This window comes from Pectinophora gossypiella, chromosome 18 (assembly GCF_024362695.1).
Source record: "Pectinophora gossypiella chromosome 18, ilPecGoss1.1, whole genome shotgun sequence".
Lineage (NCBI taxonomy): Eukaryota > Metazoa > Arthropoda > Insecta > Lepidoptera > Gelechiidae > Pectinophora > Pectinophora gossypiella.
Window position 1 is genome coordinate 3,920,150 of NC_065421.1, and position 837,691 is coordinate 4,757,840.

Sequence of the window (837,691 nt, forward strand, 5' to 3'; positions counted from 1 at the left end):
ATGTAGTGTATGCTTACGAGATTATTATTTGGTGTGTGGTTATTATTTTGTCTGTTCAACGCGTTATTGTAGAAAGTAGTGCGTAGCAAATACAACGCGACAAAATAAATGTCCAGAAACATGACTTCATCCGAGGCCTCGTATAATCGCAAGATAATTTCCGAAGATTTGTCGAATGTGGAATTCGACACAAGTGAAGATGTCGAAGTTATTCCAACGTTTGATTCCATGGGCCTTCGTGATGAGTTGCTTCGTGGTATTTATACTTACGGTAAGATCGGTTATATCATTTCATACTATATTTCTAATATTATACAGGTTACATTTGATTGCATGCTCACTCGTCCATGCTCATCGTGTATGTCACTTTCACATTTTCAGGGTTCGAGAAACCATCCGCTATTCAACAAAGAAGTATTATACCAATAGTGAAGGGCAGAGATGTTATAGCACAGGCTCAATCTGGTACTGGCAAAACAGCGACATTCTCCATATCTATACTTCAGTCCCTCGACACAACTCTCCGTGAGACTCAAGTGCTCGTACTGTCTCCCACTCGCGAGTTGGCCACACAGATCCAAAAAGTAATCCTTGCTTTGGGAGATTTCATGAATGTACAATGCCATGCATGTATTGGAGGCACAAACCTTGGGGAAGATATTAGAAAGCTAGACTACGGACAACATGTTGTATCTGGGACTCCTGGAAGAGTATTTGGTAAGTTCCCTAAAATCAGATTAGTGGTGATTTAATTTGGTTCTTGTCAAAATTGCTCATATTACTCTAATTTGCAGATATGATTAGACGGCGTGTACTGAGAACAAGATCTATAAAAATGTTGGTTCTTGATGAAGCTGATGAAATGCTGAACAAGGGATTCAAAGAGCAGATATATGATGTCTACCGTTATCTTCCTCCAGCCACACAAGTTGTTCTAATATCTGCCACACTCCCTCATGAGATCCTGGAAATGACATCCAAGTTCATGACAGACCCCATTAGGATCTTAGTGAAACGGTACATTAATTATATATTTTTTTAAATGTACATTTGTATAATTATTATCATTTTCTTATTAATTTAATTTAAAGCCTTGCTTCCGAAACATTGTCCAGTTAGTTACAGTTCACTTTATATTAAATCTCTTATTTCGGAGTGCCTCATGGCAAAAACCTCCTCCAATCCTTTCCAATGATGGCGATCACGCGCCGCTCTTGTCCAGGAAGGGCTCGCAGTCATCTTGATCTCATCATCCCATCTCCTTTTCGGTCTACCCCTAACTAACATTCATTATTATTTTCTTATTAATGAATGTTCTTAAATTTCAGTGTACTTAGTTAATGACCAATTACTAATATAATCTTTATTTTACAGTGATGAATTGACACTGGAAGGTATTAAGCAGTTCTTCGTAGCTGTAGAACGTGAGGAGTGGAAGTTTGACACCCTGTGTGATTTATATGACACCCTCACCATTACCCAGGCAGTTATCTTCTGCAACACTAAGAGGAAGGTGGACTGGCTCACCCAAAAGATGCAAGAAGCAAACTTCACAGTGAGCTCTATGCATGGAGACATGCCCCAAAAGGAGAGAGATAACATCATGAAAGAATTCCGATCAGGGCAAAGGTAATTATTATGTAGTCTACTTACATTTCTGTAAATTTTTTGAAGTTTCTGATAAACACAATCTAATATATTTATTTATTTTCAGCCGTGTCCTAATTACAACTGATGTGTGGGCCCGAGGTATTGATGTCCAACAAGTGTCACTAGTCATCAACTATGATCTGCCTAACAACAGAGAGTTGTACATCCACAGGATTGGCCGCTCCGGTCGTTTTGGCCGCAAAGGTGTTGCCATCAATTTCGTCAAGTCCGATGACATCAGGATTCTAAGAGATATCGAACAGTACTATTCTACACAGATTGATGAAATGCCAATGAATGTAGCAGATTTGATTTAAATTGTATGGATCTAAACAAGCTACTATGAAACCTTCAACATTATATGCACATTGGTGACAGTTATTTGCAATAAATCACAAGTTGATATTTGTAATGTTTAACTTAACAATAAGTTTTTCTAGATGTATGTTGACATAATGTCTTAATATAAAACTAAAATGATTATATGTTTTGTTTTATTTTTAATATATCGTTTAGGGCTATTTAGGGGTTTCAAGTGAAATACATGATCTATGTACATAATTTACAAATTTTTATTATGTTGAGTCAAAGAAAATCTATGCAACACAAATAAATTTCTTCAAAGCAGTTTATAAATTACAAGTAGTATACACACAGTATGTTTTAAGTAACTTAGCTCTACTTATTATCTAAACAAGTTATAATTCTCTATCTCAATCCCAAGAGATAATTATTAGTATCTAACACTGAGCCCTTGGAATGTTACCAGAATTTTTACATTTGATTTGTTTCCCCAACTTCACTATCTTGATTCTCAATGAGAATGTCTTTCCTAGACAACAAAAAGTGAAACCTTTCCTCTTTTACAAAATAATATTGTTCTAAAGAAATAAATAAATGTATATCTACAAAAACACACAATTCCACAGGTATGATGATGATGTTTGCCTCTTGGAGGATCACACAATGCCTTAGATTAATGTATACCATCTCCATCCTTAAGGCACAAATTTTCAAAATATTACTGCACATTTAAAATGATTGTGCTGTAAAAAAACTTATGAAGTGAGCATAATATTTATTGTTTTATTCCTATGTATTAAAAATAGAAAATAATACATTGATAAAATTTTATGAACAATGATTGAAACAAAGTATCCTTAGGCCTTATGATGTATGCAGTAAGGATCTTTGTGAATTAAAATTCAGCCTCTGCTGCTGGGTGGTATGCACTCCAGCGTCTATAAATAAATATACCAATGGCTCCTAATAGCAGAGCAACTAGAATCTCAGTTAGCTGGTCTAAGAAGCTGGTACTGGGTTCAGATGATTCCAGCACCTGTGGCTCTACTTCCTGTACTGGCTCTTCTGGTGCTGGTTTTGCTGCCTGTTCTTCTTCACCCTTAAATGCTATTTGACTTAATACGGACTGCTCTTCTTCAGTTATTGGTTTAGCTGCTGTAGATGACAGCAATGCTGAGATTTCACCACATTGGGGACACATCCAACTGGTGGACTTCTTTGCTAATATCTTCCGTTCAGCAGGAGTATAGTCAAGCGACCCAATTGTTCCTTCAGCAGGTGTTGGCATAAAAGCGATTAATGCCAGCAAAGCTGTCCTGATAGACCATGATGGCTGCCATGTCTCTGGGTGATGGCCAGAAATAGACAAACAAATCTTTTTATTCACTTCAAATCTCCCATTTGGCGTGAGAAGAATGATATGCGGTGGGTGCATAGGGTATTCTTTAGGCAGTAGTATTCTTCCATGGTAAATACCTCCCTCGAACTCCGTTCCTTTCGGACCCTGAACGGTGAAGTGCCACTCGAATAAGTTATCCTCTAGGGGTCGCGCGCAATACTCCTCTGTGGCTTCCGCAAGTTCCAGTGCCTCTCTCATAAGGCGTTTCACACCAGGACATTTTGTATTATATTTTTCACCCATTTCTGCCATTTTCTGGAAATCTAACGTACACGTAAGTGCTGTCAGAAGCAAAATATTATGATGACGCAATGCTATATTCGAATAATTGGTAATTACAGGAAAATTTGATAACAAAAATCCTTTTGTTGGGTGTTGTCAAATTGGATAGATGGATATGTCAAAAATTATAGTCTCCGAACCTCAGAACAATAACTAAAGCATAGAAGGAAGGCTAAAATAGCAACAGAACTCTATAATTCTGCTCTACTTTATCTTACGGAACCGGCGTAATGTTAGACAAAGACGCATATACAAAAATTGTTTCGTAATTTCGTAGGTTGTCACAAGTTTTTCATTGCCTAGTGTTGGGTTTCACTTTAGTAATATGTCGATAAAATTAAATTTACTTACAATTAATGTCGATAAATTTTTTTTACAAGATTTCTTTTTGTAGGATGCAATTATCTTCTTCTTGATGAAAGGAGACTCTGTCTCTGATAGGTAAGTATCTAACCATTTTTGGATTATATTGTCTGGTTTATATTAGTTTGGAGCTGCAGCTCACATTCAGGAAGGAAAGAAAATAGCCAACTGTTATCGTTTCATCGGTAAGTATTTTGTAATATTCGAATTTATTTATGATGTCATCCGCCGTGCACTGGTGTCGATCGACGTGCCGTGCAAATTGGAACCGCCGCCGCCGGGTCTAAGCCGCACAGACGGTAAGAGGCCCGATGGGGTCACGCCATAGACATAGAAAAGAGTATGGACTGGAAATACCTACAGAAAAAACGTGCCACTCTGTAAACATAAAATGGCGGTCTTTACTAGGGCTACAAGCTGTTTCAATACTAGGATTACCATACTCGTACCTACTAGATATAGCATTATACTTAAAAAAATACGGCATACAAGTATTCATAAGAGAACAGAAAGGGAAAGTAAAAGGTAGGTAGGTGGTGTACTGTATCTTTCGTGCAAAACTTGTAAGTATTGTATGTTGTGTGCAATAAAGTATATTTGTATTTGTAAAGGAAGGTTTAGTCAAGATTTATCTAAGTCGCTTACACAAATCTATAACATTCATTACATTCTTTATTGGGCGCAGTTCGTATCAACCTGGAGTGTTGGAGTAGGAGTAAATAAGAAAAGGAGGTAAAATGAAATATAAATTAGATCGTAAATCTGTTCATTAGCAAGTATTTATTTCACACGTTATTAATTATGTACATTATATTTACAATAAATACAAATTTATTAATTTCTAAACAGTGTCAATTTGCTTAGAAACTGTCTTTGTGACACCCTGTCACATTGTGTTTTTTTTTTCATTAAGTCGTTTGATCTTGAGGCGGGACTTGTTCAGCTTTTCTTTAAAATTTTTCATCTCGTCTTCTTGAACTGACTGAAATAAAGTTTAATAATAATGTTAAAATAGTATATGTACAAAATAATCTATAAAAATAAAAGTAAAATATATCTGATTTAAGTGCATTGTGCAGCTGGTTGAATTATACACTCTATATATGTATATCATGTTAAAAATATAAAAAAAGAAAATTTATCTAAATACCTGAATATATTCGTTTTTAAAAGAAAATTATTTGATATACCTTTTCATGTAAATCCAGTCGACACTTTTGGATTTAATATCTGAAATCAAAGATAATAATAATTTACTTATATAAAACGTGTACAACTCATAATTGTTTAGACATAAAACAACTACAGACTTAGTATATATACTAAGTTTATTAAGTACATAATAATATGTAGTTGAATGATAGATAGTATAAACGTGTTGTGATAACATGATACAAATATCTTATCTATCTATCCAGCAGTGAGATGATGCAGGCTAGGCTGAAATTTAAATTTAAACACCATTTCATCTGTCTGATCTATAATGTTCAATGTAGGAATAGCATCGTCTCGAAGACGCCTCCACTTTGAATTAGGAACACACATAAATGAATCCGCAGTAAAATGTTTCGAGCAAATACGGCTGTACTTATTTGGAATCCAATTTCGTCTATTAATGCGAATTATCCATTCTTTCTCTTTGTTATCGTCTACAGGAAATCTAAAAATTAAAAGTATCGATAATTTTAGTACATCACTATGGACAATCAACATAACCTCAAATCAATTCCGTATTCATCGATGAAACGTATAATATAATGGATATCTCAAATATTTTATGCTACAAATCTATTCAGCAAAACATATTACTTTCCTAAAATTGTTCAGCAGTTCACATTTCACTAGAAAATTACAAAAAACTTACCGATGAAACGACAGAAGTTGTTGGCTATTTTCTTTTCTTCCTGAATGTGAGCTGCAGCCCCATACCACACAAGACATAATGTCACACAGTCGAGACACTCAATTATTTGATATAAATAAAAGTTTCTTTCCATTTATTTGGAAAAATATTGTTAAATTATCACTTAAAACAATCTGAACACAAGACACTCGTAAACACAGTTGACGCGACCGTGTCAAATAGTTCGGTAAATATAAGTAAAATCTTCTTATGTATGTTACTATGTATTTGGCCGAGTTAAAATGAGTCCAATAGGTCCAAATGACATTTCATGTTGTGACAACCTCGGAAAAAATGAAGCAAAGAGCGAATCATTTGTCCTTTTCTCACTCATAGTTTGTGTCGTAAGCTAGAAGAGAGCCGGTTTATAGTTTCTGAATTCTTATTTTAGCCTTCCTTCTATGCTTTAGTTATTGTTCTGAGCTCCGAACTCTCAGAGGAGAGGAAACAGACGACTCACAGACTTGCAGTCACAAGTATTCTGTGGCAGTCACTCACTGAGCTAAAATGGGCATTTGTATATTGATATTACAAAAAATAAGTATTTTTAGCTGGTGTTATAAACAATTTGTGGTTGCCGATGCTTGCTGAATACTTGAATTAATAATAAAATTCGGTGGGATTCTGTGTAAACTGAAATGAACGCGTCCATAGTCTACATTGTCTACGTCTATTTCCTTTCCCTCTCTGACATACGCATTTCCATATATTTTTATCACATTTTCTCAATTCATAGACAATAACAAAATTTTGCGAAAGGAAACGTCAAACAAAATAATAACCTCAATACCAACACAACAATTCACTGCATTATTTTCTCTGTCTACTGTGGTTTTCCAGTACAATATATACTTTGTTTCGTTTGTGAATGGATTTGTGAATATACCTATGAAAATGGACGGCCCGCCTGGTACAGGACCGACAAATAATAATGGATCGATGCCACCGCCGGGTATGGGAAATTATCCCCCTATGCCGCCGCCGCCGCCGGGAGCTATGCCACCTCCACCGATGGCGCCAGTCGGTGTGATGCCTCCTGTAAGCTCCGCTAGTGGGCCTCCCAATATGCCTGGTGGACCACCAGGTCCTCCTAACATGCCGCCGCCTGGTATGCCCCCGCCGCCAGGTATGATGGGAATGGGCCCTCCACCTCCAGGAATGGGCCCTCCACCTCCAGGGATGGGCCCTCCACCACCAGGAATGGGCCCTCCACCGTCAGGGATGGGTCCTCCACCGTCAGGGATGGGTCCTCCACCTTCAGGGATGGGTCCTCCACCACCAGGGATGGGTCCTCCACCGCCAGGTATGGGCCCTCCACCACCAGGGATGGGCCCACCACCGCCAGGGATGGGCCCACCACCGCCAGGAATGGGCCCACCACCTCCAGGAATGGGTCCTCCACCTCCAGGAATGGGCCCTCCACCACCACCTGGGATGGGACCCCCTGGTATGGGAATGGGTCCTCCACCCATGGGTCCACCAGTAATGGGCCCACCACGAATGATGATGCGTGGTGGTAATATGAAAGGAAACTTTGGAAATCAAGCCATGGATATGGGCCCCCCTGGTATGGGGTCTTGGGAAGGCCAAGGCCCTCCTGTTTGGGGAAGGCCAGGACACAGCGATGCTCCACCGGGATGGGATGAAGAAGGAGAGGAAGTGGAGGAACCTGAGGAAGAGAGTGAAGACCAAGATCAAATGCAACCCCCACCGGCACTTCCTTCATTGTTGACAATGAAGATTGATACACCTGAGGAGTTTCGTAACAAGCCACCTGCGGTGGGTGGGGTTGTGTTACCAAAGGCATTGGAAGAGGCTCTTGCTTACAAGGATCAAAGACAGGCTGCACTGGGTGATGAAGATGGAGAAAAGGAGTCTGGTGAGAATTTATTTAATATAACAAAATTAGGCATATTAACATAAACATGACAGCATTAATAAGCAAAACAAATGCACAAAGCCATCATATCTTGGACATTTATAGAATTTTAATTAATTTCTCCTCTATGTTAGTGGGCTCTGTTTTCCGCATTTAGACTCTAAGATGGTCCATTATGCGTGTAAAATTTCTCCTCTAAAATGTGTGTGTAATATTTCAGAGGTAGAACCAGAACCAGAAGCTCCCCCGGCCCCAGTGATCAGCACTGAGTATGATGCTGAAGAAGACGAAGGAGACTCGGATGAGGACAATATTCCTGATGCCCCACAGCCACCTGTTATTTCGAAACAAGAGGTAATTTACGCCCTCATTATCGCATTTAATTATTGGATGCTTTAACTCAAAAATATCTATATTCAGTTGGTAACATAGTTACACTTTAATTAAATCATATATTTTTACATTAAATGTTGCAAAATGTCTCACCCAGCAGCCAGGAACATTAGCTGCAAGAAAAACCTCTGCACAGGGCCCTAGATGTCTAAAAAAAAATATTGACTACAATTTCAGTAATTTGGCTGCCTAATATTTTTAATTAGACTCTGTAATAGTTTAATTACCTCATAATGATCATCAATGTCATTTAGTCAAAGTGATCCATTAATTATTGAATTACCATGATAAAAATATGTTTGTTTTGGTTACATAATGGAATGAGTCAAGTTAATAGTCTGTTAATACTTCATAAAGCACCTAATGGGACTTCATTGTTTTGAACTTGAATGAGAGTGCTTCATTACTTAATAAATTACCATAGTAAAAAAGGGTGTTTCTTTTGGTTTCATAATGGAATGCAAAGTTAATACTCAGCTATTTTACTTAATACTGTGTACATTAACTAATGTGATGTTGTTTGTTTGTTAAATTTTTAGGGTGCAAACAAAACAAACAAGAATAAGCGTAAGAAAAAGAAGAAGAAGGTGGCGCGGCAGAAGAGGCGTGAGCAGCGAGATGAGATGACTAAGAAGAGGGATGAATCCTCCATTGATGATGGCAAGAAGACCAGTGATAAGGAGAATGAAAAAGAGGCTGACATAGAGTGAGTATTCATGGACACTATTGGATGTTAATGTAAATATTGCCTGGAAGAGATTTAGTATATACAGGGTGGCCCAGAAGTTCAGGTTCAAAATGAAAAATTATAAAGAGGGGCTCATTAGCTACCAGAAACACCCCCATGTATGTTCAGCAATTATTTACGGTTTAGGAGATATGACCCATTTTGTACCTTTTTCTAGATTTTCTACCTTACTTCAGAAATAATCATTTTGTCGCTATCCCTTTCTTAATAATTATTTTATTTAACATCATAACTATGCCTAAGGATATGTGCCGCTCAATCAAAGATAAATCAAAGTGAAATCAAAGACATACAGAAACATACATAGGGGTGTTTCTGGTAGCTAATGAGCCCCTCTTTCTAATTTTTCATTTTGAACCTGAACTTCTGGGCCACCCTGTATATATATAATACATAAACTCACGCCTATTTCTCACCGAGGTAAGCATAGACTATGGAATCCCATTTGCTTCGATCCTGACACACTTTTCTTGCTTCCTCCAATAATTGTTGCATACACGCACGCCGGAGTAAATCATACTAAACCTTTTCTAAGGACATCTCCAATATGATCAATATAATGTCCTTCTAGGTTTTCCTAAGGTAGGTAGATAAAACCACTAGGTATTGTAATATGTCTCTTGCCCCCTGACATATAATGTCGTGCGGCGCGTATTATATTGACGGCTTTGACCAATGATCACAGAAAATCAACGTGGATAAACGTCTTTCGGCCCTCGATATAATTTCGCCGCGCGTGGTGCGGAACCCGTGCCCGTGATCTTTCGCCATTCGTCGTATTTATTCTCCATAATTTTATAATTTGATATCATCTTACGGCACGATGGGTGGTGATGGAGACCCGACGTGCCGGCAGAGTAGTAGCAGGAGAGTAGGATGAGTAGTAATAGCGAAGGAAACAGTAAACACCAACAGGAATACACAGTATATTAATTAGCACTTCACAAACAAGAACTTAACGAAATAATAACAATGCTATGTATAAAATATGATGAAGATTTTATGATCACAATTAGAGTTAGTGGGCACGGCCAGAGCTAAGCTCTCTGGTAAGGAGATCAGTTTTTGCAGAGTTTGTACTCTGCTACAATCTTCCTTTATGGTATCTTGAATAAAGGCTATTTTTAGTAATAATTTATTAATTTTTAAATAATTTATATTGCAATATAAGTAAGTAGCTGTTGCTCGCGGTTTCGTACGCGGGAAACCCTACTATTAAAACTATAGATGTTTCATACAAACTTTGAAATCCCTTTTTGACCCCCATAGAGGTTGAATTTCGAAAAATCCCGTCTTATTAAGCAAAATCATGCAAAATTTGAGTTTCTGAGATTTCGTGATGAGTGAGTGAGTCACTCAAACTGTACAAAATTTCCTTCTCTCTTTTGATTCACTAACATGCTTAAAACTATCCTTTAGATATGTGCAAGAGACCATCCACTTCCACGAACTAGAGCCGATGTACCGGCAGTTCCACCGGGTGCTGGAGGCGTTCAAGATCACGGAGAAGAAGGAGGAAGTTAAAGAGGAGATGGACACGGACAGCAAGCCTGCTGCCAAAGTGCAGGAGAAGGTGCAAGACCAGTTCGCCGCCGATGAGGAGGCTGTCGAGGTGAGTCCATTTTCGACCGACGAATCTGCGTCAAAACAGTGCGCAATACCCTCTTTAACCATAAGGCCACACAGGGCACATATCGGCGCCGACCCTCAGGGGCCCCCAAAGAACCGAATAATTTTCCTAGACATTTATATTCAAAACAAAACTGTCGGGAACATTAGGCGGTTATCACACGTCGCCTTACTTTTCATCACAAAAGATAGATACAGCTCAGAATGAAATAAACGAAATAATTCTTAAGCTTACGTATTTATTGCTGTTGTAAAATGAACGAAAGCTGCATACTCATCATGAATGACATATATTTATATTTTATATTGGATTACCCATAATAAATAGTAATTATAGAAAAATGTTAGTAAATAAATTATTTAAAAAAAACACTCATGGGCCATTTATGTATACAAAATGGTGTTTGAAAGTGTAAACATGTTATCTAATGTTACATAAAATAGTAATTATAACTGGCAATATTCAGAGTATGAATTTCCCTATATTATTTCCCATTCGTAAAGGCCACGCCAAATCAATCATTCTCGGAACAAAGATACATAAATCTCTCTTGACGTAAGTAATTAGTCTGTTAAAAACACAATGAACTATTAATGTCTACGAACTTTATGAACTGCTTGGCAGGCACTGGTTAATTAAAAAACAACCAAAGAAGATAAATAATTAGTTCTAATGTAGATCCTTTAACTAACTACTATATTTCTTATATCATCATCAGCCCATTAATGTCCCCACTGCTGGGGCACGGGCCTTCCCTATGGATGGATAGGGTGATCGGGCCTTAAACCATCACGCCGGCCCAGTGCGAATTGATGGTTATTAACGACTGCTAATGCAGCCGGGACCAACGGCTTAACGTGCCTTCCGAAGCACGGAGGAGCTCGAGATGAAAACTTTTTTTTTGTGGTCACCCATCCTATGACCGGCCTTTGCGAAAGTTGCTTAACTTCAACAATCGCAGACCGAGCGCGTTTACCGCTGCGCCACCGAGCTCCTCTATTCTCCTCCTCTATATTATCCTCTATATTTCTTATATAAAAATATAAAAATGCCATAATAGGGGGCGAGCCTATTCGCCCACGATTACACGTGGCCTTTAAATCTACGAACCACTTCATTGATGACGTCTCACGACTGTATTTTCATACGAATTCCATAAAAAAAGTTTTGAACTTTCGAAAAAGTACGTTTGAAGCTAGTTAGTGCCTATCCATGCGTTTTGCATTGTACATCTTGGCGGGGACACTACTGTGCCCCCAGATCTCATTTGAGTAGGCTGTCAAATAGCCCATTACTTCTCTACTTTCATCATGCACTTTTGTACCGCAGGTTTTCCTATCACGAAGGTCAGGGATTCCTGCTCTAAGCAGATTTTAAACAAGCCACTATTATGTAATAATTTGTACCTTTCTTTTGTAAATTATTATAGTATACAGGGTGATAGTGACATGGTAACGAAAACTTTGAGGGATCATTCAAACCATGATTCGGATTGGATATCAAGTGGAGTTTTCCGTCGCAAAAGTATGAAACTAATAAATTAAAAAAAAACAAAATATTTCATGAATTTTTCCGACAGAAAAACTTGATATCAACTCAGAATCATGGTCTGAATCATCCCCGTCAGTATTTGTTACGGTGTCACTAACACCCATATGTACTTGAATGGCTACCTGTACTTACTTGTGAATCGTAACGAAAACTAAGGGGGACGATTCAGCATATTATTCTGAGTTAATATCACGGACGGCAGAAATGACCACGGGGATGATTCAGACAATGAATCATGGTCTGAATCATCCCCGTCAGTATTCGTTATGATTATTATGTCCGGAGTTTAAGTGACAACCACTATATGAGACGCCTCAAAAGGACGCACATATGGGATAACATACAGTAGCACCTTAATGAAGGCAGCCTTCTAATGAGGGGGCCTGTCTTGCATGTTAATAAAACCAAACCATCAAAACTGCTTATGGTCAGTCGACCGATCGCATGTTTGGGCACAAAAATGAAAAAAAAAAAAAAAAAAAATTCGTTATGATGTCACTAACACCCTGTATATTACTTTCGCTCAGAAAAACGCGGCCGATGAAAAGGAACGCCTCTCGAAGCGCAAGTTGAAGAAGCTCTCGCGTCTGTCTGTCGCTGAGCTGAAACAGCTGGTGTCGCGGCCGGACGTGGTGGAGATGTATGACGTCACAGCCCGCGACCCCAAGCTGCTGGTGCAGCTGAAGGCGCACAGGAACACGGTGCAGGTGCCGCGACATTGGTGCTACAAGAGGAAGGTAAACTGGCTTGCTGTATATTTTATTTATTTATTTGAAAGACGAACACAACGTTAACAATCATAATAGAGGATAACATTTAATAGTATATGTAATATGTAAGCTATTGCACCAGATTGTTAAACCAGATTGATAAAGTGTCGTACAACCTGATCGACCGTATAAACTGTGTAGGAAAAAGAAAAAATAATAATATAAAAACTAGACGAAAACAGTTACTTATCTACGTATTAATTAAGTACCTTTATAACACCATTCGTTCCTTAAGTCAATTTTAAAATATAACTCGAAAGGATTTAAACTAACTATTCGGAACATAATCTATTATCTATATACATAAGCGAAATACCACGCACTGATTGGTCACGATATCACTAGTCTAAAATTTTGCTTAAGGGTTCCTTTTAGAACGTAGCTGCTCCCTAAGACGGGATTTTGCGGAATTTAACCCTCAAGGGGATAAAAAGGCGGTCAAAGTTTGTATGAAACTTGTAGTTTTAATACTAGGGTTTCACGCGAACGAACAGCTGGTTTTATATAAAAACATTTTTCCCAGTATTTGCAAGGCAAGCGTGGTATAGAGAAACCGCCGTTCGACCTGCCGGACTTCATCAAGAAGACGGGCATCATGGAGATGCGCGCTTCGCTCCAGGACAAGGAGGAGACCAAGACCCTCAAGGCCAAGATGCGCGAGCGCTCGCGGCCCAAGCTCGGCAAGATCGATATCGACTACCAGAAGCTGCACGACGCATTCTTCAAGTAAGTTTAGATAGTTTTGTTATGTTATTATCGTAGATAACGACTGTGCACAGGAGATTATTTAATGCCATCCTCACCATAGGCTACTTGACAACCTACTCAAATGAGATACATATTTACGAAGAGTCAAAACAAGAGTTTTGAAGATACAAACTCCAAAGAAATACTGTCCTGTGACGTCATCAATAAAAGCGGTCAAATGTCGCACTCATTATAACTTAATTCATAAATACAATTCGAAAATAAGTCGAAAAGTAAAAGGAGATGATAAAAGAAGATTTTTGATCATCTTAGACTGCTGGCTTATATGTATTTGTAGATTAGCATTTTATAATTTGTCTTTGACCCAGCCAAATACCCCATACTACGGACTATCTCTCCTTTTATCGTAAACTAGACTACCGCCCGCTACTTAGTCCGCGTGTACTTCGGTTATCGCGCGCGGTATGTTTTTGGACCCCCTTTTTATCCCCTTGGGATTTCCGGGATAAAAACTATCCTATGTTCTTCAAAATCAAATCAAAAATTCTTTATTGCACACAAAAAAATATACAAACATTTATATTTTTACTTTTACATTTAAAATATTATAAATAAACAAAAATCACTGTGATCCCTAGTTTGGTTAAAACATGGTTAAAACATTGCAGGCTGATCACCTGATTGTCCAAAAGTAAGATGATCCGTGCTTCGGAAGGCACGTTAAGAAAGAAATCCTTGCATGGGAATTAATATAATTTTATACAGCGCACAAAACGCCGCCCGTGCCTCCGATGCCTGTTATAACCTTTTACACTATTATATTTTGCCTGCTAAGACAGAGATATGATCGAAACCAAGAGTTATAGCGACTCAAAAATTGACGATCTGTCTATGCCAGTGTGACAACTGGCCTTTGTTTCCCTTCCATAAGTAATATAGCTTGAGGCGCCGTGACGATCGAAGAACAGAGTTTTGGTAAGTTGTATGAGTAATACCGTGAAATCAAGTGGGTCTAATTCCGCTGAACTGTTTTTATTTTATTATAGTTCATATTCACTGTATCATTTTCGTAATATTCATCCCAAAAATATGACCTTATATAGTATAAATTAAATTAAAAATATAGGGGGGTTAAAAATGGAAATTTGACATTTGCGCATATAATAGTAAATGCGCAATGCAAACAAATGTCAAAAAGAAATTTTGCTTTTTTAGGTGAATTGCTTTGATGTGGCCTTTTCACCCTCCAGGTTTCGCACATGAATAAATGGTTCTAATTTATATTGAAATAGGAGCTGTATCTTTTTGCATAGCAAACGTCTCATCCGCCTAAATTTACTGCAGCTACTCACAACCTGTATAGCTGGGGAAAAGAAACTGCAAGAAAAACATCGGCACGAGGAGCTCGGTGGCGCAGCGGTAAACGCGCTCGGTCTGCGATTGTTGAAGTAAAGCAACTTTCGCAGGGGCCGGCCATAGGATGGGTGACTACAAAAAAAAAAAGTTTTCATCTCGAGCTCCTCCGTGCTTCGGAAGGCACGTTAAGCCGTTGGTCCCGGCTGCATTAGCAGTCGTTAATAACCACCAATCCGCACTGGGCCCGCGTGGTGGTTTAAGGCCCGATCTCCCTATCCATCCATAGGGAAGGCCCGTGCCCCAGCAGTGGGGACGTTAATGGGCTGATGATGATGATGGTCATACTTAAAAAAAAACATAAAATTTTAACAAATCAATCAACTAGAACTAGACATTCTTAAAAAAAAAAACAAAATATTAACAAACAAATGAAAGTGTATAATGCGATATGTGTGTGCAGATGGCAGACGAAGCCCCGCATGACGATCCACGGGGACCTGTACTACGAGGGCAAGGAGTTCGAGACCAGGCTGCGCGAGAAGAAGCCTGGAGACCTGTCGGAGGAGCTGCGCACAGCACTCGGCATGCCCGTGGGGCCAGGCTCGCACAAGGTACTGCGCGCTGTAATACCTCTAATCTCTCTCTTCATTTAAGAGCTGCGCTCTTATCGGTGGAGTAATCGCCATTACTCCATAGATAGGGCGTGTAGAACGGTGGTTGCCCCAATCGCCTTCCGTTCCGCAGTACACAGTTCAGTTCTGAAGTGTAAAATTTCCGTGCGCCAGGTGCCGCCGCCGTGGCTGATCGCCCAGCAGCGCTACGGGCCGCCGCCGTCGTACCCCAACCTGAAGATACCGGGGCTCAACGCGCCCATCCCCGAGGGCTGCGCGTTCGGCTACCACGCCGGCGGCTGGGGCAAACCACCCGTGGACGAGACCGGCAAGCCCTTGTATGGAGACGTGTTCGGACACCAGAGTCAGGGGCAGGATGTGAGTATTATGCATATCACTACATAGTATAAAACAAAGTCGCCTTTTCTGTCCCTATATCCCTATGTACGCTTAAATCTTTAAAACTATGCAACGGATTTTATTGCGGTTTTTTTTAAATAGATATAGTGATTCAAGAGGAAGGTTTATATGCATAATAACATCCATTAAATAGTGGAGAAATTCTGTTATTTTTGTAAATAATTACATTTTTTCCTCAGCAAAAAAAAAAGCGTCCTACCAAAAATGATGAATCTATATGGGCGATAGGCTGATCCCCTATCACCATACGGTTCATCATTATCCACCTTGGGACTATGTATCAAAAGTGGCTGCAAATAGTCTTCTATTTATTTGCGGCTCTGCCCATCCCTTCGGGGAACATGGGCGTGAGTTTATGTATGTATGTATGTTTCCTCAGCATTGCACCCGAGCGAAGCCGGGGCGGGTGTCGCTAGTGTAAAACAAAAGAATAAATAAATACAAAAAATACATTAAGTAAACTTTACGGCGGGTGAATTGTAATATAGCATTGATAAAGTATCATCAATGTTCTTGTGATAAATTTTATTGTTGAAATGATGTTCTCAGGACGCAGAGGACCAAGACATCGATAGGACGATGTGGGGAGAACTAGAATCCGAGTCTGAGGAGGAATCCGAGGAAGGTACGTAACTTCACACGGTTTATTATTAAGTTCCATTCAAAAAACTTAAAGTCTACACTAAACTTTATAATATATAACTTTTTTTTTTTTGACTATGGTGGTAATTCCTGCAGACGCCATCTAATTTTATTTTAAGTTATAGCTGTCATTTTCTTATCCGTTGAAAAAGAAAGAGATGGGTAATCGACAGGCACAAAACTTATGGAACGTACGTCAATTTTAAGCAGAAATCTAAAACAACCGTCTAAACATTTTACATCGGCCAATAACCCGACAGAATTAAGTTGACAGCACACGTCAAGCGGTTTGCATACCAGCGAGATACTTTTTGATTCGCCCGGGTTATTCATTCATTTACTCATTCTTCCTAAAATTTACGACTGTCAATCATCCGTCTCTTTCCTTTTCGGCGAATAAGATGACAGGTATAACTTAAAGTGAAATTAGGAGGTGTCTGCAGGAATCGGGGCCTATACTAAACTAAGGTTTAAGGTTAGGTTAGGGGTTAAGTTTTTTAGACTTTATAATAGACGGCGTTACGGCTTACCACCTATTACGTTGGCCTAACAGACAGCTCGGTGAGGTGTGGTTCATCATCATCATCATCAGCCCATTAACGTCCCCACTGCTGGGGCACGGGCCTTCCCTATGGATGGATAGGGACATCGGGCCTTAAACCATCACGCGGGCCCAGTGCGGATTGATGGTTATTAACGACTGCTAATGCAGCCGGGACCAACGGCTTAACGTGCCTTCCGAAGCACGGAGGAGCTCGAGATGAAAACTTTTTTTTGTGGTCACCCATCCTATGACCGGCCTTTGCGAAAGTTGCTTAACTTCAACAATCGCAGACCAAGCGCGTTAACCGCTGCGCCACCGAGCTCCTAGGTGTGGTTACTAAGTACTAAATGGGTACATCAGGAGATGGATGTACCTGTGACTACCCCAATTGGGAATGTAGTCGTTAGTCCACGACTCTTATTTACATTGTAATAATGTTATTTGTATAGTAATAATGTGCAATTTTTGACGATCTAATGATCGTCAAGTTTGTTAATACAAACCCCCTAAAATCTTATTTAGCCTATTCGATCCCACTGTCGGGCAAAGGCCTCCCCTTGATTTTTCCACTCCTCTCGACTTTGCGCGATCTCCGGCCAATCCCTCCGATAAGCATTGAGGTCGTCACACCATCTTTTACGCGGTCTTCCTCGACTTCTATGCCCGCCCTGAGGTATCCAGTGAGTACGACCCGTGCCCATTGCCATGGAAAATTCCACTTGATATTAACTCAAAATAATGAGCTCAATCATCCCTCTCAGTATTCGTTACGATGTCACTTACACCCTATACAAGTACATATTGGTAGCCATAAAAGTAGGTATGGGTGTTAGTAACACCGTAACGAATACTGAGGGGGATGATTCATACCATGATTCTGAGTGGAATTTCCTGTCGGAAAATTCATTAAAATGTTTGTGTTTTTTTTTTTTAATTATTTTACATTCCATACTTTTGCGACGGAAAATTCCACTTGATATCAACTCAGAATCATGGCCTGAATCATCCCTCAAACCACACATCACACCCTGTATGATTTACAAATATTGTTGTGTTTAACAGAGGAGTCAGGCGAGGAAGGTGAGAAGGTCGGCGAGGGCGACGTGGCGGCTGGCGTAGCCACCCCCGGGGAGGGGCTCGTGACCCCGCTAGGGATCAGCTCCGTGCCGCCCGGCCTCGAGACACCCGATACCATCGAGCTGCGGAAGAAGAAGGTTGATACCGACACCGAAGGGTGAGTGTGATATAACAATAAATTCCCCGTCCTTTGTAGCTTAAATAAATTAGTGTTTGTCTGTTGGCAAACCTAATAAATAACATACATCATTAGCGTTACTCCGTTTCTCACGGGGTCCGTTTACCTAACCGAAGGTTTGACAGGTCTGGTTTTAAAAATGAAATTGTGGGACGAGCCATGGTCGAAACGATTCTATTTCTAAAACGATTTTTTTTTTAATTTTAAATAAAAGACAACACTCCCTCTGGCAATCCGCCATCGATCTCCTATCTCGCTCACACCTATCACTCTCCCTTTCATACACCTTAACGTTCCATTTCATTCAGCCTACTATTAGTATACTTCCAATACCATACCTGCGGACTTAGCACCGTAAGCGCGCGACTCTTTCACGCCTCGACATACGTCACCCGTCACTCTCTCACAGTACTGCACAGAAAGAGACAGATGATCTCTGTCGCGACGAAAAAGAGTCGCGTGCTTACGGTGCTAAGCCCGCTGATACATTGTTGTATTTTAAGAAGTGTTTTCTGAAATGCATACAATATAAATTGGGGTGTAGTCTTTGGAAATGTATAATTATATTACTTTATTTATAAAATAATTTAATGAGTTTATGGCGTTGCGAACACGTAGAGATGTCACTTATGATAGAGGATTTTCATATTTTGATCACATTTTGTTTTGTAAAGTTTAACAGACATGGACATATGTATCACATTATCACATCACATTATTCTCGGTGAAGTGTGAGTACTTAGTTCATCTTGTGATGGATGTATTCATCTTTATCTTGATCATGCAATTTGTTTCAACTATTATTTGTCGATATAGTAATGTTAATGTACTCGTGTTGCAGCGGAGACACCCCCGCCCTGTACCAGGTGCTGCCGGAGCGCCGCGTGGGGCTGACGGCGGGCATGATGGCCTCCACGCACGTGTACGACATGAGCGCCGCCGCCAACCCAGGTACCCAACACATTCATTATTATTAACATTGCTATTTTTTATAACCACAGGGAATGACATTTGACGTCATAATTGGGTATTTGACTGGGTCTAAGATAAATTATAAAATACTAATTTAGAAATATAAGTCAGTCTATGATAATCAAAAATCAATCTCATTTTACTTTTCGACTTATTTTAGAATTTTATTCATGAATTAAGTAACAATGACGTTTGACCTCTTTGTTGATGACGTCACAGGACAGTATTTTCATACAAACTCCAAAGAGAATTTTCGTTTTGACTGTTCGTAAAAAGTATCTCATTTGACTAGCTGTCAAGTAGCCTATTGCGTTGTATCCTAGGTCGACGATAAATTATGAAATTCTAATCATTATCTTTTTTCTATTTAAGTTACTCGTGAATTTCAATCAAGAAAAAGTTTTTGTATGATGTCACAATTATTTTTTTCGTACAGTCCTAGTAATTTCTTGTTTTTACATTTAGTAAAAAGTAACTGATTTTATTAGTTAGAAACTAACCTATTTATTAGTATCAGGCATCATAATCGCAATCGTGGATCATTATAAATTTTGATAAAATTTAGTAATGACTTCACCATTTTACGCGATAGAAAATCTCTTTTGACATTTCGAAAAAAGTTTCTCATTCGACTAGGTTGTTTATGCAGCTTATTGCGCGTTCATGTAGCAAGTTGTTTATCCTCCGACCACGTCCGCAGGCAAGCGCGCAGTAGCCGCGCCGGCGGGGGCGGTGAGCGAGGGCGGCGCGGCGGGCGCGGGCGGCGTGGAGGTGGCGCTGGACCCGTCTGAGCTGGAGCTGGAGCCCGAGGCCGTGGCGGCGCGCTACGAGCGGCACCTGCGCGAGACGCGTCCGCGTGCGAAGGAGGACCTCTCCGACATGCTGGCTGACCACGTCGCACGACAGAAGGTACACCTATTTTTGTAATCATCGCCTCTATAAAGGGATATTTTCTAGATATTATGTTTATTGATTATAGTCAGCGGACCCTGTGAAAAACCATCGGTAGCAATGTATTGTAGGATTTACGGGCATACATACGTACATATAATGTACATACACCTACTTGGAAGGTACATTCTTCCTTTTTTGGAAAGGGGTCAGAAAGTTTGATTTGAGGGTGATTCACAGATTATTAATGCATTTTTTTTTTGTTACAGAATAAGAGAAAACGCCAGCAAAACACTGATTCCAAACAAGCGAAGAAATACAAAGAGTTCAAGTTCTAGAAAGAAAATATTTATAGTATTAGTTATAAGTATTTTAAGAGTTAATGTAACTTACGAGTTTCCAGCTGGTGTTAACTATAAATTAAGTAAATGAAATATAAAATTAAAACAAGTTGTTTCGTTTATAACCTGTGTACACAAAATGCGCTATCTTTCCAAATGAGTCAAATTGTCGAATAGTTTCCGACACGCATTTATACATAAAAAGCATTTTATCGATGTATTGGAAAAATATTTAATGAAATTAGGTTTAAAATATTAAAAATTGTATTAAAATATGATAACAAAGGGGATTATTATAATCTATGACTAGTTTTAGTTTATCAAAAAAGGTTTGTATCATTTTTATGGGGTATACTCGGCAACGCGGCTTCACTGCGGATAAGTGAAGGGTTTTTACGTATGCTCAATACTTTGTCAATAAGGTTATTGAGCGCCACCTAGCGTTGAATAGCAAGCAATTTTAGTTTACTAATCTACTCGTAAGGTGGCGCTGCACAGTAAATCTTCTATACATGTAAGACGAGAAAATATATTGGTAGTATTTTTATTTTGTCTGCTGGCCACTTTTTTTACTTGATGGACTTTGCTCTAATTTCATGTTAAGATTTGCAGTTGTTTTTTAACATTATTTTCGTAGAAAATTGTATATTAATTTATTGTAATTAGTTTTCTAAGCACATATAATGTCTCGTGTATTAGTTGGAGTGAAGAGGGTCATTGATTATGCGGTCAAAGTAAGTCAAATTAGAAGTGCAAAGGTTACATTTTGTTATTTTAAAATTTTAAGTTCAAATTCCTAGTAAAAATAGGATAAGTTCAGTAAAATCACCATCGTGGCATCGACTGCTATTATAAATAAAAGAAGAAAACATTTGTTACTAGCCGGACGGTAAAGTTAAATGTTTGATTTCTTTTTGATAGTGTTATCAGAGTGATTAACACTGCTATCCTGCCTATACCACGTCTTATTTTAATTAAATAAGTTAATTGTTGGATTAAGATTCAGATTGCAACACTTTCTATCAATGTATTTCCAGTACCAATATTACTTTTTATACATAAGGGTAGCCTGAATTACACCTTTTAGGTACACCAAGTAGACTTTAAATGCATTTCTTAAAATTTGCTTTTCAGGTCCGTGTCAAGCCAGACAAGACTGGCGTAGTAACAGATGGGGTGAAGCACTCAATGAATCCGTTTGATGAGATCGCAGTTGAGGAAGCAGTCCGGATGAAGGAGAAGAAATTGGCCAGTGAAGTCATCGCTGTTTCATGTGGCCCCGCACAAGCACAAGTATGTTTTATTGCAGGAATGAGCAAAGAGATCACTGTTGTTATGAGTTGTATTAAAAAATCAAGAATACAATTTTTGTATCAATGATAACTTAGCTGACATAGTCGCCAGGTGGCTAAAGCCTTTTCAATAAAGATTTAAAAAAATCAATTCAAATAAAAAAAAATAAAAAATAAAGAAAATAAATTCAACACTAGGTGCTTCATTTATATTCTAAATGCTTTAGTTTGCTCCTTTATTCCACTGCAAACTATCTTTCAAGAATTTTCAGATCTTTTCGAATTTCAATAAAACTACTTGTGTAGTTTTATACTTTAATTGGAGTGGCTTAAGGCAGAAGTGAGAACCCCTATATGAGATGCTTCAAAAGGACACACACATGGGATAATATCTAAAATATATAAATAATATAGTAACACCTTAATGAAGGTAGCCCTCTAATAAGGTGACCGGGCCTGCTATTAAAAATCAAGTCATAATAATAACTGCTTGTTGACCGATCACATGTTAGGGCACAAATGAGAAATAGAAAAGGTTTTATATCCAAAGAATTGTTGTTAATTTTTCTTATTAAATTTCAGGAAACTTTAAGAACAGCTCTCGCCATGGGTGCTGACAGAGCCATCCATGTGGAAGTGGCAGGAGCTGAATATGAAACCCTGCAGCCCCTACATGTTGCTAAGATTCTGGCTAAACTGTCCAAGGACGAGAAAGCAGATATAGTGATTGTAGGCAAACAGGTATGTGACTAAAATTATTCTCATACTTTTTGCCAAAGTATGGGAATCTGACAATTATATTGGCCAAACAGTTGGGCAAATGTCCAGAAATTATTTCCTAGTTTACAAGTCCATTCATACAGATACTAAACAGCATTTACTCAGCTATTTATGAGAGTAAAAAATCTATATTTTTATTTATAGGCTATTGATGACGACTCCAACCAAACTGCACAAATGACAGCTGCTCTGCTGGACTGGCCACAGGGTACATTTGCGTCAAAGGTAAAGTGTTTGAAATGTCTTAAAATTACACACTGTTGATGTTACATCACATTAGTATTCTGATAACACTATCAGTTAACTTGAGTTAACTAGTTACACATCTTTACAGAATAAAGTAATTATCAAGGTCAAGTGTAATATTTTAAAACTTTAGTTTTTGCCACAGAATGATAACAAAATCTGTAAAGTAATATGAAGAATTAATTTGAATAATTAGTAATAATGTACTCCGTGCTTCGGAGGGCACGTTAAGCCGTTGGTCCCGGCTATTAGCTGTAAAAACACCTCCACCAACCTGCAGTGGAGCAGCGTGGTGGAGTATGCTCCATACCCCCTCCGGTTGACTGAGGGGAGGCCTGTGCCCAGCAGTGGGACGTATATAGGCAGTTTATGTTATGTTTATGTAATAATGTGCGCAGGTGATTAAACTTTCGCTATATCTTCTTCTTATCGTTATTATTTAAATCTCTGGATACGGTTTGATTCGTAATAAACTGATATGGTATACACCTAGCTAATTTAAAAGTGTAGTGCCATGCGCTACGCGGTAGTACAAAAAAAAAACATTTTCATAATGTTATAACTGTATGACGTGTGTGTGATTTACCCAGGTAGAGAAGACAGACGCGGGTCTGACAGTGACGCGCGAGATCGACGGAGGTCTGGAGGTGATCAAGACCAAGCTCCCGGCCGTGCTCAGTGCGGACCTGCGCCTCAACGAGCCCCGATACGCCACGCTGCCCAACATTATGGTACAACTCACATACTATGGTCACTCACACTACCCACCATTATGGTACACACTCGTACTATGTTCAGTCACACTATTCAACAATTTGGTACAGACATATTAGTAGGAGAGCGGACCACAGCAAACCGGGTTGCCTCGTCCTACCCTGGAGCAGTTCACAGTTGGGCAAATATAATTTTGCTGCAAATATAATAATGCCGGCCAAAAAATAATTTTGCTATATTCCGTTAGATCTTATCCATCTGAGCATTTATTACTATGGCACCAAAACTGTAGGGTCAATATCTTCGGTTTTATTCGAATTTAAAAAACTGTATTTTTCATACATTTTTGGTCAAAATGTAAAGTGCCGGCCAAGTAACAATAATGGTATATATCCTTAGAACTTATCCGTCTGAGCATTTAATACTATGGCACCAAAGCTGTAGGGTCAATATTTTCGGTTTTATTCGAATAAAAAAAAACATGAATTTTCATACATTTTTGGTGAAAATGTGAAGTGCCGGCCAAGAAACAATATTGGTATACTCCGTTATAACTTATCCGTTTGACCATTTATTATTGGGCACCAAACGTGTATGACCATTATTTTGACTTTTGTTGGACTTTCCGTTTTGTTTAATATGTTAAAATGCCGGCCATCGAAAAAAATACGTCGAATCTGTCTAATAGTTGCTTCTCAATATTTTTTAATATGACACCAAAAATCTATGACCATTATTTTGACTTTTATTAGAATTTACGTTTTAGTTCAAATGTGAAAACTGCCAACCAGCAAAAATACAATGTAGAGAGTATCGAGTAGATGCCTATTAACATTTTTTTCTATAGCGCCAAACGTGTACGATCATTAGTTTGGCTTTTAGTTTAATTTAAAAATCATGATTTCTTATTTATTTTCTTTAAAAATAAAGTGCTTTGGGCAAAAATTGCAGTACGGCGGATTACAAAAGACCTTTAATACAACTATGAACATTTAATAATCTGGCGCAAAACATTTTACCATTATTTTGACTTTTATTCGTCTCTCTTTCCGTTTTGGTTCAAATGGAAAATGTAATACTGTGTTCAGTCACACTGCCCAATGTACACACTCATTCTGAAGTTTTGACGCAGTTCCGAAGTTTGAAACTCGAACGGTTGCGTTTGGATTATTACAGTTTTTGAGTGAGCAGTCTTGTTTAAAACTAGAGATGCTCATAAATTTCTCGCGGGCGCTCCGAACTGTGCTTTCTTGATTTTTTATATCTGTTTGTATAAATTTTCAGAAAGCCAAAAAGAAGCCATTGAAGAAGGTGACAGCGAAAGATTTGGGTGTGGACCTGGCGCCAAGGATCAAGGTGGTATCAGTGGAGGACCCGCCGGTGAGGCAGGCCGGCTCCATCGTGCCCGACATCGACACACTCGTCGGCAAACTTAAGGAGGGAGGACACGTTTAAAACAGAGACGTCTAATCCACAGATCGAACATTTATTAAAATCCTTTCTTAGTAAAATCAGTTTATACACGAGATTTTTAATAAGAATTTCAGTGATGTAGCCTCGAAGTTGTTGAATATACACATATTACCATGTTAAAAGCTCTAATTTTATTTAACACGATCATTTTCTTACAATAACTAACATAATATCACCGATACATACAATTTCACCAATACAATTTCAAGGTACACAGCATTATTCAGAGTCAAGCTTTATACACGCAATCATTTAATGTCGGAATTTACAAGGCAGTACACGTCGAATGGCGCTGCGGTAGACACTGCTCGGAATGAGAGACTCTTGTATGCACCTAGTATAGGGTCTCGCCGCTGTAGGGCTCGTACCAGACGATCTTGCCCTCCAGGCACCCCGTCACCAGCATGTGGTAGCGCGGACTGAACTTGGAACTCACTACCAGATCCTGTTCAAAGAAATACACTGAATGTTAATAACTACCATATCATGTGAGGGACTGATGTGAACATTTTAACTTACGAAATATTTTAATTTTGACGTCTTCAAAACTAACAAGAAATTGAGTACCGTTTACCCTACCCTGCAGTGGGACCTTCAGGTTAGACAGATAATCGAAATATATACCAGTGTTGCCAAATGAGGAAACACAATTTCTACCAAATAGTAATAGGGATTTAGTGAGTGTACCTGGTGTATCCCGAGGCTCTGCCCCACGTCGAGCATGGGCGCGGGGCGGGCGGGCCGCGCGTGGTCGGGCACGGCGGCGCTGAGCTCGGGGCAGCCCTCGCTGAGCGCCAGCAGCCGCATGCCGCGCCCGAACGGCGAGCACACCACGCGCCCGTCCGCCGAGTAGCTCAGCTCCTGTAACACCGCCATCACGTACTGATCTTTACTAACGGGATTGTGTAACAGTCGGCCAATGCAAACGTTGGAGATGGGTATTTAATACTGGCGAATTTTATTGTATCGAAACTATTTGAAAGACTATAGTCTAGAGCTGCATATAATCGTTTCTTCATGTGAGAATATAAAGGAAATAAAGCTTTTTTTAAAGAAATCAATATATAATTGTAGAAAACTGATCAGAACAATATATTTGTACCACCTTATGAAGGTGAGCTTATGGTAACGCAAACATATTTAAATAAAAAATAATCTTTTCGGGGGTGTATGTCTACTTAGAACTGGTTACTTCCCCAAATGGTTGTAAGTTGTGGCGCGAAACCGAATACTTTCAAATATTCGGTCCGGTGATAGACAAACCGATTAAATCACGATTCAGCGCATCTGTTATGTATTTTTTTTACATACATAAATGTGATGGAGTATTTTTTTTCCACGTTAATTTACAATGTCAATCACAAAACATCTTTTTATCCGACTGCGGCGAAGCAAAAAGGAGCGTTATGTGTTAAAATACAATATGTACAGTACCAGTGTGACAGTTCCGTAAATGTCTAAAAACTCGGTCTCACCTTGATGAAGCCCTTCCCCTCGTTGGTCTCCTCTTTGTAGAAGAGCAGCCGGTCGCGGTTCTGCCGGATGTAGTTCCGGTTCTCCTCGTCACCGCACGACGAGCACCCGTCACGGGAACTGGACGCCGACGATGTCGACGACGAGGAACTACTGAGGAGTAGTACAACACCAATATAAGCTCATGACTATAACAACACAGTTGCGGCCCTAGAGCGGTGCGAACGGTATGATCGTACCTGGCGCCGTTTTAGGAGGAGGAGGGGGGGTAATCAACCAAGACGAAACTACAGGGGAGTAACTGGATTTGGCACACCTGCCACAGGGCAGGCCGCTAAGAGCTCTAATCCACAGGAATTAAACCTCTTAGCGGCCACATAAAACTCATACATTTATTTAATAGGTGGCCGGCCGTAAACAACATTTTTCAAAGATTTCATTAGGTATATTTCGGTGGTCGTAATCTAATCTAGCCTACAAGATCCCACTGCTGGGCAAAGGCGTCCCCTTCCTCTTTCCATTTCGCGGTCCTGTGCGTACTCCGGCCAGTCCCTCCGGCAAGCGTCCAAGTCGTCGTCGTTTCGGTGCTCGTAAACTAATAGAAAAAAAAACCGCATTGTGCACCACCTAAATATTTTACTAATGCCGCCACTGTGTCAACAATTGGGATAGTCAAGAGGTACATCCATCGTAAGATGAGCTAAGTAGCCACGGCTCACCGTGCTTTCTGTTAGGCTAACGTGATAGGAGGTGAGCCGCATTGCCGTCTATCTATAAATTAATAACTCATTGGTGCAAGTCCGGTATCGCGGGGTAAGCTAGTAAACGACAGGACCACAGTGACTATTACTTTGAGGAGAATTAGGAATTATTTATTGAATAATGGACTTTCCAGGCTACATTCCCCAATAAAAATATAGATAGTGCTGTCCAACATCTTCGTTCAACCTTCTAATTTAATGGTCGATTAATTCAGCCAAATGCATCTTTACAATACGAAGAATAAGAATCACATAATTGTGATGAATTATTCAGTCTGGTTGCGTATTAAGAACGAAAAATATTTTGCAGCAACTATGCTGTTAAAAATATTCTTAGTTGGGAACTGGTTGGCTATTAAGACAAAACATTCTTCATTCACAACTAGTTGCCAACAAAGGAGTAAAATTCTTCCTTTGCAACTGGTTGCGATGGCGGCCGAAGGGGAATATACAAGGTCGTAATTATTTTATTCCCTAGTCTACCGTGTTCCACTGCTCAGCAAAGGCCTCTCCTCTCTTCTTCCACAGCTTCATCCCGATATTAAAAAACAAACAATTCTGACTTTTAAGAGTCACCTATCACGTTAGTCTAACAGAAAGCTGAGTGAGATGTGCGTACTTAGTTCATCTTACGATGGAAGTCCCTTTGACTGTCCAAATTACGATATAGCAGAGTGCTTATGTTAAGAGTCACACCACCTGTACTTCGCAATGCTCATTTTCAGCTGAATTCATTCTACTTTCATTATTCAGTTGTGATATCAAACCCTTACAATACAATATACAAAAAGAACATACAACAGAAGAATACAAATTATACAAACGTACAAAAGACGCCCTTATTGTTAAGGTAGCAATTTCTTCCAAGCAACCTGCCTTAGCATACTGCCTGTCGCAAAGACAATCTGACTTGAATATCTTGACAAACGACACGTAAACAAGTATAAAGTTACCTCAATGAGTTGTTAGTGCAGATATGCCGTGAGGAGAGTCGCTGCGAAGCGGGCGTCGCCTGCGCAGGCGGCGCGATGCCCGTATTGATGCCCATGATGCGCTGCATGTTGAAGTTGCGCCCCACCTGGCCCCTGCGTACATACCGCTGTTGTACACACTAGCTTTGCCGAACTATCGATAGTTCGGCAAATTGAAAATCTACGATACTATCGACAGCTCATTTAGATCAATACAATCATCACACAGTAATACTAACGATAGTATTGCTTCTGACTATGACGGACATTCCAATCCACGTTCCCCAAACATACGATAGATGGCGTTGTTACGTGATATTTGCCCATTTATTTATTGTTGGGGTACATAACTATTCAAAAATGTAATGTAATGGCAGAAGCATATATATAAATCTAATAATTGTTGCTTGATATTTGGATCACATTATGTATAGAATGATGTAGCTACCTATATATATCGCTTCTCTTTAGTTTGATCAGAATAATAATGGGTGGAAGTTGTAATTGTACATTGGTGTAATAAAAGGGTCATCATTTTTACTCAAAAACAAAGATAAAAGATGCATATGACTGTTATCCACGAAATTAGAAGCGTAAACGAAGAAAAAACTTAACAACGCCATCTGTCGTATTTTTTGGGGAACGCCGACGGGAAAGTCTCTCATTGCAAGAAATGTCGACACTATCGATAATCTTTGCAATCGTCAGAAGCAATACTATCGATAGTTTTTGCAATAGTCAAAAGTGACTAACTATCGAATCTACCGATAGTGTGCTAACACACACTGCTATACAATGCTCCAAGACACATATTAACCAATCAAGTGAAGATGAGGTCACGGGCACACACAAAACTAAATTCTGGGCAGAACCCGGATACTCCATCATCTCCCTATCCCGTTTTTCACGGGATCCGCTTACCTAACCTGATGATTTAACATGTCCGGTTTTTTACAGATTGTCCTTGACGGAATGAAATGTAATATAATGTAAGTGTATGTTATTTAATTTGGACGCGTTCTACGTTAGCGATTGTACATAAGTATCATAGCATAAACAGCCTATATACATCCCACTGTTGGGCACAGAGCTCAACCGAAGCGGGTATGGAGCATACTCGGGTCGGTGAACGTGTTTTTAAGGGTTATAGCCGGGCCCAATGGCTTAACGTTCACACAATCAGATGATTCAAGCCTGCAAAGTCTTACCAAACAAAGGACAATGACCCTATTTGGGATCGAACCCGGACCTCCAGATCGTGAGCCTGACGCTTTAACGACTAGACCACGGAGGTTGTTAGCTGTGTGAGCAATTGTACATATAGACACATTTGCAGCTGCGCTAAACTAGCTGCAGGCTATACTACGATGACAGACTTGACATTTGTCCTGTTCAACCAGTTATAGCTAGAACTTTATAACTACGTCATACGAGCACAAAGCTGTACTATATTATGTCAAAACGGCCGTGATAGCATGCCACTAGTTTAAGCCTCCTGTTAAGTTACATAGATAAAAAATCTCCTTACAAAAGTCGTCATCCGAGGATTATTACATTTATATTCAGGCCGAGCGGGTAGGCAGAGATGTACAGTTAATTGTCGAACAAATCAATATAACTTATTGTTCTTAGACGTTCTAATCTGATCATATCATCACTTTGTTATTTAAGTAAATTGTGGCCACTCTTTGTCTTCACTTATCACTATGTAACACATAAATGCTGTATTATTATAACTGTCTGTTATCCATAATATATATATATATTGTAGCCTATATTTACAGTACAAGTTAGTAGATGCAAACCCGTGGGGCCATTACGATAACTTCCTAAAACCGTTAATTATCAATTCACTACTTCCCGTGCATCTCTATGCGATTATGTAAGTAATTCGATTAATTATACCACATACCAAACCCTTTATACCAATTCACCAACAGCAGTTTGATTATGATAACATAGGAGGTAATAGTTTATGATGCTGACTCCAGTACACACCATTTAATTTTATTTTAAGTTATACCTGTCATTTTCTTACCCGCCGAAAAGGAAAGGGACGGACAATCGACTGGCAATCGTCTGGTGGAACACACGTCAATTTTAGAAAGAAATTTAAAAACCCCTCCCAAAATTTTACATTGCCTAATAACCCGACAGAATTAAGTTGACAGCACATATCAATCAGGTTGAATAGCAGCGGGATGCCAATTTTATTCGCCCGGGTCATCCGTCCCTTTTTTTTCGGCGGCTAAGAATATGACGGGTATAATTTAAAATAAAATTAGGAGGTGTCTGCAGGAATCGGGGCCACTATGTCACTAGCGTAACTACATGACCGAACAACCATAATATTTTTTAATGATAACATTTGAAGGATATATTTTGCATTATATATATCGCTATCAGACTAATTTTTACCGTGTGCGTCAAGCTAGCGGCCTCAAAAAAAAAATGGGCACGAAAAAATAATTTGACCATACCAAAAAATAGTACTCTTATTGAAAAAAATAGTACCTGTTGTAAAAAAATTAGTACCATCACGGTTCTGGATTTATAGCCATGTTTTATTGCACTTGCTAGCTTGACGGTGAGCGAAATTTGGCGAGAGTTAACGACAAGGTCTTTCGCTTTGATTTAAACGCCAAAAAATAGTATCGAAATAGTACTCACCCCCTGCAAAATACCGAAAGTAGTACTTCAACGGTTCCAAAGTTATAAAGGCAGTTCTTTGATCCCGCTAGCTTGACGTTTTGAAAATACCTATTATCTGGGGAACGCTTGCATACTTCAGTATGTAACTAATGTCAATAAACTCGTATGAAATAGTACTCCCTACCATCATAATTTTGATCCGATTCTCTTTGTAGAAATGTTAAAAAATCATCATAACCTATGCCATACATTTGTTGTTGATACAGTCACGTAGACAATTACATAACCTCACAATTTATTCGTAAGTATTGCCATTTTGGAGGTCTACCCTACCATTTCTTTGCACTTCAGTGCTGCTATTACAAAAAATTCCTATTGCATACACCCATATGCACTAATTTTAATAGAAAATGGCTGCATGGGTCTAGTTCTTATCGAAAACAATCTGTGATTTTAATACATCATAATACATTTTTAATCTGCTGTTTTATTTTATAATTTATACCTTCATGTTGAATTTGTTACGGATCGAAGTGTTTGTTAATAAACAATTTGCAGTATTTGTAGAATAACTCAAAGAGTTTCAACAATGATATTACTTTCATCTAACAACCCTGGCACTTCACCAATTTTTACCCAAAAATGGGGAAAAATACTGAAATCTGACAACATTCTTGACCATGTGTAATAATTTTGTTCGTGACTGTACTCGTCTTGATAAATGTATGACATAGGTTATAATGACTTTTTGACATATTTCTACAAAGAGAATCAGGTCCAAATTATGATGGTAGGGAGTACTATTTCATACGAGTTTATTGACATTAGTTACAAACTGAAGTATGCAAGCATTCCCCAGATAATAGGTATTTTCAAAACGTCAAGCTAGCGGGATCAAAGAACTACCTTTATAACTTTGGAACCGTTGAAGTACTACTTTCGGTATTTTGCAGGGGGTGAGTACTATTTCGATACTATTTTTTGGCGTTTAAATCAAAGCGAAAGACCTTGTCGTTAACTCTCGCCAAATTTCGCTCACCGTCAAGCTAGCAAGTGCAATAAAACATGGCTATAAATCCAGAACCGTGATGGTACTAATTTTTTTACAACAGGTACTATTTTTTTCAATAAGAGTACTATTTTTTGGTATGGTCAAATTATTTTTTCGTGCCCATTTTTTTTTTGAGGCCGCTAGCTTGACGCACACATTTTTACCGCCAAATTTTTAATATTACTATGACGTTTCAGAAGTATACAACCAGCAATAAGAATACTTATCGGAAGTCATTACTAAAAGCAACTTTAAGTTTTAAAGAACTGTTCCCGTAGTCTAGTATACTAAACTTAGTGTGTAAAGTTTATTACTAACCCTAATACGAGTCATTGTTAGTTGATATGAAATAAATAATAATAATTACTTCACACACCCTCTCATAATAGGCGACTTGACAACCTAGTCAAACAAGATACTTTTATGACACGTCAAAACGAAAGTTTTCTTTTGAGTTTGTATGGAAATACTATCCTGTGTGACGTCATCAATAAAAGCGGTCAAACGTCGTACTCATTGTTATTTAATACATAAATAAAATTCAAAAATAAGTTGAAAACTAAAATGAGATTGATTATTGATCATCTTAGATTAGCTTCTATTTCTAGATTAGCATTTTATAATTTATCTTTGACCCAGTCCAATACACTGTTCGATGCAGAAACAAAAGATATATAATCCCAAAGTATTCTTGAAGGGATAAAGATGTAGGCTTTAGAATAAAGATTTGGAACATTTTTGATGATTTTTGCATCGAATTAGGAAACAGAGGTACAAAAGACCAGACGTAAAAATAGCAAAATGGTGCATTTAAAGCATATCATGCTATAATATGGATATTTTTAATTGCCTTATGCAGCTTGAAATAGCGAGTCTATTTTTTTATGGATGTTACAGGATGTTTATAGGTGGTTGATATATTCGATTAGTTGAAATATTGACTGTAATACAGGCAGTGTATAGATATCAAACGTGCTTCGAGACTCATACCTGCTGTACATTTCTTGGAGCATTCTGTGCTGTTTGATCGTAATAGACGCCTCCCAGACGTCATTGGATAGGCCCTGATCAAACAAAGGAGGGTGTGAGTAGTTGGTAGCTAGAGCACCTGTATAACAGCAGCGTATGTATCGGCCTCACCACGCCATGGCGCGAGCTGCCCGGGGCGGGCTCCCTCGCCGCGGCGGGGGGCTCCGCCTCGGGCGAGCTGGAGCGCGAACGGCCGCGGGGGCGCTCCGGCTGGCTCTGGGATGACGACCTGTAACGAGCGGGGCTGTCAGGTACCGATACTTTATACTATACGTTCGTGGTTTAAATTGTAAATGCACGCTTTTTGAAAACTTCAGTTCTGTAAAGGCAAAATTAGGAAGATTTATACTGCAATTGACTATTGAGAAAACATGAAGAAATGTTTAAAGGCAATAGATAACATTTTGTTAGAATGCATTTATAAGGTCCGTTATTATAGTAGGAAGTGCACTGACCCGCTGCCACTGGCGCCGGGCGCGGGGGGCGCGGCGGCGGCGGGGATGGCGGGCGTGGCGGAGAGCGCGGGGGTGGGCGCGGGGCGCGCGGCGCGGTAGGGCCGCGGCCGCAGGCGCGCCAGGCGCCGCGGCGCGCGCCGCAGCCCCGCCGCCGGCGGCGCGCTGTCGCGGACAGACTTGTCCGACCACTCGTCCAGCGGCTGGATGTCGTGGATGCACGACCACTGCGGTACCACGCTTCTGTTAGTCACTCTATATACGTCCCACATAGGGCACAGGCCTCCCCTCGAGGTCCAGAGCATACTTCACCACTCTGCTCCACTGCATGAGTTGAGTGTTCAGTGACCTCCCAAATTCAATTACTACGTTCCCAGAATAAATAAGACTGGTCGATCCCTCTCTGCTACAAAGACCATTATACAGAAATAATAGTTCGAATGGGAACAAGGTCATAACACAATAAAAAGTAACCCAACTAAACATGTAGTGTAACTTTTTTAAGTGAAAAAATATAATAAGGTAATTTTGTACTGATTCTTACCTCGGATCTATCATCGTGACTGATATTTCTACTTAACGCACTCCAGCCTTGTGGATGAATCTACAAAAAGGAAAACGTTTACGTCCATTTTTATTTAGAACCAAATTCAGTATGCAATACTTATACGTCAAACATAATTATCATAGTTATCATTATAACTTTCTTTATTAAGGACTTTCCAAGCTACAAACGCCAAAGACAAAACAAAGATAAATGATGTTATCCATGAAATTAGAAGGTTAAACGGAGGAAAATCTTTACAGCGCCATCTATACCCTGTAGCCTGGAATGTCCCTTATTTTTAGATAAACTACCTCACCTGTAACGCCGACACCACCTCCGCATCGTTCCCGTCGGGAAAGTCCGACACAAACTCGACACGGTTTTCCTTACGCTTGCTGTCGAACAAATGGTCATACATGGCCGCGATCGGGATCAGCTGCTGACTCATCTGCATCAGTCTGTACAGGTTTGGCTGTGGAATAAATATATGTGTCTTTAACAGATAAAAGGTTTGCACAAATTTTGGCAACCTTTGTAACAACTTTTTGTTTAGCGATAAAGTTAGAGTTGGTTTTACATAAAGTCTTTATAATTGTCTTGTACAAATAGAAAAAAACATATAACTGTAAATCTCATTCAGAAAACAGGAGTGCATCTAAATGTAGCAAATAAACTTGAAGAGTGTAATACGATTCTGATGGAGACCTGATTTATAGCTATAAAGGCGGCTTATAAGCGACAGCAAGTATCTCAGGAACCCTATATCGACTCGCTGACGTGGTCTTCGTTTTTTCTCATTCAGCACTTGCACTCGAGGCGATTCTCTCAAACAAAACACTCTCAGACCACGCACATGAGACGAGTGTTATATGGACACATGAGTTTAGATATTGTTGTAGGTAGATTTCTCTTATTACAAATAATATTAGTTAAATAGTGGGTAGTTTTGGATTGATACATTGTTTTTGCTACCTAGCTCAATAAACATGTGATTACCAAATTTCGTGTTTTAATGTTAATTAAGGATTAACGAGGATCGGCGCCCACCAACTTTAACCCAGTTGTCTTAAATTTTATACCAGATGAGAGCCCTCAGCACTTCCGATTTATCCAGCTAAGAAGCTAAAGCCATCTATGGCAAATCTACTAAATAAACTAAGTGTCTTAAAAACTGTTTTAAGAAACAGATTAATTGTACTTGCTTCGGCAGTACATATACTACTAAACAGATTAATGTATTGTCAAAGGAAACAGTAACTGCATAAACATTTTAAAGTGCTACCAATTTGAGCTCAGTAAATCCAAGATTGTTGCTTTATTGACTGTGATAGCGGGCAATTTACAACAATAAAACAAATTGCAACCGTAATTGAGCTTGTTACAGTGCAAAATTGACAAGATGAAACCGATTTGTGAAATTGATATGTTACCTTAAACCCATGTAAGTCTTGCGCCAGTGTGGTCAAATTGAGGTCATGAATGATGACAAGTAGTCCTCCTGTAGTGCACATCACCATTTGCCGGGCATCCGGTGACAATCTGCATCTCATCAATCCAGATGCATGGAACACTCTTTGGTATACAAGGTTATATTCCGTATATGAATTGATATCCCACGTATATATGCTTCCATCTAGTCCTGAGGTGACTAGTAATTTGTCTTTGACTGAGAACTCTATATTTTTGACCCAGTTTGAATGGCCCAGCAAGGAGCGTATTTTTTTCTTTAGGTTCCGTACGTCCCACAGGGCTATTGTGGTGTCGTCAGAGCATGTGGCAAACATTCGTCCATCCAAAAACCTATAATAAAGTAAAATACATTGTAAACTAGCGGTCACCAGTGACTTTGCTCTTGTGGTTCTAAGGAATGATTATACTGTGGATCTGCCAGTTTAACCATTTTATCTATTATTGTAATTCTAGAGAAGTCTGACAACAATTGGTCAGAAATTTGGTGGTTCATTTTCTTAAACTTAAAAGTATTTCATAGAGTTGATTAAGTATTTTATTGTTCTGATAACAAATAAAATTATTGCTATTTTAAAAAGTCAAGCAAAGTGGTGAACTGTAAAATCAACTCTATGATATGTACTAGAAGATGCAGGAAAACCTCAGCACGGGGCCCCAGACATTCTTTTAGAAATAAACATAAAATATTGTTATACAATTTAGTAATTTGGCTGCCTAATATCAATTCCCTGACAGTTAATCCCATGCATTCATATCTTCATGACAGTCACTAACTTTTTTTAAAAAGTTTATGTTTCATTACTAGCTTAAAACTGTTCAAAGGTAAATTCCAAATGTCAATGGGAATCTTATTGTAAAAATGTATACAATGCTCCTTAAACCATTTAGTGATTTTATGCAGTGGACTGACATGTAAGACAATACATAATTTATTAATGTCCAACTTATACTGATAAGTTTATCAACTTGTTTGGGAAAAATATCAATCACAAAGTCAACACTTACTTAACACAGTTGACACAGTCTGAATGTGCTCCATTGACAGAATGTATTCGTTGGTGTGTGAGGGGGTCAAATATCTGAATAGACTTCTTCTCACAAGCTGCCACTAGAAGAGACCTGAAACACACTTATATTGAATGAAAATAATATTTGCTGATTAGGTGGTGATACTTATGTATTCTTTAAACTCAAGTTTCAAGTTTTACAGACTAGATACACATCTTTCAATGTGAAGTTGTATAACTTCCTTGATGTTTTATATTTATTTCTTCTTGATGTTCTAAAAATGCCACATTGAAGCCATTCATCTAAAAAATCAATAATGCAATTTGACCTTTGTGAATGTAAGTCAGTATGCACAGTATTTCTATAATGTTTTATAATAATATAAAATAAGTCCATTTCTTTCTAAATTTAATTAATGATCTTCGTTTTGGACACAACAACTATGTTACCTACTTTTCTTTCTCAAGCACAAACAATCAGTAGCCTCTTATTTTGCATTCTAATTAACGAATGCGCTAAGAGTCCTGACCATGAAGTAGCTATTTTAGCAAGACAAAGTCAAGGTCAGTATCAGAATATTGAGCTTACCCTTCCGGGGAGAATTCAAGGTTGAAAACCCCTCCAGTAGGAAGTGCGTTTGCCTGTTCGCAGTCCCACGATGCGATGGGCTTCATGCCGCAGTACAGGCTCTTAGCCATCGCGTCGCCCGCCCCGATGGGCGTCCCGAACCCTGTCTCCCGCCTGATCAGCCGGTATGGGCTGAACGCCGAGTACCTCGCCATAAATGTGGAATTATATGTGGTACCCATTGCGATATCAAAACTACAAACTATGACTCGGAAATAACACGGACAATAATAATTAAGTACACGTCATATCAGTCACAGTAAATGCAGTGGGAATCGTAAATAATTAATGGCTACATTTGTGTTTTGCGATGAAAATAGAGAAATCCGATAATCACAAACTGCTTGGTTTTGACAGAAACAGATGAAACTAGTGTTGCCATAAGAAAACTTAAATTTGGTATTATTTTTTTGTAACTAGAGATGAGTGAGTGAGTGATACTTACTTAAAATGCATATTATTATCGAGTATTACACTATTTTTTTATTCTCTGGTATCGATACTCAACAAAGTTATTTACTCGTAAAACTTTTACGTAAAATACGCGATCGAAGAGACGCTTTTGATTAATGCTTGTGTGTGTGAATGAGTAGCGGGACGTGGCTATCAGAACGAACAGACATTTTATTAGTTGCATCGCTTACGCTTTTACTCAGATGCAAATAATTAATGCAATTACTTCCCACTTTATTTAATGGACCCACCTCTGTTTTTGGACAAATATTTTAATTTATCGTATTTTACCCAGTACGTTACACCTCTATTTTAAACAAGGGTTACCAATGGTAGAAAATCCTATCAATCAATCAATAAATTCAAATGGGCGCTGAATTTAAAATAATAATGTAAAAAATGCTTTATTTCCACGAACGAATTAAAAACTGCTCACACATTGATTATTAAAATAAATAAGGGGCGTTATATATGCTCCTTCCTTCACATGTAAGATGTAACCCTTAACACTTTTAAAATGTATCTTAAGCATAGATCTTAAGCCACAAGTTTCTCGTCGATCGAACGAGATAATATAGAGCTTACCTAAGCCCACTATGGGAGGATTTAATAAATAAACGTTGTATGTTCTAAACATGAAGCAAAATCAATTTTATTAGTAGTAAGTACACTTTATCTACAATACAAATTTTCAAAAATTGTATCAATAAATATAATTGCAATTTATACATAAGATTACAACACTATTACTTAATCAAAAGGTCACTAAAAACTATTTACAGTTGCTTATACTTCTACCAAGTGTTTGGCTCCAGCAACCCACTAGGTGGAGAGATATGGCCCGTTTTCAGTACATTCTGAAGAAATACTTCCAGTCTAGTTTTCGGACCTCCTTCGTCAATATTTTGCAGAATTGCTAGGTAGTCTGTGCTTATTAATTTTATTATTTTCAAGAATTGCTTCCCATAACACTTCATAAATTCTGAACCACAGACATTGAAAAAATCATGTAATAAAGTAGCAGATATCTCTGGCTCAGGTTTCAAATTTATAAATGAAGCAAGCCATTGCCATCCATAGCGCAAGCTGTGAGGATTTGGTGTGTTTAGAAATCTTGGCGTTTTGGCAATCCATATAGCACATCGGAGTCTGAATATTCCAGACATCCGCTTCAAAAATTTGTCTTGTTTTTCTACTGCCCCTTCATCACTGTATATGTAGCCTCTAGATAAATAAAAGTCTTTGTCTGTCTGGCCCTCTTTCTGAGGAAGAAACATTGGTACTAAATATGGACACTGTCTATGAAAATATGCCTCCAACAGAGTACCAAGTTCTGGAAATTGGGACCATAGGGCAGTGGTTAAAGCAGCTAAAGGAAATGCTGCTTCTGGATTACTTGAGACCAGCAGATCTCCTTGTCTAACAATTTTCTTAGCTAACAGAGCAGTACAGTAGTATAAACCTTGAGGATGCTGTGTTGCCGTTACATAAATGTCTAGTACTTGCACTCTTTCACCTCTGAGTAATTTTGAAAGTTTGTCAAACTTATCCCTGATATGATTACCACTAACTGAAGAAAGTGCATTTATTGGAGTATTAACAGCCTTCTGACAATCAAAGCGAAACTTTTTCAAATTAACATTTTCTAGTAATTCTTTATATCTTCCTTCATATTCTTCTAAGAATTTCTTTAGTTTTTCATAATAAGTATAATTTTGAGGGGAATAAAATAGTGGCCCAGATCTTTTATTTTGTTCTATGTTTGGAGTCACTACTCTAGCTGTGTCTACTTGGTCCACTTGAACCATTTTAGCTTCTTGAGCTTTCTTTTCTTGTATTTCCTTCTCTTTAGCTAACTTTTCTTCATACTGCTTACTGATTGCTTCTTGCTCTTTAGCAATATTTAATTCATCAACTAATTTCTTTTTAATATTTTCTATATTTAAAGCCAACACTTCAGCTTGTTTCACATCCCTGTCTGATAAAGTACCTGACTTACATAAATTCATTATATTTTGGATGTTCCCAATTACTGTATTAATTGATCCTATGTATTTTTCTGACACAGTCTTGGCCAATGGTTCTGATTGTATTAAAACAGTTATTTCGTGGTATGCAATGCAGATTTTGGTGTGACTGTCAGTGACTGAATCAAATCTCATTGTAGCTTTATTTTGTTCATCTAAAATTCTATTCATGTTTTCTATGGTCTGTGTGTTGATGAGCTGACTGGTCTGCTGATCATGCCTAGCTTTTTCAAGTATGTTCATATTGTCATTTTCTTGTAAACTTTTCAATAGTTGAAGTTTCTTTGCCCGAATCTCTAATGCCTTGCGTTCACATTCTTCACTTTGTTTCTTCCAATACTTTTTCATTATTTCAGCACGATTTTTCATTAGGTTTTCAATGAGGTTTATGAACAACTCCTCGGAACTATCCTGCAGTTGCGATTCGTAGTCTTTGATTATTAGAGTATGTCGCATTTCTTCAGCGATCTTATCTTCCAGCAAATTCTCTTCATTTCTATTTTCCTTGTCTTGCTCAGTAGGAGGCGTTTCATCTCTGATAGTGTCTTTCTTTACAGGACTGTTGGGACCAATGGTTACTTCTTTCACAAGGTGACTTATTTCTGCAGCTTTCGTCAATGCAGAAATACGCAGTTTTTCAAAGTCTGCTAATGTTTCACTGATACTCACATTTCCTTTTCTACAGCTGCCTTTTAAAATTACATTTAAGTCTTCGACGCTATCCATTTTATAAAATGATAACTACATTAATCAATAGTCAGGTGTAATAATTAATTTCAGTCTTTATTTCCCGGTAGGTACGCACATAACATAACCTCTTTGTCAAGATGTCAATCTTTTTTTTTTTTTTTTTTTTCTTCTGGCTTCCGCGGCTAGCGATGCGCCAATGACAAATCTTGAGTGATAAATCGTGAGTTAGTCTTCAATAATAATTATCTTTTCATGTTGTTACTGTGCAGTCGTTAAAAACGAGGAAACTTTTCAATAATAAAATATACCGGATAGGAACGGAATTTGGAAAAGGTGAGGATCAGGAGAGGAATAATAATAAAATAATAATAAAAAGAGGAAGTTAAATTTTAATATCATTAGTATTAATAAACATACTTAATAAACGATAGACTGAAGGATTATTTGAAGATAAAAGGATCTGGATAGAAGTAGGAAAAGGAATGTGTAAATGTGTAAGTCCCTGAAAAAGTTGAGCATTATCATATTTAGGACAATTCAGGAAGATGTGATCCACATCCTCCACCTCACCACACTCACATAAAGCACTGTCCACTATATGAAATTTAGCTAGATGAGCAGACGTACAAACGTGACCTAATCTCATACGAGTCAGGATGCACGATGCCGTCTTGCCCAACAGCAACCGCGAGAACCAGGGTTTTGCAGGAATTTCACGTTGGATAGATGCGAAATATTTTCCTTTTGTTTGAGAACTGACAGACCACACTTCCCTCCACGAATCACGTAGATACACTCTGGGTAGAGCAAGAAGGTCATGAGGGTAGATTTTATAGTAAGCCATATCTCCACAATCAATGGCGTCATTAGCAAGCCTATCAGCCTGTTCGTTTCCACGGATACCCCTATGTCCCGGAATCCAGGCAAAAATAATCGAAAATCCCTTTGCAGCACACTGAACAATCATGTTTCTGGTTTCTATTATCAATGGACTAATAAGTTTTGTTTTAAATAAAAATTTAGATAGAGATTGTAGAGCGCTCATTGAGTCTGAAAAGATTATAGTTTTCCTAAGTTTTGCTAAAAGTACATACTCAACCGCTTTATACAGACCAAAAACTTCACCAGTAAAAACAGAACTCTCAGGAGGTAATTTAATCTTTTGAACTATATCGTATTGTGAGTGATATATGCCAACACCTACTTTATTATCTGTGGATCGTTTGGACGCATCACTAAAAACATGATGCCAACTGTCAGTGCTATTGTCAAATTCCGTGTCTAGAACGAAATTGAAAACATTGGATGCCTCAAAAGTTTGTTTAGTTATACCCAAGTTTAAACGAACATCAGGTTTATAAACAAGGGCTTCATAGTTTGAGGTGTAAAGAGGGAAACATATTGAGTTATGAATTGGCGTATCAATTGACAGTAATTTTTGATAACTATTAATTAAACAAGGAGTGCATTTATGAGTCCAGTAACTTGAGGAGTTGACTTCTTCAGAGAGGATTTTTAGCTTGGTTAAAAGTGGGTGGTCACCTAGTTGTAAACAACGGTATAAATAACTATCTGAAAGAAACTGCCGCCTCAGTTGTAAAGGGGGTTCAACACACTCGACTTGCATTGCATTAATAGGGCTAGTCTTCATTGCGCCCAGAACACTCCTTAAAGCTACCGATTGCATTTTATCTAGTTTATTTAAAGCAGCAGCACTACATGGTTCCAGCAAAAAAGATCCATAATCAATCACACTCCTGATTAGTGCATTATAAATGATTCTCAGAGAAGTAGGATGAGCGCCCCACCATACACCTCTGAGGCATTTAATAATATTAAGATTCCGTTCACATTTAGCCTCAATATAATTGCAATGTGGGATACCAGTAAGTTTGGAATCCAGTATAACTCCTAAAAATTTACATTGTAAACTTACAGGCATGGGGATATTATCATAAAAAACATTAATTTCAGGGGGAGATCTCATACGAGAAAAAAGCACTACATTGCTTTTGGAAACGGATAATTCTAAGCCATTATCATTCAGCCAACCCTTCAATATACCAAGAGATGTTGTAAGTGTGTTACATAAATTAGAAACAGATTTACCTGAACAATACAATAAAAGATCATCTGCATACTGTAAAATATTAACTGAGTTACTTAAGGAATCCTCTAAATCATAAGTATATACATTATATAGTAAAGGGCTCAGCACTGAGCCTTGAGGTAAGCCCTGCCAAACAACTCTAGATATCTGGGACCCATCTAGTGTAACACTTATAGATCTCTCTGACAGCATTCTAATAATAAATGAAGTGAGCATTTCCGGAACATTTAATGATTTTAATTTCTTATGAAGAATAGAAATAACAACATTATCATAGGCACCTTTAATGTCTAAAAAAGCAGAGAGGATGGATTCATTTTTTGAAAATGCCAGTCTAATGTCAGTCATAAACAGACTCAAACTATCAGAAGTACTTCTGCCCTTTCTGAAGCCGAACTGACTTTCAGAGAGCAATCTATTGCTTTCTAAATACCATTCTAGCCTATTTTTGACTAAATGTTCTGCCAATTTGGCCAGTACAGAAGATAAAACAACAGGTCGGTAAGAAGAAGCGTCAGAAGGAGGTTTCTTTGGTTTTAAGATAGGTATTACTAACTGGGACCTCCATGAGAGAGGAATGTTGCCAGACAACATAATAGAATTTATAATATTTAAGAAGTAATTTAAAGTTTTATCACTGCTGTTACAGAAAAAGGAATAGGGTATACCGTCTTGACCGGGTGACGTGTCAATTAAACTTGTTAAAATGCCTTTAATTTCAGACATGGAAAAAGGTGAATTTAATCCTGATAAATTATTAGAAATTGAAGTTGGCAAGCACTGAATTTGTAACTCGGGAACTGAAGAAGGAGCTAGATTATCTAGGAATTGTTCAGCTAGCTCTGAAGATAGAGAGCCTCTAGATGATGGATTAACACCCATCCTGAATCTCCTAACGCTTTGCCAAACAACAGAAACATTAACATCTGGACAAATATTATTACAGAATCTTCTCCATCCCTCAAACTTCTTCTTTTTCAAAAATTTACGAGTGTCCCGTGCCACTTGACAGTAAAGCTCATAGTTCACAGATGTCATTAAACAGGAATAAACCCTTTCTGCTTCCCTCCTTCTTTTTATAGCCTCTGTGCACTCGTTGTCCCACCAAGGTGGACAGGGGATTTTTCTGGAGCCGCCCACTTTAATTGGGAATAAAGCATCTGCAACCTCAATCATGACTTTGACAAGAGCCTCAGAGCAAGCCATCTCATTACCCATACAGACAGAAGGGAGGTTTGAAACTTTACTGTCAACTTGCTGACTAAATGCAGACCAATCACTAGGTAATCTATATTTCATACGGGGAGTAGGTTTCGGAGCTATCATTGGATGTAACGAAGGAAACTTAATAGTTATGGGATGATGGTCACTTCCACAAGTAGAAGGGTGAACTGACCACGAAAGAATAGAAGCAAGATTAGGCGTGCATATAGAGAGATCTGGAGCACTAGGGCCCTCGTCAGGGCCAGTACGCCGAGTAGGAGTACCATCATTTAAAATACAGAGATTGAGAGAATTTAAAATTCGCAACATTTCTTCTCCATAAAAAATATGTCTAGATGAACCTCCCCATGCCGGGTGCTGGCCATTAAAATCACCTAGTACTAAAAAAGGGCTTGGTATACATTTAAATATATTAGTGAGATCACTATACAAAGCTAAAGTAGGATGAGCAATATATACAGAAACTATACACACATTATTTACAGAGATAGCAATGGCTTCAACACCATTATTTACAGGAGGAAGAGATATTTGTTTGTAAGGAACAGAACTATTGATAAGGATGGCAACACCACCATGCGCATCACTAGCTCTGTCCTTCCTAAGAATATTAAAACCTGATATTCTAAAAGAATATTCAGGCAAAAGCCATGTCTCTGAGAGACAGACTATTGAAGGATTATATTTATTAATTAAAAATATTATTTCAGGTTTTTTATCAGCAGCACTTCTACAATTCCACTGTAGGAGTACCTGATCCATTATTGGGATTGATAGACACAGTGTTTTCAATTAGTTGGGCAACGTGGGACGGTATAGAATTGGTGGGAATTAAACTGGATTTAAACAAAAGCTCAATAAGAGACAAAATTAATTTCGCTATGGGTTGGTTTGATTTATCATTTTCTGAGTTATCATTTTTCAGAGCAGAACCATTTGGTGAAGATAGAGGTATATCATAATCTTTTATTAGAGATGCATGTGCAGCCCGGTCATACCCAGCCGAAGGCGTAGGAGGAGCACGAGGCTTAAGGAAAACTGTTTTTTTATATGAGCTGGAAGATGGGGACAATCGAGCTGCTGGGTTAGCAGCCTCATCTTGAGATTGTTTATGTTGCGAAGTTCTAAGAACGTCAGCAAAAGATTTGGAGACAACGGGGTGTAATTTGGAAGCCTCTAAATATGAGATGCAGTTTTGAGCCATTGACACTTTGATATTTTTTTGTCGGGAAAATTCAGGACAAGCCTTACTAGTGGCAAAATGATAACCAGAACAAAGACAGCATGATCCATCCTCTTGTTCTACTGAACAAGATTCGGCAGTGTGACCTTGCCCACATTTATAACAGCGAGGCTTGGAGCGGCATTGAGCCTTTGTATGACCAAAACGGCAGCAGCTGTAACATTGAATGGTTGGATAAATGTACAAGTCGACAGTCAATGGAGTATAGCACATAAACACACGTTTTGGTAGTACTTGTCCATCGAAAGTTAAAACAACTGTTTCAGTGTTAGTAAATTCTGGAGACCCATTTATAATTTTTTTACTTTTAATTCTCCTAGCTTTAAGAACTTTCCCACATCCAATGGGGACACTCACATTATCCAAAATCTCATCCTCAGGCCAGTCAGCAGGGACACCCCTGACAACACCCATCCGTGTGATAATAAAGGTTGGAATGAAAGCTCTCAAACTATGGCTGGCAAGGCAAGGATTTTCAATAAAAGCGTTAGCATCAGAATATGTGGAAAAGGCCATGGATAGTCTATTTCTGCCGATCCGTTTCAAGCTACCGTTCACTATGTTTTTAATCATATTTTTCTTTAGAACGCTGCCAAACTGAATGGGATGCAGTGAAACAGGATCGTCAGGAGTAGACTGCTCCTTTTGAATGTGCACCACATAGGGTGCTAGGTCGGAAGAAACATATTTCCTACCAACTTGCTGTTGCTGCTGGGTTTGCTGATTAGTTACTGTGACTGTTGGTGGTGGAGGTGGAGGATCAGGTATTGTTGATAAAAGAGAATTGTCTTCGTCAGAATTGCAATTGCACTTGTCTACACCCGAAACGTTTTTACTATTTTTACTTTTGCGCTTTTTGTTGCAATGTTTGCAAATCTTTCTCAAGGGTCTTACACGTTTTCTGACTTGAGAGGAGCACCCGTCCTCCGTATCCATTGACGAAGTATCGTCAACAATAACTTCCATCCCTACATGAGGGACACGATGACGATCCCGGCCGCCACCGGGGTCGTCGGGGGGATCAACCCCCATAGTAAAAAGAAAAACTCACTTACCACTACACAGCAGCAAGTATTTTAGAAGAATATATATAAATATGAATTAACAGATAAAATAATACAGAAATACTCCACTGAACCCACACGAAATCAATTAAATTAAATTTTCACTAAAAAACACGACCGCCAATTTCGGAAGTTTCCCGCGCTTTTCAAAAAGATGTCAATCTTGGCATTCTTGGCATCTTGCTTGTCAATATAATACAGTAAAATTAAATGTTCAGTAGAATGTATAAGATGTCACTTCAATCTCTGGAGAATTGAAAGAGATAGATAATATTTTTATATGCATTTTAGTTTTTTCCGTTTATGTTGTTGTTTAAATTTTAAATTCGCCAATAGGCATATTTCTGAGGGCCTTGACTCCGGTGTGGTGTTAGATTCTTTTTGTTTTTTCAAATCCACAATATTCTGACCAGCTTATAACCCTACAAATAACGACCACCAGTTAAATAATAATAAGGTCGATTTTTCTCAACTTTGCCGGCAAAATTTTTAGCGGTGCGTGTTTGAAAGATGTAATAAGTGAGTGAGTCAAGTCAGTGAGTATGTATGTGATATTCTGCAATACTGTATGAGTTGATGAATGTATCCGAGCATAAACCAAAGAAAGGGCGCGAAAAAGTGACATAAACAGCTGATTATGTAGCAAACGCAGACGTTTTTGTCTTAGGATTAAATATGTGAATTTATATCAGATTTTAATGAAAATGGTACTTCAAAACACTGGGAAATATAGAGCAGAACGGGAGGACCCTACCAAGAGAGATGCAGGCTCATCATCAGGTCCTAGGTACAAATTATTCTTATTTTGTATTTGCCACTATGTTTACCACGATTAATCAAAGTTATATTGTTTCTCTTGTGAAATAGAGAGGAATCTTCAGAGTCCCGTATCCGTGTGGCGTTGGAAAATGACAGAATTGATTCGAAGTACGGCTTTGATCGGGTTCGAGATGCTAAAGAGAGGACAGGTTACTTGATCAACATGCATACTGTAAGTACTCATAAGTATGCGCTATCACACTGTTTCTTGTAGGGTAAGCATCGAAAACAATGCCTACCTGCTACATACAGCAAATAAGCAAAGTTAACATGTTTAAGAATGTACTAATAATAATAATCCAGAATTGGGAATATTTCTGTGCACTTAATTAGGAATATTCATGCCAATTGATGGAAATGAGTGAAAGCTTTTTTATGTCAATAAAAAAATAAAACATTCTTCATGAGATCTATATTCAATATTCTTTATTTGCATACTATGATGGTGTACAAGTTTGTAAGTTACATATATGAGTTTCACATCATAGACCCTTTCGGGCACAACAAAATAGAAGTTTAAAAGAGAGGAGAAAGGTTTTCAAATAGTAACATCAGTATCATTAAGGTATTCACTAGTGCTGTAGTAACATTTATTAATGAGAAGTTCTTTTATTTTTTTAATAAAGATCTGTAAACCGTCACAATACATATACACAAAAATGCACACCATCACACATTTTATTCACTTTTACTTGTTACTTATTTATTATTGTAATAACTTTGCCTACTAAGAGTTCACTATTATTGTTATGTTACATTTATTTGGTTTAATAAGTTTGGGGAAATAGGTGTCATCTTATGTATGTATGTATGTATCTGGTTCAAGCAATAAATCATTATTATTTAGAATATATATATATCACTTGTGTTGATGATTGTTCATACATTGTTTATTTCAACAATGTTGTTAGTTGGCTGTGGAGGGGCACACATGCTGGCAGTTTAAATATTCTTAAGTTTTCTTAATTAAATAAATTAGTCTTGAAGAAGTCCAGAATATTCAGTTATTTCTTTAATCAACAGGCAGAGGTATTAGATGAAGACAAGCGTCTAGTGGCAGCCGTGGACTACTACTTCATAGAAATGGACGGCTCCCGGTTCAAGGTGTCACTGACCTTCCAGCCATACTTCCTCATCATGGCGCGCAAGGAGTGCGAGCAGGAAGTTATACAGTACCTGTCTAAGAAGTTTGCTGGCAGTGTCCATAAAATTGATGTCATAGAGAAAGAAGATTTAGATTTGGTAATTTTTCTTCCTATTTTTACTTGACAGTGATGATCACATGGTTGAATATTGCTGGATCATTCATCCTTTTCTATAAAATGTCTATCGAAGTTTTAAATTGTTATTACCTATTCATATATTTCGAGAGAATTCATGTTTAAGGAAATTAATTTACATTACATACTTTTTTATATTAAGAGACATTTGCAAAGGTTGTAATTTGTAGTGGATGTTAAGTGCTTTTTGTTATAAAATGTAAAAAATAAAATGTGTTACAGCTAAATCATCTATCAGGCTTAAAGCAGCGGTATATAAAACTATCCTTCATGTCACAAAATGACATGATGAAGGTTCGTAGAGAGATATTGACTGCAGTCAACAAAAATAAAGAACGAGAGAAAAAAGACGCCATCTACGCGGATCTATTGACTAATGCTCTCACTAGCGCCGCTGCTATAGAACACGCTAAGAAAACTACAGATCATATGGAGAATATTTTGGACATAAGGTAACATAGCATAGGTTCCAGTTTCCAATTACACCTCCATCACAAGATGAACTAAGTACCCACGCTTTGTCGAGCTTTCTGTTAAACTAACGTGATAGTTGGTGAGTCATATTCATAATGCCTATAATGGTCGAGACAACTGTGTTAGCTGTGTGTGTGGATATATTTATTTATTTAAATTGGGTTCATTTAAATGGTAGTCTGTGGTATATCAGTTATGGTAAGTTGTGATCTGAGCGGTGGGACTCGCCGATACTGGAGAGGTGGATGAGACTGCATGTCAGCTCATCACCTTTCTTGCAATGAAAATTTTAACATTGGTGACAGTTCAAGTTACTAACCATTTCATGTTAATTTATTTTATTTTTATGTATGTTTTATTTAATGTAATGTAATGCAATGTGTGGGCCTAGTTGCCTGAATAAAGAATTTGATTTGATTTTGATTTGATTAGCTGAAGTCTTTCAAAGAGTACATAAATGTCAAAATCTATACTGGCATTATCCCCTGCTACCAGCCAAGACAGACAGAGGATTATCTTAAAAAATAAGATAGATAACACTTTATTGTTAACAATGTTACAAGGCATACCTCTGCCCACCCCTTCCGGAATACAGGCGTGATGCTATGTTATGTGTTGTAAAAGTACATGGATAATCTTACAGAAAGTACAACACTAAAATCGGCACAGGCGGTTATCGCTAACAGCGGTCACTTCTAGCTGATTCCAATTCCACCATCATATTTTATTTTAAGTTATACATGTCTTTATCTTATCCGCCGAAAAGGAAAGGGACGGGATACGACTGGCCTAAAATTGGAGCACACGTCAATTTTATGCAGAATTTAAAAAAAAAACTGTTCCAAAATTATATATTGGCCCCGACAGAATTAAGTTGACAGCAAACGTTAAACGGGTTGCATATCAGCGAGATGCCTATTTTATTCGCCCGGGTTATTCATTCCTCCGTCCCTTTCCGTTTCGGCGGATAAGAAAATGACGGGTATAACGTAAAATTAGGATGTGTCTGAAGGAATCAAGGCCATTTCACTCCATTAATACTTTCAGAGAGCACGACGTTCCATACCACGTGCGTGTATCAATCGACGTGAAGATATTCTGCGGCACGTGGTACACCGTCAAGAGCCGAGGCACTGAACCGCCGGTCTTCACCAAGAGAGACGACATCATCGAACGACCAGACCCTATTGTCCTAGCGTTCGACATAGAAACCACTAAACTGCCTCTAAAGTTCCCCGACTCGCAGACTGATCAAATCATGATGATTTCATACATGATCGATGGGCAAGGATACTTGATTACTAACAGAGAGATCATATCTGTTGATGTTGAAGACTTTGAGTATACGCCCAAACCGGAATTTGAAGGGTAAGAGATTGAATACCATCCGATATGGGACTAACTTGTGAAGCATGTAAGCCAATGCCACATTCAGCTTGACTCACAGGTCTTTACAGAACCTACCAAGACCATCTTCTTTTTCTATCGTGTGGTTTATGAGGTGGATTATCAACCTCATCAAACCTGGTGTCAGGGTTATTATTGAGCTGCCAAAGGCACATGACTCATATAACGACTATGTACTTACATCAGTAAATAGTAACCGGGGTCAGCGGCTTAACGTGCCTTCCGAAGCACGGGTCATCTTACTTTTGGACAATCAGGTGATCAGCCTATAATGTCTATTCAAATTAGAGATCACAAAGTGATTTTTGTGATTTGTCCCCGGGAGGAACCATTGGACCACGGAACCCGTTATATTCCCAATGAAGACCTAATACCCTCCTATTCTTTATAATTTTTGAGTGTGACTTACGTACTGTATTCAAATATGATGAACTTATGTTCATTCCCTTTCGTAACTACAATCTGTGCTTCTTCTCTGCAGGCAATTCATCGTTTTTAATGAAGTAAATGAACTGGCCCTGATTCAGAAATTTTTCGATCACATTATGGATGTGAAGCCTCACATTTTCGTTACTTATAACGGTAAGTACTCTCACTTTTCTTTGACTCGTTAACAGAGAACATTCAATGTCATAATTCCGTCAAACAGCTCCTACGATGGGGAAGACAAGGTATATCCAAGGCTTGACGCTGTGGTCCGCGTGGCAGACGTTCGCTCCAGTCAGTCGAAACCAGGGTAAAAAAGGCCACATCGAAGCTAGCATAGTCATCTAAAAGGCAATTTTGCAATTTGACATTTGCGCTAAAGTGGGCAATGTCAACAAATGTCGAATAGCAATATTGCTTTTTAGATGCATTGCGTGTGGCCTTTTTTACCCCCCAGTTGTGATTGTTCCATGATATTTTAAGATCAAAGAAAAACAACATAACGTAACGCAATTTTTCATATCCGTCCGTCGTTTTTTAAGTTAAAATGTTATAGAATCTTCACCATCGGTGGTAGTCTAAGTTGAACCATTGAATCATTTTAATTGCAGGTGATTTCTTCGACTGGCCGTTCGTGGAGGCGCGTGCGGCGATACTGGGTCTGGACATGAAGCAGGAGATCGGGTTCAGCAAGATCGCGGCGCGAGACGGCACCTACGCTTGTCGACCCGCCATGCATATGGACTGCTTGTGGTACTATCACTTATTGATCATAACATCCATATCAGGTTGATTTAATGTTGTTTGACTAAGTTTTCAGATGACTCCGGGGCAAAATTTCAAATTAAATGACAGACTTGGTCACAGAGGATCTCTGTGTTCGTCTTTCGGTACCTTATCTATCTCAGTAAATTTAGGAAGCAATGCAGTCCAATACAAACGAGGACCAGTTTTCGCAATTAGATGTTTAACGCCTATTTCCCATCGATCTTGTGGATAGACAGGAGTATGCCATAAGCGATGTGTAACGCTACGAAGCCTTTATTATTAGGAGAGATGGAATTAATTAAGAAATAAGCAGCTTCTAGAAAATTTTACTTATTTTCAGCTGGGTAAAGAGAGACTCGTACCTGCCAGTAGGCTCACAAGGTTTGAAAGCCGTGGCCAAAGCGAAGCTCCGCTACGACCCCGTGGAATTGGACCCCGAAGACATGTGTCGGATGGCGGCGGAACAACCACAGGTATGGGATTTTATCTCTTATCATTTTCTTTTTTGTGTCCAATTAGACTTGTCATCGTGGTGAGAGATGTCATCTGTACAGGTTGTTATCGTGAACTGTCCGGGGTGTGCCGTACATAACGGATGACCGATATACAAAGGAGTTACTCTATTTGTAAACTATGATATCCAAATACCGCAGGGTTTCCAGGTGGGTGCTAAGGGATTCTTTAAAACCCGGAGGTCTGCACGAGTTTGACATGGCGCGCAGCACGAAGTATATCACGGACTGACCAATTGCTGTATACGTATCATTCGTTGCGTCTATTGGCCCAAACACGCAGAGGAAAAAATACCTTTTTAAACTTTTTGTTGGTTTTAGGTGCTGTCCAACTATTCAGTGTCAGATGCAGTGGCGACTTACTACTTGTATATGAAATACGTGCATCCGTTCATATTTGCGCTCTGTACCATCATCCCGTTGGAGCCAGATGAGGTATCTACAAAAAATACATTTAATCGCTAGCTACATAATACACATTTTTACAATTAATACCTTTTTTAAGATTCTAGAATATTTTTGCGATCATGGTAATGATATTGACCAAAGGTGTTCGAAGTTCCACTTATACATACGTCTCGTAGTTTAATTATCCAATATAGATGCGACACGAGTTTACTTACAGTACTATTCCTTCAACCTTTTCTGTTTTCCGCAAGCTGATCAAGATATTGTCCCTAAAAAAATATCCAGCACATTGCTGACAAGTTGACATGCCCAGAATGCTCTTGTGGCACTGATGAGTTACCTCCTCCCAGATATATGTTATTACTAGCTAGACTCGCGACTTCGCCCGCGTGAAGTGCGCGAAACTCTACTATTAACATACAAACTTTGCTACCCCTTATCACCCCCACAGGGGAAATTGTGAAATTTAAATTTCCCAAAATCCCGTCTTAGTGTAAGCACCTATGTACCCTATGCAAAATTTTTGACTCCTAGGTCTTGTAGTTCAGTTCAGTATTAATCTCAGGAGATTTCGTGATGAGTGAGTCAGTCAGTGAGATCTTTCGCTTTTATATATATATAGATGACACTATTTTTACATTACCAGGTACTCCGCAAAGGCTCCGGCACTCTGTGCGAGTCGCTCCTCATGGTGGAAGCGTTCCACGCAAACATCGTGTTCCCTAATAAACAGGTGGAGGAACTGAACAAATTGACGAACGACGGACACGTGCTGGAGACTGAGACTTACGTCGGCGGGCACGTCGAGGCGCTCGAGTCGGGTACGGACTTTATTTCTTGTGTTTTACAGTGACTGGACTGGACTGGGAGAAAGCCATAGATACCGCGTCCGAAGTCTACGCCGAAAGCAGTGTTAGTGACCGAGTTACTCAGACCCTTCCAGATTGAGTTCGTCACGAACCGTACTCGACCGCAAATCTTTTTTATTGTGACGTGACTTATTGTAGATTTGCCTCAGATGGCATTAACAACTTGGCCGGACAAATGGAGAGCGTTAAGGGCTCTCACCCGGTATAAACGCAAATCGCTAACCCATCTATGACATCAGTAATTAAAAAGTAGACTTCTCATCAAAAGAAATATTAAAGACGAGTATTAGAAATAAATATAAAACTCAAAAAGGTATGGAACATTAGTTCCATATTCTTATTTAATTAACTCCTGTTTTGTTGAACAAAAATTCGGATGTGTTAATTTTTTTTTGATGAGAAGTATAATTGTTTAATTAAGAACTCCCTTACACATTTTTTCTTCAGGCGTATTCAGAGCGGACATTAAGTGCAAGTTCCGTATCGTTCCCTCGGCGGTGGATAAACTGATTGAATCTATAGAGAAGACAATGAAACACGCCATAGAAGTGGAAGAAGGGATTCCCTTAGAGCTGGTGACGAACTTTGAAGAGGTGTGCGGAGAGATTCGTGCGAAGTTGCAGCATATGAAGGATCATCCGAGGAGAGATGAGAACCCTTTGATATACCATCTCGATGTCGGTGCTATGTACCCCAACATCATCCTGACTAACAGGTAAGTAAGGACCTGGTGGTTAAAAAGGCTATGTTGAAGCATTTTTAAATTCTGATTATTAAATAAAGACATATCTAAAGGTTATTTTTTTCACTAGTTAGAAACTGCCCTATTCACCTGAAAAACAATATTGCAATTAGACGAGTGAGTGCGCAATATCCACAAATGTCAAATAGCAATAGTCAATTTCTTCAATATGGCATTTTTAACCCTCAACTATTTAAATTACGAATCTCGGTTATGGACACTTCGTAGGCGCTTGGCGAAGTGAATTGGGTGTACACATCCCTATAAGTTTCTTAGCGTTGAACCACATCTGTCAGCACCTTATCGCATTTTACTATGCTTTATCCTTTTCTGTTACTTAGAACCGTCATTTGCTAGAGGGAGAGAGAGCGACCGCGCGCGGTAGAATCGATGAGGCGGTTGCTCTCTCTTATTCTAGCAAATGACGGTTTTGAGTAACAAAAATGCATAGAAGCATAGGAGAGTGCTGTGCATGTATATAGGAGTGTCATCATCATGTCGTCCAAACCGTATCCGGCGACGGCGACTCTAAATATCTATCCTGGGTCGTTGTTGTGGTGGGCTCTGATGTAGCCGGCGAAACCGAACTTGGACTTGAAGATTTGGTCACACGGCAAATAATAAAGCTTTCGGTCGAGTCTTCCGTATTTCACGCTTTGCGTCGAGATCTTGTAAACGGTTCTCTTCAGATAAATTGACGCTCCTGTGAATGATGTTGAGACGTGGTTCAACTCTAATATACCGTGTGCTAGGTTGCAGCCGTCGGCGATGGTGAACGCGAGTATCTGCGCAGTGTGCGACTACAACAGACCCGGAGCTACCTGCCAGAGACACATGGAGTGGATGTGGCGCGGAGAATACTGTAAGAATGAAAAATAATACTTAAGAATATTATGAGTATAAGTCGAAAATTCTGTGGCATATTTACGTAAATTCCCTAATATAGAGTTGATGTCCACCGCCTTAACTGACTTTTAAATTAGCTATAATTTTATTCACCATTATAGTTGGGTGAATATGCCATCGAATTTCGGACGATTTATAATTACAACAAGATAAATATTATTTTTAGCTTTTTGAGAAAGTTTCAATTTAAATATCTTTAATGCGTTGTCTCGCTTACCCACGCGGTTCAAACAATATATACCTACTGTTAATAATTTATTTATTTTAATTAAAAAAAATAATAACCGCGTTTAAAGCAAGGATATGAGACTCCCTATATTGTCATCCCGTGATCATGGCACTTGCAACAGTGTCGTCGGCGTAGCATTCTCCAATCTTGTCTATTGCCAATAAAAGGCCAATAAAAAATAATAAAGCTAATCAATGGTTTTTGTATCACATTCTTCATTAGCTAGTTGTAACTAGTACAACAATAAAATGGTATGTGGTAGTGCCGGCGAGTCGCAGCGAGTACCAGCGAATCCAGCATCAGCTGGAGACTGAGAAGTTCCCGCCGCTGCACCCGGGCGGGCCGCCGCGCGCCTTCCACGCCTTGCCCAAGGAAGACCAGGTAACACCGACAATAACCAGTTTCTAAATTCAAATAAACACTTCCGGACATAAGTATCGAGCCACCCTGTGTTGTAATGTTTAAAGGATTATTGGATTGTATTATATGTATATGTATGTACACACATAAACTGACAACTTGCAACCTCTGGTAACACGTAGTTCTAATTGTTATGTATGCCTTTTAACTTTTTTTAGGCTGCATACGAAAAGAAGCGTTTAGCGGACTACTGCCGAGTGGCGTACAAAAAGACCAAACTGACGAGAACAGAAGTGCGAACCACTACCATTTGTCAGAAGGAGAATTCTTTCTACGTTGACACTGTTCGAGCTTTCAGGTAAGGCAGACGAATGTAGTATATCGTACATTATTTAAAGAGAATACTACTATTACTGTGTACCTGGATTCTCTAGCGATTGGTGTACTTGAGAACTGTGTCAGCAAGAGCTGAACTAAGCCGATGAATCGCATTGATAAAGCAAAAAATAATAGTAACAGACTTTACATTTTCCTTTGTCAATATCGCATCTTTGGCCACTCAACAGAGACCGTCGCTACGAGTACAAAGCGTTGAACAAGCAGGCGAAGGCCAAAGTGTCAGAGGCCGTGGCCAGCGGCGACGCGGCCGAAATCAAGATCGCCAAGAGCCGTGAGGTGCTCTACGACTCCCTGCAACTCGCCCATAAGTGCATTCTGAACTCCTTCTACGGATACGTCATGAGGAGAGGGTGAGTTAAATACGATAAACAAAATCTGGTAGTTGGTTTCACTGATCCAGTGATACCAGTCATAAAATATATGTGATTAGTTTATGCTTGAGTCATATCATAATACTCATAATCTATGAAGCACCGGTGATAGCAGTTTGGATTGCGACAAAAAGTTTCGACACTGTTTATCGTTATGGAAGCCCTACTTTTTGATAAGGGTGAAGCGATTGAATCAGCCAGGACATCGTGCTATCTCTGTCATTTTTATCTGTTTATGATGTTTGATAAACAAAAAGGAAGCAACATTTATTATTCGTGACTACGTACTAAATTTACTTACTAACATGATTGCAAAGTTTACAGGCCTTTAGCTTGGAACATGATGATGATGTCCTTCCAGAGACGTATCCGTCGACGGCGACACCCTTAGCTAGTGTTAGCCTGGGTTCTTGCATGCAATGTCAGCAGGACAGAGATATAGTGCATCGCCTGGCGGGAAAGAGACGAGAGACATGTCACTAATAATGCCACGTTTTAAGGGGGCATGGTAGTACCTACTACCATCTATATTGCATATGTATTTTTAAGAACAATACGGTTTTTCCTATGTAGATGTATATTTATAAGTGTATCCCCAGAGCCCGATGGCACAGCATGGAAATGGCGGGTATAGTGTGCTACACAGGTGCCAACATCATCATGAAAGCACGGGAGATCATCGAGCAGGTCGGACGACCGCTCGAGCTCGATACTGACGGTGAGCTGACATAAATACTCATATATTTTGTAAGGTTTTCTCGTATTGGACTCCAGAAATAGTTGAAGGAAAGAAGATTTGCGAAAGCGGTGCCGACGAAAACGAAGGAGGAAGGAAGGAGGGGGAAGAGAACATTTCGATACACCAAATTTCGAAAGTCCTTAAAAATATTTATTACGGTCTACTCTGAACCGGCGCGCGTATATCTTGATGAATGTGGAGGAACCAAGAGAAGTCAGGTTTGAAGCAAACGGGAATCCATAGACTCCCTTTAGCCTTAGGAGATAGGCATGAGTTTTTGTATGTAAAAATAATTACTATGCAAATGTGCATTCAAGACTGATCTTCCTATCTAAGGATACACAATTCAATCTATTATAATGTAAACTTTTAAAAAATATATTTATTCAATATAAAGGTATTTGGTGCTTGCTTCCATCGTCGTTCCCCGAGACGGTGACAGTTCTCACGTCACACAACAAGAAGAAGAAGATCAACGTGTCCTACCCCAACGCTGTCCTCAACGCCATGGTCAAGGTAAACAAGGATTTTTTATTTCTCACAGTGTTATTGCACTTGTTCAAAAAAGTGCTTAAGAGCCGAAGTATTGCAAAGAAAGTTTGTTTGTTATATCCTAAATGTTAATATTTTTCTGTTCATGTATCCTAAATTCCACAAATTCAGGGCGTCTCCCTAACAAATTCCCTCGTTGATGAGCTCCTGAAGGCAATTGATCCGCAGTTACACATACGACTCGAACAGGTTGGGAACTGACAACCAATTTTATTTGTTAACAAACGTTTGAGACGTTTCGGCCAACACACACAATACTCTGTATCCAGTTGAATAAACAACACTTCAAAGAAAGAGTCTTTGTGTACGGTCGTACAATAGATGAAGAATAAAATAAATATATTGCCAGTAACAATATGGCGTTAATCCCCCAGGACCACTTCACAAACGACCAATACTTCGAGCTGGTGGACCCTGTGGAGAAGAAATACGAACAGCGTGCGGAAAACTCCATCTTCTTCGAAGTGGATGGTCCTTACCTCGCTATGGTATTGCCGGCTTCTAAAGAGGAAGGGAAAAGGTTGAAGAAACGATATGCTGTGTTTAATTTCGATGGATCTTTGGCTGAACTGAAAGGTATGTCTATATTAAGCATTGAGGCTGCCTTTTCTACCAAGAACTTGCAGTAATTAAAACTCTTTTCTACATAACACAGGTTTCGAAGTAAAGCGCCGTGGCGAACTGCAACTGATAAAGATCTTCCAATCGTCAGTATTCGAAGCGTTCCTCAAAGGCAATGACTTGAAGTCCTGCTATGCGGCCGTGGCTAAAGTAGCCGATTATTGGCTGGATGTACTTTATAGCAAGGGATCTAACATGCCCAATTCAGAACTGTTCGAGTTGATATCGGAAAACAGATCTATGTCAAAGAAGCTGGAAGACTATGGCGGACAGAAGTCGACATCTATTTCGACGGCCAAGAGATTGGCTGAGTTCCTGGGAGATCAGATGGTGAAGGATGCCGGATTGGCTTGCAGGTATGTTCCATATTCTACGTCAGTCGATCAATATTTAATTTATGTGTCAGAACGCCAGGAAAAAATGCTTGTTGTTTATTGGCCACTTATTCCGTTACATGGGGTACGTACGTGCTTGGTTAAACTATGACTTTCCTAGAATAATATAAACCCGAACCCAAAAGGGGGTTATAAAAACCGTCTGGTTTGTTTAAATGGTTTATATGGAAACCTGATCAGCAGTGGAGTTACCTTGAATTTTTTAATCGTCTTCTTTTCTACACGCATAACATTTTAAAGATTCCATCAAGATGTATGTCACCGTCTAGCCTTATCAAGAAGTACACTTATATAACCACAGGTTCATAATATCGCGCAAGCCCGAAGGCGCTCCGGTAACGGAGCGGGCGATACCACTAGCCATCTTCCAGTCCCCGCCAGCAGTCAAACGCCACCACTTGAGACGATGGTTGAGAGACAACAGCATATCTGAAGACATCGACATTAGAGATGTTTTGGACTGGGCGTATTACATCGAGCGGTTGAGTGGCGCCATACAAAAGATTATTACTATACCTGCCGCTATGCAAGGCGTGAGTACTTTTATAAATAGTTTATCATAAGAATACTTTATTTCTTCAGTTGGCTCTACCATTATAGACGGCGATATGGCTCACCATCCAATACGTTAGTCTATCAGATAGCTCGGTGAGGCGTGGGTACTTAGTTCATTTTGCGAACTACCTCAATAGGCTAGTTTCCAACTAGTCAAATCAGTTACTTTTTACTAAACATCAGAACACGAAATTACTATGGAATTTGTATGAAAAAAACACTCTAGTGACGTCATAGGCAAACGTGATAAAATGTCGGACTTATTATTACGTGTTTCTTGGCTAAAATTCATAAAGTTAGATTGAAAATGTTTTTCATTAGTTTTAGATCTGTCTTTATTCAGTAATCAGAATTTCATAATTTATCCTGAACATTCGGGAACACGACCCAATTGGGATATAATCGTAAGCTTATGTTAGATATCGCAATATGTTTCCTTGCGCGTTGGTGCGTCGGCACTAGCATGCTGAGAAATGTAAATAAATAATTAAAGAGTCAATCTAACTTTTAGCTAGACAACCCAGTCCCCCGCGTGCAGTATCCGGACTGGCTGCACAAGAAGATGTTGGCCAAGACAGACAAGTTCAAGACGAGGAAGATCACGGACATGTTCTCTGCGGCGCCCAAGCAGGTGAAAGAGAGGGAAGATGTAGAGGACGACGAAGGGGCTTCTAGTGAGAATGTCGACACTTCGGTGAGTTGGAGCTATCATGTCCATCTTAGCATTTATGGCGTCTAAACTGGCTGCAAGTTATCTTGTAACCCATACCTTTAGGGGTTACGCGCGTAAATATATACAATTGATGCCTTGGGTTTTCGCGTTTCCGCTAGAATTTTTTTTTTCGCTTTTTTATGCGTCCACCTATTTTCCTCATCCCACAAAAGCCAATGAAGGTCAACATTTTCTTAATTTTATGTGTCTGTTACGATTTAAATTAGGTATAATTAATCAAAAGATCATCGGTCATATCAATAGCACCTATAAAAATAAAAAGACCTTAAAATTTTCTTGTCCCCGAAGGTTGCCTGGAAGAAATTGCTGCATTAGCAATAAGGCCACCTGTTGTGCTGTTCTGTATCTGTTGTCCTTGTCTCTGTATCTAGTGCTCAATAAAGTATTTTATCTATCTATATCAACCATTTATTTGATGAGTATATTGAATATTCTAGAACACCGAAGTGGACATAGAAGACATAGGCAAGACGGCGTCAGAGAAGAGCCCTACAATAAGACCTGTGGTGCACACTGTGAAGAGGAAGCGAGAGGAGAGTCCTCCCAAACTGTACGCCACGTGGAGGGAGGCGCTGGGGCCGCCGCCGCCTTTTGGCGACACTAAGGTACAATCTACACATATTAGAAAGTATCCGTTCCATCGGGTTAAGGAGTGGGCGGACGAGAGTGCGTCTGTATGCGCGCGCGCTTGCGCAATTAAATATGTCTTGCGCAGATGACAGATTTTGGAAACGGATTCTGATTGATTGATGAGTCCACCAGTAGCTGTCGCTGTAGTCAAAATCGACTGTGGAGCTGTCATTAGAAAGTAATATCTTACACAAAAATGTTAGTGTGGTCCTGTAGTTCAACGGCTTGCTTCTCAAACGGGGAGCGTCGGATCGAACCCCGGTAACGGACTTGCACCACTAAGTTATTAATGTGCTCGACTATAACAGATCGCGATACGGCTCACCACCTGTCACGTTGGTCTAACATAAAGCTTGGCGAGGTGTGGGTGCTTAGTTCATCTTGCGATGGATGTAGCTCTGACTACTTCAATTGGGATATAGTCGTGAGTCTAGTTTATGTTTATGTTATGTTACCAAACACAATAGTACCGGCTAGGTATAGCCGATGTTTTCTAAATCGGTCCATGCGAAAAAGTGGATAGATTCTACAGGATTCAATCGTAAAAGAATCCGTGACTTCTGACTGTCACCCAACAAAGAACTGTGCGTTGATCTGACAGAAAGCTCCATGAGGTGAAAGTAGATAGATGTACCTTTGACTACTTCAATTGGGATATTATGAGATTGGCGAGAGTTCTCGACGCCCCCCATTTGTCCGGCCAAATAGTCGAGGCATCTGGGGCAAATCTACAATAAGTCAAGTAAAAAAATGTGATATAGTCGTGAACTTATGTTACAAACTTTTCATCTGTACAGGAAGAGCGATTAGCGTGGATATTGTTCCAAAAGAAAAAGTGGAAATGGCAGTTGGAGCAACGCGGGGTGCGGACTCGAACGGGAAAAAGAGGTATGTCAAAGCATTCATATAAAAAAAGCAATATTGCTACCTATTTCAGATTTCTTGACATTGCGCATTTCATCACTAATTTAAGAGCCACGCTCTTGGCTGTGTAGCATTCTCCATGTTACTTTATAGGGCAGTGATTTCCCTCTTGCCTTCCGCCCCGCAGTACTCACTCTATTTAGCAAATGCCAATCGTCGAAAATGTCAAATTGCAATATTGCTTTTTAGATGAATTGCTTATAAGTGGCTTTTTTAAACCCCCTGATCTTTTTGTTCAGCAGGTTCGGTTGCAATGTTGGTAATCTTGAGACATTCAGAAATTCGCAAACTTGAGTCAAAATTTATTTTTGTATGGTTCCTTTGCGTTTCTTAGTAATTCCAGTTTTATTAGAATCTGAACATTCTATTGGCTTCCACAGGCAAGATAGACCATGACGCGATGTCAATGCCCCCTCCGCGCATGGAGGCGACCAATACTCTGGGCGGGTTCATACGACGAGCGCAGCGCACCTTACTGAATACTCCTTGGCAGATTATACAGGTGTGTATTCGTATTGCACCCGATTTTACGGAAAAACCGTCGTAATTTTGGAAATTGGAAATTCCTGAAATTTCCTCGCTGTAGTCGGATAGTAGTTGAACTTACGCAGACACCCGATAACCAAAAAATGTACGTAAAGGCGGTTTTTCATTTAGCGATCGTCCAAGCGTGATCTTTCGGCAATGGTGGCAGTCATTGCTTTTGTTATTATTCTTGTTGCTGAAAATTTCATATCACGTCTACTAAATTAGCGGCACGCATAAAGTACAGCAATTCGCTCCGTCAATATAGTTATAAAACTCATAAACTAATTCGAAATTAGATGAACACAATAACGGACATCTATTCACTCCTTTAACGTAGTTATTAATTAATTAAACTTCTGACGCTACGCGGAACTTTCATCCCTTTGTCCGTCTGCGCCATCGTGGCTCCAGAACGGATGGTCGATTTGGTTTTTCACTAAACTTGATGAGCGGGACAAACGTCAAAACGACCTTGGAAGAGTGTCGCTAGTTCAATCCTTGTCCACACAGGTAGCAGAAACAGCAGAGCCAGGGCTTTTCAAGCTGTGGGTACTGGTAGGATCGGAGCTGCATCAGGTGAAGCTGTCGGTGCCGCGCGTGTTCTACGTGAACCAGCGCGTGTCCCGCGGCGCTGACAGCGGGCAGTACTGGCGCAAGTGCAGCCGCCTGCTGCCGCGCGCGCACCCCGCGCTGCACCTCTACCAGTACTCCGTGCCCGAGCAGCTATACCGCGACCACCAGGAGTAAGTCTCTTACAACGGAACTATTGTAACATTGAAGTTTTACCCCTCCTACTTCAGGCCACTTTTTTCCAAAGCAATCTTCTAGGACAATCTCTCGAACAAAGGTTCCGAAACACCTTCACACCTCTTTTTAGAGTTGATCCACGATTACGCTATCCACGGTGTCAAGCATGTCTTGGGACTCTGAAAACGCCTCATCTGTAAGTACCGAATGTCATCGGAACGATGAATTATATGGCGTAATATTAACCCTAATGTCTAAAACACTTTCCCTTCAAGAGTGAATAATGAGTATATGCAACAGCATCCGTGGTCTAGGGGTTGAGTGTTGTGGGCTCGCGATCCGTAGGTCTCAAGTTCGAATCATTACATACCTGATTGTCCGAAAGTAAGACTATCCGTGGTTTCATCTACTATTTACTTAAGTAAGTATGATTAGATTAGTAATAGTCGTTACATGAACCATGTCAGGGGCCGTTGGTGGCTTAATAATAACCCTGACACCAACCACCCCACAGGTTGGTCAACCACCCCACAACCCACACGATAGAAGAAGAATTTTCAACGTGTGTTAACCAAGTAATTTCGCCCCAGGGAGCTGATGGGCGAGCTGTCGGCGCCGGAGATAGAGGGCATCTACGAGACGCAGATGAGTCTGGAGTTCCGTGTGCTGATGCAGCTAGGGTGTATCTGCGCCGTCGACACGCAGGAGGCGCGCAAGTATGATGTTTACAGTCTATCTCCCTATCCCCTTTATTTCAGGGTCCGCTTACTGAACCTGAAGTTATTAAGACTTCAAGAAGTCTGATGCGATAGTTTACTTAGTTCACTTTTAGATCACAGGTTAGATCTCAGCACAGGCCTTAACCAATGGTTTTCGAATCTTATTGTTGGATTAAAATGATTATCACGTACTCAGCGGTGAAGGAAAACATGGCGAGGAAACCCACATTCCCGAGAAATGCGTTTCGAAGGTGTGTGACCTAACCGAGTGTTGGACTGGTTAAGCAACCTGTGACGTCATAAAAATTTCAAAGTAATTTCGTGTTTTGACGTTTACTAAAAAGTAACTGATTTGACTGGTTGGAAACTATTATTAAATTACTCACGTCAAAAACGTCAAGGGTTGCATATAAGTGAGATGCCTATTTGATTCGTCAGGGTTATTCATTCATTTTAAAATTAATAGCTATCAATCATCCGTCCCCTTTCCTTTTCGGTAGATAACAAAAGGACAGGTATAACTTGAAATAAAATTAGGAGGTATCAGCAGGAATGTGTCTTTATATGATTATAAAGATAAGCTTTAAATTTTTCAGACTTCAGTTTGGCTCGAGCAATATAGATTCGTTCAAGCTAAGCCAACTCCAGTTTAAGACGGTGGCTCACCAGCCGTATTTGAAGAAACAGGTGAGTCAATCTTTATAAAATGAATACTAAGTTCATAAGTTGTCCTGTCCTTATCTATTTTTAGTAATTGCAATTTTAATGTGAAACAACTTTCCAGGTCTAGCAAGGTTCAGGTATAATGAACATACAGATTTAAATAGAACTTTTTAAACCTAAAATTGCTTAATTCCTTATAGTGAGTTTAAAAAGGTCCCTTCGAAGCAATTCATCTAAAAAAGCAATATTGTAATTTGAAATTTGCGCATACGTAAATAAATCGCAATATTGTTTTCTTTTCTCTGATGAATTGCTTTGATGTGGCCTTTTTAACCTTCCAGAACTCATAGCTAACAAACGTGTAATATTATTTTATTACCCTCAAGTAACAGATATTTAAAAATTAATCCAAACGAAAAATGTGGTTGATTCTTGATCATGTTAGACTAGCTTTTTTTCTGACGTGACTTATTGTAGATTTGCCGCAGATGGCATTAACTACTCGGCCGGACAAATGGGGAGCGCTGAAGGCTCTCACCCGGTACAACGTTTAAGACAACAGGCCTGAAGGTGCCCAGTTGGGCGCGAACCTCGGCTCAGGGTGTCGTCTGAGAGGAAAAATATTTGAAAGAATTAATCGACCCTAGTGGGGCAAAAGATCGCGTGGTCGTTCAACGACTAGATGGACTGACCAAGTGAAAGACGCGTCGTCATCCAAGTTCTACACAATAGTAAGGGAAGCGCTGGATAGGAACCGGTGGAGGCAGATCATACGCTCCAGGTGCAACCCTGATGCTGACCACGATCCTCAGATATGAGGGACCGACCAAGAGTGAGTGAGTGAGTGGGTCGATAGCGATAATCGCTGATTGAGGGTAATCGTCGACCACGCCGGCGGGGTCGGTATCGGGGTCCTGAAGTGTTTGATGTCGCGAGCTGTTAGACTAGCTTCTATTTCTAGATTAGCATTTTATAATTTATCTTTGAGCAAGCTATTTATTCTTCCCAGGACGGCGTGTCCCCAGTGAAGCACATATTCCTGTACCAGCACTCTGCGCCCAACTCGCCGCGCAGCATGTGGGCGCTCATTCTGGGCCCGAGCAAGAGAGGATACATCTTCGTACTCGACACCGTCAAAAACAACCAAGTGCCCAACATGAATACTCTGTACGCTGCTGAGAGAACTGCCAAGTGAGTTTTCTAGTGTTTACTAATATCCAGAAAGTCTTCAAGGAGATCATAAAATGTTTCTAACACGTCGTACTCTGTCTGTTTATCCTTATTGGTATTGTTATTGTTTGCCAACGGACAAGAACACTTACATGTATCTTAACCTATATACTGGATTATTGCTCGTCCAATTACACGCAAACACAACATGCTAATTTATTTACGCTACAAAGGACGGCAACGTATGTAAAACTAAGTAGGTTACACCAAAAGCATCCTATGAGCTATCAATATGCTGCCCTGCATCTGACTACAGATATTAACGCCAGTGAAGTTTTTTCAAATATTCAAACGTCGGCATAAAACTGGTTTTGCGTTACACTCCGTGTTACAACAAAGATAAAAGTGAAAACAGCACTCGTTTCTTTCCAACGGTAGAATCAACAAGGGCGCGGAGGAGAGCGCCCTGCCCCCGGCGGAGATAACGTGGGAGGTGGTGGCGGAGAGCCAGCCGCGCGTCGTGTGGCGCCTGCTGCAGCGCGCGCTGCTGCGGTACCGGGACGAGCGCGCCGGGCCCACGCTGTGCGCGCTGCAGGCCGCGCACTCGCCCGCCGCGCTGGCGCAGCTCATGCCCGGTCAGGCGCCTGCTATACGCACACACACACACACACACACACACACACACACACAAACGCACCCTAACACATACGAACACACCCTCTAACCTACTTCTCACTTTTATTTCATTTACTTTCCTCCTCGTCTTTAAAACAAAACATTACAACACCCACATACACACCCTCGCGCACAACCACAAACACACCCTTACACAAATGATCGGTCGATAAAACACGCTCACGATCTTTATGGCAACCATCTGTAGCAGATTGTTGCTCCTTCCTTGTACAACATTGGTAGAGTAGTAGCGGTGTTTGTTTCAGAACACACTTACCCTCTCAGTTTTCAATTCTCGTTTCTTCATCAGCAGTTTTGAGTAGTCGACAGCTAACTAGCGACTAAATCTTCCTAATCATAAAATCTCTCCAGGTCTGACGGACTTCCCGCTGGTGCCTCTTCACGTGCGTGACGTGGAGAGTCTGTACAGCACGTTAGACTGGCAGAGGATCGGAGCCCGCGCTATTGTGCGCCACTACCTCAACTTGGAACCCGTCCTCGATCTCACTATAGAACAATGCAGGTAACCGAATGATTTTGTTTAATTTGAAAGTTCTTTATTGTGCGGCTTCTAGCTATAATAACCCTGACACTAGAGTTGCTGTGATCAATCACAACCCACCAACCAACCTTCTATCGTGTGTGTTATGAGGTGGATTACAAACCTAATCAACCCTGGTGTCAGGGCTATTATTGACCCGCCAAAGGTCCCTGACATGGCTCATGTGACGACTACTTACGACATCAGTAACCGGGTCCAATGGTTTACCGTGCCTTCGAAGCACGAATCATCTTACTTACGGAAAATCAGATGATCAGTTTGTAATGTCCTAATGTCGCCACCGAGAATCGAACCCGGGACCTCCGGATCCGAACTAAACCACGGAGGCCGTTCTACAAAGTTTAGTTAAATTACGAATGCTCTCTCTGGTAGATACTTCCACGTCCCCCTCGGCAACATGCCAGCGGATCCGACGCTGTTCGGCGCGGACCTGTTCTACGCGCGTCACCTCGTCAAGCACAACTTCGTGCTGTGGTGCTCCAACCTCGAGCGGCCCGACCTGGGCGGCCGCGAGACTGACGATAACAGGTAATTATTAGACAACTTCATCCTGCTGGGTATTCTTCTTCTAATAGTAACTGACCCCAGGGTTGATGAGGTCAGTTGTTGATTCAAAGAAGTAGATTAGTCTAAATTTTGATCCCACTGGTGGGTAATAGCGACCCTTGAAGCATTCCTCAAAACTTCGCAATAGACCAGCTAGTGGCCCCGATTCCTGCAAACGCCGCCTAATTTTATTTTAAGTTATATCCGTCATTTTCATATCCGTCGAAAAGGAAAGGGACGGATGATTCACAGCTCTTAATTTTAGGAAGAATGAGTAAATGAATGAATAACCCGGGCGAATCAAAAGGTACGTCGCTGGTATGCAATCCGTTTGACGTGCTGTCTACTTAACTGTGTCGGGTTATTGACGGATGTAAAATTTTTAGACGGTTGGTTTAGATTTGTGCTTAAAATTGACGTGTGTTCCATAAATTTTATGCTTGTCGATTACCCGTCCCTTTCCTTTTCGGCGGATAAGAAAATGACAGATATAACTTAAAATAAAATTAGATGGTATTTACAGGAATTAGCACCAGTATCAATCTAACCTGGATTGAAATTAATTAAAAGAAACGTAGGTTTTGTTGTAGATAATTACATCAGGGATCTAAAAAAGCCACATCAAAGCAATTCATCTGAACTCACCAGAATGTGTGGTGTTTACGTGGTTTTCATGATAAGGTGAAATATCGTCGGATGTTGCCTTGTGCAGGCTGGTGAGCGAGGCGGAGGACACGTCGGGCTGCGCGCACTCGGTGGCGGGCGCGTGGGGCAGCGTGTGCGTGGAGCTGGACACGGACGCGCTGGCCGTCAGCGCGCTGCTGCAGGCGCACCACATACACCACGTGGAGGGCACCAGCGCCGCCACGCCCTTCGCCACCACTGACATACAAGTCGCCATCAACACTACTGGTCAGTGAACACACCAACTTGTTTGTGGACAGGCCATCCTTGGTCTTTACATACATGATTTTGATGGACGATTTGCGAATGTTAAGATGAAATTAATGACAAGATTAGGAATTAATATACAGGGTGTTAGTGATATCGTAACGAAAACTTTGATTCAGACCATTATTCTGAGTAGTTATCAAGTGATATTTTCCTTCGCAAAAAAGTATAGAACTGAAAATAATTTTAAAAAAACTTGAATTTTGCGACGGACAATTCCACTTGATATTAACTCAGAATCATGGTTTGAATCATCCCCCTCAGTAGTCGGTACGATGTCACTAATACCCTGTATAAAGAGGAAGTCTGACAGTAGCGCCAGCCACTAAGAAAGCAGAGCAACACGTTAGTGTATATGATGAAGGGCATATTGCGAGGAAAGTGATGAGTAAAATTATATGCCGACGTGCGGGGAAGTTCAGTACCTACACAGAGGCCACACTAACCATGTTACGTCGTCATAAATCGTGTAAAGTATTGCGCACCATGATCGTCACGTGGCTGCATGACGTCACTCATATGAAGCGTGTTCGTTGCAGGAGCGAATGCGTCCGTTAACTACGATGAAACTGCGCAGTGCAGCGCGGCGTTCAAGGTCCTGCGCACCATGATCGCCACGTGGCTGCGTGACGTCACGCAGTTCAAAAACGTCTTCGCCGACTACCAGATATCACACTTTTATAGGTAAGTATGCTATTTGTTTTCTTGACGTGATTTGTTGTTGTCCACCAATCCCTGGAATAAGCTCGAATACCCCCTGCAGTTGATTCCATTCCTTCCAGATGACGCCAGTGCCCTGCAGTGGAACGTATATATAAACCGACGTTAGGCATATTGTATTTTCCTCGTATAGCGGTGCCTAATTTCCGAAATATAATATAGTTATAAATTTGCCTCGAAGGGCATTCAGTACTGAACTCTGGACAACGATAAATTTATTATATTCTCACCTATCTATTATCGTATACAACGCAACGATCCGCTCTACACCAGCGGCCGAGCTAGGTTTAAACCTCGGCCTAACTTTAGTCTTCAATCGTATGGCGTCAGACGTTGACGTAGACGCACAGATGCGCGTGTACGATAACGTCAATGTGTAGTTGCTGTGTAAAAGGAGTTTTGTATGAAGTGTCCGGGGTGTGCTTGCAGTGAGTCAGTTTTGCGTCCACTATCTATGGCTTTTTACTGACCTAGAAGGACGGGTGTGATATGCAAGTAAGAAAGTCGTTACCTTGGACCTTGCATCAACAGATGGCTAAAGACTCCAACATCGCTGCTATACGACCCTGCGCTGCGCCGCACATTATACAACCTGATGAAGAAGCTGTTCCTCATGTTGGTGGCTGAGTTCAAGAGGCTCGGCTCTACAATAGTGTTCGCTGACTTCACGCGCATCATACTCGCTACTAAGAAGACCTCAGTATTGGACGGCATCGGTGAGTATTTATAAAGTTGGCACTACCTGATGAGGCTTAGCACGATCTACTCTAAACCAAGAAGAGAAGTGGAAGAAGAGGAAGCAAGAGAAGTGTAACAGGATCCAGCAAATGGAATTCCATAGTCTCTGCTTACCTCGACGGGACATTGGCGTGAGTTTATGGTATGTATGTACACCCTGATGAAGAAGCTGTTCCCCATCTTCTTCTTTCGTGTCGGTTGTGAGATCGTTGACCGATCTCATCAACCCTGTCAGTGTCGGGGTTACTATTGAGCCACCAAAGGCCACTTATGGCTCATCTAACGACTACGTACTTAAGTAAATAGGAGGCTATAGGAGCCGGAACCGACTGCTGCTTCAAAAAGTCTTGGTTGCTGCTGCTTGAAGCAGATTCAGACTCAGATACCTCAAGAAGCATCAGTGGGTACCTATCTAAGTGTGCTGCGAAGTTAGTATTTGTGAGAAATTCACTTGAAAATTGACACACGACTCAAAGCCGTATCAATTGATATCAAGCGAAATGATTCTGAATTAATATCAAGTGGAATTCATGAAAATTTTAGTGTTTTTTTTTTAATTATTTTCCGTTCCATACTTTTGCGACAGAATATCCCTCAAATCTCTTCCGTCAAACATCCATCGAACCTGAAACATCCGTCAAAGTTTTCGTTACGATGTCACTAACACCCTGTACATATACCAATCTCTGAATCAGTATTCACCGCATTTTCTAAATCTTTGTATGACATCGTATGCAGCGTGCTCGCTGCACGATCCGCATTTTGCCACAAAATACGATGACTTCGGCGCGCGTTAGGTGCGCGTTCACCTTAAGCCATCTAATTATCGTATCGTCCAGGGTACGTGGAGTTCGTGGTGCAGAGCATCCGCAACAAGGAGCTGTTCCACGGCATCGACATCCGGTACAAGCGGTGCTGGGGGTACCTGCTGTGGCTCGACGAGGCCAACTACGCCGGGATTCAGGTACTATTACAACATATCCTTCAGACCACTTAACTGTTCCGGTACCTCGTTCTTTTTCTATCGTGTGGGTTTGGTACTCCCAACCTCATCAACCCTAGTGTCAAGGTTACTATTGAGCCGCCAAAGGCCCCTGACATGGCTCATGTAACGACTACTTACTTACATCAGTAAGTAGTAACCTCGTAATACCCACGTCCACTGATATATTACAAAAACATCAACAGAAATATAATCAATATAAGAACATGGCGAAAGCTTGTCGCTAACTACACATTCATACGCAACGATATATATTATGGACTAATTCACACTAAACGTTTTGCTTTTTCCTTTTCGATGCGAACAGCAAAGGAATGGAATTGGACTGGGACTTTTTCTAACTCGTTATAATCTGGAAGTCTTCACGGCTAGAGTGAATAGGCTTTTGCTAGGTAATCGTGATCTACCCTAGACCATAGTCACTTACCATCAGATGATAAAATGGACCCGAGACCAGGGAATAAAATCTATCTCAGAATTTTTTTCAACTGGAGCGGGAAGCTGATCAAGTTATAAGTGTATTTTTTTTTATAGGGAAAACTTCCTCAAGGCTTGGTAGAAGTAGGATCATCGCAGCTGCCGACTGAAAGTGAAGAAAATCCCGATGAAGAGGTATGGTGCTGTTCATATTATTTTTTAAATCTGTCACTCACTATACCTAATTCTTATTCGAGAACCACTTCTGGTACCTTGTTTGATAGACAACTTGCGCCACAACATTGGACCGTATACTCGCGGAAATTGTGTGCGCTACAAATGATGAATCCTGGTAGATTGTCACCATTGTATTTGATATCCTTACAGGTCCTACTTTTTACAAAGCGCGTCGTACAAGAATCCGATGACAACTTGACGTTGAGCTTACACAGTGTATAGATTCAATAAAATCGTTAAAAATTACGTAGGTCGTCTTGGCATCTATAACACGTATTGATTCGTAACGCGGTAGGGTTATACCAATCTACATGTTGCCAGTTCGTCGCCTAATCATGTATTACGGAATGTCAGAGCATGCATCACTATTTCTGCTCTAACTTTTCGTCCCACAATGCTGGCACCTAAAAAGCTATTTTTGTCCTCCTCCAGGCTGAGATCTCGATGCAGTGGAACCTGTGCTCGTTTCTGCCAGCGGGCGTGCGCGAGTACTTCACAGCGGCCGTGGCGGGCTTCCTCAGCGCAGCACACGCCGAGCCACACAATCTGCCCACATTACTAAGGGGAGAGATCTCACAGAAACTATTCCGGTGAGGCGTTTTTACGATGATTGTTTGACAACTTTCCGTCCGCACCGTCAACGGACCATAAATTTGTAAGATTGTTCAGTAACTTTTAAATTTAGAAATTGGGTCACACGCCGCTTTTAACCGAAAATTTTGGTTAAAAGCGGCAAATTTGGAAATTGCGCGTCCAACGTTAATGTAATACACGTAATATCTCACCCCTTCCCTCGTGATATTTCGTGTATTTTCTGACCCCATCCCCTCTTCGAGCCTCACTGAATTAATAGACGATGTCTTTGAGAACCCTTATACCCTTACCCTTTTTGATCCCTTATTAGATTTGTGAACACCCTTACCGAAGAAATTGACCAGAGTACACTCAGAATTCAGAAGAGAGGAAGGATCAAGGGGAAGCTCAGCAGTGGTAAAGTGACGGCGTTTTTTGGAGGCTCAATAAAATCTCTGCCATGATTGGTTAAGGTCGATCTTCTTCTATCGTGTGGGTTGTGAGGCGGATGAGCATTCTCAATCTTGACCTGGATACAAGCCACACGACGAGAAGCCTGTCTTTTTCTTCCCCATATAACTTACCGTCCATCACTCCAGTATGACGGAGCGTATAAACAGCCGCATGCCGTGCCTGCGCCCCGGCGACATCGAGCCGCAGCCCGGCCTCCGAGCTGACGCCTTCGACGTCTCCACCACGCCCGCCTTGTTGTACGTCAACGCGGTCTGCAAGGTGCTGTCGTTACACCAATCTTTGGATGAAGAGGTAGAGTATTCTTACAATATACGTTGATGTTGTCGTGTTAAGGAACACCCCCCCACACACACACTGTGGAAAATCGCGTTGTGGATAGTACTTTTTTGCAAAAAGCGTTGCGCTGGCGATTTGGTAATGCAACGCCAGCGTTAAGTCGACGATCAGCATCCGAATAGCGAAAACGAAGAGCCGGGGCTCTAGGTGTGTCATCGGAACAAAGTATCAGTAACGAGTGTGATCATCATCTTTTTCAAACTAAATCTTGTACGACAGGTCACTCTTCTCCGGCGTAACTTGCTCCGTCTGATCGGCGTAGGCGAGTTCAGCAGCCTGGCGGAGTGGCGCGACCCGTGCGACTCGTGCGAGCTCACAGAGGTCATCTGCAAGGTGTGCAACCACTGCCGCGACCTCGACCTCTGTCGGGACACGCACCGCTCCGTCAACAACGACGTGTGAGTATATGATATACAGAGTGTTAGGGACACCGTAACGAGTACAGAGGGAGATGATTCTGAGAATATCAAGTGGAATTTTCCGTCGGTGGGATTTTGCCAAGGGGTCAAAAAAGGGGTTGAAACTTTGTAATTTTAAAACATGTTCCACTTGTCCCGTAGTCCCGTGTGCCTGTGTCCGACGTGCGGCGCGGCGTACGACAACCAGGAGCTGGAGTGGCGGCTCATCGAGACCATGAACCGGCGCGCCATGACCTTCACGCTGCAGGACCTCGTATGCACACGCTGCCATCAGGTAACACTAACACCTCTATACTTCCCCAATAATATATTCTAGTCTTCTCCAAATGTTTAAGACGTCTCTAAGGTCTCTTGTGGTTTAAAATTTTATTACTTTAGAGGCACTGATAATTCAAAAAGATAACAGATTCTTTTCATCATGATCCCGTTTTTACAAGGTCTTAATTAACATTTTACTAATGGAAAACAAGTAATTTACAACAACTTGTTTCTAAGATACATAAGAAATTATATTTGCGCAGGTGAAACGCGAGAATCTCTCAGTGGTCTGCGAATGCGCCGGCGACTTCTCCCTGATGGTACCGGCGACAGAAGTGAGGTCACAACTAGCTACCTTCAAAACCATCGCACAGTATTACAAGATGCCTCTCTTATTAGAACTTATAGAGTTTAACATAAGTAATATGTGATAGTATTTAAGTGTTATTCTAAGTTTTGTAATTTGTAAGTTTGATAATGATAAAATGTAAATTAGGTACCTTGTAAGGCTTCTTTTATTTTACTAACCTATCTAAGTTTATTATTATTATTTAAGGTGAAAACAGACAAATGAAACATTGAACAAGTTTCTTATAGTAACATTATATTACAATTAGATAATTAAATACACAAAAAAATATAGATTATTACCAGTATTCCCCTCTAGCACTGTCCCCCGGGTGACAACTGGGTGACAAATTTTCATCCCACTTACTGTATCAAACCAGATTGTTCATCCCTTCCCATTTTTTTTTCCGTTCTTTTTATCTGCAATCAGTCGCAAGACTTATCAGATTTGATGCATTGTTATTGATTTGCTTGAAGAATAGCAACCAATGTCATTATCTTCCTTTTATTTTTTCTTCCCATAAAAAAGAATTTGTAGAGCATTATGTGATGCTCAAGTCAACAAACAGTTTTATGTAGTAGAAAAGAGAGAAGTTGTGCACTCTGACCAGTGGACAGCACTAGAGCAGACTATTGGACAAAATTATAAACAGAAGAATGCAGGCAGAACTATTACTAGAATATTACAGTGTACTTCTTTCATCGCTGGGTGTCTGTCCAAGACCTTTGGCTACTTCACTGATGCACAGCCATTGGCCATCAGTTCCTTCTCTCCAGAGACTGACTTTGTTGTCCCCTCCAGACACTGCCAGAATATTCCCAGTCAATGACCAGCTCACACTCCAGACTACATCATCAAAGGTGTTCAGAATAGTGGGGGTCCATGAAATGTTGTCATCACTTGTCCAGATAACAACCCGCTTGTCTTGAGAACAGCTGGCCATCATGGACCTTTGGAGACCTAAAGAAGGAGCCCATGCCACATCCCGCACCCAATCCATGTGCATCTCCAAGCGATTCTCCTCCACCCATTGGTCACCTTGCTCTCTCCAAATCTGCAAAATGAAAAATATTACTCAAGACTTGCAGACTTTAAATATAAGAATAATTATTTGAATGATGATGAACATACCTTTATTAAGTTATCACATCCACCAGATACTATTCTTTTTGGTGCTTCCTTGTTGCTGAGGGGATCTAGATTCAGATCAGCAGAAATAGCGGGGCACCAACTTATAGAGTTGACGCCAATAGCGTGAGCACCTGGAATCTTCTTCACATCCCAATTGCCACCATCTTGATATGTGATAATGGAGATGGAGCCGTCAGAGCTGCAGCACGCGAGGATCAGACCGTATTCCGCGGGCGCCCACGCAACCGAGTTCACCGAGCTTTCGTGACCGGTATACTCGTACAGCTTGGTCCATTCCCCAGATTCCTTCCATATGATGACCTTTCTGTCATAAGAACAAGATGCTAGCAAGTTGCCAAACTTAGGATGTGCCCAAGCTACTTGCCAAACAGGACCGAAATGTCCCTTTAGGTCGGCGGCGAGAGTTTGTGTGCCGCTCTTGATGTCGTAAATTTTCACTGAATTATCTGAAGAGCATGTAGCAAGCCTCAACCCATAATAATCTAATTCAGCGTCATGTATCATGTCTTCATGGCCAGTATCTATAGTATTTAGCACAGTAATCATATTGAAATCAGTTTTAGAATAATCAACAATCCACAAAAATCCAGCAAAATCTTCGACTCGTGCCAGCTGTCAAACAAATTGGTTGACGTGGAATCAATAATGTTACTACACTAAAATAAGTTAAATGGTGCGTTCACGAATAATAAAATTGAATTAGTTCGAAAAGAGTCAATTCACGTCACGTTATCAAGCATATGTCAAGCACACGCATACAACTCTATCAATCAGCCATACAAAATAAAAAAAAGTTAGTTGTCAAAAGTTTCCGAATTCGGAAAACGAATTCCCGAATCCGAAAATATAGATGACATAAAAGAAAACGAAAATTATGAAAGTTTGTTGTTCATCACCTTTTTAAAATGGATAGCAAAGAAGGAGGCATCTTCTACAACATAAAGTCGTTATTGCAGCAAGATTACCGCGGGGTAAATGTAAGTAGAGTGGGCCATAATAATCAGATTACAAAACTTAAATGTTTTTTTATCAGCCACTTGTTGTTTTCAGATAGCGGTCTACGCTCTTGCTACTGCGGGCCTAGCCGTATCCATACATAAGATCCGACCGGTAAATATTACGCTACTTACTTAATAATATTAGTATTTATTACATAACTTCTAACATAATATTTTTAATCAGGTTAGCAAGTTTTCAAAGGCGGGTAAAATCCCTGATCATTTCCTGAGGAACCATGAGCCGTTAAACGGTGTGTACGCTGGTGTGCAGCATTCTCCAGTACGCCTACTAGTCAACCACAAAGCCCCAATATATCTACCACTATGGCATTCCAGCAAACCGCCTTTACCAGTCAAGGTTAGTTTTCAATGTCATCAATTTATTACTGTTGTCTTAACATACATAGGACTGATGCCAAGTTTTTTCTTATTTTTTTAGTTATGGGGAGTTGAAATAGTGAGTGGGAATGCTGTCAGTTGGTTGGAGTGTGTAGCAAAAGGTCAGAAGTTGACTCTGAAGCCGATTGCTAGAGATAAAGATGATCTTGTCTCTACTGTGCTGCTCCACCTACCACAAGCAAAGGTAAACATTTAAATTTAACACAAAAATAACAAATGTTATGAAAGAAATTTAATTACCTAAACTGCAAGATCCAAGTAATAAATGTTTACTTGTCATAATAATTGAACATTACAGCCTAATGTTACTATTTAGTCTTATGAAAATTGGAAACTAAGAGTATGGTGCTTATTTTTCAGACAAAAACTGTTGAGACTCTTGATGTTGGACAGAAGCTTGTAGAACTTGGCTTTGCCAAAGCTACAGTGCCTGAGAAGGTGAAGAAGAACAGCATAGAGTCACAACTGGTACCCGTCCTGCTATCTGCTGAAGCCAAAGCCAAGAGCTACAGGAATGGCATCTGGTCTGACCAGCTGCCACCTCTCCCAGCCTATGTGGTCTTCTGGAGGAAAGGCTCACAACTTACAAAAGAAATGGTCATTTTGACAGTGAAGAAACTGCTGCAATTAATTACTTTTGTCTCCATAAGTGCCTTAGTAGGAGCCAAGAATGTTGCCCTAAGACCTTTCAGAAGCAATCCTAAGCAAGTCCAAACTACATGAAAGCATTTATTTATTAGTGGTTGATACTTAAAAATTCTAGTAAAGAGATACACCATTTTAATTATCTAAATCATAATTTACTTGGTTATTCTTTTATACTAGAAGGAGATTCTTCCAGTTTTCAAAGTTGCAAATTAACTCTTTTGTATATATTGTTGGCAAATAAATTCTTATTAGAAAATGTAACCTTATTTTTTTAATTAAACTAAATGTTATATAAAAAAGCACTGTTTATTCAAATTAAATAGTATATATTACATTAAAATATATATATCTTAATTAAAATAGCAAAAGAAAAATACAGCTAAATAATCTATTGAAATAATATCCATTTAACCATTATCCTTCAAATTATCCAACATAACACCAAGTAATTTCGCTCTAAAAATAAATTGTAACTTTTCAAAATTGGAAATTAATCCACAATTAATTTATGATAAAATACTGTTTCTTTTATTTTAAAGATGTGAAGTATAGTTGTGGATATAAAAATACAAAAGCAATGTCCCCCTGTGAGTTGTCGCACCAGTTTTTAAAAGTGTAGGTCGAAAAATATAGTTGAGGTGGGTATGTCGCGGGCGCGGGCAGGGCGAGGCCGGCGGCGGGCGGGGGCGCGGCGACGTCAGAGGATGGAGCAGCGGGACAGCCACGACGTGGGCTTGCGCTGCTGCTCGTTCGCTTTCAGCTGGTGCGCGCCCGTCCGCGCCTGCGGGTTACTCGCCTCCTGTCACCACACAAGCTTTGTTACATCACATACTTTAATTGCTGTATACATCACACAGTATATACCACAAACTATCTATGATAAGTAACCACAGTATAACACTAAATGCACTATAACGTAACTCAACACAAAGTATCTAAAGTAAAAGTTTAATAATTAAAACTATTTGGCCTTGCTCAGCTTTGGGATCCAGTAGGCTATGTTGTAGCGGGAGGTAAAAATAATAATAATAATAGAACGTATAGAACGGCTCGGTCGGGCCGCGCCGTCGTTCCCCCCGCGCGCCTGCGCGAGTAGCATGCGCGAGCGCGCTCGTTGACTCTCGCTCACTCGCACTCACTCAGTTTGCCGCCGAGCTTCATACGCGATACACCGTTTTCGCGCCGCCCGAGCGAACCGTCCGCGCACGCGCTGCGCCGCTGCGCCCCGTAGTTTACGTTACTCTCTGTTCTGTTGCAAAAGCTGTTACAGTGTTCACTAATATAAAATAAAAACTAGTGTGGCGAACTAAACCCGATTTTCAATTCCATCTGTGCTACCCCACGCTAGAAGATGGCGTCCCAACGTGAAGCTGGATATTGTGATGGACTTTGCGTACGTTCGGAGTGACTTTCATGTGCTTAAGCATCGTTTTATCTTCTAGAAGAAGTTGCGATCGTGTTACTGTGTGTGCCTTTTGAGTCTCGAAGACTCCCGCCCGAGTGACCAAATCTAAGTACATACCTACTACGTGTGAACTGTAAATTATTACCTAGATCTAGACTTTATTGAGTGTCGTAACTAGCTGACGAACATTAGGACTGTGTGTCTATCGTTTTGTGTTTCGTTTATTTTCTAGTTTTTCTCGAACATTCATGTTCTAGACTTTGTAATTGCGATCTTCACGTGTTCGAATACTTCTTATAAGTGTTTTTAGACTCAGATTGACTATATTTTACGGATAGTTGTGTTAAATATCTTTTGCGGACAGTTTTAAATAAGTATTTTATCATTGCGCGTTGTCCACAAGTGGGCGTGGTCGTTTGTGAAAATCGGGCGAGTCCATTTTGAAAATCGGGCGATTCCATTTTCTAAGTGCCACTTTTTACCGCAATTCGAACTGTCAATGTCAAATTGTCAATCGCGTTATCGAACTCTTCTTTCGTGAAAAACTTTTGTTTATTAACTGTTGTAAATCAGTTTTATAGTTATTATAGTGTGAAAACTTAGTATTGACTGGAAAATACTTCAGTTAGGTACTAACAGTGCATACGTAAAGTGAAATACGTTAGTGTATCTCGTTTTGTTTCGTATGAGACGAGTTGCTGTCGACCGTGGAGGGTCGATGTTCCAGTTGCTCGTATTTGCCATACGTACGAGTACACCGTGCGTGCCCTGCGCATGCCCTTGCGCTGGCACGATTGATGCAGAGCTGCTATACCGCTGCGCCAGCCGCGCATGCCCGCAACCTGCTTGGACTTAGGGAAGTACCCCTTACCTATTTTTCACACAGTGCTAATGAACATTTGAACTATAAGCGGAACTGTTATTTTATCTGTTATATTGACTGCTATATACTACAAACTAAAGTGAAAGTACTTAAAGTAAATTAAAACGAACTAAAGTGTTAAAATGGTTTTAACTAGAAGTGGTAACGATTTTGCGCCGCCCGTCGATCGCACGCCGCCCGTCGAACGCACGCTGCCCGTCGTTCGCACGCCGCCCGTCAGTCGTACGCCGCCAGCAGATGCCACGATGCCCGTCTATGCCACGTCTCCCATTGATGTCACGCTGCCTGCCGAGGGCGCGTCGCACGTCGATGTCACGCTGCTCGCTGATGACGAGTCGCCCGGCGTGAGCTTCATGGCGCCAGGCCCCTCTGCGCCTACTGTGCCGAGGCCAATCGCCCCTTCTCCTTATGGTGCACCTGCCGCTGCTTCTCCTCGTGGTGTGCTGGAACCCACGCATGCAAGCCAGGTCTTCCCATCACCATCTTCAGTACTGATGACAGATGAACAATTCAGCCGACTGCTGTCCATGTGCACGCAATCATCACCTGCACCTTCACCCTTGCCGCCTGGTCCGCAAACCTCTAATTTTGCGAACTGCACGTCACGTTTCAATGGTGCCGGCGACATAAACGCGTTCATAGACGCCGTGGAGATGTATAAGCAATGTTTGGGAGTTGATGATGCCGTTGCACTGAGAGGCTTGCCTATGTTGCTGACCGACTTTGCTGCTTCCTGGTGGCGGGGAGTCAAGCATTCTACAGAGTCCTGGGTTGATGCTGTTCAACTGCTACGAGTAACCTTCGGTCCGCGCATGCCTCCACATAAGATCTACCGACAGATCTTCAAGAAAGAGCAAGCAGAAGAATCAACAGATATATTTGTTTGCCGAGTGAGAGCTCTGATAGCTCAATTACCACCTGACACTCTACCAGAAAATCCAGTACAATTGGATATGACATATGGATTGTTACATCGTAGAATACGCGAGAGGGTGTCACGTAGCTCCTTTTCATCATTTGCAGAGCTACTGCAGCATGCCAGAAGCGTAGAAGATATGTTAGACGAGAGTCGACCAGTGATCGGACACAATCGGGTAACCGCTGTTACCCCCACTACTGCTACACCTGCCGTCACTACTGCACGTGCTATCCCGACACAGTCCCGTCCGAAATGCATATATTGCAAATGCTATGGACATACAAGAGAAGAATGTCAAAAGTTGAAGAATAAAGTAGAGATTAAGAAGGAAGTTGCTCCTGATCCTCGCCCAGTCAGTTGTTTTGGCTGCGGAGCACTCGGCGTGATAAGATCCAATTGCCCTAAATGCAAAGAGCAGAGCAAAGTAGTTCCTGCTGTGTCGTCTACATTCAACTCAGTGTCGGCTATAGGAGTGAGTGATCTTATGGTTCCACGGGACCGTCCCGTTGTGAACATTTCGGTTTGTGGTTTAGTGGGTAGTGCAATTGTGGACACTGGTGCAAAACAATCTATTGGTAGTAAGAGTCTGTATAACCATCTTGTAAATTGTGGTCAAACTTTTGATAAAGTTGTAACTGAACTTAGATACGCCGATGGGCGAAGTTGTATAGAAGAAGTTAATGTAGCACGTGTTAATGTTACTTGTAGTAATGTAGTGACTGAGGTTTGTTTCCTAATGTTACCACATGCTACTAACTCATTGCTAGGTATGGATTTCATTGAGGGTACGGGCATGATACTTGACTTTGATCGTAATGTTTGGTATTTGAGAAATTCTCAACCGGAACCAATGTGTTTTGAGGGCAAGACTGATTTAGTTCATCTATCGACTGTGGAACTTCGTGAGGACGAGGGCGCCCACCTTGATTTAGACGCTCGGAACAAGCTCACGACTCTCCTGCAAGACAATGAAGATATCTTCAAGCTAGGGGGAGCACCCACCAAGTTTGCCACTCATCGCATTGACACCGGTGACGCCGCACCAGTAGCGGGACCGCCGTATCGAGTCACGCCCTCTAAAAAGGAAATCATCCGCCTGGAATTGGACAAAATGTTGGACGAAGACGTCATCGAGGATGCAGAATCGGATTGGGCTTCTCCCGCTGTTTTAGTCCCTAAGAAGGATGGAGAAGTCCGCTTTTGTGTAGATTACCGGAAGCTAAACCGCGTGACGCGATCCGACCAGTACCCGCTCCCCTTGATCAACGATTTGATACAGTCAACGAAAGCCAACAGCATCATGTCCACCATTGATCTCAAAGCAGGTTATTGGCAGATAGAAGTGGCGCCAGAGGATCGCCATAAGACGGCTTTTACCACACCGTTCGGGACTTACCAATTTAAGCGAATGCCGTTTGGTCTTAAGAATTCCCCGGCGACATTTCAACGCTTAATTGATCGATTTCGTGCCGGCCTGAAGGATGTATGCGTAGTTGCATACTTAGATGATCTCCTTATAGTCTCGCCTGATATTGAAACTCACGTGCGTGACTTACAACAGGTCTTTGACAGACTTCGATTATTTGGTCTCCGAGCAAATCGAAAGAAGTGTGTTTTTGGAAGAGATAGAGTTGTATATCTTGGACATGTACTTACCTGTCGTGGTGTTGAGCCAGATCCCGCGAAGGTTGAAGCTGTACTAAATATGGAGCCGCCAAAGAATCTGAAACAAATGAGAACGTTTTTACAAACCTGTGCGTGGTTCAGGAAATTTATACCACAGTTTTCGGAAGTAGCGCGTCCACTCACCGATCTTACGAAAAAGAATCGAACCTGGCGATGGGCTGACGATCAGCAATTCGCGTTTGAAGAGCTGAAGCGTCGTCTTGCGACTAGCCCCATTCTGCAGCAGCCTGATTTTGAGAAGCCATTCATCCTGCGTACTGATGCCAGTGCATACGCCCTGGGTGCTGTTCTCCTTCAGGGAGATGATCCGAAGGAGGAACGGCCGATCGAATATGCGAGCAGACTTTTAACGCCAGCTGAACGTAATTACCATACCACCGAGCGTGAGGCTCTTGCAGTTGTATGGGCCCTTGAGAAGTTTAGGGGTTACCTTGAAGGCGCGCAAGTGCGCGTTGCGACTGACCACCAGCCACTGAAGTGGTTGTTATCGCTGAAGACCCCCAGTGGTCGATTAGCCCGTTGGGCCATGAAGATTCAGGCCTTTAACCTGGAAATAGAGTATACCCCAGGAAGGGCGAATGTCATTGCCGACACGATGAGTAGGCCCGTGTGCGGTGATGCCTTACCAGAAAAGGATGTTGTTGCCAGTTCCTCATGCGATGTTTGCCCTGTAAGTGTAGACTTACCACATCGTCGTCCCGAAGAGATCCGTAGTGCGCAGCTCGAAGATCCTGAAATAAAGAAAATTATTAATGACTTTGAAGGTCAGACGGCCGATGCATCGGACCGCTGGACTGATCGCGGATATTATATGACCTTAGGCGTACTTTACCGTATAGATCTGGACGGAGATTCTGAAGAACCGCAGCTGGTAGTTCCCGAGTCCATGCGTGAAGAGGTCATGAAGATGCTGCATGATGCACCTACCGCTGGACACCTTGGCCTGGAACGAACCCTGAAGAAGATGAAGGAGAGATACTATTTTAGAAACATACGACAATATGTTGCCAAGTATATCAAGTCATGTGACCTGTGTCAAACCTACAAACCCAGCAACATGAAGCCTGCGGGGTTGTTGCAGACGCCCGTAGCTCATCAGCGTATGGAAGTCCTTGCGATGGATCTTTTTGGACCTCTTCCCGAAGGAAGCAACGGAGAGAGATGGATCTTCCTCATCGTGGACACTGCAAGTAGATGGGTGGAAGTGTTCCCCTTAGTTGACGCTACAGCTGAAGCCTGCGCTAAAGTGTTGTTGGAGGAAGTATTCCTCAGATATGGGTTTCCTCGCCGTGTAATTTCTGATAACGGCTCACAGTTTGTCTCTGCTGTAATGCAGAAATTGATGTACGTATTCGACGTTAAGCAGAGCCTCATTCCTGCTTACCATCCGGAAGCTAACCTGTCCGAGCGCAAGAACCGCGACATGAAGCAAATGCTTGCTATGCTCGTGGGGCCTGAACATCGGAATTGGCCTGAAGCGTTGCCCGCCGTTCGGTTTGCCCTTAATAGCTCGTACAATGAAGGTACTGGGAGGACTGCTGCATTTTTAACGTTTGCCCGTGAATTGCGCTCACCAATGGATGTAGTTACTGACCTCAGAGGGGTTGTTGAACGCGAGAACTTCGTTCCTCAGATAACTCCATACCTGCTAAAATTCACCGAGACCCTCCAGGAAGTCAAATGGAGAACCGAAGAGCAACAGGATCGTAGAAAGGAAGTCGCCGATAAGAATCGCCGCCCGATTTCTTCCTACCAGGTGGGAGACCTCGTCCTCGTTGAGTCTCACCGGCTTAGTAATGCCGCTAAGGGTTTTAGTAGTAAGTTTGCCCCGCGTCGCGAGGGACCGTACGAGATATCTGAAATTGTCAGCCCAACCTCGTTTCTGCTTAAGGATAAGCAAGGTACCATCAGAGGGAAGTATCATGCTAGTGCCCTTACCCCTTATGTGGGGACTGCTACCCTCATAGAACACCCCCGTAAAAAGGGTCGTCCGGCCAAGTCACCATCGGGTCGATCCGGTGACTTGGAGGGGGAGGTTGTAGCGGGAGGTAAAAATAATAATAATAATAGAACGTATAGAACGGCTCGGTCGGGCCGCGCCGTCGTTCCCCCCGCGCGCCTGCGCGAGTAGCATGCGCGAGCGCGCTCGTTGACTCTCGCTCACTCGCACTCACTCAGTTTGCCGCCGAGCTTCATACGCGATACACCGTTTTCGCGCCGCCCGAGCGAACCGTCCGCGCACGCGCTGCGCCGCTGCGCCCCGTAGTTTACGTTACTCTCTGTTCTGTTGCAAAAGCTGTTACAGTGTTCACTAATATAAAATAAAAACTAGTGTGGCGAACTAAACCCGATTTTCAATTCCATCTGTGCTACCCCACGCTAGAATATACATATAATAAGTAAAACTATGATTTTGTATATGTAGTGTACAAATTATAACATGCAAATTTTAATAAAAATCAAAAAATCAATTAAATTTTATCTGTGATGATGCTACACCCAACAAAGCAACACCTTTACATGCATAACAGTACTATACAGAACACTAACAAGAACAACAAACAAAACACTTTCAAGGTCAAGGGTCAGGTGGCGTTGGAAATTGATCAAGGCCTTCTTAGGTAAGAAAAGTAGTATATTACCATGGACTAACTAATATATTATGTGTCTCTAAGAGCTTTTTGAGCAAAAATATAATAAAAACCTACACCTTCCACAATAGACAGCACAATAAAACAACACACACCAGCCTTATTTTATTACCTTCTATTTTTCGATAGCAGCCATGGAACAGAAGAGAATATTGTTTTAGAAAGAAAGATAGGTAGATTATAGATAAATATAAGATAAACTACTTTTGTGATTGTTAAGTTATCTATGTTCAGTAAGATAAAATTCTTAGCTTTACAAACTGATTTTAAGAATTGGGAAAATGTTAAAGAATATCTTTTTTTTTCCATTATGAACACAGAGTTCCTATACTTTGACATAGAACTTAGTAATATGCACATACCTGTTTTTTCTCCATCTTTGCTTTGATGTCTTTTGCAAGAGTATAAAACGCGTATTCAACATTTAGTGAGTCCTTAGCCGAAGTTTCTACAAATTTTATCTGATACTCTATAGCTAATTGTTCACCTCTCTCTTTTGATACCTGGAAATAAATATTTGGTTTATTTTTTCATGGTAGGTATCATTAGAAAGTGACTGGATTTAAATTTTGTACCAAAAGTGGCTGCAAATTTTCTTCAGAAATTTAATGCTTCTTAGCATGTTGGATTTACAAACCTTGGACTTGTTAAACCAACACCAGCCATCTCTAAGACAGGCAGAGTTATAATCAGGAATAATCTAATAATCAGGAAGTATAAGTGCTGCTCCTGTGCTAGTATCCTAATATCTTCTATTAATGTGACAGTGATAAGCTCACTTACTTGTCTTTTAGCTTCCAGATCACACTTGTTGCCAAGAATCATCTTTTCAACATCAGCACTGGCATTTTCCTCTATGTTTCGGATCCAGTTTTTTATGTTCTCGAAGCTCTTCTCATTTGTCACATCATACACTAGCATGATGCCCATAGAACCACGGTAATATGCAGTGGTTATGGTACGGAATCTCTCTTGGCCTGCGGTATCCCTTAAAGAGAATAAGTATTTTTATGATTACTTACAAAAAGGATTTTAAGATATTCTCGCTAAGATACACATTGAATAATTTGGCTTTCTGGTCCATTCAAATTATATTAACACTTTGAAAGTTTAAATTAAATGACTATTTACAGCTGAAACAAGCATCCTGTTGAGTCATTACATTAATAAAGGATCAGGATCATTGGACTATTTTAACATCAACTTTATAAAAAAATATGTGGGTATAATTAAAGATAATATATGATAAGCAAGTGTTTAGGAAGGTTATTAAATTGACACATGGGTTGTATCATCAGATTCTTACACATCCAGTTCCTGCATATCCACCAAAACCACAGCAAACAGTGAGAACTTGATGGATAACAATAAACAAGAATTTTCAACTTACCATATTTGTAGCTTCACTTTTTTCCCTTCAAGGTCTATCGTCCGAATTTTGAAGTCGATTCCTGCAACAGACAGTTGTTTAACTCGAGAGCCAACTAATTAAAATTAGTGAGTATGATGTCATGAACTTTACATTGGTATAATTCGATAAGGGTCCCATTATCATCGCGCCGCACCCTACTCCAGTACCAATATCCAATCCGGCACCGGGAAAAGCTCACACAATGAACCAGGAACAAAAAATCCAACTCAATGACAAATTATGTATAAAAAAAGACAACTTATCTCACAATAACCTTTGATTATAAAGACTTGAAACACTTACCAATAGTCGATATGAATGAGATATTGAAAGCATCTTCTGAAAATCTAAATAATATAGAAGTTTTACCCACTCCAGAATCACCTATCAAGAGTAATTTAAATAAATAATCGTAAGTTTTTGCCATTTTTTACAACAATCTGATTACACGAACAGCCATTCATTTTTTTTTTTTTTGGTTTGGTTTTCCCCGAAGGGTAAGGCAAAGGGAACTATGCCCATACAGCCATGTCTGACGTATTTTTTTTCTTGATGATTAATGAAATGATGAAAGGTGATGATGATGAAACCTAAGCCCCCACCCTCGGAGTAGACTCCTACTCCGAACCCCAAACGAATTAACTCAAAAGTCCGCATAAACTTTTGAGTTATGAAGCGGCTTCCTGACACGAAGCGAAAATAGGCAGATACACTTTGTTTATTAAATACTCCAATATAATAACACTCGCGAATGTCTTCCGACTAACTTAATGCGATCATTAACCACAAAACACCACTTCGTATTAATTATTTAGATTATTCAATGAAGAAAGCAACTGTCCCGTTCCCGCCTCCCGCCAAAAAGCCCGAACAGCCATTCATTTGGCATTTTTGAGTAATCGCTAGTGTTGTATGTTTCAACTTCACCGAGTCGATAATACTTTATTGGACTTCACTGCAATAACGACACGCGCATCTCAAATATTTCGGGTGATTGCCAAGTATCACATACATACAGTATTATTAGAATGTTTGAGCCTCTGCGTGTTCATATTCCCATTACGTATTTATATACGTACTCTGTGTAATATTAAACAGATGCTAGGTCTTTGTATTGTTATATAAATTGATGTATGTTTTATAAGAGTATATCGATATTCACAATATTTATGGACGTCACTTGATCAACTAATGTTTTCAAATTGTTCTTTCTTGTACTCTGATCTTATCTGTCTAAAGGTTAGGTAATAAAGCTGTTTTTACATAATTATTCGCCTTTTTACTGCCGGGATCATTCCCTAAAGTAGGAACATTCCTCGGATCGGAAGGGCACATCACTGTGCATGACGCACACTTGACATTCGATTTGACTTTGACGTTTCAAAATTTTTGAACGAAAACGAAAAGAAGCCGCGGTATAGTTTAGCGTTCGTTTATTTGTAAATATTTTTTTAATAATTAACAATTAACAAAGTTATGAAATATTGTTACCATTGAATATAAAAGGAGCTAAAATGTTTTACCATGTAAGTATTGAAACAAACATTCCTCTTTAATCAACACTAGAAAACGTGTTAAATCGTTGAATCTTCCAGATTTCCTTGGAACACGAAATATTATTGCATCCCAGATATTTTGGACCTCAATTGTTAGATACTGTAAAGCAGAAATTATATACAGAAGTCGAAGGGACATGTACCGGCAAGTAAGTAGTGTTTTAGAAGGAAACTATAGGTTATGTTTACTTGTTCAGTATCTTAATGTTTTTTTTCTATTTTTCAGATTCGGTTTCGTGATAGCAGTAACGACAATAGACAGCATCGGAGCTGGTCTTATTATGCCTGGTCAAGGGTTTGTTGTCTATCCTGTCAAGTATAAGGCTATAGTGTTCCGACCATTCAAAGGAGAAGTTCTTGATGCTATAGTCACGCAAGTTAATAAGGTACATTTTTATGACTTGATTCTTTTTTCATTTGCATAACTGTACAATGTTAGAATGTGTACATATCAGACTTTAAAGTGATAATATTTTCAAACCCTGAAGTAGGTATTATAAACTTTGTAGGTTTTGGTAATAGTATGTGACAATATTTTCCAGGTTGGGATGTTTGCACAAATTGGCCCGCTTAGTTGTTTTATATCACACCATGTAAGTTATAAATGCCAGTAATTTATTTTTAATTATCATTGAATTTGATCATATTGACAAAGCTATTGTTTTCCAGTCAATACCAGCGGATATGGAATTTTGTCCAAATGTGAATCCCCCATGTTATAAGAGTAAACAGGAAGACAATGTGATACAGGAAGAGGATGTAATCAGGTTAAAGATAGTGGGCACGAGAGTTGATGCAACTGGCATTGTGAGTTGTCAATTATTCAAACTTCTTTTGTTTAGTGCTTATTTTTTGTCATAAGGTTTCTACTGTCGTATGTAACTTCATTTTTTTTCCTTAGTTTTGAAAATTTATTTTCCAATCTGTTGCTTCGTATTTATTTGCTCACATTTATTTTTGTTACAGTTTGCAATTGGGACTCTAATGGATGACTACTTAGGATTAGTTACTCAATAAAATAATTTAAGACAAATAAATGAATTAAATAAGGAATACATAATATTTTAAATTACATTCTCTTGCCCGGCTGCTTGTCTCTAGACTATCTGTACTGCCTCTGAGGTTAGCAGTCTCTTCCAATATTGTCACTGATGTCACTTAGTGAGCATCAGAATGACTGCCCAATGCGACAGATCAGTTTTAAAATATTACTAACATCCAATACCTATTAGCTACTATTTAATACCTTTGTATAGATATTTTCTACCTAATTAATAAATAAGAAAATTTATTTAAAAAATGGCCAGTCATTCTGATGTCTGAATGACCACCCACATTTAGAATCTCCACAAAAAGGCTCCGAAATGTAATTTCGCCTATACACAAATTTAGTACCTATTCAGTACCTACCTAAACAAATATTTGTTTTAGATTTTTAAAACAACAAATAAAAAAATATGAGCAAAAAAGTTTTAACGAAAATGTTAACAAACAATTAACATTTTCGTTAAAACATTTTTTGCTCATAATTTTTTATTTCTTGTTTTAAAAATCTAAAAAAAAAATATTTGTTTGGGTATTGAATAGGTACTAAATTTGTGTGTAGGCGAAATTACATTTCGGAGCCTTTTTGTGGAGATTCTAAATGTGGGTGGTCATTAGTGCTGCAAAGGACTTTAGGCTTTTAGCCCTAAATTTCAGCCTACCGAGTCCTTTTTGGGACTAGACCAGTAAAATAGGGCTTTAAAAGCTTCGTCATTTTAAAAAACTTTAAGCCATTTTTAAAGTAGTAGGCTTTAAAAAAGCCTATAGCCTTTTTAATGTAGTAGGCTTTTAAAAAGCCTATAGCTTTTTTTAAAGTAGTAGGCTTTTTGGGACTGGAGTCTTTATTATCATTTTTTAGTAAAAGCCTTTTTACCGATTTCAAAAAAGGTACCTAATATACCTAATAGTCTATTACTATACTGTTACCACAGAGTACTATATAATACTGGCGTAAGTAATTTGTATGGGGCTGACGGGACGTGCTGTTACGTATTACTATAATTATTAGACTATTTCCATACTAATTGATAGTAAGAAGTTATTTTCAATATTCATAGTTAGTTAGCTAGTTGTGCATCTAACAATAAATCAATTTTTCACAGTGTTTGTGTAGGTATATATGTTTTTAAAGTTTGTTGTACCCACCCACACTTTTACTTTTTTTTACTTGAGAAAGGGACTGTATGTATAGCCTAAATAACCTTAAGGTCTAAGAGCTTCATAGGCTTTTTGAGCGTCTTATTTTATTAAATTAGTCTTAAACAAGGTTAGGCCTTTTTAAGGCCTTTAGGCTTATAACCAATAGGCTTGAATAGGCTTAACCCTAGCCTAGCCGCAAGTACTAAATGGCTTTATAGGTTTTTAGCCTACTAAGCTTTTTATTTAACAGTCTAGTCTTAAAATAAGGGCTAAAAGCCTAAAGTTCTTTGCAGCACTAGTGGTCATTCAGACATCAGAATGACTGGCCATTTTTTAAATAAATTTTCTTATTAATTAGGTAGAAAATATCTATACAAAGGTATTAAATAGTAGCTAAAAGGTATTGGATGCCAGTAATATTTTAAAGCTGATCTGTCATTTTGGGCAGTCATTCTGATGCTCACCACGAATTGACGTATCTGCAAATTTTGTAGAAACTGATTTGCACCTTTTACAACTGTCAGTAAGACAAAAAACACAAGACACTTTAGCAAAGAATTACAGATATGTCAGTTAGCAAAGTCAGCCATGATATGGCTATGTCAGCCATGGCTAGTCTTAAAATAACCCCCAATGCTCGGTACATGTACGACCAGCATTGCATTCAGTAGCATAATAGCGATGAATAAAATGCTTCAATATGTATTATCATTTATTTGGCATTCAAATAATAGGTTATAAATCCATACACAATGTAACAAAATCCAAAAAAGGACAAAATATTTGGACACTTTCAGTCTATTTGGGCAGTTGTGGTGGTTGCTATACCTCGATGTGGGGTTAACACATTGTTAAATTATTCTAACATTATCCCTTAAAATCTATCAATCCATTATTGGTATAAGTGTATATGTAGAATACATTGCAATTTTATTAATTTACTGCTGTACTTAAATAATATTTATTAAAGATTGACTCGACATTCTGAAGAATATATTTCGAAAACGATACAAATATTTTGCTTCAAATATAATATTGAACAAAAATTACCAATTAGGCTATACAAATTCATGCAGATTTACCTTCCTACTTCCTCCTATGAATTGCAGTGACATGTTTTGTGTCAGTCTGAGGCAATAATAATGTTGTGAATGCCAAACATTAGGTATTATATATTTATTATAATTTCAAGTCCTATATGATACGAGAATTTCACGTCAATGAGTATATACTATTTTAATCTAAAATTATGTACATTCTTCAAAAAATTAAATTAAGTCTAAATTAAAATCCAAAGGGACGATTTGAGTCTTTGGTTTGTCAAATATACAAAATGTCGTTACACAAAATAAATAAACCTAATCCAAGTATTGCTCACGCTTACAATCAAAATATGGCATCTATATAAATAATACTCAATATGAGATCAGAAACTCAAGCTAAGCAATTAATCGTCTAAGCACCAGTAGGCCTAACATAAAGAATATTTTACGGTTGTCACGTACGATATCTTTCATAATCAAGGGGCATTTGCCTTCAGTTTTAAATTCAGTTACTCGCGCATTACTAATGGTAAATGCTTATACATTTAGTTTAGCTACAATATCAAATATAATTATGTACTTTTACATAAAATATTGAGACATAACATTGTGCAATATAGTGTAATATGCATGATAGAAGATATATATTATCGCATTTGAAACAATTCATAAATTATTTCGCATTCACAATAAATTTGCACAACTTGCTCACAATAATTTGCTAAGAATAATTAATGACATCCTGATCAGTCTAAATAGGTAATTGAAACTTTGCTGTGAAATATTAAATACAAGAGTCAACATCATTTCAGCATTAAAGGCACAACACAACTTCAGGAATGTCCAAAAATATATTATAAATTCTGTATATTTTTTAGGAATCAAATATAAAAGAGATACCCATAAAATACTGTCACGCGAAAGTTGAGATTCGATCTAAGAGAAGAATAAATTTTAATACACATACGTACATAACATGACTCGAAAACTGTACATTACACAAATATTCTATATGTGGGAAGGGGTGATAAATAGTCTAGTCTATATGTAGAAACAATCATAACACTTATTTCTAAGAGGAAAAACAGGTCTGCTTTGAGCTAAGTAATTAGGCTTTTATGACTAATAAGCGAAATTTAATGTTTTAGAGTTACGTATGCGAATGATGTTAGTAACGAGTTTCATGATTACCTTGGCATGCCATGTTACATACACTTCAACAGATTTAATTTGTGCGGCAGATTTTCTAAGTAGACAAACAGAAGTTTTCTTTGAGCTTGACTTCTGTGAATGTACAGTTTTCTAGATTCGTGTAATAAATGGTCTTACGTCTAAAATATATTGTTATGAGCATAATAGGGTTTATAGTGGGCTGGCTTAGCGTTATAATCGTTTACAACGACAATATAGTTATTTAGGGCTGCGCTAGAACCATTGCCGTTGTAAACTAGACCTTATCGTTAACCATAGACTAACGGGGGTAAGGGTATAGATTATGTAATTATCTCCAGAAACATCTAAACATTCTTAACTTTCAATACTCTTAACGTAACATTCAGTAACACATAACAGCAATAATACTGATGTACAATTGTAAGTGATTGAAGATTGGAATATAACTCTATTTTAAATAGTGGATTAAAATTGTTGAGCTAACTGTAGTGTATATAGTATGTGCGATAGTTTTGCTTCCCCGTCTCCCTGGCAACTGAAATTGTCCATTCCTGCATTCGAACCAAACACCACTTGCACCTCACCCGAGACCTGATCACGTTAACAGTCGCTTCTGTCGCTTATTACATTTTTATTACATTTCAATGTGTTTTTAGATACGTCGACGTTTTATTTTTATCCATCGATGATAGTATGATTATACGTCGATGCCTCTTAATATTTCTTGAAAATATTTAAAACATTTTATCATTAAAAGCGACAGTGTTAAAGCGCTTTAGTTTCCGCAATCTGGCCATATTGAAGTAAATGTTGACTGATTCATGATATGCTTCGACTAATAAGTATTTACTTATAAATAATTCAAAATAAACTTTGCCAATTTATTACTATTCGGTGGTTGACCACCATAAACCACAATTCGGTTTAAAACAGACGTCGTCATCATATCGACATTTACTTCTGACATACAATCCGACACGACCTATCGAGACGCTCGATCTGAATACACAATCTACTCAGATGTATCACACGATTCACTCGTATAGACTACTTAAGGAAGACGCTTATGAGCTAAATGTAGGTCGCTACGAAGCATATTATAAGACTGAGTATACGAGGGTAACGTTCGAGTGAATCGCGTGTGCGAGCGCGGTCGACGCGTCAGTGCGCGGAGGCTGCTCACTGGCGGACGTGGAAGCACTGGCACTAGGCGTGCGGGGGTCACGACGCGGCCGCGGCGCGCGGCCCGGCGCCGCACGGGTCGGCCGGCGCCGCCACGGCCGGGGACACCGGCCCGCGGACCGCCTCGATGTAGTCCTTGATCAGCGTCGCGATCTGGTACGCCTGCGGGGAACGCGCACTTGCTCAATCATTTGTCAACATACCAAGGTTACGACTGTGAACGCATATCAAGTGAAGCATCTAATGAAAAATAATTTTACTTGAAGTTCTACCTGTCATTTTCTTATCCGCCGAAAAGGAAAGGGACGGGATAATAAAGGGTTTAAGGCTGTCACCTCTATGATAAGAGATGGCGGTAAACTCAGTTTTCGAATTGTATTTGTTTTCCTGGTCGTGCGACACAGCGACATAGCAATATAGCGTGTGTTACCTGGTCCGTGGAGAGCACGAGCTTGGCGTGCTTGCGGTCGGCCCGCGTGACCAGCAGAAGCGCGCGCGGCGCGGGCGACACGGCCAGCAGCTGGTCGTGGTCGTGCGACACCAGCGCCGCGCGCGAGCCGCGCCGCAGCAGCGTCAGGCCGCGGGCGTCCACCGCCAGCCACAGCGCGCGCGGCCAGTTCGACGTGAACGATTGCTGCCACACAAATGCACAGCTTTACTTATTCATGTCTTCGTCATAGAATAATAGTACGTGTAGATATAGAACGGTAACTCTCCGCCCCGCGTCAGTTCATATAGGTCGCCGACCTGGATCTTTCTTTGGTGATAAGGAGCCGTTAACCGCTAAAGAGTAAGGGGGAGAAAACGCAGACCGTGTCGCTCGCACTTATGCGTTAGGCGCTACGCGGCGAAACGACATTTTTGTATGGAGCGTCGTATCTGTTCTTAAAAGAGCCATTACCTAAATATTAAAGGTTATGTACGAAAAACAATCCGTGCGTAAGCAGCGCGCCGCGGTAGTCGGTGCACTCACCGTGACGTCGAACATGGTGGCGCGCGCCAGCGGCCACGAGCCGGCCAGCGTGAGCGCGCGCTGCATGGCGGCGTGCGGCGCCGTGCCGCGCAGCGCCAGGTGGTGCAGCCGCACGGCGGGCGCGGGCAGCGCGGGCGTGGCCAGCCGCGCCGGCAGCACGGCGCCCGCCGCGTGCGCGCACTCCTCGCCGCCGCCCAGGCAGTCCCCGTTCACCACTTGCGCGTGCAGCGCTGCCAGCATCACCTGTGGGTGGAAACAACGGCTCGGGATCGGAACGGGTTACAACATTTACGACGCACAGCAGACACCATCATTTCACTAGAGGGTTAACAAGCATCAAGACGCTTCTAACGACACTTCATTTGTTAAATTCTGATAAGTGGTTTAGAAATTATGTATGCGGGTAAAAAGAACACGCTGGTCAATATTGCGAAGTGAATTATGCAACATTTTAGCACAAATCTAATACTTACAGCTTCATCAGTCTCGATAGGAAGCCTGTCGTGGCGAACGGCATGCAGAATCTGATAGTAGAGCAGCTCCATTTCGGCAACGCACGCCGATTGTAAAGGCCTGTCGCCTAGGAATAGGCGCTTCTTGAATACCAGCCTGAAATAAAAACAAATTCTAAAAGATCTGAGCTAGGGCAATTTAGAAGAAAGTTAAGAAAAGTAAACGGAATCGACTAATCACCGAGGGAGAGAGCGACAGAGCGTCTTGCCTCTTGAATGCATGGCTCAAGAAAGGAGATCCTTTCCTAAGCGCTTTGGTGGAAACCACCAAAGGAAAAACCACCCGAAAGATCCGAGAACTACAAAAAAATACTAAAGCCGCGTAACTCCGGCGCTTTCATTTTGCATTAACCCTTATGCAGATCTACATGAGACAATAGATAATCAATGGTGTCTGGTATCTCGGCAAGGCGCCGGTGAAGCGTCAGTGAGAGCGGCGACAGGTAGTACGGCACCTGCAGGCGGCGGCGGTGGCGCCGGCCTTCTCCCAGCGCGCCAGCACGTCGCCCACGCGCTCGTGGCCGCCCAGCGCGCGCTCGCCCGCGCCCGCCGGCGTCGAGTTGGCGCACACCTCGTACAGCGCGTAACCTGCACAACACCACCGATTACTCTATCATCATTGTTTTTCACGGGGTCCGCTTACCTAACCTGAAGATTTGCCAGGTCCGGTTTTTTACAGAAGCGACTGCCTGCTATCTTCATGCCTATATCCAAATAATATCTCTTCTCCAAACGGACCAGTGTGCGAAATGTTGAGTAATGAATAATGAAAAACAGTACTGTCCTAAGTTTACTTTTATACAAAAACTTAAACGTGTACATTTTTGACCTCGCGTTTTAAGAAGCAATTGCGCAGTAAAACTGAACAAAAGATATTGCATTTGATCAGAAAAGAATATAATATGCTGTCTCACAACATTGTTGCGTTATTTATTAAACCCCTCCGGCGCCAGGGGTCTACTTCTCAAACTGTCTATTTCGCATCATTACCCACTTCTCTGTTTGACTACTTCGCTAACTGCCTACTTAGCAAACAGTCTGTTTCGCATTCCGCCTACTTTTCAATTGAACTACTTCGCAAACTGACTACTTTTTTCTTTAATGTCATCTTCGGACAGTTAATAACATAATCCGATTATGGAGTTCAAAATTTACTTTGAATCCCAGTGGCTGAGAAAAGTTTCTGCGGAGATCCTGAGTTGTGCACACCAATTGCATCGTACAACAAATGTTCTAGAAGGTTGGCATAGGCGTCTCAATGCCAGGATACCTAAAAAGCCAACTTTCTTCTCATTTGTTCATAAACTGCGCAAAGAGGGAAAACATTTCGATTTTCAAATTCAAAGATGTTTGTTCCACCCTTTGAAAAAAAAACCGCAAGAACTGTGATATACAATTTGATCAAAAATTAGAAAAACACGTGTGCCAATTAGAAGCTAACGAAATAACAATTATAGAATATTTACAAAAAACTGTTTATATGCGATTAAAATTTAATTAGTGTTTTTAAGTTTTTCTTTGTTATTACATTACAATTTAAGTTTAATTTCATTTTAAGTTTGTTTGGTTAATAAAAATAATATAATACAAAACGTAATGAATAATTTTCTATTTATCAGTACTTTGTTCGTTCTTTGACAAGTAGGTAGTTTGCGAAGTGGTCTCTTTGAGAGTAGGCGGAATGCGAAATAGACTGTTTGATAAGTAGGCGATTTGCGAAGTTGTCTCCACGAAAAGTAGTCAAAATGAGAAATAGACTGTTTGAGAAGTAGACCCCTGGCGCCGGAGGGTATTAAACATGTAAACCTATTTACCTATCTAAATACCTGTAATATTACATATTTAGTTGTATCTAAAATTGTATTTGTGCATGGTTACTCCTCACCGACTCCCGTTTGCCGATCAGATCGAGTATTCTAATAAAAGCAAATCGGCGAGGCGTAATCATGGTAACCATGATCTCGAGCGAGTTGGTGGGGAGGAACCATGGTAACCACCCGTGACCTTGACGCATCTAGGCTGACGGATATAGGTAGGTGTAATAAGCCTTTACAGCTGAAAGCCCATGGCTGCTCCTATTACCAGGTAACGTCAATCCTTTGTGAATTTGGAAATCATGCATTTTTCTAAAAGAATTAAAGCTCCTACCGGTAGCGCTCTCATTGAGCCCTATCTTCTCTCTCAGCATAGTGACGAGGTGGTCGGCAGTGGCCGCGGGTCCGAACACCAAGCCGTGCTGCTTGCCGTCCAACAGCAGCACTCGCACGTGCATGGGGCGCCGCGCCGCCGCACACAGCAGCTCCTCCTTCGAGGGGGCGGCGAGACGACGCGGCACTTGAGCTATGCTTAGCGCCACCTGTTGTTAGAATAAGGAATCATTGATATATAAGTACCGTAGATAGATAGGTAGGAGTAAGGGTAGCACGCTTTAAGATCGAGATTTTTGTATATTTTGTACAGTTATTGAAACCAACCTGTTCAGCTCTCCTAGCGAACTTGCCCTCTTCGCCGGTGTGCAAGGCAGTGCCTCTATACCGCAGGTGTGCTAGCAGCAGCCGCCGGATGGGCTTCACTGGGGGCAGCGCCGCGCCCACCGCCGCGCACAGCAGCGCCCAGTGCCGCGCCGACACCCGCGACGACGGCTCCGGGTGATCTGTTGTCTGAGGGAAACAGTGTTGTGTGAGGCAGCCCTTATTGGCAACCCTTATTACAAAGTATTTAGAACAACGATTGTATAAAGCAAGACTTCGTATTGAGTTTTTGTCGCATAAAACACCTGTTGATCGGTTGAATGAAGTATTCTGGTTGCTCATACTGTTGTTGGCACACGTTACACTTATCTACTTACTTCTTTTTAATTTATGGCCAAGCGTAACTCGAATTGTTTCAGACGCGGTAATATACGATGTCACTTACACCCTGTATTTTTGTAAGAGTCTCACTACTACAGGTATTTTTATATTTAAACTTCCACAACTACCAAGATTTTTTGTTACCCCCATACCTGTTTGATTAGCTGTATGTACAGCTCGCAGAGCAGCGTGTCCTTCTGCAAGCAGCGCTGCAGCAGGCTCTGCGCGAGCGCCACGCGGTCGTCACTGTCGCTCTCCTGGCTGCTCACACTGTTGTTGTTGGCTAGGTTCGTTGTGCTGCCCTGCTCGCTTCCCTGCGTGCTGAGGCCGGCGTGGCTCATTATGTCCTGGAACAACGCAATAGCGTGTAACTTACAATCTATCAATAAATTTGTATTTATTTGTTCGGTGAGGTATGGGTACTTAGTTCATCTTGCGACGTGTTGTGAGCTTCCTATCCTTATAAACATCTTGTGAACACTTAGCACTTGGCTTTATTCAGACTCATCTAATCCAACTTCAAAATACATAGATGCATTGTTTTGTCTCCACACTCACCCCAAACTTGCTGGAAATTCGACACACTGTGGTCTTTTTTCAAACTCAGGATTGGATAGTGGAAATCCGTGGTCTCTGCCTACCCAGAAATAGTCGCCATTTCAAGTATGCATGTGTGTACATAAGAATGACAAGCCAGCTAGGTAATGCAATCCAATCCAACCTTAAATATCTGCATGGCGGCGACCTCCTCGGCCTCGTTGAGCTTGGTTAGGCTGTGTGGCAGCGTACGCGCCCAGCACCAGTACGAGGGCGGGAAGTTCTTGTAGCTCTCGCCCTGCGTCTCCGCCGCCATGTCCAACCGGACCTTCTCCAGCCGATGCTTGCTTAGTCTGACAACACAAAATATTATCTTATTGAAAGTCATTTATCATTCGAGTCAAATTTACAAAATCCCTATACTATTTTACGCAGGTCAACATATTAGAGTTGCTTGAGATACAACACTTTGCTCTGCTTAATTTATATGAGACTTCGTTCGTGGAAAATTTAATGTAATCCAGACAATTTAAAATTATAAAAAGTGTATTACTCAATAATAAGAATGAAACTTCTTCGATGTAGGGGTGGCAAAGACACAGAACATAGCACAGTTTCAACATTAACCTGCGTAGAGTATTTCTCAAGAAATTCCCAGTCTGTTCTGTAGGCCGCCTCAGCAAGCCCGAGTCGACGAGCGCTCGCCTGGCGCCCTTCAGAGCGCCAGCGAGCCTCGACCGCTCGGAGGCGGGCGCGGCGCGGCGCGGAGGCTCATCTGCCAGCCCGTTGGCCAGCACGGGGCTATAGGCCGCCATCAGCCACGCCGCTTCGTTCTTCTGCGGGGACTCTAGAACGATGCACCTGGAAGACAATATTGACTAAGTACTGTTGCAGCGTGCAGGTGCAGTACGACAATGAAGTTGCGCGTCCACTTGAGTGGAATCGGAGTTGAGTTGTACTTGGATTGCACCAGCAATCTTTAAATTTTTACATATTTCCTCGCCTTATGTCTGGTCTGGAAGAAATCACTTTAATAGATAAAGCCGCTATTTGCTATGTACCTAAGTCTCTTGTGTAACTATTCTGCAAATGCAGCTGCTCTTTACGGTCCATCGGCTTAGATTCCGCTCTAGTAGAAGCAAAACTTAAATTATGTTGTTCAACTGGAGATGTTATTGGAGTCAAGACACGACACACCAAAAGTCTTGTCTCTGTTTGAAATATACTTTATGCTTCTTCATTCCATTTCTTCGCACTATTTACATACCTATGGCCATCATGTTGACCGTGATGCGTCAGACTGATGGTGAGTCCCGCGTCGACGGGGTCCATGAGCAACGCGGCGATGTTGGTGTACGGGTACTCTGCCAAGACCACCTTGTCCGACGGACGCACTAGCACCACGCCCTCTGAGCCCACGCCCAGTAGCACGTTCGGACCTGTTTACGAATAACTTGTGTTGTAATTCTGAAGGGAAACGACATCGTCACACGTAGAAATGTCTTCTTTACAATGTCTTTATGTTCTGAGTGAAGATTGCAACAGCAAAGCAATCGTTTTGGCCTTAGGTTCTTGATAGATTTAGCGGGATCAAACGTCGCGTCGCATGGTAAGTACATCGGTGGTTTCTAAATATCGATGTAAATAAAGAATAATACCTACAACGGTAGCTCTCCGCTACGCACTGATTCGGGCGCGCAGATAAGGTTTATCTCTCCGTTATTACAAAATGAATAGTGAAAGTACTGCAGAAGCTGCAGCAGTTTTGAATAGAATAGAAATAGTTTATTATAAAAGGACGCCACACACAAAAACAACAAGACAAATAACAATTTAACATTTTCACAAAACAATTACGAAAGAAAAAGCAAATCGGATGTTCGTCGAAATGATCATAAGGTGGTGGTGGACGTCCTGAGATAAGAGCCTCACTCAGCAGAAGTCGCGGCGGGATCCATGACCCTGGTATTATGTGGGCCCTGTTGGGTGAGGCACGAAGATCGTGTCATCGCATTATGTAATGACGATTCAATGTGTAACTATGTTATCTACTGAATAAAGATATATTTGAATTTGACTCACCATGAGCCCAATAGCCCTTGTAGGTGACAGGGTAGAGCGTGACTCCGTACAGTGGGTACTGCATGACGCACGACAGATATAGAGCTTTGGCGGTGAGCTCCGCCCGGCCCGCACCGTACTGGCGGTGCGCTTGCGCTAGAATTGTCGCCTGAAAATAACGTATGTTTTAACGGGTTGTGCTGATCAAAGTAATCCTAGTGTGGCAGCGAGTTCTTTTCTGGTTCAGTGAAATCTTCAGAGATTTTTAGAGCCTTGTTTGAATTCGTGTTCGAATCATAGATACTTGATATTATGTGGTTTCCGGAGTTTCACTAAACTCACCCACTGGTGCGCAGGCCTGGCCCTGGCAATGCGCTGCGGCAGGAACTGCTCGGGGTGCGCGTAGTAGGCGCGGGTGTGTGGCGGCGGCGGGCTCGGCGGCGGCTCGCCCAGCGACACTTGAGCCTGCAGCCCTGCTAGCTGCAGCGCCACCTTCTCTGATACGGGGAACTCGTCCATCTATGGAACAAACATATTACTGAACACCCAGGAATACATTTTGGGTCGCAAAAAGCGAGTTTCCCACTAGTCAACCCAGTTTCTTTTTACTAAACGTGAAAACACGAAATTACTATGGAATTTATATGAAAAAGCACACTGCGACGTCATAAAACACGTAAAATATAGGACATTTTACATGTGTCTTGAAAGTTAACTAGAAAAAAGAAAATGTTTGTCGCCACTTTTAAATGTCTTTCTTTAGTAATCAGAATTTCATAATTTATCTTTGCCCTAGGATATATTACCCAACTGTTACGAATGGACCATTTTAACTTTTCATCCAGCGACATATCACTCAGCGAATCACAAATCGAACCATGTCAGAGGGAAAAGGTAGCTCAATAAATACCCTAAGAACAGCGTTGGTGAGGCCAGTCAATGAAGCTTATAATAACTGACATGAAAATAATAAAGTCATATTTGAAAAACCGACACCGGCTTATGTAATTAATGGGTGCTCTAAAACTTCATAAAAAGATCATATTTTAGGTCACTATACTAATCAAACTAACAGAATATAATAATTTTTAAACATACCTTGACGACGCTATGCACAGCCTGTGCATACAACAGCGCCACCTCGACGGGGTCGTGTGGCAACTCTCGCCCGCCGCGGAACAAGCGGCGCTTGAACACGAACCGGTTGTCCGCCGACCCGCCGCCTGGACCTTGTTGCCTGTTACGACAAAATATTATCCGATAAAGAAGTTGTGGGATGGAAATAAAACATGTTCTGAGCTCTGACAGTTTATTCAATTTTTAAATCACACACACCGTACCAGCTTTTCCAAAAGTAACGACTATTCTAGAATACTGTCATAGACCAAACAAAATTAATTATGATATCTCGCAGTTTTGCTTTTTACCTATCGATTCTCGTGCGCATTCGTGTGACCATTTGACACCCAGAGCATAAAAACCGTGTATACAGCTCTACATAACGATAAATGCTTACATCTCCCAAGCGGCGATGACGTCATAGAGGTAGTGCGTGGCGCGCACGTGCTCCTCCCGGCCGGCGCGCTGCTGGTACACGGCCCAGCCGGCGCGGGAGTGCGGCGCCAGCCCCAGCTTGTCGGCCAGCCGCGCCGCCGCCGCCGCCGCCGTGTCCGCCGGGTGCACGTCGATGGCCTTCGTGCGCCCGTCCAGGAAGAAGAAGCGGCACACTATCGTGCCCAGCCGCCGCATTGCCTGACAAGTCCAAATAGATTAAAGCGAGGTGAACGCCAAGAGTTATCCACCATAGGAAGCTCCGGCTTTATGGACTCCACTACTGATAGAAGATCCCAGAAGAAAATATGACTCACAGCGATCTCGACGGTGCTGGGCGGCAGCAGGCGCGGCGCGGCGCCGCGGCAGTTGTCGAGGCACCACTGCGCGCAGTGCGCGGCGCGCTGCGCGGCCACGAGGCGCGCGCGCGCCCGCAGCCACGCGCAGTAGTACTTCTGCAGCCCGCGGCTCGGCTGCCACGCCACCGCGCACAGGCACAGGATCAGCCACACGCGCTCCGCCCACTCCTCCACTGGGCATTCCGTTATCTGCACGGTAAGCGACAGTGGGAAATAAGCAAGGGAATAGACAACCCTAATGCTCATTAAAATACATTTGAGGAAATTCGAAAACTGAGTTTTTAGGGTCAGCTTTAAAGTTGACCGTCTCCAAAATGTGTCTGTAGACATCTATTTACTTTATTTTAAGCAATATATGTATTTTAAGTAATATGCCTGTCATTTTCTTATCCACTGAAAAGGAAAGGGACGTCACACGAACACGCCAATAACAAATTTTACATTGGCCAATAACTGGATAGAATTAAATTGACAGCACACTTCATACGGGTTGTATACATTCACCCGGGTTATTCATTCATTCATACATTTAAAAATTAAGAGCTGTCAATCATCCGTCCCTTTCCTCTTCGGTGGGTTAGAAAAAGACGGGTGTAACTTAAAATAAAAATTGGGAGGTGTCTGCAGCAATCTACTTCGGAAATTTAAATATGTAAATGCAGTTTACCTGTCGAACACACTGCACCAGTATCTCATCTCGCAGTTCCTCTCGCTCTAAGCCTTTAGCAATGAGCGACTGTATCACTTGCGTCTCCTTGTCCACTGTTAATTCGCCGCGCATGTACCGGCAGAGGTCCTGCAATATGGAAACATTATTTTTAGATGCTATCTCCAGGGCAAGACATTACTTTTGGAAGAATAGGATGATTTGACTTTAGTCTTCAATCGTACAGGCGTCACACACCCAGATGCGCGTGTACATAAACTGCCTATATACGTCCCACTGCTGGGCACAGGCCTCCCCTCAATCAACCGGAGGGGGTATGGAGCATACTCCACCACGCTGCTCCACTGCGGGTTGGTGGAGGTGTTTTTACGGCTAATAGCCGGGACCAACGGCTTAACGTGCCTTCCGAAGCACGGGATGCGCGTGTACGTAAACGTTAATGTGTAGTGTCTGTGTAAACCGAAGTGTTTGACTATTTTACAAGTATACAACATGATCAAATTACGTAACCGCGTCAGAAGCAAATGCACTCTTTTACATAACATAACACAATAATAACCCTGACACTAGGGTTGATGAGGTCGGTAGATAACATTGGGATAGTCAGAGGTACATTCATCGCCACGCCTCTAAGCTTTCTGTTAGACCAACGTGATAGGTGATGAGCCGTATCGCCGTCTACAATGGTTGAGCCAATTGTGTTGGTGAAAACTGCATTTAAGATAAAAAACTCATTAGTGCAAGTCCGGTGCCGGGGTATTAGCGCTCCACTATTGCTAAGCAAGTCGGTGTACCACTGGAACACATGACTACTGATGTTACAACAAGTATTTTTTTCTGACAGAAGCAAATGCCTTTATATACAGGGTGTTAGTGACATCGTAACGAAAACTTTGAGGGATGATTCAGACCATGATTCTGAGTTGATATCAAGTGGAATTTTCCATCGCAAAAGTGTGGATAGGAAAATAATTAAAAAAAACAAAAAAAATTCATGAATTTTTTGACACGAAATTCCACTTGATATCAACTCAGAATCATGGTCTGAATCATCCCCCTCAATATTCGTTACGGTGTCACTAACACCCATACCTACTTGTATGGCTACCGTATGTACTTGTACGGGGTGTAAGTGACATCGTAACGAATACTGAGAGGGATGATTCAGCTGATTATTCTGAGTTAATATCAAGTGGATTTTTCCATCGCCAAAGTATAGAATTGAAAATAATTTAAAAAAACTGAAAAAAATACATGATTTTTGCGACGGAAAAATCCACTTGATATCGACTCAGAATCATGGTCTGAATCATCCCTCAAAGTTTTCGTTACGATGTCACTAACACCCTGTATATATTATTATCAATCAATTATTATTGCAGCACTCACCCTGAATATATTGACGGCGGCAGTGACACTGTCGGGGTCGTGCAGCTGTATGTGCGAGGTGGGGATGTTGTTCCCCTTGTGGTATGTGATCATTTCTTCCTTAGTTAACAACTCCATCGATTTGCTCTTCCTCGTCAGTGTAGCTATTATTGTGCCTGGAATAAAGTATAGCCATTAGTGCATTTCATTTAAAATATTAGGCCTGGGGGATTTGACTTTGAACTGTATTGTTAAAAATTGTGTAGATATAACTTTATTCGGTCTAATTAGAGTAGTCTTATTTACAGTTTTTACTTTGACATACGAATACTGTCCGAGTTTTAAGAGCTTTTCCAAAATGGATCTGGCATTCAATGGTGTTAAAGAACGGGTGGTCTAAAACAACCACATCGAAGCAATTCAACTCAAAAACAACATTGTAATTTGACATTTGCTCACAAAAGTGCGTATTGTCAACAAATGTGCGATAGAGTGAGAAACAGGGTGATAAGAGAGAGATGTGGTGTAAAAGACGATATAGTGACTAAGATTGAGAAGGGAATGTTCAGTTGGTTTGGACACTTAGAGCGGATGAAGGATAATAGGATTACGAAAGCAGTATATAAACCGAAGGTTGGTGGTAGGGCTGGCAGAGGAAGAGTCAAGGTTGAGTAAGACTTACTCTGAATTGGCGTGGGTGTATGAAACGATTGATGAATGTGGAGAAAGCAAGAGAAGTGTGCCAGGATCGAAGCAAACGGAATTCCGTAGTCTCTATTTACCCCGGTGGGAAATAGGAGTTTATGTAGGTATGTCAACAAAAGTCAAATAGCAACATTGTTTTTTTAGGTGAATTGTTTCAATAGAAATATTTCTTTTACCCCCTTGGTATAATATTGTTACATTAGCCTGATCGTCTTGTTGATTTATTGGTTACCTTCAGGCGAGCGCGGGTGCTCGTTGAAGTACAGCTTGGCGAACTCGGCGAGGTCGGTGGCGTCTGCGGGCGGCGAGGCGGGCGCCGCGGCGGCCGGCGCCGCCTCCAGCTGGTGCAGGCGCCGCTCTACGCGCTCCTTGCGGCGCGCGCTGCGCTCCGGGTTCTGGTACGCGATACACTTGTTACGCTACTGTACTGTGTGCGCCCTTACGACCACTTCCCAATAGGATAGCATTTTAACCATACAAGTCTCCTTCTTACCGTGTACCGCCTAATGCTAAATGCAAGCGAGACACAGTTGCTTACTCGCATAGAATAAGAAATAACACTACGTATAGAACAGCAACTCTCCGCTATGCTTTTACTTAGTCGCCCTGCAATGATGTTCTAGGTCTGTCAGAGGAAATCGAAACATGACAGTCGTCCCTTAGCAACGAAGAAATAGAAGCTTACTATCTTGCAATTAAATTGGGTACAGAGAATGTTGCTTAAGTAAAAAGATGATAAACTTACAGCAGAATCCCCATTGACCATAGGCGGTGGACTCAAGCATGTGTCCATCGGTACAGGCGGTGGGGGCGTGGGCGACTTCTGTGACGCAACGCTGTTGGGCAGAGACTTCTGTGACGTCATGCTGCTGGTCATCGACCGCTGTGACGTCACCGCGCTCGGCAGCGGCGGCAGCGGCGCTTCTGACAGTTCTTGCTCCGGTTCTTTAGGTGAGAATCTGAGGGAGACAAACCAATTTGGTAACCATAAAAATATCAACAGCTATATTTTGTTTACACCAAAACGGAGAAGAGAGAAGGCGAGCAGTGATATTGACAGAACATCTTCTTTCTCTTTCTCCCGCACGCCACGATTGGTCGATTCAATACAACTCCGCTCCTCTGCTCCATACATTGGTGGAAACTCAACCTTACTCTAAATTAAAACCGCTACTATGTAAATAGCTGAGATTGAAACATGAAAAAAACGAACCCATTCTCAGGTGGTAAGAGCGGAGGCGGCGGCGGGGACATCGGCGCAGGCGTTTCCTTCTCTTTAGCGGCCTCTTGCCCGGGCGGGCGAGGTATCACGGACTCGTATATAGGCTCCTTGCCGTTCACTATCGACAGCTTCCCGTTGGGGATCACGCCGTTTGTCAGCTCTGGCGGAGTCGTGTCTGAGGGGGAAATAAGGTTAAGTATTACTACTGTAATATTAAACAGAACGACCAGTTCAGTACAATTAGTGAATATATTTCAATAATATAATAATTATATTTCGTTTGGACGTTTCGTAATAAGTATCTCACGTTACAAAGTAGTAAAATTGCATTACCTTTAGCAGGGGGCGGTGGCGGCGGCGGCGGGCCGGCGGGTTCAGGCAGCACGGGGGGCGGCGGCGGGTCTGGTAACGCAGGTGAGGGCTCCTCCGGTAACTCCGGCGGCAGCGGCGGCGGCGGCAGTATCAGCGATGACGTCATCGAGTCTCCATTCGACATCGGCGAGATGCCCTTCACGCCGTTCATCGATGACGTCATGCTAGGCGGCATCATCGGAGGCAGAGGCAGTGAGGTCGGTGGTGCCGGCGGGATGGCTTCCGAAGGCGCGCCATCGGGCTTGCGCTGCGCTTCTGTTGTCGACTTGCTCAGCTCGTTCATTTCCGCAGCCAGCACGTGCTCCAACTGTTGTTAGTTATTAGGCGGTTAGGATATGTCATTAGAGTTGACAATGTTACGAATACGAACGAACAGATATATATTTATAAATGTAACCTCATAAAGCCCAGATTTCCAGAAAAGGACATTGGGCTTTACGACCATAAGACATGATGTGTTATACTGTGCGTACAAAATAGAAGCATTTGAAAAAAGGAATGGTATACGGTAGACAGATGAGCTAGAAAACTTTTATCGTATCGATGCTTTGTCCAAACACGTTTATTAGAGAGTCCAACAGGTATCCATATTCACGGAGACAATCCAATCAGAATAGTTACCTCATGATGCAAATCGTCAGCCAATCTGGCCATGGAGTCGCCAATCTCGGCTATAGACGGTTGATGATGGTCTGGTTGTCCATCGGGCGCGCCGCGTTGTCCGGGCACGTCTGCCAGGAAGTCGAACAGGTTGTCCAGGTTCACAGAGTCCGCTCGTGCCCCAGTTGCGGGCAGTCCTCGAAGCTGGTCCGCCATGTTTTCCAGCTCCACGCGCTCTTGGTTTGCTTTCTCTGCGAGGCTGATAGAAAAACAAAAAATATTTTATGCTCGTTAGCTTATGAGCATATATATGACATCCCGTGTCACCGAATCTAGCCGATGCATGCGATTCTTGTCAGGGAAAACAAATGCCATCCGAATCTTCTTCTATCGTGTGCCAACCTCATCAACCCTGGTGTCAGAGTTACTATTGAGCCGCCAAAGGCCCCTGACATGGCTCATGTAACGACTACTTACTTACATCATAAGTAACTGGGACCAACGGCTTAACGTGTAATGTCCTTACCAAACTATTGAACACAAAGTATTTTTTGTGACATGTCCCCACCGCGAATCGAACCGCGCTCAACCACTGGACAACGGAGATCCATCCGGATCAAATGAAACATAATAAAAAAGCAGTCATGTTATTCTTAACGAAAAAGTAAGATGATTCCGTGCTTCGGAGGGCACGTTAAGCCGCTGGTCCCGGCTATTAGCCGTAAAAACACCTTCACCAACCCGCAGTGGAGCAGCGTGGTGGAGTATGCTCCATACCCCCTCCGGTTGATTGAGGGGAGGCCTGTGCCCAGCAGTGGGACGTATATAGGCTGTTTATGTATGTATGTATGTTATTCATACCTGTTTCTCTCCTCTCGCAGCTTGATCTCCTGGTTGACCCTCTTCATCTCCCGTAGTGCCGCAGCCACCTCCCTGGCGAAGGCGCCGCGCAGGTGGCGCTGCAACGTCAGGGCCGCCCGCCGTAGCCGCAGGAACGCCGCGCGCTCCTTCCAGCCGCGCCACGCCGCTTGCAGCACTATCACCGCGTTACGCCATTGTAGATACTGGCGGCGTTTCACGCTGCCCTTGTACCACTGTAGAAAGGAGATTAATCAGGGATTTTTGTTGGATGAGATGAGCTAAGAAACATAAAAGCCCAAAAGAGATAAAAGATAATGACTACTTACTAAAAAGTACATTCTCTTATTACACTATTAGGGTGGATTTCCTCTAAAGCAGAGTCGGGAAGAGGCGAGCGGAAAATGCCAAATCGACCAATTACCACGAGGGAAAGATCGACAGAGCGCATTCTCTCTTGCACGCAGTTAACGATCGATTCCGCATGTCCCAACTCTTATCCACTCCTTTGCGCTTTGGTGGAAATCTTTACAAAAATTATAAATATTTACCTTCTGCAACCTAAGAGCCGAGGACTGTATAAGCGCAGTCCTCTTGGCTTCGAGCGGCGCGTGTACAGAGCTCCGCATGAAGATCTTCGTGTGTCCGATCTGCCAGTCGTCGCCCGGCGCACTTACTAGTCCAATAATACGCCTGAAGAGGGGAATTAATAATATTACTTAAGTTATTGAATAGTCCTGTTTAAATGTACACAGTTTGCTGTAGATGATTAAAAAATGTTCTTAAACTTCCAAGCACATTATCGTAAGTGATGGTAAGACCCAATTTGGTTGGCCCGTATCGATATGCTGCAGATCGTGGGAACTTTTCAAAAAAATGCACCACCCACATTATGATTTGTTCATATCAGAAAAATATTCAATACGAGTGTAAGAAGTATAAAAAGTAAATGAAATTTTACAGCGGGTATTATAAAGTTCTGAATTCTTAAATGTTCCAAATTCAAATTTAATTGAACTCGTGTCTTGTGTTTACGCAAGACTTTTGCTAAAGAAAATACGAAGGTATAGCGAAATACTCACGCTACATCAGGATTCGTTGGTCTCGGATGCGGCAACAGGCATCGGTAGCGCGCCTGGAACAGCGGCGTGGGCAGGTGCACGGGGAAGCCGTCGCGGCGGATGCGCACGATCTCGTTCATACCGAGGTACCGCAGCTGTTCCAGCACCAACTTGTCGTTATATAACCCCGCTTCTTTGTTCTCGTTCGGTTTTATGCAGCGGACGTACCTGAAATTATAGGCAAAATCAGCCAAGATCACCCTGGCTGGTATCCCCGGATCTACAGGGGAATAACTGGATTGGACACACCTGCCCTGTGACAGACCTCTTAGCGGGCACATAAAACTCATATATTTAATGGGTGGGTAAACGACATTTTTAAAAGATTTAATTAGGTATATTAACGGTGGCCGTAAACTAATCGAAAAAAATGTATTTTGACGGGCGCCACTGTGAGGTCTCGCACCACCTAAATATTTGATAGGGCCCCCACTGACGCTACGCAACGCATAACTAGGAAGACTATCTCAAGTAAACAAGAATGAGCCAGGAGGAATAGCGACAGAAAGAGAAGTAAATGGGAATGAGTTAAGAAGAACAGCTGTAGAGCCACAGTAGTCATTGATTGGCGAGATTATGAGCTTCGAAGAATACTCACCATACATCAGTGACTTGCAGCATGTCCACAAGAGATTGCAACTGTGCTCTGAATGTGTCCACTACAGTCGGCCGTCCTTTAGAGGTGCCTCGTTGAGTCGTGTTTGTAGAATTTGGGCTTGACAATGATATATCCTAAAACAAGCAATAGGATTAAACCCTTGAATTTATCTCTTGAGATCTGGGTAAACATACGAGATATGTCATAGGTAATTTTAAACATGTATTGCAACAGATTCGGAGGAATTTAAGTCATCATGACCAAATATTAAGAACGATCTATCTCTTACATAGAACGCTACGGGTCATCTAAACAATGCTTTAAATTGCCTTCATTATTTATTTTGAGGCGATACGGCTCACCACCGATACGTTGATACGTTGGTCTAGCAGAATGCTCGGTGAGATTTGGGTACTTAGTTCATCTTGCGATGGATGCACCTCTAACTACCCCAATTTGGTAGTTTCCTAGGTCAAAGATAAATTATGAAATTCTGATTACTTAATAAACTCAGATATAATGGTGAAGATAAAGCGTTTTTTTTTTCTATTTACGAATTTTAATAAGGAAAAATTTTGTCACGTTTTTCTATGACGTCACAGTGTGCTTTTTCATACAAATTCTACGTTTAGAAAAAAGTAACTGATTTGACTAGTTGGAAACTACCCTACTGGGACATAGCCATGAGTTTATTTATGTTACGAATTATTTCCAGACAAAAAGACTACTTACATGTCCAGGTGGCGCCAAATCAGCGACATAGTCTGCGAGTTCCCTCACGAAGGGATTCTGCGACCGGCTCAAGTGGTCGATGAACGCGTCTTGCTGCGTATCTCGGTTCTTGTCCACGAAGCCTTGCACGCTATACGTCACTGCCCCGGCGTAGTGCTGAACCCCGAACTCTTCCTCCCACTTCCTCCGCGAGCCCTTCACGAAGCTCTGGTGTTCCCCGAACTCGCCTTGGATGTTCGTTAGGTACGCACCATCTGAGCCCTGGAATCGAGGAGCATATTAGTTAGGTCAAATACGCAACCGTAACTTTTCCCGAAAATAGATTTTTCATAATTGTCGGCCCATTTTGGCGAACATTTTTTTTATAAGACCGTCCAATTGTACAGTAATCATATGTCTGCTTGTTAAAAGTAAATGTGTAAGTGTATTTGATTTGATTAATATTTATACCAAATTTTAGTACCAGTTTCATAGTTACCTTTGGCATATGGCATTGTTCGCTCAGCAGTTTGAGCAGACTCCTTGGAGGTTTCTCCAGTAGTTCCAGACACGCAGAGTTGTCTGTGAACTGGATCTGGTTGTACTTTATCCTTTCTTGTTTGTACTGAAACAATTATAGCCATGTCACACCAACTCATTCAAAAATATATTTTTTAAGGGAGACATTTGAAGAACAATGCATTAATTTGCAGTTAATAATAGTTTCAGGCGTCCCATAGTTGTTTTACGTAAATTTTCTGTTTGGTATGTAATAAATATAACAATGCTACACTTACAATCTCCTGTTCCAAAGCAAACACATAGTTGTTGAAGAACATGTGCAGCTTCTCATTGGCGTAGTTGATACAAAGTTGCTCTAATGAATTCGCGGCAAAGTTCTCGAAGCCGAAGATGTCGAGCACGCCGAGAGCGCGGGGCGCTTCGCGGCCCGGCGCCGAGCAGCTGTTCACGTGGCGAACCAGCCACGCAAAGGTTCGCGAGTATAGAGCGCGCGCCATCGCATGCCGGTTTTCACGGGCCTGAGGAAAGATAATCCTTATGAATGAAGTGTAACTAACGGTTTCTTTGAGAGGTTTTTGCTTAGTACGAGAAAAACGATTTAGCCAAAGATCAGTAAAGAGGTCTATTCCGATTTCTCTGGCCACAGTGGTCGCCAAAGTGTTTGACAGTCTGCTTGGTCAGCATCTAAATAAAAACGTGTCGTTAAACGACGCACAGTTTGGCTTTAGACCTGGTCTTTCTACCGAGAGTGCTATACTGTGCCTGAAGCAGACTGTGCAATACTACACGAGTAGAAGGACCCCAGTGTATGCATGCTACCTTGATTTGTCGAAAGCGTTCGACCTCGTGTCATACGATATTCTATGGAGTAAATTAAGGGATGAAACTGGATTACCTGGGGAGATTGTACAATTGTTTATGTATTGGTACAAAAATCAGAGAAACTCTGTAAGATGGGCAGGTTCTCTCTCGGAGGGGTACGTTTTGGAGTGTGGGGTGAGGCAGGGGGGGCTAACCTCTCCCACACTTTTCAGCCTGTATGTCAACCGACTGATCGATGAACTCAGTAGTACCGGCATAGGGTGTCATATAGACGGAGTATGCGTGAATAATATCAGCTACGCTGACGATATGGTGCTGCTGAGCCCATCGATTGGTGCCCTCCGAAGACTCCTGAAAATTTGCGAGTCCTACGCGGTGGCTCATGGGCTCAAATACAATGCAAAAAAGAGCGAGGTAATGATTTTCAGACCGGATAACAATCGTTACACTTTGAGTCCGAATTTCGTTTTATGTGGTACAGCTCTAAATCATGTTGAGCAATTTAAGTATTTGGGCCACTGGGTCACCCAGGATCTTAAGGATAGGGTGGATATAGAGAGAGAGCGCAGGGCGCTGTCTGTCCGATGCAACATGTTGGCCCGCAGGTTTGCGCGGTGTACGGGGACTGTCAAAACTGCGCTATTTAAAGCGTACTGTCAGTCCTTTTACACCTGTAGCCTGTGGGTTAACTATACGCAGCGGACATACAGCGACCTGCGCGTGCAGTATAATAACGCGTTCCGGGTGCTGATGGGACTGCCGCGCTACTGCAGTGCCTCCGCGATGTTCGCTGCGGCTAACACGGACGGATTTGCAGCCATCATGCGAAAGCGGTGCGCTTCCATCCTGCGCCGCACGCGCGACAGTCCCAACACCATCCTGCGCGCGCTAGTTGACCGGTGGGACTCTCCGATGCTGGCTCGCTGGATTCGGCTGCACGCAGTCGTATGATTGGCCGCCAGCGTCGGGGAGTCCATCCGGACTTGCCATTTTTAATATATTTGTATGTTACTAACACTAGTTTTGTAAGCTTGCAATTTTACTAACAAATATGGATGTAATCAATGTGGATGAGTCCGAAATAAATGATTATTATTATTATTATTATTATTCTTATACACAGTACTGAGAAGAATTGACTAAAGCCCGAAAATTTTATTGATAGCATCATACATAACTTAAGACCCGACATCAGGATGTTATTCATCCATAGTCATAGATCTCACAACCCACATGACAGAAGAAGAAAAACACTGGATTTGTTGCAGTTCTTGTATAATAGGCAAATAATAAAGATCATAGGTCTTTCTGTGACCACTTACAGTCAATTCTCCGTTGACTACACTGTAAATCAACCGAGTATATTCTCACCTCATGCAACCGCAGCGGTATATCGGTGACATTGCCCCGAACATTGATCTGTCTTTCAAGTAACACCCGTTTAGCAGTGGGTGGAGCAAGCCCTAGGAGGTTGGCGACCGCGTCCACTGCTTCCGTGTCTTCTGGCGCTAGAGTTGTGCGCTCTCCATCCACATCCTGCAAAAAAGAATACAAAAATCTGTTATATAAAAGCGAAAGATCACACACATACTGATTGACTCACGACTCACTGATCATGAAATCTCAGAAACTACAAGTGCTAGGAGTCCCAATTTTTTTTTTATTGCATGGGAGTCTCTTAGGACGTGCTTACTAAGACGGGGTTTTGCGAAATTCAATGCAAAAAAGGGTGGCAAAGTTTGCATGTGTCGTTTTTAAAGTTAGAAGCATGAAATTTCGCGGACGAATTCGCGGGCGGATAGCAAGGGTAGTATTATTTTATATTTCTAAAGTTATGATATGACCCCTATGCATTGTTAAACTGTAATAAACAGGCTAGTTTATCAACTATGTAGTGACAAGGAGATTATTGTTACGATGTTAGGAAAGTCGTATTGTTGATTTATGATCTCCCACCGAAGTGCATGGCGTAAGTATACAAATTGTTATTCTCACGCTGCGAGATTTACACAACTATTACATGAAAGCAAGTACTATGTCTATAACAAAAGTACTACTACCTAATAGGAATATCTATTATCTATTGCTGACATTGTAGTATTTGTATGCTCATAATAATTAATCTAAAAAGTATGATAAACTTTATATTGTAGCACCTCTCTTGTCTTAAGTTTGTGATACCTATTATTAGTCATTTTTTTGTTGTAAAACAATCCAACACAATGTTTGGAACAAGTTACCTTAGTAGCTAGAACTATCCTTTTTCATGTCGGAACCCAATTTTTCACGAAAAAATAATATGAAAGTTCGCCACCAAACTTGACATTTTGATATTCACCCAAATACGAACTACTATAAGATTATGAAAAAGAACGATGTTCCGAATGTTACCTGGAACTGCACGTTGCCGAGCCACAGCACGGCGGCGAGCACCTTGAAGAGCCCCTCGCACATGTGTGGCGGCACCTGCAGCACTGTCAGCGCTAGCTGCAGCGCCTCCAGCTTGCCCTGCTCGCCGCCACGGCTGCGCGCCTCCTCGTCCTCTGGCCGCAAATACTTGTACTGCACGTCTTCGCGGAGACGCAGGCTACTACGGAGTTCCGCGTTGTGCTGGAGTTAAGAAATAACTTGTTTAGACATTCATTAATACAAATAGAAGTCTCTGTTAAAACTATTTACGAGTCCAGTTCTAACATCTATAGACATGCATCCATTTTTTTTATTGGAGGCGCTTGGTTGTCAGTTTTATACGACCTATAAATACCTTAGCTCCTTCAACGAGCTGGTAGAAGACATGGTAGTTAGTCTCCCGTGGCGCCGGCCCAGTAATCCGCGCTCGCTCCAGCAGGAAGTCTCTTAGCACTGCCCCTCGGATCCCGCCCCGATTGTCCAATCGCACTTCCACGAATTTGCCGAAACGGGACGAGTTGTCGTTGCGAACGGTTTTTGCGTTTCCTGAAAACATTAAATTTCTATTAAATTTTGGAACTTTCGATTTTTCATATTTTTGTAAGGTTTAGAGATCTTAAACAAGACAAATGCAGGATAAGCCTGAATGGAGGACGTTATTACTTAACACACTGGTAATATTAAAGGTTTCCTCTTGACGTCTGTACGTAAACGTGCACTACATAAAATTGAATAGGTATGGCGAGGCGATTTTTACCCAAAAGCACTGTTACTCTAAAGAGAATCCCTCCAGAGTTGGCTGTAAAATATTGCTTACCAAAAGCCTCGAGCACAGTATTGGCTTCCAGAATCTGCTGCTCTGCCCACGAGGCCTGACCTCCGGCAGCACATAAATACTGCAGAATGAACTTCGTCGTTTCAGTTTTGCCCGCACCGCTCTCCCCGGATATCACTACCGATTGGTTCTTTTCGCCATTCTGTGGGGAGAGTTACTGTTAATAAAATAGTAGCCAGCAGGGCTAACACGCGCAACGTGATAAAACTATCGATCGATTCAATCAATTTTGTCGAAATCGATAAGTTTGTTTATTTCCCTCACATGTGCGTTATGTGATTTTGTTCATATTTTGACAGAACGACATGACTTATTTGGGTTCACTTAGCACCAATCGACAAAACGACATAAGTATCTCGGTATATCGGTAAAATGACCGTGACAATTTTTTATGACGTTGCGCATGTTATCACTGGTGTAGTTTGTACCGACTTCAAAAAAGGACGAGGTTCTCAATTCGACCGTATATATATTTTTTTTTCGTCTTAGCAGTCAACTGAATAAGCACTAGTAATTCGATTTAAAATGTACAACTCGTGATTGAAAAGCGAGTAATCTACGGAATATGGTGATTGGAAGAAGAGAAAGAGCCAGATTTTGGATCTGCGTATCTATATTGGTTTGAAATATCTATTAAGTGGAATAAACACTCAAAAGCTCGATACTCTGATCAGTCTTACTCCATTCATTACTGACCAATCCTTGCAAACTTGTAAAAAAGCTTACCTGTAGCGAACTGTAGGCCGACTCAGCGAGCGCGAACACGTGCGGCGGAAGACTTCCAAAGGCTTTGCCTCTGTAATTTTGCATATGTTCCTGTGAAAAACAACAACTTTAGAACACAATGTTTTATTTTTTGTTTTTAGAACACAATCAGCTAAATAGGTCATAAAATTGTGGACTTCAGTCCTTATCTCAAGATATTGACGAAGGATATTTTTGAATCTATGGTCATGAGTATGGTCTTATGAGCAGTGTCAAGTAATTAGTTATTAGTAGTACCTTACTAACACGTGACAATGCATCGGCATTGTTCATTTAGGAAGATATTGAAGTAGATACATGTATATAGCCAAGTAAAAGTCTTTCTACGTTTTGTACCCTTCACTGAACAATGGAAGATAAATTGTACAAATGAGACTCGCGCAAGGCGTCTCACTGAGGTATTATGTTCAAATCACTTAATTTCTTATAATTAGCAGCGAAATGACAGGCGGAAAAAAGCGAAATAATCCTATTGCTTTTTATCTAGAAGGGAAATAGAAAGTGACAGCTATTGTATGGTGATTATTCACTTAAAAAACGCAGGAAGGAACCTTTTAACGTCTCGTATCTTATTAGACGAGATAAGCGTGAATAAAATACGGAAACGTCCCGTATAAATCTCATTGTTAGTATGTTTTTTGGATTTAAGTTTTCCTTTCGGACAGATTAAAAAAGGTAGTTTCATTTTGAAAGGCAGTGCAGCGTGATTCCTGTGACGTCCATAAAACCATTCATGATAATAGCTGGACACGCGCCGTTTGCCATACGACTATAACCATGGCTATCCATCACAACGATATTTCTGTCATTATGTCGTTAACAATAAACGCAAGTATAAAGGTAGGTACTCACCGTTGTGTAGCATCCCAACTCCTTATATGGATTCACTGCGACTAGAATAGAGCCCGTGTATGTCTGTTTGGTTGTTAAGGAAAATTAATAAGTAGCTAATTATGAACAAATATAGTATTTGGTTTAACTATAGACCTAATGTAATAATAAATCATAAACTTTAATGATACGTATTTTATTTACCATCGAAATGTTTCCTTTTCCCGCAAATACAAAGAATGAATAAAAATATTTGTCAATAACTGTGAGTGATCATTACTAAAAAGAGAGAGAAAGAAAGAGATAGAGAGAAAAGGAAAAGAGGGAGAAGGAGAGACAGAAAGAAGAGAGAGAGAGAAAGGGCAAGAGAGAGAGAGAGAGCGATCTTCGTGCTGACTGAAAAACGGCGTCGCCGCGTCATAATAAACAGTCACATCTACCTACTAAGAATGCATCATGGCTAAAATCGGTGTATCATTTTGAAGCAACAAGCTCATCTCACCGATTAATTCTTTAACAAACTACTTATAGCAGAAACTTCATTTAAAGTCCTAGACCGCCTGTCCCTGCTAAGTAATTGATAGAAAGCTTCAAATACGTATAAATAAGTTATCCGTGCGATGAAAGACAACTCGGTTTCGAGCAAAATTAACTTAGTCGGGAAGCTGTATCGATCTGGCTGTGGTCCGGTGGGCATAGCGTTCACTTGCCGCGATAAAAAATGAAAACGTAAATCAGCGGACACCATACATTTATTAAACGGAATGGCTGTTGCCTTTCGGGGCCCGCATACGCATTTTTTGCAGCGCAGTGCGCTTGGGTTACCCCGTTTGTTTGAATGAGACGTTAAAATCGATTTAATTTAATGAAACGGTTCGTCGTATCGCTACGAAGGCTTGCAATAGGGTAGTTTCCAACCAGTCAAATCAGTTACTTTTTACTAAACGTGAAAACACGAAATTACTAAGGAATCTGTACGAAAAAGCAACTTGTTTCCTACTAATATGTGAACACGGATTGGTTTGCTGTTGATCTCTTTCATAAAAGGATACGTATACAAGGTCATGGTGGTACCGCCTCTTGAGGTTGTCGTTGATGGCTTCCTCTGTGATCTGCGGCATCAGCGTCATGTCGGGCACGCCCGGGCCCTCGCTCTCTCGCTCCTCCATCTTGCCTGCAATAAACAATTCTGGTTAGCTTCTTTCTAAGAAAGTATAATTACTATGGTGTTACTGTGGTGATAGAACTTCACGAGATTTAAACTTAAATCTCGTGAAGTTCTGTTTGGAGGCTTTTAGTAACGGGCCTTTGGTGTATTACACGTATTCTTAGTGAAGTAATACATTGAAGTGAAGTGCTTAATGAGGTAATTCACTCAGGTGAAGTCAGGTGATTGATTTACTTAACACACTAACCGCCTTACCAGTAACAAATAAACAAGCGGCGAACGTGTGTAAGTATTTGACATCCAAGCAAAATTCAACCGAATTATTTAATGATTGGATTTAATTTTGTTTGGTTGTCAAATACTTGTACACACGTTCACAGCTTGTTTATTTTCAATTGGTAAGGCGGTAAGACTACAGCCGGGTATTATAGCGTTAAAATATGGAACATTATAATTAACTCCACTTCTAACCATTGCGGAGTTTTCCCTGCTTCCATCTTTCTTTTCTATTTACTGTTTGATTGCTAATTCGCTTTTCAAACATCGCCTGGACCTTCAATACTAGTCCATTTAAATTCACACCGTCAACACAGCTCTTTTCCTTAATAGCCGATCTGTCAATCTTACGTAAAAACGCGCGACGCGAATAACTTTGTCCAAAATTAGGTTTAACGATGTCGGTAGCCATCTTTTACCAAAATATATAGAAAATCTCATAAAATGTGGCGAAAGTTATTAAAAAATATTAAAAACGGACATGGCAGTTGATTTTATTTGTCAACTGTGAAATGTTAGTAGGGTTGACAGCGGAACAAGGGAACATTCAATTCGAAATTCAAACATGATTAGTAAATAAAAACAAAGAATATTGTCAACACATGTCAACGGTAATAAAAAAGATGCTCAAAAGAGATCGAATAGCAATTATTGTTTTATAAGGGTGTGAAGCAATAAAAATATTTTCATACGATCGGATTATATTACACCTAGACGTCGAAAAAGGAGACGGCTCCCCTTCGAGGGCTACATACAATGTTGTCTTTAGGTCGAGGGTCGAGATCGAGGAGGTCGATTCTGTGCTGAACAAACGAATCTCGTGTAAACGAAACTATGAAATATTATATGTTTTTGTTTAGTCTAATACACGAACGCTCGTGCGTGTGTCGTGTGTAAACATATCAAAAACAATGTTGATAGCTGTTTAATTCTAAGCAAAGGTTTGAAATTCTCGAAGTATCTCGTTTCGTATAAAGTGATACTAACATTGTTTTTCTTTAGGATTGCAGAGGCTTAGTAGAAAATATTAAGAACACCAGTCAGCCAGTAAATAAGTGAAGAAGGTCTTGAGAATTGTTCCAAACTTTCAGAATAAGTCCTCGACTCAATTCACAATCTCTCGCCCTAGAGGAGTCCCGATGATATGATTTTATCTTGTTGATCGATCGCTAAACGGTTTTCGTGACTTTTGACACGCTATTGAGTTCAGTTAGGGGACGTTGGATGATTGCTTAACAGGTAAATCATTTACCGTCGTGTCTGGATCATATGGAAGTAGGGTGAGAATGGTAGGTATGATCTATGTCGTATAAAATCGTCTTTTATCGAAGTCTTTTTGATTGTCCTGTATAAGATTCAATCTGCCATACTTACGTACTAACACAACATCACTGCCTCTGTGGTCTAGTGGTTAGAGCGTTGCTCATGATCTGGAGGTCCGGGTTCAATTCCCGATGGGGACGGCGAAATCACTTTGTGAGACTGTCCTTTGTTCGGTAAGGACATTGTAAGTAAGTAAGAAGTAACATGATTCCGTGCTTCGGAAGGCACGCTGTTGGTCCCGGGCTACTAGCCCAAATCCACCAATCCGCAATGGAGCAGCGTGGTGGTATGCTCCATAACCCCCCGGTTGATTGAGAGGAGGCCTCCCCTCAGCAGTGGGACGTATATAGGCTATTTATGTTATGTATACATACTAAAGTATACGTACAAGAAGGGCAAGATGTTATTAATAACAATTCAATACATATAAGAAAGCATAGCAACAAGCAATCTTTAGAGGCAGCACACCCGGAGGCCGGGAGGGACTTATCGGACGGAAATGTCACTTGCGGATAACTACGTCACCGCGCGCCCTCGCACTTGCCATTATCAACATTACGAGTATTGATATTACCCATCTTCCGCTGCAATGACCATTGCGAATCAAATGCGCTTTGCGAATGGTTAGTGTCATTTCTCTTTTTATTCGCTGTAAAATTAGACGCCACAGAAATTTTACTGCCTGAATTCTGAGATGATGTCCAAAAAGTTAGTTCCAGTTGTCTTACGCGTATTTGTATTTGTGTTAGGTATGTAGGCGGGATGGACATATCTAAATATATAAAAGGAGAAACTGACTGACTGATATATCAACGCACAGCCTAAACGGCTAAACGTAGGCACTTGAAATTTGGATGGGACGTAGCTTAGGTACCGTAGAGGTGCACTAAGAAAGGACTTCCCGAAATTCCCACGGGAACGGGAATCAGCGGGAAAATCCTTTTGTATGAGAAATAGTTCTCTTTTATAACACGCCACGCGGACGGAGTCGCGGGCAAAAGCTAGTAGTATATATTTTTCGTCGTATAAAAATACTTGTGTTAGAATTCTTTAAAATCCAAACCCCAAAGCATCGTGTATCTTATTTTGCTCCCTACCTCCACTTAATACGTCCACAAAAGATTTAAAATGTTTTTTTTCTAAGTTCGTCTACAAAACTCCATTAACTCGGAGCAATGAGTTTGAAAAACCAACTTGAAATGTACATTTTTGAAGCTCCAGTAATGAAGTTGATGTTGTTCTTCTCACAATTAATCAAGGAAAACTCATTCACAAGTTATGACGACTTCTGGTCCAGGCGACGGCACGTGCGGGAAAAAAAACCAAGAAGATTTTACACCTTTATTCTAAGATGTTATCTCGAAATTTCCTTCTAAAAAAAGTATAAATCTCGAAATTACTCGAAATGACTCATACTCAGCTGAGTATTTTAAGTTGACTTCCTCGACGTGAGGACTTTACTTTTTTTATATGGCAATCGTCCAGAAATGACATTTTTGCCAGCGTCACGTCGATTATTATGTGACAAAATAACGGATTAGTTATACATTACGAAATTGTCAAGAATCACTATGGAGTTAGTGAACTATCAACCCAACACATTATAGGTGGTTAATTGGAACAAACAATCATTATAAAATATAAAGATATAATAAGTATTGAGAAAATATTATATACAACGAATTATACTTTAAGGACTTTACTCATTGGAGGTGAGCACATGTTACTGCCAACAAAAATAATGACGTCATGCGTCTTCACAACCTCACTGGAGTAATCTCGAGGTAAGGTTGAGGCAACGTCTAAGACTACCGATTTGGAGCTGAGTTCGAGGTCTTCATTATCGCCGCCTCAATTGAGGATGAAGACAAGGAAAGTAAGAGTAGGAAGAAGTAAAGTAAGGAAGAGAGGAAGGAAGGTAGGTAGGAGTGGGTAGGGGTAGTGGGAGGAGCAATTAGTTTGAAAAACTCAATTGTATAGGTAAGTTAGAGTTAACATTTTAGAATACGTGTGTTAGCGGAACATTGTATGTTATGGCAAAAACTATGCGCCAGTCATGGCGAAACTTCCGCTATTTATAAGATGAATACGGCAAATAGACTTTGCATAATGTATGTAAATCAATGTTTATAGCAACGTCGGGGATAGTTCAAGGGAAGATAAGTGCGAACAGATAGATCCATTTACCTGACAATTTATCGTTTCGTTATCGGATTACTGCTGGTTAGGATTAAAAGCCCCTTGAGGTTCGTTAGTGAGACATTTCGAGTAGATTGTTGACTGAGTAGGTTCTAGGCAAACCAAGAGGGAATAGGGATATTTGCATGCTATTGTTGATAGCTGATCAATTTATGTACATCCATCTATTAATGTACCCTTTTCAAAGGCAAATAAAGATTATTTTTATAAGTACAAGTTAGAAATTCCTCGTGGATTTCTATACAAAGACTTCCCAGCGATACGAATATATTTTGAAGATTGTGGAATAGTTCCTCTTCTCTATCTCGTAAGCACGGAACCTGTGATGTGGGTTTTCTTACGCCGCTGATACCTTATAAAATGTATTCAAAATTAAAATGTTTTTTTTGTTGCGTATATTAGGGTTACCTTTACCGGCTATAAACTTATCTATATTGAAATACACGACGTCACCAAAACCAAAAGTAAGTAGCAATTATCGTTTCGCGACTTCTTACTCTACCTATCTAATTTATGTAAGAATGTTTAGGTCATTCATTATCCCACATACCGTTCATAGCGTTATTAAAGATAATTGAGAACTAAGCAACAGGTACAAGTAACATATACCATATTTGTATAACCAGCACCTGTCATAACATAGCTGTATACGTATGTTTAGAACAGCGTCATTGTTCATCGGACAAAGCGCTGTCAATCAGAAGGCGACTCTCTTATTTACCAAACATGTCCAGCCAGACAAATAAAAGCTCTCCAACTTAATCGAGTTAACTCGACTTTCAAATCGATTCAATCGAATAGTGGCGCCGACTTGATTAAACAAACAGTAAAGTGTATGTAACATTTTAAACTGTTCATATGACTCACTCTGTTGGGACGCAGGTTTGGTATCGATCACTTACTCCGTGAATACGATCAGAATGTAAAAAAAATAGAACAATAAAAAAAAAGAAAAAATAATAGAATAGTTAGAGATGAGGGATATGGATTGCACCACTGCTGGTTAGAGATGCAGATGGAACATCCAATCTAGAAATACACATAACTTTTCCGAATGCAGGGACCATACCGGTGAACCGGGCAGGGATAATGCAGTTGTTAAAAAAAGATGACCTTAATTACGACGTGGTTTATAGACAGGAACGGAATTTTCAGACATCCTTATTTGGTCTTATAATTATTTATACAATAGAGACCATTCAAATAATAACAATAAAATAAAAGTAACACTTTCCTGTTTATTTCGCACGAACTAATCAATTACATAAATGAAAATGTTGTATGTACACCACAGACAAGGAACGTAACTAAATTCCGTGTTTCTACTTATTTGTCGAGGGGAAGAAATGTTCGGGGCGACCCTCTTTCTAATCAATTATCAGTAGAAAAGTTTAATGATTGCCGTGACTAGCCATTTTAGGCTTGGTGTAGGTATTATTTTCAGAGTCTGTGTTTGTAAAGCGATAGAGATGTAAATTCAAAAATTCCAACCCGTCACCTTTTGTTATATTTGGTACAAAGTCACTTTGTGGGTGACTCTGTCGGGATGACAAGTAATAATTCTTCTTCTATCGTGTGGGTTGTGAGGTGGATTACCAACCTCATCAACCCTGGTGCCAAAGTTACTATTGAGCCGCCAAAGACCCCTGACATGACTCATGTGACGAGTGACGACTACGGACATACATCAGTAAGTAGTAACCGGGACCAACGGCTTAACGTGCCCTCCGAAGCACGGATCGTCTTACTTTCGAACAATCAGGTGATCAGCCTGTAATGTTCTAACCAAACTGGGGATCAAAAGTGATTTTTGTGGTATGTCTCCACCGGGATTCGAACACAGGACATCAGGATCGTGAGCCCAATGCTCAACCACTGGACCACAGAGGCCGTTAATTTATTTAAAGCTTTTCTTTCTAAATAGCTCTTCATCTTGTGTGGGTTGGGAGATCAATGACCGACCTCATCAGCACTGGAGGAGAGTTATTATTGACCCGCCAATGGCACATGTAACGACTATAAAAAAAAACCAAATAAATAATATAGCTAATTATAAAATTAGTATTTCGTAAAGCAATTTGCATGAAAATTAATACGAATCAGTATTTCAACGAGCAGTAGTAAATTCATCCAACAGACAGAACGTGGCAATGTACAGACGTCGTTCAAAGCGGGTTCCCAGGGGACTTGGAGAGTGTGGTACAAACACAGGCGGCATTATAATTTATATTGACAATTATAAAAAAAAAATATAAAGTCTCTAAGATGATAATGACGATGTTTCTGATTGTTAACAAGTTCTGTGCAATAAAGTGTATTTTATTTTATTTAACGATCAAGTCTGTTTTAGATTCCGAATTCCAATGCATCAGCGGAAATAGATAGCATCAATGAATACCTCAAGATTTCATTTCCTAACTCTGAAAACTTAACAATATGTAGCGTTTAGATACAATAATTAGAGTCTCTTCTTCTATCGTGTGGATTGAGAGGTGAATTACCAACCTCATCAACCCTGGTGTCAGGGTAATTATTGAGCCAATTAGAGTAGTTAGGCACCTATTTTTTCCCTGTTAAGTTTGTAAGTAGTTGATATTGTATAAACTGCGCTGTATACGTATCTATGGAATTCCAAGCATGTAAAATCTTTCATCAATTAGACCAAACACGCGCCCGTAGGTGGCGCCGGGCGCCTTCGCCCACGAGTCACTCCTAGCAACTTTGTACCAGCGAACCCCTCCCCGGCGCACTCTTCTCCAGGCGACTTTAATAGCCCATTCAATTCTACGCAGTGGGAATTATCGATAACACCGTTCACAATTAGAATATTGAATTACCGAAGACGCGACTAGTCCAAATCTCTCTCTCATTTTGATTACCAATCCATTAATCTTAATTGATTTGCTTTGTAAGCTGTACGTGGTTTGGACGACGAAAATATTTACCCTTTGTCGGTCTTAAATCTCATAATAATCTTCCATTTCATACGAACAATATTATCCTATGATGGACGTTTCACAATGTTAAATAAAGCAGAGTGTGTGTAAACCCTTTGCTGACGATTTCAGGCCTCTTGTCGACTCAGCAGGGATCAAATCGATTTGTGATTTTACACAAAAGTAGAATCATAAGTAGGTAGAAACATTTTTATCTTTTAAGAGGAATCTTCTTTTATTTTATAGCTTCGTAACTATTGACAAGTTGGTCTGTCCTTTATAAATCGCGGGTCAAGGGAACACTCTTGCGAAATTAGGTCACAGGATTTGCGCAATGACCAGTAAGTAGAGGTTGCGGTTTCTGGGACCGCAAACTTTACGCTTCGTTATTTAGTTACCTAATTGAATAAACATTTACCCTTTTCTATTAGAAAGTTTAACGTAAAATAGACACATTTTCGAAAACGGTGTTTATAAGTCAGCTGTTCGATATTTATAAAGTTTTCCTTGGTCTTTCAAAGTTGAGAGTTGTTAAAAATACTAAGTTAGAAATTAACTGGAATCAACCGGAACCGATGAACGAAAAGAGAAGTCGACGGTTGAAAAGTGGAAGCGGGAAGGGAAACTTTTACATTGTGGGTTACAAATCCTTCCATGAAAGGCACAAACAAAAAGTTAAACTTTTAACGCCTTATTAAAAAACGAAGATTAAAGGTAATACCAGGTGCCATGAAAGAAGTCCACGGATTTTAATGGGACTAATTGACAAGTCATAAAAGTGTAAAATTCTATGCAGAATCTGCGACACTTAAGCGTGAGTACACGCTGCATACGGCCGCAAAATTTCTTTCGTGATATGTTAATGGTGTGAGATTTTAAACCTGGTATTATCGTAAGTATTCGTTTTGTAATAAGTCGGTTAAAGTTCTCAGGCTTGTCGTCGAAATCCACTAACGGATTGCGTCACATCTACTAATCTGTTATCATCATCATCAGCCCATTAACGCCCCCACTGCTGGGGACGGCCCTTCTCTATGGATGGATAAGGAGAACGTGCCTTAAACCGTCACGCGGGCCCAGTGCGGATTGAATGCAGCCGGGACCAACGGCTTAACGTGCCTTCCGAAGCACGGAGGAGGTCGAGATGAAAACTTTTTTTTTGTGGTCACCCATCCTATGACCGGCCTTTGCGAAAGTTGCTTAACTTCAACAATCGCAGACCGAGCGCGTTAACCGCTGCGCCACCGAGCTCCTAATCTAATCTGTTATAGATTTATTTAATTATAGGCTGATGAACCCTTCACTATACAGTTCACCATGTTTGTTGTCTTAGTTGAAGATTTATAGGCGTGAGTATGCAGACCAATGATACAAACTGGCAGTATGTAAAGAAGTGGGCGGACGAGACATTCAAGAGTTGTGAGAAAAGAAGTCCCGGGATCAATCCAGTTCACCGAGTGACCGATGTGGGTGTTAAATAAACACTACATTGTCCCCGACCAACACACATAATAGATCATTCACGGGATTATACAACTGGATTTGCTCCCATTGGTATGAGTGTAGGTATTATGAATAGTAGCGATTTATTGTTATTGCTGCTAATAAGGATGAAGAAGAACAGATTCTTTATTGGAGTTTGGCTTCGTAATCGTAAGCCAAATAATAAAATTTGGTTTCGTTCTCCAGCCAAAATCCGAGGCAAACCTAAAATAAGTCAGGTCAAAAAAGGGTTATCGCGTGTAATTCAGCTTCCTTATAGAAATGGTTGACGAATTTTGAGAAATTACAGTTACTGAAGTCGGGTTCCTTAACAATGTCTTACCGTTTCCCTAAATACGTGAAGCCCTTGCCAATTTATGCGTGTTTCACACTTCTTTATTCGGTCGAGCGGACAAATCCCACCAGCTAATGTGACACCGGCGGTCGTCTGTCTAGGACGTTGACCATTGAGTGGGAAGATACGAGTGCAACGACATATTACAGACTTCATTGTCATTTGTAAAAACTGCCTGAAGGTGTTACGTTTTATTCAGACAGTCATACATGCCGTTTAAGGGCAATTTTAAAAGATTTTTGTCCACTTTTATGGTTTTAATAGAATTGATCGCCAAATTCTAAACACTCTCCAAGAAACACGGCGTGATAGATGATGGAATTAAGAGCGATATCGAGCCGAACGCCGACATTGTTTTGAGAATTTAATTAATCAAAATGATAATTAATCACGAGCGAACCGCTCAGAGGCGTTGAGTAACAAACTATAGAACACGGTTGATGAAGTAACAAAGTCAATATAAAACTTATACGGCGTTAAAACAGCGTAAAATTTCCAAACCACTTACTTACGGGTGTTGAACGCAGCAACGCACTATAGGACTATTAGACAACTGAGCCAGTCATGTAAGGCGGTGTTCACACGGCCGCCACCGAGCGTGTCGAGCGGTCCCTTGAGAACCACGCAACGCATTTACATCATAACTTCGATCGCCAACTCAGATACTCAGGTAGGCTGGAAATTGCTGGAATCTAGACTAGAACAAAGGCTCTTCGATGCGTACACGTGATATTATAATGTTATAGTGCGTGCCAAGATTGTAGATTTCACAATTTTGTTAACATCAACGACAGAGACGAAGTAAATTGGCTGTAATCATGTAAATTAGATTTCACTTAGTCTGGAGCTAGATCACTGGGAGAGGTCGAAAGAACTCCTGTCAACGACCTATTAAAGCACCACATAATTCTCACTTGATAATATTTGTTCTGAGCTTAATTTCTGATGTTATATGTATGAGCAAACCGCACTGGCTTAGGGACGTGATGTTGCAAGATCAAGCGTAGTCAAGAGGGCTCTCTACAGGACCGGGGGTGGGGTGGGGGGGAGCATTCCTTTACCTAATGTGGAAGACAATGCGGCCTCAAGGACCATGTGAAAGTTATTTCGGGACCTCGTGGACAGCCCGCCGTAGAGGTAAAAAACCAGTCAGGAATTTAGCCAAGTTGACTTGCTTCTTTACCGCTTTTGCAAGGCTGTAGGTATAATTAATAATTATTTGTTTTATGCTAAAGTAGACAATTAGACATTCGGCGATGTCAGTGACCGTGAAAATAATTTCCTAAATAAATTACTTTTAAAAAAATATTTTTCGAAATTAATTGATATTACACAATTTGACCTTAACTATGCTTAACAATTACGTCCTTCAACTTTTTAAATTAGTTTGTTAATTAGTTAAACATTCCAATTTTACAAGGTTCATTGTTCATTTTCTAAAATACTTTCAGTTTTCGCGTTGGACACACAGTACTAAATAAACACTACGGTTTAGGATGGCATATAAATTTTGTTTTAAACGTGGGTATTCAACAAAACGAAAGACACTTTTGTTCTGCTTATTTTCAATTTTACTTGCTTTCCCTTCCCCGCCAAACTATTTTCCTAAGCTTCACTCATAATTAGCTTACCTTATGGCCTTTTTGTTTACAACATTGTCGTCTCCACGACCTGAAATAGCCGCCAGCGATGCCATCCCCACAAATTAGTATTATCCCCCCTGAGCGGGATTACTACTTTGTTTATGTCGGATTAGGTTCAGCTTAACTGGCCACGTTAATCACTCTTTATCGAAGCTGATTTGACTTTTGATGGGGGACTTTTGACTCTCATAACATAAACTCACGACTAGTCAGAGTCCGGGGTAGTCAGAGGTACATTCATCACAAAATTAACTAAGTGATAAGTCATATCACCTATAAATAATTCTACACTTTCTCATAAGCTTTAAAATTATTCTCTTTTTTTTCTTTTATTTTTCTTTTTTTTTAATAATGGCGTTTACTAGTAATCTACAGTAGAGTAAAGCGAAACAAAGGCAATAACATTATGATGTGTTTATTTAAGCTATAATAAAATTATGCACGGAAAATGGTCAGCCATTACGTTCAAGAAAGTGGGTGTTCCACCACATAACATACCACAACAGGCCGTGAACATGACTTAACCACAGTTCGTTGGGTTCATGAGTGGACGGCTAATTATCATAAACAGCCTTTATACTGCCCACTACTGGGCAAAGGGCTTTCTTCATTTCCGCTTTAGCTAGAGTATGCAACAACAATGCTAGATGTTTCTGATTTATTAGCATTAGTTATTAGTTTTCAAGCTGCTAGAACACTTGTGAACGTCTGTCAGAAGGTTTCTGACATTATATCTGAATTGCATATTTGTAGTATTGGGAAGGTCTGAACGCTGCTAAACTGCTATCTAGACAGATTACAAAGTACGTAATCTTTGACATTTTTGTATTGATCGTTACTAAACTAAAAGCGCAACTAGGCAACGAGATCCTCAACTCTTTAATTACACGATAAACTTACTAAGACGAGAATATTTCATCTCTTTTCCGTTATTTTAAAGTTCATTTTCAGTTGATATTCCGCTTGCAAGTTAGGCTAGGAGCTATAGGAGTGTCGTCACAATTCGAAACTTTTCAGAGCACGTACTTCCGATATTTTACGCTCAGCAGGGTGTAACTCGACGATGCAACTTTTTAATACTGCCGTTTCTCGTAATTACTGCAAAATATGTATAAGATTTCTGTTATAGGTTTACGGTGAAGTAAGTATCATGTGCCATACCTTGTATAGTCTGCCACTTACAGTAGGTATTTTTAACGTAGCCAAAGCTTACCGAAGTTCGTTGAAGTTGAATAATTTTACGTATAAACCTAATTTAATTGTATTCAGACTTTAGTTTTAGTCACAACTAGGCGAACACAAGCTAGGTAAGCATTCTTAGGTACCTACCTACTATATTATACCTATCCTGAAAGAGCGTCGTCAGAAAACCACGCTAGAAGCAAAGTGGCTTTTAAGTAATTCGATAAGAATAACCGTTTGTTTCACGAGGTTCTGGAGAAATGCTATAAAATAACAAACGGTGCGAGCCTAATCTGTAAAGAAATATGTGACACGCGACACCCCCGCGTTGTGTTCAAGCTTGACGTAAATATAATTTCCGCCTCTTGATTTATGAATTCCTTAAAGGAATCCCTTTAACGGCGCCTAAAATACATTTGTTACATTTTTTTCTTTTCAGAAGATCCTGAAATTCTTTATACGACGGGCAAAGGATAAGCCGCCTATGAAACCTTGAACAAGTATCTCAAAACATGTTTGGAATGAGCGTTCAGACAGCTTCCATTTAGGTCGTTCGAGATAAAACTCCAAAGTATTTAGACGTTGGAAACAAAATTCCCGTAACAAAGTTTGGGGTTTGAAACTGGGACTATGACGCTCATGTTTCTATTTGGCTGGTAATTGGACTGGAGCGTTTCATATCCGCAATACGGGTATGCAGCTGTGCTGGGAAGTGGCGGCAAATGAACATTACTTCCATGTCACATGTCGATGGCGGACGATGCTCCATTTCCCATTTCTTGCTGCCTCCAGCTTATTTATAACAGAAATGTGAGCGCAGGTGAAACTGGGTTGAGGACGCGCTAATTGGGAATGGCTTGCCATTTGCAGGTGTTAAAAGTGGATGGCCCATGTATAAATTGGAGTCTGTGTTTGGGCCTAATAATAAACGAACTATTTATTTTAAAAGGGTTCTGTGTTTGCGCTTTAATAAAGCAAACCAGACAAAGAAACGAGGATTAATTATAAGTTTAACTATAACCTTTCTAGCAGCTCATATTTTACGTTTTATTCCATTGAGAATAAATATAGATAATATTAATTTTCATACACGCGACTTCGTGGCGGTCGCTCGAAATAATTACTTATTTACCCATATGACGTGATAATCCAAATCAAAATGGCGGCAGGCGCTTTCGCCGGCAGGCATTCAATTTCTATACACAAATATTTAAAAACGGCTAAGGGTAAGTAGGTAGTTGTTAGATAAACCATGTCAGGGGCCTATGGGGCTCAATAATGACCTCGAAACCAGGGTTGCTGAGGTTGTTTATCCACATCACAATCCACACGATAGAAGAGAATGAAGTCGACTAACAGTCGTCTGCTCTTACCACGTCTTGCAACCAACAATTATGTGATCGACAGCAAATGGCTTCACAATAGGATCTAGGACCACAAATTATTCGCCTTATACTTACTTGCGGTAGAGTTAATTGCGTATGGTCTCGTGGGACAACGACTATTGCTTTTAAATCAATAATGATAGTTGTTTAACTAAATTGGTCCCTTCGTGATTAAAGAAGATACTCAGACATTAATACCAAGAAGACTGGCTATCTTTATTACAATCTACGTAGGTACTTAATAAAGTAACATAAAATCTTTACTGAGGTGAGTAGTCACAAATCTTATGTAAAAATAAATATAATGTACAGTATTGTACCTATTTACTACTGGTACTAATCGAAGATAGGTTAAGTAATTATTTTTATTAACCCTGCCCCTGTAGCACGCTGCACGCATATTGCGCGTGTCGCGATATATGTCAACTCTATTGGCTAGGCGATAAATAAAACAATGCTATTGGTTCAAATATCGCGTCGCATGTCAAATATCATCGCGTTATCCGGTTGTCAATGTACGGCTGCTGATGATATTTTTTTTGTCATTTGACATACTCGGTGATAACAAATTCAAATTCAAAAATATCTTTATTCAGTAGGTAACATAGTTACACTTTGAATCGTCAATTTTACATAACGAACGTCTCATCCGCCTAAAACTACTGCAGCTTCTCACAACCTGTATAGCCGGGGAAAAGAAGCTGCAAGAAAAACCTCGGCACAGGGCCCTAGACGTTCTTTAAAAAAATAAAAATAAACATAAAACATAAAATATTGGTATACAATTGAGTATTTTAATATCAGTTCTCAGACAGTTAATCCCATGCATTCATATCTTCTAAATAATCACTAACTTTATAATAACCTATAATAACAATATATGTTCTTTCTATCATCTACGTTGTTTTGTCCCAGATCATATCTAGAATGAAAGGAAACAAGTGCAGAGTTTACTATCCAAATTCAATCCATCCCTCATCATACTTTATGCACATTTTAAAAAGTCGCTTGAAATATACGGCTGCGTATAAAACCTCAAGGTATTCAATATCGCAGGCAACAGCTGCCAAAAATTGCATTGACCGTCGAATGTTATTTTCTCTAAGCATCGATTCATCCAAATAACAAAAGAAGTATGTATTTATCCGGTGTTATCTTCCCGCGCCCTAGTTCGCTCAACGCGCACGAGTCCTAGCATTCCATTCGAACAAACAACGGGAATTTCCAATAACTCCAATGCAGTTCATATAAATTGTATTGTATAAGCGGGAAAATAAACATTGAGGTTTAAATTATCAACTGCCGTGACTGTAAATCATATTGATGTTTAACTACCAGTAATCATAGGAAAACTATGTAGTAAACCTGTCTGTTATGTATTTGATTTTGTTTAAGTATGTATTGCATATTATTTTGCATGCCTTTTATACGTTATGACTGTTATGTTACAAGATTTTATAACCACATAATTTAAGTGTTTATAGATACCATCTACCTGTTAAAAGTGCAATATTCTAGACTCTAGACCATAACTCAATGTTGAAATAACATAAATTTCAAATAGTTTTATAAGTGTATCGCTAATCCTACCACAAAGCAGGAAAGACATCACCCTTATTTCATTATTTTATTTTATTTATAGGTTTGCAACAAGTTATTCTTTGGCTTTTTCCGGTATAACGCTACGAGCATCCGGATTTTTTTTATTTGTGTCTGACTCCTGGCGACACGGGAGTCGGAATCGCTGCGCGTGCGCCGCGTATAAATCTCCTGTTATCTAATTGCCGTAAAAGCGGCGCGTGGCCGACGGAAATAGATAAAGTGCGCATATACAAACAGTATGGCAACTAATGCAAACGTATAAACTGATACATTTTATTGCGGTAATAAGCTGATAGATTTTACACTTGCATAATATGTCTTTTGCTAGTTGTTAAACTAAGTCGATAAATACATATTTATATAAATATGACCATATAAATATGTATTTATCGACTTAGTTTAACAATAAGCCGCAAGAGCTTTCCAAAATCAATTGCATTATGAAATTAGTCTGGTGCATATCAATGAATAGTATCTTTAGATCAATCTACTGAAGTAGGTCTATAATTATTTAATTTCATCATCATCAACCGTACGACGCCCACTGCTGGGCATTATTTAATTTAATTGTTTGATATTAGGAACAAAATATAGAACATCTAATTATTCACATTTAATTATAATGTATTATATCCGTTGCAAATTTCCATACTGGGATAATTACACTCGAAATGTATTTATTACACGTTGTAATCTGCTACACCGTATCTGTATATACGTAGAGATGAACTGTAAACTCCGTATTTGACGATATTTTATTATGAGTATTTCGTTTTAATGAGATACATGGTATGATATGTTTCTTACATAAACTCATTAATAACTATTTATTGAAACTAAAAATTGGGTTTACCGTATTTTAATTAATAAAAAGATAACCTTAAAGATAATCTCTGTTTACAACAGATAATAGGACTTTTGGCATTCTTCTTCTTCTATCGTATGGGTTAAGAGGAGGACTCCCAACCTCAGGGTTATTATTGAGCCGCCAATGGCTCATGTAACGACTACGTACTTACATCAGTAAGTAGTAACCGGGAGCAACGGCTTAACGTGTCTTCCGAAGCACGGATCATCTTACTTTCGGACTATCAGGTGATCAGCCTGTAATGTCCTAGCCAAACTAGGGATCACAAGGTGATTTTTGTGATGTGTCCCCATCGGGATTCGTACCCGGGATCTCCGGATCGTGAGCCCAACGCTCAACCACTGGACCACATAGGCCGTTTTCCTTTTGGCGTTAATGTGAATATAGAAAGAATTTGATGACTTCACTGACATCGCCGTTATAAAAGAATTCCTTTCCTAGTGACATACTTCGAGTTAAATTAGTCTTGCAAGTTATTGGGGCGCGCTTCGAAACTATATGTATTAGAAGGGGCTGGTATTCATTGTTAACTTCGAAACAATATGTGTAGCATTGCCAAGTTCCGATGTCTTTGAAACTAATTATCAGTTACCTACTAATGTAACTACGTATATAAGGTAACCTAATTATTACTTTCATGATATTCGTCCTCCTAACATCAGTCGTTTGATTGTGTTACAAGTTACCTATTGTGTTCGAAATACATGTGTGTGGACATAAATACGAACATAGGTATACGGTATACCTAATGTTATAAATCGAATAGACATTAGGTAATTGACTTCTATCGTGTGGGTTGTGAGGTGGATTACCAACCTCATCAACCCTGGTGTCAGGGTTACTATTGAGCCGCCAAAGGCCCCGGGCATGACTCATGTAACGACTATGTACTTATATTAGTAAGTAGTAACCGGGACCAACGGCTTAACGTGACTTCCGAAGCAAGGATTGTCTTACTTTCGGACTATCAGGTGATCAGCCTGTAATGTCCTAACCAAACTAGGAATCACAAAGTGATTTTTTGTGATGTGTCCCTACCGGCATTCGAAGTTTCGAACCCGGAACCACCGAATCGTGAGCCCAACGCTCAACCACTGGACCACGGAGGCCGTTAGAAGAAGAAGAAGAAGAAGGTATTTGACATTGATGATTAGTTGATCCCAGAAGAGGTATATTATTATGTGTCACAATTTGTTGAATAAACATTTTCTATCTCTCTCTTATCTACTACCTACTTAAAGCAATGCGTAAGTCTACGAAAAAAGGGTTTTTACTCTGAATGGACCTTTATCACCGGTCTTGTGGGACGTAGTCAATTTTTCGTTCATGTCCGTCGCGGTCCTTTTAATTTGGTCCATGTTTTAGGTCGTTAATACATTTTTATGCTTACAAAACTGTTTTCTTTTTTACGTTTTATAATTATGTTGGCTGGATAGGTGTGATATCAACATCATGTACAGTCATGAGCAATATCATGTACCCACTTGTCGCACTATCATATTTGACATTTAATGAGACTTACGGTTTAATTTGTCAAAAAAGTTAATGTGACATGGTTTCAAAGTGTATACATATTAGTACTCGTGAATGTACAACCAAAGAAAATATTTGAAAGCATAATATTCCAGCAGAACCTAACAAATGAAGAAGAAAAGAAGAACGAACGAAGAATAAACGATTGGCCTATTTTCCCCACAGCGGTAAACGATTGTTCATTCATTGGAGTGTCATATTAAAATCCATAACGTGGCGTTTAATATCGTGACATTAATATGGGAATACTCATCACTAGAGCATCCTACGAACCTCGGCTTCATCTATCCTAATCTATGAAATTGTCGCTTGACCTAAAAAAATAATGAACCGCACAAATTCTACATTCAAATACCAATTTTGCATGTAGGTGTGTTACATCCTGTAATGCTTCTTGAAGAATCGTTTGTTACTTTCTTAGACCTTAATTTAGTGGGATAGGAGTTAAACTATGTTAACAGTTAATAAACGAATAGAAACTATTGCGTTGGCGGTTGCAGAATGAATAAGGCGTTAAATATGTGAGTGTCGTGTTGGGATAAGTCTCTCTAATATACATTATACAAACTGCATTTAGCCACGCCTCTTTACTAATAGAGGTTCATTATTTCTTCCGGTTTCTATACAACTTGTCCTAGCCAAGACAGGTGTAGAAAAAACGCGATGGTTTCTTTATAGTTACAAGCTCTATTGTCTTCAATAACTTGTACTTTCATAGCAGCTTAAGTGAATGTACGAGTATGAGGTACTTTAGTGAATGTGCACTTACTTAGTCTGTAGTTTCCGGGCTTTTTGTTAAATCGATACGAAAGTAAGTGCGGGTGATTCAGTTACCCCGTTCGCTTGATTTGAGAATTCATTGTTCTTATATTTTCCAGCCATATAGTGTAACAACACTTCCAAGCAAACATAAAGTCATGTACAATCAAAGAGCAGTTCAGTCACTGAGCCCAGCGAATTATTTGTAAACAGTGGTGAAATTCCTCGTTTTCATTACGTTGTAATCGACACAGGTAATCGATAAATTATGAACCATTAGTTGTCATAATTATAAAATATATGTTTTTGTAGGTGTTTTTGGTCTATTACAGAAACGACATGTAACCAGGTCTTAAGCCAACCAGTTAATTTATTACTTTGCAAGAAACTGATTGGACTTTTGCAGCTTATCGTACGTGGATTTTTCTAGAATAATTAGTTGACCCGTATAGATCGCGTGTCCCCATCCCACAGTGGATACATAGAAATAATTAATATCACCGAAAATAATCCATAATTTTTCATTTCACTTCTATAACGTTATATTTCCTGTGTGTGCAATAAAGTATTTATTATTTTATGTTATATGCGAAGGTCTTGTTGAAGGTCAATTGAACATTTTTGTATCTACGTCATTTCGCAAGGTGTTCTGGCTGAGGAGAAGAAATGTCAAGAAACTGCAACAGCAACACATCTTTCTCTCATTTGTTTGCTATCTTGTGTCTAAATGATGTATGTTGCAAATAATAAGTGATGGATAGATGATTTTGTTTTCAAATGAAATCATTATTCAATGTTTTTGTTTCTAATAGCACTCAAATACAGAAAGAGAAAAAAAACTGACTTGGACCGGTGGTGACGTGGTTAACCCGCTCGGGCCACTCGACAATACTTGCAGGTTGGAATCCTGTCCGAGTCAGAATTGTTCGATCTTTCATTTTGTTAATCATCATTATTTACGTTCTAATGACCAGAAGGTATCTGTGAATTAGTATGGTTCGAGGTTATACATCTACAATTCTATGCACACTTAGCATAATATACGACGTAATGACAGAGTACAGCCTAGGATGAATAAGAGAAAAAAGCATGCGGCGTGAATGGGCCCGCGATTGTAGTACAAAGGACGGTTCTACAGTGGAAATATAAGGACGGTTGCACGGTGGAAATATTACTGTAGTTTATGCAGTCGCAGACGAGACGGGAAAATGGAAGCCCGCCATTGTTACCAAAGCATGATTGCTTGGAAACGCGACTTATGGTCAAATTTTTAAAGATAATTTCGTTAAATTTTAGTGGTGGATTTTGGACCTTTAGTCGTTCGGAGTCTGACGATGTTATTCGTTGAAACGTCTTTGATTAAGTTTAAAAATAAAACTTTAATTAAGTTTATTGACGAGATTGAAATACTTAAATAAGACTTTAATTAAGTTTATTGATGTTTATAACAGATACCATGGAACAGAAATAGGTTATTTTGTTACCTATTCTTCTCTTCTATTGTGTGGGTTGACCAACCTAAGTAAACCACCTGGGGTTTATGACACCAGTTAGGGTTAGGGTTTGGGTTAGGTTAGGTTCATCATCATCATCAGTCGTATGGCGCCCACTTACCACTAAGTTGCGATTTGCACTAAATTACATTCTAATTAATTTTTCTTTGGTCGAAAGGAGATAAGAATTAATATAAACATTAATTCATTTTTTGCAATAAACGAATTTGAAATTTGAAATTTATAATTAAATTATAAACATTTTTGTTGTGATTTATTTACATTACGCCGTAATTCCCTAGAACCCCATTTCTATTTTGAGAGTAAAATAATTATTCCCGTTCCCAAATTACCATGGAAACGGGAACTTTTAGGAAAACATTATTATTTTGCATAGATATGTTGTCTTCCGTAATCTAATCCTTATTGGTACGGGCAGAGGTGTTATGGCACTTATAGCATGAATAATTATGTGTATCTTTAGATGGATTACAGACAATGTACACTTGACAAGTGACCAGTCATGAGCATACCCACTCTAGAACCCTGTCGCAATAACATATTTGACATTTAGTGAGATTTACGTCGACTTTAATTTGTCAATAAAGATAATGTGACATGGTACCAAAGTCTCCGAAGAATCTAATCATTTTAGTCGGCTTGTCAAGCTGATATACAGCTTTTTTGATATCAGAAAAGTGAAATATTAAAGTCTTCCAATAGTACTGGTCTATAAAAGGGGGGGTGGGAGGTATATTCGTAGCTGGGAGGTAGACTGGCTGCATTGTGTACTCGTCTGGTGGAGACAATGTAAGGTGGAATTACCAAGCACAGCCTTGCAAGAAAGTTTTAGCTAAAAACTTTTTCACGTACCGTCTGGCGTAAATGAGGAATAAGAGATCGTAAATGGACTTATAAAAACGGAAGTAGTAAGCAGAGGTGTACCTATTATACTACTACTATAAATGTACCTAGTATTAATAGGGAGCGATTATATTGCCATTCATTATCTTCGTAGCATTATCCCGTTTTTCACAGGGTCCGTTTACTTAACCTGAAGATTTGACAGGTCCGGGTTTTTACAGAAGCGACTGCCTGTCTCACCTTTCAACCCGCGAAGGAAAAACCTGCCCAATACAGGTTAAGTCACAGACCCCCGAAAATGCTTTTCTCGGGTATGTGGGTTTCCTTACGATGTTTTCCTACACCGCTGAGTACGTGATAATTATTTATGATCCAAACACTGGTTTAGACAATCATTGGTTTAGACTGGATTCGAACCTGCGAGCTCAGTAAGAGGCAAGCGTTCTACCAACTGGGCTACCACGGCAGCCTATTGCTAATCATGGGGACAAATCCTGGAAACCATGTGATATCAATTTATCTATAATCTAAACATGAGTTTAAATCATCTGATAAAGATGTAAAGGCCAATGATGATGATGATGAAACATGAGTTTAAATTCATGAAGGTGAATCCAGTGGTGTAGAGCCCGAGCCGGGATTCGAACCCGCGACACTACGATGTAAGTCACGCGTTCTCCGAACAGGGCTATCACAGATTTTAAATGGATCCGTGATTTTTTTAAACTCACGCTCAATGGTGCTAATTCCTGTAAATACCATCTAATTTTATTTTAAGTTATATCTGTCATTTTATTATCCGCCGAAAAGGAAAGGGACGGGTAATCGACAAGCATAAAATTTATGGAACACACGTCAATTTTAAGCACAAATCTAAACCAACCGTCTAAAAATTTTACGTCAGTCAATAACCCGACACATTAATTTACTCATTCTTCCTAAAATTAAGAGCTGTGAATCATCCGTCCCTTTCCTTTTCGACGGATACGAAAATGACGGATATAACCTAAAATAAAATTAGGCGGTGTCTGCAGGAATCGGGGCCAATATATTTTTAAGAATTTTTCATTGGAAGGCTAACATCTGGCATGTTAGTTCCCAACCATTAATCAGGAAACATTTCTGCATTGAAATACTTGTTCATTATTGTATTAATACACCGTTCGAGATTGATGAACTAATTGATCAAACAACCTCAAGCCACTGACTATATTAGATATAAGTAATTACACTATACGGAAGGAACTTGAGATAGGAAACTAATTAATAGCTCGGGGTACAAAATAAACAGAGCAAGGATGATGAAGATTCAGTGAAGTTTCAATGGATTTGTTAGTATGAAATGAATTGTTAGAATTATTACATAGTGACTGTGGTCCTGTGGCACATGAGTTTGCTTCTAGAACTCCAATACCGGCCTTGCACCAATGAGCTATTAATTTAGTTATATCTCAAGTGCAGTTTTCACTAACATAGTTGGCTCGACCATTACGGCGATACGGCTCACCACATAGCACAATGGTCTAACATAAAGCTCGGTGGTGTGTGGGACTTCATCTTGCGATGGATGTACCTCTAACTACCCCAATTGGGAAATAGTCGCGAGCAATAGAAGAGCAATAAGTTATAAAACCAAGTAGGCAATCTGTTTTTAAAAGCAAATAAGTAAGCTATAAACTTTCAACCTGATCTAACAGAGCGTCTGGTTAAAGATTTTTGATTAAATTTATGGCAGTAAGATTAAAGTGGAGCGTTTTATATGCGGTAAATCTATTAGGAGTACTATTAATGTTGTTTCGATCGCGTTTAATAGCACTTTAGTATTCGTTTTTGATTTATCATACTACTATCTGAATGATTCACCATAATTATTCACATGCCACTCTATTATATTACGTTCCAGGTATGGTGCTTGGCGCAGTAGAATGTTCTGTGCTGCTTATCATCCTGGGAACATTATATTATACGTCATCGGCGTATAGCACACCCCGGACACTTCATACAAACAACCTCGTCTTACATAGATAGTACACATTGACACTATTGTACACGCGCAACTGTGTGTGTGTGATGTCTGAGGGCTGCGGCATTACTTAGGTAGGTAGTACTACCTACGAAAGAAGCTTTTATAATCAGTTATTATTTACCACACAAATCACACACAAAAAATTTTTGAACAATAAAGGGTCACAATGTAAATAAGTAGGCTTTACACTTAAAAATTCAATGAACTAATTAATTGCATTGACATTGTTTTTACATTTAGCACCTAGCCAAAGTAAAAAAAAACCCTGGGCCAAGTAAAAGCAAAAAAAAGGCCTAGGCAAAGTATTTTATCTATCTATCTAGCCTAGGTTCAATTATATTGCAAATTATTAGCATGTTTTGATGAACAATCACCATAAATTTAAATATTTATAGGCTGTGGGATTAAATATTCGAATCAGACAAAAGAACGTCGGCGTCCAATTTCGAAATTAGAACGTTTAAACTAAACTGACAAAAAATAAAAACAACAGTTCGCTCGCACCCTTCGCGATTCAAGACTAATCTATGACCGAGGGGGTGAGGTATAACTAGCTCAGACGCTGGTGGGGAGCGGAGAGTTACCGTTCTATACAACAGTTCAGTTGTTGTACGTAGTATTATTCCTTATTCTGTGCTTATAGTTAAAATTCACATTCTATTGTGATTTCCTTCACCGGAACCTCGATTTCATTCAATTAATTTCATTGGAATTCGTAATAATTTAGGCTACAAAATGTATACCTTGTCTTGCTTGAAACTATGTCTAATACGTGGTTTTGTTAACTAAAATAACAATAAAAATATGTTGTTTTTTTTCAACAAGGCGCTTACTTGGTCACTATAAAGGGACGATATATGGATGATTTTCTATTGTGGTATCTGTTTAGGTATTTCTAAACAGAACAGCATACGTAATTTGAGTTGAAAACGCATACAAAGCACTCCCCTGGTACTATTGGTGAATTGGGTCAAAACTGAATACATATACAGCCCCGCCCTAGAAACCCGGTGACCTTATATCCTGCTGCAATATACATCAAATTCGCTTGTAACAACTACTCTATGTTTAACGCTCATCTCTTGTGGAAGTATAAGGAATAGATTAGATAACCGATTTCTAGATAAGGACACTAAGTATATTTGAATTAGCAGTTTCACACGAAGCTTGCCGGGGGGTATAATCCAAATTAATGCTACATAGTACATTGACCCATATCAGGCAATTAATTTGTAGGCACATAAATCAATTTACGGATATTATTTATAACTCACAATTTAGATAACACTAAAATGAGCTGTAATGACTCGTATCTGCAACTTTTTAAACAGTGACGTAAAGCAATTTCCAGGTATAATTGGGTCAAAATGACAGGCTCAGTTTGCTAATGTGTAAAATTATAATTAAACCGCACCTCAACCGCGCACGAAGCGCTGATAGCCGACTAAAAATGTAGGCCTCTCGTGTGAAGTGGTAAACAAACATTATGCTAACCCTGTCATTTATGTACATGCGAAAATAAATAACGTTGGCTGGTATTTTACGAAAATGCGGCATAACTGTATCACGAAACTATCCCACGCGACATTTCGCCCGTGTCAGTGACCACGCAGAATTTAAATGATTTCTCTGATTTGGACTTTGACAAACAACACTAGGGTCTAAAAATGCCACATCGAAGCAATTTATCTAAATAGCAATTTTCTTTCTTTCTTTCTTTAAATTTGCGCATAGAAAAGTCAGTGCGCAATGCCAACAAATGTCAAAAAGCAATATTGGTTTTCAATTGATAATTGATTCGGTCGTTCCTACATGTTCCGCGTTCAAACAGTGATGCGAAAGCAACGCTTTGAAGGTGCCTATGATGCCTGATGCTCTGGAAAATGTAATCGCACAAAGCTCCAGCTGGAATTGGGAACACAAAGCGAAATGTCAACAGTTACTTCGTTATTTACAGAGCGAAACTACGTAATGTCGAGAAAGCTCAGGCTCGTCGCGTTGCCAGCGACAAACTGACAGGTGATCATGAATTTAGCTCATTCTTGTACGTAGAAATGCCTTGGGATCCCTAGCTACAAATAAACTACTATTCTTGCGCGATCCTTGCTTTTTTCTGGGGAGTGCCAATACAGGGTGGTAGTGACACCGCAACGAAAACTTTGCGGAATGATTCAGACCATGATTCTGTGATATCAAATGAAATTTCCTGTCAGAAAATTATTTTCAGTCCCATATAGTCCTTTAAGCCGCATAGAACCCAAATAAAAAAAAATACTAAATATTAAAAACCATCAATATAATTCGAACAATATTGCGGCGCTGCAAAAACTCAAAATGTATTTCTTTCTCGCAACTATAAACTACCTTTTACAGTTTGCCTTCTTTACTCGTTAACACATTTAAATGTCTTAGAAATCTTAGGTGAAGTCTTCGCTACATCGCTACCAACAGGACGGACCCTACTAGCGAATTCTGTTCAGCATATTTCGCTCAAAGCGTTTCTGCGCGGTCCAGTTTCGCGGTCTATCAACATGTCGACGGATTCATCTGACGACTCGTTAACTTAGTTTCGTTAAGTTTGAGCGAATTCCAGCTTTGTTTGTTAGTTACTTTAGGCGAGTTTCTTAACGAAATTACATGTGTATCATCATACAACTTAGATCACCAGGCTTTTTCATCTTAGAACGACAGTGTCAGCGATTGTCATATAAGATGCAATATAAACGCGAACCTATTTCTAGTAAAAAACAAAAGATGTACGTACATAATTTTCCAAAGTACCTCGCGTGACTTTTCAAATCGTGTTTCTTTTGTTCGTGGTTCAACAACCACGGAGAAGTTAGATAATCTGGGAGATAAGAAATTTACTCCCAGGCGTGGTATAAATTAATACTTACAACTTTTCCCGACAACAATAATAATCGCAACACGTATCTGCAGTACAAATAGGAGATAAGTTCGATGAAGAAAAACTGTTACCGTTCTTATACTTCATATTCAACCAATAATTCGCAGTGGAAACGTGTATTGTAAACCAACATTTTGTAAGTTCAAACTGTGCGAAGATACGGCCTAGCTTGACTGTTTGGCGTGTGACTTACATTGTAGAGTCACGGGTTCAAATCCTGGCTCGGGCTCTATACCAGTGAATCAACTTTCTGAGTTTGAATTCATGTTTGAATCACTACATAGTATAAAACAAAGTCGCTTTTTCTGTCCCTATATCCCTATGTACGCTTAAATCTTTAAAACAACGCAACGGATTTTGATGCGGTTTTTTAATAGATAGAGTGATTCAAGAGGAAGGTTTATTATGTATTATAACATCCATTGAATAGTGGAGAAATACTGTTATTTTTGAGGTTTTTAATGTGATGTCGTAAATAATTTCATTTTTCCCTCAGCATTGCACCCGAGCGGAGCCGGGGCGGGTCGCTAGTCATAGATAATTGATATTACGTGGTTTCCAGGATTTGTGCCGTGTAGTGGCTCATAAAGGGGCGCCCTTATGAGACTAAAACATAGCTGCTGAGGAGTGGGTGTATATACCTACTAGGTATGTACAGATGTGTATCTCTGCCTACCCCTTCGGGGATACAGGCATGATGCTATGTTATGTTGTTTAAAGGTTATACTCCTATAAATAGCTTAACATAAGCTCACGAATATATTCCAATGGGGTAGTCAGAGGTACACACCTCATCGAGCTTTCTGTTATACCAACGTGATAGGTGGTGAGCCGTATCGCCGTCTACAATGGTCAAGTCGACCGTGTTAGTGAAAACTGCACTTAAGGTAATTTAATAACTCATTAGTGCAAGTCCGGTACCGGGGTCCTAATTTTATTCTAGAATTTCTTCCACTTTTTTTTTACGTCATAAAACAAAACTAATTCCATAGTCTCTGCTTACCCCTGTGAGATATATACGTGTGTGTATGTCTATTCGGCCAAGAATTATGCATACTTAGTGATTAAGTGTTCTGCGGTCCAAGTGAGTTGAACTAATCAAGCCTGGAAGTGCCGACTCAGCTGTGGAAGTAGGTCGTGTCGTGGACTCGAGAGCACCCTCGCTGGTACCGGCTGAATTGGAACAGCGATATTAACACGCGCTTAAAAAGGAACTCTTGAGCGGAAATTAAAACGCTTTACTGAAATAGTCGGGCTATTTATAAACTAGTAGGTGAATAGTAATGTTCTATTTATATGAGGACAATATTTCTGGTTTTTCCCGCTTTATGGATTCTAGCTATCCCTTTTTAGGGATTATAAAATCAATATAATTCATTGAGTAAAATTGAGGACAAGTTATATTTGTGCAGTCAGCGGATAAATTTATTTACGTACGTAATTGGGTTGTGTACTAGGTTCAAGATAAATTATGAAATTCTGATTACTATAATAATAAAGACAGATCTAAAACTAACAAGAAAAAGAATTCTATTTAACTTATTTATGAATTGTAATCAAGAAAAACGTCACAATAAGTCCGAAATTTTATCACGTTCTTCTCGGACGTCACAGTGTGCTTTTTCATACAAATTCCATACTAATTTCGTGTTTTGACTTTTAGTAAAAAGTAACTGGGGATTAAAATGGCCACATCCAAGCAATTCATCTAAACAAACAATAATGCTATTTGACATTTGTTTACATTGCGCATTTACTTTTATATGCGCAAATGTCAACTTGCAATATTGCTTTTTTAGATGAATTGCATCGATGTGGCCTTTTTAACCCCCCCCCCACCCTTTACTAGTTGGAAACTAGCCTATTATGTATGTAGCAGTGTAAACCCGTAAACCAGTGAAGTCAAAAAGCATTACAGTAAAGCATTATTCGGAGCAATACCAATACGTGCAGCAAATACTAAGCTTTGTGCTCCACCGCTTGCACGGAATAAAACAATCATTAATTACCTCCGAAGTCATTAGTTGTTGAAATAGCATTATTTACAAATGCAGCAGCCGTGCCTTTATCGGTTGCTACATTTCTTATGATTTATTTATGTTTTAAATAATCCATAAATACATCAGTTTTTTCTATGCATCGCCGAAGACGAACAGAAAAAGTTTATATTGTTCTATACTGCTTGTTATGTTGCCACGCTTGTCGTAGAAGTTGACTAAATCATTTCTTCTCTCGTGTCCGTTGGGAGACCAATGGTCGACCTCATCAATATTGCAATTTGACATTTGCGCATATAAAAGTAAGTGCGCAGTGCAAACAAATGTCAAATAGCAATTTTGCTTTTTTAGATGAATTGTTTTGATGGGACGTTTTTAACCACACTGAGCTGCAAAAGGCCCCTGTTATGGCTAACGACTATATACTTAAGTAAATAGTAGCCGGGACCGCTTAACCCTTTGAAGAACGCATCATCTTACTTTGGGACAATCGGGTGATCAGTCTGCAATGTCCTGACCAAACTAAATAAATAATCAGTCACATGACACTTTGGACCCTTAGACCTAATTATAATGTGCTATAAGTTTGTAAGCTATTATGCTATTAGATGCTATTATAAATGTTAAATGCTATTAGATATTATATTAGCCGTGGGCCGAAGAACAAAAATGGCTTCAGCCCACGACTTTTTATTTTTTGATAACAAAGAAAACAACTGAAGATTCGTTGTTGGTTGATTGGGAGGAAAAATATATGTCAGTATAAACTACTGGAATATAGAAAACAAGGCAGATTGTATGGTAAAGTGAAGCATTAAGCACGTAAGTGGAACAAAACAAAGAGCTTGTAGGGAAGGAAAGAAAAGTGGGACACACTCTAGTGCCCGAAGCCTGGGGAGGTGTTTTTGCCACAAGTCCACTACAAGCGTAGTGGAGGGGTTAATGAACTCTTGGGAACTCAATCCATACTAATATTATAAAAATATGAAGTGAACAACATTTTTACCAGTATTTTGAGAACGAGTGGTGGGTTAGCGTTTGCTGTAACCTCAAGAACTCTTAAATTATTTTTTGACTTTCGGGTTAGGTAAGGTTGGGAATTTTAAGTGCTTAATAATTATTATTTTTAAACAGAGATCGCCAGAAATTGCGAGTTACGTCAAAATCAGTTGGTGTTGCTGAGCTTCAATTTGTAATTCAGAAGGGTCAAAATTCACACCGGCGACCGTTAGATAAATTCCAATTCCAAGTCGCGGACAATCGCTAGTGTTGTAATATATAACACAATCAAGACACATTGTTCCGATGTAAACGAAACTTCACAGCCCTACGACACGGCATGTGTCGAAATGAAACGATGAACATTGACATCGTATATAAACGAATAGACTACCAATCTCTGTAAAAAAATGTCCGCGGCGGATCTTGTCACTAAGCGACGCGACGGCGCCTATGGATCGAAAAATGGCTTTCATAGACATAGGGATTTCAAATTTTAAGTGGTGGTTTTTTTGCTGGATATAGCTTCTATTACCTATTACTATATAGGAAAATGATACCCGAGTTGATTCTGTGCAAAAGCGAATGAATTATAATTTTTTTACGAAAAATTTGTATGGAGCTACTATGAAAAATCCGATTATCTCGAGAACGGCAAAAAAAACCGTAATATCCTGACAGATGGTTATCGTACTAATTATTTATGATTTTTTGACATAGCTCATATAACGGTTTGAGATGCCGTTTTTTTTTAAAAAATCGTCAAAATAAAAAATATTATTTTTTTGATTAGAAATGGTTTCTTTCAAGTAACACAGGTATTTAACAACATTATAAGACATAATGGCATCACGCCTGTATGCCTGATAGAGTAGGCAGAGCAGAGAAAGTATACCCAAGCTTCGACAGCTATGTTTGAGGTAGATATTTGTCAACACATAACAAGTCATCTGACGGCCACGGAAGCAAACTGTGAATATAGATGTAGCTTCTATTACCTATTACTATATAGGAAAATGATACCTGAGTTGATTCTGTGCAAAAGCGGATGAAGCTTGGGTGTACTTAAACCTCTGCCTACTCCATCAGGAATACAGGCGTGATGTCATTATGTCTTATAATGTTGTTAAATACCTGTGTTACTTGAAAAAAACCGTTTTTAATCAAAAAAAATAATATTTTTTATTTTGACGATTTAAAAAAAAAAATGGCATCTCAAACCGTTATATGAGTTATGTCAAAAAAATCATAAATAATTAGTACGATAACCATCTGTCAGGATATTACGGTTGCTTTTGCCGTTTTCGAGATAATCGGATTTTTCATAGTAGCTCCATACAAATTTTTCGTAAAAAAATTATAATTCATCCGCTTTTGCACAGAATCAACTCGGGTATCATTTTCCTATATAGTAATAGGTAATAGAAGCTACATCTATATTCACAGTTTGCTTCCGTGGCCGTCAGACGACTTGTTATGTGTTGACATATATCTACCTCAAACATAGCTGTTGAAGCTTGGGTATACTTTCTCTGCTCTGCCTACTCCATCAGGAATACAGGCGTGATGCCATTATGTCTTATAATGTTGTTAAATACCTGTGTTACTTGAAAGAAACCATTTCTAATCAAAAAAATAATATTTTTATTTTGACGATTTTTAAAAAAAAAACGGCATCTCAAACCGTTATATGAGCTATGTCAAAAAATCATAAATAATTAGTACGATAACCATCTGTCAGGATATTACGGTTTTTTTTTGCCGTTTTCGAGATAATCGGATTTTTCATAGTAGCTCCATACAATTTTTTCGTAAAAAAATTATAATTCATCCGCTTTTGCACAGATTCAACTCGGGTATCATTTTCCTGTATAGTAATAGGTAATAGAAGCTATATCCAGCAAAAAAACCGCCACTTAAAATTTGAAATCCCTATGTCTATGAAAGCCATTTTTCGATCCATAGTGCGGCGTGTCAAGATCGAATTTAAGCGCGATGGGCGTAATGACAACACTGTATAACTGATATTGTTGAAATGAAATGAAATTTATTGTAGTAAATGTGGTCATACATAGTGGAGGAAGTAAGTATTATGGTTCAGCACATTCAGTTATATTCTGACATACAATAGGTAATTATTGGCCCCGATTCCTGCAGACACCTCCCAACCCTACCCCAAGTTATACCCGTCATCCTCCCGTCCGCCGAAAAGGATGTTCTTTATTTTAACAACCATAACATCTTAATTTGAGAGAACGAACTCATACTATTTACCTAATATATACGTATTAACAAAACGGTTGGGGCGCTTTTATGGAAAAAATTTTTAGCGATTGTGAGTCTATTTGTTTTAGTATGTCAGTGTCGATGAATGAACGTTTACTGTTATGCTTGAGTACATGCCGAGGAAAATTGCACGTACACGACAATTGACGCACTAAGCCTCTATCTTGTTGTATTTGTAATGTGTTGACATGGAAACATTCTTGTTTATCTTAAACCTTGTACTGGGCGAGAACTCAGCGCTTCCCATTTGCCCGGCCAAGTAGTGCTATTCGAGAAAAGAAAAGACGTTAAAAAGTCGTTTGTTATCATTAGTGTTAACAGGTGGCGTTAAAATGGCCACATCGAAGCAAAACATCTAAGAAAACAATATTGCATTTGACATTTGTTTGCATTGCGCACTTACTTTTATATGCGCAAATGTCAAATTGCAATATTGCTTTTTTAGATGAATTGCTTCTGTTTTCGTCGGTTCTGTTTTTCCCACATTCAGCGCTTATCGCTATCGACCCACTAGGGTCGATTAATTCTTTCAAATATTCTTCCTCTCAGACGACGCCCTGAGCCGAGGTTCGCGCCCAACTGGGCACCCTCAGGCCTGTTGTCTTAAACGGTTTACCGGGTGAGAGCCTTCAGCGCTCCCCATTTGGCCGGCCAAGTAGTTAATGCCATCTGCAGCAAATCTACAATAAGTCACGTCAAAAAAAAAGACGGTTCTGTCTTGTGAATCTCTCGAGGTAAAACAATTGAAAATATCTATGCCAGTTATCGCGCTGACGTTGTAACTCTTGACTTAGGATATTGAGTTAAATACTGCTGATAATAATTCACTAGCCTTTTAAAGATTCATAGGAAATAAAACCCTATTGGAGCAGAGGAAGCAATTCCCACGTCACTCATTACTCCCTACCATGGCATCGGCAACTCTTTTAGCCCCGTTCGACACGTATACACTTCCTCAGGAGACACCCAGTGGAATGACAAACAGGCGAGTGCTATTGTCCATTGTGACAGCTTGCGCACGCGTCTATAGGCCATACGGGAGGGGCAGGTTGCTTGTTGATTGTATGGACTATAGATCCTGAATATGGCTGTGACTACGATTGTTAGGCACCTGATGCATTGATAGTGTAGTTTAAGAGGTGGGTTTTTGTTTTTATTGATAATTTATTAGTTATGGCTATGAATTGTTTAATGCACAGTCTAGGATAGACAAGGGGCCTGAGGATGCTCAGGCGGTCGTGTACCTAGGTTTAGGGTGTCGTCTGAGAGGATTTTTTTTTTTCAGAGAATCGGCTCCTAGACAGTGGAAAGAGCTAAAAGGGGTAAAACGTCGACCACGCCGTTGATATCAGTATCGAGGTTCTGAAGTGTTTCTTGTCGCAAGTTGGTTGGTCTAACCTATATAGGTATTATGTACAGTGACACTATCAGTTATTATGATGTGATCCAGCCGATTTCGGCCACGGCGATTGCTTCAACTCTGACGTTCATGAGCGCATGTGGCTTATATAGCCAATCTTCAGTGATTATATCGCATATGCAATTAGAATGTTTTCCCTCTAAACAAAGCCAAGGTAAAATATGCCAACCATTCCAGAAAAGTATATTACATGTCGTATTACGTGGTAAGAACGTCTGTTTAAAAGTAATTAGGGCGTACAATCGTACAATTCGTAATCTCATTTAAAAAGCACATCAACTTGAGGGATTGTGTAGGACTGAGAGCGTGTTCAACATAATAAATGAAGCTTGTGAGGCAGTAAACCGATGGAAGCCTTAGTCGGACCCTCATCAAAAAAGCATCGAACGCACCTGCTGATACGTCACCGAGATATTAGAACTTCTTACGGCCGCTTCATTCTTCCACAATCTGTAACAAAAAAAAAAAACATTTTATTAGAATTTGAAAAAGGAAAAAAGTACTTTCAACTCTTTTATTGCTCACGATATATTAGTGAAAATGAAAGCGAAGCGAGAGATTCTGTCTAGGCCCTAGGCCATGTTCTTTCTACTTACTACCTGAGTACGAAGCACTGCTAGCCTCTGGCTAAAAAAACTACAATACATTAAAAAAAAACAATTGCATTCAGGAAATCCCAGATGCATCTAACTTCAGAGTCCGACAAACACTGTCTAAACTTTAGTTTCCCTATTATCCGGAAAATTTCGGAGTTCGGAAGCTTCAGAATCAACTCCTCTATCCACAAGTTTCTAAATCTGACTGAAATACAGAACGAAAAATATTGAGGTCATATGACCGAATGCCCCAGGTAATATTCGTATTAAATATGGAATCCTCGCCGACACTCCCCCTATATTCCGGAACTCATGAAATTTCTCTTCATATTCGTCTGACGTCTCTATTACGTAATGGAGGAATTCCAAGATTCTACATATATACATCTATCTACAGCTGGTGTCGTATGTTCGTATAGCCAGTAATAGGTAACACAACATAGAATGCTTGTTATTGTGGTTGGAAGATTATTTTAGGTGTGTACGAACTACGGAGGCCATAATCATCAATATAATAATGTACAAAATATACAGTTGTGAGTCCAATTGGATTGTTCGGATAAGTATTACGGGCGCGGAGTTATATAATAAATATAATTATACTAGTAAATTGATTCATTTAAATAGCTTATATAAGTGTCACTGCAGAGCACAGTACTGGAGGGGGGTTTAATGGAGGGTTAGTAGAGGTTTTTAGGGTTAACAGGCCTTCAGAAGCACATAATCGTACTTTTACAGATGATCAGGAGATTCAAGCCTGCAAAGTCATCAATTATTTCAAAAAGAAATAATAATTTATTATTTTGAAGACATGCACCACAGGCACCAAAGGACAATTTTAGAAAGTGATTTCGACAATATTCCCATCGAGAATCGTACCAGAACCTCCAGATCGTGAGCCCGACGTTTTAACCACTAGATCACGGAGGCTGTTGCCAGAAAATAAAAAATAAAAGCCAGACAGATAATTCAACGACAAAGCAGGTTTTATTGGCCACTAAAATGTCGGCGAAACAGACGACAACTGAAAACTCCTTTTACAGTTACTTAATTCAATTTTATACGGAATCCTTAAATCTCTTGCATGCTGTGGTGCGGTGTTCTTATAAGTAGATATATATGTTGCAGCTAGTTTATTATGCAACGTTGTTCCTAAATATAAACTTTTAGCAATTTTATGGTCAGAAATCGACATAAGAAACGCGCATTAAAATGATTTGTATGCACCCAATTTAGGCATGCATTAAACAGTTATTAGGCAAAAATATTATAATGTATTCGACGATAATTCGTCATGGCCGGAACATAGCGGTCGATATACGAATTCATATCTGAATGTCAATGTATAAAATACGTCGTGTGCCCAAGAAAGGTTCCCGAGCTTCGATGTGTTTTGCATTCAAATTATACATATTTTAAGTATTGATGTTAATACAGTTGATTCAAGTTTCAATTATTTTAAGATGACTATTTTTATTTACGACATGTGCCTGAAGTAATTTTGCAGAATAACTTTTTGAAGTGTTTTTAAGTTTTAAAAACTTTTTTAAGTTTAAAACATCAATTCAAGACATTTATGACATCTCCTTTATTACAAAAGTACATTTATGTTATTATACACCGGCAATTAATATCACTTTTTACTGTTAAAAGTGTAAAAGCATTTAATTCCAGCAGACAGTTATTAGTAATTATATTTAGCGCTAAAATACCGGAAAAATAATGGGTTCTTGTATTTAATAAATGTCTGTTTATTTATGGTATATGTTCTTAATATATAAACACTTATCTTTATTTGAATCAGGACAATTTAATATAAACTATTATAAGCATATTGTTTTTGAATATAACATTTTATATATCGAATAAATTACAATGTCTGTATAAAATAATAATATAGCTCGAATATCGATTAATCTTAGATTCAATTCCATGGTTTTGTTGCTGATTGTACCTAATAGTAATTATCGTATGATTTACGACTATGATTGTGCAAAAGGGAGAATTCTTAATAGGAAAGTTTTTGTTCCACGGTGATTTTCATGGTTTCACTCGACTTATACCGGCCAATAAATTAGCTATAGAGCTGGTTCTCGCTTCAATGAACCGCTAAATTCGCTAAATAATCTCTGATCTACCTGGTCAAGCCATTAGACAAGAAATTGTAAGTTCTCTTACTATTTTCTCTTTATTAATGACCAGTCCGTGAAAACAAAAACGAGAAGTAGACAATTGATCGAGACAAAATAAAAAACTCAAATCGTGCTGTTTATTATCATTGGTATAATCAATTGTTGTAAGTTCGTATTGTATGATTTTTCTCTTTTGTATGTATCGTGTCGTGGCTTCTAACCTAACACGATACACTTTATCATATACCTACGAGTATAGTATATACTATATATAATATTATAAGCCTTAGTCAGTAAATGACAACGTGCAGTTGACGTCCTAACGTTGTCATTTACTGACATATAGCTCTGCCTACTCAATTAGGGAATAAGAGCGCGATTTTACGTACGTAACGTATATATGCGTTATGTGGAAAAAGGATAATGAATGAACTGTCAAATCCCCGCCGTGAGGTGGAGAAGTGAGATTTATTGGCCGCGCCTGCTGGAGGGGCGGTTCGGCGCGGGCAGCGGGTGCAGACATTATTGCCCATCGATACCGGAACTAATGGAAACATTATTGAAACAAAAAGGTATATGTTTAGAGTTTAGACTTGTTAAAAAGTCACCTTGAGAAACAAACTGTTCGACCCAGAACGCTTAGTAACAAACACGTATTTAGTCACATGAATCCATCAGTAGAATGTTTATAGACCGATATTACTCTAAACTTGCTTTCTCTTATTTTATTATCCAAGAAATCCGATAATATAATAAGAAAGCATGTTGAGAATAAAACTGCATTGCACCAAACCAAGTTACAATTTGTATCGCTACCAGGAGTAGAATACTAACAAACCGGTGCATCGGGAGATCTCTATTTCCAAAGTTTTTTTCTATCGCCCCACTTCTTGTTTTCCACTAATGGTTTCCACGAATAAATCTAGTTTTACGTACGTAATGCAATTCTATAATGATATTATCCGTTAGATTTCGATTTTAAACTTTCATAAGCTACAAAAACTCGACACACATGCGCCGACTCATTAAGCTTTCATTAGGGAAGTCGTCATTAAAAAGTGTGGAGCAATGAGCAATTTCCGTCGGATAAATCCATATAACTCACGCCGAAGTAGAGTGCCATTTGACAGACATTTGCTGCGGTTCCTATGCATTTTTTGGCATATGACATGCATGAGTTAAAAGCATAAGAGCTATGCGGTGTTAGCCAATTTTGAATCAGGTAACACAGGCCGGAGACTTCATACAAACACCTCGTTTTACAGACACGCACCACATATTGACGTTATCGTACATGCGCATCTGTTTGTATGACGTCTGCCGCCATACATACCGTAACATAAACTGCCTATATACGTCCCACTGCTGGGCACAGGCCTCCCCTCAATCAACCGGAGGGGGTATGGAGCATACTCCACCACGCTGCTCCACTGCGGGTTGGTGGAGGTGTTTTTACGGCTAATAGCCGGGACCAATGACTTAACGTGCCTTCCGAAGCACGGAATCATCTTATTTTTCGGACAATCAGGTGATTCAAGCTTGAAAAGTCCTTACCAAACAAAGGACAGTCTCACAAAGTGATTTCGGCCATGTCCCCATCGGGAATCGAACCCGGACCTCCAGATCTTGAGCCTAACGCTCTAACCACTAGACCACGGAGGCTGTTACTAGACCACGGAGGCTGTTGCTGCCGCCATACGACTAACACTAAACTATATCCGAGGTGAGGTAGACCTAGGTCAGACACTGTTGGGGAGCGGAGAGTTGCCGTTCTATACGTAGCATTACTCCTTATTCTATGACTGGAGTGATACTGGCGTGGAAAAGGCATAACATCGTCTTATAGTGAAAACATTGTAAGCACCTTAAAATTAACCTCGTAAGCCCTGGGGTCCTCTGAGAAGGACCAAATAATTGTAGTCATAAAGGCCGAAGGTTTTGAAATAGTTTGTTCTAATAATCAACGAAGGTACTTTTAAAAGTACCAAAACTTTGCCTGTCAATTTAATTCAAACCTTTGCGCCGATTGAGAAAAAAAGTATTTTGTCTATGAACTAGTTCATTTAATTTCGTGAATAGGTGGCTTTAATAAAAAAGAAATATGTATCACTTGTCGTAATTTGTCATTTTTTTGGTAAAGATGGCGCGCACACGGCGACGAGGTAAAAAAAAATCAAGTTAATAATCGAATTTCGTAGTTTTTCATACACATTATTTTCAGAAATCGCAGGTAAGATAATAATCAACAACATGACATAGTTATTTTATCAATTTTGTATCGATATCGTTAGCAATATGAAAGCAAACTTTTTTAGTCCTTTGCAAGGGACTTTAGGTGTCATGTCCGGATATTTTTCAAAAAGTTTTTTAAATTGTTATATGTGATTAAATCATACCGATATAGACTGACTTGCTTACGTGATCTTATGATTAAAAAAAACTACCGTCTTCATTATTTCCTTTTTCCTTCTAATGATGATCTAAACTGACACCATGAATTATTTTTTTTCCTAATAATATAAACCTAATGTACTTCCAGAGGGACTAATCACAAACTACATCATAAAAACTAAAACTCGTTACTTATTTTATATTTAAATATGTAAGTATATACACATATTTATGACGTACAAATAGGTATGTATGTTAATGAAAAAATACATAACCCTTTATAATAATAATATTTTTCAAATTTTACTAAAAGTAGTGACTCAAACCAGGAGTCCTTCTGGAAGAACTAAAAAAAAACGTATTTTTTTCAAAAATGTCTTCTATTCATCCTTACATAGGTCTCCACTTAATTTGAACCCGATCGGATAACTCTAACACTTTAAAATTTGTACTTGAAGTGCTCGGCCTTTACGACTACAAAAATTTGGTCCTTTTCAAGGTACCACTGTCGTTTATTACTTCGAAATCGTAATTATGCTTCGGCGTTACGAGGATAAGACCGTAATTGTTTACCCTAATTGAAACTTAGCGTGTCTATTGCGAGGTTTTGTCAACAATAATCGCAACCGAATGTGATTTTTCAAAAAGGCGCTTATGTGTTTACTTATTATACTTACTACATAGATCGATGAAACCGAACAGATGTATTCCTCTTCCATGCATTTCTGTCAGTCGTCATTTCAGTACTCACACCTTTCACACACATATCCTTCTTTACACAATCCATCTACACTTTCTTGGGTCGTCCCCTACCCCTATCCATGAACAAATCCATCCATCCATGAACAAATTTTCATAACTTCTCAAGACAGTAACCTTCCCGAAGAAAATACTATGTAAACTATGCAATTGTAGCTAACATTAAAGCGAAGCAACACGCCACAGTCCATCGGAACTTTCTTAGATGAATATCTATCAGAAAAAGTCGGTATGCAAATAGAAATAATAACTCAGAAGAGAACGCAAACAACCGACGAGGCAAGAAACTATGAAAGAAGGTTAATGTGCGGTCATTTAAAGAAACGGTAAAAAAGAAATATCAGTTTTTCGAAATCTAATACAAAATACAACTTATAAAGACGAGTAAACGTATAGACATCTACGTCGTATACCTATAGATATTTTGATCTTCTAACGTATGGGTTGTGTGATGGATTACCAACCTCATCAACCCCCCTCACAGGTAACGATTACTTACTTACATCAGTAAGTACCAACCGGGACCAACGGCTCATCTTACTATACAGGGTGTTAGTGACAACGTAACGAAAACTTTGAGAGATAATTCAGACCATGATTCTAAGTTGATGTCAAGTGGAATTTTCCATCGCAAAGGTATGGGACTGAAAAAAAAAAAACCACTAAGATTGTCATGAATTTTCCGACAGGAAATTCCACTTGATATCTACTCAGAATCTTGGTCTGAATCATCCCCCCTTAGTATTCGTTACGGTGTCACTATCACCATACAACGAGAAAAAAAAATAAAAAAAAAAAATAAATCATGAATTTTGCGACAGAAAATTCCACTCGATATTAACTCAGAATCACCGTCTGAATCACCCCCCTCAGTATTCGTTACGATGTCACTAACATATATTTTGATACAAGCTGTTTTGTTTGTTATTGACTATTGAACCATGTGATGGGAGAGTTGGGACATTCATCGTCTTTGTTTTCGTGATGGTCGATGGTACTGATAATTATCACTATGGCAAACTCGTTTTGAATATACAACTGTATAGAGCAAGAATCTGCTGTCACGCAGCATTATGGCTATAAGATTAGGGCGCAGAATTAGAATTTAAAGTAATGCTCTTAATTAATTAATTCAGGTGCGTGTATAGGCTGTTTGTGTGTGTGTGTGTGTGTGTTTTAACGTGCGATTACAGGGGTGAAGTAGCCTACGAAAGGAACTATAATCGCCCTACCGTTGTCTAGAATCTAAAGTCCTTTTTACCACTTGAAAACTATACGTAGAAACAAATATACTTCTGTCTGAAAGAGACGAATAATATAAACTATAATGTATCAAAGTAGGATAGATATATGTTTGTTAGTATATGCCTATTTCAACAATGGTGCGTTATTGTATATATCTATCTATCACAAGAGTCATAAAACTTGGGCCTACGTTTATTTTATTTTGTCGTTTATTGCAAACCTGACAGCTAACATAATTGTTATCGAATTTTTGTTAGCCAATTATAAAGTTTGACAAATCAATTTTTACATTTATTTTTAAGAGCGGATATACAATAGACCGTACTAATGAGGGACTTTCCAGGCTACGCTCTCCAAAAACAATATAGGTGGCGTTGTAAAGATTTTCCTCCGTTTAACCTGCGAATTTCATGGATACAGATATAATTATGCTTCTTTTATTTATCTTTGTATTTGGATATAAAAGATTACCCATTATTATTCTGATCAAAATAAATAAAAGCAATATACCTAAGTAGCAACGTAATTCTATACATAATGTTTTCCAAATATCAAGCAACAATATTATTTTTATATATGCTTCTGCCATTACATTGTATTTTTGAATACTTATATACCCGAGTAATGAGAAAATAGGTAACTATCACCATCTATATCATTTTTGAGGCCTGGGAAGTCTCCACCTTATAGCTAAATCAGCTGATAAAATTATAAGAAACACATATTGCTCAAAGTAATCGGTGTGTAAGATTGTGGGTGAGGGTAGGTAGGTATGTATTTATGATTTATATTATATGACATGATGTTTATATCTAGTCCGGTTGGTATTGTTTGGAACAAAACACCATACAATACCAAGGTTCAATATACTTTAAGCATACTTAAGTGCCGTATCGCCTAATTATTTCAATTTGAATATTTGGCTCGCATCCAAAAGTCGGCACTCAAAACACGTCTGGTAAAATTTAACTGAACAAAATATTTGTGCCATTTATGGCAAGAGCCACGTGTACCTACAATGTTCTAATTTTCGCCTAATTGCCATATTATATTAGACCTTAGTGACAAAGACGAATCTTCAAAGGTAGTAATTGGAAGTAACCTCGTTATAAGATCTTATACGACGATATTGTTAGATGATAATGCTCTAACATGTTTACAGCCAATTATTTCTGATACGCGTGTAAGGAACGTTAATTAGAGTAAAATATTTAGTACTATTCTTGTTACGTACAAAGAGCGACTGAAATCCTAATTGATTATCAATTTATAATAATTATTAACGACAGAAACAGAGTTAGAAAGAATGCAACTACTCGTATATTACTTTTTCCGAATGTGATATGTATGTCCTTTTACCTTATCTTTCAATAAGTAAGTACTTAACAATAAGGCCGCCTATTGTACTAATTCTATTTCTCTTTTGTTTTGTATTTAGATTTTTCCTATTTGTGCAATAAAGTATTTGTTATGTTATGTTAAGTGTCATAATAGTATATTACATAGATATTAGATACAGATTTGCCACCTGACCTCTGCAAGGCTAACATGCGCAATGTATGTTCGTATTTTGACAGAACGACACGACTTATTTGGGTTCACATATTAGCACCAATCGACATAACTATATCTTTAGAATCTATAAAATGACCGTGGCAAAATTTTATTACTTTGCGCATGTTAGCCCTACTGAACATAACATCGATAAAACTATATGGGCATGAACGCGACAGTGATAAAAATATATGGGATTGACATGTCGTATGTCCCTGTCGATTGTCATAATCGTTCGCAACGTCACTAATGCCCCTGGCATTTTTGCTGACGACGATCAAAACATAAACACAAATAATGTTCTTTCTATACATATTAGCAATAACCCTTCGCAGACAAACTTGCAACTTGCAATACTCTTATTTCTCAGGACAGTTTCTATTTCTGAAATATCGCTGTCGTGCTGTGGACACTTCAAATAGGCTCAAGTGGCTTACAAGTGTGCAAGGAAAACTGCTGAACGAGAATAAATGAGCTGTTTATGTGCATTAATATACGAAGCAGCTGCGAACGGCGAGTTATTTCGATAATGTTCGCGAGTGTACATCGACGAAAGGTGTACTTTGAAAGTTTGAAATAAGAACCAATGGGTTATTCGATACCTCCACGCATAAAATATTAGTATTGCTACAACACTAATTACTTTATGATTGTAACAGGTATTTTGAGTTTATATTTTTAAAACGTTTATGATGAGAAAGGGATTATTAAATTTAATTTTATGCAAATGTTTTTAAATGATTTGTAAATAACGTGGTAAATGCGTGGTAATATCACGGTATCAAAGAGTTTTAAGTCCAGTTTTTTTTTTGATATGATTTAGCATTACTAACTTTTGTTACTTTTTTTTTGTTTACTCTGTCGGAAACATAAGATTGTATGCTGGCTACTTTTTTGTGTATTTCTCCAGGAGAGAGGCATCATAGACTGAAATACAAGTATTTCTATACTTAGTCAGATATGGTACCTAATCAATATATTCATGTCAACTACCTATGCTTCATTTAAGGAAAACATTGTACCGTTATTTTTGTCAATATCAAAAATATCAAAATGGTCAAAGCGGTATTTTCACAGCAAAGTCCAGTCCATATCAGGTTTTCGAGGAAAACCACATTTACAACACGAAGTAAATCTGTTTGATATTTGTTGGCTATCGTGATTAGGGGTTAGGTCGTGGCGCCGCGATGGCACCGTGGCATACCTTCGTCACGCAAACGCAAACCCCCGCGTTCCTGGTTACGGAGTACTAACTTAACTGTCACATCATCGTCACACCCAGCTTGACTCACGTAACGTAACTATCATAGTCGTGAGGTTTGCGTTTAGAAGCAAGTCATAACGCAGGTAATTTGCGAGGAAATTAATTTGTAGTCGTCGTTAACATTTCCAAGGACTCTATTAAGCGGTCGCCAGAGACCATTTTATAACATTTTAAATGATTAATAGGCATTATCATTATTTTTGCTCATAATCGTATGAAATATCATTGTTTCTTGTCACTGAACTTAGTTTTGAAGGCCCGCGGTTTTCTCGTCCAGCTTCAAAACAAACAATCGACAAAACGACAGAGATGAATGAGTATTAGTCCAAATTGGCCGAACACAAAATAGCAACTCGAAAATATCACGCCACACTGTTAGAAGAACCGTTTTCCAACAGAGCACCGGTAATGACTCTAATGCCGGAGCAAAGATAACAGTTTGACGTAACAATTAGTAGATGCCCATTGTGAGACGTAGCCGTAGTAGCGTAGTGGAGTAGCGTGCCGCCTGCGATCATTACTAGACTTGGAGAACGCACGCAATACGGCCGATTCTTAAAACGAAGCACTGTTTTTTATAAGCTTCATATTTCCCAACGCTGAGTGACGTAAGTACATTTAACTACGGCGGAACTCGTCTTATAAGGATTTCAGTTTATTTTCTTTATCTCGACGTTTATGGAAAAGAATGGAGGAAGTTCGCGTAGGGCCGAGCCAACTTGATAAACGAAGAAACGGCTCAACTTTATGAAATTTCGCGCGGCACTACTCGATGTGTCATGAAAACTCGTGTTTCGACTTTATAACTTTGAATTCATAGTTCACAGGTTATTATGCCAGGGATTTGTGGTCGGTTAATGACGATAAGCTCGCCCCCTACATGGGACTTAAACATAGCTGGCGAGGAGTGGGTGTATATACAGGGTGTTAGTGACATCGTAACGAAAACTTTGAGGGATGATTCAGACCATGATTCTGAGTTAATATCAAGTGTAATTTTCCGTCGGGGTCCGGGGGTATATGACGTGTGTATACACGACACGATAGTTACGTTATATAAAAATAACAGAATGAGAAGTTCAGACAAGTAAAGGAAGTACTTTATTTTAGTCTTCATTTTGTCGAAAATATCTACGTTAATGGAATTACAGGACAAAGACGTTCATGTCAGTCAGATTCAAGTTTCAGAATCACACTCCGTCCATTAAGCTCGGAGAAGACGGTACGGTCACTTTACGTGAGTTATTATCACCAATCACCACGTCTGTAGTATTAATAGCACCACACCCTCTCTAATGATCGTAGACATCAGTATAAATATTTGATCGGGATTAATTATAAAACGATGATTAAGAGGCATTTTCATAATGAAGTTACGTGCGAAGTAACGGAATAAGATTAATTATGAAATTACTTATGAATAGCTTTACGATTGAAATTGTCAGTATTGAAGATGACAAAGGATGCTAAATTATTTATGGGTGAAGAAGATGATTATGGCGTTGACAGCGACTGCCCGAACGGCGATTCCCGCTACGGCGAGTCTCTTTACGGCGAGTGGCTTGTCGTCGCATGACTCTACGGCTTTATTTTCCCTCTACATCGAGCGATTTTTTTTTTGTATAGTACAGTCATGGTAAAAATTGTTTGGGTATCAGATTCTCATCAATCCGGAAATGTTTTTTTAGGCAATAAACCAGCAAGACTAAAATTAGGAAGTAAGATAACAACGAAGAATTTATGTAATACTGTTTTTAGTGGGTGCCTAACAGTGCAAATTCAAGTATATCTAAAACTTTTTGAATTTCCACACCACAACAACAAATTATAAAACGAACAGAATCAAGCTTGATTCTGTTCGTTATAAGGATTGTTGTGATTGAGCTCAATCACCAGTGAAATTGGCATCCATCATTCGCAGACCGAAATTGAATGTTCCCAGCTTAATTGAAACTGGGAATGGCGATGCTTTCAGACCAACATACAAAAGGTACGTCCCTCATACCCTCAGCTGTTTGAACAGGATTATAGTGCCACGAGGACCATCGTACCCATCCCATCGACGGAGTCAAGTGTGGAACATAAACGGCAGCGCAGTTAGGCGACGATTGAGAAGTGTTGACTTTCGAATCTTCCCTAATTTAAACCCTTTCAGAACTGAGATTAAAAAGCTTTTAGAACAAGTAGTTTTACTCGAATCTCAAACTTCCGAATTTAAAAGTTCGAAAATAGAACGAAGTCGTTATTTAAATAACATAAGCTCACAACTGGGGTAGTCAGAGGTACATCCTTCACAAGATGAATTAAGTATCTACAAACCACCTAGATTTCTGTTAGACCAACGTGATAGGAGGTACCTAAGCCGTATCGCCGTCTATAATGGTCGAGCCAAATGCGTTAATGAAAACTAAATTAATAAATCATTGGTGCAAGTTCGATACCAGGGTTCGAACCGACGCTTCCTTTTGAGAAACAAGCCGGTGTACCACAGGACTAAGTGATTATTCACTTACTTGTGCACTTGTTATTCTGACAAAGCTGTAAAGACTGAAAGAAAGCTGACTTTAGGAGTCAAGTGTAACAAGAATAACGATCAAAATCGTTACAATTGGTCCTTTACACGTGCCTCTTTGATGTCTGCGTGAATAAAAGGAAATTTTTATCCGTTCCATGAATTCAATTGATCAGTTGTTTGGTTTTTTCGAAGTTTCCGATCGAGGTAGATGTATATCGTTAATTTGTTGACCCAGTTTTTTGCTACCATTGAACTAACAGTTCAGAAACGTTGTTAGACTCTCCATTGGAATTTAATTACTTTTTTGTGCAAACATCGTTGAACAAACGCACGTGGCCGGCTGGGGGGTACTCGGCTCAGTTTCGGCCAATTGGGGTCAATACCCCCACCACGTGTTTATTTAATTCACCCATAATTCGGACTGCACCTAAACTCAACGTCGCCAGGATGTATATAAAGAAATTTACGCTTGATTCACGTGCAGATTAATGTTTACGGCAGTTATTTTTGTAGTAAACAATTTCGTCATGCGCCCACGAAGTATAGGCTCGGGTTTTTATTTTTATAGCCCTGATATTTCCAGCAAACATTTCCAAATTAGACATTGTTTTCGTTCGAAATGCCAACGGCAGCGTTTTAAAAGTCACCTGTGGTCGTCCGTTAGTCTCAATCAGTCCTTTGGGAACACCCAAGAATGCCAGTCCGTTTGTTTTGTAATTCGGAAAGCGAAACCGAATACGTCTTTATCGCTTTTAAAGCCCATAAAATGTAGTTTCGACGCTCATGTCTTTTCATTAGGGTGGCTGCGTTTTAAGCCAGGCCGTGGAACGCATATAGATGGCTGTACGGATACCTTGTATCCAGAAGCTTGTCAGGGGAAATGAACAGGCCTATTGAACGTGAAGTTTTATAATTTCACGTGTGTTTGTTAACGGCTCTGACGGCACGACAGGTGAAATCGATATATTCAAAACTGTGTAGGCGTTCCAATCAGATGGATGTGTCGTTTCCGGGAATATTCCCGTTGTAAAACTTTTAGACATTGGCTGCTTTTCTTTTTCAAATTGTTCTTTCTTGTACTCTGGTCTTATCTGCGTAAAGTTTAGGTAATAAAGTTCTTTTTACATAAGTTTTTTCACCGCCGGGAACGTTCCCATAGTGGGAAAATTCTAGGGAATAACCACTGGTTTCAACATGATCGACAAAATACAATGCAGTGGGTGTGATGGGTAATACCAAAGCAGCCAGCCCAGTACATTATTCCTTTCACTTGACAATTTATTGTGCTATTTGTATGTAATTCAGAGCACGATACTTATTTGTCTGCCTACGCTGAATGTGATAGTTATAGTCAAATAAACCATTGGAAGGCGGAAAGCTCTCTAAGGGCCATCTTACAAGGACACCATGGTAGCGTCACTACAGTTGCGCTAACAAAATGTTTCCAGTTGTTTAAAGTTTGGCTCAGTTCAAACTGAAAAAAAAAACAAATCAATGAACAACACTTTACCCTTTTGAATTAAGAATTTATACCCGTCCAAGCTGTGAGCGCCTCATGAATGGTAATACGATTGTCCCAACTAATTAGGAATCATGGCCGCATTTCTCACAGATGTCCGCTGTAAACAAACAAGCTTGGCCATACAAGGCGAAGCGTGAAGAATTTGACTGTTTGTTGAAGAAAGGCGTGTGAGTCGCCATAAATGTACACATGCGCTTGGGCGGCGGGCTTTCAACGGCGCATAGAGCTTGATGCCATTGAAAGCCCGATCACCTGCTGCATTCAATTATAGGTACATATTTAAACGGTGTGCTCACATGCTCGCAATGTGCGACGATCTATCCCAACAAGATTGGCTATTTAAGCCACATGCGAGCACATGAACGTCGGAGTTGAAGCAGTCGCCGTAGCTGGAACCGGCTGGGGCACATCAGTCAGTCGAAAACCGAAGGAGTGTTGTGACATGAGGATCTAGATTACGCACGTGGCCATGCTAGATTCGGATTCTATTCGTCTTTGATTTGGGACATTCTTCTTCTATCGTGTGGGTTGTGAGGTGGATTACCAACCTCATCAACCCTGGTGTCAAGGTTATTATTAAGCCGCCAAAGGCCCCTGACATGGCTCATGTAACGACCACGTACTTACGTCAGTCAGTAGTAACCGGGTCCAACTTGGGCTTGACTTGCTTTCCGAAGCACGGAGCAACTTACGATACATATATATTATTTATACATTACTGTATTTGGACATCTGCTACAAAGTATTGCCAGTTTTATCACAGTCAGTTCATATCAATCATCAGTTTTATAACAAGAAACCGTCGCATGCGCCAGTTACATCAAATAAACCGCAACAAATTCAACAGACTAATCGCTATATTTTGAGGTAATCGAAAACATTACACATTAAGCTGAACCGTTTGTTTGTATTGTGTTAGTCGAATTGTCTTTATATTCTGTGTACAAATAAACTGTTACATAAATTAATTATTTAATCATATTGAGACAACGGCCCCGATTCCTGCAGACACCGTCTAATTTTATTTTAAGTTATATCCGTCATTTTCATATCCGTCGAAAAGGAAAGGGACGGATGATTCACAGCTCTTAATTTTAGGAAGAATGAGTAAATGAATGAATAACCCGGGCGAATCAAAAGGTACGTCGCTGGTATGCAATCCGTTTGACGTGCTGTCTACTTAACTGTGTCGGGTTATTGACGGATGTAAAATTTTTAGACGGTTGGTTTAGATTTGTGCTTAAAATTGACGTGTTCCATAAATTTTATGCTTGTCGATTACCCGTCCCTTTCCTTTTCGGCGGATAAGAAAATGACAGATATAACTTAAAATAAAATTAGATGGTATTTACAGGAATTAGCACCAACGTAAGGCTAAAAGCTAAGGCGGAGAACAATGTGCACAAAGCCCATCAATAAGCTAAAGAAATAAAAGTGTTTCGTAGTTTTATAAACTTGTGGGCCTCTCGTGCCAAACACTTTCACGTTAGTAAGAGAAAAGAGGTGTCCTTGTGCCAAATGAAATAGAATCTATAAAAACAAGAGTACGTATATAGAGCAGCAACAACACGGACCTCCGGTATGTACCTATCATACACAGACAATCAATTTTGCCAATTTTCAGATAAATAGGAAACCCATTTATTTTTGACTCCTGTATTACATATTTATTTATGTAAATATGAGTAAATTAGCCTGTATGGCGTAGTGGTTAAAGCTTTGGGCTTAGAGGTCCGGGTTCGATTCCCGATGGAGACATTGTCGAAATCACTTTGCAGGCTGAATCAACCGATTGTCCGAAGAAGTAAGATGATTCCGTGCATCGGGAGACACGTTAAGTCGTCAGTCCCGGGCTCCTAGCCCAAACACCTCTACCAACCCGCATTGGAGCAGCGTGGTGGAGTATGCTTCATACATAGTTTCGTAAAAAGTATCTAATTTAACTAGGTTGTCAAGTAGCCTTATAGGATATAATCATGAGCTTGTTATGTAGGTACCTATAAGCGACGTAGCCTTGATTTAACAGTAAATTATCCTTGTTGCCCCGGCGATAAGGGCAGCTGGACACTGGTCACAGATAACAAGAGGCTCCTCGTGCCGGTTAATGACCGTCAGTCGCTAATGGGGACACATCCGTAGGGTTTTGTGAGAAAACAGCTTTGGTAACCAATAATACAATACAATATACAATAGGGTATTTGACTGGGTCAAAAATAAATTATAAAATGATAATCGAGAAAAAGAAGCCAGTCTAACATATTCAAAAATCAATTTAATTTCACTTATCGAATTATTTTCGAATTTCATTTATGAATTAAGTAACAATGAGTACGACGTTTGTCCGCTTTTATTGATGACGTCACGTTGTTGATCCGGAGGTCCCGGGTTCGAACAAATTGCAGGCTGATCACCTGATTGTCCAGAAGATGATTACTGATGTAAGCACGTAGCCGTTAGTTGAGTCACGTCAGGGGCTCAATAATAACCTGACACCGGGGTTGATGAGGTTGGTCATCCACCTCACAACTCAAACGATAGAAGAAGATGACGTCACAGGTATTTCCAAACAAACCTTAATGAAAACTTGCGTTGTGACGTTTTGTAAAAATAATCTCATTTGACTAGGTAGTCAAGTAGCCTATACAATAGTAATAATAAAGTTTATTTAGGTAAAAGTTTATTTAGGTATAAGCTCAACCTCCTATTACATGGGACTTCAATATAGCTGGCGAGGAGTGGGTGTACTATAAACCTCTGCTTTTCGGGGATAAAGATTATTTGATTTGATTTTTTGATTAGATTTGGTACAGTCGTGATGCTATGCTATGTTTATGTTATGTAACTATAATCAAACTGGCTATAAAATACTACCGTTTGAAAAATATAATCATTTTCGGCGCCAAAGGCGATTTTAATTACTTCCTTTATTTAGTTTACTAGTAGACAGTGTAAAAGGATTATCTTTACCAGGACAGACGTTACCAAAAAGCGCTCGTCGCGTCCGCTTCGTCGAAGTATCCTTTGATGTCGTAACGATGGCTCCCTGCCGACGGGTAACAGATGTTCCTTGCACCACTCAAATAAAATTCCATGGTTAGCTCACGGTTTGCAAATGTTTTCGTCCTTTATTTTAGGTTCGGATGTGAGCGAGCCAATGATATTATAATAAACGAAATTTTGTTCTTATTTGGCAGGTGGGTCCTTTCGTTTTTTACCGTCGATTGTTTTAGAAGTTGCCCAAGTAATAATAAAATCAATAATCGAGTTCAATTATCTATTGTTGCGTTTAGAAGACGTGGTAACAAAGAACAATGAAGACGTAAAATGAATGAAAACGGTTAGCAAGTGTAACTTGTAGATACAGAGGATTTCAAGACATCTTGTCGAGATACCGGCGACAAGTTTTTGTACTCACGACGAGCAGGTAGTAACATAAAGGTCGGACTTGCTTGCAAATTGCAAATCGATGTCTGGTGTATCGCGAATCGTGCAAAAAATACAAAATCTATCACAGCTGCCGATGAAACCGTGGGCGTGAACCAAGATTGATGCCGTCGATAAATTGTATCGATACCCATCATCAGGTTTTTGGTGCCTTTAAACCCTTATCTTGTCCGGGAAATTGGCGTAAAGTGATGTTTATGCCGCGTAATTTGCTGCGTTTCTTGTGCAGCGGACGATTTGATTTCAGCGAAATAATACAACATTTTCATTTTATTTTGGACATTTATATTTCTATTGATAACCAGTATTTCAACACCTATTTAACGACATGAACCCAAAAATTAACGCGTTTACTTTTAACAACTTTTTCACTATGAACAATGTAAACTATTCACAACTACGAAATGGAAAAAAATCTTAACAACGTATTATTATCACGCCCCCATGGTTGTTATGGAGTGAGCGAGACGAGTATATACCCATAACTGTGATGAAAAAGGTATACTTAAAAAGAACAAAAAATTAAGGCGCGTGCACACCTGTTGTTTATCTCGTACAGCTGTCTCCTGGTAGCGATACCAGTAAATTGTTCGCAGACGTCGAGGTAAATTTACTTAATAATAAGAACTTTCATCTCGTTAAAGAAATTTAAAATGATTATGACTGCGCCGCCTAAAGGTGTCAAAACGTCATTCGCGCGTTTTGTACTTATGCTTAGCAGCTGGTCACAGATAAAATACCTGTCTTCAAAGTTCAAGTTATGTTTCTTGGAGATTCCAACAACAATTACTGTAATAAATGTAACTTATTTTATTATTGTGATTAATTCTGTAAGTTAATTAAAAAACAGCGCAGTGCAAATCAATATACTTACTCGTATTAAGGTCAGTTACTGTTATGCAACGCGTTAATGACTTTGCAGAATAAAAAGAATTATTATCTTCATTAAAATGAATCTTCGATGCAGAAATAACTCGATAGCAGAACTGATGGAGCTCATTTACTCATCGTACCGTGTTCTCAAGTTTCTTTGAATATTTGCAAATATCTGTTTATGGGAATTGTGTTAAGTTTGCCAATTGGAAGAACTTGCGAATTGACACGAAAAATGATGGCAAGATATTAATGTTTCAATCCTAGAGGCAGAAGTAAATTGGCTAAATAAACGGAACGGTTCAAACGAGGCTTTTTAGGGAAAAACATGTGAAAACGTCGTTTATTGAAATGGCTTTATGTGATGGAAGTATCCGTGTGCTCAGATATAAAGGCTAATAAAATGTGACATAAAGCGACTTACCCGCGATAGTAAGGGCAGCCGGCGCGCCGGGTCAGAGTCGTGTCCACTGGCGCACGCTTGTTATGGCCACAGCGATTTTATCTACCCTGACATCCATTCTGTGGCCAACGTCTGCTCTTTATTAGGTCCTTAGCCGTCGCATTACAGAACACAAGCATTGAATAGTTCAGTGATGGCTCGAGGCGATGTCCGCGGCGCGCCCGAGTACCGTGAGCTGAGCCCTGAGCCCCATTGTTATTCAATAGCGGTTTTCGCTGACCTTTACGTCTTAGTATTACCCTTTATAATTGATTTTGCAGATAACTTTGAATTAGAATTATTATTAAGAAAGAGTCAGTCAAGAGTTTCTTTTAATTAACCATTTGCTTTTTTATTTTACGTAGGTATCAGACGTTATTTGATTTATAAAGTTTTACTATTCGATTAGGTTTGTGTTGGGTAACAAGATAAATACGGCGGCGTGTTTTGATCATGACACATTCCGGTTAGTAATAAGCTCCTGTCAGAGTAGGCAATTTCCTGAAAATGTCGTTGGAAAAGTGTCTGCATACCGCTAATGCCGGCTTGACAGTCTCGTAATGTAAAACTACACCGGTACCTGTTACTCAGAGTCAGTGTGTGGCAATACAAGGAATATTTCCTATGAATAAGCACGACGGATCCGCGAACGTCCGTGATATACCCTGACGCATTATCAGCGTTCCACATTTACACAACTACTTGTGATGTCACGTGTGGCTTGATGTCTTTAAGTTGCACGTCGGTTAAGAGGCAATAAAAGCGATACCTTTCGCTTCTTGTATTACACGCGTAATTCGTGTATTGTGTTACGTATTAGCAGAATTTTATTGTTTACTTTGGGATCATGTTTCGTCGTTGTTACATTCTTATTACATACATTGGAGCCGATACTGACTAGACAATTTTCTTTGAAAACTTTTACGATTAAAATATGTTTTTTTGCTAATCCGATAGTTGCCAGTGTACTGAACGGTGTAACAGCAACAAGGCCTTCAATTAGTCACGATTTCAAGCGTTCTTGACTAATCTAATGTGATTAGTGATAAGAGAGGGATTCCTTGAGGTCGTGTGTAATCACTATGAATCATCAAGACACAATAACGACAAAATGATCTCAAAACCCCCGTCTCTGGTCGGTTCGTTCCGGTTTGTGACTCATGCATTCTTTGCATTTTTCTTGTCTTTTCGTTGAATAATAAATCTTATCTAACGAGTGAAGGGTTGAATAGGTCGATTATGTTCGACACTCGGTCAGCTCCGTTTTGTGAGTCAGCCGATAGAAAGCTTTCTAGGGTAATTTGTCATATTCAAGGCTAAAGTAATTTGTAGGTTTTATTTAGGCGATAAATCATTACCTGATGGATATTGAGATACCATGTGGAAGTGGTGGTGTGATGGGAGGGAAAGAAACTATTGAAGAATAGGTACCTATAAACCTCAAGAGGATGGCCTCAAGAGGAGGATAACCCTCAGATCTTATTGTGTATAGGTTGGCGCAATAAGGTCGATTACTTAACTCTACAACGTAAAACGGAAAATCATAGTAATAGGCGAAATCGATAATTGGAAGAATGTAGACCGTCCTACCTATCCTATACAAGGAAAATAATGCGAATAGGTAGGTAACATACCTTCCTACCTAGGTACCTACTCAGAATCTGGATGAGGATTACAATAATGATGAGCATGGCGATAGTTATCAGATAATTCCTACTATCATCATAAATACCTATGTAGGCACCTATAAAATATACCTAGTCTTTCATTAGACAGCAGTTTAGTTAGAATAGGTACCTCCTTACCTAGGGAGTTAGGTAGGTAGGTACCTACGTATGTTGTTATAAATCTTGTTTTAAAACTAAACAGTAACTGGTGTTTGATCACTTCTTAATCTAATTGGGTTCTAATTATATCCATGAGCTTTTGTGAAACAATTAATTCCGTGCGCAGCGTAGATTCATCTTTGATGTTACGAGAAATTATCGAGTAGGTACCTACACACCTACTCCTTCAGGAGCGGTATGCAAATATTTTCAAAGTAGGTTCGAGGCCGGGATTTAATGATTATGAATCAAATTACAGGCACAGGTCCTTATATTAATATAATCACGAAAAATAGCACCCCCACGTAATAAAACGGTCGTGCATTTAGAGAGTGCCCGGGCCGAGCAACCCTCGCAATGTTTTCGCTATAGGGCGGGTGCGCGCGGCCCCGCTCCGCACTGGGAATATACAACCTGTAGTGTGCATGTCCCATCAAAAAATTCAACGTGAATTCTACATACACAACATATATAAATAAAATTTTCATTCAAACTTACCCTCAGTAATAAGAAAAAGACGACAACAAATTGTATCGATCACATGTGTACACAAATCATAAAATTCCAGTGTAATAATTTGAAATCACTTATGCGACTGCCCTTGTGCCAAAAAGGCAAGCACGAAAAATATTTCATACATAAAATAAATGTTTTGGTATAGTTTCTAACAATTCATAATCAAGTTGTAACAACACAAAACACCACCTCTTCAAGCGACCGAAAAATGCGGACTGACTGACTGAATGAATGACTGAATTGAACTAAGTTGAGCTAAGCTCCATCATCCCATCTGCTAATGAATGAACTATATTGAATGAATGTGTTTACTCCACCCTAGTAAAGCCTTGTTTGGTACATGAACCGCCATCTATTCGTTTGCTTTGTAACTAAATAAAACACTGACATCTATTATCAAATAGCGTTACTAATTTAATTTCATCTGATTCTGCCATCTATTGGTGAAACAGTTTACTATTATTAGTGCAGCTCTATTGTATCCGAACGTTCAGTACAGCTAACTTCAGACAAGTCTACATTCACAAATGTCAATATGTCATAGGGGCTTTTTGGCGGGAAACGGGAACGGGACAGTTGCTTTCTTCATTGAATAATCTAAATAATTAATACGAAGTGGTGTTTTGTGGTTAATGATCGCATTAAGTTAGTCGGAAGACATTCGCGAGTGTTATTATATAGAAGTATTCAATAAACAAAGTGTATCTGCCTATTTTCGCTTCGTGCCAGGAAGCCGCTTCATAACTCGAAAGTTTATGCGGACTTTTGAGTTAATTCGTTTGGGGTTCGGAGTAGGAGTCTACTCCGAGGGTGGGGGCTTAGGTTTCATCATCATCATCTTTCATCATTTCATCAATCATCAAGAAAAAAATACGTAAGACATGGCTGTATGGGCATAGTTCCCTTTGCCTTACCCTTCGGGGAAAACAAAAACAAAAAAAAAAAAAAAATCAATATGTCATAATTCTCATTTTCGTTTACGTCAAAAATGGAGGAAGATCGTCTCTTTGATGAGAGAGTTTCTATTCGAGAATCTGCTCGTCCTCTGAAAAAATACGGAAGCACATGCAACCATATGAAAAGGAACGAAGAATACATAAAACATGTGATATCAAAAGGTGATACGTTGCAAGGGCTCGCTCTTAAATATGGTGTAACTGTAAGTGTATGAACATCGCAATAAAAGTGTTATTATCTCGTTTAAGTTGTGTGTCTTGAATGAGTGATGGAATATATATGCTGCTTATTGGTTGCAGATGGAGAAGATAAGGCGGGCGAACCGTTTGTTCGCTTCGGACAGTTTGTTTTTGAGGGAGTATTTATTGATCCCTGTGACCAAAGATTCTCCTTTCTATGAGAATGGTGAGCGGGTGACGGAGCCTCCAGCTCCTAGCCATCGTGCCTCCATCTCAGGTATGCCTACGAGAGACTTTTCCCCCGGCAGTCCCGACGAGAAGAAAAGTTTTGATGAGTTCCTCAGTAGATTGGATTCTTCTCTTGCTGACATAAAGAAACATGTGGAAAAGACTAAGGAGAACAGCGAGTGAGTACCTTATTCTTGAAACTATTATATTTTAATGTATTTTACATTTTTCCCCTTTCACATCCTTGTTTGTTTTTCACTATGACAACTTTACTCAACACATGTAAATTTAATGGTAATTTATACAAAAAGAATATGTTATAATGCAGTATGGATATAAACATAGAGATAGATCTCCTTATGAGATTGTATATAAATTAATGTTTTAAAAACAGTTTATCAATCATGTTTACCTTCTGATAGGGAATGAGCTATTGTATGAGACAAACAATATTTTCATTTATTTTCAAGACAATGTAGTCATTACTCTCAATGGTACTAGACTTATTTTTAAATGTCATGTCATGCAGTGATATGACTCTTGAAATAGAATCAAAGCATATCATGAACTACATTCTGATTAAATTCCTATTAATAGCTTTCTATTTCATCATTTCTTGTAACCATATGAGACTGCCCACTTATGATTTAAGACTATATGACTTGAACTTAGGAATTAATATATAATGATTGTCATAACGTTACTTTATCTTTTTTATTACTTCCGCCAACAGTTACTATATCAATACTTAAATATTATAACAAGACTGGGTATTATGCTAAATGCTTAACTAATTATACGTAAATGCCCACATCATTATGTACGTTCGAAAACACCTGGTTATGGTCGCACAACCGATTGCAAGTGGCTCAAAATAGGCAGGAAAAAAAATATAGGTAAACACCGCTTACTCTGATTTCTGCTGTGTTGTGACAGGTTTTTTAAACACTTCCAAACAAACAATACTGGTTATTTCGTGGCAATAATTGTACAACCTAAAGATTCTTTATATAAAAAAAGAAAAAGATCGTAAAAATTTATTTTATTATTTGTTTTTTATTTTTATTCTTGGAATAGGTGAGTTATGTGTTTATATACAGGATGCTAGTGACATTGCAATGAATACTTTGAAGAATGATTCAGACCATGATTCTGAGTGAATACTATCAAGTAGAATTTTCCATCGCAAAAGTATATAATTGAAAATAATTTCAAAAATCATGAAAATAATCATGAATTTTGAAACGGAAAATTCCACTCGATATTAACTTAGAATCATGATCTAAATCCCCTTCAGTTTTCGTTACGATGTCACTAACACCCTGTATGTTTATCTTTCTCTACATAATTCTATATAATTTCTATATTTAACCATAGAATAAGAAATAATACTACCTATGTATAGAACAGTAACTCTCCACTCCCCACCAGCGTCTGAGCTAGGTTTACCTCAGCATATAGTATGGTGTCAGACGTCACACACACAGATGCGCGTGTACGATATTGTCAATGTGTAGTGTCTGTGTAAAAGGAGGTTGATTGTATGAAGTGTCTGGGGTGTGAATTAACCCAACAAAGTTATACTGATTACTACTATGTATGTGTGTATAGATAAAGTAGTGGGTAAAGCAAATACATAGAATCTGGTAGTGATAACAGTATTTATGCAGGATGATAGGGGAATATTTGATGTTGGGATAGTGTTTACTTGCACTGTGGCACTAGGGCCGAGAACATTCCAGCTATAAGAAGATAAAGATTAAAGTAAAATTATTATGAATAATGTTATTATTATAACTGAGTCATGATATTATTTTGTTATGGAAATGTTCACTTTATAAACTGTTAGTAGTTACAGATAATATCACACAATTTCATAGACGATTTTTTAAACTTTCGTCCATTCATTCAATTGGACTGTATCATTCCACTGCTTACTCAAATAATTAATTAGACGGGTGATTTAAAAATAACACTCATCATGAGTTTGCAGTGAATAAATGAATATGAATATTACCATAATAGAATAAAATTTTAACAATCAAAAAACTTTGTTACAATCAAAACTCTACAAAATCAATTACTGATATTAAATTAAGTAAATGTTAAGCCGTTGGTCCCGGTTATTACTTACTGATGTAAGTATTTAGTCATTACATGAGTCATGTCAGAGGTCTTTGGCGGCTCAATAATAACACTGAAACCAGGGTGGATGGGGTTGGTAATCCACCTGACAACCCACACGATAGAAGAAGAAGAAGAGTTATTTAGAAGAGTTTTCCATTTAGGATTATTTGACATTAGAGATAATGGGCGTGACTTTCTCTACGTACTAGAGCCTTGTTGAGATTCCAGACTCTCTCCACTTTGCAATGTACCAAAGAATAAAATAATCATTTTTATAACAGCATAAAAACAGCCCTTTCATGTCCCGCAGCTTAGGCCTTCCTTTATTCTTTGAAAGTATCTAATTACAATCAATAATTGGTTTGATCTTGACTTTAAACTTTTTATCGCGACATTCTCTGTTAAATGACTAATGAAGCATTGAACACAATGACAGTAAAGCAGGTTCCACACAGCCTATTTAGTATTTTATTATATTATAGTTAAATATTAAATAGCGCATTATTATTGTATATTACATTATTTAATTGTATTATATTATATTTTATGTATTAATTGTATAATAATTGGGTTAAGTAAATAACATGGGTTAAATAAAACAGTTGGTTACCTATTTAACATATAAACAAGCAAACAAGCTCAGCTCAGTCTGTCACTCTTGTCGATTTTATGAATGGTTTTTTTAGCTTCATCATCATCCTCTTGATTGATGCATGAGTAATAAGGCCACCTGTTGTATCTGTTGCCCTTATTTCTGTATCTTATGTCCAGCCATGAGCAATATCATGTACCCACTTTAGAACCCTGTCGCACTATCATATTTGACATGTAATGAGATTTACGGTTTAATTTGTCGAAAAAGTTAATGTACATATTAGTACTCGTGACCGTCCATTGTGCTCAATATTTTATCTATCTTCTGCCCTTATCCCACTCTAAGTGTGGTCGGCACTACATGTATTCCTCTTCTATTCATCTCTGTCAGTTGTCATCTCGGTACCTCACCATTCATACACATATCCTTTCTCACACAATCCATCCACACTTTCTTGCTTTTTTCCTTCTTTTTTCTTTCTTTATTTCCAGCCTGTCACCCAAGAGACTTTTTTTTATCTGTTTATCATGTTAGATAAGCAACATGGAATATTTTAAGTTTCGTATAAGGCACACTAAAAGTGCTAGCAGCACTGGCCCCCGCGCTAATTCTGACCTGAAAGTAGTGCCATAAAAACTAGTACCTAGCTCAAATGTAGGCGGCACTGTTGAGTGTCCTTAAATTTTGACAGTTCTCCATAATATTGTCCGTCCAGCTAACGGCCTCCGTAGTCCAGTGGTTGAGCGTTGGGCTCATGATCCGGTGGTCCCGGGTTCGAATCCCGGTGGGGACATATCACAAAAATCACTTTGTGATCCCTAGTTTGGTTAGGACATTACAGGCTGATCACCAGATTGTCCAAAAAGTAAGATGATCCGTGCTTCGGGAGGCACGTTAAGCCGTTGGTCCCGGTTACTACTTACTGATGTAAGTACGTAGTCGTTACATGACCCATGTCAGGGGCCTTTGGCGGCTCAATAATAACCCTGACACCAGGATTGATGAGGTTGGTAATTCACCTCACAACCCACACGATAGAAGAAGAAGAGTCCAGCTAAAATGTGTAGCAACGTGGAGTGCTCCTTATTTTGGTGTGTCGAAACTTTTAAGTAAGACACCGTTACCAATATTGACTGCAAGATATCTTGGGAATAGGGTTAGGGTTGTCATAGAGATAGCGACAGGGATTACGCGCGTATTTTTATGTATGAAAGTGTAAGTTATTGCATCAGAAACATACTGGTACTGGATCAATACTAAAATTGGCACAGAATACAGCCAACTTCCTGCCAAGTTAACTTTATACCAAAATTCGTGAATCGTGCGTAATTTACACAATTCTGAGACTTTATTATTATATGATATTACAATATTTATCAGTTTAAAGACAAAATGAAATCAAATATTCTTTATTTCACACAAAGCGGTCTTTCTAAAAACTGCATTTAAGATCATTAGCTCAGTTGGCAGTGCGACTGCCTTGTGCAAAAGGTTTCGGATTAGATTCTTGGCGCAACAAACATCGTTGGCATGTTTAAGTTTGTTACCGCTAATTGTTTTGTACACGGTGTACTCGTAGTATGTAGCATAGAATAAAGTACGAGTAGAACGGTAACTCCATCCCGCACCAATTTGTATCTGGCGTAACCTCACCCCTTCTGGGTCTTACTTTAGTCCTAATAGCCGTAAACCGCTAAGGGGTAAGGCGGAGAGCGCGCGAACGCGCGTTGGGCTCACGATCCGGAGGTCCCGGGTTCGAATCCCGGGACATATCACAAAAATCACTTTGTGATCCCTAGTTTGGTTAGGACATTACAGACTGATCAACTGATTGTCCGAAAGTAAGACAATCCGTGCTTCGGAAGGCACGTTAAGCCGTTGGTCCCGGTTACTACTTACTGATTTAAGTAGATAGTCGTTACATGAGTCACGTTAGGGGCATTTGGCGGCTCAATAATAACCCTGGTGTGATGAGGTTGGTACTCCACCTCACAACCCACACGATAGAAGAAGAATAAAGTAAAAGTTATCGGCATATTTTCCGAATAGACCACGAAGTAGCATTTGGTCTAGTTTGGAAAATTTTGATTGAAGTTTATGTGAGCAATCATTGATAAAGTAGCCTGATATGATAACATCGCAGACAGAGTGTAATATAAACTAGTATCAGAATACGATTTAGGCTGTAACTTATCTATTCATTGTAATACGTCCGTAATAGCCCTGTTCCTAAAACGCGTGACTTCCATCGTAGTGTTACGGGTTCGAATTCCGGCTCGGGCTCTCTAGCCACTGAATTCCACTTTATGAGTTTTTATTCATGTTTGGATCGTAGATATAGGTAGTGGGTATACGTATATACTATACACCTCTGCTTACCCACGGCAAATCTACAATAAGTCACGTCAAGAAAAATAAATCTTAGTGTTCTTCAAGTAGCAAGTAGAGTAAATCATCTACGGTAAATTGTGACGTCTTTCTCTCTATTTAAGAGCTGCGCTCTTGTCGATGGAGTAATCGCCATTCCTCTCTTCTTCCCGCGAAAACCTTCACCTCCCGATACGACACGACCTGCACCTTCTCTTTGAAATTGAAGGAAAGAGAGGAAGGGGTAGACCTAGGATAACATTTATGAAACAAATTGTGACGTATTCCGTGAGAAATAGGGAAGAATTTTAATATTATGTGGAGCAGTGGAGAACCACTACTCTTTACGTCTCTCCCATTGACTGTAGAGTTTACATTTTTACCATTGAAATTCTTCCTTATTTCTCACGCAATACGTCACGAATTATGAACATCTTGCTTATCATACGGAGAGAAGCAGACAACAAAATTATGTATATTTGTGCTCTTTATGTATGTTTTTTTGCGGGTTTGCGCATGCGGCTGTGAGTCAGCCAAGGCCGTTGCGCGCGCAACGCTAGCACTTTCTAAGCACCGCACCGGTCACATGACAGCCGCCTTTCTCGGCCTTCCAACTATGAAAAGTCACGTTTTTTTTACAATCCATTCTGTTTTTTTATTATGACGTTAGAATGTCGTTCTTCGAATATATACCTAACTAGCTGTTACCCGTTCGTTTAAAACTACATAATATAGAAGTTTCATACAAATTTTGTCACACCGTTTTACTCCCTTAGCGTTTCAATTTCGGAAAATCCTGTCTTAGTAAGCACTTAAACCTTAAAATAAACCCCCATGGAAAATTTGAGACTCCTAGCCCTTGTAGTTCTGAGATTTTGTGATAAGTGAGTCAGTCAGTGAGTGAGTGACTTTTTGCTTTTATATACCTATATAATTATTGCGTTCCACCTGGTAGAAGGTAACACAAGGCGAGTAACACATATGGACCCGGATTGGCCACAGCAATTTAAAAGAGATCTACAGTTTCATATTTTTTAGGCTGAAACATAATGCTTTATTTTAGACATAAAACTTAAAAGAAAACTACTTATGATTAAAAAAAAAAACTCCTGCAGAGTATAAAAACTTTTGTTAAGTAAGTACTGTTTTAAGCTTCTTTTAAAATTATTTAAATCAGAGATGTCGTGCAAGGCTTTCGGAATCTTATTTTATATTTTTATAGACATAGTCAATGATATAGATATCCGTCTGAAGCCTCTATTATACATTAAAATTATCTGTGTAGTTACACTTCTTTTAAATTAATTACGATTACTAACTCGATCAAACCGTCCCACGGATACGCCAGTCATAACACAATTTCTAAATATAATATTGTTTGTTTGTAATAGCGTGGCTGTTAAAGATTTTATACTCTTCTAATATTTCATCATGTGATACCTATTACCTATGATACCTATTTCATCTTGAGTTGTGTGTCGCTAGTGTTGCTACTTATGTGCACGGAGGATGCTCAAATTGGACGAAGCGAAATAAACTTTACCTACAATCGTCACCTAACCACGAGTCTCATAAACTGGGTAGATATGCTGATTCCTGTACACATCATCTAATTTTATTTTAAGTTATACCTGTCATTTTATTATCAGCTGAAAAAGAAAGCGACGGGTAATTGACAAATATAAATTTTATGGAACACCATACCAAAAGATGCTGTTTACTATGTAGTTTCTAAAATTCTTCGCTAAACTTTATTTTACATTCGTGATTTACATAGAGATAAGGCTAAGTAAGATTGTTTTCTCGGCGTATATGCTGTAGGTACAGTTATACCTATAGTTGGTCACATGATTAAGCTATGTACACAATGCGTCATCCTTGTAGAGATTCAAAATTGAAAGGTCATTGTCCGCTGTGTTTAAGTGGAAACTCACTTTAAAACCATTACGCTATATAAGACGTTTATGTGTTATCATGCGTTATATGTCGAACGTTTTATGACTATTGCTGAAGTTAGTATTATATTTACACTATTCCTTATCTATTATCATAATACCTCGTCATCTCCCTAGCGTTATCTCGTTTTTCACACTTACCAAACCTGATGATTTTACAGGTTCGGTTTTTTTTACAGAAGCGACCGCCTATCTGACCTTCCAACTCGCGAAGAAAATCAGGCTAGGTCACATACTTCCGAAACGCATTTCTTAGATATGTGGGTTTTCTCACGATGTTTTCCTTCACCTCTGAGCACGTGATAGTAATGTATGATACAAACATGAGTTCGAAAATCATTGGATTAGGTTGCTGTGATTAGAACCTGCGACCTCAAAGTCACGAGTCAAGCGTTCATCCATCATCATAATAGCTGCCTTGTCATTTTTCTAAGCGAGTAACTGGAGCTTGACGAATGAGTTCATGTTTTTGAACTCTTAAAGACTTATCTATTACCATACTTAATTTACACTTAATTATATTTAATAATATTTGAAATCATTAAAATACTTTTAAATATTAGGCCCATTTGCTAAGTGCAGGTAAATAAAAACTCCATATAAATACCATCGTTTCGTAACTTTTAACTTTAACCTAGTTAATATTCATGTTTGAGGATTTGAGTTCAGATTATTTGGATATATTTGGGTGTATTTGCCGAAATAACTACTTAAACTTGTGTCGAGTGTCATGTATGATTGACTTCTTTTAAAATATGCGTGATCTGATCATGACACTCGGCCATCCGACTCCGTGCACTATCCGGAGCACTTGGGCACTCCAAACACTAACAACAAAAAGTTTATTAATTAGCATAAACATAAAATTTTGTATAAGTAAATTCTACGTTATTCATAGTCTTTTTAAAGTGAAATAGTTTTTTTACAATGTTCTACACTGCGATTTAGGTAATAACAGTCTTAAAGACATATATACCATCAATCAAGAACTATCTATAAATAAGAATATCGTACGATCGACCTTTCAAACAATTCCTGTAATTTGTAATGGAATAGGCAATTTGCCGGTTCGTTTACTTTATCAAAAAACAAGTATTCAAGTAGTTTACTGGTCATTTGCTATAACGATTGTTTGTCGATAGATTATTTATTCTGTGGTTTTATCCTAGTAACAGGTTTCATATTCGCTCTTAGTCTGGGTAAACATTTTTTATGGATCCAAATATTCGTTTTAGGTCTAAGTTGTTTTGTGTTTGTCACGATGAATGTAATATACGATCCGACGATCCAGGCCAGTCAGCTCGCGACAACAAACACTTCAGGACTCTGATAGTCCTGATACCGAAAAAAATTTATATCAAAACCTGCCCAGACGCCCACACAAAGGCACACTCCGGACTCTCCATACAGAAACCGAATTCTTACTGTATGCCGTTTAACGCGTAAGTGCGAGTGAGATAGACAGTCCTCACTCTTCCGTTGCTTCTTAGCGGCTTCCGGCCATTTAAGACTAAAGGGCTTATTATGCGTCAAGGTCACGGGTGGTTACCATGGGTACTCCCCACCAACTCCCGTTTGCCAATCAGATCGTGTAGTCTAATAGCAAATCGGCGGGTGTAACCATGGTAACCACGATCTCGAGCGAGTTTGTGGGGAGTAACCACGGTAACCACCCGTGACCTTGAGGCATCTAGCCTGTCGGACAGGTTGGTGTAATAAGCCCTTAAAGTAAGACCAGAGGGGGTGAGTTCAGCACGGCACCCGATACGAATCGGTGCGGAGCGGTGAGTTACCGTTCTATACGTAGTATTATTCTTTATTCTATGACAAAGATCAAAACACAAAATTGTTAGCAATTGCGAAAATCTGGGGGACTAAAACGGCCACATCGAAGCAATTCATCTAAAAAAGCAATTTGACATTTGCGCATATAAAAGTAAGTGCGCAATGCAAACAAATGCCAAATAGCAATATTGCTTTCTTAGATGAATTGCTTCGATGTGGCCATTAACCTCCCTGATCGCATTTAAAAAAAAAACAAATCGTGTGAAGGTGGCGCCATCCCGCGGCTTTTTGCCGCGAAGGCGCATTAAGCAGTTGTCATTTAGCGAGGAAAGGCGCGATGGAGAAAAAATAGTTACAACAAGGGAGACGGAGATTATTGTGTTAACGAGAGTACTAAATGAATTAGATAAAGTATTTTATAACTGGTAAAGGGGCTTTTTTTTAAATTAAAATTTACATTATGTTTATTCTACTTTCTTTGCTACCGTTCCGGTACGTGCCATCGCACTGGCGACGAAATTACGAAGAAATCTAAATAACAGCAAGTGGTATTTTTAATTTATACGAATAGTTTGTTTCGTGTATTTAAGTGTGGATGGATTGTGTGAAGAAGTGTGTGAAAGATGTGAGTACCGAGATGACGACTGACAGATATGGATGTAAGAGGAATACGGTCACGAGCATTAATATGTATACACTTTGGTACCATGTCACATTAACTTTTTTGACAAATTGCACTGTAAGTCTCACTAAATGTCAAATATGTTAGTGCGACAGAGTCCTAAAGTGGGTACATTATATTGCTCATGACTGTACATGTTGTGCTCACCCCACTTTGAATGGGATAGTAGGAGGATGATGAGTAACATCATATTCCTCACGCTCCTATTCTTAATCGCGACAGGCAGAGCCACAAGTTACAAGGAGTTATCTCCTTGGTATAGAAGTCTTAAAACGGATATGATAAATCATATATGGGACACGGCGCACTTATACAGGGTGTTAGTGACGTCGTAACGAAAACTTTGAGGGATGATTGAGCCCATGATTCTGAGATGATATGAAGTAGAATTTTCCGTCGCAAAAGTATGGAACAGAAAATAATAAAAAGAAAAACAAAAATTTTCATGAATTTTCCGACGGAAAATTCCACTTGATATCAACTAAGAATCATGGTCTGAATCATCCCCCTCAGTATTTGTTACGGTGTCACTAACACCCATACCTACTTGTATGGGTACAGTATGTACTTGTGCGGGGTGTAAGTGACATCGTAACGAATACTGAGGGGGATGAAACAGCTGATTATTCTGAGTTAATATCAAGTGGAATTTTTCATCGCAAAAGTATAGAATTGAAAATAATTTAAAAAAACTAAAAAAAAACATGAATTTTGCGACAGAAAATTCCACTTGATATCAACTCAGAATCATGGTCTGAATCATCCCCCTCAGTATTCGTTACGATGTCACTTACACCCCGTATACATTAGTACTTCATGTGCCAGAAGATATAACACCTATTCGACTTTAGCTATGGTCTCCACATGAGAAACAGCTGAACGTATAATGCTTCTTTTACTCCCAGCACAGCCCGGAGAGCGGGGATGAGGTAAATCTAGCTCTGCACCGACACGAATTGGCGCGGAGTGGAGGTTTCTATACATTGTATTATTCTTTATTCTATGCTTCCATCAGACATGTCGTTTTACATTTATCCGTCATAGAATAAAAGTGATTACTAGGTACAGAACAGTTACTCACCCGCCCGCACCAATTCGTATCGGGCGCCGGCCTCACCCCTCGGTATTCTCTCTCTTTATTTAAGAGCTGCGCTCTTGTCGGTGCAGTAATCGCCATTACTTCATAGATAGGGCGTGTAGAACGGTGGTTGCCCCAATCGCCTTCCGTTCACAGTACACCGACCAATTTCTCAATCGGTGATGTTCTAGCTAGAGACCTACCAGAATCCATTTCCTCGGCCTCCAACCAGTACTGATACCGCTTCTGCCCGGCATCAGGGGTGCGCTTTTGAAGTAGCGGCGCCTACTCGCTACGTCACAAGATCGTCATAGAACCTAAGTAGCATTTTATAGGTTAGCTCGTCCCAATGAGCTACCCACTACGTTCTGCTAATCCTGTCCCTCGGTATTACTTTAGTCTTAAATGGCCACTAAAACCGATAAAGAGTTGCAGAGGCCGCATTAAGCAGCACACGGAAATAATGGCCCCGAATCATGTAGACACCTCCTAATTTTATTTTAAGTTATACCCGTCATTTTATTATCCGCCGAAAAGAAAAAGGACGGATGACTGAGGGGTGTTGATATTAAAATGAACGAATAACCCGGGCGAAACAAATAAGTATCTCGCTGGTATGAAAACTGTTTGACGTGTGCCGGCAACTTAATTCTGGCGGGTTATGGGTCAGTGCAAAATTTGTAGAGGGTTGTTTTAGATTTCTGCCTAAAATTGACGTGTGGTCTATAAATTTTATGCCTGTCGATTACTACCAATGAGAATATTGAATTGAGTGACCGGGGTCTGCTTCCGTTAAGACTGCTCCTTATCACATACCTATTACTTATCTATAGTTTATCTTTAAGTAGCATAGGAAAAAGGTAACGGTATATTATCGATAAATCACACAAGATTTTATTAATCACAGAGAATTTTCTCCCGAATTTAGTAATATTTTATTAGGCTACTGAATTGCCCAGCAGTGGGCGTCATACGGCTGATGATGATGAGGCTACTGAATTAAATCATAATTAAAACATAATACCGGGTTCTTACCGCGTTAATCAGGGATAGGTATGAGGCTCCCGATATTTCAATACTGTTGCAAGTGCCATGATCACGGGATGACTGATGAAATTGGAGTGGAGAGTGATCATGGCACTTGCAACAGTGTTGAACTATCGGGAGTCTCATATCCCTGATTAACGCGGTAAGAACCCGATATTATGTGTTTTAATTATGATGATAACCGCGTAAACCTCAATGTACGAATTCTTATCGCTATTTTCTGCGTGTAATACGAATATCTAGTAATGATAATATTGTGTTAGACTGTGCACTATTTGTTGTTTGCCTCTCTAGGGAAAATGTGAACTACAGAGGTCGTGAAATGTGAATTATAGTTATTACCTCTTATCATGCTAGATTGGCTGTATCTCTAGAGGGAAAATTCTAGTAGAGAACACGATGAGGCGTTAATATCAACGTGGCTTTCAACCGTATAATTTAATTTTCATTCATAAATAATGAAAGGCACTGTTGCGTCGATAACATTTCCTTTTGAAATTGATAATGAAACAAACGTAACAGACTGTTGAGACAATTGAGATGAAACATAACATAAGCTCACGGCTATATCCTAATTGGGGTAGTCAGAGGTACAATCAAAGAACAAAAGTGCAGTCACTGAGCCCAGCGAATTATTTCTAAACAGTGGAACTTATGAACCATTAGTTGACATCAATTATAAAAATTATGTTTTTGTAGGTGTTTTTGGTCTATTACAGAAACGATATGTACCAGGAGGTCTTAAGTGCAACCAGTTAATGTATTACTTTGCAAGAAACTGATTGGACTTTTGCACCTTATCCTACATCCATCACAAGATGAATTAAGTACCCATCCCTTACCAAGCTTTCAGTTAGAAAACGTGATAGGTGGTGAGCCGTATCGCCGTATATAGTGGTAGAGCCAACTGTGTTAGTGAAAATTGCACTTAAAATAACGGGGTCGAACCGGCGCTCCCCAATACAGAAGCAAGCCAGGTATACCACAGGGCCAGTGCCATTTAAAGGTGAAAAGTTTTCGGTAAAGAGGTTCATTTTCTACAAATTCTAACCTCCATTTTTTTCATCGCCTATAAAATATGAGGAAAGAGTGTCCGACTAAATGGAACCATTTACTGTAAATTTTATAATAATTACGTAGATACTTGTGTTATTAGTTTATTTATTTCTGAACAATTTCACATTGTGTAGAAAATTATAAAAAAATGTATAATACAATAAAATTATGCAATTCCCATTTCAGCTAATCTTAAACAATTCCCAATATAATAATATTATTTAAATAAAGGAAATAAAAAATATTATTAAATGTTTTGAAGTCGGTTTATATACTTTTTTTTTAATTTAAGTAATGTAGACAGACTAAAAATTACGAATCATCCTTTATTATTTCACTTACAGAGTCCACTCGTTTCTATTATGTTTAAAGTACAATTGCAAAGATATAGTACATGAATGGGTGCAGAAAAGATGTTATTAAAACAACGCCCGCATTTCGGGGTCTTCCGCTACTGTTTTATAAACATTCTTTCAATCAGTCAGTATGCAACTGTACCAATTTTGAACTTTCCTACACACTATATTTTGTTATCTAACTTAATTAATATATGGTTGTGGTCACGATCTGGGGGGTTAAAATGGCCACATCGAAGCAATTCGTCTAAAAAAGCAATATTGCTATTTGACATTTGTTTGCATTGCGCGCCTAATTTTATATGCGCAAATGTCAAATGGCAATATTGCTTTTTTAGATGTATTGCTTCGATGTGGCCATTTCAACCACCCAGGAGTCGATTCCCGATGGGGTCATTGTCAAAAATCACTTCGTGAGACTGTCCTTGGTTTGGTAAGAACATTGCAGGCTCGAATCACCTGATTGTGAAAAAATGTAAGATGATTCCGTTATTTGGAGGGCACGTTGAGCTGTTGGTCCCGGCTATTAGCCGTAAAAGACGGAGGTCCGCTTCGCTGTGAGTTGGTGGAGTGGTCTCCAGAGTGGTGGAGTATGCCCCGGTTGATGGAGGAGAGGCCTGTGCCGAAAAGTTACTGCCGGTTTTAAACGAATAAATAATTGTCTCTTTATTGTTCACGAGCACACATTAATAGGACATCATAAGTCTAACTTCAGGGCTTATTACAGAACCCAATCGATCGAGCCCGTTGCATCGGGTGTTGGTATAAAATAGGATAGAAAATAAATAAATAAATGAGAAATTTAATGTATGGCGAAATGCGTTCGTGCCCGCCGGCGTCGGGCTTGAAGGAGTGTAATAAATAAACTCTATCATCATCATCCTCCTGCCCTTATCCCACTCTAAGTAGAGGCACGTCATATATTCCTCTTTCATTCATCTCTGTCAGTCGTCTTCTCAGTACTCACACACATATCCTTCTTCAATAATAAATACATAAGCTCGTTAAAATATAGAATAAATAATAATGCTATGTCCTACGTAAAAGACAATAATGCGTGTGTTAATGTAGGTATGTAGTATATGTTGATATGTTGACGTTATAGCGATCAGCTGACTTAGTAACCGAGGTCGTGCATGGTCGATTTACGAATACTGGGTTTATTCCACCGTGTTCGCTAAATATACCCTGAGTGGCCAGTGACAGCCTGTGGCCGGTCGATTCTTGACTGTTCGTCTTGACTCCGACAATAAGGTCACTTCGCGAAAGCATTTTAGCATAAACATTGACTCCGATTCCTACAGACACATCCTAATTTTATTTTAAGTTATACCCGTCATTTTCTTATCCTCTGAAAAGGTAAGGGACGGGTGATTGACAACTCTTAATTTAAAATGAATGAATAACCCGGGCGAATAAAATAGGCATCTCGCTCATATGTTACCCGTTTGACGTGTGCTGTCAACTTAATTCTGTCGGGTGATTTGCCAATATGAAATTTTGGAAGGGTCTTTTAAATTTCTGCCTAAAATTGTCGTGTGTTCCATAAATGTTATGCCTGTCGATTATCCGTCCCTTCTTTTTCAGCGGATAAGAAAATGACAGGTATAACTTAAAATTAAATTAAATGGTGTTTACAGGAATCGGCACCAATGATGAAATTCTGCTTAAGACTGTATTTGTTTGTAACACAACACGACACGACATAAAATACAATAGAAAACTCTTTATTATAGACAAATTCAAGCTAATCAGAGGGTCGCCAGAGGAATATTATTCGCATGGTGAATGAACCCACGCGGGGTCTAATCTCCGTTACTATTTTCATTACGTACGTGGAATTTTCCCTAACACAGTTGGCTCGACCATTGTATACGGCTCACTACCTATCACGATGGTCTAAGAGAAAGCTCCGTGAGGTGTGAGTACTTATAGGTCTATTGATATCAGCCTAAATTCATATCCAATTTTGGACGTAGGCCTCTTCCATGTTTTTCCACTTCCGACGATCTTGGGCTATCGACATCCAGCCATATCCTGCGTGCCACACAATGTCGTCTTTCCATCTCATTGGTGGTCTTCCTCTCGGTCTTGTGAATGCTCGTGGGCGCCACTCTAACAATCTCTTGGTCCGTCTTTCTTCGCTCATTCGAGCAATGTGTCCCACCCATCTCCACTTGCGTTCGGCAATTACTTTTACCACATCCCTAACTTTGGTTTTAGATCCAACCCAAGTATTCCTCTTCCGGTCCGTAAGGAAATGCCGAGCATAGCTCTTTCCATTGCTCTCTGGGCAACACGGAGATTCTCTGCGGATTTCTCAGTTAGGGTCATGGTCTCGGCTCCGTATGCGAATACTGGCAGAACACATTGCTCAAAGACTCTTCGTTTTAAGTGCATGGACATCTTGCTACTTATAGGTACTAATTATTTTTGCCGATTTTTATTATTTATTTAATTGTTCCATATGCACCGAGTAACTACGTTTATGTATAATGATAAACACCGGATTGACATAAAACTACGATGATTCCTTGCTTCGAAAGGGACGTTAAGCTGTCGTTCCCGGGCTAGTAGTCCAAACACCTCCACCAACCGGCACTGGAGTAGCGTGGTGGAGTGGAGGCCTCCCCTCAATCAACCGGAGGTGGTATGGAACATACTCCACCACGCTGCGCCACTGCGGGTTGGTGGAGGTGTTTTTACGGCCAATAGCCGGGACCAATGGCTTAACGTGCCCTCCGAATACGGAATCATGTTACTTTTTCGGACGATCAGGTGATTCAAGCCTGCAATGATTACGACAATGTCCCCATCGGGAATCGAACCCGGACCTCCGGATCGTGAGCTTAACGCTCTAACCTCTAGATCACAGAGGCTCAATAGTGTGACGTATATAGGCTATATAATATATATGTTATGTATATGGAAAAAGTTAGAGTAAATCGAGGGCGTGGACGGGTCAGTTTTAATCCCGACGTCGATGTTATTTTTAGATATCATATCTTTACGAGCGCGTGTATGTGAAATATGAAATATTAAAGTGATAATCTCGTACAGCTGCGGTTCTCAGTTAATATTATGCTACACTTGTTAAACAACGTCGTGTCTAGTATGTTTATGATTGGCTAGGAATAGTGACTGGTCACGGAAATACCGAACATCGCTACAAAGATCGTTTACGAAGAAATATACGTAGTTGTACCCTATTTTCATAGTAATTATGATTGATTTATGCATTTTTTTATAGCAATTTGCCGCATAGTATAGGTCGGGGGCACGTCTTTTGACCAGATGGACCTCGTAATAAGGGAGCCCTAAAATTACATCACTTCGCGGCAATGTTGTACATACATACATAAGCTTACGCCCACCGGGGTAAGCAGAGACTATAGCATTCCATTTGCTTCGATCCTGACGCACTGCTCTTGCTTCTCTTCTCTTGCGGCAATGTTGTCATAAAAAGATTTCGGTTACCATTATATCTAATGGTAAACCATAGCAATACACTCCTTATAGTTCTTTAACTTTACCTTTACAGAAAAATAATAATCTTTAGTTCACAACATGTTGTGTAATACTAATTATAAGGAATAGTTCACGTAATTTAATTTATGTAAATAGGGTTCTAAGAAACCTATTTTTAAATAGCAATTTTCCTTACATGGAAATATAACCTTGATGGCATCGATGTCTCTAATCAATCTGATACTACACTACAGCGGGCCGGTGGAGAATGGAGAATTCCCATGACATTCTTCTTTGGGTGCCGTTTACTTCGGCAATCTTCACTTTGTCCACTACCATTTTTGTCATAATAAAGTACAGGAATTCGCTCCGTCAATAAATGAATACGAAACTTGATAAACACAATCAAGTACAGTTATTTGCTCCTTTAACGTAGTTATTAATTAATACGAAACTTAATGAGCGGGACAAAGGCAAAACGGCCATCAGAGCGTGCTAGTTTGACATTGGTGACATTGGTCCTCTGATCTAAGTTTATTACAAGTTATACCTCTCATTTTCTTATCCACCGAAAAGGAAAGGGACGGGTAATCGGCAGGCATAAAATTTATAGAAGACACGTTAATTATAAACAGAAATTTAAAAGACCTTCCCAAAATGTTATATTGGTCAATAACCTGACAGAATTAAGTTGACAGCACTGGCCAAACGGGTTGCATATTAGCAAGAGGTTATTTATTCATTCACTCATTTATTTTAACAGTTGTCAATCATCCGTCCCTTTTTTTCGGCGGATAAGAAAATGACGGGTATAACTTAAAATAAATTAGGAGGTGTCTGCAGGAATCGGGGCCATTATACTGGTGTCCTAGGTGCCTTTTTAACTTCTTTTATCTAGAACATTCATTAAGGCAGTCAGTGTGACTGTCGTTAAAAGAATTCGTTCCAAGGCCAAAGATGAAGTGGCACTGCAGTGGATTGCTCCGTCACCTGACTCTAAATGAGATTATCCGGTTACTAATCTAGTACTTTTATTGTCTTTGTGGATTCTTGTTATTTGTTTGTTGTACAGATACATACGTAGGTTTAGATAGATTAGTGACCCGCCCCTGCTTCGGATAGTGTGACGAGTAGTGTATTATGTGATATTAGAGTTGAAAGCTTTTTTTAAAATAAAAACAATTTCCATACAAATCTACATATCATATTTCACCCCATTGCAAGGGTTGTTTAAAAAAAGTATTAAATACATTTTAATTTCTTTAAATAATGAGTAGGTAATAAGCTCCCAAAGTACTTAAGGGATTAAACTAAAACTAATTTATTTATAAAAAATCTGAAAACAATGCTAATTAAAAAGAGCTATTATACTGTAGACTAATTTTTAAATGATAAGTTTTAATTTTAATACACACTTCCTCTTCCCTTCAACGTTGCTGTGCCCTACAGGGTCCATGTTTTAGTTCCTATGCCTATGTAACACCCCATTGTACTACATGGAATGCAATAAATAATTGAGAATTGAATTGAATTGAGGTATTTTCTAGTAATTTGGAAAACGACGTGTAGTTGGAGATGTCCTTAGAAAACGTTTAGTACGATCTACTCCGAACCGGCGTGCGTGTATGAAACGAATGGTGAATTTAGAGGAAGCAAGAGAAGTGTGTCAGGATCGAAGCAAATGGAACTGCATAGTCTCTGCATGTTTATATGTATATGTAATGTATGGAAAAAAACTATAAAAGTTTCATAAAAACTTTGCCACCCCTTTCTGCCCCCTTAGGGGTTGAATTTCCCAAAATCCCGTCTTAATGAGCACCTACGTCCTAAAAGGAAACCCCATGAAAAATTTGAGACTGCTAGCACTTGTAGTTTCTAATTCAAATTCAAAAATATCTTTATTATATAGGTAACACTTTGAATCGTCAATTTTTACATAACGAACGTCTTCTCCGTCTAAAACTACTAAGATTTTGTGATCAGTGAGTCAGTCAGTCAGTGTGTGATCTTTCACTTTTGTTATACAGGGTGTTAGAGTGACATCGTAACGAAAACTTTGAGGGATGATTCGGACCGTTATCGTAGTATAATTCTTTATTCTATGCCGTGATTCTAAGTTGATGTCACGGAATTTTCCGTTCCTAAGTATGGAACTGAAAATAATAAAAAAAAAACACTAAAATTGACACGAATTTTCAACAGGAAATTCTACTTGATATGAGCTGTATCATTCCCCTCAATATTCGTTACGATGTCACTAACACCCTGTATAGATAGGGCATTGTTCCCCTCAATATTCGTTACGATGTCACTAACACCCTGTATAGATAGGGCATTGGCCTTCACCAAGTTTATTCATGATAATTACGTTGAATAAATGATTCTGATTTCTGATTGGTACGTACGTAGGTATGTTAGGCGGACTTCTTTTCTTCGAAGTAGAACTACAGACACATTATCCCCTACATTAATGTCACGTTAATACATGCAAGGAATGTCTATTAATGGATCCGTCAGAGTCCCGGCAATATGCAGATTGTAAATGCCATGTAGGCACTGCTCTTTATTGGACGATAAAAATAGTTTATTAGAAATCTAGTCCTAGTTTTTAATTCATCTTATGTGCACCATGACGCAGTTGACTCGACCATTTTAGACGGCGATACGGGTCACTACCTATCATGTTGGTCTAACTGAAACAGATAGCCCGGTGAGGTGCGGGTACGTAGAACATCTTGCGATGAATTTACCCAAGTGCGGATCCAGCACCAGGTCGCTGACAGCCTATTGCAGTGCCCCATGACCCAACCTGCCGCCCAGGGTCATGACCCCCATGATCCCCCCTGAATCCGCCGATGTACTTCTGACTATCTGATTACTCCAATTAGGAATATCATGAGCTTATATGTTATGTAGTATTAATTGCAACATTTATTAACGATACTAACAAAGTATCTAACAAGAGGTATCCGGAAAATAGCACTCGGGTGTTAAGCGATGTTGTTTGCGCTTGCCTCGTCGTGACAATAGAAATTACTGGAAACAATAAATGAATAATGCGCCACAATAACATTCTACATTATAGTGAACTAACAAATGTATTTACCTGACACCACATAGTTGTCAATCATAAACATTTGTTACTTTCTTTCAAGGTTATTCAGATAACTTTTTTTATTTATACCACCTCTACAGACATCATGATCATTGCACTAATACACACCACCTACATATCACATTTTTATTTCTTAAATCATATATACATAATTTGCTCAAAAGTAATTTGCTCAATAAATTACACGACACTGTGATATCTACTGCACTCACAGTAGTTTAGAAAGCTCGGTGAGGTATGGGTACTTAGTTCAGCGATGGATGTACCTCTGACGACCCTAAATGGGGTATAGTCGTAAGCTTATGTATGTGATGCTATTAAATAAATATCTGTTTAAATAGCACCCCTTCATATTTACTGGGATCATATTGTCATTGAGGAGCTGAGACCCGTCGCCTGTCGATATACCTCGTCATCATCATCATATCTGTTACATTCTAAAGTTTTTTCATCTAAAATTTCAGGTTCGTAAAGGACCTAGAAGACGGGTTCGTGCGGCACCGGCCGACGGCGCGACTTCGGCAGTCCCAGTCGCTGGGCGCTTCCACTTCATACAACGAGGTGATTCCGCCGCCGCTGCCGCCGCCGCCGTCGACGTTGACTCAAGGGCGTCGGGTGGACTCCTCGCTGCGGCGGCTCGAGAGGGTGCACGATGATATCTTCCAGTTGTAGCGCCCGAGACAGCGCAGGTGAGTGACGTCACAAGAGTCCATTAGTACTGGTGACTCCCGACGATGTTGTGATAGGGGAGATGTGCGGATTCTTCATTGTGGTGGCTCGAGATATCTATATATAGATGATATCTGCCAGTTGTAGCGCGCCCGGGACAGCGTAGGTACGTTATCGGACCGTGTACAGGGTGTTAGTGACATCGTAACGAATACTGAGTATGGAACGGATAATAATTAAAAAAAAAAAAATACATGAATTTTGCGACGGTAAATTCCACTTGATATCAACTCAGAATCATGGTCTGTATAATGTTGAACCCCATCGACACGGCTCTAAGTATGATTCCAACAGTAACCGATTGCCACGGTCAGCGACTGCGGTGTTGACGTTCGTCAAAGATTTGTATGAAACATCAAATCAACATATAAAAACCATTGCTCTCGATGGTTGGTTACTCTGATTGTCGATTAGATTAGTTATTGGGCGTGGGAATGCTTAATTCAAGTAATTCCCCTTGATCATAAACGACCCAGCTACCAGACTTAAGCAAAAAGTGAAGCAAATACTCTCCCGTTGATACCGGAGCCTCACAGTCAACTCTATTTACTAGACAATGTTCTTTATCTAAGCACAGAGGTTAATAGGGTGATAAAATAACACAACGTAATATTATTGTGAACTTATCAGCAAAAATAGGTTGGTTCGTTATCTCCTATAAAATGTAAATGAACTCAATGAGATAATGATTCGACAAGTGGTCATTAGCATTAGCCCTGTTATAAGGCTTGGTAGGTTACAACACCTCCACATAACATACATAGCAACCACTATTAGGTTGAAAACATACACATAAACTACTTTTTCTATTGGTTCGAATTTTAAATAACGCACGATTTCATTGCTAATAAATTAACTTTATCTACCTAAACGTACTGGATATACAAAAAAAAGTGTTATTATGTTGTTGATAACGATTCGGTTTTGTATTAATTAATATTATTTTGTTGACAAATGTATTTTTCAAATTGCAGATATGCGCGTTTCCAATGAGCGCGAGCCCAGGCGGTTCACGCATCGGGTGCGATCCGATTAGGTCCTCTGTGATCCGATCCGATCCACCGAACTCCAATCGGATCCCCCGTGATCGGATCGGCCGATCCCGATCATGATCCAAGTACACGGGTGAGTCACCGCCCTAGATCAAGCGCAGTGGTTATTAGATAATGAACTATACCACGATCTGTTCAGTTAACGTGAAGTGAAGCATAAATTAATAAATAGATACAATTTTGAGGGCCGGTCTCCGCTTAAGCGAAGATGACATAAGCTCAGGACTGTGTTTCCAATTACGGTAATCAGAGGTACGTTTATCGCATGGTGAACTCAGTATTCACGCCTCAAATTTCTAATATTAGTAGTAATTTGAAAATAAATATATGTATGTAAGAAATATAATACTCCACTACGCAGAAAAAACCAGATATGTGTGCATTACACGCATATTAGGTAGATGAAGATGACGAAGAGATTAACCCAGAATCAAAGTAATAATAATCATTGGCCCCGATTCCTGCAAACACCTAATTTTATTTTAAGTTATACCCGTCATTTTCTTATCAGCTGAAAAGGAAAGGGACGGATGATTGACAACTGTTAATTTTAAAATGAGTGAATACTCAGGCGAATTTTATAGGCATCTTGCTGTTATGCAACCCGTTTCACGTTTTATTGGCGAATATATAATTTTGGGAGGGTTTTAAAATTCCTGCCTAAAATTGACGTTTGTTCCATAAATTTTATGCCTGTCGATTATACGTCCCTTTCCTTTTCGGCGGATAAGAAAATGACAGGTATAACTTAAAATTAGATGTTGTGTACAGGAATGAGTCTTATATCATAAAAGGCGGTAGAAAGTGGTTACGCAAGCTATGGGGTTAGTGGGTAAACTAGCCGAACCGTAAATATAGTGTATTTAGTACTGACTGAATAATCTACTATTCTCGCTTAAGTCAAGACTGACCCTCATATAACTATACGCATAGGAAAGAGATGGATTAATATATAACACAACTTTCCTTATTTATTATAAATTAAAGTGTTGCCACATCCATAGGTGGGTCAAGTCAAGACTGACGGACAATTATCGTCGTGGATCAATGCACTTACTTTCGTCGCCTATATAGAAAACCTAGTAAGCGTCTTTTTTTGAAAAAATTATATTCTGATCATTCTTATGTGATTTTCTTCAAGAAAAACTCGATTTCATTCTATTAATTTCATTTCAAGTAAAAATTGAGACTGCAAATGTTAATTTGGATTGAAACTAGCATGTCTATTGCCAAGGTTTTGTTAACAAATATCACATCCGAATGCGATTTATTTTTCAAAAAGATGTCCGGCCAAGTAGTTAATGCCATCTGCGGCAAATCTACAATAAATCACGTCAAAAAAAAAAAAAAAACAAAAATTGCTTACTTAGTTTAGAGTTATGTAAAGTTTGATAATCAAGTTTGAAACTCTTATTTTGGTTTAAGATATAATAACTTAAACGAAGTATTATAATACTTACATCATGATCTATAAAATTAAGATGCGTAGATATTTGTATCACGTGGTTTCCAGGATTTTCCCTCGTTAATGGCAATAGCCTCGCCTTAACAAATGCTGGCGAGTAGTGAGTGTATATTACTTATACACCCACCTCTGTCTACTCTGGGATACAGACGTGGTACTGTGTTGACAAGAACTGGGGGGCTAAAATGGCCACAACAACGCAATTCATCTAAGAAAGTGTAGCGGACCCAACTAGTTGGCCATCTAGTTCCGCTCACATGCAACAGATGGCGCCACATTCAATAATGCAGTCTTCAAGCGGTCGTGAAACGCGATATCGAAGTTTACACAGCAAGACGCATATATACAACTTCCAACACAACACTGTCGGATCGTCGATCCCTAGTCACACTACCAACTTGTGGCTAGCGGGGTACTATGCTCAGTTCGGTACCCCGAAAAACATCCTTTGGCGGCAGCACACCCACGCCGCCAAAAAAGCCATATTGCTATTTGTATTTTTTTTTGCATTGCGCACTTTTATATGCGCAAATGTCAAATTGCAATATTGCTTTTTTAGATGAATTGCTTCGATGTGGCCTTTTTAACCTGAATTATAAATTGTGGTTCATGATATCAATTCCACTTCACTCTTGTGGGTGTGGTAGCACTAGTTCTATATTATTGAATATTGATTAGTATAGTAATAATATTTATATCTGTATAATATATAAAATAAACTATGTTAGTATATGAGGCAGCTCCGTGCTTTATATTAACATTAGAAAATGTGGGGCCATTGGAATGTAAAAGTAAAGTAAAACGCAGTCAGCGACGCTTAAAATAAGGAACACAAAATTATCTACTGTGAATGAGGGAGTTTCCAGGCTTCGTTCTTCGTTCCCCAAAAATATATAGATGGCGCTGTACGGTCACGAGCATTAATATGTATACACTTTGGTACCATGTCACATTAATTTTTTGTCAAATTGAACTGTAACTCTCACTAAATGTCAAATACGTTAGTGCGACAGAGTCCTAAAGTGGGTACATTATATTGCTCATGACTGTACAAATTTGCCGTCGTTTAACCTTCTCTCTCCCTATCCATCCATAGGGAAGGCCCGTGCCCCAGCAGTGGGGACGTTAATGGGCTGATGATGATGAACCTTCTATTTTCTTCAACATACATAAGCAACTCTTTTATTTGTTTTAGGGTATAAATGATGACCCTTGTTGTAACACCCAGGCACAACACATCTACCTAATATTATTCTGATAAAAATAAAGTGAAGCAATATAGATAGCAATATAATTCGATAGGTATCTGATCCAAATATCAAGCAACAATTATTTTTATACTGGCCAACATAACATTATATTTTTGAACTTTTATGTACCCCGAGCAATGAGAAAATAGGTAATCATCACGTTAAATCTGAACAGCACGATGTCAGGGGCCTTTGGCGACTCAATAGTAACCCTGACACGAGGGTTGATGGGGTTGGTACTCCACCTCACAACCCACACGATAGAAGAACAAGAGCGCCATCTGTATTATTTTTAGGGAATGTACTCTGGAAAGTCCCTCATTGATTTAAGCATGTAACAACTTTGATTATACTCGTATATTGAAAAAATACCTACATAAAGTATATAGGAATAAATTAATTTTGTATCATACTGACAGCTATACTGCTTACTGGAGGTAGTAAAAAAATATGAGCCAATACGACGCTAGATAAGGGAGTCACTTTATCTACTTAACCTTTCCTCTATATATTTCTAGTCATTTGTGAATAACATTTATTTTATTTATCTATTTTATATTAACTTTGTATGTTTTCCGATTCACCGCCCAACCGATACCAGAACTCTGTGTTAAATTCAAAATTCAAATTTAAAAATATCTTAACTCTGTGTTAAATTCGAAATTCAAATTTAAAATATCTTTATACAGTAGGTAACATTTAACATTACGGCGGATAAGAAAGTGACGGGTATAACTTAAAATAAAATAAAATTATATTATATTATATATTTATTTGATATGCTTGACCATATAATTTATGTATAATAATGTTCCTTAGTCGATATTAATTACTTTTCACGTTTACTTACACTACAAAGTAAATACTAGATGCTAATATCTTGAATATTGCTTTATCTAGCGTCGTTACTATTCATAATAAATCCGTATTTATTTAATATTACATAATTATTTATAAGGGCCGATAATTAAGATGATATAATACCTACGAGAAGAGGCACTAATTATGTTGTAAAAGTTTAATATAGTCGTTGAGCTTATTAAATATTGTTAAAATAATAATAAAAGTTGATCTTGTAACTACTAGAGAATAAAAACAATATAATAGTTTAATCAATTGAATGTAATATGATTGATCTTTTTATTTTATTTAAGCATTATTTAAATATTTAGTCTTGACGTATCGGAAGATGCATACAAACAGGGTCTTAGTGACATCGTAACGAAAACTTTGAGGGATGATTCAGACCATGATGAGCTGATATCAAGTTAAATTTTCCGTCGCAAAAGTATGAAACTGAAAATAATTAAAAAAAAAAATCATGTACTCTATCATGGTCTGAATCATTCCCCTCAGTATTCGTTACGGTGTCCCTAACACCCTGTGTTATTTTTTCATTAGTAGGGATTTTTTATTAATTTATTTTTTACCTGAATAATGTTGGAACTGTCGCAAAATATCTATGTTGTATTGTAGTAATACATAAGCAATATAATACCAAATTGTATTGGGGTGTTTATTAAGGTTTTTATCACAAATTGTCCAAGTATGAATATAGGTTAGTCGTGCTGCGAGTGTTATGTGACTTGGTTTAAGATACAGTGCCTTGTGATAGCTGTTATGTGCATCTTAGCTGGTAGCCTAGGTGGATGGCTCCTGACTTCCTTGCTACATATTGCGTTCAAAACCCATTCGAAATGTCTAGTATACCGTGGTCTATTGTCTGTTATTTTGTTTCCAATTAGATTGGCGTTTTTAGAACAATTACATTTTTAACTTATTGAACCGTGGTAGTCCAGTTGGTAGAACGCTTGCCTCTCACTTTGAGGTCTATAAATGATTATCATGTGCTCAGCGGTGAAGGAAATCATCGTGAGGAAACCCACATTCCCGAGAAATGCATTTTCGGAGGTATGTGATCTAACCTGTACTGGTCTGGTTTTCCCTTCGCGGGTTTGAAGGTCAGACAGGCAGTCGCTTCTGTAAAAAAACCGGGCCTGTCAAATCGTCAGGTTAGGTAAGCGGACCCTGTGAAAAACGGGATCATGCTAGGGAGATGATGGTCATTTTTTATTGACAATAGATTTATTGGCGGCAACAACAATGCAGCATTTTATCACCTTACACAAAAAAGTCTTATCGTTGCTAGGAATTCGTGAGCCTTCTCAACTTTTATAATAACCGTTTAAAATAATCCGTCAAAATATGTAAGTATACAATTGGTGTTCGTAACTTAATAAATCTGTTATAATGATACTAACCGAAGAGATTCGTATTACCAGTATAATAGTAATAACATTAAAGTTCAAAATTCCATTATACATGTTTGTAAATGTTTCATAGCTTTTTGTGCCTAGTCGAGTGTGTTTACTACTTTACTAGCAGTTGAATGGGATACATGTCATATTTTATGTTGCGGTGCTATAGATAAACGTGATAATCCGCCGTTTTAAAATGTTTGTGTATATAAATTGAATGCCTAGCGATGTAGCCGCCTGCCGCGGTAAAAGCAGTTTTGATATCACAAAAAATATGTACGTTGGAGTATATATGAAGTAAAAGTTCAGACTATAAACTCATTTTGTCATGCGTCACAATGTAAGCTTAGGGATGAACTACATCTGGCTGTACCGCAGCGTACTTTCCTATTCTATCCTTTTCTGTCACTCAGGAATCGCATTTTCTAGAACGAGATAAAGAGATGCGACCGCACTCCGACCGCATCGTCGATTCCGCCGCGTGCATTATCTCGCTCTAGCAAATGACGGTTCTGAGTGCTAGAAAAGGATAGATACATAGAAATGTGCTATGAGGACACAGGAGTGACCAGAGTGCATCACTCATGCGTGAGTCAAATTAATCACACCTTATCACATTGAAATTATTTTATCAATGTTTTTTAGCTAACTGTTCCTTACCTCATTGGGTTGATGAGGTTGGTACTCCACCTCACAAGCCACACGATAGAAGACGTTATTAACCGTATATTTCATCCTTCTTTCTTCTTTGCTTCTTTGTTCATGCAGAATATATTTCATCCGCAGATGTAATTCTCATTAAGACAATCCTTACAGCGTAATATTTGTAAAATTGTCTTGAGATTTTTATATACGTATAATGCACATCGCGTCTGCTTGATTTAATAATTTTTTTTGTATCCTAAACGTGAAAAAATATTCTTACGCATAATTACCTTACAATATGCACAATTCCAAATGTGTTGTTTCTATGTAAACATAATAATTAAACATGTACAGTCGTGTATATAATGTTAGATGTACTTTGTATAACTGATTACCTAAGTCGTATGATATATCTAAATCTAATATACGGTGTAGCAATGCAGAGTTCATACAAACATATTTTTTGTAAGCTTGAATTATAAATTGCTATATTGGTGCTGATTCCAACATAAACCTAATTTTATTTTTAGTTATATCTGTCATTTTGTTTTCCGCCGAAAAATATACAAAAAATAATACTGATATTTTACCAAAAAGGATTCGTTTATGAACTCTGCATGAAGTACCTTCGATACTTTGTAATATATATAGTTCTCCTTCGCTCGAATATGTCTGACAAAGCCGAACTTTGTTTTGAACTCCCGCTCACATAGTCAAGCAAGGTCCTGCAGTTTTGTATGGACCATCTGTTTAGCCAAATTTTCGAGTGAAATTACTTGGATATGTAGTATTTCAGGCATTACAATAAACAAATAAAAGTTTATATCACTCACCTTGAACCATGTTGAGCTGCGGATGTTCGGATATCTCACTAATCACTAACCCAATTTTATCGCACTTTTCATACTCACAAAATAGTACAAAATTAAACAAATATTGTTTTAAAATATGCAAGAAAACAGCCGAAGTGGAATTTGGGTAAATTGTAACAATCGCGTGGACGAGCCAAATATGGCGCTGAAAGATACCCACTTTTTGCTCGCTTGTTAGTCTGTAAGTCGTGGATTATTCTAGTATACCCACTTTTTAATATTATAATGCCCGAACCAATAGAAATACTGGTTTAATCCTTCCTATTTTGTTTTGGCTATTGATTATTTCCAAGTTATCGAAGGTATGTTGCACTTTTAGATAGCGAACAATTTTACAGTTAATATATTTGGCAATTATGTACGCTTTGATTTGTGGATTTATCCCATTATATTTATTTATGCTAGTTGAGCTTTAATAAACGATATTTTATTACTCGTTGAATTTGCCTTTTAATGTTCCCTTTTTATCTAGTTTGTAGTATTTGAGGAGTCTGAAATGAAACTTCAAAATTCAATTGTAAAAAATTTACTGTAAATAAAAATATATTGTACCCGATTTAACATAAAATATAATTCGTTCAGAATTCACCTTATTTAAACATATGTACAGTTTCATATTTACAATTACATTTAACAATTGAAATTTACTAATGTTGAAGTTTAACTTAATTTAAGTGTGTGGAGAATACTTCGAAGGGTGGGATGTTTCTAAATTATATAAAAAAATAATGTTACTAATTTAACAAAATTGTAAATTAAAACTTAGGTACTAAAGTAACGTTTTGGTTAGCTTCAGGTAACTCAGAAGCATGGACGACGTCGTCCATGGCATAAACTTAATATCACAATTTCCTAAATATTTATTTTATAATTTAGAATATCTTTAAGTATTTGAGGTTATCACAATCTGTTAAAATTAACATTACGCATCTATTGTGCATACACACATATTCGACTACTTTGATTGTTTTAATGTAATACAACACAACAAGTACGATAGTGTTCGAAAAAGAAATTATAGATAAAAATATCAACAGAGCGAGTTTGATACAATTTATAAGTTATTATAAAACTTTTTATATTTACAAAATTTATTTATCTAACTGGCTTGTTGCACCCCTGTTTCCATGTTATTCATTCGCTTACAACTCTAACCTAACCACTTCTCTAAGTCGGGGCCTCCTCTATCTGGTCTAGTATATTTTTACTAGGATCCTGAGTCCTGTTTAAGAGAAAATCCAAATCGCTGGATATCTTGTTGAGCATCTTGTCCGTCTCCGCCGGGGAGTCGTACGCTTTCTTCCACTCCCGGTTCACTTGGTCTATGTCAGATTTGGACTTGGGTTCATCTTTGATGACCTCCATGGACGGTAGGGATGTGCTTGAGGTGAAGTCCGCTTTGGTTTTCTTTAGACAGCTCTTGATGGGCGGGGAGGGGATTTTGGATACGTCTGGGTTGGACTGGACGCATATGGAGCAGTTTTCTTTGGCGGTGTCGAAGCGTTTGTCGTAGGGCTCGAAGTCTACTGAGCAGGTGAGGAGGGGGGCGGGGGATGTTGCGGGCAGGGGGTGCCTGGTGGGAGGGGTGTTGAGGACTCCTAGCTCCAGACATACCCGAGCCATGTACTCGGGCTGCGGGTTAGTGTGCACATTATGAGGGATAAGGTCGCAAACCGCGTGAGTCGTGGTCACGTGCCGCGCCTCGTAGCGGTGCGGACTCAGGATGGAGTCCTTGTATTCCACGCAACGAACTATGTCTGCTCTGCTGTCTGGGGTTGATAGCCTTCTGTGGAAATAATTACACAGTCAACAATTTGTCCTAGTTGTAAATGGAATTGAATTAAAGCAGTCATTTTGTACTTTAATTTCTGATGTCTAATAAGTACGAGTAAGGAAGTTTCACAAAACTATTTGTACTAAATAATAAAATATGATGAAGTGGATAGAAAAGTCAAATAAAAAGCAATAAAATAAAATAAAAATGTCCATAATATACCATTGTATTTGTATGAGTTTCTTGCCTTTGTATTCTAGCGGGGCTCTCCAGCCCGGGCGCGCGCCAGTACGACGCTATGGGGGATACGTGGGAGGAGGACGACTCTAGCACGCCTCCTCTGCTCTCTACTTCACCCCCTTGCTTTATGTACACTGGAATCAAGTTTTTAATTAGTTTTAACAAGTTATGGATTCTGGTAGGGCTCTAGCTAGAACATCACCGATTGAGAAATGTTTGTAAATTATAATATTAATCAAATCATATATTTTACTGCACACAAAACATACAAATATTTAGCAACAGTACAAATGGGCGGACGTCACAATAATAATAGTTTACTTAACTAAACTTAACACACACATCAGCCAGCCAACAGCCTCCGTGGTCTAGTGGTTAGAGCGTTAGGCTCACGATCTGGAGGTCCGGGTTCGATTCACGATGGGGACATTGTGGAAATCACTTTGTGAGACTGTCCTTTGTTTGGTATGGACTTTTCAGGCTTGAATCACCTGATTGTCCGAAAAAGAACGTAATGCTGTTGGTCCCGGCTATTAGCCGTAAAAAAACACCTCCACCAACCCGCAGTGGAGCAGCGTGGTGGAGTATGCTCCGTACCCCCCTTCGGTTGATTGAGGGGAGGCCTGTGCCCAGCAGTGGGACGTATATAGGCTGTTTATGTTATGTTAAGTAAACTTGGAGGAACTTACAACTAAGAGAGGTATCCCCCGCGGGCGACTCGTGCCAGTCTTTGGAGGAGAGTGAGAGGACCCTCCTGGCCGACTGCAGGCACTCGTCGTCTCGGATCACGTAGCATATCAGCATTGCTAAACCCTAGAAATAAAGATAGCTTGATAAAGAAAAATAGCATATTCATTCAAATCAATTCACGGCTATTTTACTACTATTCAAATAGTTTTTAGTACTATTCAGAGGCGGAGGACAGGAGTCTTTGTTTTTGTGGCTTTGTAATAGACTACTCTGGGCGCCATCCCACTTGCGTCAGACAGTGCACTGCGGAGCGGAAGGCAAGAGGGTAACCACTGCCCTATTTTTCCCTAAAAAAGTAGCATGAAAAATGCTGCACCGACAAGAGCGTGGCTCTTAAATTGATGATGATGAATGGCTATTTTAAAATTTAGTTGTATTTTGTATGTATGGAAATATAAAGCTTTATTATTAGTATGTATGTCATTTCCATATCTCGGGCCTATGGAGTCCCGGACTTTTGGAAGGCTTATTATTATTAAAGAGGATTGAGAAGGGAGTGTTAGGTAAGTTGGTTTGGACACGTAGACCGGATGAAGGATAATAGGATTACGAAAGCGTTATATAAAGCGAAGGTTGATGGTATGGCAGAGGAAAACCTAGATGGACGTACATATTGACCAAATTGGAGATGTCCTTAGAAAAGATTTAGTACGATCTACTTTGAACCGGCGTGCGTGTATGAAACGATTGATGAGGCGGATGAAGCAAGAGCAGTATGTCAGGATCGAAGCAAATGGAATTCCATAGTCTCTGCTTACTCCGGTGGGAAATAGGTGTGAGTTTGTGTCATGTACGGTCACGAGCATTAATATGTATACACTTTGGTACCATGTCACATTCACTTTTTTGACAAATTGAACTGTAAGTTTCACTAAATGTCAAATATGTTAGTGCGACAGAGTCCTAAAGTGGGTACATTATATTGCTCATGACTGTATGTTAAAATTTTAAGTAAGTACCTAAAAGTAAGTAAAGTAGTACATAGTATTTGTAAGTTAGTATTTTACTCATGTGCTGGATGATTGGTCAAAGAAAAATGATAAAATGCTAATCTAGGAATAGAAGCTAGTCAATATATCAACCTCATTTTTTTGTTTGGATTTCGAGAATTTTACATAAGAAAGAAATCACACAACTACTTCGACTCAGTATAAATAGTGGCTGCAAGTTGATCTTTGATTTCTTGTTACTCTGCCCATCCCGTTAGGGATTACGGGCATGAATTTATGTATGTATGTAATTACGGGACACCGAGTACGACGTTTGACCACGCGATGACGTCACCGTCTTTTATTCTCATATACAACCGTCATATAAATTAACCGTTTTTACGTTAATAAGTATCTCAATTGACTAGGTCGTCATCTAGCCTATTGGTAGTTAAGAAAAACAGAGTGCGTTCTGCTAGAGTCTGTAGGACTTAAGCCAAAGTCGACACTTTTATGAGTACTTGAGGTGTCAAACTTAAGTGGTGCTTTAAATTAATGGTAATATGTACATAAAGGTATATTAAGGTAAGGACTCACATTGGCCAGCGCGGCGACAGCGAGCACGGCCACGTGCGCCAGCTGCCGCTCCCCCGGCTGCGCGTACGCCACGCCCGCCGCCTGCGCCGCCGACGTCGTCACCAGCAGCACCAGCGTGTGCCGGACTACGCGACACCTGCGGGGATTGCATTGTAATGCCAATTAATACATGGTTATATGGATTAATAAACACAAAGTTTTCTTGTCCTATCAATCTAATGCGCAAAGTATCAACATTCTCTGTTAAGTTGTACTTGATCAAACATAAAAGTTCACATTTCACGAGGATTTGAGTACGAATACTACTCTTCTACGCATCTACTTTTCTCTGAGACTAATTTAAATTGAACTCTTGCGAAACAGAGTTCGTTCCTCTTACCCACTTAAAACTAAAGTAACCTATAGGCGTGAGGTTGGCGCTTGAGACAAATTGGTGCGGGGTGGAGACTTATCGTTCTATACCGTGTTATAGTACAGGCATGAGCAATATAATGTACCCACTTTAGGACTCTGTCGCACTAACATATTTGACATTTAATGAGACATACAGTTCAATTTGTCAAAAAAGTGAATGTGACAAGGTACCAAAGTGTATACATATTAATGCTCGTGACCGTACCTATTATTCTTTATGATTTTATGTAACCTAGAGGGGTGAGGTTGGCGCCTGAGACAGATTGGTGCGCGTTACCGTTCTATGCCATGTTATAGAACCTATTATTGTTTATTGTATGATTTTGTGTAATGTGTTTTATGCGTTACCTGTCGTTGAGGTAGTTCCTCCTCTCGGCGGGCACCTTGTGCGTGATGGTCCTGAGGCGCGCGGCGGCGCAGGCGGCCAGCGCCAGGCACAGCGCCGCCAGCAGCGCGCAGCCCGCCGCGCACACGGCCTGCGCCGCCGCGCCCAGCTGCAGCGGCGCGCCGCCCCACAGCCGCGCCGACAGCCACGACAGCGTGCACACGCCTGCAACGCCCACATTGCACAATACTACAACAAAGCTTTTAAATATCAGACGTGTAGTGGACGCAACTAGTTGGCCACCTAGTTCAATAGTGCGCCACATTCAATAATGCAGTCTTCAAGCGAAGTTTACACAGCAAGACGCATATATACAACTTCCAACACAACACTGTTGGATCGTCGATCCCTAGTCGCACTACTAATTTGTGGCTAGAGGGTACTATCCTTTGGCGGCAGCACCTCCTCGCCGCCAAAGACGTTTCTGTGGTTTTGTCGCTTGCTTCTCAGACAGTTCAGTTCAACGGGCTTAGTACCGTAAGCGCGCGACTCTTTCTCGCCTCGACATATATCACAGTACTGCACAGAAAGAGGCAGACGATCTCTGTCGAGGCGAGAATCAGTCGCGTGCTTACGGTGCTAGGCCCGCTGTTCGAATTCCGGTACCGGACTTTCACCAATGAGTTATTTTAGTAATTTACCATAAGTGCAGTTTTCACTAACACATTTGGCTCGACCATTATAGACAGAGATACGACTCACCACCTATCACGTTGGTCTACCAAAAGTGTGGGTACTTAGTTCATCTTGTGATGGATGTATCTCTGACTATCCTAATTGAGATATAGTTGTGTGCTTATGTAAGGTTAAACTACATACAACTGGTAGAACGGCATTTGTTCCGTCTGTGAATCACGCTCCATTGTTCTTTTAACTTTCGCTTTATTAGTTTGCCTCGCGCGGCTTCTTTCCGCTTCCTTGCATTTACTATCGCATTTTTTCCGTATCGACGAGCGGTTCGTCAGTCCCGCCACGTCACACTTACCCTCAAAGCGAGAACGCTTTGGTAAATGACGATTCTGAGTGACAGAAAATGATAGGAGCATAGGAAAGTGCTCAGTGCGATCAGATGTAGTTCAACCCTTAAACTCCCAGATCTGTTACTACTGATAGTCAGCTTCTTTAGGACTCGCACACACATACATACCTGCGAGCAAGCCTACCGAGGGCGCCCGCTGCGCGCGGCCCGCTAGCTCAGCCTGCAGCAGTAGCGGCTGCGCACACAGCGCCGCGCACCCTGCGCACCAGCACGCTGCGCACACCCAGCCTAGTGCGCCGGGGCACGCCTCCTCCTGAGAAATACAACAACATTACCTCAGTTAGGTACATCATAAATAAGATACAGAAATAATTTGCAATCTACATAGACTTTGATAGCTAAGTAAGCATTATATGCAATGGAAAAACTGCAAACTTTAGAAAGTTTCTGGCATGGTTGACTATGCGCTTAAAATAAGATTCACATTTCATTATTGTAATTAAAAATGTAATTTCAAACATCATTTAAGGTAATACTACTTCTTGTTTGATTCCACTACCTCGGTGGTCCAGTGGTTGAGCGTTGGGCTCACGATCCGAAGGTCCTGAGTTCGATTCCCGGTGGGGACATATACACAAAAAATACTTTGTGGTCTCTACTTTGGTTAGGACACTACAGGCTGATCACCTAATTGTCCGAAAGTAACATGATCCGTGCTTGGGAAGGCACGTTAAGCCGTTGGCCCCGGTTGCTGCTTACTGATGTAAGTAAGTAGTCGTTACATGAGCCATGTCAGGAGCCTTTGGCGACTCATTAGTAACCCTGGTACTCCACCTCACAAGCCATACGATAGAAGAAGAAGAATCACTTATATTAAATCTTCAATTCCCATAACTTACCTGTCGCGTATCACACTCGAGTAGAGCCAACATGGCGGCGGAGTGCGTGCCCGCGGTGGCCACCTTCAACAGTACAGGCAACCTGGGCTTGCGGCCCGGCACCAGCGCTAGCAGCTGCAGCGCTGCCGCCGCCAGGCACATCGCGCCGCCCAGACCCACGGTGATCTTCACTATGCCACGCAGGTCTTTCTCTGCGTCCGTCTGGAATCGTATAATACGGCATTGATGCATTAGGTAGGTATCTCTTGAGAATCCAATTCACCTCAGTAATGTGCAACTCCCTTGACAACAGATGTTCAGTTGATTCGCACAGGTTATACAACCGTATACAGTTTTTAAAAGTTGTTAAAAGTCTAAACTGACATTTTAAATATAAATAATAATATTTATTTCACTTTACTTCGGCTATTTTAATTGAAATTGGCAATTTAATGTTAGCTGGGTTAGTGTAAAATGCATGTTAAAAAATCTTAATCAAGACAAGTCTTTTTCTCTTCAGGCATGTGTATGTACAGAAAATATATTTCGAAGAAAGCTCAGGCTTAACTACTCACGATGACAGACCTAGCGATGGTGAAGAGCGGATAAGGCCCTCTGCACCAGCGCCTATAGCACAAGTTCCGTGCCGCGCGTGTAGCGAATTATATCTTCAATTTCAATAAAAAAAAGGGCTTTGACCAATAGCCACAGTGAATGTTATCCATATGAATAAACGTCGTAAGGGATTTTTGTAGAAACTCTCGATATAATTCAGAACCCCTGCCGCGGGTGCTGGATATATGGGTCGGCTTCGGTACTCGCACTTCACATGCCTTCGTGTTCTAAGCTCTAGTAGAGAGACGATAGTGTAGACAGGGTGAAGTACTCACGAGGGTAGACCTAGCGACGGTGAAGAGGGCGTAGGTGCCCAGCCCCCGGCACCTGCACGCCACGTGTGTCGGCTCCGGCACTCGCACTTCACACGCCTTCGTGCTCCAAGCTCTAGGGTTCGAACGCGTGCGCAGCCCACACGCTAGCTTGGACGCTGTGAATAAAAATAAAGTACATCATCATCATCACCAGCCCATTAACGTCCCCACTGCTGGGGCACGGGCCTTCCCTATGGATGGATAGGGAGATCGGGCCTTAAACCATCACGCGGGCCCAGTGCGGATTGATGGTTATTAACGACTGCTAATGCAGCCGGGACCAACGGCTTCACGTGCCTTCCGAAGCACGGAGGAGCTCGAGATGAAAACTTTTTTGAGGTGACCCATCCTATGACCGGCCTTCGCGAAAGTTGCTTAACTTCAACAATGACAGACCGAGCGCGTTTACCGCTGCCCCACCGAGTTCCTTAAAAATAAAGTGCAATTTAGTAATAGTGAAAATATGGGTTGGTTGTCTAGGTAGCAATATGGCTATCGCATAGCAACTAGATATCAGTACACCTTCACCTAAATCTTAATTGTCCACATCGTTTAGGGTAACAAAGAATGAGAAGTTTTACGAATCGGGAGGCTTAGGAAATCAAAACGGAGAAGGATCAAGGAATTATACCTTTTACGTGACGATTAAACACTTGACTAACATTGCCTATACGGAACCTGAATTTTCTTCTACTTCTAACATCTGATAAGTAATGTTTTTTTTTTGGATGTAATCTAATTTGTACTTAAACCTAGACATATTGCGAGGCAATGATGTCGAATCGGACAACAACCAAATTAATTTTAAGTTAATTTCACAGGACTAAATAACCCCATCTCTTTCTTGCACGTATTGTAGGAAAAGGACGGCACTAGTGTAAGACGTGTCAAAGTAAAATTAGGTAAAGCTTGTGTGCGCCCGAATACGCGCTACTATGAGATTGGATTAACAATTAGACTACATAGCTAGACAGTTAGAAAGGCTTTCAAAAACCAGACTTTTCCATTTTGAATAAATACTATTTCTGTAGAAGGAATCTTCTTGAGTAAACAAAATAAACAACTTTACCCCCCCCCCCCCCAATCCTACCCCCCCAGCTCCAACCTCTATAACCCCAATGGGTCCCTACTCTAGGGTTTTTTCTGTAAATTCATTTTTTATACAAGTTAAAGTGTGAAACATACCAACAGCAGTATAATTCTTGACATGCGTGAATAGCAGCGTGACGGTATGTTGCACAGAGGTGTCCACACCACCACTAGCCCAGGTCTGCACCTGCCTGGACGCCAGCAGGTACTCCGTCTCGCGCCCGTTCCTGGAAGACGAGTCACTGCACACCCGCCACGCAGCACCAACGTAAATTATAACCCAAACGAACATAAAGCGACATAGGTTCGAAACAGAACAAACATAAACGGAAGACAGAGATTGATAAATAATGACAGCATTAGAGGCAGAAAATAAATTAATTGAAATTGTTTTTTTTAGAATGACGTTGAGAATAAAAAAAATATTTAAAATAAGGGGTACTTCTAATAAAAAAATATACAAGTCTAAATAATGAAGGTAGATAGTCCAAAAAGATAATTAAATATAATAAGAAGTTGTTGGATATGCGCGTATTTTTTTTAAATATCTAAACAGAACAGATTAACATGTCTAAATTAATATTATTTTCTAATATAATTTAATACATATAAGTATTAACCTACAATAGAGTAATAGAATAGATCAATTATAAATTATAAAATGCTAGTCTAGACATAGAAGCTAGTCTAAGATGAAAAATACATCCCATTTTTCGTGTTAGCAATATAGCTCGCAACCACAGACTAATTATAAGATACTACGAATGAGTATGACGTTTGACCACGCTTATTGATGACGTCATCGTTTTGTGGTCTCGTACCACCATAAAATTAACCGAAAAAGTATCGCATAGAATAAGGAATAATACTACGCATTGTAAGCTAGCCTATTGTTACTTAAAAACTAAAGAGACCAACTTACTTAAACTCAATAGACCTTCTCAGGGACGGCAGTCTAGTAGCTAAATTATGGTATTGTACAGCGACTACAGACGCATTGCCGGTTCTTCCAAGGAGTTCCACTCCGGCCGAAGCCAAGACCCACTCCTCAGGTCCTAGAGAGGTGGTTTGCAAGGAGAAGTGTGCGGCGTGGTCGTCTCTGGCCGGCTTTGTCTTGACTGAAAACTCGTGGAGGTGAATGTCTAAGTGATCCTTCATTCCCGCCGTGTCTGCTACCGCGTTTTGGAGCTCGTATACTTTCTGAAAAGGATAAAAATTGTCTTTAGAAAAATAATGTTTGGTTAGGTTAGTAGTAGTACTTACATACCTGGATACATACTGTAAAATTGCGGAAAGAGACTGCTTTCTTCTTAGTTTCTCTTCTACTTTTTACGACTAGCTTTCAACTAGTAAAAATATTTTTACTAAACGTCGAAACAGGAAATGGAATTTGTATGAAAAAACACACTGTGACGTCATTAATAAATGTGATAAAATGTCGGACTTATTATTACGTTTTTCTTGATTAAAAATCATAAATAACTAAAATAGAAAAAATAAAATATTGTCATTAGTTTTAGATCTGTTTTTATTTACTTAGTAATCAGAATTTCATAATTTATCTTGAAGTGTACGATCAAATTGATTCACAGTTTTTCAGAGAATATTGGCGGGTAATATGATTTTTAATTTCAAATTCAAATATGTTTCTTCTAAAATAGTTACGAGACCGCAATTGGAAATAAATAAATAATTGAATACTTTTTGGTTTTTATTCATGTGGCTGGCAGCTTTGAAAAAGAAATGTTTTATAGAGCCATTAAACATTATTAAAATGAAATTTAATTTATTTTTTTATAGGGTTTGTGGCTATATATTTTTTTTTAATCGGCCAGATCAATGTATGAATAAAACAACGAAAAAGATTGCATAAAGATGAAAATATATATTTTTTGTTTATTTTACTATCTCAAGAAACAAAAGTGGCTGCTTTCGGAAATTAAATACCTAATAGAAAAAAAATTTTTAACAAAAAAAAACCGACTTCAAACGCAAAACTAAAAAGCAATAAATAAATTTACTTCGCACAAAGTAATTAGTACGTATTTTCAATTAGTTAATTATTTTATAAATCTGAAGCCGGTGCCAAGGAAATGCTACAACGAAGTACCGATTCATATATTTTTCAATACTGATTGTTTTGTAATTTTTTGTTTAACCTTGTTTTGTAATTGCTTTGATATAGGTATTAAACAATATTGTGTGTACATAGTAATTTGATATTGTAGTAGGGTTGTTGTAGCATTTACTTGGCACCGACTTCAGAATTATAAAATAATTAACTAATTGAAAATACGTACTAATTACTTTGTGCGAAGTAAATTTATTTATTGCTTTTTAGTTTTGCGTTTGAAGTCGGTTTTTTTTTGTTAAAAATTTTATTTTATTTTATGATTTTAAGTGATAGTTAGACCGAGCAAGGATGCAGACAGACAGATTTTCTGATTTATATTCATATATAATAATATAATATATTATTAGTAGTGATCACAATTATTATTGATGAACATGTTTACACACACACACTCACACACGCGCTAACGCACACTCACACACGCGCACGTACACACGCACACACACAGACACACGCGCACACACACACACACACACACACACACACACACACACACACACACGCGCGCGCGCACACACACGCACACACACACACATGTGTATGTGTACATACACACATGTGGTTGTCAGTGGAAGCTGCTATCATACACACTCACGCATACATATAGATACAGTAGATTTCGCGTGGTTCGCTCGCTGCTAAAGCAGCTCGCGTGTCCTGTTTATTCAAAACTGTCCCTCTTCGTATGGCGGCCATCTTGTTTTTCCGCCACTTTGTTCTTTTTCACCGGCGACAGAATTTGACCAAGATTTAAATGGGTGTCGTGGAAACAAACAAAATCCAGGTGCAATACTTTTGCCAGGCCGTAGGATGTCTCCCTGATTGGGAGCAGTTTTCAAAGATGACGTTCCGATCACACGCCTATACATCATTTTTACCCCCAAGACATTTTCTGGAAAAACAAAATTTTGTATGGCGGCCATCTTGTTTTTTCGCCATTTTGTATTTTTTTCACCGGCCATTAAATTCGACCAAGATTTAAATAGGTTTCGTGAAAGAAAAATTGGTTCAGGTGTGATAGTTTCGCCAGGCCGTAGGGTGTCACCCTGATGCGGAGCAGTTTTCGAAAATCGGGAAGTATTTCCATACTTAACATGACGATCCGACCACAACCCCGATATATATTTTATATCCCGAGACATTTTCTGAAAAAACAAAATTGTGTATGGCGGCCATCTTGTTTTTCCGCCATTTTGTTTTTTTTTTACGCGCTATGGAATTTGACCAAGATTTAAATAAGTGCTCTCAAAGAAATATTGGTTCACGTGCGATAGTTTTGCCAGGCCGTAGAGTATCTCTCTGATGCGGAGCAGTTTTTGGTGATCAGAAAGTATTTCCGTACTCTACATGACGTTTTGAGTAAGCGCCCCATACATTATTTTTACCCAAACGGGCTTCTTCCAAAATCGACAAAATTTTGTATGGCGGCCATCTTTTTTTCCGCCATTTTGTTTTTTTGCACCGGCGATTGGATTTGATCAAGATTTAAATACGTTTCGTGAAAGAAAAATTGCTCCAGGTTGTATAGTTTTGCCAGGCCATAGGGTATCTCCCTGATGCTGACCAGTTTTCGAAGGCCGGGAAGTTTTCCCGAAGCCTAAAGATCGATCCGATCAATATGACTTTACAAACGCACTAGTCGCTCCTACGATTTTTGAAAATTCCCCTCGATTTCTCTGGTCTTCCATCATCAGATCCTGACTTCCTTGACATGGGACCCCCTTGGGTATATCTCCTTTCAAACAAAAAAAGAATTATCAAAATCGGTTCATATACGACGAAGATATGCCCGAACAAACATAAAAAAAAAAAAAAAAAAAAAAAAAAAAAAAAAAAAAAAAAAAATATACGGTCGAATTGAGAACCTCCTCCTTTTTTGAAGTCGGTAATAAAATATTTAAGTCTCCGTGGTATCAGATCTTTTTTGAAATAACTATTTCAAAAAACAAAAAGTAGGTACTGGAAACTTTCGAAAAAAAGTGTGTTTATTCCAATTAATAATATTTAAAAAAAAATATTTATTTTTAAATTTTTGTCTGGCTGTCAACATATTTTTTTCAACACAAAACGAAAGAGATTGCATATTGAATAAAATACATATATTTTTTTGCGCGCGAAGAGCAAATAGCGAAAGCTTGTGGAAAAACTAATGTTTTTATTTGTAATTTGACTACAAACTCTTTAAGTACGTAGGCAAATAATATTATCACACTATAAAATGAAACTTCAACCGTCCTTACCTCCTCATCCAAAAAAGCGTCGGGATGCTTGAGCAAGGTATCGTATATCTTCAACAGATGTTCGACGCTCTCCACCCTATCCCTGGGTTTCCCGGCAGCGGAGAGCAGGTAGGCGAGCATGTCCTGGGAGTGTCGGAGGGGGAGGGACCCCTCTCCGGGGTGCGCGGGGAGGGAGCGCAGAACAGCGCCATATTGGTGCGCCACGTGGGAGACATTGGCCCATGAGTAGCCGTAGGAGATTCTAGTGAACTGGAATTAGAGGAAGACAAAACATAGTAAGATTTTTATGTGAACAGATCTGGATGATCACTGTGGTGTCATCATCATCTCTCTAAAACTGTAATTGGTAGCGTTACAACACCGTTTTTATCGGGGTCCGCTTACCCAACCTGAAGCTTTGACACGTACGGTTTTTTACAGAAACGACTGCCTGTTTGACCTTCGAATGTTAGAAAACTTGACCGCCAAACCAAAGGTCCTGGATTTGATTTTTAGTCGCGTTAAGCAGGAAACAAACTTGTGAACTGATTAGATTATCATGGTATTTATTCAGTAATACGCCGCCGTGGAGTAGTGCGATAGAATAGGCCCGTACCCTTTCTGATTGATGGGGACGGACGTAAGCAAGTGCTGGTGATACTTACCTATAGGCTGGCTGCTTATGTTTACGATAGCCATCAGCAAGCAGTTCAAAAAACCAGTCAAAAATGGTTACCTGTTCATATATGTCCTTCAGAGAATCGGCAATGCATCCCGAGAAGTCAGGCGACATCCACTTGACACCATGCTGGCCCGTCTTTGGTTCACAGAATCTGAAACAGTGAAATGAGGCTTTATATTTAGAATCTTCGAGATCAAAATAAACCCCGGGAAATATAAATATAATCATGACTTCGTACCTGTGGCTTCCCTACTATTAAGATTATAGAAGTATCATACAAATTTTGTCAACACATTTTTCCTCCTTAGTTTATACCTACGCCTTAAAAGGTACTCCCATGCAAAATTTGAGACTTCTAGCACTTGTAGTTTCTGAGATTTCGTGATGAGTGTGTATGTCAGTCATTATAACACACTTGGTTCGACCGTTATAGACGGCGATGCGGCAAACCACCTATCGTCACGTTGGTCTAACAGAAAGCTCGGTCAGGCGTGGGGAGTTCATCTTACGATGGATGTATTGACTGACTACTTCAATTGGTTATGTGGTTATATGAGTCAATGACCTTCCGCTTTTATGTAATATAGTTGAATTACCTAGTAGACTCTCCACTATGTCCTGGCGGACACGTGGCAGAAGCGTGGGCCCCGGGAGCGGTCTTAGGCCACCGCAGGCCGTGTGAGGCCTCCGCTTGGCAGGCCTCGTCGTTAGGCCCCAAAGCCCACATTGTTACCCCCTTCGCGTTGGTACCCGCTACTGAAGACACTTGACACCGAAATTCACCAGATTTCTGGAAAATTATTTGTAAGAAATTTATAAATTAGGTTTTTGTTGTAATTTTACTGGCGAATTAGAATACTTTTAAAGTAAAAAGAAGTTAAAAAAATAACCGAATAAAGAAATGTATATTTTTAAGACTAAATAATATAATTAGGTACTTAAATATATTATTTTGTTTAATTTTCTTTAAATTAAAAATATAAATAAAAAAGGAAAATAAAATTTAAAAAAGAAAATAATAAACTGAGGAAAAGGAAAAACTGACCTGACTGAACTGAACTGGGGAGGTGGAAATTAAATTGAAAAATCGAAAAGAGTACAGGGGGTTAAAAAGGCTACATTGAAGCAATTTATCTTAAAAAGCAATATTGTCGACATTATGTACTTCGGAAAGCACGATAAGCCGTTGGTCCCGGGCTACTAGCCTGAACACCTCCACCAACTTGCAGTGTAGCAGCGTGGTGGACTCCATACCCTCTCCAGTTGATTGAGGGGAGGCCTGTGCCCAGCAGTGGGACGAATATAGGTTACTTATTTATGTCATGTTATGTTTGCGTACTTGTATAGAAAATGTCAAATTGTAATATTGCTTTTTTGGATGAACTATTTCAACGTAGCTTTCTTAACCTCGCAGTAAGGAGTTAAATGTTACCTGGACGTTATAAAGCTTGAGTACACTGCCGGCGGGGTACAGATCTTCCCAGACCTCCCTTCCAGGCGCCAGACGCAGCAAGGTCCTCTCCCTGGCCCAGCTGAACCCCAACACTCCATGGACTCGGCCAGCACCCGCCAGGCATGTGATGCTTACGTTGTCGCCCTGGGTTACAAACATACATACATAAACGCATATTTCCCGCCGGGGTAAGCAGAGAGTATGGAATTTTATTTGCTTTAATCCACACATATCTTACTTCCTCCCATTCATCAATCAAAAATTAAATAATTTTAAATGGATTTCAATGAAAATTCTAATTGAATGAAATTCTGGGTTATAAATATAATAACATAACATAAGCTCTATATTGGGTTAGTCAAAGTTAAGGTTTATCGCAAGATGAACTAAGTACCCACGCCTCACCGATCTTTCTGTTAGTGTTATAAAGATTCATCATCATCATCACCAGCCCATTAACGTCCCCACTGCAGGGGCACGGGCCTTCCCTATGGATGGATAGGGAGATCGGGCCTTAAACCACCACGCGGGCCCAGTGCGGATTGGTGGTTATTAACGACTGCTAATGCAACCGGGACCAACGGCTTAACGTGCCTTCCGAAGCACGGAGGAGCTCGAGATGAAAACTTTTTTTTTTTTGTGGTCACCCATCCTATGACCGGCCTTTGCGAAAGCGCATTTACCGCTGCGCCACCGAGCTCCTCGAGTTATAAAGATTATTTAGATCTAATTATCCGCTTAAGCTTATTAGTTTTTTTTTCGACGTATTGTAGATTTGCCGCAGATGGCATTAACAACTTGGCCGGACAAATGGGGAGCGCTGAAGGCTCTCACCCGGTACAAAGTTTAAGACAACAGGTCTGAAGGTGCCCAGTTGGGCGCGAACCTCGGCTCAGGGCGTCGTCTGAGGGGAAAAATATTTGAAAGAATTAATCGACCCGAGAGGGTCGATAGCGATAAGTGCTAATTGAGGGAAATCGTCGACCACGCCGGCGGGGTCGGTATCGGGGGCTTAAGCTTATTAGTAACACTTAGGCTCATTGATGGTGAAGTTAGAGACACGAAGGAGCCAGAAGGGCCAAGTAGGTAGGTACCCTAGAGAATAATAGTAATACGAGTAATATAATTTTTATTACATTTCCCAAGACTGGCTGGAAGAAATTGCAATTTTATTTAGTAATAAGGTTTTTTTCATCATCACTTATTTAAGAGCCATTCTACTTTTTAGGAAAAAATAGGGCAGTGGGTTCCCTCTTGTCATCCGCCCCGCAGTGCTCTCTCTGACAGTTAAGTTTGATTAACTGGAAACATATTTCATTTGAGTAGGCACTTATGTAAGTACCTGTCTATCATTTTAGATTCAATAAAAAATGCTACACACTACACAAATAAGGCAAGAGTGAATAGGCACTATTCGAGTTTCCGTGCTCCACGTTAGACCACATCGCTGCTTAAGACCAAGCGGGATCGTGGTCCAACACGCTTAAACTATTTAATAAAAAAAAATTAATAGAAGAATATTATTTATTAGAACAATGCATACCTGAAATGCTGTAATCAAATAAATTAAAAAAAGAACGGCTTTCAGACAAGAGCATTATCTACAAACACAGAGGGCGCATTAGAGAAACACGCAGAAACTAAAAACCAAAAAATAATTTTACATTTACGTTAAACTAATTCCAATATTTACAATAAGTAATCAATTATTTTTAGAGACGGTGCCAGCCCGTCCTTTTTGGAAGTCGGTTTAAAATACATAAAAAAGTATGTAAGTAAGTAAAAAAAAACATTTTTGCCACTTGGGCAAGAGGATCTTTGTAAGCATATTTCCAAACCAACTAGTTATTGATTTCCGAGTGATCTTTAATATTTATGTGTCGAACATTATTAAACTCTTTGTTGTACTTAACGACGTGTATTTCACAACAAAAAAAACAAAAGGTAGACTTATCTCTAAAAGAGATCTCTTCCAGCCAACTCCGCATTTAAGGAAGTATAAACGTACCTTATTGACAGTTAAGGCGGAGGGCACAAGTCGTATATCAGGCGGCCGGAGCACAGCCAATCGCAGCGCGCGACATCGCCTCCGCCCCGTGTCTTCGGCTGCGCAGGACCACTTGCCGCCGTCAGGTCTCTTAGCCTCTGACACTCCTAGCACTGACATACGCCTGCCTAGGGCATCCTCTGCTACTGTTCGCGTCCAAATATCCCTGGAAAAAGGAAATGTGTAGAATTAGCTGCTGTTACTTTGACTATGGCCCCGATTCCTGCAGACATCTCTTAATTTTACTTTAAGTTATACCTGTCATTTTCTTATCCGCCGAAAAGGAAAGGGACGGATGATTGACAGCTCTTAATTTTAGGAAGAATGAGTAAATAAATGAATAACCCGGGCGAATTTTTAGACGGTTGTTTTAGATTTGTGCTTAAAATTGACGTGTGTTCCATAAATTTTATGCTTGTCGATTACCCGTCCCTTTCCTTTTCGGCGGATAAGAAAATGACAGATATAACCTAAAATAAAATTAGATGGTATTTACAGGAATTAGCACCTATGTGTAATTTAGTTATCGCGTTAAGTAGTTATTGTTGGCAAGTCCAACTAAAATACTATTTTTTTAGTGAGTTAATTTCTCTAGCTCTGTGTAACAAGCATCATACCTACGCATAACCAATAAATCTATTCATCTCAAGTTGGGCGTTTAATTGCAAGACCAGACCTCAACAGTTATTCTTAGTTCGTTCTGTCCGTGGAAAGCCCTGTGGTGTTTTATGTTTATCTACGTGCCAATATTCTTTCGAAGAGGCAAACAAACTTCCGGTATAGTATTTTATAATATTTGCCAGCGTCTTTTTGTTCGGCACGAATTTTTTCGACGGCATCGATCAATAGCCGTACGACGTTTATCCACGTACTTAGAATTCGCTCCGTCTAAGTATTGGAGTGTTCAAAGATAAAGAAAAAAACTGATTTTGTTTGCTCTAGCATATAACAGTAAACTCTCAAAACGTAGGCATTTCAGTACGGTTGCAGGAAAAGTCAACAGAAGAATAAAATTTTAAAATTGGAATGTTAGTTGTGAATGCTAGAGAGTTTCATTTATTTTTTTTTGTTTTATGTGCTACGTGACTTGATTTTTTTGTCTTTGTTTTTAGGGATTCCATATTTAAAATGGAAATTATGTTTGTTCTTGGTTGAAACTTGCCTACTGCCGGATCGCGGTCACGATGTCAATTTTTAGGAGGGCTTTATGTGATCCTAAATTATTATTCTTCCAAAAAATGTAGCATCATCAAATAACATTTATTGAACATTTATATTTTAATTTTATCCTTATTGCCTTTCTATTACCAATTCGAAACGTTACGGCTCAGGAGAAGAAGTAGCGGAGTGAACTCCTCAACAACACGGTTTAATTTCTAATTGATGATACTGGTACCTACATGAGTATAACACAACATAAACTGCCTATATACGTCCCACTGCTGGGCACAGGCCTCCCCTCAATCAACCGGAGGGGGTATGGAGCATACTCCACCACGCTGCTCCAATGCGTGTTGGTGGAGGTGTTTTTACGGCTAACAGCCGGGACCAACGGCTTAATGTGCCCTCCGAATCACGGAAGCATCTTACTTTTTCGGACAATCAGTCCTTACCCAACAAAGGACAGTCTCACAAAGTGATTTCGACAATGTCCCCATCGAGAATCTAACCCGGACCTCCAGATCGTGAGCCTAACGCTCTAACCAACCACTAGACCACGGACGGGTACATGATTATATGATGATAAAATAGAATAGAAGTAGTCTGTGCACGCTTACCTAGTGGTGCCATTGAAGTTCACCTGCACTCCATCCTTGTACCAAGTGAACACGATGTCCGGCGAGCCGTACGCCATGCAGCTCAGGATGAATTCTGAGCCTTCCCACACCTCTGGGCGCTGGTTGACTATCAGAGCCTGCAACGACAAATATGGTTTGTTACAAACTGAGACATATCTAAAATCTACCATAGATATTTATGGTTACTCACAAATCAAGCGCGGGTAAACGAGCATCTCAAAGTCTGTATCTTGTAATTCAATCAATATAAAAGTTAATATAGTTCGTCAAAATATTTATAAAGTGCGTTTTAATTAAATAACCAGCGCTCCCTACACATACAAGTGTATTATTAGTATTGTTAAAGGCGTGGGTGCTCTAGGTTCTAAATACTTGCAAAATTTACACACTTTGGAAATCCAGAGCGCTTTCCATTTGACCGGCTTAGAAGTGTCGACCGAGGAAAATTCACAAGTCACGTCAAGTTACGCTTTTTTGGTAGTTGTCAAAAGCTTATGAAAATAAACTCTACCGCTTTACCGTGTGTGTAAGTTTCAAATGACAGCTAAGCAGAGTTCAATTGAATTATTTGATAATTGGATTCAATTTTGCTTGGCAGACAAATACTTAAAGACGTTGTTTATTTTTATTGGTAAGGCGGTAAGTTTACTTACGTACTAATCTACTCAGTAAATATTTAATTATTTTATCTTCGCATCAACCCATTTCGCTTGGCAACTTAACACAAGTGCTTTACACGGAGATAAGCAATTTATCTGAAAAACTGCGGCGGTAATTTTCAGGGAAGGTTCAGCGCGGGTCGTATTATTGTAACAAAGAAGGTGCTAAGTCAGGTTAACGAGAAATAGCAGGGCTGGCGCGTCGCCAGTCGCTGGCTAGCTGCAGCCAGAGAATGCACATTTCAAATAATTAAACTTTCCCCCTCGACCTGCCTTTTATTATTCCGCTAAATGAAGGTGGATATATAGTGTCCACTTATATTGCTGTAGATGTAGCGGGCTCGAGTGCTTTTTGTATTTACAGGGTAGATAATATTGTCAATGCTTAGATTAATACATTATGTAGTATTTTAGAGAGAAATAACACTAAATAATAATATTTTAACTTCTGCTGTTCTGGGAGCAAATAAAAAACATAGAACACGTTCAGCTGCTTGTCTTCCCGGGCATGTCGTAAAAACCGACAGAGGGATTGTGTCCTCTAACATGATGGACTAAGGTTATGGGCGATAGGCTGATCCCTTATCACCATACGGTTCATCATATCCAGCTTACGACATCGTATCAACAGTGGCTGCAAGTTGTCTTTGATTACTTGTGGCTCTGCCCACCCCATTAGGGATAACGGGCGTGAGTTTATGTATGTATGTTTAACTTATAAAAAATACTATCCGCTACTGAACGCATTGAGACGTATTGTCACTATTTAGTAATCTGTGGTATTGAGTGCGTCAATTCTGAAAGATTCCAACTAAAATTTTAAATTTATTTATTTTATTTTAAATATTATTTTGGTTGTCAATTTACTTAAATAGTAAGTTTGTGTCTACTAGAATCGGAAATCGGAATCACCAAAATCAAACTAAACTAAACTGAGGCATCGTAAATTATTTTGCTAATAAAGCTGTTGGCACGACCTCTATTTTAGATACTTACTATAATCTTCTTCACTGAATCTCCTTTGACCAAAAAAGTAAGATGATTTCGTGTTTCGGAAATCACATTAAGCCGTTGGTCCCGGGCTACTGGCCCAAACACCTCCACCAACCAGCAGTGGAGAGTGGTGGAGTATGCTCCATACCTCCCCCATTGAGGGGAAGCTGTTCTATCTACAACGACAATGGGACCCAATCTTCTTCTTCTATCGTGTGGGTTGTGAGGTGGAGTACTAACCTCATCAACCCTGGTGTCAGGGACCCAATTATAGGCTATTTATGTTATGTTATAATTCTCTTACATGTAAACTGAGCGCAGGATGCATATTGAAGTGTACGGGCGCGTTGAGCAGGCGCAGGCGGTCGGCTCGCACGCGCGTGGCGGCCAGCCGCGACAGCGCCGCGCGTAGAGCGCCCGCCTCCTTGCGCACGCCCCATATGCGCAGCGATGCTGTGCGCGCGTTGTTCGCTTCCGGGGTACTAGAGGAAAAATCGGATATTATGTGAAGAATTCGATCAAGTTTAAAGGTTAAGAAAGGATTTATTAGTTGATACGTTTAGTATAATTTGTGCTCGTACTTTTCAACGCTGACGAATTATCTTTTTACTTAAATACAATTTTAAAACTGATGAAGCAATAGCAACCAAAATGTAGCTATAAAATAATAGTTGAGCAGGTATGGTGCCCTTTTAAAATAACTATAATTTAATTACTATGTTAATATATCAGCCTTTGTGATACTTGGCGTTTCGAAACTAAGACCGTGGCCCTTAAACCTAGTTTCGGTCGGACACTAACTTGTATGTAACCTAAATTAGATAGAATTTAATTTAAGTAATTTAATTCGGAGCGGAAAAAAGGCCGTGAATTTTTTACCTTAAATTTAGCATTTCTATTTCATCTTCTAACGTAATGTTTGAGGTTTTTAAGTAGCTCGTTATCTGAAATCAATAAAAAAACATTTTAACAATATAACAATTATTAAGTAAACTTAATATTTATTAGTATTACAAGTTTTTATAGCTAATTTACACCACTATGCAAAACAGATCCAAGAGAGCGTGTTAACGCGCGTGGGCGTGTGTGTGTGGGCGTGTTAATATAAAATTTTATGTAAGTAATACGTAATTTTATCCACCTGTTTGACAATTTCTTGAGATATGTTCATATTTGGTTGGTCCACTATTTGCAGTCTTGTTTCAAAACGCGCCGATGCTGAAACATAAATAAAACTTTACGGAATATTCGAATTGAAATATGTCTTTGTCCAGTAGGAAACATAGTCACACTTTGAATCGACAATTTTTACATCCGCAATACTTATAGGCTCGCCCCCTATTGCATTGGACTAGAACATAGATGGCGAGGCGTTTGCCTACATATGCATCGTTTTCTACCCCTTTGGAGAATGAGGTACAATTCAAAGCTACGTTCCTCAAAAAATAAATAGAATGCGCTGTAAAAAAACTTCCTTCTTTAACCTTGTAATGGATAGCAGACATGCATCTTTTATCGTTGTTTTTGTACACAATAACTCTTTCACCCTTAATTATTCTGATAAAAATAAAGAGAAGTAATATAGGTAGCAACATAATATGCTAGTTTCAAACTAGTCAAATCAGTTACTTTTTAACGTCAAAACACGAAATGACTATGGAATTTGTATGAAAAAACTCGTCATAGAAAAACGTGATGAAATGTCGAAGTTATTTTTACGTTTTTCTTGACTAAAATTCATAAATAAGTTAATAGAAAGAAGAAAATGTTTTTCCTTAGTCTTAGACCTGTATTAATTAGTAATCAGAATTTTATAATCTTGAATCTAGTACACGACCCAATTCTATACACTCGGTCTCCACCTTGGAACGATTCTGATACCACCCAATTAAGAAAACCAGGTATGCTCAAAAGTGACAGCTAACATTTCAAGGTTAGCCCAGCTAACGTCATCCCAACCAGCGTTGCTATTTCGAAAAAAATAAATTACCCACGACTAATGTTTTTAATTTACTCTGGAAAGGAAATTTTGAACTTTTAGTAAAAGATTTACAGTTTTACAAATTTTCATGTATGTCACAACTTCACAAGTCGTAGTATTTAAACACATTAGTAAGTAATTCTCTTAATTTTCAATAATAAAATTTACGTTCTTGGTATGTGGGAGATATCACTTTAATGGTAACATCGACCGTCATCAAAGGGCTAGCAATGGCGGCTTGTCATAGGATTGAGCTTACCTGGTTTTATTATACCATGATATCACCTAGGTGTGTCGACAATTGTATATGTAGCTTAGCTTAATTGTTATAATACTCACAAGCGTCGCTGTCTTTCGGGTTGCATTCACAACTTCCATCTTTGCAACCTGAGCATTCTTCTATTCCACATTCTGAAAAATTTACCTTAGATTCATTATAAAACTACTTACTTATACTTATTAATTAATTAAGGATATAAACTGCCTATTACTCTCACCGGTGTCACTACTGTTGAATGTTCTTAAGTTTTGACAAGTCCCCACATTATTTGAGCAAATTGTATTTTTACACTATTTATATTTATTCCCTAAAGATCGGAAAGAAGAAAACTAAGAAAAACTTATGTTCAATCAAAACTGCCTTTTGCCAACTGGCCGCTTTTCTTTTTCGTAACTCATCCTTGAGACGGGACATCCCCCACGTTGCTCAACATTTTATAGCAATTTATCAAGAATTTTAGCTGGACAGTATGGAGAACTGTCAAGTTTTAGACACACTTAACAGTGCTACCGCTTACATTTTGAGCTTCTAGTTTTTGTCCTCGATCAAAGAAGGTTCAGTCTATGCTCTTGTCAATTGATAACTAGTGTTCGTCTAAATACACGGTGTTAGTGACACCATAACGAAAATACAATTTGAACGTGTAATTGACCGTACTATACATGACGGTACATATTTTTCTTATCGTGAGCTTTTGCTGCGCCGCAATGTAAATCGAACAACGCAAACATAGCGCACGACTTTTCGCCTAGTTCGATTTACATTGATGGTTTTTAATAATTTGTCATTGTCATATTTTTATTTTACGGTTATATGCAGCGAAGACCACAACAATATGGGAGTAAATAATTGAAAAACACAAAATTTTCATTAATTTTCCGAAAGGAAATTCCACTTTCTATCAACTCCGAATCATAGTCTGGATCATCCTCCAAACTATTCGTTTCAGTGTTACTAACACCCTGTATATCTATTCTCACTTTTCTGTTTTTTATTTCCTTTGAAACTAGTGATGTTGCTGTATGGAAAAGAATAAGATACGCGTAATAAGAATGGGAAATATATATCTATCCACCATCGTGAGCAGATCCACTCATTTTCCTGGAAATCGTGACCAAAGCGGGGCGGCTAATGAGGAAATGGCCAGGGAAATGACGGGACATTACTGCTTATTGCTCTATCTAACAGCTCCGGCTAAGTCTTCGTCCGTTTATTCGGAAAAGAAATTCCGGGGAAAATCTTGAGGCGTTACCGTATTTAGCCTAGACGCTATTTCTATTTTTACCCTGTGGGTCTAGACGGAGAGTCATGATTATATTGTGTGTTTAGATGAGTTCATTGTGTTTATATAAGTTCAATGTGTGTTTAGATGAGTTAATTGTGTGTTTAGATGAGTTAATTGTGTGTTTAGATGAGTTCATTGTGTGTATAGATGAGTTCATTGTGTGGGACGAAGGTAATGCTTAATTCTTCTCTCGTGCGGGTTGTGAGATCAATGATCGACCACATCATTCCTGGTGACAGCCGGGTTACTATTGAGCCGCTAAAGGTCCTTACGTAACGACTCATCATCATCATCTCAGGCCTTTATAAATAGTAGCCGGGTCCGACTGCTTATCGTGTTCTGCGCAGCATGGATCATCTAACTTTCGGATAATCGGTTAATCAGCCTACAATGTCTTAACTGAATTAGGGATAAAAAAGTATTTTTTGTGATATGTCCTCACCGGGATTCGAACCTGGGACCTCCGGATTGTGACTCTAACGCTCAACTACAGAATTCGTAAAATGCTTTATTACAATACTGGTTTACGGAGGTACAGTCGAGCAAGTAACAGGCTGCGGTACAGTAACTACTGGTCACTTATCTTTCATTCATAACACACACAAACGTGCGCACACACACACACACACACACACACGCGAGATTGGGAAACGGAATCTCGTTATCGTCAGAAGACGTTACGTCCTACGTCTGTTGCTCACTAAGTACTCATTTTTAGGTATCCGTACCAAAATTGTCTATTTCAAAGCCGTACTAGGACTCCTGTCCTCCGCCTCTGAATAGTATATACAGTTACTGTCAGGTTCCAGGTTACAGTCCCTATGACTTTGAGTACGACTATGAAATCTATGAAGACTCTGGGCGCCATCCCACTCAGGTCAGACAGAGTACTGCGTGACGGAAGGCAAGAGGGGAACTGCCCTATTTTTCACTAAAAAGTAGCATGAAGAATGCTACACCGACAAAAGCGTGGCTCTTTAGTGATGTGACCAAAATGGTAAAAAGGACCTTTATGGTGTAGTTGTAGGATTAAATGCGTCCGATCAAAACATCTTAATAAAACCTCCGCAAAAGTAAGTATCAAGAGGCCCAGCTCAACATCAATCATTTTCAATCAAAATAAACATAATATTGTGTAGTTTACTTAGCTACCTTTTGATGAATAAGGCTATTACTGCCAGACTAAACTAATTAAGTTTAGAGCAATTTAATTTTCCGGCAGGAAGAAGGTGAAAGGGTTGCCTGAAATAACCTACGCTCAGTTATGGCTATCACTAGCCTATACTAGACTAGTATGTTAAAGGTGAAGTGATTTTTTTTATTGTATTTGTTAATCCTTTACAAAGTTCTTATTTGACTATTTATTTCACAGATCTCGCTCTTCCGTATTCTATATGTTCGAGGATGGTTATTTGATTGAAACTGAAATTCAATACTTTGTTGCTTCATATGACCATAACGTATGGGTTAACACACATAACCCTCATTAATAAAGAATTATTAATTATTTTTGGGACAATATTTTCATTAATTTAAAAATAAACATGACACAAATATAAAACTAAACCCAAAGTCACCATCTCCCTAGCCTTATCTTGTTTTTCACTTACCTAACCTGAAGATTTGACAGATCCGATTTGTTATAGAAGCGACTATCTCTCTGACCTTCCAACTTTGGAAGGAAATATCCCAGTCATAGGTTAGGTCATATACGTATGAAAACATTTCGCGGGCTTCCTCACGATATTATGCAAACATCAATTCGAAAATAATTTTAAATTTAAACCTGCGACCTCACCACGACAGGCAAGCTTTCTTCCAACTATGCTACCACAGCTTCTTAAACAAAATCCAAACTATAAATACTAAACACCTCGTTTAATCCCGTGACAGAACTCAGTAGTGTTCAACATTTAAAATTAACTCACATTTACGAGGAAACCCAGACAGGGACAACTTAAGGTGCCCTCCGAAATACGTGGAACAATCCTGGAATACCTAGAACAACTCTGGGGTACCTACAAGTTCTCCTCCGGCTCAATTTGCTAGAAATTCGAGACAATTAGGAGCGCAATTAGCGCAGGAGAGTTCCGCTAAAACAATGTTTCTCCGTACACCTAAATGCTATTGTTGTTTCCGCGGTAACGTCACTTTTCTTGTCGCTTTGGGGTGGACAGGTGTTATCTTGGTATTTCTAAATAGACTTTATTTATAAATTAAGTTTGTTAGATTGTTTTTGTAGAATCTGTGACAGGCGCAGAATGCATCCCGGGCCGGGTTCTAAGCCACTGAATTCGACTTTATGAGTTTGAAACATGTGTTGATTGATCATAGGTAATTCATATCCAGTGGTTTACAGGTTTTGTGCCCGGCTAATGGGAAGAGGCTCTCCCTTATTACATTGGACATAAACATAGCTGGTGAGGTGTCAGTGTATATACTATACGCCTCTGCCTATCCATTTGGGGATACAGGCGTAATACTATATCATACCAGCTATTGCTCGCGGGTTCGTTCGCGTTAAATTCGGGGTAACACGGTTCCCCTTTCCTAATTTATCAATTTTTAGCTTTCTACCTAGAAAAATGCGACAAGTCCTATATAAAATTTCAGCCCCTCTTTAGAGGGGTTGCGGGCAGATTTAAAAAATAATGATGCACTATTTTTTTGTTCGTCACAAATAGTCTGCATACCAATTTTTAGCTCTATACCTACCTACAAACTTCCACCCCCATTTTAGGGAAGCATGGGTGTTAGAAAGAGACTAAAAGTAGCCTATGTCACTTTCCATCCCTTATACTATCTCCATTTAAAAAAAAAACACGTATTTTCGTCGCTCTGTTTTGCTGTGAAAGACGGACAAACAAACAGACACGGACACACTTTCCCATTTATAATAATAGCATGGATTTAATTCGGTACGGTATGGTAAGGTTGGTTACCCTAAAACGACTAAGAGTGTATTTTGAGACATTATAACAGGAAGGTAGGAGTAACGTAAATTAGTAGTAGGTAATTTGAATAACTTATCATTCTCAATTATATTTTAGTGACTTAGTACTTGGTGTGGAGTATAGTGCTGAGTTAAATATGCCTCAACTACAAACCAAACAACCCATATCTCCGGCACACGAACCAGAAATTAGAACAAGAGCTTAATTTGATAATGACTATGTTTGGAAACTAGGTAACCAACTTGCAAGACTTACGATCAAGTAAGTCGCACTAATGTTGCAAGTTGCCGGGCGAGTTACGGAAGTGTTCCGAGATCCAACTACCGTTATTGTGAACAACAGGTGTTCCCACCTTGGTTAACGTCTCGTAACTAAACTGTACACTTCAAAGATATAATTTGCTCGCTTTCGTTTTGGTTTGGACGTTTAATACTGCTGTGTCTTGTTTTCTTTTTAGTATTTTTATTTGTAAAGCTGAGGTTAGATCAACTACCGTCCAATTCTGTTACATGCTTGCATAAGTGTAGTGTGAGTGGAATAATCAATTAATTCATCAATTCTATTTTCGCGTATAAAATGTATCTATTAATTATATTAGGCAGATATTGGTTTTATTTTTCTGGTGTTGTATTATTCTTTGCTTAAGTTTAACCATAGAGCCACGTACCGCAGTTCAACACATTTTTTTTTTAAATGTATTCTTTATTGCAATACACTTTGCTACGGGTCGTTACGTTATCCGTAGCAGTACTACGATCTTGCGCTACAACCTAGCGTTAAAACTCTGCATGTATTGTATTATAAGATTTCATTACCCATTTTTTATACCAACCAAAAACCCAAATAAAGATTAGCAGGGTATTAATATTAATGAGGACATTATTAAATACATGACAAATAGAAAGATTATGATTATTAGATATAATAGAAAATGATTACATTTTCCCGTCCACTTACCGAAAAGCAGTATTTTTCTTTTCTATCTTTATGTATAACATAATAATATAGATAATGACTTACCAGGAGCAGCTACTTGCGCCTCGCAGAGATCTCCCGTGTACCCGGGAGCACAGATACAGCTTACTGCCGCCGGGCCCATCTGTCTGTCATACACAGAATAATTATTTTAATCATGTAAATATATTTTATTACTAATGGCGTTAGTAATAGGAGTGTTTTAGTCATAATTGTTGTGTAATTATCATCAATATAAGATCTTGTTTAGCCTAGGATATAATAGTCATTATACGAATCCTAGGTATAGGATTCCAAAAGTAGAATCTGTCAAAAGCAATATCTGTCAAGTGTAGAATCTGTCAAATGTAGACTATGATGTAAAATGTAGAATCTGTCAAATGTCGACTCAACGTTGGATTAGGATTCGTATGACTACAATAAGTTGTTGTGTAGTGTATCAAAGCAGTGTGATCAATTAGTAAAACAAAATATTTTAAACATTCTTCTAAGGTATTTTTAACATGTTTTTTTACTTATACAAAAAATAGGATGATAATAAAATGGAAGTAACACACGAAATCTCAATTTCATCTTCATATGAAAGGATCAACTTTGTTGGATTTTCTTAAACGTTGATACTTCGAGCACGTATCAAGTATTATGCTAAGCGGATTGTTGCTTACGGAAAATCTATTTTCACATTTGTTCGTACAAAAATCTAAGGAAAGCTTTTGACGCGGCAAAATGCATTACGCAAGACAAACATTCGACAAGCGATCCTATTCACTGGAATCCGCGCAGAGGTTTATCCACTTATCACTTCCTAAAACCTCTCAGCTCCACCGACAACTTCCACGCGAAAGGAAACTTTGTAAGAGTTTAAGAATTGCACACATGCAACATACCCAGGTTCCCACATCCAAGTCAAACATTAACATCCAAGTTTTACAACTACCGAAAACGCAAATGAGTAACTACTGCGCGCTGAGAAATGCAGCCATACTTATTTACAAAGACAGTTTCGAGGTTCTACACAAAATTTAAGTTAAATACGCCGGAACCGCTTCAGAATAATGTGCATTTAAGTTGTAACGAGCGAAAGTTTCTCTCAACAAATATCGAGGGGAGATGCGGCGTGGCCACGCGAAATTCGTTATTTCGAGGAAATTGCGCGACATTAAAGGAAACGGAGCGACCGCTCTCGCGTAAATAAATGCAGCGCGGAAATGGTAATGTATGGATTTAACACGTACTTGGCGGCGTCGGGTTACGGGCAGAGATGGGCTAGTACCCGGTAAAAAAGTAACTTTACCGTAATCAATAGGGCATTTATACTAGAAAGAATCTCTACAGGGTGTCTATATTTTTACTTGGCCATCTCTAGTGTAGTGAATACGCTTACCTGCAGGTGCCGCCGTTCTTGCACATGTTGGAGGTTCGCGGGCAGAGGGGGCCCACGCCGCAATCGCTGCCCGAGTAGCCCTCGAAACACGAGCAGAAAAACTCCCTGCGATGCGGAAAATATTGCGGACTCAGCGATAAATTTTACAAAATACTGACCGAATGCCGCAACACAATATGAGGGGCGTGTTTTTGCCGTGCACCGTCCAATTTGTATATGGTGAGGGATGGCGCTATTTTTTGCCAGCGACTGGATCACGCTTGTCATCGAGTCCATCGCCATTTTGTACTTTGCACTAAATTTTCGCGGTCTATTGACTTCGTTAATGGGATTTCAAGGGAGAATTTCGTTGGGAAAGCTCCATAAATACGTTTAATTCTGAAATATTTGGTGGATTTTAACAAAGTGATTTGGCAAATAGTAAAATGTGGCATTTATTCTTGCAATTTACAATGGAATGGAGAGACGAGTTTTGGTTTCCGTGCGGCTAAATTGCGACGTTGCCAGAGTCTGATTCAATTATTTAAATGTTCTAATTACAGCTCTAATTTCAAGTTGTATTAAGATATATCCTGATCCTTTAGGAATACTGGTATTTTTGTCGAGTGGATTATTGTTCTTAAATTTCGTCACTCTTCGACATTACATCTACATACATAAATAAACTACAAAGGTCAACAGAACCTCGATAATAACTATCAGCCACGCTTTTATGAAAGTTATATAATGTATTAGAGAATACTCGCTCATGACATGAGCCAACCCATTGTTATAACATAATTGACTACTTGACAGTTGTAAGAATAAATATGAAATATGTCGGATATGGTAGTTTATCACTTAACGATAATTATCCAATAGCTTTTTTTATTAAGACCGTTTTTAAATATTTTTGTTTTACAAAATAAGAATGTGTTTTTTATCTGTGTATTACAAGACTCAAAACACGGGCGGCCATGATTGAGCTTCGTGTGACGTCACATTTCACAAAATAAACAAAATCTATCCATCAGGTTTGAAGTTATACTGTTTGACAGTTTCTTTGCTTCTTGAAATGTCACGTCACTGGGCAAAATGTCACGTGACCAACCGTTTTGGCGCGAAATTTGAAATTAATGATGAAAAATATGTTTTTTTTCTATTATATATAGCTTTTTCGAGAAAATAAATTATTTTAAGAGATAAAAAATAAGCGGCTGTATTTTTAAAAACTTATTTTTTTATCCGAAATCTGTCAAGTAGCCAATTATAAGTAAAAATCCTTACTGATAATCCTGACGAGCGTAGCAGTGTCCCAGCAGCCGACACTCTATAGCGCTGCAGGAAGGGGGCCCCGGGGCCTCGTTGGGCCCCCGCACGGCGTACGTCACGTTGAAGCCAAACACTGACAGGAGCCCTAGAGCCCTGAGTTGTGTCCCCTCCAGTCTGTTTAGAGACAGCTCCACGACTAGGACTGGACTTTGGACCTGTACAGAAGAAATACATTTTGATTACGTTCCTATCTTATAACAGTTCGTAAGTAGCACACTTTTCGTTATGGACGCAGTGGCAGCCCTAGCAAAATATTTAGGTGGTGCGAGACCTCAAAGTGGCACCCCTCAGCCCCTTAAAATAAAAAATGTTGTTTACGGCTGTAGAGTACACCTTTTGTATACTGCCATGATTTGGCTCGCCAACACACCATGACTCTGTACAGGCAGACCGTCCTGAATTGACTGACTGTTTGTCTTGCTCTGTATTCAGATGACGTATACGCCCGAGACAAGGATAGCAATATCAATACACTACATCGGCCACCCGGTATGAGCAATCTAACCCGATGAAGCTAGCTTGCGGCCAGGGTGAACCAGTCTTGGTTGACATTTTCGCCCCCCCCCCCATTTCGGCGCCCGGTGCGGTGGCACATCTCGCACCGCCCTAGGGCCGCCACTGCATTGACGGGACACTGAAGAGCGTACTCGACGCTTCTAATGATTGATAGAGAGTAGAAAAGGAAATTGATAGACACTGTACAATATGGAATTTATAATAATAATTTCTGTGCAAGGGGATAATGTAATGTTGTAAATGTATATGTGTGTCGTAGATTTTACCTAAATAAACTTTATTAATATTATTATTAATAAAAATACACTGCGAATAAAATGACAATAAAATATAAATTGAGAATAAAATATACTTCTGCACACTTATTATAATTAGCTATAACATAAGTACAGCGAGTAAAGTTTCGCCATCTCGGTACGAAATGTACTTCTAAACAAGCCACATTGAGCATTTCATCTAAAAAGCGATATTACAATTTGTACATTTTTTGTATATTTAATTGGAATGTCAAATAGCAATATTTCTTTATTAGACAAAATGCTCATTGTGACCTTTTGAAATCCCGGACTCTTGTAGCGTTATATTTTTTTTCCAAACGCAGTCAGATAGCACCTGTGTAGGTAAACATTTTCATTTAATCTGCGCTAAGTCGCTTAAATCTTCTTTGTTATAGCGCTGAGCTGCGCTGAACTGCGCTGAGCTAGAGTTCTTCATTACGAGTGTGTTGTTAGCAACGTACCACACTCATTGTTGGTTTCATTTTTATCATGGAGTGAGAGAGTATCTACGTGTTAAATGTTTTCTTGTACATACATTCTATGTATATCTCAGACTATGGAATTCCATTTACTTCGATTCTGACACACTTCTCTTGCTTCCTCCATATTCGTCAATCGTTTCATACACGCACGCCGGTTCAGAGTAAAACGTACTGAAACTTTTCTGAGGACATCTCCAATTTGGTCGATGTTGGGTTTATTTTTATTTTCTTGGAAATAATCATTTATGTTGGTGTAGAAGCTTTACATCATAAAAAGCATCAAGAATGAGATTTATAGTGCTTTATGGAGTACTCACATACTTTTTGTTCTTTATCTTCATATAACCCATTGCAAAGTACCGTAAGTCACACAGTCACACGGCGACGGAATAAAACTGTCGAATTATTTATGAAGTAGCCGAAACAGTGTCTTGCGACGACTCTTCCAGGATTACCGACTAACAGGAAATGTGGACTGGCATTCATCCAAACTGAGGAATTATTGTTTTCCCCACAGAGTACTAAAGTAAATTTCGTTCGGGCGTTAGTAGCCGCTTTATGAGAATGTATCTTTAGATGCGGCGGGTGTAGGCTATTTTATGACGCGTCAAATAGGGAATTTTCATAATTAAGTACTCTATGCAGCATGGTCTTTTTTAAGGGTTTTTGATTTTTTTAGCATTCAACTGTGTTTGGACCCGGTGGTGTAATGATTAACACGCTCGTCCCGGCTTGACAAGAACCGCGGGCGTAAGTTCTGACTGAGTTAGATTTTTTCGATTTAATATTCTCTTTATGGATTTTCCTGTCCTGACTTATTGAGTCGGATGGCATTGGCACCTATTTGGCTGGAGTAAAGACGGAGCACTGACGGATCTCACAAAGTATCATCGTCATTCGCTTGTATCCCCGAACGATTAGGCAGAGGTGTATAGTATATACACCCACTCCATGTAATACCTATATATATACCTATAATAGGGCCTATTAAGCGAGTACAAATTGTGGGAACTAAATGATATCAATTATCTATGGTCCGTTTGCACATGCTCTCACCTGTTAAAACAATAAACACAACAAGGCATGTTTAAAGAGCCACTGTGCCGATGACGAAGTTGATCGGAGCGGCAATTATTACGATTTTCCTATCTAGTAGCAGTCGAGGGCCAGGTTCCGTGCTCTGTTGTTTTCTCTTGGCCGTACGGTCAGCCGCAGAAATATGCGGAACATTTTTCAACGTCTACTTAAAGATTTATAATTCTGCCTGCGGCTACTACGCTGAACAAAGTTGCGAACTACGCAAACGATGCTATGCAATACGGAATCAAAATAATTATTTTTTGAAAAATGAGATGTTTCTCTGATAAAAATCTGTTAGTGGACTTAAAAGTTTGTTCAATACCAGGGTGTATTAGAAGCCTATGATTAAATTTGGAGTGTAATGGGGTATTTATTTAGTGGTAGTTTCTGGAATTTCACCAGCCAGTTTACTGAGGGCAGAAATAAATGGCAGTCTACTCTGTGCCTATGCCTTGTATAAAAGCTGTCTTCTGTACTTTAGGGCTAATATTGAGAACCACTTAATGAATTTGGATGCATTTTTACTGTTTAACGAAGGAGACTACAGAGTAACTAAAATTGTGTCCAGTCGAAGAAGACTTCATTATAAGAATCGTTGTAATTTATTTATGTAAGTATTGATTTAATGGATCACTGACAGCTATGCACATTAAAACATTTATTTAAGACATAATTAAACTAAGTAAAACAGTACTAATCTGTAAGCCAACAAAAACAATATTTAGTCTGCTGATTTTAACTTCTCAGCAGCTAAAAGCATAATAATGCATGTCCTTGATGTGTACCTAATGCTTTTGAATATTGTATAATTTGACACATGGCAGGAAACCAGTCTTGTTTGGCGATGCTATGCGTCAAAACTGTATTCTCAAACTAGCATTAGGTAAATAAATTAAAAAAATACTAACGAAAGATGCTTGTACAAAATTAATTCGACGTACCTCGCTTGTCATTATACCTTTAAAATGCTTATAATCCATAACTCTATAAAGCGATACTATGCGTCAAAACTGTATTCTCAAACTTGCATTAGGTAAATAAAAAAAAAATACTAACGAAAGATGCTCCTATAAAATTAATTCGACGTACCTCACTTGTCATTATACCTTTAAAATGCTTAAAATTCATAACTCTATAAAGCATAGAGTTTCCATTCGGGAACCGTTCCGTTCTTTACATGTTTTGTGCTAACCATACACCAAGCCGTCTCGTTAGTCAAATTATACGCAGCGGTGTGTTCGCTATAATGGGACGTATTTCATCAGTCGCCGTTTTATTAACAACTTCTGGCTCATTAATTTCTACCATCACATCACATATTTTGACATTGTATTGAAACCGTGTTTCACGAACACGAACTATACACCGTGTTTCACGAACACGAACTGCACGAACTATATCGAGAGCTTCGACCAATAAACGCAGCGAATTCCATCTACGTACATAGACGTCCTACGGCTATCAGCCGAAATCCTCGATATAATTTGTGTCGCCTTCTACGCGGTTTCTGTGCTACGAGGCCTGGTGATTAATAGAAAACAGAACACGATCAGCTGGTTGTCTACCCGGGCATGTTGTATATGCGAATTATATCGAGAGTTTCGACCAATAAATGTAGCGCATTCTATCTACGACGTCCTACGGCTATGGGCCGAATCCTCGATATAATTCGTGCCGCCCGCGACGCGGTTTCCGTGCCGCGAGGGCTGGAAGCGAATAAAAAACAGAACAGGATCAGCTGCTTGTCTCCGCGGGCATGTTGTAAAATCATATTATGATGGATAATTGTTATCGACAAAATTCATGATTTTTTAATTTTTTAAATTATTTTCAATTCTATACTTTTGCGATGGAAAATTCCACTTGATATTAACCCAGAATAATAAACTGAATCAACCCTCTCAGTATTCGTTACGATGTCAGTTAGACCCCGTATAATTATGTGACGACACCGTTCCTGCTGCCATTTCTTCCTTTTTTTTCATTTTGTTTGAACGGATTTAGACTCTGTTTTCACATTTAGCTGTAAAATTTATGAACAACAAAATATTTTTAACTAGCTTTTGCCCGCGACTCCGTCCGCGTGGCGTGTTATAAAAGGAGAAAGGTTAAAAAATGCTTAATTTTATTATTTTTAAATGAGGTTACAGTATAAGTAGCTCAGTTAAATAATGAATTGTTATTAATTTCTAGATTATTAGTTTATGATTTGGTTTGATATTTTAGGAAAATACGATCAGTTTCGAAAATTTAAACAAAATTTAAAAATTACAACAGAAATACGCCGTGAAACGTCCGCCTGGAAAATTCAACAGAAAACTACCTACGAAAGATTTGAACCATCCAAGAATAGTGAAAAGTTCGCCCGCAAAATTCAATATTTGACACGACAATCAACGACGTCTGCCCTCACGCGTCTGCCGCGTTCCGGTTGCTCACTCGGGTATCTGCCCCCCCTCCGCGCCTCGCCACCGCTGTCGCCGCCCCACAAACGCCGCCGCGGCCGCGACGTTTCTTGGTTGCCACTACCGCGAGCTATAAATTTCAAGCCTCTAACTCGCTTCCCGTTCCCAGGGAAATTTTTAACTTTGCATTCACTAAGGTATATAATATATGCATGTCAAATTTCAAGCATCTAACTTATGCAGTTTAGATTTTTTCATACAATTTTTTTTACCCGCCAATTCCCATTTTTCAAAATACAGCCATAACTAAAATTTATATTTACTAAGGTATGCATGCATGCTTTTATTCGTAGCATGCATGCTAGATTGAAAACATCTATCTTACGCTGTTTAGATTTTATCATACAAATGTTTTTTCCCGCTAACTCCCGTTCCCGTGGGAATTTTGCAATATCCAGTTGCAACTAAGCTTTAAGTTAACTATGTAACACCCCATTGTACTACATGGAATGCAATAAATAATTTAATTGAATAGAATTGAAAACATCTATCTTACGCAGTTTCGATTTTTTCATACAAATGTATTTTTCCCACTAACTCCCGTTTCCGTGGGAATTTTGCAATATCCTGTTGCAACTAAGCTTTAAGTTAACTAAGGTACCTGCATGCCAAATTTCAAGCGTCTTACTTAAGCGGTTTAGATTTTTCATACAAAAGGATTTTCCCGCTAATTCCCGTTCCCGTGGGAATTTCGGGAATTCCTTTCTTAGTGCACCTCTACGGTATCTAAGGTACCTGCGAGCCAAATTTCAAACATCTAACTTGAATGGTTCAGATTTTTCATACAAAAGGATTTTCCCGTTAATTCCCGTTCCCGTGGGAATTTCGGGAATTCCTTTCTTAGTACACGTCTACGGTATCTAAGGTATCTGCATGCCAAATTTCAAACGTCTAACTTGAGTGGTTTAGATTTTTCATACAAAAGGATTTTCCCGCTAATTCCCGTTCCCGTAGGAATTTCGGGAATTCCTTTCTTAGTGCACCTCTACGGTATCTAAGGTACCTGCATGCCAAATTTCAAACGTCTAACTTGAGTGGTTTAGATTTTTCATACAAAAGAATTTCCCTTCACTACTCTGCTCCTTTTGATTGTAGCGTGATGAAAAGTATACTATAACCTGTCCAGGAGTGTGAAGAATAATTGTACCAAGTTTCATTAAAATCCGTCCAGTAGTTTTTGTTTCTATAAGGAACATACAGACAGACAGACAGACAGACAGACAGACAGAAAGACAGACAGACAGACAGACAGACAAAAATTTTACTGATTGCATTTTTGGCATCAGTATCGACCACTTATCACCCCCTGATAGTTATTTTGAAAAAATATTTAATGTACAGAATTGACCTCTCTACAGATTTATCTATACTTATAATAAATCTGTAGAGAGGTCAATTCTGTACATTAAATATTTTTTCAAAATAACTATCAGGGGGTGATAAGTGGTCGATACTGATGCCAAAAATGCAATCAGTAAAATTTTTGTCTGTCTGTCTGTCTGTCTGTCTGTCTGTCTGTCTGTCTGTCTGTCTGTCTGTCTGTCTGTATGTTCCTTATAGAAACAAAAACTACTGGACGGATTTTAATGAAACTTGGTACAATTATTCTTCACACTCCTGGACAGGTTATAGTATACTTTTCATCACGCTACAATCAATAGGAGCAGAGTAGTGAAGGGAAATCCTTTTGTATGAAAAATCTAAACCGCTCAAGTTAGACGTTTGAAATTTGGCATGCAGGTACCTTAGATACCGTAGAGGTGCACTAAGAAAGGAATTCCCGAAATTCCTACGGGAACGGGAATTAGCGGGAAAATCCTTTTGTATGAAAAATCTAAACCACTCAAGTTAGACGTTTGAAATTTGGCATGCAGGTACCTTAGATACCGTAGAGGTACACTAAGAAAGGAATTCCCGAAATTCCCACGGGAACGGGAATTAGCGGGAAAATCCTTTTGTATGAAAAATCTAAACCATTCAAGTTAGACGTTTGAAATTTGGCATGCAGATACCTTAGATACCGTAGAGGTGCACTAAGAAAGGAATTCCCGAAATTCCCACGAGAACGGGAATTAGCGGGAAAATCCTTTTGTATGAAAAATCTAAACCGCTTAAGTTAGACGCTTGAAATTTGGCATGCAGGTACCTTAGTTAACTTAAAGCTTAGTTGCAACAGGATATTGCAAAATTCCCACGGAAACGGGAGTAAGCGGGAAAAAAACATTTGTATGAAAAAATCGAAACCGCGTAAGATAGATGTTTTCAATTCAATTCAATTAAATTATTTATTGCATTCCATGTAGTACAATGGGGTGTTACATAGGCATAGGAACTAAAACATGGACCCTGTAGGGCACAGCAACGTTGAAGGGAAGAGAGGAAGTGTGTATTAAAATTAAAACTCAATGAACAATCAATTAAAAAAAAAATCAATTCAATCAATTGATTCAATCTAGCATGCATGCATACCTTAGTAAATATAAAGTTTATTTTTGGCTGTATTTTGAAAAATGGGAGTTATTGGGAAAAAAAAATGTACTTATGAAAAAATCTAAACTGCATAAGTATGCACTCCCACACACACAAAGATCTCTCTCTTATATAACACGCCACGCGGACGAAGTCGCGGGCAAAAGCTATTATAAGTATAGATGAAAAGCATTTTGTTTTGGAACCTTTTTAACTACTCTATTCCCGTGTATTGCGATAAATGAAAAATGTCGCTTAAAATGGTTTCTTTACAATCATCCTCGTTTACCAAATTTGAAGATTTGTCAGGTCCGGTATTTTACACAACGACTGCCGGGTCTGACCGTTGGAAGAGACCATTGTCGTATCTTTACACTAATTTTGATATCACTTAACGAGCACATATCTAGTCTTTATATATGACAATTCTCCTTAACTTATAATGGAGACATTACAGAGACGGGTGGAAATAAATTAAGCGTGTAAGTATGACGTCATCGCACATACTTCGCTTACAGCCTGAGGAACTCTAACTTACAAAAGTGACTAATTACGGAACTCAAATTTTGCCAAGTAGGTATACTTGTAAGGGTTGAGTAGACTTGAGATGTTTGTATATTTGAAGAGTAGTTCATTTATTTTTGTTTTAATAGTAATTACCCGTGCTTAGGGAAACTCACAAAGAGAAAATTTAAATTGAAAAAAAAAAAAATCGAAAATAAAATCAAAAACTGAAGAGAAGCCATGTTGTATAAAGTGGGAGGCTGTGACACTAGTTGTAGCTCCTGACACATCATCTATCCACTCAACGAAACTGCTTATAGTCTAGAGAACTGATTGTAGTTTAAACCAAGAAAAAAAAATGTATTAAAACTTTTCGGCGGATAAGGAAGTGACAGGTATAGCTTAATATAAAATAAGATGGTGTGTACTGGGATCAGCAACATTATCTTTCAATTAAACTTTTTCAAACTTGTTATGAAACTCATATCAAGTCCATTGTCCATCGTAATGGGGCGGCAAAAGTTAGCGAATGAGGCTAAGGCCTAAAGCTCTTTACAGTGAAATATTCCTGTTTTAAAGAGGTATAATCATGCGGCTTCCGCGCGAAACGGAGAATTATCACAAAATGGAGAATGTTCTCTACAATTAAACATAAATTAAGCGAATTAAATTCCGAGTCATATCCTGTACGGCGCGAGTTTTGAAATAAAATTTCCTGTTGATCTTTTCGACTTTTACGTGCTTCGTACTTTATTATACCGGGAAAATTATGATGTTTGTTCACACATTGTTGTCGTAAAATGGTTTATGTTTGGGTATTCTTTACTGGCGTTTTGAATATTAAGTGGAGTTGTGTTACGTTTTAGGCGTAAAATATTATTCAACACACTGTAATTTGAGTTGCATTCTCTTTTAAGTGTGCAGTTAAAGGATTACAATATAAAGGAGAAACTTCGTTTATTTTAATTAAAATTACGACTGAGCATCTTTTAAACGATAATTTTAATTATATTAATTATAAGTGCACAATTAATGTGTGGTTGGTGGAATATAATTATTACTAATAATGAAAAATAATTAAACGGATCCATAGCAAATCATTTTTTAAATTATAACATACTTAACATAAACAGCTACAAAGTAATATTATCGTATAATAATAATATGACATTATAAAAATACGGTGTGTTAGTGATGTAGTAACGAATACTGAGGGGGAGATTCAGACCATGATCCTGAGTTAATATCAAGTGGAATTTTCGTCGCAAAATTCATGAATATTTTAGTGTTTTTTTAAATTATTTTCTGTCCCATACTTGTGCGACGGAAAATTTCACTTGATGTCAACTCGGACTCATGGCCTGAATTATATACCTCAAAGTTTTTGTTACGATGTCGCTAACACCCTGTATACGTCCCACTGCTGGGAAAAAATACTTAGATACTTATGTGTACTCTAAATATTCGTGAGCGTTAGGACCGTGCGTATATAAAATATATGCAGAAAGATTGAACGCATTTTGAGGAAAAATTTTAAAAGCTTTGAGCGTTAAATGATATACTTATATCAGTAAGTAGTAACCGGGACTAACGGCTTAACGTGCCTTCCGAAGCACGGATCATCTTGCTTTTCGGACAGTCAGGTGATGTGATGTGATGTCCTAAACAAACTAGGGACCACAAAGTGATTTTTTGTGATATGTCCCCCGGGAATCGAATCCGGGGCCTCCGGATCGTGAACCCAACGCTCAACCACTGGACTACGGAGGCCGTTATACTAATTACTATAGTAGTGTGTAAGGGTGGTATAACACAGTGTTGGTAGGATCGTTAACCGTGGTGTGGCGATGGCGGCGGCATGAATATTACAAAGCAGGCACGCCCCAAAAACACAACCTCACTCGTCGAGATCATTCGGGAGAGTAGCCCACTGGTACTGCCGATCTACAGCCCATGGAAGAGAAACTGTTTTCCAATTAAACAAAAAAAAATGTTAATTAATTAAATTATTTTGTGTGTTAAATAATTTTTCATGACCTATTGACGATCAGTAACAAAATACATACATAAATAAAAAAATAATTATAAAGACATCATCAGCCGTACGACGCCCACTGCTGGGCATAGTAACTAAAATAAATTATATGTAAATTTCATATATATTTGAAAACAATAAAAAGTATACAAACAAACATAGCTATAGCCGTGCCGGATTGTTCTTGGCGCAAAGGTTGTCCATTGCTGTACAGCGAGGAAATGCGGCTAGTGTAATGGGCACCTTCGCGCCCGGATTAGTCAGGGGCGGGCTTTTTGACGAGTGCAGTAAATAGCATTATTTTTTGTTAATTATTTATGTAATTTCGTGCTTATCAATAATAAATATAAAATTGTTCTTATAAAAAAAAAAAATACAGAATTAAACTTGATGGCACGTGGTTTCAAGGATTCAAATTCAAATTCAAATTCAAAAATATCTTTATTCAGTAGGTAACATAGTTACACTTTGAATCGTCAATTTTACATAACGAACGTCTTATCCGCCTAAAACTACTGCAGCTTCTCACAACCTGTATAGCTTATATATAGATTTGTGCCGGGTTATGGCTTCCTCCCCCGCCTTCATGGGACTTGAACATATCAGGCGACTAGGTAAGGAGTAGGTATAAACTACACACCTCTACCTACCTCTTCGGGGACGACACAAGCGTGATTATCATGAATGGTTTAAAAAACAATTCACTATCCAGGTTTGTATCGTAACGTGGTAGCAAATCGCATAATTTCATACAATGCTCACGTTTCAAACCACAGTATATTATCAACTATATTCTGTTCTGTGTGGCTTCACACATTCGCACCTCCAAGATTTGTGCTTTAGGGTGCGTTCCCACTGCTCAGGAGAGCGGGGACAACCGGAGCTGAGAGATGCACAGACCAGTAACAGCGAGCGAGAATGCGACAGAGCATCTTCTCTCCTGCTTCTTCCCTCGTTGTGATTGATCACTTCCGAATGTCGCCGCGTTCTTCCGCACCGCTCCGTTTCAATGGGAACGCACCTTAGCACCTCATTGCTATGCACTCAGTGCAAACTGATTCTAAGCGCACTCTTACTGGTGATCTATTTGAAATGTTATTTCAACGGGCAGAATCTTGAAATGGTTAAGTGTTTTTAATCTTGAATTGGTTTCAAGATTCAAGTCGTTTTGGAAGTTATACGTTTCAAATGACTTCGAGGCGAGTTCATGTATACATAATTCAATATCACGTAGCTATAGATATCTATACAGATTGTAGGGAAGCTAGTTCTTGACATTTCTGAGTTCTAAATACATTCCGTGAAAAACCAGCGCATCAAAAATGCAGCGTCACAAACTTTCTTCGAGACATTATGAAGTCGACGTCAGCATTCGAAATTCAAATCTTATTACCATACTTCTTTGCTCAACAATATACGTTGATGGACTTCATATTTTGGAAGCATCTTCTCCTTTCGACTCAACCTCTATGGTAATGGATCAACCTCGACTAAAAGCCCCGGGTTTGCGTTCCAGTTGGGTCAAATTAGGAAATAAACTTTTAAATTGACTAATTACTGAATGTTTCTTCATCAATTTGCAATGACGAAGTAGAGCGGGGTATTACTCTGTAGTGCATCAGAAAAGTAGTGAATAGAAGTGGGAATTATATACCTGTTATCGGAAGGACTGGACGGAGGTCGCACTGTGACTTCTGCAAAGACCTGAGGGACGGCTTTACCCAGCAAGCATTGGGATCAAGTTTGCTAGTAATAATAGTATAATAATAGTAAGCTCGTTGAAAACAGACGCCATTTAAGCGGATTCATAATATACGCTTCCTAACCCTCGCGGTAGTGCCTCTGTGAGCGTTTCCAGCTGCTCTACATCTGCGTGTACACCTTCCATTCTATTTTTCATTCGCGATCTTTCATTTTCGGTGCTATAAATGCAAAGAGGCTCCGCAATTTTGCGTCAGACCGCTCATGGCTATTATCGCCTATTCATTTGGGTTCGAATTTCGAATGTTTCAGCTTTCGTGTTTACTTTTTTGTCTTGTGATGGTCAGACAGATAAACATTTTTAGCTGAAAGTAGATCAAAATTCTTCCGCACTGTACACCCTGTCAGAATTGTAAATTTTATATTGAATTATAATCATTATCATAGAACACTTAAGGTCGATTGTTGTTTTGTTAACTAGAAATTCGGATGGCTACCATCCGTTACGCGCTGGTCTCTTCTGATGACGGCATCAGAATTTTTCAAATTAACTAAACAAAAATGGACCTCATCCGACAGCGCGAATATTTTTGATCGGCTTTCAGCATTAGTGGAATTTTTGTTTTATTGATATGTATACGTATATTGACCCTGTTTAACCTAACAGGGCATGCATAAGTACACAATATAACCAAATATGAATATGTATGAGTGAATTCCATAAATTCTCTCTGTAAGTTGAAGAGTACAAGAGCAGTTACAATTATACTACTAAGTACTTCACATTTACGATTCAATTCGATTTGGCCCGAAAATATTTAAGAAGATTTTCAAAAGTAAATTCATACTTTCCTAACTTGTTGAAGCAGTTACCATTCACATGAAATAACATAATTTACTTGTGACATGAAAGTCAGATGTTGTGGATTACGTTTACGTAAAAATATATTTTACCTCAACCGATTTGTACGTAACATAAATATTGCTCATGAGGCGTGTATTCCAAAAATCAAATCTTTTTTATCGTTCGAATATTGCTATTTCAAAAAAGAAAGGCGTAATAATATAAATCTCGAACGAATGCCTCTGCCGGGACTGTTGAAGAATTTGAAAATCGAATCGAGATTTTCAGCAGCTGGGTTTCCGCGATCGTCTAGTGGTTTAAAAAGCAATGAGCGGCTGGAATCGCTGGTTGGTATGACGGTGTTCGCAGTTTGGTCACGAAGTCAGCCTTCTGGATAGTTCAAATGCTGATTGTATAAAACTACAGTTTGGCCAACTGCCAGTCGCTGCACTCATCTTACATCGGCGCAGTCGTACCAAAAGTACATAGATCCTGTAATGTTGAGTTTATATGGATGACCTAATCAGCTGAGATGCTGTTATTTGAGATCGTAGTTTGAATAAGTAATGGTAGTGTTGAAAACATATTAACTTATGACCGCAGTTCGGAGTTGTGGTCTGAAATCAGTTGACTGAACACGACCTGTAAATAATTTTGTAATCCAGAATTGCATTTCTTCTATAGTGTGGATTATGAGGTGGATTACCTGTCCCATCAACCCTTTTTGTTATTATTGAGCCGCCAGGCTGATTGGTACGTTATTATGTAGGTATATTGTGATCATTGTTGAGTGCCGAATTTAATAAATAACTAGGAAATTAAGGCTTTTTATTTTGGGTTTGATTATATATGGAAAAAAAAGATGACATTTTTTTTTAAATTATTAAGCCAGTAAAACTTGCGCACGCGTCTGAAACGCACAATGAGGATAGAAAGCCTGCTAAATGAAACTCATTTTTTTTCTTTTCATTATACATTACATGATATGATAAATAAATAAATAAAAAGAAGTTTATTCACACAATCATTTAACAATGTTATAATGAGATCTGCCCAGAAAGCAATCACCGGTGCTTGTGTTGGGCATTTGATATTTGATATATATATTGATAAATAATTACAAAACAGTTATATATATTACTTAGTAATAAAGTTATGTAGTCACTTTGTTTTGCAAACAATAATCTAAGTTTAGCTAAATATTTTTTAAGTGTCATTGTGCTAGATTCGAGTAGGATTGAAATTTTATTCGCAAGAATCCTTGTCTTTGACCTTTATATTAGTTCTAACTTTATTAAGAACCGTTTGTGTTTCTCGAGTTGTTTTTAATTGCAAAGTAAGTCGTCTGGAATTATTTACTTACTTTGTTGAATTTCACGGAGTTTGATTGACTTCGCAGTATTTACGTAGGCGGCTATCAAAATATCCTTCAGAAAATCTAATTTGTATTCATTTCGATGACAAAAAGTTTTTGCAAACATTTTGAATATTTGTTGTTACCAATAAATATTGAAATTTAATATTAATTGTATATTTTAATACTTACGTATTGTTACTTCGAAACTACTTCCTGGGATCAGATCTACATGTGAATGTGACAAGGTCAAGACAAGACAAGCATTATCTAATAATTATCGAGTCCTTTTTAAGGTATTCACTGGGTCAAAGATGAATTATAAAATTTTTGAATTAGACGCCAGTCCGCGATTCTCAAAAGGCGATATAATTTTCTTCTTTGACTTATTTTAGAATTTTAATTATGAAATAGGTAACAATGACGTCACTCGAACAATAATAGGCTAGTTTCCAACTAGTCAAATCAGTTACTTTTTACTAAACGTCAAAACACGAAATTACTATAGAATTTGTTTGAAAAAGCACTTTGTGACGTCATAGAAAAACGTGATAAATTGTCGGACTTATTATTACGTTTTTCTTGTTTAAAATTCAAAAATGAGTAAAATTGAAAAAAGAAAACGTTTTTCGTTACTTTTAGATGTGTCTTTATTTAGTAATCAGAATTTAATAATTTATCTTGAACCTAGTACACGACCCAATTTTATAAATTTTCGTTTTGACGTTCGTAGTATCGCATTTGACAAAGTACGTAGTAAAATATAACCTCTAGCATGCATAAATATTTTGCGTAACAAATGTAAGTCTAATAGAGAGTACAAATCCAAATCATTGTTCTATTTTCCTGCTACCTTCATCAATGTTCCCAAGCTAATTAGCTTACCATTTAGCTTTAGTAGAAATTCTCCCAGGATCTGATTCCCGGGACTATTATATTGAAAATACAAACACACTGCTTATTTATCCGTACGGTGCTTTTAAACGAACTTAGTACGTATAGACTTTATGCTCTACGAATTCAAAAGCGGATCTTTACATCACGTTTAAGACGAGTAAACCGGATCGCTTTTTACGTAAGAGATTTCTTAGAATTGGGTTTTATAGGATTTCGGTGCTTAGATAAATCAGTTCTGGCTCAACTGAATTTGATAAAGTTACTGATAAGTAGAGGATTATATTCAAATCCAAAAATATTTATTCAATAGGTGACATAGTTACAATTTGAATCGTCAATTTTTACATAACGAACGTCTCATCCGCCTAAAACTACTGCAGCTTCTCACAACCTGTATAGCCGGGGAAAAGAAGCTGCAAGAAAAACCTCATCACTCATACCCAATACACAGATTTATTTAGTGATTTATAGAAAGTTAGTGAATAAGGAATAATACTACAGTATAGAACGTCAACTCGCCGCTCCCAGCTTGCGGTTGAGTTTACCTCACCCCCTTCGGTCTAACTTTAGTTTTCAATCGTATGGTGTCAGACGTCACACACACAGATGCACGTACGATAACGTCAATGTTTAGCGTCTGTGTAAAACGAGGTGTTTTGTACGAAGTGTCCGGGGTGTGGTATTACGCTGCCTGCAGTAGGACGTTTAAGTGTATGCCATTTATGCACTATTTAGAGTATTATTTATATATGAGCGTATTTAATTTTGATTAATAGCAACAGAGCCAGTATTACAACATTTCTGTAGCACAAATTTTGTAAATGTACGAATTTCATTATGTAACTTTCAATCGGCAAGCTTTTCAACAAAGAATGAGGGTAAAGATTAACGCAATAATTTGCCTGACGTCAAAAGGAAAGTAAAAGTAAATAATAAAGTAAAAACAATCAGCTCGATGCGGGAGTCGGTCAAAGGAATAATTTGAGATCCCTGAAATGTTTGAGTAGATTTCATTAGCGGAGATTGGCGGGCGAATTTTTTAACGTCGCCAATTCAGTGATAGAATTCAATAAATTGAGTTGAATCCATTTGAATGGTTGAGCTGTGAACGAGTGAATCATAATGAATGAATGGAAAAGCTGTGTAAGAAGCGAGGAGCTGAAAGAAAGCACTTATATTTTAATTGTAACTGACGTGCCGCGGTGGAAGTGTTCCTTTAATGTTGGTGTTGTTTCAATGAGTTCGGCGCAGGAAATAAATATAAATAAATCAGAAATTTAAGTATTTATTTTATTAATTTAGTTTGTTAAGTCTCACGTCAAGGTAAACATTCTACGAACATTATAATTTCATATTCATATTAAAGTAATAACGAGGAATATAGATGACAAATTATAAATGGAGGCTCAAGTCACTCAAGCATGGAATTACGCCTGTGACTTCATGTTCGCTTAATAAACTAAGATCGTTGCCAGAAAACAAGTCTACATAGGATGAAAAGAACCTCGCTTCAATATGCTAGAAAAAAATGCAAACAATACGTTCCATACATAAAAGCCAGGACATGGAAATTCGAAACATTCTGCCTATTCAACCCGAAACGCCTATCCGGAACTGACCCATTTTCTAGGCTATAAACATATTGTTTTCAGCTGTTGATACCACGTTGATTATATAGATGAAATTAAATATATACATACATAAACTCATGCCTATTTCCCACAGAGGTAAGCAGAGACTATAGAATTCCATTTGCTTCGATTCTGACACACTTCTCGTGCTTCTTCCGAATTCATCAATCTCTTCATACACGCATGCCGGTTCAGAGTAGAGTACTAAACCTTTTCTAAGGACATCTTCAATTTGGTCAATGTAAGTCCTTCTAGGTCTTCCTCTGCCAGCCCTACCATCAACTTTCCCTTTATATACCGCTTTCGCAATTCTATTATCCTTCATCCGCTCTACGTGTCCAAACCAATCTAACATTCCCTTCTCAATCTTAGTCACTATCGTCTTTTACAACACATCTCTGTCAAATCAAATCAAATACATGTGTAACTATACCTTAACAAAAAGTAGGCATTATTAACATAAACGTAAACACGCATATGTACACGCGTATACGTTAACACGCATATCCCTGTAGTTTAAACAAAATACTGACGATTATTTTATCTCCTCAAAAGATTTGGGGAAAAGAAATATCAGCTATAGTGCGAGTGCTTTCAGAAATAATCGAATGAATGGAATTGGAATAATAAAGCGAAGTAAAGCGGCTGAACAATAGGATTAAGTAATCAATTCGTTCATTTCTCAGTGAATAACAATATAGGCGGAAAAAAAGGAAAACAAGGTGCGGGAAAAATGTAGATTAATGATTGGACGCGTTGAATAGAGGATTTTACTGGAGATTCATTTTGCTTGAGTAATCAGAAATTCATTTTTGATAATCATAGATTCTTCGCCTTTTAAGTTAACGAGGAATATTTTTTTTATCTTTATAGGGACTTTGTCTTATTGCTATAAAAAATAAAGGCGCAGTATTTCTGCGAAATTCAATTGATAAAAATAACAGCTACTTTATTAGACAACTGCGGTGGAGCTATAGTTTCTTTGAGGGCTATTTATAACAGTCCAAGTTTGCTTGTTTGTCATGTACAGACCAAAGCAATTCACTTACACTAGTCTGTTAAATTCTGACTACTTAGCTTGGATGCTGGTTCTATTATTCCAGCTTAGGAGTGCTTGAAGACTCGAAACCAACAGAAACACAAACGGAGAGTTTACTAAGTAAACCCGAATTACGTTGAGCGTTGAGGGTTGAGCTCCATTCTCAACCTACAACTCTGACTAGAATGAGCAGCGATCTTAGCGCTAGGAAACACGCCCCACTTAGGTTTTCATTTCAGAGCCGTAGTTAGTAAGTCTCGAAATTTTAATTCGAGTTTGTTATGTTAGGGTCCCCGTAGGTAACGTAGAACTCGGCTATGCAGAACCGAAGGGGCAAGTCACAGGGACTGTAACAGACAGAGGACAGCAGTACTGTCAGGACAGGAGTCCTAATACGGCTTTGAAATAAACTAGTCTGGGCGCCAACCCAATCGCGTCAGACAGACTACTGCGGGGCGGAAGGCAAGAGGGAACCACTGGCCTGTTTTTCCCTAAAAAAGTAGCATGGACAATGCTACACCGAAAAGAGCGTGGCTCTTAAATTAGTGATGATGATGTGATGTTAGGATCCTATTACCCCTATAAAATCTATGTATTTAGTCGTATAAACGCTACGTCATCTAGTGTCTTGTTGGATGCGCAACAAACACACTCAACTGCATACATTTTGATGGTGGCGTGACCATGATACGTAAGGGTTATGACCATTAAGAAAAAATACCAAAATCAAAAAAACCAAAACCAAAGCAATTGGGTCGTGTCATTGGGTCATTCTGATTACTAAATAAAGACGGATTAACGCTATCGAAAAACATTTTCTTTTTTTCACTTTAATTTATTTATGTATTTTAATCAAGAAAAACGTAATAATAAGTCCGACATTTTATCACAGTTTTCAATGACGCCACAGTGTACTTTTCCATACAAATTCCACAGTAAAAAATAACTGATTTGACTAGTTGGAAATTAGCCTATTAGCGAACGCGAAAACCTGAAATACTGAAATAGTTTCGTTTTCTATGCGTTTTGGCAAATGCTTGATAATATATACATAATGCAGCTCATTCTGCATTTTCGGCGTTAAGTACATTTCACCCTTGCTTTCTCGTTAATTGTGAATTTTGGAGAGCTACACGTAATTTTGTGAAGTTTGAAGTGTTTAGAGAGTGTGTCATATGCACACGAAGCGCTACTCTGTAAGCTCTACGGTTACCAAAATACAGCTCGTAATGTTATTATTTTATGAAATGAAATGAAATGAAATGAAAATTTATTGCAATAAATGTGGTAAGTACTTATATCGATGGAAGGAAAGCTTATAGCGCTCAGCACATTTAGTCATGTTGTGACATACAATAATAACTAAGTACTTACATAAAGTACTGAAAAATATTACAAAAACACTTATCTATATAAAAAAAAAGAAAAAAAAACCTATTTACAAACTGAAAAGCTCTCTTAAGCTATAAAACTGCTTCCCCTTTAACCACTTTTTGAGTTGGGATCGAAACTTTAGATGGGGTAGTTCTTTAATATGGGACGGAATGGCGTTATATGTTCTCACACACATAGAATAACAATTTTTATAATCTTTGTGTGTGTGTGCAATACATACATACATAAACTAAATATAACATAACATAAACAGCCTATATACGTCCAACTGCCAGCAATTGGGGTATGGATCATACTCCACCACGCTGCTCTACTGCACTGCGGGTCGGTGGAGCTGGTTTACGATTCTATTTGTGGAAACTTACAATTGGCTCTACTATAACCTATATAATATTTTTATATGTAAGTACTATAATGTTTAAAGTAGCAGTTGGTTTTCCGAAAAGTAAATAAATAAATAGTCGGAACCAACAGCTTAACGTGCCCACCGAAGTACGGAATCATCTTAATTTTTCGGATAATCAGGTGATTCAAGCCTGCAATGTCCAAAAAAAGGATAGTCTCACTAATTGATTTCGAGAATGTCCCAATCGGGAATCGAAACCGGACTTTTAGATCGTGAGCCCTAGATCACGGAGGCTGTTACATAACCCATACATTCTCTACCCGTAATCCCTAACCCTTTAGGGATACGGCTTACCCTTGTGGGCAGAACTACAAGTAATCAGAAGGCAACAACTTTTGATGCAGTTCTACAATGGATATTGGTTGGTCATCCACCTCACAATCCACACGAAAGATGAAGAATGGATATGACGAATCAAAGCTTTTATATGCAAGTTATATTTCAATGTTATTATAAGTTATATTTCTGGAGACGACATTGGCAGGATTGGCAAGTACACGGAAAATTCCAATTCACATTCGGATGTGATGGGGAAGAATAAACAAAATCTCTTTTGTTATGTTTCTTTATCCTGTTCCTTTTGTTTTTATAACGTTTTCTTTGTTATCGCATGCTAATATACGTAAGAAAGAACTGTACGACGTTTATCGACGTAGATAGCATTCACTACGTCAAGGACCTCGATATATTTCGCGCAGGATAGGCAATTGCCTATTAACCTCAATTGAGGTTAAATTAGCTAGCCATTGGCCCCGATTCCTGTAGACACATCCTAATTTTATTTTAAGTTATACCTGTCATTTTCTTATCTGCCGGAAAGGAAAGACTGACAACTTCTTCTTATCGTGTGGGTTGTGAGGTGGAATACCAACCTCATCAAACCTGGTGGCAAGGCTATTAACAACTGTTGATTTTAAAATGAATGAATAGCCCGGGCGAATAAAATAGACATATCGCTCATATGCAACCCGTTTAACTTGTGCTGTCAACTTAATTCTTTCAGATTATTGCCCAATATAAAATTTGTAAGGGTCTTTTTTAATTTCTGCCTAAATTTGACGTGTGTTAATTTTATGCTTGTCGATTACCCGTCCCTTTATGTTTCGACGGATAACAAAATGACAGATATAACTTAAAATAAAATTATATGGTTACAGGAATCAGCGCCAGTGTTGTTTAAAAATCCCAATTTAGAAGGGTAGGTGTACCTCAGTTCGCTCCTGGTCGAGAACGAACGGTCTGCCTTTATTTTTCTTCGCAGAACTCAAGTTCCAGCTTCCACATTAATCTTCAAGTCAAACGCGAACTAAATAAATCGGAAAGTTGGCGTCACGACAACTCCAGAAAGTGATTACTCTAAGTACTAAGTACTATTTAATATCCGTTAGGATTTCGTCGGGGGTTCAGGTCTGTAATTTACACTCTACCTTACGGCCTATTCACTTTGAAACGCTAGAGTGGTTTAGACATACTTATCAGTGTATACCGTCTTAGACCGCAGAGACCCGCGGTAGCCAAATTGCAATAACGCTTGACTTTCATTGCGAGACCAATCATTTCCGAAATGGTTTTCAAATTCGTGTTTGGACCTTAAATATGCTTATCATGCGCTCTGTAGTGAAGGAAAACAACGTGAGGAGGGTGTACCCGAATAATAATCGGACTGGTTTTACCTTGTGTTTGGAAAGTCATTTTTTTTGACGTGACTTATTGTGGATTTGCCGCAGATAGCATTAACTACTTGGCTGGACAAATGGGGAGCGCTGAAGGCTCTCACCCGGTACAACATTTAAGACAACAGGCCTGAGGGTGCCCAGTTGGGCGCAAACCTCGGCTCAGGGCAACGTCTGAGAGGAAAAAATATTTGCAAGAATTAATCGACCCTAGCGGGTCGATAGCGATAGGCGCTGATTGAGGGAAATCGTCGACCACGCCGGCGGGGTCGGTATCGGGAATTGGAAAGTCATACAGGCAGTCGTTCTGTAAAAAACCAGACCTGGCAAATTTTCGCGTTAGGTAAGCGTGCTCTTCTTCTTCTTCTTATCGTGTGGGTTGTGAGGTGGAGTACCAACCTCATCAACCCTGGTGTCAGGGTTATTACTGAGCCGCCAAAGGTCCCTGACATGGCTTATCCAACGACTACATACTTACATCACTGAGTAGTAACTGGGACCAACGGCTTAACGTGCCTTTCGAAGCACGGACCATCTTTCTTTCGGACAATCAGGTGATCAGCCTGTAATGTCCTAACCAAACTAGGGATCACAAAGTGATTTTTGTGATATGTCCCCACCGAGATTCGATCCTAGGGCCTCCGGATCGTGAGCCCAACGCTCAACCACTGGACCACGGAGGCGGTTAGTAGCGAGCTCTTTGAAGAACTTGATAACGTGATGACCGTTTTAAATCTCTATAACTTATAAAATATATTTTAGAACCAATTTAACATACGATGTTGCAAAGTTTATGTATGGCTTATGAACCGTTTACGTTGTGAGGCATTCAATTTCGGTACTTGTATTATATTACACACATATAATTTTATGCGGGTGCACATTGATGAAATACGATTATATAACTCTCTCGGGAAAAATGTATCGTTACATAAACAAGGCTTCGGTAGAATGCAATATTCTTCACTAAATTGAAGTATTGTTTATTCTATTCTGTTTATTCTGGTATCCATTTATATAATGAGTACATACTTTTCTAATTTGCAATTATTTTATTTTCTGTCTTTTTAATTATTTTATTATCTCTTTGAAAATTTATATAATTAACAATAAACAAATTTGGCGATAAAAAAACATAAAAATGGAAAATACAAAGAAAAAAAAATCAGAAAATACCTTAACTAAACATTGTAGCAGGAATCCCTGCTTAGTCAAACAGGCCCCCCCTCGCCTCACCCGGCGCAAAGGTCCCCATAACACTCACCGCGTTGCCACGTTGAATATTATATGAATAACGGCCTCTGTGGTCCAGTGGTGGAGCGTTCACGGTCCGGAGTTCAAATCTCGGTGGGGACATATTACAAAAATCTCTTGTGCGATCCTTAGTTTGGTTAGGACATTATAAGCTGATCACCCAAATGTCCGAAAGTAAGATGATCTTCGGAAGGCACGTTAAGCAGTTGGTCCCAGTTACTACTTACTGATGGAAGTACGTAGTCGTTACATGAGCCATGTCAGTGGCCTTCTGCGGATCAATAATAATCCTGACACTAGGATTGATGAGGTTGGTAATTCACCTCATAACTCATACGATAGAAGAAGACTGCCTCTGTGGTCCAATGGTGGAGTGCTAGGCACACGATCCGGAGTTCATATCTCGTTGGGGACATATCATAAAAATCACTTTGTGATCCCCAGTTTGGTTAGGTCATTGCTGGTTGCCAAAAGTAAGATATTCCGTGCTACGGAGGGATGTTAAGCAGTTGATCCTGGGTTCTATTTACCTAAGTGTGTATGTTGTTTTTACACGAGCCATGTCAGGGGCCTATGGCAGCTCAATAGTAACCCTGACACCAGTATGGCTACCATGCGCAACGTGATAAAATTTTGCCACAGTAATTTTATCGATTCTGACTATGTAATTATGTCGTTTTGTCGATTGGTGCTAATATGCGAACCCAAATAAGTCATGTCGTTCTATAAAAAAGCAAACAAAATTACCTGTCATGCATGACAAAATTTATTGAAGCTATCGAAAATTTTATCACGTTGCGCATATAGCAAGTAGATGAGTTTCTATTATTGTGGTCACAACCCACACGAGAGAAGACGATAATATGAATTCCAGATCAATGAAGAATGCCAATCCACGCTAGAAGAGATATCATAATTAAAACACATAATAACGGGTTCTTACCGCGTTTTAAGCAGGGATATGAGACTCCCGATATTTCGACATGTAATAATGTAATATTTTTAAACTTTAAACACGGTAAGAACCCGTTATTATGTGTTTTAATTATGATAATAACCGCTTAAACTTAAAACAATGTAGAAGAGATATCTCTTCAAAATAACAGTATTATAAGGAATAAACAAAGATAATTTCACATTTAGACTAATGGGATGAGAGTAGATCCACATTCGATAGCCAATAAATATTAACGGTATTGATGGTACGTGGCTACGTACCGTTGTGGCTACAACAAAGAGGGAAAAATAGAAGGGCTGATCGGGAGATATACTGACCACTTAGGGAATATTTTTACTATGGCAACTTTTATATATGCCGGCGCAGTATTAAGGTGGTTTCCTACCAGAGATGGTGAGTGTGTTTCTTTCACGTGACTTATTGTAGATTTGCCGCAAATGGCATTACTACTTGACCGTAGACATACAGGGTGTTAGTAACCTCTTAACGAAAACTTTGAGGGATGATTCAGGCTATGATTCTGAGTTGATATCAAGTGGAATTTTTCGTTGCAATTGAAAAAAGTATACAATTGAAAAAACACTAACCATGAATTTTCCGACAGGAAAATACACTTGATATTAACTCAGAATCATGGTCTGAATCATTCCCCTCAGTATTCGTTACGGTGTCACTAACACCCATACCTACTTGTATCGCTATCTGTATGTACAGGTACGGGGTGTAAGTGACATCGTAACGAATACTGAGGGGGCTGATCCAGCTCATTATTCTGAGTTAATATCAAGTAGAATATTCGATCGCAAAAGTATAGAAATAAAATTATTTAAAAATAACTAAAAAATAAGTCATGAATTTTGCGACGGAAAATTCTACTTGATATTAACTCAGAATCATGGTCTGAATCACCCCCCTTAGTTGTCGTTACGATGTCACTAACGCCCTGTATACGTTTACCTTTTGTTTTTACGAATGCGTTGTCGAGACGGGCGTTTATGTGGCGGTTACAAACGCTGCGTCTCCGTTCACAACTCGTCACGCTGCAGAGTCGTTTACAATCGCCAATGTGCAGTATTCCTAAGGGAGGCTGGACAATATGATTATTATACAGCCAGAATTGCCCTGGCCCTCTCTCGGATAATGATTTTCGTGACGGAGAGCCTGTGCGTTCGACAGCCCGCAAAATTAGATTAATTTTTCGGAATTTGTTTGTCCTCCCGCATTTGTGGCTTTGCCGAAATTGAGAACGTAACTCATTGTGTATCATGACACAATGCTGATGGGATTATTTCATTACTGTGGATCCGAGGGCATTGAACTGGGATATATCAGCTTTACAAATGGATTATTGGTGGGCGTTCATTGAAGAACTTCAGCATAGAATGAGGAATAATAACGTATAGAACGGCAACTCTTCGCTCTCCACCAGCGGCTGAGCTAGGTTAATACAACCCCCCCTCCCTACGGTCTTATGGCGCAGATGCACCTGTAGGATAAAGTGAATGAGTAGAGTCTGTGTAAAACCAAGTGTTTTATGAAGTTCCTGGGGTGTGACTTAAGTAAAGTGAAGTAAGTACTAAAGTAAAGTAAAGTACTAAAGCCGATCGCCTACAATAAGTGACGTCATAACAAAAACACGTCACTTTGCCATCGGAAAAAGTTAAATAATTTCGAGCATCGGAAGACCCCTATGGTTTCCGTCTGCTACTATGTCAGGGGTGTAGATCGGCTCAATAAATTATTATTGCATGTCACAAACACAATGACGCCTACCTACTGGGGGTACAGCCTTGGTGGTCCAGTGGTTTGTGCGTTGAGCTCACGATCCGGAGGTCCCGGGTTCAAATACCGATGGGGACATATCATAAAAATCACTTTGTGGTCCCTAATTTCGTTAGAACATTAGGGGCTGATCACCTGGTTGTCCGAAAGTAAGGTGATACGTACTTCGGAAGGCACGTTAAGCCAGGACCGACCCTGGTTACTACTTACGGATGTAGCTAAGTTAGTAGTCGTTACATAAGCCATGTCAGGGGCATTTGGCGACTCAATAGTAACTCTGATGCCAGGGTTTATGGGGTTGGTATTCCACCTCACAACCCACACGATTAAAAAAGAAGAAGACTGGATGTTACGTTACATTCAAATATTTCATTCCTCTTTGTCTTTGCACGGAATGTAAGTATAAAGATTACCCGTCCCAAGGTAGTCATTATCATAGATTACATTTTAAACATCCCAGTATACCTCACTTATGTTGAAATCCACATCGACCCTTGGTAATTTGGGCGCAAGCGGAGCATACAATATGGCATACAATATTCACAAGCTGAGTTTGGACCAGCCAGACCGTATTTATGTATTAAACACACTAAGGTAGAACAGTGTTGTGCTCGTAAGTGAATCGTTATTGCTTGTAACTGTTGTTTACTTTCCTAACAAGTAGAGAGGAATCTTTTTTTTACATACAGGATGTTAGTGACGTCGTAACAAATACTAAGGGTGATTCAGACCATGATTCTGAGTTGATATCAAGTAGAATTTTCCGTCGCAAAAGTATGGAACGGAAAATAATTAACAAAAATCCACTTAATATCAACTCAGAATAATGAGCTGTATCATCCCTATCAGTATTCTTTACGATGTCACTTACACCCCGGTCCAGTACATACAGGTAACCATACAAGTATGTATGGGTATTAGTGACACTGAAATATGAAAAAAAAAAATGTAAAGTCCTTTGTAATAACCGGAAATTGGAACCTTGCAAAGCTGGGGTCATTATTATTCATAAATAGTATTTTTTTTACAACACCGATTGTATATTTTCTGTATTTACACTTTTGACCAACTCAGAAAATAGTCTTACAACTGACAACGCAAAGTAACGCTCAGATATATCAGCTATAGAACCCTTGTTTAATCCCTGCGTATCTTTATCTGCACCACCAAAATTATCGGACCTCTATTGGTTTTCCCAGGCAGCCGGCGGAAAACAAAAGACGGTGGACGCCGGGCCAAATGTCAATTTGGTGGTCGAAATAGGGCTAAAACCCGGTTTGACCCGGCAAAGTGGAATCGAATGTGTGCGGCGTAAGTCCGGTATTAGTGTTCGAGGAATTGCATCGCTCCCGGCGGCAACAAGTCGCTACAAAATGCACTATTTCTCCCCATGAGTACCTACACCTTGTTATTGGTTTCCTCGTAAGGATCCAATATAATCTCCTGCGACGTAAATTGATTATGCGCACTGCCAAGATGTGAAACCTGTTTTCGTTTGTTTTTCCGAATTCTTGGCAACCAAAATTCTTTTAAGGAACGAGTGCATAGACGAAAACGTGTCGCTGCTGTTCTCTTCGTCGCCTTTTTTTATTAGGCGAGGTAACGGCCTCCGTTATCCAGTGGTTCAGCGTTGTGTTTACGATCCGGAGGTCCCGAGTTCGAATCCCAGTGGGGACAAATCATAATAATCACTTTGTGATCCCTGGTTTGGTTAGGACATTACAGGCTGATCACCTGATTGTCCAAAAAGTAAGATGATTCGTGCTTCGAAAGGCACTTTAAGCCGTTGGTCTCGGTTACCACTTACTGATGTAAGTAAGTAGTCGTTACATGAGCCATGTCAGGGGTTTTTGGCACCTCAATAATAACCCTGACACCAGGGTTGATGAGGTTGGTAATTCACCTCACAACCCACACGATAGAAGAGGAGAATAAATTAAATAGTTCGTATTTATCGTTTTGATTTAAAACGTACTCATCGTCTACAATATTGTGATTAGATCTAGATTGGTTAGGACATTACAGGCTGATCACCTGATTGTACGAAAATAAGTTGATCCGTGCTTCGGAAGGCACGTTAAGCCGATGGTCCTGGTTACTACTTACTGATGTGAGTAATCGTTACATGAGCCATGTAAGGGGCCTTTGGCGGCTCAATAGTACCTCTGACACCAGGATTGATGAGGATTGTAATTCACTTCACAATCCACACGATAGAAGAAGAAGAAGAGTCTACAATATATATAATAAAACAATTGTTATCCAATATAAAACGGAATAAATGGAACGATATTTGCAAAATGGTAGTATAATTCTGAAAATATTAATAAAGCTAACCCCATTAGTCATTATTTTTTTTACTTTATTATTTATTGCTTCGGAATGATGAATTTAAACTGAAAATATACAGAAAACACGAGTAAATCCTAACTGGGGTAGTCAGAGGCAAGTCCATTGCAAGATGAACTAAGTACCCATACCTCACAAACCAACTGTGTTCTCACAACCGAATGTGTATAGCTGCAGAAAAGAAGCTGCAAAAAAAACCTCGGAAATTCAACATCTATGTACAGTCGTGAGCAATATAATGTACCCACTTTAGGACTCTTTTGCACTAACATATTTGACATTTAGTGAGGCTTACAGTTCAATTTGTCAAAAAAGTTAATGTGACATGGTACCAAAGTGTATACATATTAGTGCTCGTGACCGTACATAACATATATCACGCGAATGCAAACAGTCGTCACAGTATTGCTTAACTTCAAAATGAATCGGGAAAAGATGTTTTGATAAGATTCACAAAGGAGCCTCATAGGGAATCCCTTCGACAGTGTCTTTGAGAAATTACAGTGTACCTTGCAAAAAGGCTTCCAGTGAAGGTTCAATTACAAGGGTCACGTGGGAAATTGGCGAAGTCGCGCGGAGTAAGGAGAAGCGAACCGCCTGGCGGGTGGAATGGAGGAATGTTAACAATTCAGAGCGAAGCCAGGCCTCGATGTTGAGTAACGAAGACAATTGTCTTGAAACAGGCACGAATTTGGAACGGAAGAACGGCTACCGTACAGTCATGAGCAAAATCATGTGCCCACTTTAGAACCCTGACACACAATCATATTTGACATTTAATGAGACTAACGGTTTAATTTGTCAAAAAAGTTAATGTGACATGGTTTCAAAGTGTATACATATTAGCACTTGTGACCGTACATTCATCAAAATTATCTTTTAAGGAAAAAGTAAAAAAAATACTTCTATATTGTCAGAAACAAGAAAATTCACAACTTCTTGCATAGGTGGCGAACACTGCTTTATAGTTATTTTGTCTATGCATTTAGATTGTTATTATATATATACCTATAAAATATCAAACAAGTATCTTTTTATTATGTACGTCTTTTTATTTTTATCAGTAATCTTACAACGCATTTTTACGATTATCTTCTGCATGCATTATTTATTATTTGTAAACAACGTCAATTAGTTCGGTTACTGTATCCGCGGTTTCCTCTATCCGGGTTGTAGCTGAAAATCAGCGATTTGCTCGAAAGGGCAAATGCTTGCGCTGAGCTATGACCGTTTTGCGCTGCTGCAGCACACATACATACCTGGCGTGTGTTAAACATTTTGTATGTGGTGTGTATTGTTGTTGATTTGTATTGTATGCATGTGTGTCTGTAGACCAAATAAATCATTTATCTATCTATCTATCTACATTTAAAATGAAGCTGAGAAAGAGTATAGTGAACATATAAGTTGATACATATATTTTACTTACATTATCGAGACTATCGAGTCATGCAAAGTCTGTGAATAAACTAGTAAGCGGAAACTGCGTATTATGTGACCTTCAGGCGTGTTATAGAAGTCATCTACGGAACTAATTCGTTCAAACATTAACCTGTACATACTCTTATTTACCTACCTAATTCAAGACTGAAAAGTTAGTTACAGTTTGAGGTACTTATAGTATTTTGGCAAGTTTCTAGTGAACTATTTTAGCAAAAAAACGGCTCTGTTTCCCAGTTACTTGATAACCAATATTTTGGAATTTCATTAGAAGCCGAGCCGAGCCGCCTCTGGCTTGGGAATTCAGATCTCGAATAGCGAATCGCGCGGCTGAATGAATTGGTGCCGAATTCAAATCGGTGTTTGAATTGTCAAGTGTTTTGGATTGAGTTGACGTGATCCGGAGACAGAGGCCCGTTGCGGGTAATGCCTTGTTTTTAACAGGGTCGTGTTTGGGTCAAGGCCTTCTGAAGGACTGATAATAAGTTTTGGAATATCTATTGTTGGTAGGTTAGATTGGATCCTATTATCAAATTGAGCTCGGGTTTGTCTCTTCCTTTCGGGAGGGCACTAAAAGCTGTCGTGTCCAGAGCTATTGATGCATATCAGTAGTCGATAAGCTAAGTCTTCAAACTTTGGCTACGCTTAGACTCGACGATAGACTGTATAAGGTGTACATCCGGAGGATAAGCAAGGCAAGGTCAGAGTTTAGGATTGGGATCGATAGGTTGTTTGCATTAGACTGAAGTGTAGAAACGTATCGGTTATTTGTTGCTAAGTCTGTGCCTAAAAAACGAATATCTGTGTAGAGACTACAGTTCACTTGCAACGAACCTGACCTGCCACTTTCTTCTTATCCTCTCTCATGATAGTTCATGTTACTCGACGTTTTGAAGTAAGTACTCTTCACTTGACGTTTCCTTAAATCGCCCAGCATTCGCTTCGCTTTAAATGTCTGCTCTAATATTTCTGACGACATTCGTCGTTTACAAAATATTTCTACATTAATTTACTTCGCGTTGAAATTTCTATAATACCCATATACATCAATATGGAAACATAATAAACACGTATATTTAGTATAGAGCGCAGAATAAACATATTTCTCGTTTAATAACCCACACGTATGCAAATTTAACACTTTTGCATGGGAATTCTCCACAACTAAATAAGCTTTACACAGTTTCGGGGATTTCGCGTTTCACATTGAAGGGAATATGTATGTATATATGTACACTTCACGAAAATGTTCCGTTTTGTTTACAAACATAAATTCGTTCAAATACTTACGTTGCAAAAAAAAATTACAATTTTTATCCGAATTGAAAATTCTATCGTAGAATTTAGTGCTTTTTGTATTCACTACACAAAACGGCACTTTATACGTTCGAGTTTTACTGATATATCTAAAAATAAAAAACTAAGCGCGTACCATTTTACTACGCGGTGTAGCAATTTGCTACGGCGTAGCACCTGTGTACTCTTCACGTGGAGGATCATATAAGGATTTAAATAAACGTGAGGGATAAATAAAAATGTAATAGGATGGTATACAATCAGGCATTCAAGATAAATGGGATGCAATTCCGCTGGTCTTAGCGTTTAATGTAGTGTTGATTAGGACGCAGCTATATTCATAGACTGAGCGGCAATGTTTATAATACGTACATGTTTGTAGATAATATCACCGATGGAATTAGTATATCGTGTTACACATATCTAATCGTTTTGAGAAAAAGAATATGCAGCTAATTTAATATTTTACGTAAAAACGATACGTTAGTCTCTTTGGCCAGCCCATTAATTACGTTTTTGTTATTTCACTACTTCACTAGAAGACTGTGTATGGGACTGTAGGGTATTTACAGTAATGCTAATGGTTCGCTCACCGATGCCGTTGGCGCGTAATGCCGCAGGCTTAGAAATTGTCGCAGTGGCAGATTTCAATTTTTATTTATCACATTTGGCCGGTGGCATTAAATATTTGGCCGGTGGCATTGACTACTTGGCCGGAGGTATTAAATGCTTGGCTGGAGGCATTAACTACTTGGACGGTGGCATTGACTACTTGGCCGGAGGTTTTAAATGCTTGGCCGGAGGCATTGACTACTTGGCCGAAGGTATTAAATGCTTGGCCGGAAGCATTAACTACTTGGCCGGTGGTATTGACTACTTGGCCGGAGGTATTAAATGCTTGGCCGGAGGCATTAACTACTTGGCCGGTGGCAGTGACTACTTGGCCGGAGGTATTAAATGCTTGGCCGGAAGCATTAATTACTTGGCCGGTGGCATTGACTATTTGGCCGGAGGTATTAAATGCTTGGACGGAGGCATTAACTACTTGGCCGGTGGCATTGACTACTTGGCCGGAGGTATTAAATGCGTGCACTAATCTAAACCACTATTTTATTATTGTCTATAATGGAAATTACTTGTAATAAATATGACGAGTACTATTATAAAAGCGGACTAGATGTAGGAAATTTTACGTTCCGTTTATCACAAACATCACTGCCTAATACGGAGCGCAGGTGGTACAGTAATGCTCTTAGAGCACCGCCTCTAATCCTGCAATAGCGTCCCATATAAGGTCATTAGGGTCACAGGTCGCTCTGATAATACATTATGCAGGATCATTGTGCCTAGAGACGATGCCACCTGACCTTAATTTGTGATCAGAATACATTGAATTCTGCAGGTATATTACAATATGAAGATTGGAATGCTGGGTTCATAAGAGATCGTGTCGGATTGCTATATACCGTAGCATAGACACAAAACACCACCCAATCTCAATTTGAGATAATCTGACACACAAGCTGTCAAATGATCATACACTCTGTTTCAAGACATGCCTCAAAATGTATGTAATTTTATATAAGTACTACGTAGAACGTAGCCGTGATAGCCCAGATGGTAGAACGCTCGCCTCTCACTTTGAGGTCGCAGGTTCGAACCCACAGGCCTCAATTCGCGTTTGGATCATAAATGATTATCACGTGCTCAGCAGTGAAGGAAAACATCGTAAGGAAACCCACATGCAAATGTATTTTTGGAGGCATGTCACCTTACCTGTATTGGGCCGGTTTTCCCTTCGAATGAATCTTTGAAACGGTTGCCACTAACTAGTCACCTATCTGACTGGTTAAGCAAAAAGGTCACTTAACTCTCACCAAACGCACCTTTTCGAGTAGCCTCGTGTGAAATCCAATCAACCAGGGTCGTTCACTGTCCTTAATTAAAAGAATTTCGTACAATCGTACTCCTCTAACTAAATGAAGTAAATAAACAAACATTTCTGTTGACAAATACGTACTCTTCCCTCACTTAAAGAGGTTTCGGTATTTAATTATCCAAAGAGCTCCGTCTAAACTCATCGAAGGACTAATGAATTCGGTCCTGCCTCTCGGAAGAGTGTTCTCATTAAGATCAGGCGTATTTCGGTCTGTTTACTTACTAGTCATATGTACGATTTTACACATGTGTAATCATTATAATAATATGTGCATACATGAACTCCAATTTAAACCTTCGTTGAGGTAGGTGATCAATGCGACGAGATATCAGAAGATGACTTGAAGTCACATATGATGTTGAAATCCTAAGATGAATGAATGTCCCCCCCTAGGTTTATCCCATTTTTCAAAGGGTTCGCTTACCTAACCTGAAGATTTGACAGGTCTGGTTTTTTACAGAAGCGACTGCCTGTCTGGCCTTTCTACTTGTGAAGGGAAAACCAGCCCAATACAGTTTGGGTTAGACACCTCCGAAACGTATTTTTCGGGAATGTTGGTTTCCTCACTATGTTTTCCTTCACCGCTAAGCACGTGATAATCATTTAGGCCTGTGCTGGATTTGAACCTGCGACCTCAAAGTGACAGGCAAGCGTTCAACCAACTAGGCTACCTCGGTTTCTTAAGATGAATGAATGTGATGAACTGAAATATTGTCCCATGGACCCATTAGGCTATGTTTCACTAAAACACACTTTGGCTTGGTTTTGCTATCTGCATGGTTATCCATCATCATCATTAAATTAAACGCTCTTGTCGGTGTAGCATACTGCATTCTTGTCTATCAAAGGTCAATTTTTTGACTTCCTTTAAAGTTACGACTTTCACCTTCTCTTTAACCTGTTCCATGTAAGCTCTTCTTGGCTTTCTCCTTCTTCTCTTTCCTTCTATGCCGTTTTCAATAAATTCGTCGTGTCTTATTAAGTGTACAACCATCTTGCCGCTTCTGTCCTCTCAATAATTCTCAATATTTTTCTCAATATACATCCAAATGTAAGCATAAAAATGTAAGTTTATGTTAGTACTCGTATATATTATGATAATACAAATAGAGTACCAAGCAATTTGTGCCGATATTCGGTTTGGCTTGATTTAGGTCTTGGTTTATCATATGTTTACTTAGAGCCCTAGACGGACCATGATCTGGAATATTGATTACAGGATCCAATATTAATTGTTTGATTAGACCGCAGCCTTGTTAGTAATTTGTCTATATACCTATTATAATTTAGCCGGCGAGGAGTGGGTACATATACTATACACTTCTGCCTACTCTTTCGCGGATACAGGCATGATGCTGTGTTATGTTATGTATATCTGGTTATTAAGTCTTTATGCTTATATTGATGCAATGACTGAACTGGAGACTTACCTTTACCTAGTTATTTTTTCTAAGGAGATTTCCGAATTATCATTAACGTACCTGAAAAAAGACAAAATCATATTAAGTAGTTATAATATCTCTAAATTTGAAAATCTTCATAGAACACATATTACATAGGTGCACACATAAACTCACGCATATTTCCCACTGGATAAACAGGGACTATAGAATTCCATTTGCTGACACACTACTCTTGCTTCCTCCACATTCATCAATCGATTCATACACGCACGCCGCAGAGTAGATCGTACTGAACCTTTTCTAAGGGGATCTCCTTCGGTCAATGTACGTCCTTCTAGGTCTTCCACGAAACTTTGCTTTATATACCGCTTTCGTAACACATTAACAATAACAAAAATAATAAAAAAAATCTTGTCTCTTTATCCAGCCCATAAGGTATTACTTAGCATAAGGTATTATTAGTTGGATGCGGTTGCACACAGATGGTAGTAGCAGCTGAATTATTATTATTATTTTTAATTTTATCTTAAAATGCTGTATGTTTACTAACAATAGAATAAGATTGCAATTACTAACACCTATGGATTGTAATGTCTGAAAATAAATCTTTATTATATTTTCTTCTTTACAAGCGGGAGTGCACAGTCATGAGTAATACAATGTACCCACTTTAGGACTCTGTCGCACTAACATATTTGACATTTAGTGCGACTTACAGTTCAATTTGTCAAAAAAGTTAATGTGACATGGTACCAAAGTGTATACATATTAATGCTCGTGACCGTACCTATGTATACATTGTGTGTCGTTACGGTGTTCTGTAAGTCTCTGGTACGTGCTTCGAGAGCACTCCGCGAGTAAAACTGAGGCGACAGCAACCGCTGTCCTTAGCACTTCTAACACGTCCTATCGTAACCTGATTCCTATCTAACTCACTCTATATTTAACCGCTCTGTGTCATTCTGAAGCAAAATGGATGTCCCGCAAGATTAGAACGAGAAAAGAAAGACGCATAATTATAAAAAAATATATTATATTAAATAATAAAAACAATAATAAATGATTAATATTTATCACATATTTTTATCATTAATTATTAAGTAAAGCTAGTTATTAATTGAATTATTTAAGGTGTGTGTGTTTTAACACGCGATTAAAAGGCAGCGCGTGCGCAGGCCAATTACAGAAGAGGGGTGAAGTCGACTATTGAAGAAACCATAATAAGTCCGTTTTACCACGTTTAAACAAATGATGAGTTATAATATTCGTAACACATTATGAGTTATTAATTGATACTAATTTCAGATTGAACGATTAACATAACGTTTCTGGATTTGCTACGTCGTAGCATGCTACAAAAGTCGTAGCAACAGTACCGAGACTTTCGTAGCTACACTTCATAATATGATTTTGGGAATAAAAAAGCGGAAATCTAGTCCGACTAATATTGCCTATTCACAGTACTCTTCCTCCCAATTTCTGAATTGATATCTGATTGATTTACCGAGGGTCTCTTGCTAAAGAAAAGTTGGTAATTTGCGAGCACGATCCTTACTTCCAAACTTTTGGATAGGTCCTAATATTAACCTAAATATAGTCAGTTCTTTTCAAACTACCTACCTATCTTACCCCCTACCTGATCCATGGTACCTGATCTTTTTATTATTATTAACTCAGAATAATGAGCTGAATCATTCTCCTTAGTATTCGTTACAATGTACTTACACCCCGTACAGGTAGCCATACGAGTACGTGTGGGTGTTAGTGTCACCGTAACAAATTCTGCGGGGGAGATTCAGACCACAATTCTGTGGTGCCATCAACTTTTGTGACGGTAAATTCCACTTGATGTCAACTCAGAACCGTGGTCTGAATCATCGCTCAAAGTTTTCGTTACGATGTCATTAACAACTTGTATGTATAACAAAAATCAAATTAGGCACGGTAACGGTGCTTTTATCATCAAAGGTACAATATCGATACATCATGAAGGTGGTATTGAATGTGTTCCTCTAGTTATTAAATAACTTGTAATGTATATCCTCATTGGTTTTTAAAAGATGTGTTGCTGTTGCAGTTTCATGTCATTTCTTCTCCTCAGCCATAACACCTTGCGAAATGACGTAAATTCAAAAATGTTACAGTGACCTTCAACAAGTTTATCCATGATAATTATGTTAAATAAATGATTCTGATTTCTGATAGCTTGGCTCTACCAACCAAGATATACATACATAAGATCAAGTTTATGTCCCTTTGGGGTAGGTAGAGACCATCGAATTCCGTTTCTTTAAAACATCCTGGCTTGACTTGCTGAATATACAACATAATTATATATTATAAAATTTACAAGGCCCGTCGAATGCGATCAAAAAAAAAAAAACGTTGAAATGAGATAAAACTTGGTGTTAGGGGGAATTTAATAAAAGCGTCGCGATACAAACTCCGGCGAAGTTGGGAAAAAAATTGTTAGTTTTGTTTCGCAAGCTTGTTTTAATGGAAAATAAATTAATATGGAATTTTGCTCGTTTCATATTTGAAAATGCTTTTTTTGACGTGACTTATTGCAGATATGCTGCAGATGGCAATAACTACTTGGCCGGAAACTTTTTCATTTCATTTATGTGTGATCTGGGCACAAGAATGGGGCTCTGCAGTGAAATCAAGTTATTTAGGTAACGTAAACAGACAAAGAGAAGAGCGACCGCTATGGCTGTGAAACAAGAATAATAATTTAATTACAGACATTTCATTCATTGTGTAAATGACATCAGTTTCAGTGGCTCGCCCATTATATAGACATTGTACGACTCATTAGTTATCACCTTGGCCTAACAGAAAGCTCGGCGAGGTGTGGGTACTTATGTCATCTTGAGATGGATGTACATTTGACTACCCCGAATACAATCGTGTGCTTATGTAATATAATGTAAATAAAAATAAATTTATGTCAAGCTCGTTCAATAACGACATGCAAGCAAAGAACAGTACTAACCGACAGAATAACGGAACAGACTGAAAAGCATTCAAACAAGTTCTATAAAAGAAACCCGACAAAGAAAAGTATCCTTCAAAACGATATCGCCAGCTGGCATAATGTACCGTATGAATTCTCTACGGAGCGTGTATGTACAGTCATGAGCTATATCATGTACCCACTTTAGAACCCTGTCGCACTATCATATTTGACATTGAGGATGGCTCAGACTTAAAGTGCAAGTGCGGCACTGTTCCCCAAACGATGGAACATCTTATGAGCGCTGCCATACGTGTTGCCAAGTTTTGGGCCGATACTATTTAGTTTGCCATTGACACGATAAAAAGAAAATTTGACATTAAATGAGACTTACGGTTTCATTTGTCAAGTTAATGTGACATGGTTTCAGTGTATACATATTAGTACTCGTGACTGTACTGCCTGTCTTTTCGCATTCACAAGTATTATTATTTATACGGGTGCAAGCAACAACAGTCAGAGAAAGCTGCAAGTTTTATACATGGCGTTCCTTGGAAGGCAGCCAACTCCTAACATGGGCTACCCGGCTACCCACGGTCAGGTCCGCTTGAGAAATCTTCGAATTTGTAAGTCAATATCTTGGATTTGGTTCTAAATGCGCACTATTTTAGGTGGTCGGTGCTTGGGCTCGTCTGACATTGTTTTTCTAGTTTTAAGTTGGATGCACGCCAAATATGAGATTATTATTAATAAGATAAAGATAATTTATTTATTTAAACATGAGTAATATAAATACAGATGTCAGTGCACTCACAGAATAGCCTCCGTGGTCTAGTGGTTAGAGCGTTAGGCTCACGATCTGGAGTTCCGGTTCGATTCCCGATGGGGATATTGTTAAAATCACTTTGGGAGACTGTCCTTTGTTTGGTAAGGACTTCACAGGCTTGAATCACCTGATTGTCTGAAAAAATAAGATGGTTCAGTGCTTCGGAGGGCACGTTAAGCAGTTGGCCACGGCTATTAGCCCAAACACCTGGAGGACCCATCCGCAGTGGAGCAGCGTGGTGGAGTATGCTCCGGTTGAGGGGAGGCCTGTGCCCAGCAGTGGGACGTGTATTGTATAGGCTGTTTATGTTATGTTACCTGTCAGAACATCAGGACTAACAGAACTACCTACATTATATTTCCTATCTTCTTCTTATCGAGTGGGTTGTGAGGTGGAATACCAACCTCATCAATCCTGGTGTCAGGGTTATTATTGGGTCGTTACTATTATTATACATTCTATAATACACATATTTAAATATAAATAAATAAAATAGTACCTTGTAGTTAAGAAACTCTGCTATAAATATATTTATTGAAATCCTTTAAAAGTAATAAATATAAAATAAGTGAAACATTTATTCAATTTTCCGCAGTCTAGGATGCGCCGTGGAGCTAATGTAATAAAAATAAACTTCGCCAGGTGCCGGAGTCCAGGGCGAGAGTCGAGTTTACACAAATCCCTGATAGCTCTACAGATTCCTATTCAACTGAGAAAGTTCTCAGGTACAGACCGTGGGAGGTATTCAGGGTGCCCAACTTAAACTAAATTCCTGATTAAAGTTGGCCATCGGAATTGGAACTAAAGTTAGCATAAGTGAGGCGATTTTCACACGACACCTTGCACCGACGCGTTAGGCGATGAAGCAGTGGGCATGTGATCGACTATGCCTACACGAACTAAAAAATTCTACGTCGTGCAAGAATCACCCTAGTTTTTTTTCAATAAGTTTCTTAAATTACCCCTATACCGACCCCGCCGGCGTGATCGGCGATTCAGCGCTTATCGCTATCGATCCACAGGAGTCGATTAATTCTTTCAAATATTTTTTCCTCTCAAACGACGCCCTGACCCGAGGTTCGCACCTAACTGGGCATCCTCAGGTTTGTCTTAAACGTTGTACCGGGTGAGAGCCTTCAGCGCTCCCTATTTGTCCGGCCAAGTAGTTAATGCCATCTGCGGCAAATCTACAATAAGTCACGTCAATAAAAAGTTATTTAAATCATTTAAAAACAAATCCGTATCATTTTTGACATAAAATAAATCTTAAAATTATTTCACCTATGAAGTTATCCATGCCTCGTTTACGGAGAATTACCGCGTTGATAAGTACTTCGTGCGGTTAATTTAAACATATTATGGTGATGTACGAGAGCGTTTGGGCGGTATCATTTTCAAGTGCGTCTCAATAATAATTATGCAGACTATACAGTGTTCGGTCACGAGTACTAATATGTATACACTTTGAAACCATGTCACATTAACTTTTTTGACAAATTAAACCGTAAGTCTCATTAAATGTCAAATATGGTATTGCGACAGGGTTCTAGAGTGGGTACATGGTATTAAATATGACTGTTCATAAACAAGAAACGTACGGTCTGAAAAACGTCCAACTCCGCATCTGCCCGAAGCAAATAGCGCTAGAAGCGGCAGAATAAGAAATGTATGAAGTAGAAGGTAGTTTGTAAATGTGGCTAAGCAGGTACAGATGGGCCCGCCAGGTGAATAATGCATGCAGCGTGGTACATTCGCTCACAGCTGCATCACACGTATATCGCATTTTATATATTTATGTTCATAGACAAAATATGGGGACGATTACTTACATTGTGGTCCTGTGGCACATTGGCTTGCTTCTCAAAACGTGGAGCGATGGCGGTTCGAATTTCGGTACCTACTGGATTTGCATTAATAAAGTGCAGTTTTTACTAACACAGTTGGCTCCACCGTTATAGACGACGATACGGCTCACCTATCACGTTGGTCTATCAGAAAGCTCTCTTCTCTTCTTCTATCGTATGGGTTGTGAAGTGGATTACCAACCGCATCAACCCTGGTGTCAGGGTTATTATTGCCCCTGACATGACTCATGTAACGACTGCGTACTTACATCAGTAAGTAGTAACCGGGACCAACGGCTTAACGTGCTGTCCGAAGCACGGATCATCTTACTTTTGGACAGTCAGGTGATCAGCTTGTAATGTCCTAACCAAACTAGGGATTACAAAGTGATTTTTGTGACGCTCAACCACTGGACCACGGAGGCCGTTTGAAACCTGAGCTGTGGGTACTTAGTTCATCTTGCGATGGATATACCACTGACTATCCCTATTGGTATATAGCCGTGAACTTTTTATTATTCCCGTTCGAGTTCAGCAGTCTCCTAATAAATCATTGTTGTGGAAATTAGTCAACGCCTGTCAAATAAATTCAATTTTTGCTGCGTTGAATGTTTATTCAAAGGGGGAGTTTTCCCGTGACAGTATTTCAGTTTATTATGAGTTGGTATTTAAAGCACGTGGTGTAAACAGGAGTGCTGGAAGTATTTGATCAAATCAGGGTCATCTTCTATGCCGCGCGCGTAGGGCAAGTGTACACTGTTTGCAGCCGCATGCATTATTCACTCTGCTGCGTCCGTGTGTACCAGCTTTACCGCGTTTATGTATTTGTCGGATCGCCATACATATATGAACTCATGTTGGCAAATCCAACATTAAATTTATATTTTTATATAACAATCTTCTATCGTGTAGGTTGTGAGGTGGAGTACCAACCTCTTCATCCTGGTGTCAGGGATACTATTGAGCCGCCAAAGGCCCCTGACATGGCTCGTGTAACGACGACTTACTTACATCAGCAAGTAGCAACCGGGACCAACGGCTTAACGTGGCTTCCGAAGCACGGATCATCTTACTTTTGGACAATCAGGTGATCAGCCTGTAATGTCGTAAACAAACTAGGGACCACAAAGTAATTTTTGTGATATGTCCCCACCGGGAATCGAACCCGGGACCTCCGGATCGTGAGCCCAACGCACAACCATTGGACCACGGAGGTCGTCAATAACAATAACAATTTTTGACGCGTGTCTTCTGTTTTTTTTGTGCTCCATTGAACTGTGTATGCTACTGTTTGTACAAATTTAAATTAAATTCAGTGAGTTTTTGGCACTCCTCAGACAACCAGCCCTCTACAGTCGCTTGGAACATCACAACTCTTATTTATATTTTTTATAGGTCTCGGTAGGAAACGTCGAGAAACATAACTATAACACATTATACCATTATCGTTATCAATCATTCCGTATCCCACTGTTGGGTATAGGTCTCCTCTTTTTCGGTCCTGCGCTAATTCATCCGCGAAATTTGACCATCAGGCCCCTGGTCTACTGACCTTTTTCCTTCCCCTGACCACCATTTTGTGACGGCCTTTGTCCTCCTATTATCCTCACAATATATCATATTACAATACATAAACTTCTTATTGCATAAACACGCAAGAAAAATAACAATACTGAAAAAAATATTTGCACCATAAACAATAGAGTTGCTTACAATATAGAAATACCCTCTAGATTAATCAAACGCAAAATAAAGAATTAAAAAACATAACAAAAATATAATTCAAAATAACAATTGTTTAATAGCAAATTCTTCAATAGCAAAGTAATTAAACTAATAATCAATGGCAATTCAATTGTCAATTTCTCGTTATGATCAGCAGAATGGAATATTCTTCTTTTCCCTTCGTTCTTGGCATTATAGCACGTTAGGGCGTAATGCAATTGCGGATCTAAGTACTAATCCGTGAAAGCGTAAAGTACACTAATCCACCAAAATATAACACATCTAAGTTTCCTCTACATACAAGTTAGCTTCTTAGTTAACGCCGCACAGGTAGAACTTTACACCGAGACTGTAAACGAAGCGATCGGGAGTTCGAATCTGTGTTTGTCCTGGAGGATGGAACTTTAAATTAATTTCGTCTTGTTTGCACGAGGTTGTTACATACTGCGACTGAGTTGATAGATTGCTATGTCAACTGGTACGTCGGTGCGGGTAATTGAAATCGCCTCAAGAGATTGCATAGTTTAAAATATAAGTAAGTAAAGAATAAGTTATTTAAAAAACTGTGAATATTTTCGATAAAATTATATTCTATAACAAAAAGTAATTTAATGAAGTTAAGTTTAAAAAGTAAGAAATAATATTACGTTGAATACAAAGTTAAAATATAAATTCTGAAGTCAGCCCGAGAGGCGGTATAAGTAAGTACTTATACTACTGAATTAACTCGAATGAAGAAACACAAGATTCTGCTGTCGTCTCTGTAAAAAATCGAACTTGTCACATCTTGGAGTAAGCGGAGCGGGGCAAAATGGGATGATGATGATGATTAGGTAATACACGATGTAACGTCTAAAATGTTGTCTTTGTTCTGTAGTTTTGAAAACCTATACAGAGGCACATAATAAGGAAAAATACTACGTATAGGACGGCAACTCCGCTCCCCACCAGCGTCTGAGCTAGGATACCTCACCTCCTCTCGAGAATACTTTAGACTAGAATCGTATGGTGTCAGACGTCACACACACAGATGCGCGTGACGATAATGTCAATGTGTAGTGTCTGTGTAAAAGGAGGGTGTTTGTATGAAGTGTCCGGGGTGTGGCTAAGGTGAATGTTATTCGCGATTGCATTTGCACGTAAGCACACGAGCATTTTAATTTCACGTTAAATTCAACCTGTCTAGATTTTACGACAGGAAGGAAGAGCCAGATAAAGTCAAAGGACGTATCGCCAGACGCGCTGGGTTCCGTCTGAATTTTTATCAAACGCCAAGTCCCAGAGTTGGCTCCTTGACTGTTCTGAGATTTACATAGATTTGAGAACACATAAGTACATACATATGTAGTTTCTACCGGGAGAATAAAACATTGAGATCACAGGAAGCCTGTGCTTCTGCGCTTCATTTCCTTGAAAGGTTTTGAATTTTAACTTAGAGATTTTATGGTTTTATTTTAAAGCAGAAGTTTTTATTGTTAATATTTTATTATTGCTCATCTTACTTTGAACACCTTCCGTAGAATATTAATTCTGTAATAAAATAGGAATTTCAAGTTATTTAATAATTATTATTTTATATTATTATTATTATGCATTCAGTTTTATTACAGGCTCAGCGAAAAATAAGCGCTCTGTTGACCCTGGCTCTTCAGAGATTTTTTGCTGAGTTGAAATCCCCTTTTGCCTGTAGTTATACATAACATACCATACATAAATAACCTATACACGTCTCACTATGTAGCATACTCCAACACGCTGGTCTACTGCGGATTGGTGGAGGTGTTTGGGTTAGCAGCCCGGCGAACAACGGCTCAACGTGCCTTCCGAAGCACGGAAACATTTTACTTTTTACGGAAATCAGATGATTCAAGGCTGCAATGTCCTTACCAAACAAATTCCTGTCTTACAAAGTGATTTCGACAATGTCCTCATCGGGGATCGTCCCCTGACCCCCAGATCGTAAGCCCAACGTTCTAACCACTAGACCACGGAGGCTGTGTAGTTATTTATAAGTACTAATATTATTAATGGGAAAGCGTGTGTGTCTGTTTGTTTGTCTCCTTTCACGGCTAATCTATCTATAGGGTATCTTTCTAACCCCCCAATTACCTAAAATGGGGGTGGAAGTTTATATGGAGTAATCCGCATTTTTCAACGTAGAAAGGCAAAAAATGGTATGCGGACTATTTGTGAGCAACAAAAAAAAATCAAATATATTTTTTTTTTTGGAAATCTGCCCCCAACCTCTTCAAAGAGCGGGTGATGTTTTATATGGGACTTTTCGCAGTTTTCAGGGTAGGAAGCTAAAAATTGGTATATTAGCAAAAAGGGATCCGTGTTACTCCGAATTTATAAATATTTTATCTATATATCTGCCTAGAAATAGCCAATTAGTAGTAAGTAGGTAGATATATAAAATAAAGCTGAGAGTGCCAGTGATTTCGCCGCCCACCGCAAGTAATAAATTAGTGTAACAAGATAATTATCTTTCTCCCTGTTGGCACCGCGGATGCGACGTCATTCGCTTTGTTTTATGCTCCATAATAAATTTTCAGCTCAAAAATGTGGTTTTATTTCGCTCTTATTTAAAGCAAAGATTTATGCTTTTTATTATATATTTATTTCACCGGAATAATGGAGATTTTTGGTAGTCATAAGGCTTTGATATCGGATTTGTGTGCGTTGAGGACCCCTTTTACCCGTGGTGCCACAAACATGTCCCCCTTGTGGGGCCACGGGTATTTTTTTACCGTTCAACACATTGATCACCAGTAGGACTACGAGTATACATGTCATAAGAAACTATAGCTATTTTCTGAATTTATTGAAAGTATTGAGAAATCAAAAATAACAAATTTTACGTAGATAACATAAACAATTCCTTCTTGAAACAAATTAATTTCTTCTTGAGGACCACGGGTAAAATATGGTCAACCATAACTGACTGACTCACTGACTGACATATCAACGCACAGCCGTAAAGGACGTACCTTAGGTACCGCAGAGGTGCACTAAGAAAGGAATTCCCGAAATTCCCACGGGAACGGGAATTAGCGGGAAAATCCTTTTGTATGAAAAATCTAAACCACATAAGTTAGATGCTTGAAATTTGACTTTTGCTTGAAGATCTCTCTTTCATAACACGCCACGTGGACGAAGTCGCGGGCAAAACCTATTATATGGGACTTAAACATACCTGGCAAATTTTGGTGAGTATACTATGGACCTCTGTCTACTCCTTTATTGCGGATACAGGCGTGATGTTATGTTCATCATCACCAGCCCATTAACGTCCCCACTGCTGGGGCACGGGCCTTCCGTATGGATGGATAGGGAGATCGGGCCTTAAACCACCCACGCGGGCCCAGTGCGGATTGGTGGTTATTAACGACTGCTAATGCAGCCGAAACCAATGACGGAGGAGCTCGAGATGAAAACTATTTTTTTTGTGGTCACCCATCCTGTGACCGGCCTTTGCGAAAGTTGCTTAAATTCAATAATCGCAGACCGAGCGCGTTAACTGCTGCGCCACCGAGCTCCTCTTTCTTTCGATATTATGTTATTATGTTACATTTATTAAAATTAATGGTACTTAAGCATTCACCATTGAAGGAACACTGCAATTCTTTTATTTATTTACACTTTATGAAGTTTTCTTATTCTTCTATCCTGTGGGTTATGACTTTCATCATCATTAATTCAAGCGCCACGCATTTGACCGTGTTGCATTCTCCATTCTTGTCTATCAAAGGCCAATTCAGTGACTTCCTTATAAGACACGACGTTCCCTTTATCTTTAACCTGTTCCATGTAAGTTCTTCTTGGTCTAACCCTTCTTCTCTTTCCTTCTATCTTCAAATCAAATCAAAATCAAATCAAATATACTTTATTGCACAGAACTAAATTTCAACAATCAGACATAACACATGAATACAGTACAATTTGGGTATCTTCCCTTCTATGACGTTTTTAATGCGGGCTATGACTTTATAAAGACATTATTATTTACACTTTCTTTTCAATTCCGCTGAAAGTCAACAAAAGCATAGGTATTTTTTGTTCGTTATAGAAACAACTAAATAAAAGGATTGATTTTATATTTTCCTTTTAAAAGTCCGAAGTGAGTTGTAAAAGCGCTCAGAGTCCCATTGCACTTATTTCCCGCGCATTATGCAGTCTGCACTCTGCTCGAGTGCTCTCGATTCAATCGCTGCGTCGACTGTAATCGATTATCGTCTCGATTATAATCTGTTGACTTCTTTGCATTTAGATTTAGTACTGAATGGAAAAGGATGGAAGACTAACAAGATCATCTCCAATGAAGCGAAGGATAGCTTGATTTATTAGCGTGTAAGTATATCGGTTAACAGCCTCCGTGGTCTAGTGGTTAGAGCGTTAGGCTCACGATCTGGAGGTCCGGGTTCAATTCCCGATGGGGACATTGTCGAAATCACTTTGTGAGACTGTCCTTTGTTTGGTAAGGACTTTTCAGGCTTGAATCACCTAATTGCCCGAAAAAGTAAGATGTTTCCGTGCTTCGGAGGGCACGTTAAGCCGTTGGTCCCGGCTATTGGCCGTAAAAACACCTCCACCAACCCGCAGTGGAGCAGCGTGGTGGAGTATGCTCCATACCCCCTACGGTAGGTTGAGGGGGGCCTGTGCCCAGCAGTGGGACGTATATAGGCTGTTTATGTAAGTATGTATGTGTAAAAATGCGTCTATTATTGCAAGGTAGTAAGAGGCAGGCATTGTTATAATGTTGGTGAAATATCATTGATAAATGAGGATATAAACTAGAAGCTCACATGTAGGTGGCAGCACTGTTGAGTGTTCCTAAATTTTGACAGTTCTCCATACTGTCCAGCTAAAATTCGTGATAAATTGCTATAAAATGTGGAGTAACATGGAGTGTATCGCGTCTAAAGGATGTGTTACGAAAAAAAAGCAGCCAGTTGGAAAGAGGTATTTTTCATTGAAAATAAGTTTTTCTAAGGTTTTATCCTCATTGGTCGACAGGCAACTAAGTACCTACCAATAAAGTAAATGTAGTGTACTATAATTTACTTCGTAATTGTATTTATGTTTAATATAAAACCCATGGTATAATAACACCAGGTATGCTCAATCCTATGACAAGCTGCCATTGCCACCCCTTTGAGGACGTAAGTGTTACCATTAAATTGGTATCCCCAACATTCCAAGGACGTAAATTTTATTATTAAAAATTAAGTGTATTACTGACTAAGGTATTTAATTACTATTACTTGTCACATATATAAAATTCATATATAATAACAGTAAGTAAATCATTACCTAAAAGTTCAAAATTTCCTTGCAAAGTAAATATAAAAAGCTTTTTGGATTTAATTTATTTTTTACAAAATGGTATGATGTCAGCTGGGCTAACCTTGAAATGTTAGCTGTCACTTTTGAGCATATCTGGTTTTCGTATATCATGATAAAACCGACATCTTTGAATAGGTAAGTTGCGATGTTTTGAGAACAAAGTTTTCCCCGAAGTTCAATGTTTCCCGAAATACGTCTCAGCGTAAATTAGGACATCCCAGTCCTTAAAAATACAGTAGTGAAATACAATTCAAGTTAAGATTTATATTATTTACTTAATAATTCGATTTGTGGATATAAGAACAATAATTTGCGTCGGTCTGTTGCTAAAACTTACAAAGCAAATAGTAAGAAGTGATTCGATTCATCAATTTGCTTCAGAGTTTAAATGAATTCATAAATTAATTCATCCCACTTTAACTCCCACAGTAGTAAATATAAATATAATTTCCAACTTTTTGTATTTTCAACGTCCGTGATACAATTGTGATTGTATATTTTAAATGGGATCTGTTTTTGTCGTGAAATTTCGCCTACAATTGAATTTGAAAACTTTGTGCAAAGAAGCCTGAAATATCATCAAATTGCTCTGAAATTATTCCCGTAGACTGTTTTTTATTGCTTAGTTTCAGTGTCATTTGCGGCAAATCTAAAATAAGCCACGTTCAAAAAAGTAATAAGATTTTATTAGAAGCACATACAGTTCACTAACACACTTGGCTAGACCATTATAGACGGCGACATGGCTCAACGCCTACCACGTGTGGGTAATTGGTACATGTTGCGATAAATGTACCTCTGACTACCCCGATTGAGATACAGTCGTGTCCTTATGTTATTTTATTAGTAGCGGGGTCGTTAACCCATATCAGTCTATACAACATATTTTTTTTTCGATTTTTTTTTGTTTTTTTTTTTGGCTTTTGTGTGATCACTTTTCTGCCAGTATCATGTAATGAAGAAAATAAAGACAAGAGGAGGGGTTGAAAAGGCCACATCGAAGCCATTTACTCAAAAACAATATGGCATTTGCGCATTCATGGTGTAAGAAGACCAGGGACGCTCAAATCCTATGTCAAGCCGCCATTACTAGCCCTTTGATGACGTGTTACCACTGTGTTACCATTAAATTGGTATCTCCATCATTCCAAAGACGTAAATGTATTAAAAAAAAAAACATTTATTTCGGGTGTTTTCCTATAGCAATTGAAACACCAATGACTATTACTTGTCACATATATAAAAATCATTAAAACTGGAAGTAAATCTTTTACTAAAAGGAAAAAGGTTGTCTAGAAGAGACCGCTCTTAGTGATAAGGCCGGATTTGCCCCTTAGAATAAGTTTCTCCTGTATATGTCTTTTAAATTTATGTGCAGTGTTTTATTGTTATAAAGTGTCGTTTAGACAAATTGTTTTCGAATATTGCTGGAGACCTATACTTAACTAGCTTTGCCCGCGGCTTCGCTCGCGTTGAATTTGGGGTAACACGGTTCCGCTTTCCTAATGTACAAATTTTAACGAAAAATCCCATATAAAATATCACCCTCCCATTGAAAGGGTTGGAGACAGCTTTCAAAAAAAAAATCAATCACGATTTTTTTGTAATTTACAAATAGTCCGCGTATATTTTTTCTTTCTACTTTGAAAATTGCGGAATGCTCTATATCTATATATATCTATCTACCCTCCATTTTAGGGAAGCGGGGGGTTAGAAAGAGACGAAAGTAGCCTATGTCACTCTCCATCTCTTCAATTATCTCCACTTAAAATATCACGTAAATTCGTTGCTCCGTATTGCCGTGAAAGATGGACAAACAAACAGACAATATTAGTATGGATTGACTGCCCGTTTCCCAGAAGGAAAACGAAAAAAATACATGTAAAGAATAAAAAAAAAGGTAAGAAAAATGTTGAGAATATTTATTTCTGTTATTTCCTGTCGCTGGTCATCGGAAATAACTTTCTTAGAAATTGCTGTAGAGCTTAAGGCCAGTAAAGGTGTGTTCGATAATCTTTCTTGTGATGTTCAATTGTTTCTTGAGTGGGTGCAGCCGTGGGTGAAACGAAGTGTTTGAGTAGCTTTTCTGACAAAAATAGAACATATTATATATAAGAAAGAGACAGGAGAAGATAAAAATATAATAAACATGGACTACAAAATAAAACCTAGTGAAACTAAAACCCGATCCCTACCTATCTGCGTATAAAGTTGCCCTTAAAAAGGATGAACCGATGAGTTTTTTTAATGTTAAGGTTCCAAAAATGGTTTGTAATAGTCTTACAAATGACATTTATATGATAATGATATTTAATTGTGTAGAATTCTTCAGTCAGTTTTAATTGTTTTCAATTTCACAGCCATCATATTAAATAAAATATAAAAAATTCTAGCCTATGTTACCCGGACCAAAATAACGGATTCATTCAGTCTTTACAATCTTCAATCATTAAAATCGTGTAGGTAATTTAGGGGCTACGATGGACCGTACTTAAGTACATACATGCATAGACTGCTAAAATTATAACTCATTTGACTTTGCCGTAAGTAGTTGGTTAAAAAAAGACTGTTAAAATTATGACTATTTTGGCTTTGCTGTAAGTAATCGTGTAAAAAAGTAGTACATATCGTGGCTGACTTTGTAAACTGATGTATCTGCAATTTTTTGCTAAAATAATTTGTGTCTCATTAACAATTGCAAAAATTCAGTTAGCGACGTCAGCGACGGTATTATCATCTTTCCCCGATACCGACCCCGCCGGCGTGGTCGACGATTTCCCTCATTCAGCGCTTATCGCTATCGACCCACTAGGGTCGATTAATTCTTTCAAATATTTTTCCTCTCAGACGACGCCCTGAGCCGAGGTTCGCGCCCAACTGGGCACCCTCAGGCCTGTTGTCTTAAACGTTGTACCGGGTGAGAGCCTTCAGCGCTCCCCATTTGTCCGGCCAAGTAGTTAATGCCATCTGCGGCAAATCTACAATAAGTCACGTCAAAAAAAAAAGGTATTATCATCTCCATAGCTTTGAAACGGTTTTTTTCCTGAAAAAAAAAACCAAAGCATACTAAAGGCCAAATAACGACAGGGCTCACCCAACCCTGGCTGTTGCAACCAGACCACGAGATTGCAGACTGCACCCGCGGGCGCGGGATCAAAGCTCGCCGTAATAGCTTTTACGGATAACTGCTCTTCTTTGCCGGACTTTAAACGAAAACACAAGTTTCTCGCTCGTGGCTGTTGCGCGTTTAAAAGGTAATAGGGCTGTTGTAGCCTCCCTTATAAAGGCAAAGGGGTTAAACGCAGTGAGCCGCGTTCACGTTTCATTAGGCATGCTGCAGAATGGAGATATTAAGTTGCATTACTGACCGGGAGAGTAATTGATATTGTGACTTCGGACGCTTAAATTGAACAGTGTCCTTCTAGCGAACTGTATTATTTCTATGCTTCTATGCTGAATTGGGAGCGAATAAAAAACCTAGAACACGTTCAGCTGCTTGTCTACCCGGGCATGTCGTAAAATCAGACAGAGGGTTTGTGTTATTTATAACACGATGGTCAATTTTTATATGTATAAAAATATAACAATAATATAATTAAATATAATAAAAATAATATAATATATAATATTATTATATATTTAATATTATTATATAATATAATTTTTATATGTATGTGTTTTTTTTTCATGTGTTTGTTACTGTGGTGTCCCTTTATAATAAACGTTTCTTTCTTTATAATATTTATACATCAATGATTATAGTGGTCAATAACAAACACATAGTATCGACACGATTTATCTTCAAATAGGTACGTTATTGCATAAATAGTTTTGAAACGGATTACCAACCTCATCAACCCACGTCTCTGGGTTATTATTGAGCCGCCAAAGTCCCCTGACATGGCTCATATAACAACTACGTACTTACATCAGTAAGTAGTAACCAAGACCAAAGGCTTAACGTGCCTTCCGAAGCACGGATCATCTTACTTTCGGTTGATTAGGTGATCAGTCTGTAATGTCCTAACCAAACTAGGGATCACAAAGAGATTTCTGTTATATGTTCCCATAACGATTCGAATTCAGTTGATTTTGTTTTGCAATATCGACATCGAGATCATGACAGTAAAAAAAAATGGTCAACAATCCTTACCAAAAATATTTAATTTTAATTAAAAACAATAACAGCCCCCTAGCATTATTCCGTTTTTTACAGGGTCTGCTTACCTAGCCTGAAGATTTGACAGGTCCGGTTTTTATAGAAGCAACTGCCTGTCTGATCTTTCAATCCGCGAAGGAAAAACCAGTCTTAAACAGGAATGTAGGTTTCCTCACGATGTTTTCATTTACATAATCATATATGATCCAAACATTAATTCGACAATCATTGGCTTAGGCCTGTGCTGGATTCGAACCCGCGACCTCAAGGTGAGAGGCAAGCGTTCTACCAAATGGGCTATCGTGTGGGTTGTGAGGTGGAGTACCAACCTCATCAACCCTGGGGTCAGGGTTACTATTGAGCCGCCAAAGGCCCCTGAAATGGCTCATGTAACGACTACTTACTTGCATCAGTAAGTAGTAACCGGGACCAACGGCTTGGCAACGGACTAAAAAAAATATTAAAACAATAACAACATTCGTAATTTAAATCGGACTGTTTCCAAGAAGTCACACAAACCCGGTCGGATTTCCGTTCGTCCGGGCCGGATAAACCCGGATGAAAGTTTAAAACGTCTTCAGACATGCATAATGCAGAGACAGGTTCTGAAACAACTTTATATTTGTTAATGCACATTATACTTTGAGAGGATGAAGCTGTTTTGTTTTATTCACTTGTCTTCCTGACGATGGGTGTTTAAAGTGTTTGCCTTTAAATTTTTAATTTTGTAAGTTCGTTGTTGTTATCGCCGTGGTAGCACAGTTGGTAGAACGCTTGCCTCTCACTTTGAGGTCGCAGGTTCGAATCCAGCACATGCCGAAACCAATAATTGCCGAATTTGCTTTCGAAATCATGTTTGGATCATAAATGATTATCACGGGCTTTGCGGTGAAGGAAAACATAGTGATGAATCCCACATTCGTGAGAAATGCATTTTCCGAGGTATGTATGTGAGTGACCTAACCTGTATTGGGCTGTTTTCCCTTCGTGGGTTGGAAAGTCAGACAGGCAGACGCTTCTGTAAAAAACCGGACCTGTCAAATCTTCAGATTAGGTAAGCGGACCCTGTGAAAAACAGGATAATGCTAGGGGGATGATGATTATGATGATGTTATGAAAGCAAAATAACATTCATATCTACGCACGATCTATACCAAGTGTTATAATGAAGTACATAATGTGATTTCCGCATTTTCGCTTATTTCCGCAGTCTGTGCGAATTTCAGGCACGTTCGCTCACAAATCGCGAAAGGGGAATGATGGAAACTGTGCGTTAGTCGGTAAACATCCTGCAGAATACGTAGATCGAAAATCGTAGCGAGGAAATCATTTTTCTGACAGTCGAATGACATTTCTTTATATTATTAGGGGTATAGGTATTTCGTTCGATTTGTTTTCGTAGATAGGTATTGAGATCACTGATTCACGTGGTTTATAGATAAGGTATTATAAAGAGAACCGAGTGTTAGTTTTATACTATAAGTATATATTGGTGCTAATTCCTGTAAATACCATCTAATTTTATTTTAAGTTATATCTGTCATTTTCTTATCCGCCGAAAAGGAAAGGGACGGGTAATCTTAAACAACCGTCTAAAAATTTTACATCAGTCAATAGCCCGACACAGTTAGTAGACAGCACGTCAAACGAATTGCATACCAGTGACGTACCTTTTTGATTCGCCCGGGTTATTCATTCATTTACTCATTCTTCCTAAAATTAAGAGCTGTGAATCATCCGTCCCTTTCCTTTTCGACGGATATGAAACTGTCGGATATAACTTAAAATAAAATTAGGCGGTGTCTGCAGGAATCGGGGCCATTGATACTTTAAATGTAGTTATACTTAAACGCCTTATATTTTTTCTAGTATTATCCGTTTATCAGCATACAATATAATTTTATTATTCTACAACAGCAAAGCCAATATCCACGTTTTTATATTCTCGAATCCATCTCCCGCCTCAAAAACTTTTGACCACAGTTTAACGTGTATATCTTTTCAATGAGAAAGGTACTAGATTTTTCAATTTATGTACCAAATAGTACTGGATGACTACTATATCTAACAATAGGCAATTTCATCATTAACCAATTGGTCCGGCCATTTTGACGTCAATATTTTTTTTCTTTTTCAATCCTACATTTTGTTTTAATTCCAGCCAGTGTTGCAATTACTCGATTAGAGTTGACCTTAAGAGTACAGAGATGTGAGTATGCAAATAAAGAATATTGAGTATTGAGTAATGTTACTGTAAAGTGATGCGAAACTCATAATAATTATTACGACACTGGGTGCTAAAAACCCGACACTGCCTTCCTTTCGCAAAGTCGGAAAGGAAATTCGCCGTGAGAACAGTTTCACACATAAACAATAATGAACGGAGCACGAAGTTTAACCCAGTTCGGTACGAGACACGGACCCACAGCCTTGCCCGTGACCATAAATTATTTTTGGTCTGACATAAATTACCCTAAGAGTTTCTCTCCTTCAAAATTCCTCTCAACTTTGTTAGAGTTTATTTGAAAGAATATTTGGAGTTCTTAGTCGCAGAGCAAATGAAACAGAGTCGCTCTGTCGGAAAACAGATACACTTCCAGCATACCACGTGAAACCTTAATATTTTTATACGGAAAAAGCAACAAAGTCCATTCTCTCTCAAGTGTATTTCTAAGAAATATTCGTTGTTCTCTTTTTTACACGGCGTTAGCGAAGAATTATTATATATTTTTAACCTCTATAAGTATTTTATGAGTGAGAGTTTATTATTGGCCGTCGTAAGAGGACTGTGAACGAAAATAAAGTTTTTTCTTCTTAATAACACAATTCTCTCGTGAGCAATATTGGAGAGAAAACACTTTCGTCGTACTTTTAAGTAATTTACCAGACAATATTTCGGGGGAATTTGAGAGGGATAATATCAGTCTAAGGTACGGTTTAAAGAAAATTGTCTACTTATCCCTGGAGTGCCTTGCAAACGCTTAACTTACATAAATTAGTTTCAAACTCTGTGAGAAGTAGGGCTTTCACGATTTCGCGATGAATCTTAATGTATTATATTCCCTGTACTAAAAGTCGTTGGTAAAGAAAGATACCGTACGTAGTCGACCAGGTACAAACTGTTTTCAGAATATCAGCTATTTCCTTTATAACGTAGCATGATCAGAGTAACTTATCTCAGGGAGGTTAAAGGCCACATCGAAGCAATTCATCTAACAAAAAAAGCAATATTGTTATTTAACATTTGTTTTTGTTTGATTCATTTATAACAAACATTATAGAAGGAAAAATTGAAGGGAAGAGAGGAAGGGGTAGACCTAGGATAACATTTATGAAACAAATAAAAGAGAAGGTGCAGGTCGTGTCGTATCGGGAGGTGAAGGTTTTGGCGGGAAGAAGAGAGGAATGGCGGTTACTCCACCGACAAGAGCGCAGCTCTTAAATAGAGAGAGAGAGAACATTTGTTTGCGCTACGCATTTACTTTTATATGCGCAAATGTCAAATTGCAATATTGCTTTGATTCCTCCTGATCTCTTTCGTACTCAGCTGTACATCGTCAAGGCGCAAGATACGTCGATGATGTCGCTAACTGACGTAATTGCAATTTTTGGCGAAACTGATTTCCACCTTTTATAATTACCAATAAGACTTATTTAAGCAAAAAATTACAGATAAGTCAGTTTGCAAAATAAGCCACGATCTCTTGTCTCTTTCGCGCTGGGCGATGTACTACTTATATCTCTATCGCAGTCACTTCAGGACCCCGATACCGACCCCGCCGGCGTGGTCGACGACTTCCCTCAATCAGCGCTTATCGCTATCGACCCACTAGGGTCGATTAATTCCTTAAAATATTTTTCCTCTCAGATGACGCCCTGAGCCGAGGTTCGAGCCTAACTGGGCACCCTCAGGCCTGTTCTCTTAAACGATGTACCGGGTGAGAGCCTTCAGCGCTCCCCATTTGTCCGGCCAAGTAGTTAATGCCATCTGCGGCAAATCTACAATACAATTTCAATTCTATACTTTTGAATCATCCCCCGCAGTATCCGTTACGGTGTCACTAACACCCATACGTACTCGTACGTACGTACGTACTTGTATGATATCAAGTGGAATTTCCTGTCAGAAAATTCATGAAAGTTTTAGTGATTTTTTTAATTATTTTTACAGTTCCATGCTTTAATCAACTCAGAATCACTCAGAGTCTGAATCACCCTTAAAGTTTTCGGTACGATGTCACTAACACCCTGTATTTTAACCTGGTATTAACCCTGGTGGTATTGGTATTAATCCTGACAGGGTTGCTGAGGTTGGTAATTCATCTCACAACCCACACGATAGAAGAGTAACCTGGTATTTATCTTTAGTCTTCCTTTTGTAATGAGAAGATGGGCAGAATGCCTTTATCAAAAGAGTTTGTATGCTCTATAGGCAACATGGTTAAAGTTACTTAGGTACTTTTGTCTCCAAAGTACCGGATGTCCTTGTTTGGTCGAGTCCATCCTGTTTGTATTTGCTTATCCTTGTTCTACCCGGATGTGTTATTTAGTTAGGTTATGTTACTTAGATTTATGTAGTTATTACTAAGTTGTACATCGTGTTCTGGTAGATTTAGTTACCGGGTGAGAGGCTTTACCGGGCGAGAGCCCTCACCGGGTGAGAGCCTTCACCGTGTGAGGTGAAAGCCCTCACCGGCTGAGAGCCTTCAGCGCTCCCAATTTGTCCGGCCAAGTAATTAATGCCATCTGCGGCAAATCTACAATCATCATCATCATCAGCCGTACGACGCCCACTGCTGGGCCTCCCCCAAGGATCTCCACGACGATCTTTATCGGGTATCTCGATCTCTCCAATCTACAATAAGTCACGTCAAAAAAAAGGTAGATTTAGGAATCTGATTACGATAATCTGTATGCGAACATGCCCCAACCAAATCCTCAGGATGTATTAAAGAAAGACCAGATCAAGAGAACTCTAAACCGGCGAGCGTGCATGAAGACTTCGATGGAAATGTAAGAAGCGAAGGTGGTATGTCAGTAGTATCGTAGTAAATGGAATTCCATGGTCTCTGCCTACCCCAGCGGGAAATAGGCGTGATCTTCGTGTGCGAGTGAGACAAATATTCCACGCGCGCTCCTTTACCCTCCAAACTGCGATGGGAAACCAGCCCAATACAGATTAGGTCACATACCTCCGAAAATGTATTTCTCGGGAATGTGGGTCTCACGATATTTTCCATCACCGCTGAGCACGTGATAATCATTTATGATCCAAACATGAATTCGAAAACAAATTCGACAATCATTGGTGTAGGCCTGCTGGATTCGAACCTGCGACTTCAAAGTGAGAGGCAAGCGTTCTACCAACTGGGCTGCCACGGCGTCTAGGATTGTCAAGTAATCTATTATTTATTCTATATCATAGATAAGGCTAATCAGTTCGCACCGTCATACACCTCAGCTCTCCAAAACTGACCAGGGTCACTTTTAAGTATGTTATCTTAAGTTTTTGGTTAAAGCCTGCGCTCCCATTTGTCTGAGCTGCTGATGAATGCCGTCTCAAGCACATTTACAATAAGTCACGTCGAAAAAAGTCCAAAATTTACTTACATGTGTGTTTGTACATCAATGGTTTGCATAAACAAGAAAGCACGGGAATAATTCCGATTCCAGGAACAATTCCTTTTCGCGACAGAGATGTTTCCATATGAATGGGTGCGAACTGGGAACCGACATCAAGAACCATGGCTTCAAAGCTTCAAAGTAAGATGTTTTAAAGATCAAACGGGGACGTACGTAAAGACACTGTTTGAAGTGGAAATTATCTTACACGTGTTGTCTACTTCTTTAACACTGAAAAGAGACGATAGAAACTATGTGTCAAAACACATAATAACGGGTTCTTACCACGATTAAATCAGCGACCTGTAGGAAAGTGAGAATACTAAGGATAATAAATGGGAATTTGTTTGTTTATGGTATGAATGGAGGATGGTTAATGAATGGGACGTAAGGCAGTTTTAAAAAAATAAGAAAGGTGGGAAGTCTGTCAGGGTTAGAGGATAAGGGAAGAAGTTTTTTGGTTTTGTTAAAATTTATTAAGAAAAAATAGAAAAAAAATAGAAATAGAAGAAATTAATAGAAGGAGTAAAGATATTTAAAATATCCCGTTTTATTTCATATGATTTAAACGCGGTAAGAACCCGTTATTATGTGTTATAATTATGATAATAACCGCGTAAACCTAAAACAATGTATAAACTTTGTGTCATTATTCCTATCATCGCATAATACACACTTCATACAGGGTGTTAGTAACATCGTAACGAAGAATATGATTCAGAATTTTCTATCGCAAAAGTATAGAATTGAAAATAATTTAAACAAAAAAAAATTTCGATCTCAGTTTTTGTTACGATATTACCATCACCCTGTATATCTTAAGATGCCTATACCAGGAATGCGAGTGAATAAAGTTTATTAATTTTAAAATTCAGTTATGCAATATGTAGATGACCACACCCTAATTGGGATAGTCAGAGGTACGTCCGTCGCAAGACGAATTAAATACCCACACCTCACAAAAAAAAACAATATTTAATTATTTATCAGTATAAAACAATAATAAAAAAAAATTATGTATATGTCTATAAAACAAAGTCGCTTTTTCTGTCCCTATATCCCTATGTACGCTTAAATTTTTAAAACTACGCAAAGGATTTTGATGCGGTTTTTTTAATAAATAGAGTGATTCAAGACAAAGGTTTATAATATGTATAATAAAATCCATTATATAGTGGAGAAATACTGATATTTCTGAGGTTTTTAATGTGATATTATAATTTGCTGTTCTGGGAGTAAATAAAAAACATAGAACACGTTCAGCTGCTTGTCTTCCCGGGCATGTTGTAAAAACCGACAGAGGGATTGCGTCCTCTAACATGATGGACTAATGTTATGGGCGATAGGCTGATCCCTTATCACCATAAGGTTCATCATATACATCTTAGGACTTCGTATCAACAGTGGCTGCAAGTTGTCTTTGATTACTTGTGGCTCTGCCCACCCCATTTGGGATTACGGGCGTGAGTTTATGTATGTATGTATTATAATTTCATTTTTTCCTCAGCATTGCAGCCGAGCGAAGCCGAGGCGGGTCGCTAGTATATTATATACTTAAATTAATATACACGTATGTATGTACTTCTGATATCTTTACTGATTTACATCCTTCAACAAAAGAAACTTCAAAATGCTATCCAATATTACAGTATTGAGCAAACATGTCTGGAGATTCGAGATGATAGTAATTTGTACGATAAAGATTGATGTGAGAGGTTTGATATTCATGCATGGTCAATTTCGAAGGTCCTTCATGGACCGGGGATCAAAGGTTAGGTCAGAGGACCCTTGCCGTTCAAGTCTGATGGCGGTCATCGGCTTATGTTAAAAGATAGACAAGTGTGATAGAACCTACTTGATGTGTTTGATTTTTTAAATATTTTATGTGAATTATTTATTTTAATATTCAATATTTTTTATTTGCATACTATGATGGTGTACAAGTTTGTAAGTTACATACGCGTTTCACATAATAGACCCTTTCGGGCACAACAAATAGTATCTGTATTGAGCTGACTTTCCTTCACGGATTGGGAGCTCAGTAATGTCTATAAAAAAATTGGACCTGTCATATCTTCAGATCAAACAAGCGGACTCAGTAAAAACGGGATAAAAACGGAATAACGCTAGGGAGACGATGAAGTACCAAAAGGTTCTTTTTTTCTTGTATTGGCTGGCGCGGTAGGTAAGTACTTACTTAATTAATCTTATTCTATTGTGTGGGTTATGAAGTGGATTACCAATCTCATCAGCCTTGGTGTCATGTTATTATTGAACGCCAAAAGCCCCTGACATGGTTCAAAACCTAATTAATTGAAAGGCAAAAAACAAATTCCGAAAATCTTTCATTTCACCGGATATCACTTTTTATGTAAAAATAATCTCTTTGGGGATTATACCGGTTTCAAAGGTTTCAACTCGTATAAATTCCGCGACAATCACTTATATAAGGTATTGCTCCAGGTAGGTGCCAGGTATTGGCTCCATTTGTGAAGGTACAAATCCCTTACCATTATTTCTTATCGAACGACCTCCATGGTTCAGTGGTTGAGCGTTGGGCTCACGATCCGGAGGTCCCGGGTTCGATTCCCAGTGTGGACATAATCACAACAATTACTTTGTGGTCGTATCGAACGGCATCCATGGTCTAGTGGTTAGAGCGTTAGGCTCACGATCTAGAGGTCCGGGTTCGATTCCCGATGGGGACATTGTCGAAATCACTTTGTGAGACTGTCCTTTGTTTGGTTTGACTTTTCAGGCATGAATCACCTGATTGTCCGAAAAAGTAAGATGATCCGTGCTTCCGAAGGCACGTTAAGCCGTTGGTCCCGGTTACTACTTACTGATGTAAGTAAGTAGTCGTTAGATGAGCCTTGTCAGGGGCCTTTGGCCGCTCAACAATAACCCTGACACCAGGGTTACGTAAAGATTAATATCATTAGATTTGATTAGATTATTAGTTTTTTTTTGATTGTTTATTATTATTATTAAAGACAATTAAGATTTTCTTATTTTATTTTCTTATCAAAAATAAAAAGATAATAAAGGAATAAAAAACTATATCAAAGAGGTAAAATTTTATAAAAAAGATGTGCTATCTTGCACAGTGGGCGTCAGTTTATGTTTGTACAAGAGACACGTAGATTTAACAAGAGCACCCTCAAGCCGGTTGGCATAATTTTTATACCTCTTGAGAGCTCTCAGCGCATTCCGTTTGTCCGGCCTTCCAGACTTACAGTAAGTCAAAAGTCATTTTAAACGAGACTATTACAAAAGTGACTGTTTCCACTTCCTATTCAGTATATATTTCTCATTTAAATCTCGCTGTAACCTTAACCAACAACCAACAGTAGGAACTTTACGCCGACAAGGGCAAAAAATACGTGTCATTTTGTGACACGTCAAAGGGAGTAATTCAACAGAGCCGCCCCTGGCAATCCCCGGGTATGACAAATGTGTATTCCCGACTGATTTGTATGTAAAGGGCTCGATATTGATTGATTGTTCATCGCTACGTTAGAGCGGTATCACACGATACGTTGTGGATATGCCATCAGATACCATATAGCTACACCTCGGACACTCTGTACAAAAAAATCATTCTTACTGTGTGCCGCTTAATCATGTAGGTGCGAGCGAGACAGATAGTCCGCGCGCGCTCTCGCTTACCTGATAGCGTCTTAGGGCTATTTAGTCTAAAGGAAGACCCAGAGGGGTGAGGTAAATCTAACTCGACGCCCAGTACGAATTGGTGGGGGCGGAGACTTACAGTAATATCCGCCGGGGGAGCCGTGGCACTTTGAGGTCGCAGGTTCGAATCCAGCAGGCCTAAATCAATGATTGTCGAATTTGTTTTCGAATTCATGTTTGGATCATAAATGATTAACACATGATAATCTCAGCGGTGAAGGGAAACGCCGTGAGGAAATTTACATTCCTGAAAAATGCATTTTCGGAGGTATGTGACCTAACCTGTATAGTCGCTTCTGTAAAAAACAGGACCTGTCAAATCTTCAGGTTAGGTAAGCGGACCCTGTGCAAAACGGAATAATGCTAGGGGGATGATAGTGATCCACTGCAATCTCATCAGTCATCCTGTGATCATGGCACTTGCAACAGTGTCGAAATATCGGGAGTCTCATATCCCTGCTTTGAACGCGGTAAGAACCCGTTATTATGTCTTTTAATTAGGATGATGGAGAGTTACAGTTATATATTGTTCTATCTGTAGGTAGTATTATTTTTTATTCTATGTCATAGTGTTGCGCTTCAGAATCGTGTGACATCACTATTACCGCAAATGCCTGCGCGACGTAGAGGTACAAAGTGTTTCCATATGATAGGAAATAGGTTAGAGGAACGGAGAAGCAAACTTTTCTGCGCAAATCAGCAGTCGTTTGCGTAACACGAACTTATCTTCAACAACCGGCTAGTAGGTAGTTTGCTTTCAATTAGTAAGTACATTATATTTATCTAAGACAAGAAATAATCGCAACAGATTGTATCCAATTTGTAACTTTGTCGACTGTAGCCGCGATTACCAGCTTTAGCTCAAGTCAAAAGGACGGGTTAGACGCTTATAAAGTCGCTTTATGCAACCTCAAAAATGTAACTTGTTAAATACTGCTAAGCACATCTACACTACGTGTTAATGTTTTGTAATCTAGCCTTAAAAGTGACACGCCTGTAATGTGGGTGTTTAACTCGACGCTTACTGGGCTTATCTTTAATGTTTAGAGTAAGGGACACAAAAGTCTGGCTTCAAATGTTGAAATGAGTTGTTCTGTTTTTTATATGCTTTTAAACAGACAGTCAAGTGTCTGGTATGATAGACACCGTATGTATATGGACATTCTGGGATATAGACTTTCTGAGACATGGTCATTCTGGGATATGGACATTCTGGGACATGGACATTTTGAGACAAGAAGATTTTGGGAAATGTACATTCTGGGACATGGGTATTTTGGGCTTTCTGGGACATAAGACATTCTGGTATGAGGACGTTTTGCACCCTCTGGGATTATGGAGTTTGGAATTTATGAACACATGCTGGAGTTTGTCTTCCGATTACGTGTAAGTCTGTTTTTTAATTAAGTATTTTCATAGTTAAATATCGAGGTATTAAGAAGAACTTCCATCACTCTTGTCCATCTCTACATATATCTTCAAACATAGACGGGTCCGTCATAGGTGGGGTAGCAAACTTTCTTGAATGACGAATGTGAATCCCCACCGCGTCTCATTTATATGTGGATCACGTGTCGATGAAGACCCATCAGCGAGTTCCGCTTAGATTTGAAGCAAATTCGTGCGATTGACGTTTTATTTCGTTTTGTTCGAATTTATCTGCAAGGTCTGGGGACTTTTCCTTAAACTAAACCTATTTAATTACATTGTAAGTCTTTGCTCCTAGTCTTTCGGCCATCTGCAGTAAATCTATAACAAGTCACGTCTAAAAAATCTCGATAAAGGGAAGAGGAAAACGATTGACGTCCAAATCATCAAAATCGGCCCACGCGTTAGGTCTCTAGAGCGCCGTGAAATAACAAAAAATATACACTATATATACAGCTGACAAAACACATTACCGTTTTTTGCGTCACTCAATCGGGTAAATAGGATTTCAAATCAACTTGCTACGATTGGTAGCGGCGTAGTAGCTGGCTACGAGACGACGTGGCGTAGTCAATTGTTACGAAAAGTAGTTCATATTTGGGGTAACATTGTATACCTTTTCTTCCATAGAATAATAATGCTATAGAGTCGCGATTCCTGTTAAATTGATTGGAAATACGAAAAATAGCTTTTTTTTATTAAGTACACTAAATTTAACAACTACAGGTAGTTTTAAAGAAGCAATAAAGATCGTTTTCAAAGTACTCGGGGGAGTGTAGGTGAGAGTAATTTACACAAAGTGGTCCTGTGAGCCGATGTGGAACTTAGTCGGAGATAACGCTATTGTATCATTAAGTCCAGTAGCGCGGGTATAAAGCGACCACTAACAAACGAAGACATGTAGGTTTATTTTTTACTTAACATTTTTTTTGTCTTGGATGGCATTCACTACATGGCTAGCATGAGAAGCGTTTAGAACTACATGGGGGTGTTTCTGGTAGCTAATAAGCCCCTCTTTCTATTTTTTTATTTTGATGCTGAACTTCTGGGCCACCCTGTATATTATAGATAAATTATGATATTTTTATTATTTTTTATTACTTATATATTTTTTTATGTTACCCTACCTCTTTAATAAATGTACTTATGTCTGCCACGTTTCCTTAGTAAATAGAAGATAATAAGACGGTATTTATTAAATATTTTATTGATGTCACGTGGAAACAAAATGTATTTACGTAAACTTACTTCTTACATACATACATACATAAACTCACGCCCGTAATCCCTAATGGGGTGGGCAGAGCCACAAGTAATCAAAGACAACTTGCAGCCACTGTTGATACGAATTCCAAAGATGGATATGATGAACCTTATGGTGATAAGGGATCAGCCTATCGCCCATAACATTAGTCCATCATGTTAGAGGACACAATCCCTCTGTCGGTTTTTACGACATGCCCGGGAAGAGAAGCAGCTGAACGTGTTCTATGTTTTTTATATGCTCCCAGAACAGCATAGAAGCAAACTTACTTCTTCTGTAAAGAAAATGTGTGTTCTAGAATCGAGTTTAGGTACCTAAGTCTTACTTGCTACCTTAGCTTTGTATTTATATGTATTTTATATACCTAACTAATGTGTTTCTTTTGTGGGCAATAAAGTGTTTTTGTATTTTATTGTACACCGCGGATCCCGCGAGATCAGGATTGCATTCCCTAGCGCTTACGCGGTTTTTGCTATAAATAATAATCGAGGAGCTCGGTGGCGCAGCGGTAAACGCGTTCGGTCTGCGATTGCTGAAGTTAAGCAACTTTCGCAAAGGCCGGTCATAGGATGGGTGACCACAAAAAAAAAGTTTTCATCTCAAGCTCCTCCGTGCTTCGGAAGGCCCGTTAAGCTGTTGGTCCCGGCTGCATTAGCAGTCGTTAATAACCACGAATCCGCACTGGGCCCGCGTGGTGGTTTAAGGCCCGATCTCCCTATCCATCCATAGGGAAGGCCCGTGCCCCAGCAGTGGGGACGTTAATGGGCTGGTGATGATGAAATAATAATCAGTTGGAATTTTTGTTTTATGATCTCTTTTTCAATTCCCGAAAGCAAAGTCGTCGAGTAGTACAAGGAAATGCATTAGCATTTTGACTCTCCTAGTTTTCGTAACCATGGACCTCGAACTTTCGCCTAATGGTTCGGGAGGAACAACAAAAACTGTAGCTTCATCCCTAAATCCCTTTTCTAACTCCGCAAAACACTCCTGGCATAGTTTTTGTTAATCTTCATCATGTTGATTTAAGTATGGCCAGGTCGATAGAGGTCAAATGCTTTGATTCCATCCGGTCGCTTTTAGCTTTTGGATGAGCTTTATGGTTTGCGGTTTTGGTATTATTTTGGTGTGTAGCTTAAATCGCTCGCCTATTGGCCGCTCGACTATTGCTAGCAGCTGGATATCGTTGTAAACAACTCATTGAAACAAAGATTTAAACTGAATACCTCACAGCCTGGCTATGCGCAGTGTATTATAACGTATAACTATGAGTATATTAATCATCATTCTACCTATGTTCCACCAATTTTGTTTTATGAAGATATTGTAATATAAAATGTACCATATCTGTCTCTCTTATAGTATTAAGTTACAGTTGATTCCCAGGTATGCTGTCAAATCGATCAATCATACTATGATAATATTACGTTAGATAAAATGGCTTCAGGGCTATTTGACATTGATCTACGGTTGCCTGGCAGAAATTGCTATTTAGCAATAAGGCCGCCTATTGTACTTATGTTTTTATTCGTATGTTTATGTCCTTTGTATATGTCGTTGTGCAATACAATATTATTTGATTTGATTGATTGATAGCGGGATAGTGCAGCATGGGGATACTTGTACGTATAAAAACAAATACAAAGATAACTGTCTGTCTTGTGTAGCTACTTACAATAAGCGAATAAATGAAACAGTGAACCGTCTACTCTATAAGCTGTACGCTTCCGGTGTATTTTTATTAGTCACAATACCAGTTTACATCTGTAATACTCATACAACTCACACGTATAAACCCATCATAACCGTATAGCTGCCCGCAGTAATAAAATCTAAGAAAAATAATAAAACAAATATGGTCCACCCAGTGGGTACACCACAGCTTGTGTTCAAATTACGGGTAAATAAAAACAAATGAAGCGAGCAATGGTACGTCGAGTCGATGCCACGACTAGGGGGCCACGACATAAGGGGCCATAGAGCCCCATGGAAGGTACACAATAACTTGAGTAAGTACTTACTGTTTTATGGGTAATATTCGATTAAAGTATTTATACCACTTATCCGTGCTTACGGGAACTCACAGAGTCCCGTCCGAGACAGATTCTTTTTCAACTTAAATTTCTGTTTGTGAATATCGAGTAGGTATTCAACTGTAAAATCACAAAGTTAATTAGAACATAAGTTTGGGGACAAAGGGTGGTTTCAGGTTTACTTCGGTAGTACATTAGCATCTAGTATTATGAATGTGATCGCTCTTCATTGATATTAATTTGAAATTAATAATGTATTTTTTAATGAGCCATCGAAAGGTTTTTAGTCTTTTAACTAGAATATTTATTTTCACGTGATTTTATTCAAAATGTATCGATTTGTTTTTATTTTCTAATACGTTGCCGTTGTGTGTTGTGTTGATTGTTATCGTTACATGAGCCATCTCAGGGGCCTTTGGCGGATCAATCATAACCCTGCCACAAGGTTTGATGTGGCTGGTATTAAAAAGAAACCCACACGATAAGAATAATACGTTGTCTAATATTAGTTGCAAAGGAAAACATAATCTTGTTACAAAATGTTCCAGTGTATTATTTATTATTACCCTCACTATTAGCTTCTTTCTAAACAAAGAAACAAATGTAACATAAAATAGGTAAAGAAACCTAATAAAATAGAACCCCATGTGGTGCATAGTAAGGAATGACTCCGTAAAATATATGCCGAGTCATAGTTCTGTGTTTATGTTACAATACAACGGAGTCCGACTTACCCTACTGCGGGTAAGTTTTCCTATTATCCTTTGTTTTTTTTAATTATTTTAACCGTAGAATGGTTACATAAGATCACGCCTATTTCTCGTTGGGGTAGGCAGAGACCAGGAATTCCATTTACTACGATCGATTTCGAATCATCATCATCTTCCTAGCGTTATCCCGTTTTTCACAGGGTCCGCTTACCTAATTTGAAGACTTAACAGGTCCGGTTTTTTACAGAAGCGACTGCCTGTGTGACCTGCCGACCCGTGAAGGGAAAACTAGCCCGATATAGGTTTAGTTACTGATAATCATTTATGATCCAAACATGAATTCGAACACAAATTCGATCGATTTCGTTAATGAATCAATAGAATGTATTTTTATATTATTAGTTTTTTAATTCTATTACTCTGTAACATTATATCTTAAGTAATAGTCTTGTGTTTGTTAGAACGGAGTTTGACCTACCCCACTGCGGGTAATTCCTATTACCCTTTGTTTCGTTCATTATTAGTAAAAAAAAAACAAATTTTATTCATTATATTCTATTTATTAATTATTGTTTTATTATGTGTTTTTTCCTTGAGTTTTTAGTATTTTCTAGAATTTTCTAACGTCTCTCAAGTCATAATCCCGTGTTTATTTTACAACGGAGTCTAACTTCCCCACTAAAGATAAATTTTCCTGAATTTTACGACGGAAAATTCCACTTGATATTAACTCTTCTCCTTCAGTATTAATTACAGTGTTAATTATTCCCTGTATACTATACACCTCTGCCTATCCCTTCGGGGATACAGGCGTGATGTTAATTTATGTGGTTCGTTATATATTATAAGATACAAGTACCAAATGTAACTGCTACTTTAGACTTTGCACACTACATTAGAGATATTATCAGCGTCAATGACCTATGTCTGTTTTTGTTTAAAATACACTACATATTTGCTACTAGCAAATTACGTAGGCTGCTGCCGGAGGATCGAAAAAAAACCGAAATGATTTATAAAACTATTTAATTTCAGTAATTGAAATTACAATATTTAAACTTATATTAATTAAAACTAAAAGAACCTAACTTGTTCGATACAAGAATAAGTAGTGACGATCTAAAATTATACATCAAAAAAGGAAATGTCGAAATAGTGGGGAAATAATATTGAGTCCGCGGAACGTGTCGTCGCTTGTCCTCAATCTAGATGTTAACGCTAACGAAGGGTTTGCTGCGTCGGCAATAGTCTTATAGTAGGCATATGTAACACCTCCCCCCTAAGATGAGCAACTATTTTAGCACGTTCAGTGAAAATGTTGCGGGGACGTTCTCCAGGGTTTGAAGTTGTTTCTCATTTCCAGGTTTTTCATAAATATGTCGTCCAGGGGCTGGCGATGCTGGATCCTCAATCGTCTTATGATGCCATAGCCGGTAGCGACGTAACACGATGTAGAGGGTGAGTGCGCCTGCACTTAATATCACGATGTAGAAGGGTATGGTGGTGTGATACAGGGCGTTTGGTTGCGCTCGTTCCAGTTGAAGAGGAGCCTCCATCATGATCCTATCTTCTATCTCATGCAATCCCTTGAGATTAATGGAGTGGAGATTAATATGAGATGTAGTGGTAGGGCGTTTTTCTTCATCATATGGTATCTTCATAAGTTTCAGAGGCTGGCCTTTTATCTCATCGTTATCATTGGTAATAGTGAACTCCGGTGTTCGCAGGTAGCAGTTGACGGGGATAGTAGCGAGATAACTTCCCTGCAGTGAGTTGATGTCTTCTCTTCCGCAGGTTAGGCGTACTTTCGTGGGTTGTGGGAAGGACACGACGTAGTGCTGGTCATCGAGCTTCTCCATGGCTTCTCTGGATAGTGAGACCTCTGTAAAGTGGCAGGAATTCTCCAGAGCTTGATTAGTAATGAGATGTTGTATACAGTCAGACTTGGTGCGAATCTGGTGGTTAATGTTCTCCTCGCAGAGATACCAGTTATTTAACTTCGGGCATTCTGCCTCTATGTACACGAACTTATTCTCAGTATTGATTGCTATGAAAGGATAAGAGGGGATGAGAGCTAAGTGCTTTTTATTAGGCACTATAGAGAGTCTATACAAGTCATAAGTACTTTTTGAAACTATAGGGAATCTAAAAATGATAACTATTTGCCTATCTATGTAATAAAACCCAGGTTTAATCATATCGTAATATTCTCTCAATTCTAAGTTTAAAATTTGATCTTTATTATAAATTAATTTTAATTTACGTATCATAGTTTCTAACACTTCTACATCTATCGTCAAGGCTTCCAAGTCTTATCTCTTGAGGTCGAGTCAGACGGATCACCAGTAACAGCGGAATTCTGTAACAATTTAGGAACACGTTTCAGGCGCGATTTAGCCACGGGGCCACGTTTCTTCGAGGTATAAATATGTATGGGTAAGTCGGCGAGAACAGTGTCCTGGGTATAACGCAGTGCGGTTTTTTGTCGGCTCGCGAAAGGATTTTTAATAAAAACTTGTTGTTGCGGTGAATATTCTACTTCGGGCTCGCGGTCTTTATTGCGGCTCTCTATTAACGCGGTACGATTAGCAAGTGAAGATTCGTTAACTATTTCATACACTTTTTCCATTTGCTCTTTATGATTTTGCGTGTACTGTTGCAATAAGTGTTGCGTAAGATCCATGTCGAGGGTATCACGTGCGTCAAAATGTCCAGTCAGCAAGTCAAACGGTCTGCATTTAGTAAAAGAGTGTATAGAGCTATTGTAAGCGATAATTGCATATGGCATAAGATTGACAATTGGCTCGTCCTTATGTTGCAATTTTAATATTCTGAGGTGTTCAAGTACAGTCAAGTGGAAACGCTCTATGTTACCATTGTCATTTGGGGAGTGGGCAAGAACTTTATGATGATTTATCTTATGAAGTCGGGTAAATTTAGAGAAAAGTTGGTTGGTGAATTCAGTTCCATTGTCAGTTATTATAGTCATAGGGAGACCGTGATGAGTACAGTATAACAGTAACGCTTGCAAGATACTAACAGCTGTGCCGTCACGTAAATGGTACGCTTGTCCGTACTTCGTGAAAACATCGATGAAAGTTACGTATTTTTCACTTTGCACAGTGAATAAATCCATGTGAATTATCTCAAACGGTTTTGTAGCTGGAGGTACCAGATTAAATTGTGGTCTAATGGGATTCCTATCGTATTTAGCTTGTCCACATATTGTACATTCGTTAATAAATTTAGTTATGTGCTCCTTCATTTTAGGCCAGAAATATCTTCGTGATAGAGCGAGATAACACTCGTGAATGCCACGGTGGTTAGTCTTACCGTCATGGTAATGGCGAATTATATCTTGTTGGCGAAGATATTCCTTGACGTTCTCCAGTTCAACCTTGGATAAAACAAGGTTCATAGAAGAACTTTTGAACTTGTCCTGGATGATCGGGATGATAGAGTACATGGCTAAGGGTGGATTTATTAAGATTGCGGTTTTGACTTTAGGGTTGACATATTCTTTTATAGCGTTAACTACATCGTTCTCTAGATTTGATTCGGACAATTGAACAGCTACACTCGTGTGAGTGTCGAATGGCTTAGTCATTACCGGTTTACGTTTAACGTCACTAACTACAGTGAAACGGATTTGTCGGTGAAACTTATTAAGGGGTTCGTCTGTAATTGGGACTTCTAGGATGGGATGTTCGTTAGCAGTATGTACGGTGTTAGTCGATGAGTCAGCTAGAGTCGGTGGTTTTTCAGAAGGGTTGCCTAGGAGTGAACTGAGCTCCTCAATTTCCTTAATTAAGGACTCAACCTCCTCATTATGGATCTCAATACGAGAAAGGGCGTCGGCATTAGTATTGTGCTTGCCTTTCTTGTATACAACTGTGAAGTCGTACTCACTAAGTCTTAGTCGCCATCTAGTTAGACGTGAATTTGGTTCTTTTAAATTCATCATCCACTGGAGTGGTTTGTGGTCAGTCAGTATCCTAAACTTACGTCCAAAGAGATATGGTCGGAAGTACTTTGTAGCCCAAACTATGGCAAGAAGTTCTTTCTCGATGGTACTATAATTCATTTCGCTCTCGTTAAGAGTGCGAGAAGCGTAGCACACGGGCTTGTCCGATCCTATAGGCCCTTGGGATAATATAGCTCCAATAGCTACGTTTGAAGCATCTGTGGTCAGTATAAACTCCTTATTGAAGTCAGGGTACTGAAGTATGGGGTCATTAGTGAGAAGAGTTCTACATCTCTCGAAGCAGTTAACATAGTCGGAGTCTAACGTGATTTTTCTACCTTTTTTTAAACATTGGGTAAAAGGTTTTGTTATGCGAGCAAAGTCGGGGATGAATTTACGGTAATAACCGAGAAGACCTAGGAACTGCTTAATTTCCTTGGGGGTTTTTGGGATTGGATACCTCTGTATGGCTGAAATCTTGTCCGGGTTAGGTTTTATGCCATCACTACTGATGATATGACCTAAATAAGCCGTTTCAAGTTTAAGGAATTCCGATTTATCCATTTGGATCTTAAAATTGGATTCTCGAAGGCGTTGGAAAACCTTTTCCAGGTTAATCATGTGTTCCTGAAGGGATGTGCTGAACACAATGATGTCGTCAAGGTAGACAAGGCATATCTCGTTTTGAAGACCTCTAAGGACATTATCCATAACTCGTTGGAAGGTGGAAGGCGAGTTTTTAAGTCCCATAGGCATTCGAAGAAATTCGAAATGACCATGCTCGACGTTAAAGGCTGTCTTGGGGATGTCCTGCGGGTCCATTTCTACCTGATAGAAACCACTTGCCAAGTCTAAGGTAGTAAAGTACTGGCATTTCCCTAGCTTGTCAAGGACATCGGCAATGTTGGGTATCGGGTACTTATCATCTATAGTCTTTTCGTTAAGTTTACGAAAATCGACTACTAGACGCCATTTTTGCTTACCAGAAGCATCCGCTTTCTTGGGTACTACCCAGATGGGTGAGCTCCAGGCAGAGTCCGATGGTCGTATAATACCCTGGTCTAACATCTTAGCTATCTGATCTCTAACTTCCTGTCGGTGAACGAATGGGTAGCGATAGCTTTTCGTGTACACGGGGACCTCGTCAGTTGTTCTAATGCGATGTTTAATTTTATTGGTGAAAGTTAGGGCTTCACCATCGATATAAAAAACGTCTGCGTAACGGGAACAAAGAGTAGTGAGATTAGCTTTTTCCTCTTCGTTAAGATGGTCCGTACGCAATCGCGATACCACGTCCTGCTCGCGCAACATAGCTTGTGTGGTGCGCGTGCACTCTACGTTGAACAACTCGGCTCGGGCGGGGTGATCGAGTGAAAATATAATGTCGTTTGACGTTGTATTTTCGACTTCTAAATAGCCACGGTTATTAGATACAGTAGTTAGACACTCGTAAATCATACAGTTACAAATTACCTGCTGTGGGATGATGACGTCACCGTCGGGTGCATCAATGGGGATTCGAATCAATTTGGAAGTACCGGCGGGGATGATATCCTCATAAAGGTTAACATTATGTGAATTGTACATTCTTATTGGATTTATAGCAGATCGCGTAACTAAATTACCGTGCTTTAAGTCAATTTTTGCTTCCCAAGTCGTCAGTAAGTCCAATCCTATAAGTCCATCAAAGTAGTCATGAAAACGGTATACAAATAACTTGATACTATCGTTGTCATTGAACTCGGTGAAACAAGGTAACGTGATAGAATAGTCGTTCCTACTTGTGGCGTGAACATTCGTAACTTCAAAGGGATCGTAGTTGAGAGGAAACTGCGAAAAGTATTTTTCAACAGCTTCGGGACTAATAAAAGATTGATTTGCACCGGTATCTATTAAAAGTTTAAGTGGTGGATTTGAAATTTTTATGTACGGCAGTTGACGTTGAGTTTGCAAGTTTAATTCTATTTTGGCTTTTTTAATATCGAATCCGTCTGAAAATCCTGCTCAACCTGGCTGGTGCCTGGCTGTGGTTGACCTTCATCGCTCAGCTGATTGTCTGTCGTATCGCAACGATATGCACTGGTGTCATATTCAACAGGATAAGTATTATCGTAATCCGCGTAGTAAACGTACTCAGGTTCGCAGTAGTACTCGGAATTGTAATATGAATCGTCGGGACTTGCACACTCATTCATGTTCATTTCGCGGGTTTTAAAATAACTTGTTGGTGGTGGATTGCCTGATTTACGCCAATCATGTCCTGTCATCATAGTATGGGGTAACTGTTTAGGGACGAAATGCTGTACACCACTCATGGGTTTAGGAAAGTTTTGCGGTGAATGATTTTTGGGTGGTAACCGGAACACGTTACTATTGGGGTTGTAATTAGGTGGTAGAGCGCGGAACATTTGTTGCGTACGAGTAGGCATACGAAGTTGCGGCTGATTTGGTGGAACGTGGAATTTAAACGGCTGAGGCGCGGGTGGCATAGCGCGTTGTGCCATAGGGGCTGGCCAGTTGAATGGTATTGGCGGCGCTTGGTAATTCTGATTAGACGGGGTGGACTGCTTGTATTGGGACCTTGGTACATCACTACGCTGTTGCAAATACATAGCGTTAAGTTCGTCCTGCACATACTCGAGAGCTTTCTCGATGGTCTCGGGACGCATACACCGTATTCGGGACCCTAAGGGTTCTTTCAACCCTCGAACAAATGCCTGCATAGCGACCTTCTTATATAAAGTTCGCTTTGCCTCAATAGTCGTCTGTATAGAGTCATGTAATGTCACGTAAGTCATTATCGTGCTGAATAAGGTTTGGCATTCCGCGTAAAATTCCTGCGGTGTTCTATTACCCTGCGTTGCTAATGAGAGGTCATTGTACAGTGCTGTCTCGTCACGTTGATCCGAAAAATTATTAACTAACGCCGTACGAATACCCAACCAATTATCAGGAATCCCATTGGAGTTGATAATGCTTGCTGCGGAACCGGTGATTTTATTAAGTATTCCGTTTAATACACATGAGTTAGTTAATTCACTACCTGGATCATTGCTCATATATTCGATTACTATCTGATCACAGATTCTAATGAATCTTGTGAGCACATTCGGGTTCCCATCAAACTCCGGGACCATGCGCAGTGCTTTGTAGACATTATCTCTATCGACTGCCATTTTTATATCCTTACCTAATGAGTTTAGATTTATTATCCTATTACTATCTACTACGTGGCGGCGAGCCTGTCGAGATGCAGGTTCCCGCGGGAGGGAATTTTTCGATGGATGAAAAATTGTGTAAAACTAAAGAGAACTAGGGGGTAAAAATAGCAAGCAACACGAGAACAGTTCAAGTGTACTCACATATATCTCATCTCTGGTTCCTCTCTTGAATCGAAGTCTGGATTCTCCTCTTGGCGGCAGCTGGTTCGTAGATTCAGGATACTCAGGAACGGAGCTCAATAGCTACCCGAGAGATTTGCGGCGATCACTCTTGATGTGCGAAGAGTTATGGTGCCCACGGATCTACTCGTGAGTATCCTACCGACTGCGCCAATTACGTAGGCTGCTGCCGGAGGATCGAAAAAAAACCGAAATGATTTATAAAACTATTTAATTTCAGTAATTGAAATTACAATATTTAAACTTATATTAATTAAAACTAAAAGAACCTAACTTGTTCGATACAAGAATAAGTAGTGACGATCTAAAATTATACATCAAAAAAGGAAATGTCGAAATAGTGGGGAAATAATATTGAGTCCGCGGAACGTGTCGTCGCTTGTCCTCAATCTAGATGTTAACGCTAACGAAGGGTTTGCTGCGTCGGCAATAGTCTTATAGTAGGCATATGTAACAAGCAAGAAAATTTTACTACATATTTTTGTTAAGTAGATACAAAAATAATAGCTTGTCTTCAGTCAAGATAAAACTTTGTAAACAATGCAACTTCAAGTTAGTTTAGTTCCAACTATTCCCCCTTTTTTCCCGTAAAGAACAACCGTAGAATTTTAAACGGAAAACTTGAATGCGGGAATTGGGAAGTTGTTAAACAATAAGTAATGGATCCCGCTGCAAACGATGGAGAACTTTCAATAAGTTCGCGTTTACTTACTACTGTATATGTGTGGTTAGTATAGTTATTGGTAATAAGTAATAACTAAGTAATCTTTGCGTCTGAATTCGGAAAAAAATGTTTTAAAGTCCCTAACTTTGGCTTGCTCCTCAAACGGGAAGTAACGGTTCGAATCCCGCTACAGGAATTGCACTACATAAACTCACGCCTATTTCCCACCGGGGTAAGCAGAGACTATGGAATTCCATTTGCTTCGATCCTGACACACTTCTCTTGGTTCCTCCACATTCATCAATCGCTTCATACACGCACGCCGGTTCAGAGTAGATCGTATTAAACCTTTTCTAAGGACATCTCCAATTTGGTCAATGTAAGTCCTTCTCGGCACTAATGAGTTATTAATTTATCTAAAGTGCAGTTTTAACTAATACAGTTAGCTCGACCATTATAATTGTGATATAGTCGTGAGGCTTATGTTATGTGAGAATCGGGGTCGTTTACCTACATCACTCTATACAACATATAGACCGGCATGGATGTTCAATACAATTATTGATTAATGGCTTTTGTGTGATCACAATTACTGCCAGTATCACGTCATCAAGAAAATAAAGACCAGAGGATTTAAAAATGCCACAACAAAGCCATTAATTTAAAAACAATAATGGCATTTGCCTGTCCCCGACTCCAATATTTAAGTAGCAAGATCTTTCACCCTAAGGTTGCCTGGAATAAATTGCTATTTAGCAATAAGGCTTTAAGGCTTTCTCTTGTCACTTTTGTAATTGTACTTAGTGTTGTGTTTACATGTGCAATAAAGCGTTTTTGTATGTATAAAGCAAAATGCGTTTTTAGATTAATTGCTATATAGTCGTCAGTATAATAATGTTTTCTGTCGTAAAATAAAGTAAATAGTAAATATTACTGGAGGAGAGGTTTCACTAACAATTCGTAATTATACAAGAAAAATCTGTAACATATAAAACTTGTCATTTATTAATAAGGCCTGTATAATTCAGTTTCCGTTCGGGATTACCGGATTACCATACCCGGGACTGCACTAAGTTATTACAACATCTCAAACTCAACATTTTCCAAGCGAGACATCCGCTTTGCTATGCAAACATTTTTCTTCTGGGAAATTGCAAGAAGACTCAAGTAAATAGGAAATAGGAATGGAAACTCAGCAGGGGTAAGGACGTGGCAAATAATAAAGTCATTATTCACCTGCTTTGACGGACTCAGGGAAAAGAATGAATAAAGGAATGAATGGAGAATGAGCGAGGAATTCTTCTGTCAACTTATATATCTGTAATTGTGTTCGCTAGGGCAACTGGGTTGAAAAAATAAAGGGGAGGAATGGCCTATGTAATTTCCGTTTCTGGGAAGCTCATGTTAATAAGGCCAGGCGTAGACGGAGGTATTTATGCCTCTAGAAGGGTAAATCAATGATTTCATCAAAATTGTGACTATATAACTACAATCCTGCATGGTTGGCTCTTTTAAAGATAAGACCACCTTTTGTGTACAACAAAGAAATTATTTTTATTAGTTTAACAGGTTATATACGTCTCCCACTGCTGGACACGAGGCCTCAATCGGAGGGGGTATGGAACATATTCCACCACGTTGCTCCACTGCGGTTTATAGATTAAACAGGACTTTCCTGATTCAATCACGAACCCGCATATGCATAATGTATATCTACGTATATCTATATATATACATATTAACAAAATAATATGTCACATAATACCTATAAGTTATAACTACGTACGTCAGTTATACTCGACGGCTCTATTTAAGTTGCAAATATCACAGGAGACTGACTTAAAAAATAAAGACCTAAAAGTACAATTACCCAAGTATCAAAAACCCTCTCTCTCTCTCTATTTAAGAGCTGCGCTCTTGTCGGTGGAGTAACCGCCATTCCTCTCTTCTTCCCGCCAAAACCTTCACCTCCCGATACGACACGACCTGCACCTTCTTTTTATTGAAGACTATAGAGAACCGGAGAGGAAATATGATTGGCCACCTGATACGACACGATTCATTTATAACAAACATTATCAAAAACCCTAGTGTACCAAAAATAAAAGCTTTTTCTGTAGATACCAAATATTAGTAATTTGATTGAAAAAACCAGAAAATAAACAATTATGTTGAGTGATAATTGTTTTTTTTTTTTTCATAAAAATATGTTTTTTTGATTATAACATTTGCCTACACCGCCTACGTTTTAGTAAGGAAAATGTCAAGTTATTATTAATAAATATAAGTTAAGTAATTGGTTTATTTATGTTCCTATTTTTGTAGTTATTTGGTTGAGGGACAAAATTTTCCTCGTTTCCTATTATAGAATGTTTTAAGTATACTCGTTCCCTTCTGAATCTATTTTAGTTTGAAATAATATTACTTTTGACTTCAATTTGAATAACATTTTGATCGATTCTTTTTTTTTCCCAGTAAGAGATCTTTTTTTGAAAAAAGAAAATACTCGCTATTTTGTGTTGGTAATCGGCATATAAGTCTTCTGTATTTAAATCTTGGTACTTTAATCATTTGTTTACACGTATAGGTAAACAATAAAATCTTATTTGCTGTTTAGGGTCATTTTAGGTTACCTATTTCTTTCCTCTCCACTTACCAACGCTTTGATATATACTCGTATCAAGACTGGGTTTCTTATAGACGCCACTGCCATCTAACTTTTCCATCCAAATAATAAGGTACCGGACCAATTTATAGTCAAATGTAGATTTACAATCTGACAAAAGAAAAACATTTTATAGTTTTTAAGAGCGTCTAGGGCTGTGCCGAGGTTTTAATTGCAGCTTCTTTTTCCCCGGTTATGAGAAGCTGCAGTTGTTTTAGGCGGATGAGACGTTCGTTACGTAAAAATTGACGATTCAAAGTGTAACTATGTTACTATGTTTTTGTGTTATGTTCTATGTTACCTAAAATAAAGATATTTTTGAATTTGAATTGAATGTTATCTAGGATAAGCTTTGGAATAGGTTTCGCAGCTTTCGCATAAAAAATACTCGCAATATTTGAGTCAGATCTTGCTTTCGCACTCAAATTACTTTTTAATTGAATATGAATATTTATTCCTCCAGTATTTTTGCTCCTTTCATTCTCTAGAATAAATGAAGTTTTATAAGAGTAATAGTTCCTGGGGCGACCAACCAAGAGTTTATTCAATCTGAGACGTCGTCTGTTTAAACTGGGTTAGAGCAATTAATACTGTCGCACGAAATTCTGAATAATGTTAGTAAAATGAGGAGAATTGTATTAGAATCTAGAATTTTATGTTATAACTTCCAAGGTTTGTTTATTGTAGGGGAGTTTTATTTAACATTTAAAACAGATTAAGAAAAAACTATAAATATCGTTCATATTTCAGTTTCAGTTCAAATTTTCAAAAAATATTAAAATAGTTTTGGAGTTTCTTGTTCGCATGAACTAGGCGGTTGAGTTTTTCTTTTCTTTACAGCTCTTGTAAATTAATCCAAAAGTAAACAACACAATTATTTATTTTCAAACAAAAATTAAAACATAATGCCTGATTATAATATTAATCCAGTAGGAAATAACCTTTCGGATTTGAAATATAACTTATATATTAATTTTTACATATTTCCTCGCCTAATGGTTGTCTAGAAGAAATTGCATCGCGATAAGGCCGCCGTTTGTTATGTGCCTAGTTAAGTTTTTTTTGTAACTATTTTCTTTTATTTTAGTGCAAATCAAATCTATTAATTTGCGAGAACACATAAAATACAAAAATGTTGTGATGTATTTGGTGCACTGAAAAGAAGATTATTAAAAATTATACTACTTAATTATAAACAAAGTAAAAATATATTTATAGCAATATATTTTTATTATTTATAGCAATAAAGTTCATTTGTATTTGTATACCGTCAATAAACACTGAATTCAAGCAAGGTTCGGGTATAAGAGTCGTATAACAAATCAAATCAAATCAAATATACTTAATTGCACACAACATACAAAACAAATTAACACAGATGATGATAGATACAGTACAATCTACACACACACACAACACAGCAGTACAAGTATCATATCAACATGCTAGTCTCTCAAACATCCTGGATTATTCTCAGTAAGTACTTGTGCAATCAGGCCTATCGCCCGCGTTACGGCTAACCTCGTAAAAACAGATTGTTTCTGTACCATTGAGTATCAAACGGTATTTGGAATTCTTTTCAAGTTTCTACTCCACAGAAAAATCTAATACATAAACATACATACATAAACTCACGCCAATTCCATTTGCAAGAAAAATCAAATAAGACAAAAATCAAAAATCGAATAAGTGTTCGTTATATTGACTTACTCATAATCATAACGAATACAACTGACTGGAAATACTTAGTCACAACGTAAGTAGGTGATGCGACTGCTTTAAATAGCTTACAACCCATAAAAATATTACACTTTAAGCCTAAAGGGTTTTAAAAAGGGTTTTAATGTCGTTATGTATAAATTACATTCGTCGTATTTTGTTTTAATAACGGTAAAGGACGGTTCTTACAACAACCGAAATAATTGAACACCAATCCGCTTGAAATGGACCGCAATTATTTTGTGACGGGTTTTAGTATAGTGTACCTATTCTAGAGACGACTTTAGGCAAATTCGCTTCGGAAGTCATCTCGAACTCACACATAGGCGTCTCAATCCGACCCGTGTAAGTGCCCTATGCATTCTCGCGTTGTCTGTCTGTTGAGCCGAGTTGAGCCGATTGTCTTGTGTACAATCGAGACAGCTGCAGTGTCGGCTTCTATTGAATACTCACTATATACCTGACAGGTTTCCTAATTCACGAATAGGTAAAAGAAATCCTAAGACTTTGTATCAAAAGTGGCGGCTTCTAAGTTCTAGTGATGTTAGCTTCTAGCCCTGCTCATCAAAAATTGCTATTTATCATTTCTTTGCATTGCGCATTTAAGTTTATATGCGCATAAGTCAAATTGAAATATTGCTTTTTAGATGAATTGCTTCAATGTGGCCTTTTTACCCTCGCAGTACTCGGAACGGTGGTAACAAGTTCATTATAAACGCCGAGAGCGGCGAAGTTGCGCTGATTTACGATCACACCGAGATAACGCGACACTCGTTTGTAACGCTATAACAATCACGCCAAGCGGGAAATTAACCCGTATGTGGGCCTTGCTTTCATAGTGACACATATTGTTTACCTGAGCCCCTGAAAGGGTTAACAGATGGATAGAGCGACAGTTTTTGGATAAAAGGGTTCGTAAGGGGGTTTTGGGGGAGTTCGTAAACCAAAAATCAAAGTGTGTATTTTTACTAAGTACCTACCTACGATATTACTTAAACTAATATTTCGTGGATTGTTGTTTTTAAAACACTTACCCGTGCTGTTCTTAGAGAATCTCACAAAGAGAAAATTTAATTAAAAAGTCTGTCTCGGCGTAATGATGATATAGATCGAATGATTCGCATGGACAGGATGATTGGTTCTGGTGTAATGGTTAAGACGCTCGTCCCGGCTTGACAAGAGTCCAATTCAGACTTCTACGATTCAATTTTCTCTGTGTAAAATTTCGTGTTTTTCCTTTCAGATAGAATTCACCTTACCATAACGTGACAATAATAGTAATAATGAATCTAGTATAAAGTTGGCTACTAGGTCATGAAAAACTTTTTTAAAAGACCATTTAAAGTTGAACCATTCCAATAAGACGGAACAAAGCCAAGGCACATAAATACCCGCACATATTTTCTGTATCTTAAGCGGTTTGCCATCCAAGACCGTGTCGTCTCAAATCATAGCGTGCCATAAACGTCCCATAGCTCGAGTACGGAACACTTGCTTTTATGGCGTCTACTAACATTGATAAAGCAGACGGTTCCACAGTATTTCTGTCCAGCGGAACGTAAATGTTTGTTTAAGCCTTAAAATTATCTTCAGCGTTACGGAAAATGCGTTCCTGATAGGGAAGTGCTGAACTCGGCGGCGGAGTTGTTGAGTTGATTCAGTTTTGTGAGCCGATTGTATTGTTCTTGATAACCAGTGAGCGGGTCACGGGAAAAGGAAAAAGTTCGAAATTCATCACCTCATTGACTACAGTGATGTGATGAATTTCGAAATTTTTCGTTTAATGAAGGTGTAGGCAAAGGCCGTTGATGAGTGTCATTGTAAGGTTCCTATCTCACCAAGAATCTGTATGGATGCGCTACCAACGGTTAATTAACCGGGATTTGTTTGTCGGCAGCAATTTGGTGGCGCAATTTGTTAGGTAACGTTTATACATGAATAATTGGTATGTGTTTGAAGACTACTGTCTCGAACTCTTTAGTTAGGCAGCGATTGGCTGGTCTCCGGCCTGTCATGGAATGACATTTTTGTTTTATTTTTTGATACGTTTTTTGTTCTGTTGTTGACTTTCGGCGGTGCTCCCTTGCTGTTATATTTTACATTATATTTTGGTATTTTTCTTATTAAGTATTTCGTTTTATTACCTATTATCACTAGCCGCCGAGCAATAAGTCCGTTACAACATCATTATTTTAAACAACGTGACTGAAAAAATAGGACTCAACCGAATGGGACATTATGCGTCGTCAGGTTCATCAATCACGTATGTCGTTGAATCTGCTCTGTGTATTAAACTTATTTATATTTACAATGAAGAGCTCGGTGGCGCAGCGTAACGCGCTCGGTCTGCGATTGTTGAAGTTAAGCAACTTTCGCAAAGGCCGGTCATAGGATGGGTGACCACAAAAAAAAAAAGTTTGCATCTCGAGCTCCTCCGTGCTTCGGAAGGCACGTTAAGCCGTCGGTCCCGGCTGCATTAGCAGTCGTTAATAACCACCTATCCGCACTGGGCCCGCGTGGTGGTTTAAGGCCCGATCTCCCTATCCATCCATAGGGAAGGTCCGTGCCCCAGCAGTGGGGACGTTAATGGGCTGATGATGATGATATTTACAATATGAATTTATTATTTTTTGTATATACTTATTTTATTTAAAAACGATTTTGTAATAGTGAATCACTCATCGCAGCCCTATTAGTTTGCGCAAACGGTAAACATAGCTTTAATTACAACATTTTCTAGCGCAATTTTGTTTAAAAACCCAACCGAAAATTTTATTTCAAAATAATCTTACTTTGTTTTCTCTGTTGATGGATGAAGTTTGTGATTTGATCATAAGTTATTATACTTCTTTATACTTGTTTTGTGTTTATAAAAGTCTGATGGGTGAGTTTGTGGTTCAACTGGCGGATTCTCATGGCTTTGGGGCATAGGACGCCTTGGCTTTGGTGTGAGTCAATCTTTACACGCGTAATAACGCGTTAATGACGCGTAGTAGCCCAGTTGGTAGAACGTTTGCCTCTCACTTTGAGGTCGCAGGTTGGAATCCAGCACAGGCCTAAACAATGATTGTCGAATTTGTTTTCGAATTAATGTTTGGGTCATAAATGATTATCACGTGCTCAGCGAAAACATCGTGAGGAAGCCCTCTTTCCAGAGAAAAGCATTTTCGGAGGTATGTGACCTAACATGTATTGGGCTGGTTGTCCCTTCGCGGGTTGGACGGTCAGACAGGCAGTCGCTTCTGTAAAAAACCGGACCTGTCAAATCTCCAAGTTAGGTAAACGAACCCTGTGAAAAATGTGATAATGCTAGGGAGATGATGATGACTTGAGTAAGAGTAAGAGTTGAACTTTGTACGCGTCTTTCCTTTTCTGCATTCAAAACCGTTATTTGCTAGAGCGAGATAATGCGATAGCCATGGTATAAGAACACCAAGTATGCTCAAAGCTGACAGCCAGCATTTTCAAGGTTAGCCCAGCTGACGTCATCCGACCCTGTGTTGCCATTTCGTAAAAAATAAATTACCCACGTCCAATATTTTTAATTTACTTTGCAAGGAAATTTTGTACTTTTAATAAAAGATTTACGTATAGTTAATGATTTTTGTATAAGTACGTGATAAATATTAGTAATTAATACATTAGTCAGTAATCACTTAATTTTCAATAATAAAATTCGCGTCCTTGGGATGTTAGAGATACCAATTGAATGGTAACACTTACGTCATCAATGGGCTAGCAATGGCGGCTTGTCATAGGATTGAGCATACCCGCGGGCTTAGCACCGTAAGCGCGCGACTCTTTCTCGCCTCGAAATACGTCACCCGTCACTCTCTCACAGTACTGCACAGAAAGAGACAGATGATCTCTGTCGCGGCGAGAAAGATCCGCTGGTCCTTTTATACCACGGCGACAGCACGTGGCAGAGTGCGATGGAACTCCCGCTCTTTATCTCGCAAATAAAAGAGACTCAAGAGACCGAAGAACTGACAAGATATTTTGTATTATGAATTTATAGTTTAATTCGAGCATGAATTCAAACAAGCTTCACTCTCTTAACTTCTGAGTTTTGATAAACAATGTTGTATAATTTCCAATACAACCCTGGCTTTACCGTATATTTACTTTCAAACAAACATCTGCTCTCCCGGATTACAACGGGGTTAGAACTAAACATTGATCTTCAGAACCCATAATAATAAAACCACCGGCCAGGGAGGGCTAACAAACACAGTTATTAACCCAATTTCCATTTGTGGTCCAAAGCACCATGAGCATTGAGCAACTCATCTTCTAAGATTGCCTTACGCATTTTGACCTAAATCTAAAATTTGTGTCTCTTTCTCACTTACTCTAGTTGTCTGCTGAAGAAAGGGACGGAAAGCTTCATGTCCCCAACCCTATACTTATGTAAATGCGAGAATACTAATTTCATACCCAGACTTGCTTATGACGAGACATTTTTGGTGTACTTGTATAAGTAATACGATGTTTAAAGGAGTTGAACATCGTTGCTATATACCCTAGAATTAGCGCTAAAGAACGCTAGGGTACTAAATGTACATACTTTGTTATATGGTAGCAATGTCTGGTTGAGAATATTGGACTAAAATTTTGGCTCTTCTACATTCTAGAACATAAGTATTTTACTTACATAAAACTACGGAAACTTAAGGAGTCTTCTTCACTGATTTTAAATAACAGAAATCAATCAGAATCAGAATCATTCCTTCAACGTAATAATTATTTATTATTATCATGGATAAACTTGATAAATGTCAATTTAACATTGTTTGAATCTACGTCATTTCGCATGGTCTTATGGCTGAAGAGAAATGATAAGAAACTGCAATACATCCTTGACATCAATGTAGGCATACTTAATTTACAAGTTATTTAATAACTAGAGGAACACATTTCATACCAGGTTTTTTCATGATTTAGGTAATAATTAATCTTACAATAAGCTTTTTTACATAAAGTAAGCTTCATATGAGCTTTAAATTTATTTAGCTGACAAATTCAAAATATTATCTGGAATTTTATTGTAAAAACGTATACATAACCCAAAAAAGGTTTTTTAAATTTAATTTACTTAATCTATAATTATGAATTGCAATTTAATTCTTATTCCTTGTACTGTAAGTATGCCTTTCACACTTTCTCGGAAGAAATACGTTTTTACGTAGGTACATAACATAAACAGCCTATACACGTCTTACTGCTGGGCACAGGCCTCCCCTCAATCAACCGGAGGTGGTATGGAGCATACTCCACCACGCTGCTCCAGTGCGAGTTGGTGGAGATTACGTAAGTACATACATGATGTTTTCATAAATATATAGACTTGCGACGGTCAGTATATTTATTTCTTTAAACAGCTCCCTTAGAGAGTCCCGATCACGCAGATTATAAATATCACATTGGTGCTAATTCCTGCAAACGCCATCTAATTTTATTTTAAGTTACACCTGTCATTTTATTATCCGTTGAAAAAGAAAGGGACGGGTAATCCACAGGCATAAAATTTATGGAATACACGTCAATTTTAAGCAGAAATCTAAAACAACCGTCTAAAAATTTTACATCGGCCTATAACCCGATGGAGTTAAGTAGACAGCACGTCAAACGGATTGCATACCAGCGAGATGCCTATTTTGTTTACACGGGTTATTCATTCATTTTAAAATTAACTTGTGGACAATCATCCGTCCCTTTCCTTTTTGGCGGATAAGAAAATGACGGGTATAACTTAAAATAAATTAGGAGGTGTCTGCAGGAATCGGGGCCATTATCTACATACATATAACTAAGAATAAAAGATTAGGTGACAATATATTCAAGACCCGTTTCAATCTATTTATTGTATTCATATTTCAGCCCATATAATGCTAAGCTATAATATATTGGATACCGCGTAAGGTACAACTATTACTGGAGCAATATTTATTGGATTCGCCGCTGGAATGTATTCAATAAACCCATTTCTATGTACTCCATGAGGCTTTGTTCAGTATTCATTGTCGGTACTCTACGTTTAGGTACTGTTCTAGTAGAATATTAAGTGTTTCTAAATCGTTTAAAAAAACAAATTAAAAAAAATAATGGAAAGGTATTGAGGCAGAGGATAAGAGTCATCAGCGCTCTCCATTTGTCCGGCGAAGTATTGAAATTTATTCGACGCAAAAAAGAAATTGAGAGTCATTGATAGGATCACGCCTGTATATGATATGGCCAAACGTTGGCAATCATATCGTAAAGTAAGTAACATTATCCACCACAAAACTTGGTTGATATTATAATCCGTGAATCAATGTACTTAGTGTAAATAATTTTGAACCTAAGAAATTAATCGACTATTCGCATGGACACCGACTACATTAATGATATGGCCAAACGTTGATTGAAATATCTTTAAACGATGACGATATGGTCAACTGAAGTCGACTATTTTAATGATAAATTCTAAGATCTGGCCATGGTATACACACGTACTTATCACTATATTGGCAGGATGGGATTATAGTTAAGTCCACCCGTCTTCAACTCTGATTTAACATCGCGTGACCACTCTAAGATCCGGCAAATCTAAAGAGGTTCCGATCTATATTCTTGTCATGTCCTAGTCTTCCTACTTCCTATTTAACATATGCACGGAGACTGCATACGCGACGTTTCCCGACTATTGCACTATAAAACAACCTGAAACGAGCGTATAACATAGTCGAGACTCGGAAATAAAATATGTTTTAATATGCTACGTGTGGAAGATAATTTTATTAATATTAAACGATCCCAATGCTGCAGGTAAGAAGAACAGAATGTCATTTCTAGAGTTTCCGGTGCATATACCTGCCTACGTGATGCTACACGTCTGAGATTAAGAAATAGTCCATCGTATTCTAGTGAATACAGCCCTTTATCACAGCTCGAACACTCTAAATTAAAATCTTATTCTTACGTGGGTCACCTTATCTCGTGCATGTGATTAAGACCAACAGTCCGCGCGCGCAAACCCCTGTCTCGGGGGTGAGGTAAATCAAGCTCGCTCTACGCTCGTTTTGGGGCGGGGCGGAGAGTGTCACTTCTATAAGTCGTATTATTTTTTGTTCTTTGCCCTGATTCAACTTTTACGACATGCTCGCAAACATAGAACTTTGGAAAACATAAAAAAAGAGCAAGTTCTTTATATTTTGTTAAAATATTAAGAACATTCTTAGAAGTAGAGTTAATAGAAGAGACATCCCACGCTAGTACAATGTAGCCGGGTGGTTTACGAGACAACTGCACGGTAAATCAGCTGTAAACTGCCCGATTTACGACCAGTTAACTTTGGTTAAATCTTCGTGTGTGGCTCCAGCGAAATTGCTGAAGAATATATTTTATTTTTGCCAGTCGAGAGAGATTTTATTGAAGTTTCGTACGGATTATAGGAGCTGCAGAGATTCTCGTTTTAGTTTCATGATCGAATTCATTTTGGCGCTGTTTCAGGTGCAATTCGATTTTTTTTTTATTTTAATTTAAGTACATCGTGTTCCATATATCTATAACTCGTGATCGTACTTTCTATCTGTCACATGCACAAGTTACTCAGACTCACAAAATCAAGACTAATTATTATAAATGCGATAAACCGCTGAACTAATTCAGATGAAACTTGTTACGCAGATAGTTTGAGACCTAGACCTAGACCTAGTTTTTATCCTAAAAATCACCCCCATAGAAGATGATAAAGTCCCAATATTTAAATATTCACACTCAACGAAAACAAAAAGTAACTAAACTAATAAATCAATTTATTATTAATTGTTTATATAATTAAGTTTATCAATTAATATATAAATGATAGTTTTAGTAGCAGCAATGATGGATGATGATGTGATAACTTTTAAGAACCGATGTGGAGAGGTTTAAATTAATAAAACACATTGTCATCAATAGACTCTTATTTATATATATAACGTTTATATTTTTAATAATTCTAGAACAGGCGCACACACATAAGCTTCGACGTCCTTTCGTGTTCTTCTCGTACACTGTGTGGCGTATTCTCATTATCTCTCTAGTACTCGAAGAACCTATGAACTCTGCAGTGGGTTCGCTGGGAGAGCATCACCTCGTCAATTACTTATAAACGTAAAAATAGATGAATCCCACCTGATGTACTTTCAAGCAGCCGTAGCTTTACCGTACTTGTTAGGCGCTTGCTGCTATAGGTCCACTCCGGCCTGCTATCGCTTCAACATCATCCTGCGCCCACGTGGTTACTCTCAGGCATTGCCTAAATTCTTATCCCGGACTAAGACTTTTCACCTCATCACCTCAGCATACAAGTAAGTTCGCACTCAGTTGGATCATGAGCAATCTTGGTGGCTTTTAACAGATCAATAGCAACTTCTGTTCCCAGGGAAGAGTGACACTCTTTATGATACATAACGATGATAAGCAGCAATGATTCGATTATTTCGATTATTCGAGTATTTTTATGTAAAAATAAATAAAGTGGATACCTAGGTATTTACATATATTTTAATAGCAAAGGTAAGTATAGCCGAATTACCTTATTGACAAACCTTTCCTTCAACTCTGAAATTGGTAAACGGATGCATTCGTTGTCTTCCAACTTTTTGAAAAACTGGTGACTTTCACATCAGAGAGTAACGTTCAATGAATTTCGTCCAACCTTAGCATATACGTGTAGGTAACTCGACCAGTCCAGTATCGACCATTCTTTTTCTTGATTATTTGGCAAAATTTATCAACGAATAATTCCAACACTGATAACCACACAATAGGAGTACTTTGTTTCATCCTTGTTTCACAATTTTTTGATACTTTTATTGAATTTTTACAATGAAATTGAAATTTATTCTATAAAAATAACAATAGACATGACAAATGCTTGACATGACAGGAACATTATTTATTATTTGTAATTTTATTACTTATAATATACTAAACAGTCAAAACATACATACCAAAAACTGTAAATTAGATTGAAAGAAGATTACATGTTATGATAATTTATTAAAATTGTTCAATTTTATTTGATCCTAACTAATAAATAGAACAGAATAAATTCGAATGTGAGTTTGATTGTGTGTTACGTTACAGCACAGCAATAACTAATAAAATAGTACTACCTATAGAAAACACTCTCCACGCGTTTGGAGCCAGGGACAAATATTTTAGGTACTTATTAGGTATTACTTATCTAAATCAAAATTCATTTTATATTATTCAGGCAACGGGTTTAATGATTATAATCATGGTACCTACTTAAACATAATAGTTATGTTTGGTATTCTTGTAACACCAGTTTTTAGACTTCCGACAAGGCTGAATCGCATGCGAGTTTTTTTTTTGACGTGACTTATTGTAGATTTGCCGCAGATGGCATTAACTACTTGGCCGGACAAATGGGGAGCGCTGAAGGCTCTCACCCGGTAATCGCATGCGAGTGTGTGCCTCCGCGCTTGGAAAAAGTTGTGTCAAATTAACATTTATCGAATGACGATGGCAACTTAAAAAAGATTAAGATGACCAAAGACTAGGCTGTATGGGTTAAGCTCCCTTTGCATGCCTTATTTTTAAAGTGGTGTGCCACGTCAACGTAGTTTTACTCTTTGATGATGTTGAAATGATGTTAAAATCTTTTGGTGTTTTTTTGTGATTATTATCTCTGAACTTTGGCTAAAATAAGTTCCACATGTCCATGACAATGGCTTAATCTCACTATCTTTCTTTCAGTGTAAAACCCTCAGAATAATAATAACTGTAAAACCACCTAAAAATCATTGGCTTAGTACATTGACTATCGATTATGCTGTTATACCGTCACACGTAATGTGGTTTACCTATGTTTCCGCGTCTTAACGGGGTAGGCAGACCTGTAATATGTCGTTTTGTTGCAGGGTTCAAAGTCCAACTTGGATGTCTATCTTCAAGGGCTACCTGGGGAGTTCCCCATTAAGATAATGTTGTGCTTACACTCGGAGTAATTGTCTTCTACATCTACATCATGCTTTTCGAATAGGACCTGCTATCCAGCGGTTTGCTTCATGATTTTGCCTAAGACCTGCCGTCCAGGCACTTAATATATCACTTTTTGGGTGAAACTTTAGCGTTTAAGTGGTTTGACTAAGCTTTGCTTGATTGTAATAACAGGATTATTCCTAAATTTGTGTTATCATGAAATAACCTAGACATGCTAAACTCTTTGCTGTATAAGAAGAAGTAATGTTAATATACATTTTTTAAAGTGAAATTTTTAATTCCATCCCCTTTGCTTTGCTTGCAATAGGAGAGTATCATGTTCAAGGCGCCCAATCCTACTCTCTATTTTTTTGCACTCTATTAAGATCCCTTTTATTCTCTAAGTTCGGCAACTAACACCTATGCCCTGGGAACAACCCTTTCTCAATGCCCTGCCGACGGCGTCCTAGAGGTAGGGTGGGCTCATCCCCACACAGAGGCTACGCAGGAAGTTTCATCCTTCGAAATATCCATTACAAGATTTTTAAAGCAGAATTTAACTTAACGAGGCCTATGTTTGCGCCAGCCTGTATTTACATGATAAATGTACTTAATTTTTTTTTTCAATATTCTACCCCTTCAAGGATACAGACGTGATGCTATGTTATGTCCTTTATTCCCTGTAGTTCTAACTGATCAGTTCTACCGTAGAACTATTGTATTATTTCACAATATAAAGAAGGTATAGGTCTTTTTAAAACAATGTTTATAAAAATATATTATTATATCAAAATGGAGTTTCATTAGTTGCAGCCATTTTCTCCACATAAGTACCTATAATTATTATGTTTCTTAAAAGGTAAGTAGCTAGGAAAATAATAAGAGGAAAATTAATTGTAAGTATTTGTCTATTTAAACCAAATCATAAATAAAAAGAATAGGTCTAATACTACTACTTATATAAAAACAACGAACTGAAAATTATAAGAAAACAGCAAAACAGTTTTTACCATAACTGTACAATAACGTCAAAACTCGCTCGACGTAAAGGGAAAATAAGGCCACTCGCCGTAAAGAGAGTCGCCGTAGCGCGAGTCGCCGTTCGGAAAGTCGCTGTCAACGCTACAATTTTTGGGTAGTATGTTGTACCCAAATTATAGTAAAATGAGTTTGGACTCTCACCTACCTATCTACATGTTAGCCTATTGTGCTTATTTTATTCGTCAGCACATGTCCTGTGTTTATATTTTTATATGCATACGAACATAAGTCGATTCACGGACTTAACAGTGAATTAAAAGTTCATAAATATAAAAATACTGAAAACTAACTAAGAATAGTAACAGTCCGTTCCAAAGACGATACGATTAACCTCTTCTTCTACTATCGTGTGGGTCATCATCACCAACTCAGTGTCAGGCTTACTATTGAGCTGCCAAAGGCTGCTGACGTGGCTCATGTAACGACTTAACGTGCCGTCAGACAGTCTAACCAAACTAGAGATCACAAAGTGATTGTTTGTGATATATTCTCACCGAGATTTAACCCGAGGCCTTCGTATCCTAAGTCCAACGCTCAACCACTGGACTACAGAGTCCGTTATCACGTCGGCCTAATAAAACTCGCTGAAACTCAGGTACTTAGTTCCATCATAATTAAAACACATAATACCGGGTTCTTACCGCGTTATTATCAGGGTTATGAGATTCCCGATTAGCTCCATCATGCGATGACTGTACTTCTGACTACCCGAATTAAGAATCGTGAACTTATTTTTAGCGGACACCGGACTGGACTTGCACCAATCAGTTATTAATTTATCTTAAAAGTGCACTTTTCAGTAACTCAGTTAGCTCGCCTATTATATACGTTCATACGGCTCACCACGTTGGTCCAACACAAAGCTCGGTGATGTGTGGATACTTAGTTCATCTTGCGATGGATGTACCTGTGACTACACCAATTGGGATATAGTCGTAAGCTTACGTTTGTGTTTTGTTTATTCCAAAAACACAACATGAGGAAACTACTTTTCTAATAACCAGTCATAACCTCCTCCTAGACGTTTTCACGTCATAGTTATCAGAGATGCAAAATTCATTCACGTCAAATACGCGATTCAAATATGTGAAGGCGGCAGAATTCTGAAATGTGAATCTTTTCTCGCACAATTTGCTCGCGACGCTGAAAACAGCCGAACTGAATTTCCAACGTGTCACCCGTCGGTTTTTATCACAGTCTTGTTTTCCATTGGATGCAGATGAATTTTAGGAAATGGTTACGAGTTTTCTGTCAGCTTTTAAATTGCACTTAAACTACTCTGGCAGTCCGCGGCATTCAATGCGTTCCCTAGATCACCATTTATTTATGTTTGTACAAAGAACATACAAAGAAAACAGACAGGTTTTGTGTCGATTCTCGGCTTCTTTTAATCCGTTTATCCCCTGTTGGGATCTAAATAAAATTTATTTATCTCTGTGGTATTTAAGGTTACAAACAGCTGTTACATTTCATCGAGTATCACCAAGGCATACGCACAGATTTTTTAAAATAATACCAATTCATCATCTCCCTAGCATTATCCCGTTTTCCACAGGGTCCGCTCACCTAACCGGGTCTGGTTTTTACAAAAACGACTGCCTGCATGTCCTTCCAATCAGCGAAGGGAAAAGCAGCCCAATACAAGTTAAAACAATGACAAATAATGACATCAGTTTTACAAATATTCTACATAATACATGCTTTCAATTTGTAGTCTAAATATTATTTTACGTTTGTCATGTATATGTGGAATATGGGTAGATTCTTAATAAGTATTATGTTGATATATGCATACCTACTTACGCGTGTGTGTCTTGTCTTCGCATTAAGTCGTAGTGAAGAGCCGCAGATTTACCTATCAAGGTTGTCTAATACAGTCTATATTGAACCAACGCTGTGAGGCTCGAATATTAGATCTCCAGCAGCCTTTGTAGTTTGCTCCTATGAAATGCCGAGAGTTTTTAATTCCCGGTCAACCGAACGTCACCAGGTCTCTTTGGGTTGCCCTCTTTTGCGTTTTCCACGCGCACACCAGGTCAGAGCTCGTCGTGACGGGTATTCCACAAGTCTTCTAAGGACATGACCAACCCACCGCCATTTTTGTGTGCGGATATCAGTTTCCACATTATTTTGCTCAGTTATCTCCGCAGTTTTGTGGTTTTAATAGTTTTAGGTCAGATTTTTAATATTTGCCGTAAAAATAAGTTTAAAACCCATTAGGCCTAAAAAAATCTTGGGTTTAGGTCTGGGATTCGAGCGTTCTTCCTACTTACCCACGGCTCTTTCTAAGAGCAAGATAGGGTATCGATATAAAAGATAAAAAATAGATAAGAATATAAGTAGAATATCTATTAACTCAATTTCTAAAAGAGTAGCCAAACTCGTAAATGAGTCCATCCATCGTGACTTCAAGATAGATTCCGTGTCCATTTCAGTTAGTGGCCACTGACTGGAATGTAAGTGGCGCCAATAAATTTAATCGACAGAATCGATTGGGCGTCCCGTGAAGAGACCTATTCGATAAATTATGTCTCTCAAACTTGGACGGCTAACATTGTAACTTGGCATGGAGATGTCGACAGCAAACCTCGTAATTTATCACATTTAATTTAGGGCTGCTTTATTGGTTTCCGTTTTTATTAAGTTTGTATTTCATTCCAATATTATATTACAACTTTTTGGTACTTATGCAATAGAATAAAGAATAATAGTTCTCGAGGGTTCTGGGTCTTACTTTAGTCTTAACAGTAAGCTAACGACCTCCGTGGTCCAGTGATTGAGCGTTGGGCTCACGATCCGGAGGTCCCGGGTTCGATTCCCGGTGGGGACATATCACAAAAATTACTTTGTGGTCCCTAGTTTGGTTACGACATTTCTGGCTGACCACCAGATTGTCCGAAAGTAAGATGGTCCGTGCTACGGAAGGCACGTTAAGCCGTTGGTCCCGGTTACTACTTACTGATGTAAGTAAGTAGTCGTTACGTGAGCCATGTCAGGGGTCTTTGGCGGCTCAATAGTAACCCTGACACCAGGGTTGATGAGGTTGGTACTACCTCACAACCCACACGATAGAAGAAGAAGAACAGTAAGCTGCTAAGGAATAAGGGGCAAAGAGAGCGGACTCTGTCTCGGTTGCACTTACGCGATAGGTGGCACAAAGTAAGAAGAGATTTTTGTATGGAGTGTCCGTTGTGTACTTATGCGTACCAACGTAACATAAAGGATTAACTAAGCTCTACCTTCGCGAGTGCAATTTCTAATAATTTATTGCGATATTTAAAAGTAATGCCGCGTGGTCTGCAGACCACGGCAACCGCGCCGCGCGTAGCTCAAATTATATCGAGGGCTTCGACTAATAGCCGTTCGATGTCTATCTACGTAAGTAGAATTCGCTGCGTTTATTGGTCGAAGGCCTCGATATAATTCATACTACGCATGACGCCGTTATCATGCAGTCGCTGTAGGGGGGTTAAAATGGCCACATCGAAGCAATTCATCTAAGAAAGCAATATTGCTATTTGACATTTGTTTGCATTGCGCACTTACTTTTATATGCGCAATTGTCAAATTGCGATATTGCTTTCTTAGATGAATTGCTTCGATGTGGCCATTTTAACCTACCTGATCATCACAATGATAGTACTGCATCGAAGCAACATTCATCTAAAAAGTTAATAAAACCAGTTTCATTCTTCTAAGGAAACATTCTCCCTTGTACAAGCAATTTCGTTTACGTGTTCTTGTAACGAGGTCCCTGCTAGATAACATATTCATAGCAATTTCTAAGACCCTAGTGTTTTCATGGCGCGTTAGCTTATTCTCTCCATCAATATTATTCTTGCATGCTATAATGTGTGTCACTGATGCAAAACATTTAATGGCACGAGTAGTAGGGTATTTGACTGGGTCAAAGATAAAATGTAAAATGCTAATTTAGAAATAGAAGCTAGTCTAAATTGTCAGAAATTAATCTCATTTTACTTTCCCACTTATTTTCGAATGTTATTTATGAATTAAGCAATAATGAGTACGACATTTGACCGTTTTTATAGATGAAAAATCACAGGTTACTATTTCCATACACACTAAAAAGAAAACTTTCATTTTGACGTTTTGTAAAAACAAAAAATGTGACCTTTGGACTGTTGACCATCAAATCAGTTTTATTCGCGAGTTAAGGGCAACTTAAAACAATCGCGTAAATTGGTAATGACGCATATTATATCGATTCAATACATTTTGTCGAAATCAATAAGTTAGTTTTTAACTAACACGCGTGCCACGTGATTTTTTTCGTATTTAGACAGACGACATGACTTATTTGGGGTCACATATTAGCATCAATCGACAAAACGACATAATTATATCGTCAGAAATAATGTCGATAAAATGAGCGTGACAAAATTTTATCACGTGGCGTATGTTAGCCCTACAGATTACCGTCTATAAGATAAAACAGAAAATACATCACCGTTGGAAATTACAATTCCAAACAATTCGATACGGCGTAACCCAATCCTTCCACAATCTTCGGGCAATTTTATTGTTACATCGCGAACGAAACAGACTACAAAGGCATTTCTAGTGAATGTCCGAATACGGATTTAGCCTCCGAATACGTCCGAAATGCAATACAAACGAGACAGAAGGCTCAAACGGTATTGTCCAGGTAAAACCGTTTCTTTGACCGGTGTTCTTAGAGAAACCGGTGTACTTTATACCGTATTGTGACTAGGATTTGGATCCTTTCGGTCTCTTTTTTTTACGAAGACCTATTTTTGTCGTGAATACCAAGGATGTACGTAGACTTTGAAGAGGTGGGGCTATAGAAGAACTAAAAAGGACCCTTTTTCATTGATGAGCATTGTGTGAAATATTTTAACAAACATAAATTTGGATCCATAATCCTCTTGTTATAGAGTTTAACTCGCTATGGGATAGAACTATTATAGATTAAGATAGGATAATAAGATTCTTTATTTGCCATAAACGCAGTGTGACAGATGTTACAAAAAATATAGTTTACCGTGCATTTAAATTATATAAATCATCCAAAATTTATAAAATTTAAAATATAAAAATGTGAATTCATACAAAGGTCCTATAATGAAAATAAATTGTTGTACAGATTTAAATAAATATCATTAAATTAATTCACATAGACCAAATTCAAATAAATAAATGTCAATAAAAATTATAGAAAATTAATAAAATAAAAATAGAAGTATAACAAAAATATTTTTCATTAAACAAGTCAAAGTTCAAATAATAAAACAAAGTGCAAACAAATATTATACGATGCGGGTAGAAATCTCTCAATTATTTTTCTTACTTAGATATTCTTGAACTGAGTAGAAACACTTTTCCGTTTGCCACGAGGACAGTGCATGTTTAGAATAGTTAAATTGGAGTGATATTAATTATTAAAATGTCAATTTTCACTATTTATTATTATTTTCACTATCGGTAAGACATTAAAACATGTACATATAAGTAGATAATTATTAAATTAATAAACAGAGCCGTGGTAGCTCAGTTGGAAAAACGTTTAACTATGATTTTGTGGTCGCAAGTTCGAATTGTGATTCGAACCTAAACCAATAATTTCAAATTTGTTTTTGATTTCATGTTTGAAGCATAAATTATTATAACGTGCATAGCGATGAAGGAAAACATCGCAAGGAAACCCACATACCTAAAAAATGCGTTTCGTAAGTATGTGACCTAACCTGTATTGGGCTTGTTTTCCCTTCGCGGGTTGAAAGGTCAGACAGGCAGTCGCTTCTGTAAAAAACCGAACCTGTCTAATCTTCAGGTTTGGTAAGTGGACCCCGTGATAAACAGGATAACGTTAGGGAGGTGATGATATTAAGTTATTAAAGAACTAAATTTCCCAAAATAGTATTAACATAATGGTTTTTAATGGACGCTTTACTACTGAGTATTATATACTCAATAGTAATCCTGACACCAGGGTTGGTGAGGTCGGTCATCGACCTTGCAACCCACACGAAAGAAAAAGAGGAAGTGTGAATAATTCTCAAATCTTAATTGCTATTAATTTTATTAAGTATCATGTTTTCTACTACATTAATTTCACATGGCTAACTTTTACGCCAATTTGTAATTTTAATTACCAAGATGATTCAATAGGGAAGACGATTGGACACCTAAAAAGACACGGCGAATTTATTAAGAAGGTAACAAACGAATAAAATAAGTTTTCTCAAATTTTACTACTACTGAAGTACAGTCATGAGTAATATCATGTACCCACTTTAGAACCCTGTCGCATTATCATATTTGACATTTAATGAGACTTACGGTTTATTTTGTCAAAAAAGTTAATGTGACATGGTTTCAAAGTGTATACATATTAGTACTCGTGACCGTACAAGTATAGTTACGGAAGTGGGTTTCGGCATTGGAAAGAAACTCACCGAGTCTAAGGAGAAACGAATTGATTCACTATACACACGGTACAGCTTACATACAAACCTTTCTGGTTTTTGTTACACTTTTTTATTTATGTATTTTTGTATACGTTTGAATAAACATAACATATACATCCTATATACCTACGTCCCACTGCTGGGCACAGGCCTCCCCTCAATCAACCGGAGGGGGTATGGAGCATACGCTACCACGCTGCTCCACTGCGGGTTGGTGGAGGTGTTTTTAAGTCTAATAGCCGGGACCAACGGCTTAACGTGCCCTCCGAAGCACGGAATCGTCTTACTTTTTCGGACAATCAGGTGATTCAAGTCTGAAAAGTCCTTACTAAACAAAGGACAGTCTCACAAAGTGATTTCGATAATGTCCCCATCGGGAATCGAACCCCGACCTCTAAATCATGGGCCGAACGCTCTAACCGCTAGACCACGGAGGCTGTTAGGTTTGCATAAAGAATAAATAAATAAAAAAAACAACATTTTTTCAAGTGAACATTCAGACCTTTTAATAAAAAACACTTCTGCCTAAGCAATTACGAACAAATTAATCAATTGTGTTTCTTTGAAGGTACTTTGAGAACGTGAGCGTCTCGTAATATCTAATTAAAGAAGCCTCGTTTATGCTACGTCTTCTGGATTTTCAGCGCTCGTTATGCCTCCTTTGAAGTCTGCTCCGATGGAAAACGTACCTCGATATGTGAACGCACAGCGTATGTCGTTGACATTCATAGTCGGTGAACCGTAATTATGAACGTTAAGAAACATTTAAAATATGACAAGACCATTGAAATCAAGATTTGCATGTAATTAAACTGATTGGAAATGGTGGTGGATTGGTCATACCCTTAAAAGACCTGTGGAAAACCCGTCTCGACAAGCTCTGACCTGGCGTGCGTTTGCATCTTATTGCCAATTTCAAGACAGTAATTAAACAGATATCTGCACATGGAAACGGCGGTGGGTTGGTCATGTCCTTAAAAGACCTGTGGAACACCCATCCCGACGAGCTCTGACTTGGTGTGCGCGTCGAAAACGCAAAAGGGGGCGACCCAAAGAGACCTGGCGACTCTCGGCTGACCCAGGGTTAAAAACTCTCGGCATGTCATGGGAGCAAGATACAGGGGCTGCAAAAGATCGCGAGGAGACGAAATCTGTCATTCGAGCATCCCAACAGGGGATGCAGGGATTAGAAGAAGAAGAAGAATTAAACAGAAACTTAGAAGAGATGAATGCATGGGATTAACTGTCTGAGAACTGATATTAGGCAGCCGTTTGTGCTGACGTTTTTGCAGCTTCTTTCCCCCGGCTGTACAGGTTGTGAGAAGCTGCAGTAGTTTTAGGCACATGAGACGTTCTTTATTTAAAAAAATACTTTATATCTGTGTGCCCTTAAGATAATTTTAATTTTACTATTTTAGTACGTTGAGCCACTCCAAATTGATTCTCGTTCCAAAATTATATTAGTTATGTCCGCGTGGCTGGCAAGATATCCTTTGAATTCCCATTGCGGAAAAGGATTATCTATTAAAATGGCCAATATTTCTAAGTTATTTAATAATTATATTTAAGTCGGTTTAAAATGTGTACCAGATATAAATAGACGAATGGAATTTACTATTCAGAATAGCGAAAGAGGGACAGAATAAAACATGGGTATATCGATGTTGAAGTCTTCTCATGTTAAACATACTATGCACCTATAATCTCCCTAGCCTTATTCCGTTATTTCATGGGGTCCGCTTACCTAACCAGAAGATTTGACAGTTTCGGATTTTTTTTACAGTAGCCACTGCCTGTTTCACCATCCAACCAAGGCATTAACATTTTCCTCACGATGTGTTCTTTCACCGCTGAGTAGTATAATGTACGCACTTTAGGACTCTGTCGCACTAACATATTTGACATTTAGTGAGACTTACAGTTCAATTTGTCAAAAAAGTTAATGTGACATGGTACCAAAGTGTATACATATTAATGCTCGTGACCGTACGCACTTTAGGACTCTGTCGCACTAACATATTTGACATTTAGTGAGACTTATAGTCCAATTTGTCAAAAAAGTTAATGTGACATGGTACCAAAGTGTATACATATTAATGTTCGTGACATGAATTCGAAATCAAATTTAAAAATCAAGGTGGCACAAGGCGGGCGTGAAGCGTGCTCGTGGAATTCATTATGCAATTTGTGATCTACCGATGAATTATGACACTTAAATTATACGGTGTTAGTGACAACGTACATTTGATATCAACTCAGAATCGTGAACTGAATCATTCCTCACAGTATTCGGTACGGTGACACTAACACCCTATAGAAAAAATCTAAGCGGGCCAACCGCCAGTTCTGACGCGCATGGCATGCGCGTAGCGGGCGCGTGCCGTTTGAACGCGTCCTTACGCTGTCATGCTGGAGCGCTACCGGTTCTGCCGGCCTAAATACACATCCACGTATTAAGAATTCAAACGTTTAGAACGTAACGACTATAATTACCTAGTTATTTAAATTCCAAGTCTAATATTAGTCGAGGCAGGTTTCAGGAACGCTTTTCCGCGTCTAACGTAAAGTTGTTATTATAACTTGCGAGTGCTGCCCGCTTGAACGCTTAGCTTGGTAAAACACTGCTATATTCAGTATCATCGTATTACAAAACACTAATATATACGGAATTTGTAGATATTGCGGACCTATTTCCACCTACCCGCATTGGAGCAGCGTGGTGGAGTATGCTCCATACCCCCTCCGGTTGATTGAGGGGAGGCCTGTGCCCAGCAGTGGGACGTATATAGGCTGTTTATGTATGTATGTATGTATGTTTGCGGAACTATTTCAAGGTGTGAAGGTTTGGAACAAGTGACACCCTCATCGACACCATCCATCTCCATAGTTAGATACCGTTTTTTTAAAGCGTTGTCTTTTAAACTGAAGATTCGACAGGTCCAGTTTTTACAGAAGCGATTGCCTGTCTGACCTTCCAACTCGCGAAGGGAAAACCAGCAAAATACAGGTTAGTTCACACACCTCCGAAACGGATTTATAGGGAATCTAGGTGATGAGATGATCATCTACACCAATACCGTAGAATAAATAATATACTTACTAGGAGAACGGTAACTTTCAGCTATGCACCAATTCATATAGGGCACGAACTCACCCCCTCTGGGTCTTACTTTAATCTTGAACGATTGAAACTAATTTAAAAAAAAAAATTGCGACGCAAAATTCCACTTCATATTAACTCAGAATCATGGTCTGAATCATCCCCCTCAGTATTCGTTACGATGACACTAACACCCTGTATAAATAAACAGATCACTTTGAATTAGTTAAAAGATGTATTTCCGAACACAACATACCTCACGTCTATATCCCAATTGGGGTAGGTAGAGGTAGACCTTTCGCAAGATGAACTAAGTACCCACACCTCACCGAGCTTTCTATTCCAGAACACATATTTTTAAGTACGTACTTGACAATATCGTATACTTGATAATAACAAAAATACAGATAATTAAAACACGTAATAAATTCTTTCTGCGTTTAAATCAGGGATATGAGATGTTTTAATTATGATAATAACCGCGTAAACATAAAACAAAAATTCAGATACTAGAAGACTTGGTTAATTCTAATCACAATACGTATATTTCTTTTTCAAGAATGAGACAGTCGTTCTACGAATTCGATTTTTGCAAGCTCGTCATATCATGCATTATTAAAAGTCACAGCAATATTTTACTATTAAGGAATTTGGCGGCAAGCCTGGAGGCTGTTTTGATGTAGGGTTGCCTCTACTAGAATGAAAAGTGTTGATTTACAACTGGTTAGACTGCGGTGCCAAAATATTTTGAAAAATTTAGTGCCGTTTACTATTAAGCGCGAATTCAGATAATGAAAAATTTTATGAAGCAGGAAGAAATGAGGCGTAGCGACTGAAATTACGTCATCTCAATCTCAACTAATCCATAAATGAATAGACTTACCTGGGGAGTTAAAAAGGGCACATCGAAGCAATTCATCGCCATATAGCATCACCCCTGGCAGTTCAGTGACACAGTTGGCACCCCAGCTGGTGCTACCTACTCGGTGCCAGTGCTGACAGCAGCAACGGCCCCAGTTTTATATTTCCTTGATTGACTAGGCACTTCGCCAGGAATATAATAACTTCTGAGCAAAACTTTACAGGAGGAATTTTAAATGAACGCGCCAGAACATGAAGTGTTTTAATACTTGGAATAGCTAGCTCTAAAGTATCAAGGCGTAGTTTTATTTACATGTATTTTTAATATGAAGGCACTAGGATAACTTAACATAAGCTCACGACTATATCCCGATTAGGGTAGTCAGAGGTACTTCCATCGCAAGATGAACTAAATACTCACACCTTACCGAGCTTTCTGTTAGACCAACGTGATAGGTGGTGAGTCGTATCGCCGTCTATCAAGCTAACTGTGTTAGTGAAAACATAACAAATCATTGGTGCAACTCCGAAACCGGGGTTCGAACTGGCGCCTCCCGTTTGAGTAGCAAGCCGTTTTTTAAGTACAGGAACACAATGACTATAAGTTACGTAAATTACAGAAGAAGACAATTTTGTCTCTAATAGGTAATTTCAGATTTAAGAGTGAAGATGTGGCGTGGAATCGACCTAAGGATTACACCCAACTTGTCCGAGCCTATTTATTATTTTATTTATCATATAACCTTTAATACCTTTTAGCCTAGAAGTTTCGAGAAACAGACTATAGCAGGCTATACCTGTATTTTGCCTTTCATGTCCAGAGTGAGAGAATTGTGTGGACTGATGGAATATCTACGACAAAGAGGGGAAAATACGTTCCGGCGACATGGGTGGCCCTACGGCACGCACAAGCGGATTGCACTACTGCAATGGTGGAATGGAATTTTGCGCAATGCCTGTGTATACGTTATTGGCGACCTACAAATATTAAACCGGTTCTAGTGCAAACAACTATATATTTTTCAAGAAAACAAAAGAAGGCATTATCAAAAATACAAAGACAATAAAGGAGTAAAAAGTTGAGGAGGTCGGTGGCGCAGCGGTAAACGTACTCTGTCTGCGATTGTTGAAGTTAAGCAACTTTCGCAAAGGCCGGTCATAGGATGGGTGACCACAAAAAAAAGTTTCGGAAGGCACGTTAAGCCGTTGGTCCCGGCTGCATTAGCAGTCGTTAATAACCACCAATCCGCACTGGGCCCGCGTGATGGTTTAAGGCCAGATTTCCCTATCCATCCATAGGGAAGACCCGTGCCCCAGCAGTGGGGACCTTAATGGGCTGATGATGATGAAAGGAGTAAAAACGATATCAAAGAGGTTAACTTCTATAAAAGTTGTGCTATCTTGCATACACGTTACTCCTCGGAGTGTGTAGTAGGTATCTTATCTAATATAAAAATAGTCTAAATTAAAATTATGTAAGTACATTAAAAAGTAATAGTATGTAAAAAAAAATGATCAGAAATAAATACAGTATTTTACATAATGAGTCTTAAATACTGTAAGTTTATTTTTTAACAGACAAAGGTTTTTCTGAGAAAATATGTGACATCATATACGTATATGTTATTATGGTAATTTTTACCGACTTCAAAAAAGGAGGAGGTTCTCAATTCGACCGTATATTTTTTTTTTTTTTTTTTTTTTTTTTTTTATGTTTGTTCGGGCATATCTTCGTCGTATATGAACCGATTTTGATAATTCTTTTTTTGTTTGAAAGGAGATATACCCAAGGGGGTCCCATGTCAAGGAAGTCAGGATCTGATGATGGAAGACCAGAGAAATCGAGGGGAATTTTCAAAAATCGTAGGAGCGACTAGTGCGTTTGTAAAGTCATATTGATCGGATCGATCTTTAGGCTTCGGGAAAACTTCCCGGCCTTCGAAAACTGGTCAGCATCAGGGAGATACCCTATGGCCTGGCAAAACTATACAATCTGGAGCAATTTTTCTTTCACGAAACGTATTTAAATCTTGATCAAATCCAATCGCCGGTGCAAAAAAACAAAATGGCGGAAAAAAAAGATGGCCGCCATACAAAATTTTGTCGATTTTGGAAGAAGCCCGTTTGGGTAAAAATAATGTATGGGGCGCTTACTCAAAACGTCATGTAGAGTACGGAAATACTTTCTGATCACCAAAAACTGCTCCGCATCAGAGAGATACTCTACGGCCTGGCAAAACTATCGCACGTGAACCAATATTTCTTTGAGAGCACTTATTTAAATCTTGGTCAAATTCCATAGCGCGTAAAAAAAAAACAAAATGGCGGAAAAACAAGATGGCCGCCATACACAATTTTGTTTTTTCAGAAAATGTCTCGGGATATAAAATATATATCGGGGTTGTGGTCGGATCGTCATGTTAAGTATGGAAATACTTCCCGATTTTCGAAAACTGCTCTGCATCAGGGTGACACCCTACGGCCTGGCGAAACTATCACACCTGAACCAATTTTTCTTTCACGAAACCTATTTAAATCTTGGTCGAATTTAATGACCGGTGAAAAAAATACAAAATGGCGAAAAAACAAGATGGCCGCCATACAAAATTTTGTTTTTCCAGAAAATGTCTTGGGGGTAAAAATGATGTATAGGCGTGTGATCGGAACGTCATCTTTGAAAACTGCTCCCAATCAGGGAGACATCCTACGGCCTGGCAAACCTATTGCACCTGGATTTTGTTTGTTTCCACGACACCCATTTAAATCTTGGTCAAATTCTGTCGCCGGTGAAAAAGAACAAAGTGGCGGAAAAACAAGATGGCCGCCATACGAAGAGGGACAGTTTCGAATAAACAGGACACGCGAGCTGCTTTAGCAGCGAGCGAACCACGCGAAATCTACGTATCTATATGTATGCGTGAGTGTGTATGATAGCAGCTTCCACTGACAACCACATGTGTGTATGTACACATACACATGTGTGTGTGTGTGCGTGTGTGTGCGCGCGTGTGTGTGTGTGTGTGTGTGTGTGTGCGTGTGTCTGTGTGTGTGCGTGTGTCTGTGTGTGTGCGTGTGTACGTGCGCGTGTGCTCGTGTGCGTTAGCGCGTGTGTGAGTGTGTGTGTGTAAACATGTTCATCAATAATAATTGTGATCACTACTAATAATATATTATATTATTATATATGAATATAAATCAGAAAATCTGTCTGTCTGCATCCTTGCTCGGTCTAACCATCACTTAAAATCGTAAAATAAAATAAAATTTTTAACAAAAAAAAACCGACTTCAAACGCAAAACTAAAAAGCAATAAATAAATTTACTTCGCACAAAGTAATTAGTACGTATTTTCAATTAGTTAATTATTTTATAATTCTGAAGTCGGTGCCAAGTAAATGCTACAACAACCCTACTACAATATCAAATTACTATGTACACACAATATTGTTTAATACCTATATCAAAGCAATTACAAAACAATGTCAAACAAAAAATTACAAAACAATCAGTATTGAAAAATATATGAATCGGTACTTCGTTGTAGCATTTCCTTGGCACCGGCTTCAGATTTATAAAATAATTAACTAATTGAAAATACGTACTAATTACTTTGTGCGAAGTAAATTTATTTATTGCTTTTTAGTTTTGCGTTTGAAGTCGGTTTTTTTTTGTTAAAAATTTTTAGTTTTTAGAAATAATGGAAATGTCGATAAAGGATCATTAGGCCTCGCTTGCCACTTATCTTTTCCGATTACCCAGAAAGGGATTCCTTTTAAGGTGACTTCATGAATATACCATTTTTAAATTGTACGTAGTGTACTTAACATATTGTTTTTATTGTTATACTTAGTGTAAATGTTATGACTGTTTAGCAACGTTCACTTACTTTTAAGGTACCTCTAAATCCTTTTTGCTGAGTGATGTCTAAGTACAAAGAAACGTCTGTTTTAGCGGTCTAAATTCTAGCTCCATTTTTGCTTTGCCTACGAGCAATTCTGGAGCGCTCTTTTTTGCTTTTAGTTTCATTTTCATTCATTTCAAAGCACAAAACGATTCCGAGCGGTAATTTTTCACTCAAAACCCCGCCGCACGTTCATTTTGACAGTAAAAGATTAAAAAGACAGACAAATCAAAAGTTTTCCGTTTGTACGTGAACTACGAGAACGGTCACGAGTACTAATACGTATACCCTTTAAAACCATGTCACATTAAATGTCAAATATGATAGTGCGACAGGGTTCTAAAGTGGGTACATGATATTGCCCATTACTGAACGCGTACATAATATTGATTAGACGTCCAGTTTCGGCTGCGGGCAAGCCGATTAAAAGTTTAAGGAATATTTATAACCATTTTAGACAACAGAGCGTTTTATTGTTATATTTGACTATTTTAATGCTTTCCAGGCTGTTGCCCAAAAATATTATACATGGCGCTGTCGAGATTTAAGATAAGATATTTATTGCATTCCTGATGTTTTTACAGAGGTCTTAAAGATAGAGGAAAGTACAAACAGGAACCCTGTAAGGGCATTACAACAACTTAAAATTTACACAATGAAAACAGAAGATAAAGAATAAAAATAATAAAAATTATGTTAAAAAATAAAAGATACTTACGTACATTTACAATAATCAGTATCTCAAAGATTCGATAAAAAACTCATGTAGCGTATAGAATATAACGTGATAATTACCTATTTTCTCATTATTCGGGTACCAATTTCTTCAAAAACACAATTTGATTGCAGAAGCTCTTCTTCTTTGTCCACCCCTGTTCCCAGTTTAGCTGGGGTCGGGTCTCCTTACACGTCTGCGCCAAAGAACTCTGTTCTGGCTTGTCTCTGTACTCAGATATTTTTTTTGTATCACTCGCGGTATACTCATTAGGAACGCGTTACAAAGAATTTCCTATCAATTAAACAATCTGATGTCGATATGTTCATATTTTATACATTGCCAGATGACACTGCGCCAGCTGTCATGGCGGCCATCGAAAATGAAAAATGCGCTCGCAATGGAGTGCAAGTTAGACCAAGAGCAGCGGCGCGGTAAACTAAGATTATGACCACAATTTACGGTCTTTGTTCGTGCAATGTAACATTCTGTGGCGGGCCGGGGTTGCCGTTAATGTGGGATACTGTTGTTGTTGTATAGTTTAATTAACTTGTTTAATGTTGTAATGGTGTAAACTACACTACCGTACGAAGAAAGAAAAAACATAAAAAAGTTTTCATTCCGGGTTGTCGTAAATACTTTTACGACAAAAGGTTATAAGTAACTGTTACTCACGACTTCGTTCCCGTCAAACCCTACTATTAAAACTATAGAAGTTTCATACAAACTTTGCCACCCCTTTACAGTTTCATCGTTGAATTTCGCGTATGATAGCCGAATTTGTTTTCGAATTCACGTTTGGATCGTAAATGATTACCACGTGCTCAGCGGTGAAGGAAAATATCGTATGGAAACCCACATTCCAGAGAAATGCATTTTCGGAGGTATGTGACCTAACATGTATTGGGCTGGTTTTCCCGTCGCGGGTTGGAAGGTCACACAGGCAGTCGCTTCTGTAAAAAACCGGACCTATCGAATCCTCAGGTTAGGTAAGTGGACCCTGTGAGAAACGAGATAATGCTAGGGGGATGATGATCGTTGAATTTCGCAAAATCCCGTCTTAGTGAGCACCTATGTCCTAAAAAAACCCTATGTAAAATTTTAAACTCCTCATTAGCACTCGTAGTGTCGTATTTAGTTTTATTATTATTGTTTTTATGATTTTGGTTTGTTTTTTTTTGTTTTGGATTTTTTTCTCTGTGTACTTATTGATTTCCGTGTGGTTTCTATCCTGTGTTAAATGTAATGTACCTGTCTGTCTATGTCTGTGGTGTCAGGAAGAAATAAATGTTTCTTTCTTTAGTGTCCGAGATTTTGAGATGAGTGCGTCAGTCGGTCAGTGATCTTTCCTCTTCATATATAGGTAGTCTCTATACGTCCCACAACTGGATGTGCTTCTCCTCAATCAACCGGAGGGGGTATGGAGCATACTCCATCACGGTGCTCCAGTGCGGGTTGGTGGAGGCGTTTGGGTTAGTACCTAACCTTCCGAAGTATAGAAACATAATACCAGCGTCGTGGTTCACGCCGTGACTTGTGCTGAATGAGGGCCTTTATCTCAGGACGTCCACCACCACCTTATGATCATTCTAATGAACATCCACCTATGCTTTTTGTAATTGTTTTGTGAAAAATTTTAAGTGATGTTTTTGTCTTGTCTTTGTGTGTAGCGTCCATTTATAATAAACAATTTCTATTCTATTCTTTTCTATAACATGTTACTTTTTTGGACTATCAGGTGATTCAGGCTGTACTGCCCTAGCCAAACGAAGTACAGTCTCCCAAAGTGATTTTGAACAGTTTCTCGTCGACTACATTTGGGATCGTAGGCGCTTTTGCACCTACCGTCTCGTGTAAACGTTATCGCGACCACCCAGAGTCTGTCGCCCAATATTAGTCCGCTCGTATATATGTATTGATGAATATTATTATGTACTTGCTTACCTAACACCTTAATTAATTGTTTGAAATAAACTTTTAAGGGCAATGAAAATGATGATGATAAACTGTTAAAATGAGTGAGGTTAAATTATTTTCAATCGTAGACTGTGGTAAAAAACGCTGATTGTTTTTTTAATTTATTTTAAGTAGCTACAAAGGTAACAAATACGTCCGACAATATAACCTTTTTTTTACTTTTTTTAAAAGGTATTTTTATGTTGCAATTGTCAACAAGTACCTTATATTTCTTCCTGTCTCATTGGACGTCGAAATAACTTAAAACAAAAGCAGAGTAACAACAGCATCTTAAAAAATAAAAATTTCGTGAATAGGGTCGCCTCATTATTTAAAAAAAATACGGATAAAAATACACCATACAACAAAATAAAGAGCATTCGGTCTTAATCCCAATGACCTTGGCAGTCCAGTGGTTGAGCGTTGGGCTCACGATTCGGAGGTCACGGGTTCGAACCCCGCTGAGTTTGGTTAGGACATTACGGGCTGACCACCTGATTGTCTGAAAGTAAGATGATCCGCCGTGCTTCGGAAGGCACGTTAAGCCGTTGGTCCTGGTTACTACTTACCGATATAAGTACGTAGTCGTTGCATGAGCCATGTCAGGGGCCTTTGACGGTTCAATAATTACCCTGAAACCAGAGTTGATAAGGTTGGTAATCCACCTCGCAACCCACACGATAGAAGGTCTTAATCCCAATCCGATGATAATAACATCGTCTTAATTCGTTACCGAATTCGTCGGAGATTATTTTGAAAACTCTTAATAGACTTTACTTTGTAATTTTGTCGGTTAATTGACCAATTAATTGTAGGGAAAGTTTAAATTTATTCCCGAAAAAGTCTCTGGTGAGATACCTATCTAAAAGTTTCAAAGTCCCTTGTTATTTTCGGGTCGAAAAGTCGCAGAGATCGGACAGTGGGGGGAGGGGTATTAGAACAGCTGTTCAGGTAAGATTGTTTTTAAAATACACCTGAGTAATCTTGAGCAAGCTTAGGACTTAAAAAGACGTCTTAAGAGTTCTTAAGCCGTGTGGCATTAGATAGTACCACCACGAACGTAGCTACGTAGAACTAGATTTAACCCGAGACTGGTACAGGAACTAACTCCAATTTAGTTTTGATTTCATCGTTCCATGTTTCACGAAGAATCCTGATTGCGTCAAAAGAGTGTCCCCATCGGGAATCGAATCTGGACCGTGATCGTGACCTCAACGCTCTAATTACTAGCGTTGGGCTAGGTTATCAGTAAATTGAATTGCTTACGTTTGTGTCTTCGTCTAATCGATCGCATAATTGTAATGAAGACTAATCAAAGCATAAATGGTACAATAATTTTATCCCTACAAATTACCAAAGTCAAACGAGGAATAATGATACATTTTCGAAGAGATAGCCACAAAATTGGTAACTCCAACATCAGTCGAGTAATTTCGTCAATTATTGTGATTGAAATAGCATGATTAGCATTCTATGCAACACAAGACATTCTTCAAAAGACATTAAATGGTTTCCTTTGAACATAATCGGTCATAATCGAGGAGCTCGGTGGCGCAGCGGTAAACGCGCTCGGTCTGCGAATGTTGAAGTTAAGCAACTTTCGCAAAGGTCGGTCATAGGATGGGTGACCACAAAAAAAAAGTTTTCATCTCGAGCTCCTTCGTGCTTCGGAAGGCACGTTAAGCCGTTGGTCCCGGCTGCAACCGTTAATAACCACCAATCCGCACTGGGCCGGCGGCGTGGTGGTTTAAGGCCTGATCTCCCTATACATCCATAGGGAAGGCCCGTGCCCCAGCAGTGGGGACGTTAATTGGCTGGTGATGAAGGTGATGATGAACATAATCATGTTACACACGCATGATATAGTCGTGATGATAAGTTACGTATTTCAGGACGCTCACTGTGTGACACATCACATGTCGCATCGTAACACCATTCAGTACCCACCTTTAAACCACTATGACTATTTCGTGAGTAATACCAGTACCTTTAGCGTGTCTCGGGCAATAAATCAGCCGTCTCAAGCTCAAGGTAAACGAGTTACTCCACTGCGTCTCGCGATACACCAAAAGCCTTATTTATTTCGCTCCACTCTATTGAGGCGCTGCAATTTTCACGTCGGCTCTTCCCTTAAATTATTGCCGAGAAGTAAAATTGATGTTCAAATTTACACGTACAGCAACACTGATGTAGGTATGTGTCAAGGCATCGCTAATACGCGGCTGTTGGGAATATTTTATCGTTACCTTTATGGGACGTCGTGGAGATATTTACCTGGAAAGAGGATAACATGTTGTTATTGTAAATGGCTTTCCGTCTTTACGTTTTTCACTAGAACAGAGGTATACATAGGAGAAAAATATTTACAAGTAGCGCACAAGACAAGACAAGATAAAGATATAGCTGGCGAGGACTGGTGTATACAGGGTGTTAGTGACATTGTACCGGATACTAAAGGGGATGATTCAGACCATGATTCTGAGTTAATATCAAGTACAATTTTTTGTCACAAAATTCGTGTTTTTTTAGTTTTTTTACTTTATTTTCAATTCTTTACTTTTGGGGATGATTCAGGCCATGAATCTGAGTTGATATCAAGTAGAATTTCCTGTCGGAAAATCATGAACATTTTAGTGTTTTTTAAATTGTTTCCAGTTCTATACTTTTGCGACGGAACATTCCACTTGATATCAACAACATGGTCTGAATCATCTATCAAAGTTTTCGTTACGACGCCACTAAAACCCTGGATGCTAATATACACCTACTTACATGTATATAGTTATTACACATATGTCTTTCGGGAATACAGGGGTAATGCTGTGTTATGTTACACAAGAATTACAATGGGGAGTTATGGTTATAAGTTTCACTATTACTTTAAACTATGTAATTCTAAGGGCTAGGTCAAAAGTACTCTAAGTCGGCGAGCATGAAATATTTGATGAGTGTAGAAGAAAGAAAAAGAATGAGGAGCTCGGTGGCTTAGCGGTAAACGCGCTCGGTCTGCGATTGTTGAAGTTAAGCAACTTTCGCAAAGGCCGGTCATAGGATGGGTGACCACAAAAAAAAAGTTTTCATCTCGAGCTCCTCCGTGCTTCGGAAGGCACGTTAAGCCGTTGGTCCCGGCTGCATTATCAGTCGTTAATAACCATCAATCCGCACTGGGCCCGCGTGATGGTTTAACGCCCGATCTCCCTATCCATCCATAGGGAAGGCCCGTGCCCCAGCAGTGGGGACGTTAATAGGCTGATGATGATGACGATGAAGAAAGAATGTCAGGATCGTAGTAAGTGGAATTCCGTTGTGTCTACCCCAACGAAAATAGGAATTCATACAGCTATATTAATTTTTTTATAGCGGCTTGAAAACCCTGACAACTAAATTCGCGAACCAACTTCTGGCCTCGTAATTCAAATTCAATTCAAAATTATTTTCAGACCATAGTAACGTGCATAGAAAAAATAAATAATAATAAACAATAAATAAGTGCAAAAATTATAAAAATTAAAAAGTACAAATACATCAAAATTAATATTAAAAAAAGTAATACCAGTAGTACCCAAGTTGTAGGTTTATAAGGGTAATCCTCATTTGTGACATTTAATTGTATTTAATTTACTCATTTATGTAGTTTACAAGTACATTCATCCCACGTAGTTCTAAGTTGAATCGAGTTTATTGTAATAAAATCTAATTCGAATAACTTTTAAGCTATCAAAGTAATTTACTGAAATTTATTCAGTCCTGTAATAGAATTATAAGTTTTTAATTAATCGGTCCCAGTTGATTTTGTTACCTGAATACAAATTAGATTTACATTAATGTATTTAATTCTCGATCCTTCACGCATTAAGGGGAGAGTGGAAAGCGAACATACGAAACATCTTTTAAGGGCTTAATTCAATTATGATTTAAACTCGAATTGCGATTTCATCCCTCGAAAATATCTCTGGCTGACAGTTGTTTATTGAACTTCACTGAAAAGAAAATAAGGTTATGATTACATGTACTCTTACTACTTAGTGTGTCTCTTTTAAACATCAGTCCAACGGCCAATGGTGCAAATTCCTATAAACACCATCTAATTTTATTTTAAGTTATATCTGTCATTTTCTTATAAAAGGAAAAGGACGGGTGATTACCCCGGGTGACAAGGTTCAAAATTGACGTGTGTCAATTTTAAGCACAAACTCAAAACAACCCCGTAAAAATTTTGCATTGGCTAATAACCCGGCACACGCCAAACGGTTTGCATATCAGCAAGATACCTTTTTGATTCGCGCGGGTTATTCATTAATTTACTCATTCTTCCTAAAATTAAGAGCTGTCACTTATCCGTTCCGTTCCTTTTCGACGGATAAGAAAATGACAGGTGTAACTTAAAGTAAAATTAGGTGTCTGCAGGAATCGGGGCCATTGACCTTGCTCTTTGTTCGATTGGGGATAAGAGCCCTTATTCACGTCGCTGCAGTGGGCTGCACGCGCCCAAATGTATTATAAGTTTTTGATATTGTGTGTTATTTTTATTTTATACTAACATTAGAAATAAGTCATTTACTAACACTTATGAGTCAATGGTTACTTGAAATAAAGATTTACTATTTATTTATTAGGGCACAAAATGACGGCTTCGACATTTACCCAGAGACGAACAAGGTCGTATTTTTAGGTAGTTAGCCGGTAATTATGTAAAGTACCCACACGAGCGGATTAGCATACCTATATGTGGACGTTGTGTTTTCTAGTCCACTGGACAATTTGTTATTCCATCGCCAGGTGGTAGAAAATTGGCAAAAGCCGCACGTAGTCCGCCGCATATGTAAACATGTGTATGTTTGTAAATACGCCACTGTGATGGCTCGCTAATTGGCTACCAATCCGAAGATGTCGATTTTTAAACGAAAGCGAACTTTTCGCTTTTTAGGGCTAATTTTGCACTACACCGGGTGAAGCGGTCGGCAAGGTCGCATTGTCTTTGTATGTAATCGGCTGATACCAAACTCGTAAACAACGCGGCATGTGTGAACGATGAATATGTTGTACCCACGTGCCTTAAGACAAGTAGGTATAGATCGTAGTAGAGTCCGGGACAGGTTGGCGGCTACCTAAGGATCTGGTGCCTAACAGTGGGATTTTGTAGGCTTGTCGGTGTAGCATTCTCCATGCTACTTTTTTAGAGAAAAATAGGGTAGTAGTTTCCTTCTTGCCTTCCACCCTGCAGTACTCTGTCTGACGCGAGTGGGATAGCGCCTAGAGTCTATTTCAAAGCCGTACTAGGACTCCTGTCCTGTTATGTGTGTCTATTTTATAGGTTAGGTTACATTAAATTATAAAATCTACAAAAAGTATTCGAAACTCAAAGAATATCAGTATACACAGCCCAAATTGTACTTCCTTCCGCGCCCTTTACAGTCATAGGTACTCGTAATCAACAGCTGTACGCTCTGGAATACAGATCGTTGTTATTAAATAACAAAAATTTCCTCCTTCCTTGTAATTTAATTACAAAATGGCAACTCGACATCCGCATTTTGCTTTCGTTTTATGAACAGTTAGGAAGGACGTGGGACGAATAAATGAGAATTTTATTCGGGGAAAAGACTGCAACAAACTTTGCCAATTTATTTCGCGGTTAAGGAACACAACAAAGAATAAACAACAAAATTCAGCGGCTCCTCTTGCAGTTCGTAGTTAATACCTACACAGCGGAGGCTCTCGAGTGCATTAAAATTGTCATAAAAAGTTCTCTGTACAGAGTTTCTTCTGCGAAAACGTTGGATTTAAGCTTTTAAGTTTGTTTTACGTTTGTTTTGCCTGGACTAATGATCCTACAGTTTTGTAGTGTAAGCAATGTGGATTCGTGTAACTATGAAATGACGTTGTGTTCTAGAGTTAGCATAATTTATTTTTACTACGCAAGGCGCAATAGTACGAAATGTAAAGGAATGATTGTATGGATCTATTAATTAATTTCAGTGGTTGAGCGTTGGTCTCACGATCCGGAGGTCCCGGGTTCGATTCCCGGTGGGGACATATCATAAAAATTACTTTGTGGTCCCTAGTTTGGTTAGGACATTACTGGCTGATCACCAGATTGTCCGAAAATAAGATGATCCGTGCTTCGGAAGGCACGTTAAGCCGTTGGTCCCGGTTACTACTTACTGATGTAAGTAAGGAGTCGTTACATGAGCCATGTCAGGGGCCTTTGGCGGCTCAATAGTAACCCTGACACCAGGGTTGATGAGGTTGGTACTCCACCTCATAACCCACACGATAGAAGAAGAAGAATTAATTTCAAATCGGTAATATGAGAAAGTGATTGTCAAATTGTCGATTTTCAAATGTAGTTTGTTACATAATTTCAGTGGCTTATTTTTTAAAGCGGCTGTCGTTTGAATCGAATGTTTCTTTTTTAATTTGAACACGTTCAGTTGCCTGTCTTACTGATGGAAATGCCGACAGAGGGATTGTGCCCTTTCTAATCTTCTTCTTCCTAGCGTGAATCCCGCCGTCTTGCGCCGGGGTCCGCTTTCCTACTGTTCTTCCTCCACTTTGCCCTATCCGGGACATCGTCTTCGGATAACCCGCAACTCTCCATGCATGATTGTGCCCTTTCTAATAAGACTGACAATTTTTATGGGCGTATTACTCTGAAATATATATTATAATTCTTTATTTAAAAATGTGTTCGTTTAAGGTCCCATCACTTACTCTATGTCCAAACGCCGTCACACGTTGCGTTGAACCTCTGGCGTGTGGTTTGAATAAGTTGGATTGCCAACCACGAACAATTTGTATCCCCAACTCCGCTTAACAACTTTTTACTTTGATTTCACCAAATGAGAGCACACATGAGAATACAAACGAAATAAATTTAACAAACAACTTTTTGGAAGTTAATCTGGCAGACTTTCAACATCGTATTGATTGCTGTTGTTTAAAGAGTTTCGAGTCATACATTTATCTTGTTACGACTAGTGGATCTGGGTTTACCTCGATACCTATTCTATGTGAAAAGGAAAAACTTAAATCTGCAATTAGAATCTCTTGAAGTAATGGTTTTATAGCACTAGTATTACTAGTGAGACTCACTTTAGGTATTTATTATAATGGATATAGCAAGATGAAAAAGCTGTCAGTCGTAAGGTCGAATTTACATTGCATTGTATATATCCTATTAAATGTTTGTTGTGTTGTGTTGTGTGTTGTGTTGTTGTTATGTTGTGTTGTGTGTTGTGTTGTTATGTTGTTGTTGTTGTGTGTTGTTGTGTTGTGTTATGTTGTTGTGTTGTGTGTGTGTTGTGTTGTTGTTATGTTATGTTGTTAATGTTGTGTTTGTGTTATGTTGTGTGTGTTGTGTTATGTGTTATGTTTAATGTTATGTTATGTGTTGTTATTGTCTTTTTATGTTTTGATTTTAATAATATGTGTGTTGATACAACTGTAGTTGGATGGAATGTACTTGTTTATGTATTTTTATTTAATAAATAATTTATTTGTCCTATTAAATAAACAAGCCATCGCGCAATATTTGTTCTAAATTCAAATTTAAATATTATACGTAATATTATATAGGTATAGCTAGTTTTTTATATCATTTAAAATCAGAAACATGTTAAGTGGGGCAAATCAATATTTCGATTATATAAAAAAATGAATATAATGTATTACTTACATATAAATCAATTTTTCGTTCAGTAAAAAAAACAAACATTACTTTTTTATATGATCGAAATATTTGTTTGCACAATACAAGATGTCTTTGATTTTAAATGATGTAAAACTTCCCTGACAAAAGAAAAAACATCAAAATCGGACCTGTCCCGGGCAAATTAGAAGTTAGTTCGGAAGTTCCAGCTTTATTGACTCCACTATAAATAAGTTCACGACTATATCTCAATTGGGGTAGCCCGAGGTACATCCATCGCAAGGTGAACTAAGTATCCACACCTCACCTGGTTTTCTGTTAGACCAACGTGACGTCACAATTTAATAATGTTCGAGCCAACTGTGCGAGTGAAAACTGCTTTACTCTTTTTAGATCTACCCACCCCAATGAGGTTTATAAGCATGATGTTACAAACCTAATGAAATATTACTAAAATAAATTGCGGATGTGACGTGTCAAATTAAAATTCTGCTTTCATAGGAGTAAGAAATAACGTGAACCAGGCGATTTAAAATACAAATTTATTTTATCCCATTATTTTGTGAACGTACTCCATCATAATTTATTAATTTCGGTCCCCAACGATAACACTCTGGTTCATTAATTTTTACTTTTCACGGGTTAATTACATAACGAAACGTTGCGGTTGTTCCCCTGTCGTGTTTACACCCTTAATTTTCCTTTACACGGATAATTACATTAACATCATGCGATGCTCTTTCAAACACATTTATATGGATTCAATGTAAAAAAACCTTAAACAAAAAACCTGGCTTTAAAAAGTGAAAAATCATAATTGTCTAGCAATGCTTACTAGTCCTCGCGTCACAGCTACCGCGCGGCGTTAATTGGGTCGTGTACTTGGTACATACATACATAAACTCACGCCCGTAATCCCTAATGGAGCGGGCAGAGCCACAAGTAATCAAACACAACTTGCAGCCACTGTTGATACGATTTCGTAAGCTGGATATGATAAACCTTATGATGATAAGGGATCAGCCTATCGTCCATAACATTAGTCAATCATGTTAGAGGACACAAACCCTCTGACAACATGCCCGGGAAGACAGGCAGCTGAACGTGTTCTATGTTTTTTATTTGCTCACAGAACAGCCTAGAAGCACTACTGTGCTACGCTATGTGTTACTACGCTACGCTGTGTACTAATTAAATAAAAACGCTGTGAAATTCTTATTACTAAATAAAGACAGATCTAAAAATATCGAAAAATATTATTTCTTTTTTCTATTTAAATTATTAAAGAATTTTAGTCAAGAAAAACGTACTTAATAATAAGTCCTTCATTTTATCACGTTTTCCTATGACACAGATCATAATTATAATACTAACGTCACTACTTACCGATGGCACGGTTCATGGAAAACATGATCATCAAAAACATAAATGTGAAATGAGAGTCAAGTTCAATATTACGATATACCTATGGCTTGGTCGTTGACTGCAACCACAAAAGAAGTGAGATCTAAATGGGTGCCAAGTTCAATGGTCAGTCCTGAAATATTTATAACAATATAAAATATTATTTCTTCTTATAACTTGAGATATTAAATTGTTGCCTAAGGTCTGACTTGGCTAGTTTTTATATAGACGGTGCTGCTCGCCAGTTCTGTTACTTGAACTTGGCTTGACACGCCCCCGCGTTTCTAAATACAAATCAAATATACTACTTTATTAGACAGAACTAAATTATCCACCGATAGCTCTATTTGTCTTTAAACTATTTGTACGGTGTTTTAAGTTTACGCGGTTATTATCATAATTAAAACACACAATAACGGGTTCTTACCGCGTTAAAAACAGGGATATTAAAAGCAGGGAGTCTCATATTCCTGCTTTAAACGCGGTAAGAACCCGTAATTATGTGTTTTAATTATTTGTACGGTTTCTAGTAACTTCCTTACGTATCACGATAAGGATTTTTTTGTGATTTATTGTAGATTTGCCGCAGATGACATTAAATACTTGGCCGGAACACGATAAGGATATCTACCGGCACCATCTCAATATCACGATAGGTAATTTGTTATCGGCAGTCAATTAGCCACAGTTGGTCGAGTCGCTCAGCACATTATCAATCTCCGATTAGCATCCAGAGGACCAATGTGTACGGTTTATATATAGTCTGTACAGTACAGAAAGACATTTTTTTTGACGTGACTTATTGTAGATTTGCCGCAGATGGCATTAACTACTAGGCCGGACAAATGGAGAGCTCTGAAGGCTCTCATCCGGAACAACACTTATAACACTTAACCGCGTAAACAACATTTTTACATTTGTAAGGTACGTTTGTGAAGTATTTTAGAGTTGGCAATGTGCATACGACACTGAAGTGTTCCCAATATTTCAATCTCCGATGAGAGCCCAGAGAGGCGATGGATACAGTTTATGTCAGACTGGGATGTTCAAAGTTCGCAATACGTGACTACACAGATATTACACATATATAAATACATATGGCGTAGACTAGGTGTGTACAATATTCCATTATATTGTGCATTGGTACATACACACGGATATTCCAGACGATAAGCTATGATCCACAAAATTGTTAATAGAGATATGTCTAATATTAGACAATTTATAGCGACTCACACACGAGTGTATATTATACCAATAAAAAGTGAAATCGAGAGATGTGTGTAAGATTTCAAAGCTGTGTGCCCTAAAATTCACACACGTGTGAATAAAATCAATCACATAGTGATTCCGCCGATACCAGTATTGTGTAACATAAATACCACGCGACGCTTACTTATTGTACGATAAGGTGCAAAAGTCTAATCAGTTTCTAGCAAAGTAATAAATTAACTGGTTGCACTTAAGATCTCCTGGTTCCATGTCGTTCCTGTAATAGATCAAAAACACCTACAAAAATATAAAGTTTATAATTATGACAACTAATGGTTCATAATTTCATCACTGTTTACGAGTAATTCGGTGAGCTCAGTGACTGCACTTTTGCTCTTTGAATGTACATTCAAAGAATTGACCTATAAAATAACCTTGCAAGAGGCAGTTGCTCGTCAGTTTCCCAAGCCGTGTGCCCCCAAATTCACACATGTGTGAACTGAAGCCATCGCAGAGTGGTCCCGCCGATACCAGTATTGTTGCGGTGGCTAAAATACGACGCTTATTGTTCCGCGTACTCTCAATTTTCTACGTGTGAAAAGTTTCCGGTCATATCTCGGAATTTATTGCGTTCCCGCGTGAAGTTTATACGCTGTGGTAATGCGTTTAGTGAATGTTGCTATTTCGAATATGGAACGTGAAAGAGTGCAATGAGGTGTGTTATAGATGATCTTTTTGTTATACTGGTGCAGAGATTTATAAATTATACACTCAGAGCTGAAAAAACCTACTACTAACGCTATTAAATACTTAAACCTATTACGCTTACGCTATTGCTGAAGACTCTCACCCGAGCCTTCAGCGCTCCCCATTTGTCTGACCAAGTAGTTAATGCCATCTGCGGCAAATCTACAATAAGTCACGTCAAAAAAAGCTGAAAACACGAGATAAGCAGTCTGTGACGCGGGATTTTGCTTGTTATTTCATACAAAAAGCCTTGCCCCGGTACACCCATACAAAAATCCTATTCTGTGCCACAATCCCCCCCCCCCCTTTACTTCTTAGCGTCTTACGACCATTCAAGATTAAGTACGACGCCTAAAGCCCTATGTAGGCGCCCGATACGAATTGGTGCGAGGCGAAGAGTTACCGCTTTATACATAGTATTATTCTATTTATTCTATGCCTCCGGTCTACTGCGCTTGTCCCACTTTTATGCAGCATGCCAAAGAAGTCTCATGCTCTGGTAACAAGCGAAACAACAATCACATCTGATTGATCTCGCTATGTTTAGCTCATTCTTGGTTGATTGTCTCTATTTATACAATACTTACTGATTATTTACTATCACTAGATTTAATCAATCTACATTTTAAAACCTATTGTATCTAGTCGACGACAACTCGACAGTTAATCTTTATAAAACAGTCTCCAAATATCTATGTGTACGTTTCTTTGTCGAATATTATTTCTTTTACAAGAATTAAGCGGATGAAGCGCTGGCAACAAGCAAAACAACAATCATATCTGATTGATGTCGCTATGTTTATCTCATTCTTGGTTGATTTTCTCTATTTATACAATGTTTGTATAAAGAAAGCTACTTCTTGCAATGCATTAAGTACTTATAAGACCTGTAGAAATCGCTTAAGTAGGTACTTATTTCGTAACAAAAGGACATGAGTCAAAACGTCCCCCTCTATCAACAGATTCCCGACATACCTGATTCGAAGCGTCTTAGTGATTTGATATTTTTGTTCTTTCTTTAAGTTGATATTTTGCTCTCGTTCTCGAGATAGTTCTCGTAGTTCTCGATACACGCATAGCCCGGATAGCCCGGATTCGGGTCGGGTTGTATAGCCCGGATTCGGGTTTTTAACTACAACATTGTTTCAACCAATGTTGATTTTCGACCAACCTTTCTTTAATTTTATTTCAAAACCCCATGAAATTTGAAGTTAGAACTAATTGGTAATCTTTTGATAGATACTATTGAAATACAATAAATAAACTGTTGGAGAGGGGGGATGGGTCTCATACGGTTACGGTCATGGACCTTTAAAACTCTTCTGTGATCGTCATCTCTGTTGTATAAATATATGTTTAATACATATAGTAGATATGTAGCCAATTTGCAAGACTAATAACGTGTCAACAGCAAATTCTCTTCATCCGGAACTATGCAAATAAACCAAATGTAAAGAAAATACGTGGTCACTATTTATTTTCCGTTCCACCACGTAATTAAAGTCAATCGAGCCAACCGACTTGACATTGGCAGTTAATAAACAACAAATTGCGAGTCGCTGGTCTGCTGGTCAGTAAGTTATGACGTCGTAAATTTGTCGGGTCGCGGCGCGCCGTCAGCGTTCCGCCACGTTACCAAACGCCACGTTTATGTGACGCCATGTTTACGTGACGCCAAGATAGCGTTACGCCACGCCACGTCACGCCACGTCAGCGGGGACGTGGCGTTGACGATACAATGCGCGTCGAGGGCTGACCGCTCTCTACGGCGTTGTAATTTAGAGCAGGAATTTAATTTAGGTTATGTGAGCGCACCGCCTGGAATATTGTTTGAACAAGTAAAAGACGCTAGTTTTGGACATAATTACCATAGTAACTATGCAAATAGGTATTTACTTTCTGAAAACCAGAAGCAACCGCAAGGTGGCTGAAAGTACAATGAATACAGAGTTGTTGTATATTTTGTCCGCCTCAAAGTATTCGTGTCTATGTGCTTTTTCGTGAAATAAGTTGCAATAAAGATTTCCAATTTTATGGCGCTATTTAAAAAAATTCAATATTTTAAAATTGGACATACATTGCTTTTAACTACAAACTCATCAGCTATAAGTATTATGGATATATCAACATAATATTTAAACTGAACCACTCCAGTACTACATCCTGAACATCTTTACTATTCTAACCATGCTTCTATGCCACACGCGATTGACTACTAAATGAAATACCTGATGAATCCACATGCCTCACGTTGCGGACAAGCCACTGATCTGGGTCATTCCTTGCGAGTCGGTGCGTCTGACTTGCCTATGTTGGGATATTTGCAAGTCCATAGGGAATAGATATCAGCACTCCAGTAACTACTGACGACATGGTTTGGGACTGATCGGATCCAAATGTAAAGGACATTGTCTAAGAGAATTTACATAACCTAGCTCAGCTCATAAGCTCGTAAGAGTAAGGGGAAAGAAGTGAATATTGAGAGTTATTGAGGACAGAAGAGGCAAGATGATTGGACACTTAATAAGACGACGAATTCATTAAAAACATCATAGAAGGGAAACTACAAGGAAAGAGAGGAAGGGGAAGACCAAGAAGAGCTTACATGGAACAGATTAAAGAGAAGGCGATCGTCGTGTCTTATGAGGAGGTGGTCTTTGATAGACAAGAATGAAGAATGCTACACCGACAAGAGCGTGGCTCTTAAATTAATGATGAACATAAGTTCGCGACTATAACGACGATATAATATAATATCAATTAGGATCAGAGAGGTACATTCATCGCAAGATGAATAAAGTACCCACACCTCACCGAGCTTTCTGTTAGTAGTTAGGTGGTGAGTGGTCGCCCCAACTGAGTCAGTGTAAACTGCACTTAAGATAAATTAATAGCTCATTGGTGTAAGTCCGATACCGGGGTGCGAACGAACTCTCCCCGTTTGAGGAGCAAGCCGATATACCACAGGACCAAAGTGACAAACGTTCAAGAGAATTTGCTGATTGATAATATCTTCTGAATCATCGGTAAAGCCGTTATCGGCTTATCTCGTAAGGCAAGTTCAGGTCCGTTTTTAATACGAGTATGTCCGTATATTTGAATATGTTTGTGCGTTTTGTATACTCATATTTGTGACTGAAATATCCGAAACATTATGAAAAGCCTTTGGTCAGCGTTTTTGGAATTAAAACGGGAACCTACAGGTGGGTATTCTATGAATAATAATACTAGGAATCTATTTCAACAGGCTGACATATCTATTTTTAAACATGTGCATTGTGATGTGAATGACTGACCTCAGCACTTTATGTTAGGGTTATTATAGAGCCGTCAAAGGCCCCTGACATTGCTCATGTAACGACTATGTACTGAGATCAGTAAGTAGTAACAGGGACCGAAGACTTAACGTGGCTTACCAACTCGCGAAAGAAAAAACGACTAGACAAACAGGTTAGGCACCTTCGAAACGCTTTTTTTTTGTAATATACTTGAAAAGTATAAATTGACGTTGAAGCGCTATATATAAAGCGAAGGTTGGTGGTAAGGTTGTGCAGAGTAAGACTTAGAAGGGCGTACGGTCACGAGCATTAATATGTATACACTTTGGTACCATGTCACATTATTTTTTTTTGACAAATTGAACTGTAAGTCTCACTAAATGTCAAATATGTTAGTGCGACAGAGTCCTAAAGTGGGTACATTATATTGCTCATGACTGTACACTGTCGAAATTGGAGATGGCCTTAGAAGGGGTTTAGTACGATCTATGTGTGCTTATGAAACGATTGATGAATGTGGAGGAAGCAAGAGAAGTATGTCAGTATCGACTCAAATGGAATTCCATATTCCCTGCTTAGCCCAATGAAAAATAGGTGTGAGTTTATGTGTGTAAAAATTTACTTGCGTTTATGTTTGCATAATATGGCAAAGAGGTAAATATGTGTCAAAAGTTCTTTCATTACCTTAAAGATTGACCAAGACATCCTATTTAAAAAAAAAAAAAAAAAAAAATATACGGTCGAATTGAGAACCTCCTCCTTTTTTGAAGTCGGTAAAAACAGAACGAGTGAAAAATAACTAACTTTTCATTGATACTGCAATATCGTATATGGGAGACACAAATAAATTTCGTCGCGAAACTTTTTATTGCAAAATTTTACTAGCATTGTGCCCAAATAAAAACTTTGTCTGCACTTCTGCAGTTACGTAAAATATTACGGATCATACTGGCGAGTAGTAGATATGGTCTGGCCCCTGGGGCATTATTATGTGATTTAATGTGCAAACGATTAAAAAGTGATCTTAAAAGCCGCCCGATAATATTAATATGACTCATGTATTGACTAGGTGACAAGCAACTTCGTTGGGTGTCGCAATTTGATTGTAATTATCTTTAGTATAAGATGTACTAGTATAATAATATGTGGGATTAATGTCGGGACAAACCCTTTTAGGGTTTTCCGATGTTAACTATTTAAAATGTAGCATTAAATTGTATCTATGATAAATAAATAAAATAAAAAAATAAAAAAAGGTACACACTTACATCAGTAAGCAGTAACCAGGACCAACGGCTTAACATTTCCTCTGAAGCACGGATCATCTTATTTGCGCGATGATCGATCAGCCTGCAATGCCCTAACCAAACCAGGGCTCTCAAAGTGATTTTTGTGATACCCAAACCCGGGACCTCCGGTTCATTAACCCAGCGCTCAACCACTGGACCACGGAGGCCGTCAAAATAACTCGTAAGACCTATGTTATTACAGTATATTTGTCATATCAGTTGCGTGAAATGCTCACTCGCTGAGCTCTAACTCTAAATAAGACAAAAATAATACGCTTTACATATTTGTAAATTAGGAAACCAGAAATGAGCATCCTTGGGTGATGTATTATACCTAACTTCGTCACGTCCAACGCACCTTGAGGAAGTAATCTGCAAAAACACCCCATGCATGCAGGCCAATTTTTTCTTATTCAAATCCCGATGGATTTGATACTCGCCATGACGAAGAAGCTTACGAAAAAGTGTTATAAAAAATATTATTATTATTAACCTGTGTGATTGCACTGCTGGGCAAAGGCCTCCCCCACGTCTATCCAAGCATCCTGGTTCTGTGCGAGCTCTATTCAGTCTTTTCGACGAGATCATCGGGCCATCGTTTCCGGGGTCTACCACGTCTACGGTGTCCATCCTGTGGTACCCAGTGCGTGGTGATCTTTGCCCATCGTTCCGGATGATTGCAGCACACGTGTCCAGCCCAGTCCCACTTTAGCCTGACGGTCTTCTTGCCAACGTCAGCTATACCGGTTTTTGAGCGCAACACAGTGTTTTTAACTCGACCAATTCGTTTTACACCTAGTATGCTACGCTTCATTGCTCCATACCCATAAAAAAAAACATGACTGTATAATACAGAGCCTTAGTTCGGCGACAGTGTCACTTCCCTGTCTACTCCGGAAACGACACAGCATATAGCTGTAGTCATATTATCCGAAACTTTTAACATAAAGAAATGTAGCTTGCTTGTAGTGAGGAAGCGCACGTATTCAAGCGATAAATTGCTAAAGTTTGTTGCACCACTTGTCCCTTCTGAATAAATTTGGCTTTTATTCGAGCTGCGTCCTCCGTAGGCGCGCAATGAAAGCGAAACTCATGGACTTATAGACAGTTATACTCTTCAGCCACTGGGATCAGCTCGGCTGTCAGCGGGTAGGGATTAGCGAGTAACCCAAGTAAACAAAGATCTCTCTCTCTCTCTTTTTATTTAAGAACTGCGCTCTTGTCGGTGGAGTAATCGCCTTCATTACTTCATATATGTATAGGGCGTGTAGAACGGTGGTTGCCGCAATCTCCTTCCGTTCCGCAGTACACCGACCAATTTCTCAATCGGTGATATTCCAGCTAGAGCCCTACCAGAACCCATTTCCTCGGCCTCCAACCAGTACTGATACCGCTGCTGCCCGGCATCAGGGGTGCGCTTTTCAAGTAGCAAACAAAGATCAAGGGGACAAAGATTCTAATTGAACAGATGTCATTATGTTACCAACCGCCGCGGCTCAGTAACCGCGGATAATAGACGTATGACGTTTAGAATAGAATCCGCTCCGTCTGTTGGTCCCCGACTCGAGAATTATAATCAGTGATCGGGATAGGTTAACGACACGACTACGATTACATCCCAGACATCCCTCAATTACCGTTTATCGCTATCAACCCACTAAGATCCACTAAAAATAAATAAATATTTCAAATACATATTTTCCTCTCAGACGACGCCCTGAGCCGACGTTCGCGCCCAACTGGGAACCCTCAGGCCTGTTGTCTTAAACAACAAAAAAGAAAAAACAAAAAAATAATTAAAAAGGCAACTCTACTCCCAGTTCAGCAGATAGGTAATGTCTTTTTTTATTAAATTATCATTAATGAAACATAGATACATACATAAATTCAGCCCTAATTTCCCGCCGGGGTAAGCAGAGATACTCATAACTCATTCACACACACACACACTCTGTTCTAAAAACACACACACACACACACTTCACACTCACTCACTTCACTGACTTTGACTTTTTGTTTGCTCCATATTCCGTTTCCTCTATATTAATCAATCGTTTCATACACCTTTTCTAAGGACTTCTCTAAATTGATCAATATACGTCCTTCTAGGTCTTCCTCTGCCAGCTCTACCATCAAACGTCATTTATTATGAAAGAAGAAGCCGGAAGTATCAATGCTTACTCGTCTTTTCTCCATCGCTAGCACCTGACCCTCAACCGCCGTAAATATAAACAGTCCATTACTGTACCCCATTCAGCTGTTAACAGTATTTATTTACAGCGTTTTGAATTGACTTTTAATTTTATTATGATGTTGCTTTGTAAATGTTCCTTTATGATGAACGGCGTAACTTACAAAGGAGAAGCGTTTTCTTTGAGTTATAAAATTAGCACGATTGTAGTGCAGATTTTCTTCTGTTAATATTTTCTTTTGTGATTTTTGTAAGTAATATCGTGCAGTAGTATATTACGAGGATATCGTCTAAATATACCTACAACTTGATTGAATGGAAGAGAGGAAGGGGTAGACCTAGGATAACATTTATGAAACAAATAAAAGAGAAGGTGCAGGTCGTGTCGTATCGGGAGGTGAAGGTTTTGGCGGGAAGAAGAGAGGAATGGCGGTTACTCCACCGACAAGAGCGCAGCTCTTAAATAGAGAGAGAGATACCTACAACTATGTAGACATCATCATCATCAGCCGTATGACGCCCACTGCTGGGCATAGGCCTCCCCCAAGGATCTCCACGACGATCGGTCCTGCGCTGCCCGCATCCAGCGGCTTCCCGCGACCTTCACCAGATCGTCGGTCCACCTTGTAGCGGGCCTACCCACTGAGCGTCGTCCGACACGTGGTCGCCACTCCAGAACCTTTCCGCCCCATCGGCCATCGGTTCTCCTCGCTATGTGTCCTGCCCACTGCCACTTCAGCTTTGCAATTCTCCGAGCTATGTCGGTGGCTTTAGTTCTCCTGCGGATCTCCTCATTTCTGATTCGATCCAGCAGGGAAATACCGAGCATAGCTCTCTCCATTGCCCGCTGAGCGACACCGAGCCTCCTCACGAGACCCATAGTAAGCGGCCACGTCTCACTGCCGTAGGTCATCACTGGCAACACGCACTGGTCAAAGACTTTCGTCTTGAGACACTGAGGTATTCTGGACGAGAAGATATTCCGCAGCTTCCCGAACGCTGCCCATCCGAGTTGGATCCGACGAGAGATCTCTTTCTCGAAGTTGGACTTACCTAACTGGATTATTTGTCCTAGGTAAATGTACTGGTCTACAACTTCGAGTGTAACGTTCCCAACCTGAACTGGAGTGGGTGCGACATGGTCGTTGGACATAATTTTTGTCTTTGCCATGTTCATGCTAAGACCCACTCGTTGGGATGCGTTACTGAGATGCTCGAGCATGGTGTTCAGGTCTTCCAGGGTCTCAGCCATTAGGACTATATCATCGGCAAATCGAAGGTGCGTCAGGTACTCGCCATTGATGTTGATGCCAAATCCTTTCCAGTCCAGAAGCTTAAAAATATCCTCCAATGCAGCAGTGAACAGTTTCGGAGAGATGACATCTCCCTGTCTCACTCCTCGCTGCAGTTGGATCGGATTAGAGCTCTGGTTCTGTACTCGAACTGACATAGTGGCATTTTGGTAGAGGTCCCTTAGCACTTCGATGTACCTATGGTCCACTTGGCACCTCTGAAGAGACTGCAACACAGCCCAGGTCTCGATCGAATCAAAGGCTTTCTCATAGTCCACAAACGCCAAGCAAAGTGGCAGATTATACTCTTCGGTCTTCTGTATAACCTGCCGCAGCGTATGGATGTGGTCTATGGTGCTAAAGCCTTTTCGGAAACCGGCTTGTTCGGGAGGCTGGAAGTCGTCAAACCTGCAAGCGAGACGATTCGTAATGACCCTCGAAAACAACTTGTAGACATGGCTCAGAAGCGAGATAGGTCTGTAGTTCTTCAGTAGGGCTTTATCACCTTTCTTGAAGAACAAGATCACCTCGCTTCCGCTCCATGCCCTCGGCGTTTTGCCCTGAAATATGACGGAATTGAAGAGCCTTTGGAGGACTTTAAGTATTGGCGTTCCGCCCGCTCTCAATAGTTCTGCTGTGATTCCGTCATCTCCTGCCGCTTTGTTGTTTTTGAGTTGTTTGAGGGCCATCCTAATCTCGTACAGGCTGACGTCCGGGATATCTTCAGTGTAGACATAAGATATATAAATTCATCGTCTCTTATCTTCTACGTCCCATATATACGTGGACAAAATAACCTACGTATTGGCATATTTTAGAACACTTATCATATTTAAAACACATAATACCGGGTTCTTACCGTGTTTAAATCAAAGGCAAAAAAAAAGGGGAAAATCCCAAGGGAGGAATCAAGGGCTAGCAGAGAAAGATCTAGAAGGACTTACATTGACCAAATTGGAGATGTCCTTAGAAAAGGTTTAATACGATCTACTCTGAACCAAATGGAATTCTATAGTCTCTGCTTACCCCGATGGGAAATAGGCGTGAGTTTATGTATGTATGTATGTCATGTATGTTAAATCAAAAATATGAGACTCCCAATATATCAACACAAAGAAGATATCCAAAACTAGTAGCCAATCATGACACGGTCGAAGCGGTTTACGACTGATATCACCCTCAGCAATGTCCAAAGGTCCAAACTTATGACTGAAGGACTCGGGTCGTGGTTACTATGGAATGAGGTGACTATTAAACTGAAATGCGGTCGCCTTCGAGGGAGAGATTACAATGCTATATCCTGAATTGACTTTGTTGAGGTAAGGGTTAATCTTAGATGTTGGCGTCATATCCTTCAACCCCCGTTGCCTAGGTTTGTTGGTTATATGGCGCATAGCAACGGGGGTGTAAAGTTTTTTTTTAATATTATTTATAATTTTGTGGTCTTTCGCTCTTTATTATAAATTAATACTGAGTTGGTCATCTTTAATTTCGCTCGCTAATATTAGTAATATTAACTTCCTACGTAAGATCTTCCCTCAGTCAGCGCTTATCGCTATCGACCCGCTAGGGTCGATTAATTCTTTCAATTATTTTTCCTCTCAGACGACGCCCTGAGCCGACGTTCGCGCCCAACTGGGCACCCTCAGGCCTGTTGTCTTAAACGTTGTACCGGGTGGGAGCCTTCAGCGCTCCCCATTTGTCCGGCCAAGTAGTTAATGCCATCTGCGGCAAATCTGCAATAAGTCACGTAAAAAAAATATACTGCAAGGTACGTATTTCCATCGAGTCCACTGTCATCCTCATCACAGACCACTACCGTATATTTATGACCATGTAATTGACTTGGAAACCTAACAAGCAACGCATTGTGAAATATAATGGCCCGAAAACTGTGAATATTGCAGGCCATTATAATATGTTGCTTATTTACATATAAAAGTGCTAGTCACTTTTAAACATTCACGCACTTTATACATAGTAAATTAATATAATAAATCGATAAGTCGATAGGCAATATAGGTACTTATGATTTGTGTAGCGACAGAATCTATATTTTAAGCAGCACCTTTATAATTTGTTTGGCTTAAAAGAGCCGTGGTACCCCATAATAGTGTATTTCAGACTATACCAATCATTTTGTCTGGGGGCACGGGAGTGCCCCCGCCAAGACGAGCGAAGCGAAGCGCAAGGGCAGGGGCTCATGTGATGGTAGCGAAACGGCCTAGCCCCATATTTTGCCTAACTTGTAGAATTTGTAGGGTTTATATATAGTTAGCACGTGTAGAGTTAGAAGCTTGGCTCTACATGAGATCTGATAACTTTTACATAAAAATGTTTTTCTTGGGATTGTAATTTTCAAGTACCTACATGCAATAAATATATTTTTAGTAAATCGTTGAACTGCTCGAAGAAGCTTTTATATTGGAGAAGGAAATAGAAAACGGGTGAAGCGGCGCGGGCGGTAAACTAGTTACTGGGTAAATTAATACAAAACAAAAGTTCCTTCGAAATAATACTGAACAACGTTGTGGGCAATCCAATTACAGGCAAACATTCTAGGCCAACGTTTAGTAACTATCGGAACGTATCGGAACGTATACTTATACTTATAAGCCTGAAAAAGAGCAGTTACGGAACGCATGTTATCTTGGAACCCGTCTGGCCTTCGTCAAGGCCCTTGTCTTTTATTTACGGCCGTTGTAATTGGCAACGACAGGCAAGTAAAAATACCATTAATAAAAATAACTAAACAATCTCGCGTTTACCTTTAACACTTGGAAGCTACGCTTAGATTCACATTTCATAATAAGTTACAAGTTTAATCTTTGTAAGGAATTGCAGTAATTCTTCATTTTGGAATCCGATAGGTATGAACATAGACTTAGGTCAATAAATGATTTGTATTTTTTTCTTTTGTCAATTAACGATTTGATTGATTGATTGGAAATTTTTGCGCTTACACGGAGTATGATTTCTAAGATTTGTGCTGAACGCCTTCTACTACATGGGATTTAAACATAGCTGGCGAGGAGTGCGTGTGTATGTTATATATACACCTCTGCCTAGAAGCATTATGCAATAAGTAGCAACTTGAAGTGGACAACGGGATCGTGTCTAACGATTAGAACTTATTATAATAAAGTTATTATAAAGTTAGTGATTAATTAGAAGATATGAATGCATGGGATTAACTGTCTGAGAACCGATATTAGGCAGCTAAATTACTCTTTATATTTTTATATATATTTTTTAAAAGAACGTCTAAGGCTCTGTGTGTGTTTCTCTTGCAGCTTCTTTTCCCCGGCTATACAGGTTGTGAGAAGCTGCAGTAGTTTTAGGCGGATGAGACGTTCGTTATGTGAAAATTGACGATTCAAAGTGTAACTATGTTACCTACTGAATAAAATTATTTTTGAATTTTAATTTGAATTCGAGATAGATTTATCAATAATAGGGCTGCCATAGGTACAGTTCGATAGAATAGAATCGATGGACCTAGTATCGACTGATACGTCACTATGCTAATGAACGTTACAACACTTTGTTACGTATTTTGACAGACGTTATATTCACCGCGCATTGAGATCATTGTTAAATGTTATCTTATTGAAATATAATCAATAATAGTACCTAACTTTTAAACTAAACCTAATTAATCGTAAGAACAACTGTGCGAGGCTTCGAGCCCAGTTTTTGTTTAATTGTTTTTGATAATAAATCGGCTGCAACTGTAAATCAGCGCAATAATCTAGCTACAGCTAGGCTATGGCATTTGCTGAGCTGCAGCCGTTTCGGCATTATTTATAATTCTATTGTTAATTACTAACTACCATTTAACAATACATAATTATGTATTTTTTGTCGAATAAATATTTTCTTTCTTTCTTTTCTTTCTTTAAATTACTAGGCTGGGTTCGCAGAATATCAGCGTCGTGGACCACGCCTATTTCCCATAAAATTTTATTGATTTCGTTTGACGAAAAAGGCTTTTAATATCTCTTTCTACGATCCTGACTCACGCTTCCTGATCTGTCACTAAAGACTCTATCAAAGAGAATAAAAGTCACTACGTTTAGTCCTTTATTATACGCCAGTTTATATTATACTTGCCCTGGACTTTTATTAAACCTGTCATTTTGATCATGCAAATAAAATAGTGATATGCAGAATTCATTTGACTATGGTGTCACTATAGGACACCCATGGGCGCTGACAAGGGACACTCTTTCAAACATAGGTAAGTCTATGTGACAACTACCCACTTTACTTTCTTACTTGGAAGCGGAAAAGTCGGTTCTATTTGCCTATTTCTCCATAATATTTCACAGTGTATGAGGTGTCACAGTATTACGGTAATAAATATATGGTGTGCGGTTTGTCTGACGAGGGGCAGACAAGGTGAAATGTTGCTCTTCTGTTTATCGTGTTCCATTTAAAGATGTAGTACTTTAAACTGTGACTTCAACTATGACAGGATACGCATCACGCCCTTTTTTTTATGACGTGACTTATTGTAGATTTGCGGCAGATGGCATTAACTACTTGGCCGGACAAATGGGGAGCGCTGAAGGCTCTCACCCGATACAACGTTTAAGACAACAGGCCTGAGGATGCCCAGTTGGGCGCGAACCTCGGCTCAGGGCGTCGTCTGAGAGGAAAAATATTTGAAAGAATTAATCGACCCTAGTGGGTCGATAGCGATAAGCGCTGAATGAGGGAAATCGTCGACCACGCCGGCGGGGTCGGTATCGGGGTCCTCAAGTGTTTGGTGTCGCGAGCTGATTGGCTGCCTCTATGGCTACAAAATATGTCATATCATCACTCCTGTACCCCGAAAGGGGATCAGTGAACCTATTGCCATTAACCGGGCACAAATTCTGGAAGCCACGTCATATCAATTATCTACTCAAACTGATCATCATCACTAATTCAAGAGCCACGCTCTTGTCGATGTAGAATTCTCCATTCTTAACTGTCAAAGGCCAATTCTTTCACTTCCTTATAAGACACGACGTTCACCTGCTCTCTAATCTCTAATGAGATTAAAAAGAATTAAAATAAAATAACATGTTATGTTGACTTTGTCATCATTGCTGTTTTGTTTTTTTTGTGACGTGACTTATTGTAGATTTGCTGCAGATGGCATTAGCTACTTGGCCGGACATCATTGCTTTCGGTTCGGAACAAAACTGTAGCTCAGTCTATATCATGGCATAGAAAAAGAGAGAAGCGGCAGTTATATACATCTACCCGCAGTTAACAAGTTGGCGGTCAGTTACCGCTACAACAAATGATGGATTGACCGAGCAGCTGATGAAAAGTGATTTTTTCTTGTTTTAAAGAAAACTCGTTTTTCAACAGGTTGCTAACTTTACTTCTTATTTATGGCAGCAGCATTTAAAAAGCATAATTCTGCGAACGTGCTTCTATGCTGTTCTCGGAGCAAATAAAAAATATAGGACACGTTCAGCTGCTTGTCTTCCCGGGCATGTCGTAAAAACCGACAGAGGGATTGAGTCCTCTAACATGATGGACTAATGCTATAGGCGATAGGCTGATCCCTTATCACCATAAGGTTTATCATATCCAGCTTACGACATCGTATCAACAGTGGCCGCAAGTTGTGTTTGATTACTTGTGGCTCTGCCCACCCCATTAGGGATTACGGGCGTAAGTTTATGTATGTATGTAGGTATGTAATTCTGCCAACGTCAACGAAGACATGAGATTATCTTAATAGCAAAAAAGCGCAATAAAGTTTGGTGATAAATCTATTATGAACAAACACAATCGAGAAATGAAAAAATAACTATGAGCTACATTCTAACCTAATTCTAACCTAAACAGCCTCTATACGTCCCATTGCTGGGCACGGAGCATACTCCATCACGCTGATCCACTGCGGGTTGATGGAGGTATTTTTACGGCTAATAGCCGGGACCAACGGCTTAACGAGCCCTCCGAAGCACGAAATCATCTTACTTTTTCAGACAATCAGGTGATTCAAGCCTGAAATATCCTTACCAAACAAAGGACAGTCTCACAAAGTGATTCGACAATGTCTCCATCGGAAATCGAACCCGGACTTCCAGAACGTGAGACTAACTCTAACCACTAGATCACGGAGGCTGTTACATTGTGTGTGTGTGTCTGTGTGTAATTGATGTGTGAAAAAGAAAGACAAAAGGCATATTTTATTCTGTTTTAAAGATAATTAAAATACCGTCCCGTTGTCTTGTCACCATAGTTTAGTTCATTGAAGATAGTGGTACCAAACATTTGTACATTAATTAGTACGAGAAGCACTTAGAATACTCTCAGAAATTACTCTAGAAGTTGCCGGCGGCGTCTCAGGTGCTTCCAGTTAACAGCTGTGTAAGTTATTTAAACAGCTATTGCTGTGGCAAGCGGTCATCTATCAATCTAAATGCTGCATTTGACGCAGACCAAGTGAGAAATTATCATTTCATTTTAACATACAGGGGTGATAGAGGTGATATACACGAAAACTCTTAGGGATGATTCAGACCATAATTCTGGGTCGATATCAAGTGGAATTTACCATTGCAAAAGTAAAGAATTGTAAATAATTTAAAAAATATAAAAAAATCGTGAAGCTTGCGACGGAAAATTCCACGAGTCAAAGTCTGAAACATCCCCCTTAGTATTCGTTACGATGTCACTAACACCCTGTATTTGTCCCACTGCTGGGCACAGGCCTCCATAAAATTGGCCCCGATTCCTGCAGACACCTCCCAATTTTATTTTAAGTTCTATCATTTTCTCATCCGCCGAAAAGGAAAGAGACAGATGACTGACAGCTGTGACTTTTAAAATAAATGAATAACCCGGACAAAACAAATGGGTGTGTTGTCATCATAATTCTGTTGGGTTAATGGCCAATGTATTTTTTAGAGCGTCGTTTTATATTTGTGCCTAAAATTGACGTGTGTTTTATAAATTTTATGCATGTCGATTACCCGTTCCTTTCTTTTTCGGCGGATAAGAAAATGACAGGTATAACTTAAAAAAAATTAGATGATTTCTATAGGAATTAGCATCATTGTCTACTGTAACAGAACGCACAACAATAATTGTTGCGGATGGAGCTATCTAGTTTAATTTCAATAACCCTTAATTATTATTATATACCAATTATGTGTTCAAATATTTGTCTAAAAGTAAAAGGTAGTTATCTTAATAATTGGAAGGATCAATAGATGTTGCTTTGGCTATGGGGTGAAATATTTTTTCGACATTTACATGTTCTTTTCGTCTTTTTGAATTTATATTTTTATTATTATAATTATTATTTTATTTCTTAGGACAGGAAAAACAATTAGAATTTTGAGAAACATGTAGGTTTTGTTTCACCACTGAAATGTTATTTTATATTCCAAATAATAATGTTTGATCGACCTCTGCGGACGTTGAGCGTTGGTCCGATAGTGAATAGAGCGTTAGAACGGTTACATAAAAAATTTAAACGTTCTATGTAGGGCAGTGCATATTTCTATCTGTTGCAGTTCAAATATTTCCACTTTGCTTTATTGAATTTTGTAACGAATAAAAGTATCACTGGCCCACAATGTCTAATAACATAAGCCCATGACTATATCCCAATTGGGGTAGTCAGAGGTACTATAAGCTGCAAAAGCCCAATCAGTTTCTTACGAAGTAATAGATTAACTGGTCGCACAAAAGACCTTCTGATTACTTGTCGTTTCTGTAATAGACCATAGACACCTACAAAAACGCAAATTTTATAATTATGACAACTAATAGTTCATAATTTCACCACTGTTTACAAATAATTCGCTGGCTCAGTGACTGAACTTTGGTCTTTGACTGTTCACCCATCGCAAGATGAATCAAGCACAAACACAAAAATACTTTATTGCACCGAAATAATGAAAAATAATATCAAAAGAGATTTAACTAGGTAAATGACAAATAGCGGCCTTATCGCTTAAAGCGGCTTCTTCCAGACAACCATAATGCGAGGAAATATGCAAATTAAGTAGAACTTACGAATAACCCACGCCTCTTGTATCTTCCTTCCTTCCAGAATGTCTATTCTCTAAAAAAACATTTTAAAGCAAGAAAAACTATCATTTTCGTATTCATTAATACTACGTTAAAGGAGCTAATAGCTGTACTTGATTTTCTTTATCAAGGCTCGTGTTAATTTTTAATTGCATTGACGGAGATAATTGATGTACTTTATTATGTCAAAACGGCCACCATTGTTGCCGCCAGTATAGATTGAAGTTCTAACAATTCTAACTCAAATACAACTCAAGTTCGTTTCAGCCAACGAATCATGTGACCCTATTACATTACTAAAACAAACATGGTTTTACACTATACAGGGTGTTAGTGACATCGTAACGTATATTGAGGGAGATCATTCAGATTCTGTTGATGAAATTCACGATATTTTTTGTTTTTTTTTAAGTTGTTATCAACTCTAAATTTCACTTGATAATAATTCAAAATATTGAGCTGAATTATCCCCCTCAGCAAGTCAGTACATACAGGTAGCCATATGAGTACGTGTGGGTGTTAGTGACACCGTAACAAATACTGAGAGGAATGATTCAGAAAATTATTCTGAGTTGATATCAAGTAGAATTTCCTGGCGGAAATTTCATGAAAATTTCAATGTTTTTTTATTAAAACAATTACACACTGCACATCTACAAAAACGATTGATGCGATTATGATTTATACGTGTTTGACCATATCTATGTGTACCTCATCTTGTTATTGTTATAATTTGTTAATCTGTTACCTATTATAATCGACGAAACTGCAGTGTACGGTAAAACTTTTTAAGAGACGATGAGTTTTAAATGACGGCCATAATTGATAGTCACTGCGTGGAGTCAGTATTTATGTTAGGGGACTTCAACGCGCATCCCGGTGAGTCATTCGCAACTGAACTTATAACTTTTTGTGCTGAACAATCGTGGGCGTGCGTGGACATGGAATTTCTCCCATCGGACAGCTACACGTTCGTGAGTGACGCGCATGGTTGTCGTCGCTGGCTTGACCACTGTCTGGTGACTAGTGCCGCGCGCCAATTAGTGTGTAATGTTTCTGTGTTATGTGATACATATTGGTCCGATCATTACCGAGTGTCTATAGAATGTAATTTATCTCTTATAAAGCCTAAGAAGAATATGCCTATTGAGTATACTAATAAAATTGTCTGGGGTGAACGCGACTCGACTCAAATAGCGAAGTATCATGACGTTTGTCATTCTAGACTACGTGAAATTGATTTTCCTACGGAGTTAAGCGATTGTTCTAACTTTATGTGCTCTAATACATGTCATAAAAAATATTTGGATATAATGTATGATAGTATTGTTTGTATATTGTCTGAGGCCGCTGAAAGTAGCTATAACACTTTACATAAACGGAAAGACAAATATGTAACTGGGTGGAATAAGCATGTTCGTGGCGCCCACGGGAAGGCTCGGCTTTGTTATCAAGTGTGGCTACAGGGCGGTAAACCCAAGTCTGGTCATCTGTATAGTGAGATGTGTGATTCTAGGCGCGTTTTCAAATCAAAGTTAAGATGGTGTCAGAATAATGAACGAAAAATAAAAATGGACATTATTGCTGAACACCACTTAAACAAGAAATTCGGTGCGTTCTGGAAAACTACAAATAGAATGAATTATAAGCCGAGCCTCCCCGTGAGCGTGAGCGGTTTCCACGAGCCTGCAGAAATAGCCAATGTGTTTAGCCAGTATTTCAAGGTGGATTCTCCTCTTGGGCCGGCGGCGGAGAGGCGGGCGTTCGATGCTAGGGTTGGTGATGGTCGGGCTATACGTAATGTTAAGTTTACCGCGAAGGAAGTCCGTGAGGTGATCAGAAACATGGTAAGAGGCAAGTCGCCGGGACATGACAGTCTGAGCATCGAGCACCTGCAGCACGCAGGTGTACATTTACCTAGAATTCTTTCTATGTTTTTTACTTTGTGTTTGGGTCACTCGTATTTACCTGATAGCCTAATGCGAACTATAGTTGTTCCAGTCATCAAAAATAAAACTGGTGATTCATCAGATGTAAACAACTATAGGCCGATCTCTCTGGCCACGGTGATCGCTAAAGTGCTGGACAGTCTGCTTGGCCGGCATCTGGATAAGCACATCTCGCTAAGTGATGCTCAATTCGGCTTCAGGTCTAACCTCTCCACTGAGAGTGCTATTCTATGCCTCAAGCAGACTGTGCGGTACTACACAACAAGAAAGACGCCAGTATACGCATGTTACCTTGATCTATCAAAAGCGTTCGATCTTGTGTCGTATGATATTCTGTGGGAGAAATTATGTAACGAAACGGACTTGCCTAAGGAAATTATACCACTTTTCATACATTGGTATGATTATCAAAAGAATTGTGTGAGATGGAAAGGTTTTCTCTCGGAGGAGTACAGGTTGCAGTGCGGAGTAAGGCAGGGGGGGTTGACGTCTCCTACGCTCTTCAACCTGTATATAAACCGATTAGTCGAGGAGCTTAGCAGCACCGGTATCGCTTGTCATATAGACGGGGTCTGTGTTAACAACATAAGTTACGCGGACGATATGGTGTTGCTGAGCCCGTCGATAGGAGCCCTGAAAAAGCTTATAAAAGTATGTGAGTCCTACGCGGTGGCACATGGACTCAAATACAACGCGAAGAAAAGTGAATTTATGATATTCAGACCGGACAGTAAGCGTTATACTACTGTGCCGGAAATTAATCTATGTGGTACTCCTCTAAACAAAGTCTCGCAGTTTAAGTATTTGGGTCACTGGATCACTGAGGATCTGAAGGACAACCTTGATGTCGAGAGGGAGCGCAGGGCGCTGTCTGTCCGTTGTAATATGTTGGCCCGCAGGTTTGCATGGTGTACGCAACAAGTAAAGGTAACGCTATTCAAAGCTTATTGTCAATCCTTTTACACCTGCAGTCTGTGGGTGGCTTATACGCAGCGGGCATACGGCGATCTGCGCGTTCAATACAACAACGCGTTCCGGGCGTTGATGGGGCTGCCGCGCTACTGTAGCGCCTCCGCAATGTTCGCGGAGGCTCGCATGGATGGGTTTGCCGCTGTCATGCGTAAGCGCTGCGCCTCCATGTTGCGCCGCACGCGCGACAGCCCCAACACCATACTGCGCGCGCTGGCGGACCGGTGGGACTCACGGTTGCTGGCCCGATGGATACGACTGCACGCAGTCAAACAAGTATAGTCTGCCGCCATCGGGGGTCCAACCGGCCTCGATTACTTATTTGTTACTAATACTAGATTTAAGTTTGCAATGTTACTAACAAATATGGATGTTTTTTTTTTTAAAAGTCCGAAATAAACTTTTATTATTATTATTATTATTATTATTATTTAAGTTTGTGATGTACTGTACTAAACATGATATTGTACTTTGCAATTGTTTATCATCACCATCATCATCAGCCCATTAACGTCCCCACTGCTGGGGCACGGGCCTTCCCTATGGATGGATAGGGAGATCGGCCCTTAAACCACCACGCGGGCCCAGTGCGGATTGGTGGTTATTAACGACTGCTAATGCAGCCGGGACCAACGGCTTAACGTGCCTTCCGAAGCACGGAGGAGCTCGAGATGAAATCTTTTTTTTTTTTTTTTGTGGTCACCCATCCTATGACCGGCCTCGACGAAAGTTGCTTTACTTCAACAATCGCAGACCGAGCGCGTTGACCGCTGCGCCACCGAGCTCCTCAATTGTTTATATTAATAATAAAAAAATACTTTTACGATAATTCCTCGTGATATCAATTCAGAATCTTGGTCTGAATCGTCCCTCAAAGTTTTCTTTTCGACGTCGCTTGCACACTGTAGGTCTACTATTGAATATATTGGCGTTTGCTTACACATATAAATTTCTGGCCAAGTAGTTAATGCCATCTGCGGCAAATCTACAATAAGTCATGTCAAAAAAAAAACACATAAATATCTAGTTTGTAAAAGAAGCTGTAAGCTACCCGAATAAAATAAATAAATAAATACAAAAAAGATACAATATACGTATACACAGTTTTACAGGAAGGGCCTTGTTTGGAATAAGAATGGACTGCTTACACCGATGCCGGCGCAAAATAGAAATAAATGGCATTGCCTCTGACGGAAGAAGACTGCCCGGCTCTGAGAGACGGCTGCCATTTTAAATTTGCTGCTGGTTCCGTGGCTCCTTTATTCCTTTATTACTCGTAAAAATATAGAAAAATGTGTCGGAGCAAAAACTTAAGTTGCATAAGCTCACGACTATATCACCCGAAATAAATGATTTTTATTTTATTTCATTTTTTTTATCCCAATTGGGGTAGTTGAAAGTATATCCGTTGCAAGATGAACTAAGTACCCACACTTTACAGAGCTTTCTGTTTAAAACTTAAATGTTTCATATTTATGCTCCGGGGTATAGAGCGGATGGATCCAGATGATTGATGAGGAGGGGGGACCTGTGTCCAGCAGTGAGACGAATCATCATCATCATCAGCCCATTAACATCCCTACTGCTGGGGCACGGGCCTTCCCTATGGATAGATAGGGAGATCGGACTTTAAACCATCACGCGGGCCCAGTGCGGATTGATGGTTATTAACAACTGCTAATGCAGCCGGGACCAATGGCTTAACGTGCCTTCCGAAGCACGGAGGAGCTCGAGATGAAAACTTTTTTTTGTGGTCACCCATCCTATGACCGGCCTTTGCGAAAGCTGCTTAACTTCAACAATCGCGCGTTAACCGCTGCGCCACCGAGCTCCTCAAGTGATTGTGTTTTGTTTCAAGCGTATACTATCACATTCATTAACAAGCGAACGCTATTACTATTGACTTCTTCAATAGACAAAAGGTATTAATTAATTAATTTGGAAAAAACAGAATACTTACCTTATTACTATTATTGTGTATAGCAGACAAAAATAAAATATCCTGCATGGATCATATATCCAGCTTAAGCTCCCTTTACCTTATAACAAAGCATTATAAAGCCCAATTCAATGATTCATTCATAAAGAGACCTTAATCACGTACTTACAAAATGTAACAAAAAACATGAATTCTGATACGATCTTAAATCTCGATGGTAAATATTTATCTCTCTAGGTCGCTATATTTTTTACGACATAATTGAATGAACCAAACTATGTCAGTAAAATGAGTTTGGTATCAATTATTAAAATTTCATATACGTTCACCGCAAAACCACGCTTGGTGGTTGCGATGTGGTTTTGTTTTAAAACCAATTTTCTTAATAAAATGTTCTAATTTTAAAATTACCGACGCAATCCTCAATCGCGTACACAGTTGCAAAAGTTTAGTACCACGGTTAATGTCAATAATTTCGAAACCGTTAATTAAAACAGCCTCCGTGGTCTAGTGGTTAGAGCGTTAGGCTCACGATCTGGAGGTCCGGGTTCGATTCCCGATGGGGACATTGTCGAAATCACTTTGTGAGACTGTCCTTTGTTTGGTAAGGACTTTTCAGGCTTGAATCACCTGATTGTCCAAAAAAGTAAGATGAGTTTATGTTATGTATGTATGTAATTAAAACCACTGCAGACATTTTGCCCTTCCTTTTCAAATAATTCTTTCCATACACTAATACACTGGGGCATTTTCCATTGGAACGTCCGCTACCCGGGCCATCTCTCACGGCCTACATCTCGGAAGATCATCATTTTTCACCCCCACACACGATATTTTCTCCTTTTCAATTAGTTCGTACTGTGAGTTATGAGACCCGAAGGCAACCATTTGTTTCAGCGCGATTTGTATCGCTTTTTTACGCGTAACCGTTAAAATTACACAATATGTATAGAAAGGGTTTCGGGTTTAATGTGTTGTGGTACTAGATTTATTGAACAGACATCGATTCGGAACTTAAAAACATAAAGTACGCTCACGACTATATTCCCAATCGGGCTAGTCAGAGATACATCTATCGGAAGATAAACTAAGAACATACCAAGTACAAGTATCTCAACAATTGTGGACTAGGGCATGAAGCAAAAAAAAAATTGTTTGCCTTTGTTTATTTAAAAAAAAAAATTCTACGTTTTCCTCTTGTACTAGTTTTAGCACCTTATCCTGTACACCTTTGTCCTACATTCATTCTGTTCGGGGAGTAGTTTAGGAACTGCGCAAAAGTTTTGAAACGGAGCTAAAAAGATGCTTGAATCAAAATAAAGCTCTCTAAAATCCCCCCGTATTAGCTACGCTGTCAGAATTTTCAATTTTATTTGGAATTATAATCACTATTATCGACCGAGAAGGACTTACGATGACCAAATTGGAGATGTTCTTAGAAAAGGTTTAAAACCTGAACCGGCGTGCGTGTATGAAGCGATTGATGAATGTGGAGGAAGCAAGAGAAGTGTGCCAGGATCGAAGCAAATGGAATTCTATAGTTTCTGCTTACCCCGGTGGGAAATAGGCGTGAGTTTATGTATGTGTACGTATAATCACTATTACAGAATAGATAAAGTAATTTTTTGATATGTCAATTTGAAAGATTTCAATTAAGTACATTACGCGTCGAATTCTTCAGATGACGTCACATGTTTTTTGTTTAAATTAACAAAGAAAGTCAACTTTGTCTATTTTATGATAAGTCACTATCTAATTCCACTGAAAGTTATGACGACTTACAAATGTAAGAAAGTTTTTAAAGTATTCTGTAGGTTTCTTAATCTTCTCGCGTTTTCAGCAATAAGGATCTGAATTAGTAGGCAACTCACCTCAAAACTTGACATATGGGTTCCGTGTTACTAAGTCTTAGAGCGGCTGAGAATGATATACAAGCTAAGCAGTAAATACAGAAGTGCTGTATGACAGATAAAATTAAAATCTTCCACACGTTCGAAGAAAAATCAATGTACTTACTTAGTTTGAAATCGAGCGTAGCAGCGTTGAGTTTCCTAAACTAGTTAGGCATCAAACGGCGTCAAGTGGACGCCAGAGCTCCCGAAAATTTTGAAGCATGAATTTCCCCTAAAACGTTAAAAAAGACGTATGGCTGGTATAAAGGAGGTACCGTTTGAGCGTTGAAGTCGCCAGTGACTCGTTAAAAAAGCAGGCAAAGCGCTGTTCGAAATACATCCGTAATCCGATAATAGAGTGTCTTTTTGATGTGGTGTACTTATTGCTGCCTTGGGTGACTTTGCATTGGAACTGTAGGTGGTGTGAGGAAATGGCTGGATGGAAACGAATTTATTCACTATACACACAGTATAGCTTCCGCACAGGGCTTCGTGGTATAACTTCGTCTCCGTCACTTCACTTTATTTGGCGACACTCGAACACAGCGGTGGTTATTATTGGTGAGTGATTATAATTGTGAGTGATTGTTTGTAGTCAAAGACGAAATACATAGAGGAAATCAGGGTCTTTAACTAAAGTATATTACGTTTGGTCCAGTTGGAAAAACGCTTTACTGTAACTGTAAGGTCGCAGATTCGAATCCAGCACGCGTTTAAACCTATCATTTTCGAAATCGTTTCCCAGAAAACATCGCGAGAAAACCCACATAACCGAGAAATGCGTTTTAGAAGTATGTGACCTAACCTTGGGTTCGCGAGTTCGAAGGTCAGACAGGCAGTCAAATCTTCAGGTTTGGTAAGCAGACCCTGAAAAACGCCTAACATTAAGGAGATGTTGATACTGCTTTAATAAACTTAACAATCATAAATCAAACTTGATCTTATAGGTATGCTGCCAGGAGACGTGATGTTACTGGCCAGTTTAATATAAACCTCTCTAAAAAAAATTAAAACGACCGAAAAATTTAAAAATAGAAATCACTCAAACATTTTAAGCGCTTAACCATCGAAACTGGTAGAAGGGTTTATATAAAATATATTTTTTTAATTTAGCTGTAAAATGACAATTCTTAAATAGTCGTAAAATGGCGATGTATGTTTGAACGGTCACGTCCCAACCTCATCAACTCTCACTCGAAGGAAGTAATAACAAACCTACTAAGGTACCAAGTGGTATATACAGGGTGATAGTGACATCGTAACGAAAAATTTGAGCGATGATTCAGACCATGATTCTTAGTTGATATCAAGTGGAATTTTCCATTGCAAACGTATAGCACTGAAAATAATAAAAAAATACTACATTTTTCATGACTTTTCCGACAGGAAATTCCACTTGATATCGACTCAGAATCGTGAGCTGAATCTTCCCCTTCAGTATTCGTTACGGGGTGTCACGAACAACCATATATATCCTTGTATAGGGTATAAGTGACATCGTAACAAATACTGGCAGGGGTGATTCAGCTGATTATTCTGAGGTAATATCAAGTGGAATTTTCCATCGCAAAAGTATATTCTATACATCGCAGAAGTATATAATTGAAAATAATTAAAAAAAAATGAGAATTTTGCGACGGAAAATTTCACTTGATATTGATTCAGAATCATGGTCTGAATCATCCCCCTCGGTATTCGTTACGATGTCACTAACACCCTGTATATGTATCTAAACTACACCTACGAACGTTGCTAGGGTTTTGATGAGGGTAGACTTGAAATATCATATTTGTTGATTTATGAACGTCATGTACCCAGTACCTACTCTTCTTACTTCATAAAATGAAGTAATTTATTTACTTGGAGTAACTTGTTCAAAGTATAACTTAGATGTATTTTATGATAAGTATAAAGATATCTCTTCTTCTATCGTGTGGGTTGTGAGGTCAATTACCAATCTCATTAACCCTGGTGTCAGGTTTATTGAGTCGCTACGCTAAAGGCCCCTGACATGGCTCATGTAACGAACGACTATTTGAAAAAAATTAGAAAAAAAGATATAAATGGAAAAAGAATAAGAATAATAGAATAAAAATAATAATAGAATGTTGTGATTATATGCGCAATAAAGCGTTTTTGTATTGTATATTTTATAGATAGATAGATAGATAAAATACTTTATTGAGCACAATGGACACAAAATACAGAGATAAGGACAGCATATACAGAAAAGCACAACAGGCGGCCTTATTGCTCATGCAGCAATTTCTTCCAGGCAACCTTTGGGTACAGGATTTTTTTTTTAATTTTTTTTTTATCTTAGTGGTTTCCAGAATTTGTGCCCGGTTAATGGAAATAGGCTCGCTCTCTATTACATAGGACTTATATACTATACGTCATACAGGCATGACGTTACGTTGTAGTTATAACCTCGTAAGCCCTGGGGTCCCCTGAGAAGGACCAAATAATTGTAGTCATAAAGGCCGAAGGTTTTGAAATAGTTTGTTCTAATAATCAACGAAGGTACTTTTAAAAGTACCAAAACTTTACCTGTCAATTTAATTCAAACCTTTGCGCCGATTGAGAAAAAAAGTATTTTGTCTATGAACTAGTTCATTCAATTTCGTGAATAGGTGGCTTTAATAAAAAAGAAATATGTATCACTTGTCATAATTTGTCATTTTATTGGTAAAGATGGTGCGCACACGGCGACGAGGTGAAAAAAAATCAAGTTAATAATCGAATTTCGTAGTTTTTCATACACATTATTTTCAGAAATCGCAGGTAAGATAATAATCAACAACATGACATAGTTATTTTATCAATTTCGTATCGATATCGTTAGCAATATGAAAGCAAACTTTTTTAGTCCTTTGCAAGGGACTTTAGGTGTTGTGTCCGGATATTTTTCAAATACTTTTTTAAATTGTTATAGGTATGTGATTAAATCATACCGATATAGACGGCCTTGCTTACGTGATCTTATGATTATGAAAAAAAAAAACTACCGTCTTCATTTTATGTATTTGCTTTTTCCTTCTAATGATGAACTAAACTGACACCATGAATTAATTTATTTCCTAATAATAAAATCCTAATGTACTTCCAGAGGGACTAATCACAAACTACATCATAAAAACTAAAACTCGTTACTTATTTTATATTTAAATATGTAAGTATATACACATATTTATGACGTACAAATAGGTATGTATTTTAATGAAAAAGTACATTACCCTTTATAATAATAATATTTTTCAGATTTTACTAAAAGTAGTGACTTAAACCGGGAGTCCTTCTGGAAGAACTTAAAAAAAAACGTATTTTTTTCAAAAATGTCTTCTATTCGTCCTTACATAGGTCTCCACTTAATTTGAACCCGATCGGATAACTCTAACACTTTAAAAATTGTACTTGAAGTGCTCGGCCTTTACGACTACAAAAATTTGGTCCTTTTCAAGGTACCACCGTCGTTTATTACTTCGAAATCGTAATTATGCTTCGGCGTTACGAGGGTATTTCAATATTTTTAGAGTTACTTTGTCTAACTAAGTAATAAGTTTACAGACAACTTTTTCTCACCCTTTATGATTAGTTAACAAACTCAATGTAGCGTAGTTTTCAACTAGTCAAATCACTTACTTTTTACTAAACGTCACAACACGAAATTACTATGGAATTTGTATGAAAAAGCAATCTGTGACGTCATAGAAAAACGTGGCAAAACGTCGCACTTATTATTACATTTTTATGTATAAAAACACATTTAACACAGCCTCCGTGGTCTAGTGGTTAGAGCGTTAGGCTCACGATCTGGAGGTCCGGGTTCGATTCCCGTGTCGAAATCACTTTGTGAGACTGTCCTTTGTTTGGTAAAGACTTTTCAGTCTTGAATCACCTGATTGTCCGAAAAAGTAAGATGATTCCGTGCTTCGGCGGGCACGTTAAGCCGTTGGTCCCGACTATTAGCCGTAAAAACACCTCCACCAACCCGCATTGGAGCAGCGTGGTGGAGTATGCTCCATACCCCCTCCGGTTGATTGAGGGGAGGCCTGTGCCCAGCAGTGGGACGTATATAGGCTATTTATGTATAAAAACACATTACATTTTTAAGTTCAAAATAGAAAAAAGAAAACGTTTTTTGCCACCTTTAGATCCGTCTTTATTTAGTAATCAGAATTTTATAATTTATCTTTGACATAGGAACTACCTCATTTGGAGATTTTTTTAAAGCAGTATCCACGGCGAGCATAATCAGTGGAGTAACAAATGCCTGCGCCGGCCCCAGACGATTTGTCTGCGGTCATCGTAAAATATCCTAAAATATCCACCAGAGGTCTTGTTGCGTAGATGGCCTCGTTTAGCCTAAGTGAAAGCCGTTTTGCCAACCATATTGGGAGTTTCAAGCCGGGATAACAAAAAGTATGAAAATTGGACGGAGTTACTGTTTTTTGGTGATTTAGACAGTTTTTGTAAAAGGTCGACGTATTATGTCGTTTTGTGGAATGACCCTTCGATTGTCGAACAATGTCGGTCCATTCCCAAATAATATTACGTCCGGGGTGTTCATTTTGTAGACTAAGTGTGTGAGGTATTTCTCAATCTTTGGACTACTTAACTGTCGTGGTTCCCGTATCTCACTTTTATTTTTTTTTGATAAAGTGATTTGTGTCTTATTCTTCTTCTTCTATCGTGTGGGTTGTGAGGTGTAGTAACAACCTCATCAACCCTGGTGTCAGGGTTACTATGGAGCCGCCAAAGGCCCCTGACATGGCTCATGCAACGACTACTTACTTACATAAGTAAGTAGTAACCGGGACCAACGGCTTAACGTGCCTTCCAAAGCACGGATCATCTTACTTTTTGGACAATCAGGTGAACAGCCTGTAATGTCCTAACCAAACTAGGGATCACAAAGTGATTTTTGTGATATGTCCCCACCGGGATTCGAACCTGGGACCTCCGGATTGTGAGCCTACCGCTCAACCACTGGACCACGGACGCCGTTGTCTTATTGACAATTGCAAAAGCTTCGAATCAGTTTCGCCAAAAATTACAGATATGTCAGTTCCGCTAAAGAGATCGCGTTCGATTTAAGAGAGTGTGGTAGATAATTCTATCCAACGCTAAGTTACCTTCTGCATTGTTGGGTTATTTACCTGTAACAAACAAATAATAATTAGTTGTATGCTGTTGTGTCCAGCCACCATGATATTGAAAACTGTCAAATTCAAAATCAAATTCAAAAATATCTTTATTCAGTAGGTAACATAGTTACACTTTGAATCGTCAATTTTTACATAACGAACGTCTCATCCGCCTAAAACTACCGCAGCTTCTCACAACCTGTATTCGTCATTCGATCCCAAGTTTGTCAACACAGTCGCGCCAGTTAAAGATTTAAGCAACATAATTTTCTGAACATTTAGTTTATTATAATTATTAGTAATAATAAAAAGTCGACCGACTCCATAGTCCCGAGATATGGAAATGACGAATATCATAATAATATACTTTATTGAAAAAACTAATAGTACAAATAGCACAGTAGAATACAGGGAACTTTACAGACAAAGGGTTGTTGTACAATTATATCATTGTGTTTTCTTTTATTGTTTAAACATTATGTTGTTTTTTAAACCCCTACTCCTAAGTAGTCTTACCAGTTGAACTACTGGGACTTTCCTTCCCAATAGACTTACTGATAGGACCACTGGACACTTTGACTTCCTAGTAAAACAAAATTCTCAATAGTCTTACTCGTATATAGACCTAAGTAATTGATAGACAACCTACATAGTGAACTTAAATCTATCCCGTCAATAATATAAATGTGAAATGAGAGCCAAGTTCATTACGCTGGACGTCTGAAGAGATCCTACATTTTATCTACAATATTTAATTATTATTTTTAAATATTGTTAATAGGATTGCAAGAATTTTTATCCTATATTTTTGAAAACTGAACATTAAAAAATATTTTTTTTTATTAAGCGGATTTTGTTCACGCATTCGCATTTCTGTGTACAAAATACAAACAAAAAATATTCCCAAATATACTTGTGAGTAAGACAGGGACCAAGATCATTAACAAAAAAATAAATGGATAAAATGGGGACAACGAAAGCCGACGATTGATGGCGAGAAAGACAAAAAATATCCAATAGAAGTTGTTTATTTTGGGCACAATGTTTTTTGTGAATTAGCAATTCGTATGGTGGATAAATATTCAGAGGATATAAGACCCGTTTTGTGTTGTGGCCTCAAAAGGTATAATTCCGAACAAGAGACCCGGAGTTTTACGATGTTAGTAACATTTCTTTGTTTACATAAACACAATTAACACACTATTTTATAAAAGTGTAACAAATGGTTAGGCAATAAGATTTGATACGAAGTAAGTAGATATATCTAGTAGCCATTAAGTTGATATATTTTAGACATTGACACATTATTCCAATGTATAAATATTTTTTATTGTTACTAATGATCCACACGAGACAATAATAAGGACGCGTTAAAATTAGTCTTGCAAAGTGTCGCGCAGATTAATAATTCTCGCACCGCGACTAATTTGAAGGCGTCCTAATGATTAGATTATCTTGATTCCTTTTCTTTTTCAGTTTCTGATTACCCCGGACCCCAGACGGCCTCAAGTGGTTGAGCGTTGGGCTCACGATCCTGAGGTCCCGGTTTCGAATCCCATTGAGGAAATTTCACAAAAATGACTTCGTAATCCTTAGTCTGGTTAGGACATTACAGGCTGATCACCTGATTGTCCGAAAGTAAAACGATCCGTGCTTCGGAAGGCACGTTAAGCCACTGGTCCCGGTTACTACTTACTGATGTAAGTACGTAGTCATTACATGAGTCATGTCAGAGGCTTTTGGCGGCCCAATAGTAACCTTGACACCAGGGTTGATGAGGCTGGTATTCCAGCTCACAATCCACACGGTAAGAAGACTATACAAGTGCAACATTTTTGGACATGTTTGTTTATTGTTATCAACGGGTGCCTTGTTCGAATATTTGTTCCCCTCTCTTTCACACAACAAACTCACCTTAATTAAAAAAGTACGTAGTCGTTAGTCATGTCAGGGGCCTTTGGCGGCTCAATAGTAACCCTACCTACAGAAGACTACCCCGACTGGAAGATGGCGCGAGTTTATGTATGTATATTTAGCGATAAATAAGGAGATGTATTACGTGTAAATGCTACATGTAATCATATACATTGATTATAGATATCTTGTGCTAATTGTAATTAGCAACGCATTTGCTCTGGGTAATGTGCTAATTAATCTTACTTGCTATGCTCTATTTAGTCCATTGAACATGATAATAGTTTGTTTCAGCGGCAAATACATTCGTAGAATTGACGAGTACGCTAAGGCCAGATGTTTTTTAAAATTGGTTTAGACCTGTGCTGGATTAGAACCTGCGACCTTAAAGTCGCAGCATTCTACCAACTGGGCCAACACGGCTCATAATTCTATACATAATTTATTTATTTAATGTTCGGAGAAACAACGTGTGATCCAACTATCTAGCTGTTTTTTTTTTTTTGACGTGATATTGTAGATTTCCCGCAGATGGCATTAACTACTTCACCGGAAAATATCAAGCAACAATTATTTTTATATATGCTTATCCCATTACACTGTATTTTGTGATAATTATATACCCGAAAGAAAGTGCATTTCTTCGAGGCAATGACGTCATAAATCGTCTGTAACAGACGTATAAGGCCAGTGATGATGATATACCCGAGAAATGAGACAATAGAAAATCTCTTCTTCTTATCGTGTCGATGGCAAACTAAATAGTATCGGCCCAACAAGTATGGCGCTATCTGCAGCGCTCCTCAGATCCTCATCAAATTCAAAACATCAAAACATCTTACATCAGACACGGTGTAAGATGCTCCATCGTTTGGGGAACAATGCCGCACTTACACTATAGATAATTAATATCACGGTAAAGCTGTACAACGCCATCTATTTTTTTTAAAGCACATAACAACGGGTTCTTAACGCGTTTAAATGGGGATATGAGACTCCCGATATTTCGACACTGTTGCAAGTGCCATGATCACGGGATGACTGATGAGATTGGAGTGGATTAGGTAGATCCATAATTTTCTACGGGCAGACATATCTGTCTACCCTCTTTCTTTGCCGCTTGTTTATGTTTTTGATATCGGAATGTTCGGAACCATCTGAACTCGCACCAAACTCACTACGACAAACCGCACTCACTGTGTCCTCACGTTTTTTCACCACATTAGGACGTTTCAAGCTTTTTACAACACCTACTACTGGATTCCACATGCTTGATAAAGCACTTGCAACAGTGTCGAAATATCGGGAGTCTCATATCCCCATTTAAACGCGGTAAGAGCCCGTTATTATGTGCTTTAATTATGATAATAACCGCGTAAACTTAAAACAATATATTGATTTTGGTGAAGGTAGCCTGGAAAGTCCTTCATTATACTCGCTCCTTGTTCGAGAGGTTTTTAACAGTGTAGTCTACGTCTTATGCTCCAGCATCGTCACAATTTTCAAAGCTCATATCCAAAGCTAAAAAAAAAAAAGTTAGTTTCCCGCTTCCTGAACGCAGCTGTCAACTAATGTCATTACGGTTTTTGTGCACCGGCGCGTCACTTCGCCTCCGTAAATAAACTAATTGAAAACCAATATTTAATACAAAAACATGATTGATATAGTGCGAAAAATCTGTTACTTACATAATCAAGTGCTTTTTTCTCTAAAAAAGCTAGAAACAGTACCAAAGAAAAAATGTGGATGACGACGAGCGTAAGTTCTTTTTGATAAAACAAAATGTGGATTAAACTGGTAAGTCTTAACATTATCCATCTACTAAAACAAGAGAAGAAGTAACTTAAGTTGGTACTTATTACTAATAAAAGTAACTAGTTTTATTAACATAAATAATAATATTAAAATTGTATCGTGTTCGTGTTATAACAGTGATTTAAAAGTTATACTTTATTCCGATGTTGATGTTGTTTAAATTCGCCTTATATAAGGCAGGCAAAGATCTGAAGACTAACAGTCTTGACTTTAGTAATTTAATATTCGAAAATCACGATCAAAATAGGCCTAAGCCTTGTCTTTTATTTTCATCTGTCAAAAAATGTTGCTTTTTTTTGTTTCTTTTTGTAATTCGTGTTCTTGGCTTATGTTGCGGTTGATAACTTACTATCAACGAATGAAATGAGCAGTTTTATTATAAAACAAAGAGAACCAGTGAAATATAACCGCAGAATGGCATAGAAAAGTAAATAATTAACTCGGAAATAATTTGACAAGTTCAGATAATTAGATGACAGAAGCACTTCATGTTTACCCTGTTCATCAAGAAGTACCCATGACACAGTAGTACTCGATATCACAGAGGTCATCTACACCATTGGTAGACAAGATACATAACTTATTCAAGATAACACTTAAAACATTTAGAGAATTATAATTGGTTTACTACAAGATAACCATACTTAAAAATGATATTATATATATTATAACAGTACATAATCCCTTCTCACAGTCTCTGTTAAGTGTTGTTAATAATGTTATCTTCTCCGAATGATACTTACAATATAAGATGATGATAATATACCCTAACAATAAAAACAGAAAGAGTGTTAAGAGAGTACAGGCAAAAGATAGCCTTATTATAGTAAGCAATTTCTTCCAAATTACTCTAATCTTATTATAATTCAAGCTTCCAACGTATGGGTGATGATTATTGGTAGTATTGGTACCAACCTAACCAACAAGAGAACACCACTTGGAGAGTCACCTAGTTAAGCACTAGTAGTGAACTGTCTGACTAGAGAATAGACAGACTATTTGTTTCCTTTTAGAGCTATCACAATAGAGGATAGACAATGGACTTGATGTATCAACCCTATTAACATAAAAATCAACCACTAAGACTGTTGCAAAGCGCAAATATACCTATGCCTTATTTTAATACCTAGAGCTATCATTTAGCGGATGGACAGTGGACTTGATGGTACCAACTTAATGTACATAAGAGCTATCACTAGGAAGTTTGCCATTGCTAAGCGCTAATATACCTATTTTACATTTCCATACATAGAGCTATCACTTAGAGGATAGACAATGGACTTAAAGGCACAATGCACATAAGAGCTACCATTAGGAAGGTCGCCATTGATAAGCGCTAATATACCTATTTGTCATTTCCATACCTAGAGCTATCACTTAGAGGATAGACAATGGACTTGATGGTATCAACCTAATTAACAAAAGATCTACCACCAGGAAGGTCGCCATTGCCAAGCACTAATATACCTATTTATCATTTCCATGCCTAGAGCTATCACTTAGAGGATAGACAATGGACTTGAACGTATCAACACAATGAATGTAAGAGCTACCACTAAGAAAGTCGCCATTGACAAGCGCTAACATACCTATTTCTCATTTCCATACTTAGAGCTATCACTTAGAGGATAGACAATGGACTTGATGGTATGAACCATATTAACATAAGAGCTACCACGATTATGGTCGGCATTGGCAAGCGCTATATACGAGGGGAGGTCAAAAAGTTCGCGGAATGGAGGGGTTGAAGGGGGTTGGTTTGCTCGTACAGGTAGCCGCTAGTTGCACACCTCATTAACAGTATATGTACCAAGTTTGAAGCAAATCGGGTCATTAACGTTTGAACTATCGACCAGCAAACAAGTGAATCGGGAAGAACTCAGCGAATATGGAGAAAATTGAACACCGCGCCGTCATTAAGTTCCTCACCAAGCAAGGAAAATCCGCTCAGACGATTTTTCAAGAGCTGTTAGCAGTTTACGCGGACTCTGCCCCTGGTAAAACCATGGTTTACAAGTGACATAGTCTTTTCAAGCAAGGAAGAGAGTCGATTGAAGATGACCCCCGCTCCGGACGGCCCATTGAGGCCACCACACCGGAAATCATCGAAAAAGTAGAGAAACTTGTATTAGAAGATACCCGCTTGAAGAAGAAGCAGCTTGCAGCAATGGTCGGTGTATCCGAAACAAGTATTTTAAATATCCTACATCAACATCTTGGGATGACTAAGGTCAGCGCAAGATGGGTTCCAAGAATGCTCACGCCACTTCAAAAAAGCGAGCGTGTCGAGTGTTCTCGCCAGTTTTTAGAGCTCTGTGGAGAGAATAAGGAAGAAGTTATGGCCCGGATTGTTACTGGAGATGAAACCTGGGTTCACCATTATGAACCTGAGTCGAAGCAAGAGTCGATGCAGTGGCATAAAAAAGGCACACCTCCTCCAAAGAAGTTTAAGGTGTCACAATCGGCCGGAAAGATCATGGCCACTATTTTTTGGGATACAGAAGGTATTTTGCTGATTGATTATAAAGATCGTGGTGTGACTATAACGGGACATTACTACGCTTCTTTACTGGATAGATTGAAAGAGGCTATCAAGGAAAAATGAAGAGGAAAGCTGTCAAGAGGTGTGCTCCTTTTGCACGACAACGCACCCGTCCACACGTGCCATGTTGCGACGGCTGCCATTCACCGATGCGGGTTCGAAAAATTAAACCACCCGCCTTACAGTCCAGACTTGGCCCCCAGCGATTATTATTTGTTCCCAAAAATGAAAAAGGAACTGCGTGGACGAAAATTTGGCGATGATGAAGAAGTCAAGTCTGCAATTTCGGCCTATTTTGACAGCAAAGAGAAATCTTTTTTTATGATGGAATAAACAAATTATTTGATAGATCCGGAAAATGTGTTAAGGTTAAGGGAGAATATATTGAAAAGGAAAAATAGTTTCGTGTTTAATTTCGACCCCCTTCCCCCTCATTCCGCGAACTTTTTGACCTCCCCTCGTACCTATTTCTCATTTCCATACTTAGAGCTATCACTTAGAGGATAGACAATGGACTTTATGGTATGAACCCTATTAATATAAGAGCTACCACGATTATGGTCGGCATTAGCAAGCGCTATATACCTATTTCTCATTTCCATACCTAGAGCTATCACTTAGAGGATAGACAATGGACTTGATGGTATCAACTCAAATAACATAAAGCTACCACTACAAGTATCGCCTTTTGCTAAACCCTAGTAGATAGCTAGAACATAGACCAACTATTTTTTTATACTTTTATTTCCATGTTTGGTTTGTCACTTGAGGAATCGAAGATAAACCATTGAATTGTCGGGGCTTACCTACCCATGTTGAAACTCAAGATTAGACTAATGCTGAGAAACAATAGACTATTATGTCAAATTGATTATTATAAAATAATGAGAGTACAAATTCTGAAGAAATAACTGACAATTCAAAAACCTAAAAGCCTCTGTTCTATTAATCAACCTCATCATCACAGGCCTTTACATCTTTATCAGATGATTCAACTGTGCTAGAAATCAAAGTATTAATAGTATGTAATGTCAGAGATTACTTTCAAAAGAGATAACTGTACACAAGACATGGTTAGAGAATACTGCTATTAAATTCTTTCAACCAACATCATAAAATTCAAATAGCACATAAATAATAATGAATAACATTGCCCGAAGAGTGAGTAAACGAGATAGCAACAGGATCTGTGGAACAGAGACAACAGTATCAGCAGGCAGCCCCACAGCCAACAGCATGAACAGAAAGCCCACAAGGAACAGTATCAGCAGGCCGCCCCACAGCCAGCAATAAAAGCAGTGATGCAACCAGTCATGATCAGCAGTGCCATAACCAGCAGTACCAGCAGCCCTACAGCCAGCAGTAGTAGCAGAGCTACAACCAGATGTATTAGCAGTCTCACAGCCATTAGTATCAATAGTGGCCCAGGCAGCAAGGCCGTTTAAGAATAGTACCTCATGAGGAGGAAGAATTCCCTATAAAGTTTGCACAAGCAAATATACCTACCTTTATGATATTTACTTTTTCAAAATTCTGGTAAAATTAATTCCGAATGTCTATCACTAAAAGTTTTAGCATTATCATTAAGACATGGGATTCAAATCCTGTCTTTGTTAATCAGGAATAACAATACTAATCTCAGTATAAATTGAGGTACCTACCTGATAATATTATAACTTCAATGAAAATTTCCTTCAAGTATTACATTCGAAATTGTAAAATATTGATACCTAGTTCGGTTAGATAGAATAGTTGCCCTTTTTATTATTAACTCATAGGTGAAAAGGAAGGAAAAATAGTTAATTATTAACATATCTTACATCACCATTAGCGTTTTCTCTAAATTATGTTGTTGTAGATTTATTATGTTGTTGCTGATCAGCCCAAAACACAGTTTACAATTAATATAAAAATTACAACAATAATGTCCCTCCACTTAATCAATCGGAACCAAACTGCAGTGGAGAAGTAACAATAATATTTTCATGATAAATATATGTTTATCCTATTTTTCCAGTAAATAATAGGACGTTACTATTACTGTCCTAAAAACAAATTCAATAATTATAACACTAAAGAGATAGCTGCGTAAACAATGTTACGTGTGTTAATGTGTTGTGTGTACGTTGTTCTATCATCTGATTGGTGGGTGAAAGGTTGCATAGAGGAATAGGAAAAAAATCCACAACAAGTTTTATTTATTATTACCACATAAAAAATTATACTAAATGTTATTACCAAGCCCATATGGTCGATATTAGGTAATACACAATAACGTGGGCTCAGGTAATCTATTTTAATAAAAACAAAATCTTAATTATTCCGAAGATAATTATCACACAAGTACATAATGTAAATGCACTTCCCCTCTTTATACTTTCAGCCTCATTTAACAATATCTTATAATAAAGAGGAAAGTTTAGTTCAGTGGTTCTGAATATTTTAATGAAAAAGGTAATTTGAATAAATGTATCGAAATTCTTACTTGCACTTATATTTGTATTTTCTCTAATCAATTTGACATGTTGTCTTAGGATTCATTTAACTACTCAATGTCGACAACAATTGCCAACTTAGCACAGGATGTTACAATCAATCTTGTGTCTGGGTGCCCTCGTCATTACCCATTCTTCTTTATGTATTTCTTCTTCTTTTATGTATGTAAACAAATAATGTGTAACTTTGATAATTATTGTAGCCCTTGGTGTGCCAATGAAAAATGAGTGTTATACTATATGATGAAGTCTCACAGTCCTTTCGACTATAACTATCGTTGTTGTTCAAGAGCTTCGGAAATGTGCTCTATGGTGAGGTCCCTGTGAGGCTCTTATAGCCAATCTTGATGTTGAGCTCCATCAGAAATTTGTTCTTGTGTAGTTATTTTGTTGTGAAATTGATAGTAATGTGAAATAGGTATTTAATGTACTTGCTCAACTTCAACTTTATTATTTAGAACTATGTATCTATTCTAGTACAGTATAGTATAACCATATATAACATACATAATATCGATTCCATTCTTGTGAACTGGTGAAACTTGTTTAGCGAACAGTTATTATTCTTATTGTTTTTTACATGATAATATCAAAACGTTTGGTGGAACGCCGCGCTGAGTTTATCAGGAGACGGCTGTGCCTCTGACTGCCTTTATTGGGATTAAAGTCATGGGCAGCTTAATTAGCTTTTGTGATAACAATGTATGTACTTTATTCATTAATGAATAATCATATTATTGGTACTCGTTTCAATTTAAATGTTTCATTCCCAACTAAACTTTGAACATCTACACTGTTAAAAACCTCTCGAACAAGGAGCGAGTATAATTATGAGATTAAACGAACTTACCTGTAAGTGAAGTTCTATCTCAATTATACGAAGCTCCTTGTTCGAGAGGACTCCCTCCCTTCAATTTTAATATCTCGCCCTAAAGCTTCCACAGGTGATGGAGTTGTCCATGAAACATGCTTTAAACATAATGACATTAGTTGACAGCTGCGTTCAGGAAGCGGGAAACTAACTTTTTTTTTTTAGCTTTGGATATGAGCTTTGAAAATTGTGACGATGCTGGAGCATAAGACGTAGACTACACTGTTAAAAACCTCTCGAACAAGGAGCTTCGTATAATTGAGATAGAACTTCACTTACAGGTAAGTTCGTTTAATCTCATAATTATGTTTAAGCATGTCTTAAACTCTTGTAACGATCTACTTAACTTTAAAGGTTTTTGTGATATTGAAAAATATTCACTCCAGATCTTTGATATTATCTAAAATTAGATTGTGACTATACAAACTTTAAAAATAAATGTTTTTTATGCTTATGAAAGTGTTAATACTAACATTCTATGGAAGAAAGTATTACTAAGTAAATTTATGTAAGCTCACAAAATATAATCGATGTAATATTAATAAATCTAGCCAGAGATACATCCATCGCAAGATGAACTAAGTACCCGCGCTTCACCGAGCTTTCTGTTAGACCAACGTGATAAGTGGTGAGCCGTATCGTCGTCTATAATGGCCGACCCAACTATGTTCGTGGAAACTTCACTTTTAGATAAAATTAATAAGTCATTGGTGCAAGTTCGGTAGCTGAGATTGTACTAGCGCTCCCTGTTTGAGAAGCACATCGGATACACAGTGACTTTTTTACATTATTTATTACAATCGGGCCGATAGATAGATAGATAAAATACTTTATTGAGCACAATGGACACAAAATACAGAGGACAACACCTACCGATACCTACCTCATATAAAAGAAAGTAAGATTAAAACATCTTGATACCTCCCATTTAACTACTTAGTACCTTAGGTACGTAGTACTACTTACGAAAGATGCATTCATAATAATACGTTAATATTAATTTATTTACCACACAAACACGAACAAGAAAGGAACGATGAAGGTTCACAATAAATACACTTGACTAAAAAAAACACAGATCTAATTAATTGCATTCACATTATTTTCACATTAAGCACTTAGGTTCAATTTTATTGCAAATTATTAACACGGTTTGATGAACAATCACCATGAAAAATAAATATTTACAGGCGCCGCGCAGGCGAGCCAGCGCGGACAATTACTGTGACATCAAATATTCGAATCAGACGAAAGAACGTCGGCGTCCAATTTCAAAATTCGAACATATAAACTACACTGATAAAAAAAATAAAAATAACGGTCCGCGCACTGCCTTCATGATTCAAGTCTAAACAATGTTCGAGGGGGGGGGGGTGAGGTAAACCTAGCTCAGACGCTGGTGGGGAGCGGAGAATTGCCGTTCTATACGTAGTATTATTAGCATAGATGCTCTAAGGTAGGACGTAGGTACCTCTTAATAAATTACTAAAATACAGCAGGCAGTCAGATTCATTCTGTATTTTGATTTATTACATCACAAAACGTCATTATTATACAATTAACTGTACACACAAGTGGAAACATTTAAGTATTTCCTTGTAAATTGATTTTAAATTTGAAACAATTTAAAACAAATAAATTGTAAACTTTCACGGTTAATAAAATCGGAATTCAGTTTGGATTTATAAATAATTTCCGAGCTATTTTTATATGTTAATTTTGAGTCTTGTAAAGAAATAATTACTTATAAATTGTAAGATGCTCTAAGGTAGGACGTAGGTACCTCTTAATAAATTACTAAAATACAGATTCATTCTGTATTTTGATTTATTACATCACAAAACGCCATTATTTCAATCAACTGTTCACACAAGTGGAAACATTTAAGTATTTCCTTGTAAATTGATTTTAAATTGGAAATGGTTTACAATTTAAAACAAATAAATTGTAAACTTTCACGGTTAATAAAATCGGAATTCAGTTTGGATTTATAAATAATTTCCGAGTTATTTTTATATGTTAATTTTGAGTCTTGTAAAGAAATATTTACTTTAAATTGTAACTGAGCAGAGCTGCTTCATATGATATGCTGAAACATGATAATAGGATAAATATATTTTATTCTTTGTGTGTAGTGGTAATACTATTTATTTATTTATCGTTTATTTCAGGTACTAGTCCCATAGCATTACAAATTACATTTCAATACAATAAAAAATACAATAAAACAAAACAAAATAAAATACCATGCAATAAAATAAATTAAATTAAATGGTTAAACATGTCAACAGGACATTATGTCACATATATATAATCTTGTTAAAATTCGTATACTATATACTGCGTTGAGAACGGTAACTCCGCGCCCCGCACCAATCCGTATTGAGGGCCGTTCTAGATTTACCTCACCCCCTCTGGGTCTTTCTTTAGTCTAAATGATCGTAAGCCATTTAATATCACGTGGTTTCTAGGATTTGTACCGGGTTAATGGCAATATTTTTGTCCCCTATTACATGGGACATAAACATAGCTGAAGAGGAGTGGGTGTATAAGTATACTATATGACCTCTGTGGTCCAGTGGTTTAAGCGTTGGGCTCACGATTCGAAGATCCTGGGTTCAAATCCCGGGGGATACATCACAAAAATCACTTTGTGATCCCTGCTTTGGTCAGGACATTACAGGCTGGTCACCTGATTGCCCGAAAGTAAGATGATCCGTGCTTCCCGTCCGGTTACTACTTACTGATGTAAGTTAGTAATCGTTACATGACCCATGTCAGGGGTCTTTGGCGGCTTAATCATAACCCTAACACCAGGGTTGTTGAGGCTGGTATTCCACCTCACAACCCACACCACAAAAAGGAGAGAAGATATATCCCACTGCCTATGCGAGGATACAGGCATGATGCTGTGTTATGTATAGAAGCCTATAAAATATCATCATCATATAGTATCTTCACCGTCTGTGATCGGCTTCAGGGATAACGTCGAGTCTAACAGAAGTTCTGTTACTATTATGTTCGTTCCATTTATCAGATGACCCCACCCCCATACCTAAATTAAATTCGAGTTGTTTTCCCTCGCTCTTTGTCTCGGTCTGACTCAGAATTACCGGAACATTTAGATTTTGTTATCACTAGTTCGATTCATTAGTTCGATCGTCGAATTAGTAAGATTATTTTTCCCATTTGTTCGACTACTATCGAAATCCAACATTAAATACCTACACATCGGCCTCCGTGGTCCAGTGGTTTGAGCGTTGGGCTCATCATCCTGGGTTCAAATCCCGGTGGGGACACATTACGAAAATCACTTTGTGATCCCAAGTTTGGTTAGGACATTACAGGCTGATCACCTGATTGTCTGAAAGTAAGATGATCCGTTGGTCTCGGTTACTATTTACTGGTTAAGTTAGTAATCGTTACATGAGCCTTGTCAGGGCCTTTGGCGGCTCAATAGTAACCTTGACACCAGGTTTGATGGGGTTGGTAATCTACCTCACAACCCACACGACAGAAGAAGAATACCTACACAAAAAAAAAACAACTTAAAACGCTAGATATCAAAAACTTTTAATGTTTCCTAAGGTTTATTTTTCATTACTTAAGTTGCTTTTTAATTATATTTCATTACGCTCAGATTTTCAATTATCTCTTAAAGTTCCAGCACCTTATTTTCCCCGGGAAGAGTAAACTATTAAACAGGCAAGTAAACCGGAATAGTCAGGCTATGCTCTACGGAATACCTAATATCCTCGCGTGTTCTGTATTTGCAAAGGCAACGAATCGTTACACTAGTGTTGTGACCGTATTTGCGCCTAGTTATTGGTGCTGATTCCGGTAGCAGTTCGCAGCATCTAATTTTATTTTAAGTTATACCTATCTTATCCGCCGAAAAGGAAAGGGATAAACGGTGTTTGGGATAGTAGACACTCCATCATACTTTTTGTTTTCATTATGCTGATTTCCAAAAAAAAACTTTATTATTTAGTTAGTTAGGTTTGCCTGGAAGAGATTGCTACTAAGCAATAAGGCAGCCTATTCTACTCATTCTATTTCCCTTTTGTTTTGTATTTTGTTTTTTCCTGTTTATGCAATAAAGTGTTCGTTATGTTATGTTATGTTAATATTAAAGAATTTTGTTTTCTTTTAAAAAACTTTTTTTTTAAATTAAACTCATTATCACAAACAAGCAATTTTCATCGTTTCCGGCCATCCTAACTTTACATTTTTTTTATGAATTAGACGAGATCCCGAATTTTTCGGGATTGATATTTCCAACCCCGCGGGATCTCGAGTCGGGATTGCATTCACTGCCTACAGCCCAAACACTCTTCTTCATACGTTCTGTCATAGCCCATCTCTAGTCTCAGTAGCGACGGCTAGCGCTCTTCATGATACTGTTTTGACATTCAAATTACCGCGATTTGCAATCTGTTTGACGTTTGTCTATCCAAACAACCTTGAGGGTTTGCGTTTGACGCGGCAGACCGCGTGGTATCAGAATACCACTTTATCTTGGTAACTTAACATAACTTCATTTTTGGTTATATATCCGTCTAGGTGAAATATACTCTGCCTATGGGAAGTGACGAGGTAATATGTTAATAAAATTGGTAATTCATTGATAGCTGTCGTGTGGATTGTGAGGTGGATACACCGCCAAAGGCTCCTTTCATGACTCACGTAAGGACTTAGTAAGTAGCTTTTACGTGCTTTCCGAAGTAAGAATCATTTTACTTTTTCATCTTTCTTTTACCCTACCCTTGATTTACATGAAAAGATTAGTTTTACTAGATATGGGGTGTTTCTCCATTAATCAGAGGGAAATTTATTGAAAACGAGCTGTTGCCTTCAACTTCAATTGCATGGATTTTCTTGCTTCCCAAAACCCATTCTCTAGGAAAATATATTAAAAACAGAAGCAAGTGCAAACATTTAACTCCATTGGACCAGTAACACAGATCCCTAGTTACTGCTTACCTCTAACATGGGCCGTGCGTTCGTACTCTGCACATTTTTCTTTTACATGGGAAACTTTCTTATCTTTGCTAGCTACAGCACTATTTGGTAAGGTTTTTGGACCAAGTGGTCTAGTGCGCTCAGCATCAGTGTAACAAAAGACTGGTAAACAAAAGTTTGCACTCTAACAAGATAGGTAATATGGAAAGTTCCGAAGCGCCAAAAGTTTATAAACAAGACGGCTTACATTCTGTAATCTGTTGCTCCTGAGTGCGCTAGATTTTCGCAGTTAATAAATCACATCGTAATTAATCAACAGAAATCGTTTGTGTCTTTACGTTTATATTACATTAACTGCCTAATATATGTCCCACTGCTGGGCACAGGCCTCCCCTCAATCAACCGGAGGGGGTACGGAGCATATTCCACCACGCTGCTCCAATGCGGGTTGGTGGAGGTGTTTTTACGGCTAATAGCCGGGACCAACGGCTTAATGTGCCCTCCGAAGCACGGAATCATCTTACTTTTTCGGACAATTAGGTGATTCAAGCCTGAAAAGACCTTACGAAACAAAGGACAGTCTCACAAAGTGATTTCGAAAATGTCCCCATCGGAAATCGAACCCGGACCTCCAGATCGTGAGCCTAACGCTCTAACCACTAGACCATAGAGGCTTTTTTACGTTTATATTACAACTCTCTTAAAATCACAAACTATTTTTTTTAAGTAAGTACTCTAAAATCTCGAATATATTTTATATCCCACCAATTGACTTCAATAGAATGTAGTCACATAAAGAATACCTACCTGGACGAAGTCGCTAATACCTTAGCAATGAGGACGCCTTTTGTATTTTCGTTTAATTAGTATTACTGTGTTGAATGTTTCTTCTCGACAAAGTATAGTGCGTTGTATTGTGGTAGAAAACTATTGAAAAGGTCTATTTCTGGATTTAATTGATGTTCAAAGGTTGAACCAAAGACCATCTGTCACTGAAGGACATAATAAATACTTCCAAAGGTCAACGGTTGAGCGAGAGAGGTCAAACGAACTTACCTGTGTGTCTAAAGGTCGCAGTTCACCGACACCGGATATCGCCGAAGAGGTCGGAAACTGGAGATTATTGTCAGGTTTACTTAAATATTTGCCCTGTCCGGTAAAAATAATTTATTTAAGTACCCTATTTAAATTTGAAACAGGAATTCATTAATTTAAAAATAAATTTATTTTTCATGAGATTTTGTTTTTAAATCACTAATTTAAGAGCCACGCTCTTGTCGGTGTAGCATTCTCCATGCTTTTTAGGGAAAAATAGGGCAGTGGTTTCCCTCTTGCTTTCCGCCCCGCAGTACTATGTCTGACGCAAGTGGGATGGAGCGCAGAGTAGTCTATTTCAAAGCCGTATTAGGACTTCTGTCCGCCGCCTCTGAATAGTACTGACAGTTAATGCTGTCCTCTGTCAGGATGTGTTTATTATAAATTGTACTGTAATTGTATTTATATACATTAAACAATATTACTGCGACACGACCTTGGAGTGAGCTTTTACCTCAAGCACACCGAATGGGATCACTTTCGTCTATTTAAACCATAAGCCGTTAAGGAGTAAGGGAACGGGCTGTCTGTCTTGCTCGTGCGCATGAGACAAGATGGTACAAGGAAAGAGCGAGATTTTTGTATGATGTATCCGGTCTGTGCGACTGGCAACAAACATTATCGACATGTGGTTTGTGTCGATGTCGATCTCACAACTCTCGTATTGTAGAGACTGATGAAAACTTATATAGGTACTTACTGTTAAGGGTGTAGGGACTCTAGTTCCTATCCGTTAACTAGATGGCGTAAGTGTAGCACATTCAGTGTAAAACGTAAAATAATTGTGGAATTTCGGAGGATTCATTTTATTTGTGCCACAAGTGGTAAAATAATAATGTATTTTATTTAAATTATTGATGGAATATTAAAGTATTTATTTACTAACTTTCTGTATTTTTGTTAGAAATAAACGTAAATAAACTTTTATAAAACTTTTTTTAATGAGTTTCTAATAATAAGTAATAAAAAGAACATTTAAATAGGAATTTGTTAATATCTTCAGGCCCAGAGTAAACCTGAAGAAAATACGAAGGATTCATAATATTTTTATTGTTTGTAGGTTCTATAGACCTTAAATATCGAACTCGACGAAAATTATTAAAGTTTGTACTAAATACCTTGTAGGTTCTTCGAAGTAGATGGTTCTCATGACGACGCTTCCGACGATGATAATTCAATAACTCGAGCACGAGGTCTTTGTGAACGCATCATCGTGAGTTGTAATGTTTTTTGAACGTCTGTTAATGTAATTCACGTTACTAATATCCTCACTGTGTCTTTTCGACATGATTAGCTATTAAAACTATTGTATTTTTAAGATGTTTTTCTTGAATTATAGGTCAATTATTTGAACCGTGCAGAATGGCCGAGCACACAAAAGCGAATGAAGCGCGTGGAGACTATCCGAGTGAGGCAGACAATATAAAACTACCTTCTTAAAAATAAAAAAAGAATTACTTTTGTTATTATTTTTTTCTATATGCTTTCAACTATGTGTGCAAAAATGGGTGTCACTAAACGTTACTACATTGTGTTCAAGCTTATCATCTTATAGGTTACTAATCTCAAGAACGAAGCACGAAGTATAACTTAGTGTATCTATGACAAAAATAATAATGTCGATTACCGAATGGTGTGGCTACACTAACGCCATCTATTGTAGCCAAAACGTATATAGCGAGGGTCCCAACACCCTTAAATAAAAAAATATCGACCGGCCTAATCTCAACTGATCATATTTTTTTTGACGTGACTTATTGTAGATTTGCCGCAGATGGCATTAACTACTTGGCCGGACAAATGGGGAGCGCTGAAGGCTCTCACCCGGTACAACGTTTAAGACAACAGACCTGAGGGTGCCCAGTTGGAACCTCGGCTCAGGGCGTCGTCTGAGAGGAAAAATATTTGAAGGAATTAATCGACCCTAGTGGGTCGATAGCGATAAGCGCTGAATGAGTGAAATCGTCGACCACGCCGGCGGGGTCGGTATCGGGGTCCTGAAGTGTTTGGTGTCGCGAGCTGATTGGCTGCCTCTAGGGCTAGAGTATATAATCGAGTCGTCGGGAACAACTGATCAGTAATGTTAATGAACGACACAAAAGTGACTTCTGTACTTTGACAGATCTAACTCGTAACGAGCCCCTTCGGCCGCCATCGCAACCACGTTTCGCAACCAGTTTCACAGGAAGAATTTTACTCCTTTGTTGGCAACTAGTTGTGAAAATGTTTTTTCTTAATAAGCAACCAGTTGCCAACTAAGAATATTTTTAACAGCATAGTTGCTACAAAATATTTTTCATTCTTAATACGCAACCAGACCGAGCAACGAATCTATTGTAAAATGTTGAAATATAATTAATAATTGTACTGAAGTAGATATTCTGTCTAAATTAATAATATTTACTTACTTAATCCAATTTTGTTCAATTTACCACAACAAATATTTTAATAGAACATGAATAAAATTACTATGAATTATAATTTTCTGCAATATTAGAAAACGTTTTGAAAGGCGGAGAGTTTAGCTCACAGATATTAATAACACTGTTATATGGCAACGTAAGTACAGTATTCTATTACGAGAGTTTCCTGAAACAGCTACGTTCTGGTAAATATAATAATTCGGTGAATACTTTCTCGACTTAGAAATATTACGGTTGGAATTTAATTTGTCTGTATTTTATATTAAAATAGCTGCGAAATATGATTTCCATTTACCAGGGTTTTTCCTGTTAAAGATTATCTGGTAAAGGGTACACAAAAAAGTAATATCACATTCTTTATTTCTTTGCATACCGTATACTGTATAATGTTCATTCTTATCCGGAGGTCCCGGGTTCGAATCCCAGTGGGGAAATATCACAAAAATTACTTCGCGATCCCTAGTTTGGTTAAGAAATTACAGGCTGATCACATGATTGTCCGAAAGTAAGATGATCCGTGCTTCGGAAGGCACGTTAAGCCGCTGGTTCTGGTTACTAATTAAGAAATAAGTAACTTCAAAAAACGTGCATCTCCTTAATAGTTTGCATTTTGACTAAGGCGCTTGGAAGCCATAAGACAGAACTACGTTAACACAGCGTAGCTAAGTATTCCGAAGATGGATTTGGATGGCATATAGCATCATCCATCATCCCCTCGTCGGTATTATCTATGAAATATTATTCTGTTATCGGTTACGTCTCACACGGTTACGCGAGGGCGGGGTGCATGACGATTTCCATTTGAAAGATGTACTTAGAGAACTGTTTGTTTACGACGATAAACATAGAGTTCGCATATAGTATACAGGATCATAGAATAAGGAATAATACTACGTAGGTACCTATAGAACGGCGACTCTCCGCTCCGTACCAGCGTCTGAGCCCTTCGGACATAGCTCAGACTTGAATCGTGACGGCTATAGCCGTCTATAGGCTGCACGTGGACCGTTGTTTTTATTTTTTATGAGTTTAGTTTATATATTCGAATTTTGAAATTAGACACCGACATTCCTTCGTCTCATTCGAATATTTGATCTTATAGTTCAGTGAACTTTTTAGTCAAGTGTAAAATCTACTTATTTATATTGTGAACCTTCATTGTACTTTTTTTTTAAACAGTGTGATAAATAAATGAATAAATATTAACTGATTTTGTCGTAAGTAGTACTACCCACCTAAGTAATAACGGTTTTTTTTACGTTTGATGGATTTGCTTTTGGCCCCAGACTTACCCGAAGGCATTGACGAGGCCTAAGATGGAGTGAGCTCGCCCAGAAGGTGCCTGTTCGCTCTGCCTTAAAAGCACCCGGTTAAATTAAATGTTGTAATTGGCAGCCTTCAGACGTCACACACACAGTTGCGCGTGTACGAATTGTACGATAATGTCAATGTGTAGTGTCTGTGAAAAACGAGGTTGTATGTATTAAGTGCCCGGGGTGACCAAACGGTCAATCATATGCTTAAAACTATATAAATATTAAAAAAAATGTACCTGCAGGGTGTCTTCTGATTATTTGTGGCTTTTTCCTATAGGGATCAAAGACAAATACCATCGGCACACAATTCACAGCAACCTTGCATCGTCTTGTGGGGATTCGTGTCTAAGATACAGACTTAACGGAGATATGACTATCACCAACTAACCGGAGACATGGACGTGACTAGAATAACAAATTTTGTCTTCGTATATTGTTGGATCTTCTATCGTGTGGGTTGTAGAGTACCGACCTCATCAACCCAGGGTTACTATTGAGCCGTCAAAGGTGACATGGGTCATGTAACGACTACTTGCTTAAAGTAGTAACCGGGACCAATGGCTTGACGTGCCTTCTGAAGCACGGATCATCTTACTTTCGGACAATCTGTAACCAATTTTAAACCATTAGAATACATTTGTGAGCTTATTATATATGTTATGTAGTATTTACGAAGGCCTACTAAACTCAATTTAAGTAGTATGTTCTTTTTATAAGTCATGTTTATTAAATTCTATTGTTTAATTTGTCATTGTCAAGTTTTCAATAAAAATCAGCACATAATATTTTTTATTTGCAATATTTGATTATTCGATGTACCTATAATGTTTGTAAAAGAATCTTACAAACTTTAATTCACAAATCGATTCTTTTGTTACTTTGAGGGCACTTTTACCAGGTATAGTTATAGTAAGCGATTCCGACAGAATGTGGTCTGTTATAAATGTTTAGCAGAGCGAGAATCCCACCCCATGCTGAGAAAAGTAAGAAAGAAAATCATAAATTCGCGTTTCGGTCATATCCTTAGGGAAATGTGGTAACCGCATATTACCTACCCGAAGAAATGGACTCTCCAAAAAAGGTCTTTGTGGACGTAAAAACGGCTCACTCGTGAATCGTCCTTTATCTCAAAAGAGCTCTGTTAGAGTTAAAACTCTTTGCAGGCGGGGTTACTTATATAGCGGGGAGCGGAGCGAGGGAAATTATAGGTAAGTACAAAAATAGGTAAAAATACAATTATAGGTAGTAGGTAGGTAGTGTAGGTGGCGTAGTGAAATTAGACTAAGTTTTTATTTATTTATTATATTTAATTTGTATCTGCCAGTTTAAATGTTGATTAAATGAATCTATGATTTTAAGTACAAAAAAGAAGTAATAATAGGTAGATAGTATTAATTAAAAGTAAATAGGTAGGTATTACATACAATTGAAAATGGATGACTACGTAAGTACTTCCTTTCCACGAATTTTTTTTTGTTTTGTATTTTTCGTGATAAAACCCACATTCGCGAAAAATGCATTTTCGGAGTTATGTATGTGACCTAACCTGTATTGGGCTGGTTTTCCCTTCGCGGGTTGGAAGGCCAGACAGGCAGTCGCTTCTGTAAAAAACCGGACCTGTCAAATCTTCAGGTTAGGTAAGCGGACCCTGTGAAAAACGGGATAATGCTCCTCAATGCCCTCGGGCAAGTCTGGGGCCAAGAGCAAACCCATCAAAGGTATAAACAAAAAAAAATAAGCAAATGCCTAGTTGCGAGTACTCTAGTTTGTAGGCTTATTACAAGCTTTTTTAAAACGTAGCATTAAATTGTATCTATGATAAATAAAAAAAAAACTCTCAGCCAACAGTGCACCCGCACCCAAACTACATGGGCCTTTCACGGGACAACGTAGATTGCAGCTATATCGCTCCCAAGGGACCACGTTTGTACGACTACGTGTCATTACCGAATATAACGCCGGTTTGTTTGCTTCTTCTAACGTTACCGTTATAACGATTGAGATCCATTGTTGATTGTTGCTGAGCTTGCAATTATTTGCAACTAATTTAAGGTCGCATGGTCTACAATAATTTTGATGTAAAATTCTTACCGCCTTTTAACAAAACGAAGTCTATAAAGTTAGGACCCGATACCGACCCCGCCGGCGTGTTCGACGATTTCCCTCAATCAGCGCTTATCGCTATCGACTCACTAGGATTGATTAATTTTTTCAAATATTTTTCCTCTCAGACGACGACCTGAGCCGAGGTTCGCGCCCAACTGGGCACCCTTAGGCCTGTTGTCTTAAACGTTGTACCGGGTAAGAGCCTTCAGCGCTCCCCATCTGTCCGGCCAAGAAATTAATGCCATCTGCGGCAAATATACAATAAGTCATGTCAAAAAAAGAAGACTATAAAATAGGTTTTAAAATATAAACCGCGCCACGAAGGAAGTCACATGGGTACTCAGTTCACCTTGTCGTGAGTTTAGTTATATTAGGTGATATTTTAAATACGATGCTGTTTTATTTTCGCCCACAAAACAGAATCGACTTAGAAAAGTACTGCGACTTTTATACACTTTATCGTCATGTCCTAACGTTGCGTTGCGTTACCCCATTACGTTAACTGTTTGAAAAAAAGGCTTTACTAACTTACAAGTGGATGTTAGTGAAATCTATCGACGGTTTTGTACCGATTTCCTCTTCCAAGTCAGGATAAATACAATAAGGAAACGACAAATCTACCCTCACTAAGTCAATTTCAGGGGTAAAAATCACTGAAGTGTTTTCAACGGTATTATTTGGTAGCATTAGAATGGCCTGTCATACGGCGTAGGTATTTAAAGTAGGAATAGTGCTTAGCAATTGTTTCAGTCTCTCACCAGACATTTGCCTAACAACAGAACGTAACATAACCTTACGAATATATCCCAATAAGGGTAATCAGATGTACATCCATCGTAAGATGAAAACTAAGTACCCACACCTCACCTCCGATTTGACAGGACCGGTTTTTTACAGAAGCGACTGCCTGTCTGACCTTCCAACCCGCGAAGGGAAAACCAGCCCAATACAGATTAGGTCGTGTACCTCGGAAAATGCATTACTCGGGAATGTGGGTGTCCTCACGATGTTTTCCTTCACCGCTGAACACGTGATAATCATTTATGATCCAAACATGAATTCGAAAACAAATTCGACGATCATTGGTTTAGGCCGGTGCTGGATTCGAACCTGCGACCTCAAAGTGAGAAGCAAGCATTTTACCAACTAGGCTACCTCGGCTGTAGTAAGCCGCATCGCCATCTATACGTATAATGTTTCTAAAATTGTAATTTTTGTGTTTCTAAAGTTTTTTAGAAATTAAACAACATTTAAAGTCACCCTATCCATGCGGTCGTCATTATGCCGCCATCTATCGGAAACATTGAATGCTACTATTTCTTGGAAACTAATTTACCGATATATTTTTTATCGGAACCCTTATACGTACGTCTTATAAGGTTGAGGGCAGTATTATTATTATTAGCCTGTGTGATCGCACTGCTGGGCAAAGGCCTCCCCCATGTCTTATATATATCCGTAAAAATGTATCTCTCCTTAATATGAGGGCAGTAATGGAGAAGGAATTTTTGGCTCATTAATCTGTAGCAAAATTTGTCGAGGGACCGGTCATTCTAACTCTCACTATTATTTGATAAACCACCCATCGCAGAAACTACATTCAAACTACAAATGGATCTCATTGGGCACATAATTAAGCTTAACTGAAATGATTAACCACACAGTGGCGTCAAAGATACTAAACGACATAAATCAAGTTATACTGACAGAGGGCATCGATAGAGCCTAACGTTCGTTTATCGCGATATTTGTCACGTGACGTCCGCTTTGACAAGGGTTTGATAAACTGTGTTATACATCATTGGTGCTATTTCTCACTGACCTATTAAAATACATACATACATACATAAACTCACGCCCGTAATCCCTAATGGGGTGGGCAGAGCCACAAGTAATCAAAGACAACTTGCAGCCACTGTTGATACGAAGTCCAAAGATGGATATGATGAACCTTATGGTGATAAGGGATCAGCCTATCGCCCATAACATTAGTCCATCATGTTACAGGACACAATCCCTCTGTCGGTTTTTACGACATGCCCGGGAAGAGAAGCAGCTGAACGTGTTCTATGTTTTTTATTTGCTCCCAGAACAGCATAGAAGAAAACCTATTAAAATAACTCTCATGAATCGAGATTATAAAGAAAAAAGAAGGGATATGCATTCGACTGCCTTTATTGGTAATTTCTGGACAGTCTTTTATATCCAGTAGAATATACTTTTATCGACGTGCGAGTATGGAAGATTGATAAATGCGGAGAAAGCAAAAGAAGTGTGACAGGATCGAAGCAAATAATTTTTCCATTCCATATAGTCTCTGCTTACCTGGTGGGAAATAGGCGTGAGTTTATGTCTCTCTCTATTTAAGAGCTGCGCTCTTGTCGGTGGAGTAACCGCCATTCCTCTCTTCTTCCCGCCAAAACCTTCACCTCCCGATACGACACGACCTGCACCTTCTCTTTTATTTGTTTCATAAATGTTATCCTAGGTCTACCCCTTCCTCTCTTCCCTCACAGAGAGGAGAAGAGAGGAAAGAGAGAGGAGGGAGAGGGGGAGGAGGAGAGTTTATATACATTGGCAAAAAATATGATGGATTTACACTAACTCCTGGTGCACTTAGAACCTTAAATTTCTGATACTGCCCTTCAATGAGCACGCAAAAGTATAAAATAATTAATTAATGTCCATTATTTACATGCGTCGTGTCATAAGCCACCCCGTGATGCAAAGGTGTCCATCAAACTTGCCGCATTTCCACCCTGGATAGCGATAGACCGACAACATTTCTACCAGAATTGAGTGAACTAGGAATTATGTCTTCTCCAAAAAGGTCGACTCGTATGGGTTGTGAAGTCAGTGACTGACCTCATCAACCCTGGTGCTAGGGTTACTATTGAGTCTTCATATATTACATTTTACATCAGGTTATGTGAAACCCGAAATATCCGATGCATGAAATAAAAATGAAAGCCGAAACGTTAATTTAGTTTCAATACTCACGAAACAATCGAAACAAATCACGAAACAATCTACAAAAAAAAAAGTATTAAAACAACCCAGTAACCATTATGAAAGTTAATAAAACGTTCAATGCTTTCAATGGAGCCCGCTGTGACAGGTGGCGCTCGAAAGTAAATATCTGAGTTGGTACGTGGGAAATATTAAAATGGAATACCTAGGTTTAGTCTGGCATGTGATTCCGCGTACGTTTTCAATATTCCGAATGTTTTTTTTATGGATTTCGTATTTGACACACATTGATAAAGGATTTCATACTGCAGTTGGTTGGCTGGAGATGCATTGTCATAATTTCGTGGTATTAACTAGCATCACGCTTGTATCTCCGAAGGGGTAAGGCAGAGGTGTGTAGTACATACATCCTGTAGGTTATGGGAGGAAGGAAGAGGGGGGATGGCTATGAACTTGTGTAACGATAGTGTCGTGCTTACTATATTATACCTATCTCATATGCCCAAGCGCAATATGCTAAAACATCTCATGTAGATTACAAATCCTTTTACCATGATAGAAAGACAAATCTCAAAGGAACACATCGACATTAAGAAGAATCTTATTACTTTATGAACAAGGCTAGTTTTCAACTAGTCATGTCAGTTAGTTTTTACTTAACGTCAAAACACGAAATTATTATGGAAGCAATCAGAATTTTCTAAATTTTATTTCACCTAAGACACAACCCAATTAAGATATGTGTGATTAACACCTTATTATCTGTAATCTGTAATAAGGTAAAGCCACAAATAAATTAGAAAACCACGTGCAGGGCTAACATGCGTAACGTGATAAAATTATAGATCGATCCAATGAATTCGTCGAAATCGATAAGTTTCTTTTTTTCCCTAACATGCGTGCCACGTGATTTTGTTCGTATTTGTCAGAACGACATGACTTATTTGGGTTCACAGATTAGCACCTCAGTGTCTCAAGACGAAAGTCTTTGACCAGTGCGTGTTGCCAGTGATGACCTACGGCAGTGAGACGTGGCCGCTTACTATGGGTCTCGTGAGGAGGCTCGGTGTCGCTCAGCGGGCAATGGAGAGAGCTATGCTCGGTATTTCCCTGCTGGATCGAATCAGAAATGAGGAGATCCGCAGGAGAACTAAAGTCAACGACATAGCTCGGAGAATTGCAAAGCTGAAGTGGCAGTGGGCAGGACACATAGCGAGGAGAACCGATGGCCGCTGGGGCGGAAGGGTTCTGGAATGGCGACGACGTGTCGGACGACGCTCAGTGGGTAGGCCCGCTACAAGGTGGACCGAAGATCTGGTAAAGGTCGCGGGAAGCCGTTGGATGCGGGTAGCGCGGGACCGATCGTCGTGGAGATCCTTGGGGGAGGCCTATGCCCAGCAGTGGGCGTCGTACGGCTGATGATAATGATTAGCACCAAGCGCAAAACGACATAATTATATCGTCAGAATCGATAAAATGACCGATAGCCCTACTGGGGAGATATTAAAAGCATTGAAGAAAAAAATCTAAAAACCAAAATTACACTATTTGGCTTACTTTTATATGTCCAAATGCTTTTTGATGATTGCTTAAGTGGGGCATTTTTGGACCCCTTGATATAATACGAGATATAAGATGGATATGTTTATCATAATGATGACGGGTAACAGGCCTATATACGTAGATAGTCTATCGTGTTGGATTTTTTTGACGTGACTTATTGTAGATTTGCCGCAGATGGCATTAACTACTTGGCCGGACAAATGGGGAGCGCTGAAGACTCTCACCGGTACAACGTTTAAGACAACAGGCCTGAGGGTGCCCAGATGGGCGCGAACCTCGGCTCAGGGCGTCGTCTGAGAGGAAAAATATTTGAAAGAATTAATCGTCCCTAGTGGGTCGGTGCAACATTTTGCTGGCATATCTCAACTTTTAAAATAGAATAGGTCCCCCTCACCTGGTTTCCGCTGCCGCCCACATGTTCAATATTCTAAATGACAAAGAGCTCTATTTTCAAAGGAACCTCCAGAGATATAACGAGATGCGAACATTGATTCTGTCCGCTCCTCTGCACCGTAATGACAGCGATATTGTGCAAAATAAAGACATTATTCTCTGCGGAACTTTCCATAGTTGATACTTTTTAATTTGAATACATTTAGCTAAGTACTTACAGCATATTGAAGATGTAGATTCGAGACTTACTTAAGACACATCATCATCATCATCATCAGCCCATAAACGTCCCCACTGCTGGGGCACGGGCCTTCCCTATGGATGGATAGGGAGATCGGGCCTTAAACCATCACGCGGGCCCAGTGCGGATTGATGGTTATTAACGACTGCTAATGCAGCCGGAACCAAGGGCTAACGTGCCTTCCGAAGCACGGAGGAGCTCGAGATGCAAACTTTTTTTTGTGGTCACCCATCCTATGACCGGCCTTTGCGAAAGTTGCTTAACTTCTACAATCGCAGACCGAGCGCGTTTACCGCTGCGCCACCGAGTTTCTCACTTAAGATACGAAGTAGTGGTTTTATCCTTTTATGCCTTAGTGGACCTTATCCCAAATTAAAAAGAGTGAAATCTCCCTATTTATTTGTCTTTTAAGTATTTTATAAGGGCTTGGATTATTACGCCTCTTGCACTTTATACGGCGTTTCCGTTGCTCACTAACACTATCATTAAAAAGGTTATCTAAAAGATATGAATGCATGGAGTTAACTGTCTGGGAACTGATATTAGGCAGCCAAATCACTAAATTGTATAACAATATTTTAATGATTATTTTTTAAAGAACGTTTAAGGCCCTGTGCCGAGGTTTTCCTTGTAGCTTCTTTTCCCCGGCTCTATAGGTTGTGAGAAGCTGCAGTAGTTTTAGGCGGATGAGACGGTCGTTACGTAAAAAATGATGATTCAAAGTGTAACTATATTACCTACTGAATTCAGATACGTACCTACGCGTTATTGACAGCTATAGAATACCAGGGACCTGTTTAATAAAACTTACAATTGTAAATTACAATGACAATTTGATGTACATTGCGGAGTGTGTGATCACGAATATTTTGCAGTTTCATATTAGCTACGTAATGAACACCAAATTGTCATGGTAATTTACAATTTTAAGTTTTATAAAACAGGCCCCAGGTATGGATAAGCAGTGTGCTGTATGCAGCTGTGAAAAGACGTGGCATAACGCTCCAGTGCGTATGAATAGCATTATGCCATTCAAAACAGCACCGCTAGCAGTAGGCACGTAGGTGTTATATCTATGTTTTTTTTTTCATAGGTTTATTTCTCCCACTCTTGACAGCCTCCGTGGTCTAGTGGTTAGAGCGTTAGGCTCACGATCTGGAGGTCCGGGTTCGATTCCCGATGGGGACATTGTCGAAATCACTTTGTGAGACTGTCCTTTGTTTGGTAAGGACTTTTCAGGCTTGAATCACCTGATTGTCCGAAAAAGTAAGATGATTCCGTGCTTCGGAGGGCACGTTAAGCCGTTGGTCCCGGCTATTAGCCGTAAAAACACCTCCACCAACCCGCATTGGAGCAGCGTGGTGGAGTATGCTCCATACCCCCTCCGGTTGATTGAGGGGAGGCCTGTGCCCAGCAGTGGGACGTATATAGCCTGTTGATGATGATTTCTCCCACTCAAAATACAGTATTACGATTATTATCTGAGAAATACACTTTCTTTTGGGGCCGTAGTGACCCAGTTGGTAGAACGCTTGCCCCCACTTTGAAATCGCAGGTTCGAATCCAGCACAGGACTAAAACCAATGGTTGTCAAATTTGTTTGCGAATTAATTTTTGGATTATAAATGATTATCTCGTACTCAGCGGCGAAGGAAAACACCGTGAGGAAACCCACATTCCCGAGAAATGCATTTTCGGAGGTATTTGACCTAACCTATATCGGGCTGGTTTCCCCTTCGCGGGTTGGAAAGTCTAGGCAGTCGCTTCTGTAAAAAACTGGACCTGTCAAATCTTCAGGTTAGGTAGGATGTTCTGAGAAAGACACTTTTGTGGAATGGGAGACAGCCCATAGTACGTAGATCAGGTGCCTTCGAACTGCTGACCTCAGCCTTTTGGATGGCTTATTTACACAGGCGTCACGCCAGCATGATGATGACCAGTGACTACCGAAGCCGAATCAAATACTTTTTTTTTATTTTGTCACCACTTGCAATCGGTCCGAGGACCAAAAGCTGGTCTGTTCCTTTATTTCATCAGGCTAATCAAATACATGGCAATATTATGACTCGTCCGTCTTTTTTGGGTTTTTTCGCACATCACGTAAAAAAAAAAGTAAAAAAACAGCATTTAAACGATTTTTTCCAGTAGAAATCATCACGCTATATCTCTTTATCAATCATCTCTTTATCTCTTCATAAATCAGTTACTACCCACTCAGATCAAATCAAGATTACTGGTTCTTGTAAGTAGTAACTATTAATTGTGTTTTTAATTGATTTTTAAAAAGTTTTGATACAAACCAAATACTAAAAAGAGGTTGTAGCTCATAGAATTTGCATGAGTACAGGAATACTATTTTTTTTACGTGACTTATTGTCGATTTGCCGCAGGTGGCATTAACTACTTGGCCGGACAAATGGGGAGCGCTGAAGGCTCTCATGCATAATGTAGAATGTATGGCCGTAAGTCTTCCTTGAAATAAATAAATAAAAATAATAAATAAATGTCAATTGAAATTCGTATGACACCTCTTTCTCAAGGGGCGTAGTTCACATGCGAGTCGATGCGTGATTTCTATTTGCGAAATGAAATTTCAAAATGGCGGGGAATTCTCGGCACCTCTGCGTCAACTCCTCCGCGCCTGCGCGTTGACTTACTGAGCGGCTTGCTACTTCTTCTTCTTATCATGTGGGTTGTGAGGTGGATTACCAACCTCACCAACCTTGGTGTCAGGGTTATTATTGAGCCGCCAAAGGCCCCTGACATGGCTCAGGTAACGACTACTTACTTACATCAGTAAGTAGTACCCGGGACCAACGGCTTAACATGCCTTCCGAAGCACGGATTATCTTACTTTCGGACAATCAGGTGATCAGCCTGTAATGTCCTAACCAAACTAGGGATCATAAAGTGATTTTTGTGATATGTCCCCACCGGGATTCGAACCCGGGGCCTCCGGATCGTGAGTCCAACGCTCAAACACTGGACCACAGAGGCCTGCTAATTATTCGTAAAGAAAACCTAGATGCAGCGCGAACTCCGCCTGTGACCGTGCGTCGACGCCGCCGCCTCGGCTTTTGATCGTATGTAGGTACGGCGCGTCTTTCATCATCTATTTCATCATCACATCATCATCAGCCGTATGACGCCCACTGCTGGGCATAGGCCTCCCCCAAGGATCTCCACGACGATCGGTCCTGCGCTGCCCGCATCCAGCGGCTTCCCGCGACCTTCACCAGATCGTCGGACCTAAATGTCGGAGACATTTACTCAGATATAATTTATTTGCCTTATACGAGATAACGTACGGATAATGTTTATTAGTAGACTCGGTAGGTTATTAAATCTTGAAATAGGTACAAATTAATTTGATCGCGATACATGTACCTCTGATTTCCTCAATGGGGAATGTACTCGTGAACTCACTGTATTTAAACATCAAAGCACACATATACCAAGAAATAGTAAGGTTACTGCCCGGAATTCTATCGAAATAGTCACCCAGCCAGGGCGGGGATGATCCCTCGACCTTTGGTTGAGGTCAAAGTGTTTAGTCATTACCATAACAATCGAAAGAGGATTTACAACATATTATTAAAAAGGTAACACTATACAAAAATATTTCCAAATTTGATAAACCTTTAAAGGTTTATCAAATTTGACTTAAGCACACTTAAGTGTTTAAAGGTTTAAGTTTAATAACCCTGACACCAGGGTTGGTGAGGTTGGTAATCCACCTCACAACCCACACGATAAGAAGAAGAAGTAGCAGGCAGCTCAGTAAGTCAAGGCGCAGGCGCGAAGGAGTTTACGCAGAGGTGTCGATTACTAAATAAAGAGAGAACTAAAACCAAAGAAAACCATTTTCTTTTTTTCTATTTAACTTATTTATGAATTTGAATCAAGAAACACGTAATAATAAGTTTGACTATCACGTTTTTCTAGACATCACAGTGTGCTTTTCATACAATTTCCTTAGTAATTTCGTGTTTTGACGTTTAGTAAAAATTGATTTGACTAGTTGGAAACTAGCCTATTATATTATTAAAATCGTAACCTATATAATATCGTTATGTACTTACTAAACGTTACGATAACAGTCCAATCTCACTAATACCTAAGCTGTTAGTAAAAGTTTTGTGGATATCAATTCTGTCGTGTCTAATAATGGATTTATACTTTAACAGTGGGGTCCACTTTGTGTAATGGAGGTCTATTCACAGTTTTATACCGATAACACTTGTGTGGGTTAGGTAAGTTAATTGTGATTAAGTTTGAGAGTGGAAATGTAGTTTAGAAATATGTTGAGAAATATTATAATATACAGGGTGTTAGTGACATCGTAACGAATACTGATTGGGATGATTCAGACCATGATTCTGAGTTCATATCAAGTGGAATTTTCCGTCGCAAAATTCATGTTTTTTTTTTTAGTTTTTTTTAAATATTTTCAATTCTATACTTTTGCGATGAAAAAATCCACTTGATATTAACTCAGAATAATCAGATAAATCATCCCCCTCAGTATTCGTTACGATGTCACTTACACCCCGCACAAGTACATACTGTAGCCATACAAGTAGGTATGGGTGTTAGTGACACCGTAATGAATACTGAGGGGGATGATTCAGACCATGATTCTGAGTTGATATCAAGTGGAATTTTCAGTCGGAAAATTCATGAAAATTTTTGTTTTTTTTTAAGTTATTTTCTGTTCCATACTTTTGCGACGGAAAATTCCACTTGATATCATCTCAGAATCATGGTCTCAATCATCCCTCAAAGTTTTCGTTACGATGTCACTAACACCCTATATTTCCGAGCTGACGTCCCTTTGTAGAAATAATGATTAATTACTATGTTCATTCCTACTGTGTACCAATACCTACTTATATCGAAAATAAATGATTTCTTTTATTTCTTCAGAAAAACTGAACAGGTTTTGTGGATACACAATTTAAATTCACAAACACCGCATGAGCTTAAAAAATCTACAGAGACGTACACTGCACAGAAAGTCTCCATTATCATCTCCCTCGCATTATCCCTTTTTTCTTTTCCAAAAGGTCCGCTTACCTAACCTGACGATTTGACAGGTCTGGTTTTTTACAGAAGCGACTGCCTGTCTGATCGTCCAACTCACACACAGAAAGTCTCCATACTAAAAAAATAAAATTGAAAAAAATAAAAACGATATTGACTGAAATATAAGATGCTAAAGCATATTATAGAACATACCGGACACAAGGTACAAAAATAAGGATCACATAAGTATACAGAAAAGAACAACCAAGGAAATAAAAAAATCTAAGGACATCTCCAATTTGGTCAATATACGTCCATCTATGTCTTCCTCTGCTAACCCTACCATCAATCTTCGCTATATATCGCTTTTGTAAACTACTGGAAAGCTAAGGATAAGTATGAAATATACCTATATCATTGATTCATCAATTATGCTATTATATCAGCATAATCCCGTGTGTGTGAATATGTAATAAATAAATAAATAATAAAGTTTCCGACTCAATTAGTCAAATTAATTAATTTGGAGCGCAAACAGAACAAACGTCATCATACAAGCATCAGCTAACAAATTCGACTAAATCAATGGTTGTTTGCTAATAATTAATATTTCTAGTTACTGGAGCGACTGACAAATAATGTTTTGGTATAAGTGTTATTAGTAAAATCTGTCCCGGGTTCGAGAATCCCGGTGGGGACCAATCACAAAAATCACTTTATGATCCCTAGTTTGGTTAGGATGATCCGTGCTTCGGAAGGCACGTTAAGCACGTAAAGTGCCGAGACGAATACTACCCTAGTATGGTACAGTGTAGTGGGCACGGACCTTTACCAACAAAGACTTTACTCTTCTTTTACTTCTGTCGTGTGGTTTGTGAGGTGGATTACCAACCCCATCAACCCTGGTGTCAGGGTAATTATTGAGCCGCTATAGGCCCCTGACTCAAGTAACGACTACGTACTTACATCATTAAGTAGTAACCGGGACCATCGGTTTGACGTGCCTTCCAAAGCATGGATCATCTTACTTTCGGACAATCAGGTGATCAGCTTGAAATGTCCTAAACAGACTAGGGAACACAATGTGATGTTTGTGATATCCACCGGGATTCGAACCCGGGGCCTCCAGATCATGGCACCAACGCTCAACCTCTGGAGCACGGAGGCCGTTAGTCCAGGCTATAGGGATCATTAAACATTCCGAATAGGGGGAAATTCAGTCAATCAAGTGGCTGTTGTTTAATTGGGTTTGTCTACCTGAAACAGCAGAAAAAGGTTCCCTTGCGCAAATAGACGGTAAATCAGAGCCGGTTTTGTATTTCGTGTTCCAAAGATAATTCATTTGAGTGAACGAGCTAAATAAAACCGTGGACCACATACGTTTCTAGTTATTTAATCCAGCAACTTGGCTAATATACACTTCTCATCAAAAAAATCGAAACACTTCCGTTTTCATTGTTTCTGTCCGAATTTAACACAAAAAAGAATTCATACGATGAAAAAAAATACATAAATGTATAGCTGGCAGTTTGGCCATTACAGTAATAAGCGAAAATTCTAAATTCAAAATTAGAATTTCATTTGTTTATCTTATAAACGAAATGAATCACTGTTTTGAGACAAATGTGTGTTTAGGGTTGGAGTACATTTAGCGTTTAAAAACTAAAAATTGGCGCCTATCCTTAAACTTTTTGTTTTTTATTTCAATACTGTGACTTTGGGACGTCTGAAAAAAGGTTTTTTTTCTAAAACGTATGGATACTTCGCCCACAGAAGCCGCCCAAGTTGTGGCATTGCTGGATTCTGGCCTTAGTCAGCGTGTTGTGGCTGCAAGACTGCATGTAAGCCTGTCATCTGTTCATAGAGTCTATAAACGTTATCGGGAGACTGGTTTGTTCACGCGCCGTTCAGGATCTGGCAGGAATCGGGTCACTTCTGAGCGAGATGATCGATTTATTGTAACAACTTCTTTAAGAAATCGACGCCTTAACGCTTTTCAACTGCAGCAGCGGCTTCGTGTTGTACGAAGGGTGGCTGTAAGTGACTCTACAATTAGAAGAAGGTTGAAGGATCGTGGACTGGTACCGCATAAGCCAGCAAATGGGCCGAAATTAACTGCAGACCATCGAAGAGCGCGCCTTAACTTTGCACGTGAGCACCTAAATTGGTCATACCTACAGAACCGCCACCATAGCTGACCTTTTCTTCAATGCAGCATTGTGCATAGCGTTCTCCGTCTCTTCTGTAGACCTTGTTCCTTCCGTCGTTACCATACAGCATAATTTTACACTCATCAGAAAAGAGAACTTTGCTCCACTGTAGGTATGACCAATTTAGGTGCTCACGTGCAAAGTTAAGGCGCGCTCTTCGATGGTCTGCAGTTAATTTCGGCCCATTTGCTGGCTTATGCGGTACCAGTCCACGATCCTTCAACCTTCTTCTAATTGTAGAGTCACTTACAGCCACCCTTCGTACAACACGAAGCCGCTGCTGCAGTTGAAAAGCGTTAAGGCGTCGATTTCTTAAAGAAGTTGTTACAATAAATCGATCATCTCGCTCAGAAGTGACCCGATTCCTGCCAGATCCTGAACGGCGCGTGAACAAACCAGTCTCCCGATAACGTTTATAGACTCTATGAACAGATGACAGGCTTAGATGCAGTCTTGCAGCCACAACACGCTGACTAAGGCCAGAATCCAGCAATGCCACAACTTGGGCGGCTTCTGTGGGCGAAGTATCCATACGTTTTAGAAAAAAACCTTTTTTCAGACGTCCCAAAGTCACAGTATTGAAATAAAAAACAAAAAGTTTAAGGATAGGCGCCAATTTTTAGTTTTTAAACGCTAAATGTACTCCAACCCTAAACACACATTTGTCTCAAAACAGTGATTCATTTCGTTTATAAGATAAACAAATGAAATTCTAATTTTGAATTTAGAATTTTCGCTTATTACTGTAATGGCCAAACTGCCAGCTATACATTTATGTATTTTTTTTCATCGTATGAATTCTTTTTTGTGTTAAATTCGGACAGAAACAATGAAAACGGAAGTGTTTCGATTTTTTTGATGAGAAGAACCGTGTCTTTGGCGAATCATTCCGGAGTTAGAAATTCCACGGGCGCGCAAAGATAAGATTTTACTTGACAAGCGCTATTACTCTCTAACATACACACATACATACATAAACTCACGCCTATTTCTCACCGGGGTAAGCAGAGACTATAGAATTCCATTTGCTTCGAAATTAAATTTGATTAGCATTTGATTACTCTCTAAATGCTGCTCAATAGAAGATCTATTGGTAGCATAACACAGAACAACATTTTCAATACAAGTTCTGGGGAGTTAAAATGGCCACATCGAAGCAATTCATCTAAGAAAGCAATATTGCTTTTTGACATTTCTTTGCATTGCGCACTTACTTTTATATGCGCGAATGTCAGATTGCAATATTGCTTTCTTAGATGAATTGCTTCGATGTGGCTATTTTAACCCCTCTGATCAGCTATGGAAAATTGAACCCTACGAATCAACTAGTAGACTTTGTTCAAGTAATTCGATATTAAAAGTATTACCTACATCGAATTCATATTACATCGATTATCATATCGAAAGTCATCATCAACGCTCTCTTATCCAACTCTAGGTGAGGTCGGCACAACACGGCTGTCTTCTATTCCTCTCTACCAGTTGTCATCTCAGTACTTACACTTTTAAAGAAAAAATAAAGTATTTATTATTAGATGACGCCACAGTAACAATAAAAATAAACGTCAGGAAAAAATCATACACATAATGATATAACAGAAATGTAAAAAGAAAAAATAAAAATAAAAGTAAAATGTTACCTTTCACACATACTTGTATTTCTTCACGAAATCCATCATCGACACTTACCTGGGTGACTTACTCATCCAAATTTATCCCACTACATAAAAATAAAATTTTCTAATAAGTAAGTATTAAAAATGCTTTTAAAATAAGTTTTTTTGCACTGGATTTGATCAACTTTCACATCTGTTTTAAAAGTCTCCACGGCATTAGTCGAGTTTGTTATCTATTATCTACGTAGAGGAAATTCTCGGCTAGCGTAACCCATGCAGCCAGTTCAGAAAGCTAATAGTCCCCGAAGGCGGCGAGTCAGAAGCATTACATTTAATTAAAACAATTCGATGGGCGTGCGAATAACTTTCCGAATTATCTCAACCTTTAGGTACGATATATGGACGAAACTTTGGACTCCGTAAAGTAATTAATTGAGGGGGTGATGAAAAATTGAATGTTGATACGGACTTTAGTGGCTTTATTGACTTTGCACTTTAGTAGATTAAATTAGTACTGACACAACCTCCGTGGTCTAGTGGTTAGAGCGTTAGGCTCACGATCTGGAGGTCCGGGTTCGATTCCCGATGGGGACATTGTCGAAATCACTTTGTGAGACTATCCTTTGTTTGGTAAGGACTTTACAGGCTTGAATCACTTGATTGTTCGAAAAAGTAAGATGATTCCGTGCTTCGGAGGGCACGTTAAGCCGTTGGTCCTGGCTATTAGCAGTAAAAACACCTCCATCATCCCGCATTGGAGCAGCGTGGTGGAGTATGCTCCATATCCCCTTCGGTTGATTGAGGGGAGACCTGTGCTAAGCAGTGGGACGTATATAGGCTGTTTAATTTTAATTGATAAGTAAGTATTATGTAACCTACTCGTCTATGTAACCTAAAAGTCCTTACCAAACAAAGGACAGTCTCACAAAGTGATTTCGACAATGTCCCCATCGGGATTCGAACCCGGACCTCCAGATCGTGAGCCTAACGCTCTAACCACTAGACCACAGAGGCTGTTATCAATTACTTACCAATTAATTACTTAATTACTTATCAATTACTTATAACTTTATAAATAACAAAAACTTTCTAAAAAGTTATCACGAACTACGTAATGAAATTAAAATGTAAGGCTACGAGATGGCACTGGATTACTGTAAAAAATATATCATCGTTATTTAATAACATTTAGTAAATAAATTAAGAGTAAAAATATAACCTACTTCAAATGAGAAATTTCGTTCTTTGGGTGGAATAAGTTTGATATTATATTCTCAGTTCACAGGCCAGATGTTCGCGAAAGATTGAAAGAAAAATGATATTATCAGACGATTTCGGCAGTTCCGCCTCATTCTATTAAAATTCTTACGAAAGTCAAGCAATTTGATCGTTTAATAAGATTCTGTGATTCTGATAGACTTGTGTCTAAACCGCAAGTCCAAAATCTCTTTTGAAATGGGCAAAGCTACAAGTAATCAAAACACAACTAAGGGGTACGCCAATTAAGAGTATAGTACCAATATACCAAACTTAACAATACCCTTCTTCTCAACATAGAGTTCAAATCAGAGATGTTAGGGAGCTCCGTAACCGTAACCGAAACTATCGGATATCCGATATAAAAAAATCATCCGTAACCGTAACCGAATCCGAAATAAAAATTTCGGATAATATCGGATAGGGGTGGAGCTTAATTGAGACACATTATGACAAGTTGTTTTGATCAGCTGACACACAAGCCGCGCGCATTGTTTGTTTTTTCTGCTTTTGTCGTCATAACATTAATAATAATAATTTATTGCCAAAAAAGTGGGTACAATTCTTTCGTCATAACATTATATAACTTTTCATTATAACTTTATCCGATATAAATAAAACCACTTCATTTCCTACTTATATTTTACTTTTACTTTTACAGTGGAGCAGCGTGGTGGAGTATGCTCCATACCCCCTCCGGTTGATTGAGGGGAGGCCTGTGCCCAGCAGTGGGACGTATATCAGCTATTTATGTATATATGTATGAAATTTCTTAAAAAAATAATATCCGTAACAAAAATTATCCGAAACTAGCGGATTATCCGAAAGAATTTATTATCCGTAACCGTATCCGGTATAATAATCATTCCTAAATCCGTATCCAATCCGTATCTGAAATTTCATATCCTTAACAGCCAAATATGGATTACATCTACTTCACAACACACATACGTAGACACACTCTCATATTGAGACACTGGGTTACATGGGACTTAATCATAGCTGGCGAGGACAGTATGTACCTCTGTCTGACCCTTCAGGGGTGCAGGCGTGTTGCTACGTTGTCCACTTCACAACTTGATGCCAAGCAACCAGTCATTTTTAATGGAGCAGTGGTACAATTTAACGAGCTCATCACTTATATACGAAGGGATGTGCGTAGCGCTTAATAAGAGGTCCCAGATAACCTGGCGATCCGTGTATCTGGTATCTTTATTAAATATGGACCCCGGGGATAGTGGGGCTATGAGCTATCTATACTATATATATATAATACTATTTTTATAGCAAGTCTAGGGCGGCCGTGTGCCGAGGTTGTTCATGCAGCTTCTTTCCCGCCGCTATATGGGTTATGATAAGGGTAGTTTTAGGCGGATGAGACGTTCGTTTTTTAAAAATGACGATTCAAAGTGTAGCTATTTTACCTATTGAATAAAGAAATTTTTGAATTTGAATTCGAATACCCAGTTTTTTTAATGTTGAGTATCTGGTACACTCTACTGTTTCTGTTGAAAATATTATCTTGTAGCAGTTGTTTGAGGATTCTTTGTTGAATGACATTTTACAGGTTAGGTTCATAACACGTAGTGTAAAGTGCCTGAAAGTAAGATGATCTGTGCTTCGAAATGTACGTTAAGTAGTCAAGGTTACTATTTAGTTAAGTATGTAGTCGTTAGATGAGCCATGTAGGGGCGCCTATTGGTAACACTAACACCAGTAGGGCTAACAGGCGCAATGAGATATAATTGTCACTTGTGGATTGGTTCTAATATGGGAAACCGAATTAGTCATGTCGTTGTGTCAAAATACGAACAAAATCACGTATCACGCATATAACGCATGGTAGGAAAAAAACAAACTTATCGATTTCGATAAAATTTACTGAATCCATCGATAATGCGCATGTTAGCCCTGCTGGGATGAGGAGATGGATGTGTCTTACTTAAGAAGAGGAATATATTTTTGAAGCAGTAACTAAAAAAAGAAAAAAGATGAAAAAAAGAGAAAAAAAAGAAAAAGAAATAAAAAAGAAGAAAAAGTAAAAGAAAAAAGAAGGAGAAGGAAAAATAAGATGATTCCGTGCTTCGGAGGGCACGTCAAGCCGTTGGTCCCGGCTATTAGCCGTAAAAACACCTCCACCAACCCGCACTGGAGCAGCGTGGTGGAGTATGCTCCGGTTGATTGAGGGGAGGCCTGTGCATGTAGTGAGACGTATATAGGCTGTTTATGTTTATGTTGTTAATTTATTACTACATAACATTGATACTAATACTTGTAACAGTGACAGGTGATCCTAACTGCTACCATCTCTACTAAGGTGGTGTTGGAATTACCTCTTCTCATATAAAATTTACTATTCATGTCTTGTACCGGATTAAACCCTTTTATACGTGATCCCGCATTATTCAAGGGAAATTGTTATGTCTGATTTCAAAATATGTCACGGTTAGGACAGTTTAATAATTCAGCTAATCTAAAAGCCCGCGGGCCTTTTGCCTTAAAGCTAGTTTCGCTTAAATTTTATTATTGTAATTAAATTTCGATACATATGAAAGAAAAAGCCTCTTTACCAGTAATAAAGTACTTTATCTTATTCACTCTAGTACTCTCGTTAACACAATAATCTCCGTTGAACTCCCTTGTTGTAATTATTTTTTCTCCATCGCGCCTTTCTCCGCTAAATGACAACTGCTTAATGCTCTTTCGCGGCAAAAAGCCGTAAGATGGCGCCACAGTCGAATTGTTTTTTTTTTTTAATACAATCAGATTTACGCAATCGCTAACACGGTTACACCTAATAGAACTATTTGGGTGACTACGATAGGATTTATGATAAGCATCACAGTTTTAACGCAAAGTAGGCAACTGATTTTATTCAACCACGCCCTAAGAAAACAAAAGCGTAGCGTATACTGAGGTGGCAATATTGAAGTAGTAACATGCCTTTTGCTCCACTGCGTGTCGCTGGTGAAACATACAATCAGTATATTTTATTAAAAGTTGTGTAAAATCTGCACAAACTAAGTTTCAAATAAAATGAATAAATATGATTATAAATCCGACTTGAAATTCTACTTCAAATTTTATTTTAAAATCGTCTGAGAAATTTCCGCCTTCAGACTCAAACGGGGCCTAACGTAATTATTACTGGTTTTAACCAGTTTTAGCTGGCAATAACCGGTATAATCCAGTTAACGCGTCTAGCTGCAATAAAGGCGAGGCTTATTCTGAAACCAATTCGCTAAGGGTTGGTTATTTATAAGCCGTATAATCACCCTTCTCCGGTTATCTGTCGTCGTTTCCTCTTGGAGAGTAATATTTGACAAATGTACCATCTGCTTGGTGATCACTGCTGTCAATTTATCTTTGCTCTAATCGTTTATTCCGACGCCATTTTGACGATATAATAATGGACGTCATATGCTTGTTTCTTACGGATGAGCAGCCACGGAGAAGATGGTTTTTATGGGATTGCGAAACATACGGGGGAGTAAAATACTCAGCTTTTCATTGTTTTCCTATAAAGAACAGGGAACCTCCTTTTTCTGCAGAATAGAAATTTTGACCCTAACATTTCAGTTCACCTATCCTCATTAGTAGTTCGCACCTTTTTTAAAGAACGTCTAGAGCCCTGTGCCGAGGTTTTTCTTGCAGTTACTTTTACTCGGCTATACACGGACGGAGGAACAACGGCTTAAAGTGCCTTCCGAACAACGGAATCATCTTACTATTCTGGACGATCAGGTGATTCAAGTCTGCAATGTCCTTACCAACAAAGTGATTTCGGCAATGTACCCATCGGGAATTGAATCTGGACCTATCGTGAGCCCAACGCTCTAATCACTAGACCACAGAGGTTAACTTAATGCTTTCAATGATGGATGAATTGAAAGGTTAACAATACTTTAGTCTTATACAAAAGTGATTTCGGCAATGTACCCATCGGGAATTGAATCTGGACCTATCGTGAGCCCAACGCTCTAATCACTAGACCACAGAGGTTAACTTAATGCTTTCAATGATGGATGAATTGAAAGGTTAACAATACTTTAGTCTTATACAAATTCAAAGGTTAGAACTACTTCTAAATGAGATCTGTTTAGGGTATGTTGATTTCTTTCTGACTTTTAAATAAAAATATAAAATGAAGGTTGGATAATTATGTCAGATACTTATAACAAATGATCCTTGTATTTGAACTGAGGGTTGATTCGAAAACCGTCGTAGCGAGATCAAACAAAAGCATTTCATCTACCCTCTTCGCGGTAAACGTTTAATCAAAAGACAATAGGTACCACACCGTAAATTATAATACGCGTAATCCGCAGGCTTTGACAAAGCTGGTTTAATATGACTGCTTTGGGTGACGGACGTTTTTATGACGGTCGTTTCAATTGCCCGCGACTTGACAGTTGACTGGCGGGTCGCGGTGGTCCGTACGCGCACACACACACACCTACCTACGTTGCTATATCCACACAGTACAACTAGCATATCGCCGAAATCCATACATTATCATTAAAACACACCTCGGTTTTAAAAGGAAAAAGAAGAGAGGTAAGAGGAAGGGGCGAAGGTTGTTCCGTTGCTTCAGGGAATTGAACAAGACTCATCATCTCCTAGCATTATCCCGTTTTTCGCAGGATCCGCTTACCTAACCTAACGATTTGACAGGTCCGGTTTTTTGCAGAAGCGACTTCCTGTCTGACCTTACAACCCGCGAAGGGAAAACCAGCTCAATACAGGTTAGGCCACATACCTCCAAAATTTTTCTCGGGAATGTGGGTTTCCACACGACGGTTTCCTTCACTGCTGAGCACGTCATCAAAGAAAACAAAAACCCGTCACGTCACTCAAGTGATCCCAATTCTGCGAACTTCACGTAATACAAAATAAATTCAATACCTTTTCGGCATACACTATAAAATAAACTAACTCCACTTCGTGTCTTCGACGTATCCATCGGATCTTTTGGTAATCAAAATAAAATCCCCTATTTCGCGCGCGATAGAATATTCTAGTAAAGTGTCGACGGGCGAAGTTGTAAAATTTTATGCGATCACAAATAGTCCATTTTGGTCTCTAACGTTTGGTTCACTAAATGGAGCGATTGAATAAAATTCCAGTGGATTTATGAGCCTAGTGTCAAAGGGCAATGGCGTATCGATGTACGCGCCTAATCGACTTCACCGATTAATATAAAGGGAGTCTTTTATGTCCAATAAAGAGCTGATCTCCATCTATTACTTTGAAATTTTGGAACAACGACAGCTTTCCGATAAGTGTACTTGAAACGACGTAGCTGCTGAAAGTTGTAAAAACGTCTTTTTATAAGTAGTAGATAAATGTCAGCTTTTTAATTATTATTAGGTATTTTATTAGGTGAGGAGCTCGGTGGCGCAGCGGTTAACGCGCTCGGTCTGCGATTGTTGAAGTTATTTCGCAAAGGCCGGTCATAGGATGGGTGACCACAAAAAAAAAGTTTTCATCTCGAGCTCCTCCGTGCTTCGGAAGGCACGTTAAGCCGTTGGTCCCGGCTGCATTAGCAATCGTTAATAACCATCAATCCGCACTGGGCCCGCGTGATGGTTTAAGGCCCGATCTCCCTATCCATCCATAGGGAAGGCCCGTGCCCCAGCAGTGGGGACGTTAATGGGCTGATAATGATGATTTTATTAGGTTGATGGTAGGGCTGGCGGAAGACCTAGAAGGATGTACATTGACCAAATTGCAGATGTCCTTAGAAAACGTTTAGTACGAATTACTCTGAACGCGAGCGTGTACAGAACGATTGATGAATGTGGAGGAAGCAAAAGAAGTGTGTCAGGTTCGAAGCAATTGGGATTCTATAGTCTCTGCTTACCCCGGTGGGAAATAGGCGTGAGTTTATGGTGTGTATTGAGTATTCAATTTCATAGTTAGCTGACGTGATTGATGCTTATTAAATTCAATTAAGACTTTATTAAAAGTGATAGTAACTCAAATCAACGTGGTATAAAAGGACTGGCGTCCATACCAATACGTCATTACGCCATGATTTAAATATATATTTCAAAATGTTTGTTGTCCGCCAAATGTGAATACGAGACGTAACCACAGATAAAATATTTAAATGATAGTTTCATAACAAATAAATGCATTAAAACAATGCATTAATCAAATTTTTCTACTCCTCTACTTTAATCTGGCATTTAAATAACCAAAAAGTCTAATATAAGTACATACATAATTAAACTCTTTGAAAAAGTGTACGCTCTATGGCCTATAAAAGCATTGTTTACAAAGTGTAACTGTACTATAATGTCGCCAAAAAAGCATTGTTGTTGTTTTTTTTTTTTGACCTGGAAACTGGCACCTTTACTTTGTTTGGTGCCATAGATATACTATAAAAAAAAAGTATACATTTGCCGCCATTTTCCCGCGCGTTGGAAAATAAATTGGAAAATTTTTGTGTTTCGTTTCAAAACACTAAAAAGTATAAAATAAAAAGGAAAAATGGATGAAGAACTATTGAATTCTACACCAGAAGAAATTTCAACGTTAGCTCAAGATTTACATCTTCATTTTTATAAATAAAATTTTTCTTTGTATAATTTTTGTTTCATTTAAAATTACGTCGTCGTAGAAAAAGTATTGTATGCAACGTTGTATAACTAGGTCAAAAAATGCTCGTGGCGTCTCTTATTGCGATGTTCGCCAAGGCTCACATCGCAACTCACGCCACTCGCATTTTTTGACCCTTCTTATACAACTGTTGCATAAAATACTATAATATTCACCACATACTTATTTAATGTTACTTATTCATTACGTTGTTGAAGTTGGTTTTCATGTTCACCTGTTAATCTAAATGTTTTCAAAGTTATATATTTAGCAATCTCATCACTTATTTAATAGCCACGTTCTTGTCGGTGTAGCATTCTCCATTCTTGTCTATTAAAGGCCTATTCTTTCACTTCCTTATAAGAAAGGGTTACTGATGAGAAAATGCTACTAAGAGCAAGGGAAATGAGGCAAATATTGAGAGTTATTGAGTACAGAAGAGGCAAGATGATTGGACGCTTAATAAGACATGACGAATTTATATAGAGACATCATAGAAGAGAAGCTACAAGGAAAGATAGGAAGGGGAATGCCAAGAAGTACTTACATGGAACAGATTAAAGAGAAGGTGAACGTCGTGTGTGTTTTTACTCATTCAAACACGTAGGTACATCTCATATGACAAAACACTCCTTAGATCAGTCTTATATTATAAACAAACGAGTTACGAACGATAAAATATCTGACTCAAGTGCCGCGCCACTTGACACGAGCCCGTGACATTGGGAATATGTCAAAACAGCCGCCATTTTGCTCGGTCCTTAAAAGGTTAAAACTACTTAAATATTTTTAAGATTTTCACCGAAATCTCATCTGATGTAAGTTTCATTGTTTTTTGAGTAACGTCACGTTATCCCGTTTTCCACGGGGTTTCCTTACCGACGCTAAAGATCTGACAGGTCCGGATTTTACAGAAACGACAGCCTGTCTGACCTTCTAATCCGAAGGGAAAACCAGCGCAATACAGGTTAGGTCACATACCTCCGAAAATACATTCTTCGAGTGTGTGGGTTTTCTCACTATGTAAGGTGCTATAAAGTCATCATCTCCCTAGCATTATTCCGTTTTTCACAAGGTCCGCTTACCTTACCTAAAGATTTGACAGGTCTGTTTTTTACAGACGCGACTGCCTGCTTGAACTTCCAACCCGCGAAGGGAAAACCAGCCCAATACAGGTTAGGTTACATACCTCCGAAAATACATTTTCGGGAATGTGATAAGGTAAAGTAACAAACGTAGTAAATCATAATGGAATACTTTCATCAATCTTTTGAATAATGCTTTTAAGAAACAAAATGTATTCAAACTTATAACGATGTCTCAAGTCCTAAGTCGAAGTTGAAATAATATATAACAAAGGAGAGGAAATATTATACAGTTTGAACCGGCGGCGGCGCCTAGTATAGAAAGGCTCAGTTGGGAAAACCCCTCACTTTCCTATTAGCGAGGCTTGTATCGTTCTGAAGTTTAATTGAAAAAGGCCAATAGATGTGAGTGCCGCAATAAATGACCCATTTATACTTGGAAAAGACGCAAAAGAGGGATGTAGCGCTTAGTTTTAATGTAATTGAAAAAAAAAAACATGTTTATGATAGTTCGTCTAAAACGGTCATTTAAAAAAATATTATAAAAAGAACATTAAAAAGAAGAAAGAAAGTCCACAAGAATGTTTTTAAACAATATAAAATACACTATAAAATCTATTCGTATTCGAAACACTAACTAAATATAATTTATAAATGTTGATGGAAAGTATCGCAGGCGGGGACCAACAGATTGTAAAAATAAAAAATCGTAAAAGTGTTTATTTTTCATAAGAAATACAAAAAATATGGGTACAATAAAAACCCCACAAAACCAATTCCTCGGTTTGTCTGTGGGAGTGGAGTTCGCTTAATGTTATTATGTTTAAGATACTTAAAGTTAACTTACAGCTAAGAGATCTTTTGCATGAGATGTTTAAATAAAGATTTTCTAAATTTATTTATATTGCACTCCTGACGTATGTCGACCGGCAGCATGTTGTACAGATACGGTATGCGTTTACGAAGTGGTATGGTTACTTATAGTAAAACCTTCAAAATTACGTGTAACTTTTTTGAAACACAGACTGCGTTTGACTCCCGTCCTTTGATGTCGCATTATATCCTATCATTTCAATGAAAATTTCCCACATAATTGCTATGTACAGTTTCTTAACCGATGCTCATACTTCACACGCATACATTTTACCGAAGTTACGCAATGACGAAACAGTTTTTGCTTGTATTTTGCGCAGTAGCTAACTTGTACCACAGGCCGAAGACTGACGAAGGTCCGGTCAACCCCTGTCACTGGCATACGAGACCAGAAAAATGTATAGGGTAACTAATAGAAATCAACTACGTCATAGCATCCGCAATGTTTTGTTTCTCCTTTTGATTTAACGCTGTCTTGTCTCTGCGAGATTGTTTCGCAAAGGATTTGGGCCGTGTGCTAGTTTTAAGATAAATTAGGAAATTTTTATTACGAAATACTTTTTTTCTTTTTTTTGGCGTGACTTCTTGTAGATTTTCCGCACAAATGGGGAGCGCTGAAGGCTCTCACCCGGTACAACGTTTAAGACAACCGGCCTGTGGGTTCCCAGTTGGGCGCGAACCTCGGCTCAGGTCGTCGTCTGAGAGAAAAAATATTTGAAAGAATTAATCGACCCTAGTGGGTCGATAGCGATAAGCGCTGATTGAGGGAAATCGTCGACCACGCCGGCGGGGTCGGTATCGGGGTCCTGAAGTATATCGGGGTCCTTAAGTGAATAAAGGCACCAAGTACTAAACTAAATAAAGGCAAGTATGCATTTCACCAGCAATAAGACACATATTCCCTTTCCGGGCTCATTACGCTCTCACATAATATGGGCATACTAGGAGCCTCATACACTCAACAATTCAGTGTTTGAGCTGACTGCATAATTAATGAAGACGTAATAGCGTTTAGCACTAGAGAATATGGCATTAACTTCCCTCAAGTAGTCTCTCAAATGCTGAATGTATGGCTTCAGAACATGCCAATAACAGAGTAAAGAATTGTTCCGTAATGGAACAGATTTTCCTACGAAAATATATTTCTGGAATCTGGATTGATTTTCTTTGCATTATTTGTATTTTTTACGAGTCATGATAGTTTGCATTTTTTCCGTTTCTCCGATGGCGCCACAATCAGCGCTAATTTCATTATGGACGATCTAATGAATGAAATCTTCTTGTCAATTGAAAAGTTGTTGACACATTGCTCTGAAGGCAGTTGCATATCGCATACACCAGTAACGTCTTCAAAATTATCTCGTGTGTGTGATGTTATTCTTTTGTTACGGAAACAAGAGAAGTGTGAAGAAAATACTTGCTGGAGTGCAGCCCCGGGATAACTAAGATTGTGTTATATGAGTAGGCAAACCTTCTGAAGACATACGCCGGGCCCGGCAAACCCAGTGCGCACGGCATTCCAGGAGTTCGGTAAGTGCTTGCTATCAGACTCATTAACATAAATATTTTTGGTCCGTCGAGCCGGATTTTCAGATTCCAGAAAGTATTTTCTAGTTTCGTTTCCATTTTCTATTGCGTACATACGTACCTACCTAGTTTCTTTGTTCATTTTCGTGTTCGCCATCTTTGCCACGCATAATGTCGGACGATGAAATAGTGAAGGAATCTCGCGTATCAGAGAATATTCCTTTTTCCAAGAGTAATCTTTCATATCAACAAGATGTTTTCGAGCGAGAAGTAATCTTAGACGATTTGAAACGTACCCTGCAGTTCGCAACCACCGATGAACAAAAGTTTCGTTCGCGAACTATCGATATAAATTCTCATCAAAAAAAGTTTAGCAAATTGCAAACTAAAATTGAGAAATATTTGATGCTTAATAACTTGTTTAATAAGGAAGAGCAGATCAAAATTCGTAACGATTTCGATGACTATTATCATGCTATTATTACGCATTCTAATAAACTTAAAAGGGCAGACGAGCAGTGCAGACGCGCTAGTAGTTTACCTTTAATTCAATTAAAGAAATCGAATACCAATGCAAAATTGCCAAAATTGTCTTTACCCACTTTTTCTGGTAATTACGCTGACTGGAATTCATACCGGGATTTATATGATTCACTCGTACATTGCAATACTGACTACACTAATGTCGAAAAATTCCGTTACTTACTTCTTACATTAAAATACGAACCTTATAATCTAATTAAATCAATTTCTATTACGGAGGATAACTATCAAGGAGCTTATGATATTTTAATAAAACGGTACGACAATAAGAGAAAAATCGCAACCCATCATCTTGAAAAAATTTTAGATATCGAACCGTGTAATGATAAAAATATTAATTCTTTGCGTATTTTCCTAAATACTTATCACGAACATATTAAAGCCCTTGAAGCCTTAAATTTTGATTTTCAGAACAATTTAGAGTGGAGTTTTATCATAGTGACAATTTTATTGCGTAAAATACCTATTTCATTCCGTAGAGAGTTCGAACGAAAGTTACCATTGCATACGAGTATACCCGCGGTTGAAAGTTTAATTACCTTCCTTGAGCATGAATTGGCCGCATGCGAAATTTCTAATCCCAATTGTGGGCAGTTTACAAAAACTGCGTCGGACAATTTGAATTCCAAGCAGTTCCGTAGTGGAAGCGCTAGCAGTGGTGCCAACATGATGAACAAATCATTTGCGCACAAGCGAACATTCGCAGCTGGCTTCACGCCACAAAATATCGAGTCCGCGTATTCTGCAAGCAATATTGAATCTAATATACAAGGTGCGAAGGCGTATAGTTGTTTGTTGTGTGATGCTCAACATACGTTGACAAAATGTTCTAAGTTTCTTAACCTTACCCCTTCGGAAAGGTATTCTTTTATACAAGAAAAAAATGTGTGTTTTAATTGTTTGCATGTAGGTCATGACGTAAGACATTGCAAATCTAGTTTCGTTTGTCGTTCCTGCAAAAAACGTCATCATACTTTATTGCACTTTGAGAGTAACAAACAGTCCTTAAGCTGTATGAATGAACCCGGTTCACTCACGCAAGGTGGTTCTTTGAACGATAATAATTCTATTTCGCTTTCTCCCAACAAGAATGTTTATGCGTCCTCCTCGGACACTTCTATTATGAAAACCTCGGATAGTGGGCAAGTGGCGATGACTTCATCCGTGGTAGGGGATCGCTCGCGCGCAATTTCATCCAAGGCGCCTTTTGTTCGAACGGGTACCGTTCTACTGTCAACCGCACTCGTCGATGTATGTGTTAACAATACGAAGCGATCGACTGTGCGTTGTCTTATTGATACCGGTAGTCAAGTATCTTTTATTTCGGAGGCTTGTGTACAGCGTTTAAACATAGCTAAAAAACATGTAAACTTTCCACCTGTTTTCGGTATTAACGAAGATAAACCGGTACATCCTAAAGGTGCTGTTTTCTTTCAAGTTGCGCCGAGAAATAAATCAAGTCCGATTGTTAACATTAATGCGTTAGTTTTGCCAAAGTTAATGACAACAAATATGCCTGCGTGCCCACTCCCTTCTACAGGGTGGTCACATATTGAAAATTTGACCTTAGCTGACCCTGAATTTTATACTCCACAACCCGTGGAAGTTTTACTCGGTGCTGACGTACTCTCTGAGATTTTATTGTATAACACTATAACGGGTTTACCAGGGTCACCCATTGCTATGAATAGCATTTTTGGTTATCTTCTTTTGGGAAAGATAGATTTCGATTCAGTTTCGATTTCAACCCCTATTCATGCGTGTCACAGCTCCTTCTCCGAGGACTTTGACCTTAAGCGCTTTTGGGAACTGGAATCAGTTTCAGAACAAAAGTCTCTCACTCCTGACGAACTTTTGTGTGAGAAAATTTATAATGATACACACATACGTGATGATTCCGGACGGTACGTGGTGGCGCTGCCGTTTAAACCCGACGCACCGCCACTCGGCGAATCCCGGGATATTGCTGTTGCTAGGTTCCGTAAATTGGAGTGCAAACTCGAACGCAATCCGCAGCTCAAACGCGATTACCACGCTTGCCTCCAAGAGTATATTGATCTCGATCATATGGAGTCTGTGGATAGTCAAGCAGCTGTATCGAGCTCGTACTATATTCCGCACCACGCCGTGGTCAACCAATCGAGTGAAACCACAAAAACCAGAGTAGTCTATGATGCAAGTTGCAAGACTACCCAAGGAAATTCCTTGAATGATATTTTATTAGTCGGACAAAAGCTTCATTTAGACATTGTCGATGTCTTATTAAAGTTTCGCATTCATTCTATTGTTTTTACCGCGGACATCAAACAAATGTATCGCAACATTTTAATTCGGGAGCAAGACAGGGATTTCCAACGTATAGTATGGCGCTCATCTCCTCAAGATCCACTGCGTGATTACCGTCTTAAAACGGTAACGTTTGGTGTAAGCTCTTCACCGTACCTTGCACTACGCACCATGCAGCAGCTCGCCCAAGACGAGGCGGCTCGCTTCCCTCGCGCTGCGCGAGTGTTGCAGAGCGATGTTTTCGTTGACGATGTGGTTTCGGGCGACAACAGTGAGGCTGGTGCACTTACGTTGCAGAGAGAGCTAGTGGACATCTGCCGGACAGCAGGCTTCGAGCTTCATAAATGGCATAGCAATTCCGCGGCCATTCTGGCTGCAGCTAGGCCTGATTGTTCTGACGGTGAGCGGCGCGATAGCGTCCTATTCGCAGAGATGGAGAATGATAAAAAAATTAAAGTTTTGGGTCTCCAATGGCATCCTAAAAATGATGCTTTTGCCTTTAGTGTCAAAACAAACAGTGAAATTTGTACGAAGCGTTCGATTCTATCGGAAATTGCAAGAATTTACGACCCACTCGGGCTTTTATCCCCTGTCACTCTTTTTGCAAAACATTTAATACAACTTTTATGGATTGCACGCGTGGATTGGGATGAAACCCCACCACAAGAAATCGTTAATTCTTGGTCTACTTTTGTTAGTGAACTTCCACTTTTAACTCAAGTTTCTTTTCCGCGTCATGTGTTTTCTAAAAACCGCCTTATACAGCTTCACGGCTTTTCCGACGCATCTGAGCGGGCGTACGCCGCTTGTATCTACTTGCGCGTACAAAATGAGGAAGGAGAGGTAGATATTTCATTGTTACTAGCAAAAACACGAGTTGCTCCTACTAAACGTATTTCGATACCACGTTTAGAGCTGATGGCGGCATTATTATTAGCAAAAATTATGCAAAAGGTTTTACATACCTACGTTGAGCTTATTTCGCCTGATCAATTGTTTGCGTGGTCCGATTCCACAATCGTACTTTCATGGTTACGTGCCGCCCCTCATGAGTGGAAAACCTTCGTTTCCAATCGTATTACGGAAATATTACAAGCTGTACCTACGGTACACTGGCGCCACGTACCTTCCGCAGACAACCCTGCCGACGCGGCTTCGCGAGGCATGTTACCTGCTTCATTTTTAGAGCATGATTTGTGGTTTCACGGCCCACAGTGGCTACACGAGGAGGAGAGTGTCTGGCCTGTACTTCATGAGAAGATACATACTGAAGAAGAAAAACGTAGTGTTGTGATTGTATCCAATCCGTCTCTTTCTTCTACTCCGCCCGATGCAGTAGAAATTATTTCGCGTTTTTCTTCTCTCGGTAAACTAGTACGAGTTACGGCGTTAATATTTCGATTTATTGAAAAAATCAAAAATCCGAAAACTACATTTCCTTCGCATATTACAGTGCCAGAATACAATTTTACCCTAAATCGACTTATTTTTCTTGTACAACATTCTGTTTTTAGTGAAGACATTAAAAAATTATTAAACGGTAAAGAGGCTTCCGATAAAGTAAGGAGATTAAATCCTTTCGTTGATAAAAGTGAATTCCTTCGTGTAGGCGGACGTATTCATAAGTCACTTTTACCATTTGACTCGAAACATCAAGTCATTTTACCTAAGAACCATCCACTTACAATTTTAATTATTGATGACGCACACATATCTAACATGCATTCAGGTGCACAAAGCACGCTGCACCTATTATTACAGAGGTACTGGATATTATCTAGTCGGAACGTCGTTCGGTCTCGCATACATCGTTGTGTCCGTTGTTTCCGCGCGCGACCGCCGCGCTCACAGCCTTCGATGGCTACGCTCCCCGCGACACGATTACGTCCGGAACGTCCTTTCTTAAAAACCTCAGTGGACTTCGCCGGACCCTTTTATGTTCGCGCAAACAAAGTGCGTAATGCCAAGATAACTAAATGTTATGTGGCCGTGTTTGTTTGTATGTGTGTGAAGGCTATACACCTTGAACTAGTGTCGGAGCTTTCCACTGAGGCTTTTCTAGCTTCATTACGACGTTTTACATCGCGCCGAGGTTTATGTAAAGATATTTACTCGGACTGCGGTAGAAATTTTGTAGGTTGTGACAGATATTTACAGGAGTTATATAACTTTTTACGAACTGATAAGATTCAAAGTACGCTCAATAATAAAATACTTGAGCAAGGTATAACGTGGCATTTTCAGCCACCTTATGCGAGCCATTTTGGCGGACTTTTCGAAGCTGGTGTTAAAAGCTTCAAACACCACCTTCATCGAGTAATAGGTAATCGCACGTTAACTTACGATGAGATGCACACTTATTTATGCCAAATTGAGGCGATACTTAACTCTCGCCCGCTCTGTGTGTTGAGTGCCGATGCGAAGGATGCCCTTCCACTTACTCCATCTCATTTTCTTATCGGTGAGCCGCTGACGGCTATCCCTGACGTTTCATTAGAGGAAACGAATCCTAGTCGTCTCGTTCGGTGGCGTTTAATCCAACAGTCCATTCAGCATTTTTGGAGGCGATGGAGTCGTGAATATTTACACGAAATTCAACAACAGAACAAATGGTTTAAAGGCCGCGGGTCTCCTGTTAGTGTAGACAGTATTGTTGTAATTTGTGACGACAATTCGCCGCCTCTCCAGTGGAGACTGGCGCGTGTGCATGCTGTCCATCCTGGATCAGACGGGATAACGCGCGTTGTAACTTTACAAGTTGGTAGTAATTTTATTAAGCGACCAGTTGTAAAGATTTGTCCTCTTCCTATTTCTTAGAGAGTTTAAATACTAATAACTTAGTTTTAATTTCACGTATGTAAGCATGTTTCTTTTATTTATTTTAATTTCACGTAGATTAATGTAGGCATGTAGGTACCTAAAGTTCGTGGCTTCCGTTCATTCAATTTGTTAAAAGATCCTACGTACTTTTAAGGTGAGCGGCATGTTCCGTAATGGAACAGATTTTCCTACGAAAATATATTTCTGGAATCTGGATTGATTTTCTTTGCATTATTTGTATTTTTTACGAGTCATGATAGTTTGCATTTTTTCCGTTTCTCCGATGGCGCCACAATCAGCGCTAATTTCATTATGGACGATCTAATGAATGAAATCTTCTTGTCAATTGAAAAGTTGTTGACACATTGCTCTGAAGGCAGTTGCATATCGCATACACCAGTAACGTCTTCAAAATTATCTCGTGTGTGTGATGTTATTCTTTTGTTACGGAAACAAGAGAAGTGTGAAGAAAATACTTGCTGGAGTGCAGCCCCGGGATAACTAAGATTGTGTTATATGAGTAGGCAAACCTTCTGAAGACATACGCCGGGCCCGGCAAACCCAGTGCGCACGGCATTCCAGGAGTTCGGTAAGTGCTTGCTATCAGACTCATTAACAAGAATAATACTACGTATAGAACGGCAACCCTCCCTTCCCCACCAGCGGCTGAGCTAGGTTTAGGCTGCGTTTCTATTGACGCGGAGCTGTGCGGAGATGAGCGGATATGTGCAGGAATTGACCAATCATGACCAACATAAGTTATTGTTATTTGAATGATGTCAGGTTTGACAGCTCAATAGAAACCCTGACATCAGGGGTTGTTGAGGCTAGTCGACCTCACAACCCACACGATAGAAGATTTATCCTTAAGTTCCTTTGAAATGGCTTTAATTCTTGTACTTTGATACCAAACCATTGTCTCCCCTCGAATCAGACCCTTTTACTACTAACGGTAATATCGACCGAGATACAGCCTTTGCGTTATCGATAATTGCCACATTAACGTACCTATGAACGACACGATTAAACCATTTATACTCGTTGTACTTGTTGAGTAAATTTAAAAGAATTACATTCTTTACTTATTGATTTCTAAAGATCAGCCTTTTGAACAAATAAGTATAGGTGTTCGTGAACCGTTTTCTCTGATGCTTTTTTCTTAGTAATTCTGCTATCATTTTACATAGTTTCAGATGCTCCTTGATATTTCAGAATCAATGTTCAGAACGCAGCTTGTCGACTTCTGCAGTCATTAAAAAAATAATTGACCCAGTAAAACAGATATATTCCGGAATTCCAAAGCAGGTGCGAGTAAGCCCGATATCCCGCGCAATAAACTAGCGCGAACAAAAACCGCCAAAAATCTGGTCAATTCCAGCTGTTTCCGGACAATGGCCGCTGTATTTTACTTGCCGCCATTGTGGCACACTTGCCGTTTTGTTTGTTCGCTAATGCCCGGCTTAACCTACGCGGAAGTTGGTCGGCTTGTTCCCGCGTTCCGACCTTTTGGTTTGAATTTCTGTATGTGTTATATGAAGGTTTACCGCAGCTTTAGTTTTATTTATTAAGTTCCCATCTTATGTTGGTACCTTGGATTGGTACCTATGTTCGAAATTTAAAAGGTGTATTTAATATTTGTATGAGTAAAATCGTCTTGTTGTTGTTATATCATTATATTGTATTTGATTTGAGGTAGTTTATATTCGAAGGATTATTGCTTCTATGCCGGAGTGGACGTGAATAAAAAACACAGCTGCTTATTTTCCTGAGCATGTCGTAAAATCAGAAAGAGGGATTGTGTAATTTCTAACATGATTGACTAATATCATGAGCGATCGGCTGATCCCTTCTCACTATAAAGTTTATCAATTCATCATATCAATCTTAGGAAAGCGTTCGATGGAGTGGGATGATGCTCAGACTATTTCGATGCCGTACTAGGACTCCTGTCCAAACACTAATAAGATCCAAAATTTTAGCAACTAGTTCATGTGCTTGTGAATATAACTTAATTACGAAATTGACGTGAATTTCGGCATATCCTGTCCACGCCCCGATAAGTATATCAAACTGCATTGCGGTCTGCTATGGCTGCTAATTTTAACACGATTCATGCCACCAACGGTTACTGTACGCTCAGTTGATTTTGAGGTCGAACCTCTCTCTAAATGTCACGAATTTGATGTCCACTCTTGACGAAAATCTAAATCATAATTAAAACATTTTGTAGTAGTATCTCATCTTCCAAATTTTAATATATTAAATAATAAGAAGAAAGTATCCGATACCCGATGCGATATATGATGGTGGCCGCCGCGTGCCGGTTGTAGAACCTTCAGTTCTTCTTCTTCTTCTCTCGTATGGGTTGTGAGGTGGATGACCGATCTCAACAACCCTGGTGTCAGGGTTATTATTGAGTCGCCAAAGCTGACATCATTCAAGTAACGACTTACACCAATAAGTAGTAACCGAGATCAATATGTTACTTTCAAACAATGGGTGATCAGCCCGAAATATCCTAACCAAATTAGAATGAGCCCAACGCTCAATCACTGGACCACGGAAGGATTTTGGTACGGTTTTTTTTGACGTAGTTTATTGTAGATGGTATTAACTACTTGGCTTGACATTATGGGAGCGCCGACAACAAGCTTGGGGGTGCCCAGCTGAGCGCGAGACTCGGTTCTGCTCAGGGCGTCGTGCGTCGGCAGAGGGGATTATATCTGAAAAAATTAATATCCCCTAGGCCGATAGCTAAGCGCTGAATAAGGGAAACCGTCAACAAACGACGGGGGTCGATATCGGGGTGTCCTGTATGCGCAGACATTTAATACTTTAAGAAGAGCAGACTAGACATAAAATATCATACAAGATTGATAATGTGTAACACGATACCGACCCCGCCGGCGTGGTCGACGATTTCTCTCATTCAGCGCTTATCGCTATCAATCCACTAGGGTCGATTAATTCTTCCAAATATTCTTCCTCTCAGACGACGCCCTGAGCCGAGGTTAAAATAAATCATACTATGCTAGCTAAAACCTTCCCAAGCTATATCGGGGCCTATATAATAAACATTGTAATTGTAAATTACATTTTGGTGTTCAGTGCGTCACCACTATCAAACCACAAAACATTTCTGATCGAGCAATCTGCAATGTACATTAAAATATATTGTACCTATAGTTGACACTTTATATGACATTGGCAGTTCATCATCATAATCATCATCATTATGTATGAGGCTCAAGCACGCGTAAAGCTGAAGTTTAAAGCAAATAATACATAAAATAATGCATTGTAGTGTTGTATACAAAATTCTAATAAAACCAATTGAAACTTTCCTTGTTCCGTTGAGTTTGGAGCGCAACAAAAGTTGGTCGCGGGGCTTAACTAGCTGAATGTCGTATGACAATACATCAGTATTATTATAATATATTATGATATAGAAGTTTCATTTCATATTTAAGTATTATTAAAAATGTATACGCGCGATGGCTGGAAAGTCAACCCTGGACTCGTGTAAACCTATATTCAAGGATCTTGGTCTACTACCCTTACCGTGTCTATATAATATAATCTTATACACATACACAAACAATTACGGTTATATTTTTCTGTCAATGGTACATCAAAAAAAATCAGTCTATGGTGATTTCGTTGGCTTCTTGTGCTTACATCAGCAACTGAAATAAATAAATGCAAGTTTTTTTTTTGACAAAAATGCAGGCGTCATATATGTTATAATAAATTACCATCTGATATAAAACCTACCCTTACCTTTAACTCAATTTAAAACAAAATGGAAGAATTTATGAGATAAAACTGTTTAAGATTACCCGTCGCACTACCAATATTGCATGCCTATTTTTATAAGCAAAACATGATGTACTTACTTACACTTTTTACCAGGTTAAAATACCGTGTTTTAAGCAAATAAATAATTATGATTGGGGTCACCATGAAGAAATAGATAAATAATATGGATATATTTGAATTGTATAAATGAATATAAGGAGCGGGAAAATAAAACGGCGTCGTTCTTGCTACTCCATTTTGTTTCTATTGTTTTTCTTTTGTTTTATGATAAAAAAGTTACATCCCGTTTTCGCTAGATGGCGCTTGTCTGTGACATGTGTCTTTTAACAATCATCTTTCCCGAGCAGCCGTTGGTCTAACAGAAAGCTCGGTGAGTTGTGGCTACTTGTTCATCTTGCGATAAATGTACCTTTGACTACATTGGGCTATAGTCATGAGCACGGAATACATAGATTTACCACTACCGTAGATACAGCGCTTGATACAAAAATGCGACGAAAACTTGGCGCTTGTTTATCTATACATTCCTACACAGCGGTATACACATTCAATAAAATCGTGTCAAATTAAGAAAGTACGCATCGTGTTATTACTTATATTAGCGTGTGGTGCTTCGTAACGCGGTCGAGTTATACTGCGACTCGGATTGACCGGGAGTACTTGTTTTAGTGCATTTTAAAATAAAATAATAATGTTGGTGGGTTTTACTGCGAAAATCAAAATGTTTATACTATGATAATATGCACAATGTTATTACTTATTAGAAATATCATGTTCCATCCTTATTTTTTCGCTTCGAGCTTCTATTTTTGCAAGTTTTTACCACGCACTTCCCAATGTTGCCAGTTCGACGCCTAATCGCGCACTGAGGTAAAGTACTGTCAATGTCGCTATATTAACAGTAACTTTGCGCTGATGTTCAATCTACGGTAGTAGTAAATCTATGACGGAATAGAAGAAAGAAACTATCAGCTAATACGTCATATTATTCTTATTATAATAGAAGTTGGAGTAAGAATAAGGGATCACTTCTCGTGTAATAAGAATTGACTAATTATACGCTTCTGAGCTGGAAACTTTTCACTATTCAGTTCATTAATCTATCTCAAGATGTTATTATCAAGAGTGGGTGAAAATTGTCTTCTCAAGTTTATGAAAGCACGTCGAAATAGCAATAGCTATATTGTTGTGAATACCACGTAATCGTAACATAACATAAAAAATTGCTATTCAAAATTCTAGACTAAGTAAATTACATTCATCTTTTTTGGGGTCATGTACGTTTTTACAATAAAATACCAGATAATAATAATATTTTGAATTTGTTTGACCTTCAACAAGTTTATCCATGATAATTACGTTGAATAAATAATTCTGATTTCTGATTTCATAACATAACAAATACTTTATTGTACAAACAGGAAAACGCAAAATATAAAACAAAAGAGAAATAGAAAGAGTATAATAGGGGGCCTTATTGCTAAGTAGCAATATCTTCCAGGCAACCTTTAAGTATAGGAGATACTTTTTCATATTATATAATACTCAAGCGAAAGAACATTCTTTTAACATAAGAGGACAGAAATGGGGGCCATTTAATCACAGGACTATAAACGCCCACATATCACCTGCACCTTAAAACACCTGCTTATGGTCGAACGACCGATCGCAAGTAGAACGAAATTGAAAAAAAAATAATAATTATATAATATAGCAGGATTGTGCAGTTTGGGAATGCTTGTACGTATAAAAGTAAATACAAAGATAGGTATACTGCATCTGTAGTTATCCTCTTTCTTTGCATGTTTTTTATTCAACGCATAAACGCATAGTTTTTTTCCAATATATAACATAAGTTCATACGTAAACATTAACAGCCTATATACCTACGTCCCACTGCTGCGCACTGGTCTCTCGTCAATCCACCCCGGAGGGGGTAAGGAGCATACTCCAGCACGCGCTGTTCCACGGGCGGTTGGTGGAGATGTTTATAAGGCGAATAGCCGGGGCCAACGGCTGAACGTGCCCTCCGAAGCACGGAATCATCTTACTATTACGGACAATTCAAAAAAGTGCTGAGTTTTTGCAATAAGCTTACAAACGATAAATATTCATTATAATTTAAATTCGGATGTAAAATGCCCCAAACTCATTTGTTATTTACATTATTTACCAAAAATTGTGAAGTTCCGCGGTTTTGGAATAACATATTCAGTGGGTATTCCAATCAGAATTTTAAATGGTTTATTGTTTTATGTTTTGTCTAAGAACTGTTGAACTTAAAAAAAGAAGAATAAAAATAAAGATAGCCCTTACAGATATACATACACTCATGGCCGTAACGGGGTGGGCAGAGCCACAAGTCCTAATATGGATATGATGAACCTTGCGGAACCATAAAATATAGCCCACTGCTTTTTTTTTCTTTTTGGGTGAGACCCCCGACTCATTTATAAAGAACATCATAGAAGGAAACATTTAATGAATGAGAGGAAGGGGTAGACCTAGGAGACCATTTATGAAACAAATAAAAGAGAAGATGCAGGTCGTGTCTTATCAGGAGGTGAAGGATTCGGCGGAGAGAAGAGAGGATTGGTGATTACTCTACCGACAATAAAGAGAGTGTGTGTGTGAGAGAGAGAGAGAGATCGTATTTAATCTTATTGGCCCTGAATATACTTAGGAACCGCTCACAGTTTGGACAAAAACTACTCTGTGGTTTGGACACATTACTCTAACAAAACGTCAATATTAATATTTTAATACAAACTAAGCAATGGCAAAGGCATAAACGTCATTCAGCCTGCTATAGGAGACGATTTAAAAAATAAATAAAAGAAAAATAAATAAATAGATACTGCATGAAAAGCACAACTATTCAAGTTAGTTTTAACTAAAAATAAATAAATAAATATAACACATGACTTGGCTGTATGGGCTATGATCCCTTTGCCTGTCCTACGGACTAAATAACAAAAAAAAGACAAATTGGTTTTTTTAATAGCTTAATCTTTCATTTAAAAATATTAAAAAATACTTACCTTCAAAATTACCTTACATCCGAATTCCTAGCTTTGAAAATGTGAAAATAGAGTTTAGGCAACAGAATGTGACGAGACATCTTCCTTTGCTTTTAATCTCAAAAAGTATTTCATTGTAAGAAAAGTTAGAAATTTATGGGTTTACTCGACGTTATTGAAGATAATTGTCACTTAAGGAAACTACCGTTAGAACTCGTAAAATGCACCATATGCGGTTCTTACGTAATAAATTACATGAAAGGCACTGTAGCGTAATATCTGGGAGAGTTTAACGAAAAAGTTTAACGAAAAAGCGAACTTTTTTTTATCGTGAATAGGCTCCGGCCGTGGCTGGTTACCATGCTCCACACAAAACCTTGCTGCCAAGCGACGAAACTCGAGTTCCAGCATGATGTCTGGAGAACTTGTTGTTACATTAGCCATATCAGGGGCCTTTGGCGGCTCAATAGTAACCCTGACACTAGGGTTGATAAGGTCGCTCGTTGTTCTCACAATTCACACTAGAGAAGATTACTTATTCGTTTTAAAACAAGTAATATTCGCTTATTTCTTCCACCAGCGGCTTCCAATTGTGAGTCTGCTCGTAAAACTGCGAAGTCAAAGTCGGAACTGAACCTGAAGAGTCCTAACTTCAAACGCAATGTTCCTCTGTACACGACAGAAGTTTTCAATTACACGCTAAACCTTCCTGTTTATAGCCTCCGCGCAGCCTGTAACACACAGAGCAGGTTTTAACACTTTTTATATTTTTTACGTTTTTTTCTTTTGAAAGACATATTTAAAAATATCTTTATACAGTAGGTACGAGTAACATGTTAGTTACGCTTTCGATCGTCAATTTTAAATTGCTAAATAGATTTTTTTTCCAGGCAACCTTAGGGTGAATGAACTTGCTACATATTAAAATCGGGGACGGTAAACTACTGCAGCTTTTCGGGGAAAAGAAGCTGCAAGAAAAACCTCGGCACAGGGCCCTAGATGTTCCTTAAATTCTTCTTAAGGTATGCTTATTAGCATGCTCTTTGTTTGTATACATTTGCTTAAAAACATACTCAATTCATACACAAAGCATAAGCAAACCTATATTGTTGCGCTCAAAGCACTCTTTCCACATGCGTAGCAGGAAGCATGTTCAAAAACATAATAATTGCTTACTAGCAATGCTACACATATGCTACTAAATAGCAATGCTTAATAGTGGCTACTATTTGTGCTTGTAATGTGTATTAGTGTACCTTAGTGGTTTTAAGCGCTGATTATTATCATAGCATGTAATTTTAATTCGTTTTAAATGAAAGAGATGGCGAACATAAGTTTTTATAACAAATAATTGACTTTGGATACAGATAAGTGGTAAATATTACGTTGTTATAGCGTGGCCCTTAAGTTAAATAAAGTTCAAATTTTGCTGGCATGGAGCTTAAATAAATAGGCAAAGCGTCAGCATTGAATATTTCTCAATTTACACAGAAAATAAATCTCTACATAAAATAGCAGTAAAACTTCACTTTGTAACATTCGGAAAGAAATCCTTCTCGGATCAGCGTGAAAGTCACACCACCACCACTTAATATAACACGACTAAGTTGTCATCGAACGTTGAACTCGGTAGTTCTATTACATAAATGATGTATTACACCACCGGCAGAGTGCGGTAAAATATCATATTATTATCGTAAAAGCTGATCGCGATTCACATCACGTCCTGTAGGACCGAGCATTCGAGGTAGAAAGACCTCCGCGGAAAATGCTAATGGAATGCATAATTTTATATTGAGAAAGTTTGCTCAGAACGCCGCCTCCATGTTTTTTTAATAATGGCGCGAAGATGCGTGGGATCGCTATCGAGGTGTTTAACATTTCGGATCTTATTAAAGATATTTTTGATACCAACCCTTTTATTGAGAAAGGAAAAACAATACCTCTGAAAAGTTAATATCCGTAAAATGTACGAAATTATGGTACGTACCTTTGTTTGAATTGATATTGCGCGTCAGATTCCATATTTTCATAACTTTTTCGTATTTTTTGTGTGACAAAATTGTAGCTTTCGTATAACGTGTACTAACTGATATCTAATACATAATTCCTACTAATATTATACCTGCGAAAGTAATTCTGTATGTCTGTTACGCTTTCACGCCAAAAATACTAAACTGATTTTGATGAAATTAGGTACAGAAATAGATTAAACCTTGGGAAAGAACATTACTTTACGTTATATTACGTATTTAGAGTTGGAATAAATATTCCGCGGGTGATAACTGAAATCATGAGTAGTTAGTTTGTATTGTGGCGTCCATCATAGAAATAAATATTTTTTCTTTTTTTTTCTTTACTTATTAATAAATATGTGTGAGTATTACCAACGCGTGATTTGGCACGGAAATGTAATCACCAAGGGTAGGTAAAATGTTGCCGGTAACAAGTAATACAATACAAGGTCGTTATAATATTAACGCGTATTGTCTGAAATGAATCAGCTGAATACAGGTCGGTTTACTGAAAAATAAATCACTCAATATTGAATCAACCACAACCCGATCTCTGTCCAATTTAGTTTCATTGTTCGATTTTGTTACCGTTGTGTTATGAAAATACATAGGCCTTGAATTGAAGACCTCTTTCTTTTTCGTAGTCGGTTTTTTTTTCTTTACATATTTGACACAGGGTGGGTGTATATTATACTATACAGTATACATCTCTTCTTACTCCATTGGCGATGTATTTCAATGTTATTATGTTCGTGTACTTTTTAATGCTAAAAAAATTTTTAAGTTGGTAGAGACATTATTTTGTTATGACATATAATTAATGACAATAATTATACCGATATTTACTATACATATTGTAAGTGATAAAATAGGCTATTCCTAATTTTCCGAATACTTTTTTTTGGTGTCTATTATGTTTTCCTCCGAAAACATATCCGGTGTCTATTATGTTTTTCGGAGGAAAACATAATAGACACCGGAAAGTACCGGAAAGTAATAGTGTAGATGGATCGCAGTTTCCGACTTTCTCCAAAGGTAGAGAGACCTTCCCATCTGTCTTTAAAATTGGCTGATGACGAAGCGATATCGGAAAACGTGCAAAAGCCAGGCACACATCCAAGTATCAAATATTCACAGAACATTTTTATTAATTTTAAAACAATTCCGTTTTCGAAATATCGTATCATAGAGCGGTTCCGTTCGAAATTCATATTTGAAATTCGAATTAATTGTATGCTGTATATTATATTTCTAAATAAAACGAGAGCAAAGAGACCCGAACTCTGGAAGAAGAGAGGGAAGGCCTTTGCTCGAGTGGGGCGGTAGGGAAATCCTTAAAAAAAATAAGAAGATGAACAGCCAGTTATTCCTGCAACGTCCAATCCATACAGTATAATCACCTACTTATATACGTATACATATAGTATAATCCTGTTCGAAAAGGGTATTTCACACGGTCAAAGATAAATTATGAAATGCTAATATGTAAATAGAAGCCAGTTTAAAATGATCAGAAATCTATTTGACTTATTTTCCAATTTCAATTAAATCGCAATAAGTACGATGGATGACTGCTTTTATTAATGACGTTACTAGAACAGTATTTCCATAGAAATTCAACGGAACATTTTCGTTCAAAATGAATAGATGATACGTTTCGTAAAAAGTATCACATTTGACTAGGATGCAAAATAGCTTATTATTGAGATACAGAAGAGCTTACATGAAACAGATTAAAGAAAGCATTTTCCATTCCAGTCTATCAAAGGCCAATTCTTTGACTTCCCTATAAGACACGACGTTAAAGGTTAAGAATTGGCCTTTGATAGACTGGAATGGAAAATGCTACACCGACAAGAGCGTGGCTCTTAAATTGATTGATGATGAATGAGATACAGACAAGAATGCAATAACCGTCTGGAAACCAATCTCTCTCGGTAGCGAAATAAGTCTTTTTTTAAGAATCTCTAGGGCAATGTGCCGAGGTTTTTCATGAAGCTACTTTTCCTCAGCCCTACAGATAATGAGAAGCTGCAGTTGTTTTCGACATTGATGACAATCGACGATTCAAAGTGTATGTAGTGGGTAACATAGTAACACTTTGATTCGTCAACTTTATAAAAAATAATGAGTTTTAAGTTTGAGTTTTGATACCTCGCGTAGAAAGTTGCCTACGTGGTATATAGATAAGTAGGTTACTAGAGAGATGTCAGATGTTTAGTTAATCCGCACGGCTTATTATTTTGGGTTATAACAACCAGAAACCTCTTGACATTCCCCGACCCATCCCCCAAGAGAATTGCGGGTCATGGCATTTCTCAATTATACCCGTAACAGCATTGTTTCCGCAAATCTTGTAATGGCGGAAAGGATTGGTTGTTCCGCGAGCTTCTGTTGCGAATTATCTTTTATTTTCACGCGACGACCGGGAAAATGAGGGTAAGATTCTGTGTTCCTTTCGGGGTTCCGTCGTCATGTGGCAGAACGGTACGAAATAGACTGGGAACTATATTTAAAACTTGATTCTGTTCCGGAGACATTGTATAACGTCCGAGTCTACGTTTTCCATCGTGTGGATTGTGAGATGGATTACGAGCCTTATCAACCGTAGTGTCAGGGTTAAAAGTGAATTGCCAAAGGCCCCTGACATACTTACATCGGTAAGTAGTAACCGAACAAGCACGGATCGTCTTCACCAAACTAGGGATCTTAAAGTATTTTTTTGTGATATATCCCCACCGGGATAAGATCTCGGGACCTCCGGATAGTGAGCCCGATCGTCAGCCACTGGGCTGCGGAGGCCGTTATGTCCGAGTATACACACATTCACGTAAAAATTCACTGCGCTTCCAGTCCCACATTGCTTAAAGCTAGCTCCGCCTCTGTGTGTAAAGACCTCTAACAATTGCGACTCTTGCATAGTCATCTATACTCTGCCTTTCATCTAGGTTTTATAACATATCGTAATAACCGACAGAGGGATTGTGTCCATCGCAATAAAAGTACTTACAACATTTTCACTACAATCCAATTATGAGTTTTTTCCAAATGAACATAATATTATAAAAATACATAACACATGCCAATTAAACGGAGCAGTAGCTTGCATGCAGCAAGCACGTAGTAACTAGCACACTGTAGAGCTGCCTATAAGCTAAACTTATAAACAAGTACAATCTACTTGCTTGCAAGGTACAGACATGCCAGTTAACGTATACAGATGAAAGTAGCTGCCATGTACAAGGAGCTGGCATGCAAGTGTGCCAGCTCGTATCCTACCTAAGGCGAAACAATATGTGGATAATTAGGTACAATCTCTTTTCTATATTTGTACTTACCTAAATGTTAACACGCGATCCCGCCAAAGACGGAAAAAACAAACAATATCACCCCACAACAAAACAAAGAAGTTAAATTAAGAAACGTCTTGCGGAGGCGGTACATTTCAGAAATAATTATGAAACAAATGACAGACCTGTGTGGGAAGAGAAAATGGCTGCTGCAAAAAATGTGAAAGAGGTTTTGTTAAGCTAGTGATGTTACGATTTCATTTATTTTTGGGTCGAGGGAGTTTAACCTTTTAGGTGATAACTTCACCCTTTCACGGGCAGAGACCATGGGTCATTGATGGTTCATAATAGATAGTATGACACCTTGGAATCGGAACGTCATTATAGACGTTCTGTCAGAGCCTATCATAACATCGACCTGGGATAGACACTTAGGAGTCGCCGTCGCCAGACACGGCTTGGATGATATGATGATGATGATGCCTGGTATTAAATATGTTTCTCTAGTTATCAAATAACTTGTAATGTATACCTTGTTTTAAAAGATGTGTTGCTGTTGCAGTTTCTTGTCACATCTTCTCCTCAGTCATAATACTTTGCGAAATGACGTAGATTCAAAAATGTTACATTGATCTTCTGCAAATTTGTCCATGATAATTGCTTTGAATAAATGACTCTGATTTCTGATTTCTGCTCCATATTGGGTCACGATGGGGGGAACCTTTAAGTGTCCTAACGTATGGGTGTCGCTAAGTAATAGCATGAGTGATAGGCCCCCAACTTAATTGAATAAAATAATATACTTAAGTGCTTCCTAGCTAAAATTGTTACTAACTGAAAACGGTTTATGGGAGTGAGTCAATCTTAAAATAAGGTATGTGAGTGCATTTTGGGGCTGTTCATGTAATTGAATATTTATCTTAATTTAAATAGGAAATTATTTTCAAGATATTTTCAGTGCACTGTGTATTAACTCTTTATTGTACACATTAATACATAATTAGGGAAGTATCTAGTTAAATACAGTCTTCTTCTGTCGTGTGGGTTGTGAGGTGTATGAACAACCTCAGCAACTCTAGTGTCAGTGATATTATTGAGCTGCCATAGGCCCCTGACATGACTCATGTAACGACCAGGTACTTACATCACTAAGTAGTAACCGGGACCAAAAGCTTAACGCATTTCGAAGCACGTAATTAAATTCAGTATTCATTTAAGACACGGATTTCCTGATACAAAAATATATGTATGAAGCGATTGATGAATGTGGAGGAAGCAAGAGAAGTGTGTCAGGATCGAAGCAAATGGAATTCTATAGTCTCTGCTTACCCCGGTGGGAAATGGGCGTGAGTTTATGTATGTATGTATGTATTTCCTGATACAACAGATAATGAGCATTTTAAAATTAGAAGGACTTCTTTCGACTCGATGCTATTTGTAAATGTTTCTTCGTTGTTTGAGCATGCATTAGCCATTGACAGAACACATGCCACTCGATTTTTTTTCAATCAATCAATAATTATTTATTGCACATTATAACATAGGATAAAATAGGAACAATAGGCGGTCGCTTATTAGTACACATCATCATCAGCCCATTAACGTCCCCACTGCTGGGGCACGGGCCTTCTATATGGATAGATAGGGAGATCGGGCCTTAAACCACCGCGCGGGCCCAGTGCGGATTGATGGTTATTAATGACTGCTAATGCAGCCGGGACCAACGGCTTAACGTGCCTTCCGAAGCACTGAGGAGCTCGAGATGAAAAGTTTTTTTATGTGGTCACCCATCCTATGACCGGCCTTTGTGAAAGTTGCTTAACTTCAACAATCGCAGACCGAGCGCGTTTACCGCTGCGCCGCCGAGCTCCTCGTTTTATTCCTTGGTTCTATTATCCCACTGGTGGGCAAAGGCCTCCCCTTTGAGCTTCTACTTCTCCCTTACCTTTCACTCTTCACTCTCTCTCAGGCCACTCTTCTAGCTCACACCACTCGCATTAGACTCGATTAAAAAACATCGAGTCCCAACACTATTTCTACCCCTGCAACATCCGCAGGAAAGTCAACAACGTATTCATCTGGCGACGTAGGTACAGTCGGCGACAACCTTGTTACAACGGCAATTACGGTAATGTTGTACATTATTAACCCCACTCGCTTAGTCTCGAGCGACGTATATCATTGACGTAAAAAAATATGTGCAATTTTTTTCTTTTCGTGTGTTTGTTTTGCTTTGGATGAGGGGAAAATAAAATGTGGTGACTGAAACTGCTAGTATCTACTGGTAAAAAGGTGAAGTTGATTTTTTTTTGTTCTGTGAAATATGATGTAAGAGGATTTGATGCCAGCTGACTTATGCTGAATGATAAGCGTCATGATTGTTGTCTCGTCCCTAAATACATCAATCGCTTCATACACGCACGCCGGTTCAGAGTAGATCGTACTAAACCTAATGTGGAGGAAGCAAGAGAAGTGTGTAAGGATCGAAGCAAATGGAATACTATAGTCTCTGCTTACTTCAGTGGGAAATAGGCATGTATGTAATATACAAAAGTAATAAAGTAGCGCGAGTTTATGTATGTATGTCCCTAAATGCATATATACGGAACATTGTAAATTACTTACAATATCCCTAGCGTTACAGCTAGGAATAAGGAGACGATGGTGACAAACACTCATTGGTGCGTTACGTCGACGCGAGTGTCCGCCAATCATTCAATCGCTCCCCTCTCTCACCTCACTTCTCACATAAGTAACTCAGGTGACACTGACAACAACTTGCGCGCGGGCTATTTATTACATTTAATTATTATTAATAATAGCCCTCAATGTCCCACTGCAGGGTAAAGGCCTCTCTTCCTTTCTTCCACTCCTCCCTGTCCCCAGCTTTTTCGTGGCCTTCCCCGACGTCTGACAGCATTTGCAGGAACCCACTCTGTAGCTTTTTTGGCCCAGAGATCATCGGGCATTCGGGCAACATATCCAGCCCAGTCCCATTTCATAACACGAACTTAAAAATATTCAAGTTTTTAAATTGAATATGGTTATACAACTTTTCTATTCTCTTTGTAATTTTAATTTCTATTTAACTAAGTGCAACTGTAGTTTTGCAGTTGTTTAAAACTCGTTTAGTTTTAATTTTAAAAACTGCAGTTATAAAAAGTAAATTTACTAGCAGCGTGGGTTTTTAAAAGTGAACAAATAAGTAATTCTCACCTGCAACCACTTGATCCTGGTGATGTTCTCCTCGGTGACGGTGAGAGCCTTCCTCTCACCCAGTTTGTACGACTCATCATAGTACATATACTCTGTGAAGGTCAGCCCACTGGTCGTGTACTGCTGAGTGAAATATATCGATATGGTCCCGTTGACAATGTCATGCTCGATGATCCAGCGGCATTTTATCGGGACCGGGAACGGGTTTGGGAAGTTGGGGGTCTGGATGACCCCCACTGGGCCCTTGAGGCGGCCCCCGCAGGTTTGTGGGCCCTGGTGCTCCCGGTCTTCCTGGGTGTATACGTCTGCCGCCATGGTGGTCATCAGCGTGATGGTAAGCAATCGCTGCATTGTTAACCTGCAACAAAGGAAAAAAGTCATTTTCTCAATTTTTTTTAGTAGTTTAGGTTAAAGATAAATTGCTTATTAACTTGCAGGCTAGGAATATTAATACATTCATAGGTAAATTGTCTGTCTGTCCTATTCAGAGGTGGAGGACAGGAGTCCTAGTACGGCTTTGAAATAGACTACTCTGGGCCCCATCCCAATCGCGTCAGACAGAGTACTGCGGGGCGGAAGGCAAGAGGGAAACCACTGCCCTATTTTTCCCTAAAAAAGTAGCATGGAAAATGTTGCACCGACAAGAGCGTGGCACTTAAATTAGTGATGTGTGATGATAGCCTACCTTGTTAGGTAATTAAAATAAATAAATAAAATTATGAAAAATAATTTGATAATGTTTAAATTATAAATAATGTTCCAATGTTGCTGTTACATCATAAAATGTTGTATTTAAGTTTAAAAAATTGCGTCTAACACCTAAATTGTTTCCGCTTAGGAAACATAATCTATCATCACCGCTTTTTTTAATTTCCTCCTTGCTGTATTTTCCTGGCTATTTTCTTACATAAGTGCGAAACTGCTCTATATATATATATATATACCTACACACACATACTTACTGCATTTATGGCAAATAAAAAATATAACCCTAATAATAAAACAATAGAAAGAATAAGTTGTTCCAATAAGTGCGTAATTTCGTCACGCGGTTATTGAAAGAATTGGGAAGAAATGACGTCATTTGTCGAACGTTCGAGAAAGGTCCAGAATATCCCTTATTATTAGGTATATAACTTATCAATCCAATTGGTAACTGTTGTTTTTGTAGAGCTCTTATGGGGTTCCTTGGGAATGGAATATAAAAGATGTTGTACGTAATCCGCGATAGCTCTGTTCGTAAAACGCGTCACTATATAGTATAAAACAAAGTCGCTTTTCCTGTAGCCCTATGTACGCTTAAATCTTTAAAAGTACGCAACGGATTTTGATGCGGTTTTTTTAATAGATAGAGTGATTCAAGAGGAAGGTTTATATGTAGAATAACATCAATTAAATACTGTTATTTTTGAGGTTTTTAATGTGATGTCGTAAATAATTTCATTTTTTCCTCAGCATTGCACCCGAGCGAAGCCGGGGCGGGTCGCTAGTGACTTAGTGTCACGGGCTTTATGGCTTTGAATTCATGTTTGGATCATAAATAATTATTATCATGTGGGTTCCGGCTACGCGGATTGTATAAGACGATATATTATTAGACGGGAATTAAACATAGCTGGCGAGAAGTGGGTGTTATACTAAACACCTATTGCTTACCCCTTCGCGGATACAGAAGGTGGTTACTGACTGGTGTTACGAGGCGTAATGTAATGTGTTACACAGCGAGCGTTCGTGCATCAGTACAGGGAAATAAGGCGCTCATGGCGAGCATCAACACTGAGGTTAAGGTGGCTATTGACCGGTGTTCATCATCATCATCAATTTAAGAGCCACGCTCTTGTCGGTGTAGATTTTCCATTCCAGTCTATCAAAGGTCAATTCCTTGACTTCCCTATAAGACACGACTTTAACCTTTTCTTTAATCTGTTCCATGTAAGCTCTTCTTGGTCTTCCCCTTCCTCTCTTTCCTTCTAGCTTTCCTTCTATGATGTTTTTAATAAATTCATCTTATTTTATTAGGTGTCCAATCATCTTGCCTCTTCTGTCCTTAATAATTCTCAGTATTTGTCTCTTTTCCCTTACTCGACCGGTGTCACGAGGCGTAATGTACCATTCGCAGTGGGCATGATATGTTACGTCATGTGCTTAAAATCAGTGTATTTCCCTGTTTAAATGGTGTACTCCCATGCCCACTATGTGCGAGGATATTTTCCAATAAGATTGGCTATATAAGCCACATGTGAGCACATGAACGTCAGAGTTGAAGCAGTCGCCGTAGCCGAAATTGGCTGGATCACATCATCATCATCATTTCCCTGTACTGACAGCACGAAAGCTCGCTGTGTAACACATTACATTACGCCTCGTAACATCAGTCAGTACCAACCTTTATACGTAACATGCTTATCATACATTATTCTGGAGAGGAGACACCCTCAGGCGTTATTCCGGCCGCCTGGAGGAGCTTGACAAACTTGCTCCAGCGGCTCTAGACTGGCGCCAAAATTTAGATTTAAGTAAATTTATAACTTACAGTCGTATGTAATTGTTGGTAGAACACTTGACTTGCCTCTCATCGTACGGAACTGTGGCCAAGTTGGTAGACTCTCTCTCACTTTGAGGTCGCAGGTACGGATCATTAGAGTGCAATAAAGTATATTATTTATGTTTTGTATTTATCAGGAAGAAATGGAGATGAATGGTTGAGGATGGATGGTGGTGATGGACTTCTTTCACCCTAAGGTTGCCTGGCAGAAATTGATTGTGCTTATTTTTATTCGTATATTTATGTCCTTAGTTTGTCGTTGTGCAATAAAGTATTATTGATTGATTAAAATGGAGTGTCAACCTTTGCTCAGCTGTGAAATAATAAAAACAAAAACAAAAAAATACAAAAAAAAAACAATAAACATCTTCATCGTCCTGCCCTTATTCCACTCGAGGCGGGGTCGGCACTCCATGTATTTCTCTACCATCCATCTCTGTCAGTCGACTTCTCCGTACTCACACTATTCACACACATATCATTCCTCACACAATCCATCCATACCTTGTTGGGTCAAAAGCAAAAAATGAACACTTCGTCAAAATGTTATTGAATAAAATGTTTAGGGAAAAACACGTCATTTGTCGAAGTTGAGAATGCCCCATTATTTTGGCTGGTTTGACGTGTACCTAACTTGTCAATACAATTCGTAACTGTCCATTTGTTTTTGATCACATGCCTTGTGGGACAGATGAAGGCTGATTTAAGATGTCTAAGACGTCTGGGTAGGTATTTATTATTTCCTTCTGTACACAAAAAAGCAAATACGGGCGATTTTTCTATGTGATCTGGAAAGAATGTTTGGTTTGGATAACGCAGACTATGTCAACTAGTATTTTTTTGATATGACTTATTGTAGATTTGCCGCATACTAAGTATGCTTTTTTTGACATGATTTAACGTGACTCATTATGTAGATTTGTCGCAAATGGTATTAACTACTTGACCGGAAGCATAATACGCATGACTTAACTACTCGGGGAGCGCTGAGAGCTCTCACGCGATACGAAATTTAAGACAACAGGCCTGAAAGTGCTCAGTTTAGATGGGCGCGAAACTCTGCTCGGGGCGTCGTCTAAGAGAATTATATTTAAAAAATCTATTCTAGTGGGCCGATAGCGATAGAACGCTGAATGAGAGAAATCGTCGATCACACCAGTGTAGTCGGTGTCGGAGTCCTGAAGTGTTTGTTGTCGCGAGCTCATTGGCTGCCTATAGAGCTAGAGTAATCGGGTCATCAGGATTGTATATTATAACGACAGAATTATATTGAGCGCTTCGACCAATTAACGATACGAGTGCTATCTATGTAGATGGACGTCAAACGGCTATTGGTGGAAGGCCTCGATATAATTCGCGCCGCGCGCGGCACGGTTACCGTGCAGAGCCTATTGACACAGCCGTGTCAGCCAGACAACATTAAATAAGCTCACGGCGATATTCCCAATTGGGTTATTTCTGGAGGTACATCCATTGGAAGATGAACTAAGTACCCACGTTTCACCGAGCTATCTGTTAGACAAATGTGTTTATTCTGATTATTATTAATCTATGGAATAGGTTTGAAGTAAAAAAACACATAACCCTCCTTTTTGCTTCGCCGTAGTCGGCTAATAAAACAATTATTAAGGAAGAAATTGCGACAAAATAATGATTTCTGAAGTAAGGTAGAAAATCTAGAAAAAGGTACAAAATGGGTCATATCTCCTAAATCGTTAATAATCGCTGAACATACATGGGGGTGTTTCTAGTAGCCAATGAGTCTTTCTATCTAATTTTTCATTTTGAACGTGAACCTCTGGGCCACCCTTTATAATAGGAATAGGAAAACCAATGACAATCATGGATGAATGTTTGCAGTTAACTATCGGTTATCAAATATACTGTTAATTACATAATTAAATGTTGAAACAACTGCAGTGATGTGGATAACTATTACTGGCTAATGTTATAGTGTTAATAATGTGTGTGATCGTGACGTATAATTTGTGGGTGAATTACGGTAATTCACCCACAAATTATATTGTCAATACGAATTGTATTTAACCAATAATTAGATTCGATTCTCATTTGCTTATGATTTTGTAGGTGTAAGTTTCCGGGGTGGAAAGCGACGCGCGGCGCAATCGTTCCTCTGCGCCCGCGCGTCGCGCTTTCCACCCCGGAAACTTTGCGCGAGCGATAAATACGACCGGCCTGACCGCGTCTCGGTTTTGCTCGTCGCGGCGCTGAAGAGTGCGGACGTGCGCGAAGAGCGCCGCTACAATTTGATACGTAATTGTTAAGTCTAGGCTAAAGATCGCGTGGTCGTTCACCAACTAGATGAACTGATCAAGTGAAAGACTCGTCGTCATCCAAGTTCTCTACACTGTAGTAAGGGAAGCGCTGGACAGGAACCGGTAGAGGCAGATCGCTCCAGGTGCAACCCTGATGCTGACCACGATCCTCAGATATGAGAGACCGACCCAAGAGAGAGTTAAGTCTAACAACATTAAAACTCCAAAGACTTACTACGAATCTGCAGGAGGGCAGCGTAGTGGAGTATGCTCCACACTCACTCTGATTAAAGTTAGGCCTGTGTCCAGCGGTAGGACGTATTTTGGTTTTAATATTATTACTTTAGTGCTGGGCTGGGACTTTAGGAAAAACTAAAACGAATTAATGTATAAGAGAAGATGAAAATATATAAGAGAATCTCTGCTTATTCCGGTGGGAAATAAGTGTTAGTGTATGTATGTATGTGTCTCCGCCGGGAACCGAACCCGAGACTTCCAGATCGAGAGACCCGCCACTAGACCACGGAAACCGTTTATACGAATATTGGTTCTGGTTCCAATACAGACCATCTTATTTACTTTAAGGGACGGGTATTCGACAGGCATAAAACTTATGGAACTCGTGTCAATTTTAGGCAGAAATTTTAAAACCCCCTCAAAAGGCCAATAACCTGATAGAATTAAGTTGACAGCACACGTCAAACGGGTCCGATATCAGCGAGATGCCTTTTTTATTCGCTCGGGCGATTCATTCATTCTCTCATTCATTTTAAAATTAACAGTTGACTATCATCCGTCCCTTTCCATTTCGGCGGATAATAAAATGGCGGGTATAACTAAAATTTAAATTACTAATAATTTAAATTCCCAGATTCTTGCAGACACCTAAGTGTCTGCAAGAATCTGGGCCATCATGTTTACATGTATTGTATGCGTACATTTCTGGTTCACATAATATATACTCCGATTATAAGAAAAACATAACTCCCAAGATCCAATTTCATTCATAAAAGAATTCGCGTGTTGATAAACAAGCGATCTAATCAAGTATCATAGTGTAATGTGATCCGAACCGAAACAAACAGGAGCGACGAGCCGCGCCGAATACATAGTAACTCTTGCCTAAACCCAGGCCAGTGGCATACAATAAGGAATAATACTACGTATAGAATGGTAACTCTCCGCTCCCCACCTGCGGCTGAGCTAGGTTAACCTCACCCCCTCGGTCGTACTTTAGTCTTCAATCGTATAGCGTTGAACGTCACAAACAGATACGCGTGTACGATAACGTCGATGTGTAGTGTCCGCGTAAAACGAGGTTTTTGAAGTGTCCGGAGTTTGCCAATGAGATACGGTACTCGGTGAAGCTTGACGAGAGCACTCGTTTGAAAGTGTACGTACCTACACCCACCATCAAGGTGCTACCACTCTCTGAGAGTCAATTACCGCAACGCCTGCTGCTTGCCAAATAGCTTTCCAATGGCTCCTAATATTTGCTCACATAGTCGAGATTGTATTAAGCGATTAGTGTTGTTAGTACCTGTGATGAAGTGAGCAGTCTCTTGTCGATTATGGCTTGTTGTGACGGTGACAATGAATATAAAACAATCAATAAAAACAGTGTCACGGACAAGCGCCATCTAGCGCATATTGTAGGAGCCAATTAGTTCGCTTCGTTCGTTTGTTTTTACCTCAATGTCAAAATATTTGAAAATGTAACTTAGTAATCAAAAATCTAACAGATGTCGCTATTAACCAATGCCAATAAAACAAAATGGAGTAAAAGAGGAATCATCGCTTTTATGTTCCGCTCCCGATTATTATACATAGTCGGTCCCAAAGTTCTGTCATATACGTAGGAAAGTAATGATAAAAAATAATGTAACAACCCTTATACAAAAATGTGTGTACTATTTTTTAAAGTACATTTATCAATGAATTAAAATAACTTAAAATTATTCAAAATGACCTCCCTTATTTTTAATAACGGCCCTTAATCGCCGTGGCCGGTCGTCTATCGCAGCACGCACCATTTCCATGTCTATTTCAGCGATTGCTTTAATAATATCTAATTTCAGGATCTCCAAATTTTTATGGGGTTTAGCACAGACTTGTTCTTTAAGACCTGCCAAATTTTATAGTGCAGAGGATTAAGGTCCGGGTTGGTGTCTGACAAAGTCGATGTTGTGACATTCGAACCAGGCTTGAGTAGTCTTGGCTTTGTGAGCAGGCGCAGAATCCTGCTGAAACACGAAGTGGTGTCCAGAAAATAGCGTGTTGGGCAGGTGTTTTATATACCGATCTATAACCGTCTCCTGGTACACTTTGGCACTGGTTTTGACCCCTTTTTCGCAAAAATGAACCTCAGTAGGCCCATAGTAGGAGAGGGGACTCCCAACCAGACCATCAATGAAGATGGATGATGTCCATGTTGAGTCCGTGGAACTTTTTTTCCTGCTTCTTCAGAGCTCTTAGGGTGCACTCTATCATTCTGTTTATTGTACTTTTCTTCTATATAGAAATTTTTTTCGTCTGTAAAAAGTATATCATGGTTTTCGAACTGGATTTCTTCGTATGCGCGCCTTGATCGCTTTGACCACTGGTGTTGTTGCGGAGCGACGCCGGCCGCTTCTTTTCTCGTATTTGTTTTAGTAACACAGTTGGCTCGACCATTATAGACGGCGATACGGTTCACTATCTATCGCGTTGGTCTTATGGAAAGCGGTGAGGTGTGGCTACTTAGTTAATATTGAGATACAGTCGTGTATTTATGGTTTTGTCTCCTTGACTTGTAATGAGATTAACATGAGAGCTTTTAGAACCGCAAATGAATTACAAACTCAAACACTAGCGGTGGCTTGCCACATGCCCAAATAGCTTTTCAATGGCCGTTAATATTTGCGAACACGTTGCGTACTTTGCCTTCATTAATGACAAGTTTGACAGGACCCATTTGAACGTAATAATGAGCGCGGCATAATCTAATCTCGTGTGTTTGTATCACTGTAATTATTGACAGTTGGTTTGGTGTTCTGATTGTATTTCTTTTGTTTACACAATACAATACACAATTGTTTATTGCAAAAAGGAACATATTGGTGCTAATTCCTGTAAACACTATCTAATTTTATTTTGTTATATCTGTCATTTTCTTATCCGCCGAAAAGGAAAGGGACGGGTAATCGACAAGCATATTTATGGAACACACGTCAATAATAAATAAATAAATAAATTTTAAGCACAAATCTAAAACAACCGTCTAAAAATTTTACATTGGCCAATAACCCGACAGAACTATGTTGATAGCACACGTCAAACGGTTTGCATACCAGCGAGATTCAAATTCAAATTCAAATTCAAATTCAAAAATATCTTTATTCAGTAGGTAACATAGTTACACTTTGAATCGTCAATTTTACATAACGAACGTCTCATCCGCCTAAAACTACTGCAGCTTCTCACAACCTGTATAGCCGGGGAAAAGAAGCTGCAAGAAAAACCTCGGCACAGGGCCCTAGACGTTCTTTAAAAAAATAAAAATAAACATAAAATATTGGTATACAATTGAGTAATTTAGCTGCCTAATATCAGTTCTCAGACAGTTAATCCCATGCATTCATATCTTCTAAATAATCACTAACTTTATAATAACCTTTTTTGTAAAGTTTTTGTTTAACTACTGTCTTAAAACAGTTGAAAGGCAAATTCTGAATGTCAATGGGAATCTTATTGTAAAAACGTATACATTGCCCCTTAAAAGATTTAGTAATCTTATGTAATCGACTGACTTGTAAAGCAAGTTTATTTTTGTTCCTGGTATTAACAATGTGCCGATCGCTATTTTTTGCAAATAATCCTATATGTTTTTTTACATATATTAAGTTTTCAAAGATATATTGTGATGCCAAAGTTAAAATATTAATTTCTTTAAATTTATTTCTAAGTGACATCTTGGGTCCCAATTTGTAAATCGCCCGAATGGCTCGCTTTTGCAGAACAAAAATGCTGTTCATATCTGCAGCATGACCCCACAGCAAGATGCCGTACGACATTAGACTGTGGAAGTAGGCAAAATAAACTAATCGCGCGGTTTCTATATCGGTTATTAAACGAATTTTTTTGACCGCGAATGCTGCTGAGCTGAGCCTTTTGGACAACTTATCAATATGAGGACTCCATTGCAACTTAGCGTCCAAAGTAATTCCCAAAAATACAGCAGTATCCGTGAGGTCCAATTCCTTATTTTTTACAATAATAGAATCGAGGGGCCTACTAACATTCGATAACCTAAAATAAACATATTTTGTTTTATTTTCATTAAGTAGCAGGTTGTTTACAGTAAACCAATCCACTACCTCTGAAATGGCGTTGTTTACATCGTCAAAGGAATCTTGTCGTCTCTTTACTTTAAAAAGTAAGGAGGTATCATCTGCAAACAGCACCACCTCATGTTTTACAAGGCTAGGTAGGTCGTTTATGTAAACTAGGAATAGAAATGGACCTAGAATTGAGCCCTGCGGGACGCCTATAGTGACGTTAGATCCACACGATCTGGAGCCATGCACATCAACCCTCTGAACGCGGCCACTAAGGTATGACTCCAAAAGAGCGATGGCATTATCAGTTATTCCATAGTGACGAAGTTTCGCGATCAAGATATCATGACAAACGCAATCGAAGGCTTTGGAAAGGTCGCAAAAGACACCAATAGCATCTTTGGACTCCTCCCAAGCCTGAAAAACATGATTTATTAACTCAACACCAGCATCGGTTGTTGAGCGACCCTTTGTGAAACCAAATTGTTTATTAGACATTAAATTGTTTAAATTGAAATGTTGAAGTAATTGCAGTAATAAAATTTTTTCAAATATTTTACTAAGCGTGGGTAGTATAGATATTGGTCTAAAATTAGTAGGGTCAGAAGTACTACCAGCTTTAAACAATGGAATGACTTTACTGTGCTTCATTAAATCTGGAAACACACCATTGTCTACACATTTATTAAATATACATGATAGATAGGGAGCTATGCAATCAATCACGGAGTTAATGACTTTAACAGAGAGACCATGAAGATCTGCAGTCTTTTTGATTTCTAAAGATTTAAAAGCTCTTAAGACGTCCCTAGGACTCACGTGTGTAAATGTTAGTTTATCTACTTTGGACGTATCTATGTGCTCCCTTACAAGTGATTGAGCGAGTGCAGGAGATGACTTCAAGTCCTTGGTAGTCGAAAATGGAATGTCAGTAAAGAATTTTTCAAAAGCTTCAGCAACTTGCTTATCATTTGTGAGTAGTTTACCGTCAATTTGTAATTGATACTCGAGATCGCGTGCTTTGACTTTCCCAGTTTCGCTATTAATAACTTTCCAAGTCATTTTAATAATATCTGAGCTACCTTTAATTTTACTGCTAACAAACATTGCCTTCGCGGTAACGCAAACACGTTTGAAAACTTTTGAATACTGTTTTACATAGTCGTGAAAAGCTACGCTATGATTGTATGTTCTTTCTTCGTAAAGTTCATACAACCTGTTTCTACTCTTATAAATTCCTACCGTCGCCCAGTCACTAAAAATTGGTGTGTCTGCTTTCTTAATTGTTTTTGCCTTAAATACTTTATTAAATTCCGATTTTGTTAGATTAAATAGGGAGTTATATAACAAATTTGGGTCATCACAGTAAGGAAGTTCTGGTAATTTGTTTGACATATTATCTTTGAATTGTTCTAAACGACTACTTGATATGGGATTGCATGTAACATCCTTTTTCAGTGAGCGGTCAACAAATAAGTTGAAAGATATTTGTTGACCACAGTGATCTGACTTTAATTTATTAATTATTAATTTATCACAAGGTTCTAAGTTACTAAAAATATTACCTATCGATACATTTCGCGGACTGTGACGTGATTCGGGTTGGTTCTGAAAAAAGATTTACAAGATTATAACACAGAAATAAAGATTTGAATGTAGTACTTAATGAGCAATTTTCCAGAATATCAATATTAAAATCACCGCAGACGATAACATGTTTGCTTTTATTACATAATTTGCATAAAGCTTCATCAATAACTTTCTCAAATAGATCATAAGATGAAGCGGGGGGTCTGTATACGCTCAATACAATAAGCCGGCTGAGTTCAATACAGGCCAGCTCAACAGTTCGCTCAACTGAGAGACTTACAATATCCGTTCGTTCCTTATATTTTAAACAATTACGTACTAATATTAATGAACCGCCACGGATAGCCGTCTCCCTGCTGTACGAGCTGGCAACCTGGTGATTATTGAAGCAAACGAACTCATGTTTTTTTAGCCAATGTTCAGTTACGCACATAATATCAACACAATTACTGTTTAAAAAAAGTTCAATTTCAAGTTCCTTGCCCAATATTCCTTGTATGTTTTGGTGTACCAGGTTGATTACATTTGTATTTTTCTTATTGCATTTTATATTTAATATGTCCTCATTTAACTTACTACAGCCAAAGTTTTTCTCTGTTGTCATTAAATTTAATTTAAATTACAAATGTCAGAAATAAAAATAGGCTGCTCAATAGGAGCAGACGCGTTAAAAGCCAACGAATTGGCTGATTCTATTGTAAAAAAAAAGGATAGCGACTTCGCTATTTGTCTTTTGTAAAAGTTAGATAGATAGTAATATCTACCTTTGGTCAAATAAAAATTCCTAACATAGGAATTCGTATCAATGAACTGAAATTTATTATAATAATCGCATACTAAAGTATGCAATGTCAGGTTTAGATCATGCCTAAACTTATTTTCGGAATTAAGCTGACTTTGGCTGAAAGGCAATGCAAACAAAATCACTTGTTCTACATTCGGTAGGCTGTTAAGTAAGGAAATATAATGGGAAAGTAGTTCTTTGTTCGCGTTACCTCTCCTACCGGCCAAGATTATGATTGTACTATTTTTCGAGAATTTATAAGAAATTATTCTTTTTAAAATGTCTAAATAGGAGGCACCCGGCATACAATTATTAATTACTGCCCGCCTCAAGAAATGGCTAAGTTGTAAACCCATTGTTTTGCCAATTTCGTCACTAAACATAATAATATTTTGCGCTTTGTTTACCGGCGCGGGCGCCGCCTGCCCGGTCGCCGACGAGAAGGACGTATTATTGTCATTAACAATTGGTGTGAGGAGCAAGTCCTGCACCGCCGGTACCAGCTGATGGGCCGGCGCGGGCGCGGACAGCGGGGAGGACTCGGAAACACGAGCAGGCCGCTCAGTCTGCGAGGATGAATGATTGCAACTATACTGACGATTAATTAGTGAATCGAAGCGTTCCGCGTTGTGAAAACTCAAATTCACTAACTTATCAGCGGCCAGCTCGTGCTTTCGAATAGTTTTCTGAGCTACTTCGTAGTCCAGTGTCATATTTTCTAAGGATTTTGTCAGTTTTTTTATCTGTGCCTGGAGCTGATCAATTTCACACTCATATTTTTTTGTTTGGTTTTCTAACGTAACGGTACAAGTATTAATTTCGTTCAATAGATGTTGCCCCGTATTAAACAAGTGGTGGTGTGAAGTTGATGCTTGTGGTGAGATTCCTTTTTGATTCGCCCGGGTTATTCATTAATTTACTCATTCTTCCTAAAATGTCAATCATCCGTCCCTTTCCTTTTCGGCGGATAAGAAAATGACAGGTATAACTTAAAGTAAAATTAGGATGTGTCTGCAAGAATCGGGGCCATTGATACAAATTAAACGAATATTTTTCTTCTAGGCAACCTCTGGGTTTTATAATATATTTTATATTATATTTTTTAAATTTCACATACCATACCTATACATTTGTAAACAAAACAGGAGAAATACCCGTATTTACTATACTCTTTTGTTGCTCTGTTAATCTAGATTTGTGGAGAGACAAATGCGGGCCAAAGATCCCTACACAATAATTTGTCGCTGACGTCGCAAACAGACGTATCTGCAATTTTGTGCTAAAATAATTTGTGTCTTATTAACAATAGCATAAGGTGCAAATCAGATGCGCCAAAAATTTGAGATACGTCAGTTTGCGACGTCAGCGACGAATTAAATAGAAACTTTGTAAAAAAGATTATTATAAGATAAGTGATTATCTAGGCGATACGAATACATGGGATTAGCTGTCTGGAAACTGATATTAGGCAACCAAATTACTAAATTGTATAACAGTATTTCTAGGGTCCTGGGCTGAGGTTTTTCTTGCAGCTTCTTTTCCCCGGCTGCACAGGTTGTGTGAAAATGACGATTCAAAGTGTAACTATTTTACCTACCGAATTAAAATATTTTTGAATTTAATAGTAACAGAGTCAACCGTTGAAACAAAAATATTGAGTGGAAACATAAATCTTGGATAACCAAGTCATTCTAGTCAATAAGTTAAATTCTACTATGTGGTAGAGTCGTATTCATGTTTGAATTACAAATATAATTAATATCACGTAGTTTCTAGGATTTGTGCCAAAATTATGGCAATAGGCTTGCCGCTGTTACATGGCACTTGAACATAGCTGGCGAGAAGTAAGTGGTATATACTAAAGGTTAAGTACCCAAGTAGCAACCGATTGTCTTAAAAGAGAATTGTAGATATCTTGAAGGCAAGTAGACTAAATCAAACCCTTGTCTTGGATAAGTCTTATAGGTCTCCAAGATATCCCTCAAGATATCTTGAAGATACAGTTTAGTAAAAGTGGGCACATACTTTAACTCTTATACAAGACAGACTTAAGACAACGCTAAGTCAGACTTAAACCCTACTTTAGACAATGTTCTTGCATATTCTAAACTTAGAATTCTTGTAGTATCACTTAATACCAAGAATGTATACTTGAAGATATCTACAATACTTAGTTAAGACTATAGGATTGAATTGCACTGAGTCAATTGTAACTTAACGAAGTAAAACTTCAGGTCATACTAAAACGATTTTTACTTCACGCGTCTTTATTTTAGAATATAATGGCGAACATTTATATTAACACAAGAAATGAAGTCTGTAAGAAAATGGCGTCTAAAATATTGGTTAAGTTGTTTTAACAAAAGGTTATTCTGCCGTTTCACATACAGGAAATTATAAACGCATGATTGTTTCTCGTGTAAAATCGATAGAAAGTGTTAAAAAACAGAAGGGCCTTTAATATACCAGAAAAATAATAATAAAATTTGGATTGATTATTTAGCAAATAAAAAAAATGGTGACATATAGTATAGAGAAATTCATTTTCTATTAATATGTGACAGCTGAACGCAGTAATTGTTACTACAACAGAAATATATATTAATATACTTCAGTTTTTGACGATAATATTGTCAAAAAAATATTACATGTTTCTTCCTGTAAGTGCAAAATGGCGTTAAGTAATATTTTTCTAAATGAAGTAAGACTTTAGAAACAATTGATTTCGTAAGAATCAGTTTAGAAAAGTAAAGTCAAGTTGCACTTCATCAAGTACTAGTTAAGATAAATCTTACTTCAATTGTCTAGGAGTATACCAACTTAAGACAAAAAGTATTTAGTGAATTCCTACTTAAAACTCTTATATCTAAAGTGATCCTCTATTTTGATTTAGTAAAGTAATGTCGTAAAATCATGTTTGTTTATTCTGTGCCAGAATCATCTATGTAACAAGTAACAATTAAAATCGAACAAGCTTAAAACCTATGGAAAGTATGTTTGTTTGAGAGGTAAGTTTTTCGACTCGTGGAAGATAAAAAAATATTGTTATGCTGAGTTCCTACTTGGATAGGAATGTGATTTACTTAATTATTTAATATTTATCACAATTGGAACTAACAAACATAAACTCAATTTGCTAATGAGTCTCCGCGCATACATTCTCATAGGTACCTACATGGTTCGCTGACGCAAAGTAGGTACGATCACCGCGCTTCTAATTGCCAACGGAAACAATGTGATTATTGCAAAAATTAACGAGTATCCGTTGAATATTGTATATACGAAGAACCCTTGCAATTTTATTAACGTCGTGTGTGTGCGCGTTAGTTTCTAATCCCACCTAAAACATTATTGTTAAAAAAGGCGGCCAAATTCCCGATGTCTTTATCAAGCTAAAAAAATAAAGGAATTGAATCTAATGCCCACTTTAAATGCATTTAACCATACACAAAACTTAAAATAGATATGTTTTGTTTATGATTGTGAATAAAGCTTAGTTAAAAATAGGTACATTTTTAAAATTATTAAAAGAAAGAATGAAAGAAGAAAGAAAAGTATCTAGACACGCGGAAGCGTGTCAAGCCAAGTTCAAGAAATAGAACTGGCGAGCCGCACCGTGTGTATTATTACACGAACCATTTTTTTTTTTTTTTTAATTAAGATGGGTTGAGCCACTTTTGACCCCCTCATAAATTATTTCACATAAACGTATCAAATTTGGCTCATATATTGAGACTTGTGAGATACATTATAAGTGTTCTAAATTTCATAAGCTTATCTCAAACGGTTATTTAGATATTAATGTCCAAAATCCTCATTTTTATCATTGACTGACTGACTGACTCATTTTTATCAAAACTCTAACCCAGTTCCAGATGACCTAGAGAGTTAAAATTTGGTATGCAGATAGGTAATTAGATGAATATAAAGGAAAAAATAAAAAATCTGGCAACTTTTTAATAATTAGATTCTATCATGAACGCTTAACATAAATACCTAATTAGTGCCTGTACCTAACTATAGATGTAAGAATCAGTAAGTAATCAAAACTCATGACAGCCGGTCTTTTTGTGGTAGGTATGTAGATTAACTTAACATAACATACAATCACGCCTATATGCCCTATCGGGGTAGGCAGAGCACTAAGTGATCATAAAACCACTTGATGCCACATTCGACAAGTACTTTAAGGGTAGGTAAGCAAGTTGGAACATGTGTTTAGCGGTGATAGGTTGTCAGCTTTTCGCCCACGATACAACACAACTCTCATCCATTTTACTGGCATATTATTTTTTTTTTTAACTTAACGTGAATCTTAAACGAGTTTAATAGGTATTCAAATGTTTTATACCTATAAAGTCGACTTTTAGTTTTGAATTTGTCCTTTTAAAAGGACCCACGCGTTACGAAGATATGTACTTACCTACAATAAGACAGACCTTAGGCTACAATATATTATCTTATGTTATAAGAAGATATGATATGTTTGTTTGTTTGTTTGTATACTCTTTATTGCTTTAGAATACAAGAAAATTTACATATAATTTATCGTTAGATAAAGCATAGGCGAGCTTATCCCTAATTGGGATAAGCTCCTATGTTATACTGTTACTTATAAATAAATTACAGGACTGACCATTGAACTTGGCAGTTGGCACCCATTTACATCTCACTTCTTTTGTCGTTGAAGTCAACAACCAAAGCATTGCATAATATTGAACTTGGCTCTCATTTCACATTTATGTTTTTGATTGGATTTATTTATTATTAGACTAATAGGTACCTAATTTTATATTTGAACTTAGCAGGTTTTAATATAAAACTCGATTTTTCATGGTGTAGTGTTACCGTGCGCTTAGACTAGGTTAGACTAGCTTAGTCATTTTTGAGAAGATTTGTGCGAGACGTAGGTAGGTACCTGGGCCGCCACACGCTGGATCGGATTTGAAAAACAGGAACTTACGATTTTTTGCCAAAATTAAATGATTGTGTTATACCAATCGATATAAAAAAAAATGATGGCAATGAAGAAGATATCGCATCGCTAACAAAAACAGTGGGATGTGCATTATCACAGGTTAATTTTCTGTATTTAATATTCTGCCTTCGAAAACCACCAGATCCTTTTATTATTTGGACTTCATCCATCTTTCTGCTTGCTTCTATTTCGATTTTATCGTCCATTGAATAGACTTTTCTTATGTTTTACTTATTGTAGTCAAAAACGAATAAAACAGTCTTGTATAGGAGCAAGAAATAATAAAAATTGCCTTAAGTATATCTAGGCAATCAATTTTTACTTTACAAGGCTAAACTGATACTTCACTAAATCAATTTAGTGTTAAGTGAGCCTTTAAATAATCTGAGTAAAGTAAAAGAATACTTGTAGACTTAACAGTAGGCTGAGATAAGACTAAATAGTTTTGTGAATACTTAACTTGGTTTTGTGTATTCTAAATTATCTAAAGTAGGATTTGTTGAAAACTATATAGTATTAAAGAAGGAAATGAATTTATGAAGTCCTAATAAGTCCTATTTGATTTGGATAAATCTCACTTTAGCTAAAGTTTAGACATATATGACTTAATCACAATTCTTGATTGCTACTTGGGTAAGGTGAAAGAAAACATCATGAGGAAACCCACATTCCCGAGAAATGCATTTTCGGAGGCATGTGACCTAACCTGTATTGGACTGGCTTTCCCTTCGTGGGTTGGAGGGTCAGACAGGCTGTCTCGCTGTGGTCACTTTCTGTAAAAAACCGGACCTGTCAAATCTTTAGATTAGGTAAGCGGAACGTGTGAAAAACGGGATAATGCTGGAGAGATGATGATGATGATGTTAGTTATACCTCTCCCTCTTGGGGATACAGGCGATAAGATGCGTTATGTTAATTACATATTTCTTTAAAATTTGCACTTTAAGCAACGTTCCGTTACATGACTCCCTCTTGGAGCTTCATCAGCTCATTACCCCACCTGATCTCAAGGGTAGCATCCCCAAGGTCACTATTTTCAGCCCTAATAGCGATATTAATATGCCTAGCATTCCTTCGCGGGCTAACTTGCTAATATATTCAAAGTCAAACTTACCCATTCGACCCCACACATTACCTCACACTAAGACGAGGCAAGTTTTGGGTGAAAATTGTATTCGGGAATTTCGGGTAACTTCATTTCGCAAGTTATTATTCACTTGGCCTTCGATTGTTATGAAATCGGCGGACACTAGGTCCCGAATGAAAATGCTTAAGTATAATTTTATTCCAAGTTATTAAAAAACGAAGACTTAAGCAGTGTCGCTGATTCTATATAGAATTATTATGACTTGAAACAGGATACAACTCTCTTCTGTTTAATCATTATCCAATTGTGAAAGGCCTCAATTTTACAGCAAAAAAAAAATAATGAAAAAGTTCAGTACGATCTACTCTGAACCGGCGTGCGTGTATGATTGAATGTGAAGGAAGAGAAGTGTCAAGATCGAAGCAAATGGAATTCCATAGTCTCTGCTTACCCCGGTGGGAAATAGGCGTGAGTTTATGTATTTATGTATCTTAGCGAGTTTCATTGAGAGTGGTATAATTTATTGATTGACATATGTACAACATGATAATAAAAACACAAATAATAAACAAAAGGCTACAATAAAAAAAAGACTTCCGACAAGTATGCAAATAAGTAAATCACAGGCGTATCGTACAAACTATCTCACCCGTAGAAGCCGTCCTAAGTAAACTGAAGTTTCTGACGGGATTGGCCCGTTTGTAGCCTTTTTACAATATTATCCCGGGATAAAATATTCATATATTGCGCTCAAACAGTCAGGGCTACAAAGAAGTTTGTTTGCTGGAGCATCCTCGGATATTGCCCGGATCTTGTTTCAGACGGGGCAGGGGTGGATTTAGCCCCTTTCAAGTTAATTTCCAGAAATGACAAAAGAAGGAGAGGTTCTGGAAAGTTGGCATCGTTACCCTAGATAGTCCCTTGTGACATTAGCGTTCCATCGTTCATCAAATGGACCCGTCGAAATGCTATTAAAGTTAGCTTTTTCAAGTTAGTCTTGAATCCTGAACCTTATTTCCTGCGTCTATCCGAGAGAATTTCAGTAGACGTAAGGTCACTTAAGTTAGGTCATTTAAAGTCGTAAGATCAAATGTCCTTTTTAAATCCAAACCCCATTGTCTGAACTAGAAATCTTTAGTAAATTAAAATATTGTAAAAGTTTGAAAGAAGTGTTTCTTTCGCAGTGAATGTAGGATTGCGATACATTTATAAGTGAAACAAATTCACATAACAAAGTAGCTAAACTCATAAATTGACGGATAATTAAGTATAATAAAGATTTTCAAGTATTTTTTACGGTTTTCGTGGATGTCAGTACAATATTGGACAGTGTTTCTTCGTTATTGGCACTCCACGTTATTTGTTCGGTTCTAGCTTTGTAACGTCCCATTTCAAATTCTGTTTGGAACAGAATGGAGCTGATGGTTAATATTCAAGGAAAAAACATATCAGTTTACAAAATGTAGGCAAGTGACTTTATTATCATAAATTTACAATATACGGGACTTGATACGGCATGAGTATGGGATGGGGGCCAGCTGGGACAAGGGCAGGGACACCTGGACCTGGGCCCATTGGAGGGGGAACTGGGCCCATCGGGAGACCACGCGGCCCTAGTGGAGGGGGAATCGGACCCATAGGTGGGCCGATTGGTGGCACTGGAAGCATATGCGGCATTGGCCCTAACGGACCCATTGGGGCTGGTGGCAGCATAGGTTGTTGCATGAACGCACAGTCACCGCACCTCGGACCTTGACAGCAGATATTGGGCCGTCTATGATGCTTTGAATGTCTACCGCGTCTTGACTTCCCTCTTCTGTGGCGATAAGATTTCCTTCCATTATGACGGTGCGTTTCTTCAGAAAACACGATATTGTCGTCTCTCAAAAACGGATTTTGCTCGTAATCAGTAGACTCGTAGGAAGAACTTGGAAACGGCGTGACAAACTCCAGTAAAACGATACACACTGTTTGTGTGTATACAATCTGGAAGGACGTTTATGACATATTTTAATAAGTAACATTATTTATTTAAAAACAGACAGGCACTCTCTTCTGTATAAAACCGGACGTGTAAAGTATTCAGGTTAGGTGAGTGGACTCTGAGAAAACGGGATAACGCTTAATTAGATGATTTATTTAATAAAAAAATGTACACAGGAGGACACAAAAATACATTAGTACTTACTTGTACAAATGTAAGCCAAGCCACATAGAGTAGCCTGGATTTAATGTTCGTATAATTTGTGCGTGTAAACTTTATGAATAATAAGTGGATTCGTGATCGATTTTACATAGGTACCTAAAGCTATCTGAATACTTAGTCAATATTTACATATTGAAAGTTATCACAGCGATTAATTTACATTTGTGAATTCGTATAGTTCAAAATTCAATACTCACATTTTTGATTGTACTAGATGATTGCATCGCAAATTCGTAATTTATTTCACCCTGCTATGTGTCTTTAACTCTTGATATATTTTACTTTATTTCTCACTGCCAAAGTTTATCAACCTATTTCGTACGTAATATTATACTAGTACCAATTTATAGTATCAATAAATGTACACAACTGGATTGCCCATAACTGTTTTAGTATGTTTTTATTGTATTATTTTATTTCAAAACCAATAAAGGTACAACGTAAAATTATTTTTCAAGTGAAACATCGTATTTGTAAACTCACGTCTTCAAACTTTCACCAATTTAATATGAGTATTTTCAACAACATTACAAACAGTTCAATTAATCGAAGAAATATCTCTTTGTGTGGAATCTATTGCGCATGATAATATAGAAAATGATTGAACGATACGAGTGACTTTACATTGATAGTTTTCATTCTAAAACGAGTTTTCTGTAATATATGCACCGTAAATGTAAGTTCACAGCTGGCCGTGATAGATTTATTATCTTCTTCTATTATATAGGCTACATAATCATCCTTCCGAATACATCCCACTCACGGACGGTACTGAAAAGTATCGGCGTCCGAAGGACGTAATATATCCCGACGACTCAATTACTCTAGCCATAGAGGCGGCCAATCAGCTCGCGACGCCAAACACTTCAGAACCCCGATACCACCCCCCGGCGTGATCGACTATTTCCCTCAATCAGCGCTTATCGCTATCGACCCATTAGGGTCGATTAAGTCTTTCAAATATTTTTCCTCTCAAACGACGCCCTGAGCCGATTTTGTACCGAGTGATAGCCCTCAGCGCTCTCCATTTGTCAGTCCAAGTAGTCAAATATATTATTGTTATTATTAAGATACGCTATATTGTGGAAGGGACTCGTTTAAATCCTACTCTGAGGTTTAATTTAAAAGAATATGGAAAGGAATAGTTGTTAAACTATTCATGATGCAAGAAGGCGTGCTGTTAAAATGAGCGCGACGTAGAAATATATCAGAGACGTGCGTCGAGTCATGTGCTTACTCGTAGAGATGTTTTAGAGCGTATTGCTACAAATCCTATCATTTATACATGTCAATGGTTTATAAATAAAGCTTATTTAAATAATAGAAGATTAAAAAAAAAAGAACGGCTCGTGGTGTTCTTTAAATAAAGTGTCGATATATCGATAATGTAAACGGGGCGTTTGTCGATTGGTGACTACTTACTTCCCTGCACGCCCCGTGTCCGAAACAATGTATTTTCCGTCCACAAGTCAATAAACCGTTTTACAAAAGAAGTATTCTTTTATTTTTCATAAAAACGTCACGGAAATTGAATAACGTCAACCTTACAAAGGAATACAAAATGAAGAAATTTTCTCACTTTATTTTATCGTAATGCGAAAAAGTGTGTTTTGACTTTGTGACGCCTGTTACGAGTGTAATGTTGGCTCAAATCAAGTTGGGGACGCGACGGTGACGGTTTTTGAGCTTTGAAAATGCGCAATATAAGAGAGGAGAAGGCTGGTCTAAAGAAAAAAACGAATAGTATGAATCAAGGTTGGCTTTATGTGAACAGTAGGTGACCTTGTTTGAAAGTTACAGCTTTTTTTGACGTGCCCTACGATGGCCTAGGAGCCCTCAGAGCTCCCTATTTGTCCATTGGTGTGTCCGTCTGAGACAAATCTACGATAAATCACGTAAAAAGAAATTCACTATCAGCTCCAGACACGGCAAGAGCACCGCGCGTGGCACGAATAATATCTGGACACAGGCCTCCCCTCAATCAATTCGTATACTTCTGATAACGTAACAATTTCAAAATTAGTTCGATCTTAAAACATATTCCTTATTGTGAAACAATTTGACTCGATAAAATTGTTTCGTTACTTTAGACCCCAATCGTGTTTCTGCTTGGAATAATTAATTTACTACAAGGGATATAAACTAAATAGCACATTAGAAACTATCCGTGAAGTTGAAGGTCCGACACGTTTTCAGAGTAAGTACACAAATTTCAATATAACTTTTAGTACTTAGAATAGCGGATTCCGAAGCATACTGTATGCTAGTTTCGACGATTCACAATGATTTTTGGAATTTTGAAGGATCTATTTGCGTGCCCCAAGGACATTTCGTGTTTAATATTTTCAAAGGCATTTGATGACTTTCCTCGCTTAGACGGCAAGAATTGGGACCGAGTGTTTTGAAGGATTAATTTCAATTTAATCTAAATTTGAATCTATTTATGCAAGTGTGACGGTGTTAGATGGTTTAGTTCTGGCCAAGTAGGTAGCTAATATCATAATATATATGGGGCAAAACAATAAGATACTTACGTCAAAAACCAAAGAAAATGTTTTAGAGTTTGCAGGTGTTAGCAGTCCGCTGACTGTTGTGATTCAGTGAATGAAGAGAGCAGTAGATCGTGACGGTTTCATAAAGAATCAAAGTCACTTAGTGACGACTCGGAAGTATTGTCATCCTAAATCACAAACAACTAAGCTTGAACAGAGAAGTCAAAACAAGCCCATAAGAAACAGTCACAAATAAGGTGACAAAAATAACCAAGTGAGTGATTTCATAACAGCCTCCTTGGTCTAGTGGTTAGAGCGATAGGCTCACGATCTGGAGGTCCGGGTTCGATTCCCGACGGGGACTTTGTCGAAATCACTTTGTGAGACTATCCTTTGATGGTAAGGACTTTTCAGGCTTGAATCATCTTATTGTCCGAAAAAGTAAGATGATTCCGTGCTTCGGAGGGCACGTTAAGCCGTCGGTCCCGGTTATTACCCGTAAAAACACCTCCACCAACCCGCAGTGGAGCAGCGTGGTGAAGTATGCTCCATACCCCCTCCGGTTGATTGAGGGGAGGCCTGTGCCCAGCAGTGGGACGTATATAGGCTGTTTATGTATGTATGTGTGTATGAGTGATTTTGTATCTTTACATGCGCAACCGTGTCGCCAAACTTAACGACAGAGAGAGATAGTAGACAACAGTAATAAAAGTTATTTGCCAACAGGGCCGCATCGAATGAAATATAGTAATAATAAGCAAAAAAGCCATTATTCCACCGCGGAGCGGAGACAGAAGTTTAAGGAATGGGAAATGTGAAATACGACATCATTCCGTTATTACTAATGGCCTACAAACCGAACGGGAGGGTTAATGACGTAGCAAGTACGCGCAAGCTGCCAAGAATGGGTGAGACCCATTTGTCTGGTCAAGTAGTGAATCACCTGTCACGTTACATAACATAACAAATACTTTATTGCACAAACAGGAAAAAACAAAATACAAAACAAAAGAGAAATAGAATTAGTATAATAGGCTAGGCGTTAACGTTAGTGTATCAGAATGCTGGATGAAGTGTGGGTACTTTTAAAAAAATAATATAATCTTACGTTTGACCACATTTTCACCTAACGGTAAGTAACGGTAAGTAATGTGGTTTAGGGTGGATCGGGCTTACCTCATCATCACCAGCCCATTGACATCCCCACGGCTGGGGCACGGGCCTTCCCTATGGATGGATAGGGAGATCGGGCCTTAAACCACCACGCGGGCCCAGTGTGGATTGGTGGTTATTAACGACTGCTAATGCAGCCGGGACCAACGGCTTAACGTGCCTTCCGAAGCACGAAGGAGCTCGAGATGAAAACTTTTTTTTTGTGGTCACCCATCCTATGACCAGCCTTTGCGAAAGTTGCTTAACTTCAACAATCGCAGATCGAGCGCGTTAACCGCTGCGCCACCGAGCTCCTCTGGATCGGGCTTACCTAGCTAATGCTTATTCACTTTAGCCTTGAAGACTCCCAGATTATAACGAGTTAGAAAACAAAAGACAGCAGGCAGATCCAATCCTTCACTGTTCGCCAACATAAGGATGAAATCCCCGCCGACGCCTAGCTGTCCGTAGATAGAATGACGAAAGACGACAGGCCGACAGACAAGCTACCCTTCGTCTATGGTCTAGACTTTGAAGTCGAGTTTCCACTAACGAGTCTATGAGCTTTATTGCTCGTCGCCCCACCGAGTCGAGAGCAGCCAACTGAAAGCTGGCAGTGCCTTGCCAAAGGTGACAGCAGTACTCCATACAAGATCAAACCTGTGCTGTGTATGGATCGAGCAACTGCTCTGAGGTGAAGTATCGCCGGACCTTAGAAAGGAGGCGTATTGTTAAACAGAAGCAATATAGGTAAATTGCTTTTGTTTATTTCAGCCAGAACAATCATGGGTGGAAGATATAAATGTGCCTGGGTGTAATAAAAAGGGTCACCATTTATACCCAAAAACAAAGACAAAAGATGAATGAATGAACGCTACCTGAGGCCGCTCGTACGCAGTACCTTTATGCCGCTTTATTTTGCAAATCTATGGCATATTATACATATTGGGTTTATAATTTTGTGGCTCTTGAGCGGAATATTATTAGGTAGGTATTTTGTGTGTATTTACAGGTTTTTTTGAGGAGCTCGGTGGCGCAGCGGTAAACGCGCTCGGTTTGCGATTGTTGAAGTTAAGCAACTTTCGCAAAGGCCGGTCATAGGATGGGTGACCACAAAAAAAAAAAAGTTTTCATCTCGAGCTCCTCCGTGCTTCGGAAGGCACGTTAAGCCGTTGGTCCCGGCTGCATTAGCAGTCGTTAATAACCACCAATCCGCACTGGGCCCGTGTGGTGGTTTAAGGCCCGATCTCCCTATCCATCCATAGGGAAGGCCCGTGCCCCAGCAGTGGAGACGTTAATGGGCTGATGATGATGTTACAGGTTTAAGTTTTATTTATTTTTGTATATTATGTACTTATACTTCTTATTGTTGTCTGTTTTATAAGGCCGCCATTAAGAACGAAAGATGATCCGTGCTTCGGATGGCACATTAAGCCGTTGGTCCCGGTTACTAAGTAGTAACCGGGACATGACCAGTAAGTACTGGTGTAATTAGTCGTTACATGAGTCATGTCTAGGGCCTTTGGTGGCTTGGTAATCCACCTCACAACCCACACGAGAGAAAGAAGTCCGCCATTTGCCATGTACCTAGTTTAAGTCTCTTTTGTAATTATTTTCTGTTATTTTGGTGCAATAAAGTACATTTGTATTGTATTGTGTGAAAGGCGGTGTATATTTACGTTGTCTAATATGTATTTACCTTGCAAAAGCACTGCAAAAGCCTATTCAGGGAAATTACCCGGTACCAAACATCGAACTTCGATTTATCTGAATCGTTTTCAAGTCGCTGAAGTTCGGCCAATTAGTCGGTAGAGCCAGTGTCTAGCATTGACAACTTTAAACTGTAACAGTGTTACTATAAAACAAAGACTAAAAGATAGACTATGTTTAAAATATAATCCGTATACGAAAGAAGTCCCGAAGGCCGCGGCGCTACTGTCGCAGATTCTGCATAGAATTATTATGACTTGTTAAGTTAGTTTCATTAAAATCCGCTGACTTCTTTCATGGCGCAAAATACTATTTCAAACCTAGTTTATTTTTAGTTTGTGTTTTATAGTAACACTACATTGCTATGAACGTTTTCACGAGTAAAAACGCTCGATAGAATGTTCGCTAAAATGTTCTTGTACTTTTCTCGTGTTGTAACATTCGCACAAATGCTCATTACAAGTGAATGCTCAAGTTTATGGAGTTTGTGGAGTGTGTGGAGTTTATGGTTTTGGTTTATGGTTTGTTTGTGGTTTTTTTTTTGTTTGTTTAGTTTGTGTTTTGTTTAGTTTACCTTTATAGGCAGCGATACGGCTCACCAGTCACCCGTCGCGGTGTTGTAACAGAAAGCTCCGTGACGCGTGGGTAAGTACTTAATTCATCATGCGAGAATTGAGTTTATGTTATGTTGGTGTGTGTACGTCCAAAGTCAGAACAAGTATTTATACCGTAATAATTATTTCCTTACACGCCGTAGCTTCGCTCGGGTTACATTCTCGTGAAGACGGTTCACGGTCTGACGTCACAGCTCATCCCCCTTGGGGCGAGGCGTGTTTTCCCGTGACGTCTCGCGGGATAGCTACCGGATCAAATTTTAACTTCGCCTCCTTTCCTCTGTTTTCGTATCTTGAGGAGATTCCTTTCATAATAGTGAATAACAACAACTCTTGTGTAGATTACTAGTGTATATACCTTACTTTTTGGATTATATCTTGATTTGAATTGGACACTATGGTGGCGCCACCACGGTTGCGCCTCCTACAAAATGTATGCAGCTGTTTAAAGGGTAAGTCAACCGATATGTGGCCGGCAACCGAATCCCGAACAATTTCTAGTTGGTGACCTATTCATAGTGTCCTTGAATTCGGGTATGTACTAGGTTCAAGATAAATTATGAAATTCTAATTACTAAATAAAGACAGAAAACAAACGAACATTATTTACTTTTTTCTATTTAACTTAATTATGAATGAAGTTCGACATTTAGCACGTTTTTCTATGTAGTCCCAAAGTGCTTTTCAAACAAATTCCATAGTAATTTTGTGTTTTGACGTTTAGTAAAAAGCACTTAACTGTAACTGTATCTGCATAAATGTATCACTAGCGGGCAAGCTAAGTTCAGCAGCATATGCCGTCAGAAGAATCCGACAACTCACAGATGTACCCACTGCTAGACTTGTCTACTTCAGCTACTTCCACAGCGTAATGTCTTACGGTATTTTATTGTGGGGTCGAGCCGCTGATGTAGAAACTATTTTCATCATTCAAAAAAGGGCAGTTCGCGCTATTTATAATCTGCGTTGTCGGGACTCTTTAAGGGAGCTGTTTAAAGAAATAAATATACTGACGGTCGCAAGTCAATATATTTATGAAAACATTATGTATGTGCGTAAGAATGTATCTCTCCTTCCGAGAAACTGTGAAAGGCATACTTACAATACAAGGAATAAAAATAAAATTGTTGTTCAAAATTCTAGATTAAGTAAATTAAATTCATCTTTTTTGGGGTTATGTATACGTTTTTACAATAAAATACCAGATAATATTTTAAATTTGTCAGAGAATAAATTTAAAGCTCACGTGAAGCTTAATTTATGTAAAAAAGCTTATTATAAGATTAATGATTACCTAAATGATAAACATGTCTGGTATTAAATGTGTTCCTCTAGTTATTAAATAACTTGTAATGTACCCTCATTGATTTAAAAGATGTGTTGCTGTTGCAGTTTCTTGTCATTTCTTCTCCTCAGCCATAACACCTTGCGAAATGACGTAAATTCAAAATGTTACATTGACCTTCAACAAGTTTATCCATGATAATTACGTTGAATAAATGATTCTGATTCTGATTCTGATTCTGATTCTGATACTGATTTGACTAGTTGGAAATTAGCCTATTCAAAATGATTGTAACACTTGCTAAGACATTTTATCACGTTTTTCTATGAAGTCCCAAAGGGTTTTTATTTTAAACCATAGTAATTTCGTGTCAAAGTGATTGTAACACTTGCTTTACTTTATTTTTTATTAGGATGGCCTGACTTTCTATCCAGTTTTACAAAAATCAGTGCTACAAACTTCTTCTAATATACCTATAACACATAAGCTCAGGACTACTTATATATCAACCAAACCATCGCAAGATGAACTAAGTAATCACAGCTCACCGAGCTTTCTGTTAGGCGATTCTCACACTGCCCCGCTTGATGCAGCGCAGCGCGTGGATGCGTGTTCTTCCGTTGCTTGTAAGTATCTCCGTTTATATAAAAAACACCTCTAACACACAGAAAATGCATCCACGCGCGTTCATGCGGATCACGCGCATACAAGCGGAGAAACATGCACCGCCGCGCGTAGGTGCGGGGCGTGAGACGCAAGGTATGGCACACCGAATCCCGCAATGCCGCGCGTGATTTTGGAACGGCCGCGCGTGATTTTGGAGAGTCGCCGTGCGTTAATCTACAAAACGCACGATGATGCAGATCTGCACTGCGCGTAGGTGCGTCGACATTCAACATGCAGCATGATGCGGGGCTGTGTGAGAATCGCCTTAGACCAACATTCTTCTAGAATTTACTATAATTAATAACGTTAAAATCACTCACTCACGCGGCAAAACCCCGAACAATGAACAAGCGAAACAGATTCCCGATTTACTTCACAAAACCAACAGCGGATTACGTTAACAAAATCTCATTTCAAAATTCAAAGCACAAACAAGCCACTGATATCGCTAGGCGAATTGGAAATCCTTTGCAATACCGACCGCGGAGTCGAACCTAAAACTCTCTGTGGACAGTTTCAATAAAACCCGCACTGTAAAAGCAAGAACTTACGACGCAGAGCAGACAACGAACAGAGAAGGCGTCTCGCTTAGGGATTTGTCTGAGAATCACAAGTTGCAGACGACTGCTATCTTTAGTTTCGTTGTATTCCTTAGTGTAACCGCTAAGAAAGGCTAACACCTGTCCTACAGAATACAAATAATATTGTTTTCAACACACTTCCTCGTAAAGTAGCTCTTTTTGCACCGCATTTAGGTACACAAAGAACTGTATTAAAACTCTGTAGTTCTTTTTATTAAAGTTTTTTTTAACATCCCACCATAGAGTTCTTACACCCCAAAAGTAAATATTTCTGTAAGTAAATAAATTATGATGAAACTCTCGGCTTCATAATTACATTCAGCTCGGTTGGGTTGAAATCGCAAAAACCCACACGCGTTTTAGAGGTATTTGACCTGTATTGGACTGGTTTTCTCTTCGCGTGTTGGAAGGTCAGACGGGCAGTCGCTTCTGTATAAGACCTGGGGGGTTTAAAAGGCCGCATCCTAGCAATTTAGCCAAGAAAGCAATATTACAATTTGCCATTTGTGCATATATAAAAGTAGGTGCGCGATGCACACAAATGTCTTTGATGTGACCTTTATAACGCGCCATACGTGTAAAATATTCAGATTAGGTGCTTACCGCATGAAAAACGACATAATTGTATGAAGATGATTATTTACTTTAATCCTACTCAAGACAACTACGACTACGAATCGTCAATTTAGTAAATAAGAGTATATATATCCTTCAATAAATGCAAAAGTTTTTTTTAACATTTAATTTCTGCTCGTAAAACGGCGTGACCGCCACCACTTATAGATTATTCCATTGTTCAGTACTCTGTCCTCGCTGCCATTCGCTTGATTTAACCTATTCACCAAGATGCCTTTCATGCTGCGCACCTGGCCGTATCGAACCTACTGGAATCCCATTAGAGGACAACTTTACAGAAGGATTCCGAACAAATCTGAGTAAGTTTTAATATGCGTAGTTGAAATGCATACTTGCAGATTGAGATAGTTCTTGACAGTTCGTGGGTAGCTATTATAGTACTCGATTATTGTATCATCATTTCTAAAGGAATACTTGCTTCAAGTCATTCTGTAGAAAGCTAAGGACTGTTGGAAATGAGCCGTTTGAAGTAGATGACAACAATTCACTATAGAGTCCGCCCACTCCTCAATTGAAATAAGTTTATTTACTCTTATATTGCTGCTAATTCCTGTAGACACCATCTAATATTATTTTTCACCTACATTACACCTGACACCAGGGTTATACCTGTCATTTTCTTATCCGCTGAAAAGGAAAGGGTCGGGTAATCGACAGGCATAAATTTATGGAACATACGTGAATTTTAGGCTGATATTTAAAAAAACCCTCCCAATTTTATATTGGCAAATAAGTCGTATAGTTTATTAAATAAATATCTAAAAATATCGAGTCATATTTGTTGATATTTAAAACAGGAAAATAAGAAAAAGACTTGTTTTAGTTTTACGGACAAAAAAACGCGCGAACGTATTTTATTGTTATAAAATAATGACAGATAAAAAAGGTATTGCCAACATAATCAGTAACTAGAGTAACTAGCAGATTAGCCAACATATTAGGCTAATAATAATGGGTGCGTTCTCAATTCCCAACACTCCCTCCAGAACGCAAACCCATTTTACTAATACAATACAAATGTTTTACAAAAGTCACACCCTTAGTTAAATTGTCAGCTACCATGTTACAACCATTTACATATAAGAACTTAACTTTAGATTTTACAATATTTTCTCTAAGAAAATGTAATCGAATGTCAATATGTTTTGTCTTAGGTTTATAACTATCCGTTAACGCCAGTCTTATTGCACTTTGGTTATCACTGTAAATGTTCAACACACTGTCCATGCCTTGGCCGAGTTCATCTTGCAACTGCCGAAGCCATAATGCTTCCTGTGTCGCTGACGCCATCGCCATATATTCGGCCTCTGCTGTAGAGAGAGCTACAGTCTGCTGTTTACAGGAATTCCAAGATACGCTCCCATTTTGAAAAATAAAAGTGTAGCCAGTGCACGACCTTCGATCCAATGGGTCATTGGCCCAGTCTGCATCACAATACCCAGTTATTTCTCTTGAGTCTTCTTTAACATAACATAACTGTAGATCCTTGGTTCCTTGAAGGTATCTCATGACCCTTTTTATTCCAAGCCAGTGTTGATGTCCTGGAGCATTACAATACTGACTCAACTTATTAACTACATAGGTGATATCAGGTCGTGTGACTTGTGCCAGATAAATAAGACAGCCCACTGCCTCTCTATATGGAAAATTACTATCTTCATTTTCAGGTTTCTTATTAAATTTTGTATTTGCCTCTATTGGTGTGCGTACTGGTTTGCATTGAGACATACCAAATCGTTCCAGTATAAAGTTAATATATTTCTTTTGATTTATCATAACAGCACCTGCCTCACGATCTCTATTAACATTTATGCCAATGCACTGCCGCATCTCGCCCAGATCTTTCATACAGAATTCTTCCTTTAATTTTTCTTTGATGTCTGTTGCTGTTTCCTTATCATTTGTAAATATCAAGAAGTCATCCACCCACACTGCAATAAATATCATTTTAGATTCACTTACTGAATAATAAATGCATGGATCAACTTTTGATCTTTCCAATCCAATTTTGAGAAGAATATCATTCAATTTTAGGTTCCATTGACGACTGGCTTGCTTCAGCCCATAGATTGATTTATGTAAATAACATACTCTACCATTCTCTTCATAGCATTCTGGCTGTGACATGTAGATTTCGGTGTCAATATCGCCCTGAAGAAATGCGCTTATGGCGTCCATCTGAATCATATCTAAATCATATTTAGCGGCTAGAGCAAGTAAATATCGAACTGAGGTATATCTTACGACAGGGGCGTAAACTTCATCATAATCATTTCCTTTTCTTTGAGCGCAACCCTTGATGACTAATCTAGCTTTAAAACGAACAATTTCGCCTTTCTCATTAGTCTTACTTTTAAAAACCCATTTACAAGGTAAAGCTCTTTTACCTGGTGGTAATTCTACTAATGACCATGTTTTGTTCTTCATTAAAGAATCATATTCTTCCTGCATGGCCTTCCTCCACTGATTTGCATGAGACGATGTAAGAGCTTCATCAAGAGTTTGTGGGTCATTCAGATCAATAATTGGGCAAAAATAACTTACATCACAATCATCTGTCTCTGCATACTGGACTGCTTTACGTGGACGTAAATTTATATTGCGTGCTGGTGTCGATAATTCAACTGATACTTCAGGTATGTAGGGAGGATCATCATTGTCGCCAGACAGATAGTCGTCGCTTGAAGAATGAACCGAGTTGCTTTCTAATTTTTCTTTACAGATTTCTGTGGGGGACTGTGTTCCATCAGGATTGCTGTCAGGTAAGTAAGGTAAGTACACATTACAATCAACCTTTTGAACATTTTCTAAAAATACTACATCTCTACTTTTAATAATTTTATTAGTATTTGGATCAAGCAGGCGATATCCCTTGCTAGTTTCGCAATATCCGACAAATATATATTTTTTAGATTTAGAATCCCATTTTTGACGTTTTTCTTTTGGTACTTGAGCCATTACTTCAGAGCCAAAAATCTTTATATTTGATAAATTAGGTTTCTTGCCTGACCACATTTCCATAGGTGTTTTGCCATCAATTGACCTTGTGGGTGATCTATTAATTACATAAGCCGCTGTTGCCAATGCCTCTCCCCAATATTGCTTAGACAAATGAGCATCAAACAACATACATTTAGCTCTTTCCACCAGTGTCCTGTTCATCCTTTCTGCAAGACCATTCTGTTGGGGAGTGTACGGAGTACTTGTTTGATGTTCAATTCCATGCCCACTTAAGAAACTATCAAATTCCTTATTGCAGTATTCTTTTCCATTGTCAGACCGAATAACTTTAATCCTTTTGCCAAGCTCATTCTCTACTTTGCTTTTATAATCTTTGAATACATCAATAACACTCAATTTGTCTTTCAAAAAATAAACATGAACTCTTCTAGTAAAGTCATCGATAAAGGTAATAAAGTATTTCATACCTCCCAGTGATGCTTGTTCCATAGGTCCACATAAGTCTGTGTGGATGAGCTGCAGTGGTTGTGTGGCTCTTGAACCAGTATTATTGAATGGCAGTCTGCTCTGTTTACCTTTGAGGCAGGTGGTGCATGTGATGAGTTCTTTACTTTTGTCAGGAAATGGCTTGACTCCCTCTGCACACTCCGGTAGCTTACTAACATCTGAAAAATTCAGGTGTCCCATGCGTCTGAATTTTAGTCTGTTCATTACCATTCATTAATAAATTGACCTTTCCCATACTTTCCACAGGCAGTGGCGTCTTACTAGCAACAGTGATGGTGGGTATCGGTGGGCTTGTTACATCATACATCCAGTCACATCTATTGGTCATGTGCATGGAGGCACCTGAGTCCACATACCAAAGGTCCGGATTCATTGTCTGTGAAGATGCTGAAAATGCTGCTACAAAGCTCTTATTTTCTTCTGCTTTTTCTGTTATCTTCTTCTTCGGAGCACGGCAGTTCTTAGCAAAATGTCCATGCTTGTTACAATTATAGCAACGGGGCCCCTTAGAAGTATGAGCCTTTGCTATACTCTGATTCCCGTGAATGGCTGTTTTCCTTGTGAAGAATGCTGTACTTTCTGAGCATTGTACTTCCTGCAGGAGTTTTGTTTTGATTGAGTCTGCACTGATCTTGATCCCAGAGCTCTCCAAGCCCATTATCATTGGCTTATAAGTTTCCGGTAAGCCAGCTAACATCAGCGTTCCGAGCCATTCATCATTAATGTCAAACTGAATATTTCTAAGTTTATGAGCGGTCAACATAATCTTATTCACATAGTCATCTACGTTTCGAGAACTGTCTAGTGTAGTTGTGATGAGATCTCTCAACAAAGCTACTCTTCTATATAGCCCACTGTCATCAAAAGCGTGTTGCAAACTGTCCCAGACTTCTTTGCATGTAGTCGCGTTTTGTACATGTACATAGTTGATCGGGTCTAGCAGTAGAATAAGCTTCGATTTCGCCTTTATTTCCTTCTTTTCATCACTATTAGTTCCTTCAACACAACTCCACAATTCTTCTAGCCTGAAATATGCCTCTACTGCGAATTTCCAACTTGCGTAATTGTCTCTTCCGACAAGTCTATCAATGTGAAAAGGATTATGGCTTGTAGTAGACATCTTTCAGCAATTTAAACTGTGATTGTCGGTATGTGAATAATGACGCCGCTTCGGTAACCTCAAAAATATACGGCAGAGTTGACAACAAATACGACGGCCAGTTTTGTTAATTCTTTCGGAGTCTTCACTTTTTATCAACTTTTACGCAACTACGCTCTGCTACCATGTTGATATTTAAAACAGGAAAATAAGAAAAAGACTTGTTTTAGTTTTACGGACAAAAAAACGCGCGAACGTATTTTATTGTTATAAAATAATGACAGATAAAAAAGGTATTGCCAACATAATCAGTAACTAGAGTAACTAGCAGATTAGCCAACATATTAGGCTAATAATAATGGGTGCGTTCTCAATTCCCAACAATATTTTATACTCACTTTATACAAATTGACAACAACAACACAACAGCAACAAAAAGCAACAAAAAGCAACAAAACAGACTCGTAATCACTAGGCAACAATTACCGCACAACACATAACGGTCAACTTGAACGACAGCGTTGCACAATATCGCGCGACGTTGCCAGCTGAAGCGCAACATGTCGGCCGGCTTGTTGTTTGTTTTGAGATTGCGTTAGTTGAGCAACAATAATTGTTGTTGAGTGGAGACGTGACGCGCAACAACACTAGTTTCTCTGGCGACATGTTATCGACGACAGACGGGTAGTAAATGCGTAGACAGACAACTTTAACAAAAGTTCCGCGCTAACTTTCAACATGGGCAGCATGTTGTGCAATATATCGCGCGTCACATGTTGCCAAGTGGAAACGCGGCTAACAAACAACGTGCAGCATGTTTTCCAACATCTTAAAAAACGAATTAGTTTGACGTGTTTGGGAAGGTTGTTAACCTTTTAAATTAAAATATCTAGCCTAGCATAGACTATTTGTATACCTTTGCCTAAAACGAATCTCTTTGTAAAAGTGATTAAAGAAAAGGAATTCAGGGTCTATTTAACATTTTAATCAAATAACTTGCCTGTAAAGCTATTTACTGTACTTAAATCAGAAATAGTTTAAATTATGAACCTGTGAATTACTGAAGCAGTAAACTGGAATTAAGTCGTGGATCAGTAAAGACTGAAGTCAAAATTACGCTTAACAACCCATCCGTGTAAATTCCTTCCACGATTACTCTCCTCTTCTTATCGTGTGGGTTATGAGGTGGATTACCAACCTCATCAACCCTGGTACCAATTGCCTATCTACCTACCTTGGTACTAATGGGATCGGAAGAGCCAAAAATAGTGTGCGAAGAACTTTTGATACGAAGTGCTGTGATCTTGATACAAAGCATCTGCCTCCATACCGTGACAGGCAATCAGTCCATCATTCATCTATCATTGATGTTAACTGTTACGACATACATGGTTACAAGAATTCTTCTTCTTCTTCTATCATGTGGGTGGCCTACCAACATCATCAACCCTGGTGTTAAGGTATTAAGCCGCCAAAGGCCCCGGACGTGATTCTAGTAACGACAACGTACTCAGTAAGTAGTAACCAGGACCACGCGGCTTAACGTGCTTCCCGAAGCACGGACTATCTTACTTTCGGACAATCGGGTGATCAGCCTGTAATGTCCTAAGCAAACCAGGGCTTATAAAGTGATTTTTGTGATATGCCCCCAATGTTGTCTTATTTTTTTATACATACCGGATAAGAACCCTTAACCCTCTCCAAATATCCGGTCAAGTAATTGGTGCCATCTAAGGCCAACAAAGAGTCACGCCAAATAAACATAAAACATAAACAGCCTACATAAATCCCACTGCTGGGCACAGGCCTCCCCACCATGCTGGTCCACGGATTCGTGGAAGACTTTTTAGGTCAAATGATAAAATAGAAAATGTCCCAACAGTGTACTGTCTCCACCTAGACACAGATCTATGTTTGGGGGAGTTTAGACTAACCCCACCCCTAAATTCCCCCAAACAATTACATGTGTTCAAGCTATTACTATGTCCACGTATTTGGTAGCCTGATGACAATACGCGAGTAATCAGAGTCAATCGAACCTCCGTACTGACCGCAAACCGAGGACTAATCAACGGACGGTGACTTGATCAATGCGCATTCAGCATCTCTCCTAGTGTCATCAGGGGGGTTAAAATGGCCACATCGAGGCAATTCATCTAAAAAATCAGTATTGCAATTTGACATTTGTTTGCATTGCGCACTTACTTTTATATGCACAAATGTCAAATTGCAATTTTGCTCTCTCAGCTGAATTGCTTCGATGTGGCCATTTTAACCCCTCCAGAGATCTGTATGCGCTAACTGTAAGATAATCTACACCAGGCGCCTTAGCCAAGTTCACATCCTCCTAGCATTATCCCGTCTTTCACAGTGTCCGCTTACCTTACCTGACGATTTGACAGGTCCGGTTTTTTTACAGCAGCGACTGCCTGTCAGACCTTACAACTCGCGAAGGGTAAACCAGCCCAATACAGGTTAGGTCACATACCTCCGAAAATGCGTTTCTCGGGAATATGGGCCTTAGCCAAGTTGCTAACGATTATATGCACACACTTAATGAGATCGCAGAAAGGACTGATATATATGTATATGTAGCCTGGCCGAATTTCGAAAGGTCCCCTTATATGTTACATGCTATGTACGGTCACGGTCATTAATATGTATACACTTTAGTACCATGTCACATTAACTTTTTTGACAAACTGAAGTGTGAGTCTCACTAAATGTCAAATATGTTAGTGCGACAGAGTGCTAAAGTGGGTACATTATATTGCTCATGACTGTACTATACAGGGTGGCCCAGAAGTTCAGGTTCAAAATGAAAAATTAGATAGAGGGGCTTATTAGCTACCAGAAACACCCCCATGTATGTTCAGCAATTATTTACGGTTTAGGAGATATGACCCATTTTGTACCTTTTTCTAGATTTTCTACCTTACTTCAGAATTAATCATTTTGTCGCTATCCCTTTCTTAATAATTATTTTATTTTACTTCATAACTATGGTTAAAGATATATTGTACCGCTAGGTGAAAAAAGAAAAACAGTCAAATCAAAGATAAAAATAAAGTTATTGGAAGTCAAAGTGAGAATTCGACCAAAAATGTTAAACTTGTTAAAACTTCGCCGAAGAATAATAAACACATGATATTGTAATAGACCCTGGATAGGTTTACCTCACCCACCCCCCCCCCCCCTCGAACATAGTTTAGACTTGAATCGTTTGGTTGTGGACTTGAAGACGTCACACACACACACAGATACGCGTGTACGGTAATGTCAATGTGTGGTGTCTGTGTAAAACGAGGTTGTTTGTATGAAGTGTCCGGGGTGTGGTTTCTACCTAACTACTGTAGTTGATTAAAAATAAAAAAAAACAATTAAAAGAAATATATTGAAGAAGAGCTTAATTAATGCCGTGGTGCACTTCAACTTAGTAGGTTTCCATTTTATCACCCGACCACGGAGAAGCAAAAAAGGAGGGTTATAAGATATAACCTACTTACATAAAACACATTTAAGTTTTCCGTTACATTTCACAAAACGTGTATAATTATGGAAAAAAGAAGCCCGAGCAGGACCGCGTAATTAGCACTAGTGAAATTAATTAACTACGAATACCTCGCATGTTTTAGACATAAACTTTCCTATGGAAGCAGTCATGTTCCGTTCCCGGGAATTTCCCAAATATTCCCAAAATGGAAATATTCCCGTTGTAAGAACTCTTCAATAGTAAGAACTCTGGTTGCTTTTCGTTTTCAAATTGTTCTTTCTTGTACTCTGATGTTATCTGCCTAAAGGTTAGGTAATAAAGCGCTTTTTATATCTAGACAGTCGCGGCAGCGTGTCAAGCCAAGTTCAAGAAACAGAACTGGCGAGCCGCGCCGTGTGTATTTAAGACAAACTTTAGGCTACAATACATTATCTTATGTTATAAGAAGATATGATTATGTTGTGATTATCTTACGATGACCAAATTGGAGATGTCCTTAGAAAAGGTTCAATACGATCTACTCTGAACCGGCGTGCGTGTATGAAGCAAATGTCAGGATCGAAGCAAATGGAATTCTATAGTCTCTGCTTACCCCGGTGGGAAATAGGCGTGAGTTTATGTATGTATGTATGTATGATTATGTTATACTTACACATACATACATAAACTCACACCACTTGTTATACTTACTGTTACTTATAAATAAATTTCAGGACTGACCACTGCACTTGGCACCCATTTAGATCTCACTTCTTTTGTCGTTGAAGTCAACAACCAAGGCATTTATCATAATATTGGACTTGGCTCTCATTTCACATTTATGTTTATGATTGGATAAGTTTCACGCCTTTGTACTGCCAAAATGGGAATATTCCTGGGGACAGTACATCACTGTGTGGAAGTAATTTCAGCGTACGCTGTTTATTAATAACTTGGTGCAGTAAGCTATTTCTGAACGTCGTTACGTCCCCTATTCATTAATACACTGAAGTTTCTATTAATAAACTTGATAGAATGATTCGGTTCATAACTTCTGGTTACTTAAATACAGCGTGTTAGTGACATCGTAACGAATACTGAGGGGGATGATTCAGACCATGATTCTGACTTAATATCAAATGGATTTTCCTGTCGGAAAATTTATGAAAATTTTTGCGTTTTTCTTTTGCATTATTTTCAGTTCCATACTTTTGCGAAGGAAAATTCCACTTGATGTTAACTCAAAATCATGGCCTGAATCATCCCTCAAAGTTTTCGTTACGATGTCACTAACATCCTGTATAATTATATTGGTGTTGAATCCAGTACAAACCATCCAATTTTATGTTAAGTTATAAGTACCTACCTGTAATTTTCTTATCCGCCGAAAAGGAAAGGACGGGTAATCGACAGGCATTAAATTTATGGAACACACGTCAATTTCAGGCAGAAATTTAAAAACCCTTCCCAAAATGTTATATGGGCCAATAACCCGTCTGATTTAAGTTGACGGCACACGTCGAACGGGTTTCATATTAGCGAGATGCCTATTATATTCGCCAGGGTTATTAATTTATTTTTTGTTTGTGCTATAAAATATATTTATTTGTATTCATACAATACAATACAATACAATATAAATACACTTTATTGCACCAAAATAAAAATAATAATAAATAAATTTCGGACAAAGTCCAAAAAATAAATAAATAAAAAATTACAAAAAAATAAATAATTACAAAAAGACTCAACTTTTATTTACTTACTTATTTATTTATTTAATTAGTACTGCCACATGGTTTACATTTATGCATTATACTAATTAACTCTAATTATATATTACGTAGAGATCTGATCTGATCTGATCTGTAGGTTTGCCTCAAATGACATTAATTACTTGGCCGGAAAAATGGGGAACGCTGAGGGTTTACACCCGGTACCACATTTAAGACAACAGGCCTGAGGGTGAATAGTTGGGCGAAAATCTCGGCTCAGTGTCATGAGGTGATTGTAAGTGGCAGAGTCGAAAGAAGAAGGCCTAGGCGACAATACCCCGATAAGATTCAGGGTGGTTTAAAGAAAGGCCAGTTTAAGATTACTCCAAATCCGCGATAAGTATAAAGAATTTGATGAGATTGAAAGACGCGAAAGTGGTGTGTTAGGTTAACATTAAGTGGGATTCCGTGGTTTCTGCGTACTAAAATGGGAAATAGGCATGTCTGGTATACTGTATGTATGTGTAAACGTAATAAGCGTGAGTGTAATCCTTACGAATCAAGGAGACACTTCGCATGTATACAATCTGTGTGAGGAGAGGTGTCTAGTTAATTCTCACGGGTTATAGGTACCAAAGGGTCGTTTACCGTAGCGCTTAAGCCCGTCTTGACATGTCGAAAGCACAGCGGTCCATGTAACGAATACCACCTAATAATTTACATTGAGGCTTCGTTGTAAACCTTTGAGTAACATAGAACCGCACTCGGTAAGGTTCCGCAATATTCCTTCTCTCTCGGGAACTGCGGCTTACTGTGCACCTCGTGAATCTGATCCAGGACATACCTACATAAATAAAGTCATGCCTGTAATCCCTAATGGACAGGGCAGTAGGTAATCAAAAGAAAGAGTTAGTACGAAGTCCTGAATATGGATATGGCACTGCATGGTGACAGATGATCAACCAGCGAACGCGTTCAGGCAGGCGTTCATCTGTTCTATTCGCTTCCAGTCCAGCATAGATATAAAGCCACGTTTCCACTTGGCAACATTTGGCACACGACATGTCGCTCAACATATTGAAAGTTAGCGCGGAACTTTTGTTTAACAACGTTGTCTGCCTGAGCATGTACTACATGTACTTCTTCTTCTTCTTCTATCGTGTGGGTTGTGAGGTGAATTACCAACCTCATCAACCCTGGTGTCAGGGTTACTATTGAGCCGCCAAAGGCCCCTGACATGACTCATATAACGACTACGTACTTACATCAGTAAGTAGTAACCGGGACCAACGGCTTAACGTGCCTTCCGAAGCACGGATCGTCTTACTTTCAGACAATCAGGTGATCAGCCTGTAATGTCCTCACCAAACTAGGGACCACAAAGTAATTTTTGTGATATGTCCCCACCGGGAATCGAACCCAGGACTTCCGGATCGTGAGCCCAACGCTCAACCACTGGACCACGGAGGCCGTTACATGTACTACATGTACTACAAACAACAATCCGCGCAACATGTTGCGCTTCAGCTGGCAACGTCGCGCGCTGTTGTGCAACGTTGCCGTACATGTTGGCGTTACGTGTTGCGCGTTAATTGTTGCCTAGTGGATACGAGGCTTAAACCTGACCGAACTGAACACTGAAGTGACGGTAAATCTAGTTCTAAAAGACTGAAATGCTTTAAACCAGTTTGCATCCTTCGCTACATTTGGGCAAATACTATACCACAGATGATAGAAACAAGGGAGATATGCCTTCAGCATGAATCCACATGTCACCTGTCAACTCACGTCGAGCGTGAAGCTGCCTAGACTGGCTGGACCCGATACGTCAATTTACCTGCCGTTTGTAGCGTAGTAACAAGCGCTACTTGGTTGTGTTACCAAAAAAACAATGAATCATATATGGAAAATTTTGTAATACGATCGTTGCCTCATATAATGTGATCGTTTTGTGCATATCTCGGTCCCACCGACTATGCTCCCGCGGCATCTCTATATAGTAAGAACTCTATGGCAGGTACCATCAAGAAATCTTACTTTATGTGTTCAACGCAAAACAGCTCAGCATAGAAATTAGGGTATTAAAATACTCTTACAGATTATGCCTTATTCGAATTCAGTAGCGTATCTTCTACAAGAATAGCTTTTGCAGTAATCTAGTAAGTTTTATGAAACAGACAAATACAACCTTACGATCTGAATCTAGCATTTTCATTGCAGAACGGCCGTCGTGGTCTAGTTGTTGAGCGTTGGGCTGTTGGCCCGGAGGTCCAGGGTTCGAATCCCGGTGGAAACATAACAAAACAACTTTATGATTCCCATTTTGGTTAGGACACCACAGGCTGATCACTCGAATGATCCATGCTTCGGAAGGCACGTTTTAGCCGCTGGTCCCGGTTTCTACTTACTGATGTAAGTCTGTACTCGTTACATGACTCATGTCATGTCAACCTTGACACCAGGGTTGATGATACCCCCACAATTAGAGAAGTAGATCACAGAAATAGTTACATACGCAAAAGCAAAGCAATACAGGTTTTGCAGCGCCATTTCCTGTTTCTCTAACCGACCATTCTCTGACGAACTTCGGATTGTTTTAAAACTTAAAAGCAAAAAATATATAAAATATTTACGAAAGATTTTCTTACTATTCTTCTTTTTAGCTTGTAAAACGGAGAGTTGATGGAAACCGCAAAGAAGCAAATTGGTTTAAATGGAGCGGAAGAAAATGCGCAAAGTTTATTTTATTACTTTGTGAAATTGAATTAGCGCGCTTGTTTGAAACTCATTCGGGTTCAGACAGAGATTTCAGATTTTACTAATACTATTTAGTAATAACTCTTCTTGTAAATACAAGTTTATACTATATTACTGTGTGATGAGTCAGGATCGATACTGGCCAAAAAATTCTGATCATTCATTCCATCTATCAGAAATTTTATAGTACAATTTGTCATTTTATTTTAAAGATCATCACCCTAACATTACCTCGTTAATCACAGAGTCCGCTTACTTAACCTGAAGATACCATGCTACCACACCACAATGCCATATCATGTTATACCATGTTTTATGAGCAAATAAATATATATATATATATTTTTCATTTTCAAATTCTAGTTCAAATATGTTTATATCAGACATTAACACATCCATAGGGGTTAGTATGTCAGAAAACTTATTAGCTAGTGTTAGCCAGTGTTGATGAGGTTGGTAATCCACCTCATAACCCACACGATAAGAAGAAGAAGCTAGTGTTAGCTTATAATTTATAAATAAGAGCTTGGTTTCGCCAATATAGCCTTTGTTCAGTGCTCAAAAATGAATTCTGAGCACAGGCTGCTAAAATTTTCAGGAGGCTGTTTGACAAGTAAATAACATAAATACAAATAATATAAATAAAGTAAAATACAAATATATAAATAAATAAATAAACAAGTCCGGTTTTTTACAGAAGCAACAGCCTGTCACAAATAAATTGAACATCTACAATTTTAAACGTAATATAAAGAATAAGATAAACACGTCAAAATTCTAAGAATATATAATTGTAAGCTATTAAAACCATTGGCAGCAAACATATCAGTAACGTTCCATATTTGCATAATAAATATATATATCTGGGTGATTTTTCACTTGCAATTAATATGTACAGTATATGGGAAGGTATATTTTCTAAGTATACTTGTACTTTAAGTACCTACCTAAATAAACGTGCTATCTCAACGAAACATATTTTTATTTTACGACTCCGCTGATGGCAATAAATTCTCGTTTCGTTCCCTGGTTCACGTGAATACCTAGTTTCTTCTTTAAGAAGCTCAGAATCGTACCCGGTGAAACGCATGTTGCTGGCTGTTCAACGCGGAAACGCAGCTAGTATTAATATGGGTACATTTGCACCAGGTACGATTGGAGGCGGGCTTTTTAAATAAGCTTTAGTTTAAGTGTTAATTGTACTTTGATTTATTTTATTTTCAGTATTGTTCATTTATTTTAGTTTTATTTAATTTTATTTTTTGCTTCTATGCTGTTCTGGGAGCAAATAAAAAACATAGAAAACGTTCAGCTGCTTGTCTTCCCGGGCATGTCGTAAAAACCGACAGAGGGATTGTGTCATCTAACATGATGGACTAATGTTATGGGCGATAGGCTGATCCCTTATCACCATAAGGTTCATCATATCCAGCTTACGACATCGTATCAACAGTGGCTGCAAGTTGTCTTTGATTACTTGTGGCTCTGCCCACCCCATTAGGGATTACGGGCGTGAGTTTATGTATGTATGTGTAATTTTATTTTTGTTTTGTTTGATATTTTTGTACCGAGCGCACTGTCTCGCCCGTCCACTCGGTAGATCAGGGCATTATTCCCGAACGACTTACGGCTTAATAAACTAAAGGGATCCGGGGGTGAGGTAAATCAAGCTGGTATTGCTGCGGGGCGGAGAGTGTCCCTTCTATACGTAAAAGTTATTGTTTATGCTGAAAGTGTAGAAAAATCGAAATGCGGTTAGCTGTTTATCATTCAGAGCGCGTCGTTCTATCAAATCATTTTTATAGTTAAATGAGGTTAAACCTTATTGACAGGAAACAGGCCTTATGCTGCGTGGAAGAAAAAAATAAAGATTAAACCACCGTTACCAAAATGGAACTTTGTTTCTTTTCCATAGTAATTTGTAAATAGAACGGCTTTAGGGAAAACAAACTAGGGGTATTCAGAACGAAAAAGGTATGGTAAAAGCAATAATGCAGGGACAGTGCCTCGGTGGCATACAAATGAAATGACGGGACGAATCCGGGGACCCGGTACGGTATTTCCGGGAACCGACACTACTTTTGTGTAGAATGGACCAACTGTATTTTAGCGAATTTTGAGCATGATAGTTGTTGCAGTTATGAATAAACATAAAATGCCTATTTAACCTCACGACTAAGTATATTCTTAATTGGGCTAGTGATGGTACATCCATCGCAAGATGAACTGAGTAGCTACCCAGATGTCAGATATTTCGATTAGACCAATGTGTTAGATAGTGCGTCGTATCGCAATTGTGAGCATTTGTGCTAGTCTGGTACCTAGGTTCAGTGATGAATACATGTCGTAATAAATAAAGCTATTATTTTAATGGGACAGTAAATAAATATCGAAGGGAAAGGAAGTAGCCTGTAGGAAGCTCTTCTATACATATAGCTATATAGAAATACAAATATAAGGCCGCCTATTGTGCTTATTTTTATTCGTATGTTTATGTTCTTTGTAATATGTCGTTGTGCAATAAAGTATTATTGATTGATTGAAATATTTTCTCTACAGACCGAGAGCTATATCCTCTTAAGACCGAGATTTCCAGACACAATAGTTAAACAATGGGGTTTGGATTTATAAAGAACATTCGGTCTTAGGAGGATAAATTAAAAGAAAGTTTTACACTGTTTATCAATTGATTTAAGTATATAAGTTTTATCAAAAGATATGATAAAATCACTTATTTATGATAAGATATATCTCGTTATTTATCTATCATGATAAGGTAAACTTTATTACTTTATGTACTTATTTATAATGCCGAGAGCGGCTCTAAGTTATCTTCCTCGTGGCTATTTCATACTTCAAAATGCATTGTTTGTAACCATCTGTTATTAAATGTCTGCAGACATATCAACACACCACTCTCGCTAGGTAACTTCATTGTATCAACTTCTCGCACAGAACGCGCGAAATCTTATTTCTCACACGCTAAAAGCCGAGGCAATGCCGGTCCCTGAGAATAAATACAAAAAACACGAAAGTAAACACGACTAGGCAAAATAAATGACACCTCGTGAAAAGTACCGGTATCTTGTTGATATTGTAACGACACGAAAAATGGTGGCACTTACGCTCACGCTAAGATGTCCCCACACAAATATGTTAAGAAGGTATTTTGATGACAGATCTGTAATAGGCTAAGTGACAGCAAACAACACTTTGATGTACTATACAAAATATTGTCGGTGCCAGAACCCGAGTTATAAAAAGACGAGAATAGGGGTGAATCTCACAATTTCAAGTTTGGTGGCGAAATTTCATATAATTTTTTCGTGAAAAATTGGGTTCCGACATGAAAAAGATCCAAAAAGATCCTCGGTTCCGACATGAAAAAGGAATTTTTCAATTCCCAATTTTCCCAATTTCAACAATTTTTCACGAAAAAATTATATGACAGTCGCCACCAAACTTGACACATTTTGATATTCACCCATAGGGTAGTTTCAGTTATTTTTTACTAAACGTCAAAACACGATATTGCCATGGAATTTGCATGAAAAAGGAACCTGGAACGTCATATAAAAACGTGATAAAACGTCACACTTATTATTACATTTTTCTTTATTAAAATTTATAAATAGGTTAAATAGAAAAAGAAAACTTTTTTTTGTCAGATTTAAAACTGTCTTTATTTAGTAATAATAATATTCAAATTATACCTAATTTATCTTTGACCTCGGAAACTACCCAATAATATTAAACCTACGTGCATAAAGTCACGCCTGTAATCCTTAATAGGGTCGAATTTTTTTTTTGATGTGACTTATTGTATATTTGCCGCAGATGGCATTAACTACTCGAATGAATGAAAGAATGTCGACTGCTTATCTAGAGGCGCGCAATAAAAATGTGATAAGACGCAATTGTGCGTTTCGTTTCGAATGTGTTGTGAGCGAGATGATATTAGAGATACAACCACAGAACAGAAAAGGTTGATGACAGAACAGTGTAGGTATCTATTATAAAAAAAATGTGGTTACTATAGTTCGGTTCGAACATTGCAGGCTGGTCACCGGAATGCCCGTAAATATGAGCGAAAATATGGCGGCTCATTAGTACCTAATCCTAATACCAGGGTTGATAAAGTCGGTCATTGATCTCACAACCCTATAGTATACTAGCGACGCTAGTTATTAACAAACCACTGGGCATATTATTTCATACTCGCTAAACTTTGTTATTATAAACCTGATTTTCTAGGATATGTTACGTCGGTTTTTAGTTACTACTTTAATATTCTTAGTATTCTTCTTTGACACCGAAGCGAACGCAACAATAAACGGTCGCGGAAATAGTAATAACAATTGACTGTCGTAGTCGACTAGAGCGATTATTGTCAAAGTCACACATCAATAGTCGTAGAAAGTCGCAAAGTATAAAAGCAATACTGAGCTCAATTATTGCAAATCGACGGTCTAGAATTTTACATTAACTAACCCGAATACAGCGCCATTCGGGTTAGTTAATGTAAAAACCTAAACCGTCGATTTTGGGTCCTCATCAAAATACTATAATATAAAAAACCACAAAACGGATAAAGTACTCTTCCAGTAACTCACAATGTAAAGAAAACACGGCATTACAAACTTAGCAATAGAGCCATCTATTTTACTATTTTTCTGTCTGTGAATGCAATAACGTATTTGTTATATTATGATAATAAATAACGCCCTCATCAATTGCTTATCAATGCGTGTCAATTTGTTTAGAATATATAATATTATAATCAATTCTTTTTCATATGGGTGGTCTCTTCAACTTCAATCGTGTGGGTTGTGAAGTGCATTTACAACCCCATCAACCCTGGTGTCCGGGTTACTACTGAGCCGCTAAAAGCCCCTGACTTAGCTACATCAGGATATAGTAACCGGATCCGACGGCTTAACGTGCCTTCCGAAGCACGGATCACCTTACTTTCTGACAATCAGTGGTCAGCCTGTAATGTCCTAACGAAACTAGGGATCACAGAGTGATTTTTGCGTATAGGTCGTGTCATCACCCTAGTGTTAGGGTTACTAATGAGCCGCTAAACCCCCTGACATGGGTCTATCATTGACTTTTTCGATTTGGTCATGTAACAACTTTTGTTGGCTGTCAAACACATTAACAGACGTTCACCACTTGTTTATTTTTTATTGGCAAGGCGGTTAGTGTACAGTGTAAGTACAGGACGTCTTGTAAGCTTTCAGCGACAAAGCTCGCGTCCTCAAAGCGGATGGGGGGGAGGGTATGGAAGGGGAGGCAGGGGGGGCAGGGAATATCTTGCGTGCACTCTCACAACTCTTTGACAGCTGCAATTAAAATAACCATCACATTTCAGACGCTAACTTTGTTTTACAGCTCTGTCTTTCTCTTTGTCTTGCAAAAGATTGAGAAGGATAAGACATTTGAGACGTTTATAATGTTTGTCAAAATTTATTGTGATCAAAGCTAAGGTTTGGGTCGATAAATTGATTAGGCAATCTCATTTGCGATAAGGATAAGTAATCTCTCGTACAGTGCTTCTGTTTTCTTGAGGTCCCTCGGCTATCGTCGTATTTCGGAATACAAACAAATGCTAATTTCCATGTTCATCAAGTATTGGATTTATCGAATCAGAATTTGAATTTAGAACTATGTACTTTATAGTTTTACTGTTTCAATGAACAAATGGAAATTAAATGCGATGAATTGCACATTACGAATCTCTTGGGTCGGTCCCTCATATCTGAGGACTGTGGTCAGCATCAGGGTTGCTTCTTGGACCCTTCATGCTGACTCTCTTGGGAAAATAGATGCAGTGGTTTCCCGTTGCCTTCTGCCCCAGACATTTTTGAAGTTATTTAAACTCCAAGGCCGCTGTTGCCTCTACGGTCGGTTGCCCGACCGGTGGAATGGTTATACCTATTCCTGGGTCAAAAAGACTACATTGAAACACTTTATATCAAGAACTCACTGTTATAATGTATATTTTTGAATCAAATTTGAATGTATACACCATTAACACATGTTTATGGAATACGATGTTCGTGCGTCACCCAACAGGGTCCACATAATGTCAGCGTCGTGGTTCACGCCGCGACTTGTGCTGAGTGAGGCCCTTTTATCTCAGAACGTCCACCACCACCTTATGGTCATTTCGACAAACATCCGTCTTGCTTTTTTGTAATTGTTTTAGTGGAAATTTGATATGATGTTGTTTTTTTTTTGTGTGTGGCGTCCTTTTATAATAAACTTTTTCTATTTCTATTTTATTATTGTAATAAATGCTATATGTGATTGGGATGCTAATGATATTTTGATCATGTGTGTGACTGTATAATAATCACTAACAATGAATTTCCATAAGGCCGGACATAGCTGGGAAACCCCTAATGAGGATAAAAACTGCCTTTTCCTCCCATCAGGCGTCGCCGGCGATAGATCCTCATACTAATGTCAACAAACATATTGTTTTGGTTATATTTATACACTATTACCCTTTGTGCAGCGTTGAAGTGCAAAATCATAGTGTAATATTCATTCCTTAAAAATCGGAAAGAAGAAAAGTTATAAAAACGTATATCAAATTAACTTATTTGCATTTTTCCAACTGGTTGCATTTCTTTTTCGTAACTCATCCTTCAGACGGGATACACTTCACGTTGCTCCATACTGAATAGTAAATTATCACGAATTTTAGCGTTACAGTATGAAAAACTGTCAAAATTTAGGAACACTAAACAGTGATGCCGCTTATATATGAGGTTCCAAGTTTTAAGGATTATATTTGAAAGAATTAATCGACTTTAGTGGGTCGATAGCGATAAGCCTTGAGGTAAATCATTGACCGCGAAGACGTCCTGTTTTTAAGGAAAATAATATCAACACAACACGTTATTGCTAAGTCACTCAGAAACGCACGCTCTTTGCCTTAAGGCAAATTCGCATAAATGGCGCACCCTACTCACCTCCATTAGCAAACATAAAGATTCACATGAAACAGATAACCTCGTAGTCACTACGTCTTACTAGGGTAACAACACACTAGCGGAACCACACCCAGACGCTAGGGTGTACGTATCTACCTTATATATTAATTAATACACATTTGCGTTATCTTTGGAGGATACCTAATGACTGCAGGGTGAGCCTCGAGACTAATTCTACACTAGATAGGGTAAGGCTTAAAGGTGAAGTGTGGCATAAGTCGGCGATCACAATACAGGGTGTTAGTAACATCGAAAACTTTGAGGGAAATAAAACCGGCATAGCTGCTGTGTCCCCAGTAATATACCTCAACATTCTCAAAACCTTTTTGTACTTTGCCAAATGAAAATAGAATTATATTTTGGTTTGTCTCAAATTTGCGTTAGGTAACTAGAGGATGGATTTACAATTGTTTGAGAACTTTAATTAAAGCTATACGCACATAGAAACTCAATATTTTGACTTGTCCCTCTATGGAGTGCACATAAGAATGTCGCTTAGTAACTACGTGCTAAGAGTCCCCCCCACCACACAAGCGTCTTTCGAGCGTCGTCGTTGTGTCAGCGTCCGCGCAATGTCGACGCGACGTCAGCGCTGGCCGGCTGCCGAACGCCGAGCGTGCGCGGCGCTGGCGTCGCGTCGCCGCGGCGTCAACGTTGCGCGGACGCTGGCACGGCGACGACGCTCGAAATACCCTAGTGTGGGGTGTCTCTATAATACCCGAGCTAGGTGAATTCCCTTGATATTGTTTTAATAGTATTATAATATCAAAACAGATTATCGAGGCACACGTCATTCACTTATTAGTTACCACGACAAAAACCCACAGCATGAGCATAACATTACATCACGTTTTATTTGTCTATCTTCACAAAAAAAAAACTGACTATATTTACATACATACGAGAATAATAAGAATAGAGAATCAAACAAAGAATAATATTCACATCTATTACCTAATGAAGGTGTCCTAGCTTAAATATTTTGATAATTTTTTTTTAACAAATTGTAGATTTGCCGCATGTAATAAACTACTTGGTCGGACTAATGGGGAGCTCTGCAGACTCTCACCCGGTACAAAATTTAAGAAAATAGGCCTGAGGATGCTTAGTTGGACGCGAACCTCGGCTCAGGGCGTCGTGTGAGCGAATTATATTTGAAATAATTAATCGACCTTATTGGGATGATAGCGATAAGCGCTGAATGAGGGAAAACGGCTACCACGCCAGCGTGGTCGGTAACGGGGTTGATGAACTTTATTATTATAGGTTTTGTTTACTTATTGTAGATTAAATGAAGAACGCCATAATTTTAGTCCATAGAGAGAATTAGAGTTAGAGATTTAGAGAACTACTCAACTGCTATCTATGCTAATATTTAATCATATTTATTAGTATAAATAAGTTCCAGCCAAGTAGTTACTGTCATAATAATATGAGGCAAACAAGTTACAATAAGTCACGACAATAAAAATAGGTATAAATTTTATATTTTAATTTCGATGGATTTATTCAATTGAGTAGTTTCATAGCTCAAAGATAAATTATAAAATTCTGGTTACTAAATAAAGACAGATAGATCTAAAGGTTACAAAAAACGCTTTATTTTTTTTTTATTTAACACATCTATAAAAAAAAAATATAAAAAGAAGTAATAATAAATGCGACATTTTGTCACGTTTTTCTTTGACATCCCAGGTTGCTTTTTTATACCAATTTTGTGTTTGACGTTTATTAAAAAGTAACTGATTTGACTAGTTGGAAACTACCCTATTCCTATTACCTATATCTCATTGGATACACGTGGCCCAAATTCAGCTGAATACGTTTTAACGGCATATAATACAAACAAATCTACGCCAGTTAAGGCGAGTTTTGATATATAATGTATAATTATATTTATTATACTAATTATTAATAATAGCTATAATAATTATTCCATAAATCTGTGGAGATTAAATAAGTAGATGTGTGAACAGATGCTGGGTATTGCCAACCCGTGACTCGCCTACTGGTGGAATTAAACTAATATCTGACGCGATATAATATGGGAGTAGGGTGACCATGCTGCTGCTAATGAAATGGCATGGACCTTATAGACTATGTATGGAGTGATGTTCAGCAATGGACCCAAAAGTCGAAGTGGTCTTTCTGCTCTTTTACAATACAATACAAAATTATTTGTTGCATAATCGCACAAGAATAGAACAGTGCACAAGTAGAACTAAAGACTTACAATAACTGTGGTCCACGAAGCTAACAAAATCAATGCAGTTGTACCAATAAACTCTCCATCACCTGGTGTATTGTCGGTTGCGCAAACACCAAGTATATATGTGGCTACACCAACAAAATGTGTACAGTTAACACACAAACGCTTTCCACCTGCATAAGCAGAGACTATGGAATTCCATTTGATACGATCCTGACGCACTTCTCTTGCTTCATCCACATTTATCAATCGTTTCGTACACGCACGCCGGTTTAGAGTGCATTGTATTTAAACTCATTTTAAGGATTTGAATTTGGTCAATGTACATCCTTCTAGGTCTTTCTCTGCCAGCTCTAGCAATAATCTTCGCTACTGTTATCCTTCATCCAATCTACGGTATCGGTGGAGCAATCATGGTCCTAATGAGATATGGGTCTTAGTCGAAAAGTGTCTTCTGTTTACGATTATAAGGTTATTTGGTACTTGTCCTAGAGCTTCGAAATTTCAAGACAAAACCCCACAGCGCAACAAAACTTGGCGCAAACAGCAACCTATTCTGCAATCACCCCACGATTGACCGTCCCGGTTCTATCCGGATATTCGGAACGTTCCCCCTGTCACTTATCTTCTCGGCTTATCCCGCCTAAACACAAGCTTATGGGGTGCGTACACGACGATATTTCACCAAGGTAATTTGTTATAATATCGCCTCGCGTGAGTCGTAATTTGAGAAGGTGTGAAGCAAAGATCTTCCTACTTTATGTTTGGCTACAAAATTGCTTGTTAATGTTTTAAGAACCTCGAGAAGATTATTAATTTATCATCAATAGATATTTATAAGGGATATTAGTTTATAACTTGAATAATACTATTACTGACTTACTACTTATCAATAATAGACACCTTTTGTAGGTACAAACGTACTACAAACGGCGTCTTTATTATCGCTATTTGTCTTTTGTTTGTAATTTTGTATTTCCTGTGTTTTCTAAAGTAAACTGGAAGTGCATTCATATGAGATAAATTGAGTCCGCCAAAAGATATCAGTACTAATTAACTACTTATAAATTATAACATAACATAAGCACACGACTATATCCCTATTGGGGTAGTTAGAGGTACGAGCTTTCCATAGCAATACGAACTAAGTATGGAGCTTTATGTTAGACCAACGTGATAGGTGGTTATAATTTAAGTATCAGAAAAAATACAGTATGAAAATATCAAAATAGAGAAGTTATCAATGTTGAAAACATTTTACTAACTATGTTTGTTTAAGAAAAATATTATAGAAAAAATAAAAGAGAATTAATAATTATATAGGTAGGAAACGCGAAAAGTATTAATTTTAATTATAAATTCTTATTCGTACAACTAAAACGGATATTATTTTGTTTATTTATTCAACCTGGCGTCTTCCTTCTTTTATTTTGTTTACCTTGGAGAAAAGCAGGTTTTATTTACATAATAATCTAATTAAATCTACCTATGCAAAAAGGAACTAGGTTCTTACACTGGTATATCTTTGATAGGAGCGAGTAGTATGAATATGTAAATTTGTATAAGAATATCTTTTTTATAAACAACGTGCCTTTGAAACAGGAATCTAGGAATGGCATCTGGGACCCTTAGTTTTATCGCTATAGCTTGACTATAACAAACTTCTTGTTCTAATGAAACTGAAAAAAGTATTCAAAAACTGTCAAAACAATGTTTTTTTTTTTATTTACAATCTACTTGAATGGTGTTAAAAGACCTAAGATTTATTTTAAAGTCTACCTGAATGTTACGTAAAGGTTATGATCATGCAAAGGTGCAAAAAGCGGCCAAGTGCGAGTCGGACTCGCCCATGAAGGGTTCCGTAACAGCAAGTAACATAATATAAAAGTTTTTATTTTAGATCGTAGTAACTTTGATGTTTTAACTATGAAAGTAAATTACCGTTTACGATTTATGATGTCTTAAAAAAACTACTTACTAGCTCTGGTTCAAACTATTTTTTGTTGGTAGTTTGCATGCTAATCTACATCATATATATTTTTTAGTTTTATCCTCCTCTTATTTTAGAAGTTACAGGGGGGGGGGGGACACATTTTACCAATTTGGAAGTGTCTCTCGCGCAAACTATTCTGTTTAGAAAAAAATGATATTAGAAACCTCAATACCATTTTGGAAGACCTATCCATAGATACTCCACACGTATGGGTTTGATGAAAAAAATTTTTTTGAGTTTCAGTTCTATGTATGGGGACCCCCAAAATTTATTGTTTTTTTTTTCTATCATTGCGTAAAAATCTTTATGCGGTTCACAGAATACACATATTTATCAAGTTTCAACAGTATAGCTATTATAGTTTCGGAGAAAAATGGCTGTGACATACGGACGGACGGACGGACGGACGGACGGACAGGCGGACGGACAGACATGACGAATCTATAAGGGTTCCTTTTTTGCCATTAGGTTACGGACCCCTAAAAATCTGACAGTAGCTCAACGCAACTGATGTGCAAAATATACACTTTCTAGTGGAAGATTACATTAAAGTAATGAATAGTAATGATGGACTCCATTAAAGGATTATGTAAAAAAATTGGTTGAATGAATGAAAATCACAAATGAAAATTATTATAGTCATTTTCGAGTGCTACATTGCATAATCGCCTTTGCGTTAAAACCACGTGAGCAGTTCTTTGAAAAATTATATTCTTATGTGATATTGACGCCTCATTTGTTAAATTATGACGGGTGGTTTTGAGGTTAGGTGATACCAGATGGACATACATAAATATAGCGGTCAAACAAATTTTTACCTACCCCTCCTTTTTGCTTCAATGCAGTCGGGTAAAATTTGCTTTTTATTTTTAAATATTGTACCTATTCTTGTTTTAACACAGCTGGCGAGGAGCCCCGATACCGACCCCGTCGGCGTTGTCGACGATTTCCCTCAATCAGCGCTTATCGCTATTTACCCACTAGGGTCGATTAATTCTTTCAAATATTTTTCCTCTCAGACGATGCCGTGAGCCGAGCAACTGGGCACCCTCAGGCCTGCTGTCTTAAACATTGTACCGGGTGAGAGCCTTCAGCGCTTCCCATTTGTCCGGCCAAGTAGTTAATGCCATCTGCGGCAAATCTACAATAAGTAACGTCAAAAAAAAGCTGGCGAGGATTGGGTGTACGGTCACGAGTACTTATATGTATACACTTTGATACCATGCCACATTAACTTATTTGACAAATTATACTGTAAGTCTCATTAAATGTCAAATATGTTAGTGCGACAGGGTTCTGAAGTGGATACATGATATTACTCATGACTGTACTATACTGAGGAGCTCGGTGGCGCAGTGGTGAACGCGCTCGGTCTGCGATTGTTGAAGTTAAGCAACTTTCGCAAAGGCAGGTCATAGGATGGGTGACCACAAAAAAAAAAGTTTTCATCTCGAGCTCCTCCGTGCTTCGGAAGGCACGTTAAGCCGTTGGTCCCGGCTGCCATTAGCAGTCGTTAATAACCACCAATCCGCACTGGGCCCGCGTGGAGGTTTAAGGCCCGATCTCCCTATCCATCCATAGGGAAGGCCCGTGCCCCAGCAGTGGGGACGTTAATGGGCTGGTGATGATGATGATGATGATGTACTATACGATACAGGCGTAATGTTATGTTACGTTGTTATGTTATGTCACTTATTCTTAATATGAATAATGTATGTGTGAATATAACCTCCACTAATCCGCACTGGAGCAGCGTGCTGGAGTATGCACCGTACCCCCTTCGGTTGATTGAAAGGAGGCCTGTACGGTCACGAGCATTAATATGTATACACTTTAGTACCATGTCACATTAACTTTTTTGACAAATTGAACTGTAAGTCTCACTAAATGTGAAATATGTTAGTGCGACAGAGTCCTAAAGTGGGTACATTATATTGCTCATGACTGTACCCAGTGAGTCGTATATAAGCCGAGTGTAGTGTGAGTCGTGCGTGATATTAATTATTTCATCATCTCCCTAGCATTATCCCGTTTTTAACAGAGTCCGCTTACTTAACCTGAAATTTTGACAGGTCCGGATTATTACAGAAGCAACTGCCTGTCTGACCTTCCAACTCGCGAAGGGGTAAACCAGCCCAATTCAGGTTAGGTCACATACCCAACCAAGTTGTGGTTAGGTTTTGCGTATATAGGCTATTTACATAAGTTTATGTCATGTCATGAGCAATATCATGTACCCACTTTAGAACCCTGTCGCACTATCATATTTGTCATTTAATGAGACTTACGGTTTAATTTGTCAAAAAAGTTAATGTGACATGGTTTCAAAGTTTATACATATTAGCACTCATGACCGTACATATTTACGATGTGTGACAATAAAGATGGTACATATTATTGTAGTCAAGCTATGCACAGTAGTAATAAACAGCCCATTTTCCTGTTTGAATGCAATATAAAGCCGCTCGCACTCTTTTTGTGTTAGTTAAACTTCTCGAGTGTTGACAACATGCAGCTTACTTTTGGTGAGTAATCTAGTAATCTATTGTTTTTATTCACGCCTTCCTTACCCTGGCACACAAATGGAATATAATTATTATATGTCTACAGCGTTATTGTTAATTGTCAGTAAGTTGTAACTGGACCAACGTCTTAACGTGCCTTCTGAAGCACGGATCTTTAGGAAAATCAGGTGATCAGCGTGTAATGTCCTAACCAAACTAGGGATCACAAAGCGATTTTTGTGATATGTTCCCAACGTGATTCGAACTCAGGGACTCCGGATCGTGAGCCCAACGCTCAACCGCTGGACCACGGAGGCCCTAACTAGCCCTGACACCAGGGTAGATGACGTCGGTCATTAACCTCAACTACAACCCACACGAGAGACGAAGCACATGCACTAAATAATTCCTAAAATACTCGTCCTTTTCATGCTAAACTTTGTGTTATTTACGTCCATGCATGTGTTGACCACATAGCATAGCTGCTCTGTGACAACGACGTTAGAACAAAACTGCATTCTGGGTGCTAAGTTAGTTTGTCTGGCACTAACTTGACGTTGTTGGAGGCAAACTAAAAACGAGTTTGCACTTTGTTTATGTGTTACAAAAGTTTTGGAAATATTATAACATGCTACGAATTTTCTACATAGCTACGTACGAAAAGAAGATACACATAGGGGTAAGGGTGCATAGTATACACATCCACTCCAGCCAGCTATGTTTGAAGTCCTACTTAAAACGGGCGAGCATAACATAAACTGCCTATATACGTCCCACTGCTGGGCACAGGCCTCCCCTCAATCAACCGGAGGGGGTATGGAGCATACTCCACCACGCTGCTCCACTGCGGGTTGGTGGAGGTGTTTTTACGGCTAATAGCCGGGACCAACGGCTTAACGTGCCCTCCGAAGCACGGAATCATCTTACTTTTTCGAACAATCAGGTGATTCAAGCCTGAAAAGTCCTTACCAAACAAAGGACAGTCTCACAAAGTGATTTCGACAATGTCCCCATCGGGAATCGAACCCGGACCTCCAGATCATGAGCCTAACGCTCTAACCACTAGACCACGGAGGCTGTTGAACGGGGGCGAGCATATTGCCGCATAAATCCTTTTAACCACGTGATATCAATTAACTGTGAAAACATGAATTCAATTGAAACTCATAAAGTCGAATCCAAGTGACAAATCAAAGTCACAGTGTTTTTTTTGTGACTAGACAGTCAGCAAGGACATTGCGCAAGCTGATTGATCAGATTGTCTGAAAGTAAGATGATCCGTGCTACGGAGAGTGTGTAAAGTAAAGTGGGCTTGTGCAGTTTATGTATGTATGTATTCGTTATGTAGGCCATCTCAATATAACCCGGACACCAGAGCACACCCTGGACACTTCATACAAAACACCTCGTTTTACACAGACACTACACATTGACGCTATCATACACGCGCATCTGTGTATGTGACGTCTGATGTCAGTACGATTGAAGACTAAAAGTAAGTCCGAGGGGGGGTGAAGTGAACCTAGCTCAGCAGCTGGTGGGGAGCGGAGAATTGCCGTTCTACACTATTCCTTACTCTATGACCAGAGTCCATGAAGTCGGTCGTTGACCCCACAACCGTCAAGACTCATGAGAGAAAAATATTGGTGACTTTTGGGTACTAATAAAAAAACATCATTTTTTTTCAGTATTCACTCTGTTCCTGGCCCTGCTGGGGTCTCTAATCATGGAGGCAAGTGCCTGCATCTGCCCCGCGGTCTACACCCCCGTCTGCGGCACCAATGGGGTCACCTACAGCAATGAGTGCCAGTAAGTACAATATTCTTCTTCTTATCGTGTGGGTTGTGAGGTGGAATACCAACCTCATCAATCCTGGTGTCAGGGTTATTACTGAGCCGCCAAAGGCCCCGACATGGCTCATGTAACGACTACATACTAACTCTAGTAAATAGTAACCGAGAACAACGGCTTAACGTGCCTTCCGAAGCATGGATCATCTTACTTTCGGACAGTCAGGTGGTCAGCCTGTAATGTCCTAACCAAAATAGGGTTCACAAAGTGATTTTTGTGATATGTCCCCACATGTCTCCGCCCCGCACAAATTCGTATAGGGCGTGGACATCACCCCTTCCTTTGGGTCTTAAATAGGTGTAAGCCGCTAAGGTGACTATCCTTCGCCTGTATACAAGTAATACATAGGTACCTACTATGTTATTGTTTATTTCATTTTCCAGAATGAAATGTGCCGGAGCCAAGATGAAACGACGTGGAAAGTGTTAAAGGCTCACTTAAACAGGACTGAACGAAGAACCCTTTACCTTGGTATTTATTTACTTTATTATTATGTCGAATTGGATGATAAGTATTGTATGAGATAAATTATTATTCTTGAATAAAACTTAATTCTTTGTTCAATTATAAAATGTTATTTTAATTTTAATCATTAATTTTTGTCATTACAAACCAAAAATCTCTTCACTTTCTTCGATTTAAATTAAACAGCTCATAAAAATATTTTCTTTGGAATGATGTAACTACGACTGGCATAAAATCGAATATAGGTATTATACTAAAAATTATACTAAACGTCAACACACGAAATTTGTATAAAAAAGCAAACTGAGACGTCATAGAAAAACGTGACAAAATTACGCACTTTTATTACATTTTTCTTTATTAAAATTCATAAATTAGTTGAATTGAAAAAAGAAAACGTTTTTTGTCACCTTTATGTCTGCTTTTATTTAGTAATCAGAATTTCATAATTTATCTTTGACGTAGGAAACTACCCAATTCTATATTTAAAATTCAAAATAAGATTGCGACTCTCACAGTCATGCGCGGTAAGTTAATAACAAAACACTGTCTGCTACACACACCAGCGGGCTTAGCACCGTAAGCACGCGACTCTTTCTCGCCGCGACAGAGAACATCTGTCTCTTTCTGTGCAGTAATGTGAGAGAGTGACGGGTGACGTATGTCGAGGCGAGAAAGAGTCGCGCGCTTACGGTGCTAAGCCCGCTGCTATATAAGACCTATGAATAAATTTGTAATGGCATGGTGTCACATCACTACCTAGTACTATGGCCTTAGCTTGCTGGCAGTGCGTCTTCCTAGCCATGTCTCACGGTTTATTGCCTCATTGCCCCAATCCCGATACTACTGCAAACACTTAACTAAGACGTACACTTGGCTGGGAATTCTCTGTAAACTAAACTATATAAATTATAAGTAACTTCTATTGTATGTGCTGTGTAGATTACCGACCTCATAAACCATCATCTCCCTAACATTATCCTGTTTTTCACAGGGTTCGCTTACCTAATCTAAAGATGTGACAGGTCCGGTTTTTTACAGAAGCGACTGCCTGTCTGACCTTCCAACCCTCGAAGGGAAAATCAGCCCAATACAGGTTAGGTCACATACTTACCTCCGAAAATGCATTAACCATAACCTCATTAACCATAGTGTCAAAAGTATTACTGAGCCTCCAAAGGCCCCTAATATTTTGTAGTAACCGGGTCCAACAGATTATCTTACTTCCCTCAACAATCAGGTGTGCAGCCTGTAATGTCCTAACCAAACTTGGCTTAGGATCTGGGACCTCCAGATCGTGAGTCCAACGCTCAACCACTGGACTATAGAGGCCGTTCATAAAAATATTGAACTTACGCTTACCTAGTCCGTAGCGGCAGCATAAAGAACGTATTACTAGCTATTCGCATATTTGTCTGCGTGAATTGCGGTAAGTTTACTAAAATCGTCTCTGAATAGATTTCTAAGTACATCCCAAGGGTTTCGATTAATACGAAGAATTCAGAACTTTAATATGAGGAGAATTGAAATACAATCCTTATTTGGCTTACGTATTCATGCCCGGTAGTAGTAGCAAACATTTTGAGGAATATTTTGTTCAAAGACAATAGTCAAAGGTGTTCCTGTACCCAAAGTTTGCCTGGAAGAAATTGCTGCATAAGCAATAAGGCTGCTTGTTGTGCCTTTCTGTATCTGTTGACCTTATTTCTTTATCTTGTGTCAATAAAGTATTTTATCTATTTATCTACCCATCATGTTGTGTTCATGATCGCCCGATGTGTACCATATGCTTACCTGCGAACAAAATTTAAAATGTGTTAGTCAAGAAAAGTAGAAAATTCATAGGCCAAGGGACCTAAGGGGCCATTGGCTTAGGGCCTTAGCCAAGTGGCATACCGATTATGTCAATCGACAGTCACAGTAATAAAAATATAATATGGGAGTGACATAAGGTGACATATCAATACCATATTATTATAATATATTTTTATCACTGTCACTGTCGATTGTAATAATCGTTTGCAACTTGGCTAGGGCCCCTAGTATGTGAGACACTTCTAAATAAATTGACAGCCAATAGTTATCAAAACGTCGCGGACGTAAGCTAATTAGAAATAGAATTTTTACGTGGCTTATTGTAGAGGTATATTTACCTCAGATGGCAATAACTATTTGGCCGGCCAAATGGGATTCGCTCAGGGTTCTCACTTGGTACTGAGGTTATAGTTTATCCATACACATGCATTAACGTATTCACTTCTAATTTATTAACATAGTGTTGCTCAAAAATATACGATAAAGATAAAAATATATACGATAAACTTCACATTTCGATGTTATTTTCTTTCAATCACTCGACTCCTTTCAATCAATTTCAATCCGGGTCAAAATTTAGACTACTTACTTACATTTTTTATTTAACCTGGATTGAAATCAATATGATTTTTCAAAATTTTCACTATAAGACGATTATGCAATTTAGCACTCCAAAATCAATATAATATTATTTTTTATTGATTTTCATTCATTTACACACGTATTTTTATAATCCTTTATTGCAGTCTAGACCTGAGGGTGCCCTATAGGTTGACTATTGAGTATATTTGAAAGAGTTACACTCTGTGGTCAGTGGGTCGATAGCTATAAGCGCTGAATGAGGGAAATCGTCGGCCACGATTAGCTTAACTTATTTTACTATGAAAATCTAAGTTGAATGAAAGTATTGAAGTGGAGTGTAGCTAAATCCGAACGAGTTTGCGTTGGCACGAGCCGCGAGTGTTCATAAATCGTCCTGAAGTTGCTCGATTTATGTAATTTATTTTATGAACACCAAGCTATAGCCCCTGGCTTTAAACATTATTTGCTTTTTCTCATAATTTTTTTTATCGAATACAAACGAAAAGATTTACGATATATATCGAGCAAACAAATGTTAAATCGGTTAACAGAGTTATTGCGTTCATTATAAATGTCGTCAAAACTTATAAAAAATACATGGACAATGATATTTTATTATTGTTATTGAGTTTTTGTGATACGTAAATATAACAAATGACACGATCTTCTTGTTCGTGCTAGCCATATGAGTACCCGCAATCTTTCAATTTGAATTTTTACATTTTTCCTCACCTTATGGTTGTCTGGAAGAAATCGCTTTAAGCGACAAGGCCTCCATTTACCATGTACCTAGTTAAGAGTCCTTTTGTAATTATTTCTTTTTATTTTGGGGCAATAAAGTATATTTGTATTTTGTATTTGTATCCTTTAAATTAACCCATCTCACAGGGAACGGAGTAGTACATCACAAGCGTCAACTTTTTGCTAATATATCTGACATTTTTTTCCTACTTAAAAAAAATATGCAGTGTACGATAAAGTTTATTTTACACTTGTCGCTCCAGATTTCTACCTGTTGCGTTCAAAAATGAAGTTAAAAATGTATTTTTAAGTCGGAAACATCCGGACTTAGCAAAACCACACTTTATTTTTATTTATATTAAGTACATTAACTCAATCTGTTGTGAAGTGAATATAAGTATGTGAATAATTGAAGTGAATACCTGTTGTGTATTTGTACCTACTGTAAAGAAACATAGCACCACGCCTGTACCCCTGAAGGGGTAGGCTGTAAATTTCGTATAACTTTTTTTCTGCTGCTGAAAGGAGATTTGGGCATAAGATAATAGTATGTCTGTATGTCTCTATAAAAAACTTAATATACACGGTGTTAGTGACATCGTAACGAAAACTTTGATGGATGATCCAGGCCATAATTCTGAGTTCATATCAAGTAGAATTTTCCGTCAGAAAAGTATGGACCAGAAAATAATTAAAAAAACACTAACATTTTCATGAATTTTCCGACAGGAAAATCCACTTGATATCATCTCAGAATCATAATCTGAATCATCCCCCTCAGTATTTGTTACGATGTCACCAACACCCTATCAACTTGTATAGCGACTTGTATGTACTTGTACAGGTTGTAAGTGACATCGTAACGAATACTGTGGGGGATGATTCAGCTCATTACACTGACTTAATATCAAACGGGGCTTTCCTTCGAAAAGTGTAGATTAATTCTACACTTTTGCTATGGGAAACTCCACTTGATATTAATTCACAATCATGGTCTGAATCATCCGTTACGATTATTCGTTACGATGTCACTAACACCCTGTATAAATATATGAAAAAAGTGTCTTTACACAACTAGTTAGCTGAGTAAGAATATAATAAGAAATACAACACAACTCCACTCTGTACCATTGGGGATTACAACAAATTAAAACTGTAAATAACGTTAATGCAAGTACCTATCAAGTATTACATTCTCTCGCGTAGTTCCATTAGTTTTTACGAAACTATCTCACATTTCACATCCGCTAACGACCTAACGTGTTGTAAAACGTCTCATTTTCCCCAATTCGCAAAATCATTCAAGCACAGTGGGGTTATAAAGTTAAATACACACCGAACGTTCGGATCGCTATAAAATTTTATTCTCAGGGAAATAACGGCTATAAACAGGCACTGTGAAACCGCAATACGATGCACTGGCTTTTGGGACTGACAGCCGCTGCCGCAGCCGCGGTCAGCGTAAGTGTGTCTTTATTTTAAGGAAAATCTTTAACGGAAACTTCATTTATAATGCGTTTATGAGGGAATATTATTGTCTTTTTAACCCCCAACGCAAAAACGACGGGGTGATGTGTATGTGTCTGTCTGTGGCATCGTATGTCCTAAACCGATGATCCGATTTTAATGCGTTTTTTTTTGTTTGAAAGGTATATCAGTCGAGAGTGTTCTTATCTATGTTTAGTGGAAATCGGTTCAGGTCTTCAAGGTCATCAGGTCGTTTATTAACTGTGATAGGAATGTTACAAGCTCATTTTGCTTGCAAGCATATGTGGGATAAGTTGTTTTTTGCTTTTTATAGGGTTTAGCATTTTTAACCTTTTGTCATAATAATTGAGTACTTTTTGTCGGGGATTTTTTTTTTTATTTTTTTTTTATTACGGACTTTTAAATCATATAGTTCGGGAATTCTATAGCATACCTATTTAATTTATCTATACTTAACGGCACTCGAGTAAACATAACATCAACAGCCTATATACTCCCACGCTGGGCACAGCCCTCCCTTCAATCAACCAGAGGGAGTACGGAGCATACTCCACCACGCTGCTCCACTGCGGGTTGATGTAGGTGTTTTTACGGCTAATAGCCGGGACGGAGCACGAACTCATCTAACTTTTTTCAGACCATCAGGTGATTCAATTCTGAAAAGTCCTTACCAAACAAAGGATGGTCTCACAAAGTGATTTCGACAATGTCCCCATCGAGAAACGAATCTGGACTTCAGATCGTGAGCCTGACGCTCTAACCACTAGTCAAATATAGTTGATATTACCGTTCAATGCTTTACCTGACTTTTCAAAGGAACAACGATGTTATTAATTCTTTGCTTACATATTAATTTTTTTCCGGCCAAGTAGTTAATGTCATATGCGCCAAATCAACAACAAGTCACTTAAAAAGAAAACTGTAAATTCCGGTACCGATTTTATGGAGCAATAGGAAGTCTGATGATAAAAAGATGAGAAACATTAATCATGAGCTTAAAAGTCGTGTCATGTAGTACACTCCTCTTGTTTATTGGCATTAGTTATTAGCGCCATCTGCTAGATTTTTTGGTTACTAAATTACATTTTCAAATATTCTTCTTCTAGCTTGTGGGGTGGATTACCAACCCCATCTACCCTGGTGTTAAGGTTATTATTGAGCCGCCATAGGCCCCTGACATGACTCATGTAACGACTACGAACTTACATCCGTAACTAGTAACCGGGACCAACAGCTTAACGCATTTCGCAGCACTGAATTAAATACAGTATTAATTTAAGACACGGATTTCACTAATACAACAGATAATTAGGACTTGCATTTGAAAATTAGGACTTCTCTCGACTCGATGCTGTTTGTAAATGTTTCTTCATTGTTTGAGCATGCATTGGCCATTGAGAAAACACACGGCACTCGATATTTTTTCAATCAATCAATAATTATTTATTGCGCATTATAATTGTCTTAACGTGCTTATAATTTATTGCTTATAATATCTTACTTTTGGACAATCAGGTGATCAGAATGTAATATCCTAATTAAAGTAGGGATCACAAAGTTTCTCTCGTTTTCCCCTTAATTAAAATGTACCACTATAGAATAGAGTGATCATCAATATCAAATTCGTTACGCGTTTATTACCTGAACATTACGTATGTGTCAAAAGATAGGCAGTTAATTTCACATTGTGCTCTGAAATTCACGCACTAAATGCCACTACCAATGAGTTTTAATTGCATTGTAAGTTGTTAATTACGAAATAATTACTTAAAATAGAATTGATTTCTACGTTGACGATTGTTTGGTGAAACATGTCAATAATTTTGGATCTGCCAATCTTAACTTATATTCCTGGAATCAAATCAAATCAAATATATTTTATTGCACAGAATTAAATTTCAACAATCAGACAATTTGAATCATTTCTGGAAATGTCACGTTTACGTCAGGTTATTTTATTTTCAAAATGTCCAATCATTTACTTCATACATGACTGTATTTTTAATCTCTCTCTCTCTCTCTTCTTGGGATTTATTATTCCTATCTTATGGTGGAGTCTGCCTTCTTCGTATTTCTCTTCCACTTCGCTCTATCAGACGTGTCGTTTTAGGAGACATGGCACGAGCTCAGGTCCTTTTTGACCACAGCCTGATAATCACGTGCACAGTGGTGAAGGAAAACATCGCGAGGAAACCCACATTCCCGAAAAATGCATTTTCGAAGGTATGTGACCTAACCTGTATTGGGCTGGTTTTCCCTTCGCGGGTTGGAAGGTTAGACAGGCGGTCGCTTCTGTAAAAAACCGGACCTGTCAAATTTTCAGGTTAGGTAAGCGGACCCTGTGAGAAACGGAATAATGCTAGGTAGATGATGATCTGTTGAATGAAAAACCTATTTTAATATCCGTCACATTTTATGCTAAGATTAAGTATGTATACTCGAGAACACTTACTCACGTAAGTCTATCATAATACATTATCATCATCAAATCCCTACATCCCACCAATCTATGTACCTCACAACCTCACTTAGGTGAGATTGATGGGGTACTCCGTGGGTACTGTAAACACATACAGATGGCAACAAAGCTCTAACCTTCACCTTAACAACCCTATCACATATCAAAATATACCTCTACCGCCAAACTTTAGTTGACTACTGTTCCTCGTGTACAGACATTCGTAATTATCGAACCATGCGAATGTGAACTTTAAAGGGTTGTTTTAAAGTATATATTTTGTGTTGATAGTAGTGTGAAGTATATACAAGTAGGTCTGTTTGCTATCTGAGTGGCTATTGTATGCAGCAACAATGTGTTAGGTAATGTATGTGAAGCTTTGACAAATAGCTTCGGATGTGTATTGTATACTAAAATTGTAATATTCTGCCTGGAATTATGTTATATCACCAACAACACAGTTTTATTTTTAGTTAAACCACAATTTACACATTCTCTTTAATTTGTTCCGTGTATCTCTTCCTGGTCTTCTCCATCCTCTCTTTCCTTCTATCTTCCTTTCCATGATCTTCTATCGTGTGGGTTGTGAGGTGAATTACGAACCTTATCAACCTTGGTGTCAGGGCTATTATTAAGCCGCCAAAGGCCCTCTGACATGGCTCATGTAACGATTACTCACTTATATCAGTAAGTAGTAACCGGGATCTACGGCTTGCACACCTGGATCATAGAATAAAACTGTGATACTCATATGGAAGGCCTCGCACCAATACGGGCTTGGAGCGAGCTTAATTTACCTCAACCTGAGACACGAGATTAGCCTTCTCTTTTATTTCGGTTGGTACTCCAACTCACAACCCGCACGGTAGAAGAAGTATGATCCAAGTCCTTTGAAAAACAAGATAATGCTAATATGATGACCAGCAGTATCTATATAACCTTTTATGTAGTTCAATATCTCTTTAGCGATATATCGTTTGCACGGGGTCCGTTTATCTAACCTGGTGATTTGACAGGCCCGGTTTTTCCCAGAAGCGACTGCCTGACCGAGTTTTCAACGCGCGAAGAAAAAACCAGCCCAACATAACCTTTTATGTAGTTGGTTTAGGGATTGTATCGGTCCTTATCATTCTGCCCGCGAATTATTGCTTATATTCCAAGTATAAGATGTATAACAAACATAATTTGTGTAATTTTCAAGTACGATAGAATCTGAATCGAGACCAGAACTGGAGCAGCAGGACAGTAGACGATAAAATATGGGTCGCAGTGCATCGTTTTATCTCCATCGGGGGTCACGTTGACAGGACATTTCGGGGCCGCAATGTATTGGAACAATAGCGATCCATCAGACGGCAAAGCCGAATGCAGACACATTGTTTATGTCCTCAACGACGATTTAGATAAAAGAGCGTTGCTATGTGACAAGTTAATACCACTATGTGTACATGACTGGGTGGATTGAAATTGTTTGCGTTTTAAAGGGGTTAGAAGGGGATTGAGTACTTTTATATATTGTAGTAAATGTGGAAGGGAGAACAAAAAACATCTATTTTAATAATAATATAATAAATAAACCCCTTTTATTTTCTTAGTTAGTAATACAAAAACATTTAATAATCTCATTTAAATATTCTTTATTTTTGATATTCAGGTAGTCGCTTCCTAAAAAAATCGGACCCGTCAAATCTTCAGGTTAGATTATATAAGCGGACCCTGTGAAAAACGAGATAATGCTAGGCAGATGATGATGATTTAAATATTCTTAAACAGATTTCACGTGTGTCATAAAGTTTGTGGACGAGTGGAGTGCAAAGTTGAAGTATGAACTTTTTGCTCATACTTGTATGGCGCGCGTTTCGCACTCACTGGGCCTCTCCAACCTCTTTATTCTATTACGTGATCATCACCATAAAGCCCACATCATCCCACTGCTGGGTACAGACGATCTTCATTGTGCACCATTCTTTCCAGTGCTGCGCTAACCTCGTCCACAACTTTGACGCTGCTGCAAAGATGATGTCTTTTATGATAAATATTTTTTAATATAAAGCTTTGCTCTAGTTATTGGTACGTAGATGCTTAGGGCATCTTACTCTCAACAATCCTTATCTGTTAAGTGGAACGTGGCTCAAAGTCCAAAATGGTCTAAAGTTATAAATAATGACATCTTGATATATTTAGTTTGTTAATGACATGTCGTAAAATGACTATTTTGCCGTGGTTTTCCTTAATTCATTCCACATAGGTTTACCTATATAACTATCTCAAGGACACTCCAAATTAAGTGATGCTTGAATTTGAATAATGCGGTAAGAAAATGGTGCCGATTTGACAAAGCATTGCGTCTCTTGATTCAAGATGAGATATTCTCAAAGTTAAAGGAATATTCTGCTAAATACGTTTTTTTTTTTCAAAAACGTAAAAGAAATGACTTAGAATTTACCTATCTGTTCTATTGAGGTCGAATGAAAATTTACCATACGTTAGGTCACAACCTCCATAATGCAAATCATAGGAATGTGGGTGTCCTCAGGATGTTTTCCTTCACCGCTGAGCACGTGATAATCATTTATAATCCAAACATGAATTCGAAAATTATTGGTTTAGGTCTTTCTGAGACTCGAATCTCCGACCTCAAAGTGTGAATCAAGCGTTCTACCAACTGAGCTACCACGGCTCTATTTATTAATAGCTGTAGCTAGTTTTTCATATACAGAAACTATTAAATAGATCGTCTAGCTTAGTACAATTTGTGATTATATTTCAATGCGATGCCTTACTACAACAGCTTAAATGCGCGGTTCGAGTTAGAACTGTTAAAGAACCGAAGCCAATGTTGTGACGTTCATTAGAATATTAATTAGTCCGATAGATTCTGTTCTATCTAAAAGTACTTACTATTTAATTTTCAATTTGTCACCATCAAATCAACAAAGAATATTTATCGAAAAGTATTAAACTAGCATAAATTCCATGTGATGGTGATCCCAGCGTCAAGATCCTAAAGATTTAATAACCCCACGAGATTATTGTAACAACATTGTAAACATCTCGAAGAAAGTTTCCGACACTCTGAATAAGTAGGCGCCTCGTTTATAGCCCCTACAAGCGGAAGACTGTAAATCCGGAACAAACAATGAATAAGAAATGAATTACTTTTGGTTTTGATGCCGAAAATATTCTTCAAGTCTTTTGTCATTCCGTTTTTGTAATCCACTGGGATTCTGCTACCTATGTATGTTAGCTATAAAGGAACTTTTCATATAGAATTTTGACTATTTATGTTTCTAAAATTAATTATCGTGCTCATTCTTTATTTAAGTAATATGATTCCGTGCTTCGGAAGGCACGCTAAGCCGTTGGTCCCGGTTGATTAAGGGGAGGCCTGTGCCCAGCAGTGGGACGTGTATAGACCGTTTATGTTTTATGTAAAATTTATGGAACACACGTCAATTATCGGCAAAAATTTAAAAGCCCCTTCCAAAAAAGTATATTGTATATTGGCCAATAACCCGACAGAATTAAGTTGACAGCACACGTCAAACGAGTTGCATATGAGCGAGATGCCAATTTTATTCGCCCGGGTTATTCATTCATTTTAAAATTAACAGTTGTCAATCATCCGTCCCTTTTCTTTTAGGTGGATAAGAAAATGACAGGTATAACTTAAAATAAAATTAGGATGTGTCTGTAGGAATTGGGGTCTATGTTTACGCAAACGGCCATTTAAAGTAAAGCGAACGCGCGGAAGTGAGGTAAATCTATCTCGGCACCGATATGAATCGGTGCGGGGGGAAAAGTGTCCGTTCTATACTTAGTATTATTCTTTATTCTGTTTTAATGAGAGAAAAAAAAACAGACCAAGAGAGTAAAAGGAAAATGTCGGTCTCCACAGCGCCATAAGACGAACAGATACCTAAGAGGTCAAAAACTGGGTGAAACTTCTTGCTATGAATAACAATAAATACTTGTCACGCGCCCAACTTCGGCTATTTATTTCAGTTTATTCTACTTGGCTTCTTCCGTCGACGTGTTTGCGCATAGACAAGCGGTTGAAGAAGCTTTGCTTTTAATATTCCTAATCTAGAAGTATGAACACTTATGTATTCAATTAACTTGATTCGTTAGTTGACTTTACAATTTGGAGTGGGTTGAAATTTCAGTCCAAGTTCAAGGCCTATCCCGTAGGGTTAGAGTAAGCTTCTAAATCCTATTCTAAATTCTATGATAGATAGAGTATTGAGAAAGATGGCTCACCACCTTTCACGTTGGTCTAACAGAAGGCTCTGTGAAGTGTGGGTACCTACTTAGTTTTTGGATTTGAATAAAGTCGTGAAGCTTATGTACGTAAGAGAGTCAGAGGTTATGTAAACCTAGTTATAATTAGAATAAAATTGTAACGTGATAGGGAGTTGTGTGTACTTATTTTGTAGTGGAACGAAACCTTTAAAATGTAATACGCGTAATATAATATGACGAACCTTTCAAAATCGGTCAGCGTTATACATTCCATGCATTTGAGAAGAAAATCATAATTTTTCCCTTTTTCTGTCGGAACAATTTAAATAGTAAAGCAGTAGTAATAAATAAATAAACAAATAGTATACTGTAGTGTAGTGCAGTAGTTTTAGTAGTATGTGTTAGTGTATTAAAATAGTAATACTTAATAGTAATGAAACGAAACATGCGTTTCAGAGGTATGTGTCCTAACCTGTATTGAGCTGCTTTTCCTTTCGCGAATTCGAAGGTCCGCCAGGCAGTCGCTTTTGTAAAAAACAGGACCTGTCAAATCTTCAGTTTAGGTAAGCGGACCCTGTGAAAATGAGATAACGCTAGGGAGATGATTCTTATCCGTTACCTAGCAACATAGCTCTCTTCACGCGCACTATCAGAGTTGTAAGTAATCATAAAAGAAACATTAAGGGATGGCGTGTTCGCATTGGATAACATTTTCCTTTGTATATCGAAACATACGTTTACAAAGTTATATGTATTCGATTTCAGAATCATCTTTTAAGTTTCTTACGTACGTGCGCACACAAGTACGTTAATAGTTTCTAATAACTCGAACATAGTCGATGATTAAATTCAAAAAGTGCCATATTATGTAAAATACCAAAGTTGAATATACTTAACAAAAATATAAGTAGGTACTTACATTAAATATTATAGGGTGTTAGTGATACCGTAACGAATACTAAGGGTCTATATTCAGACCATGATTCTGAGTTGATATCAAGTGGAATTTCCTCTAGCACCTAAAACATTAGGCATGAAACCAGGTCTAAAAATTTTGCCTATAAAATTGACTTAAAGTCTAAGTGTATATTTATTATGAATGTAATTTAAAAAAAAATGATGGCGATCATTATTCGACGCAACAGACTCAGTCGAGGTATTATTTAATGAGCAATTACTCCCATCTTTATCTTGACAACATCTCTAATGATTACGATAAAAAGCTCAATGAAATTTTTTCGGAATTGTCGCAGGAAAAATCTTTCGTTTTTTTCTTTGTTCGTTTCAATTTACATTATTAAAGTTCGGACTCAATTCCACAAGGTTTATTACTTCTCATATTTCTGTTTTTGTCATGGAAAATTCTTTTTGTTTTATTTTTAACATGATTATACATTTGCCTCAGAGGCAATTAGCTACTTGGCCGGACAAATGGGGAGCGCTGAAGACCCTCCATTAATATCTTGTTGAGAATTCCTTCAGTGAATGAAGTGGTAAATCCTTCATCTTGCACTCATGTTCGACTTTTTGTGAACCATATTAAGTGTAGTGCTGAAACAGAATGTCTAGTTGGCTTGTCTAGACGGGATCAGTCTGACATCCTTATAATAACATAACAGAGCAAGGCATCTTCATCCGCAGATGGAATTAACTACTTAGCCGGACAAACGGGGAGCGCTGAAGGCAACGTTTAAGACAACAGGCCTGATTGTGCCCAGTTGAGCGGAAACCCCGGCTCCGGGCGTAGTCTGAGAGGAAAAATATGAAAGAATTAATCGACCCTAGTCGGTCGATAGCGATAAGCGCTGAATGAAGGAAATCGAAGACCACACCGGCGGGATAAGTACCGGAGTCCTGAAGTGTTTGGTGTCGCGAGCTGATTGGCCGCCTCTATGGCTAGAGTAATCGGGTCGTCGGGAGTAAATCGGCAAGTAACGCCAGTGGCACTTGAATTAACGATCGTAGGAGTGCATCAAGTCACGACTTTCTGCTTCTCGAGTGCTCTAGACGGTTGAAAGGACGAGTGTCCCGAATGTCCTGAATGTCGGTCCGTCAGTAAAAGCCTGATGTAATAAAAACCCGCTTCAGTCCCGGAACAATCCTATGTCATTCGTTGCAGACTTTATACATTTAGCTCTGAGATTGTGAAGGGTACTCTTAGCTTAGCTGAAGCTGTTATTTTTACTTTGTAAATAAATACTTTTCTACTTGCAACCGTTAAACAGTTTTAAACCAAAAGTCCGTTTGTTTCCTCAGAGATAACATACGGTCATGACTTTATTCCAATTGGGACAGTCAGAGTTTTATTATTATATTTAATTTGATTTGATTTGCACACAAACAAATCATATAAACATTTTTAAAACATTACATCCGTCATGAGGTGAACTAAGTACCCTCACATCGCTGAGCTTTATGTTAGACCAATGGATAGGCTAGGCGGTAAGCCGTATTGCTGTCTATAATGGTTGTGCCAACTATGTCAGTGAACACCGCACTTAAAATAAATGACTAACTCATTGGTGCAATCTAAGCGTTTATTTTTGTAATATATTTTTTTTTTTACTTTAACTTAAGCATTAAGAGACAACCGAGCCGAACTACTGAAGTTAACTTATCTCTTTCCGAAAACCCTATTTCCTACTAAGTACTTTATGGCAGTCTTTCATTCCATCTATCTATGGCTAATGTATTAATTTTTATCCAAATCGGCTCAGCGGTTCTGGCATGAAAAGGTAATAAAGAGAATCACTTTCACACCTTCTATTATAACTGTAAGGTTCATCTTTTATAAGACTTCGTATCAATGGTGACTGCAAGTTGTCTTCTGTTTGATTGCATGTATGTATAACATAAAGCCCATTCGGAATTTTTAATATAATTTTGGGTTTCCCTACTAAGTTTCTTGTCTTCATTCAGTTTCTTCTTATATTCAACAAAACAATGATTTTCCCACGAGTTAATAAAAACTGGTAACAGTCAGTTTGCCAGATTGTAATTAATTTCGCTAATTAATTATAAAGTTCTGCGAGTGAAGACCAAGTTGCCACAAAATGGTGGATAGAATCTGAGCGCTGTCTTAGTAAACAATAAAGCTGTCTAAAGGAAAGATTATTTTGAAAATGACAGTTACCAGAACAACGATCGCAATAGGACATTGTTTATTTTCAATGTAATTGAATTACAAAGCTATTTTTGTACTTCCATCTGTATGGAAAATGAAAAGTTTATATTTTCGTATCTGGCTAGTCCAAAACTATTACATAACGTAAGCTCACGACTATATCCCAATTGGGGTAGTCAGAGGTACATCCATCGCAAGATCTTCTTCTTATCGTGTGGGTTGTGAGGTGAAACACCAACTTCATCAACCCTGGTGTCAAGGTTAATACTGAGCCGCCAACGGCCCCTGACATGGCTCATGTAACGACTACATAGGTACTTACACTAGTAAGTAGTAACCGGGACCAACGGCTTAACGTGCCTTCCGAAGCACGGATCATCTTAATTTCGGACAGTCAGGTGATCAGCCTGTAATGTCCTAACCAAAGTAGGGATCACAAAGTGATTTTTGTGAAATGTCCCCGGGATTCGAACCCGGGACCTCCGGATCGTGAGCCCAACGCTCAACCACTAGACCACGGACCATAGTGACAAATAAATATGTAATTCTAGTTAATAATATCAATGACAATTCCGGATAAAACCAAAAGTTTGTAACAATTCCACCACATCAATTACAAAACTTTAAAGTTTCAATCAATTTCTTCTATAGCGACCTGAACAAGTCCTTTGTACCTTAAGATTGTCAGAAACATTCTAAAATCCACTTACATCAAGGAGGTTTCAATTCCACCTGGTTTCGAAGTCCTTGGAACACTTTCCAATCGTGGTCAAAGAGCGAAAGTTCGGCTTAGTAAGTTTGTACTGACGGATTGAATAAGGGCTGGTTAGGTTACTCCCCTAGGAGAGAAAGTTCTTCGGTTTGTTGGTAATTAGAGGACGATCCTTACCACGAGCCTCGTGGCTCCGAATACGATAAGATACCGAGTAGATAGGTATCTTTGATAAATGTAAGTAGCCCTATTGGAAGAACGCCTGTATCTCTCTGTAAAGTCGCAGGTTCGAATCCAGCACGGGCCTAAACCTATAATTTTCGAAATCGTTATTCGAATTCATGTTTGGATCATAAATGATTATCACGTGCTCAGCGGTGACGGAAAACATCGTGGAGAAACCCACATACCCGAGATATTCGTTTCGGAGGTACGTGACCTCACCTGTATTGGGCTGGTTTTCCCTTCGCGAGTTGGAAGGTCAGACAGGCAGTCGCTTCTGTAAAAAACCGGACCTGTCAAATTTTCAGGTTAGGTCAGCGGAGCCTGAGAAAGTGGGATAACGCTAGCGAGATGATGATGATGATGACACGTAAGTATTTACATGAATAAGGAAGTTGTTTGTGTGTAATGGGGGGGGGGGGGGGGAGGATTAAAAAAATAAAAGGATATCTAAGGATTAAATGAAAAGTTTGCATTCGATCGAGTTGTTTTGCCTTTATTCTCTTCCACGCGAAAGCTTTAAGGGTTCAAGACCCGAGATTGATTTTGAAAGTTTAGATTAATATCCAAACTTAATTAACAATTCCTGAATGGTAGTACCTCAAATATTAGGCAGGAAACCAGCTCCAAAAATTTTACCTATAAAATTGACTTAAAGTGATACGCAACAAACAGAAATCATCTCCCTAGCATTATCCCGTTTTTCACGGGGTCCGCTTAACTAACCTGAAGTTTTGACAGGTCCGACTGCCTGTCTGACCTTCCAACTCCCGAAGGGTAAACCAGCCTAATACAGGTTAGGTCACATACCTCTGAAAATGCATTTCTCGGGAATATGGGTTCCCTTGCGATGTTTTCCTTCACCGCTGAGCACGTATAATGATTTATGATCCCAACACGAATTCGAAAACAAATTCAAGAATCATTGGTTTAGGCCTGTGCTGGATTCAAACCTGCGAGCTCAAAGTGAGAGGCAAGCGTTCTACGAACTGGGCTACCAAGGCTCTCAACAAACACGAATAGTAGGAATAAATTAAATGCCGACCAACGTCATCCGTTCATTCTTTTCCAACCAGCTTAACCTTCCACGCTATCTAAATAAAACAACAAATAACAACAGCTCAAAAACAAATCAAATAGTAGTTACCCTCATTTCGGAAGTTCTTCGCAAAAAGAGGGATTCGCTGAGGCTAACTGATACGGCAAAAAGATGTATCCTATCGCAACTAGCGGGGGTTTAAGTGAGCAAGAGTTGAGAAATAATACAACTTTTCCGGATACAATCTATAAAAGTAGGGGCAAAGAAATATGGTGATTGGACAGACCCCTACACGTGTTTCCGATAGAGGATATCAAATATATCTTTTTTGTCACAGATAAAATCTGGAATAAAGGTAAAAGAAGGTTTATACGCTATGTGAATTTTTCGTATAAAAATATCGAATCTAAGACATAGAGTCGTAAGTTGAACTTCTTGTCGTGCCTTTCCACTAGAGGTTGGCGATCAGCTCATGGAATCTGTAGTTTCCCTGGCCATACGGAATAGTTCTTCGTCCGTCGCCACGTTCGCCCACTCCTTGTTGTTGTCCAACCATTGGCCTTTCCAAGAGTCTACGACTCAAAATTTTGTCCAACAATATACATACACTAGTTATTTTAAAGCATTTTTTTTTAAATAATGTAATAAGTACCTAATAACTTACCTCGATTCCAATCATGCTAGGTTGCAGATCAATATAAAATAACAATTGTAGCTTTACACTTTTGACTACACATCCGTTGTGAATTTGTGACGTTAAGTTACTCGGTGCCTAATTAAAAAAAAATCTCAAAGATGTTTTGAGAAAATTTTACACAAATTTTAAATTTAAATTTTAAACAGCATCATAATATAATACTACTGAAAATGTAAACAAAATGAAAACTTCTGTGGATATCTGCAACCCAGTCTCTGTAACAAATACTTAAATAACTTGAATGGTAACAACCGTCGCTCATTTCTCCCAAGTTTCATTCGGTTGGATGAAACAAAGGGCTTTCCAAGTGTTTCAGACAATACCTTGCAAATGGAGCAATCCCTTCAAACAGCCTTCTCTGGTGCTACAATGAAGCCATGCTGAAATCCGCAAGTTTATGCAAAGCGAGGCAGTTTTGGACAACATCTTCAATTGGTTGTTATTTACTACGAAAACTTGTTTTCTTAAAGTTGTTATTAGGAAATGCTTTTCCAATTTTAAAATTCCCGGTGGGGACATATCACAAAAATTACTTTGTGGTCCTTAGTTTGGTTAGAATATTACAGTCTGATCACCTGATTGTCCGAAAGTAAGATTATCCGTGCTTCGGAAGGCACATTAAGCCGTTGGTCCCGGTTACTACTTGCTGAGATAAGTAAGTAGTCGCTACAGGGGCCTTTGGCGGCTCAATAGTAACCCTGACACCAGAGTTGATGAGGTTAATACTCCTCACAACCCAAAGAAGAAGAATGCTTTTGTTGTACTTTCAATTCCTTACTACGAGTTCCTAACTGCCTTCTGTGCTTTATAATGCGATCCGGGTTGAAAAAATCTGGGCTCAAAGTATATTAATTGCCACGAGAAGAAGAACAGACGCAGGCAAAGACTCGTTGCTCATCGCGTAAAACAGTCATGCGCTTGAAGGAAACTGCACCTTGAAAATCTCCGATCTAGACAAACTACTTACAGGTCTGTAATGGAAACTCTTTGAAGCTCTCCCCCGCACTGCCAATACGTCGATGCAGTTTTGACTAGTTGTTGATAAGCCAATAACATTGCAAATGTACACCGGCGTCGCACGAACGCAATTACTTTGGCTCACCACTGCACAAGCTTTGACGAGTGCTCGTCGGTAACTACGGGAACTGGAATCGTTTTGGCCTTATTTTTAGCGTGGGACTGGTGGTGAATGGGAGCAAAATAAAAACGTTAACCTACTTGCATAACCCTAGCACTACGTGTAATGTGACGAAGAGTCCTATCTCGTTGGAAACCATCCACAGTCGCATCAGCAACCATTATGTATGTATGCAGTAGACGGTGTCTTTATGGTCTGCTCGACCCGGTTGCGCAATCAATTGAAGAAGAAGTTCGTCGTGAGCTGAGGTTGTGAGCCTAGATTTTTTTTTGTATTTAATCATCAACATCTCCTTAGCGTTATCCCATTTTCACAGGGTCAGCTTACCAGATCTGGATTTTACAGAAACGCCTGTCTGACATTACAACCCGCGAAAGGGAAGCCAGGTTAGACCACATACATACCTACAAGACGGTCCTGTATTTAATCAATATACATATTGGTACTTACATTAACATTCGAACAAATTCTGATACACTTATGCTACTGCTACTATATTACATAGGGTGTTAGCAACATCGTTACAATACTGAAGGGTATGCTTCAGACCATGATTCTGAGTTAAAATGAAATGGAACTTTACGTCGGAAAATACATGATTTTAATGTGTTTTTTTTAATTATTTCTATACTTTTGCGATGGAAAATTCAACTTGATATTAACTCAGAATAATAAGCTGAATCATCCCCCTCAGTATTCGTTACGATGTCACTAACACCTCGTACTAGGTACAGGTAGCCATACAATTACGTATGGGTGTTAGTGGCATCGTAACGAATACTCAGGGGGATGGATGATTCAGACCCTGATTCTGAGTTAGAATTTCCTATTAAAATTCAGGAAAGTTTTAGCGTTTTTTTAAGTTATTTCAGTTCCATACTTAAAAGTTACATACCATATTAAAAGTGAACTTTTCGTTACGATGTTACTAATACCCTGTATACATAGTTCAGGCTTCCAAATTCGAAATACTTTTCTATTAATTAAATAGTCCTCTCTCTCGCCACCCTTAATACCCACCCTGGCTTTCCCTTTAATTAGTTAGTCCCTTACATCCCATGGTATTTACTGTTTAGTGACCACAAACGAATGTGGTCCCGGGTGCGAACGAGCTTTGAATACCCACACTATCTAACTCTATTTAAATATGGTTGCTGTACAACAAGCATATGGATGTAGGTAGCTATCTACTCGACCTTATTACGAGTGTAATTAACATTTCCATATTTACTAGAATGGTATTTCTATTCTTTATAAACCCAGCCCAGTTGGTTTCTACCAACTGGGCAAGCGTTCTCGCGTGCCTCTCACTTTGAGGTCGCAGGTTCGAATCCAGCACAGGCCTAAACCAGTGATTTTCGAATTCGTTTTCGAATTAATGTTTGGATCATAAATGATTATCACGTGCTCAGCGGTGAAGGAAAACATCGTGAGAAATCCCACATTTTCGGAGGTGTGTGACCTAACCTCTATTGGGCTGGTTTTTCCTTCGAGGGTTGGAAGGTCAGACAGGTATTCGCTTCTGTAAAAAACCGGACCTGTCAAATTTTCAGATTAGGTAAGAGGACCCTGTGAAAACACGGGATAATGCTAGGGTGATGATGATGATGATCTCTATTCTTTAAAAATATTTCAAAAAATTACAAAATTTTCCATATTTATAGTCAGTGAGACATAGTTATTGTCTCTAGGCATTCCACCCATATAATATGAAGCTCGGTGAGACGTGGGTACTTAGTTCATCTTGCGATAGATGAACCTGACTACCTCAATAGGGATATAGTCGGTTATATTGTATAGAATAAATACAACTACAGCGGTGAAATCGACATTAAAATGTGGTGTCGAAATTGAATAATTTTGGGTTTGTGAGCGTACCACTTAAATCCTGCGATTGAATGTTTAATTCAATGCATTCAAAGCACTAATTAATGGATCTGGTTACCGTTTACTACAAATTATACTTTATAAGGTAGGTACCGGCGTGCGTGTATGAAACGATTGATGAATATGGAAGAGAATGTGTCAGGATCGAAACAAATGGAATTCTATACTCTCTGCTTACCCCGGTGGGAAATAGGCGTGAGTTTATGTATGGATGTAAGGTAAGGTAATTCGTGATGGTTGAGGCAACAGTCGCAAGCTTTAAAAGTCAAAAGACAACTTACGACCACATTGGATAACAGTCCTAAAATACATTGTTTTAAGTTTACGCGGTTATTATCATAATTAAAGCACATAATAACAGGTTCTCACCGCGTTTAAATATCGAGAGTCTCATATCCCCATTTAAACTCGGTAAGAACCCGTTATTATGTGCTTTAATCATAAAATAGTTATGATAAATAACTTAAAATTTGTTATAAGTACATAAGCTAATTTTGAAATAGGTTTATTTAGCTTTTGTAAGTTTTGACGTTACCGTTGTAAGAAATTAACTGTGATTTAGAAATATTACTCTCATTGTAAGTTTCAATTTACATCTGTATCCAATTATTGCATTTCAGACTTCATAAATGAAAAAGTAAATTTAATTGAGAAATTAAATGAAGACGAAACTTTACAACGTTCAAAACTAAAAGGTATGAGTGTTTAATTTAGTAAAATATTAAATCTTTCACAAACTTTCTTCTGTTTTTCTTCAAGTCTAAGATCTAAAATTTAATAACTTCAAACAAGGTCTTCAAGTAATACAGGGCGTTAGAGACATCGTAACGAAAACTCAGACCATGATTCTGAAATAATGTGTAATTTTCTGTCGCAAAAGTATGGAACTAATAACACTAATAAAAAAAAAACATGAATTATGCGACGGAAAATTTAACTTAATACGGACTTAGAATAATCATCTGAATCATCCCCCTCAGTGTTCGTGACCTACGATATCACTAACACCCTGTGAATGCGTAGTTTTTACGTTTACCTTTACTCCCGAACTCAAAAAATCCCAACAACGAGGATAAAAACTAAATTTTTCGGCACATATCACACACACAAACACACACACACACACGCGCGCACACACACACACACACACACACACACACACACACACACACACACTTATCTCATAAGTATTTATCTTTATTTAAACGTTGATTATTTTTGTTAAAATAAATAAATAGATATACGTATTATCAAAGTTGTAATACCGATTAGGAAGAGCGGGGCTTCCTGACACAGGTCTTTAAATGAGGCTTACTAGGAAGTCCCAATAACGGGGTATATATTGATGTACTATTTAAAGCAAATAAACTATTTTGATTTTTGATTTTTTTGACATATACGCGTGTTAGAAAATGTACCTTGGGCAAAAGACCACGGAATTCTACTTATTACGATCCTAACACACCACCTTCGCTTCACCCACTCTCATCAAAGACTTTTATGCATGCTCGCCAATTCAGAGTATTACTCTTGTCATGGCCAGTGGAACCGTGGTAGCCCAGTTGGTAGAACGCTTGCCTCTCACTTTGAGGTCGCAGGTTCGAATCTAGCACAGGTCTAAGCCAATGATTGTCTAATTTGTTTTCGAATTTATGTTTGGAGCATAAATGATTATCACGTGCTTAGCGGTGAAGGAAAACATCGTGAGGAAACCCACATTCCCGAGAATTGCGTTTCGATATTTGACCTAACCTGTATAGGGCTGGTTTTCCCTTCGCGGGTTGCAAGGTCAGACAGGCAGTCGCTTCTGTAAAAAACCGGACCTGTCAAATCTTCAGGTTAGGTAAGCGGACCCTGTGAAAAACGGGATAATGCTGAGATGATGACTCTTGTCATGGCCTGTCTATAAACATCCTGGATCTGATCGCAGTCCTCTTCCAACTCTATCACTTACACCCGCATTATAAATCTTTTTCGTAACTCTACTTTCCTTCATTTTCGCAATAGACACTCATGAAAAAGTTCGCTTGCACTTAAGAACCAAATGATAAATATTTGACACTTAAAGACAATCCTTTCATTCCACAAAACGATCCTCCAACTGCAGACTAATAGTCAATTACAAACGATTAAAACCAATTATTAGTAAGACCGTAACCACTAGTACTTAACGCTTTATAAGCCAGCGCAAAGCGAAAGGCAACTCAGCGAATGCAGTCTGCCTCAAGATTACCATTTCAAAGCTGCGGCAGAGACAAAGCGAAAGCCAAAGCGAAAAGTTAAACGGAAAAAACGTCATGACGTCGCAAGGTGCTTTTGAACGAGCTCTCTCCTGGAGCCATTCGCTGCGATTACTCGACAGACCATTGTGGAGAGCCGTAATTTAAATCACTTAAGACATTTAGTTCAGCCAATTTTGTGTTTTGTGGCTTTTCGGTTTCCAATGCCATTTGTCTTTAGGGCTTTTCCACTGAGTAGACTCGGTTTACCGATTGCAACTGATTGTTAACTTAATTAAGTGCATACATACATAAACTCTTATACGTAATGTATATAAGCACACGTTTGTAATCCCTATCGGGGTGGGCAAAACCACAAGAAATCAAAGTTAACGTGCGTCCACTACTATTATTGAAAGAATTGAGTCGTATACTAGGTTCAAGATAAATTATGAAATTCTGATTACTAAATAAAGACACATCTAAAACTAACGAAAATATTTTTTTTCTTCTATTTAAGTTATTTATGAATTTTAATCAAGAAACGTAATATTAATTGCGACATTTTGTTACATTTTTCTATGACGTCATAGTGTGCTTTCTCGTACAAATTCCATAGTATTTTCATGTTTTGACGTTTAGTAAAAAGTAACTGATTTGACTGGTTGGAAAATAGCCTATTATTTTTGTAGTTTCCTGACTTTTAAAATGTGATTGTTTTTTGTTACCTATTAATGGTGATTGTCTGGTAATTTTAACAAATTATAAAACAAACGTTTCTTTCTTCTTCTTATTTCTTCTTCAAACATACCATAAATTTAGCAACACACCTGTATCCCGGAAAGCAGAGGTGCATAGTACACCCACTCCTCGCCAGCTAAGTCTAAGTCCCATGTAAAAGGGGGCGAGCCCCTTACCATTAAAAAATAAAAATAAAATAAGCCTTTATTGCTGTTACTTATGTTACTTACATTGTACTTACATCTAATTGCCAATACTTTATAAAAATAAACTAAATCTGTTGTTTAATTAACTGTATCGGCGAACGGTTGATAATTTGCGACAGCTTGTCTTTCGACAAAGGTCTCCTCTAAAGATTTCCATCTGGTTCTATCCCTTGCTATTCGGGTCCATAATGGTCCCGCCACTTTTTTGATATCGTCTTCCCACCTTGTCATCTGTCTACCTCTTCTTTTAGCATTTCTTGGGTACCATTCTGTTACTAATTTTGTTCGCGATGAATGACTTTCTGTTCGTAATGATTGACTTTTTTATTCTTAGTGAATGACTTATAGTGTAATTTGTATTGATTGACGATCAAAAGTGAAATTTTGTTAGAAATCCTTGTTATCTTCATTTAATGTGTAAGTTAGAGTGAGACGCAATGCGTGATAGAGACAAAGAATCGTGAAAGAAAAGGACCTAAAGAGCAGGACAGACTGTAGAAATTGTGATTGGAGGAAAATGATTTAGATTAAGTTTTGTTTTTGTGCTATTTTGGTATCATTTTCACTTAGAGATGTAAGGTTTTTGTTGAATAATTATTGTTTTCGGTATTTGATTGCTTGAAATAATGTTGTGATATGTAGTTTTAAGTATGCACTTTTAAATAAAACTTGTCATGTTCGTGTCTTTCATTTACCTAAGGAAATATATTGAAAAGATGATCCATTTTTAAGGGGCTTCACCCCAAACAGTCATGAAAATTCTGGATTAGCGAAACAATTTAGAAGAGAAATACTATTTATGATATGTTTTTATTAGGAAAGTAGAATATCATCAATTTAGGATAGTGTTTGTTTGTAAATTCCTATTAGAATAATAGTTATAAGAGAAAATATGTCAATATCATAATGAAAATAAAGAACAGAGAAGTGAGGCACAACTAGGAGTAGAGTAGGTACGTCATTCGTATATAAGGATGTCATTTTAAAACACTCGTGTCAGTTGGTTCCTATCGCGCGCGCATACTCGACGTCTCCGGGCTCTCCTGCGGTGCCTCGCTCCTCAGAATTTGAAGATTTGTAAGAAGCATTTTATTTCCCTGTTGCGGCGATCAGCACCCCCTCGGTGTAGGGCGTTCATGGGCCATGGTCAGCTTCAGGCTGACCATCTAGTCTGTACGTCCAGCACAAATTTGGTCCATTTCTCTTCTCTCATTATGTGTCCTGTCCATCTCCATTTCAGTTTTTTAGAAATTTTTAACGAATTTTTAAATTTTGTTTTTTCTTTTTATTTCGTCTATTTTAAATCTATCTGCCCCTTACCATTAACCGGGCACAAATCCGGGAATATTATAAACCTGGTAAGTATGGAAGCTAATGACATCCACGAAATGAAAAAGATAATGAAATAAATGTCCTTGTTTTGTCCTGTGCAATAGAAAATGCTAGCAACATCTGTATTCCGTCCCTTATTACAACAGCTGAGATTGTCTGCAAGCTTCTAATTTGAAAATGTAACTCAAAAAATTGAAATTGGTCGAAGCAAAACATTTTTGTCTCAAAATTTAATTTTTAATTTCTACCTACGGAAAAATTTATTCCGAAACCTACCCTGCGCCATCTGACGCCAGTTTCATCTCAAAAATTTCTGCGTACCTTTAGGTATTATACTTTTAATAAATCTCCCTAAGTCAAACATTTTGAAGTCTTCCAATATCTGTTAAAAAGTAAATCAACTCTCATCCTGTTTTCTCCTTTTTGCGTGAATTAAAATAATTTTAAAAATAAGGCCGATGGCATTCGACTTTCGACGTCGGCTGAAATACTATATCTATTTAATATTCAAAAAATCTTGGGTTCATGCTTGTTTGTAAAGCGCGAAGACACTCTTAACTCCCACTGAACTTCCAGTTCCATCAGTTCTTCCGTTACAATAGAATGAAAAATAAAAACAAATAAATATAAGTACTTAAACAAAAAAAGAAACTTTGGCGGCGAGGATGTGCTGCCGCCAAAGGATGTTTTCGGGGTACCGAACTGAGCATAGTACCCCGCTAGCCACAAGTTGGTAGTGTGACTAGGGATCGACGATCCAACAGTATTGTGTTGGAAGTTGTATATATGCGTCTTGCCGTGTAAACTTTGATACCGCGTTTCACGACCGTTTTGAAGACTGCATTATTGAATGTGGCGCCATCTGTTGCATGTGAGCGGAACTAGGTGGCCAACTAGTTGGGTCCGCTACATCACTCCCCCCCTCAGACCGGAGGTCGATTCAAGTGCTTCAGTGCTCTTCAGGAATGCCGTGTTGCCTGTATTCCCAGTGCGTCGGGAAGAGGTGTGTACGGCGTGAGTTGTGCTCCTATCCACGGTGAGTCGGGATGGGGAGCTGCTCCTATCCGCGGTGAGTCGGGATTGTGGAGCCGGCGACTGGCGTGAGGCGAGAAGGCGGCCTGCCACGTGGAGCGCGTGCTCGACAGCGTGGTATGGCAGTGGACCTCGTGTGCTGTGTCGCTGTTGCGTGCGGAGTGCCAGGTCCAGGCAGCTAGGGCAGCTGGTCATGGAACTGTAGATGCTCCGAAGTCCTGGTGTGGAGTGTCAGGTGTCCAGGCAGCGTCGTAGGCGGCTGGCAGGTGGACGTGCTGATGATGCTCCGACTGAAGGCTGATGATGAACGCCTGTTGAGGGTTGATGCGGGGTGATTGATGCTGGTGGCGGATGATGCAGGTGCGACGCAGTTGACTCCGACTCCCAGAAGGTGTAGGCAGGAAGTGTTCTGTCGAGGGTCACCAGTTTGGCGGCGAGGATGTGCTGCCGCCAAAGGATGTTTTCGGGGTACCGAACTGAGCATAGTACCCCGCTAGCCACAAGTTGGTAGTGTGACTAGGGATCGACGATCCAACAGTATTGTGTTGGAAGTTGTATATATGCGTCTTGCCGTGTAAACTTTGATACCGCGTTTCACGACCGTTTGAAGACTGCATTATTGAATGTGGCGCCATCTGTTGCATGTGAGCGGAACTAGGTGGCCAACTAGTTGGGTCCGCTACAAAACAAGAACATGGTTATTTCCGTCGTCTTCACTCTACATACAGTGTACAATACCATAATCGAAAGGAGCACAGATCGCGAGCAGCATACGAATGGTCTACAAGCATGCGCGTTTTGGCGCGACACGCCTGCAACCAATGGTTTCTTACGTCTTCTTTTTTAAATGAAAGTATACTTCCTAACCATCGAGAATCTATTGTTTTAAGCTAACGCGCTTATTATCATAATTAAAACACATAATAACGGGGTCTTACCGCGTTTAAAATAGGGAATACATAAACAAGCGGCAAAGAAAGAGGGTAGACAGATATATGCCCGTAGAAAATTATGGATCTACCTACTCCACTCCAATCTCATCAGTCATCCCGTGATCATGACACTTGCAACAGTGTCGAAATATCGGTAGTCTCATATCCCTATTTTAAACGCGGTAAGAACCCGTTATTATGTGTTTTAATTATCGAGAATCTAAACTTAAACATCGAGAGGAAACCCACATTTCCGAGAAATGCAAATTCGGAAATATGTGACCTAACCTGTATTGGGCTGGTTTTCCCTTCGCGGGTTGGAAGGTCGGAGAGGTAGTCGCTTCTGTAAAAAACCGAACATGTCAAATTTTCAGGTGAGGTAAGCAGACCCTTTGAGATACTTCGAAAAACCTAGCACCTTAATGTCAATACAAGGAAATCAAGGAACATGTAAGGGATAGAAAGTGTTCTACTGACTAAAGTCTAGGTCATTCGTTCCACTAGGCCTAGCTCTTAAATGTTGAAATTTGCACTTTACGGCCGTACCTAAAGGTTTAGGCGTGAAAAAGTTACAGAAAAACAGAAGGTACTTAACTTTTTTAATTACAATTATTATGGATCAAAAACAAATTTTCCGGCCAAGTAGTTAATGCCATCTGAGGTAAATCTACAAAAAGCCACGTCAAAAAAAAAGATCAAAAACAAAGGGTTGTGAAGTGACGTGAAGCGTCCTCTAACTCCATTGCGTAGATGCTAATTACTTTGCGTTTCTATAAACAATTTCACAAAATACTAAAATCTACCATTGCTCATGCTTTATTTTGTTTCTACCCCTTTGGGGATATAGGCGTGATGCTACATTGGGTATCGTTTATTTTCAACAATCAAGTAAGCAGAATATACGGAATTCATAGAACTATTTATTTTTAGATTTCTGTTAATTAAAAATGAGAATGGAAATGGGATGGAATAGCAAATTGAAATCCATAGTCTCTGCTTACCCCGCCGGGAAATAGGCTTGAGTTTATTTATGTATGCATTTGTATGTAGATTTCTGTTATTAGGTATTTGTATTTACTCAACCATAATCAATTCGTTAAGCTTCGAAACACGAATTAAATAGGATCCCGTATCGTGCGAAGTCTCCTTAATCCATTTATTTACACTTCTAAATGTTCAGTGTATGCTCATTTAAGCGAATATAATCGAATTAATATTGGTGAAACGGCTGTGAAAGGATGTAATGTTTTGGAACCATTGTCATGGTTGTACACATCATCACCAGCCCATTAACGTCCCCACTGCTGGGGCACGGGCCTTCCCTATGGATGGATAGGGAGATCGGGCCTTAAACCACCACGCGGTTCCAGTGCGGATTGGTGGCTATCAACGACTCCTAATGCAGCCGGGACCAACGGCTTAACGTGCCTTCCGAAGCACGGACGAGCTCGAGATGAAAACTTTTTTTTGTGGTCACCCATCCTATGACCGGCCTTTGCGAAAGTTGCTTAACTTCAACAATCGCAGACCGAGCGCGTTTACCGCTGCGCCACCGAGCTCCTCACAGCTGCAGCCTTATTACATGATTAGAGATGAAAGGTTTTATTTACATGACTTATGGTATTAGGCTCTCGTCCGGTTGATCAGGTACAAAAGACAACAGGGGGGTTAAAATGACCACATCAAAGCAATTCATCTAAGAAAGTACCGTTTATCTGCGCTTTTATATGCGCACTGGACCACGGAGGTCGTTACGTGTGATGAAACATTAACGGGGAAATAAACACCAGTGGACGAGTAAGCACCGGTTAATTTGAATGGGTGAGCAAATGAAATCGTGTGCGGTGAAATTATGAAACGATTTGGTGCCTTTGGAAGGAAATTATTCATTTGCATCCGTGTTGCCTTGCTGATTTACGATGAATAGACATCAATTTCGATCTGAATACCTTATCATAATCGCAAACCACACCTTGCTCTCCATACATACCTGAAAAGAATAATATACTCATTAACAACATAAACATACATAAACAGCCTATAGAGATCCCACTGCTGGGCACAGGCCTCCCCTCAATCTGGAGCGGTTTGAGGAGGTATAGAGGAGCTTACTCCACCACGCTGCTCCACTGCGGGTTGGAGGTGTTTGGGCTAGTAGCCCTGGACCAACGGCTTAGCGTGCCTTCCGCTTAGCACGGAATCTTTCTACTTTTTCGGATAATCAGGTGATTCCGGCCTGCAATGTCCTTACCAAACAAAGGTCAGTCTCACAAAGTAATTTCTAAAATTCCCTGTCGGGAATCGAACTCATTAACAAAGTTGAAACAAATGTAGGCGATACCTATTAACCCTATAATATTGTTAACTTTGTTGGAATGCAAGCTCTATACTTACATACATTATTTTATAAACTCACACCTATTTCCCACCGAGATAAGGAGAGACTATGTAATTCCATTTGCTGGTTCAGAGTAGATCGTACTGAACCTTTTCTAAGGCCATCTCCAATTTGGTCAATGTACGTCCTTCTACGTCTTCCTCTGCCAGCCCTACCACCAAAAATTCTCTCACCAGTTTTCAAAATGAACCTTAAAGTTGAATATATTCTGTACCAAAAAAACACGCTGACAAAACCGCCAGCTTCCACTAATCAATGTAAAATGATGATTAAAGGGTTGGATTGTCGGTGGTAAGTTCAGTTGCTTTTGAAAGTTCAGAAACAGTGCCTCATTTAAGAAGTTTAAACAGATGCCGCTTCAATTAAATTGACTTTATGTTTGAGTTCTTACTAAGCGTAATTAATGACCACGGTTCTCAAACTGCGTTACTTTGTCCTTAAATGACTAAGTACATCCTTAATTTGGCTTTGATATTAACGAGCCGTGTCGCTCCATTGTTGACAATGTATTTTGTATATTTATGGCAGTTGTAAATCAGTTGGACGTTCGCTTAGTTAGTAAATACTGTCACGAATCTTCAATAACTATTGAAGATCTTGGGGGTTAAAATGGCCACACCGAAGCAATATTTCTATTTGACATTTTGTTTGCATTGCGCACTTACTTTTATATGCGCAAATGTCAAACTGCAATATTGCTTTCTTAGATGAATTGCTTCGATGTGGTCATTTTAACCCCCCTGGAAGCGCTTATCAACTTTAATATTCACTTTTTTATTAAACATGAAAACAATGAAATGAAGAAATATATTTATTTATAAAAATTGGACACAATCAACATCGTGCTAGGGGCACGGCGACGCGGGAACTTCTAGTCTAAAGTAACGTCATTCAAAAATTAACTGATGACGTGCCTACAACAAGACACTTTCAATCGGAATGTAGCAGCATTGTTGACTGTTCCTAAATTTTTACAGTTCTCCATACTGTCCAGCTAAAATTCGTGATAAATTGCTATAAAATTGTGAAGCAATATGGAGTGTATCCCGTCTGAAGGATAAGTTACGAAAAAGAAAAGCCATAAGTTGGAAAAAGGCAGTTTAGATTGAACATAAGTTTTTCAAGTTTTTATCTTTCCGATCTTTAGAGAATTTAACATAACATTATGATTTTGTCAAGTAAACGCTGCGCAATAACCAAAACAATAATGTTAGTTTACTCAAATGTCAAAATTTAAGAACACTCAACAGTAGCGACACCTTATGGGAGAAATAGGTAGTTTTAAGGAGTGTCTAAATTAATAAACCAGCAAAAATGCTCGATGGAGTGGTAACCTACTACCTCACTATTCCTCTTAGCACGAATATCAGGGGGGCTGCACTGTCACTTTCATTTATCGTAATCGTTTGCAACTTGGCTAAGGCCCGTGGAATGGCCTGTGGATTGTTTTATTGATACTATCCATCTAAATAGGGAAAAAGGCGTGATTTTATGAATGAATAGAATAGCTAATTACAAAGTAAGTACTCAAATAAACTTTAAAAATAACAGTTGTTCAAACAACTGATAAAGTTTTAAACACAAATTATATTTAAAGTAAATATTCCAAAATCGCAGAAGTTGTAACTTCAATAAATTATAATGTGTTTATTATTCTGAAGCTCTAGAAACTTCGACAAAAACATTCTCGAACTTCCAAAGAAGCAAATAAATTATAACACGCAAGCTTTAATTACAATTGATCAAACAAAGAAAATATATCAAGTAATTTAATTAAGATGAAAGACTAATTATTTATACCTCATAATTATTTAGAAATTATGATCAAATCTTCCATAAAATTTTCGGCACATATTATTAACTATCTTCATGATAAGTTAAGTACCACAATGACCCCGATTCCTGCAGACACCTCCTAAATTTATTTAAGTTATACTTACCCGTCATTTTCTTATTCACCGAAAAGGAAAGGGATGATTGTCAACAAGTTAATTTTAAAATGAATGAATAACCCGTGCGAATAAAATAAGCATCTCGCTGGTATGCAATCCGTTTGACGTGCTGTCAACTTAATTCTGTCGGGTTATTGGGCGATGTAACATTTTTAGACGGTTGTTTAAGATTTCTGCATAAAATTTACGTGTATTTTATAAATATGCCTGTCGATTACATTTCCCTTTCTTTTTCAACGGATAAAAAAAAGACAGCTATAACTTAAAATAAAATTAGATATCGACTGCAAGAATAAGCACCAAAGAAAACACATACGATAGTTTGGAACTTAAAATAATCTACATCACTTTTTCAACAAAACTCAAACCTACAATAGGAAAATTAAAACAACGTCGTCTATAAAAGTACATAATATAAGTACCTATGTAACACCACAAATATACCTATTGTAAGTACTATAATCTTATATTAAAGTCGATCACAAGAAACAGTAAGTAGATGGCGAAAATACAAATCTAATTTAAGTATCTAATAAAACCCATGTGAACAATCAAACTAAGCGGACCCAAAACACGACCCTGAGAAACATCTTAAAACTCGCTTAAACGCCCCTGGTGATAAGCGAATTTATTTTTAAAAGACATAGACTTTGCATTACGCTAATCTAACTCGTATACTGTGAGGGGAAGGGATAAAAGGAATATTAAAGGGCTGTTAAATGAGTTTTCGGCTTTAAAAGAAATCCAAGGGGCAAGATTAGGAAACTTATTTCCTCCCCTTTAACTGACAAACCTTTTTTCAGGAATTAATTCTGCTACTGTCAGCTTGATCGGTTCTTATAATTTTATATTCCTTTTAACGCCTTGTATAAATGTTCTGAATTTATACCTACATTTATTCGTGATTGCAACAACTGTAAAATAATTAGATGCTGTTTTTATTATAGTACACGAGCGAGACAAATTGAAATTACTGTATTTCCAGTAACTCCAATGGTGGTATCGTACATACAGAAATATTATGTTTTATACTCGTGCTGCACTGTATTTGACTGTCTGTTTTTAGTTTTATAAGTTCTTTTTCAATGTGTATTTTACTCGTCATCACGAACTCCCAATAAAAAAGAAGGACCCAATCATTATTTAACCCCAAATTATTTCCGCAGTGGATTTATGCGTATCGCCAAAATCTCCGGTAACCCTCAATATATATCCGGGTGTTAGAGACACGTAAAGTTCAGCCCGCAAAAGGTACGGTTACGGGACGGCAATGCCTCAAAACGGAACAACACAATGTAGCAATTTTCGAATGCCGAGCGTACCCGCCATATAAATCACGGAGAGAGCGAAAAAATTCGCCAAGAATTTCACAAATTCCACCCCGAATTTCGCAATGGGACTGTAGTTGAGCTGGTTTCCTTGTTATTACGCATTTGGCTCCTTTTTATTGAACTACTTATTTCAAGGCTTAGACTATAAAAACAACACGCCCACAATCCCGTCCAAGACAAGCATACGATTTTACGACCAAACTCGAAGCTAATATTTCTGCGCATAACAAAGAAACGCAATAATGTTTGCGTTCTTTATAAAATATGGAATCTTATGTTTTCGTAAACATTGTCTAATACAGTTTATGTAAGCGAGTCGAATACCGGTACACGAGGAACAGAAATATTCAGGATTTGTCAAGCAGAAGTGTTCAAGTAAATCGTGTTTAGTGAGTTCTCTTGCTGTTCTGTAACTTTCGAATTACTATGATTTTCATAAGTACAGTTTTCACTAACATAGTGGACTCGGCGTTACGGATCACTACCACGTTGGTCATGTTGTACTTCTTGCAAAAGGACTTTCTAAGCCAAATTTGGTTTTGCTAGTCACGATAGCACCCATGCAAGAGCCCAGTCTAACACTAGCTAAGGGTCTCGCCGTCGACGAATACGTCTGGGAGGACATCATCGTCATCAGTACCTCTGACTACCCTAATTGGATTATAGTCGTGAGCTGTTATGTTTTTCATCTCTACCGAGCAATAGAAAAACACAATGCAAACAGTAGAACTGATAAATTATTTTGTCAAAACAACAAGACGCAGTACCCATCTGTCTTTCTGTTTTGCTACGCCGACAAGCTGCACAGTGGTATTAGCGAACTCCAGTCTTCACTGGCTATAAAATTAGTTATGTTATAATGTAAATAGTCTGCGCACTTTGATGTTAAAACAATTACGTTTGAGTATTTCATTCCTGTTTGAGTATCGCAGTTTGGTGAATCCTCTCACAACAGTGACAATGCAAAATTTATAAAATTAGTAACCTTTTTGGCTAAGGTCAATTGCATGTAGGTTCGTTGATCCGACGAAGTACTCATGCAAGGAATATTGGAGTAGGATAAAAGCACCAGCCGCGGGCAAAGCCATCTGTGGTTCAGTGGTAGCTCATATGGAGGCCCCGGTTCGAGTCCCGGTGGGTATATGTCACAACAATAACCTGGTGATTCCTAATTTGGTTAAGGTGTCTGAAACAAGATAATTTGTACTTCAGAGGGCGCGTTCAGCAGTCAGTCCCGGAGTCGTTACATGAGCCATGTCAACCTAGTAGTAACCATGGCACCAGGGTTGATGTCAGTTATGCACGATTGGTCTGATAACCCACACGAGGGCAGAAGAGACCAGTCGTCATAAGATATACTGCAGCCACTATTGGCATTCGCATCACAAAATACCTAGATGTACTGGTTGTGACAGGTTCATTTGTTTTCAACGAAATGTATTATTGTTTCATGAATGATCGCTACACCGTACTGATCTCACCATTACTAAAAGGCAACTTGTATGAATGCTGTAAACTTTTTACAGTGTATTTTGAGGCCGCCAGCCTATGAAAACTAAGCGGCGAGCACTCAAACTCCTGCAGAAGCGTTCTAAAAGGCGACTTTTTATATAACGTTCAATTCGAGTTTGTGGGCAGAGAATAGTACACCGAAGAGCTGTTGGTTCCGCTTCTACGAGCTAGGTCACCGGCAGTGCTGGTATTTACACCAGTAGATACTGTAAACACGTCACAGGATTCTTCCAAATGATATGCGCTGTCAGAAATTTCAATTCACTGAAGCAAAACAGATACGGTCGATTTTTATTTTGAACTGGTTTTCAGTGGTCAAGCACCTTTACTTTTTCTTTCATCTCAGCGTTTTATTTGAATTTGGAATAGAGATTCCAAATTTAAATCCAAATTCATATGAATTCGAGATTGATATCACTTGCAAATAATATTAGAGAGACAAACTTCGGCTATCAAATTCACTTAGGATCCAGTGTGCGGGGACATAGTGGGGTGACACTTTGGGGGAATTCGGAAAAGCCAGCTCTATAGACCTTCTAAATACACGCCTAAATAAAACTATTTAAAGCCAAGTACGTAGAAGTTGGAGGTGGTTGGAAGACCCCTCTAGTTGATTGAGGAGAGGCCTGTACCCACGTCCCCCCGGGTGGCGTGGTATGCGTAACGCATTTGCTAACATAAAAAAAGGAGAGGCCTGTGCCCAGTAGTGGGGTATGTATTATGTACGTTTTCCACTCATACATATAGTCACACCTGCAAGACAGAACATTAAGCTAATCAATATTTTATGCAATATAGTTACATATTATAAATCAATGAGTTAATGCGAAATGGTGACAGTAAAACTTCAACGATATACTGTGCAATATATTGATAGAAATCGGAGACTCACATTCAATTCTTTATTAATTTCTATATTTGAAACTATAATATTATTAGTTACTATATTATATTATATTATGTATATATATTTGAAACTACTTAATGATATTTATTTGTTACTTATACGTCTATTATACACAAGAACACGTCTATTTAAATATATTTTTTCCGGTTTGAGGCCCTTGATCTACTAGCTACGCTACGCCCCTGTACTATTTGAACTTTAGAGAAATAGTAGTTATAATCCATTCGATTGTTTGAATAACAAAGCCGCGCAATTAGGAAGTGAACGGGTCTTGTTATAAATTTAAATCGCCGAGAGAACGCGGGATTCAGTTAGACGTTAAATTCACTTAAACTCAGATAAGGTTTTCAGCGTTTGTTTGACGATGATAAATTATGGCTTGTATACGTAGATGTCTTCCAAGGAGGCTTTATAGGCTGATCTTAATCGTTCTTGAAATATAAAAGCATTTTTTTGGATTTATTTGGAAATGAGGAGCGCTGAGGGCTCTTACCTGGTACAAAAAAAAAAACAATTGCGAGCAAATTTCGCCTCAGGGCGTCGTTTGAGTGGATTGTTTTTGAATGAATTAATCGACACTAGTAAGCCGATGACGAAAAACACTGAATGAGGGAAAACATCGACCGCGCCGGCGGATCAGTAAAGGAAATACAGGATGTTAGTGACATCGTAACGAAAACTTTGAGGGATGATTCAGACCATAATTTTGAGTTGATATTAAGTTGATTTTCCGTCGCTAAAGTATGAAACTGAAAATAATTAAAAATAACACTAAAATTTTCATGAATTTTCCGACCAGAAATTCAACTTCATATCAACTCAGAATAATGGTCTGAATCATTCCATCAGGGGTATAAGTGACATCGTAACGGATACTGAAGGAGATGCTTCAGCTCATTATGCTAAGTTAATATAAAGTAGAATTTTCCATCACAATAGTATATAATTGAAAATAAGTATAAAAATACACAAGATATCATGAATTTTACGCCAGAAAATTCCACTTGATATTAACTCAGAATCATGGTCTGAATCATCACCCCCCCTTCAGTATTCGTTACGACGTCACTAACACCTTGTATAAAACAAAAGATAGCTATAATATACTAGGTACTTACCTATAATAAGGACCAAACTTGGTGACAATGCAGATACCTTGATAACGTCTAAATGTCGATTAAATACTCCTAATTTCTTTTTTGTGAAATTGATGTTAATGTAGATTTGTTTCAAATGGGATTCACTACTTTATCGGAACAATTGAATGCTCTGAAACTACAAAATTCGACTGATAGCTTTCCTGTTACAGAACCCCGAAACGTATTTCACGTCTATCCTTTGCATGGGTGAACACTGGACACAGGTAACAGAATGGAACGATATTAAATGTATTCACTACCTTCGTTTCCTTTGCATTCGCATACGTCATGTGTATTCCCGGATCCGCTGATGTAGCCTGGGGAAATTGACCGTATGTGTAAAAAAATAAAAAACAGTTTGATCTTCCAACGTAGAGGAAAGTCAAAAAAGGTTTTTCTTGTCTGTAATCAATACATTTTTATCTCATGCATACATTGATATCAATTGATGTCGAATATTAACTCTGAAAGGATCTTTATAGTTGAAGATCCGTTCCAATCAATTAGTGACTAGACTATTATGGTTCGCAACGGTATTTGGTAACCTCCGTTGACCATGCCAATAAACAAAGATAAGGACACTGCTATGCGTTAGAAAAGGATGCCGCTAAGAGCTAAAGAAAAAGAAGGATTTTACATTCGAAAACTCTCTAGTTGCTAAGTTTATTCATGTCAGAATAAACTTAGCAACTAGAAATTATATTTTATTTCAAAATAGGAATTACAACAGCAAACTTACAGCTATAGATCCAAGCTCCGGAAATGTATCCAACGATTCTCTTGGAACTTCGAGAAAACTTCGGTTATTTTGAATTCTTTAATTAGGTCGGAAGGAGTCGCTTCGAGCCATTTATTTCTATTTAAACTGTCAGTGGAGCGATACCCAAGTTCAACTTTGTCCACTAAATTAAATACTAGCCGTAGTTCGTGAAAGTTCCTGCATTTTGTTAAGAAAAGTTAGTTTACTTTGTATTCAAGCGATTCCAAATGAGCGCGCTAAATGATGGCAGGCGATTTGCTCTTGCTAATTTTGTTCTTGCCTCTCTTTATGTCTACTTTGTATTGGGATGTTTGAAAATACGATTGTATCTTCGGTTTATCAATTGTCTTTCTATTAAATTTTTGTGATTGCTTTCTTGACGTGCTTTTGTTGATTTGCCTATCACACTTTACTAGTTCGCAGAAAAATTGCATGAGCGCTGCACTCAGCCGTTTTAGTTAGTAATAATAATATTAGAAGTAATAAACATATACATACATATTTAGGTCTGGTTTTGTAATTTTATTACCTAGCTGTCAACTTCTCAGATGATTTAATTAATACGTTCATTTCATCAATCAAAGAGGAAAGGATAAATTTACAATTACCAAATATCAAGTAGATACCTAAAATAGGGTGCAACATTAAACAGTACACATATAAAAGGTGTTATATCTAAACGTTATCAAGTTTCTCATTAATTTATAAGAGGATATATGGAGCAAAGTGTTGGATATTATATCACCGAAGTAGGAACAGTACTCAATATTACCTATTGTATTAATTCCGATACAGAAATTAATTATTGGTGTCGACGACATAGTGTTTCTAGAGGAATAAGTTACTGTGGTGCTGCATGTCACCTGCTTGCTTCTCAAACGGGAACGTCGGTTCGAACCCCGGTACTAGACCTGCACCAATGAGTTATTAGACCATTATGTTATAAAATTAAGTGAGTAGAGCGAAACGTAAGATCGATAAAAAAGTAAGAGAGAATACTATGGAAGGTTAATGAATGGGGAATTGGTAGTTTATGGTACGAATAATTAATTCTATAATAATTATATATCCCACTGTATGAAATATAATGGAGGGGGGTTGCGACAGTGGAAGAATTAGGAAAACACTTACAGTTTGTCTCGCCAATGTTAAATCCAATATTGTTTTCACTTCACAAACACTCACAATCGTCGGGAATGCATTCCATGTAGGTTTTATTTAGGTTTTTGAGGTTTTCTTTAATATTTGATGCGAGGTACTTGCGTCGTCCGCGCGGCAATCGGAAAAAGTGGTTTCTTTTTAAATATGGCAGTGGTTCCGTCTGTCCTTGTCAAATGGCAAAGGGAAAGGGCGGGAATTTCAAATGCGTGGGAAATGTTTAAATAACGAACACCCACACACATGATGCTTAAGTTTTTACGATTCAATATCCCACGAATCGTGTCGCGCGGTGAGTATATAGCCGCTTAGAATTACGCACGAGGCTTACTGAATCTTAATATTGATGTTACGTTGATGTTGACATGATTATGGCAGCCATTTCGTATGTATTATACTCTATATGGCTTGAGATATGTTATGTTATAAGCTACAGTGTATTCACAATTTCCAGTCACGACTTTATCACGTTTAATCTTCAGATAGTTTACATTACAGCATTAAGAAAGGAGCTTTGGCGAATGACGTAGTACTTAATAATTATTTAAGAAGTAGTTATGTGAGTAGTTGTTGTGTGTTGTGTTAGTGTCCGTGTGTGTCTGCTTGTGCGTGTGCGTGTTTGTGTGTGTGTGTGTGGGTGTGTGTTCTAGCCTATCTTCTATTACGTCACAACCCCGACACTCCATACATAAAAAAAAAATCTTACCGTGTGCAGCTTAATGCGTAAGTGCTAGTGAGACAGACGATCCACGCGCGCTACCCTTTGCGCCATTGTAGCTTACGGTTATTTAAGACCAAGTGCGCTTACGACTAGTGACCGTGGCGATAATGTCGTCGACACCATCGTCATTGGTCTGTAAACGCCCTAAAGTAAGAGCCAGAGGGGAGAGGTCAGTACCCGACACGAATAGGTGCGGGGTGGAAAGTTACCGTTCTATACATTGTATATTATTTTTTATTCTAGATACTTAGGTACTCTCTCTTCTATATACTTTATTGCACTTAACAACTAGTTACATCACAAACATGAAATGGACGTTTACAAATACAAAATACAAACAAAAAAAATATTCGAGACGACAGGTTGTTGGGGGTCGGAGGCTATAGCCTTCGTTAGGGAGGTGGGGCGAAGGATAAGTGACAGGGGGTCAGATGCTCGTGCGGGTTGTTTCCTGGCGCAAAGGTTGTCCATCGCCATACAACGTGGTAACGCGGCAAGCGTGATGGGGACCTTTGCGCCCGGATCCACCCGCGGGGGCTTATTTGACTAAATAGATTGTTATTGTCTATTTTATATAATGTGTATTTTTGTTTTGACTGTAATGTTTATTACGAATAAATGATTCTCGTGAAAAAAAATATTTATTTGTGAATGTTGCGTGTTACAAGATATTACAGTGTTGTCATCGGTCTCAGCACATTCAGCCAAGAATTGGCATACAAATTTAAAATTGACATTCATATAACATACTAAACTTGAGAAATCAACATAATAATATCAACTTAAATAAACTCAAATAAACAAGGGTGGACTCTAAGAGAGATCTCTTCCAGCCAATCCAGAGGTAGTATTAGAATATCTGCGAGAGAATAAAAAGAGGTGCAATATATGAAATACATTATAATAATTATATCTATATAAAACCGTTTCCTCTTCTATTGTGTGGGCTATGAAGTAGATTACCAACCTCATCAACTCTGGTGTCAGGGTTATTATTGAGCCGCCAAAGGCCCATGACGTGACTCACATAACGACTACGCTTACTTAGGTGCTAACCGGGGCTAAGTATATAACACTCAATGCAATATTATAAATCCTAATACTACAACGCGACGAAAACGTAACCAGAAAAATGTTGTTAATTTATTATTCTGAAGATTAGTTCTCTAAAGCCTATAAAAACTGAATAACATGTGTCCAATTACTCTGGGACCCAAAATGCAGTCATGTTTACAAAACGAAATTGAAACCTCCACCAAACGCAGTTTGACTGACCGCACCAGCTGATTTTACTAATGAATTCTAATTCTCACCGAACCATTAAAATTTATGGCGGAATTCGCCAATAAACCATGAGATAGGCCAGATATAAGTTTGGATTCAATTATGGTTTAAGATTTATCATGTTAATTTAAAGGTGCTTAACATTTAAATTGTATCTGTCTGCAGTTTGCATTGTTGAAGATTGGTTGGGTTAAGGTTGAAAAATCTTTTAGAAATTTTAAAAAATCCCGTGAAATAAGAATGTATGGTGTTTTCAAAACCAGCATTGCAATTTGCAAGTTACGCTACGCATTGCTACGAAAAAAAAACACATCATAATGTAGTTAAAAGTACTATCGATCATACATTATAGACTGCGATACCGCTCACCACTTATCACGTCGGTCTAACAAAAAACCCGGGAAAATGTAGTGTAAAGACTTACTTAGTTCATCATGAGTGCCTCTGACTACCTCAATGGGAATAAAAGTCTGTTTTTTTTTTGACGCAATGACGCAACTTATTGTAGATTTGCCGTACATGGCATTAAATACTTGGCGAGCTGATGTTATGTTTTAAGAAAGTATGTCTTAAGTATGTCTTAATTAGGTCTCCTGGTACAGGCATATTTTGCTTAAAAGGAGGCTCCAGTAACTAGTTTAAGAAAAACACATGTAAGAAAAGAAAATAAGTTTGTAAATGTGGCGTCCAATATGGAAATAAATATTTTCTTTCTTTTCTTTCTTTCTAAAATAAATACCTTTTGATTTTTTATATTTACCTATTTCATATTTACGGGTAGTCTGCAAGTGACGATAATTTATTGTTTATTTATTTACTTTCGCCTGATTGTCTGAAAATGTAAGATGTTGGTCCCGGCTATTAGCCGTAAAAACACCTCCATCAACCCGCAGTGGAGCAGCATGGTGGAGTATGCTCCATACTCCGTCCGGTTGATTGAGGAGAGGCCTGTGCTCGGCAGTGGGGCGTATATAGGCTGTTTATATTTATGCATGTTACTTTATTTTAGGAAGATTTACAGATAAATAAAATCATGTGTGTGAAGGAGGGTGAGTGTGTGAAAGGATGTATGTGTGTGTGTTTATTATCCCTAGTATTATCCGTTACAACCATAACACGCATGTTGTATTCATAGCCAATTACAACTTTGTTTCCTATTAATTTGTGGCTCTTTTCCTTATTAATTTTTTTGCATGAGAATATTTTTGACCTTCTAATTCGTTGTCGTCGATTTTATCTGTATGCACATTAATAGACAAATAATCCGTCATAGCCCTCTGTAAGGACAACACGTGATTTACATAGTAGTATTAGGGCTCTAAACTACTGCTTTTGACTTTGAAATCATGTTTGGATAATTGATATTACTTGGTGTCCACAATTCGTGTAATAAACTCGCCCCTTATTACATATTACATAGAAGGGTTATACAAAACGTAGTGGACTCTTAGAGGATATATCTTCTTTGGTGGTATACTTACCTATGCCTACCCCTTCGAAGATACAGGCGTGATGCCTTGCTAAAGTATCGGCGTCCGGAGGAAGAATATACGATCCCGACGACTCGATTACCCTAGCCATAAAGGCAGCCAATCAGCTCGCGACACCAAACACTTCAGGACCCCGATACCAACCCCGCCGGCGTGGTCGACGATTTCCCTCAATTAGCGCTTATCGCTATCGACCCACTAGGGTCGATTAATTATTTCAAATATTTTTCCTCTCAGACGACGCCCTGTGCCGAGGTTCACGCCCTCAGGCCTGTTGTCTTAAACGTTGTACCGGGTGAGAGCCTTCAGCGCTCCCCATTTGTCCGGCCAAGTAGTTAATTCCATCTGCGGATGAAGATGCCTTGCTCTGTTATGTTATTATAAGGATGTCAGACTGATCCCGTCTAGACAAGCCAACTAGACATTCTGTTTCAGCACTACACTTAATATGGTTCACAAAAAGTCGAACATAAGTGCAAGATGAAGGATTTACCACTTCATTCACTGAAGGAATTCTCAACAAGATATTAATGGAGGGTCTGAACGCTAGACATAAACGGTTTCCTTGCAAATGAACACCGGCCTTATGCAGTCCTGTACAAGGTCTAGAGTCAGGCATTGCAATATAATTTCATGACTAGGCACTCTAGGACCTAAGTGGCCTCTATGGCGGCACTGGACTGCGGGTGTAGAGTATACTCTAGAGCAGAGCGATGGCGGTTTTGTGACATAATTTTGCTTCATTACCACACATACATACACAACACACACATACACAGACGTTACATTACTTAACTTTTTATAATGCTGTCTGTAAAAGTTTAATATGTATCGCTGTGTGTAACTAAATAAATAAATATTACCCTCCGTTTTATTAAGTAAACGCCTGTCCAGTAGTGAATAGGGACTATGTATTCTGTGGTCCAATGGTTGACTGGTCGGCTCACGATTCAGAGGTCCCGGATTCGAAAGCTAGTGAAATATCACAAAAATCACTTTTATCTCTAGTTTAGTTAGGGTCCGAAAGTAAGTTGATCAGTGCTTCGTCGGGCACGTTGAGCAGTCCCTAATATGTTAGTCGTAACATAAGCGTGTCACGGGGTTTTGGCGTCTCAATTTATGTGTAAGTATGTATGAGAGATAGAGCAGTTCATAGTATACTATTATGCGGGAATTCGACAAACGATAGGATTGTCAGTCTTAATCAGCATCATCATAGGCTTCGTTCTTTTATTGAAGACGACACCTACTAGGCCTATGAACTCTTACTCTCATTATTTAAGAGCTGCGCTCTTGTCTGTGGATTCCAACTTCATTACTCCATGCACGCAGAAGGATCTGATGAGCGCTGCAAATAGCGCCATACTTGTTGCCAAGTTTTGGACCGATAATATTTAGTTTGCCATCGACACGATAAGAATAAGACTTCATAAATATAGTGTGTAGAACGTGGTTATCCCAATCGACTTCCGTTTGGCAGTACACCGACCAATTTCTCAATCGGTGATGTTGTAGCTAAAGCCCAGATAATATTTTAAATTTGTCAGAAAATAAATTTAAAGCTCATATGAAGCTTACTTTAAATAAAAAGCTTATTATAAGATTAATGATTACCTATATGATAAAAATGTCTCGTATTGAATGTGTTCTTCTAGTTATTAAATAACTTGTAATGTATACCCTCATTGGTTTTTAAAAGATGTGTTGCTGTTGCAGTTTCTTGTCATTTCTTCTCCTCAGCCGTAACACCTTGCGAAGTGACGTAAATTCAAAAATGTTACATTGACCTCCAACGAGTTTGTCCATGATAATTACGTTGAATAAATAATTCTGATTTCTGATTTACCCTATCAGAATCCATTTCTTCGGCCTCCAACCTGTACTGAAACTGCTGTTGCCCGGCATCAGGGGTACGCTTTTGAAGTATCGGCGCGGCGCCTACCCGCTACGTTACAAGATCGCCATAGAAACTAAGTAGCATTTTATAGGTTAGTTTGTGGCTTATGACCTAAGTAAATGGAAATATAATTATTGAATAAGAATACACATAGTATATTACTAAAGTATTTTTGCCCGAAGTAAAAAAAAAATAGTTACAAAAGAGACTTAGTTAAGTATCTTATCCTAAGCCTTATCACTTAAAGCGATTTCTAAATTTGCGTTTTCGTAGAAGTGAAATGACAAATTGATATTGAAATAATTATAAATCAAAGTTCCCTCTAAAACTATACAAAATGGCGTGCGAAATGCTATGTTAAGTTGACACAAATAAGAAAACTTCTCGTGATTTCGTATACTTCAATCGCTGCCTTCGCCTTCACAAAGTCTATTGACGTTTTTGTTAACGGCGTGTGATCAAAAGACGAGGCACAAGGGGAGACGCTAATGTTCTTACATCAACGTTCACAACTGTGTAAACATTTTAGAACACTGGTGTGTTTAAACCATATTACAAACATATGAACACAATTTATTATTATGAACAAATAGACACATTTGGAACCTAAAAATAATAATGTTCTTTATTTTTAGACTTCACACGGCCCATATTTCGACACAAAATTAAATACATGTTTCAATATAAAAACAAAAATAAAATCTAAATAGAAAAATCAAAGTCCAAATACTTAAACATAAAAATTACACTTAAAATTACAATTCAAATTTAATATACTGAGAATCACGTAATCGCCTTGTTGAAAAATCACATTCTAATATGATATTCTTCAATGAAACCACGATTTATTTTAATTAATTTAATTCGGGATAAAAACTGAGACTGCAAATTCAAACTTAAATTGTAAGAAGCTGGTTTATTTTAGTTCGACTGTGATTTTCCAAAAAGGCAGTTATGTGGTTTTTTCTATCAGACAGCGACATGCAGAACGAATCAATTGATTCAAAAAGTCTGTGGATTCAGTATCGTCGTGTTGTGACTATGACCATGAATACCAGATAGATGCTAGATGAGCAATCTAACTGGTATTTTGGGTAAATTCCCAATTGAGACTTTTTCCAAAACACCTTGTTACGAACAAGTCTCACGCAAATAAAATGCCAAATCAATTCAGAAGCAATGGAGGAAGTGTTTCAAGCATACGACACCATTTAACGGTCGAAAGAACGACAATAAGGATATAGTAGACCATTATCCTTTGACACTTTATAGGTAAGAGATGGTAAGGGAAAAAAGGTGCCAAAAGAATTCCCTTACAACTGAGTGATGGGTCTATAGAGGGGAGGTCCCTCTATTATATGTAAACGCGGATGAAAATAACTGGATGAGAGAGATATCAAGGGAATAATTAGTTAAAATCAATATCATCATCACTATAATAAAAACACATAATAACGGGTTCTTACCGCGTTTAAATGGGGATATGAGACTCCCAATATTTCGACATTGTTGCAAGTGCCATGATCACGGGAAGACTGGAAAATTATGGATCTACCTACTCCACTCCAAGCTCTGATGAGCTTGGAGGGGGGGCTTGAGGGCAGACATATCTGTCTACCCTCTTTCTTTGCCGCTTGTTTATGTTTTTGATATCGGAATGTTCGGAAGCATCTGAACTCGCACCAAACTCACTACGACAAACCACACTCACTGTGTCCTCACGTTTTTTCACCACATTAGGCCGTTTCAAGCTTTTTACAACACCTACTACTGGATTCCACATGCTCGATAATTTGAACCCGTCTTCCCTGTTGAAATTTTTATGTTTTCTGATTTAATAACCATCATCACTAATTTGAGAGCCACGCTCCTGTCGGTGTAGCATTATCCATGCTGCTTTTAGGGGAAAATAGGGCAGTGGTTTCGCTCTTGCCTTCTGCCCCGCAGTACTCTGTCTGACGCGAGTGGAATAGTACCCAGAGTAGTCTACTTCAAAGACGTACTAGGACTCCTGAATAATACTGACAGTTACTGCGGCCCTCCGTCAAGTTCCAGGTTAGAGTCCCTGCGACTTGCCCTATCCGTCCTGCATTGCCGTACCTATGGCTCTTATCACTGCCTATGCAACCGTTTTTTCAAATTTAAAAATATTTATTTTTCAAAATTGGCTTACAAAGTTAGCGCTTTTTAAACGTCAAAAAATTAAATTACATTATTATGTAACTAGCTATAAAACTACTACCAAATCGGAATCTGTAACGCTGAGGGAAAGACGTGGCCAGAAAACCTACTGTTTCATGTTTTCCTTTCTTTTTTTTTACCGTTGAGGTTTTCACCCGTGTGCCTCTACGTTATACCCCGAAAATAAACCTATATACCTACTCAATATAAATTAACATAATATAATTCAACCTGTTGTTATACAGCCCAGCCAGTAGATAATTTAAAGTGACCGGCTTGTTTAGGAACTACCGATATCAAAAATTGATAAATTTATCATAAAATAAAATATTAGAATGTTGGGTTTATTGTAGCACATTTTGTCTCATAGTAATTTTCTGAGTTTTTGTAACCTTAATAATAATTTACTACTAATAGTATTTACGCGTCCATCCGTTACTCACTAAGATATACAGCATACATAAGTATAAACTGCCTATTATACGTCCCATTGCTGGGCACAGGCCTCCCCTCAATCAACCGGAGGGGGTGTGTCTTTTCGTGTCAGCGCCCAACTTTCCAAGGAAATACTCCATACCAAAAGTTTTGATGCATCGTTTTCTGATTGCTTTGGCTATCTTAGTCTTGAATATGCACCCCTTGTTATGGAAGGCCTGTTTTACCATACACGCGTTATCATAAAATAAAAGTCTGAAGTAGCTCCGATTCTTTTAAAGATTTTTACAAGTTGCTCAGAAAAGCGACTAGCTAAATATATTGTATATCATAACTTAACGTCGAAATTCACAATAATTTCTCTTCGCTAAACGTACATTGTAACAAATCTTTGAAAGCAATATATCTTCTCTGGAAATTAAAACGGTATTTTAAGGCATTAATTTCATCCTTTTGTATTGCTTGGAAACTTGCCCAATCAATTTAAGTTAGATCTATCTAACTTCGTATGTGGATACGTAACAAATTGTACCCCAGACATGTACTATATATATATAGTGTTAGTGACGCCATAATGAAAATTTTGAGAGATGATTCAGACCATGATTCTGAGTTCATATCAAGTGGAATTTTTCGTAGCAAAATTCATGATTTTTTAAAATTATTTTCAATTCTATACTTTTGCAATTGATATTAACTCAGAATAATAAGCTGATGAATTTGGCATGCAGGTACCTCAGTAAACTTAAAGCTTAGTTGCAACAGGATATTGCAAAATTCCCACAGGAACGGGAGTTAGCAAGAAAAAACATTTGTATGAAAAAATCTAAACCGCGTAAGATATGAGTAGATGTTTTCAATCTAGCATGCATGCATACCTTAGTAAATATAAAGTTTAGTTATGGCTGTATTTTGAAAAATGGGAGTTAGCGGGTAAAAAATGTTGTATCAAAAATATCTAAACTGCATAAGTTAGATGCTTGAAATTTGACATGCACTCCCACACACACAAAGATCTCTATTTTATAACACGCCACGCGGACGAAGTCGCAGGCAAAAAAAAAGCTAGTCCTATATAAAAATAAATATGTAAAACGTGTCTTAGTCGACACTACGAGAAATATAATATTTTACTTATTATATTGATAACGTAAAAAATATAGCTATGTAGAATCCTATAAACATTTCGCAGAAAACTCGTTGAAACGTGAGTACTGAGTTAATCTAGCAATGAATGTACCTCTGACTTCCTGTCTGTAGTGACTTAATATTATGTACAAATTACAAATTAAATTAAATAAAAAAGATACACTTAGACTATTATTATCTCTCCGTTATTCCGTTTTTCACAGGGTCCGCTTGCGTAACTTGAAATTTAACAGATCCGGTTTTTTACAGAAGCGACTGCCTATCTGACCTTCTAACTCGAAGGGAACAACAACACCAATTGAAATATATTATTAGAAAGCTCGGTGCGGTGTGAGTACTTAGTTCATCTTACGATGGATGTACCTCTGACTACCCCGCAAGCGAGAAATAGTCGTTAAAAAAAACATTATTATTGTATGTCGTTTCCATATCTCGGGACTATGGAGTCCCAGACTTTTGGAAGTCGTGCATGGGGCCGAAGCCACGCAGAGGCCCCTTAAGACAATTCAATCTATATTTGGTGTGACATATTATTGTTATTATTATGTTTATGTTATGGAAGACATTATAAATAGTTATGTAGGTACTTAATGTTAAAATATTATATTCTCTCCAGCTGTATATTTCGCAAGAATTCTCATAACGCAACGCTGCCGAGCTGACTAGCATTTTTTAAAGTCATATGAGAACTCTATACAGCACTTAGCCACTAAAGCTAAAAGTCCCACTCACATGACCCAAAGCAAACATCTCGTCCGTTTCCCGCTCTTACGCCATGTGACGTCACCGCCAATGTCGACTTCCGTATCCGGTGGCCGCCGCAGCCAATTTGCCGATATTTGACCAGACCCAGTTAATAGGATAGGCTTGACCCTTATTTGAATAATTTCCATTAGCACAAGTCTATACTGACCCTTGGATGTGGTTTTAACAATTTGCTTTGCAACCCTAAAATTGGGTAGGTGAAGATTAAGTTATTTGCTTTTAATTAAGTCAAAATTAAATCAAAGCTAGTGGGTTAAGACGTGATTCGATTTTGTATTGAAATCACAATAAAAACACTACGTCAAGAAAAATATCGGAAAATTGATACAGATTATTCTTCAAACAATAACCGGATAAAACCGATTTGACTAGGTCAAAGTTAAATTATAAAATGCTTATCTAGAAACAGAAGCTTGACTAAGATAATAAAAAAAAACATATTTTTTCACTCTATGAATCTCATTTTTCATTTGACTATTTTTGAATTTTAATTATACCTGCGAATTAAATTACAACGAGTAGGTGCGATGGTCGGTCATACGGACATTATTTCTATACATATCCAATAGAAAAATAATTAACATTAACCTAGTATATTATATAATACATAAAGTCTAATGAAGTTAAAAGAAGGGGACAGAAGTCCCTGAAGACTTAATAAAAAAAACATGTAAAATACGCTAGGTACGCTTTTCGTTTTTTTTATTATATTAATTAATTTAATTTAATTGATAATAAGTAAGTGAACCTAACACTCTGGAAAATAAAATGTAACTTGAATCTGACCTACCGCGTTTTCCAGCCTCACAGACCAAATAACAACATAAAAGAAATTAATTGATTTCTTTTCCTTCAAAAATATTTATATTCAAGGAAAAACATTTAAGGATTTAATAACCCTCCAAGCTCAAAGCCTACTTCAAACAACAATCAAATTGCCAGAATCAATTGAATATAAAATATCATAAATTTTGGAGAAAATCAATTATCAACCAGAGATACTGTTTGATGTGAAACCCTTGTTTGTGTCAGTAAATAAACAATTCAACACCTTGTAGTGATGTAGTAATAAGTAGTACCGTAGAATATGTTAAATAAAGTACCCGGAAAAAGACACTGTGGTCCCTTAGTCCCGGTTTTGGCAAACTTAAAGGAGCACTGCCCTGTTTCAACGGTAATAAAAAACAATTTTATAGACATAACATAAACAGCCTATATACGTCCCACAGCTGGGCACAGGCCTCCCCTCAATCAACCGGAGGGGGTATGGAGCATACTCCACTACGCTGCTCCATTGCGGAAAAAAACTATTATTTTTCACAAACTTGACACCAGGTCTCAAGTGCATATATTTAGAGTTCCGAACCTTAAAAGGAAACGCGGTTATTATCATAATTAAAACACATAATAACGGGTTCTTACCGCGTTTAAATGGGGATATGAGACTCCCGATATCAAAAACAACATTCCGAACATTCCGATATCAAAAACATAAACAAGCGGCAAAGAAAGAGGGTAGACAGATATGTCTGCCCGTAGAAAATTATGGATCTACCTACTCCACTCCAATCTCATCAGTCATCCCGTGATCATGGCACTTGCAACAGTGTCGAAATATCGGGAGTCTCATATCCCCATTTAAACGCGGTAAGAACCCGTTATTATGTGTTTTAACTTAAAAGGAAAAACGGAACTCTTATAGAGGATCACTTTGTTTGTCTGTCAACACTTTTTCTCGGAAACGCGTGAAAGAATCAAGTTCATTTCCAAAACGAAGCCATATTATAATTATACATCACTAGTAAACTCAATTATTACAGTAAATAGCCAAACAACCACTTCAAAGCTGAATATAATTTGATTACTAAGTATTCGCGTTAATAATGAGGGATTATGTTCTGTTCACACAAACGTAAACGAACTGTTTGGCGAAACGAACGAAACGATTTGGCGGAGTAATTACAATACTTTTAAAAGTGAATATTATTCACATTTGTCCAGTCAAGTAGTGAAATATTATTTTGCCGTGTACAGCCATGAGCAAATAATGTACCCACATTAGGACTCTGTCGCACTAACATATTTGACATTTAGTGAGACTTACAGTTCAATTTGTCAAAAAAGTTAATGTGACATGGTACCAAAGTGTATACATATTAATGCTCGTGACCGCTCGATATTTTTGATTGGATAATTTTCGATAATTTTGATTGGATATTGCGTGCATTTTGAAGCACAAATGCATGCTTAATATTGGAATAGGTTTCAAAATGATGGGTTTAAATAGGTTCTGACGTCATTATGGCCGGTGTATTTATTTATTTATTTCAATTTTTTTTTATTTTATTTTTCTTATGAGACATTCCTCAACTTCTGTGCTCGCTCTGAGGCATCCAGTGAGTAACGACCCTTGGCCGTCGTTCCGGAGTCCCACTTCAGTTTGGCGGACTTTTTCCCTGCATCACAAATATTATTATTAACTTTGGTCAAGAATAATAATTTAGATAAGTGTAAAATATATACGTATTATAAAAGTGAAAAACTTCAGTTTATGACAATTAATAGTCAATTTTTCTTTTAAAAAAAGTACGACGTTCAATTCATCAATCGTCTCATATACACACGCACTGGTTCTAACTATATAAAGCCTCTGATAAGTCTCTGGTGTCTTTGAGTCTGTACAAACAAACAAACACATCAAAATTCAGCGAACACTACACTACTCCCACTGAATAATTTATCCAGCCACATCAAAAGTTCTCAAACCACTTCCGTATACCGGCATTAACCAATTACTTCGTAATTATGTCGCATTATAATCAAAGCTATCACGAGGTGTTATGATGACGACAATCACATATTTCGATCATCAATTAATGTAATTAATTATGTTTGAATATCCATAATAACTAAACGTATATATTTAGTCAGAGTTAGTATAGTTCCCAGGTAAGTATAGCAAGTGTAGAAGGAGTATAAGTAGAGTACCCGCAGCGGACCAGCGTGGTGGAGTATGCTCCATACCCCCTCCGGTAGTTTAATAAGTAAGTAATGTAAAATTTGAAAAATAATAGTTCGATTAATACCCTTTCTTTTACATGAATTGGGTCGTGTACAAAGTTCAAAATAAATTATGAAATTTTGATTGCTAAATAAAGACAGATCTAAAACTAACAAAAAACATTATATTTCTATTGAACAAGAAAACGAAATAATAAATCCGACATTTTATCACTTTTTTTCTATAACGTCACAGTGTGCTTTTTCATGCAAATTTTAGGGAAATGGGGGGTTAGAAAGAGACAAAAAGTAGCCTAACATAACATAAACTGCCTATATACGTCCCACTGCTGGGCACAGGCCTCCCCTCAATCAACCGGAGGGGGTATGGAGCATACTCCACCACGCTGCTCCACTGCGGGTTGGTCGAGGTGTTTTTACGGCGAATAGCCGGGACCAACGGCTTAAAGTGCCCTCCGAAGCACGGAATCATCTTACTTTTTCGGACAATCAGGTGATTCAAGCCTGAAAAGTCCTTACCAAACAAAGGACAGTCTCACAAAGTGATTTCGACAATGTCCCCATCGGGAATCGAACCCGGACCTCCAGATCGTGAGCCTAACGCTCTAACCACTAGACCACGGAGGCTGTCAAAGTAGCCTATTTCACTCTATATCCGTTCAACTATGTTCACTTAAAAATATCACATCAATTTGTTGCTCCGTTGTGCCGTGAAAGATGGACAAACAAACAGACAGACACACATACACTTTCCTATTTATAATATTAGTATGGATACATATTTCAAAAAGGACTTGTTCGTTGAACAAAACAATTTTTCTTATTAATATTATATACAATACAATACAATACAAAAACTCTTTATATATTTCCATATATTTTATTTATGTAAAAAAAATGTGGGTGGGAGAGCCTTCAGCGCTCCCCATTTGTCCGGCCAAATAGTTAATTTTTTTAGTTATTACATGTACATTTGCCATCTGCGGCAAATGTACATGGTAATAACTAAAAAAAAATTATGTTATTCTGCCAATCGTCAATTTACTTAATATGTCATTCTTCATCATTAATTTAAGAGCCAAGTTCTCATCGGTGGAGCCATTCTCCGCTCTTGTCTATCAAAGGCCAATTCCTTAACTTCCATAAAAGACACGACGTTCGGTTTCTCTTGTACGCTCTTCTTGGTCGTCCCCTTCCTCTCTTTCCTTCTATCTTCCCTTCTATGATATTTTATGTCATTAGATGTCGATTTTTGTAAAAATGTATGGAAATTTATTTTCCAAAATAATCTTATCCCATATTGTTCGTTTTTAGAACAGAACTTTTCGGGATAATTTCGAGATTCACTGAATTTTCCATGCCTTGCATTCCTGTTGAGATTGTTGCAATCCACTTCCCTAAGAATATTTAAAGGCAATCATGTTACCCAGGGTTAGTTATTAATAAGGTTACCCGGAAGAAATTTCTGTTTAGCAATAAGGCCGCCGATTGTAAATCTGTTTTTGTTTCGTCATTGTCCTTCTTGTGTTTATGTTAACATGAATATATACGTAAATACTATTCTGACATAAATTATTTTTTAATTTTCTTTTTTTTTATATAAATATTTATAAACTCACGACTATGTTCCTAATTGAGGCCTTCGTGGTCCAGCGCTGAAGTCACAATTCGGAGGTTCCGGGTTTGAATCCCTATGGGGATATACCAGCATTATAAAAAATACTTGTGACTTATCACTCGATTGTCCGAAAGTAATAATTAATTTATGTAATCGTTAACAATTTTTACATTGTGTTCGACATTATACATCATCCATACTTAACATATTTAAACATTTCATGACAAGAACATAACAATTTTACAGATACGAAAATAATTAATAACATAAAATTCATAGCAATTAATAATAATTTAAATAGCAAATACAAAGTAACAATGTCAATGAATTGAATTGAATTAAGCAATAATGTCAAAATTTCAAAGGTATTTAGATTTAAGGATGTTAAGTTCAATAAAAAATAAAATAAAATAAATAAATTAATACAATAGTGTCATGTTAATTTCATAATCAATTTTCATTGTCATTATAAAATTCATCAACTGTGTAGTAACACTTCTTCAAAAGATATGACTTAAGTTCTACTTTAAATTTTCTAAGATCAGTTATGCTTTTTAGATATATAGGAAGTTTATTGTATAGCTTTACTGCTTGATACTGAGGACAATACTTAACTATAGTTAAACGTGGATTAAATATGTATGGAAGGTCTTTCCTCCGGGTTTTCAAGCGTGCTTCCATCTCTGTTTCTGTCTCAAAATGCCTCCTATTTTTTACTAAGGCCGTTAATGTTACAAGAATATAAAGGCATGGGAGAGTAAGAATTCCTAGTGTCATAAAATGTTGCTTACAAGATTCCCATGGAGGAATACGTACAATAGTGCGTATTGCTCTTTTTTGTAATTTAAAAGCCTTTTCAAAATTGTAATTGTAGCTTTGTCCCCAGAAGGCGATACTGTACCGAAACTTTGACTCGATCAGGGCATAATACACCATTTTTAGATGATTTGTGGTTAAAACATCTCTTATACAGCATAGGGCATAGCACGCGGAACTAAGTACATTTTCGATAGCATTTAATTCTGGTTTCCAATTTAAGAATGAATCAATTTTAATACCCAGAAATTTTACTTCGTTTACCATAGCTAATGAATGTCCATCTATATTTACAGTCAATGAGTCATTATTTTTAGATGTAGTTTTGAACAACAGAATGTTAGTTTTGGTGTTATTAATGATCATGCCATTAGAGGTGAACCATGACTTAAATACGTTTATAGTTTTCTGCAGCAGAACATTTAATTCAGCAGTATTATTTCCTGAGAGAACAGCGTTTGTATCATCAGCAAAATTTATAAGGTGTATCTGAGGAACGTGGTTTTGCATATAGTATAGCAAGTCGTTAATGTATATGATGAAAAATATTGGACCCAAAACAGATCCTTGTGGGACACCTCGAGTTATATTAGTTAGCGTTGACGTGACTATATGCTCTACACCTTCGTCAATATCTTTCAACTCTACAAATTGCTTGCGATTGGTAAGATAAGATCTAAACATATCAAGACATTGATTCCTCACACCATGATGTTCCAATTTCGCTAAAAGTAGTTCGTGATCCACCATATCAAATGCGGAGCTTAAATCTAAGAATAAGCCAGCAACTCTCTTTTTATCGTTGATCTCAGTCATTATGTCACCAATCAAAGCATGCATTGCTTCACTAGTTCCTATACCTGCTTGAAAACCGAATTGCCGCGTATGCAGAACTAAGTTGCGGTTCAGGTGTGACATGAGCCTGTCTTTTAGAATTTTTTCCAATATTTTAGACAGTACCGGTAAAAGCGATATGGGTCGGTAATTTTTAGGATCGAATTTAGAATTCTTCTTGTATATGGGAATAATTTTCGATATTTTAAATTGATCGGGGAATATACCTAATCTAAGACATTCATTATACAGATGCGCTAAGGGGTCAGCCACAATGTCAATATTGTCTCTGATAATGGTTATTGGTATATCATCATAGCCGCATGACTTTTTGGAGGTCATATTTTTAACAATCTTTTTTATCTCTACCGGATTTGTAGGTCGAAAAGCGAGATTAGACTGCACTCGCTTGGTATTTTCCGTCAGAATAGCCAAGCCTGACTGCAAGGAACACTTCAACAAATTTTTACCAAAATCAAAAATTTCATTAAATGTTTCAGCGATTTCTTTGGGATTTTGCAAGACTCTGTTATTTATTTTCAATGTAAGTCTATCTTTTATTGACATAGCCGTTTTACTGGTAAACTTATTAACAACTTTCCAAACACCCTTAGAAGAGTTGGCTACGTTTTTGATGTCTGATTGCACTGTGAGCGCTCTTGCACGTCTTAGTACCTTTCTATACAGACCAATATACGAGTCTCTGTACTTAATGATAGAGTTATGACAGTTTTGTTTATTGACTGTGCACAGCATACGTTTCATTTTGCTGGACACTTTTACACCTCTCGTAACCCATTTGATGTTATTGGTCTTTTTGATATTTATTTTCATTTTGACCTTTTTAAATGATATCTTAAAAGTTTTATTAAATTGTTTGATAAAGCCATTAATACCTAGCCTCCCCCATTTGACACTCTGGAATCTTGTTCTAAATACGTCTTTATTTTTTTTATTAAATTTACGTATGTTAGTAAACACAAAATTTTCATGATGTGACTTATAATTGGTTTCCAGTTTCATATTAGCAATGATTGCAGCATGACCATCTGACAAGCCGTTGTGATCTACAGTTACTTCGTGTAGGCTATCATGCGGCAAGTTAGTTATAAAATTGTCAAGACATGACTCTACATCATTTCTCACAAAAGTTTTTGAGTTTACGTGATGAGTAAAGTTATAGCTGTTTAAGATACTTAAAAAGGCAGCTCTATTGTCATAGTCCCTAAGCATATCAACGTTAAAATCTCCACACAATATACATTTCTTTTTGAAGAAGTGTTGCAACAGTAATTCTAATCTTTCTAAAAATACGTTAAACCTCCTATTATTCTGATAACAACTAAAAACATAAACATCTGTCTCTAGGTCCTTAATTCCACAAACTTCAAAATTTTCCATATTACTGAATCGCATGCATTCTACTTTTTCTACACGTCTTCCTTTTTCTACCAAAATCAACGATCCCCCCCTTACTTTATTCTTCCTAGCATAAAAGGTGGCAACTTCATAATTTTCAAAAAATAAATTAGGTGCAGATTCAATAGTAAGGAAGTGTTCAATATAAGAAGCACGTTAAGCAGTTAGTTCCAGTTTGTATATACCTAAGTATGGAGTTGTTACATGATCCAGTTTACGGCTCGTCCAAGCATAATAGTAACTCTAACACCAGAATTGAAGAGGTCATTCATTGATCTGACAACCCACAGGATGCAATACCATTAACGGTAGTCAAAGGTCGCCATTAAGATGAAGTAAGTAAATAAAATATTCTTGCTACGCTTAAACTAAGCTTCGTAGTTCGTAGTAATTTGCTACGGCGTAGATGTACGCATCTACGTTGCTACCTTCGTAGCAACGGGTTAAGTTCTCATTCGCCGTAGCGAAATGTAAACATTATAATGAAATTGAAACGGTTTAACTTGACGATTGACTTGTGGTTGATAATTTAACCCTAGATTAAATTCTATTTTTAGATTGTTTCATATGTATCACAAACATACATAAACTCACGCCTGTAATCCATATTAGAGTGGGCAGAACTACAAGTGACCAGAAGACTTGAACCACTTTTGAAACCAAATACATGGTTGAATAAGGTCGTAAGGCCCAAAGTCCTTTTAAAATCCAAATCCCATTGTTTAACTATTGTGTCTAGAAATCCGGGCCTTACGAGGATATGATAAACCGAACATGTTTTCTTCTTCTTATAACGTGTGAATTGTGAGGTCAATGACCGACCACATCAACCTTGGTGATTAATATAATTACTTAGATCTGTCCCTTTATATATTATTTTAACCACTTTAAGTTAAATTAAGTAAAACCGCTTTAAAAACACAAATTTTAATCATCATAAAGTACTAAATGATGATTTTTTTCAGGCCGATCTCCTGATTGTCCGAAAGAAAGAGGATCCGTGCTTCGGAAGGCACGTGAAGCCGTTGGTCCCGGTTACTACTTACTGATGTAAGTTAGCAGTCGTTACATGAGCCATGTCAGGGGCCTTTGGCGGCTTAATAGTAACCCTGACAGGGTTAATGGGGTTGGTAATCCACCTCACAACCTACACGACAGAAGATGATGATTTTGACTTAAATTTAATTTAAAGTGGCTAAAATAATTTTCATTCATTACAATGATCATGGCAAAAAATATCATCATACTAGAACATATTATACATACACGAACTCACGCCTATTTCCCGCCGGGGTAAGCAGAGACTATAGATTTCCATTTGCTTTGATCCCGGGACACTAGAAATCGTTAAATAATCGTACTAAATAGTCTGTTATCAGGGTTTCAATTAAGGCTGTCTACCTCGTAAGTGTTGGAGGTCTGCTAAGCCACGTCTCTATTAATTCAGAGGTCCTTGCCGCGTCTCTACGATGGTTCTCAATATTTGCTTATTGGGTCCCTCCTTAGAGAACGTACATAATAATAATAAAATATTTATTTCTGGATCCATACTGAGGACCCCGATATCGACCCCGACGGCGTGGTCGACGATTTCCCTCAATCAGCGCTTATCGCTATCGACCCACTAGGGTCGATTAATTCTTTCAAATATTTTCCCTCTCAGACGACGGCGACGCCCTGAGTCGAGGTTCGCGCCCAACTGGGCACCCTCAGGCCTGTTGTCTTAAACGTTGTACCGGGTGAGAGCCTTCAGCGCTCCCCATTTGCCCGGCCAAGTAGTTAATGCCATCTGCGGCAAATCTACAATCTTCTTCTTTGCGAGTCGATGGCGATCGAAGCTAAATTTTTGCTGACCAATAATTGGCCACGCTTACGGCATTGTCAGTGGCTTCGTACAGGTCTTCAATAGTGCAGGTGTTAGGGCGAGACAGAACCCGCGCGCCTTCTCCCTTACTCTTTAGCAGCTTACGACCATATAAAACTAAAGTAAGATTCAGATGCCGATTTTCTATTATGAATCTACAATAAGTCAAGTAAAAAAAAAGTTCATAGCCATATTATGTTAGTAAAATAACAGAGACTTACAAACTTTTTTAGTAGATTCAATTAAGTGTCATTACATTTTAATTTCCGTGCTTCGGAAGGCACTAACGTTGGTCCCGGTTACTACTTACTGATGTAAGTACGTTGGCGTTACTTGAGTCATGTCAGGGGCCTGTAGCGGCTTAATAATAACCAGGGTTGATGAGGTTGGTCATCCACCTCACAACCCACACTATAGAAGAAGAAGACATGTTACCTGGCCACACGGCGTATAGGTAACACATGGGTCATAACCCAGTGTTTCCAGAATGGGCCATCAATTACCTCTACTACCACAGGAGGTCCTAAGTGCAACCAGTTAATTTATTACTTTGCAAGAAACTGATTGGACTTTTGCTTCTTATCATACCTCTGACTACCCCAATTGAGATACAGTCACGAGCTTATATATTTTATGTCGTATCGTATTAATAAATAACAATAGAATAAATAATATACGTATAATAAATGTTGGGAATTGAGAACGCCCCCATTATTATTATTTTTAGTATGTTGGCTTATCTGCTATTCAGTAATTATGTTGGCAATACTTTCCACGTGTCATTCTGTCTGTGTTCTATATATAAATATGTTGGCGTGTTTTTGTCCGTAAAACCGTATTTTTCATTTCAATAAAATATCAACCTAAAATCAACCAAAATTATCAACAATATTTACTACGTAACGGTAACTCTTCGCCTCGCAAGAAATGGTATCAGGCGCTGACTTTACGGCATCTGAATCTTACTTTAGTTTTATATGGTCGTAAGCTGCTAAAGAGTAAGGGAGAAGGCGCGCGGGTTCTGTCTCGCTCAGATTTACGTGTTAGACGGCACACGTGCATCTTTGTCAGACGGCGAACACATGTATAATCTTAGAAGCAGTAAATACTTTTATTTGAAGGAAAAACCTCTTGCCATGAGAGACGACGAAGAAGTCGAAACGAAAAATAACAAATGAATGAAGTGGATACCAGATTAAATAGTTTTGAATTCACTGCCTTAATAAAACTGGGGCGGTCAAGCCTTTGTTTAATTTCCGCTGGTGTAATTGTCGAGAAGTTGCGGGTAGTCGTAAAAGTCGGGATCTGATTCGACAGAGTCAGGGGGAGTCCCTAACGCCCCCCGTATCCCGATATTATGTAAACATGACTAGTAATTGGGCAAAGGTCTTTTGAAGGACAACGATGCATGGTAGGCTAATAAATTACCATACAGGAAACGAGGATGGAATAATCTGTAATAATAAAATGAAGTAAGGATTGTTATTGTGTATTAGTAGAAATCTCACGAATTGCTTCGCGCCATGAGAAATCTTACAAAGTTAAAAATAAGTGGCAAGTATACCAGTAAACTTTTCAGACTAAAGTGTGTGTGTGTGTGTTTTGTGTGCATTTTATGTCGAACAGGCCATTAACAATTTCTATCACAAAGAAAATAAAAAAGAGCTATTTAGTAATCGAGAAACTCATGCGGGTAAGTGTGATAACGATTCTGCGTGAGGGTTCTGTAAATTTTACTTCAGCAAAAAAAAACCTTATTGCTTTCTTTACGTTATTTGAAATATTCCAGCTATAACCCGTATACAGAGTGTTAGTGACATCGTAACGAATACTAAAGGGTATTATTCAGACCATGATTCTGAGTTAATATCAAGTGGAATTTTCCGTTACAAAATTCATGATTTTTTAAAATAAAATACTATGAAATATTTTCGTTATCTGTATTTTGGACCAACTGAGCCATAGATTTTTGTTTTTATAGTACTTATTCGTGCTTAGGGACACTCCTCAAAGAATTTCGCATGGACAGGAGGAGGACCCGATGGTGTAATGGTTAACACGTTCGTCTCAGCTTGACAAGAGCTGCGGGTTCAACACCCGTCCGAGTCAGATTTTTTTTCCATTAAAATTTTCTTTTTGTGAACTATGCCATAGATTTCGATTCCATTTTCCAACTCGATGGTCTGATCAAATTCAAAGACTCTACGATTTATTGTCATTTATCTCGACTTTACGTCAAGGCTAACGTCTCGGAGAGTTTCAAAAATCTATCAACACTTAAGGGAGGAAAAGCTTAAAGAAACAACGACAGGTAATATAATAGTTTATCAGAACGCTTGAAAACAACTATCGTGGGAGAAAAATTCTGAGAGGAAAGACCTCTTTTTCTCTGTCAGTTTCGTTCTGGCTATGATACGACTATGAAAACGTAAGTACGGTCACGAGTACTATATGTATACACTTTGAAACCATGTCACATTAACATTTTTGATAAATTAAACCGAAAGTCTCATTAAATGTCAAATATGATAGTGCGACAGGGTTCTAAAGTGGGTACATGATATTGCTCATGATTGTACTTAGGCAAGTATACTTTGAAGTAGAACTACTCGTATACACCTTATATGTGCTCCCCTGTTTCTGGTAGAGGTAGGCAGAGATTTCACAATCCTGGCATACCGCTTTCAATTCATTCAGTCTCCTTAATAAAGTCTTTGCAATATGCTCTTAAATAGTAACAAAAGTAAATTTCGTAAGTTATTTTCTTTTTTCGTGAGTAAATATTTTTTTGGTATTTATATTTTAATCACATCTGTCATTTAAGAGTAATAAAGACTGTAATTGGCTTAGTTGTTAATGTTTTATACATTATGACGTAGTTAGTACTTTATAAATAAATAAAAGTATGTTTTTTTTTTTTCATTTTTCGATAAGTACATTTTTGTACAAAAAAAATGATTGCATTTTTCATTTCTTTTCATTTTTGTCATTGTTGTTGTAAAGGTTTAGTACGATGTACTCTGAACCGGCGTGCTTGTATGAAGCAATGGATGAATGTGGAGGAAGCAAGAGAGGTGTGTCAGGTCGAAGCAAAAGGAATTCTATAGTCTCTGCTTACCCCGGTGGGAAATAGGCGTGAGTTTATGTGTGTGTATGTATGATACGTACATACATAAACTCACGCCCGTAATCCCTAATGGGGTGGGCAGAGCCACAAGTAATCAAAGACAACTTGCAGCCACTGTTGATACGATGTCGTTAGCTGGATATGATAAACCTTATGGTGATAAGGGATCAGCTTATCGCCCACAACATTAGTCCATCATGTTAGAGGACACAATCCCTCTGTCGGTTGTTACGACATGCCCGAGAAGACAAGCAGCTGAACGTGTTCTATGTTTTTTATTTGCTCCCAGAACAGCATAGAAGCAATGCATGTTTGATGTTTGTACATTTTTGTAACAAACCCCTAAAAAGCCTGACAAAATAACTTAAAAGTATAGTATCGTGAAGTTAGAAAGTTATGCTATGAAAAGTTAGTACATTGCGAAGTTTGTGTTCGGTGCAGGTGTACGGCGTCGTACTTTGTTTTTAGTTTTTTAAATAAACTATGATAATATTGATTTATTTCTACGCTGGGTATTGTGAGCTTATAGCCAAGGCATAATGTTATTACATTATTTGTTGTACATATTCTTGTTGCTAAGTTTTGGGCCTGTACTATATAGTTTGCCATCGACACGATAAGAAGAAGACTAAATTTAAACAATAAAAAAATAATTAAAGCACATAATAACGGGTTCTTACCGCGTTTAAATGGGGATATGAGACTCCCGATATTTCGACACTGTTGCAAGTGCCATGATCACGGGATGACTGATGAGATTTGAGTGGAGTAGGTAGATCCATAATTTTCTACGGGCAGACATATCTGTCTACCCTCTTTCTTTGCCGCTTGTTTATGTTTTTGATATCGGAATGTTCGGAACCATCTGAACTCGCACCAAACTCACTACGACAAACCGCACTCACTTTGTCCTCACTTTTTTTCACCATATTAGGCCGTTTCAAGCTATTTACAACACCTACTACTGGATTCCACATGGTCGGGAAATATCGGGAGTCTCATATCCCCATTAAAACGCGGTAAGAACCCGTTATTATGTGCTTTAATTATAATAAAAAAATGTTAACACCTCTAACAAACCCGCATGCAATGCCCTGGACGACGCTGCTTCACTGAGGGTTGGTGGAGGTGTTAGGGCTAACAGCCCGGAACCAATACCTTAACGTGCCTTCGAAGCTCGGAATCATCTTACTTTTTCAGACAATCAGGTGATTCAGCCTCCAATGTTGTAACCTAACAAAGAACAGTCTCACACAGTAACGACAATGTTCCCATCGGGAATCGCACCCGGTTATCACAATAGCCTACTTGACAACCTAGTCAAATGAGATACTTTTTACGAAACGTGAAAACTAAAAAGTTTTCTATGGAGTTTGTATGGAAATATTGTCTTGTGACGTCATCCATAAACGTCAAACGTCGTACTTTTTGTTACTTAATTTATAAATCTGAAAATAAGCCGAAAATTAAAATGTGATTGATTTTTGATCATCTTATACTGACTTCTATTCCTAGATTAACATTTTATAATTTATCTTTGACCTACACACCTAAATATCACACAGAACAGAATACAGAATAATAATATTAAAACAAACTTTATCAAACCTTCTTTTTTTCAATTGACGCTGGAGGAATTAAAATGACAGCCGAAGAATGTTTTATTTACCGATTTTCATTGAAATTGCCCTTGTTCATTTTATGTTTATTCTAACGCAGCCTTTTATGAGCTATTCAGCGGGTTTAATATGCTTTGTAAGTATTTTATTTTGAATAACCAATACGAGTGTGACATGAAATAGTATACTTATATTCACAAACTTGCGCCAGTAATCTCTAATGGGGTGGAGAGAGCTAAAAATAATCAAAACTAATCGAAAATAATTTGCAGTCACTGTTGATACAAAGTTCCAAATTGAAGAAAGACTGTGAAGAAGCTTTTGAAGAACTGAAAGACATTCTGTGTAAAACACCAATCCTTGGTTATGCGGATGAGAATGGAGAGTTCATAGTTAACCGTGCCAGCAATACGAGCGTTGGTGGAACCATGTCACAAATGAAAGACGGACAGGAAAACGCAGAATTTTATGAACGGATTCGTCATGCGGATGAGAATGGAGAGTTCATAGTTACCGTGCCAGCAATACAAGCATTGGTGGAACCATGTCACAAATGAAAGACGGACAGGAAAACGCAGAATTTTATGAACGGATTCGTCATGCGGATGAGAATGGAGAGTTCATATTTAACCGTGCCAGCAATATGGACATTGGTGGAACCATGTCACAAATGAAACAGGGACAGGAAAACGCAGAATTTTATGAACGGATTCGTAAGTCTTTTATTTTGAACGGCCGATACGGATGACATAAAAGAGCGAGTGAAAAAATAAATAAATCGCGTTACCGGTTTGACGGTCGACTTTGTCGAGTTGTTTATTGGTTTGCTTGTGAACATTTTTAATTTATTACTTTATCAACGCTTTTTCACTCACGCTTTGATCGTTACTGTGGTAGCCTGGGAAGAAAACTGCTGCTTTCGGTAAGATAAATGTGATGAACTAGATGTACCTATCAATATAAATATACACAAAAATGTGTATATTATATTGTAGTGTATAACATGACATAATAAATACTTTATTGCACAAACAGGAAAATATAAAATACAAAACAAAAGAGAAATAAAATGAGTACAATAGGCTGCCTTGCTGCTAAGTAGCAATCTCAAGTAAGTAAGTAAATAAAAAATAAGTAAGTATAGTAAGTAATAAGTAAATATAGTATGTGTAAGTGTAAGTGTATTTATATTATATTAGAGGGATCTCTTCTCGTCGTTTCGATGGCATTCAGATCCTTTCAGCCCAGTATTTAGCCTCCCGGAGAGCTATTTCGGCAGCATTCATAAGCTAATCCCAGCGGGCTTAGCACCGTAAGCACGCGACTCTTTCTCGCCGCGACAGAGATCATCCGTCTCTTTCTGTGCAGTACTGTGAGAGTGACGGGTGACGTATGTCGAGGCGAGAAAGTGTCGCGCGCTTACGGTGCGAAACCCGCAGGTATTAGACCGCGCGGGGCAAGATGTCAGGTTCGATTTATGGATTTTATAATGACTTTTTTTTTTCATGTTTAAAACTTGTTTATTTTTAGTAACTTTTCTATTTGATTATAAAGTACGTACGTATCTTATTTAAGGATTCAGCTGCAAATCGACGCTCTGTTGAACGTCAGTGTGTAATTTATGTTTTATTTGTTTTGGTATGTTTTGAAATGTGTTGTTATAGATAAAGTATGATTCACTAATAAATTATTAAATAAAAAATACATAAGGAACCTCACAGATAAATAGCCTTTATTGGAAACAATAACAATCAACCAATAAGAGTATATACACCTATCAACTTTCCCAGTTCACATTCTTAGGGTTTCTATTTTGGAATCGTGTTCTCTCCATACTCCATATGCAAAGCCAAATTGGTCTTTTCACTTCGCCGTTTTAACCTCCAATCTGGGAGCTCGATTCTTTTTTTAAATCTGGCAAGTTGAATGAGTGAAAATGCTTAGTGATGACCTTCAGTGTATGCAATACATACTACGTAGTTGCTAGTAGACTTTATCGTACAGTAAAATCACTTTTTACTAAACGTCAAAACAAAATTACTATGGAATTTGTATGGAAAAGCACACTGTGATGTCATAAAAAAAGTGATAACATGCCGGACTTACCTTTTACTTGCTTAAAATTCATAAATAAGTTAAATATAAAAAGAAAATGTTTTTCGTTAGTTTCAGATCTGTATATAGTAATCAGAAATTCATAATTTGTTTTAAGTTTACGCGGTTATTATCATAATTAAAACACATTATAACGGGTTCTTACCGCGTTTAAAGTAGGGATATGAGACTCCGGATATTTCGACACTGTTGCAAGTGTCATGATCATGGGATGACTGACTCAGTATTTATGAATTATAATTCATAATTTATCTTAAACTTAGTACACGACCAAATTGATGATCTCCTTTTTTTAAGTCGGTTAACAACGAGATTTTTGTATTAAGTGTTCGGGCTGTGGCAGAGGGATTAGGATCATTCTCAAAGAAAACTTTCAAGATTGCGAGCTAAAAATAGTAGATTTCCGGGGAGCTTCTCTCGACGTTGGCTTTTTAAATTAAACAACTTCCCAAGAAACTCATGTTGTAAATTTTGAACATGACATTCTTGTTCTAATTTGACTTGCGCTTTTTCGAGTTACATAACATAAGCTCACGACTATATCCCGATTGGGGTACTCAGAGGTAAACTTTATCAGTATTGAAATATAAACACTAATTGTACCAAACTAGACATTCCGTTTCTACTAAATTCTACAGTTCATAAAAATATGCAAAATTATACTACAAATCACTATTTTCTTTCGTGTAAACTTGATCTTTTTTTAAGTATAATCTATGGCTTTGTTTAGTAGACAAAGACTTTGATAGCAGAAATTCCAATATTCTTAATTCAATTTTACCCAGCGTAAAACAGCATAAAAAGTAATAGTAAGTGCAGTGTGGTGGAGTATGCTCCATACCGCCTCCGGTTGATCGAGGGGAGGCCTGTGCCCAGCAGTGGGACGTATATACAAGTAACTGCTTTTTATGGTCTTTTAATTAAATTTAAGAATTATACTTATATATTTTTTAGGGTAACGGGTTTAAACGAAACATTAAAGTTATATTATTTTAATAATCCACACAGGAAATACATAATACATGTAGGCCACACCTTTATAATATAGTTGCTACCCGAGACTCGTTCGCGTGAAACCCGCTAAATTATACAATAGAAGTTTCATACAAACTCTGTCACCCCTTTTTAACCCCTTCGCAAAATCCTATCTTAGTGAGGACCTAATAAGTCCTAAAATTAACTCCTTGTATTTTCTGAGATTTTTGATGAGACCCCGCCGGCGTGGTCGACGATTTCCCTCATTCAGCGCTTATCGCTATCCACCCACTTGGGTTGATTAATTCTTTCAAATATTTCCTCTCAGACGACGCCCTGAGCCGAGGTTCGCGCCCAACTGGGCACCCTCAGGCCTGTTGTCTTATACGCTGTACCTGGTGAGAGCCTTCAGCGCTCTCCATTTGTCCGGCCAAGTAGTTAATGCCATCTGCGAGAAAGCTACAATAGGTCACGTCAAAAAAAAAATGATGAGTGACTCAGTCTCAGCTTTTATACAAAAATAAATGAATAAATAATTAATTATAGATAAATGTAGATAGATGTTTATGAGTAGTCGTAAACGATGTCTACTGCATAATAATGTTTAATATTCACCTACGATTTCACTTAGCTTAGTGCTAATGTCATATTAATTCACACATTACCACAGCATAGCACAAGAGAAACCAACATTTCTCGCCCGCAGCTCTGAGAGTTATCAGAATTTCCTATTTGTTCAGTAGAGTTGGTACAACTAGGAGTCACGTACAGTCACGTACAGTACATGTACAGTACATGTACAAGTATATACAGAACAATCTTGTCTCATGACTCGACTGTATATCGTGATAGAACCTACAGCTCGGGGAGTCTGGCTGCAGAGTGAAATACAAGAGGATTTAGAAGGTCTCTTAAATTTGATAACTATTTAATACACAGTGTCATGTTTGTAGACGATTTGTTATGGTTTTTTGTATTTTTATTCTGTTTTTGGACGTGACTTATTGTTGATTTGTCACAGATGGCATTAACTACTTGGCCGGACAAATGGGAATTTTTCGAGTTTCGCGCCCTACCAGGCCCTATCAGGCCTGTTGTCTTAAATTTTGTACTGGGTTCACTTCAGCGCTCCCCATTTGTCCGGCTATGCACTTAATGCCATTTGCGCTAACAATACAATAAATCATGTCAAAAAATGTGACATTAAACATGATTATTTGACAACTTGTACGTCTACCTACTTTACATAAAGCACTACTTCAAGAACATCACACAAAGTTTGAAGTCTACATCCATCTAGCTAACATCTCAGAAACTCCGTGACACAGTCAAACAACTCACAACTTTGCGTACTAGTGGTACACCACTAGTTGCAATCTTGCCACTTCCTAATTAGCTTGTACTGTAAGCTAACTTCAGGTCACGACGTATCAGGGTAAGTATGAACGCTACTTAACACACTCTAAGCATAGAATAAACAATAACACACCGTACCGGTAAAGACCGGTACGGTGGTTGGCAAAGGCCAAAGAAGGTTTTGAACGCGGCATTTCGTTTTGGTTTCATATAAGGGGGACAGAGCCATCTTTTCTGCACTCCACTGGGGCAATCTTCAGCGCGTCCTTACCGCTAGGGTGGGCGCCACTTACTTCAGTAGACCGAAGTGAGATGGTGGCTGAGTGCGGATAGGAAACCAGACCTACGAGGTACAACGTAGAACCCTTGCCAAGGGATACGAGGGAAGATCTCAATAGATACGGTAATGCAGGACGGAAGGGGCGCGTCACAGGGTCTGTAATCTGGAACCTGACAGAGGGCAGTAGTAACCGTCAGTACTATTCAGAGGTGGAGGACAGGAGTCCTAATACGGCTTTGAAATGGACTACTCTGAGCTTCATCCCACTCGCGTTAGACAGATTATACTGCGGGGCGGAAGGCAAGAGGGAAACCACTGCCCTAATTTTCCTTAAAAAAGTAGGATGGAGAATGCTATACCGACAAGAGCGTGACTCTTAAAGTAGGTGACTGAAGGTCCATTCTCCGTCCCGCACTAATATGATCTTGGAGCGAACTGGGTTTACCTCACCTCCTGATGGGGGTAGCCCCCCATTACCACTTTAGTCTATTTAAATTGTAAGCGGTAAAGAAGTGAGGGAGCGAGCACGGTCTGTTTCCTCCCTCACACGCCAGGGATAAGGCGGCACACGTGAACTATAACAATAATGATACACTACATTTTAACAACTAATAGAGATATATAATCACAATCTGTCAAATTACATAGAAAAATTGAGAGACGCGAAATAAATAATAAATATTACGTCCTCCGTTCATTTTCTTCCTGAGTCACTTACTAGTAAAAAGTACTTTTCATTTCCTGTGTAAGGTTTAAGTACAATTACGTCACCATCTTCACAAAACGAAGACTAAAAGCGTCCATTCTGCACAAAACAAACGGGCTTAAGTCTACGAAACACAAAAATATAAGTTTAATAACTAAAACCCGACTACGGAAAAATCATGTTCTAAAGGGTATGAAACAAGAAAATAGGTATATCTCTCTGAAATTCTTCCAAATAGTGATGTTTACGTGATAGCCGTGGTCGTATGCCGCGCCGCAAACTCTTAGGAGAGATTAGCATACGATCACAGCTATATTCTAAATATACTACCTTTGTGTAGCGTCTTCTTATCGTGTGGGTTGTGAGGTGGAATACCAGCCTCATCAACCCTGGTGTCAGGGTTATGATTGAGCCACCAAAGGCCCCTGACATGGCTCATGTAACGATTACTCACTTACATCAGTAAATAGTAACCGGGACCAACGGCTTAACGTGCCTTCCGAAGCCCGGATCATCTTACTTTCGGACATACAGGTGATCAGCCTGTAATGTCCTAACCAAACTAGGGATCACAAAGTGCTTTTTGTGATATGTCCCCACCGGGACCTCCGGATCGTGAGTCCAACGCTCAACCACTGAACCACGGAAGTCGTTGTGTGTTATATACCTACTTAAATAAACAACTTGATAGAAAAAAAACTTGATAGGTAGTCGAATACTGAACATCATCACCTTCCTGGACCACAGAGGCCGTTAGTGTAGAAACCGTTACGTTTGGGTAGAGTCAGATGTGAACAAAAAATGGAATTGAGATAAGCTAAGAGCCCTTTCAATAGTTAATTATATCAAATAGGCATTTGTCTGTTCTACATAAGTACGTAGTCTTTATTCTATGATATGTAGGCTGCCTACTTGGCTGGAATGAGTGGCAGATTCTATAAAATAGTTGATGGCGGTTGGCGCTTACCATGCAATTTGCATATTATTGCATGCTCTACTTTGAATAATTAAGTGTCCGTGAAGTGACAGCGTCATCGCTTGAGTATTTTATGAGTTGGTTGTGGTTTAGTTACGATGCAGTTTAAGCATAGAATAAACAATAATACTACGTATAGAACAGACACTCCCGCCCCCCCGCTAGGTGTTGAGCCAGATTTACCTCACCGCCCTGCTGGGCTCCACTTTAATACGGGTTCATCCGTGTTTGAAAAACTTACTAAAAAAATCAATGTTTCGGATAGATGGTAGCGTTAGCAAACAACGATTTGAAAAAATTCGCATAAACAGGTCGAAGATCAGGGGTATTAAAAAGGGCACATCGAAGCGATTCAGCAAAAAAAAAACAACATTGTAATTTGACATTAGCGCATACAAAAGTAAATGCGCAATGCAAAGAAATTTCAAATAACAATATTGTTTATTTTTTTTAGATGAACTGCTTTGATGTGGCTTTTTAACCCACCAGGTCTCGTCATTGGTATAATGGGTAACACGCTCGCTCCGCTTGACAACAGATACGGGTACAAGTCCCGTCCGAGACATTTTCGATTTAATTTTTGCAAGTCCATACAAGTCAATTATTTTTTATTCTTGTATCGACGACTGCTTCGCTGAACACCCAAAGTGTGCTCCTGGTGGTAGAACGAGTAAATTTTGTATGATCCGTAGTGCTCCTTTGGTGGTTTGGTGGAGCACATCTTATGTCGTTATATTTATGGTTCCACTTTACCCCTACAAAGGATGGAACACATGATGACTATTTTATTTGCACTTGACTCTGAAGAGTACTTCAAATAAGTTATAGTATCTCTACAATAAAATCTACTTAGATAGAACTACTAATTTGCATAGTCTTTGTTATCATCAGTCAATGTCAGTGATATTAATATAATTGCAATATTTCAAGTACTTATTTCATTTTAGTAGTCCCTCCAATGTGTTCATAACTTAAAAGGAGCACGACAGGTAACTCAAAAGTTTCCCTTCTGTACCACTAAAGGGGCACAACAGAGCATTAGAATTTACCCGTTCTACCACCAGGAGCACACTTTGGGTGTTCAGCGGAGCAATCGTCCTTGTATCATCCATCATCATCTGTTGTCCGTGTAATATTCTCTATTATTGTCTATCAACGGCCATTTCTTTCACTTCCTCATAAGACACGACGGCGACGTTCGCCTTCTCTTTAACCTATTCCACGTAAGGTCTTCTTGGTCTTCCCCTGCCTCTCTTTCCTTCTATCTTCCCTTGTATAATTTTATTAAGCGTCCAATCATCTTGCCTGTTTTGTCCTCAATAACTCTCAATGTTTGTCTCCTTTTATTCGTGTATGACACACAAATAATATTGAAAACTGAATGTGAAAGATATGTGTGAGCTTTTTCATTACAATCTGAACAATACACTAGTAATCGAGCATCTACAACCTCACGGAACGACACTAAAATGCCAGCGGCGGCGACTCCATCGAAAACGCATAAAATTGCTATAAAAATGAAACACAGACCAACGGTTCATTGTTAACAACTTTTAACATTGTTAACAAATTGACGGGAGCCATCGCTGTTTCTATGATATATGATATATATGGGACATATAGGACGATTGTATTTGACCTCACATTGCACTCATATTGAGGTAGTCAGAGGTACATCCATCTCCAACTGAGTACCCACTCCTCACCGAGCTGTCCACTTCGCTTTGCTCGTCTTGGCGGTAAGCATTCCCATGCCCTTAGATTAATAACTCATTGGTACAAGTCTGAAAGAAGAATTCCACTGTGGGAGATTCTAAAATTCAATCAAATAAATAAGTAGTAAGTAGTCTACCATTGGGTACCCAATATTGCTGAACAAGTATGCTGCTCACCCCTAAAGATCACAGGTGTGTGTCTCTTCTCCTCTCTTCTTCTTCTATCGTGTGGGTTGTGAGTTGGAGTACCAACCTCATCAACCCGGGTGTCAGGGTTACTATTCAGCCGCCAAAGGCCCCTGACATGGCTCATGTAACGACTACTTACTTACATCACTAAATAGTGTCCGGGACCAACGGCTGTCTTCCGAATCATGGGTCTTCTTACTTTCGGACAATCTGGTGATCAGCCAGTAATGTCCTAACCAAACTAGGGACTACAAAGTAATTTTTGTGATATGTTCCCACCGGGACCTCCGGATCGTGAGCCCAACGCTCAACCACGGAACCACGGACCACGGAAGTCCTTGTGTGTTATATACCTACTTAAATAATCAACTTGATAGGTAGTCGAATACTAAACATCATCATCCTCCTGCACTCTAGGTGGGATCGGCACAACATGTATTCCTCTTTTTTCTGTCAGTCCTCATCTGAAAAACTGTATTTTTCATTTGAAAAATTCCACGTGATATTAACTTGTAATAATGAGCTGAATCATCACTCTCAGTATTCATTACGATAGCCATACAAGTAGGTACGGGTGTTAGTGACACCGTAACGAATACTGAGGGGGATGATTCAGACCAAGATTCTGAGCTGATATCAAGTGGAATTTGCTGTCGGAAAATCCATTAAATTTTCTGTTATTTTTTAAATCATTTTCAGTTCCATACTTTTGCGACGAAAAATTCCACTTGATATCAACTTAGAATCATGGCTGAATCATCCCTCAAAGTTTTCGTTACGATGTCACTAACATCCTGTATACTTCATATGTAAGAACTTTGTAATCAAATTCAACACAGTCATTGCCATTCAAAAAGTATTCCCTTCTCGATTTTTTACAGAACAAATTACTTCGATACATTCACTTATGTTTATATCAAAAAACTTTTTGCTGTACATTAAAGTAAAGAGAAAAAGTTTTTCTTTTTGCTTTAAAAATCGCTGGTAGACTGACATAAGTATAGCACATTTGTATTGAAAAAAAAAAAAACATTAAATTGTTTTAAAAAGGCGCTTTCATATTTTGGTAGCATTTCCTGGGATTTTATGAAGTTAAGGTACCTAATTATGCACTGGAATATCCGATCTGATTTGCGTTTCTCTACGATTACCATCAAATATGCCATCCCGCGTATTTCCCCGAAGGGTTAGGCAGAGGTGTATAAAGTACATCCACAGCTCGCCAGCCATCTTTAAGTCCCATATAATAAGGGACGAGCCTATTGCTATTAAGACTAAAACTAAGTTAAGGTAGACATAAGTGTTAATTCGTGTACACACCATCTGATTTTATTTTAAGTTATACCGTTTCATGACATTTTATTATCCACCGAAAAGGAAAGGCATAAAATTTATGGAACACACGTCAATTTTAGAAAAAAGGCCCTTCCAAAATTTTATATTGGCCAATAACCCGACAGATTTAACTTCACAACACAAGTAAAACGGATTGCATATGAGCGAGCTAGATGTTTATTAACAGTTGTCAATCATCCGTCCTTTTCCTTTTCGACGAATAAGAAAATGACGGGTATAGCTTAAAATAAAATTAGGTGTTTGCAGGAATCGGGGCCATTAAACCGAGTTAGAATATAAGATACCACTTTCGCAAGTACCTACTTGGCCAGATTCTAGTCATATTTACGACAGAGCCATTAAAAGAAAATAATCTTTCACAATTCAAATAAATTCCTGTTCCTATTAATAATTTGGATAACCGACACCTTTTCAAATCGTTATAATACGTCTACAAATAACTTCAAAGTGTAATCTTATTATCACAAATAAGCCGACTCAAGTACTTCTTGTTTACTTACTCGTCCTTAAGAATGTTCTCGTAGACAGCTTCATTCCAAAATGGTAGAAATATAGCAGCTGCAGGGACGGAATTTGATGTTTCTCTCATATAAACTCAAGAAAGTACCAAAGAAACTTATATTATCTAACTAACATAAACGGCCTCCGTATGCCAATGGCTGAGCGTTGAACTCACGATCCGGAGGTCCCAGGTTCGAATCCCGGTTAGGAGATTACAGGCTGACCACCCGATTGTTCTTAAGTAAGATGATCCATCCTTCAGAAGGCACGTTAAGTCGTTGGTCCCGGTTACTACTTACTGATGTAAGCACGTAGTCGTTACATGAGTCATGTCAGGGGCCTTAGGCGGCTCAATAATAACCCAAACACCAGGGTTGATGAGGTTGGTAATCCACCTCACAACCCACACGATAGAAGAAGACTAACATTAAAGTATAAAAGTAGGTTGATAGACTACGGTTGAGATTGTGTTCATAGCAATTATGTAGGTATACGAAAATAGAGGCTATAAAGCATTGCTAGAACATAATCAGTAACTTATCCAACTTTATCCAATCTAAGTTCTGGCACACCAAAAGCATCATATAGCGGCACAGGCACAGCGTGGAGTAGGTATGTTGTAATAAAAGAAAGTGTGTGCAGGTCTGTGCCAGTTTGGGCGCAGGCCGGCGCAGTGGCGGCGCAGTTCACCGTGCGTCATGGCCACCATTCTGTGACGGCCTTTGTCAACTGACCTACCTCAACGTCTAGCCAATGGCCCGTTTTCATTTCAGACTGGTGATTCACCTGCCCACGTCAAAGAAAATGAAAGCAGCTTTCGACGGAAATACCACAGACCTATTTTATTATTATTTTGGTGGGGCGGATAATGCTGCCGCCAAAGGATGTCTTTGTAGCATCGTTAATGTGGGTAGAAAACCAGTGGCCGCCGCACTAAGCACAGCTTGTGTCGCGGCGACCGTACAGTACGATTACCTTTTTTTTTGACGTGACTTATTGTAGATTTGCCGCAGATGGCATTAACTACTTGGCCGGACAAATAGGAAGCGCTGAAGGCTCTCACCCGGTACAACGTTTAAGACAACAGGCGAGAGGGTGCCCAGTTGGGCGCGAACCTCGGCTCAGGGCGTCGTCTGAGAGGAAGAATATTTGAAAGAATTAATCGACCCTAGTGGGTCGATAGCGATAAGCGCTGATTGAGGGAAATCGTCGACCACGCCGGCGGGGTCGGTATCGGAGTCGGATTACCATGAGTAGGAATTTGTACAAGACGCCCGGTTAGAGCCCCTAACACCTGATATAACAAAGAATGGTATATAAAGTAATCAAACAATATAATCAACAATATATTTTTAAGTTTACACTATTGATTTAGGTAGGTAATGTGTTGTAATAGGTTACGAGAATATTGCACAGGAATTAAATGACGGTGATCGCGGTTTTAACGTGAACGGACGTTTGTTGAAGTTTCAACTTGCAATTGTCCCCGCACGGCTTCTGAATTACTCTTTATGTGCCGCAGCTTTAAGTAATTGCTCAAAAGCTATACTAATAAAGCTTTGATATGTCTAAGAAACCCTTATCATGCCAGACTTCTCATGACTATGAAACGAGACATCTCAATCTATAGACCTAACATAAACAGTCCTGTATCAACATCTCCGAACGCACGTAACCAAAATAAGCAACCATAACACTGAACAAACGGTGAATACTATTTTAAGCGATATTTACTATATAAAGTAAATCTGTAATATGTAACGACATGACTCATAAATGAAATGTATTTTACTGAATACTTACCTAATTTTGAAACTATATCTTTAGGTTAGCAAAGAACGAATAAAATTCAGACCACCAGCTCGATGGTTGGATGACATTATGAGGTATGCTGAAAAACATCACACGGCACCATATAGGCAATACCCCGGATGCTGCAAAATTTGCACTTGGACATTTAATGTCCATCTGCCTGTTTGTCATACATGTCACATAAAAAAATAAAAAGCCTATCACAATCATCCAAGTTATAATAGTCGTGAGCATAATTATTTTTGTAGTATAATACAATTTCTCGCGTGATAGTTATCGATTTCTGTTTCTTTTTGGAAAATGAGTTATTCCTGATTTAAAATAAACTGTTTTATTGTAGCTTATGTTATGTTGCGTTGTAGCTGAGGTAAAGGCCTACAAAATTGTCCTGACTCCGTCCCTAGCTGGGAGTAACTAACAGTATCATACCGTAAGCCGGGCAAATCTCGTGAAAAATGCACGCATTTCCTCCCTGGACAAATAACGTGCGTATTTTTCACACTGTCCTTCAGACAACGGACGGAATTAAAATGTTGAAGAACATTTTTATCCTTACAAATAGAGTGACCTTAGGTTTATGAAAACCCGAGACGGGTCTTGCCATTATTTTGCCTCTGTCGGCCCGCTAGGGTCGATGCTTTCAAGAATAATCCTTTCAAACGACGCCCTCCCTCGTTCCTCATTCAGCGCTTAGCGCTATCGACCCACTAGGGTCGATTAATTCTTTCGAATTTTCTTCCTTTCAGACGACTCCCTGAGCTGAGGTTCGCGACCCACTGGGCACCCTCAGGCCTGTCGTCTTAAATTTTCGTATGAGAGCCCTCAGCGCTCCCCATTTCTCCGGCCAAGTAGTCAATGCCATTTGTGCTAAATCTACAATCAGTCACGTCAAAAGAAAAGCTCTGCATGTACGGTTTATATTTTGACAAACAGACAGACACACGTCACACATTCTTTAATATCTAACGCGGTAGTCTTGCCACTATAAATATTGCATTCTTATTTGTTTTTTTGTTTTTTTTTCAATTAATTAATCAACTACTCTTTGTTTACTTTATGTTTAAGGACTAGTAATTTTAGCAAATAAGTGTCCTATTCTAATTCAAAAATAAATTTGAGTGTACTCAAGTTTTCATGTGAATACATTTTGTATAACAAAATCAAAAGTTATAACGACATTGACGAACACGGAGTAGATACTTCTAAGTATACCGTTCTTCTATCGTGTGGGTTGTGAGGTGGGTTACCAACCTCATCAATCCTGGTGTCAGGGTTACTATTGAGCCGCCATAGTCCTCTGACATGACTCATGTAACGACCACGTACTTACATCAGTAAGTAGTAACCGAGACCAACGGCTTAACGTGCCTTCCAAAGCACGGATCGTCTTACTTTTTTACAATCAGGTGATCAGTCTGTAATGTCCTAACCAAACTATGGATCACAAAGTGATTTTTGTGATATGTCCCCACCGGGATTCGAAGCCGGGACCACCGGATCGTGAGCCCAACGCTGAAGTACTGGACCGTGATCGTGATGCTGAAGATATGATTGCATTTCTTACAGAAGTCAAAACAAAAGCTTCCGCATATTTTATATAGTCGATTTATATGAAGTCCAATTTATTATTTCAATAAGGCCTCGAGTTCTTCATGCCAAAGTTTGATTTCGATGCTCTGGTTTCCTATTCATTAAGTAATTAACGTATTTTCTTGTACAAAATTAATCATTTATTGTTCAGTATTTAAATTAATTTTGTTGTTTTTCTTAACTTTATTTAACCGTAAGTATAACTGTAGCATTAGTGACGATAAATTCTACATAAATGTATATTATAACGTATATTCGTTAAACAATATTAACTAAAAAATCAATTTAAATAAATTAAAATCTAGAAAAACTAGTCATCTCTGTTATGTAACATAACAAATATTTTATTGTACACACAGGAAATACAAATATTATATAATTGAAGTGTATAATAGACGGCCAATATTTGTTATTGACATTATAAAACAAATAAAATAATGAATTATATTAGCTTCTTATAGAAAGAATTCTTCAATATAATACTTATTATTAAATGATTTCTTATATCTAGTTTAGTTATGGATATATATAGTTATTTCTATTTTACCTACTTTAATGTTTTTAGCATTTAAACTTAAACCCAAATTCTATCAGATAAATCTACTTTCGTAATAAGATTGGTCACGTCACACTAGCTATCATAATTGTATTGGAATTTCATTCCGATCCATAGTTAGGCGCTGGAGTTTTTGATAAATATTAGTAGAAACCAAATCCAATTTGGGGAAGCCTCTCGTGGAACAAAGGTGGAATTCCTACTCCACTAACACCACACACCAAATAGCACTTCACTGTAGCTCAATTTTCACAAAATTTCAGCAGTTTTTTCCCGATATTTTTGGGGAACTCGGAACGTGCGCGGACGCGGTCCTTCCGGTGAGAAAAGGGTAAGGAGCGAGACTGGTAAAGGAGGCGCACATATGTGCGAAAGGGATGGGAATAGCCACTGCCTATTATCCAGATTTAAGAACATGATAATTTGGTTCTTTTTTACAGCTTTGGAATTTGGAATATTTGGCCAAAACCATATTGGTATAAGTAGGGAGCCTAATATTTGTTTTACAACCAAACCTATAAACCTATAAACAAATATTGATAATAATTATAGACGGCGACACGGCTCTCACGTTGGTTGGTCTAACAGAAAGTTCAAATTCAAATTCAAATTCAAAAATATCTTTATTCAGTAGGTAACATAGTTACACTTTGAATCGTCAATTTTACATAACGAACGTCTCATCCGCCTAAAACTACTGCAGCTTCTCACAACCTGTATAGCCGGGGAAAAGAAGCTGCAAGAAAAACCTCGGCACAGGGCCCTAGACGTTCTTTAAAAAAATAAAAATAAACATAAAACATAAAATATTGGTATACAAGCTCGGTGAGGTGTGGGTACTTAGTTCATCTTGCGATGGAAGTACCTCTCTCTACCCCAATTGGGATATAATCGTCAGCTTATGTTATGTTATGTCATTTATTGTAGTTGACGATCTTTTGACTTGGCGTTATGACCCCCAAACTAGAGGTTACGAGTTTAAGAAATCAGTTATTAGTTTGGTATTAGCTTTTTCAATCGAAATTGGTACGAGTATGTTCACCTTCAGATACACTGCGTTAGGCCCCTGATACACTCCGACTATTTGCAACGATATTGCGATAAAGCATCTACTTATGCAAATATGCAGTGATACGACAAAAGAAGGCGGAAAAGTTATAAAAAAAGAGCTTCATAACCTAGCTTTTAAGCAAAAGAAAGAACAATTTATAAGAAAGTTCTTGATGTGTTTCATGATCCGTTGAATATATACATATGAGAAAATTTCTAGATTATATAAAGCCCGACAGATGTTAATTACTTATATTTACTTACACTTATATTTACCTAATATTTTTCTAATTTCTTATTTTTAAGTTTGCTATTTAATTTTAATTATACTTTATTTTTAAATACTTACCCTTAATTGTATAAGTTATGTACGCCATAATTGTCATATATATTAGTTACAGTACCGTAACTTTCTAAATGTAAAAATGTTTTAATGTATGTGATGTGGCTGTACTTTATAAATAAATAAATAAGAAATAAGGATAGTAAAAGAAAGAACAATTTGAAAAAAAAATGCAGCCAGAGCGTTCTTAATATTAAAGAGGACCAACAGGAACATTCCTAATTTTACAAGATTCCAAGAAACGGTACGTCACTAATAATAGCTGGAATGACGATTCTGTAACGTTGCTGTCAAATAAAAGTAAAAAAAAAATTTGCAGTGTATATAGGCTCTAACCCTTGATTGATAAGATGCCGACGAGGGAGACTTGTATAATTCAGTCTGACGCTGTAAATACCGTTCGGTTCCAGAACATTTTGCTGACAATCCAAGTTATCCTTACCTGAAACAAGAAAGGTTGCAATTAAAATCGACATAATGACGTCTTTGACGATGGGGAAGTTCATTATGTATGTTATGTATAATAACGGGGTGTAAGTGACATCGTAACTAATATTGCGGGAGATGATTCAGCTCATTATTCTCAGTTAATATCAAGTAGAATTTTCCATCGCAAAAGTATAGAATTCAAAATGATAAAAAAAAATTAAAATACATGAATTTTGCGATGGAAAATTCCACTTGATATTAACTCAGAAACATGGTCTGAATGATCCCCCTCAGTATTCGTTACGATGTCACTAATACCCTGTTATATGAATATGCAGTTTCTTGTAATTTCTTCTCTTTGTCCATAACACCTTGCGAAATGACATAGATTTAAAAATGTTTAATTGACATTCGACAAGTTTATCTGTGGTAATTACGTTGAATATCTAAATTATTCTGATTTCTAATTTCATCAAAATTTAGTATAAGAACCAAACTACATGGTAATTCACGTACTACACTTTAAATCTTCATTTTTTTACATAACAAACGTCTCATCCGCCTAAAACTACTGCAGCGTCTCACAACCTGTATATCCGAGAAAATAAATTGTCGACCTTCTGGTGACAATTCATCAGGGCGTCGCTCATGTTATGATTATCCACCCTCGTGTTATCGACTCCCCTTCCGAATATTCCAGGATGATCCCTCTTTCGACTTTTACGCCATGTCCGGGACAAACAGCTGACCACGTTCCATTTTCTTTATTCCTTTCTTTTTTTCACCCAGTCCAGCATAGGACAGAATCTCGACCCCTAAACAAACAGCTTGCTTGTCATAAAATCACAATGTGTTCCATTACACACTCGTCCAATTACGTGCGAAATATAATTTGTCATATCGACCTCCGCGGTGATTGTTCATTAACTAGTTATCGATCGCGTGAAATGGAGCGTCGACAAAACAGATCAGCCATATTAGAGGTTGGAACGGGACGCGATCTGTTATAATTCAATTTGATCGGTTGAAATTTTACCTCAGATTGGTTTTTTATTTTGATTTCATTTGTAGTCGTACTTATTGTATAAAAGCGTTTTTATTGTTATAAAACGAATTATTTTTCACGGCTAGTTTGGTTGAAAATACTGAATATTTAGGTATGTTCTCTAAAATTATTGATTTATTATTACAAAGAAATAATATAAGTATAGTGGAAAAAGAAAATAAAAAAAAGTACTATAAAAAATAACAATCTTAAAAATTGTTACTGGCAATAAATTTATTTTATTCTTATTCTTAAAAACATATAATTCAACGAATTCGTTGAAATACGTGTCATTCCTTGATAAAGTCTTTTACAACGGAGTAAGTAAACAAAAAACTCAAATACTATGAGATATTTTACAACACCCTCCGTTGGATTTTGATCTACGTACGAATCGGAGAACGCACTCTGTAAGGGTGTTTCTACAGACCCACTTCCAGCTTATTAGCATTTTCCATTAAGTATCTAAGAAGCCGTCAATAAGTAATGTGATGAGGTGTAAAATAGATGGCGTGGCTGTTAATGGCAAATCTCTTAGATCCTGTGTATTCGAATGCCATTTATGTTTTTTTTTGAGTTATTTATGTGTATTCGTCAAACAGAGTACTGCGGGACAGAAGGCATGAGGGTAAACACTGCCCTATTTTTCCGTAAAAAGTAGCATGGAGAGGATTTCTATTTACTTCAACAAAACATAGCAACAGCCACACTGGTTTTAATCCAGGTAAAAAATTGTAATCTAAGTTTTTACTTCGAATAAAAATAGCGTGACGGTTCGAAGTTTAACAACCGGATAATTTTATCCGACGATGGGTGATGGACTGTAATACCATTTTTATTGCGGTTGAAAAGCCACACTGCAAATTCATATACATAAACACTAAACAGCCTATACGTATATAGTCCCACTGCTAGGCACACGTCTCCCCACGAGAGCATACTCCATACTCCGGCTAATAGCCGGGACCAACAAAATCATCTAAGAAAGCAATATTACCATTTAACATTTGTTTGCATTGCGCTCTTACTTTTATATGTGTAAATGTCAAATTGCAGCATTTCATTATTAGGTGCATTTCTTTGACGTTGCCTTTTTAACACCCGAGCCATGATAAGAATAACATTAGAAAATTATTAGTTTGGTCATAAACTGTTGTCCATGATATTTTCTATGTGGAATAGCACCAAATCATACAAGTACAAATATACTTTATTACACCAAAATAAAAAGAAATAATTACAAAAGTCTGTTAAATAGATCAATGGCAAACCGCGGCCTTATCGCTTAAAGCGTTTTATTCCAGACAACTATAAGGCGAGGAAAAACTATAAGTGCAACTTACCAATAAAAATGTTTTTGTAAAAAAAAATTTTTTATTATTATTATTATCAATCGCTTCATACACGCACGCCGGTTCAGAGTAGATCGTATTAAACCTTTTCTAAGGACATCTCCAATTTGGTCAATGTAAGTCCTTCTCGGTCTTCCTCTGCCAGCCCTACCATCAACTTTCGCTTTATATACCGCTTTTGCAATAGGCGTGAGTTTATGTATTGTATTAAATTAATACTAAGCAAAAAAAAAATGAATACATGCAAATTATCTGGGTCCCGGTTTCGAACTCGAGCCCGCGGCTAACCACTGCACCACAAAAACCGTTAAAAGAACCGATGTAACGGACCTAAAAAAAAGCGCAGCCTCCCAGTGACGGCAGAGAACTTCATTAACTAGAATAAACTAGAAAGAGAGAAATAACTGGCAGGAATGTCTGTTAAAAATATTGCCTTTTTCGAATTTTACTATTGGTATGCCATATATAACGTTAAACGTGCAAAAATTACATTGTGCTGCAAAGATTATAATATTACTCGAAACCTGCTTTCAAAATTTGAGGAAAAGAGACCGATCAATTACATACACAGTACTTTACATTTTTACATTACAGTACACTACAGTACATTACAGTACATTTTTTACGAATTTTCCGACAGGAAATTCCATTTGATATCAACTCAGAATCATGGTCTGAATCATCCCCCCAGTACTCGTTACGGTGTCACTATCACCCATATCTACCTGTATGGCTATCTGTATTTGCACGGGGTGTTAGCGACATCGTAACGAATACTAAGGGCAATGATTCAGACCAAGACTCTGATTCTATACTACTGCAATGGAAAATTCCACTTGATATTAACTTAGAATAATGAGCTGAATCATCCCTCTTAATATTCGATGTCACTAACACTCCGTGCAAGTACATATAGATAGCCATTCAAGTAGGTATGGGTGTTAGTGACACCGTAACGAATACTGAGGGGATGACTCAGACAATGATTCTGAGTTGATATCAAGTGGAATTCCCTGTTGGAAAACTTATGATTTTTTTTGTGTTTCTTTTACATTTTTTCAGTTCTTTACTATTGCGATGGAAAATTCCACTTGATATTAACTCAGAATCATCGCCTGAATCATCCATTAAAGTTTTCGTTACGATGTCACTAACAACCTATGTAGTACTTGTCTATTCAGAACCCATACGAGAGAAGAAGGATGCAAAAAAGGTAAAAACTACAAAAAAAGGGAGTTTAATCAACCAGCAAAAAATAGGAAAAGCTTGGATATAAGTACTAGAAAATCCTGAAATGTCATTCGGACATTGGCGCTAGTTCGGATTTTACTATCGGTACGTGTGCACGCGAAAACGTATCTGTAGTGCCGATCTTAATTGAACTGGCGGTCGCTTAGTCGCATGCCACCGCATGCTTCGTACTGCGCCACAGGCTACTTATTACACGTGGTAATTGCGTACTTAGTCGGGTTTGCAAGTCGAATTGCACTTAGCATTTATAATATGTTATATTCTGCGGAAACAACCTCCATGGTCTAGTGGTTAGAGCGTTCTGGAGGTCCAGGTTCGATTCCCGGTGGGGACACTGCTGGAATCTTTGTGAGACTGTTCTTTGTTTGGTTAGGACATTATCCGGATAAGTAAGATGATAAAATACAATACAATATATATACTATAATACATACAGTATAATCTGGCGGCCTTATTGCTAAGCAGCAATTTCTTCCAGGCAACCAGTGATGATCCGTGTTTCAGAATGCAGGTTAAGCCGTTGGTCAGGCTACTAGCCCAAACGCCTCCATCAACCAGCACTGGAGCATCGTGGTGGGGTTTGCTCTATGAACCTCCCCAAATTATTTAAGTAAATAAAATAGAAGCTCACCTTGCAAATTTCACTCTTTTGTGATTTAATTCAATTTGCTATTTCCAAACAACGTTTATTATGTGTGGCACAGCTGCGTTCGACATTATTTAATAGTAATATTTAATAATAATCCTAATTATCCTATTAAACAATAATAGGATTATCATATAATAAGATTATTTAATAATATTGTTATTTACTAACTACTCATTCGGCGATCTTCCTACCTCCAAAGATTTTGTTTTCTTCATTTGTTTTCCCATATTTTAATAATTATTCTCCATTACAGGCTGACCACCTGATTGCCCGAAAGTAAGATGATCCGTGCTTCAGAAGGCACGTTAAGCCGTTGGTCCCGGTTACTAATTACTGATGCAAGTTAGTAGTCGTTACGTGAGCCATGTCAGGGGTCTTTGGCGGTTCAGTAGTAACCCTGACACTAGGGTTGATGAGGTTGGTAATCCACCTCACAACCCACACGATAGAAGAAGACCAAGTAACAATTCAATTCAATGTCATGTCAATTTCAGTTATTTTTGACTTCATACATTTTTAAATGAATGGAAATAGAATAGAATAGAAATAGTTTATTATAAAAGGGCGCCACACACAAAAGAAAGACAACAACATCATATCAAATTTCTACTAAAACAATTACAAAAAATCAAGACAGATGTTTGTCGAAATGCACGTGTGAAGCTGCTACTAATTGCTCTGTGGCCGCATAAACTCTTCCGCCAGCCCAATTTGCGTTTCATTCGACGAGGCGAATCCAATAAATTGATCAACATTGCAAGGTTGCAGACTTATTACGGATCCAACTTCAATTTGTCATCCGAATGATATTTGCATATGGCAACAATATCGAGTTAATTACAATATTTCCAATTGTATGTGCTCAGAGTTCAGAATAATTGGGAGAAACAATCTTAACTTAATTGGGCATTGAGTAGGTAGGTAGGTTTTTAAATGAAAATCATGTACGAATGTTTAAATAGGGTTTCATTCCCGGATCCCGTTTACCGAGAAAGGAAAAAAAGCCGGGAATTCAGAAATCGTAGTTTTCATTTACATACCAACGTTTAAGTATTTCACAGTCAAGCAAAATTAACATCCAATTTAAAATAATTCTTGACCGTCAATAATATAAACAAGATCACTGCTTGTTAAATTTTAAAAAATGTGCATTTATTTGTTCACTAAATAGGTAATAAAACTAAAAAAAATATATATTTTCTGACTTAATAGCAAAAATACTTATAGCAAAAATAGCTTTTTCAACAGAGCTCCTTGAAGATCCCCAATTTTTTAAGTAAATAAAATAGAAGCTCACCTTGCTAATTTCACGCTTTTGTGATTTCATTGCAATAAATTTAAATTCAATTTGGTATTTCCAAACAATCTTAATTGGGCATTGAGTAGGTAGGTAGGTTTTTAAACGAAAATCATGTACGAATGTTTAAATAGGGTTTCATTTCCGGATCCCGTTTGCCGGGAACGGCAAAAAAGCCGGGAATTCAGAAATCGTAGTTTTCATTTACATACCAACGTTTAAGTATTTGACAGTCAAGCAAAATTTATATTCAATTTAAAATAATTCTTGACTGTCTATAATATAAACAGAAATGATCACTGCTTGTTAAATTTTAAAAAATGTGCATTTATTTTTTACTAAATAGGTAGTAAAACTAAAAGAAAAATATATTTTCTGACAGAATAGCAAAAATACACATAGCTTTTTCAACAGTCTCTGTCGAAAACAAAAGGGTCCATTACCAAGCCACTCTTCCTTATCATAAAATACCTTCCCCTTCATTAATGACTTTGTTTATCACATTGCAACTTCATGCTTTTGACTACCACTGGCCAATATAACAGCATAATAACATAGCATACGATCGAGTATAAACACCAGTAGTTTTATGACGTCAAAGCAAAAAGGGATCACTTTTTTTGTTTTAACTTTTTTCAGGCTATAAAATTATTATAGCTCCATTGTGACACTTTCTCGACTGAAATCACCACTCACTGATTTTAACGGCCTCCGAGCTCCAGTGGTCGAGCTTTGGGCTCAGGATCCGGACGTCCCGGGTTCGAATTCCGGTCAGGACATATCACAAAAACTACTTTGTGTTTCTCAGTTTGGTTTGGACATTAGAGGCTGATTACTCGATTGTCCTTAAGTAAGATCCGTACTTGGCGAAAGCACGTTACTTAAAAAAAAAGCATAAGTCATGTCAGGGTTGATGAGATTGGTAATCCACTTCACAACCCACACGATAAAAAAAGAATCTTGATCCATCATTAAAATAATGTAACATCAGAAAAAAATTGTGGTCAAATCTTTTGATCTTCTTCAGATGGAAAATCATAAATTGGTAAAGATAACGGAAATTATCTTTCAGTGAAGATCTCAATTTTACATTTTTTGAGTTTAATAATCCCATTTTAAATAAATAAATAAACCCATTTTATTGGTTTGATGTCGACTACTATTATTTTATTTTTATTAGTTTTTTTCTTTTATTATTTTCTTTTTCAATAAAATCGATTCGAATAAACCGATGTTTTACATAATAATTTGCCGTCAAGTACATTAAAGATACCCACTGGAGACATTTGAAACACTCTTGGTAACGACTTGGAATCGGACGTTTTATCACGTCAACCATTAATCTGTCAGTTAACCTAACTTTGACCCGGATCAGTCCGTTGGCTACACAGACGCCAAACATTTTTATCGCACAACTTCATTTTACGACTCCAAATATATCGCGCGCTATAATTTCTCTACCGACTTTTACGGCCGCTTGCTTCAGCCCAGATAACACAGACTGGTTGCTACAAATTACATAACGTGTTAAGCTGTGTTTATAACAACACTAGGGTTCACTTTTTACAGGCAAGCTAAAACCGTCTGGTGTAAAATTCTCCTATACTAAGGATCAGATGGCCTGCAATAAAGTTGTATGGTTATTTTTAGTATTTATGGGCTGGTGTTTCGTGTAAAGTAGGTTGTTTCTATCAATATACCTTAACGTGAAAATGAAGTTGACTAAACATATCCCTCTAAAATGACTACAAACAAAACACAGTTTATCTCAGTATCTGTTTATAAAGAAAATGACTTGAAAGAATGAACCGAATGAATGAATGAAAGCTTATTGAGTTTTTCAAAATCGGAATTACAATATAATACAAAAACGTTTTATTGCACATATTATTATTATTATTTATTTATTAAAAAAATATATACACTGCAGTTTCACAAAAGTTATGTTTCGCCAAACTGCAAAACAGTTTGTTGGCGAGATTAAACACCCAATACAAATTAAGCAGCTTATCTATAAATAAAAAATTAAAAAAAAAAATACAAGAGTGACAAGAGAAGCACAATCGGCGGCCTCATTGCTAAATAGAAATTTCTTCCAGGCAACTTTATGGTGAAATACCTTACCTTACCTTATACTCGTAAATTATCAATTTCAAAGTGACTTTTAATAAATGCAGTTAAAAAATCTTCAAATTCCGAACAACACTTCAACCATACTAAATTAATTGTAAAGGATCGCGCCTTTACATGAAGACACGGGGAGTATGAAAAGATTAATTAACACGAGATTTTATGATCCTTCCCAAGACCACATGCTTGCCAACAAAGAAATAGTTTGAACCTAAACATTGCTTATAAGAGCTGGCGCCCGGATCATTTACGGTGACCTGAAGAACTTCATTCAAAAGTTTATTTAGGTAAAATCTACGACACACACGCCTGCTGGTATTCTGCGGGCCCTGCACATCCAAGGAGTTTGAATCAAAAAATGGTATAGCCACTGCCTAGCTTGGCACTCAGGCCTGTTGTCTTAATTTTTACACCGGATGAGACCCCTCAGCGCTCTCTATTTGTCCGGCCAAGTCGTTAATTCCATATGCGGCCAATCAACAACCACAAGAGTCACGTCAAAAAACACCCGTAATTACGGGTGTGTAATGTGTATTAATCATCTTCCTAACATCATCCCATTTTTCACAGGGTTCGTTTATCTAACCTGAAGATTTGACAGGTCCGATTTTTTACAGAAGCGACTGCCTGTCTGACCTTCCAACCCGCGGCAGGAAAACCAGTCCAATACAGGTAGGTTAGGTTAAGTTAGGAGTCAGTTCACATAACTCCGAAAATGTATTTTTCGGGAATCTGGGTTCTTCACGATGATTTCCTTCACCGTGATAATAATTTAAGATCCAAACATGAAATCGAAAACAAATTCGACAATCATTGGATTAGGCATGTGCTGAATTCGAACCTGCGACCTCAAAGTGAGAGGCAAGTGTTCTACCACCAACTGGCCTAACATGGCTCGGGTGTGTAATATGTATTCACAAAGTAATATTAAGCAAGAATCTAGACAAACCAGACTATACAATGTGAATTTAATCAAATCTGTCTGCGCTGAATTCCTATTAGAGCCAAAGGCTTAGTAACTGAATCTATAATAGCAGATAATACAGTTTCAAATAGGCTCCTTTGATAGTTCTCATTAAATCATCAGGACAAAGACGGAATACACTCGCAATTACAGGGTGTAAGTGACATCGTACCGAATACTGAGGTGGATAATTCAGACCGTGATTATGAAGTCATAATCAAGTGGAATTTTCCTTCGCGAAATTCTTCGTTTATACTTTTTTGATAAAAAAATGACACATGATGTTACTCAGAATCATAAGGCGAATCATCCTCCTCTATATTCGCTATGATATCACTTACACCATGTTCAGGCACTTACAGTATGCGGCCATACGGGTACGTATGGGTGTAAGTGTTACCGTAACAAATACATTGGGGGTTCATACCAAGCGGAATTTCCTGTCGGAAGGAATAATCATGAAAAATTTGGTGTTTTTATTCGTTTGTCTTATCCGCAGAAAAAGAAAGAGACGGGTAATCGACAGGCATATAATGTATGGAACATACGTCAATTTTAGGCAGTTTTTTAAAAAAACCCTTCCAAAATGTTATTTTGGCCAATAACCCGTCAGAATCAAGTTGACAGGTCAAGTCAAACGGATTGCATATGCGCGAGATAGGTCTATCTATTTTATTCGCCCGGGTTATTGTTTCATTTTAAAATTAATAGTTGTTAACCATCCGTCCCTTTCCTTTTCACTTAAAAAAAAATTAGAAGGTGTCTGCAGGAATTGAGGCCATTGTCAAATCAAGATTCACCAAGGTTAGACATGTTGCAAACGATTCAAAACAAGTTGAAAATCAACAGCTGTGCTTTCTATGTAACATGAAAATCTACCCTCAAATCACACACTCAACAAATTACATGAATCTCTGAACCGGCGTGCGTGTATGAAGCGATTGATGAATTTGGAGGAAGCAAAAGAAGTGTGTCAGGATCGAAGCAAATTGAATTCTATGGTATCTGCTTACCCCGGTGGGAAATAGGCGTGAATTATGTATGTATGTGAAAATCTGCCGTAATTCGGATTTTTATTTCATTTTTATCAATACTTACTGCTAACTTATGTTTCGGATTTAATACGGTAAGTATATTATTATTATTGTTAAAATGGACGTGATAACCATTCTAATACATAACATAAACATAAACAGCCTATATACGTCCCACTGCTGGGCACAGGCCTCCCCTCAATCAACCTGAGGGGGTATGGAGCATACTCCACCACGCTGCTCCAATCACCTGATTGACCGAAAAAATAAGATGATTCCGTGCTTCGGAGGGCACGTTAAGCCGTTGGTCCCGGTTATTAGCCGTAAAAACACCTCCACCAACCATTCTAATAACTTGCGTAAATGTTTCAAATTGACTACTTAAGTATACAAATTGCAAATGAATGAATTGTCTGGTGGCTTGTAGGTCTACCCGATCAGGGATACGAGCCTTAGTTATGAATGAGTGTTAGATACTAAGTTCGCAAATTATACGCTATAAAAATTCTTCACCAACCACTACAACATCTATTAACATTTATGTCCACGATAACTATGAACTGAGTTGACCGCAGCACGCGTATTAAGGTCCTAATTGCTCCTATAGCCTTAGACGCAGGGTTGTACACCAGCTAAAATTAATTAAAGTGCAGTACACGTCACACACACAGATGCGCGTATACTAATGTGTAGTGTCTGTGTTAAAACAGGTTGTTTGTATGAAGTGTCCGGGGTGTGATGGAAAATAAAAAATCGAAACGCCTCGCAAGTTTAATGTTTTGTAAGGATTATAAGAAAAATATGAAATCAAGTATGTATTTTACAACTTCTGACTCTACCTGACAAGTATCACATAATCTTAATAGTAATTTCGACAACTTATTCTTATCTTAATTATAATAAACACTCAGCCAAACAGCTGTACTTAATCATTTTAAATACTCCCTGTACCATAACTCCGACAACATAACCAACCCACCATTTATATCTCTCCAACAGATAAAAAAGGTTACCAAAAAGGGAATAAATTCATGAAAAAAATATGTCGCGGTCACATACGGTCGAGCGAAACCGCGGTTCCGTTTTGGCCAACCCTGAGCTAAAACGTTGTGAAATTACTAAGTGTTATTCAGTTATTTACGAGCCCGACGTACCGCCATTAGGAGGGACTCGTTACGTCGCGGTAAACAAAATCAAGGGATTATTAAAGCCCCCAGTCTAAGTGTAAACAGAATAAGGGACAAATTGTGACGTGTAACCAAGCCCGCAGTTAGAAATAATAGACCCTAGCAACTAGAAAAGACAAGAAATTAGAGTTTAAAGAACAAGCCCCAGGATTTTGATTTTTTTGGATTTTTTTTATTGTACCCTGCGGCACTAAGATAACAAAGCCTTATGATAAATAGTCCACCGAAAGCAAATGACTACCTAAATATGGATTTTCGTAATTTAGATTTAAGGACGAAGACAGGACAAGATTAATTACTCGGCTTCCAAGCGTATCTCTCACCGAGATGATACAAACTAGAACTGCTTTAATATTCACTATTATAGTTCTGGTAATAATGCTAATTTACAATATAAACTATAAGCTATACAATTAAGCAAACAGAATTTGGTTTCTGATTATATTTCTGAACTATCAAAATGAAATTTAGAAACTATTCGAAATAATGCAGACGTAAAAACTAAAGTAATACGTACATTCAAACAGCCTATACAGAGGGCGGTCCACGCAGCCTATAGCCGTAACGAGTGGAAAACCATAATCTGTGGTCGCGATCCTCAGCAGTGAGGGAACGACGAAGAAGAGAACATGAAAATAATACCTTCTGCACTTGATATTCGATTCTCTAATAAAACTGGAATAACAGTAAAATTTTAAACAGACTCTAGAGGCACATATTAAAACATATATAGAGACCGAATTGAAAAAAATTTCAGGAAACTGGATACATCCGAATACTTTTTACATTAAATCGAAACGTTTCGCGCAAATCGGGTATTGGATATGCAGATGTTTCCCTGCGGATCTAGGCCGATTCAGATACGATTTCAGCCTATAGGCTGTATACAGCGTGTAAAAAAATACACTTTAATTTCCGGGAATGTACCAGTGATACAAGGATTTTAATTACCTACACAGGTTTTACTAAAACGAGCTTTTAAAAAGATTCCATCTGGAGACGCGATTTGTCATAGTGGTGCTAATTCCTGCAGACACCATCTAATTTTATTTTAAATTATACCTGTCATTTTCTTATCTGCCGAAAAGGAAAAGGACGGGTAATCGACAGGCATAAAATTTATTGAACACACAATTTTATGCCGAAATTCAAAAACCCGGTACAATTTAAATAAGATCAAAAGATAAAAAAAATAAGATAATAAGATAAAATTAGATTGTGTATAATGGAATCAGCATCATTATTATTTTAAATAGAATATAATTAAATATATTTAGGTGGAACTTCTACTGAATTAATTTATTTTGAAAATATTCGAAAAGCAGTTAAAAATGTAGACTTCAGAGTTTACCGTGGCACGGGAGGTTTACATTCTGACATGATATTTAACAAAATAATATTATTTCTTACTTTTTACTCCATTTTGTCCGGCCAAGTAGTTAATGCCATCTGCACGTCACGTCAAAAAAATACTCCATTTTGAAGTCGCTTAATTTTTTTTTTATTACTTTTTTATTTAAAACTATTTCCTTGTTACATCCTGTGTACAAACTGTGTACCCTCAACCCACAACGGCAAACACACACTTTGACAAACTTTCTCATCAGTTTTCGTTGGAAGCTCTTTGGAAGGTACTCGTATTTACAAGATATATTATGCACGAACGCTAGGTGAGAACTTTCTTATGTGTTATTCCTTTTCCGACCTTTTTACAACGTGAGTACTCAACCCGTGAGTTTTTCGGTTAGCTTTTTTCTATTTAAATTGTCGAACAAATCTTTACAACTTATTGTTCTTAGACGTCAAATTCAAATTCAAAAATATCTTTATTCAGTAGGTAACATAGTTACACTTTGAATCGTCAATTTTTACATAACGAACGTCTCATCCGCCTAAAACTACTGCATCGACTCGCAAAGAAGAAGCTTCTCACAACCTTTATAGCTGGGGAAAAGAAGCTGCAAGAAAAACCTCGGCACAGGGCCCTAGACGTTCTTTAAAAAAAACATAAATTATTTTTATTCAATTGAGTAATTTAGCTGCCTAATATCAGTTCTCAGACAATTAATCCCATGCATTCATATCTTCTAAATAATCACTAACTTTATAATAATGCGTCTTAATCTGATCATATCATCACTTCATCAGTAAATTGTGGGCAGTCTTTTGTCTTCACTTATCCTATGTAACACATAAATAAATGCGTTATGACTGTCTGTTGTCCAAAATAAAATAAAATAAAAAATAAAAATATGACAATATATAACGTATCATCACGCTTGTATCTCCAAAGGGGTAGGATGTATAATATGTACACCCACTCCTCGCCAGCTATGTTTAGAAATTCTGGAGACCACGTGGTAAGCATCAATTATCTATGAACCAAACATGAATTCAAACTCATAAAGTCGAATTCAGTGGTTTAGAGCTCGAACCGCTCGAACCAGTGACATTACGATGGTTAAATCAAATAATCAATGATACCGACTTGATGACACCAACTAAATTTTAGTTTGATAGTTCCGTAATACCCTTGCCGTTACGGGTGAAGACCTCAACGGTTGCAGAGGCGAAGATGGGAGCCATCAGTACGGAAATGCAGAACGGAAGGGGCAAGTCACAGGGACTGCAACCTGGAACCTGACAGAGGGCAGCAGTAACTGTCAGTACTATCCAGACGCGGGGGAAAGGAGTCCTAGTATGGCTTTGTAATAGACTACTCTGGGCGCGATCCCACTTGCGTCAGACAGAGTACTGCGGGACGGAAGGCAAGAGGAAAACCACTGCCATATTTTTCCCTAAAAAAGTAGCATGGAAAATGCTGCACCGACAAGAGCGTGGCTCTTAAATTGATGATGATGATGAGTTCTGTAATCAAATTCAGAATTATAACTCGCTAATCATTTATTCACTTTTGCTACACGGGTTCTTCTTACAATCCTTCCTTAATGCTAGCCTTCAGCGAACTGCCGCACGTTACTCTGGCCCTTCCAACGATACCTCGCATCCCCACTTCTTTCTTACCCCACTGAGTACTGCTTTTACATAGTACGCAGTGTTGCCATTTTAATATCTTCAATTACCTACAAAACAATGAAATCAGACGCATTAAGACTTAAAATCGTAACAGTTCTAAAACTTGAAACTGACTTGACTTATTTTATTTCCGGTGGGAAATAGGCGTGAGTTTATGTATGTATGTGTACATGTATTCTAAAACTTGCTCTGTCTCTATCTTTAACTCATCGTAAGTAGAGGACAACACTAGTTTTAGAGCTGTCAGAATAAAATAAAATAAAGTTTTGGCTACCAGAATCGGCACCCGTATAATGTTGCTTCTATGCTGGATTGGGAGCGCATAAAAACATAAAACGTACTTTTACAATATATATTTCACAGGATCATAACTGTAGCTTATGAAATTCCTGTTAGTCAAATCCCAGATAACCCAACAATTCCAAACAAGGCATAAATTTAATATGAGCGCAAATATTCCAATTCATACAAACTCGTTCGATACGTTGATTGCCACGTGAATAGTCTTTATTGCAATTCGTATTCATGAGTCAAATGGACTATTACATTGATAGCGCAATACAAATTCATTTTAATGAGATAACGTCATATCACGTCTAATACAACATACTTACCTAATCCATACTAATATTATAAATGGGAAAGTGTGTGTCTGCGAGGAGAACCGATGGCCGCTGGGACGGAAAGGTTCTCGAACAGTGACCACGTGTCGGACGATGCTCAGTTGGTAGGCCTACAAGGTAGACCGACGATCTGGTGAAGGTCGCGGGAAGCCGCTGGATGCGGGCAGCGCAGGACCGATCCTCGTAGAGATCCTTGGGGAGGCTTATGCCCAGCAGTGGGCGTCATACGGATGATAATGATGATGTTTCTGTTTGTTTGTCCGTCTTTCGCGGTAAAACGTAGCGAGGAATTGACGTGATTTTTTAGGTGATTAGTTGAAGGGATGGGGAGTGACATAGGCCATATTTTGTTTCTTCCTAACCCCCCACTTCCCTAAAATAGGGTTTGGATGTTTGTATGGAACATTCCACAATTCTCAAGGTAGAAAGCTAGAAATTCGATTAGAAAGCATAATTTTTATGTGTAATTTTGCCCCGAACCACTTCAAAGAGGGGGTGAAACTTTATATGGGACTTTTCACAGTTTTCAAGGTAAGTAGGAAGCTAAATTTTGGTACATTAGGTTTTCATTAATGCAACGTAATTATCACGGATAAACTTGTTGATGGTCAATTAAACACTTACGTCATTTCGCAAGGTGTTATGGCTGAGGAGAAGAAATGACAAGAAACTGATATATTTTTTTAAACCATTGAGATAGGTATCGCTGTCTGTAATATTCAATAGCCAACTGTATTAGTAAAAAATGTTCTTAAAACTCATTCATAATTGCTAAAATTCCGGTACCAACAATAGAAGCGCTCCTTACTGCTTGAGAGATCGGATATACTCGTATTTAAACAGATCAGATAAATTCATAACGTTCAGCTGCTTGTCTTCCCGGGCATGTCGTAAAAACCGACAGAGGGATTGTGTCATCTAACATGATGGACTAATGTTATGGGCGATAGGCTGATCCCTTATCACCATAAGGTTCATCATATCCAGCTTACGACGTCGTATCAACAGTGGCTGCAAGTTGTCTTTGATTACTTGTGGCTCTGCCCACCCCATTAGGGATTACGGGCGTGAGTTTATGTATGTATGTATGTATAAATTCTTAAATTTATCGTTAGTGAAATCAGTCTTGAATCTTATATGAGTATAAAAGGTGCCCTAAATTTAACTTTATCATAATGTTAAGTTTAACAAGTCACTTTGAACTGTGATATTGAAAAGCCATTTCCAGCTATATGATATATTTTCGTTTTATAGGAATTAATAAAACATTGATTGCAATGTACGAAAATAAATATCCGTTATACCAATAACGTTGTGTTTACGAAAGGATAGTCGCACTGTATGTACGTTTAAATTTATAAAATACACTAGTGATGTTTAACGAATAAATACTTATTATTATGACATAAATACAGGAGAGAGTGCAATACAAAAGGCGAAAAGCAATGGGATAGTTTCCAACTAATCAAATCGGTTACTTTTTACTAAACGTCAAAACACGAAATTAGTATGGAATTGGTGTGTAAAAGCACACTGTGACGTCATAGACTTTTCAAAAATCATAAATAAGTTAAATGGTAAAAGAGAAAGTTTTTCGATAGTTTTAGATCTGTCTTTATTTAGTAAATCAGAATTTCATAATTTATCTTGAACATAGTACACGACCCGGGTGAGAGCCTTGAGCGCTCCCCATTTGTCCGGCCAAGTAGTTAATGCCATCTGCGGCAAATCTACAATAAGTCACATCAAAAAAAAAAAAACGTACACGACCCAATTACCTATCTATGATCCAAATATTAATTCAGTGGTCGCTACGACATAAGTCACGCATTTTTCTTCAAAATTCTTATAATACCACATCGGAAGCTTCAATCAATCAATCAAATCATTTATTGCACAAATATGGTATTTAAGGTGGTAACAATAAATAATATTTAAGAACAACATATTTGACCATAACATAGGCATGCAAATTTGTTAGTGTACTAACAAGTCAAAGAATGAAATTAAAATAGTCAAAATACAATGAAAACAAACAATAAAAAATACTCTAATAGTTAGGTACATGTCAAAAATTATGGTTATGTTAAGTACATGCATGTCAAAAGTTATCAAAATTCAATAAAATCTTTAATTTTGTAAATGTTTTTTGCCAAAATCCATTTATACAATGCTTCGGAAGCATCGGCATCTCTGAGAGAAAGACGTGACCAGAAAACCTCTCAGCACAGGGCCCTACTCCTACTGTTTCATGTTTTCCTTTCCAAGTCCAGTTTGTGTGTCACGTTCTTATCACGCGAATCAAATAGGTTGTACTTACTAGGGTAAATAAAACGGTATATAGAAATAAAACCAAGTTTATTGACATTAAATCCCTAGCAAGTACATAGATCGGATCTCTGGGTCGCAGGTAATTTGATACTGGCTGAGCACCCTTGGTGCAGTAGGAAAACTACCACTTCCCTGTAACTCTTCCCACGACGACACGGGGTACACCGGCGCGCGCAGCAGGGCAGCAGAAACGGTGGGGTAAGTACAGGACCGAAAGTGGATCCAGCGGGTTGTAGAACCCGAAAGGTGAAGCGGTAGAGGTAAGTACAGGACCGGTAGTGGGTCCAGCGGTTGCTGAACTCGAAGGGTGAAACGGTGCAGGTAAGTACAGGACCGGTAGTGGGTCCAGCGGTTGCTGAACTCGAAGGGTGAACCCTGGAACCCGGAATTAGTCATTTCAAGAATTGTCCGAATTCCCAGTCTGACTGCCACATGCCGATCCCTTAGCTTGATTGAAGATGGGAAGTGGATAGCAAGCAAGCTTAGCAATCTAAGATGTGGCTGTCAGCAAATTACACACAATAAAAGTGAATTTAGCAAAATAAATTTAGAAAAAGAACAAAGAACAAGATAAATTTATGGTAGGTAGTTGTTTTAAAAAACTATCTAACAAAATAGTAAAATTGAATATTTTAAGCTGAATAATTTTAATAGCAACGATATTAAACGTATTTTGTACATTATTATTGTTCCATTTAAGAATTATTTAAACAAGGAAAGTACTTAGGTACAAAGATAACTTTAAGTTGGTTAAGTAGAATTAATTTAGAAAAATTGACAATTTAAATGTTGTTTTGAACATAAAAGATTGCTAATTATGATATAAAATAAGCACTAAAGCGTGAAAATACATTTACACGATGATTATGAAAAATGACAGTCATGCAATGAACAAAGAAAGCATGTACTAGTCTACGTTGATATTTAAACTAATAAAAATAGTAATTGCTACACTTACCCAATTAATGGGGATAACACAACACTATAAATTATTATATCGTAGACAAAATTAGTAAAAAAAACGTATTTAAAAAATATACGAGTAATCGAGGTGTTCTCGCTACAAAGGCAGAAGGATTGTGTCGAACATCCGATCGGAAGAGTAGCGGCTCGGCTGTGGAATGTAGGTACGGCTACCTACGCAATGTGATAATTATTAAAGTCGTACAATATTAACGGAATTATTTTGTAAATAGATATGTTTTGTTAAATTAATTAGTATATGTTTATTTATGTAATAATATTTTAGTTTTAAGCAGTAGTTTTTAAGTGTTTTCAATGATAACTTTTTGATAGTTCCTAACAGAAAAACAAGAGCAATTACACTCAGTAGTAAAACGCGGCAGGCGTTACATGTGTTACATATAAACTTAAATACAATGGTATTCCAATTGCAGAAGGTGGAAGGAAAGTGAAAACTAAAGAAAGTTTATGTGACGTTTTCACAGAAACAGTGTTTTATGAGCTCCCTGACAGAAGCAGGTGGACAGGTCCACATACGCAACACCCGATCACGAGTTGACGCGAAAGCCAGCCATCGGTCCCTTTGCCGATATTATAGCATTCGCAGATATTATACTATTGTATAAAATCACACAAAAAATCGGTTTCTCACTAAAACCCGTCTTCCCCGCCCGGTACTCCACCGGTACTACATAAACTTTCTACCAAAAAGACCGTTAATTTCTCCAAAAGGTCGATAAATCAAAATTGGCCTCATTTATTACCTGCCCCAGACGATCTCTCTGTCTGCTAATAAGGGTTATCTTAGCGAGTTTCCTCACTGTGCGATGCAATTCGTGTAGGTAAGGAGTTCGGTGGCGCAGCGGTAAACGCGATCGGTCTGTGATTGTTGAAGTTAAGCAACTTTCGCAAAGGCCGGTCCTAGGATGGGTGACCACAAAAGAAAAGTTTTCATCTCGAGCTCCTCCGTGCTTCGGAAGGCACGTTAAGTCGTCGGTCCCAGCTGCATTAGCAGTCGTTAATAACCATCAAACCGCACTGGGCCCGCGTGATGGAAGGCCCGATCTCCCTATCCATCCATAGGGAAGGCCCGTGCCCCAGCAGTGGGGACGTTAATGGGCTGATGATATAAGCATTTAACAGCCAAGCAAAGTTCAGTAGAATTATTTTATAATTGGATTCAATTTTGTTTGGCTGTAAAAGACTTATACACACGGTCACCGCTTCTTATTTCTTATTGGTAAGGCGGTTTACAAATTGTTACGAGTTATAACGTTATAATAAACTAACCAGACGTCGAATTTTATGTCAAATGTGGTATAGTACTTGGTAACATTATACTAAATTGCACATTGATGCGATAACCGATATCGGCGTCCGAAGGACGTAATATACGATCCCGACGACCCGATTACCCTAGCCATAGAGGCAGCCAATCAGCTCGCGACACCAAACACTTCAGGACCCCGATACCGACCCCGCCGGCGTGGTCGACGATTCCCCTCATTCAGCGCTTATCGCTATCGACCCACTAGGGTCGATTAATTCTTTCAAATATTTTTCCTCTCAGACGACGCCCTGAGCCGAGGTTCGCGCCCAACTGGGCACCCTCAGGCCTGTTGTCTTAAACGTTGTACTGGGTGAGAGCCTTCAGCGCTCCCCATTTGTCCGGCCAAGTAGTTAATGCCATCTGCGGCAAATCTACAATAAGTCACGTCAAAAAAAAAAAAGTTAACCGATCGCGCCGTGAGGCCGGTTTCTTAGCTCCTCCAGACATCTTACTGCAAGAAGGTTCGTTAATATTAATAGAGATGTCAGACCCTTCTGTCCTATCATTTTTAATTACTTACGTTTTTATTGAAGTTGATTAATCGTCGGCAAAGGGCGCTTCTGACGGAGCAGCGCGTCATTGGATATTTCTGAGTACTCTTAAGGATCCTTCTTGTCCTTCCTCTTCTATATCGTGTGGGTTGTGAGGTGTTATCAATATTATAAAGTTAGTAATTATTTAGAAGATATGAATGCATGGGATTAACTGTCTGAGAACTGATATTAGGCAGCTAAATTACTCAATTGTATACCAATATTTTATGTTTATTTTTATTTTTTTTAAAGAACGTCTAGGGCCCTGTGCCGAGGTTTTTCTTGCAGCTTCTTTTCCCCAGCTATACAGGTTGTGAGAAGCTGCAGTAGTTTTAGGCGGATGAGACGTTCGTTATGTAAAATTGTCGATTCAAAGTGTAACTATGTTACCTACTGAATAAAGATATTTTTGAATTTGAATTTGAATTTATTTCATGACACCACCCCCCTCCGTCCTCCCCCTCTAACCCTCCCACTTGAATACGACAACCCATAATATAAAATTACGGTCTCCATGTTCCAGTGGTTTAAGCGTTGGGCTCACAATCTGGAGTTCCCGGGTTCGAATCCCGGTGGGGGCAATCACAAAAAAACACTTTGTAATCCCTAGTTTGGTTAGGACATTACAGGCTGATCACTTAATTGTCCAAAATTAATCCGTGCTTCGAAAGGCACGTTAAGCTGTTGGTCCCAGTTACTACTTACTGATGTAAGTAAGTAATCTATATAAAAGTAATAACTAAGTAAGTAATCGTTACATGAGCCATGTCAGGGGCCTTTGACGGCTCAATAGTAACCCTGGCACCAGGGCTGATGGGGTTGGTAATCCACCTCCACCTCACAACCCACACGATAGAAGAAGAAGAATAAAATTACATAGTTTCTTTGTACACGGACTGCAATCATTAAAAAATCCATTACATACATAAGGTTATGACAGTAAATATTACCGACGACAGGAACCTCTGGTCGTAAAAAACTTATACCAGCAACATGATGCATTAGGTATAATAACAAAATCATAACAATTTATAACCCATAACCTTGCATTTTTTCGATTAGATGGGTGCAAGAAATGGGTGGTTGAGGAGCTCGGTGGCGCAGCGGTCTGCGATTGTTGAAGTTAAGCAACTTTCGCAAAGGCCGGTCATAGGATGGGTGACCACAAAAAAAAGTTTTCATCTCGAGCTTCATCTCATCGGAAGGCACGTCAAGCCGTTGGTCCCGGCTGCATTAGCAGTCGTTAATAACCACCAATCCGCACTGGGCCCGCGTGGTGGTTTAAGGCCCGATCTCCCTATCCATCCATAGGGAAGGCCCGTGCCCCAGCAGTGGGGACGTTAATGGGCTGATGATGACAATGGGTGCAAGAAAGAAGCTCGGGACACAAACTTGTATACTGAGTAGCCTATTGTCACAATTGAAGACGTCTGGACGACTTACGAAATGTCTCCCGCTGATTTGCGAAACTTTCACAACGATAGCAAATCGAATGCGAAAAATAACATAGGTATAAGCCATCGACGACCATATTACGAATATATCAGACTAGATAATATTTGAATTTCGAACAATGATTTGTACAGCCACATGGGCAGTACTACAATAAATAAATAAAAATAAAAACACTCAAACACACGCAGAATACAGGGTGTTAGTGACATTTAATGAAAACTTTGATGGGTGATTCAGATCACGATTCTGAGTTGATATCAAGCGGAATTTTCTCTCGTTCATGAATATTCCGAGAGTAAATACCACTTGTTATCGACTCAGAATCATGGTCTCAATCATCCCCCTCAGTATTCGTTACGATGTCACTAACACCCTGTATACCTATTGGCATGATACCTAATAAAAAGAACACGACACCAAAGCCACCGGCGGTCGCCTTTTATCAGCGTTCGGCTTTTCACGTTATAAAGACCAAACCGTATGTACGAGGCCGTCACAAAGCGCCAGAGAATATTTTTTGACACTTTCATGAAATAGTCCAAATAGACCAAAGAGAAAACTTAGGAAAGTTCAATCAATCAGGCAATCGATCAATAATTCTTTATTGCACAAAAACATAAACACAGGTCATGTACTGACGAATAAAAATAAGCACAAAAGGCGGCCTTATTGCTAATCCGCAAATTCTGCCAGAAAAAAATAACCTCATTCTTTTTTGCAGTGGCTTATAACCTATTATGCAATAACTTTCTTTTTGTATATACAGAAAGTGGCTTCAGGTTTATCAAGACCTGCGAATTCCAACAGGAATTATGTCAAGTTAGGGGCGTTAAACGGCTCAGAAACAACCCTGATACCAGGGCAGGGTTAGAATCTGCGTTGATTATCAACTTCATACCCCACACGACAACAAAGAAGAAGAACCATAGCCGCAAGTTAATGTACCCATGTACTTCGAATTATACAATAAAAGTGCATCATTACGAGAGAATTTGCAACAATCAAACAGCCAGATAAGTCACCGAATATCCGTAGATATATCAGAACATCCACATATAATTCTTGGCCGCGACATATAACTCGTATTTATGGAGACATAAAACTCCGGCTTAGAATAATATACTCCACTGCAGAATACCACTGGGTGGAACTTAAGATAATCCATACTAATATTATAAATGCGAAAGTAACTCTGTCTGTCTGTCTGTCTGTCTGTCTGTCTGTCTGTCTGTTACTCTTTCACGCCTAAACGGCTCAACGGATTTTGATGAAATTTGGTATGGTGATAGATGATAACCTAGAAATGGTCATAGGCTATAAATAATCACGCCATCGTTCTTAGGGGGTAGGCAGTTGGCAGATAACTAAATTGATTTAGTGATTTGTAGTCGTTTTTGTTGGGACTTTTGCTCTTTCACGTCTAAACGGCTGAACGGATTTTAATGAAATTTAGTAAGGTAATAGTTGGTTATCTAAAAACGGTTGTACGATCAAATTGATCACGTCATCGTACTTAGGGGGTAGGAAGTAGGCAGAAAACTGAATTGAGTTAGTGATTTTTTTATGGTTTTTGCTGGGAGTTTTGTCTATCATGCCTAAACGGCTCAACGGATTTTGATGAAATTTAGTTAGCTGATAGATAGTAATCTAGAAAAGGATATGGCCTATTAATATTTATGCTATCGTACTTAAGGCGTAGGCAGTAGACAGAAAACTAGGTTAGTGATTTTTAATTGTTTGTTTTAAAAGTTTGCCTCATTCACGCCTTAACGTCTGAACGGAATTTTATAAGACTTGGTTAATTTAAAGATAGGATCTTAGGCACGGACACAGGCTACTTTTTATGGCGGGAAAATACCTCATTCCCGCGGAAATCTAGATTTCGTGATCGTGTCAAGAAGCGCATGACGCCATAGCTACTGGAATGATTTCGATGTTTTTTTTTAAACTGAGTGACCTCAAGTTAGTATTTGATCACTTTTCTAACTTAGAGGGTAGGTAGGCGCCATAATTTAGGGAATTTATGATAAAATTTTGATGCAACTGTCTTTATTAAACAGTTATATCTCATTCCTACAGGAACCTACACATAGCTATAGCTAGCTATCTATTAACATTAAAACTCTTTCTAGAATCACATTACGCCAATTAATTGATCTGATTTGTATAAGTTTTTTTATTCAACTAACTATTACATTACATACAGATAAAATCTAATTACTTACACCACATAATTAATATAGTACTACATGACTAGCTACGCTTTAAACTTGAGGAGGTAATTCGATAGACATTTATACGAACTTTAAGCCCAGTAATCAATCATAGTAATAAGGTAATACTCATTTTAGACAAAGAAACGGATAGGTAATCAGTTCGTCAACGAAATTATAACACCTACACTTAGTTTGATTACTATTTAACGAGGGAAAATAATCCTTACTAATATTATAAATGCGAAAGTAACTCTGTCTGTCTGTCTGTCTGTTACGCTTTCCCGCTAAAACCTCTCAACCGATTTTGATTAAATTTGGCACAGACAATCTTTAGACCCTGAGAAGGAAAATAGGATACCTTTTATTGCGAAAAGAAGGGACGAAGAGATTGAAATAGGGGTTGAAAGTTTGTATGGGATATTTTAATTTTAAAATATAAATCCATGAAACTTTATATTTAAGCACTTGATAAAAAATAATTAAACATTTGTTCTAGCGTTGCTGAAATTTCGACCAGTGAGGGGGTGAAATGAGGGTTGAAAGTTTGTATGGGAGTTCGTCATTTTTGGGGATAAAACCACGAAACTTTATATTTAGGAACTTGATAAGAAATAAAAAAACAATTTGTTAAAGCGTTTTTGAAAATTCGATCTTTGAGGGGATGAAATAGGTGTTGAAATTTTTATGAGGTTCGTCATTTTTCAAGATAAAAATATTAAATTTTGTGTTTAGGCACTAAATAACAAACAAAAAATCGTTTGTTCAAGCATTTTGAAATTTTTACCAGTATGGGGGTGAAATACGGGTTGAATGTTTGTATGGGTATTCGTCATTTTTGAAGATAAAACCATGAAACTTGGTACGTAGGTCTCTTAGGATGTGCAGAGTTTTTCAACAAACGGATTTTCCGAAATTCGAACGGAACGGAACGGATTCGGAACGGGAACTACGAAGCCAAACTTTTTGTATACAAAATATTAACCACTGAACCTAGGAACATGATATTTAGTAGTTTTGGGTGTATCAAGTTAAAAAAATTTGGCTTTTGTAGATAAAGTTCCTTTTAACGAATACTCTGCATCGCCGCCACTGCCGTCGGTCGTCGTTCGTCGTCGCGCACATTCGCCGAAGTGTGGCGGCAGTCAACGGCGCTGTCTTGTGGTGGGGGAGCGCACGTGGTGTATACGTGGCCTGCTCGCGAGTGTCGAGTCCAAACAATTTCTACATTTTAACAAATAATAACAAAATAGCAAACGTTGTGTACAAAAAAGTTTTAAATTAGGTCATTTTAAAATATTTTTGTACACAACGTGACGCTGACCCCTGTAAGTGTCTTGGACATAAGGGACCGATAAATATTCCTAGGTAATTTCTGCCACTCAATGGAATACATAGGTACTTTATAACGACTGTAAACAGATATTTTTTATTTTTTTTAAATATACCTACTTACTCTCTTTTAATCACATGCTATACCGTTCCTTTTATATAATCCTTAATATTCAAATTAAAAGTACGCAGACGAAGTCGCGGGTACCAGCTAGTGCTATATAAACGCTCGTGAGATTTTTCACTTTAGTTTCATATTTCTTCAACTATGATCGAATATACCCATTCCCTAAAAAGTAGCATGGAGAATGCTACATCGACAAGAGCGGCTCTTAAATTAGTGATGTGATGATCCAATATGATAGAGTTTGACCTTAGCAATAAAGCCGCCCGCTGACCTAACCTGACTGATTGTAATTGTTTCTTTTTTAATGTTCGTTTTAAGTGGAATAGCGGGGTGGAGTATGCTCCATAATTATTATTAATAAATTACCCTCGACTAATGTTTTTAATTTAATTTGCGAGGCAATTTTGAACTTCAGGTAAAAGATTTTCTTACAGTTTTAATGATTTTTACATATGTGTCAAGTGAAAGTAATTAAGTACATTAGTCTGTAATTCGCTTAATTTTCAGTAATAAAATTTAAGTCCTTAGAATATTGGAGATACCAATTTAATGGACAACACTTATGTCAGCAATGGCGGCTTTTCAGGATTGTGCATACTTAGTTTTATTATACCATGGTTAATCCAATCCTATCGACACACATAACATAAGATCACCACTATATCCCAATGGAGTAGGCAGAAGCAAATCCATCGTAAGATGAACTAAGTACCCACACGTCACCAACTTTCTGTTAGACCAACATAATAGGTGGTGAGCCGTATCGCCGTCTAGAAAGGTCAAACCAACTGTGTTGTGAAAACTGCACTTAAGATAAATTAATAACTCAGTGGTGCAATTCCAGTAGCGGGGCTCAAACTGACGCTCTTCGTTTGAGAAGCAAGCCAGTGTCTCTCTATGAAATTCCATGAAACCTAAATACAGTACATATTCTAAAGGAATTTCACAAGACATTTCCACCTTCGTTTTTGCCGTTTATTCCAGATGTATCCCTGTGGTGTCATAGCCGTGGAATGGTCTTACGCACGCCAGAGAAGATACATTCCAGAGACGCAAGGTTAAAGTCATTTTTAGTCTTCCTCTTTGACTTTCTGTGCGAATCAAGATGTCATTGGCAAGTAAATTAAGAATATATGAAAACGATAAAAACACACACTACATAAATCTCCCTAAGCAGCTGGTAAAATACCACATAATACCTAATATATCGACATAGCCGAGAGGAATAGCAAGCTGAAGTGGCAATGGGCTGGTCACCTATGCCGTGTCAGGGGCCTATAGCAACTCAATAGTAACCAGGGTTGATGGGGTTGGTAATCCACCTCACAACCCACATGACAGAAGATATGCCGAAGAACCAACAACCGTTGGGGAAGAAGAGTTCTCGAGCGGAGACTGCGTCTTGGAAAACGTAGTGTAGGACGTCCTTGGGTTAGATGAAGTGACGACATCCGTTAGGTGGTTGGCAGCGACTGGAGGAGAGCACGCCATAGGAGAGACCTATGTCCAACGGAGAGACCCGCCAAAAGCATAAAGAATTAAATATAGATAGATTCCACCGACACGATACAGGAAACCATTGTGTATTTTTTTATATTGATTGAAATTTCGAATCTAGTTACACCAATAATATATAAATATCATTGGACTAACACACCAAGTCGAAAGTGTGACAATTCCTCTGACAACAGTTTTGTCAGCCAATTTATGTTTCTCAGACACATTCGCAACCCCTTTTTTTTGCCTTTATTAAATTTTATATTCCTTCAGACCCCATTTTTAAAATTTTAGGCTTATTTATTTTTTGTTTCAGAATAGCGCATTGCTTTACAATTAAGCATTGTATAGATACATACCTTATGGTTCCTATACCGGAACAGTAATCGTATACATACTACTGCGAATTTATTTTTGGATCATTGATGCTATATGGTTTTGGGATTTTGGCCCGGTTAATAGTACTAGAGGCGAGTGACAGGGACTGTAACCTGGAAACTGACAGACGGCAGCAGTAACTGTCAGTACTATACAGAGGCGGAGGACAGGAGTCCTAGTACGGCTTTGAAATAGACTACTCTGGGCGCCATCCCACTCGCGTCAGACAGTACTGCGGGGCAGAAGAGGGAAACCACTGCTCTATTTTTCCCAAAAAAGTAGCATGAAGGATGCTACACCGACAAGAGCGTGGCTCTTAAATCAGTGATGTGAATAGTACTAGGCTGAACTTCTATTAGATGGGCCTTAAACATAGCAGGCGAGGAGTCTGTGGGTCCTAGTCACAGGAGTGTTGTTTTATTAATGTTAGAAATTCCTATCTTCTTCTATCGTGTGAGTTGTGAGGTGGATTACCAACCCCATCAACCCTGGTGTCAGGGTTACTATTGGCTAAGGCTCCTGACTTGGCTTATGTAACGACCATGTGGTTGTATGTACTTACTTAAGTAAATAGTGGTGCTAATTCCTGTAAATACCATCTAATTTTATTTTAAGTTATATCTGTCATTTTCTTATCCGCCGAAAAGGAAAGGACGGGTAATCGACAAGCATAAAATTTATGGAACACACGTCAATTTTAAGCACAAAATTAAACCAACCGTCTAAAAATTTTACATCCGTCAATAACCCGACACAGTTAAGTAGACAGCACGTCAAACGGATTGCATACCAGCGACGTACCTTTTGATTCGGCCGGGTTATTCATTCATTTACTCATTCTTCCTAAAATTAAGAGCTGTGAATCATCCGTCCCTTTCCTTTTCGACGGATATGAAAATGACGGATATAACTTAAAATAAAATTAGGCGGTGTCTGCAGGAATCGGGGCCAGTAGCCGCCTTAAATATTTAAGTTAAAGTGGGTGATCAGCAGTTCAAACGGGACTTTGAAATTTCGTTTAAAAAACATAAGCTCACGATTATAGCCCAATTGGGATAGTCAGAGTCAGAGCCATACCTCACCGAGCTTTCTGTTAGACCGGCGTGATAGGAGGTGAGCCGCATCGCCGTCTATAAAGTTCGGGCCTACTGTGTTAGTGAAAACTGCACTTTAATTAATAACTCATTGGTGCAAGTCCGGTATCGGAGGTAGAACTGATGCTTCCCGTTTGAAAAGCAAGCCGGTGAATCACACTGACTGCGTTTAACATTGTTAAATAAAAAAAGAAGAAAAGAAAAGGAAGAAGAATCACACATATCTTCCGAGATACCGAATATTGGAACTCAGCTGTAGATACACTGAGCACGTGCAAGTAATCAACTCGTGCCGATCCAATACACTCGGAGCGCATATGTTGTACAAGGACATTTTTCATCGTTACCCTGAATACCTTACCGAGCGTATTCTACCTTCAAGGTTCGCATGGCTTACGCTGTTGCGCGCAACATGACAGATAACGTGGGCATCAACTGATGTTGCCAGGGGTTAGGGGGCAATTCGCCCACTTAATATGAGCTGCGGGCCAGTTAACACTTTCAATATTTTCTGTAGTCAACTCGCCCGAATGTTTTCGTAAGACTGTCAGTTTACTCCGAACGAATAATTAAGGGGTAATTTAGTGCTTTGCCGCACAGAAAATGTCATTTACAACATTTCAGGAATTAATTACCTCTTCACTCTTCATTTGGAGTAGACTGACCCATTCAGACGAGTCGAGTACAAAAAGATATGATAAGTGTAAACTCGCCCGATGACCAAATATTAGGTGGGCGAATTTCCACCTAACCTGTTGCCAGTAGCTTGTTAGTCGTTCTCTATTGTAAATCATACGTCTATTAATCAAAACCTGTGACATTCGTCGCTTTGCGCACGATAGCGTAAGCCATGCAGACCTCACAGTTGTAAATAAAGCGCCTGCTTCGAATTAATCCGCTTTTGAATTAGTCTCTTGTGCTTGAAGTTCACTTCACACGCGACAATTTGTTACACGTTCTGAAGATGCTCGTATAAATTGAAAACACGTGCGTTAACGTTTCCTTACTTTGTACGTAAATATTTCACACTTCATCTAACTATATGTGAAGTTTTTCTTTGATGGAAAAAGGTTATTTGGTAATGAATTGGCTAATTCATATATACTTGTAAGTATAATAAGTGTGTGTGTGTGTGTGTGTGTGTGTTGTGTGTGTGTGTATGTTACTGTAGTAACATAACATAAACAGCCTATATACGTCCCAATGCTGCGCACAGGTCTCCCCTCAATCAACCGGAGGGAGCATACTCCACCACGCTGCTCCAATGCGAGTTGGTGGAGGTGTTTTTTGACGGCTAATAGCCGGGACCAACGGCTTAACGTGCCCTCCGAAGCACGGAATCATTTTACTTTTTCCGACAATCAGGTGATTCAAGCCTGAAAAGTTCCTACCAAACAAAGGACAGTCTCACAAAGTGATTTCGACAATATCCCCATAGGGAATTGAACCCGGACCTCCAGATCGTGAGCCTAACGCTCTAACCACTAGACTACGGAGGCTGCTTACAGTAACAATATTAAAAATCTTATGGACTGTTTATTAAATGTCATTACAACTTAGGGGGCGTCGTCGTGTTAATATACAAAGTAAGTTAAAGCTCGCTGTTGATGCGCGTACGAGTATGAACTCGTGACTTTATTAATACTAATACGTATATATTAATTAGAGAATCCGTCTTCTTCTATCGTGTGGGTTGTGAGGTGGAGTACCAACCTCATCACCCCTGGTGTCAGGGTTAGTATTGAGCCACCAAAGGCCCCTGACATGGCTCATGTAACGATTACTTATTTACATCAGTGAGTAGTAACCGAGACCAACGGCTTAATGTGCCATCCGAAGCACGGATCATCTTACTTGCAGACAATCTGGTGATCAGCCAGTAATATCCTAACCAAACTAGGGACCACAAAGTAATTTTCGTGATATGTCCCCACCGGGAATCGAACCCGGGACCTCCGGATCGTGAGCCTAAAGCTCAACCACTGGTACTCGACGTAGTGTCGCGGGTTCGATTCCCGGTTCGGGCTCTAAACCACTAAATTCGACTCTATTATTTTGAATTTAAGTTTGATCATAGATAATCGATATGACGTGGTTCCCAGGAATTGTGCCCAAATGTTTTATTGTGTACAAATAAATAAAAGGTTGATTACTGCAGCGAATAATACAAATTACCTAAGAACCTGAGAAGAGAACAGAACATCTAGGAAATTAGTCAAACGAAACATCACCAGCAAAATGAAATTAACTTCACAAAGTTTAATATACTTACTCCGCGACACTCCACATTTTCCATCGCGAAATGAACTTTACAACAAATGCAACTTTGGAACTGAGTTCCTTTCAACCATAGTTCCTTTGTTTTAGCTGAGGCGCTCGTAAATAGGGAATTATCTGGGACTGTGGTCAGCGCCGTGAAGCGAAAATCCTGAGACAGCTACTAACTTTGTTCTATCCTGAGCCACAGGTTCTCAAAGTGTGCGAATTTAGGTTGGAGACTTTCATCAGGGCAGTACACGGATCAGAGATTTTTTAACGGTAATAAAAATATTCCTATTTCCACTTACTAAGATCCTGACACACTATCTTATGGATTTATAAAAAAAAGCCTCAGGTAATTGCTCTAGTTGAAACATTCTTCTTTAAACGCAGATACAAAATATCATCTCAGGCCTTTACGTCTTTATCAGATGATTCAAACAGCGTTTCTGCGGCAGCCTACAAAATATAGGGACATATTAATATCCTATATACAAAACTTTGTTTTATTACATCATGGCTATAGCTATCTTGGATGAGCTACAGATGGTACCTAAAAAAGAAATAGGAGTCCCTGGAAAAACAAATAGTCTTACAGAGCGGTGGGTAAAATCAGGTTGAGAACCTATGACCTACGGGGAAAATATGAACTTACTTTTCGCGCTAACTTTCGAAACCCGAGTTAAGAATTACGAACGACGTAATAACTCTGCACGTCTGTTTTGGATAGATACTTTAGGTTTGTTTAATATGTCCATATCTTAGAATAAGACTTTGGTAAGGTTGAAATAGATGTATTTTCATTTTCGAGGTATGTGACCTAACCTGGGGCCCTACCGGCTAAGACGAAGCCGATTCAGATTGGAGCAAATCGAACATTCAGTACCGCGTAAGCCTGGTTTTCCTTTCGCGGGTTGGAAGGTTGGAACGCGGGAAGGTCAGACAGGCAGTTGCTTCCGTATAAAACCAGACCTGTCAAATCTTTAGGTTAGGTAAGCGTACCCGGTGAAAAACGGGATAATGCTAGGTAGATAATGAAGGTTGAAATAGATGACACATGACAATCTTAATATAAGTCTTTATGGTGTTTCGCTTAGAAACAAAAACTTTCTCATTTTATTTAGGACTTCATGTCAAAAGTGGCCACAATTTTGCTTCTATTTAATTTTGTATCTGTCTACGCTGTTGACAATTTCAATATGAAAGTACCTTTAAAAAAAAGCTAAAAAAAATAAAAATTCGTAACCTTTGTGACTACTTAAAGTAAAGTAAATGCGAAGTGGTAAAACAAGAGGTTTTTTACTACAGCATAGAATAAGGAATAATACTACGTATAGAACGGCGACTCTCCGCTCCCTACCAGCATCTGAGGTTTACCTCACCCCCCCTCGGACGTAGTTTAGGCTTGAATCGTATGGCGTCAGACGTCACACACAGACACGTGTGCACGGTAACGTCAATGTGTGCGTGTAAAACGAGGTTGTTTGTATGATGTGTCCGTCATGTGACTACAGTCTACGAGTGGTGAAAGTAATCAATCTACACTCATTTTAACATACGCACACCATTAAGAACTCGTGTTAGGTAGAATAGAGTCCCTTGAACAACATGCCCTGAACAATAATCCAACAGTGTGATATATCTTGTTCTCTATGGCATACAGTGTTACTGACATTGTAACGAATACTGTGGGGGATGATTCAGCACATCATTCTGAGTTAATATCAAGTGCAATCTTCCGTCGAATTCTGTGATCTCTGCCTAGCCCAACGGGAAATAGGCGTGATGTGTGGGTGCATCCATTTTTGTTTCCATGTTCAAGAATGTATTCTCATAGTCGTCGTCCCTCCCCCTAATGTTCTCGTTCCTAACCATAACTTCCGTAACGCCATGTATTGTAATCTACGTAAACTCATAAAGCATCTCAGCGACACCTCTTCTCGCAGCATTACCATTATCATATTTTGTCAATTTAACGTCAGCGGCTGATAACGTCGCTCAGAGGCTTTATTTTTGAATCGCTCGTTTTCAACTCGCGTGCGAATATATATGTGGGTACATACATAAACTCACGCCTATTTCCCACCGGGGTAAGCAGAGACTATAGAATTCCATTTGCTTCGATCCTGACACAGTTCTCTTGCTTCCTCCACATTCATCAATCGCTTCATACACGCACGCCGGTTCTGAGTAGATCGTATTGAACCTTTTCTAAGGACATCTCCAATTTGGTCCAATTTGGTTTTGGTCACATGTGGGTATGTGGCTGAATTGGTGATAGGTTGAGATGGTTGTGTTAAAAGTAGACAGGGACGTGTGTAGTACAGAAGGTATAGAGTAGGGAATGCGGGATCCTGATCTCGCGAATTCTCGTCTAATTTTTCGGGATCAATCCCGAAGGATCATTCGAGATTGACGGGATTAGGCTAATCTCCTTGAGTTACATTTATTGTTTTGATTATGCTGATTTCCAAAGAAAACTTTATTATTTAGTTAGTATTTATTTTTATTTATTTATTATTATTAAGGACTTAAATAACACTGGTATAAATGATATAAATATATACACATTTGCATGGAGGTCAGGGATCTCTAACAGTCAGTCAACCCATAAATATCTGAAAGGGTTTGTACCCGAGATTTATTTGGGGGTATTTGCCCGGGTGCACACATTACGTTCAATCCTATTGCTAAACATACATTATTTTTCTCAAAACTCAAGTACTTAAATAATACGTATTTTCACGCTATTTCTTTCACAGGACTTCAGTGAAATGCCTGACGATGATAAAGTGGCATGCATCGGATTTATTCCGTCCTACTAATGAATAATACATAACATAACTGCCTATATACGTCCCTACCCTACGCAGAGGCGTCCCCACACTCAAATGGAAAGGGTATGGGTCCTTATTAATACCTAGTAAATAAGGACGTATTCGTTACATGAAATAGACCAAGGGTCTACGGCCCGCTCAATAATACAATTGTTACCAAGGTTGGTGACATCGGTCATTGACATACAATCCATGCGAGAGAATAATAATACTTCGAATGGAAACGGCTGTAAGCAAACAAAAAAACATTTGATCGTACGCGCTGTTAGAATTTTCATTTTGATATGGAATTACAATCACTATTGCAGGAAATATGAGGTCGATATTTGTTTTTATTTTATTCGGATTTAAATCGGCCTACATTAGTTTTTACGCGCCGAATTATTCTGATGACGTCATCAAATATTACAAATTATAATTCCATGTAAAATTGAAAAATCTTCGCGTAAGATGCGGACAAATTTTGGTCAAAATGAAATGGGCTTGCAAGTATGTTTAATTAAGTAATGTTTGCTTTTCATAAAAATACAGAAAATATTGGTACAATAAAAACCCAACAAAACCAATTCCTCGGTTTATCTGTGGGAGTGGAGTTCGCTTAAAGTTATTATGTTTTACGGTAATAACTTTACCGTCTAACTGTCGTACCGTCTCTATGTTTATTTATAATTAGTTGTACCTATATTTAAGTAGGTATGACTCCAAGTACATTATAATGGTATTGTAGATATTACTTATTTATTTATTTATTTTTTTATTTTTCGGAAAACCAACAGCTACTTTAAACAATATACATATAAAAATACATACGATGCAGGGGAGCCAATTATAGGTTTCCACAAATAGACATAGTACAAATCGGTCTGATAGCATTAATTATACAATACTAAATACAAGTAAGGTGAACAAGCATAAGCACTAAACTTATTGAAAACTTATAGAAAAAACATAAAATAATAATAATAATTACACAACACTACACTACACACACACACTAGAAATAAGGTAAACAAGCTTAAGCACTAAACTTATTAAAAACAAATGATACAAAAAAAAGAAAAATAATAATAATAATATGTAAAAAATAATAACTAACAATTCATTATACCGTGCCAGAATAAAACATGCTGAATTAAAATAAACTATTTAAAAATAAGACGAAAGAAAAGAAAAATGTCTGCAGTAAACAAAACAACGAAGAATCAACGTTATGACGTCCCCAACCAACACTCTTTCGCCAAATTACGCTTAACTGTAAGCAAACTACAATTAAAGATATCAAGATCCAGGTATTTATTTGCGTCATTTAAGCTTCTACATGCACGCCATAGAAAACAATCCTGCCGGTAATTAGTGGATGCTGAAGGCAATGACATCGGTGTGTAAAATCTACGGGATCGAGTGGGAACACTAAATGAAAGCTTGCCAAGCAGTTCCGGGCAGTCAACGGACCCATTAGTTAGCCTCAGCAAATAAGCTATGTCCGCAATATCACGTCTCGCTTTAAGAGGTAAAAGGTGATGCTGCTTACAAATACTATAGTAAGACGAGGAACTATAAGGTTTCCTTAATTTATAGCATAAGAATTTGATGATTTTTTCTGTATGGATTCAATACGGTCAATATATACTTGATACCTGGGATTCCAAATTTGAGATGCGTATTTTAACTTGCTTCGTACAAAAGCACAATAAAGAATTTTGAACGTTTTTGCACGCACAAAACAAGAAGAAGTACGCATAATGAAACCCAGAGCTTTCGTAGCATTCTTTACTATATTATCAATATGTGCATCGAATTTCAGCTTAGTATCGTGAACTACACCCAAATCTCTCATGTCAGGTCTCTTTACTAATGTATGTCCTCCCAACGAGTAGGACGTTACGACATTAATATGTTTACGTGAAAAAGTAACAACAAAACATTTAGAAGGGTTTAAATCTAATTTGTTAGCCCGACAGTATTCGTCCAGGCGCACAAGATCCGACTGAAGTGCGCAGGCATCATCTTCGGATTTAATTTTAGCGAAAACTTTCATGTTATCCGCAAAACACAGCAATTTTGAGAAAGAGAAACAATTGCTGATATCATTAACAAAAATATTAAATAATAAAGGACCAAGCAGAGATCCTTGGGGAACCCCACTGGGAATATTAACCCACCCTGACATATAATTGTTAATGACAACAGCCTAAAATCGATTCTCAACGTAGGAAGTAAACCATCTGAGTAAATCCCCCCTAATACCACAGTTAAATAATTTTGAAATTAATATGTTATGATCAATTCTGTCAAAAGCCTTACTGTAATCAGTATAAACTACATCAACTTGACATCCGTTATCCATAGCTTCAGTGATATAGTCATTAAAGAGAACAAGATTCGACACAGTAGACTTGCGTTGAAGAAAACCATGTTGGGCACTATTAAATAGGTTTTTTAATACGGCGTACACTTGGCCATGAACAACCTTTTCGAGCAATTTTGACAGAATACATAATTTAGAGATAGGTCTATAATTACTAACATCAGTCCTAGAGCCTTTTTTGAGGACCGGTGTAACGCACCCCCCCTTACATATACTATACTTAATAAATATATCCCACACACTCAATCCACGACTAAACTGACCAGGATTCGACCCTGGGTTATAGTCAAATTAAGTGATTAAAATGGCCAATATAATTGTTGTGATCGTCTAGTATAAAGGTAGGACCTTATGTTGTGTTTTGTAGTAACTCAAATTCTTTTATATGAAGGTAGCTGAGTCAGATATGAATGCATGTTATTGAGGGCATGTAAATAGAGAATAATACTAACTTAATATACTACATATATACTAAATAACAATACAAATAGGTTATAATTATGTCACTATGGTATATGAGAAAGTCAAGGAATTATCTAAGTAATAGGGCAATGGAATAAAAGATATTGTAAATATTTATAATTTAAAAACAGTCAAGTCAACGCCAAGCAAACCTAAACTTAATGACACAGATTAAAGCTTATAATTAAACAAATTAAACAAGAGAGACTTACAAGAAGGTAAGAAATAAGTTAGTTATTTAAAATATGTTAGGGATTAGGTTTTATTATTGTAAAAGATCTAGGAACACAGGAAAAGGATTAGAATCCCATACCAACAATGTAATAGTATAGGGTGCCGTTCCGAGCCCCGACCACGCTCACCGGCGAATGAGGCCCTACCCTGATTTAGGCCCCTCTCCGAAAGAACAAATAGGTTTTTTTATGAAATGATAAGCACATAAATGTGGCATATCAGGAGCAATAGGTAAATAGTTGGTAGGTAAAGGGAAGAGCTTCCCAACACCAATTTCACATATGTAATAAAATTATTTAAGTTAGACAGATTTACATCCAATCTAACAACACAACTCATTGTGATGCATAGTTAGCACCATAGCCATGGCGCAAAAAGGTAAGTATGTGAGCGACTTAGCAACCGGAAGCCAATATGCAGCTACTCATCACTGTCCTCCCCCCAATACATCACAGTGCAAGAGGATCAACAGAAGCAGTGACTACCGAACTGGATTGACCCCAAATATACTAAGCAAAAGGTCCCTAACAAAACGAATGAGCGACTTAGCAACCGAAGGCAATACGCAGCTACTCATCACTGTCCTCCCCCCAATACACCACAGTGCAAGAGGATCAACAGAAGCAGAGACTACCGAACTGGATTGACCCCGAGTATACTAAGCAAAAATGTCCCTAACGTCCCTACTATGGCTTCAGCGGCATTGCAATAACACCAGCCATAGGAATAAGTATGAGTGTGAGATGGATGGTCATGAATATGACACCAACCATGAATCACAAGAATATATGCAGTCAAACTGGATGTAATTGTTATGCATAAATGCATTATTGCAATAATATTGCATGTTAGTAAGCAAACAAGTTGCATAGTGAAATCAGGCCAGGTAAACCCCTGGACAAGGTATAGGTAATAAAGTTAGGTATGTCACTAACTGGCAGCAGTGACATTAAGGTATTATCAGGTAAAAGAATAGTAAAATAACACAAATAAATTGTGTAGAAATGGTTTGTATATCAGTGTAATCAAGCCAGGCAGGCCCGGACAATACAAGTAAGTAAGTATATAAGAAGTCATGTTAAGTCACATAGGTGAAATAACAACACAGTTTCAGAGTATATAAGTTTATTCATAAGCCATTATCAATACCATTACCTTCATCTCATGGTATCCAGACTTTTATAATTCAATTCAAATTAGTAATTAATTGTATTATTTACATGGCTTGATAAGCCACAATAAGCTGATAGGTCCAGAGTGGGTCATAATAAATTTACATTACAACACAAGAGGACAAAGTTGACCCATACCATACAATACTACTACTGATTATATGGCATCGGCTAGAGTCTTCATACTCGAAAGCATCACCACGCACAACCGCTCATCAGGAGGAGGCAATCCAACCTGACTATCCAAGTCGCAGCGCTGGCTCGATACTGATTATCTAGCTTCATCTCATATTGGCGGATGGTCATCCTGTCCCAATATCAGAAAGAAGGTCATGGATAATAATATCTCACCGCCCCACTCCTGTAGATAGCTGTATCTCCCAAAGCACCACTATAGAACAATCCAGAACCATGTTACAGTGGTAACAACAACTGTTCCTACAATTATTCTACATTGACACAGTGAGGTAGCAGGCCGTAAACCATAAAGGTTCACCCTGTGTAACTTCAGATTGGTTTTCGAATAGAATCCTCAGGGGAATTCTAACTACAATAAAACACAGCAAGATTACAATCCAACCTGGACCAACAGTCTAGGTTCACAATATAAAGTAAAAATCTAAATCCATGAGGTTTCCTCTAAAACAAGAATACCTCATTCTGCATACTGATCTCCTCATCTCCAGGCAATAATTATATTACCTCGAAATGTGAATCGCAACACACAGAACTACAAGAAGAACATTTTTGTTCAGTCTATGCGGCAATATGAACAATTTTCATTGTAAACATTGACACACAGTCCAAACATAACCAATAAGAAAAATAAAGTCCAGTCAGAATATATCGCAAGCAGTCATTCCCTACGCGTCAGTAAAGTGTCAGTCAAAAAGTTAAATAGATAAACATACATAAAGTACATATACGTAATAACATATATAATAACAAAACACAAACAAAGGTAAACAATCACAAACAGCACATGATCCCTACGTTCGCAAGCTTCCCTACACACTTTTGACACATCCTACTCCTATCGGGCCCTATCTTTAGCGTAAAATTGTACCTGTCGTCTGAGATCTGATGATCTCAGACCTGTTTCCAACGATGCCTGTAAGAAAAAGGTAATTAGTACACCACACTTCCTAGTTTAAACCTAACAAGGTCCCTACAGCGCACTCCGCGGACTTTTGTCGGACAAAACCCTAAATATTTCACGTAATCTACGCACGGAAGCTAATTCTAATCCCTATTCTAACGCGGTAGACGATCAGCTACACCACGGAAGGTTCGGATAGCTGATTAAAGAGCAAATTTACATATTTTGACAAAATAATAATCGCGCACTGTAATCCTGAGCTACGGAGCTCTCAAAAGTCGCGACAGCTGGTAATCCAGCAGAACGGATCCCTACCGACTTACAGAAACTCTAGTCCGACTTGAATTTTCTAAAACCGGCAGCACCTCCTGCTGTTCTAGCTCCGAGCGAAGTTCCTATCAGACCGACAGCACCTCCTGCTGCTAATGCCACGAACGAAGTTCCTAAAAAAATCGTGCAAAACCCTTTTTATACCCGCTATTCTCTGACTCCTCCCTCAGGCAATCGCGATATTGCTACCACTAGCGTTACAAAAACATCAAAATGACATTTACCCGACATTGACAATCGAGGTATTTATTGAAAATCTCATACTTTCTATTGACATAAAAATCTTCAAATAATTTTATTTTTATTCTAAAGTAGACTATAATACTAATGATGTTATTTATTTAATCAAATTATATTTAATTTAACAAATCAGAACTGCAGAATTTTAGATAAAAAATATATCCAAATTTGTAGAATTTCTAAAAAGCCAAACACTTGCTAGACCATTTGCCCGAAGTTTCACGCACACATCTCTAATTTACATAATCTACACAAACCAAGCTCCTCAACCTTATTGGCTGTTTCTCTGTGTGCGCGAAAGTGGCGTGACTTCTGCACAACAGCTATTTTAGGGTCTAGAACGCGTACAATACAACACCTTGTCAACAATCCAAAAACGGTTCCGTTTTTGGAGACAAAAACCATGAATAATACCTAAATTCCTCTATATCTCTTAAACTGTTATAATTAGGTAGCTGAAACTTTCAAAAACAATGCATCTCCATTGCCATCACAACTACAAATTCAAAGAAACACAATAAATCAAACATTTAAAAGATCCCCCACTCTACAATCCCGATCCACCAATGCATGTTTTGGCTTGTCATTAACAACGACAACATACTAGCAATATAAAATTCACGATCAATTCACGTTCATGTTTTTGTTCACTAAATGTTCTTTCAATTGTAGGCACGGAACCCCTCCAAATAATGCGATTCACACTTGGCATTATTTTAGTTTTACTTTTTTTTTTCATGATTTTTTCCAATTTTCGCGAATTACAGTTCTAAAAATTAGAATAATATTTTAAACGATAGGTACGAACTTCGTATGCTTTATAAATCAATTTCAACAAGAAATACTATGTAATATAGCTAGTATTTTCAATTTTTGTAAAATATACCAGCTCAAAACCCTTCGTTCATATATTTTTACATCGACACCCTATAGGTGCTTGCTACTCCCGCGAAAATTCAAACTATCCTAATGTCTATTTTTGTATTTTAAATAATTTTATTCCATAAATTCGTACATATTCTTTCAAAATTACATCCCTATCTCGACTCCTAATTAACAAACTTTAAAATTTCGTATACATTTTTATAATCTATGTATTCCTGTGACGTAAACTGAACATATCCTTCATTCGTTCTCACAGTTAAACAAAACACTTGAATCAAGTAGTGTGGTTTGTATTGTTTGGACAATTAGTGTACTTTTTGTGTTAAATATAATTATGAAACCTTTCAGATCGTGTTTAATATGACTACAAAATAGTGGGAATCATAATGGAAGGAAGACAAAATAAGATGCAACGTACGGGTTTTAGCTACAATAATTAGTAAGATTGAAGACTTCTTGACGATGTTTATAATGTATCCTATAAAATATTCACTCGCCAGGTAAGAAATTAATAAATACCTTTTGTATTCGTTAAGTATTTTATAGAGAAATTCGTAGTGTAAAATGTCACTGTTTCAACCATTTGTTCCAATTTTTCTTATGATAATTTCAACTATCAAACAGCAATCAAGCCAAATTTTATTACTTAACTCCATGTGTAGGGAAATAGTTCTTGTCAGGACTACAAGAATTATCTGACTCAGTTTAGAATTTAATGAGATATTAACAGATGAAATTTTCAAATATTCCTTAAATTCCTACATATGTTTAGTCACTAACAACATTGTTTTATTGATGAGTAATATACTAATTAGTAAATTACATACCTACCAGACATGAAATCAACCAATAGTTCCTGGACTGATACATAAGATAAAAAGTTATTAGCAAAACGGTTTCGCTTAAAACTGGCTTTCATGATGAGATTTGATCTCCCTTCATATTCTTTTGAGAATAAGAATGAATCCTACTCCTATTGTACTTACATGTTTTTATTAGTTTATTAGAGCCTTGTGAATCACAAATAATACCTGTAGAAACAATAAGTAAATGCAAGTCATCGTCTTAGTAGGTACTAGACAGTGATTATGCTCTTACATAAAATTTACCCCTAATTTCAGTTATTAATTACTTTCAGAATCGTCCAAAGAACCAGGAGGGACAGATACTTACTCCAAAGCTGGTATCTGTTGCAGATATTCAAGAAAATTATAGGAAAACAAATGTGAATGACGGACAGATTTATCAAGATGAAAGATTTAAGCCTACAAGCACACTACTGTTTCTCACATCAAAGGTACTTTGTTAATTATGCGCATCAATATTAAATAAAGCAGTTTTTGGAGGAAAATAGTATGTTTCATTAATAAACCCCCTGGTTGATTATTTTTATTGATATTTTACAGCTCCATCTATTGACAAGCCATGGTACTACAATGACTTCTAACTATGGTACTACAAAGTGGTAAAGCTATAGTAAAGTCTTCTAGTATTGAGTTGTTGAAGTCCTGTTTCTCACAGATGGCAGGCATTTTCCCACTCCATCTATGTACGAGTAGACGCACTTATCCAAATCTATTCCCTAATAGATGGCGTTAAATTTATAAAATTATTAAAAATAGTTGGCTTATAGAAAACACTAGATTCAAATTAAGAAATAAATAGTTTCATAATGATACAACCACTAGAAAATCATTATCACTCCCATATAGGTTTGTAGATACATACATACACAAACTCACGCCCACCTCCCACCAGGGCAAGCTGAGACCATTGAATTCCTTTTGTTTGTAGGTCTATGAAATTATGAAACCTAAAGGTGAAACAAAGCCTACATGTTTCTCAAAGTTCTAATTATGGTTTTTCCCTGTCTAAAGTCTAAAAATAAAAGAATATTATAATAATAAAAATATAAATTCAAAAAGACGAAAATAATAAATAAATGTCGAAAAAATATTTCACCCCATAGCTAAACCTTTTAGTTACTGTTAAGTACTAACTTTTAGACAAATATTTGTACACATTATTGATGTACATTAAAGTTTATTGAAAATAAACTAGATGACTCCATCCGCGACGATTATTGTGGTGCGTTCTGTTACACCGGAGTAATATATGCCGACTTCCAAATTTTTGGAACGGAACACTCAGCAAACGACCTCTTAAACAATAGTACGATAGGGACAACTAAGCTCATAGCACAATTAATAAGAAATAATGCTGGTAGACGATCTGGACCTGCTGATTTAGATGGGTCCAATGATAGTAACAGCTTTTTAAGTACCTCAGGATCGATCTCCACTGAAGCAATATCCGCTGTTGTGTCACCACTATAATGCGAGTGATTTAATGCGGTAGCACTAGAAGGTAAAAATGAGGAGCTGAAATAGTCACAGATAACGTAATTACGGGCGTGAGTTTATGTAAATGTACTTTGATAATGTATGCTTATTTGTTTAAAAGCTCCGTCTCATCTGTTCCAAGCGATGGATGTTGACAGACAGAAACAGTTTTGTTTTCTCAATCAATCAATCAATAATTCTTTATTGCACAAAACATATCATAATCATTAATTTAAGAGCCACGCTCTTGTCGGTGCAGCATTCTCCATGCTACTTTTTTAGGGAAAAATAGGGCAGTGGTTTCCCTCTTGCCTTCCAAGACACTTGCAGTACTCTGACGCGAGTGAGATGGCGCCCAGAGTAGTCTATACAAAACATAAACACAGGACATATACATACGAATATAAATAAGCACAATAGGCGGCCTTATTGTTAAATAGCAATTTTTGCCAGGCAAACTTAGGATGATAGAAGTACCTTAGGGCTTTCTCGTTTATCTCATCGAGAAACTTACATTCCTACTCTATTCTACTTCCACTCTCCACACTAATACAAAACTTTTATCAAAATTAGTAAAAGCACAGCTTGAATTAAAATAATGTCATCGTAAAGTGTGATACATATGTTGTAACCAAGAGATAAAATGGTATTTACATGTACATGGTATAATCAAACATTGCTAGAGCGTACTCGCCAACAAACTGGTGTCAGTTTGGCGAGAGAATGTTATTTGCAAAAATGTATAATTTATGGTTCAAATAAATTAACAATAATAAAAAAGATTTTGCTAAAAAACATAAAAAAACTCCCGTAATTTTACTCTAAACATCTCGGTCCAACATATTTCGTTTTTATGAAGACGTAAAGTGTCCTACACCAACTGAGAGCGGTGCGGTGCCTTGAAAAATGTGTCCCGCAGTTTATCACCGCGGCAATTTAGAGTCGATCGCAATTTATAGGACATTGCGATTGAATATTACGGGACAATGGGACAGTTTGCAGTTTGAAGAGGGTTAATGTCCGTAAACATAAACAATTGAACGCGGAATACGGGCGTAAAAACGCAGGGAATGTAAACATTTTTGATGCAAACAAATGTATAATTAATCTAACTTACTTTCAGGCTTTTTTTGTAAATAATCTGTCACTATAAGTTATTTTATCTTACGACTCGTAGCACTTGCGGCACGCGAATTATATCGAGGGTCTCGACCAATACACACTGCTAAGGCTCTCCATATATATAATACGCGCCGGGTGCGATACGAAATCCGTGCTCGTTCCTACCAACTTGACTTTGCCGACACCAACCTACATACATATATTACTAGCATACAGTGTATTATGATAACTATAACATAACATAAACAGCCTATATACGTCCTACTGCTGGGCACAGGCCTCCCCTCAATCAACCGGAGGGGGTATGGAGCATACTCCATCACGCTGCTCCACTGCAGGGTGGTGGAGATGTTTGGGCAGTAGCCCGGGACTAACGGCTTAACGTGCCTTCCGAAGCACGGAATCATCTTACTTGTTCCTTTTACTTACTTTTTCAAGCCTGCAATGTCCTAACCAAACAAAGGACAGTATCACAAAGTGATTTCGACAATGTCCCCATCGGGAATCGAACCCGGACCTCCAGATCGTGAGCCCGACGCTCTAACCACAGAGGCCGTGATTATTATAAAAAAATTAAAAAGATTTCAACTTGTTTTACATTTTTATGATGAAAAGAATGCGAGACACAACGCTACAGCCACAGAGCACGGAACATAACGCCATAACTAATAACATAACAGCATCACGCCAGTATCCCAGAAGGGGTGGGCAGAGTCGTATAGTATGCATCCATCCTTGCAAACTATGGAGGAGACCACGTGATATATGAAAGGTGCCTCATAGGCTCCGGAGGAGCGCGAAAACTGTGCATGTTATGGCCCCGGGAGTGTACAACAAACTGCCTGACCATATCATACAAGCAAAGAATTGTACTATATTTAAATTTAAACTTAAAAAATGGCTTATTGAGCAGGCATTCTATAGTTTTGACGACCTGTAATTGAATATATTTTAATGTAATTGAATTCCGTAGTAATATTTAATTTAATTGAATTTTGTAATATCTGTGACGTGTAATTATTATTATCAATAAATGACTATGACTATGACTATGACTATCATCACCCTTTTGGAGCAGTTTCGAGATTCTCATTTCTCCAGATTCGCAACTCACCAGAAGTACACTTAAAAGCAAAAACAAATGAAACAAAACCAAATTCATTTTCAAGCAACTAAAAATAGTGAAAAAATATCTATCCCAGTTCAAAGGGGGGCTTGGGTCAACTAGCATTTAAAATAAAATATTGTCTAAAACGAATAAAGATTTTATTTTTATTAAGTATTTTTATCTATGATCCAACCTTTTATTTTTCCTGCTATACCAATTTTGCTATAATAATATATATTATGTTGGATTTTCCTCCTTATTTTGTAAAGACAACGGCACAGTAGAGACAATATCACTTCATAATTGCGAATATTATACCAGCTTTGTATTAGAATGTTCATGCCTTAAGCTGTCAGATGCATGCGTGCCGTTACAACCGTAACGGGATTATCACAGCGTTGATTAAAGCTTTCTCTGTCTCGTCGCCTCGTAGTGAAAACCACATAAGTGATATTTTGTAAAATTACATTCAGATAAACTATGGTTCACAAAGTGATTTTTGTTTCATGTTTTGTTTTGGGGCTTCTTCTCCGGACTCTTTCAGGGCAAGAGTGAAGGCGTTTTTCCTGCAGGCATAACTTGGAAGTATTTTTACTTATTCTCCTTATATGTATTATATTGTATAGGCTATTTGTGTGTATGTTTGTGTGTATCATATATATTTATATATATTTTTATTTACGGTATTTTTTAGTTATGTTGGTATCATTATGTGTTTATTGCACCATCCCGTGCTCCAATGCATAAACTTCTTTCACCCTTTGGTTGCCTGGCAGAAATTGCTGTTTAACAATAAGGCCACCTATTGTGCGTATTTTTATTCGTTTGTTTATGTCCTTTGTATATGTCGTTGTGCAATAAAGTATTATTGATTGATTTTTGTGATATATCCCCACCAAAAATCGAGAGACCAACCGCTTTTACCACTAGACCACGGAGGCGATCACTTTCAAAACAATAGAAAACCAAGCCCGGAGGAAATGCTTACCCTAGCGAAACTAAAGCTTAATATTCTCATATCGTCAGCTTATAGTGAATACCACATACTTAAGCGCCTTTTTGGAAAATCACATTTATGAAAATCGTTTTCTTCAACAAACCAGAGACCACAGTTTTTGACCTGATTTGAAATTTTTGTCTGCTGCAAGATTTAGTTGACAAAAATAACATCCAAATGTGATTGTTCAATATGCTGCTTACGTTGTTTACGATGTGACGTAATATTTAGCTTTAATTTCGCTAGGGTAAGCCTTTATACTCCGGTCTTCGTTTTCTATTGTGTCGAATGTTTTGAAAGTGATGGACAGACCGCCTTCGTGGTCTAATTGTAAGAGCGGTTGGTCTCTCGATTAGGATGGACATCCTGGGTTCGATTCTCGTTTGTGAACCCTAGTTTCTCCAAAAGTACTCGTAAGATGATCTGTGCTTCAGAGGCACATTAAATTCGGTACCGCTGTTTACTTAATTAAATGTGTAGTCATAACGTGAGCCATGTCAGGAGGATTTGGCGACTCAATGTTAACCCTGACATCAATGGGTCGGTCATTGACTTCACAAACACACGAGGGCAATTTGTACTCACACTTAGTATATAAATCTATTGCCTATATACACATACACACTTTGTTTTTGAAACTGACTAGAGTTACTTATTCATTATGATTTAATTTATACTATAGACAGATGTCTGATCTAAACAAAACCCTCATCATTCCCAACTCCTGTATTGAATGCTATCCAAAGAAAATCTAGTTCTAGTAAAGCCTATATAGTCCCCCAGCCGGGCAAAGGTCTCCCCCTCATCCTCCATCCTTCAAAATTTTCGACGTAGGTACTGTCAATAATCTATCCGGTAGACACCATGATCGTCACTACATTTTCCTCATCTTTTAGGATTTACCTCATTTCCGAAATCCATATCCTGAAACGCCCACAGTTCTACCGGGTTAAAGCTCTCAGCGCTCCCCACCTATCCAGCCAGGTAGTGATTGCCATGCGCGGCAAATCAACAATAAGTCAAAAGTAAAACCCGACAACGAAAAAGTATGAAACAAGAATATTCTCAGATTTTTATCCGAATAGTGATGTTTCGCAGATAGCCGTAGTCAAATGCCAATCCGTTCTACGAGTTTGCTTACCACGGCATGCGAGCGCCACATAAAATTTAACGCGACCTCACATAGCCTATAACCCGCGGACAAATAAGACGCTTCTAGTGAGGTATCAACCTCACTTGTTAAATTTTGACAAGTGGTTTAGAAGTTAGGTGGTAACAGACGTGCATACACCCATACATACATACATATATAGCGCTCAAGCACATCCTTTCGCTCCTTTTCGCTTCGCCACAGTCGGGTCAAAAAAGCCCAAGTTTCTTCGTTGACATCAGAAATCAGAATCATTTATTCAACGTTATTATCATGGATAAACTTGTTGAAGGTTAATGTAACATTTTTGAATTTACGTCATTTCGCAAGGTGTTATATGGCTGAGGAGAAGAAATGACAAGAAACTGCAACAGCAACACATCTTTTAAATCAATGAGGGTACATTACAAGTTATTTAATAACTAGAGGAACACCATTTAATACCAGGCATTTTATCATTTAGGTAATCATTAATTTTATAATAAGCTTTTTTACATAAAGTATGCTTCACATGGGCTTTAAATGTATTTTCTAACAAATTAAAAATATTATCTGGTATTTTATTGTAAAAACGTATACATAACCCCAAAAACAATGAATTTAATTTACTTAATCTAGAATTTTGAATAGCAATTTTATTTTTATTCCTTGTATTGTATGTCTTTCACAGTTTCTTGGAAGGAGAGATACATTTTTTGAGATACATGACTCGTGAAAATAAAACAAACTTAATGTTTTACGTGGAAAACACTAAATCACCTTATCAATTCGATAGATGTGAATCCGAATATCCGAGTATAGAAGGTCCATTCAGTGAGACCCTGGGTCACTGAACACTAAAAGCAACCGATAGAGTTCAACCACAAACTAAGCTCTATGCTTGTGAACTGAACAGGGATCCAGAAACATATAGAGACATTCACAGCGCGAGTTTTAGTCTGAATTCAAATACTCCGTCAATGGGTTTTTTTTTTTCAATGGACTGCGTTTATCACAATACCTACAAAGTGTCGAACAATTGGGTCGTGTTGGTTCAAGATAAATTATAAAATTCTGATTACTAAATAAAGACAGATCTAAAACTAACGAAAAAACATTTTCGTTTTTCCATTATTTACGAATTTTAATCAAGAAAAACGTAATAATATCTCCGACATTTTATCACGTTTTACTATGACGTCACAGTGTGCCTTTTCATACTTGCTTTACTAAACTTGCTTTACAAGTCAGTCGATTACATAAGATTACTAAATCTTTTAAGGGGCAATGTCTACGTTTTTACAATAAGATTCCCATTGACATTCAGAATTTGCCTTTCAACTGCTTTAAGACAGTAGTTAAACAAAAACTTTACAAAAAAGGTTATTATAAAGTTAGTGATTATTTAGAAGATATGAATGCATGGGATTAACAGTCTGAGAACTGATATTAGGCAGCTAAATTACTCAATTGTATATCAATATTTTATGTTTATTTTTATTTTTTTAAAGAACGTCTAGGGCCCTGTGCCGAGGTTTTTCTTGCAGCTTCTTTTCCCCGGCTATACAGGTTGTGAGAAGCTGCAGTAGTTTTAGGCGGATGAGACGTTCGTTATGTAAAAATTGACGATTCAAAGTGTAACTATGTTACCTACTGAATAAAGATATTTTTGAATTTGAATTTGATACAAATTCCATAGTACTTTCGTGTTTTGACGTTTAGTAGAAACTAACTGATTTGACTAGTTGGAAGGCATAGATTACGGCCTTTCCAACCTCGTCTATTCCGTAGGTACGTCCCACAGACAGATAAATATAATTTACGCCCGTAATCCTTATCAAAATAGGTATTGTTTTTTTTATTTTGAAGTGAGGTATTATAGATTTGCCGCCAAAATAAGTAGGTAGTATAAATATTTTCTACGAAGGTAAGCATTTGCACAAACATGATACACATAAAATATCTGAATGATACTTCGCATTCGAAGCGCGTTTTTGTGAGTAATTAATTAAAAATTGCTTTATCATGCATGAGCGAACCCTTTGGCAAAATTATTATGAATACAATTTTCGTTACGCTGAAGCGTTAAAAATGAAGTTACCTCATCAATTATAAGGGAGAAATTGCTCTAGAGCAATAAGGCCGCCCATATTGTGCTGCATTCATGTGTTATGTCTGATTGTTTAAATTTAGTTTTATGCAATAAAGTATATTTGATTTGATTCGAATAAGGACCACACTGCTCTACTGCGGCTAATGGAAAATAACTCATCAATTTGACGAGATTCGTGTAATATTGAATCGATAATGATTGGTGTCTGCAACTGGGTAGTTTCCTAGGTCAAAGATAAATTATGAATTTCTGATTTACTAAATAAAGACAATGGATGAGACTTGCACAAGACCGGAAAGGATGGAGTGAAAGAGAGGAGACCTATGCAGTATTATATGATCTGTGCCTATGCCCAGCAGTGGGTTGATACAGGCTGAGTAGACAGATAAAAATAAAGACAAATCTAAAGGTGACAGAAACTTTTTAAATATTGAATTTTAATAAAGTAAAACGTAATAATAAATGCGACATTTTGCCACGTTTTTCTATGACGTCACAAAATGTTTTTTTTTTACCGTGACTTATGGCATTAACTGCTTGGCCGGACAAATGGGGAGAGCTGAAGGCTCTCACCCGGACCTCACAATATGCGTCACAGGTTTCCATAGTAATTTCGTGTTTTGACGTTTAGTAAACAGTAACAGATTTGACTAGTTGGAAACTACCCTATTACACATACAGTCAGTGGGCTAAAATAGATTTTTATCATCATCATCATCATCAATTTAAGTGCCATGCTCTTGTCGGTGCAGCATTTTCCATGCTACTTGTTTAGGGAAAAATAGGGCAGTGGTTTCCCTCTTGCCTTCCGCCCAAGATAGATATTTATAGATATTATTTTCCGTTCAAATAATTAAAGCCATTCACGGCAAATCTACGTTAAGTCACGACAACAAAGCACGAAGGGAATATATGAGAGCTTGCCTTACATAAACATAAACATAAACTGCCTATATACGTCCCACTGCTGGGCACAGGCCTCCCCTCAATCAACCGGAGGGGGTATGGAGCATACTCCACCACGCTGCTCCACTGCGGGAGAGCCTCCCTTAATTTTTTTTTCTCAAAAGTAAATATATAAATAAATATTCTATGAATATTTTAAGTGTCTACCTATGCCGAAATTGTATTAATATCGAGCCAAAACGAGCAAAAAAAACACGTTAGCCCCTTAATTTTTTTTTCTACATACATACATAAACTCACGCCCGTAATCCCTAATGGGGTGGGCAGAGCCACAAGTAATCAAAGACAACTTGCAGCCACTGTTGATACGAAATCCTAAGCTGGATATGATGAACCTTATGGTGATAAGGGATCAGCCTATCGCCCATAACATTAGTCCATCATGTTAGAGGACACAATCCCTCTGTCGGTTTTTACGACATGCCCGGGAAGACAAGCAGCTGAACGTGTTCTATGTTTTTTTTTTCTATTTTTCAGTATTTGTTGTTATAGCGGCAACAGAAAGTTAGGTGAACATTTCAACTATCTGACTATTACGGTTCATAAGATACAACCTGGTGACAGACAGACGGGCGGACGGGCAGCGGAGTCTTAGTAATAGGGAGGGTCCGGTGTTTTTACCCCTTAGGTACGGAACCCTGAAATGTTAAGTGGTTGCATGAATACTTCCCATCAAAAAAATACAACTATATTTGATGAGAAATGTATTAGGGCACGGGCCATACGTTCTTCCGGGCGATATCACAGATGCCACCTGAAAGACCTACATCCAAGACTATAATAGAGAAAATAAAAAAGACATTCAAAACTTTAAAAATAAATTTTTCAACATACATAACCTCCCGAACTGTGTATCCACGCTTCATCGGGCTTTTTTCCTTTTAAGGTGGTTTCACAATAAAATTCAGTTCACAATTAAACCAATACTAGTACTAATGGGCCATTTGTCTGCAATGCAGTGTATTTACTTCCTTCTTTGATTAATTGAGGCGTTTTTGTTAACACAGACAGAAACGTCCTCGTTTGATTCATTTCCAGTATTTTCCACCGCCAACGCTTTGTTATTATTGTTTCTGACTTACAATGGTGGCTTTTTTGAAGGAATAATTCTAAATTCGAACTACAGATTGTAGACTTGAATATACTGTAATATTTTTGCAATGGAGCCGTTAAATCTACAGGTAAGAGGACCTAGTGATAAACGGGATAACGAAACTACGAACGGGATGTTGAAAATACTCATGCCTATCTAAGAAAATACATAATGGCCCCGATTCCTGCAGACACCACCTAATTTTGCTTTAAGTTATACCTGTAATTTTCTTATCCGCCGAAAAGGAAAGGGACGGATGATTGACAGCTCTTAATTTTAGTAAGAATGAGTAAATCAATGAATAACCCGCGCGAATCAAAGAGGTATCTCGCTGGTATACAAACTGTTTGACGTGTGCTGTCAACATAATTCTGGCGGTTTATTGGCCAATGTAAAATTTTTAGACGGTTGTTTTAGATTTGTGCTTAAAATTGACGTGTGTTCCATAAATTTTATGCTTTTCGATTACCCGTCCCTTTCCTTTTCGGCGGATAAGAAAATGACAGATATAACTTAAAATAAAATTAGATGGTATTTACAGGAATTTGCACCAATTAGTATATTAGTTTAAAAGTAGTATACTTATAGTGTCTTCGAATATAATTCGGTCCAAAGGTTATTTGGTGCCGACGCACTCTGCAAAAACCCTGTCACAACAGCCTCACAACTCAGCCTAAAAAAATCGCAAAACGATTTAATCTCACTCCTTGTCAAAGGCTCGCTCTATTACGAGTATATTCCCACTCGGCGCGGTGTTTACAAAAATCTATTTTAAATAAAGAGACTCTGTTTTCGAAGTCAACTGGAACAAACCCGATCTGTGGGTCTGGTAATGGTATTTGCTGAACCAATAACACTCGCGCGCATATTTACCAACCCCAGCGTTGGACACTGGCCAGATAGCAATGCCAGCCACTAAGTGCAACATTCGGCATTTTATACTACGCCTTATAAAACTAATCGTCTTGAGAGGTACTCTGAAATTCAATAAAATACGCCCGCTATCGTTAACTAAAGTGGATTTTGGGATAAGCATTATATGGGAGGATAGTCTCATATCTCTAAACGCGAGTCAGTTCCCATCTTCAAGACTAAGAGATTTTACATTTCTAGAAAATTCCGCTTCAAGTAGAGGTTTTGTTTCAAAACGACTTTAGAGCGGAGACGTGCTCGCTTAAGCCTGAAGTTATGCATGGAACAAAATGTTATTCAATTACTTTGTAGCCTGAGAGTCGAGCGCACGAAAATATACGTACAGAATCAAAATAACTCGCGTAGATTCACTGTGTTAGCAGTTTGATGATAATGTGTGTGAACACAACAAAGATTTCCTGGGAGATTCTACATAGATTTGTACGATATAAAACTGTATGTCGAAACGATTTACCGTCTAATCATACGTAGAAAAATGTCTCGTTTTAACGTGCGTTCAGGTGTTAGGACAAGATATTTCTGCGGCCGAAATCCTTTCAATCTATATTTGTTGGCCTAGTCGGTATCATCAGTGCAGTGATGCGTGTTGCATAGTAAACAAAATAAACTCGTAAAATCCGAAAAATATGAGAAAAACTCCGAAACCGGAACACTGGAAGGCCGAAATGCTTTTTAAGAATAATAACATCGTAAGATTTCGTTGTTTAGTACGTATTTTTCCATATTTCTGTTTAGATACAGTTTATGGTGGGTTCGGAGACCGTGGCTGAATCTATAAAGTTTATGAGAGTTGGAGTAGGTCCAGTAGGCTCCAATATCGGTTGCCAAGCAACGCCAAGAACATGGCCCCCATAAAAATGCCAAATGAAGGCAAAACTGACAAGTATACTTGGAAGGATTATGGGGATTGGCGTTGTTGGAAATGCTCAACGGAATGCACTGGAGCGTACGTAACGGATGAAAGGAAACATGACAGAAGTGGGCTTATATTACCAAAGGTTGTTGGTACATGAGATCCTCCCAATTTGGGAAAAAATATCTGAGAGACTTACTTCTCATAATGTGGAGTGATTTTACGCTTTTCTATCAAAAATATTTGAGGATCAGGTCAGGTTTGAAGTGGTTTGTTTCATTGTTTCTTCGAATGTAGGTAGATTTAAGATGGTTTAGGACTCTCAACTTGTTTTGAAGATTTCTGTCTTGAAACGTCAGAAGACCTTGTAACTAAAGTTCTCGGTGTTCTGTTTCTATTAAACTTCCTTTACGCAATTTAAAATTAAACAATTGAGTACTTTCCAATAAGATTACTCAGATGGAAAAGAAGAAGAAAGTAGGTACGTAAGATTATCCATTCTTATACCTAAAATCGAATTATGGTAGTTGACAGCATTTCAACAAACGTCGATTCCCGCTAAGGCGAGTCTCTATTTGGCTCTATGTCGCGTCGAGTTTGTCATTTGTTTGTTGTACAGTTCAAACCACAATTAATTAATGACGCTACGTATAATAAATATGTATTTTAAATGAAATAAAATGCGCCGAATGCACCAAATATATGCACTATATATATTTCCGTATGTCCTTTTAAAAGCTAAATCCCATTGTTTTACCATTGTTTCTGGAAACCTCGGAGCTAGGAGGTTACGCTAATAACATTAGCGAGTAAGAAAACGTTGATAATACTTTACTAAACGTCAAAAACCTAAAAGTAATCATACCATTGAGCACAGACTAATGAAAGGAGCAAACAAAGGAAAATAATAAAATCAAAGCGATAGGATATCACATAAAACTTTGTTCAATGCATTGCCAATAAATTGGTAAGCTGTACCGGTTTCGCAAAATGCCCATTGTCATATTTCGTGTATATGACGTCACACACAAAACTCGAGTCGTTTAGCCGCGCGCTCAATCGCACACCAGCTGGCGGAAATTATGCGACGTATGACGTATTTTATGCGTGACAATATGACGTATTAGGCGTTGATGTTACAGGTTCGAATCCAGCACAGGCCTAAACCAAAGATTGTCGAATTTGTTTTCGAATTCATGTTTGGACCATAAATAGTGAGGAAACCCACATTAACGAAAAATGCATTTTCGGAGGTATATGACGTAACCTTGGACTAATTTTCCCTAAGGCAGTCACTTCTGTAAAAACCGGACCTGTTAAATCTTCAGGTCAGGTCCCTGTGAGAAACGGGACACTGCTAGGGAGATGATGAATATGTCGTATTAGGCTGAAACGTACATGCGTATAGTCTCTTAAGTACGGATTGATTCATGAATCAAATCACCTGAAGCAGTGATGTGCCGTTCTCGGATTGTTCACACTTTGGAAGCGTTTTCAAAATGCGAAACTTATATAAAAGCAGCTTTATTACCTAACCTTTAATCAGATAAGACCAGAGTACAAGAAAGAACAATTTGAAAAAAAAAATCGAACCACTACTACTTATTTTTAAATATGTTTTACAACGGAAACATGCCCGGGGACGGTACATCACTATCAGAAGACAATTTGCAGTCTCATTTGGATTGCAGTTCTAAAATGGATGGCCATTGACATCCAATCAATCATACAATGATCAATACGATTGTCAATTGTGTCAATCCATGATGATAAATGGATGGATTAATAATCTGTTATGTTCTTTCTAGTCAACGTCGTTAGGTCGAGAGTCCAAAAACTCTGTGCCTTGACTATCAACTACGATATTCTACATTTCCTCTATCGTCTATGGAAAGACAAAAATAAGTAAGCGATAAAAGGCGTTTAAACATACATACAGAAACTCACCCTTTTTTCCCACCGGGTTAAACAGAGACAATGGAATTCCATTTGCTTCGATCCTGACACACTTTCATCCTCCACATTCATTAATCGTTTCATACACACACGCTGGTACAGAGTAGTTCAAACTGAACCTTTTCTAAGGACATCTACAATTTGGTCAATGTACGTCCTTCTAGGAAAAAGCCGTTTAAAGTTTTTATATTATTTAAAAAACGGGACCCTTTTTGTTATATAATGCTCTATACATATAACAATTAACTCTCAAGGCTCAAAGTAACCCTTCGCCGGACAGATAATAAAAAAATACCTTTAAACTCCACGTTAGGAATTTAACACCCGTTTTAAAAATGTATAATGGTTTCACATAACCTTCCTGAATCGGACTCAAAAGCGGTAAACGGTAATTAAGTACTGCGAAATGAATGGTTGAGTTAACATAAGATGTGGAAAATATGAGGCTGTACGCAGTACTGTGTTACTGATTTGTGTAAACGACATGGCCCTATACTATTGGCCCCCGTGGTTCAATGGTCGAGCGATGGATTCTTGATCCGGAGACCCCGGGTTTATATCCCAAAAGTTTCTTAGTTTGGCTAGATGCTGATTCATCATCTCCCCAACATAATCCTGTTTCTCACAGGGTTCGCTAACCTAACCTGAAGATTTGACTGGCCGGTTTAACAGTAGCGACTGCCTGTCTGAAAACCAGCCCAATACAGGTTAGGTCACATACCTTCAAAAATGCATTTCTCGGGAATGTGGGTGTCCTCACCATATTTCCTTCACCACTGAGCACGAGATAATCATTTATGAAGCAAACATGAATTCGAAAACAAACTGATTGGTTTAGGCCTGTGCTGGATTCGAACCTGCGACCTCAAAGTGAGAGGCAAGAGTTTTACCAACTGGGCTACCACGGCTTACATCATCCGATTACCTATCCGAAAGTAAGAAGGCACGTGAAGCAGTTGGTCCCGGATACCAGGTATGTAGTCGTTACATGAACCATTTCAGGCCATTGCCGGCTCTATAGTAACCCTGCCACCAGTGTGGATGAAGTCAGTTATTGAACTATTATAAAAAACGGGCCTATAAAAAACATTTTCAGGTGAACAACTGCATACATGTATACAGGTTTAATAATTTCACAATAATACAGCATCACAAAGACACAGGCGGACAGGAGTCCTAGTACGGCTTTGAAATAGACTACACTGGGCGCTATCCCACTCGCTTCAGACAGAGTACTGCGGGGCAGAAGGCAAGAGGGAAACCACCGCCCTATTTTTCCCTAAAAAGTAGCATGGAGAATGAAGCATATGTATCGGTGTAGCATTCTCCAACGGACAAGAATGGAAATGCTACACCGCCAAAAACGTGGGCAAACGCCGTCTCTTTAATTTCTTCCCTGTAAGCTCTTGGTTTTCCGCTTCCTCTCTTTCCTTCACAATACCAAGATATCTGTAATTCCCAATGATATCATACCATTAGAAGATAAGCAGTTTCCCCAAAACACCAAGAAGTTTTCCTTACCTGAAAAAACAAAAAGAACATCATGTAGCAATATTCGTCTGAATAATCCTTGAAAAAGCTTCACACTTAATATTCGAACAAAGAAACACTGGCCTAATTGTCTACAAGAAATAATTTGCTCTAGCTTTTATTAGGAGGCGTATTTACAAAAAATACAACGTTGAAACATTTAATTTTGTCTACTAAATCAATGTCAGCCGGCTCTCAGAAGTTAGGAAAGCAGTACGAGAAAGTGATGTTCATTACTGACTTTTGAAAACGCTTGAGAGAAATAGTGCGAGAGATAGCTGACGCTAGCATTAAATGAAGAATAAGTCTGTAATACGTAGTGAACGCGCTCGGTGTGCGATTGTTGAAGTTAAGCAACTTTCGCAAAGGCCGGTCATAGGATGGGTGACCACAAAAAAATATGTTTTCATCTCGAGCTCCTCCGTGCTTCGGAAGGCACGTTAAGTCGTTGGTCCCGGCTGCATTAGCAGTCGTTAATAACCATCAATCCGCACTGGGCCCGCGTGCTGGTTTAAGGCCCGATCTCCCTATCCATCCATAGGGAAGGCCCGTGCCCCAGCAGTGGGGACGTTAATGGGCTGATGATGACGTAGTGTAATAGTCAAACGTAAATCGCGTTTTTAAAAGTTAAGTATTGACCTAACAAAATTAAGTATGAAACATTTCATACATGCATACAAACAAAGAAAAATATCAACTCAAGTTTCGTTGCCTAGGACATATAAACATAACATAAACTCACGCCTATTTCCCACCGGGGTAAGCAGAGACTATGAAATTCCATTTGCTTTGATCCTGACACAGTTCTCTTAAAAAGTGGTTTAAGTATATACACAATTATTATACCTGACTAAAGCTAATTGAGATATGGTCCATATGTTGGATGTTATGAGCAAATTCAATTCAACCCCTCCCTTAAACCCCCCCCCCCCCCCCTTACCCCTCTGCCTACCCCTCGGGTACAGAGGTATGTTGTGTTTCCAAATCCAAAACTGAATCTTGTGCAGACTAAAATCGTTTAAATATCATACACGTAAAATGTAAACAAATTGGTCTGTGAATACACGAATATTTCGCTCGTTCTACGTTCAGTTCGCCCGGTGTGAACAACGCTTTAGACCCTTAATAAACTGTCACAGTCGTAGAAGATAAAATGCCATAGGGAACTACTTAGGCTTTTAGACTTCTGTTAACAAAACTTTCAGTATTACATACGTTTGGGAACTGCAAAAGTTAAGTATCTATTTATACAGTCTAGATACGTAGACAGATATAGGTAGATAAAATAAATACTTTATGCCCAATGAACAGCCTCCGTGGTCTAGTGGTTAGAGTGTTAGGCTCACGATCTGGAGGTCCGGGTTCGATTCCCGATGGGGACATTGTCGAAATCACTTTGTGAAACTGTCCTTTGTTTAGTAAGGACTTTTCAGGCTTGAATCACCTGATTGACCGAAAAAGTAAGATGTTTCCGTGCTTCGGAGGGCACGTTAAGCCGTTGGTCCCGGCTATTAGCCGTAAAAACACCTCCACCAACCCGCAGTGGAGCAGCGTGGTGGAGTATGCTCCATACCCCCTCCGGTTGATTGAGGGGAGGCCTGTGCCCAGCAGTGGGACGTATATAGGCAGTTTATGTATGTATGAACACAAGATACAGAAATAAAGACAACAGATACAAAAAGACACAACAGGCGGCCATATTATTTTCAATTCTATACTTTTGCGGTGGAAAATTCCACTTGATATTAACTCAGAAAATGATATCATCCCCCTCAGTATTCGTTACTCATACCCCATACAAGTACGTTCAGGTAAGGTAAGGTAAGGTGACACTGTAACGAATACTGAGGGGGATGATTCAGTCCATGATTGTAAGTTGATATCAAGTGGAATTTCCTGTCGGAAAATTCATGAAAATAGTCGTGCTTTTTTAATTATTTTTATTTTTAAGCTTTTGCGACGGAAAATTCCACTTGATATGAATGTAGGAAAGTGAGAATACTATGGAAGGATAATGAATGGGGATTTGATTGTTTATGGTACGAATGGAGGATGAAATTTTTTTTTTTTTTTTGTGGTCACCCATCCTATGACCGGCCTTTGCGAAAGTTGCTTTACTTCAACAATCGCAAACCGAGCGCGTTTACCGCTGCGCCACCGAGCTCCTCGAGCGTGATGTCTATGAATGTTATATAAAATTACAAAACATTTGTTTCTATTTGCCCCGAAAACAAAGGATTCGCAGATACTAATGAAGAGAGCGATGTAAACTGGGGAACAGAGACGTAGTTGGGTAGAGCTACAGCAGACGCTGTGCAAAAGTGTTGGGCAAAGGGAACTGAGGGGAGGCTCAGTTGACAGTCGTGATCGTCGTAAAAGCTAATACAACGTAAACACACAATCCTAAAGTACTATGAGAGAGAAGCGGCCAATCCGCCCGCGACAACAAACACTTCAGGACCCCGTTACCGACTCCACCGGCATGCTTTAGTCGATTAATTGTTTACGTGTTAAGTTATAAAATTTATATTTATAAACAATAGTTAGGTAGCTAATAAATTAAGCAGTGATTAAGTTTACGCGGTTATTATCATAATTAAAATACATAATAACGGGTTCTTACCGCGTTTAAAATAGGGATACGACACTCCCGATATTTCGACACTGTTGCCAGTGACTGTTGTGAGTGACAAGTGCCATGATCACGGAATGACTGACGGGAGCGTCATATCCCTATTTTAAACACGGTAAGAACCCGTTATTATGTGTTTTAATTAAGCAGTGATGTCAAGTTATGTTCCTACTCTATCTTCTTCTTCTATCGTGTGGGTTGTGAGGCGAATTACCAACCTCATCAACCCTGGTGTCAGGGTTACTATTGAGCCGCCAAAGGCCCCTGACATGACTCATTTATAACGACTACGTACTTACACAGTAAGTAGTAACCGGGACTAATGGCTTAACGTGCCTTCCGAAGCACGGATCGTCTTACTTTCGGACAATCAGGTGATCAGCCTGTAATGTCCTAACCAAACTAGGGACCACAAAGTAATTTTTGTGATATGTCCCCACTGGGAATCGAACCCAGGACCTCCGGATCGTGAGCCCAACGCTCAACCACTGGACCACGGAGGCCGTTTTGCCTACTCTATCGAATGGGTTATATAAACTGTAAAAAATACTTTAGCGCGTAGATATTTTAAAACTACACAGGGAATCAATCAATCAATCAATCAATAATACTTTATTGCACAAGGAAATTCAATAATAATAACTACAACGTTATAAATATGTTTAACATCGTGATATTCGTGTGATATTAAAATACTTACCTAAGAAAAGAAAATTAAAAAATATTTAGCGTTACATTTTACTTGCTAGTAATTTTTTAACATACAATCACGACTTTGTTACCAATTGGGCTAGTCAAAGAAAAACTCAGTGAATCGTGGGTACCACGTGGGTTTCGAGCACACTCGAAACGCGCGTCATACATCATCGGTCGGTACTCAGTACATCTTGCGATAATTACTTTAACGTGTATTACTATAACAACACACAATCTTAAATTTAGAATTCGAATACAATCATACGTGACGTATTGTATACATTTTCATTTGTTTATTATTGATTGCGTTCGGCAAAACATTTCAACTATTTGGCACATAAAGAAAATTCGTATCGGGCACCGAACTAGATTTACCTCACTCCCTTTGGATCTTACTTTGGTCTAAATGAACGTAAGCCGCTAAGGAGTAAGGGAGAGCGCGCGCGGACCATCTATCACGCTCGCACTTATGGTAATAATTACATTTTTGTATGTAGTGTCCGTGGTGTGGCTCTGGTCAGCTTGGCTACGTCACAAGCCATCTTACTAATTGCATCCCTGGCGGGAGGAGATCTATTGTGATTTATAGCGTACTTTATAAAGTAAATAATGGCCGGCATTACTCCCAGTCGAAACGCTAACTAGAAAGACAAGAGTCCCGAGAAAATTTTCAGTTAATACTGATTTAGCATCAAAGGGCAAGGGATACTGGGGAAATAAACAAATGAAAGGATCGAGGAGCTCGGTGGCGCAGCGGTTAACGCGCTAGGTCTGCGATTGTTGAAGTTAAGCAACTTTCGCAAAGGCCGGTCATAGGATGGGTGACTACAAAAAAGAAAAGTTTTCATCTCGAGCTCCTCCGTGCTTCGGAAGGCACGTTAAGCCGTTGGTCCCGGCTGCATTAGCAGTCGTTAATAACCATCAATCCGCACTGGGCCCGCGTGAAGGTTTAAGACCCGATCTCCCTATTCATCCATAGGGAAGGCCCGTGCCCCAGCAGTGGAGACGTTAATGGGCTGATGATGATGATGAAACAAATGAAAGTAAACTCGCTGACTACACTCGGTTTTCGTTCTGACTGTACCAAAGACGTGATACTGTTGCAAAGCAAATATGATATTTTACCTAGGTATATAGCACATGTGTTCATGTCAGTCACATCGCATAAACAAACTCTGGAATCAGAAACTTCTATCGTCACCGTTAATTCTTCCTGCTAGCGGCATCCTTTTCTGGCGCATTGCAGCGTCCTTGTTTTTTCCTTTACTAGAAAGTTCCACCCGAGATTATTCGAGAAAAGAGTTTACTATTCTATAGGATATATAAAGTGCGGGAAGAGCAAGGGAGCCAGTTCACTTTCTAAAGCGATCGGAGCACGAAGAAGAAGTGGAAAAGTAAAGGTAAGGAAAAGTGGAAGTGAAGAACAATGTTTTAAGCAGTGTAAAGTGCAGTGTTAGTGCAGTGCTAGTGTCGTGTTCCGTGCTGTGTTCGAGTGTCGTGAAATAAAGTGAAGTGACGGTGACGGAGTTATACCGCGAAGCCCTGTGCGGAAGTTGTACCATGTATATAGTGAAAAAATCGTTTCTCCTTGGACTCAGTGAGTTTTCTTCCAATTCCGAAACCCACTTCCTTAACAATAACATAACAGCGCATAGAACTACTCCTTGTCAGCTATGTTTAAATCCCATGTGACGGGGGCGAATCTATTGCTATCAGCCGAGCCCAAATCCTGAAATCCACGCGATATCAATTATCTAACGACCCAAATATTCAAACACATTCCATTTTATGAGTTTGAAACTCATAAATAGCAAGAGTTTTATGTAACTTTGGATAGGCATATTGCTAGATCTATTGTGATTACGACATCAAGGCCGCTCTATCGCCACTGCTTCGTGATATTAAACAGATGACGCACCTAGAAAATCATAATTCACAAAATAATTGAAATACCTATAAACTTTAGTACCATTAAAAAGTAACTTTTCTGAGAAATTAAACTGTAAATCTCAATAAATATCAAATAACTTAATGCCACAGACTTATTTATAGATTTGCTATCGAGAGCTTTCGTACTTAAAACTACAGGCCTGAGGGGACCCAGTTTGGCGTGAACCTCGACTCAAGACGTCGCCTGTAACGATTATATTTAAAATAATTAATCGACCCCACAACGGCCTCTGTGGTCCAGTGGTTGAGCGTTGAGCTCACGATATGGAGGTCCCGGGTTCAAATCCCGGTGGGGACATATCACATCACTTTGTGATCCCTAGTTTGGTTAGGACATTACAGGCTGATCACCTGATTGTCCGAAAGTAAGAACCGTGCTTCGGAAGGCACGTTAAGCCGTTGGTCCTGGTTACTACTTACTGATCAAAATCAAATCAAATATACTTTATAGCACAGAACTAAATGCAAGTGAGTAACCTTTACATGAGCCATGTCCGGGGCCTTTGGCGACTCAATAATAACCCTGACACTAGGGTTGCTGAGCTTGGTAATCCATCTTACAACCCACACGGTAGAAGAAGAATCGACCCTAGTAGGTCGATAGTGATAAGCGCTTTTTGATAATTCAAATTCAATAAAAATTCGAGATTTGCCCATGACTGCTAGGATTCGAACTCTGCGCATACTAGCCTCAAATCCAATTGTAAAGTTTGTAAGTTTGGGTTTCAGGAAATCACAATGAAACACGTCCGTTCAATACGACATAATAATATTCGGAGAGAACAGGTGAAACAACTACCCTCATAACAATCATAATAATGAACTGAACAACAGTAAGATACCCATATACATTACCTACACCCTCACCCTTAACTAACACTCATAATAACATTTATAAATAACAATACAATTACACATAGGTGACACAAACACTGATATCAAAAATTCTATTTATTTATTTTTAGAAAAACCAACAGCTACATAGTATAAACATAAATATAAATCACAAAAGAGCCAATTATAGGTTTCCACAGATAGACTTCGGTATATGTTGGTCATACAGCAACAATAGATAGCAAAATAAACTAGGTACCTATACAAACATAACAAACACATTTCACGAAAACATAAACTAGTCGCCCACAATGTCCGGGATGTAAATCTGCAAGCAGAAAAATGCCTGCGATCAGGTAATTACAACGCATGATACTCCCAACCAACTAATATATTTTTGCCAATTTCCGCTTCACTGATGGTATACTAAAGTACGGTCACGAGCATTAATATGTATATGTCGTGGCCAGATCATAGAATTGACCATTTCATGAAATGATCGACCATTTCATGAAATGGTCGTATTTCATGAAATGGCCAACTTCAACTGACCATATCGTTTAAACGTCAGCGTTTAATGATATTTCCATCCACGTTTGGCCATATCATTAATGTAGGGTGTCCATGATAAGTGGTGTAATAAAAACGCGAAATAAGGTAGGAAATAATGTATTACTCTAGTACAAAGTACAAAAATGTTTAAAAGTCAATTAAAAATTAAAAAGTCATTTTCGATTAACGGAGGGTTGATGTAGTTGACATATACGCCGTAACTGCATCTCGCTTTGAAGTCGTCGTCATATTTTTTGACACTATTTCATGCCATTGGTCATCATTCAGTATACTTGTCGTGTGTAAGATAAACATACTGGCGGCGTAGGGGTGGCCCAAGGGCCACCCCCGCCGCACCCTAACCTACCGTTATGCCTTGTAAAAAATATAAAAAAAAGGATTATGATAATTTAAATTATGACAAAAACATTTATGCGTTTTAATAGAATCCCGTTTCAAGTAGTTAATGCCATCTGCGGCAAATCTACAATAAGTCACGTCAAAAAAAGAAACTTTACGGACAGTAGGATCGTCTATATTTTTCTTTTTTTAAATTAATATCTCTTCATTCGCAGTTTTAATTATATCATATTTTGAAATCCAATAATAGTCCATTGATTTACGTAGCGTGGTCACTCGACCTTCATTATTTGCCATATAACCTAAAAATAAAAATAAAGTTGCTGTCTACTGTTAATACGAGTTTTTCTTTTCACCTTAGTGTCAAAACATTGCTTCAATGCACTTTTATCTTGTATTTGCTCATTATTATTCGTATTATTCGCGTTCACACAAGAATAATTATTGTCCGCCGCCATTATGCAAAACATAAACAAAGCGACACCAGCGCCACTACCGGTGGATAATGTTACTATTTTACGATATGATCGCTAACGTTTGGCCATATCATGAAGTAATCATGCATTTAGTTGGTCATATCGTTAAACGTTTTGTGTTCATTGATCTGGCCAAACCACATCATGATGTGGCCAACGAATGTTGTTCTATTTCATGAAATACGACCATTTCATGAAATGGTCGATCATTTCATGAAATGATCAATTCTATGATATGGCCACGATATATACACTTTGGTACCATGTCACATTAACTTTTTTGACAAATTGAACTGTAAGTCTCACTAAAAGTCAAAAATATGTTAGTGCGACAGAGTCCTAAAGTAGGGACATTATATTGCTTATGACTGTTATGACTGTACATTGTAACCATATTTAACCTACCGTTGGGCTAACAAGTCGTTATTAACCAGTGGCGAATTTAAACATCGGTTGCAAAGCTCTCAAGCAGGCGGCATAGTCGTTCGATAGTAAAGGAATAGAGGTATACAGATCCGGCTTATGGTTAGGAAGATTGTGTGCGTAACTGTGATTAGATCTAATCGTATGTGTTTTTGGCAAACATACATACATACATACATACATAAACTCACGCCCGCAATCCCTAATGGGGTGGGCAGAGCCACAAGTAATCAAAGACAACTTGCAGTCACTGTTGATACGATGTCGTAAGCTGGATATGATGAAACTTATGGTGATAAGGGATCAGCCTATCGCCCATAACATTAGTCCATCATGTTAGAGGACACAATCCCTCTGTCGGTTTTTACGACATGCCCGGGAAGACAAGCAGCTGAACGTGTTCTATGTTTTTATTTGCTCCCAGAACAGCATAGAAGCAAACACTTCACTCTTTGGCAAACACACAATATGGTTCGTTCTGCACGGTATTATGATTGAACCATTACCCTTTGATTGTACAGACGAGAATCGAGACCCATTTCACTTATCAAACAGCCATACATTAGTCATGAAGTAAAAGCAAAAACTTCACGTGGGTATCTAAGTAAACCTCTTAACCGATAAAAGACGTCAAGCTGGAAAAAGTTTATGTATAAGGAACGAGAGGGATTTATTTTCGCAACAAATAGTTCTTTTATTAGTACAGGTCTGCTCTCAAGTGCTAAAAAACCTTTTACTTTTTATAGTTGGCAGAAATTTAAGTAGCTATAGGCTCAACAGCAGAAAAATCTCCTTCAGGCCATATCGTGGATGACTGGCTGACGTATCTGCAATTTTATGCTAAACTAAAATGTCTTATTGACAATAGTAAAGGGCGCATATCAGATCCGCCAAAATGTCTCGCCCGTCCACTCGGTAGATGTGATCAAGCTATTAGGACGCATTAATTGAAATATCATTGTATTTAAGTCTATTATGTAATACAAACTGGATTTAAAAAAAGAAAAGAAAGGAAAAAATGAAACAGTAGGACTAGGGCCCTGTGCTGGGAGGTTTTCTGGCCACGTCTTTCCCTCAACGTTACAGATTCCGATGTGGTAGTAGTATTACAGCTAGTTACATAATACGTAATAAAAATTTTTTTGACGTTAAAAAAGCGCTAACTTTGTAAGCCAATTTTGAAAAATAAATATTTTTGAATTTTGAATTAGGGCAAGTCAAGTACCGGGATTCCATCCAGTGCTCCCCGTTTGAGTTGAGGAGCAAGCTGTTGTACCACAGGACCACACGCGTGCATCTGCTTATTTACCCCGACATGCCGTAAGAGCTAACGGATGAGTCCTTCCATGATAGACCATTAGATGACGGACTGCTCACTTATCACCATCTCTCTCTTTATTTAAGAGCTGCGCTCTTGTCGGTGGAGTAATCGCCATTCCTCTCTTCTTCCCGCCAAAACCTTTACCTCCTGATACGACACGACCTGCACCTTCTCTTTTATTTATTTCATAAATGTTCTCCTAGGTCGACCCCTTCCTCTCTTCCCTTCAATTTTTCCTTCTATGATGTTCGTGTTTCGATTTACTTCACGATTCACTTATCACCATACCATACCATAAATTCGAAGGAAGTATGTAAATGTATTCTTGGTAAACCTGATATTTTTCTTATTCAACCATCTAATGAAAGTAACAATAAGAAATAAATGCGTCATATTTCAAAAAGATCCTCGCTTTTTACTGTTAATAAAGTCTGGTAGACAAGCGCATATGCGAAACAAAACTACATCCTTCGCGTAATGATGTGCTACACAATATGCTGCACTGCATTACAGATGAATAGGTATAAGAAAAAGCGCACTGGAACGATGAAAATCTACATTTTGAACTCATATTTTTCCCCTCAATGAAGAACTTTCCAGGCGACGTTCACCAAAAACAAAGCTTACCTAAAGCTTACCTGTACTGTCTGATTTCTTTGTGTGTTTCTTTCTGTGTTCTATTGTGTACAAATAAATAAATAAATAAATAATAAATAAAAACAATACAAATGGTGTTGTTCAGTTTTAACGTGATAATAACCTATTTTCTCATTACTCGGGTACATACATACATAAACTGCCTATATACGTACCACTGCTGGGCACAGGCCTCCCCTCAATCTACCGAAGGGGGTAAGGAGCATACTCCACCACCCTGTTCCAATGCGGGTTGGTGGAGGTGTTTTTACGGCTAATAGCCGGGACCAACGGCTTAACGTGCCCTCCGAAGCACGGAATCATCTTACTTTTTCGGACAATCAGGTGATTCAAGCCTGAAAAGTCCTTACCAAACAAAGGACAGTCTCACAAAGTGATTTCGACAATGTCCCCATCGGGAATCGAACCCGGACCTCCAGATCGTGAGCCTAACGCTCTAACCACTAGACCACGGAGGCTGTGACTCGGGTACATAATTATTCCAAAATACAAAGTAATAACAGAAGCATATATAAAAATAATTGTTACTCGATATTTGGATCACAGTATGTATAGAATTACGTTGCTGCCTATATCGCTTCTCTTTATTTTGATCAAAATACTAATGGGTGGAAGATGTAGGTAATTGTGCCTAGGTGTAATAGAAAGGATCATCATTTATACTTAAAAACAAAGATGAAAGATTCTGTGTCTGTTATCCATGAAATTAGAAGGTTAAACGAAGAAAAATCTGTACAGCGCCATCTATATTGATTTTGAGGAACGTAACGAAACGAAAGTCTCTCATTGATACCTTAGATAACAGTATTTTTCTGACAATTGAATTTTGTTTTGTTTTGTTTTTCGTTAGGTTTCAAATGCGATGAATGTCATTGAAGTTTTAAGCTCTTAATCCGTTGAAGGCCTAAGGCCTAAGTTAACCTTGATTCTCTAGACTAGGCCTGTATCGTAAAGAAACAAAACATACATAAATATATAATAAACTCACGCCTATTTCTCACCGGGGTAAGCAGAGACTATGGATTCCATTTGCTTCCATCCTGACACACTTCTCTTGCTTCCTCTACATTCATCAATCGCTTCATACACGCACGCCGGTTCAGAATAGATCGTACTGAACCTTTTCTAAGGATATCTCCAATTTGGTCAATGTAAGTCCTTCTAGGTCTTCCTCTGCCAGGCCTACCATCAACTTTCGCTTTATATACCACATAAACCCATTGGAATTTATGTATACGTACAGTCATGAGCAATATCATGTTCCCACTTAAGAACCCTCTCGCAGTATCATATTTGATATTTAATGAGACTTACGGTTGAATTTGTCAAAAAAAATAATGTGACATGGTTTCAAAGTGTATACATATTAGTACTCGTGACCGTACCTAGATACAAAAAAATGTGCCTCACATGGGACATACACGTATAAGTTTCAAATGTATTGCCTCATATATGGTTCATACACAATGAACGTGTTAATATACAATCGAAAACCAACTTCAAGCCGCATAAATACAGAGAAACAGCGGTTCATTTCAAGTACTCTTAGTCAATAAATCAGAGGAAATCGAGAGAGCCATCAAAAGCTGAGCTAATCCCAAGCTCCGACGCAGATTATCTCCGCCAAGCCCCTTGCAGACCTCAAGTCCAAAAGGTATCGGGTACCGGCATTAACGTCTGCATTGAAAATAATGAGTTGATTGTGATATTAATGAAAATATTCTATACTGTGTCGTGGAATTCTACTTGCTACATAAAACCTCGCCTGTAACTCCAAAGACGTAGGCAGAGGTGTACGGTCACGAGTACTAATATGTATACACTTTGAAACCATGTCATATTAACTTTTTTGACAAAATGAAACCGTAAGTCTCACTAAATGTCAAATATAATAGTGCGACAGGGTTCTAAAGTGGGTACATGATATTGCTTATGACTGTACGTATATGAATAGTATATTACACCAACTCCTCGCATAATTAAATTAGAGGTTCGAGTCTTATAAAATATAAATATTTCCTTTAGTATACTCTAAAATAGTTGTTTAAAGGTATTTCTGTATTAAAACATAAAATAATTTGAATTTACATGGCCAAACCAACAAATTCAAATTAAGCAATTAATTCCGTTAGTACCGTGAAAACAAACGCTTATATTATTGTTATTTTTAATGTAATGTCCTGTTTGCTTTTATTATAATATGTTTTGTTACAGTAATTATCAATTAACGATAGTACCTACTAGCCAACCATGTAATTATTCGAACTTACATTTTAGTAGATTTTGAATAAGTAAACAGGGACCTAACCTAACCTTTAACAGACTCCGTGGTCAACAGCCTCCGTGGTCTAGTGGTTAGAGCGTTAGGCGCACGATCTGGAGGTCCGGGTTCGATTCCCGATGGGAACATTGTCGACATCACTTTTTGAGACTGTCCTTTGTTTGGTAAGGACTTTTCAGTCTTGAATTACCAGATTGTCTGTAGAAGTAAGATGATTCCCTGCTTCGGAGGGCACGTTAAGCCGTTGGTCCCGGATATGAGCCGTAAAAACACCTCGACCAACCCGCATTGGAGCAGCGTGGTGGAGTATGCTCCATACCCCCTCCGGTTGATTGAGGGGAGGTCTATGCCCAGCAGTGGGACATATATAGGCTGTTTATGTACGTATGTATGGACCTAGCCTTACAAAAAAGGAATTTATTTTTTTTCTTTTATGTATCCACAATAAAATGCAAGAGAAAAAATATTTGAAAAAAGAACGTTTCGCTAAAAATAAGACAATGGAGCATGGAAAGACTGGTCTAGTCATTACACCCATGAGCGGACTACAAACAATGGCCACCATTCTCGAATAAAGATGGAACTTGGAATAGTACATTTTTCACCAAGAAGAAAGTGACCGATTACCAAAGAGATTGTAGTTTGAGGCTCTAGGCGTAGCTGAGGACTGATACACGAATTGGAAATCGTATATTCTCCCGAGCGGTTCATAACATATCATAAACTCACAGCTACAACTCTATTGGGGTTATCAGAGGTACATTCATCTCAATATGATTTAAGTAGGTACCCATACCTCATCGAGCAGGGCAAGAAGTTACGACCAATTATAATATCTTGGTCTAAATATCAACATATATAGACCAAGAGATTCATTGTGAAGCAAGCCGGTGTACCACAGGACCAAAATGACTAGTAAGCGATTCATATTGTTTTTTATTATACTTACAATGAAAATACCTAAAACCTACCTACCTACCTAGAAGAAGTTGCCCTTAGAAAATGTTCAGTACGATCTACTCTGAATCGGCGTGCGTATATGAAGCGATTGATGAATGTGGAGGAAGCAAGAGAAGTGTGTCAATATGGAAGCAAATGGAATTCCATAGTCTCTGCTTACCCCGGTGGGAAATAGGCGTGAGTTTATGTGTGTATGTCTCTCTTTATTTAAGAGCTGCGCTCTTGTCGGTGGAGTAATCGCCATTACTCCATAGATAGGGCGTGTAGAACGGTGGTTGCCCAAATCGCCTTCCGTTCCGCAGTACACCGACCAATGTCTCAATCGGTGATGATCTAGCTAGAGCCCTACTAGAATCCATTTCCTCGGCCTCAAACCAGTACTGATACCGTTGCTGTCCGGCATCAGAGGTGCGCATTTGAAGTAGCGGCGCCCACTCACTACGTCACAAGATTGTCATAGAACCATGTGTGTATGTACGGTCACGAGCATTAGGTAATATGTATACCTAAACTTTGGTACCATGTCACATTTAACTTTTTTGACAAATGGAACTGTACGTCTCACTAAATGTGAAATATGTTAGTGCGACAAAGTCCTAAAGTGAGTACATTATTTTGCTCATGACTGTATGTGAGGAAAATAGCTAACATTTTTGTAAGTTGTTATGTTATAATACTTATGTTATATAAACTTGTTTTTTTTGTTTGGAACTGTAGGTTTGACGTTTGTGTGACCGATCGAACTTGTAAAATATCTCGGAATGCGTCAGAGAGAATGTAAAGGAAGCTCTCGCGCCGTACCGATTGTGTACAAACATTTTTACACGCGTCCAAAGTCACGGACGCCGTACAAAGAGTAATTGATAAATAACTGTCGCATACTCCACTATAGCTCATGTTCCGCCTCCTGCATACTAAAGTCAAAGTGAAAGCACACCCCGGACACTTCGTACAAAAAACCTCGTTTTACAGAGACACTACATATTGACGTTATGGTACACGCGCATCTGTGTGCTGTATCGACTTGTTGATTTTCACTGGTCGTTAGCCCGCATGCGGAGGGTTTCCCGCATGTTGTATATCTATCGTGGCCATATCATAGAATTGATCATTTCATGAAATGATCGACCATTTCATGAAATGGTCGTATTTCATGAAATAGAACAACATTCGTTGGCCACATCATGATGTGGTTTGGCCAGATCAATGAACACAAAACGTTTAACGATATGACCAACTAAATGCATGATTACTTCATGATATGGCCAAACGTTAGCGATCATATCGTAAAATAGTAACATTATCCACCGGTAGTGGCGCTGGTGTCGCTTTGTTTATGTTTTGCATAATGGCGGCGGACAATAATTATTCTTGTGTGAACGCGAATAATACGAATAATAATGAGCAAATACAAGATAAAAGTGCATTGAAGCAATGTTTTGACACTAAAGTGAAAAGAAAAACTCGTATTAACAGTAGACAGCAACTTTATTTTTATTTTTAGGTTATATGGCAAATAATGAAGGTCGAGTGACCACGCTACGTAAATCAATGGACTATTATTGGATTTTAAAATATGATATAATTAAAACTGCGAATGAAGAGATATTAATTTTAAAAAAGAAAAATATAGACGATCCTACTGTCCGTGAAGTTTCTTTTTTTGACGTGACTTATTGTAGATATGCCGCCATTAACTACTTGAAACAGGATTCTATTAAAACGCATTAAATGTTTTTGTCATAATTTAAATTATCATAATCCTTTTTTTTATAATTTTTACAAGGCATAACAGTAGGTTAGGGTGCGGCGGGGGTGGCCCTTGGGCCACCCCTACGCCGCCAGTATGTTTATCTTACACACGAAAAGTATACTGAATGATGACCAATGGCATGAAATAGTGTCAAAAAATATGACGACGACTTCAAAGCGAGATGCAGTTACGGCGTATATGTCAACTACATCAACACTCCGTTAATCGAAAACGACTTTTTAATTTTTAATTGACTTTTAAACATTTTTGTACTTTGTACTAGAGTAATACATTATTTCCTATCTTATTTCGCGTTTTTATTACACCACTTATCATGGACACCCTACATTAATGATATGGCCAAACGTGGATGGAAATATCATTAAACGCTGACGTTTCAACGATATGGTCAGTTGAAGTTGGCCATTTCATGAAATACGACCATTTCATGAAATGGTCGATCATTTCATGAAATGGTCAATTCTATGATCTGGCCACGACATATCGACCGAGTTATCGAGTTATCTAATAAGCAAATCGACGGATCGTAACCATGGTAACCACAATCTCGAGCGAGTTGGTGGGGAGTTACCATGGTAACCACCGTGACCTTGACGCATCTAGCCTGTCGGACAGGTTGGTGTAATAAGCGCTAAATGAGCTAAACCTAGCTCAACCGCTGGTGGGAAGTGAAGAGTTGCCGTTCTATTCGTGGTATTATTCCTTATTCTATGGTGAAAGGAAGCACTGCGCTTAGTTCCTCGAAATTGCACAAACAAATATGCCACGAGGTCAACTCAACCGTCAAGCATACGACCTGGTATTGGCAGTTAAATGCACTTGTGTGCACGTGTTGATCCAAGGTGCACTCGCACTTGGAATTGGACCCCGAAACTGCGTGCATTGATGCTTGACAGGTGAGTACGAGGAATTGCTTTTAGGAAGTGCAAGTAATCCGTGATAGCCGTGTTCGGAGAACGCTGACTTTAAATCGTAATGTGACAGGGTCGAATCCTAGCTCCGGCTCTAAACAACTGTTGGCAACATCAAAGTCTTAATTATAAATTTTACTGTAATATATTTTACTATTAAGCCATTGGTCCCACCTATTAGCCGTAAAAACACCTCCACCAACCCGCATTGGAGCAGCGTGGTGGAGTATGCTCGATACCCCCTCCGATTGATTGAGGGGAAGCCTGTGCCCAGCATTGGGACGTACATAGGCTGTTTATGTTATGTGTTATGTATATTTTACTATGGAAATATTACAGGACTTACGCCACGGACTTTACCGACGAGGCATGTCTTTTCTTTTCTTCCTAATTGTGTAAATAATTTCCTAGTTTTTGATAAAATACAGTCCACTTAACATCTCGAAGAGTTTTTATTTACCGACGCAACCATCGCCTCCAACAACAGCTGAATCCGACTTTTTGAGTATGAATTCATGTTTGGATAATAGATAATTCGGGGCCGACTTTGCAAACTGACGTATCTGCAATGTTTTGCTAAGGTAATTTGTATCTTATTGACAATAGCAAAAGGTGTAAATCAGATTCGCCAATAATTTCAGATACGTCAGTTAGCGACGTTAGCGACGAATTGATATCACGTGTGTCCAGGATTTGTGCCCGATTAATGGCAATAGGTTCGCCCCCGTCCCCCTATTAAATGGGACTTAAACAAAGCTTGAAAGGAGTGGGTGTATTGAGTGTAAATCGATAGATTATAATCTAACGTTATTTACAATTTTACGGTGACATATACATAATTATAGTTGTTAATGACATCGTAACAAAAACCTTGAGGAATGATTCAGACCATAATTCTGAGTCAATATCAAGTGGAAGTTTCCGTCGCAAAACTCATGATTTTTTTTTAGTTTTATCAAATTATTTTTAATTTAATTTCTATACTTTTTCGGTGGAAAAATCCACTTGATATTAACTCAGAATAATGAACTGAATCATACCATATAAGTAGGTATGGGTGTTAGTGACACCGTAACGAATACTGAGGGGGATGATTCATACCATGATTCTGAGTTGATATCAAGTGGACTTTCCTGTCGGAAAACTCATGATTTTTTTTTTCATTATTTTCATTTCTAGTCTTTTGCGACGGAAAAGTCCACTTGATATTAACTCAAAATCATGGCCTAAATGATCCCTTCTATAATACCTATATAATATTCCTTCGGGATACATGCGTATTGCTAAATTATATTTAGTGCGTGCGTATATTCACTCATTTAGCGAACTGGGAACGTGTTAACGTAAAAAATAATAATCCATCTTACAAAAATCAACCACCATAAAACACACAATCAATCATTTAAATTGATTGATGTCAGTGTCAATGAGCTGAGTAGGGTCTCCAGTAAACAAATGAATTGCAACCACTTCTGGAAAAAAATCTAACACATACTTTCAATCACGGTCTCAAAGCCTAATGGGCATTGAAAGAAAGAAAGAAACACTTATTATAAAGGAACACCACAGAAAAGATAAAAAACAAAACACGGAATAACACATAACTTATTAGATATGATTGCCAACGTTTGGCCATATCATGAAGTAATCATGCATTTAGTTGGTCATATCGTTAAACGTTTTGTGTTCATTGATCTGGCCAAACTACATCATGATGTGGCCAACGAATGATATTCTATTTCTACCATTTCATGAAATGATCGATCACGTCATGAAATGATCAATTCTATGATCTGCCCACGACATATATAAGTATTACAAATATTTGCACAAATGTTTATTTCGCTAGCTGAATATAATCCCATACTGTTGTGTATGAAAAAGTTTTGTTGAGAAACAATTGAATTTCACCTGAAAAAACTTGAAAGAATGTTTACAAATTATGTTCCGGGAAAATTTCCGTTGCCTTTTGAAGACTTCTCTTCAAACAAATATGAATACCTACGTATGTTTCCTTGGTACAATTACTTCATACAATGATAACAATAGTAAGTAAACAATAATAAATTGTAATAATGGTAAATTTATTTTCCAAAGAAGAATAGAAGTATATTATTATAAAAACAAGTAAAAGATGACAATTGGTGGCCTTAAAGCGATTTCTTCAAGCGAGGAAACTTAGTAAATAAAACATGATGACATAAAGGATTAGGTAGAGGTGTATAGTGTACCTACTCCAGCTACCTACATTTTAGTCTCAGGTAATAGACAGCGAGCCTATTAGAAAAATAATTTATTTTCTTTTATTTGATTCGGATTTATATTTACACTTATCAACAGATCAAAAACTCGCCAATGCCTTCGGGCGAGGATGAGGGCCAAGAGCAAACTCATCAAAGGTAAAAATCTAAAAAAATAAGAATTTCATGTACCTATTACAAAAAATATCTTAAAACTTTTTCATTATTCTTGTTCAAAGACCGTTGCTCTATAGTAATTTTTTCTTATTAGAATATTATTTTTTGTCCGGCCAAGTAGTTAATCTGCGGCAAATCTACAATAAGTCACGTCAAAAAAAAAAATAATTATTATTATTGTTGTTGATTGTTGTTTTATATTTTTGGGCCTGTGCCCAGCAGTGGGACGTATATAGGCTGTTTATGTATGTATGTATAGAATATTTCTATAATAAAATGTTTTATAATCAAAACGCAATAACAGTTAATTAAGGCAACACACGTAAAGAACAGTTTCAATATTTTATTATTAAGCACTTATTTTACAGGCAAGCGCCATTTTCTCAATTCAAAACAATTAACATCCGCCATCATTTGATTCCTTGACAAATGAGAAATTAATTTGAAATAAATTAATTAAACACGGAACACTGTCGTTTCATTGCGGAAAATATGAAGCTTGACGTATAAATTATTACGTAATTTATGAAACACAAAGATTTCACTGTGACCCTTAACCTGACATTTCTTTTTTTTTAGTAAATGCGAAGAGCAGCAACATCAAACCTCAAATATACTTATAGGTGTTAGTGAAATCTCTTCTTCGCAAAGAAGATGAGAAGTGAAATCGTACCGAATACTGAGGGGGATGATTCAGACCATGAGTCTGAGATAATATCCAGAGGAATTTTCCGTCACAAAATTCATATATATTTTTTTTAATTTTGTTCAATTCTATACTCTTGCGATGATTTTTTTTGCATGCCCCTAATTATTGTGGCGAAACATGTTGTACCTAATTACTATACTTAAACCATAGAATAAGGAATAATACTACGTATACAACAGCACCTCTCCGCTCCCAATGTGTGGTTATAATAGCACAAGACAATATTTTAATGTATTTTCGCGGAGCTCCGCGTATCGGCATCGTAAAGTTTGCGGACGAATGCAGTACGAGTTGAGGTATGAGCTATATGCTCATACTTGTGTGGCCCGCGCTCCCTTGGACTTTCCAACCTTGACTATACTATTGTCATTGAATCGTCCACTTAACCACAATATTGACAATATTTCTTTCAAAAACACGAACTGAATTGAAACCAGAGGGATTTATTTTAAATCTTATTTCGTTTTGCTTTTTCTTATTGTATCATAATATACCATGGTACGTGTATTCCTTTTTTTGATATTCCTGTTTTCTACAAGAAATGAACGTAGGAAAGTCTTGAATAAGCCCATGTTTCCGGCCCCTCTAAAGAAATTGATTTATCAGGAAAAGTTGGAAACGGGGTGAAAGTGATTCAGAGGCGTATCTTTTCACTTGACTTGCCTTTGCGGACGGATAAGTGTACGACGAAAGTTCTCCAGAGGCCGCGTGAGAAACACTTCGTACATTTTGGTACCTTTTAAACATTTGTATATTTAGTTGCTAAGCAACACATTTTTGTTCCAAATGATTTCATTTTTTTTGGAACCGCCAACTTTAAGGTTTAAAAATAAATCGGTTATTAAGGTGACTGTTTGCTAACCGAGGATCGTCTGTTATATTACTTGATATGGGAAAATTATCTATAGAATAGAATAGATTAGAAATTGTTTATTATTAAAGGACGCCACACACAAAGGCAAGACAATAACATCACTCAAAATTTTTCACAAAACAATTACAAAAAGCGTAGGAGGATGTTCATTAGAATGATCATAAGGTGGTGGTCGACGTCCTGAGATAAAAGGGCCTCACTCAGCACAAGTCGCGGCGTGAACAACGACGCTGGTATTATATGGACCCTATTATCTCTTCTTCTTTATAATGAATTCTTCTGCTATCGTAAGAATTGTGAGGTGGATCATCAACACTGATTTCAGGGTTACTATTGAGCCTCCTTAGGTCCCTGACAAATAAATAAAAACGAAATCAGTTTTATTTATATATTACAAAAAGACTATCCGATACGGGCAAAACAAAAAATGTTTTCATGTAAACAATACATTGATCAACACAGAAAAAATATCTTTGTGAATATTATATTTCAAATTAATCAAAATTTTTCGCACGTAATAAGTTATTCAAGATAAGAACTCCTGTAACTTTTCCTATTTGTTTATCTTAAGAAGAATATTTTAAGGAGAACACGGCGCAAATTATTCTTGAAACGTAAACAACGTGATTTTTAAAACGTAAGGAAGCAGCAAACATATAAGCGAATTAATTATTTAAAAAACAAAATTAATAATGCAATAAACATCTCTAATTTCTAATGATACCTACTCGTATTTAAGTTAACAACCAGTAAATTAAAACAGAAATGGGACTCTTTTAAATAAATAACTTGAATTTATTTATAATATAAACCTTCAAACATATTTCATAGTTTAGTCAATATTTATAAATAATTATAAAATAATTGGTATGTTAAATAAACAAATAATCTATAATAAGTCACGTCAAAAACGCCTACTTTGTATATGCCTCGGAATATACCTCTAGTTGTGAGCTTAGGTTATGTTATAAAAAGATATTCGAGAAGACTTTCCACCAATGGAAAAATAGTTTTGAAACAAAAATTACTTTAAAAAGTACAAAAAAGGAAAACATGCACAATTTTGTAATTACATTTGGTTTGGTTAAGTAATTGCAGGCTGATTACTCGATTGTCCGACATTAAGATTGATCCGTGCTTTGGAAGGCATGTGAAGCGGTCCGGCTACTATTTACCGAAGTAAGTGAGTAGTCGTTATGTGAGTCATGTCACGAGCCTTTTCAGCTCAATAATAACTCTGACACCAGGGTTGATGAGGTCGGTTATTGATTTCAGAATCCACATGAGAGAAGAAGTATAATTAATAGGAAACAAACGTTGAATTCAACTGAAGGAGCTTTTAATTAAAACGCGCCAGAACTGCATGAATAAGGGATTAATAAAGAGTGGGTTTTAAAAAAATATAATATCACTAGAGCTGAAGCTACAGTCGCAGAGGCAAAGACGGAAATTGAGGGCAACTCGAAAATCGGAAACTGATTCCTGGCGCTTTTAATTTCCACTTTAGCCCGCACTGAACGTTAAATTTTTCAGCGTATGAACATTTCATTGCTATCGGGCCTTTCCCGGCATTTGAATAGTACGCCGCGGCGGAAAATTGAAGGGAAATATAACGAACTGTGCAGTTGCTTTGACTGAGATAAAAATAAATTGACACGGGCAAAGTGAAAATCTGTTCTGTGTTTGATTTTAATTTTAACAGAACGTGGACTTTTGAAAACCCTTTTTAAACTTCTCATTCTTCTAACGTGTGGGTTAAGAGGTCCACCTCTTCCATGACCAACGTCAGCAACTTAGGTAGATCCAACTCTTGTAATCAGTAAGTAGCAACCGGAACCAAAGGCTTAACGTGACTTCCGAATCGGGTGATCAGTCTAACTTAACCAAACTAGTTTCATGGAACTGATTGCATTAACTCACTCTTTTACATAACATAGGCGCGTTTCTCTACGGTGCGTTCTATTTTCCCTCTACATCGAGAGAGTTTTGATGTGAGAGATTACTACGGAATAGAAGAAAAAGAATGGAAAGGCCCTAACGCGCATTTTGTATTACAACCGCTGTTGCCGGTTCAACCCAGCTCTCTTTTACCACTACTCCTGCGAACAGATAACAACTGCTTCTCAAACTCCATAGCCATTTTATCGTCAATGTATATCTTATGTGATAGGCTGCAATTTTATCATTACTTTTCGTAGGATAATGCATACAAAAGTAATTTTTTGATAAATAGCCGATCACACTTTTAGCTTTTCATTTTAGCTTTCCTGTGATAAGGGGTCCGGAGGTGTACATATCACTGACGCACCGTCATTGCCCTGTTTTAAGTCTCGACTCAAACGCTGGCTTCTTGAGCATACGTTCTATAGTTATAACGAATTTATTTCATTTAACTCATAATTTTATTGTAATATTTAAGAATGACTTCTTTATTACTCTATTGTATTCATTTTATAATTATTATTATTTTATTTTGTTTTTAATGTGTAATGAATGATACCAAATGAATTATTCTACTAGTAGAATGTAACCTAGATCATATATGACATAATGACATGTAATACGAACTATTACGAATAAATGGAGGGATCTCTTTGCATCTTCTTATCGTGTGGGTTGTGAGGTGGAATACCAGCCTCATTAATCCTGGTGTCAGGGTTATGATAGAGCCGCCAAAGGCCCCTGACATGGCTCATGTAACGATTACTCACTTACATCAGCTCATCACCTCAGCTCATCACCTCACATCATCTCTTTGCATGATAGTCGATATTTGTTTTTTTGCCCTGCAGATCATAATGCACAAAACGACCTTTTAATATACTAATGCGGAGCTCCGTGGGTCGTTAATTTGCGGACGAATGAAGTAGTAAGTTGAAGTATGAACTATTTACTCATACTTTCATCGCGCGTTTCGCGTTCACTTGGCCCTTCCAACCTCTTTCTTCCATTCCGTGGAGATTACCGCCAAACACAGAGCAACACGGACCTCCGCCGACCGAAGCCACCAAACGTAAAACGCAAGTTCTTCTAACAAGTGAACAACAAAAGCAAGTGATCTAACAGAAAGCCCCACACGGGTACTTAGTTCGTCTTGCAATAGATGTACCTCTGACTAACCCAATTCGGATATAGCCGTGCTTATGTGATGCAAAACGCATTTTCAATAATTTCACTCGATGCATCTCAATATAAACTACAGTGATACAACCTGTACAATGTACAACCGACGACCCGATTATTCTAGCCATAGAGGCGGCCAATCAATTCGCGACACCAAACACTTCAGAACCCCGATACCGACCCCGCCAGCGAGGTCGACGATTTCCCTCATTCAGTGCTTATCGCTATCGACCCACTAGGGCGATTAATCCTTTCAAATATTCTTCCTCTCAGACGACGCCCTGAGCCGAGGTTCGCGCCCAACTGGGCACCCTCAGGCCTGTTGTCTTAAACGATGTACCGTATCCGGCCAAATAATTAATGCCATCTGCGGCAAATCTACAATAAATCACGTCAAAAAATAAGCACATGTACAAAGACGTAGTAGCACATATTACGAAGTCGGGTCGCAAGGCCTCATTTTACGCATTCTTCCATCGCCAGCCCCATCCAGTCCCAAGTATTTTAATTAATGGAACATTTTCTTCCACATCACAGTAAGGTCGTCTTCATGGCCCTGCATAATTTTATGAAATTTTCGCCCAAACTCGAGGGAACAACCGGCTCGCACACAGATGAAGTTTTTATGGAAATAGCGAACTTTAATGGAGGTATAGGTACTGTCTATTAGCTCAAACTCTTTTGCACTGGGTGAGAATTCTCAGCGCTCCCCATTTGTCTGGGCGAGCGATGCATTAATCTACTGCATCATGATCCGTCACATTGTCTTTTGTAGGTTTCTTAAGACGACCTTTTTTTCCATCCCCCTACCCCCATTAGCGCTATAAATGTTATATTATTAACAAGCTTTCATCTGCCGCGTTGGTCTAACAGAAAGCTTGGAGGTGTGGTGGGTACTTACTTAGTTCATCTTGCGATGGATATTATGGACCCTGGCTAACTCAATTGGGACATGACCGTGAGCTTATTTTCACAGAGGTATGTGAACAAACGAATCATTCGTTTCTTAACTGAAGAAAGAAAATAGGTTGACGTCATCACACAATTATAGCTGCCAATCATTATCGCTCTCTTGTATCATATCAATCGCTTATTAAACCATTGTTTTTGTTTATAAGACTTGCCTATTTCTTAATTAAAACACATAATAACGGGTTCTTACCGCGTTTGAATCAGGCATATGAGACTCCCGATACCCTGAGAACCCGTTATTATGTGTTTTAATTACGATAATAACCGCGTAAACTTAAAACAATTGCCTATATCTGTTTCTGTTCTAAAGTTTCCAATGAATTAAACAAGTACTATCCAGTTGTTACCTACTATATGTCATAATTATGTGCAATAAAGAGTTATTGATTGATTGTAAGGCGCGGACAGTCAGACAGACAGAGGAACCTCCTAGAACTAAAGGTTCCTTGTTGACCATGAAACCCTAAAAATGATAAAATAGTAGGAACTTTTGATATAAACAGCATATTTACTTGCCACTGCTAGACACAGACTTCCTCTCAATGCAACAAGGTTACGGACGTCTGGGGGTGTATGGAGCATACGCAAAGAACCCATCATCGAAACTAAAGTACCTACAGCAGTAAAACACTCCAGTTCGCCCACTAAAATCTGTCAATAGATATCCCAAAATGTGCATTGAAATGATCGATCTTCGCAAATAGAGAACCGTATGTACTGTAGACCGGTCCTGTGAAGCGGCCAAAAAGCACTTAATCTGATATGATAAATGATTGCCACCACATTTGGGTCATGTATGTTTTGGCTCAGTGTAGCGTCGCCGAGATGTAGACAGATCGTCGCGTGTCAGGACGAAACCTAATTGATTGTTCTAGAATTAAATTTGAAATTAGAACTTTTATAAGTACAGTGCTTCTATATTTGAAATCATCGCATTTCCGAACATAAACGAAGGCTAATTTATTTCCATTTTCATCAATTATTAGATTTATTGTGTACCTATCAGAATAAAATTGTGTAGTTTCCCAAACATAAATTATGAAATTCTAAAAGACAAATTTAAAACTGATGAAAAATATGTTCTCTTTTCTATTTAACTTAGGTATTCATCAATTTTAATCAAGAAAAACGAAATAATAAGTCCGACATTTTATTACGTTTTTCTATGACGCGCATGACGTCAGAGTATGCTTTTTAGTACAAATTCCATAGTAATTTTGTGTTTTGATGTTTAGTAAAAAGTAACTGATTTTACTAATTGGAAACATGGAAGTCAGGACCTCATATGTAGAATGTATGTGGTAGTATTACATATCTTAATAAAATATACGTAGAAAGATTTCACTAATTTTGTGCTTAAATGTAATAGCCCATTTGAATCTAATATCACTTCTATTATATTCTAATTTTATCCTACGTTATTATCTTTGTTTATTTTATAATGCATTCAATGATAAAGAAGTTAAATCCACATTCAAAAGAAAATTATAGGTACTTAATACTGTTTTTCCTTAAAAGAAAAGATTTTCCAGTACACTGGATCGAGAAGCTGGCATAGTAATGACTTTGATTAGCTGCATATAAGTACTTACGAGTGTAGGTATAAGTTTTGAAGTATCTAGTCATTAAAAGCTACGCTAACAGACTGTACGAGACATGTAACGGTCAGTATAAATGTAACTAAACGTCAAATAGCTACGTTAATGCGACATAGTTCTAAAATACATATTTTAGAGCAAACCTTTACCTAAAATGTAATGCAAATACCACCTTCAAATGGAAGTTTGAAAGCCAACAGGGAGAAATCGCTTCTAGGTAACTTACCTATTCCAGTGCATTTATCTATCATCCATCAATTTATATCTAGAGCACATTTTCCTTCCACGAATTTCGTCTTCATCTTGATATTCAAATTCCACTGTAAGACAAAGTATTTGGGCTTAATATGATCAAGGACTGATGAATTAATAGTATCTAGTGGTTAATTTGAGCGCCTTGCATCGCGTTGCGTTTATTTTCGCAATATAATATTTTGCTATTATAATACCTCTAGGCGAAACGGAGATAGTGAAGAAGCTTTTTTGATACCCGATACTTATTTATCTTCTTCGTTGAACAATTAGACAATGACTGTGTGATATTAAATACACAGACAGCAAGATAATAAATATAGCAGAAGGTGAAATAATCTGTAAAAATTAGTTGATTTTATATTATTTATGGAAACCATAAGTAAACGTCGTTAAATAAGGAAAAAATATTTCGGGAAGGAAAACATTCTTAATTTAGTTTTTTACTTCCGTAACGAACTGAGTTACGAAACTCTCATCATCCGCATTTCCTCACTTAAAAGAAATGTCTAACGACCCGAAAGATTTTTCCAAATCGAGAAAACGTCAAAGATCTTCGTTTTAATAAGACGTTAGGGGAAAGATTACGAAATCTTTTCCACTCTAATTAAAAGGATGAGAAAGTCAAAGTATTCTGCTAAACCAAGCGTACGGCTTAACCTGCACTTCCTTTTGACTGAACTAACAAGCTGGGAGCGTGTTGCATTAAAAGAAATCTCGTATTAATTAAAATTTACGAAGAAGGAGGCTTTATAAACCCCACATTCCCCCCTTTCGTTTCATAATGCCAACCTCAAATAATCTAGATCTCTGCGGGCTCGTTTTCATCTGGCAGAAAATGTCACGACATGACGCGATTACGGCGCTAGAGCTACGTTATAAATTGTTTAATGAGGATAAAATCTAGAACCTCAAATGTAGAAGGCAGTACTGTTGTGTTCTTAAATTTTGACAGTTCTCAAAACTGCCCATCTAAAATTCGTGATAAATTGCTATAAAATGTGTAGGAATGTGGAATGCATCCCGTCTAAAGGATGAGTTACGAAAAAGAAAAGCCTTTGGATAAATGCAGTTTTGATTGAAAATATTTTTTTGTCTTCTTTCCGATTTTTAGGGAATAAATATAACACTATGATTTTGCAAAGAAATGCTGTGCAAAGGGTTATAGTGTGATAATATAACCAAAACAATAACTCAAAAATTGGCCAGCCCTCTGCGGCTAATCTACAATAAATCAAGTCAAAACGACCTCGAAATTTTGCAGAGTAATTTTTCAGTTGTTTATACATCGAAATCAGGTAAGTATATGATTTTTGTATTATACCAGACTGCGTAGGCCAAGCTGTAACGCATGTAATAATTAGCCCAATTATCTACAATCTTAAGCCATCAACAGCCTCTGTCTTGTTTCCAGTTGCTGCCAAGTCCTAAAATCGAGTCAAATCTGACAACCACGTCACCAAAATCATGGAAAGTCATATCAGAAAGTCAAGTGTAAACGCTACTCCACTTCCGAAGTCGCCTTCCTGCCTTACTCCGGAATCTGCATTCATTGCGTCGCAAAACTTTTGCTTGTCTGCCCTGGTTTTGGCTGCGGCCATGTAAATATGTGGTATTTTGAAACAAATGCACCAATTTTTTGAGTAAGTTTCGCATTTTTAATTTTTTTTTAGACTGTACAATAATAAAAAAATAAAAAGCTGTCTTTTTCACCGGACCTTTACAAAAAATAAATGGAACAGATATCGAAAAATCAAATACGTGTCTGGAAAAATATTCGCATTCATGAAAATCTAATATTCGCATCACGAAAACCACTAAATCCGGGTTCATTTCACCCCTAACTGAAAAAAACGTAAATTATTTTATACAAAAATATACATTTTTTTAAAATATATATAAATTCGGCTTGGCGCTCAACATGCATTTTAAATAAATTGATTAATGCAGTATATTTATTCATAACACTACGTATACACGATTATAGATATTACGAGTATAACGCAAAGTGATAACAGACAATAAAAAAAAAGTTTGATTATTATGAAACTATGTATATGATTGTATATAAATTATTATTTATGTATTTTAATTATTTTTCTATACATGGTGTTAGTGACATCGTAACGAAAACTTTGAGGGATGATTCAGACCATGATCCTTAGTTGATATCAAGTGGAATTTTCTGTCGCAAAATTAATTAATTAATAAAAAATTAAATCAAAAAAATCAATCATTATTAAATTATGAATTAATTTATGTAAGCTCACGCCCTTAACCTCAATACCTACCCGCCCGTAATTTCCTAATTGTTTTAAACAAATGTAATTTATGTTTATGTTATGTGTTTAACCTAATAAAATTGTAATTAATTAAAAATAAAACAATACTATTGCCATTTACTTATTGCGACTTATAACATAGTCCGCGAAAAGGTGAAATGGCTCTAACTTCCCCGGTAATAAAGATGCATCTATTACTCTCAAAAAATAAAGAGAGGCATTCCAGGTGCGATTCAGTAAGGACAAAGCCATTAGTTAAGCCAGCGATAATAAGAAGCTTCAGCTTAATCATAAAGCCATTTCTGTCCTTTTCTCCCCTTCCCGTATTCTTGTCCCACGACTAAAGGATTTTGATCCTTCTACCCCGATTTTGAGACGACTTAATAAAGTATTTAAGCCAAAACTGAAATAAAGGATTCGATGAAAGGAAAGTGCTTTTAACGGTTTGAATTTGAAATTGTATGTAATCTATGCGGAAACGTAAATAATTAAGGAGTTAAGTTACTTTATTAAATATAAGGTGAAATAGTCACTGTTAAAATATTGAATGGATGTGAACGGGTACTTAAGGTACCTACTTAATAAGAGATCCCCCACAGTAGCGTCTTTCGAGCGTCGTTGTGCCAGCGTCCGCGCAACGTCGACGCAACGTCGATGCCGCAACGTCGCGACGCCAGCGCTGGCCGGCTGCCGAACGCCGAGCGAACGCGACGTCGACACCGCGACGACGCGACGCCATCGCTGGCCCGCTGACGAACGCCGAGCGAACGCGACGTTGACGCCGCGGCGATGCGACGCCATCGCTAGCCCGCTGACGAACGCCGAGCGAACGCGACGTCGACACCGCGACGACGCGACGCCATCGCTGGCCCGCTGACGAACGCCGAGCGAACGCGACGTCGACGCCGCGGCGATGCGACGCCATCGCTAGCCCGCTGACGAACGCCGAGCGAACGCGACGTCGACGTCGCGTCGACGTTACTCGGACGCTGGCACAACGACGACGCTCGGAACACGCTAGTAAAGAATTACACATACTCTATGTTGGACTGGGACAAACAAATCTTACCGCCCGAGGAATTGTATCTTTTAACATGAAGAATAATAGGCTAGTTTCTAATTAGTAAAATCATATTCTTTCTACTAAACGTCAAAACACGAAATTGTGAGAAAACTCACGATGTTTTCCTTCGCTGAGCACATACTAATCATTTTATAGGATTACTATCAAAGACTGAGTACAATTTTACATAATTACGGCATCAATTAACATATTCGGCAACTCAGCGTCAACAATAAATCGGAGGAATTGCAGAATCTTTACTCAACAAAGGTATTTATTTTATCAGGTGGCGTTTTGGCTGCTCCAAGCAAATTGTAGAATTGCGTTAATGCTTGTTTTCTAAATGCTATTTATGTAATAAGAAATTGTTTGGATTCAGCAGAATAACTAGGTGAACCAGCGTTTCTGTGTCATTTCGGATAAAAAATGGTCTACATTGCGTTTTAATCAACCAGCGAAGGACTTCATACAAAACACCTCGTTTTACACAGACACTACACATTGACGTTATCGTACACATGCATCTGTGTATGTGACGTCTGACGCCATACGATTGAAGACTAAAGTAAGACTGAGGAGGGTGGAGGGTGAGGTAAATCTAGCTCAGCCGCTAGTCGTGAGCCGAGACTTGCCATACTATACGTAGTATTAACCTTATTCTATGCTTATATTATACTCTCTGCCTACCCCTTCGGGGATACAGGCGTGAAGCACTGTTTAATGTTTTTATATCAAAAACTTCTGAATTGAATGTCATATCTGCATGATTACTCCAAAGTTTGCGAATTTCCATGTTGCCACGGGAAACATGAAAACTTGATAAAACCTTGGAACAAACCAGGATTTTCACCATAAATTTGCACCTGGGGAGTAAATTCAATCTTCCTGAATAAGTGAGGAAATTTATATAAATATCTCCTGGAATTTGCATCTTGTGTTACACTTAATTAGGTACCTTTACATTTTCTGTAAACATTCACATTATTATTGCAAAACGAAGACCAAAGATGAACTACGTTTAAAATAATAATCCGCGCCACGCCGCGGGTTACCAACCTCATCAACCCTGGTGTCAAGGTTACTATTGAGCCGCCGAAGGCCCCTGACGTGACTCATGTATCGACTACGTACTTACATTAGTATGTAGTAACCGGTATCATTGAACAAGCCTTCCGAAGCACGGATCATGCAATATTAGGACATTGCAGGCTAATGGCCAAACTAAGGAATCACAAAGTGATGTTTATGATTTATATCCATCAGGATTCGAACCCGGGACCGCAACGCTTAACGGCTGGACTACGGAAGCCGTTATATAACCATTTAAAGTTCTCCATTTCAAATGAAATCTAATCTAAAGTCACGGATTTTCGGCCCAATTTTTGTATTCCCCATTGAGGCGTAAAGGCGACGTGTTATCAGGGTAGATTGATGGAACCACGCCGACAAACTACACAAAAACGGACCCACAAATGTGGATTTTTCTTTATCTAAAGAAAAACGGAACTCAAAGATCTAGACCTTGTGTTAGATTAAACTTCCACTGCTTCCACAAATAAATCTCTGAAGGCCTCGTTTGTGTGCTACTTAATAGGTTCGCATTTAGCCTGAATCTTATTCTTCTCTCGTGTGGGTTGTCATATCAATGACCCACCTCATCAACCTCGTGTCAGGGTTGCTATTGAGCCGCCAAAGGCTCCAGACATGGCTCGTGTAACGACTTAATCTTCATAATATTAAACAAAAACGACCAATTCCATACAATTATTGATTATATTCCAATAACACATATCAGAAATCAGAATCATTTATTCAACGTAATTATCATGGATAAACTTGTTGAAAGTCAATGTACCATTTTTGAATTTACGTCATTTCGCAAGGTGTTATGGCTGAGGAAAAGAAATGTCAAGAAACTGCAACAGCAACACATCTTTTAAAAACCAATGAGGGGAGGGGATACATTACAAGTTATTTAATAACTAGAGGAACACATTCAATACGAGACATTTTTATCATTTAGATAATCATTAATCTGCAAAAAAGTATTAGCTTTTTTAAATAAAGTAAGCTTCACATGAGCTTTAAATTTATTTTCAGACAAATTTAAAATATTATCTGGTATTTTATTGTAAAAACATAACATTTTACAATCGTCTCAATGCGCGGTAAGAATTAGATCTGTCAAAGTACGTAAGGCTAGGGTTGTGACGATGTCGATATTAGGTCGATCGATTCTTTTATATCTAACAATTCTTATTTAAGCAAATAATAGTCCTACACTACGTTTTCCAAGACGCGGTCTTAGGACTCATGTCGTACCCTTAGCTTTCATCCCGCTACTTCAGTTATTGCGAACGGCACGCAATTTTTCATCCCCTTAAGGGCTTGCGGGAAAATTACGATGTTCTTGCTGCCTCGGTCTTCATACAAAATTTCATCTAAGGCGATTCAGCAGTTTCCACGTGAAAAGGTAACAAACAGACAATAGGCAGGCTTACTTTCGCGTTCATAATATTAGTGTGTACAGAATCAGAGAAGTACTTTAATTTTCCGTTGGAATAAAAAAGTTGTTTTTTTATTTAATCGAAATATTTATTTGACCCACTCAAGATGTTTCTGATTTTGAATGATATAAAACCCACCCCTACAAAAATAAACGTCAAAATCGGACCTGTCTCTGGCAAGCTACAAATTAGTGAGGAAGCTCCGGTTTTGACTCCACTATATAGGCCCGTGAACATTGCCAAAAGTCGAAGAAATGTCCTTCATCACTTTAGAACTAAGGCATACATATACACATACGCAGAATTAGAAATAGTTTGAAGCCTTATAATGTTCCATGACAGCCTCGGTGGTCTAGTGGTTAGAGCGTTGGGCTCAAGATCTCGCTCAAGTCCGGGTTCGATTCTCGATGGGGACATAATTTAAAATACTTTGTAAGACTGTCGTTTGTTTGGTAAAGACGTTACAGGCTTGAATCACCTGATTGTCCCAAAAAGTAAGACAATTCAGTGCCTTAGAAGGCACATTAAGCCGTTGGTCCCAGCTATTAGCCGTAAAACACCTCCACCAACCCGCAGCAGAGCAGCGCGGTGAAGTGTGCTCCCTACCACCTCCGGTTAAATGTGGGGAGGCTTGTGCTCAGTAGTGGGACTTATATAAGTAGGCTGTATGATCCTCCATGACTTTACAAGGCCAATCTACCCGATGCTCTGGGAAAATTCCCAATTAAAACTAATAAGCAGAGCCACAAGTAATCGGAAGACAAGTTGCAGCCACTTCTGCGGGGTAAAAATGGCCACATCGAAGCAATTCATCTGAGAAAGCAATATTGCGATTTGACATTTGTTCGCATGGCGCACTTACTTTTATATGCGCAAATGTCAAATTGCAATATTGCTTTCTTAGATGAGTTGGTTCGATGTGGCCATTTTAACTCCCCTGATACAATGTCCAAAGATGTGGAATGATCGAAGATGTATACCATGTGACAATGGAGTGCGCGCGGAGCGGGTCGAGGGCGGCGATGCAACTTGGTCTCAGAAATAATTATAATATTGGTATAGTAAACGGCATTCTGGCTGACCCCGACTCTGGAACAGCCAGAATGTTGTATGAATTAGTTAAAATAAACATTACGAACAGAAATAATTATTGATAATAGGTATTTTTAAACTACAAAATTATCTTTTTCGTAAAAGTTAGATTCATCGATTTTATTTAGTATAGATATAATTCAGTTGTTTAAGTTTAATATAGGTATATAGTATTAGAGAGACACGATGAGGGTGGCTTTAAAAAAAACCCTCTATAAATAAAACATGATTAAAAAAAAATGTCCAAAGATATGTCGGTTATTATTACAACATGCCCTTAAAAATCCCCGATCGACTAGAGTACGTGCACTTTTTTCCAAACTGAACGTGATAATTAATGATTAAACGAACTTACCTGTACGTGAAGTTCTATCATAATTATGCGAGCTGCTCAATTCGAAGCGATTAATATGACTTTGTAGTACTGTCTTCACCCAACGGCCGTTAACACATTTTAAAGCTTTAATTTACTGAAAGAAAGTAGAAATAAAGTTATTTTAAAAGTAAGGATTTGTTTTTATGTCACTGCATTACCCCCACTCATATCCAGGCGCAGCACCGAACAGCGCGCCATCTACAACTCATTTTGTTAAAAGCTTTCCTGTAAAATAAGAGAATAACTGAAATACGATGCCGATTTCAGACCTCTATGGGCAGGGAATCTTAGTAGGGAGGGTGATACCTATTAATCGCTTCGAATTGAGCAGCTCGCATAATTATGATAGAACTTCACGTACAGGTAAGTTCGTTTAATCATTAATTATGCTTCACTGCTCAATTCTCGCGATTAATATGACTTTGTAGATGTTTAGAGTTAATAGGTTTGAAATCAGGCGTCGTGTTTTTAAATAAAGATATATATATTTACCCAAATAATCAATGAAATATATTTCAAAGTGAACAATTAACTGATCTACAGAAACAGAAAATAAACTAATGGTAACATGGTCAACTTGACAATACAGGATTAATTATACAGTTGCTAACAATAAACAAGTACTACTAGTTTAGTACTGATCGAGCAAAAGTTTCAGCCTGATCGATTTCTATTTCTCGATCATAAAATCTAGCGAACACTGAAGAAGACGCGCTCCAGCCTGCAGTTTTGCGGATCAAGTCTACACTTATTCCGAGAGATTTTGCTTTCGATGTGGACGCGTGTCTCGTACTATGTGAACTGAAAATGCTAATGTCCACACCACTCTTTTGGAGCACGTCTTTAATCCAATGGCTGAGTGTTTGACTAGTTACCTTATTATGAGGTTTTCTGTGGCTGATAAATAAATTGTTACAATTACTTGGTCTGATATCCGATGTTTGATCTAAATAACTACATAATACTTTCGCTGGACAAATCTCAGGTTTTTCATTATAAAAAGGTAATTTAAGTAAAGGTTGACATGTATTAGGTCTTGATGTTTTGATTAAATCAGAAATTTTAATCAATATGTTATAAGGGGAGATATTTATGTTACGTATGAATATTTTTGATAACGTCTGCACTCGATGAGCAGTAATCAGAGCTAAAAGAGTAACCAATTTTTTAGACAACAATTCTAAACTTAACGTTTCATTTGGATACAGTTGAGATAAATAATTTAAAACTATATTGGTATCCCAAGTATATTCATATTTGGGTTCCGGTGGCCGTAATCGAAATACTCCTTTCATGAATCTTTTGATTCTCTCATCACTCATAATATTATGACTAATTATTAATGACAAAGCTGATTTACAAGAATTGAGGCTGCCATATTTGAATCCATTTTCGAAAAGTTTTGTTAAAAAATATATTATTTTTGGTACTGATGCTTCTAGGTAATCAATGTTTTGATTATTACAAAATATAAACCATTGCTTTAAGTAACAATCATATTGCTTTTGGGTATTAGAAGATATAGAATTGATCATAATGTTAATAGACGAAGGCGGTACGCTTCTTTTTAACAAAGACTCCCTGATAAGGTTGCTGCAGCCAGGGTAAGGTTTTTGTGGAGGCTGTGTTGCGACCTGGAATATGCGGAAATCAATAAATTAGGGTTAGGCTCAAAATAAACAATATCAGACACCAATAATTTCTTAAATATGGGGAACCATGGCTGAGTAGGCCAATATGGTACCACTATGATTCCGACCGCTTTATCGGTCATGATTTTGTTTAAAGTTTTCAAAATTATAGAAAAAGGGGGAAACGCATAAAAAAAGAAGTCCCTCCAATTCGTTGTAAATGCATCTACACAATAAGCGTAGGGATCGGGTCTCCACGAAATATATTTTGCACATTTGGTATTACATCGGGTAGCAAAAAGATCAATTTCAGGTATGCCGAATTTTTCTATAATTTCTGAAAATGCGTATGGGGCTAGTTCCCATTCTATGTCTGTTTGAGATCTACGTGATTCAAAATCCGCGATTACATTTTCAGAGGACTTAATGTATGATGCAAAAATATATAATATTCTATCCTGACAAAATTGCCATATATCGCGAGTAATTTTATTAAAATGGGGAAATTGTACACTGCCCATACGATTGATACACGATATGGCAGTTGTATTATCAATGCGTAATAATATTTGTATATTATATTTATCTTTGGCAAAGGTTTTTAATGCGAATAGTGCTGCCATAAGTTCTAAAATATTTATATGGAACTTCGATTCCTCTTCTGTCCAAAAACCATTGGTCCGTGTCCCGTTACACGCAGCTCCCCAGCCAGTAAGTGAGGCATCAGAGTATATCTCTAAGTCATAAGAATCACTACGGATAACGGACACTGAAGTATCTATATTTTGAATCCACCAATCTAAATCGTCTTTAATTATATTTTGTTTTACATACATATATCTTTCATAATTTTGAGATGTTTTAAGATTGAGGAATTTTTGTCTTTCTATCAATTTAGTGTGTAACCATCCATATTCGACCGCAGGACAAACAGATACCAGTGACCCTATAAATTGAGCAAACTCTCGTATTTTACATTTAGTAATCTTTTGGAATTTTAGTACCATATTTTTAATTTTTTCTCTTTTTTGTTCAGGTAATTTAATACAAAATTGTTTTGAGTCTAGTAGAAAACCTAAAAATTTACATTCATAGTTAGGAATAACATTACTCTTTTCGTGGTTTATAATAAAACCTAGTGATGTAAGTAATCTCACTGTAGCTGTAATATTTTCGAGGCAGTCTAAGTATGTTTTTCCTATTATAAGGATATCGTCTAAATATATCGTTGACACAAAACCATGGAAACGTAGGTGTTCAACTACAGGTTTCATAATTTTTGTAAAAACCATGGGAGCTGTATTCAATCCAAAAGGTAAACAGTTGAATTTATAAAATCTTTGTTGAAATTCGAACTTGAGATATTTTTTATAATCTTTATGTATAGGTAGTAAAAAATAGGCATCCTTCAAATCAATTGTTGCCATGAAACAACCCGGAGACATAAGCTTCACTGCTGTTCTTATATCTTCCATTTTAAAGTGGGATGTTTTAATGAATTTATTTAAACTTTTCAAATTTAAAATAAATCTGTTATCTCCATTGGGCTTAGGGACAAGAAAAATACTAGACAAATAATCCCCATTTTCTCTTTGACATTGAGATATAGCGCCCATACTTACAAGTTTATCAATCTCTAATTTAAAGTCGAACAGGTTTTTCTCGTTACTAGGTGTATTTTTAGGATAATATGTTTGACATGGTTTAGATATAAATGGGATTTTATAACCATCAATCCATGATAAGACCATAGGATCGTCGGTTAATTTTTGCCAAGCCGAGTAAAAATATTTTAATCGGCCAGATGTGTTATTCACCTGCTCGTTGATTAGTGTCTCCCCTGAGGTCGCTGGTTCCAGTGGGCATTGCCCCGAGCACGAGTTGACGTCGATCCTCCGCGTGGCGGCGCAGTTGTCGTTGCTGTCTGCGAGCGCTGATGATGAGGCGCTGCCGAGTAACCCGCATCTCGACGCTGATGATTCTGAGCAGGCTTTCTCGCTTGAAAGTTCGAATGCGGGTGCTTCCAGTTTAAATTGTTCGAGGGATGTTTAGAAGTGGATGTTTCAGGCTTATTAACATGAGATTTCGGTCTTGTGTTTTTCAGGTCCTGTCCAGTTTTAGTTATGGCTTTAGAAGCTCTTAATCTTTCAGGCAGATCCTCGCCAAACAAGTGTTTATCTCTCTTCGTTTCCTTCAGTGTCTCCTTCATATTATTGTTTAAGGTTGAGATTAGAAAATTGCGTCGTAAACGCGTGTCTATAAAATGTGAATCACATAACAGGCGACAAGCATTACTTATGTGTTTAATAAGTATTTGATTGTTATTGTCATTGTTGCACTTTATAAGAATGTCCATTGCTTGCGTGAGAGCTGTCAGAACTGTACCGATTCGTTCTTGCCTTGTAGCTAAAGAGGTATCTTTTTTATACAGTAAATCGGAAATAGCGGCTTTAACTTCAGGATTCAATTTAGGTGCCTTAAAATATTGACAGTTTCCCGGTGTGGGGTATTCTTCCGAAATTTTTTGTTTTATTTCCTTAGATAAGCCGTTTAGTAGAACATTTTTTAATCTGTCTGCCATGTCATTATGGATATCTTTACCCACAGGTGATTCTTCCTTAGGTGGGTCACCCAAAAGAAGTAGTATGTCATCATCTAATTTTTCCTCGTTACTATCCTCAACTGTAATTTGAGTCTGGTTTTCTGGACAGACCTCATCTGATAATTCATCTAAAATGATTTGCTCATTTTCACGGTTTTCAAGATTGTGATCTGATTCGCACTCTGAAAATAGTGCTAAGAATATAATATGACTCAATAGTCATCAATATGGCAGTCATAGTGAAGGAAATAATCCCATAAATTATTCACATCACTCTATAGATATGTACCTTTTCACTTCTGTATTGTCGAAGTATGTAAAGGTAACAGTCCCGATGTACTGTTCGCATTACAAGGTACGTTATGAAGGTATAATAATGATTATAATGTGAGTATGTCTATTGATGACAGTTATAATATTGGTGAAGGAAATAACACCATAATTTATTCGCATCATGCTATGGGTATGTAAGTACCTATTGACTTCTGTATTGTCGAAGTATGTAAAGGTAACAGTCCCAGTGTACTGTTCGCATTACCAGGTACGTTATGAAAGTAAGTATAATATTTGAATTTGTAAAGGTAACAGTCCCATTGTACTGTTCGCATTACAGTTATTTTTCAAACAGTTTGTCAAATTGAATATCACCAAATACGTTAAAAAACATTTCAAAGAAATAACACGTAAACAACATTGTTACGCAACCTAACCTGCATTATGAATCATCGCGGTCCCCGAGCGGGGCTCCTTTCTGCTATAAAGAATTCAAGTAATACTTAACGGTTAAATAAAATGATAAGTAAATTACTCACCTGACGAAGATGAACTCGATATAGATCGTCCGTGTTTTCGCAGATATTTGTTTAATTTTCGAATCTTTCTCCTAATTTTCTCATCCGTTCCGTCGTGTTTACGTTTTCTTCCCATTTTCAAAGCTAATTAGAAAGATAATCCTATATATTTTTTATACAATACGTGTCACAGCCGCTGTACGAACACAGAATGAGTTGTAGATGGCGCGCTGTTCGGTGCTGCGCCTGGATATGAGTGGGGGTAATGCAGTGACATAAAAACAAATCCTTACTTTTAAAATAACTTTATTTCTACTTTCTTTCAGTAAATTAAAGCTTTAAAATGTGTTAACGGCCGTTGGGTGAAGACAGTACTACAAAGTCATATTAATCGCGAGAATTGAGCAGTGAAGCATAATATACACAACAACCTGCCACGTGATACATTGCGACGATGTAGCTCTAAGTTGTAAACATAGCGAATCGACGACGCAACGTAACGGAACGACGCGGCCGCATCACCTTTGTGGACGGACCTTTTATTCTAATTAATCAGCGAATATATTCAAATTTAAATAATTTATTTTCAGACCATAATAACGTCCATAGAAAAAAATAATAATAATAAACAATAAAAATAATATAAATAAAAATTTAAAACTAGAAATTAAAATTAAAAATCATTAATAAAATTTACTTCACAATCAAAATTAAAATTAAAATCATAATAAAAAAGAACACAAAATCAATATTAAATTAGATAGCAGAAATGAAAATCAAAATTAGGAATACAATCAAGAATTAATATTTTTTTTTTAAGAAAATTGTTCCGTCTGAAACGTGCGCGAAGCCCTAACAACATGGACACCGACCCAGTGTTTAAGCGCAGGGCCATCGACCCGCCTACATCAACCTATATAACATCACCCTTAGACGATACGACAGAAGTGCACGCTTTAAATTTGTCACGTGGCATTTAGCTAGAATACTTACTAATCATGTATTTACTCTGTATGCGCGAGTGTGCATTACGTACGGTGCCAATGTCCTCGTAATTCTAGTCTATTTATATAAACAAACATCATCGCTGTAACAGTCGCAGTTGTAATACTATATTGTATACACGTGGAATAAAAATAAATAAATAAAAAAATACTATTGAGCCGCCAAAAGCCCCTGACATGCTCATGTAACGACTAAGTACATACATTAGTAAGTAGCAACCGGGACCAACGGCTTAACGTGCCTTCCGAAGCACGGATCGTCTTACCTTCGGACAATCAGGTGATTAGCCTGTGATGTCCTAACCAAACTAGGGATGACAAAGTGATTTTTGAGATATATCGCCTCCGGGATTCGAACCCAGGACTTCCGTGAGCCCAACGCTCAACCACTAGACCACAGAGGCCAAAAATCTGGCAAAAAGTTTGTTTATGTGATGGAGTCAATGTCAAGTACAAATCTACCATGATTTTCTCATCAGCAAAATCACGATTTATTCAAGGTTGAACTGGTAAAGGGATTTTTTTATGCTAATATCCGCAAATAGGTACCTACGTTTGATCGAAAATAGCTTCGACCGTAGTCAATCATGTAGGTACTTAGCTATAAACTACGAAGCGATAAAAATATCCTGTTTCTTTTGATCGTAGGATGTTTTCTGTGATCGACTCATAGCAAATTGGTTAGTGCGGTGCGGAAAGTGGCCCTTCTATACGAAGTGTGATTTTATTTTATTTATTCATGATTATATGGTTCTATGGTGGTGGTGGTATGGTGTGGTGGTGCCGTTGGTCCCGGCTGCATTAGCAGTCGTTAATAACCACCAATCCGCACTGGGCCCGCGTGCTTGTTTAAGGCCCGATCTCCCTATCCATCCATAGGGAAGGCCCGTGCCCCAGCAGTGGGGACGTTAATGTGCTGGTGATATGATTCTATCCACACTTTCTTTATTGGGCAGGTTTCGTTGGGTTATTCTTACGCGACCGCAGTACACATTGACCAAATCTATAGATAAGAAATAATCAAGGAAAATGTAATAGAAAATTGTAACAACAAAATATGTATAAGCGTACTCGTTTACTGTACCTAACAGTCATCATCATCTCCAGTCATCATAACCTTACCTAACCTGAAGATTTGACAGGTCCGGTTTTTTACAGAAGCGACTGCCTGTCTGACCTTCCAACCCGCGAAGGTAAAACCAGTCCAATACAGGTTAGGTCACGTACCTCCGAAAATGCATTTCTCGGGAATATGGGTTTCGATGTTTACCTCTGTGCACGTGATAATCATTTGTGATCCAAATGTGAATTCGAAAATAAATTCGACAATCATTGGTTTAGGCCTGTGCTGGATTCGAACCTGCGACCTCAAAGTGAGAGGAAAGCGTTCTACCACTGGGCTACTACGACTCTACTAAATTCACTGATAATAAAAGTAGCAAAAACATAATTTCGAAGTGATACCTCGTGAATTCGCGATAGTGCAAACATTCGGGGCATCATAATTATAAATCTCAAATTTAATGGATTTGCGACATTTTGTGAAATTATATTTATACACCGGGGTTACGAGGTTGTTGCTCCTGTTACGATTCTGAATCATGCGCAGTTTGTAGGTATACCCAAGGATTTATTCTAGTCTGTTTACGTAGATTATCACTCATTTTATATATCATAAAGTTAATTAACAGAATGCACCACAATAATAATCGCGGCCAGTGTCATTTAGATCAATAATGGTGCTGATTCATGTACACACCATCTAATTTTATTTTAAGTTATACCTGTCATTTCCTTATCCGCTGAAAAAGAATGGGACGGGTAATCGACAGACATAAAATGTATGGAACACACGTCAATTTAGGCAGCAATTTAAAAACCCTTCCAAAAATGTATATTGGCCAATAACCCGATAGAATTAACTTGATAGCACACGTCAAACGAGTTGCATTATGTGCGAGGTGCCTATTTTATTCGCCCGGGTTATTCATTCATATTCTCTTCGTATTAAAATTAATAGTTGTCAATGATCGGTCCCTTTACTTTTCGGCGGAAAAAAAATGACAGATATAACTTAAAATAAAATTAGAATGTGTCTGCAGTAATTGGGGCCAGTGTATTCAAATATTTGTCTTAAAATATCATAATAATTAATATAATATATCGCTTTAGCGGTGGGGTGAAACTTATTAGAACATTTTCTTGAGTTGTCTTTTTGAATTTATAATTTTATTATTAAATCTTTCTTTTATTTTTTAATATTCTAGACGAGATATACACAATTAATATTACACACAGTAAACGTGCAGATTTTGTCTTATCTTTAGTTTTCCTAAAAACCTACATGAAAGTGATAATGATTTTTTAGTATTTATACCATTATGGGTATCTACATAATTTAGATTAGAGAACTACCTCTCCTGGGAAGTAAGAAAGAAAATTCATTTTCATTGCTGATTAATAGAAGAAATTTTCATAAAAAAATTGGAGCAAATAATTTGTTACCTGGCGAGTGAATATTTCGTAAATTAAATTCTAAACATAGACGAGAAATCTTCTTTCTTACTAATTATTAACCTCGTAGGTAACGTTTTGTCCTTCATTGTTTCCACTGTTCTGTAGTCGTATTAAACACTATCTGAAAGGTTTCATAATTATATTTAACACAATTAATACATTAATTATTCAAACAATACAAACATGGCTTTATAATTTCAAGCATTTTAGAAGGTTATGTTTGGATTACATCACGGGAATACATCTAATAATAATTAATAATAATAACGAAACGAAACTTTAATAAATGAAACTTTAGAGTTTATTAATTAGGGTTAATAATAGAGATAATTTTGAGTTTGTTGTTGTGGCGGCAACAGATTCTTCTTCTTCTATCGTTTTGTGAGGTGGAGTACCAACCTCATCAACCCTGGTGTCAGGGTTACTATTGAGCCGCCAAAGGACCCTGACATGGCTCATGTAACGACTAGTACTTACTTACATCAGTAAGTGGTAACCGGGACCAACGTGCTTATTATATAAGGATATGGTGTGATGCTCTGTCGCGGAGCCACCACCTCCAATTCAGTTGAAAACGATATAGATTACTGTACGTACCATATACATAGTGTACGTGAAAAGATTTTATGTGTACGTGCTATAATTAGAAAGAAAACAACAAATTAAAGTGGCTTCGCTGGAGAGCATACTCCCCAGCGGAGCCACTCAGTTTGCATACTTCGAGATGTTTTCTTCCTGTAAATTGAAGTATAGTTTGATGTACGTACTACGTACATAGTGTACGTGGAAAGATTTTATGTGTACGTGCTATAATTAGAAAGAAAACAACAAATTAAAGTGGCTTCGCTGGAGAGCATACTCCCCAGCGGAGCCACTCAGTTTGCATACTTCGAGATGTTTTCTTCCTGTAAATTGTAGTATAGTTTGATGTACGTACTACGTACATAGTGTACGTGAAAAGATTTTATGTGTACGTGCTATAATTAGAAATAAAACAACAAATTAAAGTGTATATGACGGCATGAACAAAACGTGAAGCGCTGAAGATTTTAAGAAACAATCTCCTTGCGAGAACTTTTTATCTATGCACAAACTACTAAGAGAACCTATTTCAGACGAACGTCTCTCATACAAAACAAAGAGCCTCAGAATTTAGAGTATGACACTTGATTTGACATATAAAATTATATTGCCACACGCAAAAATAATTGTGGGGTTGCCATAGTAATGATATGGCACGGCGTGGCAGTAGTGATAGCTTTAAATTATTTAGATTACTTACTTTAAATTTTGATGACAAGGTTTATAAAAAAAAGACTGCAGTTTACTTGTATAACATTTTATTTTTTAATTTTGTTTTATATTTTATGGATTTTTTTTCTGAAATAGAGCTTTATTATTATTATTTTAAATATGCCTTTTTGCATTAATGGCAAACTTTCCTCTAAACTCTCTAATCTAGAGACATCTGTCTGTACCCTTTAATATTTTGTTTATAATAACACTGCTAATCTTGAGAGACCCGGAAAGTTTTTAATAAAAATGTCTTTGTGCAATCCGCATGGCAAACACAATTGTTCCCAGTAGTCCTAAGCCTTTGCAAATTGTCATCACACAAACACTGTAACTTCTGCACTTCTAGAGTTCTTCCTAGCTCACTTTTAGGAAACTGGTGAAATATAGCGTCTTTTCGTCTTTTCGCTTACTTATCTTACACTCATACTGTATGGATATCACAGTTTTCTAGTTAACCTTGTCATCAAAATTTTAAGTAATCTAAATAATTTAAAGCTATCACTACTGCCACGCCGTGCCATATCATTACTATGGCAACCCCACAATTATTTTTGCGTGTGGCAATATAATTTTATATGTCAAATCAAGTGTCATACTCTAAATTCTGAGGCTCTTTGTTTTGTATGAGAGACGTTCGTCTGAAATAGGTTCTCTTAGTAGTTTGTGCATAGATAAAAAGTTCTCGCAAGGAGATTGTTTCTTAAAATCTTCAGCGCTTCACGTTTTGTTCATGCCGTCATATACACTTTAATTTGTTGTTTTATTTCTAATTATAGCACGTACACATAAAATCTTTTCACGTACACTATGTACGTAGTACGTACATTAAACTATACTACAATTTACAGGAAGAAAACATCTCGAAGTATGCAAACTGAGTGGCTCCGCTGGGGAGTATGCTCTCCAGCGAAGCCACTTTAATTTGTTGTTTTCTTTCTAATTATAGCACGTACACATAAAATCTTTCCACGTACACTATGTACGTAGTACGTACATCAAACTATACTTCAATTTACAGGAAGAAAACATCTCGAAGTATGCAAACTGAGTGGCTCCGCTGGGGAGTATGCTCTCCAGCGAAGCCACTTTAATTTGTTGTTTTCTTTCTAATTATAGCACGTACACATAAAATCTTTTCACGTACACTATGTACGTAGTACGTACATCAAACTATACTTCAATTTACAGGAAGAAAACATCTCGAAGTATGCAAACTGAGTGGCTCCGCTGGGGAGTATGCTCTCCAGCGAAGCCACTTTAATTTGTTGTTTTCTTTCTAATTATAGCACGTACACATAAAATCTTTTCACGTACACTATGTACGTAGTACGTACATCAAACTATACTTCAATTTACAGGAAGAAAACATCTCGAAGTATGCAAACTGAGTGGCTCCGCTGGGGAGTATGCTCTCCAGCGAAGCCACTTTAATTTGTTGTTTTCTTTCTAATTATAGCACGTACACATAAAATCTTTTCACGTACACTATGTACATGGTACGTACAGTAATCTATATCGTTTTCAACTGAATTGGAGGTGGTGGCTCCGCGACAGAGCATCACACAGTATTTCTCCACTATTTAATGGATATTATTATACATATAAACTAGGACTAGGAGTCGAAGTGGTCGACATGGCCGTAATCGGTCGGAGATCATCATCATCATCATCATCATTGAATTTACTTCTAAAAATAGAAAAAAACAACCACACAATAAATACAAACAATAAACTGCGACGTTCATTAAAACGTGAGTCATTGAAAGTTTGAAAACAATGTATCGAATAAACGTCACAGTAAACCATTGCATTGAATTTTTATTTCATATCGATACCGACAGGCGTTTTATCGCACATCGCGGCATCGGATTCATTTACAATAATGGTTATCAAAATGTTTATATGTTTGTGGTTGTTTTAAATGTTATATATACGTATAGGTACAGACAAGTGAACTTTGTGAATACGATTTGCAGCCGCACTTTGTATTGAAAACGATGAACCATGACGGTAATGATATGATAACAGATCACCCGCCTCACAGGTACATAAGATCATGCCTAGTTCCCGTTGGGGTAGGCTATAGTGGGAGAAACCACGGAATTCCACTTACTACTATCCTGGCACAACAAATTCGCTTCGCGTCCTTCATCAAACTCTCCATGCATGCTCGCCGAGTACTTTCATCCGACTGCGGCTAAATCCCGATTATGAAGGTACTCTATTAGGTTCGATAGGAACCCCTAATCTTTCGACGTCGTAGCACGGGCGCTCCAACAGTGCACGCAAGGTTTTCTTTAAGAATAATGACAGTGCGCTTTTGAAAGTCGAGTCGCGGGTGCGGCGGAGTCGATGCGCGGGCGCGGCGGAGTTCTCCGAAGATAACTCTTCGGAAAACTCTCTCGGCCGAGAACTCTTGTGTGAGTGACGAGTCTTTCAACGTCTGGAATTGACATAACTATGGTTCTCCTTTCATCTCGATCCAACAGAGCAGTAACTTTTAAATAATACGCAAAATTAAATTATATACTTAGAGCGACCTTTTCAATTACAGAAAATTTTAATGTAAATAGTTTAGTCGACTCGGATTTTTTTATAGACAAGTACAATTTATTTTTAAAATACTTTATTATTTAATTCAAACAAAGTCCATCTTCAGTAGATATATCAAAGCATTCAATCATGATATTTTTTTGACGTGACTTATCGTCATAGGCGTAGATTTACCGCAATTTAAAAGGCAAGCATTTATAAAGGAAAAACTTTGACTCTGCTGAACTGAGAGTGAAGAAAAAAAACAGAATAGGTTTCGCTATATTACATCCACCACGGGTGACCACCTGTCACCAATGTCACAGATTAAACTAAGTATATTACTACAATATAGAAGGGACACTTCCCGCCCTGTACCAATACAAGCTTGAAGCGAGCTTGATTTATCTCACCATTCCGATGAGGACGACTTTTAGTCTATTTAACCAGAAACTGACTATCTCACTCACACGTACGATGTAAGTCACACAGTAAAAGCGAGATTTTGCACCAAGGTCACCATACGGTTCATCATATCCATCTTGGAACTTCGTATCAAGTCGCTGCAAATTATCTACTGATTACTGATGGCTCTGCTCAACTCTGACGTCAGTATAAGTAGGTTAGGTTAGGTTAGGTTAAATAAAAAAGGAATATAAGATAAAACTAAACGAATCCCAATGAGGAATCATCGGTAGAAAAAAATACAAGACAATATGAAAATATAATATAAAAAACATAACATAACATAACATAAATAGCCTATATACGTCCCACTGCTGGGCACAGGCCTCCTCTCAATCAACCGGAGAGGGTATGGAGCATACTCCACCACGCTGCTCCACTGCGGGTTGGTGGAGGTGTTTTTACGGCTAATAGCCGGGACCAACGGCTTAACGTGCCCTCCGAAGCACGGAATCAACTTACTTTTTCGGACAATCAGATGATTCAAGCCTGAAAACTCCTTACCAAACAAAGGACAGTCTCACAAAGTGATTTCGACAATGTCCCCATCGGGAATCCAACCCGGACCTCCAGATCGACATACAATAAACATAATATTATATTTTTTATAACAGTCGCATATTTTGACAGTGCAACATAATATGAGATTTTTTTTGTTTGAGTTTTCAAACCAACATCAACAGTGATATTTATATTTGGACATCTCAATGCAATATTATATTTAGCTGAATGTCGGCGAAATTCAGGGTTGCTACCATTTACCACACTAAGCTACCATTTTTCAATTCATTTGTGAACATTTTTTCATCGACTACCGGACAAAAGTTATTCAGCAGATCTGCAATATTATAATTTGTCTCTCAAACACTAGAATATTTAATCAAGAGGTTTACGGCGTTCGGCTAATCTGTAAATTCGGGTTTGATACCCGATGAGAACATTGCCGAAATAACTTTGTGAGATTGTCCTGTGTTTAGTTAGGACATTGCTCCAATGCATAAACTTCTTTCACCCTAAGGTTGCCTGGCAGAAATTGCTGACTAAAGGCCGCCTATTGTGCTTATGTTTTTATTCGTATGTTTATGTCCTTTGTATATGTCGTTGTGCAATAAAGTATTATTGATTGATTGATTCATTGACATTGCAATTGTCCGAATAGTCAAAGGTCAAATGATTAATGTATAATCGCGTTGCTATTTTACTTAAATAGCTATTGATGAAGTCTATCTGAGGATTTTATTTTCATAGCAATCATCCACGCTAAGGGAAACACGCAGAGAGAAAATAAATAGTTTCGGATAGATGACGCTGGGGTCGGCATAATGACAGTATTGAAAATTGGTATGGAGAGTATGAAGACCTGTTGATGTAATGGTTAACACGCTCGTACCGGCTTTATAAGAGTAAAACGAAGAGTAAGAGAAGGAGAATGCAACTGCAACCCTCAGAAGACCTTCAGGGTTAAGACCTTTTCGAATTATTATTTTCTTTGTAGACAATATGAGGCGAGTCAGTGACCTTTAGTAGCACCAAAATATCCAATGTCAATGAAGTTGTTCATGTCAGTCATTAACCTGACAACCCATACGGTAGAAGATAGGACAGATAGTACGTAATATTTTCCAAAATCAAAAATATAAACTACTTATTGCATATACTCTTAAACGTTAAGACGTTGGTCCCGGTTACTACTTACTGATGTAAGTACGTAGTCGTTACATGATCCATGTCAGGGGTCTTTGGCGGCTCAGTAATAACCCTGACACCAGGGTTGATGAGATTAGTACTCCACAATACAATATACAATTATTTAATGCACAAAAGGAACATATAACACAGGAATACTAAATAAACAAACGTGCAAATGTAGGATTTGATAGGAAGAAGAGAGAAATGGCGATTACTCCACCGACAAGAGCGCAGCTCTGAAATAAAGAGAGAAAGAGAGAGAGAAATGTAGGCCTTATTGCTAAGGTAGCAATTTCTTCTATACAACCTTTGGGTGAGTATGATAACTATAACTAATTAAATAACAATAGAGGTTGAGACATTGCAAAATAAGTTATGTAGTTTAGTTAGTCTTTATACTAAATACATAAAATAAATTATGCACCTTAATAACCCTCACGATAGAAGAAGAGAAGATTCCAGAAGCAATATCAGTCAACCTGTAAAACTGCTCTCCTAATTGTTTCCAAGGAGCCCGTTATACTGGCCGTGTTCAGTAAGTTTGACAACCATATATCCTTACATTCTTACTCGTGCACGAAATACGTTACAAGTATTGTATTTGGCTTGAGTATTAATTTCTGTGTCCACGTGCAGTAGTAAAATAAGGCATGTCATATAATAATGTCATGTAATGAATCGTTAATGAGTGCGAGCAATATTAAGAGACGGCGATAATAAACATGACTACGTCACACTCTGGCCCTGAATCTTGCAAACACCAACAGGAGGTTCCTGTTGCTCTGTGGCAGACACCTCCGAATTTTATATTAAGTTATACCTGTCATTTTCTTATCCGCCGAAAGAAAAATAGAAATATAAATGTTTTATTGCGACCATGTGTTCGTACAAATTGTGGTGTTATAAAAATATTGAAGTAAGTATTATAGTATCAACATGGACCCGGTAAGGGCGCTACAACTGGTAGAGAAGACAACACAATTATTAGTCAGTGATAACATTTATATTTATCATACTAACTATAATTTAACAATATTATTGCACTTATATTTTAAGTATTGTTTTATGTGTTTATTATGATTTAATTTACAAAATGTTGTTAAAAATTATTCATTTTAATTTATCACTTACATAATTATATTCATAAACCGTGTAATAGCATTTAGTGAAATTAGTGATAAGTAGTAGCTTTAGTTGTTTTATAAAAGAATTTCCGTTGGTTTCATTTTTAATAGTATCAGGAAGAAAAGAGAGGGACAAGAAGGTTTTTTTTAGTAATTATATGTATTATACCTATTATATTGCGTATTTAATATAATGTACGTATATGTAGAGTATTTATATTGACTTTAGGTTACTTTTAGGTATTTATTTCTTGTTAAACCATCCCGCATCCAAGTTGTTTGTAAATGTTTGTTTTCTGGTAGTGGTTACCTAGAAAAAATTGCTCTAGAGCAATAAGGCCGCCCAAATTGTACTGTATTTATTCTTGTGTAATGTTTGATTGTTAAAATTTTGTTGTGTGCTATAAAGTACATTTGATGTGATTTGATTTGAAAGGGACGGATGATTGGCAGCTGTTAATATTAAACGAATGAACCCGGCTAATCAAATAGGCACCTTGTTGGTATGCAACCCGTCTGACGTGTGCTGTCAACTTAATTTTGTCGGGTTGTTGGCCTGTGTAAAACTTTGAAAGGGTTGTCTCAATGGTGCTAATTCCTGTAAATACCATCTAATTTTATTTTAGGTTATATCTGTCATTTTCTTATCCGCCGAAAAGGAAAGGGACGGGTAATCGACAAGCATAAAATTTATGGAACACACGTCAATTTTAAGCACAAATCTAAAACAACCGTCTAAAAATTCGCCCGGGTTATTCATTTATTTACTCATTCGTCCTAAAATTAAGAGCTGTCAATCATCCGTCCCTTTCCTTTTCGGCGGATAAGAAAATGACAGGTATAACTTAAAGTAAAATTAAGAGATGTCTGCAGGAATCGGGGCCATTTTCTGCTTAAAATTGACGTGTGTTCCATAAATTATATGCCTGTCGGTTACCCGTCCTTCCTCTTTCCGATGGATAAGAAAATTACAGGTAAAACTTATAATAAACTTTGATGGTGTGTAGTGGTGTGCACCATTGTTTTGTCTATTACAATTTATCAAGTTAAGTAAATCAAATCAAATCAAATATATTTCAACAATCAGACATAACACATGAATACAGTACAATTGGGGCGGCGTTATTCCTCTAGAGCAATTTCTTCCAGGCTACCACCAAAAGGAAACAAAAATTTACAAACAACTTGAATGCGGGATGGTGCAACAAAAAATAAATAACTAAAAGTAAAACTAACTATAATCTAAGGAAACTATAATAATAATAGACTACACACACATACAAAACAAGTATTGAAATAAATAAAATACATTACAGTAACATCCTAAGAATATCCGCATAAGGATTCAAAATGAGCTCGTAACTGGTTTTTAAATCTGATTCTTTACAAATTAATTATTTTTTGGTTTAAGTCCTTTCATTTTTGGTAGGTACCTACTCGTTATTTATAAGTAATTATAAAGTGAAGGATATATCTCACTTGGACCGTGGGACCGAAGTTGCGCCCTTGCGCCACCATTGATATTGCGCGCTCGAGATGGGGCACTTAAATCATATTTTTCCCAAGAGATAGTTTACAAGTGTTTCTAGAAAAACAGTTTTTCTTTTTCGATATTCAAACGTTGTTCGAGAAACAAAAATCATAAACAACACGAGAAGAGGTTCTGACTTGAAAACTTTTCCCATTGTACTGTATTGGAGTTTGCCAATTCCAATTAAATGCTTATAGTGTAAGGAGCTCATAAATTAATTAAGAGAGTTGATTGGAAACTATCAACTAATACGTTTAACAAGCTTCACCATGCACAGCTATATACCTACGGATGTATTGACTTGCTACCAATGCGAAGGATCTGTTAAATTGGTTGACCGTACAAATTGATATAAAAGCATGTTTCCGCATGATATATATGTTGATAGTATGACGGTACCTTCTTGTTTTGTGTCTTGAATCACTCGTGTCTACCATCAGAATGTCCCAAAACCCTGGAGGGAGTATTATCTTCCCACCTCCGTCACATTTTACGTTTTATATTTGCGCGGAAATGTAACTCACCAATGGCGTGCTACCTCCGCAGTTAATATTCCTACTGATGGCGCCACTGCTAATCATAGACTAAATACCTCAGAATAATAAATAATACCATTGCTAGAGCATAGATTAATAACTGTTAACTTGATAAGTGTTACAGAATATGTTTGATTTGTTTGAAATAGCAATAGCTATCCAAAATTATCCAGTAGGTGGTACTGCGGTAGATAGTAATACTGCTATCAGCGCCTGCGGCACGAGTCCCACGAATGAGACGTTTATTGATTAAAGCATTCGATTAATTGGCGCCACATGAACCCGTGCCGCCTGTGCTGACACTTATCCAGCTGTCAGACAGTTTACCTGCAATAGACTTTGTCTTCAGAGTAAATCATTCCATCGGTTGGAATATAGATATTTAACACTAGGAAACAGTATCTTTAAGTTTTGAAGAGAAAGATAGACTCGTCCACTTTACAAAATTAGTCTATATTAGATATAGTAATATATAAATATATACATAATAATACTTATACCTGACAGTGAAAGTAGGTGGAAAAATGTCTAATGAATGAACACCGCATCTTAAAAACATTAACATTCCTGCGACGAAACTGTAACTCATTCGAAAACCCAAATCAAAGTCATATAAGAACTAATTCACTCTGGTAACTAATTTCCTCAAGATTCCGTAAGCTTAATCTTCATTAGACTTCATCGTCAGATTTACGAATGAAAGTTGGTATTTATGTCTGTTACGAAGAACAATTCAAGAACACGAATCAAATGAACAAATCTTGGCAATTTATCACAGAGTTTTCCAATGTTTAGCGACCTCGAAAATGACTAGACACGAACAGCGTGAAAAATAAAAAAATCTTCTAGCAATAAATAATTTCTTGTGAGAATATTTCAGTTTTTATTGCGCCAACTTTGGACTAACGATGTTTTCCGGAATATCGCATCTTTTTTTCATGTCCTTCTGTGTTAATTCGTTGAGTTTCTTAAGACTGTTGCGGTAAAATTATTTATGGAGAAATTGGGTTCTTTATTGCGAGAGCAGTCTAAAACCTTCAGATTCACATTACTGGGGGGTTAAAAACGCCACATCGAAGCAATTCATGTAAAAAAGCAATAATGATATTTGACATTTGTTTGCATTGCGCACTTACTTTTATATGCGGAAATGTCAAATTAAAATATTGCTTTTTTAGATGAATTGTTTCAATGTGGCCTTTTTAACCCCCCCGGTTCTATTATAAGTAGATACTGAATGTAACAAAAGCCCGATGCGCAGAGACGCGATACCGCTAGCCTCGCGGAACGGGGAACCGGAGTTCATATGAGAGTTTTCAAGGCCTCTGTGTCTTACTTGTTTTAGTAACAATGACTCAGTGACACTTTTTGTCTTCCTTAGAAGTACGTAAGTCATTAGACGCATCGAGTATTTAAGTTTACAGCGCAGGCAGACAGACTTCTCAAATCTGGCTCTGCACAAACATCGTAGTTCTGATAACTATCACGTGTCATAAAGATATTGAAAAACTTTTACTAGTAACGTAGCAAACGATACTACCTACCTATTTCGCTATTCGTAAACAATTCAGTTCCAAACTTCCGTACAACGATTGTTTCGCACCAACATTGTTGTTGTCTTGGAACTAATATAATAAAAGAGGTAGGCAGAAAGTATTCACGCTAGTAATCCCTATGGGGTGGGCAGAGCCACGTTCACAAGACACTAATTTACACACATCGGTGTCTTGGTTTAAACCAAAGAAACGGTTGTGTATGTATTCGGGGAAGAATAAAATATACTCGCCAAAGAAAAGACCAATACCGAAAGGGGTGGACAGAGCCACAAGTAATCAAAGACAACTAGCAGCCACTGTTGATACGAAGTCCTAAGATGGATATTATGAACCTTATGGTGAAAAAGGATCAGTCTATCGCCCGAAACAATTTGGTAGTTTTTGTTAGTTTTTTTATTTAACTTATTCATGAATTTTAACAAATAAAAAAATAAAGTGCGACATTTTGTCACGTCTTTCTATGACGTCACATGTTGCTTTTTCATACAAATTCCATAGGAATTTCGTGTTTTGTCGTTTAGTAAAAAGTAACTAACTTGAATAGTTGGAAACTATTCTACGTATTGTCCATCATTTTACGACATGCTCGAGAAGACAAACAGATGAACGTGTTTCACGTTTTTTATTCGCTCCAATTCCAGCATAAAAGCTAGACAAGTCTACACAAGTGTATCTAAGAGTGTGCGTGTGTGTGCGGATAAGTGTGTATACGTGTGTGAACGTGTGTGTGTAAGTGTGTATGCATGTGTGTGTGTGTGTGTGTGCGGATAAGTGTATATACAAAAACAAAAACAAAGTGTATATACGTGTGTGAATGTGTGTGTCTAAGTGGGTATGTATGCTTGTGTGCGTATGTTAGTGTGCGTATGAGTGTGAATGTGTGTGTGTACGTGTATGTGTGTGTGTGTGTGTGTGTGAATGTGTGTGTGTGTATAGTGTAAGTGGCATTCCGTTTTTCTGCCTATCCCAACGGGAAATAGGCGACATCTTCTGAATGTAAAGAATGTATGTTACGTGTATGGAAGCAATTGCTTCAGAGCAATAAGGCCGGCCATTTGTACTGTTGATAAACGTTTGTTACGTTTTATTTGTGTGCAATAAATTATATTTGACGTGATTAAGTCTTCACAATAAAGAACCGACGTTCATTACAAGTTTATATCTAGTCATTGGTCTTATAAGTCTCGTAATATAACACTTTAGTGTGTAAAGTGATTGTTGTGAGATCATAAACGTTATTCATGAAGTGTTTATGCGCAATTGACGTTTTTATCATTCAACTATCGCAGTCGTAAAAGTGTAATAGTGTAATGGTCCCGTCTAGTGCGCAATGACTTTTCAGGCTACGTTCGTCAAAAAATATACAGGGTATTAGTGACAGCGTAACTAACACTTTAAGGGATGATTCAGGCCATGATTCTGAGTTGATATGACTAAAATTTTTATGAATTTTCCGACAGGAAATTTCACTTGACATCAAATATCCACTCAGAATAGTCAGAATCATGCCCCTCAGTATTCGTTACGATGTCACTATCACTTTTTTTTGACGTGACTTATTATTTGCCGCAGCTGGCAATAACTACTTGGCCGGACAAATGGGGAGCGCTGAAGGCTCTCACCCGGTACAACGTTTAAGACCACGCCGGCGGGGTCGATATCGGGGTCCTAGCCACTATCACTAACAACCTATACACACGCGTGATAGTTAAAATATTGTGAAGAAAAACTTCCTACGCAACAAAGTAAAGCTTTCAAAACCATACTCTTGCTATTCTAATAAAAATATATAGTTTATAGCGCTGAAAATTTATATCATCTGTAGTCTAAAGTATCGGAAACCTCACGAGGAAGTGTTACTGGAATACTTTGTTTCCAAAGACATTGTTGGTACCACCGAGTGCACTTGAGTTGCATAATGCAGGTGAATGTACTAGCTACATTGTTGGGTGTCCTTGTTACTATATTATGTTTGTACTCTGGGTGTACATGCTATTATTGTAAACATTAACTACTCATGAACTTCGTACGCGTGTAACGTTGAAAGGACAATGAGTCATAGCGTCTCCGTCCACTAATAGATTTCAGACATATCGCATTCGAAGCGTCTTAACAAGTTAATCATAAACTGCCTATATATGTCCCACTGCTGGGCACAGGCCTCCCCTCAATCAACCGGAGGGGGTTAACAAGTTAATATTCTAGTTCTATTCTTCTTTTATCTTATGGGTTGTGAGGTGGATGACCAACCCCATCAACCCTGGTGTCAGGGTTATTATTGAGCCGCCAAAGGCCCCTGACATGGTTCATGTAGTGTTTTTGTTATTTGACCACTTTTTTTTTTTTGACGTGTCTTATGGTAGATTTGCCGCAGATGGCATTAACAACTTGGCCGGACAAATGGGGAGTGCTAAAGGCTCTCACCCGGTACAACGTTTAAGACAACAGTCTTGTGGGTGCCCAGTTGGGCGCGAACCTCATCTCAGGGCGTCATCTAAGGGGAAAAACATTTGAAAGAATAAATCGACCCTAATGGGTCGATAGCGACAAGCGCTGATTGAGGGATGTCGTTCCAACTGTGTTGGTAAAAACAGCACTTGTAATAGTCAAGCACATTAATTAAGTACATAGAATTAGAATGATTATCACGTACTCTGCGGTGAAGGAAATTATCGTGAGGAAACCCACATTCCGAGAAATGCATTTTCAGAGGTATGTGACTTAACCTGTATTGGGCTGGATTTCCCTTCGCGGGTTGGAAGGTCAGACAGGCAGTCGCTTCTTTAAAAACCGGACCTGTCAAATCTTCAGGTTAGGTAAGCGGACCCTGTGAAAAACGGGTAATGCTAGGGAGATGACGTGGAATTGAAGATATTTGAATTCCTTGCACAATACTATTATAATATTTATTTGCCTAATACCACAATGGACAAAGGTCCTGGGGAGAACGCCTTCACTTCTGGTTACTGAGGAAGATGATATTTACCTGAAACAATATAAAAACAAATTATTAATAAATTTGTAATTCCTATAGCAGTGGTCAGTGTAAGACATCATATTATACATACTATGAAGATAAATTAACAACCAATTTAGGATACTTTCCATAAACGATGTGCGAATGATAAGCACTATGGCACATCCCATGTTACTCTAAACAAGCACGAAGCACGAAGCGGGGACTAAGACCGGGTTTCTACTGACGCGGAGAAGAGCGGAGATTTGCGGATTTGACCAATCACAGCGTTCGAGAGAGCGAAAAACGAAGACGCTCTGTAACTCTCTCCCTCACGGTAATTGGTCGATTCCTGCACATCTCCGCTCATCTCCGCACAGCTCCGCGTCAATGAAAACGCAGCTTTAATTATAAAAATCGTATCACACTTTCCCACACTTTCCTGTGTTTTCATCTACCCCTATCCACAATCATACTCATAATAACATACCTCGTGTAATAGTAATAACTATTATTCATTAGGTATAATTGTTACCTACTTGAATACTAATTTCATAATGATGTTTGAGGACACTGCGTAGTAGTAGCTTGGGGGTAGGAGGGTTCACAATAGAGCGGAGTTATTTAAAAAAAAAACCGAACGAACCAAAAGAAAAAAGGAAGAGGTTTCTTTCCAGAACGGACATTTCTATCGTTACCACTAAATGGAGGTAGTTCTAAGCCGAATCTATGTCGGTTACAGAGTTGTTATGTGATATTCAAAAATGAATTGTGAATGTTCCATTCCGTCTTTGATTTCCAACATGGTCCCTTCTGAAGGTTACACTAGTAATATGCCTTTCATCTATTTTCTTTAATGAGTGTTCAAATGTGTAACGTAAATTATAAACGGCCAATAAAATCTCGAGCCAACGTTTTAGCGCTCCAGCGGACCCCATTCAGGATATACCAACAGAACAGTATTTACAGAATCATAAACCACGACACCGCTTACACGTTGTTTCGTAAAAATATAAACGCATGCGACGCTGTGCGTGGAGGGATCTATTTCATTGCGAGCGGGCAGCGAGTCACGCACGACGAATTTATGAAAAACATCATAGACGGGAAGCTACAAGGACAGAGACGAAGGGGAAGACCAAGAAGAGCTTACCTATATGTCTGTGAAGTTAATTAACAATCGTACTGTCTTTATTTTTAAGGAACTTCTGTGCTACATCATTGGACTTCCCGCCGAACAGTCTTCATTATAATTTAAATATACCTACCGACTATTTTTTTTATTTATTTTTTTACTGTTTTTTTTCTTCGGTACCTTGACGTTGGCAGAATCATTTTTTGGAAATAATGCAGCCATAAATATTAAAAAGTGAAGGGAAGAAGAGCTTACATGAAACAAGTTAAACAATCGTGTCGTGTCTTATAAAGAAGTGAAAGAATTGGTCTTTGATAGACAAGAATGGAGAATGCTTCAATGACAAGGGCGTCGCTCTTAAATTAGTGATGATGACAAGCGCGTATCCTAAAAAAACATATTATAGTAAGTACGTATATATTCACTGTTTCTCTCCTTTTCATTACCGGATGAGAGCCCTCAACGCTCCCTGTTTGTCCGGTCAAGTAGTTAATGCCATTCAAAGCAAACCTACATGTCACATCAAAAAATACATGCACGTTTGTGTTACAAAGTTGAAATAATCAGAATAAATAAATTTATAAACAGAAAGTAGTGGTGTCGGGATCGAAGTAAGTGGAATCCCGTGGTCACTGCCAAGCCCGACAGGAGATAGGCGTTATCTTAGGTTTCTATAAATAATTCCTCATTACGTTAAAAATGTCTGGTATTGAATGTGTTCCTCTAGTTATTAAATAACTTGTAATGTACCCTCATTGATTTAAAATGTGTTGCTGTTGCAGTTTCTTGTCATTTCTTCTCCTCAGCCATAACACCTTGCGAAATGACGTAAATTCAAAAATGTTACATTGACCTTCAACAAGTTTATCCATGATAATTACGTTGAATAAATGATTCTGATTCTGATTCGTTATTGAATGAAATACTCTCAAATTATACTCATTTATTGCTAAGACTTATTTTTTTGCGATCGGTATGTACGGTCACGAGTACTAATATGTAACGATGCTAGTTAGTTTAATCACTGTTTGTACTTAATTTTTGAAAAAAAAAAAAAAAAAAAAAAATATACTCATTTATTGCTAAGACTTATTTTTTTGCGATCGGTAGGTACGGTCACGAGTACTAATATGTATACACTTTGAAACCATGTCCCATTATCTTTTTTGACAAATGAAACCGTAAGTCTCATTAAATGTCAAATAAGATAGTGCGACAGGGTTCTAAAGGGGGTACATGATATTGCTCATGACTGTACCTGGCAATGCAGGACAGAAGAGGCGAGTCACAAGGACTGTAACCTGGAACCTGACAGCGGGCAGCAGTAACTGTAAGTACTATTCAGAGGCGGAAGACAGGAGTGCTAGTACGGCTTTGAAATAGTGTACTCTGGGCGCCATCCCACTCGCGTCAGACAGAGTACTGCGAGGCGGAAGGCAAGAGGGAAACCACTGCTCTATTTTTCCCTAAAAAAGTCGCATGGAGAATGCTAAACCGACAAGGGCGTGGCTCTTAGATTAGTGATGATGATTGCTAAGATTTATATTAGTTAGTAAGTAATTATTTATAAGAAAATATGAAATAAGGAGTCATCATCATCAGCCCATTAACGTCCCCACTGCTGGGGCACGGGCCTTCCCTATGGATGGATAGAGAGATCGGGCCTTAAACCATCACGCGGGCCCAGAGCGGATTGATAGTTATTAACGACTGCTAATGCAGCCGGGACCAACGGCTTAACGTGCCTTCCGAAGCACGGAGGAGCTCGAGATGTTTTTTTTTGTAGTCACCCATCCTATGACCGGCCTTTGCGAAAGTTGCTTAACTTCAACAATCTCAGACCGAGTGCGTTTACCGCTGCGCCACCGAGCTCCTCAAATAAGGAGTATTTGAGATTTACTATATATGGATATATATGGTTACTATACGGTTCATATAAGGTTCTTTTTTTTGTATTTGAATTATTTTGTGAAATACACTTGAAGGATTGTTTAGTAATAACTCAAGGCGAGCTCGTCTTCAACGTGTTGCCAACAAACTACACGTGTCGCTCGTACAATTAGACTTCTACATACATACAACAAAACATGCCATAGTAAATGCCATTCGAGGCAAATATACGATAAGGTCGTTTAGTTAACATTAATAATTTAACTACAATTCAGTCAATTCTTGTGGTTTATTTCTTCAACAACATAACATAAGTTCGCGACCATATCCCAACTGGGGTAGTCAGACGTACATCTATCACCAGATGAACATCTTATAGTGTGGGTCAGAAGGTAGAGTAGCAGCCTCATCAACCCTGGTGTCAGGGTTATGATTGACTAATATTATTATGATCTGCATTTTTCCCAGGTCGTTCATTGCTTCGCCTTTATCTTTGAGGTGTAAGTATCGAGGCTTCCCAAACGTATTTCACACCTTTCACAACTTTTTTTTGACGTGACTTATTGTGGATTTGCCGCAGATGATATTAACTACTTGGCTGGACAAATGGGGAGCGCTGAAGGCTCTCAGCTCGTACAACGGTTAAGACAACAAGCCCGAGGGTGCCCAGTTGGGCGCGAACCTCGGTTCAGGGCGTCGTCTGAGAGGAAAATATTTGAAAGAATTAATCGACTCTAGTCGTAGTAGGACGTTAGGGATAAGCGCTAATTGAGGGAAATCGTCGACCACCCCGGCGGGGTCGGTATCGGGATCCTGAAGTGTTTGATGTCGCGAGCTGATTGGCTGCCTCTATGGCTAGAGTAATCGGGTCATCGAGATCGTATATTACGTCCTTCGGTCGCCGATACTTTTCAGTACCGTCCCTAAGCGGGATATATTCGGAAGCCGCAACTACCAGGGAATTTGGGTTTCACAACAACGTCGTGGACGAGGAATAACGCGCATCGCCCACAAAGGCCCACGTGGTTTATATAAAACGCGGGACAATAAAATGTATAAACACAGAGCGTGCATTTATTGTGCTTGGCCAGCATTTGCATACCCACAGCCAGACGTGAATTCGGCCAATGGGGCCGCCGAATTTGCTGAATAACCTTTTTTTGCAATGAATTGTATTTTTTTTAATCTGCTGCCAGATTATATCTTATTGTATGTTGAGATTGCAAAAATATCTACCGACACAGGCGCTTTACCTATTAGGTTTTATAAAGACGAAAATACCCATTTTAGATTATTAAAAATATAACCAGCAATAAAAAACATCGTTACCAAACGCCTGAATGACAGAAAAAACGCAAATACATTAACGAGACGCCACAAAAACCAGCTACTCCCGACATTGAAAACAGATGAAAAATAAACAGACTAATGGACAGTTTCGAGGCAAAAATAAAATTAACTTATCATTTATTTCCGAAAACCCCTGGCCGTGACACGGAAAAAATGAAATGAAAAATTCGAAAACCGAAATCGCATAAATAAATGGGATTCTTTCCTGCGTCGGGTTTAATGCAATATTCAAAACAATGGAAGGTGTTTTCATAAAAAACGCAAGAGGACTCGAGATTCTCTCGTTATAAGCCTAGCATTGTTGAGTCTAGGGAAACAATAGGGCAGATTGTCGTAGATTGGCCGCATTCGTATATGTTTGTTACTCCAGCTAAATTCTACTTAAAAAAATACTTTTTTAACCTTTATATAACATAAAAATAAATAAATAATTAATATAGATTTCATCTCTATTGGGAAAGTGTGTGCTTGAATTTGACACACCTTAGAAAACAATCACAAAAAATATAATCGAGTATCATGTCGTATTGTAACAGGGTAGAAATCGAATTTAGTTTGACTAAATGATTGTCGAATAAATTATTACATATAACTTATTATTATTAACTCGCGGGCGGAAAGTTATATCTTAGATATAACTTTCTGATACGTTATATCTTAGATATAACTTTCTGCCTGCCGTTATATCTAGACCCTTTCGGGCACAACAAAATAGAAGTTTAAAGAGAGAAGGAAGCTAGAAGGAGGAAGTATTCCACTTGATGTTTACTCAGAATCGTGTCCTGAATCATCACCCTCTGTATTCGTTATGATGTCACTAACATCCTGTATAATAAAAAAGGTACCTAATATCAACGTTTCATTTTTAAGTAGGTAAAATCACAAAGCGAAACTTTTTGTCGATTGTGTTATACAGTGTAAAGCAAAAGCAATAACTCAAGTTATTATTTGTTACCATTGAGTACTCTTCATTACTTAGTAGTTTTTTTATAATGTTAATGCTGTTATGAAACGAACACGCGCGCACAAAACCAGTTTTTAGCGCTTGTTAGCTACATGAAATTGTAAATATCCGTTAATATCAAAAGTTACCTGAAGCATGACATACTCAGAAATTCCTCATCATAAACTTTAACATTCTTTTCTTTTTTCGGCTCAAAAATTACACACTGGTTTTCAAACATCGCTAAACTTAAACACGTTTGTCTAGTTGCATTCTTAGTTTGTCTTTTCCTGTAGAATGCGACAGAGAGTAGATACTTAATGGAACAATAAACCCAACAATATCATTTTCATGCAAAAATGTTACCAAGATCATATCGATCACAATGTCAAAAAGTCATCAGATCTCATGTAGCGCCAAGTTTCTAACTCTACACGTCCTAATTATACAAACTATAAGTTCACAAACTCTACACGTTAGGCAAAATATAGGGCTTGGCTAAGGTAGGTAGTGCCTGCGCTTGCGCTTCGTTTGCTCGTCTTGGCGGGGGCACTACCGTGCCCCCAGATTCCTTTTTGGATTCGGTTAAAAATGAATTATGAAATGGATCATCCCCGAATTGATTATGTTTCATAGGGCTATTACGGGCGAACTGCATTTGGTATAACTGTATCCAAACTGCAAACCGACTGCATACCGAAAGCGGTTCCTTCCTAGCAGCAAAAATGCACAAAAGTAAATACATCACCTCAGCTATGTCAGCAACGTCTACACAGGTGTTCAAAATAAGTGTGTCTTTTTACCAATGTTGATTAAAAAGGCTCTTAACACTGAAGTGTTAAAAGACATTTTATGAGTTTTAAAATATTTTTAATTAACATTTCTCTGAATGCCCTCAGGGGCAAATAAATAATAATATTAAAAAAGGCGGTGTGAAAAACCATGTGCAGTTAAGTATCATTGCAGCTGATTAGATAGTCTCCAATTGTAGTACAGCTGAAGTAATGCACATTCGTAGAGTCGTGAGAAAAATGTAGCCATTGTCACTATAAATACTAGAGCGGGGAATAGTTGGCGTGAAGCCAGAAGAGATATTACGTCTCTCAGCGAGAAGTCTCTCAATGACTCTGATACTGAGACCGAACTAGTTGGAATATGCTGACGTTTGGCAGATATCGGCCGGGAAATCGGAATCTAATATAGATTCGCCTTTACGTACATTCAACTCCATCGGAACTTTCTCAACATGATCCTTTTGAAATTGCTTGTAAAACAAATAAGACAAACATTTAATGTTTATCATTCGCTTTCTTTATAAATTAAATTAAAAAATACTTAAAACTTTATTTCAGACTATTATACATCCATAATGGTTAGTAAGGGACTTATACTATGTTAGTAGGCACATTATTAACATCACAAACCTAGTGTGAGACATGGATGTCAATCCAATGCCTCACAATGGGACAGTCAATTCTGTCCGCCACCACGGTTAAGAGACTGTTGGAGCTGGTCCGGACCCGGTGCAGTAAAGAGGCAGTATTGTTTCCTAATGATGGCATGAAAGCCATCTGTACTTGCCTGCGCAAACATGCCGGACGCACTGCAATATCTCGGCAGCTCCAACACCATCCTAAATGCGTTATTATACTGTACGCGTAAGGCGTTGAGTGCCCCCTGAGTACAGTTGACCCATAGACTGCACGTGTAAAAGGATTGACAATATGCCTATGTAGATTATGTAGGTCCACCTCAAAAATAAAACTATGTTTGATGCACTGCACACGGCGCCCATTTGTCCACCTTTCCCGACTCTATTTTATGTTAGTGACACCGTAACGAAAACTTTTAAGGGATGATGGATAATTCAGACCATGATTCTGAGTTAATATCAAGTGGAATTTTTCGTCGCATATTATGTGAAATGTTTCCTATTTGCACATAAGAATTAAATAACCTTTAGCATTAAAACTTAACCAAAGATATCTATTTCAACAAATTAGAATCAGAATCAGAGTCATTTATTCAACGTAATTATCATGGATAAACTTGTTGAAGGTCAATGTAACATTTTTGAATTTACGTCATTTCGCAAGGTGTTATGGCTGAGGAGAAGAAATGACAAGAAACTGCAACAACCACACATCTTTTAATACAATGAGGGTACATTACAAGTTATTTAATAACTAGACGACCACATTCAATACCAGACATTTTTATCATTTAGGTAATCTTATAATAAGCTTTTTTACATAAAGTAAGCTTCACGTGAGCTTTAAATTTATTCTCTGACAAATTTAAAATATTATCTGGTATTTTATTGTAAAAACGTATACATAACCCCAAAAAAGATGAATTTAATTTACTTAATCTAGAATTTTATTTTTATTCCTTGTATTGTATGTAAGTATGCCTTTCACAGTTTCTCGGAAGGAGAGATACATTTTTACGCACATACATAATGTTTTCATAAATATATTGACTTGCGACCGTCAGTATATTTATTTCTTTAAACAGCTCCCTTAAAGAGTCCCGACAACGCAGATTATAAATAGCGCGAACTGCCCTTTTTTGAATGATGAAAATAGTTTCTACATCAGCGGCTCGACCCCTTATTAATGAGATATCAGAGAGAATGGAATGTTGAATTGCTAATAAGGCGTCCAATTTACGGCCATTTTTGTCTGAGCTTATTTCACACAGTCATTGGAATATTACTATAAAACTTCACTTGAACATACATACACACATACATAAACACAAGCCAAAAATCCTAGTTAGTGGGCAGAGTTACAAGTAAGTATGCAATCGGAAGACATCATGCAGTCACTTTTTCAAAATTAACCTCACGAAATGGCTTATGAACAAATTTTATTATACCTAATTTTAATTAATCAAAAAAGAAAAAAATAATAATTAAAACAAATAAATAAAAAATATTAATAATAATTTTATATTAATTTTTCATTTTATTTCATTTTTTATTTATAATAATAATTAGCTCGTGTTGTTGTTTTTGTTATTTTTATATTATTTGATTTCATAATTATGTTGAATAAATATACATAATAATATCTTACACTAAATTAATAAAAATTAATATTTTAAACATAATTAATTTTTGTAATAAGTATAATTTTGTGTAATTTTTAATAACAATAATTATATATCTTCTTTTCAATGTTTTTGACGAAGCTTTTGTGGATTTATGGTTTATTCTTGTTTTTAGTTCCTTATTGACGAAGCCTGTGGTGGACTTAATGATGTTTTTTTTTTGCTTAAATATATGAATAAACAAGTATTGTTTTCAATGTACCATTTTTTTTATATATTTGTACGTCTGCCTACAGGCTGAACACATTACAACACTGTTATGTAAATTATTTTACTACCTTTTTGTTTTTGTTATGTTGTTGTTTTTTTTTTTTGTGAAAATTTTATTTGATTTGATGTATAGTAACAGTAGCGGATCAGTCCATTGACAGAATCAAATAACTGATAAGTAACTAACTGATAACTGATAATTTTGATGGATTAGGAACTATTAGGTAAACTAACATTCAACTGCTGGCTTGTCTTCTCGAGCACGTTGTGAAAAGTAAAAATCCGACTGAGCGATTGTGTGTTATGTGTAAAAAAAAATCAGTTTACATCTCTCGCCGTCCGTGTACGATCACGAGTACTACACTTTAAAACCATGTCACATTAACTTTTTTGACAAATTAAACCGTAAGGCTCATTACATGTCAAATTCGATAGTGCGTCAGGGTTCTAAAGTGGGTACGTGATATTGCTCATGACTATACTTTGATATAGGTATACACAAATGAGTTACAGCCAATCCTCACATTAACACATTAAAGACTTAAATCACCGCAAATTATTTAAGTCCCCGCTTAATATTCCGTACTTTGCAGATTACATCCCTGTTTCAACATTTGTGATGCATCACCTACTAACGTATTGTGAATTGCAAACACATTAACTGTTAATGAATATTAATTTAGGCGTGTGGTTTTAAATTACCGGTTTACAATCTAAGTGAAATGAGTGATTATACTTACTAAAAATATTCCAAACAATATTCATTGTGGGGTCCAAAAGAGTCGAATTGCATTAAGTTAGTCGGAAAACATTCGCTATAGTGTTATTATATCGGAATATTCAATAAACAAAGTGTACCTATCTATTTTCGCTTTGTGCCAACAAGCCGCTTTATAACTCGAAAGTTTATGCGTACTTTTCAGTTAATTCGTTTCGGGTTGGAAGTAGGAGTCTGCTCTGAGGGTGGGGACTTAGGTTTCATCATTCATCGTCATCACCTTTCATCATTTCAGTAATCATCATCAAGAAAAAAAATATATAAGACATGGCTGTATGAGTATAGTTCCCTTTGCCTTGCCCTTCGGGGAAAACCAAAACAACAAAAAGGACAGTTTCAACTAATACGTATCGGTGCCTAGATTTATCTAAACCCCAAGCTTAATTATACGATGTTACTAACACCCTGTATATTAGAATATGTGATGATGAAGAGTGACATTGCGATAAACGGAACACGGTCGCCTACAAAAAGCCTATCCACAGAAAATCCAAAAAAACGAATACAAAAAACTATGTTAGTTAAAAACGTTGTCAAACTTTACCACAGCTTTCACAGTGAACTACGCTGTGGCGCCGAAACGCATACGAGTAAGTATACGTACATAATATATAAACACCCTGTGTACCAGTATATATACATACACCAGGGATAACAGTGCGGTTACGAGAATTAATATGTATACACTTTGGTACCATGTTACATTAACTTTTTTCACAAATTGAACTGTAAATCTCACTAAATGTCAAATATGTTATTGCGACAGAGTCCTAAAATGAGTACATTATATTGCTTATGACTGTATATAATATATAATATACCAGGAATAACAGTACACGTGTCGCCATTGCGGTCGGATATAGATCTAAACACGGATCCCCACTGACTTAAAGACCCATGCCAAGTCCATTAAAACGTAATAGCTGTAGAATTAGGCTTTCATAGAGAAATTGGATGTTATACCAAATATTATTTATAGCAAATCATGTTCATAGTAAACTTGAGTAACAAACATAAATTTGATAACCTCGTAAAACCGTAATTCGGTAAGTAGGTATAGCAGACGAAAACATTTCAAAGTTCCATGAATTTGATTACATACCTGCCCAAACCCACATAATAATTTATTTAAACTTGTATATTTACTGGACTACAGCCTTAAACATTTCATTATTTTGCTTAGATAGCTACTTATAAAAAATAGGTGCTTATTGACGTTTACATAACTGGAGGAAAAACTATTTTACAAATAAAATAATCCTGCTTGCAGAACTATTCGTTCGAAAGCAATAATTAAAAGTTGGGCCAAGTTGAGATAAGTTTATAAGGGCGCTCGGCGTTTGAATTTTCCAATAGTCGGCACCTCTAGATTTGCATGGAGTTCTTGGGAAATAAAAAAAGTACAGATTTGCTCGAGGGAAGTCTGGAAGTTGCGCTATTCTCGCGAAGAGTTCGCCTAATTGAGTGACCCGTTGAAAGAAACAAAGCATTCTTGGGACAAAATATTTCATTTTTTCCTCTCTCCAGTCCTCATCACGTTTCATTGCTTTTGACGAACGAACTAGCTTTGTAAACGGAGAAATAGCTCACAATGACTACTAATTTTATGGTCTACACGTAACAATATATTAAAATGCTTACAAACAGAGTATTCGTGGTAACCCAGTTGGTAGAACGCCGCAGGTTCCAATCCAACGCAGGTCTAAACCAATGATTGTCGTTTTGTTTTCGAATTCATGTTTGGATCATAAATAATTATCACGTGGTCAGCGGTGAAGGATAACATCGTGAGGAAACCCACATTCCCGAGAAATGCACTTTCTGGTTCTGTATTCGGCTGGTTTTCCTTTCGCGTGGTGAAAGGTCAGACAGGCAGTCTTCTGTTAAAAACCGGACCGTCAAATTTTCAGGTTAGGTAAGCGAACCCTGTGAAAAACGGGATAATGCTAAGGGAGGAGAGGAGATGCATGCTTACAGAGTACAACCCGCAGTAGTAGCTTCGTTCTTTTTAATTTCTACATTGTTTCAAGTGAAATCCGGCTCGAAGTGAATGCTCTGAGGTGAATCGACAATAAGCAACGTCAAACTGGACTGAAAACTAATGCTTGTTTGAAAATCCGAGTAGATTCCAAGAACTTGCAATCTGCCAATCACGTATAGCACAACAACGGTATATCGCTGGCTGGCGGTCGGGTGTACTCGTAGCGACTGAAGCGATGTATCTCTGTCGGCAGCTTGTGTTCGGCTGATTCAGATTCTATTGCATACTACGGCAACGTACTCTGTTTATCTTTGTTTCTTCGATGATGTTCCGCACTCGTATTTGAGTAGGGTAGAGTACCACTTACGCACCCCTGATGCCGGGCAGCAGCGGTATCAGTACTGATTGGAGGCCGAGGAAATGGATTCTGGTAGGGCTCTAGCTAGAATATCACCGATTGAGAAATTGGTCGGTGTACTGCGGAACGGAAGGCGATTGGGGCAACCACCGTTCTACACGCCCTATCTATGGAGTGATGGCGATTACTCCACCGACAAAAGCGCAGCTCTTAAATAAAGAGAGAGAGAGTACCACTTCTGAATACATTCCGCTTATGGACGGTACCGAAAAATATCGGCGCCCGAAGGACATATAGTATTCGATCCTGACGACCTGATTGATGATGATGTGATCCAGCCGATTTTGGCTACAGCAACTGCTTCAACTTTGACGTCCATGTGCTCGCATGTGGCTTATATAGTCAATCTTATTGGAAAAGATCCTCGCACATAGCGGGCATGTGAGCACACCATTTAAATATGTGTAATTGATCGCCGTAAGCGGTCGGGCTTTCAATTCATCGCGCTTGGCGTCAAGCTCTAAGCGCCGTCGATTACTCTAGCCATAGAGGATACTAAAATTCACAGAACAATATTGAAATCGGATGCTGAAGGGGTTGTCAAATAAGTAATACTACAAATCACAGCGACGAACCATTGAAATGAGTAATAAAAATGTGGCGCCCGCACTGCGATTATCGCCCTCGGCTTTTAGGGTAAAAATGTGTGTATAAGACTTCGCTGTCTGTCTGTCCTTGTGTCTGTCAAGCTGTATCTCAAGAACCGCGATAGCAATACAGTTGAAATTTTCACAAATTATGCACTTCTGTTGCCGCTGTAACAAGACATAAAACTAAAAACAATAACATAAATATTTAAGGCTCCCATATTAAAAGCGCCACAAAATCTTTTTAGCCCATTTTTTGCTCGCAATAATGGTAACAGATAGGTAATATGAAATTGTTTACCTACTGTTGTTTACTTAGTCAATGGTGCGGAACTCTTCGTGCGCCAGTGTGACCAACACTTGGCCGGTATTTTTTCTTTAAATCAAAGCGTGATTTGCGTGCGTATTTGCTTTTTCAGCTATTTTTAAACCGTGCGTTTAAATCGTAGTGCGTGCTAAGTCTTAGACTAAATGACAATCACTATCGCCGCGCCCGTGACCTTAACGTATCGGGCAGGATGCATTGGCAAATGATATAATCGCTTTTATAAGACTATTCATTCCGACGACGCAACGGAAAGGCAACATCCATGGGGTATCACGTAGTGAGTGCTAACATTTTGACGCACATCAGATGATGGCGCGACCTAATTCGTGATCTGTCATAAATAATGGTACTTCAAAGGTTATTTGATAATAATGTAGGTAATTTGAACATTATGTTTAAAAAAAAACAGTAGGTAGCTAGTTTGCGTCATCAGCAGGGCTATCATGTACACCGTGATTAACAAAATTATCAATCCATTCAATAAGTTATATCAAAATCGATAAGTTTGTTTTTCCCTAACATGCGTGTCACGTGAGTTTGTTCGTATTTTGATAGGACAACATGACTTATTTGGGTTCACACATTAGCACCAATCGACAAAACGACATAATTATATCGTCAGAATCGATAAAATGACCGTTAGCCCTACTGAATAGAATAGAATAGAATAATTTATTTGCCAGAAAACAGTGTTTACAGATGTTATTGTATACAGTAGTCCGTGTTTTCAGCTTACAAGTAAGCATTCAAATTTATGCTGTTGTGCTACACATGCATCTACAATTAAATAAGAATTATATAATACAAATCAATCATAAAATAAAATAATAATAAAACTCTAGTTAACAATGTCAAAGTTTAGTTTTTATAATCTAGAAATTCACTGTACGGCAAACTATATTTAACATAACTACATCCATCGCAAGATGAACTACCCACTTCTGTTAGATCAACTTGATATGTGGTGAGCCGAATCGCCGTCTAGAATTCTATCATGGAAGATTCTAATATTCAAACATGAACTAAATAGGTACTTAAGTCTTCCATTGGGTACTTAGTACTGTTGACCAAGTGTGGCAAATTGTCTTCCAGTGATTCCACGGCTCACCGAGCTTTTGATAGATCAACATGATAGCTGCTCAGCCGTATCGCCGTATATAATGATGACATCACGACAGAAAACATTATTGCGTTAGCGCCGAAATAAAATATCGCATCGTTCTCCATACACCTCTTTATGACTTCCTCTTAGTACCCAGTGATGTCTTTTTTTTCTGTAGCCTAATTAATGTCCCACTGTTGGGCAAAGGCCTCCCCCGTCTCTTTCCAACCCTCCCTGTCTTGTACATCGTTGCGCCAGGTGTGTCGGAAGGCGTCCAGCTCGTCCCTCCACCGTCGTCGTGGTCTACCTCGACGTCGACAACCCTGTGGGGACCAATCGGTTGTAATTTTGGCCCAGTTTTCCGGAAGCATAGGGCAGACATGTCCCGCCCATTCCCACCGTAACCACCAGTGATGTCTATTCGCGGGAATATTTCCAAAGTGGCAATATTCCGCTTGTAAAAACTCTTTAATGGCTGCTTTTCTTTTTCAAATTGTTCATAAAGCTATTTTTACATAAGTTTTGCGCCTTTTTACTGCCGGGAAAGTTCTCAAAGTGGGAACATTCGCGGGAACGGCACTTCTCTGTTAGTACCGCGTTTAGTGTGTGTCTAGTACACCTACTACACATCAGACTTTAACACAATATTTTATAAAAAGCCATTCTATTTGTTTCGTGTGGGTTGTGGAGTGAATGACCGACATGACGAATCCTGGTGTGTGAGGTGTGAGGGTTACTGTTGCCGCCAAGGACTTCTATGCCTCCAGCACACGCCTAAACCAATGATTGTCGAATTTGTTTTCGAATTCAAATAAAATCGAAATCAAATCAAATATACTTTATTGCACAGAACAAAATTTCAACAATCAGACATAACATGAATACAGTACAAATTGGGCGGCCTTATGGATTCATGTTTGGATCATAAATGATTATCACGTGCTCAGCAATGAAGGAAAACAACGTGAGGAAACCCACACTCCCGAGAAATGCGTCTTCGGAGGTATGTAACCTAACCTGTATTGGGCTGGTTTTCTCTTCGCGGGTTGGAAATTACTGCTTCAAATTGACGTGTGTTCCATACATTTTATGTCTCTCGATTACCCGTCCCATTCTTTTTCAGCGGATAAGGAAATGACAGGTATAACTTAAAATAAAATTAGATAGTGTGTACATAAATAAGCAACATTATTCATCTAAATGACGCTGGCCGCGATGATTATTGTGGTGCATTCTGTTAATTAACTTTATGATATATAAAATGAGTGATAATCTACGTAAACAGACTAGACTAAATCCTTGGGAATACCTATAAACTGCGCATGATTCAGAATCGTAACAAGAGCAACAACCTCGTAACCCCGGTGTATAAATATAATTTCACAAAATGTCGCAAATCCATTAAATTTGAGATTTATATGATGCCTCGAATGTTTGCACTAACGCGAATTCACGAGGTATCATATCGAAATTATGTTTTTACTAGTTTTATGAGCAGTGAATTTAGTTCCGGCATGACTGTTAGGTAGAGTCGTAGTAGCACAGTTGGTAGAACGCTTTCCTCTCACTTTGAGGTCGCAGGTTCGAATCCAGCACAGGCCTAAACCGATGATTTTCGAATTTATTTTCGAATCCATGTTTGGATCATAAATGATTATCACGTGCACAGAGGTGAAGGAAAACATCGAAACAACTATTCCTGAGAAATGCATTTTCGGAGGTATGTGACCTACCCTGTATTGGACTGGTTTTACCTTCGCGGGTTGTAAGGTCAGACAGGCAGTCGCTTCTGTAAAAAACCGAACCCGTCAAATCTTTAGGTTAGGTAAGCGGACCCTTACCCGGTTGTGTCTTATAGGGAAGTCAAGGAATTGGCCTTTGATAGACTGGAATGGAAAATGCTACACCGACAAGAGCGTGGCTCTTAAATTGATGATGATGAAGCGGACCCTGTGAAAAGCTGAATAATGGAAAGGAGATGACGGGTGATCAGCCTGCAGTGTCCTAACTAAGGATTTACAAAGTGATTTTTGTGATATGTCCTTACCAGGATTCGAACGACATGATATTTTAACGTCACATAATCTCATGCATGAATAATAATTGGACTCTATAGTGCCAAAACGACAATAGTATTTTATGCAACAGTTGTATAAGAAGGGTCAAAAAATGCGAGTGGCGTGAGTTGCGATGTGAGCCTTGGCGAACATCGCAATAAGAGACGCCACGAGCATTTTTTGACCTAGTTATACAACGTTGCATACAATACTTTTTCTACGACGACGTAATTTTAAATGAAACAAAAATTATACAAAGAAAAATTTTATTTATAAATTTATTTTCCAACGCGCGGGAAAATGGCGGCAAATGTATACTTTTTTTTTATAGTATATCTATGGCACCAAACAAAGTAAAGGTGCCAGTTTCCAGGTCAAAAAAAAAAAAACAACAACAATGCTTTTTTGGCGACATTATAGTACAGTTACACTTTGTAAACAATGCTTTTATAGGCCATAGAGCGTACACTTTTTCAAAGAGTTTAATTATGTATGTACTTATATTAGACTTTTTGGTTATTTAAATGCCAGATTACAGTAGAGGAGTAGAAAAAAGTCTTTTTCTACTCCTCTACTTTAATTCTTTACTTCTCTATTTTACAGTAGAGGAGTAGAAAAAAGTCTTTTTCTACTCCTCTACTTTAATCTGGCATTTAAATAACCAAAAAGTCTAATATAAGTACATACATAATTAAACTCTTTGAAAAAGTGTACGCTCTATGGCCTATAAAAGCATTGTTTACAAAGTGTAACTGTACTATAATGTCGCCAAAAAAGCATTGTTGTTTTTTTTTTTTTTTGACCTGGAAACTGGCACCTTTACTTTGTTTGGTGCCATAGATATACTATAAAAAAAAAGTATACATTTGCCGCCATTTTCCCGCGCGTTGGAAAATAATTTTTATAAATAAAATTTTTCTTTGTATAATTTTTGTTTCATTTAAAATTACGTCGTAGAAAAAGTAGTGTATGCAACGTTGTATAACTAGGTCAAAAAATGCTCGTGGCGTCTCTTATTGCGATGTTCGCCAAGGCTCACATCGCAACTCACGCCACTCGCATTTTTTGACCCTTCTTATACAACTGTTGCATAAAATACTATTAATTCTTAATCAAAATCGTATTATTATATTATATAAGGTTAATAACTACTTAGAAGAAAAAAATGCATGGGAACCAATATCATGCAGCCAAATTGCTAACATTGCGTTCAATATATTTTTTCTTTTTTTCAAGAACGTCTAGTCAAGGGCCCTCTGCCCAGGGTTTTCTTGCAGCTACTTTTCCTCGGTAATACAAGTTGTGAGAAGCAGCAGTAGTTTTAAATGAATGAAACCAAAAATGATCAATTTACGATTCAAAGTGTAACTTACTATAAAGCTCACTCAGACGCACGTATATGTATGCTCTTATACTTAGTGTCTTTTTTTTTCTTTTATTTGTATAAACTAAAAGAGTCTAAAAGGAATCTCCAGCTACTAGCTCCTAATGTATACCATTGTTAATGCAAATAAATATTCATTAGGTGATATATATATTGTATGACTACCTAATGAATAGTGATGTTTTTGAGTTATTCTGAGTAATGACTTAAATGCAACAAAAGATGAAACACTCATTTCAACCCATAATAATATTGTACAGACGCATTTCCCCACAATGACCATCAATTCCCTTCAACGAGTCAAAAAGGTTATACACAATAGTCCATTTTCCGTTTCAGGTTCCGGCCTTTACAAACCACCTGACGATAATTGGAACTGCATCATTGTCATATTTATCCTACGAGTACGTCAAACCCTGGAAAATGCTGATTCGTCTCTTTAACCGTGAAGCGGTAGTCAATGGCTGCAAGATAAAACTCAAATAGAATCTTAACTTTCAATAAGGTATTTTAATGATCTTTTAATTAAAATAACCAACAACATAACATACCAAGACACCTACAGGTAGAAGTATACACCTCTAGTATGTATTATGTATAGGTACAGGGTGTTAGTGACATCGTAACAAATACTGAGGGGGATGATTCAGACCATGATTCTGAGTTAACATCAAGTGGAATTATCCGTCGCAAAATTCATGAATTTTTTGTGTTTTTTTTTTAAATTATTTTCTGTTCTTTTGCGACGGAAAATTTCACTTGATATCAGCTCAGAATCATAGTCTGATTCATTTATTTTTATTTATTTTATTTTATTTGGGACAACAACAGTCTTATATCTAATTGTACAATGTATGATTTCATTTACAATATGTAAGACCAATTACAGCTATCCACATAATTACATACCTAGTAAAATATAAAGAGGATGCCAAAGGAAAAAAAAGAAGAGACAGTGTGTGTGTGTGTGTGTGTGTGTGTGTGTGTGTGTGTGTGTATTTGTGTGTGTGTGTTTATGTCAATACCACACAACAGTCCGTATCACTTTATAATTTAAAAATGTCTTAATATGATAGTAAATAGAAAAGTAATTCAGTTAAGTACTTCCATTAAATATAGTACATTTAATATTACGTAAAAAAATTCGTTTACTATCCGTAAATAAATCAATTTCACCGAACCGTGCATTATATGTATGGACTAATCTCGTAAATACAGAATTTTGTCCGTAATTAGTAGAGTGTAGGGGAACATGGAACAAGGCAGTGTGTCTTGTGCGGCGACGGGGTACATTGAACCGAAAACGCTCCAGCATCTCAGGGCAGTCAAGACGACCACGCAAAACATCGTACAGAAGACCCACATCCAGTATTACTCTTCGATCTTCGAGAGTTAACATTTTGTTGTTGCGGCAATTTTTTTGATAACTGCTAACAGGGGCAGAGGTGCGACATTTGTAATTAATTAAATGCTTCAAAGTTTTCGTTACCATGTCACCCACTCTTCTCAAGCTATGTTTAAGTCAAATGTAATAGTGGGCGAATCCATTCCCATTACCGAGCACAAATCTTGGAAACACATAATATCAATTACCGATAATCCAAACATTCCAAGAATTCAAACTCAATAAAGTCGGATTCAGTGATTTTGAGATTTTATTGATTTTAATAATGATATGAGAAAACACATTAGATAGGTGCGCATATAAAAGTCAACAATGTCCAATAGCAATATTGCTTTTACATTATGAGTTTATTTTAAGCCGTGACAGTTGGTAGACCGCTTGCTTCTCACTTTGAGGTCGCAGGTTCGAATCCAGCACAGGCCTAAACCAATGATTGTCGAATTTGTTTTCGAATTCACGTTTGGGTCATAAATTATTATCACGTGCTCAGTGGTGAAAGAAACCATCGTGAGAAAACCGACATTTCCGAGAAATGCATTTTCGGAGATATGTGTTCTAACCTGTATTGGGCTGGTGTCCCGTTCACGAAGGAAGGCCAAATAAAGCAGTCGCTTCCGTAAAAAGCCGTACGTGTCAAATCTTCGGGTTAGGTAAGCGGGCCCTGTGAAAAAACGGGATAATGCTAGGGGGATATGAGTTGCTTTTAAACCCCCAGGGTCCCTACATAATTATGTACACACACGAATGCAACATTACACCGACACACTCTCTTATTAGATCACAGTCCGTCCCGTTCCACACGCGATGACAATCGGTGGGGCTGTAGTCGACGTCATTACCATATCTACGCCATGGTCTGCCATTTAGATATCTGCAAATATGTGAGGTTCCGCTGCGCCGTGTTACAGGTACTCTAGGGTTGGTAGTCTTTTTTTTGACTTGACTTATTTTACATTTGCCGCAGATGGCATTATCTACTTTGCCGGAAATTGGTTGGTAGTGAATTAGTCATAAACTCTTTGGAACATAATGTGTCTCTGTCATAGACCTCATATTATTATAACAAATAGACAAACCATCTTTGTAAAAAAGAGTCCACGGCGTATTTTGTCACAAGGAAAGGCGTGTAACAACACTGTACAGTCATAAGCAATATAATGTACCCACTTTAGGACTCTGTCGCACTAACATATTTGACATTTAGTGAGACTTACAGTTCAATTTGTCAAAAAAGTTAATGTGACATGGTACAAAAGTGTATACATATTAATGCTCGTGACAGTACAACCGATATTGCACTTTATTTGATCAGCATCTTAATTTGAGGGAACGAACTTATACTATCTACATCATCATCATCAGCCGTAAGACGCCCACTGCTGGGTATAGGCCTCCCCCAAGGATCTCCACGACGATCGGTCCAAAAACACAACCAATCGGTCGGTACTATCTACATAATGGCCGCGATTCGTGCAGACACATCGTATTTTAAGTTATTAAATACCCGTCATTTTCTTATCCGCCGAAAAGGAATGGGACGGATGGTTGACAATTATTAATCTTAAAATGAATGAATAACCCGGGCGAATAAAATAGGCATCTCGCTAATATGCAACCCGTTTGACGTGTGCTGTCAACTTAATTCTATTTGTTGGGTTATTGACCAATATACAATTTTTAAAGGGTTGTTGTAGATTTCTGTCTAATATTCGTCACAATTTATGGAAATACGTCCGTGTCTATCGATTACTCGTCCCTTTCCTTATCGGCGGATAAGAAAATGACAGAAATAACTTAAAATACAATTAGATGGTGTCTGCAGGAATTAACATCAATGTATACGTATTTAAAAGAAGGTCAGCATTTTAGTTTTGTATGGAATCAGAACCACTATTACAGAACCGATAAAGTCGATGTTTGTTTAAAAATTTTCATGACATCAAATATTTCTGACGTTACCGCATGGAGAAAGTCAAAATATAAAATTCCAATTCAATATTTCTGGAACATTTTTATGAAAATTTCAATTAAATCAACATAGCTGCCGCGTCGTGCGGAATAAAAATTGAAAATTTGAAACATTTTAAATTGTTAAACACCCGACACTTCTTAACTTTATACAATTTGTAACAATATTATATTTTAATGGACATTTTTCGAACAGTTTAATAACATTAAATAAAATTAATTAAAACTGAAAATAGGGGTTAATTTTCAATTCAATAATGTATCATCATCATCAGCCGTACGACGCCCAATGGTGGCCGGCCCGATAATGTATACTTTTTCCAAATAATTTGATCAAAATTCAGCATCCACAAAGAATCAGTAAATAGTATAACAAAACAATTTCTTATCATGCTAGAAGATCACATGAACATCTTCAAGCCTCGTTTTCATCAATAAATCGCAACATTCTTCAGTAAACATTTACATGACAAGTGGCAACCCTATCGTTCAGAATTGCTGTGACACACTAATTTACATTTTAATGTACGCTCTGTCCTTTAGAGATAGAGTTGTTATTTGATTGTTATGCCGAATGGAATAGAGAATGTTCGCTGGAAACTACAGGTGGAAATAATTTTCTTTATAATTTACCTTCCATTGTTACTTAGAAAATGTTATTTTTTGTGCTGGATTTAGAATAAAGAGCAAGCATACGAGTACTTATATTATGGTCATCGCATTATTTATAAGCTTTTCCCAAGCTTGTTGCTAAAGTCGACTAAGGGATTATATCCGCACCAGCATACTTGTTTTTTTTTTTTTTTTTTTGTATTTTTCTTATGTACATTTGCATCGCATGACTTTCTTCAACACCGCAACATTAATATATCTATCTAGCTACTCACCTTGTGTCCACCCACTGCTGGGTATAGACCTCTCTTCATGCCATCTTTTCCGGTCCTGAGCAAGTCTCATCCATTGCTTTCCTGCGTACCTCACAATATCATCCGACGACCAGGCTAGTGATCTGCCTCGATAACGCATACAATCCCTTGGCCACCATTCAGTGACAGCCTTAGTCCATGATAGACTATCTAAAAACACATTGTTTTAAGTTTACGCGGTTATTATCATAATTAAAACACATAATAACGGGTTCTTACCGCGTTTAAAATGGGGATATGAGACTCCCGATATTTCGACACTGTTGCAAGTGTCTCATATCCCCATTTTAAACGCGGTAAGAACCCGTTATTATGTGTTTTAGTTATCTAAAACTACATATTAAAAATAAGCAAGCTACCCTACCACGCTAGCTAAAATATTACCAACTTAAAATTAAACTTACTAAAAATGTTGCTAAAACCTTAATAAGATAATCTACAAAAAACGACACCTATATGTTTCAAACTTTATCGAGGATATAAAATGCTGAAGAAGCGCAAGCCAGCGAGGTAATTAACAGTAATGAAGAGGTAATGAACCATGAACGCAGAGCTCTTTGCCGGCTGCTTTCACGGTCAAAAGACTGATGCAGTTTGGTGTACACCCTTTATGGAGCATTTTAAGTTTTATGGTTTTAAAAATGTCAGATTTTCAACGCATTCCATAATTTTTTGCCCTTTTGCCCATCTCTAAAATATATTTAAACAATCGAATTGACGGATCAATTTAAAGATTATATGTAGTTGATCGGGGGTTAAACAGGCCACATCAAAAAAGCAATATTGCAATTTTTCCGCATATAGAAGTAAGTGTGCACTGCACTGCAAAAAAATATGTCAAATTGCAATATTGCTTTTATACGTAGATGAATTGTTTCGATGTGGCCTTTTTGAGACTAACTTAATGTTCCCATACATAGTATAACTAGGAATTTTACAACAATAAATACATTTTAAACAAACCATTACCTCATAAAAATTACCTTTTTATAAATATTACAATAGACTAGATATAGAAGTATAGATAAGCTGCTTAATTTGTATTGGGTGTATAAGCTCGGCAACAAACTGTTTTGCAGTTTGGCCAAACATATTTTTTGTAAAACTGCAGTGTATATTTTTTAATAAATAAATAAATAAACTCACGCTCGTGGTCCGTAATGGGGTGAGCAGATTCACCAGTAATCAGAAATGTTTGATATGAAATCCTCAGTTCGATTATGATAAATATTATAATGTCAGTCAAAACATCATATCAATCAGTTACATAATTATCACTGCTATTTTCAGTGTAGTTCTATTACACATAATAACATAACATTACGTAGTTAAAACCACAGTTTATGCGTGTAACACTGCGCTCAAATTAAGGTAATTTCGGTATAGGTAAATGTGCTTCGATTTCCACTATTCAACAAAGCTATCGTGAGGCTTGATTTTGAACGTTTCAGTAAAATAATTTATTGTCACCAATCAACTGATGTTTTTAATTAATTCGACGAGTTTATTATAAACGTCATAAAAGGGTAGCTACAAGGAAAGAGGAAGGGAAAGACCAAGAAGAGCTTACATGGAACAGATTAAAAAGAAGGCGAACGCCGTGTCTTATAAGGAAGTGAAAGAATTGGCCTTTGATAGACAAGAATGAAAAATCTTACGCAATTAGCGTATCTCGAAATGGGCAATATGTCACATTAATCGGTTAAGTTATCTCATTCACACATTACACCACGTAACGACAAACATTAGTTTAACTACTGGCATAATATTAACTGCTAACAACTGTTAATACCCATTTACGAGTCATAATATAACTTGGAAACTAACTATGAAATACGGTTCACTCACTCACTCGTCCCTAGTAACAATTAATTCATATGTTACTTTATAAGTTATACAACATAACAAGCTTACGACATTATCCTAATGGGGTAGTCAGAGGCACATCCATCGAAAGATGAACTAAGTACCCACACCTCACAACGCTTTCTGTTAGACCAATGTGATAGGTGATGAGTCGTATCGCCGTCCGAACACCTTGGCAATCGATCATTACAGACGGATGATTATTATATAATGTCAATGTCACTATCCCTTGCCAAGGGGTACGGGTACGGGTGAAGACCTCAACGGTTGTAGAGGCGGAGAGTGAGCCATCGGTCCGTAATGCAGGACGGAGGGCAGCAGTAACTGTCAGTTCTATTCAAAGGCGGAGGACAGGAGTCCTAGTACGGCTTTGAAATAGACTACTTTGGGCGCCATCCCACTTGCGTCAGACAGAGTACTGAGGGGCGGAAGGCAAGAGGGAAACTACTGCCCCAGTTTCCCCTAAAAAGTAGCGTGGAGAATGCTACACCGACAAGAGCGTGGCTCTTAAATTAATGACGACATTATTATGTTACTGTAAAAGCATGAAGTACTGTAAATTCTAAGATTTAGAAATACTTAATAATCTCGTAATTCGCCAGCAAACCCGCGGGTAATAACTAGTCAGTAGCATAACCCGCTCTCGCTGAATATGATTTACCGAGAACATGCTAGTTCTTGGTAATATGAAGATATTGTGTACCTAATTGAGCAATAATAATACAGTGAAGAGATGTTTATTTATGAGATAATTACGTAATTCCGATTTCGTGCTTCGGAGGCCACGTTAATCCGTTGGACTCGGCTATTAGCCGTAAAACACCTCCACCAACCCGCCTGCAATGTCCTAACCAAACCAGGGCTCTCAAAGTGATTTTTGTGGTGTGCCTACCGAGATTCGAACTGGGGAAGCCCGACGCTCAACTACTGGACCACAGTGAAACGAATTATGTCAGTAGTGTTATTTTCCGTAGACAAAAACCTATTTCAAAGCTATGTAGGTACCTACTTACATATTAGGTACCTATGTTAATGGAGTATAAAACTTTTCGCCAAAATTCAACCCAACTCCAGCACGTGCAGAAAAGTTATCATCGGATTCCTCTATAATAATCCTCTATAATAATTCCCTCATACAAACTCTGTAAAATACAATAACTTGGGTACTTAAAACTCGGCTCACGTAAGTCCGTTCTGGACTCTAGAGCCTAAATATTGAATGAAATAGTTCTGGAGACCCGTCCTGAACACCCACGGGCCACATTCAAGCATGAGATATCGCGTTCTATAGTGGAAATGTATGTAACTAACTACTTACGCGTTTTGCATGGCTGATTTTGGATACGCTTCGGGATAGTTGAGACGACGACGGGATGTGAAATGAGATTCGCTGCGTCTTTGGATCGCTTGCAGATGTTTCATTAAGTGAACGCGATATGTTACTGATGTTTCTATCAGACCGAACTAATACGGGAGTAATTTTTTACATAAATTGGCTGTATGGGGTACATACCCTTTACCTACCCAGTACGAGCAAAAATAAACATAAAAACTGTTTTAATTCGGTGCTTTTTGGCGGGAACGGCAACGTGACAGTTGCTTTCTTCATTGAATAATCTAAACAATTAATACGAAGTGGTGTTTTGTGGTTAATAATCGCATTAAGTTAGTCGAAAGACATTCGCGACAGTGTTATTTTATCGGAATATTCAATAAACAAAGTGTACCTATCTATTTTCGCTTCGTGCCAACAAGCTGCTTTATAACTCGAAAGTTTATGCGGACTTTTGAGTTAATTCGTTTGGGGTTCGGAGTAGAAGTCTGCTCCAAGGATGGGGGCTTAGGTTTCATCATTCATCGTCATCACTTTTCATTAAAAAAAATACATACACAACATAAATAATACATAAACAAAACCAAAACAAAAAAAAATATAGAGGAGCGTGACCTTCTGACACAGATGTTTCACTCTTACTAGAAGGTCACAACTGCAAATATTATTATATACCATCTCTGTTAAAGAAATATTTTTTTATTATTATTATAACTTAATCTCTTTATGTAAAACAAGCTATTGTTATCCCGAATAAAATAAATAAAAGAAAACTATATTTCTCATTGACTTCGTTTGCAAATAGGAACACTGATTGGTCAATCATCACTAATTTAAGAGGCACGCTGTTGTCGGTATAGCATTCTTGTCTATCAAAGGCCAATTCATTCACTTCCTTATAAGACATGATATTCACCTTCTCTATAATGTGTTCCATGTAAGCTCTTTTTGATATCCCCCTTCCTCTCTTTCCTTGTAAGTTTCTATGATGTTTTTTTAATAAATTTTAACATTTTTGAGCCTGTAGTAATTCTTTCTTTATTTTAGTAGTTTATTTTTAATTATATCTAAATGTTCACCACAAAAAAAAAGTTGGCCACGAAAAAGATGGCGCGACGAGTTAGACCGCTTTTCGAAACTGTGGCACGAACAAGCTGGGGACATGGTGGAGTGGCAGAAGGGAAGAGTGGCCTTTACCCTGCAGTGGGACATTGAGGGTTATTAATCCTCTTCGGAGAGATTAAAATACCTATATATAAAAATATCATCATCATCATCAACACATTAACGTCCCCACTGCTGGGACACGGGCCTTCCCTATGGATGGATAGGGAGATCGGGCCTTAAACCATCACGCGGGCCCAGTGCGGATTGATGGTTATTAACGACTGCCATTGCAGCCGGGACCAACGGCTTAACGTGCCTTCCGAAGCACGGAGGAGCTCGAGATGAAAACTTTTTTTTGTGGTCACCCATCCTATGACCGGCCTATGCGAAAGTTGTTTAACTTCAACAATCGCAGACCGAGCGCGTTCACCGCTGCGCCACCGAGCTCCTCATTTATAATATATAAAAATATAATAATAATAATTTGTAAATGCTATTTTTTTGTAAATAAAATGAGATAATAAGAGTCCAATCATCTTGCCTTTATAATATGTTTAATCTCAATACGGGTAATAAAAGTCAATTGAGAATCAAGAACATGTTGTTAAATGCACTTATAAATGCACTAGGCTGCACTATAAATATCAGTAGACATTGTATCAAATGTCGTCGGAAGATGTTGTTGATGAAAATCGTGCCAACTGATTGATCTGATTAATATAAGCAACTAGCTGTCTGCCCGCGACTTCGTACACGAAATTCACGATACAAAAGAAAGGTATAAAATGTAAAAAAAAGACGCGCATTAATGCTTATTATCACAGGAATATCGTTGAAGTCAACGTTAACAGGTTTCTCTCGCGTGTAAAGAAACCCTCTCTCGTAATATAATAATTGCTCGCAATATGATAATGTAATTACAAGCTCTAAAACAAGATGCCTACTAACACAAATATCTAAAAAATCGAACAGCTCCCAATCCAAACGTATGCAAACTATTTCTAAGTGGTACAGAACTTCTACTCAGCCGGCGTTCCCCATTATATGCCATTATAGTACGCGATAGAATTTCATATGGCAAACTTTAGTCAGAATTGCCTCTGGTATACTCAATTGCTAGGCTATAACTATTTGCAGTAATGATATTGGTAACGAAACTTTTATTCATAGGGGTGACAAAATGGCGGAAGGAGAGAAAATGTTTTCCCCATTACTTATCAAGCATAGTATGCCCTGTAAGATGCATCCGCAGACTATAATTCAATGACACGATGATCACATGATACGATGAACAATATAGTTTCGAAAAAACTCAAAAGCAAACATATAAATTCTACAAAAACACAAATTTAAAAGGGCTCTCACTGAAACTGTACAAGCCTCCATGTGCAAGCAACCCCAGAAAACATTTTCTTCCCAACCGCGTAGTGGACTCATGGAATAAGCTTTCAGAGTCAGTGATCAGTGCACCATCAGTGAACTCATTTAAGAATAGACTTGACAAACATTATAAAAAAAACAAAAACCCAAGTGCAGTGACGTACACGCATCAGCTTATGCTGCTATTGTACTTAATAAATAATAATAATATAAATAATAAGGGTACAATGGCTCTTACTGTAGTTACTAATAAAGCAAAGAGGAGGTGTATCACATCTGACTTTCTTTTAAACGTGTGAATAAAAAAGCATTTATAATGATAAATAAAATAGAACAGAATCGATCGGCCTAATATACATCACTATGCTCTTTTTTTTCCATTTGCCCATTTGAGGGTCAGGCTAAGATCATAAGACCATTCTGCCTAGATATCACTATGCTAATGAACGTCACAACACTGGCTTCTTTACTTTGACAGATGTAACTCGTACCCCGCATAACGTTTTCAAATTCAAATTCAAAAATATCTTTATTCAGTAGGTAACATAGTTACACTTTGAATCGTCAATTTTTACATAACGAACGTCTCATCCGCCTAAAACTACTGCAGCTTCTCACAACCGGCTATACAGGTTGTGAGAAGCTGTAGTAGTTTTAGGCGGATTTATAATACAAATCCTGAAACTGACAAAATCTAGGAGATAAAGTTGTTCCCACCTAATTGCTTTGTTACAGGTAAAGGGAAGGTAGCGAGAATTTACAGGCTAATTTAATTAAGACTGTTTTTATAACATATGCAGTAGTATGAGTTGCAATTTTCCTGTTTACAATTTTACACTCTGCTTTTTAAGTGCCGAGTTTATCGTATCACTGATCCGACGGGCATGTTCAAAGCACACTTGAACGCTGTACATTTAATCAACATAATATACTATATACAAGTATTTAGAGACACGAATAAAAAATATTACGAAATAGGTATACTTATATTATACATTGTTTTAAGTTTACGCGGTTGTCACTTGCAACAGTGTCGAAATATCGGGAGTCTCATATCCCCATTTAAACGCGGTAAGAACCCGTTATTATGTGTTTTAATTATACTTTATTTTTTTAATCAAATGGGTTGATTTTGATACCTATCTTTCATTCTTTTTTCAAATCGCCTTTCCTTTTTTAAGTAAATATGTATCATGATTGCCTTAGAGTATTTATGGCTCTGTCAACCCCATTAGGGATTGCAGGCGTGAGTGTGTAGTGTCACTATACGAATTAAGTCTAAACTGTGTTCGAGGGGGGGTGAGGTAAACAGCCCAGACGCTGATGGGGTGCGGAGAGTTTCCGTTTTATACGTAGTATTCTTTCTTATCGTATCCAGTGTATTTTTTACAAAAAACGTTATATAAGTAAATTATAATTTATCAAATAATAAAAATCTGCACGGTGGATGTCGTGGGCTGAAAAATTTACGTTTAGACGAATTCGAGGGTTGATATGTAGCTTAACACCTCCGAAAACTGGGTCAACCACTAATCCAAGAACCTCCATTACCGCGGAGCACCTCTTCCATTTGTACAGAGTGCCCTCAGACGAAAGATGCACACCTTTATGCGCTGTTACCCCGGTTTACAATTATGAGTGAAAAAGTTTGCGGGGACAAAACACAAAGAAAAACTTAGAAAGAAAGTCATTGATTGTTTCTATTACCCCCGATCTTGGACTCTCTCTTTAGATGATGAAAAAAAGAAATAAGAAAGAATGAAAAAAAGAAAAAAGAAGAATGAAAAATAATAAAGAAAGAAAAAAGGTAAAAAAAGACCAAAGACTTTCCAAAGATCTCCTAACATGATAGCCAATAATGTAGATCGAGCCTGCAAGTTATAATGCACACAACGACCTTTTAATATACTATGTGGAATATATATGTGGGTTTTTTGGAAGCTTGTAATTGGCCTCATTGTAGCTGATGTTTGTACGTATTTATTTAAGGTTCCGTGCTGTTAGCTTTCCTCCATAAATAAATAAAAATAAAATAACAAAACTATCGCAGAGCTCTGTGCGTGGTAAAGTTTGCGGATGAGTGGAGTACAAAGTGGAAGTACGGACTATTTGCTCATACTTGTATGACGCGCGTTTCACGCTCACGTGCCTTTTCAACCTCTTTCTTCTGTTCCGTGGTTAATACCATCAGAGGTAAAAATACAATAGATCATGTCTAGAAATAAAACGACTCATTATAGCTTACCTATTTTTAGTCGTATAAGTTTATATACATCGCGTTAGTGACGCCGTAACAAATACTAAGGGGGATCACTCAGACCAGATTCTGAGTTGATATCAAGTGGAATTTCCTGTCGGAAACATTTGGTGTTCTTTTTTATTTTTTTCAGTTCCAAAATTTTGCGACGGAAATATCCACTTGATTTCAACTCAGAATCATGGTTTGAATCGTCACTCAAAGTTTGCATTACGATGTTACTGACACATGTATAAATATGTCACATTAGAATAATAATGTCGTCATTTAACTTACAATAACTCTTAGTTTAACCAGCTGTATAATTGGAAGCTGACAGGATTTGGCAGACAAGTTTCAAATTTCGTCTAAGTCACCATCGCGCCTCGCCTAAGCTAAGTAAGCCAGTGACGTACATATCCCAATTAAAGTTTAAGTTGCCGTGGTGTCATTGTTAACTCACATTAGCTAGGACTGCCAGCGAAAACGGTAAGCGACAAGCGATGAAGTCAAAGACGAAGAATTTGTATGCTTGATGACGTATTTTCTTTCTCGATAGCAATAGTCGTGAAAGAAATGGATGGCGGCCTTTGCCTAGAAGTAGACAAGAAAAAAAATTGTTACACAAGCGGGTTCCAGGATTCGAAGGAAACACACGCAATCCTAGCAAAATATATTTTATTCACGACAAACACGATACAGTTTGTCCAAAGCTACACAGACGAGTTCCGACACCGCCCTTCACTTTAAACTGCACAGTACACTTCACCAAACTCTTTCCTACACTATCACTTCACTTCACTATTGCTTCACTTTAACTTGTGTTTTCTTATTCTTTCTTCAATCCTAAGATCACTTTCCTAGACTTTTACTTCACTTCACTGTTGCTTCACTTTCAATTTTTCTCTTCTTATTCTTTCTTTCATATCTATCTTAGGACCTGTTATTATTATTTAGTTAGTGATTGTGATTATACAGATGACAGCAATCGTGACGATTCTAAAGTGCCGCTAATACGCCTGCATTGGAACATACCCTTACTTAATAAGCCAACCGCTTACTTAGATAGTGTTAAGTAAAAGCTTAGCTCAGTTAAGTTACACTTATAATTAAGGTGGCATTTATGTAAGGTAATCTGAAGTGACGTGGGAATTCTAACGCCTATTTGTGACACTTTATTATAGATTGGAGGAGTGATGCCACATCTATTTGTGAGAATGAAAATAAGTTTTCTTAACTATAAGTATAATTAAGTTAGGTATATACTCGTAGCGAAGTAGTTAATTCCGTTTGAGGTAAACCTAAAATAAGTCAGACCAAAAAAAGTAGTTCTATACATAATCAAATGGCTGTATCTAATAATAGTAGGTATAACTTTGTTAAGGGATTATAGAAGTAAAATACAAATAAATAGTGTTATTTACTCATTATGTTACTTACTTTTATGTGTATTACATAAGCTCACGAACTTTCTGTATTTGAGAGCATTTTTAATTGTAGAAAACCACAAAAAATCTACTAAGTTTACTGGGAAAGGAATGATGAAATCGCGGGCTATAACAGTGTATGTATGTGTATAAATAGCGTATAACGCATGACAAAAGCCACTAAAGAAATCAAATATAGAGCGAAGAAAAAGTTGGATGTAATACCCAGCAGGGCAGGGTCGTTTTTCAGGCCATTTCGCACATCCGGCAGGTCAGTGGTTGATGAATTACCCGCACTTCCTCCGTGTAACCCGCCCCTTTCACATCTCCACCTATCTCAATTAGACGATAAAAAGCCAGGTTCCATCGCAATATTTCTTTTGCCGTCGTAGAAATTGTTAATTTCACGGCAGTGTAGGTAGGTACTTTTTTGGAGTATTATAGTTTCTTTTTTACTTTTCAGAATCGTTTTTGACAGTTATCAAAAGGCACCTTCCAGGCATTTTTGGGTTTGTTGTTTTAAATGCAACAGCCTCCGTAGTCTAATGGTTAGAGCATTAGGCTCATCGTGCGCTCCGAAGCACGGAATCATCTTACTTTTTCGGACAATCAGGTGATTCAAGCCTGCAAAGTCCTCACCAAAGGACAGTCTCGCAAAGTGATTAAGACAATGTTCCCAGCGAAAATCGAACCCGGGACCTCCGGATCGTGAGCCCAACGTTCAACTGGACCACGGAGACGATATTCCACCTCACAATCCACACGATAAGAATTGCACTTTGATTGGGTAACAGCTCATCACATCCACCAATTAGATGACAAACATAACATGGCAGCACCACAGTATGGGAATACTGTATAAATAACGGGGAGAAGAGTAGATAGAGGTATATGATATCTACACCTAATCTTTGACAGCTATGCTGATTAGGGGGGTTATAATGGTTTGCATTGCGCACTTACTTTTATATGGTAAAATGTCAAATTGCAATATTTCTTTCTTAGATGAATTGCTTCGATGTGGCCATTTTAACCTGATCATAGTGATCACTATATCGCCTTTTTGTTTTGCTAGGTGTTTCTTGTACCCTTATTTTGAAATGACGTAAACAAAATAATTAAGCAAACAAGAGTATAAATTATCCTGATTTTGTAATTTGATAATGTTGTTCTCTACTTCCGGTTCTGGTCGGGAAACCAGGCTAAATTTCCATCCCCTCGAAAGGGGAAAAACACAAATATAATCGTTTGTTTTAGGATCCCGTAGCCACAATAACAGAAACTTCAGACGTTGGATCTTATCCACGACAGAAAAGAAAATTACCAAACATAATAAAGACAATATTTTTTTTTTTGTAAAATGCCTTCCTTCAAACTTTAAAAAAAAAGTATGACGATTCAGGTGAATATTTTTGTCACTGAAAGTCACAAATCGGAGAGCGCCATTTCGAACCCATGAGAACTTGTACCAAATAAGTAATTAATTTATCTTAAGTGCTGTTTTTCACTTACACAGTTAGCTCGGCCATTGTACGGGTCACAATCTATCACGTTGGTCCTAACAGAAAGATTAGTCAGGTGTGGGTTTAGTCCATCTTGCGATGGATGTACCTCTGACTACCCCAATTGGGATATAGTCGTGAGCTTATGCTATGTTATTTTATAGTATATCTCATAATATGTTTTATTTTATTAAACCAGTTTTGTAGTTAACAGTCTACAAACTTCCAATCACATAATGGAAGTTACGGAACCCTTTGGGTGCTTTACAATTCCTTCTTAACAGGTATTCTTGCTTACTTAACGGACAAAATCCCTTATCTGGTTTAAACTCAAAATTATGAGGTCATTGCATCTTTTCAGGAAACAGGCGTTGCTTGCTTAATTATAGTCAGGTCCCAACCTGAAAATTAGAAATTATAAGTTCGAATACCGGCGGAACATTTTTTTTCTTAACATACCTACAAAAAATAAACTTATATATCCCGCCTTAAGTTGCAAACGATTACTAGAAACTATGACAGTGACGGTGTGCGACTGTAAAAATAGGCTAGTTTCCAACTAGTTAAATCAATTACGTTTTACTAAACGTCAAAACACGAAATTACTATGGAATTTGTATGAAAAAGCAACCTGTGACGTCGTACAAAATGTGACAAAATGTCGCACTTATTTATACATTTTTCTTTATTAAAATTCATAAATAAGTTAAAAAGAAAACGTTTTTTGTCATCTTTACATCAGTCTTTAATTAGTAATCAGAATTGCATAATTCATCTTTGATCTAGGAAACTACCCAACTTACGGAATCGACATGTCACCTTAATTCGAACCCATTATTATTATTAACACTGTCGCTTTTCCAAATCGGTTGCAACTTGGCTAGCCCCCTGGAATAGTTTTGGAGTTTTTCCACGTCTCCATTGCAGCTTTGCCTCGGAAAACACTCACAACTTAGCCAGACAGGCCTTTCTTGTAGTATCGGTGTCCGAAGATATACGATCCCGACGACCCGATTAAATCTAACCACAGAGGCGGCCAATCAGCTCGCGCCACCAAACACTTCAGGACCCCGATACCGACCCCACCGGCGTGGTCGAGGATTTCCCTCAATCAGCGCTTATCGCTATCGACCACTAGGGTCGATTAATTCTTTCAAATATTTTTCCTCTCAGACGACGTTCGCACCCAACTGGGCACCCTCTGGCCTGTTGTCTTAAACGTTGTACCGGGTGATAGCCTTCAGCGCTCCCCTTTTATCCGGCCAAGTACACTAGTCAGCAAATAAACCGGGCCACCCGCTCCCGTAGCACTCTAATTCGATTTCCAAAAAAAGTATAAAACTTACAACGGTTTAAGTTATACCTAAAGAAAGTGCATTTTATGTTAATTATAATGACTTAAAATTTATTCTAAACTACCATCAATTCACATTGAAATTAAACAACAAACACAATACTAACGATTTACCCTCTTTTGCCTAGAGTTTTCGATTTCCGTTTCTTTTTCTTCAATGAGGGTAGTCGGATATTTTTCATAATTTCTTTAGTTATCTTTCATCACTTGCTCCTAACGCGTGTATTTTTGCTACTTTCTTCATTCAATGATGAATACGACACCTCAGGAAGCCGTTCAAGCTGTTGCATTACTTCAAGCAGGCCTTTCGCAACGTGAAGTCGCTCGGAGACTTCGAATCAGCAGATCTTCGGTACAACGGGTTTACAGACGATACCTAGAGACTGGAGCATTCGACCGTCGACCAGGTACTGGCCGACCTAGAGCTACATCAGCAGCAGATGATCGTTATATCCAACTTACTGTTTTGCGAAATCGCCGCCTTAATGCTGTTCAAGTCCAACGAAGCCTGCGTGACAAACGCCAAGTGGTCATAAGTTCAGATACTGTCAGAAGAAGACTTGCTGAACGAAAACTAACTCCAAAAAGAGCAGCAACAGGCCCAAAATTGACGGTAGCCCACCGTCGAGCACGACTTCAATTCGCTCGAGAGCATAGAGATTGGACATTAGAGCAGTGGGGCAATGTACTCTTCACTGATGAGACCAGGGTCAGCCTACATGGAAGTGACCGACGCCAGAGGGTATATCGTCGCCCAGGAGAACGTTACTCTCAGTGTTGTATTGAAGAAACAGTTGCTTATGGAGGGGGATCTGTAATGGTCTGGGGCGGCATCTCATTAACCGCACGTACCGCGTTAGTTTTCGTCGAACCGACGGGCGGTACACGAGGATTGACTTCTCATCGATACATTACTGAAGTCCTTGCCGATCATGTGATAACTTACGCTGGATTTATCGGGCAGGATATGCAACTGATGCATGACAATGCACCACCTCATGTTGCACAAGTGGTGACCCAGTACCTGCGTGACGTCGGCATTCGTACGATGGACTGGCCAGCTCGAAGTCCGGACCTTAATCCAATAGAACACTTATGGGAAGAGCTAAAACGTCGAGTTCGGGCCCGATCACCTGTTCCAGCAAACCTTCAGGAGCTGCGAATCGCTGTTGAAGAAGAGTGGAATGCAATTCCTCAAGATTTTATCGTCAGGCTCGTGAGGTCGATGAATACGAGAATGCTGGCAGTTATCCGAGCAAGGGGAGGGAATACCGAATACTAATCAAAAACTTTTTTAAGCCTTGCGTTTCATTTTTTGTTTTATTTTGTTTTTTGTTTTTCCGTTTACCAATGATTAAACAGTCCGGCAAATGAGTCTTTATTGTAATTGCTTAATAAACACTTAATAAAAACGATAAATTTCAATAAATTTTCAATCATTTTAATCGCCACAAAATGCACTTTCTTTAGGTATAACTTAAACCGTTGTAAGTTTTATACTTTTTTTGGAAATCGAATTAGAGTTCTACGGGAGCGGGTGGCCCGGTTTATTTGCTGACCAGTGTAGTTAATGCCATCTGCGGCAAATCTACAATAAGTAAAAAAAGCCATTCTTGTAGTGAATTACACAAAGGCTGTTTATATTGTGTGTTAAGATAATACCACAGCAACTAACGTCTAACCTAACTACACGCCTAAGTAAATTAGTAAATTAGACAACTGCAGAACTAGTTAATGAAATACTAACATTTGTATAAGCTTCATAATAGAGCGTGATAATTTATAATTACCTTAACATACCTAGTTCTACTTTCACATAATTTATGGAGTTGGTTCGAATTCAAGCCGAAACCAACGACTTTCGAATTTGTTTTCCAATTCATGTTTAGATCATAAATGATTATCACGTGTTCAGCGGTGTAGGAAAACATCGTGAGGAAACCCACATTCCCGAGAAATGAATTTTCGGAGGTATGTGACCTAACCTGTTTTAGGCTGGTTTTCCCTTCGCGGGTTAGGTCAGGCAGGCAGTTGCTTCTGTAAAAAACCGGACCTGTCAAATCGTAAAAGCGGGAAGATGATAATTTATGGACTTGCTAGCTGAAAGGATACATTGGCATTCGAATCCCGGCTGTAATTTTTTAATTTCACATAACTTAAATATTCACAACCATGAGCTCACGTCTGTGACTCCTAATGGAAAGGTCAGAGCCACAAGCAATCAACCAAACAATGCAGCCAAAGTTATAGCTGACATTGTTAAAATAAAACCGGTCACGAACGTGGTTTCCGAGGCTCCGACTCTGCCGTTAACAAACTATTGTCGCCATACTGCGTGGTTCAGTGGTTCACCACTGAACTCACGATCCCGAGGCCCCAAGTTCGAATTCCGGTAGCGCCATATCACAAAAATCACTTTGTGATCCCTAGTTTGGTTAGGACATTACAGGCTGATCACCTGATTGTCCGAATTCCGAATTAAGCCTGTTTTTTACTATTTTTACATGAGCCATGTTAGGGGCCTTTGGCGGCTCAGTAACAATCCTGACACCAGGGTTGATGAGGTTGGTATTCCACCTTACAACCCACACGATAAGAATAAGAAGGTCGCAATTAGTTTACCAACTGCTAAAAATTTTAATCATAAAAACAAATTCTCTTGACAGGGTACCGCTTGTCCTTTTGAAGTTCGAAACCCTAAAAAAACTGATGCCGAAACGGCTGCAGCTGATAAAAGTCACAGCCTAGCAGCAGCGAGATTTTGATTTTTTATAATTTTGATTTAACCGCAGCTGCGACAAAACTCGACTTTTACGTCACGCTTACTAGAGAGGAAACTGAAACGTTAATGATTTTTTCTATCCCAATCAAGGAATAAAATCCAATTTGTCATTTAGAACTCATTCGTAAATAAACCATCAATCAATACTCATTATACAGCTTCTTTAGGCTGGGGAAAAAACTAATGTTTCTCTTGGGAACCTCCCCAAACAAGTCGGCGACATGCCGACGACATAGAAGTGCACGACGCGACGTGCCTGCGACCGGCATTGCGGGAACTTGGCCTGCGCACTGCAGTGCGCTTAGATGCACAAACAAAGAATGTTTACGTATAAAAAAGGCTTTAAAATGATAAATTTAGAACTAAATTCCTACATATCATATGGACATTATCACTCTATCGGCTTTTATGACATGCCCAGAGAAATGAGCGCTCCTTGTCATTTATTCGCTCCCAGCGGGGTCAGTATGGCAGCTGCGTCCTGCGTCTGCGCGCGCGACGCGATTTATATCGAGGGCTTTGACCAATACATGCAGCGAACGCTATCTACGATAGATATACGTCGGACGGCTATTGGTTGAAGCCCTTGATATAATTTGTGGTGCGTCGGCAGTTTGTTATAGAAGTAACTTTATTTTGATATCCAAAAGACGCAGCGCTTGCTATTACGATAGATTGACCCCCTAAGGCTATTGGTTGCAGTCGAAATAATTCGCGCCACGCGTGGCACATTTGCTGTGCCGCGAGGGCAGTTTGGGATGAAGGTAACCTTATTTTGACCTTGATATTGTACATGTAATAACGGTAATAGAACGGCAACTCTCCGCTCCCCACCAGCGTCTGAGCTAGGTTTACCTCAGCCCCCTAGTTGAACATAGTTTAGACTTGAATTGTATAGTGTCAGACTTCACACACACAGTTGCGCGTGTTGATAATGTAAATGTGTAGCATCTGTGTAAAAGTGTTTGTATGAAGTGTCCAGGGTGTGCCTTTAGGCAGATAAGGTCAAAGTACAAGAAAAAACAATTTGTAAAAGAAAAGCAGCCAGTGTTCTTCCAGTGAAGTTAATAGTAATATAGAAGAGGTTTTACAACGGGAACATTCCCATTTTGTGAACTTTCCCGGGAACAGCACATCACTGCGCATGTGCGTCATGCAAAACAGTACATATTGCATTCAATGAGTATTGCGGAATTTGAAAGCGAATAGAGCAATTGTCTATTGTCTTTGTTCATTCACCTAACTAGACATTATACATTATATAGTATATACTATACACGAGTTGCATTCACAGACTGCAGAAGGCCGACACACACCGATATCCGTGGTAAACAAGTTTGAAAAACGCTCGACTCTCATTGTGAGGTCGTAGGTTTGAATCGATCATTAGCGTCATGGCGGGACCACAGTTTAACGTGTATGTCTTTTAAATGGGACAGGTATTAGATTAATTACTATAGATACCTAATAGTACCTAATGAGTACTACATCTAACAATATGCAATTTCAACATTAAGCAGTTAGTCCCGCCATTTTAAAAATAATCCAGCGCGGGCTTAAAACAATTTTTTCGTAATTCTTTTGTGTTGTTTTGACTTAATACTCAATGTTTTTTTATTTTAAATATAAAATAACTACTTATTGGACAATATATTAGAGTGCGATATGCGACAATTGTATTATGTTTTTATTACTTTCCTTTTCGGATAAGTAAATGACAGGTATAACAAAATGAAACGAATCAAAAAATGCCTTTGCCCACTTTAGAATAAATTTATCCTGTAAATGTTTTGTAAAGTGTGCAATAAAGTGTTTTATTATTATTATTTGTATGTCGTTTCCATATCTCGGGCCTATGGAAGCCCGGACCTCTGGATGGCGTGCGTGGGGCCGAAGCCAACAAGTAGAGGCCCCTTAAGACAATTTTCTCCTGTTCTTAAGACTCTAGTAGAGTGTACCTCTTAAGTAGATAGCGTGTTAACAGCGCCACATTATTTGCATAAGTAAACAAACATACCACTGTACCCGCCTTGACGTACTTATTTACCTTCTAACTCAAAGATTATTCATAACAACAACCTTGATGCCATATTATTTGTAGCTAGATAAAGATATATAAGTATGTTTAAATATTATTGTGATCCTAATATTCGATTCGATTCGCATTATAAACCGGTTTTCCTACATTCCTACGTCTTTTCTAAACTGGAAGGAAAGAATACGTACAGAATACACAAACAAAAATATATGTCATAAACGTATTATATTATATACAACCGTGATCAACATCATGTACCCACTTTAGAACCCTGTCGCACTAATATATTTGACATTGAAATTGGCAAAACGTTAATGTGACATGGTACCAAAGTATATAACATTAATGCTCGTGACCTAACCTAACCCTGAGAAACCCCAACTGCCTTTCAGTGAAAAAAAGAAAATACAAAAAAGAGTCAGCTAATATATAATGTAATTTAATTTTTGACGTTCAAAAAGCGAAGAATAAATATTTTTGAATATTTGAATTTCGAATGTTTTAAATATATTTAAAAATAAACATAATAATCGAAAATAATGTCACTCAAGGTTACCTATACATTATACGTAAATACTTAGATGATTCGATTTTGAATGTTTGCTGCGTAGACAGATGAGTAACCCGTTTATCATGTTAGACGAAGATAATCCCATCCTCTTGTCAACAAGCAAATAAAATATCGAAAAACAGTCACCTAACACAGGTCACCTAAGATAACCAGAAAAGCTGTTAAACTTATCTGAACTAAGTGAGACCAGAACGTCGCTATACTTCATAACTAAGGAATTACTCTGTGAATCAAGAACTAAAAGATTTCGGTACTAGTAAATTAAAATCTTTTTTGGGGTTATGTATACGTTTTTACAATAAAATACACAGATAATATTTTAAATTTGTCAGAAAATAAATCTGAAACTCATGTGAAACTTATTTTATGTAAGAAAGCTTATTATAAGATTAATGATTACCTAAATGATAAAAATGTAATGTATTGTAATGTATAATACCCTTATTGATTTAAAAGACGTGTTGCTGTTGCAGTTTCTTGTCATTTCTTCTTCTCAGCCATAACATCTTGCGAAATGACGTAAATTCAAAAATGTTACATTGACCTTCAACAAGTTTATCCATGATAATTACGTTGAATAAATGATTCTGATTTCTGAGTAATCACGGATGCTATCAGAATAGTTACCATGCGCTTGTATGCGAATCTTCGTACTCGTACGTACGAAGCGTAACATTTGTACGCGAACAAAACAACGAAGAGATTTCCTTTCATTTTCATCTTTATTTCAAATGGCAGCACAGAAAACGCATATTTGGGACAGTAACGAAAGACTAAGCACAACTGTAGGTGGCAGCACTGTTGAACTAAATTTTGATTTTGACAGTTGACCCCATACTACTTACCCAGCCAAAATTCGAATTCTACTTAAACACGTGGAGTGTATCTCGTCCGAATAAGTTACGAAAAAGAAAAGCAGCGATCAGTTGGAAAAAGGCAGTTTTTATTGATATTATGTTTTTCAATGGTTTTTCTTTCCGACCTTTAGATGTTACGTTAATTAAAAGTTTGTTTACCCAGTCAAATAGTATGGAAAAGTGCCAACATTTAGGGACACAATAAATATAGCGTCACCTGCAACATAGGGAAACATAACAAAATAGGCAGTTTTTATCCTCATACTCGTTTTTACCTATACAACTTGTTCTGTTTTACCGCACATATCTACGAATACTCGACGTTTCAGCACCGTTACTAGCACACTTTTTGACGTGACTTATTGCAGATTTGCGTGGAATAGCGTTCACTACTTGACTGCTGACAAATGGGGAGCACACTTGCGAGCTTGGAAGCCCTTTCGCCAGGACTGAACGCACCATACCCTGATATTTTATTACGTATACACAAACTAGCTGTTTACCCGCGACTTCGTCGATTCGATTCTACCTTTAAAAATGGTAAAGTTTCACACAAACTTTCAACATACTGTAGTGCCGTTTCTTTCAGCCTCCGGATTAGTTACAGGGGATCCGTTTTATAGCTTTTTTGTGTAGTATTGAACACAGCGCCATCTCGCCTTGATCGATGGAAGGTCCGTGAGCATCGACTTGCTATCGTTGGGCTCCGCAGTCGACGACTTTCCACCAGTAACCGGAAGATGGCGTGTGCCGATATTATACGGAAGGCTATATCTTGGAGTCCCTTGTCAAGTAGCTGCTGAAGAATGTTGGTGTCAATATTTAATACAAAATTATATTTGGGAATTTTCGGTCTGTCTCCTTTCCTTGGATTTGTTAATGAGTTGCATTTTGAGTGTGCGACGGTGGCGTCATCTAACGGACGATTGAGGTTGTACTGGCTTTGTCCGTGACGTAGGCGTTGAATTGGGCGACTTATATAGTCCTGCGCCTGCGAGCTGCCGATTCCCCAGACAGCGCTCCGCCGAGCGGGTGTGTCCACACCTTCGATTTTTAGTGTGAATTTCGGGCGGTTTATAAGCGTGTGACCGGTGGCCCGCAACTCCGTCGCACGCGCCGCCAAATCTTCGTAAATTTTTATTCTGGTGTGGTTTTGGTGTCCGTGGCGTGGACACGTTGCTCCGCCATTTTGTCCCAGCGTCGTGGCATCGACGTCATCGTACGTTGGCCGCATACGTGGCTTCTCGACCTCCGACAGGAGGTGTTTTGGGGAGGTGTTTTGCGAAGGTGTTTTGTGACGGCTGTTTTACGAAGGCTGTTCTGTTCTATGACGGGTGTTTTGTACAGCTGTTCTGCTACTGCTACAGCTACAGCTTATTGGTAGCTGCTTCTAGTCGGCTCGGCTTCCTTCCCGCCGCCGAGGGCAAACGAGCTAGGGAGGTTTTTATAATACCTTTCTTATTATTTAATAATGCTTAACGAATGACCAGTGGCCTTGAATACCTGGAATGTACCCTTAGGATTTAAAAGTTCCAAATACCTACTTATATTTTTGTGTAACTTTGGTTTTCTTAGTGATTAATAAATTTGAGTAAACCCATTTGCTTATTTCTTATTTCATCAATCCACTTTCGTCTTCTTCTTCATAATCTACCGTAAATTTTTTAAAACATTACATGGCGCCCGATTACTGAGGTCTAAAGGTTCAGGGTACGCCCCCGGTCTTCGGTCTTTTGCTCGAGGATCGGCTGGTCATTCGTTGTGTATTTTTTTTTGTAACGTGTAAAAAGAACAAATTGTGTGGTGATGGTGTTTCTTCATTTACCCCCTAGTGAATAAGATTTATCGTATTCATATTGATGTGTGCTTTAAACGAAACAAGTTAATTTACATATACCTACAAACTATTTTGTATAACTGTGTTTTTAAATCTACATTTGCATTATATATTATTTCTTTTGCTTTGCATACTTTTAAAGTTTGGACTTTGAACTCGTATAGCATTTTATAACATCACATTGTTAAAAAAAATTATACTGCGTTGCAGCTATTTTGCTGTATAATTAAACTTCTTAAATTGTTTCTTAAAATTTTGAGCTTACTTTTTTGTTTTTATCACAAATTTGCTTTTATAAAACAAAACATTATATACCCTACAAAGGTTTTTTTTTAATGTAACTTTAAATTTTTAACATTCTTGAGTAAAATTATTATTGTTGCTAGTTTACTGCTTAGCTTTGCTATACAGCTTTTTTCTTCAAAATTTTATGAAACTTGGCGTGAGTTTAGAATTATATTTTTGTTTTATACCCTCAAGGTTTATTTACAATTTGTAAATTCTTTCAAATTATGCAACAATTTATAAAAGCATTTCGGCCTAATTTAAATTAAACATTTAACTTGCTGTCTAGTAAAATTATAGTTCTTAGTTGTATAACCACGGCTATACATAAGTACCTACATGCTTGTTATCTATCTTGCATTCCTTTTGAGCTTATAGCGAATAAACTGGTTTTGTTTTTTTTACACGCTCGTTAGTATTACGTGTACGATCTTTTATTGTTGAGCTATTGTTTGCTTAATAGTTTTGTATTCTATTACCGGATAAATTCTAATAAGTAAATCTTTTGAATTGGATTAATTACGTTAAATAAACAACATTTATACATTGTTAGTTTTATAAATAACTATATTTTTTTTACATTTGCATTTTGTTTATTTGCATTTATTTTTACTTTTCAAGTAGGTATTTAGTTAATGAAAATATTCTTTGATTATTTTTTTTTCTTTAAAACTTAGTACTTAGTTAAATCTTTGTTAAAGTACATTGGTCATTCATTTTTTTTTTAATCATGGGATTGGAAGGACGTCTAATTAAATTTCGTCTATTACGTAAAGATGAAATAATTTACGAGGTATTATTTCGTGGTGCAGGGCCACCACTTGTACTATACATCTTCACATTTTGAAGGTGTGGGTACACCGGCAGCGTTGGGGAATCACTTAGGTTAGTTGTCTTTTAGGTTAGTTGTTGTAGGAGCCGATTTACTGGTGGACGCGCGGCCGCTGCGGGGCTCGCCGCGCCGCCACTGGCGAATTGTGGCCTATTAAATTGTGGACGGTGGACGTGTGGGCATTCCCTAGGTTCCCCACACTGCCACTGTCGACATGTCCACTTATTTTTATTTTATTTTATTTTTTCATTTTTTTTTCTCTTCTTTTTATCTTTATATCCGAGCAGCTTGCGGGTGGACGCGCGGCCGCACCGGCGGCTCGCCGCGCCGCCATCAACAAGTTGGGTCGTTTTTTTTTTATATTTCTTTTTGAAAACGTTTTTTTTTTGTTTCGCGTTAGGTAGGGATTAGTACCTAATCGTGTGGTTTGTTATTGGTTGGGGTCGAGCACTCGCCAATTGTTAGGTGAGGTCACTTCCCCACCGTTTTAAGATGTTGAGGGAGTGGTAGTTATGACTGATGCCTCTTGAAGTCGTCAGTGTTTGTTGGTGGACGTAGTTGTTGCTACGGACACGTATTATTATTGGGATGAGTCATTGCGACTTGCTTATCTACGTGTTTTTAATGCACGTGTGCGCGCTATCGATGCGAAGAATTTCTTGGATGCTATCTGATGTTGTTGTGCTCATGGTGAGCACAGGTGGTTTATGTGCCGTCTCGGCAAGTTTTTAAGTTGTGCGGCCTCTGCCGGCAATGGCATTTTTGCCTTTATTTTTTTTTCTATTCTTTTTAAGTTTTTTTTGTATTTCTAGGATTTTCTTTTTTACTGTTTTTACTGAATGGCATTTTTTGCCTTTATTTATTTTCATTGCTATAGTTTTACTTTTTTATTTTTTTGGATTATTTTTTTTCTTCGACTTTATCTTGAATAGCATTTGTGTCTGTTTTTTTTTTAATTTTTAAAGTTATTTCTCTTTCAAGTTAAACTTGAATATTTTTGTTGAAGTTTGAGTTTTGGTTTGTTTGAGGGATCAGCTGGAGGGCCAGCTGGGATTTCCTCGTTTGTTTTATTTTTTTTAATTATTTTTTTTTTTCACTCGGAAATCCTTTTGGGTGGGGAGGTATTGTAGTGCCGTTTCTTTCAGCCTCCGGATTAGTTACAGGGGATCCGTTTTATAGCTTTTTTGTGTAGTATTGAACACAGCGCCATCTCGCCTTGATCGATGGAAGGTCCGTGAGCATCGACTTGCTATCGTTGGGCTCCGCAGTCGACGACTTTCCACCAGTAACCGGAAGATGGCGTGTGCCGATATTATACGGAAGGCTATATCTTGGAGTCCCTTGTCAAGTAGCTGCTGAAGAATGTTGGTGTCAATATTTAATACAAAATTATATTTGGGAATTTTCGGTCTGTCTCCTTTCCTTGGATTTGTTAATGAGTTGCATTTTGAGTGTGCGACGGTGGCGTCATCTAACGGACGATTGAGGTTGTACTGGCTTTGTCCGTGACGTAGGCGTTGAATTGGGCGACTTATATAGTCCTGCGCCTGCGAGCTGCCGATTCCCCAGACAGCGCTCCGCCGAGCGGGTGTGTCCACACCTTCGATTTTTAGTGTGAATTTCGGGCGGTTTATAAGCGTGTGACCGGTGGCCCGCAACTCCGTCGCACGCGCCGCCAAATCTTCGTAAATTTTTATTCTGGTGTGGTTTTGGTGTCCGTGGCGTGGACACGTTGCTCCGCCATTTTGTCCCAGCGTCGTGGCATCGACGTCATCGTACGTTGGCCGCATACGTGGCTTCTCGACCTCCGACAGGAGGTGTTTTGGGGAGGTGTTTTGCGAAGGTGTTTTGTGACGGCTGTTTTACGAAGGCTGTTCTGTTCTATGACGGGTGTTTTGTACAGCTGTTCTGCTACTGCTACAGCTACAGCTTATTGGTAGCTGCTTCTAGTCGGCTCGGCTTCCTTCCCGCCGCCGAGGGCAAACGAGCTAGGGAGGTTTTTATAATACCTTTCTTATTATTTAATAATGCTTAACGAATGACCAGTGGCCTTGAATACCTGGAATGTACCCTTAGGATTTAAAAGTTCCAAATACCTACTTATATTTTTGTGTAACTTTGGTTTTCTTAGTGATTAATAAATTTGAGTAAACCCATTTGCTTATTTCTTATTTCATCAATCCACTTTCGTCTTCTTCTTCATAATCTACCGTAAATTTTTTAAAACATTACAATACACAATCTCATATTATTACCCCCATGCAAAATTTGAAGCTCCTAGCAGTCGTAGTTTCTGAGATATTTTACAGTGAGTGGCATTTCGCTTTTTTGTTATCGGGGGCAGGGTTCGATCGCAAAAGTATAGAATTGAAAAAAATAAAAAAGCTATAAAAAATCATGAATTTGGCGACGGAAAATTCCACAAGAAATCAACTCAGAATTATGGTCTGAATCACCCCCCCTAGTATTCGTTACGATGTCACTAACACCCTGTATATAAAAGCTTCTCTTATAATAATATAATAGGCAGGGAGTACATTTAAAGGCACAGACGCTAGACGTAACTGTCAAACTATATCTTCTACAATTTACAGCAATATGGAACAAACAATCCTACAAACTAGCAACACCAGCAAACTTTAAGTATTTCATTTCAAACTGCTACGTGATCTGTTTTTCTAACAACACGACTTATTTGAACACTGAATACTCCTCATTAAGTACTGGGGAAGAAGACATTATTTCCTAAAGAACAAACTTAGCAGTTGCCAACACGAGGCTCGACGAACTTACCTCATTAGCTGGACGAAATCGAGAAACAAATACATATTATATCGGAATAGACATTGGCAAACTTCGTCCGTAACAGGGTTAGCCGAAGTTCGCTCAAATAACCTTAGGTCAGCGGCACTCGAACCATTGAAATAGTGACTCTTTTTTCCAGGTCCGCTTACCTACAATGCAATTATAGGCCCATAGCCCATAGCACACGTATTTTAAACGCGGAGACAAGCGCAGATTACGCGCGTATACGCGATTCGATCGTAACCTAACACCTTTTTCAAAAGGCGCCATTTACTCGCGTTTTCATACCACAGTTTCAATTTGATTATTTTATAGATACCTGCATGCTTGGAGATGTGCATCTGTATCCGTACGATGTTAAGTACTCTGTGGTATGACAATGCGTGTAAATCGCGCCTTTTTATCTGGACAAGGATTAAGCACACGGAAACGCGCCTCTACTGCGCGTATACGCGCAGATACAGCGATACAGTTTGTATCGCTTCAAACGCGAAAATACGGGCTTCATGCGCGTGCTTGTATTATCAATGCAAACGCGACAATTATCGTCTTCTGCGCGTTTAAATTACGCCGTTTACTATCGGCCTTAGGGCCATATCTCACTACTAGACAATTGTTATGGGTAAAACTGGTCTCTTGTCACCATAAAGTTCATCATATCCATCTTAGGACTTCGTATCAACAGTGACTGCAGGTTGTGTTTGATTACTTATGGCTCTGCCCGCCCCATTAGGGATTACGGGCATGTGTATTTATGTAAATAAGTAGCCCCCATACATTACAATAACTTGAAATGTGGTAAGCTGGCGTACAAGCGCCTCTTTAACGCAATCTGTTTTGTTACTCTTTAACAAAGTTTAATGTATGTTAAGGAGCTCACAAAATTTAACAAGGTGTTATTATTTAAGTAAGGAAACTTCATCCACAGCTAATGTATCCTGTTTTTAATACTTCATACACATTTGACAGACTTGTTTGTATGAAATATTGTTGAAAATGCACAAATTTCATAATTTTTAGACAGCGAGATTTCCGATCGATAGTCGGGTTTTAAAACTTGACTTATAAATAAGATATTATTAGTAAATATGGTAAGAATCCAGTAGCAAGCCACACTTATTTGGGCAAATCCTTTCACCAACATACAAAATCAAAGTTGTACATGCTAAATAAGTTTTAAATTCAAGAAAAGAATTGCTATCAAAACCGTTATTAAAGTTTTGAAAATAGAACACCTCTCGCCCGCTAAAATGTAATGTTTTGTTTAAATAAAGATTAGAATAAATTACGAATGTTTTTGAAAAGGGAACGAAATAATCTGACCTATAGCGCAGTTTGAAAATCTTTGTCTTCCAGGAAAAGATTAAAAGGGCTTTCGCGCAACAGAGAACACGAATATAAAATAAATGTATACGTATTTATCCACGAGATAACATTGTTTCTGTATCTGTGTAACACGTCCCCAAACATAATTTATTAGCAGGAAATTATTGTTCGAGGAAAAATCGTACCTAGAGACATTTCTTTTTAGCTTTCGTTGAGGAAACTTAAAGGTTAGATGTAATGTTATGTTTTCTATGTTTGTTTACTTTGACCTTTGTTTGTACTAAAAAAATGTGATCGGACTTTAAGAATTTATTTATATAAAAATACAAATAACAGTGAATAAAAGTGTACGTAACACATACGAGAAGCATTTTAAACAGGTACACCAGAAGAATTAACTGGCACAATGATAGACCGCCTTTTTGCTATACAACTATTTCCTCAAGTATCAGTAGCAGGAAGTATTGACAGTTTTTTTTTTTAGCTCGTAAAGCCGTGGTAGCCCAGTTGGTAGAATGCTTGCCTCTTACTTTGAGTTCGCAGCACAGACCAATGATTGTCGAATTTGTTTTCGAATTAATGTTTCGATCGTAAATGATCACGTGCTCAGCGGTTAAGGAAAACATCGTGAGGAAACCCACGTTCCCGAGAAATGCATTTTCGGAGGTATGTGACCTAACCTGTATTGGGCTGGTTTTCCTTTGCGGGTTGGAAGGTCAAACAGGCAGCCTGTCAAATCTTCAGGTTAGGTAAGCGGACCCTGTGAAAAACAAAAACGGGATAATGCTAGGGGGACGGTGACTATATCAACGCTCGAGTAATAGTTTTTTATCAAACATTAACCCACCTTTAACCTTTACACCTGATGGATGATGATGGATGGCGCACGGTTACCTGAAATGCCCATTCGCCCTGACCTAGCTTTTGGATACAATCAGTCAGAAAAGTGACTGTCCTGTGGTACACCGGATTGTTTTTTATTCGGCCAAGTAGTTAATGCCATCTTCAGCAAATCTACAATAAGTCACGTCAAAAAAACCGGTTTGCTTCTCAACTGGGGAACGCAGGTTCGAACCCCGATAACGGCGTGCTATACTTGCACCAATGAGTTATTAGTTTATCTTAAATGCAGTTGTCACTAACAAAGTTGGCTCGACCATTATTGACAGCGATACGGCTCTACAGTCTACACCTATCGCGTTGGTCTAACAGAAAGCTCGGTGAGGTGTGGGTACTTAGTTGATTGTGAGGACTACCCCCATTTATACATATAACATGACATATGTCATGAGCTTATGTTATGTTATATAAATGGGGGTAGGCAGAGATGTTCGTATATTAGGTACACCCACCCCTCACCAACTATGTTTAAGTCCCACCATGTAACATGGGGCGAGGCACAAGTTCTGGAAATCACATGACATCTTCTTCTATCATGTGGGTTGTGAGGTGGAGTATCAACCTCATCAACCCTGGTGTCAGGGTTACTATTGAGCCGCCAAAGGCCCCTGACATGGCTCATGTAACGGCTACTAACTTACATCAGTAAGTAGTCACCGGGACCAACGGCTTCACGTGCCGAAGGACGGATCATCGGTAATAATTCGTATGCAAGCAATAAATCGTACAAAAATAACAGTCCCAGGCTCGACAAATGTGCCTATAATACTCACGTCAAGTATTTCCAAGACAAGATCCCTTATAAGCTGACTTCCAGGATATGGGCATGCGAGAGACAACCGGTTTCCGTTCATCTTTTGTTTTTTTCCCTTACCGCGTACTGAGTATTAATACCAAGTTCGTTAAAGAACTAGGGCGACGGCTGCGAGATCGTGGTCGCGACCCCCGCTCATACCGGGGGATCCGGATCATACCTGGTTCAGCACATCTCGCTGGCCATCCAACGCGGCAACGCGGCCAGCGTGATGGGTACATTTGAGCAGGGTATGTTCCGAGGCGGGCTTTTTGACTAACTTTAAGTATAATTAATATCTAGTTTTTAAAATTAGAAAAAAATATATAATTTTAAAATAAGTATTTTACCGTTTAAAGTATTTTTTATTACTGATTAATGCGTTAAACGTTTGCATTTTATTTATTAATAAGGGGATTTATAATTTTCTAAAGAACACCTTACACGGCATAATCGAGCAATCGATCGCTCGAACCGCTCGGAATGACTGCCCGAGAATCGTAATTAATCGAATACCACATCGAATACAATCTATGAAGGTTTAATGCTAAGGACCACCACGATACATAGTCACGAGTCACGATTGATCATATGTGTAAAAGGTTTTTACATTCAACATAGTTCCTTTGTGTTTTAAAGCAATAATGAGTATGCAAAGAAATAAAATTAAATGAATGAACTCAAATATTAACGCTGTGGATGGCGTCCTTTTATGATAATAACTTTTTTCTTTTTAATTCGTATAGACAATTTTATTAATGCCAAAAAAACCCGTAAAAGGCCTTTACAACAAATATAAAAACTTTATAAAATATTTGTAGCTGTATTTTTTTACTTATATTTTTCAACTTTTTATTTTGTACTGTCTATCCCGCTATGCTTTTTATTAAATTCATTTCCTATACAAAGGTTGCCTGGAAGAGATTGCTACCTTAGCAATAAGGCCGCCTCTTGTACTACCTATCTAATTATAATACCTAATGTATTTTTAATTTTTTTTTTTAAAAAGTCTGTCTAAAAAAAGATCACCATTTACGAATCATTTCTGCTTATAAATAAAATGTAGGTACAATTTCGGTAATTACATAATCTTTTTACGGTTGTCTAGACCCTTGTCATTTTAGTTGAAATCTAAAACCTTCCCAACTTGGAATTTATGTAAAACTCAACCCGCAACGAAAACCCAATTAAAATGTTTCATTTCATTTCTTCATTGTTACAGAGAATCTCTTCAGGGATTCTCTCATCCATTATGCTACTCGTTTTATTATAATTTACTACAGTAAGTGCTTTAAAACATTTCATTTTAAGCGCTTTATATTTATAAAAGAAATATGACAAGCGATAATTGTTTCGGAATAAAGAGAAAAAATATGTATTATTTCAGGACGCCACACATATAACAACAAATATAAAAAAAAACTTGACAAAGTACAAAAGTATAAAAAGTACATTCATAATAATTATAATATGGTGGCGGTGAATGTTCCAAATAAAAGGATTAGGTTTATATGTAATTTTGATTAAATGAAGGAGTTTCCAGGCTACGTTCACCAAAAATAATATAGATGGCGTTGTTCAATTTTAACGTGATAATTAAATAACCTATTTTCTCATCATCATCAGCCCATTAACGTCCCCACTGCTGGGGCACGGGCCCTCCCTATGGATGGATAGGGAGATCGGGCCTTAAACCATCACGCGGGCCCAGTGCGGATTGATGGTTATTAACGACTGCTAATGCAGCCGGGACCAACGGCTTAACGTGCCTTCCGAAGCACGGAGGAGCTTGAGATGAAAACTTTTTTTTGTGGTCACCCATCCAATGATCGGCCTTTGCGAAAGTTGCTTTACTTCAACAATCGCAGACCGAGCGCGTTAACCGCTGCGCCACCTGTTATCTATGAAAATAGAAGGTTACCTAAACGAAAAAAAAAGCTGCACAGCGCCATCTATATTGATTTTGAGGAATGTACCCTGCAAAATCCCTCATTGCAAAAAGTTTTAGTATGTAGATGTTGGCAACATCAATGTCTTAATTTATTTTTTACTGTAACAATATTTGCTCTGGCAATATTACGGCTCTTACCCCATGGACTTTGCCAACGAGGCATGTTTTCTTGTGTCTTTTAACTTAATGTAAATAATTCTTAGTTATTTCAATACAGTCCGAATGTCGAAGGAGTTTTATTTACACCTGAGCTCACACCGCCTCCAACAAAAGTATACGTTCATACAAATTCAAACACTATACTATAAAACTTAAAGTGCGAGTTTTAACTATAAAAGGGCATCTGTAATTTTGATACTTTGCACATTTATTACAAAAGTTTGATAAAGTAATAGAATTTTCGACGAATTTCGATCAAAATCTATTTTTGTTCGCTAGTTCTCTCTCTGTAGCATAGAGAACACGTGTACGTAGTTTAAAGCTGGAGAAAAGATAATGTATGTTATGTTATAATATAAAATAATCTGGTCTGAATTATCTCTCAAAGTTTTTGTTACATTTAAATTAAGAATTTACCTAATAAAAAAGTAGTAAGTAATGTCCCACTGCTGGACACAATCCTCCCCTCGAGCAACCAGAGGAGATATGGATATAAAAACCTAAACTTGACGCACCTAAACATCAAGGAAGAAGAAAACAAAAGAAATATAATCATATATCTCACCCTAGATTGTTCTTCTAGTTACAGCCAAGGAAATGACTAGAACAGTAGTTCTTAACCTTTTATAGTTAGGATCCATTTGAATGATTTGTTGATAAGCCGTGGACCACCAACCATTTGGCGGTAATTAACGTTATTAATAAATATTGTAATTCTGTTCTATGATCATAAAACTCGCATGAAATTATTCATAGGTAACTAATTAAAAATATTATTTGCCATTGGTCTAATTGAAAGCTCGGCGAGGTGTGGATACTTAATTCATATTGGTATAGACCTCTCACCACCCAAATTGGGATATATCGTGAGCTTATGTTGTTGTTATTTGGAAAAATAATACCAATGTTATTTTAAAAGATTTTTGCTCACTCTCACCTTACTGATTGAGATTTATATCTTATCTTATCTAGCCTATACGATCCCACTGCTGGGTGAATACCTCCCTACGATTTTTCCACTCCTCTCAGCTTTGCGCCATCTCCAGTCAATCCCTCCGATAAGCATTGAGGTCGTCACACCATCTTTTACGCGGTTTATATATTTTTTTGGTAGATTTATATTAATATTCTAATAACCTTCGCGATCAGACGAGCGGACTACTTTAGGTAGTTTAAAGGACCACCAGTGGTCCGCGTACTACCAGTTGAGAACCACTGGACTTAGATAGGAGGTTCTGCCATTCTAGATGAGATCCGGAGTGTCCGGAACCTAGTGGGCGTTTTATTACAGAAGCAATTCTTATTTTCTGGCTTCCTAAGATAAATTGCTTATAACTGATTGCCCTACGTAATCTAGTGAGACAGACGTAGCGTAGGCAGTAGTAAGGAATCAATACGCTTTGTAGTTCACATAATAATAGCAATATAATGATACTAATTCCTGTAAACACGATCTAATTTTATTTTAAGTTACACGTGAGATTTTCTTATCCGCCGAAAAGGAACGGGACGGTGGAGCTGTTAATTTTAAAATGAACGAGTGAATGAATGAATAACCCGGGCGAATCGAATAGTGGTCTCGCTGCTGTGCAACCCGTTTGACGTGTGCTGTCAACTTAAGTCTGTCGGGTTATTGACCAATGAAAAATTTTTAGAGGATTGTTGTAGATTACTGTCTAAAATTGAAGTGTATTGTGTTCCATAAATTTTATGCCTGTCGATTACCCGTCCCTTTTCATTTCAGAGGAAGATGTCAGCTGCTTATCGTCTCGAGAATGTCGTCAAAAACGACAGAGGGATTATTCTTTTTTAAATTATGGACCATACATAGTATGGGCGCTGGGCTGTTCACACTCGTATCATATCAGTTTAGGACTTGGATTAAAAAGAGGCTGCTTTAGCTGTGCCCACGCCATTAGTAATAACGTTTTATGTATTTGTTTTTTGTATAAATAAATTGTTTTCTTTCTTTATTTACTTATGTAAATATAAACATATAACGTTCGCGCCTCCACCAAGGCCATACATTTCAACCTAATTTGAATAACAATCGTAACGAACAGATAAACATGCAGCAGGCGGTATTCATCGATTACAATACATTATCACGGTAAACAGACACATACGAAAAAGCACATGGTTTTAAAACAAGATAAGTAGGGTCATTTAAAATTATGTATGAACGGTAACACCAAGATTACTTGCTACCGCACAATCCACACGGTACACGTAACTAATATAATCATCATCATCATCATCAGCCGTATGACCCCCACTGCTGGGCATAGGCCTCCCCCAAGGATCTCCACGACGATCGGTCCTGCGCTGCCCGCATCCAGCGGCTTCCCGGAACCTTCACCAGATCGTCGGTCCACCTTGTAGCGGACCTACTCACTGAGCGTCGTCCGACACGTGGTCGCCATTCTGGAACCTTTCCGCCCCATCGGCCATCGGGCCTAATATAATAGAATGCATTAAATGATTTCCAAGGGTTGAGGCCTAGTCTTCTTATCGTGTGGGTTGTGAGGCGGAATACCAGTCTCATCAACCCTGGTGTCAGGGTTATGATTGAGCCGCCAAAGGCCCCTGACATGACTCATGTACCTAACGATTATTCACTTACATCTGCAAATAGGGACCAACTGCTTAACGTGCCTTCCGAAGCACGGATCATCTTACTTGCGGACAATCAGGTGATCAGCCTGTAATGACCTAACCAAACTAGGGATCACAAAGTGATTTTTGTGATATGTCCCCACCGGGATTCGAACTTGGGACTTACGGATCGTGAGCCAAACGCTCAACCGATGGACCATAGACGCCGTACATGACGTATAAGTATTGATGACTAAAGATCTGTGGACTAAGCATAGACAAAAAAAAATGAAAAGATAATCCAAGATGACTGAATGATGATGATGAATTCTAGTTCTGTGCAATAAAGTATATTTGATTTGATTTGATTTGATTTGATGACCTAGTTGTGACTGCAGCAATACTAAGTGCTGGTAAGTAAATGCTGATTGCGGGCACAAATAGTAGTTATTAGCAAGATGCATGCGCGACCTCCTTTTGTGGAGATAAACCGTGTTAATTACCTACCAATTCGTAAATTTATTTTGATTATAAAGCAATTTGCAGTGCATTCGTGGTTCAGGTATAGCGGTGTTGCACGTGTTATACAATTTGAGACACAAATCCATACCGTCTGAAGGATGATTTACGAAGAAAAAAGGCAGCTATCAATTGGAAAAAGGCAGGTTTGATCGAAAATAACTTTTTCTTCTTTCTGATCTTTAAGGAATAAATATACTTAATACTATTATTCTGCAGTTAAACGCTACGCAAAAGATAATATTGTAATGTCCCCACATATCACAAAAATCACTTCGTGAACCCTGGTTTGTGAGGACATTACAGGCTGATCACCCGACTGCCTGAAAACAAGACGATCCGTGCTTCGGAAGACACGTTAAGCCGTTGGTTCTGGTTACTAGTTATTAATATGTACGTAGTCGTTTCGTGAGTCATGTCAAGGGCCTTTGGCGACTTACTAATAGTCCTGACACCAGGGTTGACACTATGGTAGACTATCAATATAATATAATAATGTAGGTCATTTAAATAATGCACCAAGATTTATTTATTGTTATTTTTTATCGTAATGCAATAAAAAAAATGGTAGTCGTTCGAAACATGAAATACATTTTCAAATTTAAAAAAAATGTGCCGTGGAAGTAGATAATTGTACTTATACGACAAGAATTGAGAAAGGTAGTTTTGATGGTTTTTTTTTTATATTAATGTAACTGAAGACGATCGTAGGTACCTCGATTAAATTCAAAATGCTTGGTCAAGATTTGATTTTGAATCGAGCGTGTTTGATTTCGATTAGAGAAGAAAACGTGAATGTGGTATAGGATCGAAGTAAGCAGAATTCCATGGGTCAACCCCAATGCGAAAATAAGCGTGATTTAAAGTAAAGAAGCAAAAAAATAAATGTTTCTTTCTTTTCTTTATAAGTAAATAACAAAAGTCGATCAAATTCCAAAACATCTTTACTCAGTAGGTAACAAAGTTGCACTTCGAATCGACAATTTTAACATAACGAACGTCTCATCCGCCTAAAACTACTGCAGCTTCTCACAACCTGTACAGCCGGGGCAAAGCAGCTGACAGAAAGACGCCGGCACAGGGCCCTAGATTTCTATAAAAAAACCTGATCGATAAAACAAAATTGCTCGTGACCTAGTGCCGTCATAACTTGCTCAGGTAAATGGGAATGATACATGAGTACGAACAGTAAACAACCTGAAATGGTATGCAATTAATGCAAGACTGAGACAAGTGCTTCCGTGAACATGTTTCTTCCGCAAAACAAGACGTAGGAGGCAACGTCGAATAATCTTGAAGTGGATATAATTATACACTGAAGAGAAGAATATCATTATCGTAAAACTTTACTTGTTTGAAACATTTTTAGTTTTTCATATAGGGGAGCGTGTGATAACTAATGACTACATCGGCTTTCAAACATCTATGCACATGGTCACAATAGAAAAAAAAATATTCATAGAGTAGTGCCAAGTTCTTGTCTTCTCTTTACAATCGACCGACGCACAATGTGTCATGCCAAAAATTAAAAAAGTTTTCAATTTTGTTCTGAGGGACCTGTCATAGAACTTAGAAATACCAACCCAGTTCCCATCCCAAGGATTAAAATGAAAAAATATCACGGGGAAACTTCCGTCAGAAGGCCATAGATACCGAACTTTATCATTTATACCGGCAAAACTTTTCTGATACTTTCCTGATTTTTAGAAAAAAATACGTTTGTGCCGATGGTGTTTGATTCGTGTAAAGCTAAATGCCAGATAGATGCTACACTAGTTAAATACTTACGTAAAAATTAAAACTTAAAATCTTCGGAAAACGAATCGAATTTCATCATCTCCCTGGCGTTATCCCATTTTCACTTACCTAACCTCAAGGTGAAAACAATACGAATTTTGATATAAATAAATTGTATACTTTCATCTCGTGATGAAACCGTTCATCAGAGTTTCTACAGATCACTTATTGAATCAATATTATGTAGTAAATATTTCTAGCTAATTCTTATAAAATGGGTCATGTATTTCCTAATTACTCTATGTTGTGATAAATCAATCCACAAGTATGACTATATAGAATCATTCCCGCAGACGAAAATATAATAATATTTAAGATTTAATAAATACATAAATATTTTTGTATTATTAAATGTCAGTTTTGTTTTATTTTTCTTCCGCCTGTTACGTACCTAGATGAAGAAAAGATGCGACGAAAGATTGCAGCCACTTTTGGCTTTACAAGTCCCAACGGTCTTAATAATGTTGCACTCCATGAAACAGAATTAAAAGTGGATTTCATTGTCTTGCATCCAAGGAAAGAAAAAAAACACAATGGAGGTAAACAATTCTCTAAAACGACGAACTCGCGTGCAGACCAAGAACTAGATAGGTTCAATGAAACGACAGCCATCATCCTCCTAGCATTATCCCGTTTTTCACAGGGTCTGCTTACCTAACCTAAAGATTTGACAGGTCCGGTTTTTTACAGAAGCGACTGCCTGTCTGACCTTCCAACCCGCGAAGGTTTTTTTTTTGACGTAGATTTGCCGCAGATGGCATTAACTACTTGGCCGGACAAATGGGGAGCGCTGAAGGCTCTCACCCGGTACAACGTTTAAGACAACAGGCCTGAGGGTGCCCAGATGGGCGCGAAACCCGCGAAGGGAAAACCAGCCCAATATAGGTTTTTTTTCTCCCGAGGCCCAATATAGGTTAGGTCACACACATACATCCGAAAATTCATTTCTCGGGAATGTGGGCTTCCTCACGAAGTTTTCCTTCACCGCTGAGAACGTGAAAAACATTTACGATCCAAACGTGAATTCGAAAACAAATTCGACAATCATTGGTTTAGTTAGGCCCGTGCTGGATTCGAACCCGCGACCTCAAAGTGAGAGGCAAGGGTTCTACCATCTGCGCTACCGTGTTACGAGTAGTGAAACGGCAGCCATTAGACAATTATATTGTGATGCCAGTGCATCAATGAATCATACTGCGCCTCATCGTATAAATAGAATTGCTTACGCAGTCGTGGCTCAACGTAAATAGAGATAAAACCAGTGATGTACGTTCCCGAGAATGATCCCACTTGATATAAAGAGAAAAGACAGAAAGGCGCAAAAGTTATGTACAACAGCTTTATAACATAGGCTTTAGGCAGACAAAATCAGAGCACAACATAACATAGGCCCACGAATGTATTCCCAATTAGGATAGCCAGAAGAGCATCTATCGCAAGATGAACTAAGTACGCACACGTCACCGAGCTTCCTAGTGGTGAGCGCGAGAGTGTTAGTAAAAATTGCACTTAAGATCATCATCATAATCATCAGCCCATTAACGTCCCCACTGCTGGGGCACGGGCCTTCCCTATGGATGGATAGAAAAATCGCAGCCCGAGTGCGTTTACCGCTGCGCCACCGAGCTCCCCCTCGGCACTTAAGATAAATTAATCTAAAATTACTCATTGCTGCAAGTCTAAACCAGACCTCCCTATTTGAGAAGCAACCACAGGACCACAGTGACTCGACCACCATGTTTGTGAATAAATCAATGATTGTTTATAAACCAATAGCTTAGTAAGTATATACGTAAGCTTCCCTAACCCCTAAGATATTTTCTTCTAGCAATTGTTCAAGTAGGTACCTATTATATTCTTTTTTGTTTTTTTTTTTTGACGTGATTTATCGTAGATTTGCCGCAAAAGGCATTAACTACTCGGCCAGACAAATGGGGAGCGCTGAGAGAAAATTTAAGACAACAGGCCTGAAGATGCCCAGTTGGGCGCTAACCTCGGCTCAGGGCGTCGTCTGAGAGAATACCTATTTGAAAGAATTCAATCGACCCTAGTGGAAAAAAAAGGAACAGCAATTTGAAAAAAACAGCCAGTGTCTTTTTATTTACTAACTAATATAGATACTAAGTTTCTGTAACTACTAACATCTTATGGACAATCTTAGTCTGAATTTTTTTTTTTTCACTATTAAAGTTTTTAGAGCAGGAACATTCCAACTTTGGGAACATGCTTTTTTTTTTTGACGTGACTTATTGTAGATTTGCCGCAGATGACATTAACTACTTGGCCGGACAAATGGGGAGCGCTGAAGGGGAACATGCTTGAGAACGGTACATCACTGGAGAAAACGCATTTGGACTGCAAAGCATCTGCAACTGAGCAGTACTCTTGTTTGGTGGATAGAATTAACAAAATTTCGCTGTGGTTGCTCAATCGCCCGCGCGGCTGGAATGTCAGACTTCTTGAAATGTTGTTAGCATTCAACGTATCCAAGATGCTATACGAATACAAATCATTAAAATAGTAGAATAGATTTAAATAGATCTTAATTTTCATTACGTTCTCTGTGAATATAATACATATATATATATCGGATACGACAGATTTAGAGTATTCGAAAAGGCATAAAACATATCGAAATCGCATCTTATTTACACGATTTTAGTTCAATAAATAGTCAATGAAAAACTATCGAACATTGTAAAGTTACTAACAAAAAACAACACTAGAAAATAGTCTTAAAATTATTTTATGGGTAAGTAAGTAATTTTAGTTTGCAATCACTTATCATAACATACCGTGACACGTGATACTTTACTAACACAGCATATTACTTACATAGATACACCCACTCCCCACAGATATATTTAAGTCCCATGTAATAGGGGGCACATACCCTGGAAACCACGTGATATCAATCTTTTGTGATCCAAACATGAAACTTTTAAACACATAGATGTCCATTCAGATTCTGACAGGTGGCGGAAACAACCTTGCATACAATACAGTATTATGACGATTTGTTTTATTTAAATAGATAGTAACAAAAGAAACTCGAAACAAAAGTTGCTCAAAATAACGGCCAATGTTCTAGAAATTAACTTTAGTAGAATGTGCTCAACACGGCTACCGTTCCGATCAATGTGAACAAAATAGCGTCCAGTATTCATACGCTACAATGTTGTTTAATGTTACTGGCACACGAGCAATGAATTATTACCACGTTTGATCAAATTGACAATCACCATTGATAATAGTGATGTCACCGCGCCCACACGTGAGCGGATTCGCCATCTCGTGATTGACTCGAGTTGGAGAATACGAGTAAATTGTTACAGAAAAAAAAAACAACTAGATAAACAATTGAAACAGTTATCAATAGATAGAGAGACACGTGTTGCCGCTGTTTCGTAACGTACACTGATGGTTCTGCGGGCCTGGCACCATAAGCACGCGACTCTTTCTCGCCGCGATAGAGATCGTCTGTCTCTTTCTGTGGAGTACTGTGAGAGAGTGACGGGTGACGTATGTCGAGGCGAGAAAGAGTCGCGCGCTTACGGTGGAGCCCGCAGAGGTAATTGAACTCCATAAGGACGAATTATGCTAAAATAGGCTTAAAAGTAACATAAAAGCTCATGACTATATTCCCAACTGGGCTAGTTGAACATCCATCGCAAGATGAACTAAGTACCCATACCTCACCAAACTTTCTGCTATGACCAACAATAGCGATAGGTGGTGAGCCGTATCGCCACTTGAAAACAGCACTATTGATAAACTTATTAGTGCAAGTCCGGTACCACAGTGATGCTTTAAAAGCCATAACTTAATGTATTCTTTAACACTTCAAGACCTGTGAAAAAAAATCACTGAAGTCCACGCACATTCAGATGTCCATTCAGATTCTGACAGGTGGCGGAAACAACTTTGCATACATTACCGTATTATGACGGATTGTTTTCTAAATAGATAGTAACAAAAGAAACTCGAAACAGAAGTTGTTCAAAATACGGCCCATGTTTCGTTTAGCCTTTTCAGCTGAGAAACAAAACAACCTACCTAATTTTAAATAACACTCAAATATAATTTGTATAAATGACAATCGACTTAACTCGCCTTTCAGTTCAACTCAAACATCACTATCAGATAGATAGTAACACAACATCGTTGCAATATCACAATAATTACATGTCTCAACTATATTGAGTTAAGGCGACGGTTCCCCCATTGTCTTCAGTTCACGCCTCGCCGAGTAGGAAGCAATATTTCACGCGTAGAACAAAGCTAGCGTTCTATGCGTGCCAAGAAATATAGTCTGGTGACCGATATTACACTGTGCTGCATTGGATCTCAAGGTTCGTTTGCGACATTGTGAATAAATACAAGCAGTTGAAGCAGTAGGTCAGTTCGTAGAAGCGTTTGTGTGTGTAGATGCCACGCGCACGCACTCCCGCGCGTGTATCGATCATGACTGCATGTAATGTGGCTAAGTTCTCTAGTTCTATGCTGCATTAGGAGCGAATAAAAAACGTGTAGTACAGGAGCTCGGTGGCGCAGCGGTAAAAGCGCTCGGTCTGCGATTGTTGAAGTTAAGCAACTTTCGCAAAGGCCGGTCATAGGATGGGTGACCACAAAAATAAGCTTTCATCTCGAGCTCCTCCGTGCTTCGGAAGGCACGTTAAGCCGTTGGTCCCGGCTGCATTAGCAGTCGTTAATAACCATCAATCCGCACTGGGCCCACGTGATGGTTTAAGGCCCGATCTCCCTATCCATCTATAGGGAGGCCCGTGCCCCAGCAGTGGGGACGTTAATGGGCTGGTGATGATGAAAAACATATAGCATTTGAGCTGCGTATCTTACCGAGCATGTTAATATTTCCAACATAATGGGCGATCGGCTGATATATCTTATGAACTGGAATATTGGCATTTACCTATTATGGTAGCTGCATTCTGTTCTCAATTCATTCGAATGCATTATTAGCTACTTAATTCAGATTATTAATGATATGATATTATGACGTAAGTGTCCGTATTGTCGCTTGAGGTATAGTGAAAACATCATAATCCTTTTTGAAAAGTCACATCCTGATGTGATTATCTTCAACAAAACTCAATCTTTATATTAATATACGTTGAATATCTCTCTCGTTACATAGGTCAGCTGGAAGATTTTTTTTTGTTTAGAGATAAGTTTACCTGTACTATCTGTTTTCTTAATATATATTATATTAATATAATATTTACAATATTAATTTAATATATTTATGTATTATTATAGTTAAATGTACTTATTTCATTTATGTAGTTCTTTTAATTATTTATTTACACTAACCCGCTATTGTAATATTTGTACAAAATTTTCCTATACCCAAAGGTTGCCTGGAAGATATTGCTGCATGCGCAATAAGGCCGCCTGTTGTGCTTTTCTGTACATGTTGTCCTTATCTCTGTATTTTGTATCCATTGTGTTCAATACAGTATTTTATCTATCTACCTACCTATCCATACCTATCTATCTGTTTTATTGTGTACAAATAAAATAAAAAAAAACTCGGCCATCAGTCATCATGGACTGTCACCAGTGATGCGTCGTTCCGACAGTAAAGAGACGCAAAGCTTATGTAAAAAGAACTTTATTACCTGACCTTTACGAGTATGCAGATACTCGTAAGACTAGAGTAAGTACAAAAAAAAGGAAAGCAGCTTGTGTTTTTAATCTTAAAGAGTTTTTGTAACAGTCTCCTCTGGAAACTCACTGGCATTTTTCACTGTGAAAACGGCACATGACTGACTGCAACTTTGGATAGGCACTTTGATAATTGATCGTAATTGTGATTCGACCTTAATGCCTAATAATTCCTCAGTTAGAACATAATATTATACCTTATTGTATGGTTAGAAGGTCACTTTTTCTTGCGCAGTATGAAAATAGACAATGAAAGGATCGTTATGAAACAGTTGCATGGATCAAATTAATTTATTATACGATAATTTATCAGTCAGCTATGTCCCTATGCCTGCTTTTTGTGTATGAGTCCTTGGGCTCAATACAATAACCTACTGGGTGTATTTAAGCACATAGTTGTTTTAGGTTAGTTAGACGTCTATGAATGTCGTGGCCAGACCGTAGAATTGATCATTTCATGATGTGTTCGACCATTTCCTGAAATGGTCATATTTCAATGACCATATCGTTGAAACGTCAACGTTTAATGATATTTCAATCAACGTTTGGCCATATCGTTAATGTAGGCGGTGACTATGCTATGTGCCGTAATAAAAAATCGAATTCAAAATTATGTAGCTATTCGATATGGAAAATTGTACAATTACATTGATTCATCGATTATTTATTTATATATTTATTGCAACACACAACAGGACATTAACAATACATGATAAAATATACAATTACAAACAAAAATAGTCAGTCAACATCCCAAACAGGGTGCGTTGACAGCATGCAAAATCATATAGCAACTAAAAAGAGGTAAAGAAAAAAAAGATTTATCAATCAATTTTTAAATATAATCGACACCAGCGTCACTACCGTTGGATAATGTTACTAATTTTACGATATGATTGCCAACGTTTGGCCATATCATGAAGTAAGTAATCATGCATTTAATTGCTTATGTCGTTAAAAGTTTTGTGTTCATTGATTTGGCCAAACTACATCATGATGTGGCCAACGTGTGATATTCTATTTCATGAAATGATCGAGCACATCATGAAACTGCAATTCTAAGGCAACGACGTATTCTAGTGTGCCTTTTATTCAACATTATGTTTGGATGTTGTAATTTTTTCTTTACACGACTTGGCTTAAAGTCGTAGGTCCAAACTCCATTGATAACCCAAATATCAAGCATCAACTATTTTATACACGTTTCTGCCATTACATTGTATTTTGGAATAATAGGCTAGTTTCCAACTAGTCAAATCAGTTACTTTTTACTAAACGTCAAAACACGAAATTACTATGGAATTTGTATGAAAACGCACACTGTGACGTCATAGAAAAACGTAATAAAATGTCGAACTTATTATTACGTTTTTCTTGATTAAAATTCATAACTAAGTTAAATAAAATAAAGAAAATGCTTTTCGTTAGTTTCACATTTGTGTTTATTTAGTAATCAGAATTTCATAATTTATCTTGAACCTGGTACACGACCCAATTATGTACTCGAGTAATAAAAAAATAAAAAAAAAACAAAAATAAGAAAAAAAAGAAAAAAAAGAAAAAATAAAATAGGGAATTATCACGTTAAAGCTGTACAACGCCATCTATATTGTTTTCGGTCAACTTAGCCTGGAAAGACCTTCATTACCATAGCGTGGAGTTCTGCGCAATACAGGAACACTCATCGTTTTAATTATGTACAAGATATAAATAGGTATTCTGATCGCCTTATCATATTCATATTCATTTATTCCTTATAACAACTTCACATCGTGTTGGAAATTGGAAATCATATTTGTTTACTAGATCTATGTATTTCAATACAACGATTTCGTAGTAAATATAACGTCACGCTAATAAATATAGGTATATACTTGTATTTGCACATCTAAATAAACTCGATTAATCCGTATTTTGTTCGGACTAATAGTGAATTTTGGCCGAGTTGTAATTATAAATACTAATGGGTCGGCAATTCGTTAACATACCTACGTATATGATTCCTGTACGCACCATCTAATTTTATTTTAAGTTTTATCTGTATTTTTCTTATCCGCTGAAAAAGAAAGGGACGGGTAATCGACAGGCATGAAATTTATGGAACACACGTCAATTTTAGGCAGAAATTTAAAAAAAACCCTTCGAAATTTTTGTTATTGGCCAATAACCCAACAGACTTAAGACAGCACAAGTCAAACGGGTTTCATACCAGTAAGATACCTCTTTTAATCGCCCGGGCAATTAATTAATTGACTTATTCATTTAAAAATTAACAGTTGGCAATCAGTCCTTTCCCTTTTCGGCGGATAAGAAAATGATAGGTATATATAAAAAATAATATATATTTAAAAAAAAAGAATAACCTCGATTATATACCACGGGCGTAAATGTATATAAATGTACATAACATAAGCTTACGAATATATCCCAATTAGGGCAGTCAAAGGTTCACCCAGCGCAAGATGAACTAAGTACCCACACTTCACCGAGCTTTCTATGAGATAAACTTAATAGGATAGATATCGCCGTCTATAATGGTTGAGCCTGTGTTAGTGAAAACTACACTTATTATGTGCCAGTCAGGTACAGTCATGAGCAATATCATGTACCCACCTTAGAACCTTGTCGCACTATCATATTTGATATTTAATGAGACTTACGGTTTAATTTGTCAAAAAAGTTGTGACATGCTTTTAAAGTGTATCATATTAGTACTCGTGACCGTACCGGGTTCGAACCGGCGCTTCCTATTTGGGAAGCAAACCGGTGAACCACATTACCATAGTCACTCGTTGCAAGAATTTATGTACCTATGTATGTTAGTGATTGAGTGAGAAACAGTGTGATAAGAGAGAGATGTAGTGTAAAAGACGATACAGTAACTAAGATTGAGAAGGGAATGTTAAGTTGGTTTGGACACGTAAAGCGGATAAAGGATAATAGGATTACGAAATTGGTATAGGTAGGTTGGTGGTAGGGTTAGCATAGGAAGACCTATAAGGACGTACATTGACCAAATTGTATATATCCTTAGAAAAGGTTTAGTACGATCTACTCTGAACTGGGTGCGTGTACGAAACGATTGATGAATGTGGAGGAAGCAAGAGAAGTGTGTCAGAATTGAAGTAATAATCTCGGCTTACCTCGATGGGAAATAGGCGTGAATTTATGTATGTATGTTAATGAATACAATCGGTCTACCTACGCCCATAGTATCCAAAATCATAATAATATCAACATATGAAAGTCACGAACTCTGTAACGAAGACGAGTCATATTATCCTACAGTTAACTTAATATCATTTACATTTTATTTTGTTTACAAGTTCTTAACAAAACGTGTTGGTATTCCTGTGACACGCACACACACACTTGTATCTTTAGCCTTCAAAAGAGCGTTTTCTCGTGCGTATGCACAATAGAATAACTTATCTACAAAATTATAATTACCTAACACAGATTACTTAGTGAAAGGTTACCAAAAAAACGTCTCTTACGTTGCCTACCCCGATAAAGATTACAGGCGTGAATATGTTTATACTCACACGTTTAAAATCATTAATACAAAATAAGTATCTTTACCAGTAACCACTGAACTTGAGTGCCTGTTTGTGATAATTGATATCTGAGAGTGATTTCCAGGATTTGTGTCGGGTTAATGGCAATTCGCTCGCCCCCTGTTACATGGCACTTAAAACAAAGCTGGCAACGAGTGGGTGTATATGTCATGGCCAGATCTTAGAATCGATCATTACATGAAATGATCATATTTCATGAAAGAGAATATCATTCGTTGGCCACATCACGGTGTAGTTTGGCCAGATCAATGAACACAAAACGTTTAACGATATGAGCAACTAAAGAACATTGGCGAGAAAATATTTTGAAAAAAAGTTAGCGTCTAGAAATGCGACATTTACTAATCTTCATGAAATAATTTTGGCCAATTTTTCAATATATCGTAATAAATAGTAAAACCCGAGTATGAAACTTATATTTAATTAGAATAATAATAATGTCTGTCCTAGGGTTTCCCGTGCATTTATTTTAAGACTAATATGTTTAAGAACACATATAGACTCATTTTAGATATTTTTGATGAATAGACGCTGTAATTTAGACTTAAATAAAACTTGTATGGGCGCTCGCCATTGTTCTTTAAACGTTGACACTCATATCGTAAAATTAGTAACATTATCTACCGGTAGTGGCGCTGGTGTCGATTATATTTAAAACTTGATTGATATTATAATCGATGAATCGATGTAATTGTACAATTTTCGATATCGATTAGGTAAATAATTTTGAACCTAAAAACTTAAATGACTATTCGCATTTTTATTACACCACATAACATGGACATATGTACTGTACACCATTTCACCCTACAGGGACACACGTACGCGTAATACCTACAGTGTTATGTATTTTTATCGGACTTCCAAAAGAGATATTCGTCACTCGAATTTGGGAGAGTCGTGACAACCGAAATTCCTCACGGGAACAACACGATCAATCTCAAGGGTGCCATGAGACGGAATCTGTGCTTATATTTTATTTATTTGTTATTTTTTATCTGCTAGACTGGGAGTGAAAAAGAAAGAATTTGTGCAGCTGAATGAATGAATAAATAAACACTTAATGACATCTTCACTTGCATTATAAAATCCTTTTCGTAAGTACTTTGATTCATTCTACATCTGAAATGGTCACAGGATTGCAAGGTACATAATATACATATATAAACTCACGCCTGTTTCCCACCAGGGTAAGCAGGCACTATGGAATTCCATTTACACCGACCTTTCACTTCTCTTGCTTCCTCCACATTCATCAATCGTTATACACGCACGCCGGTTCAGAGTAGATCGTACTAAACTTTTCCTAAGGTCATATCCAATTTAGTCAATGTACGTCCTTCTAGGGCTTCCTCTGCCAGTTCTACCAACAACATTCGGCTTAGAGGTACCTATATCGCTTACATCTGGAGTTCAAAGACGATGCCATATTTTCAAAAAATCACCTCGACGCTAACTTATGTATATACTGTAGTATTGTGAACTTATTGCCACGCAAGGGCAATAGGGGATAGGTATATCTATTATATACATATATACGTAAAACCATGCCTATTTCCCAAGTAGGGGTAGGCAGACACCACGGAATTCCGCTTAATATGATCCTGACACACCACTTTCGCTTCTTCCACTCTCATCAAAGACTTCATGCACGCTCGCCGGTTTAGAACATATCTATTAGGCCGGGTTTCCACTGACGCGGAGACGGGCGGAGAAGAGAGGAGATGTGCGGATTTGACCAATCACAGCGTTCGAGAGAGCGAAAAACGCTCTGTCACTCTCTCCCTCACGGTGATTGGTCGATTCCTGCACATCTCCGCTCATCTCCGCACAGATCCGCGTCAATGGAAACGCAGCCTTATTATGGTATTATATCTGATACCCACATTCCCGAGAAATACAGTTTCGGAGGTATGTGACCTAATCTGTATTGGGCTGGTTTTCCCTTCGCGGGTTGGAAGGTGAGACAGGCAGTCGCTTCTGTAAAAAACCGGACCTGTCAAAGTTAGATAAGCGGACCCTGTGAAAATCCGGATGATAGGGAGATGATGATGGTATTATATCGGATTTATTAAGAAAAATAATTAGCAAAACGGCTACCTATCGTTACTGACTCATTCTCGTGCGTAACAGGGGTCGACCTTGTGGGTCCCTAAAAGAAAACAAGGCAGGCTAAGTAGCCATTATCTCAAATAATTCCTGGAAAGAACTGCGTACATAATGAACCCATTTACTTTGCATAAATGTATTTATTCATAATATTTAATGATCCCATCTATAATTCTCCTCATCGGAATTGCTTATTAGGCATTTAGCCTCCTAATAGGAGTCCAATATACCTACCCAAGAACTATGATAAATTATTTGAGGTTTACGCGGTTATACGACTGATGGAATTGGAGGGGAGTAGGTAGATCCATAATAATAATTATCAGTCCTCACTTGCAACAATGTTGAAATATAGGAAGTCTCATATCCCTAATTAACGCGGTAAGAACGCGGAAAGAAAAAAATTATAATTATGACAAATGTTTTGCTTTTTTGTAGGTATGCACCTAGATAGGTTCGTCATGTACTAATAACAAAACAAAAAAATCTGTAAAAAAAATGATAAATATGTATTAAATCTTGATTGTCTAAAAAGTAAGATGATCATTGAATAAGATGATGTGTTAAGCCGTTGGTCACGGTTACTACTTACCGGTATAAGTACGTGGTCGTAACATGAGCCATGTCAGGGGCCTTTGGCGGCTCAATAATAACCCTGACACCAAGGGTGATGAGGTTTATTAAGTTTGAGTAGGTAGGTAGAACGAAAAATATATTCGTTTACCGCCATCCCTTACTCATTGTATGCACCTACCTACCTACCCCCGTACCTATAGATGCTTACTCAAAATCCTTAAGTTTCTTAAAATAATTCCTACCCACGTTTACCCACTCGATACACAATTGAAGTGTTTTTTATTCAGTGAAATGACGTAAGAATAGTAGTAGTAGTAGTAGTTAGTACCTAGTTGACTAGTTCTTAATGTAAATAGAGCGATAGTAGGTAGGTTCATAATTAATGCTTCTAGTGGGTAAGTTAACCACCATTCGCTAATAAATTGCGACCCACATGCGCGTCGCATTTTTGCCCTTAATTAATGTATATCGGCTCAACCAGTTGATAAGACCCATTAAACCATTTACATCGTCCTTTTACGACAAAACTTCCATCAAAGACGAGACAAAATATGTCTTAATTTATATCCCGAAGTTACCAAGTTTGAGGTTGCGAACACCCGCAATATTAAGCCCGGTTTCTACTTAAAACTTAATCGCGGCGATAAACTTTATAAAATGTTCAAAAACTTACATTTTAGCGTTGAATTTGATGTAATCCGCGGCTAAACTGTAAACACTAGAACGCACTCACAAAAACACTTGAAATTATACGCGGCACTTAACATCGTAATGTCATTTTCACTCGCGGGCGCGACACAGACCGACACAGAAAACACGTCCAACCGCTACGGCGAACGCCGGGGTACTGGTTATCTGAAGCTGTAGCGAGCATCAAGCAATGGGCTTTGAAGGCGAATTTCCCTCATTCCCCGCCCACGGCTTTCCGCCACTTTCCGCACTGACATTCGCACTTGAGGCGCGAACCATTCCTTCCACGCATTACGCAATATTTTATCAATCGGTGTAGTTTGTTGGGGGGTGCTATCAGACGCTTCTATTTTCTATCACCTATTGAACATTGTCTCTCGTGTAACTTGCACTTCGTTTACTTTAACCGACAATGATTGATGACGCTCATTCTCAATCAATCACCGAAGTTATGCCGGAGCAATCAAACTGTTGTTTATTGATACATGCAGTTTCACAAAGTTTCAGCCTAAATGTAAATAAAATCGACTGGAGCCAGCAATAGAAATACGAAAATAGCAGAGAAAATTTTTTACACACATTTTTACCACTTCGCAAAAATGACAGATATTCTTAATAACCACCTACGCATGACAAACTTGTTACTAATTTTCAATGACACCACATAGTCCACACCGTGATGACAGCTTCAAAAATTGTAGCTTCTTACTGTTGGCAACATCAAAGTCTTATAATATTCGAAGCCCGAATACAAACGTGCTAGCCGAGAATTCATATGTACCATCAATAGACTGAGATTTGGCCACCATAAGACACCAGCACATCTTACAAGACTGCGAATAATTGAGCAGCAAACTTGTCCGTATTGCAATAGTGAAGACTCGCCCGACATAGAACATATGATTTTTGTGTGTCGTCAATTTTCTATTCAAAGATTAGTGCTTGCGAGTGAAATCAGTGACATTATTCAAATTGACAATCAAGTAACTTCCTCCCGCCGCCTTATTGACCTACTACATAGTGAAAAATGTCTCGCTCCACTATATAAATACATAAAAAACACTGTTGTGAATTTATAAACATATTTTGTGCTGTGCTTGTGCTACGTACAAACTAAAATAATTTAAAAGACATGAAACGAAGACTTGGCCCAAAGGACTTGATTCCAGGCCATAACCCTTATAAAAAAAAAATATTAATATATTTTTACTGTAATATATTTTGCTATGGCAATATTACAGGACTTACGCCACGGACTTTGCCGACTAGGCATGTTTTCTTTTTTCTCGCTAACTTATATGTAAATAATTTCCTAGTTTTTAATTTAATACAGTCCATTTAACATCTCGAAGAGTTTTTATTTACCGGAGCAACCATCGCCTCCAACATTTGCTGTTTGATGCGTCTTCTTTTGTTTAATGACCTTTTGTTTCATCACCGCTAGGGCCCAATATATCAGGCCACTTCTTGAGCCAAATACACACAGACACGGTGCCGGGTGTGAAGAGATAGTTTGTAGGAAATAATTTACTAATATTATTATTTTTTCCTTTATATTTTACATATTCCCTCGCCTTATGGTTGTCTGGAAGAAAACGCTTTAAGCAATAACGCCGCCATTTGCCACGTACCCAGTCTTTTGTAACTATTTTTTTTATTTTGGTGCAATAAAGTATACTTGTTTTTTTTATATTGCATATCGTCGTTGCCAATTTAAAAGCTCTTACTCGTATGTTTCGCCCCCACCGAATTTCATTTTGTCAGAATCAAATAGTATTTTGCTCCTAAAACATTTAGTACAAACTATTATGTACGTAAATATCAATTATCTTTTAATATTTTTAACACACAGTCATACAGAAAAAAAACAGGCGTTTTTTTTTTTAATTTCTGAAAAGTTAACCGGATTGCACGTAACAGATTTTAAATTTGCAACGGCGATATAACAACAACATAGAACAATTACAAGTGTTCCCGAAAGTCCAAATTGAAAGTCAAGTTTGTAATTCAATGCCCCACGCAACAAGCCCGATGAGATTGTTAGCTCGCCAAACAAGGAATGCCACAAAAGGCAAACAGCAGTACACGGACATTCGAATGGAAACAAGCAAACAACCTGCAATGTACGTACAATTATACCGGTAAAGGAACAATTACCAGGGCCGTCGCTAAAACGAACCAAACTTTACAATCGTCTGAAGGAAATGGGTTGTTTGGGTAAGCGTTATCGACACACGTGTCGCACCAGAGGCGAGTACAATTTTTATTCTTCTATCGTGTGGGTTGTGAGGTGGAGTACCAACCCCATCAACCTTGGTGTCAGGGTTACTATTGAGCCGCCAAAGGCCCCGGACATAGCTCATGTAACGACTACTTATTTACATCAGTAAGCAGTAACCGGGACCAAAGGCTTAACGTGCCTTCCAAGCACAGATCATCTTACTTTCGGACAATCAGCTGATGATCAGCCTGTAATGTCCTAACCAAACTAGGTAACCAAACTAGGGACCACAAAGAAATTTTTGTGATATGTCCCCACCGGGAATCGAACCCAGAACCTCCGGATCGTGAGCCCAACGCTCAACCACTGGACCACAGGGGTCGTTACAAGTTTTATTAATTTAACGAAACACTATCTACACCATAGAATAAACAATATTACGACGTATAGACGGAACACACTCCGGCCCGCACCAATATTAGCTTGGAGGGAGCTCGATTTACCTTTCCGGCCAAGTAGTTAATCCGGCCAAGTAGTTAATCCGGCCAAGTAGTTAATCCGGCCAAGTAGTTAATTCCATCTGCGGCAAATCTACAATAAGTCACGTCAAAAAAAAATCGATTTACCTCGCCCCGATGGGACCCAATTTAGTCTATTTAAGCAATTAAGCAGTTGTATCGCGACACGCAATAAAAACGAAATTCTTGTATGAAGTGTCCTGGCTGTATACAATATAATACATAATATATCTACTTCGAACACATATATACATTAGTGGAGTCAATAAAGCCACAGGACAGGTCCGATTTTGATGATTTTTTTCTTTGTAGAGGTAGTTTTTTTTATATCAGTTAAAATCAGAAATATCTTGACTGACTCAAATAAATATTTCGATCAAATAAAAAAATGATTGTTTTTTTTGTATATTGAAAGTACTTTTCAGATTCTGTACAGAGACGGCTTCTGATTAGTAGCCTTTTTGAATAATATAAAAAACTACCCCAACAAAAGAAAAAAAATCGTCGTCGTCATCATCATCATCAGCAATACGACGCCCACTGCTGGGCATAGGCCCAGGGAGGCATAGGCCTGGGCATAGGCCCAGGCCTATGCCTCCCCCAAGGATCTCCACGACGATTGGTCCTGCGCTGCCCACATCCAGCGGCTTCCCGCGACCTTCACCAGATCGTCGGTCCACCTTGTAGCGTGCCTACCCACTGAGCGTCGTCTGACACGTGGTCGCCATTTGAGAACCTTTCCGCCCCAGCGGCCATCGGTTCTCCTCGCTATGTGTCCTGCCCACTGCCACTTCAGCGTGACTTTAGCATACAGGTAATGAGACAATAACCCGAAGAGAAGTTCGTATAGTAAATGGTTAGTGTCTTGAGTTTTTAAAAGCAAATTGCAGCCAGTCTCGATATTAGATTGTTGTTACAGATTGTGGTCTATTCGTCTATTATCAAGTCCAACGGAAAAGACACGACCTCACCGAAACACGCGATCACACGTAACCCTTGGCCCATAAAACAAAGTCCATCCGATCTCCCCCACATATACGTGACTTTGTCACCTCTTATTTGATCGTATGGACAGCCGCTCCATTCGCATTCCGAACACGTCACTTAGCGATTAATTGAGTTTTTGTAGACACATTATTCACACAACAAATTCGTATTGATGTTGATTAACCAAGAAAGTAAGAGGCCGCCGATCGAGATATTCTTTATAATAAATAGTTCGAGCTTCAGATAAATCGGTTGTACCACGTGGTGGTGGTGCGAAACTCCCACTTCCCAGCCTGGTACAGCCTCTGTGTGATTTGGGCACACCCCAAACACTTCATACAAAAACTTCGTTTTCCACAGACACACATTGACACGTTATCGTACACGCGCATCTGTGTGTGTGACGTCTGACGCCATACGACTGAAGACTAAAGTAAGACTGGAGTGGGGAGGGGGTACGTAGTATTATTAATTACTCTATGGTTTGGGCTTAACTTCTGCATCAAGTTGAAGATTTTCTTTGCCCAGAACCTTTGTCCAACTATGCTTAAAGTCCAAAATAACTATTTGTATTCCTTAGAATACCTATAACATAACATAAGCCCACGACGATAACCCAATTGGAGTAGTCAGAGGTACATCCATCGCAAGATGAACTAAGTACCCACACTACCTGACCATATCCCACAAGTAAAGAATTGCACTATATTTAAACTAAGACTTAATCGAGCAGGCTTTCTATAGTCATTCTATAGTTTTAACGACCTATAATTGATAATATATTTTAATATAATTTAATTCCGTAATAATAATTTAATATAAATAGATTTTTAATTACATTTTGTAAGATCTGTGACGTGTTCTTATTATTATCAATAAATGACTATGACTATGACCGTGTGATCGTATAATGGTCGAGGCAAGTGTGTTACTGAACTGCACTTAAAATTAATAACTCGAGGTGCAAAGCCGGTGCCGGGGTTTTTACCGGCGCTCCCCGTTTTAGAAGCAAACCGGTGAATTACCAAAATCTTCTAAATATATAAAAATAAAATTTTTAACAAAAAAAAACCGACTTCAAACGCAAAACTAAAAAGCAATAAATAAATTTACTTCGCACAAAGTAATTAGTACGTATTTTCAATTAGTTAATTAATTTATAATTCTGAAGCCGGTGCCAAGGAAATGCTACAACGAAGTACCGATTCATATATTTTTCAATACTGATTGTTTTGTAATATTTTGTTTGACATTGTTTTGTAATTGCTTTGATATAGGTATTAAACAATATTGTGTGTACATAGTAATTTGATATTGTAGTAGGGTTGTTGTAGCATTTACTTGGCACCGACTTCAGAATTATAAATTAATTAACTAATTGAAAATACGTACTAATTACTTTGTGCGAAGTAAATTTATTTATTGCTTTTTAGTTTTGCGTTTGAAGTCGGTTTTTTTTTGTTAAAAATTTTATTTTATTTTACGATTTTAAGTGATGGTTAGACCGAGCAAGGATGCAGACAGACAGATTTTCTGATTTATATTCATATATAATAATATAATATATTATTAGTAGTGATCACAATTATTATTGATGAACATGTTTACACACACACACTCACACACGCGCTAACGCACACGAGCACACGCGCACGTACACACGCACACACACAGACACACGCACACACACACACACACGCGCGCGCGCGCGCACACACACGCACACACACACACACATGTGTATGTGTACATACACACATGTGGTTGTCAGTGGAAGCTGCTATCATACACACTCACGCATACATATAGATACAGTAGATTTCGCGTGGTTCGCTCGCTGCTAAAGCAGCTCGCGTGTCCTGTTTATTCGAAACTGTCCCTCTTCGTATGGCGGCCATCTTGTTTTTCAGCCATTTTGTTTTTTTTCACCGGCGACAGAATTTGACCAAGATTTAAATGGGTGTCGTGGAAACAAACAAAATCCAGGTGCAATAGGTTTGCCAGACCGTAGGATGTCTCCCTGATTGGGAGCAGTTTTCAAAGATGGCGTTCCGATCACACCCCTATACATCATTTTTACCCCCAAGACATTTTCTGGAAAAACAAAATTTTGTATGGCGGCCATCTTGTTTTTTCGCCATTTTGTATTTTTTTCACCGGCCATTAAATTCGACCAAGATTGAAATAGGTTTCGTGAAAGAAAAATTGGTTCAGGTGTGATAGTTTCGCCAGGCCGTAGGGTGTCACCCTGATGCGGAGCAGTTTTCGAAAATCGGGAAGTATTTCCATACTTAACTTGACAATCCAATCACAACCCCGATATATATTTTATATCCCGAGACATTTTCTGAAAAAACAAAATTGTGTATGGCGGCCATCTTGTTTTTCCGCCATTTTGTTTTTTTTTTTACGCGCTATGGAATTTGACCAAGATTTAAATAAGTGCTCTCAAAGAAATATTGGTTCACGTGCGATAGTTTTGCCAGGCCGTAGAGTATCTCTCTGATGCGGAGCAGTTTTTGGTGACCAGAAAGTATTTCCGTACTCTACATGACGTTTTGAGTAAGCACCCCATACATTATTTTTACCCAAACGGGCTTCTTCCAAAATCGACAAAATTTTGTATGGCGGCCATCTTTTTTTTCCGCCATTTTGTTTTTTTGCACCGGCGATTGAATTTGATCAAGATTTAAATACGTTTCGTGAAAGAAAAATTGCTCCAGGTTGTATAGTTTTGCCAGGCCATAGGGTATCTCCCTGATGCTGACCAGTTTTCGAAGGTCGGGAAGTTTTCCCGAAGCCTAAAGATTGATCCGATCAATATGACTTTACAAACGCACTAGTCGCTCCTACGATTTTTGAAAATTCCCCTCGATTTCTCTGGTCTTCCATCATCAGATCCTGACTTCCTTGACATGGGACCCCCTTGGGTATATCTCCTTTCAAACAAAAAAAGAATTATCAAAATCGGTTCATATACGACGAAGATATGCCCGAACAAACATAAAAAAAAAAAAAAAAAAAAAAAAAAAATATACGGTCGAATTGAGAACCTCCTCCTTTTTTGAAGTCGGTAAAAAGGAGAAACTGACTGACTGACATATCAACGCACAGCCTAAACGGCTAAACGTAGGCACTTGAAATTTGGAAGGGACGTAGCTTAGGTACCGTAGAGGTGCACTAAGAAAGGAATTCCCGGAATTCCCACGGGAATGGGAATTAGCGGGAAAATCCTTTTGTATGAAAAATCTAAACCGCTTAAGTTAGACGCTTGAAATTTGCCATGCAGGTAACTTAGTTCTTAAAGCTTAGTTGCAACATGATATTGCAAAATTCTCACGGAAACGGGAGTTACGGCGAAAAAACATTTGTATGAAAAAATCGAAACCGCGTAAGATAGATGCTTGAAATTTGATATGCACTCCCACACACACAAAGATCTCTCTTTTATAACACGCCACGCGGACGAAGTCGCGGGCAAGAGCTAGTGCAATATACTTATAGACAGCTATGAGATCCAATCCAGAAAAAAATGGGATAATAAAGTTACATTTGAGCGCCTCAACTTGAATGGTACCTGTTAGTTATGTTTTTTTTTTAAGTTTTATATCTATCTTTTGTCTTGTCTTGTCATTTGTGTGTATTTAATATGATATTTTACTAACGGCCTCCGTATCCCGGTGGCCGTTAGTAAAATCCCGGTGGGGACAAATCACAAAAATCATTTTATCATCCTAGTTTGGTTAGGACTTTACAGGCTGATCACCTGATTGTCCAAACGTAAGATGATCCGCAAAAGGCACTTTAAGCCGTTGTTCCTGGTAATTAATAATAATAATAATACACTTTATTGCACACAAATTCACAAAAACATTTACAGGATAAACTTATTCTAAGGTATTACTTACTGATGTAAGTACGTAGTCGCTACACGAGTCATGTCAGGGGCCTATGGCGGCTCAATAATAACCCTGACACCAGGGTTGATGGGGTTGGTAATCCTCACAGCCCGCACGATAGAAGTGAAGACTAAAGGCGAACTTCGTTTTTACCTTCTAACCTGACCAGCGCTCCTTAATGCGGTCCTGGTAACTACGCTTACTTAGGTATCTAGCTGAATAAGCATTTCGTTTCTGTTATTCTTGTAAATGACGGAGAGTTTACCAAGATGGAAATAAATTACGAAATAGCCAAGACTCTTCGTTGTTTTAATCTCTTTTTAGAATTTTCCACCGTCGTGGCTTCTTTCTTGTAATAATAGTTTTATAACAGCCATATCAACGTCTAGCTAAAGTGAAATAGAAGCACTGTAAACGATTGTACTTTAATAAAGTACCTATAACTTTTTTTTTAAGTTAGGTATGGCAATGGATAGACCTTCTGGCTTAATTATTATAAACACAGAACTGTGAATATTGACTGGACAAAATACTTTGGAGGTTGATTGATATCCACACACGGAAATACCGGTGGATTGGTCATGTCCCTAGAAGACCTATGGAACACACGTCCCGACGAGCTCTGAACTGGTGGAAGGCTGCAAAAGATCGCGAGGATCTGTTTTTCCAGTCCTGCTGTTATTGAGACCTGTTGAGCTGTGCTGTTTTTTACAGAAGAGGTCCAGTTTTTTACAGAGGCAGTCGCCTGTCTGACCTTCCAATCCGCAAAGGAAAAACCAGCTCAATACAAGTTAGGTCACATGCCTCCGAAAATACATGTCTCAGGAATGTGGGTTTCCTCACGTTGTTTTCCTTCACCTGTGCTGACCACAAAGTGAGATGCAAGCGTTCTACCAACTGGGCTACCGCGGCTCCACCAAGAGAATATGGATATTGATAGCAAAAAAAATCAAACATGCTACTGTTGAGAGCTGTTGAGCAGTGCTGTAATGGTGGCCATATCGGCATGATTTGATCCAATCGATCGCGTCATGCCGATTGGACGATAGGAAGGATGGTGTATGGCCACCGTAATATAGGGCTCGGTTTAAAAAAAAAATGGTTCGGTTAATCTTACAACCATATCTGCCAGTGTCCAAGTAATCGGAGATCAAACAGAAACAAATTGACAAGTTGAGAAAACAGGAACCGTAAAATATAATTTTTACAACAATTTATATAGGTACAAGATGGAACTGTCGAAATGAAAATTAGTGATGTGACAACAGCGTGACTAAATTAGTGGTGTTCGAAGTCGATCGATTTCGTTCCGGCGAATATTTATCTCTTTGTATTTTAAATACCTGTTTTTCTTTTTCTTCTCTTTTTGAAATACCTAATTGTTTTTCGTCTGTCAATTTTCGTGTGAACTGTTGTTCGTTGTAGATTCTCCCCTAATACCTAAGCCCAAAATAAAAAGACACTGCTTATGAAATCAAAACGGAAGAACGAGAAAATAGCTTATTAATGAAACTCGGAAACGCCATCTACGTATCATGACAATCATCCTCTGAATTTCTTTGAGCGCAATTTGTCACTGTATTATTTAGTATACTTAGCTACTTACTATTAAATATAATATCTAGATCAGAATATTTATTGATTACATTATAATAAATATAGATAAAGTTTTACAAGCATATAGGTAAACCCTCTCATTTAAGTTAGAAATACTGAGAACCCGTTATTTTGTGCTTTAAATACTGAAAAGACTTTTGCTAAGAAATGAACTAAACTACATTTTTTTTTTTTGATAACGTAAACCAACTTCAGTATATGTGCCTGTTTATAATGACAATAGCTTATAATATATAGGTTGTTTAAGTTTAAAAAACCTTTTGCTAGTCCTTTCTTTTATTATGTTTTATTTTTTATACTTTAAGCCTATCTTTGCATCGTTAGTTTTGTTACTGTTCTCATCAAGTTCTACAATCCGTTTTACTTGTGGTATCCTGTGATTGGCGAACAAACATTGTACTTACTGTAATTATTCTTTGTTATTTAATAAGCTGTTGGTTATCCTCAAAAAATAAATATATAAACAAAGTTTAAAAACTTCCATGCGCGGTTAGATCTTTGAGAGTTAGATCTGTCAAAGTACAGAAGCCAGTGTTGTGACTTACATTATAGTGATGTATCGAAATTAGGCCGATTGATAAACAACTTGCAGCCACTTTTGATACAAGATACAACTCCTAAGATGGATATGAGGAACTGGATGGTGATCAACCGATCGTTATAATGATCCATCATGCAAAAAAGAACACACTCTGGCTGTCGGTTTTTACGACATGAAAGGTTAGTAGAACGCGTTGCATATTTTTTTCATTCGTTCCCAGTCCAATATAGAAGGAAGCCATATTTTTATTTCATTCTCTCGGTAAAATCACCATGCACTGAATATGCCAATATTTTTTGACATGAACATCGAGCACAATGGACTGCACCTTTGTTTTACACATCACTTCGCCGTCAGTTTGTAATTTCGTATCTTTCAAATGCTTGTAAGCTTGTAAGTATTGATAACAAAGAGAATATTTTTAAATCGAAAAAAAATTAACTTGTACGGGAATTGAACCTTATCTTGATATATGTATACGTATAGATCGAAAAATTTCACATGGACAGGAGTAGGACCCGGTAGTATAGTGTATAGTGAGCTGTGGGTTCAAGTCCAGTCCGAAACATTTTTTTTTTCGAGGTGAATTACCAACCTCATCAACCCTGGTGTCAGGGTTACTATTGAGCCGCCAAAGACCCCTAACATGACTCATATAACGACTAAGTACTTACCTCAGTAAGTAGTAACCGGGACTAACGGCTTAACGTGCCTTCCGAAGCACGGATCGTCTTACTTGAGCACGGTTGAATGCCATAAATACAAAAATCATTAAAGGTTATATAAATCAGTCTGAATCCGTAAATACAACTGACATATTATACTTAAGTAATACTCAATTAAATCAAACTCGTATCTTGAACAAAAAAAAACCGCAAAGCCGTAAGATAAAACCGCTGCCGTCCTATGAAAATACAGCCGGCCGGCGGAAGCGCCCGAATCAACATCATTTCCCTGCAATAATGAGAAAAATTACAAGATGGCCGACTTCTTTGCCGGATATTGAGAACACACTACTATGATCTGCTCATTTATGCATGAGAAATATTTATACTCAACACATAAACCTCGTATAACAAATAAAACCTGTCTCTATAAAAAAACTGTCCCTCGGCGAATCTTGTCACAAGCGACGGCGTGTAACCACACTGTACAAATATTGTACTTTATTTGAACAGTCATAACTCATAACATCTTAATTTGATGGAACGAACTTATATTGATTACATAATTTTATGTAAGTATACGAAGTCACAACACAGTTCGGATACTTTTTAGAGAAACTCCTTATCAAATGTGAGACTATTTCAAATTTTTTAAAATTGTATTTTGATAATTAAATGTTGTTGTTTTGTTTTGATTTGATAATATCATTGGTCGCAGTTACAATTTACTGAAGTAAGTATCTATTCGTTCCATGTCAGGGGGTCTTTGATGACTCAGTAATAATCGTAACTCCAGAAATCCAAGGTTCTCTCTTTATTTAAGAGCTGCGCTCTTGTCGGTGGAGTAATCGCCATTCCTCTCTTCTTCCCGCCAAATCCTTCACCTCCTTCCTTGATACGACAGGACCTGCACCTTCTCTTTTATTTGTTTCATAAATGTTCTCCAAGAAAGGTTACATGGCGAATTATAATCATCATCATCAATTTTATATTTGAGCCACGCTCTTGTCGGTGCAGCATTTTCCATGCTACTTTTTTAGGGAAAAATAGGGCAGTGGTTTCCCTCGAATTATAATAAGTTTAGAACTTTTGAAATGACATGATTGACGTAGCAGGTGCGCAGTAAACTGTGGTACTGTCACGCTACATGGTTTACAAAAGAATATGGATCATAACCTCCCTAGCATTATCCCGTTTTTCACAGGGTCCGCTTACCTAACCTAAAGATTTGACAGATTCGGTTTTTTACAGAAACGACTGCATGTCTAACCTTTCAACCCGCGAAGGGAAAACGAGCCCGATACAGGTTAGGTCACATACCTCCTAAAATGCATTTCTCAGGCATGTGGGTTTCCTCACGTTTTTTTCCTTCACCTGTGCTGGATTCGAACCTGCGACCTCAAAGTGAGCGGCAAGCGTTCTACCGACTGGACTACCACGGCTCTAGCAAAAAAATATGGATATTGATAGCAAAAAAATCAAACATGCTCTCCGAAACTCAAATCTGGCTCATGATTATTTCCCACCAGCTCATTCTAGCCTTAACTTTGCTAATATTTCGGGTGAAGGAAAAGGGGAACATTTCTACAGAACTGCAGAAGTAATTCAAGTTAAATGTGACTTTCAACACAAATAGCTGTAATCCTGGTGGATTATTTTAATCCCAGCCGGTTGGGCAATCGTTGACCGCAAGCCAAAGTTATAACAACCTCACATAACACACGCCCAACTTCAGACAACTTTGCACAACTCTGCTTAATAGCAAACGCTGTGATTTGCCCTGACTTAAGTGTCATTTGCGATGAAATATACACGTTATTTAGGTATAATTATTGAACGAAGTTCTAGACCTAGACCAAGAGGATTGCGTCCAGTTGTGTTTCAGTGTTACTGTAGCGTATTGCGCATGTGATGAATTGGGTAAGAATTTACGTGTAAGATTTTATTACGTATAATATATAATATGAGTGAGGGTTTCAGTGGATTGAAACACAGGTAGATTTGTAAGAACGAAAGAAATTATTTATTTCTATGGACGCCACAATAGGCTAGTTTCCAACTAGTCAAATCAGTTACCTTTACTAAACGTCAAAACACAAAAATACTATTGAATTTGTATGGAAAAGCACACTAAGACGTCATAAAAAAACGTGATACAATGTGGGAATTATTGTTACGTTTTTTTTATTAAAATTAAAAAATTTGTCAAATAGAAATATTGTTATAAAAAGTTTTCGTTACCTAGTTTTACACCTGTCTTCATTTAGAATTTCATAATTCATCTTCTTTTCAATGAGAAGCAAAAGATACGATAGAACATCACAGTACAGTAAGCATTTCTCAACTGTATTTTGGGCTCCTAACTGTATCGACGGGAACATCGCAAAATATACTAGATAGTTAGTGATAGAGGAACACCCTGTACAAATATAACCCTACATGTTAAAGGTAGATAGGGGTGTATGCTCAATTTGTTTTGACGTCATATTCAAACAGAGAAAAAAGAAATAGAAATGGTCTTAAATTTATATCTACATGTTCTTTTACTGGATCGGAATCTTACTTTTAAAATTACATCATGCATAAAAGTACTACGTGGACCTAATGTACTCTATTACATTTTTCATATGGTAGAAACCATCGCGAACTAATTCATGTCTTGTGCAAAATTTCTAGTAACATAGCTACATAACTCACGCCCGTAATCCGTTGGGCAGAGCCAAAAGTAATCAAAGACAACTTGCAATCTTGAATTTGTGGTGACAAGGGATCAGCCTATCACCCACAATAACTGTCCATCATGTTAGGAAACACCCAATCTATATGACATCACATTTTATTACAATAAAACTTAAAAAAAACTAAAATATCATCATCAGTCTGAGTATAGGAACATTGGAAAAAAACTCTTCATGTTTGATCTCATTTTTAAATGTGGTCGTTTACTAGTTTCAAGATAAATTATGACATTCTGATTGCTAAATAAAGACAGATCAAAAACTAAAAACAAATCATAAAATATTCTTCTACCGGAACAAGTGGACAGGTATTGTTTTTCTCAAAACAAAGTAAAACTACGTATTTAAAGTTCAGACAGTTCTAAAATAAAATTCCAAAGCAACACTTCAAATCCTTCGCCAATAAACTGCCTCAGCCAAACATATTTCGTGCAGTCACTTGACACGAGGGGCAAACTTTGCAAAAGCGAAAATATTGTATCCCCACTTCGACAAGGTAAAGTATTGGCCGCCTCAACTTCTTTCAGACTTTAGATAACTTGTCCAGAACAATATCCATGCGCTGTGTCTAGTCGATATGTGTGATACTTCTACTATCTTCCCAGCTTGTATCACCCACTGCTGAGTATACTCAGCAGGCCTATACCCCTCCTCTCTTTTCACATTCTCTCGAACACTTTTTTTACATGACTAATTTAGATGTGCCGCAAATGGCATTAACTACTCGGCCGAACAACAGGCCTGAGGGTGCCATGGGCGCGAACCTCGGCTCAGAGCATCGTCTGAGAGGAAGAAGAGATTTTCTTTCATGATAAATAGACCGTAAGTGACGTAGATTTTGTTGTTATTAATAGTTTTTAAGATTTTCATAGTTATTTTTAGATTAAGTTTGTTTAATGTTAAAAAAGTACTTATTATTTTTATTTTTTTTTTATTATTTCTGGCCTAATGTAATTTGTTGATATTTTTGTTTGTTTTTGCTATACCCTCCTAGGTCCATATGTGGTACTATAATATTTATAACAACTGTTTACCATATGGTGTGCAATAAATACTTGACTTTGAAGAATTAATCGACCCCAGTGGGTCGACAGCGATAACCGCTGATTGAGGGAAATCGTCGACCACCATGGCGGGGTCGGTATCGGGATTTCTCGTACACTAACATAGAATACATTATAGATAATAAGTATAAAATGGCAACTCTCCATCCCGCACTCCTAAAATATGTAATTTTTATTTATTATTATATCTTCCCAAACTAATAATTTTCCGTGTCCTATCCGTTAATTTTATATCCATGTTTCCCTAACTTTGGTGATTGCTTAAATGCGAAAGCGAAGCCATTCAAGAAAAAAAATGACCTAATCAAAACATTTGACGGGTCCGGTTTTTACAGAAGGTACAGTCTGTCTGACTTTCCAAACGAACAACAGCAATTTAGTAGCAATTTATCAACGTCAAATAGGACTACCAGAAAGATGATAATCTGATTCTTTTCCTGATCACGTTCAGCTGCTTCTCTTCCCGGGCATGTCGTAAAAACCGACAGAGGGATTGTGTCATCTAACATGATGGACTAATGTTATGGGCGATAGGCTGATCCCTTATCACCATAAGGTTCATCATATCCATCTTTGGACTTCGTATCAACAGTGGCTGCAAGTTGTCTTTGATTACTTGTGGCTCTGCCCACCCCATTAGGGATTACGGGCGTGAGTTTATGTATGTATGTATGTTTTCCTGATCACATCAGGGGGGTTAAAAAGGCCACATCGAAGCAATTCATCTAACAAAGCAATACTGCAATTTGACATTTGCGCATATAAAAGTAAGTGCGCGGTGCAAACAAATGTCAAAAAGCAATATTATTGTTTTTTAGATGAATTGCTTCAATATGGCCATTTTAACCCCTCAGGAATGCTTAAGCCGAATGCTTATTCTATATGTGCAAGCGACCGTTTGGATCTCATTTAAAATCTATGCAGTTATTAAAAATTTAAATCCCTTTGCCTCCCGGCTGGATATTTTTTTTATTTGTTCGCCAATTTTTCCGGTCTGTACTTCAGCTCCTAAATATTGGATCGGGGCGCACATGTGAACGAATTGACCCCTAAAAATGCGTGGAACGTATTCAATCCCCTTTTGGGAGCTGACCACTCGCAAATTTACAAAATCTACGCCATTACGCGCGCGAACGTTCTGTACTCGATTGAGGTTTATTTGTGCAAGAAGCTGAAATAATATAATCCGTTAACGCGTGTTAATTTAACAAATAAGAATTGTGGGAGGTTTCGCACGACAATATCAAACAGTGACATAGAATAAGGAATACGTATAGAACGGCATCTCTTCGCTGCCCACCAGGGGCTGAGCTAGGTTTACCTCACCTAGTTTAGTCTTCAATCGTATGGCGTCAGACGTCACACACACACATTGTTTTAAGTTTACGCGGTTATTATCATAATTGAAGCACATAATAACGGGTTCTTACCGCGTTTAAATGGGGATATGAGACTCCCGATATCACTCCAATCTCATCAGTCATCCCGTGATCATGGCACTTGCAACAGTGTCGAAATATCGGGAGTCTCATATCCCCATTTAAACGCGGTAAGAACCCGTTATGTGCTTTAGTCACACACACAGATGCGAGTGTACGATAACGTCAATGTGTGCTGTCTGTGTAAAACGAGGTTTTTTGTATGAAGTGTCCGTGGTGTGCCAGTGATGTGCCGTTCCCAAAATGCGAATGTTCTGTCCCGAGTACTAATATTTATACTAATATAATACTTTGAAACCACGTCCCATTAACTTTTTTGACAAATTAAACCGTACGTCTCATTAAATGCCAAATATGATAGTGCGACAGAGTTCTAAAGTGGGTACATGATATTGCTCATGACTGTTCCTGTTGTAAAAACTCTTTAATGGTGAGAGCAACTTCTTTTTTTTGCGTTTTTACTGCAGGAATGTTCCCAGTTGTGGCATCCACTTAGGGGGGTTAAAAAGGCCACATCGAAACAATTCATCTAAAAAAGGCAATATTGAAATTTGACATTTGCGCATATAACGGTAAAAGTAAGTGCGCAATGCAATCAAATGTCAAATAGCAATAATGTTTTCTTAGATGAATTGCTTTGATGTGGCCATTTTAACCCCCCAGAACGGCGAAATCTTTTCAATTCAAATCCGTATCTTTCAATTTATACCAATACAATAAAGCTCACTGCGCGTAGAAGCGGCAATGAGAGCGGTGTTGCGAATGTTTGGCTTTGTGTGCACGCGTTCACACTAAAGCTTTACTGGTTTGATATAGAGGTAGTAATCCCTGATAGGATATACTATTTATACAACGTAATGTCAAGGGTCCGAAACCCGGTTCAAACCACTGAATTCGACTTTATAAAATTGAACACATGTTTGGATCATAAAAACTTAACTGATATCACGTAGTTTCCAAAATTACGTTGTTATAGTTTAGTTCTTCTTCTTCTATCATGTGGGTTGTGAGGTGAATTACCGACCTCATCTACCCTCGTGTCAGGGTTACTATTGAGCCGCCAAAGGCCCCTGAAATAGCCCATGTAACGACTAGAGTATTAGTAGTATATTTTAGTTGATTAGATTTAAATGGGTTATGTAAGTTCAGACCAACTTAACATAATATTGGCCCCGATTCCTGTAGACACCTCCTAATTTTATTTTAAGTTATACCTGTCATTTTCTTATCCGCCGAAAACGAAAGGGATGGATGATTGTCAACAAGTTAATTTTAAAACGAATGAATAACCCGAGCGAATAAAATAGGCGAGATCGCTGGTATTGTAATCCGTTTGACGTGCTGTCTACTTAACTCTGTCGGGTTATTGGCTGATGTAAAATTTTTTAGACGGCAGTTTTAGATTTCTGCTTAAAATTGACCTGTATTTCATATTTTTTTTTCAAATTTCATAAAAGAAAATGACAGGTTTAACTTAAAATACAATTCGATGGCGTCTGCAGGAATTAGCACCATTATCTTAACGTAAATAATATAATATGCTTAGTAAACCCGCCTCCCGATGTTTATATGTTTATCCCTGTCTAACAAATATTTTAGTTCCCCTACTTCCTGCCAATAAGCGACTCAATAAAATATGATGGGTGCGCCCGAGTCGTATCGTCGCGGATAGAATCCGAAATGCAGTCCCGGGATTGCTTTTGGTTTTATATCGTTTAGTTTTCGGTTGGGGAAATATCGACTTGGGAAAATGAATTATACGTAGGATCACCGTGTTATTCATGAATACAGTAACCCAATAGTTAGTTAATTCTATACAATTTGATTGAAGATCTTCAATTACAGAACCACTTATTAAATAAAGATATTAAAACTTGGCCAAATATCCGTGACACCATCACACATCACATCAATCACCTGACCAATACAATAAAAAAATATTTGATATAAAATCTCTTTGTTTGTACTCGAACTTTATTGATATTTGCTGGCTGTTTTCACGAAAAAACTTTTGTAAACGCCATTTGTGTTTATTTTTGACTTTTTACTTTTTATATATATTTATTTTTTCACAAATTGACAGTGACAGATCAAGCCATTTAGTACGGAAATAGATATACGATTTATTTTATATGTATTATTTTCTAAATAGGTGAACTTGGCTTTCTTGGCAGTCCAAGAACTCCGTTTTCTTTTGAAATGGGGAATTGGATGGATGAGGATGGATGTGTATTTTAGCGTGTTCGGTTTTTTTTTTTAATACGTAAGTGATAACATAGTCATAAATAAGCATATTTTATCTACAATCACGTCGTAATTTTCTATAAAGGAGAAGGTGAACCAACCAACAAAGAAACCAGCTCGATGTTTTCTACTCTTTGAGTAATTACTTGTTAAATGAACTAAAAGTTTCATAAAAATCTAGAATCCAAACCTTGGGTCTAGACAGATTAATCTCTTCAAAGCCTAGATCACTTTAAAAGTTAATGAAAAATCTAATATTTACATTGCGTAGATTGAGTAGCAACTTTAATTTTCTGCTACAAAAATCCACTAGAAGGGAATGAAAGATTCACTTTCGCTTAAAAACAAGTAGGTAGCAATTTATTACGATTCACCATTCATTTAACTACGGCGTAGCAGTGTCCTGTTTTTCTAAATATTTCTTGTTCTAAGTTCAAAATTTAAGAAACATTTTAATTAACCCTTTAAGAGGTCGTCTCGGTCATAGGTCCCGTAGTTTTAAAGTGAAATTATAACTGAAATCAAACAATTTATGAATATTTTATTATAGCTATTTTAAAAGGATTGAACAACACTATAACATCATGCCTGTATCCCCAGGGGGTAGGGAGAGGTGGTATAAACACCCAATCCTTGACAACTATGTTTAAGTCCCATACAAACGGGTCGATACTTAAGGTCTTCTTCTTATCGTGTGGGTTGTGAGGTAGAATACCAACCTCATCAACCCTGGTGTCAGGGTTATAATTGAGCCGCCAAAGGCCCCTGACATGGCTCACGTAACGATTACTCACTTACATCAGTAAATAGTAACCGGGACCAACTTAACCGGCTTAATGTGCCTTCCGAAGCACGGATCATCTTACTTTCGGACAATCAGGTGATCAGCCTGTAATGTCCTAACCAAACTAGAGATCACAAAGTTATTTTTGTGATATGCCCCCACCGGGATTCGAACCCGGGGCCTCCGGATCGTGAGTCTAACGCTCAACCACTGGACCACAGAGGCCGTTGATACTTAAGGTAATTGTAATTGTTAATAAATAAGGTAATTGTTATTATCTTATTTATTCGTTTTCTCTGAGGTTTACTTTGTATCTTTAAAAGTGACTATATAAGTGACTAGCTTTTGCCCGCGACTTCGTCCGCGTGGCTTGTTATAAAAGAGAGATCTTTGTGTGTTTGGGAGTGCATATCAAATTTCAAGCATCTCACTTATGCAGTTTATTTTTTTTTCCCGCTAACTCCCATTTTTCAAAATACACCCATAACTAAACTTTATATTTACTAAGGTATGCATGCATGCTAGATTGAAAACATCTATCTTACGCGGTTTCGATTTTTTCATACAAATGTTTTTTCCTGCTAACTCCCGTTTCCGTGGGAATTTTGCAATATCCTGTTGCAACTAAGCTTTAAGTTAACTAAGGTACCTGCATGGAAAATTTCAAGCGTCTAACTTAAGCGGTTTAGATTTTTCATACAAAAGGATTTTCCCGCTAATTCCCGTTCCCGTGGGAATTCCGGGAATTCCTTTCTTAGTGCATCTCTACGGTACCTAAGCTACGTCCCTTCCAAATTTCAAGTGCCTACATTTAGCCGTTAAGGCTGTGCGTTGATATGTCAGTCAGTCAGTATCTCCTTTTATATATTTAGATATTCTTGGTCTAAGACCAAAGAAAAAAAACATATTCTTAATAAATGAAGAGCTTACAATGGGATAAATTAAAGAGAAGACGAACGTCCTGTCTTATTAGAAAGCCAAGGAATTGCCCTTTGATAGACACAGTGGAGAATGCTACATCGACAAGGGCGTGGCTCTTAAATTAATAATGACTTAATAAATAAAAAAAAAAATACTCCATCCTGCTTAACATCCTAAGAAGTTGCAGGCATGGGCTAATTGATGCGCCTTGTCATGCCTATATTTATTAAAAAAAATGTTTATAACGTGTGTCTTAATTTTTACCCAGACGAGTTTTTAGCACCAGAAAATTTAAAGCAATTAAATAGAAAATAATTTAAACATGAATTAACAGGATGGTTATTACATAAGTGTTTTTATAGTGTCAACGAATTCTAGTCTTCGAATAATAATATACTTATCTAATTATTTGCACACCTGCTTGCAGGTTGAATACATGCACTGTTTTACATACGAGTAGAATAACTTCGTTAAAGTGTTTTCAGGTATCGGGATTACCGACCCCGCCGGCGTGGTCGACGATTTCCCTCATTCAGCACTATCGATCCACTAGGGTCGATATTAATCGACCCCGTCTGAGAGGAAAAATATTTGAAAGAATTATCTTTCAAATATTTTTCCTCTCAGACGACGCCCTGAGCCGAGGTTCGCGCCCAACTGTGCACCCTCAAGCCTGTTGTCTTAAACGTTGTACCGGGTAAGAGCCTTTAGCGCTCCCATTTGTCCGGCCAAGTAGTTAATGCCATCTGCGGCAAATCTACAATAAGTCACGTCAAAAAAAAAGTTAAAGTGTTCTTGCAAATAAATGATGGATTATGATTACTATGATAACTCTGTGTCTATTATCGTGGAGTTTCAGGTTGAGTTGGGGACCAAGGTTTAGTTACGTACTACTATACATCAGCAAGTTGTATTCGTACGCCTTTTAAATACATAATATATAAGCTCACGCTTAAGTCAGAGGTACATCCATTAAACTCTAGTTTAACTAGACAATAAGACAAAAGACAAAAGAGAAGCTTGGAATATTAAAACTAGTTCACCAAAATATTCAAGGCTTCTCTGGCAAAGAATTGGACATAGAATTATTTTTAGAGACATTTTTTATTGACATTTTATGTATTACTGAGCATTGGTTTAAGGATTATGAATTGTTATTCGGTTTTGAAAATTATCATTTGGCTAGCGCTTTCTGTCGAAAGATCAAAATACGTGGTGGCTCCCTTATTTTTATCAGAAATAGTTTAAAATATAAAGAACGCAAAGATATTACTGGACTTTCGATAGAGGGCACTATGGAGATTTCATGTATAGAAACAGAGAAACATATTGTTGTGGCCGTATACAGACCCCCATACAGTGCTAACTTCACAGTTTTTGAATCAGTGATGGAAAATGTACTGAAGGTCATATCCAAAGGTAATAAATCCATTATAGTGTGTGGAGATTTTAACGTTGATTTATATGAAGTAGATACAATTACAACTAGATTTCTAAGTTTGTTTACATCATTTAACCTTGTTAATATATTTATGGAGCCAACTAGAATTACAGAAACAACTGCCTCATGTTTAGATAACATTTTTTGCAATTGTGATTTCCAAGATAACAGTATCCTTAACTGTTTTAAGTCTGATCACAGTGGGCAGTTGGTTAGTTTTCCAGTACTTAAAAATGTGCAAAAAATTAAATTTAGTACTCGACCCATCACTGATAATCGGATAGAGAAATATCGAAATAGTCTTATTAGTAACTTACCTTGTCCAAACTTTGATACAGACAATCCTGACGATTTTTACAGGGATTTCTTCACTATTATCCATAAAGAATTTGAAAATAATTTTCCTCAAAAGGTAGTTACCAACAGTCAATCATTCAAGTTCAGTGACTGGGCTACCGTAGGCATTCGCAAAAGTAGAAATACTCTTTATTCTTTATATGAGGAAAAAACGTATACACACGCTGATAGTTTCAAAAGCTACGTCAAAAATTATTCTAAAATATTTCGAAGAGTGTGTTATACAGCCAAACAGATGCATATTAGTAGTAAAATAAAGACCGCGGATAATAAAATAAAGGCAGTTTGGCAAGTAATAAATAGTGAAACAAAGGCTTCTAAACCGCGTGAATTAGAATACAATATAGAATCGGGCACTGGGTTAGTAAAACAAGATAAAGATGTAGCTGAAGTTTTTGATAAATTCTTCACGAACATCCCTGTAAAAACTACAGAATCTCTCAGGTCCTCTCCTGTTCAAGCTGATATATTATTAAAAAGTAATGTTACTGCTTGCACTGAATTATTTGATTTTAAACGCGTTGATCCGAGTAGTATTGTTAAAGTATTCAAACAGCTGAAACTTAAAACCTCGAAAGATTTATGGGGATTGTCTGTCAAATTGATGAGCTCTGTTATTGATATCTTAGCACCATATCTAGCTTACATTTTTAATATGAGTGTTGAAAATGGCACTTTTCCAAATTTAATGAAAATCAGTAAAGTTATACCTCTTTTTAAATCGGGCACAAAATCAGACCCCACGAATTATAGACCGGTTTCTATTCTACCAGTACTTAGTAAAATTTTCGAGAAAATTATTCTCGACCAACTGCTATGTCATTTTAATTTAAATAACTTACTCCACAGCCAGCAGTTTGGTTTTACTAAGGGTCGGTCTACAACAGACGCGAGTGTGACATTTGTTCGACACATTTTCGATGCTTGGGAGAAGTCGCAGAATGCCGTAGGAGTATTCTGTGACTTGTCTAAGGCGTTCGACTGCGTGGATCACGAGACCTTGCTTTTGAAATTGAGGCACTATGGACTAAATAATGGAGCTCTCAGTTTGTTAAATTCATATCTAGGTGGTAGGATACAAAAGGTACAAATCAATAGTACAACTTCTTCGGGCTCTCATGTTCAAATGGGAGTTCCTCAAGGATCCATTTTGGGTCCGTTTCTTTTTTTAGTGTACATAAATGATTTACCTTATGTAGTACAGAACCAAGCTGACATTGTGCTGTTCGCGGATGACACTTCTCTTATATTTAAAATCGACAGAAAGTTAGAGGAATTTGACGAAGCAAACAGCGCTGTGTCGCAGGTTCTAAGTTGGTTTACAGTAAATAACCTAGTTCTAAATGCTAAGAAAACGAAGTGTATTAAATTTGTTCTACCAAACGTAAAGAAAGTAAATAATAACATTAAAATTAACGATGAGAAACTAGATTTTGTTGAACACACAGTTTTCTTAGGAATTACTGTAGATTCAAAACTTCAATGGGGCCCACATATTGTATCACTAGCGGGCAAGCTAAGTTCAGCAGCATATGCCGTCAGAAGGATCCGACAACTCACAGATGTACCCACTGCTAGACTTGTCTACTTCAGCTACTTCCACAGCATAATGTCTTACGGTATTTTGCTGTGGGGTCGAGCCGCTGATGTAGAAACTATTTTCATCATTCAAAAAAGAGCAGTTCGCGCTATTTATAAGCTGCGTTGTCGGGACTCTTTGAGGGAGCTGTTTAAAGAAATAAATATACTGACGGTCGCAAGTCAATATATATATGAAAACATTATGTATGTACGTAAAAACTTATCTCTCCTTCCGAGAAACTGTGAAAGGCATACTTACAATACAAGAAATAAACATAAAATTGCTATTCAAAATTCTAGATTAAGTAAATTAAATTCATCTTTTTTGGGGTTATGTATACGTTTTTACAATAAAATACCAGATAATATTTTAAATTTGTCAGAAAATAAATTTAAAGCTCACGTGAAGCTTACTTTATGTAAAAAAGCTTATTATAAGATTAATGACTACCTAAATGATAAAAATGTCTGGTATTGAATGTGTTCCTCTAGTTATTAAATAACTTGTAATGTATATCCTCATTGGTTTTTAAAAGATGTGTTGCTGTTGCAGTTTCTTGTCATTTCTTCTCCTCAGCCATAACACCTTGCGAAATGACGTAAATTCAAAAATGTTACATTGACCTTCAACAAGTTTATCCATGATAATTACGTTGAATAAATGATTCTGATTTCTGATTTCTGATTTCTGACTCCCCCCACCCTCACCGAACTCTCTGCTCTATGCTATTTTTCTTTTTTAAATACTTACGTAGCGCAAACAGAGTTGAACCTAGGAACTGTAAAAATAGATTAGATAATAAACCACTGAAACCTCCAGCGAACGCCCTGAGGGTTCCCGTTAAATACCTTACACAAATTAACAAATACGCCATTGACATGAAAAAAAAAACACTTTTTCTTCCGAACATATTTCGTTGTAAGTACAAAAAACTTTTCCTTGTTCATCTGACGAGGCGAGACAATTAGCGTTCGTCATTAGAACGACCGGCCGTCCCGTTCCGACCAGATGCGGATCACGTCCTCCTCAGCCGAGATAATCCGCGTAATTACAGACAAGGATCATACCTACAGCACGCACTGGTCATCGACGATACATCCTACAGACTCCCAATAATATCCTAACGGGTCCTGTCAGCACATTTGCCGGTGGCGGCTCTAGGGCGGTGCGAGCGATGCGATCGCACCGGGCGCCGTTTTAAAGGGGGCGCCAAATCAACCAAGATGGGTCCGCCCTGGCTGGCAGCCCCGGATCTACAGTAACTAGATTGGGCACACCTGCCCTGTGAATTAGACCTCTTAGCGGCCACATAAAACTCATACATGAGGGATGGTGGAAATAACACTTTGGTTTCACAAAGAAACGTCTTCTATTTTTTCCAAATTTTAAATCTGACCCCCGTACTCACACCGCCTATCCCTTTCGCCTACACCTCTTTTTCTTCCACGTTCCATTCAACTTACGTTCCATTCCCACACACATTTAATGTGGCCGTAAACGACATTTTTAAAACTGCTGTAAACTTTTCGAAAGAAACTGTATTTTGAGGGGCCCCACTGTGAGGTTTCGCACCACCTAATTATTTTGCTAGGGCCGGCTCTGCATCTTGCGAGCTTCCGTGATCTTCCAATGTGTTTAGATCATGTGTGAGTCAGCGCCCCGTTAATAAGGGACCACCCCCCTCTTGATAAATAATATTTGTTTATTCTGTGACAAGGGGATCAAGGAAGGCTGGTTGACTCCCTCAAGATCTTTAAGGAGTCTACTAGTTGACATTGTCGATGGCACTGCTTAAAACAGCTGTTTCCAATTTAGATAGGCAAACTTTGTTTGAAGCCTGATTGAAATTAGACTTGAATAAGTTTTAGATCTGGTTTTGGCAGACGTGTTTTATCGTCCGAAGACTCCGAAAGACTTGGGGACTGTTTTACCAGTTGCTTATAATCTATCTAATGGCATGGCGGCAGTGGCTACTATAACAACATAGCATAACATCACGCCTATATCCGCGAAGGGGTAGGCATAGGTTTATAGTACCCACCAAGGAAAGGAAAAAAAGGATGGACGAGGGAGGAGGGTATATAGTAACCTACCCCTGTACCTGAGGTACTACTTAAGGCAGATAGTAGGTTATGGTACAATATGGATACCTACCCGAAATAACACAACATAAACAGCCTATATACGTCCCACTGCTGAGCACAGGCCTTCCCTCAATCAACCGTATGGAGCATACTCCACCGTGCTGCTCCAATGCGGGTTGGTGGAGGTATTTTTACAGCTAATAGCCGGGACTAACGGCTTAACGTGCTCTCCGAAGCACGGAATCATCTTACTTTTTCGGACAATCAGGAGATTCAAGCCTGAAAAGTCCTTGCCAAACAAAGGACAGTCTCACAAAGTGATTTCGACAATGTCCCCATCGGGAATCGAACCCGGACCTCCAGATCGTGAGTCTAACGCACTAACCACTAGACCACGGAGGCTGTTACCCGAAACAAATGTTGTTTTTTTTATTTATTTAATACGCTGCGTATTGTAGTGTTTATTTATCTTTTTTGAGTTGTTCTCAGATTGTCTAGGTAGCAATTTAGAGGGTTTAAGTCATTTCAATAACCGAATAGTCTGAAATACGACTTGCAATAAATAAAATAAAAAAAAAATATATATAAAAAATATATAAAATGTATTAAGTACTGTGCTTATTTTTAATAAATAAATAATAATAAATAATATTTGAGACTAAATTACAACATGTCAACTTCCCGGACATGACCGTCCGTGAATGTACCGGTATCCGGGCTATGTTCCGGTATTTCAGGCCCGGTTGGTCCGGCACTCCGGTACCCCGATCACGTGCCCCCGGGAAGCGAACCAATGTCTGACATTATTACCAACTTACCTGAAAAGTGCCGGATAAAATTTTATACGTTCAGTAAGACGAAAAGGTAATAGAAGTATGTAGCTATGGTCGTGTGACATAATCAGATCAAATAATATATACTTTATTGCACAGAACTAAATTTCAACAATCAGACATAACGCATGAATACAGTACAATTTGGGCGGCCTTATTGCTCTAGAGCAATTTCTTCCAGGCAACCACCAAAAGGAAACAAACATTTACAAACAACTTGGATGCGGGATGGTGCAACAAAAAATAAAAATACTTAACTAAAGTAAAACTAAAGATAATAATTATAATAAATACTCTATACTATACGTACATTCTATTAATAAATACTCAATATACTCCTATTTCATGTGATATGTGCAACAAGCTTTTTGGCATAACGCGCCTTTTTGTTTTTTTTGACGTGACTTATTGTAGTTTTGCTGCAAATGGCATTAACTACTTGGCCGGACAAATGGGGTGCGCTGAGGGCTCTCACCCGGTACAAAATTTAAGACAACCCGGGACGGACCCGGGACCTTGTGAGTCTAACGCTCAACCACTGGACCACGAAGGCCGTCACAGACACAGACTGATATATTAATATAACTTACGCCCAGCCTATCATGGTAGGCGGTTTTTTTATTTTTTTTTTCATATTGTAGATTTGGCGCAGATGGCATTAACTACTTGGCCGGATTCATCATGGTAGGCAGCGACTATATCAACATATTGGAAAAGACAAATTCCTCTTTCGGGTTTTATCGCATGCCCAGGAAGATAAACAGCTGTGCGCTTTCTATAATATTTATCCGCTCTCACTCTAATGTAGAAGCAACTAAACAAGCAGGTCATGTAAACTCCCCCTAAGCCGAGTCCCGGGTCTGTTCCCTTTAAAATTAATAACAAGAACATCAAAATACTCCTAACATCTGCAATCCTCTCAAAATCCACTTTAAACATGGCTTATGACGTAACTAATTCCGTCTTCGACTCTCGTCGTGTGAACCTGGCTTTAGCCTGGTGACACTGACGTTAAGTACTGGACAGGCAATAGATTTTTAACCTCATCATCATCAGCCCATTAACGTCCCCACTGCTGGGGCACGGGCCTTCTCTATGGATGGATAGGGAGATCGGGCCTTAAACCATCACGCGGGCCCAGTGCGGATTGATGGTTATTAACGACTGCTAATGCAGCCGGGACCAACGGCTTAACGTGCCTTCCGAAGCACGAAGGAGCTCGAGATGAAAACTTTTTTTTTGTGGTCACCCATCCTATGACCGGCCTTTGCGAAAGTTGCTTTACTTCAACAACCGCAGACCGAGCGCGTTAACCGCTGCGCCACCGAGCTCCTCCACTTGATGACAAAAGAAAATATCGAAAATTTCTAATTCCAATTTTCGAACCCGCAGCTCTTTTCAAGCCTAACTAACCTAACCTAACCTTACCAGTAAGTATAATATTAACCATTACACTATCGAGTCCTAATCCTGTTCATGACAATTGGGTGGTTTCCTAGAGCAAAGATAAATTATGAAATTCTGATTACTAAATAAAGACAGATCTAAAGGTGACAAAAAACGTTTTCTTTTTTCTATTTACTTAACTTATTTATGAATTTTAATTAAGAAAAATTTAATAATAAAGGCGACATTTTGTCACGTTTTTCTATGACGTCACAGGTTGCTTTTTCATTCAAATTCCATAGTAATTTCGTGTTTTGACGTTTAGTAAAAAGTAACTGATTTGACTAGTTTTGGAAACTACCCAATTGTTACATCTGTAGGTACATGTAACGAACGTTATAAGCGGACCTTGTGAAATATCGAAAAAAAACAGGTAGGTATTATAAAGTGCAATAAAGTGTTTAGTATTGCAATTGTTTCCAGAGTTACATTTGAAACGAATTATGACGAATGAAATTAAGTGCCTCTGAAGACTGTAGAAGATAGCCAAGATGTATTTGGCGTTTCAACCAATCCAGTTAAAATTATCTGTGTCTGAAGTTCAGTGAGCTTGCCTAGAGCCAGCTACAAATCCGACTGCTGGCCCAGACTAATTAAAATATTTACTTGGCACTTATTGCAAGGCTCCCAGTGTCAGTACAGCCGGCGAGCTTTCGGTGATGAAGACGAATCTAATTACAGTCTTACTCGGGAATGGAGTTGGCTATACCATTAGAATACACGTGGCCTCTATTGGCAAGTAGAAAAGTAATTTGGGAATTAATTTTGGGACTGAAAAAATTAAAAAATAAAAAGAATTTCATGAATTTTGCGACAGGAAATTCCATTGATATCAACTCAGAATCATGGTCTGAATCGTCCCTGAAAGTTTTCGTTACGATGTCATTAACACCCTGTATTATATTTATATATTAAAACTTTTATTTTGCACTGTCTAACCCGCTACGTTTTTATTAAATTCATTTTCTATATCTAAAGATTGCCTGGAAGAGATTGCTAACTTAGCAATAAGGCAGTCTGTTGTACTACCTAACTGATTATAACATTCTAATATAATATTAAATATATTTTAAAATATTAAAATATTAAATAATATTTTAAATGCAATTAAAGAGTGTTTGCATTGTATTGTAGCAGCATGAAGGAAACGAAAGTTGCATTCGATACATCCTAATCTTACTCATTCATCACTCATCAGTTCATTGTTATTGTCTATTTTATATAATGTTATTTTTGTTTTGACTGTTATGTTTTCTGAAAATAAATGTATTTTTAAAACATGAAGAAAAATATAATAATAAGTGCGACATTTTGTCATATTTTTCTATGACGTCACACGTTGCTTTTTCATACAAATTCCATAGTAATTTCGTGTTTTGACGTTAAATAAAAAGTTTACGAGCATTTGACTAGTTGGAAACTAACAAGGGGAAGACGCCATTAAAAACACAACGGATGCACCTAAACAAAAATTTAAAACGTTCAAAAAGAAAGTTGCCCCTAGTTTTAAAGAAAAAATCGTAACAAGCTCTTTGAATTTCCCCCCGTAATATTTAATATAATTTTGTTTTTCAAAGAATTATCTTGCCAAATTGCCAGTCATCTGAGTTGCCTCACAAAACTAATCACTGAGATTTTTTGCCGCCAAAAGTTGCTGATCACGATCTGATAATTTTCTCAGAGATACTCAAAAAAGATCAGACAACAACTGCACCCTTCCGCGATACCTCCATAACAATATCTTATTGAAAATTACCTATTAATTACCCTTGTTATTTGTAAATTTTTACTGTCGTATTCTTTTTTTATTTTTTGTAAAAATATGATAGGGGTTGTATCTTTCTTTATAAACGTCGTCTAAAATAGCAAAATAGAAATGCAAGTCTTGGTTTTAAAATTAGTATGGGGTACATTCTAATTTTAAAAATAGCTGGTTTTATTCAGGACATTTATTAAAATACTACCTACTAGTAATGAATGATCCTGTGTAACCATGCAAAATAATTTTATCCTTGATTTAAAAATTTAAAATGTTGAAATCCTTTGTTTCTTCATTCAAATGTTCATCTTGGGGTGATTTATGTAATCTTATTTCACTTTGAAATTGGATTTCCGGTTCCGGCGGACGTACAAGCGTAAAATTAAGTATTTATTAGTCGGTGCTCTCTGATATTCTATTATTTAACTTTTCATTTACCTAGATTTATTTTAACGATTTATGTTTGGGTGAATTCAATTTCGGTAGGTACTTCAGAAATATTATGTTGGATTTCTGCGATGGATTCTGTTTGTTTAAATCTTACTTACTTACAAAAAAAAAATACAAGTAAATCTTCTTCTTATCGTGTGGGTAGTAAGGTGGAACACCAACCTCACCAACCCTGGGTGTCAGGGTTATTACTGAGCCGCCAAAGGCCCCTGACATGGCTCATGTAACGATTACTCACTTACATCAGTAAGTAGTAACCGGGACCAACAGCTTAACGTGCCTTCCGAAACACGGATTATCTTACATTCGGACAATCAGGTGATCAGCCTGTAATGTCCTAACCAAACTATTGATCACAAAGTGATTTTTGTGATATGACCCTACCGGGATTTGAACCCGAGATCTCGGGATCTTGAACTCAACGCTCAACCACTGGACCACAGAGGCTGTTAATACTTATGTACGTTTGTCCGGAAGTACTTACTCAATGAATTTTCATGGTTACTACATAATTAAAATACATAATAACGGGTTCTTACCTAAGAACCCATAATAACCGCGTAAACTTAAAACAATGTTCTACATAAGTATTACGCACCGCTTTTCATTTTTTTTATTGCTTTTTTGTTATACTTAGAGTTAACTTTCATTTTGTTATATTTCTGCTTTATTGAAAGGAAACCTTTCAAGGTGCGGGATGATGTTTGAGCCACTTGTGCTGTCTTTTTTATTTCTGTTAATACGCCTAGCTACCCAAGGGAAACACACCAAAAAGACTTTATAAATTAACTAAAAACTTTTTACTTCGTGTGTGTGAAACCTGTCACTCAATAACTGAAATACTAAAGTAAACGAACATCTAAAATCCAATTAAAATGATCCAATTAAAATCATACGAGGCAATTAGCTAATTATCCGTTCAAATGTCTCCCCACTAATTTATACCCTACACGTAAACCCCACAACACTAAGCTGGGCTATTTCTAGTCAGCATACGATCTCACGTTCGGGAAACTCATTAAAACTTATTTTACTAACTCTATTAGAACCCACACACTGTCCACTTATGTAGGTAAGTACTTATATAGACTTTTGGTACACGACTGTATTCGACGGTCAACAACCTCTATCGTGTAGCGTAGTGTACAGTCATGAGCAATATATTGTACCCACTTTAGGACTCTGTCGCACTAACATATTTGACATTTAGTGAGACTTACAGTTCAATTTGTCAAAAAAGTTACTGTGACATGGTACCAAAGTGTATACATATTAATGCTCGTGACCGTACTAGGTACGTAGAGAACGTCAAGTCTCCGCTCCCAAGGTTTATTAGAACCTACCTTTCCCCCCCCCCACCCCCACCCCTCATCGGTCTTACTTTAGTCTTCTATCGTATGGACGTCATACGTTACACACACAGATGCGCGTGTACGGTAACTTTATAAAATGAGCTTTTATGTACGAAGTGTCCGGAATGTGGTTAGGACATTACACTCACGATCTGGATGTCCGAGTTCTATTCCCGATGACAACAACATTACATAAGCTCACAACCATAACCCCAAATGGGGTACTTAACCCTTTTACGGACAGAGACATCATCATCATCATTCATCATCATTGATGGCTCATAATAGGGAGTATGACACCTTGGATTCGGAATGTCCGTAGACGTTCTGTCCTTGAAAGTGTTAATTAGAGATCCATAAGTACATCTATTGCATGATGACCTAAATAGGTACTATAAGACACTTGAAATGCCAGGGATCTTAAAGAATTAAGAATTTCTCAGGTGAATGGAGTTATTTTAAACACGTAAACATCCATGTTTTCAGATCAGATCCAGGATTTTTTATAGAAAAGTCACGTCAAGAGTACTCTAAACTACTCTTTTCAGTTCCATAGATTTGCGACGGAAAATTCCACTTGTGAGAATTATTAATCAAAAAACCCTTAACCCTTTCACGGACAGAGACCATGGGTCATTGATGGTTCATAATAGGTAGTATGAGAGTATGACAACTTGGAATCGGAACGTCATTAGACGTTCTGTCCTTTAAAGTGTTAAAGTTTTCGTTACGATGACACTAACACCCTGTATACTTACATAAACAGTAGGTCTATTTTGCTTTCAGTCTGAATAAAATTGAGCCAAAATTAATTATATAAAACATGAATCATCTTATTATTTTGTAGGTCACATCACAACGCGAAACCTATATTTAGACTGAAAACAGGTCTGCAATGTGTAAACAGATTCAGATAAACATTCTGCACATGCACTCGTAATCTGTTTATCTCATCACTACGTAATCCATGCAAATTACATTCATTCATACTTTACTACGCCTTACAAATAAAATCTTGTCAGGGGGAATGAATCTTGAGCCGTTCTTGCGATTAGGGATAAATATAAAAACATTTATTTGTACTCATCTTTAGTTACTTACTTTTTTTTCTAGCATATCGGGTCTCACTGCTGAGCAAAGGCTTCCCCTCTCCTCTCCCACAGTTCCTTATCCAGGCAGATGTCTTGCCAGTCCCCTTCAAAGGCATCCAAATTGTTTTTCCATCTAGTTACACTTAGCTACTATAAAACAAACCCACATGTGTTCCACGTTCTGTATTGCAGATATCTCGACTTCAACAGGCATTGGTGTTATGGAAGAAAAAAGAGATAACCTACTTCGTTTTTGTCTCTTTTTTTAAAATCATACTTCAGTTTAAATTTAGAAGAGACCCCTATAATAGAAATAAGTTCGTTTTTATGAATACCTAGTTATATTTTTATTATTTTTCATTGCCACATTGTTTTTTTATCACTCTGCTTTTACTATGGAAATGTGGACAGAAATATTTTATTCATACCCTGCTTTTGAACAATTCACAACAAACTAAAGATCAGAAGACGATGGACGCAAAAGTAAAATAAAAAAATATAAAAAGGAGACTTCAAAAGCTGAGAATACAATTCGTCAAAGACCTAAATCGCGCATTGAGTGTCGTTTAGACTTTTAAATTATGTCGAAAGGACCTTTAGAGCAGGGAATGAGGTATCCTCGGGCATTCAACGTGGCCTACATCTGGGGTCTGAAAGCCTGGTATCATGTCCTCCATCAATAGACCTCACTTGACCCAGAACTCTACGGACATTCACGTCGTTTTCAGAGACCCGTAGTTGTGGACAAGATTTTTTTCAAGAATAAGCTCAAAAAAAAAACAGACAAAAAGAAGATATTGCAAAATGAAACGACACAATCAAGAAGGACAGTAATAGAATGATGGTTGTGGATATCAGCCTTAAACTACATGGGTACATAACCTCTGCCATTCATGCTCCCTTTTTCTAGAAACATTTCCCGACGTATCGTATTTACCGACACAAAAACCAAAAGCGACTACAAGTTTGTTTCTTATGATTTATGACTTTATCCCAGCAGTTTGGGACGTGAGTTTATTTAGAAATATTACGTGCTTATACGGAACTTTAGGCGAAAATGTAAGTCATACTTGTCCAGTTTTTCGTAAGACCGCCTCAGCCTCAAAGGTACGCGCTATAAAAATTTCATGAACCGAGAGAAGGAGCCGCGCATCTTTTTTAAAATCGCCGCAATGTTGTCGCTTTGCTTTCGCCTTCTAAAAGGAACTACATCCAAACGTTTTTCTGAATAAATGTCTGCTTTACACACCGCTTATGAGGTCTAGAGTCGAAACAACAGTTTCAAGGCAAAGGGCTACAGTTTCTTCGAGTTAGGGCTACCTTACAATTTCTGCTAATGATGTAGCAAGTAAATTGAGAAGTTAAGTATGTTACTTTAGCGGCACTTTTCAATTGATAACGACCTTAAAAAAAATATGCGAAATGAGGTCAATAACCGATTCTCCAACCCCATCAATCCTGGTGTCAGGGTTGCTATTGAGCTGGCAAAGTACCCTGACATGACTCATGTATCGACTACGTACTTACTAAGTAAGTAGTAGCCAAGACCGACTGCCTAACGCCCACCGAAGCACGGATCATCTTACTTACGGACAATCAGGTACTGTAACAATCAGTCAGTTCAGTTCAGTTCAGGTGCTCGTAGATGAATGAACTGCGCCTTCTGACGATTATTGGAATTGGAATGTAACAATACATTTATGAATATCTGATTTTATTGTTATAGAATAAATTAGATTCAATTAGATTAACGACATGCCCTCAATCTTTATTGAAAATTTTCAGTATCAAGTAAGACATCCGAGTGTGGACGTGCTTTTGCATAATAACTTCTTTTTTCATAGTTCATAGAAGTAAAAAATGAGAGGTGAACATCTCAATTGGTATTCTTCTGAAAAAGACTAAGCCCTATTGTCAGAAGCCCATCCGCGAAGTCATCCGCTATGAATGACATAAAATGAGAAAAAGGTTGAAAAGGCCACATCGAAGGAATTCATCTGATTTTTTTTCCTTTTGCCCATTTGAGGGTCAGGCTAAGATCATAAGACCATGCTGCCTTGTCTTCAGTACATTTCCTTTGCTGTTCAATTTCAATATGGAAGGTCTTCCGTAATAATTTATTTTGTCCAATCCGAAATATAACGTCTTCAGTTTTATATCTTGTTGTAAAATCCGACAAATAATGTCTTATGTGGAATTCATCTGAATATCAAAGTTGCAATTTGATGAGGCTTCTTAACCAATATGCAGCTACTCTAAATTCCTCAAAGATTTTCGCCAGCCTTGGTGACGACGCGTCAGTAACGACGGTGCCAGTTTCCCGCGCTTTTCTAGCAGCCGCCATGATGCAACCATTTCAGAGATAATTATGGCCGCCAGAAACGTTCCAACGTATAAGTTTGAAATTTTAATTATAACGCTCTTTCATTCCGCGCGAAACGCTACCAAGCGTTCCGCCAGACACTTATTATGCGCTTTTTAACAAATTGCATTTTTTCAACGGAATAAATAAAAGCGCACTCGCGATTTTCCTCGCTCGTTCGTGTTATGGATATATTTATAACAATTTGTTATTCTCGATTCTTTTTAAAAAGCCCTGCTGACGTTGAATGAGTTCGTGAAAGTACCGTTGAAAAATCATATTTTTTTAAGCCTGGCGCAGTTATTGTTGCGTAAGCAATAGCGCCTCTTAGCACACTGAACGGTCTTTATTAGGTACCTACTTATGCGTGATACTAACATTCTACACAATACCATAGAATAAGGAATAATACTACAAAACATTTTGGAAATAAGTAAGTAACCTGTGGTTGTAATTTTCAATACCTATTATACCTACAATATACCTTTTAATGCCCTTTATTGAATATAACCATTACCGTGGCCATATTTCCGTAATGATATGTTAATACAAATATAGTAATTATTTGTCAAAAATATGACGTAGAGGCCTTTCACTTTATTCATATTTTATATAATATTTCCGGACACGTGCTTACGATCTGGAGGTCCGGTTTCGATTCCCGACATTGTCGAAATGACTTAGTTAGACTAATTTGAATTAGAAATCAGGCCAGAATCACCCGATTGTTCGAAAAACTAAGATGATTCCGTGCTTCGGAGGGCACGTTAAGGCGTTGGTCGCGACTATTAGCCGTAAAAAAACACCTACACTAACCCGCAGTGGAGCAGCGTGGTGATGTTGATGACCTAAGTAAGTACATTCTGTTAGATAATCTATGGTGTAGGTACTTAGTGTCCATCATACTTATAGGTAGGAGTTAAGTCGGATTTTTTATTAAGTATCTAAACTTATTTGATTTTGATTACCTTAGATGGCAACTACCTTCTTGAGCGGTCAAATGGGAAGCTCTCTGTCGTCTCTCTAGACAGAATTTAAAATGTTCGTACAAAAATTGGGTCTTATAGATAATAGGTTCAATGTAAATTATGAAATTCTGATTACTAAATAAAGACAGATCTAAAACTAACGAAAAACATTTTCTGTTTTTTATATAGGTAACTTATATATGAATTTTAATCAAGAAAAACGTAATAATAAGTACGACATTTTATCACTTTTTTCTATGACGTCACTGTGTGCTTTTTCGTACAAATTCCATGGTAAGTTCGTGTTTTGACATTTAGTAAAAGTAACTGATTTGACTAGTTGGAAACTAGCCTATTTTTGACTGCAATCAGCGTAGTCGTCAGCGTTGCGTCGTGCCGGCAAATAAAATATCCGAATATGTGTTGACAAAGGCTTGTCACCCAGGTTTATTTCCAGCTCGTACTTGTAAGTTGTGACACAGAAGTGGCGTCTATTTGCAAACCATTTACCTGTGTGACAAGGGAATAATGATCACATCATTATTTCTTGTTTGACCACAAACTTTGACGTCACAATCTGACGGAAAGTACTTAAATGACGGATATTCGCACCTACCTATTTTTTTCTATTTTTGTCGTCTATCGTGCGGGTTAAGAGGTGGCTTACTAACTTCAGCAACCCTGGTGGCAGGGTTATTATCGAGCCGCCAAAGACCGCTGACATAGCTTATTTAACGACCACGTCAGTAAGTAGTAACCTAAAAGTGCCTTCCGAAGCACGGAACATCTTACTTTCAATCAGGCAATCAGGTCCATGCCTGATTACCCGAAAGTAATATAATCTTGAGAACCAAACAAGGAATCACAAGGTGATTTTTGTGATATGTCCCCTCCGGGATTCGAATCCGGGACCTCCGGATCGTGAGTCCAACGCTCAACCACTGGACCACAGAGGCCGTTATTTTTTTCTATGACAACGTGATTTTGTTATTTATAAGTTTATAATCACATATGCCTAACAACCTGTGGGCTAAATTCACACAAAATGGTCTTCAAGTAGAGACAGACGCAGGCGTGGCAGACTAAGGGGGAGATGGCGCGACGACTTGGAGACTTTCCTGCAAGGCTACGGAAGCACTGGAGAGAGACTCCTGGAAGAAATGAAAAGAGGCTTTTGCCCAGCTGTGGGACACCTCTAGACCTCAAGCTAAACCAAGACAAGTTCATAAATCTACTAACCTTTATCGAATCCTTTGTCGTTACATGAGCCATGTCAGGGGCCTTTGGCGGCTCAATAGTAACCCTTACACCAGGGTAGATGAGGTTGGTAATCCACTCACAACCTACACGATAGAAGAATATAATCTACACGTTAGTTTCAATCCAGATAAAGATGTGTCAAAAACAGACTCAGCCCATCCTGATAGGGACTGTACTGGCGTGAAACCATCTACCTATGGTCCGTGTAGGTAAGTGTGTCAATATAAATATCTATTGGTGCCGATTCGGACAACTACCAACATAGTTTTAAATAAGTAATTAATAAACTTAATTTGACAGGACTAACTAGCTTCATCTTTTTCCTGTACGTATTATAAGTAAAGGACGACAATAGTTTAAGAGCTCTCAAATTTAAAGTTTGTTTGTGTTTGTTGTTTTGTTGATGTTGGTTTTTTTTGTTTGTTTTGTCTATTCTATTCTATTTTATTGTTTTTGGCTGCATCGTTCAGAAAGATTCTGTCAGCGTTTTTTTTTTGTTTCAAAACTAGTTTTACTTTCAAAACTTCACTCGACCTCCACCTACGAAAATACTCGTAATTTTTCTCTCGACTACAAAACCATTGGTATATTCTTATTTTGCCCGTATGCCGCACACCTGTTCTTTGGAGGAACGAACTTTTTACTACACATGGAACATTAAAACCACTAGGTATTTGTACAAGCGAGCACTCAAACAAAACGGGCCAAGTACAAGTCGAAGTAGCGCACGAGGGTTCCGAACATAAGACGTTAGACATTAATATTGTAGGCATCTCATGTCTGCCAGAGGTACCTACTTTCACATCTATACATTGTTTAAGGTTTACGCGGTTATTATCATAATTATAACGTATAATACCGGGTTCTAACTGCGTTAATCAGGGATATGAGACTCCCGATATTTCAATACTGTTGCAAGTACAATACACCCGGTACTATGTGTTTTCACATCTATATTTTGCAATTACTTAATTCATAAAGTTTGTTTAAAAGTAAGTTCTAAACCAAAGACAAATTAAAACGATAATTTATCTCATAAATCATAACGAGGGGTTACCTCGATTCATGAGAATATCTGAGATATAATTTACACGTGTAGTACTAATCATTAATCATACAAAAATAGCCCTTAGTGAGAACATCACTCGTGTGTTGTATCTACCAGCAAATTAATTTTTCACTCTTTATTTGGAACCCTAATTAGCCACCCTCGCAAATTAAATCGGGGAAAGAACAACAATGATAAAGCAGGTTTTTTAAAAATGCTTTTCGAATACCTATTTTAAAATTATGATGATTGGACAAAAATTGTGCAGATTTGCAAGTAAGATGTTTTACAATTTACACGAGGGTGATTATAATAAACAAGTCTTTTTTGTGAAAGTAAAGAAAGGGTGTAACCCTGATTTGTAACACGTGCTTGTCTCTCACTAACGATAAACAGGTGTTGAATAAATATCCCATTATCTCCTTGAAGGAAAACATCGGAAAGCACAATGGGGACGAAGTTTATCTAAGTAAAGTAGATAGACAACATAACAGGCGCTGCATCAGCGCCGCATTTAGTGTGTGCCCTAGACCATAAAATAAGGAATAATGTTATATATAGAACGGCCACTGTCCTCTCCCCACCAGCGACTGAGCTAATTTTACCTCGTTCTAACTTTAGTCTTCACTCTCTATTGAATTCTACCCTTAGTTTCCGACTATTCAAATCAATTACTTTTCACTAAACGTCTTTTGACGTTTGGCAACAACGCAGCGTTAGACCAATAGATGCAGCGCAGCACCGCATCACATTTAGCATACCTAGGGTACAGTCATGAGCAATATCATGGACCCACTTTAGAACCCTGTCGCACTATCATATTTGACATTTAATGAGGCTTACGGTTTAATATGTCAAAAAAGTTAATGTGATATGGTTTCAAAATGTATACTATAGTACTCGTGACCGTACATACAAGGCGCCACTACCACAAAAGGGATTCTTGTCAGAAATAGGCACAGTTGCTTAGAAAATCAGGTAGATGGAAAAGTGGGCGCAAATTTTCGATCAATGTGAACTGAAAATCTATTATACTAGTATTCCCCATGCTCAAAGAAGTTGTACTGAAAACAAAAACAGGAATATCTTATTGTTTAAAGGGTTTACAATGGGGCCACGGTGACCTGTGACCTGTGTGTAAGCACACCCCGGACACGTACAAAACACCTCATTTTACACCGACACTACACATTGACGTTATCGTACACGCGCATCTGTGTGTGTGACGTCTGACGCCCTTACAGCTGGTTAGTTTCCTGGATAAATTATGAAATTCAGATTACTAAATAAAGACTTATTTCAAACTGACGAAAAACAAATCTGCATTTTCTTTATTCGATTTAACTTATTTATGAATTTTAATAAACAAAAATGTAATAATAAGTGCGATATTTTATTACGTTTTTTAAGGCGTCACAGGTTGCTTTTTCACACAAATTCCGTAGTAATTAATTTGACTAGTTGGAAACTACCCTATAAGTACTCCATAAGTTTTTTTGACTTGACGTGAAGCTTACTTTATGTAAAAAAGCTTAATGATATATATAAGATTAATGATTACCTAAATGATAAAAATGTCTGGTATTAGGTAAATGTATTCCTCTAGTTATTAAATAACTTGTAATGTACCCTCATTGATTTAAAAGATGTGTTGCTGTTGCAGTTTCTTGTCATTTCTTCTCCTCAGCCATAACACCTTGCGAAATGACGTAAGTTAAAAAATGTTACATTGACCTTCAACAAGTTTATCCGTGATAATTACGTTGAATAAATGATTCTGATTTCTGATTCCTTGTGTTATTGTTGATTTGTTCGACAAATTGAGTTTTTTTAACGAAGCTTTGAAACCCTGGTTGATGAATCTATGAAGATGCTTTCGCGTAACAAATAGGCAAATGATTGGTCAACAAGATGATATAAACTAAAAGCTTTCCTTTGATAATGGCTTTACCAATCTGCGTTGCCAAGGGAAGTCAGATTATGGGAGTGAAGAACACTTCTTCTCAAAAATATTCTTCTTACAAAAAAATTAAAACAACAGGCCTTTGGGTGCTCAGTCAATGACATAGGGAATCCTAGTAAAGCTCAGTAAAAATGGTCTGACAGATATCAAACAACATCTTAACAATGTAAATGTTTAATATTGCTAATAAATAAAACTACTACAGTACAAGTTAGTTATCCCATTTCTTGGAGACATCCACATATTCCCCGTCAGGTGAATCGTATCCCTTGATAGGTGGGGTGGCGACTGGGCCGCTTATTGAGTACGGGATCAGTTGCATGTCCGGCTGTGAATAAAAAGATTCGCATTATACGGTGTTTGATCTGTAAGTGCCTGGCGACAAGTTGTTAGCATAGCCTTTGCCTTAAAAATTGCGAGTCACAAAGCTATAGGAAAATATCATTTCTATGGGTAAAGTATAAACCATAGAGCCGCCGTAGCCCAGTTGGTAGAACGCTTGCCTCTCCCTTTGAGGTCACAGGTTCGAAACCGAATTTGTTTTCGAATTCATTCCCGAGAACCCACATTCGCGAGAAATGCATTTTCGGAGGTATGTGTGTGGCCTAAGCCTAATCTACATTGGGCTGGGTTTCCCTTCGCTGGTTCGATCAGACAGACAATCGCTTCTGTAAAAAACGGACCTGTTAAATCTTCAGGTTAAGTAAGAGGACCCTGTGAAAAAACGGGACAATGATAGGAAGATGATGTGTAAAGTATAAACCCTGCTCCCGAATATAGATTTCTCACTTTAACATTTTTTAAGGATGTTCTACTTAACGAAACAGGGCCCCATTGCTAAGCCTAAGCTGTCCATCCTAACTTTAACCTCTCATCTGCCGAGATACCAGACACAATAGATTTTACATTGTGTCTGGTCGAGATCCGCGTTCCGGCAGATGAGAGGTTAAAGGGCTGTCTATTGAACCATAAAAGGTAGCCTGACATTTTCACAGGTCTGTTATTATGGCTGATTTACCCACAGATAATATTTATTTATTTATTTATTTATTTATTTTATTTAGATAACCAACAGCTTATAAAACAGAACATATAATAAAGTATTTAACAAACCAACTTAAGCTACTTAAAGGTTACCCTAGATAGGTTATGCAGATAGAAAAGTACATTGTCATTATGAGCAGACTTGTAGTAGTAGTAGGAAACAGTTTTTATATAATGATATTTAATAAATTAAATTGATTATAGACTCAAAGTTGTGTCGGTGTGAGTTTGTGATCTGTATGAGGTGAGTGTGTATGTAAAGGTGTGAATATGTGTTTGAGTGGGAGTGTGAGTGTGGTTGATAAGTGTGTAGGGTGTAGTTTAAAGAGAGAACGGGATTACTTTACTTATAGTTTAGAATTTAGAATTTTAATAATCTGATTTTTAAAAGCAGGTTTATTACTATTAAAAATGTCAATATTTGTGAAATGTTCATTATATTGTTCACAAATGCGTTTAATGGGGTTATTATATGCGTACTTGGTTTTCGTAAGACTGGAAGCAAATAGCTTTGTGTGTCTTGTTCTGCGGTTAGGTGTGGAAAACTTAATTTCGCTGAGGAGTTCAGGTGAATTCAGACGCCCGTGAAGGATATCATGCAATAAACATTGATCCAGTAAAATTCTACGACTAGATAACGGTTGCAGTCTATACTCATGACATCTTTGTTCGTAAGTTTGATTGTAGTGTTTAGATTTAAAATCTAGATATTTCAAGAACTTTTTTTGCAGAATTTCGATGGCGGATATATGTTTTAAGTAAAAAGGAGACCAAATCGAGCAGCAATATTCTAGAACACTACGAACATAAGAAAAATAGAGGAGTTTAATACACATGATACTATCAAGATTGCTACATGCTCTTTTAATAAAGCCCAGTGACTTATATGCTTTGTTCGTGATGTAATCGACATGGCTATTAAAAGTTAGTTTAGCGTCTAGGATTAGTCCTAAATCCTTAACTTGTTCAGTTCTATGAATCGGGTAATCACTGATACAATATTGATACTTCACTGTTTGAGTTTTTCGACTGAATGTGATTATCTGACATTTGTTTATGTTAACTGTAATACGATTAGTTGAGTAATACTTTGTCAGCCGGTCTATATCCTCCTGAAGTTTTATGCAGTCTTCTACTTTCTTTATGTTTAGAAACACCTTCTTATCATCCGCGTAAAGAAGACAAGACGAGTGTTTAAAGCATGTACAAATATCAAAAAGGTAGGCATTGTACAGCAACGGCCCTAAATGGGATCCTTGGGGTACCCCTGAGGTTATTTTTGTAAAGTTTGATTTGTGACCACCAATGACAACAGATTGTGATCTATTTCGAAGATAAGACTCAATCCAACGCAGTAGGTCACCGTGGATTCCTAGATGTTCAAGTTTGCGTAGCAGGATGATGTGATCCACACGATCAAAAGCTTTCTCGAAGTCAGTGTAGATCACATCAACCTGCCCACCGGCATCCATGTTTTTAAGTGTGTATGTGATAAACTGTGCCAAATTACTATCTGTAGATCGTCCCTTTATAAACCCGTGTTGAGTTGATGGTACTTCATTAGAAATTATTTGATATATATTATCAAAAACAATTTTCTCTAAGATTTTTGCGAAGATATTTAAAATGGAGATAGGTCTATAGTTCTCAGCCTTTGTTTTTAAACCTTTTTTGTGTACTGGGACAATGTGTGCCTCCTTCCACTTATCTGGGAAGACACCTTCAGCGAGAGACCGATTAAATATAATATAAATTGGTATTGTGAGTGAATCTGCGCAACTAGCAATTAACAAAGGAGGAATACCGTCACTACCTGGACCCTTGTCGATTTTAACACTTTTTAGTGCCTTATTTACTTGTTTTTTGGTTATTTGTAACTTACTTATGGTTTTATCAGATGTAGTTTGGGGTAGATCGTAGAATGAATAAGACGTAGCAGAGGTAGCAAATACACTCTGGAAGAAATCGTTGAAAGCCTGCGCAATTTGTGGCCCATCAGTAAAAGTGTCATTTGCATAAGTTAATTTCGAGGGATAGTTAGATTTATTTTTGCGTCTAGATTTAGTATATGACCAAAAATACTTAGGATTTTTTATTATTGCCTGCTGAACAGATTTTATGTAGTCACAATAACATGAACGTTGAACGATTACTGCCCTGTCCCTTAGTAAAGAGAAAGTATTATAATCTAATAAATTACCAAATTTTTTCCAACGTTTATGAGCAGCCATTTTATTTTTATAGATTTTTTTGAGAGGGTTTGAGTACCAAGTAGGCCAATTACTAGCTGAGAAAGGTCGCTGGAATGGTACTGTGTCAGTTATTACACGATACAATTGATCATAAAAAAAGTGAACGGCATCATTAATATTTTCAGATTGTAGATGAGCCGGCCAGTTAATATTGTTGATAAATTCATTAATGGCTTCAAAGTCAGCCTTTTTATAATTAAACCTTTTATTCATACTATGTAACAACGGAGGAGTACAAAGGTCTAACTCAAAGCAGAATGAGGGATGTGCTACGTCTTCTTTTGTAAGTGGTTTATCACAACTTATGATTTCTGTGTCTAAATTTGTAAATAATAGATCCAAGGTGTTGTTGGATGAATTTTTAAGAGAAGAACACTGATTAAGGCCCTGTAACGCTAATTCACTAATGAGGTGAGCGCCTTCCATCTGTAGCTCAGTAGAACCTGTTTTAATCTGTATAGGGATATTTTTCTGCCAGTCTATGTTAAATAAATTGAAGTCCCCTATAACTACAAACTTATCACTACTGTAAGAAGTTAATTTGTTTAACATTTCATTATAAAAGGTTTTAATATCTACGGCGTGATCGTTGTCCGTGCGATTGTGTTTAGAGTTTTTTCCTGGTATATAGGTTGCAATTATGTGAAGGTCAAAGTCTAACGGGTCGACGGAGGTACCATTTGTGTAAGTAATGCGTGTATTTAGAACGGTTTTCGGGATTGTTACCCATATAGATTCAAAGGGGCCGGGCGGGTTCCATGTGTCTAAATGTACCGAGTTAAATTCGCGTTTTATAAGTACCATCACGCCCCCTCCCCGTGACTTACCCGTTTCTGATTGAGAGCGATCTCTGCGATGCACCGAGTATCGATTATCACAAAATTCACTATCCAAGATATCATTAGCCAACCACGTCTCGGTTATTATTAGGATGTCGTAACAGTTATTAAGTAGTTCTAAGTAGAATCTATCAGTCTTAGTGCGAAGACCTCTTACGTTTTGATAGTAAAATGACATCATAGATTGATCGAACGTGAAGTAGTTTTTTCTGTACAGATATAATAATAATATGATATGATATGCAGTACAAGAATAAGAATTGCATTCAGAAACAATACAGACATACGTATATACATATTGTATTCACGTGTACACTGTCCCGGGTGCGTTATTATAAGCCTCAGCTGATAATGAGTGTGATTCATACGTCTCCTAGGTAATAATAAATTATTATTGAGAGTACAGGTTACTAAAAGACTAACAGCACAGTGAATAAATAAGCTTGTAGGCAACAATAACAGATTAAGGAGATATAAGAAATTATATTCGAAAGGCGAAATAAACGCATTATGCAATAATAATATTAGAAAAATGTATGAAGCTATGTGCCGTTCCTTCTTTAATGTTGTGAGTGTGTGTATGTGTGTGTACGAGTACGTGGTGTAGGGTATGTAAGTGTGTGAGTCCACAATCGATAAAGTAAAGAAAAATAAACGAATACTGGTTGCGAAAATAAACACATTTTTTGTGAAGTTGAAAACTAGGAATGATTTATAACTTTTGCTCAAGAAAATAGTCTTCACTTTATTTTGATTAAATCCTCTTCGGTTCCAATATGGATATGAGGTGATGTGTCGTTCTTCCGTACATATATTTTGCAGTTTTTTATCCAACAATACTTGTATTCCTTTGAGGCAGCTTTGTCGCGACAGATTTTGAATAGCTTCTTGTTTTCCGGTGTGAGATGGTCGTTAGCGTAAATTCTTTTTGCTTCGCCCGAAAAACCAAGGGTAGTCGTAGTCAGATTACGTTGCTTACGCACAGATGCTATAAAGTTGTCCTTTGTGAGCCGCTTCCTCATTTTCACAATTATGTTGCGTGGTTGACCCTTGATAGGATTCATTGGTTGCACTCTGGTAATATTATCAATATCATCTGATTGGAGAGGAATACCAGATATTGTAGCCAAACGCATCACTATATCAGTAAGATTTTCATTGCGACCTTCGGGAATACCTTGTATCTCAATGTTTAATTGACGAGCCCATTGTTGTTGTTTTGAATTTTCTCGACGTAAATTCAAGATTGTTGCGTGCATTTCAGATATTTTAGAGTCTTTTTTTTCAGCCTCAGAAGCTCGCTTTTCTAATTCAGATACCCTGTTTTTTGTTTCACTCAGGTCTTGATCTGTGTGTTCTAGCGATGCTTTTAACCCGTCAAATAATGTGTTCAGTTTAGTCAACTCATTCTTCACGCCACAGTTGATATTTTCATTTATGAGGTCAATCTTCTCGTTTTGCTCCGCTCGCAAACAAGTTATTGAGTTTTTAACGTCATTAATTGCATCGAGTATTGTAGTATCCATAATGTTAAACTTACGTTTGCGCGGCTGCGTATTAATATTAATCGGCGAATCCTCTAAGTTTAGAGTATTAAGGTCCGGGTTTGATTGACACTTGAGATGCGATGGCGGCGATGGGTGATTAGCCATACCTCAGTAAATCGGTCACCAGCACAGGGCAGAAAGAGATGAATTATTCAACCGATATGCACTCGCGGGGGTGAGCGTTCTGCGCGGGGAACTGTTGGCACACTAAGAACGGCACAACTGATAGATTATATCACGACAATAAAATAACATATTAAAAGGACTATAGAGTTGAAAATCGATTCCGATAGTTAAATATTTCTCAGTAAAATTTTACGACGCGTCTGCTCTCGACAAGGCTCGAAAGAATGAATAATAAACCTTTTGTAACCCCACAGATAATAAAAGTAACCTTTCTCTAGTAATCTTTCTGTATGGAGACCATATAAGAAATATGTTTTATGACAAGGTAATAGAGACTGTTCTACTTACCATAATAGCCTCATTGTACAAGTCCTCGGACTCTTCATATAGCTTGTCCAGGGCCCGTCGCTGGGCAGCCATGATTCTGTCTATCTGATTCACACTGGCTACATACTCCTCACGCTTGTAGCGAGCCCAGTCCTTTTGTAGCAAAGCTCGGGCATCCAGTGCCTCTTGTGTCAATTTTGGAGTTGGACGCCTTCGCTTTCTGAATAAGGGATTGAGTACAGATAAGACTAATTAGAAAGTAGTGAATGAGGTGAAAATAGAGTTCTATATTTCTATAAGATGTCTGAAATAATTCTATAAATATTGAAAACAGTAAATTATGATTTCATTTCAATTTGGAAAGTGAATAGCCGCAATTTCCAAATTGAAATTTTAAATTGAAGTTTTAGTATTTGTAAGTAGAGCATATAGATAATTGTAATCAACTCCACACAAAGAGGACTCTTTATAATTCTATCAATAAATATAGAATTAAAAAAAATAACATTTTGAATTTAAAAAGTTAATTAGAACTTGTTCTCACCCCAATTGATCTAACAGGTGTAATGGCACCTCCATCTCGTCTATAGGTTTGAGTTGCCGAGCGTTCTTCTCCAATCTTCTGATTTGCTTCTCAATTTTCTTACGACGCCTGTCTTCACGGGCTTTGACGATAGCTGGATCTACTTTCTTCTTCTTCTTCATTGGTTCTGCACTGTAGTTTATTGATAATAGAAAAATGTTCAATGTAAGAATTGTAAATATTGGAAACTGGTTAAGACAAGAAAAACCAAGTAAAACACCCTTTCATGACAAAATAGTTTAATAACCCAATGAAGGGCTCATTTGGGCCTGTATTCAAAATTTTGCGATATTTTAAGAAACTTAATGTCAGAAAGAATGTTAAAAAATAGAATTATGTACATTGTAAATAAGTTTCAATTTGGAATAACTTACCATAGTGGCTCTGTAATTTTAAGCTGTAATGCCGAAGTAGTACCTATACTTCTTACGTTTACTGGCAATTTTACCGCAGGACATATTGATAATCTGTAAATAAAACAAGAAATCAACATGAAATCAAATATAAATACGCACTTATAGGTTATGTTTCAAAACACATCAATACAACCTCCTTACCTAGAAAATTGTCTAAGAACTGACAAATTAAACATTTTCCAACACAACCTAAACTGTGATTGTGATCAAAAGTCGATTATTAACGAAATTAACACTGAAAATCGACTTCGAAGTTATGGAACTAAATATTACGTTCCAATATACGGATTGTACTGTCAATTATTACTTTTTATTTCTTAGAGTAATAAAAGTTTATTCAAACTCATAATAAATAAAATAATTATCTTAATTAGACCAAAAATTAGTTTAAGTACACTGGTAGACATTTTAAAACAATTTGAAGCATCAGTATCACTCCAAATTGTTTTTCATATAAAAAGTGCTTAAAATGAAACGTTATTTACGTTTCTTTTCACTAACTTCTCTTGAAAATAAAATACAAAAATCAACCATAACGGGGTACCTATTATAAAGTAAGGAATTTATTTTGGCATGGTTACAAAGACCTTTAGGCCATATACATAATAATTTAAAATAAATTACTTTGTTTTTCTAGAATACCTAATCTAAAGGCTTTACTAAATAATCAGTTTTTAACCAGTTGCGTTGCGCTTGAGATTCGGCGCAGAACGTCGTCGGAGAGGATCATAATTATTACAATAACTAATGGGACGATAGCGATAACGAATGAGGAAAACCGTCGACCACGCCGGCGACGATACCGATATCGGGGTCCTAAAGTAAAGTATTTGTTCGTATCGCTAATCAATCGCTATAGATAGATAGATAGATAAATAAAAAAATATAAACAAATAAATAAATAAATCGCTAGAGTAATTGGGTCGCCAGGACCGTATAGGTTCTTCAGGGGTCGTTTCTTTTTTTTCAGTACCGTCCCTAAGCGGGATATATTCGGAAGCTGCGATGTTCATACCTAAGTATTTCGAAACCGATCGCAGCAACCAAATCTTGATTATAATCGTGTTTCCGCCTAATCAAGTTTCACGACACACGTGTAAGGCAAATAAACATGGAAAACATGTATATATAAATAAGATCACGCTTACTTCCCGTTGGGGTACGGGGTAGGCAGAGACCATGGAGTTCCACTTACTACGTTCCTGACAAACCAATTTCGCTTCTTCCACTCTCATCGAAGACTTCATGCATGCTGGCCGGTTTAGAATACTCTTGACCTGGCCTTTCTTTAAAACATTTTGGATCTGATCGCGGTATGTACTGTCATGAGCAATATAATGTACCCACTTTAGGACTCTGTCGCACTAACATATTTGACATAAGTAGGTACATATTAATGCTCGTGACCGTACGCCTAGGCCTTCCTCTATCAACCCTACCACTTAGGAAAATTCCAACTATGCGCAATATGATAAAATCGATCTATTCAATAATTTTTTGTCGAAGTTAATAACTTCGTTTTTTTCCTTAACTCACTTGCCACGTAATTTTGTTCGTATTTTGAAAGAGCGACGTGGCTTATTTGGGTTCACATATTACGAGTAGCATCAATCGACAAAAGCAAACAAAGTCGTGACAAAATTTTATCACAGTGCGCATGTTAGCCTGTGATATCTAAGTAAGTACTTATCAAAATATCAATGTCCCTGACCATTCTGGATAAAAGAACCCATAAGTACTTTTAAACCCAATGCCATCACAACAAAGCTTATCCTAAAGTAAATTGTAGGTAATAAGCACATTAATGTACTTTTCCTTTACTGTCACATGCTCGTTATACTCATTTATAAGACAAAACGAAAAATTTGTATTCATACAGAGTATAGAGACTCACATTAATCCTAATTGGCTACAACTCTGGTCCATTGTGATCCTCTTTGTTTTTGTAGGTACGAAAATGAGGAAATGTACATAAATTTCATACTTATGCATTTTATATTGTACAAGTAGGTTCCGTATGTGAACGTTCTAGCGCTTATCGCTATCGACCCACTAGGGTCGATTAATTCTTTCAAATATTTTTCCTCTCAGACGACGCCCTGAGCCGAGGTTCGCGCCCAACTGGGCACCCTCAGGCCTGTTGTCTTAAACGTTGTACCGGGTGAGAGCCTTCAGCGCTCCCCATTTGTCCGGCCAAGTAGTTAATGCCATCTGCGGCAAATCTACAATAAGTCACGTCAAAAAAAAAAAAAGTATGTGAACGTTCCGGTCAAGCAGCTAATGCCATCTGCGGAAAATCTACAATAGGTCACGTCAGAAAAAAATGTATGAGAGCGAGTAACCTTGGAAAAAAGTTAGAAGAACTACAAGACGTAGAACTCTACATGGTTACGTTTAGCTGAATGTAATCAGGTGAGAGCCCTCAGCGCTTCCTATTTATCCGACAAAGTATTTAACGCCATGTGCATATGCGGCAAATCTACAATAAGCCAATTCAAAAATACCTATCTTTATTCAGTAGGTAACTTAGTTAGACTTAGTTACACTTTGAATCGTAATTTTTTTACATAACGAACGTCTCATCCGCCTAAAACTACTGCAGCTGCTCATAACCTGTTTTTTTTTTTTTTTTTTGAGTGTGCAAATTTGTCTTGCACATGTCGAACCCAAACAAAATCATCTCAGAATTTAAAACCAACGATATACCTACGAATAATAATTTCATAAACAACAAGGAAAGATACGTAAAATGTGAGTGGAACCATAAAAATGTAAATCATCTCATTATGTTAAATCAAAGTAGGTACACAAGTTAACCAGTTAGGTCACAGTCGTGATGATCGCGGCTCCGTGCGCGTACGCAGTCATCACCACACCACCCGTATGGCATGTTCCACTACGCGACAACTCTTCAACAACAACAAAATTGAATAACAACAAATGCGTTACAACAGTGAAATATAGTGCGTGATATAGTGATTCAAAAATGGAACATAACGCAACGGATTCAGTTTATAATCACACACTAACAGTTTTAGCGAATAATGAAACAGTGAATCAAGTGACTCGATACTTTAATATAAGTCTATCTAATTTAACGAACCAGAGTGTAGAGACCCAGGCAAAGTTGTTTGATTTGTTTGAGATGTACAAGACAAAAGAAAGAGAAGAGTTAATGGTGTACAAATTCGTAGCGTATGTTATAGGATCTCTGATTATACTTAGCAACCTAACCGTTGTCATATCTAGTGGACTAATATTAAAAAAAGGTAAGTGATACATACATACATAAATTCACGCCTATTTCCCACTGGGGTAAGCAGAGGCTATAGAATTCCATTTGCTTCGATCCTGACACACTTCTCATTCGTAAGTGATCTAATCACTTATAATAATAAACTTCTTGTTTCTGGCAACTTGGATCCAGGGTATTTGTAACAATGATTTCTTGCTTACTCATCATCATCAGCCCATTAACGTCCCCACTGCTGGGGCACGGGCCTTCCCTATGGATGGGTAGGGAGATCGGGCCTTAAACCATCACGCGGGCCCAGTGCGGATTATTAACGACTGCTAATGCAGCCGGGACCAACGGCTTAACATGCCTTCCGAAGCACGGAGGAGCTCGAGATGAAAACATTTATTTTGTGGTCACCTATCCAATGACCGGCCTTTGCGAAAGTTGCTTTATTTCAACAATCGCAGACCGAGCGCGTTAACCGCTGCGCCACCGAGCTCCTCGTGTTGCTTACTAATGTTAGTAAATCTTCTATGGTAATTGCATTTTTTAACAGATTGTAACTTTTTTTTATAGCACTCACCCGTGCTTAGGGAAACTCACAAAGGGAATCGCAGAAAATTCAGACACGGACGGGCCTAGAACCCGCAGGTCTTGTCAAACCGGGACGAGCGTGTTAACCATTACACCACCGGGTCCTCCGGGTCGGGTTATTTCTTTTTATTTTGGTGCAATAAAGTGTATTTGTATTGTATTGTATTGTCCTCCTTCGATGCGAAATTCTTCGATCTATATATCGTCATTAACGAGTCAGATATTTCGATTTAATTATCTCTTTGTGTGATTGTAAATAAGTGTAGATTCTTCCTGAAACAGGTGTACCTAGTGTGGGTATTCAGTTCATCTTGCTTCAGGTGTACCTCTGACTTGCCCAGTCGTGAGCTTTATGTATTATGTTACTTTTCGTCTGGTTTTTGTCTATCAGATGATATGATAACAACAATATATATATAAACATAAACATAGTGTATAACGCTCTCTCTCGAACTCCTATGAAATTATTAGCTCGATCCATATCATCGACAAAAATATAAAAAACATGAAATTAGTACATAACGCGTCACAGACACGGACGTCTACTTATATATTTTTTACCCGATATTTATATAAAATATTATATAACAATTGTTATTTGTTTACCTAGTAGATGTCAAACTTTCGTGAGTCATCCTTCAAGCATTGTGCCGGTGTTGACAACCGTGCGCATGCGCCCGTCACTAATTATCACCATTAAGATGTACCAAATAAGGTGGTGCCATTTTTATTTGTTAAAAATCTAGTTACTATCATGATGAAGCCTGTTGATAACCACACTTTCTTCCATCGTAGTTGGCACATCAAACATTTTGGTATATTTATGCATGTTTTGGTGTTGGTATGCATGCAGGAAGGAAGGGGCGCGTCACAGGGACTGTAACCTGGAACCTGACAAAGTACAGCAGTAACTTTCAGGACTATTCAGAGGCGGAAGACAGGAGTCCTAGTACGGCTGTGAAATAGACTACTCTGGGCGCCATCCCACTCGCGTCAGACAGAGTACTGCGGGGCGGAAGTCAAGAGGGAAACCACTGCCCTATTTTTCCCTAAAAAGTAACATGGAGATTGCTACACCGACAAGAGCGTGGCTCTTAAATTAGTGATGATGATACGCATGTCCATTTCGCAACGCGATGACCTAACATACTTACCATAAGCTTACGAGTATATCCCAATTATGGTAGTCAAAGGTACATCGCAAGATGAACTAAGTACCCACACCTCACTGAACTTTCTGTTTAACCAACATGATAGGTGGTTAGCCGTATAGCCATTCTGTAACGGTTGAGCCAACTTTGTCAGTGAAAACTGCACTTACGATAAATTAATAACTCATTCAAACCGGCGCGCGGCGCTCGCCGATTTAGAAGCAAGTCGATGTACCACAGGGCCACAATTCTTCTTCTATTGTGTGGGTTGGGTGGATTTTATACTCTTAAAATACACATTTATACATATCCTTTGAAATTCGACTTGGCATCGTGTTGAAAACCTTTGGTTAATCAGAGGATGTTTCCGTCAGTCTCACAAGACGCGTCGAACACAACATTATTTAAATAACGCTATCTGATACCTATAAAAATCATTTTCATGCACACCAGCTAGTGTTGAAAGGACTTTTAAGCTTTATAATTTAGACTAGCGACCCGCCTCGGCTTCGCTCGGGTGCAATGATGAGGAAAAAATGAAATTATTTACGACATCACATTAAAAACCTCAAAAATAACAGTATTTCTCCATTATTTAATGGATGTTATTATATACATAAACCTTCCTCTTGAATCACTCTATCTATTAAAAAACCGCATTAAAATGTTTTAAAGATTTAAGCGTACATAGGGTATATATATAGGAACAGAAAAAGCGATTTTGTTTTATACTATGTAGTGACTAGCCTCGCTTGTAAAGACTCACCTCGAACATTACGACTCGATTCTTTTTAGGAATGTGATAAGACTTGACTCTTCAGAATTCGACTTCTGAATTTAAACAACTCGAGACTTTTTCTTAACCGACTCGGGTCTGAGGCGAGATTTTCGACTTAAAATTTCAAATTTTATTTATCAATTAAATAACAATGAGTATGACGTTTGACCTCTTTTATTTATGACGTCACAGGACAGTATTTCCATACAAAAACCAAAGAAATCTTTCGTTTTGACGTTTCGTAAAAAGTACATCATTTGACTAGGTTGTCAAGTAGCCTATTAGGCCTAAAACAAATTTCTAAAGACGTCAAGGTTGTAAATCCATCTGAGGTATTTCCTGCAATACCATTGATGTGTGTTAATTGTAAATTAAACAAAGCTTCGGTTGTATGAACGGACCGTAGCGTTGTGTGTTCGTTATACCTACCTACGTTACTTACTTATCTTGAAGTTACTTAACTAATATAATTCTCTAATATGATTTAAAATTCTAATTCTAAAATATCTTTATTCAGTATGTAACGTTCGAGTCAGATTATTTCGATGTGATTTTTTCTTTCTGAGTTTCCCTAATTACGAGTGAGTGCTAAAATAACAAAATCCTTTACTATTAGTAACTCCATGTACTTAATGATTCTAATGGGTGTATAATTTTTGACACAATAACAGATGTACTAATTTTGATTTCACTAACACTCATGTGACATAATTTTCATTTTATTTCATTTTATTTTCGTTATATTTTTTAAACGAAATTATAATAATACTTATAATGAAATTCAGTTTTGTAAATCTTAGTACATACGTTATTGTGTCGATAATTACACAGCCGATTCTAAAACACTACTTTCACTTCTTCCATTTTTAAAATCTTCAAAATCATCCTTGATTTGATCGCGGGATGTTCGCCTATAGGTACCTACCCAAATCTCGATTAGACGACCAAACTGGGCACCCTCAAGCCTGTTGTCTTAAATTTTGTACCGGATGAGAGCCCTCAGCGCTCCCCATTTGTCCGGCCAAGTAGTTAATGCCATCTGTGCCAAATCTACAATAAGTCACGTCAAAAAAAACGATTAAACGCACACGCGTCCGCTTACCTAACCTGAAGATTTGACAGGTCCAGGTTTTTATAGAATATCAATTTGATTTAATTAGGTTGATAGAATTAATTGATTTAGTTTTAAGGCACATTTTATTTTAAAATTCTTCTGTCGTGTGGAGTGGTGTTTAGGTTATTATTGAGCAGAACAAAGGCTCCTGAACTGCGTTGATGCGTTTTGTTATGTTTCTTTAGGTTTACTTAAAGAAAGTTAGGACAAATGTTTTATACACAATGTTTCTGTTCTAGCTTACTCGGTTTGCGTTTAAAATTAGAGAAGGAAGCAACAAAGAATAAAAACTGGCACAAAAATGTTTCTTCCCCGTTTCCATGACGATCACAGATGAGATTCATTTAATTAATTAATTTGACGAACCTATCGTGTTTTTTCTTCGTTATGTAAAGTAAAAGTTAATTTGCCCTCGATTCTTTTTTCCTGAAGACACAGCGCTGAAGACTAAAATATTTCAGAAATTACTTACGGCCGCTATCACCAAAAAACGTGATAAAATGTCGCACATTTTATTACTTAAAATTTTCTTTATTAAAATTCATAAAGTTAAATAGGAAAAAGAAAACGTTTTTTGTCACCTTTAGGTCTGTTTTTTTTTAAGTATTATAATATTATTAAAGAGTTTTTACAACGGGAACATTCGTAAGACACATAAAAGTCATAATAAAACGAAATGAAACAGAATATACTTACTTGTGAATTAGCTAGAACATCACCGATTGAGAAATTGGTCGGTGTGCTGCGGAACAGAAGGCGATTGGGGCAACCACCGTTCTACACGCCCTATCTATGGAGTAATGAAGGCTATTACTCCACCGACAAGAGTGCAACTCTTAAATAAAGAGAGAGAGACTTGTGAATATTGAGGACAATCGTCTTTGAAATAAATTACTTCTTTCCGTCAAAAACCAAAAATCGGTCCAAATTGCTTTGCCTTTTTTGCTTAAAACACGTACTAACTTACGAGTACTCCTTTATTTCTCTTGCACCTCCTGAAGACAATACAAGTGTAGAACATTTGAAGAGGACAAAGTTCCACCCAAGTTCTCGTGAGCTTTTAAAATACTTAATAGTTTAATAATAGCTTTGCACAACTGAAACTGAAGCTGGCATAAGGGTAGGTTGAGACAACCCTTTTTTTGTACTTATTGATAGGTATTATCGAATGGGCCAGGTCTCCAGGTAAATTTCACCAATAAAATGTCACATAGTACTTTTTTTTCTACACAAAACGCTTCAGGATTAGGTGAGGCAACCCTATTTTTAGAAAGCCTATTCAAATAGAGACGACTTTAAACTGGTCCCATCGTAGTAGTCGCGGCGATGACGGAGGGTTTGCTACAGTCCGCTCTCTTACTAAAGATCGGGAAATGATCGGGCTTTCAGTGCGTTGCATTTAGGATACTTACTTTTATTATTATTATTATTTTAGTTTCTTTTTTTTGATCTTGGTTTTCTTTTTGTTTTCGTTTTTTTTTTCTGTGTATTGATTTCCATGTGGTTTCTGTCCAGTATTGAATGTAATGTACCTGTCTGTATCTGTGGTGTCCGGAAGTAATAAATTTATTTCTTTCTTTTAAAGGGGAGCCCTGTGCCTACCAGGGGATTAAAAATGCCATATTGGAACATTCCTGGGATTCCATCACTGATTCCGATGTATATTTGCAGGTCAGCAACCAAAGAGCACGTACCTGCTGCTGGGGAACGTGTCGCTGGCGGATACCATCGTCGGCATCTCCATAATCTTCGGCACCATCGTCGACAACAATATGACCTCCAACCCACTCTGTATCTTTCAAATTGGTACGTATTATTGTAAAAAACTCTTTGCATCCAAATTGGCAATATAGATGTGTGAGGAAGGGGAAGACCAAGAAGAGCTTACATGGAACAGATTAAAAAGAAAATTCCTCTTGATATCATCTCAGAATCATGATCTGAATCATCCCTCAAAGTTTTCGTTACGATGTCACTAACACCCTGTATAGAAATGCACAGTGGGAGACGTAGAGGTCTACAAAAGAATTAACGAAAAACACAGTCCATGAATGTATGTCACGACCTAAATCAATGTCATTTCAAGGACAATTTACGAAATTGGTGTTACTAATTACATTATTTATTAAGCATTAGCCATTAACACACTATCCTTTTATAGTTACACGCAAGGTCCTTCAATATACTCCTAGGTAGCATAGCATCACGCCTCTATTTCTAAAGAGGTAGGCAGACGTGTATGGTATACCCACTCCTCGCCAAATGTTTAAGGTTCATATAATAGGGGGCGAGCCTGTTGCCTTTAACATAACATAAACAGCCTATATACGTCCCACTGCTGGGCACAGGCCTCCCCTCAATCAACCGGAGAGGGTATGGAGCATACTCCACCACGCTGCTCTACTGCGGGTTGGTGGAGCTGTTTTACGACTAATAGCCGGCACCAACAGCTTAACGTGCCCTCCGAAGCGTGGAATTATATTACCTACTTTTTCAGACGATCAGGTGATTCAAGCCTGCAACGTCCGTACCAAACAAAGGACAGTCTCACAAAGTGATTTCGACAGTGTACATCGAGAATCGAACCCAGACCTCCAGATCGTGAGCTTAACGCTCTAACCACCAAACCAGAGAGGCTGTTCTATTAAGCGGCCATTATACTATATTGCCATTAAGGTGATGCGTTTCAGTCAGCTAGGTAACGTTACGTCAGCAGATGGCGTTACTTCTGAAGATTTCGTTTTTTTTTTCATTTAAGTATGCGTTTAATGTTGAGTTCTGACCCAGTGTAATGTTAGTTCGGATCGCCATAACCGGCCAGTGGCCGGCCGCCACAAATAAGAAGGTTAAGGTTCTATGTAGCAATCGAATGTTTTTGTGCTTTTGATCGTTTTAAGTAGTTATGTAAACTAACATTAAGTTACGCGTACCTACTATTAGTGATGATGTCATACTTCTTAAAACATCATTGTTCCTTTTTTTTACGATAAACAAGTTAAAGGAGTCTACAGTGACTCGTCAGTTACTTGGGCTTAATTATCTAATCGTTTAACTATCGCCTTGAAGAATTAAGAGCCTAAATAACAATTATTATCAATTATCATCATTACTTACCCGTGACTTTATGCACCATAAAGCTATAGGAAATGCTTATTTAGTGCCTTGCTCTTTAATACGGTATGGTAAGGTATCAAATCGCACAACAGTCAATTTATTTACACTGGACGATCTATCCTGGACTGAAGAAATAAGAAACAAAATACGATCAGCTGCTTGTCTTCCCGGGCATGTCGTAAAATCCGACAGAGAAACAGTAACTGTCAGTACTATTCAGAAGCGGAGGACAGGAATCCTAGTACTGCTTTGAAATATACTACTCTGGGCGCCATCCCACTCGCGTCAGACAGTGTACTGCGAGGCGGAAGGCAAGAGGGAAACCACTGCTCTATTTTTCCCTAAAAAAGTAGCGTGGGTCTTAAATTAGTGATGATGATTTGCATAATATTCATACATACATTACATTATACGTATAATGATACGTATATGCATATCATTATACATATAATGTAGCAATAAGCCAAAGTCTGATAATATCCGTTGTTAGATAGGAGTTTTCTTGCGAGTAGCATCTGTAGACGTAACTTAGTATCCGGTACTGGATTGAGGGCTTCCCCTAGTGACAGAAAAAACTGAATGTGTTGCTATATGTTTATCTTTATCTGTCTTAAGTCATGCAATAAAGAATAATAAGTACTTACTAGATATAGAACGGTAACTCCCCCCCCCCGCACCAATTCGTATAGGGCGTTGAGCTTTGTTTACCTCACCCCCTCTAGGTCTTACTTTAGTCTTCTTCTTCTTTCGTGTGCGTTGTGAGGGTCATCCTTGTGTCAGGGTTATTATTGAACCGCCTAAGGCTGACATGGCTCATACCGATTACTCACTTACATCAGTAAGTAGTAACCGGGACCAACGGCTTAACGTGCCTTCCGAAACACGGATCATGTTACTTCCGGACAATCAGGTGATCAGCCTGTTATGTCCTAACCAAACTAGGGATCACAAAGTGATTTTTGTGATGTCCCCACCGGGATTCGAACCCGGGACCTCCGGATAGTGAGCCTTACGCTCGACCTCTAGACCACAGACGCTGTTACTTTAGTCTAAACGATCGTAAGCGGCTAAGGAGTAAGGGAGACGCATGCGGACTGTCTGTCTCGCACTTACAGGATATGCGGCACACGGCAAGGTACAGTCATGGATATTTACATGTATACTTACACTTTGAAACCATGTCACATTAACTTTTCTAACAAATTAAACAGGTATGTAGTTCTGTGCAATAAAGTATATTTGATTTGATTTGATAAGTTAATGCGCTGTGTCGCAGGTTCTAAGTTGGTTTACAGTAAATAACCTAGTTCTAAATGCTAAGAAAACGAAGTGTATTAAATTTGTTCTACCAAACGTAAAGAAAGTAAATAATAACATTAAAATTAACGACGAGAAACTAGATTTTGATGAACACACAGTTTTCTTAGGAATTACTGTAGATTCAAAACTTCAATGGGGCCCGCATATTGTATCACTAGCGGGCAAGCTAAGTTCAGCAGCATATGCCGTCAGAAGGATCCGACAACTCACAGATGTACCCACTGCTAGACTTGTCTACTTCAGCTACTTCCACAGCATAATGTCTTACGGTATTTTGCTGTGGGGTCGAGCCGCTGATGTAGAAACTATTTTCATCATTCAAAAAAGAGCAGTTCGCGCTATTTATAAGCTGCGTTGTCGGGACTCTTTGAGGGAGCTGTTTAAAGAAATAAATATACTGACGGTCGCAAGTCAATATATATATGAAAACATTATGTATGTACGTAAAAACTTATCTCTCCTTCCGAGAAACTGTGAAAGGCATACTTACAATACAAGAAATAAACATAAAATTGCTATTCAAAATTCTAGATTAAGTAAATTAAATTCATCTTTTTTGGGGTTATGTATACGTTTTTACAATAAAATACCAGATAATATTTTAAATTTGTCAGAAAATAAAAGCTCACGTGAAGCTTACTTTATGTAAAAAAGCTTATTATAAGATTAATGACTACCTAAATGATAAAAATGTCTGGTATTGAATGTGTTCCTCTAGTTATTAAATAACTTGTAATGTATATCCTCATTGGTTTTTAAAAGATGTGTTGCTGTTGCAGTTTCTTGTCATTTCTTCTCCTCAGCCATAACACCTTGCGAAATGACGTAAATTCAAAAATGTTACATTGACCTTCAACAAGTTTATCCATGATAATTACGTTGAATAAATGATTCTGATTTCTGATTTCTGATTTAATGTGACATGGTTGCAAAGTGTAAACATTTAGTACTCGTAACCGTAGGATCGCATGCACCCTGAGCGGTGGGCACGGATCGTCACACATTGGGTGCCTCATGACGGGTACAGGCGTCGTGGCAGACCTCGAAAGAGATGGCGTGACGACTTGGACGCTTGCCGGAGGGACTGGCCGGAATACGCACAGGACCGCGAAAAATGGAAAGAAGAAGGGGAGGCCTTTGCCCAGCAGTGGGATCTTGTAGGCTAGATTAGATTAGACCGTAGGTACATGACATTGCTCATGACTGTAGGTACCTACAGGGAATCCCAGAGTCAGCTACGTCCAAAATGCCAATTAAATACTCGCTCGTTTTTTTTTAACGTGACTTTTGATTGTACATGTGCCGCTGCTCTGGTTGAGTATGCTAAACACGTGCTACTTAGTTAGGTATAAAATGTAACTAGTTATTTGGGTAAACAATTTTTCCTCGTCCGATGTCGTATCTTCCTCGTTAATCTTATTATTATGTATTTCATCATCCATACTAATATTACAAATGCGAAAGTGTCTGTCTGATTGTTTGACCGTCTTTCACAGCAAAACTGAGCGACGAATTGACTTGATTTTTTAAGTTGAGATAGTGACATAGGTTGCTTTTTGTCTCTTCCTAACAACTTCCCCACTTCTCTAAAATAGGGAATATCGAAAAATTAGGGAAATTTGTATGGAGCATTCCGCAAGTTTCAAGGTAGAAAAGTAAAAATTGGTAAGTGTACTATTTGTGACTAACAAAAAAATCGCGCATCATTTTTTTTTTCTTGGAAATCTGCGCCCAACCTCTGCAAAGGGGAGGTGAAATTTTATATGGAACTTTTCGCAGTTTTCAAGGTAGGAACCTAAATATGATTAACTTAACGCGAACGAAGCCGCGGGCAAAAGCTAAGAAAATATAAAATCTGGTTTTAGGTATTTACAAGTCGGTTTTGTCTACGTGATTCGTAACATGCTTGGGAATAAAATTTTGTCTCTAGATACATATTTTTACCAAAAAGCAACACAGAAGTGAGAAGCAGACGCACATGAAATGAAATACAATTTATTCGCTCTAGAGTGGTACAAAAGATCTTAAATATATATATTATTATATAAAAAAAAGTCCATCACTCAGCCATACAGCGTGCGAATATTAATATTAAATAATTTATAATTAAAGACATGTTCGCAGACATACGCAGACGTTCCCCTCTGTGAACCTATATGTCCCCAAGACAGATAGTTCTATAAGAACTAGTTTCAGTCAGCCTGTGCATTAGACTCACAGACCAAGTAGAGATGATTAGACTGAGTCTAGGTGCGTTGCTGAAACGACGTCATTGAAAAATTCCTAAAGGTACGAGTTGGCAGCGGACGACATGAGGCAGCAGCGCACGACGTGTCGCAGAGGCACTACTTATTATTATTATTAATAGCCCTCAATGTCCCACTGCAGGGCAAAGGCCTCTCTTCCCTTCTTCCACTCCTCCATGTCCCCAACTTGTTCGTGACACAGTTTCGAAAAGCGGTCTAACTCGTCGCGTCATCTTTTCCGTGGCCTTCCGCGATGTCTGCCAGCATTTGCAGGAACCCACTCTGTAGCTTTTTTGGCCCAGAGGTGATCGGGCATACGGGCAACATGTCCAGCCCAGTCCCATTTCTCGCTACGTCTGCTAGTTTTGGAACGCAGCGTGGTGTTTCGGATCCGATCGATCAATTTAACACCAAGGATGCTGCGTTCCATACCTCTCACACACTACTTACTGGTTTCTATTTATTTCTATGAAATATTTTATTTTTATTTAATCGTTTATTGCAAACTTTACAGCTTATAATAATCTTAATTAAAGTTGCGATGTTAAAAATCTTATACTAGCCAATTACAAAGTTTGACAAATTAAATTTTATAAAGCGGAAAGTGAAATATAAAGATTAATTAGAATAATTATAATAATAACTAGCATTTAACTGCAAAGAAAGAAAGAAACAAACCTGCTGCAAATTGGTGAGTGTGAATGTTTGTGTGAATATGTGTAAATTGTGTAATCATTGTGTAATTGTTTGAAGTTTTGCGTGTCTGTCGATGTCACAGTTTTAGAAAATTAATAAATACTTCTGCTATGATTCTGTATCTGATCCATTATTAAAAACAGGAAACTGTCTCAATACGAATTTTATAAATTCATTTCTCGCGAGAAAGAAAATGTCAGCAGAGGCAAATTTCTCCTCGTATGTCGAGATAATCCTATGTATGACTGAATTTTTGGCATAAATAGTCCGAGACAAGCCGGGGCATAGGGAACGTTTACGCCTCACGCGACCAGTCCAGGTGCAGTAGAATATCCGCTCCGTAAGCGCGGGGCAGTCCAGCAGAGCATTTACCACGTCGTACAGAAGCTTCATGTCTGCAATTATTCGCCTGTTTTCAAGTGAGTGCATACAGAAGTGGGACAGCCTTTCATCATAATCACCATTCTTCTTAAGGCGATAATATAACCTTCTAGTGAACTTGCGCTGAACCGATTCAAGTTGAGCATTATGAGTTATATACGACGGTGACCAGACCGGCGACGCATACTCCATAATACTTCGGACATATGCAAAGTACAAAATTTTAAGCGAATCAACCTTATGGAAAGCCTTAGAACACCTGTGAATAAATCCCAACATTTTATTCGCTTTCTGTGAGATATAATCGAAATGCCTTGTGAAAAGAAATTTCATATCCAACATTACGCCAAGATCTCGGACGAAATTAACCCTTGGAATTACAATACCGTTAAGTTTGTAATTATACTGTATAACGTTATTTTTTCTTGTATATGTAATTGTCTGGCACTTATTAACGTTTAAATCAAGCAAATTTTTACGGCAGTATCCAGAAAGTCTGTCGAGATCTTGTTGCAATTTATCACAATCCGCAGGAAAACGGATAGGCATATATATTTTCTTATCGTCAGCATACATCAAAACATCCGAATGTTGGAAGCAAGCTGTTATGTCGTACAAATAGATATTAAATAGAAGAGGTCCCAGATGGGACCCTTGAGGAACTCCGGATGGAGAAGGCGCGAAGTCAGATCTAAAAGCTCCGATTTTAACTGCTTGCATTCGGTTTCGAAGATAAGAGGTAAGCCACCTTAGGAGATCCCCATGCACACCAACATTATATAATTTTGAAATTAAAATATCATGATTTATTCGATCAAAGCACTTTGCATAATCGGTATACACGACGTCAACCTGAAAGCCCAAATCCATGTGCCGAGCAACAAAGTCTGTAAACACCGCAAGATTAGTTGTAGTGGACCTTTTACGCATAAATCCGTGTTGGCTTTCGGGGATGTGTGAAGCCACCACGGGATACAATTGATCATGAACAATCAGTTCAAAAATTTTCCCAAAAACAGACAGTATTGAGACTGGTCTATAGTTTTGAACATCTTGTTTGGAACCGTTTTTGTGAACCGGTGTAATATGGGCCTCCTTCCATTTTTCTGGATAGACGCCTTCGACTAGCGATCTATGAAAAATTATTGATAATGGATGGGCAAGTTCCTTAGAACACAAACTCACAAATAAAGACGGTATCCCATCACTCCCTGCTCCTTTATTACGATCCAGTCTCTTTAAGTATCTTTCAACTAATGATTGTGTAATTTCGATAGAATTAATAGAGTTTATCGAATTTGGCACAGTGGTTACGCAATTGGAAGTTAAATTAGCTGGTGTACTGGTATAAACTGAGAGAAAATAATCTAAAAATGCATTACATATCTGAAAACCTCCACATGCCACAGTATTCCCAGAAATCATACGTATCGGCAGTCCTCGGTCCTTGCGCAATGAGTTAGTGTACGACCAAAATTGTTTAGGACATGTTCTGATTGCCCTCTCACATCCGTCAGTATACCGACTCCAGCATTCCTGTTGTACTTCCTTTTGTCGTCGTCTTAGAAGTGAAAAAGCATCATAATCCATTTTATTATGGAATAGTTTCCATAATCTATGGTATTTACTTTTTTCTTTAATTATATGAATTAAAGGCTTCGAGTACCACATTGGATAACAAGAACCATTGCTAAGAAAATAAGGTATTTCTTCATTAATTACGTCTTTTAATTCAGTATTAAAACAATTAACCGCATCATCAACGGATCCCTGATGTAATTTTGCATTCCAGTCAATAGCGGCCAATCGCGTCCTAATAGTATCATAGTTAGCTTTCTTAAAATTATAAATTTTAGTTTTAGGGCCTTTTAATGTTTTATTTAAAATTAAATTAGGAATTTCCGACTCCACGGCCGGATGATCAGGCATATCTTCACGCGTCAACGGAATCGCACTGCGAGTTGTGGTGGTATCCAGAGTACAAAATATAAGATCTAAGAATTTATTATTACCATTTATTATTTTATTATATTGTGAAAGTCCAAAAGTAAAAAGAGTATCTAGAAATTGTCTCTGTGATTCATTAGTTACGTTAAATGACAATAAATTGTTATCATCAGGATTAGGTCTCCATTCGATATCCGGGAAGTTAAAATCACCCAAAAGTAGATAGTCGTCACTTGGTTTTCCATTGATATAATTAATTAAGTACCTTTCAAAATGTAATACCTGCGAATCGTGGACCGGACCACTGCCAGGGAAATAAACGCATAAAATGTTAAGATCGCGGATACCGCAGAGCGCACGAGCCCGAATAGTAACATGAACCAGCTGATACGGAGTGCCGGCGGGGAGGGGGAGGCGGCGCGCGCCCAGCCCCCGGCGCGTGAGCAGCATCACTCCGCCGCCGACGGAGCGCACGCCACCACCGCCGCGCCGCTGCAGGCTGCCACTCACCGGCCGGTCGTGCCTGTGCACGTCGTACCTATTGTCAGATACCTCCGAGTCGCTAATACTGTCTAACAGCCATGTCTCACAAATACCTACCACGTCATAATCATGCAGTAGAAGTCCCTGAGTAAAATCAATTAATTTACCGCGTATGCTACGGGAATTCTGATAATAAAATTTAAAACTCATAAAGTAAACATTTATTAATTATATTATAATAGTGTTTTTCTATTCCCGTACCGCGATAAATGTCAACTATCACTGACCAGATAATAGTCCTATAATCATATGTAGAATGCAGAATATGTATTATATAGTATCGTATAGCATCATGTGACAATGTGTGAGTATAGTGTGTGTAGTGGTGTATGCGCAACAGTGTTACAATTAAACTAAGATTAGTAATTATGTACATAAAGAAATAAACTATTTTACATGTTTTAACTGCTCGACTTGTTCCATATTTATAATTCTGATAGCCGGAGACTTGCTGTGTTTTCTTATATATATTTTCGCGTTTCTTGTCCATATGTTTTGAAACCCCAACTCTTTGCACTGCTGCCTAGCAGCCTTCAATAGGGCTTTGTTATGAGACGTGAGATGCTCATTAATAAAAATCTGCCTGCATTCACCCGACATCTGAAGGTTCGTGGAGGTTAGGCCGCGCTTTTTTCGAGCCGCGCTGAGGAATGTGTCACGCAGCTGAGCCGCTCTGAATTTGATAACAATTGTCTTAGGTAATTGTGATGACGCAGCTGTGCTAGATGGAATACGCGCGACATAATCTAGGTCATTTCTCGTTAAAGTAATTTCTAACGAGGAAGCGATCTTAGACACCACAGTAAAAAGGTCTTCATTACTTTTCTCCGGAACCCCGAAGATCTCCAGGTTATTGAGACGTGCACGCTGTTCAAGCTCATTCAAATTTCGCTGAATAGTATTGATTTCGGATAACTTAGACTTTAACAAACAATTTTCATTTTCCGTGTCTGTTTTTTTTTGCTTTAAAGTAACAATTTCCTGTGATAATTTATTTATAGTCTGGTCCCTTTTTTCTTGTTCCAATTTTATAAAATTAAGAGCATCATCAAATTTTTGGATCTTTTCGTTTAATATAGTATGTTGACTTCTTATTTCTTGAACCGAATTCTCCATCAAACTAACCTTTTTGGCCAGTTCAGCAAGGATTTCTTCTTTAACCGAGTTCAATTTTAAGTCCAGGTATTCCTTAATTTCAGTAAGTTGTGTCGAAATTTGCAACTCAAAGTTACCAGGAGGGGTGGCGACAGGCGTGAGGGTCTGGTTATGTACCTTCGCCCTACTGCCCCGCAACATGTTTACATTATTTTCGCTGCCTTTAGTGTAGGTATTGTTTAGCGTAGGTGAGCCGGATGCGAGATGTCGTACGGGAGTGGCACTATTGTCTCCTCTAGGGAGTAGGCAGACACAGGAAGGACATAACCATTGGCTCTTCTTTTCTTCAGTAAGATTATTGAAGATGTCTTTGGCCATGTTTACACAAAGCAAATCATATGTACCCCTGCACTTTGAGCACTCCATGTAATGTAAGTCCAGAATATTTTTACCACATCCGTCGCACTTGGAGGCCATAGTTCTGAAGTAAACAATTAGGCAATAGTTGTATGTAGGTAGAATAACATACGGCGCTCAATGGCACGTAGCAATACAACAGCAAAACGACACAGAGCGACACAGACCGCAGTTCCTTCCAACTAACGAACACGGTTCAGCACTGTGTTTAAGCTTGAAACTCTGTTGGTGTCACGAATTTTTTAGATTTTCACTTCACAAATAAGGCACAGCAAAAATCCAATTACACAGAACAGTCACACGCGCAAAATAGATCAAATTAATTGAGAAAAAATGATTGTATAATAAGCTTTTCAACTAAAATATTTTAATTTATTACTGAGCAACTGAGAAAGTTTGTTGCTTCGACGAATGACCCGCGGAGAAAAAAGTATCTTTCATTGCCAACGACATGTCGCCGCTATAGAAATACATAGAAACCAGTTGTGTCGCTGCGACACGTCGGCCGCTGCTGCCTCATGTCGTCCACTGCCAACTCGTACTTTAATTGTTCGGAATTTTATTGCAAAAAGGGAACTGGTAACTTAGTCAAATTTATAAAAAAGATGGTATTGCGTTGGATCGATATTTTAGTATCGTTATATCACATTATTAGCATTTAATTCTCGTAAATCTTAAAAATATAAATCATAACCGTCTTGTTGTTTATGGATTTGTTGACCAACATGCTTATAGTATGCGGATGAGTCAAGTGATGAGTTTTTATTTTGTACACGTCATGGAAATCATAGTTGTCACTTTCATCTGATTGATTCAAAAAGACGCCTTCGTGGTGTTCTCTTTGTTCACTATAAGGCGAAGTTATGGCAAAAAATATATATTCATTGCTTATTACTTTTATGTGCGCAAATGTCAAATCACTTTTTTTACCTTTGATGGGCCTAGAGGCCCCAAATTTGCCCGAAGGCATTGACAACATTTTTTTGAGGAAGTCAATGTGGCAAAGGCCACATTAGACCCTCAAGCGTACCTATGTTATCTCTAAAAAAAGATTCTTTAAGTAAGTTTAGAGCGTTAGGCTCACGATCTGTGGAGGTCCGGGTTCGATTCCCGATGGGGACATTGTCGATATCACTTTGTGAGACTATCCTTTGTTTGGTAAGGACTTTTCAGGCTTGAATCACCTGATTGTCCGAAAAAGTAAGATGATTCCATGCTTCGGAGGGCACGTTAAGCCGTTGGTCCCGGCTATTAGCCGTAAAAACACCTCCACCAACCATACCCCCTCCGGTTGATTGAGGGGAGGCCTGTGCCCAGCAGTGGGACGTTTATAGGCTGGTTATGTTATGTAAGTAAGTAAGTACTTATTGGTAGAGTCGTATTTTTTTTTCTTGAATGGCATCGGGTAAAACCATAGATTTAGGATGTGGCAAAAACATCGAAGTCTATGGGTAAAACCGGTCCTTGGTAAAACCCCAATCCACATGCCCAATGAGCAGCATTAGATTGCGAATTTAATCAACTCACATTAAGCATCTTCTGGGCTTCTGAAAAAAACTATGCCAAAATATAGTGCACCATTAGTTACTGCAAGTTGTCTCTTGACACCCACTACATTCAAAATTAAAACAAATAATAACGGGTTCTTACCGCGTTTAAAATGGCGATATGAGACTCCCGATATTTCGACACTGTTGCAAGTGCCATGATCACGGGATGACTGATGAGATTGGAGTGGAGTAGGTAGATCCATAATTTTCTACGGGCAGACATATCATCACACACACATCATCATCATCATACCATCATCATATCATGGCACTTGCAACAGTGTCGAAATATCGGGAGTCTCATATCGCCATTTTAAACGCGGTAAGAACCCGTTATTATGTGTTTTAATTATGATAAATAACCGCGTAAACTTAAAACACTGCATTCAAAATGTGAGTTTAGAGTGCGCAGTGCAGCAGCGTGGTGGAGTACGCTCCATACCTCTTCCGGTTGATTGAAGGGATATATGCTGTTAATGTTATGTTATGTTTTAGGTAATGATTATCCAATTGGGTAGTTTCCTAGGTCAAAGATAAATTATAAAATACTTACTAAATAAAGGAAGATCTAAAAGTGACAAAAAACGTTTTCTTTTTTTCTATTTAAGTAACTTACTTATATATGAATTTTAACATGTTTTTCTGTGACGTTACAGGTTGCTTTTTCATACAAATTCCATGGTAATTTGGCGTTTTGACGTTTCGTAAAAAGTAACAGATTTGACTTTGGAAACTACCCAATTATACCTCTTCTGTCTTTTAGGTATTTGTCCTATGCGTTATGTTTATTTCTGCGCATAGTGTTTTTGAATTTGACTTATTTCCACAGGAATGTTGGTCTGCCCCGCCATGGTATCCATCTTCAGTGTGGGCTTCATAGCCATAGACAGATACTTCTACATACTACACGGATTGTACTATCAAAGATACTTCAACACCACCAAGGTTAGGATCGGCATCGTCTGTATCTGGATGGTTGGTGAGTAAGACGCATTTTTAAATGTTTTGTAAACAATTAATTACAAATTCAAAATTATCGTGTTCTGTACTTACATGTGTAAAATAATTATTTCATGATTTTTTTTAAAGTACTATGTTTATACATTGTTTTAAGTTTATGCGGTTATTATCATAATTAAAACAATTACCTAAGATCACGGGATGAGTGATTACAGCACTTGCAACAGTGTCGAAATATGGGGAGTCTCATATTTCCCGGATTTAAACGCTGTAAGAACCCGTTATTATGTATTTTAAGTACTTTGTTACTTAATTTTGGTGGTGCAAATATTTTTTTAACCGTAAAGGGACTGTAACTGCTCATTAATACCTATAGGTAAGCTCTTTATTTTCTTCTATCGTATGGGTCAGCTATGTTTAAGTCCCTTATAAGTAATAGGAGCGAGCTTATTGTCTTTAACCGGGCACTGGAAAACACGAGATATCAATTATTATCTATGATCAAAACATGAACTCAAAGTTAGTGGTATAGAGCCCTAACCATGATTCGAACCCGTGACATCACAATGTAAGTCACGCTTTCTCCGAACAGAGCTATCAGGGATTTACTTTAGTAAAATACGCGATCGAAATTGTATTAGAGGTACTTTCAAAAATTCATCCGTTTTGATACGCGCCGTGACTTCCATAATGTTTTTAATTTGTGTCTATGTTGTATCAATTAACATTGTCCATGCTTTGTGTTAACCTACATATAATGCTTAACATGTGTATTTGCAGGCATTACCCTGGGCTTCATGCCCGCCACCGGATGGGTCAACCAGGAACTACACTACAATCGATGCTATTACATTGGCCTCTTCCCCGGCTCTCTTATTCTCCTCAACTCTTTCCTCAGCATAGTACCTATTGTAGTAGTCGCTGTATTATATTCCATCATCTTGGTAAAGGCTTTAGCTAACGTCAACAAAATAAAGGCCTTAAAGAAATCAGACCCCGAGAAGCCCAAATTGCGAATCTATCGCGGTAATGGTAACGCAAATAAAGTCGACAACAGCCACTCAGTTAAGTATCCCACTAAAAGTATGGTCAACTGTAAGAAATTGAAAAGGAGTGTCTCTTTTGACAATCTCCACGAGAATAAACCCAAAAATTCAAAGTCTGTCAAGTCTAAGAGTATCAGTGACTTTATTCACGAAGATTACCACTCCACAAAAATCGATAAAACAAAATGCACTTCTGAATTCAGCGTTTGCACTATCGATTCGTCATGTCCCAATTCATCTAACAGTGACGTTTCTGGAAACCCTCAAGTTAATGTTACGAATGATAAAATAAAGAAACACAAATCAAAAGACCCAAAGAAATGGCGAGCGGTAACTGTAGTGATGCTCACATCAGGCAGTTTCATAATAACTTGGATGCCATTTTTCATAGTAGTGATATTCTTTGTGTTTTGCGAAGAGAAGCTTACTAACCCCAAATGTCTTAATTTGAAATTTCTGGGAGGTCCTGCCGCGGCTCTAGCCTCCGTCAACAGCATTTTGAACCCTTTAATTTACGCTTGGTGGCATAAAGGATTTCAAAGATCTGTAATAGCTTATTACCGGAAATACTTACGGAAGTACTTTAGTAAGTAAGTACATTAAATTAAATTATAGGTAAATTCTCAATCAACAACAACTCAACGCAACTCGGTAGTCAAAGTACTCTTTTCTAAAAGATGTATTTTTAATTAAAATGTCTCTCTGTAAAACAGTAGATGGTAAAATTAATTACGGTGTTAGCTCTGTTATTATAATTGCCTTGTAGTATAAATATTATTGTAGGATAATTGTAATTGTAATTGTAAGTAAGAGACTTACCTTATTTTACTTAAATCATAAATATGACATGATAAGAAAGATGAAGAAATTATCACTTTATTTTTTTATGTGTTAATGTTATGTTGCCTATTAGTTATAACCAAGCTGTATGTGATTAATATAAGTGTGTTAACTTATTGTGTAGATTTAAGAGTGTCAGCTTTAAGCATCATTTATTTATTGCTTTACTTCACTTTAAGTTTCGCATTCGTTTTCATAAAAAAGTAAGTAATTATAAAATTATATTGTTACATTTGCTTGGTTAGACGTAATCATTAGACATATTAGTGTCTTGTCGTAGACTACTTTTTGTAAACTAGTTTCAATTATCTTTCAGCCATTTGTATTGCAAGCCTACCAGCTATGGGATGGACAGGTAGATCGTTTCGAGATTACAGATGCTGGTATATAGCATTGTTCCCCGCGGCGATCCTCGAGCTGGTCTCCTGCTTAGTTCTGTCTGTCATTGTAATGGTGGTTGTTCTATACATCCTGATACTACACAGCGCAGTAAAACAAGTTGACAAAATCAGGGAGTACAGAGAAACTAACACCATATCATACATAAGCAAGGCAGTCGAAGACCAATGTCGTATAGCTAACAATGTATCTAAGACGAAGATTACCATAACGATATCTAAAGACTCCAAAACTGAAACAGCAGAGACGTCTATCGAGATGCGTGAACGGAGCACGACCAATTTAAAAGAGGAGGAAGTAGACAAAAATATCAACAGACAAACGACAAACAGAGTAAGGAAAGTCTCTAAGATATCAACGTATTACGGACAAGCGAAGGAACTAAATGCACACCCTAGTAAACTGAAAGCTGTTAAAACAGTTTTGATAGTAATCATTTGCTTCGTATGCACATGGGCACCGTACTATGTGGCTATTATAGTATATGTAAGATGCGACATTATGAAGAACGGATATGACTGTCTGCCCATAGAAGTAATAACCCACGGACCACTGTTTTTATTAGGCGCATGCAACAGTCTGTGTGACCCGATAATCTACGCTTGGAGGCATTCGGGTTTCAAAAAGTCATTAAAAAGAATGTATTGGAAATATGTATGGAAGATGAAGACTAGAAACCACTCAATAAGTTAAGAACATTACTTATTCATTATTTCATAATAAAGTTTAAGAATCTATTAACAATCTTGTTTATTGTTCTGCACATTGTACCTCTATTTCATAAAACGGTTTACGTGGGGTGATGTAGAAAAATTACATCAATGAATAATCTTTACAATGGATTTCTATAATCAGCTCATGTTTTTAACGCTACTTACCTAAATATAATGTACAAGTATAATAAAGATAGTTAGGTTTGTAATAGATAAATGGTATTTACCTTATTATTCAATATTAGGTACCTTATTATTTACAATCACCTAGCTTTATTTCTGCAATTGGCTCAGTTACAGTATAATCAATATTATAAAACGGTAATTACGTAACTTTATTGCATAAAAAGACGTATTTTTACATTATTTATACAAAAATCTACTTACTTACCTACTTACATAAGTAAATATCGACGATGAAGTAGATGAACAAGACGATTTTAGAGGAAACGAAACAGAAAACGTTAGTATAAATTAGGAACTATTGCAATTTCTTACTTATTTATTTATTTAATGTTCGGAGAAACAACAACAGCTATAATTAATTTAGTAGCAACTTATGGTAAACACAGAAAGCCAATTATAGTTCCTCGCAGATAGCAAATTGAAAATTACATAAAAGAAAGAGTAGAGAAAAAAAATAGTTACCATTAAGTACTAGATATTTTTACGCGTATAGTCAGACTCTTTGTTTAGTCTTTACACTCCAAAATACTTAATAAAATTATGAATAGGTACGGTTAAGTTACCTTTGCTTCCCCACAGGCACTACTGCTTGGCATTACCAGTCGAAAATAGCGTTATCATCAGACGTCATGCACCTTTTCCAGATGTTTCCCTTAGACAGTGTCTAAGAAGCATTTTTTTCATGACTACATTTATTTTATTTGCAAGATGAGACGTCTCGTTGCTTGCTTCTCCTGGCTTCAGTCGTCTATGGCGACCGCCATGATAAATATGAAGGGTGAGTGTTGATTCTTGTTTTCTGCTCACGTTACTATGTTTTATATCAAACAATGATAGGCCTCGTCCGTCTCGCCCAAGTTACCATCATCACTTAAGACAATGCGAGAGCGGCATGGTTTACCACACGCTCTGCAGATGTAGTCAGTGATAGGAGGTCCACTGCCACTTTCGTGTCGTCTGGCCCTTTTTCCTTTCGTCCATCTTGAACTGTCGCGTTATATTAAACTAAAGAGTAATAGGGTCATAATCATATCATTTATTGTGTTCCACTCGGTAGGAGGGTGGTAATATAAGGTGAGTAATACATATGGACCCGGAGGCACAGCAGTTTAAAGGAGAGTTACAGCATATTTTTTAGACTTAAACATAATAAATGAGAACAAGTATACATAATTTAGACATAAAATTAAAAAAAAACTACTTATCATTAAAAAAATCCTGAGTATAAAAACTTTTGTCAATTAGGTACTGTTTTAAGCTTCTTTTGAAATGATTTAAATCGGTGATGTCTTGCAAGGCTTGCCATACGGTAAAGAATACAATTTTTATATAAGTAGTGTCCGTTTAGAAAGTGAAAACTAATAAACAGGATAAATGATGCCATGCAGCAACAACATGATATCTTGTATGATAACATCGCGATTCGAGGGATTACTAGCCAATAAATGTTATCTAGTGGATTATTGGGTAATCGGGAGCTCAATTAGACAAAACGGTAGCCGTGGAAGAATCAGTTTGGTTGGCGAAGATGTCTCGACTGGTGGTTTGCTTGCTTCTCCTGGCTTCAGTCGTCTATGGCGACCGCCATGATAAATATGAAGGGTGAGTGTTGATTCTTGTTTTCTGCTCACGTTACTATGTTTTATATCAAAGAATCATAGGCCTCGTCCATCTCGCTACATCAGGTCTGTTGTCTTTTTGTGCCAGCTAAGAGCCCTCAGCGCTCCCGATTTGTCCGGCCAAGTAGTTAATGCCATTTGCTGTAAATCTACAATAAGTTACGCACCAAAAAGTCTGCTTACTGAGCAGTATGGGCGAGGCATTTTCATTCGTAACGAAAGAGGAAATGCCTATCAACTACTTTCATCCTATGAAAAAGTCATAATCCTTGTATTATACAATATGCCGTTAGTTAAATTTAGGCCACTCACAAAAATACCGACGCTATTAAAAACATTAATTATCACTTTCAGCCACCAACTTTACCGAGTTGCTGGTTCGTCCGAAGAGATTACAAACCTAGACAACAATCTGGACATTCTATCGGCCAACCCAGCTTCTAGGTCCACTTCTGGAAAGTTCGAAGCCCTGGTCAGACTGTCGCCGGAGGAGAAAGCTGAATGGATACCGTACTTTGAACGCAATGGAATGACGTACACCAAGGTCGTCGACAATCTTGCTACGTAAGTGTTGTGTCTTTATTAACTGTAACGTTAGATTAAACTTTCAGTATGCGTCCAGAATATCTTGATACTTTTTTTTTTATGACACTTGCCCCGTAGACAGTATAAGGAATAAGACTAAGGTTGCCATCAGACGGACTGCACCACAGCAAGGGCCCGCGCGCTGTTATATATTCAACTGCATGAAGTTAATGCCACGACTCCATGTAGTCCACTATATGACTGCACGAAGTCGAACTTACAACTACTTGTAGTTGGATAGGCGTGGTTGCTGATCCGTGTGCATGCGGTTACTGAGGTGCAGGGGGGTTAAAATGGCCACATCGAAGCAATTCATCTAAGAAATCAATATTGCTGTTTGACATTTGTTTGCATTGCGCACTTACTTTTACATGCGCAAATGTCAAATTGCAATATTGCTTTCTAAAGCAATTCATCTAAGAAGATGAATTGCTTCGATGTGGCCATTTTAACCCCTCTGTTCTTCTGATGGCAGTCTAAAAATATGGCCGTGTTCCAATGCTCTTTTTTTTCAATCCTCCTTTACATTAAGACGAGGTATTTCAACGAGGGCTACGGTTTTATGAGGTGAGGTGAGGGTTTCCCCACTTCTGCTCCGATGACTAGCCTTAATATTATGCACACTCTGTTGACCATCGTATCATAATTGATCGATTGTTACAGTATTCTTCGTGATGAAGAAAACAAGATTGAACAGGCAAGACGGCGACGAGACAGCGATGTTCCCATCTGGGAAGACTTCCGCAGACATGAAGAGGTATTATGCAGTATACTTACTTTAAATAACTTAAGTGATCATAAGAATTAGAATAAGAATGATTTTCTCCGTAATGAACTAAGACAACACAACGAGATTTGTTTCGTAATGGTGTAGGTATCTTTATAGATAGTCGCTATACTTGATATAGAAGTACAAAGATGAATAGAACGAAAACGTACTGGTGGCGACAGTTTACCACCCTGTACCACCCGTAGACAATCTAAGTCTCTTGTTGAAGTGAACACAATCTCTCAGTACTGATGTACTTACACATCCTCACTTTTCTTTTTTTAGATTAACGAACACTTAGACGCCCTAGCCGCTGAGTACCCCGACACAGTGACGGTCATCAACGCAGCGCTCAGCTACGAAGGTCGTCAGATCAAACTAGTGAGGATCTCCACCTCGCGCTTCGAAGACCTTCGCAAACCCGTCATTGTCATCGACGCGGCCGTGCACGCCAGGGAATGGATCACCCCTCCCGTCGCTCTGTACATCATTAACCAACTCGTCGTTGATATCGTGGACAGCGACCTGACTGAGAGACTCGACTGGATCATCATTCCCCTAGTTAACCCTGACGGTTACGAGTACTCCATCGATGAGGTAAATATTGTTGGTACGATTAATGATACCCTGTGGCCTTCGACGTGGTTTGAATCGAAAGTGTCGCTGGGTTTTTCATAACAGGTGATTTGTGTCAATTTTCCATCTAATTTATCTTTAAAACAACGCTGTCCATCTATTGTGTTACTACACACAATACGTGTCGTTTCCTTATCCCATTGTCAAAGAATTGGCCCTTGATAGACAAGAATGGAGAATGATACATTGACAACAGTGTGGCTCTTAATGATGATGATTTATTTCAGGATCGCATGTGGCGTAAGACCCGCTCCTTGAATCACCCTGGCTCCTTCGAGTGTCCTGGAGTAGACGGGAACCGCAATTTCGACCACGAGTGGGGGACCAATGAGAACGCTGGCAACCCCTGCACGATCGTCTACGAAGGACCTACTCCGTTCTCTGAGTCCGAGACCAGAGTTATCAGAGATGCCGTTCAGCAACAGATTAATCGAGCTGCCATGTACATTTCCCTGCACAGCTTTGGAAGCATGTTCCTCTACGCTTGGGGTAACAATGGTGAGTCCAAAAATCGATTTGGTAGTCCATATTTAGAGACCTCACTCACTTATGGTAAGTTCTATCATTTAATAGCTAATTATCCTCTCCAAATGCTTATTATTAAAATTTTTCATATAAGTACATCAATCATGCAAACTTTGTCTAGAGATGAGGTCGTGATAATGCCTACTTTTGAATATTGTATGAGTAATTGCGTATTCGTTCCTTATTTTACTTCCTTAAGTATTTTTCATTTTTCAAAATGAAAATATAAATCTAAAAGAGTTACTTAGAAAAACTACCTACCCACTCGAAAACCAATATTTCAGTTCGAATCGTCGAAATAAACTCGCTATTAACCAACCTTTTTACATTATTTTTTGTCTTTTAACAGGTTCTCTCCCTATCAACGGGTTGAGCCTCCACTTGGCCGGAGTCCGTATGGCGCAGGCCATCGACAACGTCGCTCTGGAAGGCGCAGATACTTACATAGTTGGCAACGCTGCCCAGGTCCTTTACTTCACAACGGGTACCTCTCGCGACTGGACCCGTGCCGTAGGCGTTCCTCTAACCTACACTCTGGAGCTCCCAGGCTATGAATACGGGTTCCTAGTCCCGTCCGACTATTTACCGCAGATCGTCACCGAAACCTGGAGTGGTATCCGCGAAGGAGCCAAATATGTCATCGACGTATATGGTGTTTAGGCGTCGTTTAATTGCTAAAGCAAACTTTTTTATTAAATCTCCTTTTGGAATAAAATCTTTTTGAAAACAATAATGGTTGGTTTTTGTATGAAAAATATTTATGAGAGCCTTTTTTTCAATTAAAAATAAATTACACTTTTTCTTTTTTGTAATCAAAAGGTGTTATAAATATTTTTTGACGTCATGTCACCAGTTATGTATGTATTTTTATATTACCTCAAATGGAATCTCTTTTATAACTTTTGTTAAGTACTTAAGTATGAAAAACTTCTTTGAGGGACGTTTCTTTAAATTTGCTGCACACAAAAACAGGAAAGCGGGGCAAAGCTGGGTTAGAGTGCGCGATTACAAAAACCGAAACGCTTACATCATAGTGGCACAGGTTTTAATCCCAGCTCGGGGTCTAAACCACTAAATTTAGAAGAGAGACTTTATAAAAGTTTATGAATTTATTTTTGGATCATAAATAATAGGCTAGTTTCCAACTAGTCAAATCAGTTACTTTTTACTAAACGTCAAAACACGAAATTACTACGGAAATTGTATGAAAAAGCACACTATGACGTCATAGAAAAACGTGATAAAATGTCGGACTTATTATTACGTTTTTCTTGATTAAAATTCATAAGTAAGTTAAATAAAAAAAGAAAATGTTTTTCGTTAATATTAGATGTGTCTTTATTTAGTAAGTCAGATTTTCATAATTTATCTTGAATCTAGTACACGACCCAATTGATCATACACCACAGTTAATGGCTCGCCCCCTTTTACATGGGACATAGTTGATGTCTAGTCTGTTCCAAGAAGACTTAACAGTAATGGATAGGAACCACCAAACAATAGGTTCTTAAACAATCTAACAAAGCGAACTTGACTCCATGGCCAGTGGTTCATAACTGGTGGCCGCGGACCCCAGGTGGTCCCTAAAACTTTCAAAAGTGGTCCGCGAATTTATCATGGATCACCAAGAATTTTAATATTAATTCATTATCATTATCAGCCGTACGACGCCCAGTGCTGGTCATAGGCCTCCCCAAGGATCTCCACGACGTTCGATCCTGCGCTGCCCGCATCCAGCGGCTTCCCGCAACCTTCACCAGATCGTCGGTCCACCTTGTAGCGGGGCTACCGACTAAGCGTCGTCCGACACGTGGTCGCTATTAGAGAACCTTTCCGCCCCAGCGGCCATCGGTTCTCCTCGCTATGTGTCCTGCCCACTGCCACTTCAGGTTGGCAATTCTCCGGATATTAATTACAAAGACAATAATATTTTTGATTATGAATCCGGATGTAAATGGTAGAGTTGGAAGAGGAAAGCTTAGGCGTACATACCGCGATCAGATCCAGGATGTTTAAAGAAAGGCCAGATCAAGAGTACTCTAAACCAGCGAGCATGCATGAAGTCTTTGATAAGAGTGGAAGAAGCGAAAGTGGTGTGAGGATGGTAGTAAGTGGAATACCGTGGTCTCTGCTTACCCCAACGGGAAATAAGAGTTATCTCATGTATATATGTATGTTTCATCATCATTAATTTAAGAGCCACGCTCTTGTCGGTGTAGCATTCTCCACGCTACTTTTTTAGGGAGAAATAGAGCACTGGTGCCCCTCTTGCCTTCCGCCCCGCTTTGTCTGACGCAAGTGAGACGGAGCCCAGAGTAGTCTATTTCAAAGCCGTACTAAGTAGGACTCCTGTCCTGCGCCTCTGAATAGTACTAACAGTTACTGCAGTCCTTTGTCAGGTTCCAGATGTATGTTTATTATGAATAATTGATAGAACAGGGGGATTAAAAAGGCAATTCATCTAAAAAACAATATTGCAATTTGACAGGTGTTGCATATGCGCAAATGTCAAATTGCAATATTGCTTTTGAAATGAATTGCTTTAATGTACCTTTTTTAACCCCTCTGAGTTCCAATAATAATAATGTTCATTACCACCAAGTAGTTAGTGGTCCGCCGCATTTCGACAATTCATTCAAGATGTCCCTGATCATTAAAAGGTTTAGAACCACTGATCTAGCTACATCTAGGTTCACATGACACTCAGTCGGACAGTCCTATAATTTAGTCGCGTACATTTTCTAGAAAACTTTGTATAATCATTATGCAATATAATTTTATAATCGGTCTACTATTTTTGAGTTGTACTCAGTCGAAGCCGATGATTAAATTTGAACGAACGATTATTTCCGTTGGCTTGCCTTATTATAAATTATATTTGACTCTAGGCACGTGTAAAGGTAAGACAAAATTAATTTAACATAATTGTGCTGATTCCTGTACGCACCATCTAATTTTATTTTAAGTTATAGGTACTTACCTGTCATTTTCTTATCCGCTGTAAAAAAGAAAGGGCCGGTCACTAATCAACGGGCATAAAATTTATGAAACACTCGTCAATTTTAGGCAGAAATTAAAAAGCCCTTCCAAAATTTACATTGTCCAAAAACCCGACAGAATTAAGTAGACAGCACACATCAAATAGATTGCATAAGAGCCAGGTGCTTATTTTGCTCGCCCGGGTTATTTATTCATTTTAAAATTAACAGTTGCCTATCATTCGTCTCTTTCCTTTACAGCTGATTAGAAAATGACAAGTAGGTATACTTAAAATAAAATTAGGTGTCTGCTGGAATCGGGGCCAATATATAATAGCATCACACTAAATAAAGGTAAAAGGGAAGATAATATAAAACGATCATAAGACCTGTCGTGCTGTTTTCAAGTGTTAGACGACAAAGGAGACGGATGAAAGAAGAGTACACGTGGCAGAGATGCGAATGTTAAGATGGATGTGTGGTGTGATCAGAATGGACAACTTCTTTCACCCTAAGGTTGCCTGGCAGAAATTGCTGTTTAGCAATAAGGCCGCCTATTGTGTTTATTTTTATTCGTATGTTTATGTCCTGTGTATATGTCGTTGTGCAATAGAGTATCATTGATTGATTGCCAAGATTAGGAATTAATACAGGCCGTTAGTGACATCGCAACGAATACTCAGAGTGATGATTCAGACCAAGATTCTGAGTTGATATCAAGTGGATTTTCCTGTCGGAAAATTCATGAAAAATTTGGTGGTTTTTAAATTATTTTCCGTTGTATACTTTTGCGACGGAAAATTCCACTTGATATCAACTCAGAATCATGCTCTGAGTCAACCCTCAAAGCTTTTGTAGGTAAGTATATAGGTACGTAAGAAAAAGTCTGGAAGTAGCGCCGGTTACTGAGAAATTAAGGTAACAGGTTACATTAGCATTATTTCTTATTCTATGACAATAGTATAGGCATCTGATGAGGAGCGATGAAAGGCATATACTTAATATAACGAGGAAAGTTACGAATATTAATGTGGATGGTTATAGGGTAGGGGATGACCCAAGAAAGTGTAGATAGGATTGTATAAAGAAAGATATGTGTGTGAAAGGTGTGCGTACTGAGATGACGACTGACAGAAATAAAAGGAAGAGGAATACGGTCACGAGCATTAATTAATATGGTATACACTTTGGTACCATGTCACATTAACTTTTTTGTCAATTTGAACTGTAAGTCTCACTAAATGTCAAATATGTTAGTGCGACAGAGTCCTAAAGTGGGTACATTATATTGCTCATGACTGAACATGTTGTATCAATCCGCACTGGGCCCGCGTGATGGTTTAAGGCCCGATCTCCCTATCCATCCATAGGGAAGGCCCGTGCCCCAGCAGTGGGGACGTTAATGGGCTGATGATGATGATGATGATGTATCTACATGTTGTGCCGACCCACCTAAAGTGGGATTAGGGCAGGAGTATACTAATATGAATATACCATCACGTCTGTTAAAAGTTAAACACGGGACAATAGTCTAATGTATATAAATACTATTTTATGTTTTACAGCAACCCTCATGTTCGAAGAAAAGAAAATATGGGGCATGGTTCGGTACAATCGAGTTATTGATATATACTACAAAAGCGCTTACCGTAAGCATATATATATATTTTTAATAAATAGTTTCAGGTTCTTACAAATACAAATACACTTTATTGCACCAAAATAAAAAGAAATAATTACAAAAAGTATCTTAACTAAGTACATGGCAAATGGCGGCCTTATCGCTTAAAGCGATTTCTTCCAGACAACCATTAACATTAACAGTTCTTACATTGTCATGTTAACTTACCTATAACATCACGTTTGTATCTGCAAAGGGGTATGCAGAGGTGTGTAATACATTATACTGGCAAGGAGTTAGGAGTAACAGTAGGTATAAAAGGAACTCAAATACCTACTGATAATGCTGTCGAGAAACAATAAAATTCAGAAACTAAAAAGATTGTAAGTGCTTTTGTATCTTTCTAAGGCACACAACATTGGATCAGGCCCTTGCCGGACCTGTAATCTCTCAATGACAGTCAAGCTACCACGACTCACATCAGTTTTTATAATTGGTGCTAATTGGGTGCTAATTCCTGTAAAAACCATCTAATTTTATTTTAAGTTATATCTGTCATTTTCTTATCCGCCGAAAAGGAAAGGGACGGGTAACCGACAAGCATAAAATTTATGAAAACACGTCAATTTTAAGCACAAATCTAAACCAACCGTCTAAAAATTTTACATCCGTCAATAACCCGACACAGTTAAGTAGACAGCACGTCAAACGGATTGCATACCAGCGACGTACCTTTTGATTCGCCCGGGTTATTCATTCATTTACTCATTCTTCCTAAAATTAAGAGCTGTGAATCATCCGTCCCTTTCCT

At 38.2% G+C, this 837,691-nt stretch overlaps 19 protein-coding genes, 1 long non-coding RNA gene and 1 other non-coding gene across 27 annotated transcripts in view; 12 read left to right on the forward strand and 9 right to left on the reverse strand.

Moving 5' to 3' along the window:
* The window catches only part of LOC126375290 (eukaryotic initiation factor 4A-III), a 2,193-nt gene extending 62 nt beyond the window's left edge, over positions 1 to 2,131 (forward strand). The window contains exons 1-5 of the mRNA XM_050022226.1: positions 1 to 271; positions 382 to 717; positions 795 to 1,017; positions 1,375 to 1,629; positions 1,715 to 2,131. The exon at positions 1 to 271 is cut by the window's left edge and continues 62 nt beyond it. Coding sequence (XP_049878183.1) covers positions 109 to 271; positions 382 to 717; positions 795 to 1,017; positions 1,375 to 1,629; positions 1,715 to 1,967 — 1,230 coding nt within the window. The 5' untranslated portion in view covers positions 1 to 108 and the 3' untranslated portion in view covers positions 1,968 to 2,131. The remainder of the gene's footprint in view (positions 272 to 381; positions 718 to 794; positions 1,018 to 1,374; positions 1,630 to 1,714) is intronic.
* A 69-nt stretch (positions 2,132 to 2,200) lies between these two features.
* Positions 2,201 to 3,765, reverse strand: LOC126375314 (ubiquitin-conjugating enzyme E2 J1-like). The gene has a single exon (XM_050022256.1). It carries the CDS (start codon positions 3,602 to 3,604, stop codon positions 2,849 to 2,851), a length of 756 nt encoding a protein of 251 aa, XP_049878213.1. The 5' UTR covers positions 3,605 to 3,765; the 3' UTR covers positions 2,201 to 2,848.
* Positions 3,766 to 6,657: 2,892 nt separating this feature from the next.
* LOC126375242 (splicing factor 3B subunit 2) lies at positions 6,658 to 20,704 on the forward strand. Its single transcript, XM_050022152.1, has 13 exons — positions 6,658 to 7,779; positions 8,000 to 8,133; positions 8,712 to 8,878; positions 10,340 to 10,532; positions 12,629 to 12,838; positions 13,395 to 13,597; positions 15,396 to 15,546; positions 15,721 to 15,924; positions 16,516 to 16,591; positions 18,215 to 18,386; positions 19,249 to 19,358; positions 20,080 to 20,288; positions 20,540 to 20,704. Exons 1-13 carry the CDS (start codon positions 6,789 to 6,791, stop codon positions 20,606 to 20,608), a joined length of 2,889 nt encoding a protein of 962 aa, XP_049878109.1. The 5' UTR covers positions 6,658 to 6,788; the 3' UTR covers positions 20,609 to 20,704.
* Positions 20,705 to 21,165: 461 nt separating this feature from the next.
* LOC126375025 (electron transfer flavoprotein subunit beta) lies at positions 21,166 to 25,238 on the forward strand. Its single transcript, XM_050021865.1, has 6 exons — positions 21,166 to 21,345; positions 21,746 to 21,904; positions 22,486 to 22,644; positions 22,828 to 22,908; positions 23,520 to 23,660; positions 24,928 to 25,238. Exons 1-6 carry the CDS (start codon positions 21,295 to 21,297, stop codon positions 25,096 to 25,098), a joined length of 762 nt encoding a protein of 253 aa, XP_049877822.1. The 5' UTR covers positions 21,166 to 21,294; the 3' UTR covers positions 25,099 to 25,238.
* On the reverse strand, positions 25,114 to 37,568 carry LOC126375053 (DDB1- and CUL4-associated factor 10). The gene is made up of 12 exons (XM_050021896.1): positions 37,119 to 37,568; positions 36,528 to 36,641; positions 35,483 to 35,852; positions 34,369 to 34,524; positions 34,050 to 34,109; positions 33,509 to 33,732; positions 33,165 to 33,282; positions 33,015 to 33,088; positions 28,304 to 28,435; positions 26,592 to 26,742; positions 25,804 to 25,977; positions 25,114 to 25,561 (listed from the first exon to the last, which is right to left on the reverse strand). Exons 1-12 carry the CDS (start codon positions 37,337 to 37,339, stop codon positions 25,451 to 25,453), a joined length of 1,905 nt encoding a protein of 634 aa, XP_049877853.1. The 5' UTR covers positions 37,340 to 37,568; the 3' UTR covers positions 25,114 to 25,450.
* Positions 37,569 to 38,230: 662 nt separating this feature from the next.
* LOC126375022 (mRNA export factor Gle1) lies at positions 38,231 to 40,469 on the reverse strand. Its single transcript, XM_050021862.1, has one exon. The coding sequence runs from the start codon at positions 40,361 to 40,363 to the stop codon at positions 38,405 to 38,407; it is 1,959 nt and encodes a 652-aa protein (XP_049877819.1). The 5' UTR covers positions 40,364 to 40,469; the 3' UTR covers positions 38,231 to 38,404.
* Positions 40,470 to 41,994: 1,525 nt separating this feature from the next.
* Positions 41,995 to 46,109, forward strand: LOC126375023 (uncharacterized). 2 transcript variants are annotated; one of them, XM_050021864.1, is made up of 5 exons: positions 41,995 to 42,213; positions 42,302 to 42,402; positions 43,160 to 43,171; positions 44,372 to 44,485; positions 44,587 to 46,109. In XM_050021864.1, exons 1-5 carry the CDS (start codon positions 42,123 to 42,125, stop codon positions 44,602 to 44,604), a joined length of 336 nt encoding a protein of 111 aa, XP_049877821.1. In that variant the 5' UTR covers positions 41,995 to 42,122; the 3' UTR covers positions 44,605 to 46,109. The 2 variants fall into 2 exon arrangements, with proteins under 2 accessions (XP_049877821.1, XP_049877820.1); XM_050021863.1 differs by having other exon boundaries at positions 41,996 to 42,213; positions 44,372 to 46,109.
* A 497-nt stretch (positions 46,110 to 46,606) lies between these two features.
* On the forward strand, positions 46,607 to 73,330 carry LOC126375182 (DNA polymerase epsilon catalytic subunit 1). Its single transcript, XM_050022050.1, has 41 exons — positions 46,607 to 46,755; positions 46,836 to 46,959; positions 47,811 to 48,029; positions 48,290 to 48,519; positions 49,589 to 49,909; positions 50,430 to 50,530; positions 50,986 to 51,127; positions 51,483 to 51,615; positions 51,976 to 52,089; positions 52,709 to 52,883; positions 53,379 to 53,646; positions 54,426 to 54,535; positions 55,071 to 55,189; positions 55,387 to 55,526; positions 55,735 to 55,917; positions 56,538 to 56,656; positions 57,075 to 57,193; positions 57,604 to 57,805; positions 57,885 to 58,206; positions 58,547 to 58,778; positions 59,312 to 59,494; positions 59,971 to 60,138; positions 60,961 to 61,051; positions 61,468 to 61,589; positions 62,126 to 62,358; positions 62,953 to 63,078; positions 63,678 to 63,768; positions 64,754 to 64,935; positions 65,353 to 65,549; positions 65,962 to 66,112; positions 66,524 to 66,679; positions 67,410 to 67,609; positions 68,188 to 68,332; positions 68,900 to 69,084; positions 69,946 to 70,070; positions 70,644 to 70,721; positions 71,196 to 71,353; positions 71,936 to 72,101; positions 72,366 to 72,544; positions 72,707 to 72,839; positions 73,087 to 73,330. The coding sequence occupies exons 1-41, from the start codon at positions 46,667 to 46,669 to the stop codon at positions 73,252 to 73,254; spliced, it is 6,699 nt and encodes a 2,232-aa protein (XP_049878007.1). The 5' UTR covers positions 46,607 to 46,666; the 3' UTR covers positions 73,255 to 73,330.
* Positions 73,331 to 73,406: 76 nt separating this feature from the next.
* On the reverse strand, positions 73,407 to 74,927 carry LOC126375170 (protein SEC13 homolog). Its single transcript, XM_050022038.1, has 2 exons — positions 74,304 to 74,927; positions 73,407 to 74,226 (listed from the first exon to the last, which is right to left on the reverse strand). Exons 1-2 carry the CDS (start codon positions 74,868 to 74,870, stop codon positions 73,855 to 73,857), a joined length of 939 nt encoding a protein of 312 aa, XP_049877995.1. The 5' UTR covers positions 74,871 to 74,927; the 3' UTR covers positions 73,407 to 73,854.
* A 188-nt stretch (positions 74,928 to 75,115) lies between these two features.
* LOC126375172 (uncharacterized) lies at positions 75,116 to 76,630 on the forward strand. The gene is made up of 5 exons (XM_050022040.1): positions 75,116 to 75,301; positions 75,375 to 75,434; positions 75,507 to 75,680; positions 75,762 to 75,905; positions 76,082 to 76,630. The coding sequence occupies exons 1-5, from the start codon at positions 75,230 to 75,232 to the stop codon at positions 76,442 to 76,444; spliced, it is 813 nt and encodes a 270-aa protein (XP_049877997.1). The 5' UTR covers positions 75,116 to 75,229; the 3' UTR covers positions 76,445 to 76,630.
* Positions 76,631 to 76,656: 26 nt separating this feature from the next.
* LOC126375177 (ras-related protein Rab-8A) lies at positions 76,657 to 86,210 on the reverse strand. The gene is made up of 6 exons (XM_050022046.1): positions 86,192 to 86,210; positions 85,628 to 85,773; positions 85,304 to 85,364; positions 84,697 to 84,901; positions 84,276 to 84,416; positions 76,657 to 77,168 (listed from the first exon to the last, which is right to left on the reverse strand). The coding sequence occupies exons 2-6, from the start codon at positions 85,749 to 85,751 to the stop codon at positions 77,067 to 77,069; spliced, it is 633 nt and encodes a 210-aa protein (XP_049878003.1). The 5' UTR covers positions 85,752 to 85,773; positions 86,192 to 86,210; the 3' UTR covers positions 76,657 to 77,066.
* A 512-nt stretch (positions 86,211 to 86,722) lies between these two features.
* Positions 86,723 to 87,940, forward strand: LOC126375180 (DNA-directed RNA polymerase II subunit RPB7). Its single transcript, XM_050022048.1, has 6 exons — positions 86,723 to 86,850; positions 86,920 to 87,029; positions 87,107 to 87,266; positions 87,423 to 87,473; positions 87,550 to 87,687; positions 87,847 to 87,940. Exons 1-6 carry the CDS (start codon positions 86,839 to 86,841, stop codon positions 87,895 to 87,897), a joined length of 522 nt encoding a protein of 173 aa, XP_049878005.1. The 5' UTR covers positions 86,723 to 86,838; the 3' UTR covers positions 87,898 to 87,940.
* Positions 87,941 to 89,763: 1,823 nt separating this feature from the next.
* Positions 89,764 to 169,693, reverse strand: LOC126375183 (uncharacterized). Its single transcript, XM_050022051.1, has 39 exons — positions 169,479 to 169,693; positions 148,810 to 148,867; positions 116,766 to 116,887; positions 115,735 to 115,797; positions 114,844 to 114,933; positions 114,100 to 114,259; positions 113,638 to 113,828; positions 113,265 to 113,483; positions 112,245 to 112,409; positions 110,327 to 110,569; positions 110,029 to 110,154; positions 109,551 to 109,811; positions 108,819 to 108,952; positions 108,182 to 108,388; positions 107,651 to 107,792; positions 107,103 to 107,335; positions 106,263 to 106,500; positions 105,603 to 105,948; positions 105,261 to 105,444; positions 104,793 to 105,006; positions 104,280 to 104,442; positions 103,364 to 103,518; positions 101,975 to 102,103; positions 101,266 to 101,496; positions 100,914 to 101,149; positions 100,496 to 100,634; positions 99,740 to 99,916; positions 99,419 to 99,566; positions 98,604 to 98,775; positions 97,964 to 98,197; positions 97,521 to 97,689; positions 96,952 to 97,146; positions 96,422 to 96,607; positions 96,096 to 96,303; positions 94,403 to 94,535; positions 93,909 to 94,044; positions 93,436 to 93,678; positions 92,893 to 93,096; positions 89,764 to 92,624 (listed from the first exon to the last, which is right to left on the reverse strand). The coding sequence occupies exons 3-39, from the start codon at positions 116,880 to 116,882 to the stop codon at positions 92,502 to 92,504; spliced, it is 6,714 nt and encodes a 2,237-aa protein (XP_049878008.1). The 5' UTR covers positions 116,883 to 116,887; positions 148,810 to 148,867; positions 169,479 to 169,693; the 3' UTR covers positions 89,764 to 92,501.
* Positions 169,694 to 170,054: 361 nt separating this feature from the next.
* Positions 170,055 to 193,658, forward strand: LOC126375176 (lysM and putative peptidoglycan-binding domain-containing protein 2). Its single transcript, XM_050022044.1, has 4 exons — positions 170,055 to 170,655; positions 170,753 to 171,039; positions 190,956 to 191,180; positions 192,195 to 193,658. Exons 1-3 carry the CDS (start codon positions 170,485 to 170,487, stop codon positions 191,161 to 191,163), a joined length of 666 nt encoding a protein of 221 aa, XP_049878001.1. The 5' UTR covers positions 170,055 to 170,484; the 3' UTR covers positions 191,164 to 191,180; positions 192,195 to 193,658.
* Trnam-cau (transfer RNA methionine (anticodon CAU)) lies at positions 174,304 to 174,375 on the forward strand. The gene has a single exon. It is a non-coding gene; the product is annotated as a tRNA-Met (tRNA).
* Positions 193,659 to 199,272: 5,614 nt separating the features above from the next.
* LOC126375149 (uncharacterized) lies at positions 199,273 to 757,217 on the reverse strand. Of its 4 annotated transcripts, none has more exons than XM_050022003.1 (25): positions 757,035 to 757,217; positions 442,007 to 442,364; positions 229,838 to 230,037; positions 228,572 to 228,676; positions 227,233 to 227,315; positions 222,033 to 222,104; positions 220,854 to 220,930; positions 220,592 to 220,656; positions 220,017 to 220,194; positions 218,040 to 218,176; positions 216,223 to 216,427; positions 214,194 to 214,358; positions 213,358 to 213,551; positions 212,816 to 212,912; positions 212,101 to 212,349; positions 208,649 to 208,926; positions 207,823 to 207,953; positions 206,599 to 206,753; positions 205,730 to 205,930; positions 204,999 to 205,143; positions 203,815 to 204,016; positions 203,053 to 203,188; positions 201,466 to 201,589; positions 200,784 to 200,910; positions 199,273 to 200,548 (listed from the first exon to the last, which is right to left on the reverse strand). In XM_050022003.1, coding segments are annotated over exons 1-25 (4,305 nt in total). In that variant the 5' UTR covers positions 757,037 to 757,217; the 3' UTR covers positions 199,273 to 199,929. The 4 variants fall into 4 exon arrangements, with proteins under 4 accessions (XP_049877960.1, XP_049877957.1, XP_049877958.1 ...); XM_050022000.1 differs by having other exon boundaries at positions 207,823 to 207,968; XM_050022001.1 differs by lacking the exon at positions 757,035 to 757,217 and adding an exon at positions 707,828 to 707,845 and having other exon boundaries at positions 207,823 to 207,968.
* LOC126375186 (uncharacterized) lies at positions 497,098 to 499,568 on the forward strand. The gene is made up of 3 exons (XR_007567540.1): positions 497,098 to 497,166; positions 498,834 to 498,954; positions 499,380 to 499,568. It is a non-coding gene; the product is annotated as an uncharacterized LOC126375186 (long non-coding RNA).
* On the reverse strand, positions 666,351 to 671,566 carry LOC126375167 (uncharacterized). Of its 2 annotated transcripts, none has more exons than XM_050022035.1 (3): positions 671,401 to 671,566; positions 669,804 to 670,770; positions 666,351 to 666,449 (listed from the first exon to the last, which is right to left on the reverse strand). In XM_050022035.1, exons 1-2 carry the CDS (start codon positions 671,513 to 671,515, stop codon positions 669,815 to 669,817), a joined length of 1,071 nt encoding a protein of 356 aa, XP_049877992.1. In that variant the 5' UTR covers positions 671,516 to 671,566; the 3' UTR covers positions 666,351 to 666,449; positions 669,804 to 669,814. The 2 variants fall into 2 exon arrangements, with proteins under 2 accessions (XP_049877992.1, XP_049877990.1); XM_050022033.1 differs by lacking the exon at positions 666,351 to 666,449 and adding an exon at positions 666,619 to 667,989.
* A 39,626-nt stretch (positions 757,218 to 796,843) lies between the features above and the next one.
* On the reverse strand, positions 796,844 to 804,119 carry LOC126375179 (39S ribosomal protein L40, mitochondrial). Its single transcript, XM_050022047.1, has 5 exons — positions 803,961 to 804,119; positions 803,778 to 803,870; positions 803,365 to 803,535; positions 802,842 to 803,040; positions 796,844 to 797,013 (listed from the first exon to the last, which is right to left on the reverse strand). The coding sequence occupies exons 1-5, from the start codon at positions 803,993 to 803,995 to the stop codon at positions 796,897 to 796,899; spliced, it is 615 nt and encodes a 204-aa protein (XP_049878004.1). The 5' UTR covers positions 803,996 to 804,119; the 3' UTR covers positions 796,844 to 796,896.
* Positions 804,120 to 806,615: 2,496 nt separating this feature from the next.
* LOC126375162 (glucose-dependent insulinotropic receptor-like) lies at positions 806,616 to 828,147 on the forward strand. 2 transcript variants are annotated; one of them, XM_050022026.1, is made up of 5 exons: positions 806,616 to 807,088; positions 812,366 to 812,500; positions 824,833 to 824,982; positions 825,744 to 826,599; positions 827,166 to 828,145. In XM_050022026.1, exons 1-5 carry the CDS (start codon positions 806,806 to 806,808, stop codon positions 827,206 to 827,208), a joined length of 1,467 nt encoding a protein of 488 aa, XP_049877983.1. In that variant the 5' UTR covers positions 806,616 to 806,805; the 3' UTR covers positions 827,209 to 828,145. The 2 variants fall into 2 exon arrangements, with proteins under 2 accessions (XP_049877983.1, XP_049877984.1); XM_050022027.1 differs by lacking the exon at positions 825,744 to 826,599 and having other exon boundaries at positions 806,618 to 807,088; positions 827,166 to 828,147.
* Positions 828,148 to 829,594: 1,447 nt separating this feature from the next.
* Positions 829,595 to 833,014, forward strand: LOC126375165 (carboxypeptidase B-like). The gene is made up of 6 exons (XM_050022031.1): positions 829,595 to 829,749; positions 830,121 to 830,330; positions 831,015 to 831,108; positions 831,406 to 831,717; positions 831,984 to 832,254; positions 832,631 to 833,014. Exons 1-6 carry the CDS (start codon positions 829,676 to 829,678, stop codon positions 832,939 to 832,941), a joined length of 1,272 nt encoding a protein of 423 aa, XP_049877988.1. The 5' UTR covers positions 829,595 to 829,675; the 3' UTR covers positions 832,942 to 833,014.
* The last annotated feature ends 4,677 nt before the right edge of the window (positions 833,015 to 837,691 follow it).

Bases quoted from the DNA above. Each gene is read 5' to 3' on its own strand.
- LOC126375314 (XM_050022256.1), bottom strand. From the start codon at position 3,604: ATGGCAGAAATGGGTGAAAAATATAATACAAAATGTCCTGGTGTGAAA.
- LOC126375242 (XM_050022152.1), top strand. From the start codon at position 6,789: ATGAAAATGGACGGCCCGCCTGGTACAGGACCGACAAATAATAATGGA. The intron at 10,533-12,628 runs GTGAGTCCATTT...ACTTTCGCTCAG, and splicing joins CCGATGAGGAGGCTGTCGAG to AAAAACGCGGCCGATGAAAA. The intron at 13,598-15,395 runs GTAAGTTTAGAT...ATGTGTGTGCAG, and splicing joins CTGCACGACGCATTCTTCAA to ATGGCAGACGAAGCCCCGCA.
- LOC126375025 (XM_050021865.1), top strand. From the start codon at position 21,295: ATGTCTCGTGTATTAGTTGGAGTGAAGAGGGTCATTGATTATGCGGTC. The intron at 22,645-22,827 runs GTATGTGACTAA...TTTTATTTATAG, and splicing joins TAGTGATTGTAGGCAAACAG to GCTATTGATGACGACTCCAA. The intron at 23,661-24,927 runs GTACAACTCACA...ATAAATTTTCAG, and splicing joins CCACGCTGCCCAACATTATG to AAAGCCAAAAAGAAGCCATT.
- LOC126375053 (XM_050021896.1), bottom strand. From the start codon at position 37,339: ATGGGTACCACATATAATTCCACATTTATGGCGAGGTACTCGGCGTTC. The intron at 34,110-34,368 runs GTGAGGTAGTTT...TCCTTTTTGTAG, and splicing joins AGGTGGTGTCGGCGTTACAG to ATTCATCCACAAGGCTGGAG. The intron at 33,733-34,049 runs GTAAGAATCAGT...GTGGTACCGCAG, and splicing joins GTCACGATGATAGATCCGAG to TGGTCGTGCATCCACGACAT.
- LOC126375022 (XM_050021862.1), bottom strand. From the start codon at position 40,363: ATGGATAGCGTCGAAGACTTAAATGTAATTTTAAAAGGCAGCTGTAGA.
- LOC126375023 (XM_050021863.1), top strand. From the start codon at position 42,123: ATGAGCGCCCCACCATACACCTCTGAGGCATTTAATAATATTAAGATT. The intron at 42,214-42,301 runs GTAAGTTTGGAA...CATTAATTTCAG, and splicing joins AATTGCAATGTGGGATACCA to GGGGAGATCTCATACGAGAA.
- LOC126375182 (XM_050022050.1), top strand. From the start codon at position 46,667: ATGAAAATGGTACTTCAAAACACTGGGAAATATAGAGCAGAACGGGAG. The intron at 48,520-49,588 runs GTAACATAGCAT...TAATACTTTCAG, and splicing joins GAGAATATTTTGGACATAAG to AGAGCACGACGTTCCATACC. The intron at 58,779-59,311 runs GTGAGTACTTTT...TCTAACTTTTAG, and splicing joins TACCTGCCGCTATGCAAGGC to CTAGACAACCCAGTCCCCCG.
- LOC126375170 (XM_050022038.1), bottom strand. From the start codon at position 74,870: ATGATTACTGTGCTAAATACTATAGATACTGGCCATGAAGACATGATA. The intron at 74,227-74,303 runs GTATGTTCATCA...TTCATTTTGCAG, and splicing joins GATGTGATAACTTAATAAAG to ATTTGGAGAGAGCAAGGTGA.
- LOC126375172 (XM_050022040.1), top strand. From the start codon at position 75,230: ATGGATAGCAAAGAAGGAGGCATCTTCTACAACATAAAGTCGTTATTG. The intron at 75,681-75,761 runs GTTAGTTTTCAA...TTATTTTTTTAG, and splicing joins AACCGCCTTTACCAGTCAAG to TTATGGGGAGTTGAAATAGT. The intron at 75,906-76,081 runs GTAAACATTTAA...CTTATTTTTCAG, and splicing joins TCCACCTACCACAAGCAAAG to ACAAAAACTGTTGAGACTCT.
- LOC126375177 (XM_050022046.1), bottom strand. From the start codon at position 85,751: ATGGCAAAAACTTACGATTATTTATTTAAATTACTCTTGATAGGTGAT. The intron at 85,365-85,627 runs GTAAGTGTTTCA...TGTCTGTTGCAG, and splicing joins CTCATTCATATCGACTATTG to GAATCGACTTCAAAATTCGG. The intron at 84,902-85,303 runs GTAAGTTGAAAA...ATTCTCTTTAAG, and splicing joins AAAGTGAAGCTACAAATATG to GGATACCGCAGGCCAAGAGA.
- LOC126375180 (XM_050022048.1), top strand. The intron at 87,474-87,549 runs GTAAGTTATAAA...ATTGTTTTCCAG, and splicing joins GTTGTTTTATATCACACCAT to TCAATACCAGCGGATATGGA. The intron at 87,688-87,846 runs GTGAGTTGTCAA...TTTTTGTTACAG, and splicing joins GAGTTGATGCAACTGGCATT to TTTGCAATTGGGACTCTAAT.
- LOC126375183 (XM_050022051.1), bottom strand. From the start codon at position 116,882: ATGGAGGAGCGAGAGAGCGAGGGCCCGGGCGTGCCCGACATGACGCTG. The intron at 114,260-114,843 runs GTAAGCTTTTTT...CTCTCCCCACAG, and splicing joins CGGCCTACAGTTCGCTACAG to AATGGCGAAAAGAACCAATC. The intron at 110,570-112,244 runs GTGAGAATATAC...ATCTTTCCTCAG, and splicing joins TACCGCTGCGGTTGCATGAG to GCCCGTGAAAACCGGCATGC.
- LOC126375176 (XM_050022044.1), top strand. From the start codon at position 170,485: ATGGAGGAAGATCGTCTCTTTGATGAGAGAGTTTCTATTCGAGAATCT. The intron at 170,656-170,752 runs GTAAGTGTATGA...TATTGGTTGCAG, and splicing joins CTCTTAAATATGGTGTAACT to ATGGAGAAGATAAGGCGGGC. The intron at 171,040-190,955 runs GTGAGTACCTTA...CTAAAATTTCAG, and splicing joins AAGACTAAGGAGAACAGCGA to GTTCGTAAAGGACCTAGAAG.
- LOC126375167 (XM_050022035.1), bottom strand. From the start codon at position 671,515: ATGGGAAGAAAACGTAAACACGACGGAACGGATGAGAAAATTAGGAGA. The intron at 670,771-671,400 runs GTGAGTAATTTA...CACTATTTTCAG, and splicing joins ATCGAGTTCATCTTCGTCAG to AGTGCGAATCAGATCACAAT.
- LOC126375149 (XM_050022000.1), bottom strand. The intron at 218,177-220,016 runs GTAAGAGAATTA...TTGTCGTTGCAG, and splicing joins ATCCTGCGCTCAGTTTACAT to GCTCTGATAGTCAACCAGCG. The intron at 208,927-212,100 runs GTAAGGACGGTT...TATCCTTTTCAG, and splicing joins ACGCTTTTTTGGATGAGGAG to AAAGTATACGAGCTCCAAAA.
- LOC126375179 (XM_050022047.1), bottom strand. From the start codon at position 803,995: ATGTTTAATTTGTCAGTTCTTAGACAATTTTCTAG. The intron at 803,871-803,960 runs GTAAGGAGGTTG...TTTTATTTACAG, and splicing joins GTTCTTAGACAATTTTCTAG to ATTATCAATATGTCCTGCGG. The intron at 803,041-803,364 runs GTGAGAACAAGT...TCCCTTATTCAG, and splicing joins CACCTGTTAGATCAATTGGG to AAAGCGAAGGCGTCCAACTC.
- LOC126375162 (XM_050022026.1), top strand. From the start codon at position 806,806: ATGGAACATAACGCAACGGATTCAGTTTATAATCACACACTAACAGTT. The intron at 812,501-824,832 runs GTACGTATTATT...TTATTTCCACAG, and splicing joins ACTCTGTATCTTTCAAATTG to GAATGTTGGTCTGCCCCGCC. The intron at 824,983-825,743 runs GTGAGTAAGACG...GTGTATTTGCAG, and splicing joins CGTCTGTATCTGGATGGTTG to GCATTACCCTGGGCTTCATG.
- LOC126375165 (XM_050022031.1), top strand. From the start codon at position 829,676: ATGTCTCGACTGGTGGTTTGCTTGCTTCTCCTGGCTTCAGTCGTCTAT. The intron at 831,109-831,405 runs GTATTATGCAGT...TTCTTTTTTTAG, and splicing joins ACTTCCGCAGACATGAAGAG to ATTAACGAACACTTAGACGC. The intron at 831,718-831,983 runs GTAAATATTGTT...GATTTATTTCAG, and splicing joins ACGAGTACTCCATCGATGAG to GATCGCATGTGGCGTAAGAC.